Source organism: Phymastichus coffea, unplaced genomic scaffold (genome assembly GCF_024137745.1).
Source record: "Phymastichus coffea isolate CEN01 unplaced genomic scaffold, Cenicafe_Pcof_1.1 PCOF00051, whole genome shotgun sequence".
Lineage (NCBI taxonomy): Eukaryota > Metazoa > Arthropoda > Insecta > Hymenoptera > Eulophidae > Phymastichus > Phymastichus coffea.
The window spans coordinates 653,391-1,708,831 of record NW_026706862.1 but is presented as its reverse complement, the minus strand read 5'-3'; the positions used below and the strand labels follow the sequence as shown (position 1 = coordinate 1,708,831).

The following is a 1,055,441-nucleotide window of genomic DNA, read 5'->3' as shown; positions in this document are numbered from 1 at the left end:
CTCGAGCGTCTGCGGCCGTCCGAACGGCGTGTCGGCGCCGTCATTAGTTTATTGTTTATTACGAGGCTGGAAGTGCCGATTACAAAAATGTTAAAACGGTTTTTCATAGAAAAAGGGCCAAGGAATACAATGGAAAAAGAATTTTTGAAATCCAAGACTACCGTCATCGAAAAAAATTTACTTCTTATATTCAAAAGTTAATAACATTTGAAAAAATAAAAAAAATGGTTTTCTATATTATTATCTTAAAAGTATGTAGTTTTGTGCGTATTTTAAAAAAACATTCGTATCGATAGCTTTTGCGGTTAGCGAGATATGAATAGAAAATAATTCGTTGAAATTTTTTAATTGTTAATAACTTTTTAAATAATTAATATATTGACCTAAAAATTTGTACGGATATTGTTCTTCATATAAACAATCATCCTACCAAGTTTCATGAAAATCGATGACATATAGGTCTGGAGGCATTCGCCGTAAGCGAGAATGGGCCATATAATTTTTTTTGCGAAAACAATTCTGAGAAAATTCCACAGTATTCTACATATAAAAAGAAACATTTTCTTTCATGTGCACTTTATTCTATGATTCAAAATTAGAGAGTTAAGAACATTTGAAAAAAAAAAAATAATTTTTCGAAAACAATGCTCAAACGTGGGTCATATTTCATGTAGATAATTTTTGAATGAGTGATTTAAATAGAATTGGGAAAGAGAAAGAAAGTACCGTCCTCAAGATTTTCCTGCAATTTTTTAAGAGTTGAAAGCAAAATTTCAAAGGCAAGAGATAAAAAATGTTCTTAAAATTTTAGAATTTTCATCAATGAATAATCGTTTGAAAAAATTAGAAAAACCATTTGATTAAAATTGTAATGTATACCATTTGAAAGCTCTTAGGAAGAACTTTGAAATGCGTTGCCAGTCGTCTCTGTACATTAGAAAGGTGGCAAAAGTACGTGAGCGGCAGTGTAGGTTGAGTGGTTGGTTCTTTATTGTAACACAATACACTAAATTGTCCTTGGCTAGCAAGAAATTATCTCAACTTTTTATGATATTCGGAACAGGGCAAGGGACGTGTAACTCACTACGGCAAAACGCGTACTCTACTTGTGAATTAATTTCGTTTGAGCTGTCTTCATGGTTGGTATCATTATCAGGCTGTAAACCTCGAGAGTGATAGGGTTCTTAGTCGTTCGGGTCATTATGATGAGGTGTGGTAGTTGTGTGGCTTCTTGGGATATCCTTACAGTTTTCCATTTTTACGTCAAGATTAGGACTAGTGAGAGGTTAATTGTCATTGGCATGAATATCTAGGTTTTCATTAGTTCCGAAAGTTGAGGTTGGTGGGAGTTCTGGAACGTAGTTGTGGGAATTGTGAATATATTGTTTCTCTGGAAGAGTGGGGGGTTTGATCTGTTTTCTTATCAGCGTTTATTGAAACTTTAAGTGCTTATAGAATTTTATCCTATTCTTACGATGGTCGGTGGTGCCTGATACTTTTTCCAATTGTACATCTGTCAAATTACAAGGAAAACAGATCCTATCATTGAAATCTAAGTTTAACAAATTTTTCCTAGGTAACCGCCGATAGCTTACTGTGAAGCGTCCGTCATCACGAAGTTTGGTTCGTTAAAATTGAGATGTATGAATATCGGCTTGGTGATTAGATAATTTGAGAGTTCTTGGTATCGGGAATTCCTTGACGGCATGAACCTTGGTTGGGTCCGGTTCTATGCCGTTGGGAGTTAAAACGTGACCCAGGTATTTGGCTTCATTTATGTATCGTCTACATTATTTAAAGTTAAATTTTAATCCTAAATCGATAAAAAGTTCTGTTACTTGCAGGTAACTCTTATCATGTTCATCAATATTTTTGGCAAAAATATTCAGGTTCTCGACATAAACCAGGTCTCTTTATCTTTGTATGTTTCTGAGTACATTATCGAGCATGCATTGAAATGTACTCAGAGAATTTTTTAGGCTGAAACACATCCTTACAAAATAAAAGTGACCGTATGGGATTAAGAAAGCGGTTTTATGGTGGTGTCCGGGGCGAAGTAAGATTTGATAAAAACCTGACGCAATGTCTAAAATCTTGTAGATGGTCGATCCAAAAGTTGGGATAGGCTATTGTCCAGGTTAGGAATGGGGTAGGGATCCGCTTTTATTTTCTTATTTAGTTCGTGGAAATCTACTACGACTCTTCATTCTCCGTTGTGCTTTGGTACTACTAGTAAAGGTGCGTTATAATCACTATCAGAGGATTCTATTATTCATCTCACTAATACGAGGGTTGCTATTTATATTTTGAGCTTTGGCATACCAAATGTTTACAGGCGTCATCTGATATTTTAAGTGTTTACAAGTCCCATTCTTGGCCACTATGAAACGCTGGTACAACTAATTTAAGTATGGTGGCAGTTCGCTCATGGACAAAAGTCGTGCAGGTCGTCTAAAATCAGTTGTGCCAGAAAACGTTGATACTGTACGCGAACTGATATTTTAAGATCGTCATGGGACTTATCGTGAGATTGAGGCATCCTTGGGCATTAGTATGTCGAGCGTTAATAAGATATTGCATGAACAATTAGCTGTTGAAAAGATTTGTTCGCGTTGGATCCCGTATAATTTGACAAAAGTTCAAAAAGATGCTCGTGTCAATTGGTGCAAAGCAATGCTCAAAAAATATAATTATGGTGCATCAAAAGTTGTGTATAACATCTGCATAGATGACGAATCTTGGATCTATGTGTAAGAGCCCGAAACAAAACAGCAATCCACTGTATGGGTCTTCCAAGACGAGCCCAATCCGACAAAAGTGGTTCGTGCGCGAAGCATCTCGAAGCAAATGATCACCTGTTTCTTCAGAATAACTGGACAGGTGGCAGTCGTGCCGTTAGAGCAACGTAGAATGATGAATTCTAAATAGTACACAACCATTTCTTTACCAGAAGTGCTTGGTGAAATACGAAAGAACCCTTTTAACAAATAGCTATAATAACCGCTTTGAGTGAAATTTCAATTTAAAGAAAGCCTAAAATAATAAGAAATGTATATCATTATATGTAAATAGCTCATTCAAAACGGTAAAATAATACCATCAAATTTCACTTCTAAAATCAGATTTTCATAAGATTACTCCATTTCTATAGAATATTTTATAAACCTTTAAATACACAATACTTATACCATGATGCTTTTCTAAAAAATTTCTTCCATCAAAACGAAGCTTTCTCCAATTGAAACAATACATAAAAATTAGTTATTCGTATCATTTGTAACAGGCTGTCGCTTAGTCGATAATCCCTAGAAAATACCTTTATTACGACTAGACGAAGCCTTGTTATCTCTGTGCTTAAAGCACAGTAACCTACCTTGTCTCGGAGTGCGCCTGCGCAGAGTCTCTTACTATTCCGAGTTGGGTTCCCCCAACTCACCACTTGGCGGCGCTGTCGCCCCTTGCTAGTAGCGCTCGTGCGGCCGCCGCTGGAACTTGAGTTGTCGATTCGCGTCTATCGGTATTCGCACGATTCGTGCTACGCAACCGGCGAATTCGAATCCACTGAAAATAAACACTGACGCGACCTCCGGACAAAGGGAAGACTAAATAACCGAAACTCGTTTAAATAAAAATGATGATTGATTTATTCAACAAAATCAATAACACGGGGAATCTGCCGAGAGACTTACGCACGCTCGCGTGAATGACAAGACACGCTAAAATTGAGAGAGAGAGAAAACCGCGATTACCGCGAACTACCTGCTCGCACGCAACAAATAAATTCTTCGCGCTCGCTGCGCGGATTCGCACGCTAATTGTAACAACAATTAAAAAGGGCAAGAGGTGCACCTACCGCGAGAACGATGAGGATACGGTGGCCAACCGTATCCGACTAGCAAATCGCTGAAAAGCCGCTTCGCTGCTCGCCGCACCGCCGCGATTACTGTTGCTGCTGTTGCTGTTGCTGCTGTCGCTGCTATCACTACTGTCGCTGTTTCTCCTGCCGCTGTTGCTGCTATTTTTGCTGCGATTGCTGCTGCTACTGCACCCACGCACTCAAGCTCGCAAAGTCACCAGGAAACACGCGAAAAACTTGGAACGGCTCAGGAACAGAGGTTAGATCGGCACGAACGGACTGAGTGGCACAGTCATACTGCCGGTCGGAGCCTCCCCTCCCGGTCATTGCCCCGTACGCTCTCTCTCTCTCGCGCTCTCGCTCTCGCTCGCTCTTAACCCGGTACGCGAATCTAAACGATTTTCGATAATCGTTGCACATTAAACATATTCAAAGATAATGAAAATATATTTTTGATCACTTAAATAGTTATTAATTTCTTTAAATTAAATATTCAAAAAGAAAGGTCTCATTTTGTAGCCCACAATACTCTATATTCTTTAAATATTGTAATTGTAAAAAGCAATAAAGTTAATAATAATTACGTTTACAATTATTTACGGGAACAATTAGTTAATCCAACATTATTATGACCTTAAGTTGCATTACATTAATATTATTATTAACATTAGTTTCATATTCGGAAGAAACGAGTTTTCTGGTGCGTGTCACTGGAATGTTTTCAACTTGTTTATCTGCTAAAAATGAGCAGGTTTCACCATTATATGCTTACCACGTATATTTTTATTCGGTGCCAGTCAATCGAATGTTTTGTTGTGAGTCGATGCTATTCTGCGAAAGAAATTCTTGCGAAACGTTCGAAAAAAAATATACATATTTATATTATTTCAAGTCTCAAAAAAATTTCAAGAGTAGTAACGCATATAAGTTTTAAGTCATATATTTCAGCCATGTGAAAAATATTATATTGATGCGAGAATGTTACATATGGATTTTTAAGGAATATGTGTAGAAATAAATGAACTGGATCAGGATTCTACGTGTTCATATTGAAAGTAACTTTCGTATTAATCTTTGATTTTCAACAATCTATTTCTCAAAATATTTTTGTTTTTCTATGTTTGTGTGAATAATTCTTTTTTTTTTAATTTATAAATAATGTAAGTTTATTTTTGATATTGTCTCTTGAAGTTATTTTCTAGTTAAATTCTTTATGGAGTACATGCGTAAGTATAATATTCTTCATCGACTAATTATGAGCCTAGATAAGATAAGTTGAAGATTTTTCTTGTATTTATAATTATATTTACCAGCATTTCATGTTTATTTTAGTATTCAAAATGAAAATCAATCCTCTAAACGTAATAAATATGCTACTCGCTTATTTTCAACAACTACCTATTGAAGAAAGTAATTACAATATTAACGAAGTGAAAATTAAAGATCTTTTTTAGTCAATATTATTAGATTTGATGGACTCAAGTAATAACGTCAATTTGATTGTAGAAACTACTTTAGATATCCAAGAAGAATTTAAGGAAACTAATGCTATTATTGTCAAGGATATTGATCTATATACGCTTCCTGTTGATCCTGAATTTCCGACAGACGGTTGCAAGAGCCAAAATGAGCCATTGAGTTTTGAATACAAGAAAAAAGCTGTGGAGTTTTGGAGTAGCGGAAAAGAAAAGCAAAATTTGTCTCTTAAAACAATACGCAATTGGTTTCGTAAAATCACATCTAAAACACTGTTACATCGCTGGGCTCACCAAATTAACAAAGGTGGAACGTACCGGGAAAAAATTGAAAGGATTTGCGATTATACCTTGGAAAACTTTTCAATCTGGATTTATAGTTCATGATAAGGACTTGATAAGGTGGACTTTACAATCATAAAAATTGATTGGGAACGAGGACGTGCGATTTAGAGCTTCTAAAGGTTGTGTTGCAATATTTAACCCTTTGTTGCACATATTTTTCTGTTCAGTGGTTTTACTTGAAAATTCCTACTCGGGGGGTTTCGGGGTCGCTGATCACGAATATGAAGTCAGAATGCAGAAATTATTGATTCAAAATGACGGATTCAACATGGCTGCTCGGGAATTTTCGATAAATTAAATGTACAAGCTTAAAATCACTATCCAAGGGTTTTTGCGGTTACTGATTACGAATCTGTTAATTTTTTTTATAGTTCATCATTGTAGATCTAATATGACGAATATTACGACATAAAAAGTTGTTAAAATATTGGGGACTTTCGAAAATTTACTCTTTTTTTGCGTAACCCAGAGCTAACGACGAGGACGTAAAAGAGTACTAGCTCCATTTTTTTTGTTTTTTTTTTGTTTTTTTATTCTGTTTTTAGTATTTTAGTAGTAATTTAGTAAATTTTTTAGTATTTTATTCAGTTTTTAGAATTATTTAAACTATTTTTTATGTATTTTCTTTCGATTTTGCCCATGAAGTTATGAAAAAGTAAACATTATTCTTTACCTAAGTGTGGTAATTTTGGAAACAATTTCTATCTTGCAAAAGACACAATGATACATCGCTAGTCATACATTTCCACTTCGTTCTCTTTTGATCCTTTCTTGTACTGCAATGAACACATCGTTGTGCGCTTTGAATAGAAACAGGCATATGAGCTGCTTGATTGCGTCTTTTCTCTAAAGAAACTTGTGGTTTCTGGTAACGAAAATCTTCCGAATGGTCAGATTTGCGCTTTCAACCTTTGGCAGTTGGAATTTTGTGTCCTTCCATTTGTTCTACTAAATTTAACCGAATTTTTTTCAAATTCAACGTTGGTTTTATATATTTTTCTCTGTACAAAATATATGCATTACTTATTGTTAGATCGAGAAAATGCCAAAATATTCTAAACCACCACTTTTTAAATTTACGATCAATTTTATAAACTGAAATAAGTCGATCAGCATAATCTACATAACCCATGTGCTTATTATAATCTGAAGAAACAACAGAACAATTGACACATTTTAGAGAGCCATCTTTTTGTCTACGATTTACGGTAGTAACTTCAAATTCATCGTGAAAGTTGGATAGAAAATAAACTGGTTTCTTATCCATCCACTTGATCTAGGTAAGACCTGTCTTGGTAGTCATAAATTCATATTTTCCTATGTCCATTTTTTTTTGAATTTTTTATCATTGATATTCGTTGGTAGACCAGAACGATTCTGCCGAACCGTGCCACATGCGTTTATTTTATCTTCTTTCAGTGATGAAAGAAGTTCCACCCCAGTAAAAAAATTATCGAAATATACGTGATGATTGCCATCAACAAGTTCTCGTGTAAGGTCTTTTACAACTCTTGTTCCCAATTGTTTTTCAGTGTTGTCTGCTTTTCCAGTATAGATTTGAAACTGGCATACGTAACCAGACTCATCTGCGCGAGTCCAGCACATATATCCGCGCTTTATAGGTTTAGCTGGCATGTATTGTTTCATAGTACTTCTTCCCTTGAATTTTATCATAGACTCATCTACAGATTGGTGCTTACCAGGATTGAAACTTTCTTTGAAGGTTCGAGAAAGCTCGTCTAAAAGTGGTCTTACCTTATACAGTTTATCGTAATTTGGATCACCTTTTTTTGGTTCTTAGAGTTGTCGTTGACATGCATATGAGACAGAAAAAAACTAAAACGATTAACAGTCATGAGAGATGATATGTAAGAATCACGTAGCTGAGGGTTTTCATTCCAATAATCTCGGTAAGATGGCAATTTTTTTATAACCATCAGAATGTTAATGCCTAAAAATATTTTTAATTCTTCTTTTGTGATGGGATCTTGCTTACCCTTTTTTGAAAAATGTACAGATTAGTTTGATGTACAATATGATCCAATAGATCAGAAAAAAATAAACAAGAGAATATGTCTAATGGTGATTTCGCCGTATCTGGAATGTTTGGACCAAAGCTTTTAGAAAACATAAAATCCGATCTTGGCCGACTAACAGACTCCCAAATATCAGATTGATTTGAATCATCAATGTCTTCTGCGTCCATTGATTCTTCTTCGTCATCGTTATTATTTACAGTAGAAACATTTTCACCTAAAAGTGATCTTGAGTTCACAACGTCTTCTTCGTTGTCAGAATCTTGAAGCCCATCAACCGATTCAGAATCGCTAGGAATTTCGGTTGTAACATTTTCTTTTCTCCCCATATTTATAACTTTTTATAACTTTGAATACTTTCAATGTGCAAAAAGTAACTTTTACAAAAAAAATATAAGCTCACGAAGTCATGTAAAAATATAAAATTAGTATTAGTTTTGATCAATAGCATTTGCAATGAAAAGTCAGAATTTTTGAAAATATTTCAGGATTGTAAAAAAAAGTTATGTTTATTTACTATTCATAATAAAAAAGAGTTGTGATAAAAACAAAAAATTACCTCGAAAGATATCACCTCATCTACGATTTGAACGATTTAGATGTAAACCTAAACTACATATAATTTTTATCTCGATTTTAATAAAGTGATTTCGAATTGGATTCAACAACAAGTAATGATTTATGAGCTGTTTTTAAAATTTTGATACTACCATCTTAGATCCGCGATTTTAAATTGAAAATTTGACAATTTTGATGTTAGATTTATGATCGTCAATCTTAAAAACCCCCAAGTAGAGATTTTCAAGTTGATACATTTATTTTTTTTAAATTTCTGCCGCTATCTTGAATACGCCATTTTGAATTGAAAACTTTGGAATTCCGACTTTATTTTTGTAATCAGTGACCCCAAAACCCCCGAGTAGAGATTTTTAAGCTGATATATCTCTTTATTTCAAAATTTTTGGGAACCGCCATCTCGAAGACGCCATTTTGAATTGAAAATTTTGGGATTCGGATTCATATTCGTAATCAGCGACCTCGAAAACCCCCGAGTACAGATTTTCAAGTTAATACACTGATTATGTTTTTCAATAATGAATTTCTCCGAAAAAATGACATTTTTTCATGTTTGTGTGACGTCGGTTGACGAAACAATTCTCAGGCGCACTTTTTGGTCTATCCTTGCGGACAATAACCGGGACGTGCGTTACCACTATCGCAGGAAATTCCTTTTTTCGGCGACGGGGGATCGAAGCTTTGCTGTACCACACGCTAAGCAATATAGCAATACTTCGCGTTATTTTACCACACTCTTGGCAATAAAATAACGTAAAGGGAGCCTATCTAATATGCACTCGACCACACGCTTGGCAATCGAGTGTAACTATCTAAGAAAGAAAATCCCGTACGCGAAACTAGGAAGAGTAAGGAGAGAGAAGTTAAAGGAGAGTAGTTAGAATGTAAAAAAATTTTATTTAATTTTTCTTACTCACTTTTATAATGGTTTTCCCACACACACACTAAAAGATTGACTGGGTCTGGACGAACTTGAAGAATAGCTAACGAATTCAAATAAATTGTACGAACTGAATGAACTAAATCTGAGCTACTAACTTTGAACGAACTGAATTTCGAAAAAATTAATAATGTAATGCCTGAATTTTCCTGAAAAGATCTCTTTTATACTTTTTTACAAGAGACTCCCACTCGAAAATCTTTGTCATTTTTGGACAGGAAGAACTAAAATTTTCTCAACTTAATTGGTTGGAAAATTTGGGGAGTATCTCAGCGTAAGCAAGGTTCGAATCCTAATTGGCCGGGGGCGGAGTGTGCGGGTGTGGCTTCATTTTAGTGTTTTGGGCCCTCTTCGCATAGATGGCCCTCTATGTACTATTCTGGCCTTTATCTATTTAAACTAATTTTATTTAAAATTAATTGTGTGTGTGGTACTCTAATTTTACAAAAATGTTTCTTAATCTATAATAAAACTAAATGATAGAACAAAAGTTAAGAATTACATTTATCTAAGAACAATTAGGATATTAATAGTTTTAACTATTAATTGATTATTAAAAAGTTTTGAGAAATGTGAAAAAAAAAAAATCAGAGTTAATTGCAACAAACATAATTAATAACTTTCATTCAAGTCATTCTTAATTTGTCTAACGCAAAGTTGAGCGCACCCAACAATTATATATACGAAACTCGTAAAGAAAATAAACCAATAAATACGGGAAGATAAATTTCGCAATTTTTCGAGAGACCTGCAAGCAAATCTGTTTCCTTTAATTTAAAAGAAATTAGCAAAAATGAAAATAAATTATTTAAAATAAAATAATAGTACTGTTGGCAGGATGCACATGTGCGCTACAGATCTCTTCTTTCTAAACATGCGCGCAATCTGACTACTCCGGATGACGCGATCGTAAAATCGCCCTGATAATCTCCAGTACCCGAAAGTCGCCAGATGCACGAGCCGAAAACTGCCGTTCACAGGAAAAATCGTTTTTATTCATCCGCACGCAGTTTTTCATCTTAATTTACGAGCTAAATGTGTGGTCGGTATTTTTTACTTTATTCTCTCTTTTTTTTTTTGAACCGCCGTTACACCCCCACACTTAAACGATTGCTTAAGGAGTGAAACGAGGAAAAGCAATCTAAACTTAAGATATGGTTCTAAGGATCTTGTCACACAAAATTATAGACATGAAGAGAATGAAATTAAAGATATATATATTTAAAAAAAAAAAATTCCTTGGCTTCAACATGAAAGAAACCCAAATGATGGCTTGAGAGACGTAGATTGAGTTGGTGAAGTATGATTATTTTGCTTATTCTCAGTTGTTTCATTTTTTGTAGGGTGCAAAGATGGATATAGATAATCCTTTTCCGGCGCTGAAGCGTCATTCTTTGCTGGTTCTGTGGTATTTTCTGTCACCGTAACTTTCGGTGCTAAGTGTATCAAAAGCGTAGTTAAGCTGTTCCATATGGCGCCGATTAAATGGAAAGACCATCCATAAATGCTGTGGAGAGTTATTCCATTTATGAAAATCTCTATTAGTTTCTTAATGGTTTGTATAATTAACAAAATTGCAAATATTCCGGCACTGAATGTTCCGAAAGTCATAAATTTAGTCCACATTTTGTTCCAAGTATTGATCACAAACTTTTCCATCACATTTTCATTCAAGAGTCCTGTAATTATTTCTTCACGATCCTTGATGGCATGTCCACGAATCACTCGAACTACGTCGTTCACTGTTGTGGGTCGTTCCATAGGAAACATGATACGATTGGTCAGATCTTGTAGGTCTTTTTCCGTGTATATTCCACTGGTAGCAAGTGCGGGGATATTCTGATATTTCCATGTTAATCCAGAAAAAGGTTTGAGAGTAGTAGGGACTTTAGTCTCTACTGCTCTAGGTAAAAACTTATACCAATCTTCATTGAAATAGAAAAATGTGGGTAGCAAAACGTTGCAATCAACTATTGTTCCATGTGCTTTCAAAATGTGAGTTTTCGGAGATAAAAATTTTGTATGATTATTATGAATCACTTTCAGTTCAGCATAACACTCTTCACTTTGCGAGACTTTCACATCAACAGGTATACATTTAACTATATGTACTACTTCACCTGCCGTCACAGCCATATATCCAGGTCCCTTCATGAGATTGTAAGCAAATTGATCAGGAGATTGCGTAGCAATAGCAAGTGCATTTTTCAAAATATCTCTTTCTTGACTACAACGTTGTACAACAACATCCCTATACAAATTTGTTATTTGTAACTTAATATAACGCTCCACAAATACAAACTTTGAATTTATATACGCAAATATATCTAAATTACTTAATGAAATTTTCTTACTAGGAAATAACATATCGTTCTTAACCTTGTGTATGAACAATTTTGGATGTTCGGTATCACTAATCTCATAACCGCATGTATATCGCTTAGACTTTGTTATTAATGCAAAAGTGATATCTTGCGTAGTTAAAGAGAACAGAGTTTGTCCAGTTTCACTTGTAACTTCATTAGCTACACCGTTATATAACACATTATATCGATTAATAGAACAAGAGTCGCGTGGTGTCCTTTCCCAAAATGTATATCCTCCCTCTGAATCGATACATTGTTCATTCCCAAATTTACATCTAACACCGCTACGCAAAATTATTTGATCGTTATTTAAATCGACGGAAGCGGTATATTCTTGGATGGTTATCTTGATCTTGGCTTGAACTAACACGCTACTCCAAGTTCCATAAACATCGGAGTAACTACCGGAGGTACACTTCCCATCTTGATTTACAGAGCCGGCAAGTATTGCTGGTCTAATCGAAGTTTGATTAATTTTTATATCGCGAAATATATGTACATTATCGAAATACAAAGTACCGCTTTTATATAAATCATAACAATTTTGTCGGCTTACATCCATTAAGTATTCGATCGCATCATTTTCTACAATCGAATTGTGCGAGTGCATTCCACAATAATAAACCGTTCTATCTATTTGAATTTTACATTGAATTACATGCGTATCTTCGAAGTTGTTTAATTGTAACAATTGAATATGCTGTCTCGTTATATTAATATTCGTGGAAGGCACTTCACACTCTCCTACATCTAATAAGGATACAGTTGTTATGTTAAGTGATCTTCCTCCACAGTCGTATCCTATAATGGCCGTTACTGGAATAGCTATTGTAAGGGATAGCAGTAAAAAAAAGAAGAATGAATGCATCTTTCGTCTGTAATCAGAAAAATATTTTATTATATGTTCTTTCCTTTTGTTATTCATGTTCTATCAATATGTGAAACCCGAAGTCTATTCGCGTGTACAACTTTACTACCCTTTTTTATTTCTATTTTGACATTATTTCTCGGTAATATGGCTATAATTTTAAAAGGACCCGAATAATGATCACGAAATTTCCCGGGCTTGGGTCCAGATTTCAAAAATACATAATCACCTAACTTAAAATTAACTGGATTTATATGTTGATCGTAATATTTTTTTGATTTGAATTTGGAAGCTATTAAGTTCTCGTATGCCAATTTTTGAATTCCTGTGAGTCGTGTTACTAAGTCAGTTATATATCCCTTATAAGTCGGCACCATGTCAGCTTCACGTAAGGGGTTACTGGATGGCAATCGGGCTAATCGACCGAAAACAACTTCGAATGGGGTATGTTTAGTGCTTTCTTGAACGCAGGTGTTATAATTTAACATGGCTAAGTCGAGCCATTCGTCCCAATTATTGTCTATTTCTGTGTATTGCTTTAAATACTCAGCAAGAGCGTGATGTGATCTCTCTAAAGAACCATTAGACTGCGGTCGAAAGGCGGTGGTTCTCAATTTCTTTATCTTGAAACGTTTAGCAATTCTGGTCATCAGTGAACTCAAGAAGTTCTTTCCCTGATCTGTAAGCACGGCTTTGGGACAACCGAAGACGCAAATGAATTTTTTAATAAAAGCGTCAGCTATAGTGGACGATAGTGTATCTGTTAGCGGAGCAGCTAGACAAAACTTGCTTAACTGATCTTGTAGAGTTAAGACGTACTCATATCCTGTTTTCTTGAGTGGACCTACAATGTCCATAGCTATTTTATCAAATGCAGTTGCGGAGGTATCAGTGATTATCATTGGTTGCTTCGTTTGTAGACGAGTGAGTTTCTTTAGCTGACATTCTAGACACTGTTGTATTCGTCGTTGAATATCATCTTTTAGATTTTCCCAGTAATAATTTTGTCTAATCCGGTGAAAAGTTTTGGAAACGCCGCGATGTCCTCCAATAGGGGATTTATGAAGCTCATAAAATATTGTATCACGTTGCTCCAAAGGTACATATATTAAAGTATCTTTACAAATTATTACTTTAATACCGCAATTCTTAAATACTTTATTAATTACATAATTTATTTCTATCCACTCTAAATTTTCTATACATTTACTTTTAGCTATACAAACTTCAGCCTAATTTAAATTAAGTAATAAGTTTCTTAAAATTAACAAGGTCGAATAAATTCGATCTTTAATATAGCTCATGGATTCGGAGGTTTCGCCTCGAATGCAAAGTCCAAATTGAGAGTATTTCTTATTTTTCTTTTCTCTCGTGACTTCTCCTAAACGAACTAATTGTTTACTAATTATCTTATTATTGTCTATAAGCTTGCGGGCACCTTCATCGCAAGGTTCACCTGTAGTACTTATAAAATAAGCTACATTATTTCTTTGTGTATGGAGAGATTCTTTAATCTCTACAATGTTTTCGCTAATCTTCTCTAAATCACTTGATTCATTTGAATCGCTAATTTCAGAATCATCCTCGAGGTTATTATCTTCAAAAATAGGGGAATTTTGATGTATAGGTTTTTCGGGTACTGCTTTTGTTTTTCCTTGTATTTCGTCTTCATCTTCACCAATATCACTTTTTTCATAATCAGGTAATTTCTTTCGAGTTCTTTGTGGATATCTTCTGGGGGTGACGGTATTTTCATCGTTGTGAAACGATTCCTTTGTCACAGGATCTAGGTTAGATAACTTTAAGGCTTGATCCGAAGGGACCTTTTTAGGTCTACCCCGTGGTCTCTTGATTTCGCTATTTTGAGGCGGTGGTTCGGGTTGGAGATCTGGTTTATCGGGTGATTCTAATTGTTTATTCAATTTACTTTGTCTTCTAGTAGTAACGTTTACATTTAGAATCATATTATCTTGGTTTGCTAATTCATGCGGATTTCTCGATAAGGCATCTGCTGTTGCATTGGCGGTTCCTGGACGATAAATGATTTGGTAGTCGTATTCAGATAACTTAAATCTCCATTTAAGTATTCTAGTGTTAAGATCGGCGGTTTTAAACCAAACTAAGGGCTGATGGTCGGTAATAATAATTATTGGTCTACCGTAGACATAAGACTTGAAAGCGTTAACACTTTGTACCACTGCTAAGGCTTCTTTTTCATACACTTCATAATTCAATTCGGGCCCGCGCAAGACCCGTGAAAAGTATGCGATAGGTCGATCAGTGCCAATTGGTCCTTGTGAGAGGATCCCTGCAATGGCATAACCGGAAGCATCAGTTCTGATGTTATATCCTCTAGACAAATCGGGGAATTGTAGAAGAGGAGCATTACAAAGTAACTCTTTTAATTCACAAAATGCTTTCTCAGTCTTCTCGTTCCATTCAAATGGAACATCTTTGCTTAAAAGTTTCGTAAGGGGTTTAGATATTTTGGCGAAATCTTTAATGAATCGTCTGTAATACCCGGCTAAACCTAGAAATTGGCGAATATTTTTAACGTTTCTTGGCCTGGGAAACTCTTTAACAGCTATGACTTTCTTTGGGTCAACTTCTAGACCCTCTGCGCTAATAACATGCCCTAAATATGTAACCTTATGTCTAAGAAACTTACATTTAGTAATTTGTAATTTTAATCCTGCTTTTCTCAATCTATCTGCTAATAATGCAAATTTACGGTCATATTCATCAATAGTATTAGCGTAAATCACGATATCATCTAAATATACAAATAGGTCTAATCCTTGTAGGCCGCGAAGCAGCGTATCCATTAGACGTTGAAAAGTTGCGGGTGCATTCTTCAACCCGAACGGCATACGAACAAACTCATAATGGCCGAACGGAGTACTAAAAGCAGTCTTATGTGCATGCTTAGGATGCATTCTAATTTGGAAAAAACCCATGGCTAAGTCTAAAACTGTGTACCATTTAGCGCCACCAATTTGATCAAAAATATTACAGATATTTGGTATTGGATAAGAATCAGCGATTGTTTTCTCGTTGAGTTCTCTCATATCAAGTACCATTCTGCCATTTTCATCAGTGGCTTTTGGTACTATCCAAATAGGTGTGTTATAAGATGAATTCGATTCACGAATTATTCCGGCTTTTAACAACTTATTAACGTGATAATTTAGTTTATCTTTCATGGCATGCGGAAACTGATATTGTTTACAATTGATTGGTATTTCATCCACAGTATTAATTTCATGCATAACTAAATCAGTGCCAGGTAAATCGTCACCAGGTAGGTAGAATACATCTCTGAACTTATTTACTAATTCAACAACGTATTCTTTCTCTTCTTTATTCATATGGTCTAAATCCAAATGTTCTTCTATTTTGATGTTAGACCTCTTATTTTCGTCTTCAAAAAGTAAATCCGCTATATGGAAATCATCCAAATCGTCTGTTTGTTGAATGTCCAGATCTTCATGTGCTTCGTTCGTTGCTATAGTTAAAACGTGTTTAATGGCCATACTATTAGGCAAATCAAGCGACACTAGTTCATCAAGAAGTCTATCAAATTCATCACTAGTCATTTTATCATTCTTTATGGCTTTTACTTCACGTTCGTCGAGTATCATAGGTACTACAAAGTTTCTTGCTTTGAATGTTTTATGATTAAAATCGAGTACAGCATTTGAGTCTTCAAAAAATAGTGCGCCTAGTATACCTTCACTTATCATACTAAAATTATCATCAACTACATGAAAAACTGTATTAGTCCCGAATAACTTTATTTCTGTAATTCCTAATGTCATTTGCAAGTTGTTTCCAATACCTCTTATACAAATCACTTTCGTGGTATCTATTTCATTTCTCGGAGGCAATAGGTGTTGTTTTACAAGATTAACTTCTGAACCTGTATCTAATAGGAAGTATTCTTTTGAGTCAGTAGGGGGGTTAATTATTCTGATTTTAGGTGATACTTTATCTATATCTTTTATACTGGCATTGTGAACAAAACAGAAACTAGTATGAGCGGGATAATTGATTTCTTCGAAATAGAGTTTATGATTACCAACAAGGAATTGACGGGTAGAGAAATCGATAATTGCTTCATTTTCCAGCGAATATCCGGCTCCGAGTACTGCTTCATAGGGTATTGGGAAATTGCTTGGAACAATTTGAAATTCAGTGGCTTTTCCGAAAATTGACAAGGTAATTACGCCAAGTGTGGGTACGGTTTCTAAGCCAATTTCTTTCAAAAAGGTACGTTTCGAATTATCTATGTGTTTTGTATGGTTTTGTAAAAGGGTCATTTTGAGTATATTAGCTTCTGATCCGGTATCAATCATTATTTTCATTCGTTTATTTCCTAAAAAGTTAGCACTTATTATAGGAACTTTTGCAAAAAGCCTTGAACTTAAGGGACTAGGCTGAGCAACATTTCGCTGTCTTCGTTCGATTGGCACATTTGTGGTGTATTGGTCCTCTGCATTGCGCTCGACTGCGGGGACCATGATCCGTTTCCCTGATTCTGATTTCGAGCTTCATTGACCTTTCTTTTTATACATTCGGCTATCATGTGCCCAGGTCTCTTACAATAAAAGCATATAATATTTGACTTGTCAAATGTGGGGTTCTTATTACTGGCAGATTCTATCTCTGAATTATTTCGGCATTGTTTACCAGTATGTCCGACTCTATTACACAGTTGACAAACTATTTCGTTGATCGTATTAACTTGTGCGCGATGTGTACAGGTTTTCGCTATATGGCCTATTTTATTGCAAATTTGACACTTCAGTTGTGATTTACATTCTCGAGCGTTATGACCTTTCTTATCGCAAATTTGGCAGATAATATTGTCATTGCCCTTTTTCAAGAAGCAATTCTTTATTTCATGTCCAATCTTCTTACAATATATACATTGTTTTCCAAGAGGCTTTGTAATGTTAAGGCAATTCAGTGCCTCATGCCCTTCCTTATTACAGAGTTGACATAAATTGATAATTTTTGGATTCGATACTTTATTTTTAAATCCTGATCTAAGTACTGACTGTATTTCTAAGTCTTTTTCTGCTTTTATGGCGAGCTTTAGTATATTTGTAGAGGTGACTCCGGGAGCTAGATTTAATTTAATTTCTGATTTTAATCCTCTCTTGAAACATTCAAAGATATTCTCTTCCAGGGCATGCTTATATTCATTCGTGACTGATTCGATTCCGTCAATTTTTCTTTTAGCATCAATGATTTTTGTCGATAGTAGTCGCAGCCTATTAGCGAAAATTAATACTTTTTCGTCATCATGTTGAAATTCATTTCCTAATTCACCTAAAAGCTGATTAAGCGTTTGGGCAGATCCGAAAATATCTGCTAGATGTTCTAGCAATTCATCTAGAGTTCCGAAATTAATTCCAATTACTGTATCTCTAGCTTCTCCTTCTAATTTTGACCTTATCAATTTTACTAAATTACCTTCTATTGGTTTCGGGATCATTGCCAAGGCTTCCTTGCATCCTTCTGCAAATCGAGTCCATTGATCAGGTTTCCCATCAAATCGCGGAACAACGTTCAGTGCGTCTTTCAATGACACAACCTGCCCGTGGACAGTAGGTATTTGTTCCTTTTTTTCGTTTTCACTCATTTTAGTAGTTTGTGAGTTATTACAGGGTGGGATATCTATAATAGATTGCAGCTTTTGTTTTGGACTCTTAATTTTCTGATTGATATCTATTGGTTGGTTTTCAGTTACAATTTTATCTGAATTAATCTCACTCGGGCCCGGACTAATTAACTTTTGGTTTAGATCCTGATCGGTTCTTTCAGGTATTGTCGAAGTACTGTCACGATCTTCTAATTGAGTCAAATTCTCGGTTGATCTTTTCAAACTACTAGGTTTTACTGAAACGGTCCAAGTAAGTCCTCTAACTTTACTGCGCGTAAGGCGTTGGTTATCACTCATTAAGTTAAATAGGGCAGATTATACTCCGAGCGAAAGCTTATCAAATAAATAGCACAATTCTTGGATTTTAAAATCAAAACTATTAGTAATTACACTTAAAACTTAATTATGTTGTCTAATAAGTTTATGAGATTTCGCAAGCTTTTTGTTTAAAACACTATTTGCAAGCTTTAATTGGGCAACTTGATTATTTAAGCGATGCAAATGAGCGAAGTCGGTTTCTACGGTCTTATCTAATTCGTCTATTCTATCCTTAAGAATATTTTCACGTTTAATATTTAAATTAATCCCTTTTTTATGTGATTCTATAACTTCAGCAATTTTTACAAACTCGGCTTGAATACTAGGTAATCTATCGGTTAAAATATTATTAACGTTATCAATTATCTCAATTTGTTTATCTGCCACTTCATGGACTTCTACCGTTATTTCTTCGAGTAGGGCATTATTAACCGAAATTTCTGGTGTTCTAACTAATGGAATCATTTGAAAACAAGGGCTTCTAAAATACAAGGAATAAAATATAGGTTAAAATTCAATTTATAGATTTTATTGACAATAATTCGTTTTCTCTTTTATATGTGAAAATATTACAAGTTAAATTCTTTTTTCATTTTCTTAATTTCTTCTCGAGTCTTCTGTATTTCCTTTTCCGTATCTAAAATTTGTTGTTCCAATGAAGTTGTTGTTTTTCCGGGGTTTTTTGATTTCGCTCTAAGTGAGGTAGTAGGAGGGACTTTTAATCCGGCTGGTAAATTTTTTATTAAATAATTGGTACGCTGAATTTGAATATATTTCTTCCGATCCTTCTTATTTTTGCTGAATAATAATTTTTCGATGTCAGTTACGGGTGTTATGTTCAAATTCACCTCTTTCAGCTGACAGTCCTTTTGCACGCTCTTGCGCGGTATTCTAAATTTACCTGAGAAATCACTGATACAGGACGAGCAATATTCGGGATTATTACCGTGGGTGCAAATCCTTTCCCGAATATATTCTAATTTTTCTTCAATACTTTTTGGGGCTACTGTGGTTGTTTTCGGAGGTGATATGGGTGTTAATACTGGCGACGTCTGTGATAACTTGCCATATGTGAATCTATATTTTTCATAAACTTCTTTGCTAAGACCGTCGGGGTGGTTTTGAAGTGCCCTGGCGCGAGCTTTCCTCTTATTTTTCGGCAATCGTTTTTTTATTAATCCGGAATTCACTAAAAAAGAATCCAAAATTTGGCATACGATGAGGGAAAATTTCTCGAATAGAGCAAAACTTTTCGATTGACTTTACTTTGGAACGACCGTTTTTTTTTGAAATGCACGAACTAAAATACTCTAATGAATTCAAATGAATTATATATATTTTTTTTTTTCACGACTATCCGAACGAACTAAATTATTAGGAAAAATTGAAGGAAGAGAAAACTTTAGGCCTACAGAAATTTCTCGATAGTGGCTTTAATCCCTCCGGGGCCTCCAAAAAATTTTATGTGACGTCGGTTGACGAAACAATTCTCAGGCGCACTTTTTGGTCTATCCTTGCGGACAATAACCGGGACGTGCGTTACCACTATCGCAGGAAATTCCTTTTTTCGGCGACGGGGGATCGAAGCTTTGCTGTACCACACGCTAGGCAATATAGCAATACTTCGCGTTATTTTACCACACTCTTGGCAATAAAATAACGTAAAGGGAGCCTATCTAATATGCACTCGACCACACGCTTGGCAATCGAGTGTAACTATCTAAGAAAGAAAATCCCGTACGCGAAACTAGGAAGAGTAAGGAGAGAGAAGTTAAAGGAGAGTAGTTAGAATGTAAAAAAATTTTATTTAATTTTTCTTACTCACTTTTATAATGGTTTTCCCACACACACACTAAAAGATTGACTGGGTCTGGACGAACTTGAAGAATAGCTAACGAATTCAAATAAATTGTACGAACTGAATGAACTAAATCTGAGCTACTAACTTTGAACGAACTGAATTTCGAAAAAATTAATAATGTAATGCCTGAATTTTCCTGAAAAGATCTCTTTTATACTTTTTTACAAGAGACTCCCACTCGAAAATCTTTGTCATTTTTGGGCAGGAAGAACTAAAATTTTCTCAACTTAATTGGTTGGAAAATTTGGGGAGTATCTCAGCGTAAGCAATGTTCGAATCCTAATTGGCCGGGGGCGGAGTGTGCGGGTGTGGCTTCATTTTAGTGTTTTGGGCCCTCTTCGCATAGATGGCCCTCTATGTACTATTCTGGCCTTTATCTATTTAAACTAATTTTATTTAAAATTAATTGTGTGTGTGGTACTCTAATTTTACAAAAATGTTTCTTAATCTATAATAAAACTAAATGATAGAACAAAAGTTAAGAATTACATTTATCTAAGAACAATTAGGATATTAATAGTTTTAACTATTAATTGATTATTAAAAAGTTTTGAGAAATGTGAAAAAAAAAAAAAATCAGAGTTAATTGCAACAAACATAATTAATAACTTTCATTCAAGTCATTCTTAATTTGTCTAACGCAAAGTTGAGCGCACCCAACAATTATATATACGAAACTCGTAAAGAAAATGAACCAATAGATACGGGAAGATAAATTTCGCAATTTTTCGAGAGACCTGCAAGCAAATCTGTTTCCTTTAATTTAAAAGAAATTAGCAAAAATGAAAATAAATTATTTAAAATAAAATAATAGTACTGTTGGCAGGATGCACATGTGCGCTACAGATCTCTTCTTTCTAAACATGCGCGCAATCTGACTACTCCGGATGACGCGATCGTAAAATCGCCCTGATAATCTCCAGTACCCGAAAGTCGCCAGATGTACGAGCCGAAAACTGCCGTTCACAGGAAAAATCGTTTTTATTCATCCGCACGCAGTTTTTCATCTTAATTTACGAGCTAAATGTGTGGTCGGTATTTTTTTCTTTATTCTCTCTTTTTTTTTTTTTTTTGAACCGCCGTTACATTTGTTTATTTATATAACAATTATAATAAACAATTTTGCCAAATAAACCATTTTCCTATGTTCTCTTACTAATAAATTAGTATATGAACAAAAAAAAACCGGATGTAAATACGTTAACAATTGATTAAATAGCGAAAATGTGAAGTCAAGTTGGTGGTAACCCACGTTACCACAGTGCAACAAAGGGTTAAAGAAGCCCATAGAATCGTTTCTAGAAAAATTTACAAATTTGTAACAAAAAAAGCATAGAAAATAGAGATGAATTGCACACAAAAGAAATGGAATGTATAATAGACGTCAATCAATTAATAAACCAAATTGGTCTTGCGAATACCTTTAATTCAGATCAGAGTGGTTTTGAATTTACCCAGAAATACATTCTGGTCGTACTTTAGCACTTGAAGGAGAAACGCAAGTACAGCGTCTGGTACAATCTGTCTCGTCAACTACACACAGCTATATAGTACAACCAACGATATCAGCAGAGGGACAGTTATTATCACCTTTATTCTTAATTTTACAAGAACGAACCGGAGATTTTGGAACAACTGTTTCACAAAAAATATTTAAGCTTCCGAATGTGTATGTTGCCGCTTCAAAGTCTGGAAAAATGATTTCTGGTAAAATCATGTTTCACATACTTGTAAATATAGCAATTCAAAAAGGCCAAATTTACAGATCTATTCCAAACATAGTTGAGGGAAACATATTTTCCAAATGTTGGATTTACAACAATGCTATTACTTGATGCGTGAAACGGACACTGCCCAGAGGCTCTGCATCATGCCACGTCACGTGATAAAACGGTCCATCTGAAACGAATACGTACAGGAAGCACTGGAAATATTCAGCCATTCGATGTTTTTGGGTTCCGTGTTTGGAAAAATTTTCAGATAGTATTATGTATATTGATCATGATTTAGAGTTGCCCAAACAAAATAACATTATCAAATTCCAGTCAGTAGTTCATAACCAGTTTTCTTCCCCACGTTATAAGAATCTATTCAGGTATGCGTGGTATAAAAGTGGTTATCTTGTAGATAAACTAGAGGCATTTGAAAATTCCATGGATTTCAGTTTCGGAGATTCATGTTGAACGTATTGTGAAATAGATCGTTGTAAAAACGTAGCTATTATTCTTTGCGGTTGATGTAAGAAATCTTTATGTTTCAAGCATTTTTTTGAAGAATATCATTATTGTTCTGCTTATAATCCATAAATTTATATCAATATTCTCAATGCATTTTGGAAGAACTTTTTTTATTTAAAAAAATTAATAATATTGATAGATAAGTTTCCCAACAATAAGAAGTAATATGGAATATTAGCTAGTGTATTATTAAAATTTAATTCTGCTTGCTATCTATTGTAATAAAAAGGAATATTCAACTGGAGAGGATGGATAATAAATAAATGTTGAATTAATATTTAACTCTTTACCCTCTAATATATAATTTAAATAGAAAATTCGAAATACATTACCTGTAGTTTTCACTGTCCTTCCGAATAAACGAAGTTTCATTTAGTTTCCAAGAATAAAATTTTAAAAAAATACTGACACCCTTGTGAAAAATGAGAGATGCAACCTCCTGCATCCGTGGTATAACTTATAATATTGTGACATGATAAGAAATAATTTTCATTTGGTTTCAAGAAAAGATGTTTTATAGAAAAGGAGATATACTGAAAGAACGGTTCTTGGGGGTGAAGGTGATTAGTAGTTTCCACCCCTGAAGTTGTTTCTTCGCCTCACGAATGAATACTTCTGGGTTTTTGTTAGTCGTGCATAGTATATTGAACAGATTCAATGTTAATTACATCAATTTCATTTATACGATTAACTCAAAGCGCTTAGTTTCAATAAAAATAAAAAAATTACTTTAAGGGTAGTTCAATTAGAAAAAAATAAAAAACACGTCAACTTTGATTCTTAGTGCCCTACTCAATAAAAAAAGTTATAACAGGATTGAATTTAATTCAATCCTGTTCTAACCATCCATCTAGTAGTAGTAGTAGTAGTAGTAGTAGTAGTAGTAGTAGTAGTAGTAGTAGTAGTAGTAGTAGTAGGAGTATAATAAATGAGAACGCTTTCACAAACTCGTGAGACCGCACGGAGGTGACAGAAGGTCTCCCTCGGAAGAATCACCTAAGTGCGAACGCCAACCGCGACCTCTACGCCAGACTGAGAGGCTTCCAATCCGGAGACGACAGCGATGTTTGCCACGAGCTATCAGAATATTCACTGTCACATCAGGTGAGCAAGCGCCAGGGCTGTCACGAAGATGAGCAGGAGCAGTCGTCGGAAGCGTCGTTGCGAAACAAGGAGCGTTCGCTGATTGTTCGACCAGATCTCAGGGGGGAGGGGGGGGGGGGGGTAAGCGTTGCACACCCCAGTGATAAACACGTCGAGAGCTCACTATCACCGCCGTGTCACGAGGTATTGGCGAGAGCCGGAAGCGAAGATGACCGATCCGCTGGTGAGCAGGAACAGAACTGACTCGCCAGCTCGCTTGTCTCCCAGGCATCAACTCTGGTGAGCGCCTCGACGCCGTCTCCTACTCCAGTGAATGGGTCTGTGGAAGGGGCACCAGCGTTACTCCCACGTCCGCGATCGCTGACGAAAACCATCATGCTCGCCGAGAAGTGCTGCCCTCTTGAAGCCTGCAGAGAACGTAGTAACCTGTTTGCTGACGTCACCAAGCAAGTTGTAACAAGCAGCAAAAATAAGAATACAAAGAAAGAAAACAAAAGTGTTATTAATTCATTCAAAAACAGGAAGCAAAACAGAAAACAAGTTAATGGACAATCGTTGACCCTTAGGTGAAAACGGTATAAACTTTCTTCGAGTGACGTCACGGCATCCTGTTATGCAATGAGCCAAAATAAATTTGGCCAAAACTGACCTTGCGACGTTCATTCCGGCCGGAACAACATCGGAATGCCACATTTCATCAGTCGACCAGTAATCTCTATAGCTTTTACGAATATTGAAAGTGGAAAAAATAATAATACCTAAAAATTTGTTGAAATGATCTGGATCTAATTCAAATCCATTTTCAGTTATCGCTTCAATAATGTAATCTCTCATTCTATCACAAAAAAACATTTCAAATAATTCTCGAGGTTCCTTTCCTAGTACATTTTGTTTTATTGCTTCAAAATTATATATTTCTGACTCAAGTTGAACATCGTATGGTCTTTCTTGATCTATCCATTCGTATTTATGTGAGGCTTCTAACTTTTTCTCGTTCGCGGAAAAATTTTGATACACTTCTTCATAAGATAAGGCTACTGCATCAGTGAATCTAGAAGTTCCATCAGCTTCTCCGTCATTATCGAGACCTTCTACGTCACTATTATCATCATCGGGTACCCACATAACTTCATGATCATTTTCATCTTCATCACTATGATCATTGTTTTCTACAACACTGCTAACAACACTGGCATTCCTCATCGACTTACGTTTCGGCATGACTTTGCCAGTTTTATGAAACTTCTTTTAGAGTCCTAATCTGATAAATATTTATCTTGAAAAAATACTCGGTGAATAGTAAAGCTCGCCAATTATCCTGAAAAGGACTATTGGAGAGACAGCCGAAGAAAAGAGTCAATATGCTCCAACTATCTTGAAAAAGACCGTTAGAGAAATACGCACTTTTCAATCCTCCACAAGATGGAAAATCTCGCCAATTATCCTGAAAAGGACTATTGGAGAGACAGCCGAAGAAAAAGAGTGAATATGCTCCAACTATCTTGAAAAAGACCGTTATAAAATACACACTTTACAATACTCGAGAAGAGAAAGGATTTATCCAACTGTAGGGACAAAGAATCCAGAAAAAAATATAGTAATTAGATTCGCAATTTTATCAACATTACCTGATTTTGGTACTACCGACGCCATATTAGATCCGCTATTTTGTAAAATTGAAAACGGACATTAGCATTGTATTCAGCGACATCGAAAGTATAGGTAGTATATATTCATTCTCTAAATCGGCTGTTATTTAGAAAATTTTAGATTTCCCCGCTTGTCAACATGTTGCTGGCCGCCATCTTGGAAAAATGTTCCAGGAAAATTCGTAATGCCTAGGTTTATCAAAGAACTAACATTTTCAATGTAAATCTACATTTTTATCCTGATTCTATAAATTTCAGCAACTAATTTCTGAAAGAAAAATTCTAATGTAATACTAAATTTTCATCAACATTCAAGACGCCATTTTGTAATTTTTCGTGAAAAATATCCTAATTCTGACTGCAGATTCGTAAAGAGCGGGAAATTTTACAATAGAAAAGTGACTTCTAGTATACATTTTCGATTATTTTGAGGTTTTCCTCGGTCAAAAACAAATCGATTATAAAATGGCGCCTTGGGAAGAAATGGGTTAAATATCGTAGAGCATGAATTCAAGATAGATAAATATACAAAAACACAAATAGAATTATTGAAGAGAAAAGGCGTTTTTCCATATGAGTATGTTAACAGTTTTGAAGGATTAAAACAGACTCAATTACTACCTATCTAAGATTTTCATAGTCAATTGATAAACAGCAACATCTCTGAAGCTGACTATGAGCATGCACAAAAAGTGTGGAATGCATTTGATATCATTGATTTAGGACAGTATTGTGATTTATATTTAAAAACTGACGTATTACTCTTGGCCGATATTTTTGAAAATTTTCGTAAAACTTGTATGGATGCGTATCAACTCGACCCAGCACACTGTTATACTACTCCTGGATTAACATGGGATGCTATGTTAAAGTGTACAAAAATTGAGCTAGAACTTTTAACCGATATAGACATGGTTTTATTCATCCAAAAAGGTATTCGAGAAGGTATTAGTCAATGCTGTAATAGATATTCAAAAGCTAATAATCGATATATGGGCTCAGAATACAATGAAAAAGAACCTAGCAAGACTTTGATGTACTCTGATGTTAACAATTTATATGGATGGGTGATGACGCAATCATTACCGTATAAAAATTTTAAGTGGGTCTCTAACATCGATGAGCCTCATTTTTTCAATGTTTCCGATAATAATGAGGTTGTATATATTTTAGAAGTTGATCTAGAGTATCCAAAAGAACTACATGATGAACATAAGGACCTTCCACTTTGTCCTGAACATAACACACCACCCGGATCAAGACAAAAAAAACTTTTAACAACACTGTATAATAAAGAACGGTATATCATTCATTATAGAGCGCTAAATTCCGCTATTAAATACGAACTCAAAATAAAACAAATACACAGAGCACTTCAATTTAATCAAAAGCCGTGGCTTAAAACTTATATAGATTTGAATACAAAAAAAAGAAAACAAGCTAAAAATGAATTTGAAAAGTTATTCTATAAACTCATGATTATTGCAGTATACGGAAAGACTATGGCGGATGAAAGGAAACGAAAAGACGTTAAACTAATTAGTGCGTGGAGTGGCAGATATGCAGCAGAAGCACTGATCGCCCAACCCAACTTTCATAGTAGTTCAATCTTTGATGAAAATTTAGTAGCAACACAGTTATCATGGACGTCTATTAGTATTAAAAAAACCAATATATATTGGATTTTGTGTGCTATATCTTTCAAAAACATTAGTATATGACTTCCACTATGGCTACATAAAAGAAAGACTACCTCATAAAACAAAATTATTTTATACTGATACAGATAACCTCGTATATGAATTTCAAGATGTTGATATATATAAAATAATGAAAGAAGATGTTGGAGTTTATTGATTTTATGTACTTATAAGGAAACTTTATTTATAAGAAACAGTCACAATAATATTCATAATACAGTACACTAGTAGAATAACACTAGTAGAATACACTAGTAGAATACTAGTATAATATATATATTGCAAAATAATAACACAGTGGTAGAAACGATGGTAGCTGTAGAGTGCTCGGTGGCTGTCATCAGACAGACGGCTTCTTCCTGCTTCCGAACTCAGCTGTCCCTTTGGGTCCGGTGGGCCATAAAAGCCAGGTCAGTTTTCCGGGACTGCGGCTATGTGCGGATGGGGGTCTATATTGGTGTATCTAGATTGTGTGTGTGTTCTATTGTTGTATTCCAACACCCTTCCTCAACGATAGGACGCAGATGACTATTGTTTTTCAATCAATCCGCACATGTCGGTCATGCTCTTTAATTTTACTCTTCTAAGAGCTTTAGTAAATATGTCTGCTGCCATCTTCTCTATAGGGCAGTACTGATATTCAATAACTCCATTCTCATGCAGGTTTTTGACATAATGATATTTCGTATCAATTAGTTTAGTTCTGTTGCTGAACTTCTTGTTACTTATCAGCTTGAGGCAGCTTTGATTATCTTCATAGATTGTCGTTCTACTTGGTTTTATTTCTTCGAAGTCTTGAATCAGACGTCAAATCCAAATCGCTTCTTGCGATGCCTCCGCTAGAGCAATGTACTCAGCTTCTGTTGATGACGGCCACACAAGTTGGAGCTGCCGAAAACTGATCGAGGCGCCATTATATTGAAATAAGAACCCGCTGTTCGATTTTCGGTCGGCTTTGTTTTCAGCCCAATCTGCATCGGCGTATCCAATGAGGCCTTTTCGGCCGTCCCGCTGACCTAGACGCAGCTCATAAAACTTCGTCCCCTTCAGGTAGCGCGCGACCCTTTTCGCTTCGTTCCAATCCGTAGTTGTTGGCTGCTCGTTGTACTGGCTTAGGATGGTAACGCTTGCACTTATGTCTGGTCTCGTATTTACTGCGAGATATAACAAAGCGCCAATCAGCTGTTGATACATATCACTATCTGGCATTAAAGATTCTTCGGTTCGGGTTTTCACATATCCTTGGTCCAGCAGTATGTTCGATACCTTTGCGTCTTGTACCCCGAACTTACAGAGAATCTTATCGATGTACTTCGATTGCTTCAAGAGACAAAATCCGTCTTGATCTCTCCTTATTTCAATGTCTAGGTAGTGTTTTAAATTGCAGAGGTCCGTCAGTTCGAAATGACTCTTGAGATAATCGACTACGTTTTTTTATTTTCTTGACATCTTTTGCAGCAATCAAAAAATCGTCTACGTAAATAATGAGATACATGATATCCCCCTTATCATTTTTTACGTAGAGACAAGGATCATTTTTGCTCTGAATAAAACCGTGAGACTTAAGCAGGCTGTTGAGCTTGTCATTCCAGATTTTCGCTGCTTACTTTAATCCGTATATGCCTTTTCGTAGTTCGCATACGTTGTTGCTTTTCTTTTCGTCGGTGTACCCTTCAGGTAGTGCAATATAAATGGTCTCTTCTAATTCTCCATTGAGGAAAGCGGTCTTCGCATCGAAGTGCTTTACGACCATACCTTTTTGACCTACGACGGTTAGTAGGGTCCTGAACGTTGATTGCCTTATGACGGGCGCGAAAACCTCGTCATAATCTACGCCGTACTTGTGCGGGTATCCTCTCGCTACGAGTCGTGCTTTACGATGCACAATAAGCCCTTCTGTATCTCTCTTGATTTTAAAAACCCATTTGCTGGATATTATTTTTCTGTCTTTGGGCTTCGGCATGACTGTCCACGTACCGTTTTTTATGAGAGACTCGACTTCGTCATTCATAGCATTTTTCCATACTTCTTTGCTTCGTCCTGATAGAGATTCTTTTACGCTGCTGGGCTCTTTTTCTTCTTCGCCACTGATATATTTAGCCATGTATCGGTCGGGCGGTACGCCCTCGTTGGTCTTCTGCGAGCGACGACATTCTTCACCCGTTGTTGGCTCTGGCTGTGGATCTTCATCTAGTGCAGACTCCGACTGTAAATCTTCCAAGCTTTCTGAATCGAGCGACTCGTATTCTTCATCCGATGTATCGGACGTATCAATCGAGTGCTCGACGGTTTCTACGCGTGCTTGCAGCTGTTCAATCCTCGAAAACTCGATGTATACGGTATTGTCGGGGATTGGCTTTCCTTTTTCTATAAACACGGCATCGCGGCTAATCTTTGTGCGATTTGTCTCCGTGTTTAGAAATAGAAAAGATTTTGATTCTGCCGAATATCCGACAAACACCATTAGCTCTAATTTTTCATCTAATTTCCCGCGCTGCTCTTTATGCACGTAAACGTAAGCTCTACAGCCGAATATGTGTAAGTTTTTCACATCTGGCTTTTTCGAAGTCCATAACTCGTATGGCGTCTTTTGTGCTGCTTTAGTAGGCAATATTTTGTAGATAATTTGCCGTACCTACTGCTTCTGCCCAGAATTTTTTCTTTATATTTGCATCTAATAACATGCAGCGAGCCATTTCCATCAAGGATCGATTCTTCCTTTCTGCGACTCAGTTATGTTGCGGTGAATATGCAGCCGTATATTGCACTTGAGTGCCTTCTGCTTTGAGGTATCTCTATAGATCATCGTTGACGTACTCCCTTCCTCGATTGGACCTTATAATTTTCGGCTTCTTGCCGTACTGCGTTATTGTCATCTCGACAAAGTTCTTGATGCATGCAGGAGCTTCACTTTTATACTGTAGAAAGAATGTCGCACAGTATCTCGAATAATCGTCAATGATCGTAAGAATATACCTCTTCTGCCTCAGCGTGACGGTCCGCAGCGGACCGCAAACATCCATATGCACGAGGTCCAGAATAGCCTGGGATTTCTTAATTGCTTCTTTCGGAAAGAGCGAGCGTGCCATCTTTCCTTTAACGCAGCACTCGCAAGTCTCCTGTATTCCACAGTCTTTTATGACTATACCAGTGGCCAGTTCCTTCCGCGCTAAGTCCTTTATGGCATCGATATTCCGATGTCCAAAACGCCTGTGCCACGTGTGCTGACAGTCCTCTCTCTGCCCCGGGTTCATTACTCCGTTGGCTGCGCAGGCCCTTTTAGCGGTCTTAATCTGGTATAAATCCGGGGACAGCCTAGCAATTGCTTTAAGCTCTCCATTTTTTGTAATGAGACAGTCGTTATTTTCGAATGCGACCCTAAATCCGCTCTTCGACAGTTTCTTCACCGACAATAAACTTGAACTCAGACTAGGCACATACAGAACATCTGCGATGCACATTTCTGAAGTTTTATTGCCCTCAACGACGCACTTTATGACGCCTTTCCCGACACCTTTCACCTCTGCTAGTTTTTCTTCGTCTGCAAAGCGTACGCAGCCTTTTCTGCTCGGGTCCAAGTCGATGAAAAAATCGCAGCTGTTAATCATATGGCTGGTCGTGCCTGAATCAACTAACCAGCACTCCGTGGGGTTTTCCGATGTCTTGCCGAGAAACGCTTTTTCAATGACTGGCTCCGACAAAACTACGAGTTACAAATGTCTAACACTGGAGATTCAACCGTCACTTTATTTGCCTTTTTCTTCTTGTTTTTCCACTTTATAAACTTTTTACAAGTAGCTTTTACATGTCCCGGCTTTTTGCAGAAAAAACATGTCATTTTTTCACTAGTGGTTCCTTGATGCACTGCTTTCATTGCCGATTCGCTTCCGCACGAGTCTTCCTTCAAATTCTTTATCCCCCTTACGTTTTCTATACTCATCAATGAGTTTACTTTTTACAAGCTGCAACGTAAAATCCTTATCGGGTATACTCTCCAATGCCGTTACGGGTGTGTCGAACGAATCCGGTAGACTGCCTAGCAAGAGCGCTGCCACTAGCGTGTCTGGTAAGTCTATTTCGAGTGCTGACAGTTGACTTACGTACTGTGAAAACTTATGCAAATGTTCTTCCATATTACTTTCTTTTAGTACTAAACGACACAGCTCTTTTAATAAATGTACCTTATTTGTTGGCGTTGATTTTTGGTGATATTCCTTTAGGGATATCCAGGCCTCTTTCGCTGTTTTTGCATTCCTTATATGCTGTAACTGATCGTCTTCGACTTTAAGACCAATTAACGCACGCGCACTATCGTCTTTCTCATCCTAATCACTAGAGCTCGTCGTTGGCTTTGTGTCGATTATCACTTTCCACAGTTTTTCGCGAATCATCGTGAGTTCCATTTTATAACACCACACTGGATAGTTGTCGCTGTTAAGCTTTTGTATTCCATAACGCGTTATGCTCTCTGCCATTTTTGCAACAAAATTTACACTTTACCGAAAATGTTCTTTAGTCTTTTTATAAGTCTTTTTATAATAAACTGTCTTGCACTTTTAACTTTCACTAGAGTCTGGGCCCATAACCTGTTGGAGTTTATTGATTTTATTTACTTAGAAGGAAACGTTATTTATAAGAAACAGTCACAATAATATTCATAATACAGTACACTAGTAGAATAATAAAAGATACAAGGAATGAATGATATATATATATATATATATATATATATATATATATATATATATAATTAAAAATATATCACTAAAAAAAAATAAAAACGGCCCTGGGGATTATTTTAATTTTTGCAGAGAGTTACTCAGTAAGTACCGTAGAATCTATTTATGCAATAAAATTGGATGTGCTCTTCACCTTCGATTCAAAGGCTCTTCCAGCGCACCGTGATATATCTAGCCTCGCGTAGTTCTTTGAGAATTGAATGAATTTCATTGATATAATTATTGGTACCAGCTGATTGTTCGCCCCCTGACAATCGAAGACGATCAACGAGCTCATTCGGATCAACTCAATATACGAGGTGTGATCAAAAAGTAAGGTGAATTTTTATTTTTCTGAAAAAATATTTATTTATTCATCACTTTTTATTTTATCTCCTTCAAAGTAATCCCCCTCGGATATAATGCACTTGTGCCAACGCTTTTTCCAATCCTCAAAGCATTTCAAAAAATCATTTTTTGTGATTTTGTTTAGTTCATCCATCGATGCCGTCTTTATCTCCTCAATCGTGGCAAAACGCCGTCCTTTCATGGGCCTCTTCAGTTTTGGGAACAAGAAGAAGTCACAGGGGGCCAGATCTGGGGAATACGGTGCCTGTGGCATCGTTACTGTGTTGGTTTTAGCCAAAAATTCGCGCACAAGCAACGATGTGTGAGCAGGGGCGTTATCATGGTGCAAAAGCTAATTTTTATTTTTCCACAAATTCGGACGTTTCTGGCGGATTGCTTCGCGCAAATTGCGCATAACTTGCAGGTAATATTCCTTATTTACTGTTATACCCTGTGGCAAGAACTCATGATGCACCACGCCCCTGCAGTCAAAGAAAACTGTAAGCAAAACCTTTACATTTGATCGAACTTGGCGTGCTTTTTTTGGTCTTGGTGATCCAGAATGCCCCACTGGGACGATTGAGTCTTAGTCTCGACGTCATAACCGTATACCCATGTTTCGTCACCTGTTATAACCCTGTTGAGTAAATCTGGATCATCGTTGACGTCATTCAGTAGCTCTTGGGCGATGCTCATGCGACGTTTCTTTTGGTCGAAATTGAGCAATTTCGGAACAAACTTCGCTGACATACGTCTCATGTCTAAAACACTCGTCAAAATTGATTGGCACGAACCAAATGAGATGCCAATATCATCAGCAATTTCTCTAATGGTAATTCGACGATTTCCCAACACTATTTTCTTCACTTCTTCAACATTCTCATCAGTTGTTGATGTGCTGGGGCGTCCAGAACGAGGTTCGTCGTCGGTGTCTTCTCGGCCTTCTTGGAAGAGTTTATACCACTTGTAAACATTTTTTTGGCTTAAAGTAGACTCACCGTATGCCATTTTCAGCATTTCAAGTGTTTTGGAACATTTGATTCCATTTTTCATACAAAATTTAATGAAAACTCTTTGATCCATGTTTTTAGACAGCAGCAAATCGTGGAGCACGCAAAACACTTCTAACCTTGATGCCTCTCACAAACAAACCAAACATACTACAAAGCTGAAATTTGGAACGTATGTTCTAGACGAGTGTACCGACATAACCAAATAAAAAAGTCGAAGATCGAACGGACGTAGCCCGCTAAATTTAAAAATTCACCTTACTTTTTGATCACACCTCGTATATGGGCATCTATCGTTTCAACAGCAACTTCCTCTGCCACACTGGACACCGTCGACGGCTGACTAGAGGTCGGCCTCTCGAAATTGTACGCGTATAGGCTGAAACGCATCGAGCGCTTTCTTCTACCCGCTTTCTGACGGGCCTCAGCTTCCTTCTTCCTCTCGTCTTCTAAGTATCCCGCCGAAGGGAACTGCGCGGACCAACCCCTACGGACGAATTGATAAGCGGGGACCAGCCTGTGTTCCGTGAGAGGCTTAAAAGGGAGAGTAGCATGTACATGCTGCTGCGGGGCTACGCGAGGCAGCTCTCGAGCCGACACTGTCTCTTTCTTGGAGTCGCTCGAGCTAAGCTCCACCTCCAAAATACCATTGGTGGGGTTTGCATCAAGGCACTCCAGCCACCTCTTCCGATCATGGCCCCCGCGCTACGGCTTCGGTTCGCCGCTCTACCCACGAGATAACCACCCCCGGCAACTCGAAAATCCGGCGATTTCTCACCTCGGCTGTTCGTCTCCGCCTGTAAGAAGACAAATTCCCTTTTCGCGGTAGTAGTCCTCGACTTCTCCGACGCTTAGCAAATGCAAAGTGTCGTAAGCCGAAATACTGCGCTCCGGTGGATCGTCTCATCCCAGGTGGACATCGGCGCTGCCAAACGGATTATTGAACCGGGTCATTTGATACCGGTCAATAACCGCACTCCACGCCGGTCGCTCTCAAATTGTTTTGGTGGCGAAGGCAAAGGCAGTGGCAAAGGTAGCTCCTTTGTCTCTTCGTCACTAACCGACGCCTGAGCTAACTGCGAATCGCAGGAGGCAACCTCAGTGTCGTAAGGGTAGGTGGTGACCCTATGCCCGAAAACGGGGCGGCAGACCTCAACACCTGGTCCATCTCCATGGCCCTCACAGCTTCCGTTGTGTTCGCCGGCGCTGTTGTTATCCCCGAAAATTCCTTGGTCTCAGCAGCCTGAGGAATGCGACCAGACTCTCTAAGTTCGTCAGTCATCATCACCCGGCGTAAATGAACCTCTTGAACCTTTAAAACAAAACAACTTAGTTATTACACCTGTCCTGTCTTGTGAACTTATTTATTTACCTTACGCGGCGGTACGTAACGTTTGATTTCAAAAACATGCCCTCGAGTAGTACGATGCTTACTGTTTGTTGCTAGCTCGTATATCTCTGTCGAAATCACTGAAATAGTTTTAAACGGTCCGTCGTATTTCGGATCGAGTTTCGCGTTTGTACCTGCCACAGCAGGTTCGAAAGCGTGTGCACTTTGCGCCAAACCAAATCGCCTACCAGGAAAAGCACTTGACGTCTACCCTTATCGTAGTACTTCTTTTACTTTTTCTGCGCTTCGTCGATGTGTCTAGCTACTAAATCGCGTAACGCATTCAAACGCAATAATCTATCTTCCCATGCTTTCGTATCTAACTTCACAATCGGTGCTTTTACCTCAATCTCGCGCCTTAAATTCTTTACCGGGCGCGGATGCCTACCAAAGTTTAAAAACGCCGGCAAAACCTTTGTAGACACCTAAGTGGCAGTATTTATAGTATGACAAAATTCACGTAAATAACTGTCCCAGCTCCTGTGATCAGCATCTATAAACATCGCTATTATTTCAAAGTACGATTAACACGCTACCGGGTCACTCTGCTGGTGATAAGCCGGGTAAAGTAAGTGTTCAATACCGTACTGTCGCAATCTGTCCTGAAATATTTTGCTCTTGTAAGCCTTCGCGTTATCGCTAACTATATACTCAGGAGTTTTCCACCTAAATAGAATCAACTCCTCAAGCGCGGCAGCAAGAGCAGGACCGTCTGCTGACCGTAGCGGTTTTAGTTCGACCCACTTGGTAAATAAGTCTTGAAAAACCACCATGTATTTAAATCTATTCTTGTTACGAGGCAGCTCTACCACGTCAGTCGCCACCATAGCCCAGAGTCTTTCTACCACTCGTTTACCCATAAGACCTTGAGGCGCCTGCTGAACTACCTTGTACCTTTGGCATTGCGAGCACTCATTTACGAACGTCTTCTCGTCATACCACACTTCTGGCCAGTAATACTCATAAACTCACGAACTATTCGATCGTAAGTCTTTTCACGGCCGAAGTGTCCAGAGAACGGTTCGCAATGAGCGTCTCTCAACTCTCTTTCCAGCGGTACCACCATGCGCCAGTATTCCTCGCGATTAGTTACCATGTCGAGCAAGTGATCGTACATGAACCGATACAGGACGTTATTTTCTACTCTCCAATTCTCGAATTTCTTCGGTCTTTGAAGAACGTCTTTCACGCGTTGTAGATACCAAGTATCCTGTATATTATCGACTATGTACTATTCCGCAGTCTAATTGCTGAAATTCTAGTACCATTCTTTCCAAGCAACCCGTTTATTTAAATCCTAGTGACAACACTGTGATCCGTAAAGATAACAAAGTGCGAACCTTCTATATAAGGCCTAAACTTTTTTACCGCAAAGAGTACCACCAAAAACTCGATTTCGCTCAAGGTATAATTTCGCTCGTGCGCGTTTAGTATCCGACTGGCGTAACATATCGGATGTTCGCCATCGACTAATACCTGAACTAAACACGCGCCAACCGCGAAGGAAAATCCATCGCCGAGCAAGTAAAAAGGGCGCGCGAGCACCGCCGCCTCAGTTAACGCGCGCTCAAACCTCTCAAATGCAACTTGCTGTTCCTCTTTCCATTTCTACGGTTAGTCCTTCCGAATAAGCTTGGTCAATGGGACCTTTATCTCACTCTCGTGTTCGATAAAACGCGCGTACCATCCTACCATACCTAGGAATCGGCGCAATTGAGCTACGTTACTCGGCGCGGAGTTATCCACTATTGACTTTACCTTGTCATCATCCGGGCCCAAACCCTCGTTATCTAACCTGTATCCTAAGTACGTTACCTCGGTACAAAAGAAATCGTATTTTTCTAGATTGATTTCTAAACCGACGCTTACTAACCGCTTCAAAACTCTCTCTAACCAGATCACGTGGCTATCGAAATTCGCACTAACTACCAGCAAGTCATCGAGATACCAAAAAACATGCGGTTCGTATTCTGGACCAAAAAGCGAATCCATAAGACCCGTGAAGGTAGCCGGTGCGTTGATCAAACCGAACGGCATTCGCTCAAATTCGCATAATTCAAGACCTGGGACCGCAAACGCCGTATATTATTTGTTATTTTCCGATAGCGGAATCTGCTAAAACGCCGCTCGTAGATCTATCTTCGACAGATAGACTGATCCGCGCAGTCTGTCTAACAAGTAAGGTACACCAAGTGTAAGTAACCAATTTCGATGAAACTTTGTTACGTGGTAGAGGACTGAAAAATAGTCGACACTTTTTTTTTATATGATAATACGTGGTTTAAGAGGAGAAAACTGCCCCTAAAGTTCGCCCCTGAAAATCGTTTTTTTGATATATCTCTTCTTCTAAATAAGATATTCTCTTGCAATCAACTGGATATTCATTGTGACTCAATAACAGTGTCACGTAGCGTACCAAAGCTCCAGAGGGTTGCAACACTTACTTTTTATAAGGAAGGAAGTGATTTTATTCCTACATTTTTGTCTGCCAAAATTGTGAATTTAATTCAATCCTGTTCTAACTTTTTTATTTAGTAGGGCATTAAGAATCAAAGTTGACGTGTTTTTTATTTTTTTCTAATTTAAGGTTGAACTACCCTTAAAGTAATTTTTTTATTTTTATTGAAACTAAACGCTTTGAGTAAACCGTATAAATGAAATTGATGTAACTAACATTGAATCTGTTCAATGTACTATGCACGACTAACAAAAACGCAGAAGTATTCATTCGTGAGGCGAAGAAACCATTTAAGGGGTGGAAACTACTCATCACGTTCACCCCTAAGAACCGTTCTTTCAATATATCTCCTTTTCTATAAAGCATTTTTTCTTGAAACCAACTGAAAATTATTTTATTCTTGCAAACTAAATCTTCTTTTATTCGGAAGGACATTGAAAACTACAGGTAATGTATTTCGAACTTTCTTTTTAAATTATATATAAGAGGGTAAGCTCTTCTTCAGTTAAATTTATAGTTTCCTTTTAACAAATAGCTATGATAACCGCTTTGAATGAAATTTCAATCTAAAGAAGGTCTAAAATAATGAGAAATGTATATCGTTATATATCAATAGCACATTCAAAACGGTAAAAACTACCATCAAATTTCACTTCTAAAATCCGATTTTCATAAGATTACTCAATTTCTATAGAATATTTTATCAAACTTTAAATACACAATACTTATACGATGATGCTTTTCTAAAAAATTTCTTCCATAAAAACAAAGCTTTCTCGAATTGAAACAATACATAAAAATTAGTTATTCGTATCATTAAACATATTCAAAGATAACAAAAATATATTTTTGATCACTTAAATAGTTATTAATTTCTTTAAATTAAATATTCAAAAAGAAAGGTCTCATTTTGTAGCCCACAATACTCTATATTCTTTAAATATTGTAATTGTAAAAAGCAATAAAGTTAATAATAATTACGTTTACAATTATTTACGGGAACAATTAGTTACTCCAACATTATTATGACCTTAAGTTGCATTACATTAATATTATTATTAACATAAGTTTCATATTCGGAAGAAACGAGTTTTCTGGTGCGTGTCACTGGAATGTTTTCAACTTGTTTATCTGCTAAAAATGAGCAGGTTTCACCATCATATGCTTACCACGTATATTTTTATTCGGTGCCAGTCAATCAAATGTTTTGTTGTGAGTCGATGCTATTCTGCGAAAGAAATTCTTGCGAAACGTTCGAAAAAAAATATACATATTTATATTATTTCAAGTCTCAAAAAAATTTCAAGAGTAGTAACGCATGTAAGTTTTAGGTCATATATTTCAGCCATGTGAAAAAAATTATATTGATGCGAGAATGCTATATATGGATTTTGAATTGGAATATGTGTAGAAATAAATGAACTGAATCAGGCATTCTACATGTTCGTATTGAAAATAACTTTCGTATTCATCTTTGATTTCGAACAATCTTTTTCTCAAAAAATTTTTGTTTTTCTCTGTGTGAATAATACTTTTTTCTTGATTTATTTATAATGTAAATTTATTTTTGATATTGTCTCTTCAAGTTATTTTCTAGTTAAATTATTTATGGAGTACATGCGTAAATATGATATTCTTCACCAACTAATTACACAGGCCTGCAAAATAGAGAGTCGTCACTGTTCTTTTACAACTTACGGTCATTTCCGAAGTAATTTTTGGCGTAGAATTAGAATCCGTCGTCAGAATTGCTTCATCACGTCAGGTTTTTGAGTAATCGTCCCCTAAAGGTCGAAAAAACACGTTTTTTGTCCATATTCAAGGCTTGATTACATCGTGAGTTTATATTCTTTTCAAAAACGGTTCACGGCATCTTAAAGAAGCACTCTTACCCTTCAAAACCCATTTTTCAAATTTAAGATATCATTTTTTTTCATCAAGATATCATCAATTGAAGTTTGCCATTTTTGAGGTTTCACCATGAGCTTAAAAGTTCGGCCAATTTTCCTGGAAGAATACGATATATTTCTTAGTTTTTTTTTTATAATGATTCTAGAATCATTATCCATCTAAGATTTTTCTTGAATTTATAATTATTTTTAACAGCATTTCATGTTTATTTTTAGCATTCAAAATGAAAATAAATCCTCTAAACGTGATAAATATGCTACTCGCTTATTTTCAACAACTGCCCATTGATGAAAGTAATTACGATATTAAGGAAGTGGAAATTAAAGATCTTTTTCAGTTAATATTATTAGATTTGATTGACTCCAGTAATAACGTCAATTCGATTGTAGAAACTACTTTACATTTCCAAGAAGAATTTAAGGAACCTAATGCTATTATTGTCGAGAATATTGATCTACATACAGTTCTTGTTGATCCCGAATTTCCGACAGACGATCGCAAGAGCCAAAGTGAGCCATTGAATTTTGAATACAAGAAATAAGTTGTAGAGTTTTGGAGGAGCGGAAAAGAAAAGCGAAATTTGTCTCTTAAAACAGTACAAAATCTGTTTCGTAAAGTCACATCTGAAACACAGTTACATCGCTGGGGTCACCAAATTAACAAAGATGGAACGTACCGGGAAAAAATTGAAAGGATTTGCGATTATACCTTGGAAAACTTTAACGCGGCTCTTCAATCTGGATTTATAATTCATGATGATGACTTGAGAAGGTGGGCTTTACAAGCACAAAAATTGGTTGGGTACAAGGATATGCGATTTAGATCTTCTAAAGGTTGGGTTGCAATACTTAAAGAAGCCCATTGAATCGTTTCTAGAAAAATTAACAAATTTGTAACAAAAAAAGCATAGAACATAGAGATGAATTGCACGCAAAAGAGATGGAATTTATAACAAACGTCAATCAATTAATAAAACAAATTGATCTTGCGAATACCTTTAATTCAGATCAGAGTGGTTTTTAATTAGAAATGCGTTCTGGTCGTACTTTAGCACTGCAAAGAGAAACGCAAGTACAGTGTCTTGTACAATCTCTCTTGTTAACTACACACAGCTATGCAGTACAACCAACGATATCAGCTGAGGAGAGTTATTGTCACCTTTATTCTTAATTTTACAAGAACGATGGAAAAATGAATTCAGGTAAAATTATGTTTCACATACTTATAAATATAGTAATTCAAAAAGGCAAAATTTACAGATCTCTTCAAAACATGGTTGAGGGAAATATATTTTCCAAATATTGGATCTACAACAATGCTATTACTTGATTCGTGGAGCAGACACTGTCCAGAGGCTCTGCATCATGCCACACCACGTGATAAAACGGTCCATTTGAAATGAATACCTACAGGAACCACTGGAAATATTCAGCCATTAGATGTTTTGAGATCCGTGTTTGGAAAAATTTTGTTAAGCAATGTTCAGATAGTATTATGTATATAGATCATGATTTAGAGTTGCACAAACGAAATAACATTATCAAATTACAGTCACTAGTTCATAACCAGTTTTCATCCCCACGTTATAAGAATCTATTCAGGTATGCGTGGTATAAAAGTAGGTATCTTGTAGATTAACCAGAGGCATTTGAAAATCCCATGGATTTCAATTTCCGAGATTCATGTGGAACGCATTGTGAAATAGACGATTGTAAAAACGTAGCTATTATTCATTGCAGTTGATGTCAGAAATCTCTATGTTTCAAGAATTTGTTTGAAGAATAAGGGGATGGATAATAAATAAATGTTGAATTAATATTTAACTCTTTACCCTCTCATATATAATTTAAATAGAAAATTCGAAATACATTACCTGTAGTTTTCAATGTCCTTCCGAACAAACGAAGTTTCATTTAGTTTGCAAAAATAAAATTTTAAAAAAATACTGACACCCTTGTGAAAAATGAGAGATGCACCCTCCTGCATCCGTGGTATAACTTATAATATTGTGACATGATAAGAAATAATTTTCATTTGGTTTCAAGAAAAAATGTTTTATAGAAAAGGAGATATACTGAAAGAACGGTTCTTAGGGGTGAACGTGATGAATAGTTTCCACCCCTTAAATGGTTTCTTCGCCTCACGATTGAATACTTCTGGGTTTTTGTTAGTCGTGCATAATACATTGAACAGATTCAATGTTAGTTACATCAATTTCATTTATACGGTTAACTCAAAGCGCTTAGTTTCAATGAAAATAAAAAAATTAATTTAAACTATAACCTTAAATTAGAAAAAAATAAAAAATACGTCAACTTTGATTCTTAATACCTTTCTAAATAAAAAAAAGTTAGAAGAGGATTAAATTCAATTCATAATATTGGCAGACAAAAATTTAGGAAAATAATCCCTTCCATCCTTATAAAAAGTAAGGATTGCAAATCAAATGTTCAAAAAGTACGGTGACTTTTCAAATTTCACGGGCAACGTACTTTCGATTATCGATTTTTTTGTTTTGTCATGTTAGTACACTCTTCCCGAACATCTGTACCAAGTTTCAAGTGTATAGTATTTTTTGTTTAGTTGTGAGAGGCGTCAAGGTTATAAGTGTTTTGCGTGCTCGGAGATTTCTTGCTATCGAAAAATATGGATCAAAGGATTTGCATCAAATTTTGTGTAAAAAATAAAATAAAGTGCTCCGAAACACTTGAAATGTTGACGGTGGCATACGGTGAAACTGTTCTGAGTAAAAAAATGTTTACAAATGGTACAAACTCTTCCAAGATGGCCGGGAAGATGCCAATGACGAGCCTCGCTCTGGACGCCCAAGCACGTCAACAACTGATGAAAACGTTCAAGCAGTGAAGAAAATTGTGCTGGAAAATCGTCGAATCACTATCAGAGAAGTTGCTGAGGATGTTGGTATATCGCTTGGCTCGTGCCATGAAATTTTTTCTAACGTTTTGGGCATGAGACGTGTGTCAGTGAAGTTTGTTCCGAAATTGCTAAATTTTTACCAAAAGAACCGTCGCATGAGCATCGCTCAAGAACTGTTAAATGACGTCAACGACGACCCATATTTTCTCAAAAGGGTCATAACTGGTGACAAATCATGGGTATATGTTTATGATATCGAAACCAAAGTCCAATCGTCCCAATGGAAGAGCCCAGATGAGCCAAGACCGAAAAAAGCACGCCAAGTTCGATCAAATGTCAAAGTTTTGCTCACTGTTTTCTGCGATTAACATGGCGTGGTGCATCAGGAGTTCTTACCATATGGACGTACGGTCAATAAACAGTATCTTGAAGTTATGCGCCGTTTGCGAGAAGCAATACGAAGAAAACGCCCAGAATTGTGGAAAAATAATTCATGGCTTCTGCATCACGATATTGCCCCTGTTCACTCATCTTTGCTTGTGAGAGATTTTTTGGTCAAAAACAATACCACAATCATGCCTCAGCCACCATATTCACCGGATTTGGCCCCATGTGACTTTTTCTTGTTCCCAAAACTAAAGAGACCTATGAAAGGACGGAGATTTGCAACGATTGAAGAGATAAAGACAGCATCGCTGGAAGAGCTCAAGGCTATACCGAAAAGTGCTTATGAGAAGTGCTTTGAGGATTGGAAAAACCGTTGGCATAAGTTTATTGTATCTGAGGGGGATTACTTTGAAGGGGACAACATAAATATTAATAAATAAATAAATATTTTTTCTTAAAAATACAAAGTCACCTTACTTTTTGAACATACCTGGTATATGAAAAAAACGGTTTTCGGGGGTGAACTTTAGGGGCAGTTTTCACCCCTTTAAACCACGTATTAGCACATAAAAAAAATACGTGTCGACTATTTTTCAGTCCTCTACCACATATCAACGTTTCATCGAAATCGGTTAGTTACACTTGGTGTACCTTCCTTGTATGATAGCGTCAATACTAGACATCGGATATGCGTCTACCTTCGTAACTTTATTTACCAGTCTGAAGTCAAGACAGAACCTATAACCACTGTATTGTTTACGTACGATTACCGGCTAGTTACTCCACTGATTATTCGATGGCCTAATTATTTTTGCCTTCCATAGCCACATAGTTTCTTCCTGCGTTAACGCTAATATAGGGGACGACATTCGACGCATCGCGATCTTTATCGGACGCGCATCACCTACATCGATGATGTGCTCGATAACTCTCTTAACCGCCAGCGATTCATCAGGCTCAGAGCGAATCCTGTGAACCAACGCCATGATTGTCTCTCGTTGGGCCTTTTCGTTCCTACCTATGATCACCTGCTCGCCAAGCGCGATTACCGTAGCTAATATTTATATCCCATTTATTCCAAAAATCCTCACCCAAAATCAAGTCATGCTTAAGTGTAGATACAACCGTCGTAATCAACCAGTCCGTCTTACCGCCAATGTCCAAGCTCAGCTTTAAGACGCTACCACGTTCGCGGCTTCTCACCCGAGATACCCAGTACGAATATCGTAGGCGGTCTTAACTGGTCCCTAAACTGTAAGCCAAGCTTTGTCTCTAACAGTGATACCTGAGCACGTGAATCTAGCAGTGCTTTATAGATCTGTCCGTCTATGTCGACCTTAATAAAGAATCTATTGTCTACTACTGCGACTAACGCTGCGTTCGAATCATCCGCTTTTTTAGGGATTTCTGAGTTACACTCAGACCCTCCCCTCATCAAAACGGAAGGTGCATCGGCATCAACGACCAAATGTTTAAGCAACAAAACCTTATCATCAACAAGCTCACCTTTATCGCGCGTGACCATGATCATCGTCGCAGCCCGCTCCGACGGGAGCGCAGCGCTTGAGCACGCTTTCTCATATACGAACTCAACCGCAGGTTCGTCCTGATTTTTAAAAGCAACGGCCTTTTCCGAATTCTGCCCAACCATGGGCAAAATACTTGAACCTGACTCCCTTGTGTTCATGCGCAACAATGGCAATTCATTTTGCCTCGCTGGGCACTTCCTGGACGAGCTAACCGCCACACGCAAATTATCTGGACTAATCGCTTCTCGCGCCTTATTGTTTGATAAATAATCGTTCGATGTAGAGTTTCGATGTTTTGAGCTAAATTCTGCGCTTCTTTGTACCGTATCGCGCTTATTTGCCTGTTCGGACCTATTACTAGCCTTACTAGCGAAATTTACACTTATGTTACCCTGCGCCCGAACTCTCTCTACTTTCGAAGTAGAAAGCTCACCCTCGAAGACACTTTGTACATTATCCAGTCCTACATACTCTACTCTACTTTCTTCCGAATCCTTGTATCCTATAATAATCACACGCTTGACTTTAGGATTCTCGTTCCTATCTAACAGAGGAAGCGCTGAACTGGCAGTTTCTGCCTTGTTCTCGTCTTTCCTTTTTACCTCGGCTTTATTTTCTTCTTCCACGGTGCCTTTGCTCCTTGTGCAAAGCACTCTCTTTACCTTAATGGCCCGCTCGATCCATTTTAGGCAGGAGTCGTGGAGCGGTCGACGGCTTCTGCAAGGATATTTCCCTGCTTAACCTGATTGCACGTAGAGCAATCCCTAAAAACGAACCCGACGGTTCCGCACACTTGGCAAACTGGCGTACTCTCGGTAGATCGGGTCGGGCAATTATTGACATAATGCCCTTGTTGCTGACATTTGTAACAAATAACAAGCGGGTTGACTTGAGCTACCGGGCATTGCACCCTCTTATGACCTACCGCGTTGCAATCGAAACAAGCCCCCATAAACAGCCTATTTAAATTGCTTCTGAACGCGTCACCTCTTTGATCACGCTGCTGCGGAATAAAGCTAGGGTCTCCTGTTGTAACCGGGCCATCGAAGCCTGCGCATTCTGCTGAGCAAGCGCGGTTTCTTTCACAGTTTGTTTTGTCGCCGGAGGCTGCTGCCTGCCGGTTGCAGCCACGGCAACTTCACCTCCCTGATTTTCACCCTTTTTACCTTGCTTTTTCTTTGGCTGTGCTTTCTTTTTCGATTGCTTAATCACTAAAATTTCGTCTACGGTATCGCTAAGGCCCTCAATAACCCTTACCGATTTCTGCTTACCTTGAGACTTTTTCGTCTCGGTGTACGCAGATTCCGGTATTAGCGTCGCATCGGCTGTCGGCGGCCGTTGCCACCTTTTCCAACCTGCTATACGGTCTTCTAATGCCATTCCTGCCTTTTAAATCCGTTTAAATCTTTAAACGTTTTTGTCTCTAGGTACCGTTTGTATCTCGGATGCAGGCCTTCCACGAGAATAGCTAACTGACGCTTAATCGAGACCGGCGGATCGAACCGGCGTAGAATCGTTTGACAGGCTGCGACGTAATCAGTTATTTTCTCGTCTTCGCCTTGCGTTCTCTGCCTAAGCTCACCGTAAAGCTGTTCCCTATTCAATCGGCGGCGGAATTCGCCAGAAAAACTCTTTTTAAAGCCCTTTAACGTTTTCCAATCGCCGCGATTGACCTCGATTGTGGCGCCTATCGCGATAAACATCTCTTCGTCAGGGATACCGTAGTAACGCTGACAGTCACTAAAACCCGATAGAAACTCAACGCATTCATACCGTCTTTACCTAAAAACGGATGAACCAAGCGTTGAGTGCGCTTACTCCGTTCGGAGGTACGAGGGTGGTCCGATAAGTACTTAGCCTCACCGCCCGATGACGCCACTCTTGCAAAAGAAATATTCTATCACGTAGTACAACCTTCTCGATGGTTACTGTCAAGATTTCAGCCGCATCGGAGTTGTAGTTTATTTTTGAGAGTGTGTGAAAGCAAGTTTCTCCGTTTATTTTTGAAAAATGGAAAAAGAGCAGTATCGGTCGGTGATTTGATTCTTGTTTTTGGAAGGGAAATCGCGCAGCGAAATCAAAAAGCGCTTGGATGTTGTGTACGGTGACTCTTCTCCTTCGATGGCGACCGTCACAAATTGGTTTAACGAGTTTCAAAGTGGTCGCACGTCGATTTTTGAAGAGCCACGTCCAGGTGCTCCAAAAACGGCTACCACGGAAGATAACGTAACAAAAATTCACGATCTCGTATTGGCAGACCGACGATTGAAGGTGCGCGAGATAGCTAAGATCGTAGGCATCTCAAAAGACCGCGTGGGTTATGTCCTGCATGAAATTTTGGGCATGAGAAAGCTGTCGACGCGATGGGTGCCGCGTTTGCTCACTCCGGACAACAAGCGCAACCGTGAGACAACTTCAGAGCAATGTCTGACGCTGTTTACATGGAAACATGTATTCACTGATATACACTAGAGACAGTCGAAACAGTGGACTTTACCCGGCGAAAGTGCTCCGAAGAAGGCGAAGACTGCCCTATCGGCCGGAAAGGTGATGGCCACCGTTTTTTGGGATTCACAAGGTGTGATCTACATCGACTACCTGGAGAGGAGCAAAACGGTCACAGGGCTGTACTATGCCGAATTATTGAGCCGATTCTACGTCGAATTGCAGAAAAACGGCCCTATTTGGCGAAGAAAAAAATGCTCTTCCATTATGACAACGCACCGGCTCACACCTCCGCCGTCGCCATGGCCAAATTGGTCGAATTAGGCTACGAACTGCTGCCCCATCCACCGTATTCTCCAGATTTAGCCCCGTGCGACTTCTTTTTGTTTCCAAACTTGCAAAAGTCACTCGCCGGGCAGAAATTTGAGTCGAATGAGGAGGTAATCGCTGCCATGGCAGCCTACTTTTCAGACCTCGAGGAAACGTATTTTTCAGACGGGTTAATGAAGTTGGAGCATCGCTGGGCCAAGTGTATCGAACTAAAAGGAGACTTTGTTGAAAAATAAAACGCCACTTTTCCAAAATTTTCGTTTTTCTTTTGTAGGCTAAGTACTTATCGGGCCACCCTCATATACCGTTAATATACTTTATTCGGGAAGCGTCACTTTCTTTACTCGATCTCTCTACCTTTTTCTTTAACAATTTCTCAGTTCGCGTATCGTAACTATCGGTATTCAACGGGCACGTGCTGCTCTTTTCGCTTACCCTAAAAGTCTCTACTTTTTCTTCTTTCTTTTGCCTAGGCCGTTTCATACTAACCGCACTTTTCTTATCTTCGACCAAGCTTTTCCCCAACGAAGCCGGTGCTCGCGTTTCATTTTTAGTGGCTGCCTGTACCTTGCGCTTTCAGTCTTCAACCCAAGAGTTGACGCTCGGTACCTTGTGATCGCTGACCTGATAGAATCAGAGTTGATACGCGTACTACCTGCCCTAGTTATCGGTGCGCTCATATACGCCGATTGCTTAGCCGCAACTGCGGGTACGTTTAACGCCATGTGGTCGCCGATCGGTTTGACCTGAGGCGGCAATGAAGTCTGCTGCTCGGCTTGAACCGCCCTACTGTGCACCGCTTCTATTTCCAACCTAAAAGCCGCATTCGCATCATCCGTAATTCCCTGTCTAACTTCTCGCCTATAAATCCAACGAGGCGCGTTTGTAAGGGCCCCCCAAATTTGGCTTCACGCACTAGTGCTACGCTCACCTTGATCTCGCGAGTCCTGCTCGTGTTTGTATCCGTCTGTATTAGCTGACGGCAAACGAACCGGCGACGGCAACACATGTTCATCGTGTGTAACCATACTTCTGCCCGGCTACTGGGTTTGCTCGCGAGGAACGGCCGCGTAGGTCACCGGCGCCCCCTGTTCTTGCGTGCGCTGCAATCCAGCCGCCGAGGGCGCAGCAGCCATCGCGAGCTCGTCCCCGAAATCTTCGTTTCGCGCATCGTCCGTTGCTACTTCCTGCTGTTCATCGCACAGCAAATCGGGGATTCGGCCCGACGCTAAATCATCTGAATGCAGCGGTGGTCGCAAATCTGGACGCTCCTTAATTAATAAGTATCGGACATATCGGTCACGTAACTCTTCTAACTCGCCGCGCAAGGTTAGTCCGCGATAGCCCATCAATTCTAACAGAACAGCCGGTTCTATTGAATCGATTCTATTTAATTTACCTGAAAAATCAGTCTAGAGCAAGTGAAGCTTGGCAAAATTATCGAAAGGAAAAAGGAACCTGTCGTAACAGGTTACCCTTTGCCACCTTTTGGCCTGTTGTTTCCTTTGCGATTTGTCGATCTGCAATCCGACGTTTGACGAGTAGTGGAATATGCCTAAAGCACCGCTCACAGCCAGTCAAACTTCACTTTCAAGTCGACAAGGATTAGCGGAATGTTTCGGTTTGAGTTGAACTTCACTGATTTTAAGTGGTATTATTTCCTTTATTAGATTTACACCTTTTTACTCTTAGCGGTACTATGTCCGCATCTGGCTTTAAGTTGACTCATGGGTTTTATTGATCATTTAAGGGCTACACACTTGTACAAGAAATTCTAAACGATGTTCAACTTTTTTGGTGTATGTCCAAGTTTACATTCATTTATCCGATTATTATTATTAGTTGCAAATAGATAGGCGAATAAAATGGATGAGCTCATTAAAAACATTCGAGCTTTACTAGCGTACGAGGATTTTTCTGGATATTACAGTTTATTCCAATTTTTAATACCTTCGTCAATTCAAATGATAAAAAAAATGTATTGAAAAATGCTTATGTTTCTATGTAGAATACTGTGGAATTTTCTTAGATTTTTTTTGTATTTCTTTTCCTACAAAAAGTCGGTGCGTTAAAAATGATTAAAAGAATTTGTAAATAAAAATAATAATACTTTCAAATTTCCAATGCAACTACGTAGTTAATCAGCAAACTTATTTACTAATCAGGAAATAATAATCATACATTACAAATTCACATCAGTTATTTGATTTGAAATTATTTATTTAGTACAGAGTAGATTGAGCATGCTGAATGAGATTGATTGTGATTATAAATAACGCAATATTCTTACTCTCATCAAATGAAGTATACCTTCTAAAATATTTGTAAAGGTATAATGCTTAGTTATTGTTTTATGTGAAGTATTCAAATTTTCGGATTAACACCGACGACGCTCAGTGATGAATGACGGCGTGATCATCGTCGTCATGTGATCGTGAAAATCCCACTATATAGCAAAGGAACTAAGGCTTGGATAAAATCAAAGATCTAGCGAATGAATAATAATAAAAATATAAATTCAATGATATTTTGAAGCTTCAGTAATTTTTCATTGTAACATTTTGGATGCGCTGCTACCTCTTTTTAAAGAGAAAGGTAAGAGAGGCGCTTTCGCTCTAGATGCAATCGGAAGAGCAGGCGGAAAAATAAACCAATTTTATTAATACCAATCGACAAACCTTTTATTAAACTTGGCGCGCGCGTAAACTAATCAAAATATAAACACCTTAATCGTACGACTATAACATTATGTACCTTAACCAAATAACAACGCGACTTATTCTAATACAGAGAAATTTGTAAAGTAGCCGGCGAGTGATCGCATGGCTACCGCGTACCTATAACTAAACGAAACACGCAATACAAATTATCGACGAAAAGGAATTAAACAAAGGTAACTGGCAAGTGAACGCCTGGCTATCCAATTATTCGTGCGCTCGTGCATCACTGCGAGAGAGAGAATAACCGGAAGAGAGGATGACCTGGCCTGGGCCGCTCAGGATGGAAGGCAGCCAACCTATTCTTCGCAGGGAACAATGGCAGATGATGGCTGCGCGAGCTAATTCCTCGGTCGACTGACCTCGATTGATGGCTGACGTAGAGTGAATGACACTTGGCAATACTCCTGCGCGGGCAATGACCGCTCTGTCGTAAACTATCCCTACTGAGCCCATTTTTAGGCGGCGTGCGACGAAGTGCTAATTGGTCGCATATCGTCCGCCTGCCTAATAACCGCTTAACAAGCGCTTCGTGAGCGCTCTTTCTCTCTCTCTCCCTTTCCTAGTTCTCTCTTTTTTTCTTCAACTAGCTCTATCGAACTCCTTAGGCTATCTTTGCCTGACCTGGTAATTTATGGCTGCAGAAAGAGAGGTACAGCTTAAGGCGCATAAAAAAAGTGCGCCCAATACTGACCACTGAGCCTTGCCGAGGGCAAAGGGGGAAAGGCAGAGGGACCGACGAGGAACAGGCAACAGCCTACTCTTGTCACATAATATAAAAAATTTATACTAATTTCAAGAAATCGAAAATTTGACCTTTAAAACAAAAGTCAATATTGGGGGATTAAAACGAAAAAAGTATTCTATATCATTATAGATGTCATTGCAATTTTTTTTTTCTATAAATAAGTATGCACTTTTGTAACCTTCGGAACAAGGTGTACGAATAAAAATTTTTTTTCTATCAAGGTCATCAAAAAAATAAACTTGTCGACTTATTCGAGCATTTTTACTATATATGAAATACTGTATATGTATAACTGTGTACGAATTCTTTTATTGAACACCTTTATATATCTTAAGGGTAACACCACTCTATGATTTTGGTTTGGTTTCAAATTGAATGTTATATTATTATTATCAGTGCCAAGACACTGCATAGCTTTACGAAGAAATTTATCAATATCGACCATAACTGTCCTAACAGGACTACCAATAGTTTCACGTTGTCTTTACTTTTATGCGCTGGAACAAAAGCTGGAAACAAAGACGATTTATCTCGAAAGAAAATATTCCAAACGAGGCTATACAAGCGCATAATAGTAACAAATTCAATAAAATAATTGGTCCGTTGTTCAGATTAACTAAAAAGACAAAAGATGAGCAGGGGCTACAGACTGTTATGACTTTACCTATCTACAAGGTTACACGAAACAATACTTATATAGATTACGTACGAGGTGTGATCAAAAAGTAAGGTGAATTTTGAAATTTAGCGGGCTACGTCCGTTCGATCTTCGACTTTTTTATTTGGTTATGTCGGTACACTCGTCTAGAACATACGTTCCAAATTTCAGCTTTGTAGTATGTTTGGTTTGTTTGTGAGAGGCATCAAGGTTAGAAGTGTTTTGCGTGCTCCACGATTTGCTGCTGTCTAAAAACATGGATCAAAGAGTTTTCATTAAATTTTGTATGAAAAATGGAATCAAATGTTCCAAAACACTTGAAATGCTGAAAGTGGCATACGGTGAGTCTACTTTAAGCCAAAAAAATGTTTACAAGTGGTATAAACTCTTCCAAGAAGGCCGAGAAGACACCGACGACGAACCTCGTTCTGGACGCCCCAGCACATCAACAACTGATGAGAATGTTGAAGAAGTGAAGAAAATAGTGTTGGGAAATCGTCGAATTACCATTAGAGAAATTGCTGATGATATTGGCATCTCATTTGGTTCGTGCCAATCAATTTTGACGAGTGTTTTAGACATGAGACGTATGTCAGCGAAGTTTGTTCCGAAATTGCTCAATTTCGACCAAAAGAAACGTCGCATGAGCATCGCCCAAGAGCTACTGAATGACGTCAACGATGATCCAGATTTACTCAACAGGGTTATAACAGGTGACGAAACATGGGTATACGGTTATGACGTCGAGACTAAGACTCAATCGTCCCAGTGGAGGCATTCTGGATCACCAAGACCAAAAAAAGCACGCCAAGTTCGATCAAATGTAAAGGTTTTGCTTACAGTTTTCTTTGACTGCAGGGGCGTGGTGCATCATGAGTTCTTGCCACAGGGTAGAATGGTAAATAAGGAATATTACCTGCAAGTTATGCGCAATTTGCGCGAAGCAATCCGCTACAAACGTCCGAATTTGTGGAAAAATAAAAATTGGCTTTTGCACCATGATAACGCCCCTGCTCACACATCGTTGCTTGTGCGCGAATTTTTGGCTAAAACCAACACAGTAACGATGCCACAGGCACCGTATTCCCCAGATCTGGCCCCCTGTGACTTCTTCTTGTTCCCAAAACTGAAGAGGCCCATGAAAGGACAGCGTTTTGCCACGATTGAGGAGATAAAGACGGCATCGAAGGATGAACTAAACAAGATCACAAAAAATGATTTTTTGAAATACTTTGAGGATTGGAAAAAGCGTTGGCACAAGTGCATTATATCCGAGGGGGATTACTTTGAAGGAGATAAAATAAAAAGTGATGAATAAATAAATATTTTTTCAGAAAAATAAAAATTCACCTTACTTTTTGATCACACCTCGTATACTGAGTTGATCCGAATGAGCTCGTTGATCGTCTTCGATTGTCAGGGGGCGAACAATCATCTGGTACCAATAATTATATCAATGAAATTCATTTAATATTCAAAGAACTACGCAAGGCTAGATATATCACGGTGCGCTGGAAGAGCCTTTGAATCGAAGGTGAAGAGCACATCCAATTTTATTGCATAAATAGATTCTACGGTACTTACTGAGTAACTCTCTGCAAAAATTAAAATAATCCCCAGGGCCGTTTTTATTTTTTTTTAGTTTTAAGCTTAGAAAATCAAATATTGAGAGGTACACAAAAATTTGACGGAGCGTGGTCGGTGAAATAATTCGATGATGTAGAAAAAATCGTATAACATTTTATTAACTGAATAATTAACATCTGCGGACTATATGTGCACATCTATATCAAATCTATACATATATACATATGTGTGTATATTTGAAATATATACATTAAATATCCAATAACAAACTATAACAAACAAAGAATAACGAACTATATATGTTGACTATTATATTCTTGCACCGCTTTGAGTAAATTTGCAGCATAATTTTCGTGGGATTTGAAAACACTTGGAAGAAATATAAGTTGAATAAATCCCACGAAAATTATGCTGTAAATTTACTCAAAGCGGTGCTAGAATATAATAGTCAACATATATAGTTCGTTATTCTTTGTTTGTTATAGTTTGTTATTGGATATTTAATGTATATATTTCAAATATACACACATATGTATATATGTATAGATTTGATATAGATGTGCACATACAGTCCGCAGATGTTAATTATTCAGTTTGTGACGGAGAATTTCGGTTTGCCGGCTTCTCCTTTGTCTCTCTCTCGTCCGTTCGTTGCGCCCGGGCTGAGAGTGTGTTTGTATACACTCTCATGCCTGCATTTTCTTTGTTTGAGGTGCGGTGAACGGGCATTGGCGGAGCTAGAGGCGGCCGACGAGGCGATGATCCGTTGCCAGGATCGTCATGCGGGAGGGCGAGCGGGATGGAGAGAGCGCGGGCTGCGCACGCATCCGACGCTTGCGCGGCCGGGGAGGAAAATCGGCAGTATCGTTTGGGCTGGCCGATCGCGTGCACGCGTTGTTTTCGTTCGTCGCCGATTTTGTTGGTTTTCCGTTGGTTTTGGAAGCGGTGCGGTACTTCGTCGTCGTTTTGTTTGTGGATGCGCACCCGGTGTGTGGGCGCGCATCGGTGGTTTTGTTTCTCGTGCGTGGAGTGAGTGGCTGGGTCGCGCCCAGCCAAGCCTTGCCGCCCAGCACCGGTGTGCGCGGGTAACGGCGAAGCCCGTACCGCCGGCGCGCGCGCGTTCGGCGTGCGGCTGGGGAACAGCCGACGGCAGCGGCAGCAGCGAGCAGCAGCGGCCGGTTGGCAACAACGGTCGACAGCAGCAACAACCAGGGGTAGCAGCAGCCGGTTGCCAACAACAGCAACAACAGCGAGTAGCAGCGGTAGTAACAGTAGCGAGCAGTAGCCGGTGGCCGGGCGCGGCCATTTTTGTTACAGTCTCCGTCGGCGAGGTCGGTGCCGTTTTTTTCTCTCTCTCCCTCTCCTTCTCTAGCTCTCTTGCATGTCCGGGGGTGTTCGCGGGTGCAACGATGCAGGTCGGGCAGTGATGCCGGCCCCCGTTGCCGGGTTTTGAGGTCGCGGGTGCGTTCGCGAGCGAATAGGCTTAGTCGGATTATCGGGCAGTGATTGCCGATAATCCGATTGAGCGGATTAAGCGGATTAGCGAATTTTGTGTTAGGCCGATTTGTGAGACGGAGCGTGCGTGCTCCGTCTATTTATTAATTTGTGTTTTTTTTTCCTTTTATTTTCTTTTATTGTGTTGTATTAATAAATTTTGTTATATATACATGTGTCATATGTTACTACGTCAACCCGTTCGTTTTCCGACTTTCCTTTAATTCGTGCGCGATTGGCACACACGCTCGGTGTGCCATTCAGTCGTGGGAGCATTCGTGCCTCCCGAGCCCTCCTTTTGATAAATACTGTGCGGACGGCCGCGAGCAAAATATTCCCTTGAATAGTCGGCTTAAATAATTCCGTTACAAGTTAATAAAATGTTATACGATTTTTTCTACATCATCGAATTATTTCACCGACCACGCTCCGTCAAATTTTTGTGTACGTCTCAATATTTGATTTTCTAAGCTTAAAACTAAAAAAAAATAAAAACGGCCCTGGGGATTATTTTAATTTTTGCAGAGAGTTACTCAGTAAGTACCGTAGAATCTATTTATGCAATAAAATTGGATGTGCCCTTCACCTTCGATTCAAAGGCACTTCCAGCGCACCGTGATATATATATATATATATATATGCTGAGAGCACACCTATCGTTTGAGCATTATCAAAAAGAACATCGACATATTCGGACGTAAATTTAAAAAGCAAGTGGTCAACTATCTTCGCGGTCCACCCGGTATTGGGTTCAAGCTTACAAGTGAGTTCCATTACAATCTAGAGAACAAAAGATTGGAAAACCTTGCTCCTCTGCCACAGGCTATAGGCACTATAAATTGGAAAACTGTGATTGAGGAGTGTTCTTCAGTATTTGGATGCAATTATCAAAGAAAAACTACCACAAATAAAGTCAAGTGTTCAAAATTTAGAAAACAGTCGATTAGATGGAAATGGTGATGCTGAAGAAGTTGCACAAACCAACGAGACGTAATTATCTAAGATGAAGGTACGATGTTCGATGATAGATAAGACGTAGCAAGACGATTTCGTCGATATGCAAGCCTATTCTAAGAAAAATCGCGGTTACAATTGGCTTCTCACGATAACTAATAACACAGGGATACGAGATTTTATATCACAAGCGAACTATAGTATTCCCAAAAGATTTTGATGCGCTGAATCTAAATCTGGCCTCGGAATTGTTTCGTCACGTCTGGTTTTCTGAGATATCTTTACCCTAAAAGGGTAAAAAACAGTGTTTTTTGACATATTTGCGGTTATGTAGCATCGTAAATAAATTTTTTCACAAAAAACTATTTAAAGCATCTTAAACTACCGATCAACCCCTTTTAAATTTTAAGAAATCCAAAATGGAGGCTTCAATATAGTGGCTGAAACCTAGAGATTTCATTTAAAAAAATTTCAAAAATCGATTGTAAATGATGCAATGGTGATTCTATGTATTTTATTATACGAGAAATGAATTTAAAGTTCATTTTTACATAAGAATATAGTATTACACACGAGATAAAAATATTTTACAATGTCATTTGAAAGTTAAATGAGGAAGCAATAGATGTATTATATGTAGCACTCTCCATTCATTAAGTAAAATTAATTCCAATTTTGAGAGCCAACCCGTTGTAAAAATAAATCAAACACTCATATTAGGTTACACACGTATGTTTCGTTGGCAGATATCCAACCTCATCAGATCTTTATTAACAATAAATGAAAAAATGATTACAAAAACAAATATATATGAAAAAATTAAAAATCACACTAACAAACATTTACCTCAATTTATCAATCACAATCCAATTAACAAAAATTAAAGTATCAAACTCATCTTCCAACTTTCTCTCACACAAATATTCAAATTTCATCTCCGACAACAACTATGAAATATAGTAATGCAAACCGACCGGTGTCTGTTACCTTTTATATCAAAACAAATCACAAATATATACACACTTAAATGTATCCCCTCTCATATGTCGAGAAGAACCGGTACAGTCAGCATCACTGCACATCAAAACAATATTCAAAAACCTTCAATCAAGTCAATCAGATAAAATATCAAACAAACTCTTATATTGCTTACTTAGCAACTTACTATCTTCTTGTCTGTTTATAGTGTTGTCAGATAAATTAATGTATATCATTTCTGAAATCAGTCTCTTATAATAATTCGACTCTCTATCCAAAATTATTGTGTTATCCCAGTCAAACGCATGCGAAGGATAATTTTTCAAATGCATCGGAATAGGAAGAGATTTTTCTATAGGTGTTTTACTATGTTCATCTATGCGTTTTTTTAAACTTCTCTTAGTTTTACCAATATACACTGAAGGGCAACTGTCACAACAAAATTTATATACTATATTTGTCTCATTCCATTTATCCGTTGCATCTTTGCCCAGTTACCAAATCTGTATACCACTAATTAATCATAAGCTGGATAGTATAATAAAACTGGGCAAAGATGCAACGGATAAATGGAATGAGACAAATATAGTATATAAATTTTGTTGTGACAGTTGCCCTTCAGTGTATATTGGTAAAACTAAGAGAAGTTTAAAAAAACGCATAGATGAACATAATAAAACACCTATAGAAAAATCTCTTCCTATTCCGATGCATTTGAAAAATTATCCTTCGCATGCGTTTGACTGGGATAACACAATAATTTTGGATAGAGAGTCGAATTATTATAAGAGACTGATTTCAGAAATGATATACATTAATTTATCTGACAACACTATAAACAGACAAGAAGATAGTAAGTTGCTAAGTAAGCAATATAAGAGTTTGTTTGATATTTTATCTGATTGACTTGATTGAAGGTTTTTGAATATTGTTTTGATGTGCAGTGATGCTGACTGTACCGGTTCTTCTCGACATATGAGAGGGGATACATTTAAGTGTGTATATATTTGTGATTTGTTTTGATATAAAAGGTAACAGACACCGGTCGGTTTGCATTACTATATTTCATAGTTGTTGTCGGAGTTGAAATTTGAATATTTGTGTGAGAGAAAGTTGGAAGATGAGTTTGATACTTTAATACTTTATATATATTTGTTTTTGTAACCATTTTTTCATTTATTGTTAATAAAGATCTGATGAGGTTGGATATCTGCCAACGAAACATACGTGTGTAACCTAATATGAGTGTTTGATTTATTTTTACAACGGGTTGGCTCTCACAATTGGAATTAATTTTACTTGAGGAAGCAATAATTATTTCTGTATTACTGATTGATCTTTGTTAATTAGTAAAGAAATGAAGATACTCATAGGTGATCTGAGTTCCTGAATCCAAATCTGATGTCCGTTTCACCCTACCGGTTTCGTTCAGGATCATTTGAAAGTCAATTAGCAAATATCGAATATCCCGATAAAAATCGAAAATAAATTTTTTGTTCAAAATCACATGAAATTACAGATCATTGTTCTATAGATTTAACTATATCTTTTTTTCTCTCTATAGTTTTTTTCTATCTATCTTATTTTTTTTTTGTATTTACGTTTTAAAAACCCTCATTTTTTACAAAAAATATTTCAACTTGGTAACAAATTAACGGAAAAAGTGCACGATATTTTGTTTTACAGCTGAAGAAATTCTTTTTCTTCGTGAAAATATTTTTTTACGGGATCTAAATCTACAGCCTGTTCAAGTCAAATGAAATTTTTTACATTTTTTATTTTTTTTTTATTAGTAATAAAAACTAAAATTTAATGTTTTGAAAATCTATAATAGCATTTTGAATGATCTTCACCTTCTCTTTTAAATGTCTGTTAATATTTTCATATACAACATTTAGTGCCGAGTACTTTTTAGCTATGCCGAGTTTTATTGGGTGCCCAAAAGCATGTGAAGGGAAGTCTATGTCAGGAAAAACGTGAATTCATGGTAGAAGAAGTAAGGTTTTATCATGCTGCACTAGGTCGAGGAAGGTCGATGAAAGACGGAAAGCACATTATATGCCTTGTTCTTTATTCTGAGCTATTTATCTAATAGATGCTTCATTCAATTCAGTACATTGATTGTGTCACATCATATATTCCTCCTTTTTCAACAACGTCGTGAGTAGAGCCCGAGATAATTAGAATCCTTTATGGACCGCCCTAGTTATCAGTTAGTGCGGCCTCATTATTATGTTATAAGGTCCACATGAAAATAATTAGTATGCGATAAGTTACCTCACTATTGAATCATCGCGTTCTAGACAACTAGCTCCGATATTTGTGCAAGTTGTATTATGATACTACTCTCTTACATTTCGAGAAAACCGAAGCGCCATACATATAAATGTTACATCTCAGAAAAAAGAATTTGTATTCATCATATCACCTCAAAAAGCTATGATGATTGCAGTCGAAATACACTGAATGTTGAACGTTAGAGGTTTGAGTGCTGTATAAATGATTCTGAAACTATTTAAAGTTGTTCGATAGTATGTAATATTAAAATAAATAGACGTTGAAAAGAAAATAATTTGAATTGATTGCATAAAGTTTATTATATTTATTTTATAACAGTAATATCTATCATTTGATAGAAACTGATTGATAATGATGATTTATCGATAATTGATGGAATTATTAAAAATTATTATTTCAAGCCAAAGTTATTTTAACTCAATTCCATAGTTTATAGATTATTACTATTTTGAAAAAAGCAATTGAAAATTAAATATTTTTATACTAAATTTTAGGACATTTTAATTTATAAAATGAAAAACAAACTTATAAATAAATGACTAAATATTTTGAAGTGCAAATAAATATTTATCAATTTATCAAAATATATTATCTACTTTTGCAAATTTTATAACAGAATTACTTCTTTTTGGCGTTTCGAATTCACACTTTCCTGATGAAAGAGATTCCCAAATTATTTTAGATCTTTTCCTAGGAGGCACACTTGAATTATTTCTTGAGTCTATTACTAAGTCAGTCGTATGTGAATCTGATTTAAGTGTATATACTTGAGGAATAGCTTCGTAATGCTCAGCTAAATTTTTACATGCTATTGATTTTTCTTTTGTTTTCTGTTCAGATAAACTATTTTCTTCATGTCTTGGGTAAGGAGGTTGAAAAGTCGACGAAATGACTGGTGTTAAAAATGTATACTGTTTTAATCCCTGTACACGTAAATTAATTTTATCCAAATCAATCGGTGAATGACGGTAATAAAGTGAGAATGATTGAGATTCTTTTATTTCACTTGGAATGTTATTTTCTGTTACTATACTTTTATTCGACGCTCTGATAAAATGTGTCGGGGAATTTTGATAAGGTTGATGGTGAATCAACTGTTCCAACATTTTGTTTGAATTAGTAACTTGGGTTGAAATACATTTTTCTTGGAGATCTATAAATTCATGTTGTTTCCGAAGATTTATTTCTTCAATCGTTAATTTTGAATGACTGATATTATATGGCATAATTTGATCCATCAAACTTATATTTTGGGACGTTTTTGTGCTCAATTTTGTAATTTCGTACATTTTACAATTTGTTGGTGATTTCATGTGTACTTCCATTAATTTTTTTGAATTAAATGTTTTTTGGCAAAGAATACACTTGTAAAATTTTTCTCCGTAGTGAGCTACCTGATGTAGTTTTAAAACATGATTATAACCAAAGGATTTACCACAAATATTACAGCTATAAGGTTTTTCACCAGTGTGAGTACGAGAGTGCACTTTCAACTGTTTTGAACAGGTGAATCCTTTTCCACACGATTTACAAAGGTATGGTTTTTCACCTGTATGTGTACGCATATGAATAACAAGTTGTCCACTTTGAATGAATGTTTTATCACAAATAGAACATCGATGTGGTCTTTCACCAGTATGTATTCTCATATGTCGGTGTAATTTTCCGCTGTGTTCGAAACTACTATGACACACATCACATCTATACGGTCGTTCTTTCGTATGAATTCTGCGATGAACACTTAAATTCTCTTTAACAGAAAATGATTTGGTACAATATTCACATTGGTAAGGTTTTTCTCCAGTATGTGTTCGGTAATGTCTCGTTAATCGTGCTGGAACAGAGAATAACTTATTACATATGTTACAAATAAGAAAAGAGGTTTGTTGCTTTTCGTGGATATGTGAATGATTTTGATAAGTACTTTTTTGTGCAAATCTTTTATTGCAAAGTAGACAAAGATATGAGTCATTAGATTTTATTGATTTACTTTGCTCAGAAACCATTTTAGACTTGGATCAACTAAATCTATTTTCAAGTTGTGAATTACTTATCCTTTTTGTTTTTTCGACCAAATCAAAATAAATTAAAAAAACTTTGAGTAGTCTGACGGCATATAATTTTTATCTTCATTTTACTATAGCATCCTGTAAATATAATAAATAAATGTTAAATAAAGAATATTACAATATAATGTACACTACATTAACATGTCATATATCAATATTTATCAACAACAAATTTTCACATAATTTGTCATCCCTGTGATGTAACATTTTTATGACGTTAGCTTATTAATCATACATATTTTTTAACCGTAAAGGGTAAATAGGGAATATATATTGATATTCACTTTATAGATAGACAATATAGATAATATATATAATTTGTACCTATTTCACAATAGAAAATTTTGTAATGGTTATACAGCAGTTTTATTTAACGCAAGATAAAGAAGAGAGCTATATCGTTTTAAAAATAAAAAAAAATTTTCTGAAAGAACCTATTATATATATATAAAGAAAAAACAATTAAAAAAAAAATTGATAGTAAATTTTTACTATCGTCGCTCAGATCGATATAATAAGTGGTATGAGGTACGAGTATAATATTCTACGAATTATATATGTTATAAGAAATAGCACTATTTGATAGGGATACAGAAAAATATTGGTTATATAAAAAAATATGAAAGTTTGTAAATTTATTAATTATACAAATAGATCTTATACTGAAGAATGATAATAACAAGATTCATGTTTATCGCTATGTACGAGGTGTGTTCAAAAAGTACGGTGACTTTTCAAATTTCACGGGCAACGTACTTTCGATTATCGATTTTTTTGTTTTCTCATGTTAGTACACTCTTCCCGAACATCTGTACCAAGTTTCAAGTGTATAGTATTTTTTGTTTAGTTGTGAGAGGCGTAAAGGTTATAAGTGTTTTGCGTGCTCGGCGATTTCTTGCTATCGAAAAATATGGATCAAAGGATTTGCATCAAATTTTGTGTAAAAAATAAAATAAAGTGCTCCGAAACACTTGAAATGTTGACGGTGGCATACGGTGAAACTGTTCTGAGTAAAAAAAATGTTTACAAATGGTACAAACTCTTCCAAGATGGCCGGGAAGATGCCAATGACGAGCCTCGCTCTGGACGCCCAAGCACGTCAACAACTGATGAAAACGTTCAAGCAGTGAAGAAAATTGTTCTGGAAAATCGTCGAATCACTATCAGAGAAGTTGCTGAGGATGTTGGTATATCGCTTGGCTCGTGCCATGAAATTTTTTCTAACATTTTGGGCATGAGACGTGTGTCAGCGAAGTTTGTTCCGAAATTGCTAAATTTTTACCAAAAGAACCGTCGCATGAGCATCGCTCAAGAACTGTTAAATGACGTCAACGACGACCCATATTTTCTCAAAAGGGTCATAACTGGTGACAAATCATGGGTATATGGTTATGATATCGAAACCAAAGTCCAATCGTCCCAATGGAAGAGCCCAGATGAGCCAAGACCGAAAAAAGCACGCCAAGTTCGATCAAATGTCAAAGTTTTGCTCACTGTTTTCTTCGATTACAATGGCATGGTGCATCAGGAGTTCTTACCATATGGACGTACGGTCAATAAACAGTATTATCTTAAGGTTATGCGCCGTTTGCGAGAAGCAATACGAAGAAAACGCCCAGAATTGTGGAAAAACAATTCATGGCTTGTGCATCACGACAATGCCCCTGCTCACTCATCATTGCTTGTGAGAGATTTTTTGGCCAAAAACGACACCACAATCATGCCTCAGCCACCATATTCACCGGATTTGGCCCCATGTGACTTTTTCTTGTTCCCAAAACTAAAGAGACCTATGAAAGGACGGAGATTTGCAACGATTGAAGAGATAAAGACTGCATCGCTGGAAGAGCTCAAGGCTATACCGAAAAGTGCTTATGAGAAGTGCTTTGAGGATTGGAAAAACCGTTGCCATAAGTGTATTGTATCTGAGGGGGATTACTTTGAAGAGGACAACATAAATATTGATAAATAAATAAATATTTTTTCTTAAAAATACAGAGTCACCTTACTTTTTAAATACACCTCGTATATTCTAAAATGATATCATAATTATTATTAAAAGATTAAAAAATACATGAAAGATAAAAAAAATTTTATAGAAAGACCTTTTCAACTGAGTCTTTAAGAGCATTTTACAAAAAAAAACATAAATCTAAATAATTTGAATAATTTATAAATTTATTATGTTGCCGCTAGAATTTAAAAACTCTCGAGATATTTATGTAGGCTATATCAAATTTGATTTTATTAGGATTATTACATATAAATTTCTATATATAATATATATCAGTGTCGATTATTGGTTGTACTGTTGATCCAGTAAATTGGCTCAACAGCTGATGTGAATAAGTCTCCCAACCTCCCTCAGTACAAGGAGCCCTAAACGTAACGATATACCTAATAAATATTGCAGGTAAAAGCTTTTTTTAAAAAAGGTGAAGATCATCATTTAAATAACTTTTTATGAGGAATCTAGTGGTGACCTTGGATTTAACCTTGAGCTAGACCTCGACGGCTCTTTCAAGATCAAAAGTCTACTTTTTTTTTTAATGGAAACGGCTATTTTTAACAATAACAATAAATAATAGAATAGGAAATTTTATTTAAATCTGATATAAATTAACTCCAATTTGTATGAAGTTTCAATCATCAACGACATTGTAAGATCATTTTTTTTAATTTAACGTTACCCAGAAGCAATGACGTGGGCGTAGTAAAATCTATTTCCTTTGGGAATCCCCTTGCCTCTCAAACTCAATTATTAGAAGTGATAATCATATCTTACTTTAAGTGCTCGAACTATTCTCCATTCACTTCTTGACAGTAAGCTAATCAATGATCAAAAGCATTAACAGCATTTTGAATCGTTTCAGTAGGAATGAGAGCATATTCGACTATGCTATTTTGCCGTAATTCTTTCAAGCTTCGAGGTTTTGTTTTGTACACCTGATTCTTTAGATAACCCCAATAAAAACAGTCTAACAGCCTTAAATCTGGTGACCTAGCTGGCCATTCAATCGCGCCTCTTCTTTCGATCCAAAGATTAGCAAATATCTCATCTAAGTAAGCGGGAATATTTCATGGAAAGTATTCTAACTTTATTCATAAAGTTAGAAAACTCTTTTGAAGTACAACATGATTCTCTATCTAACACAATGTTTTTCGGTTTACTATAATATGAAAAATAAATTTTCAAACTATTAATAGCTTCTTTCGATGTTGTTGTTTTGTTGCATAAAGTATAACTAATTCTGTGAAACTTTTGATTATTACAAAAATATGTTTTTTAGTAGTCGCGCGAATACCTGATATAGCAGTATAATATATATATATAATAACAAATGGTCGATATCTTTTTGAAATACTTTGAAGCTCTCCTTTAATTTTATTGCTAGCCTGAATGAAAACAATACATTTATAATAATTTTTCAAGTACTCGACGACTCTTTATCTTAATTTCAAGAACTAATAACTTTTACTAATAATATCGATAACTTTCTCAGCGCTTATGTGTCCTAGTTCATCGTGATATTTAAATAATGCCTATGCTTAGGTAAACATCAGTTTCTCACAAGATCATTCATTTCTTCTTGATTTATAGTTTTGGAGGTTTATTTTTTCCAATAATAAAATGTAACTTTTATCTTATGCTACTTAATAATAACGTTCAGACTCTAAGATATATTTGTAAATCGCGTTTCCGAGAGCAAGCAAGAAGTTGACACATAGTAGTAAATGCCTGACATGACCGAAATAACAATTGTTGGTGTTCTTCAAAATCGCTATTAACTCAATCGTCAAACAGCGAACATAGTATCATCTACGCAGTTTGCTACTTCGACGAGTCGCTTAAAATGTGGCTAAGTGTTGTTGCATCTATCGGGGAAAGGCCCGACAGCATCGCAACAAATACTTGGTCGTTTTCCTAGGCGAAATTACTTTGATCAAGGAAGGAGATAGTCTTAGGCTGCTGTTTTCTTATATGAGAGTAGGTCTTATATGTTGAGCTCTTAGACTATCGTATTGGAGAGAAGAATAACAGGGCTAATCACGGAGTAATGAAATCAGATCTCAGGTAATGGCTGAGTCTTTATTTCCAAACAGTGGTCGCGCTGCTAAGCAAGTTAGGAATTGAAGTCCCTTTTTGCCGCGGCGACGAGAGAATTTATACTCGCAAAAGAGGCTCTATTTCATGCTCAGTAGCCCCTATAATTTTTTATATTTGTACAACTTTTAAACAAGTTTTGTCGTGAAATGACGCGCATGAAGACAAAAGTTAATGATTTAAAAAATTAAGTCAAAGATGACAAATTTTTTAGTATAAATCGTTTCTCAAGGAAAAATCGCTTCTTAAAGTTATAAACAATTAAAGTTAGATAAATGAATATCAGAAAATTTACAATAAAATTATCGCAATTTTTTACACTAAAAAATCACTTCTGATACGAGGAACATTATTTAAAATAAAAATCATCAATTCAACAAACAGTTTTTGCATAATGAAATAATGAATTCGTAATTTATTCTTTTTGCATTATAAAATCAACAATCGTGTAACAATCGTTTTTAGTAATTTTACGTGTATGTGCAGATGAATCGCTATCTTGCAACACAATTTTAAATGTTTTGTGACGGTAAACGTCTTATTAGCGCTAACGACCCAACCATGCGGCTGCCCATGAGGGCAGCACCTACCGGTTGGGAAAAATCTGACGAGGGAATTCGGCACGCGACGGGACGGAACGCGCGCGTATGAAAATGAACGAGTCGAGGATTAGAACCCGATCGCAGAGCTTTGCAACAAAGACATTTAACGTTTTCCCGAGCTTTCCTGAGTGCCTAGACGAAATAATAAGGAGAGACAGGAACTGTGCCATCGCCCGACATAGACGAGTGTGTGTAAGCGTACGTATATGAGGAGTTTCGCCATGGAGGGCGAAATCGACAGCTCGATCGACCGCAGAAGCGGGCTTCCCCGAGTCACGCCTACGAACTTTTTCTTTCGTTCTCCGTGCGACTGCTAATAAGGTAAGCTGGCGAGCTTAATTTCACGATCGCGATAGAATTGTCTATAACTAATCTCTCGTACTCGACAAGAAAGGCGCATGTAATAACTCTGCGAACAAAGAGTGGCGAGCGGTCCGACACTGCATGTTGTTGTCGTGCGCGCGGCATGTAAACATAAACACGCGGGCCTAATACAGTGTAGCATTAAGGACGTTCACTTGCTGTAATCGTAGACAAAAGTGGTACTCGTAGGTCACATTTTCTTTCTAATGAAGCATAGCATACTCATTCCAACGTTTTTTTTCTGACTGTACGTCGTTCGACCAATCGCGTAGTGTTGGCGAGATTAGGCAACAGTGCTTTTTTGTCGCGCGAGTGCTGCAGTGTAAACACTGCCGGCGCACATGCAAGCATGCGTACATAACCTCGATAGCAATTATTTCTCGAATTATTTGGCAGTAGACAAGAAGAGTTTAACAACAAAATGTCTGGATTATCGGGACCGTACTGGAAATACGAACCTCGTAGAATGAATGGGGGGTTCGTAAAGAAAAAGGTGTTGAGGAAAGAGTCAAGTGCGTCAGCCAATTGATAAGTTGTTGACTTAGTCATCGGTTCTTATAGTGAACATTTAGTTACTATGTAACAAGCAAACAAGCTATTAGTATTAAGTTATTTATTCATTATTTAATAATATATATGTGTTCAATGTAAATTCTCTCATCTATAATTGCAATAATGGCAAATTATTGATGATATCTTAACATAAATCCTGCCAAAAACTTTGTGATCATAAAATTAAGTATATCACAAAATAATACTATAAATTGTTATTTACAATGAATCGGTATTATTTAAAAAAAATGTGCATCTACAAATAATTATAAATGTCATGCGTGAAACGTTATTGTTCATTAAAAAGTCAATTTAAATTTGAAATAAAGTTATTATTATTTTCCCTTAAATTTGTATAATAAACTAGAAAACCGTTTAAAGTTGTAAATGATTTTATAGTTTGCGTGAGTGTAAATATCTATTTATACCAATGTTTTTCAATCTAATGCATTCTTACTTACAACTACATAACGTTACATTTGATAATTTTCTGTTATCAAAGTACATACACTCACATGCAGTCACACAATTTCTATTTTACCGACATGACGTACAACGTTGCCACATCTCTAACTTTGAGGTTCGAGCACGCTTTGCCTTGTTCTAAAACTATAACTTTGAATAAAAATTACAAAAAAACTACATCGCTAAGCAACTTCATTTTGTAATATATTATTTTTCATGTAATAATGCGTCAAATATCAGTTTTTGGATGAAATACATAGATTAATTCGCCTACAAGCATTCATTATGTTCGTCAAATGCACGCTACGCCTATCCTTTACATGTTAAAACTAGCAACTTTGACGTTTAATTTCTCTAATTCCGAACCGGCAAAGTCTTTCAAACTTCAGGTACGCAAAGATAATACCGTTAATAACTTATTTCTTAAATATTGGATCAATCTATAGTATTGCGATTTTCCGGTGAACATCCTTAAGAAGCAATAAACGATTCCGTATGTGATGTTAACAGTATTTTCGATGTATTTATTTCACGTTAGTAGATAGTTGGTTGACTGACACCCGTTCCCTCCTGCTCTCCGGTTTTCGTGTTTGAACGTTCAGATAATCACGCGTGCTTTTCTATGCGATCGCGCGCTTGAAATAAATAAACGGTATTAACCCTGTTACAGTTTAAATAAATTATAAATTTTTTATTTATTGATAACTCTGTTAAAAATCAGTAATAAAAATGTCAAATTCCTAAAGTGCTAGGATCGCTATTGTTATTCAAAATTGGCATCATGTTTACTTATTGCAAAGTTACTAGTGCAAATATTAATTGCAAATTAAACTATGTTAACAAATACGTATAAAGTGATTAAAATAACTTGAAACTCGAAATTAGCACATTGAAATTGATTGAAAAAAATGCTTTTGTTCGTTTGAAAAGCTTGTAATTATTAATTTTATATAACACACAATAATTTTCTTACATCCGTGACATCACGGTCCTTATACGGTCTTGATTTTGATCAATTGCCCTAACACATTTCCGTGCGTATGTGAGATAGGGCTATGGTTTTGATAACATTTTTTCTCACTTTTCGGATGTGTGACGGATTGTATTGCGTAGTGGAAAGCGGAAAGAAAAGATAAATTAGACTGAACCGCTACAGAAATCTTCTTCTATTCATATATTCTTCTATTACGATATATACAAAAGTGATGAAGATAATATAAATATTAATAATTCTTCTTTCTTTTCAAGAATGTTCTACTTCTCGTTCCTTCTGAATGAGAAGTAGAACTTGAAAGTAGATTACAGGGTTTGAAAGATAAATTCAGTTTACTAGAAGTTAATGATCCTTTAAAATTGCGTATCCTCACTGTAGCTCTAGATAGTTGGAGCACAAATAAAATCACCCAAGAGTTTAATTGCAGTTAGAATTTTGCAAAAAAATCAAAAGATTTAGAATCTTTAAGTGGAATTTTAGCCGAAAATTCTAAAAAGAAAGGTCATAGTTTGCAATCAGAAGTTACACAAATAATTATAGATTTCTATATCTTGAATAGTATAGTAAAGCCCAGAATAAAAGATGTTGTTTTATTATCGATGTAATAAACAAAAATATAGAGTCACGTGGTTTTGGCGGCTATAATTGATCAGATGTGAAGTTTAGGGGAAAAGACCACTCGAATTTCAAAAGTAGACTTCAAGTCCATAAGACCGTGCAATTGACCACCTATAGAAATTTGATAGACAAAATGATTTTTGGCTTGTAGGGGATCATTTGTTGAGAGAGAATGACTTATATATATATTGAAAGCATTAATGCCATCCATTGTCAAAATGAGCGCTGATGTATTCAGACGTAAACTTAGACATCGAGCTAACAGACGCTGTGGTCCACCAAGTCTCGAATTCAAGTTCACTTTGGAAGGTTATTTCTATCTGTAAAATAAAAGATTAGATAATTTTGCTCCACCATTAAATTCTGATGATACTTTTAATTTACAAACTGTTTAAACGCATTGTTCAGTCAGAATTCAAAACTGTTACAGATACCATCACAGCATTCTTGAAAAGTAATCTCAAAGACTTAGCTGAAATAAATAAATCAACGGTAAAAATAGGTACTCAAAATACAGAAATAGAAGGGTCGTCCAATGGAGGATTAAAAAGTGCTGGAAGAGCTTTACGAAGTAGCTAGACGTAATTATCCACGATGCAAGGAGGATTTTTGAGGTATTGACGAGACCTGGCGGGCCAATCTCGTTGATATGTAGGCTTATTCTTGAGAAAATCGCGATTACATTTGGTTTCTCTGATACTTTTTCAAAGCATGCGTGCACCGTGCCGATGAAAAAAACAACCGGTAGCGATATGGCAGTGGCATTGAAATATGTTTTGGTTACAGGTTGAGTACCAAATAATCTTTACACGGACTGAGGCAAGGAATTTTATAATGCAACTTTTGAAGCTTTCGTGAAAAAATACAAAATCAACCTCTACTCGACTTATAGTTTACTCAAAGCTTCAATATATGAACGATTCAATTGTAAATTGAAAACTTCTATGCGGATAAAATTTACTCTACATGGCAACCACAAATGGGTAGATAAACTATCAAATCTCACTACTGCTTAAAGTAATCGTAAACACAAAACGATTGGTATGAAACCTATACAAGTTACAACAATGAATCCAGCTCAAGTAATACGTAATTATGTTTATGAATGTGTAACAAGGAGGCTACAGATTAAAATTGGTAATATAGTGAGAGCAAGATATGCGAAGAAAATGTTTGAAAAAGAATACACACCAAATTGGTCTATGAAAATATTGACTATTATACGTGTCGTTTCATCAAATCCAACAACTTATTATTTGAAATATTATCAAGATCAGCCAATTATAAGTGGTTTTTATGAGCAAAAACTACAAAGAACGTAATATCTCGATATATATCTAGTTGAAAAAATTATTAAGACGTGATATGAGTCTTTGTAAAATGATTAGGATTCAATAATTCGCATAATAGTTCGATAAATAAAAATGAATTGCAGAAAAAAAGAAAGTTAATCTAAAATTATGAATATACATTTAAGGATAAATAAATAAATATTTGTGTGATTCTATATTTCTGCTGATTATATATTTGCATCCTTATGTAAATCACTAACTTTCTAAGTAGGCTTAAATTCGCCAAGTGCAATAATATTTAGTTGAGTAAGATACATGTGTAAAAAAGGTTCACCTTATTGATTAAATTTCTATTCTGAATACTAACGCTATACATTTTACTATTGAGTTCGACAAACTTCAATATGATTCCACCGTTGTTCTCATCTTTCATCAGTCTAATGACTTTCTTATTGGCTATTGGATTATTGGACTGATATTGTTCGTCAAATTTTGAAGTATTGAATTCATAAATATCTTGATGCATGACAACATATTTGTTGGTATTAGTGATTTCATATACCAAACTATCAGTGTCAGTGTATAACAATTCGCAATTCTCATCCAAAGCACTAGCCATATAGTCATTGTGGAATCGATACATGAGAATTTTTGACAAGTCTAAGATATCAAGACCTATGTATATGGGTTTTCTCACTTTTATTTCTGTTCACAAGAGTTAAATCACCGTTAACTCATCGTCAAAAATATCTCTACTGTATAAATTTAACCAAGCTATAAGAGTTTCAATACCACATCGCCCTTCCTACTTGCTCACTAACTTCACATCGATGTGTTTCTTTTCATTATCCATAGTCTTCCTATACACAGCATTGTTGAATAGTTTGAATAGCATTTTATCAAACTCATTTTTCGCCTCTTTATCATCCAGTCATTCGAAATTTTTTCTATTTGAATTTTGAGACAGACTTTTGCTTTGGACAAACTGGTAGATCTTTATATATATGCGTCATGATTTTCCATTGGATACTCGTAGGTAAACTAGAGTGGCTTCAGCTCTGGGAAGTATCAGCTCACTAAACTGATGTCCTTCCTGAGCTGATACCCGTGCATTTTAACTTCAACACTGCCAACTCACCTCCCCCCCCCACCCCCACACCTTACTAAGCTGATGCCCGTGCGTTCTGTGTTCCACGTTTTCGGTTCATTGTGTATGTACTCGTATATGTATGTGTATGTGTATGTGCCTGTGTGTGTGTGTTAAATTTTTAGACTTAATAAAGTAAATTATATTTATTTAATAATTATTTATATCGTTAAATGACGTATTGAATTATAATGACGTATCGAAAGAAGGCTTTGTTATTAATTAAAAAAAAAATGAACGGATAGGTCGGGGAATCGAATCCGTATCCTCTGGATCTGCAGGCCAATGCTTTACCACTAGAGCCACTGCCACTAGTACCACGGACAATTCTTATTGTGTATTTCTCTATACGATGAGTATAGGGCCCAAGTGCTAAGGTATATAACTAATAATGCTATATATATATATATATATTTATTATAATTAGTATATAATAAATTTTTTTGCAGTTTGACGTACGTGTGTGTGTGTGTGTGTCACCTACCGAAAACAGTTTAATAAAAAAAAATTCAAGTACCTGTAAAGGCCAATATGAAAAAGATATACAACACAAAATCCTGCTTACTTTCTTTTATTTGTAGCCTTCATGGTTGTAAGCTACTATAAATAGCACAGCGTTAGAATCATCGAATCATTTATCAACTAGTATTCCAATAAAATGGATCGCTACCCTAAAGTAAAGTAATCTCGTCTTCCACAAGAAGACCCAGACGAAAAGAACAAACAATCATCGATATGAAAACAAACTATTTCCAAATTTTCGAGCAATATTAATAATTTTATTGGACAAAAAGGCTATCAGCAGTTTTATAACGAAAAGAAGGACTAATGTATATATGTACACATGTTATCATTATACATCACCTCAACTACAATAAGTAAACATTTTTTTTTAATCTAAATTCTATGTTGTATACATTTTTTTATTCATAAAATACAAAATTTATTATAAAAAGATGAACTACTGCTGTCGTCATCAGTGTTGCTTCTTGGAATTTCGCCTTTTTGGATGGTTTAATAAAAAATAAAAAAATATTTTCTTGTATCAATTGAAAAAAAATTTGTTATCGATAAAAATATAGCTTATTCTACATATTCTTAAAAATACATGTTATTCTACACATTATCTACTTTTAAAAAATCACTATAGACATTCTTCAACGATTGCGTCGCTCTTTTCTCAATCCATGCTACGACCATAGATGTAAAACTTTTTCATTGATTTAACTTTTTGATGTGCATATGTTGGTATATATTTGTCGTTATGATTATGGCACACGGTAACTGATTTTAATTTTTTCAAAGGTAAATAGCTCCAATCATTCAAGTCGAAAACTTTGAGATCATATCATTCTAACCACTCTTTTTTCAGATCTCATGAAACGAAAATTTTTATGGCATCTTTGAGTGTATCTGTGATGATGAATTTATGCTCTTCGTATTTAAACCGCCAGAGTTCCATGTTCATCCATGATAGTGGTGTCTTAACTAGAGATTTTGTCGCTTATATTTCTCCGTTAATCTTCGTCATGGAAAGGAAGGTTTGTACAAGCGTACGAGTGGTTTTTCGTTGTAGTTAAGTGGAAATGTCGCTAACTCTTTCACAGCATAAGTTTTGCCAGATATCATGAAGACTTGCATATTCACTACCTACTCCATTGCGATAGAGAGCTACTACTGAGCTGCTTAAGGAAAGAGTCAAATCTTTAACACCCCTCACCCTCCTAAATAAGATTCTTCACATTTCCATTTATCGGATTATACTGAACAATGCGATCGTATAGAATAAGAAAATACGAGATAATTTTTTTTTATTTTTCAACATAATCTCCTTGAAGGTCGATACATTTTATTAAACGGCCTTCCAACTTTTTTAAGCCATCAGAAAAATATGATTTCTGAAAACCCTCAAAATAGGCATTTGTTTCGGCGATGACTTCTTCCTTCGACGAGAATCGTTATCCGCCAAGCCATTTTTTGACGTTAGGAAATAAGTCACTGGGAGCCAAATCAGGCGAATATGGTGGATGGTCAATTAATTCGAACTTTAAATCGTTAATTTTTGCCATCAAAACTGCACACGTGTGAACTCGAGCATTGTCTTGATGAAAGAGGCATTTTTTTCGTTCAAGTAAGGACGTTTTTCTCTCATTTTTACTTTCGGCTGACCTAATAATGACGCATAGTATTGTCCAGTGATTGTCTGGTCCTTTTTCAAGTAGTCAATGTAGATGATTCCATGCAAATTTTTCATGCAAAATTGAAATGATTGTACCCTTTTATACCCCTGTGGCCTCAACTAATTCTCGCAATTTTAATCTTCTATCACTGAACACCATATCGTGGATTTTATTGACCATTTCGGGTGTACTCACTTATACGAGGCGACCTGAACGAGGTTCATCTTTTGTTGTTGTACGGCCGCGTTTAAATTCATTTACCCATTTATAAACAGTCTTAAACACAGGGGTAGACTTGCCATGAACGGTATTCAACTCAAGTGTGACTTCTTTTGGTTTAAGGCCTTTCAAATGAAAATGTTTTATCTCCGCTCGAAACTCTGTTTTTTCCATTTTTCAAATAAACCAATAGCTTTTTGTTCAATCAACGATCACAAAAAATGACTTAACGATTCGAGCTAAAACTTTGTACGATATCTAGTTAGTAGTATTGCTTGCCAAAAACATCATAATTTAAGCGTGACGAGCGCCATCTCTTGGATTTTGTAAAGACTTATTTATCCTCCCTCGTATGCTGTAGTTCCATCGGGAATATTTTGTCTGGTTTCGAATTCCAAGCGCACATTTACTGGAGCAGTCTTCAATGACTCGTTTTGTTTTGAACAGTCAATTACTATAAGTGGCATGTAATTTTTATATCCGAGTTTTTTGAGCATTGGTTCGGCATCTTTACTGTAGTATACGTTTTGAAAATTGGCATGCATATCGTACAACATTGCGTACTGGTTTTTACTGAAATTAATGTTGAGATTATTATATGGATAGCACTGAGAGTTGAGGTACAATTTTATATTTTCGATGTTACAATGATCAAATATACTAGCGTTAGAGTTTGGTTCATTTCTTCGATTAGCTTGGACAGCTGAGATGACGCAGCGTGGTTTCTCCAACTGATTTGTAGTTTTAACTGTCCAAACGTGATTTGTATTGGCTGGCAGCGCTGAATATTCGTATAGTTCCCAACTTCGAAAACTCATTGAAATACTTCTTTCTCTTTTTAGAAAGTCAAGTAGACGTATTTTCTTTGCATTCAATGCAGTCACATATGGCATAGGACATTCGAGACGTGTTATATCAAGTTTGAATTCTTCGTAAGATTCAACGTCGTTGACGGTCTTCTTCGTTTGATAAACTGTATTTACATCGGTACTCGATCTTATGAGAATTAATTTATGTTTCATATTCATTAGCACTTTGCTATATTTTTTTTGGCGAATTCGAGTATGAAACTCAGAGGAATCAAAATATCAAAGTCGCCATTCACATTATTTATTTTACGGTCTTCTTCTTCTATAATTATCCATCCAGCATTTTCGGCAATCAAAGTTTGACTTGGAGTGAGAGATAACCAGTTCTTCATAACTGTTGTGAGGCCAACGTTCTTACATTACCTATTTCTATAGCGTTTAGCTCATACTGAATTTCTTCAAACATGTAACAAATGGCATTATTAACAAATTCAGTATTCGTTAACAAAGTGTTATTGTTGCTACACAATCGTCCACAAATGTGTAACGAGCTGTGAGACGGTAAAAGGCAGAAGTCTTGATGTTGAATTGATATATGAATTTCGTCACTATTTTTGAACGATGAATTGATATAAGGTTAATGAGCGTGGATCTCGTAATGAACCAAAGATTCATCGAAGAGAACAGGTGACTCTATTTCTAGAATGTTCTCCATTATTTCGTTGTAAGTAGCAAAAAAGTTTTAGACAATTTATTTTCCACCAGGACCTACTCTTAACTCAAGATTTTTTAGGAACTTTATGCTTTGACATGTCAAAGCTTTCGCTTTCTGATGGTGGGTTTGCATTTTTCAATGATTATATAGCCCCTACCTCGCTTTGAATCGTAAACAATTCCTATCATACGCTTTTAAGGTGTAATCTGATGGTTATGACTTCACCACGAAAAATAATTAAATTTCCATCTTCATCGACGATGCGTAATTCTAAATAATCTACAGATTTTTTCGTAACTGGAAGATGAATTACGTGAGAGGGAATTTCAATAATTTTATTTTGGCAGTACTGCTGGAAAAAATTTATGAATATCGTAAACGGTGTTTTCGTTCAATTAAGTGCTAGCGGTTATGTTACACTGGACTATCACAGCGTTCACCTGGGGAACACTGATGGGAAAATCAGAGTTCTGACAATCATTTGCTTCTTATATACGTTGTGAAAATCCATCAATCGTCTAATAGAATTCTGCGGGCGAAAATCGACTGATTTAGAACACTTGATTGTGCAATGCAAGGTGTTGTTTGGTTTCAAATTGAATGTTATATTATTATTATCAGTGCCAAGACACTGCATAGCTTTACGAAGAAATTCATCAATATCGTCGATCTCGTAGGTCCCGACAGGTATGTTGATAACTTGATTTGCGACGTAAAATTTATTATTATGTATGTCAATATTAGCTATCGAGTTGAACGTTAGGAATTGAAATAAGCCCAACCTGCACGCATATATATACCTTGATATAAAAGTAAAGACACGATTCAGACCTTTGCTGCATCCGAACGGATTGAATGGAACTTTAATCCACCTCTCTCACCGCACTTCGGCGGTCTATGGGAAGCGGCAGTTAAGAGTTTCAAAGACCATCTGAATCGTGTCGTCAAAGATCAAAAGCTCACGTACGAGCAATTAGAAACATTATTAAAGGAAATCGCCGCCGTGTTAAACTCTCGGCCATTGTACGCGATTTCTGCCGATCCAAACGATTCCCTTGCGATGACTCCAGCTCATTTTTTGATCGGGCGTTCCTTCAACTTCTTACCCGACCAAAATTATGTTTCAGTTCCGGACAATCGCCTCACTTCTTACCAACTCGTCTCTAAGGCCAGGCAAGCCTTTTGGAGTAAATGGCACAAAGAGTACTTGCATGAACTGCAAACTCGCCAGAAGTGGTTGACCTCCGAAACCGTCTTAACACCTGGATCCGTGGTTGTATCGATGGAGGACAACCCTGCGTGCGCAAGATGGCCGCTGGGTATCGTCGTGGAGATCCACCCTGGGAGCGATGGCATTGCTCGAGTAGCATCTGTGAAGATGGCCTCCGGAATCTACAAACGGAACATCACTCGGCTCTGTGTGCTACCTGTGAATCAGGAAAACGCGGACCCGTTGTAGTCTCAAGCTACCCTCCCGACTTCGTAATTAGCCCCAGATGTGCGCTCTCTGGTTGGCCATAAACGAGTTGAACCATGGAGTATTCTGGAAGTGCTTAAGCCTGGCCCAAGAAGGGTAGAGTACAGAGTGCTCTACAGCCAGATGCCCAAAGAAACAATCTTTGGAGCGCGAAACCTGTCCGGATATCAGGTTCCCAATGATCGCGGAGACTCCAACCTTACGTCGACGTTAATTCAAGACAAGCGTGATTAATGAAGCGTTGGAACAATGGCCTCTGATGATCTCACGTAGAATAAGTTGTTCATTAGATTTAAGACATTGTTAATCGTTCATTCCGTTACATTAATAGTTTAAGAGAAGTCGAGGCAAAATAGCCTCCAATCAATCAGATTGTGATGTCGGTGCTAATCAATGGAGCAGTCCCTCCAACGGAAACTGACTCTTCATGTAAATATACCAAAGATCGTCCTAGATTCGTAAGCGGGAGTAGGTCGACTAGTCAATATAAGTTCTTGTTAAGTCTAACCATGCTTGACTGTTAATGGTCTAACTAGTCTCGCAGCCGTGGCCGGCAGTATGTTACGTCGTAACACGTTATATATATGTACTAACATATAGGTATCTTATTCAGGCATGTACCTTTAAATTAAGTTGAGCTGCGCGCGCAGCCAAAGCGTGTCTGTGTGCAAGAGTGTGTGAGGCGCTAGGGCCTTAAGCCTAGCGTGGTAGCAGCACCTTACGGCGCTGCGCCACCCGCGCCAAGCATGGCTGCTCTTGCCGGTGTTACCGGCAGTCGTCGACGACATCGTCTAGCGTGCGAAGCTCCCTCGCCTCTTTACGTTTCAATAACGATTTCGTGCACCCACGTGCAATACTGCTTGCAATACCCACGTATTGCAAGGCTCTCGTCCACTCACGTGGTCTTTACTATCGCTTCAGTGTGGTTGGAGTGTATGACAGTAAACGCAAATCTGTTTGTGTGCAAAATTCCTTTGTGTTCAAGGCGATTGAGTGCGTGCATGCATGGCAACGGCCATCGCTCTCCGCGCAACGTCTCTCTCGCGCTGTTTCTGTTAATGAAATTTCCCATTTCGTTTTAATAAAAGGGTTTTTTATGCCGGTATGGCTTTTTCCTTAAATTAGTGTTAAAGTGATTTCTCCTATACATGTAATAAAATAACAAAATAACCATCATAAATCAATTAACAACAAAAGAACAAAGAAAATTTCAAACAAGAGCAATTTACTTCGCCAAGGAAGTCGCTCAATTCTTTTCAACTATTACATTAAAAATTGATAAATTATGTATATAAAATTTTATTAATATATCAATTTATTAATACAATATTATTTTTAAATATATATAAATTTGTAATAATAAGAGCATATCTAGTCAGTATATTAATGTGATACTCTTTCAAATTTAATTTTACTTTCTTTTACTTACTTATATAGTTCTCTTTCGCATTGTTATGACACCTCGGTTTCATCAGATTATACGGTTGCCTCTTCACGCATTCTTATGTTAGTAAACATGCCACACACCCTCGAACCGTCTTTAATTTTTTTGTTATTATTTTACAGCAGGCACCGTTCAGCTATCCGACCACTGCCATCATCTCCTGGCCCCTCATCAACATCCGATAATACGACAGTGGATGTGTAGGTTTTATTTTTTTGCTTAATTTTATATATAGGTAATTCTTGGCTATTTCGATTGACTTGTAACCCTTAGGTTACGGATTTTTTTTTAATTTGGCACAATTGTTGTACACATAAAACTGAGATTTTTCCTAAATTTTGGAGACGATACATTAATTATATCAAAAGTTATTAACAATTAAAGAAAAATGATAAAAAATTTTCAAACGGCTATATTTTAAAAACTAATAAAGATATCGAAGTCGGATTTTTTTCAAAATACTTATAATGCCTTAAAATTTCGAAATAATTACAACAATAAACAATAAAAATTTTTTTTCGAAAGTTATTAACTTTTTGTTTAAACAATTGCTAATATCTCAAAAAGTATATTTTTTTTTGGAAAAATTCTTGCTCCTACGTATTCCTGAGGATTTTTGCTATCGAAATTATTCATAAAATTCAAGGGCCCGACATATCGGAAAGCGTAGCCCTAATCAAAAGAAGACGCCTCGGCGTAAGGCTGCGGTAGCGCTCCAGCGGACTCACGGTCGAAAGGTACTTTAGCTTTAATCTAAAAAACTAATAAAGATACCGAATCGGATTTTTCCCAAATTACTTATAATACCTTGAACTTTCGAAATAATTACAACAATAAACAATAAAAAATTTTTTTCGAAAGTTATTAACTTTTTGTTTAAACAATTGCTAATATCTCAAAAAGTATATTTTTTTTTTGAAAAATTCTTGCTCCTACGTATTCCTGAGGATTTTTGCTATCGAAATCAATCATAAAATTCAAGGGCCCGACATATCGGAAAGCGTAGCCCTAATCAAAAAAAGATGCCTCGGTGTCCGGTCGCTTTCGACCGTGAGTCCGCTGGAGCGCTACCGCAGCCTTACGCCGAGGCGTCTTCTTTTGATTAGGGCTACGCTTTCCGATATGTCGGGCCCTTGAATTTTATGAATGATTTCGATAGCAAAAATCCTCAGGAATACGTAGGAGCAAGAATTTTTCAAAAAAAAAATATACTTTTTGAGATATTAGTAATTGTTTAAACAAAAAGTTAATAACTTTCGAAAAAAAATTTTTATTGTTTATTGTTGTAATTATTCCGAAATTTTAAGGCATTATAAGTATTTTGAAAAAAATCCGACTTCGATATCTTTATTAGTTTTTAAAATATAGCCGTTTGAAAATTTTTTATCATTTTTCTTTAATTGTTCATAACTTTTGATGTAATTAATGTATCGTCTCCAAAATTTGGGAAAAATCTCAGTTTTATGTGTACAACAATTGTGCCAAATAAAAAAAAAAATCCGTAACCTAAGGGTTACAAGTCAATCGAAATAGTCAAGAATTACCCATATATATTGTTCGGGATGGATCCTCGTTCGGCAATCGCCATATCTTGAGTGCTCGTGTAAAATAGCCGCTGTTTGTGAAGCATGGTGGGTTTTCCCTAAAATTTCGAATTTATTGTAGTGTCGTACTTCATGGTCGTAAAATAATTAAGCGTTGCTGTTCTCAATATCTTTGCGTCTCCTTTCCCTCAACGCTTAAAATTAGAACGAGTTATTAGATTAAGAATGTTAACCGATATCAACGATCGGTTGATTTCCGGCGCCTCTCTCTTTCTACTTTGCTCAAAGCTCGAGAAAACGAGGATGGGCGTAAAAGCGTCACCATGGCCGTGAAGCCGCCAGCTCCAAGAGTTTGGCTCTTGGAGGCTGTAAGACCTCGTGAGAAGTGCCGCTTCTGGGTATTGAAGGTCACCTGATACGGAAAAAGCAGCGGATAAGCAGTCTTTGAGCCGGTAGGCTGCAGAGCAAGAGAGTAAGGAGGGCGAACTCTTAGTCTTGCAACAGGGTAAATGCGTACGCATCGGATTTAGAAAGTTTGAGGAGCGTCTGTAGGGGTAGGGGAGCTGTTGAGCTATCGCTCGACGGCGAAATTTTTCCTCCACTCACTCTCACTCTATCTGTAGTCGAGTGAACATTAGTTTTTAAAACTGTTACAAATTGTTCATAGCGTGCGTTGTTCTTTTTGAAAATTTGTGAACTGAGATTTATGTTCGGCCATTAGAATTAAACAGGCTTTGTCCGGCTCAAGGACGGGGTATTCTTTTTATTTTTATGTCGCACATTTTTTCTTTGATTATTTCTGCTCAATTCCTAACACATATATATATATATATATATATATATATATATATATATATATATATATAAAATTTCTGCTCAATAACCCAACACACACACACATACATATATATATATATATATATATGTTAGGAATTGAGCAGAAATAATAATTTAATCAAAGATCAGATTATATTTCAGTTTTATATTTTTCTATATTTTTGTTACAGATCTGATGACGATGTGGAGATGGTTTGTATAGTCATTTCACCATGACACGTAACAAATATTAATTTGGTGACGCTCCCAGCACCCTTCATTGACCTCGCGACGCCTCCACCGGTCCTGATGGACTTAGTTTCACCAGAGTAACAAAAGCTACGAGAGACATCACACCAACAAGGAAAGGTATGAATTATTTTTCTTTACAAATAATACTCTTTCTTTCTAATCGGGGTAGTTTATTATATGTTTCTTTTGTTTCTTTGTTGCGAGTCACGACGACACCATGACTATCTGCGAGGGCTGGGAGTACGCATACTGTGCTGCTGGTCATTGCAGTCGGAGACCGCAATAGAAGGAGTTTTCCCAACAGCGTGGAAGTCGGAGATACGTTGACAGGATCGGACTCGTTAGGCACGTTGTGCGTTGGCTGTTCCAGTCCCAATGATTTGCGTTTAGTGAATATGTGTTCTTTCCATGTAAGCCTTCGATCCAAGTGAATACCTAAATATTTTACTTGGTTACTTTGCGGGACCTATTTATCGTATAACTACTAGGTGGACAGGTATCTTTTCGAAGTGTAAACGTTGTATGTATTGATTTACTTTCGTTTACTATTATTCTCCATGAGTTGAACCAATTTTGAAAATGATTATTAATGAATTTTTGTATTATTTCTGATGCTATTGTTGGGTCTGAGTGTATTGTTAGAATTGCTGTATCATCTGCGTATATTGCTGTTAGAATATTTTCAGATTTAAGTAAGTCCGAGGTGTACAGTAGATAAAAAGTTGGACCGAGAGCACTGCCTTGCGGCACTACTGCTTTTATTAGCTGGCGTTTCAATTTATTCCTATTTATTCTAACTTGAAATGCCCTGTTTTGCAGAGATGACCGTAGTATTTAGTAGTGGCGTACAGGAAAAAAACTTTTAAGCTTATGTAATAGTCCTTCGTGCCATACTCTGTCGAATGCCTGGGCTACATCAAGGAAAATACGAGTACTTTTTCTCTTCGACGGCTTTCCTAGCAGCAGATATCCCTCTATTCAGCTGCTCTATCGTGGAGTGATTATACCTAAAACCAAATTGATGGTTTGGAATCAACGTTTTATTTATTATGATTGGATCAATTCGGGCTAAAATTAATTTTTCGAAAATTTTTGATAATACTAGTAAAAGGCTGATGAGTCTATACGATATTAAATTTCCTGCTTCGTTACCAAGTTTAGGTATTAGTATTATCTCAGCTATTTTCCACTGAGTCAGAAAATAGCAGAGATTCAAGCAGGCATTGTAAACAACTGTTATAAATCTCATTGCTATTGTAGGTAACATTTTAATAATTTTTCCAGTAATATTGTCTGAATCGGGGGCCTTCCTATTCTCAATATTATTAATTATTTGCAATACTTCCTTAATTTTTATTGATTTGATTGGTATGCTATCTTGTACATCTGAGCTTTCCAGTAACATTTCTTCTTCCTGTTCGGAGATTATTCTTTGGTGGGGTCTGAATACTGCACTGAGATGTTCTGAAAACGTTTCAACTTTTTCTTCGTCAGATTTGGCCTATTTTCCTGCAGGTTTTTTAATAGGTGGGATAAATGTAACTGGCTTTTTGAGACGTTTGATGGCTTTCCATAGTGAATAATCCGTTGTTTTTGTTGGGCTTAGAGTTTTGAGATAGTTCTGTGTTTTTATATTTTTTTCCTGGTATAACAATTTCTTTAGTTCTTTAGTTGCTTTATTTACTTTTGTTTTATCTTGACTCCATCTAGTTATCTAGTACCTTTTCCTTAATAATTTTTGTTCTTTAATTTTTTAGACTATTATTTTGGAATTAATTTGCTGCTTATTTTTATTATTTGTAGTCGTAATAGAACATTTATTAATAGCTTCAGTAAGAAGTAAGTTTAGTGTATCAATACTGTTTTCTATGTTGTTTTCTGATTTAAGAGTACTAAAACAGGGGAAATTGAAAAATAGTTGTTTTTTTGTAGTGTTTCATGTAGTACTCTGCCTCTGTATATTAGAGTTGGCAATCTTGAACACCACCACGAATGCTTGGCATTATAATCACCTCCTGCTATAAATCGATTTCCGAAAAAATGGAAAAAATTTGTCCAGTTTTCGTTTGTTATTGTTTTAATCGGAGGATAATAAACAACTGTTATAGTTATAGGGCCTTTATTATCGTTTATACTTACACTAGTCGGTTGCAGGTAAATTTCACTGGTGTATGTTTAGGTGTAATGACTTATTTTGGTTTTGATAATGATTGCAGAGCCTCCATGTGCTTTATCGAGTAGATGATTTGTTTTGTGTACTATATAATTTGAAATGGAGAGAAAAGGTTTGCTTGTAAAGTGAGTTTCTGATACTAACTTGATGTCTATATTTTCGTGGATTAAAAATGCTTTAAATTCAAGGTGTCTTTACATGAACCCATTTGCATTCCAGATAGCTATTTTCAAATTTTCCATTGTTGAGACAATTTATTAACAAGTATAGTTACTAGATTTACGAATACATCCATTGTAAGAGTCATTTTTTCCAACATATCAGCAAGTTTATCGAGATATTTATATTTATTTCGTTTGATGTGATTATTTATATTTGCTTGATGTGATTATTTGATTTGCTGTTTGTTTTGATATTTCTATCTCATTTTGAGCATTTTGTTTTGATATTACCTATGCATTGTAACGGAGCAATAATTCTACAAAATGAAAAATTTATTTAAGAGAAAACTCCCACGATGCAAACCGCCGCTCCGTTAACACGTATGTTAATACGTGTATTCACCTTAACGTCAGCTGACTTAACTTAGTTGTCTTCGATCAAGCGGAGTTGAACTCACCTTAAGTCACGTGCCTTGTGACACTCGATGAGTTTTAAGTGTAAGTGACTTTACTCCTAATACACTTAATCCCCTAGCTGTAATCGGATTAAAACCTAAGCCTTTTTCAATTGCTTAAACTACTAGGAAAATTATATGACGAAATCGGCGAATAAGTTTAACAGATTTTATTAATAAAAAATCTCTACAGTCTTTGTCGGGCCGAAAGACTGACGCACGCGAATAGGATCTACAATTAAATAATTTTCGGTGAGAAAGAGAGAGAGAGAGAAGATTCGAATATTGGCGCGATCTAACGCTCGGTGCGAATACAAAAAAATTAACGCTAACACGGTTGGACAAAATACCAAATGTATTTTGTCACTTGATAATTAAGGGAGGTGCACCTACCCTGCGGTGCCATTACGGTGATCAGCCGTAATTGTTGATGTCAGTAAATCTATCAACTGCTTCTGGTCCTGGTTTATCAGCTGCGCTGTCTCGTACCGCCTATCAGCTGCAAATCTGCTGCTTCCGCAACGCTGCAATCTGTTGATCAAGTTGTTGCACTCACGCGCGTAATTATTCTGGATAAAACAACTATTACTCGGCGAGAAAAACTGTGCAAACAAACTCCGGCGATATCCACTCGTATCAACAGCTGAGTTGTAACTGCTAATTCAAAAGATCGCGCGCCCCCTCTCTCTCTCTCAATACTTAGAACTAACGCGTGAAAATCAAAATCGCAAACGGTTCGATTAATTGGATCGACTACCGTTGCAGCATATGTTATAGTTCGTTGAACTCTATTAACGTTGGTATTTAAATTTTAATTTGGCTGAACTTGTCTATTGTTTTGATTTAGTATTTTATCTCTTCGTCTTAGATACAATTTTTGCTACTACTATTTACATATTGGACATCCTTTGTAGCTTGCAGTGTGATTACTTTGACAATTTGCACATCTTACTTCTTTGATTTTTTCCTTTATCGTACACTTTTCCGTTAGATGCTGTTTAGCACATTTCACACATACTACACTTTTGAAACGATAGCTGTTTGTGTGCCCGTACTCTTGGCAGTTATGACATTACGATATTTCTCTTTTAACGTTTAGCGGTTCAAACTTAATCACAATGTTGATTAGATTGTTCACTTTTTAAATTTCCTGGCTTTTGTAGTCGTGTTCGATTTCTACAGTGAATAATGGTAGTGGTATTTTTGTTATGCGGTGCCGAATATTCCGAATGCCTAGTACTTCAGTACCCTGTTTCTCGATGGCAGATTTCAAATCTTCAATGTCAACCGACGGATGCATACTTCTCAAATCACTTTAAATCCTTTTTCTTCTTCTCGCTGATATGTGTAAAATTCTGTGTTTTTTCTTTTAATTCATTTATTATCGGTAGGTATTTTTCAGATGTTGTTAGTTGAATTTTTATTTGGTTTTGTCCCAATATTTTCAAAATATAGCTATCTTTAGCTATTTCGCTTAGTAGCTTTTCCAACGGACGAATGTTTTCTATATTATACACAAAGATCGAAGGTAATTTAATTATTATTGAGTTCATATCATGATTTACCGTATTCGTATCTGCAATTTATTTATCCTAAAGAACTTCGTATTTATTAATAAATTGACTCAGCCAGTGTCTGATAGTTGGGTTTGTTGTTTTTTGTTTGGAGCTTGAGTTTCTAGGCTACTTTGTTGTCTTTTTTCACTTACAGTTGTCCACTTTCAGTGTTGTTTTGTGTAGATGAAGATATTGTGTCTCTTACCTGAGTGGCCATTTGGCCGTTATTCTGTTATTGTTACAATGATGAGGAGGTAAATTTAAATAAACTGACACTTCTCATCACTTGATTGATTAGTATTTTTGATTTTCGTGCAGAGCTCCGTTACAAATACGTACGCTTTGCTTAAGGATCAAAAACTGGCTGTCATTATAATTCAATACGTCATTTAACGATATAATTAATAATTAAATAAATAAAATTTACTTTATTAAGTCTAAAAATTTAACAGACACACGAATACATAATGAACCGAAAACATGGAAAACAGAACGCACGGGTATCAAGTCAGTAAGGGGGGGAGGAGGTTAGTTAACAGTGTCAAAGTCAAAATGCACGGGTATCAGCACAGGGTGGACATCAGCTCAGTGAGCTGATAGCCCCCTGAGTTAAGACCTCTCTAGTTTACCTACTGATACTCTAAATCAACTTTTAGTATGTATCCCAATGGTCAATCATCAGGAACATTGAAAGAAAAGTTTGAGTTAATGTCATACAATTCAAAACCGCCTTGTGGAAGAGATACAGTCATACTCGACCTGTAGAGATTATTTATGTAATACGTAAGGTATTTGTCATTTTTCTGTGAATTATAACACAGATCTGGTTTTGTTGTTGACCAACAAAAGGTTATTTCCGAATTATTTTTATGCGTTGAATTCGAATTTGAAGTCAAAATTTGTCCATCAAGTCAAGTTTTTTAGATATCCTAACCTAAAAGGGCAAAAAAGGCAGTTTTTTGGTATATTTGAGGTCCCATAACAACGCAGGAAAATTTTTTTTCTAAAAACAGGGCAAACCACCTAAAAGGTATACTCCTACTCTTTAGAACCTATATTTAAGATTTGAGATATCTTTTTTTTTCATCGAGATATCGTTGATTGGAATCAATTATTTTAGCAGTCTCGAAACAGTCAGTTTCCCGGATGCGCCCATATGACACATGCAAGGCTATAATCTCACGACTTTATACCATAATTTCCATAACACCTGAGCACTGTAAATTACGTCGTCCTAACCCCAGACCCTTAAATCCCTATTTCCTTAACCCTCGAACTCTATAACCTGTGACGCTATAACCCCAGACCTTTACCTTTATACCCTAATTGACTCTTGTGCCATAATATCCTCAACCCTTTAATCCTGTAAGCTACGACGCTGTAACTTAAACGATACGTTTCTTTTACCACTGTGGTGGAGGGGGTAAGTACTGAGATAGTCTGCCGGAGTTTTAATGATGAGACGGCCTAAGGGAAGCAAATGCATACTGTACGGTTTCTAAAAATGCTTTACTGGTAATCGCAACAGTAACCCCCGTAGATTTTCTAACTTACCAGCGTAAGAGGATATACAAGAGATGCAGGAACAAAGATAGGGTATGGTTAGGTGGAAAGTGATGAGACGGTTGATGCTAGGTAGGAGTGATAGATGGCGGAGAGCGATTAGGTCTCCATACTGCGTAATCTGTGGTCGCGAAAGGTACAGACTCGAGCGCACCTTCTTTGAGTACCCGTATTTAATTGAGGATAGATACAGCATCTAGAAAAATTTACAGACATAGACATTACGGTCAATAATGTCACGGAAATGATGGTTAGAAGTAAGGAAGATTAGGTTCAGATGTTAGATACGTAGAAAGTAACCACATATGTTACCTTTGAAACAATATTTTTTATCCTGGAGCACTAAATTTTCAAGCGTACAACTGTTGTTGAGCATATCTAATTTTTTTAACTTTTGTGAAATCTCTTTTGCATTTGTTCGAGATTGTTTTTTTTGTTATAAGTTGTTGTGCGTTCTGCACCACAAATATGCTCCAACAGGCTAGACAATCAATAAAGAGTACTACGTTGAAATTTTGAAAAGATTACATGCGCACGCATTAAACCTTGTGCAGCAGTATTTATTGAAACACAATGTTACGGAGTTCCTCCACACAGTCTCGCTATGGCTCCCTACAACTTTTGACTGTTTTCTCGATTGAAAATGCCGCTTAAGGGATATCGATTCGACGATAAAGATACTGTTGAAACTAATACGATGAATACGCTAAAGGCGATAACAAAGTCTGACTTTCAAGAGTACTTTAATAAGTGAAAACATCATATGAGCGTCTTATTCAATTGAATAGGGACTACCTTGATCAAGCGCTGAGAAATCGATAGGTCGGATATTTTTGGAACAGATTTCATATATCTCGGGTCCATTTGATCTGTACTTCTCTCAAACAAACCATTTGAATTTATTTTCACTTACTTAACCTTTTTTCTGTATTGTAAGTGATATTTGAGCTATATGCAAGAAGGTAGGCTAATATTCTGAAGCTCTAATTGGCAAAAGTAGCGTGTGATTCAAACAGCTAACGAAGGTAGTTTGCGTACAGAAATATTTAGAACAAGAAATAATTTTTGTTCAATCTTTATTAAAATAAGAGTTTACAATGAATTATTGCATTAAATAAGGTATCGATGATACTGTACACATTCAATATGAATCAATCAGTTTTCATCGCTATTTCCTTCAATTTTGAGTTACAAGACTCTTGTGTTCAAGAAAGCCCTAGGCATTCTACTTATGAAGTCGTTTTTGACAAATTATCTAGATTACTCTCAAGTTACCCGTTACAAAAAGAATACTTCTTACCGACTTACGGAGGCTATGTCACCGACTTACTCATTCAAATAATAGGAATTTAAAAACTGGTATAGGACAATTCAGTAGCTTCTAAAAAAAAGTCAAAAAAATATTACCATAAACATTTTAGCCCGAAAAATTTTAAGCTGGGAGATTATGTATTTCTAAAAAGCGATTCAAAACTAAGAAAATTAGAAGATTATTACTCAAGTGCTTTTAAAATAATAGGAATTCTACCGAAAAACAACGTCAAAATACAAATGAATAAAGGAACCAAAGTAGTTCAAACAAATAGGCGTAGGATATGTTCTATTAATAATAGTAAAAGTTTGTAGATAAGTATAAATAGAAATAAGGAATTCTGAAATAGAAATAAGTAAAATAAGTGGTTTACTTCTCAATAATCAAGGAATAGTTATCTTTTATTTTTCAGAAAATGGACATGACTAAAAAACTTCGCTCTGCACACTAATTCTGTATACCATCCTATGCCAAGGGGAAGTCATCATAGGATATGATTGTGGAGCGTGATCATCGAACATCACCACCATTTTTCTGCTTGACGTAGAAGAATGTGAAATATCCTCCAGAATAATCAATAGGACTCGTATCAAGATCTATGTATAACTATTGCAGTTAAACCAATTTAAGGATGTACATGTAATCCAATGCAAGATTCAACTGTAACGTAACATCTACGATTGCGGAATGCATTCCTATAGTTCCATTGTTAAAGACGAAATGCATGAGTATATATTTGAGGTTAGCCAGAAATGCAGTTCAGATCTGTACACTACCGGTACTATCTATTTTGACGACTTCCGTATATTAAGCGACATTAAGATTAATCAGACCACAATCCAACCATTAACTTTAGCCGGAAGTTTAAGATTTGACAGAGGTTGAAACGTTGCTATGTACTTCGATGCATACAGTACTTAGAAAATGTCATGATTCAAAGCCTATTAAAAATAAACGTGCAAGAATATGTAACAAAACTCACTTCGTTACCAATTTTCAAAGGTGGACAAGTCAGGCGTACTCGTTTATAGTAATCGAGGAGGGAGGAAGAGGGAAAGGTAAATAAATACAATTAATAAAAATCACACTTCAAATACCATTAAATGATCATACCGTATAATTGTAAATATTACAAACTTTACAAAACCCTTAATCTCTAACGAACACAATGGTGTTAAAAACACGCCATAACCCTACTGAACACAATGGTATTCTTAACAGACACTACGCAATAAAAGAACAAAGAACAAATTAACTAATTTATCGCGCTTCCAAAAATCTAACCAATACACAGAACGTATCGCCCGGTAGGTGACCGCCTTGACGACAAACTGACTTAGCCTATTTATACTAACAGAAAATTGTCCAGCAAGGGATCGTCTTGACGGTACGCTACATTAACAAATAATGCCAACCGTAATTAAAGCGGCATAAATAATTAAATTTATTTTATGGAGAGGTAATGAGTCATGAGTGTTTCTATTGAAGCAGGTTTCGACTTGTCTTAATGGACTCCCTAGTGACAAAGATAAGATGGAAGTACTACACAGGTAAGTGAGAAGGTTGAGGCTCTTATCATTAAAATAAAAAAAAAACAATGTAATATTTATAAATGAAAACAACACTATTTATTTCAATAAAAGCTAGATACATATAAATTTATATTTGTAATTCATTCATTTAGAGTCTTCTTATTTATCCAAAAATTGTGAGTATTATCAAAGCCAAGCCATTTTACGAAGACTTCATTACCGCGTCTTATGAGAATTTTTTCTATAAGATAAATATCAGGATACATAGCTTTCTGTAGTTCTTGCTCATAAAAACTACCAACAATGGGATTTTCTTGATAATCAAGTAGGTGATATGTTACAGGTTTAGTTCTCGAAATACGATGAATAGTAAAAATTTCTGTAGACCGATTAGGCGTATATCCTTTTTCAAAAACGTGTTTAGACTTGCTCACTCGCACTTTATCTCCTACCTGGAATTTCGGTTTTTTTGAAAAGACGATGATCGTAAGAGAATTGTGTCAAGATCTGCATTTCATTTTCTTTAGTCATGTCTTTAGGCTTCATATTTATTGTGCGATGTTTTCGATTATTATAAGATTCTATTAAACTGCGGAGAAAGTCAATCCACTTATAATTTCCTATTAAACTGAATTTTTTCCACATAATATTTTTTAGTGTTCGATTGAAACGTTCACAAATTGATGCTTTAAAATTGCTATAAGTAGAATAAAGGTTTATTTTATATTTTTTCATTAGACTTTGAAAATTTGTATTGTAGAACTCTTTGCCTCTATCCACTTGGAGATTTTTAGGAATGCGTCCCTTTTTTAATACAGACTCCATTGCGTTAGTGACATCTGTAGCAGTTTTCTATTTTACTGGAATTCCCCAAGCATATTTAGAGAACGTATCTATAATAGTTAATAGATAGCGACCTTTATTCTCTCTAGAATAGCTTTGCATCTCAACAAGATCAACTTGCCACGTCTCATCTATTCCGCGTATATCGACTTTTCGACGAGGATAGTTTCGACGTGCTGGTTTGTGTAACTCATCCACCACTCTTTGATATTTCATTTTTTCAATCTATTTGTTATAATTGAATGAAAAGTCAGACGGCGTAATCTTTATTTCTTCCTCCTTATTATTATCATTATTATTTGTTTGTAAATATTGAATCGCTTCTCCATACGATCGTAATTGTATTCTTATTATATTTAAAGATTTTTTAAGATTATTTATTGTATTCGTAGGCGTATCGACGTTAGCTTCACTAGTTTTTTGCAGATTATTTATTGTAGTCGTAAGCGTAGCGACGTTAGCTTCACTAGTTTTTTGCAACGTTCGTAAGTTTACAGCATCGTTACTCTCCTGAGGATCAGCTATATTAGAAATTCTTTTGTTATCCACGTCGTATTGTCCGTCTTTAGTAATTTTATACCCTATACCAGGAGAACTTCGATTACCCTCCTTTTTATTCAATATACGTCCAAACACATCAACACTCATTTTATTACTGAGGAATATTTAGGATTCTCTTAATATATATAGCCAGCTTCACGTAATTCTTCAATGATTGAATGAATTTCATTAATATGACTAGAATTACCAGAGGTTTTTTCGACGATAAGCAATCTCAATCGATCAACGAGCTCGTTTGGATCATCCCAATATACATAATCAAATATGTTCCTTTCCTTGCTATTTTATAGTTAGGAGAAAGACCTCTTCCATAAACAGTCGATTTTCGCTTCTTAGCACTACCGCTCAAAGATAAATTTGGTCCAATATACTTTTTGAATTTATTTACATGTTTATTGCGATATTCTCCATTTGTTTCGTATCTCTTACGATGAACGTTAGTGATTTCAAGAATTTTTATATAATTTTCAATATCCAATGAACTGATTAATTTGGAATCAGGTTCTTTACGAAAGAGAAGTTCCATCAAACCAGGCGTCTTGCTGTATGCTTTATCATTCACAGTCACGTTATCGTTTTGGAAGGAAATTGGAGAATTGCCTATTATAACATATGTATTTTCTTGCAAGCGAACACCAAGTGTCTTGTCTAAATTACTTTTCTGTTAAGGTTCATGCAATAGTCGAATATACTTTGCTACAATCGAATCATCCAATAGCTATTTTTGTTGTTTTGTAGTTCCATTTGAACTATCTTTGTCTAAATTAATTGCAGTTGTATCAAATGATGATTCAGAAGTCTTATTAAATTCGTCTTTTTTATCATCATCATCATCAATAGAAATAGCAGATTCAAATTTAGTATCAAGCGGGTACAATGTAGAATTCAATTCATTAACAGTACTATTGAAATATCGAGATATATAGGGAGTGTCAGCTATTGTTTTGGACTTGAAAACTTTATCGAACTTAATTTTCTTCTCCTTATTCGTTTCCTGTTCAGCAGTAACGTTAGTTTTAAAAGTTTTATTCAATGTATTTTCTAAATCAACTTCGTCACGTTTTATTATCTGATACTTACGTCTGACGGTATCACGAATCTCAGATAATTGCTCAAGCACCTTTTTCTCTCTTTCGTAATCAGCCATGTTGACGCTTGTAATTTCGAAAGTTAAATAATCTTGATTCACTTACTTCGCTATATTTATAGCAAAAGAATCAAATCCCTTTCTATGCCGTCCATCACTGATTGGTCTATCTCTATCGATAATTAAAAATTCATGATTATCGTCTCTCCAACATTTTGGACAAATTGCTTTAAACTTCTCAAAAGTCATATCTGAGTCAACATGATCATAGTAAATATGTTAAATATTCACGTCATTTTGTCAAAACAAAATTAGTAAATTCACATTATCTTGAATATGAGATGCTTCAGTATGCGAGCGTATGATTGACAGAAATAAAAACTATCTACTTTCTTATGTCTTCCCATACAGAAGAATGCTCTCATGTTGTCCTGCTTTTCAGTGGCTATATCGTCAAAAATCATGATGGAATGTGGATGAGCTTTATCTGGTGAAACAACTTTCTCATGCTCGCTGAATGCATGATACTGTATACCATCAATCGGTTCCAATAAATCTTTTAAAAACTTATACTTTGGTTGATTGAGGGACTTTGAATAAACATAAACGTTTTTGAATCTAAGTCCATTAGGATGTGTGATTAGTGTTAGCAAACAGTTAGTTTTTCCAAAGTTACTAGGACTACAGAAATCTGCTCGTATACTGTCGGGTAGTAGTTCGCCATGTCTTTTTTCTCATTTTTCCGTCTCCATCACACTATCAAAATTTATGACTTGCAACTTAACTCTTTGAAGTCCATATTGTTTTTAAGTCACCGATCGAACAACGAATAAGTCTACTGTCTATAAAAAGACTGCTTATATATTTTTAGTTTCATTAAGACTTTGTCTTCTAAAGAGGTATGGTCATTCGTCGTGAAAGAAAGATTGGTGGTGGTGGCTTAGTGAATAAGATCCTCAATAACTTGACATTAGAAGTTTATGTGCCTGGTTATCAGTATCCCAAACCGACTTGATTGGGGTGATCCTGGAATAAATCCGCTAGACGCTGCTTGTAAAGATCAGGATATTGTTTATTCTGAGAACCGAGAGAATATTGACGCCAGTAACAAAGCCGACAAAATTCTAGCTACACAGGCTTGGGATAGAGTGCGAGCGAAAGATAGTAGTTTTGGTGAGAAAGTTACTACGTTAGCTGTAGCCAACATAATAAAAGTTAAAAGTAAACTTGGTATGGGTGTTAAAATTGTAAAGCGTGAAAAGAAACGAGGTGAAGGATTAAAAAATCGTCAATAACAACGACGACGACGACGAAAGACACCTCTAAAAAGTAAAAATCTATTAATTACATTGAATGAAATTATTGACGTTGCCTCGAGAGTAATAGATCACTTTTCGTCATTCGTTCGGTTATAAAAGGCGCCAAAAAAGCTGTGAAGAAGGCTGGAGGTAGAAGAAAAATAAATCTGCCCCGTATTCTAACGATTCCTAGTAAAGTAGGTGGAACTCCTTTTTTTAATTCCATTATTTGCCGCTTTGAGCACCACTGGAGCTCTAGATAGAGAAGCTGCTTCAATAACAAAAGCCGTTAATAGTGCTGAAAGTTAATTGAAAGAAGCTCATAGACACAATAAAACTGTGGAAGCTATTGCTACTGATAAAAGAATTTATTTGAAATCGCATTGTAAAGGTTATTGCCTTCATCTGAAATCATATTCAAGTGGAAATAGGTTAAAAAAAAGCTCAAAGTAGCTTATCTAATCGAGCTCTGACAGATCACGATATAAAGAAATATGTTAAAATACTAATAATTGCCAATTTTCGAGGTGTTTTCATGCGTAATGCTCTACCATTCGATGGACCGCGATATCAAGAGAGCTATTGTAAATTTAGATGATGAAAGTAGACCATGTACTTATTGGATAGTATATAAATAGAAAGGTGGTGAAGTTATGTATTTTAATAGTTTTGGTAATCTTCAACCGGCTATTAATCTATTGCTTTATCTCAAAGTTAATCAAATCATATGTAATTATATTAGATATCAAGATTTTAATTCGTACAATTGCGGCCATCTTTGTCTCAAATTTCTTTTAAACAAACTACAGAAGAAACGACTAGTATAAAATATACTCATTCAAAGAATGACTATCATTTGATATGAATCTGTAATGGAGAATATACTACTATTGAGTCTCTCGGGAACATCATCCGTACTCGAAATAAATTATCTTCATCCACGCTATACGATATGCGCGCCAAGCAAGCTAGAGACACTACCCCCTCTCTGAGGGCTCACACCTAGCAAGCATTTAGCTTATCCAACGTCCTACCAACATCAACAGCGATCTACCATTACAACCTCTATAGGAGGAATCTACCTTGACAGTCTATAAAATAAAATTAATTATTTTATTATTTATGAATAGGGGAGGGGGCCTCGGGGGGGGGGGTCGCGACTAGGTCAATAACTCACTCCGGGGAGTAGGTGGGAGGAACCATCCACTTCCTGATCACCCATGATGCGTGCGCCGTGCGCGCACGCATGCACAATCCCCTATGTATATTTCAAGACACCTGGACCCCCACAAAGTGGCTTGAAACATACATTGCTTACCTACTGCAGTCTAATGGTAATCGCTGAAGTGTCAAAATGGATGATTATCAAACTAAAAATTTGTGCTTTCTGAGCTTGTGAAATCGCAATCAGACACAAGTATATTCTGTTCAAACATAATTGTGATTACAGTTATAATGTTTTGAATAAGGAATTTAAGCAAATAGACAATTTCCTAAATGCTATAGTGAGAGAAGTGGAACTAATAATAAATTAAGCGAGTACGAATACTGAATTTGTTCCAGTTAAACAGCCAACTTTCTCAAGAAAATACCATAACAAGAAAATAGTTATTTTACTGCTTCTGCTAGTTAAAAGAATGAATATTTATAGGCTACCAGCGAAGATGCTGATATTATTATTACGCACAAGATTCACAAAATTATAATAATATATCCGAACTAAGCGAGAATGAGTACCTAGCTATCATAAGTGCATGAATGCGTTAGATAAAAATGACTCCAATTTTTTTGATACGAGTTATGTTGTGCGTAAAGAAAAAAATGAAGCTTACATGCTAAGTAACTGTACAGTGATTTTTGACATGTTGGGGTTAGTGTTTTGGAAAGCAATGTCAACCATTTGGTTGAAATATATAAACCAGAATTCGCAAAAATGAAAACAGATACTCCAATACAAATGGGGTAGACGGAACAGATGAAGCACGAGACAATGACGGGGGAACTTCACAAGCCAGGCAGATGTAATTATGCATTACGCAAATACGATATTCGACGTATTGATGAAATTAAGCAGGTGGATCTCATCGAGATGCATGGTCAATCTAGACTAAATCACGACTACAATTGGTTTACCACGATAATTGATAAGACAGCCGACAAAAGGTAAAAAATTCCTGAACTAAAAACGACACCTTACGTACCCGAAGGATTTTGACGCACTGAATTCAAATCTGGCTTCAGATTTTACCCAGCACCTTAGGTTTGCAAAATATCCTAACCTATAAGTATGAAAAACATGTTTTTTAGTAATATTCGCGGTTCTCTACTACCACCATTAATTTTTTTTAACTGATATCATCTTTTTAAATCAAAACTCTCACCCTACAATACTCTGCCTCCAAATTTTTTACTAATATCTCAAAAACCTGGAAAATTAAGATATGAACCGATATATCATACCTATCTTCTATAAGATGTAGAATTCATATTGAATGTTAAAACTACTTTAGAACCTCAAATTTTCTAGACTAAAAATGCAAGAAGATACTATTCTTGATCCTAAGTAGTATAGCAATGTATGTTCCAGCACACCTGCAGGGGGTATTGTTAATAATAATTGTTAATGTTAACAATTATTATTAACAATATTCGTGGGGGGGGTCCCTGGTTTAACCCTTTGATTCCCTGGCCTAACGCTTCAATGTTAATTATTATTAATGTTAATAATTGTTTATAATTTTTTGAGGAAGGTTTCTAGAGCTCCTAGTCACTAGGGTTCCTAGTGCCTAGGAACCCTATACCTAGTGCTTTCAGTCTAATTGAATTTAAATATATTTTTTTAAAAAGTTATAAATATATATTATTGACAATTTACTTGCTTTATTGAAAATGAAACGAGTAGAAAATAGCGGTGATTTTTGAAAAAAATGAAGACACAGACCGGAGAATCGATCCGGAGTCCTCTGGGTTGGCAGGCTAGCGCTCTACCACTAGAGCCAATGCCACATGTACCTTAGAAGATGCATATTGTGTATATTAGCTATACACGCATACATTTGGTTTTAGGCCTGAGCGTGCGGAGGAGGGGGAGCGCATGCTGTCTATAGTTCTAACTTGAGGATGCGTGCTCTCTCTCTCCCTCTTTCTAGCTCTGACTCAGCGTGGACCACAGCGTGCGGAGGAGGAGGGAGCGCATGCTGTCTATAGTTCTAGCCTGATGGGGATGTCCTACTATAGTAGTAGTAAACGTACGCTCTCTCTCTCTTTCTCTCTCTCTCTTTCTCTCTCTCTCTCCTACGCTCTAGCTAAGCGTGGACCATGATGCGTGGAGGGGAGCGTATGCTGTCTATAATCAATGCGTGCTCTCTCCACGAAGGGAATGTTTTCGTGAGAATGCTAGAAACTACGAATGCAGTCGCTCGACTGACGCCTCCTTGAGATGTTCCTCCTAAACATCTCTGCTAGGAGAGAACCTTATTCCCATCCGTTCGCCCTTTCTTGCAATCGTTATGATTATTTTACTACATAAATAAGTACACATTTCATTATTTATTCAATATTTATTATTTTTAATTATACATTGAGTAGAGTACACTTTGTCTATAATCTTTATGTTCAGTGTCTGACATAGCTATTTTAAAATTATCAGTTGAATTTTTATATGAATTATAGTCATCTGTAAATCTTTCGGCTGTGTCGATCCCTTTTGATTTTCCTTGTTTTCGTCTTTCCATCATCCAATCGTGTATCTTTTGTGTATTGACCGCAGCACATACTATATTCTCACGATTTTGACTATGATATATGCATGATGGTTTAAATTTAAAACTTAAATCTTCCAATCGCAGACATCTCATTTTAGTTTCAATATCTAAAATATTTCTATAATTAAAAAAAAAAACTAATTAAATTCGAATTTAGAATTTTATACTATTGTATATTATTTGAACCTACTTTTCAGGAATAATTTTTTTGAGTCATTGCTTCCTTTGTAATCCTTTCACATAAATATTTCTACAATAATGTAAATGACTACGAATAGTACAATTTAAAAAATTATATGGTAAAATACCATTTGTGATGTTCGTATCACTTATAAATAAAATAATTCGAACTCTCGTAATCTAGCTAATGAGTAAGAATTTGTTTCCAATGATTTTACTCTAATTGTCAAGAAAATAGATAAATGAATCAAATATAATAAATAAGTAAATCAAATATACATAAGTAAGTGCAATATATCGAGGAAAGTCAGACAATGCCCTAGTTTCTTATGGTGCGAATTGTCCCATAAGCAGAGTTAAAGTCTTTCTTTGATAGGATATAATTCGGCCCAAGTTTCTTATAGCGCGAGATGTTCTATAAGTCGAGCTCAAATTATAAGGAAAGGATAGTCTTGCTTAGTTAATCACAATGAGAGAAAGAACTTAGGTATTAATCCAAGTTTATTCAGACTCGTGCGCTCACCTTGCAAGGCTAGAAGTGAATGCTAGCCTGTGCAAAGGTAGGCCTATTTATACATAGATTTTCCCGCTTATTATTGCAGGAGAGATTTCATCGAAAATTCGAGAGACATTCGCGAATTTTGAGAAATAAGTTTTCTTAATTTACAAGTAAATAACCATTAATATTAAGTTTTTAACATATGTAAACTTTACAGAATTAGTTATTTGTTGATTTTATACAATATGTAATTATCGCCAATAGTGTCGTCAAAAGTTATTAACTAATAAAGTTAATTAACGTGATATTACATTATTTACAATAGAAAATTATTAAAATTTCATATAACTTTATAGTTGATTAATTTTGGAAGTATTTTCCAAAATTAATTATTTAAATTAATTAATAACATTTGAATTATGACTAATTTTTCATATTTGTAACGGTTTTTTCTAATCTTAATATGCAATTATTAGATTAATTATCTAAGATTTCTAAATCATAAAGTTATCATTATCAAGTATTAACTTAATATTTTCGTTTTATATATAGCTTATTGTTTAAATAAATTATTAATTGTTTATTTATTAATAACAGTTATTATTCAGCTGTTATTAATGAAACCAATTCTTACTCATGTTCTATGCTTATTCATTTTGCATATAAATTATTTATATTTTTCTAATATTTCTAATGTTAATAAATAAATCAACTTTGCATATTGATATTCATTATTAATTTATAATTGAATGAGATATTATGAATCTACATGTTAAAATCTATATAATCGATACTTTGTTATATTAAAATTATCTATAATTAACATATTTTTCTTAATATCATGAATCATTATATCTATGTCTATTATTTTGTGACGTCACGCTGTTTATTTTGATTCGACTCTTATTTGTATACAGTCGCGTAAACAGTGAGGTAGCACCGCTTAATGTATTGTTTTGACTAAACAGATAAATACGTTAGACTAGTTGCAGTCATTTAATAAATAGCTCATAAATAGGACCGTTACACATTTCTCCGTAATATACCTATAAAATTGATTATATTAAATATTTCAAATAAAATCAATATTAATTAACGATAATAAAAATAAATACCATGATGATGTAATTCCAATCACTTATTAACACTGTGATATTCAATAGGCAGTTTGAGCCAATGATATGGAGGTTTAAAAAGTAGTACTGTAGGTGAAGTATTAGAACATACTGGTAAATAGGCAAACTCCTTACAAATAAAACTATTATTAGGACTCTGAAAGCCTTGAATATCTAAAATATAGTTCATCTTAGAGTATAAATCCAATTATTCTCTATGATATGTGAGTCGAATCGTATCTCAAAGCAATAATGACTATATTTTTATTCTGAAGATCTATATAAACCCTTTAATACTATATTAATAAGTTAATAACTAAATTAATAAGTAGGTGCTACAGTCGGTTCACCCCCACTCTTTCGTTTGAGCTATCCCTTCCATATACTACTTACAGCGCCCTCACTTTATAGGCAGAGCCCTCACTTAACCTTTAAAAACCGCTTTGGCCTAGCAAAAGAGCGCAGTCTCTCGAGACAGCCTGCAATCTAAGCTTGCCTTACCTTACTCCATTTGCAAGTAGTTCCTCAGTAGTTAGTTGAATCCTTATTGATTTGTTAAACAAATCAATATTAATTACCAACTGAGAACAAGTTCATTTTAGAGCTGTTCACTACCTTTTCCATCCTTTCATCATAATAATCCTTTATACAACTATAGACAAGTGACTCTACAAGACAATAAAAACTAGATAATTAACAACATGACTTCTATCGCCTATTTTGAAGAAACAATTAAAAATTTGTGGAAAGCTTATAATCATTCGGACGATTTAGATATAGACGATTGTATTAGATGGAGATATCTAACAAATAATGCTATAACTTCAATTAATGAATTTATGAAACGATCTGATTTAAGTAGAGCAATTCGACAAAGATGTCAAACATGTGCTTGTCATTTGAATTCTATTGAAGTCAATTTAAGTAAAACTATAAAGGTTCGTGGAAGTATACATCCATTAACAGCTATTCAGGATGAAATTCCAGGAGATGGAGTTGTTTGGAGACCAATTCATTCAGCCTTTGAAAATCGAATTAGTACAGTCTGTATAGTTAATCAACATCATTTAGATATAAAAACATTTCTAGTTGCCGCAAATCAACTTTTACAAATTAAAATATTTCAATTTCTTGCTATCCATAATAACTTAAAAATAAATACAGAAATGGCATCACAATTTATCATAAAGAAAAATCAAGAAGAAGATATTCAAATAAAGTATTTCAATACAGAAAATGTTCACATTTATAAGATTACGGATCTTGATAGATGGTTTCAAAATAACGTTAAAGATATTATACTTAAACAAATCGAAGAATTTCAAGAAAGAGACTCAGGCTAGTCGTTAAAAACTATTGTTGGTCTCACTATTAATATAAATAAGTATAATCCATTTAAACCATGCTCATATATACCATTACCGTCAAGCATAGATAATAAAAGAGCCTGTATTAATGTTAAAAATGAAGACAATGAATGTTTTAAATGGGCTATACTTTCATGCCTTCGTCTAGTTGAAAGAAATCCAAACAGAGTAATTAAGTACAAGCCCTATGGGAATGAACTGAATTTTGATGGTATAAGCTTCCCTGTAAAAATAAAAAGTATACCTAAATTTGAAAAGTTGAATAATGTAAGTGTAAATTTATATATGGGTAATTCTAGGCTATTTCGATTGACTTGTAACCCTTAGGTTACGGATTTTTTTTTAATTTGGCACAATTATTGTACACATAAAACTGAGATTTTTCCCAAATTTTGGAGACGATACATTAAATATATCAAAAGTTATTAACAATTAAAGAAAAATGATAAAAAATTTTCAAACAGCTATATTTTAAAAACTAATAAAGATATCGAATCGGAGATTTCCCAAATTACTTATAATGCCTTAAAATTTCGAAATAATTACAACAATAAACAATAAAAATTTTTTTTCGAAAGTTATTAACTTTTTGTTTAAACAATTGCTAATATCTCAAAAAGTATATTTTTTTTTTGAAAAATTCTTGCTCCTACGTATTCCTGAGGATTTTTGCTATCGAAATCAATCATAAAATTCAAGGGCCCGACATATCGGAAAGCGTAGCCCTAATCAAAAGAAGACGCCTCGGCGTAAGGCTGCGGTAGCGCTCCAGCGGACTCACGGTCGAAAGGTACTTTAGCTTTAATCTAAAAAACTAATAAAGATACCGAATCGGAATTTTCCCAAATTACTTATAATGCCTTAAAATTTCGAAATAATTACAACAATAAACAATAAAAATTTTTTTTCGAAAGTTATTAACTTTTTGTTTAAACAATTGCCAATATCTCAAAAAGTATATTTTTTTTTTTGAAAAATTCTTGCTCCTACGTATTCCTGAGGATTTTTGCTATCGAAATCAATCATAAAATTCAAGGGCCCGACATATCGGAAAGCGTAGCCCTAATCAAAAGAAGACGCCTCGGCGTAAGGCTGCGGTAGCGCTCCAGCGGACTCACGGTCGAAAGGTACTTTAGCTTTAATCTAAAAAACTAATAAAGATACCGAATCGGAGTTTTCCCAAATTACTTATAATGCCTTAAAATTTCGAAATAATTACAACAATAAACAATAAAAATTTTTTTTCGAAAGTTATTAACTTTTTGTTTAAACAATTACTAATATCTCAAAAAGTATATTTTTTTTTTGAAAAATTCTTGCTCCTACGTATTCCTGAGGATTTTTGCTATCGAAATCAATCATAAAATTCAAGGGCCCGACATATCGGAAAGCGTAGCCCTAATCAAAAGAAGACGCCTCGGCGTAAGGCTGCGGTAGCGCTCCAGCGGACTCACGGTCGAAAGGTACTTTAGCTTTAATCTAAAAAACTAATAAAGATACCGAATCGGATTTTTCCCAAATTACTTATAATACCTTGAACTTTCGAAATAATTACAACAATAAACAATAAAAATTTTTTTTCGAAAGTTATTAACTTTTTGTTTAAACAATTGCTAATATCTCAAAAAGTATATTTTTTTTTTTGAAAAATTCTTGCTCCTACGTATTCCTGAGGATTTTTGCTATCGAAATCAATCATAAAATTCAAGGGCCCGACATATCGGAAAGCGTAGCCCTAATCAAAAGAAGACGCCTCGGCGTAAGGCTGCGGTAGCGCTCCAGCGGACTCACGGTCGAAAGGTACTTTAGCTTTAATCTAAAAAACTAATAAAGATACCGAATCGGAATTTTCCCAAATTACTTATAATGCCTTAAAATTTCGAAATAATTACAACAATAAACAATAAAAATTTTTTTTCGAAAGTTATTAACTTTTTGTTTAAACAATTGCCAATATCTCAAAAAGTATATTTTTTTTTTTGAAAAATTCTTGCTCCTACGTATTCCTGAGGATTTTTGCTATCGAAATCAATCATAAAATTCAAGGGCCCGACATATCGGAAAGCGTAGCCCTAATCAAAAGAAGACGCCTCCGCGTAAGGCTGCGGTAGCGCTCCAGCGGACTCACGGTCGAAAGGTACTTTAGCTTTAATCTAAAAAACTAATAAAGATACCGAATCGGAGTTTTCCCAAATTACTTATAATGCCTTAAAATTTCGAAATAATTACAACAATAAACAATAAAAATTTTTTTTCGAAAGTTATTAACTTTTTGTTTAAACAATTACTAATATCTCAAAAAGTATATTTTTTTTTTGAAAAATTCTTGCTCCTACGTATTCCTGAGGATTTTTGCTATCGAAATCAATCATAAAATTCAAGGGCCCGACATATCGGAAAGCGTAGCCCTAATCAAAAGAAGACGCCTCGGCGTAAGGCTGCGGTAGCGCTCCAGCGGACTCACGGTCGAAAGGTACTTTAGCTTTAATCTAAAAAACTAATAAAGATACCGAATCGGATTTTTCCCAAATTACTTATAATACCTTGAACTTTCGAAATAATTACAACAATAAACAATAAAAATTTTTTTTCGAAAGTTATTAACTTTTTGTTTAAACAATTGCTAATATCTCAAAAAGTATATTTTTTTTTTGAAAAATTCTTGCTCCTACGTATTCCTGAGGATTTTTGCTATCGAAATCAATCATAAAATTCAAGGGCCCGACATATCGGAAAGCGTAGCCCTAATCAAAAGAAGACGCCTCGGCGTAAGGCTGCGGTAGCGCTCCAGCGGACTCACGGTCGAAAGGTACTTTAGCTTTAATCTAAAAAACTAATAAAGATACCGAATCGGAGTTTTCCCAAATTACTTATAATACCTTGAACTTTCGAAATAATTACAACAATAAACAATAAAAATTTTTTTTCGAAAGTTATTAACTTTTTGTTTAAACAATTGCTAATATCTCAAAAAGTATATTTTTTTTTTTGAAAAATTCTTGCTCCTACGTATTCCTGAGGATTTTTGCTATCGAAATCAATCATAAAATTCAAGGGCCCGACATATCGGAAAGCGTAGCCCTAATCAAAAGAAGACGCCTCGGCGTAAGGCTGCGGTAGCGCTCCAGCGGACTCACGGTCGAAAGGTACTTTAGCTTTAATCTAAAAAACTAATAAAGATACCGAATCGGAATTTTCCCAAATTACTTATAATGCCTTAAAATTTCGAAATAATTACAACAATAAACAATAAAAATTTTTTTTCGAAAGTTATTAACTTTTTGTTTAAACAATTGCTAATATCTCAAAAAGTATATTTTTTGTTTGAAAAATTCTTGCTCCTACGTATTCCTGAGGATTTTTGCTATCGAAATCAATCATAAAATTCAAGGGCCCGACATATCGGAAAGCGTAGCCCTAATCAAAAGAAGACGCCTCGGCGTAAGGCTGCGGTAGCGCTCCAGCGGACTCACGGTCGAAAGGTACTTTAGCTTTAATCTAAAAAACTAATAAAGATACCGAATCGGAATTTTCCCAAATTACTTATAATGCCTTAAAATTTCGAAATAATTACAACAATAAACAATAAAAATTTTTTTTCGAAAGTTATTAACTTTTTGTTTAAACAATTACTAATATCTCAAAAAGTATATTTTTTTTTTGAAAAATTCTTGCTCCTACGTATTCCTGAGGATTTTTGCTATCGAAATCAGTCATAAAATTCAAGGGCCCGACATATCGGAAAGCGTAGCCCTAATCAAAAGAAGACGCCTCGGCGTAAGGCTGCGGTAGCGCTCCAGCGGACTCACGGTCGAAAGGTACTTTAGCTTTAATCTAAAAAACTAATAAAGATACCGAATCGGAATTTTCCCAAATTACTTATAATGCCTTAAAATTTCGAAATAATTACAACAATAAACAATAAAAATTTTTTTTCGAAAGTTATTAACTTTTTGTTTAAACAATTACTAATATCTCAAAAAGTATATTTTTTTTTTGAAAAATTCTTGCTCCTACGTATTCCTGAGGATTTTTGCTATCGAAATCAGTCATAAAATTCAAGGGCCCGACATATCGGAAAGCGTAGCCCTAATCAAAAGAAGACGCCTCGGCGTAAGGCTGCGGTAGCGCTCCAGCGGACTCACGGTCGAAAGGTACTTTAGCTTTAATCTAAAAAACTAATAAAGATACCGAATCGGAATTTTCCCAAATTACTTATAATGCCTTAAAATTTCGAAATAATTACAACAATAAACAATAAAAATTTTTTTTCGAAAGTTATTAACTTTTTGTTTAAACAATTGCTAATATCTCAAAAAGTATATTTTTTGTTTGAAAAATTCTTGCTCCTACGTATTCCTGAGGATTTTTGCTATCGAAATCAATCATAAAATTCAAGGGCCCGACATATCGGAAAGCGTAGCCCTAATCAAAAGAAGACGCCTCGGCGTAAGGCTGCGGTAGCGCTCCAGCGGACTCACGGTCGAAAGGTACTTTAGCTTTAATCTAAAAAACTAATAAAGATACCGAATCGGAATTTTCCCAAATTACTTATAATGCCTTAAAATTTCGAAATAATTACAACAATAAACAATAAAAATTTTTTTTCGAAAGTTATTAACTTTTTGTTTAAACAATTACTAATATCTCAAAAAGTATATTTTTTTTTTGAAAAATTCTTGCTCCTACGTATTCCTGAGGATTTTTGCTATCGAAATCAGTCATAAAATTCAAGGGCCCGACATATCGGAAAGCGTAGCCCTAATCAAAAGAAGACGCCTCGGCGTAAGGCTGCGGTAGCGCTCCAGCGGACTCACGGTCGAAAGGTACTTTAGCTTTAATCTAAAAAACTAATAAAGATACCGAATCGGAATTTTCCCAAATTACTTATAATGCCTTAAAATTTCGAAATAATTACAACAATAAACAATAAAAATTTTTTTTCGAAAGTTATTAACTTTTTGTTTAAACAATTACTAATATCTCAAAAAGTATATTTTTTTTTTGAAAAATTCTTGCTCCTACGTATTCCTGAGGATTTTTGCTATCGAAATCAGTCATAAAATTCAAGGGCCCGACATATCGGAAAGCGTAGCCCTAATCAAAAGAAGACGCCTCGGCGTAAGGCTGCGGTAGCGCTCCAGCGGACTCACGGTCGAAAGGTACTTTAGCTTTAATCTAAAAAACTAATAAAGATACCGAATCGGAGTTTTCCCAAATTACTTATAATACCTTGAACTTTCGAAATAATTACAACAATAAACAATAAAAATTTTTTTTCGAAAGTTATTAACTTTTTGTTTAAACAATTGCTAATATCTCAAAAAGTATATTTTTTTTTTTGAAAAATTCTTGCTCCTACGTATTCCTGAGGATTTTTGCTATCGAAATCAATCATAAAATTCAAGGGCCCGACATATCGGAAAGCGTAGCCCTAATCAAAAGAAGACGCCTCGGCGTAAGGCTGCGGTAGCGCTCCAGCGGACTCACGGTCGAAAGGTACTTTAGCTTTAATCTAAAAAACTAATAAAGATACCGAATCGGAATTTTCCCAAATTACTTATAATGCCTTAAAATTTCGAAATAATTACAACAATAAACAATAAAAATTTTTTTTCGAAAGTTATTAACTTTTTGTTTAAACAATTGCCAATATCTCAAAAAGTATATTTTTTTTTTTGAAAAATTCTTGCTCCTACGTATTCCTGAGGATTTTTGCTATCGAAATCAATCATAAAATTCAAGGGCCCGACATATCGGAAAGCGTAGCCCTAATCAAAAGAAGACGCCTCGGCGTAAGGCTGCGGTAGCGCTCCAGCGGACTCACGGTCGAAAGGTACTTTAGCTTTAATCTAAAAAACTAATAAAGATACCGAATCGGAGTTTTCCCAAATTACTTATAATGCCTTAAAATTTCGAAATAATTACAACAATAAACAATAAAAATTTTTTTTCGAAAGTTATTAACTTTTTGTTTAAACAATTACTAATATCTCAAAAAGTATATTTTTTTTTTGAAAAATTCTTGCTCCTACGTATTCCTGAGGATTTTTGCTATCGAAATCAATCATAAAATTCAAGGGCCCGACATATCGGAAAGCGTAGCCCTAATCAAAAGAAGACGCCTCGGCGTAAGGCTGCGGTAGCGCTCCAGCGGACTCACGGTCGAAAGGTACTTTAGCTTTAATCTAAAAAACTAATAAAGATACCGAATCGGAGTTTTCCCAAATTACTTATAATACCTTGAACTTTCGAAATAATTACAACAATAAACAATAAAAATTTTTTTTCGAAAATTATTAACTTTTTGTTTAAACAATTGCTAATATCTCAAAAAGTATATTTTTTGTTTGAAAAATTCTTGCTCCTACGTATTCCTGAGGATTTTTGCTATCGAAATCAATTATAAAATTCAAGGGCCCGACATATCGGAAAGCGTAGCCCTAATCAAAAGAAGACGCCTCGGCGTAAGGCTGCGGTAGCGCTCCAGCGGACTCACGGTCGAAAGGTACTTTAGCTTTAATCTAAAAAACTAATAAAGATACCGAATCGGAATTTTCCCAAATTACTTATAATGCCTTAAAATTTCGAAATAATTACAACAATAAACAATAAAAATTTTTTTTCGAAAGTTATTAACTTTTTGTTTAAACAATTGCCAATATCTCAAAAAGTATATTTTTTTTTTTGAAAAATTCTTGCTCCTACGTATTCCTGAGGATTTTTGCTATCGAAATCAATCATAAAATTCAAGGGCCCGACATATCGGAAAGCGTAGCCCTAATCAAAAGAAGACGCCTCGGCGTAAGGCTGCGGTAGCGCTCCAGCGGACTCACGGTCGAAAGGTACTTTAGCTTTAATCTAAAAAACTAATAAAGATACCGAATCGGAGTTTTCCCAAATTACTTATAATGCCTTAAAATTTCGAAATAATTACAACAATAAACAATAAAAATTTTTTTTCGAAAGTTATTAACTTTTTGTTTAAACAATTACTAATATCTCAAAAAGTATATTTTTTTTTTTTAAAATTCTTGCTCCTACGTATTCCTGAGGATTTTTGCTATCGAAATCAATCATAAAATTCAAGGGCCCGACATATCGGAAAGCGTAGCCCTAATCAAAAGAAGACGCCTCGGCGTAAGGCTGCGGTAGCGCTCCAGCGGACTCACGGTCGAAAGGTACTTTAGCTTTAATCTAAAAAACTAATAAAGATACCGAATCGGATTTTTCCCAAATTACTTATAATACCTTGAACTTTCGAAATAATTACAACAATAAACAATAAAAATTTTTTTTCGAAAGTTATTAACTTTTTGTTTAAACAATTGCTAATATCTCAAAAAGTATATTTTTTTTTTTGAAAAATTCTTGCTCCTACGTATTCCTGAGGATTTTTGCTATCGAAATCAATCATAAAATTCAAGGGCCCGACATATCGGAAAGCGTAGCCCTAATCAAAAGAAGACGCCTCGGCGTAAGGCTGCGGTAGCGCTCCAGCGGACTCACGGTCGAAAGGTACTTTAGCTTTAATCTAAAAAACTAATAAAGATACCGAATCGGAATTTTCCCAAATTACTTATAATGCCTTAAAATTTCGAAATAATTACAACAATAAACAATAAAAATTTTTTTTCGAAAGTTATTAACTTTTTGTTTAAACAATTACTAATATCTCAAAAAGTATATTTTTTTTTTGAAAAATTCTTGCTCCTACGTATTCCTGAGGATTTTTGCTATCGAAATCAGTCATAAAATTCAAGGGCCCGACATATCGGAAAGCGTAGCCCTAATCAAAAGAAGACGCCTCGGCGTAAGGCTGCGGTAGCGCTCCAGCGGACTCACGGTCGAAAGGTACTTTAGCTTTAATCTAAAAAACTAATAAAGATACCGAATCGGAATTTTCCCAAATTACTTATAATGCCTTAAAATTTCGAAATAATTACAACAATAAACAATAAAAATTTTTTTTCGAAAGTTATTAACTTTTTGTTTAAACAATTACTAATATCTCAAAAAGTATATTTTTTTTTTGAAAAATTCTTGCTCCTACGTATTCCTGAGGATTTTTGCTATCGAAATCAGTCATAAAATTCAAGGGCCCGACATATCGGAAAGCGTAGCCCTAATCAAAAGAAGACGCCTCGGCGTAAGGCTGCGGTAGCGCTCCAGCGGACTCACGGTCGAAAGGTACTTTAGCTTTAATCTAAAAAACTAATAAAGATACCGAATCGGAATTTTCCCAAATTACTTATAATGCCTTAAAATTTCGAAATAATTACAACAATAAACAATAAAAATTTTTTTTCGAAAGTTATTAACTTTTTGTTTAAACAATTGCTAATATCTCAAAAAGTATATTTTTTGTTTGAAAAATTCTTGCTCCTACGTATTCCTGAGGATTTTTGCTATCGAAATCAATCATAAAATTCAAGGGCCCGACATATCGGAAAGCGTAGCCCTAATCAAAAGAAGACGCCTCGGCGTAAGGCTGCGGTAGCGCTCCAGCGGACTCACGGTCGAAAGGTACTTTAGCTTTAATCTAAAAAACTAATAAAGATACCGAATCGGAATTTTCCCAAATTACTTATAATGCCTTAAAATTTCGAAATAATTACAACAATAAACAATAAAAATTTTTTTTCGAAAGTTATTAACTTTTTGTTTAAACAATTACTAATATCTCAAAAAGTATATTTTTTTTTTGAAAAATTCTTGCTCCTACGTATTCCTGAGGATTTTTGCTATCGAAATCAGTCATAAAATTCAAGGGCCCGACATATCGGAAAGCGTAGCCCTAATCAAAAGAAGACGCCTCGGCGTAAGGCTGCGGTAGCGCTCCAGCGGACTCACGGTCGAAAGGTACTTTAGCTTTAATCTAAAAAACTAATAAAGATACCGAATCGGAATTTTCCCAAATTACTTATAATGCCTTAAAATTTCGAAATAATTACAACAATAAACAATAAAAATTTTTTTTCGAAAGTTATTAACTTTTTGTTTAAACAATTACTAATATCTCAAAAAGTATATTTTTTTTTTGAAAAATTCTTGCTCCTACGTATTCCTGAGGATTTTTGCTATCGAAATCAGTCATAAAATTCAAGGGCCCGACATATCGGAAAGCGTAGCCCTAATCAAAAGAAGACGCCTCGGCGTAAGGCTGCGGTAGCGCTCCAGCGGACTCACGGTCGAAAGGTACTTTAGCTTTAATCTAAAAAACTAATAAAGATACCGAATCGGAGTTTTCCCAAATTACTTATAATACCTTGAACTTTCGAAATAATTACAACAATAAACAATAAAAATTTTTTTTCGAAAATTATTAACTTTTTGTTTAAACAATTGCTAATATCTCAAAAAGTATATTTTTTGTTTGAAAAATTCTTGCTCCTACGTATTCCTGAGGATTTTTGCTATCGAAATCAATCATAAAATTCAAGGGCCCGACATATCGGAAAGCGTAGCCCTAATCAAAAGAAGACGCCTTGGCGTAAGGCTGCGGTAGCGCTCCAGCGGACTCACGGTCGAAAGGTACTTTAGCTTTAATCTAAAAAACTAATAAAGATACCGAATCGGAATTTTCCCAAATTACTTATAATGCCTTAAAATTTCGAAATAATTACAACAATAAACAATAAAAATTTTTTTTCGAAAGTTATTAACTTTTTGTTTAAACAATTACTAATATCTCAAAAAGTATATTTTTTTTTTGAAAAATTCTTGCTCCTACGTATTCCTGAGGATTTTTGCTATCGAAATCAATCATAAAATTCAAGGGCCCGACATATCGGAAAGCGTAGCCCTAATCAAAAGAAGACGCCTCGGCGTAAGGCTGCGGTAGCGCTCCAGCGGACTCACGGTCGAAAGGTACTTTAGCTTTAATCTAAAAAACTAATAAAGATACCGAATCGGAGTTTTCCCAAATTACTTATAATACCTTGAACTTTCGAAATAATTACAACAATAAACAATAAAAATTTTTTTTCGAAAATTATTAACTTTTTGTTTAAACAATTGCTAATATCTCAAAAAGTATATTTTTTGTTTGAAAAATTCTTGCTCCTACGTATTCCTGAGGATTTTTGCTATCGAAATCAATTATAATATTCAAGGGCCCGACATATAGGGCCTCAGCGACCGGACACCGAGGCGTCTTCTTTTGATTAGGGCTACGCTTTCCGATATGTCGGGCCCTTGAATTTTATGATTGATTTCGATAGCAAAAATCCTCAGGAATACGTAGGAGCAAGAATTTTTCAAACAAAAAATATACTTTTTGAGATATTAGCAATTGTTTAAACAAAAAGTTAATAACTTTCGAAAAAAAATTTTTATTGTTTATTGTTGTAATTATTCCGAAATTTTAAGGCATTATAAGTATTTTGAAAAAATTCCGACTTCGATATCTTTATTAGTTTTTAAAATATAGCCGTTTGAAAATTTTTTATCATTTTTCTTTAATTGTTAATAACTTTTGATATAATTAATGTATCGTCTCCAAAATTTGGGAAAAGTCTCAGTTTTATGTGTACAACAATTGTGCCAAATTAAAAAAAAATCCGTAACCTAAGGGTTACAAGTCAATCGAAATAGCCTAGAATTACCCATATACTAAAAAAATATGGATCGAAATATGAAGTCTCACCATGCTATATAACGAAATTAAAACAAACTAAACATGTGAACTTACTCTTAATACAAAACGAATATATTGATGAAAATGATAATAATAGACCACGAATATCAATAGATGATGAAAAATTCAAATTAGAAACTCACTACGTATGGATTAAAACTTTATCTGCTCTGCTCGTAGACAAGTTACTCAACATACTGAAAAAATTTATCTTTGCGAACGTTGCCTTCATTATTTTACTAACGAGGAAAATTTGAAACCTCATGAAGTTGACTGTTCCAAAATAAATAAGTGTCGGATTAATTTACCTGACGATGCTACTTTAGAATTTAAAAATTTTATGAATAAAGAGAAAGTTCCATTTATTATATACGCTGATTTTCAATGTCTGTTAAAACCTATAGAAGATCCGAATAGAAATCTCAATGTTAAGAGACATAGTTTTCAAGAACATGAAGCCTATAGCATTGGATTATATGTAAAATGCCGTTATGATGATAGTAAGTCGATATACGAGGTGCGTTCAAAAAGTAAGGTGACTTTTCAAATTTCACGGGCAACGTACTTTCGATTATCGATTTTGTTTGTTTTGTTATGTTGGTACACTCTTCCCGAACATCTGTACCAAGTTTCAAGTGTATAGCAATTTTTGTTTGGTTATGAGAGGCGTAAAAGTTATAATTGTTTTGCATGCTCGGCGATTTCTTGGTATCGACCCTATTGAAAAAATCCAGCTGGAAATCCAGGCTGGATTTCCATATGGATATCCAGGTGGATTTCCAGGTGGATTCATATGGATTCCATATGGACTTCATATGGATTTCCATGCTAGATTTCCATATGGATTCCAGATGGATTTTTTTGGAAATCCAAGTGGATTTATCAATGTGGATTTGTCGTGAAGTACAATTTCAAAAAATGAATAAATAACGTATTGGTTATCAGTGTATAAAATTCTACTAATAGATTCTATGGAGGATGAATTATAAAAAAACAACAAAAAACAAGTGTCTTGACCAAGGCTCGAACCTGGGATCTTTATATTATCAGACTTGTCCTTTACCACTTTGCTATCGATGACTGTAGGGATGCATTCTCTTTCTTTCCTATATCACGTGCAACTTGAAAGTTGCGAATAAGCCATATTTCTACTCATTGTATTGTTCATCTCTGATTATTTGCATGAGTTTCAAATTAAGGACGTCGTCTGGTCCATTTCATATAATGACAGAATTTACTGAAACTCAAAATGATCATAGTTTGAAGTCTTCTGTACTCACACCAGTTTTTTGGGACATATAGTATAGTACTACATAAAGAGAAATATGATGTTTAACATATGCTCTTATGAGACGGCATCGAAATTATGCGTAAAAAAATAAGTGCACTTATGGGGCAGCGTCAAAACTATAAGAAAAAAAGGTAAGCTGCTAACGCCGAGACTGCGATGATGACTTAAGAGAGCCTTCTTAAAATAAGGAAAAAAAAGTAAAAATAATGAGCGTTAGACTCGCAGGGTACTTCGGTTCTCGCAGGCTCTCGTGGTTTACCTGTCAGAGTTGTAGAGCTGTTACAGATTACGGTTTTCTTTCCAAAGGAAAAAAATTAAAATAATGAGCCTAAAACTCGCAGTGTATAGGGTTAGAAAAGAAAAACACTAATCCGAAATAACGCTACAACAGAGAAAGGTCAAACTCAAGAGCCAAAATCCAAGTACCCTGAACTCTGCAAGTTTTACGCTACATATTTTTTCTCACGCTCCCGGTGAAAAATAAAATTTTACGCTCGATATTCTTACACGCATTTTCCATTGAGAAAAAAAAAAAAATAGAGCCGACGCTACACCTACGCCGGCTATTTCCGGGAGCCGAAACCAAACCACCCTGGACCCGCCGAGTTTTATGCTCCAGACTTTTACACGAGTTTTTCTTTCTTCTTGAACAAATTTTGTTCACTCTGAAGAATTTGATCTCGGCTTTTAATTGTTGATCAAGATCAACAACAAAATTTTAAGAAATTTAGCTCTATTTATTCAAAAATTATTTGCTTTCATAGAAATACCTACAGAAAATATAACATATACTTACGAAATATTAGGTATAATATAAAAAAAAATATGAGCACCAAACTCGCAGGGTACAGGGTTCTTGGATTTTGGCTCTCGTGGTTTGCATGTCTAAATTACAGCGGTGTTTTAGATTAGTGTTTTTTTTTATGAAAAAAGTAAAAATCATGAGCATAAAACTCGCAGGGTACAAGATTTTTGGGTTATGACTGTCGTGGTTTACCTCTCTGAGTCGTTGCGTTGTTTCAAATTAGTGTTTTTTTTTCTACAGGAAAAAATAGAAAATTATGAGCGTAAAACTCGGCGGGTCCAGGGTAGTTTGGTATCGGCTCCCGGAAATAGCCGGCGTAGGTGTAGCGTCGGCTCTATTTTTTTTTTCTTAATGGAAAATGCGTGTAAGAATATCGAGCGTAAAATTTTATATTTCACCGGGAGCGTGAGAAAAAATATGTAGCGTAAAACTTGCAGGGTTCAGGGTACTTGGATTTTGGCTCTCGAGTTTGACCTCTCTTAGTTGTAGCGTTGTTTCAGATTAGTGCTTTTCTTTTCTAACCCTATACCCTGCGAGTTTTAGGCTTATTATTTTAATTTTTTTCTTTTAGAAAGAAAACCGTAATCTGTAACAGCGCTACAACTCAGACAGCTAAACCACGAGAGCCACAACCGAAGTACCCTGCGAGTCTAACGCTCATTATTTTTACTTTTTTTTCCTTATTATAAGAAGGCTCTCTTAAGTCATCATCGCAGTCTCGGCGTTAGCAGCTTACATTTTTTACTTATAGTTTTGACACTGCCCCATAAGTGCACTTATTTTTTTACGCATAATTTCGATGCCGTCTCATAAGAGCACATGTTAAACATCATATTTCTCTTTATGTAGTACTATACTATATGTCCCAAAAAAACTGGTGTGAGTACAGAAGTCTTCAAACGATGATCAGTTTGAGTTTCAGTAAATTCTGTCATTATATGAAATGGACCAGACGACGTCCTTAATTTGAAACTCATGCAAATAATCAGAGATGAACAATACAATGAGTAGAAATATGGCTTATTTGCAACTTTCAAGTTGCACGTGATATAGGAAAGAAAACGAATGCATCCCAACAGTCATCGATAGCAAAGTGGTAAAGGACAAGTCTGATAATATAAAGATCCCGGCTTCAAGCCTTGGTCAAGACACTTTTCTTTTTTTTTTTTTATAATTCATCCTCCATAGAACCTATTAGTATAATTTTATATACTGATAACCAATACGTTATTTATTTATTATTTGAAATTTTACTTCACGTCAAATCCAGATTGATAAATCCACCTGGATTTTCAAAAAAATCCATCTGGAATCCATATGGAAATCCAGCCTGGAAATCCATATGAAATCCATATGGAATCCATATGAATCCACCTGGAAATCTACCTGGATATCCATGTGGAAATCCAGCCTGGATTTCCAGCTAGATTTTTTCAATAGGGGAAAAATATGGATCAAAGGATTTGCATCAAATTTTGTGTAAAAAATAAAATAAAGTGCTCCGTAACTTTAAATGTTGACGGTGGCATACGGTGAAACTGTTCTGAGTAAAAAAAATGTTTACAAGTGGTACAAACTCTTCCAAGATGGCCGGGAAGATGTCAATGACGAGCCTCGCTCTGGACGCCCAAGCACGTCAACAACTGATGAAAACGTTCAAGCAGTGAAGAAAATTGTTCTGGAAAATCGTCGAATCACTATCAAAGAAGTTGCTAAGGATGTTAGTATATCGCTTGGCTCGTGCCACGAAAGTTTTTCTAACGTTTTGGGCATGAGACGTGTGTTAGCGAAGTTTGTTCCGAAATTGCTAAATTTTGACCAAAAGAATCGTCGCATGAGCATCGCTCAAGAACTGTTGAATGACGTCAACGACGACCCAGATGTACTCAAAAGGGTCATAACTGGTGACGAATCATGGTTATGATATCGAACCAAAGTCCAATCGTCCCAATGGAAGAGCCCAGATGAGCCAAGACCGAAAAAAGCACGCCAAGTTTGATCAAATGTCAAAGTTTTGCTCACTGTTTTCTTCGATTACCATGGCGTGGTGCATCAGGAGTTCTTACCATATGGACGTACGGTCACTAAACAGTATTATCTTGAAGTTATGCGCCGTTTGCGAGAAGCAATACGAGGAAAACGTCCGGAATTGTGGAAAAACAATTCATGGTTTTTGCATCACGATAATGTCCCTGCTCACTCATCTTTGTTTGTGAGAGATTTTTTGGCCAAAAACCACAATCATGCCTCAGCCACCATATTCACTGAATTTGGCCCCATGTGACTTTTTCTTGTTCCCAAAACTAAAGAGATCTATGAAAGGACGGAGATTTGCAACGATTGAAGAGATAAAGACTGCATCGCTGGAAGAGCTCAAGGCTATATCGAAAAGTGCTTATGAGAAGTGCTTTGAGGATTGGAAAAACCGTTGGCATAATTGTATTGTATCTGAGGGGAATTACTCTGAAGGGGACAACATAAATATTGATAAATAAATAAATATTTTTTCTTAAAAATACAAAGTCACCTTACTTTTTGTACACACCTCGTATAAGTCATATAGAAAAAAATTAAATAAAGACGAATCACCAACATTATAGTTTATAAAGCAATTGAAGTCCCTAGTGATTGAGTTAGAAAAGATATATAATAATGCAATAGAAATGGATTTATCATTTATTAATGAATAGGTATTCAAAACGGCAAGAAGATGTCATATTTGCAACCAATATTTTCAAGATAACCAAAAACGAGTTCGTGATCATTGTCATTTAACAGGAAAATTTAGAGGTGCAGCTCACAATCATTGCAATTTGAATTATAAAAATGCTGCTTTCATACCAGTCGTATTTCATAACTTTACAGGCTATGCCTCACATTTTATTATAACAGAAATTGCTACTACTACTTAGAATTTGAAGGAAAGATCTCTGTTCTCGCTGAAAACTAGAAGCGATACATATCCTTCACAAAAGAAGTTGCAAACAGTCGAATTAGCTTTCGTTTCATTGAATCCTTTCGATTTATGCCTACATCTCTAGATAAATTAACATATTATTTACCTCAGCTAGATATTGTACAGAGAGAATTTCAGAAAGATAATTACACTTTAGAACAGATTAATTTACTCAAAAGAAAAGGAGTTTTCCCATATGAATACATCGAAAATTTAAATAGACTAACTAAGACAGAGTTACCATCTATTGAAAAATTTCATAGTTAATTGACAGATAGTGATATTCCTACTGAAGAATATAAGCATGCTCAAAACGTATGGAATATTTTCGGTAGTATTTGGAAGAAAATAGATTTAGGAATGTATTCTGATCTACCTGAAAACTGATGTACTTTTACTAGCTGATATTTTTGAAAATTTTCGATCAACCTGTAAGAATGCATATGATCTCGATCCTGCTCATTATTACACTACCCCTGGATTAACATGGGACGCGATGGCAAAATATACAAATATGAAGCTTGATCTATTAACAGATATAGATATAGTTTTATTTATTCAAAAAGGTATTCGTGGAGGTATTAGTCAATGCTGCAATAGATTTTCAAAAGCAAACAATTAATATAAACGTACTCAATGTAATATTCGATCTAAATTACATCAAGTAATAACTAAGAAAGAGGAAAAGACAGCACTAAGCCCTCATGATGATAAATGTTGTATTTTTGATAATAATCCGGACACATTTCCATGGGGGCATTACAAAACTCTCGAAATTACTGAAATGAAAGAAAGAATTGAACAGCTACGAAGAAAGAGGTATAGAGAAGAAGACGAAGTGATAGAATAAAATAGTAATATGAAAAGATCTAGAATTGAAGAAAATAATTCTAGAGGGCAGCACTAGCGAAAGAATTCTACTCCTTCGACAGTTACTAGATGGCGCTGATGACTAGTAATGGAGAGGGAGAAACAATGGATACCTGAGTCTACAGAGTGGGAGAATGGTTTTAGATGAAGAATCATGAGAGAGGGGTGACTGAAAGAGAGGGAAGCGGCGACGGCGGCTTGAGCTTTAAGAGTGGGGATGCCACTTACAAAACTAAGAGCTCACTCTTGTTCGAAACAGTTGCTCAGCTCTCACTCAAGCAACAGTCTTACCTCAACCTCTAATACATCTTCCACTAACTATTGAAACAAGTAAGATATTTAAATAATTTTAGTTTATTAATATCTTAGTAATAAATAAATAAATAATTAATTCTTTGATTTTTTATTTTACAGATGGATTTCTCAGCAATAAATAAAAACAGGGATAACTCCTAAGATCAGAAATTTAATAAAATAAAAAATAAATAAAATTTCCAAGACGACTTTCCTTCCTCGGAAGGCGATGTCCCAACTTACATCGAATACATTATATCAAGTTACTAAAGTTAGATCATTAACAACGAAATATGGATTTAGTGTTATCATGACAATAGATGATGAATTTGATGTGTTCCTGCCCAAAAGGGTTAATATAGTACTCGAAAAAAATGAAGAAATTTTGAAAAACCTACATTAGACTAGTAAGAAGGAGGAGTTATTTATTTACCATATTGTCGGTTCAAACTACGAATTTAAACATAATTGTATCTTCAACGAATAATAATTAAATGTATTATAATACTAATGTAAATAGCTGCACTATGAATAATAAAAAAAAAAATATATCTAATTAAATAATCTTTTTTTCCTTTATTTAACTATCCTCTTATTTCCTTTTGTGGAGAGGTAAATAAAAAAAAAAGTTCATAATGTAGCCCTTTCCAATGAATTTTATCTCAATGTAAAGGTGACTCATGAGCCACGATTCGAAAGGAAGTACCTTACAGGTGAGACCGAAGGTTGGGGCTCTCACTATTCCTACAATAAACCTTAAGTTCCGATAGAGGGCAGTCATTCGAGTTCTAATATATTTATAAGAAGGATGCATAGTTTGCTTTACCATCATTCAGTGAAAAGAAATAGCTATAGCAAGACTATCTTGTGATTTATCATGGCGCCTATTAGAAGAAACAAGAAGAGCATTCGTGCTTCGAAGTATGTATGGTTCTCGGATAATATTCAAATTCATGATCTTCCTATTGAAGACAAAGACTCAAGGAAAGGAGTGTGGGAGCAGCTTGCACGAGATCGAGAACGCTTCCAACTTCATATTATGCAACTAAGTAGTATAATATCGTGAGCACTATTTAAAAAACGTATAATAATGATGAATCATATTCTTGAACCTATACTAAAAAATCATTGTATAGTATATACACTTAACAAACTAAAAATCTAAGTGGAGGTGGAAGAAGTAGCAAGTGAAGGGAGGCGATCGTGGCGGCTAGAAAAAAAGTATAGTAGTGGGGTAAAGGTCTTAAGAGAGAGAGAAGAGCTCGGAAAACGTCATTCTATTAGAAGAATCATCACCAGTAGTATCCACTTCCTTCTCCACTATTCTCAAGTCTTCGATAGCAAGATGGACTTAGAAATGTTAAATAAAATAGCAATGAAGCCCTTTGATCCAGTACCGGAGAAAAATCAGTACGAACTTGAAGAAAATCATTGTTATTTAGTAACAAACTTTAAGGAAGAAGATAACAATCGAATCATTCTCGAGGTCGATGCTGAATTCCAACTTATTTTACCAGATTGAATTTCAAGAGCCATCATGAAACATTATGATCTTTATATATTACTTTCAGATTATATACAAAAATATTGTTTACAGATTGAATATCATAGCGCTGGTAGATTTCAGTTTATTATTTAATGTAACAATAATGTATCTTTATTTCAATAAAGTATGTGCAATAAATTTATTATAAAATATATAGTGGAGAGGTAAATGAGTCACAGGTGTTTCTACTAAAGCAGGTTTCAACTTGTTCTAATGGACTCACAAGTGATGATGCTTAAATGGAAGTATCTCACAGGTGAGAGCGAAGGTTGGGGCTCTTACCATTAAAATAAAACAAAAATTATTTATTATTATTATGATATTTATTTGAATAAAAGTTACTTTACATAAACGTCTTTATTCTTTCATACGTATAAAGTCTTATCTATCCATGAATTGTGCGAGTTGTCGAATCATAACCATTTAACGTATACTTGTTACCACGTTTCCTTAAAACTTTTTCAATGAGATAAATATCACGATACATAAGCTTTCTGTAGTTCTTGCTCGTAAAAACCTCCGACAATTGGATTGGCTTTATAATCTTTTAAATGATAAATGATAGGCTTTGTCTTCACAACTCGTTGAATAGTAAAAATCTCAGTAGACCAGTTAGGAGTGTATCCTTTTTCGAAAACGTGTTTAGACTTGCTCACAAGTACTTTATCGCCTACTTGGAATTTAGGGCTCTTAACGAAAAGACGTAGGTCGTAAGAGAATCGTCTCAACATTTGCATTTCATTCTCTTTATTTACGTCTTTAGGCTTCATATCTATCGTACGATGTTTTCGATTATTGTAAGATTTCAATAAATCAGCTAGACTGTTGATCCATTTGTAATTTCCTTGAAGACTGAATTTTTTCCACATGACACTTTTTAGCGTGCGATTAAAACGTTCACAAATAGTTGCCTTAAGATTGCTATAGGTTGAATATAGATTTATTTTATACTTTGTCATTAGTCTTTGAAAATTTGAATTGTAGAATTCTTGGCCATAGTCCACATGTAGATTTCTAGGAGTACGTCCTTTTTTTAATATAGACTTCATTGCATAAGCAACATCTACACCAGTTTTTTGTTTCACAGGAACTGCCCAAGCATATTTTGAAAATATATCAATGACAGTTAATAGATATCGAAAGCCTTTGTTGTCTCTCGAGTAGCCTTGCATCTCTACAAGATCAGCTTGCCATGTCTCATCTATTCCGCGTACATCAACTTTTCTACGGGGATAGTTTCGACGTGCTGGTTTATGTAACTCATCCACCACTCTTTGATGTTTCATTTTCATCTATTTTTTTAATTGTTTTAAAAAGTCAAACGGTTCAATAGTTCTTTTTTTCTCCTTATTATTATTATTATTAATATTATCTTCTTCTAACTAACTAATACCTACTCGATGCTTTACTAATTCTAATCTTATTGTATCCAATGATTTTATAAGATCATTCATCATTTTCATAAGCGTAGTAACGTTAGCTTCACTAGTTTTTCGCAACGTTCGTAAGTTTACAACATCGTTACTCTCCTGAGGATCGGCTATATAACAAATTCTTTTATCATTCGCGTCGTATTGTCCGTCTTTAGTGATTTTATATTCTACACCAGAAGGAGGGCCTTCGTTACTCTCCTTTTTGTTCAATTTACGCCCAAACATATCAACACTCATTTTATTACTGAGTAATATTTAGGATTCGCTTAATATATGTAGCTAGCTTTACGTAATTCTTCAATAATTGAATGAATATCATTAACATGACTAGAATTATCGGCGGTTTGTTCGGCAATAAGCAATCTCAAACGATCAACGAGCTCGTTTGGATCATCCCAATATACATAATCAAATAACGTTCCTTTTCTAGCTATTTTATAGTTAGGAAAAAGAACTCTTCCATCAATAGTCGATTTTCGCTTCTTAGCGCTACTGCTCAAAGATAAATTTGGACCAATATACTTTTTGAATTTATTTACATGCTTATTTCGATATTCTCCATTTGTTTCGTATCTCTTTCGATGAGCGTTAGTGATTTCAAGAATTTTTATATAATTTTCAATATCCAATGAACTGATTAATTTAGAATCATGTTCTTTACGAAAGAGAAGTTCCATTAAACCAAGTGTCTTGCTGTATGCTTTATCATTCACAGTCACGTTATCGTTTTGGAAGGAAATTGAAGAATTGCCTATGACATATGTGTTTTCATGCAAGCGAACACCGAATGTCTTGTCTAAATTACTTTTCTGCTGAGGTTCATGCAATAGTCGAACATAGTTTCCTACAATCGAATCATCCAATAGCTGTTGTCTCTGTTCTGTAGTTACATTTGAACTACTTTTGTTCAAATTTATAGCAGTTGTATCAAGTGATGATTCATCATGATCATCATCATCATCATCAATAGAAATAGCAGACTCAAATGTGGTATCAAGCGGTTGTAATGTAGAATTTAATTCATTAGCAGTACTATTGAAATATCAAGATTTGTAGGGAGTGTCAGTTGCTACTTCTGACTTGAAAACATTATCGAACGCGGTTTTCTTTTTCTTTTTCGTTGGCTGTTCAGCAGTAGTAGCGTTACTTTTATCAGTAGTTTCCTTTACGAGTTTCTTCAATGGATCAACCATAGGTTGAAAAGTTTCATGCAATGTCTTTTCTAAATCAGCTTTACCGCGTTTTATTAGTTGATACTTGCGTCTTATGGCATCACGAGCCATGGATAATTCCTCGAGCACCTTCTTTTCTCTTTCAAAGTCAGCCATGTTTACGCTTCTAATTTCTAAAGTTAAATAATCTTCATCCACTCACTCATCTATATTTATAGGAAAAGAATCAAATCCCTTTCTATATCGTCCATGATTTATTGGTCTGTCTCTGTCGATAACCAAAAACCCATGATATCTGAGTTAACATGATCATTGTAAATGTGTTTAATATTCACGTCATCTTGTCGAAACAGAACAAGTAAATTCACATTATCTGAAATGAGATGCTTCGGAATCTACTTTTTTTATGTCTACCCATACAGAAGAATGCTTTTATGTTATCTTGCTTCTCAGTGGCTATATCGTCAAAAATCATGATAGAATGTAGTCGTGTTTTATCTGGTAAAACAACTGTCTCATGCTCGCTGAAAGCATGATACTCTATACCATTAATAGGCTCTAATAAATCTTTCAAAAATTTATATTTAGGCTAATTAAGGGATTTTGAGTAGACATATACGTTTTCAAATCTAAGACCATTAGGATGAATGATTAATGTTAATAAACAATTAGTTTTTCCACAATTACTAGGTCCGCAGAAAACGGCACGGATACTATTAGGCAATAGTTCGCCATGTCTTTTTTCTTGTTTTTTCGTCTCCACCACTCTATCGAAATTAATGAATTGAAGCTTAAGAGGATGTTTTTTGAAATCCATGTTGTTTACTCATCATCGACACCTCAATGAATGAGTTTGTTAGGTATAAAAAGTCTGCTTATAGATCTTTTATTGCATTAACATGCTGTCTTTCGAAGAAGTATGATCACGTACTATAAAAGAAAGACTAGTGGTGATCTAGTGAACAAGATTATAAATAAATTGCCTATTGGAGCTCACTTACCTGGATATAAGTATTGTGGTCCTGGTACAAAATTGAACAAACGATCGGCACGTGGAGATCCTGCTAAAAATCTACTAGATGTTGCTTGTGAAGAACACGATATTGCTTATGCCCAAAATCTGGAGGATATTGCGACAAGAAATAAAACTGATGAAATTCTAGCTAACAAAGCTTGGGAAAGAGTGCAAGCTAAAGATAGCAGTTTTGGTGAGAAAGCAGCTGCCTTCACTGTAGCTAACATTATGAAAGTTAAAAGTAAGCTTGGTATGGGTGTTGATATGAAGAAAGGTAGTAAGAAAAGAGGTAGTGGATTTAAAAAACGCCAAGCACGAAAGAAATGTAGAAAAATCAAAAAGCCGTCAGTTACATTGAATAAAATTATTAAGACGGTCTCGAAAAGCAGTGTGCCTAACAATCGAGCTCTTGTAGTTATTCGTTTGGCTATAAAAGGAGCCAAAGAAGCTGTGAAAAAGGCTGGCGGTAGAAGTAAAATAAATATACTACGTATTTTACCTATTCCCAGTAAAGTTGGTGGAGCGCTTCCTTTTTTAATTCCATTATTTGCTGCTTTAAGCACCACTAGAGCTCTAGCTGGAGGAGCTGCTTCAATAGCAAAAGCCGTTAACAGTGCTAAGGCCGCTCAAAATTAATTGAAAGAAGCTCATAGTCATAATAAAACTATGGAAGCTATTGCTATTGGTAAAGGACTTTATTTGAAACCATATCGTAAAGGTTATGGTCTTCATCTGAAACCATATTCAAGTGGAAAAGGTTTAAAAAAAAAGCTCGAAGTAACTTTACCTAATCGAGCACTGACAGATCATGATATAAGAAAATATGCTAAAATACTAAAAACTTCAAATTTTCGAGGTGTTTTCATGTGTAATGCTCTGCCAGCCGATGGACCACGACATAAAGAGACAGCTATTGTAAATTTAGATGATAAACGTGGACCAGGTACTCATTGGGTGGCATACAAAAAGAAAGGTGATGAGGTTATGTATTTTGATAGTTTTGGTAATCTACAACCGTCTATAGATCTATTGCTTTGTCTCAAAGTTAATAGAATCATGTATAATTAGATATAAAAATTTTAATACATATAATTGCGGCCATCTTTGTCTCAAATTTCTTTTAAACAAACTATAGAAAATACGACTAGTATATAAAATACTCATTCAAAGAATGACTATCATTTAACATGAATCTGTCATTAACACTGACATTGAGTCTCTCGGGAACATCATCCGTACTCGAAACATATTATTTTCCACTGATCGAATTGATACCAAACAAAAAATACGTTCTTGGTTTAGTTGAGCTATTAATATTTAATTCAATACCAAACATTGACGTTGGTTATAATAAGTTTTACATTATAGGTCAAGAAGCTATCACTTTACCGACTGGTAGCTAAGAAATAGAAGATATTGAAAGCTTTCTCAAATAAGCATTAGCATCTAAAGGTATATCGTGTAGCCTGAAACCAAATAATAATACTTTACGTAGTGTCATTTAGTGCAGTCAAAAAATACATTTTGAACCAGAAGATTCTATTGGATCAATTTTTGGCTTCACTAGACGTACGCTCGTTGAAAACGAAACGCATAGTTCTGACTTACCCGTCACTATTCTCAAAGTCAACGCTTTACGTGGAGAGTGTAATATTACTACAGGCTCTTACATAAACGATCGCAAAGTACATACTATATATGAATTTTTCCCAGCAGTCCCACCTGGATATAATATTATAGAAGTTTTCTCTCAAGTCATTTACCTTCCAGTCGCTGTGAGGAGCATTGATCAATTTCAAATTCGTATAGTTGATCAAGACGGAAATCTAGTTAACTTTCGAGGAGAAGTCATCACAGTGCGAGTACATATAAAGACCATATCTTCGTAATGGGTATCATTTACAATATAAAGACCGGTCGAGGCTACATTAAGAGACAAAAATGTCAATCAACAACCAGTCAACTGCGAGCTATCAGACCACTCACACCTCAGAACAGTCAATTCCTAAAAAGCTTGAGACTGAAAGTCGTCGAAAATCGCGGAAGAAAATATTGTGCCTATTAGTGTGCTGTATAAAACAACAACAACAATATGGAGAGAATTCTAGACATTCACTCAACTGTCGCTTTCGATGAGTCTATAGCTCATTATGAAGTTCATGCGCATCAGCCTTATTCATTATCATATTTCAATAATAGTGATGAAATCCATATAGCAATTCAACATCAAGATTTATCTCTGCTTCCATCACGCAGTATGATTCATATTTGCGGTCGGTTGACCAAGCCGGACGGTATTACTCCAGTGGAGAACACTTTCTTAGTCAATAACGCCCTCTGTCATTTGTTCGAGGAAATACGATATGAAATAAATGCTATTGAAATTAATAAAGTGAAAAATGTAGGCTTAACGAGCCTCATGAAAAATTGGCTTTCACTCAATCCATGTTAAAGCTCTATCGCTGAAAATGCCGGATGGAATGGTGATAACAATGAAATTTCAATATGTTACGCTCTAGGTTTTTTTGATGTGACTATGCCTCTCAGTATGTTGCTGGGCTTTGCTGAAGTTTATGGGAAAATTGTAGTCAATGTCAAGCATGAACTTATTCTCACAAGATCAAAAGATGATTCGAATGCTATTTTAAGTATTCCAGTAAGGAATCCTGATGCTTCAGAAAAATCAAAAAATACTTTAACTAAGGTTGAATGGTTGATGCCATATGTAATGGTTGCAGACAAAGACAAAACCAAATTACTCAATCAGATTGGACAAGATCGTGCAATTACTATGAGTTATCGTACTTGGGAATTGTATGAGTATCCAAAATTACCTCGTACATCAAAGCATGTTTGGAGTATTAAGACGTCCAATCCATTGGAAAAGCCTGGCTTTGTTATTTTAGCTTTTCAAACTAAACGTAAAAATTCAGTGAGTGTTAATTCTAGTAATTTTGATCATTGTAATATTAATAATGTGAAGCTATTCCTCAATTCACAATGCTATCCGTATAGAAATCTCAATTTAAGTATCAATCAAAATCAGTTTGCTGTTCTCTACGATATGTATACTATGTAACGGTCCTATATATGAGCTATTTATTAAATTATTAAATGACTGCAACTAGTCTAACGTATTTATCTGTTAGTCAAAACAATACATTAAGCGGCGCTACCTCACTGTTTACGCGACTGTATACAAATAAGAGTCGAATCAAAATAAACAGCGTGACGTCACAAATAATAGACATAGATATAATGATCCATAATGTTGAGAAAAATATGTTAATTATAGATAATTTGAATATAACAAAGTATCGATTATATAGATTTTAACATGCAGATCCACAATATCTCATTCAATTATAAATTAATAATGAATATCAATATGTAAAGCTAATTTATTTATTAACATATGAAATATTAGATAAATATAAATAATTTATATGTAAAATGAATAAGCATAAAACATGAGTAAGAATTGGTTTCATTAATAACAGCTAAATAACAACTGTTATTAATAAATAAACAATTAATAATTTATTTAAACAATAAGCTATATATAGAACGAAAAGATTAAGTTAATACTTGATAATGACAATTTTATGATTGAGAAATCTTAGATAATTAATCTAATAATCGCATATTAAGATTAGAAGAAAACCGTTACAAATATGAAAAATTAGTCATAATTCAAATGTTATTAATTAATTTAAATAATTAATTTTGGAAAACACTTCCAATAATTAATCAACTATAAGGTTATATGAAATTTTAATAATTTTCTATTGTAAATAATGTAATATCACGTTAATTAACTTTATTAGTTAATAACTTTTGACGACACTATTGGCGATAACTGTATATTGTATAAAATTCACAAATAACTAATTCTGTAAAATTTACATATGTTAAAAACTTAATATTAATGGTTATTTACTTGTAAATTAAGAAAAATCATTTCTCAAAATTCGCGAATGTCTCTCGAATTTTCGATGAAATCTCTCCTGCAATAATAAGCGGGAAAATCTGTGTATAAATACTATAAATCTGTGTATAAATATAGTATCTGTGTATAAATATAGTAGGCCCACCTTTGCACAGACTAGATTCATTCTCTTCTAGCCTTGCAAGGTGAGCGCATGAGTCTGAATAAACTTGGCTTAATATCTAAGTTCTTTCTCTCATTGTGATTAACTAAGCAAGACTATCCTTTTGTTATAATTTGAGCTCGACTTATAGAACATCTCGCGCTATAAGAAACTTGGGCCGAATTATATCCTATCAAAGAAAGACTTTAGCTCTGCTTATGGGACAATTCGCACCATAAGAAACTAGGGAATTGTCTGACTTTCCTCGATATATTGCAATTATTTATGTACATTTGATTTACTTATTTATTATATTTGATTCATTTATCTATTTTCTTGACAATTAGAGTAAAATCATCGGAAACAAATTCTTACTCATTAGCTAGATTACGAGAGTTCGAATTATTTTTATTTATAAGTGATACAAACATCACAACTAATTTTCAAAACGCTTACTATGGTAAAGAAAATGAGCCGTTACTCAATAAAAAGGATTTCATTAATAAAGTGCCGTTAATAGTTATAGACTGCTCCAAACAAAATGAAATATTAAAAAGCGCTCCAGTCGATGTTCGCTTAGAATTTGAAACTCGGACCGATTTTCCTGAAGATACTGCAGCCTACTGCTTAATATTACACGATCGTATTGTACAATATAATCCAATTAGTGGTGATGTTAAAAAATTAGTTTAAAATTAACAAGACATTATATGATCAATGTACACAATGCTTTTCAATAAAAAAATAAAATTATATATATACACTATAGACTACCGTCCATAAAGATTTGCCATCCCCTTGCTGAAATCATCAAAATTTTAGAGTTTTATGGCCCATTTCTATAAGAGCTAGAAAATCCTGCGGAATCTCATTTGAAAGGTCTTGCCAAGACCTTTCAAATGTTGTAAAACATAATTGATTTTATTTGTTTTTTGTACAACTTGTCACGTCATAAACAAATTGTTTTTTTTTAATTTTTTCACATCAACTTCGACTCCGATTTATTTATATAACGGATTCTACGATGGAAAAACTGTGTAAGTCATTCGATAGAGCTTTCAAAAAGCTACAAAATCCATATCCGGAAAATTTTTTTACCTTTTTTTTTATGAGCTATATGGTGATTTATACAAAAACAAAGATTTTCAAAAAATGGGCTGTATTTTTTTTATTTTCAACTCTGAAGAAAAAACTCTCAGAAGAAAAAATGTAGTATTTTGCAAGAGCTATCAAATGCGCCACTCAGAATTAAAAAAAAAAATTTTTTTTTCATGTTTTTTAGAATTGAAATTTTTCTAGAAAAAAAACTGAAATTACATATATTTAATAAAATTAGTAAGTAACTAGTATTTATAACTGAATAGGCTTACAAACAATGATAACAAGATACATTTATTGAACCATAATTTATTACTTACTCAGAATAGATTAACATAATTTGGTTACAATTTTTCTACAAAATTTATTTATTACATCGTTTCAATAATAACATAACAATAATAATTTCATGTTTTATAATACTAACAACGCTTGTAATTAATATATTACCACAATCTGAATATAAATTTCAGTTGTAAACAAAAACGAAACAATACTAATTATTTAAACGTTTTTTCATTGAAATGTCCACCTTTGTTTGCTATAACTACTTTACAAATTCGAGGCATTCGTGCTACAAGTTTCTCTAAAGTTTCTGCACTTATTTTTTTCCACTCATTTTCTAAGATATTCCAAAGATCCTTCTGCGAAGTCGGTCCTACCTTCCTTACAGCTCTATCTAGATCATCCCACAACAGTTCGACAGGAATAAGATCAGGAGAGTACGGTGGCTATTCCATCACAACTAATTTTTTTTTCTTCTCCAATTGAGCAAGATAACTTTTACACAACTTTGAAGTATGCTTTGGGTCGTTATCTTGTTGGAACGTAAATTTGCGACCAATTATTCTTGTTTCGGAAGATACAACATTTTTTTCAAGAATTTTTTTGTAACCTTCTTTTTTCAACTTGCCATCAATTTTAAGAAGGTCACCAACCTTAGAACCACCAAAACAACCCCATACCATTACTGAGCCGCCACCATGATTAACCGAAGCACATATATTTTTCTCTAAATGTTTTTGCTTATTTTTTCTCCCCACAAAACATCTGCGTTTACTACCAAAAATCTCGAATTTTCTATCAGACCACAAAATTTTTTTCCAATCATCAATAGTCCAAATTTTATGTTTTCTGGCCCAAGCCAATCGTTTCTTTTTATTAATCGGTTTTAGTAAAGGCTTTTTAATTGCTATTCGACCGTATAGTCCATCTTCATGAAGTCGTCTCTTTCTCGTAGTAACACTAAGTTTAACATCATACGCTTTTTGAGTTTCAACAGCAAGTTCGGGTGCCGTGAGCCTTGGATTATGTGTACTTGTACTACAAATGTGTTTATCAGTAGCGCTCCTAGTTTTCCTAGGCCTTCCTGAAATTTTTTTGTTTTTGATATTTCCTTGAGTTATGAATTTTTTAATGTTATAATCAACTGTTCTTCTTGGAATATTCAAAATTTTGGAAATTTCATTATTACTTTTATTCACTTTATGCAAGGCTACTATCTCAGATCGCTCTTCAATGCTTAAGTTTCTTTTTTTCGTCATTTTTAATGAACAAAAAATACATGCATAATTTACTGACTAGATTGGAAACATTGATATTTCACTCATTAAAGCTGATAAGAGACTGAATTTCCATACGTATTCTCTGCTATATGTATACATTCATGAAAGTCAAGTAAATCAAACCATGTAAACACTCAGTGATTATCACAGTGATTATCGGTGAGCACAATACTGTAGAAAGTCATTAAAAATGAAAACAATGCAAATTCCTCTGTTACAAACGTCGAATACAATAAATGTATCTTGTTATCATTGTTTGTAAGCCCATTTAGTTATAAATACTAGTTACTTACTAATTTTATTAAATATATGTAATTTGAGTTTTTTTTCTCGAAAAATTTTAATTCTAAAAAACGTGAGAAAAAAATTTTTTTTTTTAAATTCTGAGTGGCGCATTTGATAGCTCTTGCAAAATACTACATTTTTTCTTCTGAGAGTTTTTTCTTTAGAGTTGAAAATAAAAAAAATAGCCCATTTTTTGAAAATCTTTGTTTTTGTATAAAACACCATATAGCTCATAAAAAATAAAGGTAAAAAAATTTTCCGGATATGGATTTTGTAGCTTTTTGAAAGCTCTATTGAATGGCTTACACAGTTTTTCCATCGTAGAATCCGTTATATAAATAAATCGGGGTCGAAGTTGATGTGAAAAAATTAAAAAAAAACAATTTGTTTATGACGTCACAAGTTGTACAAAAAACAAATAAAATCAATTATGTTTTACAACATTTGAAAGGTCTTGGCAAGACCTTTCAAATGAGATACAGCAGGATTTTCTAGCTCTTATAGAAACTGAGCCATAAAACTCTAAAGTTTTGATGATTTCAGCAAGGGGATGGCAAATCTTTATGGACGGTAGTGTATATATTGTTAGAATTTAATACAAACTACCTATAATCATAGAGAGAGAGAGAGAGAGAGAGTGAGAGAGAGAGAGAACAGCATCCACACTAAATGGCGTACGCACCTAGCAAGCTAGAGACGCTTCCCCCTCTCCGAGGGCCCAAACTTAACCAGCATAAGCTTACTATGCTCCCTACTATACTAGGAGAATGAGAGAGACCATCATATAGCTTACTAAATATCCTACCAACTTCTACAGCATCCTACCTTAATAACCTCTGTAGGTGGGTGTGGGTGGGTGGGTTGATGAGGGTAGGTTGGTGTGTGTGGGTGGGTGGGTGGAGTAGGTGGATGGGTGGTTGGGGAAAGCACTCTGTCTGAGGACCCACTGGCAGATCCATTCAGCGGTGATGTGAAGAAATTAGTTTAATATAGTTTACTCTCTAAATAAATTGGAATTAATACAATTAAATATAAGCTAAATAAATTAAAATGTGTTACATACAGTACATCACGTTAAATTTTATGAATAAAAGCATTTAATTTTAAATATAATAATAATTTAATTTTAAATATATAATACCTAATCATAACAGCATATGTAACTCTCTCTCTCTCTCTCCCTCCCTCTCTCTCTATCTCTCTACCACTAGTTCTCTCACTCTCTCACTTCTTTCTCTCCCTCTCACTAATTAAAAAAAAATAAAGCATTTTATTTATTTTAATTTATTTTATTCAAAATTTATATTAATTATTACAAAAAACAATATTATTTTATTTTATTTTGTCCTCTTTCTTCTTATGCGTTCCTACTACCTTGAGGGGGCGAGTCGGCTTTCTCGTTATCGGTTTAGCCGGAATCATGATTATTCTACGCCGAATAGCCTCACTACTTTTGATTTAGGGCTTCTTCGGTACAGTTCTCTGTAAAATATGTGACAAGAATCACTCTTCCTTGAATGAGACGCTTTCGCTCAAGGTAATTGAGGGAGAAATGAGAGGATAGGTCATAAATAAATTATACAATGACATGAATCAAATTAAACTTTTAACCTATTATTATTAATCATTATTCAAACTAAACATACGCGCGCATAACATAGTCTCAATTATTGACCAACTAACTACAAAATAGAACAGTAAACTACTTATAATATTTACAAATAAATATTTCGCATTTCATCCTAATATCTAATCGCGCACTTAACCTATTACAAACTTACTTAAAAACTACGCGAACCAATACCAGATAAATTGCCCGGCACGTGGGCGCCTGGACAATTCGCCGGTCGCAACTTACACTATTATATATTAAACTTAAGCGCGAACCTTTAGATAGCCGGCACGTGAATGCCAGGCATCTTATTCAACGTGCACCGGTCATCACCAGAGAGAGAGAGAGAGAGTGTAGAGAGAAAGAAAAAAGGAAGGCTTAACCTTTATTCACTGCTCCTCGCAACGTCGAGAATCTTGAGCGATGTGCTGCCGCAGAAAGTACCGGTCGTCGTTGCTGGTCAGATCGTTGCTAGCTGCTCGCTACTATCGCTGACCAAGTATCCGCAGACGACGTTGACTCTCCTTGCAGGTAGGGCTGGCTGTAGTCGCAGACAAAGCTGTTGTCGATAGGGTTGACTTTCCTCTCAGCTATCCCAAACTGCACTTTCTGCACTCTAGCAGGACTAGGCTTCGACTCTCTCACGCACTTATTCTTGCGCTCGTCTCGCAGCCGCTCAGCGGCGCTCGCTCCTCTCCCTACCTTGACCTATTAGGCGACACGCGACGCACCGCTTATCGGTCACGCGTCGCGCGCCTGCCGATCCCTGCATGGGCCTAGTACTCTCTCTCTCTCTCTCTTTTTCTCACTCTCTCCGCGCTCCTCAACTTTTCTTGCGCTCAACTGCGCTGGCCCGTCCTTGGCGCTGGAACAAAAAGACCAAGTGTTAGGCGCATACTTTAATGCGCCTAACGTTGGCCAACACGCCTTGCTGAGTGGAGGAGGGAGAAACGCAGACGAGAGACCGGCACACGGCCTGCTCTCGTCACAAATATTAAAAATATTAATTAATTTTGTTTAAAATAATCGCATAAAATATATAAATTTTATAATAAATATAAGTGTTTTCTTACCTTAGTAGACAAATCAATTGCCTCATCATGTTGTAACATGTCAAGCAAAGGCATCGATGATGTTGCAGACGCAGATGTGGTAGACGCAGACGTAGATGACGCAGACGTAGACGATGCTGACGTAGACGACGATGACAACGTCTCCGATCCTGAAGATGATGTAGATGAGGGCGACGCTGATGACGATGATTTTGCTGGAATTAATCTTTTTTTTATTTTGTCCGCTAATTCATCCTGCACCGTCTTGGCCAGCTCAGCTTTTTTCTTGCGCTCTAATCGTGAGAATTCTTGTTTTTTTTCTCATTATTTCTACGCGCTTCTGGCGACATAGCTGCCCTCACTCGCTCTTCTATGGTCTTCTCAATTTGATAGGCCAATTGTTACGCGACCAGTCTTTCAGTCATTGATTGTTTGATCCACTGAAAAATGAAAAATCTGTATAAGTACATGTATAGAATTAAATAATAATATTAATATACTTACTTCACGAACAATCGCAATAATCTGGGTGAGTTGGGCAACGTGTTGTGCGTTGCCTGCACATCTAAGCTACTGAAAATAAATAAATATTTAAATATTAAATATTAAATAATATAAAAAAAGACCTTACTCCGTTTAAAATAACAATGAGCAACCGATACAGCAGCTCACGCGGGATAGCATTAGTATTCTGTAAATTATAATTAAAAATTATTAAAACTATATATATATATATAATTATTTTTAATTTTTAAAATGATTACTTACGGTTTCTAGAAACTGACAAACATTAACGATACTTTCCATTTTCACTAACACAAATTTTTTCACACAAATAAATAGAAAAACCAATTTCACAATGTGCTATGACTAACTCGATGTTTGCCTTGAGACTGATCGTCGAAAATCCTACCGAACGCTTGTAATAATAATAGATAATATTTTTCTACAATATGGAGTATAAGATAAAGAGGGTTGGTAGCAAAACATAGCTGCTCTCTTTTTCTCTCTTCCAGAAAGTAGTGGAGAAGCTTGATCATTCTGAAACCAGCTGTGATCTACATTTGTGGTAGACATAGTCAACTTAAGATAAGAGGGTAGGTAGTAAGCATAGCTGCATATGCGTACCCCTACTCCTCCGCGCTGTGGTCCACGCTGAGTTAGAGCTAGAAAGAGGGAGAGAGAGAGCACGCATCCTCACACAAAAATCCTAAAATAGTTTTCAATATCTCCTTATAAAGCTGAAATACAATACACGTAAATGGTTAATTTGTGATGATTTTCAAATTATAAACCTGGTACTAGCAAAAAAAGTAGTATTACGGAAGTTGATGGGATCAAATATGATGGCAGATTTCTGTTTGTCTTTGAAAAGAAAAGATAATGACCTAACTAGCTACAAGCGAAAATCACTATAACAATCTTTCGAAAAAAATAAGATATTTATCTATATGCACGAATGGAATAACATGCAAGGTTCTGAGATTAACGAAATGGGAATTTACAAGTTTAAAGTTAAAGACTAGCAAGTTAAAGACATTGAGATTTAGGGTTGCGACATCATACGATAAAAGCACGTGTAGTCCGAAATTTGAGAAAATACGATATATTTTTATATATAAAAATATATTCCTGTTCATGTCTTATTTTTAGGATCAAGAATAGTATCTTCTTGCATTTTTAGTCTAGAAAATTTGAGGTTCTAAAGTAGTTTTAACATTCAATATGAATTCTATATCTTATAGAACATAGGTATGATATATCGGTTCATATCTTAATTTTCCAGGTTTTTGAGATATTAGTAAAAAATTTGGAGGCAGAGTATTGTAGAGTGAGAGTTTTGATTTAAAAAGGTGATATCAGTTAAAAAAATTAATGGTGGTAGTAGAGAACCGCGAATATTGCTAAAAAACATGTTTTTCATACTTATAGGTTAGGATATTTTGCAATTCTAACGTGCTGGGTAAAATCTGAAGCCAGATTTGAATTCAGTGCGTCAAAATCCTTCGGGTACGTAAGGTGTCGTTTTTAGTTCAGGAATTTTTTAACTTTTGTCGGCTGTCTTATCAATTATCGTGGTAAACCAATTGTAGTCGTGATTTAGTCTAGATTGACCATGCATCTCGATGAGATCCACCTGCTTAATTTCATCAATACGTCGAATATCGTATTTGCGTAATGCATAATTACATCTGGCTGGCTTGTGAAGTTCCTCCGTCATTGTCTCGTGCTCCATCTGTTCCGTCTACCCCATTTGTATTGGAGTATCTGTTTTCATTTTTGCGAATTCTGGCTTATATATTTCAACCAAATGGTTGACATTACTTTCCAAAACACTAAACCTAACATGTCAAAAATCACTATAGAGTTACTTAGCATGTAAGCTTCATTTTTTTCTTTACGCACAACATAGATCATATAAAAAAAATTAGAGTCATTTTTATCTAACTCATTCATGCACTGATAATAGCTAGGTACTCATTCTCGCTCAGTCGGGATATATTATAATAATTTTGTGAATCTTGTGCGCAATAATAATATCAGCATCTTCGCTGCTAGCCTATAAATATTCTTTCTGTTAACTAGCAGAAGCAGTAAAATAACTATTTTCATGTTATGGTATTTTCTTGAGAAAGTTGGCTGTTTAACTGGAACAAATTCAGTATTCGTACACGCTTAATTTATTATTAGTTCCACTTTTATCACTATAGCAGTGAGGAAATTGTCTATTTGCTTAAATTCGTTATTCAAGACATTATAACTGTAATCACAATTATGTTTGAACAGAATATACTTGTGTCTGATTGCGATTTCACAAGCTCAGAAAGCACAAATTTTTAGTTTGATAATCATCCATTTTGACACTTCAGCGATTACCATTAGACTGCAGTAGGTAAGCAATGTATGTTTCATGCCACTTCGTGGGGGTCCAGGTGTCTTGAAATATACATAGGGGTTTGTGCATGCGTGCGCGCACTGCGCACGCATCATGGGTGATCAGGAAGTGGATGGTTCCTCCCACCTACTCCCCAGAGTAATTTATTGACCTAGTCGCAACCCCCGCCAGAGGCCCCCTCCCCTATTCCTAAATAATAAAATAATTAATTTTATTTTATAGACTGCCAAGGTAGATTCCTCCTATAAATGTTGTAATGGTAGATCGCTGTTGATGTTGGTAGGACGTTGGGTAAGCTAAATGCTTGCTAGGTGTGAGCCCTCAGAGAGGGGGTAGCGTCTCCTGCTTATTAAGCTATGCTGGCTAGGTAACAGCCCTCAGAGAGGAGATAGCGTCTCTAGCTTGCTAGACGCGTATATCGTATAGCGTGGATGCTGCTGTGGTCAGTGGGTGGTTCCTTCCGACGACCCCTAAAGTAATGACTTTAGGGGTCCTCCTTGGAATAGTCGCGACCCTCGCCACCCTCCATAGAGGTTGTTAAGGTAGGACACTGTAGAAGCTGGTAGCACATTTGGTAAGCTATATGTTGGCTAGGCGTGAGCTCTTGGACAATGTGTAGCGTCTCTAGCTTGCTATGCTGGGTAGGCATAAGCCCTCTGAGAGTGGGCAGCGTTCTCTAGCTTGGAAATTCAAATACCAAATAATCTTCACTTGGACAAAGGTAACGAAATTCACAATGCAGGTTTTGAAGTTCTCTTGAAAAAATACAAAATTAATAATGTCAAATTATAGCTCACTCAAATCTTCAATACGTGAACGATTCAATCATACGTTGAAAAATGCTATGTGGATCAAATTTAACCTACGCGGCAATCACAAATGAGTGGACATAGTACCAGAACTCACCATTATTGACAGCAATCGTAAAGATAGAAGGATTGGTATGAAACCCTTGCAAGTTACAGTAGCGAATTAAGTTCAAGTATTGCACAATTTCATTTAATAATTCGTAACAAGGAGATTAAACTTCAAGGTTGATGACAAAATGAGAGTGAGTAATATGTATTAAATATTTGAAAAAATATACACACTGAACTAGTCTACGAAAATATGTACTATTGTACGCATTGCTTCGATAAATCCAACGATTAATTACTTGAAAGATTACGAAGATTACCAAGATTACCCACTAAGCGGTCTCTATGAGCAGAAACTTTACAAGAAACTAAACATCTCGACATATATCTGATTAAAAAAATGGATAAAAGGCGTAATAATCGAGTCATTGTCAAATAGTTAGGATTCTATAATTCACATAGTATATGGATAGATAAAACTGAATTATAGAAAAAAAAATAAAAATAATATTTCGATGGCAGTGGGAAGCAAGTGCCATTTGTCTTCGTGCATTCTGAGCGTGATCTTTATTTGTATTTCGTTGCATAATTTGTAACAGTATTTTCGATTTACGGGAGGGTTTAGATTACGCGAATATACTCTGCCAAAAATTCGGATGGGCAATTGAATCCCACAGAAATGCTGGTTTATTAACAATAACATTATATTTAGCAATATCAACACAACAAGATAACAACCGAACAACGAGCTCGACGACTTATACGTGCGCAGAGATCTATTATATAAGCGGAGTGCTTGACGTAGTAAAGCTGCGGTGCCAAGCGAACGGCGCACTCTTTCGTTTGAAAATTGCATCGCTCCCGGTGCTGATGCAGGTTTGCTTGCAGATTGCACGCTCAGACGTGTAAAAAGAGGGATAAAGACTAGCTTTCGCATTGACTGTTAGCAGAGGAGCTCCAGGGGAATCTTTGATCAGTTTCTTCTTTTCGTCTTTCGGAAGCTTATGTTCTTCGGGTTGGAACTTCCAGGAAGTTTCTTGTCCTGGCATCCCAATAACCCGACCCTCTCTCTCAACGTCGAGGTTGTTGTTGCGTTGTTGCTGTAGCTGTTATTGATATTACTGCTGGTTTCAGTCCAACCATTATTATTGGCTTGTAACAAAAAATCATGGCTTTACCACTATGTCTGTTGGCTCTTATCATTGTCCTTTCGCTGTATCAAGCTAAGAATGTGTATATATGCACTTTTATGCCGATTATCTTTGTTTGAGGTGTGGTCAACGAGATGATTGGTGGAGCCAAGAGCGGTAGAAGATTGTAAATGAGAAGGAGACATGGTAAATATGGAATCAAGAGGGGCTAGGAGATAATTGATGTGAGAGAAAGTTTTGTGAAGTCGGAGATTAACAGTCGGGTCAGACATGTCGTCGATTTTCCGATAGGTTGAGAGTGGTTTTCGGATGCAGCATCCTTAGTTTTATATTAGTGAGAGTAGTAGGGGGTAAGGGGATCCTGAGCCACTTACCATGCGATTTTTCGATGCCTACTCTACCGACGATCAGTAACGTTATAAATCCTCATATTGGCGATCTATGAGCTGCTTTATCGACCGATGTATATCGACCTGCTTGACGGGAATCGTTTGCGACCGACTGTGTACCGACGTGCAAAACCCGTGGGCCCCGCCGGCAATTACCGACTCTTGTATCGACGTGCAGATCCCATGCCCCTCGCCGGCAGTTACCGACTCTTGTATCGACGTGCGTGCCCCCGGCCCCATGCCTCATGCCCCATGCCCCTTGTTCCATGCCAAAATAAAAAATGTTTGCTTTATGCTGATTGATTGTGATTGAGTAGAAAGTGTAGGTCTGTGTAAGTATAAAAGTTTTTTTATTATCAAATTTCGGGGTTAGGTTTGTTAAATAAACAGAGATATAATTTACATGAAAAAAAAATCTATTTATTATCATAAATTATAGACAACTGAAAAATTATTGAGGTTGAGCATAATGATTATATGCTTACAATGATTATATATGTACATATGATTATTTGTTTTTTTCTTTCCGTTGTCAAACTGTTGATTTGTAGAAGGCAAGAGTACTTTACGTTTGGATAGCGGTCCATATTATTTGAAAGTTTGGTGCTGAATGATCTGATGATGCTCAAACTGCGCTACTTATAATAGCTGACAACTGCATTTGTCATAAATTCAAAAGAGTAAGAAGGATAGTTACTTTCAAATTTGTCCATCATAGTCATCAGAGGTTCTTGTACTTTTTCTTCAAACCATTTCTGATAGGTTTGAGTTGAGTAAAGAGGAATAGTTTCCATTTTGAACAGCTTGACTTTTATTTTTCCTGGAGATTGATTGCTAATTTTTTCTTGATACACAGCTGTAAAGACAATGTCTACTCCACTCAGAAATGACTTTTTAAGCAAATTAAATACTGTGGCTTGAACACATTCAGCCACATATTTAAAAAAAACCTTGTTTATTGAATAACGAATATTCGTCAATGTTTGTGTAGCTAACCTGCTTTGAATAGCACTTGGAATATCATCTAGTTTAAAATCATGAATATAACTATTTCTATGACCAATAGTCTTTTGGTAATCTTTCATATACCAAAGTGCTTTCAACAAGGCTATGGAGTATTCGATTCTTCTGCAATCTTTCTCCGAATATTCATAATCATAAGCATTTGTTATCAACGCTACACCTTCTAGAGTATTACCATAGTAATACTCTAAGGAGTCCATCTCTTTATGAATTTTTGAATCGCAGGGTCTGTACCATCAAACATAGAAATAATATGTGCATTCAAGCTGGCTAATACCTTAGCTTGAATGAAATCAATAAATTGTGTCATGATTGAGCTAGTGCTGTTACAGAAGGCGAACGAGCCGTGGTGCAGATACAGAAAGTGAATGAGATGTGGTTCATGAGCTAAGCTTCTTTATACAAGCTGCAAGCACATCATGGTGGGGGTAACTGACTTTGCTTCAACTTGTCAATGTATGAATATACCTCTAGAAATTTCATATCAAGTTCCTCTCGATGAATATCGACCAATGAACTCATTTCTTTTAATTCAACTTTTAACTTTAATATAGTATCTTTAATATTTTTTAGTTCTACTAACAGATTCTCATGTAAATTTTTCGAATTTAATTCGTCAGCTCTACCAAGTTTGCGTCCAAACACATCAATGCTCATCGTTGAAATGAATGAAAAAGACTGAAGTATTTATTCGACTTGGGTTTTATTTATGCAATATTCTGTTACGTGAATAAAAACTTTATGGTTTTACAAATTCAAGTAAATATCCGCCAAGATATCTCAATCCAAGTGCTTTTTTCTCAAGTTTTTTAATTAGAGTTTGTAGCGGGAAAATTCGGGGGGTCTTAACCGCGCTCTCGAATCTCTTCCGCCACAAGGCCTGTTTGGCTCTTTATCCCCGATTATTTAGGGTGCCAGACCGTCGTTTGACCAGGGCGATCGTCGGGGATAGGACCTAAAGGTACTCCGGTTTGCTTTCAGGGCGACTGCGCAGTGTCGGCAAACGTATGGGTACTCGCAATCTCCTCTACTCCAGGCCTCGATGTCCAACAATTTGATTCCCTTTTGTCTCCTCGTTTATAATATGCCGGCAGCTCAGATGATAACTCTTTACCTCAGGTCGGAAGTTCGTTCGAATTCGTGCGTATGTCACCTATCGTGAGAACCGAAAAATAACGAATCAGCGTTTTCCGATTACGACCGTTCGCAGCTAAAATTAATCAGCATGCAAATAAGATAGGGTAACAAGAAGCAAAAATTTGTAAAGAAAAATTAATCACTCTTTATTGACTTATTTCACCTTTCATACGCACGTGGTCTAATTAATTAGAGGTCAGTATGATTTTGCATAATTATACGTAATAGTAAGGACACGAAATAATAAAAAAGTTAAGGTTCTCTTAGTCGGTCTTTGATTAACGAAGATGGCGGAATGGTCAGTGCGACGCAATCAAAGAATTATTACCTGGTTCAATTTTCAACTACGTCTTAATAATCGAATAATTAGTTAGCGCGACCTAACCCATTATTAATTACCCTCCGATTAATTGAACATTGACATTAACTTCGGATCAAGCGAAAGGTCAGCACGAGTTAATTAAATTTTAATCTTCCTTGCACCTAAATCTCAGGGTGAATTAATATACTGGCGAAAGATCAGCGCGAATAATTTGATCTTTGATTTTATTCGTCTAATCCTAACACTCGCGGTAAATTAATTTACTGGCGGAAGGTCAGCACAAATAATTTAATCACTGAGTTTATTCGTCTAATTCTAACACTCGCCACAATTTAAAATACTGGCGAAAGGTCAGCGCGAATAATCTAAGCACCGATTTCTTTTACCTGATTCTAGCACTCACGTTCGATTCCAAAAAATGGCGGAAAGGTCAGCGCGAATCACTTGAAACAATAAGCACCGGCGTCGATGAATTCATGCGCCGCGATGACCTATTGTACCGAGAAATCCACACCCGCACTCCGTGATTATTACTAGTGAGTGGCACTTTGCCTATTTACAGTTTTCCTGCTGAAGATTCGACGAGAGAAATTAGTGTGGAAAAATGCTAGCACAATCACTCCTTCTGGCTAGAAGAACCGCGGCAAAATGGACGAGAATCGGCTTTTCGCGATCAAAGATCGCTCTTCTCCTCTTTTCGAGAAGAAATACTATTATTGGTTGGTATGCTAATTCGGATATCGGTAGCGCCTTCCGAATATTTCATCATTGGTCAGTATGTAAATTAGAAAGATACAGCGCCCTCCTTGATTCCTACTTTCGTCGCTATTTACCCTCTTTCACCTCCCACTAAGTTAGCTAGCATTAATTGATGGGAAAGATCTACCCCTACTCTTATCTATTTTTCTATTCGGACGGAAATCAAATTTTATTCTAATTCGCTTATTGGTCGTGACGTCACCAGCGAATTTCGTCAGAAATTCGAATTTTGTAGAATTTATTAATTAAATTTATCAATTAAATTTATTGGAGTAGTTGTCGCTCGCTATTATAATAAAGGGTGTGTCGGTCGCATACGAGTTTTCATAATTCGGTATTTTTCCATGTTCATTTTTAATTTTAATTTTAGTTAGTTGCGAATAATAATATAATTTAAGTCATCTCAATTGTAGCACCCCCATCTTCGCATTTACATATAGTTCTATTCATCATTTCGTGTATTTCATATAATCTATCTCGCTCGCTCTTATTTAGTCTATTTCGCTCGCTCTGTCTCGCTCGCTCGCTCTCAGTCTGTCTCTATCGCTCTTATTTAGTCTATTTCGCTCGCTCTATCTCGCTCGCTCGCTTTCAGTCTGTCTCGCTCGCTCATGCTCAGTTTGTCTCGGCGCTTCAAAATGGCCGCTCGCTCTCTCGCGCGTGTACCTCGTGTTCCCATAACGATCTTTGGAGCGCCTCCTGGAGCGTTCCTGTTTCGGTCAGGTGATATGTTTCCGGGTGTTTGTTAGTGGTCATCGTTGTGAGTTTGTGGCGCTCAGGATGTTGCCGATGGTGTTCGGCAGCCCGACACAGCTAATTGCCGGCTGACACTAATCGGCGATTTTCTGCTAGCCCCAGGTGTGTCAGTGTTTCACGAGTGTTAGTGTTCGTGCTTGGGAGTGTAACGAATCTGCATGTGTCATCAACATGCATTTCCGTTGCATTTCCCAGTTAAGTTTCCCGTGTTTTTTCTCCATTCGGCAACACGTCGTCGTGAGTGAGTGTGTGCGTGCGCTCTCTTATTTCGTAGTGCTCTCCCTTTTTTTTGAGTGTCCGTCGGGTCGCGTTCGTCTAGCTTGCTTCGCCAATATCTCCTGTTTTGTTGTTCGGACATGAAAAAAGTTGAGTGTTTATTTTAGGGCGCGTCTGGATTCGTGTTGTACGACTGGTTACGGGGCGGCAAGGGACGAGAATGGCTTTCCTGAGGTGTAAGTCAATCTAAGTAAGAAAGATACTCCTCTTCCCTGCTACTATCAAATTTTTCTTTCGTATATCTGTTGTTAGCTGCGCCATATCGACCTGAGTACTGACTCAAACCACCAAGAATACCTGATTCTATGAACAAATGCATATCTATATCTATCAAAAGTCTTAATGATACCTTTATAAATTTGAGCATTGCATCCCAGGAAAAGACTGGAGTTGTGTAATAATAGACTGGATCAAGATCATACTCTGATAGACACAGCTCGCGAAATTGTTCAAAAACTTCTGTGAGTAATAGAATGTCAATTTTCATGTACAAATCACAATATTCACCCAAAGTTTTTATGTTGAATGCATTTCAAACTTTGAGTGCATGATCATAGTCAGCATCTGATATTTCAGAATCATTAAGACTACTGAAAAATTCATTTTTTTCCGGTAGTCCATCTTCTTCGAGTTTTTCCGAGCTATCGATATATTCTTACGGAAGTACTCCTTTACGTGTCAACAAATTGATTTTTTCTTGATCATAATCGTGAAATTCAGAGTTCACAATTTTATAATTATTCAAATAAGAAGCTAGTTTATTAAGCGATGAAGCTATAAACTTAAATGAATCAATAAATCGTAGTTTGATTCCGGTATCTGCGACAGTCTATGTGAATGCGATATACTTCTCTTTTGTTAACGGTAAAATTTCAATGTGTTCAGAAAAGTGATTAGATATGTCACGTATGATAAAATGAGCGTCATAACCACTGAGATTGTGAAAAACTACAGGCACTACATGAGAATCTCGATAGTTCAGATTACAACTTTGATGAGCTGCACTTCGATATTTTTTTGTCAAGTGACAATGATCGCGAACTTTCGTTGAAAAATTCATTGATTTTTCACAGATATGACATATATTTGACGTTTAAAATTCTTCAAGTTCCTGCGGTGTTAGTTCATCCATAGGTTTCGCATGGTTGTATATGTTTTTGATGTAATAAGCTATATTTTTTAACTCTTCTGCAAACCATTTTGATGGCTTTGGTCCGCGATAAGATTTATATCTTGGTAAACTGTCATCATAACTACATTTTAAATAATAGCCTACACTAAACATTTCATGATGTTGAGATATGACAGTATTTTTATCAATGTCTTGCTGGTCAACATTTGTTTTCTTCAATAAACATTCACAATCTCCATAGATAATAAATGGTGATTTTAATTTGAATCCATAGTTTTTTAATTCAACCACATCTCGACCTTTTTTTGGCATCTGTACTCTACACTTATTTATTTCTTGACACTTCGTATCATGTGCAACAAGTTTCTCTGCAGTATTAAAATAATGTAAACATCGATCATAAATATTTTTTTAATTTTTACTACGTGATTAACTACTTCCTACTAATTTTGCAAGGTCTTTTATGTATACATAGTGATAATTATTTGAAATTATTTCATCATCATCACAAACACTTTGATCAATTAGTAAAAGGTTCACATGGTTTGATTTTTTATTTTCTGTATGATAAAGGGGAACAATTCTTTTACTCTCTAAACCAAATACATTGACTGATATCATGCTGTTTAATTTTTCAAATTTGTTTATTTGATTCAAGGAGACTGGAAATGATATTCCATCCCAAATCAGTTTATTCTCATGTGATATATAGTGACTTATTCTTTGAGGGTGATCTATATGTGAAATTTTACATATGGCTGCTAAGATTGACCATACAAAACATTTGTTATCACTATTTTCCACATTTATGCATGCATGCTTATTTCTCAAAAATTTTGATGAAGGTATATAAGAGCTTCCACTACACATTGGATTGAATTTATTGATATTTATCTGAAGATTGATAATAGAATCCAAAGATCATTCGGACTCGTTACTTTCAAATGTCTCTACTTCTATTAGCAATGACTTTTGATATTATCATTGAACCATTGCTTGAGAGGAGTTGAAACATACATTTCAATGTTTTGCGTAGTGAAATGCTTTCTGTCATAAGTCTTTTCCAACTCATCTTGGTTGCTCGAATATTTCCAAAATTTGCATGAAAACACAGCATTAACTTTATAAACGTCATGTTTTTTTAAAAAAATTTTAACGATTTTCGAAAGCACTATCCAAATTAACCATTGCACATGATTTTTTATGCTACTACCCAAACCTGTTACACGAACTTTACAATTTTCTAACAGTAAGTTAATGCATTCAAGTTTTCCAATAGTACTAAGCAGTGATTGCTTTTGCTGCACGCTAAGTGATGATTGTTTTACATTTTATTCAAAGTTCGCAATGAAAAAATACATTGTTTTTTCCATCTCTCTATAAGATTTTCATCACGTATATTTTTTTAAATAATAAGGTTTGTAGCTTCTTCAATCGCATGAAAATGTTCCAAACAATCATTTAAGATTTCCATTCTTATGGTTGCACATGAATGTAGCAGAGATCAATCACGAATGAGCTAACACCGATGTGGACTGTCATATATGTGTATCAGTCCTCTTCACAGCTGCTTGATCCAGGAATAATTACTTCCTCCTCACACTCATCACAAATCGAAGGCTCAACTAAATCTTCATCAGACGACACTTCAAATATGTCATCATCCGAAGAATATTCCAAGTATTCATCCATTGGACTTTGAATGTAATTATCATAAGCTGTATTGATCAATTCATCATCCTCACTAAACATTTCTTCGTTTGATCACAAACTCCATAACCAACTCTACTAATGGTCGGTTATGTGGAATTGCCTTTTCACTAATGTCTTGAGCATGTTTCGGGTAGCACATTGTGAAAGAATGATTTCATTATCACTAGCAGTTTCTTTTATATACACATATTTCAAAAGGGTGGGGGGATATCGCGATGTGCTATCAAATTTGAGTATTGTCCAATTTGCCGTGTTCAATAGCTATATTTGAAACTTATTTTTCATAATTAAAAAAAAATGTATTTAAAAAAAGACTGACAATATATATTTATTCGAATCACAAAACGAATCTTTACTATTTCCTTTTATTATAAAATCAGTATAAAAACATGCAAAATTATCACAACTTAATCTAGTCATTTTTTGGTTCAAAAGTTAAAAACTCAGTTAATTCAAGAATCTTGCAACCCTCAAATTCATGAAGTCTCGATCGTTTTGTGCTGACAGATGAGCATGAACTCGAGCGTTTTCGATTCAGATTTAACTGAGGGGTGGTGTTTGGTTGTGTATGTATTTTTGTGTCATCATTGGAACTGTTCGAAGTCGTACTAATGATTAATTTTTAACCTGGAGGAGGTTTTCGCTTTCACGTCTTGTGTTATTTTATTGTCACTAATTATTTTTGAATGTCCCTTGCTAGTTTTGTTTGTTTGTCTATAGAGTTCTGTACGTTTTTTATCAATCTTGTCATTTGTTGAATTTTTGTTTGATCTATTTTTTGTTTTATCTGTTTTCTTACTTATTGAGTTTTTCTTTTGATTGTAAATATTTTTTTGTATGAGTAAATGTGAATCCGTGTTTGTACATTTTTTTACTATTTTATTTTGTAATCCAGACTTTTTATGGATGCGAGGTACAAGGGTCATACGATTATTTGAAACGTATGGTTCCAAGTCCTCAACTGTTTTTATATCACAGCTCCGAAAAAAAAATTTTTGATAAATAATTGAGAAAGTATTATATATATGTATACACACATCCACTTGAAATTTATAATCAGTCTATTACCTGTTTATAATTTTTTGTCCATTTGAGAAATTCCCTCTGCTGCTCATGCTATTAATACAAAAAATTAATATAAGATATTGAAATATTACATGATATGATTGAAAATATAAAAATAATTATATCTGAGAGGGGGGTATATTGACCATCTGCAGAATGCTCTACGTTCTGTACCTCTAAATACATTTTGTTGAATTCATGCTGTAAATAGTATATCAATGTGTGAATATTTTTGAAAAAGAATAAGATGTAACCTTATCACAATATACAATGATACTCACTTGGCTATAAGTAGCATGATCAGCTATACTGTTCAAAGCATTAAATTGCAATCTTGAGGCAGACTCCTCTTCAGCTATATTTCGTTCAATGGTAGCAGCAACGACTTCTAAATAATTATAAGACGCCGGAGCGCACATTTGCTAAAATCAAAAAGATATTTGACTTTAAAAGCTCTTACAAATTTACGAGGGTCGTTTGAAAAGTCCGTGCAAAGTCAGAGAGATGACGCTACTAGTGCGTATCAAGGTTATTTTTAGTTAGTGGCATATATTGGAAGAGCACACACCAAGTTTCAGCCAGATTGGCCAATTACTTAGCGTTTTACATTCGTTTCAATCAAAGAAATCGAGTGGTTGTAAAAAATGGACGAAAAAAAATTTCGTGTATTGATTAAACATTACTTTTTCAAAGGCAAAACGCCTTAGGAGATTAAACAGAAGCTTGATAAACATTATGGTGATTGTGCACCTTCGATTAGAATGGTTTATAAGTGGTTTCAAAATCAGAGTGGCCATATGAGCACAAAAGACGCTAAACGTTCTAGATGCCCTGTAGAGGTTACCACTTCAGATATCATTGATAAAATCCATGATATGGTGATGGCTGCCAGAAGAGTGAAGGTGCGTGAGATTGCTAGTACTGTAGGCATCTCGAGCCAACGGGTACATAATATTTTGCACCAACATTTGGACATGAAAAAGCTATCCGCTAGATGGGTGCCGCGATTGCTAACGATTAACCAAAAACGAGATCGTGTGAAGTGTTGCAAGAATGGTTTGCAGCTGTTCCAGCAAAATCCGCAAGACTTTAAGCGTCGTTTCATCACTGTAGATGAAACATGGATACATCACTACACTCCTGAGACCAAAGAACAGTCTAAACAATGGGTTACCAAGGGGGAATCTGCTCCGAAAAAGGCGAAGACAATTCCTTCGACCGGGAAGGTTATGGCAACTGTCTTTTGGGATTCGCAAGGAATAATCTTCATCGACTACCTGGTAAGGGGTAAAACCATTACAAGCGAATATTATTCATCGTTATTGGATCGTTTGAAAACCGAGTTGCTAGAGAAACGTCCACGATTGGCACACAAAAAAGTCCTCTTCCACCACGACAATGCGCCAGCTCACGCCTCAGCAGTTATGGCCGAAAAACTGATGGAGATAGGGTTCCAACTCGTTTCACATCCCCCTATTCTTCAGACTTGGCTCCGTTGGACTACTATTTGTTTCCTAATAAAAAAATGGCTGGCGGGGAAAAGATTTTATTCAAATGAGGGAGTGGTTCCAGAAACTAATGCCTATTTTATAGACTTGGACAAATCCTATTATTTGGAAGGGAATAAAAAACTAGAGCAGCGTTGGATGAAGTGCGTAAGCCTAAAAGGAGACTATGTTGAAAAATAAAAAACATTTATTAAAAAAAATCAAGCAGTTTTTATTTTTGCAGGGACTTTTCAAACGACCCTCGTATATATAATTTTTTAATGATTTTATTACACTCACTTGACTATCAGTAGCATAATTAGCCTCACTATTTAGTACATCAAAATTCAGTGCTGACTCTATTGCTCTGAATAGCAGACTGTTGAAAACATAATAACTTAACTTCCACAAGCTTCCAAAATTATAAATCATTGTAAAATTACAATACTCACATTTTCAACATCACATATAACCCCGCTGGTTTGAGCAATAGGTTGTGATACATACTAAAATAAAAAAAGACTTTACTTCACAAACTTCTATTAATTTACACATTTTGACATGTCAATACCCACATCGACGCTACATGTAGCAACTTCACCGAATTGCACACCAACAGATTTTGGTATTAAATCATGTTCTAAAACTCTGACTTCTTTCGTTTGATCCGCTGACATACATATTAATTCATCAGTTTGCGTTCCAACGTCATTGTTCTAATAGCGTGTACGTTGGTAGAATTCAGATGACTAAAAATATAAAATAATCATGATGCTGTTCAAAACTACCCTTCAAAATACAAATTTTTAGTTCGTGAATAAAACTTACAGTACGTAGATGTAAAGGAGATATCTTCAAATGATGAATTCTTGGATCAATCCTATGTTCACTTGCTCTTCCACAATTTGCATGTTTACATATATCAGTAATTAAGAAACACAGCATATTTTTTTCTTTCTGTCTTTCACATACGTTTGAACTGCACAATGAACTACTTTATATTGACGCTAGATTTATATTTCTTTCAAATCAAACTACACGAAGTGTTTTATTTTTGTTTTGAAAATATTGGAATACTCGAGCTATAGTGTAGCGTCTTAAATTTTTATGACATGTAGAGTTTCAAACTATACGCGCTTGCACTGGTGCAAACATATGTGAGTATGCGTGTGCAGCATATATATATATATATATGGGATGATCCATGTCAACCGGATCACTGCTGTGTCCAAAATTTGATGTGACCAAAAAAATCGTGCAACGACTCATTTTAAAGCTTAGGATATCTACTTTCTGACGCTGTGTGCGCCTTTGCAAAATCCAACATGGCGGCTCCAATGTGGCGGCTACAAGAGACAAACTCGTAAACAAAAAATTTTATTTTTCAAATTTTTAGTAATAAATATTAAAAAAATTAATATTTCATATTTTTTTATTAAAATCTGGCTCATTTCCTACAAAAAAGTAACAGAGACCATTTTCGCTAAAATAAAAAATAAAAAAGTTATAATTTTTTGAAATTTTCAAAAACAAAAAACTTTGCGAATTTTTTACTCAGAAGGAAATGACTTTGGAAAAAAAATTTAAGGAACAAAATTGCTTGAAATTCATCAAAACACAAGTGTGAATTTTTTCGAATTCCTTTGAGCGATTTTTTGCTTTTTGGATTTATCGGATTGTTTGAAAAATTAAAAAACTTCCCAAGATCTTTTACAAAAATTCATACGTAGACTACGACTAATTCTAAGAGCTTTTTATTTTATAAGATTGTTCAGTAAAGGCGATCCTTTTTGAGTAAATCGAAAAAGTAACTTGGACCGCTAGACACCAACCAGATAACCCACGCAAGCTCAGGAGAAGCTGTTTATAAATAAAAATGTAAGAAAACTAACCCCAAGCTATTAAACCTGCGTGCCTAGGGGCAGCAATTTTTAAATTATAATGAGAATAAACTAGTGAGGCCAATAACCAAATAACCCACACAAGCTATGAGGCAAACTGTTTGCAATTAAAAATTCAATAAATTATAACCCCAAGGCGTTAAACATGTGTACCCGGGGGACAACTGTTTTTAAATTATACTGGGAATTATTCAGTGGTTAGATATGGTGTAAGATATTGTCCAATTCATGTACAACTGTTCTAATATTGTATTATATCCACATTATCTTTTGCAGCCGCGTAGCGTTTTACTATCAATTTATTGTCAGTATTTGGAATAAACGCATGGCTACTTTGAATCTTGGTTACAGCAGGTGGATTGGGGAATTTTCTTTTTAATGTATCAGATAACCTCTTATGTTCTTCTTTTGTATAGTAAAGAAATTGTATGTTCTTGAACTTTTCCTTAGCCCATTTAAAGAGAGTTATAGAATTTAATATAGCATTTTTTGGTTCAGCTTGTAAGCTATATCGGGTTGTCTCACTCTTCAAAGAAGCACCTAGTCCATCACAGATGCATTTACCATGAGACGTTGCATAACAGTGCCATTCCGCATCAATTTGAAAATCAGTCTTGTGATGGGCAAGGTGCATCATTTGAGTTCTATTCTTAAAATGTTGCTTGGCACCATCAGATATATAATAAATTTTTGTACTTTTTGGACACAACATTTTAATTATCGGTATCACTTTCTGCTGCATTAAATAAACTGCTGTTGCATCATGGGTTGTGCAATCTGATAGTAAAATCATGTTGTGATGTTTTAATTCGGTATTGCAGCGATAGTAAAATGCAACAGTAAAAACCGAACATTGGTCATTGTTATAATGGAAAGCTTGAGCGGCATCCTGAGCCACGTATGCATAATTTTCCGCAAAATCACAGTATAGCAATATTTCATTTTCTTTTAAATTTTCCCTTTTATCAGATATAAATTTTGTTTGTTCATTTGATATAAAACTATGCGTAATGAGAACTTTGATGCGATCACACAATATTTCTATAAATTCATCTGAGGGAAGACATTCTTTATTGAGGGTACAGCGATCAGTAGATTGCCAAGTGCTGAATATAACTTGTTCGATTTTATTTTTTTTCAATAATTCCAAAAGGAAGTCGGAAAGCTTCTCAGTATTAGGACATTTGTTACACTGTAGCTAATGAAAATCAGTTGTAGGTTTCTTACACTGAATGAATTTAAAACAATCTTTGTAGTCATATAATTGAAATTCAGAATCCCTGCTCAAAAATTTAAGATTTATAGCATCTAACATTAGTTTAACATTCTGGTGAGTCGTGCATATGCAAACGCTGTGTTTTCCTGATGATCTAGCTAAAACACACCATTTAGGACGCAGCTCTGCGAACTTAGATGATCCAATAAGATGTTCTGGATATATCTCCTTGAACATGAAATGTAAAACTTTAACATCGTACAGTAGTAAATGTTTTTGTTTAGAAACTATCACACTATCTATCTTGACCTTGATAACTTCTTTTTTATGCGGCATAATGCGACCGTTTGTGTCATTTTCGCAAAATTCAATAACTTTCGATACAGTTTCTTCATCTATATTTTTTCCCCTTTTGAAAGGTGGTACTGATAATACTCCACCAGAATTTTTCAAATCCTTAGAGTTTTTTGCCAGTCTATAAGAACATTTAAATTCTTCCATGATTGTACGAATGCTCCAACAATCAGGAGCTATAGTGAGAATAGACGTACGCATTGGATCATTTTCAGATAAACTTAGGAATTTCTTTTTAAGGCCATTCAAGAGTTCTTCTAACTGTTCTTCTCTAGATTTGCATGCAAGTTCTTCCAAGGAATCATCAAATTTCATGTCCTCTATACTATCATTTTTACTGCAGGATTCGCGTATTCCTTTATTCGGAGGTTCATTCAAGGAGTCATCGAATTCCATGTAATCTCGACTATTACCTTCAAAAGAAAGATCTTTATGAGAGTTATAAATACTTTTTCTGCAAGTGTGACAAATTTTTGATAGTAGATGCAAATTTGGATAGGACTCAAAAATACCTTGCGAAATATTCCGCAAGTTGTTACCCACATGACCATCTTTACCCAGTGGGTTACAAAATCTCTTAGAATGGAGATTTTGTGACGAATCAGCCATGTCCACAGTTAGGATGCGAATACGTACTTGTAAAAACAATGGAAATAAAATAAGAAAATTAAAAGAAATGAACCAAGTAGGAAATACAACAACTATTCTGAAAAGGACTGTTGGAAATTGACCACCGATGTTCTGCACAAACCTGGAAAATTATCTCAATAACTATCCTGAGAAGGACCGTTACTGAGTTTCTACCGATGCTGAGTACCACCTAATATATCAGAAAAACGACTATCTTGAAAAAGACTGTCGTTTCCGAAAATAAAAGGCGTAGAAAGAACAAGCTAAAATAGACCAACTAATTTAAAAAAAAGTTCTTATAATTAGTCCTAGACTACGTATGAATTTTTGTAAAAGATCTTGGGAAGTTTTTTAAGTTTTCAAACAATCCGATAAATCCAAAAAGCAAAAAATCGCTCAAAGGAGTTCGAAAAAATTCACACTTGTGTTTTGATGAATTTCAAGCAATTTTGTTCCTTAAATTTTTTTTCCAAAGTCATTTCTTTCTGAGTAAAAAAATCGCAAAGTTTTTTATTTTTGAAAATTTTCAAAAAATTATAACTTTTTTATTTTTCATTTTAGCGAAAATGGTCTCTGTTACTTTTTTGTAGGAAATGAGCCAGATTTTCATAAAAAAATATGAAATATTAATTTTTTTAACATTTATTACTAAAAATTTAAAAAATAAAATTTTTTGTTTACGAGTTTGTCTCTTGTAGCCGCCACATTGGAGCCGCCATGTTGGATTTTGCAAAGGCGCACACAGCGTCAGAAAGTAGATATCCTAAGCTTTAAAATGAGTCGTTGCACGATTTTTTTGGTCACATCAAATTTTGGACACAGCAGTGATCCGGTTGACATGGATCGTCCCATATATATATATATATATATATATATATAGAAGGTCAAAGGCTACTTTATGGCGCGTAGCTGGACTCAAAGTCATTCAGATCTCAGCTCTCGCAGCGAGAGGATGACGTCATCCGTTCGTGGACTTAGAAAATTTTCATGTGTAAGGTACTATGGCTATATGCTCACACACAACTAAGACCACTTATACTGTCGCGGCTATATACACTTATGCTCGCACGCGACTAAGAACTTTTTATTTTTATGCATGTACGCGCTAAGTCCTAATAAGATTAATTACCTTTTTTCAAATTAGAAGTTTCCCATGAACTTCAAAAAATTTTCAGGAGAAAGTCTATTACATCGAGTACATTGATACTTATAATCATCAAGGTGTAATTCAACTGCTAATTTATAAGTACCAATGCTTATGAACATTTTAAAATTTTCAAAGTCAAATTAAGCGCGCTAACCGTACAGTCGATATGGTGCAGACAAGAGGCTGTTTGACCATCGATTGACGTGTGCGCATGATGTGCATTCATTTATAATAATTCATGAATGTGTGTATGTGTAGGGGTGGGGATGTAAACATGAGCGTGTAGCTCATAGCTACATAGACAGCTTTTGTAGTATAGGGGAAGCACAGCCTATACTGCTCTACGGCTAACACTATATTAGACTCGCGTAACTAAGTTCTCTTATGAGTGGCGAGTGCTGGCTCACGAGCTAAGTCCATTCTGACCTAGCCGCGACTAACTAGCGGTGCGTCATTCAAACGCATTTAAAGGGACTTTGCTGTATTCTGAGCGCATGGAATTAGTGTATCACTATAGAAAGGTTGGGTTGCCGTTTTCTATGCGTGTACTTAAGTTTTTTCTTTCGACCGTGTATATGTTAAAGAAATTAAGTGTTAATTTGTACTTAGCCGCGTGAGCATGAAAATTTTTTTCTGTGGGTTTCATATCAGACCTTGTTACATTTTTGGAAAAAATTTTTTTTCTTGCAGGACAAACTATCTTGAAAAACTGTAAAAAATGTGAAAGTGGGGTGGGGGAGGGGTTAATATAAAGCTGTGTTACAACTGCTTCCTCACACTTGTCAATACTTACTCATCAATGCATATGTGTAAAAGACTTAGCTGCGAATGCATTAGATATGGTCTTAGTCGCTAAGATGAAATATGAACTCTGCGCGCACGCAAGCTGATTGACGTTGTAGTACTTCTTCAACACAGGGAGTGGTGTAGAGTATTCAGAATCGTCTTCAAAATAGTCATCAGAATACGAGATCGACTCTCCTACGCGTAAAGGTAGTTGACGGTGTACGCGTTAAATATAATAAGATCTTAGTCGCTTCGACGAAGAGCGCGCACTGAAAGTAAATTTGTATTATGCGCGCGCAAGGTGATTAGCGCTGTACTACTTATCACCACGAGCACTATACTAAGGATTTTTTTTTATGTTTTCATGCGTAAAAAAGGATATAGCCAAGCACTGTAGTAGGGGTTATAGATTGAGTGGGGAAAAAATATATAAATTTCATTGACTTATTAATCATTAATTCATTCGATTGAGCATATTAATCATGGCACGTTGTTTACCTTTTATACAGTAAGAAAAAAATTCAATACATACTCTAACTCTTCATTTCATAAAACAGACTAATTTTTTCCGCTATTTCATTGTAGATTCACTATGGAAATTGTCGTTGACGTACAAGCTTCCAAGTTAAATGATGAACCTGTGTTCAAAGAGCTTCCAGCTATCAATCTCAATAATAACCATTTTACATCATCTCATTTTATTTTTTCACCACCATATCCTTGGGAAGATCTTCCCAGTCATTCGAAAAGAGAGAACTCCTGGTTCATGCAAAACTTCCATGCAATCGATTGGAATGCAATCAATATACCGTACTATCAACATCCTTAAATTATAGAGAACTTAGGTGGTTCAGCTTCTGACGATGATTCAGTCAGAATCTATGTTAAGGGACGGCAGAAGGTAGAGTAGCTCTCGCGATACGTGACTCACGTATTTGATTTAGAGGAAATGAGTTGTCCTTCTTTACACGAACCAGGATTTCGAAGACCCGTTGTCTGTTCTTACCATCAACCTGGTTGGTTAGAAAATTGTGCACTTGAAAATGTGATGGCACTTAAAAGGTTGCTAAAACATTCTTTTCATTTACAACATATGCCGTCAGACACTTATGATGAGGAAAAACAAATCTTGTCATCGCAGAGTAACACTTCTGACGTCACCGATGATGCTTATATTGATGAAGCATATTATACATCAGAAAGTACTTCAGTGACTATAGCATCCAATAGTGACGACGAAATATATATTGATGTGACGGATAGATTATTTTTACAGAATGAAGAGGAGGGGTATGACACCGTGAACTAGGAGTGGGGACAAGGTTATATACGCAGCATCGATAAGGTGAGCATTTATTCAGTTTTCTACATCGTGTGTAGTATCAAGCATAATTATATTCATTCAATATTAAAAAGAATATGTATGTAAAAACTTTGACTGTATAATTACAATACTTAAATATTAAATACGTTATTTTTGTAATACATATAACTTACGTTTTCTCTTCCTTTGATCGGTTCACAGGTCCAACACCATGGACGCTATCAACCTAGTTGCAAAAACTCCAAGCTTTTTACCCACAAAAAAACTTAAAGATTTGGAGCAAAATATTCTCTACGCTATCATCGGCATGAAAAAAGTAAACACTAAATATGGTGTGAAGATCGTTCTAGAATTGGATGCATCATTTGATATTTTTCTTCCCAATAAAGTCAACGAACTTTTCGTCCAGAACGAATCTTCATATGAGAATTTTAAGAAAGAAGTGATAGAGTGGGATATAAAATTAAAATCTCTCGGTGGACGTTTTATTGAATTTATATAGAGAATTGAAATTTGATGATAAAAAAGCTTTTATATTTACACAGACCTACATATTTTTTCATTCATTTTGACTGAGATCATGAAACTCCCACCTATACTTTCTACTCAATCACAATCAATCAACATAAAGCAAACATTTTTTTATTTTGGCATGGAACAAGGGGCATGGGGCATGGAGCCGGGGGCATGCACGTCGATACAAGAGTCGGTAACTGCCGGTGGGGGGCATGGGGTCTGCACGTCGATACAAGAGTCGATAATTGACGGCGGGTCCCATGGGGTCTGCACGTCGGTACACAGTCGGTCACAAACGATTTCAGTCAAGCAGGTCGATAAAAATCTGTCGATAAAGCAGCTCACAGATCGCCAACATGAGGATTTATAATGTTACCGATCGTCGGTAGAGTAGGCATCGAAAACTCGCATGGTAAGTGGCTCAGGATCCCCTTAGCCTACTACTCTGATTTAAATGAAAAGGTGTATTTTGAGCCTCTTTTCTTTTCACCAATCTTTGATTTAAAATTTTTTCACTTTGATTTATTTATTTTTTCTTTTCATAATTTCTTTAGTGAAAAACTTCTATCGACTTAATTAAATAAGTAAATTTTTATGTTCATTATATGAAAATAATATAGTAATTGCAGTAATATATGTATACAAAGTAAATAAGAAATAAAAATTAGAAAATATGTGTGAAAAAATTACGTGAAAGATAAAATTTGGTTATATGATCACAAATGGGCATAATGGGCATAATAATGGTTCAGAATTTTGCGCAACTCAGGAAACTTCTTTTTAACGATAATCTAATTAAATGCAATTTATAGAAACAAAAGTGCCAAAGGTGTTAATTTTCTATTTAGCAAAAAATTTGGTAAAATTGTGTCTTTTCAGTAAGCCATATGTACGGCATCTACAAGGTGAAACTTCATTCATTCTTGTTTATTCGTTGTAGGCAGTTAATCAGTCACAAAATCTGTCGATAGTAGAAATTATATGAAATAATTTTAACTTGCTAACTACTTATATAATCCTAAATACAATTTTATTTTTGTTATATAGATCATTATAGAAGCTATCAATGCACCAACTTCAACTTCAAAATATCTCCGTATTAAAAGAGGATCCCCACGCCCCGATTTTCTACTTTACGCGCATTTACAAAGTGCGACAGTCACTAACTATTGCGGGATTTAACTAGATTTTATCTACATTTTACGACGGATGCAATCAATGAAAAACCTTTGATCTGCTCATCTACGACTTAGTATCTTGATTGAGAGAAGAACAATTAGCATACATAATGTTAGGTGAATAGCGGCCAAATGGATATGACGCAGCTCATCTTTTCCAAAAATCGTTTCACTCGTCCTTTGTCGCTGTGCAAAATTATGTCATTGGTCTAAATTTCCATTCGGATGTTGGATGCGCCCTCTCATTCTTACGAATTTCGTAACTTTCTATTCCTCATTTATTCCCGTGAATAGATTTAGCTATGAATATATTTAACTGCATGTATAATATTTACTCCCAACTTTTAGTAAATATTATCAATTGTGGATGAAAACACAAATGAATTAAAGAAAAGTAGGTAGTTTAGTATTAATTTTTATTGGCACAAATATTTTTCCATAAAAACTGAGAACGAGTGTGAGTTTGAATTGATAAGAGACATGTCTAATCTATCTGCTGAAATCTGTCAATCATAAACAACGAAATCCTCCCGATCCAATTTACGTAATTTAGGTAAATAAAATAAAAAATTGTAATAAATAAACTTCGACATACTCAATTAAAATATGTAATCCAATTAACTTGCATCATTACAGTTTTCTCATCATAAATTGATAACAATGATTGCACTTGAAGTTAAATAGTTGAAGTTAAATAGTTGAAGTTAAATAGTTTTATTAACATTTAACTCTTGCCGAGTAGATAAATTCATTCTTACTAATATATGTACTTGCTGTTTAGGATATTTTTAAATTTACACAAGATTACATTGTAACAACATTACAAGAATATTGTAACGGTCTTATCTATGAGCTCCTAGATTATTTTCTTATTCTCACTGTATTATGACAACCCGCTAAACTGGTAAATCTACATCTATTAATTAGTATATAGAACAGCGCCACCTCACTTATTCTATGATTGTATTAGAAAAAGAATCAAATTTCACGACTATATAACGAGCGTGACGTCACTCTACTGATAGATATGGATATGCTAATTTTTATTGTTCAATTAAAATGCATTATTAATAGTAATTTATTAATAGTAATTAATAGTAATAGTAATTTCAATGAACCAAAGTATTTTTTATGTAAATTTTAGGTCATAGATTAAGATTATTATGTTTTCAAATACATTTAACTATTGAATATCATTGAATTTTAATGTACAAACTTAAATTATTTATAACTTTGCAAATATTAATTATTGAAATAAAGCAGATATTCTGAGCTCGAGATCACAATCTTAGGAACATGAGTAAGAATTTATTTTATTGATAGCAACTTAGTTACTACTGTTATTAATAAATGAAAAATTATAATTTATTTAATCAAATAAAAGTATATTAATCGAAAGCGTTGATTCTGTACTTACTGACAAAATTGTTGAAATTGATAATTTTTAATTAGCCGATTTTATATTTACATTATAAGATTTGGCCAAAAACGTAAATTAATTATTATTTAAATATTATTGAACAATTTAAGGATTTCTTATTTATAATAATTTTATCATGGTAGTTGCTTACTTCGTTTTTTATATTCTTTCTTTTATCATTTATTTTTTGAGTTGCTAAGAGTCACAACTATTAGCAGATGAGACGTAGTCCCGTGCAGTCATAAGTTAGGCAAGCGTGCCGTAATATTCTAGCAAAGGCCGTTTTATTTGAAGAAAAGTTAATTAAAGTCATAATTATTCATTAAATAAAGTCTTATCTTTCATTTATCGTAGTCGAGTCCGAACGTTTAATTTTTCTAATTATGTCTATAAGCGATAAGTTAATTTTCTATGTAAAAAATTTTATTTCATTGAAACTATTGCACTATTAAATTAACTAACTTTGTTAGTTAAAAACATTTAACTACGATTTTTGTGATAATTGCGAATTATGAGTGAATTATTTATATTATATTGTATATTTTTTACACTATTTAAATTTTCTTTAGCGCTGTCCGTTTTATTGTAACCAAGAAAAAACGATTTTACACATTTGCGAAAACAGTGTAAAATGGGCTATCCAGTGTAAATAGGGCTCTAAAATCTGCTTATAAATAAGCTCAATTTTGCACAGGCGAGAGGTATTCTCTCCTACCCTTGCAAAGTGAGCACTTGAGATTGAATAAACTTGGCTTATACTTGAGTTATTTCTCTCTTGTGATTAGCTAAGGAAGCCTTTCTTCTCCTATTGTGATTTATGCTCAAGTCATAGAAACTATGAGAAACTTGGGCTAAATCACATCCTTTTTTCCAAGAAAAACTTATGCTCTACTTATGGGAGACTTCGTACCATGAGAAAAGTCTGTCTTTCCTTAATTTAATTTTAAATAATTATATTTTTTCATCACAGAAATTTGATTTTCAATTTTAAGATCAAAATTATACATCATAAATAATTTTACATATATTTACTTTATTTAATTTGAAACGAATTCTTACTCAATAGCGCGAGAGACCACGAGAGTACGAATTAAATAATAAGTGATCAGCAACATCACAATATATTATAAAAATTAAATTTGAACTCTAAGATAGATTTGCAAATTAGATTCCCGAGAGTATGCAAGGATTTGACCAAGAAGTTTATAATTGAAAATTATAAAATTAGTATTTGTAAAATGGTATCTTTCTATAATCTCTAATGAATCCTTTGGAAAGTCGCTACTCAAAGTTAAAGCCGCGAGGATAACACTCTTCGATGATTACGTGATATAAAGCGAGCAAATCTCAATAACAATTAGAAATGTCGTTCATCGAGCAGCGAATAGAGTCGAAGTCGACATGATTTGTCTTGTTGATACATCATTTGAAATTCTGTGAAAGGTTGTGAGGCCAACTTAGATGTCGTTTTGAGCTCTTTTCAGCAGCCGAGCGGCCTCTAGTTCGAGGTAGAATAAAAGGCTAAAACAGCTCCCCAGTCACGCGCGCTAGCAAACCATTTATTTAAAACAGAAATTTTCGCCCTGATTTATTACCCTTTTTCCAGCGTATCACGCTTTCAATACGCTTGTAACAAAACTCTGTTCTTTGTTACCAATTCTTTTGCGGGGTAAGTGAGGCACTTTCGCTCATGACAATTGAGGGAGAAGAACGAGGGGAGGTTGATAAATAAATTATACAAAGACAGGAATCAAATCTCACTTACAACCTATTATTATTAATAATTATTCACACTGAACATACGCGCGCATAACATAATCTAAATTACCGACCAACAAACTACAAATAGAACAATAAACTACTTAAGATAATCACAAATGAACATTTCGCATTTCACTAATACCTAATCGCGTACTTAACCTATTACAAACTTACTTAAAACTACGCGAACTAATACCGGGTAAATTGCCCGGCACGTGGGCGCCTGGACAATTCACCGGTCGTAGCTTACGTCACTATGAATTAAACCTAGCGCGAACCTTCAGATAGCCGGCACGTGAGTGCCAGGCTATCTCTTTCAACGCGCACCGGTCGTCGCATCAACAGAGAGAGAGAGTGTAGAGAGAAAGAAGAAAAGGAAGGCTCGACCTTTTATCTCCTGTTCCTCGCAACGTCGAGAATCCTGAGCGATACGCTGCCGCAGGAAGTACCGGGTGTCGTCGCTGGTCAGATCGTCGCTAACCGCTGTCGCTGACCAGGTATCCGTAGGCGACATTGACTCTCCTAGCAGGTGGGCTGGCTGCAGTTGCTGGCAAAGCCGTTGCCGGTAGGGTTGATCTTCCTTCCTTCCGGCTATCCCAAACTGCTCTCTCTGCTGGGCTCGGACTTCCGCACTCTAGTAGGACTAGGCTTCGACTCCCTCACTCTAGTAGGACTCGGCTACGACTCTCTCACGTACTAATTCTTGCGCGCATCTTGCAGCCGCTCAGCGGCGCTCGCTCCTCTCCCTACCTTGACCTATTAGTTAGGCGGCACGCGACGCGTCGCTTATCGGTCACGCGTTGCGCGCCTGCCAATCCCTGCATGGGCTTAATACTCTTTCTCTCTCTCTCTCTCTCTCTTTCTCACTCTATCTCCGCGCTCTTCAACTTTTTCTTGCGCTCAACTGCGCTGGCTCGTCCTTGGCGCTGAAACAAAAGGCCAAGTTTTAGACGCATACTTTAATGCGCCTAACGTTGGCCAACACGCCTTGCCGAGTGGGGGAGGGAGAACGCAGACGAGAGACCGGCACACGGCCTGCTCTCGTCACACGCTGCATATAAATTCAATATTGTAATACGTAGTAATTTTAGGAAGGAAAAAGAATGATTTTTACGGATTATTAATTCATTAAGAACATTATATAGTTAATTTGAATTTTATTTAAATGAAAACAGAGCGCTAAGTAACAAAAATATATTTTATTAAATTTCATAATAAATATATAAGTGACACATAAAAGTCTTATAAGTTTAGTACTTAAAGAATCATGCAAGAAAGGAAAGTAGCAAAGCGAACCATCGAATAATGAAACGTTTTCAAAATGTTTTCAAAACGTCGTCAAAAAGTTTTCAATACGTTTTTGTTTTATTCGTAATAATCTAAACTTAAAATATAATAATCGATCAAGCAATATAAAAAGTTTAGAAAATGTTTTATAAACGATTAAAAATATTGCTCACTCAAATTTTTAGTGATGAAACGTTCTCCAAACGTTTTAAAACCGTTTCAAAAATGCAGTTTTATCTGAATATCAACTAATTTTCGGATATATCCGATATTTCTAAAACGTTTCCAAACATTTATTCTACAAAAATTTCACGTTTTTTAATTTGGCCTATAACGTTTTGTGATATCCGGGTAATAATTTTCCAAAGTTGTTAATTTTTTACTTGAGTTTGAATAGTAAAAGATACTCAGTAAGTTGAAGCATTGCGATAACGTAGTTGGTTAAGTTCGGCAAGCTAACCTTTGCGTCTGGGGTTCGATTTCCGTAGCGAGCGAAATTATTCTTCGATTCTAAATGCGGAATTAAATTAAATTAATATATTACATAGACAAGCAAGAATAAATGTAATAATGAAATACTAATATAATATAAATGTTTATTGTATAAAAACTATAGCAAAATATTTTTAAAAAAATTCCTGATAAATTTTGCAAAACATCAATAATATTTCATGATATCTCTCTGTACGATTTTCGTGTAGTTTTTGTTGCATAGATATACAAATATACTCGTATGTCGATAATTTGATTTGCGACGTAAAATTTATTATTATGTACGTCGATATTAGGTATCGAGTTGAACGTTAGGAACTCGACTAAGCCCAACTCGTAATGTTTATGCTGTGATAGTTCGATTGGTGGAAAATAGTGCGCTTCCAACAGTGAAGAATTACCCGAGATCGTCAGAGTTAACGAATCCTCCATGACTGTGTGAAAATGACCGATATTTTCACGTTGCCTTTACTTTTATACCCTCGCACAAAAACTGTAAGGAAAGATGACCGCATAGGTGAGAATTGAAATCTTGATATCTTTTCGTACTATATTTGATCTCGATATCGCCAAGATACATCATTAAATCAACAGGTGGCCTAAGATCTCCAAAGCTATCGAAATATGTGACGTTTTTTCCGATTTTGCGATATTCGTGAAACGTTGATGTTTGCTTTTCCACCAGCTTTTTTAACGGTTGTACCAGCTTTTTTGAAAGCAGAACCGATGACTTTGCGCGCACATTTACCCTTGGACCATTTGAATGTGGCCGCTTTGATCACGCTTTTCAAATTAACTAACTTTTTCGTTTTCTTGCGTCCTTTCGTCTTGGTTTTCTTTCTTTTCTTCGCGAGACCCATACCAAACTTTGATTGTAATTTTATGGCGTTAGATATAGCGTAAGCAGCTGCTTTCTCACCAAAACTAGAATTCTTAGCGAAGACTCTTTTGATCGCTTTTTCAGCTAAAATTTTGTCTGCGATATTTCTATCCTGGATATTTTCTCGATTTTTCGAGTACGCTATATCGTGTTGCTTGCAAGCTGCGTCGAGAGAATTGATTCCTTGATCGCCGCGAGCTAAACGTGTCTATAACTTAGTTCCTGGTCCGCAATATTAATAGCCTGGAATGTGGAGTTCAAATGGAAGTTTATAAATGATATCATTGACGAATCCTCGTCCTTTCTTTGCTCTTTGACGTTTGCATATGATCATCACTCGATCAAGTCCAACACACGACTAACGTTTGAAACTATAAAAACAGGTATATATATAGCTATGTCAGTTCACTCGTAACGCTCGAGGTGTTCAGATGTGCGAATGATCGCTCTCTAAGTTTAAAGTGACCGTTAGACAGTGACAGTAAACAGACATATCAAAGAAACATAGAGCAAATAAAACAAACAAAACCAAATCATACAGACAAATAATAGTATTAGTTTAGCCGTCATGGCTACAATAAAAGAAAAGGTGCAGATCACACCAATAAAAAATTCGAAAGAAATAAACGATGAAACAACAACCTGGAAAATTGCCCAACAAAAGCGCCCAAGAATTAGCCCAGATGAAAACAAATCAGTTAAAAAAAGACAAACACACATTAAGGACTACTGGCTCGGAAATAGCCCAAAGGAAATAGAAACAAGTAATCAATACGAGGTATTGCAAAAAAAGGAAATCAGTGATAACACAGGTAAATCAAATATTCAAAATCAAACCGTAATTCCAAAAGCTGCGAAATCACCACCAATTTATGTTAATGGTGTCTTAAAAATAACCCCACTACGTGAATTGCTCGACCAGATAGCAAAAAATGAATACACGTTAAAAATTTTAAATAATAACGAAATCAAAATACAAATCAATAAACCGGAACTCTTCACACAAACAGTCAATGAACTTGAAAAAAAAAATACCGATTTCTACACATTTCCAAGAACATGCATCCAACAGTAGACATAGACGAATTAAAAATTGAAATTGAGTCATTTAACCACGAAGTAGTAAGAATTACAAATATAAAGCACAAAATCACAAAACAACCGTTGCCAATATTCTTTATTGAAATAAAACCGAAAGAAAATAACAAAGAAATATTTGAAATAAAAAAACTAATGCAACAAATAATTAGCTTTGAACCTCCGCATAAAAAAAAAGATATCCCTCAATGCATGCGCTGCCAAGAATTTGGTCACACCAAAAATTATTGCCACCGACCTCCAGTCTGCGTAAAATGCGCAAGCAATCATCTCACCAGCGATTGCCCAATCCGAACAAAAATAAATGAAGTAAAGTGTGCAAACTGTGGAGGAAATCATGTGGCTAGTTATAAGGGCTGCAGTGCAAGGATACTCTTACAGCAAAAACTTTTTCCACCGTTAAGGGCAAAACAAATGCCCGAAAATACCGTTAGACCAGACGTTACTTATGCACAGGCAGCAACCGAAAATAAAAACACGACAAATACTGAACCCAAACAAACACCGACACCACAACAAACAGTAAACACCAACGACAGTCAATTCGTAAACATGATGCAAATGATGATGCAAATGATGAATAAAATAGACACTATGTTAAACCTAATCAACACGCTTCTAAACAAGATAAAATGAATACAAAAATAAAAATAGCAATTTGGAACGCTAACGGTTTAGCGCAAAGAAGCATAGAATTAAAACCTTTTCTCATAGAAAACAATATCGATATAATGCTAATTTCTGAAACTCATTTCACACACAAAAGTTTTTTCAAAATCCCACGATATACACTGTACAGTACAAATCATCCCGACGGTAAGGCTCATGGAGGAACGGCAATAGTAATAAAAAACACAATCAAACACCACGAAATAGAACCACACAAGCATGACTACCTACAAGCAACAAATGTTGCGATCACAGACAGCAACGGTCACATCATTCTTTCGGCATTATACTGCCCTCCAAAACATAGTATAAAAAATGAGCAATACAAAAAATATTTTGATAGTCTGGGAAACCGCTTTCTTGCAGGAGGAGACTATAATGCAAAGCATCCATGGTGGGGATCAAGATCAATAACTCCAAATCCAAAAGGAGCAACCTTATATGCAGTAATGAAAAATGAAAACTTAACGCCAATATCAACAGGCGAACCTACCTACTGGCCTTCAGACATAAATAAATTACCGGATTTAATAGATTTCGCTATTATAAAAGGACTATGCCATAAACACCTAATAGCTGAATCATGTCTTGACCTAACCTCAGATCATTCTCCAGTCATTATTAACCTAAACTCAACAATAGAAATAAACCAAAAAACCAGTCATATGTATAACAAAAAAACAAATTGGAATCTTTACAGAGAAATAATAAACAAAAAAATTACATGCAACTACCTCTAAAAACAGAACAGGATATAGACGCTGCGATTGAAAATTTAAACAATAACATCTATATAGCCATCAAAAATGCAACCCCTACATACTCAATAAAACAAAATAAAAAAGAAATAAATTCCAAAACAGTAACAGCTAAAATAAAAGAAAAAAGAAAGTTAAGAAAAATCTGGCAACGGACTAGGCTATCTACAGATAAAACAAAATTTAATAGGTCTATTAAAGAACTTAAAAAACTTCTTTATGACGAAAAAAATGATAATATAAACAACTATCTAACAAATCTAACCGCAACTGAGATTACCGACTATTCGCTCTGGAAAGCCACTAAAAAAATTAAACAACCACAAAAATTCTCTCCTCCTATATTAAAAAATGATATGACTTGGGCTAGAACAAGTATTAAAAAAGCTAACACATTTGCCAAACATCTACAAAATGTATTCAAACCCTCACAACGTAAAATAACAGAAGAAGAAGAACAAGATCTATTAAAAACCGGACAATACAACAACAATAATATTCAACCAACTAACAATACTAAAATAAAAGAAAGAAACCACATAATACGTCACTTAAAAAACAAGAAGAGCCCTGGACATGATAATATAAATGCAAAGCTACTGAAAGAACTTCCAATAAAAGCTATAAGATACATAACCATCGTAATAAACTCAATACTTCGTTTACAATACTTCCCTGTTGCATGGAAAATAGCAACAATAATACTAATACCAAAACCGGGAAAACCGCCCCAAAAAGTCACGTCCTACAGACCAATTAGTCTACTGCCCACATTATCAAAAATCTGTGAAAAAATAATCAAAAGGTTAAACAAAATTTTAGTCGAGCAAAGCATAATTCCCGAACATCAATTCGGTTTCCGAAACAACCACGCCACAATCGAACAAATAAATAGAGTAACCAACAAAATAGTAAATAGTTTTGAAAACAACGAATACTGTAATGCAGTATTTCTTGACGTAGCTCAAGCTTTTGATAAAGTTTGGCATGAAGGGCTTCTATGCAAACTTACAAAAATCACACCACCAAATCTCTATCTACTGTTGAAATCGTATTTAAGCGCCAGAACTTTTAAGGTTAGAGTAAATGATGAAACAACTAACTTATACTCAATTAAAGCCGGCGTCCCACAAGGAAGCATTCTCGGTCCAATATTGTACTTAATATACACGCATGATCTGCCAACCAAGAAAAATATTGACATCGCCACGTATGCAGACGATACAACCATTCTGATATCACATGCTAACAAAAAAACAGCCTCCCACAATATGCAAATATACCTAGACGTAGCCGTAAGCTGGTTCGATAAGTGGAGGATAACAATAAATGAAACGAAGTCAATACAAGTAACTTATACCAAGAAAAAAGGATCTTGTCCACCAGTATGTATTAAAAACCAACAAATCCCACAAGGAGAAAAAGCAAAATATCTTGGAATGCACCTTGATCGACGATTAACATGTGTGAAAGGGGATTTCGGGGGGCGTAGGCCTCACCAGCTAAAATCGCTAACACCAATTTTCGTTGGACGTGATTTTCCTAACTTTGGTAGCAGGGTGTCAGATCACCGCCCTTACCTACAGTGATCGTTGGAAAATCGAGTCAACGGCAAATTCGTCGGTAGAATTGCCCGTCGTGCGACTGCGCAGAGCGGGCGATGAAATTTCAAAATTTCAAAACTGTTCGAAACTTAAAAAAAATCACTTAAAGCTCCGACGATGTTTGTCCTGACATTCTCGTTCAAATCAATCCTTTATCCAATATCCTGCTTCCAGCAGAACCACAGAGGATATCCGGCCGCTTAGCTCTCACTCCTTTGTTTCAGGTCGTGTTTCGTCGAATCGTACGTTTCGTTACCGTAAATAGAAAATTAATTCAAATTTTACTTATAAGATTCCGTCCGCGGCTGAAAATAATTTGCAGAGGAAAATTGGAACTTAGGTGAAATTATCGGGACGCAATATCAAGTTAACTTTATTTATTCGTAAAGCCATACACCGCGCACTGAAATGGCGGAAGGTCAACGCGCTTCGGTCAGAACTCGCAATCACGACCGCGACGGATCCACGCGCCTCGGCGAATTACGGCCTACCCGTATCCTAGTGCCCTAACTATTCGCGAAGGTCAGTCACACTTCAACTACTTACTTGGGAATAATGCGGCGATAAATCCTTCACAAAGAAATATGCTCGATTTATTATCTACGCTCGGAACTGTCCTTGGCGAGATCCAGTGGCAAAATGGAAGAGAAACGGTTCTCCGCGGTCAAAGATCTCTCATTCTCTCCTCTTTCCGAGAAGAAACACTATTATTGGCCGATATGTAAATTCGGATATCGGTAGCGCCCTCCGAGTGTGTCGTTATTGGTCAATATATAAATTAAGAAGGTAACAGCGCCCCTCGTCTTATCTATTACGCATCAATTTTTACCCTCTCTCACCCCCCACTAAGTCGGTCAGCATTTAATCTAAGAGAGAGATTCATCCCTACTCTTGTCGGAATTTTGATGAGGACGGAAATCAAATATCCTAACGATTTGCCTATTGGTCGTGACGTCATCAACAAATTTCGTCAGAGTTTCAAATTTCATCGGCTAGCTATTAATTTCAATAAATGCGCGGCTTATCGCTTTCAAGTATATATAAGAGCGTGCGAAATTACATACATTATTTAATCCGTACGATACGGTTCAATTATAATTAATATATTTAATTTAAGTCAGTTCTAAATTTAAAACAAGTTTTAAATCGCTTTACATTTATTTACAATTAATTCGCATACGCGTACAAATAAATATCGTAATTTTGAGTCAACTATAGGCGCGCCTTTAGTAATCTATCTATCTCGCTCTCTCTTCCCCTTAATTAGTCTATCTCGCTCGCACTCCCGCTTAGTCTACCGCGCTGCCGTTCTACCTAGCTTAGCGCTCCAAAATGGCCGCCTACTCTTTAACGCGTGCACCTCGTGTCTCGGTGCCGGTAATCTTACCGCCTCCTGGAGCGCTCCGTTTTTCGGTCGTGTGCGGTTTCGGAGTGTTGTGTGTGAGTGTCGGCAGTAGTTCATATCAAGTGTGTGTGTGGCGTTCAGGGTGTCGTCGATGGTGCGCAGCAGCCTGACTCAGCTGATTGCCGGCTGCCGCTTCATCGGCGATTTTCTGTTCGCCCCATGAATGTCAGCGTACTCCGGGTGTCAGTGTCAGTGTCTGGGAGTGTAACGGGTCGGTACGTGTCGTTACGTGCATCTCCGCTGCACTTTTCAGTCAAGTTTTCTTGTTTTTCTTGCCCGCCGGCAACACGTGGTCAGGAGTGTGTGCATGTGTTCTCTCTCTCGTGCGCTCTCTTTTTTTTTTTTCATCCGTCGGATCGCGACAGCTCGCCTGTTTTCCTTGTTTACTTAGTCGTGGTTGGCATGTAAGGGAAAATATGATTTTCGCATTAGGCGCGTTTTAATTACGTATTTTCAGCTGGCTACGGGGCGGCAAGGGATAGGGATGGCCTTTTCTGAGGTGTTGCAAATAGCGCAACGCTCTCTGAAAAGGCCTTGTAATGCACCGCATTACACATGGCGAGAACACATATGGACCAAACGAAAACAACTCAATCTCCAGATAAGGAAATATTACTGGCTATTAGGGAGAAAATCTAAACTTTCAATTAAAAATAAGCTTCTTATATACAAGTCAATAATTAAACCAGTATGGACATACGGCATACAACTCTGGGGCACAGCTCCAAAAACAAGCATAGAAATAATAGAAAGATTTCAAAACAAAACAATAAGAGCTATTACTGATGCACCATGGTTTGTCACAAATGAATATATAAGAAAAGACATAAACATAAACACAGTAAGAGAAGAAATTGAATCAGCCCGCCGGAAATACACCAGCAGGATAAAGGAACGCACAAACAAATTAGCAAAGAAACTAATATACACAACACCGATAGTTTCAAGATACAAGAAATATAAAACAGTGTTTGTGCAAGATTGAACAAGCGCGGTATTAAAGTACTGGTACTGATCAGTGGAGAAGTACCCTCCTGTAATTATATTGTAACCAATTAATGTAATTGAAACATTTATGTATACAACATTTACTTATTGTCAAAAGACAGATTGTAAATAAATGGTAGTAATAAAAAAAAAAAAAAAAAAAAAATATAGCCATGTGGTCAGTTATCGTTCGAACTCTGTCTCGTGAATATATATTTCAAGAAACAAACTGTGAAACTTCCCGTAGAAAATTTTGACGTCATCGTGCGTGAGGATAAGCAACCAAAGCGTCACGGAGATTTACTGTCGAATAGCATCAGAACTATTTTTCGTGGTCCATCCAACTGTGACAAGACCAACAGTCTTTTGGCACTTATCACTCACCCCAATGGCGTTAGATTCGAAAATGTTTACGTGTACTCGAAATCGCTCGATCACCCAAAGTATAAATTATTGGAAGAAATGTTAAAGTCGGAGTGAAGTATTTTCCGTTCAAGGAGCACGAATCCGTGATCGATCCCGAGCATGCATTGCCTAATTCAATTATGATATTCGACGACATCGCCTGTGAGAAACAGGACAATGTAGCGATTTCTTTTGTATGGGCAGACATAGGAGTGTCGACTGTTTCTATCTCTCGCAAACGTACGCGCGTATTCCTAAGCATCTCGTGAGAGATAACGTCAATTTTTTGGCAATTTTTCGACAAAACGAAGCAATTATGAAACATATATACGACGATCATGTGAATTCAGATATGACTTATAATTCATTTAAAGAACTTTGTGCAAAATGCTGGTTGAATGATAAATATGGGTTTTTAGTGTTCGACAAAGACAGAGCTATAAACTGCGGAAGATATCGAAAGGCCTTTGATTGTTTTGTTATAAATATATCACGATAGTAATGCGATATACAGTCTCTCGATGATCGTCGAAGCGTTAACATGGCTGATCATCAAAGGGAAAAATATGTGCTTTCTCAACTCGTAAAAGCGCAAGACGCGATAAGACGAAAATATAGTTTATTGAAGCATAACCGAGAGTATGCCGACGAAGTCTTGAATAAGACATTCAAACCAATAGTCGATCCTCTTAAAGTTATAATAAGTAAGAAGGAAAAAATAATCTTTCCCCCGAAACTCCCGTTAAAGTAATTCAATTTCATTACAAAAAACACTTCGACCTTGAAATGACCTTCAAAATGAGGTTAAAGGTCAAAGGTTTTTGGTGCATTGGGTGGCCTACTCTGTTCTGAACAAATTTTGTAGAGGTCATTTTTCGATATCTTAAAAATTAAAAAAACGCTTTTAGGCAGTTTTTCAAGCATTTGACCTTAAATCGACCTTCTCAAGGCCATGAAAAAAAATTTAAAAATACCGTTTTGGACGTAAAATTTTCCGCTCTTTCGATTGCCGTTGTCAAAAATAGGGGTTCCCATTTAAAAAAACAAAGTTGACCTTGAAATAACCTTGAAGGTCAATCTCATGGTCAAATCCAAGGTCACCATCGGATTCCGCGTTGAAAGTTACTAAAGGAATGACCTTGACCTTGGTCTAATAATCTGTACCTAAAAAGCTACAGCCTTGTTCCGTTACTTATTTGACACCTTGTATATATTCTAAGAGCACACCTATCGTTCGAGCATTATCAAAATGAACGTCGATATATTCGGACGTAAATATAAAAAGCAAGTAGTCCACGATCTTCGCGGTACGCCAGGTATTGGGTTCAAGCTCACGAGCGAGTACCATTACGATCTAGAGAATAAAAAATTGGAAAATCTTGCTCCTCCACGACAGGCTAAAGATACTATAAATTGGGAAACTGCGGAAAACATCGTTCAGATGGCAATCAAATCTACGAGAGACATGATCGCACGATTAAGGAGTGATCTTGAGGATTTGGATGCAATTATCAAAGAGGAATTACCAGGAATAAAGTCAAAAAATGAAAATTTAGAAAACAGTCGATTAGATGGAAGCGGTGGTGGAGGAGTTGCACAAACCAACGAGACGTAATTATCCAAGACGAAAGTACGATGTTCGAGGTATCGATGAGACGTGGCAAGCCGATCTCGTCGATATGCAGGCCTATTCTAGACAAAATCGCGGCTACAATTGGCTTCTCACGATAATTGATAATTTTTCCAAGCACGCGTGGACTGTGCCAGTGAAAAGGAAAACCGGTCGTGATGTAACCGAAAGGTAGACGGCCAAAGAATCTTCATACGGATAGAGGCAAGGAATTCTACAATGCAGATTTTCAAGCTCTCTTGAAAAAATATAATACTAATCTGTATTCTACCAATTAGTTCGCTCAAAGCTTCGATATGCGAACGATTTAATCGCACGTCGAAGAACGCTATGTGGAAAAAGTTTAGTCTCCGTGGGAACTACAAATGTTTCGACGTACTATCGGAGCTCACAGCTGCTTACAATAATCGCAAACACAAAACTATTGGTATAAAACCTATCCAAGTTACAGCGGCGAATCAAGCTCAAGTATTAAAAAAATTTATACAGTACGTTGGAAGAAGAGAAAGATGAAAACCAAAGTTCAAAGTTGGCGAAAAAGTCAGAGTGAGCAAAGCGAAGTAAATTTTTGAAAAGGGATATACACCAAATGGGTCAACGGAAATATTTACAATTGTGCGCGTGGCACCAACAAATCCAACTACTTATCATTTTAAAGATTATCAAAATAAGCCTATCTTAGGTGGCTTCTACGAACAGGAACTTCAGAAAACCAAATATCCCGACATCTATCTAGTGGAAAAGGTTATTAAGAGGCGTGGTAATCAAGTTTTCGTAAAGTGATTAGGATTTGATGATTCGCACAATAGTTGGATAAATAGAACCGAATTGTAGAGAAAAAAAAAGAAAACTATGTAGATTGGAGAATGAATAAATAAACACACACACACTCACACACACACACACATATTTTGATTTGAAAAAAATATAAAGAAAGTTGATTTTCTTCTTTTTTTGTTATGCGTACATTGATATACATATATATATATTTATGCAGTTGTAAATTCTATACAACCATTACCCTTATGGGTGAGAAATAATTTAAGTTTATTAGCGTAATCCGACATATCGTTGAACAGCTTTTCATTCACGATCAGTGCACTCGATACCTTGTTTGGTAGAAACAACTGAAACTCCTCGTTCACTTCAGCTACGATATTTGCACCGTATCGTGTTTCAACTTGTTTGAGTCTGGTGATCATATACTCGGATTCTGTGTCCAATTCACGAATCTTCATAGTGAGTTTGAATTGATTACAAGCTAAATTATTTAGCTGCGCGAGATCTATCTGTAGAAAAAAAAAGATATTTAAACTCAGTTGACTTGAAATAAAACACACACACACACAAAAATCACAATGACCTCCAGTAATTTTTTTTTTAATCACGGAAATTTTATTTTTTTCTAATTTTATCGACAAACCGAGCTTCCAGTAACTTTCTTTTCCTTGGAGCAAGTTGACTAAGAATGAAATTAGAAGACTGCTGCTGTTGCTGCTGCTGCTGATACTCACTACTCGTCAACGTCGACGTTGTAGGTAACTTTGTCTCGATGAGAATGAGCTGCGAAGCCTCGGGTGCCGATTGATATAACCCGTTCTCCACTCCGCTCTTTTTCGGCGACGGCGGCTCGATAGCGGCGGCTCGGAGGCGGCAGCTAGCAGCTCGACGGCGGTGGCTGGCGGCTCGACGGCGTCGGCTGGCGTCTCGATGGTGGCGTCGGCGGCGGCGGCGGCAGCAGCGACCGTTGGTTCGACTGCAACCATTCCCAACGCTTCTATCCGCCCCTCCCTCTCCACCAATGGAATGCCGTGATGACCCCAAAGAAGCGTATCGGTGGTTCCGGGCAGCAAGAAAAGTTTATCGTCGTGCGCGCTAAGCGCGATCTTTGTTTGTCTCTCGCTGTACAACTGATGATGACGCGATCTGATGGACTTATGCTGTCGGCTCAAAATCACATTTTCTCGGAGACATTTGACGTAGTCCGCGAACGTAATCGTGGTATTCAGCACCGAATTCTTGATCCCCTTTGCCTTCTTTATTGCATCTCTATTCTGAACTCTCACGCTCTACATTTTGCTTCTGAGTCCCACGAACTCGAGCATGAGTATTCCGGCATTCTCGTCCTTCATCTTGCCGACCACCCTCTTATTGGCTCTGGGATTCGCGAAGTAATTCGGCTCTGGAAAATCCGACGTATCGAATTCGTGAATATCACGACGCATGACCTCATACATGTCTACATTGGTGATCTCGTATACGAGACTGTCCGTGTCGGTGTATAGAAGCTTGCAACGCTCCTCGCCAACGGCGGCACTACGCATGTAGTCGTAGTGGAATCGATACACGAGCGTCTTGGACAAGTCGAGAACAGCGAGACCTATGTAAATGGGTTTTCTCATGGTGATTTCCGTACGCAACAGTTTAATCGCCACCAGTTCGTCGTCGAAAATGTCGCTACTGTGGAAATTTGGTCGAGCTATCAAATCACTGTATCGGCACCGTATCGCCACTCCCACTTGTTCACCAACTTCACGTCGATACGTTTCTTCTCGTTTTCCATGGTCTTGCCGTACACCGCATTGTTGAATAGTTTGTACAGCATTTTTTCGAATTCATTTGCCGCTCGCTTACGCAACTCGCTATTTAAATCGATGTACGTCTTGAGCCATGGGCTCTGCTTAAACTTGTATCTTCGCGAGGTGCAAGCCATGCCCCATTGCTTGTTTCAGAGCTCTGTAGTGGATTACGTAACACTCCTTATCATCGAGAGTCGTCTTGAGCTTTCTCTGTTTGGATCCTGGAGCGGCTTTGTGCTCCGGACAAAATGGCATATCTCTGTGCGCATCGTGAATTTCTTCTGGATAATCCTAATCCACCTTGAGTATGTAACCGAAAGCTGAGTCATCGAGAATATCGAAGGAAAAGTTGGTGGTGGCGGCGGCGTCAATTTCGCACCATTCGAAATCACCGAGTGGAAGTGTCTCGGTCATACTCCAGCCATAGAGGTTATTGACGTCAAAATACATCAAATATTTGTCATCTTTTTGTGGATCGTAGTTGTCGTCATCGTCGTCGTCGTCGCCCATGTATGGATTGTTCGCGGCAGCGTACCTGTTGCAACACTGGCTAATTCCACCGCGAATGCCGAGCTCGACAAACATGAGCATGTCGATATCCGTCAAGAGCTCCAACCTTACACCCATATACTTCAACATGGCGTCCCAACTCAATCCGAGCGTCGTATAGTAGTGGGCCGGATCCAAACGATACGCTGTTCGACACTTGGCTCTGAAATTTTCAAAAACTTCGGCCAACAAGAGAACGTCCGTCTTGAGATACAAATCCGAATAGTTGCCGAGATCGGTGATGTCGAACGTTCTCCAAACGTTCTCCGCGTGACTGTACTCCTTGTCGCTAATATCCGAATCGTACAGACTGCTGTAAAAATCTTGCTTTCGTGGAAGCGTCGTCGTCTCCTCGAGTTTTGTAAACGACGACACATAGTCATACGGAAATACACCTTTTCTCTTGAGTGGGGCAATCTGTGGCAGTGTGTATCCGTCATCTTGCTGAAAATGTCGCTCTAGAATATCGTGTTTTTCCAAGTACGACGATAGTTTGTCGAACGAAGACGTCATAAATCGAAACGAATCGACGAAACGCAGCTTTATATCGGTACCTTCCACGTACTTCGTAAAAGATATGTATTTTTCCTTGGTTTGAGGAATGAGGCTCACTCGACCGGGAAATTCGATCGTAATTTCCCGGATAAATAGATGCGCATTATATCCGTTGAGATTGTGAAAAAAAACGGGTATAGTTCGCGATTCTTGATAAGCAATGTTACACGTGATATAAGCAGCTCCACGATACTTTCCCGTAAAGTGACAATGATCGCGAACTTTTCTGTCTTTTTTCTTCTCGACAAAAGGCCTATTACATATATGACATAGCGTAGCACGAAGAAAGCTAAATGCTTCTTGGAATGTTAAATTTTCCATAGGCTGCGGACTTCTGTACAACTCGTGCAGATACTTGGCCAAATCGTGAAGATTGCGAACGAACCACTTGGCCGGACCAACATCATCAACGGTTTTCTGTCTGTAGCTTCGATAACGCGAAAGAGAGTCATCGTAGCTACACTTGACGAAAAAGCTAACGCTGTACGGTTTATGTCGTTGATAGATCCGCTCGTCGTTGGACACCGTTTCCAAGAGACTCTCAAAATCGGCGTACACGACGAACGGTACCGCGTACTCATTTTTAAAGTTTTCAAATTGTAAATATTTATCCTTGCCGCTGGGAAGTAAAATTTTACACATATTCACATTTTTACAGTCGATCTCGTGCGTTTTCAGTCTCTCTTCAGTTAAAAAATAGTGCAAGCAACGATCGCATATGTACGACTTACATTTGCGAAAAGACAACTGTCGATACATCAATCGAGATAAGTCTTTTATCCAAACGTAGCGCACTTTGTATGGTATACCGGGACGTTCCATTTGCTGCTGTTGCTGTTGCTGTTGCTGCTGCTGCTCTTCGTTCACATCGGCATTAACATCGATATAATAATTTTCTACTAGAAGAAGATTCACGTGCCTGTCTTTTTTCTCATCCGTCAAATGTTGCGGCAACACATCGTAGGACCCATTATTCAAATTTAAAAAGTACACATTCACTGAAAAGTTGTTTTGCTTTTCAAATTTCACGATTTCTTTCGGATGTACCGGAAATGATAGATCTTTGAAATTATATTTATCTTGATGAGCAGTATAGGCAGTGACACGGCATGCATTCCTTGTGACTGGATGTAACGCCGAAAGGATGGCCCATTTGAAGCATTCGTTGTCGTTGTTCTACACATTCACACAGGCTTTATTTCTTCTGATAGGCTCGGGTAATGCAACGGAAGAACCAGTCCTCATAGAATTGTACTTGTTGATATTTGCGGTTAAGTTTAATATAACACGAAGAGACCAGCCCGAGTCTTGCTCTTGAAATTCTTCCGTGGTCTTACTGATTGGTTCTAAAACGTTTTCAATGAACCACTCGTTTATGTCTGTAGTTACATATATCGGTGCCATCTTCGTATTGAAATGCTTCGCATCGAGCGTTTAATCGCAATTATTCTTTTCGACTACATACTCGGCATCCAGTACGGCATTCGCTTTTAAAGAACTATGTTTCTTCAAGGTCTCCTTAATTTGAGCATGTAATAATGGTTTGGCATGCCTCAAAAACGTATTCAAATCTAGATGTTTCAGACTGGTTATCACACCAGTCTTCATTCTGCCTTTGAACGCACTATTGATGTCGTTCCGGCGAACTATTGAGTCTTGAGCTGGATTGACAACAGCTAGTCTAGTGGTAGTAGTAGTAGAAGTGGTAGTAGTAGTAGTAGTAGTATAGTAGTGGTAGTAGTAGTAGTGTTGGTAGTGGTAGTAATAGTAGTAGTACTAGCCGGTTCGAGACCTTCACCAACTACATCCAAAATAACGAGAGGTTCGTATATTGATTGTTCGCTATGCTTGCTCACCACAGGTTCGCCAATCGATGAGGTGGCAGTGGGGGGCTGTGCCAATAGCCTACTCTTGTATTTATTTAGCAGATATAAAACGCTTCTAATCCTGCACATTGCTGCCTGCAGCTTCTGTCTGTCAGACATAATCAAGCTAGGTGAACGGGAAAGCTCATCGGTTTTGCGTAAAGCCAATGAACCCAGTATCAACAATCTTTCGATGTCATCGACACTAGCATAACATGCATTCACCAGACGTTGTGCGCGCAAGAGCAACAAAGCTGTGTTCTTGAAATACTCAGCCATGATGCTAGTTACTCAACTGAGCAGATTTGCTCTCTCTCTCTCTCTCTCTCTCTCATTCTGTTTTTTTCATAATATAAAGAACAAAATCATTTAAATGTAAATAGATATGTTCTTATTATTATAAAATTTTATATATAATTAATACCATTATACTAATAACAGAATTATATTTAAATTTTATTAATTTATCAATATAATGGTATTAGTTATACATAAATTTTTTATAATAATAATAAGAGCATATATGTTCTTTACATTAAAAAGAGGTTCTGTTCTTTTTTCATTTCGACGACGACGACGACGACGACGATGATGACGACGATGATGATGACGATAACTAAGCGTTAGTTTTTTTTTAATAATTTTTTGTACATTTTTTATATTTTTTTTGTATTTTTTTGTACATTTTCATATTTTGTTGTATTTTTTATATAATAAATAATTATTAATAATATGTCTTTCTATGTCAGCGATCATGCACATACACCCACATACACACACACGCGCGCGCGAGCACATTGAACAGCAAAAAAAATTATTCGTTATATACCAATTATAATAAATATTTATGTATAATATTTATTATAATTAGTATATTTATTAAAATTTATTATCATTTGTATGTTGTATGTATTAGCGCTTGGGCCCTCCCCAGCAGCAGCCGCCGCCGCCGCCCCACATATCAATCGTGTAGCTAATATATACAATACGGTATTGCCTGTAGTAACAGTGGCAGTAGCTCTAGCGGTAGAGCATCGACCTGCGGATCCGGAGGACGCGCGTTCGATCGCCCGGCGACGACGACGAACATCGAGGGACAAATGCAATTTTCAAATTTATCAAATTTTCAAGGAAAGAGGAAAAAAGCGCGTACGCGCCTACATACACAAAGAGAGATATTCTGTTATCGGAGCGAATCAAAGATTAAATCTCATCAAGTCTCGGCAATGCTGCAGTAGAAATTCCACCGTCGCACCGTGTGCACTCGTGTCTGGTGAACGAAGCAGAGAAAAAAAGGAAACAAAAGGTCAACAAGTCGGTGACATTTCCCCGTAACGAGATCTTCCTACTCCTGACATTAGTACGCATATAAAATATATGAATAATGATATATATAAAATACTCGACACTTCTTCAATTCTATATATTCTATATATATGATATATTTCATAAAATTAAAGGAGGAACACTTATTCTAATAGGTTTAAATTGACTGAGATCTGGTACTGTTATTGCTTGATTTTCATTCACTTTTGAATTATAAAGTTTTTTAAAACATAAAGTACAAATGCTTGTAGGAAATTCTCCTCGAGAAGAATCGTAATCAAATAAAACTTTCTTAACGTGCTCCTTAGTTTTTCCATTCGGAGTTATATTTCTCATTATATTTCTATTTTTCAAATTAACAATACTATTCACTTTAAAACTGAAAAAGCACAATCTGTTACGATTATCTCCGTGACTCAAAAAGTTTATAGGCATTTTAAATATAATATTGAACTTTCTGTAAAATCGATCTGGACTCTTTAAAATAAAAACAGTAAATGAAATTTAAATATACCAATTATAAATTAATCCTATTTTTTGGCCTGAATAGTAGTGAAAGGTTAAGATTTATTTAGATTCATTCATTGTTTACATATGCTGTGTATATATGGCATATAGGCATGGCTGTATCTATACTCCACCCAATGGGTGTATACGTTCTCGTGATAATTATTTGCAACAAATAATCTCGAATACAAAGTTATGAGTTTGAATTAAAAAATCTCGTTTTGTTTCAAAAAGAAATGAATGGTTCATTTTAATGATTTTAAAATACTAGTTTTTCATGCTAGAAAACATTTCAATAAAAGAATCTTGCTTGTATTGAATTTTTATAACAAGTCAGTTAAGGCTCACGATGATTACACGTCAATATCTTAGGAAGTAATATTATTCGACAACTTTTTCTACATTTATATATTTGAAACTATGATATAATTTTCTTACTACCCCTAAGCTTTAGTTGATTATTTATTCACTTAATATTCAAATTTGACATTTGTACAATTTTTGAAATATACAATTATATATGTATATCGTATATTGGAGAATTTAAATTTGATTGCAAAAATGTTGGTTTATGAATGGCCGTAAGTTGACATATAAAAATAAAAAATCTGGCATGAGGGCGCAAAGCGCGCTAGACGTGTCTAGGAACATCAATAGAGCATAGAAGATTTTCTAAAATAAAATTACAAATTGTTAATTTACAATGAAATAAATTTAAGCATAAATCAAATAGTAACAAGTTATGCAATTGATTGAAGTGACATAAATATGATAAATGATATTATATATAATATTATATAGAAGGCAAACTCTTTAATTTAATTCTTTAAATTATTATATGATGAATCGTATAATTAGGTGCATATTATATCACAAAATTGAAATGAAATTTTTCCTTAAAAACTTTTTATCGTTTAATATACCATACCGTAATCGTATGATAATTTCTAAGAGAGGAAAAGAGAAATACTTTACTACAGATTATGGTTTATCATAGCAAATATTGTCATCACCAAGTTCCATGTGAAAAAAATGTTGCAAATCACAGGTAAAGTAGTTTTAGCTAAAAATATCTGAATCGACCATGTTGAATAAATGTTTCACAACTTTTCAGATACTTAATCGTCTTTTAAAAATGCACAATTAAGATTAATACCTTCCATATTAAAGTGACGAAAATTGTTGAAAGAAGTTAAGGGTCAACTCATAAAATAATAACATTAAAAAACTCCCATGACCAGAACGCATTAAAGTATCAGCTATGACTATATATTATATGAAAATAAAATCATGGATGATATTCAGTGTTTTTATTCTCTTTACTTTTCAGCTAGCTATCCATACATTTTTACATATATATTTTTACAATGTACTTCATGTTTTAAAACATTTCATTATATATAATTATAACAATTTCTTTTTCTCATAAACTTCGTGATTTAAAATTAATTATTGCTAAACCAAAGTTTTAATGTAATAAAATTTATATGTGTTATTTTTTATATTTAAAAATGTTTTCAAGAAACCTCAATCAACTACCTCCACATGGGAAATAACTACTGAACAGATCGATCATCGACCTTCTACTATTTGATCAATTTGATAAACATCCAATTTCAAAAACAACAAATATCTGTTTCAAATCATTAATTTTTTTCAGTACAAAATATATATATATAATTAATTAAATTTGATGTCTACTCTGAAATAATATATAATGTAATAAAGTGATTTATATTATGGGAGATCTGATTTTTTCAATAACTAAAATCACTATCATAATAGAACTTAAGCCAAAATTTATTAATATAATAGACTTATAGTTATCTTGTATTCCTTACAGAATGTGAGTAAAATAATTGCACATTATATATTTCAATCATGAAACAAATATTACCTTGTTATAATTCTGCCTTAGTAATGAAACTACACTTTCGCATGATATTTACCTATTTCTTTTACAATATATAATTTTTAATCGAATAAATTTGTCTGCCAAACTCTTACAGTAGAGAAATGAAAATGAACCATAGCTCTACATAGTGCTGTTACGAGTTTCCCCTCCTCTTCGAGATTACATGTGACGGCGACCTCTTATTTGAAGTCGCCACAGACGTTCTCATACACGTGGAGGTTGTTATTAAGGTTTCCTATTAAATAATCATTTTAGTTTCAAAACATACGAAATACCGGTTCGTCAGATAAGTTAAATATTTTCTCTCTCCAAACATTTTTAAATGTAATGACACGGTTTTATTTGCCATATTATTTTGCATATGGAAAATCAAGTTATTGCCTCTTAAACTCCATCGCTTATTTATTTATTGTTGTTATAATATTATTGTTGTTTTCTTTTTTAATAAGGAAATTCAATTTCGAAGGTTAAAATAAAATTCAAGTAATCTGACTTAAAATAAATGGACAATTTCTTTATATGCTACAAATGACTGTTTAGTACTATTAGTTTTATAATGCATACAGGTATTCAAAAATACAAATAACAAAAATGTTATGCACGGTCCTACTATCAAGACTTTTAATAAGCTTAATATTAGAGAATTCATAAATAAGTACATTCAATACACAGGATAACTTCTAATAATTCTTTTAATACTGCTCTAGAGTCAAACTCTTAATGTCAATTTTCAATTGTGATAAGAAAATACTACAGCTCTTATCTTTTATGTTAGAATAAACAATTGAATTTTGATTAAAGTAAAATTCTAATACCTTCTTGCTTGAATAATAAATAATCAATAAAATTTTACTTGTACTACTCCAATTTGAGTAACATCAGTATCTTTTAAAGAATCATTGTAGAATTTATTGTGATATTTGTTTTCTTGTACTATATAATATATAACGTATATATGTATGTATAACTAAAATCAAACTAAATTTAAATCATGATTATTTTTATTCTAATATATTATTAACTTAACATGTTTTCTACTAAATGTACATATAGTTCAATTTAAGCCATAATCTATCTTTTAATTATTATCATAAAGAAGTGGTTTAGTCATTATATGAGTTTTCTTGTTGCCTGTTAAAATTATTTAATAAAAATTTTTTCTTCAAGATGTCACTGTGAATATGGGTAGTATGTTTCTCATTGCTATCTTCCATTTCCGTACAATTACTTTGCAGGTTTCTTGTCATCAAATTGTGACTGGAAATAAAATTGTTAGGAATGTATACAAGTATGACCAGTGTGTGTGAATGTACATGTACATCAATAATCTGAGAAATAAAGAAACATAGGTAGAACGAACGAGAGTATCGATTTGCACATAGCAACCGTTATAGCGAACAGATGCCTTTTACACAAAGTGTAGAATAAAGCACACATTCGAGGTTACATGCATAACAGATTCGCGATGAGGAGAAGAATTAGATTATTAAGAAGAAAAATCAGCAAGGTCGTGCATATTTACGCGAAAAATGTGAGAGGTTTGCTAAGCGACAATAATTTCATGGTCCTCATTGTGATTTTTCAAGGAAATAAACTATATTATTTCAAAATGGCACAGCGGTGATTATTCAGACTCCACAGGTACATTCTTTTACTTCCAGTACATCAATTTTGGGGCAGTAGATTAGGAGTGTTTGCAATTTACAAAATCGAGAACGCAAAAAAAAAATAAATCTTCTATACTGCATCAGCGATGAAGCGTACATCACCTTTTGTGACTATTATGGGCTGGTCGATCCGTAAGCAAAAACAAACGAAGATAAAAAAAAAGTTTGCTAGTTGGTTCACATCCAAGATACTCGAGATAGCGAAAGATTTCAAATTCTGATCAGACACCACATAGTAGGAGAAAATGCTCAAGATTTTGCTATGCTATCATCAAATTAGGCACCGTTTATACTTTAGACTTTTTCAAATGATGGCTCTACGAAATTAGTTCATTTTGGGGTTGGCAGACATGAAAATACAGAGCATATTATTGAAGAATTGAACATTCGATGCAGTGGATGTCACAGCAAGAAGCATGGAATTGACCGTGAAGGTGATCAGCGGGCTGAAAGTCGAAAAAGTGACAGTCGAGTATCTTTACACCGTTAAGCTCTAAGAGAGAAGACGAAGCCATCAAGAATCGCAGCAACAGTGACTGCCGCCTGACTCAAGTACACAGAGCGATTAACTGAAATTCTAAGCGGAAAAGTTAAATGTTGCTATAGGTGTGCGGATAGTTATTTATTGGCATTGGATTGCGGATTGCATTCTACCACACTCAATAACTTATAATTTTTATGGAATGATGGCCATATCTAAAAGACAGAAGAGAAGACCACAAAATGTCAGCCAACGAGACCACCATATTAGGAGACAGGCAAAGCCGGGAAAAGTTCCACACCAGACTGGAAATCAGTGACCAACCGATTTAGTACGAGATCAACAATGGCGCGGCGATTACACTGATGTCTGAAGTGCAAGGAACAGCTGTTTCCACGAGCGAAAGTATACGATATATCGCATAGGTTAGTTACGTTTTGTAAATAACAGATTAGCCTGAGAATTTACTCAATTAACTCGATTAACGTTTCGTACGGAACCTTCGAGTTGAACTTCTGCCTTTGTTATGAGGCGAGTGGATTAGGTAAATATATATCGAGAAGTGTGGGCTCACTTTTCGGATCAATGCAAATAAATTCGATAGAATGTCAGCAATAGCTGAACTGCATAAATTATTACAGAAATATCCATAGATGATTAGCAAAGATATGTCAAAGATTGAAAAGTCGAAAGCTCACGGTATACCAGAGGTACATGAGATGGAGTCGGCATAACTCTGTCGGGACTAATTTTTTTCATATATTATAGCACATTTTGAGTCATTTAAGCTTTTCCCAAACATATTTTATGGAGTGCTTTATAAGAAAAAAATTTATCATGTGAAAAAAATTACTTTTTACAAAAATTTATTTAAATAGCAAAAAATCAACAACAAAAAATGGATTTCAACACTAATTAACAATATTTCTTTAAAAAATATGTACACTTCAGGTACATTTTGTAATGGTAAATTAATTCAGGGAAATCGTATGCTATTCATCATAACAGATATAATTGTAATAATTCATCACAAGATATAATTATAATAATTTCAGTTCAATCGAGAATATCTTACTCTGAATATTTTCTCTTAACGTCAAAATAATCAAATGTATCTATAAACATACTTTAACAGCTTCAAATTCTCAGTATGTAAACATTTATTAGTAGGCCTAGTACGTAACATGTATGCTTTTCATAACAAGTTTATATTAATCAACTGACGAAAATGTTTTCTAAATATAATAAAAAGCTGGGCACATATGAAGATAATCTGTATAAAATATTTTTATTGTGTTAGAAGAAATCAAAATTAATGTATGAAATCAAAGGTACTATCTTAGAAAGAACAAATAAGTTTTTTCTGACTGGGTTAGTATTACAGGGGGAGTGCGCGCATATCGCAGAGAAATCAAGAAGTATACGTAGATTAGGCGAGAGCGTCAACTCACTCAGTAACTGTTATAGTGAACAGATACCTTTTCTAGACAGTGCACACTAAACCACTTTTTAAATAAAATAAATAAAAATATAAATAAATTTAAAGTCAGTATGTTCGTCTACTTTATTACACCTTACATATACAACAAAAGTTTTATTTAATATATATAATTGATTTGTTTAAAGAAATAAGTTTTTACTGAGATTAATTCATTCATAGCTTGAACAGATTTTATTTAGTTCGATTACTATATTGATAATGTGACATAATATTACTTAATATATAAATTTTCCAATACAGGATATCTAAAAAATAAAATTATATAACTAGTACAGTTGCATGCAAAATTATCCGGCCAACCATATTTTTATAATTAACTATGGTGTAAATATTAAAATATAAAATCTTTGATATATTGTTATAAAGTACATTTATTGTGTTACAATATACATAGTTAGATAATTAAATATAAAAATCAATAATTATTTACAACAAAAAGAAAAATTTTTAATACTTAATAAATATCTGGCCAAAATCTATAAAGGTATTTACTAATCGGAAAAGAATGTATTTCAGTCCATATGATATGTAAACATTGAGTACGTTGTTTGTTCTGCATTATCTGATCAGTTATCATCCGCCAAAATGTCGAAACGGATTTCATCAGACAAATATGAATTAATTTTGAATTTACACAATGAAGATGAAATTTCACGTGAAATATTGTTAACTTTGGCTATGGGGAAATCGACTGTTAATGATATATTTAAAAAATTTGAGATTACTGGTACTGTAGAAGCTGAAAACAATCCTGGGTGACCTAGAAAAACCACTCAGCGTGTTAATCAAAAGAAAGGTTGTCTCAGATGTGAAGAAAAATGCAACTATTATTGCACGTGAATTACGTGAAGAAAATATAGCTGACATTAGTCAAAGTATCGTGTGTCGAAGACAAAACGAAGTGGAACTTTTTGGACGCATTGGTGTTAAGAAACCATTGATCAGTAAAAGAAAAAAAGATAGATGGAAAAACATCAGTTTTGGACTATTAGTGATTAGAGAAAAGTTCTGTTCTCAGACGAAACTAAAATTAATTTTTTTGAAAACGATGGGAGAAGATATGTTTGACGACATAAAGGTACCAAAAATGATACACCATATTAAAGACCAACTGTGAAACACTATGGCGCAAACATCATGCTATGGGGAGCTTTTCCTTGGAAAGGCGTTGGTCCAATTTTCAAAATTGATGGACTCTACTAAGTATAGGGATATTATATTAGATGTAATGCTGCCTTATGTATAGAAAAATATGCGACGAGAATGGATCTTTCAACAAAACAATGATCCAAAACATCGATCACAGCTCCTTCAACAAGTTTTTTTTCAGAAAAAGGTCCCAGTTTTAGAGTGGCCAAGTTAATCTCCAGATTCAAATCTAAAAGAGCACTTATGGCAAGAATTAAAATTAAGAATAGGGACTGAAACTTGTGTAGAAAAAGCTAATTTGTTGGAAAAAATTCAAGAAGAGTGGCAAAATATCTCTCACGAACGAATTGTTAAACTGATCGAATCGACGTCTCACCAATGTCCTTCGCTTATAGCTGCAAAGGATATGGCTACTAAATATTGATATAATAGTTTGTAATTGTTTTTTTTAAATTTTTTGGACATACATACATTGAGTAATTTGTGTTTGACCGGATATTTATGAAGTATAAAAAATATTTGTTTTTGTTGTAGATAATTATTGGTTACTATGTTCAATTATCTAACTATGTAGTAATGTAGCACAATGAATTTACTTGATAGCGATGCATTACCGTATTAATTTTATTTTATTTTCATTTTTTTCCATTTCATTCATCATTTTTCATTTTAAACCACAGTTAAATATAAAAATATGGTTGGCCGGGTAATTTTCCATGCAACTGTAGTTTAATAAAGCTAGCATCAGTGATTATATCACGTGAATCTATTTTTCCTCTATATGTAGATATTATGGTAATATCCACCTAATATATAGTAGCATTTGGTTAATTTTCAGGTAAATAATTGATGGCAAAATCAATGTCTAGTCTGGTATCACCAGCCAAACAGAATGAACTACTGGTAGCATCTTTATAAAATGATCTAGTTTATAATTCAGACAAATTTTTAGCCAAGTTCGACTCTGGTTTACTTAAATTTTTATATTTAATTTACTTTTTCCGTTTACTCTATATTTAAATATTTTGACACATAATATTTTTCCAGAAAATTCTCTTCTAGAAGTTCGGTTTGACCTTTTATTTAATAAACTTGACTTAATTTTGCTTTGATTTCTACTAATTTCTTTTTATCATATCTTATATACAACTATGAGTAACCAATACCATTAAGTCTTTTTTTCTGTAAGTAAATGAACAAGACTTATGTAAATGATTTTCTACGAGGTGTGTTCAAAAAGTATCCGGAATATTTCGATGCTGGTGTTAATCTTCGTCATCGAGCGAGTGATATGCTTGAAAGTAGTTCCACTTAATTAAATAACGCACTTCTAGTGGTTTTTTCACTTCTTGAAGCAGTTCTGGATGTCATTTTTCGGAATAGACATCAGTGCACTCGTCGCAATTACATGAATCATCTCTACGTTGTCAAACTGGTGTTTTTTTAGCAGCATTTTTAATTTTGAAAAACTAAAAGTTATAAGGAGCTGTGTCGAGACCGTATGGAGATTGATGAATTCTTAATTTTCTTCAATCACGAGGCACACAAGATCTATTGTTTTATATCCACTAGTCCGATTAAATTTTTAGATCCATTTGTAACTATTGTCTTCTGCTACCTTGTCAATTCTACTAAAGACTGTATTAATAGGATCATACTCACTTTTACTATTTTCTTTTTTTAACTCCATTTCTACAAATGAATCGATGCTTTTATAAAGTGTACATGATTAATATCTTTATATTCACAATTAATACAGCATATACATTCAAAAATTGAAAATTCTTTCGTTTACCTTAAAGTTCACCAACAAGTTGTATAATTGATGATGATGATTTGATGAGATTGAATAGATTTTGCATTTATTTAATTTGTTCTTAAATAAATAAGTAAAAATATGTATACGTACATTATTAGCGTTAATCAATAACATTTACATTACTAGATTGAATCAATTAATAAAGTGTTAAAAAGTTTATTATATTTCAAATAGTGAGGGAAAGAGAATATACGCGGGAACTACGGATACCATGCACACGTTGGAGGTAAAGAGGAGAGAGTGTGCATGTACGTGTCTATATGAACGTATAGCATATTAGATGCTCACCCCTCATCTCCACCCTATGTAGATCCTCATCAATGTCACCTCCACAACAACATAGTACAACCTTAAAGGAATTAGCCAGTGTTTCATAATCAGTAAAATCTTTTCTTTTGTTTCTTTTTTTTGGTGTTTTTATTTTTAAGATTTATTTTAAATATCTGATTTCAAGAAATAATTCTATTTAAATAATTTAATTATATATTATCTACATACGAGCCTCTATTGAATGTAATTTCTTGTACATTGGGAGTGTCTTTTACTATACAACTTAAGATTATTACAATTTCCGCTATGAAAATTATAACTACTAATAGACACGAAGCAATAAAAATTATTACTAGCATTATATCTTCGAGTTCATCATTCATTCTTATAATTCTCATAATATCTAAGGATTATTGTTCAGTTTCCTAAAATTTATTAAATAAATTCTGATTTATGTTCATAGAATATCTCTCGTGTTTGTACAGCTTTGAATAATGTTGAAATGTTTTGCAATTCCAAATGTAAGTGGAAAAATAATGTTTTATATTTGCTTGACTAACATTTTTGTTGAAGTTAATGTTACATCACAATATCATAAAGTACAGACAGATTCATTATTCCCGTATTTTCTAATCTAAAAATTATCCTTTCATTATCTGTATAAATTTTTTTTAAATATATTGATCGATTTCTTATAAAATACTATCTATTAATAGATTCTAATATTTTTCGATATTGTAGCGGACACAATTAAAAAAAAATTTTTACGGATTACGATATATATCATATTCACAATTAGCTTTATTAGTAAAAAATAACCATGAATATTAAATATTTCATTGTGAATTTACAAAAAAAGATATTATTATATTCTAGATCATTTGTTGAAAAGTTATCGTTATTTTGTAATAAAAGATATTTATTTTCAGTTTTATGATTTAAACATACGTTATTATTACATTTTTAATTTTGAGGAACTGGAAATGTATGAAGTTTATAAGTTAGCACAGATTTTACATTAAGAAACGAAATATTAACTTTTATAAAGGTATGTTTTCCTAATATTCCGAATCCTATCTCTGAAATGTCTTCTAAAACTTTTTAAAAATTTAAATGTACTAGTATATTCGTATAAGATGTCACGTACATATTATGCTGGAACATTATGGAATATTATGCTGTAAACATAGCATTTAAATGTTGGTAGAGCAGGGGCGAAAAGGCAAACAACTAAGAGCTCATGAACAAGATCAAGGCAATAACGAAATTAAATCGATTTGAATTAATAACGGTCAATTTTATTACATATTTTTTTTAATTCACGTGATCACGTTCACAAAATTTACATTAATTGGACACAATAAATGATTTAATCAAACGGTAATCGCAGTTATTATGTTTTCGTTAAAGGCCATCGCGAATTCGCTAAACTCTTTCTATTTTTTCGGTTGTTACTAGTAGAACAGCGGCGTCTTACATTATTTTCGAGTATTATCGAGCAATAATCTGCCGTTTGTGCACCAATCATCCAAATTCTCAAATGAAGTATATGAGCTCCTCCTTATTTATCCTTAAAACCACCGGTGGACTCGTAGACTCAAGGTCGTTATCAGCAGTTATTAACTTGGAGATGTGTGCGTGCACACGTGCGTGCGTGAACCAGCTGGTAGATCTCTCTATTATTCTTGCTCGTGGATAATCTTGAGCCAAAGTTGACACACACAACGTTATTGTCGAAGACAGAAAGTCCAAGGTACTAGTCATCCAGCGCGCGGCTGTCGTCGCATTTAAATCCTCGCGGAGTGATTAAGGTGCGCTCATAAGCGATTTTAGGAGGAAAACTTGGCGTGCAAGATCAATAGGCAAGAGACCGCTCAGTAGCGAAAGAACGAGACATAAAATCTCGTTGTTACTTATGCTCCGGAAATTTGTTGTCACGAGTAGCAGAGACAAAGATACTCTGGATTTTTGTGATACTCTCACAGCAAATTTGTAAAGCTCAAAAGACGAACAGTATTCTCCCTAAACTACCGATCAACCATGTACATGATTTAAACTGACACTGGAAACGGTTAAAACATAGTAATTTTAAAATTATTTCATATGTCAATCATTAATCCAGATTTGCTACAAGACCGCTGCTCGATGGCTGATATGATCTAGGATAAGACGCATATTCATTCTGACATATCCGGAGTCAGAACACAGAGTTATAAAAGGCATGAAAGTTTACTTTTATTTTTCATTTGATAAAGCAATATCAAAAATACAACACTAGAAGAAAGCGCAGAAACAGCATATCACAATCGGATAATTAATTATTTGATCGATATAGACGCAGATTCATGCGATTATAGGTGCCATTAACCATTTTAGAATTGACCGGATTTACCAGAACAAAAGTGTTTTCCCCGACAACCTCCGAGATACAGTACGGACCTTCATAGAGATGAAAAGATGTATGCGTATCTTTGTCGAGTGCGTTGGATAAATGCCTGACTCTCAGCATCACTAAGTCGTTTATTTTTATTTTTACCTTCGAAATCTTTTGCCCTTTTAATCGATGTTTAATGTTTAAAGCATCGCTCTATATTTTCGCGTGCTAATGTTACTGTCAATCGCTTGTCAATAACAGGTTGAGATGGAAATTCAACAATCTTCATTATTTCATCTTGAACCGATTTACCAAAATGTAATTCGATGGGAGTATAACCAGTCGTAAAGTGTGTAGTTATGTTTAATAGATTTTTTATTAACGACACATAACCAGCCCAAGATGTATGACTTTTTTCGTAGAATGTTCGGAATAAATGCCTTATTTCCCTCATTACGCGTTCCGTCGGATTGGACTGAGGGTGACGGACACTACTGAAAATTACCATAATAATCAACTCTTCCTGTTTATTAATCCATCGACGCGAGGTAAACTGAGTACCGTTATCGCTCAAGATTCTTTTCGGCTTGCCGTACTCCGGGATTTAAGCATTGATTATCTCATTAACGCTCACAGGACGGTTTTTCGAGACCTGAGTTTATACTATTCTCATGTCATGAATTCTCGTGGAAAAAATTCAGGAACCATTGTTTCTTATGTTTTCGAGTGTCCTCTTTCCAATGATTCTGGTTAAAATTGTCGCTGAAAAACTTTTACGGTCCAAAAATCAAAAATAAATAAAAAAAACCTTGATGTATTCTTGTATTTATATGATGCCAGTTAATGATTTCACGTATTGTATATCAATAGCTTTTGGGAATACTCCTGAATAATAAAATTATTGAATTTGTCAATCACCTTTTTGTTTTGTGTTACACAATTTTTGTGCAACATACAAATTACTGTCTTATTTGTTAACCGTATGTAAAGGACCATCCCAGCGGACTTGCGCTCTCAATGCTTGTAAATACCGGTATACAGTGTATCGTATATTTTCTTGATTTTCAAAAAATTTGAATACCTAAGAAATATGCCTAGAAAAAGGAAAATCCTATTCGTCAGCCTGATCCTACGAAAAAACGCGCTATTGAATCAACGATAGTAACGCGTACGAAGAAAAAAAAATGGAAGCCATAGCCATAGAAAAGGACGATATTGTTGATGCTGTTTACATTCCGAATCCTGATGATTCTGAAGACTCAGATTTTCTCGAATCTGATGGATGTGATGAGTTTGAAGATGATAACTTTTCTGAGGCTAATAACAGTGATTCGGAAGTTGACGATTTTATGCATTATGAATCTTACGAAAAAGTATTGAGTAATTATTCTACAACACAGAAAAAGTTGGAGAATAATTATCAGTATAGATGGGAACCGAAGGAACACCCTTTCAACGAAACTTTGTCCAATGAAATACTGCTCTCTGAAAAAGATAAAACTAAATTGTCATCTTACTCGTTTATTGAACTAAAAAGTACATTATATCTTCTACTCTTGCTAACGGTTATAACCTTACTGAGGATAAATTGAACATATTCATTGGCATAATTATACACACCATTTACAATAGAAGGCTATCTCAAAGAGACTATTGGTCTACTAATCCTATGTTGAAATCAGAAGTGGTAATATCAGCAATGTCGAGGCATGAATTTGAAAAAATAAAATCGTCTATAAAATACTCAATGCCTGAAGATCAGGACGATAAAGACAAAGTGTGGCGAGTAAGAAAGATGCTAAATATTTATAGAAAAAACATCAGACAATTTGGATTTTTTTCGACAGCTCTGATGATGGTGAAATGATGGTGAAATATTTTGGAAGGAATTCCCTGAAGCAGTTTATAAAATCTAAGCCTATTAGATTTGGGATAAAGATGTGGGCTTTATGCAGTGCAGATGGCTACTTATTTGATTGCGATATATACTGCGGAAAGAAATCGAATGCATCCGATTACTTGCCAAACTGTGCTCAGGGGAGTAGGGTCGTTCTTGGAATGCTACAACAATTACTTATCAGTACTCCACCTAGAAAGATATCTCTTTACCATATTTATTTTGATAACCTCTTCACAAGTCCAGATTTACTAGTTTATATTAAAAAATTGGTCTTAGAGCAACTGAAACAGTTAGAAGTGACAGAGTAGCAGAAAAAAATGATATAGATAAAAAAGCTCTTAAAGGTACTTATGTTGTGAAACATGAAAAAGGCAGTAAAATGAATTTCATAACAGTTGTTGATTCAAAGTCTGTATCAATTCTTTCTACAGCTGCGGGTGTCACTCCACTATCAACTGTTAAATGTTACGATAAAATTGAGAAGAAAAAAACCGATTTACAATATCCAACTACTTTCACTTATTATAATAAATTTATGGGGGGCGTAGATGTACATGATCAGCATTGCAACAGACTCCTTCCGATAATAAGATCAAAGAAGTGGACATGCGTTATTTTTCAACGCTTGATACAATCATCCATAACTAATGATACTGTTTTGTACAACATGTGCAACAAAAATAATCGAAAAGTTGGTACAAGAGAATTTGTTCTCGAGATTAGTCGACAATATTTATCAAAGAAAAAGAAGTACCATTCACTAAAAACTTGTGAAACAAAGAAAAATTGTAATGAAGGAAAATGCGTAGTTAGAAGTAATATGTTCAGTGTGAATAATTATTAATAATAATAAGTTGTAAGTGAGATTTGATTTCTGTCTTTCTATAATTCATTTATCAGCCTCTCCTCGTTTTTCTCCCTCAATTACCTTGAGCGAAAGTGCCTCACTTACCCCGCAAAGAATTAGTAACAAAGGATTGAGTTTTGTTACATGGCATCCCTTGTGAGTTTGGTAATTGAGAGATAAATGAGAAAAATGGTTTGATAATGAAATTTAGAAATAACGGTTAACTGATTTCCTTTGTGAACTAAGGGCAAAAGAGTGCGCGTAAAAGAATTTCGAGTTTTCGGTATTTTGAATTCTTTGTTAGTGCTTGCCAGTGACCTTTCTTAGTAGCGGTGTCGGATGACAACGGTGCGTCATTGAGTCGCTTTGACGCTAGACGACTGCGTTTTTTCCTCGCTTTAGTTTTCTTCGTTTTAAGAATTTTACTAAACTGCCTATTCAAAAATTACGGTAAGTAAATTTTGATAAATTATAATTTCTTTCCTTAGGCGTAAGCAAGGCGATTTCTTGCCGGCTTATAGCTTGGAAAGAAATTAGTTAGTAAGGTATCAGGTTACACGGACCGGTCGAGACTTGCTTAGCCCCATAAGCTCGCGTCGTAGTCAAGTTACGGATTTTCACTTTTAGAAATAACAATGTCGCTAGCGTGTAGAGATAAAATAGTCTTGCGCAGAATATTACGCGATGCGCATGCGAAAAAATTAAAACGCAAAATTGATTCCACAGAACCGGCTGTTCTGTTGGAATTAATGCGCTATCGCGAGCTTAGTCTACACGGCGATCTTGAAGAGTTACAAACCCGGTATTTTCGATATATGCTGTTAAGAGAGCGACCAGATTTGCAGCCACCGTTGCGCTCGAGCGATTTTGCGTCAGGCCGAATCCCGGAAAAGCTGTACGACGAACAGCAAGAAACGACGGTAAGCAGTGCGCGGAACGCGAACCTGGGCGATGAGTTCGCGGTAGCTGCAGCACCTTTGGCGGCCGAATTATCATGTGAACAAGAGCAGGCGACACAGGCTAAAGCAAGTGTTGTCGCTTCTTGTGAACAAATTCGACCGCCGGGCGAAAATGCAGTCACGCTCGGTAATAACGACGTGTTACCGATGGTGGCTCGCTCGCCGTCGGACAACAGGACCGAACGCGCACGCGAACAAGTCGCGCAAAACCAAGGCGAGTGTAGCACTAGCGCGATAAGCCAGATTTGGGGAGCCCTCACAGCAGTACCGCGTTGGATATATAGACGAGAAGTGCGGCAAGGTGTTACAGACGGCGCGAATACAGTATTTAGAGTTGAAAGAGAGGCGATACACAGTAGAGCGGCTCAGGCCGAACAGCAGGCTTCATTGCCGCCTCAGGCCAAGCCGCTCGGCGACCGCGAGACGCTAAACGCGCCAGCGGTTGCGACTGAGCCATCGGCCCACGCGAACGCACCAAACAATAGAGCAGGTAGTACATTTCTCTATGCCAATTCAAGTAGATCGGCGAGCACGAAATATCACACGCCTAGAGTAAGTTCATGGGTTGAAGACTGGGAGCGCGAGGTACGGGTAACTACTAGAGAGGAAATGGAAATACCAGTTCCATTAGGTTATGGTTCGATCATTAGCGAGAAAAGCGTAATGAGCATAAGGCGACCTAAACAAAAGCAGGTGAGACAGGTAGAAAATATCAGTGGAAGCGACACTAGCTCAAGTCTATCGGATACTGATAGCTGCAACACCTATAAAGTTAAATCGCCGCGGAAAACTAAGCAAGCAAGAGCGGAAAGACCAAGCAAAAAGAGTGCTCCTCCAAGAATCAAGTATATAAATGGTATACCTGCGGATGGAGTAAGCGCGCTCAATGCCTGGTCTCTCCGTTTTTCCGGTAAGGATAGTACAAACGCACTAAGTTTTCTATCAGGTTTGAGTGATTGCCAGCGCTATTATGGCATCTCGGATGACGAGATGCTGATAGCAATAGGCACTGCATTCCGCGATAAGGCGCGTCCGTGGTACGAGGTTAATCGCGGTATGTGGAGGACGCTGAAAGACTTTAAAAAGAGTTTTTCTAGCGAATTCTGTCGACGATTGAACAGAGAACAACTTTACGGCGTATTGCGTCAAAGAACACAGGGCGAGAATGAGAACATTACGGACTATATCGCGGTTTTTCAGACGATTTTACGCCGTTTTGATCCGCCCGTTTCGGTGAGACGCCAATTAGCTATGATTATAGAGGGTCTACATCCAAGATATAAGCGATATCTTGAAACTAAGACCTTCTCCGATCTAAAAAATTTTAAAGAAGCGGGTATGGCCCTCGAAGATCGCATGGCCGGTTGGAAAAGGTAGCAAAAGCCGCCCACGGCTGACGTAACGCTAATTCCGGAATCCGCGTACACAGAGACGAAGAAGTCACCCGGTAAGCAAAAATCGGTCGAAACTATTGACGGTTTAAACGACGCGATTGACGAGGTCTTAATAGTCGAATCTCCTAAAAAGACAGCGCAGCAGCAAAACAAAAAACTAGGTAAAAAGGGCAAGAAGCAGAACGGTGAAATTGCCGTGGCTATTGCCGATAGGCAACAGCCACAAGCAAGAAACCAGCCTGCGAACGAAGCCGCGCCTGCTCGTCAGAGCGCGCAGGCTTCGTTGGCCCCGGCTGCAGGTGTAGCCCTAGTCTGGTCCCGCAGCAGCGCAATCAGGGAGGTAGCAACTTAAATAGGCCATTCACGGGGGCTTGCTTCAATTGTAACGCGGTGGGACATAGGAGGGCGCAATGCCCGATAGCTCAGGTCAATCCGCGGGTAGTTTGTTATAAATGCCGACAACCTGGGCATTACGCTAATAACTGTCCAACGCGAACTTCAGAGCCGACATTATATTGTCAGGTTTGTGGAACAATCGGCTACGTTTATAGAGATTGCCCCACTTGTAATCAAGTGAAGCAGGGAAACCTCAGCGCGGGAGCCGTCGACCGCTCGACGACTCCTGCCTAAGATGGATTGAGCGGGCTATTGAGGTAGAGAAAGTGCTTCGCGCAAAGAGCGAAGACATCGTAGAAGAAAGGAATAGAGTTGAGGCAAAATGGGAAGGCGAGAACAAGGCAGAAACTGCCGGTTCTGCGCCTCCTTTCGTGAATTTGGTAAAAGAGGAAGGCGAGAACAAGGCAGGAACTGCCAGTTCTGCGCCACCTCTCTTAAACGAGATAATAGGAGAATATTTGAAAGTCAAGGCTAAGGTGAAGCGTGCAGTATTTGTAGAATATGAGGATCCGGAAAAAGGGAGTAAGGAAATCGTTGAGTTTAAAAACGTGTTTAAAGGCGAGTTTAGTCGTTCGACATTGAAAGAAGTTCAGGCGCAGAGTGACGAGGGCGTAAGTTTCCCTAGTAGGATCAGCAATGAACCCGAAGAGGCAAATAAACGTGATTCGTTACAGCAGGACGCGGAAAATCTTCAAATAGGTCGACACACTATCACGCGGAAAACTTTGCCCGATAAGGATATGCATGATCCGATAGGGTTTAATAAATTTTGCGCGATATTTAGCTCGCCTGAGAAGTGCCCAGTGAGGCAAAATGAGTTGCCATCGTTGCGCACGAACACGAATGAGGCAGGTTCGAGTATTTCGCCCACGGTTGGACAGGCTTCGGAAAAGGCCGTTGCTTTAGGAAATCAGGGTGAACCTGTGAAAGAATCTGTTGGTAAGGAAACGAGCTCAGGCGCTGCGCTCCCGTCGGAGCGGGCTGCGACAAAGGTCATGGTCACGCGCTATAGAAGTGGGCTTGTTGATAGTAGGGTTTTGTCGTTTGGACGTTCGATCGTCGGTGCCGACGCACCTTCCGTTTTAGTGAGGGGAGGGTCTGAGTGGAACTCAGAAATCCCGAAGAAAACGGCAGATGAATCAGATGCAGCGTTAGTCGCAGTAGTAGAGAATAGGTTCTTTATTAAGGTCGACATAGGCGGGCAAGTCTATACAGCGCTACTAGATTCAGGTGCTAAGGTATCGGTAGTAGAACCGAATCTTGGTTTACGTTTCAAGGACCGGTTAAAGCCGCCTACGATTTTTGTACAGGGCATCTCAGGCGAGAAGCCGCAAACGTGGGGCGACTTGAGGTTAAGTATTGAATTTGGCGGTAGGACGAATTGGTTAATTGCGACGGTAGTATCTACGCTTAAGCACGACTTGATTTTAGGAGCCGACTTTTGGATAGCGTGGAATATAAATATTAGCTACGGTAATCGCGCTTGATGGGCAGGTGACCAAGGCGATTGGTATCCGTTAGCAGAGCAGAATAGTAACGAGATAGTTGTTTTTGCGGAATGCGCAGGTTAAAGCAGCTACGAGGAGGCTCAACGAGAGACAATCTTGACGCTCGTTCGCCGGATTGTCCCGGAGCCTGGTGAATCTCCGGCGGTTACAAAAGTTATCGAGCACGTCATAGATGTAGGCGATGCGCGCCCGATAAAAACGCCGTTACGCCGAATGTCGCCTCCTATATTAGCATTCACGCAAGAAGAAACCATGCGGCTATGGAAGGCGAAAATAATTAGGCCATCGAACAGTCAGTGGAGTAGTGCGCCGGTAATCGTACGTAAACAGGACGGCGGCTATAGGTTCTGTCTCGATTTTAGACCAGTAAATAAGGTGACGAAAGTAGACGCGTATCCGATGCCTAGCATTGACGATATTTTAGATAGGTTGCGCGGAGCAGTCTACCTGTCGAAAATAGATCTGCGAGCGGCGTTTTGGCAAATTCCGCTTTCAGAGAATAGCAAACAATATACGGCGTTCGCGGTCCCAGGTCTTGGTTTATGGGAGTTTGAGTGAATGCCGTTTGGTTTGGTAAATGCGCCGGCTACTTTCACGCGACTCATGGACGCACTTTTCGGCCCAGAGTATGAGCCGCACGTTTTCTGGTATCTTGACGATCTGCTAGTAGTTAGCGCAGATTTTAACAGCCACGTGATCTGGCTAGAGAAAGTTTTGAAGCGTTTAGTAAGCGTTGGCTTAGAAATCAACTTAGAAAAGTCCGATTTCTTCTTTACCGAGGTAACTTACTTAGGGTACAGGTTAGATAGTGAGGGTCTGCGTCCGGACGACGACAAGGTGAAGCCGATAGTAGATTATCCTGCACCGAATAACGTAGCTCAATTACGCCGATTCCTAGGTTTGGTAGGATGGTATGCGCGTTTTATCGAACACGAGAGTGAGATAAAGGTCCCGTTGACCAAACTCATCCGAAAGGACCAGCCATGGGAATGGAAGGAAGAACAGCAAGTTGCATTTGAGAGGCTAAAGCGCGCATTAACGGAGGCGCCGGTACTCGCGCGCCCTGATTTTACGCGCCCCTTTCACTTGCACTGCGATGGCTCTTCCTTCGCGGTTGGCGCGTGTTTGGTCCAGGTATTCGACGACGGTGAGCATCCCATATGCTACGCCAGTCGGATGCTGAACGCGCACGAGCGAAATTACACGGTGAGTGAAATCGAGTTTTTGGCAGTACTTTTTGCGGTAAAAAAGTTTAGGCCTTATATAGAAGGCTCACACTTTGTCATCGTTACGGATCATAGTGCGCTCACTAGGATTCTTAATAAACGCGAACTTACGGGTCGATTGGAAAGATGGGTACTAGAATTTCAGCAGTTAGATTGTGAAATAGTACATAGAAAGGGAGCGCTGCACCATGTGCCGGACGCACTTTCGCGAGAATTTGAGGACGAACTCGAGATTTGCGCATTTGATAAGATACAGGATGCTTGGTATCTACAACGCGTGAAAGACGTTCTTCAAAGACCGAAGAAATTCGAGAATTGGAGAGTAGAGAATAACGTCCTGTATCGGTTCATGCGCGGTCACCTGCTCGATCCGATAACTAATCGCGAGGAATGTTGGCGCATGGTGGTGCCGCTGGAGTACCGAGAAAGGGTGTTGAGAGACGCGATGTGAGGACGTTCGCAAGTGAGTGCTCTCAGTGTCAGAAGTACAAAGTAGTCCAGCAGGCACCCCAAGGTCTAATGGGTAAACGCGTGGTAGAAAGACCATGGGCCGTAGTAGCGACTGACGTCGTAGAGCTGCCCCGTAGCAAAAATAGGTTTAAATACCTGGTGGTTTTTTAAGACTTATTTACTAAGTGGGTCGAGCTGAAACCACTGAGATCGGCGGACGGCCCTGCTCTTGTTGCCGCGCTTGAGGAGTTAATCCTGTTTAGATGGGAAACTCCGGAATATATCATTAGTGATAATGCGAAGGCATATAGGAGCAAAGTATTTCAAGACAGGTTGCGAGAATATGGTATCGAACATATATTTTGTCCTGCGTATCATCAGCGCGTAAATCGTACGCTAAAGACGATGATAGCGATGTTTGTAGATGCCGATCACAGGAGCTGGGATAGGTATTTGCATGAACTTCATCATGCTATCAATACGGCGACTCAGACGTCTACAAAGGTATCGCCGGCGTTTCTAAACTTTGGTAGGGATCCGCGTCCGGTAAAGAGTTTAAGGCGCGAGATCGAGGCAAAGGTCCCTATTGTTAAGATAGATACGAAGGCGTGGGAAGATAGGCTATCACGTTTAAACGCATTACGCGACTTGGTAGCTAGGCACATTGATGAAGCTCAGGAAAAGCAAAAGAAACACTACGATAAGGGTAGGCGTCAGGTACTTTTTCAGGTAGGTGATTTGGTTTTGCGCAAAGTGCATACGCTTTCGAGCGCAGCGGATGGTAAAAACGCGAAACTTGATCCGAAATTTGACAGACCGTTTGAAATTATTTCAGTAATTTCACCCGAGATCTACGAGCTAACGACGAACAATAAGCATCGTACAGCTAGGGTACACGTCTCGGAAATTAAGCGATATATACCACCGCGTAAGGTAAATAAATAGTTTGCGAAATAGGACAGGTGTAATAACTGAATGGTTCTGTTTAAAGGTACAAGAGGTTCATCGACGTCAGGTGATGATGGCTGAAACCGAGAAGTCGGGCCGCATCGCTCAAGTCGCCGAGGCCCAAACACCTATAGGCGACGTGACCGCATCGGTGAACTCGGCGGGAATTACTAGGGCGATGGAGTTAGACCGAGCGTCGGAGTCTGCCGCCCGGTTCTCGGGCCAAGGGCAGGCGGCCTCCTTTGACGTCGAGGTTGCCTTCGCCCCCGACGCCGTTCGTGAGCGACCGGCGAGGGATCCGTCTATTAACGGGAAACCGCCGTGCGGGTTCGATAATTCGTCTGGCTGCGCCCACGCGTACCTGGGACGAGGCAGTGCGTCGTAGCGCAGCGTGTCGGCTCACGACGCTTTGCATACGCGAAGCGTCGGAGAAGTCGAGAGTTATCGCCGCAAAAGAGGGAATTGTCTTCTCGCAGGCGGGCACGAGTAGCCAAGACGAGAAATCGCCGGGTTCTCGAGCTGCCGCGGGAGGATATCTCGCGGGTAGGGCGGCAAACCGGAGCCGTACCGTGACGGCTTCTATTGGAAGGGGAAGCTGGAGTCCCACAAAGTGAGGCGCCACCAACGGTATACTGTAGGTGGTGCTAAGCTCGAGCGACTCCGAGGATGAGGCGATGCCGGTGCAGGAGCTGCCTCGAGTGGCTCCACAGCCACACATCCATCCTAACCTCCCTTTCAAACTGCTTGCGTTACAGAGGCTAGACACCGCGTACCAGGTCGTCCGCAGGGGTGGGCCCGCGCAATTCTACCCAGCGGGGTATTTGGAGGACGAGAGAAGGAAGGAGGCTGAGGCTCGCCAGAACGCGGGTAGGAGGAAGCGCACGATGCGTTTCAACCTATCCGCGTGTAATTTTGAGAGGCCATCCTCCGGTTCGACGCCAACTCTACCCGAGATGGCGGAGGGAGCCGTTGCTGAGGCAACAGGCGCCCTCCAGCCACCGGTTTCGTTGGCTGTTGGCAAAGGGAGAGCCTCGGGAGTTAGTGCGAGCACAGTCACCGAGAAGACGGGAGAGGTAGGCACAAGGATGGAAGTGGTGGTGCCGCCGACCCCACGAAGAGTGGAGCCGGTTGTGCCGGAGCGACCAACCCTTAGGCCGGTACGACCTGTCCCGACTCCTCAGGTAGCGAGCCCAGCCTCGTCCTCTGCGTCGCCGTGTTGGGTCGACGAAACAGGGTTTCGGTTGGTAAGAGGTAGCTTCCTGCAAAACCTGGCTCCGGTCCTCTGGGATGGGGAATTGGACGTGCCCTCGTTCCGCTGCTTCAATTGCAGAACGTGGTCACATCCCAGGTCGGCCTGCAGGAATCCGCCTCTCTCGCGTCCGGTCTGTAGAAACTGTGGGCGACTCGATGTCCGTGTGCAAGACTGTCCGCGTTGCCGCCACGCCTTCATGGCAGACCAGGCGCGCGCTCGATCGGTGGAGGAGGTAAGGGTTCGGGCTCGCCCGGGCAAACCAGTAGAGCTCCCGGCGACGCAGGTAAAGACTGTAGAGCCGGAGCTCGAAGTTTCTAGGTCAATGCCCGAGGTAGCCAGCCCTGAATCCTCCATCGGGGAGCCCAAGGCGAAAAAGCCCAGGCACCGATGTGGCAAGCGTTTTCGCGGTAAGCTCGCGCGTAGGTCACAGGCGCTTGCGGCAGAGGGAGCCGGGATTGAAGTCGGTTCGGCTGAAAATACGGGGATGGAAGTCGCGCCGCGAACGGAGCAGGCGTCGGTCCCCGCGGGTGAGTCGAGCGATCGGAGCGCCGAGGTGATTGGGTCCGAGACGACTGATGATGCCGGCCAAAGACTATCCGGGGCAAGTGCTTCGTTTCCTTCGGCGGAAGAGCTTCGAACGCTCAGGCTCCGGTATTTGGAGTCGTTGGAGCGGCAGTAAATGGTAAGATTCTTGATTTAATTGAGTACTGAGATAGTCGCGATCTTGGCGCAGTGGATTAGTCGGCTTGCTATGACGAAAGGTTAGGTATATCACTCGGATTAGCCTATTGGATTTGTTAGATTTTGCTCTTAGTTGATATGGTTGTTACCAACTTAGAATTAATTATGATTTAAGCTAAGTCTAAGATATTATTATATAATTTAGCATCTATCGTTGGTTGCCACTGCCGGTCGACAGGGAGAGAGAGAGGGAGAAACGGAGTCAGGCCGTTCGCGGGTGCGAACTTTGGCCTTGGAAGGGGGTGTGACGAGAGCAGGCCGTGTGCCGGTCTCTCGTCTGCGTTCTCCCTCCTCCACTCGGCAAGGCGTGTTGGCCAACGTTAGGCGCATTAAAGTATGCGCCTAACACTTGGTCTTTTTGTTTCAGCGCCAAGGACGAGCCAGCGCAGTTGAGCGCAAGAAAAAGTTGAGGAGCGCGGAGAGAGAGTGAGAAAGAGAGAGAGAGAGAGTATTAGGCCCATGCAGGGATTGGCAGGCGCGCAACGCGTGACCGATAAGCGGCGCGTCGAGTGCCGCCTAACTAATAGGTCAAGGTAGGGAAAGGAGCGAGCGCCGCTGAGCGGCTGCAAGACGAGCGCAAGAATTAGTGCGTGAGAGAGTCGAAGCCTAGTCCTACTAGAGCGCAGAAGTCCAAGCCCAGCCCTGCTAGAGTACAGAGAGTGCAGTCTGAGATAGCTGGAAGATCAACCCTACCGGCAACGGCTTTGTCCGCGACTGCAGCCAGCCCACCTGCTAGGAGAGTCAACGTCGCCTGCGGATACCTGGTCAGCGATAGCAGCCAGCAGCTACCAACGATCTGACCAGCGACGACGCCCGGTACTTCTTGCGGCAGCGCATCGCTCAGGATTCTCGACGTTGCGAGGAACAGGAGATAAAAGGTCGAGCCTTCCTTTTCTTCTTTCTCTCTACACTCTCTCTCTCTGTTGATGCGACGACCGGTGCGCGTTGAAAGAGATAGCCTGGCACTCACGTGCCGGCTATCTGAATGTTCGCGCTATGTTTAATTTATAGTGATGTAAGTTGCGACCGGTGAATTGTCCAGGCGCCCACGTGCCGGGCAATTTACCCGGTATTAGTTCGCGTAGTTTTAAGTACGTTTGTAATAGGTTAAGTACGCGATTAGGTATTAGGATGAAATGCGAAATGTTCATTTGTGACTATCTTAAGTAGTTTATTGTTCTATTTGTAGTTTGTTGGTCGGTAATTTAGATTATGTTATGCGCGCATATGTTCAGTGTGAATAATTATTAATAATAATAAGTTGTAAGTGAGATTTGATTTCTGTCTTTCTATAATTCATTTATCAGCCTCTCCTCGTTTTTCTCCCTCAATTACCTTGAGCGAAAGTGCCTCACTTACCCCGCAAAGAATTAGTAACAAAGGATTGAGTTTTGTTACAAGCATATATAATAAACGGAACCATTTCTTTTCGATCATAATGATTAAATTTTAGAAGAGGAAAATTAGGTAGATTAACTCTATATTTATTTAATTTTAAACAATCTGTTTGGTGAATATTCAATTTTTCTTTATTATTAAAATAGTCGAGACAGCGTTCACATAAATAAATTTGTGCAGTATGTTTCGTTACTTGACTTATAACAAGAGCAGATAAGTTTTTAATCCATACATAGTGGAATTTTAATTTGAAATTATCATTGTTATTTGATCTATTAGATTTTTCTGTTTCATTCTTATCAATATACTCACTTTGTAGTAACAAAAGATTTACATGCTTATCTTGTTTTAAAGTTGATATATAATATGGTGAGACTTCGAATTTAAAACCGTATTTTTTTAGTATGTATAGATTTATTAAAATACTATTTAATTTTTCAAATTTAGGAATATTCTTTACCTCAACAGGAAAGTTTATATCATCGAATTTCAATTCATTCGCAAAGGGCATATAATTTTGAACTCTTTCGCTATGAAATCTAGCTGGATGAAGACAGGCAAGCACAGCCCATTTAAAACATTCATTATCTGTATTTTGAACGTTGATGATTGCTTTTTTATCTGCTATTTGTTTTGGTAGTTGAATATATGAGCTAGGTTTCAAAGGATTAAATTTATTTATATTAACAGTAATACCGATGATAGTTTTTAATGTCTAACCGGAATCTTTTTCTTGAAATTCTTCTGAATTTTTAAGTATAACATTTTCAATATTTTCTGTAAACCATAATTTAAGATCTGTCGTTCTATAAATAGAAACATTTTCGGTGTTGAAATACTTTACTTGAATGTCCTCTACATTATCTTTTATTATGGTAAACTAAGCCGACAATTCTATATTTATTTTTAGAGCATTATGAATTGAAAAATATTTTGGTATACTATTTTTATTTGGTATATTATTTGGTATATTATTTGGTATATTATTTGGTATATTATTTGGTATATATTTTGGTATACTACTACTACTACTACTACTACTACTACTACTACTACTACTACTACTACTACTACCCGCGCGCGGATGTGGTAACCGCGTATGTGGAGCGAAACCTAATGGCCGATGGGGGAAGCCCGCTCACCACTGACTTGTCAGCGGGGAGAGGGTTGGAGGGAAATAAAATACCTCCCGTGGACCAACTACCACTTACACACGCACACACATACTACTGTGGGCAAAAAGTAAGGTGAATTTGTTTGTAAAATGAAAAATCTTTATTTATTCTTCTACATCAATGTCATCCCCTTCGAAGTAATCCCCTCCCGATAAAATACACTTATGCCAATGTTTTTTCCAATCCTCGAAACATGCCAAATAGTCCCTTTCCGGTATAGCCATCAGCGCCTTCTTCGATTCAGCTCTTATCTCCTCAATCGACTCGAAACGCGTTCCCCGGAGTGGTCTCTTGAGTTTTGGGAATAGCCAGAAGTCACACGGAGCCAAATCAGGCGAATACGGTGGTTGCGGAACGATATGCGTCGAATTTTTGGCGAATTTTTTGCAAGAAATTGAGCGTTTTCGGTACCAAACGAGATTTGACTTTTCGTAGGCCCAAATGGTCTTTCAAAATTGTTTTCACAGATCCTTCTGATATTCCGATCATATCAGTAAGGTCTCTAACAGTCAACCGACGATTTTCGAGCACTAATTCCTTCACTTTATTGACGTGTTGGTCATCTGTTGACGTCGATGGTCGTCCGGAGCGCTCCAAGTCATCAACACGTTCTCGACCCTCTTTGAAGTCTTTGTACCACTTATAAACATTTTTCTGCGACATGGTAGAATCACCAAAGGCCTTCCGCAACATCCTCAACGTTTCCGCAGCCGAAATTTCATTCCGCAAACAAAATTTGATGGCACTTCTTTGCTCAATTAAATCAGACATTGTAAAAATCGAAACATGCACTCTTGGTCGTTTGGTAAACACAAGCGTAAATATATTACTGATGATGACATTGACATGAAATTTGTCCCAGATGTCATTCGCAGTCCTACCAACTCAAGAAAAAAAGAACTAGCCCGAAATGTTAAGCCCGCGAAGTTTAAATTGAAAATTCACCTTACTTTTTGCCCACAGTAGTACACACACACACACACTCACACACACATACACACACACCATAAACACACAGACGCGCACATAGGCACAACACAACACACAGACACAAACATAAATTCAGACTCAAGAGATCAAGAGAACCTCAGATCAGGAAGTCCCACCACATCTGAGCACGTCTCCCGGCGTAGCGGACCGGGTAACGGCCAATAGTTATTCTGGCTAGTTGCGATATAAACACCTTCGGCACGAAGATGATGAATAAGCAATCGTCGCTAGAAATTGGACAAAAAAAAAAAAAGCAAATATGACAGGTTTATTAAATAACGAGGTAAACCAGGCGGTACCCAATCCGTCCGATGCTTCCGATCCGGTGAGAGCCCGGGTGAGCAACGGCAGTGGCCCAACGGTTTCTGGTGGCGCCACAATAAATCTGTCAACGAAGTTTGTACAAACGCTAGGGGAGGGAACCCCGTATCAAAAATCCCAAACGCTAGGGGGTGGGACCCCGCATACAATATCCCAAAACAGGATCGTCGAGCTATTGACCAGGCACCAAGAGATAGTACAAGAGTCAGACCAGCTCATACAGGCGAGCCTTAAGAAGATGCTGGAGATACTTGAAGGGTTCCAAAAAGCAATGGAAAGGCAGAAAAACATGGCACAACCCATCAAAGAAGGCACACCTCAGCTGCAGCAAGCCGTGCAAGAGCTGCAGTACGTCTACAAAAGGCGAGAAGCAGATGGCCAAAAACTTCTGCGCCGGGCGGAAGAAATTCTGAAAAGCGGAGAACAGGCCAAAGCACAACGACCAAAGAGGAAGCCTTCTAGCCCACCGGGTGGGAGCTCACAGCAGGACAAGAAGAGTAGGCCTGCAAAAGGCCTCCAACTGCAAGCAAACGTGCCCAGAATTAGGACCGAAAGTGCAGCGTCCTTTACGACATGCGATGTTTGGTCCCAAGATGGAAACAAACCTCCATCGTCAGCATCCTCGATATTCGAAGATTCAGAGGATAGCAGTTGGGAACTCAACCCAAGAGACCGCCGCAAGCAACATCAGCTCTTGCAACGCGCACAAAGGAATAGCGCTAACCTAGGTAGGCAAGCGGCACAGGGAACACCCGTATTAGAACGCCAGCAGAAGAAAAAGAAAGAAAAGAAGAAGAACAGAAGGAGAAAGCCGAGACCCCCACAAGATGCGGTAATCATCAAACCCGCACCAGGAAAATCGTTCGCGGATATACTCAAAAGTATTAACGAGGTTACGATACCTGAGGAGGGACCAAAGATTGATAAGTACAGCAAAACACGGAGTGGAGCTTTGCTGATAAAGTTTAAAGGTAAGACTGGGAGTACCACCGCTGCTACTAACGCCCTGACAACAGCTGTTAAAGCCACCGGCCAATTAGAAAGCGTACCGACTACGACCACTGTCAGGGTCTTCGACTTAAACAGCGGAAATACAGTAGAGCAGGTCCAAACAGCAGTAAAAAAGGCCATCCCAGGGTTGGCTGAGGATCCTGTAGTGAAACTCTCAAACCCAAATCAGAGGGAACAGGTGATAGCTTTTGTTAACTTACCAGCTAGGAATGCGGTTACTTTCATGAAAATGAAAGTCTTACTCGTAGGCCCCTTTAGCTGCAGGATCAGGCAGTACAATCCCGTAAAACGGTGCTACAAATGCCTTGGGTTCGGGCATACGTCATACACGTGTAAAGGCCCAGACAGAACAGATTACTGCTACAAATGCGCTGAAATAGGGCATAAGGCAGGAGCTTGCACAAAGGAAGAAAAATGTATTGCCTGCATAGACGCGGGAGTACCAGAAGAGGACACGAAGCACGGTCTGGGAACAGGAAAATGTAAGACCTACCGCGAGGCATGGGGGTTGCCTAACTTTAAGACAGCAAGAAGATGACAAGGGTACTACAAGGAAACATCCGTCGCTGCCCTGCGACTTTCGCTCTACTACAGGTAATGGTCAAAGAAAAAAAGGTGGACATTGCACTGATAAGCGAAATCGGCACAGCACAAATAGACGGATCGAACTGGATCGCGGATAAGCTGCGGTTTGGATTCCAGAGCCAGATTACCTGACTATAGACGATAGAGGCAATGGGAACGGATTCGCTTGGATAAGAAGCGGCATGATCACCTACGTGAGCTGCTACTTCAGACCTATCACCCCCGGCAAACCAGACAGTATCGACGAATACCTCGACGGAATGGAGGACGTGCTACGAAACATGCAAGGCAGCATTATTCTCGGAGGAGACTTCAACTCCAGGGCCCTGGAATGGGGATCGGCGGAGACCAACTCGAGAGGACAAAAGGTCTTGGATATGGCAGCCAGACTCGGACTGGAGGTGCTGAACGACGGTACAACAACTTTCAGAAGAGACAACCAAAGAGAGACTGTGCCTGATATCTCCTTTGCATCAGAAGATATAGCAGGATCTATAAATGACTGGGGGGTACTAGATGAATTTAACAATAGCGATCATCTATACATCACCTTCTCCACTGGTCAATCCCAGCAGAGAAGAAAACAACAGCGTGCCCCTAGATGGAATCTAGCGAAGCTGAACGAAGTAAAGTTCAGATCAGTGATACAGCAAGGAGAAAAAATACTAGCGGAAATACCGGCGGAAAGTACAGAAGATGCGGAACGCCTCGTGGAAGCAACAATGGAACTCTTCAAGCGTACTTGCGCGGCGTCAATGCCAAGGAAGGACGACAAAAAAGGAAGACCCCCAGTCTACTGGTGGAATAATGAGATCGCGGATCTACGAAGAGAGTACCAGCGCCTGAGAAGAAGAACTCAACGAGCAAGAAGAGAAAATGATCGGAATGAGATAGAAGCGCGTAAGGTGGACGAGAGAAAAGCAAGAAAGCTACTCGGCCTAGCCATCAAGAAGAGTAAATCATCGCACTGGAGAGCTCTCTGTGCCGAAGTGGATAATGATCCGTGGGGTCTGGGTTACAAAATCGTACTAAAGAAACTCGGAAAGTACGCAAAACCACCACCACGCGACACCGAAGTGATGGACGAAATTGTCGCAACACTATTTCCAGAACACAAAGAGAGGCAGATCCATCAAGTAGAAGTCCAGGCTGACGAGATCCCCTCTTTCACCGAAAGAGAATTGGAAACAGTAGTGAGATCCATGAAGAACCAGAAAGCCCCAGGGCCCGACGGAATCCCTTCTGAAATTCTGAAGCTGGTCAGAGAAATAGCGCCCTACACCTTGTTGCGCATGTACAACGCATGCCTGAAAACAGGGTGTTTTCCAAAAAGGTGGAAAAGGCAGAAACTGGTGCTCATAGGCAAAGGGAAAGGTGACCCAAATAGTGCATCGGGCAATCGTCCTTTGTGCATGCTGGACACAGCGGGCAAAGTGCTAGAAAAGCTCATCAGACCTAGACTTCAGGCAGCTGTATTGGCTGGAGGGGGCCTCTCCGAAAGACAATTTGGATTTCGCAGGGGCAAATCCACGGCCGACGCAGTTGCAGTAGTAAGAGAAACGTTTCAGAAAGAACAACATAATAACCAACATTCGAAGGAGGTTGTACTGCTTGCAACTATCGACATCAAGAACGCGTTCAACTCGGTCGCATGGGAAAACATGGTGAGTCCTCTGAGAGATAAATATAACGTCCCCCCCTATCTATTTCGCATGGTGGACGATTATCTCAACGACAGACAGCTCCTATATGAAACCAGAGACGGTATGAGAGTTAAGAAAGTAACCGCTGGAGCCGCACAAGGGTCAATCCTGGGACCAGAGCTGTGGAACATATCGTATGATGATATCCTGAGACTGAAACTGCCCGATGGGTGTTACTTGATAGGCTACGCAGACGATATAGCAATCGTCATCACAGGAAGAAACAAGGGGGAAATCCAGTGGAAATTATTCAGCTTAATGCGGATACTCAGGAGATGGCTGGATGACCACGGCCTGGATCTTGCGGCTGAAAAGACCGAGCTCATCTTTCTCACAAGGAGGCATAAGGCTACCTTCGATAACATCCAAGAGATGCATGTTGAGGGCCTCGATATCGAGACGAAGGAGCACATTAAATATCTGGGTTTCACCCTAGACTCGAAGATGAGTTTCGGTGAACACATCAGAAAAGCAGCGGATAAGGCATCGGTGGTTACACAATCGCTCAGTCGACTAATGAGAAACGTCGGCGGCTCCAGGGCCAGCAAGAGGAAACTTCTAATGTCAGTCACAGACTCCATCCTACTCTATGGATCGGAGATATGGGGAGAGACACTGCAAAAGGAAGTTTACCGCATAAAAATAGCTCGAGTCCAGCGTAGGGCTGCTCTCAGAATTAGTAGTGCATACCGCACGGTATCAGAGCCTGCGGTATTAGCTATTGCGGGAGTTATCCCAGTAGACTTGCTGGCGATGGAGCGGAAGACGCTTTACGAAAGAAGACGCGACGCAGAAGGAACTGGCCAAGCCTTGGACAGAGTAAAGATAGCGGCAGAAGAGAGGACTGCAACTGTCGACCAGTGGTAACAGAGGTACGAAGGGGACCACCGAGGCAGGTGGACCGCACGCCTCTTACCAAAACTTAAAGAGTGGATAGAAAGGGGCCACGGGGAGGTAAACTATTACCTTACCCAACTGATGTCCGGACACGGGTACTTTCGATCTTACCTGTACAAGCGGGGAAAGGTAGCAAGCCCTAACTGCCTCGGCTACGGACACGACGCCGACAGTGCAGAACACACTTTCTTCACGTGTGATCTGTGGCAGGCAGAACGACGACTATTAGAGAATAAGATTGGACAATTCACTCCAGAAAATATGGTGGAGTTGATGCTCAAGAAAGAAGAAAACTGGAACGCCGTAGCCAAGTTCGTGGAAACGGTTCTAAGGTTGAAGAAAGGACGTGGACTGGTCGACGATTAAGGTATGACAGTACGAAGACGTGAGAATGCTTGGTCGACAATACACGGCACACATGAGATGACGACCTAGCACCACCCCTGCGTCTTTTGAGGCGCAGAACAGTATTTTTTCGACGTGCCATAGGCGAAGAAGAAAGAAGAAAGAAAAGAAAGAAGAGACCACGCAAGCCTGGAGGCGGGCGTGGGACACCGATGAGTAACCCCGTGAGTGATCTCCGGAAGAAGAGGAAAAGAAAGGAGTAAACGCCATACCAGCGAAGAAAAGGCCACCCTTTGTAATGCGAAAGCGGGTCTAGGGTGGTGTTCTCATGTTCGATGAGAACTGGTAAAAAGAGGAAGGGTTTTAGTGGGTCGTACAAGTAAGGTACAGCCCCACACACCAGTGAGTCTCGCATGGCCACTGACGGTGCGGTTGCGCATTTCCCCCCTCTTCGGATATAAAAAAAAAAAAAAAAAAAACTACTACTACTACTACTACTACTACTACTACTACTACTACTACTACTACTACTACTACTACTACTACTACTACTACTACTACTACTACTACTACTACTACTACTACTACTACTACTACTACTACTACTACTACTACTACTACTACTACTACTACTACTACTACTACTACTACTACTAGTGTCCGTCACCCTCAGTCCAATCCGCTTTTGTTCTGGTAAATCCGGTCAATTCTAAGATGGTTAATGGCACCTATAATCGCATGAATCTGCGTCTATATCGGTCAAATAATTAATTATCCGATTGTGATATGCTGTTTCTGCGCTTTCTTCTAGTGTTGTTGTATTTTTAATATTGCTTTATCAAATGAAAAATAAAAGTAAACTTTCATGCCTTTTATAACTCTGTGTTCTGACTCCAGATATGTCGGAATGAATATGCATCTTAGCCTAGATCATATCAGCCATCGAGCAGCGGTCTTGTAGCAAATCTGGATTAATGATTGACATATGAAATAATTTTAAAATTACTATGTTTTAACCGTTTCCAGTGTCAGTTTAAATCATGTACATGGTTGATCGGTAGTTTAGGGAGAATACTGTTCGTCTTTTGAGCTTTACAAATTTGCTGTGAGAGTATCACAAAAATCCGGAGTATCTTTGTCTCTGCTACTCGTGACAACAACTTTCCGGAGCATAAGTAACAACGAGATTTTATGTCTCGTTCTTTCGCTACTGAGCGGTCTCTTGCCTATTGATCTTCCACGCCAAGTTTTCCTCCTAAAATCGCTTATGAGCGCACCTTAATCCACTCCGCGAGGATTTAAATGCGACGACAGCCGCGCGCTGGATGACTAGTACCTTGCACTCTCTGTCTTCGACAATAACGTTGTGTCTGTCAACTTTGGCTCAAGATTATCCACGAGCAAGAATAATAGAGAGATCTAGCAGCTGGTTCACGCACGCACGTGCGCACGCACACATCTTCAAGTTAATAACTGCTGATAACGACCTTGAGTCTACGAGTCCACCGGTGGTTTTAAGGATAAATAAGGAGGAGCTCATATACTTCATTTGAGAATTTGGATGATTGGTGCACAAACGGCAGATTATTGCTCGATAATACTCGAAAATAATGTAAGACGCCGCTGTTCTACTAGTAACAACCGAAAAAATAGAAAGAGTTTAGCGAATTCGCGATGGCCTTTAACGAAAACATAATAACTGCGATTACCGTTTGATTAAATCATTTATTGTGTCCAATTAATGTAAATTTTGTGAACGTGATCACGTGAATTAAAAAAAATATGTAATAAAATTGACCGTTATTAATTCAAATCGATTAAATTTCGTTATTGCCTTGATCTTGTTCATGAGCTCTTAGTTGTTTGCCTTTTCGCCCCTGCTCTACCAACATTTAAATGCTATGTTTACAGCATAATATTCCATAATGTTCCAGCATAATATGTACGTGACATCTTATACGAATATACTAGTACATTTAAATTTTTAAAAAGTTTTAGAAGACATTTCAGAGATAGGATTCGGAATATTAGGAAAACATACCTTTATAAAAGTTAATATTTCGTTTCTTAATGTAAAATCTGTGCTAACTTATAAACTTCATACATTTCCAGTTCCTCAAAATTAAAAATGTAATAATAACGTATGTTTAAATCATAAAACTGAAAATAAATATCTTTTATTACAAAATAACGATAACTTTTCAACAAATGATCTAAAATATAATAATATCTTTTTTTGTAAATTCACAATGAAATATTTAATATTCATGGTTATTTTTTACTAATAAAGCTAATTGTGAATATGATATATATCGTAATCCGTAAAAATTTTTTTTTAATTGTGTCCGCTACAATATCGAAAAATATTAGAATCTATTAATAGATAGTATTTTATAAGAAATCGATCAATATATTTAAAAAAAATTTATACAGATAATGAAAGGATAATTGTTAGATTAGAAAATACGGGAATAATGAATCTGTCTGTACTTTATGATATTGTGATGTAACATTAACTTCAACAAAAATGTTAGTCAAGCAAATATAAAACATTATTTTTCCACTTACATTTGGAATTGCAAAACATTTCAACATTATTCAAAGCTGTACAAACACGAGAGATATTCTATGAACATAAATCAGAATTTATTTAATAAATTTTAGGAAACTGAACAATAATCCTTAGATATTATGAGAATTATAAGAATGAATGATGAACTCGAAGATATAATGCTAGTAATAATTTTTATTGCTTCGTGTCTATTAGTAGTTATAATTTTCATAGCGGAAATTGTAATAATCTTAAGTTGTATAGTAAAAGACACTCCCAATGTACAAGAAATTACATTCAATAGAGGCTCGTATGTAGATAATATATAATTAAATTATTTAAATAGAATTATTTCTTGAAATCAGATATTTAAAATAAATCTTAAAAATAAAAACACCAAAAAAAAGAAACAAAAGAAAAGATTTTACTGATTATGAAACACTGGCTAATTCCTTTAAGGTTGTACTATGTTGTTGTGGAGGTGACATTGATGAGGATCTACATAGGGTGGAGATGAGGGGTGAGCATCTAATATGCTATACGTTCATATAGACACGTACATGCACACTCTCTCCTCTTTACCTCCAACGTGTGCATGGTATCCGTAGTTCCCGCGTATATTCTCTTTCCCTCACTATTTGAAATATAATAAACTTTTTAACACTTTATTAATTGATTCAATCTAGTAATGTAAATGTTATTGATTAACGCTAATAATGTACGTATACATATTTTTACTTATTTATTTAAGAACAAATTAAATAAATGCAAAATCTATTCAATCTCATCAAATCATCATCATCAATTATACAACTTGTTGGTGAACTTTAAGGTAAACGAAAGAATTTTCAATTTTTGAATGTATATGCTGTATTAATTGTGAATATAAAGATATTAATCATGTACACTTTATAAAAGCATCGATTCATTTGTAGAAATGGAGTTAAAAAAAGAAAATAGTAAAAGTGAGTATGATCCTATTAATACAGTCTTTAGTAGAATTGACAAGGTAGCAGAAGACAATAGTTACAAATGGATCTAAAAATTTAATCGGACTAGTGGATATAAAACAATAGATCTTGTGTGCCTCGTGATTGAAGAAAATTAAGAATTCATCAATCTCCATACGGTCTCGACACAGCTCCTTATAACTTTTAGTTTTTCAAAATTAAAAATGCTGCTAAAAAAACACCAGTTTGACAACGTAGAGATGATTCATGTAATTGCGACGAGTGCACTGATGTCTATTCCGAAAAATGACATCCAGAACTGCTTCAAGAAGTGAAAAAACCACTAGAAGTGCGTTATTTAATTAAGTGGAACTACTTTCAAGCATATCACTCGCTCGATGACGAAGATTAACACCAGCATCGAAATATTTCGGATACTTTTTGAACACACCTTGTAGAAAATCATTTACATAAGTCTTGTTCATTTACTTACAGAAAAAAAGACTTAATTGTATTGGTTACTCATAGTTGTATATAAGATATGATAAAAAGAAATTAGAAGAAATCAAAGCAAAATTAAGTCAAGTTTATTAAATAAAAGGTCAAACCGAACTTCTAGAAGAGAATTTTCTGGAAAAATATTATGTGTCAAAATATTTAAATATAGAGTAAACGGAAAAAGTAAATTAAATATAAAAATTTAAGTAAACCAGAGTCGAACTTGGCTAAAAATTTGTCTGAATTATAAACTAGATCATTTTATAAAGATGCTATCAGTAGTTCATTCTGTTTGGCTGGTGATACCAGACTAGACATCGATTTTGCCATCAAATATTTACCTGAAAATTAACCAAATGCTACTCTGACGGCAGATCATTTTAAAATTAAAATTTTTTTTTGTAAGAATATTTATTCTTACAAAAATTTTATTATTCTCCAATTAGGGCTAGAAAACTCAGTTAGGTAAATGATAAGAGACAAACGAGCCAATGAACGCATCATCGTTTGCTCCACTCCTCCCAAAACCAAAATACTAGGAGAGGGACTTACCACCCAGCCACCCCCAGTGTATAAAAAGTGATGTACGAGCCTCGAGCGACAGTAATGGAGAAAAAAATCAGAGAGCAAAAAAAAAATCAAGTGAAAAAGAAAAAAATCAAGCAGTTGAGGAAATACCAGGGAGTGTCAAGGAAAAATCAAGGGAGTTGAAGAAAAATCACGCAGTATTATCAGTAAGGAGCGGGAAGTCAAACACCTAAGCGGAACGAGAAAACAAGGAAAAATCAACCGATTTAAAGTAAGGACGCGCAGGCCGAAAAAGGCGTATAATAAAATAAAAAAACAGTAAGCAAACGAAACAATTTTTATTTCCTGTTTTTCAATCTTTCTTTCTTCTAGTTAAATTAAAAATTAAATTAAACAATTGCTCGTGCTTCTCTTTCTCTTTTTTTTTATCATCTGCAGACTACTTTTGATAGGCTCCAGGTATTCATATTGTTAGGAAAACCCGGATACTACTATCGATAGGACCCGTGGTGCTTCTCGTTCAAAGATTACGACTTTCGATCGGAATCTGAGAGCAGAAGTGTAGGCTTTGTGGCACTATCCCCCTCAGTTTAGAAAATTTCTTAACGAGTGATCCACGCTAGTTTAGGCGAGAAATCGCAGTTCTGGCGACAACGAAACCTGAGACTGCGCTAAGCCTCAGGCGCACCTGAGCTGTGTCGTTGCCACGACGTCACACTACTATACAGGGTGATTTAAAAACATATGTAACTAATAATTCCATTCGATTCGTCTCGAAAAATTAATTTCGAATTGTGTTCTTAGTTTTTCGATAAAATAATTAGGTAATTAGATAATTAGCTTCAAAGATCGGCCAATTAGCGCACAGCTTTAGATGAACGGGCGCTTGGTGGCGAGCGCGGAGCAGTGAGGGGGGGGCCAGCGGCGCGAGCCGCCGCTGATTGCAAGCGGTGCTCAACCCAATCGTGCAACACGGAGCTCCCATGTCTACATACTGATATACGTATTCATTGATTGAACGCGTATCAATAATAAGAACGGTTCAATACCGATTGACTAATAACAATGATACACGTGAAAGCTTTTGTGTTTATTTTGCGAAATAGGTTATTTAGTATTCGTGGTCGTCGAATTCAAACTCGCTGTCTTACTTAAGAATTATGTTCATTTAATGCTGAAAATCGCTGTGATCGGCTACTACATCATTGCTTTTTTTTGCGTTTGAGAAAATTGAGATCAGTAGGTAGAGGCGTAAAGTGTGTTTTCAATTAGCTTGGTTATACGTTTTTTTAAGATTAAGAAATAAAATAATAATAAATAAATACTGACAACCCTCGGCTGAAAATTTCCATGTAGGAAATTCACTCCTGATGTGTCATCACACTTGGAACAAAGTCTCAATTCGCGTGTGCGAGACGATTTACACTAGTCACACACAGAAAGTCCATCCTAAAATTTCTCACGCGTGCGAATCGTATTACATCTGAATTTGAGACTATGGGTGAGACTCTAATAGAGCCTATAATAGAAGGAGCTTTAAATCTCCGAGAAAAAACGCGTTTTGGCAAGTAGACGGCTCGTAAACAAAAATGCTGTCGCTACGATGGCTTGCAGCAACTCGGCACCTCGAATCAAGTAAGTGAAATTTGAATTTCAGTAATGATCATTAGTCATGAAATTATTTCCAGCACATAATAATTATAAAGAAAATATCGCAATGCTGAAGACTAGATCTACAATACATTGCGCATTTCTGAAATATTATTTACAATTTAACGAGCAAGCTACAATTATCAATAAGTTAGGATTATTGTAGAACTCATTAAAACTTGAAGTCGTAGTCTGGGAAGCGAAACGCTTTTCATAAAGTACGTAAATGTGTGTACATCAATTTTTCTAAATTGAATTAAGAATTATAAATAATAAAAAACTGAAAATTATAAAAGTCGTCGCCACTTTTCGGTGAAAAGAAATTCCAAAAACAAATTTCCATAATTTTTTTTAAAATCAATCTCTCGTTGCCCTGTTCCGCATGGTAACTTCATCGTTTAAAAAACCGATATACGAAAGAAGATCCGTAATGAGTCAGAGGTGCCAGGCTGCTCGGAGAGAGTAGTGGATGTGGCGAAGGTGCGGATTTTGAGAAGAATAAACGAAACGGGAGATGAGGCTGGGGGGCATGAGGACAGACGAACGCAGTGCGACCTAAGAGAATTGCGGACGCAGACGGGGCGGCCCATTGAAGTTTATTTTGAATTTAAAATGAGCAAAAATCTTATCACCGTCGATTTTGGCTCTGAAAAAATTTTGAAAGCAGCAAATTGTACCTTGAAAGGCCTAGAATAAAAAAGGATACCGATTTTTGCGATTACAAAGTTCGGTGTGATACTTTTTCTCGAGCTCACAGTCAAAAACTGGGAAATTCAGTTTTTCGCTTTCAGCAAGGTCGCGTTGGCAATTGTACGCTCCACAATTGTTTTTCGATCTCGAAAATGTGTTTCATCGTATTTTGTATTGTATCGAAATTGTATTTTTCATCACTGAACACAAATCTGAAATTAAATTGTTTCGACAACTTAAAAGTTCGACAAAATTTGATACGCGGAAACAGAAAAAGTCACCCTACTGTTTTCGCGTTTCCTGGACGCGAGTTTGAAGTCAATTGTCATCACAGCTGTCATGACAACTGCTATCTGGCAAACTGGCAATTTGACTTTAGAATTGGGGTCAACGGCAAAAAATACAATGGAAAAAACTTTTTTTAGAAAAAACATGATGCTTTCAAAATTTTTTTAGAGCCGAAATCGACGGTCATAAGATTTTTGCTCTTCCATGATCATAATAAATCACAGTGCAGCCTCAGAAAAGCTGCGAACGAAGCGAGGCTCAAGTAAAAATTCTGATGATGCCGAGGTTTAGGCGAAGAGGGTAGACGTGCGCTAAGCTGCTCTGAGAAAAAGGTCATATATAGCAGAGGCTCGGGGAGGAAAAGAAGACGAGTACGGCGCGGCCTTAGAAATAGGCAGGAGGAAGCTAGGACTTGATTAAGCAGGGCAGACGAGCGCAGTGATGACTGAAAATATGACAATCTAAGCAACGGCGCTGGGAAGATAGCAGACGAGCCCAGTGCTGTTCGGGAAAAGTCAAAGGAGCGGAGCGCTGGTCTGATGAGGGCGGACGAGCCCAGCGCTGCTCTAAAAAGGAGCGGACGAGCCTAGTGTTGCTACGATAAAGGGGTATGAGTCCAGTGCGGAAATGTAAATAGGCAGATTAGCGAGGGCAACGTTAAAAAGTGTAGACGAACAAAGGGCTGCATCTAGAAGGGCAGACGGGCAGAAGGCTACGTCAGAATAGGACGGCCGAGCCGAGGGCTCAGTGATGTAGGACAGATGAGCAGAGACCTAGGTCACAATATCACGAACGAGTGGAGGGCTGCATCCAAAAGGGCAGACGATGAGAGGGCTATGTTAGAACAAGACTGACGAGAGGGCTTTCTTTTGAACCTGTCAAGCAACATTTCGCAGGATGTTCTTCGGTTTTCCTGCTGTCTTTCGTTCAGTTGATGTGGGACCCATTTTCCTACCTTTTGAATCTTTCCCATGGCTTTCAAACGTATGGAGATCGCTTCCCGCATGACATTTAGTTGATCTGCAAGTTGCTGTTGCGTTTGAGAGTCATCTTCGTCCAACAATGCTTGCAAATCGTTGTTTTCAAATTTCTTCGGTGGTCTTCCACGTTCTTCATTTTTCACATCAAAATTGCCATTTTTAAACTTTTTAAACCACTCAAAGCACTGTGATTTACCAAGAGCATGCTCACCGTAAGCTTCTACAAGCATTCGATGTGACTCCGCAGCAGTTTTCTTTAAATGGAAACAGAAAACCAACGCTGTCCGCAAATCGTAGCTTCGCGGCACAAGACTCGACATCTTGGACGCTACTATAACCATGCAGTTGTATGCAACTGGTGACTTCTGTAGCGGCAAAAGGTTTGCGAGATGTCAACATAAGTAAATGACGCCACTGACGAGTTGTGTCGATGGCTTAATTGACTAGTAACGCCATCTATTGAAAAATTCCGGTTTCATATTTACACACCTGGTATATGAGTTGAAAAAAACGTTTCATGGATTGTCGAGGAATGCGGAGGAAAACTTTCGCCTGTGGATCGATCGACGTATGGAATTTTCTTTGTTGATATTCTTAGAATTTCAAATAATTTTTTGAATTGTGATTTTCAAGTATTATTTATCGCAGAACACTATGGTATAATTTGTTGCAAAACTGAACTGCAAATTGCTAGAAACGATAATTCGAATTTGTCAGAAAATTTTTTTGATTTATTAAAGGTTTTTTGGTTCTAGTTCTATTTTTTCAAACTATACAACAAATATAATTATACCATCGTATTCTATATCTGTAAAAATTACATCGTAAACAGGTATCTAATTATTATAAATAATTTTAGGAACCCTCGAATATTCTACAAATAAAAGTACCATATGCTGATTAACTGAAATAGCAGTGCAACTCACCCATCATATCAACACAAACGAGCTTTTACAAATTGGTGGATCTACCATTCGAAAAGTTCTATACAATTGATATTTTTTGCAAAATATCAAGTTTTAAACATAATTTCCCAATTTTTGCAGTTTTTTGAACTTTAAACTCGAATATCTCAAAAACACGAATGACGGTTATGACTGGATGCCACAGAAATAACTGTAGATATGTACAGATACATGTCAAAAGTTTATTAAGAGTAAATGGAGAAGTCAATTACATCAGTCAACGCCTTGATATTCATGTGTGAATCATTTTCTTTGTGAAATGTTCTCATGTACTCTTTAAAAAGTTCTTTATCGGCAGCTTTTTCATAGAGCTGCAAGTGATCTTTCAGTTCAAGCGGATAGCAATTTCTTTTGTAACATTTGTACGAGGTATTCGTGCCATCGTAAAATATTATTTTCAGAGACCCCGCATCATTTCTATCAATTTTGCCGGGCAAAATATCATACGTGCCGTATTTTGCCCATACGATTTGTCGCGATACCAAATCCTTCATGGATTGACGACCCTTTTTTTTCTTGGAATTTCGATCAGTAGCTGAGGGTGGAGCATCTCTTTCCAGCGGCAATGATGGATCCGCCATGCTCGATGTCTAAAACATTTTTTTTTAATTATTTTAATGACTAACCAATGTTTCAAACTGAAAAATTCAAGAAGAGCGTGGCAAAGCTGAATTTAAAAAAAAAAATATAGCTTTGTGTTTGTATATCCTTATTAGGTGCACAATTGATATTTTGAAACATGTGACGAAGAAAAACAAAACTTATTTTGAGCATTTTGAGTTGAAAAAAGTCCTGAGTCGATATTTTTGGTAGAATAGTTTCTTCGCAGCAATAAACAAAGGTCTTAATTTTCACTTCGAGACCGACTGAAACTCTATTGGCATTACTTTGGCTGGTTCCGTATCAATGATTCCATTTTCATGAGAATTTGTAGAGAGACTCTCGATTGGTGCATTAGTCCTCAAAGGATTGGAGTTGATCGAAGCTGGCAATTGCATTCCTTCAGGTGGCAAGGATTCGTTGTCCAAAGTGTTGATACGTGAAAGCGATTGTCTTCTATAACACAACATAAAAAACTATCATTGCCTAATAAGTATTATCCTCACCATAATCACTGAAACAACGTTCGAGATGCAGTCCATGGTCGTCAATGAGATGGTTACACGTTAGTGTTTATGCGAGGAAATAAATGCATTTTCCGCGGTCTTTCGTGTTCAACTTCCTTGTAAAAAATAAATCGCTATTAGGCTGAACCAAAAAAAGGGAGATATATGTCGTAGATTCTACTTTTTCATAGTCTTCTATGACATTTTTTTATTAATTTTTTTTCTCAACAAAATTGTAATCTCAAAGTATTGATAGAAAAACTACAAGCAACAGAAGTAAATTAAAATTTTTAAAAAAGCAGATTTTTTCATTAGTAAATTGTTTGTTAACACTTACAAATACGCACATTAATTTAGGAATTTTAATTTTCACAAGATAAAATTATTGAAACGCTTTTATGAATAATTCGGCGACGTCGGCTGAGGGCACAACGCGTTTATTTATAAAGGCATTTTTTCTTATGAAAATTAAAGTTCAAAATTGATATCCGTATTCTTAAAGCGTCAACAATCAATGTGTAATGAAAAAATGAAAAAAATTATCTTTTCTGGAAATTTAGAATACCTATTTGTAGTCTTACGTTTGTTCATTAGTACTTTTGAAGTTATAATTTTGTACGAAGAAACAAAACTACGAAATAAAGATTGTAAAAACTAAAATTTACGAAGAATATTTCCTACTTTTTTTTTGTTCAAGCCATCAGTATTTCATCTTTCACGACCGAATCGAAAACGAGAAACCGCGCGTAGAGACTATTGAGTAATTTTCACTCGAAGTCCGGCGTATGCAACTCGAATATCGTTTAGTAGTTCACTGATGCCTTACAAAGATCGACCATCATAATCAAAATCAGCGTTGCTGCGCTGCTCCGTTTCCAAAGAACACAACTGGGATACATTGCTCAATGAAGATATAATTTTTCAATGTCTTCTTCTCCCCATACTTAGTATAGGCGATTACGAAAGACCCGATGTGCTGATTTCACTTCTAACCGCGGTAGCAGATGATAGAGAAGATGTTGTGTTAATAGAGCTTCTTGACTTTTTTTTTATAATTCTATTTAATATTTATAGGGTTGAAAAATACTCGTGAGCTTACGGATTTATATTGTTTTTAGAAAAATTTTTGGAGGTGACCGGATTCTCTTCCTACTGACTTTTATGAGTGTGGGAGGTGATGGAGGATCCAGAAAATTATTTTCTTTTTGAGCCATATCAGCACTAGACGCACTTGATGTTTCACTGATTGTAAAAAGAGAAAATAATTATAAAATAGAGGAATCATTTTCAGTTATGATTGAGATTATAGTTTGTGTATACGTGCGTGCACGCACATAACGAAATTTACAAAAAATTTAACTTTTCTGAAGAATAGAATTGAAATAAATGTTTTTAACGCTAGAGCTTCTGGACTTTTATGCCTTATTGCTTAAAAAAATACTCGTGAAAATTTGAAAAGTAACTGGCAACTTTTTTTCTGCGCTTTTAAATAAAAAGTTGACACGGGCACGCCCTCCTATACAATTTTATTTTACAATCAGACAAGGCACACACTCACACATACACAGACACACACACACGCGCGCGCGCGCACGCAAGTGGGAAAGTCGAGCCACGGCCGTGTACATACGCAACCCTTTCACGCAACGCTCCCGCCTACACTTCGGCTCGTGTCCGAAAGGTTGAGAGCTGATTTGTGCAGGCTGAACACTTTTTCAGGAACCACGAGTAGCCGAAGTTTTAACTCGAGAAAGGAACTTCCCGAGAGTGGAGTCTTTAGTTACTCAACGCCTCGCGCGCCCCATAAATGTCAGTTCCTCGCGGGACTCACTACTCTCCGCGTGGCCTGGACTGACGCTAGAGCACAGCCTCGCAGCTCCAAAGCTGTCCCCGTGGTTGAGTCCTGTACCTCCGGGCAACCGTGAGCTGTCCCTAGAGCTATTTCGCCTCGCAGCTCCTGTTGCCCCGAGCTCGATCACGCTGAGCTTGTGAACCTTGCAGCCGAGTTAGGGCGACCATGTGCCAATACAAAATACTTGCACCCCTGCTCATTTTTAATCTACATACACCGTCCTCATGCCGCACAACTCGGGCTCATGTTCGCTGACCCACACCGCTAGCCGCGGCAGCACAAGGACCTTTGCGCCACCCAGGACGAGAGCAGCAACACCGCCGCCGGAGCAGCAGCGGCGAGCATAGAATCAGTGCTCACCCTCTCGCTCACCTCCGCGATCGTGCCCGCGTTAATGCCCAAAACCCGGGCGTAACGCAATGTCATTTTTTTTTTAAATTATTAGCGATTTTGCCCTTCTTGAGTCGTTGGTGAGTGTCCCATCATCAAAAGCACCATCGTATTCTACATTAAAAAATACATGGAAATCATCTATCATAAGTTATGAAAATAGTGTTTGATGTTCATGAATTTCAGAAGAAGCGCATACCTATCACTTACCAACAGCTGAAAAAGGGCAAAACCGGTGAATAGTTTTTAAAAAATAGGACTTTTTTCATTTAAAAAAGGAAGAAATGTAGTTACTAGTTACTTTTTTAATGTTCACGAGTATTTTCTGTCCCTATAAATGCTAAGCACTAAGGCGAAAAAAATCCGGAAGCTCTAGCATTGAACATTTTTTTTCAATTCCATTATTGAAAGAAGTGCATTTTTTGACAATTTTGAGTGTCTTCGGTGCGTGCTTTTTGCAATTCGTTCCGCGGGAGTGTTCGGGTGCATGCTTTTTGCAATTCGTAAATTGTTACCGATCCTCTTCGACCAGTGAGGGTCCAGCCGATTGCTTCTTTGCCTTTTTTGTTCCCACAGTTCTGTTAAGACATACACGAATATAATTTTGTATCTGGAGTACATCATCTGGTGTGACGACGCCATGAGAATTTTGAAAGGAGAGGAGTGCATCTATATTTTTTCCTTCTCTTCTCAACCAGTTTCTGAAAACGTTCACCCAAAGATCATTCGCAGATAAATTGCAGCCATATATTTTTTCTAATGCCCACACTGTCTTGTGCAAACCAATATTTCTTGGATCTTGGTTTATGTTATGTTGACTATACAAACTGAAAAAAAAATGTAATATTCACATTACGAATAGGGAAGCTGAGAATAAAGCTTCAGAATTTTCGAAGATTAGAGAAAGAAAACTGTCTGACTTTTTTTATGTGTTAAACTTGAAAGTATTCCACGTCAGCATGAATTTGTTTAGTGTTTTTTTCCGTTGAAATATTAACGGAAAAAAATGACAAAGTAAGTTGCTTATATATGGGCTATTACGAAGAGCAAAATAAACAAAACGAATTGATAGGGTGTAAAATCATTAATAATTGAGAGATTGTTTTCGAAAACGATGCCAAGAAAGAATAAATATTATGAAACCGTCTACGAAGTTAGAATCGCGATTTCCGTTAAAAATCATTATTAAATAATTAAAACGCGAGTGGAAATTATCGGTTGTCCGGAAAGGTGCGCGGGGAGCATAGCGACGCGCACGGCCAGAGCGGATTCCCGGTCCTGCCCCTCCCGCGGAACACCATCGAATATACATTAATTTAATATTTAAATTGATGTTCTTTCAGTTGTTTGTTAAAATTTCGTCTTGAAAAATGATAGATTAAGGTAACAATTGCACCTATACATTCATGTTTTGCGTTACATCACAGCCATGTAATTTAAAAAGTTTATATTTTTTAATAAAGATTCCGATGGAACCTTAAACCAGAAACGAAACGTTAATGAAGAATTTAGAGTTTTTATTTGAACATCAGGGTTAGCTCTCACGACTAAAAGAATATCAATTTAAACACACAACGATGGAGAGTGGAACAAAATCAAGTTTAATTGAATATTATTTTGAGGGTGCGAGTGTATGTCTGCGCAAGTGCTAGGGCGTATGCGTGTATTCGGACACAGGAGATTGTGCATTCGCTCACGCACTGCACTTTTGTGTGCGCGCGTGCGTGTGTGTGCCTACGTATGCGTGCGTGTGTGCGTGCGCGCGTGTGATAAGATTTTACTTACTTTTGCGTGATCATGCGTGCTGCAATGCTTATATCCAACAGCCACACTGGTTTTTCAATAAATCCTCTTACACCACCGTGTGACACGAGGAATGATCCCAGACAAAGTGTATCTTGTATAGACACGTGAGAACTTGTGACAGCCTTTCTCAATAGCACTAACTGGCTTGCACTCATCAAGTCCAAATTTACATACTTGTCAAGATTGTTTGTCAGAGCAATTTTAAGTTTTAAAAGTTGGTCGAGATGTCTGTGAAAATATAAACCACTGAACCTTCCTTCGTTCTTTGACATGATGTTGATGAAAGTTGACTATACTACTTTTAGCCTACTAAAATTATTTCAACTACCGGTTTTACTGCGAAAGTTGGTATGACAGATGTTGAAAATATTTACCCGTTGCCACTGTTGATACCTGTTGCATTAGTTACGAATACATAGTTTTAATATTTATCGTAGCAACGTTAGTAGTTCTGCTAATTATGGAACCTGTTTACGGTATCTGCGCCTGGGTGTCTGAAGCGTCTGTGGTTCTCGTGTAGCGTGGCTGCATCGCACATGTATCACAACTGTTCTCGCAATAAGCTGGCATATTTTCCCGGCTACCTGTGCCGCGTCTGGGACAGGATCAGCTGTGATGCATGTGCGATGCATCAGCACGTCATTATCAACATGTATTTGACAACCGACCGCGGTGCGGTATGTGCGGGGTCCGACCGTGCGACGCGCTCGCATTTCAAGTAGCGCTCTTTGTCTCTCTATCGCACCACGGGCCTTTAATGCGGAGGGAAGTGGGAATGCTTCGCGCTTATAAGACGAGCATCGCTTTCCCGAGTTTCAGTTTCAGTTTCAAGTTCGTACGTCTTCCTTGACGGACCCGGCTTTATCATTGTTCTGTGCGCTGCGGTGACAGTTTTTGTGAACCAAAAAAGTGTTCGTCGTGGTACCGGCGAGAATACCGACCGTCACCGCGACCAGCGACTCGTGGCTACTGGGCCACGGACAGGGAGACCTGCTGCCGAAAGTGAGGGTGCGACCAGCCCTCAAAAGTGCCTCCAACTACGCGGCTCTGTGCCCACCAATTTATTCAGGCGACGCTGTAGCGAGGGCTGTCCCCGTTCCCGAGACGTCGGGGCTACACCGTGCTTTATATCTCGGAGGCACTTTCTCTATCTCTCTCCCTCTCTCACGAATCCTGAGGCAAGCGGTAAGTGGACCGGATGATCCACCGGATTATGCGCGCACATACCCAGAAAGTTGTAAGGGCGAGAGCCCAAAGGCGAGCGACGCCTCTGCGCCGGACTTATTTCGATGTTTGGGTTCTATTTGGTTGTAATTTTTATTAATAAAGTTGCCGCATTTAGAAGGCTTTTCCCCACTTGTGACTGGGGTTTTTATGCCGGCTAGGTGCGGTCTCTTCCCTAATCCGGGGGATAAAATACTGCCACTCTTCTCTGTATATAGAACCTTTAAACAACATACACTTCCTTGATCCGACCTAGTACTCACTCACTCTCTCTCTCTTCTGCATATACTATTGAAGTTGTTCAGAACCAATATTGCAAGCTGGAAATAGTGTTACAAATTTTTATTTTAAACAATATACAACTCAATATACAGAGAACAAAGGAAGCTTGAGAATAAAGAAGAAGACCCTTATAAAACGATTTTTTTCTGAAAAAAGCCTAGAAAAGCTATTCATATTTTAATAACTAATACATATATTATGTCCCTAGTTGTTTTGCGAGTTGTAGCTACAAAACTGCAGAATGTGTGGCACAGAGAAAGAAAAGCGTCCAAATTAGCGTGTGGAGTGATGCGCGTTTGCAATTAATCAATAATTATAATTTTTTTTTTAAGTTATTACCTTTTCTCAAATGCATTTTTCTCGTAGCTTGATCGTATAGGTTTAAATAATTTTGATACCATCTTGTTCCCTGTACTTTTCTACAAAAAAATACGATTAACGTCTCTTGGCACTTAATAAACAACAAGCCTGCAATAAATAATAAACCGAAGCGCCCCATTCGCACCGACTCGCTGCGAGCGATGTGGCTGTGACACGCTGAGGTCAAGTTACTGATTACCTAATTATTGAATCGAAACTAACACAATTCTACAAGCAATTCTGAATTTATTTATCGAGACGAAACTAATGGAAAGCTTCGTTACATATGGTTTCAAATTATCGTGTATCAATGAACAAAATTTTAACAATACACGACAATGACATGCCTGTCGAAATAAAAGTTTAAAACCATCATCGTCGTTCGCCGACTGACGCTGAGGCGTTACTCCCGCAACCTCCAAGTTTACTTATGCGAGTTATTGTCAATGCTTTAATAATTTTCACGTTATACTATAACATTTTGGTACACAGTTAGGACTTTCCATACATGTCTATAGATGCATAAATCAATGGATAATTTTTTATTCATGTTTTATTTTCACGAGACTATAACTTTACCACGTTATGTCTTATTGTATTATAGTGTCCGTTGCGGCCAGGCTTCATAGACATTTCATTCCTACTCGCCTGCGTGCCGCTAACGCGACACTTGATATGTGTAATGTTGGCACGGTAAGGAACTTACATACCAAAAAATTTCAAAATTAAAGAAAGAATTCGAAAATGACCACGGAGAGACGCATTTGTTTTTGTCTTCATTTTTTTCTAACGAAAATCAAGTTGTATGTCGACGATTACGGCGCGAGCGCGACTTCCATCGTGGGCAACAGAATGGCTGGTTAATTCACGATTGACGAGTACGTCAACATGGTGATTTATTTTGGTGAGGCTGGGCCTGGGCTTGGAAGATCTCGACGAGCTGCTGAACTATGGTCAGCACAACACGGAAGGCCAGTTAACCCCCGAACCATCGACACCACAGTTCGGAGGTTAAGAAATACTGGTTGTGTGGCTGTGACGAATGCAGATGGAGGTCATCCACGCGAGCTGCGAAATCAACTGCATGAGCCGATCGTTGAAGTTTTCGAAGAGGACCCAACGAAGAGTTTGCGTGTAGCTGCCCGTGAAGTCTCCGAAAATCTAGGAGTCATATGTACGTACAGTACGGCACAAAGAGTCATGCGGGATGATGGACAACACGCGTATCACTACAGAGCCGTTTAGAAACTTCGTAAGTTATACATGAAAATATAGATTTCTTTTATTATTTTATGGCTGTTACTGCAGTTTTGCTTCTTTGAAGAGGAAGCATTGTAAAGGGTTTTGTCGAAAAATTTTTTTTTTCGCTTTAACTTTTTTATTTTTGCAGTTTTCGGGTTGATTTTTTTTTGTATTCGATAAATGTAATTGTTCTACACCGAAGTAGATCATTTAAGATTGTAGTTGAACTGGATATCGTGAGAAGCTTTCAAAATCGTTTTTTCAGGTTGTCCATTTTCATTTTTTCCCAAGTTCACTGCCTTAAAAAATTTGTATTTCCACAATTTGACGTCTAATTTTGTTATTTCCTGTTGGGACTTTTTGTGTTGTAGTAATTAACACTTTTTTTCGGTTTGCTGACTATCTGATAGTTATTATAAGCTTACAAAACATTTGAAATGAGGTATATTTTTCGCTATTATTGTTGTATATCTGTTAAGATTGGCATTTTTAGAATTTACAAGATATCTTGATGAAACTCGGTATACATGTTCATTTTGCAACTACAATTTTTGTAATATCCTCTAACAATGCAAGATCGAATCGTGAAATTAAGGGGAAACGCAAACTCGGCCTCGTGATTTTCCTGAAGAAAGGCGTGTCACTCGAAATCGCTAGTTGCCAGCTTTGGTCATAGCGATCTCAACCAAATTTTTAAATATTCAAAATACGAAATCGCAAAGATTGTATATTTGAAAATTTCAAGCAGTTTTACTATTTTTGATACGCCCATTAAATTTTGACACGGAATAGCGGCTATATCCTAAATTTAAAAAAATCGTTGCTCTGCAGCGATACAAACTTCAACATCATTTTAAGAACTAATTTTTTTAGAATGTGTAGTTTAGAAATAAACGAATCGAAATTTCTTGGAAAATTTTCCTGCAATTTCTCGAATCAAACCTTAAACTATGAGATGAGTTTTTTGCAGTAGTTTAAGCTTTTTTGACCAAATGGCAAATAGGCAAAGTAGCTATAGTCTCGAAATCAGCTCAGAAATCCATGTTTTTTTCTTTCCCTTTGCTGTCACAAATTTGTCAATTATCCCAATAGATTGTTGGCAAATTGATTGACACGAAAGATCTCAAGCTTCACTGCATTTTATTACCATTCATTTTTCACGGAGATCACCTGACCATCATTTTCAAACCGATAGGAGTAACATCGTCGTTTTGTTTTTCTAGTAATCTTTGATGATCATGAGTTAGAATGATTTTTATAAGAAATAAATGACAAAAAAAAGTAGGGTTAATTATTTCGATCAAGTTATAAATAGAATAGTTTGTTTGATAACTTATTTAGTTTTGGTCTGTATCTTATTAAATTTAAAACAATTTGGCCGAAAAAAATTTGAAAAAAATCCATTTTTAATTATTCAAATTTTGAAGTAGTAGTTAGTTTAAAATAACCTACTATAGTCTAAAAACAGTTTTTCTCAAGTTTTAATTTACAAAAAAATTAATTGATGATTGCATTGGATTTTATAGGAATCTGTTTGTTAAACTTGGATTGCCTACTTGATTTTTCTTTCTTCAAAATGATCCATGTCTATTAGAAGTTTATGAATTTTTTTAGAAATTTGGGGTATCAAAAGACGTATATTCAAATAAAATACCTCGGCTACTTTACTTAAAAAAGTACAAATTTTTTAGCTTTCAAGCTAAACTCTTATGTAAAATTCTAATCAAGAAATTTTGTTAATTCGCATTCATAGAATCTCTCAATTTTTCTAAGTAGCATAGATAATTATACACGATGGTTATTTCGAATATTACTTATACATTCTCAAAACAGATGAAAAAGATGTCCAGAACCGTATTGCGATTTATCAATTCTTGCTGAATGAAATAGATGCTGATCCAGGCTTTATGGATCGAATTCTCTGGACTGACGAATCAACATACGTACGGAAGGGAATGTTTAATCAGCACAATGAGCATCAGTGGGCTCATGAAAATCCGCATGTGGCTCGGGAAGGTAAGTGTTTTGAATAGTTAAAGACTCCATATTCTAAAAAAAATCAATCCCATGAAAATTTTCCTATGCGTGTGCGTCTTCTATTGAAAGAAAATTTATTTTTAGGATACGCTTAATAATAAACATTTCTTAAGCATTTTTCAAACACTTTTTCTATACCCCCTGCACGAAGACGCGACTCTGCGCACACTTCAAAAAGCAATGGTACTACAAGTCGCATCTTTGCGTTCGGAAAACCGTAAATGTTAAAAAGATATATCTAAAAATGTATATTATTACGAGTATAATAAAAATAAACTTTCTTCCAATAATACACGCACACATATAGGGAAATTTTAATCGGATCAGCAGTTTATTTTGGAATACGGGGTTTCCGTACCGGGATCCGGCCGTGAATTTGTTATTGCGTGCGTTAGTTATGATTTATAAAAAAAAACAGTCTACTATCTCTAGCGATTAACAAACAAATTTTTCTCTATCGAAATAAAATTTGTATTTATAGGTCTATAAACAACTATTAATGAAAACGTTATTTAGTTCGTTCGAATTGCTTTTTCAGTTTATCCACATGGAGGTCCGTTTGGTGGGTGAATATATTAAATAAATATAGCGATGATTTAAGTGTAAAGGAAAACTTGATGTTTTATTAAAAGTAGAGTAACTACTACAAATACTTAATAGTAGAGACTTAGTCTACGCAAAGACCGCGCATCTCGCAGAGAGTAGAGATGTAAGCGTGTCGGCAGTTCTATCGTGAGTGACGATTCACTCGTCATACCTCAGCAAAGACGCTTCCCTTGGGCATCGGGGGAAGGTAAGTCCCACCCACGAAGTCCGTGAAAAGGGTAGCGAGGACCAACGGGAAAGCAGGGTGATGAGACGTGTTTTGTCGCTAACAACAAGGGATTAGCGAGAGCGCAAAGTAATTTTCATTTATTGCGGGCGCGCCATAAAAATCGAAATTCGGCGCGGCAGTTAAGCGGCAGCCGCGCAACAGCTGAACTAAATTATTTTATTGATGCTGGGGAAAAACTGAAAGTTTTAACCAAGTAGATCAACAGATAAAGCACGTCCGCCACACACACTTAAACAATGGGACGATAAAGTCAAAACTGATTCACAGTTCATACATTATTATGAGTATTAATCTAAATCACGAAGAAAATGTAGTTCGTATATGCATTTATAAATGCAAAAGACTATTTAAGAGCAATAATTTTTTATGAAGTGAGATGTTCATTCGCCGTTTTTAAAAATTATCATGCACTGATACTTTATTTCGTAGTACGAATGTATACAATTCCTCACGTATTTTTCAGTCAAATTTTTCTTTAATAGCCTTAAGATTGTGGGCACGTAGAAGAGAAAAAACGAAATAGAACAAATGCAATCATAAAAGATCAAAATACTAACATAAATATTACTTTTTGTAAATAATATGGTTAAATTATCAAACTGCAATTCTTTGTACGGTATGACTCGCTTCGCTCACGTTGTCTCAAAAAACACAATACGACATATTCGTGGATAGGAGACGTCTTGCGTCGCCAAAGATCTATCAAAATGTGCTATAAACTGAAAAATTCATAAATTTTGTTCATTATTTCCAGATCAATTTCAAAATCGGTTTTCAGTCAATATGTAGACAGGCTTGATTGATAATCAAGCTATTGGTCCGGTACAACTTCCAAACCCACTAAACGCTGAAAATTACCTTGAGTTCCTGCAGGATATACTTCCAGGGTTGCTTAATGAAGATGGTGTGCCAGAAGAACTGCAAGAAAATCTTATTTTCATGCATGACGGTGCACCAGCACATACTGCTGCGAATGTAAGGAATTATCTTAATCAGGTAATTATTATAGTATACATTGTTGTTGGAAATATGTAAAAGCATCTCACCTATTTTGCTCTGCACATGTGCGTGACTACACGTTTCGCTCTCTCTTGGCGGCTAGCGGCGTTGCCGCTCAATTCGTTCTAGTCTCTTCCGTGACGCGGACGCCAAAGGCTTTCTCTCGAATAAAGCATTTCTTTTCTACAACTGTTTATTCACTTATTTTGCCTGCTTTACCCTTCCTTATCAAAAATTGTATTACGCGATTTCTTCTAATGAAAGTCTTAACGCTCTGAAATTTCATGAAGGATCATTTTGTCGTGGCTTTATGCCAATTATTTGCTGAAGGGAATATTGCTCTGACTTGAAAGGAAATTTAATTACTTTTATATTATTCTTTATAAAAATATAAAAGTCGTTCTAGGACAGATAGCCTTATGAAAATTTTCTACTTTGTATCATACTTAACAAGTTTTATTTCCGTTGCTCAAAGATTCTCAAATCTCAATTAAAATCCGCTCTCCTCCTCTTTCCCTTTTATTTCAACTTTACTTTGAATATAAAATTTTTTAATCTCTACGTATGCTGCCAGTATTTTGATTACTCGTACTACTTTAGTCTACAGAAGTTTTAAAACCAACACGGCTTCATTAGTATACTTCGGGGAGCATGTGAGAGTACATTCACAGTACAGTGCTAGAAACCAAATATGTATATACCTGTACATGCACCTGCATGTACAACTGTCGGCTAGAAAAATTATTGGTTTTATAACAAATTTTACGCAGGTATATTAAAATCACTTATAAAATATTTTAATTCTTTAAGGTATATGGCGTCCATTGGATAGGCAATAATGGTCCAGTACGCTGGCCAGCAAGATCTCCTGATTTGAACCCATTGGACTACTTTTACTGGGGGACATCCAAAGAAGCGTTTATCACAATGACGGCCACAATGACCCAAAGATCCTTCTATGACCGCCTTTCTTGTCCCCAAGACGCCTGCTGTTATTGCTCGTCGTTAACTGTCAATCCAAGTTAACACTATGCTCGATTGGCCTTTTCCAGAGAAGAAATGGGCTCGACCACCTTCTTATTCGAGCCCGACTTAGCCTGACCCTTTTCCAAGGCCACCTCCTGCTCGTCTGCCTACAACTAGCGCCCTCGCTTTTATGTGCCGTTATTCCCAATCAGCACTGCGTTTGCCTAAGCGTTTTTCCGCACCCTCACTCCGACTGACCCCTTACTAAAGCAGCACTGGGCTCCTTCGCCAATTTGTTCGAGTCCGCACTGCTTGAATCTTTTGCTAGGCCTCCCCATGTTCGACTGGCTACAATCTATGCAACCGCTTCCTCTGCCGTTTTTTCCATTCAGCACAACGCATCTGCATTCTTTTCTGCGGACTTGGACACGGACATAGCCCTGTGCTCGTCTACCCTTCTGAACGCAACCCCCCGCTCGTCCGTCCATTTTCACCCAGCCCTCAGCTTGTCTGCCCTTTTGGACATGACGCTCTACGCGTCCACCCTATTTCACACAGCCCTCCGCTCGTCCGCCCTATTTCACCCAGACCTTGGCTCGTCTGCACTTTTTGACATAGCGCTCTGCTCGTCTGCCCTTGAGGATGCAGCTGTCTGCTCGTCCATCCTATTTTACACAGCCCTCAGCTCGTGTGCCCTATTTCACCCAGCCCTCTTATTTCGACGTCTTTCCCTCGCCGTCCGTCTAATTTCGACGTAGCCCTCGGCTCGCAAACCCTTTTAGACGCAGCCCTTCGCGCGTTCGCCTTGTTTCACACGGCCCCCCACCCGTCCGTCTCATTTTACTCTGCCCTCCGCTCGTCTGCCCTATTTCATCAAGCCCACAGCTCGTTTGCCCTTTCCGACATAGCCCTCCGCTCGTCCGTTCTATTATGACCCGCTCTCAGCTCGTCCGTCACATTTCGACGTAGCCCCCAGCTCGTCCGTCTCATTTCGCCTTGACTTCCGCTCGTCCGCCCTATTCCGCCCAGTCCCCAGCTCGTCTACCCTTTATGACGTAACCCTCTGCTCGTCTGCCCTTCATGACGCAGCCCTCCGCAGTCCTAAAAAATTTTAGAACTTGAAAGCAAGATGAGATGTCCACCAATGAGCGCACTACCTTACCCATTAGAAACAATATGTACATATCATTACAATAAACCAGCTAACTTTGTATGTGACGTTACAGATGCACAAAGATTGTTTTTATAGATAAAAACAAGAAGGAAGCAATCTGAAATGGAAGGTATTGATGAAGTTGACAATATTACGTATAAAAATTCAACTGAATATTTCAATATAGCGATGTCAAATACTGAAAATAAAGATTATAGACAGACTGTATTATATTTAATGTATAGTTGAATGAACAATAAATTAATAATTAAACGAAAATTCTATAAGTTTTATTAATTAATATTCAAATAAAATCAAATGTGAGGTTGAAAGGTTCCCGAAATCTAATGAAACTACTATAGCGCTTGCTTAGAGAAAGAGAGAGAGAGAGAGAAAGAGAGCTTGGTAAGCTATATGCTACTCTCTCTCCAAGGGCCCACATACCCTACTCTTGAAGGAGAGCGAGAGAGAGAGAGCAGCATCCTCACTATACAGCGTATACGCCTAGCAAGCTAGAGACGCTACCCCCTCTCCAAGGGCTATACGGCGCACGCTCCTAGCAAGCAGCTAGAGATGTTACCCCCTCTCCAAGGGCTATACTGTGCACACTCTTAGCAAGCAGCTAGAGACGCTACCCCCTCTCCGTGAGCCTAAACTCAGCCAGCATAAGCTTACTAACGAAGCGCCCGGAGGCGCATCGGAGGAGAGCGAGAGAGAGAGAGAGACACTTTTTATTATGTAATTTATTTATTTATACAATTATTAAATATAAAATTAATTATTAAAATTATTTATATATTTATTTATTTATTTATTTATTTACATAATGTTTTTTTAAATTTTTTTTTACCGTATGGTTTGGAAGGTTGTGTTGGCCTTCGAACCATTCCTGGATACATCATATTCACGGTTTCTATTTTCTTAAGTTTTATTTTCCGCTTGTTCGTGGCGGTGGTAGTAGTGGTGGTGATGGTGATGGCGGTGGCAGCAGTGGTCGTGGTAGTGGTGGCGGTGGCAGCAGTAGTGGTGGTGATGGTGATGTTAATGGTAGCGATGGTAACGGTGGTAGTGGTGGTGGTGGTGTCAGCGGCAGTAGACTTTGCCCTTAGATGGGCATTTTCAATACTGCATAAGGGCTGTCGAGCAACATCGTTTATCTGAAAAAAAATAATAATTTTTAAAATTTTAATTTTATAATTAATGATATGATTGTTAAAAAATTATACCGTAAAAAATTTTTTTTTTGGTGGCAACGATGCAAACGGATTCCTCCTTTTCCTCGCTGTTTCCACCAACACCTTTTCGGATGCAGTCTTTTCAGCTACAGGCTTTTGGCTGCAGGCTTTTCGGCTGCAGGCTTTTCGGCTGCAGCCTTTTCGATTGCAGTCTGTTCGGCTGCAGCTTTCTTGACTGCAGCTTTTTCGGCTGCAGCCCTTTCGACTGCAGCCCTTTGAATAGCGGCTCTTTGGGCATCAGCCCACTGTCTTGCTGAGCGCTCAGCAAACTCCCATATCTGCTGCAACTAAAAAACAAAAAAATATTTATATATTTATATGAAGCAAATTATAAAAAAGTAAAATTTCTTACCTCGATCATCCCCTGCAGCAGCTGGCCAATCCTTAGTTTTTGAGCAGGATCGACCATGATTGAATGAAGTTGAAAAAAAAAATATATAAGATTATAATAATTAAAAATAAATATATAATAAAATTACTTACGACTGATAAAATTGCTAGTAGTAAATGGTAAAATGATGCTGTCGAAATGCCCGCCAGCAGGTTTGGAGGAGTCTCAAAAAAAGATATATAAATTAAATTATAATATTAATATAAAGATTGCTTTTTTTTACTTAACATTCGCCATGAATACGATCATGGCATTTATTGTTCTTATAATTTCGATTGGATTCATGATACACTTTTTTTTTAAATTACTTTACACACTTTTTAAGAAGTCTTCTCTTGGAGACCTAGTCTACTAATGAAAGATTTTCTGAAAATGAAGATGTTTTTATTTCGTTCCTCTCAAAAGTTTCGTACTCTCGAAACTCCATTAAAAAATAGCGAAGGTATTGTTTTTTAATGGAAGAGGTAATAAATTTAGTTTTAGTTGCTCAGTATGCGATTCGTAATTAAGATACAAGGTAACTTCAAAAGAAAAAGGTACAACGATTACGTCTTAAACCTTCAGCATGAGGTAAAACGCCGTCAGAGAGTGCATTCTGAGAAAACACATAAGCATGCGACTCTGAAAAACAAAAAACAAAAAAACAAAAGGTGGGGGGCACTCTGTCGAAGGGGCCCACTGGCATGCGGGAGGTGTCAAACGAAAAACAAATGCCTTTTAAACACTCAGCATGGGGTCTTACCTTAAATTAAAAGGTATCACTACCGCGACATCGGGCGGCCTCTTTGTGTCCCAGAACATACACATATCCATTGTACATTGGCGGCATCCTTTGTCGGCTCCTTTCTGTCCTAGAACATACATTGCTTATCTACTTTTCTAAATAAGTGTAATTTTCTTAGAATGATATACAAGCTATCCGAAATTTGTGAAACATAGACATGGTTTTTGTCGTCAAATTTAATTTCTCTGGAGCTAAATTTATTACAATAATTATTTGCTATTTCTCTTTTATAATCTTGATAACTTTTTGTTGCTCTAAATTTTATTTCCTTTACTTTAACTTCATGATTAGCTTTTACTCATAATTACACGTTGATCAAACTTAAAAAGAACTCAAATTTACAACATTTAAGCATTGTAATGTGATTAGCCCTGCCAAATGCCCTCGCTAGGTATAATACAATGCCCAACGCTGAAGCCATCTTAAATGCTATAACTCATATCGAATGTTAACACATTATTGAATGATCTGAAGAAATGTTTCTGTTTCCTTTACAGAGCTGGCAGTACGTAATAGAGAAAGGTGAGTTGTATTAAGTTAGGTTTATTTAATTATATAGTTACATATTACTTACAACTGATTTATCGCTTTGCTAGAAATTTATTTTTACACAGCTTCTAAATTCGAGATAAATATAAAACATAATTAGTTCCTCTTGTTTGTTTTGCTTTCTTTCTGCCTCTTTCTTTCTTTATTTCGTGCGTGTCAATCTTTGTCACGGTTGCAATGGAATCGCGCTCATTTTAACAAACGGGGTGATCATTATTATAGATTATAATACATCATATAGCAATTACATTTACTTATTATCGCAATGTGTTAGGTAGATTATAAATAAACTTAAAGCACAACAAAATCTCCTTTCAAGAATTTGCTTAAAAAATTTAGTATTAAACATTTATATGGAACTATTTAGCATTTTATATTTAACTGATTGTTGAACGATTTCATTGCTAATTTTGTTGTTGTTTCTCCATGTTTATTTACAGTCTATCTAACATATTAAAACAATACAGAAATGTAATTAATACATAATACAGGGTGACCCAATTTAAACGGACACCGCAAATAACTCGTCAGGGATGGCCCCGATCGTAAAATGGTAAAGACCAAAGTTGTAGGATATCGAGGGGGAAGTCTGATAGTAACCTTGGATTTGACATACTCTATTAAGGTCATTTCAAGGTCAATTTTTTTTTCTAACAGTACCCTTTCTTGACTTCGGATTCTGAAAGCACGTAAAATGTTACGTTTCAAACGAAGTAGTTAATTTAAAATAGAAGAAATGATTTTGATCATTTAGCATACCATTTCCTACGTTTCGGTATCATTATGAAACTTGATGTGCAGGACCTACGATGAGGACGTAGCAGGCTGGATTTTCAGGTCCCATTGGGATCCGGCCGATGAAGGCAAGATGTGAAGGCACCGGCCGATGAAGGCAAGAATCAATAATCATCAAGATCAAATTCAAGGTCACTATCAGACTTTCCCCTCGATATCCTACAACTTTGGTCTTTAACATTTTTTTGATTGGGGCCCTGCCAGATGACTTGTGCTGGTGGGGTTTAAAACTTGCTGCATGACCTTCAGATGACCTCCAGTACCGCAACCAAACATATCATTCTGAACGTACAATTTCCCGCTCTTTTCATTCTCGCAATAAAAAAAGTAGGGTTCCTATTTAAAAACTTCTAGTTAATCTTCAAATGGCCTTGAAAATCGTATTCAAAGTCAAATCCATCTGACTTCCCCTTTGATATTCTACAACTTTGGTCTCTACCATTTTTTCGATTGGGGCCGTCCCTGACGAGTTATTTGCGGTGCCCGTTTAAATTGGGTCACCCTGTATATGTATGTACATGAAATAAGCCAAATACTCCAGTGGGTGTCCTCTCTCTGTAATATAAAATGTAGACGTAACAATTAGGTTATGATTTAATGTCCATTATTAATGTACGTTTCTTGAGTGTGGTATTGGTGATTGATATTTTCAAAAGTTTACTGATAAGTTTATTAAGGTGGTTCTAGAGTCTGATATTGTATTTTACGTAAAAATTTTGAATTACTTGTTTTACTACTAACCAGTAAATCATTCTAATTGATTTCATTTGTAATGAACCGTAGGGTCCGTACGATATTACGTATGGTTTTCGATGGAAATCTTTCTATAATTTCAATATGCGATTTTAAATCAGCACTCCATAATTGAATGCCTTAGGTCCCGATTGGTTTGAGTATAGCTTTGTAGAGCAGTAATTTGTTTTCAATTTACATTTCGATTTTCCTCAAATAAGTCACTACATTCTCTTCCATTCAAGTCCCGGTTGTTTTCATTTTGTGAATATGTATTTTTTTCACATGATCGTTTTTGATTAAGTTTAATCGATGAGCAGGTATCTTTTACAAGTGTGAATGTCGTGTGAATTGATTTGCTTTCATTAACTTTAATTTTCATGAGTTAAACCAACTTCAGAGATGATAAATTAAATAATTTTGTAATATTTTGAAGACTATAGTTGCTTCTAGATGTGATATTCAGAGCTCTATCATTTACATATATAACTGTCGTGGTTTTAGAAGACTTAGTAGATCCAAAGTGAATAGTGTTGGCCTTAAGACACTACATTGTGATACTTCTGCTCCTATTACTTGATATTTCAATCCTTCTAAGATTAAATTTGATTTAACCCTTTAATGACGAAAAACGTCATTTTCTGAGCATGTTTTTGATCGCAAAATTCATCCGTAAAATGAACAAAAAATTGATTTAAGGTATCGCTCCTTATGTATTTGAGCGTGCTAAATCCAAATCCGGGCTCAAAATTGAAAATTTTTGTTTACAAAAAAAAATATCGCAGTTTTTTAATAAAAAAACTAATGAAAAATTAAAATTCCTTTGTTTATGAATTTTTTTCTACCCCTATACGCATCAAAATCGAAATCTTTCTTTAACTATGGGTGCACAAAATAGTTAAACTTTAATAGAAAATTTTGATATTTGAGCTTTTTTTTTAAAATGGCGGATAAAATGCCGAAATCTGACAAAAATACTTTTCTCGTTACTATTTTTTTTCCTAAACAATGAGGTTTAAGATAAAGTTTTGTAGAACAAAAACGTCTTATAATTAGTCAAGAAATACTATCAAATTTTTTTTCAGTTTTTTGAGAAAATTTTTTGATTTTTCATAAAACCACAAATTTGAAATTTTCAAAGATTTTTCAAAAAAATATGAAAAAATTAGACAGTATTCTTTGACTAATTCTGAGACTAATTCTGCCGCCGCCCTCGCACTTCTTTCGCAGCCAAAAATCGGCCGATATTGCTCTTTCTCTCTCTCGCTCTTCCGACACCTCACCGACCGTCGCGCTCCTCTCTCCCGATTCTGCAACGACACAAGCCTGTAGTCGTTGTATGGCACACGCTCAGTCGCTGCGCTCACGCAAGGAGATGGCCACGCACAGGGCCAGGGTACTCGCTGTAGGCCTATCACAGTCGATGAAATATATCTTAGTTTTCCAATCAACAAGTTATTCAAATACAGTATCCTGAAATCGCGAGAGTTCCTGAACAATTTTTTTCTTTATCTATACTTTCAATGCCGCAATAACGATCAAGGCGTGCTGTTTCTCCTGATCCTGAAAATGATACTGAAGCATGTACGACAAACGATGATGAGAACTGTATGATACAAAATGCAGATTATTCTGGTTCCTTAAATTCTGAAAATGATTCAAATAATAATTTGGATAATTATCGTGATGAAAAATTGCCGAAAGCTACTTTCAAGAGGGCTTCGAGAAGTTATCAAGCAGATCAAAGAAAGCTTGAACAAGATCAAAAATTTGAATGGCTAAATGGAGTAAGGATATATTCTAATGTGCTTGAAGATGAAATATTATATCCTAGATCTACACAGGAAAAAATTAGGATGTGTAAGCAAAGAGAATTATTTGAACATTTTTTTTTCAAATGAAATGAAAACGTGTATTACCGTGGCATTTAAGGATAATGGCTTTGATTTATCGTTAGTCGTTCTGAATACATTCGTTGGAATCGTTATAATGACCTCATTCAATACAAGAAAATCTCAGAGAGATTATTAGTTAACTGACCTTTTTTCATGTTGTGTAATAATTTCTTCAGCAATGTCACGAGATAAGTATGAATTGATCAAGTCCAAATTGAAGTACTCGAAGGCTAAGGATAGAGATCCAAATAATAAGGCTTGGCGAGTTCGTGCTTTATTCAAACTATTTCAATAAAATATTCTGAAGTTTGGCTTCTTTGGAGAGCAGCTTTATCAGTGGATGAAACGATGGCTAAATCGTATGCTAGAACGAACTTGAAATAGTTCATTCCTAGAAAACCTACGCGATTCAGTCTTAAATTTTGGGGATTGTACACTGCTAATGGGTATTTATTCAGTGTAGACTTATACTGTGGAAAAAACTCTGTAATAGGAGAAAAGTTATCTAAATGTGCATTAGGATCTCGCGTGGTCTAACATTTATTGAAACCTTTCTTTGAATTAACATCTGATGCAAAAATTTCTCGTTATCAACTTTATTTTGACAATTATTTTACAAATTTAGATCTTGTTGTGCATTTGAAACAATTAAAATTGATATGGACTGGAACTGTTAGAGACAACCGTGTCAAAAAAAAATGTCATTTTAAAAAAGTCTCCACGTGGCACATCTGCAGTAAAGCATAAGCGAAACTCTGGAATAAATTACAATTAAAGTGTTCCACTTGTTTAATAAGAACATACATGTACTGTGAAAAATAGAATTTGTTTTTTTGCGATACATGTATGAATATAGTGAGAGACAAGGAGACTTACTAAAAACAAGCACGCCTATAAGAAAAGGCGAGAGGACTCACTAAAAAAGAGCACCCCGTACACTAAGAGGCAAAGAGACTCACTATATACAAGCACCCCGAAGGAGACAAAATTTTGCTACGTCCACGTCGTAGTCTCTGGGTTGCACTAACATAAGAGTATAATCTGTTTCTATTTATATTTATATATATATAAAATGAAACTAGACATATTTTATAGACATTCAGGATATTTTCTGTCTTTAGAGCTTCTTGGAGAATGAAAATGCCGTACGTTTGAACCCCAAATTGTATTGGGAAGTTACAAAAGTTGAAACGGTTGAAAAGAATTTGCACAGGTTTGATAATTTTTTTCTCGAAAACTATAGGCTTAGGGAAAAAATTCTTCTTAAGAAAAAAAAAATCTCAGAATTAGTCAAAGAATACTGTCTAATTTTTTCATATTTTTTTGAAAAATCTTTGAAAATTTCAAATTTGTGGTTTTATGAAAAATCAAAAAATTTTCTCAAAAAACTGAAAAAAAATTTGATAGTATTTCTTGACTAATTATAAGACATTTTTGTTCTACAAAACTTTATCTTAAACCTCATTGTTTAGGAAAAAAAATAGTAACGAGAAAAGTATTTTTTTTCAGATTTCGGCATTTTATCCGCCATTTTAAAAAAAAAGCTCAAATATCAAAATTTTCTATTAAAGTTTAACTATTTTGTGCACCCATAGTTAAAGAAAGATTTCGATTTTTATGAGCTTAGGGGTAGAAAAAAATTCATGAATAAAAGAATTTCAATTTTTCACTATTTTTTTATAAATAAACTTTTTTATAAATAAAACAGTAAACGTTTGACACGTATTATTATGTTTATTTCAATAAATTTCTGTATCTTATCTGCAGTCACGATAACAACATCCTTAATTTTATTCTAATGATAATATAAATTTGTTTATTTAACATTGGTTTTAATATTTTCTACCGATAAGAGAATAAAGAAAATATTTCCAGGTGTTCTCACAGTATCCGGAATATTTTTTGACACAAGGTTCTCTGTGAAAGATCAGTCATTGAAAGCTAAAAATTGGTTTGACCAAGTTTCAACTGAGGAAAAACACAATATTTCGTTCGTTAGCCCGCTATTCAAATATGATCTCTAATACAAAATTTCAAATATATGAAATCTTGTTTATTCTTTTTCAGATATTTATTTTTTAGTATATTAAAAAACATTATAAAGGGAATTTTATTCATTTTATTAGGATAACTACAATACAATTCAATATCTAGCCAAAAAGGAATACGGCCCATTCCATATGGATTCAACCAGCAAATAAAATCGATGTCAGCGATCTTTTTGAAACTTTGGAATATTAATCTACATTGAATTTCATTAGATAATTGTTTTTTCTTTAGTGCGAAAAGCCGTTTTGAAGCTCTGTAGTGCTATGACAAAGCTAATAGGGTATAAACGTTATTTTAAATGAAAAATAACCACTGTTTTTTAAATGGTCGCCATTTTCACCCAAATCATCGTACACGAACTGTTTTTCTTTCAAAATGTGAATAATTTGAACAGCTTTCATTTTCTGCATTCAGATTTTGATTATTTTGAAAACTTTTTTTTTTAATTGAAAAAACCAAAAAAACTACTTTTTTGAAAATCGAATTTCTCAAAAAATACATCTTCGATTTTTTGAATTCTGAATATGTTTTTCAGGACGTCATAAGCTATCATTCAGCCAAGCGGCAATATGCCATTTTTCCCCGTTCCCGAGATATAGCCTTGGAAAGCAAATGACTGCTTTCACGTGTTTCAGCCCTATTATGGGCTATGTGCAAAATCTATATTACTCTTTCAAACAGACGCAATCATTTTGGAGTTTATTAAATAAATGTTTAATACGAGGGTCGTTTGAAAAGTCCGTGTAAAGTCAGAGAGATGGTGCTACTAGTGCGTATCAAGGTTATTTTCAGTTAGTGGCATATCTTGAAAGAGCACACACCAAGTTTCAGACAGATCGTCCAATTACTTTGCGTTTTACATTCGTTTTAATCAAAGAAATCGAGTGTTTGTAAAAAAATGGACGAAAAATAATTTCGTGTATTGATTAAACATTACTTTTTCAAAGGCAAAACACCTCAGGAGATTAAACAGAAGCTTGATAAACATTATGATCACCTTCGATTAGAATGATTTATAAGTGGTTTCAAAATTTTCGGAATGGCCATATGAGCACAAAAGACGCTGAACGTTCTGGACGCCCTGTTGAGGTTATCATTTCAAAATGAGATACCATTTGCACCAACATTTGGACATGAAAAAGCTATCCGCTAGATGGGTGCCGCGATTGCTCACGATTGACCAAAAATGAGATCGTGTGAAGGTTGCAAGAATGGTTTGCAGCTGTTCCAGCAAAATCTGCAAGACTTTAAGCGTCGTTTCATCACTGTAGATGAAACATGGATACATCACTACACTCCTGAGACGAAAGAACAGTCAATCCAAGGGGGAATCTGCTCCGAAAAAGGCGAAGACAATTCCTTCGGCCGGGAAGGTTATGGCGACTGTCTTTTGGAATTCGCAAGGAATAATCTAAATCGACTATCTGGAAAAGGGTAAAACCATTACAGGCGAATATTATTTATCGTTATTGGATCGTTTGAAAACCGAGTTGGTAGAGAAACGTCCACGATTGGCCCACAAAAAAGTCCTCTTCCACCACGACAATGCCCCAGCTCACGCCTCAGCAGTTGTGGCCGCAAAACTGATGGAGATAGGGTTCCAACTCGTTTCACATCCCCCCTATTCTCCAGACTTGGCTCCGTCGAACTACTATTTGTTCCCTAATATGAAAAAATGGCTGGCGGGGAAAAGATTTTATTCAAACGAGGAGGTGATTGTAGAAACGAAGTCTTATTTTACAGACTTGGACAAATCCTATTATTTGGAAGGGATTAACAAACTAGAGCAGCGTTGGATGAAGTATATAAGCCTAAAGGGAGACTATGTTGAAAAATAAAAACGATTTATTAAAAAAAATCAAGCAGTTTATATTTTTGCACGGACTTTTCAAACGACCCTCGTAGGTATGCTTGAAAATGTTGTCAACATTAACGGGAATTTTATCAGCTTGACGACTTTATTTTTATGAAAAGTTGTGTTATATTATTTTAAAATACGGGGATAAATCGGCGAACAAGGCTCTATTTGGGAAATTGATTTCCTCAAATACATCACGCTTAATTTTCTTAAATTTTGAATATGTTGCCTTATGAGCTATGTCTACCGAACGGCACAATGCCATTTTGCCCCATTTGCGACAAACGGTCTTGCAAAGTAAAGGGCGATTTTTATGTGATTTACCCGTGTATATTTACTATATGTAAAAACGTCAATATGCTTATAGCCAACCACTCTCACCTCGGAATTGTCTAAATCTTAAAATATTATACCTAAAAATATTGAATTTAGTGCCGACGCGTCGCTTCCCAACTGCTGTGACAAAGAGTCCATAAAAAAAATCCGGGCCCGAGCACATTCGAGGGATTGAGACTCCCTAATGACTCGCAGTTTCCGAGCTCTAGTCCATCCGCGCCGTCTATCGTTTACGACCGTCGTTATTTATGGCAATAAATATACCAACGATTCCTCGAAGCGCAGAACCACCGATGCATTTTACACAAGGTTACAGGCCCTAAAACTAAATTTGGCAACTAAGAGACGAACGAGGGTGAGCGTGGGGATAAACAAGTATTTTGGAATAGCCAGTATGGTTTCTTATACTTCTTCATTTTTTTGTCAGATCTCGAGCAAGTAACACATTATTTCTGACGACTGGTGCATAGGAACGTTTCTATTATAAGTGTTTGGAGTTTGCATGATCGACGCAAATTCGTCTGTATGATTTTGTCAAAGTACAATAAAATTAGAAATATTCTTCTGCAACATCGATTTTCCAGTGATAACAAGTAAGTGATAGTTTTCATTTCACAATTTGAATATCGATCGATGTTTGATGATATATTACGAATAATACGCGGGAGTTAAAGAATAAATTTATTTTTGATTATTATTTATTTCGAGTAAAATTCATATTTTTAGTACGCCAAAATGAAATGATTTTCTTCTTAGTCGACTTTATTCACTGTGAGCTTATATTTTCAATTTATGTCAAAATTATGATATAAAAATAATATATATTAAAAATTAATACGATTTTAAGTAATTTAACTGTGAAAATTTCTGATTTTTCATATTTTCAGATTTAATTGAACGATATGGAAAAGGGGACGTTTGGTTTACGAAGAGGAAGAAAGTGTCCAGATTTCAGCGGTGCCCATAAAAAAGCCGTTTATGAAGAAAATAAGCGTCCGTTCAAATTGCTCGGTGATTTAGTAAACGGTTTACTAATTTTTGAAGAGTATAGAGACAAGGATGTTATTGAAGATAGTTATGTATGTAATGGTTGCTGTGAAAGACTCAAGATCGTATCTGAAAAAAATTTGCAAGAAGCGCAAGATTCAACACCAACAGAGGCTTCCACCCAAGCGGAAGGATCTCAAAGTTCATTGCCTGCAGATTCTCAAGCATCAGTTGCCAGTATCCAGTTGTATGAAGAAGTGAATGACATTCTTGTTACGAACAAATTCGCTCTATCGCCATTACTACCATCCAGTCTTTCAAAAAGATATTATATAGCACATAAATAGAACTACTGATAATATGATTAAAGCTTCGCGATAGCTTGTAGAAAGAAAAGGTATATATACGGTAAACCAGATCCGTATTCTGGAAATCCTTTAGACGCTGAAACTTTCAAGCAAGTAGAAAAATATTATCTAGCCGACGATTTTGTTTGTTCACGACAAAGTCCTAACAAAAACGATGTAGTAAATGTTAAGATCAACGGAGTTGTCGAAAAGAAACGTTTTCTTACTCGCAGTATTAAAGAAATTTACTCTTTAAAATAAAGAAATTTTAATAAAGAAAATAAAGAAAATTTAAATTAAATAAATCTATTCAAAGAACAGCATCCATTTAAAAATCTAAGTTTTATGATTTGCGACCGAAATGGGTTATGTCTCAACCTTTAAATAATGCATGGTTATGCGTTTATTGTGCAAATTTTGACCTTATGGCAACTGCATTAAAAAATGCTTTAAAAAAGAGAGCTCTAAATTTTCGATTCTTAAGCAAGAGCTTTTATCAATGATTGTTTGCTCTGAAATGAACGATACCTGCGTTTTTCGTGAATGTCAAGATTGTAATAATAAAATGTTATATAAATTATAACAGACGCAAGTTTTCAATTAGAAGACGATGTAATTTATGATGAAATTACTTTTGCAGTATGGGAAAAAATGATCTTGTGAAAAAAACATGTACTTTAGACGTATTTTTTAAAGAACTAAACAGTTGCGTTAATCTCATTAGCAAACACGGACGGATAAAGCAACTCCAGCAAAATTAAATCAAATTAGAAAAACAAGATGGTCTTGCAAATATCAATCATTTAATTTTAGATGGGGATTTCGCAGAGAATTGGGCTGTAATTCAGAAAGACGCAATCCAGGGGTATCACTGAACTAATACACAAATTTCTATTTTCACATCTGTTTGTTACATTGGAAAAACTACTGTAAGTTTTAGCATTATCAGTGATGATAGGAAACATGATACGGCTTTTGCGTTAGCAGCGATGAAAATGGTAAGGATTTAATGTATTGACTTAATTGAGGGCGATGAAAAGGACATTACAATAATTTCAGACGGCGCAGCTGCGCATTTTAAAAATCGATTTCAATTTCGCGAATTGGGAAGCGATGTTGATACAGGCAAGTGGATTTCTTCTGCGACGGAGCATGGAAAGGGAGCATGTGACGGCATAGGGGGTTTCTTAAAACATTATGCTACAACGCATAACTTGTCATCATCGCCGACCGAATGTATAAAAAATGCTAATGATTTTGTAACATATGTAAGTAAATATACAAGTAAAATAAGAATAATGCTTTTGAAAACTGAAGAACTTCAGAAATTCCGAGCTGATAAGGTCACGAAAGAAATTCAATCAATTCATGACATCCGTGATAGCCATATTTGGCGAGTAATCCGCAAGTCAAATAATGAAGGCAATACCAATGTTGAACGATCTATGAGAAAAACGAACAAGTATGAGTGGCTTAAAGTTGTATGTTGAAAAATAATGAGTGCGTCGGGCGGTCTGTTATTATAATATTATTTACATTTCCATTATTACCCGTCATTTAAGTAAAAATTCCCAAATGATTGTAAAATAACAGTTTTAAATAAAATAATGTATTTTATGTAACTATTATTTGTCAATTTTATTTCTAAACACATTTCTTATTGACTTACCTTCGATCATTAATTTATTTGCGATGAAATTTTAATATACTACAATACAATATGCTTTACACAGCGCATAAAACACTGAATGACATAAAAATCAGCAGACCGTTTGTCGCAAATGGGGCAAAATGGCATTGTGCCGTTCGTTGGAAAATATAGCTCATAAGGCCCTGAACAATATATCCAAAATTTAAGGAAATTTAGCGTGATGTATTTGAGGAAATCAATTTTCCAAATAGAGCCTTGTTCACCGATTTATCCCCGTATTTCAAAATAATATAACGCAACTTTTCGTAAAAATAAAATCGTCAAGCTGATTAAATTCCGGTTAATGTTAACAACACGTTCAAGCATATCTATTAAACATTTATTTAATAAACTCCAAAATGATTGCGTCTGTTCGAAAGAATAATAAAGATTTTGTACATAGCCCACAATAGGGATGAAACACGTGAAAGTAGTCATTTGCTTTCCAAGACTATATCTCGGGAACGAGGGAAAATGGCATATTGCCGCTTGGCTGAAAGATAGCTTATGACGTCCTGAAAAACATATCCAAAATTCAAAAAACTCAAAATGTGTTTTTTGAGAAATTCGATTTTTAAAAAAAGTAGTTTTTTTTTGGTTTTTTTCACTTAAAAAAAAAAGTTTCCAAAATAATCACAATAATAAACATAATAATACGTGTCAAACGTTTACTGTTTTATCGTGATTATTAGTCCTCAAATTTTCCAGATAAACGTTAGGACAAAGTTGTCTACACTGTCGTATAAAAGTTGTCAATAAAACATCAATGATTCATAATTATTAGAGACAGAAGCCCAACTAAATCCGCCTTAATATTGGAATATCTATTTTTTATATTTAAGATATTTGAATGGTCAATCATATAACTCAATTGGCTTTCTTATAACATGGAACTTTTCAAACTTAACCTAAATGAATCTCTATTCAAAAAACAAAATTGTTATAGGTTATCTATAGTAATTAGCATTTTATCAATTTATCAAGTAAAGCATAACAGAAAACAGAAATCATGTGAGTGGAATGTACCAGAAAAAAATTGTAGATATATTTAAATAGTTGTTACTATTAATAACTATACCATAATACGTTTATTCTGTAAAGTAATAAGGTATTCACTATTTCAACTTAATGTAATCAATTTCAATACGATTATATCAATGATTTATTTACAATATTTTTAACGAGTTTTATTTTCTACTCATAATGTCTTTTTCTCTCTCTTTCCCACCGACTAGATTATTATACATATCTTAACATACATTATATATATATATATATATACCGGGTGTCCACAACCACCCGTCCACCCCTTTTATTTCTTTAGCAACACGTTTTTAGGAAATATGATATATACGAAAGTTTTAGCAAATCAATCAAGGATTTTAGCGGTGTCCTTTAGTTTGACCTTGAAGTTGATTTTCAAGGTCATTTCAAGGTCAAATTTCGTTTTTTAAATAGGAACCCCTATTTTTTATACTGGATTCTGAAAGAACACGAAATTTTGAGTAAAAAGTGTTTCCAGTATTTTTTTTATTAGACGCATATTTAGCGAGAAAAAAATTCAGAAAGAATCTTGCCATTGGTTTATTTTTATTTTTATTTTATTTTTATAATTTATTTTATAAAAAATTTTTATTTTTATAACAAATCAAATAAATAAACTGTAATCTGAATAAACATAATAAACTAGCTTTTTTATGAAAACATAAATAATGTCCATTCTTGTTTCCCTAAATAAACTTTTTTTTTATTGGGTTATTTATTTTAGTGTTCGAAATGCGCTCCACCTTGCAAAATGCATGCCTGCACTCTAGCTTCAAAATTATCAACAGCTCTTCTAATTTCTGCTACTTCAAGCGAGCGGATTGCTTCTGTGATTCTGCGAATCATGTTAGCCCGCGTAGTTGGACGCTCACGGTAAACTAAATCTTTTACTCTTCCCCATAAATAATAATCTAATACTGAAAGGTCCGGGGATCGAGGTGGATAATTGACAGGACCGTACTTTCCAATCCACTTATTCGGAAATAAACGATTCAAAGCTCTTCGAATGATAAGCGCAGTGTGCGAAGGACATGCATCTTGCTGGAACCACATGTCACGACGTATCTCAAGATTAACATTTTCTAATAAAGGGGCTAATTCTCTTTCTACAAGATGGAGATATCTAAAGCTATTAAGGTTTCCTTCGAAAAAAATTGGGCCTATGATTTGGTTATCGATAATGCCGCACCATACATTAATTTTCCAAACCCGTTGGTGGTCTTCCATTCTCAGCCAGTGCGGATTTTGCGCTGCCCAATAACGAAAATTCTGCGTATTAACTTCACCATCACTTTTGAAAGTACATTCATCCGAAAAGAGTACGATTCGATGAAAATTTTCTCTTTGGCCACTCGCCCAGTTGCAGAATGCAAGACGTTGTTCAATATCAACATTATTCAGATCTTGATGTAATTCCATTTTGTAGGGATGAAATTTATTGCTCCGAAGAATAACACTGATAGTGGATTTGCTTATACCAGAATCACGTTCCCGGCGCCTTATAGAATCATTTGGCTCAATGATTGCTGATGCGACGATATCCACAGACCGTTCATCTCTAATTCGTCGGCGAATTTTCCTTCCCTTATTGTGATGAGGTTGGACAAGTCCTTCATTCTTGATTCTTCTAGATAGACGCGAAAATACTTTACGAGAATGAGGAAATCTGTTGGGGTAACGCTCTTGCCACAACCTTTCAGCAGCAAGGAATGACCCAGCTTCAAATAAAACTTGCAACATGTCGTGCGCTTCTTCTTTGGAATACACCATAAGTACCTATTTGAAAAGAAAATAAATCTAATTTGTCATTTAGTAAGAGAAACGCAATAAAATGGTTCAAATTCTTTCCGAGTTAAAACTTACCTCTGAAAATGATGAATTTATAATTTATTTCTTTAATGATAGATAATTTCCAACGTCGGGTTTAATTACGAAATCACCTCTGACAAAGTAAACTTAATTTTGCATAGTATTCGTACCGAACATTGCATTTTGACTACTCGAATTTAAAAAGAAAATTTTCATTTTCTTTTATTTATAATTACTACTAGGTGGTACATTTTTACAATAAAGATTTTTAAACAAAAGTTTCATACCTAGATATTTTTTTATGTGGAATCGATGTAAAATCAAAATCCACGATAAAAAAGTACTACACCATTTAAAAAAAACTGACTTCCTGTCCCAGTAGGCTACTTTCGGCCGGAAGTGAATGTTAAAAGCATCACCAATCAATAGGCACAATGCACTTACTAGCACAAGACTTCGAATTTTACTATTCGCTGAATAGGTATTCTACCTAGATTTTAGAAGAATTAGACGGATGGTATGGACACCGGTATCACTGAATTTTTTTCTCGCTAAATATGCGTCTAATAAAAAAAATACTAAAAACACTTTTTACTCAAAATTTCGTGTTCTTTCAGAATCCAGTATAAAAAATAGGGGTTCCTATTTAAAAACGAAATTTGACCTTGAAATGACCTTGAAAATCAACTTCAAGGTCAAACTAAAGGACACCGCTAAAATCCTTGATTGATTTGCTAAAACTTTCGTATATATCATATTTCCTAAAAACGTGTTGCTAAAGAAATAAAAGGGGTGGACGGGTGGTTGTGGACACCCGGTATATATATATATATATATATATTGTGACGGCGGGCCATATACGATTAAAATTTTTTAATTTCACAAGAATAATTTTTCTAAGACCAACGGCAGAGTTGAATCCGCTTCTCATGAGCTGTGGGAACCGAGTCGAGTGTCGCAGGAAAATTCTTCTTGATAGTCTCTAAGCAATAGAATTTATAGTCTAAATTTATACAAGCGTGCATTCATTTTTTTCAATACGCTATTCTGCCTTCGTACCTTCACACTTACTTATGAAGTGCATGCAGCCTCCGAACACGTGAGCGCTGAGATGCCGATGAGAGAAGAGGGCTGCATCTGTATTGCTGTTCTGCAATCTGTAACTGCAATCTGTTTTCCGTTATAATTTTTCCCACCGAATTATTCTCTTTTAAGAAGACAAAAATTTTTTTACCATTCAAAGACGATGAAATAAAAATATTAAAATTATAAAAATTAACTTTTCACCTTCTATTATAAATAATTATTTACGACTCTCCTCATTCTTTTATCGACTCACCATTTTCAAATATCAAAATATACCATTTAAGTTAAATCATAAGCAATGATAGTCTATAGTAACTAATAACGTAATACTAAGTTCAGACAAATCCACAAATATTATAAATCCGTTTATAATAACTAATCATAGAATTTTTACATTTTTAGTATTATTTCAACTTGTAATCGATTCCCTTGTATTAAGTGATAATGTAAAATTACAATTATGTACTCTGATTAACATTCGTTTGCGTTAATTAATTAAAAATAATAGCGTCACTCTTGCTCTCAAAAATGAAACTCTAAGAGCCATCTGTGAAGAAAAGGGCTCAAGTTTAGAAAAGAATCGCCCTCTCTCTCTGAAAACTCACGCCCTCCGACGAATTATGCATTCCGGTTTCTATTTCCAAGAAAATTCTTCGGCCAATACAGAAAACTTTGAGTTTGTCACTCTGTGGGTCTGAAGAAGGGGATTTCCACCCAACCGCCCCCAGGTTATAAAAAACCCTGCTCAAGGCCGCGATAAGCAGTCTAGTGAATATTAATAAAGTCAGATTATTTAAACAGTTTAGTGAAAATTAATAAAGTCAGATTATTTTAAGAAGTTCAGTGGAAATTAATAAACTCAGATTCAAGTTCAAGGAGCCACAACTATATTAAGAAACATCGTCAGCCTGAAGGAAACTAGCCGGATTTAGAGAGAGCAAGAGTGACTTTAAAGAAAGAAATCTTCCTTACTTCGAAACGAATAAAAAAGAGTAAGTTACAAAATTTATTTGGCTATCTTTTCCTTCTGTAATAGTTATCACTTTTCGGAGATCCATTAAGCCTGAGTCTGGTGGATTTCCATTTAAGCCCCCTTAAGAGCACATTAAGCTAGAAGTCTGGTGTGCTCATAATAACATTTGGTTATTATTACCCCCATAATTAGGAATTTCTCGAGCAACAATATTGCTCGTCCCGGCTAAAGTGTTACGCACAAGCCAAACCAGAGGAACCCTGAGTCTACGCTTACTCCAAGCGTACCTGAGAGTGACTTCGACGTCACAATATATATATAGCAGCCAAAGTGACTGTAGGAGCAGAAAAAAGTAAGAATAATAAGTAAGAGAGAGAATCAGAGAGAGAGAGAGGGAGAGAAAACTTAATATACTCCGGCCTGTAAGCAAATATTAGATAGGGAGAGAGAGAACCACAAATATATGCATATATATGTGTCTATGTGAGCGCGCGAAGAATCCACGCAAGGCAAGACTTGTCACTGGCTACCGCTAAAAAAAAAGAAAAAGAGTAGGAACTCTTTCATGCCGCTGCCCTCTGACTACTAATTTGCTGGCTGAAATGGTCGTGTTCGCATATATTACATCTTTTTCGCTCCTTGCGTCCTCGCTTTCTCTCTCGCGTTATTTGGTCACCGGTTAATCATGTCCGTCGTGCATGGTACTTGTACTCTGACTTGTTGTGTAAACTTGGGGACTGTGAGTGAAGTGAATAGGCGTGCTTGCCATTATCATACCCTACTGCACTCATACCGACAGACCTCAAAGTAACAATCACCTATAATAATAAATCTAAATAACGACTCCATACCTCTATTCTTTCTCTATAGCTCGCTTGCATTGCTTCTTTTTTGCGGCGTTGCTTTGATTCTCTATTTGTATTAGGCTACTTTCCATCGTACATATTAAACTATTTAACGATCTCTATGTCCTCTAACTATCGCGTTTGACTCTTTTCTTTTCCTTCTTTTCGTTTCATGCGCTCTATCGACGTATATCTTTTACGATAACTAGCAACCAATTTCCCCATTGGTTACGAGGCAGTACAGCCTCGTTTACGGCATCCTGACAACCGGACCTGGCTTTGCACAGCTGTTGCACAAGCCTGCAAAGAACTCCTGAATTACAAATCCCTCTCGTGAATTATGCACAGAACTGATATTAAAGAGGCATTGAAGGTCTTCCAAATCCAAATATATTGCCACCCAATGGAGGTGCTTTTTCAAATAGCTAAATTTTCGCGTTTCAAGAAAAAAGTTTCCAATATTCATATTCTAAGAGTTAAGCTGCGCGGCAACGTGAATAAATAGCGCGACTTGTAGGCCTTGTAGGTTGCTTAATAATCGGAGCAATCAGACTTCTCTTTCCCCACGCAAATAAATAATTTCGTAAATAAAGTCACGAATAACAATTTAAATTTGCAAGAATCCACTCTTCTTTTACATATTATGCTATACATATACGCTGAATTTAGAAAACATCAGTTACTCCGCGATTCGAGTATTTATAATCCTCTTAGTTTTGACATTTAATTGTAGTAGCTAGTACTGAAATGCGATTTTATTGGATGATTGAAGAAAACAACTTGGTTTTCAAAAACAATTAGGTAAAACCATTCTTTTATATATATTTTTTCCAACAATCCTACATGCATTTTAGAATGTACGAGTAGGCCATCTAAGTATACCAAGAAAAGCAATTTACTGCTACTCGCTATCTGATCCAACTGGATTGATTTTCTTTCTTTTTTTCGTCTGCTTTGGTTTTACTATTTCTTCATCCTGAAAACAAAATGTTATTACTTTTAATAAATTTAATAATAATATTATACGATTCAGGTAAATATGGATATCAATGAGTTTGATAAAAAACTGAGTTTATATTTTTTAAATGCTATATTCTCTGGTTTGCAGACTATAAATTAACTAGGAATATGTTATACCATATTAACTTTTCATACCTAAATATTATTCTTCTTGTATACCATACATTTGCACAAAGGAGTCATACTGGTAAAATAGAATAAACAAAAGGAGGTATACTCAACATATCATGAAAAATTCGTACATTATTATAAATCTTTCATAATTTGGTGATGTGTATTTTGAGGTTTTTATGGTAATTAAGTTCCAAATGTCGTCATAACTCTAAATTGACTCACGACAGCGATAGGATTCGAAAAGCCTGATTGCCGTTCACAAAGGTTACGGTGGCCTTAGGAAGTACGATTTGACAAAATCTGATTTTAGATCTTCTTTTTGTTGATTCCTGATATTTCTGGCTGAATTGGTTAGGTTATCTCTCGACTGCGAACTCTCTAATTCTTAGCTTACCAACTTATCAAATAGCCTCATTCAGATCAGCACAGTTAAGAAAAATTTTATTCCCGGGAATAAATACGAACGGGAGTGAACAAATTAAGTAATCTAATTAGCCATTTTCAGATTTCAGATATATTAGCGATGATCATCAAGACGTAAGTTTCCCACATCCAACAAATAACTCACGATAGTAATCCAAGTTTAAAATCCTTTATTGAGGTCATGGCCTCAATAGAGGAAATGGTGGCATGCAAGGGAATGAGAATACTGATTTGGGTAATTAAGTTTTTAATTAATTTTTGATTTTAGGTATTCTAATTATACTTAAAATTACATGATTCGTTGTAAAAATCATGAGCTAAGTTAGAGATTAAGTGGTGAGTCAGATATATACCATGGACAGGCTAACCCAACTTCAACCTAAACTACGTCATCCCCACGAACCCTTACAGCCCTTATAAACTACCCCTACCTGAGGAGGGGTATATCAGAGACAATGTCAATGAGACATTCATTTTTTTACAGAAAAGCAATTGATTAAACTCGTTCTAACCAGCGTTAGGTAGGTTAGCCTGCTTGGGGGGTTGGTAGGGCGGTTTATAAGGGTTGTAAGGGTATCTTATGTATGGAGATAGAGTACGTCAAGGACAAAACAGATAAGCCTATCTGTGGTTGAGATCTTACGTTCCTCATAGAAAAGCAGTCGATTAAACTCGCTCTACCCAGATTTATCGTAGGTAGGTTAGCCTGTTTGAGGGTTGGCAGGGGTGGTTTTTAAGGGTTGTAAGGATTTGTGGGAATGATATAATTTAGGTTCAAGGTAGGTTAGCCTGTCTATGGTATACGAGGTGTGTTCAAAAAGTAAGGTGACTTTTCAAATTTCACGGGCAACGTACTTTCGATTATCGATTTTTTTGTTTTGTTATATTGGTACACTCTTCCCAAACATCTGTACCAAGTTTCAAGAGTATAGCATTTTTTGTTTGGTTGTGAGAGGCGTAAAGGTTATAAGTGTTTTGCGTGCTCGGCGATTTCTTGCTATCGAAAAATATGGATCAAAGGATTTGCATCAAATTTTGTGTAAAAAATAAAATAAAGTGCTGTTCTGAGTAAAAAGAAAAGAAACTGTTCTGAGTAAAAAAAATGTTTACAAGTGGTACAAACTCTTCTAAGATGGCCGGGAAGATGCCAATGACGAGCCTCGCTCTGGACGCCCAAGCACGTCGACAACTGATGAAAACGTTCAAGCAGTGAAGAAAATTGTTCTGGAAAATCGTCGAATCACTATCAGAGAAGTTGCTGAGGATGTTGATATATCGCTTGGCTCGTGCCATGAAATTTTTTCTAACGTTTTGGGCATGAGACGTGTGTCAGCGAAGTTTGTTCCGAAATTGCTAAATTTTGACCAAAAGAACCGTCGCATGAGCATCGCTCAAGAACTGTTGAATGACGTCAACGACGACCCAGATTTACTCAAAAGGGTCATAACTAGTGACGAATCATGGATATATGGTTATGATATCGAAACCAAAGTCCAATCGTCCCAATGGAAGAGCCCAGATGAGCCAAGACCGAAAAAAGCACGCCAAGTTCGATCAAATGTCAAAGTTTTGCTCATTGTTTTCTTCGATTACCATGGCGTGGTGCATCAGGAGTTCTTACCATATGGACGTACGGTCAATAAACAGTATTATCGTGAAGTTATGCGCCGTTTGCGAGAAGCAATACGAAGAAATCGCCCAGAAATGTGGAAAAACAATTCACGGCTTTTGCATTACGATAATGCCCCTGCTCACTCATCTTTGCTTGTGAGAGATTTTTTGGCCAAAAACAACACCACAATCATGCCTCAGCCATCATATTCACCGGATTTGGCCCCATGTAACTTTTTCTTGTTCCCAAAACTAAAGAGACCTATGAAAGGACGGAGATTTGCAACGATTGAAGAGATAAAGATTGCATCACTGGAAGACATCAAGGCTATACCGAAAAGTGCTTATGAGAAGTGCTTTGAGGATTGGAAAAACCGTATTTTCTTAAAAATACAAAGTCACCTTACCTTTTGAACACACCTCGTATATCTTAATTTTCTTGCAGAACAGTAGTTGATTGAAGTCGTTTGACATAAAATTCGACGTCGAAACTTTCAAAGCTGTACGAGTATGTTCTGAGAGGTACAATATTTATTAAATATAAGCTATTTGAGCAAACTCAACGGCATTTGAAAGGACTAGGCTGCTACTTTAAGATGTCGTTTATATTTTTTTGTGTATAGAGAATGTCGTAGTGCTACATAACCTCAAATATAGGCAAAAATCACTATTTTCGCACTTTTAGATTAGAATATCTCAAAATCCTCACGTATTGGAGAAATTCTGAGGTCGGATTCGGTTTCAGCGCCAAAAAATCTTCGGGAAACCATGTATGGTTTGCTTGTGCAAAAATCTTGTCGGACTATGTAATTACTTAACTCCAAACCTTAATTATTTATTAACACTTGTCCTCCTAAATTTCTAGGGGTTTTCATATTTTTTCTTATCCAGTATATAATATATATTGTAACGGGGTGAATTAACTGATGCAACTTGGGTTTATTTAAGAACAATCTCCCATGATTCAGAGCTAACTGCCGCTCCGTTAATCACGTATAATTATACGTGTATTCGCCTTTAGATTTGATATTTTCGTTTAGTTGTCTTCTGTCCAACAGAGTTGACCTCACCTTAAGTCACCTGACTTGTGACACTCGATTTATCTTAGGTGTGAGTGACCTAATGCTTATTTCAACTACTCTGCTAGATGAAATCGGTTTAAAATTGAAATTTAATCAGACGTATCAGAAAATTCGATCGCGATATTACTGGCTAGGATTACGAAAAGATGTATTAAATCATGTATGGAAATGCCCGAGTTGTCTCGAGAAGAAAGATGATCGCCACAAGACTAAGGAACCGATGCTGATAACGGACACACCAATTGAGGCGTTCGACAAGGTATCAATAGACACTGTAGGGAAATTACGGACCACTCTTAGTGGAAATTGTCATCTGCTGATCATGCAATGTAATCTGACCAAATACTTAATCGTAGTACCGATAAAGAATCTTAGCAACCACTATCGTTGAGGCGTTGGCTAGACATTTAATATGCCAATTCAGTGCCTCGAGAGCAATATTGTTAGATCGCGGGACGAGCTTTTTTTCAGATATTGTGAAATCGTTATTACACTTGTTTAAAATTCACCATTTAACTACTTCCGGATATAGACCTCAGACTAATGGCTCTCTCGAGAGAAGCCATGCGCCCTTAATTGATTTCTTACCAATATATTCGGAACGATTCGACGACTGGGACCGATTAATCCCCTTTGCCGTTTTCACATATAATACGAGTATACATAATGGAACTGGTTACACACCTTTTGAGCTAGTTTGTGGACGAATCGCTCGTTTCTCTATGAGGATCCCTAGGGAAGAAAAATTAAGAACTTATAACCAATACCTACGCGATCTAGTCTTACGCTTGACAGAGCTTAAGATAGCGGCGGGTGAGAATCAAATCCGTGAAAAGGAAAAGTATAAAGACCGATACGACAAACACGCTAGATCCTTTAAAAGGAAAGTCGGTGATTATGCCTGGATATTGAATGAACCTCGGGTAGGAAAAGTCGATAGCTATAATAAAAAATCCTTAAAAATTGTTGAAATATTAAATCATAAAAATGTCTTGTTAGAATTACCAATGGAAAAAGAATATGCAAGCATGTGGATAAACTTAAGCTTCAGGCGTAACTATATATATTCAAATATTCATATATTTTATCTATTCTACACTTTGTTCTGTTCATTTAAGTACTATTCTTCTATATCATTTAATATGTATCTGATCTTACTTTTCTGTGTTCGCCCCGTCTATTATGGACCCCCGAGCTTATACTACAGAAAAGCTAGACAGCAATTCAGACATATACTATGAAAGAATAGATCCAATGAGAATAAAGAGTGCACACTGCAAACTATACATACCTATCGATACTAACTTATTCCTGGTAAAGACCACTACTATAATTGAACTTCGCTCGCTATTACGAAATTGTACTGGGCATCTCAATGAGGAAACTTGCAATAATATAATTGGCAAAGATCATATTGACCTGAAGACAATCGCTCTTATGCAAGTACAAACAAACATCAAAGGAGCTATCGAGAACATGGGACACATTCAACCCCCTGATGTTCAAGGACCTAAAAATATAAGGTCAAATAGATTGGTATCTTTTGAAGGCATAGGAAGGCTATGTTATAGTTGATTTGGGTTGATAACTATTGACGAGATTGATAAAATAGAAGCCAATATAAATCAACTGTATGCGGACCAAAAGGATATCATTAAACTTTTCAATGATAGGACTTATATTATTACCACAGGAGTGGATAAATTTTATAAAATGATGGACGTTCACCGGGACAGAATTTACAAATTAAACATTCAAATGCGATAATAATTTGAAAAATTGGAAAATGAGAATGTTCGACTGGAATAGATGATTTCAGTACAATCGCTTAGAAGAATGCTAGAGACAAAACTGGACCATTATATCAAAAGTTCGGAAAGACTACTTGAAATTATTCGTGCGTTAAAAAAAGGCAAAGTACATCCGGACCATATAGACTCTAACATGTTGCATCAAATAGCGAACGATATAAAATTTATTGCAACAGACTTTGATTTCCCGATTTAAACTGAAGACCTCAGAATCGAGGAAATCATTAAAATTTCCAACATTGATGCTATCCAGCGAAAGGAAAGACGTACATTGTCGTCCATTTACCTTTAGTCGACAGAAATTACTATAATCTATACCGTCTCCACTCGGTATTGGTACCACAATGACCGAGCTCAACTGAAAAATCAGCATATATAAGACACAGATACCCATACTTGGCATTAAGTTCGGATCAAAAACAATATATACAAATAAATCATCATTCGTTACAAAGCTGTGTGCGAACACATTATACCTTCATATGTCCAGTAGGAGGATCTCTAGTAGATACTAATTTAAATAAAAATTGTGAATTTGGGATGTTATTGCAGCCATCTAGTCATGAACTATACCATTGCGACATAGTATTAAAAATACAACGAATAACTGATTAGAATTATATATCAATGGGTGGTTCATGGATATTCTCAGCTTACCGACAAGATACGACAGGAATCGTTTGTCCGGACCGAATGAACCAAATAACCCAAATACAAGGGGTAGGAATACTGAGAATTGCCCCGGGGTGCATCGGATATACTAGGGATGCAACCTTACTTACGGAAGCGAACAAAGATAATACAAATGTTTACCTATACCAAAACTTAACTTTCAATCTGACGAATTGACCCAACGTTATACTATTTATCTGAAACAGATATAAAACTAGAAGAGTGAACCCCACAAACTGAAAGTTGGACCAGTTAAGAAAAGACATAAAATGATATTATGGAAAAGACAGAAATTATACAAAAACATAAGAAAATCACATCTTAATCAGGACTAATTTATGGAGGATTCAGCATTAATACCATAATCATAATAATTATCAGTATAATTTATAAATGCTACCTCTCACGCTCGAAGGCCTTGACTAATGCCACAATACACGAATTATCTCACGTGCATGCACCAAAGTCGTCTCAACACAATTCACCTGACCTCCGACACAGATCAGTTTTCCCTAGCCTTGGACTAATCACAAATAAACAAACCTACACGTATGTCCGAAGAACAGTCTACTAAACAAATTCAAACTGAAACTTTCCATATTCAAACTTCAAAAAAACTAAACCTAATCCATTGATAAGATCTGAGAATTCTTCGGGTTTACAGACTCAGACAGCGGAGTCTGTACGAAAATTAACCCCTAATTTATTGATCATTTGTTTTAGTACTTAATACCATCATGAGTGACGTATCAGAGCATTTGATCATAGATCCAACGTGCATCAAGATACGATACTTAAGACATAAGTCGCTGAGCGAACTTTTGGCTCAGTTAGAAAATATCGGACCCATAGAGGAATTTTATTTGCTGCGAAATCTCACTAATAATAGTACAAGAATTATTCTATGTAAATTTGCTAAGACTAAACACGCAATTGAAGCAAGGAAAATAAAAAATTGGAACCTGAATACAAAAGACCGGACCCGCATCGAGGATCCAAGAACATCGAGATCAAGCAATACAAGACCCACGGAGAAAACCAGATTATTTTGTCGACTTCCCTGGACTACGGAAATATTTTTTTTCCAACATTTCGTACAATTTGGATCTTATTGTATCATAAAGTGGTGCGAGATAACAAAGAAGCTCTCGCTATTGGATATGCTCAATATTACAAAGCTGTTGATGCGACAAAAGCTTTGAGGGAATGTGATCCTATCTACGGCGCTAGGTATTCTGAGATACGGAAAAGGAGATGGGACCAAAGTAACGAAACGAGACATCACTGGCTTTGCGACGAATGGATAGATACATCAATCTATGAGGACCATGATACTACCTGTAGGTGGCAACATTAGAAGAAACTCAGGAAAGGAAAGATCAAAAGACAATACCCTAAGTCTCAAGTAAGGAAAGTGAATAATACGAATTCGACTAAAACAAACCGGCCTGTCACGATAGACAAAGATGCTTCTACGAACCTTGTCACGCTGACGGAAATTGAACTACTGGACCCTATTTCTAATCTATGGGCGACCTTACGAAAAACATGACGAGTTGACCTCACAGAAGAAAATGTAATAACAGGAATCGACCTTGAAGATAGAAGATATTTTGAATCAGCTGTATAGTTTATAAGTTACAGAATGGGGAATAATTATTTATATTTAACCTTTTAATCGTATTTTTATAATTTATTTTTTTTTTAACGGACCCAAAACTTACTAATCTTTGATTAATTTCTTCACTTTCGCCTATGTTTAGTCTTAAACAGATATACCTCTCTTTCTCTCGACCATGCCACTAACTGGACCATATTTTACCCTAGGATGGAAGAAATTAATGGAATTCGCCTCCCAGCCGTCGGACCTGTTGTGATGATTGCCCTACTGCATTGCGTGTCAGGTACGATGATCCCCGGCAAGTTATCAAATTGTTCGGGACTATGGGGACCATCCATTCGACTGTGACGATTACATTGTCATCGTCTTCCCCGCAGTAAGGAGAAATCATCATAGAATATTCCAGAGAGAACGATTACCTTGTTGCGGTGTTAAAATTCTTTCCATACACCGTACGAGACTGGTCCAACTATACCGCAGACAATTCTTATACGGACTATGAGGATGAAGATGACAAAATGGACCGCGTGGAATCGACACCGCGAACAAACATATCGGCTCACCCAAGGGAGGATGACTCCGACCGGCGCCTACACATTCTGGTGCCACACCACAACAAACAACTAAAACCGTGGCCAGAGCGGCAGGTCCACGATGACTTTGCCCAATTTGATCCAATAGACTAGATTAAGATTTGGCAAAGTTCTTGCGGATCTATGGGGGTTGTTAAATATATATTCAGCTGGAATGTTACCTCAGCAGTATTAAAACTAAACAAACGCTACAAGGCAAAACACTCTCCAACTCCCCATGTAGCAGCAAACCTCCGAAATAGATATATACGAGGTGTGTTCAAAAAGTAAGGTGACATTGTATTTTTAAGAAAAAATATTTATTTATTTATCAATATTTATGTTGTCCCCTTCAAAGTAATTCCCCTCAGATACAATACACTTATACCAACGGTTTTTCCAATCCTCAAAGCACTTCTCATAAGCACTTTTCGGTATAGCCTTGATGTCTTCCAGCGATGCAGTCTTTATCTCTTCAATCGTTGCAATATCCGTCCTTTCATAGGTCTCTTTAGTTTTGGGAACAAGAAAAAGTCACATGGGGCCAAATCCGGTGAATATGGTGGCTGAGACATGATTGTGGTGTTGTTTTTGGCCAAAAAATCTCTCACAAGCAAAGATGAGTGAGCAGGGGCATTATCGTGATGCAAAAGCCATGAATTGTTTTTCCACATTTCTGGGCGTTTTCTTCGTATTGCTTCTCGCAAACGGCGCATAACTTCACGATAATACTGTTTATTGACCGTACGTCCATATGGTAAGAAATCCTGATGCACCACGCCATGGTAATCGAAGAAAACAATGAACAAAACTTTGACATTTGATCGAACTTGGCGTGCTTTTTTCGGTCTTGGCTCATCTGGGCTCTTCCATTGGGACGATTGGACTTTGGTTTCGATATCATAACCATATATCCATGATTCGTCACCAGTTATGACCCTTTTGAGTAAATCTGGGTCGTCGTTGACGTCATTCAACAGTTCTTGAGCGATGCTCATGCGACGGTTCTTTTGGTCAAAATTTAGCAATTTCGGAACAAACTTCGCTGACACACATCTCATGCCCAAAACGTTAGAAAAAATTTCATGGCACGAGCCAAGCGATATACCAACATCCTTAGCAACTTCTCTGATAGTGATTCGACGATTTTCCAGAACAATTTTCTTCACTGCTTGAACGTTTTCATCAGTTGTTGACGTGCTTGGGCGTCCAGAGCGAGGCTCGTCATTGGCATCTTCCCGGCCATCTTGGAAGAGTTTGTACCACTTGTAAACATTTTTTTTACTTAGAACAGTTTCACCGTATGCCACCGGCAACATTTCAAGTGTTTCGGAGCTCTTTATTTTATTTTTTACACAAAATTTGATGCAAATCCTTTGATCCATATTTTTCGATAGCAAGAAATCGCCGAGCACGCAAAACACTTATAACCTTTACGCCTCTCACAACCAAACAAAAAATGCTATACTCTTGAAACTTGGTACAGATGTTCGGGAAGAGTGTACCAACATAACAAAACAAAAAAATCGATAATCGAAAGTACGTTGCCCGTGAAATTTGAAAAATCACCTTACTTTTTGAACACACCTCGTATATATATATATATATATATATATATATATATATATATATATCATAATATATGCAGACATTACGTGACCAAGACAGAGTCAAAGTCATATGACATCATTTGTAAGTATAAAAACTGGAAAGTAATACGGACCCATTGGTTTAGTGGAAGAAACGTTTATCTGTCCGATTGAGACCATCACTTGAAGGACTGCCATCTAGGGATCTATGATTATAAGGGGTCACCTTATGACGATATAGAACGATTAACAGTGTTTCTACAAAACCCTTCGGCCAATCAACCTCAGGACCACAACCTATCCTTTCAAGTCTTTTAAACTTCCTGTTTAAAAGACTTGGAAGGACTTAATCTGACTGCTGGACAAGGGACCTCCCAACTTGCATTAGGCAGGACAAGGGCAGTACCAAAGTAGATAAGCAATGTATGTTCTGGGACACAAAGGAGCTGCCCGATGAAGGTGTGAAGGTAGTGACACCTTTTAATTTATGGTCAGACCCCATGGTGAGTGTCTAAAAGGCATTTGATGTACCTTTGATACCTTCCGCGTGCCAGCGAGCCCCATGCTGAGTGTTAAGGGGCATTTGATGTTGGTTTGACACCTCGCGCGCGCCGCCAATCTATAAGGGATATGTGTATGTTCTGGGACACAAAGAGGCCGCCCGATGAAGGTGTCGCGATAGTGACACCTTTTAATCGCGATAAGGTGAGACCCCATGCTGAGTGTTGCATTTGATGTTCGTTCGACACCTCCCGCGTGCCAGTGGGCCCTTCGAGGGGGCCAGTCTCCCCCCCCTCCTTCGATAGTAGGACGCTTCACCCACCCACCCACCCACCCACAGAGGTTGTTAAGGTAGGATGCTGTAGAAGTCGGTAGGGTGTTTGTTAAACTATATGTTTATGCTGGCTGAGTGTGGACCCTCGGAGAGGGGGTAGCGTCTCTAGCTTGCTAGGCGCGTACGCCGTATAGTGCGGATGCTGTTCTCTCTCTCTCTTTCTATCCCTCTCTCTCGCTCTCCTTCGATAGTAGGGCGCTATGGGGCCCCTTCGACAGAGTGAGACCTCATGCTGAGTGTCTAAAAGGCATTTGATGTACCTTTGACACCTCCCGCTGAGTACCTAAAAGGTAATCGATGTAGCTTATGCATTGAAGATGCGCCGCCAATGCATAAGGTATATGCGTATGTCCTGAGACAGAAGCTAGTGGGCCCTTCGACAGTGCCCCCCCCCATTCACCCACTCTCCCACCCACCTACAGAGGTTGTTAAGGTAGGTTGCTGTAGAAGTCGTTGCTAAGAGTCTAAAGCATAACCGATGTTCCTTTTTTAAATGAAGATGCGTTCTAGCAGCGTGCACTATCCTTTTTCAGGGCCACACATATAATTTAGGAAACTTTCGACCACCCACACCAGCTTGCACTTTCTCCAATAACACTTTACCTCATGCTGAAGGTTAAAACGCATTCGATGTTCCTTTTTCAATGAAGATGCGTTGGAAAGTATGTACGCAGCAGGTGATTGGAGATAGAGTAATCTTAATGATGAATTGTCTGTTAGTCATTTTATTGCTTTTTTTTGCCTTAGAGATAAGGTTTTTGAGTTAGCCTTGTTTAGTTCCGTTAACATCCTCCAACATGCTAAGCGTCTAAAGCGAAATCAATGTTCTTCTTCCTTTAAAGATTTTTATCAATTTGACTAGAGTTTCTTTTGGAGAGTAGGAATCATCCTGATTTTTCCGAAAATCTTTTCCGGAGTCAATCGTTCGGTAGTGCTCAAGAAGTATACATCGACGAAGTATTTAATATTTTTAGTAACTATTCTTTGCTTTTTATAAAAAATTAAAATTGTTAAGTGACAACTTTTAAAATTCACTTAATCCTGATATATGTATTAATGTAATGTAAAACTTATATGTATAATTATATATATTATATGTATTATGTATAATTGCGCCGCGCGTATTAATTGTACACGTTAAGCACGCGTGAGCGGTTCGGCGGCCGCGTAGTAATGCAGTGACGGCGTAATAACACTCTCGCGCGGCATGACTGTATCGCCCACGCCTGACACGCCAGTCTCGTGCCAGAGCTAATCACGACCAGTCGTACACACCATAATTCTCTTCAGATTTACGTACAGTTTTATTCAGTTCTTTTCATACAGTTTTGATCTCAGTTTTTTGTCAATCAGTTTTTATTTATCGTTAAATTCCTATAATCAGTATATTTATATCCTTTCTATCAGCGATTAACGTATACGCGCGACGAAAGTAACGGCGTTCATTAACGCATTATTATTAAATATATATATATATACGTATACAGCGTACGATCAGACCAATTCCAGCACAATTACTTGTTACAAGGATATTAGGTTATTATAAGGACCAGCAAAAATAAAAGGATTATATTTCTTGGACGAATATTTTAAGAATATACACATTTATATAACTATATAAATTCAAGGACAAGTCTACTAATAATAATAATAAATAAACATTTAACAAGTAAGTAACTCAAGGTTCATTAGTGTAAACTTGTTTTCTTCTTACCTATTTTTCTATAATAATAATAATACTTGGAATAATTACCATTTGGCAAATTTCCACGTATACATTTTGTGTATAACTATATATATATATGCATACACATCTACATATATATATATATATATATATATATATATATATATATGTATGTAGATGTGTATGCGTTCATTAAATTCTTAATTATTTTGGCTTTGGTATTTTGCTCTCGCGACTCTTCATTTATTATCATAAATACCGGTCGTACCAGCGTAATGTGATCTTCTCAATTCCATAGCATTATAGCCTACGCTGATGAAGTATTTAAAAATTAAGCACGTCCCCAGATAACATGATATGCATGTGTACGGGATAAATAGTACGTCTACAATATTTTGACGAGCTCGGTTCCAAGTTGCTAAAACTCTTGAGTAAGCTTTAATTCGAACTTTACATAATTATAGTTAAATCAACGATAAATCGGCTTCAAGAGAAATTTCCTTAACGAATAAATTATTACCTGTAGTTCGGAAATATATATAAATCTAGTAGTATATTTATTGTTACGAATAATTTTCCAATAGTTTAAATTGCAGCCCTATTACTACAGCTAATAATACCTTCGTCTTTAACCAGTAGAGTCGAGACTAATGAGAGTTTCGACCTATATAATTTATAACAGGCTGCCGTTTAGCCTATAATATCTCTGGAACGTACCTATATAATGACTAACCGACGCCTAGTTATCTATGTGCTCAAAGCACATCAACCTACCTTGTCTTGGAGTGCGCCTGCGCAGAGTCTCCTCGCTACTCCGAGTTGGGTTCCCCCAACTCGCCGCTTGGCGGCGCTGTCGCCCTTGCTTAGTAGCGCTCGCGCGGCCGCTGCTGGAAACTTGGTTTGCAGGGCGCCGCTAATCACCTCCGCGCGATCCGTGACAGACTACCGGCTAATTCGAACAAAATGTAAACAGACGCGACCTCCGGACAAAGGAAAGACAAAATAACGATGACTCGATTAAGTAAAACTATCGTTCACTTTATTTAAACGATTCGATTACACGGGGGTTTTGCCGAGAGACTTGCGCGCGCTAGCGCGAATGACAACACACGCTAAATGGGAGAGAGAGAGAGAAAACCGCGATCGCCGCAAACTAACCGCTCGCACGCAACAATTTATCTCTTCGCGCACGCTGCGCGGGATCGCACGCTATCAACAATAATGGGAAGGTGCACCTACCGCGAGATAGTTGAGGATACGGTGGCCAACCGTATCCGAAGCACGCGTCGCTAATTAGCTGCTCCGCTACTCGCCGCTCTCCGCTGTTATTGCTGTTGTTGTTGTTGCTGCTATGGCTGCTGCTACTGCTGTTGTTGCTGTTGCTGCTGCTGCTGTTATTGCTATTGCTGCTATTGCTGCACTCGGCACGCCGCACTAAAGTTCTCACCTCTAGCCTCGCACCACCAGAAGAAAACGCGATAACGGCTCGGAAAAGGGTTAGCTCTATGCGGACGGACTGAGTGACACAGTCATACTACCTGTTGAACTCTCCCCTCCCGGCCATTGCCCCTACGCGCCCTCTCTCTCTCGCGAACCGATCGCGGCTTTTCCAGTTCAGCCGCTTATTAACCTAGCGCGAGTAGAACGATTTTCGGTAATCGTTGCAAATTACTTTATGATACATATATAAATAATCGTGCCTATATTTGCAATAGTAGTAGGAGAACCTCTATATAAATATATTCCAGTTATTTGATTTTTTTTTATAATTATGTCCCATAAATATACTTATACGTAAAATATATTTAATAATTAACTTGCGAGCGTTAAGTGAGCGGGGCCTCATATATGCAGCAATACACCACATCGAGTTATAGTGTCGCTCGTTTGCTAAAAAGACACTAACGACGTGTGTGTCTATTAGAAAACACGTAACAAATGGTAGCAGAGCGTGGTTATGCTGTTTTAACGCTCCTAATTAATTAATTATTAACATTTAATATAAAAAAAAATATAATAAAAATATTATTTACCAAATAGGGTGTATGATTATAATTATAATATATTTATACTATAATAAAAAAAAAATATTTAATTTTAATAAAGTGAATAATTAAATTAATTAAAATTAATTTTAATTAATTAAGATAATTATTAATTGATTTAATTAATTAAAAATTAATTATTCTAATTTAATTGATTAATTTAATTATACTTTAATTTTTAATATTTAATTTTATTATTTTAAATTTTATAATATACCCACTATTCCGTCCCCGAATTAAGTAGTAATATTAAATAACGCGTAATAAATTACGTTACGTTAACGATCTATAAGAACGCACGTTCGGAATATTAAGTTTTAGCTAATTAAGCATATATATCCTAAATTATATATATATATACATATATGTGTTTAACTATATCTGTATCTTAAATCGGTAAGCGATCCCTATGATAACGTTTTGAATACGTTAAAATAAGAGTATAATATTATGCGATTAGTGTAGAAATCAGGAATAAGACTGATAGCACACATTCGCATTACTTAACAAAACAAAATGGACCCTGCAGCGGTAGCAGCAGCGCAACAGCAGGCGCAAGAACAGCAACAAGCAACTCTAGTTATGCTGCAATCGGCATCAGCGAGTTTTGCTTTACAAAATTCCTTGTTAGGAATCCCAGAGTTCGACGGAAAGAATCTTCCATTAAAAGATTTTATTCAAGATATAAAAAATGGATCTGCCACAGTACCTGTCGCCCAAAGACCGAATTATGTAAAGGCCGTCATAGCAAAATTAAGGGGGCCGGCTAGGGACTGTTTGTATGACAAAACCGTTAATACTGCGGAAGAATTAACGAAAGCTTTAAAGGAAAGATTTGCACCGTGTAAGGATTTTGCTTATTATGATGCAAGATTACATGCGTTAAGAATGAAACAGGGCGACACTGTCGGAGATTTCCATGACCGAATAAATATATTGTTGAATTGTGCAGAACACGCATTAAAAGACGAATTGGGAGCACAATTTAACGAGATTATGTTGACACCATTGAAGTCAGCCGTAGTAAAAATATTTGTAAACGATTTACCTAAAGAAATAGGGGACTTAATGGATGTCAAATGCCCTACTTGTTTGAGCGATGCTTATAAAGAAGCCTTGAGAATTGAGGCTCGAAATAATATGAAACCTAAGTTTGAAGCTAACAAATGGACTGGTTTCAACAAAAATTTGGACGTTGCTTACGTGCAAGAGCAGGGATTGGAATCAGAAGAACAGTTGCCCATTGAATTCGAAAAATTGCCCGCTGAATTTCAGCAACTCTATATCCAAAAGAACCAGTACCGAGGCAATTTCAACAAAATCCAGAGAACGGTAATAACTACCAAAACAATAATAATCAGTACTTCAATAACGGAGGCTACTCTGGAAATAACTCTCAGCATAATAGATTTCAAGGACAGAGGCAATATCAGCCTAGGACTGGGAATTGGATTCCGAGAGTCCAAGGCTCGCAAGGCCGCTCATATGAACAAAATAACGGAAGACTATACAATCCGGATACAGACACTTATCTGTATCCTACAGGAAGACGGTATGGCATGATTAGTTATGATCAACCAAGACTTGGATCGCCCCAAGGACAAAACGGCCAGTTGAAATAAATTGGACAATATCAACGAGAATTAAGACCGAATCCGCCATATAACCAACCGACGAATGCTCAGCCTTTAAACTCGCAAACGGCTCGTCCCGACATCAAGGTGACGAGCCTCGTAAAACCAACACAAACAATGATCGAGGAAGCCAAGGCAGTTCTGGCACGACTGGCAGACCAGCCGAGTCAGAAAGAGGGAATGCCACCGGCACCTGTAATGACAGTGTTACAGAAACCCCTGGCTACCAGTGTGGAGGACCAGGCGTCTGCATTGCCGCGAATCGGGGATCTGGCGATGGAGATTGTGAGGTCCATGAGCCGACGAGAGTAAGGTTTTGTATACCTGAAACTAATCAAAAATGGACAGTATTTATGGTAGACAATGGCGCTTCAGTAAATATAATTAAGTTTAAGACTCTGAGGTGGACAACGACTTTTAATCCGAGGGAAGCTACTTCGCTTAGTGGCATTACAGCTCATACAGTACCGACGTTGGGGACTGTTATGCTAAGCATAAATGGACGAAGTACTAAATTTCATATTGTTTGGGACAATTTTCCAATTCAAGAAGACGGAATGTTGGGAAGAGCATTTCTGAAAACTACAAGGGCTGTGATATCTTATCACAGCGATGCCTTAATGTTAAACAGCGATGTGATGAACCCAGTGCCGTTCCTGCCAGGGAATGTTCCAATAAACAATCTACGTAACGATCTTATCGCTATGTACCCCATCAAGTACCAAGAAATGCTGAAAGAAGGTAAAATACCTCCTTATGAAGGGGAGACCGATTCTTCTGAAATTAATGTAAATGATGCGAACATCAACCATAGCAAGGTAAAATATAAGATACCTGCAAGGTCGCGCCAAGTTATCCAAATAAACTTGGTACCGACAAATCTAGTGGAAGGTTATCTCCCCCAAATCAACGTAGGAGACGATCGAGTATACATGGGACAAGGAGTAGTAACAAACCAAAATGGAACTTGTAAAATTATGGCTGTTAATACTCATTTTGATAAAGACGTAACAATAGAAGTGGACCCGAGGATCATACTGCCGTTCGAGCATATGAACTCCGAAGGTAGTTCGCCTTCGGAAAGTGAAAGCGAATGCACTAGTCCACGGAATGCTGAAATACAGCTCAAACAAAAATATAAGAGGCTACTTAAAGTATTGAGAACAGGACATTTGGTACCAAACGAATACAGAAGTATTAAACGTTTGATAAAACAATACCCAAATGTATTTTTACTGCCAGGTGAGCCGCTACCATGTACAAGTATTATTGAACATGAAATTCACCTGGAAAACAATGTGCCCATTAACACTAAACAATATCGACACCCACCGGCTCATAAGCAGTTTATAGAAGAACAAATTACGAAACGACTTAAGGATGGAATTATAGAGGAGTCAAATTCCCCTTATAATTCTCCTTTATGGATTGTACCGAAGAAAGCCGGAAGCGATGGCAAACCGCGTTGGCGAATTGTGATAGACTTCCGTGAATTGAACAGTAGAACTATTGGAGACGCTTACCCTCTCCCTAACATCGCAGATATTTTAGACCAGCTAGGAGGCTGTACCTATTTTCAACTTTCGATCTTGCAAATGGCTTTCAACAAATTCCTTTGAAGGCCGAGGACAGAGCTAAAACTGCATTTTCTACTTTACGTGGACATTTTCAGTATAAACGCATGCCCGAGGGTTTGGTGAACGTCCCGGCTACGTTTCAACGAATGATGGACCATTTACTAAGAGGATTGCTAAGCGTCGAGATGCTAGTTTACCTCGATGATATAATAGTTTATGCAAAGGACTTGGACGACCACGAGAGAAAGGTCAGAAAACTATTCGAAAGATTGTCTAATGCAGGATTGGTCCTACAGCTGGACAAAGTAGAATTCTTGCGTAGAGAAGTCAAATTCCTAGGACATATAATTAGCAAACGAGGCGTGGAACCGGATCCAAAACTGGTCTCTGCGGTCATGGACTTTCCACGCCCAACCGGTGTAAAAAGTATCCGATCCTTTTTGGGACTATCAGGCTACTATCGACGTTTTATTAAAGATTATTCGAAAATAGCAAAACCGCTGAGTGATCTAACTAAAAAGGACAGAGAATACGAATGGGGATCCGAACAAGAAGAAGCCTTCAATACATTAAAAGAACTCTTATGTAAAGCTCCCATATTGACGTTCCCCGATTTCGAGAAACCTTTCACTTTGACTACCGATGCTTCGGACTATGCTGTAGGAGCTATCCTATCGCAGGAAGTAGGTGTGGAGCGCCCGGTGGCATATTTATCGAGGTTGTTAAATAAATCAGAAAGAAATTATACAACGACAGTAAAGGAATGCATTTCGTGTCTATACGCCATGAATCAATTCCGCCCATACCTGATGTGCAAGAAATTCACCCTAATAGCCGATCACGAGCCATTGAATTATATGCACAACCGTAAAGACCCAGGACAAAGATTGATGAGGTGGATGTTCAAGTTCACCGATTTTCAATACACCTTCAAATTTAAACCCGGTAAATTGAACTGCAATGCCGATTCACTTTCCCGCAATCCAGTGGACCTGAACGAGTATTTAAAAGAGAAAGAAAAGTGTGAACAGGATCTCAATGACAATATACCTAATATACAGGTAATGATGTTCAAGAAATGGAAAGACAAATCAAAAGAACAAGAAGCCGCTAAAGAAAAGTCAGAGGAAGAAAAGAAAAGAATGCGCAGACGAGCAAACACGATTGCTGGCGAACCTAGACCGATAGGTAGACCTTTAGGCTCTAAAACCAACAAACAAAGGCCGGAGTTGGAACATAGTGTGATAGCTGGGAGAACGAGGAGTAAGAATCCTGCTCCATTGACGACTGCCGCCGACCCACAGCCTAGTACATCCGGTCAAAGGTCAAAGGCAGGGACTAGATTGCCTACGGATAAAAGGGATCTTACGACACGAGCTTCGGGAACTAGACCGAAGGTACCGCAAGGTCAAAACTCGAGTAATGTCTCGACTAACCGAGAAAGCGGAATTAGGACTGACATTTCCCGGAGGCCGCTGGTGCGGAAAGATACGCCTCTAACGACGTCTGAAATAAAAAAACATCCGAGAGCCCAAGAAATCCAGAGTCAGGTTGACACCGCAGGATCTTATGAGGCTCTAACGGACGAATCTAGTGTAGAAACCGATAGGATCACTACTAAAAGCCCGACATTTTTTCAGAGGTCTATGATGTCGTCGACGGGTATAGAGGAAACGGACGTTAACACACGTAAACAAGGGAGTTCTGAAAGCGAACCGCCGATTCCGGATTTTACTCGTACTGGATTAAGGGAACAGGAGAAAACCGAAAAGTTAGAAGATTCAGCTCAAAATATACAGGACAAAACATTAGTTGAAAACACTGAATCGAGTACACAACAAACGTCGCAATCTGACGAAAGTGATGGATCATTGGATATTGAAGTGATTGGCCCTCAAACGAGTAATAACACTGATAGTACTAATGACGACGACGTCTTTGAGAACAAACACGATTCTACCGAAAAGGAAATCGTGACTAACCTAACTCAAAATGAACTTGCAGAATCGTGTGCTAGGTTCGAGGAGAGTTTGAGACGACATCGTAGTGCCGAAGACGTGACGTTTTATTGGGACAATAGAGATTTAGAACCGTACGAAATGAGCCACTTCTCTGATGGGGACGAAGTAGATCCTGAATTACAGAATGTGTTAGGAGAAATGGATCCATACAGTGACGAAAACTCAGACGAAGAAATGGAAAGAAGAATAAAAAAATTAGTGGAATTGTCGCAACATGCTGTGGAATCCGAAATAGAACAAAGAAATTCTGAACCACAGAGCGATACAATAACGTCAGACAACGACTCTGTTCATATCAGTGAACATGAAAAATCTAACGAAAGGGATGAGCTAATCCCTTTGCAGAGACGAGAACTATCGGTGACGCCTAATGTGAAAATTGGTGAACCTAAAAGCCGAAGTACTCCATTAAATAAGGGACAAACGGGTATTAAATTTAAGGGACTCGAAGAAATACCGGAAGAAAAGGAAAGTGTAAATAGCGAGACTACACAATCCCCGGTCGAATTGAATTTTTCAAAGGCTCCCATAGATGATGACTTCTTTTTCATCCTGCCTCACGCAAAGGGACCCATAAGTCAGTATAAAAGACCTAGCGATTATAATAATCCTAGTTCCTCAAATACAGAAGATAGCGAAACCCTTTTGGGTCCTGGGTATTTCACTTTGCAAAATAATGTGAGAAACTCTCAACAATGCTTGACTTATCAGAGAGACAATATAGTACATTTGATTTCACGGGATTGTGATAATACTACGGCAATAGCCAGATTATTAAGCGAGATAGGTGCTATTGACCTACGTAATATGAAAAATAAAAAACCTAAGATTGGACAAATTTTAACGACAAATTATAAAAAACATAAGATATATTCCTTTACATGTGATTACATCTATTTTCAGGACTATCCTACTATTTTTTTTTCTCTTCTTTTGCATTAACCGATATTGTAACGGTCCTATATATGAGCTGTTTATTAAATGACTGCAACTAGTCTAACGTATTTATCTGTTTAGTCAAAACAATACATTAAGCGGCGCTACCTCACTGTTTACGCGACTGTATACAAATAAAAGTCGAGTCAAAACAAACAGCGTGACGTCACAAATAATAGACATAGATATAATGATCCATAATGTTGAGAAAAATATGTTAATTATATATAATTTGAATATAACAAAGTATCGATTATATAGATTTTAACATGCAGATTCACAATATCTCATTCAATTATAAATTAATAATGAATATCAATATGTAAAGTTAATTTATTTATTAACATATGAAATATTAGAAAAATATAAATAATTTATATGTAAAATGAATAAGCATAGAACATGAGTAAGAATTGGTTTCATTAATAACAGCTAAATAACAACTGTTATTAATAAATAAACAATTAATAATTTATTTAAACAATAAGCTATATATAGAATGAAAATATTAAGTTAATACTTGATAATGATAATTTTATGATTTAGAAATCTTAGATAATTAATCTAATAATCGCATATTAAGATTAGAAGAAAACCGTTACAAATATGAAAAATTAGTCATAATTCAAATGTTATTAATTAATTTAAATAATTAATTTTGGAAAATACTTCCAAAATTAATTAACTATAAAGTTATATGAAATTTTAATAATTTTCTATTGTAAATAATGTAATATCACGTTAATTAACTTTATTAGTTAATAACTTTTGACGATACTATTGGCGATAATTGTATATTGTATAAAATCAACAAATAACTAATTCTGTAAAATTTACATGTGTTAAAAACTTAATATTAATGGTTATTTACTTGTAAATTAAGAAAAATCATTTCTCAAAATTCGCGAATGTCTCTCGAATTTTCGATGAAATCTCTCCTGCAATAATAAGCGGGAAAATCTGTGTATGAATAGGCCCACCTTTGCACAGGCTAGATTCATTCACTTCTAGCCTTGCAAGGTGAGCGCATGAGTCTGAATAAACTTGGATTAATACCTAAGTTCTTTCTCTCATTGTGATTAACTAAGCAAGACTAACCTTTCCTTATAATTTGAGCTCGACTTATAGAACATCTCGCGCTATAAGAAACTTGGGCCGAATTATATCCTATCAAAGAAAGACTTTAGCTCTGCTTATGGGACAATTCGCACCATAAGAAACTAGGGCATTGTCTGACTTTCCTCGATATATTGCAATTACTTATGTATATTTGATTTACTTATTTATTATATTTGATTCATTATCTATTCTCTTGACAATTAGAGTAAAATTATCGGAAACAAATTCTTACTCATTAGCTAGTTTACGAGAGTTCGAATTATTTTATTTATAAGTGATACGAATATCACATTTGGCGACCGTGACAGGACTCTTGTTACGTTAGTTATTGTTAAGTATTTGTTATTTATTTTATATTAGTTTGTAATTTAATTGTAAATTTTTATTTTATTATGCCGAAAAGAAACAAACATATGCGAGCAATAATATGTAAAAATGCGTCACTGGAAAAAGAAATAAGTGAACTGCGTACATTGTATATGGAACTTGCGGAATCGTTTGTTAATTTAGGTAACAATTACAAAAAGAACATGAAATTATTTGATACAAGTTTGAGAAATATGAGCTCTGATTTGAATCATTTGGCTGACACCGTAGAACATATATTAGTATCTAGACCTGCTCCAGGCGCATAAATTGTATTATTATTTATAATAAATTTGATTACTACGATATGTAATTTGAATTTGTTCAATTATTTGTCAAATCCTATATGTTGTTAAAATCAATTGATTAATGTCATCCATATATCATTTATTATTGGTGTTGAATTAGTTATATACTTTGGATTATTTTTAAATTGATATTACAATGTCAAACGAAAAACGTTCAATGTATAATTCTACTGAATGTGCTCCCGAAACAATTCTTAACGAACTTAGTGAATCACTAATTGGTGAAGAATTGACCGTGCAACAAAAAAGAACGCACGAATGGGAAAAAGCTGTAGTAGATGAATTAAAGACATTTCATACTGATCAGTTTGAATTACAAAATGATTTTAAAACAATTTGTGATACTATTAACAATTTAAGTAATAAAGTTGATAGATTAACGAATAAAATGGTTGAACAAGATCAAATAATTAAAAGTTTAGAATCAAATTTAGAAAAGTCAAATGAAATTAGTGCTATTTTAAAAGATAGATGTGAAGATAATTTTAATGATATTGTTCGAGCATAAAATAATGTTACTATGGAAATGAATGAAACATTTTCAGTACTTCGTGAGAATATTGATAAAATTAAGAATAATGAACAAAATAGATCAATTGTTAATGAAACTATTATTGAAGCCATTAAGCAACCTGCTTTAACGTGTCCAGTTTTTGACGATAGTTATAAATATCGACCAGTAAAATATTTAAATGATCTCAAACGTTATTTACAAGCAAGTAATTACAATACTGCTCAATTGTTATGTTTGTTATCTCAATCTATGACGGGAGTAAATTCTTCTTGGTATGACTTAGTACAGCGTGAAATTAGAAATTTCGAAGATTTTTAAATGTTATTTAAAGAGAAATTTTGGAACGCTGAAATACGTAGAAATATTACTCGCGAAATAGAATTTGGAAAATATTTTGGTGGAAAATTATCACGTTATAATTATGCTATACGTAAAATTAATTTAGCTTTTGATATAAATGAAAATCTAGATGAAGAAGAATTAATAGATAAATTATCTCGACATTTTGATAGAGATGTGCGTTTATTAGTTCAAGCTAGACATATAAAAAAGATATCAGAATTTATTAAAGTTTTATCTTATTTGGATAATGATGATTATATTAGTTCACGTCATGCTCAAAAAGATAGCGGCGGAGAACAACAAATTAATAGCATAACAATTGAAAATAGTAAGTCGAATAATAAGAATAATAAAGCAAATAAAAATAAGAATATTGCAAAACCGATTTTACAAGATGTACCTAGTACTTCCTCGGGAAACGAGTAAATGTTGCTTCTCGGAAATCGGATAAATGCAAAAGCTTGCAACGAGTTGCAACAATAAAATCAAGTAACGATTTATTATCAAAAGAATTATTAACTATTTTTGAAGATCCTAGACGTGAAATTAACGGTGAATTATCGAATAACGATAATAGCAATGGGGGCAGAATTTGTCCTGAAATATTTCTTTTATTAGAAAACATTCCAGTAAAAGCTCTACTTGATTCGGGTAGTGAAGTTTCTGGTATTTCAGAAGAATTTTATGATCAAAACTTAAGTAATTTTAAAGATAAACCTACTCTTCCGATTAGTGGACACGTTATTAAGGTAGCTACAGGCCAAAAATCGGTGAGATTGAAAAAGCAAATTTATTTGAATGTAAAATGGGGTAGTCAATACATTGATATTATCTTCATAATTATTCCTAGATTAATAAAAGATTGTATTATCGGTTATGATACTATGAAAAATATAAAGCTCAAACTTGACACATTTAAAGTGCAAATTTATTTTGAAATTAATAATACTTTGGAAAACATAAAATACAACGATGCATTTATAGATGAAAGTACATATCAAAGCTTAACTATTCAGTATGATACTGTCTCGGATTTTGGGGATGACATACCATCACTCATTGATCTAACTCGTAATGAAATAGATGCAGGCATCACAAATGATGATTCTGAAAATCTAACTCGAGGGGAGATTGATGAGAAAGTTGATGAAAGCTCTAACCTTACCGATGCTCAAAAAAATGAGATAGCTTCGCTTGTGTACGAGTTTAAAGATGTATTTCGTAAAAAATTAGGTTTATTGAAAGTATATACCCATAAATTGATTTTAAAAGATAAAGAGCCATATTTTTCAAAACAGTATCCTATACCGTTAAATTATCGAGAAAATGTTCGAATTGCAATCAAAGAAATGCTAAGAGATGGCGTTATTCGTCGATCGATTAGTAATTATATTAATCCAATTGTTATAAGCATTAAAAAAGACGGATCAGTACGATTTTGTTTAGATGCTCGAAAATTAAATAAAAAATTAGTTAAAGATTATGAAGCCCCACTACATATGGATGATATTTTTCAACATTGTTTCGGAGTAAAGTTAATTTCTAGTTTTGATTTGACAAGTAGTTTTTGGCAGATTCCTCTCGATGAAGAAAGTAAAAAATATAAAGCATATATTATCGAGGGCAATACCTACGAATTTAATGTAGTTCCTTTCGGTACATGTACAGCAGCTTTAGTGAGAGCTTTAAATTTGTCAATTGGCGATTTAAAACAATTCATTATACCATTTGTGGATGATATACTATGCATTTCTAAAACCTTCAATGAACATATTTATCATTTACGAACATTATTTACATGTTGTCGAAGAGATAATTATACATTGAAATTTTCAAAGTCTAAATTAGTTCAAGAAGAAATTGAATTTTTAGGACATATTATAACTCCACAAGGTATAAAAGCTCAAAAAAGCAAATTAGAAATAATTCAAAATTATAAAGCTCCAAAAAATTTGAAAAGCTTGCAAAGCTTTCTTGGTTTTGTTAATTTCTATACAAAATTTGCAAAAAATTATGCTGAAATATGTAGACCTTTAATGAATTTATTGCAACAAAGTAAAGGCTATCAATGGTTACCTGAGTATGAAACAGCTTTTAATAACGTGAAAAAAATATTTATTGATACAATCACTTTAAAATTTCCTAATTCTAATAAACCTTACATATTAACTACTGATGCCAGTTATCATACTATAGCCGCTGCTTTGTCACAATTGAATAATGAAGGTGATGAAGAAGTTATAACATTTATATCTAGAACTCTAAAAGGAGCAGAATTAAATTATTTTACTACTGAAAAAGAATTATTAGCTGTAGCTTGGTCATGTTTAAAATTAGAAACGTATCTAAGAGGTGCGAAAGAAATAATTATTCGTACTGATCAAGAAGCGTTGAAATTCTTAACAACTTGTAAATTTACAAATGCGAGATTAGTGAGGTAGTGCTTGTTTCTTCAAGACTACAACATTACGTATGAGTATTTACCAGGAAATAAGAATAAAGCCGCCGATTTTCTATCTAGACATATCACAGACTGCAGTAATAATTATACAGATGAAATTGAAATTGCTATGTTGATGAAAGAACCTTCACGAAATTTAATGAAATACTTCAAGAATATGGAGTCATTACAACAAAATGATGGTTCTATACAAAATTTAAGAAATAAAGAAAATTTCAATCATAGATATATAGTTTATAACAATTTAGTATATAAAAAAGATAAAATTAACAATAAATTATTATTACCAGAAATAATTATTCAAGAATTGGTCCAAGAAATACATGAAATATATGGTCATATTGGATCTAGAAAAATTACGAAAATGTTACAAGAAAATTTTTATATTTACAAGCTTCGTAAAAAAGTAGCTGTAACAATAAATCGTTGCGATTTATGTCAGCACACGAAGTATTACACAAAACAGACATTACCTGTAAATCCATACCAATTTTAGCTACTAGAAGATTTATCTTCACTCCAAACAAATTTATAATATATGTAAATATTGGAGAAAATGTGCTAATAATTTTGAGATAAGGAGGGATCAAATCAACTTGGATGGTTATCCGACGTAAAGAACTTTATCTTCCTCCCTCAATATAAATTTTAAAACACATATATAATAAAAAGCTCATAAGGAACTCATTCATGAGACTTCTTATCAGAAATCATTATATGTGTATTCAATTCTATCTACTGTCCTTGCTATTTCTACCTTTCTTACGGACAAAAGGACAGGAAACATATACAATAGAAAAATTAGACAATAATCCTGGACTGTATTATGAACAATTGAGTCAGGTTAAAATGAAAAGAGCTGATTGGAAAGTTTATATAGCTCTCGATATCGCTTATTTAATAACACAGTCGCGACAATCGGTAGATTTCCGCTCATTTTATGACAAATGTGTTATTCATCTACACATGGCGACCTGTGCCAATACTTTGGGAGAACAAGGACTGGACCTAAAAATGAAAACCTTAAATAGTTTGCACAGGGACGTCATTTATGTTTCTAAAACAATGGACAGTATTGCTCCGCCCAAAATAAGGAGCCCACATAGTATAAGAACTAAACGTCTAACGCCTTTTGGAGGCATTGGTACGCTTAGCCATAGCTTATTTGGACTAGTGACAGAAGACGAAACTAATGAGATAAATAAAAATATAGATCGGCTATTTGCAGACCAGAAAACTATGTTAAATCTAGTAGAAAAGAAAACTCATGTAATATTAACTGGCATGGACAAATTATATACTATGATGGACAAACATAGCGAAATTATAACACACCTAGAATCGCAAGTTACGGATGTACTAAATAAAATGGAGGACGACCGGAAACGATGGGACTACATTATGCTCTTGTATTCTTACGGAAGAGCACTAGAGGCGCGTTTAGATCATTGTATTGATGAATCCAGGAGACTATTGGACATATTGCATAATGTCAGAGAGGGTAGGATACATCCAGACCTGCTTACCACCGACGTACTACACCAAATAACCTCTGATATCAAACACGCATATCATGACTTGGATTTTCCGATACCTTCAGAATATTTAAGAATAGAAGAGATTGTAAAAATTTCTAAGGTAGATGCAATTCACAAATCAGGACGGACATTCATAGTTTTGCATCTGCCCTTAGTGGACAGAAATTCATATAACCTTTACAGGTTGCATTCCATATTAGTCCCTCAACCATACATATCTACAGGAAATTCAGCCTACATAAGATACAAATACCCATATCTGGCCCTGAACAATGATCTAAAACAATATATGCGTTTGGATTATGCCACTCTAAAAAAATGTATAAGTACACATTATGCATTCATTTGCCCGACCAAGGCGCCGCTACTGGACATTAACCTCAACCAGAATTGTGAAGTCCGAATGCTATTACAACCGTCGCAAAAGGAAATCTATAATTGTGACTTGGTAATTAGGACACAACAAACGACGCAGTGGAATTACATCGAATCTGACGGATCTTGGTTGTTTTCAGCGGTAAAACCCGACAACTTGCGTATCAGTTGTCCGGGTCATAAAGATGAACCTGTCCGTCTGGAGGGCATTGGTATTATTAAATTAGCGCCAGGGTGTATAGGACACACAACTGACGCAACGTTAATGACTGAAATAGATAGAAGTGCTACAGAGCAATATATCTACAAACCGGACCTTACCCTCAATGTATCCTTCCTTTACCCTATACTAAACGAATCCCCTAATAACCTCCAAATAACATCATCTAAACGACAAGAAACAATAAAATGGGCACCTCAATTGGTTGGCTGGAAAAATAAAGAAAGAACATTAACCGAAATAATGGACAAAATGGAAATAGTAGGCGAGCATAAACGTGTAACGTCCTATCATTCGAATCTAATTTACGGAGGGTTGGGAGTGAATGGAATTATATTCCTAACTGCTACACTCTTGCTAGCTTATAAATGTTGCAAAACAAAGAAATGGGAAACGTGTACTAACAATACTAAGAAAAATAATGAATTGGACATAAAACAGAACCCTGCTACTATGATTACCTTCACCAATACACCAGAAATACAACTAGCGTCACTCGACACGATCTTACTAATATGTTACCCGACCTCGAAATTCCCTTCTCCTTAACCAATCAAGAGACAAAATCGGGACTTCCGAAACAAAGCCCTGTAACAATCTAAACTACTGACTAACACAACTGGGACCATTAGTACCGGACTTTATCTCGTGTATGGAAACAGCATGGACGGATCCGTATTTTCTTTTTTCAGCCCTAGCATTCTTCTTGGACATAATGAATAATCAGCTTGCTTCGAGTATTGAAGATCCAAGAGGCATTAGATTCTTGTACTCGGCCGACATAAAATTGAGTGACTTACTCGTAAAATTGGAATCTGTAGGAACGATTATAGAATTCCACTCCATAGAAAGTACATCAGGACCGGATACAAAATTGGCTCTGTGCCGATACCAAGACACCAAACAGGCTGAAAAGGCTAGAAAGCTGGCGCAAGGCATTACCGGAACTTCCCGAAAAGAAGCCGTATATTCAGCCGACTTGAGATCTCGAATATACAAGAGTGCAATAATAAAACCAAAGACACCCGTTAATAAGAAAAGATTATTTTGTAGACTACCTTGGGCAGTCCCGGAATAAAATAGGGAGATTGAATTTTTCGAACATTTTGTCGAATTTGGACGACTATTATATCATAGAGTAGTAAGAGACAATAGAGGACGACTTTCATTGGGGTATGTACAATACTGTGATGAGAAAGATGCAACTAGAGCTTTACAATTCAGTAACCCTGAGTATGGTGCACAATATGCTAAAGACCGTGAACAAGGGGCGAAGCGAACCGTATTATGCTGGTTATGTGACGATTATGTCGATGCAAAGCTAGAAGATGAACATTTCTATACTTGCAAGTGGCAATACCAGAGGACGTTGTGGTTAAACAAAAATAATTCTGCATCTAACAACAAACAACGTAAAGTTAGCAAAAAACGGCGTACGTCGAACTCACTCGAACGACTGTCAGAAAAGCCTAGATACATGTCAAATATATTGGTACAAATAACAAACACCGGTGCCGCCGGCTCCTCTAATACATTGACCGAATCACGAACAGGACATGGAATGGACGTTGCTGAAATATACAGGAAGAAACCAAATTCAGAATCTGACCGTCCAGAAAGAACGGTCTTCGAACAAGACTTGGAAATGACTGTTGGAGAAATCGAGACTGAGGTCAACTCAGAAGATGAGAAATACTTAGAAGATACAGCTGCGTCATAAGAAAATATTTTTTTTTAACTCCTCTCTTACATGAACTATTTTATATATACAATTTTATATAGTTTCGTGATGTTACGAACATTTTTATTTATCAAAACCTGTATTATTTTACCTTAAATTTTAGTATGTAAAACGGGTAAAAGGACAATAATCATATAATCGGACTTCACAGACTGTCTTTATCACTCATAACTCCATTCATTCATATACTCTCTTTAAAACTTTTACTAATGTCTCTCTCTTGTATATCTTTATCCTACTATTATTTTCTTATACATGGACATAATCTTACAGGACATAATCATGTCAACGCCCAATAGGATGAACGCCTTAACGAAAGGGGTCACAGTAGCACCCTGCCATCAAGAAGAAAACACCTTGGTGGTTACTTTCCCTTGGACTACCGCGGAATCTGATGTAGTCCAAAACCTCCTAACTTATGGACCTATCGAACAACTGCATCAATTAGAGTCTCGACTGGATGGACACAAGTCCCTCCGTATATGCTACTGCGCCCACGTGGACTATCATTCGGCCTTAAACAACTACCTGAATGATAATATCCAGTCCTTAAATCCCAACTCTCCCAGAGTTGTGATCAGAGAACACGAATTTGGACATCGGGTATTCCTCCGAATCCCGATGTACTGTTCGCGGGAACAAGTATTTAAGGACTTGGCAACCTGTGGGACTCTGTACTATATGTATTTTACGCTTATCACGACATATGGTTCGCACTTCCATTTGACCTGCAGTGTGCGATTTGTGTCCAAGGGTTCTGCTGCTGAGGCTGTCCGACTATACTATAGGGTATATGGAGCCAAATTGAACGAACTAGAAAGGATTGTCCCCCTGTCCCTGCACAACAAGAATCAGTACATTTTTCATGCACAATGCAAAAGCATTGTCATGAAGAGGGATTTCGAAGCCCATAAAAACCTATGTAACAAGCAAATAGGTAAGGATTGGAAGAAACATTGGCTATGTGACAAATCCTTCGAAAAACGAAGCTTCTACCTCCATCTACATCAATGTCAATATAAGGACTGGGTGGAACCAGATCAGTCCGAAGAATCTGTGGGACAAAACCTGGTATTCACCACCATTCTGGAAAACATTTTGGACAAGTTGGCAGCAATGCCCATAAACGCTACCAACCTTTAACTTTATCAATCCTTAGAAACCTTTTTTTTCTCTTCTTTTCTCTTATCTTTATAAAAAAAAGAAAAAAAAAAAAATAAAAAGAAAAAAATAATAATATAACATGTATAGTAACCATTTTAATAGTACATATATTACCCGTTTTCGTCATCCTTAATCATTCATGTTTATTCATTCTCATTGGACATATAATTCCCGAGGACGGTAATCATTCTAAGGGGGGAGGATGTTAAGTGACAACTTTTAAAATTCACTTAATCCTGATATATGTATTAATGTAATGTAAAACTTATATGTATTAGTATTATGTATAATTGCGCTGCGCGTATTAATTGTACACGTTAAGCACGCGTGGGCGGTTCGGCGGCCGCGTAGTAATGCAGTTACGGCGTAGTAACACTCTCGCGCGGCATGACTGTATCGCCCACGCCTGACACGCCAGTCTCGTGCCAGAGCTAATCACGACCAGTCGTACACACCATAATTCTCTTCAGATTTACGTACAGTTTTATTCAGTTCTTTTCATACAGTTTTGATCTCAGTTTTTTGTCAATCAGTTTTTATTTATCGTTAAATTCCTAAAATCAGTATATTTATATCCTTCCTATCAGCGATTAACGTAGACGCGCGACGAAAGTAACGGCGTTCATTAACGCATTATTATATATATATATATATATATATATATATATATATATACGTATACAGCGTACGATCAGACCAATTCCAGCACAATTACTTGTTACAAGGATAACAGTTATTATAAGGACCAGCAAAAATAAAAGGATTATATTTCTTGAACGAATATTTTAACAATATACACATTTATATAACTATATAAATTCAAGGTCAAGTCTACTAATAATAATAATAAATAAACATTTAACAAGTAAGTAACTCAAGGTTCATTAGTGTAAACTTGTTTTCTTCTTACCTATTTCTCTATAATAATAATAATACTTGGAATAATTACCATTTGGCAAATTTCCACGTATTCATTTTGTGTAAAACTATATATATATATATATATATATATATATATATATATATATGTAGATGTGTATGCGTTCGTTAAATTCTTAATTATTTTGGCTTTGGTATTTTGCTCTCGCGACTCTTTTCATTTATTATCATAAATACCGGTCGTACCAGCGTAATGTGATCTTCTCAATTACATAGCATTATAGCCATTATAGCCCAGATAACATGATATGCATGTGTACGGGATAAATAGTACGTCTACAATATTTTGACGAGCTCGGTTCCAAGTTGCTAAAACTCTTGAGTAAGCTTTAATTCGAACTTTACATAATTATAGTTAAACAACGATAAATCGGCTTCAAGAGAAATTTCCTTAACGAATAAATTATTACCTGTAGTTCGGAAATATATATAAATCTAGTAGTATATTTATTGTTACGAATAATTTTCCAATAGTTTAAATTGCAGCCCTATTACTACAGCTAATACCTTCGTCTTTAACCAGTAGAGTCGAGACTAATGAGAGTTTCGACCTATATAATTACTTTATGATACATATATAAATAATCGTGCCTATATTTGCAATAGTAGTAGGAGAACCTCTATATAAATATATTCCAGTTATTTGATTTTTTTTTATAATTATGTCCCATAAATATACTTATACGTAAAATATATTTAATAATTAACTTGCGAGCGTTAAGTGAGCGGGGCCTCATATATGCAGCAATACCCACATCGAGTTATAGTGTCGCTCGTTTGCTAAAAAGACATTAACGACGTGTGTGTCTATTAGAAAACACGTAACAAAAATGGATAGTGTACAAATAATAAGTACAATAAATGCCATGATTATTTTCATGGTTAACGTAAGTATTTTATCTATACAGGGTGGCCCATTTTAAGTGATCCACTCAGATATCTAGATTGGAGTGAGTTTTATCGAAAAAAGTTTCAGACAAAAGTTACTCAACTTTGAGGGGGCCATGTTTCTATGACCTTGGATTTGACCTTGGAGGTCATGTTCAAGGTCATTTCAAGGTCAACTTTGTTTTTTTAAATAGGAACCCCCATTTTTGACCCCGGATTCGGAAAGAGCGGGAAATTTTACGTCCAAAACGGTATTTTTAAATTTTTTTTCATGGCCTTGAGAAGGTCGATTTAAGGTCAAATGCTTGAAAAACTGCATAAAAGCGTTTTTTTAATTTTTAAGATATCGAAAAATGACCTCTACAAAATTTGTTCAGAACATAGTGGGCCACCCAATGCACCAAAAACCTTTGACCTTTAACCTCATTTTGAAGGTCATTTCAAGGTCGAAGTGTTTTTTGTAATGGAAATCCCTCTTTTTAACCCCGGATACGCACATAGCGCGAAATCCGACGTTTGGATAAGGTATTGTGTTGAGTTTCGCGCTATGTGCGAATCCGGGGTCAAAAAGAGGGATTTCCATTACAAAAAACACTTCGACCTTGAAATGACCTTCAAAATGAGGTTAAAGGTCAAAGGTTTTTGGTGCATTGGGTGGCCCACTCTGTTCTGAACAAATTTTGTAGAGGTCATTTTTCGATATCTTAAAAATTAAAAAAACGCTTTTATGCAGTTTTTCAAGCATTTGACCTTAAATCGACCTTCTCAAGGCCATGAAAAAAAATTTAAAAATACCGTTTTGGACGTAAAATTTCCCGCTCTTTCCGAATCCGGGGTCAAAAATGGGGGTTCCTATTTAAAAAGACAAAGTTGACCTTGAAATGACCTTGAACATGACCTCCAAGGTCAAATTCAAGGTCATAGAAACATGGCCCCCTCAAAGTTGAGTAACTTTTGTCTGAAACTTTTTTCGATAAAACTCACTCCAATCTAGATATCTGAGTGGATCACTTAAAATGGGCCACCCTGTATATTCTATTAATTATTTAAGATAGTTTTTATAATAAATTTTTTATTTTTTCCGATCCTGCTAGCTAGTTTACCAACTAGCATATTTTATTGTTTAATAATTGCCATTTTAAGAGTGGTAAGTATTTTTTATATAATATCAAATATATTTATTTTTAATCTTTTTATTTTTTCTTTTCAGCTAAATATAATCGTGACGGAACCGTCGCATAGGCGATATATTCAACATATATTAGAAGTAGTTATAAAGGTATGTATATAAATAATTATATTTAAATAAGTATTTTTAAATAAGTATATATATATACTGTTTTCTTAGTTACAGAGCGATGTTGAAAGAATAGAAAGGGCTGCCGTCGAGAGAGCTGTGGCCGAAAGAGCTGCGGTTGAAAGAGCTGCGGCCGAAAGAGCTGCAGCCGAAAGAGCTGCAGCTGAAAAAGCTACAGCCGAAAAAGCGGCAACTGAAAGGGCCGCAAGCGAGAGGGCCGCTAGCGAGAGGGCCGCTGACCTCGAAAGGGCCGCGGCTGAAAGAACAGCAAAGGCTGCAAAATATTCAGCTGAAAGGGCTGAAAGGGCTGCTAAAGCTGTGGCCGAGAAGACGGCGAGGGCTGCAAAGTCTGCAGCCGAAAAGGCTGCGAGGACTGCGAGCGAAACAACAGCCGTAAAAGCAGCCAAAAAAAGATGTGTAAACGCTGTTCCGTTAGCAGCGTTTACATCTCTTCCACCAAAGAAGGAATTTCTTAAGGTAAGATTATTTATTATTATTATAGATAAATACATTTTTTATTTAATAACTAAATTTTTTTTAAATGAATATTATTTTTTTTAGATGAATGTTGCTACTGATGCTGTGGATCGCAATGAACCATCGAGATGCCCCATGAGTAGCATCGAAAATGCCCTTCCACCGGCAGTCATCGCTACCAGCAGCAGCAGCAGCAGCATAATTTTACCTACCACGAGCAAGCAGAAAGTGGTACCTAAGGTAAAATGTATTAAAATAATCCAGGACCCTAGTGTATTTTCTTGTTTTAACAGGAAACCTACACGACCTACCAAACCATGTGGTAGGAAAAATAATTAAAAAATTTTTGTAATTTAATTAAATTTAATGTAATGTAATAAAATTAAATAAATTGATTTAAATTTAAAAAAAAATATCTCTCTCTCTCTCTCCCTTCCTCTCTCACTCTCCTTCACAAGTAAACATGCTGACTAGATGCATGTCCTAGGAGAGGGGGGTAGCATCTCTAGCTGCTTGCTAGCAGCGTATACCGTATAGCCCTTGGAGAGGGGGTAGCGTCTCTAGCTGCTTGCTATGGAGCACTAGGGTGGTCGTTAATTTTTTTTTTTGTTCGGGGAGTTTGCGCCGGGCAAAAATCCTCTTCTATATGCTCCAAAAACTGCGCAAACAGAAATTAATTTTTTAAAATCGATTTAACACGTGCCTCAAAGCACCTCAAATTTCCCATGTATTTTAAATGGGAAAAACGTCTTTTTCCGTTCATCCTTATATACACCTATTAACATTCCGGATTTTCGTTATAGAACCTATGTTTCCTTATGTATTTTGAGCAGCCAAATCGAATGGTGCCACCTGTTTTTCTATAAACTGATCCAAAAAAAAGTTATAAGCGAAAAACCATGAAAAAATTGAAAAATTAGTAAAAAGTAGTCATTAAACTCGCTGGTATCGGCAAAAAACATTCAATTCCGTTTTTTATTATATATATTTCCATGTAATTTTACTTGCTGAATCGAATGATGCCACCTGTTTTTCTCTAAGTTGATCCAAAAAAAAGTTATAAGCGAAAAACCACGGAAAGACGGAAAAATCAGTAAAAACGAGACATTCAACTGGCTGGTATAGACTAAAACAGTCAATTTCGTTTTCAATTACATATTATTCCATGTAATTTGAGTTGCTAAATCAAATGGTGTCATTAGTTTTCGGCTAATTAGCGTCGAAAGAATGTTACAAGCAGAAATTGTCAGAATACACAAAAAGTTAATGAAAAAACGGCAGATTCTCTCCCAGTTACTCATAACTTTCTTGATGTAATGTGGAAGAAAATAAACAACTAGATAAGTATAAGTATAAATTAATATACATAAGTTTTTATAATCAAATTGTTTTGAAAAGATTAATAAACAAAAATTCTGAAATAAGTAATAAATGATAAAAAATTACAATTTTTATAGAGTTTATAGATGATGAATTTTCGCAGTTGATAATATATAAGACCGATAATTAATTAATTACAGTAATAATTATACTCGATTAACTTTACTTGTTAAATAGTACATCGTTATATAATTATTTTCAGTATGCAATAGCAAATATGAAATTGATGATCTGTGACTCATTTGAATTTCCAAAGATAAGAAAGGTCGCATGGAAACGCGGCTTTTAAACCTTTCTCGTGGCTCATAATTCTGACCGACAGGAGCGCTGCAGGCTGCTGCGCACTACTTTCACAGTTCTCACTTACTTTCTCAGTCTATTTTTATCTACGTTTATTTCCGTCGCTCAGTCTCAGATGAATTAAAGCCTTTAAACACATTTTTATCTAGTTCTACCTTCAAAAGCTTACGCAGTATTTGTGAAATTTCATCAAATATGGTTTTATTAATAGGTTTAATTGAAGGTAATATTTATATTGATTATTTGTATATCATTATGCGGAATAATGAAATTGAAATTATAGTATAGTGAATCTGAAAGTTAAATATTTATTTGGAAATTTCAAATGTTTGCTCTTTATCTCGGAAAATTCCAATTGTAGAATAAAATTTACTTGGAAGAAAATGCTCTATTTTGTGAAGAGAATACGTGAATGAAATTTCATAATCATATGAAAAGACTTTTTACAGTCATAATATCAAGTAGCCTAATTTTTTCAATATTTAACTTTGGTATAATAAAACAGATCATTTATACTTGAAGCTATTCTATTAATTGTAGACAAATTTTAATTGTAGGCAAATCTCGATCAACGAAAAATCTAAGTAGAAAAATTAATCTAATCTATTAAAAGTAACATAACTAGTGATTAGTGAAAAAAATTTTTTTTAAATCTTGTTCTAATCTTCTAAAAAATTGTTTACAACTGCGTTCATAATAAAAACCTTGTTTGCAGTACTCGCAACTCCCTGTCTTATCGGTTCTAGTAGGATTCAAATCAAATCTTTTGATGCATAGTATTCATTATAAAGCTTGTAATTCAAAACAATATAATTTGCAAAATCAATAAAAATCTATTCAAGAAAAATTTTTCCATCAAATATATTTTTTAATTTTTTACAGATTTCCAATCATGTAGAAAATCAGATATAAATAAGAAATGTTATCTGTAGACTGTGAAAAATTAAATAGCTAGTTATCTGAATTACCATGAAATACTGTAATTTGTAAAAAATGTATCTCACCTGGAGTATTCGTCCAGCTATATCCTGTTGACTCGAATAATTTATCTCATTCTTTTTTGGCATCATGGAAGAGACTTGATATTAGCAATAACATTTTCATTTTGAATACTTCTGTTACAAGATAATAAGTATCATTTACAAATGATACAAACTTCATCTTGAAGAGTGGACTGCCGACCATAACATTTACAGTCATGTCTTACACCTTACGTTAGAAAGTCCAGCATATTGGATATTGTTCAAATCAAATAATCGCAATAAGTAATTTACCTACTATCAGACAGGTACTAGCTGTCTTATTCTATAATCTTCGAAGATATTCAAAGACAGTCCACGAATCTGCTAAATTAACAATTGAAGAATGTATTATTATTTGGAAAAAGGCTCGAATACCTACACAAAAACAGGAAAGATGTATTACTAAATTAGAGGCAGAGTATAATAGACTGAGAAAATTACAAAAAAATACCACACGTCCGTCCGTCACTCAAAAGAATCATGAAAAAGAATATGAAAAAAGTATTGATAAAATATTTGATATTGCTCATGCCAAAGCGCTGGAGATGATGCAAGATGAAGATGACAAAATATTTCTGCTTGATCAAAGGGGTAATTATACTTGTGTTGAAATATAAAGACTGTTGTCTCTCTGCTAGTAATTGGAATACAAATTCTTAAAATTCTGACTCTTTAAAATGGTTCAAAATGCAAGACGCCACAGTTTTTTTTACAAGCGAAATAAAAAAATTTGAAAGTAACCTGCGTATATTGAGCTTCTTTTTAAAAACTTTAGTTCCGAATATTTACAAAATATATCTATTTTTAGCACTGCTGGTATATGAGAACACCGAAATTGATATTAGTAACGCCGACACGAATGAACCTTTGCCGATGGAAATAGAAAAAGAAGGTTCCACTAATGAGAAAACTAAAAATTTGACTGATGACCATGATAAAGACGCTGAAGAACAATCTGAAAAATTTACTGGCGTCGAGAATGATAAGGTTGCTGATGCTTCCCGAATATTGCAGCCAGCGCCAACAGGTATTTTACAATATATAATCAGTTGAATTGATTTTTTAATAATAAAATTAGAAAATAAAATTTCACTAAATTAATTTACATTTCATTTCACAAACTCTTTCTCTTTTTGTATATGTTCTGATAGAGATTTTAATTTATCAAGTTTTTCTTTAAAATTGTCCCACTCATTTTACAGATATATTAAATGAATTACTTGGACCAGAAACTGAATCTCCACTTTCTCAAAGTACACCACCTATGAAAAGACGAGCAAGTGAATTATTTATTACTGAAAAACTGGCAATTACATTGGACAAATGTAAAATTAGTAAAAGGGATGCAATGCATTTGTTGATGGCAACAGCTGAAGCACTTGGTGTTGATACGCGTCCTTTAGTGATAAATACTACATACATTTACGAAGCTCGCCAAAAATTTCGTAAAAAGCGTTTTGGAGCCATTAAACAATTGGTTCCTGACCTTTTCTCTGACCTAGTCAGTACGATCCACTGGGATGGAAAATTGCTATCAGAGTTTTTGCGCAAAGAAACCGCAGACAGACTAGCGATCATTATCACTGGTGGTGGAATGGAGCAACTTTTGGGTGCTCCAAAACTCTCGTCGGGCAGTGGAGAAAATCAGGCTAAAGCTGTCTTCGATAGTTTGACTGAATGGTCTCTAGCAGACAATATTCAAGCTCTCTGTTGCGATTCCACTTCTAGTAATACTGGTTGGAAAAATGGTGCTTGTGTGATATTAGAAAGGTTACTTGGAAGAGATCTTCTATATTTAATCTGCAGGCATCATATGTACGAGGTTGTACTCAAATGTATCTTCGAAATAAGATTTGGGAAATCTACTGGACCCACTATTTAGAAAATTTGAACAATTTTGGAAGTCCATTGATCAAACAAAATACGAGTCAGGCATTAGTGATGAGTTTGTAAATGAATCCCTTCAAGATGTAAGAGAAGAAATTTTGGAATTTTGTTCAGAATATTTCAAACAAGATTTGGCTAGGAGTGATTATAAAGAATTTTTAGAATTAGTAGTCATTTTTCTTGGAGGCAAATCAACAGAGGATGTAACTTTTCATCCACCTGGACCAATTCACCATGCTAGATGGATGGCGAAAGGGATTTATAGCTTAAAAATGTTCATTTTCAGGAAACAATTTTTGTTGGATAAGGGAGATCTGATAAAGTGTAGAGATGTGTGTATTTTTCTAATAAGAGTTTATATCCAAGCTTGGTTTCGTGCTCCATTGGCTGCGCAAGCCCCTAATCAAGACTTGAATTTTCTAAAGTGCTTAGACAACTACAAACGCATTGACAAAAGTATATCTGAGGAAGCCGTCAATAAATTTAAGAACCACTTATGGTACTTGACTCCAGAATTGACTGCATTATCGTTTTTTGATGATGAAATTTCAACTAACGAAAAATTGAAGATGTCCAAAGCCCTGCAGTTAAGTTCTAGCACTTTTGTTCACAGAAAACGAATTTTAACTAACGAAAGAACTATGACTGATTTGGTTAACTCCAGTATAAGTGATTTTATATGTAAGGATACATACAAGTTTTTTGAGCGCTTTAAAATCAATGCAAATTTTTTGAAAAAAGATCCAACAAAATGGAAGAAAGACAGAGACTACATTTATGGCTTGAAAGTTGTTGAAAAGCTTAAAGTTGTCAATGATGTCGCTGAACGAGGAGTTAATTTAATGTCTGACTTTAATAAACTTTTGACCAAGGATCCTAAACAAATACAATATCTCTTACCAGTGATAAATGATTATCGTAGTTTATTTCCAGACAGCAATAAGACTACATTATTAAAGACCTATGAATGAATGAATTATTGAATTGTAAATATTGAATTGTAAATATTGTTATTGTATATAATGAATGCTTTAGTGTATATTGAAAAAGTGAAATGTAGTTAGTAAAATTAAAGAAATCTATGAATTGTTAACTGTATACGTTTTATGAATTTTTTTCATTTACTTCTTATATCATAATGGATGATTATCTTGTTACAAAATGTTAATGGAAACTTATTATCCTTTTTGATATTGAAAAGAGTTAATAATTATAATTAATATTGTTGTTTAAATTGAGATAGTGAAAAATATTGCACATCGGATATTTTATTCCACATTACATCAAGAAAGTCATGAGTAACTGGGAGAGAATCTGCCGTTTTTTCATTAACTTTTTGTGTATTCTGACGATTTCTGCTTGTAACATTCTTTCGACGCTAATTAGACGAAAACTAATGACACCATTTGATTTAGCAACTCAAATTACATGGAATAATATGTAATTGAAAACGAAATTGACTGTTTTAGTCTATACCAGCCAGTTGAATGTCTCGTTTTTACTGATTTTTCCGTCTTTCCGTGGTTTTTCGCTTATAACTTTTTTTTGGATCAACTTAGAGAAAAACAGGTGGCATCATTCGATTCAGCAAGTAAAATTACATGGAAATATATATAATAAGAAACGGCATTGAATGTTTTTTGCCGATACCAGCGAGTTTAATGACTACTTTTTACTAATTTTTCAATTTTTTCATGGTTTTTCGCTTATAACTTTTTTTTGGATCAGTTTACAGAAAAACAGGTGGCACCATTCGATTTGGCTGCTCAAAATACATAAGGAAACATAGGTTCTATAACGAAAATCCGGAATGTTAATAGGTGTATATAAGGATGAACGGAAAAAGACGTTTTTCCCATTTAAAATACATGGGAAATTTGAGGTGCTTTGAGGCACGTGTTAAATCGATTTTAAAAAATTAATTTCTGTTTGCGCAGAGTTTTTGGAGCATATAGAAGAGGATTTTTGCCCGGCGCAAACTCCCCGAACAAAAAAAAATGTTAACGACCACCCTAATGGAGCACGCTGTATAGTGTAGATGCTGCTCTCTCTCTCTCTCTCTCTCTCTCTCGCTCTCCTTTAAGTAGGGTATTTGGGCCCTTGGAGAGAGGGTAGCATATAGCTTGGTAAGCTATATGCTTCTCTCTCTCTCTCTTTCTCTAAGCAAGCGCTATAGTATTTTCATTAGATTTCGGGAACCTTTCAACCTCACAGTTGATTTTATTCGAATATTAATTAATAAAACTTATAGAATTTTCGTTTAATTATTAATTTATTGTTCATTCAACTATACATTGAATATAATACAGTCTGTCTATAATCTTTATTTTCAGTAGTTGACATCGCTATATTGAAATATTGAGTTGAATTTTTATATGTAATATTGTACACTTCATCAATACCTTCCATTTCAGATTGCTTCAGTCTAGCTTTTATCCATGAAAACAATCTTTGTGCATTTGTAACGGCACATACAAAGTTAGCTGGTTTATTATAATGATATGTACATATTGTTTCTAATGGGTAAGCTAATGCGCTCATTGGCGGACATCTCATCTCGCTTTGAAGTTCTAAAATTTTTCTAAAAAAGGAAAAAAATTTTTAATTAATAATGATTTTAATTTCTAACAAAAAAATAAATAAATAAAAATACTTACTTTTCAGGTAAAATTTTTTGTAACCATTGTTTCTTTGTTAATCCTTTTACATAAATATTTCTAGAATTATTTAAATGATTGTTTAGTACACGTGCTAAATTTTTATATGGAATAAGACCGGATCTCCATAATAAACCACGATGACACGTTTCTAAGAAATGATTCACTTTTCGATACTTGATAGGAAGTTGAAACCAATGATATGGTGGTTCGAAGAAAAACATAGTTGGAACAGAATCTATATCTAATGGTAGATATGCGAGTTCTTTACAATCAAAAGTCTCGTTTAAACTTTGAAAGCCTTGGAAATCTATTACGAAATCCATTTGAAAAGATGCTGAAGTTAATGTGAACTCTACTAGTTCCCAAAACCGTTATGAGAGTAGAGGCACGTGTTTGTTCTATATAAAGCCTATACCTTACTATTCAAAAGTAGAGGGCGCCATAGTCACCATACCTCACCAATCGAAAGTATAGAGCGTCATAGACACTATATACTATGGTTATAGGTAGTTTTTATTAAATTCCAACAATATATATAATTTATTTTCTTTTTTATTGAAAAGCATTGTATACATTGATTACATAATGTCTTGTAAATTTCAAACTAATTTTTTAACATCACCACTAATCGGGTTATATTGTACAATACGATCGTGTAATATTAAGCAGTAGGCTGCAGTATCTTCAGGAAAATCAGTCTGAGTTTCAAATTCTAGGCGAACATCGACTGGCGCGCTTTTTAATGTTTCATTTTGTTTGGAGCAGTCTATAACTATTAGCGGCACTTTATTAATGAAATCTTTTTTATTGAGTAACGGCTCGTTTTCTTTACCATAATAAGCGTTTTGAAAATTAGTATACATATCGTAGAGAACAGCATACTGATTTTGATTGATATTCAAATTATGATTTCCATACGGATAGCATTGTGAATTGAGGCATAGCTTCACATTACTAATATTACAATGATCAAAATTACTAGAATTAACACTCGCCGAACTTTTACGTTTAGTTTGAAAAGCTAAAATAACAAAGAGAGGCTTTTCCAATTGATTGGAAGTCTTGACACTCCAAACATGCTTTGATGTACGTGGTAATTTTGGATACTCATACATTTCCCAAGTACGATAACTCATTGTAATTGGACGATCTCGTCCGATCTGATTGAGTAATTTGATTTTTTCTTTGTCTGCAACCATCACATATGGCATCAACCATTCAACCTTAGTTAAAGTAATTTTTGTTTTTTCTGAAGCAGCAGGATTGCCTATTGGAGCACACAAAATAGCATTCAAATCATCTCTTGATCTTGTGAGAATAAGTTCATGCTTGACATTGACTACAATTTTCCGATAATCTTCAGCAAAGCCCATCAACATACTAAGAGGTATAGTCACATCAAAAAAACCTTGAGCGTTACATATTAAAACTTCATTGTTATCACCATTCCATCCGGAATTTTCAGCGATAGAGCTCTGACATGGATTGAGTGAAAGCCAATTTTTCATGAGAGTTGTTAAGCCTACATTTTTCACTTTATCAATTTCAATAGCATTTACTATATTTCATATCGTATTTCCTCGAACAAATGACAGAGGGCGTTGTTGACTAATAAACTGTTCTCCACTCGCGTAGTACCGTCCGGTTTGGTTAACCTACCACAAATATGAATCATACTGCGCGATGGAAGCAGAGATAAATCTTGATGTTGAATTGCTATATGAATTTCATCGCTATTAGTGAAATATGATAATGAATAAGGCTGATGCGCATGAACTTCATAATGAGCTATAGACTCATCGAAAGCGACAGCTGAATGAATGTCTAGAATTCCCTCCATATTGTTGTTGTTGTTTTATACAACACACTAATATGCACAATATTTTCTTCCACGATTTTCGACGACTTCTAGTCTCAAGCTTTTCAGGAATTGAATGTTCTGAGGTGTGAGCGGTCTGATAGCTCGCTGTTGACTGGTTGCTGTTCGACATTTTTGTCTTTTAATATAGCCTCGGCCGCTCTTTATATTGTAAATGATACCCATTACTAAGATATGGTCTTTATATGCACTCGCACTGTGATGACTTCTCCTCGAAAGTTAACTAGGTTTCCGTCTTGATCAACTATACGAATTTGAAAATGATCAATGCTCCTCACAGCGACTGGAAGGTAAATGACGTGAGAGGGAACTTCTATAATCTTATATCCAGGTGGGACTGCTGGGAAAAATTCATGTATAGTATGTACTTTGCGATCGTTTATGTAAGAGCCTGTAGTAATATTACACTCTACACGTAAAGCATTGACTTTGAGTATAGTGACGGGTAAGTCAGAACTATGTGTTTCGTTTTCAACGAGCGTGCGTTTAGTGAAGCCTAAAATTGATCCAATAGAATTTTCTGGTTCAAAATGTATTTTTTGACTGCACCGAATGACACTACGTAAAGTATTATCATTTGGTTTTAGGCTAAACGATATACCTTTAGGTGCTAATTCGTCTATGAGAAAGCTTTCAATATCTTCTATTTCGTAGCTACCAGTTGGTAAAGTGATAGCTTCTTGACCTTCAATGTAAAATTTATTACAACCAACGTCAATGTTTGGTATTGAATTAAATGTCAATAGCTCAACTAGACCAAGAACGTATTTTTTGTTTGCTATCAATTCGATCGGTGGAAAATAATATGATTCGAGTACGGATGATGTTCCCGAGCGACTCAAGTTAGTGTATTCTCCATGACAGATTCATATCAAATGACAGTCATTCTTTGAATGAGTATTTTATATACTAGTCGTCTTTTCTATAGTTTGTTTAAAAGAAATTTGAGACAAAGATGGCCGCAATTATATGTATTAAAATCTTGATATCTAATATAATTATACATGATTTTATTAACTTTGAGATAAAGCAATAGATCTATAGGCGGCTGTAGATTACCAAAACTATCAAAATACATAACCTCATCGCCTTTCTTTTTATATGCTACCCAATGAGTACCTGGCCCCCGTTTATTATCCAAATTTACAATAGCTGTCTCTTGATATCGAGGTCCATCGGTCGGTAGGGCATCACGCATAAAAACACCTCAAAAATTTGCAATTTTTAGTATATATTGAGTTTATTCAACTTAATGTTACAATGTTTATTTACAATATACATTTCAATTTTGTTGAGTAACGTGTCTTGTTTCTTGTTAGTGTTTTGTGTTGTATTTGTGTGTGATTGTGCTTTGATGATTTAGTGTTTTTTCTTTTTCTTTGCGCTTCCTTTTCCTCTTCTTTCATTTGTCCGTATTAGGGCTTTTACACCTTTACTGCGGTATCCTCCGCTCCCTCTGCTTTCACTCATGCTTACTACGGTTCTCTCTTACCGTTTTCTTTCTTCTCTCTTTTCACTTTTCTTTTTCTTTCTCTTTTTCATCTTCTTTTCTTCTTCTTTTCCACTTTAGATCCCTCATCCATGCTATTTTTTCTTTGCTCCCAACCATTATTTCTTCCCACTTTTCTCCTTCTTTTCTTGTCATTTCGCATTTTTCTACTATGTGTTTCCAGTCTTCCTCTTCTTTTTGGCATAATCTACATTTCCTATTTTCCTCTTTTTCCCAGTATCTACACCCTCTTGTCTCGTTCCCTAACCTAAACCTCTCTCTTATCTGTAGCCCTCTTATTTTCCCTTCATTTTGTATTTCTATTAGTCTACTCTTCTTCATTTTCTCCCTTATCCCCTTCCACTCTCTTATATATCTTGATTCTTCCATCTTGTCTTCCATTTCTTTTTCTTCTTTTTTCTTCAATTCTTCTCTTACTTCTTCCCAGAACTCTTCTCTTTCATCGTCTCCTTCTTCTCTCTCTCTGTATTTTTTACTTTCCCCTAGTCTTTCTTCTCTCTCTCCTTTTTTTTCATTTCTTTCTTCTCTTTTCTTTTCGTTTCTCTTCATTTCTCTCCATGCTTCTTTCTTTATTGTTCCATCCCTCTCTTCTTTTATTTTATTTTCATATCTCATCGCTCTCTCTATTGCTTTTTCTTTTATTTCTTTTCTTCCTGTTTCCCATTTTATCAGATAACTCGGTGTGTTTCTGTCCAAACCCAGTACCCATTTTATATATTTCATTTGTAGTCTTTCTATTTCCTCGTATCTTTTCCATCCCCATATTTCTGCTCCATACATTATCACGCTTTTCATTAACGCATCAAATAACATCATCCTTAGCTTCCAATTTTCTTTAAATAATCTTTCTCGCAACCCCCATACTTTTCCTAGTCCCATATTTATTTTACCTTCTGTTTTCTTTATATGTCTCTTATTCCCATTATTTTTGTTTATTGTGAATCCCAGATAGTTATATTCTTTTACCATTTCAATTTTCTTACCTATCCACTCAAAACTTTCTTCCTTTCCTCTTCCTCCTCCTTTCTTACATTTCATCATTTTTGACTTTTCTACATTTAATTCCAACCCTCTTTCCTCTAAGAATCTCCTTACAAGGAAACCCCCCCAACCCGACCTCACCGATTTCAATAATCTTTTGATATGTTATAGTTCATCAAAAAATAAGACATACGTATTTTTTTTTATCGGCGGAAAAACACTTTGAGGGGGTGAAAACAACCCTCAAAGTTCACCCCCAAAAATAGATTTTCCAATGTATCTCAGCATCTAATTGATATTTTACGACCAAACAAATTTCATATCACTTCTCATGTGAAAAGCAAACTAGCACATGCAATTCCGACCACAAGGGATGCAACCCTTATTTTTTTTATTTAAAATACTATCTATTTCATGGCTATTTTTATGAAAAAAATTAAAATAACCCGAAAAAAATTGAAAAAAATATTACCCTACATAAAATACAAAAATAAAGTTAATCTATTGAAGCTTTTTTTCAAACTACTCCCTTAATGTTGAAAAACCACCCCTAAAAAATTGTTTTCAATACATTACAGGTGGTGTTGATAATTTAGTGTAAAATACGTTAAGCATCATTTATACTGTACAAACACAACTATCTCGTGCAGTTTCGACCACAAGGGTTGCAACCCCTAATTTATGTCATCGAAATTTTTACCTTCTTTGTACCTATTTTTGAAGAAAAGTTCATAATGAACTTAAAAAAATTGGAAAAAATATTACCGTGGATAGAATAAGAATAAAAAATTTACCTGTTCAAACTTATTTTCAAAACCACCCTCAATGTTGAAAAACCATCCTAAAAAAAGTTTCTGACATATCGTTGCAATCTCTTCTAAATCAAATAAGCTATGATTCCATAGCTATTTTGTTGCTCTCTTTTAAATTTTTTACGTTCTATCGTTTATTAATTCTATCAAAAAATAATGACTTTTATTAATAAAATGACTTTTATTATATAAAAAAACAAGTCAAGAATAATATAATATTATAAGTATACCTAGGAGATAAGTATAGTTTCTCGGATGCGCAAAAATTTTGGTATATGAATGATAGTATTATCAGAATTTTATTTACGTCCTACTATCAGCGTCTCTGACGATTGTCTGTTATTTTCATGATTGATAAATATGAGTAAGTAATTCTTCATCAGTAGCCAACACAACTTTCTTGTTGTTGGACGTATTGTATCGACTATTGAACTAACAGCATAATAAGTAGTAATAAGAATATAAGATTATAAGTACAAACAATAATAAGATACTATTTCGTTAATTCGTATTTCGTAGTACCTGCTACGTTAGGATAACTATAAAATTATTTTTTATATGCAAATAATTTTACGGCTTTTTAATATTTGTTATTAAAAAAATTGAAATTACACTGATTATGAGGATTTATTAATTAATGATGTTTATAATTATTGTTTACTTATTGATTTGTTTATTATTATTGTTTATTAATTAATATGTTTACTTTTTAATTTATTAATTAATTTTTTTCATGAATGTTTACTATAAGTTTGTTTATCATTATTGTTTACTTATCAATTTGTTTATTTGTTATTCAGTTTATTTCTTATTCCCCAGCGATATCAGGAGAGACCTATACAGAGGAAAAATAAGGAAAAAAAGGGGACGGATGGATGGACGGACGCACGGAGAATTTCGCGCCTTCTGTTTAATATAATAGAAGATATATAAGATATATATATATATTTTTTTTTTTTATTTCAGATTAAAAAATGAAAATTAACGCTCTGAACGTTTTAAATTTATTATTAGCTTACTTTCAAACTCTACAAATACCAGAAAGTGAGACAAATTATAAAGAGATTCAATTGTCGGAAAGAATTAAAAGCATTTTAATAGATTCCGTGAATGATTTCAATGCAGTAGATATGATCGTTGAAGATACATTAGATTTTCAAGAAGATTACAAAGATCATGCTGCAAAAATAGTAGAAGATGAAGTTCAACACCATTTTCCTGACGATTTCGAAGCACCCACCGACCATTGTACCAAAGACAATGAAGATGTCAGTTTTGAATATAAGCAAAGAGCCGTAGAATACTGGAGAAGTGGCAAAAAAAAAATTTAAGTGTTGAAAGTGTACGTCAAAAATTTAAGAAAGTTTCATCTGTGAGTCAGTTGAAACGTTGGGCTCATACAGTCAACAAAGGTGGTACTTATAGAGAAAAAATTGCAAGAATTTGTCAGTACACTTTTGATAATTTTAAAGCAGCAGTAGACGCTGGTTACATCATTCATGATCGTGACATACGTCGATGGGCATTGCAAGCTCAAAAGATTATAGGATCAGAAGATGTAAGATTCAAAGCTTCGGATAACTGGCTTTGTAAATTCAAGAAAGCTCATAGAATAGTATCCCGGAAAATAAATAAGTTTATAACCAAGAAAACACTAGAAAGTAATTCAGAACTGACGATTAAAGCAAATACTTTTATTGCTGATGTTAAAGCAGGTATAAGAATAATTGGAATTCATAATGTGTTTAATTCTGATCAGAGCGGATTCCAACTGGAAATGCACTCCGGAAGAACGCTAGCGGTTGAAGGAGAAAAGCAAGTACAGTGTTTAGTACAGTCAGTTTCTTCAACAACCCACAGTTATACTATACAGCCACTCATATCAGCCCCAGGAGAATTACCACTCTTTTTAGTTTTGAAGGAATCTAGCGGTGAGTTTGGACCCATTGTTGAAACCACTTTATTTAGACCCGAAAATGTTTACGTAGAAGCATCTAAATCTGGAAAGTTGACTACAGGTATACATAATCCCATCTAGTTACAATTAATGTCATTATAAATGATTTTACAAATAAGATTTTTGATTTTAGATCTCTTTAAAATATGGCTGCAAAAAGTATATTTCCCTAATGTAGGTTCCAATACGATGCTGTTGCTTGACTCCTGGAGCGGTCATTGTGACAGTGCCATAGAAACTGTAACTCCACGTGATAAAATTATAAATTTTAAAAAAATACCGACTGGCACAACGGGAAAAATTCAGCCACTTGATGTTTTTGGATTTCTCATATGGAAGAACTTTGTCCGCCAATTTTCAGATACCGTAATTTTGATGAATCATGATTTGGATTTACATAAAAGAAACAACATTATTAAACTTCAGTCGTTAGTCCACAATCAATTATCTTCACCAAGATATACTAATCTTTTTAAATATTCCTGGTTCAAGAGTGGTTACCTCACTAAAAAACCAGAAAATTTTGACAATCCTGTTGCTTACAGTTTTGGAGATTCCTGCAATACACATTGTGACATAGAAGGATGCAAAAATGTGGCTATTATACGTTGCGGTTGGTGCAAAAAATCATTATGTTTCGAGCACTTCTATGAAGAATATCATTATTGTAAGAAGTATGAACAATAAATCCGTCCTAATTTTTTTGATTGTTTTTAATTGGTAACTGAATGAATTATAGTAACGCATATAAAAATCAATTAAATATATATTACTTGGCAGTTTACAATTTTAGTCACAAGAAAGGAGAAAAACTCAACCAACAAAAACAATGGCAATGCTATCAACCCTCCTAATCACCGAATGGCGATGGTAATAAACCTCCCCCTAATAACCCTCCTAATATCCCCCAATGGCATTGCTTACAACCCCCCATTAACCTTCTAATAACTCCCCCCCCCCAATAAGACCCTCCCCCTAATAACCCCCTAATAACCCCAGTAGTTAGCAGGGTTGATAACGTTGCCATTATGTTATTCGGTGGGTTGCAAGCATTGCCATAAGGTTGCAAGGGGGCTCAGCTATGTCTTCGGGCTATTAGTGGGGGGCTAACGGCATTTTCATTAGAGGTTTTTAGGGGGTTATTAGGGGGGGTTGTAAGCATTCTGATAGTGCGGGTTAGTGCGGGAAATTGCCATTGGGATATAAGGGGAGTTTTAGAAATTGCTACTGGGTGACGGATCATTTTTCCGGACAGATTCGGAATCGGCGCAACAAATTACTTTGGAAAAACGTTGTCCCAGTTCTGGGTCTTGTTGGGTGATATAATCTTGAATTGGTACATATTTTTCGTATTCTATCCACGATAATAATTTTTCCAATTTTTTAAGCTCATTATGAACTTTTTTTCAAAAATAGGAATGGAGAAGGTAAAAATTTCGATGACATAAATTAGGGGTTGCAACCCTCGTGGTCGAAACTGCACGAGATAAATGTGTTTGTGCATTATAAGTAATGAGCAACGTATTTTACAGTAAATTATCAACAGGACCTGTAATGTATTGGAAACAATTTTTTGGGGGTGGTTTTTCGAAATTAGGGGTGGTTTTAAAAATGAGAAGTAAATTTTTTTTTCTTATTCTATCCATGGTAATATTTTTTCTAATTTTTTTAAGCTCATTATGAACTTTTCTTCAAAAATAGGTACAAAGAAGGTAAAAATTTCGATGACAGAAATTAGGGGTTGCAACCCTTGTGGTCGAAACTGCACGAGATAGTTGTGTTTGTACAGTGTAACGGAGTTATATAAGCCGACTATTCGTTGAAGAATACTTGCTCGCGGCCGTCCGCACAATATTTATCAAAGGAGGGCTCGGGAGGCACGAATGCTCCCACGACTGAATGGCACACCGAGCGTGTGTGCCAATCGCGCACGAATTGACGGAAAATCGGGAAAACGAACGGGTTGACGCAATAATATCTGACACAAATATATATATATTACAAATTTATTAATACGACACAATAAATGAAAAATAAAGAAAGACACACAAATTAATAATTAGACGGAGCACGCACACTCCGTCTCGCAAATCGGCCTAATACAAGAAAACGCTAATCCGCTTAATCGGATTATCGGCAATCACTGCCCGATAATCCGCTTAAGCCTAAACGCCCGCGAACTCAAAACCCGGCAACGGGGGCCGGCATCACTGCCCGACCTGCACCGTTGCACCCGCGAACACCCCGGACATGCAAGAGAGCGAGAGAGAGAGAGAGAGAGAGAGAGAAAAAACCGGCACCGACCTCGCCAACGTTCACCCCAAGCGAAGATGGCCGCTCCCGGTCAACGGCTGCGGCTTGCTGCTGCTGCTGATGTTGTTGCTGTTGCTGTTGCTGCTGCTGCTGTTGCGGTTGCTGTTGCTGCTGCTGCTGTTGCTGTTGTTGCTGTTGCGGCTGCTCAGCCGCTCGCCGGACTCGCTCTCCGAACGCGCGCGCGCCGGCGGTACGGGCTTCGCTCTCACCCGCGCACACCGGTGCTGGGCGGCAAGGCTTGGCTGGGCGCGACCCAGCCACTCACTCCTCACTCACAACAAAAATGAACCACCGATGCGCGCCCACACACCGGGTGCGCATCCACAAAACAAAAAAACGTGGCGAAGCACCGCACCGCTTCCAAAAACCAACCGAAAATCCAAAACGGCGACGAACGAAAACAAAACGCGCGCACGCGATCGGCCAGCCCAAACGAAACTGCCGATTTCCCCCCTCGGCCGCGCTCTCCCCATTCCGCTCGCTCCCCCGCATGACGATCCTGGCAACGGATCGCCAGCTCGTCGGCCGCATCCAGCTCCGCCAATGCCCGTTCGCCGCACCTCAAACAGAGAAAAACCAGGCATGAGAGTGTATACCGACACACTCTCAGCCCGGGCGTAGCGAAAGGACGAGAGAGAGACGAAGGAGAAGTCGGCGAGCCGAAATTCTCCGTCACAACAGTATAAATGATGCTTAACGTATTTTACACTAAATTATCAACACCACCTGTAATGTATTGAAAACAATTTTTTAGGGGTGGTTTTTCAACATTAAGGGAGTAGTTTGAAAAAAAGCTTGAATAGATTAACTTTATTTTTGTATTTTATGTAGGGTAATATTTTTTCCAATTTTTTTCGGGTTATTTTAATTTTTTTCATAAAAATAGCCATGAAATAGATAGTATTTTAAATAAAAAAAATAAGGGTTGCATCCCTTGTGGTCGGAATTGCATGTGCTAGTTTGCTTTTCACATGAGAAGTGATATGAAATTTGTTTGGTCGTAAAATATCAATTAGATGCTGAGATACATTGGAAAATCTATTTTTGGGGGTGAACTTTCAGGGTTGTTTTCACCCCCTCAAAGTGTTTTTCCGCCGATAAAAAAAAATACGTATGTCTTATTTTTTGATGAACTATAACATATCAAAAGATTATTGAAATCAGTGAGGTCGGGTTGGGGGGGTTTCCTTGTTAGTTTTTTCAGCATCTCTTTCATCCCATTTTCATTTTTTGCCAACATTACTATATCATCCGCATATCCTATCGTCCAGATTTTCTTTCTTCCTATTACCACTCCTCCTTCCTGAATTTTACTCATTTTCTCTTCTAACTCCGCAAAGGCAAGATTAAATAGCGTCGTGCTCAGCGGGCACCCTTGCCTCACTCCCTTTTCTGTGTCGAATTCCCCTATTATCTCTCCTCTAATTTTTAATCTGCATCCTGTTTCTTTATATATTTCTTCTATACTTCTTCTGATCCTTTTATCTATTTCTTTTTCCTTCATTATTTTCCATATCTTCTTTCTTCTTATCCTGTCAAACGCTGCTTTCATATCAGCGAAGAAGACAAGCAATTTCCCACCGTTTTCCCTGATTTCTTTTCCTATTGCCGTTTTCAGCACGTATATTGCATCTAGTGTTCCTCTTTTTAGTCTGAATCCCATTTGCGTATCGCTTAGTATTCCTTTTTCTTCTATCTCTCTATCTAGTCTTTTCCTTACTATTTCTGCATATATCTTGTAACCTGTGTCCATCAGCGTTATACCCCTGTAATTGCTTACTTCTTCTTTTTTTCCTTTCTTGTAGACTGGTACTATTATTCCCTTTCTCCATTCCTTCGGGAATCCTTCTCCGTTCCATACTCCATTTAGACATTTTGTCAGGTCTTTTATTAGGCTTTCTGTCCCTGCCATCCACGCTTCATTTACAATCCCATCTTCTCCTGATGCTTTTTTCTTTTTCATTCTCTTTATCACTTCTACTACCTCCCCTACTTTTATTTCCCCTCCCTCTTCTTTTTCACCTTTTTCCTGTTCTTCTCCTTCTTCTTTTTGATTGTAGTCCTTTTCTTTTTCTCCCAGCTGCTTCTTGAAGTGATTTAGCCATTCCTCATTACTTATCTTTTTGTCTATTTTTGTTCTTTTTTTCTTTCCTCCGCTCACTTTTTCCCAAAATTTCCTTCTCGTTCTATCCTTGCTTATTTCCTCCGCCACTTTCCTTCCTTCCTCTTCTTTTGCCTTTCTTATTTCCTCTCTGTATTCCCTCTTTGCTTCCAAGTATCTGCTTCTATCCCCAGTTCCTCTCCTTAGTTCTTTCAGAGCATTCATTACCTTGTCTCTTTTTACCTTATATTCTTCTCTCCACCAGCTTTTCCTTGTTCCTTTTTTACTTCTTATTTTCTTTTTTGTTACAGCGTTCTGCACTCTGTTTTTTATCCCTTCCCACTTTTCCGTTCCTTCTACTGCTCCTATCCATCTGTGATACTCTTTTATTCCTTCTTTGCTCCAGTCTTCTCTTAACCTTTCTTCTTCTCTGTTTTTTTCTTCTTCAACCCTGTTTTCTAGTTCCACTTCTACTGATAGGTGATCCGATTTAGTTCTCTCTCCCATTTGCATTTTCTTCACTCTCTCTTCCCCTCCTATGTTTCCTATTATGTAGTCAATTGTCGACATCCCTCTCGCTCCTATATATGTAATTTCTCCTTCTTCATCTCCTTCTTTTTTCCCATTCATAATCACTAATCCCGTCTCTCCTAGCCATTTTACCATCTCTTCCCCTTCTGCGTTTATCATACTATCCTTTGTTTTTATTTCTCCTATCTGTCCTTCGCTGTCCCATTCTCTTCCTTCGCCTCCTGTTCTAGCGTTAAAGTCTCCTCCTATTATTAATATTTTTCCTCTATTTTCCTCTATTTCTTCGGTTAGGTACTCATAATTTTCTTTTTTCTTGTGCTGCATGTAGACTGATGCAACCGTGCATTTCTCTCTCTCTATCTCTATTTCCCCTACTATGACTTCTTCTGTCCTTTCTTCCTTCCATTTTACCTTTATTCTCCCTTGTCTTTCTCTTACTGCCATCAGTCCACCCCCTATCTCCCTACCCCTTTTTCCTTCCCTTCTCGAGTCCCTCCATTCAATGTTATACCCATTCAGATTTCTTCCTATTCCTATTTCTGCTTCTTTTCTTTTCACCCATGTCTCCGTAAGTCCTACTATATAAATAAATTTCTAATATATTTCCAGTCCTCTTCTTCCAAGCTCTTTATTCCCGCCACATTCCAAAATAACATTTTTACTGTTTTCCTTCCCTTCATCTCTTCTCTCCTCTCTCCTCTCCCCCCTTTAATTCCGAAACCCCTCCCTTCCTTTCTTTGTCATTCTCTCCTCTCTCTCGTTCCACCTCCACTCTTCCTCCCCTGCTCTTAGCCCATTGTGCCATATTTTAACTTCCTTACCCATATTTTTCAATTCCCTTGCTTTTCTTCTTACCTCCTCTCTTATTTTCCTTTGTTTCCACGTCCAGTCGTGATCTATATATATTTTTTTTTCCCCTAATTTACTTTTTTTCTTCATTATTCCCTCCTTTTGCTCCCATGAGGCACACTTTATTTGCCACATCCTCTTCCTTCTATACTCCATCCCTTCCTGTCTCTGATTTATTTCTGATCCTCCTATGCTCCTTAGGCTTATTATTTCCCCCTTTATTCCCATTCTGTCCTTTAACCATTCCTCTGCGTCTCCTTTTTTTTCCCATTTTAGTTCTCTCTCCAGATCTGTAACAATTATATTATTTACCCTATTTTCTCTATCCATCCTCTCCTTCATGTAATCTATTTCTTCCCTATTATCTACTCCTTTTACTTCTACTCTTGTCTCTCTTCCTTCTATGTATTTTTTCATCTTATTCATCTCTTCTTCCCATCCTTTCATTCTTTCTTCCCACTTCTCTTCTCTTCTGTTTTCTTCTCTTTTCTCTTTTTTCCTTTCCTCTCTATCTTTCTCTAATTCTTCTCTAAGTTTTTCCAAACCTCTCTCCCATTTTGCCTCTCTTTTTTTCTCCGCCTCTTCCATTCGTCTCATCATTTCCTCTCTCTCTCTCTTCCCCTCTCTTCTCAACTCTCTCATTTCTGCTAGTACTCTTTCAAATACATTGTCTTCTCCTTTACTCTCCCCCACCCCTATCAATGTTCTGTCCATTTCATTCCCTTCGTCCCCCTCTGTTTCACTCCCCTCGCTTTCGCTTTTGTACATTTTCGCCTGTCTCACTTCTTCCTTGTTTCCCCCTCTCATGCCCTCTTCGCTCTCTCTACCTCTCACCCCCTTTGCCTTCCTCTTATCCCCTTTACCGTCTCTCTCTCTCTCGCTGTTCCTGGCGTTGTAAACATCTCGTTCCTGTTTCCTATTCCTATTCCCCGTCTTGCTCCCGCCTTAACTTTCTCTCTTATTCCCTCTATCTTCGCCTTTATGCCCCTCTCCTACGCTCCTCTTTTCCCGCCTTCTGACTTATCCACCCTAACCTATCCTTTCTCTCTTTATTTCTTTTTCACCTTTCTTCCTTCACCCTTTATCTCGTTCAATGTTCTCTCGATTTTGAGAATAAGCAATATCGTGATCTTTACAAGCCGCGTCTAGCGGATTTTTTCCAGGATTACCACAAGCAAGTCGTTTTTTCAATTTAGTTGCCGGTCCGCAATACTGATAACCAGGCAAATGAGCTTCGAATGGTAAGTTATTAATGATCTTATTCACTAAGCCAGCACCACCAGTCTTTCTTTTGTAACAAATGATCATACCTCATCAGAAGACAAAGTCTTAATGAAACTAAAAATATATAAACAGTCTTTTTATAGTTAGTAGTCTCATTCGTCCTTCGATCGGTGATTAGAAAACAATATGGACTTCAAAGAGCAACCACTTAAGTTGCAAGTCATAAATTTTGATAATGTGGTTGAGACGGAAAAACGAGAAAAAAGATATGGTGAACTACTGCCTGACAGTATACGAGCAGTTTTCTGTGGTCCTAGTAACTGTGGGAAAACTAACTGTTTGCTAACACTAATCACACATCCTAATGGACTTAGATTTGAAAACATTTATGTTTATTCAAAGTCCCTCAATCAACCAAAGTATAAGTTTTTAAAAGATTTATTGGAACCGATTGATGGTATACAGTATTATGCATTCAGCGAGCATGAGGCAGTTGTTTCACCGGATAAAGCTAATCCAAATTCCATCATGATTTTTGACGATATAGCCACTGAAAAGCAGGACAACGTGAGAGCATTCTTCTGTATGGGAAGACATGAAAAGGTAGATAGTTTCTATCTCTATCAATCATACGCTCGCATACCGAAGCATCTCATTCGAGATAATGTGAATTTACTAGTTTTGTTTCGACAAGATGACGTGAATATTAAACATATTTATAACGATCATGTTAACTCAGATATGACTTTTGAGAAGTTTAAAGCAATTTTTTCAAAATGTTGGAGAGACGATAATCATGGATTTATAGTTATTGATAGAGATAGACCAATCAATCATGGACGGTATAGAAAAGGATTCGATTCTTTTGCTATAAATATAACGGAGTGAACGAATGAAGATTATTTAACCTTAGAAATTGCAAGCGTCAACATGGCTAATTTTGAAAAAGAAAAGAAGATGCTCGAGCAATTATCTGAGGCTCGTGATGCCATCAGACGTAAGTATCAACTAATAAAACGTGACAAAGCTGATTTAGAAAATACATTGAATGAAACTTTCAAACCTATGGTTGATCCATTGAAGAAACTTGTGGAGGTAGCTATTGATAAAACTAACGATAATACTGAACAGGAAACGAACAAGGAGAAAAAAATTACGTTCGATAAAGTTTTCAAGTCAAAAACAACAGCTGACACTCCCTATAAATCTCGATATTTCAATAGTACTGTTAATGACTTAAATTCAACATTACATCCGCTTGATTCTACATTTGAATCCGCTATGTCTATTACTGATGATGGTGATGAAGACGAATTTAGTAAGACTAGTGAATCAACACTTGATAGAACTGCAATAAATTTAGACAATGTTAGTTCAAAACAACAAAAACAGCTATTGGATGACTCGATTGTAGGAAACTATATTTGACTATTGCATGAACGGCAACAGAAAAGTAATTTAGACAAGACATTTGGCGTTCGCTTGCATGAAAATACATATGTCATAGGCAATTCTCCAATTTCTTTCCAAAACGATAATGTGACTGTGAATGATAAAGCATTCAGCAAGACGCCTGGATTAATGGAACTTCTCTTTCGTAAAGAACCTAATTATAAATTAATCAGTTCATCAGATATTGAAAATTATATAAAAATTCTTGAAATCACTAACGCTCATCGTAAGAGATATGAAACAAATGGAGAATATCGCAATAAGCGTGTAAATAAATTTAAAAAGTATATTTATTAAATTGTATATTTATATAAAGTATATTTATTAAAAAGTTAATTTATCTTTAAGTGGTAGTGCTAAGAAGCGAAAATTGACTATTGATGGAAGAGGTCTTTTTCCTAACTATAAAATAGCAAGAAAAGGAACATTATTTGATTATGTATATTGGGATGATCCAAACGAGCTCGTTGATCGATTGAGATTGCTTATCGCCGAACAAACCGCTGGTAATCCTAGTCATATTAATGAAATTCATTCAATCATTGAAGAATTACGTGAAGCTGGCTATATATATTAAGACAATTCTAAATATTCCTCAGTAATAAAATGAGTGTTGATGTGTTTGGACGTACATTGAAAAAAAAGGAGGGTAATCAAGGTCCTCCTGGTATAGGGTATAATATCACTAAAGACGGACAATACGACGCGAATGACAAAAGAATTTGTTATATAGCCGATCCTCAGGAGAGTAACGATGCTGTAAACTTACGAACGTTGCAAAAAACTATTGTAGCTAACGTTACTACGCTTACGAGTATGATAAATGATCTCTCAAAATCATTGGATACAATAAGATTAGAATTAGTAAAGCATCAACTAATTATTACTCAGTTAGATAATATTAGTAATCATAAAGAGAAAGAGAAAGAGAAAGAAAAAACTATTGGACCGTTTGACATTTTAAAAACTATTGGACCGTTTGAAATTTAAAAAAAAAACTTTAAAATGAAACATCAAAGAGTGGTGGATGAGTTACACAAACCAGCACGTCGAAACTATCCTCGTCGAAAAGTCGATATACGCGGAATAGATGAGACGTGGCAAGCTGATCTTGTTGAGATGCAAAACTATTCTAGAGAGAATAAAGGTTTTCGCTATCTATTAACTATTATAGATACGTTCTCTAAATATGCTTGAGGAGTTCCAGTAAAACAGAAAATTGCTACAGATGTCACTAACGCAATGGAGTCTGTATTAAAAAAGGGACGCATTCCTAAAAATCTCCAAGTGGATAGAGGCAAAGAGTTCTACAATACAAATTTTCATAGTTTAATGAAAAAATATAAAATAAACCTTTATTCTACTTATAGCAATCTTAAAGCATCAATTTGTGAACGTTTCAATCGAACACTAAAAAATATTATGTGGAAAAAATTTAGTTTAATAGGAAATTATAAGTGGATTGACTTTCTCCCTAGTTTAATAGAATCTTATAATAATCAAAAACATCGTACAATAAATATGAAGCCTAAAGACGTGACTAAAGAAAATAAAATGCAGGTCTTGACACGATTCTCTTACGATCAACGTCTTTTCAAAAAACCGAAATTCCAGGTAGGAGATAAAGTGCGAGTAAGCAAGTCTAAACACGTTTTTGAAAAAGGATATACGCCTAATTGATCTACAGAAATTTTTACTATTCATCGTATTTCGAGAACTAAACCTGTAACATATCACCTACTAGATTATCAAGAAAATCCCATTGTTGAAGGTTTTTATGAGCAAGAACTACAGAAAGCTATGTATCCTGATATTTATCTTGTAGAAAAAATTCTCAGAAGACGGGGTAATGAAGTCTATGTAAAATGGCTTGGCTTTGATAATACTCACAATTCTTGGATAAATAAGGAGACTATACAACAATGAATTACAAATATAAATTTATATGTATCTACCTTGTATTTAAATAAATAATTGTTTTCATTTATAAATATTACATTGTTGTTTTTTATTTTAAGGACCTTCGCTCTTAACTGTGAGGTACTTCCATTTTTTATATTCGACACTAGTGAGTCCGTTAAGACAAGTCGAAACCTGCTTTAATAGAAATACTAATGACTCATTTACCTCTCCAGAAAATAAATTTATATAATACAATCTTTATTGAGGTCTAATAAGATATACAAATACATTTACTTAATATTAGATTGAAATCGATCACATCTATAATATTGAATAAATAATGCATATTTTTGTACTCTATCAGAAAGATAAATAAAAAGATCCAAATGATGAATTATCGCTCTTGACATTTGGTCCGGTAGAACAATTTCGAACTCACAATCGAGTTCAAGAATAATTCGAGATTCATCTTGTGTCATGAATGTTATTAGATAATTCTCATCTTCATGCAATTCATAATGACTTTTTTCAGGAAGTATATCGAAAAGCTTCATTCCAATGTTATTCAACATTTCAAAATTCATCTTGCTGTAGGTAAAGAAATCTAGAATGTTACGTATTCTTCTTCTAATACTACTTCTACTACTACTACTTCTACTACTGCTCTCACTGCTGTTTGTACTGTTACTGCTGCTGCTGCTGCTACTGCTGCTGCTGCTGCTACTACTGCTACTACTGCTACTACTGCTACTACTGCTACTACTCGATTCTTGAGGCAGAATGAAGCTCTTCGAGGCTTACAGCTCTTTTAAAACCTTTCCCCACTACTTTGGTTTTCGAGCTGCCACAACCGCCTCCCTCTACTTTAAATTAGATTTTCATTTTATTTAACATATATATAGTGTGATGATTTTCTAATATAGGACCAAACATTCTATTCATCATCAATATACGTTTCTTGAGTAATACTCGTGATATAACTTTATTCAATTCAGCAATACGTCTTTGGAAACGTTCGTGATCTCGTGCTATTTGCTCCCAAATACCTTTTCTAGAGTCTTTTTCTTCGTATGGCAGATGATGTATTTTAACATTCTTCGCAAACCATACATGCTTAGAAGAGGAGTGAGATCTCCTGTTGTCTCTTATAGCTGGCATGGCTAAGCTTCTACTACTACTACTACTTCTTCTTCTTACTAATGCTTCGAACAGAATGGTATTCCTATTAACATCTTATCGATATTTTAGAATATAACCCCACTACTTCGCTCTTCGAGCCGCCGAAATCCCCCCCTCTCTTTCTTATTTTTTGTTAGGGAATGGTGAGAGCCCCAACCATCGCTCTCACCTGTGAGGTGCTTCCACTACTAACATTGCTTATGAGACCTTTACACTAAGTCGAAACTCAGCAGAAAGAACGCATAAGTAATTACTTCAACCTCTCCAAAAAAAAAAAAAAAAAAGGATTTGAAGGAATAATTAAATTAGGATTAAAGAGATAATTAAAATTTTAAATATAAATTTATTTACTATTTATACATTTACATATTATGCTAGATTAATTTTTAAATTCAAAATTCGAGCCTTCTCGACGGTAAATAAACAACTCCTTTCTTTCCATAGTCTCGAATAATTTTTTCAGCATATCTTCATCTTTTTCTAACGCTAAGCTTATTCGCTTAGGTAGAAATATTTCTAATTCGTCGTCTACTGTTATAACTACACTAAATCCATAACGAGTATTAAGCCATCTTAATTTCGTTATCATGTAGGTACAGTTATTTTCTAATTGTGCCATCGTTTTTCTTGGTAAGAATGCCGATTTGGCTATTTTATTAATTAATGAAAAGTCCATTCTACAATAACAAAAAATCAATCAATAATTAATACTACTAGGATATATAGTTAGAAAGCTACTAGTATACAAGAAACTTACTTTTAAGAGAAAATCTAGAAGTTTAATAGGAGAACTAGGAAGAGAGACTACTACTGTTGCTTCAACCTACTGCTGAAGAACTGCGACGGACTGAGGTGTGTTCTCCGTTTTGTACCATGCGTCCCCTCTCGGAGAACTCGAGCCGCCGTAATTTCCCTCTCTTTTCGCCTTATCCCCACTTGAGTAATTTCTCATATGATTCCATTGCCCATACTCCTCAGACTTCAGTCGCCATGTTTGCCGTTGTCCCCCACTCTACCGTTGTCCCCACTCTCTCACTATTCTATCCTAAGTCTTTTCCTAACTGAGCCTTCTTCCTCCCCACTATTACTACTCTGTTCTGAGCGACTTCTGTCGGAGGTTGGAAGAAGCTTACAACTTTCTTGAGGATTTTCTTTCATACTACTCTGTTCTGAGCGACTTCTGTCGGAGGTTAGAGGAAGCTTACAACTTTCTTGAGGATTTTCTTCCATTTCTATGATCTTTCTTTTCCTGCGTTGTTCCGCACTCACGATTTTAAGCTTTGACGTTTCAATAGTTTTGTAATGACCCCATGGAAGTGTATCAGGATTTTTATCGAATATACATCGTTTATCATTATATGAACTTCGAGCTACTTTCTGCACTCTTTCTGTTCTTACTTGATGCAATACACTTCGTATATTACATTGCTCACGTCTAATAATTTCTAAATCCAATAAACAGTTTCGAAAATCTTCATGATCTATTGTTTTTATGACAGTATGTGTTTTTACGCCTTTTGCTTTCTTTATTGCTTGATGGTTTTCTATTAGTATACTATACATTTTACTTCGAAGTCCAATGAATTCTTTCATAATATTACCATTGCATTCATCTTTCATAATACCGAGAACCTTTTTTATTAACTAACGGCATATTAAACTGATTATTTTCTGAGTAATCTGATGTATCAAATTTATTGATATCTTCTTTCATTATTTCATATATATCAACATCTTTAAATTCATATACGAGGCTATCTGTATCAGTATAAAGTAATTTTGCTTTATGAGGTAGTCTTTCTTTTATGTAGCCATAGTGGAAGTCATATACTAATGTTTTTGAGAGATCTAGCACACAAAGTCCAATATATATTGGTTTTTTAATACTAATAGACGTCCATGATAACTGTATTGCTATGAAAGTTGGGTTGTGCGATCCGTGCTTCTGCTCCATATCTACCACTCCATGCACTAATTAATTTAACGTCTTTTCGTTTCCTTTCATCCTCCATAGTCTTTCCGTATACTGCATTAATCATGAGTTTATAGAATAACTTTTCAAATTCATTTTTAACTTGTTTTCTTTTTTCTGTATTCAAATCTACATAAGTTTTAAGCCAAGGCTTTTGATTAAACTGAAGTGCTCTGTGTATTTGTTTTATTTTGAGTCCGTATTTAATAGCCTGCTTTAGCGCTCTATAATGAATGACATACCGTTCTTTATCATACAGTGTTGTTAAAAGTTTTTTTTGTCTTGATCCAGGTGGTGTGTTGTGTTCAGGACAAATTGGAAGGTCCTTATGTTCGTCGTGTAGTTCTTTTGGATACTCTAGATCAACTTCTAAAATATATCCAACCTAATTGTTATCGGAAACATTGAAAAAATGAGACTCATCGATGTTAGAGACCCACTTAAAATTTTTATATGGTAATGATTGCGTCATCGCCCATCCATATAAATTGTTAACGTCAAAGTACATCAAAGTCTTGCTAGGTTCTTTTTCATTATATTCTGAGCCCATATATCGATTATTAGCTTTTGAGTATCTATTACAGCATTGACTAATACCTCCTCGAATGCCTTTTTGGATGAATAAAACCATGTCTATATCGGTTAAAAGTTCTAGCTCAATTTTTGTACACTTTAACATAGCATCCCATGTTAATCCAGGAGTAGTATAATAGTGTGCCGGGTCGAGTTGATACGCGTCCATACACGTTTTACGAAAATTTTCAAAAATATCGGCCAAGAGTAATACGTCAGTTTTTAAATATAAATCAGAATACTGTCCTAAATCAATGATGTCAAATGCATTCCACACTTTTTGAGCATACTCATAGTCAGCTTCAGAGATGTTGCTATCTATCAATCGACTATGAAAATTGTAACAAAACTTAATCCTTTGTTACCAATTCTTTTGCGGGGTAAGTGAGGCACTTTCGCTCATGACAATTGAGAGAGGAGAATGAGGGGAGGTTGATAAATGAATTATGCACAGACAAGAATCAAATCTCATTTACAACCTCTTATTATTATTAATTATCACACTGAACAAACGCGCGCATAACATAATCTAAATTACCGACTAACAAACTACAAATCGAACAATAAACTACTTAAGATAATCACAAATGAACATTTCGCATTTTACTAATACTTAATCGCGTACTTAACCTATTACAAACTTACTTAAAAACTACGCGGACTAATACCGGGTAAATTGCCCGGCACGCGGGCGCCTGGACAATTCACCGGTCGCAACTTACGTCACTATAAATTAATCTTAACGCAAACCTTCAGATAGCCGGCACGTGAGTGCCAGGCTATCTCTTTCACCGCGCACCGGTCGTCGCATCAACAGAGAGAGAGAGTGTAGAGAGAAAAAAGAAAAGGAAGACTTGACCTTTGTTCTCCTGTTCCTCACAACGTCGAGAATCCTGGGCGATGTGCTGCCGCAGGACGTACCGGGCGTCGTCGCTGGTCAGATCGTCGCCAACCGCTGTCGCTGACCAGGTCTCCGTCGGCGACGTTGACTCTCTTGGCAGGTGGGCTGGCTGCTGTTGCTGGCAAAGCCGTGGCCGGTAGGGCTGATCGTGCTTCCTTCCGGCTATCCCAAACTGCTCTCTCTGCTGGGCTCGGACTTCCGCACTGTAGTAGGACTAGGCTTCTACTCCCTCACTCACGTAAGGCTCGGCTGCGACTCTCTCACGCACTAATTCTTGCGCGCATCTTGCAGTCGCTCTGCGGCGCTCGCTCCTCTCCCTACCCTGACCTATTAGTTAGGCGGCACGCGACGCGTCGCTTATCGGTCACGCGTTGCGCGCCTGCCAATCCCTGCATAGGCCTAATACTCTCTTTCTCTCTCTCTCTCTTTCTCACACTCTCTCCGCGCTCTTCAACTTTTCTTGCGCTCAACTGCGCTGGCTCGTCCTTGGCGCTGAAACAAAAGACCAAGTGTTAGGCGCATACTTAAATGCGCCCAACGTTGGCCACCACGCTTAGCCCAGTGGGGGAGGGAGAAACGCGGACGAGAGACGGGCAAATGGTCTGCTCTCGTCACACCCCCTTCCAAGGCCAAAGTTCGCACCCGCGAACGGCCTGACTCCATTTCTCCCCCTCTCTCTCTCTGTCGACCGGCAATGGCAACCAACGATAGACGCTAAGTCATATAAGAATACCTTAGATTTAGCTTAAATCATAATTAATTCTAAGTTGGTAACAACCAGATCAACTAAGAGCAAAATCTAACAAACCGAATAGTTTACTCCGAGTGATAGACCTAACCTTTCGTCATAGCAAGCCGACTAATCCACTGCGCCAAGATCGGGACTAACTCAGTATCCAATTAAACCAAGAATCTTACCATTCACTGCCGCTCCAACGACTCCAAATACCGGAGCCTGAGCGTTCGAAGTTCCTCCGCCGAAGGAAACGAGGCACTCGCCCCGGAGAGTCTTTGACCGGCATCCTCAGTCGCCTCGGACTCAATCACCTCGGCGCTCCGATCGCTCGGCTCACCCGCGGGGACCGACGCCTGCTCCGTCCGCGACGCGACTTCCATCCCCGTATCTTCGACCGAACCGGCTTCAGTCCCGGCTCCCTCTGCAGCAAGCGCCTGTGACCTACGCGCGAGCTTAGCGCGAAAACGCTTGCCGCATCGGTGCCTGGGCTTTTTCGCCTTGGGCTCCCCGACGGAGGATTCAGGGCTGGCTACCTCGGGCATTGACCTAGTAGCTTCGAGCTCCGGCTCCACAGTCTTTGGCTGCGTCGCCGGGAGCTCTACTGGTTCGCCCGGGTGAGCCCGAACCCTTGCTTCCTCCACCGATCGTGCGCGCGCCTGGTCTGCCATAAAGGCATCGCGGCAACGCGGACAGTCTTGCACGCGGACATCGAGACGCCCACAGTTCCTACAGACCGGATGCGAGAGAGGCGGATTCCTGCAGGCCGACCTGGGATGTGACCCCGTTCTGCAATTGAAGCAACGGAACGAGGGCACGTCCAATTCCTCATCCCAGAGGACCGGAGCCAGGTTTTGCAGGAAGCTACCTCTTACCAACCGAAACCCTGTTTCATCGACCCAACACGGCGACGCAGAGGACGAGGCCGGGCTCGCCACCTGAGGAGTCGGGACAGGTCGTACCGGCCTAAGGGTTGGTCGCTCCGGCACAACCGGCTCCACTCTTCGTGGGGTCGGCGGCACCACCACTTCCATCCTTGTGCCTGCCTCTCCCGTCTTCTCGGTGACCGTGCTCGCACTAACTCCCGAGGCTCTCCCTTTGCCGACAGCCAACGAAACCGATGGCTGGAGGGCGCCTGTTGCCTCAGCAACGGCTCCCTCCGCCATCTCAGGTAGAGTTGGCGTCGAACCGGAGGTTGGCCTCTCAAAATTACACGCGGATAGGTTGAAACGCATCGTGCGCTTCCTCCTACCCGAATTCTGGCGAGCCTCAGCCTCCTTCCTTCTCTCGTCCTCCATATACCCCGCTGGGTAGAATTGCGCGGGCCCACCCCTGCGGACGAACTGGTACGCGGGGTCTAACCTCTGTAACGCGAGCGGTTTGAAAGGGAGGTTAGGATGGACGTGTGGTTGTGGAGCCACTCGAGGCAGCTCCTGCACCGGCATCGCCTCATCCTCGGAGTCGCTCGAGCTTAGCACCACCTCCAGTATCCCGTTGGTGGCGCCTCGCTTTATGGGACTCCAGTTTCCCCTTCCAATACAAGCCCTCGCGGTACGGCTCCGATTTGCCGCCCTACCCGCGAGATATCCTCTCGCGGCAGCTCGAGAGCCCGGCGATTTCTCGCCTTGGCTACTCGTGCCCGCCTGCGAGAAGACAATTCCCTCCTTTGCGGCGATAACTCTCGACTTCTCGGATGCTTCGCGTATGCAAAGCGTCGTGAGCCGAAACGCTGCGCTGCGACGTACCGCCTCGTCCCTGGTACGCGTGGGCGCAGCCAGACGAATTATCGAACCCGCACGACGATTTCCCGTTAGCAAACGGACCCCTCGTCGGTCGCTCACGAACGGCGTCGGGGGCGAAGGCAAAGGCGGCGGCAAAGGGAACCCCTTCGCCTGCCCGTCATTGTCCCCACCAACCGACGCCTGTGCCAACCGTGAAACGCCGGCGATACCTTTGTAGACGCCTGAGTCGCCGTATTGATAGCATGACGAAATTCATGCAAATACCTATCCCAGCTCCTGTGATCGGTATCTACAAACATCGCTATCATCGTCTTTAGCGTACGATATACGCGCTCAACCGGGTCACTTTGCTGATGATACGCAGGACAAAATATGTGTTCGATACTATATTCTCGCAACCTGTCTTGAAATACTTTGCTCCTATATGCCTTCGCATTATCACTAATGATATACTCCGGAGTTTCCCACCTGAACAGGATTAACTCCTCAAGCGCGGCAACAAGAGCAGGGCCGTCCGCCGATCGCAGTGGTTTCAGCTCGACCCACTTAGTAAATAAGTCTTGAAAAACCACCAGGTATTTAAACCTGTTTTTGCTACGGGGCAGCTCTACGACATCAGTCGCTACTACGGCCCATGGTCTTTCTACCACGCGCTTACCCATTAGACCTTGGGGTGCCTGCTGGACTACCTTGTACTTCTGACATTGAGAGCACTCACTTACGAACGTCCTCACATCATACCACACTCCTGGCCAGTAATACTCACGAACAACTCGAACGTAAGTCTTTTCACGGCCGAAATGTCCAGCGAATGGCTCGCAATGAGCGTCTCTCAACACCCTTTCTCGGTACTCCAGCGGCACCACCATGCGCCAACATTCCTCGCGATTAGTTATCGGATCGAGCAGGTGATCGCGCATGAACCGATACAGCACGTTATTCTCTACTCTCCAATTCTCGAATTTCTTTGGTCTTTGAAGAACGTCTTTCACGCGTTGTAGATACCAAGCATCCTGTATCTTATCAAATGTGCAAATCTCTAGTTCGTCCTCAAATTCTCGCGAAAGTGCGTCCGGCACATGGTGCAGCGCTCCCTTTCTATGTATTATCTCGCAATCCAACTGCTGAAATTCTAATACCCATCTTTCCAATCGACCCGTAAGTTCGCGTTTATTAAGAATCCTAGTGAGCGCACTATGATCCGTAACGATGACAAAGTGTGAGCCTTCTATATAAGGCCTAAACTTTTTTACCGCAAAAAGTACTGCCAAAAACTCGATTTCGCTCACCGTGTAATTTCGCTCGTGCGCGTTCAGCATCCGACTGGCGTAGCATATGGGATGCTCGCCGTCGTCGAATACCTGGACCAAACACGCGCCAACCGCGAAGGAAGAGCCATCGCAGTGCAAGTAGAAGGGGCGCGTAAAATCAGGGCGCGCGAGTACCGGCGCCTCCGTTAATGCGCGCTTTAGCCTCTCAAATGCAACTTGCTGTTCTTCCTTCCATTCCCATGGCTGGTCCTTTCGGATGAGCTTGGTCAACGGGACCTTTATCTCACTCTCGTGTTCGATAAAACGCGCATACCATCCTACCATACCTAGGAATCGGCGTAATTGAGCTACGTTATTCGGCGCAGGATAATCTACTATCGGCTTCACCTTGTCGTCGTCCGGACGCAGACCCTCACTATCTAATCTGTACCCTAAGTAAGTTATTTCGGTACAGAAGAAATCGGACTTCTCTAAGTTGATTTCTAAGCCAACGCTTACTAAACGCTTCAAAACTTTCTCTAGCCAGATCACGTGGCTATTAAAATCTGCGCTAACTACTAGCAGATCGTCCAAATACCAGAAAACGTGCGGCTCATACTCTGGACCGAAAAGTGCGTCCATGAGGCGCGTGAAAGTAGCCGGCGCATTTACCAAACCAAACGGCATTCGCTCAAACTCCCATAGACCAAGACCTGGGACCGTGAACGCCGTATATTGTTTGCTATTCTCTGAAAGCGGAATTTGCCAAAACGCCGCTCGCAGATCTATTTTCGACAGGTAGACTGCTCCGCGCAACCTATCTAAAATAGCGTCAATGCTAGGCATCGGATACGCGTCTACTTTCGTCACCTTATTTACTGGTCTAAAATCGAGACAGAACCTATAGCCGCCGTCCTGTTTATGTACGATTACCGGCGCACTACTCCACTGACTATTCGATGGCCTAATTATTTTCGCCTTCCATAGCCGCATGGTTTCTTCCTGCGTGAATGCTAATATAGGAGGCGACATTCGGCGCATCGGGGTCTTTATCGGGCGCGCATCGCCTACGTCGATAATGTGCTCGATAACTTTTGTAATCGCCGGAGATTCACCAGGCTCCGGGACAATCCGGTGAACGAGCGTCAAGATTGTCTCTCGTTGAGCCTCCTCGTAGCAGCTTCAACCTGCGCATTCCGCAAAAACAACTATCTCGTTACTATTCTGCTCTGCTAACGGATACCAATCGCCTTGGTCACCTGCCCGCCAAGCGCGATTACCGTAGCTAATATTTTTATTCCACGCTATCCAAAAGTCGGCTCCTAAAATCAAGTCGTGCTTAAGCGTAGATACTACCGTCGCAATTAACCAATTCGTCCTACCGCCAATTTCAATACTTAACCTCAAGTCGCCCCACGTTTGCGGCTTCTCGTCTGAGATGCCCTGTACAAAAATCGTAGGCGGCCTTAACCGGTCCTTAAACCGTAAACCAAGATTCGGCCCTACTACCGATACCTGAGCACCTGAATCTAGTAGTGCTGTATAGACTTGCCCGCCTATGTCGACCTTAATAAAGAACCTATTCTCTACTACTGCGACTAACGCTGCATCTGATTCATCTGCCGTTTTCTTCGGGATTTCTGAGTTCCACTCAGACCCTCCCCTCACTAAAACGGAAGGTGCGTCGGCACCGACGACCGAACGTCCAAACAACAAAACCCTAGTATCAACAAGCTCACTTCTATCGCGCGTGACCATGACCTTTGTCGCAGCCCGCTCCGACGGGAGCGCAGCGCCTGAGCTCGTTTCCTTACCAACAGATTCCTTCACAGGTTCACCCTGATTTCCTAAAGCAACGGCCTTTTCCGAAGCCTGCCCAACCGTGGGCGAAATACTCGAACCTGCCTCATTCGTGTTCGTGCGCGACGATGGCAACTCATTTTGCCTCGCTGGGCACTTCTCAGGCGAGCAAGCTATCGCGCAAAATTTATTAAACCCTATCGGATCTTGCATATCCCTATCGGGCAAAGTTTTTCGCGCGATAGTGTGTCGATCTTTTTGAAGACTTTCCGCGTCCTGCTGTAACGAGTCACGTTTATTTGCCTCTTCGGGTTCATTGCTGATCCTACTAGGGAAACTTACGCCCTCGTCACTCTGCGCCTGAACTTCTTTCAATGTCGAACGACTAAACTCGCTTTTAAACACGTTTTTAAACTCAACAATTTCCTTACTTCCTTTTTCCGGATCCTCATATTCTACAAATACTGCACGCCTGACCTTAGCCTTGACTTTCAAATACTCTCCTATTACCTCGTCTAAGAGAGGTGGCGCAGAACTGGCAATTCCCGCCTTGTTCTCGCCTTCCCTTTTTACTAAATTCATAAAAGGAGGCGCAGAACTGGCGGTTTCTGCCTTGTTCTGGCCTTCCCTTTTTACCTCAACTCTATTCCCTTCTTCTAGGGTGCTTTCGCTCTTTGCGCGAAGCACTTTCTCTACCTCAATGGCCCGCTCAATCCATCTTAGGCAGGAGTCGTCGAGCGGTCGACGGCTCCCGCGCTGAGGTTTCCCTGCTTCACCTGGTTACAAGTAGGGCATTCTCTAAACACGTAACCTATTGTCCCACAAACCTGACAATATAATATCGACTCTCAAGTTCGCGTTGGACAGTTATTAGCGTAATGCCCAGGTTGTCGGCATTTATAACAAACTACCCGCGGATTGACCTGAGCTATCGGGCATTGCGCCCTCCTATGTCCCACCGCGTTACAATTGAAGCAAGCCCCCGTGAATGGCCTATTTAAGTTGCTACCTCCCTGATTGCGCTGCTGCGGGACCAGACTAGGGGCTACACCTGCAGCCGGGGCCAACGAAGCCTGCGCGCTCTGACGAGCAGGCGCGGCTTCGTTCGCAGGTTGGTTTCTTGCCTGTGGCTGTTGCCTATCGGCAATAGCCACGGCAATTTCACCGTTCTGCTTCTTGCCCTTTTTACCTAGTTTTTTGTTCTGCTGCTGCGCTTTCTTTTTAGGAGATTCGACTATTAAGACCTCGTCAACCGCGTCGTTTAAACCGTCAATAGTTTCGACCGATTTTTGCTTATCGGGCGACTTCTTCGTCTCTGTGTACGCGGATTCCGGAATTAGCGTTACGTCAGCCGTGGGCGGTTTTTGCCACCTTTTCCAACCGGCCATGCGATCTTCGAGTGCCATACCCGCTTCTTTAAAACTATTTAGATCGGAGAAGGTCTTAGTTTCAAGATATCGCTTATATCTTGGATGTAGACCCTCTATGATCATAGCTAACTGGCGTCTCACCGAAGCGGGCGGATCAAAACGGCGTAATATCGTCTGAAAAGCCGCGACATAGTCCGTAATGTTCTCGTTCTCGCCCTGTGTTCTTTGACGCAATTCACCGTAAAGTTGTTCTCTATTCAATCGTCGACAGAATTCGCTAGAAAAACTCTTTTTAAAGTCTTTCAGCGTCCTCCACATACCGCGATTAACCTCGTACCACGGAGGCGCCTTATCGCGGAATGCAGTGCCTATTGCTATCAGCATCTCTTCATCCGAGATGCCATAATAGCGCTGGCAATCACTTAAACCTGATAGAAAACTTAGCGCGTTTGTACTATCCTTACCGGAAAAACGAAGAGACCAGGCATTGAGCGCGCTTACTCCATCCGCAGGTATACCATTAATATACTTGATTCTTGGAGGAGCACTCTTTTTGCCTGATCTTTCCGCTCTAACTTGCTCAGTTTTCCGCGGCGATTTGACTTTATAGGTGTTACAGCTATCAGTATCCGATAGACTCGAGCTAATGTCGCTTCCACTGATATTTTCTACCTGTCTCACCTGCTTTTGTTTAGGTCGCCTTATGCTCATTACACTTTTCTCGCTAATAATCGAACCTTCACCTAATGGAGCTGGTATTTCCATTTCCTCTCTAGTAGCTACCCGTACCTCGCGCTCCCAGTCTTCAACCCATGAACTTACTCTAGGTGCGTGATATTTCGTGCTCGCCGATCTATTTGAATCGGCATAGAGGAATGTACTATCTGCTCTATTGTTTGGTGCGTTCGCGTGGGCCGATGGCTCAGTCGCAACTGCTGGCGCGTTTAGCGTCTCACGGTCGCCGAGCGGCTTGGCCTGAGGCGGCAATGAAGCCTGCTGTACGGCCTGAGCCGCTCTACTGTGCATCGCCTCTCTTTCAACTCTAAAAACTGCATTCGCACCATCCGTGATGCCCTGTCTAACCTCGCGCCTATAAATCCAACGCGGTACTGCAGTTAAAGCTCCCCAGATTTGGCTTATCGCGCTAGTGCTACGCTCGCCTTGGTTTTCCGCGACTTGTTCGCGTGCGCGTTCGATCCTGTTGTCCGACGGCGAGCGAGTCGCCATTGGTAACATGTCGTTATCACCGAGCGCGACTGCATTTTCGCCCGGCGGTCGAACTTGTTCGCAAGGAGCGGCAACACTTGCTCTTGCCTGTGTCGCCTGCTCTTGCTCACATGATAATTCGGCCGCCAAAGGTGCTGCAGCTGCCGCGAATTCATCGCCCAGGTTCGCGTTCCGCGCACTGCTTACCGTTGTTTCTTGCTGTTCGTCGTTCAGCTTTTCCGGGATTCGGCCTGAAGCAAAATCGCCCGAGCGCAACGGTGGCTGCAAATCTGGCCGCTCTCTTAACAGCATATATCGAAAATACCGGGTTTGTAATTCCTCAAGATCACCGTGTAGACTAAGTTCGCGATAGCGCATTAATTCCAACAGAACAGCCGGTTCTGTGGAATCAATTTTGCGTTTTAATTTTTTTGCATGCGCATAGCGTAATATTCTGCGCAAGACTATTTTATCTCTACACGCTAGCGACATTGTTATTTCTAAAAGTGGAAATCCATAACTTGACTACGACGCGAGCCTATGGGACTAAGCAAGTCTCGACCGGTCCGTGTAACCTGATACCTTACTGACTAATTTCTTTCCAAGCTATAAGCCGGCAAGAAATCGCCTTGCTTACGCCTATAGAAAGAAATTATAATTTATCAAAATTTACTTACCGTAATTTTTGAATAGGCAGTCTAGTAAAATTCTTAAAACAAAGGAAAACTAAAGCGAGGAAAGAACGCAGTCGTCTAGCGTCAAAGCGACTCAATGACGCACCGTTGTCATCCGACAACGCTATTAAGAAAGGTCACTGGCAAGCACTAACAAGAATTCAAAATACCGAAAACTCGAAATTCTTTTACGCGCACTCTTTTGCCCTTAGTTCACAAAGAAAATCATTTAACCGTTATTTCCAAAATTTATTATCAAACCATTTCTCTCATTTATCTCCCAATTGCCAGACTCACAAGGGATGCCATGTAACAAAACTTAATCCTTTGTTACCAATTCTTTTGCGGGGTAAGTGAGGCACTTTCGCTCATGACAATTGAGAGAGGAGAATGAGGGGAGGTTGATAAATGAATTATGCACAGACAAGAATCAAATCTCATTTACAACCTCTTATTATTATTAATTATCACACTGAACAAACGCGCGCATAACATAATCTAAATTACCGACTAACAAACTACAAATCGAACAATAAACTACTTAAGATAATCACAAATGAACATTTCGCATTTTACTAATACTTAATCGCGTACTTAACCTATTACAAACTTACTTAAAAACTACGCGGACTAATACCGGGTAAATTGCCCGGCACGCGGGCGCCTGGACAATTCACCGGTCGCAACTTACGTCACTATAAATTAATCTTAACGCAAACCTTCAGATAGCCGGCACGTGAGTGCCAGGCTATCTCTTTCACCGCGCACCGGTCGTCGCATCAACAGAGAGAGAGAGTGTAGAGAGAAAAAAGAAAAGGAAGACTTGACCTTTGTTCTCCTGTTCCTCACAACGTCGAGAATCCTGGGCGATGTGCTGCCGCAGGACGTACCGGGCGTCGTCGCTGGTCAGATCGTCGCCAACCGCTGTCGCTGACCAGGTCTCCGTCGGCGACGTTGACTCTCTTGGCAGGTGGGCTGGCTGCTGTTGCTGGTAAAGCCGTGGCCGGTAGGGCTGATCGTGCTTCCTTCCGGCTATCCCAAACTGCTCTCTCTGCTGGGCTCGGACTTCCGCACTGTAGTAGGACTAGGCTTCTACTCCCTCACTCTCGTAAGGCTCGGCTGCGACTCTCTCACGCACTAATTCTTGCGCGCATCTTGCAGTCGCTCTGCGGCGCTCGCTCCTCTCCCTACCTTGACCTATTAGTTAGGCGGCATGCGACGCGTCGCTTATCGGTCACGCGTTGCGCACCTGCCAATCCCTGCATAGGCCTAATACTCTCTTTCTCTCTCTCTCTCTCTTTCTCACTCTCTCTCCGCGCTCTTCAACTTTTCTTGCGCTCAACTGCGCTGGCTCGTCCTTGGCACTGAAACAAAAGACCAAGTGTTAGGCGCATACTTAAATGCGCCCAACGTTGGCCACCACGCTTAGCCGAGTGGGGGAGGGAGAAACGCGGACGAGAGACGGGCAAACGGCCTGCTCTCGTCACAAAATCTTCGATAGGTGGTAATTGAGTCTGTTTTAATCTTTCAAAACTGTTAACATACTCATATGGAAAAACGCCTTTTCTCTTCAATAATTCTATTTGTGTTTTTTATATTTGTCTATCTTGAATTCATGCTCTACGATATTTAGTTTGGTTAAGTATGAAGACAGTTTTTCGAGAGATGATGGCATAAAACGAAACGAATCAATAAATCGAAAATTTATAGTACTACCGTCCACGTGTTTTGTGAAAGCTATATATCTTTCCTTGTTTTCAGCTAAAACAGTCACATTTCCCTCAAGATCAGAGCTGGTAGCTATTTCTTTTATTATAAAATGAGAATCATATCCAGTAAGGTTATGGAAGACAACTGGTATAAAATAAGGATTCTTATAATTTAAATTACAGGATGCGTGAGCAGCACCTCTAAATCGACCCGTCAAATGACAATGATCTCTAACTCTTGTTTCATCAGGTTGAAAATATTTTCTACAAATATGACACATTTTGCTCATCTTGAAATCCATTTGATTACGCCATGAAAGATTCATTTCTATTGCATTCTTATATATTTGATTCATTTCATCTAACAAAATCTGAAATTGTTTGATAATCCATTGTGCGGGTGATTGTTCTTCCTTCAGTTTTTTTCTATACATCTTAAAGACTGATTTGGAATCATCATAACTATATTTTATATAAAGCCCCACACTAAAGGCTTCATGATCTTGGAAGGATCGTCCGTTATTTACTGGTTTCAATAAGCACTCTAAATCAGCATAGATAATAAACGGAACCATTTCTTTTCGATCATAATGATTAAATTTCAGAAGAGGAAAATTAGGTAGATTAACTCTATATTTATTTAATTTTGAACAATCTGTCTCATGAATATTCAATTTTTCTTTATTATTAAAATAGTGAATACAGCGTTCACAGAGATAAATTTGTGCAGTATGTTTCGTTACTTGACTTCTAACAAGAGCAGATAAGTTTTTAATCCATACATAGTGGAATTTTTATTTGAAATTATCACTGTTATTTGATCTATTAGATTTTTCTGTTTCATTCTCATCAATATAATCGCTTCGTAGTAACAAAAGATTTACATGCTTATCTTGTTTTAAAGTTGATATATAATATGGTGAGACTTCGAATTTAAAACCGTATTTTTTTAGTATGTATAGATTTATTGAAATACTATTTAATTTTTCAAATTTAGGAATATTCTTTACCTCAACAGGAAAGTTTATATCATGGAATTTCAATTCATTCGCAAAGGGCACATAATTTTGAACTCTTTCGCTATGAAATCTAGCTGGATGAAGACAGGCAAGCACAGCCCTTTTTAAACATTCATTATCTGTATTTTGAACGTTGATAATTGCTTTTTTATCTGCTATTTGTTTTGGTAGTTGAATATATGAGCCAGGTTTGAAAGGATTAAATTTATTTATATTAACAGTAATACCGATGATAGTTTTTAATGTCCAACCGGAATCTTTTTCTTGAAATTCTTCTAAATTTTTAAGTATAACATCTTCAATATTTTCTGTAAACCATAATTTAAGATCTGTCGTTTTATAAATAGAAACATTTTCGGTGTTGAAATACTTTACTTGAATGTCCTCTACATTATCTTTTATTACGGTAAATTAAGCTGACATTTCTATATTTATTTTTAGAGCATTATGAATTGAAAGATATTTTGGTATTTGTAGTTGTAATAATTTATTTGCTGCTTTTAAGAATGACTTTATATCTCTATGTTCTTGATTGGCTATGAATGCAGTAATGATACGTTTTTCAAATGCTGAATTTATTTCACGCCAAATAACTCCGTCCCCTTCAATTTGGTTTGGAATGACTCGTAATGAATTAACATTTCCTCCGACTTTTATAGAATTATTTAAATTAATTTCGATTGAATTCAAATGAGTAGCGCATGTTTGACATCTCTGTCGTATTGCTCTACTTAAGTTAGGCCGTAACATATATTCTTCAAGAGAATTCAAAGCGGTAATTATTATATTTTTCCATCTAATAAAATCATCCTTATTAGCGTCTGAGTTGTAATAGGCTTTCCATAAATCGCGTACTGTATTTTCAAAATAAGAAATAGAAACCATTGTAATGAAAATGTACGTAGGATAACTAGTAATACTACTACTACTACTAGTACTACTACTACTACTACTACTGCTTGTCACTGCTAAGAAAGCTAGTGAAGCGGGCTGTCTCGAAAGACTGCGCTCTTTTCCAATCGAGCACGGCTTTTAAGCACTATGGTGGCGCTGAAAGCAGCGGTTTGTGCGCTGTAGGTTGAAGAGGGAGTAGTCAGACGAAAGGTAGGAGGTGGGTGGGTGGGTGGGTGGTGGCTGCGCCTAGCAAGCTAGAGACGCTACCCCCTCTCCGAGGGCCCACACTCAGCCAGCATAAGCTTACTAAGGAGAGCGAGAGAGAGTGAGAGAGAGAGAACGGCATCCACACTATACGGCGTACGCGCCTAGCAAGCTAGAGACGCTACCCCCTCTCCGAGGGTCCACACTCAGCTAGTATAAGCGCCCTACTATCGAAGGAGAGCGAGAGAGAGGGATAGAGAGAGAGAGAGAGAGTGAAAACAGCATCCGCACTATACGGCGTACGCGTCTAGCAAGCTAGAGACGCTACCCCCTCTCCGAGGGTCCACACTCAGCCAGCATAAGCATATAGTTTACCAAACACCCTACCGACTTCTACAGCATCCTACCTTAACAACCTTTGTGGGTGGGTGGGTGGGTGAAGCGTCCTTCTATCGAAGGAGGGGGGGGGGGGACTGGCCCCCTCGAAGGGCCCACTGGCACGCGGGAGGTGTCGAACGAACATCAAATGCAACACTCAGCATGGGGTTTCACCTTATCGCGATTAAAAGGTGTCACTATCGCGACACCTTCATCGGGCGGCCTCTTTGTGTCCCAGAACATACACATATCCCTTATACATTGGCGGCGCGCGCGAGGTGTCAAACCAACATCAAATGCCCCTTAACACTCAGCATGGGGCCCACTGGCACGCGGAAGGTGTCAAAGGTACATCAAATGCCTTTTAGACACTCACCATGGGGTCTGACCATAAATTAAAAGGTGTCACTACCTTCACACCTTCATCGGGCGGCTCCTTTTGTCCCAGAACATACACGTATCCTTATACATTGGCGGCATTCTTTGTCGGCTCCTTTGTGTCCCAGAACATACATTGCTTATCTACTTACCAAGACCGTCAATTTTTTTTCTCTCCTCTGCTTTCTCACTACAGTAATATTGTTTTTATATATAAATAAATAAAGTGGATCATAAACATTATTTTCTATTCTTTTCCTACACTATCCTGATTGGACCCGTCCTAAACGTTATCGGGTACGGCAACGATTCTAAGGGGGAGGGATGTTACGTGATGGACTATTTCATTTTCTTTTGTTATAATATATCTACTTAAGACTTCGCTTGCGAGAGTCCCATTCGTGTCACGCCAAGGCCAAGAACATAGCGATAAGACACTATGGTCAGCAGTACCCGTGTGCGTGCCACGGCGGGAATGAGTGGGAGAAACCAAGCATTCTGCTGCAGCATGCTACGACAGCACACTGCACTCAGCGTATTAGGCTAGGAAAGATGAAGCGATTAAAAACACGTAAATCAGAGAGAGACAGAGTATAAGGAATGAGAGAGGAAAACGAAAAGGCACAGACGAATAGTGAGGGTGAAACCTGGCAGTCAGGAGTGAGCGCCAAACTATGAAGGCTGCATTTTTCCTACAGAAGTTAAATCTATAATTGAAGGTAAGAGTTCGAGAATATAAGAATTTGAGTTATAATAGAATATTAAAAGTGTCCAGTACAATCATTTCAATAACTTTTTTATAAATGAAAATCATTAAGAATTATCATTTTATTGCGTGTTGTTACGTTATTGGATAAAAAAAGGATATATTGGACCAGTAAATCTTACCAGATTCAAATTACCCACAAAACGAACCAAATAATATTTCGGACCAAATTATATTTACCTTATTAATACGAAGTGAGTACCATTTTTTATGTAATTGTGACGAGAGCAGACGGTGCCGAATTCTCGTCTGCATTTCTCCCTCCTTCTCCACTCGGCAAGGCGTGGTGGTCAACGTTGGGCGCATTAGAGTATGCGCCTAACACTTGGCCTTTTTGTTTCAGCGCCAAGGACGGGCCAGCGCAATTGAACGCAGAAAAGTTGAAGACCGCGGAGAGAGTGAGAGAGAAAGAGAGAGAGAGCGAGCATTAGGCCTGTGCAGGGATAGGCAGGCGCGCGACGCGTGCCGCCTAACTAATAGGTCAGGAAGGGATAAGAGCGAGCGCCGCTGAGCGGCCGCGAGAGGAGCAAGAAAAAAAAATGCATGCGCGAGTCCAGTCCAGTTAGAGTGCAGAGAGTGTAGGTTTTGGGATAGTTGGAAGGAAGGCCAACTCTACCAGCAACAGCTTTATCCTCGATTACGGCCAGTCCCGCTTGCAAGGAGAACCGACGTCGCCTGCAGATTTTGGGTCTACAACCTCGACCGACGTGTCCTGCAGATCTTGGCCAGCAACGTTCGGCCAGCTTCGTTCGGCAGCAGTCTGACCAGCAGCGACGACCGACACTCCCTGCAGCAGTGCTTCGTTGGAGGTTCTCTACGTTGCGAGGAACATTAACAAAAAAAAGGTCAAACCTTCTTTTCTTCTTTCTCTCTACACTCTCTCTCTCTCTCTCTCTGGTGATACGACGACCGGTGCGCGTTGATTAAGATAGCCAGGCATTCACGTGCCGGCTATCTAAAGGTTCGCGCTTAAGTTTAATTCGTAGTAGTGTAAATTGCGACCGGCGAATTGTCCAGGCGACCACGTGCCGGGCAATTCATCCGGTATAGGTTCGCGTAATTTTTAAGTAAATTTGTAATAGGTTAAGTGCGCGATTAGGTATTAGTTAGAATGAAATGCAAAATATTCATCTGTGATTATCTTAAGTAGTTTACTATTCTTTTTTGTAGTTAGTTGGTCAGTAATTTAGATTATGTTATGCACGCGTATGTTTATGTAAATAGGTATTAATAATAATAGGTTGTAAGTGTGATTTGATTTCTTTCTTTACATAATTTATTTATTGACCTCCCCTTTCTTTTCTTCCTCAATTACCGTGAGCGAAAGTGCCTCACTTACCCCGCAAAAGAATTGGTGACAAGGAGAGAGTTTTGTCACATAATAAAAAATAATAGACAACGCGAGGCAGAAATTACACTTATATATATATATATATATAGACTTAACTATTTTATGTTGTAAAACTGAATAGAATAAATATTATAAATATAAACGTTTATTAGTTTATCCATATGCTTCCCCATTATATTAAAGAAAACTTTATTTACATTTTCCTTTCTTTTTAATAAACAAGCGAAAATTTTTATACATCCGATTAATTATTTTACAATCGTGATATCGAGTTCTGAATTTCAATTAATAGGGATTTTATTATTGACGCGCGAACGGGCCGAGCTGCCTGGAAGCCTGACTGCCGCCCGAGTCTAAGGCCGTTCGGCTGTTAAAAAGGTCTACATACTGGGCAAATTAGCCTCGCGCGAATTGCCACCTATTACATAATATATAATATATAGTTATCTATATATGTATTTTTTACACTATTTATGTTTTATCTAGCATTGTCTTTTCTATGAAATAAGAAAATAAGAAAAAAAGATTTTGCACATTTACAAAAATAGCGTAAAACGTGCTATTCAGCGTAAATGGGGCTCTAAAATCTCTATATAAATATGTTGGATTTTACATAGACTGGTAAATCTCTCCTACCCTTGAAAAGTGTCCAGATGAAATCCAATAAACTTGGCTTATACCTGATTTCTTTCTCTTATGTGATTAACTAAACAAGCCTTCTTTCTCCTATTGTCATTTACGCTCGACTCATAGAACCCTTCGTGCTACGAGAAACTTGGACTGAGTCACACATCCTTCCTTCAAAAGAGACTTATGCTTTATCCATGGGACACTCCGAACCATGAGAAACTAGTACAAAGCCTTTCTTTTCTCAATAAGATTTCAAATAATTATACACTTTATTTCATAAATTTGATTTTCAATTAAAATTATACTTGAGAAATAATTTTAGATATATATTTATATAATTTCTTTTTTCAATTTCAAATGAATTCTTATTCAATAATGCAAAAAACCACGAGAATAAGAACTAAATATAAATAACGAGTGATGAGCGACATCACAATACTAAATAGAAAATTTATTCCTGATCATCAAGTAAATAAAATACTATCTGTTGCGGGGAAAGCCATCGAAGATCAACAACACTGCACTGCTATATTCCTGAATGTTGCCCAGGCTTTTGACGAGGTTTAACATAAAGAGCTTCTATACAAGCTCAAGAGATTTTTTCCTCAACCTAACTATGAATTGTCACAGTCTTATCTACACAATAGAACCTATCAAGATAAAATAAATGAAATCGTATCAAAACGTCAGTTTATAAAAGTAGAAGTGCCGCAGGGCAGAGTCTTAGGTCTAACACCAAAGCCGATTAATATTTTAACAGCAATATATGGGATAATACAGCAATTTTAACAGTATATCCAGAAGCAACAATAGCAACCAGAACATTGCAAAACTACATGAAAAATTACCTTCAAAATTGGTTTAACCCCTGGAGAATAATAGTAAATGAAAGAAAATCAATGCATATGATATGCACACTTTGAAAAGATACCTGTCCTCCTATTACGTAGGTTAAATGACAAATATATTCCGCAAAGCAATAAAGTAAAATATTTAGGTATTTACATAGACCGAAGATTTACATAGAAAGAACATATATTTAATAAATGTAAACATTTGGGTATAAAATGAAGGAAAATGTACAGGCTTATCGGAAAATCAAAGCTGTCAATTTAAAATAAATTGCTGCTATATAAATCTCTACTTAAACCAGTTTAAACATATGGCAATTAACTATGAGGTGCTGCTTCTAACTTAAATATAAAAATATTGGAAAGATATCAATCGAAAGTCCTACGCAATATAGTACGGGCCCCATGATTCGTATGGAATTAAATTATTCGAAATGATTTACAGATACCTACAGTCAAAAAAGAAATTAAAAAATTCTACACAAAATATAATTCCAGCTTCAAAACATTCAAACAAACTTGTCAACAAACTTCTCAAGACATCCATGGCCAACACCAGTCTGAAATAACATCAACTAATGAATGCGCAAATAAATTAACATAAAAAACTTAAATCATACTGTAAAACAAAGACAGTAGACTTATTAGAGTATACTACTGTTTATTACATTGATATATGTCTAATAGCAGCAAAATTTGCTTATTGTCTCTAAATGTAAGGCAGATTGTAAATAAACTTGTAAGTAATAATAAAGTGACTGTAAGTAATAATTTTGTATGTTTTTAAAAATTATTTATTTATTCATGAATATCTATTTTATTTCCTTCAAATTAATCCCCCTTGGATATATTGCACTTGTGCCAACGTTTTTTCCAATCCTCGAAGCACTTAAAAAAATCTTTTTTTGTGATCTTGTTCAGCTCCTCCTTTGATGCCATCTTTATCTCCTTAATCATGGCGTAGCGTCGTCCTTTCATGAGCCACTTCAATTTTGGGAACAGGAAAAAGTAACAGGGGGCCAGATCTGGGGAATATGGTGGCTGCGGCACCATTACTGTGTTGTTTTTGGCCAAATATTCACACGCAAGTAACGATGTGTGAGCAGGGGCGTTATCATGGTGCAAAAGTCAGTTTTTGTTCTTCCACAAATCCGGACGTTTCTGGTGGATTACTTCGCGCAAATTGCGCATAACTTGCAGGTAATATTTCTTATTGACACTACCCTGTGGCAAGAAGTCATGATACTATACATCACGCCCCTGTAATCGAAGAAAACCTTGAGCAAAACCTTCACGTTCGACCGAACTTAGCGCGCTTTTTTCGATCTTGGCTCATGCCGCAGCTTCCATTGGGATGATTGAGCTTTGGTTTCTACATCGTAACCATAAACCCATGATTCATCACCAGTTATGGTCCTCTGGAACACATTTGGGTCGTCACTGATCCAGTTCAACATCTCCTGAGCAATGTGAATGTGATGCTGTTTTTGGTCGAAATTGAGCAGTTTTGGCATGAATTTCGCGGCGACTCGACTCATGCCCAAATCATTGGTTAAAATCGAATGGCATGAGCCAATCGATATGTTTAGATCCTCAGAAACTTTTCTAGCGGTGATTCGACGATTGGCCAATACTATTTTCTTCACTTTATCAATGTTTTCATCTGTTGTTTACGTACTCGGCGTCCGGTACGTTGTTGATCGTTCATATCTTCTCGACCCTCTGAGAACATTTTGTACCACCGATAAACGTTGCTTTGGTCCAAGGTAGCTTCACCATATGCCACAGTCAATATTCGGAATGCGTCCGCGCACTTTAGTTTGTTTTTCACACAAAATTTGATACAGATTCTTTGATCCATTTTTTAGAATAAGCAAAAATCGAAGACGAGCCAAAACACATCCAAGCAAAACAGCTGTCAATAATTAACTAAATATTAAAAATGGCCGACCTTGTCAACATAAGTAAGGGACACGAGTACCAATATAACGCAACAAAAAAATCAAAAATCAAATTTACATAACCTACCAAAATTCAAAATTCGCGATACTTTTTTAACAGACCTGGTATATTAATTTTGATGTAAAAATGTTGGGTTTTTGATATTTTGTCCGTCATCTTAAATCCGCCATGTTAAATTTGACTAACTTAAAATATCAACTGTTTAGAACCATCCTTTATAAACAATTTGAGTTACAAAAGCAATAATATTGGTAGATAATTTTTTCTTTGCGAATATTTTTGTCTGAAAACTTGAATTCCTAGCTTCCATTAAAAGCCATCATTTTTAAATTTTCTTAATTGCTCAATTAAAACTGATAGTAGAATCAAAAGCTGATATTTTAAGCTTAAAATCATTAAAATCTATCAAAACGAATTTTGGTCAAAGCGTTTGACAAAATACGATCATATATAAATTTTTAACATATGTATACTTAAATAATAATAATGGCAATAATAAAAAAAATAATCTATAATCAATAATTTTTTTATTGACAAAAAACTGGTATTGAGTTTAATATTTATGATGGTATATATATTTTGTACTTCTGCCGATGTGTAAAAAAATGAAAGATTACACTGCCTTAAGTGCATTGGTATCCGTATTTTTATTTTTACAAATGAGTAGTGATTATTAAAAGCACACACGTTGTTACAATGTTTTACGAAACTAAGATTAAAGAAGATGCTTGCCTATTTAAACATGACATAATGAAATATGCTTAAATCTTCTTATTCCTTTTAAAAATTGTGGAATAAAGAAAAACATGTTCAACTGCTGTTACGATCCTTTCTGATACGTATTTTTACTTAATACAGTAAGACTTTTGGTACAAAAAAGATAAAAATAGTATTTCCACTGATATCGTAATCATATCAGTATAAGTAACTAAATAATCAATTTATCCAACGTTTAGTACAATTGAGACTATTTTTCTGTAATGACGAAGCAACTGAGGTATACTTTCTTCAACTACACTTAAAGTAAGAACAGAATAATTAGTCAAGTATGATCAGCACTGTTCTTAATCGTTGTAATAGCCGGAAAAAAACGTAAAATGGATTTTTAATATTTTTTCAGAGTTCCACCATTTCAAAAAATCTCAAAAAACTTATGAGTATAGAAAAATATAAAATAAAAACAATAAATTTTTTTTCAGCGTGTTGTTTGTCTTTGTTTTCTTTCAATTAAATATTGAAAATTTTAAACTATCTTAAAAACTTTCCGTAAAAAATTTGGAAAAAAATCTAGTGTGTGGTTCATTTGGAGGTAAATCTTTTTTCACAAATCCGGTTGTGCTATCATAAGTTAAAGCTGAGGTATCACCAGGAAAAAATTAATTTTCACATTTTGGGTTCTATAAGACATCCCTAAATACCTGGAGATCTGATATTTTAGCTAGAAGAGTCTTTAATCAAGCTCTATAAGACCGTTTTATTCTAATACCGAAATCTTTGGGGAGGTTATGGTCCCTCTTATCTGACTACACAGGACTACAAATGGGAACCGGAAAAAGTCCTTCGGCAAAATTGATACCCTATATGTATTTCGACGCGCTGATTCCAAATCCGAGGTCCACATAACCCCAGCACGTCGTGTTCAAGGACATTTGAAGGTCAAACGCATTTACTACGGGAAAACATAAAATCTGACCACGGATTCGGAAAGAGCGGGAAATTTTACGTCCAAATATGTATTTTCTATTTTTTCCAACATGACCCTCCAAGGTCATCTGAGGGTCAAATGACTCACCGATAGATCAAATTCGTATTTCCCACATACATCATCACAACTAAAGACATGCGTACAAATGAGTCAGGTATCTTTAGGTTTCTCGATGCGCTGAATCCAAATCCGAGGTCCACATAACCCCAGCACGTCGTGTTCAAGGACATTTGAAGGTCAAACGCATTTACTACGGAAAAACATAAAATCTGACCACGGATTCGGAAAGAGCGGGAAATTTTACGTCCAAATATGTATTTTCTATTTTTTCCAACATGACCCTCCAAGGTCTGAGGGTCAAATGACTCACCGATCGATAAAATTCATGTATTCCATATACATCATTACACTACAGATTTTTAACTATAATTTGGTCACGTATCTTTAGGTATTTCGACGCTCTAAATCAAAATCTGAGGATCCTCGGTCTCAAATTCAAATATGAGTTACGGTGAGAACTTAGTTCATGGTTGTGTTAGCTCTCTTTATGGTTTTCTCGCGCGGATATTGCCAATCGATTCCAGCAATTAAAATTCACCTAGCTTGATATATAGACTTGATTTCAGATAGTGATGTCGATCAAAAAGATTTACGAATGACGCGTTCTTTTATTAGCAAACGATCTGCGGAGCGCTTTTCTTTTGTGTGGAGTAGTAGTGTCTCTTTTAAGAGACCAACAATAGTCTGACATCATGTTCACATCCCAATAGCCTTGATATCTTCTTTCGATGTCTTTGAAGTCTTGGTGGAATCTCTCTCCTTGCTCCTCGCTAAAGTCTCCTAAATTTTCAGGAAAGTAATCAAGATGAGAATGAAGAAAATGAATTTTCAAATTCATCAAGCAACCCATTATTTTGTAATTACCCAACATCTCATTTACTATATCTTCGTAATCGTCGTCTTTATTATTTCCTAAAAATTTATGCTGAACTTCTCTAAAGCTTTGCCACGCGTTGCGTTCCTTTATCGTCATTCTTCTTTCAAATTCTTCATCTCGTAATAGTTCTCTTATTTGTGGACCATCAAAGACTCCTTCGTTGATCTTTGCTTCCGAAAGTTTTGGAAATTTCCCGAAGAGATACATAAAAGCGTTGCTTTCGTCTTGTGAATTTTTCATTGCTTTAATGAACTGTTTGACCAAACCAAGCTTAATATGCAAGGGTGGGAGGATGACTTTATTTGACTTTCGTGTAAAACATTTTTATTACCTGGGGTCAAATTTTGTCGAAGTGGCCATTCTTTTCTCGCATAGTGTTGATCTCGGGCACGGCTATCCCATTCACAAATGAAACATGGATATTTCGTGAAGTCACTTTGTTGACCCAACAAAATTGTTGTTATTTTCAAATCTCCAACCAACTGCCACCCGTGAGTATCATAATGCAATTTCTGTAGCAGTAAATCGAGATTACTATATTCCTCTTTCAAGACAATGGAATGACCAATTGGTATAGGGGCGTATATGTTACCGTTATGGAGTAAAACTGCTTTCAAGCTTCTCGTAGAAGAATCAATAAACAGACGCCAATCAATAGCTTCATACTCTACGTTTCCAAATTCATTTATCAGTCCTGCAACGTCGTTGCAATAAACTAAATCGCATTCTTTCGAAAAAAATTTTCTAAATTGTTGATCACGATTTCGGTAAAATGTGATGGAAGTACCAGGAGCCAGACAATTTTTTTCTTTCAATCTAGATGCTAATAGTTCCGAAAGTTCTTTTGAAAGTCCCGTGTCTCGAACTAAATCACTCAGCTCTTCTTGATTAAACCCATAAAATGTCTGGTCTTGCTCATCATCTTCTATATCTTCCATTCCATCAGTGCAACCTCTTCTACTTGGCCCCTCTCTCGTTGATTCTTCTGTTTGCATTTCTATATTCTCAGCACCTACATCGGACACATTTCTACTGATCGAAATCTCAGGTTCTTTAGCATCCAAGGTGGCGAGGACATTGTATTCGTGTGCCGAAACCCAGGGCACCTCCTCGTGGTGGCGGCGGGTAACGGCTTTTTTTGTCTTTTTTGTTTTCCGGCAAAGCCCTGGGGTGAAGGCATTATGCCGTCATGGTCGGCACACGAAAGAGTACGATGCAGGGTTTCGGATGCCCAGTATCGGCGGTTGGTCGGGGTGAGCAAGCGGGCCCGCAATCGTCGTCATCATGCGACCGCAGTTCCAGTTCTACACTGGTGGATAACTTGGCCTGTGTAGGATCTACTGCTACAAGAATAGAATTGGCACAATGCAAAGAGCGTATTGACATCTTTTGTGTTGTTTGTGGTAAATTTTGTTTTAAAACTCAAAGAGAATCTTTCACTGATAAACTGCTAGAAAATTATAAAATAGTTTTCCCTTTAATCACTGAACAAATAAACAACTGTTGGACTCCAAAAACTATATGTTTAAAATGTAAGATACAACTGCACCAGAAAATATCGCAATACATCTCGCCAATGATTTGGCGTAATCCGACAGATCATAATACAGACTGTTACTTCTGTTTGACTGATATACGTGGATATAATCGTAAAAATGTATCCCAATTACGTTATCCATTCGTTACGTCTGTAACTCATCCTGTTCTCGCCACCTTGGATGCTGAAGAACCTGAGATTTTAGAAATGCAAACAGAAGAATCAATGGGAGAGGGTTCAAGTAGAAGAGGTTGCACTGATAAAATGGAAGATACAGAAGATGATGAGCAAGACCAGACATTTAATGGGTTTAATCAAGAAGAGCTGAGTGATTTAGTTCGAGACACGGGACTTTCAAAAGAACTTTCGGAACTATTAGCATCTAGATTGAAAGAAAAAAATTGTCTGGCTCCTGGTACTTCCATCACATTTTACCGAAATCGTGATCAACAATTTAGAAAATTTTTTTCGAAAGAATGCGATTTAGTTTATTGCAACGACGTTGCAGGACTGATAAATGAATTTGGAAACGTAGAGTATGAAGCTATTGATTGGCGTCTGTTTATTGATTCTTCTACGAGAAGCTTGAAAGCAGTTTTACTCCATAACGGTAACATATACGCCCCTATACCAATTGGTCAATCCATTGTCTTGAAAGAGGAATATAGTAATCTCGATTTACTGCTACAGAAATTGCATTATGATACTCACGGGTGGCAGTTGGTTGGAGATTTGAAAATAACAACAATTTTGTTGGGTCAACAAAGTGACTTCACGAAATATCCATGTTTCATTTGTGAATGGGATAGCCGTGCCCGAGATCAACACTATGCGAGAAAAGAATGGCCACTTCGACAAAATTTGACCCCAGGTAATAAAAATGTTTTACACGAAAGTCAAATAAAGTCATCCTCCCACCCTTGCATATTAAGCTTGGTTTGGTCAAACAGTTCATTAAAGCAATGAAAAATTCACAAGACGAAAGCAACGCTTTTATGTATCTCTTCGGGAAATTTCCAAAACTTTCGGAAGCAAAGATCAACGAAGGAGTCTTTGATGGTCCACAAATAAGAGAACTATTACGAGATGAAGAATTTGAAAGAAGAATGACGATAAAGGAACGCAACGCGTGGCAAAGCTTTAGAGAAGTTCAGCATAAATTTTTAGGAAATAATAAAGACGACGATTACGAAGATATAGTAAATGAGATGTTGGGTAATTACAAAATAATGGGTTGCTTGATGAATTTGAAAATTCATTTTCTTCATTCTCATCTTGATTACTTTCCTGAAAATTTAGGAGACTTTAGCGAGGAGCAAGGAGAGAGATTCCACCAAGACTTCAAAGACATCGAAAGAAGATATCAAGGCTATTGGGATGTGAACATGATGTCAGACTATTGTTGGTCTCTTAAAAGAGACACTACTACTCCACACAAAAGAAAAGCGCTCCGCAGATCGTTTGCTAATAAAAGAACGCGTCATTCGTAAATCTTTTTGATCGACATCACTATCTGAAATCAAGTCTATATATCAAGCTAGGTGAATTTTAATTGCTGGAATCGATTGGCAATATCCGCGCGAGAAAACCATAAAGAGAGCTAACACAACCATGAACTAAGTTCTCACCGTAACTCATATTTGAATTTGAGACCGAGGATCCTCAGATTTTGATTTAGAGCGTCGAAATACCTAAAGATACGTGACCAAATTATAGTTAAAAATCTGTAGTGTAATGATGTATATGGAATACATGAATTTTATCGATCGGTGAGTCATTTGACCCTCAGACCTTGGAGGGTCATGTTGGAAAAAATAGAAAATACATATTTGGACGTAAAATTTCCCGCTCTTTCCGAATCCGTGGTCAGATTTTATGTTTTTCCGTAGTAAATGCGTTTGACCTTCAAATGTCCTTGAACACGACGTGCTGGGGTTATGTGGACCTCGGATTTGGATTCAGCGCATCGAGAAACCTAAAGATACCTGACTCATTTGTACGCATGTCTTTAGTTGTGATGATGTATGTGGGAAATACGAATTTGATCTATCGGTGAGTCATTTGACCCTCAGATGACCTTGGAGGGTCATGTTGGAAAAAATAGAAAATACATATTTGGACGTAAAATTTCCCGCTCTTTCCGAATCCGTGGTCAGATTTTATGTTTTCCCGTAGTAAATGCGTTTGACCTTCAAATGTCCTTGAACACGACGTGCTGGGGTTATGTGGACCTCGGATTTGGATTCAGCGCATCGAGAAACCTAAAGATACCTGGCTCATTTGTACGCATGTCTTTAGTTGTGATGATGTATGTGGGAAATACGAATTTGATCTATCGGTGAGTCATTTGACCCTCAGATGACCTTGGAGGGTCATGTTGGAAAAAATAGAAAATACATATTTGGACGTAAAATTTCCCGCTCTTTCCGAATCCGTGGTCAGATTTTATGTTTTCCCGTAGTAAATGCGTTTGACCTTCAAATGTCCTTGAACACGACGTGCTGGGGTTATGTGGACCTCGGATTTGGAATCAGCGCGTCGAAATACATATAGGGTATCAATTTTGCCGAAGGACTTTTTCCGGTTCCCATTTGTGGTCCTGTGCTATTCTTTCAAATCCTCTTTCGCGTCAGCTCTCGCTCGATACAGCAATCGTGGATTTTCGTGTAATAAACGCGCATGTTGAGCAAACTTGCTCGCGTGATATTTTTATTCGTTATTATCTAATTGCGTAAGCTGAGCGAACTCGCTCGCGCAAGTTCTTTTTATTATCGTGATCTGGATTGATCAAACACGCTTGCCCGCACCATTTTCTGTTGTTAAAAATAAGATTTTGTGTTGATTTTTACGTAATAAAGATTACCTTTTGTAAAATTTAATTGTGAACGATTCTTGTCGCCGCTAACCTCTCCTAACCTGAACGATTGGTTTACCTGGGAAAGTCAGTATCGGCTTTCCTCATCGATTAGAACCCTAAATAATATTAGCAGAGCCCGGCTCTTAGCGCACGTTGGCCGACACTTTTGTATAGCCTCCCTTATTTGATCTCGGCATGCATAACTTTTCGCGTTACTTTGTTCTGATTGGAGAGAGGGGGAAAGAGAGAGAGAGAGAGAGAGAGAGGTGACTGTGCAGATTTTCTTTGTTTTTTTTTGCTACTATGCTTCCGAAAGAGAATAATCGACCCAATCAATTAAAAGGGACTAGTATGTATATATATAGTATAATGATAGATAAGAGAAATAAAATTACTTAACACTGAGAGAGATTATTCATTCCCCATTGCGACGCTGACCGCCGGCCGATCTACTACCAATGTTTGTTACTGTTGCGCACACATTTCGCGCTGTTGAAAATGAGCGTGAAAGCACGATACAATGAAAGAGACAAATTAGTTGATATTACAGGTTCTTATTAAGAGCAAAGATTAGTTGGGTGATAATACAGGTAAACATAAACCATGAAACGCAATAATCAGAAAAAATTGAAGTATTTATTGTCTTATTCAGCAATAACAAAGAAATGTTTGGAAAGAGAAGTTTGGACGTATGTAAGATTGAAAATAAAACAGACAATTGCACTTGTCAATCACAGCAGAAAACTTTAGAGTAAATACTTTATCTATATTTAGAAGAGTAAATATTTTATCACAGTTTAGCATAACTAGTACAATTTATTTTAAATTAAGGAGACAGTAATGGAGTCACTAACAATATAAAATATAAAAGAGACAAACATGCACTTTAAATAAAAATGAATAGAAATCAAAGACAGCAAGTCATTTTCACGAGTCGAACTTAAGGTTCAAGAGTAAGGATGTATCTATGCGTACCATTCTTAGAAGCAGCAAGCAGTAATCAGTTTCGAAAAGAGAAAGTGAAGAAGTTTCACAGGCGAGCATCACAGATATTTAAGAATCTAGACCCAATCTTAGTTCTCACGTTGATAATTTTAAATTCCGTCCATTTACTACTGGTGAAGCCAAGCTTGTGAATAGAGAAGAATTCTGCTAAATACTTGGGTTCCTTCATATGAGTACTTTTGTACATAAGTAAGGTAGTAAAAAAGCTCTTACGAGCATCAGTTTAGAACTAACCCAGATGTTTCCTGTAGGTGTATGCCATTTGCATATCGACCATTGCTTTCTCTTTATTTTTATGAGGAAAGATGGAAACTTCAGCAAAATGATCATTCAGCTCATCCAGAATGAACTCGTGCAGCTTATTCTCTCATCCCTTAAATAAGAAGCCATACTTTCGCATTTTCTTCTAAACTTATTTTCCATTGTCAGGAGCATCTTAAAGTTGCTTGTACTAGTCTTACGCTCTTGATCTGTGCGATCATCAACCTTATTGCTAAACGGAAGAAACTCATCGAGTAGCGCTGCCCTACAGTTTTTTTTATTTATTTAACCGCCCTTCTTTTTTGAGCTTGTTGCGTCGATACTTAGCATTGTGTTTATCAATCAATTGTATCAATTGTAGCCCAAACTGTAGAGCATTTTTCTTTCGAAGGTGAACATTCTTCAATAGGGCTAGTTTATTAATGACTGAATGCAAGTTAGAATTACCTTCAGCTCTCATCAAAGCAGATTTCACAGATTCAATGGCAACTCAGACACAGCGCCTCAATAAATCTGCATGCGCTTGTGTAAATACAAATTTCATACAGGACATGGAGAGAAAATATCGATTATTATATCGTTATCCGAGAGCTTACCAAAATGGGCAACCCTTGGATTGTGTATTAGCCAGAACGTCATAATTACCCATCAGGATGTTAATTCCAATTATCTGTAGAAACAGCTTATCTAATAAATAACTAATCATAAGATTATCTTATCGAAGAGTGAGTGAGGGAGAGAGAGAGAGAGAGAGAGAGAGAGAGAGAGAGAGAGAGAGAGAGAGAGAGAGATAGGCAGTGAAAATCAAAGTTAAGCGCAAGTTACGAGCAAAGCATGGTGCACGCAAAGTAAATAAAATACACACGCAAGAGAAATAGCTTTCGCCTATCTTTGTTTAGACATTACCGCTATAGATAACAATGTCTTGATTTAATATCAAGGTAGGTGCAGATTGGTGCATCAGTGGTCAATAGATATGTAGCTGTGCTGCTAGTTGATGAGCGCCCAGAGAATGATGGCTTGGACGACAAACTATTCTATTTTGCTTGCTTCACGGATTGATTAAACTCTCGATGAACGCTGCGAACGAACACCTCACGGCACTTCGCGTATTGTTTGTTCCGCGAATCGTTTTCTTGATGCGCATGACAAGAAAGATGAGAGAAGTAAGAATCGGGACTAAAGTCAAATGCACACGGATAGTTTTCTCTTTCTGGTTTTGATCTTTTCTTCTTCTTCTCTCGGCTCCTTTCTTATCATGCTAAGTGGGTAATGCTACTTTTCAACGCGTAATGCTTTTCCCTTCCCGCTTCGCACGCACATACCTGTACTATATAGCTCAAAATTTGTAGCTGGCTTCTCTCACAATCGTGGTTTCTATTCTCTGCCCTGGTCATTCTTCAATATACGAGCACGCCCCGACCGAATATCTATTCGTTACAATAGGCATAAAAGATTTTTAACCCCTTACTCGCGCCCTTTCTTGCCTGTAATTACCTCTTTTCACTCTTCATATGCCTCCCAAATCCTTCCCATTTTATCCAATTTTATCTTTTTTATTAATGATGATTGTTATATATTTTTTTTAAATATTTTTATTTTCAGAAAGAATTTAGAAACATTTTAACGAAACATGACATATTTGTTGTTCTATTTTATCGTTTTATAAAATAATCTTATAGATAGTGATAATTAATTTGATAGAATATAAGTGATATTTGCTCGATCAGATCGTTGCCTAATTATTTAGTAATCGTGACCTCAGGGAGCACGTATACACTCCAGCTATAAATATTCTGCTGAGCGATGGAATCACACGCAAATCTATAAAAAGTGTAGGAAGTGAAAAAAATAACACTCACTTTTATAAAAAAATCTCAAATCGTCTAACATTTATTCAACCGTAACAATACTGACACATGTGATATAAATCGGTGATTTAATGTAACGCATCGCCGTCGTAGGAATTGAAAACTCATATTACTGCAAGATAAGCTCGTTAATGTAGATGCCACGGTTGGTGCCTAGTCGCTGGAGTATTACCAACGATTTCGAGAAAATGGCCGCTGCAATGGTTACGTATGGTTAATAGTGATGTCGCCCTCTATTTCCGAGCAATGTATTGTAACTGGTAGTTTGGTCGCTCAAAAGTTGGCCGTTGACCAACACTGACTGCTCTCTCATTGCGGAGCTCTACTCAAGATTGCGTGCCGGTACTTGGGTAATTCTTGGCTATTTCGATTGACTTGTAACCCTTAGGTTACGGATTTTTTTTTAATTTGGCACAATTGTTGTACACATAAAACTGAGATTTTTCCAAAAATTTTGGAGACGATACATTAATTATATCAAAAGTTATTAACAATTAAAGAAAAATGATAAAAAATTTTCAAACGGCTATATTTTAAAAACTAATAAAGATATCGAAGGCGGATTTTTTTCAAAATACTTATAATGCCTTAAAATTTCGAAATAATTACAACAATAAACAATAAAATTTTTTTTTCGAAAGTTATTAACTTTTTGTTTAAACGATTGCTAATATCTCAAAAAGTATATTTTTTTTTGAAAAATTCTTGCTCCTACGTATTCCTGAGGATTTTTGCTATCGAAATCAATCATAAAATTCAAGGGCCCGACATATCGGAAAGCGTAGCCCTAATCAAAAGAAGACGCCTCGGCGTAAGGCTGCGGTAGCGCTCCAGCGGACTCACGGTCGAAAGGTACTTTAGCTTTAATCTAAAAAACTAATAAAGATACCGAATCGGATTTTTCCCAGATTACTTATAATACCTTAAACTTTCGAAATAATTACAACAATAAACAATAAAAATTTTTTTTCGAAAGTTATTAACTTTTTGTTTAAACAATTGCTAATATCTCAAAAAGTATATTTTTTTTTGAAAAATTCTTGCTCCTACGTATTCCTGAGGATTTTTGCTATAGAAACCAATCATAAAATTCAAGGGCCCGACATATCGGAAAGCGTAGCCCTAATCAAAAGAAGACGCCTCGGCGTAAGGCTGCGGTAGCGCTCCAGCGGACTCACGGTCGAAAGGTACTTTAGCTTTAATCTAAAAAACTAATAAAGATACCGAATCGGATTTTTCCCAAATTACTTATAATACCTTGAACTTTCGAAATAATTACAACAATAAACAATAAAAAATTTTTTTCGAAAGTTATTAACTTTTTGTTTAAACAAATGCTAATATCTCAAAAAGTATATTTTTTTTTTTGAAAAATTCTTGCTCCTACGTATTCCTGAGGATTTTTACTATTGAAACCAATCATAAAATTCAAGGGCCCGACATATTGGAAAGCGTAGTCCTAATCAAAAGAAGATGCCTCAGCGACCAGACACCTTTCGACCGTGAGTCCGCTGGAGCGCTACCGCAGCCTTACGCCGAGGCGTCTTCTTTTGATTAGGGCTACGCTTTCCGATATGTCGGGCCCTTGAATTTTATGATTGTTTTCGATAGTAAAAATCCTCAGGAATACGTAGGAGCAAGAATTTTTCAAAAAAAAATATACTTTTTGAGATATTAGCAATTGTTTAAACAAAAAGTTAATAACTTTCGAAAAAAAATTTTTATTGTTTATTGTTGTAATTATTTCGAAATTTTAAGACATTATAAGTATTTTGAAAAAAATCCGACTTCGATATCTTTATTAGTTTTTAAAATATAGCCGTTTGAAAATTTTTTATCATTTTTCTTTAATTGTTAATAACTTTTGATATAATTAATGTATCGTTTCCAAAATTTGGGAAAAATCTCAGTTTTATGTGTACAACAATTGTGCTAAATTAAAAAAAAATCCGTAACCTAAGGGTTACAAGTCAATCGAAATAGCCAAGAATTACCCACTTGCAAGATTTTATATTTCGATATGCTAATTTTGTTTGTTTTTCGGCAACCTTAAAACATGGGAACAAGAGACACAAACAAATTCCACACTTGGTACTTACGATTCAACCATAATATCGATCAAAGTTAGTGCTGGCCTCACACCAACTAAACGCATCAAACTCACACCAATCTGTCACGACCGCGAACGGACATCTTTTACCCGCGACGCGAACTTAAGTCATTATGGCCGAAGCTTCTTCGCTATCAGATTGTGCTTGCTTAGCTAACTAATTTACGTATTCTGTTTATTGTCTGCTGCTACTTTGTTGCTTGATTTGGCTTCGGAATTAGAGTGAAATTTGGATTTTATTGTCGATTATTAAGCTATTACCGGTTGTTGAACAATCCAGCCACTTATCGCCAAAGTAAGTGACGACGTGAGTTCGCGATTATAATTGTCATTCATTACTTATTTACGCTGGGTTTGTATCATGCCGTCCACCTGATGGTGAGTTTTCCCTGTGGCCTTGCATTTAATTTGCCGGCTAATATAAGATTAATCTTGTTGAGTTCATTGCAAAATCACAGAGTACTAAATCGCAGAGACAGCTCTTGTATAATTGCTTTTCACTCCGATTACATTGTGTAGTGAATTAATTATATTTAATTTTTCACTGTTATTTGCCGACTGCAACCAAGCGTTGTTTGTAGCTCATGTAACGCGTGCGCAACTTATGATAATTGCTTTTCTTTTTTATTTCTTTTTCTTTTCAGAAATTCTTCTTTCACAAATGCGTTATACGACATTCGAATTTATTATTATATTTATATTTATATTTATATTTATATTTAATTTATATTTATTTTTGTTTCTTGTCGTTAAATTCCTATTATTTCTATTTTATATTAACGTAGTTATTATTAATATTTCCCAATTATAAAACGCTATTATTCTCCATATTCTGGCGATGCCTTCCCTTTTTCTTTCTCCTTTTTCTAGCCGCTATTTAACAAACAGGAATCCTCTGTCTACCCTGGGATAATAAGTAAGTTCCGTAAATGCAGAGTGTCGTTCAAGTACGGAGAGGCATTGCTCCGCGACACACTCGAATTTTTATAATTAATAATTACCAATGCCTGGTGCCATATAATAATATTATTTGCTACTCTGTACGTTACTGTGGATTGAAATGTTACGTCTCGTGCATCAACTACGAATAGCTAATGAATGAGACATTCCAATATGTTGACTAGTGGTTGGACATGTCTCACTTATAATAAATGTATGTGGAAATGTATGTCTGATAATTGCACTACCTTGATAATCGTAGTTTTTAATTGTTGACAAAAATGCAGCAGGCTCTAACTGCTTGTTGAATTGTTTAAATGTAGCAGGCTCTAACTGCTTGTTGAATTGTTTTGGGTAGGTTGTTGAATAATTACTTGCACGATATTACTTTGTAACAGTCGCGAGTTTATTAAGTAAAGTAATCACCAATTGTCGGACCGGTGTGTACGGAGTTGAGTCTTACAGGTACTTATTGACTGACTGACGGACTACTGATCAACTGCCTGAGTAATTTGTTCATTCCTTTTTATATCTTTTATAGCTCTTTTCAGGTCAGTATTGCGATATGGTGTAACATTTTGTTTTTGCTGAATATAAATTTTGCGTTTGGTGACTTTATTTAGGCGTGTCATTTACCTCGTGTTTCGTCAGCTTTTTGCTGACGTGCGAGTATTTTAACAGCTTTGAATTTCATGAATGTGCATTTGTTACAAAAAAGGATGCGTCGTAAGCCGTAACACTTTATTTCGGAGTGTCATTCACCTTGCGTTTCGTCAGCTGACGTGCGAGTAGGTTAGCAGCTTTGAATTTCACGAATGTGCATTTGTTACAAAAAGGATGCGTCGTAAGACGTAACACCCCAGGGCCTAAGATATTGCAATGTTTGCAAAAAAAAAAAATACTTCTGAAATTCAAAACTACTAGCGGTTTATACAGAAATTTTGCGATGTGTGCACTTTAATTAGTATATAAGGAGCGTGGTTGCTCGACTTTGTACAGTTCAATTTTGACTTGTAATTTACAATGTTTGGATTTCCAAGGAAGCGTGATTTGATGGTCTGCCTAAGTATTTTACAAATTGATTGTGGTTCTTGTTACTTAGTTTCTATTTTTTTTTTCTTATTCGTTGTTATTATTATATATTTTCCTTTTTCTAGTTTGCGGATTGGCAGCATTCCCGTGCGGTAAAGAAAGCCAGACGGGAGGGCTTGCCTTTACCAGCCGCGCCTAAACCCGGAACCCGAAAATATGTAAGAATAGATGTAAGTGTTTTACAATGTATATTTGTATATTGGTACACTGCCCGTCAATCACTTTTGCCATGCTTACCTCAAAATTAGGCAAATTTGAAAGTTTCGTATCTCGGTCGGAAATCATCGTATCACAAAAAACAGCAGGGCATTTTAAAGGTAATTGTAAAAGCTTCCATTTAAGACGTGTGACAGGGTTATAGCGATGTTCGCTAGCCCTGTGTGCGGCACTCTCCTCGCATGAACGCAGCGACCGAGTGTACGCTATATAGCGACTCCATACTTGTGTCGTTGCAGGATCTGGAGAGAGGAGCGCGACGATCGGCGAGGTGTCGCCGTGAGTGCGAGTGAGAGCGAGAAGAGCGAGAGAGAGAGAGAGAGCGATTTTGACTGATTTTTGACGGCGAGAGAAGTGGGAGCGCGGTGGCGCGAGGCTTAGAAATTAAGAGAGAGGAAGGGCAGTTAGGTGCGAGCTCTCAAGTAATTAGGGCCGCCTAAGGAGAAGACTGGACGAGACGATATTTGGCCGGAAGGAACGACTGCCATCGGTGCGACTGCCACATTTGCCGGGAAGCCCATAGTCCGAAGCCGACGCAGCGACCATTCGCCGTCTACGAGGCAAAGGCCGTGCTGCGGCCCTTCCTGCAGCAACCTCGACCGTCACCAGAGCACCGTTTCCAGCGGGTTTACGCTTTCGCCGGCGTCGCCTCTCTGTCGACGGACCGTCGGCATCCGGTGGGTCCAAAGCCTGTTTATCTCTCTCGCGCCAGCTCTCGCTCGATACGGACATTAGCGTATTTTGATTTTATCGCGCACGCTGAGCGATCTCGCTCGCGTGATCCCACGAACTCTGGTCGCGGAAAGGCTGAGCGAGCGCGCTCGTCGCGGCGAAGTTAATCTTGTAGCGATATTTGTGAAAAGGCGTCAATAAATGAGATCGCCATATGTAATATAATTGAATTAAAGTGTCCGATTCTTTGTATCAACCTCCCCCAGCCAGCGCGAACTTCGGCCTGTGAAAGTCAGAAGAACTCAGAAAAATTAGCAGAGACCAGCCCAAGGCGCACGGAGGCTGACCACTCTTGCAGACGTGCAGAGACTTAAAAATGAAAATATGTGTTTTTTACAGTAAAAAAACTGATTAAATAATTTTAATTTTTTTAACCTCGACTTAAATCAATGCCAATTTAGAACCAGGCGGTGGAGGGCAAATCGACCGGAGGGGTTCGGAGGGCAATTACTTTCCCTTTAAAATTAGCCCCCGCGGGGTTCTATCCGATGTTTTTTAACCGAGTAACGGCGTTTTTTGTAAAAAAATAACCTTTTTTTTCAATCCTCAATTACTTCGACTTGCGTACGTTTTGGAAAAAAATGCCAAGGAGAAAAAAGTTTCATTTTGTGCCCAAAAATAAAGTTAAAATAAAGAAATTGAGAAAAAATTTTTTTTCGGTTTTTTAGTGCATTAAAAAAATAAAGGAATTTAACTTTTTTTTTACGCTTAGTTTTAGTTTTTTTGTTATTTACTACGTCCCTAGACATTTTAAAACGAAGCGTAAAAAAAGTTAAATTCCTTTATTTTTTTAATGCGCTAAAAAACCGAAAAAAAATGTTTTCTCTATTTCTTTATTTTAACTTTATTTTCGTATTCTTGGGCACAAAATGAAACTTTTTTCTCCTTGGCATTTTTTTCCAAAACGTACGCAAGTTGAAGTAATTGAGGATTGAAAAAAAAGGTTATTTTTTTACAAAAAACGCCGTTACTCGGTTAAAAAACATCGGATAGAACCCCGTGGCAGCTAATTTTAAAGGGAAAGTAATTGCCCTCCGAACCCCTCCGGTCGATTTGCCCTCCACCGCCTGGTTCTAAATTGGCATTGATTTAAGTCGAGGTTAAAAAAATTAAAATTATTTAATCAGTTTTTTTACTGTAAAAAACACATATTTTCATTTTTAAGTCTCTGCACATCTTAAATGGAAGCTTTTGCAATTACCTTTAAAATGCCCTGCGGTTTTTTGTGATACGATGATTTCCGACCGAGATACAAAACTTTCAAGTTTGCCTAATTTTGAGGTAAGCATGGCAAAAGTGATTGACAGGCAGTGTATATTGATATATCTGATTAATTTGTTTCCTGTTTGCTTGTTAGTTTCAGAGATGGAAATTAATGCGCACTCTGAGGCATTGCGATCGAGTGACGCAGACGGCCTTCTTCTTGGGGGAGTACGGTCCAGATGAAGATACTTGGAATCTTCGTGAATTAATTTTATGATTTGTTAGTGTATTGTAACGGTTTTCGTCGAGTATGTGTGGAGGTTTTTAGTGAGTTTTACAATGTAATCATAGGTCCCAGTGTAGACCATCGATATAATTGTAATTGTATATAAGTGTAATTATATTTGTAAACAGAATTGTAATTTTGTAAAAATAAATCTTTTTTTTCCTTTTATTTTTTAGATAAGAAATTTGTTTTTAATTTAGATTCCTAAAGCGAATATCTCGCTACCCTCCCCGCTTAAAATGTGGCCATGACGTAAAGCATTTGGGGTACTGAACAACACGACAATTAGACTTTTGTTGAAAATAGGTCATGTTTGTATTTGATTATTGTTGATTCGAGAGGTAAGTTTTGTTGAGGAATAGGACAGTGGGTATCAGGGTAAATTTGTATCTTGACATCTGTGTCGTTCAGGTTTGTGTGTATTGTGTCCAGTTGAATTTCTGCGTTTTGTTTGTTATTTTTTGTCATACTGTCATGGTTTTGTCGTCCTAGTATCATTAGCAGGTGGGTTATTGAGCTGAAGAAGGCCCATAGTAGGTTCATAGACCAGCCATAAACCATGTGCAGCGTATATCCTCTGATGATGGTGTCAATCGTCAATTTTATTATTTGCAGTAATATTAATATCATTATGATTACTGACGAGATTGATCCGTACGTGATTAGTTTGTTGAATATGTGATTCCACGTGCTTTCAGCCAATTTTGTAAATGTATTTTCTGTAAAAATGTCCTTTGTTGTTCCTTCTCCTGATATTTCTTTAGCTATAATATTTAACAGAGATGCTTTTTCCATGGGGAACATTATTTGTTGTTGTAGTTGGTCCAATTCTTGTTGTGAGTATATGCCGCTAGTTGCTAATGAATCTATGGATTCAAATTTCTATTTTATGTTTGTGTTAGGTTTGAGTGTTTGTGGTGGTATTGTTTCCATTGGTTTGGGCGTTAGTTTTATCCATTTGTTGTTTACTTTGTAGTATGTAGGTATTATGGAGTTGCAGTTCATTGGAGTACCTCTTCTTTTGAGGATATGTGTTTTTGGAGTAGGAAACCAGGTTTCATTGCCTGAAATTACTGGTAATTCGTTGTAGCATTCGCTAAGGTGCTGTGCCTTCACTACAGTAGGGGTGCATTTTATGACATGAACTGCTTCTCCTGCGATCCTGGCAATATATCCAGGTTTCTTCATGATGTTGTATGCGAATTCGTCAGGGGAGAGGGTTGCAAGAGATAGGGAGTTTTGTATTATTTTCCTCTCTACTTCGCACCTATCTGTAATGATTTTCCTGTAAAGGTCGTTCAGCTGTTTGCCCAAATGCTTTTCGACATATACAAATTTAGAATTTACGTATGTGAATAAATCTATGTTGACCTTGCTTTTGCTAGTAACAGTATCTTTATCGAATTTATATTTGTTGAAGATATTGTTTTCTTCCGCGATAAAGAGTTTTGGGTGTTCTGTTCTTATGAACTCTCTGTTGCATTTCAATATTTTATCTTTGGCTATTAAAGCAAAGGTCGTGTCGCTAGTGTTTACCATGTATATTATGTCGTCATTGTGTGTGTTAAAGTATTTTGTTACTGGACCTTTATATAAAATATCGTAAGTGTTAGTAAAACATTCTTCCTGAGGTAAAATGTCCCAAAATGTATAACCCCCGTCAGAGTCTACGCAAGTTGTGTCTGAAAATTTACACGTCGTTCCTGAGCTTAAATGTAATTTGTCATTACTCAGACAAATTTTCGCATAGGCTTGTATTAATGTGATTTTCATTGTGCCTTGAACAAGTACCTTATTCCAGGATACGAACCTGTCTGCGTAGGCTACGCCGCTGCAGCTTCCTGCATCGCCAGCGAAGTCTATGCCCTTGGTTGTTGTGGCGTTTATTTTTAAATCGGCAATTGTATGAAAATTGTCATATTTAAAAATTCTCGTTTCGTGGATAGTTTGGCATTGTTCATGGCTCAATTCATACAAGTATTCTTGTTTTCCGTTTTGTTCAAGTTCGAGGCGTCCGAATAATCCGCATTGGTATACTGTCCGATGGATTTCAATTTTGCATTGATGTACTGGAACATTTCTAAATTCGGCTGCTTGGATAAGTTCTATATTTACTATTGTTGAGTTTATGGTTTCGGTGTTAAAGTTGCATTCGTCAGCGTCAAGTAGGGAGAATGTAGTGATGTTAGTGTTTGTGGTGCCGCAGTGATATCCAATGTATGCATAAGTAATTTGAAAGAATGTAATGAATAACGTTATTTTTGAATACATGATTTCTTTATTCTAAAACAGAGAAATGTGCATTTGTTACAAAAAGGATGCATCGTAAGACGTAACAGAAACATAAAGTTACAGTAACTATTGCAAAAAGCTAGGTGTGACTATACATATTCGCACTCTCATTTTTACAATATCCACGAAACAGTAATCAAAAGCAAACAAATCGCGAAATCATCTTGAAGAGCTAATTCCTCATTACCGATTGAAGTAACAAAAGATTTTTCAAAATATTGAGTCTTTTTCATCCGAATCCGCAATATTCCGAGCCCGTCATTACACTGGAAAATTGGAGCTATGAATGATGGTATACTTATATAACAAAAAAATCATACATGTAAATAAATAAAAAAAATAATGAAGAGAAACAGTAAAACGACTTCTGAAACAAAAACGAAAATAAAATAAGCCCTAACTCTCACAAAACAGTCATGTACAAACATATAGACACAACAATTAAACTCTGATATCTGTCTCCACTTAAAGTATACCACTAATATAGGCCTGAGGCGGATGCCGTATCATTTGTTTGAATAGCCTGATGGTGAGTACTCGCCTGAACAGTTCAGCTTAGTATCGGAGAGCAAGGTAGGAGGTGCGGATTATCCCGACAACCCTAATTGTCCGGATGATCCGCAGGCTTACTTCTCCTTGGCCGTCCTCTACTGTCCTCTTCACCACTTACGCTATCTTCTATTGGACACGTTTTCCGACCTAGGTTAAACAGATCGCCTATCTATTTTCTACTACCCGGTCCAATAAGCTGCCCTACTATTCTTTTCGTAACGACCACGATATAGGAGTATAGCCGGCCTCTGTGGCGACCAAGATGACTTCAGCAATGCTGATCACATCCCCGATCCCACATCCATTGCTACCGACTCTCTATTCACCCGTTTTGGCCGAAAACGCCAGTTACGATATATGTACCAGTCTTTGGCATCTCATAACTTATTCTATAGATGATAAAAAAAATTAAGAGGAGCATGTTTTAGAAGCTTGAAATATGCCCTTTCTGATGATGATATCAAAATTGATTAAAATTATTAATATTTATGAAAAAAATGCCGTTTTTTTTATGAAAAGAAGCATGAATTTTCCCCTCTCTTCTTTTTTCTATCTAGTTTTCTAAGCTTTTCACGTTGAATTTAAAGATCGATTTTTCACCTTAGAATTTTTAAAATAGCGCCCAAGTCTCAAAATTTGTTCAAATAATTCATGATTTTTTTTGAAAACTATGAACTTATGAAAAAAGTGCCAAGAAAAGAAAAATACTTATAATCAATTCAAGAATATACCTAATGTTTTCAATGAGCTTTGAAAAAATATTTTGTTTTTTCAAATAGAAACTTTTTACAAAATAAAAAAATTACTCAAAATAAGTCCGAAAAATTCTCATGTATTTCTTGGCTTATTCTACAAGCATTTTATTCTTGTAAATTATCTTCTCAAGTTTATTGTTTACAACAACACAATTTTCAACTTTTAAAGTAGGATCATGAAAATGCTTCTTTCATTTGTCTGCCGTAATCAAAGTTTACGTTCCCAACTATCACCATGATGGAGGTCGACGAATGTAGATACTTTTTTTTTGTGATTTTATATGTTTTTTGACTTTTTTTACTTTTTTTTCGTTATTTTTCAATCGATCAAGTTTGTGATTTAAATATCGGATTATTGTGTTTGTGCTCCTTCAAGATATAACTTGGGATAATAGTGTCAGCAATATATTTATCGTAATTGATACAAAATCTGCTTGTTCTTTGACGATATCCTTTGTAGTTACATAATGCTCTTTTTTGATTCGTATTTGTGAGATTTGAAATCATCCAATTTCGCTTTCGATAAATATTTTTTGTTTACTTCCTTACATAAATATTTGGTGGTCATGTGAGAACTTTTGTTACAAATGTTTGTTACAAAAGTTCCAAATGGTTATGGCAGTAGTAATTGATGCTTTAATAATTCGTAAAAAAGTATTGAATGACCATTTTTTTAAAGTAATAGATGGAGAAGTTTTCTTACAACAAAGTCATACAAATCCACATCACCTATGTATTTATTATACACAGAAAAAACGAAGAGAAACCCTATTTCTGTTTTATCACGAGCAGTCCGTGAATATCTTTACATTGGTTTGATAGGAGTAACACCAACAGCTATAGATAGAATAGTAACCTCTTTCGAATCAATGACACTGATGACATTTATGTTACTATGTGTATCATGGCTTTCTTTGAACGACCCTTTTGAAACTTTTTTTTCAAACACGTGCTTTTCTTGTACTTCGTCTTTACGATCAGTTCCCGTCGATCGTAAGCCACATTTATCTAAGTTAACGACTAAATTTAAACTTTAGAAAAAATTATATCGAAGTAAATATGGTAGTCAGATAGTTTTCTTTTTGAAAGAACAAGTAAAATATGATTGATCATTTATAAAACTAGTCCAGAACCAAGTGGAAATTTCGATAAATTTATTCCAATGCTTGTGTAATTTTTACCACAATAAATATCTAAATTAAATGTATATCCACTTAGCTCATACAAGCTCTAGAGTTTTATACCATATCTATCAGGTTTGCAAGGAAGATATTGTTGTAGGCATGTGCGTCCGAAAAATCGAATCATCATGTCATTCACAGAAAGAGCAACCGAGAAGAAATCAAACTGTGGAATATTTTTTCGAATAAATTTAAAATCTTGTTGACTTTCCAAACCTTATCAGCATCATTTTTATCTCTAGGTTTTAAGTATTTTAATTTTGATTTGATTTCGCTAAACCTATCATGAGACATTACTGAAGAAATAGCCGAATACTTGACGAGCGGATCAGATTCCTAATATTGTCTTTCATCATTTCGGATATTATAGCAACATAGCAATAATATTCCTAAAAAAATATCGAATTCGTCCGCTGATAAATGCCACCCATTTTTTTCGCTACTTTCAATTATATAATTTTTCATTTCTATAGAGAAAAAATTTCAAAAATTCTATAGGTGAAAGTGAGAGTATTCTTTTTTTTTCACTTAAAAAATAATTTTTTCATCTAAATTTCCTAACTATAACCCGCGCACTACTCCAATCGCTTGTCGATTTCCGGATTAGCCCCGATTCTAGCCATTTCTTTGTCTCGCTTCGCATGAACTCCATCACCTGTGGCGAATATCGCCTTAACCCATTAACGACCAAAATGCTCAAGTTTTTTGTCGATTTTCAACGCATTTTTTTCGGTAGTCATAGGCCTAAGAAATTTTTGCACACACGTATTTGGATGGGAAATTTAACGCTCTTTCAGAATCTTTTTTCAAAATTGCGATTGATTGCGTTATAAAAAAGTTATAGCCAATTAAACAATAAAAACCTGAAAAATTTTGCGAAAAATCAAGCTTGCGATTTTTTTTAGTAATATCACCGCTAAAAAATCATCAAAAAAATATGATCAGAGGTGATCACGACTATCAAAGTATCTTCAGGAATTTTGGTGGAATTTTTGAGCCACTGTTTCCAACAAAATGGTGGCAAAATAAAAAAAAATCCATAAAAAACATTTCTCATTTTTTATCGCGGAAACCATTAAGTTTCGATGAAAAGTTCATTGAACAAAAAAGTCTTAGAATTAAACGAGAAATACGCCTGAATTTTTTCAGAATTTTCCGAAGCGATTTTTGAATTTTCGGAGAATACGGAAAATCCATTTTTCGAAAATCATCTCAAAAAATTCTAAAAAAATTCATGCGTGTTTCTTGATAAATTCTAAGACTTTTTGTTCCATAAACTTTTTCTCCAAACTCAATAGTTTTCGAGAAAAAAAATGTTCTACTCTTAGCATGACCCAGAGTTAACGACGAGGACACAGTAGAATTTTGTCTCCTTTGGGGTGCTTGATTTGAGTGAGTCCCCTTGCCTCTCACTGCAATACGAATTTTTCAGTGTTTTTTTTTGAAACATTCAACACAAATCGATAAATCACATTTTTCATAGATAATTCTCGTTCTTACGGGACAATAAGAACAAAGTTTGAGTTTTGTTTGTTTGGACATATTGTGTTTCTCTTTTTTGCATTGTCTCTGGGTCATGTAATTTTTAGCTATTGAAAGTGCAAAATCTTTTGTTCCAACCCTTTTTTTCTCATCATTGACAGCATTGAATAGTACAGTAGCATTTACAATCGAAGCTTGAATTAGTCTTAATTTAAAAAACTACCCACGTCCGCTTTTTTAAACGAATATTCGGAAGTAAATTGTTACAATATCCGTCGTGGACATCATTGCCACCCGTAAAACTGTTATAGACGCTAATAGCCCTCGGAAAAGGTATTTCAACTTTTTTTCCTTCTCGCTTACTGTATCTCTTTGAAAAGGATAATGGAGTTACCCCTGCAGCAGTAGAAATAATCGAAACTGGTTTTGAATCCATCACAGTGATGTAATTTATACCACTGTTCTTATCGTGCTTCACGGCATACTCACCTCTTTGAGCTTTTTTATTTGGAACATTTTTATCTTTGACTCTATCTTCTCTAATAGTACCTATACATTTTAGCCCAAGTTTCTTCAAATGCACAGCGAGATCTAAGCTTGTGAAATAATTATAAAAATAAAGATGGAACATAGATATTTTGCCCGGAGGTATAACACGAAAAAACTTTTCTAGTAAATTCATGACAACGCGAGAACCTAATGCACACTTACTAAATTTACTTCCCGTTGTAGAATTTTTTCCGCAGTATAAGTTAAGACCTAATACAAAACCATCGGAAGTACAAAGACCCCAGAATTTGAGACCAAATCGTATGGGTTTTCCTCGAATAAATTGTTTTAGAACCGTCCTCGCATAAGACTTAGCCATCATTTCATCGATGGAAAGAGCAGTTCTCCACACACCGAACTTCATAATATTAATTTCAAATAGGTTAATAGTGAACGGACACGCCAAGTATAGTCAGTTGGATTTTTATCTTTCGTTTGTGAATATTTTAATTTTGATTTGATATCTTTTCAAACTTATTACGTGACATAGCAGAAGAAACAACGTTACAAGATAAAAAGGGATCACGTGATCAGTAATCCCTCTAAGATTTCCTTTTGTTGAATGAAGTCAAAATGATTATTCCCACGAATGTATTTAAGTCTTTTAACTTTAAATTAAAATTATTTTCTTTGCAAGCATCTATAATATATTGCTTTATTTCAGTTGAGAAAAATGTTTCAAACAGTTCTACTGGCTCCATTTCTTGTATTTTATTTTTTACCGAGTCTTTCAATAAAATTTTGTCTTTCAAATTATCATTATACTTTTTTTCTCCTTCCATCCACTGGAGTTCATGCGTTCTTTCTAATTTAGTTTGAGTTTCAGTATATGTTTTACAAGCTTCTGTGTACGTTATATTAGAAATTTCATCATCCGAATCAGTATCGAAATCTGATCCATCAGAACCAGAGTTGTCAGGATTTGGAAGGGTAACTATGTCATCGTAAGTGTTCTTTGAAATATCAATTTCGTACATTTCATGGGAGCGAGTGGAACGTCTTTTACGTTTTTGCGACATGTTATATAAAATAATAAAAATACCTAATGAAAATAATTACTACAGTTTTCAATGCTTCTGTCAAACCTAGACTTTAGAAGGCGAAAATAATCTTTTCGATTCTATTTACTGTATGGTCTGTTACGTCTCACTTTTCGTGAGGTGAAGATTTCAAATCCTTTTTGGGCTGTGATTTCTCACTTTACCCGGGTAAGGAAAGATTGGTGTTGGCTAAAATACAGAAAAATTTGATGCACAAGGCTTGCATGCTTTTCTAATTCCTGAATCCAAATCGATTATTCTAGCGCCAATCTTTTCGGAAGGCACAGAGAATCATCAATTATAGATTCCACTCAGACCTATAAAGATCCTAATGATTCAAGTTCTGAGCGTTAAACTATTGTATCAACTCTATCCAACTCGTTTTTCAATGAGAGGACCGAGCGATACAGAATTGGGAAAATGGATTGTGTAAGGTGAAGAAATAAAAATTAGTGTTGGAAATAAAACTTACTTTTATATAGTCCTTTAAACGATTAATGGAAACTTTGATCGTGTTCGTAATAGAATCCTTGGGCTTCTTGAAAGAGAGTGTATCTTTTGAGCGTGGCACTTCTTGCTGCGGGTGGCGTAGCAGTGGCGAACAGTTCGCGCCTTACTTAGCACATTCCCTCGTGATGCGCTCTCTTTCAAAATAAGGCCGCAAGGGGCTCTGAAGGATTTGGGCATGAAAACTCCAAAACTGATTGGTGGAAATTTTCCCGCATTAGGAGAACGTACAGTTTCTTTAAGACAGATGGAGTTGCTCATGCCAAATCGCGTATAAAAGTACCCCTTTCTTACCGTGCAAGGACTTAACATACTTATTATTTAACTATTATCTATTATTTGTTACTAAATATATATATAAATAACAATTTGAAAGTTATATTTAATTCTCAAATGTTATTTATTCACATCTTTAAACTTAATTGAAACGTAGCTTAAATGATAAATCGTACGACTTAATTTATCTAACTGCACAAATTATGTAATAGAATAAAATAATTTTTTAACTTTTGATGACTAAGCTAAACGGAAAAATGAAAACTCAGTGGAAAACGCATGAGAGGAGCTTTCTCTTTTTTTTTCTACATTCCGCTTAGGGTTTGGGCGTCGGCAGCCCATGCTGTTAACACAAGGACATCTTAAGCATATGGACGCACATAACAAAGTCGTAAAATTTCTTATACCTATTTTCTAATCGCAAAATATTTGGTCAGCTTGTCTTCTCTTGGAATTTGTAGAAACCTTGAGAAGAGAAACTTTCCAACGTATTTTCGTTTCTCGAAATTGTGCAGTTTGAACCATTGAATTCGTAATAGAAAAAAAAAATAATTAAAAAAAATTGTACCATTAATTATCCGACGTTACAGGTCTCAAAATAACAAGAGACTAGTAAGTAATAAAAATGAGCTCACATACAATTTTCTGAATTGCTTTTTTGATATGTGAATATTAGTATACGCTATACAAACTGCACTTGTATATACATAAAAAGGCAAAACATTATTATATTATTGTTGAATGGCTGTTCTTTATTCTGTATCAAAAATATTAACGCTGCTAGGATTATAACCTAACTCACTTTTTATCTCGAGAACTATTGAGTTTAGAGGAAAAGTTTATAGAACAAAAAGTCTTAGAATTCATCAAGGAACATGCATGAATTTTTTTAGAATTTTTGGAGATGATTTTCGAAAAATGGATTTTCCGTATTCTCCAAAAATTCAAAAATCGCCTCGGAAAATTCTGAAAAAATTCAGGCGTATTTATCGTATAATTCTAAGACTTTTTTGTTCAATGAACTTTCCATCTAAACTTAATGGTTTCCGAGATAAAAAATGAGAAATGTTTTTTATGGATTTTTTTTATTTTGCCACCATTTTGTTGGAAGAAGTGGTTCAAAAATTCCACCAAAATTCCTGGAGATACTTTGATAGTCGTGATCACCTCTGTTCATATTTTTTTGATGATTTTTTAGCGGTAACATTGCTAAAAAAATCGTAAACTTGATTTTTCGCAAAATTTTTCAGGTTTTTATTGTTTAATTGGCTATAACTTTTTTATAACACAATCAATCGCAATTTTGAAAAAAGATTCTGAAAGAGCGTTAAATTTCCCATCCAAATACGTGTGTGCAAAAATGTGAAAAAATCAAAAAGGAAGGGGAAGAATGGGAAAAAATAAGAAAAAGTAAGAAAAAAAGCAAAGAAAAGATAGCGTGGATGATGGAGCTAAAATTGAAAAGAAGAAGAAACGAAAAGGAGAAAGTAAAAGAAAAACAAGAAGACGAAATTACAAGACCTTAAGGAAAATAAGCGAAGCTGAGGAAATGTAAGACAGAGGGAGCAATAGACAATGAGAAAAAGGTGTCAAAGCCCTAATAAGGAGAAAGACAGGTGAGATGATTAACGAGAAAGAGAGCAAAAGCAAAAGAAAGGCAAACGTGAAAAGGCAAAAGAAAGTAGCATTGGAAGAAGTCGAAAAGAAAATAAGCAAGAAAGAGAAAAACAGAAGAGTAGAAAAGGCAGATCTCGGAGAGAGAGAGAGAGAGAGAGAGAGAGAGAGAGAGAGAGAGAGAGAGAGAGAGAGAGAGAGAGAGAGAGAGAGAGAGAGAGAGAGAGAGAGAGAGAGAGAGAGAGAGAGAGAGAGAGAGAGAGAGGAAGAGAAGATTAAGCAACAGAAAAATGGGAAGAAAAGCTGAACAGACAGGCACAGAAGACAGAGACACAAGATTTGCAGACACACCTACATACGAGGAAAAAGTACGTACACATATACACAAAACACACACGCACATATACACACAAAACACATACATTAGCAACTACACAAACTGAACACGAGACACAAATAGTGAAGTAAGAAATGTAAACCAAATGTAACATAAGTTGTAAATAAATATATATATATTGTGACGGTAAACGTCATATTAGCGCTATCAGCCTAACCATGCGGCTGCCGGCGAGGGCAGCACCTGCCGGTTGGAACTAAATGTTTTGAGGGAATTCGGCACGAGACGTAACGGAACGCTTAGCTGCTATTAAAAAGGACGAGAGTTTTCCCGAGTTTTCCGGAGCGCAGAGATAACGAGAGACGAGCTGTGCCATAGCCTGACGGAGCTGAGTGCGTGCTAGCGTGCGTGAGTGAACAGTTTCGCCCTCGATGGCGAAACTGAAAACACATATAAACGTTCGCCGAAAGACTAGTGTGTGCCGCAAGAGCCTCCTTCTCCGTATCACTTGTTTCCCGTGCGAGAATTAATAAGGTAAGCTGGCCAGCTTAATTTCGCGATCGCGACAGAATTCCCAAATAACTAATCTCTCGTACTCCCTAGAAAACGTGCATGCATTATCTCAGCAAACAAAGAGCTGCGAGTGATCCGACTCCACATGTTATTGTCGCGCGAGCGTACTGTAAACATATCACGCGGGCCAAATACAGTGTATAGTTTAGAGGAAATAAACGATCTCGCATGTTATATTGATTAGAATTTCATCGTATTTATTTCTATAGTAGATAGTTGGTTGACTGATACCCGTTCCCTCCTGCTCTCCGGTTTTCGTGTTTGAACGTATAGGTAATCACGCGCGCTCTTCGATACGATCGTGCGCATTAAAATAAATAAACGGTATCCACCCCGTTACAATATAATACATTTTTTAAATATTTCAATGTCAACCTATCATAATTAAATGGTCAGAAAGTTACTTCTGATGTCGAATAATAAACAATGATAAAATAAAAATAGTTGTTGATAAAGAAAGCTGGAAATATTGTAATATAGTGTATAAATACTGACGGATATAAAAATGTTTGAAAATTACGGTAGTTAATCATAGCTCTACATGAAAATCTATTACATAAACGTTAATATTTCGTCGAGCTACACAAATTTTTTTAAATTAAGGGATCAAAATACGCAAAAACAGGTTTTTGATATTTATCGATATCGACCAATTTTTATTTTTTTTTTAAATCTAGGCTAGCTTCAAGAGCAGTAAACTGTAATAATTATTATCGATAAATAAATTATCCATGATTTATTATTTTTTATATTTGTCTAGCTAGATTCAATTTTTACGGTAATAAGTTAAAGGAAATTATATTGTACGTGGATCGTTTGAAAAGTCCATACAAAAATGAAAACTACTTGATTTTTCTTTATTAAATCTTTTTTATTTTTCAACATAGTCCCCTTTTAAGCTTATACTCGTATACTTTATCCGACGCTGCTCTAGTTTGTTAACCCCTTCCAAATAATAGGATTTGTCCAAGTCTATAAAATAGACATCAGTTCTTGCAATCACCTCCTCGTTTAAATAAAATCTTTTCTCCGCTAGCCATTTTTCCATATTACGGAACAAATAAAAGTCCGACGAAGCTAAGTCTGGAAAAAAGGGGGTCGTAAAACAAATTTGAATCCTATTTCCATCAATTTCACGGCTTTTCTGTTGGCCAATCGTGGGCGTTTTTCTTAAAACTCGGTTTTCAAACGATCTAATAACAGAATAATAGTCACCTAAAATGGTTTTACCCTATTCTAGATAGTCGATGAAGATTACTCCTTGCGAATCCCAAAAGACAGTCGCCATAACCTTTTCGGCCAAAGGAATGGTCTTTGCCTATTTCAGTGCAGATTCCCACTTGGCAACCTATTATTCAGACTGTTCTTTAGTTTTAGGAGTGTAGTAATATATCCATGTTTCATTCGTAGTGACGAAATGATGTTTCAAATCCTGCGGATTTTGTTTCAAACCATTTTTGCAACATTTAATGCGATCTCGTTTTTGGTCAATCGTAAGCAATCGCGCCACTCACATAGTGGATAGCTTTTTCATATCAATATGTTGGTGCAAAATATTAAGTACCCGTTCGCTCGAGATATCTACAGCACTAACAATCTTACTCACCTTCCTTCTTCTGTCAGCCATCACCATATCATGGATTTTACTAATGATTTCTGGAATGGTGACCTCAACACGGCGTTTTGAACGTTCAGCGTCTTCTGTGCTCATATGGCCACTCCGAAAATTTTGAAACCATTTATTAACCATTCTAATCAAAGGTGCATAATTGTCGTAATATTGATCAAGCTTTCGCTAAGTCTTTTGAGGCGTTTTGTCTTTAATAAAATAATGTTCAATCAACGCACAAATTTCTTTTTCATCCTTTGTCCTACACTACTCAATTTCTTCAATTCAAACGAATGTTAAACACTAAGTAGTAGACCGATCTGACTGAAATTTAGTGTGTGCTTTTCCAAGATATGCTATTAACTAAAAATAAATTCAATACACCCCAGTAGCGCCATCTGTTTGACTTTACACAGATTTTTCAAACGACCATCGTATTATAAAAATGACAATCAAGAAGAAAACAGTTGTTATATATATATATATATATATATATATATATATATATATATATATAGATATAGATATAGATATAGATATACAGGGTGGGCCATTTTAAATGACCCAGTCGATTTTCTCGGAAACTATGGGGGTTAGCGAAAAATAGTTCAGATGAAAGTTGCCCAACTTTGAGGGGGACATATCCCTTTCACCTTGCCTTTGACCTCTAAGGTCATGTTCAAGGTCATTTGAAGGTCAACTTTGTTTTTTGAAATAGGTACCCCTATTTTTGACCCCGGATTCGAAAAGAGCGGAAAATTCTACGTTTAGATGAGGTAATATAAGTGGGGTCAGGGTTCGAAATTAGAACAAAGTAAAATTGTAATGTTTATTTTATTGTACCGGAGGATTACAAGGTCAAATACAACTTATGTCTGCTATTTACGAAGTCATTTATTAAGCATATTCTAAATATCATTCATTTAACCTCAAAGCAAATGTTCGAAGTTACCTCAATTTGTTTGGAAGCATAAATCGAACCGCCTCTGGAAATGGCGCACAGTGCCAAGCAAAGTTTCTCTTGGTATTGCAGCGCATGTCGGTGAATGCGATCCTGCATGTCTTCTCTAGTTGTCGGCTACTGTTCAAAAACAACATTTTTTAAATAGCCCTATAAATAAAAGTCTGGGGATGTGAGGTCAGGTGAACTTGCAGGCCAGTTAACTGGACCTCCTCGTCCGATCCATCTACCATTATAGTTTTCATCCAAAAAAGCCCGTACAATTCGAGCGAAATGTGGTGCTGCACCGTCCTGCTGAAGCCACATTCTTTGTCGCGTGTATAAATCAACATCTTCCATCATTGCAAGGTAACTGATCTCTTATTAGCTGTAAATAACTATTCCCGTTAACGTTTTCTTCAAAAAAATAAGGACCAATCAAATAACCATTGATGATTCCATACCAAACCATCAGGCTCCAACGTCTCTGGTGATTCACAGTTCTGTGCCAATGAGGATTTTCATTCGACCAATAGTGGCAATTATGCCTATTAAGTTCTCCATCACTTTGGAATTTAGCCTCATCAGAAAAAAGGACATAGTTGAAAAAAATTGGATTATTCTGTATCTGTAAGGCCCATTGGCAAAACGCAATTCGCTGTTGGAAATGTGCAGATTGTAACTCCTGGACCAAAGTAATGTGATAAGCATGATATTTTAGGATTCTGAGAATTCTTAAAACTGTTCTTCTAGCTATACCATGCCCTCTTTCAATTCGGCGACTGCTGGTATGAGGATCAAGGTGAATGATTGCAAGAACCAGAACACGTACATCATTTACGTCATACACGTGACGCCTGCGTTGCCTAACCAAACGTCCACGTCGAGCTCTCTGAGTTATGCGACTTATTTGTCTATGATCTGGGTGTTGTCGGTCAGGAAAGCGTTCAGCATAAAGTCTAGCTGCAGCACGATAATTATTATGACTAGTCCCTAAAACCAATAACATATCCATAATCTCATTCGGCTGATAGTCAAGCATTTTTAGAGGTTTCAATCACTCAAACAAAATTAAGATCACGTAATTTCAATCGGAACTTCGAAGACTGATGGAAATAGAAAATTTGAAAAATTACTCAAATTTCATGATTAATTTCCTTTTGATGATTTTCCAAAATTTGGAAAGTAAAGGAATTGAAGTTTGTTTTTGTTAAGTTGAAGAATTTTTCATACATTTATAGTATGATGTTGCATTAGTAATTTTTTGCAATGAATATTTAATTTACATGTAACATCATTCTGATTTTATGTAATTACAAAATACAAATAATAACTTTAAGATTATCATCTGAATTTTGGAATGGTGATGTCAGAATATGACAATAAATATCTACATAATTCTTCAATGAGAAAAACATAAAAACGAAAGCTTAGTCTGTAACCGAAGATGAAGGCGGAGTGATCTTGAACATAACCTGAAAGTTCAAAGGCAAGGTCATACAGATATGTACCCTTGAAAGTTGAAGAAACTTGTTTGAAGAGTTTACGCCTAACCTTAGGCGTCACAGATTATTCGGGCCGGAAAAATGTCCTGTACATGTTCTTGGGGTTCATGCTGATCCCACATATGGGTAATTCTAGGCTATTTCGATTGACTTGTAACCCTTAGGTTACGGAATTTTTTTTAATTTGGCACAATTGTTGTACACATAAAAATGAGATTTTTCCCAAATTTTGGAGACGATACATTAATTATATCAAAAATTATTAACAATTAAAGAAAAATGATAAAAAATTTTCAAACAGCTATATTTTAAAAACTAATAAAGATATCGAAGTCGGATTTTTTTCAAAATACTTATAATGCCTTAAAATTTCGAAATAATTACAACAATAAACAATAAAAATTTTTTTTCGAAAGTTATTAACTTTTTGTTTAAACAATTGCTAATATCTCAAAAAGTATATTTTTTTTTTGAAAAATTCTTGCTCCTACGTATTCCTGAGGATTTTTGCTATCGAAATCAATCATAAAATTCAAGGGCCCGACATATCGGAAAGCGTAGCCCTAATCAAAAGAAGACGCCTCGGCGTAAGGCTGCGGTAGCGCTCCAGCGGACTCACGGTCGAAAGGTACTTTAGCTTTAATCTAAAAAACTAATAAACATACCGAATCGGAGTTTTTCCAAATTACTTATAATACCTTGAACTTTCGAAATAATTACAACAATAAACAATAAAAATTTTTTTTCGAAAGTTATTAACTTTTTGTTTAAACAATTGCTAATATCTCAAAAAGTATATTTTTTTTTTGAAAAATTCTTGCTCCTACGTATTCCTGAGGATTTTTTCTATCGAAATCAATCATAAAATTCAAGGGCCCGACATATCGGAAAGCGTAGCCCTAATTAAAAGAAGATGCCTCAGCGTAAGACCACGAAGACGTCCTGCTGTCGTTGCGACGTACACCTTGAAAATTACACATTGAAAATTTTTTATCATTTTTCTTTAATTGTTAATAACTTTTGATATAATTAATGTATCGTCTCCAAAATTTGGGAAAAATCTCAGTTTTATGTGTACAACAATTGTGCCAAATTAAAAAAAATTCCGTAACCTAAGGGTTACAAGTCAATCGAAATAGCCTAGAATTACCCATATATTACCTTATCTGAACGTAGAATTTCCCGCTCTTTCCGAATCCGAGGTCAAAAATAGGGGGTCCTATTTAAAAAAACAAAGTTGACTTTCAAATGACCTTGAACATGACCTTAGAGGTCAAAGGCAAGGTCACAGGGATATGTCCCCCTCAAAGTTGGGCAACTTTCATCTGAACTATTTTTCGCTAACCCCCATAGTTTCCGAGAAAATCGACTAGGTCATTTAAAATGGCCCACCCTGTATATATATTATAGAATTACACTTATAGTGATCAATGAAAGTTCTAGTAATACATAAATATAAATATAAAACCAATATTTTCATCGATACGTGATCCACAATCAAATATAGTGGAAAGTATCTAGAGAGAATTAGACAGATTTTTCCGTTTCTATACTAGTAATTCTCATAAATCTTGGGCAAAATATACTGAAGTAATCACACAAATAATGAACGAAATATATCACGATACAATGTTATACACACCGATCGAATTACACTATAATAAGAAGCCTACACGAATATAGGAAAAATATATAAAAACTGAAAGAAAAGACTACGTTGCTTACGATAAAAAATTATTATTTTTAGCAAGAGCAAAAATGCATAAAAGACTGAAATAAGACCAGGTAGAACGATCAGCTATACTCAATACAAAAGTAAGTAATGTAGCACTAGATAATCAAGCCAACAATCAAATAGAGAAACGGAACCGCGACGATGATAATGTAAAAAATATTGAACTAGGAAATTTATCATTCGAAAGCACAATTGCCAGTCTTAATAACTTTGAAAATGATGAGTTTAATCTGCTAGCAAAGCTACTAAACATGGAAAACTAAATGACAAAAACAGTGATTCATCGTTTTTGGAATACAAGCTACAGGCTGAAAGAAAAAAAAATAACTTCATAGATAGATATCAAATTTGAAGTATTGATGAAATTGCGTTAGCGCATTACTAATTCTCAGTTTGTATAATTCGAGGTGGTGGATTAGCAGCTTTGGGAGGATTAGCTGCACAGCTTTCGGCAGGCCATGATAGCAAAGAGGCCCGCGGGAAGGGAGAAAAGAGGATATATAAGAGAGAGAAGGATGAGAAACGGGAAATTATTGTACGTGAATATTCGGTCACCGTTGGTCAAAGAATTTTACGTGAAGATTCAGTTCGGGAAGTTATCTTTAGTAGCAGAACAGAGGACTTTGATGTGATTCAGTGTGCGCCGCAGATTGCTGCTGGAATTTTCGTTTTGATTTTGTTGACTGGTGATTTGATGAGCCGGATCGTTCCGGGTCACTGCAGCACAACCAGCGGTATTTCCTCCATCATCATTGACGTCCGAGCCCATTGGAAGGAAAGTTATGGCAGCTAGGATAACTAACACAGTGTGAAACAGCCAAAGACTGTTATATCGCGGGTGGCGTTTTCAGCCAAAATAGAATAATTAGATCCGATTGGTACGAGGGTGGATTAAGAAGTCCTTAGACATAGATACAATAACTATGTTTTTTGTTAGATTGATTTTTATTTTTCAACATAATGTTCTTATAGCTCTATACACTTTTCCAGACGTTGTTTGAGTTTTTCTGAAGTATAAGAAAATTATAATTTTAAACTCAAGAAGCCTATGGGGAAAACGTTGAAAAACGGTTATATTTTTAATGCAGAATACACTAAATTTTTTTCGAGTCATTTGGCATTACATGAAGCTCAACCTCTCCTTAACCTTTTAAGGACGCGACTGGTCGATATATCGACCACTTCGGATTGTTTCGGGGGTAATATTATATGTCGAATACAGGAAACATAGTGTTATCATTCTAAAAAGCATATTTGACCTTGAAATAGTGAGTTCAAATTTTTTATTCGGTATTTCGACCTGAAAATTGATATACCAACGTAGTTTGATGCTTTGAATACGAAACAAATAGTGTTGCGTTTGATAAAACGCATTTTCATAGTGTTTATTTGAACTATTTATTACTATTAGTTTCTTGGCAGATGAACACTTAGTTATTTTTCCTTGCGGAAGATTTTTTATTGATAATATTCTTATTATTTCATCATTCTCTTTATTGACTAAGTTGTCAAAAAATTACAAGCAATTACTTTTGATAAAATGGCTGATATTGAAGCTTGGGGTAGTGACGAGTTTGAACCTGAAATACAAGATTTGGAGAATGAGGAAATTCATGAAGTTGATTTGGTAGAAAGTGATTATGATGAGACTCAAATTTTTGAAAACGCGTATTTTTATCCATCAATCAAAGATTTTCAAGGTACTTCTGAAATAAATCCTAGCATCTCTATATCGGGGAATAAACCAATCAATTATTTTGAATACTTTTTTGATTCCCCTCTGATTGAAAGAATTATAGATGAGACGAATCGCTATGAAGGTCAGAATCGTGAAGATCGGCAATCCCGTCAGAAAACTTGGTCTCCTCTTACAAAAGATGAATTTGAACGTTTTCTTGGCCTTGCAATTCTAATGGGCCATATTCGAAAAGGTGACTTGAAAGATTATTGGTCTAAAGATCCTCTGCTTTATACTCCAATTTTCGGTCAAATAATGTCTCGTGATAGGTTTCTTGCAATCTTACGCCATTTACATTTTCATGATAATGAAGATACCTAGGAAATCGCTCACCATCCTTTAGTGAAAATAAAACCAATAATAGACTATCTACAATGTAAATTCTCAGCAGCTCTTATTCCAGGCAAAAATTTGTGCATAGATGAAAGCCTAGTATTATGGAAGGGCAGGCTTCGATTCAAGCAGTTTATTCCTTTGAAAAGAAATCGGTTTGGCATCAAACTGTTTGAATTAGTAGACTGTGAGACTGGATTCATTTTGGGCTTTCTGGTCTACACTGGCGCTGATACTGATTATCAGAAGTTTGATTTGGGTGTTACTGGAGATATTGTCGCTCACTTCTTACAACCTTATTTTTACAAGGGTCATGTCATATACATAGATAACTGGTATACATCTCCCATATTGGCAGAATTTTTGCATGATCGAGATACAGGCATGTGTGGCACGGTAAAAAGAAATAGGAAAGGAATGCCAAAATTAGAAAATAAATTAGAGCGAGGGGAAATTCAAGTTGCTCATAATAATTTGTGGATGGCAATCAGGTGGCAAGATAAGCGTAGTGTTTGCATGCTTACAACTGTGCACGAACCTGAGTTCTGTACCACTGGCAAGAAACACTATCAAACCAATGAGGATATTATAAAACCACGATGCATCCATGAATACAACCAAAATATGGGTGGTGTTGACAATGTAGATAGACAATTGTCTATAACCGAAACAGTTAGAAAAACAATGAAGTGGTATCGCAAGTTATTTTTCCATCTTATTGATCTAAGTTTATCTAATGCTTATTCTTTATATAAAATTAGAAATGAAGGACCAATGCCCTTTCCTTCATTCCGATTATCGGTTGTTAGATCATTATTGAAATTGGATAAAACTAATGATAGCATTTCTCGTCTTATTAGCCCTCCTACTCGATTAGTTGGTCGTCATTTTCCAAGGTTTGCTACAAGTCGAAGGTGTCACTTGTGTGCTTTACGTAAAATTACTAGTCGAACAAAATACATGTGCTCTGATTGTGATATTCCTTTATGCGTAGCTCCATGTTTTGAAGAATATCACACAAAAGAGACATTATCATAAAGTCAAATATTTAGAGGTGAGATGCAAGAGGACTTACAGAAATAAAGCACCCCAACGTGAGAGACAAGGGAACTCACGAAAATCAAGCACCCCAACGTGAGAGGCAAGGGGACTCACGAAAATCAAGCACCCCAAAGGGATCAAATTTTCGCCACATCTACGCTGTTGATCCTGGGTCATGCTGAGAGCGAAAACTGATACATTTCTTGTGATAAAAATGCATGTAATGCATACAAAAACGTAGAGATATCATTTTTGGACTAAAATAGTAAAAGTAATGAAGTTGACCTTGAAATACAATTTTCAAGGTCTCGGATGTCTCCTGAACATTTTCTGATATTTTTTTCATATTCAGTGCATCCAAATACGTAGAAAAGCATTCCTAACTCGCCAAATTAAATTTTTAACATTGGACTTTACGTTCCAGACGGGACTGGTCGATATATCGACCACCAATTTTGTCAGGCACTCCACGTGACATATTCTTTCATTTTATGCACAAATATTGTGCAAAAAAAAAGTCAAATTTTAACGTAAAAATCCCCCTCCTTAAAAGGTTAATAGTATTATATACTTTAAAATACTATTCACGGCAAAGCTGACGATCTTGATACATATTTCTCGAATTATAGTGTCCACGTTTCGTCCTAGTTATCTCTCATATCTAGCTCCTCGCACGAAGGCCTGCAACTAAACATTCGTCTTAACTAGAATAAGGCTTGTGAATTCTCTCTCAGTAACTAATTTTATATTGATCGCTTTAATGAGTCTAAATTCTGGCTGAGAGTAATAATTCATGCTCTTGGAACTCAAGCATAGAGTTACAGAGTCATTTTTCAGAATCTCGCTCCCATGACTGCTTTAACTGACCATCCTTTCTCATGGTCCCCGTCCATATGGCTCAATTCTCGTCTTCGAATAAATACCTTTTCATCGCTATCTTAATTTGACTTACTGTATTCTACGTTACAACCGTCCTAACCATTAATAAACTGTAAAGCAATAATGTATAAACTACGAAATATCACAGATTATTAATATTGCAACGGTAGTCGATTCGATCAATCGATACATTCGCGATTCGGCAGCACTCGCGATGCTAGAGCGAACTATTAAGAGAGAGAGGCGGGGCGCGCGAGTTTAATTTTCAGTTAAGCCTCAGCTATTGTGCAGGAAAACCGCCAAAATTTTCACCTTGTTTGTTTTGCCGCTTGTAAAAGAAAATTTATTGCTTTGTACGTGCGTGCGTGACAGTGAGGTGCGAGAAAAAAGCAGCTGAGTCAGAAGCAGAAAGGATTGAACGCGCAGCAACTGATCCGGTAGCGAGGCAGCATCTTCACAACTTTTCCAGGGTAATGAATTCGTTTGCCAACAACAATTACGGCTGGTCACCGTAATTATACCGCAGGGTAGGTGCACCACCCTTTTTTCGCGCGACAAAATACTTCCGAATATATTTTGTCATACACGACCGTTATTGCATTCGTGCCGAGCGATAGATTTCGCGTCAGAATTTCGAATTCTCTCTCTCTCTCTCCGTATTATTGTTAATCATTGTAAATTCTATTCGCGTGCGTTAGTCTCTCGGCCCGTCAAAGATTGTAGTTTATTAGAGATAAACGAGATTGATTTTATTCGCCGCATTACGTTATTTCGTTTCCGATTAGTTTCACGGATCTATCACCGGTTAAATTAACACCCTTATGACCACCCACTAGGCTGTCGTGTAGGGTCTTAATTATTTCTGTCCGTTGTTCTGGCGGTGGGAAAATTATCTTCCCATAACATACAATCACCTTTATAGGGCTATTTTGAAAAGTGTTTATTAGTATTTCTGTTAATAGTCCAGGTCCAAGATCATCGGTATAATCTCCTCGTCTAGCAATTCGGAAACTTACTACGTTTCTCTTAAGCAATATTTTCTTCAAATTTATCTTTTCAAATTTATTTATTTAAAGTCAGACTTTCATAACTTCTATAGTAATAGAGTCATTATGTTTGTCCTTTATAATAACAGAGAAAATATTACGGTTTTTATACTTAGTCGTAAGGATTTGCCCGACATTCGGTTTCAAGGTTTTCATGTTGCGTAGATCTATAGCCCCAATTTCACTTAATAGCTTTGAAACAGCGATTTGATCGTTGCAGTCTCGAGATATAAAATGTACAATATTACGAGGGTCGTTTGAAAAGTCCGTGCAAAAATAAAAACTGCTTGATTTTTTTAATAAATCTTTTTTATTTTTCAACATAGTCTCCTTTTAGGCTTATACACTTCATCCAACACTGCTATAGTTTGTTAATACCTTCTAAATAATAGGATTTGTCCAAGTCTGTAAAATAGGCATTCGTTTCTGCAATCAACCTCCACGTTTGAATAAAATCTTTTCACAGCCAGCCATTTTTTCATATTAGGGAACAAATAGTAGTCCGACGGAGCCAAGTCTGGAGAATAGGGGGATGTGAAACGAGTTGGAACCCTATCTCCATTAGTTTTACGGCCACAACTGCTGAGACGTGAGCTGGCGCATTGTCGTGGTGGAAGAGGACTTTTTTGTAGACCAATCGTGGACGTTTCTCTAGCAACTCGGTTTTCAAACGATCCAATAACGATGAATAATATTTGCCTGTAATGGTTTTACCCTTTTCCAGATAGTGGATGAAGATTATTCCTTGCGAATCCCAAAAGACAGTCGCCATAACCTTCCCGGCCGAAGTAATTGTCTTCGACTTTTTCGGAGCAGATTCCCCCTTGGTAACCCATTGTTTAGACTATTCTTTGGTTTCAGGAGTGTAGTGATGTATCCATGTTTCATCTACAGTGATGAAACGATGCTTAAAGTCTTGCGGATTTTGCTGGAACAGCTGCAAACCATTCTTGCAACACTTCACACGATCTCGTTTTTGGTCATCGTGAGCAATCGCGGCACCCATCTAGCGGATAGCTTTTTCATGTCCAAATGTTGGTGCAAAATATTATGTACCCGTTCGCTCGAGATGCCTACAGTACTAGCAATCTCACGCACCTTCACTCTTCTGTCAGCCATCACCATTTCATGGATTTTATCAATGATTTCTGAAGTGGTAACCTCAACACAGGGCGTCCAGAACGTTCAGCGTCTTTTGTGCTCATATGGCGACTCCGAAAATTTTGAAACCACTTATATACCATTCTAATCGAAGGTGCACAATCACCATAATGTTTATCAAGCTTCTGTTTAATCTCCTGAGGCGTTTTGCCTTTGAAAAAGTAATGTATAATCAATACACGAAATTCTTTTTCGTCCATTTTTTTACAACCACTCGATTTCTTTGATTGAAACGAATGTATAACGCAAAGTAATTGGCCGATCTGGCTGAAACTTGGTGTGTGCTCTTCCAAGATATGCCACTAACTGAAAAGAACCTTGATACACACTAGTAGCGACATCTCTCTGACTTTGCACGGACTTTTCAAACGATCCTCGTATCTTGTTGATAGGTCAAGCATTGTTGGCTAAATATTATTTTGCAGAATATATCTCACAGACTCTAATGAAAAATTACCGCTGGCGGTTTCACTGCTTGAACTCGGATTCTTATAATTTTCTGGTCTTCGATATTGGTTGATTGGTCCTGGCGGCGGTAACAAAAACATTTCGTCATCTACTGGTGTCCTTGAAAAGTGTAATTTCACAGGGATTTTGTTACTAAGGTCTGATTCTTGGGGTATGCTCTCGAGCCCTTTGAATCTTACCATAGGGGTAGGCAAACTAAAGAGGCCATAGATCAGGGAGCTTCAGATCAGGGGGGCCTCATATCAGTGATCTGAAGTGCATGATCTATGAGATCAACACTCCTAGATCAAAAGCGAGAGCCTCCGCCGCCGTCCCCTCCTCCTTCTGAGATCATTGATCTGAAGCTATCAAATCAGCACTATTAGATCATGCGTAAGAGTCCCCGCCCGCCCAATGTGAAATGCGTTTTAAATATTAAAATTCATTTATGATAGACCGTAGCCTCTAGCAAGTGAGCCACGGCTGCTTTTAGCTTTTGGTAGCTCTTATTGCGTATATTAGGTAAATAACTAAAAAGCGACTAGACTACGGCGCCCCCTCCTACCGCGAGTTAATCGGTATGTGTGCACGTGTTTTAAGATCACGCGTTATCGTGTGTGTGTGTGTGTGTGTGTGTGTGTGTTGTGTGTGTTTAAATGCATATATTTATATATTTTGATTTGATATAAATTGTTTTCATATATATATATCTATGATTTGAAATATATATACATACATACATATGGCTATGTCCAACAGATTTTTAAAAAAAGCTGCGCAGGTGGGTCAACCGATCTTGGCAGCGATTTTTTCTATGGTAGTACATGCAACAAGAGGACTTTTGGCTATCTCAGTTTTTTTTTAAATATATATATACCGAGATATATATATAAATAGGTGAAAAAATGAGCCTTTTTTTGGCCATTTTTGAAGACCCATAACTCCGTGAGTTTTGAAGATATCAGGATGAGCGACATCTCATTCGATTCGTCTTTTCATTTACTTTTGAAAACATGGCAGTCCAACACCTGAAAATACACTCTGCTGGATGAGCCCACTGGTTCATTACACTCATAATTGCTTGATTTGAAATTATATTCACGGGCTCGTAGTTCCGTCAGTTTGACATTTTTTGAAAAATTAGAAAATATTTTTTTGTTTGCATTGAAACGAGCTTTCATTTGCGACCTCGCCCACCTCGCTAGCTTAATTAGGACCAATGAGATGCGTATTCAAAGTTTGCTATTATTCCGAAAATAGCACAATATTGCTATTTTGAAAGTACATTTAAAAACTACGAACATCATCTTTTTCATTAAACAAGGTTTTTCTAAGCAGCTCTAGTATTGTAGAATATAGTCCTATAATAACATCGGTGGACTTTTGCTTCCTTGTTGACTTATGTGATTTTTCAAAATCACTAATTTCGGGTATTTTGAAAAATTATCTACGGTTTACTATTGTAATTAACATTATGATAATATTATATTAAAAAATAAGAGCGAAATTGTGTGCATATTCTATAAATACATATTCCTACCTTAAGAAATGATGATTCGCCAACATCCAGCATTGTGATTGGTGGAGCACACAAGTAGCGCGAAAATTCAAAGTTATATCAGAGTTCAGGTTGAATTACTTTTTGAAGAAGGACAAAAATGAAGCGCAATAAATAATATTAGTTTATGGTAAATGATAAAAAATATTTATTTTTCTGCATATTCAGTTTTTACTTATACTTTTAGGCCTACTCTCGTCAGACAGAGTTGTAATTTTAAACTTGCCACTGTCCTTATTAATCGGTTTCATGTAAAAATATCCTCTAGTATTTTTGACAGTTTGTGCTGTATCTAATCGTTTCTGTAACCTTTTTTGTCGACGTTCACATTCATCGCTGCTAACCCATAGAAACCTTACAAAAAATTGAATAATATTCAGTTTTTCAAAAGTCTATAGTATGAAAAAGCGGTTTTATAAATAATGCCTTACTTGATTTTTTCCATATGCTCATTCAGGTACAGGAACATATCACGTGCATTCAAAATTTGTTTTTCTACTGGCAATCGCAAAGATACATCTCTGACAAAGCGTTTCGCTACAGCTCCGATTCCATCACAGGGTCCTTTACCGTGGCTAGGGGCAAAGAAATTATAGGATTCTACTTTGATTCCAAAATCATCTTCATGATAACAAATATTTATAAAATGATTCCTGTAAAAATGATGAGAATTGTCAGTAATTTTTTTTCATTCTTTAAACAAGTTTCGCAAAAATATGTGAAGCTAAAAAAATAAACTTATTTATTTTTGTACTGTGTTCGGGCTCCGTCTGAAAAATATATCAATTCCGGAAAGAGATCTTTAATTTCTATCACCTTCTCTTGAAAGATATTTACAACGTCTGCATTATGCTTCAAGTAATCGCTAATAACACGAAAGCTAGCACATTCTATCTTCATTCCATCATTGCTTCTATAGTAAAGGACGAAAGGGCATGCCGTAGCTTGAATATTGTTAAAATAAAAAGCCTAAACGAAATTCTGAGCTATAAATGAGTAGTTCTCAGAAAAATCCATTACTACTAAACCAGTGTCATACTTCAAGTTATTCCTCATGAATGCGAAGCAATATTTCTGAATTTCATTGACATAATGATGTTCTTTTAATTTCAAAACATCTTTCACAAATCCTTCATAGAATACTTTGACATCCTCGATCTTTTGAATAAGTGTTACGCGAGTATTGCTAGTTGTTTCTTCATTACTACTTGTAAAGTGAACGGATGACCAAGTTGAGTACCTGATGTAGCCATTTTATTTTACAAGATTTTCAGTTTGCAAAAATTCCTGAATAGCTTTTTCAGAGCAGTTTTTCGACATACAGTTTTCGTTATCTACTGAACAAACACAAACGTCTAATAATTCTCTGTAATCCAATGACAACGATATTGCTCTTGCTTTCAATTTTACATTCTGATGTTCCATACAAATGCAAATGGAATGTGTACCAGGAGCACTAGCAAAACAGCATTCGTCTGGTCGTAGCTCAGCAAAATATGACAAACTGGGAACTTTTTCTTATTCGTCCGCATGATCGTCTAAATAATTATGGTACAAATCTCTGAGACTGAACAAAAGCAATCTATTCTTGTAATCTTTCTTTCACTTTTTGTTCACGACAACAATATATTCTTTGATACCAGCACAAGCTCGGCTATTCTTATCATGTTTGTAATCACTTCCTATGGATTCTACAAGCTCTTCAGAGTAAAAAGAAAACTTTTTTCTAGGTGGGTCGGCTAATACACCTGAAATTTGTAGACCTTATCAATTGGAATATAAATAATTATAAATCAGAAAATAGTACCAAGATGAGTACTTTTATTATTTCAAATAATTCTGAGACAATACAAATAAGGTATTATGAATGGAGAATGGAAAATATAAACATTATTAGAATAAATATTGTAAATGAGCGAAATTGATGAGTTTAAATGAGCTTTGTAAATTCACTCATATGATAATTAAATTTTTAAAACGTTTTAGGAAGTATCGGAAATTCGGAAAACAATTTATTTCAGCCGGCTTGTAAATCTTATCGCTAAAGAATATTTATCTGAATATTAACTCACCATGTGTTTCCCTAATGTGATTAGCTTTTGTTATCATGTATCTAGAACAACAGATACACTTTCTGATTTCTCTATAAGTATGTTCTACAGGCAACAAGGTTAAAATCTTGATTTTTCCAGAAGTGGTGGATTGATTGTTGTATGCCATGCGTAGATTGTTAATTATTTGACTTAGAACTTGACTATCTCTTTGCAATTCAGTTATTTGGCTCACAGGTAAGTCAGATTGAAAAACATCATTTATTTTTTCAATACTTCTTCCATAAATCCCCTGAACTACTTTTTCCAAATTTTGTTGCTGTTGTTCTTGAGATAATTTTTTTCTTTTTGGCATCGAAAGCTCCAAATCATCCAAGATTCTTTTTAAACTTTCTTCTTTTAAAATTTTTTCTTGGCTTTCAGAAACAAATCACAAGCTGCCATCAGACACTGTTGGGTCAGAAAATTGACTTTGATCAGTTACTGCAGCACTTGCTGAAGAAGGCAATTCTATCTCAGATTTTTCTTGAATGTTTGCAGAACTGTGTTGTTCAACAGCCAAGATATTCTGTTTTGATTCCCAATCGTTAAATTTCTGTAGCATAGAAGCTCGACACGTAGTATAAAGTTTCCCACCAGAAGGAGCTATTATATTGCAAATACTATATAATTTATCACAATTTTCTAAAGAAAGAGTTCTAAAACCTTTTTTAATTCCAGAATGTTCATTTAAAGGGTTGCAGCAGTTTAGTTGACGTTCAGGAAAATCTACTAAGTATTATTTTCGATGATTTGCACAAATAAAACCATTGAGAATCAGAGGAAAGTTTGGTACTCTATATCGAAGATGTTTCAAATCTTGCGCATCTAAATCTTAAAAAGCAATTAAATTTTCCTAATAAAATATATGACTTTACAAGATCTAGAGTTATCCAAACGACCGACTATACAATCGATCTCACTCATGTTGAAAAAGTGAAAATTGCTGGAGACTATGGATGCTAACAAATTATCTACTTTTTCTGTAATGAAAAGAAATGAAAATATTTCAATTATAATAATAAAATTTTTAATATATTTGATGAGTTTATGAACTACTTTGGAATTTTGATTTATTAGACAATGTATCAAGGATATATCCAAAAGCCCGACTTAAAAAAGATTGAATAATTTATTCATTATCAACTTCATAAAATAAAACTAACGTGGAGAAACGCGTTTTTGTTCAACAACAAAAAATCGGTTTTCTCTTGATAGGGACAACTAGGACTCTGAAATATTTTTTTCAAGTATCCTTCACAGAGTTTCATTACATATTATTTGTTTAGAATTTTTCTTACATTACTATAGTTCAAAAATTTTTTGAAAGGATCGGAACATTAATATTCAAGATTTTGTTCGTTACATTGGATCAATAATTTTGATTTTCGGAAATCTGATTTCAGATTTGTAATATGCGACGTCAAAAACCCTTATATTACATCTCCAATAGATACCCCAGATAAAGATGCTCCTCAATTGGTTGAAAGAATATTTTGAAACTTTTTAGAGTTGTTATCAGTTTTTCAAACTCACGTTATAAGCTTTTCAAATTGTTTTTTGAGTTTGAATATAAAATGTTGCATGCATACTATAAAATGATTGAAATAGTTGCCTGAGGGATGATTTTCATGATGAACACAAATTACTTGAAATAAGCCATAAAATGTCTAAAAAGACAGTAACGGCTATAGCGGGATAATGATGTAATCTTTGAGAGTTAAATTCCCATTAGAGAAAATTAAAACTTACAAAGAATCTTTATGAGTTTTAATTTTTGGGATCTCACTCACAATATTGTCTTTTTGGGTTATATTTCATTAGAAAAGTAATAAACACTTGGGCTTAAAATTAAAGAAATGATTTGTTCAATAATAGTCGTAGTAATTGTAATGACTGTTTTACATACTTTTTATTTTAGAATTTTTAATGCCACGTTAGTGCTTAATCTTTCACGTAATCTTGAAAAAAATATTTTAAAGTTGCAACAAAAGAATTAACCAACAAGCAAAATTAAAAATTTGTGGAATTTTTTATTAAAATACCAAGTAAACGTTATCAGCTGACAAAAACAGTTTACGATCTCAAAAATATCCTTTTCATTTCATTTGAATCATCAAAAAATCTGATACTCATTACAATAACAATCAGTACTTGCGATGCTTAAGTATTTATTTTTCATCACAATCTCTTTGAAACGTTACCTTTAAATGATTAAACTCCTATTTCCTAAAAAATACTAAAATAAAAAGTATTTAAAACAGTCATTACTACGACTATTATTGAACAAATCATTTCTTTAATTTTAAGCCCAAGTGTTTATTACTTTTCTAATGAAATATAACTCAAAAAGATAAAATTGTGAGTGAGATCCCAAAAATTGAAACTCATAAAGATTCTTTGTAAGTTTTAATTTTCTCTAATAAGAATTTAACTCTCAAAGATTCCATAAACATTCGTCGAATGTTTATGGGATCTTTGAGAGTGATTTTCTAAATGTATATAGACTACATTGTTTATTTCGTAGTAATGAATTTTCACAGTAATAAAAATTGCAATGCATTGACCAATAGAGACTGTTTGAATATACTTGTCAATATTGGCAGTTTTTAATATAATTGATACAATATGAACTCTTTTCGTGTAATCTTATAAAAAGTATAAAAGTATACATATAAAGTTTAGAAATATTTCAATTTTACTCGTAAGAAATAAAGATAAGATTCATGGATCACGTAGAAAAAGATTTGTTCGGCTAGCCGGCCTTTTTAAGTAAGCCACAGATACTCAAAAATAAAATTACTAAAAACACTTACGAGAGCAGTCTGCAGATAAACGAAAATCAGTGCATTGACACTTGAATAATTGATTTATACAAACTATTCAAATAACATTTTTCATATTATAATAACAAAAAATATTTATATATGTGAATTTTGGTAACAGTCTCCAACGATATACAGAGCTGTATTAGAACTTTTGATTTACTATCGTTGATACTTACGATCAGCTGCAAGCAACGAAGCGAACACGAACCACTCTGCTAATAAAATGATTTTTTCAATAATCTTAAGCTCGCCAATCAAATGCTCATAGGTTGTTTTGGTTTGCTCAATTTCTCATGAATATGTGAAAGAAGAAATAAATAAATGTTTTAATAAACAAATTTAGTACGAAAAGATTGAGCAATCAATAAACTTATGAACAATTGATAGGGCAGCGTAAAATTATTGGATTAATTATTTATTTCTTAAAATAAATATATTAGCTTTCGGCTTCTTTACTTGACGTCGACTACAACATGCAACTCAATCAATTGGGGTCTGACCCGTAGACTGATGCGACCTCTCACGTCGGCAAGGAAAAACAGACGTAAAGCTTAACATGGTCAACATAAGGATTAATTATCAAAAATTATCGATATTTTGTAAAGAAATATGCAAATTGGTTGATGTAAAAAAGTAATAGGGACATTTTAACGATGATTTACGATATTTTTTTGGAAAAATTGGTGTTCACCTATCTCCACTAAATTGCCCTCATTTATCATTGACATCGTCCAATTTACACATTTTGTCTGATATCAATAATTTTCAACAATTAGTATTTGTTCCCATTCCTGCCCATGTTGAGCCTTAATTTCATTTGTTTCTGCTTATCGGCACGAGAAGTCGTGTCACTCTACAGGTCAAACCCCAATAGCACGTGCAAACCACAGTAAGCAAATCGTGCTGATGCAGTTCTAGTTGTGAAACAGGAACTAAAAGTGAAATACCATGAAATCAAGTCATTATTACAATTTTAATTACAATAGTAAACCGTAGATAATTTTTCAAAATATCAGAAATTAGTGATTTTGAAAAATCACATAAGTCAACAAGGAAGCAAAAGTCCACCGATGTTATTATAGGACTATATTCTACAATACTAGAGCTGCTTAGAAAAACCTTGTTTAATGAAAAAGATGATGTTCGTATTTTTTAAATGTACTTTCAAAATAGCAATATTGTGCTATTTTCGGAATAATAGCAAACTTTGAATACGCATATCATTGGTCCTAATTAAGCTAGCGAGGTGGGCGAGGTCGCAAATGAAAGCTCGTTTCAATGCAAACAAAAAAATATTTTCTAATTTTTCAAAAAATGTCAAACTGACGGAACTACGAGCCCGTGAATATGATTTCAAATCAAGCAATTATGAGTGCAATGAACCAGTGGGTACATCCAGCAGAGTGTATTTTCAGGTGTTGGACTGCCATGTTTTCAAAAGTAAATGAAAAGACGAATCGAATGAGATGTCGCTCATCCTGATATCTTCAAAACTCACGGAGTTATGGGTCTTCAAAAATGGCCAAAAAAAGGCTCATTTTTTCACCTATTTATATATATATCTCGGTATATATATATTTAAAAAAAAACTGAGATAGCCAAAAGTTCTTTTGTTGTATGTACACCCAACGTGAATTGAATCGCGACCCCTCCAGTTAGGTTGGTATGAGAATTCCGTCGTTGCATCAGAACGAAGAAACCGCGGGAAAATTCAAAAATGAAAATTCGTTTTAAGAAACGATAAAAAGCTAAAACGTTACTAATTTGTTTTTAGGTTTAAAATTAATTGTTTGCCGAACAATGAATTTAGATGCATGATTATTTGATTTTAGGTTTTAATTATATAATTTAAGAACGAGCGTTATACTATGGCCAATCTGAAAACCACCGTTACGGACTGAAAGTAGCAGTCAAAATCAAAGCTCGAATAGCAGACCTGAAAAAGTCTGTTTACACGTGTATATGTCTATTTTAAATGTTTCTTCCGAGTTTCTTGTGCTTTTACCTGCTTTTGCTTCAGCAAGGATTTATCGTTATGCTGGTATTTAGATAAGTTATTATTTATTTATTTATACTATCTATAATAGAATTTTCCCGCGGTTTCTTCGTTCCGATGCAACGACGGAATTCTCATACCAACCTAACTAGGGAGGTCGCGATTCAATTCACGTTGGGTGTACTACCATAGAAAAAATCGCCGCCAAGATCGGTTGACCCACCTGCGCAGCTTTTTTTAAAAATCTGTTGGACAGACCCATATATATATTATGCAACGGTAGTCGATTTAATTAATCGAACCGTTCGCGATTCTGCTTCTCGCGCGTTAGTTCGAACTATTGAAAGAGAGAGGGGGCGCGTGATCTTTTGAATAGGCAGTTTCGCCTCAGCTGTTCACGAGAGTTTACCGCCGATTTGTGTTTTGCACTTTGTTTCGCAAAAGTAAAGTTTTCTTTGGGTCAATTACGTGCGTGAGTGCAACGGCATTTCCGTGACAGATAATAGCAGTAGTACAGAAGCAGCAACAAAGTTATATTGAGGCAGATCGAGGCAGCGCAGCTGATAATCGAGGGGCAGCGGCAGTTGAGATTTTTACAACAACAATTACGGCTGATCACCGTAATTGCACCGCATGGTAGGTGCACCTCCCATCATGTTAAGCGATACAAAATACTTTCGATATTTTGTATATTCGTGATATTGTTATTTTTTGTATTCGCGCCGAGCGTTAGTTCGCGGTAATATTCGAATCTTCTCTCTCTCTCTTTCTCACGGAAAATAGTTAATTGTAAAATCCTATTCGCGAGCGTTAGTCTTTCGGCCCTACAAAGACTAGTGATTTTTTATTAATTAAAGTCTGTTAAATTTATTTGCCGTTTTCGTCATTTAATTTTTCTAGTAGCTTAAGTAATTGAAAAAGGCTTAGGTTTTAATCCAATTACGTCTAGGGGATTAAGAAGATTAGGAGTAAAGTCGCTCACACTTAAAACCCATCAAGTGTAACAAAACACGTGACTTAAGGTGAGTTCATCTCCGTTCGATAGAAGACAACTAGGATAAATCATCTGACGTTAAGGCGAATACACGTATTATCATACGTGTTTAACGGAGCGGTGGTTTGCTCTGCATCGTGGGAGTTTGTTCTTAAATAAATTTCCCATTTTCAGATTTATCTCCCCCGTTACAATTGATTATCAATTTATGAAATAGTGGAGTAGAGGGAGGGTAATTACAAATATATACTTTGTTTTTTCTTAAATATAATTGCTTTATTGATAAAAAATTAATTGATAAAATTAAATTTTATGCATAGTGACTAGTACTCTCTGAAAGAATGGCTACGGTTCAAGCGGCATAGCGTAGTCGGGCGAACGCATGAGGAGCACGAATTTGATTCCCCGTAGTGTAGATATATATTTTTTTATTAATATTATAATTGTAATTAATGATAGATATTGTCTTATTTTTAAGAATTATTTTAATACAATTAAATATTTAAATACAATCAAATATTTTAAATTAAATAAAATATTTTAAATAAAATAAAATATTTATATATAATTAATTATTTAAATATAATTAAATATCTAAATATCTTTTTTCTGTTAGACATTTAATCGATCGTTCTTCAAGTGGAAGGGTATGACTGTCATAAAAGAATAAGTTGATATATTATAAAAAGATTTCAATTTATTTGTTCATATAAATAGTACAACATGTTGTATGTAGATGGTTTAAAGTTTTATATCCTTCTGACTTTGGTATAGATTCGGTGTTAGTTGAATAATTTTCAGTGTATGATTTTCATTGCAAAGATGGTTTTGTTTTCTATCATTTGCATTGGAACTTTTACTAATGTCGGCAAGACGCGTGTAAGGTACACTATTTTTCCGCCCCATTCTGATGAAAAAATAATTTCAACGAGCAAAGCACGTTATATTGATAGTCTAATCTTTAGAGATCAACTGTCGGAGGCCCCGCTGATGAGGAGTCCTAATGGTGATGCGTCACTAATAGGAACTACCCAGGTTCTCATCCTAATTACACTTTCTACTTTCTAATCCTAATTTCACTTTCTACCCCTAATTTCATTGCTGATCCTAATTTCACTTTCTACTCCTGATTTATATTCCAAGGGCCTATAATTCATTTTTAGAAAGTGAAAGCATCACCTCTAATTGTAGGAAGCACCTGCGTTACTTTCTTCTCATAGACGCTCTCAAACGGGTACATAAGGGCTGCGTTCCCTTAAGCGGGGCAGTTTTAGTTTCGAACTACAATCGAGAAGCTTATATTAAAGTGTCTACCATATCCACTGTGAGTTTATAGTGATTTTACCTCAACCTTTTCCCTGACTCCTCCAGTCGCGTCACTAAGAACCCCACGATATGACAAACTACCGATAATTTTTTAAATACTTGTAGTGTCATCCAATTCTAATAATGGACTAAAGCGTTTACTAAAAATATGTTGCCTTATATAGTCGATTATTTTGAATGGATAGAAAATTAGGGAAGTGGGAGGAGGGAAGGGGACGGGTAGGGGCAATTTTCATCTAGTTTATCTGCTTCTCGTGGTATAAAAATGAACTAAAGATCAGTGACAGTCGCATTTGACTATTCGCATCCAGCGTGTTAATATTAAAAAAGAAGTAGTAAGAGCTTTCTGTAACGCAACGTTTTTGTGTGAAAAAGTGATATTCTGCAACGATTATGAGCGAGAAGGTGATGGACTACAGTTAACTATTTTTATTTGAAATTAATTTATATAATTTCTTTTCATCACATGCATTTTTTTTAGATTTGAGCAAACGAGGCTCTTCGAGGATAGCTTCACCGGTAAATGGTCTTGAGAGTAAGTGCAACCAGCAGATCTAGCCGCAGCTGGCTTTTATTATTCAGGACAGATTGATCGGGTACGCTGCTTTGAACGTGGCATAGAAATATGTAATTGGGAAGATGACGATCCTATGACAGAACATCTACGATGGGATATTCTATGTCGTTTTATTCGTAATAAGGCTTGCGGTAATGTACCAATTGGATCGAGCAATGTATCCATACTGCCATAAAGAGGTAGAGATGATTGTGGAATGTATGAGCTCGAGTATCGGTTTGGGGTGTCAGGTCAGCCAGCGCTTGTAACGAGCAGCATAGCTACAAAGAACTTGAATGAAAACAGCCCAGCTGCAGCTAGCACAAGTACAGCAACATCCAAGCCAACCGTAGCATCAGTAAATGAAATCACGAAGGTGCTTGATAATTTAAATTTATTAGAAAAAATGACGAATGCATCAGTTAGCATAGCAACTGTTTGTCAACAACTTATATGTAATTTCGAAAAGACTATTATTATACACAATAAAGATATGGAAGAAGTCGTTAAAAAATCAGAACAAGAAACAGCTGATATATTACAACAGCCTGATTGTAATGTATGCAAAATATGTTTGGATGCGAGAATTGGTGTAGTTTTTTTACCATGCGCGCATGTTGTTTCATGCGGTGCATGTGCAGTAAAACTCAATCACTGTTCGATATGTCGCCAAGTAATTACGAGACGTGTTCATGTTCATTTTGTATAAATTTTCCTTAATAAAACATTTTTTATTTGAATTGTGCGTATGTAATTTTTTTACTCAATTATTTTCTCAAAAGGATTAAATATTTCAAATTGTTTATACTAACATATTCATCTCATGATTAAAATCATGTTGAAAAAACTTTTTTTAATAAATCAGTATTCATTTTGATTTTATTTCAAGTTATATAAACTCTAATACATAAAATAATAGTGTAATTATAAATGATTTTATAATTAACGATTTTATAACCAACGCAATTGGATGCATACCGACGACGGCTTGAAACGTTGGAGTCTATTCGGGAGACCGAACGTCAACATCTTCAACAACTTGAGGCGACGTTACAACAACGCATTGAGAAAGAGCAGAGACTTGCGGCAGAGCTACGCGTGCGTGACGATAAGATCATTGAGGGTCGACGCGTTATCGAAAGACTGCAGTCGGAACAACTATCCCTCAAACAACAGTTTGTCCAGCTTCAACAACGATTGAACCAGATGAGTCGAAACATGATTTCTCTGTCACACACAGAACCAAATACTACAATGACACCAAACAATATCAACAACACTACGTTACAAGTGAACGATACAAGAGATGGTTATGACCCGAGCATACAATTACACACCAAATCCAGTTACGACTGTCGATTTAGGGTTAGGTTACAGTCTGAAGCCCGACACTTATGATGGCTCAACCCCTTTGCTTGAATATCTCAATCAATTCAACTTGGTTGCTAGAGCTAATAATTGGAGTGATGAAAAACAGGTAGTCGCTTTAGCCGCTTCTCTGCGAAAACCGGCAACGAGCATGCTGAATAACTTTAAGAATACAGAGACTTTAAATTTAAAATTACTTCTTGAAAAATTAGAGGCACGTTTTGGTGAAAATTTGGGAGCGAATAGCTATTCATTATTTCAAAATAGACGTCAAAAACCCGGTGAAGATCTACCTATTTTGGCATCCAATATAGAAAAATTAGCTGCATTAGTTTACCCAGAATGTTCGATAGAAGTTCAGGATAAAATTGCTTGTTTTCAATTCATCAATGGACTTTATCACACGGGGGTCAGAGAAACTCTATAATTAGAACGTATTACTTCTCTCAAAGTAGCTCTTGCACGAGCCTTGGAAGTAAAAGTTATTAAAGAACAAAATAAGAATTTGGCTTCTCAACGTTTGAAAGGTTCTTCAAATAATAATCAAAATTCTTCACAAAAGAGGTTTGATGATGACGCAAAAAGTTCTGACAAACAAGCCCAATCTTTCGATCATCAAGAATGGTTGAAAAATCTTGAATGTTGCGGTTGTCATAAAAAAGGACATACGCGTTCTCGTTGTCCTGAACAGGGAAACTAGCTCGTGTCAAATTTTCCGGGGCAAGTTTAACACCCGATAAAGAGGCTCCTACTGATTTTACTGGTGAATCGGATTATAAGAGTTTGCATGTTTGTAGGGTTCTTCAGAATTTAAAAACTTTTGAATTTGAAGGTAGCATAAATAAAAAATCGTGTATTTTGAAAATTGATTCAGGTTCAGACGTTACTATTCTGAATTCTAAATTTATTACTCCGAATTGCCATCAAATCTCTCTCAATAAAAAAAATTTGAAGTATCCCACTAGTGAAAATGTTCCTCTTAAGTTTAAAACACTTGCTAGAATTGATTTACGTCAGTATTCAGTTTAGATGATTGTTTTTGTTGCAGATATTACTGACGATTGCATACTTGGGTGTGATTTTTTTAATAAGACTGGAATTACAGAGTCGATGTATAATATTTTTAAAGGTATCCCAAGTAGAATCGACAGTGATACGGATGGGCAAAAGTGTTACAGAATTACGGAGTGGGCTGGGGAATTACCAGATCTTTTGAAAGACGTTTTTGAAGATAATTCCCGAAATTTCGATTCTTCACAGAAAGAAAAATTCTCTCAGCTTTTAATAGATTTTCAAGATATTTTTCAAGGTGATGATGTTGCCGGAAAATATAATTTGGTTGAGCATAAAATTGAATTGAATGATTCCAATCCTGTGAAACAGCCGATTCGTCCTGTTCCTTTTCATGTACGAGTAGAAATTGATAAAATGATTAATGATATGCACAAACAAGGGATTATCGAGGAATCATCAAGTTCTTGGTGTTCTCCAGTAGTGTTAAAACGAAAGAAAGATGACACTTGGAGATTTTGTATTGATTTCAGAAAGTAGAACGATAAGACAATCAAAGATTCATATCCTTTACCTAGAATCGATCAATCTTTAGATAAATTAGCTGGTAACTCTTGGTTTTCGACTTTGGATCTTAAGAGCGGATATTGGCAAGTGAAGATTCGTCCAGAGGACAGAGAAAAGATAGCTTTTTCGATAGGTAATGGTTTATGGCAGTTTATCGTTATGGCTTTTGGACTATGCAATGCTCCAACTACATTCGAACGTTTAATGGAAAAATTACTCCGTGATCTTTTAAATAAAATTTTGTTTGATCTACTTAGATGATGTCATGGTAATGGCAAAATCGTTCGATGATATGCTTGTTGACTTACGTACAATCTTTACAAGGATTTGAGATGCTAATTTGAAGCTGAATTGGAAAAATTGTGTTTTCTTCCAGCGTGAAATCGAGTATTTAGGGCATATTGTTTCGGAAAAAAGAAAAAGGATCGATCCTAAAAAGATAGAAGCTATGGTTTCTTGGCCAGAACCCGTCTGTAAAAAACAGGTAAAAGTTTTACAGGTCTATGTTCTTATTGTAGACGTTTCATTAAGGGATTTTCGTCGATTGCGAAACCCCTTTATCGGTTGACCGAAAAGAATACTAAATTTGAATGGACAGATGATTGTACAAAATCATTCTCAAATTTAAAGAAAGTTTTATCAACTCCACCCATTCTAGCATTTCCTTGTACCGATTTACCTTTCATTTTGGATACAGATGCTTCTGATCATGGTATAGGCGCGGTTTTATCACAAATTCAGGATGGGGTAGATCGGGTGATCGGTTTTTACAGTCGTGTTTTGTCTAAAGCTGAAAGAAATTACTGTGTTACTGGTCGTGAACTACGAGCTGTAGTAAACTCAGTCCAAAATTTTCACTATTATTTATGTGGTAGACCTTTTTTTGTGAGAACAGATCACTCCGCATTGACATGGCTTTTGTCTTTCAAAAATTTAGATGGCCAATTAGCACGCTGGATAGGAAGTTTAGACCAGTATGATTTCAAAATTATACATCGCAAAGTCGTTTCTCATGGCAATGCAGATGGACTCTCTAGACGACCTTGTCCTAATACATCTTGCAAATATTGCTTCAATGTAGAATCAAAATATGAGAAAGATAATTCTGTAAGACATATTATTTTTGAGGAAATACCTCAAACTATTTGGAGAGATCGTCAATATCAGGACGATGTTAGTCGGGCTATTTTAGAAAGTAAAATGAATGGGGTAAAATTATCATGGCAAAATGTTTCTTCTAAAGATGAATTTATAAAAATTTATATATCTCAATGGGATTCTCTAGTAATTAAAGATGATGTTTTATATAGAGAATGGATTTCTTCTGATTTAAAAACCAAAATTCTTCAATTAATTGTACCCAGAAACTACATCGACCTGATTTTGGAAGAAGCTCACGATTCTCCTTCCGGTGGTCATTTTGGAGTTAATAAAACACTAGAAAAAATTCGTAAAAGATTCTATTGGGCTTCTTATAAAAATGATGTTGAAAAGTGGTGTAGATCTTGTTCCATCTGTATCGCAAAAAAGGTCCTTCTAACAAAGGCAACAGTTAAATGATAATTTACGATGTAGGTTTACCTTCTGAAAGAATTCAAATGGATATTTTAGGATGTTTCCCAATTTCTTCTTCAGGAAATAAATATCTTTTAGTTTTGATAGATTGTTTTACTAAATGGGTAGAAGTTTTTCCTCTTTCCAATACGAGAACGAAAAATATTGCGGATGTATTTGTTCGAGAATTCGTAAGTAGATATGGAGTTCCTCTTGAAATTCATACAAATCAAGGTCGTAATTTCGACTCTAAATTAATCAAAGAATTATCTCACTTACTTGGTATCCGAAAAACAAGAACAACATCATTCCATCCGCAATCGAATGGTCAAGTTGAAAGACAAAACAAAACAATACTTGAATACTTGTCTAAATACATCACAAATAATCAGAAAGATTAGGATCGTTGGGTTTCATTATACCTTTTAGCTTATAGATCTTCGATACATGCAACAAAAGGAGTTACTCCAGCCGAGATGGTTACTGGATTTGACTTACGACTTCCATTGAACCTGATGCGTGGATCTCCACCCACTGATGATCTATTCACCCCCGGAACCTACATACACAAACTCAAGACCACACTCAACAAAATCCATCATTTCGCAAGACTCAACATTGGAATTTCTTCTCAAAGAACAAAGAAAGCCTACGACAGAACAGCTCTAAAAGTTGATTTTCAAGATGGTCAAAAAGTTTGGTTTTACAATCCTCGTCGCATCAAGGGTAAAACACCAAAACTCCAAAGTAACTGGGAGGGACCATTCAAGATCACAAAGAAAATCAACGACGTGGTGCTTTGCATCCAAAAGACTCCAAAACACAAAACAAAGATAGTCCACATTGACCGACTGGCAATTTATCACGATAGGTAACTCATTTGCTCTGCTTACGGTTATTTTAAGCTGTGGTTTTTTCCCGTAAGCCACAGGGCAAATGCCAGAGCAGGAACAGAGTTGTGGTACCACAGCACATCAACATTCCCACTCTCGTTCATAACTTGTCAAGTAATACATCTGCTTATAATCACAAGATCCCGACGATAACGATACAATTCTACTGTAAAGAGACAGGTTCTTTGACCGGATGAGTTGAGGATCAACCTGCTTGACAAGTGGATGATTTCTGATGATTCTATCGAAATTTCAAGATGGATCAATTCAAGAGACGGACCCTTTGGCCATGATCGAAGGAACAGCCCGCTTGAAGAGGATGTCATTTTCGGGAAGTAAAAGATTTTGAGAAGACTGTGCTAACTTTTAAGAGATGGGCCTTTGGTTGAGAAAACCAAGACTCAACCCGCTTGATGTCATCGGTCTTTTCTTCCCTTTCTTTTTGAGATTGTCGGGACGACAATCTGAAAGACGGGGGGATAATCTTATGTGTGGCTCATCTGAAGAGCAAAAGAACGTTTACGTTGCAAAGCAACTTCTCTCTCGTCGGTGTTATGATTTTTTCAGTTAGTTGTATTAATAGCTCGATTCTAATAATACCTGTTGTTAACCTATTTCTGAGTTTCGAAAATAAAGCTCGTTATCATTCTTTAATAATAAAGTTGTTATCATCTTTTGTCGGTGTGTGAGTTTAACAATACGCATCGAATGGCTTATGCCATACGTCACTGCATCAAATACCCAAAAAATTCGTCTGCTTGATTTTTTGAAAAGAGAAAGAAGCATTTCAATGAGTTTTCGTAGTTAGAAATTATATGAGTATCCAATGCTACCTATGAATACCAGTCATGTATGGACAGTCACAACTGCAAATCAACTGGAAAAACCACGTTATGTCATCTTAGCTTTTCAAACTAAACGAAAAAATATTTCAACAGTTAATGCAAGCGTATTCGATCATTGCAACATTAGTAACGTGAAACTTTTCCTCAACTCTCAGTATTATCCGTATGGTAATTTTAATATTGACATAAATAAGCATCAGTATGCAATGTATGCCAATTTTCAGAAGGCATATTACGGTAAAGACTCTGAACCGACACTAAAAAATCTACCTTTATAAAACAAGTACCACTCATTGTCATTGATTGCTCTAAACAAAATGAGATATTAAAGAACTCTGCAGTGGATGTACGCTTGGAGCTTGAAACAAGGGAAAATATTCCTGAAGGAACTTCAGCGAATTGTCTCATTTTACATGATCGATCGTTCAATACAATCCAATAAGTGAGGATGTGAAGAAACTTATTTAGGGAGTGGAGATCGATATATTACAGTGATGACTCTTCCCTCAAGCAGCTCAGTAGTAGCCAGAATGGAGTACGTAGTGGATATGCAAGGTTTCATGATACCTGGAAATACGTATGTCTTAAAGGAGCTAACGATACTTCCGCTTAACTGCAACGAAGAACCACTCGTACGATTATTTAAACCTACCTTTCGAAGACTAACTGAAAAATGTAAGCGTCATAATCTTCGGATGGAATTCTACTACCATGGATTAGAATAGGACTCTGGTGATTTCAAGTACGAAGAGCATAAAGTCATCATCATAGACACGCTCAATGATGCTACGAAAATTTTTGTTTCCGGAGATCTGAAAAAAGAATGAGTCCTGGAGAAAAGCAGGAAAAAGCAGAGAGAGAGGAATAAAGAAAAGAAATAAAGGTTGAGGTTAAGAGAGAAAATCAGAAAGCGAGAAAGGCAGGCAGAGAGGAGGAGCGGTAAGAAGTAAAGGCAGAAAAGGTAAGACAGGGAATAAAGGTGGGATCACGGGTAGATATAGAGAGTCGAATTAAGGCGTACGGGATAGGATGGAAAGATTTGTGACAATAGAAAAATTAAGAGATAAAGGTGGAAGGTTGGATAAGAAAGGCCTAGAGGAGGAAAAGAAGTAAAGGTGGTGAGGGGGAGAGAGAGCGGGGAGGGGCTGAGGGAAAATATTAGAGGAGAAATGAGAGAGGCAAAGAGATGCAAGAGTGAGAGCGAGGGAAGCGAGATGGATGGGAAGGGGGGAGAAGGATTGGACAACATGATAAGAGAAGTGGAAAAAAGTAGTGGTGCAGAAGATATAATGGAAAAAATACGGACAGATATAAGGGAATTAAGAGAGGTATGGGAGGAGGAAAGGAAAGAATGGACAGAAATGTTTAAAGAAATAATGGGAAAAATGGAAAGAATGGAGACAGAGGGGAAAAGAAGAGAAGAAAGATGGGAGAACGAAATAGGAAAAGTTAGGAAAGAACAAGAGAGAGAGAGAGAAGAAAGAAAGAAAGAGACGAAAGAAGAAAGGGAAAAAGCAGAACGTAGAAAGAAGAAACTGCAGGAAATATGGGGAGAGAGGATGGACCAGTTGGAAGAGAAGTGCGTGAAACTAAAAGAAAGCATAGAAGGAGAAAACAAGAAGCAAATAGGAACAGAAGTAGGCAATAAGGAAGAATTAGAGTATATGGGAGAAAAAATGGATAGAGAAAATAGGTTAAACAATATAATAGTGACAGACTTAGAGGGTGAGTTAAGATGGGAAAAGAAGGGAGAGGCAGAGGTCTGGTTAAGGGAGGTACTAGAAATGAAAGGAGAGATAGTGAATCTGAGAAGAATAGGAGGAACAGCGGAGAGGGATGATCGGAGAGAAAGAAGGAAAAACATATGGCAAATTAGATGCGCTTCATGGGAACAAAAAGAAGGAATTATGAAGAAAAAAAAGAATCTGGCACAGAAAAAGAAATACATAGATCAGGACTGGACGTGGAAGCAGAGAAGGATAAGAGAGGAAGTATAAAGGAAAGCGTAAGAAATAAAAAGTAAAGGTAAAGAGGTAAACATGTGGCATAACGGGGTGCAGTCAGAGGAAGAAGAATGGTGGTGGAGCGAGAGAGAGGGAAAAATGGTAGGAAAGGGGGTGGAAGGGTTTCGAAAACAATATAGATAAAAGAGAGAGAGAGGAGAGAAGGGAGAGAGAGGGGAGAAAGGCAGTAAAAATACTATTCTGGAACGTGGCAGGGGTGAGGAGCATGGAGGAAGACGACTGGGAATATGTTAGGGAATTCAACATAATAGGGCTAACGGAAACCTGGATGAAGAGACAAGGGGCAAGAACTGGTGTGGAGAAACAACTGAAAGGGTACAGCATAGAGTGGAGGGACTCAAGAAGGGAAGGAAGAAGGGGGAGAGAAATAGGGGGAGGAATAATGGCGGTAAGAGAGAGACAAGGGATGAGTAAGGTTGAATGGAAGAAAGAAAGGACAAGGTAATAGTAGGAGAAATAAAGATCGGAGGGAGGGAATATATGATAGCATCGGTGTATATGCAACATGAGAAGAAGGAAAACTATGAATACCTAAGCGAAGAGATAGAGGAGAACAGAGGAAAAACAATAATTATAGGAGGAGACTTCAACGCAAGAACAGGAAACGAAGGAAGAGAATGGGAGACAGAAGAAAACCTAGAGGAAATAAAGGCTAAGGATAAAGTGTTAAACGCAGAGGGAGAAGAAATGATAAAATGGCTAGGAAAAATGGGCTTAGTGATAACGAATGGGAGAAAAGAAGGAGATGAAGAGGGAGAAATAACATATATAGGAGCGAGAGCAATTTCAACGATAGACTATGTAGTAGGTAACGAGGAAGGTGATGAGGCGATAAAAAGGGTTCAAATAAAGGAGAGGGTAAAGTCGGACCACTTACCAATAGAGGTGGAATTAGGAGACGAAATAGCGGAAGAAAGAAAAGAAGAGGAAGAAAGAATGATAGACGACTGGAGCGAAGAAGGTATAAGGGAGTATCAGAGATGGATAGACGCAATAGAGGGAACAGAAAAATGGAAAGATATAAAAAATAGAGTGAAGTGAGATGAGCGATAGCTCATTTTATAGATAATTCTATTATCTATAACTTATTCCATTGAGGTACATACCTAACTTCAATAGTTTTGGTTTTATACGCGAAAAACATGTTTTTGCAAATTTCAAACGGCTGTAAAAAGTTATTAAATGAAAGTTGCGAGTTGGAAACATATACGTTTTCATCTACGCATAGTATTAAATAAATTTGCAAAGTCGGTTTGCTGATTGTATTAATGTCACGAAAAAATCTTCATTGATTGGCCTAGTTAGCCTGGTACCAACGAATAAAATCATTTAGCGGACATAATTTCTGTCATTATCAATTCTTGCAGAAGTATATTGTAAAGTTCTATTCATACTATATAGTCACTACTTTACGTCGGAATCTGTTATTGTAAATTAATTGTTATAATTATTATCAAATCTCAGTAATTGCAAAATTTTCCATCTTGGCTTGCTGTTTGACATTATATATAAATTTATAAATTTTTTTATTCATAGTTGTAAAATTCATATCCTTTTTAATGTACATTTTATTTTGTAACGATTTTATATAAATACATTATGAAAATTAAATTCAAACCCTAAAATAGATCTGTAAATTAAATTTCTGCGAGTAAGAATTTAACCAAGAAATATATGATTGGAAATAATATAATTAGTAATTGTTCAATAGTTTACTGGTAGAAATGTGATCTTACGTGAAGGTCAATAATCTCTACTAAAATCTTTAAAAATTCGCTTCTTAAAGTCAAAATCGCAAGGTTAATACTCTTCGATGACTGCGTGATATAAAGCGAGCAAATCTAAATAACAATTAGAAGTGTCGTTCATTAAGTAACAAACAGAGTCGAAGTCGACAGGATTTGTTTTGTCGATGCTCAGTTAGAAATTCTGCCAAGTGTTGTCGCATCTATTTGGGAAGGCCCGGCAGCGCCGCAACAAAAACTTAGCGAAATTGCTAGACTACGATAATATATTGGAAAAAGCAGATTGCACAAGGCTGCTTTTTTCTTATAAGAAAGAGGGTCTTATGAGTCAAACACTTAGACAATTATATTGGATAGGAGAGTATCACGGCTAACCATTAAATAATGAAATCGATCTCAGACAGTGGCTGAGACTTTATTTCATCTGTTATAGTGTTCGTGCTGCTAGGCAAGGTTTGATCAGAATTCCTCCTGCCGGAACGAAGAATGAATTTAACTTGCCAAAACGGCCCTTTTTTACGTTAGGTTGCCCCTATAACGCTGTTTTCATAAAGGGTCTAGCCAGGTAAGATAGTGAAATCTGCCTTTGAACGGTGAGGGAAACGGAATATAACCTTTCATTCCTCATGTATAGAAACCCCTTTTCCCAATTTTTCAGACTCCTAGACCCCAGGGGGGCCAGCTGAGACGTGACTATACGCTTTTCAGTTTTTTAACGATGTCTCGGTCAATTTTGAAGCAAAAAAACAAAAAAAACCAAATTATAGGATTTTTTGAGCCCCACAAACCTATGTGACTCAAAAAATTTTTAGCGGGAAATTCAAATTTTCACAGCCTTTTGAAAACTTTAAAAATTCGTATTAAAAAACAAAGACCGACTCATCGCTGAAAAAAATATATCTTACGTATTTTTTGCACAAAAATGCCTGTGATTTTTTTCAGATTTTTAAAAGTGGTGGAACGACCTTGAAAAAAATAAAAATCTTTAAAAAACACCTTTTTTCGACTCTAGCTCCTTATATATTAATTCTATGCTGAAATCGACTACGCCATCGTATTCTACGCAAAAAATACATCGGAAACGTATATATATATTTTTTTTTCTAGGATTTTTGCATCCCTTCAATAATTCGCCAAGTAAAGTTGATCGGACCGGCTCGCAATGTTTGAAATTATAGTCAGCTTAGAATATAATTTAAAAAAAAAGTAATATATACTTATACTGTTCCTTTTTACATGGAATACGATGGAGCAATTTGTTCTATCGTTGAACTTATCCAGAAAACATTGGAAGTAAAAAAATTATGTATTTGGCCGCTGACGCTTTGTAGAGAGATTTTACTATGAATCCGTTTGCGTCATCATATTTTTTTACTATATTTGAAGTTCATGTTTGTGTGTACTCAATAAATAATAAGAGGATGAATAAAGTAGGAACGAATAAATTATTATTCAATAATATAATATTTAAAAAAAATAAAATTAGCTATATAATTATATATAATCTGTGACCACGCTTCGAATGTTAATCATCATCGCTATCTTCTTTGATAGAAGTAACCACATGATCTTGTTCATAAATCCTTGTGAGATGTTCAGCAGGTTTAACAATGCAGGATTGAAATCTAGCATACGCTAAATAATAAATAACGGCAGCCACGTGAGAGCAGCAACCGATTGTTCTCATTCCATTAGCACACTCACAGCAAAAACGGACTATACCGGAACAGCCAATAGTATTGGGTTTGTACTGGATGTAGCAGTTATACGTCTTACTTTCGATGTGTCTCGATCTAACTCGTACTTTCAGAAGATCAGCAGATTCTTTGAAATAACTAACATTTATCTCATTATTCTCGCCCAGCATTTCAGCTAAGTAGGATATGGCTTGTTTGAGTTGATACGTTCCACTGTATAGTTTTACTAAATCCTGCTCCGTCATTTCAGGAAAATCTTGTAAGTCAGCAGACGTCAACTTTTGGAATGAGCTTTTCCTTCGATTATACTTTCCTGAAATCACTTCTGTGGCTATTTTCATTGGAATTTCTGTTAAGTATATAATTCAGTACTTCGTCATCTGTAGCAGCTCTTGAGATAAGTCGTTTACCAAATTGATTTATTAAAAAGCAAACTATTCTGCAATAGAGACCAGCTTCGGGTAAGTAACGGTTGTCCAATTGCTGATGAAAGAACTTGTACTTCTGAGCTACATTACCATGAACAGCTTCCACAACCTATCGAAGCATCGTTACAAGTCGAGATTTATTCGAATCTTCCGCGGATAGTTGTTTAAGATTTCTATCTTTCAACGCTGGCATGAGAACCCTGTACCCATCACTTTCTAATTGCGATACTATGTCACGAAAGCCGCGATCGAGAATAAAAACATCATCCTTTTTGCACATCAGCTTCTTCAAATCGCTGTCATTCGCGTTTAAAATTTTTTCCAGAATTTTTGCATCATTTTCTTTAGCATAAAAGGGTCCTAGTACATCTACAATATAACCATCCGTCGTACATATAGTGAACGGCTTGCACAGAGGAACTTTTTTATGCCCTGAAAATGATCTTCGTTGGTATTCGTTATTTGAGCTTTTCTGGTGCTTCCAATAAGTTTCATCGGCAACTGGCCCAAGGTTATCATCACTAACATCTTGAAGATTTTAAAGTAGGACTGTCGAATGATTTTTAATCAAATCATCTCTGTCGATGCTTCTCAAACCAAAACGTGAAGGCAATATGTCTCTTTCAAAAGAACTCAAAACAGATTTTGAAAATTCCGAGACTTGTTGATGACGATCAAGGCCAAGGACAGAGCAAATCATTTCATTGGAATTTTCAGTTCTCAATCTAAATAAAAATACAACGAGTGCCTGCGTAACTGTCCGATTATCAATATTCCTCAGGGAAACTGCCATTTCGCGCAATTCTATGATTTGTTCCCAATTGAGTCCAGTAAAGGTTTTAATTCTATCTTCAGAGATAGTAAAATCACTGATTCTATCGTGTAATTCTCTGTCGGAGACACTTAGAGCTTTGAATAGCTTGGCTACATCTGCAACTGTTACATTGCTCGAGTGGGATATCGATTTCAAGTTCAGTAACTCATCATTATAAAACTTTTTCATTATCAAGTGCTTACGACAACAGCGGTTATCTTCTGGGATAAATATCTCTCTTTCAGTAAGGGCCTGCCGCCGAGCTTCGAAAGGAACAACAATAAGTCCTGATTTAAGTGAACATAAGCAACAATAATCATGAGTGAAAACTACTCTTTTCAAAGGTAACTGAATAAATTCTTGTTCAATAACTTCTTTCTTAATTGGGCTATACCTTGGATCAATTTTGCTTTGTTGTGATGACTCAGATGCACTTGATTCTTGACTGTTGGATTGCGGAGTATTTTCTTTGGCTGGCGCTTCTTCGACTTTTCGTTGTTTTGACTTTGCAAAACGAGCGGCGCCTCCACATTTCTGACACAAAGTATCTCCAACTACGACTGTCGTAGCAAAATAATCGGACAGCGCAATAGCTTCACCCTCTGTATCAACTCTTGTCTTTTTCCCGACCATCTTCTTCTTCGATAAACCGCAGTTCGGACATTTATCATTAACACTTGATGTAGACATGGTATAGTCTGGACCTGGAATAAACGACTTTATCAATTATCCAATTAATGATTAATACACACACACACACACACCCACACCCACACACAAACATACCCAAGGGGGTTGCTGGACCCCTACTGGGCGCCTCCCCAGGTGGTGGATAGGGGACAGCCCTCTAGATATAGAAGGTACTAGAAAAATCAAATATCCAGGGCGAACCAAAACCAGATAGGGGATGTTAACCCCGATAAAAAACTCGAAAATGGGAGATCAAGCCACGGAAAAGAATACCCATGGAGGTAATCCGCTCAGCGGAGGTCCACCCAGTGTTTCCGATCGGGGTAGTAATCAAGACCTAGACCCGATGGCCACTGCAGGCCTCCATACTGGATGTGGGGAGGCCAATCGACCATTAAGGGCATTAGGGGTAATAGTTCGGGCCTCCAGTCGCCGTCAAATGGCTACCAGAGCTATATCGACGCCGCGGCACACTTGGATGCGTCGGTATCAAGTGCTACAAGTGACAAGGGTAGGGACGGGGATGCTGGAACCCCAAAAAATACCCTAGCAAAGAGTCGTCATGAGAACATGGAGGTAGATGACCCCATGGACGAACAGAGGAGAGAAAGCGAAGTTAAGAGACAAGCGCACCTAGACCGTCTGGGTGAAAAGATCGAAGAGCTGCATGACTTCGTCAAAGAAAGGAATAATGTCCACAAGGTCATCAAGGACAAAGTGAGGAGCATAAAAATACTGTACAAGACGCTGTGCACAGCTGATGACAACGTACTGCAATTTCCGAGAGCAGGGACAGTGGGCAAGGAGACCCAGACATCTCCAAGCCTAATACCCAGCAACGGTGGTGGAGGAAGTAGCCAACAACCAACCCCGGTAGGAGGTCGGCTAACAAAGAACCCATCAACAGTGAAGAAAACCCTGAAGGTTCCAAAAACAGCAAGAGAGCCGAATCAACAACACCGAGAAAAGCCTACGCAGGCACAAGAGAAAACCGCCTGGAAGCAGGTTACAGGGAAGAAAGCCAAAGCTAAGGAAAGGATGCTTAACCAGGAAGAACAGAGGAGAAAGGACCCACCCAAACATCGGAAGAAGAAACCGCTTTCAAAGGCTCTCCTTATCAGTGCCGGCGAAAACAAATCTTACGCTGACATTTTGAAGAAGGTCAAAAACGGCCTAAACGAAGACGAGCTGCAAGACACCATTGACAAAGTTAGAAGAACAACCAACAACCAGCTCCTTCTGGTCATGAATAGACGAGACGGCGACAAGATGGTAGCCCTCCAAAACAAGGTGGCCGGCTTACTCGGCGCTGAGGCGGTGGTAACCGGAAAGTCTCACGAGGTTGAACTCTCAATCAGAGAGCTCGAAGAGACGACCACGAAAGAGGATATTAGAGAAGCGCTCCAGAAGGCAGCGGGCGATGAATTCACGGTAACAGAAAATGCCATACTAGGCCTGCGGCCGCAATACAAGGGCACTCAAGCTGCCTCGATCAAACTACCAGACGAGGTGACCAAAAAAGTCATGGGCGAACGAAGCAAAAGAAGAGTCGGCTTAGTTAACTGCCCTATCAGGGAAGTAATAAGACCAAAAAAGTGTTTCAAGTGTTGGAACTCGGGACACATTGCTGGTGAATGTCAGAGCCAAATCGACAGATCAAAACTCTGTCTCAAATGTGGACTGGAAGGACACAAAATAGCTCAGTGCACAAAAGATCCGCGATGCCCCCTATGTGCTGAAAGGGATAAGGACCATCAACACATAGCCGGGAGCTACAAATGCACCGTGTTCCACAAAAAGAAAGCAAAAGTATCGGACAATAGGAAGCGAAAATGAGAATTATACAGCACAATATGAACCACTGTGAGGCGACGCACGACCTCCTGACCCAAGCAGTCAGAGATATGGGAACAGACTTGGCTATCATCCTGGATAGGAGGCCTGGATTACCGACGCCACAGGCAAGGTTGCTATATGGTCCTGCAGAAACCGAACATTTTAAGACCACGCAGACGACACGCACAAAGGATTCGTCAGGGCTAGGCTTGGAAACGTGCATTTCTACAGCGTGTATGCTCCTCCCAGCCTCAACATTGGCGAATTCACAGAATTGCTTGACAGACTCGTCAAGGATGTGAAGGAGCACTCTCCCACAGTTATCGCGGGAGATTTCAACTCCTGGGCAACCGAATGGGGCAGCAAAAAACAGATCCGAGAGGAAATGAGCTACTGTTAGCAATGTCCTGCATAGACATGGTCCTACTGAACACCGGAACCACTCCGACGTTTGAGACAGACAACGGCAGCTCGATCGTTGACCTGATCTGGGTGAGCTCCAACCTAGCAAAAGGAGGGAACGAATGGACAGTGCATGACATCTTTAACTTGAGCGATCATCGGCTCATAAGCTGGACGGTCATGGCTGGCAGAGACAAAATGGGATGTCCAAGCAGAAGGACACATATAAGAGGGTGGAACGCCGACAAGTTTGACGCCAAGCTATTTGAAGTAGCACTAGATATCAGACCTGTTAAAGCCAGCTATGCACATGAAGAAGCGGAAGAAGTGATTCGCAGAGTTGTATCAGCATGCAACGCTATGATGAGACGAAAGCAGCCCAATAATAATAACCACCCACCCATGTACTGGTGGAATGACGAGGTGGCCACAAGACGACAGGACAGCATCCGAGCAAGAAGAAAAGCCACGCGAGCCAGAAAGAATCCAAAATACAGAGACCTCAAAGAAGCTCATAAGGAAGCACGGCAACTACTGACTAAGGCAATCAGAGCCAGCAAGACCCGCTCCTGGATAGAGCTGCGCGAGGAAGTAGAAAACGACCCATGGGGGAGACCCTACAAGGTTGTGATGAAAAGGGTGAAGCCACAATCCTTGTCCTCACCCATGTGCCCGGTGCTGCTGGAGAAGATCGTGACAAATCTCTTCCCGCAGCAACCGCCTTTAGAGACTGACATCGCTAACCCAGAAGAGCCCACACCACCGATAACCCCGCAGGAGTTGAAATCGGCCAGTGACAGACTAGGCAACAAGAAGGCTCCCGGACCAGACGGTATACCGAACATCGCCCTAAAAAAGGCGATAAAAATAGCGCCAGACATATTCCTCCACATGTACAACAGGTGTATCCAAGAGAGCTACTTTCCGGCTCAATGGAAGCTGCAGAGACTTGTCCTCCTTCCGAAAGGGAAAAAGCCACCGGACAAACCAACAGCTTACTGTCCTCTCTGCATGCTTGACTCGATGGGAAAGATCCTTGAAACGATCATCTACAGGAGAATCGAGGTGATAACTGAAACACACCTCTCCGACAGGCAATTCGGATTCCGGAAAGGAAGGTCAACTGTCGACGCTATCAAATTAGTAGTTGACACTGCCAGAAATGCAATTTCTGGAGAACGATGGAAGAACGGCGACAAAAACTACTGCGCAGTAGTGACGCTTGACATGAAGAATGCCTTCAATTCTGCAAAGTGGGACAAAATCCTGGAAGCCTTGGAACGGATGAAAGTCCCTCTATATTTGCAGAAACTGATAGTCAGCTACTTCACTGACAGAATTCTGCAGTATGACACGGAGAATGGGCCCAGGGAATACAAGATCAGTGGAGGAGTGCCCCAAGGCTCAGTTCTGGGACCACTGTTATGGATCATTATGTACAATGGCCTCCTCAACCTGAAAATACCAAGAATGGTAACAACTGTGGCATTTGCAGACGATATTGCTCTCGTGATCATAGGCAAGTACATAGAAGACATCCAGAACCTATTCAAGAAGACTTTCAGCATATACACTCCCTGGATGGACGACTCAGGACTGAAGATAGCAAAACACAAGACAGAGGCTGTACTTATAAGCAGTAGGAAAAAACGCGAAACGCTGGAGCTACAAGTAGGTGACTGCGAAATAAAATCGTAACCATCCGTCCGATACCTTGGGGTAATGATAGACGCCCGACTCTGCTTCAAGGATCAGGTCGAACACACTAGCAAAAAGGCATCAGCAGTTGGAGGAGCACTGAGCAGACTCATGCCGAACCTCGGTGGGCCAAAACTCAGACGAAGGGCTCTTCTTTCGTCAGTGGTCATGTCAATACTGACATATGGAATTGTCATATGGGGTAGTGCACTACAGCTTCAAGAGTGCCAGAGACGAATATACCCGGTATGTCGGCAAATGGCACTGAGGGTTGCGAGTGGATTCAGGACCGTCTCCAGAGACGCCGCGCACGTGATATCCGGTCTGCTTCCTATCGAGATCTTGGCCGAGTAACAAAGAAGGATATACCGCCACCGGAACCATAGAGTAGCAGATATAGATGACTGCAGAAAGAGAGAAAGGCAGAAAAGCCTCCAGTGCTGGCAAGCGCAGTGGGATAGCTCGGGCAAAGGCAGGTGGACCCATGAGCTCATCCCAAATCTGGCGGAATGGGTGAATCGCCAACATGGGGATCTCAACTACTACCTGACACAGATGCTCACTGGACACGGATACTTCCGCAAATACTTGTACAAGTACAAGCACGAGGACTCACCAGAATGTCCAAGATGTCATGGAATAGAGGAGGACGCACGGCACGTGTTCTTCACGTGCCCTAGATGACGTGCCCAACGACGACAGCTTGAGAGCACAATAGACGCGGCGATCATGCCATGCAACCTCGCACAGAAGATGCTTACATCGCAGGAGGCTTGGAACGCCACAACAGACCTTGCTAAAGAGGTGATAACGCAACTTCGGAAAGAAGAAAAAGAGAGGAGAAATAGTAGGAGTGTAGGGCGCCAGACTGTAGAACAGTTAGCTTCCCTCATTGATGCAGAGGAACATAGGCTCTGGAGTCGAGACTATCTATAGGATAACAAGGCACAAGAAATGCTCCCCTGCCCTAGCAGGTCAGCGAAGGCAATCGAGTTGAGCTCAGGCTCACTTTCCCGACGCAGAGGAACGTAGGGTGTCGAGGGCGAGCCTGTCCAGAGGATGACCGGACGATGCAGCAAGAAGAAGACGACCGGACGATGCCGAAAGAAGAAGACGATCGGATGCAGTAAGAAGATGATAATAGAGGAAGGAACAGCAGCCTATCCTGAACCTCCAAGCAACTAACAGCGATTGGAGGACGTAGGGAAGGACAACAAGAAGGAAGAACTAATCAGCTAATGCCTTCCCCATGAAGTAATGCCTAGCGGCGGTTCCGCGGGGGATTAAAAAAAAAAAAAAAAGGATTAGTCGACAGAGGACTTTGGACTACGGTCCCACCGTCAATCGGAACGGAGGGGCCGTAGAACAAAGAGGGTTTTAGCCTACAGAGCACACGGTGGTGGGGGACGTAGGGAGATCGGGGAGGTGAATGATCATGCGGTCACGTCCTAGACCCACCTCATAGCCAACCCGCTAAGGTCCATCGGTTCGCATTTAACTTATGGATTTTACCTTCAACCTCTATAATAAAAAATCACAGAAGCATTTAGAATGTCAATATATTGAATTTATTTATCAAAGTTACGTCCAAATATTAATTTAGTTCAACATGATGGAGGGCTTCAATTATGATACTGTTGTGGTCGGTTACTAAATTAGCAGTGTATGTTATGCTAATGATGTACTCGGGTAATCCATGTGATATTGAATAATGAGTGTGATACAGACGGAAAGTCTAAAGAGATCAGTGGGGCAAGTTTTACCAGTGGAAAAATACTTGTTTTTGGTTGTCAAACTTATGTTCCAAGTCCACGGAAAATTCATTTTTTGACCAAACCCGTATGGTCTTCGACTGGGTAGCTTATTAATTTTTTTTTCTTTTTTTCAAAAAAAAAAAAATGAATAAGCTGGTAACCGAAGACCCAGAAAGAAAGAACGTATACCTTTTCGGCGATAACCACAGGTTTCTATACCTATTAAACCAATACAGTTCTATTTATCTCTCTCAGAAATAGACAGAAACATTATCACGCTTATAATTGAATGAAAACAATAATTTCTGGTGCTCTCTATTAAATAAAGAAAATCTTTTATCGATATTCTCAATTGTAAACATAACAACTCTGTCATGTTTAGCTGCAAATCCAACCTAGCCCAATCCAGACTTCATTTGAAATTAAATTGTATTCACAGCAAGAATACATTGATCAATAATGAAATTATACTCACATTTATTGCAGAACAGTAACAATCAACTAGCTTTCCCCATAATTAATCATAGACGGGTTCGTTGTAGGAAGGTTTGCTTCGTCTCTGTTTCGCATAAAACAGACGCCGGTTTGTCGGGTTTGTTTGATGTTTAGGGTGATCACGGAATGATTCTGACATTCATAAGGTGACACGGATTCCGACATATTATATGACATGTACATAAAACGATATTTTCAAGTCTTTAAAGGCTCAAAATGTTAAAATTGGGTAGATTTTATTATAAAGAAATTGCGTCATTCTAGTCTATGTAAAAATAAATACATTGGAAACATGAATTACTCTTTTGAAAATGATTTTTATGCCAATCCACATGTACAAGCAAAAGTGTCCCACCTGGCGGCGAGTGATCGAAGGTATGTGGCGAAATATTGAAAGGATGCAAAAATCCTAGAAAAAAAAATATATATACGATTCCGATGTAATTTTTTGCGTAGAATACGATGGCGTAGTCGATTTCGGCATAGAATTGATACATAAGGAGCTAGAGTCGAAAAAAGGTGTTTTTTAGAGATTTTTATTTTTTTCAAGGTCGTTCCACCACTTTTAAAAATCTGAAAAAAATCACAGGCATTTTTGTGCAAAAAATACGTAAGATATATTTTTTTCAGCGATGAGTGGGTTTTTGTTTTTTAATACGAATTTTTAAAGTTTTCAAAAGGCTGTGAAAATTTGAATTTCCCGCTAAAAATTTTTTGAGTCACATAGGTTTGTGGGGCTTAAAAAATCCTACAATTTGGTTTTTTTTGTTTTCTTTCTAGCTTCAAAATTGACCGAGACATCGTTAAATAACTGAAAAGCGTATAGTCACGTCTCAGCCGGCCCCCCCTGGGGTCTAGGGGTCTGAAAATTTGGGAAAAGGGGTTTCTATACATGAGGAATGAAAGGGTATATTCCGTTTCCCTCACCGTTCAAAGGCAGATTTCACTATCTTACCTGGATAGACCCTTTGTACAAACTTTGAACAAGCCTTACCGTGAAATCGTGATTGTGATATAAAAAATTTAATTGAAAGCGCTGAATTTTATAATATATATCGTTTTTCGGGTAAAAATTGCGTTACGAAGTTATGAACAAATAAAATTAATTAAATGAACAGGACAAAATTTACAACAAAATCAGAAGAATTTTTCGGACTAAAAAATTATTTATGATATACCGAATATAATCAAGTTTGCCAATTCAACAGAATTTGAATAATAACACAAGCCGACAAGGAAAAAAACCCAGAAACCAGACAGTACGTTCCCAAAGGTTTTTGGTGCGCTGAAACCGAATATGACCTCAGAATTGCTCCATCACCCTAGGTTTTCGAGAAATCCTAACCTAAAAGTTCAAAAAACATGATTTTTCACTATATTTCGCGTAGTATTACGTCGTAAGCCAATTTTATTTTAAAAAACGAGTAATGCTATCTCAAAGTACTACTCTTACCCTTCAAAACCCTTTTTTCAGATTTAAAAAATTTTTTTTTTCCATCGAGATATCGTAGATTGAATTTGAGTGATTTAGCGATTTCGTTACAGCACGAAATAGTGGCGAATTTCCGAATAAGGAGTTATAGTAAAATTATATTTTTTTGGGTCACTGAATCCAAATTTAACGTCAGAATGACTCTATAATCTCAATTCCCTTAACCCTAGAGCCCCATAACCTGCGACGCTGTAACCCCTGACCGACATACTCCAAAGTCCTTAACCCTCGAGCCCTTTAACCTGCTGCGGTATAACCCCCGACCCTCACACCCCAATTTCCTTAACCCTCGAACCCTTTAACCTGCTGCGGTATAACCCCGACCCTCACATCCCAATTTCCTCAACCCTCGAGCCTTTAACCTGCGAAGCTATAACCCCCGACCCTCACACCCCAATTTCTTCAATCCTCGAGCCCTATTACCGCGACGCTATAACCTCCAACCCACATACCGAAATTCGCTACGCAGAATACCTCAAGCCTCCAAATTATATTCAACCCCCGAGCTCTGCAAGTCTGCAACATCAGACTCCTTTGCCAGAATTTCCTCAATCAGCACTTCAAGCTGCTATCGTATAACCGTATATCTCTACATTTCAATCCCTTCAATATCCGAGCCTTGTATTCTACGCAGCTTATAATTACGCGTTTTAAATCTCATTTATTCAGTTTGTGAGTGTTGCATCTACGATTTGCGTCTATGATGATCTGTCAATGTATCGTGTCGGTATAGACAGTAATAGTCAGCCATCATGCTCTCATTCCATCTACCTTGATAATGTTCCTCTTTGTTTCTGAAATCTTGATGAAATCTTTCACCCATTTCTTCACTGAACGCCCCAACATTGTCTGGACAGTATTCCAAATGTGAAAACAAAAAGTGTATTTTCAGGCTCATCAAACACCCTAATTTTTGAAAATTCTGTAGCATTGTCGACACAATAATTTTGTATTTAGGGTCCCGGTGGTTTCCGAGAAAATTCTCGGTGACACTTTTGAAACTTATCCAAGCATTTCTCTCAGTAGCCGTCATTGTCAAGAGGAATTCATCATCTTTCATAAGTGCTCGAATGTCTGGCCCTACAAATATGCCTTCCTTAATTTTCGCTTCGGACAATTCAGGAAATTTGTCCTGAAGATACTTGTAACATTCGCCTTCCTTATCTAGTGCCTTGACGAATTGCTTCATCAAGCCCAGTTTTATATGGAGTGGAGGTAACAAGATATGTTTAGTATCAACAAGGTTCTTATGGACGACATTGTGTGATCCAACAACCATTCCGAAACTTTTCGTCCATTCTTTCCGAACCCAATGTTCTTCTCGTGCATGACTGTCCCACAGACACAAAAAACAGGGGTGCTTCGTATTTCCAGATTGCAAGCCTACTAATATATTGATCATCTTGAAATCGCCACAAACGAGCCATTTGTATTCATTGTAATTGATTTTCTCAAGAAGGAATCGAAAGTTATCGTGAGATTCTTTCATCACAGTGGAATGAGCAATGGGAATAGCTGCATACTCATTCCCATTGTGCAGAAGTACTGCCTTGAGACTTTGTACAGATGCATCCATGAAGAGTCGCCAGTTCTCTGGATTATAACCTCCTTGCACTCCATATAAACTGATGAGATGCTTTATATCGTTGCAGTAAACAAGGTTATCCACGCAAGTAAAATATGGCCGAAATTTAATATCTCTCTTCCTGTAAATAGAAACTTTTGTCTCAGGTAATAAAAGATTTCTTTCTTTTAGTCTTGAAGCTAAGAGTTCTGAAGAATCTTTCGGAAGATTCAAATCACGGATCAGATCATCCAAAGAATTTTGGTCGAAAAGTTTGGGCTTTTCTGAGACAGAAAAATCTTCTTCATCACTACTGCTACTTTTGTCTGTTACCGGAACTTTTATTGGTTGAAGTTTTTTTGGCTCAGAATCAGAATTTTTTTTCTTTCTATTTTTTCATACTAAGCTGCTGTTACACTAGAAACGTTTGGATAAAGGAGAGAAGCTTTGTTATTATGATTAAAACCTAAAGTACCACATTTACAAAAGTAACAGTCATCATGGTGATTTTTAGGTTCACGCCATATTGTTGGTTGAAGAACAACTTCGGTTTCAGTTTTATTCCAGTTTTTCAAACTTCGGCGACAGTCTTCACAAATATATTTAGGAACCCATGGTTTGTCTAAATTCTTCATAGGTGTCTCCTAACATTCTTCAAACTGATCTTTAATGATATCAGTGATTGATCGACGAAGTCGAGCTACCTCAAATTTACCGCAGATATTACAAAAGGAATCGATTTTTCCTTTGCATGGAATTCTTCATGCCGACATCTTCAATAACTTATAAGTTAATTGGAAATCACGAGTAATATTATAAACTTATTGTAATAACGAAATGGGTAAATATAATTAAATTTCTAGAAGACAAAGTAATAATAAAGTTCAGTAAAAGTACTGCACGCAGTGTTGTACGAGAAATAATACCAAAAATTTAATTCCAGTGACTTATCCGTTAGCCTGCCGCTCAAACACGATCCCTAACACGGATGAAGAACGTGTAACAAAACTCGTTCCTTTGTTACCAATTCTTTGCGGGGTAAGTGAGGCACTTTCGCTCAAGGCAATTGAGGGAGAAGAACGAGGAGAGGCTGATAAATAAATCATAGAAAGATAGAAGTTAAATTTCACTTACAACTTATTATTATTAATAAATATTCACACTGAACATATGCGCGCATAACATAATCTAAATTACCGACCAACAAACTACAAATAGAACAATAAACTACTTAAGATAGTCACAAATGAACATTTCACATTTCATCCTAATACCTAATCGCATACTTAACCTATTACAAACTTACTTAAAACTACGCGAACTAATACCGGGTAAATTGCCCGGCACGTGGGCGCCTGGACAATTCACCGGTCGTAGCTTACGTCACTATGAATTAAACCTAGCGCGAACCTTCAGATAGCCGGCACGTGAGTGCCAGGCTATCTCTTTCAACGCGCACCGGTCGTCGCATCAACAGAGAGAGAGAGTGTAGAGAGAAAGAAGAAAAGGAAGGCTTGACCTTTTATCTCCTGTTCCTCGCAACGTCGAGAATCCTGAGCGATGCGCTGCCGCAAAAAGTACCGGGCGTCGTCGCTGGTCAGATCGCTGGTAGCTGCTGGCTGCTATCGCTGATCCAGGTATCCGCAGGCGACGTTGACTCTCCTAGCAGGTGGGTTGGCTGCAGTCGCGGACAAAGCCGTTGCCGGTAGGGTTGATCTTCCAGCTATCCCAAACTGCACTCTCTGTAGGACTACTGCACTCTAGCAGGACTGGGCTTCGACTCTCTCTCTCTGATAGGACTCGGCTTCGACTCTCTCACGCACTAATTCTTGCGCTCGTCTTGCAGCCGCTCAGCGGCGCTCGCTCCTCTCCCTACCTTGACCTATTAGTTAGGCGGCACGCGACGCGCCGCTTATCGGTCACGCGTTGCGCGCCTGCCAATCCCTGCATGGGCCTAATACTCTCTCTCTCTCTCTCTCTCTCTCTCTCTCTCTCTCTCTCTCTCTCTCTTCTCACTCTCTCTCCGCGCTCCTCAACTTTTTCTTGCGCTCAGCTGCGCTGGCTCGTCCTTGGCGCTGAAACAAAAAGACCAAGTGTTAGGCGCATACTTTAATGCGCCTAACGTTGGCCAACACGCCTTGTCGAGTGGAGGAGGGAGAACGCAGACGAGAGACCGGCACACGGCCTGCTCTCGTCACAAACGAAGCACAAAAATTTGTAGTTTTTGAGCAATGTCATACACGGTTATCCTCAAGTAAGGAAATGTAGGCCCTAAGAGAATCCGATATCTGCTAACGTAGATACTTTCTTCATCGTTAGTAGACCAGAAAAATGTAAGATTAAAAATCCTAGCTGATCGATTTCGCAAGTTATAGACACTTGTATGTAAACGTAAATTGTACTTGTATACGTAAGTTGGATATGAATTTTCCTATCACAGACACAAATTCTTCTACCTTCTTTTACCGCAGAAATGACGTCTATCGTTGTTCCATTGACCAAGCGGTATTCCCCGTTCACCAAACCCGAATTTCTTTAACCCTCGATGGGGCCGGGTGTTATAGCTTCGCAGGTTAAAGGCTCGAGGGTTAAGGAAATTGGGGTGTGAGGGTCGGGGGTTATACCGCAGCAGGTTAAAGGGCTCGAGAGTTAAGGATTTTGGAGTATGTCGGTCAGGGGTTACAGCGTCGCAGGTTATGGGGCTCTAGGGTTAAGGGAATTGAGATTATAGAGTCATTCTGACGTTAAATTTGGATTCAGTGCCCAAAAAACATATAATTACACTATAACTCCTTAATCGGAAATTCGCCACTATTTCGTGCTGTAACGAAATCGCTAAATCACTCAAATTCAATCTACGATATCTCGATAGAAAAAAAAGATTTTTCAAATCTGAAAAAAGGGTTTTGAAGGGTAAGAGTAGTACTTTGAGATAGCCTTACTCGTTTTTTAAAATAAAATTGGCTTACGACGTAATACTACGCGAAGTATAGTGAAAAATTGTATTTTTTGAACTTTTAGGTTAGGATTTCTCGAAAACCTTGGGTAATGGAGCAATTCTGAGGTCAGATTCGGTTTCAGCGCACCAAAAACCTTTGGGAACATACTGTCTGGTTTCTGGGTTTTTCAATTTTTTAAATTTTGTCAGCCTGTGTAATTAAATAACGAACTCGTAAATTATTTTCTTTGCAAATATAAAATGGACAATTGAATAATAATTGATTTTATTAATTTTACAAGTATCTACAGTTGGATCGCTATCTCGCAATGTAAATTTAAATTTTTAACTAAATCATTTTCTGTTATTTATTGATAACTTTATTTAAAGATCAGATATCAACGTGTCAAATTTTTGCTTCTCTTTCTTAAGATACTATTTTTGTTGTATTCAAATTCATATTACATTTGTTTATTGCGAAAGTTTTCGTGATTTATATTTGTAAATTAAATTTTGCTAAGTATTAATACGTATAACAAGTTTAGATTCAAGATCAGCTCATCAAAGTGAACTGAAAATGTGCTTTTGTTCATTGAAAAAGCTTGAAATTACAAATTATGCATAGTAAACAATAAATTTCGCAAGCATGTAACATTACGCCCTTTTTATGGATTTTGACTAAGTGCCCTAGGACATCGAAGCTTATATATGAGGTAGAGCCTTAGATTCAATAGCACTTTGTTTCATTTTATGTGTGCATCATGGGTTGTCATTATGCAGTGACAAATAAAAAAAACAGATTATACACAACCGTTTCAGTATATTGTGGTATTTAGAATCGGTTATACTGACAGTCACATATTTTTGCCTCAGTCTCTAAAGCAAACCCAGTTAAAATTTTCAGTATTTCAAAATTTAATGTTTTAATTGCAATTGAAATTGAAAAAAATTACATTAACCCATTAAGGCCCAGGCCAAAACTGGAAGAGATAGCGTCAAACTAACTATGCGATTCATAGGAAAATCGAAAAAAAATACCCGTGTTTTTTCTTTTGCCATTTGCAATTGTTTTGTAACGAGCAGGCTCATTAAGAGGTAGATGAGCGAGATTTGAAATAGCGCGCCATGCGCAAAAGATCCGCGCAGCGAGAAAGAGAGAGAGAGATAGCTACGATACGCGGGCTCGTGAGAGTACACGTGAGACCGGCAAGCGGGCAAGGCATGCTCGAAGTCCTTTTCGTTTTCCGGGTGTGGAAAAGTCGAATACAGAAGAATCAGTTCTGTGCGGTGACCAGCGAAAACGGTGCGAAACGAATTTTGTTAGTGCACGGAGAGATCAACTACGAGCGAGGATCAACGGGAGCCGATTCAAGATCACCGCACGACCCGAGGGCCTCGATGCGTCGCCCACCACCCGTAAGGACAGGTCGACAGAACGTTCACCCTCGGTGACTCTGGGCGACGTCGATCGAGTATTTAGGTTCGAAACCCCAGGCGTAGCTGTCTGCAGCAGCGTTCGCCCGCGTAAGTTTCTTCCGTTGTAACAATATTGCATGCGAGAGTTCCGGGAAGCGAGCGTATATAAACTGCGTCGGCTACGAGCCATTCGTAATATTATTGTCTGTCTCTCTCTCTCACGCGTACGTATGATTAGGCTGTGCGCTGCGCATCTCTCGGTCAATATGGAATGTGCGCTAACGTGTAAATAAGTAATAAATAAAAGCCGCTGTGAATATACTGAGTAAGTCGGCAAATTCATTCGATAGCACCGAATTTTCTCTACGTTCCCTTCTCTCTCGCAACGTTTTCTAAGAACCTACAACCACCGCTCTTTCGTATTGTTCCGTGCTTTCGCGCTCGTTTTCAGGTTGCGCGTCCAGCACAGAGCTAGCCAAAAGAGGAAAACGGCGGTGACATAGATATTTTGTTAACGGACGGCGATTCACTTCCGAAGAAATCAACAACCATTACAGTGGCGCCAAACCCAACGAAAACAAAGCATAAGGAAAAGGACGAACCCCGACAAGAGAATTGATAGGGCGCGCACGATGAAAATTCCAAGAGAGAGAGACTCGCGCTAAATTAAAAAGAAAGTGTGTGTGTGTGTAAAAGGAAACACCACGAGGTTTCAAAGCGATAAAATTTGTCAAGCGTACTCTGGCCACAAAATAAACACATTGTATAAACAGACCATTGTAAGGCCGAGAGTGTTTACTAACCCAAATAAAATTTCGAGGCCAGAGACGTATACAGTGAGCACGGTAAAGTGAGCGCGCTAGCTTGTAATACGGTAGCACGCAAGCTTGTAATACGGTAGCGCGCACAAGAAACTCCGACGCCGTGACGTCATAAGCCGCGAAGAGAGAGAGCGAGCAAAACACAGCGGCAACAGGCTAGCCGCATAGCATAAAGCAGCGAATAATACCGATACATATACATTAGTATTCAATAATAAATATTGATTATTATTTATTATTTAATTAATAACATCTAATAATATTAAAATTAATTATTTAATATCTAATTCCTCCTCTTTGGAAAATAAACCAAATCAAATTAAGCACGCTCTCTCTGCAAAAACATCACGGCGCGAGAAAATTGTTCGATTCAACAAAATTTTCTTTTCAAAATATTCAAATTTTCGTTAAAAATTATTGATAGAAAATCTAAAAATAGAAAACTGCTCACTGTACGACGACAAATTTATACAAATAATTACGCCGATAAAAACTAACAAATTTTCCCCAACAAACAGTAACTGAAAATTAATAGGTAGGATAGTTGTAAAATCAGCGTAGAAAAGGCAAATTAAGAAACCTCATGGTAAATACCACACCAAAAATTAAAGTTTAATTACCATAACAAGTTAAAATTTTCTTTTGATTTCGAAAAATTTTTTTTTGATATTTCTGCAAATAGTATCGAAAATTAGAAAGATAAAAGTACACACATACACAACAAACATCACTGAATATAACTCAGCGCACATCCACCGATAATAATAGCTAGAAAAAGGTCAAACATGAAAGACATGGATGACACAGAAACAGAAATAGAGGAGTGGGTAAATAACCGAGATGATGATCGACTACATCAGACTCTGACAACTTTGGAATTAAGAAGCGACGGTGAAAAAACAACCAGGGCAAAGAGACTCCAGCGTTGACGACCCTAGCGTCCAAGACCCTATTCGAAGAAACGAATTGAGATACGCCTACATCTCCAAAGAATGCAAAACACTGGAAGATACAGGAGCAACCGATCGCGAGAACCACCCATTATATAGGCTACTCACCGATGATGAGATCGCAATCAAGCTTAACCTATCAGTGAGTCAATCCCTATCAAAAGGAGCGGAAAGGATCTCAAAAAGCGACGAGCACGAAGAAGACCAAGCTTCGATAGCGTCAGATACGGAGATGAGATATATACCACGCTATATAATGAAAAGGGCAACCCCGTTACAATCCCAGCAGAGATCAAGGAAGTAATGAACGAGTGGATAAATCGACATAGAAGAGTCGAAAAGGCTATGGAAAGAGAGCGCCAGTACGTGTTATCAATAGCACAAATGGCACAAACTATATGCGCTACCCAAGCCACGGAAACATCCAGGATGACTAGAGCTCTGCAAAGGATAGGCAATATAGAAAACGAGATATACTTGCTCCAGGAAAACCAACCATCCTCACCAAGCAAAGAAACAGAACAGCTGCCCAGCAAAACAGTGAACTTTCAGGACACGGTGACACTGCACTATGACACCATGATACCAGGAAGCACTCCGCAAAGACCACCACCAACGGAACAACCACGATGGAACCCCAGAATACCGGAAGGCCCCCTAGTACGGCCCTCGGAGGGGAGTGGACAGCAGAATAAGACAAATAACTCTGCTGAAGGCGGTTTCACGAGGCACACAGGCAGCTACGCGCAGAACACGACGATGGGCCTGTCAACCACACGAGACGTGGGGAGGATCGTGAGAGGCTGGCGAGTTAAATTCTCTGGAGGAGACGACCAGAGTGTAGATGTCTTCCTGGAAAAGCTGGAAACCCAAAGATTGGCAGCTGGTCTAACAGAAGAAGAAATGCTCCTCGGGCTACCCGATGTACTCACCGGGGTAGCCCACACCTGGTATCTAAATAATAACAAAGATTGGATAGACTACCAAGATTTTGTTTCGGATGCGAGAGAATGGTTCGGCACTAGCATCCAACAGCAGCAGAGGCTCAAAAGAGAGACTCAATCGAGATACCAGGGGGATAATGAGCTAGCCAAGGTCTACCTCACGAAGCTCCAGGCAATGGTGAGTAAGCTACATCCACCGATGCCACCGGCGGAGATACTCGAGCTGATGTACTCCAACCTACTTCCCGAGATAAAGATTCACGTGAAGAGAAGAGACGCAGTATCCATTAGGGAGCTCTTCCGGTTAGCATCGGAAGCGCAGAACGACATTATCTTCGCCCGACAAAAACGGACGCTGTTGGAACCAAAGTCTTCCCTCTTCCCAGAGTGGGCATATCAACCCATGGGCGGAGAAGCAACGACAAGCAACCGTCGGCCGAAGGTAGCGGGCATGTCGAGCGAGAAAGAGAATGAGGAGGGAAAGAAAGAACCAACGGTACCGGAAATAGCGGACCTGATGGAGCACTCCTTCCCATCCGCGATGATACAGGGGCTGGAGAGCCTAATCTCGAAAGTGATAGATCGGAGAGGTCTACGCGGGGCTCCGCCAGCGGAGAAACCGAAAACTCCCGAGAAAAGTGAAAGCTCAAAGATGAAACCGAAGAGAAATCGATTTCTCTAAGCCACTCACATGTATAAGATGTGGCAAATTGGGCTTCAGCATCAAGCACTGCCCCGACTGTAAGGAGAGCCCAAAGTCGGGAAACGAGACACGGGACGGTTAAAGGGGGTCCCTACCGTTCCAAAAACAGAGAGGATCCCTCACTCCGATAGTCAATGGGACGAGGATATCCCGCAGATGAACCAGGTAGTTACCGCTGCTGAGGCGCTGGTGAAAGTATCAGGAGTGAGAGGTGAATATTCGACCGAGATCAGCACGCAAGAAACGAGCGAGAATAGCGAATCCAAGGTGATAAATCGACCATCTGAGGGCATGGAGGTATCGAGTTCCACAGAAAAGGACTTCGACATCGCGAGCGCAGGTCTAAAGGAGAACCCGGAGGAGGGGAAGGATGTCCAAGAGTCCTTGGGCGCCTCGGAGGAAGGAATTTGCAGGGAGCAAGCCAACCAGTGCGCGCCCAGGAAGAAAGGACCGCCCCCACCGGCTATCGGATCAGCCAAAGGCGACAGTCGAGATGAACCTAGGAGCAAAGAATACGAGCCCGAAGATGAGACGAGATGGTATTTGCCCATCAAAATAGGGGGATTCCGGATCAGAGCATTATTCGATTCGGGAGCATCTTGCACTACGATGGGTAATTTAAGATTGGAAATCGCTTCGCACTTGGGCTTGAGACTAGAGGTGAAAGATGCGGGTTCCTGTCGTTTGCCGAATGGCACGAAGGTATCCGTAACAGGTCACGTTCTCATGCCCATGACGGTAGGTGGAGTGACAAAGGTAATCCGTGTGGCGATCGTCCCAAGTTTAGCGGACGAGTGTTACACTGGAGTCAACTTCATCAAAGCGTTTAAAGCCGTGATAGACTCGGAAGATAATGAACTTTTCCTCAAAGACGAAAAGATCAGGATACGCATGGAGATGGCGAGCATCGAAGGACTGGCTCAACTAGCATCGGTGGGCATCGCGGAAGCAACGGATGCCCAACGAGAAGAGATTAGCCAGATGGTCTCCAAGATCTTGCCAAAACCAGGGAAATTCCTAGGTTGTGTCGTCGGGGTAGAGCACGAAATCAACGTCGGAAGCGCTCGGCCGATTAAGCAAAGGTACTATCCGGTTTCGCCGAAGGTCGAACAGGAAATGCATCGGCTGGTTAACGAGATGCTGAAGGCGGGGGTCATCAAGCCATCCAAGAGTGGATGGTCAAGCCCCGTAGTGATGGTCAGACAGGAGGACGGAACCTGGAGGTTTTGCGTAGATTTAGGAGAGGTGAACGCGGTCACGTAACCAGACGCTTACCCCATTCCCTTCATGCAAGATATCTTACGCAGACTAAGGGATGCCAAGTTCATATCGACCCTCGACCTCAATTCGGCCTACCATCAAATCAACCTGAAAAAGGAATCCCGGCCGGTGACGGCGTTCACAGTACCAGGTATGGGCCACTTCCAGTTTGTGAGAATGCCATTCGACCTCTCATATGCCGGCGCGACCTTCCAGCGGGCCATAGATTCGGTAATCGGCCCTAACATGGATCCTTTCGCCTTTGCGTATCTCAATGACATAATAATTGTCTCATCGACATTCGAAGAACACAAGGAACACTTGCGAAAGGTATTAGAGGCGCTCAAGGAAGCCGGCATGTCCGTAAGCCTGGAGAAAAGTGCCTTCTGCAAATCGGAGGTACGATACTTGGGCGTACTAGTGAATCGAGACGGGATACGTCCCGATCCCGAAAAGGTACGCCCAATCCTAGAGTTCCCTGTCCCCAGGAACGTGAGAAAACTCCGTAGCTTCATGGGTATGGCCTCATGGTACAGGAAATTCGTAGATGACTTCGCCATAGTCGCAGAACCCCTCAACAGGCTCTTGAGGAAGAAGTTTCCATTCGTATGGGGTCCCGAGCAACAGGCGTCGTTCAGTTTGATATAAAGATTGATGACGACGGCACCAATCCTCCAACCGCCCGAACCGATAGGAGATTTCGTACTGCACACCGATGCGAGCGATACAGGCTTGGGAGCGGTACTGACGCAGATAGTGGAAGGAAATGAAAGAGTCATCGAGTTTGCCAGTCGTACGTTGAGCCAGCAAGAAAGGAACTTTTCGGTCTCCGAACGCGAGTGCCTCGGAGTCGTATGGTCCATTGAGAAATTTCGGCCATACATAGAAGGTTATCACTTCAAAGTGATAACCGATCATAGTTGCCTTAAGTGGCTGAGGAACATGAAGAATCCGACAAGCCGCTTAGCTCGATGGGCGCTTAAACTACAGGGGTACACCTTTGAGGTAGAACATCGTAAAGGTGCCCTACATCACGTGCCCGACTGCCTCTCAAGAGCTTATGAAGAGGATGGCGAGGAAGACTCGACCCTGTGTGCCATGACCTGGAGTGAGTGCACTCAGGATAAATGGTTTCTGGAAACCTTACAGGCAGTGGCGGATGAGCCGGAGAAGAACCCAACATGGAGAAATTTATATACATACCGCCCAGGCACATAACTCGGTGAATTGGGCGATGAGGAAGAAGCACGGAAGCTAGCGGTGCCCAAGGAACAGAGGAAATCAATCATGGCTGAGTGCCACGACGCCCCGACGGCTGGGCACCTTGGGCGGGAAAAGACTCTCGCCCGGATACGCCGCTTTTACTTCTGGCCAACCCACATAGACGACGCCGCCCAATATGTGAAAAGTTGTACGGTATGCCAACAATGTAAGGTGGAGCAGCGCCCACCCTACGGCACGATGGGGCGCCGCCAAATGGAAAAACCATGGCAGGTCGTAGCCGCGGATATAGCGGGACCCTTTCCTCGAAGCCCGAGAGGGCACGAATATATCTTGGTGTTCGTGGATCTATTCACTCGATGGGTAGAATGTATCACCCTTCGAAAGGCCACGGCTAAGAATATCGTACGAGAATTCCACGATCAGATAGTCACACGGTACGGTACGCCAGAGGTCTTCCTATCGGACAATGGCACTGAGTTTAAGAATAAATTGGTGGAAGAATATCTCAATAGAAACGGCATCTCGCGGGGCCTGACGCCAATTTATTGTCCACGGGCGAATCCGACGGAGAGATACAACCGTACCCTCAAGACCATGATCAGGTCATACCTCGAGGAGCAGCACAAGAATTGGGACGAGAAGCTTCGTGATCTCTGCTTCGCCCTTAACACTGCCGTCCATAGCTCAATCAAGGTTAGCCCCGCCATGCTAAATTATGGAAGACAACCGGTGCCACCCGCGACGGTCAGACGCGAACAAGAATTGATAAGAGCGTAGAACGAAGAAGACCAATCGCGGGAAGATTGGGCAGATTACGTGAGTCACCTGCCCGAACTGTTCGAGACGGCTACAGAAAGGGCGCGAGGCGAACAGGGACGCCAGGCGAAAATATTCGACCAGAAGCGACGCCAAGTCCCGTTCAAGGTTGGCGACTGGGTGTGGTACCGTAATCGCGTCCTTTCATCCGCCTGGCGCCATTGTATAAAGGCCCATATGCCATCATCGAAAAACTGGGTGCGAAAATCTTCCGAATAGCCAACCACCAGGAGACTATCGAAGGCACAGTACACGCCGAAGATCTTAAACCATTCTACGAAGCGACCAAGGAGGAAGAAGGCGAAGACACTCGACCACCGAGGGATATCGAGGCGAAGTGCGACCCGCCGGCGACATGCGGCGAATCGAACGACGGAGATCGCGAAACACACCCCGGACTCAGTCGACGCACCCCCACAATCGGAAACCGAGGATTCCGAGGTGGGGAGCGCACCCAGACGGCGACGACGTGGGCGGCCTCCTAGAAGACCACAGAGTCAGAGTATCCCGATCTCCGAAAAGAGAAACAGGGGTCGCCCAAGGAAAGCCGTACCGGTGGTGCGTCAGGTAGTAGAACGCGCGGCTTTGAGCGAAAAGCGGGGAGACAAACCCACCGTATGAAGACGCGAACGACCTCGGAAATCGTAGCATGAACTCGTTAATTGTGTTACCCATCCCGGGGTACGAGCAATCCGTATTATGTAACCATTTACCATTTTCGAACATATCATATCATATATCATATTCATGTCGAATATCATTCATCTACCTCAACCCAACCCAACCCGATGTCCTCCTCCTTCCCAACCCTAGAATGGAGACCATCATCAGAGAAAACGTGAACTGGATGGAGGAAAAACTCCAGTACCTCCACCTACCGGACTCCGCGCAGACGAGGGTCACGGAGATCCTGGGCCGGATGAAGAGGAGACTGGTCAGGGCCCGAGACCTCGAGGACCCAATCCGTGTGGAGGAGATGATGGTGGGCGCAGCCGACGCGGCCCTCAACGAACTGGGCGAGGTCAACATTGGGCGCGTTGCGAGGGAACTAATCGTACACACGCAAGTGCGATTCCTCGCCCAACTCGGACGCGCCCACAGCCAAGGGGAGTCGATGCTCGCCCCGGGAGGTCGGCCGAACGATCGCCCAATCCGAATCGTCGAGGTGAGGGAGCCCACCCCGGGAATCCCAGTGGTCACCCACAGACCGGGATTAGCCCCGTCACCTCCATCAGACGGCTTAACCCATTTCTTCCCAAGGCGCCATTTTGTAGTCGATTTGTTTTTGACCGAGGAAAACCTCAAAATAATCGAAAATGTATACTAGAAGTCACTTTTCTATTGTAAAACTTCCCGCTCTTTACGAATCTGCAGTCAGAATTAGGATATTTTTCACGGAAAATTACAAAATGGCGTCTTGAATGTTGATGAAAATTTAGTATTACATTAGAATTTTTCTTTCAGAAATTAGTTGCTGAAATTTATAGAATCAGGATGAAAATGTAGATTTACATTGAAAATGTTAGTTCTTTGATAAATCTAGGCATTACGAATTTTCCTGGAACATTTTTCCAAGATGGCAGCCAGCAACATGTTGACAAGCGGGGAAATCTAAAATTTTCTAAATAAAAGCCGATTTAGAGAATGAATATATACTACCTATACTTTCAATGTCACTGAATACAATGCTAGTGTCAATTTCAATTTTACAAAATGACGGATCCAATATGGCGTCGTTAATACCAAAATGATGAGCACCAGTGAGTGGGTACTCAATTCCTATGTTTTCGATATCGCTGAATACAATGCTAATGTCCGTTTTTAATTTTAAAAAATAGCGGATCTAATATGGCGTCGGTGGTATCAAAATCAGGTAATGTTGATAAAATTGCGAATCTAATTACTATATTTTTTTCTGGATTCTTTGTCCCTACAGTTGGATAAATGCTTTGTCTTCTCGAGTATTGTAAAGTGTGTATTTCATAACGGTCTTTTTCAAGATAGTTAGAGCATATTCATATTTTCTTCGGCTGCCTCTCTAATAGTCCTTTTCAGGATAATTGGCGAACTTTCCCATCTTGTGGAGGATTGAAAAGTGCGTATTTCTCTAACGGTCTTTTTCAAGATAGTTGGAGCATATTCACTCTTTTTCTTCGGCTGCATCTCCAATAGTCCTTTTCAGGATAATTGGCGAACTTTCCCATCTTGTGGAGGATTGAAAAGTGCGTATTTCTCTAACGGTCTTTTTCAAGATAGTTGGAGCATATTCACTCTTTTCTTCGGCTCCCTCTCCAATAGTCCTTTTCAGGATAATTGGCGAACTTTCCCATCTTGTGGAGGATTGAAAAGTGCGTATTTCTCTAACGGTCTTTTTCAAGATAGTTGGAGCATATTCACTCTTTTTCTTCGGCTGCATCTCCAATAGTCCTTTTCAGGATAATTGGCGAACTTTCCCATCTTATGGAGGATTGAAAAGTGCGTATTTCTCTAACGGTCTTTTTCAAGATAGTTGGAGCATATTCACTCTTTTTCTTCGGCTGCATCTCCAATAGTCCTTTTCAGGATAATTGGCGAACTTTCCCATCTTGTGGAGGATTGAAAAGTGCGTATTTCTCTAACGGTCTTTTTCAAGATAGTTGGAGCATATTCACTCTTTTCTTCGGCTCCCTCTCCAATAGTCCTTTTCAGGATAATTGGCGAACTTTCCCATCTTGTGGAGGATTGAAAAGTGCGTATTTCTCTAACGGTCTTTTTCAAGATAGTTGGAGCATATTCACTCTTTTTCTTCGGCTGCATCTCCAATAGTCCTTTTCAGGATAATTGGCGAACTTTCCCATCTTATGGAGGATTGAAAAGTGCGTATTTCTCTAACGGTCTTTTTCAAGATAGTTGGAGCATATTCACTCTTTTCTTCGGCTGCCTCTCCAATAGTCCTTTTCAGGATAATTGGCGAGATTTTCCATCTTGTGGGAGATTGAAAAGTGCGTATTTCTCTAACGGTCTTTTTCAAGATAGTTAGAGCATATTCATATTTTCTTCGGCTGCCTCTCCAATAGTCCTTTTCAGGATAATTGGCGAACTTTCCGATCTTGTGGAGGATTGAAAAGTGCGTATTTCTCTAACGGTCTTTTTCAAGATAGTTGGAGCATATTCACTCTTTTTCTTCGGCTGCATCTCTAATAGTCCTTTTCAGGATAATTGGCGAACTTTCCCATCTTGTGGAGGATTGAAAAGTGCATATTTCTCTAACGGTCTTTTTCAAGATAGTTGGAGCATATTCACTCTTTTTCTTCGGCTGCCTCTCCAATAGTCCTTTTCAGGATAATTGGTGAGCTTTACTATTCACCGAGTATTTTTTCAAGATAAATATTTATCAGATTCGGACTCTAAAAGAAGTTTCGTAAAACTGGCAAAGTCATGCCGAAACGTAAGTCGATGAGGAATGCCAGTGTTGTTAGCAGTGTTGTAGAAAACAATGATCATAGTGATGAAGATGAAAATGATCATGAAGTTATGTGGGTACCCGATGATGATAATAGTGACGTAGAAGGTCTCGATAATGACGGAGAAGCTGATGGAACTTCTAGATTCACTGATGCAGTAGCCTTATCTTATGAAGAAGTGTATCAAAATTTTTCCGCGAAAGAGAAAAAGTTAGAAGCCTCACATAAATACGAATGGATAGATCAAGAAAGACCATACGATGTTCAACTTGAATCAGAAATATATAATTTCGAAGCAATAAAACAAAATGTACTAGGAAAGGAACCTCGAGAATTATTTGAAATGTTTTTTTGTGATAGAATGAGAGATTACATTATTGAAGCGATAACTGAAAATGGATTTGAATTAGATCCAGATCATTTCAACAAATTTTTAGGTATTATCATTTTTTTCACTTCCAATATTCGTAAAAGCTATAGAGATTACTGGTCGACTGATGAAATGTGGCATTCCGATGTTGTTTCAGAAACGATGAATAGAAATTTGTTTGAAAAAATTAAGTCTAATTTGAAAACTTCGAAAAATTCGGATAAGACTGATAATGATAAAGTTTGGAAAGTTTGTGTAATTTTAAACATTTTCATAGAAAATGTAAAATAGTTTGGATTTTTTTACTTTTTTATTTTTTAATCCCGAACAGAAGACATTGATAGATAAACATAAACTAGATAAAAAGAAAGCTGTTAGAGGATCTTATATTGTAAGTCATGATAAAACCAGTGGTATAAATTACATTACGGTAATGGACTCGAAACCAGTGTCCATATTATCTACAGCCGTTGGCGTTACACCTACTATTCCAATGGAACGATTCGATAAAACAGCTAAACGTAAAGTACCAATTGAATTTCCTGGAGCATTCAAGACATATAACAAATTTATGGGAGGAGTTGATCTTCATGATCAATACTGCAAAAAGTTATTGTTTTACGAATCTGATTGCGGAAATCGATTCTACGTGAAAAAATATGAAAAAAATGTATGTAACATTTTTTTACCGGCCTTTAATTTGTTAATGTAAAACGGCGATAAATAATTGCGGCTCCGACAGTCAAAGTTTCTTCGCCAAATCCCAAGCAAAATATACCCTAGTTAGCGAAAAACTAACTATGCCATTCATAGGCAAATCGAAAAGAAAAATACCCGTGTTTTTTCTTTTGCCATTTGCAATTGTTTATAAAAAGTTATTTGAACAAATTACCAAAAAATTTAATGTTTTACGAATCTGATTGCGGAAATCGATTATACGGGAAAATACATGAAAAAAAAATATGTAACATTTTTTTACCGGACTTCAATTTGTTAATGTAAAACGGCGATAAATAATTGCGGCTCCGACAGTCAAAGTTTCTTCGCAAAATCCCAAGCAAAATCTACCCTAGTTAGCGAAAAACTAACTATGCCATTCATAGGCAAATCGAAAAGAAAAATACCCGTGTTTTTTCTTTTGCCATTTGCAATTGTTTATAAAAAGTTATTTGAACAAATTACCAAAAAATTTAATGTTTTACGAATCTGATTGCGGAAATCGATTATACGGGAAAATACATGAAAAAAAAATATGTAACATTTTTTTAACGGACTTCAATTTGTTAGTGTAAAACGGCAATAAATAATTGCGGCTCCGATAGTCAAAGTTTCTCCGCCAAATCCCAAGCAAAATCTACCCTAGTTAGCGAAAAACTAACTATGCCATTCATAGGCAAATCGAAAAGAAAAATACCCGTGTTTTTCCTTTTGCCATTTACAATTGTTTATAAAAAGTTATTTGAACAAATTACCAAAAAAGTAATTTTTTTTGAAATCTGATTGCGGGAATCGATTATACGGGAAAATACATGAAAAAAAAATATGTAACATTTTTTAACGGACTTCAATTTGTTAGTGTAAAACGGCAATAAATAATTGCGGCTCCGACAGTTAAAGTTTCTTCGCAAAATCCCAAGCAAAATCTACCCTAGTTAGCGAAAAACTAACTATGCCATTCATAGGCAAATCGAAAAGAAAAATACCCGTGTTTTTTCTTTTGCCATTTGCAATTGTTTATAAAAAGTTATTTGAAAAAATTACCAAAAAAGTAATTTTTTTTGAAATCTGATTGCGGGAATCGATTAAACGGGAAAATACATGAAAAAAATATATGTAACATTTTTTTAACGGACTTCAATTTGTTAGTGTAAAACGACAATAAATAATTGCGGCTCCGACAGTTAAAGTTTCTTCGCAAAATCCCAAGCAAAATCTACCCTAGTTAGCGAAAAACTAACTATGCCATTCATAGGCAAATCGAAAAGAAAAATACCCGTGTTTTTTCTTTTGCCATTTGCAATTGTTTATAAAAAGTTATTTGAACAAATTACCAAAAAAGTAATTTTTTTTGAAATCTGATTGCGGGAATCGATTATACGGGAAAATACATGAAAAAAATATATGTAACATTTTTTTAACGGACTTCAATTTGTTAGTGTAAAACGGCAATAAATAATTGCGGCTCCGATAGTCAAAGTTTCTCCGCCAAATCCCAAGCAAAATCTACCCTAGTTAGCGAAAAACTAACTATGCCATTCATATGCAAATCGAAAAAAAAAATACCCGTGTTTTTTCTTTTGCCATTTGCAATTGTTTATAAAAAGTTATTTGAACAAATTACCAAAAAATTTAATGTTTTACGAATCTGATTGCGGAAATCGATTATACGGGAAAATACATGAAAAAAATATATGTAACATTTTTTTAACGGACTTCAATTTGTTAGTGTAAAACGGCAATAAATAATTGCGGCTCCGATAGTCAAAGTTTCTCCGCCAAATCCCAAGCAAAATCTACCCTAGTTAGCGAAAAACTAACTATGCCATTCATATGCAAATCGAAAAAAAAATACCCGTGTTTTTTCTTTTGCCATTTGCAATTGTTTATAAAAAGTTATTTGAACAAATTACCAAAAAAGTAATTTTTTTTTAAATCTGATTGCGGGAATCGATTATACGGGAAAATACATGAAAAAAAAATATGTAACATTTTTTTAACGGACTTCAATTTGTTAGTGTAAAACGGCAATAAATAATTGCGGCTCCGACAGTCAAAGTTTCTTCGCAAAATCCCAAGCAAAATCTACCCTAGTTAGCGAAAAACTAACTATGCCATTCATAGGCAAATCGAAAAGAAAAATACCCGTGTTTTTTCTTTTGCCATTTGCAATTGTTTATAAAAAATTATTTGAACAAATTACCAAAAAATTAATTTTTTTTGAAATCTGATTGCGGGAATCGATTATACGGGAAAATACATGAAAAAAATATATGTAACATTTTTTTAACGGACTTCAATTTGTTAGTGTAAAACGGCAATAAATAATTGCGGCTCCGATAGTCAAAGTTTCTCCGCCAAATCCCAAGCAATATCTACCCTAGTTAGCGAAAAACTAACTATGCCATTCATATGCAAATCGAAAAAAAAATACCCGTGTTTTTTCTTTTGCCATTTGCAATTGTTTATAAAAAGTTATTTGAACAAATTACCAAAAAATTTAATGTTTTACGAATCTGATTGCGGAAATCGATTCTACGTGAAAAAATATGAAAAAAATGTATGTAACATTTTTTTACCGGACTTCAATTTGTTAATGTAAAACGGCGATAAATAATTGCGGCTCCGACAGTCAAAGTTTCTTCGCAAAATCCCAAGCAAAATCTACCCTAGTTAGCGCAAAAACTAACTATGCCATTCATAGGCAAATCGAAAATAAAAATACCCGTGTTTTTTCTTTTGCCATTTGCAATTGTTTATAAAAAGTTATTTGAACAAACTACCAAAAAAGTAATTTTTTTTGAAATCTGATTGCGGGAATCGATTATACGGGAAAATACATGAAAAAAATATATGTTACATTTTTTTAACGGACTTCAATTTGTTAGTGTAAAACGGCAATAAATAATTGCGGCTCCGACAGTCAAAGTTTCTTCGCCAAATCCCAAGCAAAATCTACCCTAGTTAGCGAAAAACTAACTATGCCATTCATATGCAAATCGAAAAAAAAAATACCCGTGTTGTTTCTTTTGCCATTTGCAATTGTTTATAAAAAGTTATTTGAACAAATTACCAAAAAAATTAATGTTTTACAAATCTGATTGCGGAAATCGATTCTACGGGAAAAAACATGACAAAATTGTATGTAACATTTTTTTGTCGGACTTCAATTTGTCATGAAAAACAGCTATCAAGCATTGAATCGATACCGACAGTCACAAGTGATTCAAACTGATGGTTGAGTTCAGTTAAGTTGAAAAAAAACTTTTTTGATTGTAAAAATTTGTAAACCGTGTTAGAGATCACCTTTGATTGGCGGGCTAACGGTTTTACAGAAAATTTAGAGGTTTTGTTTCTTGATACGAAAATTTGATTTCTATCTGACTTACAGCGAAAATCTACAATTTCTTGTAAATTGCTGTCTATTTTTGAACCAAGCAAAAATGACAAGGCGGATGGTTAAAGATTTAACTGGTTTTGTTGAGGATGATGATATTGATGATTTCCGAGCTCATGTCATTATATCGTTCATTCCCGGAGATCACGAAAGCTCAGATGGGGATTCTGATTGCAATGTTGACAAAAATATATCATTTGAATTGATTCCTGTTGGTTCGTATGAACATATAATAAGCGCATACAGCAGCACTCAAAAGCTATTAGAACCCAATCATGTTTACGATTGGCAAGTATTAGATTTGAATGATACCTCAACTGTGAATAACGATGATCCCTTCAACGTTCAATCTATTTCCTCTTTGTATTCTAAAAACTACTTGGAATTATTTGAAGTATATTTCTCAAATTCAATGAAAAATTATATCATAGAAGCTACCACTGAAAACAATTTTGAATTAAGTATGAATGATCTAGAAAAATTTATTGTTATCATAATGATTACTATTTACAATTCAAGAAAGAATCTCCGTGACTATTGGTCAACTAAAAAAATCTTACAATATCCAGTTATTTCTGAACTTATGACAAGAAATAAATTTATTGAAATCAAGAAGAAAATAAGATTTTATAAACTTCAAGATGAAAATAAAAATGATAAAGTTTGGAAAATTAGAAGTTTATATGATTATTTTCGTGAAAATAGTATGTACTTCGGTTTTTTTGATTACAACTTATCATTAGATGAGATGGTAAAATATTTCGGGAAGTTTGGCATAAAACAGTGTATTAGAAATAAGCCAATCATATTTGGAATAAAATTTATGGGCGCTTTGTTCCTCAGATGGATATTTATATGAACTGGATATTTATACAGGTAAAGCAGGACTCGATGAACGGAACCCTCTAGTTGCTGTTTGATTGGGATCGAAAGTCGTTATCAAGTTGCTATCGCCTTTACTACAAGTAACTAATAAAGAAGATCTTACTAAGTATCATGTGTATTTTGATAATTTTTTCACCAATCCAGATCTGGATACCCAGAAATGGTACATTTGGAAAAAATTTGATTATCAGCAACTGGGACGGTCAGACAAAACCGCTTCAAAGAAAAAGTTGAAATGCCAAAAAAGCTGAGAGGGGAACAACTATCGCTCTTCACGATCAAAATCCCAAACAGAATTATATAACTGTGATGGATTTCAAACCTGTATCAGTGTTATCAACAAAATTTGGGGATGAAACGAAAATTGAAGTGCAGCGATGGCATGAAAAACCTATGAGGTCCATTCTTTTCCTTTAAGCGTTTTCTTCCTATAACCAAAACATGGGTGGGGTTGATTTGCATGATCAACATTGCAATGCTTTGATGCCTTCAATTAGGAGTAAAAAATGGATATAGTGTCTATTCTTACGACTTATTCAGGCTTCATTGACTAATGCTACTGTGATTTATAATAAGCTGCACCCAGATTTGCCTAAAGGTTCAAAAGATATTGTGCAAGAAGTTTGTGAATTTTATCTTGAGAAATTAGCGAATCAACGTCCTAACAAGCGAAAGATATCAAGTGACACATCATTGCATAAACACGGTATCAAACAAGGTACGTACAAGACATGTGCTATACCGTTGTGCAAGAGACACCGAGAAGATCACGAAAATAAAACTAAATAAAAATTCAATCGAATTACATGATCAATGTTTGATAGCTGTTTTTCATGACAAATTGAAGTCCGACAAAAAAATGTTATATACAATTTTGTCATGATTTTCCCGTAAAATCGATTTCCGTAATCAGATTTAAAAAAAATTACTTTTTTGGTAATTTGTTCAAATAACTTTTTATAAACAATTGCAAATGGCAAAAGAAAAAACACGGGTATTTTTCTTTTCGATTTGCCTATGAATGGCATAGTTAGTTTTTCGCTATCTAGCGTAGATTTTGCTTGGGACTTGGCGAAGAAACTTTGACTGTCGGAGCTACAATTATTTATTGCCGTTTTACATTAACAAATTGAAGTCCGGTAAAAAAATGTTACATACATTTTTTTCATGATTTTCCCGTAAAATCGATTTCCGTAATCAGATTTAAAAAAAATTACTTTTTTGGTAATTTGTTTAAGGGGGTATCCTCGTATAGATCGATCGAAAAATCGATTTTTTTTTTATTACATAAGTCGATAGTATAACATGTCAATAGTATACTGTTAAAATTTTAAAGTGAAATTCGCAGCGGTTTCGATGCTATGGCTATTTTCTTTAACGTTGTGCTACGCGCTGCCGGAGTGCGGCGCAGGCAGGTACGCGCTCGAATACAATAGGTACCCCGCTGAGTTTGGGTCTTCGAGATGCTTCGCAATTGTACTATGGCAGATGCTATTCCAATTTTGGTTGTATTAGTGCGTATACTTGTGTAAATAAGAGGATTACTACAGTCTAAGCCGACTAAAAGTATAGGTAGAAAGGTTTATTTCGAAGAGTTTTACAACAGTTGGCTCAGTATTCTCGTAGCTGTCGATTAGTTCACTGCTGTTTTGCGTGCAAAATGTCGTCTTACCCTAAAGGTGAAAAGGCCGGGAGGTATCGAGCATCAGAACGCAAGCGTTCTTTTCAAGGAAACCAGCATACAACGGAAACGGGCGAGCCAAAAGGTGCTAGTGCAAGTGCCCGAAAATTGTCAGCAGCATCTACTGATGATGTTTCGATTGACTATGATCATCGGTACCGCATAATCGAGTTTGTCACAGTTTTAACCGTGTTGAGTGAACTACTGTACTGCAAAAAATGCAAAGGACGGGTGAATTTCAAGGAGGCTGGGCATCGCGGTCTCGGTTGGAAACTAGTGATTTCGTGTAGATGTAGTGACACTCAAGTGAACTCTGGCCCTTTCATCAATAACGGCTTCGAAGTCAATCGTAGAATAGTGTTTGTGATGAGACTTTTAGGTGTAGGCTTGAAAGGCCTCAATTTATTCTCAAGTTTGATGGACTTTGGTGAAGGATTAAGTAAAAAGGCATATGATGGCATAGTGGAGCATATACATCAAGCGTCGAAGATCTGTTTTATGAGTAGTTGCCAAAGTGCTATTGAAGAGGAGAAGAAGCTCAACGAACAAAATGACAGGCCACTTCTACAGTTAAAAGTTTCAGGCGATGGATCGTGAAAAAAGCGTGGTTTCTCATGAAAACTTGGTGTCACCAGTTTGATTGCATACGAGAGCGGGAAAATCATTGATTTAGTCGTGAAAAGCTCGTTATGTCAAGCGTGCGCAACATGTAAATACAAAAAAGACACACAAGAATATCTGGACTGGTATGAAGAGCACGCAGACGAATGCAGCACAAACCACGCCGGATCCGCTGGCAAAATGGAGGTCGATGCAGTCGTCGAAATGTTTTTGAGATCGCAAAAGTATTACGGCGTCATGTACACTACTTACATCGGCGATGGTGACTCCAAGACTTTTTTGGCTATACTTAAAATAAATCCTTATGGAGAAGACTGCATTGTCAAGAAATGTGAGTGCATTGGACACGTTCAGAAACGAATGGGTACGCGTTTGCGAAATTTGAAAAAAAGTGAAAAACTTGGCGGAAAAGGAAAGCTCACCGATGCGCTCATCAAAAAGTTAACCAATTATTATGGACTTGCGATCAGAAGAAATGATAACTCCGTTGAAGACATGAGAAAAGCTATAATAGCAACATACATGTGTTCAACTGACGAGAACCCACAGCACGAAAACTGCCCTGCTGGAGTGGACAGTTGGTGCGAATGGCAAGCCTCACAATGTATTGGAGCAAACGTCTATGAACATCCTCCGCCACTGCATCCGGACGTTCAAAAACACCTTCTTCCAACCTACCAAGATCTTTCCAAAGATGATTTATTGGAAAGATGTTTAGGTGGCTACACTCAAAATGCTAACGAGAGTTTCAATGCGCTCGTGTGGCGTTTAGCACCAAAACACTTGCATTGTGGCGCAAAGACCGTGGAAATTGCTGCTTATATAGCTGCCGTAGTTTTTAATGACGGATTCAATGCAGTTTTGAAGATGATGAAGTGCCTGGAGTTCAAAATCGGACTGCCCATTACCACTTACGCCAAGACCACCGACGCTGAACGAGTAACACGGCAAAACATCAGAACGGAGAGTGCATCCAAGGAAGCTCGATTGGTCAAAAAAAGGAAAACTGCATCTGAAAATCAACATTTCGAAGAAGAAGGGCTTCTTTATGGAGCAGGCATTGCTGAATAGTGCAAAAGTCGATTAGTAGCTGTAAGTATGAAAAAATTCTATTAAAAAATAATATATTGTATACCGCAAATTTTAAACGCGTTTTTCTCGAAAACTCAATTTTTCGATTTTCCCAATTGGCGCCACTGATTACTCAGCGAGTTTTAAAGCTATTGAAAAAAAATATACCATTTTAAAGGAAATTTAATTAGCTAGTCGATAAACTTAAAGGATTTTGTTTTAACAAATTATTTAATAACTCTTTTGCATTACTAAAAAAAAAACTTTTATGAATTTTTTTTCAAAAGTCCGCCATTTTTTCAAAAATTTTTTTAACATTTCAAAATTAGGTAAGTGGACGAGGAATTGGTATAATAATGTCAAAAAACTTTGTTTCTTATGTTTCAGAATGACACAGCAACAACGAAATATGGCGCCAATTGAGACCAAAAAAAAAATATCTTCACCTTTCATTTGATTACGTGGCTCACCTAATTAACATTATGTATATATAAAAATTTTTCATGTTTTTACAAACTACAAGAAACTACGTAATAAAAGTTTCAAATAAAAATATTGAATAGTTTCTTTTAATAAAATTCCTAAAGTTTGTCTTCATTTTTCGCGATCTATACGAGGATAGCCCCTTAAATAACTTTTTATAAACAATTGTAAATGGCAAAAGAAAAAACACGGGTATTTTTTTTTCGATTTACCTATGAATCGCATAGTTAGTTTGACGCTATCTCTTCCAGTTTTGGCCTGGGCCTTAATAGGTTAAGAATGAGTTGCGTTTACAAGCGATATTAATTATGAACGTCTACGTGAATTAGAAAATTACATTTTCTATTTTTTTCAAACGACAATACAACACACAAAATTTTTTCTTTATTTTCAATATTTCATCAATCCTTAAACAATATTGCGCAATTTTCAAATAATTTCCAAAAATTTTGAAATAATCTTAAACCCAAATATAATAAATTTCTTACCGAAGGAACGTTCGTCATTAGGTGAGAGACAGATGCTGGTACTAACACCCAAGGGCCAAGAAGGTAGTGCAGCTAAGCCCTCATCGTATAGTTGGGAATGATAGGCTCAGTGGGAAAACTGTGGGAGACATTACTTCTTAACAGGATGGAAAAAGTACTCGTCACGAGAGCAGAAAATAAAAAAGGGATTTTTTCCGTAAAAGCATATCCTACATAAACAAAATAGTACATATATAAAAAAAGTACAGAAAAATACATTGAAAACTCTACGTGGTGCCTGATAGAGGAGGATATTGTGCTATCACAAGACCGGATGTGAAGGATACGTCTAACTTTGCTATTTAAAACGTATCTACTATCTAAAGATCTGAAGTAGTTACCTTTAGGACTGCTAGGTAGTAATAGTATTAAATATAGTAAGACTCAAATCAACCTTTCGACAGGAATATCACAGGGATCAATGAAAGATCTGTTCTTGGGAATCTGCATATATGATGGACTATTGAGACTGATCAAACGAAGGATCGCTAATTGGATTTGCTGATGATATGGTGCCGATATTCGCAGCTAAAACAGGAACGCTAGTGAAAGCAATTAGCAGTGAAGTCTCAGAACTATTTACTAAATGGCTAGATAGAGAACGGCTTCTGCAACTTACGACGTGCAAATAGGAGGTAATCTTGGTAACATAACAAACGTCGATCCTCTCCAGCTTATAATAGACAGTACAATGATTACCCTAAAGAGCGATATACGAGGGTCGTTTGTAAAGTCCGTGCAAAGTCAGAGAGATGGCGCTACTAGTATGTATCAAGGTTATTTTCAGTTAGTGACCAAGATTCTGTCAGATCGGCCAAGTACTTTGCGTTTTACATTCGTTTCAATCAAAGAAATCGAGTGGTTGTAAAAAAATGGACGAAAAAGAATTTCGTGTATTGATTAAACATTAGTTTTTCAAAGGCAAAACGCCTCACGAGATTAAACAGAAGCTTGATAAACATTATGGTCACCTTCGATTAGAATGGTTTATAAGTGGTTTTAAAATTTTCGGAATGGCCATATGAGCACAAAAGACGCTGAACGTTCTGGACGCCCTGTTGAGGTTACCACTTCAGAAATCATTGATAAAATCCATGATATGGTGATGGCTGACAGAAGAATGAAGGTGCGTGAGATTGCAAGTACTGTAGGCATCTCAAGCGAACGGGTACATAATATTTTGCACCAACATTTGGACATGAAAAAGCTATCCGCTAGATGGGTGCCGCGATTGCTCACGATTGACCAAAAACGAGATCGTGTGAAGTGTTGCAAGAATGGTTTGCAGCTGTTCCAGTAAAATCCGCAAGACTTTAAGCGCCGTTTCATCACTGTAGATGAAACATAGATACATCACTACACTTCTGAGACCAAAGAATAGTCTAAACAATGAGTTACCAAGGGGGAATCTGCTCCGAAAAAGGTGACGACAATTCCTTCGACCGGGAAGGTTATGGCGACTGTCTTTTGGGATTCGCAAGGAATAATCTTCATCGACTATCTGAAAAAGGGTAAAACCATTACAGGCGAATATTATTCATCGTTATTGGATCGTTTGAAAACCGAGTTGCTAGAGAAACGTCCACGATTGGCCCACAAAAGTCCTCTTTCACCACAACATTGCGCCAGCTCACGCCTCAGCAGTTGTGGTCACAAAACTGATGGAGATAGGGTTCCAACTCATTTCACATCCCCCTATTCTCCAGACTTGGCTCCGTCGGACTACTATTTGTTCCCTAATATGTAAAAATGGCTGACGGGAAAAAGATTTTATTCAAACGAGGAGGTGATTGCAGAAACGAATGCCTATTTTACAAACTTGGACAAATCCTATTATTTGGAAGGGATTAACAAACTAGAGCAGCGTTGGATGAAGTGTATAAGCCTAAAAGGAGACTATATTGAAAAATAAAAAAGATTTATAAAAAATCAAGCAGTTTTTATTTTTGCACGGACTTTCCAAACGACGCTCGTAAAGTACTTGGGAGTATAGCTGGATAGAAAATGATCATTCTATTATTATTGGATATTCTTCCTATATTAAATACCCGAAGAATTTTATAAAAATATAAGAAAAACAAAAATTTGATCTCTTTCAAAATATGAAAAAAAAGTAATATACAAAACAACCACTTATTACTTACGTCGCTTGTTTGATCACTACTATCAATAGTTTTTTCTTTTGTTGAAACTTTCTTTAGTACAACCTCATCTTTTGAATGAGTTATGATTCTTTTATGTAAACCTTTATTTGAATTATAATTTGTAGTATGTGAAATTTTCCTTGTAGAGCCTCTTAACGTAGAAGATGAATTTTCTTCACATAACTCAGCTAAAGCAAATAAATCGCCATATTTCTTACGCAGTAGATCAGAACTAGTAAGTTGAACTTGCTGCAATGCTTTCTGCATTGCGATGGTATGATATAACTGTAACTCAGATGAGCAAATACAGTATTGACGTAGTTTGTCTAAATGTGATAAAATCTGTTCTCCGGTTGGGAAAAATGATGTTCCAGCATGATTTTTGTTACTACTGCGCTTTCGTTTACTAGGACTAGTTACTGGAAAGCGTGTACACAATAGAGCAGCTAAAAGCTCTGACAAAATATTTTCATGTTCGTGACACCAGTATTTCAATATAGCTGCTACAAACATATCTCCATCTGTATTTTTTCTAGCTAACAAATGCTTTAAAATTTCTTGAGAAGGCCTGAAAAAAGTTGTAAATTTTGAAATTTTTATATCTGTAACAAAATTTGTTGAGGAAAGATTTATAGCGTTGATAAGAATTAGACCATCAAAAGTAAAAAGAACTTTATCACTTCATTACAATTAACAGAAATTAATTTATTGTACAATTTATCAACAATAGCTACACTATATCACATCAGTTTAGAAATATCGTTTTCTAATTATCCATATATGAAATCAATCAACAAAAGTTTAATCAAAATATTAAAATAAACAATAATAGTAGATAAATATAATCGGATTAATTGAAGCCCAATGAGATTAACAAATTCCTAACGACATTTTCAAAATAGCAAATTTACTTCGTGATCATTATACATTGTAACAGGCTGCCGTTTAGTCGACAATCTCTTAAAAGTGCCTTTATTACGACTAGACGACGCCTTGTTATCTCTGTGCTCAAAGCACAGCAACCTACCTTGCCTCGGAGTGCGCCTGCGCAGAGTCTCTTCACTATTCCGAGTTGGGTTCCCCCAACTCACCGCTTGGCGGCGCTGTCGCCCTTACTAGTTGCGCTAGTGCGGCTGCCGCTGGAACCCAAGTTGAAGATTCCTGCCTATCGCTATTTTCGTGATTCGTGCTACGCTACCGGCGAATTCGAATCAACTGTAAACAAATACTGCCGTGACCTCCGGACAAAGGAAAGACACAATAACTGAAACTCGTTTAAATAAAACTAAGGATTGATTTATTCAATAATATCAATGACACGGGGAATCTGCCGAGAGTCTTACGCACGCTCGCGTGAATGACAATACACGCTGAAAATGAGAGAGAGAGAAAACCACGGATGCCGCGAACTAACCGCTCGCGCGCAACAAACAAATTCTTCGCGCTCGCTGCGCGGATTCGCACGCTTATAACAATAAAAGGGATGGTGCATCTACCGCAAGGACGATGAGGATACGGTGGCCAACCGTATCCGATTAACACGCTGCTAATACGCTGCTGCGCTGCTTGCCGCACCGCCTAGATTACTGTTGCTGTCGTTGTTGTTGCTGCTACCGCCGGTATTGCTGTTGCCGCTAATGCTGCTGCTACTATTGCTGCTGCTGCTATTGTTGTTGCTGCTGCACTAAGCACTCAGCACACCAACGTTCGCACCTCCGACCTCGCACTTCGCAACACCAAAGCGAAAACTTGAACGGCTCGGGAAAACGGAGGTTAGGTCAACGCACTGACTGAGTGACACAGTCATACTGCCGGTCGGATCCTCCCCTCCCGGTCATTGCCCCTACACGCTCTCTCTCTCTCTCGCGAACCGAACGCGGCTCCTCTCGTTTAGCCGCTCATTAACCTAGCGCGAGTCTGACGATTTTCGGTAATCGTTGCAACATACAATTATTACATATTAAAGTATCCAAAGATCAGGTCGAAGTAGCTTAGTACATCGATATATGCTGTTAACAGCAATTAAATCTATTACCTTGTATAGAACGTAATGTTACAACTATAGTCAGATTGTAACAGTGCAACAAGCTGTGCGAGTCTTCTCATTGTTGAGCGCTTCCTTTCACGTCGCCCGGCCTGATATTACCAAGTTGAGAGCATTCGCCTACTCTCATTCTTGTTTTCTTGTTGTGTAAAAATGTTGGCAGCAATGGAATCCGTGAGACAATGGAAGTAAGAGAGAGTGAGAGACAGAATCAACTGTTTTGTATTCAACACGCGCGCCACCGACACTACTGAGCAGGAGGAAGCCAGCAAGAACAGTGTTTTCTTCGAAGCAAGGAGAATTTTCTTTCAATAAAGCGAGAAGCACGACAGAAATCGAACGAAAGAGCGTGCAGGTAAAGAAGACTAATTTTTGTTAATTTTTGTTAAGGTTAAGGGGAGCTCAAAACTGCAGAAAAAAGTACCGCCGGATCGTACCCGGTCAAGAACAGAACCAAATACACTTCTCGCATAAATTAAAGGAACAAAAAAATTTCTAATTTTTTTAACAATTTTCAACCGGCTGTATTTCAGTGATAAATTGTCGTACAGGAAATTAAAAAAATATAGATTCTGAAGCTTGAAGACTCTAGATTTCGAATTTTTTGGTTACAAATTTTTCGGAACACCTGTGTAGTCATGCAATTCTTGGATAAAACACAAAAAAAAAATTTTCCTAAATTTTTATCTTATTATTTTACTGTACGGGCATAAAATAATTTTTTCGAGCTAGACCAATGCATAGGTCATATAGCCTGTTCATTCAGCTATAATTTGCTTTTTGCGGGAGTCCGATCCAAAAGGATCCTTTTTCACTCAATTGCCGATATCTCTGAAACTACTGGTCGCCCAGCGAACGGACAGGGGATTTCGTTTTCTGCAAAAGATTTCCTACAAAAATCTGTCGTGGTTGATTGGAAAAATTTGTTTTCCGCCTGGAAAACAAATGGATACCAACGACGTGCTGGACAAGGACGACATCGGGCAACGACTCGTTGAAATGATCGAGCAATCATTCGACAGGCTATCCAAGACCCTTTTGCTCCAGCAAACGTCATCGCTCGAAACTTCCCGAATCGTCAACAACAGCGATAACAACAACAATAACAACAACAACAACGACAGCCGCGAAACATTTCTGGATCGACGGTAAGAAATCGTCTTCGCGAATCTGGACTCCGTGCTCGAACTGCTGCCCGTGGACCGATGTTGACTGTTGCACATCGTAGAGCTCATCTGCAATACGCTCACAACCATGTGAACTGGTCAATGAGAAATTGGAACAGCGTTTTTTTTTTCTGCCGAGTCTCGGTTTTGCCTGCATGGTAACGACCGAAGACCTCAAGCTTGGCGTCGTACAGGTCAACGTTATCAACAGCATTTTATTCGTCCCGTAGCTGCTTACGGTGGAGAATCGGTGATGGTTTGGGCTGCAATTTCACGGGATTCTCGTACTTCTCTAGTAATTATTCGAGATACTCTCAATGCTAGGCGTTACATCGATTGAATTTGGCAACTTCACGTGTTACCGTTAGCACGAAACAGGAGAGGATTTATTTTTAGGCAAGATAATGTTAGACCTTACATAGCGAATATCACCCATCAATTCTTTCAGAGAAACAACATCAGATTGGACATATGGGGCCGCCGATTGCATCAATATTATCCCCATCTGAATAATTTAGCAGAATTAGAGAACACTCTGATAAGAGTTTGGCGTTAGATCCCTCAACGGATGATCCGAAATAGTATTTTGAATATGCGACAAAGGTTGCCAGCTATAATTAGGAGTAGAAGCAGGAATACTCGATACTGAACACATACACATTACACACTTTAGAAAATGAGTTTCGAGTCGTAAAATATTGTGAAACTGACAAATCACGGGGTCACATTTCTTCTACAAATTGCTTAAACGACACTGACACACACACTCTTCGGAAAAAGAGTTTGGAGTCGTTAAATACTGTGAAAATGATAAACCACAGGGTCTCATTTATTCCGAAGAATGTAACACACGTGAGTAAGCAGAAAAGAAGCGTAAATCCGACCGTGCAACTTCCACTTGGTATGCTTTGGATAACGCTAATGCCAGCGGTATATCAGTAATAAAAAAACTTGTTTGTCTTGAAAACGAACAAAAAACTTTTTTTTTCCAATCAACCATGTAAGATTTTTGTAGGAAATCTTTTGCAAAAAACGAAACCCCCTGTCCGTTCGCTGGGCTACTAGTAGTTTCAGAGATATCGGCAGTTGAGTGAAAAAGGATCCTTTTGCATTCAAAATACGATATCTCGAAGACAAATGGTCGTATCGGACTCCTGCAAAAAGCAAATTGAAGCTGAATGAAGAGACTATGCGACCTATGCATTGGTCTAGCTCGATAAAATTTGTTCATGCCCATAGAATAAAATAATAAGGTAGAAATTTTGGAATATTTTTTTTTTTGCTTTATCCAAGAATTGCATGACTAAAGGTGTTCCGAAAAATTTGTAACCAAAAAATTCGAAATCTAGAGGCTTCAAGCTTCAAAATTTATATTTTTTTATTTTCTGTACGATAATTTATCACTGAAGTACAGCCTATTGAAAATTGCCAAAAAAAATTAGAAATTTTTTTTGTTCCTTTACTTTATGCGATGACGCCTCAGTACCATCAGCAAGGTACTTTGCAGAGGAACGCTCCGGTTCCAACCTAACACATGCTCTATTACTCACCATTAGCGATCAGTTCATCACCAGGAAACATCCACGGCTAGTACAGCATTCTCGATGGCTAACGAAGTTCAGCGCATTCTTTCTAGTAGCGAATCACTTGCAACATTGCACCATCTTTGCCGACATCTGCAATGAGCTCTCTCTCTCTCTCTCTCTCTCTCTCTCTCTCTCTCTTCAGATCATATGTGACTTGTCTAGATGCCAAACTTGGTGAATAAGTCACCGCAGAGATTCACTGAATCTTCAACCCAACGCCATCGTTATACAAGTGACATCAGTTGAACAATTCATTGCTGAGTTGTTTGATCTACGTATCAAGCAGTGGTGTCATATTTCATATCAAAAATTAGTTTGTAATTGAGTTTTTTTATTTATTCGTTTTTGCTTGCCGGTATTCCCGCGTATGAAGCTTTTGAGCTTACCATAATTGCCATGATATTATACCAAAATTAAGAGCACATGAATAATACCTTATCACTGGACAGCTATACTGAACTTACGTTTGCTCACATTCTTCTGTGGGGAATACGCGCCCAGCTCGTGCTTACACAAATCAATGAAGCGATTACGCATACATTGCCATTTGAGTGCCTTGCTTATATTATTTAATTATTCCGCCTCGAGTCAGACACCATCGTAATAATATATATATAGTTATATAGCACCTTGTAGATTAATAATTCTCATTAACAAGAAGACCTCAAAATGTTAAATGTGAACAATAACTGCTCGCAGTCGAACGATGACATCGATAGAAAAACCGAATCGGGTATCAATGCTGCTGAAGTCACTACATTCAACGAGTCAGCAATGGACGCCCTTCTCGACTATACGCGGAATATGTTCGCTACTAGTACGGTTTCTGACTATTCAACCATTGATTTCATATCGCTCACCCTCATGAAAGAGAAGTACGCGATGGACCTGTCAATCCAACAGCGCCGCGCCGATGAATATTTACTGAAAGATTAGTTGCAAAAAGACCTATAAACGTTGCATTCACGAACTTGGACGGTCAGGCTTCTATTATCGAAAACTCACGTGGTGAGCAGAACGGTACACTTACAGAGAATACTTTTTACAAGAGCATTAAATCGATGTTGTACCAAGTCAACGAAATACCACAAGAGAATCATTCGTCGGGCGAAACCGGTGTACATTGTGTCGGATCAATATAATTTTGGCCAAAAATCTGAGCAAATTTTTGAGATAATTGAACTAGATAAAGTACAAAATACTCTCCAAGTAATTCAAAAACAAATAGATAACCGACATTTTGAAAATGAATTAGCCTGATAATGATCTACGGGTCCTGAAGTAAGCACTTTTTTAGAATTTTGTGACATCAATGTTACTAAAAGAAAACAATTTCGTTTACGATAGAGTTTAATGTCATTTTCTTGGTTTTTTTGTTCATGGATCAGAAAAATGGCGTCACATTTCCAATATTAGCCTACCCGCATGAATTGTATCACCCGTGTGAACCACAATTTTGGAAAAATTCAATGCATTGACATAATATGTATAATTTTCATGGTTTTAAGATCGCTAATTACGAAAATAAGGCTAAATTAAAAAAAACATTGTTTCGCCTTTTACCGCGAGTATTATCCAGAGGCTGCTTGTTCGTACCCGTGACGCGAGACCTCTTTCTTATTAGTTATTGAAAATATATAATTCTTTTATTAATTACGTTTTTGTCTTTATCAGATCATCACGATAACCTTGATCGTTCTCATACGACCGAGCGAATTCAGCAATAACAGAAACCCTCCACATGCGACAATATTTATAATCAGAGTCCCAAAATAAGGCTAATTATTGTAAAAAATTCATTGTTATTGATATACGAGAGTTTTAAAGTTGCTAATTACGAATCTATCCTCAAATTTTGAAAACTAAAAATGACGGATATATATGAGTCATTCTTTCTCAACGAATGACCCCCTAGAAGCCAAAATTCATTTTGTTTATAAAATTGCTATTGGTGGTTAATCGAAAGATATTGAAGACTACTTTTGAAATTGGAGTGGTCTTTTTCCTAAAACTTCACATTTTATCAAATATGGTCGCCAAAACCACATAACTCTACCTACTTGTTTATTGAATTGAAAATAAAACCAGCATCATGAAACTGATGCAGCTCTGGAACATCCCAAATAAAAGATCTTGAGCTCTACTTTCAAAAACCATATGGTAAAAATTTTTGCATTCGTGTTAAAATCTAATATTGTACCCGAAACCACGTGATACGTAGATAGTTTTAAAAAAACAACCGTTTCTTATCAAATTAGTATATAAAGTTATTTGTGGTCACTGATGATTGATTTTCTGAATCCAAGATGGTGAATCCAATATAGTAGACAAAAATTTAAAAAATTGCATGTTTTTCATGAATTCCGTTATACAGGGTTTGTTTGGGTCGTTGAGTAACAATACAAGTTGCGATTTGCATTACGACTTGGTGGATCTGAAATAGGCTTTTTATAATATGTTTTGAATTTTTATTTTTATTTTGCATGTTTTTTTATTTATTTTTAAATTTATTTACAAGAATCGAAGATTTTACATTGACATTAATAGTGAAGCTCAGTAAATTTGCTATCAGTTAAATATCTTTTAATCATTAATGATTCATTTTTAACAATGAAAGCATGATTTTTCATGATTATTGGTACAGCTGGGGCATTGCTCAATCTTTTATTAAAAACTTGACATTCCCTTCATAATCTTGCTAATTGCAATAAAAAATCTACACGATGTTTGTAAACCTCGATTTTGACCATTCAAAAAGTTTTTGAACGCTTTATATAGCTTCTTTGGGTTGACATACACTATTTTAGCATGAGCTATTGGATAACATTGCCATTCTGCCTTGACACCAAAATCTCTTACGTGATTGACAAGATTCACCATTTGATATTTATTTTTATATCACAAAGTAAATTAATTTTTTTCGGTTTATGATTCTGCTTAAAGTAGGGAACCAATAATTTTTGGATAGTGTAACCAGCAGCTGTCAGGCTTTTTAGACTCAGAAAGTAATATCAAATTTTTATGTTTAAGCTCAGAATTTAATAAACTATTAGAAATACGGTAGCCTGGTTATTGTTAAAATAAAATGCTTGTGCAACACATTCTGTACCACAAATTTATAATTTTCAGAAAAATCTAACACAAGTACAGCTCTCCAGATTTTAAATTGTTCTTCTTCTACTCATCAAATTCCGCTTGATGTTTGGTGATAAGTGACAATTCGCGCAAAGCGAATTTGCCCCGTATGTAGGCCTTATTAACAGCCGAGCGGCCTTTGACTCGGGCGGCAGTCAGGCTTTCGGGCACCCCGGCCCGTTCGCGCATCAAAGATGAAATTCCTATTAATTCTAATCCGGCACTCGATACCGCGATCGTAAAATATTTAATCGGATGTTTATAACAATTTTCGCTCGTTTATAAAAAGAATATACGAGGTGTGATCAAAAAGTAAGGTGAATTTTGAAATTTAGCGGGCTACGTCCGTTCGATCTTCGACTTTTTTTGGTTATGTCGGTACACTCGTCTAGAACATACGTTCCAAATTTCAGCTTTGTGGTATGTTTGGTTTGTTTGTGAGAGGCATCAAGGTTAGAAGTGTTTTACGTGCTCCACGATTTGCTGCTGTCTAAAAACATGGATCAAAGAGTTTGCATTAAATTTTGTGTGAAAAATGGAATCAAATGTTCCAAAACACTTGAAATGCTGAAAGTGGCATACGGTGAGTCTACTTTAAGCCAAAAAAATGTTTACAAGTGGTATAAACTCTTCCAAGAAGGCCGAGAAGACACCGACGACGAACCTCGTTCTGGACGCCCCAGCACATCAACAACTGATGAGAATGTTGAAGAAGTGAAGAAAATAGTGTTGGGAAATCGTCGAATTACCATTAGAGAAATTGCTGATGATATTGGCATCTCATTTGGTTCGTGCCAATCATTTTTGAAGAGTGTTTTAGATATGAGACGTGTGTCAGCGAAGTTTATTCCGAAATTGCTCAATTTCGACCAAAAGAAACGTCGCATGAGTATCGCCCAAGAGCTACTGAATGACGTCAACGATGATCCAGATTTACTCAACAGGGTTATAACAGGTGACGAAACATGGGTATACGGTTATGACGTCGAGACTAAGACTCAATCGTCCCAGTGGAGGCATTCTGGATCACCACAGGGTAGAACAGTAAATAAGGAATATTACCTGCAAGTTATGCGCAATTTGCGCGAAGCAATCCGCCAGAAACGTCCGAATTTGTGAAAAAATAAAAATTGGCTTTTGCACCATGATAACGCCCCTGCTCACACATCTTTGCTTGTGAGCGAATTTTTGGCTAAAACCAACACAGTACCGATGCCACAGGCACCGTCTTCCCCAGATCTGGCTCCCTGTGACTTCTTCTTGTTCCCAAAACTGAAGAGGCCCATGAAAGGACGGCGTTTTGCCACGATTGAGAAGATAAAGACGGCATCGAAGGATGAACTAAACAAGATCACAAAAAATGATTTTTTGAAATGCTTTGAGTATTGGAAAAAGCGTTGGCACAAGTGCATTATATCCGAGGGGGATTACTTTGAAGGAGATAAAATAAAAATTGATGAATAAGTAAATATTTTTTGAGAAAAATAAAAATTCACCTTACTTTTTGATCACACCTCGTAATAGAATTTTTCTTTAATATAACGGGAAAGCATCTGGATACACTTATAGGCGTTTATATTTATAATATTTATTCTAGTCGTTTCACAACATAAATAAGTTAAGCAAAATAGAGCAAGAGATATATAGACGCGTAATTTTCACCTCGCGTTGTCTATCATGTTTTTTTATTACATAAAGAGTGGTTTTTTGTTAATATTGTAAATATAAATTGGTCCAAAATATTACTTGTTACGTGAGCAATCGCTTTTCTTTGAATCTGGTCAGATTATCTGGTCCAATATATTTTTGTATCCAATAATATGATTTTTACACAATAAAGTAATAATTCCTGTGATTTTTAATTTTACACAAAATTATTAAAACCAATGTATTCGACGCTTCTAATACTTAATTATGACTCAAACAATTAAAAATTCAAACTCTTATTACAGATTTAAATGCAGTAGAAAAATGCAGGCTTCTTAATTGAGCGCTGACTGCTAACTGAGGAAAGAATTAAAGCTCATTCTCACCGGTTGGTTATATATCTTTTCCCTCTCATTTCATCTCTCTCTAGTGCATACGTTTTAATCGTTTCGTATTACTTAGGCTAGGACGCAGAGTGCAGCATGCTGTCGCAGCATACCTCAGCAGCTGTGCTCAGCGTCTCCCACTCGCTCCCGCCAAGACGCGCACACGAGTGTGGAACTCCCGAAAGCGAGGGTCTAATCAAGCATACGGTTCTACAAAAAAAATAAAATAGTCCGTCACGTAACATCCCTCCCCACTTAGAATCGTTGCCGTTCTCGGTAACGTTTAGGAAGGGTCCAATTAAGGTAGTACAGGAAGACAATAGAAAGTAATAATATATATAATAATAATAAATAATAATAATTAATAATAATAAATAATAGTATATATGGTCCTCTTTATTTATATATAAACAAAAAAAATAACGAAGAGAGACAAAAGTTTATGGTTTTGGTTTTACTCTTCATCTGCGCAACGCAAGTTGGTGGGTATCTTATCCAGCTGTTTAGTCTAATCCCTCTAAATCTCTAGATAGGAAGTTTAATCTTGTAGTAGTAAATCCTGGTCCTTAGGTTTGATTGAGGGATTTTGTAAAAATAATGTCAACATCTTTATGCTATCAAAGGGGGACCCGTTGTAATCATAGGTCCCTAGGTTACATTCTTTTAAATACTGGTCCCAACCGGAGAGATATACAGCTCTTCCACTGAACCAATGAGTTTTTAGTACATTTCTATTCTGATATTGACAAATGATTTTGTGTGCTTCCAAATCGGTTTTAGTTACGTAGTTTGCAAGCACCGTGATAAGTATATATAGATTTATTCCGAAGTTTCGCTGCTACATGTCGACGTGGCGAATGTTTCGCCTTATAGCGTCTATCCAAGTTGGTTAATGCCGAAGTGACACTCCAACTGAATACGTATTTTATCACTCCCATAGGCCTGCAAGAGCTTTGCCACGTTTTTATATAGTCCACTGGTCCAAATTGTGTGAAGTCATCATGGTCTCGCTGTTCTGGCCATGGTTTACCTTGTTTATCATGGTGCGGTATGAGGAAATATAATCATCGGTCGGCATCATCTTCCTTTGTATAGGCCGGTGCAGTTGGTCGTGGCGTCAATCCAATTGGGTCCGTTATCTTCTCGGTTTCGTCTTCCGTAGATGGTCGTCTGTACTATAAGGTGACCATTCCCCTACGGTGCACGGGGAAGAATTTCAGGACCACCGCAAGGTAATCATCTTCAAGAAGAAATTCTATTATGATTTCTCTTTGCTGTGAGAAAGATGGGGATAGTATCGTTGTAGTGGAGCGTATGGTCCCCACAGTACTATATAATTTGATGACCGCAGCCTCTTGTCGAGGGTCATCAAATTTGACTCGTAGTGCAGTGGAGGAGTCATCTACTGGTGCAATAGCTCGGAGGCGAATGCTGTTAATTTCTTCCATCCTAAGGTAAAAATATGGTCTAGTTAGTTGCGTGGTCGAGAGAAAGAAAAGTACATATATTCAAGACTAGACATAGACAAGAGTGAAGAAATAGGTCAAAAATTAATGAGTTTTGGGTCCGCTAAGTAAAATAATAATAATACAATTGAAAGATTCATTAATTTTTATCCTATGACTTATAAATTATACAGATGATTCTAAGTATCTTCTATCTGCAGGGTCAATTCCTGTTACCACATCTTCTTCAGTTAGGTCAATTCATCGGGTTTTTCATAAAGTTGCCCGTGGATTAGGAATAAGGTCCAGTAATTTAATTTACGTGAGCGTAACAAGGTCTGTAGAAGGTCCATTTTTGTTTATTTTTATGCCAGGTTAGTTTGTTTTGGTAGGATATAAATTTTCGGTGTACAAGTGGATGCCTATATTGTTTAATATTAACTGGTACTCTATTACCTAAGCGTATTTCATGTTCGATTAAGTTAGTACACGGTAAAGGTTCCCCAGGAAGTAGAAACACATTCGGATATTTCTTCAATAAACGTTTAACACTCTTGAGTTCATGCGAGCTAAGGTGTCCTGTTCTAATCAATTGCAACAACTGATCGCATCGTTTCTTGGATTGATCCATAGTCTTTGGTCCCTGAAGACTACCTTTCTGATCTGAATTCGTGTCACTAGAGAATTCCGATTTATAATATTCAAATGGAATAATTTCCTTCGGATCCACTTCTATTGTTACTTCTCTATCATCATGGGTATTGATAGCCATAATCTTACAGGTATCATGATCATTAATGACTATGCATTCCCTAAGAAACACTTCATCGTCGGCCACGTTCATTCTAGGTAGATACCCTTCTGTGAGCGTAATCTTCAGCAGATTAATCTGTATAACTTGACGAGTCCTTGGCGCTAACGTATATCGTACCGTATCGACCGGTAGTCCCTCTTTGCTATTTGTAATCATATCATTTGTATTTTCTTTACAAGTCAGTTGTTCTATTCCTCGATCTAGGTCTGGTGCAGTTTCAATATCCGATACCTCATCCTCACGAGCTCTAATACTTATAGTTTGTATCAGATAATCTTGTAGTCGGTCAATGGGAACATCATTCGGTAAGAACGGTACCGGGTTCATTACATCACTATTTACCATTAGGCTGTTATGATAATACGAAATCACTGCGTTGGTATCGATTAAGTAGTCTCTGCAACATTCTGTCCTCTTCAATAGGAAAATTGTTCCATACTATGTGGAATTTCGCGAATTTTCCATTAATGGTTAATATCGCCGTACCTATGGTCGGGACGGTGTGTGCCGTAATACCACTCAAGGTAGTAACCTCCCTTGGATCAAACCTCGTAGTCCAATTTAGTGCACTAAACTTAATTAAGTTCACGGCTGATCCATAATTAACCATAAACACGGTCCACTTTTTATAGGTTTCTGGTATACGAAACCTTACTCTCGTTGGCGCATAGATCTGATTATTTCCGGCACCAAGTCCCCAATTTGCGGCAACTGCGATGACTGGTTCATTAACGATTGTGGATTTCTTAGTATCGTCATCACCTTTTCCGGAGGTACTCCCGGTTTTTCGGACGTTGATACTTCCTGAATTTCGGTCAATATCGTCTTCGCATTCGGTTGTTAGTGTTGAACTTTGTCTTGGTTCTGGCGGCACGTCTGACAGGGCCCGTTCCATTCGCTGCTGGGCGAGCCCCATCCGAGTTTAAATTATTTGTGTTATTCTGTTGCTGATACTTTGGATTGGGTCTAAGTTCGCCTTTTTGCTGCTGGTAGTAGACTATGGTTACATAGCGTTTTTCAGAGGGTTGGTGATGCAAGTCTGTATCTGGGTTATATAACCATCCTGCATGCGGTCCATTGTTTTGATAGTTTTTATAACGAGGCTTCCAGTTCCTATTTTGGTACGGTCGCTACCCTTGAGGTCGATCCCGTTGCTGTCCTTGGTTATTCTGGTTATTCGTATACGACTGCTGTCCGTTATTTCTCTGTACAAACAATTGTTGGATTTCTGCGGGTAATTCATCCCACTCGTCTTCTAATTGTTTTTCTTGATCATTTTGATGAACTTGTGCGAAGTTGACATTGAGGCTGCGTAATAATTTGTCCATTTATTAGAATTCGACTCCCCATGCCTTGCCCTTGATTTATTTCTCGTTTCTATACGTAATGCTTCCTTATAAGATTCCTCCAAGGTTCTAGGATGTTTAATATCTACTAAATTTCCAATTTATTTTGGCAGTCCATCTATGAAAGTCTTAATAGTCGAGTTGCGCATTGGAGTCATCATCGTCTCGGTGTAGTCTTCTATGAGCTCTTCTTTCAGCGCATTCTGTGCGCAGTTTAACAGAATGTTTATCCTGTTGTGAAAGTCACCAACAGTGTCCTCTTGCTTTATACGCAGACTATAGATTTTGGAATCGTAGTATGCGAAGTCCTTGCAAGGTGCGAACCGTTTCTTTAAAATTCTGATTAAATCATCAACTGCCTTAATAGACTTTCCATAAATGCAGTCGCGTGCGGATCCTCGTAATTTAGCAATTATTAAACGAACAAAATTTTGTTCATGTCCATCTGATATTAATGCTCTTTCGTTACGGATATGCTGGATGAAGTCTTTAAGCGGGTCATTTTTTCCATCAAATTCTGTAATTCCTTGCACTATATTTTATAACGAGTTGAGTCTCGTTATGTCTCTCTCTTCCCTTAAGTTAATTATAATTTATTAATAACTCTCTTATGTATTTTTCCTAGCTAGCCGCAGCTGTTGACGCAGCACGAGGTAAGTGAGAGAGCGCCGAGCAGAGAGAGAGAACCGCTAGTATGCGTGAGTGCGTGGACGCATGAGTGTCGCGCGCGTTTGCCTAATTGGCTGAGACGCGCCGCTGCCGAATAGCCAAGGAGAGAGAGGGGGACCTCTTCCGCGTGCGAAGAACAATTAGCTGCCCGCCTTCGCGAGGAACGCAAGCCTAGCCGTCAACGCGCGATCGGTAGATGCCTTTGTGCTACGTAGCCTGCGTTTTTGTCGTTAGGTACCGAGAGTGCAGAGTGTGCGTGATCGCGTGGAAGACCGTGGCACCGAAGTGCATCCTGCGGACTGTGTGCTGTGTGCGGCGGTTGCAATCACGACGCTCTCAGGAAGCTCGATTATGGTCCGCTTAGCAAAAACATTGATGATGCATATAGTGCACCATATGGCCAGCCTCGCGGCTGGCCAGGTCACTTTGTGCAAAAATCTTTTGTCAAAGCGGCGGACAGTAATTGTCTTCCTCAACAGAGAATGGAGACTTCTCAAACAAACAATTCGTTGTTTTGGGAGAGGATGTCGTAAACTTCTCTTTCCTGTACGGGCATATGCAAATGCAAATGCTGAAGTACAAAATGCGTTACCGATTGCCCTCGACATGCAACTAATGCTAGTCGACCCGAAGTGAATGTAATGTGTATTTGAACGAAGACTTGCAATCACAAGTGCGAATGTGTGTACCTTCACGTGGTGGGGTTGAAAACGCTGTCTCTGTAAACAACCAGTAGGCAAAACACACAACGCTTGTCCCTATTTGAGCATCGAACTCCGAAATTCGATGTTTTGAACGCGAATTAGAATACCTAATGTCGGAGTTCGATTCGAATGCGTGGCATGACTGACATGAATACTGAAAACTCCCTGGGGATTCGTCTTGTCGGCTAGACGAGACCCCGCCCTGACCTAAAAGTCAAAAATATTAAATCGAAAGAACAAACATCAGTATCAGCTAGTCATAAAAGCCATTCCTTAGAAAGCGAAGTCCGAAATTAGAGCGAAAACCGGGAAACAACTTTCTTTTCGAATGACGGATACCCACCAGCGTGAGCGGGGATGACCGAAACGCAATGGCAAGACGTGCCTCGGTACGTCGAAGCGATGGACCTGTGAGTCGCGGGAGCAATCCCTTAATACAGGTACGCAAGGTGGGATGTTTTCGAACGCGAGCCCTGGAGGGGAGGCCTAGCTGGTTGATCGTCTTAGGAATTTCCTCTGGCTGTCCTAGCTGAGTCTCTCTTCTGACATCCCAACTTGGGTTGGCCTCTGCGGGGTAGTGGTACTAGGTCAAGCAAATCTCGTAAGATTTGTATGCCGCGTGCTTCCGACGCGGTAGACGTTGGGGCAACTAAAGTCCCGTTGCGCCCAAACCGAGGGTCAAGCCTTTAGTTCCGGTCTCCTTGAGCGTCGAACCGTGAAAAGATCGGTACTTCTTTCGAGGAGGTCGCCGCCTTAGATCAAAAAGGTTCCGACTCGCTGTGTGCGTCAGGGATGTCGTAGCAAACTTGACTTCCGGATCTCCAAAGTGTTTGAAAGCGAAGGAGTGAAAGACAGTGGGCTATGCCAACCTATTGGCGCCCAGAGAGAGGGGTGGTAATATTTGATTACGCTGCGCCACCCTAAAAGCGGAAAAGTGTGAACAACACACATACACTAACTGTGTGCTGTGTGCGTGCGTGCTGACGAGCTGTTGATCGTGTCAATAAGGCTGCCCCGAGGCCGAATATTCGTGTGTTTCGGAAGCGAGCTGTTGGCTACTGCGAAGCCGACGTGTAAGTACTTGCTCGATTATCTATCTCTCTCTCGCTCGCTTCCTGCTTGTCTCTCTCACGGCGCATATCATTTGTACGCTTCCTTATTTCCTTCATTTTAGTAAATGTTATTTCTCTTAACCACTGTGTCTTTCCTTTCGGCACTCTTCCCTCCCGCGCTATACACGTGCTGACTCGGACCGCCAGCAACTACTTGGCCTGCGACGCTCTCCGCGGGCCGAAGACAAGGACGCCTTCAAGTGGTATAGCTGAGCCACTGAGCTGGGTTGCGCGTAACCCCATACCAAGCCTGCAACGAGCCAAGTAGCTATTTAGCATCATCCCTCACGGGGAAGCCTGAATCCCCGTTACAATTTTGAAGGGTGAAGCTGGCCGACATACTAGTCAATAACTGTAAGGTAGCCGACTCCATTTCGCTTATAGTCCTGTGTATGCTAGTATTACGCTTTCTTTTTCGTATAAGGTCTCACTAGATTTTCCCCGCAGTGGTTTACGGATTATATATGGCCCAGGGTCCCTTTTTTTTAGATGATAAATAAATAAGGACGACATTACGGAAATTTTCCGCTGTCAATACAAATAAAGAAAATAATAATAATAATTCCTAACAAGACTTTAATTTATTAAGCTAAATTCCTTTAATAATTATTAATAAAATACCAATTATTTTTTAATGATATATACCTACCGTTTAATAATAAAAATAATAAAAATAAAAATAATTAAGGAAATTTTAATAACAGAATTGTACAGTATAGTGCTCAGTATTAATCCTTATTACAACAAAATAAAAAAAAAGAAATTCGACTAATTCACAAAAGGAAATATTTCACAAATGTGTACATCAAATTTCAAACGATCATACGTAAAATAATATTCAAATAGGAATTTTGCTAAGCCGCATTTCGAATTTCAAATATTTCTAAACAAAAGAATCACGTTGCCAATACCACTCGGCCAAATAAGCAGAGAATGTGGGAACGGAAGAAAGATGCACCCGATCTTAGAAATGTAAGCTTTAATTACGCTTACGCGACCGTTGCAAAAAAAAAAAAAAAACGAAACTCCGCCGAATTCCTAAACGCCCGATCGTGTGATTAATAATAATAAAAAAAAATTTTTCACGTCTCCGGCGTGGCTTTAGCCTGCTTGGAAATGAGCGCCTTATTCACCCGTATCGCGTTTTACATAGCACAGGAGAAAAAAAATTTTTTAATCGTAATTATAATTAAGTTTAAATTATTCTAAATATTATACAAAATTAAGCTAAAATAATATATGATATATGAGAAAATAATATTAATAATAATGATAATAACGGTGGATTCATTAATACGTATTCTAATTTTATGAAATTGTCTAATAAATAAATAAACAAAATTTTATTAACGTGAAAGAAAAGAGAAAATATAAAAGCCTGAAAAACCACGCTCTGCTACCAGATGATAAGTGACAATTTGCGCAAGGCGAATTTGCCCCGTATGTAGGCCTTTTTAACAGCCGAGCGGCCTTTCACTCGGGCGGCAGTCAGGCTTTCGGGCACCCCGGCCCGTTCGCACGTCAAAAATGAAATCCCTATTAATTCTAATCCGGCACTCGATACCGCGGTCGTAAAATATTTAATCGGACGTTTATAACAATTTTCGCTGGTTTATAAAAAGAATGTAATAGAATTTTTCTTTAATATAACGGGGAAGCATATGGATACACTTATAGGCGTTTATATTTATAATATTTATTCTAGTCGGTTTCACAACATAAATAAGTAAAACAAAATTGAGAGAGAGATATATATACTCGTATATAGACGCGTAATTTTCACCTCACATTGTCTATTATGTTTTTTTATTACATAAAGAGTGGTACTCACTTTTTGTTAATATTGTAAATATAAATTGGTCCAAAATATTGTTTGCTTTGTTATGTGAGCAATCGCTTTTCTTTTAATCTGGTCAGATTATCTGATCTAATATATTTTTTTATCCAATAATATGATGATACACAATAAAGTAATAATTCCTGTGATTTTTCGTTTTACACAAAATTATTAAAACCAATATATACGACGCTTCTAATACTTAATTATGACTCAAACAATTATTATAGATTTAAATGCAGTAGAAAAATGCAGGCTTCTTAATTGAGCGCTGACTGCTAACTGAGGAAAGAATTAAAGCTCGATCTCACCGGTTGGTTATATATCTTTTCCCTTTCATTTCATCTCTCTCTAGGGCATACGTTTTAATCATTTCGCATTACTTAGGCTAGGACGCTGAGTGCAGCATGCTGTCGCAGCATACCTCAGCGTCTCTCACTCGCTCCTACCAAGACGCGCACACGAGTGTGGGACTCCCGAAAGCGAGAGTCTAATCAAGCATACAGTTGTACAAGAAAAAATAAAATGGTCCGTCACGTAACATTTACATCACGTGATGTTACATCACGTAACATCATTGACAGTTTTAACAGGTACAACGTTTTATTCCGGGTATGATTCTACTATTAGAGTTATAGAAATCTATAATTTTTTGTATAACTTCTGAATGCAAACCATGACCTCTATTTTTAGAAATTTCGGCTAAAACTCTACGTGCAACTTTTAAATCTTTTGATTTTTTTCGCGAAATTCCAACTACAATTGAACTTTTGGGCAATTTTATTTCTGATCCAAATATCTCGAGCTACAGTGAGGTTATGTAATTATAAAGGTTCATTAACTTCTAGTGAACTGAAGTTATCTTTCAAATCATATAACATACTTTCAAGTTCTACTTCTTGTTCAGAAGGAACACATGATCCAGTTTTTCTTGAAAAGTAAGAAGAATTATTACTATTTACATTATCTTCATCATCTTATTCTTAGCACTCTCCATTTTTTTAAACAAAAAATTTTTTATATCCAATTTTAGAGCCAACCCGTTGTGAAAACAATAATAATCAAACAATCATCTCAGGTTACACACGTGTGTTTCGTTGGTGAATATCCAACCTCATCAGATCTTTATTAAAAAACAAAACGAGAAAATGGTTACAATAACAGATATAAACCAAAAAACAAATAATAATCACGCTAAAAAAACATTTACCTCAATTCGCAAGTCACAATCAAATTAAAAATCACAATAAAGTCAAAAATACACTGTCAAAATCATCCTATAAAATTCGTTCGAATATTCAAAATTCAAATCGGACAACGACTAAGAAATACTGCAAATCAAAACAGTGTCTGTTGCCTTTTATATCAAAACAGATCACACAATCAGATGTATCCCCTCTCTTAATCTTAAAATTAATTATCTTCATCACTTTTGCATGAAGGACAATGTAACGCATTATCATTTGATGAAGTAGAACTGGTACTATTTTTATTAGGAATATCTTTTCTGCACATGCCACAAATTTTTGCAGATTCTGCTAGCAAAGGAAATGAACGTCGTATATTAGCTGACAATGATCGTAAAATTTTTACCTTTATGATTTTTGAAACCAAAAGGGTTACTACATCTATTCTTACGTAATTTTCTGCAGGTGACATTATATTACTTATTCATATAAAGCATTAAACTCTCATTAAGATGGTTTGAATAATAATTTCGTATTTTAAGTTTTATAAGTTTTTAAAGAAACTGTGACAGGGCTATAGCGATGCTCGCTGGCTCTGTGTGCAGCACTCTCCTCGCGTCAACGCAGTGATCAAGTATACGCTGTATAGCGACTACATACTTGTGTCGTTGCAGGATCTAGAGAGAGGGTCGCGACGATCGGCGAAGTGTCGCCGTGAGTGCGAGTGAGAGCGAGATGAGCGAGAGAGAAAGAGAGAGAAGGCGATTTTGATTGATTTTTGACGGCAAGAGAAGTGGGAGCGCGGCGGCACGAGGCTTAGAAATTAAGAGAAAAGAAGGGCAGTTAGGCGCGAGCTCTCGAGTAATTAGCACCGCCTAGAAAGGACCATCCTGGACAGAGATCCTGCTGCAGAGGAACCACTGCCACTGGTGCGACAGCTATATCTGCTAGGGAGGAGAAGCTATCTGGAAAGCAGAGCCAGTTCCTGCAGTGATCATTCGTCGGACATGGAGTAAAGGCCGTGCTGCGGCCCTTCCTGCAGCCACCTCCATCGTCGTCAGGGCGCCGTTGCCAGCGGGTCTCCGCTTTTGCCGGCGTCGCCTCTCTACGGACGGACCGTCGCCACCTGGTAGGTCTAACGCCAGTTTATTCTTTCTCGCGCCAGCTCTCGCTCGTTTACAGATTCCAGTTTATCAAGCGTAATTTTATCGCGCACGCTGAGCGATCTCGCTCGCGTGAACCCGCGAACTCTGGTCGCGGAAAGGCTGAGCGAACGCGCTCGCCACGGCGAAACAAATCTTGTAGCGTTTATTTGTGAAAGGGCGTCAATAAATGAGATCGCCAAGTATATAATATTCTAATTAAAGAGTTCATTTATTTGAATCATTCTCCCCAACCAGAGCGAACGTCGGCCTGTGAAAGTCAGCGCCGGCTTTCTTTACTGAGAAAGAACCCAGTAAAATTTAGCAGAGACCAGCCCAAGGCGCACGGTGGCTGACCCCTCTTGCAAAACTCTGAGCATATAAGTTTTAATTTTCAAAATTCAATTAAGAATTGAGTTTTATATAAGCCAGTATAAGATAAAACTTGAATGTGGTTGGGAATACGCCATCTGTCCAACATGAAAGGAAGTATTCGCTGATACTGTATATATTCGAATGATATTCTTACATATACAACGTATGTAACCAATGTATTTCTACCAAATTTGGTGCATATAGGTTTCTAAGGTTATTGTTTACGAATTGACGTCTATGTTTAAAAAATATAAAATGGTGGATCTAATATGGTAAATATAATATAGCAGATAAAAACATTAAAAATCACCTGCTACAGATTCGCTTTCATGAGTATTGTTGTTGGTTGTCGTTTAAAGATTAGATTCGAAATTCTTGGATTGCTCGGCGGATCATTTAGTCGCGGAAACGTTCGCACTTCCTGAATTCCTCTTTAAAATAATTTTTATGGATGGCCGCGAGCTACCCTAGTGGGAACGATTCGTTTCACCGTTATAACCGTCGCTTGATTGGTTTAGCTGGCAAATATTGATTTAAGTTAGTTCGACCTTTAATATTTATCATAAATTTTTCGATAGATTGATACTTGCTTGGTTTCCAATGAAAGTCTCTTGAAGTTTATCTAGTAATGGTCTCAACTTATACAATTTATCATTATTCTGCTCACCTTTCTTAGGTTCTACGCTGTTATCGGAGATATGTAAATTTCTTAATACGAATCCAAAACGAACCACAGAAATCAAAGAACTTATAAATGAATCTTTCTATTTCAGATCAGTTGACCAATAGTCATGATGCGAAGGCAATTTTTTTCTTCCCATGAAAATGTTGATTCCTAAAAAAATCAGTAATTCTTCTACTGTGATCAACTATTTTTCATGCGTTTTTTTCTTATATATAGTTATATATTTGCTGAACTATTAAATCGAAAATACTTTCAAGAAAAAAACACAAAAATATATCTAATGGACATTTCATGTTATCAGGAATATTTGATTCAAATTCAGCGATAAATGGATTATCATCTCTCTGTTTTTCGTTTTTTTCTAACTTCATCGCCAGAAATTTTTTCTTCATCTTCACTCCAATTACTTTATTTTTTGGTAATTCATCTTGCATTTCCATATTTGATTCGTCTTTGTTTTTATCTGAATCAACAAATCCATCCTCAGACTCCATATCGCTAGGAAGATCTGCAAGTTCTATTTGTCCAATTAATAGAGACAAAAAGAGGCCATTTTGTGCAAAAATTATATAAAGGATTAAAACTATATAGTCCACTTCATAGTAATGTAAAGGATGCTTTATATAAAATGTAAGTCCAGAAAAGAGCACCGCCGATTGTTTACGAGGGTTGACAAAAACAGATTTTTTTAATTCTGTAAGTCTCGGTAATCATTTATGAGAAAAAGATAAAATTAAAAGTTGTAGAGAATTAAAAAATCTATAATTTGATTCGTGTCACGATTATTTTTGTGCATTAGTTATTGCAAGAAGTGCTGAAAATTCTCAAAAACGACCATTTTCAACTTATCAAATTAATGTTTTTTATTTTTATGTTTATTGAAAGAAAATTTTTATGATGTAACAGTCCTATCTATGAGCTATTTTCTTATTTCACTGAATCGCTGCAACCGGTTAAACTCATCAATCTGTTTACATCACTTAGCATATTAAACGGCGCACAGTGGGGATTGAAAACGGTCTTCACTAAATTCAACTTTCAAGGCGAACCATATGTGGAAATTCGATGAATTTTTTTTTTAATAACTATTGAATGATTCTGCAGAGATCTCTCGAATCCAAATATAGATATTGTTTTTTATCGTCTCTAACTGACTATGAAAATAAATAAAAGCAGAAATTCGTGGCATAATTAATTTTTTTTTACGCTAAAACTAATAGTGATCGATCAAAATGTGGCTTAAAATCTCATCTTCTAACTTCATAGAATACGTGAAAATTTTTTTGACCCAAAATCTAACATGTATTTCTTTTAAAGGTCACTTGAAGGTCAATATTATTTTTTATGTCAAATTTGCGGCTCATTGGATTTCAAACATGCTAAATCACTAACTTAGAGTATAATGTATTCTTTTCTCAAAGTAACTGGAAGGTAGGTACTTTTTTCAATATCATTTGAAGGTCAATACTATTTGTTACGATTAAACGACTATTCTTCGAATTGGAAATATACGACATGACTAATTTGGTGTGCAGGAAATGATTTTCTTCAATGCAACAAACCCACACACCCCAACCTCCAAACTCCAAATCACAGACCACAAATCCACAAACCCTCACAAACCCAAACTCTAGGAATCCCAAATCTAAAAACCCTAACGAATAATCCACAAACTCCAACTCCCTGCAATATATATATATATATATATATAAGGGTCAAAATTATAGTTCATCGAAAAACCGTGCGCACGGGGTCCTCCGATTTTATTGAAAATTAGTACACGTATTCTACATAAGAAAAAAAGAAACTGCCCAAAATTTCAGCCCCCTAGATAAAAAATTAGGCCCACAGGACTGTTTCAAAGATCAAAAAATCGCCTTTTTTAAGCGTTTTTCGACCTATTTTCAGTTGCTTCTCAAATCTCGAGTTTTAAAGCTACTTGAACAAGCAGGGGCTCATTTTCTTTGTCTTCTCAAGAGCTTTATAGCGCCGTAATATAAAATATAGGTTCGTGTAATAATAAGAATCCTAGAGACCCAAAAGTGCAGAGTGATTTTTACGATTTTTGCCTATGTTCAAGGGCCGTAAGACAGTGAATTTTCAATATTTACAATTTTTGAAGTACGGCATTGGATAGCTCTTGAAAAGACAAAGAAAATGAGACCCAGCCCATTTCTGTAGATTTAAAAGTGACGGAGATATGCTACTTTAAAAATAGCTATTTTCGTGAAAATCGCGTTTTTTGCTGATTTTGACCTAGCTGGAAAAAAATCTGCCTGTTTCGATTTGTCTCAAAATTTCAGAGGATGTTCTTCAAGTGTTCCTCAACAGAGTGCAATAATTTTTTTTCTGTATATCGGCTGATTTGTGTGCTTTTTCAGCTATGAAATATGCGAGTTTTCAGATTTTTCGTACGAGAACGATCAATATCTATTCATCGGTTTCTCTATCTTCTAAGTTTCATAAACGTAATTTTCAGCAAACAGTCATAATTGTATACTCCAAAGATTAATTGAAAATCATAAACTATATTTACATACTTACTGTGCATAATTATTTGGGTTAGTTGCGTAGGTTTCGACAGGAACTTTACGAAGTATTACTCAAAGCTACACATTCAAGTGTTGATGTATTTCAATATAATTCAAGGGATATAATTAATCTTTCTACAACAATTGAAATAAAAAGAAATCGAATTCTTATCAGTACAGCAATAGAAATATGACTAGTCGAATATATTCACAATAAATGATTCTTGGTCGGAAGAATAAAATTTCACTTTCATAGTTTTTTGATCAATTGGTTCAAAAAAGTGATATTGTCTGGTATCCTTAACAGTTTTTGCTGATGAAAACCTCTTAGCGAGTGATTTTCCTCTTGCCTCAACTGCACTATCATCAACATACAATATTCTGTAAAGAAAGTGTACATATATAATTTGTTTGACTAAATTTTCGGCAAACTTCTATCATATTAACTTACTTTATCTTCGATTCTTTAGTGGACAAATAATCGTGCATTTGCTTTGCATTCAAAATTTGAACTCCTTGCTTCGATGCTTTTCTTGCAATGCGCTTTACCACAGCCCCTATACCATCACATGCACTTTTACCATGAGATGTAGCGAAAAAATTGTAGGAAACTATTTTCAGTCCAAAGTCTTTTTCATGATAGCACAAATTCCCAAAATGATTTCTGAAAATGATATAGAATATCAATTCTATTAAGTCTTTTCTTTGAAAGAATACATTTTTTTGATAGGAGTATAGCAACACACAAATAAAAAAAATTTTTACTATTAATTTACAACAAAATACATATATTTAAATATATTTATTTTATAAGTATTTTGTTGTAAATTAATAGTAAAAATTTTTTTTATTTGTGTGTTGCTATACTCCTATCAAAAAAATGTATTCTTTCAAAGAAAAGACTTAATAGAATTGATATTCTATATCATTTTCAGAAATCATTTTGGGAATTTGTGCTATCATGAAAAAGACTTTGGACTGAAAATAGTTTCCTACAATTTTTTCGCTACATCTCATGGTAAAAGTGCATGTGATGGTATAGGGGCTGTGGTAAAGCGCATTGCAAGAAAAGCATCGAAGCAAGGAGTTCAAATTTTGAATGCAAAGCAAATGCACGATTATTTGTCCACTAAAGAATCGAAGATAAAGTAAGTTAATATGATAGAAGTTTGCCGAAAATTTAGTCAAACAAATTATATATGTACACTTTCTTTACAGAATATTGTATGTTGATGATAGTGCAGTTGAGGCAAGAGGAAAATCACTCGCTAAGAGGTTTTCATCAGCAAAAACTGTTAAGGATACCAGACAATATCACTTTTTTGAACCAATTGATCAAAAAACTATGAAAGTGAAATTTTATTCTTCCGACCAAGAATCATTTATTGTGAATATATTCGACTAGTCATATTTCTATTGCTGTACTGATAAGAATTCGATTTCTTTTTATTTCAATTGTTGTAGAAAGATTAATTATATCCCTTGAATTATATTGAAATACATCAACACTTGAATGTGTAGCTTTGAGTAATACTTCGTAAAGTTCCTGTCGAAACCTACGCAACTAACCCAAATAATTATGCACAGTAAGTATGTAAATATAGTTTATGATTTTCAATTAATCTTTGGAGTATACAATTATGACTGTTTGCTGAAAATTACGTTTATGAAACTTAGAAGATAGAGAAACCGATGAATAGATATTGATCGTTCTCGTACGAAAAATCTGAAAACTCGCATATTTCATAGCTGAAAAAGCACACAAATCAGCCGATATACAGAAAAAAAATTATTGCACTCTGTTGAGGAACACTTGAAGAACATCCTCTGAAATTTTGAGACAAATCGAAACAGGCAGATTTTTTTCCAGCTAGGTCAAAATCAGCAAAAAACGCGATTTTCACGAAAATAGCTATTTTTAAAGTAGCATATCTCCGTCACTTTTAAATCTACAGAAATGGGCTGGGTCTCATTTTCTTTGTCTTTTCAAGAGCTATCCAATGCCGTACTTCAAAAATTGTAAATATTGAAAATTCACTGTCTTACGGCCCTTGAACATAGGCAAAAATCGTAAAAATCACTCTGCACTTTTGGGTCTCTAGGATTCTTATTATTACACGAACCTATATTTTATATTACGGCGCTATAAAGCTCTTGAGAAGACAAAGAAAATGAGCCCCTGCTTGTTCAAGTAGCTTTAAAACTCGAGATTTGAGAAGCAACTGAAAATAGGTCGAAAAACGCTTAAAAAAGGCGATTTTTTGATCTTTGAAACAGTCCTGTGGGCCTAATTTTTTATCTAGGGGGCTGAAATTTTGGGCAGTTTCTTTTTTTCTTATGTAGAATACGTGTACTAATTTTCAATAAAATCGGAGGACCCCGTGCGCACGGTTTTTCGATGAACTATAATTTTGACCCATATATATATATATAATATCAAAGAATTTGTCACATTAATGTGCTAAAAATGATGCAACAATGGATTTGTGGGTTTGTTGCATTGAAGAAAATCATTTCCTACACACCAAATTAGTCATGTCGTATATTTCCAATTCGAAGAATAGTCGTTTAATCGTAACAAATAGTATTGACCTTCAAATGATATTGAAAAAAGTACCTACCTTCCAGTTACTTTGAGAAAAGAATACATTATACTCTAAGTTAGTGATTTAGCATGTTTGAAATCCAATGAGCCGCAAATTTGACATAAAAAATAATATTGACCTTCAAGTGACCTTTAAAAGAAATACATGTTAGATTTTGGGTCAAAAAAATTTTCACGTATTCTATGAAGTTAGAAGATGAGATTTTAAGCCACATTTTGATCGATCACTATTAGTTTTAGCGTAAAAAAAAATTAATTATGCCACGAATTTCTGCTTTTATTTACTTTCATAGTCAGTTAGAGACGATAAAAAACAATATCTATATTTGGGTTCGAGAGATCTCTGCAGAATCATTCAATAGTTATTTAAAAAAAAATTCATCGAATTTCCACATATGGTTCGCCTTGAAAGTTGAATTTAGTGAAGACCGTTTTCAATCCCCACTGTGCGGCGCACAGTGGGAGATTTGGAAATTTTTTTGGACAAAATTGAATATCTTTTGATTGGAAAAAGATATCGACATCAATCCAAGGGCATTTTGAAGCTTAATTGGTGCTGAATAAAGGAAAACTATCAGCATTATCATTATATATATCTTTGACCTTTAAAAATAAGGTCAAAGTTGGCATTTTATGAAAAAATTTCATTCTTTCCAACTTTTAGCCTTCAAACGGATGATAATTTAATATAAATATATCGCATTTTTTTAGGATTTTGAACGAGAATTCCGAATCCGTTATCAGAATTTCGATTAAGTATAGTAGTCATTGAGAAAAACGCGTCCGAAGCCAAGGAAAGCCCAGTTTTCCTTGTTATTTCTTGTTTATCTCCCTGCAAACGGTGGATATCGTCTTATTCCATAAACGGAATATACATTTTTACAGGATTTTGAACGAGGATTCCAAATCCGTCATCATAATTTCGATTAAGTATAGTAGTCATTGAGAAAAACGAATATATATTTCATTAGGAACGAGAAACCCGAATTTATTGTCAGAATTTCATTTATCTATATTGTTAATTGGTAAAAGCACTTGCAAAGTCGAGGAAACCCCGGTTTTCCATGACTCTTGTTCTCTAACTAATTGACTATACTAAATAAAAAATTCTATTACCTAAAATGACAACTATAATGTACGCCATAATAATTAAATATAATTATTTTATTACAACAATACATTATCAAGAGAAATTATTTTCAAAGTTCTTTATTCTACTTTCACATTTGTAGTGCTCTTCTAGATTTTACTTTTTTATAGTAGATTTCAATTCTATTATCCCATCCAGAGTGCTTTTCGGGATTCCCATTTTGATAGACGCTTAGAAAAGTTATATATTTACTTCAATAAGTAGACCATTCAGTCAAATAGCAATCATATTTATTTTAGTTATTGTTAAGTTATTATCAAGTTACTATTAAATATAAAAAGTTTTATCTATATGAAGCCCAAATTTTGGACTATAGCGATAGTTCTGCTGGCAAAGCCAAGTCTTTAAGATTCTGAATAATTATGAAATAAAGTTTGATAGTAGGATCAAACGTGTCATTCTATATTTCTGACAGTGGGAATTAAAATTTTTATATCATTCGTAATTATAAAAATATCAAAATAGTTGGCTTATAAGCGTATAAATTGTTTTCAAAGATTTGATGGTGATACAATATTTTTTAAAGATTCAAAAACAACTTTTTTCTTTATTTTTTTTACAACATACAGTGAAATACTTTACTCTGCTTATTTTTCGTGAATAAGACGATATCCACCGTTTGCAGGGAGATAAACAAGAAATAACAAGGAAAACTGGGCTTTCCTTGGCTTCGGACGCGTTTTTCTCAATGACTACTATACTTAATCGAAATTCTGATAACGGATTCGGAATTCTCGTTCAAAATCCTAAAAAAATGCGATATATTTATATTAAATTATCATCCGTTTGAAGGCTAAAAGTTGGAAAGAATGAAATTTTTTCATAAAATGCCAACTTTGACCTTATTTTTAAAGGTCAAAGATATATATAATGATAATGCTGATAGTTTTCCTTTATTCAGCACCAATTAAGCTTCAAAATGCCCTTGGATTGATGTCGATATCTTTTTCCAATCAAAAGATATTCAATTTTGTCCAAAAAAATTTCCAAATCTCCCACTGTGCGGCGCCACCTCATATATTATTTGATTGTCTTAGTAACGGAGTTAAATTTCATGACCATATAAGGAGCGTGACGTCACATACTTATAAATATAGATTTAATATTTTTTGTTATTCCATTAAAATATGTTAATTAAAATTAATTTTGATAAAACACAGCATTTTTTATATAGATTTTAGGGCATAAATTTAGATTATAACAATTTCAATTGCATTTTAATTGTTAATCACATTGTAAATATTAATTATCAGAATAATGCGGATACTCTAAATTCATGATGAATATCTTAGAAACATGAGTAAGAATTGGTTTCATTGATAACAGTTTAATTATTACTACTATCAATAAATAAATAATTAATAACTTATTTAAACATATAATTATATACTGTGTAATGGGGAAGGTTAACTGAAAAATGAGAAATGTATTTAAGAACAAACTCCCACGATGCAGAGCAAACCGCCGCTCCGTTAAACACGTATGATTGTATGTGTATTCGCCTTTACGTCAGATGATTTCGCTTGATTGTCTTCTATCGAACGGCGATGAACTCACCTTAAGTCACGTGCCTTGTGACACTCGATGAATCTTATGTGTGGGCGACTTTACGCCTAATCCGCTTAATCCCCTAGATGTAATCGGATTAAAATCTAAGCCTGTTACAAATTACTTAAGCTAATGGGAAAATTAAATGACGTAATCAGCGAATGCAATTTTATTTTGCAACTTTAATTAATAAAAAGAAACTACAGTCTTTATTGGGCCGAAAGACTAAGGCACGCGAATAGGATTTTACAATGAATATTATTCGGTGAGAGAGAGGGAGAGAGAGAGAGAGAGAAAATATTCAAAATTTACCAGGAACTAACACTCGGCACGAATACAAAAAAATAGCTATCACGTTTGACAAAATACCGAATGTATTTTGTCACGCAATAATGACGGGAGGTGTACCTACCATACGGTGCAATTACGGTGATTAGCCGTAATTGTTGATGAATTAGATCAACTGCCGCTGCCCTCCTATTTATCAGTTGCGCTTCCTCGATCTGCCTCTATCAGCTTTTATACTGCTTCTGCACTGCTGCTGTTAATTGTCACGGAAATGCCGTTGGACTCACGCACGTAATTATCCCAAGAAAACTTTATATCGGCGAAACAAAGTGCAAAACACAAATCGACGGTAAACTCGCGTGAACAGCTGAGGCGTAACTGTTTATTCAAGTGATCGCGTGCCCCCCCTCTCTCTCTTGATTGTTCGAACTAACGCGCGAGAAGCAGAATCGCGAACGGATCGATTAATTGAATAGACTACCGTTGTAACAGATCGAAAGCGTTAATTTTGTACATAATAATGACAACTTTATAATTTATTAATCTTAAATATTTAATCTAGTAATTACATTATAAGATTTTAGAAAAAACTGTTAGAAATTTATTATAATTCAAAGGTTATTAACTAATTTGAGTAATTCTTTTTAGAAATTACTTCTACTAGTGATAATCTAGTAATCTATGTCAAATTTTATTATTGTTTCATTGTAAATATTGCGCTATCGCATTTATTAACATTATTAGTTAATAACCTTTGACGATACTTTTTGCGAAAATTGTAAATTATACTAAAATGATCAATATCTACTTTGGTAAAGTTTACATGTTTACATGTTTTAAAATTTCATTATTACTGTTTATTCTCTTCTAAATTTGGAAAAATGATTTCTCACAATTGCGTAACAACTCGTAGAGAGCTGTCCTGCGAAAATAGGCGGGAAAATCTGTGTATAAATATATCACAATTAACAAGGATAAACATTGTATTTATTACTAATTTATATATTTCTTAAAATAATTATTTTGGGAAAACTTAAAATAAGTTTTGGGAACAAGAAAAAGTCATATGGGGCCAAATCCGGTGAATATGGTGGCTGAGGCATGATTGTGGTGTTGTTTTTGGCCAAAAAATCTCTTACAAGCAAAGATGAGTGAGCAGGGGCATTATCGTGATGCAAAAGCCAAGCATTGTTTTTCCATAATTCTGGGCGTTTTCTTCGTATTGCTTCTCACAAACGGCGCATAACTTCAAGATAATACTGTTTATTGACCGTACGTCCATATGGTAAGAACTCCTGATGTACCACGCCACGGTAATCGAAGAAAACAGTGAGCAAAATTTTGACATTTGATAGAACTCGGCGTGCTTTTTTCGGTCTTGGCTCATCTGGGCTCTTCCATTGGGACGATTGGACTTTGGTTTCGATATCATAACCATATACCCATGATTCGTCACCAGTTATGACCATTTTGAGTAAATCTGGGTCGTCGTTGACGTCATTCAACAGTTCTTGAGCGATGCTCATGCGACGGTTCTTTTGGTCAAAATTTAGCGATTTCGGAACAAACTTCGCTGACACACGTTTCATGCCCAAAACGTTAGAAAAAATTTCATGGCACGAGCCAAGCGATATACCAACATCCTCAGCAACTTCTCTGATAGTGATTCGACGATTTTCCAGAACAATTTTCTTCACTGCTTGAACGTTTTCATCAGTTGTTGACGTGCTTGGGAGTCCAGAGCGAGGCTCATCATAAGCATCTTCCCGGCCATCTTGGAAGAGCTTGTACCACTTGTAAACATTTTTTTTACTCAGAACAGTTTCACCGTATGCCACCGTCAACATGATGCAAATCCTTTACGCCTCTCTCAACCAAACAAAAAATGCTATACACTTGAAACTTGGTATAGATGTTCGGGAAGAGTGTACCAACATAACAAAAAAAAATCGATAATCGAAAGTACGTTGCCCGTGAAATTTGAAAAGTCACTTTACTTTTTGAACACACCTCGTATTCCGAAATGAATGTATTCTGTGTGTCGAAAATTATCCCTCTAACATTTGCAAATGCTCTTGCAAGCAACGAAAATATAATTCTGTCAGTTATAGTAGAAGCAATGACAAAAGCTAGAACAAACGATCAAAATTATGCTTTTATAACTTTTGATCAACCACAATATCTTAAAGCTCGCATCATTATTGCCTTTGTTGATCTCTCTAATGAAATTTATGAAAATCGTAAGGTTTTTCCAAGATTAGGCAGATTCCATACATTTATGTCGTTTCTAGGTTCCACTGGATACTTTATGGAAGATTCAGGATGGAAAGAAGCTTTTGGCTTGTTATTTGCCGATCTTTTATATGAAAAAGCTCTCTCTGGCTATGCTTTTTCATGTGCTATTAGGGGTCATCGTTTAAATCTTGTAGCATTCAATAGAAAAATATTAATCAAATGTCATTTCACTGACGATAAATTGCAATATCTTGAAAACATGAATATGAATAATACATTTAATAAAATAGACTTCAATGAAGAACCAATTTGTAATCAAATTTCATTAAAATTCAAAGAACAGGTTAAACAATTGAAAGAAAATAGACCGACAGCCCAACGTTTTTACAATATTGAGATGTTAATATCACCTATTATTTATTATTTTGTTCGTACTCCATGGGCTGTCGTGTTAATGAGTAAGAATTTGTTTACGGGGGGAGTATAGTTAATTCGGGCAAAAAAGGCAAATTTTTAAGAATTTTTTAAGCGGTACAGGTAATCTTGGTTTATTTCTTTAATCAGTACATAATAGTAAAACATGTGAACCATATTTGAAAAAATTTCCACTGCTAAATATTAATAAATAAGCCGTTGACAGTAAATCTCCGAATGCGCCTTGAAAAAAAGTTACTTTGCGGTGACGGTTCTAACTGATCACTGTATCATCTGAAATCAAAAAATCAAAGTGCGTTAATTAGGTGAGATGTTTTGCAAGGTAACCTGGCTCTCTTTTTTGTTTTTAGTAATTTTTTTTTTATATAACTTTCAAGTCAAAATGCGATTTTTGCTAAAAAAATTAACGACTTTGTTATTGTAAAATTAATAATAATAATAATAATATTAAAAAAAAACTCGGCCGCCGGGCTGGTCCAGTGAGTGGTAACACCTCACTGGGCAAATGCTAGCTTCCAACGTCCACGACGTGCCCGGTGGAAACGTTGTCCGTCGCGTCAATGCTCTGAGCAGCAACGCTATAACGGACACGGCCAAGAGGAAGATATGGCTCACAAATGACGCAAAAGATAATGGTATTCTGCCGATGTGTCCAACCATTAATCACTCATACACATACACACACACACACTACGCAAACACTCACACACACACGCCTTCTGGCAAACCGGAGAAGTGAATGCTCGGTGACCCCATAAACGGGTCTTACCGAAAAGCGAATGGTCGGGGACTCCTATAAACGAAGCCGCCCGAAAGCGAGAGAAGGGGATATCTCTAAACGGACTCTCCCCGTGAATGAAGCCCGGTTTCGCCTATGGGCACTCACGTACACGCACACACCACAGGGGGGAACACTGAACACACAGGGTAAACATACAGGGGGGGGGGGGACCTCAGGGGCCGTGCGTTGTCCCAGCGCGGTTCGTGGAGTCGCGACCACGAGGGACCTTCAGCACAACGGGACAAAACCAACAATATGAATATGCACAATGAAAACATTGATGTACCTCAAGTGGTAACTCCTTCTCAGGAGGAATCCACCCCGGGTTCCGATCGGGTGAAAGCCCCGGTGGCCACGGGCAGCGGCACGGATTTTGAGGGCCGCACTTTGTGCACGGGAATGGGGGGAAAGACAGGAAAAAACGACAAGAAACTACTGAACATACCGAGACGACAGAGGACGGACAGTGGGTCAAGCGGCGGCAGCGGGGTGAGCTACGTCTCTGCCGCTGAGGGCCAAGAACCGACGACAGGACGAACACCGACAAGAACTAGTGATACACGAGACGTGACGGTACCGCTGCGGCGCATACAAGTGCCACCTGCGCGGAAAAACGAGGGCTCCGAAAAGCAGACCTCCAACACTGACGCCGACATGAAAGACGTGGACAATGACAACGGACATATGACAGAAAACCTCCAGCTGTTTCGCACGCAGCTCAGGCGCATTGATGCCGCGCTCGAAAAGATGGAGGCACGGACTAAGATACAGAGAAATATTAGTACGGACATAACGACTAGTATGGCTGTAATAAAGGAGGCGGTGGAGATTGCATGGAGTGAATGCGACCGCCTAAATCCCCTCCTGGAGTCCGTAAACGATAGGAGGACAGAAAGACAGAAAAGAAAGAGGGAGGACACGGGGGCCAGCCCTGAGCAAGCCGTGGCCTATCAAAGGGTTGCGGACGAGTCAGGCTGGACCACGGTGAACTCCGCGAACAGAAAAAAGAGGAAGTCTAAACAGAAGACTAATGACCAAACGACGGAGACGACTTCCCTCAAACAGAAGACGCAACAGACTACCCCTGTGGTGGCGCTGGGCGTGCGGAGGGAGAGGCCACTAGCTTCGACATCCGCAGCGGCGACGTCTATCCACGGGAACAAACGGCCCGAGCTGGACAAGAACCGGCCCAGTGCGGGTGGTTCCCGCCGGAAGGGGGGGACCAACGTTATACTGGTACGGCCAAACGACGGACGAACGTACGCGGATACCTTGCGCCGACTAAAGACGGAGATTAATCCCGAGGGCTCTAAAGTGAGTATCTCGGGATATCGGAAGACTAAGGATGGAGGACTCCTCATGCGCTTTCGCTGTAACGCAGACGCAAGACGGAAGTTCCAGGAGAAACTCCAGGTTACTCTTGGAAATGAGGGTAATGTACGAGACATGACACACGGACAGACGCTAGAGATACTAGACCTCGACTGTGTTACAGACACGAATGATGTACAGAACGCATTGAAACGAGAAACAGGACAAGATGCGGACTTTAAGATCCACATTTTTGGACCGAATAAACACGACGTTTGTATGGCAGTGTTCGAAGCAGACAGAGACACGGCCCACAAAACTGCTCAAGAAGGGCAGAATCAAGATCGGCTGGGTCAACTGTCGGCTGAGAGAAAGATTGACGGTCCCGAGGTGCTACCGGTGCCTCGGATACGGACATAGACGAACGGACTGCACAGGACCTGACAGAGGACAGTGCTGTTGGAGGTGCGGGGGGACCGGCCATGTCGGGAGAGCCTGCCCCACCAAACAGCCGACGTGCTTCCTATGTTCCGAGGCGCGTGCAACGGAGAGGGCGCACGTCCCGGGAACGGGAGCGTGCGCGGCCTACCGGGCAGCGCTGGAGGAGTGCCGGAAGCAGACACGACAATGACAGGAATCTTACAAGGAAACCTGCGTAGGTGCGAGGCAGCCCAGCTGCTTATATCACAGACAGCGAAGGAACGAAACGTAGACATACTGATACTGAGCGAGCAACTGTGGGACTTACGAGAACAGGACGGCTGGTTCTCGAATACCCTCGGTACGTCGGCCATATGGGTCAAAGGCAAACCGGCTAGGAGAATACAAGCGTCTGGCAGGGGGGAAGATTACGCGTGGGTGAGGGTAGATTCCGTCACCTACGTTAGCGTATATTTGACCCCAAACTGCACGATGGCAGTGTACGAGGAAAAAGTCGGTAAGCTGGAAGACGCCCTCACAGGTCTCCCGGGTGACTTTGTCGTCGCGGGAGACATGAACGCGAGAGCGGTCGAGTGGGGTATGACAACGACGGACAAACGAGGAAGACTGCTTCTGGAAATGGCCGCAAGGCTTGATCTGGTAGTGGTCAATCAAGGGACGACAACGACCTATAGACGACCGGGCTTCGGATACTTAATACCCGATGTGACGATGACGTCAGACAGGATCTCGTCGCGGATTAGAAGATGGCGGGTGACCGAGGACTATACAGCCAGCGATCATCAGCACATCGTCTTTGAGGTGACAAATCAATCGACGAACATACGAAACGGACAAACTAGAGACAGGACTTCAACGTATTGGAACTTACGACGACAAGATAGAGAGCTGTTTGACAAACTGCTAAGGGAGGCACCGTTACCCGCCGAGTCTGTCCCGGCAGAGCTTGGTCTGCGGGAGCGTGCCGAATGGATAACGGACAAGACAATGGAACTGATAACGGAACTGTGCGACGCCACGATGACTCGACGCAAGGGCCGAACGCACAAACGAGCAATGTACTGGTGGACGGACGAGATTGGCCTCGTCCGTGGGGAATACATTGCCTGCCGCCGGAGGATGAACCGCGCACGGAAAAAGAGCAGACCAGACGCGGACGAACTATCGACAGCGTACAAGATGGCACGTAAGAGACTGACTACTAAAATAAAGGACAGTAAAAACCGATGCGCTAGACAGTTGTGTGAAGAAGTGGAGCGGGACCCCTGGGGACTTGGCTACAAGATTGTGACCAAGAAATTGGGGGCCCTTGGCCCTTCTGAACCAAAAGACAAAGACACCATGAAAGCAATAGTAGATGGACTTTTCCCAAACCAACCAGAGACGGAAGAAATGACGAACGAACAAGAGACGACAGTGCCAGAGTTTGTCGGGGCAGAGCTTATTAAGGCTGTGTCCACGATCAAGCCTGGTAAGGCACCCGGACCAGACGGTATACCGGGAGAGATCCTCCAGCAGATCGTGGGCGTACGTCCAGGACTCCTCCTGGATAAGTATAACGCGGTCTTACGTGCGGGCATCTTTCCCAGACGATGGAAGACTGCTAGACTGGTTCTCCTGCATAAAGGAAAAGGAGAGCCGAATAGTCCGTCTTCCTATAGGCCCCTGAGTCTTCTAGACACAGCGGGTAAACTTTACGAAGCGTTATTGAAACCAAGACTGACGAACGCGGTAACTGCAAACGGAGGACTTGCAGGAAACCAGTACGGATTCAGGCGGGGCTGCTCAACTATAGGGGCGATTCGACAAGTGACCGACGCCTTTCGGCGGACGAGGCTCGTGTGCTACGGAGCGAGGCCAATAGTACTTCTCGCGACTCTTGATGTCAAGAATGCCTTCAACTCCGCTCGGTGGGGGGATATTCTCGAGGCCCTACAAACTTTCAGGGTTCCCGAATACCTGATGCGGGTGATGAGGGAGTACCTACACGACAGATGGATTCGATACGAGACGACCTACAGAACAGTGACCAGACGAATCACAGCAGGAGTCGCCCAAGGCTCAATCCTTGGACCCGACTTCTGGAACATACTGTACGACGCACTACTAAGACTACCGATGCCACCGGGGGTGGAGCTGGTTGCCTACGCCGATGATGTGGCTGTGGTGATAATAGCCCGTACCCCGGAGCTGGCGCAAATGCTTCTGAACCGCGCGATGTTACGAATCAATAGATGGATGACTGAACGCGGACTTAGCCTTGCCCTGGCCAAGACAGAACTCATCCTTCTGACGGGAAGCAGGATTAATACCCTGATTCCCATGACAGTCGGAGAGGTATCGCTGCGGACCAGTAGGGCGGTCGAGTATCTGGGGGTGACCCTAGATACGAAGATGACCTTCTGGCCGCACATACAACAGACAGCGAGGAAGGCGGCAGAGAGGACTTCCGCTCTCAGTCGTCTTATGGCAAATACATTTGGACCGAGACAATGGAAGAGACGACTACTGATGACAACGACCCACTCGATCATGCTCTACGGGGCGGAGGTGTGGGCCGACGCGTTGGGGGTCAAGAAATACTGCAAACGACTGACAAACGTACAAAGACAGGGAGCACTGAGGATAGCCTGCGCCTACAGGACAGTCTCGGCTGAGGCTGTCCTGGTGGTGGCGGGGGTTATCCCGATAAACATGCTCGCCAGAGAGCGGAAACGCGTGTACGAACGAAACAGCGACATGACCAGAACGGAAGCTGCCCAGGACGAAAGAACTAGGGCGATGACGGACTGGAACAAACAATGGAGGATGAGCTCGAACGGAGCATGGACTAGACGACTCATTGACGACCTGAGACCGTGGACGGAGAGGCAATTTGGGGAAGTGAATTTTTACCTGACCCAGTTTCTTACCGGCCACGGGTACTTCAGGAAATATCTGTTTGACAGAAACAAAGTTAACAGCGCCGACTGTAAATACTGTGGATACAAATGTGATGACGCAGAGCATACATTTTTCAAATGCTCACACTGGAACGACGAAAGGCAAAGACTGGAGACGACACTTGGAAACATCACGCCCAACAACATTGTGGCAAAGATGCTACAAGACAAAGACTACTGGACGGTAACGGCAACGTACGTTGAGACTATCCTACGAGGGAAAAAGGCGGACGGTTGCCTGGAAGTCGAGTGTTAGACGAGAAGAATGCGGGAGTAAATGGTATGAACAAATGAATGAATGTGAATAAACGGACGTAACGAAACGATACAGGACCCGTGGACAACGAGAGGACTTGACGCGGTTCTCCAGCGGGAAGTAATGCTTACGCGGTTCCCCGCTGGAGAATGGTGTAGGTGGACTTTACTACTCTTCCCCGGATGGTTTAGCCTCCGGTTGAAGAGAAGCGGGATTTGGGCGGTCAGCTGGTCTTCGACGACCCGGAGGCTCCTTGCGTTCGATTGATAGATCGCTTGAAACAGCCCGGTCTGAGAGGATCAGCGAGTCACGTCACACGGCGGGTGGGAGAGTGTAGGTGGGTAGCTTCGGTGAACTGCCGTCACACTCCAACCGTTATGGTCCATGAGGATTTATCCTGTTTTTTTACCACCATAAAAAAAAAAAAAAAAAAAAAAAACTCGGCCAGGTTACCTGATGAATTATGTATAGAAATAGTATACCAAATTTCAAAAGGATTGATGCAGTATAGATTTTGAGTTACGACCGTCACCGACTTTGAAAACATGGTTTCGAGAATAACGCGTTTAAACTTTTAAACACGAAAAAATCAAGCAACAATAAGCAGATGTATCTTTTTATACTTACAAAGAATCATCGATGCCAGGTCCGTACAGTGAAAGACTATCTTCTGCAATGTCCAGAGCATCTGTTTGTTCTTGTCTACGTCTCATTCTGTCTTCTTTGCTTTCATTTGCAGCTCTATGATCCGCTTTGCTTATTCGCGTGGCGTCGTATTCGTGAGAAATCGGACCAGTTCCGATGTTCATTTCTTGCATAAAGGACAGGTAAGCAGAAAAACCTTTATTAAAAGTACAGGCTGCCACATGAGCTGCAATTTCAACAACGGTTCAGGTTCCACCCACAGATTTAGATGAAATTTTCCAAATTAGCTGATTCAAACTTTCGTTGTTGTTCTGGGTAAAGCCTTCGAGACATCGTTGTAAAAGTGCGTCCTTGCTCAAATCCTCGTAGATCGGCTTGATGGCTTCTAAAACGTCAGTGGGAAGAGCAGTGTACGTGTGTTTTAATGTCTGCAAGGCGTTTGAAGCTGCTGCTTTTTGCCATTCACACCATAATTCTTCACCGCTCGGGCATTTACCGTGCTGCGGATTTTCATCCGTCGAGCTATAATGGTGGTAAGTTGCCCAAATTGCATTCTTCATTTTTCCCACGGAATCGTGGTTGCGTCGAATGGCCAAACCATAAAACACTGTCAGCTTGTCAATCATTTTAGCAGTGAGTTTATCTTTGCCTCCAAGTGATTTTCTTTTGATATTTTTCCCGGTTTTAGTTTCTGCATCAACTACGTTTGTTTTCACTAACTCGCGTAAACGGGTGCCCATTCGTTTCTGTACATGGCCTATACATTCTTTTTTATTTATCACAAAATCTTCTCCATAAGGTTTAGCGTTGATGACACCACTGTACCTCTTTGAATCGCCATCACCTATATAGTTGCGAAACTTCACCCCGAGATTTTGCAAAGAACGTACAAATATTTCTATAATTGCAGAAACTTCCATATTTCCGGATGGCCCAATATGATAAGCCTTGCATTGTCTGCTATTGACATGTTTTTCTTGCCACTCTTCAAACTCTGCAGTGTTCAGTTTACTCTCTCAAATTAAACATTCATGGCATTATAAACTTTTTACTAGGATATCAAACACTTTGCCGGTGTAATAACCAACGTTAAAAAATAGTTTATTGAAGCATAACCGAGAGTATGCCGACGAAGTCTTGAATAAGACATTCAAACCAATAGTCGATCCTCTTAAAGTTATAATAAGTAAGAAGGAAAAAATAATCTTTCCCCCGAAACTCCCGTTAAAGTAATTCAATTCCATTACAAAAAACACTTCGACCTTGAAATGACCTTCAAAATGAGGTTAAAGATCAAAGGTTTTTGGTGCATTGAGTGGCCCACTCTGTTCTGAACAAATTTTGTAGAGGTCATTTTTCGATATCTTAAAAATTAAAAAAACGCTTTTAGGCAGTTTTTCAAGCATTTGACCTTAATTAAATCAACCTTCTCAAGGCCATGAAAAAAAATTTAAAAATATCGTTATGGACGTAAAATTTCCCGCTCTTTCGATTACCGTTGTCAAAAATGACCTTGAAGGTCAATCTCAAGGTCAAAACCAAGGTCACCACTGGATTCCTCGTTCAAAGTTACTACAGGAATGACCTTAATCTCCTCGGAAATAGTTATATCTCAGGACTTACTGGGGTGTCCCAGAACTTTTTGGACACTCTGTATAATGCAACATTACAGTGAAGACCGACGGAAAACGGAGCAAAATCTATCGAAAACTCTAATGAAATTTTAGCGTACAATAGAACTGTTCGATACGACGCTTGCCTCTAAACTGATGGTATACTACAAACTGAATGTGTAAAGGTCTTCTTATACCTGTATAATAACTCACCGATAAATAAAGGGATTTCGGGATTACAAAAGAGCGCAACAGCTCCTAGGTAACAACACTGCGTGCTGCTGCCGAACAGGTATACAAAACCGAAGGGAAGCAACTATCCTTCAAAACTCCATATCTCCGTTAGTTTTCCTCCGATTTGGTTAAAATTTATATATGATATTCTTGAGATGTTGTACATTTATATAAAAAAATAAAAAAAATTTTTTTTTGCTCAAATTAACTATACTCCCCCCTTAACTATGAAAATATATATGAATTGTGAATTTGAAGTAAAATTATAAATGAAATATCTATAATTGTTAGAAATGGACTTTAAAGATAAACTTTATCTTAAAGATAGACTTTACCCTAGTTTCTTATAGTACGAAGTATTCCATACGCAGAGCTTAAGTCTCTCTTGAAAAAAGGATTTAATTTAGCACAAGATTCTCATAGCACGAAATGTTCTATGAGTCGAACGTCAATCACAATAGGAAAGAAAAGAATTGCTTAGTTAATCACTAGAGAGAAACTTAGGTATTAGCCAAGTTTATTCAATCTCGAGCGCTCACTTTGCAAGGCTAGGAAAGAATTCCAGCTTGTGCAAAAGTCAGCGTATTTATACATAGATTTTCTCGCCTATTTTCACAGGACAGCCCTCTTCAATCTTGTGACAGGGTTATAGCGATGTTCGCTAGCCCTGTGTGCGGCACTTTCCTCGCGCGAGCGCAGCGACCAAGTGTACGTTATATAGCGACTACATACTTGTGTCGTTGCAGGATCTGGAGAGAGGAGCGCGACGATCGGCGAGGTGTCGCCGTGAATGCGAGTGAGAGCGAGAAGAGCGAGAGAGAGAGAGAGAGAGCGATTTTGACTGATTTTTGACGGCGAGAGAAATGGGAGCGCGGCGGCGCGAGGCTTAGAAAATTAAGAGAGAGGAAGGGCAGTTAGGCGCGAGCTCTCGAGTAATTAGGGCCGCCTAAGAAGAGACTGGTGGAGACAAGAATTCGGCAGGAGAGGAACTACTGCCAGGAGTGCGACTGCCACTTGCCAGGAGAACCAGGTGCTCAAAGCTGAGCCCGGACAAGCAGCGACCATTCGCCGTCCACAAGGCAAAGGCCGTGCTGCGGCCCTTCCTGCAGCAACCTCGAACGTCGCCGGGGCACCGTTTCCGGCGGGTCTACGCTTTCGCCGGCGTCGCCTCTCTACCGACGGACCGTCGGCATCCGGTGGGTCTAAGAACAGTTTATCTCTCTCGCGCCAGCTCTCGCTCGATTACAGATATTAGCGTATTGTGAGAAATTTATCGCGCACGCTGAACGATCTGGCTCGCGTGATCCCGCGAACTCTGGTCGCGGAAAGGCTGAGCGAGCGCGCTCACTACGGTGAAGTAGATCTTGTAGCGATATTTGTGAAAAAGCGTCAATAAATGGCATCGCCATATGTAGTATAAGTAAATTACAGTGTTCGATTATTTGTATAAACCTTCCGAACCAGAGCGAACTTCGGCCTGTGAAAGTCAGCGCCGGCTTTCTTTACCGAGAAAGAACCCAGAAAATTAGCAGAGACCAGCCCAAGGCGCACGGTGGCTGTCGCCTCTCGCAAGCTGTTTACGCAAGTGTGCAAAATTATTTTCTCTTGTTGACAACAGAATAGACAGCATTAACGAAATTCTAAATCATGTAGAAGTTACAGAAGTTGATATGGATAATTTAAGTATAATTTACACTTATCACAAAAAGTAGAATTAAAAGTTATTAACTAATGAAGTTGAAGTTAGTTAATACAATAGCGCAATATTTACAATAAAATAATAAGAAAATTTTACATATAGCAATAGTTTATCGCTTGTAGAAGTGGTTCCAAAAAAGAACTACTTAAATTAGTTAATAACTGTTACATGACGTACCATTTATTTTATTTTCCGATTAGAATTTCGCTTTCGAGAGTCCCATTCTTGTCGCGCTAAGGCCAAAGGACATAGTGATAAAACACCATAGCCAGCAGTATTCGTGTGCGCGGCTCGGTGGGAATAAGTGGGAGAAGCTGACTCATGCTGCTGCAGCATGCTGCGACAGCATGCTGCAGTCAGTGTGTTAGGCTAAGTAATATGAAGCGATTAGAATCGCGTAAACGACTAAAACGTATGCACTAGAGAGAGATGGAATGTGAGAGACGAGAGGGAAACAAAGGATATATAACAAACTGGTGAGAACGACACGAGCAGATTAGTCAGTTAGGACTGAGCGCCCGAGTAAGAAGGCTGCGATTTTTTTCCTACAATATTAAAGTTTATCGAATTACAGTCTATCTGAGTTTATTAAAATTTAAATCATCAGAGTTTATTCAGCATTTTGTTCATTAAAATTTGAATTTGTTAAAGTTTGGTTCGTCAGAGTTTGAGTCTTTAATAGAAAATAAAGAAAGTGCGTTGAGCGCAACCGTACAGATAATTTGTTTGCACCGCTATAAGCAAAAAAATATAGAAATCGCCACTACCAATTGAATAAAAATATACATACATTTAACGGACCGTTGAATTTGTTCGAAAAGGAAAGAAGACCACATTCTTAAACTAATTGTATAATACCAAGGACCGAATACCACTAATTTTATTGATACTAAGTAAGTACCATTTATTTTAAAATAATAGACATCGCGAGGCGAAGATTACGCGTCTATATATATCTTTTTCTATTTTGGTTAATTTATTTACGAGTATGTACTTAAACTTACTAAAATAAATATTATAAATTATTATAAAAGCGCTTAAGTGGAACCATATACTTCCCCGTTATCCATTGTGACGATAAGCGTCAAATTAGCGCTGATAACCTAACTTAACTGCTGCCTGGGAGGGCAGCACCTACCGGGGGGACGAAATACGTAACGAAGGAATTCGGCACGCGAGCAGACGGAACGCGCGCGATTGTATCCGAACTAGTGAAGCACTGACTACCATTGAGTTCGCCCGCTTTCGTTTCGCTATCGATAATCTACGTGCCGTTAACGCCAACACATTAAAAAGAAGGACGCACAGATCTGTACCAGTTAGCTGTGACCGCTGTCGTCAAGGTGCCCTTCAGCAGCCCAGGGGAGAGACCCGAGCCAGCGAGTAAGCGCAGACCTCCAGGAGACCGGCAGAGTGTGTGTGGTTTCGCCATCGAGGGCGAACCCGAGTGTGCGCGCATTCGCGACCGGCAAAGACAAACAAAAACAATTCCGCGCAGTGTGTGACTGTCGTTTTCTCCGTACGCCTGCAATAATAAGGTAAGCTGGCCAGCTTAATCTCGCGATCGCGGTTGCATGGTTAACAAATAAATTATCGTTTCCGAAGCGTGCATGTAGCGGCTCTAATAACAAAGAGCAGCGAGCGTCCCGACATCACGTGTTGTCGATGAGCGAGCGTCGATGTAAACAAACGCGCGGGCCGACCTTATGTAGTATTTGAGGAATAATAAAAGGTTCAGTTCGTATTACTAACAAGTGTTTTTCGATTCGCTTACATCTTACAGCTTCCACTCGATTTATTATAGGTTATTAAGAATTATTGGTTGATTGACGCCTGCCTTCACATGCTCTCCGGACTGCATTTTGAGCATAGATAATTACTTTCGCCCCTTTGGTTTAATTGCGCGAGTAAAATATAATAAAACGGTATTACCCTGTTACACCATTATTTGTTTAAATAAAATACAAATTGTTTATATATTGATAATAGTCATAAATAAGTTGTTATCAATGAAACAAATTCTTACTCATGCTTTTCAGATAGTTATTTTGAGTTCAGAGTATCCGCTTTATTATAATAATTACCATTTACAAAATTATAAAAAAAATTAGGTTTGCACATTAAAATTTAATACGATTTAGTAGTTAAAAGTAATTAAAAATATTATAATCGTAATCTATGCCCTCAAATCTATATAAAAATGAAAAAACTTTGTTTAATTGAAATTATATTTAATAACGAAATTCTAAATCATGTAGAAGTTACAGAAGTTGATATGGATAATTTAAGTATAATTTACACTTATCACAAAAATAATAATTAATAAATCATTGATTTATTAATTTATTAATTTATTAATTATAACGTATTTTAATTGAACAATAAAAATTATCATATCTATATCTATAAGTAAAGTGACGTCACGCTCCTTATATGGTCATGAAATTTGACTCTAGCACTAATACAATCACATAATATAAGAGGTGGCGCCAGTTTAATATACTAATTGATTTATGTTCATTATAATCTATTTTATTTTCCTTCGAAATATTACTAATCTCATGAGAGATTTTCCTTAACCATTGTTGTATATGAGATTAGTGATTTATGTTCATTCATTAGTTTAGCGAGTTGCAGTAATCCAGTGAAAATAAGAGAAGAGCTCATAGATAGGACTGTTACAATATTTTAATAGTATAGTTCTAGTCATGAATTTTTACCATGCTGTAAGATCAGGCTATTTTAAATTGCATTCAGAATAGATAAAATACACAGACCTAGTTTTACTAAAAGTACAATCGCGATATGATAAGATTGTACTATTATTTAAATTGAAGTGTGCAAAGAGATAGAAAACTTTTGCTCCTATGTACGAAATATGACAGTAACGATCAACAGGTTGACTCCCGTGTTAGTAAAATCAAAAGAGATCGAATTTACAGTTATTATTTGATTTTTATAACGAACATGACCCGTTCCCTATTTCTGATAATCTTCAATTGAATGTGTCTGGTCTTGTTCGAGATGAATATTTGGTTATTGGGGGACCGTACGAAATCAGGATCCAACCGCTTCGACCTATTGTCCCAATTTACACTCTCCTACCTCCCTTAGATATATTTGTAGTAAGTAGATAATGTAATTACTAGCATTTAGTTATTTACTTTTTTAATTATACATAAAGTAGAAAACACTTTATCGATAATTTTTATTCTCTTCAGTTAAAATAGCTATTTCAAAATATTCAGATGAATTTTTATAAAAATTATAATCATCTTCAAATGTATCTATTATGTCGATTTTTCGCTGTTCAGCTTATTTTTGTCTCTTCTTAATCCAAGTACATGATTTTGGTACATTTGTAGTAGCACAAACGAAATTAATATTTCTTTTACAATGAAATACGCATGACATTCTTAATGAATTTTACAATTTTGCTAATGGAGGATATTCATATCGATTTCAAGATCTAAAATTTTTCTATAAATAAAAATTGTAATCAAGAATTATGCTAAATACTAAATATTCAAACAAGTATTACTAAAACTTACTTTTCAAGCAGTATATTTGAAAACCATTGTTTTTCTCTTTCCCTTTCATATATGTATTTTTATAATTTGACAAATGATTTCGTACAGCTTCTAATAACCATTTATATGGTATTACACCTGATCTCCATAATATTCTATGATGATATAATTCATTCCCACTATTTACATATTGATATTTCTTAGGAAGGTTAGCCAGTGATATGGCGATTTAAAGCACAAAATATTTATATTAAAATCACTACTTAACGCTAAATAAGCTAGTTCTTTAAAATCAAAACGATTTTTCGGACACTGAAAACCTTGAAAATCTAATACATACTCGATTTTGAACACTATTCTTCATATATATATATTCGAACAATACAATAGCTAAAATGGAAATGAAAATTTAGGTATGTTGGAATTTAATATATACTGTATTTAGTTAGATATCTCTGCAGTCGCCTCCCCACTTTTAAGTATAAGCTATCCCTTCCATAGGTCACAGCGCTGTGAACATTAGTTCAGTATCGCTACAATCGCCTCTCTCTTTTTCAGCAAAATCTATGCCTTCAATAGCTCAGAGCACCGACACCGCTGCAAACAGCGCCAACGCCTTGCTTTAAAAGTTAATCCGTCGTAAGCAAAAGCACAGTCTCTAAAGACCGTGTGTATAGCCATAGTTAGTAGAGTCAACTGTAGTCTATAGAGATTCCTAGTAGTTAGAAAAAGTAACTTACAAGGGAACCACCCCAACCCGTCCTCACCGATTTAAATGATTTTGGGATATGTTGAATCTTATATTTATAAGCCGTTGTTAATTATTTTTATCTTTTTTGTATTTATAATGAAAAGAAAATAATAATTATTACATAAAATTTGTAATACTTGGGACATATTGTTATGCAACATGAATGTTATTCAAGAAATACATTTATTTTTCGCTATTTATATAAGGTTAGCCCGCATGAGGTTCGGTAAGGGTGGTTTATAAGGGTGGGGGTTAGATAGGTTAGGGGTAGGTGGATAAAAGGTATGTGATTCAGCTGAGATAACTCGCTTATGGTGTAAAATTCAATTATTTCAAGAAATAACAAACGACTAAAGTTGCTTTTCCCAGGATTAGGTGGGTTAGCCAGCATGTGGTTTGGTAAGGATGGTTTATGGGGGTTTGGTGGGTTAGAGGTAGGTTGGTTAGTTGAGGTAGCTCGGTCATGCATAGGATTAAATTATTTCAAGAAATAACAAACGACTAAACTTGTTTATCCCAGGGTTAGGTGGATTAATCTGTTGAGAGTTTGACGAGGGTGGTTTCTAGGGGGTGAAACACCCCTTAAACATATTTTTTTTTTAAATCCGGAAAAACGTTAATTTAATTTTGGTATTTTCTCATTATCAGTGCGATTTTTAAATCACTCGAGCTGATTTACTATGTTACATGTCGTAAAACAGTACAAAAAATAGTGTATTTACCCCTATTAAAAAGGGGGTTGCAACCCTTCGGTATAAATGTTATGTCCTTAAAAGCGCCTTTTTATAAGAAATTTTTTAACGTTGAGTTTACTGAAAAATATTCATTTGATGCTGAGAAATATTAAAAAAAACTGATTTTAGGGGTTGATTTTCAGGGTGGATTTCACCCCTTAAAGGCCCTTATGGGCCGCTAAAAAAAAACACGTATCTAATTTTTTTTCAAGTACTACAACATATCTCAAAATCATTCAAATCGGTGAAGTCGGGTTGGGGTGGCTCCCTTGTCAGTCTCCTATAACTTTTGTAGAGGTCATTTTTTTATAACGTTTGTTTTCACTAGGTTATGCACGTGGTCGGATTAAAATGAAACACCCTGCGTACGCGTGTGTGTGTGTGTGTGTGTTATTTTTCCAATTCAATACAAAAACAAATTCGTACTCATTAACACGACAGACTACGAATGTACGTACTAAATATAAATAATAGGTTATATTAACATCACATAGTATAAATAGAATCTTAAAAAATGTGTTTTGGTTACTATTACTTTTTCCCGTATTCATTTAAACAAACCTAATAGTTTGTCAGTTGAGTTTATGAAATTCTTGTTCATATTCATTTCACTTATTATTCGAATATCTTGTTAAATAGAATATTTCAGTATAAGCACTGTATGAAATCTATTAAGTATGTTCATTTTCAAGAATATAAAAGTGTAATATAATCATATATTGTAGTATATTAGTTCAAAAAGTGATACATAATACTATAACATATATTATAATGGAACTTAGTGATGATATTAGTAAAAGCATTACGATAAATGAAGAAAGTTAAAGACGGATATGTGTGATACAAAGTGAGAATTGTTGAAAAGAAAAAGATAAAATCGTGGTTTGAAAAAGAAAAAGTTTAATAATTTACAGGTCAACAAATTTCTAAACTAGAAACGAGACCTTGCATACGCGAACGATTTTGATGCCCTAAGAAAATAATAGACCGACCATAGATCTTGTACAGTTTGTTCAAAGTATGAAATTGAAGACATTTTTATTGAGATACTCAGTAAATTACTTTGTAAAATAATAGTTGTCTTTAAACTACTTTAGAAATTATATAGGGTCTCTAAACTACTTTTTCTAACTACTAGTAGTCTTTATAGACTACTGTTAACTACCAACTATGGCTACAGACGCTCTTAATAGACTGTGCTCTTTCTTACGGCAGACTAACTTTTAAAGGAAGGTGGTGGCGCTGTTCGCAGCGGCGTCGGCGCTATAACATAAGCTATGGAAGGAATAGCTTCTGCCGGAAAAGTGGGGAGGCGATTGTAGAGACGATGAACTAGTGTACGCAGTGCTGTGACCTATGGAAGGAGTAGCTTACACTGAAAAGTAAGGAGGCGACTGCAAAGACATCTAATTAAATAGAGTATATATTGAATTCCACGAATTTCTACGCTAGCTATCGTATTGTTCGAATATATCTACGAGGACAAGTGTTCAAAATGGAGATAGATAATCGCTAACAATTACATTGTCTACTTACTACAAATAAATATATCTAAGAGAGGTGGGAGAGTGGGTGGGTAGAGAAGTGTAGAAAAAGACTACTTGCCGAGCTGAGTGCGCGTAAGGCATTGAACTCTGTCTATATAAGCTTGATGCAGCCATAGAAAGCATCCTCTCCTCCATATATATCTCAAGCAAGAGAGAGAGAGAGAGAGAAAGAGAGAGAGTGAGATCGCGCACCTTAAGCTAGAAACGCTACTCTCTCTCGGAGGGCCCACACCTAGCCAACATATAGCTTACCAAGCTCCTTACCAACTTCTACTTCGGCCTGCCTTTACAACTTATGTAAGAGGAATCTACCTTGACAGTCTATATAATAAAATTTATTATTTTATTATTTACTAATAGAAGAGGGGGGAGTTCCGGTGGCTCACGACTAGGTCAAGGAACGACTACGGGAGGTCGTCGGGAGGCACCACCCACTCCCTGACAACCCACGATGCGTGCGCATGCGCAAACCCCTCTGTGTGTTTCAAACCACCTGGACCCCCACGAGGTGGCTTGAAACATACATTGTTTAACTACTCATACTATCTTCAGGAGGAAAATATTTTGGTACAATATAATTATCAAGATTCATTTCTTTCTTGAAGGAACTTTTAACACCAGTTACGGCTCATGTCATACTTTCAAGGTCAAACGACGAATTTTGTTTATTGTAGTCTTGCATTTTACATATACAAAATAGCAATCCGTATCATAATCACGAGGCTTATGCCAAATAGTTGGTTTGAGTACAACCTAAAAATAAAATAATGGCTGAAATGGCCACCTAATGAGGAAATAATATGCCTACTCCTAATAAAAACAAGGAAAACTGAAAAATCGCGAGTGGCAAAAGACGAAGAGATAGACCAAACAACCAAATTCAAAACAAAAAGCAACAAACCCAATTATCGGATTACTGGCTAAGTAACACAAAAAATAAATACGAGCCACTATAAGATAATAAAGAAAATAAAAGTGAGGATGAAAACACAGTAAAAAATGATTTAATTATGATACGAGTAAAAATCAATCTTTCGCCGATTTTCGTCTACAATGTAGAAAATATTCGTCCACTAGAAAATCTCTAAATGAAATAGCAAACTACAACTACACATTGAAGGTAATGAGACAAAACAAAATCAAAATCAGCCGACAACTTTAGAAAAATATTTGCCTATAATTACTGTATTGAAAGAAAAAAAACACGCATATTTACACTTACCAATGCAAACAAGAAGAAGTTTTAAAAATTATATTAAGAAGCATCTACCCGTCAATTGATACAGATGAATTAAAAGTAGTCATAAAAAAACGTGGACATAAAGTAATAAGTATTGTAACAGGCTGCCGCTTAGTCGCAAATCCCGGGTAATTGTAGTTATCAATACGGCCAAACGGTGCTCTGTTAGCTGTATGCTTCGAGCACACTAACTCACCTCGCTCCGGTGTACGCATGCGCCGAGTCCTCTCAGCGATCTAACTAAGATGTGCGAACTCTCCGCAAGGGGCGCTGATGCGCTTGCTTGCCAGCGCTCCGTCGGCCACTGCAGACAACTCGGTCGACGAATAGCCCCTTCTATAGTATTCGCGATCTGTATTGGACTACCGGCGCGTTCGAATCAAATGTAAACAATAACACCGACACCGGACAAGGTGAGACGAAATAATAAGATCGTCTCTTATTGATGTTCAACCACTTTATTTGACGAAATTAAACTGTACAAGGGACGATTTGCCGAGAGTCTGAACGCACGCTGTATCGTCACAATAATTTGAACGGGGAGAGAGAGAGTAGATTTCGCGGACGTCGCGGACTAGTCGCACGCACGCTACCTAAAACTCACCGCGCACGCTGCGCGGGATCGCACGCAAAACAAATTACAAAGTGCAGCGCACTTACCGCTGCTCTGAAGTGCATACGGTGGCCAACCGTATCCGATTACGCTAAAACGATGAACTGCCTTTGCAACCGCCCTTCGCCGATGTTGTTGCGTTGCGCCGTGGATGCAACTGAGGTTGTGGTCGCTGCTGCCGACGCTGCACACGTTATGCAGTGTGCGCACTCGTCACTCCACTCACAACTTATCTCTTTAGTCCTGCTCTAACTCCCTCGATATCACTCAGAAGGAAAAACACGTCGTTGCTTCAAATGCAATAAGCTGCGATGTCGCCGGACTGAGGAACACAGTCACACTGGCTCGCTACCTCTCCTGTCCCGGTCATTGCCCCTAACGCGCCCTCTCTCTCTCTCTCTAACCTAAGCCGATCACGGCTATTACACTTAGCCACGCTCGACAGTCTACGCGAGTCCTAACGATTTTCGGCAATCGTTGCAGTATTCATAATATACTCCTCGCAAAAATTAAGGGAACAAAAAAATTTGTCAAATTTTTGGCTGATTTTCAACAGGCGGTATTTCAGTGAGAAATGGTCGTACAGGAAATAAAAAAATAAAGCTGTTGAAGCTTGAAGACTCTAGTTTATAGTTTTTTTGGTTAAAAATTTTTTGGAGCTCCGTATTTCATGCAATCCTTATACAAAGCGCAAAAAAAATTTTATCCAAATTTTTTACATTTTGTTTTTTCATCTACGGGCATGGAAAAATTTGTTCGAGCTACGGCAATACATAGGTCTTTTAGCCTGTTTATTCAGCTTTACGCTTCTTTTTGCGGAGCTCAATTACGATCATTTGTCTCCGAGATATCGAATTTTAAATGCAAAAGGATCCTTCTCTGGAACTACTGGTCGCACAGCGAGCGGACACCGAATTTCATCATCTGCATAAAATTTCCGATGAAATACAGTCAAACGATAGTAAAGTGAAAAATTTTTTTCCATCTCTAACATTAAATTGAAAAAAGTGAAAAAAAGTGACATTTTTCCCTTTTTTGGTTACTTGACTGTATCTTCAGTAATATGGGCGGAAAAGGTACGGTTAAAGAGAAATTTTACAGTCTAATGTCCCCCAAAGAACCCTCTAAATTTTTGGAGCGATCGGTTCAGCGGTTTTTCCGGACCAATTGATCAAAATTTATAAAAAATTAAAGGAACAAGGTTTTTGTTCCTTAACTTGAAGCAAACTTTTTAAAAATCAAAAAATTTCATTTTTTTTGTCTGTTTACACAATTTTATGTCTGTTTACGATTAATTTTGAAAAAAATGGAAAACAAAAACATTTTTTTTCAATTTTTCCACTGACTATTAAATATGGTTCTTTAGCCATCGGGATTGATGACTGATTTACACTTGAACAAAAAATTTGTTTTTTAATTGAAAAAAAAAACATTTTCAATTTCTTTACTGAAAAAAAATTAATAATCGATTAGTCACTCATTTTGATTCATTTAGGTCATGGATACATTCAAGCCTCAATTACGCTTAAAAAAAATTGATTTGAAAAAAATCAAAGTTGATACCTCTAAGGCATATCCATTACCCGGTCTGTGAAATTCCGCGCGATAAGTTTTTAACGTCTTCTATGAAGCCAAAACGTGATAAAAAAGACAGTTTTTTCTAAACTCTTCGACTTTTTAGTAAAAAACCACTCAACAGTTTTTTTCAAAACTAAACTTTTCTTTTCGTAAATTCTAAAGAACTTTTTGACGGCTGCTTGATTCTCGTAAACATTAATTTTTTTCATAATGCCTCCGAGGTTACATTTATCTGCCCCAGAAGTCGCTCAGCTAATAACTCTTGTTCAGGAGGGATATAGGTATCGGCAAGTGGGTGAACGACTTGGTGTCAGTCCCTCGGTAGTGTCTCGTGCCTACAACCGATACCTGGAAACAAATCGATTCGAGCGACGCCCTAGACAAGGCCGACATCGAGAGACGACTCGCCGAGACGATCGAGCAATCATTCGACACGCCCTTCAAGAATTTTTTGCTCCAGCAAACATCATCGCCCAAAACTTCCCCAACCGTCAACATCAACGACAACAACATCAACGACAACAACATCAACGACAACAACATCAACGACAACAACATCAACGACAACAACATCAACGACAACAACAACAACAACAACGACAACGACAACAACAAAGACCGCCTCGAAACATTTCTCAAACAACAGTAAGGAATCGCCTTCACGAAGCTGGACTGCATGCTCGAAATGCTGCTCGTGGGCCGATGTTGACCGCTGCACATCATAGAGCTCGTTTGCAGTATGCTCGTAACCATGTGAATTGGCCCATGAGAAACTGGAACAATGTTCTTTTCTCAGATGAATCTCGATTTTGTCTGTATGGTAACGACAGACCTCGAGTTTGGCGCCGTACAGGAGAACGTTATGCACAACGCTTGATGCGTTCAGTAGCCGGTTACAATGGAGAATCAGTAATGGTTTGGGCGGGAGTTTCACGAGCATCTCGAACTCCTTTGGTTATTGTTCGAGATAACCTCAATGCCAGGCGTTATATCAACCATATTCTGAGACATCATGTGTTATCAATATGGAGAAACGCGAGAAGATTCATTCTTATGCAGGATAACGCAAGGCCTCATACGGCTAACATCACTCGTCGATTCTTCGAGAGAAACGACATTCAGTTGTTAAGGCATCCTGCAATGAGTCCTGATCTCAATCCAATTGAGCATGTTTGGGACATTGTGGGCCGCCATTGCGTCAGAGTTACCCAAACCTCCGAAATTTAGCTGAATTAGAGATTGCTTTGATAAGAGTTTGGCGACCGATTCCTCAGCGGATGATCCGCAATTGCATTTTCAATATGCGGCAGCGATTGCAAGCTGTGATTCAGAGTAGAGGCGGAAATACTCGATACTAAACACACACACACATACACATACACACACACACACACTTTGGAAAGTGAGTTTGGAGTCGTAAAATACTGTGGAGCTGACGAGCCACGGGGTCTCTTCTTTCCAAAAATCATTCGGACACGTGCGTAAGCACAAAAGAAGCATAAATCCGACCGAGCAACCTCCACGTGGTATGCTTTGGATAACGCTAATGCCGGCGGTAAATCGGTCATCAATCGGTAGAGAACAATATTTTATAGTCAGTGGAAAAAATTGTTTTTTTATTTTTGAAAAATGTTGTTTGATTTCAGAAAAAAAAATGTTTTTTTTCAATTTTTTTCAAAATTAATCGTAAACAGACACAAAATTGTGTAAACAGACGAAAAAAAAATGGAATTTTTTGATTTTTACAAAGTTTGCTTCAAGTTAAGGAACAAAAACCTTGTTCCTTTAATTTTTCATAAATTTTGATCAATTGGTCCGGAAAAACCGCTGAACCGATCGCTCCAAAAATTTAGGGGTTCTTTGGGGAACATTAGACTGTAAAATTTCTCTTTAACTGTACCTTTTCCGCCCATATTACTGAAGATACAGTCAAGTAACCAAAAAAGGGAAAAATGTCACTTTTTTTCACTTTTTTCAATTTAATGTTAGAGATGGAAAAAAATTTTTCACTTTACTATCGTTTGACTGTATTTCATCGGAAATTTTATGCAGATGATGAAATTCGGTGTCCGCTCGCTGTGCGACCAGTAGTTCCAGAGATATCGAATTTTGAATGCAAAAGGATCCTTTTGCATTCAAAGTTCGATATCTCGGAGACAAATGATCGTAATTGAGCTCCGAAAAGAGCAGCGTGAAGCTGAATAAACAGGCTAAAAGACCTATGTATTGCCGTAGCTGGAACAAATTTTTTCATGCCCGTAGAGTAAGAAACAAAATGTAAAAAATTTGGATAAATTTTTTTTTGTGCTTTGTATAAGGATTGCATGAAATACGGAGCTCCAAAAAATTTTTAACCAAAAAAACTAAAAACTAGAGTCTTCAAGCTTCAACAGCTTTATTTTTTTATTTCCTGTACGACCATTTCTCGCTGAAATACCGTCTGTTGAAAATCAGACAAAAATTTGACAAATTTTTTTGTTCCCTTAATTTTTACGAAGAGTGTATAATGCATCACATAATTAAATTACCATTGCCGCTCTTCACAGTTGAAATTGAATATGATTATGAAAGCTAGGAAATTTATAATGGAAACCGACTATATTAAATACAGTTAATATAACAATATTAATAACAATATCAGCTGCTTACTGAATTGCAAGCAAAACAATTACAAAAGAAAATTGAATAGACTTTTTCAACAGATTAGGAAATCGCTTTATAGCAAGAGGCGATTATAATGCAAAGCATCCGTGGTGGGCTACAAGGTCACTTATTCTACACACCGAGGCAAAGTGATGTACGAAATATTACAAACAAACAACTATATTCCAGGATCTACTGGAAAATCAATATACTAGCCAGCAGACTTAAACAAGTTTTCAGATTTGATTGATTTCGGAATAGTAAAAGGAATAAATAAAAATTATTTTTAAGTGTCATCATATTTAGACTTAACTTCAGATCATTCACCGATATTAATTACTCTAACCTCTCAGACAATTAATATCGTAAACAACCACACTAAAGTCGACTAGAAAAAAAATACTTGTATCATTGAGGAACGCATATCGTGTATCGTTCCTCTTAAATCAGCAAATAATATAGAAAGCAGTATCGATTCACTCAACTTAATTCTAACTAAAGCTATTCACAAATTTTCTGCTAATATAAATAATAATAAACCAATAATAATAGCAAACCAATCACTAAGAAAAAGGTACCAGAAAACTAGATCGATTCAAGATAAGACAAAAGTAAACAAAGCATCCAAAGTACTGAAGAAAATGTTATATGAAGAAAAAAATATACAAATGCAGGAATATCTCAAAACACTGAGTCTGACAGAAGAATTAGATTATTCAATTTGGAAAGCTACCAAACGAATCAAAGACTAGTTATATAATTATGCCACCTATCAGAAGGTGTTCAGGAAAATAGGAAAAATCCGACGAGAAAAAAGCTGAAACGTTCTCAGACCATCTTTGTACAGTATTCACACCTCACCAAAGAGTAATCACCGAATAAGAAGAAACCCTAATGCAAACTCCAAAGGTCCAAAATAGTACAAGTATCAAATCGATTAAAATTAAGAAAGTATCACAAATAATTGTTAACATTAAAAATAAGAAAGCTCCCGTATATGATAATGTTACCGGCAAAATGATTAAAATGTTACCCATAATAGCAATGAGGTTCATAACTATTATTTTTAGTGTATACTAAGATTATCTCGATTCCTAAACCTGGTAAAGAACCAGAACTTATGACCTCATATAGACCGATTAGTCTAGTATGTACCATTACTTTTTTTAATTATTGACTATTTAATACTAGCTAAAATTAACTCTGCAATAGTAACTATAGAACAAATAAACAGCTTAGTGTCCGTTGCGAGGAATGCTATTATATATATTGAAGAGAAACAGTATTGCACTGACATATCTCTTGAAGGTCAACTGCATAAACTTAAGAATTTTTTTTTTCTGAGCTTCACTACGAGATATCTACAAAGTCATATCTACAAAACAGCGCCTTTCAGATAAAAATAAACAACAATAAATCAAGACTCCAACTTATAAAAGCAGGAGTGCCGCAGGGCAATGTCCTTGATCCAACACTTTATTTGAAAAACCCCTCGGACTTATTAAAATCCATAAACGTTGTATCAGCAACATATGCAAATGATACAGCAATTTTAACAACACACTCAGAGCCAATAATATCATAAGAAACATTACAAAACTAAATTAATAACTATCTTCAAAAATGGTTAAACTGTTGAAGAATAACCGTAAATAAAAGTAAATCAATATATACTACGTTCACAATTCATACCAAATCACACAACGTTCACACTTCGAAAAGACACCTGCCCACCTATTAGGTTAAACGACAAATACATCATACAAAGTAACCAAGTAAACTACTTAGAAATTCATTTAGAGCCAAGGTTTACATGGAAAGATTACATCTTCACTAACCGTAAACAGTTGGGTTTAAAATAGAGGAGGATGTACTGGCTCATGGAAGAAAAATCAAAGCTATCATTCGAAAACAAGCTACTATTATACAAAGCTGTAATCAAACCAATTTGGACTTATGGTATTAAGCTATGGGGTGCTGCTGCAAGCTCGAATATAGAAATAATTCAAAGATGTCGATCGAAAGTGCTACGTAGTATAGTACTGGCCCTTCAGTTCGTTATAAATGAAATTATTAGAAATTATCTACGAGGTGGTGGATCAATAAGTCCTTAAAAAATCCAAGAGATGGCACTGAGAGCATTCCAACTTATGTTACATTAGCAAGCGTCGTCTAATGAGTGCTGCCGAAGTTTCAGCCAGATTCATCGAGTAGTTCCGTTTGTCGCGTCGATCAAAGTGAACAACTTTTACTGCTTATTAGCAATGGAAAAAAGTGGGTTCCAAGCGGTGACAAAACATTTCTATTTAATAGGCCTTACATCAAAAGAAATCAAAGCTGAGTTAAATACAGTTGAATACATGCTGTATCTGCCCCCGTGTTTGCAACTGTTGACAATTGGGTAAATGAATTAAACGTAGCTGTACATAGATTGCAGCTGAACAACGCTCGCGCCGTCCTGTAAACGTGAGCACTCCGGAAATGATCAATAAAATCCAGGACATGGTGTTGAGCGACCGAAGAATAAAATTGCGAGAGATAGTTGAGGCTACAGAGGTTTCAAAAGGTACAGTCATTTCGATTTTGCATGAAAAATTAGACATGAGAAAAATTTCGGCAAAATGAGTGTCGTAATTGCTCTCAGTCGAGAATAGACAGAGTCGAATGGTGGCCGCTGAGGCTCTCTTGACGCGCATCTACCGTAATCCGGACGACTTTCTATGACCATTCATAACTGTAGATGAAATGTGGATACATCTTTATACTCCTGAGACGAAGGAACAGTCAAAACAGTGGATTGTGAAAGGTGAAACCAGCTGCAAAAAAGGCGGAGACAGAGAATTCGGTGGCGACAATGCAAGAGCGCACTCTTTTTCTAAGAACTGATTGACCTACCCTCGTACAAGTTCCATCAGTCAAATAAGAAATTCAAATACTCTACGAGAAATATAATTCCAGATTTCAAAATCACCTGAATAAACTTGTCAACAATCTACTCAAGATATCCATTACAAATACCAGATTAAAAAAACATAAAATACTCAGCACATTAATAAATAAATAAATTGTAATTTCATAAGCATCTTGTAAAACAAAGATACTCAATAGAGTATTCTATTAAACATTATGTACATTTTTTTTTGTTAAACTGTAATCAAATTTAGTTAATACCTCAATATGAGAGGCAGATTGTAAATAAACATGGATATAATAAAAAAAACTCTACAACTATTGTGACGGTGATTAGAAATATATATATAAATTTATATAAGATTTCTGCCTATCATTTAATGAATTTTTTTAGTTTTGGAAACAGACAAAAGTCACAAGGGGCTATGTCGGGACTGTATGGAGGTTGTCGAAGTAATGTGATATTGTGTTTGCTCAAAAACTGCTGCACAAGATTGGACGAATGTGCTGGCGCATTATCGTGATGGAGAAGCTAGTCATCACTTTCCCAAAAGTGCGGTCATTTTCTTCTTACTGCATCACGCAAACGTTTTAAAATTTGAACGTAGTATTCTTTATTGATTGTTTGACCTGTTGGTGCATATTCGTGATGTACAACACCTTCACAATCGAAAAAAACAATCAACATTGACTTAACATTGCTCCGACTTTGACGTGCTTTTTTTGGTCTTGGCGATTCAGAATGCTTCCACTGTGAAGATTGTTGTTTTGTTTCAGAATCATAACCATAAACCCATGATTCATCACCTGTAATAACTTTTCTAAGCATATTATCATCATTAGTGACCATTTCCAGATTGTCCAGAGCGATTTCTAATCGAATGTTCTTTTGCTCTGCTATGAGCAATTTTGGGATGAATTTCGCACACACGCGTTTCATTCGTAAATTTTCGGTTAAAATTTCTGAAATGATAGTTCTTGGTATCCCAAGGTCTTCTTCTAGTTCTCGCACAGTCATACGACGATCTTGTTCGATTGCAAGTCGCACCCGCTCAATATTTTCTGCAGTTTTTGTCGTCGAAGGTCGGCCGGAACGAGGATTACTATTGACAGAAGTGCGACCATCCTTGAACCGTTTATACCACTCTTTTATTCGTGTTTTGCTCATACGAGGTGTGTTCAAAAAGTAAGGTGACTTTGTATTTTTAAGAAAAAATATTTATTTATTTATCAACATTTATGTTGTCCCCTTCAAAGTAATCCCCCTCAGATACAATACACTTATGCCAACGGTTTTTCCAACCCTCAAAGCACTTCTCATAAGCACTTTTCGGTATAGCCTTGAACTCTTCCAGCGATGCAGTCTTTATCGCTTCAATCGTTGCAAATCTCCGTCCTTTCATAGGTCTCTTTAGTTTTGGGAACAAGAAAAAGTCACATGGGGTCAAATCCGGTGAATATGGTGGCTGAGACATGATTGTGGTGTTGTTTTTGGCAATAAAATCTCTCACAAGCAAAGATGAGTGAGCAGGGGCATTATCGTGATGCAAAAGCCATGAATTGTTTTTCCACAATTCTGGGCGTTTTCTTTGTATTGCTTCTCGCAAACGGCGCATAACTTCAAGATAATACTGTTTATTGACCGTACGTCCATATGGTAAGAACTCCTGATGCACCACGCCATGGTAATCGAAGAAAACAGTGAGCAAAACTTTGACATTTGATCGAACTTGGCGTGCTTTTTTCGGTCGTGGCTCATCTGGGCTCTTCCATTTGGATGATTGGACTTTGGTTTCGATATCATAACCATATACCCATGATTCGTCACCAGTTATGATCCTTTTGAGTAAATCTGGGCCGTCGTTGACGTCATTCAACAGTTCTTGAGCGATTCTCATGCGACGGTTCTTTTGGTCAAAATTTAGCAATTTCGGAACAAACTTCGCTGACACTTCATGCCCAAAACGTTAGAAAAAATTTGATGGCACGAGCCAAGCGATATACCAACATCCTCAGCAACTTCTCTGATAGTGATTCGACGATTTTCCAGAACAATTTTCTTCACTGCTTGAACGTTTTCATCAGTTGTTGACGTGCTTGGGCGTCCAGAGCGAGGCTCGTCATTGGTATCTTCCCGGTCATCTTGGAAGAGTTTATACCACTTGTAAACATTTTTTTTACTCAGAACAGTTTCACCGTATGCCACCGTCAACATTTCAAGTGTTTCGGAGCTCTTTATTTTATTTTTTACACAAAATTTGATGCAAATCCTTTGATCCATATTTTTCGATAGCAAGAAATCGCCGAGCACGCAAAACACTTATAACCTTTACGCCTCTCACAACCAAACAAAAAATGCTATACATTTGAAACTTGGTACAGATGTTCGGAAAGAGTGTACCAACATAACAAACCAAAAAAATCGATAATCGAAAGTACGTTGCCCGTGAAATTTAAAAAGTCACCTTACTTTTTGAATACACCTCGTACACTCGCTTCCGACGGCCTTTTGCATTATTTTATTCGTTTCCGAACTAGTTTTTCCGAATTGAAAGCAAAATTTGATGCAAATTCGTTGATCTTGTTTCTCAGCATTTTTGACAATATCAAAATCCGACGAACGCGAAAAAGGCACTGTAAACAAAGACACGCTGCGCATGAACTATACGTCCGGCAGGTGTCAATAAGTAACCAATAGATTCGTGAGGCTTTACTGTTGACGTTTCTGTTCGGTAGAGGTCGCTCGAACACTATGGCGCGAAGATATTAACGTAGGTCCGATACTTTCCGGACAGACCTCGTATATAAGGGGGCAGATTTACGACTATACCTCTGAAACCATCAACACCCGAAACAAAGAAATCGCAACTCTGTTTGCAGGCCTAAGTCTATCACATATTCCACTGACAGATTCGAAGTGAACAATCTTTTTCTCTCTACTTTCTGGTCTCAGAATTACAAATTTCCCGCCCAAAATTTAATTATGGCGATATTTATAATAAAAGTGCAAAATTTCGATGCTAATTCTTTTCTTAATACATTTTTTTATTGCATTAACGTTAAGGACGGAAATTCTGCTCTCAGCTACGAGTGCATAAATTAATTGTATCTGAGAGTCAGTCGATTGTCGAATCTTGAAATTCAATATTGTGGATAGAAAATGGTGTCTGCAACGCAAAATTTTTGCCAAATATTTACGAATTTTTTCCTCGGAAATAAAACATTTGATGAAAAAATTAATAAGAACAAAAAATGCGTAGAATCATCCAAAGAATATGTCTGCATTTTTTCAGTGACCTTTGAGCAACTTTTTTACTTTTGCAAATTAACAATTTATGATAAATTGCAAAAATTCATCGAATCGTCTCGAAAAAATCCAGGTGCATTCTGTGGTCAATTCTGAGCAAATTTACTTCGAATTAGTACTAAAGTATCTGTCACATTCCAGAAAATATAATTTTCTCATTGAAGAATTTTTATTTCCTAGACGTTGATGTACACGTTCCGACATTTACGGATGGAGGTGAATGAGTATAATTGTCAATTCTAAGCGCTTTCTATTCTTTCATTTTTTCTTACGTTATGCATTGGTTTTGAGTAAAAAATTAAAAAACCTCGAAAAATTTGAATTATGCACTTTTTGAAATTGCTCCTTACACTACGTATAATGTATTTGCAGTTGATAAAATCTCAATTTTATTACAAAGTTGAATTCGCCTAATTTAAAATCACATATACAGCATAATACACATTAGTCATAAAATTTCAATATTTGGATGAGTATAAAATTTATTTTTGATTACAATTAAAAATAAATTTGATTACAATGTAAAAATATCTTTGGTAATGTTTTCATCTGAATTTCAAAATTGTATTGAAATTTAAATTTAAATTGAATTTCTATAGTTAAAAATTGTTGAATGATCATAAATCGATTGTATTTTGGAGAATCTATAGCTTTTTGACTCTTTGTCTACTATACTATCAGCGTACTACGTATTAGTGGTCATATTTTACATATTCAATTAGCTTTTCAATTCTTAAAATTTTATTGGCTCCAAAACGTCGCAGAAGTGTAAGATCTCGGTTAGAGTCCGAATAAAGGAAAAAAATGATATTGATTAAAAATCAAAAAAAGTACATTTGCTACAAAGTACGATTAAAACAACGGAATGAATTTAATTACTATTATTGATTCTAAACCGATATCAATAATTTCTACAGCATCTGGAGTAACACCACTCTTACCTTCGAAAAAATATTCCAAAGAAGTGAAATCAAAAACAGATATACCTTTCTCTAATGCATTTCATGTTTATAACAGGTTTACGGGAAAGGTTGACGTTCATGATGGCCATTGCAATAATGTTATGCCAAACATCCGATTAAAAAAGTAGACGTGCATTTTTTTTCATTAGATTACTTTAAGCTGCTATCACTAATGCATTAGTACTTTTTATTTATGCAAATTCAAATTACAAAAAAAGAATTTCTTCATGATATTGCAAAATATTATTTGGCTGGATCTAAGATTGATAATGATATCCTACATGAAACGGTATCCCTCAAACAACAGAAGAAATGCTGTAGCAATCCCTGTCTTATCAGGACAAATACATTTTGCAAACATGCAATATATTTTAATCAAAAATCAATATAAATAGATCTCGAGTAATCGCTAAAAAACTGTTTGATCGCTCTAAAACTAATATCAGTTTTTTGTTTATTGCTTGAATAAATTTTAGTATTTAAGATTTTTCTTAACGTAAAAGTTTTCACTATTTAGAGATTTCTCTGTGCAACGATATTGCTCGTCTCGGCTTATGCGTTGTACGCAACCCAACCTAATCAGAGAAACCCTGAGTTTACGCTTACTCCAAGCATACCTCAGAATGACCCCGACTTTATTTTTTTTTTAGCAAATCCGGTTAGATAAGAAAAATATAGAGAAAGATTTCAATATCGTTATTGAAAAATTTAGGAAATTTTATATAAGAAAATTGGTTTCTTCTGGCAAATTGGAGCTTATTTGGATTGAACTTAGAAAAATTAATTTATTAATTTCATAATAAATTAATAAAAAAATATATCAGAAAAACCAAATTCAGGAGTTGAAATAAGAATAATCTGTTATGGGAAAATTAATGAGAATTAATGCATTTGTACCAATGAAATTAAAAATTATATGAAATAAGTTTAAATTAACCCATTAACGACCAAAATGCTCAATTTTTTTGTCGATTTTCAACGAGTTTTTTTCGGTAGTCATAGGCCTAAGAAATTTTTGCAAACACGTATTTGGATGGGAAATTTAACGCTCTTTCAGAATCTTTTTTCAAAATTGCGATTAATTGCATTATAAAGAAGTTATAGCCAATTAAACAATAAAAACCTGCAAAATTTTGCGAAAAATCAAGTTTGCGATTTTTTTAGCAATGTTACCGCTAAAAAATCAAACAAATATGATCAGAGGTGATCACGACTATCAAAGTATCTCCAAGAATTTTGGTGGAATTTTTGAACCACTTCTTCCAACAAAATGATGGCAAAATAAAAAAAAATCCATAAAAAACATTTCTCATTTTTTATCTCGGAAAACATTAAGTTTAGATAAAAAGTTCATTGAATAAAAAAGTCTTAGAATTAAACGAGAAATACGCCTGAATTTTTTCAGAATTTTCCGAGGCGATTTTTGAATTTTCGGAGAATACGGAAAATCCATTTTTCCAAAATCATCTCCAAAAATTCTGAAAAAATTCATGCGTGTTTCTTGATAAATTCTAAGACTTTTTGTTCCATAAACTTTTTCTCCAAACTCAATAGTTTTCGAGATGAAAAGTGAGTTATGTTATAATCCTAGCAGCGTTAATATTTTTGATACAGAATAAAGAACAGCCATTCAACAATAATATAATAATGTTTTGCCTTTTTATGTATATACAAGTGCAGTTTGTATAGCGTATACTAACATACACATATCAAAAAAGCAATTCAGAAAATTGTATGTGAGCTCATTTTTATTACTTACTAGTCTCTTGTTATTTTGAGACCATACAGTAAATCGAATCGAAAAGATTATTTTCGCTTTCCTAAGTCTCGGTTTGACAAAAAGCATTGAAAACTGTAGTAATTATTTTCATTAGGTATTTTTATTATTTTATATAACATGTCGCACAAACGTAAAAGACGTTCCACTCGCTCCCATGAAAAATTTTGCAAAAAATCAAGTTTGCGATTTTTTTTAGCAATGTTACCGCTAAAAAATTAACCGCTAAAACATTTTTCTCAACTGAAATGAAGCAATATATTATAGATGCTTGCAAAGAAAATAATTTTGATTTAAAGTTAAAAGACTTAAATACATTCGTGGGAATAATCATTCTGACTTCATTCAACAAAAGGAAATCTCAGAGGGATTACTGGTCACGTGATCCCTTTTTATCTTGTAACGTTGTTTCTTCTGCTATGTCACGTAATAAGTTTGAAGAGATCAAATCAAAATTAAAATATTCACAAACGAAAGATAAAAATCCAACTGACTATGCTTGGCGTGTCCGTTCACTATTAAACATATTTGAAATTAATATTATGAAGTTCGGTGTGTGGAGAACTGCTCTTTCCATCGATGAAATGATGGCTAAGTCTTATGCGAGGACGGTTCTAAAACAATTCATTCTAGGAAAACCCGTACGATTTGGTCTCAAATTCTGGGGTCTTTGTACTTCCGATGGTTTTGTATTAGGTCTTGATTTATACTGTAGAAAAAATTCTACAACGGAAAGTAAATTTAGTAAGTGTGCATTAGGTTCTCGCGTTGTCATGAATTTACTAGAAAAGTTTTTTCGTGTTATACCTCTGGGCAAAATATCTATGTTCCATCTTTATTTTGATAATTATTTCACAAGCTTAGATCTCGCTGTGCATTTGAAGAAGCTTGGGCTAAAATGTACAGGTACTATTTAGACCAGGAAAAGTAAGGATTTAGAGGTATAATTGTTACCCCAAGCTGATTTTTTGTAAACAGGTAGAGAAACTGGTGTACAACATAATGTACTTTATCCGCAGTCTCAAATCGAATGTCAATTTTGTTTATAAGCCGCGGAAACTGTAATTTTAGTCAATTTTTCCGTTTTTGGCTTATTACTTTTGTCCAGGCAATTTTACAGGAAAAAAGTTGAATAGTTTTTTGTTCATCTTAAAATCACGAACAAAACGAGCCATCGTACGACAAAAAATATTAATCCAGTCGAATTTTACAGCTAAAACCCCGTTGTTTATTGCAATTTTAATAAACAATAATAAATTACATGATAATTACAGTGGTGTCTCCTGCTTACCAAGAAAATTCATATTTACTGATTAATAATCCGTGCCAAAGCTGCAATGCGTAAGGTGAATATTTTGCAAGTTATGGCCTTATAAACAAATTACCTAACTATCAATTTTCCCAAGCCTGAGGCTTATCCGCAGTCGTGCCAATTTTTTTATCGGTAGATTTCACTATAAGCTATCGGATCCCATTATTTTTTTTCAAAAAAAATTAATTTTGCAACCTACAGAATTTATTTTCTAAATTTGCTTAGATGCAAAATAGATTATTCAATAAATTTCAATACTTTTGCAATATTTTACTACGTACTTCGATAGAGAGTTTGTAAAGACCTTTAATTTAAAAAAAACATTTGCCAACATTCGTTAATAAACAAAGGAGCAACGAGTCCCCAAAGTTCAAGCTCTATTACTTAACAATTTACATTATTAACGAAAAAAAAAAAATATGTTCGTAGGCGGAAAACAGAGTAGTGCCAATCCATAAAATGTCTAGCTTGAGGGAAAAAGGCAAGTGCCGTTAAATAATTGTTATAACATTACCGTCAAGCGAAATTTCGGCAGCTCGCGCGGCGGCGAATCGATCGATGAGTCATTTTCACTTGGAAAAAAAGCTGTTGCGCGTCTTCCAAATCAATCGCGCAACTTTGAGCTCACTTTTCTCGGGATCTATTAATGATAAATTGATCAGTTTTTTTTAATTCAGTACTACGCGGCGAGAGGAATCGATTTATGCAATTTAAAATGACAGCAATTGAAAAGGAACGTGAGAAATCATGCGTAAGCTGTTTTTTTAGTTTATCGACGAAGTATAAAATAAAAAATAATTAGGAAATTAATGTGTGAAGGACAAATAATTTTTAGTACATGTATACAGAATATTATTCATTGTTGACAAGTTGAAAAATTCTTATTTTATTAACAATATGGACATCACTTATAGTAAAACTTAATTCAAACGACAATGTTATCTAAATACATACGCATGTAACTACATATAATATCGCTCGCATCAAACAAATTACAGAAAAATATTTCATTTCTGTTAGTGCCGAATATTGTTTTCACTCATTCCGTCGACTTAGCTAAATAAACTAACAGGCGCAGGTAATATCGTAAACAAAAATCGTACAATTACTCTAAACAATTATGTAACCTTTTCAATTACTTTTTCAAGTAAATTTAATTTTTTTAACAGGTGGACTACCATTGTCAATATTTTGTTCTTCGTCTTCACTCTCTTGTTCGGCATCGATGTGAAGTTCGTCATACGTTGGAACGTCATAAGTTATATCTATACTTTGTATTTCACTTGATTGATCAATTGATTGCTCTTCAAATAAAATCTCGCCTTCCTCGTCATCATCTTCGTCTGGCAAATTACCAGGCTCTTCTCGATTCTCACAGCTTTCACCTCTGCAATGACCACAAAAATCAGAACATTTTAATCCGTGCTTCCTACAGCCACAGTTACTTTTACAACCCTTTTTACAATTGCACCTAATTCTTTTCAAAATCTCATCTGGTAACAACTTTCCCAAGACATAAATAGGTTTATACACATTGTTAACAAATTTCCATCCCCAATTAACTGGCTTTAAACTTCGCTCATCATTGTCATCGTTTGAATTATCAGTCTTACCGAACCATAATTGCACTTGATAATAAACTCTATAAGAATGATATATAGCTGCGGATTCACTTGGCGGAAGACTTTTCAAATCGAAAGTACTTTTTTTGTTAACGCCTATGTCGTAGCATTGATGTCGGAATTGATTTAGAGTCATATTTTGATTCAGCTTTGCGCCATACATTGCCAATATTGCTAAATTTCCTGCCTCAACAATATCAGACTTTTCTGCTTCGGGGTTATTAAAAATAGCTAATTTAGTACACAAATCGTTATTCTTTAGTAGTAGTTTGAGTAATTTGTTTTTGCCTTGAAAGTAAAATGCCGAGGTCGTATCGCAACCTGAAAATGCGTGTAAAAATAAAACTAATGATTTCAAATTTCGTGCAAGAAACTATTTGAATCATAATAAGCAATATCTCCTTTAATGTCTCTCAAGAAGTAAACTTTCTTATCTATAGGGGTTCTTTGCGTCATTATCACAAGGAGGTCGGTGTCTGATCTTACAATTACAGACGGTTCGTTGTTTGAGCTTTTACTTATGGCTGTCTCGACAATTAATGTATCTGCATCTTCCTTAGCTTGCAAGGCAGGAATGTCTTTTTCTCTTAGTTTACTAATCAAACACAATATAAATCTATTTTTATTATCATCATTACTCAGAAAGTCGTCTTGTGTTTTTGATAGTGGAGTTTATTCATTAAAATCAATTTCTCTACAAACCCCTGTAACTTTTCTTCTTATCCTCTCCGCTGATTTGGTTCCAATATTTTCATAGCCATCAAATATTTTAGTTATTTTACTATCACAAAAACGATTGCGCAAATAATTGACATACAACTCAGCTATTTCTCCGTATTTCATACCTTTGTCATTACTAACATCACGAGGCCAAACGAACTTTTTAAGTAAAAATCCTCCGTCAATAACATACTAGACTTTTTTAGGTACATCGTCATGAGCAAGCTTTCGAAAATCATCAGCAAACTTTGATTTATCTGTTTTCCGCATAATGCCATTTTCAAATAATGTCACAGGATAGGGAGCAAGTTCAAAAGCGAGACATTCTTTTAAATTTTGATTCTTATTCACAGCAGCTGCGATTCTTTGAAAAATCAGCGTAGGATTAGCAGTTATAACCTCTTCTTTGTCGACAGTAATTTTTCCAGCTGCAGCTTGCAAGGACACAACTTGTTTTTTTTTAGAAAATTTCTTTTGTCCAAATGTTTGTGTGCTTTGAATTTGTTCTCGCAACAGTACTTGCCCTATTTCGAAAGCTTTATAGCAAGTAGTGTTCATGTCTCCCATAATTCCAGTACCAAGAGATACTGGAATGGTAGCAATCGGGAATGGATTATTTTTACGAAAAAATTTTAAGATTTTTTGCAAATCTTCAAAGTATCGTCTCATCCGTGAGGGTCTGCTGTCTTTGTGCTGCTCACTCGATGCAAAAAAAACCTTTGAGTACGTTTGCAATTGTTCACTCAAATCTACCATAGCAGGAGTAGCTAAAGTAAATTGAGCTTGAACGCTTGCAGTGACACCTCGACCATGAGTTAGACCGCCCCTACTTTTCATTAATCTCATCAAATACTGCTCTATTACCATATCACTCCACGTCCCAGACCAGAATTTATCTGTGCGCCTAATAGTAAAGTACCCGTCTGATGTAAATTTTTTCAATTCTTGAAACTTTTGTTCTTCCCTCGGCGTTCTATTTTGCTTATTGCACAAGTCGGCCAATCTATTCTTAAGAGCAACCATATCTTGCAAATATAATAAAAGGCTCTTCACATAATGGAAGTGACCTGTTGCTAGGAAAATAGATATCATTCGATGGCAACATTCTAAATGCAAATTAAAATTTCCACTTCTTTCAGCTTCAATGTACAGTTTCATAACTGTCAATAAGTTAAAGTACTGTACCCACAACCGAGCCGTTTGTCCGCGACATTCAAGTTCATCCAATTTCTTGTGAAATTTTTCATATGCCGATGTAAAATGCACATTATCTAAAAATTGTCTTAGTTCTGGGCCTTGCTTTATGAGAATGTTACTCATGATTTCTTCTTCTTCTTGATTAAAATTACATTCATTCATAATTAATATGCCCAAAGCAGCATGCATCAATGAATGTCCGCGCAAAGATCTTGAGTAAAAAACACCATTCAATACTTTATCGCACGAATTTTCAGCATCCAGCTCGCAAAATATTTTTCTCAATCCGCTACCATTCATAATATAACTAATTGAACTTGTAAAAGAGAACCACAAATGTAAATCTCCTAGACGTATTATTATTCTTGGTAAATCAACGTGTATTTTGACTTCTTGAGATTTCCAAAACAGCGGTGAGTCGAAAGTGACAAACATGTACAATTGTCCTAGTTTCACACGTAGCTTTTCTGCTTCAAAAAGTGAAGTGTATATTGTATTGAGATCACTCGCCGGAGCGTTAATAAACGGTAAGATTTTAATTCTACTAATTTGAAAGGGATCGTTTTTTGTTACTTTTTCCATAAAACCATAAAACCCTGGAAAATCTGCGTTCTCTAAAATGCTACGACCATAAGACCAAAAAAAATGGAGTTTAGACAGTTTGATTTCTTTCGGAATTGAATGGATTTTATCGATGTCTTCTAATTTTATTTTATGAAAGCCACCATCTTTCTCTTTACGAAAAGTTTGTATTTCGATTCTCCCTTGTTTAGCTAATTCCTCAGTAGTCATGGGATCTTTCAAGCGTAGTACACTCTCGGTCGACTCTCGAACACGGCACTCTTAGGTGTAATTACTTGTATTCCTCCCATAACGTGTAGAGTACCATGACCATCTGGCGTTTCTACATTGTGGTCAGCGTTGTCAAACACCAATTGCGAAAATGCATCATTGTATTCAAATTCATTGGGTTTATTCATAATAAAATCTAGAATACGATTAAGAAAGTTCGATTCTCCACGGTTAGCCTTGGAACCTCTTGATTTAAAAGGCGGATTATCCCTACATTTCCTATGATAACCGGCTTCATCTTTGACCAGGCACGAAACACGTGAAATGCGGCTTACAAATTGTTTTGCTTCTACATTATCGTAATCTTTATACTTAATGATCAAATTATCTCTATACTTTTGGCTATTAACATATGACACAGCTTGAGCAGCTCGACCTGGTACGACTAAAATTTGTCCACAGAAAAAACAATTATTTTTAAAATCGAAGTCGACATTGACGCTGCGAGTCGAAGTACTCGGCTGTGATTGTACAGAAGAGGCTCGGTATTTTGTCAAGTGTTGTTTTGAATTGTAATTTTTCGAACAGGTGCTGTGAACTACTATTTCGTCTCGATCGGCTAAAACTTCTTCGACATCTTTGTCACTTCTTTTTTTACTCGATTTTATGAAATTTTGAATACCTGTACGTTTTACAGTTACAGTTGGAGGATCTTTCATTGACTCCTTGCATAAAATGCAGTTGACGGCCCATGTGTCTTCAACTGCTTCCGACTCGGCCATGGGTTGAGTCTTGGACTGATTAACTGTAAAAAAATATTAGAATAACTATTAATTATATAATCGGACTTTACGCCAAATATTTTTATTACGAATTATTTAATTATTTCAGCTCATTTTCAAATGCGAGAACACGAAAAGTACTGAATTAAGCGTACAAACTAGACAATGCGACTACAGAGCAGGTAGAAAAATTCGTACAGTAGGGTCTCAAAAGAAATAGACTCCCTGCGGCGCACTGAAAAGCATTGCATTTGTCAAAGATTCAACCACGTTTGCAACGGTTATTTGAAAGAAATCTACGTTTGGCCAAATTTATTGATAATTCATTATTTTATTTGTCATCTTACCTAATGTTGAATTGCGTAATTCACAAGTTGTTTCAAAAATGCACGTTCATAGATGAACTCTAGTTGGTTGTCCGTACTTCAACTCCAAAAACAGTGAAAGAGACGCTGCGCCTTTGAATTGATTAGTATTCTTCGACGAATATAGCTCTTAGGAGAAACAGATGTATTTTATTACATTTCATCTCTTCAACTTCAATTTATTAATATTTTCTTGTTTACAACTAGTTATTAAGTTTAAGAGGTGTTTCAAAGTTCTTAACGACTAAAGATTACAAACCCAATTGTGTAAAAATTTGTAAGGAAATATGATGCTCCGATTTCAATTTATTTTCAAAATTACGTATAACCACGTGACTACTTTTCAAGTTAACATGTTGCAAATGATAACGAATTATATTAATGACATTCAAAAAGTATATTAAATCATAATTTGAGTTCTTTTTACATTCTTGAATGAAATTATTAACGTTATATATATGTTATATATTAATGTTATATTAATGTTACATATATCTTCATTTAATTTTCACTCTTCAATATTATCGTGCTCCAAATTTAGTAGCCAGCTGTAGCGAAGCGTTCTGTCAGAGAGCAACTACACCACTGTCAAAGGTGTCTCACTCAACCGCCTATTCTGTCATGGCCGATAACCGACCCTATTCAATATTCGTATACCTGCCTGCAACTGTCCTTCGTCCCTTCGCTTAGTTCCCGACAGAAGAAGTGGCAAATATGTACGATTTTTGTTTACGATGTTACCTGCGCCTGTTGGTTTATTTAGCTAAGTCGACGGAATGAGTGAAAACAATATTCGGCACTAACAGAAATGAAATATTTTTCTGTAATTTGTTTGATGCGAGCGATATTATATGTAGTTACATGATACAGATTTCTCACGTTCCTTTTCATTTGCTGTCATTTTAAATTGCATAAATCGATTCCTCTCGCCGCGTAGTACTGAATTAAAAAAAAATGATCAATTTATCATTAATAGATCCCGAGAAAAGTGAGCTCAAAGTTGCGCGATCGATTTGGAAGACGCGCAACAGCTTTTTTTCCAAGTGAAAATGACTCATCGATCGATTCGCCGCCGCGCGAGCTGCCGAAATTTCGCTTGACGGTAATGTTATAACAATTATTTAACGGCACTTGCCTTTTTCCCTCAAGCTAGACATTTTATGGATTGGCACTACTCTGTTTTCCGCCTACGAACATATTTTTTTTTTTTCGTTAATAATGTAAATTGTTAAGTAATAGAGCTTGAACTTTGGGGACTCGTTGCTCCTTTGTTTATTAACGAATGTTGGCAAATGTTTTTTTTAAATTAAAGGTCTTTACAAACTCTCTATCGAAGTACGTAGTAAAATATTGCAAAAGTATTGAAATTTATTGAATAATCTATTTTGCATCTAAGCAAATTTAGAAAATAAATTCTGTAGGTTGCAAAATTAATTTTTTTTGAAAAAAAATAATGGGATCCGATAGCTTATAGTGAAATCTACCGATAAAAAAATTGGCACGACTGCGGATAAGCCTCAGGCTTGGGAAAATTGATAGTTAGGTAATTTGTTTATAAGGCCATAACTTGCAAAATATTCACCTTACGCATTGCAGCTTTGGCACGGATTATTAATCAGTAAATATGAATTTTCTTGGTAAGCAGGAGACACCACTGTAATTATCATGTAATTTATTATTGTTTATTAAAATTGCAATAAACAACGGGGTTTTAGCTGTAAAATTCGACTGGATTAATATTTTTTGTCGTACGATGGCTCGTTTTGTTCGTGATTTTAAGATGAACAAAAAACTATTCAACTTTTTTCCTGTAAAATTGCCTGGACAAAAGTAATAAGCCAAAAACGGAAAAATTGACTAAAATTACAGTTTCCGCGGCTTATAAACAAAATTGACATTCGATTTGAGACTGCGGATAAAGTACATTATGTTGTACACCAGTTTCTCTACCTGTTTACAAAAAATCAGCTTGGGGTAACAATTATACCTCTAAATCCTTACTTTTCCTGGTCTAAATAGTACCTGTACATTTTAGCCCAAGCTTCTTCAAATGCACAGCGAGATCTAAGCTTGTGAAATAATTATCAAAATAAAGATGGAACATAGATATTTTGCCCAGAGGTATAACACGAAAAAACTTTTCTAGTAAATTCATGACAACGCGAGAACCTAATGCACACTTACTAAATTTACTTTCCGTTGTAGAATTTTTTCTACAGTATAAATCAAGACCTAATACAAAACCATCGGAAGTACAAAGACCCCAGAATTTGAGACCAAATCGTACGGGTTTTCCTAGAATGAATTGTTTTAGAACCGTCCTCGCATAAGACTTAGCCATCATTTCATCGATGGAAAGAGCAGTTCTCCACACACCGAACTTCATAATATTAATTTCAAATATGTTTAATAGTGAACGGACACGCCAAGCATAGTCAGTTGGATTTTTATCTTTCGTTTGTGAATATTTTAATTTTGATTTGATCTCTTCAAACTTATTACGTGACATAGCAGAAGAAACAACGTTACAAGATAAAAAGGGATCACGTGACCAGTAATCCCTCTGAGATTTCCTTTTGTTGAATGAAGTCAGAATGATTATTCCCACGAATGTATTTAAGTCTTTTAACTTTAAATCAAAATTATTTTCTTTGCAAGCATCTATAATATATTGCTTCATTTCAGTTGAGAAAAATGTTTTAGCGGTTAATTTTTTAGCGGTAACATTGCTAAAAAAAATCGCAAACTTGATTTTTTGCAAAATTTTTCATGGGAGCGAGTGGAACGTCTTTTACGTTTGTGCGACATGTTATATAAAATAATAAAAATACCTAATGAAAATAATTACTACAGTTTTCAATGCTTTTTGTCAAACCGAGACTTAGGAAAGCGAAAATAATCTTTTCGATTCGATTTACTGTATGGTCTCAAAATAACAAGAGACTAGTAAGTAATAAAAATGAGCTCACATACAATTTTCTGAATTGCTTTTTTGATATGTGTATGTTAGTATACGCTATACAAACTGCACTTGTATATACATAAAAAGGCAAAACATTATTATATTATTGTTGAATGGCTGTTCTTTATTCTGTATCAAAAATATTAACGCTGCTAGGATTATAACATAACTCACTTTTCATCTCGAAAACTATTGAGTTTGGAGAAAAAGTTTATGGAACAAAAAGTCTTAGAATTTATCAAGAAACACGCATGAATTTTTTCAGAATTTTTGGAGATGATTTTGGAAAAATGGATTTTCCGTATTCTCCGAAAATTCAAAAATCGCCTCGGAAAATTCTGAAAAAATTCAGGCGTATTTCTCGTTTAATTCTAAGACTTTTTTATTCAATGAACTTTTTATCTAAACTTAATGTTTTCCGAGATAAAAAATGAGAAATGTTTTTTATGGATTTTTTTTTATTTTGCCATCATTTTGTTGGAAGAAGTGGTTCAAAAATTCCACCAAAATTCTTGGAGATACTTTGATAGTCGTGATCACCTCTGATCATATTTGTTTGATTTTTTAGCGGTAACATTGCTAAAAAAATCGCAAACTTGATTTTTCGCAAAATTTTGCAGGTTTTTATTGTTTAATTGGCTATAACTTCTTTATAATGCAATTAATCGCAATTTTGAAAAAAGATTCTGAAAGAGCGTTAAATTTCCCATCCAAATACGTGTTTGCAAAAATTTCTTAGGCCTATGACTACCGAAAAAAACTCGTTGAAAATCGACAAAAAAATTGAGCATTTTGGTCGTTAATGGGTTAATTTAAACTTATTTCATATAATTTTTAATTTCATTGGTACAAATGCATTAATTCTCATTAATTTTCCCATAACAGATTATTCTTATTTCAACTCCTGAATTTGGTTTTTCTGATATATTTTTTTATTAATTTATTATGAAATTAATAAATTAATTTTTCTAAGTTCAATCCAAATAAGCTCCAATTTGCCAGAAGAAACCAATTTTCTTATATAAAATTTCCTAAATTTTTCAATAACGATATTGAAATCTTTCTCTATATTTTTCTTATCTAACCGGATTTGCTAAAAAAAAAATAAAGTCGGGGTCATTCTGAGGTATGCTTGGAGTAAGCGTAAACTCAGGGTTTCTCTGATTAGGTTGGGTTGCGTACAACGCATAAGCCGAGACGAGCAATATCGTTGCACAGAGAAATCTCTAAATAGTGAAAACTTTTACGTTAAGAAAAATCTTAAATACTAAAATTTATTCAAGCAATAAACAAAAAACTGATATTAGTTTTAGAGCGATCAAACAGTTTTTTAGCGATTACTCGAGATCTATTTATATTGATTTTTGATTAAAATATATTGCATGTTTGCAAAATGTATTTGTCCTGATAAGACAGGGATTGCTACAGCATTTCTTCTGTTGTTTGAGGGATACCGTTTCATGTAGGATATCATTATCAATCTTAGATCCAGCCAAATAATATTTTGCAATATCATGAAGAAATTCTTTTTTTGTAATTTGAATTTGCATAAATAAAAAGTACTAATGCATTAGTGATAGCAGCTTAAAGTAATCTAATGAAAAAAAATGCACGTCTACTTTTTTAATCGGATGTTTGGCATAACATTATTGCAATGGCCATCATGAACGTCAACCTTTCCCGTAAACCTGTTATAAACATGAAATGCATTAGAGAAAGGTATATCTGTTTTTGATTTCACTTCTTTGGAATATTTTTTCGAAGGTAAGAGTGGTGTTACTCCAGATGCTGTAGAAATTATTGATATCGGTTTAGAATCAATAATAGTAATTAAATTCATTCCGTTGTTTTAATCGTACTTTGTAGCAAATGTACTTTTTTTGATTTTTAATCAATATCATTTTTTTCCTTTATTCGGACTCTAACCGAGATCTTACACTTCTGCGACGTTTTGGAGCCAATAAAATTTTAACCCATTAAAGCCCACGCTAAGACTGGTTGAGATAGCGACAAACAAACTGTGCTATCTTTTGCATAAGTGAAAAATAAAATATACGTATTTTTTTTTATGTTATTTTCAATTGTTTATAACAAATTATTTAAACAAATTACAAAAAAATTCATAATTATCAAAATCTAAATGCGGGAATCGATTCTGGAGGTGAAATCAAGACGAAAACCTATATAACACTTTTTTGTCAGAATTCAATTTGTTAGTGTAACGTAGGAATAAACAATTGCATGTTGGGGAGAAAAAGTGACCATGTCAAGTCCCAAGCAAAATCTATCTGGAATAGCAAAAAATAAACTGTGCTATCCTTTGCATAAGTGAAAAATAAAATATATATATTTTTTCTTTTGTCATTTGCAATTGTTTATAACAAACTATTTAAACAAATTATAAAAAAATTTATAATTTTCAAAATCTGAATGCGGAAATCGATTCTGGGGGTAAAGTTTAGACGAAAACCTATATAACACTTTTCTGTCAGAGGCCAATTAGTTATTGTAATGAAGGAAGAAACATTCGGCCTCCTGAGAGTGTTTCAAAAAATCGTATAAAATGAAGCTAATTATTGTATTTATCCATCAATATTGGCATGAATTATTGTAAATATAATCGGTGGGATTGAATTATTGTTCATTGCCATGTCCTTTTTTATGACTTTTGCAAACAGGCATAGAACATTTCTCACAATACCATTCCGTTCTTGTCCGACATGTTGAAATTCCACATTTCCTAAGACTCCCATGTTTCATCACGTGTTCTTGGGATGAAGTTTCACTCTGTTTCTGTCGTTTGGGGGGACGTTTGGAAGATAACTTGTCAATATAATATTCACAAACTTCTTGAACAATATCTTTGGAACCTTTTCTTTCGTCTGGATGTAACTTATTGTAAATCACTGTAGCGTTTGCTAAGGATGCTTGGATGAGCCGTAATACAAGGCACCATGTCCATTTCTTACTTCGAATTGTAGGCATCAAAGCATTACAGTGTTGATCATGTAGATCGACGCCACCCATGTGTTCATTAAACATAGAGAAACAATGAGGAAAAAGAATAGATTTTTTCGATGATTCCTGCCATCTCTGCATTTCAACTTTTGGTTCATTTCCATATTTCGAAGAGAGAATCGATACTGGCTTTGAGTCCATAACTGTAATATAATTCAATTTTGAATTCACTTCATGCATTGAAATAGTGTATCCTCTTTTAGCTTTTTTTGGCATTTCGACTTTCACTTTCACACGATTATGCCGAACAGTTCCTGTCGCCGATAAACCATTTTTTTTCAAATGAATCATAAGATCTGGGTTTGTGAAAAAGTTGTCAAAATAAATATGATACTTTTTCAGTTCTTCTCTCTGTGTTTTTTCTAATAAATTCGAAAGTAACTTTATCACCACTCTAGACCCTAAACCAACGGCAACTAAAGGATTTCGTTCATCGATTCCTGATTTACCAGTGTAAATATCAAGATCATATATATACCCATCAGAAGAACAGACTGCCCATTCTTTTATTCCAAATCTAATGGGTTTATTCCTTATACATTGCTTGATACCAAACCTACCAAAGTATTTTACCATTATCTCATCTATTGATAAATTATAGTCAAAGAAACCAAATTGCATACAATTCTCACGAAACATATCATACAGAGTTCTAACCTTCCAGACTTTATCATTTTGATCAGTTTCTTGAAGTTTATAGAATCGTATGTTCTTTTTTATGGCAACGAAATTATTTCTAGACATAAGTTCCGCAATTACTGGACACTGAAGTATTCGCTTTTTTGACCAGTAATCACGAATACTTTTTCTAGAATTGAAGATAGTAATCATTATGATTGTAATAAATTTTTCTAGATCATCCATACATAAATCAAAATGATTTTCAGAAGTGGCTTCAATGATATGGTTTTTCATTGATTTCGAAAAGAAAACCTCAAACAACTCAAAAGCATTTTTGGATTGCAATGATGAAATAGGTGAAATATTGAAGTTGCTCTCGACATGCGGAGAAATATCATTCAAAGCATCATTTTTCCAACTGTACTTATGATTCGGTTCCAACAATTTCTGAGTACTTGTGTATGTACTTTTAACATGTTCGTAAGAACCTGATGGTAATTCATTTGATAATGTATCTTCATTTGGATCACCGTCCGAATCTCCATCTGAACTTTCATATTCATTAGGAATGAATGCTATATCAATATGTTGACCTTCATCACTATCAGAATCTTCAACTAAATTTGGTAGATCGCTAATTCTCCGTCTCGGCATTATCAGTAACGTTACCAATTTAGAACAAAATAAAAACTAAAAGTTTTCCGAAATTATTATTTCAAAGAATAGATCCAATGTATAAATGTTTTCAACCGTTAGCCCGCCACTCAAACGTGATCTCTAACACGGAAGGATTTACGAAATGAAATAAACTTATCCAATTACAGTATAAGATCTCAAAATTTATCAGTAAAAAATACTGATATGATTCCAGATACCATGTGTGAGAATGAAAACACTTATTTGTCAATAGTTTATTTCTACATAAAGATATCAAATTGAACTCTGACAAAAAAGTGTTATATAGGTTTTCATCTCAATTTTATCCCCCGAATCGATTTCCGCATTCAGATTTTGAAAATTATGAATTTTTTTGTAATTTGTTTAAATAATTTGTTATAAACAATTGCAAATGACATAAGAAAAAATATATATATTTTATTTTTCACTTATGCAAAGGATAGCACAGTTTATTTTTTGCTATTCCAGATAGATTTTGCTTGGGACTTGACATGGTCACTTTTTCTCCCCAACATGCAATTGTTTATTCCTACGTTACACTAACAAATTGAATTCTGACAAAAAAGTGTTATATAGGTTTTCGTCTTGATTTCACCTCCAGAATCGATTCCCGCATTTAGATTTTGATAATTATGAATTTTTTTGTAATTTGTTTAAATAATTTGTTATAAACAATTGAAAATAACATAAAAAAAAATACGTATATTTTATTTTTCACTTATGCAAAAGATAGCACAGTTTGTTTGTCGCTATCTCAACCAGTCTTAGCGTGGGCTTTAATGGGTTAAGAATTGAAAAGCTAATTGAATATGTAAAATATGACCACTAATACGTAGTACGCTGATAGTATAGTAGACAAAGAGTCAAAAAGCTATAGATTCTCCAAAATACAATCGATTTATGATCATTCAACAATTTTTAACTATAGAAATTCAATTTAAATTTAAATTTCAATACAATTTTGAAATTCAGATGAAAACATTACCAAAGATATTTTTACATTGTAATCAAATTTATTTTTACTTGTAATCAAAAATAAATTTTATACTCATCCAAATATTGAAATTTTATGACTAATGTGTATTATGCTGTATATGTGATTTTAAATTAGGCGAATTCAACTTTGTAATAAAATTGAGATTTTATCAACTGCAAATACATTATACGTAGTGTAAGGAGCAATTTCAAAAAGTGCATAATTCAAATTTTTCGAGGTTTTTTAATTTTTTACTCAAAACCAATGCATAACGTAAGAAAAAATGAAAGAATAGAAAGCGCTTAGAATTGACAATTATACTCATTCACCTCCATCCGTAAATGTCGGAACGTGTACATCAACGTCTAGGAAATAAAAATTCTTCAATGAGAAAATTATATTTTCTGGAATGTGACAGATACTTTAGTACTAATTCGAAGTAAATTTGCTCAGAATTGACCACAGAATGCACCTGGATTTTTTCGAGACGATTCGATGAATTTTTGCAATTTATCATAAATTGTTAATTTGCAAAAGTAAAAAAGTTGCTCAAAGGTCACTGAAAAAATGCAGACGTATTCTTTGGATGATTCTACGCATTTTTTGTTCTTATTAATTTTTTCATCAAATGTTTTATTTCCGAGGAAAAAATTCGTAAATATTTGGCAAAAATTTTGCGTTGCAGACACCATTTTCTATCCACAATATTGAATTTCAAGATTCGACAATCGACTGACTCTCACAAGTAACCCTACCCAAGTGTCACTCACCGATTTTAACCAAACTTGGCACATCGTTAGAGCACTAAAAAATATTGAACCCGTGTTTTTTTATTTTGGCCGAATCCACTGTTAAGGGGTAGAAACCACCCCTAATAACCCCTAACCAGGCTAACCCACCTAACTCTGGGTAGAGCGAGTTTGATTAATTATTTTTTCACAAGAAAGTTAACTTCTCAACTCGGATAGGCTAACCCATTTATAACCTGATATAACCGATCCCCACAAATCACTATATCCCTTATAAACCATCCCTATCAACCCCTAAGCTTGCTAACTCACCTAACCCTGGGTAGAGCGAGTTTCATCAGCTGCTTTTCTGTAAGAAAATTAAGATCATAACTACTGATAGGCCAACACAACCTTAACCTTGATATATCTTATCCTAAAAAACCCGTTAAATCCTCATAAATCACCCCTATCAACCCCTAAGCAGGCTAACCTACCTGGCCCTGGGTAGAGCGAGTTTCATCAGCTGCTTTTCTGTAAAAAAATTAAGATCATAACCACTGATAGGCCAACACAACCTGAAACTTGATGTACCTCATCCGCACAAATCCGCACAATCCTCATAAACCGCCCCTATGAATTTCCAAGTATTAAAATGCTTCTATCTTTCAATACATAAAAAATATAAAAAACTTAATTTAAATTAACCTTTAAGGTGTACTATCCTAAAGCTTCAGTTTGGTACACTGTGGATGTATTTACGGTCTCTTTTACAATTCGTATCTTGATTTAATTTTCTATTTTATTAAATTTAAATATATTTTATATTTTATTAAATATAATATTTTTTAACAAAAGTAAATTTTTCTGGAAATATGACAAACATTTTTTTATTAAAGTATAAATATTATATTTAGAGATTTACAAGATCAAAAGTGAATTTTTCACACATTTTTCAATTATACATCCGGGTATTTTAGTCCTGTATTTACCTTCAGGGTTAAGTTTACGCGCAATCAGATGATATTAATTGATTCTAAGGAATAATATCGAAACGTCAACCTTAAGCATCATTTGAAATACCTATACCAACTAAAAACAGAACATAATTTAAATTTATCTACTATCATTTTTTATATCAACTTATAAGAAATAAATTCAAAGAGAAACAGAAGAACCGTGTGGAATAAATAATTTGATAACTTACGAGTATCTTTTTCTTTCTTTTTATTCAATAATAATTCAAATAGCCCACCATGCTGATGAACCCAAAAAATATTTTGAATTTATTGTATTCTGCATTTAATGACCCAGCATATAATATCCAAAGTCAAATAACAGATGAAGAACGATCTTTTGCTTCGTATTTAACAGACCTAATAAAAGTTTCATCGAATACTAAAATTTTTGTTGAAAATTACGAAACTTTATGTTACTATGATGATAGCGTAGAAGCTAATGCTATAAGCGTGGAAGATGAAGTAGAAGAAGATTTCGATGACTATGAAGAAAAAGAAATTTCTGACCAATCAGAGGATGTCGATTTCGATTATAAACAACGAGCAGTTACTTTTTGGCGTAAAAGTAGTACTAAAAAAAGGAGAAGTTTGGATTCAGTAAAGAAAAATTTTAAGATGGTAAAACATGAGAGAATGCTGTACAGATGGGAAAAAGAAATAGAAGAAGGAGGATCCAGATTAGAAAAGTTACGCAATATTTCAAAATACGTTTTACAGCAATTCAATAATGCTACTGAAAATCGTTTACCTGTTCATGATATCGATTTAAAAAGATTGGGGTTATTGGCAAAAGAAAGTGTACAATTAGCTTCAAAATATTTTAAAGCGTCGCCAAAATGGGTGCATAATTTTAAAGTGAAACATGGAATAGTTTCAAGAAAAATTAATAAGTTTGTTACTACTGCACAGTTGACAAATCAATACGAATTGAAACAAGCAGCTTCTGAATTTGTAGACGAGGTATGGTCAGAAGTGGAAGCAAGAGGTAAAAAAAATATTTATAATTCTGACCAATCAGGGTTTAATCTAGAGGTTCACGCTGGCCGTACTTTATCAATCATAGGCACCCAAAAAGTAGAATGTCTAGCACAGTCGATAAATTCTTTAACACATAGTTATACAATTCAGCCAATCGTTTCAGCAGATGGAAAACTACACTCACCTTTGTTAATAGTTTTAAAAGAACCTGATGGTAAATTTGGACCATTGGTACAATCTACTATTTATAAAGCAGATAATATTTATGTTTTACCTTCAAAATCAGGAAAACTAACATCTGATATTGTAACTGAATGGTTTAAAAACGTTTTTTTACTTGCAGCTGATACGGATAGTTTATTAATTTTAGATTCTTGGACTGGACAAAATGAAAAAGTGATTGAAAAATTGGATACAGGTATGAAAAATATTCAAATTAAAACTATACCTGCTGGAACGACGGGAATGATACAGCCTTTAGATGTCTATGGATTTAGACCTTGGAAAAATTTTGTAAAAAACTTTTCAGATATAGTTATGTTGTACAATTTTAGCATTAACTTACATTTACGTAATAACATTTTAAAATTACAATCTCTTACGCATAACCAGTTTTCTTCACCACGATTTACAAACATGTTCAAATATGGATGGTACAAAAGTGGTTACGTACTTGAAAAACCAAATAGTTGGCAAATCCCTGTTCAGTATTGTTTTCAACATACTGATGTTAAATGCCACTTTTGTATTCTATTTGGGATTGTCACATGTGCATGGTGCACCAAATGTCTTTGTATAAACCACTTTTTTGCTCTTGACAATGTCGATAAACCACACTATTGTAAGCAATACGTTAATTCCACATAAATATTAAAATAATAATAGTAATTTCATTATGAATATTTTATATTTTAAATAATAGTACATTTTTTATTGTTTCGTGTTACTTTTGTCCTCACTAATTTTATGATATTTAAACGAACTCCACTTACTATAAAAAATCTTTTAAAATTCCAAACGGCCCTTTTCATGGCCAAATGATGTGCAAAATCCGATCGATAACCTCCACGCGGTGCACATTGGGTCACGCTAATGTCGACGGTTCTTCAAAAAGTAATTTCAAATCACAGTTACTGTTATTCTCAAAATATTTGAGGTCAAAAGATTTTTTTCAACTTTTTAAACCTTAAAAAAAATACAAAGATAATACAAGAAAAGTACAGTCGTTGTTACAAAAAAAAGCTTGCGAATGAACATTTTATTTGAAGAAGCTTACTTCCAACGAGTTGGCTGCGGTTTTATTTATTTCTATGAAATTTACAGGTTTTAACTCATTTTTTATACAAAAGTTTTATTACAAAGTAAAATTTTGTTGACCTTTCTCTGGTTATGATCTTTATTTTCCTATAGAAAAGCAGCTGATGAAACTCGCTCTACCCAGGGCTAGGTGAGTTAGCCTGCTTAGAGGTTGATAGGGATGGTGTATAAGGGATATAGTGATTTGTGGGGATCGGTTATATCAGGTTATAAATGGGTTAGCCTATCCGGGTTGAGAAGTTAACTTTCTTGTGAAAAAATAATTAATCAAACTCGCTCTACCCAGAGTTAGGTGGGTTAGCCTGGTTAGGGGTTATTAGAGGTGGTTTCTACCCCTTAACAGTGGATTCGGCCAAAATAAAAAAACACGGGTTCAATATTTTTTAGTGCTCTAACGATGTGCCAAGTTTGGTTAAAATCGGTGAGTGACACTTGGGTAGGGTTACTTGTCAGATACAATTAATTTATGCACTCGTAGCTGAGAGCAGAATTTCCGTCCTTAACGTTAATGCAATAAAAAAATGTATTAAGAAAAGAATTAGCATCGAAATTTTGCACTTTTTTTATAAATATCGCCATAATTAAATTTTGGGCGGGAAATTTGTAATTCTGAGACCAGAAAGTAGAGAGAAAAAGATTGTTCACTTCGAATCTGTCAGTGGAATATGTGATAGACTTAGGCCTGCAAACAGAGTTGCGATTTCTTTGTTTCGGGTGTTGATGGTTTCAGAGGTATAGTCGTAAATCTGCCCCCTTATATACGAGGTCTGTCCGGAAAGTATCGGACCTACGTTAATATCTTCGCGCCATAGTGTTCGAGCGACCTCTACCGAACAGAAACGTCAACAGTAAAGCCTCACGAATCTATTGGTTACTTATTGACACCTGCCGGACGTATAGTTCATGCGCAGCGTGTCTTTGTTTACAGTGCCTTTTTCGCGTTCGTCGGATTTTGATATTGTCAAAAATGCTGAGAAACAAGATCAACGAATTTGCATCAAATTTTGCTTTCAATTCGGAAAAACTAGTTCGGAAACGAATAAAATAATGCAAAAGGCCGTCGGAAGCGAGTGTACGAGGTGTATTCAAAAAGTAAGGTGACTTTTTAAATTTCACGGGCAACGTACTTTCGATTATCGATTTTTTTGGTTTGTTATGTTGGTACACTCTTTCCGAACATCTGTACCAAGTTTCAAATGTATAGCATTTTTTGTTTGGTTGTGAGAGGCGTAAAGGTTATAAGTGTTTTGCGTGCTCGGCGATTTCTTGCTATCGAAAAATATGGATCAAAGGATTTGCATCAAATTTTGTGTAAAAAATAAAATAAAGAGCTCCGAAACACTTGAAATGTTGACGGTGGCATACGGTGAAACTGTTCTGAGTAAAAAAAATGTTTACAAGTGGTATAAACTCTTCCAAGATGACCGGGAAGATACCAATGACGAGCCTCGCTCTGGACGCCCAAGCACGTCAACAACTGATGAAAACGTTCAAGCAGTGAAGAAAATTGTTCTGGAAAATCGTCGAATCACTATCAGAGAAGTTGCTGAGGATGTTGGTATATCGCTTGGCTCGTGCCATCAAATTTTTTCTAACGTTTTGGGCATGAAGTGTCAGCGAAGTTTGTTCCGAAATTGCTAAATTTTGACCAAAAGAACCGTCGCATGAGAATCGCTCAAGAACTGTTGAATGACGTCAACGACGGCCCAGATTTACTCAAAAGGATCATAACTGGTGACGAATCATGGGTATATGGTTATGATATCGAAACCAAAGTCCAATCATCCAAATGGAAGAGCCCAGATGAGCCACGACCGAAAAAAGCACGCCAAGTTCGATCAAATGTCAAAGTTTTGCTCACTGTTTTCTTCGATTACCATGGCGTGGTGCATCAGGAGTTCTTACCATATGGACGTACGGTCAATAAACAGTATTATCTTGAAGTTATGCGCCGTTTGCGAGAAGCAATACAAAGAAAACGCCCAGAATTGTGGAAAAACAATTCATGGCTTTTGCATCACGATAATGCCCCTGCTCACTCATCTTTGCTTGTGAGAGATTTTATTGCCAAAAACAACACCACAATCATGTCTCAGCCACCATATTCACCGGATTTGACCCCATGTGACTTTTTCTTGTTCCCAAAACTAAAGAGACCTATGAAAGGACGGAGATTTGCAACGATTGAAGCGATAAAGACTGCATCGCTGGAAGAGCTCAAGGCTATACCGAAAAGTGCTTATGAGAAGTGCTTTGAGGGTTGGAAAAACCGTTGGCATAAGTGTATTGTATCTGAGGGGGATTACTTTGAAGGGGACAACATAAATGTTGATAAATAAATAAATATTTTTTCTTAAAAATACAAAGTCACCTTACTTTTTGAACACACCTCGTATGAGCAAAACACGAATAAAAGAGTGGTATAAACGGTTCAAGGATGGTCGCACTTCTGTCAATAGTAATCCTCGTTCCGGCCGACCTTCGACGACAAAAACTGCAGAAAATATTGAGCGGGTGCGACTTGCAATCGAACAAGATCGTCGTATGACTGTGCGAGAACTAGAAGAAGACCTTGGGATACCAAGAACTATCATTTCAGAAATTTTAACCGAAAATTTACGAATGAAACGCGTGTGTGCGAAATTCATCCCAAAATTGCTCATAGCAGAGCAAAAGAACATTCGATTAGAAATCGCTCTGGACAATCTGGAAATGGTCACTAATGATGATAATATGCTTAGAAAAGTTATTACAGGTGATGAATCATGGGTTTATGGTTATGATTCTGAAACAAAACAACAATCTTCACAGTGGAAGCATTCTGAATCGCCAAGACCAAAAAAAGCACGTCAAAGTCGGAGCAATGTTAAGTCAATGTTGATTGTTTTTTTCGATTGTGAAGGTGTTGTACATCACGAATATGCACCAACAGGTCAAACAATCAATAAAGAATACTACGTTCAAATTTTAAAACGTTTGCGTGATGCAGTAAGAAGAAAATGACCGCACTTTTGGGAAAGTGATGACTAGCTTCTCCATCACGATAATGCGCCAGCACATTCGTCCAATCTTGTGCAGCAGTTTTTGAGCAAACACAATATCACATTGCTTCGACAACCTCCATACAGTCCCGACATAGCCCCTTGTGACTTTTGTCTGTTTCCAAAACTAAAAAAATTCATTATATGATAGGCAGAAATCTTATATAAATTTATATATATATTTCTAATCACCGTCACAATAGTTTTAGAGTTTTTGTTATTATATCCATGTTTATTTACAATCTGCCTCTCATATTGAGGTATTAACTAAATTTGATTACAGTTTAACAAAAAAAAATGTACATAATGTTTAATAGAATACTCTATTGAGTATCTTTGTTTTACAAGATGCTTATGAAATTACAATTTATTTATTTATTAATGTGCTCAGTATTTTATGTTTTTTTAATCTGGTATTTGTAATGGATATCTTGAGTAGATTGTTGAGTGGCTCTTTAATATGGTTACTTGTTAGATAGCTTGGGCTGAATGGTGTGGTGCTTTTTAAATTCATAAAATTTGAAATTTTCAAATTTGTGTAACTTCGTGAAAAAAAAGATATCCGAGCATACTCAACGGCATTTGAAAGAAAAAAACTCATACTTTAATTTGATGTATACAGTTTTTTGAAAAAAAATTTCTTTTCTTTGCTACATAACCTCAAATATAGGCAAAAATCGCGTTTTTTGCACTTTAAGGTTAGGATATCTCGAAAACCGGAGCCACCAGAGTAATTCTGACCTCGGATTCGGATTCAGCGCGCAAAAAACCTTCGGAAAACTATACTCGGGTTCTTGGTAAAATATTTTTGTCAAATTCTGTCGGCCTGTTTAATAGAGGAGAAATGAGAGAGGCAAAGAGATGCAAGAGTGAAAACGAGGGGAGCGAGATGGAAGGGGAGGGGGGAAAAGGATTGGACAACACGATAAGAGAAGTGGGAAAAAGTAGTGGTGCAGAAGATACAATGGAAAAGATACGGGCAAATATAAGGGATTTAAGAGAGGCATGGGAGGATGAAAGGAAAGAATGGACAGAAATGTTTAAGAAATAATAGGAAAAATGGAAAGAATGGAGGCAGAGGGGAAAAGAAGAGAAGAAAGATGGGAGAAAGAAATAGGAAAAGTTAGGAGAGAACAAGAGAGAGAGAGAGAAAGAAAGAGACGAAAGAAGAAAGGGAAAAAGCAGAAAGTACAGAAAAGAAACTACAGGAAAAATGGGGAGAGAGGATAAACTAGTTGGAAGAGGAGTGCGTGAAATTAAAAGAAAGTATAAAAGGAGGAAACAAGAAGCAAAGAGGAACAGAAGTAGGCGATAAGGAAGAATTAGAGTACATGAGAGAAAATTTGGATAGAGAAAGTAGGATAAACAATATAATAGTGACAGACTTAGAGGGTGAGTTAAGATGGGAAAAGAAGGGAGAGATAGAGGACTGGTTAAGGGAGGAACTTGAAATGAAAGGAGAGATAGTGAATATGAGAAGAATAGGAGGGACAGCGGGGAGAGATGATCGGAGAGAAAGAGGAAAAAATATGTGGCAAATTAGATGCCCTTCATGGAACAAAAAGAAGGAATTATGAAGAAGAAAAAGAAGCTGGGACAGAAAAAGATATACATAGATCAGGACTGGACGTGGAAACAGAGGAAGATAAGAGAGGAAGTACGAAGGAAAGCGAGAGAAATAAAAAGTAAAGGTAAATAGGTAAAGATGTGGCATAACGGGGTGAAGTCAGAGGAAGAAGAATGGTGGTGGAGCGAGAAAGAGGGAAAAATGGTAGGAAAAAGGGCGAAAGGGTTTCGAAAACAATAGGGATAAAAGAGAGATAGAGGAGAGAAGGGAGAGAGAGGGAAGAAAGGCAATAAAGATACTACTCTGGAACGTGGCGGGGATGAGGAGCATGGAGGAAGACGACTGGGAATATGTTAGGGAATTCGATATAATAGGGCTGACGGAAACCTGGGTGAAGAGGCAAGGGGCAAGAACTGGTGTGGAGAAACAACTGAAAGGGTACAACATAGAGTGGAGAGACTCAAGAAGGGAAGGAAGAAGAGGGGAAGAAATAGGGGGAGGAATAATGGCGGTAAGTGAGAGGAAAGGGATGAGTAAGGTTGAATGTAAGAAAGAAAGGACAAGTGAGGTAATAGTAGGAGAAATAATGATCGGAGGGAGAAAATACATGATAGCATCGGTGTATATGCAAAACGAGAAGAAGGAAAACTATGAATACCTAAGCGAAGAGATAGAGGAGAACAGAGAAAAAACAATAATTATAGGAGGAGACTTCCACGCAAGAATAGGAAATGAAGGGAGAGAATGGGAGACAAAAGAAAACCTAGAAGAAATAAAGGCCAAGGATAAAGTGTTAAACACAGAGGGAGAAGAAATGATGAAATGGCTAGGAGAAAGGGGCTTAGTGATAACGAATGGGAGAAAAGAAGGAGATGAAGAAGGAGAAATAACATATATAGGAGCGAGAGGAATGTCAACGATACACTATGTAGTAGGTAACGAGGAAGGTGATGAGGCGATAAAAAGGGTTTAAATAAAAGAGAGGGTAAAGTCGGACCACTTACCAATAGAGGTGGAATTGGGAGACAAAATAGCGGAAGAAAGAAAGGAAGAGGAAGAAAGAATGATAGACGACTGGAGCGAAGAAGGTATAAGGGAGTATTAGAGATGGATAGACGCAATAGAGGGAACAGAAAAATGGAAAGAGATAAAAAATAGAGTGAAGAACGCAGTTGTAAAAAAGAAGATAAGAAAAAAAAAGGATCGAAAAAAAGCTGGTGGAGAAAAGAAGGTAAGATAAAAAGGGCTAGGGTGATGGCAGAGTTAAATAAGGTAAGAAAAGGGGAAGGAGACAGAGGCAAATACCTAGAAGCAAACAGAGAATACAGATAGGAAATAAGAAAAGCAAAAGAAGATGAGGGGAAAAGAGTGGAAGAAGAAATAAGAAAAAATATGACGAGAAGAAAATTCTGGGATAAAGTAAATGGCAGTAGGAAGAAATGAATTGAGTTAGATGAAAATATAGGAAAAGAAGAATGGTTAAAGCACTTCGAAAAACAACTGGGAGAGAAAGAAAAGGAAGAAAGCAAAGGGGAAGAAACCGAAGACAGCGAAGGAGAGGAAGGTGAAGAAATTAAAGAAAGAGAAGTAAAAGAGGTAATAAGAAAAATGAAAAAGAAAAAGGCGACAGGAGAAGATGGTATAGCAAATGAAGCGTGGATGGAAGGCACGGAAGGCTTGATAAAAGACAAAATGCTTAAACGGAATATGGAACGGAGAAGGATATCCGGAAGAATGGAGGAAGGGAATAATAGTATCAATATATAAGAAAGGGAGGAAAGAAAAAGTAGGGGAATAACGCTGATGGACACGGGATATAAAATATATGCGGAAATACTGAGGAAAAAGCTGGAAAGAGAACTACAAGCTAAAGAAACGCTAAGCGATACGCAGATGGGATTTAGGAAGAAAAGAGGAACAATGGACGCAATATATATATTAAAAACAATAATAGGGAAGGAAATAAGGGAAAAAGGAGGAAAACTGTTTGTATTCTTTGCCGACATGAAGGCCGCTTTTGACAAGATAAAGAGGAAGAAAATATGGGAAACAATGAAAGAGAAAGGGATAAATAGAAAAATTAGGAAAAGAATAGAAGAAATATACAAGAAAACAGGGAGTAAGGTAAAAGTTGAAGGAGAAATAATTGGGGAGTTTGAGACTTACAAAGGCGTAAGGCAAGGGTGCCCTTTGAGCATCACGCTATTTAATCTTGCCTTCGCCGACCTGGAAGTGAAGATCAAGCAGGTGCAGGAAGGAGGGGTAGTGATAGGAAGGAAGAAAATATGGACATTAGGATATGCAGATGATATAGTGATGATGGCAAAGAGCGGAAGTGGAATGAAAGCAATGCTGAAAAAATTAAAAAGATACCTGGAAGAAAGGGGATTAGAGTTAAATGTAGAAAAATCAATGATGATGATATGCTGGAGAGGAGGAGGAAGGGGAAAGGAAGAAGAATTCGAATGGGAAGGTGAGAAGATAGAGATGGTTTAAGAGTTCTTGGGATATGTGATAAGCAGAAATAACGGAAATAAAAAGCAGATAAAGAAGGTAGAAGGGAAAATAAATATGGGACTCGGAAGACTATGGGGGCTAGGAGAAAAGCTATTTGAAAAAATTGGGAGCTAAGGATGAACCTGTTCGATGCACTGGCGAAAAGCGTGATTATGTATGGAGCAGAAATCTGGGGATAGAAGAGATATGAAGAAATAGAGACTTCAACTAAAATACATAAAGTGGGTATTAGGATTAGATAGAAACACGCCAAGTTACTTAATACGATGGGAAACATGAAGAAAAGAAATGAAAGAAACAGCATTAGAAAGAGCAATGAGGTATAAAAACAAAATAAGAGAAGAAAGAGATGGCTCAATAAAAAAAGAAGCTTGGAGAGAACTAAAGAAAAGGGAAAGAAATGGAAAAGATAAAAAGGGTAAGAAGGAGGAGAGAGAGGAAATGTGGGAAGAGTTTAGGGAATAAACAAGAGATGAGCTAAAGAAAAAAGAAGAAAAAGAAATAGAAGAAAAACTATAAAAATCAAGATACATAAACGAGTGGAAATAACTGAAAGAAGAAATGAAAAGGTATAGGTTAAAGAAAATTCAAGGAGAGGGAAGAATAAAAGGCCTACAAATAAGGGAAAGGTTTAGGTTAGGTAATGAAACGAGAGGAAGCAGGTATTGGAAAAAAGAAGAAAATAAGAGATGCTGAATGTGTATGAAAGAGGAAGAAAATTGGAAACACATAGTAGAAAAATGTGAAAAAAGCAGAAAGGAAGGAGAAGAATGGGAAAAAATAATAATAGGAAGCGAAGAAAAGATAGCGTGGATGATGGAGATAAAATGGAAAAGAAGAAGAAATGAAGAGAAGAATGAAAAAGAAAAACAAGAAGACGAAACTGAAAGACCTTAAGGAGAGACGGAAACAGAAGACAGAGAAGCAAGACTCGCAGACACATCTACATACACACATACACACACATACACACAAAACACGCACACACGCGCAAACATAAACATACACATGCACACACACACACACACACACACAAAACACAAGTACTAGCAACTACACAAGCGAGAGGAAGCAGGTATTGGAGGATGGAGCAAAATGGAAAAGAAGAAGAATCGAAGAAGAGAAATAAAAAGGTAAACTAGAAGGCAAATCATAAGATACTAAGGAAAAATAAGTGAGGTTGAGGAAAGGAAGGGCAGAGGGAGCAAAAGGATATAAGTCCTAATAAGGAGAAAGATAGATGAAATGATTAGCAAGAATGAGAGCAAAAGCAAAGGAAAGGCAAAGGTGAAAAGACAAAAGAAAGTAACAAAGGAAAAAGTTGAAAAGAAAATATGAAAGAAAGAGAAAAACAGAAGAGCGGAAAGGCAGATCTTGGAGAGAGAGAGAGAGGAAGATAAGATTAATCAACAGAAAAATAGGAAGAAAAGAGGAACAGACAGGCGCAGAAGACAGAGACACAAGAGTTGCAGACACACCTACATACATACACACATACGCAAAACACATACATCATCAACTACACAAACACAAACTGGACACGAGACATAAATAGTAATGTAAGAAATAAAAAAAAACCAAATGTAACATAAGTTGTAAATAAAAAATATATATATTGTAAGGGCGAGTAATTTAAGTTTATTTGTCTTTCCGTTTCTTTTTGTGTGTTCGTATATTGTAAGAATTCCGTTATATTCATTAGTGTTTAAGGTTTATATAAGTGTGTGTCAATATAATTTAATAAATGATTTAGTGGTTTTCTAAAACGCGATATCAATTTATTTCCTGACCCTTTTCCTTCCCCCTCCGCGATTGCCCACCCAAAAATTAGTGACGATGCAAATTCGTTACAAAATCAATTGAAAATATAAGATACAAATGAATTGACAGCGTTTTTTACTATATAGCGTTAAAGATGAGGCCTGCAATGGCTCGGTCGGTAGGGCGACGGACTCGCACCCGGTAGGCCCGGGTTCGATTCCCAGTTCCTGCTGATACAAGCACCTCTGAAAAAAGTTTCATGTGCTTTGTTCTCAAACACATTGCAAGCCTCCGTCGCTAATTAGCACTGATGGAGCATAAATAGAGCGACGTTAAAATAAAAAAAAAAAGAAAAAAAAAAAGCGTTAAAGATAAATTAAAAATTTTCTGAAGATTAAAAAAATTACAATTTTGTAAAGGCTGTTGAAAATTAACAATTCATGAATCCAAAAAAATTAGTATAAATTTAAAAAAACTAACTCTGTAAATTATACTTAAAACAATTATAAAATATCTTTCTCGCAAAAAAAAAAAAACTGTATTCTAATCTCCAAAATATACTGATATCAAATTAACACCACTAGACTTAGTTGAACTGTGAAGGAAATGATATACTTACGTTTCTCTTTTTAGCATGAACAAAATAGAAGTTAATGCTTCGGCATGGATTTGATATTCTAAAGTGGGTAAAATAGGCAAGGTGCATTCAATAGAAAAATTGTGAGCAGAGATTAGCTGCCAGAGGCAATACTGTTCAAATGTTTCCCAATCTAAGCTGAAGGTAATAATTGTTATTGAATCATCCTCTTTCAACATTTTCAAATGACCTTGAATTATCCAACAAATTAAATCTTGCAACTGCGAGGAATCTACTGTCGAAATAACTAAATGGAGAATTCGTATGTGTCCAATTACGAAGTGTGGGAAGGCCATGTAAACATCAGGTATTAAAAACCATAACATAGAAATATCGTTATCGTGGCAACGCTGTAAAAAATAGTATATTTTTTAATATATCGTATATTCACTGCATGATAGACTAAGTTCTTTTGTACGTACTTTTAAATCTTCAAATAAACAGTCCTCTAAATTAACTTCTCTTTGGGAACAAAAATCGCTGTATACTATTATTTTCGTTCGATTTATGTCACTGCAACAAGAAATCATTATAATGTTCACGTTCAATATATTTTTATAAATGAGTTACCATTATTAATTCAATTTACTTGGGAACTACGCTACCCTTCAAATGTTCTTGGACACCCAACACAAAAATCGACAGAGATAAAAAGTGTTATCACTCGGCACCCAAAAGTCGTATCTCAAAAAATCAACAGACATTTGCAAAACAACGTAAATTTTTTTTAAAAACGCTATTATTAACTTCCAAAATTTGAAATTTTAGTTTTTCAAATTAATAAAAAGAGATAAAAAATGTAAATAATTTCATCTGATTTTAAGAGATTGTGTATTTAGATCCCATAGACGGAAAAAATTGTTTGCAGGTTTGAAAGAGAATTTCTTCAGCTTTAAAATGAGAGGTCGAGAACTTTTTGCCGATAACTTTTTTTTAGAGAAAACAGGGCTTTTCTTAAAATTTGAATACATAAAAAAATAAAGAAGATAGAAAAAAACTTTAAATAGAAAAAATATCTAGTTTTATCTAAAGAACAAAGATTATAAATCTGTGAGTCTATAAAACTTAACATGTTACTACAAAATGAAAACTGTGAAAAAGATAGCAATTATTCCGAACATGATGACAAATTTTATTTTTTCAGATTTTAAATATTGCAAAATACATTATCGAAGAGTAATGTTTTGGAAAAATCGGGCGCCTCAATTACGAAATCAATATGGATTTTATAACGAGTTCATTTCTAAACTCGTTACGTCTCTCTCTACCTTCATATAATCCATATCATTTATATAAATTATGTCGATATCCTCTATATGCAATTATATAAGTATTCGACGTAGCAACAGCCAACGCAGTCAAAAGGTAAGAGAGCAACAGAGAGTCGCGTTAGAGAGAAGTAGAAAGAGAGAGCGATATGCCCGAAAATATGCATCGCGCTGAGGGCGTCTTGACCGGTCAAGACCCGTGTGACTGATCCTCAGGTAAGAGTGGGGACACCGCGAGCGACAATTGGCTGTTCGACTCGAAGCCGCGAACGCGTGTCGATTGACGCGCTGCTTTTGAGGCCTTGCCGATATCGTATGGCTTTTTGCCTTGCCATCGACGCCGGCTTCCGATAGCCTCTAGGTGAATAGAGTGTGCGTATGCGGTGTGTGGAGAGTACAACGCGGGTTTGATACGAGGATAGCGAGTCGTTGTTGCATCAACGAATTTCAACGCACGAGCGCTTGAAGAAAGCATGGTCAAGGAAAATGTAAGTATCTCCTCGTACTTTGTCTCACTCTCGGTTTGCTTGCTTTCTCTCTCTCACCCTGCGCTGCTTTATTAACCCGCATTGTTATAATTCTACATTTGTTCTATTTATAATTTCATTTATACAAACAGCAGTTATACTAGTTACGCATTCTTTTATCTCGTCTGACTCTTGTTCTTTTCCTGTGCTAATTCCCTTTGTACTTGTTATTCGCTATTTTTCTTACATCTACCCACAACGCTCTACGCGGGCCATGAGATAGCATTGATGCAGACAACCAGGCTCGGCCAAGCACGAGCCATTGCACAAACCTGGTGGAAAATCAAGCATAGTATCGCCAAGGCTAATCTTATTCATAATAATTTTCTCTCTATAACGCACTGAATCTTATAAACCGTTATAATTTATTAATTGTATTAATCGAGTTTGCTTCTAATAATATAAGAACGCATTTTTTTTCTTTGGTATGGTATATTCATGACATGCATCAATTTTTAAGCACCACTTTTGTTTAACCGTGGCGCGCACATATCAGCCCTTCTCATCGCTCTCCACTCAAAGCTGTACATATATACTTCCAAACCATGCTCTATTTGTTGATCTTTGAAACTAACTATCTACTTACATAATTATCGAGAAAAAAACGACATTTTTCAAGACGAATTAGGAAATACGAATTTCCTTTAATGTTTTTGAATTGCCTAGTGTAATAAAGGATTATGTATTTGTGTATTATTAATAAATAATCTGTAAAACTTTTGAATTTATGAAAGATTGTTATTCAAAGTACAATATCAAATATTTTATGTTTTATCTCGTTTAATCTCAAATAATAATAGAAAAATAGGCCCATAACTACTGAATAAAATTATTGCTATGTGTTGTAAAATTTACACTTAATATCAAATTGTGAGATCGAAGTCTTTCAATAGTGCAATAGCAGTAGAATACTAAATAGTCGGTGTAACTTTTGATTTTTACATACTTTTTAAAACGCGAACTATACACTCTTTGTAAAGTATACTTTAAAAAAGTAATAACTTTGATTACAACAATACACGCACGCTCACATAAATTCGACAGACGAAAGATACCAGCTGAATAATTTCACAGCATCGAGTTTAAATAGTGAGGAAAAGAGTGAAAAAGGTAAGTGACAAAAGAAGAAGAGTAGTTAGTAGAGCTAGAGCTAGCAATACGTAAGAACAAGTGATTAACCGTCTTTATTTAGTAATCTAGTAACTTTAAGTTATAGCCATGCAAATTACAACAGAATCTACGAGTGTAAAGAAAAAAGTGTACCCGTACCGAACTGTGCTTAAGCAGTCAATGAATAAAACGTTGCGCATAGTATTAATCACTTAGATACGGACATTTGTTGAAAGCTTAACCACCCAACGTAGCTAACCAGCAGGATGTCTGTCGGCCATGGCATCCGGGGCGGCACTCTCCGAACGCAGAAGAATCAGTGTTACCACAGCAATATCTGAATCCTTAGTTATGTGAGTCCCAGATCTTTTTCTTCTCTCTAATGATGGTATGATCGGTTGAAGTGACAATATCCATCACAAAGTAGGTATCACCTAAATTTTCGCGATTATTAAGAGGCGAAATAGCATATGTGCGAGAACGTAGATGCGAAAATAATGGGCGAGTTACTGTTTCTAGTACGTTGTTTCAGTGAACTTTGCGAAAACATATGTACCAGCAAACTATCACGACCAATAATATGCCAATGCAGCCACAGATGTCTAAAGATCACTAACGAAGATAGCTTGTCATGATGGAATCGCCATCTATGAATCGATGAGCGGATTGAACTTCCATCACCGTCATCTCAGTAACATTCCCTTTGCGGCGACGGCTTAGTACCTTTCACTCTCATTTATAACAAGACACGTACATTATCTCCGGATGTGCAAGATAGCTAGCAATTCTGCTGTTAACTTATAATCACAATTGCATGTATTCGATGATCGCTTCAGTATCGGTACATTGTGGTTATGAATTCGTGCGGGTCATTCGTACCGAGTGGTTTCATAAAGCGCTTCTAATATCCGTAACTTTCTTAACGTACGCAGATCTTTCATAATTTTATAGTGTTAAAAAATATCTGATTGATTTATATATTTATGATGAATATCATATTATAGAGTATTATTCATTTATTGCTCCCTTCACTTCTCACGTATATTTGTGTGTGATTCAATAATCCAATGGAATCTTTATGGCTAAAGTGCATTTGTTTATTTTGAGCCCACCATTAAAAAGTAGTTAACGTGGAACCTTGGCACATTTGAACTAACAGTGGTTTAAAATCTGTTTTTTTCTTTATAAGTGGTAAGTTGTCACGAGTTCTCTCCCGTTGCCGAAGAAAATGACGAATTCTTTATAGATCGGGGCGCGGAAGGCCAAGCTGCTTCGCGGGAGACACAAAAGGCAACGTTTCGACGCGCGCAAAAGGGAATAGACAGGAATGGTCAGCACAATAATTACTCGAAATTCGTTTAATACATATATTTATCTACACATTTCAACAGTTACAATCGGTAATTCTACGTCACAATAATCGCGCTCTCGCACTACCGCAGCCGCGAGTTCTTGCGGAAAATCGCACGGAACTCGGCTGGTGCGACGGTTACGAGCTATTCTCCGCGTTTATCCATAGGCCCTCGAGCGAAATAACCGCTGAGCCTCCCTATCCTCGCGGGTTGCCGGCGACGCGATCTTACGAAAGAGAGAGAAAACTTGACCAACCTTAAGGAAAAGCTTCTCGGTGTCCCTTGGTTGTAGAGATGTTGATCGCTCGTTCGCTCTTTCTCGAACACAAGTCCAGTGACGAACTGTTGCACTAGTTGCACACGCGTCGCAGAAACAAATCTCACTTACTTTCGCATAGGCCAAGAATCAATCAATTGCCAAGACGGCGCGGACAAAGCGTGTCGCACTCAATAGCTGTCGCAATCTACTGCCTGGCACCGAGCGTCTCCCACCAAAAACCCTTGAATAGCGGACAATCGGAGGCAACTCAGGCGTGCCAACCCTGCCGGCTTCCAAACCATACTTCTTGTTCTCTCTCGCTCTTTCTGCCACCGGGACGGGAGAGACGTTGACGGAGCCAACGGCGCGAGCCGTGGCTCTCGTCACATCCCCCCCCCCCCAAGGCTAACGGTTGCAGTCGAACGAAGCCTGACCTACGTCTCGACCAGCTTCACCACGCCAAGCCCACGACGACAACAAAACCTGACAAAGATCTAACAACAACCATGCCCACTCAATCTCCATCGCTCCCTACATTCTCCCTTTCGCACGCTTCTTCAGAGCGCATCCACTCTTCGCTCGAAAAAACGAAGCCGAAGTTTTCGGAGTTCGGCCTCGGTCGGCAAACCACGGTGTCCCTCCAGTGACACCGGCTGCGGGATTTGTCGCATGACGGGCTCCGCAGGATCGACCTCCATAGCCCCGGGAGCAATGACACCTGCATCGCCCTCGTGAGAGGGCGTGCGACGACGGTCATGCTCCTCGTGACACTCGAATAGGCAGGCCAGGCGGCTCTGCTCGCGGTTCTCCTCACGGATTCGCGTGGCGGAGTCGCCGGCATCAGCTATCTTTTGTTGCTGTCTCTGTAAATACAGCTGGTATCGGGCACGCTTCTTCTTCCCGGCCCGACAACACTTCCGTCAAGATACTTTAGCAGCCTCTGCCTCCCCCGGTGGCAGCACAACGCTGGTAACTGGCGCGTTCTCAACGAGCGCGTCCTGACTGGAACCGGCTTCAGCGGTCCGAATCGCTCTCTCTTCGAACTTCTTTGCTTTCTCGGCAATATGTGCCTCCCGACAACGCGGGCAGCTCCAAACAGTAACGCCCAGGCGACCACAATTGCGGCATAGCTGTTTTCCGCTAGGCGGGCGCGGGCAGGCGGAGCGAGGGTGAACACCCGTTCGGCAGTTGAAACACGGGGCAGCACGTCCAGCTCTGGGTCAAGCACGACCGACGACAGTCCCTGAAGGAACGTGCCGATCTTGCGATTAACCGCACTGTCGAGCCATTCCACGCGCGCCGGCCGAACCGGCGACACCACCGCGGCCGGCGCCGGCGCCAGCACAACGGGAACAGGCGATGGCGGCAGCGGCGCTTGCCATCGCGAAGGCAATCACAGCGGCGGCACCGACGAACGTGGAGGCGAACGCGGCCGCGACACCGACAATCGTGAAAGCGAACGCGGCGGCGACGCCGAGACCGTTCCGGGCCCCACCAGCGGTGAAACGCTCGGCAGGAGCACCGGCAACGACAACGGCACCGCCGTCTCCGAAGGCCTCCTTCTGCGGCGAGCAGGACACTCATCTCCGCTATCATCTCCCAACTCTCTAGGGGGACCCATGGCAGAAGAAACGAAGGTGGGACTTACCGGCCTCCTCGAGAGCAACGGCGACTCGAAGTTTGATGAGGACAAGTTTATCCCGCGCCCCAGCCTCCTCTGACGCCGGCCCGTGCCGTCACGCTACTCTTGCTCCCGGCGACGCCTCTTCAAGACGTAATCCGCCGGGGGAATACCAGTACCCGGCTCTTCTCGGCGGCACTGGTATAACGGGTCGGCCGATTGGAGGGCCAACGGTTTCCACGGTAGCCTCGCATGGACATGTTTTTGTGGTGCTACCTGGGGTAGCTCTTGTCGACCAGGGCCACTCGTCGTTGCGTCCTCCTCTACCATCTCGAGAAGACCGTTAGTAAAACCATGGCCTCCCTGGGGCAACGGTTTGGCTGTTACCCTAGTCACGGATCCCTTTTCTGCTGATGGTGTTGCAGCGGGTGTCGGCCGGTCCAGCGGCTGAACGCTCGGAGCAGCGGAGCTCGTCGCTGAAAGCTCCTCTTCTTTATTCTTACGTTTCGTTAACGAACGGGTGTAGAGAGTGGCGAGCCTGTACAAGGCACATTTCTGGATGGCCTGAGTCCAGGTCGCGGTTGGTGCCATCAACCTCAACAAGGTGGGACGAGGCGATTCGCGCAGAAACAGCCTAACGCCCTGATCATCCTCGCCGCATACCTTGGGGCCCACGGGCAGGGGCGGAGATGTTGGAATCCCCGGCCTCCCCGCTCGGAGCACACTCAAGGCTGGACTACCTCCACACTCCCTCCGTCGGGTCTCTTGAAGGGCCTCGAGCATCTCCGCAATCTCCATCCTCGTCGGCTCCCTGAGGATGACCGACGGTGCAGTCGACGCGGACGAGACCGAAGCGGATGAATCGCTCTCAGCCCCGTCGTCGCCGGCCAGCTCCTGAAGCGGACCCGACGACTTCTTGTCAATCAGGTCTGGCAACACACCGTCGCTCACGACGATACCCGCCGCGAGGGCGGCGAGCTGAGCCACCTCATCCTCCATTTCCAACCTGTAACAAACACACACAATTTACCCTACACGCACTCACCACCATGCATGATCAAACATTTCTAAATACACATCCATACTGCATTTACGCCTTTACAATCACACCTACTCATTTACTGTAACAGTGCAGCGCCGTGGGGTGTACCTCTTTAACTCAGACACATGCTCCGTCGCGGTCTGGCGCCGATTATCGGTTTCCAACTCATAAATCTCGGGGGAGACAACTTTCAGCACCCGGTATGGGCCAACGAATTTGGGTTCGAGCCTCGCATTCCTTTCCGCGGCGGCGTTCGAAAGCGAATGCAACTTCCGCAGCACCAAGTCACCGACTTAGAACGTCGCGATCCTTCGACCTTTGTCATAGTGACGTTTCTGCTTTTCCTGCACCTCTTCGATATGTTTCGCAACCAAATCACGCAACGCGTTCAATCGCAGCAGGCGGTACTTCCAAACTTCCCGATCCATCTTCAGGATGGGCGCACGCTCTTCCACCTCTCGGCACAAGCTTTTCACGGGCCTCGGATGGCGACCGAAGTTTAAAAACGCAGGCGAAACCCTCGTCGTCGACTGTATCGCGGTATTGATCGCGTGCCTAAACTCATGTAGGTGCTGATCCCACGCGCGACGGTCATTTTCGACAAAGATCGCGATCATGGTCTTCAACGTTCGGTTCACGCGCTCCACCGGATCGCTTTGCTGGTGATAGTCAGGACAGAGCACATGCTCCACACCATATGCCTGCAAAGTTTCCTGAAAAATTTTGCTCTTATAAGCCTGTGCATTATCGCTTATAAGGTAGTTCGGCGTCTTCCATTTAAATAGAATAAACTCCTCAAAAGCGCAAGCCAAGGCCCTCCCATCCGCCGACCGTAAAGGTATCAACTCGACCCATTTCGTAAACAAGTCCTGGAAAACCACCATGTACCGAAACCGATTCTTGCTCCGGAGCAACTCCACAACGTCAGTCGCAACTACAGTCCACGGATGCTCGATCGCGCGCTTTCCCATTAACCCTTTCGGTGCTTGTTGCTCAACTTTATACTTCTGACATTCGATACATTCTGCAACAAAGTTTTTCACGTCATACCACACTCCGAGCCAATAGTACTCGCGCGCGACTCGATCATGCGTTTTCTCCTGTCCGAAGTGTCCTGAAGACGGCTCGCAATGGGGACTCTCCCAGGACACGCTCTCTGTACTCCACAGACACCACCAAGCGCCAGCACTCCTCGCGGTTCGTAATCGGATCAAGCAAATGATTGCGCATGTACCTGTACAGTATGCCATTCTTTGGTCTTTCAACCATGCCGCGCATTCGCTGCAGATACCATGTGTCCTCGATCGCTTCAAAGGCACAAGCCTCAATTTGATCTTCATACCCACGCGAGAGCGCATCCGGCACGTGATGCAACGCTCCTTTTCGATGTAAGATCTCGCAGTCTAGCTGCTGAAATTCCAAAACCCATCGCTCCAGTCTACCCGTTAATTCGCGTTTGCTTAAAATTCGCGTAAGTGCACTATGGTCCGTCACAACTACGAAGTGTGCACCCTCTATATACGGCCGGAACTTCTTCACGGCGAACAAAACCGCTAAAAATTCAATCTCGCTCACCGTATAGTTCCGCTCGTGTGGGTTTAGCATACGACTTACGTAGCAAATCGGATGCTCGCCATCGTCAAAATTCTGCACGAGGCAAGCTCCTACAGCGAAGGACGAACCATCACAATGCAAGTAGAAAACGCGCCAGAAATCCGGTCGCGCAAGTACCGGCGCCTCCGTTAGCGCTCTCTTTAGTCGCTCAAAAGCCTCCTGTTGCTCCGGGCCCCAGCTCCACGGTTGGTCTTTACAAGAAAGCCCCATGAGCGGAACCTTAATCTCGCTTTCATGCTCTATGAATCGTGCATACCAATCCACCATACCCAAAAATCTACGCAACTATTCCAAGCTTGTCGGAGCCGGATAATTGACTATCGAAAGTATTCGGTCGGGATCGGGGCGAAGGTCCTCGCAATCCAAGCGATAGCCCAGATACGTAACCTCGACGCAGAGGATGACTGATTTTTCCAGATTAACCTTCAAACTTACCTCAACCAAACGACTCAACACGCGCTCCAACCATCTCATGTAACTCTCAAAGTCCGCGCTCACAACTAACAAATCATAGAGATACCAAAACACATTAGGCTCGTATTCCGGACCGAACAACGCGTCCATCAGCCTCATAAATGTCGCAGGTGCGTTAACCAGCCCGAACGCCATCCTTTCAAATTCCCATAACCCAAGACCCGGCACTGTAAAAGCAGTATACTGCTTACTCTCTTCCGAAGGTGGTATCTGCCAAAATGCCGCCCGCAGATCGATCTTCGATAAATAAACCGCACCACGTGATTTATCCAAGATCGAGTCAATGCTTGGCATCGGATATGCATCTACCTTGGTTACCTTATTCACGGATCTGAAATCCAAACAAAAGCGATAACTACCGTCCGATTTCCTAACGACGACTGGTGCACTGCACCATTGGCTATCCGTCGGCGTAATGATCCCGGCTGTCCACATTCGCATCGCTTCTTCTTGCGCGAACCTCAAAGTCGGGGACATTCGTCTCATCGGCGTCTTTATCGGCTGCATGCCTCCCACAGCGATCAAGTGCTCTATCACGCCCGTTATGGCTGGAGATTCTCCTTGCTCAGGGACGATCCGGTGGACCAACGCTAGGATTCGCTCTCGCTGAGACTGCTCATAGGTCGTTAGGCCAGCTCACTTCGCGGAAACGTCGACCACGCACTCATCGGAACCAGCGAGAGGAACTCATTCACTACAATCGCCCGCCTGCCACTGAAGATTCTCATAATCGATGTTAAGGCGCCACTTCTTCCAAAAATCCACCCCGAGAATGATATCGTGATCCAGCCAAGACACTACGCTTACCATCAGTTTCTCGCATCTACTGCCCACATTTCAGATCGCCACACACGCTAGGTTTCTCTCCCGAGATCCCTTTCACGGAAATCCGTGACGGTCTCAATCGTGATTTAAACCTATCTCCTATCGCAGGGCATACTACTGAGACCTGCGCTTCGGAGTCAAGCAATGCCTTATATGTGACACCTGCAATGTTAACGTTGATGAAAAATCTATTTTCCACCATCGCTACATGCGCTACGTCCGGGTCGCTTGGCCGTCCATATGGCAACTCCGCCGAGCTCGGCTCGGCCTCTCCTTTCCCGGAAACAACGGCTACATTCGTCACTTCTAACGAAATGTCGGCACCATCGGTAAGCCTCTCGTCCGTCCCTGAGGCAACAGCCACCGCCGAAGCCTGCCCAGCCGAGGGCGGAAAGCACGAGCTCGCCTCACCTTCCACGACGCGCGCCACGATCCCGAGCGATGGTACTCCCTCCGCGCTTTTATCTCGTGCTCCGCTCGCATCCACCGTTCGTTTGCCGCACCGCACCGCGGGCTCGGCGGTCACACCGATCGTAACGCTGCCCTTCTGCGTGAATCTTACAAAATCGCTCAACCTCTCACCCGTGACTGCCACTTGATCTCGGCAGATATTCACATCGGACATCGAGCTACCCTGCTTGCTGGCTGGCACGCTCGCTCCCGACACAACATCCCCGCGCGTTTCCCTCATCCGCGACGGCCCCGATGCGCAAGGCCAATTAGGCGTGGAAACGGACAACCGCGCGTCTCTCACCACCTCCCAGCGCGCACTCCCCTGCACCGCGTCATCCACCACTCTCAGCTGTGCGCATTGCTCAATCACTCTCCTCCAATACTCATTCTCGTATCTGCGCACGTCCTCTACCATGCGCGTTTCCACTATCCGTTCGACTCCTTTAATCGCGCCCAGTCGCGAATCACCAGCGGCTGTCGCTAAGCATCCGCTTAACCGGCGGCTGATTCTTCTTTTTTTCCCAATTTCTCCACTGCACCCGCTCTACCCGCACTGGTTCTCCGAAGGACCTCCTGAACACACAACGCCCGCTGAAGGATGGTTAAGCAAGGGTCGTCGTGCGGTCGACGGCCCCCGACTGCGGGTTTTCCTGCACGGCCCTGGCGCAAGTCGGACAAGTTTGAAAAACGGATCCAACCCTGCTGCACACCTGGCAAACGGGTGTCTGCTGTGTCTGGTAAAGGGGACAACTATTCGAATAATGCCCTGATTGTTTGCACCGATAACACGCGCCCACCGGTCTATTCTGATTGCTCGGGCTCTCCGATCGGCGGTGACCTTGCGCACGGCATCCTAAACAAACTCCCGAAAAGGGCGACTCGAACGCGGCGCGAGCCTATAAACGGCATTCTGCGTATTACGTTGTTGTGGTACCAAACTCGGTGGCAAACCTTAATCGGAGCCGCTATTGCAACCTCGCCGCTCTTCTTGCTGCTTTTCACGACGGCACTGCGGTTCTTTCGCGAACTTTTCTTTTTCGGCTCTTCTCTTTCACCATCATTCCCTTTATTCTACTCTATCACGGCTACCGCAGCCCCTTTCGCATTTTTCGGCGATCCCGAATATGCAGCTGCTGAAATCATCATCTTTTCCGCTCCAAGCGGAGGCTTCCAACGCTGTAATCGCTCATTCTTAATCTCAAACTCCGCGCCTATCTTCATAAATTCGCGAATATCTTTAAATGTCTTGCTACCCAGAAACTGCTTATACTTCGGATGCAGTCCCTCTATCAGCAAAGCGAGCTGTTTCTTCATTGAAGGGCGCGGACTAAAGTGGCGAAAGATGCATTGGAACGCAGCCACGTACTCATTCAACGGCTCGCCCTGACCCTGCGTTCGCGCGACAAGCTTGTGATACAGATCCATCCGATTCAAGCGCCTACAGAACTTAAAGTCCGCTAGAAATTCGTCCAAACACTTCCACGATTTCTCGTTATTCTCCGACCATAACGCAGCCTTCCCCAACCCGCAATCGTAGTACCGATGCTCTCCAGTACCTCGGATCGGTCAACCCGTAAAAGCTCTGGTATTTTCGCAACTCGACCAGGTATTTCTCCGGAGAAAGGCCACCCTCCTTTGTGAACCTCACCGGCCACGCCCGCATCACGTCCACCGCATCAAGAGTTCCGCCGTCAATGCGTCTAATCACGCACGCCCCAGACCTCCTCGGCAAGACTCGCTTCCCAGCCGGTCGTCGATCTGAGCCACACTCCTCAATTTCCGAATCGGAGGAAAATTGCCCGTCATCGTCACTCCCCGGTCCAGCCAGCTCCTCCTCGCCGCGCTTAATACCGCTGCGGGTCGCACTCACAAGGCCCGCAGAGTCACCGTCGGCGAGCAAATCGCGCGCGCGCCTCTCCCACAACACGGCACGACGCGCGGCTCCCACTTTCTTCCGCGGCGTACTCGCATGGAGCGACGCCCCATCATGATCGAATGCCGTCCAGAACACGCCACCGTTACCCGGATCACGGGCAATATCGCTAACCGACGATCCCCTTGTTGCGGCGCTCGCCGGCGAGCCCCCTACGCGGGCAGACGGTACGTTCAGTGCTGTACGGCCCGTAGCTCTTTCTGCTCTCGGAGATTGGGGCGTCCGTGCTGCCGATCGCTTCATGGCTTCTCGGTCGTCCCGATATACCGTGTTCTTGCTATCGGACATCTGTTGCCGAACCTCGTGCCGATATACCCATCGTGGAAAAGCTGTCAGCATTTTCCACACCTTTCCGAACGGACCGTGCTCCTCTCTCGATCCCTCCTGTTCTACGGGCTCGCGTTCCTTCGCGTCCGCTCTCATCTCTATAGGAGCGGACACCTCCGGCAGATTAGAAGCCCTATGAAAGGACTCACGCGCCGGGGTATCCGCATCCCACTCGCCTATTTGCTCCATGCGCTGCCGCGGGAGAATGCTTACAAACACCCCCGACCTAGTCTCCCATTACCCACGCCCTAGCAACGGCGTCACGAGCACCGTTTCTCCCTGCGCGCTGATTTCAATTTCTTTACCGAAGCTCATGAATGGGAAACCGTGGATCCTTCCCGAGGCGAAATCATCAGGTCGCAACGGAGGGTCACGTTCAGGCCTCTCGCATGCCACCATAAACCGCAACTCACGATCGCGCAACTCGTCGATTGTACCGCGCGTATTGAGCCGACTCATACTCATGAGGTTTATCAACTCGATGAGCTCGGTTTCCTCGATCTTCAATACCTTCACGCGCGCGTCTTTCAAAATACGGCGCATCTTCACACCGTCTTTGCACGCGAGGGGCAACGCGAATCAAGGGGAGGCCCAGCCACGCGGCACTGCTTACTACAATAAATAAACTTTTCACTCCTACGTGTGCCAGCGGGAGGGATTCTCTTCCTCGAACTTTAGTTCGAGAAATTCCACGAGTCAGCGGGTTGAACGCTCAACTCAACACAGTCACAAGAATAAAATTTACTGTCACTCGTTATATATCTAACATGCAAAACTACTCGATACTACAAACCGTCCACACACACACTCAGCCCACGCCTGTAATCGTTATATTTTCACGACCACCACGACAGTTCATATTTCAGACCAACGCGCGGGCCGCATCGGCAACAACGCACGTCAACGGTCACGAGTCCACCGAGAAAACTCTCTTCTGTACGCCTGTAAACAGACGCGCGATCCTAGCGAGCGCGCGATTGTAAACAAAACAACGGGCCCTCGCGACCTTTCGCTGCCCGCATACCGATCCGAAACTCGACGCGCGATAATCACCCAGCTCTTTCGTTCCTCTAAACGCGTAAACAACGTGCCGACAACCAACAAGTTTCTCCTATGTACACACGACACCACTGCCGCACTCACGGTGTAAACAACGGACTCGCCAACTAGCACATTCCAAGCGAGCCGATGCCTAGCGATAATGATAACAACAACACTGCTCGCGCTTGCCTACGCTTACTTATACATCGTCACCAACAATAAAGAAAATTAATTCGCACTACTTACCATTCCCGTTACGCGGTCGACTCCAATTCCCAACAAGGGATGCCATGTCACGAGTTCTCTCTCGTTGCCGAAGAAAATGACGAATTCTTTATAGATCGGAACCCGGAAGGCCAAGCTGCCTCGCGGGGGACGTGAAAGGCAACGTTTCGACGCGCGCAAAAGGGAATAGGCAGGAATGGTCAGCACAATAATCACTCGAAACTTGTGTAATACATATACAGGGTGTCCAAAAAGTAACGAATCAAGGAAATAACTTTCCAGGTAGCAAAGCTTTTGCGAAGCGCAAGGTTGTTTTAGGACTAACTTTCGAGGAGGAATTCGATGGTGACCTTGGATTTGACCTTTAACCTCAATGTCAAAATCATTTGGAGGTCAACTTTTTTTAAAATGGAAACCCCTATTTTCGACACTGCTAATCGAAAGAGCGGAAAATTTTACGTCCAAACATGCACTCAGGTCATGAATGAGGTATGACCTTGAGCTTAACCTCAAGGTCGTTTAGCCTCATCAAGGTATGGGTGGATGCCACGCTCTACCACTCAGGCTTGGGTTTTTGCGACGAAGCTCAAGGTCGTTCTAGGACTAACTTTCGACGAGGAATTCGATGGTGACCTTGGATTTGACCTTCAACCTCAATGTCAAGGTCATTTGGAGGTCAACTTTTTTTTTAAATGGAAACCCCTACTTTTGATACCAATTTTATCATTACATTTAACGTCACCCAGGAATAACGGCGTGGACATAGTAATATCTGTTTCCTTTGGGTTGCTTGTTTTACGAAAGTTCTAAGTTTTTAAATGTTCAAATTATTTACCGTATAATTCCTGTTCTCACTAACATAAATTCTATTATCTTAAACTTTAATAGAATTCATTCTGCTATCCTGTAATTTAAAAATAAAGAAGGAAATCTAATATTTTATCTAAAAAATTTTTTTTCTGTTTTTAATTTGGCGATTTTTTTGCAAAAAAATTTCATTTTTTCGTAAAAAGTGTACCATATTGAAAAAAAAAGAAGTTACTTGATATTTTTGTTTGGCATAAAAATTACGAAATGTGTATCGGGCCAACTAATTGGCAACTCGAACTGTAAGGCGTTTTACTCATAAATCGATTAAAATTCAATGTTCAAAAATTCAAAATAATTTTTCCAAAAACACGTTTTTTTAATCTCCTAAAATAGTATATTCTTTAATGTTGTTTTAATTTTATTGTCAAAAGAAAAAAAACATTTAAATATAAGCTAAAAACTAATTGAATATTATTTAAAGTTTGTTGTGAACTCGTATTTTGAGTAAGTTCGTAAAATCAAAATGGATCGCCTCTCCGAAAGAGAAAGAATATCGCTACTTATGATGAGAGGTTGGGGTAACGTGCAGAGAAGTATGAGAGAAGTAGTGGGTGTGTTTAATCAATTATTCAGAGTTAATAGAACTCCCATTGCCATGTCGACTGTTCAAAATACTGTTAGAAGATTTAATCTTCATGGTCATATAAGAGATTTACCTAGAGCAGGCAGGCCAAGTACAGCAACGAATGAAGAAAAATCACTCGACGCATTTTTATCATTCACTGAAAATCCACATCTTTCGATCCGCAGAGCATCTTAAGAACACGAAATAGGTAAATCGTCAGTACACAATATTCTAAAATTAGCAAGTTTTCATCCATTTAAAGTAAATTTGGTACACAAGTTAAACGAGGATGATTTCGATCGTGGTGTTGAGTTTTCTGAAGACATGATGGATCGTATAGTTGAAGATCCCAATTTACCATCAAGGATAGCATTTTCAGATGAAGCAACTTTCCAACTTGACGGTACATTAAACAGACATAATTGTAGATATTGGGCGGCTGAAAATCCTCACTGGTTGCGAGAAGATAAATCCCAGTATCCGGAAAAACTAAATATTTGGGCCGGAATACTAAACAATAAAATTATTGGACCATACTTTATTGATGGCAAATTAAATGCTCAAAATTATGAAGTTATGCTTCGAAATTCGATCGTTCCTGCGATTAGAGAAATGACTGCAGACAACTTTGATGAGACTTGGTTTCAGCAGGACGGAGCGACTGCCCACTACGGACTAAACGTTCGCACATACTTAAACGGGACCTTTGTTGATCGATGGATAGGGCGAAGAGGCACAATTGAATGGCCAGCTAGATCACCCGATTTGACGCCGCTAGATTATTTTTATTGTGGTTATCTGAAGGATCGTGTGTACCAAACAAAACCCGCAAATTTAGATGACCTTCGGCGGAGAATCGAAGATGTATCAGCTCTTATTCCCGCTCAAATCATCGAGAATACCATTCGTGATTTCTACCATCGATTGGCTTACTATCAGGAAATAAACGGAGGACAATTTGAACATTTAAAGTAGATCATTGTAATGATAGTAAGCAAACGAGAGAGGCGAGGGGACTCTCGTAAAACAAGCACCCCGATCCTGAGAGGCCAGGGGACTCACGTAAAACAAGCACCCCAAAGGGAACAGATATTACTACGTCCACGCCGTTGTTCCTGGGTGACGCTAAATATAATAATAAAATTGGTGTCAAAAGTAGGGGTTTCCATTTAAAAAAAAAGTTGACCTCCAAATGACCTTGACATATCGAAATCCTCGTCGAAACTTAGTCCTAAAACGACCTAGACCTTCGTAAAAGCTTTGCAACCTGGAAAGTTATTTCCTTGATTCGTTACTTTTTGGACACCCTGTATTTATCTACACATTTCAACAGTTACAATCAGTAATTCTACGTCACAACAATCGCGCTCTTGCACTAGCGCAGCCGCAGTTCCTGCGGAAAATCGCACGGAACCCGGCTGGCGCGACGGTTACGAGCTATTGTCCGCGTTTCTCCATAGGCCCTCGAGCGAAATAACCGTTGAACCTCCCTATCCTCGCGGGTTACCGACGACGCGATCTTACGAAAGAGAGAGAAAACTTGACCAACCTTAAGAGAAAGCTGCTCGGTGTCCCCGGGTTGTAGAGATGCTGATGGCTGGTTCGCTCTTTCTCGAACACAAGTCCAGTGACGAACTGTTGCACTAGTTGCACACGCATCACAGAAACAAATCTCACTTGCTTTCGCAAAGGCCAAGAATCAATCAATTGCTAAGACGCCGCGGACAAAGCGTGTCGCACTCAATCGCTGTCGCAATCTACTGTCGGGCACCAACAGTCTCCCACCAAAAACCCTTGAGTAGCGGGCAATCGGCGGCAACTCACGCGTGCCAACCCTGCCGGCTTCAAAACCATATTCCTTGTTCTCTCTCTCGCTCTCTCTGCCACCAGGAAAGGAGAGACGGCGACGGAGCCAACGGCGCGAGCCGTGGCTCTCGTCACAAAGTAATTAATTAATTTTCAACCCACCGTTACACAATAATAAAAGAACAAATTTTAATCGCGTTTATGAATTATAAGTATTAAAAATTTAGTAATTCGTAAGAATAATTATTATCTTGAATTTATTAGTTCTGAAAAGTTGAAAAGAACTATGAATCAAGATTCGTACTTTAGCCAATATCACTATGTTCAAGAACATATTGAAATAAAATTGTCGTGCATTCCAGAACGGACAACGTGATGTTGCTTCTGTTAATATATAAAAACAATTCCTGTTAAATACATAATCGGAACAGATACATTATTTTAGATATTTTAATATAATCTAATCCATGTTTTCTACCACTATAAGTTCAAAATATAAGTTCTTTATACAATTTTTAAAGAAGCAAACAGTTTGTATTATGTAAATTTAATGTCGTTAATACAATTTGAACTTATTTCAATCCAACCCAACTCTTAGAATCACACTTTATTTAAAGATTCAGCATTTGCAGTTCTATGAAAATAATTGTCTCAAATATAACTCAATAAAATTCGATAATTGACATCTCAAGCAATTAAACTTGCAAAATATATGGCAATAAAGAAAGACGCCTACAGAGCCGTAGACCGCTGCGGAAATTTTTGTTGGAGCAGCAATAACAGCAGGAGAAGCAGTGACAACAGAAGTTCAAACAGCATAAGCAGCGTCAATTATCTGTCTGTCTCTCTCTCTCCCTCTCTTTCCCTCTGTCAGCCTGTTACCGGACGCACGCGACTTCCACCGATGTCGTAATATGTACTAAACTGGACTTTTTTGTTTAAAAATTGAATATTACTAGATCAAAAATAAATGACGGAATGAATCCAACGAAATTTTATAGTTGAATTGTTGGAAATTCGAGTAATATGATTTAAATTGTAACTAGTTGTCCCTGTGACCTTGAGAATTTAGGTTGAAATTGCATTTTTTTAGAACAATTGATAAATCGTTAATTTTTCTTCTATATAGAGGTTATTCTTTAAGTAATTTAAGATAGTTTTTTATACTTTTGGAACGAGAAATCCTGAACTATCACGAGAAATTTGATTAGAGACATTTTCAATGAGAAGTCATAATACAAAATCAAATCGCTGGCGAAAATGAAATACTTAAGATTTATGCATTTAAGTGAGAGTGGTAATTGAAAGAAGCATTCAATAACTTATCTAAAGTTTAGTAGGAGTACTATAAAATTTTTATTTAACCTTAACATGACATTTAAAAATATAGAACATTATTTTTTTTACATCAACATAAAAAATAAGTAACGCATATATGTGTATGATATGTGGACCGGTACTTGTGCAGACAAATTCCAATTGCATTGGTATTTATAACGATAATTCGAGATTTATGCAGACGTCTGCATTATTATTCTACTTTTAACTTTACGAATAGGTACTTATGAACTCATGTACCTAGAATACAGAACGTCACTTATAGGCACATGTCTTTATAAATGTCATACACGATTTTTATATATATTTTGTATAATTTGTTATAGAATACTTCAGCTGTATATGCACAATTTTATAATCTTAATTTGATTTTTAATTTTAACTAAATTGTAATATAACAAGAAACATTACAAAATCTACAACTTCATATATTTACAATGTTTGGTATTACGAGGGTGGTCCGATAAGTACTTAGCCTCACTGCACGATGGCGCTACTCTCGCAAAAGAAATATTCTATCACGTAGTACAACCTTCTCGATGGTTACTGTCAAGATTTCAGCCGGATCGGAGTTGTAGTTTATTTTTGAGAGCGTGTGAAAGCAAGTGTGTCCATTGATTTTTGAAAAATGGAAAAAGAGCAGTATCGGTCGGTGATTCGATTCTTGTTTTTGGAAGGGAAATCGCGCAGCGAAATCAAAAAGCGCTTGGATGCTGTGTATGGTGACTCTTCTCCTTCGATGGCGACCGTCAAAAATTGGTTTAACGAGTTTCAACGTGGTCGCACGTCGATTTTTGAAGAGCCACGTCCAGGTGCTCCGAAAACGGTTACCATGGAGGATAACGTGAAGAAAATTCACGATCTCGTATTGGCAGATCGACGATTGAAGGTGCACGAGATAGCTAAGATCGTAGATATCTCAAAAGACCGCGTGGGTCATGTCCTGCATGAAATTTTGGGTATGAGAAAGCTATCGGCGCGATGGGTGCCGCGTTTGCTCATTCCGGACAACAAGAGCAACCGTGAGACAACTTCATAGCAATGTCTGACGCTGTTTAAGCGCAATCCGAAGGAGATTCTGCGTCGTTTCGTGACAGTCGACGAAACATGAATCCACTGGTATATACCAGAGACCAAGGAACAGTCGAAACAGTGGACTTTACCCGGCGAAAGTGCTCCGAAGAAGGCGAAGACTGCCCCATCGGTCGGAAAGGTGATGGCCACCGTTTTCTGGGATTCACAAGGTGTGATCTACATCGACTACCTGGAGAGGGGCAAAACGGTCACAGGGCTGTACTATGCCGAATTATTGGGCCGATTCGACGTCGAATTGCAGAATAAACGGCCCCATTTGGCGAAGAAAAAAGTGGTCTTCCACCATGACAACGCACCGGCTCACACCTCCGCCGTCACCATGGCCAAGTTGGTCGAATTAGGCTACGAACTGCTGCCCCATCCACCGTATTCTCCAGATTCAGCCCCGTGCGACTTCTTTTTGTTTCCAAACTTGAAAAAGTCACTCGCCGGGCAGAAATTTGAGGCGAATGAGGAGGTAATCGCTGCCACGGAAGCCTACTTTTCAGACCTCGAGGAAACGTATTTTTCAGACGGGTTAAACAAGTTGGAGCATCGCTGGGCCAAGTGTGTCGAACTAAAAGGAGGCTATGTTGAAAAATAAAACGCCACTTTTCCAAAATTTTCGTTTTTCTTTTGTAGGCTAAGTACTTATCGGACCACCCTCGTACGTCGCCGCCAAAAGTGTAATAGCCTACATTTATAATACTCATTTTATGACTTTATGATCAACCAGAACAAAAAAAAAAAGTTTTGGAAATGGTTTATGAAATAAAATTATTTGTTGCCCGAAAAACGAGGAAACAGAACAACGGTGTCATCCAATTTTGATGATTTGCACGGCAAGTTTTACACGCTGCGGTAGCGATAGTCGAGTTATAAGGCGCGTGTGGGTACTTGCAGGAATCTAGGCGTCGAAGTCGGCAGTTATATAATAATACTTTTATTATAAAGTGACAGAGCTCCAGAGAGATGTCTGTACAAGGCGAGATCGTGTACAGGACTGACTGCGCTTGTCCCTCTCGGGGGCTCACAAACTTAAGATAAGTCCCTACCACTTCCTTCAGGAATAAGTATATCCTGGGAACCGAGAGAGTCATATCGCTTAATTGTTTATTTAGATTTGCAGCTGTCTATGTTCTATTTCATTTCTGGTCTATCATGTATTTACCGCGTACAGTTTGTTTGTTTCGGCCTATCTTATGTCTTCTACTTCAGTCGGCTCGCGTGTGCAACGAATACGCGTGTATGACATATGTTCTTAGCTACAGGAGATAACTATATTATTTTATTATTAGTTTGCATGACAATCCCTTCCTTAAGCTGATTCTTGTCCTCAAGAATCTCACAATATGTTCGCAACCTGTGGTGGCACTTTGTGCAACATAAAAGAGTTACAGACAATATCATTATTAATCGGATCGACAACAGCTTTAACGTTAGAGCAACGAGTGTAGGTAACTATATCTGAAGTGGATGCACGATTATGACAACAACAATGTCGTGTAAGACGTCTAAAAATATATCGTAAAAATACAGCTATGGCACTAAACAACCCTATCTTATAACTAATATAAATTGCTATAAATGCGAGCGCAATGTATCCAGCGTAGTGCAGGTAATCTACGGCGGTAGTGATATAGGAGTAATGACGTTGTTCCCTTGATAATAATTCAAGCTCCTCCTCTATTTGTTTTAAATTTGACGCTTTTGTGTGTAAATTCTCTAAGTGATGCGTTTGTAAGGCTAATGTAGGAATCACGGATGAGGTATTTTGTGGAAGTGATGGAATGTCTATTTTTGGGTAGCTTTCAGTGTGAGTACGTACGTCATGTGTGATTTCCAGTCTGTAATCAACATTAGTAAGAAAACATCCGTCAGATAGTTGTACAACAGTTGGTTGCTCTATTTGTAAATCCTTTATATAAGAACGACAGAAGATACTAAACTGCATCACAGCGGTAGGTAGTATGTAAAAGCTGGTGTTGTTTAATCTTTGTATGAAGGGTTACGATAATGCAAAGTACTTTGGCGGGCATTTCGTTACATCGTCAAAGAGAAGTCTTTCACAATTATCTAGTGACTGCAGGCATTTTGGAAAGAACTGAATTGGGCATAGTCTTCCTTGATCATTGCGTGAGCATGTGTTAACGTCATCAATAGTCGTGTATTTAGTGTTATCCTTTGATACGAGTATGTATTGCTGTGTTATATCGAACAAGTACGTTTAAGCGACTTTCAAAAGGTAGTGCTCGTAACTTTAAAATTTCATAAGGATCTGCATGTGCAATGGGGTATTTAGTAACTATTGTAAGTCCTGCTTTGGATATGTATGATGAAAATGTCATGGACTGTATAATAGAGAAATAATTATTTATGTGAGGTGGTAAAAGTATGTCGATATATACATTTTGTTCATATGCTTCACGTAGACCTTGTATGAGTGTTTCTGGCTTCATAAGTGCTGGTGATAATAAGCCGTTTCGAGCAATGTTTATAGCCGTAAATAACTCTGTAATATAATTATCGTATTCTTCAATTGCTACGTCGATTTCTTCAAGTGATAGATGTATCATTGTGTTTGCCTGATAGTCTGTAAATACAGATTTCATTTTCCTACTCCAATTTAACAATTCCTGCTCGTTATTTTTGAATGTATGAAATTCTTTTGAAAATTCATTAAAAGTATCCTGCATAAATATTGTTTGATTTCTTACTGCTAGCAGGGCTTTCCCTGTATGGTTATATAGTTTGTCGATTTCTTGATTATAGTACTCTGCGTCATTTGCGTCCATTGTACCAAAAAGAAATTTGTTGACGGATCCGACAAAGTTAAATAAGCCTCTTTTTTTCTGTTTTTGGCTTCTACAGGGTGTGGCTGAAAAAGCGATAACTTCTGCGTTAGACTACGTAATCGGCGTTTCTGGTGTGCAATGAAATCTTTAGCTTGACACTTGTAGCCACTACACGTGGTAGTTATGAGATCTAAATGCTGTTCAATTTCTCTTCCGTAAAGTAGGAGTACAGTCAAGTTAATATGATTGACTATGGTCCAAGTATCTTCGTAAAGAAAAGCAGTGCCGAAATTCTGTCTCAGCAATGGTACAGATTGATGTGTTATACTGATTTTTCCTTGTACATTAATGAATATGTTGAGTAGCACTAAGAGTTCCCTCATCTGAAATAAAAACGTCAGGCAATGGCTTTAATTGATTGAAATGTCGTCTAAATAAAGCATTATTATATAATATCTGTGTGGTATTAGCATTTCAATTTATTGTAAGTATTGTTCCCGGCCCTTGATATTCGTTCCCTAACTTGAACATCACTTGTTGCTGTAATTCAGGTTTAAATTTTAATGCTTGTCGTGAGTCCACTAATTTTTTATTTCTCTGTTTATTTTTATCGATCTTTACTTTTGCGGTGATTTTATCTCGATTGGCTTTGTGGAATCTTCCTCCGATAATATCTCGTAGCAGAGGACCGGTTATCATTTCACGTGGTGCACGGGCATAAAAGAGTTCGTAAGGTGAAAATCCTGTGCTTGGGTGTATTGTATTGTTGTAGCTCATTACTGTAGGTATGTGTGATCGGTTGTTTTCTAGCGCTCGAGTAACTTTATTTTTGAGTGTGCCAATAACTCTCTCGCAAATTCCATTCGATTGAGGGTGTAGAGGCGTGACTGGATAGTGGCTTACTCCATATTGTTCTAATAGCTTTTGAAAGACTTTGAATGAAATGTTGAGCCGTTATCGGATATTATCTTTTTAGGCGTCCCCCATTCGCAGAATAGGTTTTTAAGGGCATCTGTGGTTTCATCGAAACTATTTAGAATTATGACCTTTACATATGTTGATAGTGCTTCGATTACAAATAAATATAAATATTTCTTTGGTTGCGCATGGTCTATGTACCAGATTTCGTTGATATCTGAGGGTGCTTCAATGAGTGTGCCTGGCGCTCGGAATCGTTTCTTTATCTTCTCGTTACGACAGTGTTCACACGAATCGATCCAATTTCTTATATCCTCTGTTTTTGTTTCCCAACAGTATTTTCTAAGTTCAATTGTCATTTTATCTTGCTTCCAGTGTGTTTCACCGTGTGCCCTACTTAGTAGTGTTTTTTGTGTAGCTTCATTATTTACGTGTTGCTGCTCTGTGCTTTTAATGTAGAGAGTTGGCCGCCTCATTTTCCTGGCCATTTCAGCAAATTTCTGAATTAATTTTTGAGATGTACTGTGATCGATTTTTCTGAATTCTAGAGTTTCATCAGCTTTGAGTTTATTAAGAATGTCTATTATTACGGGCAGTGGATTAGTTATAAGCTCTTCAGAAGGTACCAAAATTACGTCTCCTTTACATTTATTATTCATAATAACTTGCGACTTTATTTTTGGCCTTCCTCGCTGGCGAAGTAGTCGTTGTTTTAAAGGCAGATCTGAATCTTCAACATCGTTTGTTATTGGCGATAATGGTCTTGCCGTAGTTTTAGGTTGCTCACTAGCTATATCCGGGTCAGCTAGGGGAGCAGACTTGATAGTTTTGTTTGCATCAACTGGTTTTTCATAACGATGTTTCCTTTTTATGTAGAGCCGATTAATGCCGTTTGATGTTGCTACCATTCTTAGGTGACTGATCGAATTCTCAACTTCCTGTAGGGTAAAATCTTCACTAAATTCTAACGCTTTAGTCCCCTTTTCGGTCGACTCCTTCAATAATTTTGTTGCTGGCGTCGATTGCCATTTGTCCTTTGTGATAGTGAGAGCAGGATAACTGTCTCGCGTCCATACAATGCTGCAAAGAGTTTCAGTGCAAAATGCTCGGCTAAGTGCGTTGGCGTTCGTATTTAATCTACCCTTTTTATATTCAACGATTGGCTGAAAGTCAGCTATTTTAAGAAGTAGTTTAAATATCCTCGATCCGATTTCGGGTGACTTGGTCTTGATTAGTCCGGCCAAAGGTGCATGGTCGGTTATGAGAATAAATGGCTTTCCATATAAAAAGTGTCTAAGATGCCTTATAGCCCAGACGGCTCCGAGCAATTCTTTCTCAGTGGTCGGGTAGTTTTTCTCTGCGCTATTAAGTGCTCGTGATGCGTATGCACAAGGTAAATCTTTTCCCTTTTTGTAATCTCCTTAACTTAATATTGCTCCGAGTCCTTCGTTACTTGCATCGGTTGTGAGAATAAATAATTCTTCGAGGTTTGGGTAACGTAATATAGGCGCTAAGGTTAATTTTTCTTTCAATGTTTTGAAGGCTTCTTGGCATTATTGAGTAAATTCAAACTTTTGGTCCTTACAGATGAGCTTATTTAGAGGTACGATTATTTTACCGTAGTTTTTGATGAATTTTCTATAATATCCACATAGACCTAATAGCTGGCGTACTTCCTTTTGATTAACGGGTTGTTTGTAGTTCCTTATACAGTCTATGTTACTTGGGTTCGGTAAAACTCCTTCTTTTGTAATTAAGTGTCCAAGGTATTCTAATTCTGCCTTTACGTATTCGCATTTATCTGGTTGTAGTTTTAATTTTGTCTTCCTCAGTCGTTGAAATAAAGTTTGTAAATTTTGCAGGTGCTCTTCAAATGCTTTTGAATATACTATGATATCGTCTAGATATACAAAGCATATTGTGCCAATCAATCCTTACAATTTTAAATTCATTATGCGCTGAAAGGTCGCGGGTGCATTTTTGAGTCCCATTGGCATCTGTTTAAATTCCCAATGTCCTTTGTGGGTGCTGAATGCTGTTTGTTCGCGGTGCTCGGGTAATACAGGGACCTGATAAAAACCGCTAAAAAGGTCAAACGCGCTAAAGTATCTTGTTTCTCCTAATTGATCTAAGATTTCATCTATTAAGGGTAGCGGATAGTTGTCGTGGAGTGTGTATTCATTTAATTTCCGAAAGTCAATTACTACTCTATACTTCTGTACCCCTGAGGCATCCATTTTCTTAGGTACACACCATACGGGCGAAAGGAAGGGCGAACTTGACTTCACTATTACTCCTCTTTCTTCTAGGTCCGTTATTTGTTTATCAATTTCTTTATGCAATGCCATCGGGTGTCGATATAGTTTTGAACTGATAGGCTGAGCTGTAGTTAAATCTATTCGGTGATATACGTCATCGAGTGAAGGGGCGGCATCTCCTTCAAGTTGAAATATATCCGAGAAAGCTCTAACAAGTGTTAAAATAGCATTGGCTTGTTCTTGCGGCAGGTGTGAAACCCGTGTATTTTCAGTAATAAATTTGTCCCTATCCTGCGTTGCATAGATATTACTTTCTTGAGAATAGAACTGTTGTAGAAGCGCTTTCCTCTGGTCGTTAGGAATGTTATTGTTTAATATTGAAATGTTTTCTTTGAATTGTTCTATGTGTAAGTCAGTGTATATATTGACTTGCTTCTCTGAATTATTTATGCAACTTAATTTCGCTTTTCCATCCCTTACGTTATAAATTGCAGGCGTCACTATGTTTTTTTGATCTGTAATGATATAATCTCCGTCCGGCTCATTAATTTTGACAGTAAGAATATTTATTCCAGGTTGAAGCGGTGTGAGTTCTCTATTAAACTTCAAACTTAATATGTTTTTGTGTTCGTCTTTGATTTCTATTATTTCGTCTGTAGTATTTATTATAGCCTGATAGTTTTTGAGCCAATCTCTGCCTAAAAGTCCGTCGGCGTCAAGCGGAAATGAGTCTGCAGCTACATTGTAAATAAAGTCCTTCCCGAAAGTTTTGAGTTTGCATTGGCCGTACATTGTATGTGGTCCATTCACTATTTGAATTGTTTTTCTCTCATGCATCGGCTGTGTAATGGGATTACAAGTTTTTTTATCTAGTACTGAGTCTTTGATTATTGAGAGGCCTGCTCCGGTGTCTACTAAAAATTTTAATATTCGTCTTCTTGTGCCTGTTGGCTTAAGCCATAGATGCCAGTGTCGTCCATTTGAGGGATATATTGCGTCTGCATGTCGTTCCAAAAGCATTGTGGCGGGTCGTCCTCGGTCCATGAGGCGTTCTCTTCTTTCATCAAATGTTGACTTGAGGCTGGTCTCGGAAAATTTTTGCCTTGTGCATTTTTTAATCTATAACAATTAGATTTATCATGGCCATATACTCCACAGTGTGAGCATGTGGGCTTCGAAGGCCTATCTTGTTTCTCGAACGTAACCTTTGGAGGCGTTCTATCGCGAGATTGGTAGCGGTCTGTTGACTGTTCTCGTGAGCTACTATGATGATTATCTTCCCTTTTATCACTATAATATCTCTCCCTTGGTGCTGAGTCGTATCTATCCTTGGAGTAGTGTTTATTTGGGCGCGCATACCTGTCTTTAGGCCGACTTTCTCTTTTCTCTCGCTCTTTTCTTTGATCGGCGTATTCATACGTAGCATCGATACGATTTTTAGCGCGTAGCCTATCATCTTCATTTCTCCGTTGTTCTTCATACATGGCTTGTTGATATGCTATAGGAAGAGTGTGCGGATTTTTTTGTTGGACGGCGAGTCGTAATCCCTCTGGGTATAATCCGCGTACGAATTTTTCTATCACTTTGTTGGACTCATAAACGCGATGCATTTCTTTATAATCGCCACCTTCTCCGTCTATCGCAACTTGTATTCGCATATTTATATTATTATAGCGATATACATAATTTTTTACAGGCTCGCCGGATTTTTGCCTCATAGCATTTCTGATTTCAGACAGTTGATCGTATTCAAGCTCTAACTTGCCAAAGTGTGTTTCTAAGCATTCTTTCAGTTGCACGGCAGTGGTTACCTGGTGTCTTTCTACTACCTGCTGGGCTCTTCCTTTTAATTTTGATGCACAAACTTTCCTAATTAGTGCAGAAATTGCTGGATCAGAGTCTAATTGCCTACTTGTTCTTATAATTTGATCTATAAATGCAGATACGTCAGTTGATCCGTCGTACTCCCTTATTTCAGTCAACAATTCACGAATAAATTGATGATCTTCACGTCGAAGCATTCCTGTGTAAACATGTAGTCGCGTGGACGTATCTTGCCCCGTGGAAATATTATTTGAAGGCAAAGGCGGCTCAGCTGCTAAATTTCCCTGCTGTCTTCGCGCTGCCGGTATTATTACTTCATCCTTCCGTATACTTTGCATAAGCTCGTTGATTTGTTTCGATAGATTGTCAATTTGCACCTGCTGTCGTTCATTTTTTTCACGTTGTAACAAAAGCTCCTTCCTCAGCTGTGATTCTTTATCTGATTCGGTAATATCTTCGCTTGAGCTTATTTTCTTCGTGAATTTACTAAGAGCATCCATTTTTGAAGGTCGTAAGTAAATGTTTGAATGTCGCTGATTATCGTGTGAGTGGTCAGTTACGTCTGTTAAGGATTGTGTTCAGGAAGTTTTGTCAGAGTCTGTACTCTCGTTATCGACAGTTCGATAGTTACAAAAAGTATCGCGACCTAGCATATAAGTCTAACGTATTTTTCAAGCGCGAGGGTAGTGATGTGAATGTACACGTGTGAAAGCTTATTAATTACGACTGCTTTTATGATTGAAAGGTAAATAACCTCACTGATACGACAGACAAAGTGGGGCCAACTTTCTCTGTAATATCTCAATCATAGACTTCAGTTTACAAAATATAACGCAGCGCAATAAGTTCTTTACTTTTTGAACTTATTAAAATTTATTTTTGCGTACCTTGAGTCCTTTGGACTTCCCTGTTGGGCCGTAAAAACGGTAGCACTGAATATATCCGTGAGCACAACGTGCGCTGAAGTTGAGCTGCTCCCCTGGCAACTGCGAGACTCCTGAATCGGCAACGATTTGTGCGTGTAGGCTGATGAACGATGTCGGCTGCTTCTCTGAAAACTGCTGCACCAATCAATATCAGTCGAGAATGTGCGTTCGGACTGTACTCTTCTCTGGGAGCTGAGTGATAATCAGGAGTCGAGCGATCCCTATGCTGCCTCTTGACTAAACGGTCCGATTATACTACTGGTAGTTTTTTTCTAACCGTTTTTTCTTTATTCCACCCTTGCTGCCACCAAATGTCATCCAATTTTGATGATTTTCACGGCAAGTTTTACACGCTGCGGTAGCGATAGTCGAGTTATAAGGCGCGTGTGGGTACTTGCAGGAATCTAGGCGTCGAAGTCGGCAGTTATATAATAATACTTTTATTATAAAGTGACAGAGCTCCAGAGAGATGTCTTTACAAGGCGAGATCGTGTACAGGACTGACTGCGCTTGTCCCTCTCGGGGGCTCACAAACTTAAGATAAGTCCCTACCACTTCCTTCAGGAATAAGTATATCCTGGGAACCGAGAGAGTCATATCGCTTAATTGTTTATTTAAGTTTGCAGCTGTCTATGTTCTATTTCATTTCTGGTCTATCATGTATTTACCGCGTACAGTTTGTTTGTTTCGGCCTATCTTATGTCTTCTACTTCTGTCGGCCCGCGTGTGCAACGAATACGCGTGTATGACATATTTTCTTAGCTACAGGAGATAACTATATTATTTTATTATTAGTTCGCATGACAAACGGAGTACGTGTTGAAATAAAGTAAGTATTTTAAACAAAAGAAAATATGATTTAAATCTATATTATACTGTTTATAATACATTTTGAATTTTGAATTTTTCAGATAATAAATATAAGCAGTATGGATTCTGAAAAAAGAGTATTAATTGAACTGAAATCTGGCAGATATTACTTTGAATTAGTCAAATTTTTGCGTGTTGTAAAACAAAAAATAAATAGAGGATTTTGCAATTTAAAAGATTAAAAATTTCCAAGAATGTGAAATAATAGCATATAATGGTGAATTGTATAGGCAACTTTTTAGAAGTTCTACGCCATACTAATTTTAGCACCAGCTCAACGATTTTGCTAATACTTTTTTAAAAATGTGTAAGTAATCCTTTTTAAACATGATCTTTATTCTTGAAAAGTTCACTCTAGATATAAATAACTGCACTATAATACACTTCAAAAACTGGTAATGCTTTTTATATGGCTGCTTTACAATATTTTATAAAAGAAAATTTTTTTAAATTGTTGAGAAATCTCTTTTTCCTTAGTTCAAACTTCGATTAACACAAAATATAAACAATCATTCTTATCAAAATTTTCATTGATTTTAATAAATTTTTAGTACCCAAATAAGTCATATATAGAAAACTTTATGATTGATACAATACAATAATATACATATAATGTTACATTCAGACAATTGTATTGCTTATGCTTTTTGGAAATTGGAACCTGACAAAAAACAATATGCTTGTGAAGAAAGATTGGTTATTTTTTGTGTAAAGGAAGTTTTATATAAAAAAAATAGATCTACCTGATTGATTCTGTTAATTCATTTTTACAAAATGATTCAAAACCGCTACATAAAAAACCTTATCAGTTTTTGAAGTGTCAATATACTCCAATGAATGCAGTTAATTATACGTGGAATAAACTGTTCAGAGAAGGATAAATAAGCATCATATCTAAGGGGGATTCGTTACAAGTATCTAAGTAGTTAAAATTTTTAATTTAAAATTTCATTAGCATAAAATGAGAATGCAATTTTCATAACTTGAGATAAAATAACGTCCAATTTTTGAAAAAAGATTAGTTTATAATTTATGTGATTAGGATTTTGATTTGGAAAAAATAAAACCATCTCTGTTACGCCATGATAAGGCTTACACAGGCAAGATCGATGTAAGGACACCTTAAATTCGTATGTCTTTGTTGCTGATTCTGTGGGAGAGCTCTTAAAAAAGTCATCTCATGAAGTCGAGCGGCAAAGTTAGGCGAAATTAGTTAATACTGCAAAAATAACAACTGATGCACGAACGTGCGTTAGACGTAAAATAAATCCACCTGCACGAACGTCAGCAAGTGCGGAGCACACTACCTCTACGTGTCAAATATCTTTTATTAAATTTCCCGAACTCGTGATGAACCAAGGTGGGGAAATTAGTACTACCGCAAGGTATTTTTTTTCAACGATAACTCGAGCATCATGTCTAAATAGCACAACATTCTTTCGATAAGTGTTGAATAAGATACCGCTTCTAAGTCTATTAATCTGTCTTTTTTTTTTAAATAAATATCTCTAACCACACAAGTGCAACCGGCAGTTCTACGTATTTTCATTTCATAATTTTCGTTTATTCTGCCAATCCATCAACGAACTTGTGTTAAGTATGATTGGCTGAGAATGGCACATTCGTGCAATCGTTGTCGTATATAGAAGAAATCACACGTAATCCACAACTTTGAAAATAAGCAAGCAGAGGCGTAGTCACTAATACACGGAATATCAGAGCCAAGCGAATAAGAATAGGAAAAATAATAAATTCAACTAAGGGACTTTATCCAACAAATTGAAAAGTATAGATAATGAGAGTTGACATCTCTCATTATCTGAGGTTATATTTTTGTTATAAATTTATTTGATTTACAGCATTTTTCCTAACTATATTGCTTCCACGCTTTTGAATACGAGGGGGGTCAATAAGTCTTTACAAAAAGAAGGAAAAAAAGTTTTGCGGATGTAATTTTTTTTTATTTTTCAACATAATCTCCTTGAAGGTCGATACATTTTATTAAACGGCCTTCCAGTTTTTTTAAGTCATAAAAAAAATATGATTTTTGAAAACCCTCGAAATAGGCATTTGTTTCGGCGATGACTTCTTCATTCGACGTGGATCGTTGTCCGGCAAGCCATTTTTTGAGGTTAGGAAATAAGAAAAAGTCACTGGGAGCCAAATCAGGCGAATACGAGGTGTGATCAAAAAGTAAGGTGAATTTTGAAATTTAGCGGGCTACGTCCGTTCGATCTTCGACTTTTTTATTTGGTTATGTCGGTACACTCGTGTAGAACATACGTTCCAAATTTCAGCTTTGTAGTATATTTGGTTTGTTTGTGAGAGGCATCAAGGTTAGAAGTGTTTTGCGTGCTCCACGATTTGCTGCTGTCTAAAAACATGGATCAAAGAGTTTGCATTAAATTTTGTGTGAAAAATGGAATCAAATGTTCCAAAACACTTGAAATGCTGAAAGTGGCATACGGTGAGTCTACTTTAAGCCAAAAAAATGTTTACAAGTGGTATAAACTCTTCCAAGAAGGCCGAGAAGACACCGACGACGAACCTCGTTCTGGACGCCCCAGCACATCAACAACTGATGAGAATGTTGAAGAAGTGAAGGAAATAGTGTTGGGAAATCGTCGAATTACCATTAGAGAAATTGCTGATGATATTGGCATCTCATTTGGTTCGTGCCAATCAATTTTGACGAGTGTTTTAGACATGAGACGTGTGTCAGCGAAGTTTGTTCCGAAATTGCTCAATTTCGACCAAAAGAAACGTCGCATGAGCATCGCCCAAGAGCTACTGAATGACGTCAACGATGATCCAGATTTACTGAACAGGGTTATAACAGGTGACGAAACATGGGTATACGGTTATGACGTCGAGACTAAGACTCAATCGCCCCAGTGGAGGCATTCTGGATCGCCAAGACCGAAAAAGGCTCGACAAGTGCGGTCGAATGTGAAGGTTATGCTCACTGTGTTCTTCGATTTTAATGGCATAGTGCATCATGAATTCTTGCCACAAGGTCAAACAATCAATAAGCAGTACTACCTACAAGTTCAACGTCGTTTGCGTGAAGCAATCCGAAAAAAACGCCCAGATTTGTGGCAAAACAATTCATGGCTTTTGCACCACGATAATGCGCCTGCTCACACTTCATTGCTTGTTCGTGAATTTTTGGCCAAAAACGAAACAGTAACGATGCCTCAGCCTCTATATTCGCCAGATATGGCTCCATGTGACTTTTTTCTATTTCCAAAAATAAAGAGAACATTAAAAGGCCGTCGTTTTACAAGCATAGATGACATTAAAAGCGAATCGCTGAAAGAGCTAAAAGCTGTTACAAAGATCGAGTTTCAAAAGTGTTTCGAGGATTGGAAAAAGCGTTGGCATAAGTGTATTGAATCCGAAGGGGACTACTTTGAAGGCAACAACATTAATGTAGATGAATAAATAAATATTTTTTTCATAAAACGAAAATTCTCGTTATTTTTTGAACACACCTCGTATTAAAGGACGTGGCATTTAACGAAAAAATTAAAAATTACGAAGTATATATCTTATGAAAAATGAGTAGACAACCGTACAAAGAAATACGCAGTAGAGTTGATCACCTTTTATAATTGACTAGTAGATAAGCAATCTATGTTTCAAGATAGATTTGTTCCTAGGATTTAGAGACCCTAGGCACTAGGGCATTATGCTTAAGCACATATGTATGTTTCAGGACAGATTTATCCCTAGATTTTTGATCAGTAGAATTTATTTATAGACAGAATGATTTAATTTTAATTATTATTTTTATTGTTCAATTAAATAATGAATATAGAAAGAATGCTTCGACACGTGTTAAGCTACAATTTTTTCAAAAAATGAACGGACGCGTCGAGGAATCAAACCAGCGTTTTCTGGGACCACAGGCCGGAGTTATACCATTGGAGCCACTGCGACGTGTACTTTGTATAGTTTTCAGTGTGTATACTAGCTACATAGAAATCTAGTTTACATAGAGGTAATGGTGGGATGCGCGCGCTATCGCTCTCTCTTTCTCTCTCTCTCTCTCTCTCTCTCTCTCGATTGTCCAACCTCATCGGAATTACTGAATTACTGCACTGTGGTGTCTTTTGGAGCCTCGGCAGATTAGAGGAAACGGTTCCCGAGAGTGAGCAAAGCATGTATAAGATACATCTTTGGTATCCCGCATGATGTCTCGATATCTCCATTTAGGCTAAAGTTGGGCTGGCTTCGCGTGCGCAGGGAGTATTTTGCATCCCTGCTCATGTACAAGTGCCTGCGAATGCGCGAACCTGGCTACCTGGCAGAGATCTTTAAAGGGTAGGGCGGAGCAGGTGGAACAGAGATTTGCGAAACATTAAATGGAGACGAGCACAGGTCTTTCCAGGCGTTGGGTGCTCCTCTTTGAAACACTCTTCCCTCGGACCTGAAGCATGCATCGTAAGATCCAAAATTTTTGCTTGGCAACCTTAAAAGAAGGGTGCGCGAGCACTTTGTTACAATTAGCGTGTAGGACACAGGGGTGCCATTGGAGCATTTATTTATTTATTTATTTGTCTAATTACTTGTATTATTTATATGTTTGGATGTAATCAATATAATAAATATATGGTATGCTGGTAATAATAACATAATTATTGTATATATTGCCATATACTGTATATAAATTGTATTTAATATTTTTCTGCTATAGCGAAATAAAGGTATCAATTAATCAATCAATCAATTTCTCCCTCCCTCTCTCTCTCTCCACAGGGTTCCATCTCATTGGCGCAATAAACGAACTAATATAATCTAATCTCTCTCTATCTAAGCAAGCGCTATAGTAGCCTTATTCGATTTCAGGAGTCACTCGACCGCGTAGTTTATTTTATTCGAATAATTAGTAGAAATCATAGAATTTTTTTAATAATTAATTTATTGTTCATTTATACATTGAATACAGAACGGTTTATCTACAACCATTATCTTCAGTAGTCGACATGGCTATTTCAAAATATTTAGATGAATTTTTATATCTATTACTATCAACTTCATCCGTGCCTTCAAGATCAGATTGTGTCTGTCTACTTTTAATCCAAATAATCAATTTTTGTACATTTGTAACGGCACGTACAAAGTTAGATCGATTACCGTAATGAGGTATACATGACGTTTTTAACGGCATAGGTAGACAATACTTTCAATGGTAGACATCTCATGTCGCTTTCAAGATCCAAAATTTTTCTGTATATGGAAAAAAAGCTTCTAATTAATGTTGATTTATATTTCTGATTATACGTCAAAAAAATTTTTTACACTTACTTTTTAGGTAGTAGTTTTTGAAGCCATTGTTCCTTATGCAATTCTTTTACATAAATATTTCTAGAAGTACGTAAATGATTGCTTAAGACACACGGTAAAATTTTATATCGTAAATGCGAGATCTCCATATTATACCAGGTTGAAATGTGTCGAACCATTTATTCACTTTACGACATATGATTGGAAGTTTAAGCCAATGATGCGGCGATTCAAAGGAAAGCACAGTTGGAAAAGCTCAATATTTAATGGAAAATAAGCGAGTTCTTTACATACAAAAGACTCGTTTGAGCTTTGAAAGCCTTGAATATCTAATACGTAATCCATTTGAAATGATGAATAATTTAATGTGAACTCTATAAGTTGCCAAAGACGTTATGAGAGTTTATATATGAGTTTGTTTTATATAAAGCCCATACCTTATCACCATTTGAAAGTAGAAGGCATCACAGTCGCCATAGCCTTCACTTTTCCTTTTTGTGATCTCCTCCACAGACTACAGCGTCAAAACCGCTGCCAACAGCACCATCATCTTCTTTGAGAGTGATCCGTGTTACACAGAAGGTGCATTCTTAATAGATATCAAACTCCTTAATAGATATCGAAATCGATTGAAATAGCAGTTATTCTACTCGTATATAAATTACTAACAAGGTGACTATTTCGTTTTTTAAGATGCTGTGTAAAATATGTGGAAAACTTATCACGATACAAATGCCGATGTAGATGACTTTATTAGATTGAAAAAGATAACAATTGCTGCAATCAGTTCATTAGAAATTTATATGAAACAATCTGATTTAACTAGAGCAATACGGCAGAGATGGCAATCATGCGCTTCCAATTTAAATTATGTCAAAGTCAAATTAAGTAGTTCAATAAAAGTTGGCGGAAATATAAACACATTACGAGAAAGTCCGAATCAAATTCAAGGAGATGGAGTTGTTTGGCAAGAAATTAATTCTGCTTTTGGAACACATGTTACTGCAGTCATCATCAACCAAGAACACAGAGACATAAAATCATTTTTAACAGCAGTAAACGAATTTTTGCTGATCTAGTATTTTATTATACAAAGAATGTTTCCATTCATAAAACGTTCAATCTAAAAGAATGTTTTACGAACCATATCAAAGACGTTATACTCAAGAATCTAGAAGAATTTCAAGATAGAGATTCAGGTTGGTCATTCAAAATAACATTGGATTTTATACTAACATAAATAAATGTAATCCTCTCAAAGCTGGCTCATATATTTCAGTATCAAAACAAATCGTTGATAGAAGAGCATGTGTTAATGTTCATAATAAAATGACAATGAATGTTTTAAATGGTCTTGCTTGCCTGTTTTCATTCAATTAAATGTTATAGTGAAAGAGTTAGTAATCATCAATCTCATGCAAATGAATTAAAATTCAATGACATAAGTTTTCCTATACAGATTACAAGTATCTCTAAATTTGAACGATTGAATTGTATTTCTATAAATTTATACATACTTAAAAAACATGGATCAAAATTCGAAATCTCATTTTGTTATACGTATAACAAAGGCAAAGCAAACTATGCATGAATCACATTTTCTCAACTAGGGCACTAAAAAATGGACCCTTCTATTTAGTGGCCCAGTTATGAAAATGTAAGTCCATGTAAATCTTCTTTTTCTGCAAATTGATTACATTGATGAAAATTCTTATAGTCCAACTGACAATTAAGATTTCAAATTGAAATTTCACTATGCGAAGATAAAAACTGTATCCGCTCTAAGTCTGAGTCAATTAACAAAACATACTAAAAAAATTTATTTATGTGAACGTTGCCTCGATTATTTCAACGATGAGGAAAAACTGAAAATCCATCCAAAATAACGTAAACTACTTGAATATAAATAAATATAAAGTTAATCTATCTAATCATTCTATTTTTAAATTGAACTAGCATACTATTCAGCGCGCTCTCGCGCGCCTTTTTTAAGTTAGTATAGAAAAAATATTCTTTTGAATAAAAATTGATATCTAGATTCAATATTGTAGTATAATTTTAACTTAATAGGTTTTAATATAAATGTCCTATAAAAATAATTCTTTGCAGACATAATTTTTTACTTTGAAATTGTTTCGTTGATGATTTCCAAAATAAATTTTTAGTGTATCCCATGATCGGACTCTAGACATTGCCACGTACAATTGGCCGTGATTGAAAACATCTCTACGAAGATCAATCGTAATGTTATGTTTTGGATATTTTTAGAGCATTTATCATTGACTTTACACCAGTCACCGCAAGGTCCATGAGTCATGTTTTTTATGACGATATTGTATAAAATTGGGTTATATTCTTTATTAGGCAATTCGGCTGATATAAATTTGTCAACAATTTCCGGTGTACTTATTTTATATGAATGCGTTAAAGTTATTAACAGATGCATGTGAGGTAGGCCTCGTTTTTGAAATTCAATTACGTAAACGTGAGACGCTACATTTCCAAAAAATTTTTGTTTTATTACTACATCAAGTAAACGATTTTTTTTTAAATGAAATACCCGAGCTACAATATCAGGTCTATCGCATGCTTCTTGGCCCAGTAGAAGATTTTCTTGAATTTCTGTCCATATAGGATTGCAAGTCATTGTTAGAAAAATATCTGGTTGTCCTGTTTCATTGACCAAAGCCATTGCATCTTGATAACACTGTTGCACGTGGCGAGGAGAACCGATAAAACTTGATGGAAGGATTATAGTTTTTCCTACTTGTCCATTCATATCATTAGCAAGTAATCATGTAATCCTTGATATGTGTCTGCTTTTATTTCTTTTTGATGATCTTTACAGTATTGTATTCTGTCTTTTTCAATTTTTACATAAGAATCTACTACCCACTATTGGAATAATCTACGACCTAACAAAATAGGATTAAATTCATCAGATCTAACCGCAATTTTGTATTTTGTATAACTCGTGTTACTCGTCGATTTTTATTATTATTGTTGATATTTACGCGTTTTAGATTTTTATGCCACCCTCGTGTTCCAAAAGGATAAAATAACGGATAAATCCACGGTTCAACATTTGGATCCATGGTACTAACATATTGCAATACTTTTGTATTTTTATTTCTAATAGTTACGTAAGATTCCGGAATTTCCCCATCAGCAGTTGTTGAGAAAATAGCAGCTACTTCATTTGTTCTTTGAAAATTATATCTTCGTCTATCAGTTTCTGGTTTCAAAGTAAATAATAGTTGTAATTCCGGTTCTTTTTGATTAATATTTAATAAGCGCTGGTTTTCTATTTCTTGCTTCATCATTTCATATGATTGAGCGAATATATTATCATTTCTAATTACGCTACCTAAAATTGTAATAGTTTCATAATCAATATTAGGATTATTGTTCTTTCTATATTCAATAGCTTCATTTTGATCAATAAAAAAAAGTTGTCCGTACGCAGGATTTTCATCGTTAGAAGGATATAAAGCCGTGTTTATTTGATAATAAATTTGTCCGTGAATTTTAAAACAGTATGGACCCATACGACGCGATTGAAAACTAACTAAATTAGCGTTAAGTGATGCGAAGGAAAGAGAATTATTATAATAACGAATATTCTCAAAAAATTTACTTGAATTTATATGCGTGCTTAAAAACATAGATTCAAGTTCTCTAGGAAAGTCAGGTGTCGGCTCTAAAGAGACTTCACCGTGACTACAACAATCATTGAAAGATAAGCCTTTATTTGCCACTTTTTCCGATTGGAAATGTTGCGCATGACAGTATCTACATGCTATATCCATTTTACCTAAATAATCTTCTTGTACTGCACTATTTCGACGGTCATCATTTATTTGATTACGCGCTGGTTGACGTCTAAGTCGTTGATTTTCAGTGATTGTCAAACGTCTTTGAGTTTGATAAATTTGTTTTTCCTCATATGTCCGTTTTTGTCGACCCATTTTTATTTATATAATGCTTAATAATAAATTTTGCAATGAAAATATTTTCTATTTAACAATTTACTGCTTAACAAAAATAATTTCAATATACTCAATAATTTTTCAATAACTTTCCAACATTTATTCAATATAATTAATGTTCAGTAGTCCAACAACAAAATTTCTAATGATGGTTATTATTCATATTCAGAATATTATGTTATTTGTTTTAGAAATAATTTGTTTTAGAAATAAAATTGTCTGGTAAGGTAATTTTCATCAAAGGTTGTTATCAGTAAAGGTATATTTCAATTCAGTTGAAGGTCACTTATAGTCAAATTGTTATGTCTGTAAAGTAATAGTTTTATTTATATCATTATTTATTGACATAATTATTAACATAATGAAATAGTAGTAATAATTATAATTAATGACAATAATAGATTAATAAGATAGCAATAATAGTTTATTTCTTCAGTGATGGTAATGCATTCATTTTAAGTAAAATCCTTCTGAAAACCTGAAAAAAGAATATTATACGATTTCTATAGTAATAATTAATAATATTCATTAATATTTATTAAAATTATAAGTTTTAAAAATAAAGTTTAAAATAAAGTTTAACAAATGTTAATTAAAATCATTTTAATAAAGTGGGTATTAGAATATAGATAGGACTTTAAATTAATTATACCTGCAATGTATGTAAATCCAATCTTGTTTTCTTCAAATGAAAAAATCATCCATGTACCAAATTATTTTCGTTGTGCAACTTTGATACACAAGTATCAATGCAGGAATATGTTTACCGCAATTTGTAAGTACTGCAATCAGTAAAAAATGTTGATAGTGTTATAATTAATTATTTTTGTTATAAGTACAACTTTATTATAAGTAAAAATTATATATGTTAAAATTAATAGTACATAATAGCATATAAAAAATGCTAATATGAAAATACTACAATAAATAAATATTTATCAAAATGTACAATGACATATATAACATGAGCAGAATCTTTTTATGAAAAAATTAGGAATTTTGAGGAATTATTCTTAGAGATATAATTCTAGTAATGTCGTTATTTATTAAACTATAATTAAATTCCATAACATAAAAATTTTTTATTACACTATGTAGTAATATTATGAAGTTTATATAACTATATAGTCTATAAATATTATGAAAATGAAAACTATCTCATTGATTCAGCTTTCAAATCATTCAATTTTATATATTTTTATTAATTAAAAAATTGAATTGAATAGAATAAAACATGCAACCTGTTACGAATGTTTATCGTATATATGGGCAATTCTATGCTATTTCGAACACCCAGAACATTCAGGTTATGGATTTTTTGAAATTTTGCACACTTGTTATACACATAGATATAAGATTTTCCCCAAAATTTTATATATATATAATATATGCTTATTGGCATGCGTTCAGCAGTTAGGTTAAATATTTTAGCGTCTATTGAATTATAGTTGAATAAGGATCAGTATGATTAAACATTAATTAATTGAAATCAATAAGTATTAAAATAACAGTATGCAAACTACTAAAAAACGTTAGTATGGATGCTAAATGGCACGTGTTCAGTGATTTATAGGTTATAACTATAACTTGATTATTCGATATGAATTCTACTTGAAAAAAGGAGCAAGATTTAAAAATAATCTAATGTAAAACAATGAATTTATACAATACTTACTGTTGCAAAAAGCAGTTGTTTTTTCTCTTTTTCCAAATTCAATGATGCTTGCCGATATATTATGGATCGATGCACTCAACAGCTGAATGAAATGACGAATGGCGACTAATAACTCACTGACACAAAATAACTTGCGTCACAAAAGCAACTATCAGCTACATTAATTTCAATAAATAATAGTTAGCGTCAAATCAAAAGCTAATAAGATACAGCACTGATCGTGCTGTTATCGCCAACTGCATGTAGCTATTAATCTGGGTAAATCATTTTAGGAATGTGGATGCAATTTTGCAGCGCTTGGAAGATATTTCGCAACTCATCAGTTTAAAAAAAAGAGAGAGAATGAAACATACTTTTGAAAGAAGTGACTTCACGGAAGGTTTCAGTTTGAACTTCGAGTAATAAAATAGGTGTTAATCAATTTATGTTCTGTAACAGGCTACCGCCTAGTCGATAATCCCTTGAAAGTGCCTTTATTACGACTAGACGAAGCCTTGTTATCTCTGTGCTCAAAGCATAGTAACCTACCTTGCCTCGGAGTGCGCCTGCGCAGAGTCTCCTACTATTCCGAGTTGGGTTCCCCCAACTCACCGCTTGGCGGCGCTGTCGCCCCTTGCTAGTAGCGCTCGTGCGGCCGCCGCTGGAACCTAAATTGTCGATTCGCGTCTATCGGTATTCGCACGATTCGTGCTACGCAACCGGCGAATTCGAATCCACTGTAAATAAACACTGACGCGACCTCCGGACAAAGGAAAGACTAAATAACGACTACTTGATTCGAAAGTAACGATTAATATGCACTTTATTCATGCAACTTATTTACACGAGGGTTTGGCCGAGAGACTTACGCGCGCTCGCGTGAATGACAAGACACGCTGAAAATGAGAGAGAGAGAAAACCACGGATGCCGCGAACTAACCGCTCGCGCGCAACAAACAAATTCTTCGCGCTCGCTGCGCGGGATCGCACGCAAATTATAACAAAAGGGGGAAAGGTGCACCTACCGCAAGAACGATGAGGATACGGTGGCCAACCGTATCCGACTAACACGCTGTTAATAAACTGATCCACCGCTTGCTGCACCGCCTCGATTGTTGTTGCTGCTGTCGCTGCTACTATTGCTGTTGCTGTTTCTCCTGCTGCTGTTGCTGCTACTTCGGCTGCTATTGCTGCTGCTACTGCACCCACGCACTCAAGTTCGCAAAGTCACCAGGAAAAACGAGAAACTCACGAAAATGGAGGTTAGCGCGACGCTGACAAACTGAGTAACACAGTCATACTGCCGGTCGGAGCCTCCCCTCCCGGCCATTGCCCCTACGCGCTCTCTCTCTCTCTCGCGAACCGAACGCGGCTCCTCTCGCTTAGCCGCTCGTTCACCTCGCGCGAGTCTAACGATTTTCGGTAATCGTTGCAGTTCATACTTTATTCGTAGTAGGTGAAGGTATATAAAATATTTATTGAATCATTTTCATAAATATACATACAATGTGTTATCATTTAAATGAATACAAAGTAATGAATTATTACTAAACTAACTAAATCGAACACATTTGAAAGTTTTTCATTAAAATGACAATATTTTTATAGAGTACTACATCAATGTATCATTTTGTTGTTGAATAAAGCTTATAATTAAAGTATTATAGTGTTTATAGCTAAGATCACACTTGTCATAAAAATTATTTTGCTTTATGCAAATAAGGCAAAAGGAAAAACTGAACATTTTTTTTCAATAAATAAATATTAGAAACATTAATTGAACGTTATATATAGACTCATTGTCATTTTAAACGTAAATAATATAATCTCATTTAAGTATAATCAGTCGGTTCCTACTCATTTCTATATGTAATAATTATATGAAAAATTTTACATAGTATCATATATCCAACTCAACAATATTATATATCTTAAACATGACAATTGTTTACATTTTTAATTTGCATCGAATAAAAAAGAAATTAAATAAACTTGATAATAATAAATAAGACTCGTTTGTCGTATTAATCTGAAAACATGTGAATATCTTAGTCAGCATTATTGCGCTTTCTTATTGATCGGTTACCTTTCATAACTTGAGCGTGTGGTAATGGGGTATCATTTTCGTTGTGTAAAACTGCAGCACTATTAGCAAATGTAATTGTAGTTAAAGCACCTGCAATCCGTGATGGAAAATGAAATAAAAATTGCAAAAATTGTCTCTGTATTTGTCTATAATGCAATGTTTACCATTTTCTGAGACTTCCCCTGTCACAGTCACAGAGGCACCTACTCCGACGTCGATTGGCGTAAAGGTGGTTATAATGATATTTATCTTATATTCGCCATCGGTGATAGCTCCGCTCCCATAGCTCATATTGTTGTATCGATTCTGAACTGGTCTAAACGTCTGACGTATGTAACCATCAATAGTTGAAAATGAGAAATTTGTAATAATTAAATAAATAACTTTGATAATAATATGAAAATGGTATATTTCATGGCAATATATACATAAATAAAATTGTTGATACTTACTAACTAATCCTGCTTTGTGATCATTTATAGTTTCGAAAGTGACAATAGTTGGCGTAGCATCAGTATTGGATAACACTTGGGTATTATAATAATCACCATACTCTATTTCCGTACTTGACATAATGTTGAGCTCAAAAGGCACAAAGCCATTATTGGTTCTTAAGAAATTTTGCTTTACGACTTTGGTTTCTGCACCTATGATGTGCACTATCTATAGAAAAATAGTATTAATTTTTATTAAATAATTTTCACATACATATATGTATATGTATTTTATTATCAAAAATCGTACCCTATTCAATTTAACTTCCGCTTCATATTGTGGAATTAAGTCTCTCCAAATACAGCAAGCAATTTTTTTTGTTCCATTATTCAAAACAAATTTAAATAATCTGAATTGCCCTTTATTCCCAACGACCTTCGGGGCGAACAGTTCGTCGACATATCCAGTGAGATCACTGTTGAAAAAAAAATGAATATAAATATTTTATCATAAAAAAGTTTTTAAATACAATACAAATAAAAAGTACTTACGTGGTTTGGTCTTTGTCAACTAACTCGTCAAACATTTCATTTGGACTGAAAGTTAAAACATCCATCTTAACCTTTGATGGTTGTTAGTTGTTAGTTAATTAAACAAATAAACCAAAAATCCAAATTAAATTAAAATAACATGCACAAAAAATGTCTGTTCAATCAATAGAAAGCATGCAATGATACATTTCTAAATCTAGTATTGAATTATATAATATATGTGAAAAAAACATTATTCTGATGTATTATTTGAATTCATTATTGGATTGATAATAATTTGAATTAATAACACACTAAAAAAGTTGGACACCAAATAGCACGTGTTCAGCAATTATGTTAGATTAGATACTAAATGGCACGTGTTCACCCATTAGGTTAAAAATGATCTAACTAACAAATTATTGTAGAAAAAAGGGTTTAAGATTTAAAAAGAAATAATTTAAAACAATCAACTTACACCACGGTTACGGTTGTTATTAGAAATGTCTTTTCCTCTATCAAAATCCAACGATTCTTGTTGATATATATGCAGGATGCACTTGATATAATTGGACGGGATAACGAATGGCGACTAATTGCCGTCATAGTTGTAAAAAGAGACATAATTTGTAAAATAATAGTTTAATACAATATAGTTATGCTCTACTTACTTCTGTAATATGAAATTGTTGTTTTTTTGTGACAAAAAATTCAACGATGCCCACAGATTCGTTGTACTGATATGCACTATAACAAAGCTGGTGGAGATTTGATCCTCATTCACTGCATTCACACTTATCCTCATTTACTGCACTCACATTTAACAAACTACTAAACGGGGCGCCACCTACATTACAATATTTTCCTATGCTATACTAAATTGGCACAAATTATAATAGTTATATTTTTATTATTTACATAAATTTCGAATTTCGAACAATGAAAATATTGAAAATATTTTTATTATTTTTTTTATTTTTAATAACCTATACATATACAATATTAAAATTTTTCATGCGTATTTCGAGACGATATATTACGAGATTTGAATTTTTCGTGCTTATTTCTAGAAACAGCCAATCAGATCACGAATAAACTGGCTTCACTTTTCAAGCCATCACTTTTTTAAGGAAGGAACATAACAATTTTATAAATTGAAACATAACAATGGACAAGAAATGGTACCATTTATTATATACGCTGATTTTAAATGCTTATTAAAACCAGTAGAAAATGAACGAGCCTTTGAAAAGCATGAATCTTTTGGTGTTGGTATTTATATAAATGTATAAGTCATATAGAAAAATTATAAAATTCGAAGAATCACCAGCACAATTGATAATAAAATAATTCAATAAATTCCAAATTCAAATGTGAGAAGTGTATAAAATTGCTATAGAAATGAATCATTCATGGTGCAATGAAAGGGATTTCAAAATGGCTAAAGTATGTCACACTTGTAAAAAATATTTTCAACCTAGTCAAAAAAGAATTAAGGATCACTGACATTTGACAGGAAGATTTAGACGGGCAGCCTGCAATAGCTGTAATTTAAACTACAAGACCTCTTATTTTATATTTGTCGTCTTTCATTATCTTACTGGCTATGACTCTCATTTTATTGTATCTGAAATAGCTACTAACCCAGACTTTGAAAGGAAAGTAAATGTTCTAACTGAAAACAAGGGGCGCTATATATCATTCACAAAAGAAGTTAAGGATAGTACTATTTATTTTCGCTTTATTAATACATTACGTTGTCTTTAGAAAAGTTAGCTTCATACTTAAGTAAGCTTAATATTTTAGAGTATGAATTTGACAAAGATGAATATAGCAAAACACAAATAGAATTGCTCATAAGAAAAGGCGTTTTTCCATAGTATTGTGTTAATAGTTTCGACAGATTAAAGCAAACAGAGCTACCTTCAAATAAAGATTTTTATAGTCAATTGACTGATAGCGTAATATCTCTGAAACTAACTATCAGCAAGCACAAAATGTATGGAACGCTTTTGTTACGTTTTGGGCGTTAACTACCCGTTAAACCTAACATTTAAGACGTACCAATATAAAATATAGTGGGCAAGGCTCCCTTATATTTGACAATTACATTTTAGCTATAGTGTAGAAATACGGACAAAGAGGAAGCAGAGAGATGAATGAATAAGTATTATAATACCTCGGATAATATCGTTGAGATGTCTCGTAGATCAGGTAGAGAAATACAGAAATAAACTTGTTTAGTGTTTTTCTGACTTAAGTAATGTTTATTGAGGATTTAACAAAATTTTTAGGCACGTTTACAGCTGTGGTTATCAAATATGTATATAAATACTCCAAATGTACGTATGGGTGTAGTACGGAGATCTGAGATACTGTCTTTGACTTGAACACTTACGAACTGCCCGCCACGGCGCTTGCGAGGTTCTTATAGCTCCCGAATTTCGTTAATTTTTTTATATTTGCAGTTTTAAGTAGGTCTTGCTTGCTACATCGCAATTTACAAAATAAGATATTAGCATGCCGCATATTTGCTTGTGGCGAGAGTTCATGAGAGTGCAGTGATTTTTTGCCGACGTGTACAGAATTTAAGTTTCTTTAAGAGCTTGAGTTTAAAAACTTTATAATGAAAGTTAAAAGATATCGTAAGATGTAATACATTTAATTTTAAAGATTTGGGAGAGTATTCTGATTTGTATCTAAAAACAGATGTAATACTTTGTTGATATCTTTGAAATTTTCCGTAAAACTTTTTTGGATGCGTATCATCTTGATCCAGTGCATTATTACACAACACCGGGACTATCATGGGATGCTATATTGAAGTGTACAAATATTGAATTAGAACTAATATACGAGGTCTGTCCGGAAAATATCGGGCCTACGTTTATATCTTCGCGGCATAGTGTTCGAGCGACCTCTACCGGACAGGAACGTCAACAGTAAAGCCACACGAATTTATTGGTTACTTACTGACACCTACCGGACGTATAGTTCATGCGCAGCGTGTCTTTGTTTACAGTGCCTCTTTCGCTTTCGTCGGATTTTGATATTGTCAAAAATGACTGAAAAACAAGATCAACAAATTTGCATCAAATTTTACTTTCAACTCGGAAAACGAGTTCGGAAACTATTGAAATGATGCAAAAAGCCTTCGAAAGCAAGTGTATGAGCAAAACACGAATACGAGTGGTATAAACAGTTCAAGGATGGTCGAACTTCTGTCGATAGTGATTCTCGTTCCGGCCGACATTCGACGACAAAAACCGCAGATAATATTGAGCGGATGCGACTTGCAATCGAACAAGATCGTCGTATGACTGTGCAGAATTAGAAGAAGATCTTGGAATACCAAAAACTATCATTTCAAAAATTTTAACCGAAAATTTAGGAATGAAACGCGTGTGTGCAAAATTCATCCCAAAATTGCTCATAGCAGAGCAGAAGAACATTCGCTTAGAAATCGCTCTGGCCAATCTGGAAATGGTCAATAATGATGATAATGTGCTTAGAAAAGTTATTACAAGTGATGAATCATGGGTTTATGGTTATGATCCTGAAACAAATCAACAATCTTCACAGTGGAAGCATTCCGAATCGCCAAGACCAAAAAAAGTACGTCAAAGTCGAAGCAATGTTAAGTCAATATTGATTGTTTTTTTCGATTACGAAGGTGTTGTACATCACGAATATGCACCAACAGGTCAGACAATCAATAAAGAATACTACGTTCAAATTTTGAAACGTTTGCGTGATGCAGTAAGAAGAAAACGGCCGCACTTTTGGGAAAGTGGTGACTGGCTTCTCCATCACGATAATGCGCCAGCGCATTCATCCAATCTTGTGCAGCAGTTTTTGAGCAAACACAATATCGCGATACTTCAACAATCTACATACAGTCCCGACATAGCCCCTTGTGACTTTTGGCTGTTTCCAAAACTAAAAAAACTACTCAAAAGACACCGATTCAATGACAAAACAACGGTTGAAAACGACTGTCCTTAAGGCTATCCCTAAAAGTGAGTTCCAGGACTGTTTTGAAAAGTGGAAACATCGATGGAATCGTGTTATTAAATCAAGTGGGGATTACTTTGAAGGATGCCACCCACCAGATGATAAAGAATAACGCTAGCACGAAAATATAAAGGTAGGCCCGATATTTTCCGGACAGACGTCGTAGATATAGTTTCATTCATTCAAAAAAGTATTTGAGGAGGTATTAGACAATATTGTAATCGATATTCGAAAGCTTATAAGCGTTACGTAGGCGTAGAATATAATAAGGAAGAGCAGAGTAAGATCTTGATGTATTTTTATATTAATAACCTATACGGATGGGCTATGATACAAGCATTACCACATGAAAAGTTCCAGTGGGTCTCTGACATTGAAGAATTAGATTTTTATAATATTTCTAATGATAATGAGGTTGGTTATATTTTAGAAGTGAATCTAGAGTATTCCGTAGAGCTACATGACGATCATAAAGATCTTGCTCTTTGTCCTGAGCATGGTACACCTCCCGGATCAAAACAGAAATAACCTTTAATAACGCTCTATGATAAAGAACGTTACATAATTCATTATAGAGCGTTATAACAATCTCTCAAATATGGACTCAAACTAAAAAAGATACATAAAGCTCTAAAATTTCATCAAAACCTGTGGCTCAAAATTTACGTTGATGAAAAAAGAAAAAGGACTAAAAATGAGATTGAAAAATTATTCTATAAGCTCACGGTTAATTCAGTCTTTGGAAAACTAAGCAGGATGAAAGGAAGTGAAAATATGTTAAATTAATTAACAAATAGGGTGGTCGATATGGAGCAGAAGCATGGATTGCACAACCCATCCCAACTTTCATAGTAGCTCCATCTTTCATGAAAATCTAGTAGCAATACAATTAACATGGACGTCTATTTGTATTAAAAACCTATATATATATATATATATCGGACTTTGTGTGCTTGATCTCTCCAAAACCATAATGTACGACTTGCGCTATGGATATATGAATGAAAGGGTAGGTGACAAAGTTAAATTACTCTATATGGATATACGAGGGTGGTCCGATAAGTACTTAGCCTCACCGCCCGATGGCGCCACTCGAGCAAAAGAAATATTCTATCACGTAGTACAACCATCTCGATGGTTACTGTTAAGATTTTAGCCGGATCGGAGTTGTAGTTTATTTTTGAGAGCGTGTGAAAGCAAGTGTGTTCGTTCATTTTTGAAAAATGGAAAAAGAGCAGTATCGGCCGGTGATTCGATTCTTGTTTTTGGAAGGGAAATCGCGCAGCGAAATCAAAAAGCGTTTGGATGCTGTGTACGGTGACTCTTCTCCTTCGATGACGACCGTCAAAAATTGGTTTAATGAGTTTCAACGTGGTCGCACGTCGATTTTTTAAGAGCCACGTTCAGGTTCTCCGAAAACGGCTACCACGGAGGATAACGTGACACAAATTCACGATCTCGTATTGGCAGATCGACGATTGAAGGTGCGCGAGATGGCTAAGATCGTAGGCATCTCAAAAGACCATGTGGGTCATATCCTGCATCAAATTTTGGGCATGAGAAAGCTGTCGGCGCGATAGGTGCCCCGCGTTTGCTCACTCCGGACAACAAGCGCAACCGTGAGACAACTTCAGAGCAATGTCTGACGCTGTTTAAGCGCAATCCGAAGGAGTTTCTACGTCGTTTCGTGACAGTCGACGAAACATGGATCCACTGGTATACACCAGAGACCAAGGAACAATCGAAACAATGGACTTTACCCGGCGAAAGTGCTCCGAAGAAGGCGAAGACTGTCCCATCGGCCGGAAAGGTGATGGCCACCGTTTTCTGGGATTCACAAGGTGTGATCTACATCGACTACCTGGAGAGGGGCAAAACGGTCACAGGGCTGTACTATGCCGAATTATTGGGCCGATTCGACGTCGAATTGCAGTGCTCTTCCACCATGACAACGCACCGGCTCACACCTCCGCCGTCGCCATGGCCAAATTGGTCGAATTAGGCTACGAACTGCTGTCCCATCCACCGTATTCTCCAGATTCAGCCCCGTGCGACTTCTTTTTGTTTCCAAACTTGAAAAAGTCACTCGCCGGGCAGAAATTTGAGTCGAATGAGGAGGTAATCGCTGCCACGGAAGCCTACGTATTTTTCAGACGGGTTAAAGAAGTTGGAGCATCGCTGGGCCAAGTGTATCGAACTAAAAGGAGACTATGTTGAAAGATAAAACGCCACTTTTCCAAAATTTTCGTTTTTCTTTTGTAGGCTAAGTACTTATCGGACCACCCTCGTAGACAGCTTCATGTCGGAAATTCAAGATGTTGATATTTATGAAATTATGAAAAAATACATTGATAAGTATGGTACATCCGACTATTCAGAAAATAATCAATTTGATATATCTTGAGTCAATAAAAAAGTTGTCGGAATAATGAAAGATGAATGTAATAGAAGAGAGAGAGAGAGAGAAAGATTGATTGATTGATAGAGAATTTATTTATGCCATAGCCACATTTTGGCCTTATGGCAATTTGCATAATGTAATACATACAAATAAAAATACAATATAAATAACGCATAACAAAAATGATCAGTCGGCAGTAGAACCAGACTACTATTTACAACAGTAATAACAATAACAGCCGCCGACAGAAATTACAACAATGATAGTAGATGTAACATTAATAACAACGCGGAGCAAAACGTAAGCAATACGGGACAGACATGGCAGTTTGAGAATTCAGCAGCAAATAACAAATTAGTACAGTATACCCCTTGTGTTAACGCTAGACATTTAAAGCCAGACCAAGACAAACTTGTGCACCAACTGCAACCAGCAACCATCTTAACAATCTATTCCGTGAAACAAATCTATTCCGTAAAACAAATATCACGTGCTTTAAGGTACTCCAACAATCCCAGCCTAAAATTTGCACTGTTCTCCCTGAGGCGTAAAGAAGCGGGCAATGAGTCCCAAAGGATCATGGCTTGTACTGTAAATGAACTTTCATATGCGGCAGTACGAGCCAGAGGGATAGCAAAGCTAAATTGTTGAAGACGCCCAGAGCGCCGAATTTCGCCTCTCGGCGGCGAGAATACGGCATACAAGTACTCCGGCTTTTGAGTAGTAAAGGTTTGGTACAGTACCGAGGCCATAAAGTATCTTCTTCTCGCTCGGATCGATAGCCAACCTAACTTGTCGTAGGAAGGTATAAGACAGGCGTCTTATACCTTCTTATATTCTTATTTCTTAAGTCTGAAAACGAATCGAACGCAAATATTTAGCAGACGCTGGAGTTTAATGTTGAGATAATCAGGCAGATCGCAATAGACCAGACACGCATAGTCGAAGTGTGGTAGCACAAGGGCAACAACCAACTCCTTGCGAAGGGCTAACGGCAGAATCGAACCTCTTCTCCGCAACTTATGCAGCGCACCGTGCACACGCGATAAAACCTGGGCCACCTGCGAGTTCCACTGAAGACTATTAGACATGATGAGCCCTAAGTCCCTTACAGTAGGCACGAGCGGAATGACGTTATCTCCAATGACGATTGGATATAGTGCACGCAAATCCAGGAAGCGTAATTGTTGGACTGATCCGAATAGCATAGCCGTCGTCTTAGCATAGTTGATATCAATTCCACACATGATTGACCAATTTACTACGCGATTTCCATCCTGGTTTAGTTTCAAGATTCCATCGTTTACCTCATTAGGTTTGCACTGAATGTAAATTTGGAGGTCATCGGCGAAAAGCATACCAACAGAATGGAATAGGACAAGTAAAAGAGAATTTATAAATATCAGAAATTTGATAGGGCCAGATACAGAACCCTGTGGAACCCCTGAAGTGGCTACGAGGAACTCTGAGATAGTACCGTCAAGATCAAGCACTCCCTGGAAACGGCCCATTATATAAGAGTAGATAAACATAACAGCATCATCCGAGAAGTTTAACTTACTTTAATCACAAGAAGCACAGTATGATCGAGAGAGTCAAACGCCTTCTTGAAATCAAATAAGAGCAAGATTGTTACATGCCCCTCATCAAAGACAAGGCGAATATCCTCAGTGATCTTCAAAAGAGCTGTCTGCGTGCTGTAATGCTTGCGAAACCCCGATTGGAAATCAGAAATGAGATTGTTTCCCTCCAAAAAATCAGTGATCCGCTGGGCAATAATTTTATCGAAAATCTTGGCAAAATGAGTTAGATTAACAATCGGACATGTGTCTGACGGAGTTTTAGGGATTGGGACCTTACTAAGGGGAATGATTGCAGCCCTCTTCCATCTGGTGGGATACTGCCTAGTCTCCAGCGACATATTAAGTAGATTTGTTAGCGAGAGGACTAGTGAAAGAAAAACTTGCTTGAAGTAGGTAAGAGACAAACCATCAAATCTACGGCCCTTCGCCCTCGGAAGACAGGATTTGAGAGAATTCAAAACTTCAGTCTTGGTAATCGGCGCAAATGAAAAAATTTCAAGGTTCAGCACTAATGGCAAAGCTAGGATATCTTGCAATTTGTCACTCGAACAAAGAGGATGCCTCGTAGCCATTGAACTGAAGTGACAGTTCAAATCTCGAATAGTCGGAGTGGCGAGCTAACTACATCATTCGTAATGCCAAACCTATTTAAAAGACGCCATAGTTCCGACTTACTGCACGCACCAACAAGGGACTTTGTGATATATTCTATTCGAGCTAAGTCAATGCTTTTGCGAAGCCGTCTACGGACCTCCTTATACTCCAACCAATGGAGCCGATTTCGCGAACGCTTGGCACGCTTATATAGTCGATCTCTATGCTTGCGCAGATCTTTAAGATCCGTACCAAATACTCCTCTAGGTCTTGTACGAGAATTTTTAATAAAATAAATAATTTAATAAAATATCTCGTATGTTTTCGGCTTTTCGTTTGTTGCCATTGGTGGCAAGTCTGCGAGAGGGGACAGCCACCGTGCGCCTTAGGCTGGTCTCTGCTAATTTTTCTGGGTTCTTTCTCGGTAAAGAAAGCCGGCGCTGACTTTCACAGGCCGAAGTTCGCTCTGGTTCGGGAGGTTGATACAAATAATCGAACACTTTAATTCTCTTATATTACATATGGCAATCCCATTTATTGACGCCCTTTCACAAATATCGCTACAAGATCTACTTCACCGCAGTGAGCGCGCTCGCTCAACCTTTCGCGGGATCACGCGAGCGAGATCGCTCAGCGTGCGCGATAAATTTCTCGCGATACGCTAATGTCTGTAATCGAGCGAGAGCTGGCGCGAGAGAGATAAACTGGCTTTAGACCCACTGGATGCCGACGGTCTGTCGGTAGAAAGGCGACACCGGCGAAAGCGTAGACCCTTGGTACGCCTACACTTGGTCGCTGCGCTCGCGCGAGGAGAGTACCGCACACATGGCTAGCGAACATCGCTATAACCCTGTCACAAGTCAATAAGTTTGATTGTCTTCTTCATTGCTCCATTGTTTTGAAAAAAAAAGTGTTAATTTAATATTTGAATGGTTTGTTAGTTTAAATAAATGGAATACACACCATTACTAGTATTACTTCATCAGGTCGACAAATAAAATCTGCTGTAAATTTTTTCAACATCGTGGGTGGTGTTCGCGCTCGTAAATGGTGATGGTGTTGTATAAGTACTGCTTGTCTTCCTAGCATTTGACTCTTAGTGGCAATTCCACTTAAACTCATTAGTTTTTGCTGCTCCTTCACAGCTTTTCTCTTTTTTTCTATCCGAGCTATAGTCTAACACTCGCGCATTATTCGTGCACGGCGCTCTAGATCCTTCCTAGAATGCACAGCACCGGATTTACGTTGTTCAATGTTGTTAGCTATTTATTGAGCTTGTCTTAAAAAATTAATTAAGTTCTGCTGCAACTGAAAGAAACAAAATAAATTATTAACAATTAAAATATATTTCTAATATAAAATTAATTTACCTGGTAAATGATACCAATCATTATTAAAATATGAGCCCCTTGAAGGGTTTCCGATTTAATTATCTGAAGCATCTGAAAAAAATGGAAATGATTTTAAATTAACGACATAGATAAAAAAGATAAAAGAAAAAATACGTACCATGACGAGTACACTAATTAGCAATTCGTATAGAATCTCCAATAGAATGAATTGAGCTGTAGGCTAAATATTTATTATTAAAAAATTGTTCAAAGAATACACTAAATTATTATACATAAAATGTAAATATATAGACTTCAAGAATGTTATAAATTGACTAATGAACTCCATTTTCTCAAAATATAGTTTAGCATCAAGATAAGAGCATAACACGAACCATAAAGTAAATGATACTGAGTTATAGAACTTCTGAGGAACTAGTTTCAGCGGAAAACTTTATATAGGGAAATTTCTTACTCTTTTGACAGCGAAAAACCCTCCTCTCGGTAAATAATGCTCTTTGTAAAATTGATCTGCTAAAAATATTTTTTACTTTTGAAAATAAAAAAGAAAAAAAGGGTGAACAACAGGTGAATAGCAAGGACAATCCGCAAAAAAAATTTATATGAACAGATACTTTCCATTTCATCAAGTCACACTGAATTGGAACGGGAGAGGTAGCACGCGCTCGAGCCCTATGCCAAATATGTAGCTAGTATATACACTGAGAACTATACAAGGTACACGTTACAGTGGCTCCAATAGTAAAGCGCCGGCCTGCGGACCTAGAGAACGCTAGTTCGATTCTCCGACTCATCCATTCATTTTTTGAAAATGAACCACAAGTATCCGCTAACAATGATAAGAAGTCGATTCCACCCTAAACGGACCCCCTCCCCTCGAGCCCCCTAAAAACAGGTTTGCAGCATCTTAAATGATGTTGAATGGACTTGGGCAACTAAAAATTTTATATGGTTGTTAATTTTTAAAGTGGCCTAACTCCATTCTTAATAAGAAAACACATATGGTTCACTTAGCAATAGCCACTATTTTAACGGAAACTATCAATTTAAACCCCTTAGATACATTCAAGCAGATGACTCATTAGTATCCAATACATATATTTTTAAATTTATTGAAACGCAAATCCTTAAATATCTCTATTTGAAGATAAACGATGTTAGGCCACTTTCAAAATAAAACAGCAAAATATTCACGCTTATGCCGACACTACACCGACTTGTACAGACACAAGTCTTTTTGATTCTATTACCCGCCAAACATGATTTATATCAGACTATACTAAAGAATAATTTAAGGAATTCCCCAACTCATCCCACAAATAGAGAGACGTCGGTTTCGAACTCCAACTAGCCGACACATGAACATATAGCTCATAGAGTTATATCATAACGGTTTGGAGAATTGATGCATCCTGCTATTCATTTACACATTAGTTGGAAGAATAAATAGTTTACTATTGACGCATTCATTGACTTTAACAACATCGTCGAGATATTTTCCCGCTTTTGCTATTCTCGAAAAACGTACATTTCAAGTAACTTACAGGATGTAGACTATCTGCGTGCTAAGAAGACGAAAGAATAGTATTCATAAAAGTACTGCACACGTAATTATTTCAGTAAAAAGTACGAGATAAATAAAAATAGTAATCAATAATAGAAATAAATGAATTATTTCTGTTGAAATTTTACTAACCTCTTTTCGCATTCACGTTTTTCTTCCTCATTGCTCCAAATTTTGAGAAAATACAGAAGTAAGTAACCTATTTTAGGTTGAATAATTTGTAATTCACATAATACAGCAGATAGCTTTTTTTTTCTATAATCTTCTTCTTTACACAATTGAAATTGGTTTCTAAACATGACAAATAGTGGGGTACTGATACTATCGATCAATGATTCATCATTGGGACTATTTGGAAAGATAATTGAATCAATTTGTTTCAACAAATTATTGGATAAATAAGAGACTAAAGTAGATAATATATCAGCATCAATTTCCTCTTCTAATATAATCTGTATTACTTTTTCTGTTGTTTGACATCTAACTTCATTATCACTTTCATAATATAAACTTTCTATTAAATTTTTAAGTTGTTGAAATTCCGTTGGGATGGTTGACGATATAAAACTGTTTTTATCATAAATATTACACTTATGGGTGTTTTTTGCTAAAATTTTATCCGGTGATATTATTTCAATATTTTCCACTCGTACTGTTATACTGAAAAAAAAGTTAAGTAGGTATTAATTATTATTTTTATGAAATATATTAATATAGTAGATTTTGAGCTACAGGTTGATTAAATATACTATGAAAAATCAAGAAACTTTTTTTCTTCATATTTAAATATCATTATTTATTACATTCAAGGAAAAACATAGTTCAAAAATACGTAATTTTTCAGCCAAGTAATTTCTGGTTTTAAAGTGTCAAATACTTCGAATGACCAATTATATTAAAGCTCCTAACAAGACAAAAACCTACAACAAACAACATTCGGAAAACTCTAATATGCATATAATTTATACACAAAAAAATGGTACCGTCATATTTTATATATCCCCATACCGTGCACACTAGCATCAGTGCGTTGTGTTACCAATACGTTTATACGTCGTGTAGCATGATACCTTTCTGAGTGAAACGAACATTCAAATGCAACAGCGACGCGGCATTTAGGGTTCCGGGCGATGCACAGTGGGATATTTCTGATTTTTTTTCCTATATATTTTTTTTCTTATAAGCCGCAATTTTCACCCGATTATGATGATTTTTAAAACTACTCATAATTAGTTTTACTTTTTGATTTTCGAGTGCCTTATTACAATTATTAATATTATTATGATTATTAACAATATGAGTGAATAAATAATACTTAAGATAAGTGAAACTTTCAGATACAAGGTTTTCGGATGCAAAATATTAGTTTTTATGTCAAAATAAAAAGATATTCAATATTATCTTTCAAAATCAATAATTTGACACTATTTATTATTTAAATAATCACAAGGAACTATGGGCAAAAATATTGTCGATAATAATATCTTGTCAAAAATATTTGTGTCCGCGTGTAAATATATACGAGGTGTGTTCAAAAAATAACGAGAATTTTCGTTTTATGAAAAAAATATTTATTTATTCATCTACATTAATGTTGTCGCCTTCAAAGTAGTCCCCTTCGGATACAATACACTTATGCCAACGCTCTTTCCAATCCTCGAAACACTTTTGAAACTCGATCTTTGTAATAGCTTTTAGCTCTTTCAGCGATTCGCTTTTAATGTCATCTATGCTTGTAAAACGACGGCCTTTTAATGTTCTCTTTATTTTTGGAAATAGAAAAAAGTCACATGGAGCCATATCTGGCGAATATGAAGGCTGAGGCATCGTTACAGTTTCGTTTTTGGCCAAAAATTCACGAACAAGCAATGAAGTGTGAGCAGGCGCATTATCGTGGTGCAAAAGCCAAGAATTGTTTTGCCACAAATCCGGGCGTTTTTTTCGGATTGCTTCACGCAAACGACGTTGAACTTGTAGGTAGTACTGCTTATTGATTGTTTGACCTTGTGGCAAGAATTCATAATGCACTATGCCATTAAAATCGAAGAACACAGTGAGCATAACCTTCACATTCGACCGTACTTGTCGAGCCTTTTTCGGTCTTGGCGATCCAGAATGCCTCCACTGGGACGATTGAGCCTTAGTTTCGACATCATATCCGTAAACCCATGTTTCGTCACCTGTTATAACACGTTTTAGTAGTTCTGCATCGTTATTGACTTCATTTAGCGACTCCTGAGCAACTTCCATTCGCCGCTGTTTTTGTTCGAAATTCAACAATTTTGGAACGAATTTTGCTGCCACACGTTTCATACCCAAAACATTCGAAAAAATTTGAGGGCACGAGCCAACTGATATGCCAACATCATCAGCGACTTCTCTGATTGTGATTCGGCGATCGTTCATAACCATTTCTTTCACTTTTTTCACGTTTTCATCGGTTGTTGATGTGCTTGGGCGTCCGGGTCGTTCGTCATCTTCAACGTTTTCGTGGCCATCTTGGAAACGCTTATACCACTCATAAATCCTTGCTTTACTCATAGCAGACTTACTATATGCCTTTGTTAACATTTGACAAACTTTACTACACTTTATTTCATTTTTTACGCAAAATTTAATACAAATTCTTTGATCCATTTTTTTTCACAAACGAAAATCGCCGAGCTCGAAAAACACGTCTAACGTTAGCGGCTGCCACTTAAAAAGTAAGCAATGAATATTGCTGAAAATTTTATCGTACTTCAGGGGCATGTGTACCAACATAATAAAAAAAAATTTTATACAAGCGGACTCTCCAAACCCGCGAAATTTAAAAATTCTCGTTACTTTTTGAACACACCTCGTATTTTTAACTTTTTCTACTCACACAATTTAGATTCTGTATAACGCATTCACTTAATTGATCACTAATATTTAGAATTTGAGTGAACAATAAAAAACAAATCATCAATAAAAATAAAATAATATAATAAAAAGTAAAATATAATGAAATAATAAATAAAATAAGAATAAATAAATTTTAAACGATTCAAGTGAACAACGGATAAGAATGAATTAATTATATCTCATTAATTTTTTTTTAAATGATTGGATCGAGGAAAAATAAGAAAAATCGTATTTTATTTTATTTATATTTGTGATTAAGCGTATAAAGAATACGGAATCCGAATTCTATACGTAAGAAAAGTAAAAAATGTATATTTACACACCAATTCAAATATTATTGACCGACAGGTTATAGATCATTGTAATTATTTAAATAATACATAATGTTAAATTAATTATTGATGTGGGAAGACAATATTGCAATGTGTTCTTATTATCCTCGTTAAAACTAATAATGTATCCGAAAAATTTGTCTCTGAAAGATTCACTTATCTTAATATAATTTGATGAAAAGCTACATTAATAATGAGTTCAATTTATCAAATGCTAAATTTCTCAAGAGTATTTGTACATCATGCCGACTTACTATTACTGAACAAGAAAAAAATAATAAATATAATAAAATAATATAAAAATAATAAAAATAATAATAAAGACCACTTGATGATATGTCGAACTATGAAGATCTTAATTTAGTTAAACAGACCAGAACAGTGATTTGTAATTGTTATATATGTTTTACTGCCAGGAAGGAGGCGCACTCAAAAATATCTAAGGATCGAGGACACAAACGTGAGTTATTCAATAATATTGATACCAGGAATGGTATTGACAGTGTTAAACAAAATATACAGCTTCCTAAAAGTGAAAAAAAAATTGATCAAATGGTAGTTTGAAAGATAGTGAAATTATCTTAAATACTTCAGGTTCAAAAGCTCGAGTGGTATTAAATAAAAAAAAAGGAGAAAGAAATACTCTTTACGACTAAGCGTTTAGATAAATATCGATCAACCACCGGAATTTTCAACAGAAAAATGAATACAATGACCAATTTTAATCGAAGTTTTGTTCCAAATTTTGTTCGAAAATCTATCCCGAAAAGTTTAAAAACCATATGCAAGAAAAGTCTGCATCGAATAGATAATATTTGCAAAACAGTTATTAACAAATTTGAGATCAGCAAAGATAAAAAAGAAGTTCTAGAAGATAGACCTGTAATTTACGCTAATGCATCAGATCTTCTTGACGTAATTTTTGAAAATCGAGATATAACCTAGATCGGAAATGTTAGAATAAAGGTAATGACTGAAGGAAGAAAAGGATTTTTCAAAATTTCTTTCGCAGTTTTAACAGAATACTCATGCTCTCCTGAAGATGTAATAAAAGAACATCATACTTTTGTGACGTCTAATAGTGAATCACAGACCTGTGTTTAGATCTTCACTAGAGCTAGGAAACAGAAAGATCACAAACCTATGCTTAGATATCTCGTATTTCCCGTTGTCCTCAGGACGAATGGTGAGGTCGTTTCTAAGGTTCTTTTTTTACAAGTAAAGCGCAGTTATGCGCCTGTTAAGGGGGTATCCTCGTATAGATCGATCGAAAAATCGATTTTTTTTTTATTACATAAGTCGATAGTATAACATGTCAATAGTATGCTGTTAAAATTTTAAAGTAAAATTCGCAGCGGTTTCGATGCTATGGCTATTTTCTTTAACGTTGTGCGACGCGCTGCCGGAGTGCGGCGCAGGTAGGCAGGTACGCGCTCGAATACAATAGGTGCCCCGCTGAGTTTGGGTCTTCGAAATGCTTCGTAATTGTACTATGGCAGATGCTATTCCAATTTTGGTTGTATTAGTGCGTATACTTGTGTAAATAAGAGGATTACTACAGTCTAAGCCGACTGAAAGTATAGGTAGAAAGGTTTATTTCGAAGAGTTTTACAACAGTTGGCTCAGTATTCTCGTAGCTATCGATTAGTTCACTGCTGTTTTGCGTGCAAAATGTCGTCTTACCCTAAAGGTTAAAAGGCCGGGAGGTATCGAGCATCAGAACGCAAGCGTTCTTTTCAAGGAAACCAGCATACAACGGAAACGGACGAGCCAAAAGGTGCTAGTGCAAGTGCCCGAAAATTGTCAGCAGCATCTACTGATGATGTTTCGATTGACTATGATCATCGGTACCGCATAATCGAGTTTGTGACAGTTTTTACCGTGTTGAGTGAACTACTGTGCTGCAAAAAATGCAAAGGAGGGGTGAATTTCAAGGAGGCTGGGCATTGCGGTCTCGGTTGGAAACTAGTGATTTCGTGTAGATGTAATGACACTCAAGTGAACTCTGGCCCTTTCATCAATAACGGCTTCGAAGTCAATCGTAGAATAGTGTTTGTGATGAGACTTTTAGGTGTAGGCTTGAAAGGCCTCAATTTATTCTCAAGTTTGATGGAGTTTGGTGAAGGATTAAGTAAAAAGGCATATGATGGCATATTGGAGCATATACATCAAGCGTCGAAGATCTGTTTTATGAGTAGTTGCCAAAGTGCTATTGAAGAGGAGAAGAAGCTCAACGAACAAAATGACAGGCCACTTCTACAGTTAAAAGTTTCAGGCGATGGATCGTGGAAAAAGCGTGGTTTCTCATCAAAACTTGGTGTCACCAGTTTGATTGCATACGAAAGCGGGAAAATCATTGATTTAGTCGTGAAAAGCTCGTTATGTCAAGCGTGCGCAACATGTAAATACAAAAAAGACACACAAGAATATCTGGACTGGTATGAAGAGCACGCAGACGAATGCAGCGCAAACCACGCCGGATCCGCTGGCAAAATGGAGGTCGATGCAGTCGTCGAAATGTTTGTGAGATCGCAAGAGTATTACGGCGTCATGTACACTACTTACATCGGCGATGGTGACTCCAAGACTTTTTTGGCTATACTTAAAATAAATCCTTATGGAGAAGACTGCATTGTCAAGAAATGTGAGTGCATTGGACACGTTCAGAAACGAATGGGTACGCGTTTGCGAAATTTGAAAAAAAGTGAAAAACTTGGCGGAAAAGGAAAGCTCACCGATGCGCTCATCAAAAAGTTAACCAATTATTATGGACTTGCGATCAGAAGAAATGATAACTCCGTTGAAGACATGAGAAAAGCTATAATAGCAACATACTACCACATGTGTTCAACTGACGAGAACCCGCAGCACGAAAACTGCCCTGCTGGAATAGACAGTTGGTGCGAATGGCAAGCCTCACAATGTATTGGAGCAAACGTCTATGAACATCCTCCGCCACTGCATCCGGACGTTCAAAAACACCTTCTTCCAATCTACCAAGATCTTTCCAAAGATGATTTATTGGGAAGATGTTTAGGTGGCTACACTCAAAACGCTAACGAGAGTTTCAATGCGCTCGTGTGGCGTTTAGCACCAAAACACTTGCATTGTGGCGCAAAGACCGTGGAAATTGCTGCTTATATAGCTGCCGTAGTTTTTAATGACGGATTCAATGCAGTTTTGAAGATGATGAAGTGCCTGGAGTTCAAAATCGGATTGCCCATTACCACTTACGCCAAGAACACCGACGCTGAACGAGTAACACGGCAAAACATCAGAACGGAGAGTGCATCCAAGGAAGCTCGATTGGTCAAAAAAAGGAAAACTGCATCTGAAAATCAACATTTCGAAGAAGAAGGGCTTCTTTATGGAGCAGGCATTGCTGAATAGTGCAAAAGTCGATTAGTAGCTGTAAGTATGAAAAAATTCTATTAAAAAATAATATATTGTATACCGCAAATTTTAAACGCGTTTTTCTCGAAAACTCAATTTTTCGATTTTCCCAATTGGCGCCACTGATTACTCAGCGAGTTTTAAAGCTATTGAAAAAAAAATATACCATTTTAAAGGAAATTTAATTAGCTAGCCGATAAACCTAAAGGATTTTGTTTTAACAAATTATTTAATAACTCTTTTGCATTTATAAAAAAAAAACTTTTATGAATTTTTTTTCAAAAGTCCGCCATTTTTTCAAAAATTTTTTTAACATTTCAAAATTAGGTAAGTGGACGAGGAATTGGTATAATAATGTCAAAAAACTTTGTTTCTTATGTTTCAGAATGACACAGCAACAACGAAACATGGCGCCAATTGAGACCAAAAAAAAATATCTTCACCTTTCATTTGATTACGTGGCTCACCTAATTAACATTATGTATATATAAAAATTTTTCATGTTTCTACAAACTACAAGAAACTACGTATCAAAATTTCAAATTAAAATATTGAATAGTTTCTTTTAATAAAATTCCTAAAGTTTGTCTTCATTTTTCGCGATCTATACGAGGATACCCCCTTAAACGTGTAATCAATGGTCGCGTGGGAGAAATAGAGTAACGATTTTCAAGCAGCGAGCGTCCAAAATCTATGCCTAATATCGTTGATTTTCATTTCATGAAGATCAAACCTGTGCTGATCAAGATGAAGTAAATATATATAATTCGCGAATGTCTAATTGAAAGAAATAGCGTTTAGAAGAGAACTACAAAATTATTTAAGACAGTTACCAATTTCTTTTTTATTTTCCTTTTCCACTGATTCGATTTTTTAAAAGTTTTTATAAGCTTTGCGCGCTTATTTTCTATTTTGGATTTTTTCTCTTTTTTTCTATATTTTAAAGAAAGTATGCGCGCGCCGCAGCTAAAAGCGGTACTCAACTTCGATTCCATCAAATAAATTATTCATTATTCTTATATTTTTGGTTATTGAATCTCAATTCGTTGTTCCTAATTATTCATCAGGTCTAACATTTTTTTAAGTCAAATAATTCTTAAAAATAGCCGTAAATAACGACAACGGTAAGTCCAATAAGAAAAATGAATTCCGCCAAGAATAGGCTGATAGTCAACAAAAATTTTGCTGCTACATGTTTTTATAAGTGTTTGATGAAAAATTGTAATGCAATATGTCATGTACATATCAAAATTCTTTTTGTCAGGTCGTACTATGTCAAGAATCAGAAAAACAAAAAAATAAAATCTCGAAATTTCGAAAATGATTTTCAATATTTTTTTTCAAATCATTTCTTCTAAATTTATTATTTAAATGTATTTTTTATATCTCCTTATATGTCAATAAAGATTATATTATATAAATTTATTTTATGGAGAGATAAATGATTAATGAGTGTTTCTATTATACGCGTACCCGCGTGGTCGCTCTTTTTAATTGTTAAACGTTGGAGAATAAATATTGTTAAAGAATATCGGGATTGATCATTGTGTGCGCCCGTCTCATTCCCTTCCTCTCAATTCAACGCCCGAAACGCCAACTTAGTGACAAGGTCCATCGTCACCGTTCAGAGGAGCGAACGAGCCTCCCTTACCTTCCCCTTTAAATAATTTGTGACACGGCGCTTGGGCATGGAGCCTTGCATGGCTCATGAGAGTTGTTAAAAAAATAATTCCCCAAAACGCGTTAGTAAATTTAATCAATATGGTCACGTGGTATCCCTTGTGGGGAAAGCTGAAAAATTGGCAGTTTTAGGGCTGAGAGGAAGGGTGTGCGGATTGAAACGCACTTATTAAATTTTTAAGTCGAGGAATTTGAGAGGATAAAGGCTGGGTAGAAAGCGTGCGTTCGAAGCCGCGCGAAGGTTGGACAGCGCTTGTTGTTGTAAGCCGCGTGCGATCGAATTGCGCCGGTTGGTAACTCGAGTGGTTAGTTTACATTCGTGCAGGCTAGCTGTGCCTTTGAAACGAAGCAAGCTAAGAGCCGTGTGGGCCGTCGAAATACCGAGTTTGAATGTGAGTGATTGTTATCTTTTATTTTTATAATAGCAAACATCACGGCTTACTGTCGTCGCTGCGCTTGGGCCTGGACGGGTGTGCTTTTGGACTAGTGTTCTTAAGGTCATCAACTGTCGTTAATTGTTTTGGTTGTGAGGCACAAAGTAGTGGCAAGTAGTGTTATTGCTAAACGGATTATAGCTAAACCGTTGACACGTCTTTGCCCGAGAGTCCGCCTAATGTGCACGTTATGAGATTTGACTTTGTTGTGTAATTTGTTGTGAGAAAGAGGAAACTGTAGGACGCGAGGGTAAACACTTGGCGTAAATCCGCCGAGGGTACCTGGTGCGAGAAGGAATTGCGTTAATACACAACCCAACCCGACCAGAGGTGCGTAACGTCGCACCTGGATAATTGTAGAAAGCGTTTGTTGTGTAGCGTCAGTGTATCTGTACCGAGAGGTTGTGTCGCGTTATTGCAGGTGAAGGTCACGGATTTTGCCGGTGACTCGTGTCAGGGACGGATCATTCGCATCCTAGGTCAGGTGTGGGACAAGTTTGCGTAGCTACCACGCTTAGTGATGCGTCGAGAAGTCCCAGACGCCCTGTCCGGTAGCGCGAATAACCTCTGTCGCGTGGAGCAGGCCGCGATAGGAATGCAGGCCGATGAACGAGCGCGACGGGCATCCACTGTGCAGATGGCTTCTCGAGCCCTGGAGACGCGACCGCCGGGTAAAATGCCATCTCCCTCTACTGTTAGCGAAGCAGATTCGGAGAGAGAAGATAAGCAGGAATTCTTCTCGGATGAAGAAGTGAGTGAGACCGCGGTAAAAGTACCGATCACTCCGTGCCGGAGTCTGCTTATACCGAATCTAAGAAGCTTGCCGGGAAGAAAGCAGTTGCGGCGGTAGAACAGGTAGCAAGCGAAATAGATAAGGTTTTGACGTTAGATCCAGCCAAAAATACGCGCACGAGCAAGAAGAAAGCAAAGGCTAAGGGCAATGGGCCGAAGGGCGAAGTTACCGCGGCTGCTGCTCAAGGCATCAAGCCGCAGGCGACGATCGCCCTTCACAGCAGGCAACGCAGCCGAATGTTGCAGCGCAGCCGAATGTTGCAGCGCAGTCACCGGCCGCCCAGGTGCCGATGTTTTCTGCGCCGAGCTTAATTCCTCAACAACGAGGGCGAGCGAACGGAGCTCAAACAGACAACGCGAGAGGGCAACGTCCTTTCGCTGACGCGTGTTTCGCGTGTGGTCTCGGTGGCCATCAGAGGTCTCAGTGCTTGACCGTGCAGAATGCGCGGCCGATCGTTTGTTATAAGTGCAGACAACCTGGGCACTATGCAAATAGTTGTCCACTGAGGCCGATGGAGGTTAAGCCAGTATGTCAGGTATGCGATACCGTCGGGTTTGTCTTCCGAAACTGCCCAGTTTGCAATCAAGTAAGACAGGAAAACTCGGATGCGGGATTCGTCGACCGCTCAGCGACTCCTGCTTAAGGCAAATTGAACGGGCGGTATGGATAGAGGAGCAATTAAAAGGGAAAAGTAATTGGGTTGACGCGTCGAAAATAAGGAATTTTGATCGCGCTGTTAGTAGTGTGTTAGGTGAGAAGTCGGGTGCAAACGAAAGAAAACAAGTCATGTGTAGGCCGGGTAGTAAAGTCACTTACGATGTAGCTGACGAGAAGCTGGAGAGATCAGATCTCGTAGTTAGTGGACAGTTTATTGAATAAAATTGATACGCAAGCGTGGACGGACCGTTTATTTCGACTCAATGCGCTTAGAGATCTAGTAGCGAAGCATATTGAGGAAGCTCAGGAAAAACAGAAGCAGCAATATGACCGAGGCAGGAAGAGCAAGTACTTTTCCAAGTAGAAGACTTAGTCTGGCGGAAAATTTATTCGCTCTCTAACGATGCTATGGGTAAGAACGTGAAATTAGACCCTAAGTATGACGGCCCGTTCAAAATCGTTAGAATATTATCACCGGAAGTATACGATTTGCAGACGGACAGCAAACATCGTAGTGCGCGAGTGCATGTATCGGAATTAAAACGATACCTTGTACCTAGAAAGGTTAAGGGATATTAGTTGATAGCAAAGAGGCTGGCACGCAAAAGCGCTCGTCAACAGACGAACGATGTGGAGTCGCGGTCGCGAGACGAATCCAGTTCGCTCTCGACGGAAGTCGCCTCGATGGATACATCGGAGGCTGCCCCAATGGATACATTGGAGGCTGCTCTGATGGATACGTCGGAGGCGCCCCCGGCGATAGTGACTGCTGCGGTTGGTCATCGGCTCAACGGTGCTGGCGCCCTCACACCTGTAGCCAAGGAGCTTAGGGCCCTTAGGCTCAAGTACCTGGAGTGTAACCGTTAGTCGTCGAGCCTTAAGATATGGTATTCTCATTAGTAACCTAACTTACTTTAAGGGTGAATACGCGAGCAGGGCGTCTTGACGCGTTATCAACCCGATGGTTGAGTTTATTTTCTTTTACAGTGCATAGACCATGCATTTGCCCTTGTAATTAACCCTTGTAAAATTTAGTTGTCGTTATTAAGCTAAGCTTTAGTTTTGTTCTTATATTAACTTAGAATTAAGCTAATCATAAGCCTATTAAGCTATTGAATAAGTTATCTGTTGTTGCGTCAGGCCAAGTCGTGAGTCTATGCCGAAAGGGTGAGAGAGAGACTTGAGGTTGGAGTAAGGCCTTGTTATTCTGGGGAGAACTTCGGCCTTCGGAGGAGCTATAACGGTGTAGGTTGGTCATGGCCTACACCGTGCGTCCTTTCTCTCCCTTCGACATCGGCAAGGGCTTATGGCGGGCATCTGGCGCGTCAAAGCACGAACAGTTCGGCGCACATATTTGCGGAATGCGCGGGATTGATTAGATATCGTGAAACGCAACGAGAGCAGGTGTTGGCGCTCGTGCACAGTATTGTACCGAAGCTCGAGCCGCGCTGGCTATGACGAACTTGAGAAAGCATATCATAAACTTCGGTGACGCGCTACCTATCAAAACGCCTCTGAGGTGAATGTCGCCTACGATCTTGAGCTTTGCGCAGGAAGAAACGATGCGGATGTGGCACGCAAGAATTATAAGACCGTCGGATAGTCACTGGAGTAGCGAGCCGGTGATCGTCAAGAATGCAGACGAAACGTATCGATTTTGTCTGGACTTCCGTCCGGTAAATAAAGTAACTAAAATCGATGCATATCCGATGCCTGACCTCGACTCGATTTTAAATCGGCTGCGCGGCGGGGTTTTTCTCACAAAAATTAACTTACGGTCAACATGTTGGCAGATCCCGATAGAGGAGAGTAGCAAACAGTATACTGCTTTCGCGGTACCGGGATCAGGACTATGAGAATTCGAGAGAATGCCGTTCGGTCTGGTGAATGCCCCCGCAACGTTTATGCGATTTATGAGTGCTTTGTTTGGCCCGGAGTACTCACCGAACGTATTCTGGTATATGGATGATTTAGTGGTTTTGAGGATCATATGTTTTGGTTAGGTCGAGTATTGCGTAGGTTAATGGAGGTAGGCCTGGAGATAAACTCAGAAAAGTCGGACTGCTTTTGCACAGAAGTTACCTATCTCAGCTATCGATTAGACTATGAGAGCCTGCGCCCCGACCCGGAAAGGATCCTGAATTACCCGGGGCCAAGCAACGTAGAACACTTGCGACAATTTTTGGGTATGGTTGGGTGGTATGCGCGATTCATTGAGAACGAGAGCGGCAAAGTGCCGCTCACGAAATTGATCAAGTATCAAGAAGAAGAATTAACCGTGGGTGTGGGGCGACTAACAGCAGAAGGCGTTTGTGCGATTAAAACGAGCGCTCACGGAGGCTCCTGTGCTCGCACGGCCGGATTTTAAGCAAAAATTTTATCTCCACTGCAATGGTTCTTCGTATGCGGTAGGGGCGTGATTGGTGTAGATATTTGAGGACAGTGAGCACCCGATTTGTTATGTGAGTTGTATGCTGAACTCGCATGAGTGTTGGTATACGGTTAGCGAAATCGAATTTTTGGCGGTTCACTTTGCAATCAAGAAGTTTAGGCCATATATCGAGGGGTTTCATTTTGTGGTGGTGACGGACCATAGCGTGTTGACCAGGCTGTTGAGTAAGCAAGATCTCGTGGGGCGACTCGATGGGTGCTGGAGTTCCAACAGCTCGATTGCGAAATCGTGTACAGGAAAGGTACTTTGCACCATGTTCCAGATGAAGTCTCGCGCGAGTTCGAGGACGTGGCGGAGATCTACGAGTTCTCCGATGTCGAGGATTCTTGGTACCTGCGAAGGCGCCAGGAGGTTCTCGAACGACCTAAGAAGTACATAAATTAGAAAATGGAGGATAATTTACTATACATGTACATAATAGACCATCTGCTCGACCCAGTTACCAATCGCGTAGTGTTGGCAACTCGTAGTTCCGATATAGCTCGAGTATAGAGAAAAATATATATAACAGAGAGAGCACGTTGAGCGAACAAGTAGAGAGAGAGATAGAGAGCGAACGAGAGAGAGAGATAGAGAGAGAGAGATAGAGAGAGAGAGAGAGAGAGAGAGAGAGGAAATGTGGCTTTCAAATGATTGAAACATTTACCTTCTTTATTCAAGGCTTTCACAAACTGTTTCATTAAACCTAATTTGATGTGAAGTGGTGGCAGTAATACTCTCTCTCTCTCTATCAACAAGACCTACGTAGGTGACATTATGAGAACCTATTTTCCATTCTGATCTTGTGGGCCATTTTTTTGTTACCCAATGCTTATCTCTTGCACGGCTGTCCTAAAGGCAGAGGAAACACGGAAATTTGGTATTTCCCGACTGCAAGCAAACTATAAGATTTATTATCTTAAAGTCACCACAAACAAGCCAATTGAGTCAGCAAGCCAAAATGAGTCTTGTAATTTATTTTTTCCAGTAGAAATTGAAAACTATTGTATGATTCTTTTAATGCAGTTGAGTGACCTACAGGAAGTGCTGCATACTCATTTCCGTTGTGTAGTAACACAGCTCTGAGACTTTGTGTGGAAGAATCAATGAAGAGACGCCAATTTTCTGGCTTGTACAAATCTTGGATATACAAGTTAACCAATTCTTCGATGTTATTATAGTACACCATCACATCCTCCATTGTAAAGTACTTTATGAACGCCTCTTCTCGGTTTCTGTAAATTGACACTTTTGTTCCAGGTAATAATAGCTTCCTTTCTTGGAGTCTTGAAGCACAGAGTTCAGCTTTATCCTTTGGAAGATTGAGGTCTCGAATAAAATTATCTAACGAACTTTGGTTAAAAAGCTTAGGACTCTCGTCATCAGAACTATCTTCAAAAGAGACATCTTCAGTTGTATCAATATCCATCGGTTCAACTTTTGCCGAACCAACTTCTTTTCCGGGTTTACTTACTTTTCCTACTTTGGATGGTGGTACACTCGCTACCGCAGGGTAGATGATTTTATTTGAATTTTGTTTATTGAAACCCGTTATATTACATAAGCAGAAGTAACAATCAGTTTCATGGTCCTTGTGCTCACGCCAGATGGTCGGTTCAATAACAGTCATATTGCTGTTATTATCATCCCACTTCAACATAGCAAGTCTGCAAGAATTACAAATTGAAGATGGTACCCATGTCTTATCTAAATTGTCGATCGGAACCTTATAACATTTCATATATAGAGTTTTGATTGAATCATTAATCGATCGTCGATAAGAAGTTGTTTCAAACTTCCCACAAACATAACAAAATGTATTAATTTTTCTTGCACAAGGGCTTCTGGAACTCATATTTCTTATAATAAATAACAAAGAGGATAAAAAATGTTCTCATGATAAATATTCTTATAATAAATAAAGTAGAAGAAAATAAGATAATAGCATTTACAGAAAATTCACCCGTTAGCCCGCCACTTAAACGTGATCTCTAACACGGAAGGATTAGCATGTCACAAAATCAGTTATCTCAGCTTTCACCTATCTCAGCTTCAGCATACAATCATACATTTCAAGTTACGTAATATTCTACATCATCTATATACAGAATTTCAAAAACGAATGAAAGATTTCACGGTTTTTGATTCCGCTGATTGTATCGGATATCAGATTTTCAAAAGACATTTTATTCAAGCAATTTGTTTAAACAAATTTTTGCACAATTGAATATTTTTGCAAGTTGCACCTCATTTCCATGGTTTTAGGGGTCACTGATTACGAGTTTGATGTCAGATTTGTGAATTTAGATTTATTTACACAATTTATTTAAACAAATATTGCAAGACTCAATGTTTTTGCAAGTTGCACATACTTTTGCTGAATGTTGAGGTCGCTGGTTATAAATCTGATATCAGATTTACAAAATTTGTTTTATTTAACCCTTTGCGGCATAGTGGTAAGTATACTTACCACCTTTTTGAAATGAGATTTTCATGTATGAAGGGCTCTAATAAATCGTTGCTCACGGGGATTTTTAATATTTTATCCTTCTAATATGGTAATGAATGTATAACTATATCAAATTATCGATTTTTAGTCGCCATTTTTTAAAAAATGGCTGAAAAGTGCACCAAAATGACGATTTTTTAGAAAAAAAATCATTATTGAAAGCAAATGTTACTATAATCGTGCAAAAAAAATTACTTGTAGATTTTCAGGGTCACTGAATACGAATCTGCAGTCAGAATTTGAAAATTTTAATTTCCAAGATGGCGGATCCAATATGGCGGATCCATTTTTCAACTAAATTTTATTTTTTCATTTATTTTGAGTCAATTTCGGTACTAAGGGGTTTTTGGGCTCGCTGATTACGAATCTGAATTCAGAATTTAAAAATTTTAATTTCCAAGATGGCGGATCCAATGTGGTGGATGAATTTTTCAGCTAAGTTTGCTTTTTCCATATATTTTAGATCAAACTCGTTACTTTGGGGTTTTGAGGGTCGTTGATTACGATTTTTAAGTCAAAGTTTGAAAATATTTAATTCCAAGTTGGCAGATTTAATATGGCGGATCCATTGTTTAGGTGATTTTCTTTATAAAATACATTTCATGTATCGTAAAAAGAAATTTTACCTAAAAATCGGATTTCAATATTTCGACTTTATAATATAAATTGAGAGATAGAGTAAATTTTTTTAATTCTAAGTTTCGGTGTACATTGATTATCCCATGTGTGTTCAAAAATTATTTATCATTTTTTTATGACGAAATTATTATTTGAGTGTTTTGCATGTTGTGCCTAAAGTCAGAAACAATTTTAAATATCTATTTTTTTTGTTAAAATTGGGGTAAGTTGATTTGTTGTTTGGTGATAGAACCTGCTGTTCACAAATCAAAATTCAGAAATTGGAATTTTACAATTCAAAATAACGGGCTATTTTTCATTTAAATTTTTTTTCAATTCCAAATTTTCCATGTATAAAAATTACAAGTAAATTTTTCATAAATTTTAAAATACTTTATTTTACCTTTTTCGCAGCTACAAAAATTTAGTCGTTTTTTCAAATATATAGCTAATATATTTTTTATGTTCATTATCTTTGGTATTTGTTTGGTAATATTTTTCCTGTTATAATTAATTTGATACACATCAAAATATGACTAGAGCACGTAGGGTTCTTGTGACAGTTATTCCTAGTGATTCGGAATCTATTGACGGATTATGCAATTCTGATATAGAACGAAATGAAAATGAGATAGAAGAAGAAGATGAAGATGCACAAGAGGAAGAAGATGATGAAGATGAGGAAGTAGGAGATGAAGTTTTAACTGAAGATGAAGAGGTGGAAGATGAAGTGGTGGAAGTATTGGAAAAAGATGCAAAAAGTAAAGAAAACTGGGTCAATAAAGCCAGATCGAAGGATGACATCCCTTTTACTAAAAATTTTGGCCCTAATATACCAGAAGATATTAGAACTCCATTGGATTTGTTTTCGTGTTTATTTTCAGAAGATCTTTTAGACCTCATAGTTCTGCAAACAAATAATTATGCTTGTTGAATTATATCATTTTATATTGTATTATGAGTAGCAAGCATGCGAGCTCGCTCATGAGAAGAAGCACGAGCTTGAGCATGCGCAGTCCAACGAGCACGAGCTCGAGCCCGAGCTCGAGCACGACTATGAGTATATCTGTATATATGATGTGCGAGCTAGTCAGTCTGAGTCAGAGAGAGAGAGCGGCTGCACGAGGCAGACCGTGTCTCCATGTAACCTGTAAATATTCTCTTAACAATAAATATTAGTTATTAACAATACACGGTCTTATAATTTAACAATGCTCATCAAAATAATAGAAAACAAATACCTATAACGAAAAATGAACTGATCATCTTTTTAGGCATTAATATTCTTATGGGAATCAAAAAAATGCCATCGTATCGTGATTATTGGTCTTCTGACCCTAAACTGAATGATCCTTACATAAGTTCATTGATGACCGTAAATCGTTTCGGATTTTTTCTTGGTAACATTCACATGACTGATAACAGCAAGGAACCAAAAAGAACAGAACCAAATTATGACAAATTATATAAATTGCGACCTATGATAGATAAGCTGAATGAAAATTTTAAAAAATATATGACTCCAAGTAAATACCAATCCATAGACGAATCAATGATAAATTTCAAAGGCCGCAGTAGCTTGAAACAATACATGCCTCAAAAACCAATCAAACGTGGGTACAAATGTTGGGTTCGTGCAGATGAATCGGGTTACATATGTGAATTTCAGATATACACGGGTAAAAAGGAAAGTACTGAAAAAGATCTTGGGCCACGAGTTGTAAAAGAACTTACACGAGAACTTGTTGGTGATAATCATCACGTATATTTTGACAACTACTTTACAAGCGTTAAATTAATGATTGATCTGAAACGAGACAATATTTTTGCTTGCGGGACAGTTCGTAAAGATCGAAAAAGACTACCTAAGAGTGATATACCTGACAAGAATTTAGAACCTGGTAAATTTGAATATAAATGCTCGAATACAGGCCTTCGGTGGATAAAATGGATGGACAAAAAACCAGTTAATTTTTTATCGAACTATCATAATCCTTCTGAAGTAACTACAGTCATGCGTAAACAAAAAGATGGCTCGTCAAAAAATGTTAGTTGTCCTGTAATGTGTTCAGACTATAATAAATACATGGGTTTTGTTGATAAATCAGATCAACTAATATCTACTTACAAAATTGACCGAAAATCAAAAAAATGGTGGCATCGAATATTTTGGCATCTCTTGGATACAACTATTCTTAATTCGTTCATTTTATATAGCAAAAAAGATTTCAAACCTTGCATGAGTTCTAAAGAATTTCGCTTGACTTTAGTGGACCAACTGGTTGAGGGTAAATTCCCAACTTCTAAAGGTAGAAAACGTTTGAGAACAATTGTAACAACCACAGCCAAGCCTCAGGTTTCAATTGAAAAAAGACGATGTGAATCGTCTCATTTACCCATTTACACTGACAAATCGAGGCGTTGTGCTCATTGTAGCACAAAAAAGGATCAAAAACGTTCATCATGGATATGTAAGATTTGTGAAGTACCATTGTGTATAACACCTTCAAGAAACTGTTTTCATTTGTATCATAACTAAATAAAATATAATTTTTAACAGAAATTAAAATAAAATATATAAAAAAATGAAAAAATGAAAAAAATAAAAAAAAAAATAAAAAAATAAAAAATAAACAAAAATACAAAAATGGAGACTTACCACCACGTCCTCGCTCGTGTCTCTGGGTTCGGCTAAGAGTGGTAATATTATCAAAAATGTAAAAATTATAGCAGAATATAGTATGGAATGGCGAGTGTAAAAAAAACTCTGAACAAACACATGGGTCTGTCATATATCGGCTTTCTACTTCCATTCAGGATACTTCAATCTAGCTGAAAAATGGATCCGCCATATTGGATCCGCCATCTTGGAAATTAAAATTTTCAAATTCTGACTTCAGATTCGTAATCAGTGACTCCAAAAACCTACCGGGTAACAGTTTTCATATTTATATTATTGTTTCAAAAATGTGTGCCGCAAAGGGTTAAGCCACTTGTTTAAACAAATTTCTGAAAATTGAATATTTTTGCAAGTTGCACCTCATATTTTAGAAGGCTATAATCTGCGTGGCCATAACCCTAAATCCGTTAACCCAAAAACCCCCGACCGCTTAACCTTTAACTGCCCCGTTAACCTTAAATCCGTAAAGCTGTAGCCCTGAAACCTGTGATGTTATAACCCTCGATGCCGTTACGCAAATCCCTTAATGCCTGAGCCCAGTAATTTGCGCCACAAGGAATCTAGGGCTATTGTATCGCAGGTTACAGAATTCCGAGGTGAAGAAATTCGGGGTTAAGTTGGCAGGTTTTATTGCCGCGCTTGTTATAACCTTCTTGGGTTAAAATATTCGGGGTTAAAGAGACGGGGATTATTGCATCGAAGGTCACAGGGCTCGGGGGTTAAGAGATTTAGGGTGAAATTGGCAAGGTTTATTGCCCCGCAGGTTACAATGCTCCAAGATCAGGTATTTGAGTTGTAATAGTCGAAATTCATTGCGTTGCCCCTGTGGCCTCAACTAATTCTCGTAATTTTAATCTTCTATCACTCAACACCATATCATGGATTTTGTTGACCATTTCGGGCGTACTCACTTCTACGGGGCGTCCTGAACGAGGTTCATCTTTTGTTGTTGTACGGTCGCGTTTAAATTCATTTACCCAGTTATAAACAGTCTTAAACACAGGGGCATACTTGCCTTGAACGGCGTTCAACTCAACTGTCATTTCTTTTGGTGTAAGGCTTTCAAATGAAAATGTTTTATCACCGCTTGAAACTCTGTTTTTTCCATTTTTCAAATAAACCTATAACTTTTTGTTCAACCAACGCTCACAGAAAAACAACTTAATGAATCGAGCTAAAACTTACGATATCTAGTTAGTAGTATTGCTTGCCAAAAACATCATAATTTAAGCGTGACGAGCGCCATCTCTTGGATTTTGTAAATACTTATTAACTCCCCCTCCTACTTTAAAAACAAGATTGCTTTGAACAACTTGTTTTAACTTAAATATTGCATCTTTGGAGCTTATTTTCAGTCAAAAATACGTAAAATTCCTTAAGGCTCAGTAACGGGAGGGTCTGTTTAACGTAACGTCCATTCATCGTAGACGTCTCTCGCTCGGCATACTTCCTATCCATTTCCCAACTGATATAAGGAGCTGTTTGAGTTCTAGCGCGCGATAAATCAAGTTCTTTGTGATATAACTTAGAGCACTCTCAACATCCACAGAGGCTTCTATATTGGTTTTCCTTATGTCCAACCCCGTCTTAATGATCTTAAATAGGGTACGTCTCCCCGCCTGACCATTATGTTGATTCCCATGGCTAGTTTCACGCCTAATAATGTAGTCCTCGGCTGGTCTGACCCAGAATACGATTGAAAACGGCTCATCTAACCTGGAACGATGTTCCCTTTTAATCATCTGAGTTTAAATAAGGTTAATTTAACTTTAAAAAAGGTTGCCCTCGGCTCGTCTGATCTAGAGTACGATATCCCTCTGTTCATCGATCTGCCCAGACGAGCCGAGGGCAATCTTAGTTAAGGTCAGACGAGCAGAGACAACCTTATATAAAATTAGATGAGCGGAGAGAGATCTTAGTTAAGGTCGGAAAAGTAGAGGGGAACTTTATTCCAGGTTATCTAAACCATGGGCAATGGTAATTCGGTTCAGATGGGCTGAGGGCAAACTAATTTTAGGCCAGATGAGTCGAGAGAAAACTTTTTCAAGGTCATACGAGCCGGAGGCAACTTCAGTTAGATCAGACGAGCAAAAGGCAAACTGATTCCAGGTTAGATGAGCTGTTAGCAACCGTATTCTAAGTTAGACAAGCCGAGGGCAACCTTATTCAAAGTATGACGTGAATACCTTATTTAAAGTCAGACGAGTCAAAGCCAATTTTAGTTAAGGTTAGACGAGCAGAGAGAAACCTTATATACACTCAGAGAAGCTGAGGGCAATCTTATTCAAGGTCAGATAGCCGGGGGAATCATATTTGAAATCAGACGAGCCGAGGGAAATCTTACTTAAGGTCATAGGAGCCGTTAGCAACCGTATTCTAGGTCAGATAAGCTTAAGGCAACCTCATTTAAGGCGTAACAAGCCAAGGGCAAACTTTTTTAAGGTCATACGAGGCAAGGACAATCTTTTTTAACGCAAGACGAGGCAGGGGCAAACTCATTCCAAGTAAGATGAGCGTTGACAACCATATTTTAGGTCAGACAAGTCGAAGTCAACCTTATTTAAAGTAAGACGAGCCGAGGGCAATCTAATTAAAGGTTAATTGAGTCGGAGAATACCTTATTTAAAGTCAGATGAGCCGACGGCAATCATAGTTAAAGTCAGACGAGGTTATTATTAAGGTCAGCTGGGCCAGGCACAACATTATGACGGCGAGACGAACCAACGGCAAACGTTTTTAAGGTCAAATGAGTCATGGGAAACTGTATTTGAGTACAGACGAGACGAGGGTAACCTTATTCAATGTCCGGCGAGCTGAGGGTTTTCGTATTTAAGGTTGAAAGAGCCAAAGGCTAGTTTTTTGAAGTTGAACGAATGAAGCGTCAGTTTTTCTAAGTCAATCGTGCCGAGATCAACCTTATTTGAAGCCAGTCGAGCCAAGAGCGACATTTTTCAAGGTCAGATGAGCAAAATGCTAAATTTTTAATGAAGTTACATTGTGTTTTCTTTCATTTAATTAAAAAAAGATATTCATTTTTTGTCAAATATACGTAGAAACATCAATTTCATTCATTATATACGAGGTGTGTTCAAAAAGTAAGGTGACTTTTCAAATTTCACGGGCAACGTACTTTCGATTATCGATTTTTTTGTTTTGTTATGCTGGTACACTCTTTCCGAACATCTGTACCAAGTTTCAAGAGTATAGCATTTTTTGTTTGGTTGTGAGAGGCGTAAAGGTTATAAGTGTTCTGCGTGCTCGGCGATTTCTTGCTATCGAAAAATATGGATCAAAGGATTTGCATCAAATTTTGTGTAAAAAATAAAATAAAATGCTCCGAAACACTTGAAATGTTGACGGTGGCATACGGTGAAACTGTTCTGAGTAAAAAAAATGTTTACAAGTGGTACAAACTCTTCCAAGATGGCCGGGAAGATGCCAATGACGAGCCTCGCTCTGGATGCCCAAGCACGTCAACAACTGATGAAAACGTTCAAGCAGTGAAGAAAATTGTTCTGCAAAATAGTCGAATCACTATTACAGATAGTTGCTGAGGATGTTGGTATATCGCTTGGCTCGTGCCATGAAATTTTTTCTAACGTTTTGGGCATGAGACGTGTGTCAGCGAAGTTTGTTCCGAAATTGCTCAATTTTGACCAAAAGAACCGTCGCATGAGCATCGCTCAAGAACTGTTGAATGACGTCAACGACGACCCAGATTTACTCAAAAGGGTCATAACTAGTGACGAATCATGGATATATGGTTATGATATCGAAACCAAAGTCCAATCGTCCCAATGGAAGAGCCCAGATGAGCCAAGACCGAAAAAAGCACGCCAAGTTCGATCAAATGTCAAAGTTTTGTTCACTGTTTTCTTCGATTACCATGGCGTGGTGCATCAGGAGTTCTCACCATATGGACGTACGGTCAATAAACAGTATTATCTTGAAGTTATGCGCCGTTTGCGAGAAGCAATACGAAGAAAACGCCCAGAATTGTGGAAAAACAATTCATGGCTTTTGCATCACGATATGCCCCTGCTCACTCATCTTTGCTTGTGAGAGATTTTTTGGCCAAAAACAACACCACAATCATGCCTCAGCCACCATATTCACCGGATTTGGCCCCTTGTGACTTTTTCTTGTTCCCAAAACTAAAGAGACCTATGAAAGGACGGAGATTTGCAACGATTGAAGAGATAAAGACTGCATCGCTGGAAGAGCTCAAGGCTATACCGAAAAGTGCTTATAAGAAGTGCTTTGAGGATTGGAAAAACCGTTGGCATAAGTGTATTGTATCTTAGGGGGATTACTTTGAAGGGGACAATATAAATATTGATAAATAAATAAATATTTTTTCTTAAAAATACAAAGTCACCTTACTTTTTGAACACACCTCGTATCTCATTTCCCTGTAAACATTGTATTTTTGTAACATGTTTTTTATGTTTTTTGAAAACCTCTTTTCAAACTTCTTTTTGGAACAATTCAACATGATTTTTGAACTTGAGCTCGTAGCAATTTCTTTTATAGAATTTATACGATGACTCAGAGCCATTATAAAAACTATTTTGAGGAAATCGGCGTCTATTCTCTGAATTTTCCCGGACAAAATATCATATGTGCCAATTTCAAAAGTTTTTGTTGGCTGACGACCTCTTTTCTATCACTGACAACGTCCTGTAGGCTTCCCTTGTACTTCAGGTATCACAGCAATATCAACTGATTCTCCCTAAAATTTTACCCTAGTGTTTTCCACATATCTCTAATTTATAAATGGTTTTCATGAGGAGGCTTATGGGAATACGTTGTCTTCTTCATTACAGTTTCCTCCATCATCATCAATAATCTCAGTAATATCGACTTGAAATCCTGTATCAGGTTGTATCATATTTTTATAAAAATCCTGAACTTCTGTCATGTTACCATATGAACAGGAAGGTTTGCTAGAAGAAAATCAAAGTTTCAGCGATGGATTTATTGTATAAGATTATCAAGGTGCTCTTTCACGCATAACCTAAGAAGTTCGATTATCCTGCGAAGAAATGCATGGTAGCGCCGGAATTCTTTTCCTCTTGTTTATACTGAGTACCGAGATGATATGGAAACCAAAAGTTCTACACCTTGAAAAGTCCTCGGCGTAACAACATCTTCCTGACTAGTCGTGTGAGTAGTTGTTGAACTAGGAGAAAAGAAAAAACTAAAAAGGAAACACAATTGTATGATTAACGAATTTCTTTTAGATTGGTGTTAAACCTTACACGAACAACATATGTCATATTCAAAGCTGGCCTTTTTAACAGAGACGAACAAGTAGTATACTTTTTTAAGGATAGAAAAGTCTTAAGCATATCTATTTAAGATTAGAAGAGATGATAAATAGCTTTTACTATGATAGACGCGCCAAAGGGCTGAATTTTTTAAAATTTAACGTTCCGAGGGCATGGTTATTCTAGGGCACATGAGACGAGGGTGAGATTTTTTAAGGTGAGGAGAAACGAGGGCAACTTTACTTAAGGTTAGACGAGGCCAGAGCAGATAAATCGAAGGCAACCTTATTTGAGGTCAGAAAAGCCAAATAAACGTTTAACAAACGAGCGAGTGTAGGCTTTTTCCATGGCACGGGAAATACAAGCTTTACGTCAGGGCGTGTGTATACGTGTATGTCAATATGGAATATGCTTTCACTTACGGAGTTAGATTGTTTGCAGCAGAACTTTTTGATGATAACAAAATTCTCCTCCGTCTGTTTAAACTAAGAATTAGGGGTAACGAAGAATCCTGTTCGTTGGGTTTCATCACATTCAAAATTGTGATCACGATAATATTTTATTGACATCCATATGTAAAATGATAATTTGTAATTTGTAAGTTGTTACCGCTTTTCTTTGACTGCCAATGGTCCCGCTGGTTGCTCCAATACCGTATCATTCAAGATGTCGTCATGGGTAGTAGTTTGTAATTTTTCCACTTTCTTACCAACAATTTTGTTAAGGTATTCACAAAGATATTTCTGTATTCGAAATATATCATCTTCAGTGACCTTGCTATGTAAATTTTGTAGGAATAAAATTGCATCTAGGTTTTTGTTCTGTCATTTTAACCAGTTTCTCAAAACGTTCACACAAGACTCATTGAAAGATTTCTTGAAGCCATACATCTTTTCAATACCCATAGCGCTTGTTCTAAGCTAATGTTCCGTGGATCGTAGGTTATACTGTGTTAACAATGAAAACTACAAAATACCGTTAAAAATACATTGTGAGCATAAAATGCACTATAAGTCAGCAGGCGTCTCTAAACTATTCTTTACGCGAAAGCTATAGTCTTAGCCTATTAAGTGAAGTGACAGTTAAATTCAAAACACCTTAACGTTACCTCAAAACAAAAGAAAAATAACTACCGAAATGTTCACTTAAATAGGAGATGATATATCTACTCATAATCAAAATCAAATTGAAAATTCGAAACTCGTTAATAATGAAAGACGGCAAGACAGATCAAAACTTAATATTCAAACTAAATAACGACAAGCACAATTGTCAGATTATTGGCCACGTAAATGAAGCAACAAATATTAAATACTTTAAGAAAAGAACGAAAAATATAGTGTAGAAGAATATACAGAAAACAATGAGACAAACAGTAGTAAATATTTAGAGCAAACGTATAGAAAATATAGAACCGTTTGAAATTTTACCGTACACAATAGCCAAAGAAAATAAAGTGAAAAAATAAAATGAACTGTTACATGAATAACGGTTGAGTACTCCACTGATTGTGAGTGGTCTGACTTTAATTTACATTGTATAACTAGATCAAGATAAAACAACATTAAACAAAGCAACAAAAGAACTGATGAAAATGCTTTATAAAGAGCAGAAAATACAAATGTGGAAAACATGAAAAGCACTAACATGAGTCCAACAAAAGCAACTAACTATTCACTCTGGAAAGCCATTAAACTACTTAAAAGACCGAAGTCATTCATTCAGCTTATCTAGAAAAAGCACCTGATCACATTACAAGCAAAAAGATAAAAAGTTACCTGCAAGAGCAATAAAATACATATCAATTTTTTTAATGCATACTTATGTCATGCATTAAAAACTATTGCTATTTTTCAATACACAGAATGAACAGAAACCGGAAATTGGAAAATGGACAGAAACTGAAATTATTTTAATAACAAAATCCAGAAAAGAAATAGAATATAAAACAAACAGCTTGCTGCGTGTACTTCAAAAATTTTTTGAAAAATGTGTGACAGTATTACCAGCGATATTATATACGTCCGGCAGGTGTTAGTAAGTAACCAATAGATTCATGCGGCTTTACTGTTGACGTTTCTGTCCTGTAGAGGTCGCTCAAACACTATGGCGCGAAGATATAAACGTAGGCCCGATACTTTCCGGGCAGACCTCGTATTCTCAAAAAAATTAAAAAATTGTAACGGGGTGTGAATCCGTTTTAATTTCTTTGTCTCGCCCAATGCGCAGTCGTACCAGAATGCGCATGGCGAAATGGAAATAATCAATTTTGGTTAACTAACCTATCAGTGGAGAAGGACAGGTATCGGTCAACCAACTTACTAATAGCAAAAGACAACAGTAAATTAATGTTTCAATCATGCACGGACTAGTTTATTTATTATGTAATCTACAACGTATTTGGCCCGCGCATTTACGCTTATACGATGTGCGCAACAATCTAGCGCGCCGCCATTTCATTTATAATTGTTCGTTTGTGTTACTCGTTTGCATGCTCGCTACCGATTTCTTTACGTTCGCAGATGTGAGGAGAGAGCTGAAATATTACGCGCGGTCGCTTATCGAAAACAATAACGCAAAGTTGGCCAGCTTACCTTATGCGATTAGTCGCGCTGTCAGGGGGAGCAATTCAACGTCATCTCTTAACACGTAGCTCAGGTTGCCACTTTTCCAAATTAAAAATGAGGCTCTCTCTGTCGTCCTGCTGCTTCCGTCGGACAGATTCAGCGACCTCTTGGCTGGCCTCCGATGGCGTCTCGACTAACCACTCGAAACCGCAGCAACAACAAAAACTATTGGCCGGCTAACGTTCACGCTTCTTGCGACGTTCACACGCACGCACAGCGTTGCCGATGCTAGAGGCACTCCTGGGTTCAGACACGCTATTTGCGATTTTCTAGTAACTACTCAACTCTAGCGATAATCCCAACTCCTGCACGTTGTTACCGGTGTCAAAGGCGCTCTCCTACTAGTGCCTTTCTCTTCGCGCGCGTTCCTTCCCATTTCGGACCGAGTTCCCGTTTTTGACTTCCCTCGGCTGGTAGGTGCTGTCCTCGCAGGCAGCCACGCGATTGAGACGGTAGCGCGAACCGGACGTTTACCGTCACAAAGTCGATCGTTCCCTTAACATCTCTTAAAAAATAAACTTTTTTACTAAGTGGAGTTTATTGCGTCATAATCACTAATAAGTCTGTATTTGTCCCAACGATTACAGATGCTCTTCATCTCTAGTTTTGTTGATATACATATAATAATAAGATACAAAACTAAAAGGTAACTTTTACTTAGTCAATTTATGGTAAGAGATATGTCGCAACGCCGCAAAGAAACGCCAACATAACAATTTAAACCACAACTTCAATTTACACCACGGCCTCAAAAAATTAATTGCTAAATGTCTGTGCCATCCAAAAGAAAAAATTCATGCAACCTACTCTTAAACGTAGTGAGATGATTAATAAGACGAATATCCGTAGGGCTCGAGTCCCAAAGGTTAATAGCTTGAACTATAAAAGATTTTACATAGATAATATTGGTAACAAGAGGGCGCTCGAAGCTCGACTGTTTTAATCGGTGAGAACGTCGAATCTTAACAGTTGGGGGAGAAAAAAGGTCGAATAGATATTCCGGTTTCCGTGATGTTAAAATTTGATATAGGAATAATTCCATGAAGTAATTTCTATGACCAGCGATAGACAGCTAGCCCAGCTTGGTATAGAAAACCTTAAGACCCGCATCCATTCCAAGTCGAAAAACGAATCGGATACATACATTTAGCATGCTCTGGAGCTTATCATCTAGATAATCGGACAAATCACAGTATGTCAGACAAGCATAATCGAAGTGGAGAATGGCCAACGCAGTGGTCAACTTCTTTCGAAGTGATGAATGTAGGAAAGCACCCCGTTTGCGTAACTTGAATCGAACGACATGTACTCAACTGAAAACTAGAACAACTTGAGTATTCCATTGCAAGCTGCAGAACATGGAAATACCGAGATTGTTAACGAAGAAAACCTATTCAATCTCTTGATCCCAACAATGATCGGTTGCAGAATCCGAAAATCGATGAAGCACAGCTGTCGTGGTGAACCCATAAGCATGGCCGTTATTTTGACAAAATGACTATCAATTCTCTTACCATTTGCCCAACTCAAAATCCAGTCTCGATACTAGTTCAGCTTCTCAATTTTGTGTTTGATATATTTTGAGGCACACTGGATATAAATTTACAAATGATCCACAAAAAGCATCCCGCTAGTATGAGACAGGATACGCAGCAAGGAGTTTCCAAAAACTAAAAAGATTATAGGACCTGGCATCGAGCTCTGCGGAACACCAAACGACATCGCAAAAAAGTGAGAGATTTGATTCTCAAGATCTATCACACCTTGGAGATGCACAGACAGGTATGCCTAGAAAAAGACTATTGAGTCTTTGGAGAAGTTCATTTCTCACAGTTGTTGCAAGAGTACCGAATGATCAATTGAGTTAAAGGCATTTTTAAAATCTAACAAGAGCAATATAGTGACGAGACCTCTATCAACCCCGAGACGAATATCATCCATAATCTTAATGAGAGCAGACTCCGTACTATTATACTTACGAAAACCTGACTGGTAATCCGAAAGCAGAGAGTTCTGCTCAGGATATTCAATGATCTGGATTGCTATGACTTTATCGAGTAACTTGGCGAAATTAGGTAAGTTTGCAATGGGTCTGGTGTCGGACAGCGATCTCGGCTTTGGTATTTTGCTGAGGGGAATAATTGTGGCTCTTTTCCATGCTCATGGACATTGGTTCGAATTGAATGCCAGATTAAATAGATTGGCCACATAAGGAGTTATAAGGGGCAATAAATCCTCAAAATAACTCAGAGAAAGACCATCGTGATTACAGCTCTTGACTTTGGGGAAGGTATTCCTGCAATATGTGAGCAATCCAAGTAGAAGTAACCGGAATAATTGAGAAGATTGGCCAAGAGGAAATCAGTGGAAAATCAAGAATTGATTCCAAATTCTCAATGGTACATAATGAATACTTCGCAGTTATGAAGCAAAAGTGCTAATTTAGCTCATGGGCAGAGGCTTTAGCTAATAAGATGCCAATTCTACGAGTACGTATTATCCCGGGCCAAGGATAGTTTTCTCTATAAACGCACCACGAGCACGATTGATCTCCCTAAGGAGCGTTCTTCAATCTTATAGTCCGACAAAATCTGCAAGCTGTTAGATGGTCTAGTACGCTTATATAACTGGTCACTACGTTTGCCCATACTTCTCAAGTAAGGAGACATCCATGGTGCAGGCTGGATCTGATCTGGTGTGTGACCATCGGTACATGCTCATCAAGAATTCTAATTAACAACTGTTCAAGGGCCGATGTATAGAGGTCGATATAGGTTAGCTGTGAGACAGAAATTTCACCTAGATGGATCTCCCGGTAAAGTGGGAATCACTGACATAGTCGCAGCAACTTGTCGAAATATTTCGTCATCAGAATACGATTGCTGCTATGAGAAATTCGAAACTGGATAATGTTATAGTGCGTGTTGAGACACAGGAAAGTATCATCAGTAACCTTACGGCTGAAAATGCGGTTTTGCGTGACGAGATTGAGCAGCACAAGGAATTGCATGCTTGTGCGTCGCTATATATCCAGTTGAGGGTGGTTGGTGTACCTCCGTCATGCGGCTTGTTAACGGATGAAGTCGCGACGCGGAACTTTACGCTGATAAGCGCTCCTTAATTTGTCATAGCTATTGTTGAAACTAGGAAGTATGCTTGTCGTGTGATACTCTAGTCAGATGTAATTTTGTCCTAGCCAATGCCAATGTTCTCGTTTGTGATTCAACTATTTGTGAATCGCCGGAAATTCGTAGATTCATTTTGGAGATGAAATGGAAATATAGCGAAACTAGTTGGTTGTTGGAATTTTTTAAAATTAGTTCCCTAACGAAATCTCTAGCCAAACTATTAGGATACAAATATGTGTGACTCATTGTCACAGAGAGATTGACCTAGATTGAGCATCACCACGGCCCAACTTGGTAGGACTGTCTCGAAAGCAATCTGTGTTAAACCTTAATGCCAGTTCTCTTCTCCTCCACCACGCTAAAATTATGACACTACTCGAGAGCGAGAATATCGATATATTAGTCGTTAAGGAGACCTGGCTCATCCCTAATCATTCGAGTGCAATGTGCGACATTCCCAGCTTCAATTTTTCACGCAATGACAAGGCTTTGCGCTCTGGTACAGGTAGACGTTTGTATGTCCAGAGCGATGTAGTGGCTTCTTTTATTTGTGATTCCATTTCTTTTTTTATATTTTTTAGCAAAATATCTGTGTTAGAAGCTTCCAATATTGCCACATTGAACGAGACTGAATAGATGTTTGTGCTTTGACATGGTTCTAGTCAAATAATATTCACCGATGATTTAAATTCCAATTTACTTGATTTAAAAGACTACTGTGACAGCCATTTGAACAGGCTTATATCTAACCACGCCCTTTAAAAATATTGCCTTCAACCCTACGCACCACAATCTACTGAATGGGTGTCAGTACGGATGTCCTCAGTAGAGGAATTTGAGCTCGGAAGATCGATATTTCGTGCGCAATCAAAAGGCTGGTCTACGTGCGGCAGCAGAAAATCTCGCTAGGTTCAGGACGTTAAGCAGAGTCGCACTGCTTTAATGTTTCAGTTTCACGTCGGCCAATAGGTAAAGGATCTCAGTCTCTATCGAATGGCCCTTACAAAAGCTGGCCTGTCTTGGGTCAATAACCATGTTGTTGATGAGATAGCTAAACAGTTGACGATGAATGAGACGTTCAAAGACCTTTGATGACGCAGAAAGCAGCACCATCAGCCTGGTATCGGCCATGGAATACAGCACCAATAACTTGGACAACGGGCGAATAACTCTCTTTCAAGAAGAAAAAATACCAGTGGAAATAGAGGAGTTAAAGAGAGATGTGAGCCGTAGTATCACTTCATTAGATGCCAATCTGAGCATACTAGCTGAAAATCCATGCAGGACCATACCTCCGGAAGAGCCCTGATCAAGGGCAGACTTCACTTGATTGCATGTGACAGGCTGGAGAATGAAAGGTGAAAAATCAAAGTATCGCACAAGCGGAGTACTCCTTATGGTGTCAAAAACAACAGTTGTGAGAAGGGAAGCCCGTTTAATAACCGTAGCATAATGTGAATTAAACTCGTCAACAGTAAAGCGTTTGAAAAGCTATGAAAGAGCTCTACGTTCTATATCAAAATGACGGAACTCACGCCATTTGGCCCTAGCATTTTTAGCAGACTCAATCCGCTCAGAGATGTAGTAATTTTTGACAGAATCTAACCGACACAAAACCAACTTCTTGAGATCACGATGCCTAGCCAAGTTTTTCGAGCGTAGTGTTACCCTCGATCTCTTCTGAGCCGCATCACTCGCACGGATAAGGGCTCATAATTTCAGAAAGACTTATGGCTTAAACTTGGAAGAGAGCAATGTTACTCTAAGAGGTGCAGGTTCACTCGCATCAATAGGTAGTGATGTAGCAAGGAGGCTATGATTCGAAAGTTCGTGCGTGAGCTCAATCGCAAACACGTGGGCAGGTTTATCATCAGCAGTAAGAAGCTGAAAACACACTCACACTGAGCAAAGCGCTCAGAGAAACAACTTGCTAATATCAACTGGTCCACTCCCGATAAAGCTTGCCATTATCCGCTTGTTGACCGCACGATGGGATGTGCACTCTAATGCAAGCGCACCAAGATCATGACAACCTATAAAAGGAGCCACTGTCGTGCTGAAAGAAATCAAGTTGGAGTTCATATTCTGACGGACCAGGAAAAGATCAAGCATGATACGGGTAAGACGCCCTCATGAAAATGGTGTCATGTCTGTAAAAGAGAGACTGGCCTTAAGGCATTATGATTCATAAGCATCCACAAGGTATTTACTCTGTAGTTAGATGAATCGAGGAGATTGAAATCACCAGTTACAATAACTGTCGAGTAATGCGGCAAGTAAAATGAAAGGCAGTTGAAAAAAAGAAAGGGAGAGCGAGCATCAGGAAGACAATAAACTAAGCCAGGAATAAAATGAATTTAGAATTTCTTATCTCGGCTATCATGAACCCGGATGAGGATTGCCAGAATCTCGACAGAAAACTGTCTCCTGATACAAAGCGTCACACCTCCTCCATGCGAAACCCGAATATTGTGCCGGTAAAAATCTTAACACTCCACTGCAAGAGTCAAACATATCTGCTTGACGAAAGGCCTCTATGACAGCAACAGCATCGTAATTGTAATCAGACATACACGTCTTCAATAGATTGAAATGGCTATAAACTATTAACTTGTCGACATTTGAGTGAACAATTTTAAAAAAGCTTGCAAGTGAACGTCCGTCACTATTAATGTTTGAGTCATCGCAAGGAGGCAAACGTCATGCTGACTTATACCTGGAAAAGTTAATCTTAGTAGTGAGGGAGGGAGAGAATTACTGGGATATCGTAAAATTCGAGGCAGTAAAGAAAGCTCTGTTAGCATCCCTCTCCCGCCTATGCTCCTCTTTATCCTCAGATTTCAAACTCCAAAATCTATCAGTGAAGTTGCAGAAATAAACTGGTTTAACCTCAGGTGACATATCGGCAGCCTGAGTCGATCTTAAATTAGATGAGTGAAGAGGAGAAGGGCAATCGATGACCCGAAAACAATGATGCTTGGCCACAGTAGCAATAGCCGCTTCTAATAGCAGACCGCCACGCATACTGGCTGGCGCTGGAGGGTAGAAAGCGAAGGATCAGTACTAGTGAACGCAGAAAAGACAGAGCACAAATTGCCATGAGATGGGCAGGATGACATGAGCAATATCAGGAGAATAAGTTGCGAGGATTAAATTTCTAAAAAGCATACAAGTAGCAAAAAAAGGGGCTTAACTCAGTAGAAAGTAGCAAAAACTTGCAGATTGCAAGGAACAGCGAGATTGCAGTGACCTACGAGGCCGCAACACGCGCGCAGATTAGAATACACTATAAGCGAACGCAGAACAAAACAATGAAGCACGTAATATATCGAGACGTAAGTACAGAAGAGCAGATAAATAAACACGATGTTAATTTAAATACAAGGAAAACAGAAAACGGGTAAACGCAATCGCGCTAACGATAAACAGTGCACGCCATACAATATAGCAGATGGCTACGTAGGTGAGCGACAAACAGATGACGCAGGCGATCGGTTGATAAACAGTGAATATGGAGATAACGGTAAACAGATGATGTAAACTACCAAGAGATAAACAAGACCTTTCAATCAGAATAGTAAATAACGCTAAAATGTAAATAGCAATAAATCGCACAAAACATAAAAAATGACAATTCGCTGTTGAAATTGAGACCGAACTGTTCCAAGTACACATAACGAACAAAAGATTTTTCAAACGTAGAGAATGAGGTGGTCAAGAAATGCACGTGCACCCTGCAAAAAGGACTCACTCTCGAATAACAGAACTCAAGAAAAATAACACAGCTAAAAATCCTGGTTAACAGTCACTGTCACGGCCAGGAGTAGAGACGACAAGCCAAGGTGAAGGCATCAGCATTAAGGTGGTATAACTGCAAACCACAGAGAGCAAGACAGCAGATGAGCAGCAACAACAAGCAAGTGTGAAGCAGCGAGAAAAACATAGCGAGGTAAATGTTCAACACTAGAACAGGCCAGTTTACCAATTCCAGGTCGTTTTGCAGTAGAATAAGCAAAAATCCATATTACACACATGACTCATAGGAAATTCAAACCGCTTTGTAACAGATTTCCTCGAGAGGAATAGGGCAAAGGCAATTAATACCAAAGTCAGCGAAAGACAAGAGCGTGGCAGGATAAGTGTTGCTGCGACACTAACCAAAGAGATTGATTGATTGATTATTCTTTATTACGTCGATGGGATAATACCCTATCTGGCTAGAGAGAGAGAGAGAGAGAGAGAGAGAGAGAGAGAGAGAGAGAGAGAGAGAGAGACAGACAGAGAAAAGGAAGAAAGAAAGCAAGACTTATTTGTCCATCTGTTCAAAGAAGAGCAGTCAGGCGAGAGCTATTAAACAAATTGGCCGTCTAGAGAATCTTCTGATAGATCGGTGGAAGTCTGTTTGTCACGCGTGAGTTGCTTCGTTAAATGCCGAAAACCATTCGCGTTTGCGGAGTTCGATCCTACGCGAACTGTGATAACTGTAAGGAGTGCCAGCGATAATTTCCTCGCCACCCTTGTCATCCGGGCGACCCTCAACAAGTCGGCAAATAACCATTGTTATCCACACCAGGTGTGCGCCGCTTTACCACCTACAGGAAGATCGTGTTGGCAATCGACACCTTCGTCGCCAGCAGATCCCAGCGTGCAAATCAGTCAGCAGGCAACCCAGTCCAAGCCAACGAGCAGCGGTCACCATCTTCATCGCCGCCGCTCTTTCTCCTGCGAGCTTCAGCCAGAGGATGATCTCGGTGGATCAAAATCCAGAGTTTTCTCTCTTCCGAATCTGTAGAATCAACAGATGAAAGTTGGATTGATAGTATTTCTTCAGAAAAAAATTTTTAAAAAATACTCATGGAAGTTACGAAAATTCGTACGAATCAGATGTATTTGAGGATGATGGTCATTCAAATAAATTAGACAATAGAAAAAAATATATTTTTTATTGAAGAAAGCTCATGCGATAAAGAAGATGGAATTATATCTAGTATTGTATCCAATGGAGATTTGTTAGATACTGATAAAATTCTAAATACTATAAATAATAATTCAAATAAGTCTGTTAAAATTAACAAAGCAAGTAGATTTGATACTTTAGTGGAAAAAAAAATGTCTAATAATAAATCAAAATTATTTTCTAATAAGAAAACATCAAAACAGGATAAACAAAATAAAAATGTTGATGATGTAAATAATGCTACACTCAATAATTTTTCAGATGTAAGTGGACTTGCAAGTTTAGATAATTCTTTATTAAATGTGAATTTGAATTCAGCTGGACCGGCATCACATAATAAAACAACTGAAACTATTTTATCAAGTAATTATATTTGTAAACAAATTGTTGCTATTGATGTATAAAAAAGAAAATTAAAAACAAAGATCATAAGATAAAAGTTCTTTACACAAAACTGCCTATTCACTATGAAAAAATTAATGTAAATGAAAGATTGGTAAAAAAAACTCAGAGATTAAATAAAAAAGATTGTACCGAATAAAAAAAAAGTAATAATGCTTTAAAAAGAAAACATATTCTTGACCAGTTAGGAATTAAAGCTAACCATATAAACAATTTAATTGTCACCGATGGAAATCAATATGACTTGAGATAAAGACCTACAGTCAGGTAAAACAGTTTCATCATATTTGCCTTACTATAACTGTACTCACAAGGAAGGTACACCAAGCGGAAGTAATGGATTTCGATGAAACTTTGATATGTGGTAGAGGACTAAAAAATAGATGACACGTATTTTTTTTATATACTAATATGTGGATTAAAGGGGTGAAAACTGCCCGTAAAGTTCACCCCCTAAAACCGTTTTTTTGATATATCTCTTCTTCTAAATGAGATATTCTCCTGGAAGCAACTGGATATTCATTGGTACTCAATAATAGTGTCACGTAGCGTACCAAAGCTCCACAGGGTTGCAACCCTTACTTTTTATAAGGGTGGAAGTGATTTTTTCCTACATTTTTGTCTGTCAAAATTGTGAATTTAATTCAATCCTCTTCTAACTTTCTTTATTGGGGAGGGCATTAAAAATCAAAGTTGACGTGTTTTTTATTTTTTTTCTAATTTAAGGTTAAACTACCCTTAAATTAATTTTTTTTTTTCATTAAAACTAAGCGCTTTGAGTTAACTGTATAAATAAAATGGATGTAACTAACATTGAATCTGTTCAATATACTATGCACGACTAACAAAAAGCCAGAAGTATTCATTCGTGAGGCGAAGAAACCATTTAAGGAGTGGAAACTATTCATCACGTTCACCCCCAAGAATCGTTCTTTCTGTATATCTCCTTTTCTATAAAACATTTTTTCTTGAAACCAACTGAAAATTATTTGTTACCATGTCACAATCTTATAAGTAATATCACGGAACCAGGGGGTTGCATCTCTTATTTTTAACAAGAGTGAAAGTATTGTTTTTTTAATTTTATTCTTGCAAACTAAATGAAACTTCTTTTATTCGGAAGGATATTGGAAACTACAGGTAATGTATTTCGAATTTTCTTTTTAAATTATATATTACAGGATAAAGAGTTAAATATTTATTTGAACATTTATTTATTATGCATCCTTTCCAGTTGAATATTCATTTTTATTACAATAGATAGCTACCATAAGAAAGCAGAATTAAATTTTAATAATACACTAGATGATATTCCATATTACTTTTTATTTTTGGGAAACTCTATCAACATTATTAATTTTTTTAAATAAAAAAATTCTTTCAAAAAGCTTTGAGAATATCGATAAAGATATAAATTTATGGATTATAAGTAGAACAATAATGATATTCTTCAAAAAAATGCTTGAAACATAAAGATTTTTCACACCAACCGCTACGAATAATAGCCACATTTTTACAACCGTCTATTTCACAATGCGTTCCACATGAATCTCCAAAACTGAAATCTACGGGATTTTCAAATGCCTCTGACTTATCTACAAGATACCCATTTTTATACCACGCATACCTGAATAGATTCTTATAACGTGAGGATGAAAACTTCAATTAAATATATAGTTTCCTTTTAACAAATAGCTATGATAACCGCTTTTATGAAATTTCAATCTAATGAAGGCCTAAAATAATGAGAAATGTATATCGTTATATGTCAATAGCACATTCAAAGCGCTAAAAACTATCATCAAATTTCACTTCTGAAATCAGATTTTCATAAGATTATTCCATTTCTATAGAATATTTTATGAACCTTTAAAAACACAATACTTATACGATGATGCTTTTCTAAAAAATCAAAACGAAACTTTCCAAAATGGAAACAATACATAAAAATTAGTTATTTTTATCACTAAGCATATTCAAAGATAATAAAAATATGTTTTTGATCACTTTAATAGTTATTAATTTATTCAAATTAAATATTAAAAAAGAAAGGTCTCATTTTGTAGCCAACAATATTCTACATTCTTTAAATATTGTAATTATAAAAAGCAGTAAAGTTAATAATAATTACGTTTACAATTATTTACGCGAACAATTAATTACTCCAACATTATTATGACCATAAGTTGCATTGCATTAATATTATTATTAACATAAGTTTCATATTCATGTGTTTCATCATCATGTGCTTACCACGTATATTTTTATTCGGTGCCAGTCAATCGGGTGTTTTGTTGTGAGTTGGTGCTATTCTGCGAAAGAAATTTTTGCGAAACGTTCGAAAAAAATATATGAGACGATCCATGTCAACCGGATCACTGCTGTGTCCAAAATTTGATGTGACCAAAAAAATCGTGCAACGACTCATTTTAAAGCTTAGGATATCTACTTTCTGATGCTGTATGCGCCTTTGCAAAATCCAACATGGCGGCTCCAATATGGCGGCTACAAGAGACAAACTCGTAAACAAAAAATTTTATTTTTCAAATTTTTAGTAATAAATGTTAAAAAAATTAATATTTCATATTTTTTTATGAAAATCTGGCTCATTTCCTACAAAAAAGTAACAGAGACCATTTTCGCTAAAATGAAAAATAAAAAAGTTATAATTTTTTGAAAATTTTCAAAAATAAAAAACTATGCGATTTTTTTACTCAGAAGGGAATGACTTTGGAAAAAAAATTTAAGGAACAAAATTGCTTGAAATTCATCAAAACACAAGTGTGAATTTTTTCGAATTCTTTTGAGCGATTTTTTGCTTTTTGGATTTATCGGATTGTTTGAAAAATTAAAAACATTCCCCAGATCTTTTACAAAAATTCATACGTAGTCTATGACTAATTCTAAGAGCTTTTTATTTTATAAGATTGTTCAGTAAAGGCGATCCTTTTTGAGTAAATCGAAAAAGTAACTTGGACCGCTAGACACCAACCAGATAACCCACGCAAGCTCAGGAGAAGCTGTTTATAAATAAAAATGTAAGAAAACTAACCCTAAGCTATTGAACCTGAGTGCGCAGGGGCAGCAATTTTTAAATTATAATGAGAATAAACTAGTGAGGCCAATAACTAAATAACCCACACAAGCTATGAGGCAAACTGTTTGCAATTAAAAATTCAATAAATTATAACCCCAAGGCGTTAAACATGTGTACCCAGGGGATAGCTGTTTTTAAATTATACTGGGAATAATTCAGTGGTTAGATATGGTGTAAGATATTGTCCAATTCATATACAACTGTTGTTAATTCTAATATTGTATTATATCCACATTATCTTTTGCAGCCGCGTAGCGTTTTACTATCAATTTATTGTCAGTATTTGGAATAAACGCATGGCTACTTTGAATCTTGGTTACAGCAGGTGGGTTGGGGAATTTTCTTTTTAATGTATCAGATAACCTCTTATGTTCTTCTTTTGTATAGTAAAGAAATTGTATGTTCTTGAACTTTTCCTTAGCCCATTTAAAGAGAGTTATAGAATTTAATATAGCATTTTTTGGTTCAGCTTGTAAGCTATATCGGGTTGCCTCACTCTTCAAAGAAGCACCTAGTCCATCACAGATGCATTTACTATGAGACGTTGCATAACAGTGCCATTCCGCATCAATTTGAAAATCAGTCTTGTGATGAGATGAATTTATAGAAGTATTGTGTGATCGCATCAATGTTCTCATTAGGCATAGTTTTATATCAAATGAACAAACAAAATTTATATCTGATAAAAGGGAAAATTTAAAAGAAAATGAAATATTGCTACACTGTGATTTTGCGGAAAATTATGCATACGTGGTTCAGGATGCCGCTCAAGCTTTCCATTATAACAATGATCAATGTTCGGTTTTTACTGTTGCATTTTACTATCGCTCCAATACCGAATTAAAACATCACAACATGATTTTACTATCAGATTGTACAACCCATGATGCAACAGCAGTTTATTTAATTAAAGCAGAAAGTGATACCGATAATTAAAATGTTGTGTCCAAAAAGTACAAAAATTTATTATATATCTGATGGTGCCAAGCAACATTTTAAGAATAGAACTCAAATGATGCACCTTGCCCATCACAAGACTGATTTTCAAATTGATGCGGAATGGCACTGTTATGCAACGTCTCATAGTAAATGCATCCGTGATGGACTAGGTGCGTCTTTGAAGAGTGAGGCAACCCGTAATAGCTTACAAGCTGAACCAAAAAATGCTATATTAAATTCTATAACTCTCTTTAAATGGGCTAAGGAAAAGTTCAAGAACATACAATTTCTTTACTATACAAAAGAAGAACATAAGAGGTTATCTGATACATTAAAAAGAAAATTCCTCAACCCACCTGCTGTAACCAAGATTCAAAGTAGCCATGCGTTTATTCCAAATACTGACAATAAATTGATAGTAAAACGCTACGCGGCTGCAAAAGATAATGTGGATATAATACAATATTAGAATTAACAACAGTTGTATATGAATTGGACAATATCTTACACCATATCTAACCAATGAATTATTCCCAGTATAATTTAAAAACAGCTATCCCCCGGGTACACATGTTTAACGCCTTGGGGTTATAATTTATTGAATTTTTAATTGCAAACAGTTTGCCTCATAGCTTGTGTGGGTTATTTGGTTATTGGCCTCACTAGTTTATTCTCATTATAATTTAAAAATTGCTGCCCCTGCGCACGCAGGTTCAATAGCTTAGGGTTAGTTTTCTTACATTTTTATTTATAAACAGCTTCTCCTGAGCTTGCGTGGGTTATCTGGTTGGTGTCTAGCGGTCCAAGTTACTTTTTCGATTTACTCAAAAAGGATCGCCTTTACTGAACAATCTTATAAAATAAAAAGCTCTTAGAATTAGTCGTAGACTACGTATGAATTTTTGTAAAAGATCTGGGGAATGTTTTTAATTTTTCAAACAATCCGATAAATCCAAAAAGCAAAAAATCGCTCAAAAGAATTCGAAAAAATTCACACTTGTGTTTTGATGAATTTCAAGCAATTTTGTTCCTTAAATTTTTTTTCCAAAGTCATTCCCTTCTGAGTAAAAAAATCGCATAGTTTTTTATTTTTGAAAATTTTCAAAAAATTATAACTTTTTTATTTTTCATTTTAGCGAAAATGGTCTCTGTTACTTTTTTGTAGGAAATGAGCCAGATTTTCATAATAAAATATGAAATATTAATTTTTTAACATTTATTACTAAAAATTTGAAAAATAAAATTTTTTGTTTACGAGTTTGTCTCTTGTAGCCGGCATATTGGAGCCGCCATATTGGATTTTGCAAAGGCGCACACAGCATCAGAAAGTAGATATCCTATGCTTTAAAATGAGTCGTTGCACGATTTTTTTGGTCACATCAAATTTTGGACACAGCAGTGATCGTCCCATATATATATTTATATTATTTCAAGTCTCAAAAAAATTTCAAGAGTAGTAACGCATGTAAGTTTTAGGTCATATATTTCATCTATGTGAAACATATTATATTGATGCGAAAATGCTACATTTGGATTTTGAATTGGAATATGTATAGAAATAAATGAACTGAATCAAGCATTCAGTCATTGTACATGTTCATATTGAAAATAACTTTCATATTCATCTTTGATTTTCAATAAACTTTTTCTCAAAAAATTTTTGTTTTTCTCTGTTTGTGTGAATAATTCTTTTTTTCTTAATTTATATGTAATGTAAATTTATTTATGATATTGTCTCTTGAAGTTATTTTCTAGTTAAATTATTTATGGAGTACATGCGTAAATATAATATTCTTCATCGACTAATTATGAGCCTAGATAAGATAAGTTGAAGATTTTTGTTGTATTTATAATTAGTTTTACCAGCATTTCATTTTTATTTTAGCATTCAAAATTAAAATCAATCCTCTAAACGTGATAAATATGTTACTCGCTCATTTTCAACAACTACCTATTGAAGAAAGTTATTGCAATATTAGGAAAGTGAAAATTAAAGATCTTTTTCAGTCAACATTATTAGATTTGATGGACTCAAGTAATAACGTCAATTCGATTGTAGAAACTACTTTAGATTTCCAAGAAGAATTTAAGAAACCTAATGCTATTATTGTCGAAGATATTGATCTACATACACTTCCTGTTGATCCTAAATTTCCGACAGACGATTGCAAGAGCCAAAGTGAGCCATTGAGTTTCGAATACAAGGAAAAGCTGTGGAGTTTTGGAGGAACGGAAAAAGAAAGCGAAATTTGTCTCTTGAAACAGTACAAAATCGGTTTCGTAAAGTCACATCTGAAACACAGTTACATCACTGGGCTCATCAAATTAACAAAGGTGGTACGTACCGGGAAAAAATTGAAAGGATTTGCGATTATACCTTGGAAAACTTTAACGCGGCTCTTCAATCTGGATTTATAATTTATGATACTGACGTGAGTAGGTGGGATTTACAAGCACAAAAATTGATTGGGAACGAGGACGTGCGATTTCGAGCTTCTAAAGGTTGGGTTGCAAAATTTAAAGAAGCCCATAGAATCATTTCTAGAAAAATAAACAAATTTATAACAAAAAAAAGCATAGAAAATAGAGATGAATTGTACGCAAAAGAGATGGAATTTATAACAGACGTCAATCAATTAATAAAATAAATTGGTCTTGCGAATACCTTTAATTCAGATCAGAGTGGTTTTCAATTAGAAATGCATTCTAGTCGTACTTTAGAACATGAAAGAGAAACGCAAGTACAGTGTCTTGTACAATCTGTCTCGTCAATTACACACAGCTATACAGTACAATCAACGATATCAGCAGAGGGACAGTTATTATCACTTTTATTCTTCATTTTACAAGAACGAACCGGAGATTTTGGACCAACTGTCTCACAAAAAATATTTATCCCTCCTAACGTGTATGTTGCCGCTTTAAAGTCTGGGGTTTTCGGGTTGTTTCCACTCAGGCTACACACCATTCTATCACTGAAAGTGGTGTCGCCACACATACAACGCTGGATCTTTTTATAACAAATCCCTCAACTCATATTCTTAGGTTCACCAAATCTCTCTCCCTATTTGTACCGTATCACGACTTAATCGAGCTTTCCATTCTCTTTTCCTCGCCGCAAGAACAACCAAAACCCTTTGCCTCCCGCTCTCTCCATCGTGTTGATAAAGCGGTCCTGAACTCCCTCATCATCAGCAAATTCTCGGTCTCTCCGGATCACCGGGGTGATTTTCTTCGTCGAGACACTCCCTTAGTTGATCAACTCGAACAAACTTTCACCCTGGCGTTTTGTACTGCTTTTGACGAGCTTGCTCCTTCTCGTCTGGTTACCATCTCCGCGAAAAAAAAGCCGTGGGTGACTGATAAGCTACGTTCTCAAATGTGGATCCGTGACGCAGCCTACAAATGCTTTCGAGCCTCCAACTCATCGTTGGCCCTTCAACAATATCGTTCCCTAAGAACTGCCATTTCAAACGAGTTTGATACAGAGAAAAATACCCACATCCGCAATAACATTGAGCATGCCAATAGCACAAAATCCAAGTGGAGGACCGTCCATGATATCGGCTTAACCAATCTCGGCTTTTGCCATCACCACTGCTCTTTTTCTCAGCTGACGAACTCAACAAACACTTTGCCACAGTTATCAACAGATCTCCTGCCCTGACCCTTACTACGTTTGACAATATCTATAGTTCTCCTCTGCATATCACCTTTACTTTTCCTCCTTTTGTCTTTTCGAAAATTATACAATCAGATGTTGAGAGCGAGATCAGGGCGTTGCATTCTAGAGGCAAAGGTTGTGAAGGTCTCACGGGAAGGATGCTTCTCCTTGGATTTGACACCGTAGCCTGCAACCTTACCGAAATATATAACAAGTCCATTGAAACATCCACTTTCCCAGCCACGTGGAAACGCACCCTTATTCGTCCTCTTTCCAAGGTCAGATCACCCCAGTCTCCTTATGATACTAGACCCATTGTGCAGTTGTCTGAACCCTCAAAAATTTTCGAACGAATATTGCACCGACAATTCTCTGATCATTTAGAAGCTGATCATCTTCTAGACCCTAAACAGACTGGTTTCCGTAAAGGACACTCCATTGAGACCGCCTGGGTGAGTGTCCTTGATGACATGAGGTTTGCCATTGATAGGAGACAAATTACCATTCGTGTCCTTTTTGATTTTGCAAAGGCCTTCGATGGAATTCCTCATGACTTGCTTATTGATAAGATCAGAGCTTGTCACGTTAGTGACTCCGTCCTACGATGGTTCTTCAGCTATCTAGTCGACAGGGTGCAAGCTGTCATTGACCTTGAGGACTCTGTTTCTCAGTGGGAGCGTGTTCGAACGGATGTCCCGCAAGAAAGCGTCCTTGGTTCGCTACTGTTTGCCAGTTTCATTAATGACCTCTCACGAGTGCTTTTTTTTCTGCAAGCACCTAATTTATGCCGATGATACCCAGATTCACCATCACTGCGTCCCTTTCCAGATTGTTGAGGGGCTTGCGAAGGTCCAATTGGATGCACAGGCGGTGGCGGATTGGGCGCGAGCGAACGATCGCCAATTCAACGTCGCCAAAACAAAGGTCATGATCGTTGGTAGCGAACTTCATGTCCTCTCTATTGACCTAAACTCATTGTCCAGGCTTAAGGTTGATGATGTTGAGATACCATTCTCATCATCGGTCAAAAGCCTTGGACTTACTATCACCTCAACTCTTCAATGGAAACCTCACATCTCCGACATCGTTAAGAGAGTATACCTTGGCCTAAATTCCCTGAAATTCTATAGAAGGTCACTCACCATTGAGACAGGGAAATACCTGGTACAAACATTGATCTTTCCCCATTTTACTTATGCCTCCATAGCCTTCATGAAAATTGATAAATCCAGAATCCTGGCCCTTCAAACAGCTTTAAATGCTTGTGTCCGATTTATCACAGACTTTATACCATTCATTCCCATATCAAGCATTGACTCCTATGTCAACTTTCATAGATTGCGTCTGGACTGGCTATCTCTGGAGATTCAGCGCAACATCTGTCTCATCCTTCGCACATACAAAACTGTATGCTGTCAATACCCGAGCTACCTTACAACATATATCAAAACCCCAAATCCTACCAATCTTAAGCACTCCTCCCGTAATCCCCCCATGGCCTTCTACAATCCTGCTCCAAGAATTAAGGCTTGGAGGTTCTCGGCGGCGGCTTATGGCATGTATCTCCTCAATCAGCTGGCCATCACCGAGTTTGATATTACTCGCTATGCTGAGGTCAAGCGCTGGTTGTATGGCTACTTTATGGTGATCGAACAACTCCTTTTTCGCCACAGGGTGGACGCCGAACACCTTACAAATCTTCCCTTGCTCCTGAAACTCCCTTCTATCCCTCTTACTTTCAACGTCTCCGCCTTCACTTCATCATCAGAGTACCTCCAATCACCTGGTCGTTACCTGGTCTGCAATTTTCCCCCATTCAACTCCTTGATGTAACACCCACCCTTACTTCCACTTTTGATCCATAGTTTACTTTCACTGTCACTTTTTAATTTCTCTAGGCTTCATGAATTCATTCTTAAATTGAATTTACTTGACCACCACGTTTATTAACTTGTTCGCTGGCTCCAGTTACCCTCTTTGGCCGGTGATCTTACTTAGCGCTTGTTCTGGCCTCTTGAGCATAATGTATTGTATTATGTTTACCTGTTCACAACTAGTCACTTAAACTCATCTTATTTCATCTTGTAGGCCTCGACTTGTGATGTTACCTATCTCGTCTCACAACCTGTTCTAAATCAATTTATCTCTATCCTCTCCACCTCATGCGAATATTGTATTATTTTTATTTCTATGTATGCGTCATAATCTCACACTCATACTTTTTACTTATTATGCTTCACCTATGTTAATCTTAAATTGATATTTAGTTGTATAATTTTATGGCCTACTACAACGCTCTAACTTATTGTATCTGCTTTGTATTATGCTAATAGCCTACGAGGTTATACCCCACAGCTCAATAAAGCTTATCTATCTATCTATCTAAGAAAGTGCTATAGTAGTTTTATTAGAATATTAATTAATAAAACTTATAGAAGTTTCGTTTAATTATTAATTTATTGTTCAACTATACATTGAATATAGAACAGTCTGTCTATAATCTTTATTTTTAGTAGTCGACATAGCTATTTCGGAACATTTAGATGAATTTTTATATGTGATACTGTCAACTTCATTAATACCTTCGAGTTCAGATTGCTTCTGTCTATCTTTACTCCATGAAAACAATTTTTGTACATTTCTAACGGCACATATAAAGTTAGCTCGATTATTGCAATGATCTATACACAACGTTTCTAATGGGAAAGGTAATACTCTCAATGGTGGACATCTGATGTCGCTTTCAAGATCTAAAATTTTTCTATAAATGGAAAAAAGAAAAAAGTTTCTAATTAATAATGATTTTAATTTCTATCAAAAAAATAATTTTTATACTTATTTTCAGGTAATATTTTTTGTAACCATTATTTCTTTTTCAATCCTTTGTAACAGGCTGCCGTTTAGTCTATAATCCTGCAGACGTACCTTTAATTGCGACTAAACGACGCCTTGTTATCTCTGTGCTCAAGGCACAGTAACCTACCTTGCCTCGAAGTGCGCCTGCGCAGAGTCTCTTCACCGTTCCGAGTTGGGTTCCCCCAACTCACCGCTTGGCGGCGCTGTCGCCCCTTGCTAGTAGCGCTCGAGCGGCCGCCGTCGGAACCCAAGGCGTCGATTCGCGTCTACCTGTACTCGTACGGTCCGTGCTACGTAACCGGCGAATTCGAATCGACGTAAACACTGAAAATAAACACGGGCGCGACCTCCGGACAAAGGAAAGACACAATAACGACTCTTTGATTCGATAGAAACGATAAATATGCACTTTATTAATGCAATTGACTTACACGGGGAATTGGCCGAGAGACTTACGCACGCACGCGTGAATAACAAGACACGCAAATTGAGAGAGAGAGAGAAAACCGCGATTATCGCGAACTACCTGCTCGCGCGTAACCAATAAATTCTTCGCGCTCGCTGCGCGGATTCGCACGCAAATTATAACAACAATTAAAGAGGGGAAGAAGGTGCACCTACCGCAATATCGATGAGGATACGGTGGCCAACCGTATCCGAATAACACGCTGTTAATCAACGGACCCGCTGCTCGCTGCACCACTTCTATTACTGTTTCTGCTGTTGTTGTCGTTGCCACTGAGTTCGCTGCTATTGCTGCTGCTGCTGTTGCTGCTACTGCAGTCGCTGCTACTGCTATTGCTGCTGCTGCTACACACCCACCCACGCACTCAAGTTCGCAATGTCAATTGGCAAAAACACACGAAAACTTTGAACAGCGGAGGAACTGAGGTTAGATCAGCACGAACGGACTGAGTGGCACAGTCATACTGCCGGTCGGAGCCTCCCCTCCCGGTCATTCCCCCTTACGCGCTCTCTCTCTCTCACGATCCGAACGCGGCTCCTCTCGCTTAGCCGCTCGTTAACCTCGCGCGAGTCTTACGATTTTCGGTTATCGTTGCAGCCCCCTCCTAGCTTCGAACTACCGGATCGAACTACCCCATTGACTCGCGACCCTAAGGACAGGATTGGGAAAGGAGAGAAATCAGTACAATCCATCCTCTTTGACATCTGGCTTTATTCGCCCATCCCGGGCCACCACTCCCCCACGTCACCTGCCGCAGCCCCCTGGCGCCTTGTGTCTGGGGTAGCGCCAGTGCTCCGACTTGTTGGGGCATTTGGACGTGGTCGTAATCCCGGGATGGCCGCAGATGTAGCAGCCCTTGCCCGGTCGTCTACTGAGGCTGGGCTCCGCCCCATGGCCCTGGCTCCCTGCTGGTTGTTGGGGCGGCGCGGCTGCTGCTGCCGGGGCGGCGATGAATGTTACGCCGCCCACCGTGGCGGATGTGCGTCCTCCCATGGTACGCACCACCACGGTAGGGTCGGAAACCGACCCGTCCACGCGGACCGTGAACTCCTGTCCGGCGCCGGGGGCCCCCGAGACTCTCTTGGGCTGAGTCTTGGTCGGGGGCTTGGCCGGAGTCCTTGCCGCGTCCCTACTCGTCGAGGCCGCCGGTGGTAACACCGTCGGCGGGCCCGCGGCCTCTGGGGACTCCAGCCCCCGGTCAACGCGCAGGAGGGCCTCACCGTAGGCCCTCTGCCGCCGGACTACCGGAGCCCACTCCCCCAGCATTTCTTGGGCGCCTCGGAAGTCGAGGAACTCCCCCAGGTGAGCGTGTACCTGGCGCTGGAGTTCCCCGACGAACTCCCAAGCATTCTCCAACTCCTGGAGGCCCAACCTCACGTGCCTCCAGGAGTTTGCAAGCCCATCTTGCTAGGGGATACGTGGGTGGTTGCAGACCCACTGTTGTTGGCCGCAGGCCTCCCTTGGCCCGGGGCACTGGGTCGAGCTCTCCGTCGTTGCCGCGCTCGACCCTTGGGTCTGCACCCCCTGGTCCTGCGTGGACTGAGACCGACGACCCTTTTCGGACGGGCCGTCGGTCTGGGTGGACGCTTCCCGGGTCGAGGGCTTGGATGATTGGGCCCTCATACCTTCCCGGAGGAAGTCGTCCACCCGCTGGCACGAGCGGCCCTCGCGAGCGGCCACCTCGACCTGGGCCCGGACGAATCTGCGAAGATCGCCGATCAGCCGATCGGCGCCCGGACCCAGTCCCAGGTCGAGCAGCAGTTGGGTGGCCGTCTCGAGGGCCTCTTCACTGATGACCAGCTTCCTCTCCATCTGAAAAGAGAAGAGGTGGGGTTAAGGGATTTCTCAGGTTCAGCCCTCAACCTACCCGTCGCTGTGTCACGCTCGACACTAATGCTTACGAGGACGTCCCGGTCCCCTGCGCTTTCCTCGCGAACATGGCCCATTTGCGGGAAGAGCTGGCAGGACCACCCTCCGCACGTGCTGAGCGGTTCTACGTGGCCTGCCTCTTCCCCTTACCGCGTTGCCATCCAGGTCGTCTCCACCTGGTTCCCGAGGTTCGCACGCAGGGTTCTTGCGCGGCCTCCCCCGGCCTCGCTTAGCCGGCGCCTCGATCGGTACCTTTGGAGTCGCCGCGGGTTTCTCACACTCGTTCGCGGGGGCTGCAATCGCGACGCGCTCGCATATCGGATCCTCGCTGGATTCCTCGATTTTCGCTGGCGGGTCGCCTACGCCCTACTCTTCCTCCAACGGTGCTGAGTCCCCGCCTCCTGGTTCCTCGTTGTCCTCATCCGAGAATGGACCGAAATAGGGCTTGACGTCCTTAGCGTGGATCAGCTCGGGCAACTCTTCCTGCTGGTTACCTAGGCGGCAGGTATTCGTCCCACATACCTCCTGAATTACGTAGGGACCAGCATACTTCGGCGCCAACTTCGCCGAAACGCCCTGAGCTGCGGAAGACAAGATGCGGTTCCGCTTCTACACCCAGTCCCCAACCCTAAAGTCGGCCTGACGTCTTCTCCGGTTATAATAGACCGCCTGACGGGCCGCCTCCTCCCTGGACTTAGAGCCAGCGCGTTCCCACAAATTGGGTAACTGGCGCATGTGCTCGCCCCATTCGGTCAGTTCTTGGCCCTCGGAAGCTTCCCGAGCCAACTGATCCTGGGCCCTCCTAAAGGTCGAGGGGGGAGTGGGCTGTCTACCAAAGACCAGCATGGCCGGGCTGTAACCTGTCGCGCTGTGAGTTGCCGAGTTCAACGCAAAGTTGAACTCTGGCAGGTGCTCGTCCCAGCTCTTATGGTCCCGCTCCACGTACGATATGAGCATGGCCTTGAGGGTTTTGTTCACTCGCTCTGTGGGGTTTGCCTGTGGGGTCAGGGCGCGCTGGATGCCGTTCCTCGACAGGTAGGCATCGACCTCTTGATTTTTAAATTCGATCCCATTGTCCGAAAGAAATATCTCTGGCGCCCCAAACCTGGTTACCACCCTCTCGTGCAATTCCCGTACGATGGTCCTTCCATTGGCCTTACGTACGGGTACGCACTCCACCCACCGAGTGAACAGGTCTAAAAAGACCAAAATGTACTCGAACCCTCTCGAGCTCTTCGGGAAGGGGCCAGTAATGTCACTGGCCACCACCTGCCAGGGTCGCGAGACCTCTCGACGACCCATCAGCCCGCAAGGCGGCCTTTGCTCCGCCTTGCATTGCTGGCATACCGGGCAACTCCTCACGTACTCTCTGACCTGATCGTACATCTTTGGCCAGAAATACAGGTGCCTAGCCCGGGAGAACGTTCGTTCTCTCCCCTGGTGTCCCGCTGCTGGCGCATCGTGTACCTCCTCGAGTACTTGATGCCTCTTCTCGGCAGGAACCACTAGCTTCCAGGCTTCCTCGTTGTCGATGGACCCTTCGCTCTCCTCAGTCGGATTGTAGTGATACAATCTCCCTCCGACCACCTTCCAGGTAGGTTGAGAATGTGGATCCTGGCATACCTCTCGATACTTTTGAAGGTACCAGGCGTCGGCATTTTCCGGCTGATGAGTCATGGCACCCACTTCTACCACCCCCTCCTCATAGGCCCTAGATAAAGCGTCTGGCACCACGTTGAGGTCTCCTCTTCGATACTCGATATCGAACACATGGCCTTGTAGTGCTAACGCCCAACGCGCTAGCCTTCCTGTAGGATTCCTCATACTGTGGAGCCACTTAAGGCAACTATGATCGGTGATGACTTTGAGGTGGTGCCCCTCAACATAGGGCCGGAACTTCCCGATAGCCCATACTACTGCCAGGCACTCTCGTTCGGAGACTGTATAGTTCCTTTCCGCACTGTTTAAGGAGCGACTGGCGTACTCAATTACGCGCTCCTGTCCATCGACTTCTTGCGTCAATACCGCGCCTATCCCACTATCGCTCGCGTCCGTTTGTAACACGAACTGCGCGCTGGGATCTGGCGACTGCAAGATCGGTGCCGAGACCATTGCGTCTCGTAACCGTTCGAAAGCCTGCTCCTGTTCCTGCTGCCACGCAAACGGGATGCTCTTCTTCGTCAGGCGGTTTATCGGCTCAGCGATGGTTGCGAAGTCGGGTATGAAGCGACGATACCACGACATCATCCCCATGAACCGCTTCATCTGTCTGATCGTCCGTGGTACTGGGTACTCCATGATGGGCTTGATCTTCTCTGGATCTGGCCTTACCCCTTCACGGTTCACTAGGACCCCCAGGTACTTGACTTCCGACTTACAGAAGTGGCTTTTGGTCTTATTCACAGTGAGGCCCGCACCCAGGATTCGTTGTAAAACCAATCCCAGGTGTCGCTTATGCTCCTCAAAAGACGGCGAGATATTAATCACGTCGTCGAGGTACGCAAAAGCGAAAGGATCTAAATCCGGGCCAATCACTCTGTCCATCAACCTCTGGAAAGTCGCGCCGGCGTAGGACAATCCGAAGGGCATTCTCTTGAACTGAAAATGTCCCAGGCCGGGGACTGTGAACGCCGTAATGGGGCGCGACTCCTTTTTAAGAGGTATCTGGTGGTATGCGCTACTCAAGTCCAGTGTCGAGATGAACTTCGCATCCCTGATCCTTCGCAGGATGTCGCTCATGAAGGGTAATGGGTAGGCGTCCGGCTTGGTTACTGCGTTTACCTTCTGGTAATTCACGCAGAACCGGTATTTGCCGTCTGCCTTCTTAACCATCACCACTGGACTTGACCACCCGCTGGTTGCTGGCTCAATGACGTCGTTGTCCAGCATGGCCTTGACCAGCGCGTGCATTTCGTCTCGCACCCTGTCGGAGACCGGGTAGTATTTCTGTTTACAGGGTCGAGCGTCTCCGATGTCTATCTCATGCTCGACCCCCACAGCACAGCCTAAACACTCGCCTCCGTCTGGAATTAATCCATCGACGAGGCTAGCCACTTCTTGACGCTGTGCTTCCGTGGCTTCTACCAGGCCTACAGGTGCGAGGCACGACGTACCAGTGACGCTTGCCACTTCCAACGGTACCGCCACTTTGGCTTTCGCCAAGTACAGCTGGTCCGTGTCAGGGTTCAGGTTGGCGCTGAATTCCCTCACGAAATTCGCGCCGACGTAGCAGTCATCAGACAGCAGTGGCGTTATAGCGACCCTTACATCTTTTGTGATTCCCCCTACTGTGAAGGGGAAAATCACATGACCCAAGATGGGACATGGGCGACCGTCAGCGAGCTTCGCTTCTCCCGCTCGCGTGACGTCCAGGCCCAGCCCCATGTCTGATGCCAACCTAAGCCCGAGTTGACCCATTACCGTTGATGAGGCCCCGGTGTCGTAGAGTGCCCTTAACTTGTAGGCACCTATCCCCACCTGAAGCCACCATCGGGTCTCATCCTCGGGTCTATACCTGCGGGGAACTTTCGCCGTCTCTCTCCCCTCTGTGGACGGGAGGCTTTCACGGCTCTTCTTGCCCTGGGCAGCCGCTACTCGCATCGACGTGCTCTCACCCGCAGGTGTCTGGGTCGCCGGCGCATCCTCCGGAGCGTCCGGTGGTCTCCTGGAGCTTTTGGGTCTGATGGTCTCCTCTCCGACCCATTCAAACCCCTGCTCCACCACCTGAATCCGGCCTCCGTACCCTTCAAGGATATAGAATGCCCGGTTACCCAGATCAGGCATATGCTCGGTCGCTGTCGCTTCCGACGCCACCGCACTGCTAGGTCTCGTATGGTCCGATATCCCTGGCGAGACCTTCCTGAACCCTGGAGTCGCTGGCGGGCCCCTACCCCGTTCCAGCGACCCGCGACGAGAGGTCTCCTTTACTGGGGACGCGGAGGGGACCTCCGTCCTCCGCTTCCCTGCCCGTTTCCCTTGTTGCAATCCGGGCAGTACCTTCTGGTAAAGCCTAGTTTGCCACAAGACGAGCACTTGATCGGTTGGGAGTAATCTATTTTCATCCGCTGACCCTCTCGTCGCTGGCCAGGAGACCCTGGGGGGGTTTTATTCCTCCCCTTTTCTTGCGGCCGACCCCTCGGCCGCCTGGGAGAGTTAGCCTTCCTCTCCTTAAAGTACCGGTCCATATCGCGCCGCAGGGTCGCAATCTGCGACGATAGATCCTCAATGGGGTCTGTCGCCTGCGTTGCGGCGATTGTGGGCCGGTCCTCGGGTTTCCTGGCCGGGGCTTTGACCGGCGACTCGGGTTGCAGCTGTTCCCTACCCCGAGGCTTGTTAGACATGGACGCCGTTCGGGGTCCTGCCCGGGGCGGTGGTGCCTTAGCTGACACCCCCATGTGCTCGGGGTACAAAGTGGACGTTGGCTCCAGCCTGAACCTCGGGCGCTCGTCGTCCCGCAAAGCGGTCTCGATCTCAGTCGCCCGGGCGTGGAATTCGTCCACGTTGGAGAACGCATTCCTCCGCAGCTGCATCCGGATGGCGGGTAGGAGATTTGCATACAGCAAATCTAACTGCCGCTGCTCTGGTAACGGCGGGCGTAGCTGGGCTAACATGAAGAGGAGGTGGCAGGCATATTCTCGCACCAGCTCTCCTTTCTCCTGGTATCGGGCTTGGGCCTCTTGCAGCAACCTTTGTTGCTGCAGCTCACTCGACCCAAACCAGCGTCGAGCGCCTGCCACGAAGTCGGTGTAACTCCTCCACTTGAACTTGTTAAGCTCGTACCAGGTCCTCGCAACGCCTTCGAGGAGCTCTGATACCGAACACAAGATCTCGCCGTCTGTTAGCCCAGAACCCGCGCGTAGATCTTCCAGTCTCGACAAGAAGGTGTCTACGCACTCTGAAGCCGTGCCAGAGTATCGCAGCTTCCATCCCCGGACAATCCTACCCGCGTCCCGAGTCGCGTAGTACCCCGACGCCGCATTGGCGTCGTACCAGGCGGATCCTTCGGGGATCGCCTGCCCTTCATCCATGTCGGCGTCTCTTGGTCCTCTTCTCGGTGGCTGTTCCGTCCTTGAAGGCACCTGCCTTTGGGGAGCCTCTCGAGGTTCGCCAGGAGTCGGTCGCTGGGGTTCCGGGGTACTACCTGGTACCCTTGGGTCGTAGTGGCACGTATACGTGGATTGGAAGTCCACGGTCCTCCGGGGCCGCTCTGGTATGACCGTTCGTCGATTGGTGGGGTCCCTGTTTCTCAACTGCTGGACCTCCACCTGCAGAGCGGTCACCTGGTCGCTCCACCGCGCGCATACCTGGTCGTGTCTTTCCAACATTTCTAATATGCGGTCTATACCGACCCGGTTGCGCTCGATCTCTTCCTTTAGTCGCTCGGTCACGCACCGCTCTTCCTCTTCTTCTGGAGGTTGTAGCTCCGCGTTCTCGAAGCGACGGGCTCTTCGCCTATCCGGCGATCCGGTATAGCCCTTGTGCTCACTACCGACCCCCTCCATGGGCCCCTTGACCTCGCCGGTCCCCCCTTCCTCTGCGGGCTCTCGCTCCCCCGTCTCGCTCTGACTCTCCTCTTCCAAGTTGTCGTAGACCGCGAGAGTCCGCGTCAGGTTCGCCTCCACCACCTCATCCCTGTATAGCAGCATGAGTGGGTGGGCGAGAAGATCCTCCGCATCAGCTGCTTCTAACTCTTGTCGCCTGGACTCCAGCCACCTCTCTCGACTCCTTCGCCTGCGTTGTGTGGCCTCCCTATCCAACGCCGCTCCTTGGAAGTCTAGGTCAATATACTCCCCTAGCAACCAATATGCTAATCGAACTGCCTGCATCAGCTTGGGACCATCTGTGCGCAACTCCAGTTGCGTCAGGTATCTGTCCAGCTGTGTCGAAGGCAGTTCCGAAGCCCACCGGGTTATCGCGTCGGCGGTATCCTCCATGTCGCTTATGCTGGGGCGTAGGTGACGGTTGAGGTTAATTTCCCTGTTCGACCACTACCGCCTCCTATCGCCGAAGGCGCGAGCGGGGTGTTGCGATTTTTATCGCCAACTACCCAATTACGCCTTTATTCACAAGGCAACAATACGCGTGGCTTGTGGGTGTGTGCAGGTATCGCGTACTCTAAGGAAGTACGAACTTCCGCTTCGCAACTACCTGCCTATAGGTGGAGGCTAACTGTTTGTTAGCTCCACCGGGTTAGTTAATCTAACCCTACACACACCCCAATTGCGCGCTCCGCAGGTACTGTCGCTCGGTGACCAACCCCCACTTGATTACTTTATTGTGTTATTATTATTATTTGGTTATTTTTATTTTAATTAATATTATTATTTTTAATTAGTATTTTTATTTGGTTTCATGCTAGAAGATATACCTTTAGGTGCTAATGCTTCTTTGAGAAAGCTTTCAATATCTTCTATTTTGTAGCTACCAGTCCGTAAAGTGATACCTTCTTGACCTTTAATGTAAAATTTATTATAACCAACGTCAATGTTTGGTATTGAATTAAATGTTAATAGCTTAACTAGACCAAGAAGGTATTTTTTGTTTGGTATCAATTCGATCGGTGGAAAATAATGTTTTGAGTACGGATGATGTTCCTGAGAGACTCAATGTCAGTGTATTCTCCCTCCGCTGATTTTTTAGGCAGTATGTACGAGGTGCTAGTACGGACCGTCACATGAGCCAGATTTTCCACCGATTTTTATTCGTTCAAAGTATTCCTGCACCCTCGCTGACGTTTTGTGTTTCGTGGATATGCATCTGGTGTGTGGGAGTTAAGTGGAGAATATTGTTTGGGTCGCAGCCAACCAAGTACTTTGGCAAAACCAAGACCGGTGCACGTGAAGTTCCAGCGAGGTGAAGTGAGCTTGAACGGCCGTTGCCGAGCGGAGAATTAGTGTCGAGTGAAGACAATTTGGTGGTGTGAACCGAAAGTCTGAATAGTAAGCGAGGGAGGACAAGGCAACAACAAAGGTAATAACAATTGAACCAACAATTTAACCAACATCAACAACTACACTGACACCAGCTATAAGAACGACACACTCATACACATCTACACAACAACAGGTGCATCAACGGGAACAACAACGGTTTGGGGAACAGCAACGGATTCTTACGAAATTCAACCCTCTGTAACTTTCTTCTTGCAAATCCAGATTGGCTGAAAATTTTACCAAATATTCTTCAAATCATATTAAAAAAAGTATACAATTACTTATTTGTATATCAGACGAATAAAATGTTATTTATTCATATAAATTTTACCGTTTTTTCCTTAACTTTGAATAAAAAATCTCTTTAAAATAAAAGACTCTTCCTTAAATGAACATTTTTTTACCCACTAGCCAAATTTTCATATCCGGAAACAAAAAAAAATCGGAAAGAGCCAAATCTGGAGAATAAAGTGAATGGGGAAGTATTTCGTAGTGTCAATCAAATATTTTAACCGTTGCAATAGAACTCATGTGAGCTGATGCATTGTCGTGGTGGAAAAGAACTCTTTTTCGGCAAATGAGGACGCTTTTTCTTCAGTATAGCATCAAATGGGTCTAATAATGAGAAATAATATTCTCCTGTAATAGTTCTTCCACTCTGTAGACTATCCATTAATATTATACCACTTAAATTCAAAAAAATTGTAGCCATAACTTTTTCGGCTGATCGTACCGTCTTCGCTTTTTTCAGACCAGATTTGACAAGCCGAGTCCACATTTTTGACTAATTTTTCGTTTCTGGTGTATAATAATGAATCGATGTTTCAATAACAGTAACGTAGCTTCGCAAAAACTCTTTTGGATTACGTTGAAACATACTCAAACTTTGTTCAGTCGCAACCATACAATTATCACTTATCATCAGCTGCGAGCAAGCGCGGCATCCATCTTACAGACAACTTTCTCATGCCCAAACATTCATGTAAAATTTTCTGTGTGCATCTTACTGAAAAGTTAAGAACCTCAGTAATCTCACACACTTCCAATCGACGATCGGCCTACACAATATCATGAACTTTATCGATTATATCTTGAGTAGCGACATCTTTTGGACGGCCAGAACGCTCAGCATCACTTCTGCTCTCACGGCCACAACGAAAATCAGTAAATCACTTTTGAACCACACCATGCGATGGAGTAGAGTCTCCATAATATTTCCTGAGCTTTTCTTCAGTTTCTTTGATTGATTTTCCCCGTAGAAAATAATGTTTAATAAGTACGCGAAACTCATTTTAATCCATGATTTTGTTTACACAATGAAAAACTAAATTCAAATGACCGTAAAAAGTTTCCAAACCAACGTACTAATATGAAACTTTGTATACTCAAATATACTAAATAGGACTTTCTTACAGTGTAAAATACGTTACGATAACAGCACCATCTCCCGAGAAGTCACGGACTTATTGAACGGCCCTTCTACAATCAATACAATCCAATATATTACATGCATAAACAAAGCTATATGAATTTACTGAGATCATTTGTGTTTTATTATACTTTACGAGATGTATTCAAAAAATAAGGTGAATTTTTAAATTGGACGGGTTACGTAGATTCGAACATCAATATTTTTTTTCATTATGTTGATATTCATGTTCTTCACATATGCTCACAGTTTCAGCCAGTTTGTATGTTTACTTTTTCTTGTGAGACAGAAACGTTAGACCTATTTTTCGTGTTCAGTAATTTTCTGCTGTCGAAAACAATGGATCAAAGTGTTTGCATAAAATTTTGTGTAAAAAATCGAATTAAGTGCTCCAAAACACTTGAAATGTTGACAGTGGCATATGGTGAGTCTATTTTTAGTCAAAAAAATGTTTACAAGTGGAATAAGCTCTTTCAAAATGCCCGAGAAGACACCGACGACGAACCTCGCTCTGGATGCCCCAGCACTTCAATAACTGATGAAAGTATTGAAGAAGTAAAACAAATGATGTTAAAAAATTGTTGAATCACTATTAGCGAAATAGCTGAAGACGTCGTCATCTCTGTTAACTCGTGCCAAGCAATTTTTTCCAAAGTTTTGGTCATGAAACGTGTAGCAGCAAAATTTGAAACTGCTTAATATTGAACAAACGGACCATCGAAGGAGTATCGCTCAAGAGCTGTTAAACGACGTCAATGATGATCCTGATATGCTGAAAAGAGTCATAACTAGTGACGAAACATGGGTTTATGGTTATGACGTCGAAACTAAAGACTGATCGTCCCAAAGGAAAACTCCAGAAGAGCCAAGACCGAAAAAAGCACGTCAAGTTCGATCAAATGTCAAGGTGTTGCTCACTGTTTTCTTTGATTATCGTGGTATAGTACATTAAGAGTTCTTACCACAAGGTAGTGTGGCCAATAAAAAGTATTACCTTGAAGTTATGCGCCATTTACGAGAAGCAATATGAAAAAAACGTCCGGAATTGTCGGAAAATAATTCATAGATTTTTCATCACGATAATGCACCTGCTCACTGATCGTTGCTTGTGTCGATCTTTTTGGTCAAAAACAAAACCACTATCATGCTAGGCATCATATATTCACCGGATATGGCCCTTTGCGACTTTTTCCTGTTCCTGAAACTCAAAAAACTCATGAAAGGACGGAGGTTTGGAACGATTGAGGACATAAAGAAAAAATCGCTGGAAGAGTTCTTCAGGTTATATCAGAAAGTGCTTAGCAGAAGTGTTTCGAGGGTTAGAAAAAATGTTTGTACAAGTATATTATATCCGAAGGAGATTACTTTGAAGGGGACAACATAAATATTGATGAATAAATATTTTTTCATAAAAATAAAAGTTCACCTTACTTTTTGAACACACCTTGTATATTGAATTCTTTTTTATTGAAAAAGCCATACATAATATGAAATATCTACAAAGAAGCTTTTCTGGTGGATGATTTTGCTGTTCCTCCTATGCCATCAGTGGCACTTTTTTCATGCGAAGTATCAACAAAATTGTATGAAACTATTGGTATGGTCTTCAATGTCGTTTCTATCGAAAGAATCTTAATATGTAGGATACAAGATGAGAATCAGCAATTTAAGTTATTTTTTGCCAATGATCTGGCGTTTAAGGAATTGGAACGCAATGTGTAATCCACTCATTCTCGGCCTAGGTGCGTCAGCGCAGCTTATCATAAAGGTTACTAATTTAATTCATGGTTAAATTATTGCCACGTTATTTCCAAATTCACGAAATTCTTCCATTTACCATCGTTATTGATAAACCATACCTCTGCACAATTGAAAAACACCGTCTCCAATGCCGTGAAAACTTCCTCTTCCTGGAAGTCGTAGAAGTACACACACTTCTGCAATTTTCCCAGAAAACGCTCGCGACGGATCCGGCTGTTCCCGAAAATTTAAGACCCCAAGCACGAAACGCCATCACTGCGTCCGCTGGCTTTCTATTCAGCCGGTTTTGGTGGCCGCCAATCGAACGCTCTGTCGGACTTTGACTGCACTTAACCACACGTTGTCTCAATCAAGCTTTTTCGCAACTCGGTTCGAAAGTATTCAAATCCAAAAATTCGGAGTCGCTTTCCCGCTACCGCAACCGCCAACTCAGTTCTCGTCGTGCACACGGCATTTCCCCCCTCGTTACTCGAGTGGCTCTTAACGTCTTTGGCTCTACATCCCTCGATTTAGGAAGTGGATCTGCATCCCATTACATATCCACTTTCTCATGCTCTCATTCGCGAACCAGACGATCATGAAGCCACTGTGTATCAGCCCCAACTGGTGCCGATGACGTCTCAGTATGGGCCAGTCTAACCTCCGCGGTCGTATCGCGGGACAGCGGCTCCGCATATCGAACCGGACTCTCTTTCGGGCGGTATCCGAAAGGGATGAAGAGAATCGTACACAATAGGGCTTCCAGTTCATGGGCTTGTGCCTCATCCCGCGTGACATCGACCACGCAGGATTGATATCCGTACGTACAGTCATGGCGTCTAGACCTAGATCACGGGTACGCAGCGTTGTAGATAACTCGGTCGCATCCGATTGCACACCGAGATCCTTCTGAGCAAGAGAGTTCCCCAATTTGTTGCTCACAGCAGTTACGAAGCGTTGCGCTAAATAAAGTTTCTTTGTTCCATTTTCAACCGCCTATCGCACTGGGGAACCCACCGATTCCCGTCACTCTTCTACGAGAACACGTATGAAGCTCTGCTCAAGCCGTGAACGCAAGCTATTATCTGCAGTAATCAAGTCATGGATACGTTTAAGTCTGATCGCTCGCTGTTCTCCCACGTAATCGGACTGTTATACGAGTAAATCGCGTTCGGGTCGCTCATGCAAGAAGTATCCGCAGAAAACGCAGTTATGAAGCACCCTCAGGTTGCTCTCAATGTTCAAGCCTTGTGCCCTCATGTAAGTCCGAAGATCTTCAGTCTTCGTGGCCACAATCCGTGCTCGTAGTGCCGCCATATCTGGTTGCTGGGTCATCTGTCATACCAACAATTTATCTTTACAGGCCAGTCTGGCCATCACACCGAGATTAAACCTACCCAATAAGCCACTGAGCACGTTTAACTAAGTATAATCACGCTATGTTAATAACGCACGCAAACACAAGTAATAAATAGCGGTTAGCCTGACCAACATTATACGCTAATCCAATGGTCAGGCTTACCCATAAACACACATTTCAATTCCACAAGCGATGTGTTCAGTCTTACACGTGCATGTAGATGTATGTCCGGTCGCTACAAAGCAGTCCGTAATACCTATCCATGAGTTGCTCCATAGAGGCGCTCCATCCACTCATTCACAATAACAATAACTATCCTTAATACCGCTCTTTGTCAGCTCTCTAACAAACGCAAAGCGTACCAGGGCACGAGCAGTATGCTCACACATACGTCAGGTATAACGAAGACATGCGCACAAATCACGAGAAGTATCGAACAAAAGAGAAATCATTAGCACAGCAGTTTTCCCCGTCACACTATAAAGATTCTACAAATGTATATAATATACGATATAGTATTTTATCGTTGTGAACATAAAACTAGTCACATGAATGTAACCCAATTTTTTGAATCCTCGACGACTTCTGTAATCTAAAGGTGATAGTTTAGTGTCCCGATAATCAAAGTCCGGAAAACGAGTCACTACAGGGTCATCTGTGGTGAGACATTTAGCTGGACGTTAACCTGCCTCTCTCCCCTCTAACTCCGTCCCGAAATTCCTCGCCACAACTATTAAAATGAAATATGTGTGTATAGTACACGTATAGAGCAGAACTACAATTATAGACACTGAAAAAAATTTTTTTTAATCTTAAAAAGAATTTTATTTTTAATAATTATTTTATCTAGGAAACCAGTAAAGAGAAAATAATCATTCAATACATAAATAGTAATAAATAACGGTTAGCCTGATCAACATTATACACTAATCCAATGGTCAGGCTTACCCATAAATAAAAATGATTTACCTTCCAGTTATTTCTTCTTCTTCGTCACTGAATGTAGATTCCTGCTCTACAATATGATTTTCATCACTCGAAAGTAAGGTACTTCCATACGTTGTTGTATCTATTGTAAATTCTTTATTTGCATCTTCTGGTTTACCTAAACACGAGTGAAAATGTATATTTACAAATACCAAGTTAATTACTCAAAAAGGTTTTTCTATTTTTTGCTATTGTAAAAATTTCGATTAAATAATATTTTTTATAAGTAAGGCTGTCATGGAGACAAGTATTCAAAATTAAAAAATTTATTTCATTTTTATTTTATGATAATTTTAGTCCATTCAAATATTAATCTTTCTGATTATAATGTCAGTATACTAGGAATATTTTGAATTACATTTTGAAAAAGACTTTCCGTTGAAAAAAGCATCACTATATTTGTGAAAATTGAAGCAAATATTGAATTGAGCTACTATTATTTAATTAAATCATATGCTTACAAGAGAAGGTTTTTTTGTGTAACTTTCCATTTTTTGCAAATTTGTAGTCTCAAAGTAAACCCAAACATAATACAAATCCTCTTGATTTCAACTACTGAGACACATATGATGATCTTATGTATGTAATTATATATTATTCAATTGTAATCCTTCAACCATCAAAATAGCTTACCGGAAATCTCCTACTTTATATGTTATCCTTTAAGCTTTATATATAGACGTAGAGGGACTCCAGTTTTGTTCCCCTCCCCCTCCCCATGAGTTTTGACCTCTCACCCCTCCATACATCCTTTTGTTGTATAACAGTTAAAATTACATTTTATTGAAGCTGTTTTTAACGTGTTTTTAAAAATAAAATTGGAAATAATTTTTAAGTGGCTGCTCCCCAATCGAAGAAATGAGTTTTGGCCCCTCCTCCCTCCTCATAAACTTTGTTCAGAAGAGTAATCATAATGATTAGTATTCCATCCAGGATCCAAAAGTATAAATAAGCTACTAAGAGATCTTTGAAATATTTTACTTCCTTCTCTTTATATAAAACGCCCCTTGCTCGCAACGCTCGCCAATCCCCCTATTAGTACCTATAACGTTATAAATATACAAAATACAAATAGAACGTAATTTTTTTAAAGTAAATGTTGTCACATGATTTCATCATTTCATCACGTGTTATTATTTGTATAGATATAATTTACATACAGGGTGTCAAAAAAGTTCCGGGACACCCCAGTAAGTCCTGAGATATAACTATTTCCGAGGAGATTAAGGTCATTCCTGTAGTAACTTTGAACGAGGAATCCAGCGGTGACCTTGGTTTTGACCTTGAGCTTGATCTTCAAGGTCATTTCAAGGTCAACGTTGTTTTTCAAATGGGAACCCCTATTTTTGACAACGGCAATCGAAAGGGCGGGAAATTTTACGTCCAAAACGGTATTTTTTAATTTTTTTTCATGGCCTTGAGAAGGTCAATTTAAGGTCAAATGCTTGAAAAACTGCCTAAAAGCGTTTTTTTAATTTTTAAGATATCGAAAAATGACCTCTACAAAATTTGTTCAGAACAGAGTAGGCCACTCAATGCACCAAAAACCTTTGACCTTTAACCTCATTTTGAAGGTCATTTCAAGGTCGAAGTGTTTTTTGTAATGGAAACCCCTCTTTTTGACCCCGGATTAGCACATAGCGCGAAATCCGACGTTTGGATAAGGTATTATGTTGAGTTTCGATTGATCCACGACGTTCATCGCTAAGGTCATGTGAAATTTAGATCCAATATTATTCGCGAAACATTTGCAAAATGTTTCGGGCTAAATTTATTAAATTCTACTGAGAGCATGTTACAGTGACCTTATCTTTGACCTTTGATTGTTTGAATAATAAAGTAACGGGTTATCCAAACCGAAAGGCAAGTTGTTTTAAATGAGGAGCAAGCAGAGACATAGGTACAGTTTTTTTGCCGGATAAGTTTTTTCCACTCACTGCGTTTTGAATGTTTCTTTCTGATTTCGCGCTATATGCGAATCCGGGGTCAAAAATAGGGGTTTCCATTACAAAAAACACTTCGACCTTGAAATGACCTTCAAAATGAGGTTAAAGGTCAAAGGTTTTTGGTGCATTGGGTGGCCTACTCTGTTCTGAACAAATTTTGTAGAGGTCATTTTTCGATATCTTAAAAATTAAAAAAACGCTTTTAGGCAGTTTTTCAAGCATTTGACCTTAAATCGACCTTCTCAAGGCCATGAAAAAAAAATTAAAAAATACCGTTGTGGACGTAAAATTTCCCGCTCTTTCGATTACCGTTGTCAAAAATAGGGGTTCACATTTGAAAAAAAAAGTTGACCTTGAAATGACCTTGAAGGTCAAGCTCAAGATCAAAACCAAGGTCACCACTGGATTCCTCGTTCAAAGTTACTACAGGAATGACCTTAATCTCCTCGGAAATAGTTATATCTCAGGACTTACTGGGGTGTCCCGGAACTTTTTGGACACCCTGTATAATTATAATTCTAGGTGTTGTCAACACGACATAGTGCCGTTACATATAGAAAAATAATTTAGAGTTAAAAAAATGTGTGTTGAATTTAGTTTTGGTGTCAAATTCTGGTATATGGTGTCTGATATATAGAATATTTCTACTTTTACAGGTAGAGAAATGTTATTAGAGACATGCATAATTCATATAAATTACTTAATTTATGGTATCGACTTCTTGACGTAATGATGTCAGATATATATAATGATCTTGCTACTGAGAGTCAATAACATTTTTAATTTGATAACACTGACTTAATTACTAAATTACAGTATTAAATAGTTATATAATTATAAATTCTATAAAATCATGTTATGGTCTCTAACTCTCGACATATTGGTGTCATTTTAGACACATAATGTTAATTCATGATCATAATATTATTTTTATAATATTATATTATCTTATATATATATATATATATATATATATATATATATACAGTATCATCTATAGGAACCATTCGGACTTTGTATGAATTCCATGTGATATGTAAATGATTATTTCCTCCTCCATCAGTGATTTTCTGAAATGTAATTTCAATTATTATCTTTTCTTATTATCTTTCCCTTGAAATTGCGTAACATAATCTCCTGCGATAAATTAACATAATGCAAAATTTATTATAGAATTATTTTCTGAAAAATATTCAGCTCCTAATAGTACTTTACAAGGTATAGGAAAATTATTTAATAATAACTGCAATTCGGTCAGAAGACCAAATAGGGATCAAGTAATTGCTCCTATAGAAACAAAGAGTACTGACCCTATTCCCTTTAGTTACCTACACTTACAAGGGAACCACCCCAACCCTACCTCACCGATTTGAGTGATTTTGGGATATGTTGTAGTACTTGAAAAAAAATTAGATACGTGTTTGTTTTTATCGGCCCATAAGGGCTTTTAAGGGGTGAAATCCACCCTGAAAATCTACCCCGAAAATCAGTTTTTTTAATATTTCTCAGCATCAAATGAATATTTTTCAGTAAACTCAACGTTAAAAAATTTCTTATAAAAAGGCGCTTTTAAGGACATAACATTTATACCGAAGGGCTGCAAACACCTTTTTAATAGGGGTAAATACACTATTTTTTGTACTGTTCTACGACATGTAATTCAGTAAATCAGCTCGAGTGATTTAAAAATCGCACTGATAATGAGAAAATACCAAAATTAAATTGATGTGTTTCCCACACAAATTGATGTGTTTAAATAGATTTAAAAAAAAAATGTTTATGGGGTGTTTCACCCCCTAGAAACTACTCCCGTCAAACTGTCAGCAGGTTAATCCACCTAACCCTGGGATAAACAAGTTTAGTCGTTTGTTATTTCTTGAAATAATTTAATCCTATGCATGAGCGAGCTACCTCAACTAACCAACCTGCCTCTAACCCACCAAACCCCCATGAACCACCCATACCGAACCACATGCAGACTAACCCACCTAATCCTGGGAAAAGCAACTTTAGTCGTTTGTTATTTCTTGAAATAATTGAATTTTACACAATAAGCGAGTCATCCCAGCTGAATCACATACCTCTTATTCACGTACCCCTAACGTATCTAACCCCCACCCTTAGAAACCACCCTTACCGAACCACATGCGGGCTAACCTTATATAAATAGCGAAAAATAAATGTATTTCTTGAATAACATTCATGTTGCATAACAATATGTCCCAAGTATTACAAATTTTATGTAATAATTATTATTTTCTTTTCATTATAAATACATAAAAGATAAAAATAATTAATAACGCCTTATAAATATAAGATTTGAGACTAAAATAAATTATAAATAATTATTAACTATTTTGTTTTTTCGAAATTAATAATAACAATTATAGTATCAGTTTTTTTAAAAATATTATTTGCATTGTATTACATATTGCTGTGTATAAAAGAGTAATAATAATAGTTATTTCAATGTTTAAATGCTCAACTGAGCAGCTCGTGCTATGATTCAAATTGTAGGAAGGAATTAATCGGAAAAACAAAAGCTTTTCTTTTCATTCAAGGATCTTTTTCGAGCGTCACTTTATTTAGCAATAATTAATTTGCCAATGTTTCGGGTGTATTATTGACACCCCTTATCAAGGCTGTAAAGCAACAAACATACAAATAACTCACAAAATACATCACACACACATAATTGAAATTTTACAACAAAAAAATAAAAAAAACATGATATCTTACCAATTAAAATTAAATACAGTACGCTTGCACGATCATAATCCAAATTTGCAGAGAGTGAGAGGTGAAACTTGCGGTAACAACAAACACCTTACTAAGAAAACCGTTTTTAATTTAACGTGTGCTGACATCGCAAAGAGATATACAAGAGGATGTACAAGGAAGATATCCCCTGGCCGTTAGTCTCACCGTTCAATGAACGAACAAAAAGAAAATTCAGCGGACACAGGGGGCACCTATATCGAAATTCTGAGGGGAAGAAAAAGACAGAGGCAAAAATAAAATGAGGGAGTGAAGGAGAGGAAATTTAAAAGTGGTAGGGACGGAGTGAGGTGAACGGCCGTCAAGCTCGCACACACCTTCGACAACTGCTCCTGCAGTATACATCACCGCGACGTCAACATGAAATTAATACACACAATAAAAATACTCCTAATACCTCTTCGTTCCCAAGCGTTTAAACATTGACATTTACGGCATTGGATCTAATATTATGCCTACTACGACCACCGAGGGAGCAACGAACTCAAACAGTACTCATCGAATGTATCACGGATGCCACGCAACTTTGACACGAGCTGTTCTACGGCCACGAGTGACGAGGCTACCAACACGAGCCGAGACTAACGCTCAACTCGTCGCACTTCTTCAAAACAATCAGGTCAACAACCTCACCATCTATCGTTTCGTCCACGATAATATTAGTCTTGACGCGAAGAAGCTTTTTATCTCTTACACGAAATATTTACGTTTAATTACAAAGCTAAATCTTGACATTGAATTTCTCACGAAATGTAGAAATTTTGAAATTATTCCATTACACATTTTGAATTCTACTAAATCAATTAATAACATAACGATGGATAACAAGCACATTACACGTAAAATCCAACAAATGAGACTTAGCTTAATGAATCAAATTTTAAAATTAGAAATCTCTGACTGCCATTTTAAGAGAAATAGATTAACGAAAGAGAAATACAGCATATGCACTGAAATTCGTAGAATTTGTAACAAGAAAATTGCCAAATTATTTCATTTACATTATACACATAGTATTACGTACATAAAATCATCTTGGCTTACAATACACAATAAGAAATTTGAAAAATTATTTTTAGATAAACATAAAGTACCTTTCCAACTTTTCAACAATAAACATTTACGTGATGATGTCGTTCCTAGTTACTGTTCTATTAACTCTACTAATGTTGTTACTATCTCTGCGAACTCTACTGCGAGCTGTATTGACAACAGCGAGGTCATAAGCGAAAACAACACCTGTAATCTTGAGCCAAATACCGAGGAACGACTTGATAAATGGTTTATTAACTTGTGCAATCAGAGTATTCCCAAACACGTGTGTGACATAATAAGATTAGGACAAGGATATAATTATTCGTGTAATCCGAACAAACGGACTATTTATGAGTTATTAAAAAGTATTGATACTTATGTCAAGTGTGGGAATTCTAGACAACGCGATAATGTTGTTGATAATGTTGAAAAATTACACGACACACACGTGCTCAGAATTACTCTCATTGATTGTGTGAATAAATTCACTAAAACGAAACAGAAACTCTCGTGTATTGATAGAATAATGGAGAAAAAGATTCAAGCTACGCGTGTGTTTATGAGAGAGAATCCGAACATCTTGTTTACAAAAGCCGACAAAGGCAACGTATCTCTCGCTATAGAACGCGAAGCATATAATGAAAAAGTGTTGACTATATTATCCGACCAAAAACATTATTGCCAGTTATCAAAGAATCCTATTAGTAGTTTAAAAAAATCCGTTGAAAATATAACAAAAAAAAGGCTTAAGTATGGTGTACATGAACTTGATTCTTGTTTTGACATTTTGACTAAAAAAATTAGTAATACGAACTTAGCGCGAGCTTACGGTTTAGTTAAGATACACAAAAAGGAAGTGCCAGTACGTATCATAGTGTCTACAATCAATTCTCGTACCTATTTTCTTTACAAAGCAATTTGCACCTTTTTTAATAAATATTTGCCGAGACCGCAATCGTCGTTACGTAACACTGTTGATTTGCTTAATACTGTATCCACTCTTAAAATTCCCGACAATTATCAACTTTTATCCTTTGACGTCGTATCTCTGTTTACCAACATAAATTTAGACTTAGTTTTGTTAGGTATTAAACGTAAATGGAAGTATTTGCAAAATCGTACGATGTTGTCTTTACAAGAGTTTCTTGACGGAATAATCTTTTTAATGAATTCAACGTTTTTCGCATTCGATGGCAAATTTTTCAAGCAGACTCTCGGTGCCCCGATGGGGGGTTGCTGTAGTCCGTGGTTTGGTAAATTGGCCCTTGAATGTTTGGAAACACATTGCTTAAATTTATTGACAAACTCGATTTTGTATTATAAACGTTATGTCGATGATTGTATTTTGGTGGCAAAAACAAACGATATTGAAGATTGCCTCTCGATTTTTAACAACTATAACGACAATTTAAAGTTTACTATGGAGAGAGAAAAGGACAATAAGATTAGTTATCTTGAGGTAGAATTAACAAGAGAAAACAATAGTGTAATTTCAAATTGGTACCGTAAACCCACATACTCTGGCAGGTTTGTTAATTATTTCTCGCATCATACGACTAGTCAAAAGAGAGCAATAGTATATTGTTTGGTGGACAAAGCGATAAAATTGTCACACCCACGCTTTCACCATGATAATTTGAAATTGGTAAAATATTTTCTCCGTGAGAATGACTATCCTTCTAAGTTTATTGACAATAATATTAGAAAAAGACTTAGTATAATGAATTGTAACAATAGTATTAATAATAATAGTCAACTTACAAACCGAAATAAGGAAAGAGAGAAACTTATTGTATTACCATATATTAAAAATCTTAGCTGTAAGCTACAATCAATTTTGCAACGGGATAACTACAGAGTGATACATAAACCAGTCAATAGTTTTCATTGTTTTGTAAAATTCGGAAAAGACGCTATCAACAACAATGATATGAGTAACGTAGTGTACAAAATTAATTGTAAAGATTGTACTTCGTCATACGTGGGACAAACTAGCCGACAATTGCAACAACGTATTAACGAACATAAGCGCAGCGTTATTAATAAGGACACTACGTCGGCCTTAGCCGAACATGCAAATAATACAGGACACAAAATTAACTTTGATAAAGTACGAGTTCTCGATTGTGAACAGTACTTAGGTCGTCGTCTTTTTTCGGAAATGCTACATATTTATGATACGAGGGATAACATGAATAGACAGACTGATACGATCAAGTTAAAAAGTTGCTATAAGACAATTGTTGACAGTATCTGCCGCCCACTACCTAGCATTAACACTCTTCCACGTTATAACTTGCGCCGCTTGGGAACGAAGAGGTATTAGGAGTATTTTTATTGTGTGTATTAATTTCATGTTGACGTCGCGGTGATGTATACTGCAGGAGCAGTTGTCGAAGGTGTGTGCGAGCTTGACGGCCGTTCACCTCACTCCGTCCCTACCACTTTTAAATTTCCTCTCCTTCACTCCCTCATTTTATTTTTGCCTCTGTCTTTTTCTTCCCCTCAGAATTTCGATATAGGTGCCCCCTGTGTCCGCTGAATTTTCTTTTTGTTCGTTCATTGAACGGTGAGACTAACGGCCAGGGGATATCTTCCTTGTACATCCTCTTGTATATCTCTTTGCGATGTCAGCACACGTTAAATTAAAAACGGTTTTCTTAGTAAGGTGTTTGTTGTTACCGCAAGTTTCACCTCTCACTCTCTGCAAATTTGGATTATGATCGTGCAAGCGTACTGTATTTAATTTTAATTGGTAAGATATCATGTTTTTTTTATTTTTTTGTTGTAAAATTTCAATTATGTGTGTGTGATGTATTTTGTGAGTTATTTGTATGTTTGTTGCTTTACAGCCTTGATAAGGGGTGTCAATAATACACCCGAAACATTGGCAAATTAATTATTGCTAAATAAAGAGACGCTCGAAAAAGATCCTTGAATGAAAAGAAAAGCTTTTATTTTTCCGATTAATTCCTTCCTACAACAATAATAGTTATTATTTTTTAAACTTAAAGTTAATTCGTAATAAAGAAAAATAACAAGTAATAACAGTTAAAAATTATTAATTTCAAAAGTGGAAGTTTAATATAGTTATTATTTCTTTTTTAATCATTTACAATTTGTCAATGAGAAAAGAAATTATAACAAATAATTGATTATATTCATAGTTATAAATAGTTATTATAGTCTCAATTCCTATACTTATAAACTGTTTACTTTTTTCAATTTTCACTTGTGGTTTAGTTTACTTTTTGTTGGTACTTTACTTTGCTGTACACTTTATCTTATTTACAATTTTGTCTTATTAATGGCTCGAAGAAGATAAATTATATCAAATCTACGCCCCTTACGATAATAAGTCATCCGATACATATTTCATTATTTATAGTAGTTGAAGAAAAGTCAAGTATTTAAAAAGTTAAAGTTTTTTTATAGTGCTGGATTTATGAATAAACTTATTTCTGTATTTACATACAAATTGCCCGAACACGAAAATATAGTACATAACAAGAAGAAAAGTTTTTGTCTACAACGTAAGTATTTATGTCACTTATCATATATAATTTTATTCAAATATTTTGATTCGTAAACATGTGAAATATAACTGTTAAAAACGTATGACCGAATTAGAGTATTTATATACGTATACCAAAAAAGAGTATTTATATCTTGATTATGTTTTAGATTAAAACTTGAAGATAAATCCTTTGAACGTAGTCAATTTATTATTAGCATATTTTCAAAGTTTACAAATACCAGATAGCGAGATTAATTTCATAGAAATTAAATTGTCAGAAAAGTTGAAAGATATATTAATAGATGCCGTGTATGAGTTTAATGATATTGATATGATTGTTGAAGAGACGTTAGATTTTCATGAAGATTATAAAGATACTGATGCTAAAATAATCGAAGATGATGTTCAACATCACTTTCCTGATCCTGATTTTGCACCAACAACTCAGTGCACAAATGATGATGAAGAAATCACATTTGATTATAAACAAAATGCCGTAGAATTTTGGAGGAGTGGAAAAAACAAAAACTTAAAATTGGATACTGTATAACATAGATTCAAAAAAGTTTCATCTATAAGTCAACTTAAACGTTGGGCGAAAACAATTAATAAAAATGGAACTTACCGCGAAAAAATTGCGCAAATTTGCCAATATACGTTTGATAATTTAAAAGCTGCTATTGCAGCTGGTACAATAGTGCATGATCGAGATATACGAAAATGGGCATTGCAAGCTCAAAAAATTGTTGGCCATGAAGATATAAGATTTAAGGTTTCTCAAAATAGCTTACTAAAATTTAAAAAAGCACATGAAATAATATCTAGAAAAATAAATAAATTTATCACCAAAAAAACATTAGAAAGTAAAGAAAAACTACAAACTAATGCTGATGCTTTTATAGCTGATGTTAAATCATGTATACCAGAAATCGGCATTGCAAACTTTTATAATTCAGATCAGAGCGGCTTCCAATTATAAATGCACTCGGGAAGAACATTAGTAGTTGAAGGAGAAAAGCAGGTGCAATGCCTGGTACAGTCGGTTTCATCGACAACGCACAGTTATACAATTCAGCCAAATATATATCAGCAACCGGGAAACTTTTATCACCACTTTTTATAGTATTAAAAGAAAAAAGTGGTCAATTCGGTCCCATAGTGAAATCTTCATAATTTAGTCCAGAAAATGTGTACGTGGAAGCATCTAAATCTAGAAAATTAACGACAAGTTAGTATATTTTTGATTATTATAATGCAATGACAAAAAATTTTGACATTTTTTTATTTTAGATCATTTTAAAATTTTGTTGAAAGAAGTTTTTTACCCAAATGTTGGACCTCAATCTGTACTTTTACTCGACTCTTGGAGTGGACATTGCGATAAGCTGTAAGGGAAACGATACCGACAAACAAAATTGTTAATATAAAAAAAATTCCCAGGGGAACGACAGTGAACATCCAACCACTCGATGTTTATGGATTTCGTATCTGGAAAAACTTCGTTCGACGTTTATCAGATCAAGTAATTTTGATGGACTATGAAATGAATGTACATTTAAGAAATAACATCTTAAAAATGCAGTCTCTTGTCCATAACCAGCTTTCTTCACCAAGATATACAAATATTTTTAAATACGCTTGGTATAAAAGCGGTTACATTGCTGAAAAACCGGCTAAAACAGATAACCCTGTTGATTTTAGTTTTGGAGATTCTTGCAATATACATTGCGAAGTAGAAGCATGTAAAAATGTTGCTATAATACGGTGTGGTTGATGTAAAAGATCATTATGTTTCCAACACATTTTCGATGATTATCATTTCTGTAAGGAATTCGTTGAATGATACATTTTAATTTACACATAAATAAAAAAAAGAAAAAGATAAAAATTATTATGAAAAATCAAAATATATGTAGTATCGCGTACGATGGCTCTTACGTAAATATGTTTATGTATCTACATACGAATATAAATATGTATGTATAGATCTATAAATGATAATTAGACCTCGTGTTATTCTCGTGTTAATTTGAAGAGATATTTCTCGCCATTTTGGTACTATTAAAATAAAATGTATTAAACATATTTTTATTTGTCATAAATTATGTTTGAGCTACAGATATATTTTATCAAAAAAAAAATGGGATACCCCACGTACGGTGTAGAAATCAATTATTTTAAGAAAAAGCAACTGATAAACTCAATTCTCCCAAAGTTAGGTCTATTAGCCTACATTTGGTTGGGTAAGAGTGGTTTATGGGGGTTTCGTGGGTTAGAGGCAGATTTGTTAGTTGAGGTAGCTCGCTCAGGCGTAGGACTAAATTATTTTAGGAAATAACAAACGACTTAACTCGTGTTTCCCAGGGTTAGGAGGTTTAGCCTGCTTGTGTTTCAGTAAGGGAGGTTTATAAGGGTGGGGGTTAGATAGGTTAGGGGTAGCTGGATAAGAGGTATGTTATACAGCTGGGATGACTCGCTTATGGTGTAAAATTCAATTATTTCAAGAAATAACAATCGACTAAAGTTGCTTTTCTCAGGATTAGGTGGGTTAGCCCGCATGTGGTTCGGTAAGGGTGGTTCATGGGGGTTTGGTGGTTCATGGGGCGTAGATTTGATATAATTTATCTTCTTCGAGCCATTGATAAGACAAAATTGTAAATAAGATAAAGTGTACAGCAAAGTAAAGTACCAACAAAAAGTAAACTAAACCACAAGTGAAAATTAAAAAAAGTAAACAGTTTATAAGTATAGGAATTGAGACTATAATAACTATTTATAACTATGAATATAATCAATTATTTGTTATAATTTCTTTTCTCATTGACAAATTATAAATGATTAAAAAAGAAATAATAACTATATTAAAATTCCACTTTTGAAATTAATAATTTTTAACTGTTATTACTTGTTATTTTTCTTTATTACGAATTAACTTTAAGTTTAAAAAATAATAACTATTATTATTACTCTTTTATACACAGCAATATGTAATACAATGCAAATAATATTTTTAAAAAAACTGATACTATAATTGTTATTATTAATTTCGAAAAAACAAAATAGTTAATAATTATTTATAATTTATTTTAGTCTCAAATCTTATATTTATAAGGCGTTATTAATTATTTTTATCTTTTATGTATTTATAATGAAAAGAAAATAATAATTATTACATAAAATTTGTAATACTTGGGACATATTGTTATGCAACATGAATGTTATTCAAGAAATACATTTATTTTTCGCTATTTATATAAGGTTAGCCCGCATGTGGTTCGGTAAGGGTGGTTTCTAAGGGTGGGGGTTAGATACGTTAGGGGTACGTGAATAAGAGGTATGTGATTCAGCTGGGATGACTCGCTTATTGTGTAAAATTCAATTATTTCAAGAAATAACAAACGACTAAAGTTGCTTTTCCCAGGATTAGGTGGGTTAGTCTGCATGTGGTTCGGTATGGGTGGTTCATGGGGGTTTGGTGGGTTAGAGGCAGGTTGGTTAGTTGAGGTAGCTCGCTCATGCATAGGATTAAATTATTTCAAGAAATAACAAACGACTAAACTTGTTTATCCCAGGGTTAGGTGGATTAACCTGCTGACAGTTTGACGGGAGTAGTTTCTAGGGGGTGAAACACCCCATAAACATTTTTTTTTTAAATCTATTTAAACACATCAATTTGTGTGGGAAACACATCAATTTAATTTTGGTATTTTCTCATTATCAGTGCGATTTTTAAATCACTCGAGCTGATTTACTGAATTACATGTCGTAGAACAGTACAAAAAATAGTGTATTTACCCCTATTAAAAAGGTGTTTGCAACCCTTCGATATAAATGTTATGTCCTTAAAAGCGCCTTTTTATAAGAAATTTTTTAACGTTGAGTTTACTGAAAAATATTCATTTGATGCTGAGAAATATTAAAAAAACTGATTTTCGGGGTAGATTTTCAGGGTGGATTTCACCCCTTTAAAGTCCTTATGGGCCGATAAAAACAAACACGTATCTAATTTTTTTTCAAGTACTACAACATATCCCAAAATCATTTAAATCGGTGAGGTAGGGTTGGGGTGGTTCCCTTGTTAGTACTATTTACATGTTTTAAATAATCTTGAATCATTCCAATTTTCATTATATTTGTTTCTATACCTGTATCAATCATAATCTAAGACGTGATATTACGCAAAAAAATTTAAATTAACAATTAGTACTTTTGCTGACGTTTTTGGCTCATTTATTATGGTATAAGACTGAGTATCATCTCCGCTTCTTGTGATTAATATCCTTGATTTATGTTGGTTCTCTGCACCGTATTCTGATGAGAGGACTGTACCCCGTTTCCCTGAAGCTGACGACTGAATGTTTGACGCTTTGGACAGTTAGCAATATAATATTCTGTTTACACTAAAAATAGTTAGAATTTATGTTAATAGTTCCATATTTTTACAACAATCTTTCGCTGAGTGGCCTAGTTTATCACAGATTTGACAAATAACTTGATTTAATATTATTATTTTTGCAATCTTCATCTACATGGCCATTCCAATTACATTTTTGACATTTTAAATGTGCGTAATAATCCTGAGCAACGTGCCCTTTTCTATTACAAATTTGGCATATTACATTCTAATATCTTATTTCAGTAAAATACAAATTTTCTTCGTGACCAGCCTCTTTACAAATATTACACTCTTTAGTTACAGAATTGCAATTTAAAGCATGATGATCGTTTTTATTTGCACAATTGATATAACGTGATTGGTTTGACGGAGCGCTAATGCGTATTACTAAAAACTCGTCATCGCAATATAGACTGCAATTCTAAATCTTTTTCAACTTTTATGGCACTCATTTGAGTATCAAGAACAGTAATATCACTAGGCAAATTTAACCGAATTTCTAGTTTTAACCTTTTCTTAAAACATTCAAATACATTTTGTTCAATTACTTGTTTCTGCGGTGCTGTTAGAGATTCTAATTTGTTTTCAAACACTCTTCTTAGCTTTAATGATTTTGCTAGTTAATAGTCGAAGCCTAATACTAAATGTTGATACCTTTGCATAATTTCTTTGGGATTTATTTTGAAATTCACGTAAAATTTATTCAAGGGTTGGTCAGGTTCAAATATATCTGCTAAATGGTCTAACAAATCATCTATCGTAGAATATGACAACCCTATTACTGAAGCATGACTTTCTCCTTCCAACTTTTTTATTACACGTTAACTTAGACTGTCTATTCTATGAATCAGACAATAAATAAGTTTGTTTACAATACAAATAGATTACAAGTTTTACAAGGGGAAATTCCAGTGAATATTCTAGCTCGATTTAAATATATAGTTAAACTTTCAACTGAAAAATTTTTAAAAGAATTATAATCAATTCAGTTAGAATTTTATGTCTTTTATATCCGGAGTTTTCAATAGTTGTGCTGAAGAGCTCGCCGATTAGTTGGTTTGGATGACAGTTGGTAAACCAGAGGGGCCTCAACTCAGAGGGGTATCAGCTCACTGAGTTGAAGCGTGTGCATGTTCACCTCACCTCCCCCCCCCTGATCGGCCCGTGCGCTGTCGACTCCCCCCCCTCCTACTGAGTTATACCGGTGCGTTCTACGCACTCCCCCCCTCCCCTACTAAGTTGATCTGATATGGCTTGATCTGATGTGACGTGCGTTCTCTGCAGCACTTCCCCCTCTCCCACTGATTTAATTCCTATGCACTGCGCGCGCGTTCTGTGTTACGCGTTTTGATTTTTTATTGTGTGTGTTTGTGTGTGTGTGCGTGTGTGTGTGTGCGCGCGTGTGTGCGCGCGTGTGTTAAAAATTTTTAGATTTATCTGAAAAGAAACGGACGGATCGGGGGATCAAACGCGCGTCCTCCGGATCCGCAGGCCGATGCTCTACCGCTAGAGCTACAGCCACTGTTACCACGGGCAATACCGTATTGTGTATACTAGCTACACACGATTGATATGTGGGGGGCGGCGGCGGCGGCGGCGGCGGCGCCGTCGGCTGCTGCTGCTGGGGAGGGCCCAAGGGCTCATACATACAAATGATAATAAATTTTAATAAATATACTAATTATAATAAATATTATACATAAATATTTATTATAATTGGTATATAACGAATAATAATTTTTTTATGTTCGATGTGTGCGCGCGGGCGTGTCTCATCTACCGAAGATGGTTTAATAGAAAAAAACGTGCAAGTACCTGCTTACTTTCTTTTATTTGTAGACTTCGTGGTTGTAAGCTATTATAAATAGCACAGTGTAAGAATTATCGAATCTTTTATCAACCAGCATTCCAATAAAATGGATCGCTACTCTAAAGTAAAGTACTCTCGTCTTCCACAGGAAGACCCGGACAAAAAGAAGAACAAAGAATCATCGATATGGAAACAAAGTATTTCCAAATTTTCGAGCAATACTAAAAATTTTCCTGGACAAAAAGGCTATCAGCAGTTCAATAACGAAAAGAAGAAATAATCATATTTATACATGTCATCATTGTACACCACCTCAACTAATAAATAAACATTTTTTTTCTCTAAATTCTATGTTGTATAAATTTTTTTTGTTGATAAAAAATACAAAATTTATTATAAAAAAGATGAACTGCTGCTGCTGCTGCTGTCATCGTCAGAGTCAGCGAAGAATTTCGCTTTTTTGTTGGATGGTTTAATAAAAAATAAAAGAATATTTTTTTGTATCAATTGAAACAAAAATTTTTTTATTGATAAAAAATATATCTTATTCTACATGTTCTTAAAAAAAATACATATTATTCTACAAAGTATTTACTTAAATACAAAATCACTATAGAAATCCTTCAACGACTTCATCGCTCTCTTCCCAATCCATACAACAGCCATCGATATAAAACTTTTTCATTATTTTAACGTTTTGATGTGCACATGTCGTTACGTATTTGCCGTTATGATTAAGGCACACGGTAACTGATTTTAATTTTTCGAAAGGCGAATAGCCCCAATCATTCAAATCGAAAACTTTGAGGCCATATCGTTCTAACCACTCTTTTTTCAAATCTCCAGAAACGAAAATTTTTGTGGCATCTTTGAGTGTATCTGTGATGATGAATTTGTGCTCTTCGTATTTATAATCGCCAGAGTTCCATGTTAATCCATGATAGTACAGTTCTAACTAGAGATTTTCTCGCTTATATTTCTCCGTTAGCCTTCGCCATGGAAAGGGAGGTTTGAACAAGCGTACGAGCGGTTCTTCGTTGTAGTTAAGTGGGAGTATCGCTAACTCTTTCACGGCACAAGTTTTGCCAGGCATCATGAAGCCTTGCATATCCACTACGTACTCCATTGCAATAGAAAGCTACTACTGAGCTGCTTAAGGAAAGAGTCAATTCTTTAATACCCTTCCCCCTTCTCCTAAATAAGTTTCTTCACATCTCCATTTATCGGATTATACTGAATGATGCGATCGTGTAGAATAAGACAATAGTAGTTAGACAAGCGTAGTTCCTTCGGGAATATTTTCTCTGGTTTCGAACTCCAAGCGCACCTCTACTGGAGCAGTCTTTAATGATTCGTTTTGTTTCGAACAGTCAATCACTACGAGTGGCATGTAATTTTTATATTCGAGTTTTTTGAGCATCGGTTCGGCATCCTTACCGTAGTATACGTTTTGAAAATTGGCATACATATCGTACAACATTGCGTAATGGTTTTTACTGAAATCAATGTTGAGATTACCGTATGAATAGCACTGAGAGTTGAGGTACAGTTTTACATTTCTGATGTTACAATGATCAAATATACTAGCGTTAGAGTTTGGTTCATTTTTTCGATTGATTTGGAAGGCTAAGATGACGTAGCGTGGTTTCTCCAACTGATTTGTCGTTTTAACTGTCCAGACGTGATTTGTGTTTGCAGGCAGCGCTGGATATTCGTACAGTTCCCAACTACGAAAACTCATTAAAATACTTCGTTCGCTTTTTAGAAAGTCGAGTAGACGTATTTTCTTTGCATTCGATGCAGTCACATAGGGCATAAGCCATTCGAGACGTATTACATTAATCTTGAATTCTTCGTAAGCTTCAACGTTGGCCACGGTCTTCTTCTTTTGATAAACTGCATTTAAATCAGTACTCGATCTTACGAGAATTAATTCATGTTTCATATTCACTAGCACTTTGCGATAGTCCTCAGCGAATCCAAGTATGAAGCTCAGAGGAATCAAAATGTCAAAATCGCCATTCGCATTAGTTATTTTACGGTCCTCTTGTTCTAAGGTATTTATCCATCCGGCATTTTCGGCAATCAAGGTTTGACTTGGAGTGAGAGATAACCAGTTCTTCATATCGGTTGTGAGACCAACGTGCTTACATTGATCTATTTCTATAGCATTCAGCTCATACCTAATTTCTTCAAACATGTGACAAATGGCATTATTAACAAAATCAGTATTCGTTAACAAAGTGTTATTGTTGCTGCGTAATCGTCCATAAATGTGTACCGAGCTGCGAGATGGTAAAAGGCACAAGTCTTGATGTTGAATTGATATACGAATCTCGTCACTATTTTTGAACGATGAATTGGTGTAAGGTTGATGAGCGTGGATCTCGTAATGAGCCAAAGATTCATAGAAGACGACAGGTAACTGTATTTCTAGAATATTCTCCATTGTTTCGTTGAAAGCAGCAGCAAAAAGAAAAAATTAGGCAATTTATTTTCCACCTGGAACTACTCTTAACCCAAGACTTTTTAGGAACTTTATGCTTTGACGTGTTAAAGCTTTTGCTTTCCGATGACGATTGATGACTGGAGTTCATCGTGTTGACGTTTTCAATTTCAGTCGACGACTGATGATGGGTTTGCATTTTTCAATGCTTATATAGTCCCTACCACTCTTTGCATCGTAAACAATTCCCATTATACGCTTTTGAGGTGTAATCTGATGGTTATGACTTCACCGCGAAAATTAATTAAATTTCCGTCTTGATCGACGATGCGTAATTGTAAATAATCTATAGACTTTTTCTTAACTGGAAGATAAATCACGCGAGAGGGAATTTCAATAATTTTATATCCAGGCGGTACTGCTGGAAAAAATTCGTGAATATCGTGAACGGTGTTTCCGTTCAAGTAAGCTCCAGCGGTTATATTACACTCGACACTTACAGCGTTCACTCTGAGAATACTGACGGGAAGATCAGAGTTGTGAGAAACGTTTGCCTCTAATGTACGTTGTGAAAAACCCACCAATCGTCCGATAGAATTCTGCGGACGAAAATCGATAGGTTCGGAACACTTGATTGTACAATGCAAAGTGTTGTTGTTTGGTTTCAAACTAAATATTATATTATTATTATTATCAGTACGGAGAGGCTGCACAGCTTTGCGAAGAAATTTATCAATGTCGTCGATCTCGTAGGTCCCGACAGCTATGTCGATAATTTGATTTGCGACGTAAAATTTATTATTATGTACGTCGATATTAGGTATCGAGTTGAACGTTAGAAACTCGACTAAGCCCAACTTGTGATGTTTATACTGTGATAGTTCGATTGGTGGGAAATAGTGCGCTTCCAACAGTGAAGAATTACCCGAGAGCGTCAGAGTTAACGAATCCTCCATGACTGTGTGAACATGACTACCGATATTTTCACGTTGCCTTTACTTTTATACCCTCGCACAAAAACTGTAAGCAAAGATAACCGCATACGTGAGAATTGAAATCGTGATATCTTTTCGTATTATATTTGATCTCGATATCGCCAAGATACATCATTGAATCAATAGGTGGTCTGAGATCTCCAAAGCTATCGAAATATGTGACTTTTTATACGATTTTGCGATAAGCCACCCAGTGCGTTCCTGTTCCTTCGACGCCGTCAAGATTGACTATAGTTGATTCGTGATAATATGGTCCAGAACTCGGAAAGTCATTTCTCATGAAGACTTCGCGAAAATTTGGTATACTCAAAACTTTTGCATACTTCATCAAGTCGGCATTTGTGAGGGCTCTATCCAGTAAATTTATTTCGAACTTTTTTTTTTCAAACCTGATCCCAAATAAGGTTTGAGATAAAGTCCATAGCCTTTTTTATAAGGTTTGAGATACAGGCCTTTTCCCAGAGTAATGGTCTCCATCGTTTTGTTGTGCCTCTTGTTCTCTTCCAATTGCTGTTTTGCAGACTTTGCATCGTTCACCGCTTTTGCGATTCCCGCGGCGCCACCAGCTAGAGCGCCACTTGCACTTAAGCCTGCAAAAAGTGGTATGAGGAAGGGCAAAGCTCCACCCATCTTAGTTGATATTGGCAGAATTCGTGGAACATTGATGTTTGCTTTTCCACCAGCTTTTTTAACGGTTGTACGAGCTTTTTTCAAAGCAGAACCGATGACTTTGCGCGCACATTTACCCTTGGACCATTTGAATATGGCCGCTTTGATCACGCTTTTCAAATTAACTAAATTTTTCGTTTTCTTGCGTCCTTTCGTCTTGGTTTTCTTTCTTCTATTCGCGAGACCCATACCAAACTTTGATTTTAATTTCACGGCGTTAGATATAGCGTAAGCAGCTGCTTTCTCACAAAAACTAGAATTCTTAGCGAAGACTCTTTTGATCGCTTTTTCAGCTAAAACTTTGTGTGCGATATTTCTAGCCTGGATATTTTCTCGATTTTTCGAGTACGCTATATCGTGTTGCTTGCAAACTGCGTCGAGAGGATTCATTCCTGGATCGCCGAGAGTTAAACGTGTCTGTAACTTAGTTCCTGGTCCGTAATATTGATAGCCTGGAATATGTAGTTCAAATAGAAGTTTATTAATGATATCATTGACGTATCCTCGTCGTTTCTTTGCTCTTTGACGTTTGCATATGATCATCCCTCGACCAAGTCCAACACACGACGAACGTTTTAAACTATAAAAACAGGTATATATATAGCCATGCGGTCAGTTATCGTTCGAACTCTGTCTCGTGAGTATGAATTTCAAGAAACAAACTGTGAAACTTCCCGTAGAAAATTTTGACGTCATCGTGCGGGAGGATAAGCAACCAAAGCGTCACGGAGATTTACTGCCGAATAGCATCAGAGCTATTTTTTATGGTCCGTCCAACTGTGGCAAGACCAACAGTCTTTTGGCGCTTATCACTCACCCCAATGGCGTTAGATTCGAAAATGTTTACGTGTACTCGAAATCGCTCGATCAGCCAAAGTATAAATTATTGGAAAAGATGTTAAAGCCGATAGACGGAGTGAAGTATTTTCCGTTCAAGGAGCACGAATCCGTGATCGATCCCGAGCATGCATTGCCTAATTCAATTATGATATTCGACGACATCGCCTGTGAGAAACAGGACAATGTACGCGCTTTCTTTTGTATGAGCAGACATAGGTGCGTCGACTGTTTCTATCTCTCGCAAACGTACGCGCGTACTCCTAAGCATCTCGTGAGAGATAACGTCAATTTATTGGCAATTTTTCGACAAGACGAAGCAAATATGAAACGTATATACGACGATCACGTGAATTCAGATATGACTTACAATCAATTTAAAGAACTTTGTGCAAAATGCTGGTTGGATGATAAATATGGGTTTTTAGTGGTCGACAAAGACAGAGCTATTAACTGTGAAAGATATCGAAAGGGTTTTGATTGTTTTGTTATAAATATATCACGGTAGTAATGCGGTACACAGTCTCTCGATGATCGTCGAAGCGTTAACATGGCTGATCATCAAAGGGAAAAACATGTGCTTTCTCTCAACTCGTAAAAGCGCAAGACGCGATAAGACGAAAATATAGTTTATTGAAGCATAACCGAGAGTATACCGACGAAGTCTTGAATAAGACATTCAAACCAATAGTCGATCCTCGTAAAGTCATAATAAGTGAGAAGGAACAAAAATAAATCTTCCCCCCGAAACTCCCGTTACAGTTATAAAAAAGCCGAAATTTCTAAACAAAAAAAAATTAAAATACGAAATCAATTCGGCTGATAATGTCGACAAGTACGAAACCGCTCAGTCTAGTGATGGAGATAGCGATGCTACTGTCACGCACAATACTACACAGTTTTATAACAGTTTATCCAACGATCCGAGCGATGATGAGCATTTAGCTGGCGACAAGTACACGAATGCATTGGATAAAAGTGATTGGAATTTTGTGGACTTGATTTATGGAGTACGTAAAGAACGAAATGGATCATACACGCTTGGTAAATCTACGGTGAATTTTGACAAAGATAACATAGACGTCGATGATTTCAAGTATCCAAAAACACAGGGTTTGATGGAGTTACTGGTTGCAAAGCAACCTGATCAAAGTTTAATCACTTCCAATGATCTCAAGAGCTACAAAGAAATCTTGGAGATTTGTAATATTCATAGGAAGAAAAATAATCCAAACGAGCCTATACGAGCGCACAATAGTAATAAATTCAATAACATAATTGGTCCGTTATTTGGTTTGACTAAAAAAAATACAAAAGGAGGCGAGGGGCTTCTACAGACGACTGATACGTCTTTGCCTACCTACAAGATTGCTCGAAACAATACTTCTATGGATTACGTATACTGGGATGATCCGAATGAGCTCGTTGATCGTCTTCGATTGTTATGGGCTGAGCAATCAGCTGGTAACAATAATCACATCAACGAAATTCATTCGATAATCGAAGAATTACGCGAGGGTGGATATATATATACTAAGAGCACACCTATCGTTCGAGCATTATCAAAATGAACGTCGACGTATTCGGACGTAAGTATAAAGAGCAAGGAGTTCACGGTCTTCGCGGTCCGCCCGGTATTGGATACAAGCTCACGAGTGAGTACCATTACGATCTAGAGAATAAAAGATTAGAAAATCTAGCTCCTCCGCGGAAGGCTAAAGATGCTATAAATTGGGAAACTGCGGAAAACATCGTTCAGATGGCAATCAAATCTACGAGAGACGTGATCGCACGATTAAGGAGTGATCTTGAGGATTTGGATGCAATTATCAAAGAGGAATTACCACGAATAAAGTTAAGTGTTGAAAATTTAGAAAACAGTCGATTAGATGGAAGTGGTGGTGGAGGAGTTGCACAAACCAACGAGACGTAATTATCCAAGACGAAAGTACGACGTTCGAGGTATCGATGAGACGTGGCAAGCCGATCTCGTCGATATGCAGGCCTATTCTAGACAAAATCGCGGCTATAATTGGCTTCTCACGACAATTGATAATTTTTCCAAGCACGCGTGGACTGTGCCAGTGAAAAGGAAAACCGGTCGCGATGTGACAGCGGCCATGAAATCTATTTTAGCGAAAGGTACACGGCCAAAGAATCTTCATACAGATAGAGGCAAGGAATTCTACAATGCAGATTTTCAAGCTCTCGTGAAAAAATATAATATCAATCTGTATTCTACCAATAGTTCGCTCAAAGCTTCGATATGCGAACGATTTAATCGCACGTGGAAGAACGCTATGTGGAAAAAGTTTAGTCTCCGTGGAAACTACAAATGGTTCGACGTACTACCGGAGCTCACAGCTGCTTACAATAATCGCAAACACAAAACTATTGGTATAAAACCTATCCAAGTTACAGCGGCGAATCAAGCTCAAGTATTAAAAAAATTTATACAATACGTGGGAAGAAAAAAGCCAAAGTTCAAAGTTGGCGACAAAATCAGAGTGAGCAAAGCGAAGCAAATATTTGAAAAGGGATATACACCAAATTGATCAACGGAAATATTTACAATTGTGCGCGTGGCACCAACAAATCCAACTACTTATCATTTGAAAGATTATCAAAATCAGCCTATCCTAGGTGGCTTCTACGAACAGAAACTTCAGAAAACCAAATATCCCGACATCTATCTAGTGGAAAAGGTTATTAAGAGGCGTGGTAATCGAATTTTCGTAAAGTGGTTAGGATTTGATAATTCGCACAATAGTTGGATAAATAGAACCGTATTGTAGAGAAAAAAAAGAAAAACTATGTAAATTGAAGAATTAATAAATAAACACACACACATATTTTGATTTGAAAAAAATATAAAGGAAGTTTATTCTCTTCTTTTTTTCTTGTTATGCGTACATTGATATACATATATTTATGCAGTTGTAAATTCTATACAACCACTATCCTTATGGCTGAGAAATAATTTAAGTTTATAAGCGTAATCCGACATATCGTTGAACAGCTTTTCATTCACGATCAGTGCACTCGATACCTTGTTTGGTAGAAACAGCTGAAACTCCTCGTTCACTTCAGCTACGATTTTTGCGCCGTATCGTGTTTCAACTTGTTTGAGTCTAGTGATCATATACTTGGATTCTGTGTCCAATTCACGAATCTTCATAGTGGGTTTGAATTGATTACAAGCTAAATTATTCAGCTGCGGGAGATCCATCTGTAGAAAAAAACAATGATATTTAAACTCAGTTGACTTGAAACAAAACACACACACTAAATAACAATTACCTCGTGTAAATTTTTTTATTTTTTTCTAATTTTATCGACAAATCGAACTTCCAGTAACTTTCTTTTCCTCGGTGCAAGTTGACTAAGAATGAAATTCGAAGACTGCTGCTGTTGCTGCTGCTGTTGCTGCTCGCTACTCGTCGTCAACGTTACTGGAAACTTTGTCTCGATGAGAATGAGCTGCGAAGCCTCGGGTGTCGATTGATATAACCCGTCCCCCACTCCGCTCTTTTTCGGAGACGGCGGCTCGACAGCGGCGGCGGCGGTGGCCGCGGCGGCGTCGGTGGCGGCAGCAACGACCGTTGGCTCGACTGCGATCATTCCCAACGCCTCTATCCGCCCCTCCCTCTCCACAATGGAATGCCGTAATGGCCCCAAGGAAGCGTATCGGTGGTTCCGGGCAGCAAGAAGCGTTTATCGTCGTGCGCGCTGAGCGCGATCTTTGTTTGTCTCTCGCTGTACAATTGATGATGACGCGATCTGATGGACTTTTGCTGTCGGCTCAAAATCACATTTTCTCGGAGACATTTGACGTAGTCAGCGAACGTAATCGTGGTATTCAGCACCCAATTCTTGATCCCCTTTGCCTTCTTTATCGCATCTCTATTCCGAACTCTCACGCTGTACATTTTGCTTCTGAGTCCCACGAACTCGAGCATGAGCATTTCGGCGTTCTCGTCCTTCATCTTGCCGACCACCCTCTTATTGGCTCTGGGAATCGCGAAGTGATTCGGCGAAAAATTATAGTGGGGCATCAACAAGTGCAAGCTCAGTATAAAAAGACATTCATTCGTCTGTATTGACGTAGTCGTCGACGTCGATTCCTCAGTTACTACGATGGATTTTGTTGTAGACGTACAGGGCTTCAAAACTACCTTAAACGAATTCGTATTCAAGGAGATTGCTGTTTGTCCTCTGAAAGAAGATCCAACTCCATCGGTGCTTCTGTTTAAACCACCTTACCCATGGGAGTGGTTATTAAAGAAAAATCAGTGTGAAAACCGGTGGTTAGCGAGAATTTTTCATGGTATTCCGTGGGAATTTAGCGATTTACCGTACGACGATCTTGGAAAAATAATGAAAAAAATTGGAGCAACTATTTTTGTCAAAGGTCTTGAAAAAACAAAATGGCTGAGAAATTTGTTGACCAATGCACAGTAAGTGTCTTTTCGTCGTGTATCATCTTAAAGAGAAAAAAATGATATCTAATAATTTTTTTACAGAACGACTGCGGTTAACGTTGAAGATTTGGGTTGTCCATCACTCAAGAATCTTTCAAACGATAGCATTTTCTTATGCAGTAACCACAACGTGTATCTATCAAATCCACCGTGTGCCTTTAAAAACGCGCTGGCTATCAGTAGATGGATGCTTGCTCGCAAAAGTCGTGATATGTAATTTGCTTTTTTTATATCTAAGTTTGAAAATAAATTTAAAAAATTAACGTATTGATCAATCCTTGTTTTTACTCACTTATAATATATAAATTTTAGAAACAAAAAAATATTACATTAAAATACAAAAAAATATTAGATTAAAAGAGAAAAAAAGTACACAAACATTTTTTAAAAATAATAGGAACTTTATTAAAACCAAACAAGAACAAATTTACGCAAAATAAGCAAGAACACGTTTGGTAATAGTTTGACGACATATTGGACAATCGTCAATTCTTGATGCACATTCCATGCATACAGTGATATGTCCACAAGGTAAAAAAAGTACAGCGACCCTAGCATCCAAACATATCTTACATCTGGTAATTTCAAGTTGACGCAAAATATTGCCTATATCTCGCTGCGACTTTACAACCCTTTCGCGAATTTTATACATTTTTTTCATTTTATTTATCGATACTCTTCTTATAACCGCGTACAAATTCTTCGCAAACAGATACCATACCAACAGTTGCATTTGCTATGGTTTTCGAAGTACATTTCTCCGTCAAATGTAAATCGGAAAAAAGCTTTGTAACAAGACTCTCAATCGATAACGATAACGCAGGCTCGTCTGTACTCGAAGGTGGGCTAGTTGTTGCGCACGCAGTTGCTGCCCGATACTCGAGCTTATACGGTCCACAAACATCTTTACTTTTTCTTCGAGGAGGAGGTACCGGTACGGGGCTCAATCCGATCGGCACATTGCCGCAACTTCTGTTACGAATGAAAAGGCACCCGCCATCCCAGCGCTTATGTTCCGTCATAGGGTCGTCACCTTCTTCCCAACGACAGACTTCCATACCACATTCAAAACAGTGCACTTGATCGATCTGACCCATATAATAAAAGCCGGCCGCAGCAAGATCTGCTGATCGTACGTGTGCGCATGTCCATTGAGACGTGAAGCTATCCAGCCTCGCTTGCTCAAATCTGCACAAATAAAAAAATATTAAAAAAATATATAAAGTATGTTCTATAAACAATAAAACAAATAATTACCTATAGTCAATCTTCTTTGATCTCATTGTAGAATGTTCGTATAACCTTTCTTCTTTCACACTTTACACTAGTTTACTCTGGATGCGAATGCGACTGCTGATGAGATGCAGCTCATTTTTATAACGAACGATTGAGATTTCCCCTTCCATCCTCCATTAAAAAATTCCATACATGCCATACGTGCCATACATTCCATTCATTCCATACATGCCATACATTGCATAAAAAAATTCATTTAATTTTTATGATTTATACATACTATAACGAATTTAATTCATTCGTTATGTCTCTCTCTTCCCACGCATGCATGTACACAATTCATATACTTATACTATATTTGAATTCACATTATATTATACAGCAGCCTGCAGCTGCCGACAACGTCGAAGTGTAAGGTAAGAGAGAGAGCCCGGCATGTCTATTAACGAGCCTATAAGCAGGGAGAGTCGCGTCCGCGTGTATGCGTGTATGCGTGTGGTCGCGCTGCCGAAAAGCGCGATGAAAGAGTGGGGACGCCTCCCGCGGTAATTGACTGGTGGACGTAACACAGGCGACACGTGCTTGAGCGCGCGCTAAAGGATTTGCCTTTTTTTTTTGCGGATTCGGACTTCCGACCCGGCATTGCCTTAGATTATTCGCGAGTGCGTGCAGTGGTGCGACACCTTGACACGACGGTGTGTGCGTGCAAGGACGTAGTGCTAGGTAGCCCACATTTCGTCACCACTGCAACCGGCGTCCGGGAACGCTGTTCAGCGAGCGAGCGTTTACCGCATGGAGGGCCTGGCCATTGACGCCTCACTGTAAGTACCGGCTCGATTAGCTCTCTCTCGCTTGCCCGCTCGCTTCTCTCTCTATCTTTACCGATTTACTACTGTACGCTTTCTCCTTAATAATTTATATAAATTATCTTCATCCTTCGTATTCTCTGCGTTTCTTTGACTTTGCGCCCGACTCCCACTCCCAATCCTCGGCGAATTCTCTGCGCTCGTCACTACTTTTCGCGCTTTCCAGCCACCGCCACCTGCGACGCTCTACGCGGGCCACGAGGCTGCTTGACATTGCGGCTGGTTGAAAGGCTTGGCCACACATGCAACATTATACTAGCTCCGTGGCATTAGTAACTGATTAAGCCGAGCTGTCAATTAATCTATCCTCTCGATTATAACGGCGGGTTAGCCAAAACCCCGTTATAATACACGTGCGCGCGCGTATGCGTATGTAAAGCATACAACTTGTGGGGAATTGACTCAACGGCCTATGCGAGTGACGTCATTTAAAACTGTCGCATATACGCACTGATTTTTAGAGACATTTTTCTTGTTGTTATTTTTAATAACGATATTTCAATTATTTTTAATTAAGAAGAAATTACCTGTCCTTTCTGTTGAATTTAATTGTTGACAATTTACATATAAATAATTAGTAACATTATTTATCGAATTTTTTTCTCCTAATAATCTTTCGGTAATAGACATACAGGCGAATCGAACCTAGCCTCCTTTGCATCTATACGACAGTGCTCTACCGTCTGAGTCATTGTCGCTCTTTCTAAAGATAGTGCATACTAACTATATATTACTTTATGATTTAGGAAAAAAATTATCATTTTTAGTATTATTTTGTACACTGAATTAAACGAACTATTTTAATTTTGTATATTTTTTAACTAATTAAAAAAATACTTACCTTATACTTACCTGCTCGTTTCGCTGAAAATGGAGGGGGTAAGAATAAAGAAAAACACAAGGTTGAATTTATTCGTAATTTCAAATTGTTATTGTTTTAGTACTTACCTTTGCGGCTACGATATATTTGCACATACGTTTGAATAGCACTTAAAAGTGCTGATTTTTTTAAAAAATTATATAAGTTTTTTATTAAACAAATAGTTAGTCTATGTTATATTTAACCATACGTTTGAATAGCACTGAAAACTTCTGATTTATAAAAAAATAATATAAGTTTTTTATTGAAAATTTAGCACTGAAAAGTGCTGTTTTAAATTTATCTGATCTGATCATGATATCGATTAACTGTCGGGATTGTACAGCTTCGTCAACTTGAAAAAAAAGTGGCCCAGAAAAGGGCCGATCGTTCGTTCGCTGCAACTTGTCACTACCAACGGCTTGCCACCACCTACTCTTCGTCCGTTGCGTGAGAAAAAAAGAGCGTACGCGCTATCGTGATCCTATATTAATACACATTGGCGTCTCTTCTCCGCACTAATCACATTTTCATTAGCTACTCCCACCACTAATTATGATCGTCTTATGCGTGCGACAAAATCAGTGCTGTCGCGTAGTCTCGCATCCCTACTCCCAAATCTTCAACCAATGACCGAAACGCGGCTAGTGTTTCAAAAAATGAATAAAATTCGAACGCCTTGCAACGATACGTTATTGTGATTTTTTTGTCGTGGAGTTAAGTGAAGTGTTAAGTCAAGTTTAGTGAAGAAAAAATGAGTGATGAATTGTTGGAACAAATGTTTTCGTCGGACGATGCGTTGTGGCAAGACGCACTAAATGAAGCCATCGAAGCGTTGGGCGAGGACATCGATCTTTCGGAAGATGAAGTCTTCGGATTGATTAATTTACCGGCACAAGAAGCAGCGGTGGACGAAGTCGTCGAGCAGCCGCGAACACCTTCGCCGAGGAGGAACAACGACGACGACATCCACGAAGCGGCAACAATTCGGATGCCGCTGACACCTCCACCTTCAATAATATTGTAAGTACCTATTTTTTTCATTCTCTTTTACCTTCTCTCTCTCTCATTCTGTTTTTTATAATTAATACCATTATACTAATAACACAATTATATTTAAATTTTATTAATTTATCAATATAATGGTATTAGTTATACATAAATTTTTTTTATAATAATAAGAGCATATATGTTCTTAAATTAAAAAGAGGTTCTGTTCTTTTTTTCTGTATACTAATAACACAATTATATATTGCAACGGTAGTCGATTCAATTAATCGCACCGTTCGCGATTCTGAATTTCGCGCGTTAGTTCTAAGTATTGAGAGAGAGAGGGGGCGCGCGATCTTTCAAATTAGCAGTTACGTCTCAGCTGTTGTGACAAGTAGATATCGCCGAAGTTATATTTGCACTGTTTTTTCTCGCCGACTAATAATTACTGGTCCATAATAATTACGCGCGTGAGTGCAACAACGAGACCTACAGATTGCAGCGTTTTGGTAGCAGCAGATTTGCAGCTGATAGGTGGTACGAGGCAGCACAGCTGATAACCTAGGACCGGAGGCAGTTGATATTTTGCTGACATCAACAATTACGGCTGATCACCGTAATTGCACCGCAGGGTAGGTGCACCTCCCTTTATTATCGCATGTCAAAATATATTTATTATTTTGCTCAGCCGCGTTAGCGTTGATAATTCTGTATTCGCGCCGAGCGTTAGATCGCGCCAATATTCGAATCTTCTCTCTCTCTCTTTCTCACCGGAAAATTATTTAATTGTAAATCCTATTCGCGTGCGTCAGTCTTTCGGCCCGACAAAGACTGTATAGATTTTTTATGAATAAACTTTATTAACTTATTCGCCGATTTCGTCATATGATTTTCCTAATAGTTTAAGAAATTGAAATAGGCTTAGGTGTTAATCCTATTACGCCTAGGGGATTAAGCGGAGAAGGAGTAAAGTCGCTCACACTTCAAACTCATCGAGTGTCACGATACATGTGACTTAAGGTGAGTTCAACTCCGTTTGATAGAAGACAACAAAGAGAAATCATCTGACGTTAAAGCGAAGACACGTACTTACATACGTGATTAACGGAGCGGCGGTTTGCTCTGCATCGTGGGAGTTTGCTTATAAATAAATTTCCCATTTTTGCAAGGATTGCCCCCCGTTACAATATCTAATAATATTGTATTAATAAATTGATAAAATTTTATATAGATAATTTATCAATTTATTAATGTAAAAGTATTATTCGTTATATAATATGTATGTACGTGTGTATATGAGAGAGAGAGTATATACTCCAATTTTAAATTTAACATTATTTTCTCTCACGTACTTAAAATTTCTTGTTTTGTTTTTTGGATCGCATTCTTTTTTTACGATGTCCAGTTTTCGTCGTCGTAGTCGCGTTATCGGCATAGTATAAATACAAGTGTTTCCGATTACAGCAGGCATCGGTCGCCACTCGAATTACCGCCACCGTCTCCATGCTCCCGATCATCTTCAACGGTGAATGTGTAAGTTAAATATTTATTAAATTTTTAATATTTTTATTATACAGATAGATATATGAAATGATTTTTTTCAAAATAAAGAATCTTTTTTTTTTACAGGTCTGATGACGATGACGACGACGACGTGGAGATGATCTGCGAGGTGATTGTCTCGCGTCGACCACCACCACCACCACCATGACACTCCCCACCAGACACGTGACACGTGACTGCTGGGGAGGGCTCAAACGCTAATACAATAAATTTTAATAAATATTATACATAGATATTTATTATATAGATATATTATCAATGTGTGCGCGCGGGCGTGTGTGTGTGTGTGTGTCTGATCGTTGAAATAAGAAAAGACATATTATTATTAATAATTATTTATTATATAACAAATAAAACAAAATATACAAAATCTACAAGAAAATACAAAAAATGTATAAAATTTGTACACAATACGGTATTGCCCGTGGTAACAGTGGCTGTAGCTCTAGCGGTAGAGCATCGGCCTGCGGATCCGGAGGACGCGCGTTCAATCCCCCGATCCATCCGTTTTTTTCAGATAAATCTAAAAATTTTTAACACACGCGCGCACACACGCGCGCACACACACACAAACACACACAATAAAAAAATCAAAATGCGTAACACAGAACGCGCGCGCAGTGCATAGGAATTAAATCAGTGGGAGAGGGGGAAGTGCTGCAGAGAACGCACGCCACATCAGATCAAGCCACATCAGATCAACTTAGTAGGGGAGGGGGAGTGCGTAGAACGCACCGGTATAACTCAGTAGGAAGAGGGGGAGGTGACGCGCGCATAGGAATTAAATCAGAAGGCTGGGAGAGGGGGAAGAACGCACGCCACATCAGATCAACTTAGTAGGGGAGGGGGGAGTGCGTAGAACGCACCGGTATAACTCAGTAGGAGGGGGGGGGGAGTCGACAGCGTACGGGCCGATCGGGGGGGGGGGGGGGGGTGAGGTAAACATGCACACGCTTCAACTCAGTGAGCTGATATCCCTTTGAGTTGAGGCCCCTCTGGTTTACCTACTGATGACTCTGTAGTTTGGTTTTGTATTTTTTTGTAGAAATAGATGTCGTCAAGTGCGCTACGCGCGCTGTAATTTCTTATCTTTATTAGCATATGTTGTCAATATATTAATATAATGTTATAAAAATGGTTTCTTTTATATTATGTTATGATTATATCAATATATATTATTAAGTTTTGCATCTTTTTTAATAATATAATTCTATTATATGCTTTTCATTATTGTAATACATCAAAATTTATTCTTGGTATAACTCTTTGTAGACAAGATTTTTAATTTTTCTTATTTGTGCGTAATTTCCCAAATATATTTTAACAGAATCCCAAAATCTAACCCTAGACATCGCTACGTAAAGTTGACCATGACTGAACACGTCTCTTCTAAGATCAATAATAGTCTTTTTAAATGTTTGTCCTTGAGCTTTATAAATAGTCATTGCAAAAGCTAGTTTCAGTACCAAACTTGCCCGTATGTATATCTAAATGATATACTGGGTGTCTCAGACCACCCGTCCACCCCCCAAAGTGTGCCGAAAAAGATTTTTTTTTCAAAAATTGATAACGCAATTATATATAAATCGAGTACGCTCTATCGATTGGACGTAAAATCAACTTCCGGTTCCAACCGGAAATGGCCTATTCAGACCGGAAGTGCATGAAAATCCATTTTTTTAAATGGAACATGCATACTTTTTTTTTTAGATTCAGATTCTACGGTAAAAAATACGAAAATTTCATAAGAAGAATTTCTTGAAAAAAGTTGATATTTGACCTCTAATTGACGGCTGAATTCTGTAATCCAACAGTTAGTACTCAAGCTGCGAATATGCACGTTTTAACAATGGAATAGGATAATGTGGCTCCTCTAAGAGGTTTTCGGGGTCGCTGAGTCCGAATCCAAGGTGAGTTTGATCTTATCAGGTCATTTTGAGGTCAATTCAAGGTCGTTTAGAGGTAAAACAAAAAGAAATATTAGATTTATCAAGAATGAAGTACTTTTAAAATTTTAGCCTTAATATTACAAAAATATGAATCTCGTCGTTTTTTCATTTATTCTTGTTATTATTAATCTATATATTTACATAGCGTATTTTTATGAAATTAGGGGAAATGAAATTCCAAAACAAATTAGTTTAGCGAGATAAAAATCTTTATTCTCAAAACATAATAGATTTGGTTACAGTAGCAACATTTATTTATAATAACATAAATAATGATAATTTGTCTTATTAGAACCTAACATAATGAAAATTTTTATAACATAATTAGATTTTATCTTCTATTGTTCTGTAAATAAAATTTTTTTATGAATAACGCTGAAATAACTGTGCGAAAATAGACGGTGAAGATTTGACAAAAACTTTAATGTTCAAAATGCGCTCCGCCTTGAAAAATACATGCTTGAACTCTTCTTTGGAAATTATCAACAGCTCTTCTAATTTGTGCTGCCTGCAGCGACCGAATTGCATCCGTGATTCTGCCAATCATATTGGCTCTCGTTGCCGGACGTTCTTGGTAAACTATGTCCTTTACTCTTCCCCACAAATAGTAATCCAGGATAATCAGATCTGGGGATCGAGGTGGATAATCGACAGGACCAAATCTTCCAATCTATCTATTAGGGAACATACGATTCAAACTATTTCGGCAGATATGTGCCGTATGTGATTCTGCAGGCAGCAGAAATTAGATGAGCTGTTGATAATTTCCAAAGAAGAGTTCAAGCATGTATTTTTCAAGGCGGAGCGCATTTTGAACATTAAAGTTTTTGTCAAATCTTCACCGTCTATTTTCGCACAGTTATTTCAGCGTTATTCATAAAAAAATTTTATTTACAGAACAATAGAAGATAAAATCTAATTATGTTATAAAAATTTTCATTATGTTAGGTTCTAATAAGACAAATTATCATTATTTATGTTATTATAAATAAATGTTGCTACTGTAACTAAATCTATTATGTTTTGAGAATAAAGATTTTTATCTCGCTAAACTAATTTGTTTTGGAATTTCATTTCCCCTAATTTCATAAAAATACGCTATGTAAATATATAGAGTAATAATAACAAGAATAAATGAAAAAACGACGAGATTCATATTTTTGTAATATTAAGGCTAAAATTTTAAAAGTACTTCATTCTTGATAAATCTAATATTTCTTTTTGTTTTACCTCTAAACGACCTTGAATTGACCTCAAAATGACCTGATAAGATCAAACTCACCTTGGATTCGGACTCAGCGACCCCGAAAACCTCTTAGAGGAGCCACATTATCCTATTCCATTGTTAAAACGTGCATATTCGCAGCTTGAGTACGAACTGTTGGATTACAGAATTCAGCCGTCAATTAGAGGTCAAATATCAACTTTTTTCAAAAAATTCTTTTATGAAATTTTCGTATTTTTGACCGTAGAATCTGAATCTGAAAAAAAAAGTATGCATGTTCCATTTAAAAAAATGGATTTTCATGCACTTCCGGTCTGAATAGGCCATTTCCGGTTGGAACCGGAAGTTGATTTTACGTCCAATCGATAGAGCGTACTCGATTTATATATAATTGCGTTATCAATTTTTGAAAAAAAAAACTTTTTCGGCACACTTTGGGGGGTGGACGGGTGGTCTGAGACACCCTGTATATATCCATCTGAAGAACATAGTGCCCATAGCTTTATCCCAAATGTTATAGGTTTGTTCCTAATGCATTGCTTGATGCTGAATCTTCCAAAATATTTGACGATAACTTCGTCAGTTGACAAATTATAATTAAAAAATCCATATCTCATACAATTTTCCCTAAATAATTCAAATAAATATCTGACTTTCCAGACTTTATCTTTTTCATCTTTGTCTTGAAGTTTATAAAACATAATGTTTTTTTTTATTTTTAGAAATTTTTCCCTTGGCATAAGTTCTTTTATTATTGGACACTGCAAAAGTCGTTTGTTGGACCAATAGTCAGACTGCTTTTTCTTAAAATTGACTATCGTAATCATAATGATCACGATGAATCAGTCTAAATCATCATTAGTCAATTCAAAGTGGTTTTCGGAAGTAGCTTCTATAATAAAGTTTTTCATTGATTGAGAAAAAAAGAGTTCAAACAATTCCAAAAAACTTTTTAAGTAAAATGATGAAATAGATGAAAGATCAAAGTTATCATCTGGAAGATCGTCATAATTCAAAGCATTATCACGCCAATCATACTTATGATTCGGTTCTAGTGACTTCTGGTCACTAGTATAAGAACTCTTTATACGATCCTGTAGGAAGCGGCCGAAGTGAAGTATATTCTTCTTCTTCATTACTTGAACCTTCATCTGAGCTCTCATGCTCTGTTGGAAGAAATGCAATATCAACATGATGGTCACCATCTATATCATCACCGTCAACCATCTCATTCAAATCAGCAATTCTTCGCCTCGTCATGGTATTATAGTTTTATATTGAAGTATATAAAAAGAACAAAATCAGTAATTTATTCAATATAATAGAATGGTCTTCTATTTCACTGAGTGACAAGCTATCGTAGAAATAGTATATGACACCGAACTATTTAGTCGATTTACATTTGAAATGAAGATAGGAATGAAAATTAGAAAGAATTATAAAATTATGAGGAATTTCTACTGATGGTGTGATTATTTCAGTACAACCGTAGAAAATCTTTTTCAAGTTATTTTTAGTTCACATTCGGTTCGTAAAATTCAAATGATGGAAACTGCTTTATGATTTCTAATTACAATTGTATGATAAAAGGCTAAAGAGGTTTTCGCCTTGGTTTTTCCCGTAGAATGGAATGCCGTAAATATTTTTTCAAAAAATTAAAACTTTTGTCAATTGTTTAAATAACTTTTTATAAACAATTGGAAATGCAAGAAGAAAAAACACGTGTAAATTATTTTTGATCTATAACATGAACCCAATAGTTATTTCAAGGCTATCTCGACTAGATTCGGCTTGGGATACAACGAGGTCAGCATCACTTCTCAGTTTCAAATTGTTTATAACGAAATTACACTAATAAAATCGAGTCTGACAAAAAAACGCTAAAGAGATTTTCGCCTTGGTTTTTCCCGTAGAATCGATTGCCGTAAATAGTTTTTCAAAAAACTAAAACTTTTGTCAATTTCTTTAAATAACTTTTTATAAACAATTGGAAATGCAAAAAAAAAAACACGTGTAAATTATTTTTGAGCTATAACATGAACTAGTTATTTCAAGGCTATCTCTACCAGATTCGGCTTGGGTATTAATGGGTTAATCGTTACATTATTTTCAGAATTTTGAATAACAACTGTTGCAGCATATGTATATATATTTATATAAATATTTTACAACCATAATACTTGATACAGCTTCGACATTTATATAGTAATCAAACATTTCTAATAAATCTCGACAATAAGGTACTACCCATCTATTATTAACCCATTAACGACCAAAGAGGTCAGTTTTTGGACATATTTTTGATCGCAAAATTCATTTGTAAAACGAAACAATAAATTGATCCAGGGTACCATACCATATGTTTTTGGGTGTGCTGAATCTAAATCCGGGCTCAAAATTCAAAAATTTTGCTTACATAATTAAATATGGCCGTTTTTTTATGAAAAAATAGGGAAATTTTGAAAAAAAAAATTTTTTGGAATTTTTTTTCTACCATAACAGATGTCAATATCGAAATCTTTCTTCAACCATGAGTGCACAAAATTGTTGAACTTTAACAGAAAATTTTTATATTCAAAGTTTTTTTTTCCAAAATGGCGGAAAAAATGCTAAAATCTGGAAAAAAAATGCGTTTTAGGTTACTATTTTTTTCTCAAAAACTATGAGGTTAAGGAAAAAGTTTTATATAACAAAAATGTCTTATGATTTGTCAAGGAACACTAAAATTTTTTCAAATTTTTTAAAAATTTTTTTTAATTTTTTAAAAAATTACAGAATTGAAAATTTCAAAAAAATTTCGAAAAATTCTGGAAAATTTAGAGAGTATTCTTTGACTAATTCTAAGACATTTTTGATCTTATAAATTTTTTCCGAAAGCCTATAGTTTTAGAGAAAAAAATTCTCAAACAATTGTGGAAATTCTATTCAACCGTTTCAACTTTTGGAATATCATGAGATAAGTTGAGTTAAACGTACCTAAGTTTAATTTATCAAGAGGTTCTAAATAAAGTATTGCGTAAGTACCTCTAAAGTGTGACTACTTTCAGTTTATATTTATATTTTACTCTTAGCGTAACCCAGAGACAACAGCGTGGACGTAGTAAAATCATGTCTCCTTCGAGGTGCTTGTTTATAGTGAGTCCCCTTGCCTCTCACTCTTTGGGGTGTTTGTTATAGTGAGTCCCCTTGCCTCTCACTCCTCGGGGTGCTTTTTTATAGTGAGTCCCCTCGCCTCTCACTCTACGAGGTGCTTTTTTATAGTGAGTTCCCTGGTCTCTCACTGTAACCAGACATGCTTTGCTTTCATGCATGCACTGCAAAAAAACAAATTGCACTTCTCACAGTACACATATGTTCTTATTGGACAAACGGAACACTTGTTCTGTTTCTTTTTTCGAATTGTTGTATGCTTTTCCTTATTTTTTTCAGCATCATGAATGTAACTTTTCGCTATTGACATTGCAAATTCTTTAGTTCCAACTTTTTTTTTACTATCATCAGCAGCATTGAATATTACAACTGCATTTGTAATTGCTGCTTGGATAAGTCTAATGAAAACCACCCACGTCCACTTCTTTGAACGAATACTTGGCAACAAATTGTTACAGTGACCGTCGTGTACATCAACTCCACCCATGGACTGATTATATAGGTGAAAAGCTTACGGAACTGGTATATCGACTTTTTTTTTCGATCGAACTGTATCTCTTTGCTGATGATAATGGAGTGACCCCTGCAGCTGTAGATAGTATTAATACTGGCTTTGAATCCATAACCGTGATGTAATTTATTCCAGAGTTTTTTTCATGCTTTCCGGCATACTATATGTTCCACGTGGAGCCTTTTTATGAATGACATTTTTTACTGGGACACGATTGTCTCTAACAGTTCCAGTACATTTCAATTTTAATCGGTTTAAATGCACAACAAGATCTAAATTTGTAAAGTAATTGTCAAAATAAAGATGATAAAGAGGAATTTTTGCATCAGAAGTCAATTCAAAAAAAGGCTTCAATAAATGTAAAACCACGCGAGATCCTAAAGCGCATTTAGATAACTTATCTCCTATTACAGAGTTCTTTCCACAGTATAAATCTATATTGAATAAGTATCCATTAGCAGCGCACAAACCCCAAAATTTAAGATCGAATCGTGTAGGTTTTCCTCGTATAAACTGTTTCAAACACGTTCTAGCATACGATTTAGCCATCATTTCATCCACTGATAAAGCTGATTTCCAAAAGCCAAACTTCAGAATATTCTTTTGAAACAGTTTCAACAAAGCACGAACTCGCCAAGCCTTATCTTGTGAATCTTTATCTTTGGCCTTTGAGTATTTCAATTTAGACTTTATCACTTCAAAATGAGATCGTGACATTGCTGAAGAAATTTTTTCGCAAGATAAAAAACGGTCAGTTGACCAATAATCTCTTTGATATTTTCGTTTATTGAATGAACTTGTTATAATGATTCCGATGAATGTATTTAGATCAACTAATGATAAGTCAAAATGATTTTCCTTACATGCATCGATAATATAATTTTTCATTTCAATAGAAAAAAAATGTTCAAACAGTTCTCTTGGATCACATTTTCTAATTTTTTCTTTTGTAGATTTAGGAAATAATATTTTATCTTCAATTATATCAGAATATATATTTCACCATCTACCCAATCAAATTTATGATCTTTTTCAAGCTTAGCTTGATCAGCTTGATAACTTTTTGAAACTCTCTTGTAAGTAGCTTTCGGTATTTTTTCATCACGGTAATTATCTGAATCACTATCTGAATCATTTTCAGAATCTGACGAACCAGAATATTCTGCATTTGGTATCATGCAATTTTCATCATCGTCTGTGGTGCATAATTCAGATTCACTTCCAGATTCAGAAGAAACAGCACTTCTCGATCTTTTTCGAGGTATTGCCAGTATAAACAGAAAGTGTTAAGAAAATCTCCTAATTTCAAAGGATAAATTTGAATAACTTTTGAGTTGAAAAACTACGTTATGTTTATCGACTTCAATCGATCTGCCACAATAGGTTTTGGTAAAACTTTTCTAAGAGAAGAGATGGGCTACGCTGAGAGTAAAATCTAAATATAAATGTTATGAGCACTCAGGTAATACTCAGGTAATACGATTTTTTCCTCCAACCTCATGGAGAATGGAAATCCCGTACATCTTATCTTATGAAATTTCAAAAGTTGAAACGGTTGAATAGAATTTCCACAATTGTTTGAGAATTTTTTTCTCTAAAACTATAGGCTTTCGGGAACAATTTATAAGATCAAAAATATCTTAGAATTAGTCAAAGAATACTCTCCAATTTTTCCAGAATTTTTCGAAATTTTTTTGAAATTTTCAGTTCTGTAATTTTTTAAAAAATTTTAAAAAATTTTTAAAAAATTTTAAAAAATTTTAGAGTGTTCCTTGACAAATCATAAAACATTTTTGTTATATAAAACTTTTTTCTTAACCTCATAGTTTTTGAGAAAAAAATAGTAACCTAAAACGCATTTTTTTTCCAGATTTTGGCATTTTTTCCGCCATTTTGGAAAAAAAACTTTGAATATAAAAATTTTCTGTTAAAGTTCAACAATTTTGTGCACTCATGGTTGAAGAAAGATTTCGATATTGACATCTGTTATGGTAGAAAAAAAAAATTCCAAAAAATTTTTTTTTTCAAAATTTCCCTATTTTTTCATAAAAAAACGGCCATATTTAATTATGTAAGCAAAATTTTTGAATTTTAAGCCCGGATTTAGATTCAGCACACCCAAAAACATATGGTATGGTACCCTGGATCAATTTATTGTTTCGTTTTACAAATGAATTTTGCGATCAAAAATATGTCCAAAAACTGACCTCTTTGGTCGTTAATGTGTTAACTTGATGACCATTAGACCGCCCATGAGTACAGTTAGTGCTTCTTCGACGATAATTGAAAAAGCCATTTTCATCCATGGTTGTTTCATCTTGAAAATTTTTCGGAAAATTTTTAGAACATTTACCATTTTCCAAACACCAATCACCACATGGACCATGTATCATATGTTTCATTACACATGCATACAAACGTGGATTATTTATTTTAATGGGAAATTCAGCAAATATAAATTTATCAACAATGTCTGGAGTAGTCCACTTATAACCATTAGCTAATGTGATCAATAAATGCATATGTGGTAAACCTCGTTCTTGAAACTCGACCACATGAACATGAGCAACAACTTCGCCGAAAAATTTTTTTTCTACAATTAAATCAAGTAATCGTTCTTTTTTTAAATGAAATACTCGGCCTACAATATCGGGTCTGTTACAAGCTTGTTGGCCAGGTAAAATATTTTCTTGAATTTTAGGCCAACTGGGATTGCATGTCATTGTAAGAAAAATATCCGGTTTACCTTTTTCATTTACTATAACCATAGCATCTTGATAACATTTCTGCATATAACGTGGAGATCCGGTAAATGATGATGGTAAAATAACTGTTTTGCCTACTTGTCCATCAATTTCATCAGCAGCATTTTGCATACAATCACTAAGATTTTTATAAGTGTCAGCTTTTATTTCTCTTTGATGATTTTTACAACATTGGATTCTATCTTGTTCAACTTTAACATAACTATCTACAATCCATTGTTGAAATAACCTACCACCCATAATAAAAGGATTAAATTCATTTGATCTTATGGCTAGTCGATGTCTATAATAAGCCATTCGTGAAATGCGTTTATTATCGTTTACACGCATTAAATTTTGGTGCCACTCTTGAATGCCGTAAGGTTAAAATAAAGGATATATCCAAGGATCAACGTTTGGATCCGTTGAGCTAATATATTGTAAATTTTTTGTATGTTTATTTCTAATCGTTACATATGATTCTGGAGTTTCTCCATCTGCGGTAGTTGAAAATACAGCAGCAACTTCATTTACACGCTGAAAGTTATATCGATTTCTATCTACGCCTGGTTTCGAAGTAAATAATAACTGCAATTCTGGTTCGGAATGATTATCTATCAATTGTTGTTGTCTTTCTAATTCTATTCTCATCATTTCATATGATTGAGCAAAAACATTTTTTTTACGTATCATTGTATCTAAAACTTTTAAGAGATCAGAATCTAATCCCGAATTGTTACGTAATCGGTAATCTAATGCTTCTAATTGATCAACTATAAAGAGTTGTCCATAAGATGGATTGTCTCCTTCATTTGGGTACAATGCTGTATTAATTTGATAGTAAATTTGACCTTGTATTTTAAAACAAAATGGTCCAGAGCGATAAGTCCTAAAGTCAAATAAATTTACATTCAGGGAAGCAAAAGCTAATGAATTATTATAAGACCGGATGTCTTTTATAAATAAGTTAGATTTAGAATGTTGGCCTATGAATAATTCATGAAGTTCAGGTGGAAATTCAGGTAACGGATTCAATAACACTGAACCATGACTACAACAATCACTAAATGAAAAGCCTTTATTAGAAATCATTTCATCTTTGAAATGTTTAGCATTATAATGTGAGCATAATATATCCATTGTACCTCAGTAATCTTTATCTATTGTTTCATTTCGTTCATACAATGCATCTCGAGCTGCTTGACGTCTACGTTGCATATTTTCTCTTTTTCGGAGTCATTGAGCTTCAAGAAAAATTTGTTGTTCTTCTGGTGTACGTCTGATTTTCCTAGCAGGCATAGTTACTGTACCATAAAAGTTGCAGATAATTATGTCAAATTTATACTTACACGTTTGTAATAGCGTCGGCGTGCCATGCCGATAAATTCACCACTATTACCAATAATTTATAAAGGGGGAAGGTAAGGGAGGTGGTGTATCGCTCCAAGCAAAGCAGGAAGGAGAACAGCGGACAAAATAACTTCACACACACTCAATTTCGTTAATAAACCGTTTATTATAAACGCACTACCTCGAGTGCCGACGAGAGTACAAACCACTTAATACTAATAACACGCGAACTTATTCTAAACGAGACGACCGGCACGTTAGCGCCATGTCACCTCGTTAACCGACTCAAACGACAACTTATACTAAATACTGCCGAAAATTATGCCGGCTCGGGGAAGCCTGGCGTAGCAACGCGAACCGTGAAAAATCGCCGAGGAAAAGGAGAGATATAAAGAGAGAGAGAGGAATAGATGACCTGACCAATTTCGGCGGACGTCGCTGTCGCTGGCAATCTAGGAGGTGTCCCACTGGCGGCTTGGCAGGAAGATTCTTGGCTGTTGTGTGGCCGGCAACCTGGCAGAAGGACCCGTCGGGTGTTGTCTTGATGACGGCTTCTTGCAAGCCAACCTCCTGACTGCTGCGTCGCTGGCAGAGAAAATCCCGTCCGGCCAATCTGTCGAGGAATGCCGACTTCTTCCCGAACAAAGGGGCAGGCTTCGCAGCGATGGTCACCAACTAATGCGGCCGATTACTCTCGCGTGCGTGCGGGTCACTGTCGCGAGTGCATGAGAGCTGGCTACTCACGCCTTCTCCCACCACTCGCCTCCTAATCGGCGGCACGCGGCAATGCCGGTCGCGACAAGTGCCGCGCGCCAAGCCCAACCACTAGACTATAGTTTCTCTCTCTCTCTCTCTCTCGCACTCTCAATGTTCGATCGCGTCGTCGCGTCCCTGGCCTCGTCCTCCGCTCTCGTGCGTTGCTGAAAATGAAAAAGGGCAGGCATCAGGCACGTGATAAAAACGTGCGTTTGATGCCGGCCGTGTGCTTTCGCCCGAGAGAGAAAATACAGGCATACACGGTGTAGGCTATGACCAGCCTACACCGTCACACGTTTGAAGCTAATAATTTTAAGTGTTGCATGAGAGATTATTCAACAAATTTAAACAAACAAATAAAATTTAAATAGGATTCAAACTATTGTGCACAAAAGTATTTAAATTATAACTGTCTTTATTCTATTAAACTATTTTGATGTATAATTTAAAATAAAACAATAAAAAATACAATAATTTACAATAAATTGAATATACACAAATATATATATATATATATATATATATTGAAAAAGGTCACTTCAGCGAGTTTTTTTTCAATTATTGGTCAGTTCAGCGATTTTTTCGGCAGTTTGGAGATCTCTTCAAATTGCCATCATACGATTGGTCAGTTTGGCGAGTTCTTCAAAGTGCCAATATTGGAATTGGTCAGTTTAGCGAACTTCCAATAACCCAATTTCCGAATTATGAAATTTAATTTAACAGCGCGGTAGCCGAAAATGTGTGTTAGAGATGTGACTACGAATGCTATAAAAATCTTACAGAGCAGCCAATAACTTTCCAACTTGAGTTAGAATACTAAATTACTTCATCAAATAAAGTAAGAATTTAAAACAGCGTGGTCAACAAAGTGTAGCAAAATATGCCTCCGCCATTTTTAAAAATGAGATCGCATCAATTATAACATACGTGATTCATTTACGACTCACGCAGGCATTAAATGCCTTTTTCTGAAGGCATCTAAGTTACAAGCTACAAGCACTCTTTAATCTGTAGCGTGACACATTTCATATTGAGTTATAATATCGAAATATTGAATCCAATAAAGAGAAAAGTTAATAAAGCATCGTAAAGACAGTGTCGAAAAGTGGTATGCCTTATGCTAAATGATTTGGAGATTTTTGGGAATATCATCCCGTTACATAGAAAAACTTATGATTTTACGACTTGAGCAGACATTAAATGCCTTTTCGTTCAATGAACTGGACAAAACGTAACTATAATACGCTACTAACACCAAAATCATAATGCACCGAATGTACAAATCTCTTATTCTCATAGATTATAATACAAGATATATAACTACATATAGCTGATCCACGCTTAATGTCCAATAGCCGAGGCATATAACAGTATTCATTCGAACCATTTTACCGCGACACGTAAATATGAATGCGATTGCTTAACTGTTGAATACTCCGATTACTCTATCGCCAAACCAGTAGGGAGCCAACGGTAACCGCCTTTGTGCTCGGAGGTCAAATCAAAATATCTCTATTTATGCTACATACTCGCGTGCAACACCAATATTCATTGGAACCGGATTTCCGCGACACGTAATATAAATGAACTGGCCTGACTCTTTATAAGTCCAGTCGATTTTTTCAGTATTATTAGTAGGTATTCAGTATGCGGTAGTGTCACTTTACTTGAGAACTCCGAATACTCTGTCGCTAAACCAGTAGGCTGCCATCGGTAACGGCTTCTGTGCTCGGAGGTCAAATCAAAGTATCTCTATATATGCTGTATAGTCGTGGGCAACACCAATATTCATTGAAACCGGATTTCCGCGACACGTAATATAAATGGACTGTCCTGACTCTTTATAAGTCCAGTCGATTTTTTCAGTATTATTAGTAGGTATTCAGTATGCGGTAGGGTCACTTTACTTGAGAACTCCGAATACTCTGTCGCCAAGTCAGTAGACTGCCATCGGTAACCGCTTCTGTGCTCGGAGGTTAAATCAACGTAATATGTATTTATACTGCATAGTCGTGGGCAACACCAATATTCATTGAAACCGGATTTCCGCGACACGTAATATGAATGGACTGGCCTGACTATTTATAAGTCCAGTCGATTTTTTCACTATTATTAGTAGGTATTCAGTATGCGGTAGTGTCACTTTACTTGAGAACTCCGAATACTCTGTCGCTAAACCAGTAGGCTGCCATCGGTAACCGCTTCTGTGCTCGGAGGTCAAATCAAAGTATCTCTATCTATGCTGTATAGTCGTGGGCAACACCAATATTCATTGAAACCGGATTTCCGCGACACGTAATATAAATGGACTGTCCTGACTCTTTATAAATCCAGTCGATTTTTTCAGTATTATTAGTAGGTATTCAGTATGCGGTAGGGTCACTTTACTTGAGAACTCCGAATACTCTGTCGCCAAGTCAGTAGACTGCCATCGGTAACCGCTTCTGTGCTCGGAGGTCAATTCAACGTAATATGTATTTATACTGCATAGTCATGGGCAACACCAATATTCATGAAACCGGATTTCCGAGACACGTAATATGAATGAACTAGCAAAGGTAAATACACAGTAATCTCTATCCATGCAGCATAGTCGTGGGCAACACCAATATTCATTAGAACTGGATTTCCGCGACACGTAATATGAATGGACTGGCCTGACTCTTTATAAGTCCAGTCGATTTTTTCAGTATTATTAGTAGATATTCAGTATGCGGTAGTGTCACCTTACTTGATTACTCCGAATACTCTGTCGCCAAGTCAGTAGACTGCCATCGGTAACCGTTTCTGTGCTCGGTGGTCAAATCAAAGTATCTCTATCTATGCTGTATAGTCGTGGGCAACACCAATATTCATTGAAACCGGATTTCCGCGACACGTAATATAAATGGACTGTCCTGACTCTTTATAAGTCCAGTCGATTTTTTCAGTATTATTAGTAGGTATTCAGTATGCGGTAGGGTCACTTTACTTGAGAACTCCGAATACTCTGTCGCCAAGTCAGTAGACTGCCATCGGTAACCGCTTCTGTGCTCGGAGGTTAAATCAACGTAATATGTATTTATACTGCATAGTCGTGGGCAACACCAATATTCATTGAAACCGGATTTCCGCGACACGTAATATGAATGGACTGGCCTGACACTTTATAAGTCCAGTCGATTTTTTCAGTATTATTAGTAGGTATTCAGTATGCGGTAGGGTCACTTTACTTGAGAACTCCGAATACTCTGTCGCCAAGTCAGTAGACTGCCATCGGGTAACCGCTTCTGTGCTCGGAGGTCAATTCAACGTAATATGTATTTATACTGCATAGTCATGGGCAACACCAATATTCATGAAACCGGATTTCCGCGACACGTAATATGAATGAACTAGCAAAGGTAAATACACAGTAATCTCTATCCATGCAGCATAGTCGTGGGCAACACCAATATTCATTAGAACTGGATTTCCGCGACACGTAATATGAATGGACTGGCCTGACTCTTTATAAGTCCAGTCGATTTTTTCAGTATTATTAGTAGATATTCAGTATGCGGTAGTGTCACCTTACTTGATTACTCCGAATACTCTGTCGCCAAGTCAGTAGACTGCCATCGGTAACCGTTTCTGTGTTCGGTGGTCAAATCAACGTAATTTGTCATTATACTGCACAGTCATGGGCTACACCAACATTCATTGAAACCGGATTTCCGCGACACGTAATATGAATGGACTGGCCTGACTATTTATAAGTCCAGTCGATTTTTTCAGTATTCTTAGTAGGTATACTGTATGCGGTAGTGTCACTTTACTTGAATACTCCGAATACTCTGTCGCCAAACCAGTAGGCTGCTATCCGTAACCGCTTCTGCGCTCGGAGGTCAAATCAAAGTATCTCTATCTATGCTGTATAGTCGTGGGCAACACCAATATTCATTAGAACCGGATTTCCGCGACACGTAATATGAATGGACTGGCCTGACTATTTATAAGTCCAGTCAATTTTTTCAGTATTATTAGTAGGTATACAGTATGCGGTAGTGTCACCTTACTTGAATACTCCGAATACTCTGTCGCCAAAACAGTAGGCTGTCATCGGTAACCGCTTCTGTGCTCGGAGGTCAAATCAAAGTATCTCTATCTATGCTGTATAGTCGTGGGCAACACCAATATTCATTGAAACCGGATTTCCGCGACACGTAATATGAATGGACTGGCCTGACTATTTATAAGTCCAGTCGATTTTTTCAGTATTATTAGTAGGTATTCAGTATGCGGTAGTGTCACTTTACTTGAGAACTCCGAATACTCTGTCGCTAAACCAGTAGGCTGCCATCGGTAACCGCTTCTGTGCTCGGAGGTCAAATCAAAGTATCTCTATCTATGCTGTATAGTCGTGGGCAACACCAATATTCATTGAAACCGGATTTCCGCGACACGTAATATAAATGGACTGTCCTGACTCTTTATAAGTCCAGTCGATTTTTTCAGTATTATTAGTAGGTATTCAGTATGCGGTAGTGTCACTTTACTTGAGAACTCCGAATACTCTGTCGCTAAACCAGTAGGCTGCCATCGGTAACCGCTTCTGTGCTCGGAGGTCAAATCAAAGTATCTCTATCTATGCTGTATAGTCGTGGGCAACACCAATATTCATTGAAACCGGATTTCCGCGACACGTAATATAAATGGACTGTCCTGACTCTTTATAAATCCAGTCGATTTTTTCAGTATTATTAGTAGGTATTCAGTATGCGGTAGGGTCACTTTACTTGAGAACTCCGAATACTCTGTCGCCAAGTCAGTAGACTGCCATCGGTAACCGCTTCTGTGCTCGGAGGTCAATTCAACGTAATATGTATTTATACTGCATAGTCATGGGCAACACCAATATTCATGAAACCGGATTTCCGCGACACGTAATATGAATGAACTAGCAAAGGTAAATACACAGTAATCTCTATCTATGCTGTATAGTCGTGGGCAACACCAATATTCATTAGAACCGGATTTCCGCGACACGTAATATGAATGGACTGGCCTGACTATTTATAAGTCCAGTCGATTTTTTCAGTATTCTTAGTAGGTATTCAGTATGCGGTAGGGTCACTTTACTTGAGAACTCCGAATACTCTGTCGCCAAGTCAGTAGACTGCCATCGGTAACCGCTTCTGTGCTCGGAGGTCAATTCAACGTAATTTGTATTTATACTGCACAGTCATGGCCTACACCAATATTCATTGAAACCGGATTTCCGCAACACGTAATATGAATGAACTAACGAAGGTAAATACACAGTAATCTCTATCGATGCAGCATAGTCATGGGCAACACCAACATTCATTGAAACCGGATTTCCGCGACACGTAATATGAATGGACTGGCCTGACTATTTATAAGTCCAGTCGATTTTTTCAGTATTCTTAGTAGGTATTCAGTATGCGGTAGTGTCACTTTACTTGAATACTCCGAATACTCTGTCGCCAAACCAGTAGGCTGCCATCGGTAACCGCCTTTGTGCTCGGAGGTCAAATCAAAATATCTCTATTTATGCTACATACTCGCGTGCAACACCAACATTCATTGAAACCGGATTTCCGCGACACGTGATATGAATGGACTGGCCTGACTATTTACAAGTCCAGTCGATTTTTTCAGTATTCTTAGTAGGTATACTGTATGCGGTAGTGTCACTTTACTTGAATACTCCGAATACTCTGTCGCCAAACCAGTAGGCTGCCATCGGTAACCGCTTCTGCGCTCGGAAGTCAAATCAAAGTATCTCTATCTATGCTGTATAGTCGTGGGCAACACCAATATTCATTAGAACCGGATTTCCGCGACACGTAATATGAATGGACTGGCCTGACACTTTATAAGTCCAGTCGATTTTTTCAGTATTATTAGTAGGTATTCAGTATGCGGTAGGGTCACCTTACTTGAGAACTCCGAATACTCTGTCGCCAAGTCAGTAGACTGCCATCGGTAACCGCTTCTGTGCTCGGAGGTCAAATCAACGTAATATGTATTTATACTGCATAGTCGTGGGCAACACCAATATTCATTGAAACCGGAATTCCGCGACACGTAATATGAATGGACTGGCCTGACACTTTATAAGTCCAGTCGATTTTTTCAGTATTATTAGTAGGTATTCAGTTTGCGGTAGGGTCACTTTACTTGAGAACTCCGAATACTCTGTCGATAAACCAGTAGGCTGCCATCGGTAACCGCTTCTGTGCTCGGAAGTCAAATCAAAGTATCTCTATCTATGCTGTATAGTCGTGGGCAACACCAATATTCATTAGAACCGGATTTCCGCGACACATAATATGAATGGACTGGCCTGACACTTTATAAGTCCAGTCGATTTTTTCAGTATTCTTAATAGGTATACTGTATGCGGTTGTGTCACCTTACTTGAATACTCCGAATACTCTGTCGCCAAGTCAGTAGACTGCCATCGGTAACCGCTTCTGTGCTCGGACGTCAATTCAACGTAATTTGTATTTATACTGCACAGTCATGGCCTACACCAATATTCATTGAAACCGGATTTCCGCGACACGTAATATGAATGAACTAACGAAGGTAAATACACAGTAATCTCTATCGATGCAGCATAGTCATGGGCAACACCAACATTCATTGAAACCGGATTTCCGCGACACGTAATATGAATGGACTGGCCTGACTATTTATAAGTCCAGTCGATTTTTTCAGTATTCTTAGTAGGTATACTGTATGCGGTAGTGTCACTTTACTTGAATACTCCGAATACTCTGTCGCCAAACCAGTAGGCTGCCATCGGTAACCGCTTCTGCGCTCGGAGGTCAAATCAAAGTATCTCTATCTATGCTGTATAGTCGTGGGCAACACCAATATTCATTAGAACCGGATTTCCGCGACACGTAATATGAATGGACTGGCCTGACTATTTATAAGTCCAGTCGATTTTTTCAGTATTCTTAGTAGGTATACTGTATGCGGTTGTGTCACCTTACTTGATTACTCCGAATACTCTGTCGCCAAGTCAGTAGACTGCCATCGGTAACCGCTTCTGTGCTCGGACGTCAATTCAACGTAATTTGTATTTATACTGCACAGTCATGGCCTACACCAATATTCATTGAAGCCGGATTTCCGCGACACGTAATATGAATGAACTAACGAAGGTAAATACACAGTAATCTCTATCGATGCAGCATAGTCATGGGCAACACCAACATTCATTGAAACCGGATTTCCGCGACACGTAATATGAATGGACTGGCCTGACTATTTATAAGTCCAGTCGATTTTTTCAGTATTCTTAGTAGGTATTCAGTATGCGGTAGTGTCACTTTACTTGAATACTCCGAATACTCTGTCGCCAAACCAGTAGGCTGCCATCGGTAACCGCTTCTGCGCTCGGAGGTCAAATCAAAGTATCTCTATCTATGCTGTATAGTCGTGGGCAACACCAATATTCATTAGAACCGGAATTCCGCGACACGTAATATGAATGGACTGGCCTGACTATTTATAAGTCCAGTCGATTTTTTCAGTATTCTTAGTAGGTATACTGTATGCGGTTGTGTCACCTTACTTGATTACTCCGAATACTCTGTCGCCAAGTCAGTAGACTGCCATCGGTAACCGCTTCTGTGCTCGGACGTCAATTCAACGTAATTTGTATTTATACTGCACAGTCATGGCCTACACCAATATTCATTGAAACCGGATTTCCGCGACACGTAATATGAATGAACTAACGAAGGTAAATACACAGTAATCTCTATCGATGCAGCATAGTCATGGGCAACACCAACATTCATTGAAACCGGATTTCCGCGACACGTAATATGAATGGACTGGCCTGACTATTTATAAGTCCAGTCGATTTTTTCAGTATTCTTAGTAGGTATTCAGTATGCGGTAGTGTCACTTTACTTGAGAACTCCGAATACTCTGTCGCTAAACCAGTAGGCTGCCATCGGTAACCGCTTCTGTGCTCGGAAGTCAAATCAAAGTATCTATATCTATGCTGTATAGTCGTGGGCAAAACCAATATTCATTAGAACCGGATTTCCGCGACACGTAATATGAATGGACTGGCCTGACTATTTATAAGTCCAGTCGATTTTTTCAGTATTATTAGTAGGTATTCAGTATGCGGTAGTGTCACTTTACTTGAAAACTCCGAATACTCTGTCGCCAAACCATTAGGCTGCCATCGGTAACCGCTTCTGTGCGTGGAGGTCAATTCAACGTAATATGTATTTATACTGCATAGTCATGGGCAACACCAATATTCATGAAACCGGATTTCCGCGACACGTAATATGAATGAACTAGCGAAGGTAAATACACAGTAATCTCTATCGATGCAGCATAGTCGTGGGCAACATCAATATTCATTGGAACTCGATTTCCGCGACACATAATATGAATGGACTGGCCTTACTATTTATAAGTCCAGTCGATTTTTTCAGTATTCTTAGTAGGTATACTGAATGCGGTAGTGTCACTTTACTTGAATACTCCGAATACTCTGTGGCCAAACCAGTAGGCTGCCATCGGTAACCGCTTCTGCGCTCGGAAGTCAAATCAAAGTATCTCTATCTATGCTGTATAGTCGTGGGCAACACCAATATTCATTAGAACCGGATTTCCGCGACACGTAATATGAATGGACTGGCCTGACACTTTATAAGTCCAGTCGATTTTTTCAGTATTATTAGTAGGTATTCAGTATGCGGTAGGGTCACTTTACTTGAGAACTCCGAATACTCTGTCGCCAAGTCAGTAGACTGCCATCGGTAACCGCTTCTGTGCTCGGAGGTCAAATCAACGTAATATGTATTTATACTGCATAGTCGTGGGCAACACCAATATTCATTAGAACCGGATTTCCGCGACACGTAATATGAAAGGACTGGCCTGACTATTTATAAGTCCAGTCGATTTTTTCAGTATTCTTAGTAGGTATTCAGTATGCGGTAGGGTCACTTTACTTGAGAACTCCGAATACTCTGTCGCCAAACCAGTAGGCTGCCATCGGTAACCGCTTCTGCGCTCGGAGGTCAAATCAAAGTATCTCTATCTATGCTGTATAGTCGTGGGCAACACCAATATTCATTAGAACCGGATTTCCGCGACACGTAATATGAAAGGACTGGCCTGACTATTTATAAGTCCAGTCGATTTTTTCAGTATTCTTAATAGGTATACTGTATGCGGTTGTGTCACCTTACTTGAATACTCCGAATACTCTGTCGACAAGTCAGTAGACTGCCATCGGTAACCGCTTCTGTGCTCGGACGTCAATTCAACGTAATTTGTATTTATACTGCACAGTCATGGCCTACACCAATATTCATTGAAACCGGATTTCCGCGACACGTAATATGAATGAACTAACGAAGGTAAATACACAGTAATCTCTATCGATGCAGCATAGTCATGGGCAACACCAACATTCATTGAAACCGGATTTCCGCGACACGTAATATGAATGGACTGGCCTGACTATTTATAAGTCCAGTCGATTTTTTCAGTATTCTTAGTAGGTATACTGTATGCGGTAGTGTCACTTTACTTGAATACTCCGAATACTCTGTCGCCAAACCAGTAGGCTGCCCTCGGTAACCGCTTCTGCGCTCGGAGGTCAAATCAAAGTATCTCTATCTATGCTGTATAGTCGTGGGCAACACCAATATTCATTAGAACCGGATTTCCGCGACACGTAATATGAATGGACTGGCCTGACTATTTATAAGTCCAGTCGATTTTTTCAGTATTCTTAGTAGGTATACTGTATGCGGTTGTGTCACCTTACTTGATTACTCCGAATACTCTGTCGCCAAGTCAGTAGACTGCCATCGGTAACCGCTTCTGTGCTCGGACGTCAATTCAACGTAATTTGTATTTATACTGCACAGTCATGGCCTACACCAATATTCATTGAAACCGGATTTCCGCAACACGTAATATGAATGAACTAACGAAGGTAAATACACAGTAATCTCTATCGATGCAGCATAGTCATGGGCAACACCAACATTCATTGAAACCGGATTTCCGCGACACGTAATATGAATGGACTGGCCTGACTATTTATAAGTCCAGTCGATTTTTTCAGTATTCTTAGTAGGTATTCAGTATGCGGTAGTGTCACTTTACTTGAATACTCCGAATACTCTGTCGCCAAATCAGTAGGCTGCCATCGGTAACCGCCTTTGTGCTCGGAGGTCAAATCAAAATATCTCTATTTATGCTACATACTCGCGTGCAACACCAACATTCATTGAAACCGGATTTCCGCGACACGTGATATGAATGAACTGGCCTGACTATTTATAAGTCCAGTCGATTTTTTCAGTATTCTTAGTAGGTATACTGTATGCGGTAGTGTCACTTTACTTGAATACTCCGAATACTCTGTCGCCAAACCAGTAGGCTGCCATCGGTAACCGCTTCTGCGCTCGGAAGTCAAATCAAAGTATCTCTATCTATGCTGTATAGTGGTGGGCAACACCAATATTCATTAGAACCGGATTTCCGCGACACGTAATATGAATGGACTGGCCTGACACTTTATAAGTCCAGTCGATTTTTTCAGTATTATTAGTAGGTATTCAGTATGCGGTAGGGTCACCTTACTTGAGAACTCCGAATACTCTGTCGCCAAGTCAGTAGACTGCCATCGGTAACCGCTTCTGTGCTCGGAGGTCAAATCAACGTAATATGTATTTATACTGCATAGTCGTGGGCAATACCAATATTCATTGAAACCGGAATTCCGCGACACGTAATATGAATGGACTGGCCTGACACTTTATAAGTCCAGTCGATTTTTTCAGTATTATTAGTAGGTATTCAGTTTGCGGTAGGGTCACTTTACTTGAGAACTCCGAATACTCTGTCGATAAACCAGTAGGCTGCCATCGGTAACCGCTTCTGTGCTCGGAAGTCAAATCAAAGTATCTCTATCTATGCTGTATAGTCGTGGGCAACACCAATATTCATTAGAACCGGATTTCCGCGACACATAATATGAATGGACTGGCCTGACACTTTATAAGTCCAGTCGATTTTTTCAGTATTATTAGTAGGTATTCAGTATGCGGTAGGGTCACTTTACTTGAATACTCCGAATACTCTGTCGCCAAGTCAGTAGACTGCCATCGGTAACCGCTTCTGTGCTCGGACGTCAATTCAACGTAATTTGTATTTATACTGCACAGTCATGGCCTACACCAATATTCATTGAAACCGGATTTCCGCGACACGTAATATGAATGAACTAACGAAGGTAAATACACAGTAATCTCTATCGATGCAGCATAGTCATGGGCAACACCAACATTCATTGAAACCGGATTTCCGCGACACGTAATATGAATGGACTGGCCTGACTATTTATAAGTCCAGTCGATTTTTTCAGTATTCTTAGTAGGTATACTGTATGCGGTAGTGTCACTTTACTTGAATACTCCGAATACTCTGTCGCCAAACCAGTAGGCTGCCATCGGTAACCGCTTCTGCGCTCGGAGGTCAAATCAAAGTATCTCTATCTATGCTGTATAGTCGTGGGCAACACCAATATTCATTAGAACCGGATTTCCGCGACACGTAATATGAATGGACTGGCCTGACTATTTATAAGTCCAGTCGATTTTTTCAGTATTCTTAGTAGGTATACTGTATGCGGTTGTGTCACCTTACTTGATTACTCCGAATACTCTGTCGCCAAGTCAGTAGACTGCCATCGGTAACCGCTTCTGTGCTCGGACGTCAATTCAACGTAATTTGTATTTATACTGCACAGTCATGGCCTACACCAATATTCATTGAAACCGGATTTCCGCGACACGTAATATGAATGAACTAACGAAGGTAAATACACAGTAATCTCTATCGATGCAGCATAGTCATGGGCAACACCAACATTCATTGAAACCGGATTTCCGCGACACGTAATATGAATGGACTGGCCTGACTATTTATAAGTCCAGTCGATTTTTTCAGTATTCTTAGTAGGTATTCAGTATGCGGTAGTGTCACTTTACTTGAATACTCCGAATACTCTGACGCCAAACCAGTAGGCTGCCATCGGTAACCGCTTCTGCGCTCGGAGGTCAAATCAAAGTATCTCTATCTATGCTGTATAGTCGTGGGCAACACCAATATTCATTAGAACCGGATTTCCGCGACACGTAATATGAATGGACTGGCCTGACTATTTATAAGTCCAGTCGATTTTTTCAGTATTCTTAGTAGGTATACTGTATGCGGTAGTGTCACTTTACTTGAATACTCCGAATACTCTGTCGCCAAACCAGTAGACTGCCATCGGTAACCGCTTCTGCGCTCGGAGGTCAAATCAAAGTATCTCTATCTATGCTGTATAGTCGTGGGCAACACCAATATTCATTAGAACCGGAATTCCGCGACACGTAATATGAATGGACTGGCCTGACTATTTATAAGTCCAGTCGATTTTTTCAGTATTCTTAGTAGGTATACTGTATGCGGTTGTGTCACCTTACTTGATTACTCCGAATACTCTGTCGCCAAGTCAGTAGACTGCCATCGGTAACCGCTTCTGTGCTCGGACGTCAATTCAACGTAATTTGTATTTATACTGCACAGTCATGGCCTACACCAATATTCATTGAAACCGGATTTCCGCGACACGTAATATGAATGAACTAACGAAGGTAAATACACAGTAATCTCTATCGATGCAGCATAGTCATGGGCAACACCAACATTCATTGAAACCGGATTTCCGCGACACGTAATATGAATGGACTGGCCTGACTATTTATAAGTCCAGTCGATTTTTTCAGTATTCTTAGTAGGTATTCAGTATGCGGTAGTGTCACTTTACTTGAGAATTCCGAATACTCTGTCGCTAAACCAGTAGGCTGCCATCGGTAACCGCTTCTGTGCTCGGAAGTCAAATCAAAGTATCTATATCTATGCTGTATAGTCGTGGGCAACACCAATATTCATTAGAACCGGATTTCCGCGACACATAATATGAATGGACTGGCCTGACACTTTATAAGTCCAGTCGATTTTTTCAGTATTATTAGTAGGTATTCAGTATGCGGTAGGGTCACTTTACTTGAGAACTCCGAATACTCTGTCGCCAAACCAGTAGGCTGCCATCGGTAACCGCTTCTGCGCTCGGAGGTCAAATCAAAGTATCTCTATCTATGCTGTATAGTCGTGGGCAACACCAATATTCATTAGAACCGGATTTCCGCGACACGTAATATGAATGGACTGGCCTGACTATTTATAAGTCCAGTCGATTTTTTCAGTATTCTTAGTAGGTATACTGTATGCGGTAGTGTCACTTTACTTGAATACTCCGAATACTCTGTCGCCAAACCAGTAGACTGCCATCGGTAACCGTTTCTGTGCTCGGTGGTCAAATCAAAGTATCTCTATCTATGCTGTATAGTCGTGGGCAACACCAATATTCATTGAAACCGGATTTCCGCGACACGTAATATAAATGGACTGTCCTGACTCTTTATAAGTCCAGTCGATTTTTTCAGTATTATTAGTAGGTATTCAGTATGCGGTAGGGTCACTTTACTTGAGAACTCCGAATACTCTGTCGCCAAGTCAGTAGACTGCCATCGGTAACCGCTTCTGTGCTCGGAGGTTAAATCAACGTAATATGTATTTATACTGCATAGTCGTGGGCAACACCAATATTCATTGAAACCGGATTTCCGCGACACGTAATATGAATGGACTGGCCTGACACTTTATAAGTCCAGTCGATTTTTTCAGTATTATTAGTAGGTATTCAGTATGCGGTAGGGTCACTTTACTTGAGAACTCCGAATACTCTGTCGCCAAGTCAGTAGACTGCCATCGGTAACCGCTTCTGTGCTCGGAGGTCAATTCAACGTAATATGTATTTATACTGCATAGTCATGGGCAACACCAATATTCATGAAACCGGATTTCCGCGACACGTAATATGAATGAACTAGCAAAGGTAAATACACAGTAATCTCTATCCATGCAGCATAGTCGTGGGCAACACCAATATTCATTAGAACTGGATTTCCGCGACACGTAATATGAATGGACTGGCCTGACTCTTTATAAGTCCAGTCGATTTTTTCAGTATTATTAGTAGATATTCAGTATGCGGTAGTGTCACCTTACTTGATTACTCCGAATACTCTGTCGCCAAGTCAGTAGACTGCCATCGGTAACCGTTTCTGTGTTCGGTGGTCAAATCAACGTAATTTGTCATTATACTGCACAGTCATGGGCTACACCAACATTCATTGAAACCGGATTTCCGCGACACGTAATATGAATGGACTGGCCTGACTATTTATAAGTCCAGTCGATTTTTTCAGTATTCTTAGTAGGTATACTGTATGCGGTAGTGTCACTTTACTTGAATACTCCGAATACTCTATCGCCAAACCAGTAGGCTGCTATCGGTAACCGCTTCTGTGCTCGGAGGTCAAATCAAAGTATCTCTATCTATGCTGTATAGTCGTGGGCAACACCAATATTCATTAGAACCGGATTTCCGCGACACGTAATATGAATGGACTGGCCTGACTATTTATAAGTCCAGTCAATTTTTTCAGTATTCCTAGTAGGTATACTGTATGCGGTTGTGTCACCTTACTTGATTACTCCGAATACTCTGTCGCCAAACCAGTAGGCTGTCATCGGTAACCGCTTCTGTGCTCGGTGGCCAAATCAACGTAATTTGTCATTATACTGCACAGTCATGGGCTACACCAACATTCATTGAAACCGGATTTCCGCGACACGTAATATGAATGGACTGGCCTGACTATTTATAAGTCCAGTCGATTTTTTCAGTATTCTTAGTAGGTATACTGTATGCGGTAGTGTCACTTTACTTGAATACTCCGAATACTCTGTCGCCAAACCAGTAGGCTGCTATCCGTAACCGCTTCAGCGCTCGGAGGTCAAATCAAAGTATCTCTATCTATGCTGTATAGTCGTGGGCAACACCAATATTCATTAGAACCGGATTTCCGCGACACGTAATATGAATGGACTGGCCTGACTATTTATAAGTCCAGTCAATTTTTTCAGTATTATTAGTAGGTATACAGTATGCGGTAGTGTCACCTTACTTGAATACTCCGAATACTCTGTCGCCAAAACAGTAGGCTGTCATCGGTAACCGCTTCTGTGCTCGGAGGTCAAATCAAAGTATCTCTATCTATGCTGTATAGTCGTGGGCAACACCAATATTCATTGAAACCGGATTTCCGCGACACGTAATATGAATGGACTGGCCTGACTATTTATAAGTCCAGTCGATTTTTTCAGTATTATTAGTAGGTATTCAGTATGCGGTAGTGTCACTTTACTTGAGAACTCCGAATACTCTGTCGCTAAACCAGTAGGCTGCCATCGGTAACCGCTTCTGTGCTCGGAGGTCAAATCAAAGTATCTCTATCTATGCTGTATAGTCGTGGGCAACACCAATATTCATTGAAACCGGATTTCCGCGACACGTAATATAAATGGACTGTCCTGACTCTTTATAAGTCCAGTCGATTTTTTCAGTATTATTAGTAGGTATTCAGTATGCGGTAGGGTCACTTTACTTGAGAACTCCGAATACTCTGTCGCCAAGTCAGTAGACTGCCATCGGTAACCGCTTCTGTGCTCGGAGGTTAAATCAACGTAATATGTATTTATACTGCATAGTCGTGGGCAACACCAATATTCATTGAAACCGGATTTCCGCGACACGTAATATGAATGGACTGGCCTGACTATTTATAAGTCCAGTCGATTTTTTCACTATTATTAGTAGGTATTCAGTATGCGGTAGTGTCACTTTACTTGAGAACTCCGAATACTCTGTCGCTAAACCAGTAGGCTGCCATCGGTAACCGCTTCTGTGCTCGGAGGTCAAATCAAAGTATCTCTATCTATGCTGTATAGTCGTGGGCAACACCAATATTCATTGAAACCGGATTTCCGCGACACGTAATATAAATGGACTGTCCTGACTCTTTATAAATCCAGTCGATTTTTTCAGTATTCTTAGTAGGTATACTGTATGCGGTTGTGTCACCTTACTTGATTACTCCGAATACTCTGTCGCCAAACCAGTAGGCTGTCATCGGTAACCGCTTCTGTGCTCGGTGGCCAAATCAACGTAATTTGTCATTATACTGCACAGTCATGGGCTACACCAACATTCATTGAAACCGGATTTCCGCGACACGTAATATGAATGGACTGGCCTGACTATTTATAAGTCCAGTCGATTTTTTCAGTATTCTTAGTAGGTATACTGTATGCGGTAGTGTCACTTTACTTGAATACTCCGAATACTCTGTCGCCAAACCAGTAGGCTGCTATCCGTAACCGCTTCTGCGCTCGGAGGTCAAATCAAAGTATCTCTATCTATGCTGTATAGTCGTGGGCAACACCAATATTCATTAGAACCGGATTTCCGCGACACGTAATATGAATGGACTGGCCTGACTATTTATAAGTCCAGTCAATTTTTTCAGTATTATTAGTAGGTATACAGTATGCGGTAGTGTCACCTTACTTGAATACTCCGAATACTCTGTCGCCAAAACAGTAGGCTGTCATCGGTAACCGCTTCTGTGCTCGGAGGTCAAATCAAAGTATCTCTATCTATGCTGTATAGTCGTGGGCAACACCAATATTCATTAGAACCGGATTTCCGCGACACGTAATATGAATGGACTGGCCTGACTATTTATAAGTCCAGTCGATTTTTTCAGTATTCTTAGTAGGTATACTGTATGCGGTTGTGTCACCTTACTTGAAAACTCCGAATACTCTGTCGCCAAACCATTAGGCTGTCATCGGTAACCGCTTCTGTGCTCGGAGGTCAAATCAAAGTATCTCTATCTATGCTGTATAGTCGTGGGCAACACCAATATTCATTGAAACCGGATTTCCGCGACACGTAATATGAATGGACTGGCCTCACTATTTATAAGTCCAGTCGATTTTTTCAGTATTCTTAATAGGTATACTGTATGCGGTTGTGTCACTTTACTTGAATACTCCGAATACTCTGTCGCCAAACCAGTAGGCTGCTATCCGTAACCGCTTCTGCGCTCGGAGGTCAAATCAAAGTATCTCTATCTATGCTGTATAGTCGTGGGCAACACCAATATTCATTAGAACCGGATTTCCGCGACACGTAATATGAATGGACTGGCCTGACTATTTATAAGTCCAGTCGATTTTTTCAGTATTCTTAGTAGGTATACAGTATGCGGTAGTGTCACCTTACTTGAATACTCCGAATACTCTGTCGCCAAAACAGTAGGCTGTCATCGGTAACCGCTTCTGTGCTCGGAGGTCAAATCAAAGTATCTCTATCTATGCTGTATAGTCGTGGGCAACACCAATATTCATTGAAACCGGATTTCCGCGACACGTAATATGAATGGACTGGCCTCACTATTTATAAGTCCAGTCGATTTTTTCAGTATTCTTAATAGGTATACTGTATGCGGTTGTGTCACCTTACTTGAATACTCCGAATACTCTGTCGCCAAGTCAGTAGACTGCCATCGGTAACCGCTTCTGTGCTCGGACGTCAATTCAACGTAATTTGTATTTATACTGCACAGTCATGGCCTACACCAATATTCATTGAAACCGGATTTCCGCGACACGTAATATGAATGAACTAACGAAGGTAAATACACAGTAATCTCTATCGATGCAGCATAGTCATGGGCAACACCAACATTCATTGAAACCGGATTTCCGCGACACGTAATATGAATGGACTGGCCTGACTATTTATAAGTCCAGTCGATTTTTTCAGTATTCTTAGTAGGTATACTGTATGCGGTAGTGTCACTTTACTTGAATACTCCGAATACTCTGTCGCCAAACCAGTAGGCTGCCATCGGTAACCGCTTCTGCGCTCGGAGGTCAAATCAAAGTATCTCTATCTATGCTGTATAGTCGTGGGCAACACCAATATTCATTAGAACCGGATTTCCGCGACACGTAATATGAATGGACTGGCCTGACTATTTATAAGTCCAGTCGATTTTTTCAGTATTCTTAGTAGGTATACTGTATGCGGTTGTGTCACCTTACTTGATTACTCCGAATACTCTGTCGCCAAGTCAGTAGACTGCCATCGGTAACCGCTTCTGTGCTCGGACGTCAATTCAACGTAATTTGTATTTATACTGCACAGTCATGGCCTACACCAATATTCATTGAAGCCGGATTTCCGCGACACGTAATATGAATGAACTAACGAAGGTAAATACACAGTAATCTCTATCGATGCAGCATAGTCATGGGCAACACCAACATTCATTGAAACCGGATTTCCGCGACACGTAATATGAATGGACTGGCCTGACTATTTATAAGTCCAGTCGATTTTTTCAGTATTCTTAGTAGGTATTCAGTATGCGGTAGTGTCACTTTACTTGAATACTCCGAATACTCTGTCGCCAAACCAGTAGGCTGCCATCGGTAACCGCTTCTGCGCTCGGAGGTCAAATCAAAGTATCTCTATCTATGCTGTATAGTCGTGGGCAACACCAATATTCATTAGAACCGGATTTCCGCGACACGTAATATGAATGGACTGGCCTGACTATTTATAAGTCCAGTCGATTTTTTCAGTATTCTTAGTAGGTATACTGTATGCGGTAGTGTCACTTCACTTGAATACTCCGAATACTCTGTCGCCAAACCAGTAGGCTGCTATCCGTAACCGCTTCTGCGCTCGGAGGTCAAATCAAAGTATCTCTATCTATGCTGTATAGTCGTGGGCAACACCAATATTCATTAGAACCGGATTTCCGCGACACGTAATATGAATGGACTGGCCTGACTATTTATAAGTCCAGTCAATTTTTTCAGTATTATTAGTAGGTATACAGTATGCGGTAGTGTCACCTTACTTGAATACTCCGAATACTCTGTCGCCAAAACAGTAGGCTGTCATCGGTAACCGCTTCTGTGCTCGGAGGTCAAATCAAAGTATCTCTATCTATGCTGTATAGTCGTGGGCAACACCAATATTCATTAGAACCGGATTTCCGCGACACGTAATATGAATGGACTGGCCTGACTATTTATAAGTCCAGTCGATTTTTTCAGTATTCTTAGTAGGTATACTGTATGCGGTAGTGTCACTTTACTTGAATACTCCGAATACTCTGTCGCCAAACCAGTAGGCTGCTATCCGTAACCGCTTCTGCGCTCGGAGGTCAAATCAAAGTATCTCTATCTATGCTGTATAGTCGTGGGCAACACCAATATTCATTAGAACCGGATTTCCGCGACACGTAATATGAATGGACTGGCCTGACTATTTATAAGTCCAGTCAATTTTTTCAGTATTATTAGTAGGTATACAGTATGCGGTAGTGTCACCTTACTTGAATACTCCGAATACTCTGTCGCCAAAACAGTAGGCTGTCATCGGTAACCGCTTCTGTGCTCGGAGGTCAAATCAAAGTATCTCTATCTATGCTGTATAGTCGTGGGCAACACCAATATTCATTGAAACCGGATTTCCGCGACACGTAATATGAATGGACTGGCCTGACTATTTATAAGTCCAGTCGATTTTTTCAGTATTATTAGTAGGTATTCAGTATGCGGTAGTGTCACTTTACTTGAAAACTCCGAATACTCTGTCGCCAAACCATTAGGCTGCCATCGGTAACCGCTTCTGTGCGTGGAGGTCAATTCAACGTAATATGTATTTATACTGCATAGTCATGGGCAACACCAATATTCATGAAACCGGATTTCCGCGACACGTAATATGAATGAACTAGCGAAGGTAAATACACAGTAATCTCTATCGATGCAGCATAGTCGTGGGCAACATCAATATTCATTGGAACTCGATTTCCGCGACACATAATATGAATGGACTGGCCTTACTATTTATAAGTCCAGTCGATTTTTTCAGTATTCTTAGTAGGTATACTGTATGCGGTAGTGTCACTTTACTTGAATACTCCGAATACTCTGTGGCCAAACCAGTAGGCTGCCATCGGTAACCGCTTCTGCGCTCGGAAGTCAAATCAAAGTATCTCTATCTATGCTGTATAGTCGTGGGCAACACCAATATTCATTAGAACCGGATTTCCGCGACACGTAATATGAATGGACTGGCCTGACACTTTATAAGTCCAGTCGATTTTTTCAGTATTCTTAGTAGGTATTCAGTATGCGGTAGTGTCACTTTACTTGAATACTCCGAATACTCTGTCGCCAAACCAGTAGGCTGCCATCGGTAACCGCCTTTGTGCTCGGAGGTCAAATCAAAATATCTCTATTTATGCTACATACTCGCGTGCAACACCAACATTCATTGAAACCGGATTTCCGCGACACGTGATATGAATGGACTGGCCTGACTATTTATAAGTCCAGTCGATTTTTTCAGTATTCTTAGTAGGTATACTGTATGCGGTAGTGTCACTTTACTTGAATACTCCGAATACTCTGTCGCCAAACCAGTAGGCTGCCATCGGTAACCGCTTCTGCGCTCGGAAGTCAAATCAAAGTATCTCTATCTATGCTGTATAGTCGTGGGCAACACCAATATTCATTAGAACCGGATTTCCGCGACACGTAATATGAATGGACTGGCCTGACACTTTATAAGTCCAGTCGATTTTTTCAGTATTATTAGTAGGTATTCAGTATGCGGTAGGGTCACCTTACTTGAGAACTCCGAATACTCTGTCGCCAAGTCAGTAGACTGCCATCGGTAACCGCTTCTGTGCTCGGAGGTCAAATCAACGTAATATGTATTTATACTGCATAGTCGTGGGCAACACCAATATTCATTGAAACCGGAATTCCGCGACACGTAATATGAATGGACTGGCCTGACACTTTATAAGTCCAGTCGATTTTTTCAGTATTATTAGTAGGTATTCAGTTTGCGGTAGGGTCACTTTACTTGAGAACTCCGAATACTCTGTCGATAAACCAGTAGGCTGCCATCGGTAACCGCTTCTGTGCTCGGAAGTCAAATCAAAGTATCTCTATCTATGCTGTATAGTCGTGGGCAACACCAATATTCATTAGAACCGGATTTCCGCGACAAATAATATGAATGGACTGGCCTGACACTTTATAAGTCCAGTCGATTTTTTCAGTATTATTAGTAGGTATTCAGTATGCGGTAGGGTCACTTTACTTGAGAACTCCGAATACTCTGTCGCCAAGTCAGTAGACTGCCATCGGTAACCGCTTCTGCGCTCGGAGGTCAAATCAAAGTATCTCTATCTATGCTGTATAGTCGTGGGCAACACCAATATTCATTAGAACCGGAATTCCGCGACACGTAATATGAATGGACTGGCCTCACTATTTATAAGTCCAGTCGATTTTTTCAGTATTCTTAATAGGTATACTGTATGCGGTTGTGTCACCTTACTTGAATACTCCGAATACTCTGTCGCCAAGTCAGTAGACTGCCATCGGTAACCGCTTCTGTGCTCGGACGTCAATTCAACGTAATTTGTATTTATACTGCACAGTCATGGCCTACACCAATATTCATTGAAACCGGATTTCCGCGACACGTAATATGAATGAACTAACGAAGGTAAATACACAGTAATCTCTATCGATGCAGCATAGTCATGGGCAACACCAACATTCATTGAAACCGGATTTCCGCGACACGTAATATGAATGGACTGGCCTGACTATTTATAAGTCCAGTCGATTTTTTCAGTATTCTTAGTAGGTATACTGTATGCGGTAGTGTCACTTTACTTGAATACTCCGAATACTCTGTCGCCAAACCAGTAGGCTGCCATCGGTAACCGCTTCTGCGCTCGGAGGTCAAATCAAAGTATCTCTATCTATGCTGTATAGTCGTGGGCAACACCAATATTCATTAGAACCGGATTTCCGCGACACGTAATATGAATGGACTGGCCTGACTATTTATAAGTCCAGTCGATTTTTTCAGTATTCTTAGTAGGTATACTGTATGCGGTTGTGTCACCTTACTTGATTACTCCGAATACTCTGTCGCCAAGTCAGTAGACTGCCATCGGTAACCGCTTCTGTGCTCGGACGTCAATTCAACGTAATTTGTATTTATACTGCACAGTCATGGCCTACACCAATATTCATTGAAGCCGGATTTCCGCGACACGTAATATGAATGAACTAACGAAGGTAAATACACAGTAATCTCTATCGATGCAGCATAGTCATGGGCAACACCAACATTCATTGAAACCGGATTTCCGCGACACGTAATATGAATGGACTGGCCTGACTATTTATAAGTCCAGTCGATTTTTTCAGTATTCTTAGTAGGTATTCAGTATGCGGTAGTGTCACTTCACTTGAATACTCCGAATACTCTGTCGCCAAACCAGTAGACTGCCATCGGTAACCGCTTCTGTGCTCGGACGTCAATTCAACGTAATTTGTATTTATACTGCACAGTCATGGCCTACACCAATATTCATTGAAACCGGATTTCCGCGACACGTAATATGAATGAACTAACGAAGGTAAATACACAGTAATCTCTATCGATGCAGCATAGTCATGGGCAACACCAACATTCATTGAAACCGGATTTCCGCGACACGTAATATGAATGGACTGGCCTGACTATTTATAAGTCCAGTCGATTTTTTCAGTATTCTTAGTAGGTATACTGTATGCGGTAGTGTCACTTTACTTGAATACTCCGAATACTCTGTCGCCAAACCAGTAGGCTGCCATCGGTAACCGCTTCTGCGCTCGGAGGTCAAATCAAAGTATCTCTATCTATGCTGTATAGTCGTGGGCAACACCAATATTCATTAGAACCGGATTTCCGCGACACGTAATATGAATGGACTGGCCTGACTATTTATAAGTCCAGTCGATTTTTTCAGTATTCTTAGTAGGTATACTGTATGCGGTAGTGTCACTTTACTTGAATACTCCGAATACTCTGTCGCCAAACCAGTAGGCTGCTATCCGTAACCGCTTCTGCGCTCGGAGGTCAAATCAAAGTATCTCTATCTATGCTGTATAGTCGTGGGCAACACCAATATTCATTAGAACCGGATTTCCGCGACACGTAATATGAATGGACTGGCCTGACTATTTATAAGTCCAGTCAATTTTTTCAGTATTATTAGTAGGTATACAGTATGCGGTAGTGTCACCTTACTTGAATACTCCGAATACTCTGTCGCCAAACCAGTAGACTGCCATCGGTAACCGCTTCTACGCTCGGAGGTCAAATCAAAGTATCTCTATCTATGCTGTATAGTCGTGGGCAACACCAATATTCATTAGAACCGGATTTCCGCGACACGTAATATGAATGGACTGGCCTGACTATTTATAAGTCCAGTCGATTTTTTCAGTATTCTTAGTAGGTATACTGTATGCGGTAGTGTCACTTTACTTGAATACTCCGAATACTCTGTCGCCAAACCAGTAGGCTGTCATCGGTAACCGCTTCTGTGCTCGGAGGTCAAATCAAAGTATCTCTATCTATGCTGTATAGTCGTGGGCAACACCAATATTCATTGAAACCGGATTTCCGCGACACGTAATATGAATGGACTGGCCTGACTATTTATAAGTCCAGGCGATTTTTTCAGTATTATTAGTAGGTATTCAGTATGCGGTAGTGTCACTTTACTTGAAAACTCCGAATACTCTGTCGCCAAACCATTAGGCTGCCATCGGTAACCGCTTCTGTGCGTGGAGGTCAATTCAACGTAATATGTATTTATACTGCATAGTCATGGGCAACACCAATATTCATGAAACCGGATATCCGCGACACGTAATATGAATGAACTAGCGAAGGTAAATACACAGTAATCTCTATCGATGCAGCATAGTCGTGGGCAACATCAATATTCATTGGAACTCGATTTCCGCGACACATAATATGAATGGACTGGCCTTACTATTTATAAGTCCAGTCGATTTTTTCAGTATTCTTAGTAGGTATACTGTATGCGGTAGTGTCACTTTACTTGAATACTCCGAATACTCTGTGGCCAAACCAGTAGGCTGCCATCGGTAACCGCTTCTGCGCTCGGAAGTCAAATCAAAGTATCTCTATCTATGCTGTATAGTCGTGGGCAACACCAATATTCATTAGAACCGGATTTCCGCGACACGTAATATGAATGGACTGGCCTGACACTTTATAAGTCCAGTCGATTTTTTCAGTATTCTTAGTAGGTATTCAGTATGCGGTAGTGTCACTTTACTTGAATACTCCGAATACTCTGTCGCCAAACCAGTAGGCTGCCATCGGTAACCGCCTTTGTGCTCGGAGGTCAAATCAAAATATCTCTATTTATGCTACATACTCGCGTGCAACACCAACATTCATTGAAACCGGATTTCCGCGACACGTGATATGAATGGACTGGCCTGACTATTTATAAGTCCAGTCGATTTTTTCAGTATTCTTAGTAGGTATACTGTATGCGGTAGTGTCACTTTACTTGAATACTCCGAATACTCTGTCGCCAAACCAGTAGGCTGCCATCGGTAACCGCTTCTGCGCTCGGAAGTCAAATCAAAGTATCTCTATCTATGCTGTATAGTCGTGGGCAACACCAATATTCATTAGAACCGGATTTCCGCGACACGTAATATGAATGGACTGGCCTGACACTTTATAAGTCCAGTCGATTTTTTCAGTATTATTAGTAGGTATTCAGTATGCGGTAGGGTCACCTTACTTGAGAACTCCGAATACTCTGTCGCCAAGTCAGTAGACTGCCATCGGTAACCGCTTCTGTGCTCGGAGGTCAAATCAACGTAATATGTATTTATACTGCATAGTCGTGGGCAACACCAATATTCATTGAAACCGGAATTCCGCGACACGTAATATGAATGGACTGGCCTGACACTTTATAAGTCCAGTCGATTTTTTCAGTATTATTAGTAGGTATTCAGTTTGCGGTAGGGTCACTTTACTTGAGAACTCCGAATACTCTGTCGATAAACCAGTAGGCTGCCATCGGTAACCGCTTCTGTGCTCGGAAGTCAAATCAAAGTATCTCTATCTATGCTGTATAGTCGTGGGCAACACCAATATTCATTAGAACCGGATTTCCGCGACACATAATATGAATGGACTGGCCTGACACTTTATAAGTCCAGTCGATTTTTTCAGTATTATTAGTAGGTATTCAGTATGCGGTAGGGTCACTTTACTTGAGAACTCCGAATACTCTGTCGCGAAGTCAGTAGACTGCCATCGGTAACCGCTTCTGCGCTCGGAGGTCAAATCAAAGTATCTCTATCTATGCTGTATAGTCGTGGGCAACACCAATATTCATTAGAACCGGAATTCCGCGACACGTAATATGAATGGACTGGCCTCACTATTTATAAGTCCAGTCGATTTTTTCAGTATTCTTAATAGGTATACTGTATGCGGTTGTGTCACCTTACTTGAATACTCCGAATACTCTGTCGCCAAGTCAGTAGACTGCCATCGGTAACCGCTTCTGTGCTCGGACGTCAATTCAACGTAATTTGTATTTATACTGCACAGTCATGGCCTACACCAATATTCATTGAAACCGGATTTCCGCGACACGTAATATGAATGAACTAACGAAGGTAAATACACAGTAATCTCTATCGATGCAGCATAGTCATGGGCAACACCAACATTCATTGAAACCGGATTTCCGCGACACGTAATATGAATGGACTGGCCTGACTATTTATAAGTCCAGTCGATTTTTTCAGTATTCTTAGTAGGTATACTGTATGCGGTAGTGTCACTTTACTTGAATACTCCGAATACTCTGTCGCCAAACCAGTAGGCTGCCATCGGTAACCGCTTCTGCGCTCGGAGGTCAAATCAAAGTATCTCTATCTATGCTGTATAGTCGTGGGCAACACCAATATTCATTAGAACCGGATTTCCGCGAAACGTAATATGAATGGACTGGCCTGACTATTTATAAGTCCAGTCGATTTTTTCAGTATTCTTAGTAGGTATACTGTATGCGGTTGTGTCACCTTACTTGATTACTCCGAATACTCTGTCGCCAAGTCAGTAGACTGCCATCGGTAACCGCTTCTGTGCTCGGACGTCAATTCAACGTAATTTGTATTTATACTGCACAGTCATGGCCTACACCAATATTCATTGAAGCCGGATTTCCGCGACACGTAATATGAATGAACTAACGAAGGTAAATACACAGTAATCTCTATCGATGCAGCATAGTCATGGGCAACACCAACATTCATTGAAACCGGATTTCCGCGACACGTAATATGAATGGACTGGCCTGACTATTTATAAGTCCAGTCGATTTTTTCAGTATTCTTAGTAGGTATTCAGTATGCGGTAGTGTCACTTTACTTGAATACTCCGAATACTCTGTCGCCAAACCAGTAGGCTGCCATCGGTAACCGCTTCTGCGCTCGGAGGTCAAATCAAAGTATCTCTATCTATGCTGTATAGTCGTGGGCAACACCAATATTCATTAGAACCGGATTTCCGCGACACGTAATATGAATGGACTGGCCTGACTATTTATAAGTCCAGTCGATTTTTTCAGTATTCTTAGTAGGTATACTGTATGCGGTTGTGTCACCTTACTTGATTACTCCGAATACTCTGTCGCCAAGTCAGTAGACTGCCATCGGTAACCGCTTCTGTGCTCGGACGTCAATTCAACGTAATTTGTATTTATACTGCACAGTCATGGCCTACACCAATATTCATTGAAACCGGATTTCCGCGACACGTAATATGAATGAACTAACGAAGGTAAATACACAGTAATCTCTATCGATGCAGCATAGTCATGGGCAACACCAACATTCATTGAAACCGGATTTCCGCGACACGTAATATGAATGGACTGGCCTGACTATTTATAAGTCCAGTCGATTTTTTCAGTATTCTTAGTAGGTATTCAGTATGCGGTAGTGTCACTTTACTTGAGAACTCCGAATACTCTGTCGCTAAACCAGTAGGCTGCCATCGGTAACCGCTTCTGTGCTCGGAAGTCAAATCAAAGTATCTATATCTATGCTGTATAGTCGTGGGCAAAACCAATATTCATTAGAACCGGATTTCCGCGACACGTAATATGAATGGACTGGCCTGACTATTTATAAGTCCAGTCGATTTTTTCAGTATTATTAGTAGGTATTCAGTATGCGGTAGTGTCACTTTACTTGAAAACTCCGAATACTCTGTCGCCAAACCATTAGGCTGCCATCGGTAACCGCTTCTGTGCGTGGAGGTCAATTCAACGTAATATGTATTTATACTGCATAGTCATGGGCAACACCAATATTCATGAAACCGGATTTCCGCGACACGTAATATGAATGAACTAGCGAAGGTAAATACACAGTAATCTCTATCGATGCAGCATAGTCGTGGGCAACATCAATATTCATTGGAACTCGATTTCCGCGACACATAATATGAATGGACTGGCCTTACTATTTATAAGTCCAGTCGATTTTTTCAGTATTCTTAGTAGGTATACTGTATGCGGTAGTGTCACTTTACTTGAATACTCCGAATACTCTGTGGCCAAACCAGTAGGCTGCCATCGGTAACCGCTTCTGCGCTCGGAAGTCAAATCAAAGTATCTCTATCTATGCTGTATAGTCGTGGGCAACACCAATATTCATTAGAACCGGATTTCCGCGACACGTAATATGAATGGACTGGCCTGACACTTTATAAGTCCAGTCGATTTTTTCAGTATTATTAGTAGGTATTCAGTATGCGGTAGGGTCACTTTACTTGAGAACTCCGAATACTCTGTCGCCAAGTCAGTAGACTGCCATCGGTAACCGCTTCTGTGCTCGGAGGTCAAATCAACGTAATATGTATTTATACTGCATAGTCGTGGGCAACACCAATATTCATTGAAACCGGAATTCCGCGACACGTAATATGAATGGACTGGCCTGACACTTTATAAGTCCAGTCGATTTTTTCAGTATTATTAGTAGGTATTCAGTATGCGGTAGTGTCACTTTACTTGAATACTCCGAATACTCTGTCGCCAAACCAGTAGGCTGCCATCGGTAACCGCTTCTGCGCTCGGAGGTCAAATCAAAGTATCTCTATCTATGCTGTATAGTCGTGGGCAACACCAATATTCATTAGAACCGGATTTCCGCGACACGTAATATGAATGGACTGGCCTGACTATTTATAAGTCCAGTCGATTTTTTCAGTATTCTTAGTAGGTATACTGTATGCGGTTGTGTCACCTTACTTGATTACTCCGAATACTCTGTCGCCAAGTCAGTAGACTGCCATCGGTAACCGCTTCTGTGCTCGGACGTCAATTCAACGTAATTTGTATTTATACTGCACAGTCATGGCCTACACCAATATTCATTGAAACCGGATTTCCGCGACACGTAATATGAATGAACTAACGAAGGTAAATACACAGTAATCTCTATCGATGCAGCATAGTCATGGGCAACACCAACATTCATTGAAACCGGATTTCCGCGACACGTAATATGAAGGGACTGGCCTGACTATTTATAAGTCCAGTCGATTTTTTCAGTATTCTTAGTAGGTATTCAGTATGCGGTAGTGTCACTTTACTTGAATACTCCGAATACTCTGACGCCAAACCAGTAGGCTGCCATCGGTAACCGCTTCTGCGCTCGGAGGTCAAATCAAAGTATCTCTATCTATGCTGTATAGTCGTGGGCAACACCAATATTCATTAGAACCGGATTTCCGCGACACGTAATATGAATGGACTGGCCTGACTATTTATAAGTCCAGTCGATTTTTTCAGTATTCTTAGTAGGTATACTGTATGCGGTAGTGTCACTTTACTTGAATACTCCGAATACTCTGTCGCCAAACCAGTAGACTGCCATCGGTAACCGCTTCTGCGCTCGGAGGTCAAATCAAAGTATCTCTATCTATGCTGTATAGTCGTGGGCAACACCAATATTCATTAGAACCGGAATTCCGCGACACGTAATATGAATGGACTGGCCTGACTATTTATAAGTCCAGTCGATTTTTTCAGTATTCTTAGTAGGTATACTGTATGCGGTTGTGTCACCTTACTTGATTACTCCGAATACTCTGTCGCCAAGTCAGTAGACTGACATCGGTAACCGCTTCTGTGCTCGGACGTCAATTCAACGTAATTTGTATTTATACTGCACAGTCATGGCCTACACCAATATTCATTGAAACCGGATTTCCGCGACACGTAATATGAATGAACTAACGAAGGTAAATACACAGTAATCTCTATCGATGCAGCATAGTCATGGGCAACACCAATATTCATTAGAACCGGAATTCCGCGACACGTAATATGAATGGACTGGCCTGACTATTTATAAGTCCAGTCGATTTTTTCAGTATTCTTAGTAGGTATACTGTATGCGGTTGTGTCACCTTACTTGATTACTCCGAATACTCTGTCGCCAAGTCAGTAGACTGCCATCGGTAACCGCTTCTGTGCTCGGACGTCAATTCAACGTAATTTGTATTTATACTGCACAGTCATGGCCTACACCAATATTCATTGAAACCGGATTTCCGCGACACGTAATATGAATGAACTAACGAAGGTAAATACACAGTAATCTCTATCGATGCAGCATAGTCATGGGCAACACCAACATTCATTGAAACCGGATTTCCGCGACACGTAATATGAATGGACTGGCCTGACTATTTATAAGTCCAGTCGATTTTTTCAGTATTCTTAGTAGGTATTCAGTATGCGGTAGTGTCACTTTACTTGAGAACTCCGAATACTCTGTCGCTAAACCAGTAGGCTGCCATCGGTAACCGCTTCTGTGCTCGGAAGTCAAATCAAAGTATCTATATCTATGCTGTATAGTCGTGGGCAAAACCAATATTCATTAGAACCGGATTTCCGCGACACGTAATATGAATGGACTGGCCTGACTATTTATAAGTCCAGTCGATTTTTTCAGTATTATTAGTAGGTATTCAGTATGCGGTAGTGTCACTTTACTTGAAAACTCCGAATACTCTGTCGCCAAACCATTAGGCTGCCATCGGTAACCGCTTCTGTGCGTGGAGGTCAATTCAACGTAATATGTATTTATACTGCATAGTCATGGGCAACACCAATATTCATGAAACCGGATTTCCGCGACACGTAATATGAATGAACTAGCGAAGGTAAATACACAGTAATCTCTATCGATGCAGCATAGTCGTGGGCAACATCAATATTCATTGGAACTCGATTTCCGCGACACATAATATGAATGGACTGGCCTTACTATTTATAAGTCCAGTCGATTTTTTCAGTATTCTTAGTAGGTATACTGTATGCGGTAGTGTCACTTTACTTGAATACTCCGAATACTCTGTGGCCAAACCAGTAGGCTGCCATCGGTAACCGCTTCTGCGCTCGGAAGTCAAATCAAAGTATCTCTATCTATGCTGTATAGTCGTGGGCAACACCAATATTCATTAGAACCGGATTTCCGCGACACGTAATATGAATGGACTGGCCTGACACTTTATAAGTCCAGTCGATTTTTTCAGTATTATTAGTAGGTATTCAGTATGCGGTAGGGTCACTTTACTTGAGAACTCCGAATACTCTGTCGCCAAGTCAGTAGACTGCCATCGGTAACCGCTTCTGTGCTCGGAGGTCAAATCAACGTAATATGTATTTATACTGCATAGTCGTGGGCAACACCAATATTCATTGAAACCGGAATTCCGCGACACGTAATATGAATGGACTGGCCTGACACTTTATAAGTCCAGTCGATTTTTTCAGTATTATTAGTAGGTATTCAGTATGCGGTAGGGTCACTTTACTTGAGAACTCCGAATACTCTGTCGCCAAACCAGTAGGCTGCCATCGGTAACCGCTTCTGCGCTCGGAGGTCAAATCAAAGTATCTCTATCTATGCTGTATAGTCGTGGGCAACACCAATATTCATTAGAACCGGATTTCCGCGACACGTAATATGAAAGGACTGGCCTGACTATTTATAAGTCCAGTCGAATTTTTCAGTATTCTTAGTAGGTATTCAGTATGCGGTAGGGTCACTTTACTTGAGAACTCCGAATACTCTGTCGCCAAACCAGTAGGCTGCCATCGGTAACCGCTTCTGCGCTCGGAGGTCAAATCAAAGTATCTCTATCTATGCTGTATAGTCGTGGGCAACACCAATATTCATTAGAACCGGAATTCCGCGACACGTAATATGAATGGACTGGCCTGACTATTTATAAGTCCAGTCGATTTTTTCAGTATTCTTAATAGGTATACTGTATGCGGTTGTGTCACCTTACTTGAATACTCCGAATACTCTGTCGACAAGTCAGTAGACTGCCATCGGTAACCGCTTCTGTGCTCGGACGTCAATTCAACGTAATTTGTATTTATACTGCACAGTCATGGCCTACACCAATATTCATTGAAACCGGATTTCCGCGACACGTAATATGAATGAACTAACGAAGGTAAATACACAGTAATCTCTATCGATGCAGCATAGTCATGGGCAACACCAACATTCATTGAAACCGGATTTCCGCGACACGTAATATGAATGGACTGGCCTGACTATTTATAAGTCCAGTCGATTTTTTCAGTATTCTTAGTAGGTATACTGTATGCGGTAGTGTCACTTTACTTGAATACTCCGAATACTCTGTCGCCAAACCAGTAGGCTGCCATCGGTAACCGCTTCTGCGCTCGGAGGTCAAATCAAAGTATCTCTATCTATGCTGTATAGTCGTGGGCAACACCAATATTCATTAGAACCGGATTTCCGCGACACGTAATATGAATGGACTGGCCTGACTATTTATAAGTCCAGTCGATTTTTTCAGTATTCTTAGTAGGTATACTGTATGCGGTTGTGTCACCTTACTTGATTACTCCGAATACTCTGTCGCCAAGTCAGTAGACTGCCATCGGTAACCGCTTCTGTGCTCGGACGTCAATTCAACGTAATTTGTATTTATACTGCACAGTCATGGCCTACACCAATATTCATTGAAACCGGATTTCCGCAACACGTAATATGAATGAACTAACGAAGGTAAATACACAGTAATCTCTATCGATGCAGCATAGTCATGGGCAACACCAACATTCATTGAAACCGGATTTCCGCGACACGTAATATGAATGGACTGGCCTGACTATTTATAAGTCCAGTCGATTTTTTCAGTATTCTTAGTAGGTATTCAGTATGCGGTAGTGTCACTTTACTTGAATACTCCGAATACTCTGTCGCCAAATCAGTAGGCTGCCATCGGTAACCGCCTTTGTGCTCGGAGGTCAAATCAAAATATCTCTATTTATGCTACATACTCGCGTGCAACACCAACATTCATTGAAACCGGATTTCCGCGACACGTGATATGAATGGACTGGCCTGACTATTTATAAGTCCAGTCGATTTTTTCAGTATTCTTAGTAGGTATACTGTATGCGGTAGTGTCACTTTACTTGAATACTCCGAATACTCTGTCGCCAAACCAGTAGGCTGCCATCGGTAACCGCTTCTGCGCTCGGAAGTCAAATCAAAGTATCTCTATCTATGCTGTATAGTGGTGGGCAACACCAATATTCATTAGAACCGGATTTCCGCGACACGTAATATGAATGGACTGGCCTGACACTTTATAAGTCCAGTCGATTTTTTCAGTATTATTAGTAGGTATTCAGTATGCGGTAGGGTCACCTTACTTGAGAACTCCGAATACTCTGTCGCCAAGTCAGTAGACTGCCATCGGTAACCGCTTCTGTGCTCGGAGGTCAAATCAACGTAATATGTATTTATACTGCATAGTCGTGGGCAACACCAATATTCATTGAAACCGGAATTCCGCGACACGTAATATGAATGGACTGGCCTGACACTTTATAAGTCCAGTCGATTTTTTCAGTATTATTAGTAGGTATTCAGTTTGCGGTAGGGTCACTTTACTTGAGAACTCCGAATACTCTGTCGATAAACCAGTAGGCTGCCATCGGTAACCGCTTCTGTGCTCGGAAGTCAAATCAAAGTATCTCTATCTATGCTGTATAGTCGTGGGCAACACCAATATTCATTAGAACCGGATTTCCGCGACACATAATATGAATGGACTGGCCTGACACTTTATAAGTCCAGTCGATTTTTTCAGTATTATTAGTAGGTATTCAGTATGCGGTAGGGTCACTTTACTTGAATACTCCGAATACTCTGTCGCCAAGTCAGTAGACTGCCATCGGTAACCGCTTCTGTGCTCGGACGTCAATTCAACGTAATTTGTATTTATACTGCACAGTCATGGCCTACACCAATATTCATTGAAACCGGATTTCCGCGACACGTAATATGAATGAACTAACGAAGGTAAATACACAGTAATCTCTATCGATGCAGCATAGTCATGGGCAACACCAACATTCATTGAAACCGGATTTCCGCGACACGTAATATGAATGGACTGGCCTGACTATTTATAAGTCCAGTCGATTTTTTCAGTATTCTTAGTAGGTATACTGTATGCGGTAGTGTCACTTTACTTGAATACTCCGAATACTCTGTCGCCAAACCAGTAGGCTGCCATCGGTAACCGCTTCTGCGCTCGGAGGTCAAATCAAAGTATCTCTATCTATGCTGTATAGTCGTGGGCAACACCAATATTCATTAGAACCGGATTTCCGCGACACGTAATATGAATGGACTGGCCTGACTATTTATAAGTCCAGTCGATTTTTTCAGTATTCTTAGTAGGTATACTGTATGCGGTTGTGTCACCTTACTTGATTACTCCGAATACTCTGTCGCCAAGTCAGTAGACTGCCATCGGTAACCGCTTCTGTGCTCGGACGTCAATTCAACGTAATTTGTATTTATACTGCACAGTCATGGCCTACACCAATATTCATTGAAACCGGATTTCCGCGACACGTAATATGAATGAACTAACGAAGGTAAATACACAGTAATCTCTATCGATGCAGCATAGTCATGGGCAACACCAACATTCATTGAAACCGGATTTCCGCGACACGTAATATGAAGGGACTGGCCTGACTATTTATAAGTCCAGTCGATTTTTTCAGTATTCTTAGTAGGTATTCAGTATGCGGTAGTGTCACTTTACTTGAATACTCCGAATACTCTGACGCCAAACCAGTAGGCTGCCATCGGTAACCGCTTCTGCGCTCGGAGGTCAAATCAAAGTATCTCTATCTATGCTGTATAGTCGTGGGCAACACCAATATTCATTAGAACCGGATTTCCGCGACACGTAATATGAATGGACTGGCCTGACTATTTATAAGTCCAGTCGATTTTTTCAGTATTATTAGTAGGTATTCAGTATGCGGTAGGGTCACTTTACTTGAGAACTCCGAATACTCTGTCGCCAAACCAGTAGGCTGCCATCGGTAACCGCTTCTGCGCTCGGAGGTCAAATCAAAGTATCTCTATCTATGCTGTATAGTCGTGGGCAAAACCAATATTCATTAGAACCGGATTTCCGCGACACGTAATATGAATGGACTGGCCTGACACTTTATAAGTCCAGTCGATTTTTTCAGTATTATAAGTAGGTATTCAGTATGCGGTAGGGTCACTTTACTTGAGAACTCCGAATACTCTGTCGCCAATTCAGTAGACTGCCATCGGTAACCGCTTCTGTGCTTGGAGGTCAAATCAACGTAATATGTATTTATACTGCATAGTCATGAACAACACCAATATTCATGAAACCGGATTTCCGCGACACGTAATATGAATGAACTAACGAAGGTAAATACATAGTAATCCCTATCGATGCAGCATAGTCATGGGCAACACCAACATTCATTGAAACCGGATTTCCGCGACACGTAATATGAATGGACTGGCCTGACTATTTATAAGTCCAGTCGATTTTTTCAGTATTATTAGTAGGTATTCAGTATGCGGTAGGGTCACTTTACTTGAGAACTCCGAATACTCTGTCGCCAATTCAGTAGACTACCATCGGTAACCGCTTCTGTGCTCGGAGGTCAAATCAACGTAATATGTATTTATACTGCATAGTCGTGGGCAACACCAATATTCATTGAAACCGGAATTCCGCGACACGTAATATGAATGGACTGGCCTGACTATTTATAAGTCCAGTCGATTTTTTCAGTATTATTAGTAGGTATTCAGTATGCGGTAGGGTCACTTTACTTGAGAACTCCGAATACTCTGTCGCCAAGTCAGTAGACTACCATCGGTAACCGCTTCTGTGCTCGGAGGTCAAATCAACGTAATATGTATTTATACTGCATAGTCGTGGGCAACACCAATATTCATTGAAACCGGAATTCCGCGACACGTAATATGAATGGACTGGCCTGACTATTTATAAGTCCAGTCGATTTTTTCAGTATTCTTAGTAGGTATACTGTATGCGGTAGTGTCACTTTACTTGAATACTCCGAATACTCTGTCGCCAAACCAGTAGACTGCCATCGGTAACCGCTTCTGTGCTCGGACGTCAATTCAACGTAATTTGTATTTATACTGCACAGTCATGGCCTACACCAATATTCATTGAAACCGGATTTCCGCGACACGTAATATGAATGAACTAACGAAGGTAAATACACAGTAATCTCTATCGATGCAGCATAGTCATGGGCAACACCAACATTCATTGAAACCGGATTTCCGCGACACGTAATATGAATGGACTGGCCTGACTATTTATAAGTCCAGTCGATTTTTTCAGTATTCTTAGTAGGTATTCAGTATGCGGTAGTGTCACTTTACTTGAATACTCCGAATACTCTGTCGCCAAACCAGTAGACTGCCATCCGTAACCGCTTCTGCGCTCGGAGGTCAAATCAAAGTATCTCTATCTATGCTGTATAGTCGTGGGCAACACCAATATTCATTAGAACCGGAATTCCGCGACACGTAATATGAATGGACTGGCCTGACTATTTATAAGTCCAGTCGATTTTTTCAGTATTCTTAGTAGGTATACTGTATGCGGTTGTGTCACCTTACTTGATTACTCCGAATACTCTGTCGCCAAGTCAGTAGACTGCCATCGGTAACATCTTCTGTGCTTGGAGGTCAAATCAACGTAATATGTATTTATACTGCATAGTCATGGGCAACACCAATATTCATGAAACCGGATTTCCGCGACACGTAATATGAATGAACTAACGAAGGAAAATACATAGTAATCTCTATCGATGCAGCATAGTCATGGGCAACACCAACATTCATTGAAACCGGATTTCCGCGACACGTAATATGAATGGACTGGCCTGACTATTTATAAGTCCAGTCGATTTTTTCAGTATTATTAGTAGGTATTCAGTATGCGGTAGGGTCACTTTACTTGAGAACTCCGAATACTCTGTCGCCAATTCAGTAGACTGCCATCGGTAACCGCTTCTGTGCTCGGAGGTCAATTCAACGTAATTTGTATTTATACTGCACAGTCATGGCCTACACCAATATTCATTGAAACCGGATTTCCGCGACACGTAATATGAATGAACTAACGAAGGAAAATACACAGTAATCTCTATCGATGCAGCATAGTCATGGGCAACACCAACATTCATTGAAACCGGATTTCCGCGACACGTAATATGAATGGACTGGCCTGACTATTTATAAGTCCAGTCGATTTTTTCAGTATTCTTAGTAGGTATTCAGTATGCGGTAGTGTCACTTTACTTGAATACTCCGAATACTCTGTCGCCAAACCAGTAGGCTGCCATCGGTAACCGCTTCTGTGCTCGGACGTCAATTCAACGTAATTTGTATTTATACTGCACAGTCATGGCCTACACCAATATTCATTGAAACCGGATTTCCGCGACACATAATATGAATGAACTAACGAAGGTAAATACACAGTAATGTCTATCGATGCAGCATAGTCATGGGCAACACCAACATTCATTGAAACCGGATTTCCGCGACACGTAATATGAATGGACTGGCCTGACTATTTATAAGTCCAGTCGATTTTTTCAGTATTCTTAGTAGGTATTCAGTATGCGGTAGTGTCACTTTACTTGAATACTCCGAATACTCTGTCGCCAAACCAGTAGGCTGCCATCGGTAACCGCTTCTGCGCTCGGAGGTCAAATCAAAGTATCTCTATCTATGCTGTATAGTCGTGGGCAACACCAATATTCATTAGAACCGGATTTCCGCGACACGTAATATGAATGGACTGGCCTGACTATTTATAAGTCCAGTCGATTTTTTCAGTATTCTTAGTAGGTATACTGTATGCGGTAGTGTCACTTTACTTGAATACTCCGAATACTCTGTCGCCAAACCAGTAGACTGCCATCGGTAACCGCTTCTGCGCTCGGAGGTCAAATCAAAGTATCTCTATCTATGCTGTATAGTCGTGGGCAACACCAATATTCATTAGAACCGGAATTCCGGGACACGTAATATGAATGGACTGGCCTGACTATTTATAAGTCCAGTCGATTTTTTCAGTATTCTTAGTAGGTATACTGTATGCGGTTGTGTCACCTTACTTGATTACTCCGAATACTCTGTCGCCAAGTCAGTAGACTGCCATCGGTAACCGCTTCTGTGCTTGGAGGTCAAATCAACGTAATATGTATTTATACTGCATAGTCATGGGCAACACCAATATTCATGAAACCGGATTTCCGCGACACGTAATATGAATGAACTAACGAAGGAAAATACATAGTAATCTCTATCGATGCAGCATAGTCATGGGCAACACCAACATTCATTGAAACCGGATTTCCGCGACACGTAATATGAATGGACTGGCCTGACTATTTATAAGTCCAGTCGATTTTTTCAGTATTATTAGTAGGTATTCAGTATGCGGTAGGGTCACTTTACTTGAGAACTCCGAATACTCTGTCGCCAATTCAGTAGACTGCCATCGGTAACCGCTTCTGTGCTCGGAGGTCAAATCAACGTAATATGTATTTATACTGCATAGTCGTGGGCAACACCAATATTCATTGAAACCGGATTTCCGCGACACGTAATATGAATGGACTGGCCTGACTATTTATAAGTCCAGTCGATTTTTTCAGTATTCTTAGTAGGTATACTGTATGCGGTTGTATCACCTTACTTGATTACTGCGAATACTCTGTCGCCAAGTCAGTAGACTGCCATCGGTAACCGCTTCTGTGCTCGGAGGTCAAATCAAAGTATCTCTATCTATGCTGTATAGTCGTGGGCAACACCAATATTCATTGAAACCGGATTTCCGCGACACGTAATATGAATGGACTGTCCTGACTCTTTATAAGTCCAGTCGATTTTTTCAGTATTCTTAGTAGGTATACTGTATGCGGTTGTATCACCTTACTTGATTACTGCGAATACTCTGTCGCCAAGTCAGTAGACTGCCATCGGTAACCGCTTCTGTGCTCGGAGGTCAAATCAAAGTATCTCTATCTATGCTGTATAGTCGTGGGCAACACCAATATTCATTGAAACCGGATTTCCGCGACACGTAATATGAATGGACTGTCCTGACTCTTTATAAGTCCAGTCGATTTTTTCAGTATTATTAGTAGGTATTCAGTATGCGGTAGGGTCACTTTACTTGAGAACTCCGAATACTCTGTCGCCAATTCAGTAGACTGCCATCGGTAACCGCTTCTGTGCTCGGAGGTCAAATCAACGTAATATGTATTTATACTGCATAGTCGTGGGCAAAACCAATATTCATTGAAACCGGAATTCCGCGACACGTAATATGAATGGACTGGCCTGACTATTTATAAATCCAGTCGATTTTTTTATTATTCTTAATAGGTATACTGTATGCGGTTGTATCACCTTACTTGATTACTCCGAATACTCTGTCGCCAAACCAGTAGGCTGTCATCGGTAACCGCTTCTGTGCTCGGTGGCCAAATCAACGTAATTTGTATTTATACTGCACAGTCATGGCCTACACCAATATTCATTGAAACCGGATTTCCGCGACACGTAATATGAATGAACTAACGAAGGTAAATACACAGTAATCTCTATCGATGCAGCATAGTCATGGGCAACACCAATATTCATTGAAACCGGATTTCCGCGACACGTAATATGAATGGACTGTCCTGACTCTTTATAAGTCCAGTCGATTTTTTCAGTATTATTAGTAGGTATTCAGTATGCGGTAGTGTCACTTTACATGAGAACTCCGAATACTCTGTCGCTAAACCAGTAGGCTGCCATCGGTAACCGCTTCTGTGCTCGGAAGTCAAATCAAAGTATCTCTATCTATGCTGTATAGTCGTGGGCAACACCAATATTCATTAGAACCGGATTTCCGCGACACGTAATATGAATGGACTGGCCTGACACTTTATAAGTCCAGTCGATTTTTTCAGTATTATTAGTAGGTATTCAGTATGCGGTAGGGTCACTTTACTTGAGAACTCCGAATACTCTGTCGCCAAGTCAGTAGACTGCCATCGGTAACCGCTTCTGTGCTCGGAGGTCAAATCAACGTAATATGTATTTATACTGCATAGTCGTGGGCAACACCAATATTCATTGAAACCGGAATTCCGCGACACGTAATATGAATGGACTGGCCTGACTATTTATAAGTCCAGTCGATTTTTTCAGTATTCTTAATAGGTATACTGTATGCGGTTGTATCACCTTACTTGAATACTCCGAATACTCTGTCGCCAAACCATTAGGCTGCCATCGGTAACCGCTTCTGTGCGTGGAGGTCAATTCAACGTAATATGTATTTATACTGCATAGTCATGGGCAACACCAATATTCATGAAACCGGATTTCCGCGACACGTAATATGAATGAACTAGCGAAGGTAAATACACAGTAATCTCTATCTATGCTGTATAGTCGTGGGCAACACCAATATTCATTAGAACCGGATTTCCGCGACACGTAATATGAATGGACTGGCCTGACTATTTATAAGTCCAGTCGATTTTTTCAGTATTCTTAGTAGGTATACTGTATGCGGTTGTGTCACCTTACTTGATTACTCCGAATACTCTGTCGCCAAACCAGTAGGCTGTCATCGGTAACCGCTTCTGTGCTCGGTGGCCAAATCAACGTAATTTGTATTTATACTGCACAGTCATGGCCTACACCAATATTCATTGAAACCGGATTTTCGCGACACGTAATATGAATGAACTAACGAAGGTAAATACACAGTAATCACTATCGATGCAGCATAGTCATGGGCAACACCAATATTCATTGAAACCGGAATTCCGCGACACGTAATATGAATGGACTGACCTGACTATTTATAAGTCCAGTCGATTTTTTCAGTATTCTTAGTAGGGATACTGTATGCGTAGTGTCACCTTACTTGATTACTCCGAATACTCTGTCGCCAAGTCAGTAGACTGCCATCGGTAACCGCTTCTGTGCTCGGACGTCAATTCAACGTAATATGTATTTATACTGCATAGTCATGGGTAACACCAATATTCATTGAAACCGGATATCCGCGACACGTAATATGAATGAACTAACGAAGGTAAATACACAGTAATCTCTATCGATGCAGCATAGTCATGGGCAACACCAATATTCATTGAAACCGGAATTCCGCGACACGTAATATGAATGGACTGACCTGACTATTTATAAGTCCAGTCGATTTTTTCAGTATTCTTAGTAGGTATACTGTATGCGGTAGTGTCACCTTACTTGATTACTCCGAATACTCTGTCGCTGAACCAGTAGGCTGCCATCGGTAACCGCTTCTGTGCTCGGAAGTCAAATCAAAGTATCTCTATCTATGCTGTATAGTCGTGGGCAACACCAATATTCATTAGAACCGGATTTCCGCGACACGTAATATGAATGGACTGGCCTGACTATTTATAAGTCCAGTCGATTTTTTCAGTATTCTTAGTAGGTATACAGTATGCGGTAGTGTCACCTTACTTGAATACTCCGAATACTCTGTCGCCAAAACAGTAGGCTGTCATCGGTAACCGCTTCTGTGCTCGGAGGTCAAATCAAAGTATCTCTATCTATGCTGTATAGTCGTGGGCAACACCAATATTCATTAGAACCGGATTTCCGCGACACGTAATATGAATGGACTGTCCTGACTATTTATAAATCCAGTCGATTTTTTCTGTGTTATGAGTAGGTATATAGTATGCGGTAGGGCTAGAACGGATTTCGGAGAAATTGATTTCCTTGAAGAAAGCCTGTCAGAAGATCCTTTTCACGAGGTTACTTAGATAGTTTAGAATGATCTCTGGCCCCCAAGCCACGAATTGGCTGTCCGGCTTATGCCTAGGAACACTATTGCGTCACACCGGATTCTGGCGACACCAGTTCACTTCATCAGCAAACCGTGAAAAAATGAGTTTATGAATGGGATCTTGATATTCATTGATTATTTCGTACTATTAAAGGTAGGTATGGCGACTTCTTAGTTGCGGTGGAATCACGTTGCTAGCGCGACGCGGAAAAAACAGTTCAGTCATATCGGATCGGTGACATCGTCCATCTTCCTTTGATAATCGTCTGAAATTCAAGATTTGTATGGTTGAACTTCCAAAAGGTGGCGTATGTTCTATTCTTGAGAGCTGTTGACAGAAAGCTGCCCGATGTAGCCGGAAACTATTTGTCAAGGCGACACCATTTTATTTTATCGGTAAACCGTGAAAAATTACGATTATTAATAGGAACTTATCTAATGAATTATCAAAAGACTTCTCATGTACAGATCCAAAACTACCAGATTCTGATTCCGATCCAGGGTCAAGAAAATCATTGTGCAGTTTTTCCGTCTGTTTTTCTATTCCAGAGGTTTGAGATACAATTTCCAATTCTTCATGATAATTCTGTTGTGTTATTTGAAAGTTTTGCAACTGATCAAGCGAATTATCAAAGGGCTCAAATAATTCATATATATCATCTGAATTTTCTGTTGAAATATGAAATATTAATATTGTATTAGGCTAGTATGACATATAAATGAACAATATAAAAATCTTACCGGTATTATCAAAATCGTTGTACTACATTTTCTCAGGCCTGGCCAACAAGTCTCATTTAGCCATTTATCTCAGTTATAGCAATTACACTACAGCTCAATATGCAATTTGTATTATACATTTCAGTAGTAATTTTCGACAACAATATAAAATTTTATTGTTCAATCGCGCCAAAAGTGAATAAAGAAAAATATATGAGCGCCAAAATTGAAGTGTGAATATAGGCGAGAATTAAGGTGGCGTTCGATTATAGCTCGAAATACTGTTCGGTTCTCCCATTCGTTCGTTTTCCGTTCAAAAGTCATTCCAAGTTGAATGTTCCAACCTTATTATTATTGTAATTACTAATTATCTTTTTATATAATACCTTTCTTCTATACATAAATCACAGCAGAACGAACATAATGCTTAATTTGCAATGCTCATTCCCTAATTGTTAAAAGTAAATACCAAAATTGTAACTGGAACGGACGAACGGGAGAACCGAGCAGTATTTCGAGCTATAATCGAGTGCAAACCAAGTCACTGCGACTGTCATGCTCTCGTGTTAACTTATGGAACCACCCCCAGATCAGCCCAGGAAAATAATGAAAATAAAAAAATAAAAACAGTTTTTAATTGAAATGATTTTGCTTAGTTGCCCTATGTATACCAAATAATTTGCCCTATTCGCATATAAACAAAAAAAAATTATCCAAAACAAAAAGCTGCTCAAGTGACCACCTTAGGAAGTATTCTTGCCACGACTTCCCAGACTGTGCTCGTTTCGATATATATTTATAAAATAAATGCTGGAACGGACCGAGCTAATGGAAAAATAGATTATGCGCTTAACCTATTCTTGCTTTAAAACGAGCGTACCTTCGATCGCCGAAGTTAATAGCACGCTCAAGTTTAGTACCTAATTTTTTCTGTTTAGGAAAGCTATAGGTTTGAAAATATTATACTAGACAGATACTTTCAACGTCTCAGAAACTTACGTTCCTCATTCACAGTTGCTACGAGTAAGCATTCAGAGATTATGCACATGCGCTCTTTTTATTGCTTGCATACGGGGTTTTCCCTAGAAATAATGTCCGTTTGGGGAGATTTGAAATCTCCTCAAACTTCCAGCAATTACAAAAGTAACCATATATACATTAAAAAGCCATAGATAGAGAAATGGTATGTTTTACATTAATGTGCAGCTTTTAACAAACCTATCTATGGCATTAAAAGTTCTATATATTTCAATCACGATGTGATGTTTACTAAAAGAAATTTATTTTGCAAATTTGGTTAAAAACTGTTAACGATCAGTTATTGTTAAGTTAATTGTTGAATTATTTTAGTAATATATTGTTAGTAAAGTTGTTTGGTAGTATTGTTAGTTAAGTCGTTCGACAATACTATTGAGTTGTTGTTTGTTAATATTGTTGATTATTATTTTGTTATGTTGGGTATTATTCAAATTTTGTGAAAGTAAAGTTTCTTTTGAAGTAGCACTGCACATTATCCTGAAAAAGAAAATTAAATAATTAATAAACATATTAAAATTGTGTGAATAGTTATTTTCAACAGTTTTTCAATTTCTTTTTCGTATAAAAAAATCTAATTTGGTTTAACTTGTTGTATCTTTGATAATTATCCATTGTTTTTCTTTTATAATCAATTGTCTTATATCTTGTAGAAAAAATTTGATGAGTATTTTTGTATATTTAACAAATTTGTTTTTCGAAATTTAATAAATGTATAGCTTTAATTACCAACTTTTCAGATGCTATAAAGAGAATGAAACTCAGTGATATTAAAAAGTTAATTGATGAAAAGGACATGCCGATCAATGAAACTTATTTAAATTATGATGCTTTGAATAAGTTAGCTTTCGTGGGAAAGATAAAAATTGTAACATTCTCTTTGATAACAATTGTAGAATAAATAAAATGTTCAATAACTTTACCAAATTTCTAAATATATTTTACATCATACAATTCAGTTAGGATATAAATAATTATTTGCAAAACTTTTGAAAAAGAATGCTTTGATAACTGTTGAGAATTGTCTAAGTAACAGCTCTTTACATTTTGCTTTCATATCCAAGCATGAAAAGTTTATAGACATTCTATTCTATTGAATTTTTTTTACAAAAATAGTCACTTTTATAAATTGTCGAAATTGTAATGAATAATCAAGTATAGTTCATAGTTAATAACGATTACTGTTAGTAGTTTTAGTAATGTTGTCTGTAATTGTGTACAGGGACTACAGCTTTGCTATTTGCCATCCAATTTTAATCTTCGTCAATTCTTAAATGCATTCAAAGTAATAACTAAATTGAATTTGGAGACTTGTTAGTAATAGTTAACTTATTATTTAGTGTAATGTTTAAATGCTTAATTCGATAGTTTTCTTAGTTTATCTCAACTCTATACTGTTTACATGTGCAAAGTCCTAGAAAATAATATATAATAATATATTTGGTTAATCATTATAGATGTTATTTCTTTCATATTGCTGCTTTGGAGAATAACATTTCATGAAATGATTTACATAAAATAAAAATTATAGTTCAATTTAACAATGCATAAGTCATTATTAATTTAAATTTTTAGATATAAAAAAGCAGTTTTGAATTTGAATAAAAAGTTGACTTCATTAGCAAAGTTAAATATAATTGTTTAGTTCAAATGGATTAATTAGAATATTTATATCATGACCTTTAAGGTTATAATAATATTTGCAAATATATTCAACATATACTTACATGTTACTATATGTTATTGTATAATAACATTGTGAAATTCGTAGATATTCTGTAGTAGTAGCAGATTTAGAACAATAACTTTTATCTACTAATTAATAATAAATTGACAAAATAACACGAATTACAAAAAGTGTGGTTTTGCAGTATCATGTAAATTAGTATAGATTGGCTATATGAACTACTCGTACTATATTTACGCATACGTAGTCATTGGTAAAAAACTGATATATTGAATAATTTCATTAGTAATTCTGTTCATCCACGCAGCGGGGAAATGGCTGTGGTGGCGCTCAGGTGCTGGAGGAGAAGATAGCAGCTCATGATGCTGATTGGAGCAAAACCTTCCTTCTCCTTCCGGACGCTAACCAGCGAACACTCTCGCACGCACGCAATCGGGTCGATTATTACAATTGTCACGTGGCAATTCAGTTTGTAATTTCGCTTCGTTGTCGACTTGATTTTTGTGCTCCGTCCTGTTGGAAATCTCGAATAATAAATGAATTGTAATTCTGCTCAGTTCACGCCTATCTTCATTTAGTTCCCGCCGCTTGAAGAATTACTAAAATTCGTTTACAGTTTTGTTTAAAATTGAAATTCCTTTCAGTTTTATTAATTGCAACAGAACATTTAGAAAATTTTACTTTTAAATATAATTTGAATGAGAAAAAATGTATATATTTTGGATGTATAAATTCGAATTTTAATAGAAACTTTGAGAGAGAAGACATAGTAAAAGACCTTTTTTTATTAATAATTTAAGGGATTGGGAATTATTTATTTATTTATAAATATTAATACTGTCATCATTGAACTTAACATTACATTCCAGTCTTGGTTGTATAACATTATTTTTTCTAATAATATTGACCAATCTTTCAAATGCGTTAATTTACAGAATGATAAATTATAATTATTGATAATAATGATAAATATTACTAAACGCTTAAGTATGAAATATAATTCTTTAGTTTCTTTGAATAAATAGTATTAATAAACTCTTAATTATCAAATATAATTCTTTACTTTTTTTAAATAAAAAGAATATACTTTTTTTAAATAAAAACAATAGTATGGAATTTTACTAAAAAGAGTATGAAAAAAAAATTAATTAAATTTAAATAGATTCTATGAAATAAGAACTTTTTATTCCATGTCAGTTAGTTCATCGATTGCCAATTTTTTAGGCAATTGATTTACTATTTCCATATTGGATTTATCCATTAATGGTCTTCTTGGACTACATACACCACGCATGAGTTACTGTATAGACATGTGTTCCTCATTTTCCAGTAATTTAATGTCATTTATATTAGAACAGTAGACAGTAATGAGTGGTTCTACAAAATAGAAGATTATTATTTTATCATGTGAATTAAAAAATATTTTAAAGAATATTGAAAAACTATAATAAGTTTTTATATTTACCAACTGATCTTATTTCTCCTTTAAGTTCCACTTTTGCACCCTCTGGTATGTCTAATTGACTGAATTGAGCTATCTGCACATTTATTTTGTACGTGTCATCTGTTATTGCCCCACTCCCCCAACTGGAAGTGCCATTTTTGTGTGTTATAGAAGAAAAGACTGTTTTCAAGTAGCCTTGAATACCTAAAAAGTTAAATATTATTAGAATAATTAGAATAAATATATTTATAAAATTTATATGATTATAATATATTATAATCACAATAATTTGACATGATTATATTAATTTATTCTTACTGATTGGTATATTATTATGGTATTGATTATGCCTATAGAATCTATAAACTCTATGCGTGTTGGGTTGACAGGTATTTGAGATTTAATATTTTCTACGTGGATTCCAAGATATACTACCTCAGTTGCTTTGGTGATAATTAATTCATGCGCAATCATTTTATCATCTTTTTTATAGTTAGGATTAGATAATTTAGCAGTGGCTTTCTCTATATGAACAATCTGAAATGAAAATTATAAATAATTAATATTATGTTTATCATATTTATATATATTAGCGTTATACCTTATTCATTGTCATTTCATGTTGATATTTGTCAATTAAATCTTGACCCCAAATCAGAAGTGTAATTCTGCTGGACCCGTTACTCATAGTTAATTTGAACAGTTTGTATTTCATCTTACCTTGCCCCACTTCAGTTGGAGCATTTATAGATTCAATATACCCTATAACTTCACTAAAATCAAAAATAAAATGTAGAATTAGTGATGGTTGAATATAATTTTTTTTATTAATAGTTAGGTAGATATATATACTTACACATTTTGATCTTTATTTATAATCTCTGCTAGATCTTCACCTGAAGTATAAGACATAGCCATTTGTTGGTTGTTATCGATATTCATAGTTGAGCTGTTGAAAATATAATACACGTGTGGTTTTAATACATAAATTACTATTTTTATTTTTTAAGTAAAAAAATAATGATAATTATTTAATTCATACTTGGTTTAAAAAATATATAAAAACTTACTTGCTCACTATTAAATAGCCATTTGTTGGTTGTTATCGATATTCATAGTTGAGCTGTTGAAAATATAATACACGTGGTTTTAATAGGTTAGTTACATAAATTACTATTTTTATTTTTTAAGTAAAAAAATAATGATAATTATTTAATTCATACTTGGTTTAAAATACATTGTAACGGGGTTGATAACCGTCTTTTTATTTATGCGCGCGATCGCGTCGACGGGCGCGTGGGATTATCTAAACGTTCAAATTCGTAAACCGGAGAGCAGGAGGAAACGGGCGTCAGTCAACCAACTTTCTACTAGCGCGAAATAATAACATCGAAATTACAGACAATATCACATGCGAAATCGTTTATTTCCTCTTATCTCTACACTTAGTGTTTGTGTGTTGTCATACTTTTCCGATTTGAGGGAGGCACAGCGTAATCAAACATTACCACCCTTCTCACTGGGCACCAACAGGTTGGCATAGCCCACTGTCTTTCACTCCTTCGCTTTCAAACATTTTTGGAGATCCGGAAGTCAAGTTTGCTGCGACATCCCTGACGCACACAGCGAGTCGGAACCTTTTTCATCTAAGGCGGCGACCTCCTCGAGAGGAGTACCGATCTTTTCAAGGTTCAACGCTCAAGGAGAGCGGAACTAAAGGCTTGACCCTCGGTTTGGGCGCGACGGGACTCTAGTTGCCCCAACGTCTACTGCGTCAGAAGCACGCAGCATATAAATCTTATGAGATTTGCTTGACCTGGTACCACTACCCCGCAGAGGCCAACCCAAATTGGGATGTCAGAAGAGAAACTCAGCTAGGACAGCCAGAGGAAGTTCCTAAGACGATCAACCAACTAAGCTTCCCCTCCTGGACTCGCGTTCGAAAAAACATCCCACCCTGCGTACATGTATTAAGGGATTTCTCCCACGACTCACAGGTCCATCGCTTCGATGTGCCGAGGCACATCTTCCCATTGCGTTTCGGTCATCCCCGCTCACGCTGGTGGGTATCCGTCATTCGAAAGGTTGTTTTTACGCCGTTTGTCCCAAAGTCAGATCTCGCTTTCTAAAGAATGGTTTTATGACTTGGCTGATACTGATATTTGCTCTTTCGATTTGGTTTTTGACTTGTTATGTCAGGGCGGGGTCTCGTCTAGCCGACAAGGCGATTCCCCAGGCAGTTTTCAGTATTCTTGCCGGTCATGCTACGCATTCGGTTCAAAACTCCGTCGTTAGGTCAAATGGGGCAATTTGCGTTCGAGTATTCAAGCTTCAGAATTTAGTTCTGAAGTTAACGTTCAAAAATTATCGTTCAAAAATTTCAAACTTTATAAGCTTGTCTGGGTTCAAGATTTCAAAAATTTAAAAATTAGGTTATTGTGGGGGTTTTTGTCCTTTGGTCAGGGACCTTGTAAGAGGCGGCGTCTTTCTACCATAGTTCGTGACTATTTTTCTGCGCTTTCTCTTTGTTATAGGTGCTCCCTCTCTGGGCTCTATGACTTTTCTAGCAAAGTCTTCAAAGGCTTTGTAGATTTTCCTGCTAGATACTAGGGCCGTTTCCGGGCAAGGCCATGTATGGCCCTCCTTTTCGACAGCCTCTATTAATGGCTTCCTTAGTTCCCTTATATCTCCGCAGTTAAAGAGAATATGACTTTCGCTTTCTATTTCACCACAACTACACAGTTGGTCTTCGCATAGTCCTCTTTTGTGGAGGTATGACTTAAAAGCGCCATGTCCAGTCATAAACTGGACTGTGTAGTGATTGGGATTTAGCCACCTCTTCTTTAATCTGTCCTTGATTACTGGGAAGTAGCAGTACGTCCTCCTGCCATTTGTGGCTGACTGCCATCTCTCCTGCCATACCCTTTCGATTTCATCGTTGATGAGTTGTATGGCTTTCGAGATTTTTAGTCTGCCCGATCGAAGTTCTTCGGTTTTAATTTGAATGCCGTGCATTTTAATCGATTTCCCTTTCCTGACGCAGTACTTTGCAACTCTCGCGTCGAGCTCTAGAGCTATTGGTCGAGAGGCTGCTAGCACATGCGCCGCTTCATGAGAGATCGATTTGTAGGCTTTGAGTGTTCTGCAAAGAACTGATCGCTGCAATCTTTCTAAAGCAGATTGTTGTTTGATGTTAGTTCTTTGCCATCAGCCCGCAGCGGCATATGTAACTTTCGATAATAGGAAGCCATTATATATCTTTTTCATGGAATTGAATTTTAGGCCCCAGTTCGCTTTTGCTATTTTACGTAGCTTGAAGTAGGTGTTATTACAGTCTTGAACTACGTTTCGAATATGTTCTTCCAATCGGAAGCCCTTCGAGATTGTGATTCCTAGGTACTTGACTGTTTTGTGCGTTCTAATGTTGTCTTTCCCAATTTTGACTGTAGGGTTCCTATTCTCGCTTAGCTGGCCTTTAAGCCATATTAGTGCTGACTTTTCCACTGCCAACTTCATTTTGTCAGACTTGCACCAGTTCATCATTATATTAATGATTTCTTGGGCTTGTCTTTCAAGATCAATGCGTGTCTTCACCTTAATGATAGGAAGTACATCGTCTGCGTAGGCTAGTACTTCGTATCCTGCGTCCCTGATTGCCCTAAGTGGTTTGTCAAAGATGACATTCCAGCCTACCGGTCCAAATACTGAGCCCTGTGGGCACCCCTTCGTCACTGTTTTCAGTGTTTCTTCGAAGTGAGCATATATGCCCACCTCTCGATCACTGAAGTAGCTCTGGAGGAGCTTGTAGATGTTCTTCGGGCAATTTCTTTCTTTCAATTGGGAAAGCAGACTTGGCCACCATAAGGCGTCGAATGCTCCTGAGACGTCCAGTTGAATAGCGGCTACGTACTTGGTCGACGGATCAGATTCTGCCTCTTCTACTATTTCATGTAGTCTTCTAATGGCGTCCTCTGTAGATCTATTTGCCTTAAAGCCAAATTGATCTTCCGAAGACCAGTCCGAGCTATTAAGAATGTTGGATATTCTTTGAATCACAAGCCTCTCGAGTGTCTTCCCCGCTATAGGGAGTAGACATACGGGTCTATATGATTTAATCTCGTTCTCGGGTTTTTCAACCCCTTTGAGTAACGTGATTAGAATTCCACTTTTCCATCTTCTGGGGAACACTCCGCATTTTAAGCAGGTGTTGAAAAGTCGCGTCAATTCCTGGTGTAATGGTTTTGCGTTAACAAGCATCTCTGACTCTATTTTATCTTTGCCTGGTGATTTCCCTGCCTTGTTCGCTCTAAGGGCCATTTCGACTTCCCTTGTTAGGAAAGGCATTGCGTCGCCGGTTGTTGGAACCTCCCGCATATATCTGCGAATTTCTGCATGTGCATCGTTTTCACAGCTTGGGTCGTCATCAGGCATTAATCCTTCTAGTAGAGCCATGCTTGTTTCTTTCCAGTCTTTTATAACTGAGCCATTACGGTTAACCGTGCACATTGCTTTTGAGATTCTAACTTTGTTGGATGCTTGTTTGTATGGATACGCCCAAGCGTTCTTTTCGCTTTCAATAGTGCAGAAGTCTCGCCAGCTATTGCTTTTGGCTCTTTTAATAGCCGTTGCATATTGGGAATTCATTTGACTCAATTTTCCAAGTGATCTCTGAAGGGTTTTCCTTTGTTTTATATTCGGTCCTTCCTTGTTTTTCAGAGCAGCGACTTTTTGTTGTCTTTGTATCGCTCGCTTCTTACTTCGCAAATCAGGATTCCACCAGGGTTGAGAGCGCGTTCTTCTCATTTTTGATGGAATAGAGTCCTTTGCTGTCCTTATCAGAACCTCTTCAAATTTTGAAACATATGTTTCAATGTCTTTAGGGGTTTCTAAGGGGAGTTTAGAAAGGTTCTCTTTCTCGAATTTACAAAGTCTCCCGAATTTTTCCCAATCAGCTTTTCTCATGTTAAACCTTGGTTCTAATCTTTCTTCGGTTCGTATGGGTCTGGCTGGTTGTGAGGCAAAATCCAGTTCAATCACTATGGGCCTGTGGTCACTGGTGGTCCATACTTTCACCGCCCAGCTAGTCAAGAGGTTTGACAGATTAGATGTGTGTAAGGTTACATCGATGTCCGTCTCACCCCTCGCACTACGGCACGTTGGAAGTTGGTCCCTCCTGTTGGCCACTATTAGCCCGAATTGGTCTATGAATTCTTCAAGGACTATTCCATTCTTGTCCTGTGTGCTAGACCAGATCTTTGACTTGGCATTTGCATCCATTCCAACTAAGACTATTTTGCCTTTCAATTGCTTTAGAGTCTCAGCTAGTTTGTCAAGATAGGTCTTCCTGCTGTGGCTGAACTGGCAGTAGATGCTTATGAAATAAATTTCACCAAAGGCTCCGACTATTTGTGCGCAAACACAATGGGAGTCACACAGATTAGAAATCTTGGTAGCGGTGACTTTGTGCGGATTGTAAAATATCGCAGCTTGAATCTTTTCGCCCTTTTTGGTTCCATGAATAGCTGCGATGCTGCCCATACCTGAAATCGCGTTATTCCAGTGATATGGTTCTTGCACCAGTGCCACCTGTATATCAAGATTTCTGTCTGTCATGATTTCTCCCAGCTCATCGTTGGCTACTTGCCTTTTGTTGAGGTTCAATTGTATGATCCTCAATTTCGGGCCCAGTTCGGGGTTTCGTTGTGCGTTCAATTTAAACCTTTTAACTGGTGGGTAATCGTCTTTGCTTTCGTCATTGTTTGGTTGCGAGGGAAACTGAGTTGACACCGGAGTGTTAGAGCAGTGCTCTGGTTTCTCAACGGTCGTCTCCTGCTTACGTTTCCTCGCTTTGTTATACCTAGAGTGGTTGACCATATCGCTTTCAAGGTACAACGCAATGTCTAGTTATATTTTTCCTCCTTTGGGATCGCTGCTGGCGATTCTGGAGGGTAGCTTTCGATTTTAGTCCTGGCGTTAACGTGCGCGTTCAATTAAGCAAGTGGCGTTCGAGTGCGAGTAGTGAGTGCTTGTGTGTTGACGTGAGTCTTATCTCTACAATGTATTTGGCCCGCGTATTTATGTTTACAAAGCGCGCGCGCGACAATAACATGCAGTGTCGGATCGGTCGCCGCTCTTTGTTCGCCGAGTTAATACATGCACGTTTCTTATGGAATACGAGAGATTAGTTAGTAGCAATCATAGCAATCGCGAAATGAAGCTGGCCAGCTTACCTTATTATTGAGCGCCCCACTCGCTATAGAAAAAGGAGATTCCGCTAGCGTTAGTCTTTCACCGGAACAGTCTGCTCTTGGTTTCGCCCTCGATGGCCAAACCTCCACTCACGCTCACTCACACAGCAACAGCAAAAGTACGGCTTTCGGTTAAGGTGGTCTGATTCAGCTGGCTCACTTCAGTACTCGGAAACTCTCGTCCTTGGTAATTACAGCTTGATGTTTAGATGGCTAATCCTTTACTGGTTCATTTTCATATTCTCGCGTTCCGTCTCCTCTCGTGCCGAATTCCCTCATTACATTTTCCCCAACCGGTAGGTGCTGCCCTAGCAGGCAGCCGCATGGTTGGGCTGTTAGCGCTAATAAGACGTTTACCGTCACAATACAGTCGAACCTAACGCACTGCCTGCTCTCGGGAGTAGCCGACCCGTGCACTGCACGCCGCGCGTCAGCCAATCAGAGCGTTAGACCAGGTGTGCGTATACTCTCGCTGGTGAGCGGAGATCTGAGGGGCCCGAATAAATTTGACACCGGAAAATATTATACGCGCTATACTTTCTAGAGAAAAACAGTAAATTTGATGGTTAAAAATATATTCCTTACTAAACAAAAGTAAATATTAATGCATATTTTCCACGTGGCTTGGGTAATTAAAAAAATGCTTCATTGATGAAAATAAATAATGTTTTTTGAGTATTGCTTTTTCGTGGTATTTAAATTTTAATGAAATATTAAGGTTAAAAATGTTTCTCATTGACAAATAAATATTTCAATAATGCTTATTATTCAATCCCGGAAATGTTTATTTTTCAATGAAATTACATATAGAGAAAAATAAGAAACTTGTATTTTTCCAAACCTAAATTCTAAAAGTTGTTTATAAATATTACATATTTACAGTGCACAATTTTGAAAAAATTGAGTTTTCAATTTCTAAAAAATATTTAATAGATCAAAAATTATTAACAGTTAAACTTGCAAAAAAAGTTAATTTTTCAATTATTAACTTTTTAAAAATGTATTTTAAAAAAAAACTACAAGAGACGTTTTCATCTTAAAATGACCCAAATTATCTATAAAAAATTATTTTATTGAAAAAGAATTATTTGTACACGATTATTTAAGCAACTGAGTTTTAAACAAAGCCTAGGGGTTTGTCGTAAAAATTATTAGTACCATTGGATTCAGCAGGTAAAAATACATAAGATTTACATGGTTTTTACTTTCTGCCGTCTTAGAGTATACGGGATGATACCCGGTTCCCGGATTAGCAGTATACGGCAGTGTCTGCCGCGCAGTGCTTAAGGAGAGAGAGCGCGCAGTGCACGGGAAAAGGCAGTGCGGTAGGAGGTAGTGCGTCAGGTTCGACTGTATATAAAAACTTACTTACTCACTATTAAATAATACCACAATTAAATAACACCTCAATTAATAATTGATTGAAAGAAATCACGTAATCACCGTTTTCACAATGCGCCGCAGAGAAAATGCGCCGCAGAGACAAATGACGCTTAGATGCTTAACATGTGTGTGTTCGTCAAGCTTATGTCGCCACCGTCGCTAATCTCTCAAATATTTGAATGTCAGCGCTTTTTGACGTTCAGCCAATCACAATGCTGGATTATCGGCTACACATCACTTTTTTAAGGTAGGATGTTATTATTCTTTCTTTCACGGTTGGTAACTGAAGGTCATTGCGAATTATTTCGTTTGGTACAAACCAAGGAAATCTTCTAATTTCGATATTAATAATTTAGTAAAATTTCCTTCGATATTAGATAGAATCATACCTAATGCTTCTTTACATCTTTCTATAAATTGAGACCATTGGTTTGTTTTTTTTTCGAATTTGGGTACTACACTTATAGTATCCTTTAACGATACTACATGTCCTAGTATCGCTTTGATTTCGGCGTATGTACTGATCTCAGTATTATTACTATTATCTAATTTTGGTGACATTTCATTACAATTATATGCGGGTAAAATACTAAAAGGGTTTGGTAAATTAGCTCTTTAATTAAGGTCAATTAAGAACTATGAACAAAGCTTCGGTTCTATTAACACAGCTTTGGTTCTATTAGCTTCAATCCTGTTTAGTGAATTGTCTTGATATAAACTTCTAGAATCATGATTTAAAATAGAACCCTCTTCACTCCTTTCTATGCGGGGAAGTGATTCACTTGACTAGTATTATTGATAATAAATTCGTTATTACTCATCAAGTATTAAAAGTGGAAAAGAGAGAGAAAAGAGAAAAAAATTTTTTTAGTCTTTATCTTTACGTCAATTTTAGTAAGACTACTTTATAAAACAGTACATATGTATATATACATATATGTTTTTTTTTCAGTCATAAGTTATTCTAAATTTGAGGTCTCAATAAAAGTAATGCAATGATTGACTTTTATTGGCTTTATTATAAAATAATAATAATATACAATTTATCTCTATTAACTAGGTAAAGATATATTTAAAAATATATATTGTAACGAGGGGGTAAATCTGCAAAATGAGAAATTTATTTAAGAGCAAACTCCCACGATGCAGAGCAAACCGCCGCTCCGTTAACACGTATATTAATACGTGTATTCGCCTTAACGTCAGCTGACTTAACTTAGTTGTCTTCGATCAAGCAGAGTTGAACTCACCTTAAGTCACGTGCCTTGTGATACCCGATGAGTTTTAAGTGTAATCGACTTTGCTCCTAATCCACTTAATCCCCTAGCTATAATCGGATTAAAACCTAAGCCTTTTTCAATTGTTTAAACTATTAGGAAAAATTATATGACGAAATCGGCGAATAAGTTTAATAGATTTTATTAATAAAAAATCTCTACAGTCTTTGTCGGGCCGAAAGACTGACGTACGTGAATAGGATTTACAATTAAATAACTTTCGGTGAGAAAGAGAGAGAGAGAAGATACGAATATTGGCGCGATCTAACGCTCGACGCGAATACAAAAAATTAACGCCAACACGGTTGGACAAAATACCAAATGTATTTTGTCACGCGATAATTAAGGAAGGTGCACTTACCCAGCGGTGCAATTACGGTGATCAGCCGTAATTGTTGAAGCAAATTAAAGGTGCTCCTCAGATCCGAATCAGCTGTGCTGCCTCGTTCGCAAATCTGCTGTATAATTGCTGTCACTTTTGCTGCTGCTTTCGTGATGCTGCTACTGTTGCTGCTTCCTCGCTCACCCTTGCACACGTATCCAAAATCCCAGTAAACTTTTTCATTGGCAAATCGTTGTAACACTGTGCTAAACTATTTTGGCGGTACTACACATGTAACAGCTGAGATGTAACTGCTAATTCAAAAGATCGCGCGCTCCCTCTCTCTCTCAATACTTAGAACTAACGCGCGAAAATCAGAATCGCGAACGGTTCGATTAATTGAATCGACTACCGTTGCAATATATATCAATTTCCCTCTTTTTTTTTAAATGAAACAGGTGAAATTAGGTATTTACTTTTATAAAAGGGAACTTTTGGGTTGCTGGATTTTTTTGATTAGATGTTAGAGGTATTATTCAATCCTTTGGGACTTCAACTTCAGCTTTTCTTTTTTATTTTAAGTTTGTCTATCACGCGTAAAGATCTTTTAAAAACTTTATACTTCTCAGGATTTACTTTCCTACCATTCGTTAGTGTTCTAAGTTTTGTGTCATTTTGAGTAACATCAATTTTTTATTACCTTAATTTTTTAATTACCTTTATACGAGTCACGGTGCATGGAAGTGCTTTTGAATCGAAGGTGAAGAGCACATCCAATTTTATTGCATAAATAGATTCTACGGTACTTACTGAGTAACTCTCTGCAAAAATTAAAATAATCCCCAGGGCCGTTTTTATTTTTTTTTAGTTTTAAGCTTAGAAAATCAAATATTGAGACGTACACAAAAATTTGACAGAGCGTGGTCGGTGAAATAATTCGATGATGTAGAAAAAATCGTATAACATTTTATTAACTGAATAATTAACATCTGCGGACTGTATGTGCACATCTATATCAAATCTATACATATATACATATGTGTGTATATTTAAAATATATACATTAAATATCCAATAACAAACTATAACAAACAAAGAATATCGAACTATATATGTTGACTATTATATTCTTGCACCGCTTTGAGTAAATTTGCAGCATAATTTTCGTGGGATTTGAAAACACTTGGAAGAAATATAAGTTGAATAAATCCCACGAAAATTATGCTGCAAATTTACTCAAAGCGGTGCAAGAATATAATAGTCAACATATATAGTTCGTTATTCTTTGTTTGTTATAGTTTGTTATTGGATATTTAATGTATATATTTCAAATATACACACATATGTATATATGTATAGATTTGATATAGATGTGCACATACAGTCCGCAGATGTTAATTATTCAGTTTGTGACGGAGAATTTCGGTTTGCCGGCTTCTCCTTTGTCTCTCTCTCGTCCGTTCGTTGCGCCCGGGCTGAGAGTGTGTTTGTATACACTCTCATGCCTGCATTTTCTTTGTTTGAGGTGCGGTGAACGGGCATTGGCGGAGCTGGAGGCGGCCGACGAGGCGATGATCTGTTGCCAGGATCGTCATGCGGGAGGGCGAGCGGGATGGAGAGAGCGCGGGCTGCGCACGCATCCGATGCGTGCGCGGCCGGGAGGGAAAATCGGCAGTATCGTTTGGGCTGGTCGATCGCGTGCGCGCGTTGTTTTCGTTCGTCGCCGATTTTGTTGGTTTTCCGTTGGTTTTGGAAGCGGTGCGGTACTTCGTCGTCGTTTTGTTTGTGGATGCGCACCCGGTGTGTGGGCGCGCATCGGTGGTTTTGTTTCTCGTGCGTGGAGTGAGTGGCTGGGTCGCGCCCAGCCAAGCCTTGCCGCCCAGCACCGGTGTGCGCGGGTAACGGCGAAGCCCGTACCGCCGGCGCGCGCGCGTTCGGCGAGCGGCTGGGAAACAGCCGACGGCAGCGGCAGCAGCGAGCAGCAGCGGCCGGTTGGCAACAACGGTCGACAGCAGCAACAACCAGGGGTAGCAGCAGCCGGTTGCCAACAACAGCAACAACAGCGAGTAGCAGCGGTAGTAGCAGTAGCGAGCAGTAGCCGGTGGCCGGGCGCGGCCATTTTTGTTACAGTCTCCGTCGGCGAAGTCGGTGCCGGTTTTTTCTCTCTCTCCCTCTCCTTCTCTCGCTCTCTTGCATGTCCGGGGGTGTTCGCGGGTGCAACGGTGCAGGTCGGGCAGTGATGCCGGCCCCCGTTGCCGGGTTTTGAGGTCGCGGGTGCGTTCGCGAGCGAATAGGCTTAGTCGGATTATCGGGCAGTGATTGCCGATAATCCGATTGAGCGGATTAAGCGGATTAGCGAATTTTGTGTTAGGCCGATTTGTGAGACGGAGCGTGCGTGCTCCGTCTATTTATTAATTTGTGTTTTTTTTTCCTTTTATTTTCTTTTATTGTGTTGTATTAATAAATTTTGTTATATATACATGTGTCATATGTTACTGCGTCAACCCGTTCGTTTTCCGACTTTCCTTTAATTCGTGCGCGATTGGCACACACGCTCGGTGTGCCATTCAGTCGTGGGAGCATTCGTGCCTCCCGAGCCCTCCTTTTGATAAATACTGTGCGGACGGCCGCGAGCAAAATATTCCCTTGAATAGTCGGCTTAAATAATTCCGTTACAAGTTAATAAAATGTTATACGATTTTTTCTACATCATCGAATTATTTCACCGACCACGCTCCGTCAAATTTTTGTGTACGTCTCAATATTTGATTTTCTAAGCTTAAAACTAAAAAAAAATAAAAACGGCCCTGGGGATTATTTTAATTTTTGCAGAGAGTTACTCAGTAAGTACCGTAGAATCTATTTATGCAATAAAATTGGATGTGCTCTTCACCTTCGATTCAAAGGTACTTCCAGCGCACCGTGGAGTATCTCCGTGCTATAGTGTTCAAACGACCGATGCGGAGGATGAACGTAAATAGTAAAACCTCATGAACTTATTGGTTAATTGCTAACATCTGCAGGACAGCAATATAAATTCATGCACAGCATGTCTTTGTTTACAAAGCTATTTTTGAGATCGACGGATTTTGTGATTGTCAAAAATAACTGAAAAACAAGATCAACTAATTTGCAACAAATTTTGCTTTTAACTCGGAAAAACGAGTTTGAAAACTATTCAGATGATGCAAAAGGAAATGAGTGTATGAAAAAAAAACATGAAATAAAAAATGATATAATTGTTTTAAAGGAGGCCGTACTTTCATTGATAATAAAACTCGTGCTGGTCGACCTTTGAAGACAGAAACATTGGATAATATCGAGCAGGTGCGACTTACGATCGAATAAGATCATTGTATGACTATGTGGGAACTAGAAGAAGACCTTAGAATCACGGTAATCCTCAAGTAAGGAAAAATGGGCCAAAAATAGATCCAAAATCTGCTAACACAGATAGTTTCTATATCGTTCGTAGGTTACAAAAATGTAAAATTGGAAATCCAAGGTGATCGGCTTCGAAAATTATGGACGTTTTTGTATTTATCCCATGCATGTCAATGAAAAACAAAGTAAAACATTGACGTTCACAGAAATAACTTATCCCCCGACTCCAAATTGATAATATGAGTATGTGGGTAATTCTTGGCTATTTCGATTGACTTGTAACCCTTAGGTTACGGATTTTTTTTTAATTTGACACAATTGTTGTACACATAAAACTGAGATATTTTTGTAGACGATTAATTTTGGAGACGATACATTAATTATATCAAAAGTTATTAACAATTAAAAAAAAATGATAAAAAATTTTCAAACGGCTATATTTTAAAAACTAATAAAGATATCGTAGTCGGATTTTTTTCAAAATACTTATAATGCCTTAAAATTTCGAAATAATTACAACAATAAACAATAAAAATTTTTTTTCGAAAGTTATTAACTTTTTGTTTAAACAATTGCTAATATCTCAAAAAGTATATTTTTTTTTTGAAAAATTCTTACTCCTATGTATTCCTGAGGATTTTTGCTATCGAAATCAATCATAAAATTCAAGGGCCCGACATATCGGAAAGCGTAGCCCTAATCAAAAGAAGACGCCTCGGCGTAAGGCTGCGGTAGCGCTCCAGCGGACTCATGGTCGAAAGGTACTTTAGCTTTAATCTAAAAAACTAATAAAGATACCGAATCGGATTTTTCCCAAATTACTTATAATACCTTGAACTTTCGAAATAATTACAACAATAAACAATAAAAAATTTTTTTCGAAAGTTATTAACTTTTTGTTTAAACAATTGCTAATATCTCAAAATGTATTTTTTTTTTTGAAAAATTCTTGCTCCTACGTATTCCTGAGGATTTTTGCTATCGAAATCAATCATAAAATTAAAGGGCCCGACACATCGGAAAGCGTAGCCCTAATCAAAAGAAGATGCCTCAGCTTAATCCCGGTGACTCCGAGGACGCTTTACAGCACGATACCTCTCGGCTATTTCTTGGGCCTTTATTTGGTCTTTAATAGTATTTAAAATATAGCCGTTTGAAAATTTTTTATCATTTTTCTTTAATTGTTAATAACTTTTGATATAATTAATGTATCGTCTCCAAAATTTGGGAAAAATCTCAGTTTTATGTGTACAACAAATGTGCCAAATGAAAAAAAAATCCGTAACCTAAGGGTTACAAGTCAATCGAAATAGCCAAGAATCACCCATGTATTTATAATTTGTTGATGGAAATATGTTTTTTTTAATATTTATTTATATTTACATCTATGTATTTTCTAAATAATGGAGTTTTATAAATTTTTTTTGTTTCAACGTATCTCAAATTACTTTCGCTATTTTTAATGCTATGATTTTTTGAATAAAATTGAATTATATTTATTACAAAATCTAGAGTTTCCATTCATACCGCTAGGTGGCGCATGAAAATCTGTGAAAGGAAAATTCATGTCTTACAAGTAACCCGACCCAAGTGTCACTCACCGATTTTAACCAAACTTTGCACATCGTTAGAGCACTAAAAAATATTGAACCCGTGTTTTTTTATTTTGGCCGAATCCACTGTTAAGGGGTAGAAACCACCCCTAATAACCCCTAACCAGGCTAACCCACCTAACCCTGGGTAGAGCGAGTTTGATTAATTATTTTTTCACAAGAAAGTTAACTTCTCAACCCGGATAGGCTAACCCATTTATAATCTGATATAACCGATCCCCACAAATCACTATATCCCTTATAAACCATCCCTATCAACCCCTAAGCAGGCTAACTCACCTAGCCCTGGGTAGAGCGAGTTTCATCAGCTGCTTTTCTGTAAGAAAATTAAGATCATAACTACTGATAGGCCAACACAACCTTAACCTTGATATATCTTATCCTAAAAAACCCGTTAAATCCTCATAAATCACCCCTATCAACCCCTAAGCAGGCTAACCTACCTAGCCCTGGGTAGAGCGAGTTTCATCAGCTGCTTTTCTGTAAAAAAATTAAGATCATAACCACTGATAGGCCAACACAACCTGAACCTTGATGTACCTCATCCTAAAAAACCCGTTAAATCCTCATAAACCGCCCCTATCAATTTCCAAGTATTAAAATGCTTCTATCTTTCAATACATAAAAAATATAAAAAACTTAATTTCAAATAACCTTTAAGGTGTACTATCCTAAAGCTTCAGTTTGGTACACTGTGGATGTATTTACGGTCTCTTTTACAATTCGTATCTTGATTTAATTTTCTATTTTATTAAATTTAAATATATTTTATATTTTATTAAATATAATATTTTTTAACAAAAGTAAATTTTTCTGGAAATATGACAAACATTTTTTTATTAAAGTATAAATATTATATTTAGAGATTTACAAGATCAAAAGTGAATTTTTCACACGTTTTTCAATTTTACATCCGGGTATTTTAGTCCTGTATGTACCTTCAGGGTTAAGTTTACGCGCAATCAGATGATATTAATTGATTCTAAGGAATAATATCGAAACATCAACCTTAAGCATCATTTAAAATACCTATACCAACTAAAAACAGAACATAATTTAAATTTATCTACTATCATTTTTTATATCAACTTATAAGAAATAAATTCAAAGAGAAACAGAAGAACCGTGTGGAATAAATAATTTGATAACTTACGAGTATCTTTTTCTTTCTTTTTATTCAATAATAATTCAAATAGCCCACCATGCTGATGAACCCAAAAAATATTTTGAATTTATTGTATTCTGCATTTAATGACCCAGCATATAATATCCAAAGTCAAATAACAGATGAAGAACGATCTTTTGCTTCGTATTTAACAGACCTAATAAAAGTTTCATCGAATACTAAAATTTTTGTTGAAAATTATGAAACTTTATGTTACTATGATGATAGCGTAGAAGCTAATGCTATAAGCGTGGAAGATGAAGTAGAAGAAGATTTCGATGACTATGAAGAAAAAGAAATTTCTGACCAATCAGAGGATGTCGATTTGGATTATAAACAACCAGCAGTTACTTTTTGGCGTAAAAGTAGTACTAAAAAAAGGAGAAGTTTGGATTCAGTAAAGAAAAATTTTAAGATGGTAAAACATGAGAGAATGCTGTACAGATGGGAAAAAGAAATGGAAGAAGGAGGATCCAGATTAGAAAAGTTACGCAATATTTCAAAATACGTTTTACAGCAATTCAATAATGCTACTGAAAATCGTTTACCTGTTCATGATATCGATTTAAAAAGATGGGGGTTATTGGCAAAAGAAAGTGTACAATTAGCTTCAAAATATTTTAAAGCGTCGCCAAAATGGATGCATAATTTTAAAGTGAAACATGGAATAGTTTCAAGAAAAATTAATAAGTTTGTTACTACTGCACAGTTGACAAATCAATACGAATTGAAACAAGCAGCTTCTGAATTTGTAGACGAAGTATGGTCAGAAGTGGAAGCAAGAGGTAAAAAAAATATTTATAATTCTGACCAATCAGGGTTTAATCTAGAGGTTCACGCTGGCCGTACTTTATCAATCATAGGCACCCAAAAAGTAGAATGTCTAGCACAGTCGATAAATTCTTTAACACATAGTTATACAATTCAGCCAATCGTTTCAGCAGATGGAAAACTACACTCACCTTTGTTAATAGTTTTAAAAGAACCTGATGGTAAATTTGGACCATTGGTACAATCTACTATTTATAAAGCAGATAATATTTATGTTTTACCTTCAAAATCAGGAAAACTAACATCTGATATTGTAACTGAATGGTTTAAAAACGTTTTTTTTACTTGCAGCTGATACGGATAGTTTGTTAATTTTAGATTCTTGGACTGGACAAAATGAAAAGTATTTGAAAAATTGGATACAGGTATGAAAAATATTTAAATTAAAACTATACCTGCTGGAACGACGGGAATGATACAGCCTTTAGATGTCTATGGATTTAGACCTTGGAAAAATTTTGTAAAAAACTTTTCAGATATAGTTATGTTGTACAATTTTAGCATTAACTTACATTTACGTAATAACATTTTAAAATTACAATCTCTTACGCATAACCAGTTTTCTTCACCACGATTTACAAACATGTTCAAATATGGATGGTACAAAAGTGGTTACGTACTTGAAAAACCAAATAGTTGGCAAACCCCCGTTCAGTATTGTTTTCAACATACTGATGTTAAATGCCACTTTTGTATGCTATTTGGGATTGTCACATGTGCATGGTGCACCAAATGTCTTTGTATAAACCACTTTTTTGCTCTTGACAATGTCGATAAACCACACTATTGTAAGCAATACGTTAATTCCACATAAATATTAAAATAATAATAGTAATTTCATTATGAATATTTTATATTTTAAATAATAGTACATTTTTTATTGTTTCGTGTTACTTTTGTCTTCACTAATTTTATGATATTTAAACGAACTCCACTTACTATAAAAAATCTTTTAAAATTCCAAACGGCCCTTTTCATGGCCAAATGATGTGCAAAATCCGATCGATAACCTCCACGCGGTGCACATTGGGTCACGCTAATGTCGACGGTTCTTCAAAAAGTAATTTCAAATCACAGTTACTGTTATTCTCAAGATATTTGAGGTCAAAAGATTTTTTTCAACTTTTTAAACCTTAAAAAAAATACAAAGATAATACAAGAAAAGTATATATATGTCGTTGTTACAAAAAAAAGCTTGCGAATGAACATTTTATTTGAAGAAGCTTACTTCCAACGAGTTGGCTGCGGTTTTATTTATTTCTATGAAATTTACAGGTTTTAACTCATTTTTTATACAAAAGTTTTATTACAAAGTAAAATTTTGTTGACCTTTCTCTGGTTATGATCTATATTTTCCTATAGAAAAGCAGCTGATGAAACTCGCTCTACCCAGGGCTAGGTGAGTTAGCCTGCTTAGGGGTTGATAGGGATGGTGTATAAGGGATATAGTGATTTGTGGGGATCGGTTATATCAGGTTATAAATGAGTTAGCCTATCCAGGTTGAGAAGTTAACTTTCTTGTGAAAAAATAATTAATCAAACTCGCTCTACCCAGAGTTAGGTGGGTTAGCCTGGTTAGGGGTTATTAGGGTTGATTTCTACCCCTTAACAGTGGATTCGGCCAAAATAAAAAAACACGGGTTCAATATTTTTTAGTGCTCTAACGATGTGCCAAGTTTGGTTAAAATCGGTGAGTAACACTTGGGTAGGGTTACTTGTTAGTTAGATATATACCATGAAAAATACCACTATGCAATTTCATTTCTACAAGGTTGGATACCACCAGGAAAATCTTTGGAGTTGTATTTCAAAGATACTGCTTCTAAAATGTCTCCTACGTGTTCTCATCATGAAAACCGAAAAAAAGTATGTGGAACTTGTGGTAAGAAAATTATTTTTGGTAGAATAAAGCTAGAAAAATTTTTGATAAGTAAATCTACTGAAAGTCTTATAAAAAAGCTCATATCAGATGATTTTGACCTGAATGATGAGAAATATCCTTTAAGCTTATGTTGATCTTGTTATTTAACACTTCTTGACATTGAAAAGGAAATTTACAATAGGCAAGTACCAACCATGCCTAATTACAAAGAGCTCATATTACCAAAAGAGACTCGTGTGAAAAACGGTGTGTGTGATTGATATATATATGCAAGACTGCCAAATATAAGGGTCATACTAAAACTGACAAAGGCCGAGGTAACTTTAGAGATATAAATGATGAAGTTGATATTTCTGTTGGATTCCATGAGTCAAAAAAATCAAAGCAGTCTTTGTTGAAACAAAATAGTGATTCTGTTGATTTGATAAAATTATGTACTAAATGTTTTCAAGAAATTGGCAGAGGTAAAACTCATGTATGTCAGGATTTGAAAAAATATATAATTAATGTAATTGACAGTCTACCTGAAAAAGTCCAACAGCAAATTACAACACATGTGATAAAAAATAACATTAACTCTAACTCTGATACAAGTGGAAAATTTGTGAATATGGACGTGAACTTGAGCAGTGGAGGACGGAACACTAGGGTAACGATAAATAAAATGGAAAAGAAAAATATTGTTTTTGATGAAGAAAATTTAGATAATTTTCGAGTCAAGATAGGAGCTTCTCAAAATCAAATGAAAAAAATTACTAACATTTTGAGATGCAATGTTGGAAGAAAATGTGTTCCTAAAAATTATCAAGAGCGTATGTCGGAAAAATCTAAGTTGTTGAAAGATGTTTACAAAACAGGTATGCATGCGTTTGACTCTGAAACTACAACAGAGAAGCAGCTGCGACCTGTTGTTTACGCAGATACCGAAGAACTTCTCGATGAAATTATCAAAAGTAGAGACTTAATAGGAGATGGTTTGATCAAAGTTATGGCTGATGGCGGGCAAAGCTTTTTTAAAATTAGTTTGACTGTCATGCCTGAAGATTATTTGCCGAAAGCATGGAACGAAGGAAATTTTGTGCAGCAGGATTATGACGATGAAAATGATCCAGACAACTTGGAATACTTGAATAAATCAAATAAAAGAACGCGTTATTCTGAAGGTGGCAGTCTAAGTAAAAAAGGTAAGTTATCTAGTGTAAATAAGTTAATATTGTTGTGTGTAGTTCCTGGAATAAAAGAAACTTATGATAATCTCAAGCTTTTATTCGATTTAACTAAAATTAATAATATTCCTTATAAATTTGCAGATTTCAAGCTTTTGCTTATAGTTAATGGATAACAGACTGCATCATCTTCGTTTCCTTGTCCTTATTGTTTCATATCCTTGAACGATATGAGAGGTAAATCAACCTCTGAAACAAATGGACTTCATGATGCCTGTATACTGATGATGAAGAATATGAAAATCCGACTAGATTAAAAACATATGGCGACTTAAGGAGAGATCATAAAAAATACGAATATTACAAAAAGTACGATAGAATGGGAAATGACAAGAAATTTAGTAGAGAATGTAACAGCACTATAAATCTTCCACTTTTCAATGAAGACGATGCTGTCCATATTCTACAAAAGTGCGTGATTCCCGAAATGCATATCCAGCAAGGCGTTGTGAATCACTTGTTCTGGCAAGGATTAGTACCTCTGTTAGGCCAAGAAAAAGCTTTACTGTGGCCTACGAAACTAAATTTAATTTCTAAGAATTATTATGGAGATGCCTTCGAAGGTAATGCATGTAGGAAACTGTTAAAAGAATCGGATAGACTCAACGATCCAGAGATTTATAGTGACGTAGGTACTTTTAAAATAATACCGTATATTGCAGCCTTCAAAGCAATGGACAAAGTCGTAAACTGCTGTTTCACCTCTGGAAAAGTTGGACCTTTACTTGATGATCACGTTGAGGAACTGAGAAAAGCTTTGGAAAGTATTGACTCACTCTCAACAACTTTGAAGATACACGTTGTTCTGGCTCACGTAAAAGAAAGTTTACAATACATTGATAAAAATAACGGCTTAGGATTTTGGTCAGAGCAAAGTGGCGAATCAATTTATCGCGATTTCTGAAAGTTTTGGGAACGTTATAAAGTTAACGGTTTTCATCGTGATACTTATTTACCAAATCTATTGAAAGCAGTAGCTGAATTTTCTTCGCTACATCTTTAATTTTCATGTTATGCAATGTTAAATTCGTAAAAAGTTCTTGAAATTATAAAAAAAAAATACAAAAAAACTACAAAAAAAAAAGAAAAAGAAAAAAAAGGAAAAAAAAGAAAAAGGGATCAGTGAACCACTACGTCCTCGTCGTTGATCCTGGGTTACGCTAAAAGTGGTTCGGGCAATTTTTGTTCCAGAAATTACACTTGTAATGGTAAACATTATTCAATTTTACAATAGGATAGTCGGATTTCCAGTTACATTGAAAAACAGAAAAACTGTTCGCATTCAATCATTAAGGTAACTCGTAAATGAACAAATGAATGAATATCATGAAAAATATATCAATAATTATCATGAAAAACGTATTTCTATCAACCAATTATAAATACATACTCATATCATCAATTTGGAGTCAAGGGATAAATTATTTGTGTGAACGTCAATGTTCTACTCTGTTTTTCATTAACATGCATGGGATAAATACAAAAACGTCCATAATTTTCGAACCCGATCAGCTAGGATTTCCAATTTTACATTTTTGTAACCTACGAACGATATAGAAACTATCTGTGTTAGCAGATTTTGAATCCATTTTTGGCCCACATTTCCTTACTTGAAGATTACCGTGGAATACCTTAAACTATAATTTGGAAAATTTTAACCCCAAATTTATAAATAACACGCGTATGTGCGGAGTTCATTCCGTAATTACTCAATACAGAGCAAAAAAAGCTTCATTAAGAAATCGCTCAGAACAACATAGTAATAGTGAATAACAATGATACTGTGCTGAAAATGATTATTATTGGTGATGAATCATGGGTTTATAGTTATGATCTAGAAACAAAATAAAAGTCTTCACAGTGAAAGCATTCTGGATTGCTAAGACCAAAAAAGCACGTAAAAGTCTGAGCAATTTTAAGTTAATATTGATTGTTTTTTTCGATTATGAAGGTGTTATGCACCACGAACATGCACCAACAGATCAGACAACCAATAAACAATATGACGTTCAAATTTTAAAACGTTTACGTGAAGCAATGAAAAGAAAACGCACTCACTTTTGGTCAAATGGTAACTGGCATCTCTATTACGATAATGCGCCAGCAGTTTCTAAATAAACATAGTATTGCATTGCTTCAACAACCTCCTCACAATCCCGACATAGCCCCCTGTAAATTTTGACTATTTCCAAAACTCAAAAAATTTCTCAAAGGATAGCGATTGCATGACAAAACGACAAGTGAAAATAATGCGACGAGTATACTCAAAGCCATTCCTAAAAGTAAGTTCCAGGATTGTTTTTAGAAATGGAACCGTGCTATTCAATCAAGTGGGGATTACTTTTAAGGATGTCACCTGCCCAATGATAAAGAATAACGCCAACGTGGAGATATAAAGTTGAATCTGGTACTTTCTGGATGGACCTTGTAAAGTTCTCATTATGCTAATTTGTTATTTACTGTTCACTTAAATTATTAATTTGGAAAGATAGTATTGTAATGTCTTTTTATTATTGTCATTAAAACTAATATATATTGTTAATAATTATAATAATAATTATTGCAGTAAGACGCTTGAACGTTAAAAAGTACAACTAATTAGGAGTAATTAAAAAAAATCGTCAAAATCGAGTGAAAATTGCGGTTTGTAGGTGAAAACATCAGAAATATCCCAATGTACTACGGTGCAATACAGGGTGTCCCATTGTAAAGGAACCACCCCAAAATTTTCTACGGTTGGCGTTCTACAAAAAAATTGTTGAGACAAAAATTGTTTGGAACAATGAGGGACACCTTTCCCAGAAATCGAATTAGACCTTGAGATTTATTTTCAAGGTCAATTGAAGGTCAAAGTCATTTTTTGAATAGAAACGTATAATTTTGATTCTGGATTCGGAAAGAGCGAGAAATTCTACGTTCAGATAAGGTATTATGTGGGGTGTGGTTAACACATTCCAAATTCAAATCGCAAAGCGATACTTTCAATTCGTATGACTAAAATTATTTCGCATCTAGACTCACGCTTATATTTTTTGGGTCACTGCTCGAGTGAAAGCAAACCATGGGATGTAATTAGACAGGCAGCGATCAATCGCTTGCAACATCCAAACTACTCCGTACAATCTCAATCTCAGTCCCTTAGACTAATGGGTGTTGAAGCCTGATCGTCCACCTGCATTCCCTTCGCCAGATGCACCCTTTTGACTATTCACAACCAGCTCGTCCCTCACCTGGGTCTCTTCTAATCATCTTCAGTCACGCATACCTCCCAACCCGATACTAATACCACAACTAGACACTTATCTCGAGTCATGTCCGTCCCGCTATAAGCTCGGTCCTGGAACATCCTTTCCCAGAGTCTCACCCAGCCATTTATCCGTCATTTCGAACACTGTAAATCTGACCTGCAGATTGCACTAACCTCAGTCATCGCATTTGTTCTAAGTCAGCGCACTTTTAATAATGGTCGGATCATTTTTTTTGTTTTGTGAAAAAATTAAATATCTCTGCTCAGAGTGAAGATAGAAATATGAGCTAGAAATCAAATAAAAACTAGAGTAATGTACAATCCAAGAAAAATACTATCGAGACGAGAATTCTATTATATGATCTTCAAATAACCTTTGATACTAGATGCAATCCGAAATTTGTACGATTTTTTCTACTTGTACCAGTCTTAACCGTTTCAAAATTGATTTCAAAACACAGTATTTTGTACAATTTGGTACAACAAATTCATATCTGGCGAAAGTGTCACACACACACACACAACTCCGCCACCGCCGGTCCCAAGCCCGGGACCCTGCTACTCAAGAAGCAGGGAAGGAGGAGGGGGAGGAGTATTAACCTCGTTAAAAAACCAAGGTTCATCTGGTCTGGATGATAGCACCCTGTTAAAGGGTCCCCGTCCAGGGTAACGGACCCCCCAAGCTGAAGGTGTGAAGCGACCCGTGCCGATGTAGCCTGGTTGGTTCTCGGGGGTAACAGAGAGTCCCAAACGGAGCCTTGGGAGCACCTGGCGAAACTCCCTCGTATATAGCCTTGTCCCACGCACGCGGGGCTCTGCGTGGGATCGACGACAACTTCCCTAGCTACTCGTAGGACCAACATGAAGAATAATCAATCAAATCAAAAAGAAAAAGACCGCAGTGAAGCTGATAAATGCTTCAAGAACCTGGAGAGAAAGGTCAAAAAGCTGGTGGAGTTTATTCTAGAAAAGAAGAACCTCCACGCAGAACTGAAGGCCATGGCCAGAACGGCAGACTGTATGATAGAGGAGTATGCGAAGCTGCGCGTGATCTCCTGCCAGGGGGCCAAAAGAAGTACAGAAAACCTGACGGTAAGGGACGATGAGACCCAAACATCGCCCATCTTTAGAGAAAAAGCGAAAAAGCGTAGAAATTTAGAGACGCAATCGCCGACGATCCCGCCAGCAACGAAGAAGACCAAAAGCGACCAGGAAAAAACCCTGCTCACAAGGGAAGGCGAAGAAAGAAAGGAGATTGCCGAGAAAAAAGCCTCCGAATGGAAAGAGGTAAGAAGAAAGGGCAAAGCCAAGAAGAAAGAAGAGAAGAGAAAAGAGACCAATAAAAAAGAAGGCACTAGAGAGGGTAAAACCACTAAGACCATGAGCAGGAAGCCTCGCCCAGAAGCTATTAAGATCAAAGCACTGGGCGAGACTTCGTATGCCGACATCTTGAGGAAGGTCAAGGCAGCACCCAACATGAAGGAAATAGGTGAAAGAGTCACCCGAATACGGCGTACTAGAGCAGGAGAACTACTCCTCGAACTGGGGAAACCGGGAACCAGGTCCCCAAACATAGAAGAGATGGTCCTGGCCACACTTGAGGAGTCAGCAGAAGTCCACCTGATGACCGATAAAGAAACCCTCAGGATCAAAGACATGGATGAGACAACCTCACCTGAGGAAGTGATAGAAGCTGCAGCTGCAGTTATCGGACCAGAGGCAGCTGCAAGTAGCAGCATAAAAATCAGAGGACTGTACAACGGCACACAAGCGGCACATATCCAGCTCCCGATAGCAGCGGCCAGAAAGCTACTTGAAAACGGGAAGCTGAGAATAGGATGGGTGAACTGTAGAGTTCAGCCTTACACACCGACACAAAGATGCTACCGGTGCTTGGAGAATGGTCACATCGCAAAGGACTGCAAAAAAGATGAAGACCGTTCCAAGCAGTGTTTCAGGTGCAGAAAGGAGGGGCATAAGGCAGCGGACTGCACGGACGCAAAGACGGAGGGTTCTCACGCTAAAAATGACTAAAGTCCTCCAAATCAACCTCAACCACTGTGCAGCGGCTCAGGACCTGCTGCACCAGTTGGTAAGGGAGGAAAAGGCCGACATCGTCATAGTTAGCGAAAAGTACCGTGATCTCGATGTGCCGAACTGAGTGAAAGATGCGACTGGTAGGGCGGCTGTCTGGGTATGCGGACGCCTACACGTATCGGCAAGGATGACCGATCCAACCTCAAACTTTACGTGGATAGAAGTGGCTGGCATGCGTATATATAGTTGCTATCTCCCACCTAGCGAAGAGATAAGCGAGTTTAAGAAATCCCTGGATGACATTGTTACCAGCGCAATGACATCACGCCTACCGGTGATCATCGCAGGCGATTTTAATGCATGTAAACTGGGGAAGCGCGAAAACAAATGCTCGCGGGCATGCACTTCTAGAGGCGTTCGGAGTATTGGAGCTCGAGGTAGCCAATAGAGGAACGACCCCGACCTATTCCAAGGCGGGGAAATCGTCCATAGTGGATGTTACCTTCATAGATGCCAAACTATTGACGGAGGAGCTCAACTGGAGAGTCAGCGATCGGTACACGGGCAGTGACCATCAAGCCATAACGCACCGGCTCCAGTTGATCAAAAAAACGGTATCCACCAGGACAACGGAAAACAAGAGGAGATGGGCACCAAATACCTTCGACAGAGAATCATTTCTCTACTCCCTTGAAGGAATATCAGTATCCGGAACCGCGGAGGAAAAGGCGCAGGGTCTCACACGAGCTCTCAACACTGCATGTGATGCATCCATGGCTGTCAAGAGCAACGCAAGGGGTAGATTACCGGTTTACTGGTGGAATGAAGACATCGCAAGCCTGAGGCATAAATGTCTTACAGCCAGAAGGCGCCATCAAAGAGCAAGGAACAAGCCCAACTTCCGAGCTCTGACCGAAAAATTTGAAGAGCTAAGATCACTGCTCAAGGTCACCATCAAAGCAGCTAAGAGACAGTGCTGGCGAGACTTCTGCGAGGAAGTAGATAAGGACCCCTGGGGCCGGCCGTATAAAACGGTCATGCGCAAGATCAAGCCCAGGAGTGGCGTACCACCATCTTGCCCATTATTCCTCGACAGTGTAGTGCGATATCTGTTTCCAAGACATCGGGAGAGACCAGAACAAACAGGCCTAATGGAAAGAGACGATGAAATCGAGTTTACAGAAGTAACCCAAGCAGAACTGACAGTAGCCGCGAAGAAAATTCGAACCCGGAAAGCGCCAGGGCCGGATGGGATACCGGGAATTGCCATCAAGACGGCAGCACTGAATGCCCCGGAAATAATTCGCGATACATTTAGTGCGTGCCTGCGAGAAGGACATTTTCCAAACTCGTAGAAGCTGCAAAGACTGGTGCTGCTACCCAAGGGAAATAAGCCTCCCGAGCAGCCTTCGTCCTACAGACCACTGTGCATGTTGGACATTATAGGAAAACTGCTGGAAAGAGTAATCCATGCCAGATTGGAGGCAGCTATAGCCGAAGCAGGGGACCTGTCTGGAAACCAGTTCGGCTTCAGAAAAGGCCGTTCAACCTTAGGCGCTATTGGTCGAGTTGTGGACCTGGCCAAAGATGCCATTAGCGGAGGACGGAGCGCAAGACGCATGTGCGCTGTGATCGCATTAGACATCCGAAATGCGTTCAACTCGGCAAGATGGGACATCATTATGACAGCCATAGAAGGACTGAGGGTGCCGCTGTATTTGCGTAGAGCCCTATCGAGCTACTTAAGCAACCGAATCCTGCACTATAACACCGACGATGGCACACACTCATACAACATCACGGGAGGAGTGCCGCAGGGATCGGTGCTTGGCCCCTTGGTATGGAATGTCCTATATGACGGACTAACAAGACAGCAGTTGCCAAGGGGAATAGAGATAATAGCTTTTGCCGATGATGTAGCACTAGTGGTCACGGCAAAGAGCGTTGAGGAGATAGAATATATAGGAAACGTCTCCATCGAGGTGGTGGCTCGATGGCTAAAAGGGCATGGGCTCAGTCTCGCTGCGGAAAAGTCCCGCACGAAAGCTCGGAAGTACGCCACATTCACAGTGGAAAATAAGCGAGTACAGTCGACTGACACGGTGAGGTACCTGGGAGATATACTAGATGCGCGGCTATCGTTTAAGGAACACCTCTCGAAAACAGGTGTCAATGCCACTAACGTTGCTAGAGCGTTGGCAGGTATCATGCCAAACGTCGGGGGGCCAAAGCAACCACGCAGAACCCTGCTATCGTCGGTTGTAAGCTCAGTAATTCTCTACGGAGCTCCTATATGGGCGGATGCGCTAAGAAATAATGCAAGCTACGGAGGGACGTGTCGAAGAGCCTGCAGAGCAGCAGCGCTACGAGTTGCCCGTGCATACCGAACTGTATCGGACATAGCAGTCTCGGTAATCGCTGGAATAGCGCCTATCGACCTACTAGCATGCGACAGAGCAGAAATATACCGTGAAGGAGGTCGTAACGAAGAGAAAAATGCTGATAGACATGTCCACAGCAAACGGTGGACGCAAAATTTAATGCGAGAATGGCAGAGAAAATGGGACAACGCAGTGAAAGGTCACTGGACTCATCGCATCATCCCGAACATTGACAAGTGGACAGGCAGGCGCCACGGACACCTCACCTTCCAACTGACACAGGTGCTCACCGGTCATGGCTGCTTCCGTATTTATCTCCAACACATCGGTGTATATGCGAGTGCCGAATGCCGAGCCTGTCCAGGCAATGACGAGGACGTAGAACATGTCTTATTTGTGTGTCCCCGCTTCGCTGAAGAGCGGATGCATTTCTGCACGGAGTGGAATGATCCAATGAGTCCCGAAGGGCTCGGAGCTTGCCTGCTCGGCTCGCCAGAGGGATGGAAAACGGTAGTGACCTTTGCCACGTCAGTGGTAAACCGGCTGACCGCAGTAAGAAAGGAGGAAGAGAGAAGACGTGACAGGTCTATCATGCATAGATAGAGCGAGGTGCCAGACTATGGGACTAAAAAGCGCTCCTAAACTACCACAGAGTAGTTGTTAGAGCGCGGTTACCCCATCCGATGCAGAGGAACGTAGGCTCTGGGGTCACCTAAGTCCATAGGATAACAAGGCGCCAGCCTATCCAAAGCGCTCCCCTGCCTTTGCGGGAGAGCAAAGGACATTGGGTTGAGCCCAGACTCCCTCATCCGATGCAGAGGAACGTAGGTGTCGAGGTAGAGGCTGTCCAGAGGATGACCGGACGATGCCGATAGAAGAAGACGACCGGACAATGCCGTTGGAAGAAGACGTGTAAATCGATGCCGTAAGAAGAAGACGAAGCTAACATAGCCGAAGACGATGAAGATCGAAGAAAACGACACAGCCGAAAGGTAATGAAGAAGACAAGGCTAATATAGCAGAAGCCCCCCCGCGAAGTAATGCCTAGCAACGGTTCCCGCGGGGGATACAGGCAGGACATAGAGAGATGGGAGTTTAGTGGGTATACCATGCTTAGGGATTCCCACACAGAACGAGCCGAAAGGCCGTTACGTGCATAAAGCATTCTCGAACTCTCTTCAAAAAAGCTTTCCTGGACTCGGATGAGTTTCACCGATTCGCAGCTTGGACCAGAAGACAACTACGGAACAACCGACACAGCAACCCAAGCATCCCAGCTGCCGACTCAGCTTCCCAGCAATCAACTCCAGCGAAGCGTCCCGACGATATTGAAGAGAGCGGTATCGTTTCCCTCGTACCACACGAAGTTCAAGGGGGGAGTATCTGTGGGGACATCGTCACCACCTGCCACGTGTGACGGAACGCAACAGCACCGGCGGAAAGAGTAGTTCAAGACACAAGGTTGACTAGAATGCGTCAAAACTAGCAAGATCGCTTTTACGTGCGCAAGTTAGTTGCTCGCCCGGTACCTCTTAAGCTAGAATGACACCTTCCTGTGTATGCAAAATAAAATTGTTTATTGTTTGTACTTTGCCATAGTTACTTATCCATCTACCTTTCAACGCCTGACCTGAAGGCTTTTCCCTTCAAAATAAATTTTAAATCGTTCAGATATCTTCTTTTTCACCAAGATATGATAATGTAAATTTAACGTCTCAACTTCTTACGTACTCAAATGCAGGGTGAGCATATATACTTGGAAATCCTGTTTTTATTTTCTAAATTAGCATATGGATCACTACAAAAAACGGGTGTCCAATAATTTCTGATACTCTACACCTATAAAGTTTAAAGAAAATCGGCGACGAACACCTCCCGGTCTTACCCCTCGTTAGTACACTTTGCGATCGCTTTTAAAATCAAATAAAAAATCTCTTAACTTTATAAGATCAAATAAAATTACGTGATTGCACTTGCTCGAACTGGTTACAGTTTCTATATGACATTATTCGTGATCATAAAAATTTTCTGTGATATCTGAATTCACTTGACTATCGCAAACTCACACCGGAATTTATTTATATGAAATCACGTGTGAGCATTTCGAAAATTACGTAGAATTACATAACAGTTGATCTCGTATGATTTCACATAAAAAATTATATCCAAAGCATCTGAAAATATCATGATTTCATTTGATTGAAAATATGATGATAATCGTATGAATTATTATAATAGGGTAGTACGTGTTCGATAACCATCGTTTCCCCTTGGTTGTCAATTCTCACGTACTTACCAACACCTTTAGGGCCAAAGGGCATAACGTACTATTTACAATAATTCCATATAATGACCAGCATTACATTGATAAACATACGTTTAGTTGAATATATATACTTAAAAATTAATTGAATCGATTTGCATAAAACTAATATAATCAAATAGCTTACCTGTGTCAAAAGATACACAAAACTCTTTGAATGTATCTCGAATTTTGACTCTCAATTCTCTGTCTAACTTGGGACTATCGAATAACGGGTGTAAACTTGGTAAAACACGTTTTTCTAATATATTTCGGAGAGATAAAAATATACCATGTTTTACTTTTTCCTCAATTGGTGGGTAAAAATTTGATATAATCTGCAATTGTAAAAGAATATTATTTTCATATACTACCACTTACAAAATTATTTCATAAAATAACTTACTCTACATAAGAAGTCAAGTAAAGTGGCTGTGACTGCTGGATGTGACCTCATTGAATTGTGCATTACTAATATAGCAGGTTCAATATTCATAATATTATCTTTCTCTGGTTCAAAAAATAACCAATCATAAAAAAGTGCAAGTTTAGCATTACTAGCAGCAACTGGCATAGTACATGTAGTGAAAAGCCACCCGATTACAGCCCATCGTGGTATTATATCAGAACAAAGTAATTCATTTGTTGGATGAATCACTCCAACGATAAATCTTATCAAATCGCACCTCAGAGTTTGTGATTCTGGTGTTGCTAAATATTGTCTCTGAAACCATTCTTGATATCGTTTATGGTTTCCGAATCTTACTTGACTAGTTAAAAATACAAGCTTTCGCTCCATATCAGGAGTTAATCTTGATTGTAAAAATCTTCGAGATGTTCGTGTTTGTAAAAACTGTAAAACACCATTAAAGTTTGGATTCAATGATTTTGGATTAAGAAGTATTTCTTTCCATAAGATCTCGATTTCTGGGATTCTTGCAACATTTTGTAGTAGTCTAATGAAATCTCTGAAACAAAATTTTAATTGAAATACCCAACTTTATATTTATAAATTTATCGTATATTAATAATGATAAACATAGACTTCACACCTTCCAATCACCAAACAATCTGTTATTTTTTCTCGAATCAAACAAACCAAAAATGTAACTTCTTTTTGTCTCAAATTAGACAAATGAGTTGCACTATGATCCTCTATTAAACGAAGATATGTATATACTATAGATGCTATTAAATATGGAAATTTATCCAGCCAAGATCGGTTATCATGAAATATTTCTAATAAATTTTCAACAAGAAAAATATTACGACTAGAAATATCACCACCAGCTGCATGTCTTAATAAACTTAAACATAAATTATCTACATTATTAACATTAGTTTTGATCATCTCTCGTAACAACCACATAAGTTGATTTTTAGCAACATCAGTCAATTTTATGTATTTTTCTAGAACTATTTGATTTAATGAAGCTATAACAACTGCTAATCCATCACGAGTAAGCAATGTCAAATCTCTGTAACTATTAGATGCTGCTTGCGGTTCAGTTAAAATTTCAATTAACAAACCAAGAGAAATTTCTTCATGGGTTTTATCTTTGCAAACAGCATTATTGAGACTATCATGAGCTTCTTTTTCTGATAAATTAGCTGTTATATTTTGCAATACATTATGGCAGTGCTCCAATTTCTGTAAACATATTCAAAATTTTTCAGAGACTAGCTAAACACAAACAACATTTATGTTAGACAAATATAGGATTGTAATATAAACTTATATTCGCAGCAATTCATGAATTCATGTACTGATTAGAATAAAAGAAATGGTTAGTCAAAATACTTACTTCTTCAAAATCATCTTTGTTTTCAACGAATGATGTGAAAAATAGCCTTGTGGAAATATTTTTATTTTGCTCCATTATAACAACTTTTCAAGATGAACTGTGAACAGAGTTACACAAAAATCTTCAATATATTTTATAATTAAATGTTATTCATATTTATATAATCATTCAAAAAACTTTAATATTGGAAAAATAGTCATTTAAAAAAATACAATACATAGTATCCTTATTTCAAACATCTGTGTAGAAAAGCCCAGCTAATAGGTTAGTTCCGGTATGTACTATTTTAAAATTTAATTTTTTTATTTTTATTTATTATTTTAATTTTTTATTTTAATTTGTTATATTTATTATAATTTCAATTTAATTTATCACTTTTTTTATTATAAAAAAGGAGATTGAAATCAGCGATAAGAATCCGATGGGGTAGAGAAAAGGGAACTTTTTTCCAAACGCGACGTTTCTAGATCAGTTTTATAACCATGGCCATCATATGGTATTCCGCTGTTCTGATTCCACTTCCACATAGTATTTATGTTTTGAATTTGTTTTGATACCGATATTATCAATTATAATACAGAGGTTAATTTTCAAGCACGAAAAATATTAAAGTTGAATAAGCAATTGCAATAATTGTTGGCACTGATGAAAATATATCCTTGGAAAATTGGAAGCTTCGTGACTGTGTAGCAAATATCACGCCAATTTAGATATGTTATTTTTAAGGGGGGAGCCTGCTTTAGAGGCGTCAAAAAATCGATTTTTTCGAGAATTTTTTGGGGGAGGAATGAAATATCCGATTGGAATGAAACTTTCAGGGTTTATTAAAACATGTTTCAAGAATCTTCTTAAATTTTTTTATTAAAATACAGATTATATTGTGGCTCGTAGAAGGCTCGGCCGAGGCGCCTTCACTCTGTAGTTGTCGTGCGGCGGGAAAAATGCAGATCGCAATTTTCATCTGAAACAAAAAATCAGATAAAATTTCCATTCTCCAATAGTGTAGTTTCTAGGTAAACCAAGAAAATTCAAAAAAAAGTGAAAATTGAACAATTTATCGCTAAATGAACAAAAAATTTATTTTTTTTGAAAAAAAAATTCACTTTAGATTGTTTAAAAAGTTAGTTAATCTTAACTTTCTTAAGTTTTTTTAGGTTCAACTTGAAGAAAATTCAATTCCAAATAAAACCCACTTTGTCTCGTTTCGATAGGACGTTTAGTTTTTTCCCTATCTTTCCCGCCAATTAGGAAAAATCGTAAAAATTTAAAACCGAGAAATCGCGCGTCAAAGTTTTCGTATATAAAAAAACGTAATTTTATTGAACTTACCACGTAACTATGCTAATCGGCGATTCCTGGTCCATACATTTGTTCTTCAGACTCTTCGTAAAACTGATTTTCGCCGAGATTTTCGAGTATACGCGCTGTTCTGGCCTCTTTGCTCGCGAGTAGATTGCGTCTGTTTTCTCGGGCGATACGCTCCTGGTCGGCTTGCCGAGAGAAATTCATGCATTGCTGTTCAATTTTCAAGTCTAATATCTGCATTGTTTGTAATACTGCACTGTAGCCTTCATTGAACATTCCTCCAGCGATGTAGGTAGCAATCTCGACAATTTTAGTGCCTGAGTGAAGGTGTTTAGGTGTCATGCGCCACACAGTGGAATTGAACGACTCGTTCGCATTTTGTGTGTGTCCACCCAAGCATCTCGTTAGCAGATCGTCGTTAGATAAGTCCTCGTACACAGGACGAATGTGCTTCTCAACCTCTTCGTCGATGACACGTGGCGAATGTTGAAAATCAGCCAGTTTATTTGCTGCCTCGGCTTTGCGCCACTCACACCAACTGTCGGCGCCTTCTAGGCAATGGTCGTGGCGAGGTAATTCATCCGTCGAGCAATAGTGATCGAGTGTCGCCATTATAGCGTTTTTCATGTCTTCCACAGAATTCAAGTTTCTTCGAATGGCCAGACCGTAGTAAATGGTTAATTTTTTTATTAAAGTCTCGGTGAGCCGCTTCTTTCCACCGAGCTTTTCTTGTTTTTTTTTGTTTCGGAGACGAGTACCCATGCGCTTTTGGACATGTCCCACGCACTCGTTTTTTGTCACTGTGAGCTCCGGGCCATATGGATTACTGTTCAGAATGCCAAGAAATGTTTTGGAGTCGCCGTCACCAATGTAATTACTGTACTTTACTCCGAATTTCTCGATGGATCTCAAGAACATTGTCATTATCGAATCAACTTCCATTTTTCCGGACGAGCCGGCGTGATTCGAAGAACAATTTTCCTTATGGTTTTGATACCATTCTTCAAACTCTTCGTCGTCCAATGTATTCTTCTTCAGAGCACAAGTATGACAATATCCACTTTTAACGATGAGATCGATCACTTTGCCACTATAGTACCCGATAAGTGTAGTTACACCGTATAATGAAGTAAAGCCACGTTTTTTCCAAGATCCATCGCCTGAAACTTTCAAATGATCAGCTGGTCTTCTATTTGTAACGTTAAGTTCTTTTTCCTCTGCGACGGCTTTTTTGCAGGCGCTGTCAAACATTTTTTTCGACGCTGAATACAGGTACTGCACGATTTGATCATACGTCGATTTAGCTAAGCCTGGTGATATGTCCATAAGACCACAAAAAATGTTAATGCCTTCTCGTGCGACACCCCAAAGCCTCATGACGAGCACAATTCTTCTATTGATTTCGTAGCCAGTGTTGATCAATGGTCCAGATTGAATTTCTCGTTTACCGCATTTGCACGCTAAAACGATTTTGAATCCGAGACCTCGATGGCCGCTTTCGGCAAAAGTTATTCGCTGCTTACACGAATTGCAAATAACTATTTCGGAAATTGCTAAAAATACAGAGACAAACTCAATTATTCGATAGCAATGTGACGGATGAATTATGACATCGTCCGTAGTTGCTGAAGCCAATTTATTTTCACTACGGCTCGTATTAGCTTCTTCATCGTCAGATGTCGAAACATTTAAGAACTGATTGCCATGGAATTTGCGCTTTCGTGGCTTACCAGTGCGATCAGTTGAATATTTACTACCTTTCGGATAGCTCTTCACGTACCGAAACACAAAACAAAACTAAACTCGAATGCTAATACAGCTTGGCTCAAGCCGACTCTGCCAGCTCATGTATACTGCTTATAATATACACTTTTATCCTTCCATAGCTCCAGCAAGACCTACGAAGGATCTACAGGTTGATTCTGAAACATATGAAGAGTTTGGTACCATTCGATTCGTTTTGAAAAATGGAATAAGATGGCACAGTTAAAATTTTTTGTTGATAATTAGTCAATTAGATAATCGCGATTGAATGTCAGCCAATGAGCGGCTGGCTACGGCCGACGGGCCGCGCGACGGCGAGTCGCGACGGAGAAGGGAGGTCGACTCGCGCATGTTATTCAACAGGTGACAGAGTTGCTCAACTCTTGACCTGTTACTGCTAGCAGCCGTTATGTTGACGTATTTTGATATTATGAATATCAATAATAATATGGATAAAATTATTAAAAAATACGTTGCAATGTAATAATGCATTACATTGTTTTGTATCGTAAAAAAACATGAATTTTATGAAATCAATAAAAACATGTGTACTACATGCGCTTTTACGAAAATATTGCACATTGTGCAATTACTTGCATGTTTAATAAACGCATATTAAACTATACGAATAGTTACAATAGGCATTACTTACATTGTAGCTACATACAATACAATACGTGAAATACATTTTTCAAACAAACAATCAATCAATCAATCAATAAATTGATTAATTAATGGTCTGCATTAGTTGCAATAGGGTAATGGATTGAACGCTATTTATTTAATTATCTCAACTTAAGCATCGAATTTTCGATAGTTCAAGGATTTGAATATTTTGTAATATGCAAACTCTCAAACAGTCAAACATCAATAGTTCCAAACAAATGAATAGTAATGTTTTTTTTTTGCTATTCATTTGTTCATTACTATTGATAGACTTAGTTGCAAAATTTTCTTGACACGGTGTACTCCATCGTTGCAAAATGGCAAGAAGAAATGCTTATTCCAACGAGGAGTACACCGATATGGTGTTGTGCTTGGGCTGGGCTGAGGGTAATGCGAATGCAGCTGCTCGACGGTACGCTGAGCTTTACCCTCCCAGAGCACAACACCCCAATCCTCGGACGATAGAAAATACCGTGAGGAGGTTGAGGGAAACGGGCAGTGTCGTGGTCAGGAATCCTGATGGAGGACGCCAACGCCAACGCGATCGCCTTCATGACCCTATCGTCGCAGCTTTCGCCGCCAATCCGACAGACAGCTTGCGATCTGTTTCGCGGCAAGTCTCGGCGGCGTTAGGTGTGGCGTGTTCGTACAGCACTGTACAACGGGTCATGAAGGATGATGGTCAACATGCGTATCATCTCCGGCGAGTGCAGTCACTAGGTAAGTGCATAATTTGTTATTTATAGCGGTTATGTATTCGCATGTAACGACAGGAGGTCGATCCTGTAGTAACATTGATATGCTGACGGACACAGTATTTATTTTTATGTTTTGATCAATTATATCTCGGTTTGTATTAAAGACAATGGACCGTTTAATCATTTATTAGAACCTGGAGATCCGCAACAGAGATTGAGGTACTGTCATTGGCTTGTGGACGCGGTTGACGAAGATCCTAACATCTTGGATCGCATTTTATGGACGGATGAATCCACTTTCGGGCGAATCGAAATGTTCAACCAACACAATGAACATGTGTGGGCCCACGAGAATCCATTTGCGGTGCGAGAAGGTATATTTTAAGAATAATATTGTATTTGCTTGCACAACAAAATATTTAACAATATTTTTCAACATAATTTAGATCGTTCGCAGCATAGATATGCCGTAAATGTATGGGCTGGTGTGATTCGTGACCGAATTGTGGGTCCATTCCGTCTACCGCGAAACTTCAATGCTGGTGCGTACCTCGATTTTCTGCAACATGATCTGCCAGCTCTTCTAGATGACGTCCTCCCAGATCAAAATAACATCATCCTGATGCACGACGGAGCCCCAGCCTACTTTGCGCAGCCTGTCCGGGACTATCTCGACGAGGTAATTGATTACTGTTTGTTTTTTATTAATTTATAAAAAAAAGTATACTGATTTCTATGTTTTTCCAGTCTTACCCTGAGTGGATAGGCCGTGGTGGTACCGTAGAATGGCCAGCACGTTCCCCAGATCATAATCCATTGGATTATTATGTTTGGGGAACGTGCAAAGAGGCCATCTACTCTAACGGTCCACCTGGCAACGCAGATGGATGCTGGCAGGCTGTTCAAGAGTGGGCAGAAAATGTGGCCCCCGATCAAATATATAGAGCGACGCTCCAAGTTTTACGAAGAGCTCGCCTATGTATACAAATGGATGGGGGCCACTTTGAACAATGCATGAAGGCAGGGGGGGATCCTGGTGATGGAGTAGGCGACGAGGAGCTTGAGAGGGATCCAGAAGATGATAACGATCCAGACTGGGAGATGGACGAATAGAAAGAGGTAAGTCGTAGAAAAGTCGTAAACAAAGTTGTTGGGTTATTGGGTTATTGGGTTCATAGAAAAGTCGTAAAACAGTCGTAAAAAAAGTCGTAAAAAAGTCGTAAAAGTCGTAAAAAAGTCGTAAGCAAAATTGTTGGGTTCTTGGGTTATTGAGTAAAAGAAAAAAGTCGTAAAAAAAGTCGTAGAAAAGTCGTAGAAAAGTCGTAAAAAAGTCGTAAAAAAGTCGTAAAAAAGTCGTAAAAAAGTCGTAAAAAAGTCGTAAAAAAGTCGTAAAAAAGTCGTAAAAAAAGTCGTAAAAAAAGTCGTAGAAAAGTCGTAGAAAAGTCGTAAAAAAGTCGTAAAAAAGTCGTAAAAAAGTCGTAGAAAAGTCGTAAAAAAAGTCGTAGAAAAGTCGTAAAAAAGTCGTAAAAAAGTCGTAAAAAAGTCGTAAACAAAGTTGTTGGGTTATTGGGTTCATAGAAAAGTCGTAAAAGAAGTCGTAGAAAAGTCGTAAAAGAAGTCGTAGAAAAGTCGTAAAAGAAGTCGTAGAAAAGTCGTAAAAAAATCGTAAAAAAAGTTGTTGGATTATTGGGTTATTGGGTTAAAGATAAAAGTCGTTAAAAAGTCGTAATAAAGTCGTAAACAAAGTTGTTGGGTTATTGTGTTTATTGGGTTCGTAGAAAAGTCGTAAGCAAAGTTGTTGGATTATTAGGTTAAAGAAAAAAGTAAAAAAAATATAATATTTTCCATTTATTTGCAGTGTTTGGCGGAATTGCGGTCCTGGCTGGAGATTTCGTTAAACTTTTTGTTATTGTTGTTAATTTTTTTTTTTTCATTATTTATTATTAATTTATCTTATTATTATGTTATTGTTATTATTGTTTAAGTTATTGTGTTAAAAAATGTTATTGTTCAGAAATTGTTTATTATTAATAAGTTTTACAAATAAAAATTAATACAAAAAATGTAAAATTATTTTTTAATTCGACGCGCGTTGTCGCATATCCGCGTCAAAGCTAGCCGATATCTATCCGTCGCCATTTTTTCCGCCCCCGTCGAAATCTTGTTAACCAATTCTGGAAAACAAAAACAAGAATAATTACTTTTCAATGATTATATTATTAGATAATATCTTACCGAGTACGCCTTCATAAATGGCTTGCGGAATGGCAACCGTACCGGCTTTCCCGGTAGGTGTCATGCGACGAAGCTCATCTTTGATCACCAGCATGTTGATGAGCTTCGTCACCAGTTTTTGTGGATCCCCTTTGTATTTTTCGGTTATGTTGTCCAATTCAATTTGGACAACATAAACCGAAGAACCATCACAAAGCCGTACCTATAACAATAAGTATTGTTATTTTTATATTAGTTGTATGTATCGTGTGCGTATGAATGTATGTTTTTTTAAGCGTTATGTCCGAGTGTGCTTGGCAGTGTGTGTGTACCTGTGTGTGAGATTGCAAGAGTGCGTGAGCGCATGCGAACTAGCGTGGTTTTATGTGCGTGGGCTTGTGAGCTTGCAAACGTGCGTGAATGCAATGTGCATGTGAACGTGTATGCGCATGCATCGGTGTGTGGGTAGATGAGCTTGCAAGCGTGCGTAAGTACTGGCTGTATACAGCGGGTGTGCGTGTGTATGTTTATAAGCTTGCAAGCGTTAGTAGGCATGATCCTGACGTCTGTAAGAGCTGTGTATGTATGTTTTTTATTGTATGAGTATATGAATGTATGTATGTATGTATGTAAGTTGCCCTACCTTGCCATTTCGGGGTTTCAGTCCGGCAAACTCCTTTCTCAAAATCCTCTTCAAAATAGCCTCCTCGTCATTATCTCCCGAATCTAAAAAATAATCATATTTTTATTAATATAATAGATTAACAATTTTTTTATTTAAATTACCTTCACTGCGCTCATTTCCAAGAATCACCTTACCATCAGTCGAAACTTCCAATTTGTTTAAATATTCCCTGTCATCTAAATAAACATTAAAGGTTAATAATGTGTATATGATAATTGTACTAACTTACCATTTGCTGCCACCAAATCCACTGCAAGCCATTTACGCCCGTATTTTGCCTCGTGCAATACTCCTACACGACGCAAATTCTCGGACACCACGACATTGCACTCTTTACTATTTTTCCACAAGACCAACGAAAACATTCTTGCATGCGCATGTAGTACACAACAATTATTTGTTTTGAAAATATTGTTCAATAAACAATATGAAGTTATCGTTGCTGGCATTTAGTTATTCTTTTATGCCTCGTTCGAAATTTCATCAATGTTTTTATTCATTTTGTACAATTCATGTTCTTTACAATACAAAACAATGTAATGCATTATTACATTGCAACGTATTTTTTAATAATTTTATCCATATTATTATTGATATTAATAATATAAAAATACGTCAACATAACGGCTGCTAGCAGTAACAGGTCAAGAGTTGAGCACCTCTGTCACCTGTTGATTAAAATGCGCGAGTCGACCTCCTTTCTCCGTCGCGACTCGCCGTCGCGCGGCCCGTCGGCCGTAGCCAGCCGCTCATTGGCTGACATTCAATCGCGATTATCTAATTGACTAATTATCAAAAAAAAATTTTAACTGTGCCATCTTTATTCCATTTTTCAAAACGAATCGAATGGTACCAAACTCTTCATATGTTTCAGAATCAACCTGTATAGTGTCTCAAAAGACCGTGATTCCTTTGTATTATAATACGTACAATAGATCAAGGGGCGGAGCGCGCGCGCTCCGAGCGACCCGGCCGCTCGTATACCTGCTCGACGCTTACTCACTATTTCTTTTATAACTCCGAAAATATTTCGAGGATGCTTCTAAAATTTTAGGGACACATTCTTAGATAGTTTAGGAAGACATTTATGCAAAAAAAAAATCGATTAATTGAAGCCTCTAAAGCAGGCTCCCCCCTTAAATATTTTGTTGTACATTATTATAGATTACCTGTGTTGATGAAAATGCAGATACTTTGTTCATAATATTTTTTAATTTCAGATGAACAGATTTGATTGCTTGTGCTCATCAGTTCAAGATCCAAGTTGTCCACTATGAAAAGCAGATATAGTTATTCAATTAGGTAAAGTGTAAGAAAATCTATAATAATATCACGTCGATACAAAGGAAACGTACATGACGAACTAGGATAAGTAAATGTCACACAACGGGTTGTGGTAACTAACCGGTTATCGATCATTTATTTTCCTATCGTATCAACCCTCACGGGAACATTTGTAAATCTATCTAGCGGGATAGATTAGTCTAAGCACGTTCTACATAATATTACTCACCGCATATTAATTCGGCGATAACACAGGAAGGGGCACATCAGCCTATGGTATTAAAAAAAGGCTGGATCGGGATTCGCGAAAGTCAGTTCAGAGCAGTTCAATTTACACAATACACAGTTCGCACAGTTCATATTAAGCGCTTATATTAGCACTCATACTCTAGTACTCGTACTTATACTGATATTGTTATTTCTAAGTCTCACTATCTGGCTACTCAGAACCGGAATTATACTCTGCTAAGCATTATAAAATTGTCTTTAAACAATAAATCTTAAATCAAGCGCAAACACCGAAGACTGTTTGTAAAAACCTCTTCTGAAATCCAATCCTCACAAGGTAAGAAACTAAGTTATCTACCTAAACACGCTACATATAATAAAGGCGCTATCCCTTTAACCAACCTCAGCTGAACTCCTGACTAAGATCCAACTTTTACCAACGCGACAGTGTTTTATACATTATTAGTCTAGCAGTAACATCTCCTCGCTTAGACATAACAATTAGGGGCCCCTCATTCTTGGTAATTAGGATCTTATCGCAAAAAAATTACAATGGTCGAAACACCTTACGAACGAAAACTAATTACACTCAAAATACTAATTAAAAAAATTAGCGAAATAGAACCAAACTTTGCGGCGAACAGGGAACCTACGCTTACAGAATGTCTCACATATCTGCATCAAAGATATCCACCCACCGAAACAAAGCAAATTACCCGAGTCGAAGAATTACCAAGATTAAAATATAATTTACAAGACTACATTGGTATAAACCCATTGGACTTTCTATGTAAAGATGACCTAATATTCGACATCCTCATTGAAATGACTAGTAAAAATTTAAATCCAGCATTCCTCCTTAATGCTATTACGGATATAAATTTTCAAAAATTAAAATTAGATAAAACTGAAATTCCATTACTTGAGCTTACTGAATATCAAACAGGTTACGAGACAGCAATTGAAAATTCAGACACGTATAACGCGCCCACTACAAATGTATCTATGACTAACACACACACCATCCGCTTCCAAATCACCAGAAATGGCTCATAATAAATCGGAAAAAGTTGATTTCACTCCAACTCGACATTTTGCCTCTACAAACAACTCTAATTTTGCAAGCAGCCCATTTACTACATATTATACGCCGGGGACTTTCAGAACAGGACTAATGAATTCCACACAAAACATAGTATCGCCAAATTTTAGCTGTTAACTTCGTACCTAAATTCGATGGATTTAACATAGCCTTACACTTATTTATCGACGGTTGTCGAGAGGCACGCAGCATAGTCCCGACAATCAATGAAAATTATCTCACCAAGTTAATTAAAATCAAACTAAGCGGTGAGGCACTTAAAAGCGCGCAAGGAAAAACGTTTGATAATGTAGAACAAATGATTAAATTTTTAGACCTACTGTTCGGATCAGCAAAAACTTGTAACCAAGTAACAGACGAATTAACAACCTTAAAACTAAAACGTGATGAGATTGTAGTCACATTTTCTAGTAGAGTGAAAACAGTAGCTGACGAACTTTTTGAAGCAGCAGTAAGGGAAAATCGAAACTATGCTGGATTTAAAAGCCAACTTGAAAAAGACAAAGTAAAATTCTTCATCCGCGGTTTATATTGGGTCATCAAAACACGTATGGGGAAGCCGAAAATGTAGAATTAGCTACAACTAAAGCAATAGAAATTGAACGAGAATTCAATGTACAGGAACCTGAGAAAATAACCAAAACAGTAAAAGCGCTAATCCAACCTAAAATAGAGCTGGTTCGATTAATGAAAGCGGAAGATACTAACACCTCCCAAATTTGCAATAGGCCAAAACACATAGCTTAAGATTGTTGGTATCGGATACCGCAGAATCAAAATCAGACTCAGCTAACTACGCAACAGCATCGGCAGCAGCCCAAACAGCAGCCGTGGGCGGAGCCTCGCGCGGCAGCTAACAATAGCACTAGTCCCCGCTCCAACCATCAGCCACATAGGCCGCCCAAAATCAAGTAAAAACAAGCGCCCCAGTCAATTTAAATTCGCAAGAAAAATTGCAAGAAACTAATTCCTCGATTTGCAATTACTGTAAAGAAACGGGACACTGGAAGAGTGATTGCGAAAAACGAAAACTCAGAAATCAAAAATTACATCAGGCGGAAAAAGACAAGGGTTCCCAGACACTCGGCGCTGCCCGGGAGCCCCTGTAAATACAGCGCCTCAAACGTCGCACGCACAAAAAATCATCCTTTTACATTTTAACAGTCAGTCCCCCACAATTCAACTTGAAATAAATACAACTAAACAAAAATTTAGCTTTATCGTAGACACCGGGGCAGCAGTCTCACTACTTAAAATTTCAAGCAAACCTGACGGTGTCCACATAAATATCTTAGACAGATACGAACTACGACGGATCTCGCAAGAAAGTATCTCTACATTAGCAAAAGTTTCATTAACTTTTCATAACTTTGTACTAGATTTTCACCTAGTACCGGAAAATTTTCCTATATTAGAAAACGGTGTAATAGGAAGCGAGTCATTAAAAAAATAGAGAGCGCATATTCATTACGCCAGGAATCTCTTAAAAATTAATCACTTGTTTTTCCCAATTCTCACCGAAAGTAAATCCTGTTACATTGGAGCTATTCCCATAACAAAAAAAAATAACCAAGTACCCAGCAAGATACCTCTCGCAAACGAAGGGCAGGCACAGCCTGGCGATAACTCCTCGTATTCGGTCGACGACCCTACTGGGAAACTGCTGGACCTAGCGGTCGAAACTCGGAGGACGAACACACCAGTATACAAAACCCATGTAAAAAAAAATGGTCACGATGCCATAAAACAAAATGACATACTGACTCCTAAAGAGTATATACCTCAGCTGTCTGAAAACAAAATCCGAGAAACACCAAAAAAATCAGATTCCGACAATCTATACAACCTGTCTGTTAACTACCTTTCCGAGAACTCAAAAAAAATTAAATCTGTATCTGTAACTTCTGACATGCGCGTGCAAACTCTGGAAAATGAATCCGATTTACTCTACGCTTTAAACAAAGCATCAGAAATGAATAAAAAATCAGAAAAATCAGAATCAGATTATCCGTCAATACAAGAATTAACTAACAGTATTATTAGTTGTTTAAATAATAAAGAATCTGAAATTAATAGCGATCGCGTATACTTGCTTGAAATACTAAATAGGTACCTCGATCCAATTATTAAATCACAAAGTAACTTACAAAAGCCAAATATAGTTAGTAATGCATTAATGCATTATTAACAGCCCGCTCGATTATTAGAGGAAAAGTACCTAGAACGCATTGCGCAGCACTGCTTGTTAACCCAGAAACTAATAATCGTCACGAAAGAGTCAAACAGTTACTTCAGGTAATTAAATTGGACCATATCAAACAAGATCAACGAACAAAAATTGAAGAAATCGTCGAAAATTACAGCGACAGACTTTTTGTTAAGGGCGACAAGCTCGGGGCCACGAGTATTATCGAGCACGAGATCTATAATACCTCCGAAGTACCAATCAGACTCCGACAGTTTAGGTACCCCCCGCAGATAAGTAAATTTATAAATGAACAAATGCAGGAATTGCTAGAAAGAGGTATTATCGAAAAATCAACTAGCGCATATCGCGCACCAGTCTTTTGCGAGCCCAAAACGGAAGATGGCGTACCGCAACCGCCGCGCATCGTATTTGACTATCGCGCGCTAAATAAAATTATTCCAGATTATAATTTCCCAGTCCTCCTACCTGTCGACTTATTTGAACGAATGGCTGATGCGCAACTATTCTCATCATTCGATATGTATTCATCATATCATCAGATAAGCATTAAAAAGGAACACAGGCATAAAACGGCGTTCCAATGCGAATCAGGCCTATATCAATTTTGTCGCTCCCCCTTTGGTCTTAAAACTAGCGCACCAGTTTTTCTGTCACGAATAAATGTACTAGTATCAGACTTAAGAAATGTAGTAGCATTTTTCGATGATATTTGCGTATATTCTAAAACATTCGTCGAACACTGCGAGAGCATTATCGAGTTAATGAAACGCCTTCGTGAAACTAATCTGGTCCTTCATTCGAAGAAATGCAAAATTCTACGCACGGAAATCGAATATCTCGGACATATAATCGCGAAAGATGGACTACGCCCGTGCAACGACAAACTACGCGCAGTAAAAGAATTCCCGGTCTCACGCACGCCAAAGCATGTTAAACAATGGCTCGGCCTGGCAGGATACTGTAGACGATTCATAGAAAATTTTGTTAAAATCGCTAAACCACTTACTATTGTATTAAAGAAACGCCAGCCGTTCGTTTGGGCGGAAGAGCAGCAAAAAGCTTTCGAGACACTACACAATAAATTATGTGAACCTCCGGTGCTCAGGCACCCGGATTTCGACAGAACATTTTTTCTTACCACTGACGCATCCAAAATCGGAATCGCAGGGTCGCTTTCTCAATTTGACGACCAAGAGCGAGAATACGCTGTAGCATACATCTCACGTACCCTCACACCTGCTGAAAGTAATTACCCCGCTATCCGACTCGAACTATTAGCAATAGTATGGAGTATTTCACAATTCAGACCTTATCTGTACGGCCAAAAATTCATCATCATTACTGACCATAGATCTTTGGTACATTTATATTCGATAAGCGACTCAAATTCGCAAGCAACTCATCAGCGACTACTGTTACAAAATTTTAATTTCGAAGTCAAATATAAAAAAGGTACGTCGAATGTCAATGAAATCCTATACAGGAAGTAGAAAAGCTCAATAAGCATTTACAAGCAACTAGGCAAGATCCGGTTCAAGCACTGGTCTTGACAGCTCAACTAGATGATGACACAACAAGACCAGAAAATACGCACGCCATGACCACGCGACGCGCGAGGGGCCGACAAGCAAGTACAAAATACTTGGAAGCCATTAAGTCCCTCCTGTCGCATCAGAAAAAGAATCCGCCTCCTCAGGAAGTAGACCCGCCAGTAACGGAAACTGACATAAATATTAATTATCCTACAGTTACTGAAAACACGTACTGCTCCGAAGGCAATGAAATTGGCACACAATATAATACACATAATGAAGACTCTAAAAATAAACAGGACTCACAACCAAAACAGGATATGACCTCTTTAAAAGACGTGATGCTTGAAGACTCAGTCAACTCCCCTACCGATCCCGTGGCTTTACCCAATGAAAACATTATCTATTGTCGGGACGCACTATTTATGAGGCGAGACAATTACTTGTACTTCACTGACACCTTTGGTACCCCCTGGATGAAGGTGAACTCAGTTTATTTAAACATGATAAACTACCACAAATGAACAAATTACGATTAGCCGTTCCCACTACAATCAAAATAGAAAACAAGATGCATTTTATTATCCCAATCCGTCATGAAAATATAGAGACTACCGAAAACATTAGAAATTATATATACCAGGCACTGAAGCAATTAGTAATAATTTTAACTGAAAATAAAATTAAAACCGTCAGTATAACCCAAAGTAAAAAAATTGAACTCGTCGATTTCTTTGAAATTTTACGAATGATAAAAAATACACTGGACCCTTGTGAAGTCAAGATTATAGTATATCAGGGGTTTATAGTTTTCGCCCCCCATCGAGTATCGTCAACAAATAATCGAAGAGGCCCACTGTTCAGCGATAGGTGGTCTTAACGGTTGCAATAGAACTTACAAACGTATTAAGAATAAATACTACTGGGTACATTTGAAGGAAGAAGTGCAAGAGTTCATTCAAAAATGCTTACCATGCCAATTGAAAAAATTAAATAGATATAATGTCAAACAAAAAATGATCATAACCGATACCCCGCCCGTCCCCTTTTTTAAAGTTAGCATAGACGTAGTAGACCCACTCAAACCTACCGAAACGGCAAACGCTTACTTACTTACCTGCATGTGCACGTTTACCAAATACGCTATAACGGCACCCATGCCAGACCAAACAGCTACTAATGTAGCTGATAACCTTATTAAAAAACTAATATGTAACTTTGGAGCACCTAACGTCATAGTAAGTGACAGAGGCACTAACTTCACTTCAAAACTAATGAAACGTATTGCAGCTCGCTTCAAAATTAAGCATATTACTACAACGGCTTATCACCCGCAGGCTAACAATGTTGAAAGAATTCATTTATCATTAATTGAATATCTAAAAATGTTTACTTCCAAGACCAAAAATTGGGACGAGTATGTCGAACTTGCTATGTTTAATTATAATATAAGCTGGCACAGCAGCCACCAGTTCTCGCCATGGGAACTGCTGTTCGCTCGCAAGCCATGCCTACCAAGCGCAGAGCCCCTACTAGAGCAAGATTTACTACCTACCTACGAAGGCTACGTGGAAAACTTGGTCAAACAATTACATAATATACATGAAATAGCTAGAGAAAAATTAATAACATCTAAAGAAAAAACCAAAATGCAATATGATAAAAAAACAAATCCTAGCAAATTCAAAGTCGGTCAATGGATTTTTCTAAAAAGCGGCCCAAAGCCTCATAAACTAACAGGCAGTCACTTTGCCGGTCCCTACTTGGTCCTGGAAGTGGGAGAAAAAGAAAATATTAAAATAAAAATAAACGAAAAAGAAACTCGAACAGTCCACGCCAATCGTTTAAAAAAATCGTACATCGAAACAAGTAGTAATTGAAAAATTATGTTTCAGATGAAAGCAGTAATTCTCAGCATCTTTTTCAAACAATACTTTAAATAGTCATTCCTTTCATAGCCTGCAATTGTTTTCAACGTTTTACTGACTTCACTACCTTCTCTCTTGTAGATATTGCTGAATACAACATTCCTAATCCGCTAATCAATTCTACTGTAACTGAAATATCCCTCCTCCAACTTACTCATTTTGCAACTGTAAAAGTTCGTTATTGCAAAATAGAGGTCAAACGATCAGCCAAGACATGCGGTGCGCTCTCTCACGAATGGTCCCCCCCTTTTTCCGAAATAGAATATATTAAGGAAGTAACACGAGAAGAATGCATTAAAATGCACTTTTATCAAATAATGACGATCGGCGATAATCTAGTACAAAACTTAATGATAAATCAAACAACCGTACACCCGATAGAATTGGCAGGATACATTGCCCTAGACGGCACTTGCACTAACGCAGGAAGTTTTTGGAAGGAAGGAACGCAGGAAATGTCCCTTACGGCACATTCAGCAATGTACACGTTACCGGCTATGTTAAGAAAGATTTAACTCCGTAACACTGGAAACAAATAAAATCAAACTCGAGTCCGGAACTTCTTGTCAATTTACTGAAGAACGTTGCATTGATAGTATATTCGGATATGCATTCTGAGACAGAACCGAGTCTCAGGCGTGCCAAGCAAGCAAGTATACTAATCTATATTAGGACCCGTCACTAAAGTAACAGAGATCGGTAATGAACGAAAACCACTTTAAGTATTAGATTCTGAAGATATATCTTTTGGTTTCAAAGACCTCGGTAGAATGATACAGTGCGGGTTTGAAATTATTTAAACAGAACACCCGAGATTATTCATATTATAAAATCGGCTCAGTGAACATTTCATTTCTAATAAAGTTAAAAATATGCACGATCTGGATCTTTTCACTTATGTAAATTCTTAAATATTTTTCGTTGAAAAGTATATTAAAAATCACCTGCAAAAATTATACCATGACGTACTATTACAGCAATGCGAATTAGAAAGAAAGGTTATTACGAATGCATTAAATATTGCCACTTTATCACCGGACCTTTTAGCATATTATTTAATGAGAGAACCCGGATACATGGCCATGGTGGCGGGTGAAGTAGTACACAGTATCAACTGCGTACCTGTAGAAGTCAAAGCTAGAAAGGCCGAAACGAGTTACCAAGAATTACCGGTCACGCGCGGCGAGACTCCGATGTTTATCACACCTCGTACGCATGTAATAAAACAATACGGAACCAAAACTGCTTGCGATACTAAAATGTCGGTAATGTATAAGTTCGGTTACTCATGGGTAAAAGTTATTCCGGATGTCACTAGTCAAGAAACCCCGCACGTAATCAAACCTCAGGCCAAGCAAAGTTGGGAATATAATAGTCCCATAAACACGGCAACAAGCGGAATTTACACATACAAGGTGATTCAAAAACATATGTAATTAATAATTCCATTCGATTCGTATCGAAAAATTAATTCAGAATTGTGTTCTTAGTTTTTCGATTAAATAATTAGGTAATTACATAATTAGCTTCAAAGATCGGCCAATCATCGCATAGCTTTAGAAGAACGGGCGCTTGGTGGCGAGCGCGGAGAAGTGAGGGGGGCCAGCGGCGCGCGCCGCCGCTGATTGCAAGCGGTGCTCAACCCAATCGTGCAACACGGAGCTCCCATGTCTACATACTGATATACGTATTCATTGATTGAACGCGTATCAATAAAAAGAACGGTTCAATACCGATTGACTAATAACAATGATGTACGTGAAAGCTTTTGTGTTTATTTTGCGAAATAGGTTATTTAGTATTCGTGGTCGTCGAATTCAAACTCGCTGTCTTACTTAAGAATTATGTTCATTTAATGCTGAAAATCGCTGTGATCGGCTACTACATCATTGCTTTTTTTTGCTTTTGAGAAAATTGAGATCAATAGGTAAAGGCGTACAGTGTGTTTCCAATTAGCTTGGTTATACGTTTTTTAAGATTAAGAAATAAAATAATAATAAATAAATACTGACAACCCTCGGCTGAAAATTTACCATGTGGGAAATTCACTCCTGATGTGTCATCACACTTGGAACAAAGTCTCATTTCGCGTGTGCAAGACGATTTACACTAGTCACACACAGGAAATCCATTCTAAAATTTCTCACGCGTGCGAATCGTATCACATCTGAATTTGAGACTATGGGTGAGACTCTAATAGAGCCTATAATAGAAGGAGCTTGAAATCTCCGGGAAAAAACGTATTTTGGCAAGTAGGCGGCTCGTAAATAAAAATGCTGTCGCTACGATGGCTTGCAGCAACTCGGCGCCTCGAATCAGGTAAGTGAAATTTGAATTTCAGTAATGATCATTAGTCATGAAATTATTTCCAGCACATAATAATTATAAAGAAAATATCGCAATGCTGAAGACTAGATCTACAATACATTGCGCATTTCTGAAATATTATTATCAATCTAACGAGCAAGCTACAATTATCAAAATAATTAGGATTATTGTAGAACCCATTAGAACTTTAAGTCGTAGTCTGGGAAGCGAAACGCTTTTCATAAAGTGCGTAAATGTGTGTACATCAATTTTTCCAAGTTGAATTAAGAATTATAAATAATAAAAAACTGAAAATTATAAAAGTCGTCGCCACTTTTCGGTGAAAAGAAATTTCAAAAACAAATTTCCATAATTTTTTTAAAAATCAATCTCTCGTTGCCCTGTTCCGCATGGTAACTTCATCGTTTAAAAAACCGACATACGAAAGAAGATCCGTAATGAGTCAAAGGTGCCAGGCTGCTCGGAGAGAGTAGTGGATGTGGCGAAGGTGTGGATTTTGAGAAGAATAAACGAAACGGGGGATGAGGTTGGGGGGCATGAGGACAGACGAACGCAGTGCGACCTAAGAAATTAGACGGACGGTGGGAGGGATTCGTCGAAATAAGACGGACGAGCGGAAGGCAAGGTGTAAAAAGACGGACGAGCGGCGGGCAGAGTATAAAAAGAGGAACGAGCGGAGGGCTGGGTGGAATAAGACGGACGAGCGGAGGGCAGCGTCTAAAAGAGCAGACGAGCAGAGGTCTACATCGAAAATGGTAGACGAGCTGGGGCTGGGCGGAATAGGGCGGACGAGCGGAAGTCAAGGTGAAATGAGACGGACGAGCTGGGCGCTACGTCGAAAAGTAACGGACGGCGAATGGGAGACGTCGAAATAAGACGGACGGGCAGAGGACTGGGTGAATTAGGGCACACGAGCGGAGGGCTGTGTGAAATAGGACGGACGAGCAGACAGCTGCATCCTCAAGGGCAGACGAGCAGAGCGCTATGTCAAAAAGGGCAGACGAGCAGAGACCTAGGTACAAAATGACGAACGAGTGGAGGGCTGCGTCCAAAAGGGCAGACGATGAGAGGGCTATGTTAAAACAAGACGGACGAGCGGAGGGCTGGGTGAAATAAGACGGACGAACGCAGGGCTGCGTCTAAAAGGGCAGACGAGCAGAGGGCTGCATCGAAATTAGACGGACGGTGGGAGGTATTCGTCGAAATAAGACGGACGAGCGGAGGGCTACGTCGAAATTTGACGGACGGTGAAAGGGAGACATCGGAATAAGATGGACTAGCGGAGGGCTATGTCGAAATTAGACGGACGGTGAAAGGGAGACATCGAAATAAGACGAGCGGGCAGAGGGCAGCGTCATGAAAGGCAGCCGAGCAGAGGGCTATGTCATAAAGGGTAGACGAGCTGGGGGCTGGGCGGAATAGGGCGGACGAGCGGAAGTCAATGCGAAATGACACGGACGAGCTGGGGGCTAAGTCGAAATGTGACGGACGAGCTGAGGGCGGCTCGTAATAGAACGGACGAGCGGAGGGCTATGTAGGAAAGTGCAAACGAGCTGTGGGCTTGATGAAATAGGGCAGACGAGCGGAGGGCAGAGTAAAATGAGACGGACGGGTGGGGGGCCGTGTGAAACAAGGCGAACGCGCGAAGGGCTGCGTCTAAAAGGGCTTGCGAGCCGAGGGCTACGTCGACATTAGACGGACGGCGAGAGGGAGACATCGAAATAAGACGGACGGGCAGAGGGCTGGGTGAAATAGGACACACGAGCGGAGGGCTGTGTGAAATAGGACGGACGAGCAAACAGCTGCATCCTCAAGGGCAGACGATGAGATGGCTATGTTAAAACAAGACTGGTGAGCGGAGGGCTGTGTAAAATAAGATGGACGAGGGAGGGCTGCGTCCAAAAGGGTAGACGATCGGAGGGCTATGTTAAAACAGGACGGAGGAGCGGAGGGCTGCGTCTAATAGGGCAGACGAGCAGAGGGCTGCGTCGAAATTAGACGGACGGTGAAAGGGAGACATCGAAATAAGACAGACTGGCAGAGGGCAGCGTCATGAATGGCAGATGAGCAGGGCTACGACGAAAAAAGCATGCGAGCGGAGGACGGTGTGAAATAGGGTGGATGAGCGGACGACAACGTTAAACAGGACGGACGAGCAGAGGGCTGTGTGCAATAGGACTGACGAGCGGAGGGCTGTGTGAAATAGGGCAGAGGATCGGTGGGCTGCATCCTGAAGCCTAGTGTGGCCTCAGAGGAAATGCAGGCGAAGTCGGAGTTTTGTAACAAGCTTAAAACTAGCGCAGACTGCCCTTGCAATAGACTTGGACGGAATTCAGGCTCGGGAAAAAGGGCTATGCATAGTGAGTAATAAGTAAAAACAAATGAGCACCTCTCCGAGGTACATGCAATTTTTGTGTTAATTGTTTGTGGAAAAAATTACAAATAAAAATAATTGCGAAAGAAGAAAGTTTTTATATTAATGTCACGTATACTGCGTACCCATCCATACTAGCCACCATAAAAATTCGTCGGAAAATGATCGGCGCGTATTTATTTATTTGTAAGCAGCAGATTTAAACCCATGTAAACAACGATGCTTAAAGACGTAACTCGGTTTTAGAAAATTAGTACCCGGCATAACAGCGTAAACTCGGCAAGCTTTTCAATTTGAATGAAGGATACGGCGAACTCATGAAACTAAATTCGCCATCGTATTCTTCGTAAGAAAACTACGTTAAAGTCATGTACGTATATGAGTTGAAAAAAACGTTTTATGGATTGTCGCGGAATTCGGAGGAAAACTTTCGCCTGTGGATCGATCGACGTATGGAATTTGCTTTGTTGATATTCTTAGACTTTCAAATAATTTTTTTAACAATGTTATACGTGTTTTTCAAGTATTATTTATCGCAGAACACTATGGTATAATTTGTTGCAAAACTGAACTGCAAATTGCTAGAAACGATAATTCGAATTTGTCAGAAAATTTTTTTGATTTATTAAAGGTTTTTTAGTTCTAGTTCTATTTTTTCAAACTATACAACAAATATAATTATACCATCGTATTCTATATCTGTAAAAATTACATCGAAAACAGGTATCGAATTGTTATAAATAATTTTAGGAACCCTCAAATATTCTACAAATAAAAGTACCATATGCTGATTAACTGAAATAGCAGCACAACTCACCCAACATATCATCATATCAACACAAACGAGCTTTTATAAATTGGTGGATCTACCATTCAAAAAGTTCTGTACAATTGATATTTTTTGCAAAATATCAAGTTTTAAACATAATTTCCCAATTTTTGTAATTTTTTGAACTTTAAACTCGAATATCTCAAAAACACGAATGACGGTTATGGCTGGATGCCACAGAAATAACTGTAGATATGTACAGATACATGTCAAAAGTTTATTAAGAGTAAATGGAGAAGTCAATTACATCAGTCAACGCTTTGATTTTCATGTGTGCATCATTTTCTTTGTGAAATATTCTCATGTACTCTTTAAAAAGCTCTTTATCGGCAGCTTTTTTATAGAGCTGCAAGTGATCTTTCAGTTCAAACGGATAGCAATTTCATTCCTTCAGGTGGCAAGGATTCGTTGTCCAAAGTGTTGATACGTGAAAGCGATTGTCTTCTATAACACAACATAAAAAACGATCATTGCCTAATAAGTATTATCCTCACCATAATCACTGAAACAACGTTCGAGATGCAGTCCATGGTCGTCAATGAGATGGTTACACGTTAGTGTTTATGCGAGGAAATAAATGCATTTTCCGCGGTCTTTCGTGTTCAACTTCCTTGTAAAAAATAAATCGCTATCAGGCTGAACCAAGAAAAGGGAGATATATGTCGTAGATTCTACTTTTTCATAGTCTTCTATGACATTATTTTATCAATTTTTTTTCTCAACAAAATTGTAATCTCAAAGCATTGATATAAAAACTACAAGCAACAGAAGTAAATTAAAATTTTTAAAAAAGCAGATTTTTTCATTAGTAAATTGTTTGTTAACACTTACAAATACGCACATTAATTTAGGAATTTTAATTTTCACAAGATAAAATTATTGAAACGCTTTTATGAATAATTCGGCGACGTCGGCTGAGGGCACAACGCGTTTATTTATAAAGGCATTTTTAAGTTTTTTCTTATGAAAATTAAAGTTCAAAATTGATATCCGTATTCTTAAAGCGTCAACAATCAATGTGTAATGAAAAAATGAAAAAAATTATCTTCATCTTTCACGACCGAATCGAAAACGAGAAACCGCGCGTAGAGACTATTGAGTAATTTTCACTCGACGTCCGGTGTATGCAACTCGAATATCGTTTAGTAGTTCACTGATGCCTTACAAAGATCGACCATCATAATCAAAATCAGCGTTGCTGCGCTGCTCCGTTGCCAAAGAATACAACTGGGATACATTGCTCAATGAAGATATAATTTTTCAATGTCTTCTTCTCCCCATACTTAGTATAGGCGATTGCGAAAGACCCGATGTGCTGATTTCACTTCTAACCGCGATAGCAGATGGTAGAGAAGATAATGTATTAATAGAGCTTCTTGACTTTTTTTTTATAATTCTATTTAATATTTGTAGGGTTGAAAAATACTCGTGAGCTTACGGATTTATATTGTTTTTAGAAAATTTTTTGGAGGTGACCGGGTTCTCTTCCTACTATCTTTTATGAGTGTGGGAGGTGATGGAGGATCCAGAAAATTATTTTCTTTTTGAGCCATATCAGCACTAGACGCACTTGATGTTTCACTGATTGTAAAAAGAGAAAATAATTATAAAATAGAGGAATCATTTTCAGTTATGATTGAGATTATAGTTTGTGTGTATACGTGCGTGCACGCACATAATGAAATTTACAAAAAACCTAACTTTTCTGAAGAATGGAATTGAAATAAATGTTTTTAACGCTAGAGCTTCCGGACTTTTATGCCTTATTGCTTAAAAAAATACTCATGAAAATTTGAAAAGTAACTGGCAACTTTTTTTCTGCGCTTTTAAATAAAAAGTTGACACGGGCACGCCCTCCTATACAATTTTATTTTACAATCAGACAAGGCACACACTCACACACACACACACGCGCGCGCGCACGTACGCACGCACGCATGCACGCACGTAAGTGGGAAACTCGAGCCACGGCCGTGTACATACGCAACCCTATCACACAACGCTCCCGCCTACACTTCGGCTCGTGTCCGAAAGGTTCAGAGCTGATTTGTGCAGGCTGAACACTTTTTCAGGGACCACGAGTAGCCGAAGTTTTAACTCGAGAAAGGAACTTCCCGAGAGTGGAGTCTTTAGTTACTCAACGCCTCGCGCGCCCCATAAATGTCAGTTCCTCGCAGGACTCACTACTCTCCGCGTGGCCTGGACTGACGCTAGAGCACAGCCTCGCAGCTCCAAAGCTGTCCCCGTGGTTGAGTCCTGTACCTCCGGGCAACCGTGAGCTGTCCCTAGAGCTATTTCGCCTCGCAGCTCCTGTTGCCCCGAGCTCGATCACGCTGAGCTTGTGAACCTTGCAGCCGAGTTAGGGCGACCATGTGCCAATACAAAATACTTGCACCCCTGCTCATTTTTAATCTACATACACCGTCCTCATGCCGCACAACTCGGGCTCATGTTCGCTGACCCACACCGCTAACCGCGGCAGCACAAGGACCTTTGCGCCACCTAGGACGAGAGCAACAACACCGCCGACGGAGCAGCAGCGGCGAGCGTAGAATCAGTGCTCACCCTCTCGCTTACCTCCGTGATCGTGCCCGCGTTAATACCCAAAACCCGGGCGTAACGCAATGTCATTTTTTTTTAAAATTATTAGCGATTTTGCCCTTCTTGAGTCGTTGGTGAGTGTCCCATCATCAAAAGCACCATCGTATTCTACATTAAAAAATACATGGAAATCATCTGTCATAAGTTATGAAAATAGTGTTTGATGTTCATGAAATTCAGAAGAAGCGCATACCTATCACTTACCAACAGCTGAAAAAGGGCAAAACCGGTGAATAGTTTTTAAAAAATAGGACTTTTTTCATTTAAAAAAGGAAAAAATGTAATTTTCTGTCCCTATAAATGCTAAGCACTAAGGCGAAAAAAGTCCGGAAGCTCTAGCATTGAACATTTTTTTTCAATTCCATTATTCAAAGAAGTGCATTTTTTGACAATTTTGAGTGTCTTGGGTGCGTACTTCTTGCAATTCATTCCGCGGGAGTGTTTGGGTGCGAGCTTTTTGCAATTCGTAAATTGTTACCGATCCTCTTCGACCAGTGAGGGTCCAGCCGATTGCTTCTTTGCCTTTTTTGTTCCCACAGTTCTGTTAAGACATACACGAATATAATTTTGTATCTGGAGTACATCATCTGGTGTAACGACGCCATGAGAATTTTGAAAGGAGAGGAGTGCATCTATATTTTTTCCTTCTCTTCTCAACCAGTTTCTGAAAACGTTCACCCAAGGATCATTCGCAGATAACTTGCAGCCATATATTTTTTCTAATGCCCACACTGTCTTGTGCAAACAAATATTTCTTGGATCTTGGTTTATGTTATGTTGACTATACAAACTGAAAAAAAAAATGGAATATTCACATTACGAATAGGGAAGCTGAGAATAAAGCTTCAGAATTTTCAAAGATTAGAGAAAGAAAACTGTCTGACTTTTTTTATATGTTAAACTTGAAAGTATTCTACGTCAGCATGAATTTTTTCAGTGTTTTTTTCCGTTGAAATATTAATGGAAAAAAATGACAAAGTAAGTTGCTTATATACGGGCTCTTACGAAAAGCAAAATAAACAAAGCGAATTGATAGAGTGTAAAATCTTTAATAATTGAGAGATCGTTTTCGAAAACGATGCCAAGAAAGAATAAATATTATGAAAACCGTCTACGAAGTTAGAATCGCGATTTCCGTTGAAAATCATTATTAAATAATTAAACCACGAGTGGAAATTATTGGTTGTCCGGAAAGGTGCGCGAGGATCATAGCGACGCGCGCGGCCAGAGCGGACCCCCGGTCCTGCCCATCCCGCGGAACACCATCGAATATACATTAATTTAATATTTAAATTGATGTTCTTTCAGTTGTTTGTTAAAATTTCGTCTCGAAAAATCATAGATTAGATAACAATTGTACCTATACATTCATGTTTTGCGTTACATCACAGCCATCTAATTTAAAAAGTTTATATTTTTTAATAAAGATTCCTATGGGACCTTAAACCAGAAACGAAACGTTAATGAAGAATTTAGAGTTTTTATTTGAACATCAGGGTTAGCTCTCACGATTAAAAGAATATCAATTTAAAAACACAACGATGGAGAGTGGAACAAAATCAAGTTTAATTTGGGACAGGGCTGATAGCGATGTTCGCTGACCCTGTGCGCGGCACTCTCCTCGCACGGATGTAGCGGCCGAGCGTGGCTATGGTTAACATAGCATTCACGTGCTCGTGTCGTTGCAGGGCCTGGAGAGGGGAGAGCGTGGCTGGTGGAGAAGACGGCGCAGGAAGGAGCGAGAGCGCGAAGAGCGTGAGAGAGAGCGAGAGAGGAAGAGGAATGGGCGAGAACGCGGAAAGCGCAGCTCGCGCCGCGAGAATTAAGAGAGCGGGAGAGATTGAGGACAGTGAGAGTGACCGTACGCTAATAAGGTCACGGCGCGAGATACGCTAGAGCACGCGCCAGGAGAAAGACACCCCAGGACGAGAGAAAGAGTTTTGTGGCGAGTCTCCGGCTGCTGTTCGAGCAGCCTTCCCCGGCGATCATCATCAGATGCCTGAGGAGCCGATCCCGGCCGCCAGCCGCCGCCGGTGATCCAACGATCTCCACTACCGGCAGGACTGCGATTTCGCCGTCGCCGGCTCTACACCAGCGAGCCGCGGGAGGGGCCACCCGGTGGGTTTGTTGCATCTCTATTCCGCGACTCTGTCTCACGTACCAGCTCTCGCCCGGTGTAACGCCGCGAATTGAATTGTCGCGATTGTTAGTTGAGCGAATCCGCTCCTAGTTGCCGCCTGCTGTCGCGTTCTGTGGATTGAGCGAACGCGCTCACCATTATTTTGAGGATGCGAGTGTATGTCTGCGCGAGTGCAAGGGCGTATGCGTGTATTTGGACACGGGAGATATTGTGCATTCGCTCACGCACTGCACTTTTGTGTGCGCGCGTGCGTGTGTGTGCCTACGTATGCGTGCGTGTGTGCGTGCGCGCGTGTGATAAGATTTTACTTACTTTTGCGTGATCATGCGTGCTGCAATGCTTACATCCAACAGCCATACTGGTTTTTCAATGAATCCTTTTATACCACCATGTGACACGAGGAATGATCCCAGACAAAGTGTATCTTGTATAGACACGTAAGAACTTGTAACAGCCTTTCTCAATAGCACTAACTGACTCGCACTCATCAAGTCCAAATTTACATACTTGTCAAGATTGTTTGTCAAAGCAATTTTAAGTTTTAAAAGTTGGTCGAGATGTCTGTGAAAATATAAACCACTAAACCTTCCTTCGTTCTTTGACATGACGTTGATGAAAGTTGACTATACCACTTTTAGCCTACTAAAATTATTTCAACTACCGGTTTTACTGCGAAAGTTGTTATGACAGATGTTGAAAATATTTACCCGTTGCCACTGTTGATACCTGTTGCATTAGTTACGAATACATAGTTTTAAGTAACATCGTAGCAACGTTAGTAGTTCTGCTAATTATGAAACCTGTTTACGGTATCTGCGCCTGGGTGTCCGAAGCGTCTGTGGTTCTCGTGTAGCGCTGCTGCATCACACATGCATTACAGCTGATCTCGCGATAAGTTGGCATATTTTCCCGGCTACCTGTGCCGCGTCTGGGACAGGATCAGCTGTGATGCATGTGCTATGCATCAGCACGTCATTGTCAACATGTGTTCGACAACCGACCGCGGTGCGGTATGTGCGGGATCCGACCGTGCGACGCCCTCGCATTTCAAATAGCGCTCTTTGTCTCTCTATCGCACCACGGGCCCTTAATGCGGAGGGAAGTGGGAATGCTTCGCGCTTATAAGACGAGCATCGCTTTCCCGAGTTGCAGTTTCAAGTTCGTACGTCTTCCTTGACGAACCCGAACTTTATCATTGTTCTGTGCGCTGCGGTGACAGTTTTTGTGAACCAGAAAAGTGTTCGTCGTGGTACCGGCGAGAATACCGACCGTTACCGCGAACAGCGACTCGTGGCTACTGGGCCACGGACAGGGAGACCTGCTGCCGTAGGTGAGGATGCGACCAGTCCTCAGAAGTGCCTCCAACTACGCGGCTGTTCCCGTTCCCGAGACGTCGGGGCTACACCGTGCCTTATATCTCGGAGACACTTTCTCTATTTCTCTCCCTCTCTCACGAGTCCTAAGGTAAGCGGTAAGTGGACCGGATGATCCATCGGATTACGCGCGCACATACGCTGAAAGTTGTAAGGGCGAGAGCCCAAAGGCGAGCGACGCCTCTGCGCCGGACTTATTTCGATGTTTGCGTTCTATTTGGTTGTAATTTTTATCAATAAAGTTGCCGCATTTAAAAGGCTTTTCCCCACTTGTGACTGGGGTTTTTATGCCGGCTAGGTGCGGTCTCTTCCCTAATCCGGGGGATAAAAAACTGCGACTCTTCTCTGTATATAGAACCTCTAAACAACATACACTTCCTTGATCCTACCTAGTACTCACTCACTCTCTCTCTCTCTTCTGCATATACTATTGAAGTTGTTCAGAACCAATATTGCAAGCTGGAAATAGTGTTACAAATTTTTATTTTAAACGATATACAACTCGATATACAAAGAACAAAGGAAGCTTGAGAATAAAGAAAAAGACCCTTATAAAACGATTTTTTTCTGAAAAAAGGCTAGAAAAGCTATTCATATTTTAATAACTAATACATATATTATGTGCCTAGTTGTTTTGCGAGTTGTAGCTACAAAACTGCAGAACGTGTGGCACAGAGAAAGAAAAGCGTCCAAATTAGCGCATGGAGTGATGCGCGTTTGCAATTAATCAATAATTATAATTTTTTTTTAAGTTATTACCTTTTTACAAATGTATTTTTCTCGTAGCTTGACCGTATGGGTTTAAACAATTTTTATACCATCTTGTTCCCTGTACTTTTCTACAAAGAAATATGGTTGACCTCTCTTGGCACTTAATAAACAACAAGCCTGCAATAAATAATAAACCGAAGCGCCCCATTCGTACCGACTCGCTGCGAGCGATGTGGCTGTGACACGCTGAGGTCAAGTTACTGATTACCTAATTATTGAATCGAAACTAACACAATTCTACAAGCAATTCTGAATTTATTTATCGAGACGAAACTAATGGAAAGTTTTGTTACATATGGTTTCAAATATCATGTATCAATGAACAAAATTTGAACGACACACGACAATGACATGCCTGTCGAAATAAAAGTTTAAAACCATCATCGTCGTTCGCCGACTGACGCTGAGGCGTTACTCCCGCAACCTCCAAGTTTACTTATGCGAGTTATTGTCAATGCTTTAATAATTTTCACGTTATACTATAACATTTTGGTACACAGTTAGGACTTTCCATACATGTCTATAGATGCATAAATCAATGGATAATTTTTTATTCATGTTTTATTTTCACGAGACTATAATTTTACCACGTTATGTCATATTATTTTTTCGTTAATTAATTGGAAACGTGTGTAAAACCTTGACCTGTGAGTCAAATAATTTATAATTAATTTTCTTGTAAGAAATAAATTAATCATTACGGACCTGTGAATTATTCGCTGTAATGTTGATTTTTCCATCAAAATATTTTCATAAGCCAGTGAAATATCCTGATGTACGTCAACGGAAAAATAAATTGTGATTGTTATAAGTGATGCGGGCATATCACTGTACAATTGATATGAAGTAATTCAACTCTACATTTTTAGCCACACCCACTTTAGCCAACTTATTGTATTATAGTGTCCGTTGCGGCCAGGTTCATAGACATTTCATTCCTACTCGCCTGCGTGCCGCTAACGCGACACTTGATATGTGTAATGTTGACACGGTAAGGAACTTACAAACCAAAAAATTTCAAAATTAAAGAAAGAATTCGAAAATGACCACGGAGAGACGCATTTGTTTTTGTCTTCATTTTTTTCTAACGAAAATCAAGTTGTATGTCGACGATTACGGCGTGAGCGCGACTTCCATCGTGGGCAACAGAATGGCTGGTTAATTCACGATTGACGAGTACGTCGACATGGTGATTTATTTTGGTGAGGCTGGGCCTGGGCTTGGAAGATCTCGACGAGCTGCTGAACTATGGTCGGCACAACACGGAAGGCCAGTTAACCCCCGAACCATCGACACCACAGTTCGGAGGTTAAGAAATACTGGTTGTGTGGCGGTGACGAATGCAGATGGAGGTCGTCCACGCGAGCTGCGAAATCAACTGCATGAGCCGATCGTTGAAGTTTTCGAAGAGGACCCGACGAAGAGTTTGCGTATAGCTGCCCGTGAAGTCTCCGAAAATCTAGGAGTCATATGTTCGTACAGTATGGCATAAAGAGTTATGCGGGATGATGGACAACACGCATATCACTACAGAGCCGTTCAGGAACTTCGTAAGTTATACATGAAAATATAGATTTCTTTTATTATTTTATGGCTGTTACTGCAGTTTTGCTTCCTTGAAGAGGAAGCATTGTAAAGGGTTTTGTCGAAAAATTTTTTTTTTCGCTCTAACTTTTTTATTTCTGCAGTTTTTGGGTCGATTTTTTTTTTGTATTTGATAGATGTAATTGTTATACACCGAAGTAGAACGGTCATTTAAGATTGTAGTTGAACTGGAATTCGTGAGAAGCTTTCGAAATCGTTTTTTCAGGTTGTCCATTTTCATTTTTTTCCAAGTTCACTGCCTAAAAAAATTTTTATTTCCACAATTTGACGTCTAATTTTGTTATTTCCTGTTGGGACTTTTTGTGTTGTAGTAAATTAAAACTTTTTTTTCGGTTTGCTGACTATCTGATAGTTATTATAAGCTTACAAAACATTTGAAATGAGGTATATTTTTCGCTATTATTGTTGTATGTCTGTTAACCATTGGCATTTTTAGAATTTACAAGATATCTTGATGAAACTCGGTATACATGTTCATTTTGCAACTACAATTTTTGTAATATCCTCTAACGATGCAAGATCGAATCGTGCAATTAAGGGGAAACGCAAACTCGGCCTCGTGATTTTCCTGAAGAAGGGCGTGTCACTCGAAATCGCTAGTTGCCAGCTTTGGTCATAGCGATCTCAATCAAATTTTTAAATATTCAAAATATGAAATCGCAAAGTTTGTATATTTGAAAATTTCATGCAGTTTTACTATTTTTGATACGCCCATTAAATTTTGACACGAAATAGCGGCTATATCCTAAATTAAAAAAAATCGTTGCTCTGCAGCGATACAAACTTCAACATCATTTTAAGAACTAATTTTTTTAGAATGTGTAATTTAGAAATAAACGAATCGAAATTTCTTGGAAAATTTTCCTGCAATTTCTCGAATCAAACCTTAAACTATGAGATGAGTTTTTTGCAGTAGTTTAAGCTTTTTTGACCAAATGGCAAATAGGCAAAGTAGCTATAGTCTCGAAATCAGCTCAGAAATCAGTTTTTTTTTCTTTCCCTTTGCTGTCCTAAATTTGTCAATTATCCCGATAGATTGTTGACAAATTGATCGACACGAAAGATCTCAAGCTTCATTGCATTTTATTACCATTCATTTTTCACGGAGATCACCTGACCATTATTTTCAAACCGATAGGAGTAACGTCGTCGTTTTGTTTTTCTAGTAATCTTTGATGACCATGAGTTAGAATGATTTTTATAAGAAATAAATGACAAAAAAAAGTAGGGTTACTTATTTCGATCAAGTTATAAATAGAATAGTTTGTTTGATAACTTATTTAGTTTTGGTCTGTATATTAATAAATTTAAAACAATTCGGCCGAAAAAAATTTGTAAAATCCATTTTTAATTATTTGATAGAAAGTTTATTCAAGTTTTGAAGTAGTAGTTAGTTTAAAATAACCTACTAAGTCTATAAACAGTTTTACTCAAGTTTAATTTACAAAAAACTTAATTGATGAATGCATTGGATTTTATAGGAATCTGTTTGTTAAACTTGGATTGCCTACTTGATTTTTCTTTCTTCAAAATGATCCATGTCTATTAGAAGTTTATGAATTTTTTTAGAAATTTGGGGTATCAAAAGACGTATATTCAAATAAAATACCTCGGCTACTTTACGTTAAAAAGTACACATTTTTTAGCTTTCAAGCTAAACTCTTATGTAAAATTCTAATCAAGAAATTTTGTTAATTCGCATTCATAGAATCTCTCAATTTTTCTATGTAGCATAGATAATTATACACGATGGTTATTTTGAATATTACTTATACATTCTCAAAACAGATGAAATAGATGCCCAGAACCGTATTGCGTTCTGTCAATTCTTGCTGAATGAAATAGATGCTGATCCAGGCTTTATGGATCGAATTCTCTGGACTGACGAATCAACATACGTACGGAAGGAAATGTTTAATCAGCACAATGAGCATCAGTGGGCTCATGAAAATCCGCATGTGGCTCGGGAAGGTAATTGTTTTGAATAGTTAAAGACCCCATATTTTAAAAAGATCAATCCCATGAAAATTTTCCTATGCGTGTGCGTCTTCTATTGAAAGAAAATTTATTTTTAGGATACGCTTAATAATAAACATTTTTTAAGCATTTTCAAACACTTTTTCTATACCCCCCGCACGAAGACGCGACTTTGCGCATACTTCAAAAAGCAATGGTACTCCAAGTCGCATCTTTGCATTCGGAAAACCGAAAATGTTAAAAAGATATATCTAAAAATGTATATTATTACGAGTAGAATAAAAATAAACTTTCTTCCAATAATACACGCACACGCATAGGGAAATTTTAATCGGATTAGCAGTTTATTTTGGAATACGGGGTCTCCGTACCGGAATTCGGCCGTGAATTCATCATTGGGTGCGTTAGTTATGATTTATAAAAAAAAACAGTCTACGATCTCTAGCGATTAGCAAAAAAATTTTTCTCTATCGAAATAAAATTTGTATTTATAGGTATATAAACAATTATTAATGAAAACGTTATTTAGTTCGTTCGAATTGCTTTTTGAGTTTACCCACATGGAGGTCCGTTTGGTGGGTGAATATATTAAATAAATATAGCGATGATTTAAGTGTAAAGGAAAACTTGATGTTTTCTTAAAATTAGACCAACTACTACAAATACTTAATAGTAGAGACTTAGTCTACGAAAAGACCGCGTATCTCGCAGAGAGTAGAGATGTAAGCGTGTCGGCAGTTCTAGCATGAGTGACGATTCACTCGTCATACCTCAGCGAAGACGCTTCCCTTGGGCATCGGGGGAAGGTAAGTCCCACCCACGAAGTCCGTGAAAAGGGTAGCTGAGGACCAACGGGAAAGCAGGGTGATGAGACGTGTTTTGTCGCTAACAACAAGGGATTAGCGAGAGCGCAAAGCAATTTTCATTTATTGCGGGCGCGCCATAAAAATCGAAATTCGGCACGGCAGTTAAGCGGCAGCCTCGCGACAGCTGAACTAAATTATTTTATTGATGCTGAGGAAAAACTGAAAGTTTTAACCAAGTAGATCAACAGATAAAGCACGTCCGCCACACACATTTAAACCATGGGACGATAAAATCAAAACTGATTCACAGTTTATACATTATTATGAGTATTAATCTAAATCACGAAGAAAATATAGTTCGTATATGCATCTATAAGTGCGAAAGACTATTTAAGAGCAATAATTTTTTGTGAAGCGAGATGTTCATTCGCTGTTTTTAAAAATTATCATGCACTGATACTTTATTTCATAGTACGAATGTATACAATTCCTCACGTATTTTTCAGTGAAATTTTCCTTTAATAGCCTTAAGATTGTGGGCACGTAGAAGAGAAAAAACGAAATAGAACAAATGCAATCATAAAAGATCAAAATTTTAACATAAATATTACTTTTTGTAAATAATATGGTTAAATTATCAAACTGCAATTCTTTGTACGGTATGACTCGCTTCGCTCACATTGTCTCAAAAAACACAGTACGACATATACGTGGATAGGAGATGTCTTGCGTCGCCAAACATCTATCAAAATGTGCTATAAACTGGAAAATTTATAAATTTTGTTCATTATTTCCAGATCGATTTCAAAATCGGTTTTCAGTCAATATATGAACAGGCTTGATTGGTAATCAAGTTATTGGTCCGGTACAACTTCCAAACCCACTAAACGCTGAAAATTACCTTGAGTTCCTGCAGGATATACTTCCAGGATTGCTTCATGGTGTGCCAGAAGAACTGCAAGAAAATCTTATTTTCATGCATGACAGTGCACCAGCACATACTGCTGTGAATGTTAGGAATTATCTTGATCAAGTAATTATTATAGTATACATTTGTAATAGCGTGGTCCTTCAATCCCAATAATTTCGCTACTATTACCAAATTATTTCAGAGGAGGGTAAGGGAGGCGGTGTATTGCTCCTAGCAAAGCAGGAAAGAGAAGGTGTAGACTTAATGATTTCACACACTCGACTTCATTAATCGACCGTTTATTACAAACGCACTACATCGAGGGCCGACGAGAATACAAAACTACTTATCATTAATAATACGCAAAACTTACACTAAATGAGATGACCGGCACGTTAGCGCCATGTCACCTCATTAACCGACTCAAACTAAATTAAGTGACGAAGATACGTTGCGCCGGCTCGGAGAGCCTGGCGCCGCACACAAACCGCGAGATAATGCCGAGGGAAATAGAGAGAGAAAAGAGAGGAGAGAAAACTAAACCTGACCAAAAGGGTGATGGCTGCTTGGCAGGTGGGCTGCAGGTGTGGTGGCTAGCGCGAGACGTAGCCCATTTCTCGTTGTCACGGCTCTCACACTCTTTCTCGGGTTTGAGGCAAAGAAGAAGATGACAATTCCTCCCAGTGCGGCCGATCTCTCTCGCGTGCGCCGATCTAGTAACGAGTGTGTGCGAGTCGGCTTCTCACGCCTTTCCCGCCACTGTCCTCCTAATCGACGGCACGCGGCACTGCCTAGCGCGACAAGTGCCCCGCGCTGAGCCTCACGGAACTACATATAATTTCCTTCTCTCTCTCTCTCTCTCTCTCTCTCTCTCTCTCTCTCTCTCTCTCTCTCTCTCTCTCTCTCTCTCTCTCTCCCTCTTACTCTTGACATATCTTCCCTTTCGCTTGCTCGCTTCTTGCCTTTTCTCCCTCTCTCTTCTAGCTGCAATAATGGAAAGAATAAAGGCAGGCATCAGACACGTAAAATAACGTGCGTCCTATGCCAGCCGTGCGCCTTTGCCTAGGATGGAGAGGGAAGCAAGCATACGGTGCAGGCCATGACCAGCCTACACCGCCACACATTGTTGTTGGAAATATGTAAAAGCATCTTACCTATTTTGCTCTGCGCATGTGCATGACTACACGTCTGGCTCTCTCTTGGCGGCTAGCGGCGTTGCCGCTCAATTCGTTCTAGTCTCTTCCGTGACGCGGACGCCAAAGGCTTTCTCTCGAATAAAGCATTTATTTTCTACAACTGTTTATTCACTTATTCTTCCTGCTTTACCCTTCCTTACCAAAAATTGTATTACGCAATTTCTCCTAATGAAAGTCTTAACGCTCTGAAATTTCATGTAGGATAATTTTGTCGTGGCTTTATGCCAATTATTTGCTGAAGGGAATATTGCTCTGACTTGAAAGGAAATTGAATTACTTTTATATTATTCTTTATAAAAATATAAAAGTCGTTCTAGGACAGATAGCCTTATGAAAATTTTCTACTTTGTATCATACTTGACGAGTTTTATTTCCATCGCTCAAAGATTCTCAAATCTCAATTAAAATCCGCTCTTCTCCTCTTTCCCTTTTATTCAATTCTACTTTGAATATAAAATTTTTTAATCTCTACGTATGCTGCCAGTATTTTGATTACTCGTACTACTTTAATCTACAGAAGTTTTAAAACGAACACGGCTTCATTAGTATACTTCGGGGAGCATGTGAGAGTGCATTCACAGTACAGCGCTAGAAACCAAATATGTATATGTCTGTACTTGCACCTGCATGTACAACTGTCGGCTAGAAAAATTATTGGTTTCATAACATATTTTACGCAGGTATATTAAAATCGCTTATAAAATATTTTAATTCTTCAAGGTATATGGCGGCCATTGGATAGGCAATAATGGTCCAGTACGCTGGCCAACAAGATCTCCTGATTTGAATCCATTGGACTACTTTTACTGGGGGACATCCAAAGAAGCAGTTTATCACAATGGCGGCCTCAATGACCCAAATCACATAATACAAAAAATCCAACATTACGCCCAGCATCTAGAGCCCGAAAAAATACATGCAGCTACACATCAGATAAGACGTAGAGCTATTTTGTGTATTCAGCAACAGGGGGGGCATTTCGAACAATACTTTGATGGTGATGATGGTGGTAATGGTGATGATGATGTTGTTGAGGAGGAGGACGAGAATGGTGATGATGTTGATGTTGATGGCAATGATGAAAATGGAGAAGATGATGATGATGATATGAACAACGATGGTGAAAATGATGGCAGCGAAGACGGTAAGGCTGATGATAGTATGGATGAAGATGACGACGTTGGCAACGATCCGGATTGGGAGATATGAATTGACATGTTTTTTATATTATTTCTTTTCTACTAAGGTTTTACTAAAAACTAGTCAGCCTAATAGTAGAGGAAATTTGAATAATTCGATAAAACGTTATACTCTGTGTAAATAAAGATGATTTGTTATATAAATCTGTTTTTTCAATCATCTCCCTTAGCTGTTTTGGTTGTTCTCAATACGGACCTCAATTATTTAAATTTTCATACACCACTGAGTTCATCACAAACAGTTATGGATAAGTGGACTTATGAAAAATTTTTTCTAGAATTGAGGTAATTAGATAAATAATTAAAAAGAAGAGTGATAATTTACTCGTTCAACTTCTAAAACTGGAATCAAGACAAATAATTGTGGGTGAGGTGACGGAATGTCAACTGACGAAAGGTTAAATAAGCGTAGGGTGGTGAGACCGTTATCGTTATTCTACCTTTTTTTCCGCTCTCGTCCTTCCTTTCCCATATTTCCCAAAACATCGACTACGTCTAACTCTTGATCATTGACACTTACGAGGTGTGATCAAAAAGTAAGATGAATTTTTATTTTTCTCAAAAAATATTTATTTATTCATCAATTTTTATTTTATCTCCTTCAAAGTAATCCCCCTCGGATATAATGCACTTGTGCCAACGCTTTTTCCAATCCTCAAAGCATTTCAAAAAATCATTTTTTGTGTTCTTGTTTAGTTCATCCTTTGATGCCGTCTTTATCTCCTCAATCGTGGCAAAACGCCGTCCTTTCATGGGCCTCTTCAGTTTTGGGAACAAGAAGAAGTCACAGGGGGCCAGATCTGGGGAATACGGTGCCTGTGGCATCGTTACTGTGTTGGTTTTAGCCAAAAATTCGCGCACAAGCAACGATGTGTGAGCAGGGGCGTTATCATGGTGCAAAAGCCAATTTTTATTTTTCCACAAATTCGGACGTTTCTGGCGGATTGCTTCGCGCAAATTGCGCATAACTTGCAGGTAATATTCCTTATTTACTGTTCTACCCTGTGGCAAGAACTCATGATGCACCACGCCCCTGCAGTCAAAGAAAACTGTAAGCAAAACTTTTACATTTGATCGAACTTGGCGTGCTTTTTTTGGTCTTGGTGATCCAGAATGCCTCCACTGGGACGATTGAGTCTTAGTCTCGACGTCATAACCGTATACCCATGTTTCGTCACCTGTTATAACCCTGTTGAGTAAATCTGGATCATCGTTGACGTCATTCAGTAGCTCTTGGGCGATGCTCATGCGACGTTTCTTTTGGTCGAAATTGAGCAATTTCGGAACAAACTTCGCTGACACACGTCTCATGTCTAAAACACTCGTCAAAATTAGTTGGCACGAACCAAATGAGATGCCAATATCATCAGCAATTTCTCTAATGGTAATTCGACGATTTCCCAACACTATTTTCTTCACTTCTTCAACATTCTTATCAGTTGTTGATGTGCTGGGGCGTCCAGAACGAGGTTCGTCGTCGGTGTCTTCACGGCCTTCTTGGAAGAGTATACCACTTGTAAACATTTTTTTGGCTTAAAGTAGACTCACCGTATGCCACTTTCAGCATTTCAAGTGTTTTGGAACATTTGATTCCATTTTTCACACAAAATTTAATGCAAACTCTTTGATCCATGTTTTTAGACAGCAGCAAATCGTGGAGCACGCAAAACACTTCTAACCTTGATGCCTCTCACAAACAAACCAAACATACTACAAAGCTGAAATTTGGAACGTATGTTCTAGACGAGTGTACCGACATAACCAAATAAAAAAGTAGAAGATCGAACGGACGTAGCCCGCTAAATTTCGAAATTCACCTTACTTTTTGATCACACCTCGTATACCACAGCTTACCTTTGATCTGTTGCATTACCTGTTTCGCCCGTTGCTTTTGTCTTTTCAATATTATCTTCACGTCTTGTATGGCTAAACCAGGCCACACTGTGCTCCTTTGCCTTTCTACCAAAATCCATGTTTGACTCTAACTCTTCTATCAAGCAGCACTAAGCACATCTGCCCTTCACACAAATCTCTGTATATCTGACACACTTCTGAGACCGCCCTGAGGTTGACCGCTTTTTCTTCCGAGTCGTTGCTCTACCTTTCCCATCTTCTTAAACTATGCTCGCTCCGCCCTATTTTTTGAGATTCAGCTTCGACTAACACTTTCTCCAAGTCAGAATGGCCTCGTCCGCTCGCCCGCCCTATTCCGCCCAGCCCCCAGCTCGTCTACCCTTTATGACGTAGCCCTCTGCTCGTCTGCCTTTCATGACGCTGCCCTCTGCCCGTCCGTCGTATTCCGATGTCTCCCTTTCACCTTCCGTCTAATTTCGACGAAGCCCTCCGCTCGTTCGTCTTATTTCGACGAATACCTCCCACCGTCCGTCTAATTTCGACGTAGTCCTCCGCTCGTCCGTCTTATTTCGACGAATACCTCCCACCGTCCGTCTAATTTCTTAGGTCGCACTGCGTTCGTCTGTCCTCATGCCCCCCAGCCTCATCCCCCGTTTCGTTTATTCTTCTCAAAATCCACACCTTCGCCACATCCACTACTCTCTCCGAGCAGCCTGGCACCTTTGACTCATTACGGATCTTCTTTCGTATGTCAGTTTTTTAAACGATGAAGTTACCATGCGGAACAGGGCAACGAGAGATTGATTTTTAAAAAAATTATGGAAATTTGTTTTTGGAATTTCTTTTCACCGAAAAGTGGCGACGACTTTTATAATTTTCAGTTTTTTATTATTTATAATTCTTAAATCAACTTGGAAAAATTGATGTACACACATTTACGCACTTTATGAAAAGCGTTTCGCTTCCCAGACTACGACTTAAAGTTCTAATAGGTTCTACAATAATCCTAATTATTTTGATAATTGTAGCTTGCTCGTTAGATTGATAATAATATTTTAGAAATGCGCAATGTACTGTAGATCTAGTCTTCAGCATTGCGATATTTTCTTTATAATTATTATGTGCTGGAAATAATTTCATGACTCTTGATCATTACTGAAATTCAAATTTCACTTACCTGATTCGAGGCGCCGAGTTGCTGCAAGCCATCGTAGCGACAGAATTTTTGTTTACGAGCCGCCTACTTGCCAAAATGCTTTTTTTCTCGCTCTATTAGAGTCTCACCCATAGTCTCAAATTCAGATGAGATACGATTCGCACGCGTGAGAAATTTTAGAATGGATTTCCTGTGTGTGACTAGTGTAAATCGTCTCGCACACGCGAAATGAGACTTTGTTCCAAGTGTGATGACACATCAGGAGTGAATTTCCCACATGGAAATTTTCAGCCGAGGGTTGTCAGTATTTATTTATTATTATTTTATTTCTTAATATTAAAAAAACGTATAACCAAGCTAATTGGAAACACACTGTACGCCTCTACCTATTGATCTCAATTTTCTCAAAAGCAAAAAAAAGCAATGATGTAGTAGCCGATCACAGCGATTTTCAGCATTAAATGAACATAATTCTTAAGTAAGACAGCGAGTTTGAATTCGACGACCACGAATACTAAATAACCTATTTCGTAAAATGAACAAAAAAGCTTTCACGTACATCATTGTTATTAGTCAATCGGTATTGAACCGTTCTTTTTATTGATACGCGTTCAATCAATGAATACGTATATCAGTATGTAGACATGGGAGCTCCGTGTTGCACGATCGGGTTGAGCACCGCTTGCAATCAGCGGCGGCGCGCGCCGCTGGCCCCCCTCACTGCTCCGCGCTCGCCACAAGCGCCCGTTCTTCTAAAGCTGTCCGCTGATTGGCCGATCTTTGAAGCTAATTATATAATTACCTAATTATTTAATCGAAGAACTAAGAACACAATTCTAAATTAATTTTTCTAGACGAATCGAATGGAATTATTAGTTACATATGTTTTTGAATCACCCTGTATAACGACATCGAACACCTTCATACGTTTATAATGTTCCCTACAGAACGGAACGCTGTCCTTAATCAAATCGCACTCGGCTTCACTGAAAAATCCAATCTAGCTCCGGGAATATCCATATCTAAACTACTTGACGAAGATACTCTGAATCGTATTGCGAATTCCACGTGGGAATCGCTATGAAGTCGATTCATTACATTCGGATCAGCTAATGCCGCTGTTTTGGCCATCCTTATGATCTTTAGAGCAATTAAATTTGTCCTTGATACCATTATACATAGTTATGCCCTTCATTCCCTCTATGGCTTTAGCATACACCTACTTGGCGCATTCTGGAATTCTTTGACTAACTTGCTACTTTACCTAGCTAGGAAACCTGAAAGAGAAACAAACCCAGAAAAGCTAAACACGGAAGCCCCGCCGGCAATACAGCCCGAAGAGCGAACTACTATCTTTAAAATCGAACGTGACGATCAACTGACCGACAAACCAAGCGACACACAGAGACAGATCTATTCAGTATTATCAGAACCAGAAATTCCACCATTAATCAACAAAACATAAAAGTCAACAATAGCTATATGTCTGAAAACATGAATCACAGAGCCAAAAGAAAATTACTCGAAGACTTAATAATAGAAAAAAAGAGACTAAGTGTATCAACACAAATGCTGGAAGAAACCGCAATGGAATTCCGACACAGAATAAATACATATTTACAAAAATACATTGTAATGGGAAAGGCCGCGCAAATGTTCTTATATGAAGTTACAGAAGACGAAACTCGGAGAGAAAAATTAGCTATTTACATTTTTATTAAGGGCCTCAAAAATGAAATCAGACGTTACGTTTGCCCTTTTACTTTTTACGATAAATTACAAGACGCACGCTTACATGCCGTAGAAATAGAAAAAAATCTAATAGACATCAATCGCATCAAAAGAAATTCGATCCGCCCTATATCAGAGTCTTTTAGAAAATAAGTATACTGAACATTACACAAAAAAAACAACTGTTTTGCATTATTTTCTTTTTTAGGATACTGACAAGTAACTACAAGACATAGCAGTAGCCACCAGCTGCTAAACACCGAAAGACCTCACCTGTTATCAATTTCCTTCCCTATAATCCCCCAAAATGTACAAAAATAACACTAATGAACAATCCTCCCCCAGCAAAGTACCTCATACTGAAAACACATTACATAACAAATCAAATTTAATGGAAGTAGAAGTTACTTATTATGTAAATAGTAACTTTTCACCTACTTGCACAAATTGTCATTACACCCTACCCATACAACAACAATTGTCATATAACCTTGTCTATGTCAAAATCATCGGCCCTCACAAACCACCATACGCCATACGATGCATTAAATGCACAGACTGCATACATCATGTCGTTCTACACTATCCCAACCTCGAGTTACCTATAAACTCAATTCCTAAAACACCCGGCATTAACAGCCTTTTACCTTTCCAAACAAAAAACATCCACACTTTAAAACAATTTCATGAACACTACTCTAACTGCTTACACATAGCCATGAAATATATAGCAGAGATGAGAGATATCTTTGAGAAATGCACGAACCAAAACACCCTTACACAAACACATTACACCGCTAGTCATCATCGCGACATCCAAGATAAAAATACAATGCTCGACGAGCTACTCAAACCTAGTACTAATTAACCCATTAACGTCCAAAATGTCAAAATTTCTTGCACGTTTTCAAAGTGATTTTTTCCTATGTAATTGGCGTTGAAAAAATTCTTGAACCACATATTCTGATGTAAAATTGCATGCTCTTTCAGAATCCGCCTGCCAGAATCATGATAAAACTCACAGGAAAAGAGATATGCTCGATTGAAACATAAAAAACACCTAAATTTATGAAAAAAAAAATTTTTAGGATTTTTTTTCGAAGTGTTACGGTGAAGATATCACCTTGCGACCGTGATCAAAGGTGATCATGGGATTTGAAGTTTAACAGGGAATTTTTTTGTTTACCTTGAACCATCGCTTCTTTACAAAATGGCGGAAAAAACGAATTTTTTTTTTTTCAATCTTCATCAACTTTTTTCTCAAAATCTATGGTCTTTAGAAAAAAATTCATAAAAACAAAAATGCCTTAGAATCGCTCGAGGAACATTCTCAAATTTTTTCAGAATTTTTTGAGACAATTTTTGATTTTTCTGGAAACTTGGGAAATGGAATTTTCAAAAATGTCTCCAAAAATTCTGAAAAAAATTTAGGATATTTCTCGAGTGATTCTAAGACATTTTTGTTCTTATGAATTTTTTTCTAAAGTCCATAGATTTCGAGAAAAAAATTGATAAAATGAACATAGCGGCCGAAACGAATTTTTATTTTTTCAACTTTATCAATTTTTTTCTCGAAATCTATGGACTTTAGAAAAAAATTCATAAGAACAAAAATATCTTAGAATCACTCGAGAAACATACTAAAATTTTTTCAGAATTTTTGGAGACATTTTTGAAAATTCCATTTGCCAAGTTTCCAGAAAAATCAAAAATTGTCTCAAAAAATTCTGAAAAAATTTGAGAATGTTCCTCGAGCGATTCTAAGGCATTTTTGTTTTTATGAATTTTTTTCTAAAGACCATAGATTTTGAGAAAAAAGTTGATGAAGATTGAAAAAAAAAAAATTCGTTTTTTCCGCCATTTTGTAAAGAAGCGATGATTCAAGGTAAACAAAAAAATTCCCTGTTAAACTTCAAATCCCATGATCACCTTTGATCACGGTCGCAAGGTGATATCTTCACCGTAACACTTCGAAAAAAAATCCTAAAAATTTTTTTTTTCGAAAATTTAGGTGTTTTTTATGTTTCAATCGAGCATATCTCTTTTCCTGTGAGTTTTATCATGATTCTGGCAACGGATTCTGAAAGAGCATGCAATTTTACATCAGAATATGTGGTTCAAGAATTTTTTCAACGCCAATTACATAGGAAAAAATCACTTTGAAAACGTGCAAGAAATTTTGACATTTTGGACGTTAATGGGTTAACCTTCTGATATGCCCCCACGAGTAGCACCGCTCCTGCTCCGTAGAAACTATAACACCTCCCCAACCACACTAATAAACATTTTTAACCAAATAGACAATTGGGAATGGATTGAGCTTTTTAACAAAATCGCTGCCAACGCTAGATAAAAATTAAAAAAAAAAACTCTTCCAATTAACACCAGCAAAATGCTGTCACCCAGAGTACTTTTCATCAGTCTACTAACTACCGTTATATGCGAAAACCAGCCAATTACAAAGATATATGATAGTCAGCCTGGAATCGCTGTTGAAAAAGGATCTACCATACGATTTATTCAAGAAAAATGGAATATTATCACCGCTCTTGACATCAACTTGGTGCTTAACTCTCATTACAATTTCACCCAAACACTGGAAAAAATATCTGCAGCTTGCAACACAATCGAGATAAACGATTTCATCAAAAGTTCTATATACACAGCCTACGAATAAACAAAAAAACTTCAACACATCAACGAAGCAGTCAGCACCTCTCTCAACGCGTACGCTTTTGACACACCCAACGGGGCGGCGGGATGCCCTAGCATCGCCAGACAGCCTCTTACTCGAACATGCCGATAAGGCCCTTAAAGATATTTTGTAACCGAAAATAATTTACAATCAGAAACAAATCTTTTGCTTTTTAGAAAAACTCGCGCAGATTTCATTACTAGCGCAATGAGCCCAGTATATAATTCTACACACATTAGCCTTATTTTAGCCGAAATTAACGACATTTTACATAAGTTTATTTACATATCAACTGAAGTACGTCAACTCTTGCAAAACAAACAATTTTCGTTCAATCCGCAATTTTTGCTAAACGCGATAAAAACTGTCAAGGCAATTACTAATTCAAAGTTGCCAGTACATATGTCAAAAATCAATATCATAACACTACAATAAATTGCAGAAGTTAACGTAGTCTACTTTCGTAAGAACATCATTGTCGAAGTAATTTTTCCCCTTATCGCAAGCAGCAATACACAGAGTTTCAAATTATATTCACTACTAGTATTTCAGTATCCTAACAAAACTAACCGAATCGCTAAGTTCATTAGACCACAAAGTGATTACCTGACTGTGACAGAGGGAGAAACTATCCATGCCTTTGTAAGCAAGTATTTAATTGATAACGAGTGTAAACGTATTTTTTCCTTCTATCTGTGCCCGCGCCCGACTATACGCAAGTCAAACAATAATTCCTGCGAGTTTAGTCTGTTAACATCATCGGAAGAGTCAAATCTTGTATTTTGTCAACTTGAAACTAGCTCCGAAACTGACTACTATCTTATACCGACGTTACAAAATAATGTTTTGCTATACTTAGTGACTCTCAATACTTCCTTTGATGTGAATTGTAACGGCGTAGTACAACCCTTTCTTTTGAATAGCACTGGATTAATACAGATTTCCCAGCTGTGCGAACTCAGAACAAACCACCATATTTATTTAAAGGCTAAGAAAAAACTAAAGGCGGAAAATTTTGTAATTCTGAAAATCTCTCTGATAACTACAAATAAAATAGTAATAAAACGCCCAAAGATAAATAATAATCAGAACGGATACTCGGACCGAACGAGTCCCTTTCAATCCATGCCGTGTGTGCGGACAAGACACCGCACATTGGCAGGGGTGTTTCTTCTGCCGGGCAAACGTCGCAGCCGCATCAATCGACCAACAAATGGCCATGGAGTGTGTCCGATCCGAACACTTCATGTTCGCTAATGCTCCTTGCGCCAGATGTATTGGCAAGGAGGTTTTATGTAGGTTCCAGAGGAGTTTACAGGTTCATCGTTTACAATTGCTGTAATTCTATCCCAAGTCCTTCATATTCTTAGAAATAATAAGATAAAAATATATATATATAATAATAAAGATAGTAATAACACAAAAAAAAACAAACAAAACAAAACAAAAAAATATAATAATAATAATTACAGTAACGCTCGGAGAGCGCTAGTCCCTTGCTTTGTCAGCAAAGGACTCCGAGGGGTGGGCATGTCATGTCAATACAAAGGAAACGTACATGACGAACTAGGATAAGTAAATGTCACACAACGGGTTGTGGTAACTAACCGGGTATCGATCATTTAATTTCCCATCGTATCAACCCTCACGGGAACATTTATAAATCTATCTAGCGGGATAGATTAGTCTAAGCACGTTCTACATAATATTACTCACCGCATATTAATTCGGCGATAACACAGGAAGGGGCACATCAGCCTATGGTATTAAAAAAAGGCTGGATCGGGATTCGCGAAAGTCAGTTCAGAGCAGTTCAATTTACACAATACACAGTTCGCACAGTTCATATTAAGCGCTTATATTAGCACTCATACTCTAGTACTCGTACTTATACTGATATTGTTATTTCTAAGTCTCACTATCTGGCTACTCAGAACCGGAATTATACTCTGCTAAGCATTATAAAATTGTCTTTAAACAATAAATCTTAAATCAAGCGCAAACACCTGAGACTGTTTGTAAAAACTTCTTCTGAAATCCAATCCTAACAAGGTAAGAAACTAAGTTATCTACCTAAACACGCTACATACGAGGTGTGATCAAAAAGTAAGGTGAATTTTGAAATTTAGCGGGCTACGTCCGTTCGATCTTCGACTTTTTTATTTGGTTATGTCGGTACACTTGTCTAGAACATACGTTCCAAATTTCAGCTTTGTAGTATGTTTGGTTTGTTTGTGAGAGGCATCAAGGTTAGAAGTGTTTTGCGTGCTCCACGATTTGCTGCTGTCTAAAAACATGGATCAAAGAGTTTGCATTAAATTTTGTGTGAAAAATGGAATCAAATGTTCCAAAACACTTGAAATGCTGAAAGTGGCATACGGTGAGTCTACTTTAAGCCAAAAAAATGTTTACAAGTGGTATAAACTCTTCCAAGAAGGCCGAGAAGACACCGACGACGAAACTCGTTCTGGACGCCCCAGCACATCAACAACTGATGAGAATGTTGAAGAAGTGAAGAAAATAGTGTTGGGAAATCGTCGAATTACCATTAGAGAAATTGCTGATGATATTGGCATCTCATTTGGTTCGTGCCAATCAATTTTGACGAGTGTTTTAGACATGAGACGTGTGTCAGCGAAGTTTGTTCCGAAATTGCTCAATTTCGATCAAAAGAAACATCGCATGAGCATCGCCCAAAAGCTAATGAATGACGTCAACGATGATCCAGATTTACTCAAGAGGGTTATAACAGGTGACGAAACATGGGTATACGGTTATGACGTCGAGACTAAGACTCAATCGTCCCAGTGGAGGCATTCTGGATCACCAAGACCAAAAAAAGCACGCCAAGTTCGATCAAATGTAAAGGTTTTGCTTACAGTTTTCTTTGACTATAGGGGCGTGGTACATCTTGAGTTCTTGCCACAGGGTAGAACAGTAAATAAGGAATATTACCTGCAAGTTATGCGCAATTTGCGCGAAGCAATCCGCCAGAAACGTCCGAATTTGTGGAAAAATAAAAATTGACTTTTGCACCATGATAACGCCCCTGCTCACACATCGTTGCTTGTGCGCGAATTTTTGGCTAAAACCAACACAGTAACGATGCCACAGGCACCGTATTCCCCAGATCTGGCCCCCTGTGACTTCTTCTTGTTCCCAAAACTGAAGAGGCCCATGAAAGGACGGCGTTTTGCCACGATTGAGGAGATAAAGACGGCATCGAAGGATGAACTAAACAAGATCACAAAAAATGATTTTTTGAAATGCTTTGAGGATGGGAAAAAGCGTTGGCACAAGTGCATTATATCCGAGGGGGATTACTTTGAAGGAGATAAAATAAAAATTGATGAATAAATAAATATTTTTTGAGAAAAATAAAAATTCACCTTACTTTTTGATCACACCTCGTATAATAAAGGCGCTATCCCTTTAACCAACCTCAGCTTAACTCCTAACTATGAACCAACTTTTACCAACGCGACAGTATTTTATACATTATTACGTCTAGCAGTAACATCTCCTCGCTTAGACATAATAATAACAAAGTTACAATACTTGGAATAGTTCTACTATAATATATATATTCTTAAATGTATGAAACTCCATGATTTGATTTGCCTAGGATGCTGCTCTTTAGTAGGTGCTTGGTATTTGCTAAAAAAGGTAATCTTTCATTTTCTATTTTAATTGAAGTAATTATAATACTACACAAATCAACTTTTACAGTATAGCATTGCCACCAATTTGTTCAGGATTACGTTTGCTATCAATGAAGTAAAGCTTTTGTATTGGAACAATATGGTGACTGAAGATATTCTCCTGTCTGGGCTGTTTGTATATGATATATTTTAGGTCTTTGGAATAAATGTCATGGTCACAGCAGCCAGGTCATTTGAAGCTTGTATTAAGCTAGTATTTCCCCAATAATTGTTGGAAAAGGGCCTGCAGGACTTTAATTTTGCTATGCTGTAATTACATTGTTGTAGCTGGAATTTTCCTTGCCTTATTGCTGAGGTTTGATCACAGTTTGAAAAGAAATTCAAATACTTATGTCTATTACTTTGTTTGCCTACTTCTTGGATCTACTTGTTAGTTTACTATTTAATCATGCACAACCAGCATTGTTATACCTAGTTCTTACTTGCTTGAGAACTTCTCTCTATTGTCGAAGGAGATCTGAAGATTTTACTCTCATGAGTGTTTTCATTTCTTTTCTTCGATACTTCTTAATATTACAGTTACATTTCATAATTATACATAAAATGACATTTTTCAATTATTATAAACTCTAAATGTTTGTGCAGTTGGATGTTTCAAACAAGCTTTTGTTTTTTTATTGTTTGTGATTCATAAGTAATTAATTTCTAGAGGTATGTTATGTGACATCTTATTACGTTATAATTATATTTTATCGAATAATATTTTGCTCTTGAGATTTCCGCGCGGACATAGTATAGCTAGCAGTATTCGTGTGCGCGACTCGGTGGGAATGAGCGGCACAGGCTGATTCACGCTGCGCTAGCATGCTGCGACAGCATGCTGCAGTCAGCGTGCTTAGCTAGGTAAGACGAGCCGACATGAGGAACGTAAACGTCTAAAGCATATGCGCGAGAGAGAGACGGATATAAGGGACAAAGGCTATATAATAAACTGGCGAAAACAACGCCAGAGAATTAGTCAGTTAGGAGTGAGCGCTCAACTAAGAAGCCTGTATTTTTCCTACTGAAGTTAAATCCATAATAAGAGTTTGAGAATATAACTGTTCGAGTTGCGATTAAGTATTAGAAGTGTCGAGTACAATTGTTTTAATAATTTTGTGTAAAGGAAAATCATAGGAATTATCATTTTCTTGAGTGTTGCTAGACTATTGGATAAAAAATATATTGGACCAGTTGATCTGATCAGATTCAAAGAAAAAGTTATTGGCCACATCACGAAGCAAATAATATTTTGGACCAATTTATATTTACAATATTAATACAAAGGGAGTAATACTTCTTATATAACCAAAAAAATAATAGACATCGCGAGGCGAACATTACGCGTCTGAGAATTTATATATACATCTCTTTATTCTGCTTAACTTATTTATGTTGTAAAAGAGACTAGAATAAATATTATAATTATAAACGCCTATAAGTGTATCCATATGCTTCCCCATTATATTAAAGAAAATCGCTATTACATTTTTCCTTTTAATAAACAAGCGAAAAACGTTATAAACGTTCAATTATTTATTTTACAAAAACGATATCGAGTGTCGAATTATAATTAACGCCCGAGTCTAAGGCCGCTCGGCTGTTAAAAAGGCCTTCGTACGGGACAAATTCGCCTCGCGCGAGTTGTCACCTATCAAGGTACAAGGATCATCCGTCTAAAACTACAAAAAATAAAGAAACAACATAAACGGATAATAAAAAAGAAAAGTAAAATATGTATTTGCACTCATCCTAAATCTAATGATGCAGATAAAAATGCAACAGTTGAAATAGAAGAAAACTTGTTTAGTACAAAGGATGTTTGTTTTCACAGAGTTTGAGAGAAATAAGTAATGTATGAGTATGTGAAATAGTATTGAGATAGTTAATTTCCAATGATTATATAAAAAACCCCGCACAAAACCAATGGAAAAATACTTTCGGTTAATTTAAATCTTACACTGACAAATCGATAGTTCGTAACATACTGATCAAATATCTCCATGGGTACCATATCCGGAAACTCGTTTTTTAGGGACAAATCAAGGGTGTTAGCTCCAAAAATACATAGTATACGTCTTAGCCATTTTAAGACGACAATGATATGCTTTTATTGAATGCATGTACATTGATTTATATTTTGTGGACATTTGAAAGTCGATGCACATATAAATACTCACAACCTCTTTCTCTGATCCGTATATCTCTTTGTTTTACGCGAAAGTGATAGTGTACGGTGACCCATTCTCAGCCGAATCCAGGATCAACGGCGTGGACGTGATGAGCGTCTGATCCCTGTGTGTGTGTTTTTTTTTTTTTTTTTTTTTGAAGAGAGTTGGAGAATGCTTTATGCGTGTGTGTGCGTGCGTGTGCGTGTGGGTGTACGTATGCGTGTGCGAGTGCGTATGTGTGTGTGTGTGTGTGTGATTGTGTGTGAATGTATGTATTTAAATGTAAGTCAGCGTGTGTATGTGTGTGTGTATGTGTGTGTGAGTGTGTGTATGTAAATGTGTAAGTCAGTGTGTGTGTATGTGTTTGGGTTTGTGTATATATACGTGTGTGTATAAAACAAAAAAAATAAAAAAATAGAAACAATAAGCAAAAAGCCTATTTCCTCTCTCTTCTTTCACATTACTAATCTCTATTAACCGAGAGGATCTATTATTTCAATTAATTGATCAATATCCATCTGTGCATCTTGTACGCTTCGCAAAAATCTGAGCGATGGATAGTGCACCTGATTTTCATGTCGAGCGTATCCCAAATACCAAAGAATAGTTGCTACATGGGCGCAAGTTCCAAGAGTTCTTGCTCCAGCCTTGCATGTACAGTAGTAACCAAGAATAGGTTCTCCTTCATTTGCAACATCTTGCTCTTGATTATACTCCTCATTAAATGCTATCCATACTTGATGTTTCGTAGCATTTCTGAATCTAGAGGAAATTCTTATTCTCATAAAACCTGGTTCATTGGTATTCCGATCGATTTCAAAGGTTTGTTCGTCTTCTCCGATTTCTTCTTCATTTTCCAACTCAGCCCTTAAAGAAGAATCCTGAACGTATGAAGGTGCCAGCCCAACTTGATAAGTTCCACAAGTTAATCCTCGTAAATATTCCAAAGTCAAATTCGGAAACAATGGCACATGCATTGCAGTTAGGTTATCCCATCGACCTCGTCTTCGTTGAAGACCTTCAACTTCTACTCGAGCTTGCACTAGATTGAGCTCGTTAACTTTATTTAACATCTGTTCTGCTAATTCTACGTTTGCATCAGGCATCATAATTATTCTATGATATTTATTTATTATAGCACCGGCTATACGCAGAAAATCAGTCAAGTTGGGAATATGAGACGTAGGAATAACGTTTGCAAAGAATTTAAATATACTTTTCAGATGGCCATTTCTGGCTTCCACGATCCATCTAGTTTTTGTGATGATTCGAGCTTGGTTGGCATCTTCTGTTGAGAACTGAGCTTGATTACGATCAAGTAAAGGTGGTATCAATGTAACTAAGCCAATATCCGTTAAAATAGGAATGGCGTCTCGGTATCCGCGATCCAGTATGAAAATGTCTTGTGCTCTAAACCATCTTTGCATTCCGTCAACATCCATTTGAAACTCTTTTAAAAGGATTCTGGCATCATTGTTAGCAGCATTCGAAAAATAAGGTCCTTGAATATCAAGTATATATCCATCTGGAGCTACAAACATGGCAGGTTTTAATAAATGTCTGTTCTTATGAACACAAAACGATTGACGCAAGGCTTTAAAACAAGAACTCTTCTCAATATTTAGATAAGTACAATCATTGTACACAATTGCCGTCGGTTCTTCAGGTGTGGCATTATACAAGCGATTTGCAAATGGTGTTATATGTCTTTCTATGTATTCCTCCCTTATTATTGATCCAAACCCTATGTTCTCATCTATAAATCTCGTCATCAACGATTGTCGAACTGTACTGATTGCTAAACTCGTAGCTTGCCTTGAAGAATAATGGAACATTACCCATAAAAATTCATCCGAAAGACCCTGTTTTAACTTACACAGGAAACATAGAAGGTCTTTTTTAGACACATAACGATGGCCACCTGGAACGATGACAGGATCAGAGTATGTGAAAAGATCATTAAAGTTATCTTTTGAAATAGGAGAAATAGCTGGAAATTGTTCATCTGTTAAAGTGCGTTCATCTTCATATCTGCGTACAGGGCTATGCACAATTTCTTCACGCATCGCTTGAACAAATGATTGTAATTCTGGACCATTCAAAATGTATGGTCTATTAATGAACCTGAAATCTTCAATAATATTGAGTGGTAATAAACCCTTTTCATCCAAATGCTCATTACAGCAACAGTATCTTGCTGGCACATAAATGTTTCGCTCTACAAAAATATCAACTCTGGATTGCAAACATAATCTGTGAATGTTAATACGTCTATGGCACACCAAACATTCATTATTAGTACGATGAGAAAGAACATTGAGTCGAGTGCAATTGGGATCAGCCTGTAACATTTGAATTTCACGGCGTATTGTTATATTACAATTGTTACAGATCCGAGTTTCAAGATCAATAGGAGCTTCTGGTCTTCCATTCTCCAAGCGTCTTGTAAAAGCGATTTCTCGTAGAAGGTCATCTTCAGCGTTAGCCAAACGTACCATTACTCTAGCATGTAAAGCGTTAGGGCAAATATAACAAGGAATCCGAAATCTATTAGCCATTTTAACAACCAGAAATAATTATATTCTTTTGCAATGAAATCAAATCAGTACTGTACAGTTAATTATTCTCTACGATGAAGACTTGTATTTTTTGTATTCTACTGTATCCCAGTATACATTGTAAGATATGTAAATCAACAGCGTAAGCATTTATTTCTGGGTGTATAATTAATAAACGTTATTCAAATAACAATGAATAAGGAAGTCTGAAGAAGACTGCCCTGGATTTATTCTAAACTAAGATTATTTTTAAGAATTGAGAAAAGAAATATTACAACGATCTCTCTACAAGCCACGAACTCTTCTCCGCAATATCCTGCAATGGTGGAATGCAGTGGTGGCAGCCTCATAACCATGCATATTGAGATTACAATGGCAAGAGTTGGTATTTTTAGAAAAAAAGGAATGTTTTTTTAAAAATATAGAATTGTGTATCGGCTTACGACTACTGACCGGCCATCGTCAGTACGAAACAAGTAGTCGCTTTCGTAGACACATATTGAAAAAAAAAACGAAACGGTTCTACTTAAGGATTATGGAAAACAAAAAGTTCTAGAGAGAGTGAGGCTCCTATCTAGTGGTGAAAAAGTGAAATGAAATATATAAAAAGTGAAATGAAATATTCAAACTCGATTACTCCTGGGCTAGTCTCTCAATAACAAGTCGAGTTTCAATATTTCATTGTGCATTTTCTGACACACTAACACGCATAATGAATAACACACACAAACACTAACAACTCCGCCACCGCCGGTCCCAAGCCCGGGACCCTGCTACTCAAGAAACAGGGAAGGAGGAGGGGGAGGAGTATCAACCTCGTTAAAAAACCAAGGCTCATCTGGCCCGGAAGATAGCACCTTGTTAAAGGGTCCCCGTCCAGGGTAACGGACCCCCCAAGCTGAAGGTGTGAAGCGACCCGTGCCGATGTAGCCTGGTTGGCTCTCGGAGGTAACAGAGAGTCTCAAACGGAGCCTTGGGAGCACCTGGCGAAACTCCCTCATATCTAGCCTTGTCCCACGCACGCGGGGCTCTGCGTGGGATCGACGACAACTTCCCTAGCTACTCGTGGGACCAACATGAAGAATAATCAATTAAATCAAAAAAAAGAAGACTGCAGTGAAGCTGATAAATGCTTCAAGAGCCTGGAGAGAAAGGTCAAAAAGCTGGTGGAGTTTATTCTAGAAAAGAAGAACCTCCACGCAGAACTGAAGACCATGGCCAGAACGGCAGACTGTACGATAGAGGAGTACGCGAGGCTGCGCGTGCTCTCCTGCCAGGGGGCCAAAAGAAGTACAGAAAACCTGACGGTAAGGGACGATGAGATCCAAACATCGCCCATCTTTAGAGAAAAAGCGAAAAAGCGTGGAAATTTAGAGACGCAATCGCCGACGATCCCGCCAGCAACGAAGAAGGCCAAAAGCGACCAGGAAAAAACCCTGCTCACAAGGGGGAGCGAAGAATGAAAGGAGATTGCCGAGAAAAAAGCCTCCGAATGGAAAGAGGTAAGAAGAAAGGGCAAAGCTAAGAAGAAAGAAGAGAAGAGAAAAGAGACCAATAAAAAAGAAGGCACTAGAGAGGGTAAAACCACTAAGACCACGAGCAGGAAGCCTCGCCCAGAAGCTATTAAGATCAAAGCACTGGGCGAGACTTCGCATGCCGACATCTTGAGGAAGGTCAAGGCAGCACCCAACATGAAGGAGATAGGTGAAAGAGTCACCCGAATACGGCTTACTAGAGCAGGAGAACTACTCCTCGAACTGGGGAAACCGGGAACCAGGTCCCCAAACATAGAAGAGATGGTCCTGGCCACACTTGAGGAGTCAGCAGAAGTCCACCTGATGACCGATAAAGAAACCCTCAGGATCAAACACATGGATGAGACAACCACACCTGAGGAAGTGATAGAAGCTGTAGCTGCAGTTATCGGACCAGAGGCAGCTGCAAGTAGCAGCATAAAAATCAGAGGACTATACAACGGCACACAAGCGGCACATATCCAGCTCCCGGTAGCAGCGGCCAGAAAGCTACTTGAAAACGGGAAGCTGAGAATAGGATGGGTGAACTGTAGAGTTCAGCCTTAGACACCGACACAAAGATGCTACCGGTGCTTGGAGAATGGTCACATGGCAAAGGACTGCAGAAGCGATGAAGACCGCTCCAAGCAGTGTTTCAGGTGCAGAAAGGAGGGGCATAAGGCAGCGGTCTGCACGGACGCAAAGACGGAGGGATCTCACGCTAAAAATGACTAAAGTCCTCCAAATCAACCTCAACCATTGTGCAGCGGCTCAAGACCTGCTGCACCAGTTGGTAAGGGAGGAAATAGCCGACATCGTCATAGTTAGCGAAAAGTACCGTGATCTCGATGAGCTGAATTGGGTGAAAGATGCGACTGGTAGGGCGGCTGTCTGGGTATGCGGACTCCTACACGTATCGGCAAGGATGACTGATCCAACCTCAAACTTTACGTGGATAGAAGTGGCTGGCATGCGTATATATAGTTGCTATCTCCCACCTAGCGAAGAGATAAGCGAGTTTAAGAAATCCCTGGATGACATTGCTACCAGCGCAATGACATCACGCCTACCGGTGGTCATCACAGGCGATTTTAATGCATGAGCCGTAAACTGGGGAAGCGTGAAAACAAATGCTCGCGGGCATGCACTTCTAGAGGCGTTCGGAGTATTGGAGCTCGAGGTAGCCAATAGAGGAATGACCCCGACCTATTCCAAGGCGGGGAAATCGTCCATAGTGGATGTTACCTTCATAGATGCCAAACTATTAACGGAGGAGCTCAACTGGAGAGTCAGCGATCGGTACACGGGCAGTGACCATCAAGCCATAATGTATCGGCTCCAGTTGACCAAAAAAATGGTATCCACCAGGACAACGGAAAACAAGAGGAGATGGGCACCAAATACCTTCGACAGACAATCATTTCTCTACTCCCTTGAAGGAATATCAGTATCCGGAACCGCGGAGGAAAAGGCGCAGGGTCTCACACGAGCTCTCAACACTGCATGTGATGCATCCATGGCTGTCAAGAGCAACGCAAGGGGTAGACTACCGGTTTACTGGTGGAATGAAGACATCGCAAGCCTGAGGCATAAATGTCTTACAGCCAGAAGGCGCCATCAAAGAGCAAGGAACAAGCCCAACTTCCGAGCTCTGACCGAAAAATTTGAAGAGCTAAGATCACTGCTCAAGGTCACCATCAAAGCAGCTAAGAGACAGTGCTGGCGAGACTTCTGCGAGGAAGTAGATAAGGACCCCTGGGGCCGGCCGTATAAAACGGTCATGCGCAAGATCAAGCCCAGGAGTGGCGCACCACCATCTTGCCCATTATTCCTCGACAGAGTAGTGCGACATCTGTTCCCAAGACATCGGGAGAGACCAGAACAAACAGGCCTAATGGAAAGAGACGATGAAATCGAGTTTACAGAAGTAACCCAAGCAGAACTGATAGTAGCCGCGAAGAAAATTCGAACCCGGAAAGCGCCAGGGCCGGATGGGATACCGGGAATTGCCATCAAGACGGCAGCACTGAATGCCCCGGAAATAATTCGCGATACATTTAGTGCGTGCCTGCGAGAAGGACATTTTCCAAACTCGAAGCTGCAAAGACTGGTGCTGCTACCCAAGGGAAATAAGCCTCCCGAGCAGCCTTCGTCCTACAGACCACTGTGCATGTTGGACATTATAGGAAAACTGCTGGAAAGAGTAATCCATGCCAAATTGGAGACAGCTATAGCCGAAGCGGGAGACCTGTCTGGAAACCAGTTCGGCTTCAGAAAAGGTCGTTCAACCCTAGGCGCTATTGGTCGAGTTGTGGACCTGGCCAAAGATGCCATTAGCGGAGGACGGAGCGCAAGACGCATGTGATCGCATTAGACATCCGAAATGCGTTCAACTCGGCAAGATGGGACATCATTATGACAGCCATGGAAGGACTGAGGGTGCCGCTGTATTTGCGTAGAGCCCTATCGAGCTACTTAAGCAACCGAATCCTGCACTATAACACCGACGATGGCACACACTCATACAACATCACGGGAGGAGTGCCGCAGGGATCGGTGCTTGGCCCCTTGCTATGGAATGTCCTATATGACGGACTAACAAGACAGCAGTTGCCAAGGGGAATAGAGATAATAGCTTTTGCCGATGATGTAGCACTAGTGGTCACGGCAAAGAGCGTTGAGGAGATAGAATATATAGGAAACGTCTCCATCGAGATGGTGGCTCGATGGCTAAACGAGCATGGGCTCAGTCTCGCTGCGGAAAAGACGGAAGCGGTGCTCATCTCCCACACAAAAGCTCGGAAGTACGCCACATTCACGGTGGAAAATAAGCGAGTACAGTCGACTGACGCGGTGAGGTACCTGGGAGTTATACTAGATGCGCGGCTATCGTTTAAGGAACACCTCTTGAAAACAGGTGTCAAAGCCACTAACGTTGCTAGAGCGTTGGCAGGTTTCATGCCAAACGTCGGGGGGCCAAAGCAACCACGCAGAACCCTCCTATCGTCGGTCGTAAGCTCGGTAATTCTCTACGGAGCTCCTATATGGGTGAATGCGCTAAGAAATAATGCAAGCTACGGAGGGACGTGTCGAAGAGCCTGCAGAGCAACAGCGCTACGAGTTGCCCGTGCATACCGAACTGTATCGGACATAGCAGTCTCGGTAATCGCTGGAATAGCGCCTATCGACCTACTAGCATGCGACAGAGCAGAAATATACCGTGAAGGAGGTCGTAACGAAGAGAACAATGCTGATAGACATGTCCACAGTAAACGGTGGACGCAAAATTTAATGCGAGAATGGCAGAGATAATGGGACAACGCAGTGAAAGGTCGCTGGACTCATCGCATCATCCCGAACATTGACAAGTGGACAGACAGGCGCCACGGACACCTAACCTTCCAACTAACACAGGTGCTCACCGGTCATGGCTGCTTCTGCAGTTATCTCCAACGCATTGGTGTATATGCGAGTGCCGAATGCCCAGCCTGTCCAGGCACTGACGAGGACGTAGAACATGTCGAACATGAGTGGAATGATCCAATGAGTCCCGAAGGGCTCGGAGCTTGCCTGCTCGGCTCGCCAGAAGGATGGGAAACGGTAGTGACCTTTGCCACGTCAGTGGTAAACCGGCTGACCGAAGTAAGAAAGGAGGAAGAGAGAAGACGCGACAGGTCTATCATGCATAGATAGAGCGAGGTGCCAGACTATAGGACTAAAAAGCGCTCCTAAACTACCACAGAGTCGTTGGTAGAGCGCGGTTACCCCATCCGATGCAGAGGAACGTAGGCTCTGGGGTCACCTATGTCCATAGGATAACAAGGCGCCAGCCTATTCTAAGCGCTCCCCTGCCTTTGCGGGAGAGCAAAGGATATTGGGTTGAGCCCAGACTCCCTCACCCGATGCAGAGGAACGTAGGTGTCGAGGTAGAGTCTGTCCAGAGGATGACCGGACGATGCCGATAGAAGAAGACGAGGCTAACATAGCCGAAGACGATGAAGATCGAAGAAAACGACGCAGCCGAAAGGTAATGAAGAAGACAAGGCTAATATAGCAGAAGCCCCCCCCACGAAGTAATGCCTAGCGGCGGTTTCCGCGGGGGATACAGGCAGAGAGATGGGAGTTTAGTGGGTATACCATGCTTAGGGATTCCCACACAGGACGAGCCGGAAGGCCGTTACGCGCATAAAGCATTCTCCAACTCTCTTCAAAAAAAAAAAAAAAAAAAACACACACACAGGGATCAGATGCCCATCACGTCCACGCCGTTGATCCTGGATTCGGCTGAGAATGGGTCGCCGTACACTATCACTTTCGCGTAAAACAAAGAGATATACGGATCAGAGAAAGAGGTTGTGAGTATTTATGTGTGCATCGACTTTCAAATGTCCACAAAATATAAATCAATGTACATGCATTCAATAAAAGCATATCATTGTCGTCTTAAGATGGCTAAGACGTATACTATGTATTTTTGGAGCTAACACCCTTGATTTGTCCCTAAAAAACGAGTTTCCGGATATGGTACCCATGGAGACATTTGATCAGTATGTTACGAACTATCGATTTGTCAGTGTAAGATTTAAATTAACCGAAAGTATTTTTCCATTGGTTTTGTGCGGGGTTTTTTATATTTGTTCATGCGGAACATTTATAAGAATGAAATTTACAAGACATTTAAAAGAAACAAACTTAAATGCTTCACTGCCTTGTAAATCGTAGCTTGTAAACAGTCTTGTAAACTTTTTGATTTTATAGATTTTATTTTAATGTTTTGGAAACAAAAATCTTCGAATTGGCTGGCTAAACATCGTATGATCATTAAATAATATATTGCGCATAAAAATCATGATGAAATCTGCGAAAATTTATACGACTTGAGGAATGAAAAAATTGTAAACAGCTACGAATGGTGAAAAAAGTGCGAATTAAAAGTTTATACTAACAGTTCTTAATTTTATATTATTCTAGAAACGGACAAAAACGATAATTAAATTTTGTGTATAAATTGAATTTGATATGTAGCAAAATTTCATAGATGTAATATATAATAAATCAATCGTAAACGAGAATTCCGTTCAAGTATTTTGAATAGAGAGCCAAATAATAGCGTATCATAAAAGGTTTTTTACACATAAATTACATTATTGATTGTAATCTACCATAATTGTTATACAAATATAAGAGATTCAATAAACATACTTGTCCAAAAAATGTTGAGTGTATAAATTTCGTCTTATTCTTTCTATTTCCATACAAAATATATTTTATACAACCAAAGTTGTTAGGCAAACAAAAGAAGATTACATACAATAAAAAGAAGATTACATAATTGTGCCAAGTATTCATGCTCGTACGAAGATCAGCTTTATTATTATAGTTACATGTAAAAGGAGAAAATCAATAACTTCACGTATTTGTAACTGCTAAGTTTTGAACTGTGACTGGTGGCAGTTCTGTAATTCCTTCTTTTGATATTTTTCAACTCTGAAATTTGACAGATTGATCTATTTGGATATTATTATTTCTTTTTTTTCAAATAATAGATTTGTAAAGACATAATTTCATAGCAATTCTTTCGATTGTAAATTGGAAAGAATTATGTTGTAAAACCTTTCATTATTTATTCATATAATTAATGTCGAATGATAAAAATTTGTAATGTACAACATAATTGATACAATAAACAAAATTTTTATTTATGCTTGTAAATTTAAAAATACGTAAGAATAATTAATGACGCACGGAGTGCGATCGTTTATGATATGGAATTTTTATTAGAGACTAAATAAATAAATAACAAGAATCTTGATAATTATAGGACCGTTGACTATGTTACTGATAATTTAATTGCTATAGACAAGTTGACCGCGTGCCTGTGCGGGTACAGACTGGCAATCATGTAACATGCAACTTTTCTACCAGCAAAACGCTAATGCTAATTCGATAAACAGTGCGAAAGGCTTGTGTCAAGTGTCTGTGTAGTGAAGTACAATATAAACTGTTATAATGTGAAGTATAAACTGTTATAGACTTGTGTTGAAGAAATTTGTTGATATAGCTTAGAATCAATCGGAAAAGCTTAAGAAGTTTGTTGTTTTTGAGGTAATTTCAAAAAAAAACACGAACACGAAGATACAAAATTGTCATCTTATCACCAAAAATATATTGAAATAAGAATTTCCCGATATTTTGCGGAATATCTTCCGGCAATGTTGTTTATTCATATAATATTGTGATCTAAAAAGTTAAGACAATTATTACACATGCACAATAGAACCTTTTTAATTAAGAACTCTTGAGCTATATAACGTGTGACGGTGTAGGCCTGTCATGGCCTACACCGTGTGATTATCTCCCTCTCCTTCCTAGGCAAAGGCGCACGGCTGGCATCAAACGCACGTTGTTTTCACGTGCCTGGTGCCTGCCTTTTTATTTTCAGCAACGCACGAGAGTGGAAGGCGAAGCCGTGGACGCGACGACGCGATCGAGCATTGAGAGTGCGAGAGAGAGAGAGAAGCAATAGTTTTAGTGGTTGGGCTTGGCGCGCGGCACTTGTCGCGACCGGCATTGCCGCGTGCCGCCGATTAGTAGGCGAGTGGTGGGAGAAGGCGTGAGAAGCCGGCTCTCATGCGCTCGTGACAGTGACGCGCACGCACGCGAGAGTAATCGGCCGCATTAGTTAGTTGGACAATCGCTACGAAGCCTGCCCCTTTGTTCGGGAAGAAGTCGGCAGTTCTCGCCAGATTAGCCGGACGGATTCTCTCTGCCAGCGAAGTAGCAGTCAGGAGGTTTTCCGGCAAGAAGCCACCACCAGGACGGTACCCGGCAGGTTCTTCTGCCAGATCACCGGCTGCACAGCAGCCAAGGGTTTTCCTGCCAAGCTGCCGGTGGGACATCTTCCAGATTGCCAGCGACAGCGACGTCCGTCGAAATTGGTCAGGTCATCCATTCCTCTCTCTCTTTATATCTCTCCTTTTCCTCGGTGATTCTCACGGTTCGCGTTGTTACGCCAGGCTTTCCCGAGCCGGCGTAGTTTTCGGCAGTGTGTAATTTAAGTAGTTGTTTGAGCCGGTTAATGAGGTGACATGGCGCTAACGTGCCGGTCATCTCGTTTAGACTAAGTTTGTGCGTTATTGCTAATAAGTGATTTGTATTCTCGTCGGCACTCGAGGTAGTGCGTTTGTAATAAACGGTTTATTAACGAGTTGTGTGTGGGAGATCATTTTGCCTGTACTTCTCCTTCCTGCTTTGCTTGAAGCGATACACCGCCTTCCTTGCCTTCCCTCTTTATAAATAATTGGTAATAGTGGTGAATTTATCGGCATTGCACGCCGACGCTATTACAAACGTTTTGAAAAACGATATATCAAATTGTTTCCAAAACGCCTAGTTTTTTGTATGATTGATAAAAAATCGATCTACCACCTTTTTATTCTAATAATAATAATAATAATATTAAATAAACAAAACTTTGTGTACATTCTTTAACGAAAAAAAACCAAATATCAATACTGGTTCACGCGTAAATTAATAAGTTTCTTTTTATAGTTTATCAATTTCTCTCAGAAATTAGCAAACTTATTTTTTGAAATATCAACGAATTATTGCTTTTTATTTGCTATCTGTTCAAGCTTAATATATGTGGTACTGAGCGCTAACAAGCTTTTTGTGAATCTGCGCGTTAAATCTCAAAAGTGGATGAATGTTAGTAGGTAAGCCAGAGGGGCCTCAACTCAGAGGGGTATCAGTTCACTGAGTTGAAGCGTGTGAGTTGAAGTGTATGCATGTTCACCCCCCCCCCCCCCTCTTACTGATCGGCCCGTGCGTTGTCGACTCACCTCCCCCCTTATACCGGTGCGTTCTACTCACTCCCCCCGCCCCTACTGAGTTAATCTGATGTAGCGTGCGTTCTCCCCCTGCTCTTATGTGCTATGCGTGCGTTCTACGCACTCCCCCCTCTCCTATACTATGCTGATGTGCTCTGACGCGCGTCCTCTGCCCTTCCCCCTCCCTCCTCCTTCTTTTCTCTCTTCTCGTGATCTGATGTATTCTCGATATGCGCGCGCATTCTGTGTTACGCGTTTTGATTTTTTATTGTGTGTGTGTGTGTGTGTGTGTGTGTGTTAAATTTTTGAATTTATCGGAAAAAATACGGACGGATCGGAGGATCGAACGCGCGTTCTCCGGATCCGCAGGCCGATGCTCTACCGCTAGAGCTATAGCCACTGTTACTACGGGCAATACCGTATGGTGTATACTAGCTACACGATTGATATGTCGGGGGGGGGGGCGGTGGCGCCGCCGGCGGCTGCTGCTCGGGAAGGCCCAAGCGCTAACACATACAAATGATAAGAAATTTCAATAAATATACTAATTATAATAAATATTATACACAAATATTTATTATATTGGTATATAACGAATAACAATAATTTTTTTGATGTACATTGTGCGCGCGCGTATGTGTGCGTGCATGCGTGTCTCATCTACCGAAGATGGTTTAATAGAAAAAACGTGCAAGTACCTGTGAAGACAAAGATGAAAAAAATGCAACACAAAATCCTGCTTACTTTCTTTTATTTGTAGACTTCGTGGTTATAATCTACTATAAATAGCACAGTTTAAGAATTATCGAATCATTCATCAACCAGCATTCCAACAAAATGGATCGCTACTCTAAAGTAAAGTACTCTCATCTTCCACAGGAAGACCCGGACGAAAAGAAGAACAAAGAATCATCGACATGGAAACAAAGTATTTCCAAATTTTCGAGCAATACTAAAAATTTTCCTGAACAGAAAGGCTATCAGCAGTTCAATAACGAAAAGAAGAAATAATAATCATATGTATACATGTCATCATTGTGCACCACATCAACTAATTAATAAACATTTTTTTCATCTAAATTCTATGTTGTATAAATTTTTTTGTATACTGTTTGTTCAACGAAACAATGGAGAACATTAAACAATGTTCTCCATTGTTTCGTTGAAAGCAGCAGCAAAAAAAATTATGCAATTTATTTTCCACCTGGAACCACTCTTAACCCAAGACTTTTTAGGAACTTTATGCTTTGACGCGTTAAAGCTTTCGTTTTCCGATGACGATTGATGACTGGAGTTCGTCGTGTTGACGTTTTCAATTTCAGTCGAAGACTGATGATGGGTTTGCATTTTTCAATGCTTATATAGCCCCTACCACTTTTTGATTCGTAAACCATTCCCGTTATACGCTTTTGAGGTTTAATCTGATGGTTATGACTTCACCGCGAAAATTAATTAAATTTCCGTCTTGATCGACAATGCGTAATTGTAAATAATCTATAGACTTTTTCGTAACTGGAAGATAAATCACGCGAGAGGGAATTTCAATAATTTTATATCCAGGCGGTACTGCTGGAAAAAATTCGTGAATATCGTGAACGGTGTTTCCGTTCAAGTAAGCTCCAGCGGTTATATTACACTCGACTCCCACAGCGTTCACTCTGAAAATACTGACGGGAAGATCAGAGTTGTGAAAAACGTTTGCCTCTAATGTACGTTGTGAAAAACCCAACAATTGTCCGATAGAATTCTGCGGACGAAAATCGATAGGTTCGGAACACTTGATTGTACAATGCAAGGTGTTATTGTTTGGTTTCAAACTAAAAATTATATTATTATTATTATCAGTACGGAGAGGCTGCACAGCTTTGCGAAGAAATTTATCAATGTCGTCGATCTCGTAGGTCCCGACAGGTATGTCGATAATTTGATTTGCGACGTAATATTTATTATTATGTACGTCGATATTAGGTATCGAGTTGAACATTAGAAACTCGACTAAGCCCAACTTGTAATGTTTATGCTGTGATAGTTCGATTGGTGGGAAATAGTGCGCTTCCAACAGTGAAGAATTACCCGAGAGCGTCAGAGTTAACGAATCCTCCATGACTGTGTGAACATGACTACCGATATTTTCACGTTGCCTTTACTTTTATACCCTCGCACAAAAACTGTAAGCAAAGATAAGCGCATACGTTAGAATTGAACTCTTGATATCTTTTCGTATTATATTTGATCTCCATATCGCCAAGATACATCATTAAATCAATAGGTGGTTTAAGATCTCCAAAGCTATCGAAATATGTGACGTTTTGTCCGATTTTGCGATAAGCCATCCAATGCGTTCCTGTTCTTTCGACACCATCAAGATTGACTATAGCTGATCCGTGATAACATGGTCCAGAACTCGGTAAGTCATTTCTCATGAAGACTCCGCGAAAATTTGGTATACTTAAAACTTCTGCATACTTCATCAAGTCGGTATTTGTGAGGGCTCTATCCGGTAAATTTATTTCGAACTTTTTTTTTTATCAAACCTGATCCCAGATAAGGTTTGAGATAAAGTCCATAGCCTTTTTGATAAGGTTTGAGATACAAGCCTTTCCCCAGAGTAATGGTCTCCATCGTTTTGTTGTATCTCTTGTTCTCTTCCAATTGCTGTTTTGCAGACTTTGTATCGTTCACGGCTTTTGCGATTCCCGCGGCGCCACCAGCTAGAGCGCCAGTTGCACTCAAGCCTGCAAAAAGTGGTATGAGGAAGGGCAAAGCTCCACCCATCTTAGTTGATATTAACAGAAATCGTGGAACATTGATGTTTGCTTTTCCACCAGCTTTTTTAACGGTTGTACGAGCTTTTTTCAAAGCAGAACCGATGACTTTGCGTGCACATTTACCCTTGAACCATTTGAATTTGGCCGCTTTGATCACGCTTTTCAAATTAACTAACTTTTTCGTTTTCTTGCGTTCTTTCGTCTTGGTTTTCTTTCTTTTCTTCGCGAGACCCATACCAAACTTTGATTTTAATTTCATGGCGTTATTAACTAACTTTTTCGTTTTCTTGCGTCCTTTCGTCTTGATTTTCTTTCTTCTCTTAGCGAGACCCATACCAAACTTTGATTTTAATTTCATGGCGTTAGATATAGCGTAAGCAGCTGTTTTTTCACCAAAACTAGAATCCTTAGCGAAGACTCTTTTGATCGCTTTTTTAGCTAAAATTTTGTCTGCGATATTTCTAGCCTGGATATTTTCTCGATTTTTCGAGTACGCTATATCGTGTTGCTTGCAAGCTGTGTCGAGAGGATTGATTCCTGGATCGCCGCGAGCTAAACGTGTTTGTAATTTAGTTCCTGGTCCGCAATATTGATAGCCTGGAATACGAAGTTCAAATGGAAGTTTATTAATGATATCATTGACGAATCCTCGTCCTTTCTTTGCTCTTTGACGTTTGCATATGATCATTACTCGACCAAGTCCAACACACGACTAACGTTTGAAACTATAAAAACAGGTATATATATAGCCATGTGGTCAGTTATCGTTCGAACTCTGTCTCGTGAGTATGAATTTCAAGAAACAAACTGTGAAACTTCCAGTAGAAAATTTTGACGTCATCGTGCGGGAGGATAAGCAACTAAAGCGTCACGGAGATTTACTGTCGAATAGCATCAGAGCTATTTTTTGTGGTCCGTCCAACTGTGGCAAGACCAACAGTATTTTGGCGCTTATCACTCACCCCAATGGCGTTAGATTCGAAAATATTTACGTGTACTCGAAATCGCTCGATCAGCCAAAGTATAAATTATTGGAAGAGATGTTAAAGCCGATAGACGGAGTGAAGTATTTTCCGTTCAAGGAGCACAAATCCGTGATCGATCTCGAGCATGCATTGCCTAATTCAATTATGATATTCGACGACATCGCCTGTGAGAAACAGGACAATGTACGCGCTTTCTTTTGTATGGACAGACATAGGAGCGTCGACTGTTTCTATCACTCGCAAACGTACGCACGTATTTCTAAGCATCTCGTGAAAGATAACGTCAATTTATTGGCAATTTTTCGATAAGACGAAGCAAATATGAAACGTATATACGACGATCATGTGAATTCAGATATGACTTACAATCAATTAAAAGAACTTTGTGCAAAATGCTGGTTGGATGATAAATATGGGTTTTTAGTGATCGATAAAGACAGAGCTATAAACTGTGGAAGATATCGAAAGGGCTTTGATTGTTTTGTTATAAATATATCACGATAGTAATACGGTACACAGTCTCTCGATGATCGTCGAAGCGTTAACATGGCTGATCATCAAAGGGAAAAACATGTGCTTTCTCTCAACTCGTAAAAGCGCAAGACGCGATAAGACGAAAATATAGTTTATTGAAGCATAACCGAGAGTATACCAACGAAGTCTTGAATAAGACATTCAAACCAATAGTCGATCCTCTTAAAGTCATAATAAGTGAGAAGGAACAAAAAAAAATCTTCCCCCCGAAAGTCCCGTTACAGTTATTAAAAAGCCGAAATTTCTAAACAAAAAAGAATTAAAATACGAAATCAATTCGGCTGATAATGTCGACAAGTACGAAACCGCTCAGTCTAGTGACGGAGATAGCGATGGTACTGTCACGCACAATACTACAAAGTTTTATAACAGTTTATCCGACGAGCCGAGCGAGGATGAGCATTTAGCTGGCGACAAGTACACGAATGCATTGGATAAAAGTGATTCGAATTTTGTGGACTTGATTAATGGAGTACGTAAAGAACGAAATGGATCATACACGCTTGGTAAATCTACGGAGATTTTTGACAAAGATAACGTAGACGTCGATGGTTTCAAGTATCCAAAAACACAGGGTTTAATGGAGTTACTGGTTGCAAAGCAACCTGATCAAAATTTAATCGCTTCCAATGATCTCAAGAGATACAAAGAAATCTTGGAGATTTCTAATATTCTTAGGAACACAAATAATCCAAACGTGGCTATACGAGCGCACAATAGTAATAAATTCAATAAAATAATTGGTCCGTTATTTGTTTGACTAAAAAAAAAATACCAAAGGAGGCGAGGGGCTGCTACAGACGACTGGTACGTCTTTGCCTATCTACAAGATTGCGCGAAACAATACTTCTATGGATTACGTACGAGGTGTGTTCAAAAAATAACGAGAATTTTCGTTTTATGAAAAAAATATTTATTTATTCATCTACATTAATGTTGTCGCCTTCAAAGTAGTCCCCTTCGGAAACAATACACTTATGCCAACGCTTTTTCCAATCCTCGAAACACTTTCGAAACTCGATCTTTGTAATAGCTTTTAGCTCTTTCAGCGATTCGTTTTTAATGTCATCTATGCTTGTAAAACGACGGCCTTTTAATGTTCTCTTTATTTTTGGAAATAGAAAAAAGTCACATGGAGCCATATCTGGCGAATATGGAGGCTGAGGCATCGTTACAGTTTCGTTTTTGGCCAAAAATTCACGAACAAGCAATGAAGTGTGAGCAGGCGCATTATCGTGGTGCAAAAGCCATGAATTGTTTTGCCACAAATCTGGGCGTTTTTTTCCGGATTGCTTCACGCAAACGACGTTAAACTTGTAGGTAGTACTGCTTATTGATTGTTTGACCTTGTGGCAAGAATTCATAATGCACTATGCCATTAAAATCGAAGAACACAGTGAGCATAACCTTCACATTCGACCGCACTTGTCGAGCCTTTTTCGGTCTTGGCGATCCAGAATGCCTCCACTGGGACGATTGAGCCTTAGTTTCGACATCATATCCGTAAACCCATGTTTCGCCACCTGTTATAACATGTTTTAGTAGTTCTGCATCGTTATTGACTTCATTTAGCGACTCCTGAGCAACTTCCATTCGCCGCTGTTTTTGTTCGAAATTCAACAATTTTGGAACGAATTTTGCTGCCACACGTTTCATACCCAAAACATTCGAAAAAATTTGACGGCATGAGCCAACTGATATGCCAACATCATCAGCGACTTCTCTGATTGTGATTCGGCGATCGTTCATAACCATTTCTTTCACTTTTTTCACGTTTTCATCAGTTGTTGATGTGCTTGGGCGTCCGGGTCGTTCGTCATCTTCAACGTTTTCGTGGCCATCTTGGAAACGCTTATACCACTCATTAATCCTTGCTTTACTCATAGCAGACTCACTATATGCCTTTGTTAACATTTGACAAACTTTACTACACTTTATTTCATTTTTTACGCAAAATTTAATACAAATTCTTTGATCCATTTTTTTTCACAAACGAAAATCGCCGAGCTCGAAAAACACGTCTAACGTTAGCGGCTGCCACTTAAAAAGTAAGCAATGAATATTGCTGAAAATTTTATCGTACTTCAGGGGCATGTGTACCAACATAATAAAAAAAAATTTTATACAAGCGGACTCTCCAAACCCGCGAAATTTAAAAATTCTCGTTACTTTTTGAACACACCTCGTATACTGGGATGATCCGAATGAGCTCGTTGATCATCTTCGATTGTTATTGGCTGAGCAATCAGCTGGTAACAATAATCACATCAACGAAATTCATTAGATAATCGAAGAATTACGCGAGGGTGGATATATATATATACTAAGAGCACACCTATCGTTCGAGCATTATCAAAATGAACGTCGACATATTCGGACGTAAATATAAAGAGCAAGGAGTCTACGGTCTTCGCGGTCCGCCCGGTATTGGGTTTAATCTCACGAGCGAGTACCATTACGATCTAGAGAATAAAAGATTGGAAAATCTTGCTTCTCCGCGGAAGGCTAAAGATACTATAAATTGGGAATCTGCGGAAAACATCGTTCAGATGGCAATCAAATCTACGAGAGACGTGATCGCACGATTAAGGAGTGATCTTGAGGATTTGGATGCAATTGTCAAAGAGGAATTACGACGAATAAAGTCAAGTGTTGAAAATTTAGAAAACAGTCGATTATATGGAAGCGGTGGTGGAGGAGTTGCACAAACCAACGAGACGTAATTATCCAAGACGAAAGTACGACGTTCGAGGTATCGATGAGACGTGGCAAGCCGATCTCGTCGATATTCAGGCCTATTCTAGACAAAATGGCGGGTATAATTGGCTTCTCACGATAATTGATAATTTTTCCAAGCACGCGTAGACTGTGCCAGTGAAAAGGAAAACCGGTCGCGATGTGACAGCGGCTATGAAATCTATTTTAGCGAAAGGTAGAGGACCAAAGAATCTTCATACGGATAGAGGCAAGGAATTCTAAATTGTAGATTTTCAAGCTCTCGTGAAAAAATATAATATCAATCTGTATTCTACCAATAGTTCGCTCAAAGCTTCGATATGCGAACGATTTAATCGCACGTGGAAGAACGCTATGTGGAAAAAGTTTAGTCTCCGTGGAAACTACAAATGGTTCGACGTACTACCGGAGCTCACAGCTGCTTACAATAATCGCAAATACAAAACTATTGGTATAAAACCTATCCAAGTTACAGCGGCGAATCAAGCTCAAGTATTAAAAAAATTTATACAATACGTTGGAAGAAGAGAAAGAAGAAAGCCAAAGTTCAAAGTTGGCGACAAAGTCAGAGTGAGCAAAGCGAAGCAAATATTTGAAAAGGGATATACACCGAATTAGTCAACGGAAATATTTACAATTGTGCGCGTAGCACCAACAAATCCAACTACTTATCATTTGAAAGATTATCAAAAAAAGCCTATCCTAGGTGGCTTCTACGAACAGGAACTTCAGAAAACCAAATATCCTGACATCTATCTAGTGGAAAAGGTTATTAAGATGCGTGGTAATCAAGTTTTCGTAAAGTGGTTAGGATTTGATGATTCGCACAATAGTTAGATAAATAGAACCGAATTATAGAGAGAGAAAAAAAGAAAACTATGTAGATTGAAAAACTAATAAATAAACACACACATATTTTGATTTGAAAAAATATAAAGAAATTTTATTTTCTTCTTTTTTTTGTTATGCGTAAATTTATAAACGTACGATATTTATGCAGTTGTGAATTCTATACAACCATTACCCTATGGGTGAAAAATAATTTAAGTTTATTAGCGTAATCCGACATATCGAAACAGCTTTTCATTCACGATCAGTGCACTCAATACCTTGTTTGGTAGAAACAGTTGAAACTCCTCGTTCACTTCGGCTACGATTTTTGCACCGTATCGTGTTTCAACTTGTTTGAGTCTGGTGATCATATACTTGGATTCTTTATCCAAGTCACGAATCTTCATAGTGTGTTTGAATTGATTACAAGCTAAATTATTCAGCTGCGCGAGATCCATCTGTAGAAAAAAACAATGATATTTAAACTCAGTCGACTTGAAACAAAACACACACACACACACACACACACACACACAATTACCTCGAGTAATTTTATGTTTTTCTAATTTTATCGACAAACCGAGCTTCCAGTAACTTTCTTTTCCTTGGAGCAAGTTGACTTAAAATGAAATCAGAAGACTGCTGCTGTTGCTGCTGCTGCTCACTACTCGTCGTCGTCGTCGTCGTCGTCAACGTTGCTGGTAACTTTGTCTCGATGAAAATGAGCTGCGAAGCCTCGGGTGCCGATTGATATAACCCGTCCCCCACTCCGCTCTTTTTCGGCGACGGCGGCTCGATAGTGATGGCGGTGGCGGCGGCCGGCGGCTCGACGGCGTCGGCTGGCGTCTCGATAGTGGCGGCGGCGGCGATGACGGCGGCGGCGGCGGCAGCAGCAGCAGCGACCGTTGGCTCGACTGCGATGATTCACAACGCCTCTATCCGCTCCTCCCTCTCCACCAATGGAATGCCGTAATGGCCCCAAGGAAGCGTATCGGTAGTTCCGGGCAGCAAGAAGCGTTTATCGTCGTTCGCGCTGAGCGCGATCTTTGTTTGTATCTCGCTGTACAACCGATGATGATGCGATCTGATGGACATTTGCTGTCGGCTTAACATCACATTTTCTCGGAGACATTTGACGTAGTCAGCGAACGTAATCGTGGTATTCAGCACCGAATTCTTGATTCCTTTTGCCTTCTTTATTGCATCTCTATTCCGAACTGTCACGCTGTACATTTTGCTTCTGAGTCCCACGAAATCGAGCATGAGCATTCCGGCGTTCTCGTCCTTCATCTTGCCGACCACCCTCTTATTGGCTCTGGGAATCGCGAAGCGATTCGGCTCTGGAAAATTCGACGTATCGAATTCGTGAATATCTCGACGCATGACTTCGTACATGTCTACATTGGTGATATCGTACACGAGACTGTCCGTGTCGGTGTACAGAAGCTTGCAACGCTCCTCGCCAACGGCGGCACAGCGCATGTAATCGTAGTGGAATCGATACACGAGCGTCTTGGACAAGTCGAGAACAGCGAGACCTATGTAAATGGGTTTTCTCACGGTGATTTCCGTACGTAAAAGTTGAAGGGCCACCAGTTCATCGTCGAAAATGTCGCTACTGTGGAAATTTGGTCGAGCTATCAGAGCTTCGGCACCGTATCGCCCCTCCCACTTGTTCACCAACTTCACGGCGATGCGTTTCTTCTCGTTTTCCATGGTCTTTCCGTACACCGCATTGTTGAACAGGTTGTACAGAATTTTTTCGAATTCGTTTGCCGCTCGCTTACGCAACTCGCTATTCAAATCGATGTACGTCTTGAGCCATGGGCTCTGCTTAAACTTTAAAACCCGATGTATCTTCGCGAGGTGCAAGCCATGCCCTATTGCTTGTTTCACAGCTCTGTAGTGGATTACGTAACGCTCGTTATCATCGAGAGTCGTCATGAGCTTTTTCTGTTCCGGAGCGGCTTTGTGCTCCGGACAAAATGGCATATCTCTGTGCGCATCGTGAATTTCATCTGGATACTCCAAATCCACCTCGAGTATGTAACCGAAGGCTGAATCATCGGGAATATCGAAGGAAAAGTTGGCGGCGGCAGCGGCGACGGCGGCGTCAATGTCGCACCATTCGAAATCACCGAGTGGAAGTGGCTCGGTCATACTCCAACCGTAAAGGTTATTGACCTCAAAATACATCAAATATTTGTCATCTTTCTGTGGATCGTAGTTGTCGTCGTCGTTGTCGCCCATGTATGGATTGTTCACGGCAGTGTACCTATTGCGACACTGGCTAACTCCACCGCGAATGCCGCGCTCGACAAACATGAGCATGTCGATGTCCGTCAAGAGCTTCAACCTTACACCCGTATACTTCAACATGGCGTCCCAACTCAGTCCGGGCTTCGTATAGTAGTGGGCCGGATCCAAACGATACGCCGTTCGACACTTGGTTATGAAATTTTCAAAAACTTTGGCCAACAAGAGAACGTCCGTCTTGAGATACAAATCCGAATAGTTGCCAAGATCGGCGATGTCGAACGTTCTCCAAACGTTCTCCGGGTGACTGTACTCCTCGTCGCTGATATCCGAATCGTACAGACTGCTGTAAAAATCTTGCTTTCATGGAAGCGTCGTCGTCTCCTCGAGTTTTGTAAACAACGACACATAGTCATACGGAAATACACCTTTTCTCTTGAGTAGGGCAATCTGCGGCAGTGTGTATCCGTCATCTTGCTGAAAATGTCGCTCTAGAATATCGTGTTTTTCCAAGTACGACGATAGTTTGTCGAGCGAAGACACCATAAATCGAAACGAATCGACGAAACGCAGCTTTATATCGGTACCTTTCACGTACTTCGTAAAAGATATGTATTTTTCAATGGTTTGAGGAATGAGGCTCACTCGACCGGGAAATTCGTTCTCGATTTCCCGGATAAATAGATATGCATCGTATCCGCTGAGATTGTGAAAAAAATGGGTATAGTTCGCGATTCTTGATAAGCAATGTTACACGTGCTGTGAGCAACTCTACGATACTTTCCCGTAAAGTGAAAATGATAGCAAACTTTTCTGTCTTTTTATTTCTCGACAAAAGGCCTATTACATATATGACATAGCGTATCACGAAGAAAGCTAAATGCCTCTTGGAACGTTAAATTTTTCACAGGCTGCGGGCTTCTGTACAATTCGTGCAGATACTTGGCCAAATCGTGAAGATTGCGCATGAACCACTTGGCCGGAATAACGACATCGCCGGTTTTCTGTCTGTAGCTTCGATAACGCGAAAGAGAGTCATCATAGCTACACTTGACGAAAAAGCCAACGCTGTACGGTTTGTGACTTTGATAGATCCGCTCGTCGTTGGACACCGCTTCCAAGAGACTCTCAAAATCGGCGTACACGACGAACGGTGCCGCGCACTCATTTTTAATGTTTTCAAATAGTAAATATTTATCCTTGACACTGGGAAGTACAATTTTACAAATATTCACATTTTTACAGTCGATCTCGTGCGTTTTCAATCTCTCTTCAGTTAGAAAATAGTGCAAGCAACGATCGCATATGTACGACTTACATTTGAGAAATGACAACTGTCGATACATCAATCGAAATCAGACTTTTATCCAAACGTAATGCACTTTGTATGGTATACCGGGACGTTCCATTTGCTGCTGCTGCTGCTATTCGTTCACATCGGCATTAACATCGATATAATAATATTCCAGTAGAAGAAGATTCACGTGCCTGTCTTTTTTCTCATCTATCAAATGTTACGGCAATACATCGTAGGACCCATTATTCAAATTTAAAGGTACACGTTCACTGAAATGTTGTTTTGCTTTTCAAATTTCACGACTTCTTTCGGGTGTACCGGAAATGATAGATCTTTGAATTTATATTTATCTTGATGAGCAGTATAGGCAGTGACACGGCATGCATTCCTTGCGACTGGATGTAACGCCGAAAGGATGGCCCACTTGAAGCATTCGTTGTCGTTGTTCCGCACGTTCACACAGGCTCTCTTTCTTTTAATAGGCTTCGGCAATTCAACGTAAGAACCAGCTCTCATAGGATTGTACTTGCTGATATTTACGGTTAAGGTTAATATAACTCGAAGAGACCAGCCCGAGTCTTGCTCTTGAAAATCTTCCGTACTCTTACTAATTGGTTGTAAAACGTTTTCGACGAACCACTCGTCTATGTCTGTAGTTAGGCATATCGGCGCCATCTTCGTATTGAAATGCTTCACATCGAGCTTTTCATCGCAATTATTCTTTTCGACTGCATACTCGGCGTCCAGTACGGCATTCACTTTTAAAGAACTATGTTTCTTCAAGGTCTCCTTAATTTGAGCATGGAATAATAGTTTAGCATGCCTCAAAAACAGATTCAAATCCAGATGTTTCAGATTGGTTATCATACCAGTCTTTATTCTGCCTTTGAACGCACTATTGATGTCGTTCCAGCGAACTGTTGAGTCTTGAGCTGGATTGACAACAGCCGGTGTAGTAGTAGTAGTAGTAGTAGTAGTAGTAGTAGTAGTAGTAGTAGTAGTAGTAGTAGTAGTAGTAGTAGTAGTAGTAGTAGTAGTAGTAGTAGTAGTAGTAGTAGTAGTAGTAGTAGTAGTAGTAGTAGTAGTAGTAGTAGTAGTAGTAGTAGTAGTAGTAGTAGTAGTAGTAGTAGTTTTTTTTTTTTTTTATATCCGAAGAGGGGGGAAATGCGCAACCGCACCGTCAGTGGCCATGCGAGACTCACTGGTGTGTGGGGCTGTACCTTACTTGTACGACCCACTAAAACCCTTCCTCTTTTTACCAGTTCTCATCGAACATGAGAACACCACCCTAGACCCGCTTTCGCATTACAAAGGGTGGCCTTTTCTTCGCTGGTATGGCGTTTACTCCTTTCTTTTCCTCTTCTTCCGGAGATCACTCACGGGGTTACTCATCGGTGTCTCACGCCCGCCTCCAGGCTTGCGTGGTCTCTTCTTTCTTTTCTTTCTTCTTTCTTCTTCGCCTATGGCACGTCGAAAAAATACTGTTCTGCGCCTCAAAAGACGCAGGGGTGGTGCTAGGTCGTCATCTCATGTGTGCCGTGTATTGTCGACCAAGCATTCTCACGTCTTCGTACTGTCATACCTTAATCGTCGACCAGTCCACGTCCTTTCTTCAACCTTAGAACCGTTTCCACGAACTTGGCTACGGCGTTCCAGTTTTCTTCTTTCTTGAGCATCAACTCTACGATATTTTCTGGAGTGAATTGTCCAATCTTATTCTCTAATAGTCGTCGTTCTGCCTGCCACAGATCACACGTGAAGAAAGTGTGTTCTGCACTGTCGGCGTCGTGTCCGCAGCCGAGGCAGTTAGGGCTTGCTACCTTTCCCCGCTTGTACAGGTAAGATCGAAAGTACCCGTGTCCGGACATCAGTTGGGTAAGGTAATAGTTTACCTCCCCGTGGCCCCTTTCTATCCACTCTTTAAGTTTTCGTAAGAGGCGTCCGGTCCACCTGCCTCGGTGGTCCCCTTCCTACCTCTGTTGCCACTGGTCGACAGTTGCAGTCCTCTCTTCTGCCGCTATCTTTACTCTGTCCAAGGCTTGGCCAGTTCCTTCTGCGTCGCGTCTTCTTTCGTAAAGCGTCTTCCGCTCCATCGTCAGCAAGTCTACTGGGATAACTCCCGCAATAGCTAATACCGCAGGCTCTGATACCGTGCGGTATGCACTACTAATTCTGAGAGCAGCCCTACGCTGGACTCGAGCTATTTTTATGCGGTAAACTTCCTTTTGCAGTGTCTCTCCCCATATCTCCGATCCATAGAGTAGGATGGAGTCTGTGACTGACATTAGAAGTTTCCTCTTGCTGGCCCTGGAGCCGCCGACGTTTCTCATTAGTCGACTGAGCGATTGTCTAACCACCGATGCCTTATCCGCTGCTTTTCTGATGTGTTCACCGAAACTCATCTTCGAGTCTAGGGTGAAACCCAGATATTTAATGTGCTCCTTCGTCTCGATATCGAGGCCCTCAACATGCATCTCTTGGATGTTATCGAAGGTAGCCTTATGCCTCCTTGTGAGGAAGATGAGCTCGGTCTTTTCAGCCGCAAGATCCAGGCCGTGGTCATCCAGCCATCTCCTGAGTATCCGCATTACGCTGGATAATTTCCACTGGATTTCCCCCTTGTTTCTTCCTGTGATGACGATTGCTATATCGTCTGCGTAGCCTATCAAGTAACACTTGATAGGCCTCTATCGTCTATAGTCAGGTGGTCTGGTAGTAGTAGTAGTAGTAGGAGTAGTAGTAGTAGTAGCAGTAGCAGTAGCAGTAGCAGTAGCAGTAGCAGTAGCAGTAGCAGTAGCAGTAGCAGTAGCAGTAGCAGTAGCAGTAGCAGTAGCAGTAGCAGTAGCAGTAGCAGTAGCAGTAGCAGTAGCAGTAGCAGTAGCAGTAGCAGTAGCAGTAGCAGTAGCAGTCGCAGTAGCAGTAGCAGTAGCAGTAGCAGTAGCAGTAGCAGTAGCAGTAGCAGTAGCAGTAGCAGTAGTAGTAGCAGCCTGCAGCTTCTGTCTGCCAGACACGATCAAGCTAGGCGAACGAGAAAGCTCATCGGCTTTGCGCAAAGTCAATGAACCCAGTGTGAACCATCTTTCGATGTCTTCGACACTAGCATAACCTGCATTCGCCAGACGATGTGCGCGCAAGAGCAACAAAGCTGTGTTCTTGAAATACTCAGCCATGATGCTAGTTACTCAACTGAGCAGATTTTACAAATCCATAGCGTTATATTCACTATTCGTCCATGCTGATTGGTTGCAAAAAGTATGGAGGGGTGAACGATTGTGATTGATGGAAAAATTATAGTGGGGCATCAACAAGTGCAAGTTCAGTATAAAAAGACATTCATTCGTCTATATTGACGCAGTCGTCGACGTCGATTCCTCAGTTACTACGATGGATTTTCTTGTAGACGTACAAGGCTTCAAAACTACCTTAAACGAATTCGTATTCAAGGAGATTGCTGTTTGTCCTCTAGAAAGAAGATCCAACTTCATCGGTGTTTCTGTTTAAACCACCTTACCCATGGGAGTGGTCATTAAAGAAAAATCAGTATGTAAACCTGCGGTTAGCGAGAAATTTTCATGGTATTCCATGGGAATCTGGCGATTTACCGTACGACGATCTTGGAAAAATAATGATAAAAACACTTTTTGGAGCAACTATTTTTGTCAAAGGTCTTGAAAAAGCAAAATGGCTGAGAAATCACTCAAGAATCTTTCAAACGATAGCATTTTCGTATGCAGTACCCACAACGTGTATCTATAAAATCCACCGTGTGCCTTTAAAAACGCGCTGGCTATCAGTAGATGGATGCTCGCTCGCAAAAGTCGTAATATGTAATTTGATTTTTTATATCTAAGTTTGAAAATAAATTTAAAAAATTAACGTATCGATCAATCCTTGTTTTTTTACTCACTTATAATATATAAATTTTAGAAATGTGTATATATATAAGAAACAAAAAAAATTTAACATTAAAATACAAAAAAAATATGAGATTAAAAGAGAAAAAAAGTAAACAAACATTTTTTAAAAATAATAGGAACTTTATTAAACCAAACAAGAACAAATTTACGCAAAATAAGCATCAACGCGTTTGGTAATAGTTTGACGACATATTGGACAATCGTCAATTCTTGATGCACATTCCATGCATACAGTGATATGTCCACAAGGTAAAAAATGTACAGCGACCCTAGCATCCAAACATATCTTACATCTGGTAATTTAAAGCTGACGCAAAACATTGCCTATATCTCGCTGCGACTTTTCATCCCTTTTGCGAATTTTATTCATTTTTTCATTCTGTTTATCGATACTCTTCTTATAACCGCGTACAAATTCTTCGCAAACAGATACCATACCAACAGTTGCATTTTCTATGGTTTTCGAAGCACATTTCTCCGTCAAATGTAAATCGGAAAAAAGCTTTGTAACAAGATGCTCTATCGATAACGATAACGCAGGCTCGTCTGTACTCGAAGGTGGGCTAGTTGTTGCGGACGCTGTTGCTGCCCGATACTCGAGCTTATACGGTCCACAAACATCTTTACTTTTTCTACGAGGAGGTACCGGTACGGGGCTCGATCCAATCGGCACATTACCGCAACTTCTGTTACGAATGAAAAGGCAGCCACCATCCCAGTGCTTATGTTCCGTCATAGGGTCGTCACCTTCTTCCCAACGACAGACTTCCTTACCACATTCAAAATAGCGCACTTAATCGATCTGCCCCGTATAATAAAAGCCGGCCGCAGCAAGATCGGCTGGTCGTACGTGTGCTCATGTCCATTGAGACGTGAAGCTATCCAGCCTCGCTTGCTCAAATCTGCACAAATAAAAAAATATTGAAAAAAATATATAAAGTATGTTCTATAAACAATAAAACAAATAATTACCTATAGTCAATCTTGTTGGAGCTCATTGTAGAATGTTCGTATAACCTTTTTTTCTTTCACACTTTACACTAGTTCACTCTGGATGCGAATGCGACTGCTGATGAGATGCAGCTCATTTTTATAACGGACGATTGAAATTTCCCCCCCTCCATTCTCTATTAAAAAAATTCCATACATGCCATACGTGCCATACATTCCATTCATTCCATACATGCCATACATTCCATAAAAAAAAAATTCATTTCATTTTTATGAGTTATACATACACGTGCGCGCGCGCGTGCGCGTATGCGTATGTAAAGCTTACAACTTGTGGGGAATTGACTCAACGGTCTATGCGAGTGACGTCATTTAAAACTGTCGCATATACGCACTGATTTTTAGAGAAATTTTGTTGTTGTTGTTTTTTAATAACGATATTTCAATTATTTTAATTAAGAAGAAATTACCTGTCCTTTCTATTGAATTTAATTGTTGACAATTTACATATAAATAATTAATTGTCTACATCTAATACTCTAAGAAAAAATTAGTAGCATTATTTATCTAATTTTTTTCTCGTAATAATCTTTCGGTAATAAACGTACAGGAGAATCGAACCTAACCTCCTTTGCATCTATACGACAGTGCTCTACCGTCTGAGTCATTGTCGCTCTTTCTAAAGATAGTACATACTAACTGTATAGTATATTACTTCATGATTTAGAAAAAATTATCATTTTTTGTATTATTTTGTACACTGAATTAAACGAACTATTTTAATTTCGTAAATATTTTTTAACTAATTAAAAAATACTTACCTTATATTTACCTACTCGTCTCGCTGAAAATGGAGGGGTAAGAATAAAGAAAAACACAAGGTTGAATTTATTCGTAATTTTAAATTGTTATTGTTTTTTGTTGAAACGTTTGTGCGGCTACGATATATTTGCGCATACGTTTGAATAGCAATTAAAAGTGCTGATTTTTTTTTAAATTATATAAGTTTTTTATTAAACAAATAGTTAGTCTATGTTATATTTAACCATACGTTTGAATAGCACTGAAAAGTGCTGATTTAAATTTATCTGATCTGATGATGATATCGATTAACTGTCGGGATTGTATAGCTTCGTCAACTTGAAAAAAGTGGCCCAGAAAAGAGCCGATCGTTCGTTTATTGCAACTTGTCACTACCGACGGCTTGTCACCACCTACTCTTCGTCCGTTGTGTGAGAAAAAAGAGCGTACGCGCTATCGCAATCCTGTATTAATACACATTGGCGTCTTTTCTCCGCACTAATCACATTTTCTTTAGCTATTCCTCCCATCACTAATTATGATCGTCTTATGCGCGCGACAAAATCGCGTAGTCTCGCCCCCCCCCCCCCCCCCCGACTCCCAAATCTTCAACCAATGACCGAAGCGCGGCAAGTGTTTCTAAAAATGAATAAAATTCGAACGCCTCGCAACGTTACGTCATAGTGATTTTTTCGGTTGGAAAGTCAACTTTGGTGAAGGACAATGCAGCGTGAATACAATAGCGAAGTGCGTGATGGAGTTTTGCAGCAATTGTTTGCGCCAGACGATAGGCCCTGGCAAGACGCATTAGAACAAGCTATGGAAGCATTTGGCGAGGACGGCAATCTTTCCGAAGATGAAGTCTTCGGTGTGAATGAAGCAGCGGTGGACAAAGTCGTTGAGCAGCCGCGAACACCTTCGCCGAGGAGAAACGGCGACGACATCCACGAAGCGGCAACAATTCGGATACCACTGATACCTCCACCTACAATATTATTATTGTAAGTACCTATTTTTTTCATTCTCTTTTATTCTCTCTCTCTCATTCTGTTTTTTATAATATAAAGAACCAAATCATTTAAATGTAAATAGATATGTTCTTATTATTATAAAATTTTATATATAATTAATACCATTATACTAATAACACAATTATATTTAAATTTTATTCATTTATCAATATAATGGTATTAGTTATACATAAATTTTTTATAATAATAAGAGCATATATGTTCTTTACATTCAAAAAGAGGTTCTGTTCTTTTTTTTCATTGAATAATATTGTATTATTCGTTATATAATATGTATGTACGTGTGTATATGAGAGAGAGAGAGTATTTCAAATTTAATGTCCCTTTCTCTCACGTAGTTAAAATTTCTTGTTTTGTTTTTGGATCGCGTTCTTTTTTTTTACGATGTCTGGTTTTCGTCGTCGTAGTCGTTATCGGCAGATTACACTGTTACTCTCACAGTTTTATTATACAGGGAATTTTAGTACAAATACATGTGTTTCCTATTACAGCAGGCATCGGTAGCTACTTGAATTAAAGCCACCGTCTCCAAGCTCGCGATTACTTCCAACGGTGAATGTGTACGTTCAATATTGTTATATATATAGATAGATATAAGAATTGATTTTTTTTCAATTAAAGAATCTTTTTTTTGCAGGTCTGATGACGATGACGACGACGACGTGGAGATGGTCTGTCAGGTAATTGTCTCGCGTCGACCACCACCACCACCATCATCACGACACGTGACACACGTCGACCTGGTGACGCCTCGAGCAGCACCCGTGATCATCGACATCACAACGCCACAACAGCCGCTCTTGGTGAACTTAGTTTCACCAGAGATACAAGAGACGCCCTGCCGCCAACGAAAACAGGTATAAATTTTTTTCTCTTTTCTTTTTTTTCTAATCGGCGGTAGTACGAGCCCCTGCTCACTCATCTTTGCTTGTGAGAGATTTTTTGGCCAAAAACAACACCACAATCATGCCTCAGCCACCATATTCACCGGATTTGGCCCCATGTGACTTTTTCTTATTCCCAAAACTAAAGAGACCAATGAAAGGACGGAGATTTGCAACGATTGAAGAGATAAAGACTGCATCTCTGGAAGAGATCAAGGCTATACCGAAAAGTGCTTATGAGAAGTGCTTTGAGGATTGGAAAAGCCGTTGGCATAAGTGTATTGTATCTGAGGGGGATTACTTTGAAGGGGACAACATAAATATTGATAAATAAATAAATATTTTTTCTTAAAAATACAAAGTCATCTTACTTTTTGAACACACCTCGTATGTTCTAAGTTTTTTTCATTTTTTGTTGCAGGTCGACGATCACGACGACGACGACAACAACAACAACAACAACAACAATAATAACAACAACAACAACACCATGCCAGTATGCGAGGGCTGAAAGTGCGTATACTGCGCCGCTGGTCGCTGCAGCGCGGCAGCAGGCGGCACGACGATCGGAATGGGCCGGTCAGACACATGGTGCGCAGATTATTTACATCGAGGTCGTGCAGTCCCGAAAGTTCCCCCGCTGTGCGCCAGCTTTCTCGATCGCCGTCGCCAGCTCCCTTGAATCACCTGCCCGCGGAATCACCCACAACGGCGCTCATGCAGAATCTCCACATCACGGGGAAAAAAAAGCGCCTGTGCGTCATGGACGAAACGGTCGACGGCGCCCCGCGCTATGAAGTTGCCAAATTTTTCACCGCTGATCACGACGACGACGACAACGACGACAACGACGACAACGACGACAACGACGATAACGACAACAACGACGACGACAACGACGACGACGACGACGCCGATGATAATGATGATGATGATGATGATGACGATGACGATAACTAAGACTCGAGTACTTTTTTCTTCGAATTTGAAAAACTAATAAATGAACTAAAAGCTGCTGGTGCGACAGTGTCTGAAGATAAAAAACTTAACTATTTGCTAAAAATATTACCTGACTCTCTTAGTTATCTCGGTTATTTAATTGACACTTTAAAAAAGGACGAAAAAACGTATGAATACGTAAAAAATGAAATATACATGAGTGAAACTAAATACAAAAATTCAAACAGTGGTATAAAATCAAGTGTATTTAAATCAGAAGTGCGTGATGTAGATTATTACAAATTCCACAAGAAAGGGTATTACGTAAGAGACTGCAGAAGTTGAGAAGTCGAAGTGCAAGGTCACAATGGTCAGGAGGTGGCCAATAACAGAACTAACAACAACAACAACAACAACAACAACAACAACAACAACAACAACAACAACAACAACAACAACAACAACAACAACAACAACAACAACAAACGTTTCAACGACGACCGAGCGACGATAATTAACAAGCAAGAGGTTACTACAACAACGTAGGCAGAGGCTACGACAGTCAACGAAATTACAGCAGAGGAAGAGAGAATAATGATAGATGCAACAGGTCCAGAGGACGAGGAAGAGGTTGGTTTCAACCGAACGCCAGGTAAACTTACAATGAAGATTCAGGTACCCGTATGAGTGAAAATTTCCTTACCCGATTACAATGGAATAGACAATCCGAGTATGAGAGTGAAGAAGAGAAAAATTGTAATAATGTATGCATGGATAATTATCTAAAAATAGATTGGATACTTGATAGTGGTTGTTCAGACCACATTATAAATAATGAAAAATATTTTACGGAAAGCATAAATTTACAAAAGCCTCTATATGTTAAAGTAGGCGTTGGTAGACTTTTGAAAGTACATAAAGTTGGAAAAGTAGTGATGTATTTATATGTCAATGACAAAGAATATGAAGTAACAGTATCCAATGTATTTTTAGTCAAAGAAATAGATAAAAATTTACTGAGTTATGCAAGAATAACTGATAATTATAAAATAGTTTCAATTAAAAATGAATCTTTAATTTATAATAGATCTGGTAGAGTTATTAGAATAGCACCAAAGAAAAATGATTTATATACTCGTGAAAGTTATATTGCAAAACAAAATACCTGTTCATATAATACAGGTAAAATGACAGAAAAAGAAAAATTTCACAAAATGCTTGGACATATTAATTTTCATTATTTGACCAGCATATGTAAAGAAAATTTAGTAGACGGTTTACCAAAAAATCTTGAAAATGTTTACTTAAAATGTGGAATGTAACATTTGAGTCTTATCTCGCGTTATCAAAATAATAGTTCGGACTCTTTCTGTTGTATTCGTAATCGCATTTCCGAGAGTAGCAAGAAGTTGACACGTGTATATTCTACTAGAAATGAAATATCAAAATTTGTCGAGTATCAAACGCAAAGTTTTCTATGTCGATGAACCGTCTTGAAATACAGTTGTGCGTGATTACGTCTATCGGGGAAAGGCCCGACAGCGCCGCAACCAATACTCAGTTTAACTTTTCAACAACTCATAAATTTGAAGGAAGGAGATCTCTAAGGCTACTTTTTTCTCATAAGAAGTTAGTCTTATGAGTTGAGCGCTTAGGTATCGTAAGGAGAGGAATTAGCAGGTTAACCAATGAATAAAGAAATTAGTCTCAAAAAATTGCTGAGCCTTTATTTCTACTCAATGCTCGCGCTTCTAAGCAAGGTAGGATAGTGAATCCTCTTGCCGCAGCGACGAACGAATTTATACTTGCGAAATCGGCTCCTTTCTACGCTTGGTAGCCCTTATCACGCTATTTTTGAAATTTATACAAATTTTGCACGTTTTCTCGAAAATTGGCTCGATCGAATTTGCAATTTTATGATCTAAAAAATTAAATATCAAATAACGAGTTTTTTAACATAAATCGTTTCTCGCGTAAAAATCGCCTTTTAGAGTTATAAGTAATACAATTTGATAATCAAAGAACGCCAATTTTACAATAAATTTTCGGAAAATTTTTACATAAAAAAATCGCTTGTGATTAGGAGAACATTATTCAAATTAAAAACGATTAATATAGCTATCCAATTTTGAATAATAATTAAACAACGAATTTGCAAATTTCTTTTTTAGCCATTTAAAAATCAGCAAATTAGTGACAATCATCATCATGAATTTTACAGATATGTATAGTCGACTCGCTATCTAACAACGCAATTTTAATTGTTTAAATAAATTATAAATTTTTTATTTATTGATAACTCAGTAAATAATTAGTTACCAAAATGTCAAATTCTTGCTTTTCTGTTTCAATACGTCGCGGACGTAATCGCATATTCGAATTAACAATATAATTATTTATTGCAAAATAACTAACATTATTAACTTGTAAATTAAATTAAACAGACTTGAGAATTATAACAACATCAAATTCAAGATCAGCGCATCAAAATTGACTAAAAAATTGTTTTTGTTCGTTTAAAAAACTTTACAATTGTCGATTTTGCATTGTAAACAATATATTTCCCACGGTCGTGACGTCACGCTCTTTATATGGAATTGTTTTCGCTGAGTTGCCCTAACACATTTGTATATAGTATATGTGAGAAAAGAGCCTTCGCTCAATTACCGCTTGTCTTTAATTGTCTCGTGCACGACGAATTGCTATTTTGCAGAGGGAAAAAAGGGACAAATCAGACTGGATCGTTACAGGAACTTGTTTACAAAACAAAATGCACGATTTACTATTTAAAAAAGTTTATTCGTAGTAAAGCAAACGACATTTTAGAGATTATACATTGCAACGATTGCCGAAAATCGTTTAGACTCGCGTGGGTTACTCAGCGGCTGAGCGTAACAGCCGCGATCGGTTTGAGAGAGAGAGAGGGCGCGTTAGAGGAAATGACCGGGAGGGGAGAGTTAGCTAGCCAGTATGACTGTGACCTTCAGTCCGGCTGCATCATAGCGATTGAATTCAAGATCCCAACGTGTTTTATCGTTTTCTGAGTGAGATCCAGGGAGTGCAGCACATAATTAGTAAGAGTGGAGCGAGAGGAGTGTCGGGTACGCGCACTGCTAAACGTGCGCGACTTCAGCAGCTGCTAGAGCAACCTCGGCAACATCAGCAGCAGCGAGTCAACCCCAGCGTAGGAGCAGACGCAGAGGCGGTTCGTCATCCAACAAGTTTAGAAGGATACGGTTGGCCACCGTATTCCCTTCGATTCCGCGGTAGGTGCACAGCACTATTTATTGTAATTAGCGGGCGATCCCGCGCAGCGTGCGCGGCGAAATTATTATAAGCGTGCGAGCGAATAGTCCGCGACGATCGCGAGATTCACCCTCTCTCTTCCCGATTAAAGCGTCATTCGAAATAGCGTGCGAAAGTCTCTCGGCAAATCCCTCTCTTATATACGTTTTAAGTAAATAAAGTGATCAGAGATTAACACGCAACGATCTCATTGTTTTGTCTTCCCTTTGTCCGAAAGCGGTGTTATTGTTTACGTTCGATTCTAACGCGCCAGTATTTCAGCACGAATCACGTAAGCAACCTACGAAGCTGCTCGCCAACCGAGTTGTCAGCAGTGGCCGACGGAGCGCTGCTAAGCGAGCGCGCCAGCGCCCCTAGCGGAGAGATCGAGAATCCAACTTAGATCGGTAAGGGAACTCGGCGCAGGCGCACACCGGGACAAGGTAAGTTAGTGTGCTTACAACACATAGATAATACGGCGTCGTTTGATCATACGAATAATTATATTTGCTAGGGATTAGAGGTTAAATGGCAGCCTGTTACAACATACAGATCTAAACAGACCACATAGAAATACAGGTTATGATTCCAAGTATTTTTTGACCTTTTTGGATGATTATAGCAAATGCTCTATTTATACGATATTTATACGATAAAGACAAAACATGAAGTTTACACGTGTTTCCTCGATTACATAAATAAAGTTGAAAATTATACTGGTAGAAAAATTAAAATATTAAGGTGTGATAACGGAAAAGAATATTTAAATAATGATATATTTAATTTGATTAGAGAAAAAGGAATTATTATGGATCAATGTCCACCTTACGTACATGAGTTAAATGGTACTACAGAGCGATTTAATTGTACAATAATGGACTCGGCTAGATGTTTACTTGCAGATACAAATTTAAATATAAGATATTGACCTGAAGTAGTATTAATAGCTAGTTATTTAAAAAATAGAATGATTGCAAATACAGTCCAGAATAAAAGTCCATTTAAAATATTTTTTGGTAAAAGGCCGAATATTGTGTGACGGCGAGCCATATATGATTAAAATTTTTAAAATTTCAAAAGAATAATTTTTCCTAATATTAAGACCAACGGCAGAGTTGAAACCGTTTCCCATGAGCTTTGGGAACCGAGTCGAGTGTCGCAGGGAAATTTTTTTTTGATAGTCTCCAAACGGCAATAAAATCTATAGTCTAAATTTATATAAGCGTGCATTTCTTTTTTCATTACGCTCTTCTGCCCCTCGCACCCTCGCACTTACATATGAAGTGCATGCAGCCTCCGAACACGTGGGTGCTGAGATGCCGATGAGAGAAGAGGGCCATAGGATCGCGTCTGCATCCTATTCACATCATAACTAACGAATTTTTTCTTTTCCAACTAGAAATTAGGCATTAGAAATTATGAAATAATAATTTTTGAACTTGAATATTTTGACTTCAACAATATATCAGAAATAATTTTGGCCTCTCAAAACCTCTTATCGAGTTTTCGCTCCGGAGCTTAGTTTTAGCAGAAAATAGAAAAAAGAAAAAATATACGTTAATTTTAATCAATTCACTGTTACTTAGCGAACTTTTACTATAATAAATTAATCTACGAATTTATACAACGTAACGTACGAGATAACAAGCATCGCTTTATTTTTATTATATTTTATTATTAGATAATTATTGATAATTGTATTTTGCGGTGAATTTAATTATAATATTGATTGTTAATATAAGTAGTGTATAAGCTATATATTGGTCGATTATGTTTGTTCCGACTTCAGTTAATTAATAATTACGAAATTTTTAACTAATCTTGGCTGCGAATGATACTTGAAGAGCCATCTTACGAGCTAAGGCCAGTACCTTTGCGTCCGCGCCCCCGATTTTTTCCACGCCCCTGCTCCAATCAGGGCCCGAAAATCCAGCAAGAAAAATCAGAAGAAACAAACGGACCAATTAACACATCATTACCTGTTCTACTCCTTCCAAAACGGAGAGGCTGAGAAAGGAACTCATCACCTAACCACCCGCCTAATATAAAAAGGGCTGCACAAGGCCTAAAGAGCAGTTGTTGTCAGTTGTCGTAGTGTCTGTGCAAAGCAGAGATTGAGTACCAGTAAGTGACTGCTGAAGAAAGCACAGAAATCAGTAGTGTCAAGAAGTCAGCCAAGAACTCAACAAAAATCAGTCAAGAAGTTAGTCAAAAAGGCAAGCAGCCAAGCAGCGGAACAAGAAAAATCAGTTAATATAAAATAAAGACGCGCAGGCCGAAAAGAGTGAATTATTCAATAAAAAAGAAAAGAGTAAGCATACAAAAAAATTTTATTGGTAATTTATTTATCTCTCCACTTTCTTAGAATTAGCTCGTGACGTAAAATTCTTCCTTTTTTTTGTATCTGGAGACTACTTTTGATAGGCTCTAGGTACGATTTTGATAGGAAAACCGGGTTCTACTATTGATAGGACCCAGGATACTTCCCGCTCTCGGATTACAACTTTTGATTGGAATCCAAGAGCAGAAGTACAGACTTAGTGACACTGTCCCCTTCAGTATTATTTATTTTCAAACAGTGATCCCGCTAGTTTATGCGAGAAATCGCAGACTAGCAACAACAGAACCCTGAGACTGCGCCAAGCCTCAGGTGCACCTGAGATGTGTCGTTGCCACGACGTCACAATTGAAAATTTAAAATTATATGGCAATAAAGTGTTTGTAAGAACTCCTGAAAGTAAGAGAATTTCAAAATGGGATCGTAAATCCGATGTTGGTATTTTAGGAGCATATGAAAACGTAGGATACAGGATTTTAATGAATAATAAAATTATAGTTGCGAGATGTGTAGATTTTGTTGATAAAAATGAAACTTTAGTAGGTTTTAAAGGAGTAGATAAATCTGATTATGAATCAGACTACACAGATAATGAAAATTCAAAAAATAATAAAATAGTCAAAAACAAAGTTGAAAGTCCAAAAAAAGTGAAAAGTCCAAAGAAAATTGTAAGTCCGAAAAACGGAAGAGAGAGAAATAGTGAAAATGAATTCGATGATTTTGCTGACTATTTTGAACAAGAGGTTACACCTCGTAGGTCATAAAGAGAAAGAAGACAACCCGATCGATATGGACAGAGCGAAATTCATTACATTTACGTAAATTATGTTAGCCCAGACAGCCCAAAGAATTATAATGAAGTGTTGAGTAGTAATGAGTCAAATTTATGGAAAGACGTGATGCAAAGAGAAATAGATTGTATAAATAAAAACAAAACATGGAAACTAGTTTTGAAACCAAAGAACAAAAAAATAATTCATGTGTTTACAAACGAAGCAAATAATGTAAAAAAGGCGAGATTAGTTGTGCGAGGGTTCCAACAAAGAGAAACACTTGAAGATATTTATTCACCCGTTGCGAGAATTCAAACTTTGAAAGTATTATCAGCTTTTTGTGTACAAAATAAATATTTAATAGAACAAATGGATGTCGAAACGACATTTCTAAATGGAGCGATTAAATCCGAAATTTATGTAAAATAACCAGATGGTTACGACGATAAAACTGGTCGAGTGTATAAGTTAGCAAAAGCTTTGTATGGTTTGAGGGAAAGACCGAGGGCATGGTATGAATGTTTCGATAAATTTATTACATGTTTAGGTTTTCAGAGAAGTAAAAATGACTATTGTTTATATATTTTAAGTAGTAAAGATTATGAGAAAATTTATTTGATTTTGTTTGTTGATGATCTATTAATATGTGGCAAGAGCCCCAATAACACAAAAACGTTTTAATAACGTTTTAAAAACATTTTCTGGAAAACTTTTAAACGTTGACGACTTTTAGTGAAAAAAACGTATTAAAACGTTTTTAAAATGTAATATATATCCGCGAGTAATACGTTTTGAATACGTTTTACAAACGTTCTAAAAACGTTTTTTATAAAAATTTATACAATAGACCGGTATCACAATACGTTTTGAAAACGCTTTAAAACGGGTGTCCCAACGTATTATAAAAAAATGTATACAATAGGTTGGTATCACAATATGTTTTGAAAACATTTAAAAACATTTTTAAAACGTTATTCCGATACCAGCCTATTGTATAAATTTTTATAAAAAATGTTTTTAAAACGTTTGTAAAACGTATTCTGATACCAGCCTATTATAGAAAATTTTCGATAAAACGTTGTGACACCTGTTTTAAAACGTTTTGAATATGTTTAAAAATGTTTTTAAATCGTTTTCAAAATGTATTGTGATACCGGCCTATTGTATAAATGTTTATGAAAAACATTTTTAAAACGTTTTTGAAGCGTTTTCCAAACGTATTATTTGGACGAAACGCGGACATATATTACGTTTTAAAAACGTTTTAAAAACATTTTTTTCACTAAAAGTCATCACCATTTAAAAGTTTACCAGAAAACGTTTATAAGACGTTTTTAAAACGCTTTGTGCTAATCGGGAGTATACTTAAGTTAAATGAAATTAAATCAAAATTACAAACGAGATTTTCAATGAAAGATTTAGGAAGATTGCAAACTTATCTGGGCATAAATATTGAATAAAATTTTAAACAAAATAAAATGACATTAGATCAAAGTGAATATATTGAATCATTAGCTGAACACTATAGAATAAAAGATAGCAAATTGTATAACACTCCTATGGAGCAAAATTTAAGTCTAACGCCCACACAATCAGCATCAAACGATATAAAATATAGAAATATTATTGGTGCATTGTTATACATTAGTACGTGTACAAGATTTGATATTAACTACAGTGTAAATTACTTGAGTACGTTCCAAAATTGTTATAACGAGACACATTATAAGTATGCTTTAAGTAGTATTGAAATATTTATATTTAACAAAATATTGAAAATTAACGTATAAAAGAAATTTAAAAACTGATATTTTAGATTGCTTGGTTAATGCTGATTGGGCAGGTGATACAACGAATAGACGTTCTACAACTGGTTATGTAATTAGATTTTATGAAATTGTGATATTCTGGAAAACAAAAAATCAAAGCAGTGTGACTAAATCGTCAACAGCTGCCGAATCTGTAGCTTTATGAGAAGCTGTTAGTGAAGTTATAAAAAATTTGTTAAATGATTTCCAAATGAGAATCGAAAAACCCATTAAAATTAATGAAGATAATTCTGGTGCTATCGAGATTGCAAAATTTGGTATCTTATCAAAGAAATCAAAATATATTGAAATTCATTTTCATTTCGTAAACGAATCTTATGAGAGAAAAGAAATTGATATAATCAAAGTAGATACTGAAAATAATTTGGTAGATATATTTACTAAAGCATTAGGCAGAATAAAACATGAAAAAATGAGATCATTGTTAAGCTTGAAAAATTAAAATTATGATTTACTATAGTTATGTTATTATTAGCACTTTCCATTTTGTTCAGCAAAAAATTCTCTAATCCAATTTTAGAGCCAACCCGTTAACGTTAATTAAGAATTTTTTATGATTTACTATACTTGTTACTCTATACGAATTGTAAAAAGAGAAGAATTATTATTTTGTTGTACTTTGCGATTAATTATATTTGTATACAGGAGAATAACTGAATACAGAATTGTAATACATTTAAATTTATTACAGCACAAAAATTAAGGAGGTGTGTTGGATACAAAAGTAATTTTATATGCTGTAACGCGTGTATGACTATATATATATTGCAACGATTACCGAAATCGTAGACTCGCGCGAGGTTAACGAGCGGCTAAGCGAGAGGAGCCGCGTTCGGTCCGCGGGAGAGAGAGAGAGCGCGTAAGGGGCAATGACCGGGAGGGGAGGCTCCGACAGGCAGTATGACTGTGCCACTCAGTCCGTGCGTGCCGATCTAACCTCCACTGTTAAAAGTCTTCGCGTGTTTTTGCCAATTGACATTGCGAACTGGAGTGCGTGGGTGGGTGCTAGCTGCAGCAGCAGCAGCAGCAGTGGCAGCAGCAACAACTGCAGTAGCAGCAACAGTAGCGACAGCAATAGCAGCAGCATCGGTAGCAGCAACAACAACAGCGGCAACAGTTACGAGGCAGCACAGCGAGCATCGAAGCGGCGTCTAGCAACTTGTTGTTCGGATACGGTTGGCCACCGTATCCTCATCGATATCGCGGTAGGTGCACCTTCTTTCCCCTGTTAATTGTTGTAAAATTGCGAGCGATCCCGCGCAGCGTGCGCGAGGAGAATTTATTTATTGCGTGCGAGCAGGTAGTTCGCGGTAATCGCGGTTTTTTTCTCTCTCTCTCGATCAGCGTGTGTTGTCATTCACGCGTGCGTGCGTAAGTCTCTCGGCCAATTCCCCGTGTAGATTACTTGCAGTAATAAAGTGCATTTTTACCGTTTCTACCGAATCAAAGAGTCGTTTTTGTGCCTTTCCTTTGTCCGGAGGTCGCGCCCGTGTTTATTTACATTCGTTTCGAATTCGCCGGTTGCGTTGCACGAACCGTGCGAGTGCAGGTAGACGCGGATCTTCAACTTAGGTTCCAGTGGCGGTCGCTCGAGTGCTACTAGCAAGGGGCGACAGCGCCGCCAAGCGGTGAGTTGGGGGAACCCAACTCGGAACGGTGAAGAGACTCTGCGCAGGCGCACTTCGAGGCAAGGTAGGTTACTGTGCCTTGTGCACAGAGATAACAAGGGGTCGTTTAGTCGCAATTAAAGGTACGTCTGCAAGATTATAGACTAAATGGCAGCCTGTTACATGGCGCCCAACTAAATTAGGACTCACACACGAGGGAAATTGCACGAAAAGAGAGAGCAACGCGCGCGAGAGAGAGACGTTTGCGCGCGTGCGTAATAAGGTGCGAGCGGGTAAAGTAAAGCGTGGCTCGTTCGGTACGTGCTCTGCGGTAGGGGAAAGACGCCTCTCCGACCCAATAACAACTGCTTTTGTGAGCCGAGAGCACACTAACCCCAGGGGTCGAAGAGACGTCCGTAGTCGCTCTAACGCGAATATAAAAGGTGACTAATTGTATTTTGGTTAACTTTTTGCTTTTTAAGTGTTTTATTACACATTAAAGTAATTAAGTGGGGGTTAGTCACCGAGCGACAGTACCAGCAGAGCGCGCAATTGGGGTGTGTGTAGGGTTAGATTAACTAACCCGGTGGAGCTAACAAACAGTTAGCCTCCACCTATAGGCAGGTAGTTGCGAAGGGGAAGTTCGTACTTCCTTAGAGTACGCGATACCTGCACACGCCCACAAGCCACGCGTATTGTTGCCTTGTGAATAAAGGCGTAATTGGGTAGTTGGCGATAAAAATCGCAACACCCCGCTCGCGCCTTGGGCGATAGGAGGCGGTAGTGGTCGAACAGGGAAATTAACCTCAACCGTCACCTACGCCCCAGCATAAGCGACATGGAGGATACCGCCGACGCGATAACCCTGTGGGCTTCGGAACTGCCTTCGACACAGCTGGACAGATACCTGACGCAACTGGAGTTGCGCACAGATGATCCCAAGCTGATGCAGGCAGTTCGATTAGCATATTGGTTGCTAGGGGAGTATATTGACCTAGACTTCCAAGGAGCGGCGTTGGATAGGGAGGCCACACAATGCAGGCGAAGGAGTCGAGAGAGGTGGCTGGAGTCCAGGCGACAAGAGTTAGAAGCAGCTGATGCGGAGGATCTTGTCGCCCACCCGCTCATGCTGCTATACAGGGATGAGGTGGTGGAGGCGAACCTGACGCGGACTCTCGCGGTCTACGACAACTTGGAAGAGGAGAGTCAGAGCGAGACGGGGGAGCGAGAGCCCGCAGAGGAAGGGGGGACCGGCGAGGTCAAGGGGCCCATGGAGGGGGTCGGTAGTGAGCACAAGGGCTACACCGGATCGCCGGATAGGCGAAGAGCCCGTCGCTTCGAGAACGCGGAGCTACAACCTCCAGAAGAAGAGGAAGAGCGGTGCGTGACCGAGCGACTAAAGGAAGAGATCGAGCGCAACCGGGTCGGTATAGACCGCATATTAGAGATGTTGGAAAAACACGACCAGGTATGCGCGCGGTGGAGCGACCAGGTGACCGCTCTGCAGGTGGAGGTCCAGCAGTTGAGAAACAGGGACCCCACCAATCGACGAACGGTCATACCAGAGCGGCCCCGGAGGACCGTGGACTTCCAATCCACGTATACGTGCCACTACGACCCAAGGGTACCAGGTAGTACCCCGGAACCCCAGCGACCGACCCCTGGCGAACCTCGAGAGGCTCCCCAAAGGCAGGTGCCTTCAAGGACGGAACAGCCACCGAGAAGAGGACCAAGAGACGCCGACATGGAAGAAGGGCAGGCGATCCCCGAAGGATCCGCCTGGTACGACGCCAACGCGGCGTCGGGGTACTACGCGACTCGGGACGCGGGTAGGATTGTCCGGGGATGGAAGCTGCGATACTCGGGCACGGCTTCAGAGTGCGTAGACACCTTCTTGTCGAGACTGGAAGATCTACGCGCGGGTTCTGGGCTAACAGACGGCGAGATCTTGTGCTCGGTATCAGAGCTCCTCGAAGGTGTTGCGAGGACCTGGTACGAGCTTAACAAGCTCAAGTGGAGAAATTACGCCGACTTAGTGGAAGGCGCTCGACGTTGGTTTGGGTCGAGTGAGCTTCAGCAACAAATATTGCTGCAAGAGGCCCAAGCCCGATACCAGGAGAAAGGAGAGCTGGTACGAGAATATGCCTGCCACCTCCTCTTCATGTTAGCCCAGCTACGCCCGCCGTTACCAGAGCAGAGGCAGTTAGATTTGCTGTATGCAAATCTCCTACCCGCCATCCGGATGCAGCTACGGAGGAATGTGTTCTCCAACGTGGACGAATTCCACGCCCGGGCGACCGAAATCGAGACCGCCTTGCGGGACGACGAGCGCCCGAGGACCAGGTAGGAGCCAACGTCCACGTTGTACCCCGAGCACATGGGGGTGTCAGCTAAGGCACCACCGCCCCGGGCAGGACCCCGAACGGCGGCCATGTCCAACAAGCCTCGGGGTAGGGAACAGCGGCAACCCGAGTCGCCGGTTAAAGCCCCGGCCAAGAGACCCGAGGACCGGCCCGCAATCGCCGCAATGCAGGCGACAGACCCCATTGAGGATCTATCGTCGCAGATTGCGACCCTGCGGCGCGATATGGACCGGTACATTAAGGAGAGGAAGGCTAACTCTCCCAGGCGGCCGAGGGGTCGGCCACAAGAAAAGGGGAGGAATAAACCCCCCCCCCCCCCCAGGGTCTCCTGGCCAGCGACGAGAGGGTCAGCGGAGGAAAATAGATTACTCCCAACCGATCAAGTGCTCGTCTTGTGGCAAACTAGGCTTTACCAGAAGGTACTGCCCGGATTGCAACAAGGGAAACGGGCAGGGAAGCGGAGGACGGAGGTCCCCTCCGCGTCCCCAGTAAAGGAGACCTCTCGTCGCGGGTCGCTGGAACGGGGTAGGGGCCCGCCAGCGACTCCAGGGTTCAGGAAGGTCTCGCCAGGGATATCGGACCCTACGAGACCTAGCAGTGCGGTGGCGTCAGAAGCGACAGCGACCGAGCATATGCCTGATCTGGGTAACCGGGCATTCTGTATCCTCGAAGGGTACGGAGGCCGGATTCAGGTGGTGGAGCAGGGGTTTGAATGGGTCGGAGAGGAGACCATCAGACCCAAAAGCTCCAGGAGACCACCTGACGCTCCGGAGGATACGCCGGCTACCCAGACACCTGCGGGTGAGAGCACGTCGATGCGAGTAGCGGCTGCCCAGGGCAAGAAGAGCCGTGAAAGCCTCCCGTCCACAGAGGGGAGAGAGACGGCGAAAGCTCCCCGCAGGTATAGACCCGAGGATGAGACCCGATGGTGGCTTCAGGTGGGGATAGGTGCCTACAAGTTAAGGGCACTCTACGACACCGGGGCCTCATCAACGGTAATGGGTCAACTCGGACTTAGGTTGGCATCAGACATGGGGCTGGGCCTGGACGTCACGCGAGCGGGAGAAGCGAAGCTCGCTGACGGTCGCCCATGTCCCATCTTGGGTCATGTGATTTTCCCCTTCACAGTAGGGGGAATCACAAAAGATGTAAGGGTCGCTATAACGCCACTGCTGTCTGATGACTGCTACGTCGGCGCGAATTTCGTGAGGGAATTCAGCGCCAACCTGAACCCTGACACGGACCAGCTGTACTTGGCGAAAGCCAAAGTGGCGGTACCGTTGGAAGTGGCAAGCGTCACTGGTACGTCGTGCCTCGCACCTGTAGGCCTGGTAGAAGCCACGGAAGCACAGTGTCAAGAAGTGGCTAGCCTCGTCGATGGATTAATTCCAGACGGAGGCGAGTGTTTAGGCTGTGCTGTGGGGGTCGAGCATGAGATAGACATCGGAGACGCTCGACCCTGTAAACAGAAATACTACCCGGTCTCCGACAGGGTGCGAGACGAAATGCACGCGCTGGTCAAGGCCATGCTGGACAACGACGTCATTGAGCCAGCAACCAGCGGGTGGTCAAGTCCAGTGGTGATGGTTAAGAAGGCAGACGGCAAATACCGGTTCTGCGTGAATTACCAGAAGGTAAACGCAGTAACCAAGCCGGACGCCTACCCATTACCCTTCATGAGCGACATCCTGCGAAGGATCAGGGATGCGAAGTTCATCTCGACACTGGACTTGAGTAGCGCGTACCACCAGATACCTCTTAAAAAGGAGTCGCGCCCCATTACGGCGTTCACAGTCCCTGGCCTGGGGCATTTTCAGTTCAAGAGAATGCCCTTCGGATTGTCCTACGCCGGCGCGACTTTCCAGAGGCTGATGGACAGAGTGATTGGCCCGGATTTAGATCCTTTCGCTTTTGCGTACCTTGACGACGTGATTATTATCTCGCCGTCCTTTGAGGAGCATAAGCGACACCTGGGATTGGTTTTACAACGAATCCTGGGTGCGGACCTCACTGTGAATAAGACCAAAAGCCACTTCTGTAAGTCGGAAGTCAAGTACCTGGGGGTTCTAGTGAACCGTGAAGGGGTAAGGCCAGATCCAGAGAAGATCAAGCCCATTATGGAGTACCCAGTACCACGAACGGTCAGACAGGTGAAGCGGTTCATGGGGATGATGTCGTGGTATCGTCGCTTCATACCCGACTTCGCAACCATCGCTGAGCCGATAAACCGCCTGACGAAGAAGAGCATCCCGTTTGCGTGGCAGCAGGAACAAGAGCAGGCTTTCGAACGGTTACGAGACGCAATGGTCTCGGCACCGATCTTGCAGTCGCCAGATCCCAGCGCGCAGTTCGTGTTACAAACGGACGCGAGCGATAGTGGGATAGGCGCGGTATTGACGCAAGAAGTCGATGGACAGGAGCGCGTAATTGAGTACGCCAGTCGCTCCTTAAACAGTGCGGAAAGGAACTATACAGTCTCCGAACGAGAGTGCCTGGCAGTAGTATGGGCTATCGGGAAGTTCCGGCCCTATGTTGAGGGGCACCACTTCAAAGTCATCACCGATCATAGTTGTCTTAAGTGGCTCCACAGTATGAGGAATCCTACAGGAAGGCTGGCGCGTTGGGCGTTAGCACTACAAGGCCATGTGTTCGATATCGAGTATCGAAAAGGAGACCTCAACGTGGTGCCAGACGCTTTATCTAGGGCCTATGAGGAGGGGGTGGTAGAAGTGGGGGCCATGACTCATCAGCCGGAAACTGCCGACGCCTGGTACCTTCAAAAGTATCGAGAGGTATGCCAGGATCCACATTCTCAACCTACCTGGAAGGTGGTCGGAGGGAGATTGTATCACTACAATCCGACTGAGGGGAGCGAAGGGTCCATCGACAACGAGGAAGCCTGGAAGCTAGTGGTTCCTGCCGAGAAGAGGCATCAAGTACTCGAGGAGGTACACGATGCGCCAGCAGCGGGACACCAGGGGAGAGAACGAACGTTCTCCCGGGCTAGGCACCTGTATTTCTGGCCAAATATGTACGATCAGGTCAGAGAGTACGTGAGGAGTTGCCCGGTATGTCAGCAATGCAAGGCGGAGCAAAGGCCGCCTTGCGGGCTGATGGGTCGTCGAGAGGTCTCGCGACCCTGGCAGGTGGTGGCCAGTGACATTACCGGCCCCTTCCCGAAGAGCTCGAGAGGGTTCGAGTACATTTTAGTCTTTTTAGACCTGTTCACTCGGTGGGTGGAGTGCGTACCCGTACGTAAGGCCAATGGAAGGGCCATCGTACGGGAATTGCACGAGAGGGTGGTAACCAGGTTTGAGGCGCCAGAGATATTTCTTTCGGACAATGGGACCGAATTTAAAAATCAAGAGGTCGATGCCTACCTGTCGAGGAACGGCATCCAGCGCGCCCTGACCCCAGTTTACCACCCACAGGCAAACCCCACAGAGCGAGTGAACAAAACCCTCAAGGCCATGCTCATATCGTACGTGGAGCGGGACCATAAGAGCTGGGACGAGCACCTGCCAGAGTTCAACTTTGCGTTGAACTCGGCAACCCACACCGCGACAGGTTACAGCCCGGCCATGGGCCCTCGACCTTTCGGAGAGCCCAGGATCAGTTGGCTCGGGAAGCTTCCGAGGGCCAAGAACTGACCGAATGGGGCGAGCACATGCGCCAGTTACCCAATTTGTGGGAACGCGCTGGCTCTAAGTCCAGGGAGGAGGCGGCCCGTCAGGCGGTCTATTACAACCGGAGGAGACGTCAGGCCGACTTTAGGGTTGGGGACTGGGTGTGGAAGCGGAACCGCATCTTGTCTTCCGCAGCTCAGGGCGTTTCGGCGAAGTTGGCGCCGAAGTATGCTGGTCCCTACGCAATTCAGGAGGTATGTGGGACGAATACCTACCGCCTAGGTAACCAGCAGGAAGAGTTGCCCGAGCTGATCCACGCTAAGGACCTCAAGCCCTATTTCGGACCATTCTCGGATGAGGACAACGAGGAACCAGGAGGCGGGGACTCAGCACCGTTGGAGGAAGAGGAGGGCGTAGGCGACCCGCCAGCGAAAATCGAGGAGAATTTATTTATTGCGTGCGAGCAGGTAGTTCGCGGTAATCGCGGTTTTTTTCTCTCTCTCTCGATCAGCGTGTGTTGTCATTCACGCGTGCGTGCGTAAGTCTCTCGGCCAATTCCCCGTGTAGATTACTTGCAGTAATAAAGTGCATTTTTACCGTTTCTACCGAATCAAAGAGTCGTTTTTGTGTCTTTCCTTTGTCCGGAGGTCGCGCCCGTGTTTATTTACATTCGTTTCGAATTCGCCGGTTGCGTTGCACGAACCGTGCGAGTGCAGGTAGACGCGGATCTTCAACTTAGGTTCCAGTGGCGGTCGCTCGAGCGCTACTAGCAAGGGGCGACAGCGCCGCCAAGCGGTGAGTTGGGGGAACCCAACTCGGAACGGTGAAGAGACTCTGCGCAGGCGCACTTTGAGGCAAGGTAGGTTACTGTGCCTTGTGCACAGAGATAACAAGGGGTCGTTTAGTCGCAATTAAAGGTACGTCTGCAAGATTATAGACTAAATGGCAGCCTGTTACAATATATATATATATATATATATATATATATGGGACGATCCATGTCAACCGGATCACTGCTGTGTCCAAAATTTGATGTGACCGAAAAAATCGTGCAACAACTCATTTTAAAGCTTAGGATATCTACTTTCTGATGCTGTGTGCGCCTTTGCAAAATCCAACATGGCGGCTCTAATATGGCGGCTACAAGAGACAAACTCGTAAACAAAAAATTTTATTTTTCAAATTTTTAGTAATAAATTTTAAAAAAATTAATATTTCATATTTTTTTATGAAAATCTGGCTCATTTCCTACAAAAAAGTAACAGAGACCATTTTCGCTAAAATGAAAAATAAAAAAGTTATAATTTTTTGAAAATTTTCAAAAATAAAAAACTTTGCGATTTTTTTACTCAGAAGGAAATGACTTTGGAAAAAAAATTTAAGGAACAAAATTGCTTGAAATTCATCAAAACACAAGTGTGAATTCTTTCGAATTCCTTTGAGCGATTTTTTGCTATTTGGATTTATCGGATTGTTTGAAAAATTAAAAAACTTCCCAAGATCTTTTACAAAAATTCATACGTAGTCTACGACTAATTCTAAGAGCTTTTTATTTTATAAGATTGTTCAGTAAAGGCGATCCTTTTTGAGTAAATCGAAAAAGTAACTTGGACCGCTAGACACCAACCAGATAACTCACGCAAGCTCAGGAGAAGCTGTTTATAAATAAAAATGTAAGAAAACTAACCCCAAGCTATTGAACCTGCGTGCCCAGGGGCAGCAATTTTTATATTATAATGAGAATAAACTAGTGAGGCCAATAACCAAATAACCCACACAAGCTATGAGGCAAACTGTTTGCAATTAAAAATTCAATAAGTTATAACCCCAAGGCGTTAAACATGTGTACCCAGGGGACAGCTGTTTTTAAATTATACTGGGAATAATTCAGTGGTTAGATATGGTGTAAGATATTATCCAATTCATGTACAATTGTTGTTAATTCTAATATTGTATTATATCCACATTATCTTTTGCAGCCGCGTAGCGTTTTACTATTCCGCAAGTTTTTACCCACATGACCATCTTTACCCAGTGGGTTACAACATCTCTTAGAATGGAGATTTTGTGACGAATCTGCCATGTCCACAGTTAGGATGCGAATACGTAGTTGTAAAAACAATGGAAATAAAATAAGAAAATTAAAAGAAATGAAACAAGTAGGAAATACCCCAACTATTCTGAAAAGGACTGTTGGAAATTGACCACTGATGTTCCGCACAAACCTGGAAAATTATCTCAATAACTATCCTGAGAAGGACCGTTACTGAGTTTCTACCGATGCTGAGTACCACCCAATATATCAGAAAAACGACTATCTTGAAAAAGACTGTCGTTTCCGAAAATAAAAGGCGTAGAAAGAACAAGCTAAAATAGACCAACTAATATAAAAAAAAGTTCTTATAATTAGTCGTAGACTACGTATGAATTTTTGTAAAAGATCTTGGGAAGTTTTTTAATTTTTCAAACAATCCGATAAATCCAAAAAGCAAAAAATCGCTCAAAGGAATTCGAAAAAATTCACACTTGTGTTTTGATGAATTTCAAGCAATTTTGTTCCTTAAATTTTTTTTCCAAAGTCATTTCCTTCTGAGTAAAAAAATCGCAAAGTTTTTTATTTTTGAAAATTTTCAAAAAATTATAACTTTTTTATTTTTCATTTTAGCGAAAATGGTCTCTGTTACTTTTTTGTATGAAATGAGCCAGATTTCCATAAAAAAATATGAAATATTAATTTTTTTAAGATTTATTACTAAAAATTTGAAAAATACAATTTTTTGTTTACGAGTTTGTCTCTTGTAGCCGCCATATTAGAGCCGCCATGTTGGAGTTTGCAAAGGCGCACACAGCGTCAGAAAGTAGATATCCTAAGCTTTAAAATGAGTCGTTGCACGATTTTTTTGGTCACATCAAATTTTGGACACAGCAGTGATCCGGGTGACATGGATCGTCCCATATATGAAATGGACCTAACTTCAGTCTTTTAGCCTGGAATGCCTTGTAAAGCAAATCCTGCCGTTTGTGCCTACTAGCGAAATCATTAAAATACAAAACTTTAAACATCGATATCTCAATGAGAAAATAAATTTTTTTATTTGAAAGAAGGGTTTTGAAGGGTTTTGATTTCCTTTGAGATACCGTCGGCTGTTTAAAAAAAAACTTTTAGTAGAGATCTGACATAACCACAAAGTTAGCCAAAAACAGTGTTTTTTACACTTTTAGGTTAGTATATCTCAAGAACCTGACGTGATGGACAAAACCTGCCGCCGGATTTGGATTCAGCGACTCAAAAACCTTCGCGAGTATCTAGTCACAGTTCTAGGTCTTTTTAGCTGTTGCCCTATGTAATATTTAATTTTCAACATCGTAGGAACAACTTTTTTCTCCGACGATCCATTTATAATTATATTCATTTTCCAACTTAAATTGATCATTTATATAGTTATTAGAAGCTTCTGCATATGTAGTCAATGATAAGTGTTCAATAGATTCATAGTCGGAATGATACTCTTACCAGAAATGTCCGAATCATCTGGATTGTTTACCAAAATATTATGGTCATCGTTATCATCAGAATATAATCTTCTTCAGACTCTAACCGAGATTTTACACTTCTGCGACGTTTCTGAGCCAACAAAATTGTTGGAATTACATTAAAGCTTGGGGTGATTTCTGGGAGGTGCTGCCATCGATCGGAAATCAGACGAATAACTTGGTATGCTGAGGCGCGGGTCCGGTTGATTGCGCCAGACGTTCTTTGAACGGAGTCGCGCGCGCACCTATATAGTTGCTCTCTTTTATATTACTTTGTAAAGTGTTGTCAGAGTATTGAATAAAGATATATAGAGTTTGTTGTGTTGTAAAAACCTATCCCAAGCGTTGCTTATATTAGATTATTCCGATAGGTTATGAGCCACAGCACGCTTCCGCTGCGCTAAGAAGTTCTGCAAGCTAGGGAAAGCGCCGAAAATTTTTGCACTAGAAGGCAAAAATAATTAGAAGAGATTGAAGGTAAGTTTTTGAAAATTTAATTGACATTAGATGTCAGACGTGCAAATAAAAATTTTCATAAACGTGCTGCATATAGAAGTAATGTAGTTTTGCTTATACATGAAAAAAAACTAGAAGTTTTTCCTTTGACGTAGAAGTATAAAAATTACGGATCGTAGAAAAGAAAATGTTATACTTGAAAAATTTGAAGAAGTAGTTTTCAGTATATGTGTCAGATGAAATCTTGAGTGTGAAACAAAGAAAGCGCCCGGCAAGTACACGCGTGTTTGCACGCTTCACTGGAATCTGCGAGGCCGATAACGCTATGTTATGGCTTCGCTGTTGCCGGGCGAACCACACTATTAAGACGAATGTAGAGAGAATGGAAGAAAGTGAGAGATTGAATCACTTTTTGAATTCCAATTCTAATTTTTTCCGATCTGTATATTTTATTTAGAAGAAATTATTGTTCATGGATATGCTGAATATCATGAAAATAATTTTCATTCATGGATATGTTGAATATTATGAAAATAATTGTTAAGCAAAAATACATTAAGTATTGTGAATTAAATAATTAATTATGGATATGTAGAATATCATAATGATTGAACATGGATATATCGAGTGTCATGTAAATAATATTTGACCATGGATATGTTGAATATCATGATAATAATTACCGCTCATGGATATGTAGAATTTCATGAGTGTAATTAATGGAAGCATAATATATGATGGTATTTTTTTCGAAGATTAAGAAGTAAAAGATGGATGTTAATTAGATAGTTGATAATAAATGTTATAATTAAAATTAGAGGAATTTTTTTTGTCTGGGGTTAACAATAAAAGGAACTTGTCGTACAATAAATTTTATTGTTAACTAGAGAAATTAATGCAATTTCGCTTAAGTCCCGTATTGTGTGCTTGATCAACCCAAAGTACAATAGATTTTTTGGCAGTGCTAAAAGTCGTATATTGGAAAGTGGTGTGCACGTACGTGTGGTTTGGCGAAGGCGCTTGATTTCTAGTTTCGAGTTTGTACCGGCTGCCGTGCGGCCCGTATGACTCAGAAACATAAAACACGACATTATAAGTTGTAATGAATGCCTGTTTATAGAGGTAGGAGTAGAGGATTTTTTTTTTGGCATACGATAGTTGAAGGGCTTTTGATACATGGAGGAAAAAGTATGTATGTACAAATTTTTTTTACAAAAATGTCTGTTTTATAGAAAACCCGGACGAGGATGGCAGAAGCAAAATCCAACGAAGAGATGACAAAATCACTTGTCAATAATGAGGAGGACGGAAAGCGTCTATATGATCCATTTGATAATAATGAGAGCTCCGATGAGACTAAAAGTCAAAATGGAAAAGAGGAAAATATGAATACTACAAAAGATGAAACTAAGACGGACAAGCCTAGAGGAAAGCCTGTCATTATGAAAGACTTGAAGAAGTTTAGATGGAATAAAAATGATAGTGTTCCAGTAAATCCATTTGAGGCATTGATTGCTAGAAGCGAAGCAGCATCGGAGAAGCTGGAGTCATCCATGAAGTCATTAGACAAGGTCATGGATAAAACTAATGACATGATGGATAAAATGGTCAAGATTTCCGAGAACAACCTGAACGCCGAGAAGCTTAGACTGAAGGGTTTAGAAATACGCAAGGGCGGCGGAAGCTCAGGTAACGATTTTGAAGTTAAAGAAGTGATCGAGTTGAAAGATACAACGACTGAGAAGGATAGAGTATCAAGCAGAAATGAGGCTCGAAATCACGAGACAGAAGCAACAGCAGCGAAAAGGAAAAAGATCGATGAAACTAAGGACAAAGAAGGAGGTAATGCTGATAAACAAGAAACGCAGATTTCCAAAAAGGCCACTGAAGATGATTTGATTGCGACGAAAGTACACATAAAGAGAGAATACAAGTTGACTCAAAAATCAAACCTTGATTTATGGATGGACTATTTGAAGTCAGAATTAAGAAGTATCGAGTTGCTGGATGTCATTGATGATAACATAAAAAGCTCAGAAAAATTTTCAGAATCTACAAACCTCAAAAGGAAAAGCTTTGTTAGAGACATAATCATCAACCGTCTGGATGAATATTACCATAGGAAAATCGTGAATGAAGTGGATCCCAAAGTAATCCTGAAGAAGTTGAAAGGATACAAGAAGAGTGAAGTGAATGTAACTCATACTTCAGTAAGAACCAGATTGTATTCGATCAAGATGCAAGAAGGCGAAAAGGTAGATGACTTCTGTAAAAGATTTGACGCGATATTAAGAGAATACGAGATGTGCGAAGATACAGTACCATTGACTGAACAAGAAAAACGATCTTCATTTTATCAAGCAGTAGCTCCTGTAGTCCCAGAAGTGAGAAGTGCAGATTTGCTTAAAAGACAGACAACTTCAAAAGAAATGACTCTTGAAGAGATAAAATCCTTCGTAATGCAACTAGAAGCTGAAAAGAAGACCGAAGCGAAGGACGAAAGTAAAGCTCAGAGAGTCAAAACGCATTCAAGTAAAGATCGAGAAAGCAAATGCTATAGATGCAATGAAGTAGGACACTTTTCGAAAGAATGTCCTCTGCAAGGCACAGGAAAGTGGTTCTGCTACAATTGCAAATCAGTAAAGAAACATAAAGGAGACGACTGCCCATACGGAAAGGATGAAACTGATGATGAAAAGGACAAACGCGTAAAGAAGTACAAGAAAAATTACAAACACCAAGGTAATGATCGCCACAAACGCTTCGCTGGAAAATCAAAAGGCAAAAAGTACGAGAAGGAGAGCTATGCGAAGGTTAATAAAAAGGGAAAAATTAACAAACGGACATCCCACAAGGAAAAAGGAAAATTGAGAAGAGCGGCGGCAGAAATTGACTCTCCAAAGCGCGACCAAAAGGAGTCAGGATCAGAAACACAAGATGAATCCACTTCGTCATCATCAGGTAAGAGTCTATGTCAAATTAAATCAAATAAAGTTATAAATTCTATAGCAGACACGGGCGCAACAGATCATATCGTAAATAAAGGTATGATTTTACAAGAATTTAGAAAATGTAAAGATGGAATCATTAAAAGCGCAAACAAGAACGAATTCGCCGATATTAGAATAGATGGCAGAGGAGACCTATTGCTACAACCAGATAAGAGAAACAAGAAGACAGTCAAATTGACCGACGTCATAGCTACAAAAGATATATCAGAGAACCTATTATCTTTGAGAAAATTAGCAGACGCAGGATTTAGTATTTATCTGGATGACAAAGTATTCAAAGTCTACAATAAATTGACGAATCAAATTCTCTTCACTGGAGTCTATGAAAAACCAAATTGGACAGTACGGTTCAGGATAAAAAATAATAAATTACCAAACAATGAAAACATAACATATGAAAATTACAGCTGCAAAGCAAGACTAGTTACACAGTATGAGACTGAAGAGCAATCGCAGAATATCACCCATCAGCAAGAGTTATTGGATTCGGAGGGAGGAGCTCAAAGCTCAACTCACCTGGAGGGAGAAAACGCATCGTTGTCGATTTCGGAGGGAGCGGATTTAGCAGTGAATAATGAGAATTCAGCGATTGGGAGGGAGAATCAAGAGCAACTCATACTAGATGATGATTCGTCAAGACAAATAATCCAATTAGATACTACGGAAACATTTGAAGACATAGAAGAAATATTCGCTACGAATCCACTTGAAGAAAAACCGAAAACTACAGAAAGATGTAATAAAGCAATGTTGTGGCACGTTAGATCGGGACATGCATCTTTAATCTATTTGAAAAAGTTACAGCAAATTGAAAAGAAACTACAAGGAGTTAAATTTGATGAATCAATATTAGAATGTGAAATATGCATAATGGCCAAGATGGAAAGGCTGCCATTCAAATCTTCAAGGAATAGAGCACTACGGCCACTTCAAGTAATACACACAGATATCATGGGACCAATCAAGCCAACATCTTATCCTGGACAAAAGAGATTCATTATTTCATTTATAGATAATTATTCCAGATTTGCTTTAGTATATACTCTGAAAAGGAAGGGTGAAGCTGGAGCAGCGTTAGAAAAATTTCTGATAAGTGCAAGGAATTTACTAGGTAAAAATGAAAAAGTATGTTACATAAAGTCAGATCAAGGCACAGAATATACTGGGGGAAAATTCATCGAAATATTGAAAAGAGAAAACATTGAATCAAACTTCGCACCACCATATACTCCGGAACACAATGGAGTAGCCGAAAGATGCAACAAGACTATTCAAACAAAAGTAAGAGCATACATGTTTGATTCAGGATTACCGAAAGGAATGTGGGAACTAGCTGTTGAAGCTGCTGCACATGTGTACAATAGAACACCACATAAAGCAATACAGTATGATACACCTTTAAAAAGATATGCTCCAGAAGCAAGCTGTCATTTTGATCAGATCAAAAGGTTTGGATGCATTGGATACGCCACAGTGACAAAACCGAACACGAAATTCGCATCTCGAGCGGTAAAGGCTGTGTTAGTCGGATATAAAAACACCGGTTACATTCTATGGCATCCTCATTCACGAAGATTGATAGAAACCCGGAATATCAGGTTTAATGAAAAACTAGTTTATTCGGAAGTATATAGAAACAAACAGTCAAGTGCGATTAGCAGCTCAACTAACTCAAAAGAAGGAGAATTGAAACAAGATTGGAATTGGATGACAACATTCGAAGAAGACGAGGAAGCAAAATCAGACCAAGAAATAAAAGAACCCAAAAAGAGAGTCAGACCAAGTAAACAGATCAACCAGAAGGAAAAACAAGTACAGAATAGTAAACAGATCAATCAGAAGGAAAATCAAATACAGAATAGTAAACAGATAGAAGAACAAGGCCCTTTGACAAGAAGCAGAGCAAAGAGAAAGAATAATTCGGAAGACCAAAATGCAATAGCACATACAGCACACCCAGTAGCAGATATTAGTTTCGCTAACTTAGCTGTAAATCAATCATCAATATCAGAGGATGAAAGACGAAATGTCGAAGATCAACAGATTCATTGTCTCTTGGCGAAAATAAATAAAGATCCCGCAACTTACGAGGAAGCCATTTCAAGTAAACAAAAACTAAGTTGGATTGATGCAGTGAAAGAAGAACTCGATTCCATGGATCGTAATAAGGTTTGGAAACTTGTAGATCGACCTCAGACTATGATAGATGGTAAGAAAGCAAATATCATCGATTCAAGATGGATCTTCAAGAGAAAGGTAGAAGCAAATGGAACGACTAGATATAAAGCAAGATTAGTAATTAGAGGCTTCAAAGATAAGAACATTTATGACCTAAAAGAGACATATGCGCCAGTTGCCAGACTTTCGGTAGTTCGATCGGCGCTAAGCATCATCAACAAACACGGTCTACATGCTTGTCAAATGGACGTGAAAACAGCATTCTTGTATGTAAAACTAGATGAAGAAATATACATGGAGATACCAGAGGGAGTAGAAGTGGATGCAGACACAAGAAAAACCAAAGTATGTAAATTAGAAAGAGCACTTTATGGGTTAAAGGTGAGTCCAAAGAAATGGAACAGAAGGTTTTCGGAAGAGATAAGGAAGCTCGGTTTGGAAAACGACTTACATGAACCCTGTCTGTTCACGTGGAGAAAAGAAGGAAAGATGGCACTTGTACTCGTGTATGTGGACGACATGCTGATTGCAAGTGATGATGAAGATAAATTGAATGAGATAAAAGAATGTCTAGGTAAGGCTTTTGATATGAAAGATTTAGGTGAACCAAAGAATTTCCTGGGAATCACAATTGAAAGAAACAAAGAAGGAAAACGTACGGTAATTCATCAGAGCACATATACAGAAAGTATTCTCGAAAGGTTTAACATGAAAGATTGCAAACCGCAGAACACACCGATGGTAACAAGGCAGGTAAACAATAAAAATAAAAGAACGAAACAAGAAGATAATAAACTCGAACATGAAAGATCCGAACACGACATGAAAAAGGTACCGTATAGAGAAGCTATTGGAAGTCTGATATATTTGGCAAATGCCACCCGACCAGACATCACGTTTGCGGTAAATTATCTAGCACGAAAACAGACAGCACCCACCGAAGAAGATTGGATGGATGTAAATCGGGTTTTCAGATATTTGAGAGGGACAACCAATTTAGGTTTGACATTTAGAGCAGAGACCGATACTCTCGAAGCACTGACTGATGCAAGTTTTCGAGATTGTCAAGACTCAACTTCCACAGGAGGGTATGTGATCAAGCTGTTCGGAGACATCGTTGCGTGGAGAAGCTGCAAACAATCCTATGCTACTCTTTCTACCTGTCAAGCAGAATATTTGGCAATGAGTGATGCTTGCCAAGAACTGATATCATTAGATAATTCTATTAGATACGTCATTGGTAAAACGCTATTCCCCGTCACTATATGGTGTGACAACAGATCAGCTAGAGACTGCACAGAGATGAGCGGGAGTCACAAACTGAAAAGTTTTGATGACAGTTTGGAATATATCTGCGCATGTTTATTGGAGAGAGAAAGGACTGGAATCCGGAAACACATGGCAGACACTCATGGAGACTTTATTAAGCAATGTGTGGATCAAGGCAAAGTCATGGTCAAATGGATTGCAACCAAGGAGAACTTAGCTGATATCATGACGAAGCCCGTGCCATTCGGAACTCATAAATATCTTAAGGACAAGATTATGAATTTAGGCACTGCTAAATAAATATAATATATATTACTAATGCTATCGTATTTGAGGTATTAATATTTGTTGTATTTCTATTCACAGATGAAAGTGACGATTGAGGGTATAGACATACCGAGACACACGAGTAGCCAATGTAGAAGAAGAGAAGCCGTTTTTGATATTGAATTTTTATATTGTTGGTTACAAATGTAGAGTAAATTTCCATAGAAAAGCATTATATATATTTTTGTATTTCTTGCAATTTTATTTGATAGAAGTTTAATGTATTAACTTTGAATTGTCAAAGGGAGGGAGTGTTGAAATTACATTAAAGCTTGGGGTGATTTCTGGGAGGTGCTGCCATCGATCGGAAATCAGACGAATAACTTGGTATGCTGAGACGCGGGTCCGGTTGATTGCGCCAGACGTTCTTTGAACGGAGTCACCTAGAGCGCACCTATATAGTTGCTCTTTTTTATATTACTTTGTAAAGTGTTGTCAGAGTGTTGAATAAAGATATATAGAGTTTGTTGTGTTGTAAAAACCTATCCCAAGCGTTGCTTATATTAGATTATTCCGATAAAAATTTTAAGACTTGAAAAGCTAATTGAATATGTAAAATATGACCACTAATACGTAGTATACTAATAGTATAGTAGACAAAGAATAAAGAAGCTATAGATTCTCTAAAATACAATCGATTTATGAACATTCAACAATTTTTAACTATAGAAATTCAATTTGAATTTTAATTTCAATACAATTTTGAAATTCAGATGAAAACATTATAAAAGATTTTTTTACATTCAGTTACTTGTAAATCAAAAAGAAATTTTATACTCATCCAAATATTAAAATTTTATAACTCATGTGTATTATGATGTATATGTGATTTCGAATTAGGCGAATTCAACTATGTAATGAAATTCAGATTTTTTCAACTGAGAATACAATATAGTGTAAGGAGCAATTCCAAAAAGTGCATAATTGAAATTTATTGAGGTTTTTTAATTTTTCACTCAAAAACAATACATTATGTAAGAAAAAGTGAAAGAATAGAAAGCGCTTAGAATTGATGATTTGACTCGTTCGCCTCCACCCGGTAAGTATCGGGCAACGTTGTATATCAACGGCTATGAAATGAAAATTCTTTAATGAGGAAATCATATTTTCTAGAATGTGATAGATACTCAGGTACTAATTCGAAGTAAATTTACTGAGAATGGATCACAAAGTGCACCTGAATTTTTTCGAGATGATTCGATGAATTTTTGCAATTTGTCATAAATTGTTAATTTGCAGTAAAAATGTTGCTCAAAACTCACTGAAAAAATTCAGACGTATTCTTTGGATGATCCTACGTACTTTTTGTTCTTATTAATTTTTTCAGCAAATGCATTCTTTCCAAGGAAAAAATTCGTGACTATTTGGCAAAAATTTTATGCTTCAGGCGCCATTGTCTACCCGCCATATCGATTTCCAAATTCGGGAATCGACTGACTTGTAAGTACAATTAATTTATGCACCCATTATTGAAAGCAGAAGTTCCGTCGTTAACGTTAATCCCATAAAAAATTGTATTAAAAACAAAGAGGCATCGAAATTTTGCACTTTTTTTATAAATATCGCCATATTAATTCGCAATTCTGAGAACAGAAATGGAAAGTAGACAAAACAATACATTAGAAAAAGATTTTTTACTTTGAATTTATCCGTGAAATATGTGATAGATTTAAGCCTCAAATCAGAGTTACCATTTTTCTGTTTCGGGCGTTAATGGGTTAATTATGCAAGATCACCTGAGTAAATTTTATTTAGCTGTGCCCTTGGTCGACACGTTCTCAAGTATAATAGCTGATGCTTTCATAAAAAAATTTATTTGTACATGCAGTTGTCCAAAAACTGTCCTTACAGATTGACTTAGGAAAGAATTTCCTAAGTCAATTAATGTCACGTGTAGCCAAGAGATTTAAAATAAAAAAAATAAGAACAACTGCCTTTAGACCTCAATCAAACCGATTTCTCGAAAAATCACATTTATCACTAGTTGAATATCTGAAACATTATACCGATCGCGACAATAATTGGGATGATTGGCTCGATTTAGCCATGCTAAACTACAATACGTGCGTACAAGAAAGTACAAATCACACTCACTACGAAGTTGTGTTTAGACGCTTAGCTCGAATTCCTTCTAGTAATCCGTTAAGAAATAGAGATATGGTCCCCAATTACAAAGGTTGTATCACCGACTTGGTAACACGATTAAATGGCATACAAAAATTGGCTTATGAATATCTTGTTGCTTCAAAAAAGAGACCAAAACAAATCATGATCAACACATAATCCTAAAAATTTTAAACTCAATTACTTATATACATTCTTGAGATTTAGTCCAAAACCCCGGGAAACTAGGAGATCATTTTTCTAGTCCTTTTAAAATTGTTGGAATCCTACCAAAACATAATATAAAAATAGAGACTCGTAAGGGATCGAGAGTAGTTCATGCTAATAAACGAAGAACATTACACATAAATAGCCTAGAACCAACTCGAAATACGAAAAAAGGGAGGAGCAATGAATAAATCTGTTTATAATTCCTTTTCTGATTCTAGGAAAACAATATGATGCATTTAAGCAAAATTTTTTTAAACCAATTTTAGAGCCAACCCGTTGTGAAAAAAATAATAATCAAACAATCATCTCAGGTTACAACACGTGTGTTTCGTTGGTAAATATCCAACCTCATCAGATTTTTATTAAAAAAACAAAACGAGAAAATGGTTAGAATAACAGATATAAACCAAAAACAAATAAAAATCACGCTAACAAAACATTTACCTCAATTCGCAAGTCACAATCAATAATTTTAGATAGAGAGTCTAACTATTGTAAGAGATTAATTTCGGAAATGATTTATATTAATTTGTCTTATAACACTATAAATAGACAAGAAGACACTAGTTTACTGAGTAAACAATATAAAGGTTTATTTGATATCTTAGTTGACTGATCTCATATTTATTTACAATATATTTTTTATTATTTTGTTTTGATGTACAATGATGCTTAATGTACCGTTTTCATGCATAGGAGAGGGGATACATCTGATTGTGTCTACCGGTGGTTTGTTTTGGTATAAAAGGCAACAGACGCTGTTTTGATTTGCATTATTTCATAGTCGTTGTCCGATTTGAATTTTGTGTAGTTGAGCGAATATTATGTTTGACAGTGTATTTTTGACTTTATTGTGATATTTAATTTGATTGTGACTTGCGAATTGAGGTAAATGTTTTGTTAGCGTGATTTTTATTTGTTTTTGGTTTATATCTGTTATTGTAACCATTTTCTCGTTTTGTTTTTTTAATAAAGATCTGATGAGGTTGGATATTTACCAACGAAACACACGTGTTGTAACCTGAGATGATTGTTTGATTATTATTTTTTTCACAACGGGTTGGCTCTAAAATTGGTTTAAAAAAATTTTGCTTAACAAAATGGAGAGTGTCAAGAATAACAAAACTATGATGCGTTTAATCTAACTACTTTGTGCTACACTAGGCCTTGCAGCGGCCATTGTGGGTTATGACTGCCGATCTAGATCTCTTAACATCACTACTGTTTCGTTGTTGGATGTTGAAAATTGTAAAATACCTACTAATGAAATAATCAGTACGACCATAAAAGTACAGCTGATGCAATTAAATTATTACGAATAATTACATGTTATATAAGTAGGTAAACCAGAGGGGCCTCAACTCAGAGGGGTATCAGCTCACTGAGTTGAAGCGTGTGCATGTTCACCTCACCTCCCCCCCCCGCCCCCGCTGATCGTCCCGTGCGCAGTCGACTCACCTCCCCCCCACCCCCACCTCACCCCTCCTACTTAGTTATACCGGTGCGTTCTACGCACTCCCCCCCATCCCTACTGAGTTGATCTGATGTGGCGTGAATTCTTCCCCCTCTCCCAGCCTACTGATTTGATTCCTATGCACTGCGTGCGCGTTCTGTGTTACGCGTTTTGATTTTTTTATTGTGTGTGTGTGTGTGTGTGTGCGTTTTCCTGAGTTGATCTGATGTGGTTTGATCTGATGTGGCGTGCGTTCTCTGCACTTCCCCCTCTCCCACTGATTTTATTCCTATGCACTGCGTGCGCGTTCTGTGTTACGCGTTTTGATTTTTTTATTGTGTGTGTGTGTGTGTGTGTGTGCGTGCGCGTGTGTGTTAAAAAATTTTAGATTTATCTGAAAAAAAACGGACGGATCGGGGGATCGAACGCGCGTCCTCCGGATCCGCAGGCCGATGCTCTACCGTTAGAGCTACAGCCACTGTTACCACGGGTAATACCGTATTGTGTATACTAGCTACACGATTGATATGTGGGTGGGCGGCGGCGGCGGCGGCGCCGGCGGCTGCTGCTGCTGGGGAGGACCCAAGCGCTAATACATACAAATGATAATAAATTTTAATAAATATACTAATTATAACTAGTATATAACGAATAATAATTTTTTTCATGTTCGATGTGTGCGCGCGGGCGCGCGTGTGTGTGCGTGCATGCGTGTCTCATCTACCGAAGATGGTTTAATCGAAAAAACGTGCAAGTACCTGCTTACTTGCTTTTATTTGTAGACTTCGTGGTTGTAAGCTACTATAAATAGCACAGTGTAAGAATTATCGAATCTTTCATCAACCAGCATTCCAATAAAATGGATCGCTACTCTAAAGTAAAGTACTCTCGTCTTCCACAGGAAAACCCGGACGAAAAGAAGAACAAAGAATCATCGACATGGAAACAAAGTATTTCCAAATTTTCGAGCAATACTCAAAATTTTCCTGAACAAAAAGACTATCAGCAGTTCAATAACGAAAAGAAGAAATAATCATATTTATACATGTCATCATTGTACACCACCTCAACTAATAAATAAACATGTTTTGTCTAAATTCTATGTTGTATAAATTTTTTTGTTGATAAAAAAATACAAAATTTATTATAAAAAGATGAACTGCTGCTGCTGCTGTCATCGTCAGAGTCAGCGAAGAATTTCGCTTTTTTTGGATGGTTTAATAAAAAATAAAAGAAAATTTTGAAGATGACGTAGCGTGGTTTCTCCAACTGATTTGTCGTTTTAACTGTCCAGACGTGATTTGTGTTTGCACGCAGCGCTGGATATTCATACAGTTCCCAACTACGAAAACTCATTAAAATACTTCGTTCGCTTTTTAGAAAGTCGAGTAGACGTATTTTCTTTGCATTCGATGCAGTCACATAGGGCATAAGCCATTCGAGACGTGTTACATTAATCTTGAATTCTTCGTAAGCTTCAACGTTGGACATGGTCTTCTTCCTTTGATAAACTGCATTTAAGTCAGTACTCGATCTTACGAGAATTAATTCATGTTTCATATTCACTAGCACTTTACGATAGTTCGCAGCGAATCCAAGTATGAAGCTCAGAGGAATCAAAATGTCAAAGTCGCCATTCGCATTAGTTATTTTACGGTCCTCTTGTTCTAAGGTATTTATCCATCCGGCATTTTCGGCAATCAAGGTTTGACTTGGAGTGAGAGATAACGAGTTCTTCATAACGGTTGTGAGACCAACGTTCTTACATTTATCTATTTCTATAGCATTCAGCTCATACCTAATTTCTTGAAACATGTGACAAATGGCATTATTAACAAAATCAGTATTCGTTAACAAAGTGTTATTGTTGCTGCGTAATCGTCCACAAATGTGTAACGAGCTGCGAGATGGTAAAAGGCACAAGTCTTGATGTTGAATTGATATACGAATCTTGTCACTATTTTTGAACGATGAATTGGTGTAAGGTTGATGAGGGTGGATCTCGTAATGAGCCAAAGATTCATCGAAGACGACAGGTGACTGTATTTCTAGAATGTTCTCCATTGTTTCGTTGAAAGCAGCAGCAAAAAGAAAAAATTAGGCAATTTATTTTCCACCTGGAACTACTCCTAACCCAAGACTTTTTCGGAACTTTATGCTTTGACGTATTAAAGCTTTCGCTTTTCGATGACGATTGATGACTGGAGTTCGTCGTGTTTACGTTTTCAATTTCAGTCGACGACTGATGATGGGTTTGCATTTTTCAATGCTTATATAGTCCCTACCACTCTTTGAATCGTAAACAATTTCCATTATACGCTTTTGAGGTGTAATCTGATGGCTATGACTTCACCGCGAAAATTAATCAAATTTCTGTCTTGATCGACGATGCGTAATTGTAAATAATCTATAGACTTTTTCGTAACTGGAAGATAAATCACGCGAGAGGGAATTTCAATAATTTTATATCCAGGCGGTACTGCTGGAAAAAATTCGTGAATATCGTGAACGGTGTTTCCGTTCAAGTAAGCTCCAGCGGTTATATTACACTCGACTCTCACAGCGTTCACTCTGAAAATACTGACGGGAAGATCAGAGTTGTGAAAAACGTTTGCCTCTAATGTACGTTGTGAAAAACCCAACAATCGTCCGATAGAATTCTGCGGACGAAAATCGATAGGTTCGGAACACTTGATTGTACAATGCAAGGTGTTATTGTTTGGTTTCAAACTAAATATTATATTATTATTATTATCAGTACGGAGAGGCTGCACAGCTTTGCGAAGAAATTTATCAATGTCGTCGATCTCGTAGGTCCCGACAGGTGTGTCGATAATTTGATTTGCGACGTAAAATTTATTATTATGTACGTTGATATTAGGTATCGAGTTGAACGTTAGAAAATCGACTAAGCCCAACTTGTAATGTTTATGCTGTAATAGTTCGATTGGTGGGAAATAGTGCGCTTGAAGAATTACCCGAGAGCGTCAGAGTCAACGAATCCTCCATGACTGTGTGAACATGACTACCGATATTTTCACGTTGCCTTTACTTTTATACCCTCGCACAAAAACTGTAGGCAAAGATGACCGCATACGTGAGAATTGAAATCTTGATATCTTTTCGTATTATATTTAATCTCGATATCGTCAAGATACATCATTAAATCAATAGGTGGTCTAAGATCTCGAAAGCTATCGAAATATGTGACGTTTTTTCCGATTTTGCGATAAGCCACCCAGTACGTTCCTGTTCCTTCGACGCCATCAAGATTGACTATAGCTGATTCGTGATAATATGGTTCAGAACTCGGTAAGTCATTTCTCATGAAGTCTCCGCGAAAATTTGGTATACTCAAAACTTTTGCATACTTCATCAAGTCGGCATTTGTGAGGGCTCTATCTGGTAAATTTATTTCGAACTTTTTTTTTATCAAACCTGATCCCAGATAAGGTTTGAGATAAAGTCCATAGCCTTTTATATAAGGTTTGAGATACAGGCCTTTTCCCAGAGAAATGGTCTCCATCGTTTTGTTGTGTCTCTTGTTTTCTTCCAATTGCTGTTTTGCAGACTTTGCATCGTTCACGACTTTTGCGATTCCCGCGGCGCCACCAGCTAGAGCGCCAGTTACACTCAAGCCTGCAAAAAGTGGTATGAGGAAGGGCAAAGCTCCACCCATCTTAGTTGATATTGGCAGAATTCGTGGAACATTGATGTTTGCTTTTCCACCAGCTTTTTTAACGGTTCTACGAGATTTTTTCAAAGCAGAACCGATGACTTTGCGCGCATATTTACCCTTGGACCATTTGAATGTGGCCACTTTGATCACGCTTTTCAAATTAACTAACTTTTTCGTTTTCTTGCGTCCTTTCGTCTTGGTTTTCTTTCTTCTCTTCGCGAGACCCATACCAAAGTTTGATTGTAACTTCATGGCGTTAGATATAGCGTAAGCAGCTGCTTTCTCATAAAAACTAGAATCCTTAGCGAAGACTCTTTTGATCGCTTTTTCAGCTAAAATTTTGTGTGCGATATTTCTAGCCTGGATATTTTCTCGATTTTTCGAGTACGCTATATCGTGTTGCTTGCAAGCTGCGTCGAGAGGATTCATTCCTGGATCGCCGAGAGCTAAACGTGTCTGTAACTTAGTTCCTGGTCCGCAATATTGATAGCCTGGAATATGGAGTTCAAATGGAAGTTTATTAATGATATTATTGACGAATCCTCGTCCTTTCTTTGCTCTTTGACGTTTGCATATGATCATCCCTCGACCAAGTCCAACACACGACTAACGTTTTAAACTATAAAAACAGGTATATATATAACCATGTGGTCAGTTATCGTTCGAACTCTGTCTCGTGAGTATGAATTTCAAGAAACAAACTGCGAAACTCCCCGTAGAAAATTTTGACGTCATCGTGCGGGAGGATAAGCAACCAAAGCGTCACGGAGATTTACTGCCGAATAACATCAGAGCTATTTTTTGTGGTCTGTCCAACTGTGGCAAGACCAACAGTCTTTTGGCGCTTATCACTCACCCCAATGGCGTTAGATTCGAAAATGTTTACGTGTATTCGAAATCGCTCGATCAGCCAAAGTATAAATTATTAGAAGAGATGTTAAAGCCGATAGACGGAGTGAAGTATTTTCCGTTCAAGGAGCACGAATCCGTGATCGATCCCGAGCATGCATTGCCTAATTCAATTATGATATTCGATGACATCGCCTGTGAGAAACAGGACAATGTACGCGCTTTCTTTTGTATGGGCAGACATAGGTGCGTCGACTGTTTCTATCTCTCGCAAACGTACGCGCGTATTCCTAAGCATCTCGTGAGAGATAACGTCAATTTATTGGCAATTTTTCGACAAGACGAAGCAAATATGAAACATATATACGACGATCATGTGAATTCAGATAAGACTTACAATCAATTTAAAGAACTTTGTGCAAAATGCTGGTTGGATGATAAATATGGGTTTTTAGTGATCGACAAAGACAGAGCTATAAACTATGGAAGATATCGAAAGGGCTTTGATTGTTTTGTTATAAATATATCACGCTAGTAATGCGGTACACAGTCTTTCGATGATCGTCGAAGCGTTAACATGGCTGATCATCAAAGGGAAAAACATGTGCTTTCTCTCAACTTGTAAAAGCGCAAGACGCGATAAGACGAAAATATAGTTTATTGAAGCATAACCGAGAGTATACCGACGAAGTCTTGAATAAGACATTCAAACCAATAGTCGATCCTCTTAAAGTCATAATAAGTGAGAAGGAACAAAAAAAAATCTTCACCCCGAAAGTCCCGTTACAGTTATTAAAAAGCCGAAATTTCTAAACAAAAAAGAATTAAAATACGAAATCAATTCGGCTGATAATGTCGACAAGTACGAAACCGCTCAGTCTAGTGACGGAGATAGCGATGGTACTGTCACGCACAATACTACACAGTTTTATAACAGTTTATCCGACGAGCCGAGCGAGGATGAGCATTTAGCTGGCGACAAGTACACGAATGCATTGGATAAAAGTGATTCGAATTTTGTGGACTTGATTTATGGAGTACGTAAAGAACGAAATGGATTATACACGCTTGGTAGATCTACGGTGATTTTTGACAAAGATAACCTAGACGTCGATGATTTCAAGTATCCAAAAACACAGAGTTTGATGGAGTTACTGGTTGCAAAGCAACCTGATCAAAGTTTAATCACTTCCACTGATCTCAAGAGCTACAAAGAAATCTTGGAGATTTCTAATATTCATAGGAAGAAAAATAATCCAATAGTAATAAATTCAATAACATAATTGGTCCGTTATTTGGTTTGACTAAAAAAAAATACAAAAGAAGGCGAGGGGCTGCTACAGACGACTGATACGTCTTTGCCTACCTACGAGATTGCTCGAAACAATACTTCTATGGATTACGTATACTGGGATGATCTGAATGAGCTCGTTGCTCGTCTTCGATTGTTATTGGCTGAGCAATCAGCTGGTAACAATAATCACATCAACGAAATTCATTCGATAATCGAAGAATTACGCGAGGGTGGATATATATACTAAGAGCACACCTATCATTCGAGCATTATCAATATGAACGTCGACGTATTCGGACGTAAATATAAAGAGCAAGGAGTTCACGGTCTTCGCTGTGCGCCCGGTATTGGGTTCAAGCTCACGAGCGAGTACCATTACGATCTAGAGAATAAAAGATTGGAAAATCTTGCTCCTCCGCGGAAGGCTAAAGATACTATAAATTGGGAATCTGCGGAAAACATCGTTCAGATGGCAATCAAATCTACGAGAGACGTGATCGCACGATTAAGGAGTGATCTTGAGGATTTGGATGCAATTGTCAAAGAGGAATTACGACGAATAAAATCAAGTGTTGAAAATTTAGAAAACAGTCGATTATATGGAAGCGGTGGTGGAGGAGTTGCACAAACCAACGAGACGAAATTATCCAAGACGAAAGTACGACGTTCGAGGTATCGATGAGACGTGGCAAACCGATCTCGTCGATATGCAGGCTTATTCTAGACAAAATCGCGGCTATAATTGGCTTTTCACGATAATTGATAATTTTTCCAAGCACGCGTGGACTGTGCCAGTGAAAAGAAAAACCGGTCGCGATATGACAGCGGCCATTAAATCTATTTTAGCGAAAGGTAGACGGCCAAAGAATCTTCATACGGATAGAGGCAAGGAATTCTACAATGCAGATTTTCATGCTCTCGTGAAAAAATATAATATCAATCTGTATTCTACCAATAGTTCGCTCAAAGCTTCGATATGCGAACGATTTAATCGCACGTTGAAGAACGCTATGTGGACAAAGTTTAGTCTCCGTGGGAACTACAAATGGTTCGACGTACTACCGGAGCTCACAGCTGCTTACAATAATCGCAAACACAAAGCTATTGGTATAAAACCTATCCCAGTTACAGCGGCGAATCAAGCTCAAGTATTAAAAAAATTTATACAATACGTGGGAAGAAGAAGAGAAAGAAGAAAGCCAAAGTTCAAAGTTGGCGACAAAGTCAGAGTGAGCAAAACGAAGCAAATATTTGAAAAGGGATATACACCAAATTGGTCAACGGAAATATTTACAATTGTGCGCGTGGCACCAACAAATCCAACTACTTATCATTTGAAAGATTATCAAAATAAGCCTATCCTAGGTGGCTTCTACGAACAGGAACTTCAGAAAACAAAATATCCCGACATCTATCTAGTGGAAAAGGTTATTAAGAGGCGTGGTAATCGAGTTTTTGTAAAGTGGTTAGGAATTGATGATTCGCACAATAGTTGGATAAATAGAACCGTATTTTAGAGAAAAAAAAGAAAAACTATGTAGATTGAAGAATTAATAAATAAACACACACACATATTGTGATTTGAAAAAAATATAAAGGAAGTTTATTCTCTTCTTTCTTGTTATGCGTACATTGATATACATATATTTATGCAGTTGTAAATTCTATACAACCATTACCCTTATGGCTGAGAAATAATTTAAGTTTATTAGCGTAATCCGACATATCGTTGAACAGCTTTTCATTCACGATCAGTGCACTCGATACCTTGTTTGGTAGAAACAGCTGAAACTCCTCGTTCACTTCGGCTACGATTTTTGCACCGTATCGTCTTTCAACTTGTTTGAGTCTGGTGATCATATACTTGGATTCTGTGTCCAATTCACGAATTTTCATAGTTTGAATTGATTACAGGCTAAATTATTCAGCTGCGCGAGATCCATCTGTAGAAAAAAAACAATGATATTTAAACTCAATTGACTTGAAATAAAACACATACACAAAATCACAATTACCTCGTGTAATTTTTTTTTTTTTTTTTCTAATTTTATCGACAAACCAAGCTTCCAGTAACTTTCTTTTCCTCGGTGCAATTTGACTAAGAATGAAATTCGAAGACTGCTGCTGTTGCTGCTGCTGCTCGCTACTCGTCGTCAACGTTGCTGGTAACTTTGTCTCGATGAGAATGAGCTGCGAAGCCTCGGGTATCGATTGATATAACCCGTCCCCCGCTCCGCTCTTTTTCGGTGCCGGCGGCTCGACGGCGGTGGTTGGCGGCTCGACGGCGTCAGTTGGCGTCTCGATGGTGGTGGTGGTGGCGGCCGCGGCGGCGTCGGCGGCAGCAGCGACCGTTGGCTCGAGTGCGATCATTCCCAACGCCTCTATCCACCCCCCTTTCCACCAATGGAATGCCGTAATGGCCCCAAGGAAGCGTATCGGTGGTTCCGGGCAGCAAGAAGCGTTTATCGTCGTGCGCGTTGAGCACGATCTTTGTTTGTCTCTCGCTGTACAACTGATGATGGATCTGCTGATGAGTAGGGCAATCTACGGCAGTGTGGATCCGTCATCTTGCTGAAAATGTCGCTCTAGACTATCGTGTTTTTCCAAGTACGACGATAGTTTGTCGAGCGAAGACGCCATAAATCGAAACGAATCGACGAAACGCAGCTTTATATCGGTACCTTCCACGTACTTCGTAAAAGATATGTATTTTTCCTTGGTTTGAGGAATGAGGCACACTCGACCGGGAAATTCGTTCGCGATTTCCCGGATAAATAGATGTACATCGTATCCGCTGAGATTGTGAAAAAAAACGGGTATAGTTCGAGATTCTTGATAAGCAATGTTACACGTGCTGTGAGCAGCTCCACGATACTTTCCCGTAAAGTGACAATGATCGCGAACTTTTCTGTCTTTTTTTTTTTTCTCGACAAAAGGCCTATTACATATATGACATAGCGTAGCACGAAGAAAGCTAAATGCCTCTTGCAACGTTAAATTTTCCATAGGCTGCGGGCTTCTGTACAACTCTTGCAGATACTTGGCCAAATCGTGAAGATTGCGAACGAACCACTTGCCCGGACCAACGTCATCAACGGTTTTCTGTCTGTAGCTTCGATAACGCGAAAGAGAGTCATCGTAGCTACACTTGACGAAAAAGCCAACGCTGTACGGTTTGTGACGTTGATAGATCCGCTCGTCGTTGGACACCGCTTCCAAGAGACTCTCGAAATCGGCGTACACGACGAACGATACCGCGCACTCATTTTTAAAGTTTTCAAATTGTAAATAATTATCCTTGACACTGGGAAGCACAATTTTACAAGTATTCACATTTTTACAGTCTATCTCGTGCGTTTTCAATCTCTCTTCAGTTAGAAAATAGTGCAAGCAACGATCGCATATGTACGACTTACATTTGCGAAATGACAACTATCGATGCATCAATCGAGATAAGTCTTTTATCCAAACGTAGTGCACTTTGTATGGTATACCGGGACGTTCCATTTGCTGCTGCTGCTGTTGCTGCTGCTGCTGCTTTTCGTTCACATCGATATAATAATTTTCCACTAGAAGAACATTCACGTGCCTTTCTTTTTTCTCATCGGTCAAATGTTGCGGTAACACATCGTAGGACCCATTATTCAAATTTAAAAAGTACACGTTCACTGAAACGTTGTTTTGCTTTTCAAATTTCACGACTTCTTTCGGGTATACCGGAAATGATAGATCTTTGAAATTATATTTATCTTGATGAGCAGCATAGGCAGTGACACGGCATGCATTCCTTGTGACTGGATGTAACGCCGAAAGGATGGCCCATTTGAAGCATTCGTTGTCGTTGTTCCGCACGTTCACACAGGCTCTCTTTCTTTTAATAGGCTTGGGCAATTCAACGTAAGAACCAGCTCTCATAGGATTGTACTTGCTGATATTTACGGTTAAGTTTAATATAACGCGAAGAGACCAGCCCGAGTCTTGCTCTTGAAATTCTTCCGTGCTCTTACTGATTGGTTGTAAAACGTTTTCGACGAACCACTCGTCTATGTTTGTGGTTAGGTATATCGACGCCATCTTCGTATTGAAATGCTTCACATCGAGCTTTTCATCGCAATTATTCTTTTCGACTGCATACTCGGCATCCAGTACGGCATTAACTTTTAAAGAACTATGTTTCTTCAAGGTCTCCTTAATTTGAGCATAGAGTAATGGTTTGGCATGCCTCAAAAACTCATTTAAATCCAGATGTTTCAGATTGGTTATCACACCAGTCTTTATTCTACCTTTGAACGCACTATTGATGTGGTTCCAGTGAACTGTTGAGTCTTGAGCTGGATTAACAACAGTCGGTGTAGTGGTAGTAGTAGTAGTACTAGCCGGTTCGAGATCTTCACCAACTACATCCAAAATAACGAGAGGTTCGTATAGGGATTGTTCGCTATGCTTGCTCACCACAGGTTCGGCAATCGATGAGGTGGCAATGGGGGGTTGTGCCAACAGCCTACTCTTGTATTCGTTTAGCAGATGTAAAACACTTCTAATCATGCACATAGCTGCCTGCAGCTTCTGTCTGCCAGACACGATCAAGCTAGGCGAACGAGAAAGCTCATCGGCTTTGCGCAAAGCCAATGAACCCAGTGTCAACCATCTTTCGATGTCTTCGTCACTAGCATAACCTGCATTCGCCAGACGATGTGCGCGCAAGAGCAACAAAGCTGTGTTCTTGAAATACTCAGCCATGATGCTAGTTACTCAACTAAGCAGATTTGACAAATCCATCGCCTTATATTCATTACTCGTCATTGCTGATTGGTTGGAAAAAGTATAGAGGGGGTGAACGATTGTGATTGTTCGAAAAATTATAGTGGGGCATCAACAAGTACAAGCTCCAAGCTACAAGAAAGCTGATTTTGCGATTTTATTGATTGAAGAAAAATCCATTCGACAATAAAAAATCAAATCAATCAATAATTAATACTACTAGGATATAGTTAAAGAGCTATATAAGAAACTTACTTTTAAGAGAAAATCTAGAACTGGAAGAGGAGAACTAGGAAGAGACTACTGCTGTTGCTTCAAAGCTGTAGCTGAATAACTGCGATGGACTGAGGTGTGTTCTCCGTTTTATAGCATGCATCCCCTCTCTGAGAACTCGAGCCGCCGTTATGTCCCTCTCTTTTCACCTTATACCTACTTGAGTAATTTCTCATATGATACCATTGCCCTACTCCTTCGACTTCTGTCGCCATGTCTACCGTTGTCCCCCACTCCGTCATTATTCTATCCTTAGTCTTTTCCTAACTAACCCTTCTTCCTCATCACTATTACTACTCAGTCCTGAGCGACCTCTATCAGAAGTTGGAGGAAGCTTACAACTTTCTTGAGGATTTTCTTCCATTTCTATGATCTTTCTCTTCCTTCGTTGTTCCGTACTGCTGATTTTAAGATTTGACGTTTCAATAGTTTTTTAATGATCCTATGGGAGTGTATCAGGATTTTTATCGAATATACGAGATGTGATCAAAAAGTAAGGTGAATTTTTATTTTTCTCAAAAAATATTTATTTATTCATCAATTTTTATTTTATCTCCTTCAAAGTAATCCCCCTCGGATATAATGCACTTGTTCCAACGCTTTTTCCAATCCTCAAAGCATTTCAAAAAATCATTTTTTGTGATCTTGTTTAGTTCATCCTTCGATGCCGTCTTTATCTCCTCAATCATGGCAAAACGCCGTCCTTTCATGGGCCTCTTCAGTTTTGGGAACAAGAAGAAGTCACAGGGGGCCGGATCTGGGGAATACGGTGCCTGTGGCATCGTTACTGTGTTGGTTTTAGCCAAAAATTCGCGCACAAGCAACGATGTGTGAGCAGGGGCGTTATCATGGTGCAAAAGCCAATTTTTATTTTTCCACAAATTCGGACGTTTCTGGCGGATTGCTTCGCGCAAATTGCGCATAACTTGCAGGTAATATTCCTTATTTACTGTTCTACCCTGTAGCAAGAACTTATGATGCACCACGCCCCTGCAGTCAAAGAAAACTGTAAGCAAAACCTTTACATTTGATCGAACTTGGCGTGCTTTTTTTGGTCTTGGTGATCCAGAATGCCTCCACTGGGACGATTGAGTTTTAGTCTCGACGTCATAACCGTATACCCATGTTTCGTCACCTGTTATAACCCTGTTGAGTAAATCTGGATCATCGTTGACGTCATTCAGTAGCTCTTGGGCGATGCTCTTGCGACGTTTCTTTTGGTCGAAATTGAGCAATTTCGGAACAAACTTAGCTGACACACGTCTCATGTCTAAAACACTCGTCAAAATTGATTGGCACGAACCAAATGAGATGCCAATATCATCAGCAATTTCTCTAATGGTAATTCGACGATTTCCCAACACTATTTTCTTCACTTCTTCAACATTCTCATCAGTTGTTGATGTGCTGGGGCGTCCAGAACGAGGTTCGTCGTCGGTGTCTTCTCGGCCTTCTTGGAAGAGTTTATACCACTTGTAAACATTTTTTTAGCTTAAAGTAGACTCACCGTATGCCACTTTCAGCATTTCAAGTGTTTTGGAACATTTGATTCCATTTTTCACACAAAAGTTAATGCAAACTCTTTGATCCATGTTTTTAGACAGCAGCAAATCGTGGAGCACGCAAAACACTTCTAACCTTGATGCCTCTCACAAACAAACCAAACATACTACAAAGCTGAAATTTGGAACGTATGTTCTAGACGATTGTACCGACATAACCAAATAAAAAAGTCGAAGATCGAACGGACGTAGCCCGCTAAATTTCAAAATTCACCTTACTTTTTGATCACACCTCGTACATCGATTATCATCATATGGACTTAGAGCTACTTTCTGCACTATTTCTGTTCTTACTTGATGTAATATACTTCGTATATTGCATTGCTCACGCATAATATTTCTAATTCCAATAAACAGTTTCGATAATTTTCATAATCTATTGTTTTTGTGACAGTATATGTTTTTACGCCTTTTGCTTTCTTTATTGGTTGAAGATTTTCTATTAGTATACTGTACATTTTACTTCGAAGCCCAATGAATTCTCTCATAATGTTACCATTGCATTCATTTTTCATAATATCCAGAACTTTTTTATGAACTAACGGCATATTAAACTAATTATTTTCTGAGTAATCTGATGTATCAAATTTACTGATATCTTCTTTCATTATTTCATATATGTCAACATCTTGAAATTCATACACGAGGCTATCTGTATCAGTATAAAATAATTTTGCTTTATGAGCTAGTCTTTCTTTTATGTAGCCATAGTGGAGGTCATATACTAATGTTTTTGAGAGATCGAGCACACAAAGTCCAATATATATTGGTTTTTTAATACTAATAAAAGTCCATGATAACTGTATTGCTACTAAATTTTTATTAAAGATTGAACTACTATGAAAGTTGGGTTGGGCGATCCGTGCTTCTGCTCCATATCTACCACTCCATGCACTAATTAATTTAACGTCTTTTCGCTTCCTTTCTTCCTCCATAGTCTTTCTGTATATTGCATTAATCATCAGTTTATAGAATAGCTTTTCAAACTCATTTTTAGCTTGTTTTTTTTCCGTATTCAAATCTACATAAGTTTTAAACCACAGCTTTTGATTAAACTGTAGTGCTTTGTGTATTTGTTTTAATTTGAGTCCGTATAAATTGTTGATATTCTGTTGTCTCTCGGGGCATGTCAAGGCCGATATCGTGCTGCGGCAAGGTATTACTGCCAAAATTACCCAGGGAGGCTTCACTACCCGAACCACGTGAGAATCCGAATCATCGAGCAAAGAGAGAGACGTCGACCTCGAATACGCAGAAATCGTCGTCGCATTATGATGCCGGACAACGATGATCCACGAATTTTCGTCGTTTTGGCAATGGTTGATTTGGATCATCATATCTCGTTGCGTGAAATTCAGAGACGTACTGGAATCCCAAGATCAACAGCCGCTAGATTTTTGCGGCTGTACAGATTTCATCCGTAACACATAACTTTGACTCAAGTTTGGTGCGGTATAATAAATGGTTATCTGATAGGATCTTATTTTTTCGATGGGAATGTCAACGGCGCAACATATTTTGATTTCCTACAGAATGAATTACCAGAATTTTGGAAGATGTGGACTTGGAAACCAGAAGACGATTATGGCTTCAACAGGATAGTGCACCGTGTCATCGCTCACTAATGGTTCGTCACTTCTTGAACCAACGATACCGAAGACGATGGATAGGCATTGGTAGTGACATTACTGAGTGGTGTCGAAGATCACCAGATCTGACAAGTCCAGATTTCTTTTTATGGTGCTATTTAAAAAATGTTGTTTATGCACAGCAACCAACAACACGGCAAGATATAATGTAACGCATCATACAAGCTTGCAGAGCTATTCCGCGTCACGTTTTGATGTCTACAGTTGAAAATTTCGAACGTAGAATTCAACACTGCATAAATTTGAACTGGGGTATTTTTGAACATCTTATGAGATAAATGTTTGTGTTACAATCTTGACCATAACTCTATCTGTAGTCAACGTCTTGTCTTGATCGGCTGAGTATTCCCACCTTGCCTTCATTGGCTGGGTAATCAATACCTTGCCTTCACTGGCTGGGTAATCAATACCGTGTCTTCAGTGGCTGGGTAATCGATACCTTACCTTCATTGGCTGGGTAATCAATACCTTGTCTTCACTGTCTGGGTAATCAATACCTTGCCTTCATTGGCTGGGTAATCAATACCTTGCCTTCATTGGCTGGGTAATCAATACCTTGCCTTCACTGGCTGGGTAATCAATACCTTATTAACCTCACCCTTGCCCCGGTGGGATGGGGGGGTGAACCGTTTCCCCAACATAATACTTTATCTAAACGTAGAATTTCCCGCTCTTTTCGAATCCAGGATAAAAAATGGGGGTACAACGCCAACCGTAGAAAATTTCGGGGTGGTTCCTTTAAAATGGGACACCCTGTATAAATGGAAACATTTTCGGTGTTGAAATACTTTACTTGAATGTTCTCTACGTTATCTTTTGGAAATGAGATTATTTCCCAATAATTTTGTTAAAAAACTTAGGATGTGCGAAACTGATATAGAAAATGAGTCCACTCAAATTTATATGCAGTACGACCACCATTTTTTTAAACAGCATTCATACTATTTATACAAGAAGTTAGAGATTGACGCAAGCAAGATACCTTGTGGAGTTCCTTTCTTCTCATAGGCTTTCCTGACAAGACTTCGACTATCAGAGAAATCTTGTTCCAAAAACGGTCTGTTTTCCTGTTAGCAAAAAATACATTATTTTTAGCTTTGATTCTCAGAGAATCAAAAATAAGAAGGTTGCAGAATAACGGGTACCACGACGTCATAGGCTATTCAAATATTGCCATTATTCCTTCTGCTTTTTCGTCTCTAACTTTTCATAGACATTTCAAAGTAACTGAAAAAGGTAAAAAAACGTCTTCCAATCTAACATATATGTGTCAATAGCAAAAGAATCTAGATCGCATTTGTAGAAGACAAACTTTTGACATTTCGCATTCACATGCGACGTGAAAAGATCGATTTGAGGCATATTAAATTTTTTAACGAGACGATGGAACGTTTGTGATGATAATTCAACTTCCACTAGAGATTGTACTTTACATAATTCGAAATTGACCTCTGTGTTATCCTTAGATGCAATGTACGTTGCGAAAATCCAAATGTGTCACTTTTCGCAACAAGACCATGAACATTATTTACAACATAACGCAATATTTAATAACATTGAATATAGTTTCAAAATAATTTGTTTCTGAAATTATCGGAACTGGATACATCAAAATAATATAATGATTATGTGACGTGCTTTTTGCAATTGATTTCTGACATTAATTGCCAATAGAACGGCGAGTTGAAGCGCATTATTCATTAGATACCGCGATACCTTATAGTCTAGGATATGTTGTAAGTAAAATTCATTTCTGAAGTAGTCGGAACCGGCTATAGCATTCTTATATAATGAGTATATGACACTCTTTTTAAAACTAATTCGTGATATCAACATCCCGTGTAACCGCGAATTGACGAACATTATTTACGACATAACGCAATATTTAATAATATTGGATATCGTTGCAAAAAAATTTGTTTCTGATGTCGTTGGAACCGGATACATTTATATTATATTATGATTATATGGCATCCTTTTTGCAGCTGATTCCTGATATTAAATGCCGATAGAATGGCGAAATGAAACGTCTTATACATTAGATACCGCGATACCTAGGATATGTTGTAAGTAAAATTCATTTCTGAAGTAGTCGGAACCGGCTATAGCATTCTTATATAATGAGTATATGACACTCTTTTTAAAACTAATTCGTAATATCAACATTCCGTCTAACCGCGAATTTACGAACATTATTTACAACTTAGCGAAAAATTTAATGATATTGTACGAGGTGTGTTCAAAAAGTAACGAGAATTTTTAAATTTCGCGGGTTTGGAGAGTCCGCTTGTATAAAATTTTTTTTTATTATGTTGGTACACATGCCCCTGAAGTACGATAAAATTTTCAGCAATATTCATTGCTTACTTTTTAAGTGGCAGCCGCTAACGTTAGACGTGTTTTTCGAGCTCGGCGATTTTCGTTTGTGAAAAAAAATGGATCAAAGAATTTGTATTAAATTTTGCGTAAAAAATGAAATAAAGTGTAGTAAAGTTTGTCAAATGTTAACAAAGGCATATAGTGAGTCTGCTATGAGTAAAGCCCTTGCTTTAATAAATCCTTATTTATGAGTGGTATAAGCGTTTCAAAGATGGCCACGAAAACGTTGAAGATGACGAACGACCCGGACGCCCAAGCACATCAACAACCGATGAAAACGTGAAAAAAGTGAAAGAAATGGTTATGAACGATCGCCGAATCACAATCAGAGAAGTCGCTAATGATGTTGGCATATCATTTGGCTCATGCCATCAAATTTTTTCGAATGTTTTGGGTATGAAACGTGTGGCAGCAAAATTCGTTCCAAAATTGTTGAATTTCGAACAAAAACAGCGGCGAATGGAAGTTGCTCAGGAGTCGCTAAATGAAGTCAATAACGATGCAGAACTACTAAAACGTGTTATAACAGGTGACGAAACATGGGTTTACGGATATGATGTCGAAACTAAGGCTCAATCGTCCCAGTGGAGGCATTCTGGATCGCCAAGACCGAAAAAGGCTCGACAAGTGCGGTCGAATGTGAAGGTTATGCTCACTGTGTTCTTCGATTTTAATGGCATAGTGCATTATGAATTCTTGCCACAAGGTCAAGCAATCAATAAGCAGTACTACCTACAAGTTCAACGTCGTTTGCGTGAAGCAATCCGAAAAAAACGCCCGGATTTGTGGTAAAACAATTCATGGCTTTTGCACCACGATAATGCGCCTGCTCACACTTCATTGCTTGTTCGTGAATTTTTGGCCAAAAACGAAACTGTAACGATGCCTCAGCCTCCATATTCACCAGATATGGCTCCATGTGACTTTTTTCTATTTCCAAAAATAAAGAGAACATTAAAAGGCCGTCGTTTTACAAGCATAGATGACATTAAAAGCGGATCGCTGAAAGAGCTAAAAGCTATTACAAAGATCGAGTTTCAAAAGTTTTTCGAGGATTGGAAAAAGCGTTGGCATAAGTGTATTGTATCCGAAGGGGACTACTTTGAAGGCGACAATATTAATGTAGATGAATAAATAAATATTTTTTTCATAAAACGAAAATTCTCGTTATTTTTTGAACACACCTCGTATATAGTTGTAAAATAATTTGTTTCTGAAGTTGTCGGAATTGGATACATAAAAATTATATTATGATTATGTGACGTGATTTTTGCAACTGATTCCTTTTATTAATTACCCATAGAACGGCGAATTGAGGCGCCTTATTTATTAAATGTCACGATGCCTAATAATCTTGGATATGTTGTTAAAATCTTTTTCAAGTATATAATAATTTGAATAATAATTAAAAATATACATATATATTATAATATATTGCAACGATAGTCGATTCAATTAATCGATCCGTTCGCGATTCTGTAACTCGCGCGTTAGTACGAACAATTAAGAGAGAGAGGGGGCGCGCGAGCATTTGAATAAGCAGTTACGCCTCAGCTGTTTACGCGACATTATCGCCGAGTTGATTTTTGCACTGTGTTTTGTCGATATTAAATTTATTTTGGGACAGTTTTACGTGCGTGAGTGTAACGGCATTACCGCGACAACAAACAGTAGCAGTTCAGAAGCAGAAAATTATAGCTGATAGAAGAGCGAGGCAGTGCAGCAGATTAACAGGAGGAGCAGCGGCAGTTGATTCTTCGTCATCAACAATTACGGCTGATCACCGTAATTGCACCGCAGGGTAGGTACACCTCCCGTTATTATTGCGTGATAAAATACATTCGGTATTTTATCAACCGCGATATCTAATATTTTTGTATTCGCGCCGAGCGTTAGTTTCGCGGCTTCTCTCTCTCTCTCTCTCACCGAATAATAATTCATTGTAAAATCCTATTCGCGTGCGTTAGTCTTTCGGCCCATAACAGACTGTAGTCATTTTTTTATACGTCATTTAATTTCCCATTAGCTTAAGCGATTTGTAAAGGCTTAGGTTTTAATCCGATTACATCTAAGGGATTAAGCGGATTAGGCGTAAAGTCGCCCACACTTAAGATACATCAACTGTCACAAGTCACGTGACTCAAGGTGAGTTCAACTCCGTTGGATAGAAGACACATAAGCGAAATCATCTGACATAAAGGCGAATACACGTACAACTATACGTCTTTAACGGAGCGGCGCTTAGCTCTGCATCGTGGGAGTTTGTGCTTCAATAAATTTCCCATTTTTTTAGATAACCTCCCCCGTTACAATATCTTATTGTAGTATAACTTTACGGAAGCATTCAGCCATTATGATTGGCATAATATTTTTAGTGTTTGTCTTCATATCTTGCATTCTTTATTTATTACATTTTCAGGCCAATCTATTAATGACACTTTGTACAAACACTAGGATTAGACGACGATACAATATTTCGCTTTTACCTTTGCAAAACCACCCATTGTATGGAGTGTCATTTAAAAAAAAAAATTTGAATTTTTTAATGGACTAATAATTACCAATAGAAAAAATCACATTGAAAATTAAATAATAATGTAACATTATGCTATTTGCAAATCCTCGAGAGATTGCTTTTAGCGATGAGTTACTTCTCGAAACTCGCTAACTAGATTATCAACGGCGATTCTGGTCGCTGCTACGCGTTTGTAAAAGCATGACTATTCCCGTTACGCTCAGAACTAACCTTCAGTTGCCAAGTACTGAGTATTTAAAATACATAAAAAATATATAAGAATTAAGAATTGATAACGAAAAAATGAAAATAATAAAAAGTTCAGGAGTAACAGATAAAGAATTACGATTAACAAAAGAAAATATTAACAGTATATAAAAAATTCGATTTTTTTGTTAGAGTTATATGTAGGCATAACAATTATAATTCTCATAACGAGCTTTAGACGAGAAAGAATTATCTCATTGTATCTTTCTTACTATTTGAGGGCTACGTCAATCAATGTTAGTGCCTGTTACTTCTTATACTCCCTCTCTTTCTGCCTTGATACTTCACTTTTCCCGATACCTATTCTTCCTTGCGTTCGCATATTATTATTACCGAATTTTCGTCATAATACTTATGACACTCTCCACGGTACAGGAGGCAAGGTAGCCTCTTCTCTTATAGCGACTGGACTACCGGGCTAGACCACATGTGGCCCTTATACGTAGTCGGTAACGAGCAGATTTATTAATTCAAAAATCCTTACTTAAAATATTGTAACGGCTGTTGAATTCCCCGATACCTTTTTGACACTCAACAGCTTTGGTGCATGTTCGCGGCAGAAATTCGTTCGTAGAATTTTGAACGTGAACAAATTTTCTAGGAATTCCGTGCGACAATGTTTACGTTTCGGTGGATACAGTAGAGAGCTCGTAACTTCACCCATGTGCGTTTGAAAATATGAAAGCTAGGTCACGCCGAGGAATATACGGATGGTATAGCTGTGAAAAATATAATCGAAAATATTATTTGAAGCGAATATTGAAGATTTTTAAGGCTCCGTGCTCGAACCGAGTATTCGGTTAGAGTACGACTTTATCGGCCCTGTCGATTTTTCCTAACTCTCAGCCGGCGAGCTAATTCCAGCCACATGAGTCGCAGTTACATACATAGGTGTACCTAACCGGTGCTTCTTGCACGTGCGTGTGCCCCAGTTTTTAATATTACATCTTTTCCTTTTTAATTACTGCATGCGCATCATACTCGAGACAACATCAAACTGGATTTTAGCAGATCTTATAATATTTCAAGAAAATATAAATAAAAATTTGTCTTCCTGGATGATTCATCGTCAGAGAACTATCATGCCTTAGGTGGCATGCCTAGTGAAATTTAAGCGTAGTAAAAATAAAAGAAACTATATAAAAAAAAATACCCTTTCTTTATATGTATTGTGACGGTAAACGTCAAATTAGCGCTGATAATCTAACTTAATTGCTGCCTGGGAGGGCAGCACCTACCGGGGGTACGAAATACGTAACGAAGGAATTCGGCGCGCGAGCAGACGGACCGCGCGCGATTGAAACCGAACTAGTGAAGCACTAGCCATCACCACGTTCGCTCGCTTTTGTTTCGCTAACACCGATTGACGTGCCGCCGATACCGGACGCCTACACAAAAATACGTGCCAGTGATCCAGAGTGACCGCTGCCGCCAAGGTGCCATACAACTACCAGTTCGAGACCAGGTCGCGAGAGAGTGTGTGAGGTTTCGCCATCGAGGGCGAAACCATCGTGTGCGCGAACTCGCGATCCGCGACATAAACAATATAAAAGTTTTCTCGCTGTGCGACTCGTCTGTGTCATCTTCGTACGCCTGCGATATTAAGGTAAGCTGGCCAGCTTAATCTCGCGATCGCGGTTGCATGTTCAATAATTGATTTCCGACATTCGAAGCGTGCATGTAGCGGCTCTGATAACAAAGAGCAGCGAGCGTCCCGACAATACGTGTTGTCGATGAGCGAGCGTCGATGTAAACAAACGCGCGGGCCGACCGTATGTAGTATTTGAGTAATAATAAAAGATTCAGTTCGTGTTACTAACAAGTGTTTTTCGACTCGCTTACTCCTTATAGCTTCCACTCACTTTTTCCTAGATTAGATGACTTATTGGTTGACTGACGCCTGTCTCCGCATGCTCTCCGGACTACATTTTGAGCATAGATAATTACGTTCGCCCTTTCGACAAAGTTGCGCGAATAAAAATATAATTAAACGGTATTACCCCATTACATGGCGCCCAACGTTAAAGAACCTACGGTGTTTTTGATTGTTCAAAACACCGGTTCTCAATATTGACCTTGCGCTCAGTCAACCAGCGACTTAGGTGGCAATCAAGTGTTGTTGTGCACACTTGATACCGAAGGCCACAACAGTAAACATAGCCTGTTAGCTAGCTTGCGAAGGCCTGCCGCGGCGAAAAATTGTAAATAATAGCTGTGAACGCGTGCGAGTGCGACCGAAAGATTCTTAAGCGTAAACACCAATGAATTTTGAAAGTTGCCACAAATAATATTATTATACCCGTTTTCCTGGGGAAAACTAACACCGGCAATTTTCAGACGAAATTAATTCAATTTAGTAATTAAAATTGATGTTGTGTTCTTAAAGTAAACATTTTTTAAATATTATTAGCTGCGGTTATTGGTGATCACGCGCAACGCTCGTTAAAATATTTTAGATACTAACCAACACAGCCGCGCTAACAAACAGTTAGTGCGTCTGATAGGCAGGATCATTATATTGCGTATTAACGAGCGAAGAATCTTTCGCCAAATAAATCGTAAAACGCCCTTGATCAAGCCCAGTGTTGGCTAATAAAATTTTTTTATTTCCATTTGGCGTACGAATTTTAATACAACACTCGCACTCGCGTAACATACTTGTAAATTTTACAAAGAAATTAGACGCAAGTAGACTAACAGAGAATTATGGACCGCACTCAGACAGAGATAGAAAATTGGGTATTGACGCTCCAGGAGGAGGAAATCGAAGAATACCTCGAGCAACTGGAGCTCAAAACAAGCGGGACCAAGCTCTCGAGATCTGCACGACTACATAACTGGTTACTCGGCGACTATTCCGCAGCAGATTTCGCGGAAGTCAACAACCAGCACAGCAGTCCAGCCAAAAGAGCCGCCCTACGCTCGGAGCTAATCGTATCCCTATGCCAGGAACACACAGCATCCGAGCAGGAGGGAGAACACCCGCTAGCCCAACTAATGCAAAGTGCGGACGTAATATCGCGAGTTCAGAAAACCGCGATAAACATCGCGAATGCCCTGGACAGCGGAGAGAACACAAATAGTAATAAGGAAATTACTATAACGGCTGACGATGGCAGCCAGTTCAAACTCCCGCCGGCATTCGCGGTGATGATTCAAGACCTCATTTTCCGGTCCAGAGAAAATAAGAAGAAATTGGAAGTACAAGAATCACGGAGTTCGAATATATCCGGTCTAACAAAAATAGTAGACCAGATCCTCAGGAACAGCATCGACTTTAAGGAACAACTGAACAACCTGTCAGCCAGGATCAGCGCATTAGAAAACGCCGAACACAGAGATATGCGGCAAGACGATGCGAACAGTTCCAACGAAGCGCAGCAAACGGAAAACACGCGTAGGAGCGTTGCATTTCAGGACACGTTCACATGCCACTACGACGCCAGGATACCCCAGAGCACTCCAGCTGGACCCGGACTAAGGCCCACGGGGGCCGCCGGCAGGACCCCCCGCCGGACGCCCCCTTTCGGAGAGGGTGGACAGCATTAACTCGGTGGAGTTAATGCTGAAGTGGACAACCACCCGCCGAGCATGTGGTCATCCCAACAGACGTCAAACCCGTGGTCGACAACAAGAGACGTCGGCCGCATCGTCCGGGGATGGAAACTCAGGTTCTCCGGAGAAGGCAACGCGAGCATTGACACCTTCTTATCAAGGCTGGACAACTCGAGGAGCAGCGCCGGACTCACAGAAGACGAGATGCTCATAGCTGTATCCGAGCTACTCGTCGGTCCTGCCCTCGTCTGGTACGAGGCAATGCGAAACGAATGGTTCTCCTACGCGGACTTCGAGGCAGACGCCAGAGCATGGTTTGGGACCAGCAGGCAACAACAGCAGCGTCTAACGAAAGAGGTTCAAGGCCGATATCAGGGCCCAGACGAACCCGCGAACGTCTACATCGCGAACATGATGGGCCTAATGAGTCGGCTGAACTCCAAAATGACGCACGAGAACCAGCTGGACCTGCTGCATGCCAACCTCCCCCCTGAAATCCAGAGCCAAATACGGAGATCAGTAGTGGACTCCGTACGGACCCTGAACGACCTGGCCACGACGGCCCAAAATAACTTGCATCAGCGAAGGATGGAGCGGACGGTACCAGACCCTCAGTCGACTCTATATCCTGAGTTGGCGTACCACCCCCGCACCGACACGAGCAAGGGTCGTAAGGGGAAGGTGGCATCTATGTCCGGTGACAAACCGGAAGTCAATGATAGGTTGGACCGTATGGAGAAAGTACTCGAGAAGGTGACGCACCAGGTCGTCTATACGCCGACGCCCTCGGGAGCAACACCTAATCCGAGCCTGGAATCGGTCGATGGCGAGAAAAAGGTTCTACCCACCGACATATTCAACCAAATGCTGTTGTCCCTTAAGGAAATATCGGCGGATATAAAGAGTAACCGCGCCGACAAAAGCCTGACTTCCGAGGACCGAGCCAAGAGACCGGAGACTCCTCGCAGACAAGGAAGGGATTTCTTCGGCCCGCTCAAATGCGCCGAGTGTGGCCGATTGGGGTACAGTAGGAGGTACTGTCCCCAATGCAATAAGGGAAACGAGGAAAGGAGTGGTTAGTTGGGGTTGACCCCACTCCTTCATCCCGTAACCCAAACTCCGTTAAGGAGATCTCGCGGCTTTCGTCAGCACAGCCCGTACCGTTAGTAGCGAGCGTGTTGAGCGATGAGAGCGAGAACTCCCTTGGTGACGCCAATGATGAGCGTGGTGGTAGAGTGATCGCGGAGAGGAAGGGTAATGACGTTAGTAAAGCCCAGGACCCTGGACCGGCCGAGGTGGTGGCTAATGGATCGCACACGCCCTCGGGGGCCAGGGTAACGGCAGATAAACCGTTAAAAGGTATCGACGATAGTAAAGCCCAAGACCCTGGATCAGCCGAGGTGGTGGCGAATGGATCGCACACGACCTCGGGGGCACGGGTAGCGGTAGATAAACCGTCGAAAGGTAGCCCTGTGGGAACTCCGATCGTCCAGACTGAGGTGGTTAGAACGAGAAGTAACATCACTTTACCACCCGAGAGCACGGTGGTTAGCGCTATGATGGGCAAGGAGCAGAGCTGTGGAGCCGCCGAAACTGTTTCCCGATATTCCCCAGAACAAGAAATGCGCTGGTGGCTGCCGGTGAAAATAGGAGACTTCCAGATACGGGCTCTCTATGATCCGGGAGCTTCCACCACAGCCATGGGTAGTAATGCTCTGCAAATAGCGTCCGTGCTAGGCGTCAGGTTAGATACCTCCCACGCAGGTACGGCAGGGCTACCCGACGGTCGTAAGTTGACGATCGTTGGCCATGCCACGTTACCATTCACCGTAGGGGAGATGACGATGCCGACGAGGGTGGCTATCCTCCCAACCCTCGTCGATGAATGTATCTTAGGAGTGAACTTTATTAGGTTGTTTAGAGCAGTACTGGACCCGAATGATGATACATTACTGCTCAAGAAATCACAAACCAAGATGAAACTAGAAGTAGCTAGTTTGAAGGCTGGCCCGAGATTAGCTACTATCGGACTAGCTGAGGTAACCGCCTCTCGACAGGCGGTATTGCAGAGGACTATCGACGAGGCCTTATCGCAGGCCCCCGTGGGACTGGGACATGCAACAGGCATTGAACACGAGATTCGAGTCAATGAGACAAAATCGTTCAAGACCGAACGCCGACATTTCACTGCCTCCACCGTACCCAGACTAGGATACCTCCGATTCGTAAGAGTATCATTCGATCCCTCGTACGCCGGCACCACCTTCCAACGGTTAATAGACAGCGTGATCGGACCCGAGCTTGGCGGTTTCTCTTTCGCCTGTTTGGATGATATCATAGTAGTATCGTCCAAATTCGAAGATCACGCACAAAGTCTTAAAACAGAGTTGGATAGGTTCTATAGGGCTGGCCTCTCGATTGATCGAGAGAAGAGTGTCTTCTGCAAGTCTGAGGCCACATACCTTGGTTTGTCGATTACCCACAACGGAACCGGACGAGATGACGATTTACTGGAAGATAGGACCCGACCACGAGATGACGACGAGACCTCTACCACCGAGGGAACCGAGGCGATAAGCGTCCCGCCTAATGCGAGCGATACAATGATATACGGGAACGGGAGCGCCGACACTGCGGATAACACACTCCAAAATGACGACGCGACCACCCCGAGCTCACCTCGCCGTACTCGTCGTAATCCCACCAGCCGAGTCCAAATAAATACCTCTCCTACTAACACGATGAAGCGCCCACGAGGGAAACCTTGTAAGTGCGCGCTAACTACACACTACACAACACCGACAGACTACTCGAGCCCCTCCTCCCACCAACGGGAAAAGGAAGAGAGGCAGACCATCGAAAGCGACAACCGTGAATGCACGAGACACGGCGAACGAAGGACCTGGGAGACCGACGCCAAGGACCCCACCTTCGACTCCGGCGACGAAGGCCCTGGGCAGCCGAACAGGCGCCCACCTTCGATATCCAAAACTATTCAGGATACTAACTTGCTGGATAATTACAGGATGCAGATCACGCTCGAACAATTCGAGCAAGCGGCAGCCGCCCTCATCGGCCTGGACTTGGGTCCCGCCGTTGAAGGGGTGGTACATGCCTCCTTGCACCTCATAAGTGCCCGAAGAGAAGAGGAGGAGCAAGCACGGGTGCGAGCTCACGAGAGCTCGTCATCCGTGCTCATCGAAGAGCTCCCGACAGCGGACCCTACCGCGATACCGTCGACGACTCCCGGCATCGCGCGCGGCGATACCACGCCGCTGCCCGGACCCCCAGCGGGATCTATCCCGCTGAAGGCCCCGACATCATCCATTGGCATCCAGACGGAGGAGGGTGCCACCGTCGCGACCTGGCGCACCAGGTTCACTAGCCAGACACCCCCGTCTGGCGAATGGACCTGGGAGGAAATAGTTGAGGGGTTGAGGTAGGTCGAGCAAGGCTGGGCGACCCTCAACGCCCTCCAACGGGCCGTGTACGCCGAGTACGACACGTACGCCGCCGCGGGACACCACCCAGACGATATGGACCACTGGGATAAGGTGGTGTCCCGCCGTCGCCAGTTCGTGTCGGCACTTAAGGAAGTGCAGCGGCGTCACCGCCAGGCCCTCGAGGGCCCGGCGGGTGACCTCCACATGGACCTCTCCCAGCCTCCGACCGTCGGAGCCAGGCCAACGGCTCCGGAGATCAGGTCGGGAGCCACTTCGCGCCAGGGCTCACAGACGTGCTGGGTGAACCTAGTGGTAAACGTAGACGGCAGCCAAGGGGGTCAAGCAACGGGGCCCATCCACATTAATGTGGTGGTGGGGCCCGCGGATGAGGACCCCACGGTCGAAAGGCCGTTGTGGTCCGCCCCGAACCGCAGAGTCGGGTTGCCGCTGACCCCCAGGGAACGAGGCATCCCACGGGGCACCCTATTCCGCGCACAGCGGGAAGGGTGCAACGTGTGCCAGTACCCCGGGGTGACCCGCACGGACCGCTGCCCCCGCATGCGACGGCACGCCGACCTGGTCCAGGAGAGGCTGGGATGGGAGGCGCGCGGCCGTCCTCCACTCAACGACCAGGGAGAGAAGATATCACCGAGACCAGCTAGGTGATCTTTCCCTGCCCCCGTGGGCAGGGCCACCGATACCTCGCCCTGCGCTATAATAAAGCATAAAATTAAACATCACATGGACTATAACCCTTTATTATCCTTTCTCTTCTCATCCTCGGAAGGGACAGCGCTAATGGAATTATCATCAAGGACACCGTAGGTCCAGACTGGAAGGGGGCTGTAACGGTAAACGTCAAATTAGCGCTGATAACCTAACTTAATTGCTGCCTGGGAGGGCAGCACCTACCGGGGGGACGAAATACGTAACGAAGGAATTCGGCGCGCGAGCAGACGGAACGCGCGCGATTGAAACCGAACTAATGAAGCACTAGCCATCACCACGTTCGCTCGCTTTTGTTTCGCTAACACCGATTGACGTGCCGCCGATACCGGACGCCTACACAAAAATACGTGCCAGTGATCCAGAGAAGTGACCGCTGCCGCCAAGGTGCCATACAACTACCAGTTCGAGACCAGGTCGTGAGAGAGTGTGTGAGGTTTCGCCATCGTGTGCGCGAACTCGCGATCCGCGACATAAACAATAGAAAAGTTTTCTCGCTGTGCGACTCGTCTGTGTCATCTTCGTACGCCTGCGATATTAAGTTAAGCTGGCCAGCTTAATCTCGCGATCGCGGTTGCATGTTCAATAATTGATTTCCGACATTCGAAGCGTGCATGTAGCGGCTCTGATAACAAAGAGCAGCGAGCGTCCCGACAATACGTGTTGTCGATGAGCGAGCGTCGATGTAAACAAACGCGCGGGCCGACCGTATGTAGTATTTGAGTAATAATAAAAGATTCAGTTCGTGTTACTAACAAGTGTTTTTCGACTCGCTTACTCCTTATAGCTTCCACTCACTTTTTCCTAGATTAGATGACTTATTGGTTGACTGGCGCCTGTCTCCGCATGCTCTCCGGACTACATTTTGAGCATAGATAATTACGTTCGCCCTTTCGACAAAGTTGCGCGAATAAAAATATAATTAAACGGTATTACCCCGTTACAGTATATTAATTAAGGAAAAAGGAAGAAATAAACAACGCCTGTGTAAAGGGAAAAGCTCAGTATGCACAAAAACCCTTTTTATTGAATAAAAAAGGTTGGTGAGATAATCGAAAGAAATAAGAATGGATAATGGACAATGACATAGATGTAGGAAATAATAATAAAGTGAAGTGTAATTGCTAGTTCATACGCACGCACCTTTATATACGACGCTCGCTAGACAACAATTTATTCATCGGACGCAGACGGCAATTATTACTTAATAAAAAGAAGTAGTAGAAGAAAAGTAAAATTGTTTGAACACGGTTGGTATTGCAGAACGCAAACCTACGTGTGAAAAGGAGAGAGTGTGTTGGTACTGCAGTGAGCAGATTTTCCGGCCACACGTGCAATGAGGACAAAGGAAAGAAAAAAGATAAATAAGCTATCGAGAAGCTTGTACTATCTCACATAATGGATGTAAAATAGTTGGAAGGAGCCACGATATAGAATGTAAATTCAATTCGCCTGTAATTTACGTGACGACTGTGTTAGTATCGTGTCACCTTCCTTTATCGCACAAATACAAGAAAAGGACAGAATTAATTTGCTAGTTTAATGTTATTTAGGTTTAAGATGATTTACGTCACCGGAATTATTTAAAGTATTCGATTAATCCTTTGGTTTAGTATGCACGTGGTGCAATTTAAAATGGCGGAACAATGAACCTTTTTAATTATTCAACGATCGGCAGGGGCAAATTTATGATTTTGTTATTATGCCTTCGACGGCTTAGCTTTGACACTCACTTATTAAATAGGGTGCGCAATTCGTTTATTTCCGTCTTTGTAGTCACTCGCGATACCGTGATTTTAAGATAAAACTAGAAAGGCCGAACTTAGTTGTTCCCGGATCTCAAGCAGGAAGTAGACTGCCTGTTTATGGCGGTTGCATGCATGTGCTTCGCTTATCGTCGAGATAGCCGGGAGCCCCACATGTCACCATCTAACGTGTGCATAACTACTCACCGTCAAGATTGAACAAGCGCCATGAGTATGAGTTACGCCGTAACACTGGATAAAATCGCTATCAAGTACAGACGTAGACAGCGCATTAGTACAACTGAAACTGCAACGAGATCGTACTTTGTTTGAACGTGGTAACCAATTGTTCCGAAGGTTAAATGGCGACTATTCAGCGGAAAACTTTGTAGCGGTAGACGATCAGGATAAAGAAATGGTCGTTGAAAGACACGACAATCTCAGTTGTTTATTCTTCGAATCCGATATTTTACCTAAACAAATTCGCGCGGATTTGAGAACCGCCCTTGAGGTTGAAGTGGCCCTTAAATTCAAAAAGGAATCAAAAGCGAAAATATGAATCATATTGCATGATGGAAGCAGAGATAAATCTTGATGTTGAATTGCTATATAGATTTCATCACTATTATTGAAATATGATAATGAATAAGACTGATGCGTATGAACTTCATAATGAGCTATAGACTCATCGAAAGCGACACCTGAATGAATGTCTAGAATTCCCTCCATATTGTTGTTGTTGTTTTATACAGCACACTAATATGCACAATATATTCTTCCACGATTTTCGACGACTTTCAGTCTCAAACTTTTCAGGAATTGACTGTTCTGAGGTGTGAGCGGTCTGATAGCTCGCTGTTGACTGGTTGTTGAATGACATTTTTGTCTCTTAATATAGCCTCGACCGGACTTTATATTGTATATGATACCCATTACTAAGATACTATATGGTTTTTATATGTACTCGCACTGTGATGACTTCTCCTCGAAAGTTAACTAGGTTTCCGTCTTGATCAACTATACGAATTTGAAAATGATCAATGCTCCTCACAGCGAATGGAAGGTAAATGACTTGAGAGGGAACTTCTATAATCTTATATCCAGGTGGGATTGCTGGGAAAAATTCATGTATAGTATGTACTTTGCGATCGTTTATGTAAGAGCCTGTAGTAATATTACACTCTACACGTAAAGCGTTGACTTTGAGAATAGTGACGGGTAAGTCAGAACTATGTGTTTCGTTTTCAACGAGCGCACGTCTAGTGAAGCCTAAAATTGATACAATAGAATCTTCTGGTTCAAAATGTATTTTTTCACTGCACTGAATGACACTACGTAAAGTATTATTATTTGGTTTCAGGCTAAACGATATACTTTTAGATGCTAATGCTTCTTAGAGAAAGCTTTCAATATCTTTTATTTCGTAGCTACCAGTTGGTAAAGTGATAGCTTCTTGACCTTCAATGTAAAACTTATTATAACCAACGTCAATGTTTGGTGTTGAATTAAATGTTAATAGCTCAACTAGACCAAGGACGTATTTTTTGTTTGGTATCAATTCGATCGGTGGAAAATAATATGTTTCGAGTACGGATGATGTTCCTGAGAGACTCAATGTCAGTGTATTCTCCATGACAGATTCATGTCAAATGATAGTCAATCTTTGAATGAGTATTTTATATACTAGTCATCTTTTCTATAGTTTGTTTAAAAGAAATTTGAGACAAAGATGGCCGCAATTATATGTATTAAAATCTTGATATCTAATATAATTATACATGATTCTATTAACTTTCAGATAAAGCGATAGATCTATAGGTGGTAGATTACCAAAACTATCAAAATACATAACCTCATCACCTTTCTTTTTGTATGTCACCCAATGAGTACCTGGTCCACATTTATCATCTAAATTTACAATAGCTGTCTCTTTATATCGTGGTCCATCAGCTGGCAGAGCATTACGCATGAAAACACCTCGAAAATTTGCAATTTTTAGTATTTTAGCATATTTTCTTATATCATGATCTGTCAGTGCTCGATTGGGTAAAGTTATTTCGAGTTTTTTTTTTTTAAACCTTTTTCACTTGAATATGGTTTCAGATGAAGACCATAACCTTTACGATATGGTTTCAAATAAAGTCCTTTACCAATAGCAATAGCTTCCATAGTTTTATTATGTCTATGAGCTTCTTTCAATTAATTTTGAGCGGCCTTAGCACTGTTAACGGCTTTTGCTATTGAAGCAGCTCCTCCAGCTAGAGCTCCAGTGGCGCTTAAAGCAGCAAATAATGGAATTAAAAAAGGAAGCGCTCCACCAACTTTACTGGGAATAGGTAAAATACAGGGTATATTTATTTTACTTCTACCACCAGCCTTTTTCACAGCTTCTTTGGCTCCTTTTATAGCCGAACGAATAACTACAAGAGCTTTATTGTAAGGCACACTACTTTTCGAGACTGTCTTAATAATTTTATTCAATGTAACTGACGGGTTTTTGATTTTTCTACATTTCTTTCGTGCTTGGCGTTTTTTAAATCCTCTACCTCGTTTCTCACTACCTTTCTTCATAGCAACACCCATACCAAGCTTACTTTTAACTTTCATAATGTTGGCTACAGTGAAGGCAGCTGCTTTCTCACCAAAACTGCTATCTATAGCTTGCACTCTTTCCTAAGCTTTGTTAGCTAGAATTTCGTCAGCTTTATTTCTTCTCGCAATATTCTCCAGATTTTGCGCATAAGCACTATCGTGTTCTTTACAAGCAAAGTCAAGTGGATTTTTACCAGGATCTCTACGTGCCAATCTTTTGTTCAATTTTGTACCAGGACCACAATACTGATATCCAGGTAAGTGAGCTTCAATAGGCAAGTTATTTATAATCTCGTTCACTAGAACACCACCAGTCTTTCTTTTATAGTACGTGATCATACTTCTTCGAAAGATAGCATGTTAATGAAATAAAAGATATATAAGCAGACTTTTTATACCTCTAACAAACTGATTCATTGAGGTGTCGATGATGAGTAAACAACATGAATTTCAAAGAACAACCTCTTAAGATTCAATTGATTAATTGCGATAGAGTGGTGGAGACGGAAAAACAAGAAAAAAGACATGGTGAACTATTGCCTAATAGTATCCGTGCCGTTTTCTGCGGACCTAGTAATTGTGGAAAAACTAATTATTTATTAACATTAATCACTCATCCTAATGGTCTTAGATTTGAAAACGTATATGTCTACTCAAAATCCCTTAATCAGCCTAAATATACATTTTTGAAAGATTTATTAGAGTCTATTAATGATATAGAGTATCATGCTTTCAGCGAGCATGAGACAGTTGTTTCACCAGATAAAAGACGACCAAATTCTATCATGATTTTTGACGATATAGCCACTGAGAAGCAAGATAACGTAAGAGCATTCTTCTGTATGGGTAGACATAAAAAAGTAGATAGTTTCTATCTCTGTCAATCGTACGCTCGCATTCCGAAGCATCTCATTCGAGATAATGTGAATTTACTTGTTTTGTTTCGGCAAGATGGCGTGAATATTAAGCACATTTACAATTATCATGTTAACTCAGATATATCTTTTAAGAAGTTTAAAGCAATTTGTTCAAAATGTTGGAGAGACGATAATCATGGGTTTTTGGTTATCGACAGAGACAGACCAATAAATCATGGACGATATAGAAAGGGATTTGATTCTTTTGCTATAAATATAGATGAGTGAGTGGATGAAGATTATTTAACTTCAGAAATTAGAAGCGTAAACATGGCTGACTTTGAAAGAGAAAAGAACGTGATCGAGTAATTATCCATGGCTCGTGATGCCATAAGACGCAAGTATCAACTAATAAAACGCGGTAAAGCTGATTTAGAAAAGACATTGTATGAAACTTTTAAACCTATGGTTGATCCATAGAAGAAACTCGTAGAGGCAACTACTGATAAAAGCAATGCTACTACTGCTGAACAGCCAACGAAAAAGAAAACGAAAATCGAGTTCGATAATGTTTTCAAGTCAGAAGTAGCAACTGACACTCTCTACAAATCTAGATATTTCAATAGTACTGTTAATGAATTAAATTCTACATTACAACCGCTTGATACTACATTTGAGTCTGCTATTTCTATTGATGATAATGATGATGATCATGCTGAATCATCACTTGATACAACTGCTATAAATTTGAACAAAAGTAGTTCAAATGTAACTACAGAACAGAGACAACAGCTATTGGATGATTCGATTGTAGGAAACTATGTTCGACTATTGCACGAACCTCAGCAGAAAAGTAATTTAGACATAACATTTGGTGTTCGCTTGCATGAAAATACATATGTCATACGCAATTCTCCAAAATTCTTCCAAAATGATAACGTGACTGTGAATGATAAAGCATACAGCAAGAGGCTTGGTTTAATGGAACTTCTCTTTCGTAATGAACCTGATTCTAAACTAATCAGTTCATTGGATATTGAAAATTATATAAAAATTCTTGAAATCACTAACGCTCATCGAAAGAGATACGAAACAAATGGAGAATATCGCAATAAGCATGTAAATAAATTCAAAAAGTATATTGGTCCAAATTTATCTTTGAGCAGTAGCGCTAAGAAGTGAAAATCGACTATTGATGGAAGAGGTCTTTTTCCTAACTATAAAATAGCTAGAAAAGGAACGTTATTTGATTATGTATATTGGAATGATCCGAACGAGCTCGTTGATCGATTGAGATTGCTTATTGACGAACAAACCGCCGGTAATTCTAGTCATGTTAATGAAATTCATTCAATTATTGAAGAATTACGTGAAGCTGGCTATATATCTTAAGAGAAATCTAAATATTAATCAGTAATAAAATAAGTGTTGATGTGTTTGGACGTATATTGAATAAAAAAAAGGAGGATAATCGAGTTCCTGGTATAGGGTATAATATCACTAAAGACGGACAATACGACGCGAATGACAAAAGAATTTGTTATATAGCCGATCCTCAGGAGAGTAACGATGCTGTAAACTTACGAACGTTGCGAAAAACTAGTGAAGCTAACGTTACTACGCTTACGAGTATGATAAATGATCTCTCAAAATCATTGGATACAATAAGATTAGAATTAGTAAAGCATCGAGTAGTTATGGCTCAGTTAGAAAAAGATAATATTAGTAATCATAAAGAGAAAAAAAAAACTATTGGACCGTTTGACATTTTAAAAACAACTTTAAAAATAGTTTCAAACGAAATATCAAAGAGTGGTGGATGAGTTACATAAACCAGCACGTCTAAACTATCCCCGTAGAAAAGTTGATGTACGCGGAATAGATGAGACATGGCAAGCTGATCTTGTAGAGATGCAAGGCTACTCGAGAGAGAACAAAGGCTTTCGATATCTATTAACTGTCATTGATATATTTTCAAAGTACGCTTGGGCAGTTCCTGTGAAACAAAAAACTGGTGTAGATGTAGCTTATGCAATGAAGTCTATATTAGAAAAAGGACGCACTCCTAGAAATCTACATGTGAACTGTGGCAAAGAATTCTACAATTCAAATTTTCACAGACTATTGACAAAGTATAAAATAAATCTATATTCGACCTATAGCAGTCTTAAGGCATCTATTTGTGAACATTTCAATCGCAGGCAAAAAAATGTCATGTGGAAAAAATTCAGTCTACAAGGAAATTACAAATGCATCGACATTCTAGCTGATTTATTGAAATCTTACAATAATCGAAAACATCGTACGATAGATATGAAGCCTAAAGATGTAACTAAAGAGAATGAAATGCAGGTGTTGACATGATTCTCTTACGACCGACGTCTTTTCATTAAGAGTCCTAAATTCCAAGTAGGCAATAAAGTACGTGTGAACAAGTCGAAACACGTTTTCGAAAAAGGATACACTCCTAACTGGTCTACTGAGATTTTTACTATTCAACGAGTTGCGAAGACAAAGCCTATCACTTATCATTTAAGAGATTATAAAGGCAATCCAATTGTAGGAGGTTTTTACGAGCAAGAACTACAGAAAGCTATGTATCCTGATGTGTATCGCATTGAAAAAGTTTTAAGGAAACGTGGTAATAAAGTATACGTTAAATGGTTGGGATTTGACAATTCGCACAATTCATGGATAGATAAGACTTTATACGTATGAAAGAATAAAGACGTTTATGTAAAGTAACTTTTATTCAACTAAATATCATAATAATAATAAATAATTTTTGTTTTATTTTAATGGTAAGAGCCCCAACCTTCGCTCTCACCTGTGAGGTACTTCCATTTGAGCATCATCACTTGTGAGTCCATTAGAACAAGTCGAAACCTGCTTTAGTAGAAACACCTGTGACTCATTTACCTTTCCACAATATAAGTTATAATAAATTTATTGTACATACTTTATTGAAATAAAGATACATTGATGTTACATTAAATAATAAATTGAAATCTACCAGCGCTATGATATTCAATCTGTAAACAATATTTTTGTACATGATCTGAAAGTAATATATAAAGATCATAATGTTTCATGATGGCTCTTGAAATTCGATCTGGTACAATAAGTCGGAATTCACAATCGAGCTCGAGAATGATTCGATTGTTATCTTCTTCCTTAAAGTTCGTCACTAAATAACAATGATTTTCTTCAAGTTCATAATGATTTTTCTCCGGTAGTGGATCAAAGGGCTTCATAGCTATTTTATTTAACATTTCAAAGTCCATCTTGCTATGGAAGACTTGAGAATAGTGGAGAAGGAAGTGGATAATACTGGTGATGATTCTTCTAACAGAATGACGTTTTCCGAGCTCTTCTCTCTCTCTTAAGACCTTTACCCCACTACTACGCTTTCTTTCTAGCCGCCACGACCGCCTCCCTTCACTTGCTGCTTCTTCCACCTCCACTTAGATTTTTAGTTTGTTAAGTGTATATACTATACAATGATTTTTTAGTATAGGTTCAAGAATATGATTCATCATTATTATACGTTTTTTAAATAGTACTCGCGATATTATATTACTTAGTTGAATAATACGACGTTGGAAGCGTTCTCGATCTCGTGCAAGCTGTTCCCACACTCCTTTCTTCGAGTCTTTGTCTGCAATAGGAAGATGATGAATTTGAATAGTATCAGAGAAACATACATACTTCGAAGCGCGAATGCTCTTCTTGTTTCTTCTAATAGACGCCATGATGAATCACAAGAGGATAGTCTTGCTATAGCTATTTCTTCTCACTGAATGATGGTAAAGCAAACTATGCATCCTTCTTATAAATATATTAGAACTCGAATGACTGCCCTCTATCGGAACTTTAGGTTAATTATAGGAATAGTGAGAGCCCCAACCTTCGCTCTTACCTGTGAGGTACTTCCTTTCGAATCATCGCTCATGAGTCACCTTTACATTGAGATAAAATTCATTGGAAAGGGCTACATTAAGAACTTTTTTTTTTTACCTCTCCATAAAAGAAAATAAGAGGATAGTTAAATAAAGGAAAAAAGACTATTCCATTAGATATATTTTTTTTTATTATTCATAGTGCAGCTATTTACATTAGTATTATAATACATTTAATTACTATTCGTTGAAAATACAATTATGTTTAAATTCGAAGTTTGAACCGACAATATGGTAAATAAATAACTCCTCCTTCTTACTAGTCTGATGTAGGTTTTTCAACATTTCTTCATCTTTTTCGAGTACTATGTTAACCCTTTTAGGCAGGAACACATCAAATTCGTCATCAATTGTAATAACAACGCTAAATCCATATTTCGTTGTTAATGATCTAACTTTAGTAACTTGATATAATGTCTTCGATGTTAGTTGGGACATCGCCTTCCGAGGAAGGAAAGTCGTCTTGGAAATTTTATTTATCGCTGAGAAATCCATCTAAAACTATTCTCTCACTCCGTAGACTCAGGTATCCATTGTTTCTCCCTCTCCATTACTAGTCATCAGCGCCATCTAGTAACTGTCGAAGGAGTAGAATTCTTTCGCTAGTGCTGCCCTCTAGAATTATTTCCTTCAATTCTAAATCTTTTCATATTACTATTTTGTTCTATCACTTCGTCTTCTTCTCTATACCTCTTTCTTCGTAGCTGTTCAACTCTTTCTTTCATTTCAGCAATTTCGAGATTTTTATAATGCCCCCATGGAAGTGTGTCCGGATTATTATCAAAAATACAACGTTTATCATCATGAGGGCTTAGTGCTGTCTTTTCCTCTCTCTCTGTTATTACTTGATGTAATTTAGATCGAATATTACATTGAGTACGTTTAATAATTTCCATTTCGTTTAAACACTTTCGATAATCTGAGTGAGTTATTGTATTTTTTACTGTATTTTTTTTCACTCCTTTTGCCTTTTTCAAGGGATCCTTATTTATTATTTCGATACTGTATAGTTTACTTCGTAACCCAATGTACACCCTCATAATAGCAGCATTGCACTCATCCTTCATAACACCAAGAACTTTTTTGTTAGCTAGAGGCATTCCAAATTGATTATCAGCAGGATAATCCGATGTGTCAAATTTATCAATATCTACTTTCATGATTTCATACATATCAACATCTTGAATTTCATAAATGAGGCTGTCAGTATCAGTATAAAGTAATTTACATTTTTCACCAATTCGTTGCTTCATGTAACGCTATCATCAGAGATATTGAAAAAATTTGACATATCCATATTTGAAACCCATTTAAAGCCCTCAAACGGTAGTGATTGAGTCATAGCCCAACCATAAAGGTTGTTTACGTCATAATACATTAAAAATTTGTTTGGCTCATCCTTATTGAATTCTTCACCCATGTATTTATTGTTTGCTTTTGAAAATCTATTACAGCATTGACTAATACCTCCACGAATACCTTTTTGAATGAATAAAACCATATCTACATCTGTTAATAGTTCAAGCTTCATATTTGTATATTTTAACATCGCGTCCCATGTTAATCCAGGGGTAGTGTAATAATGAGCAGGATCGAGATCATATGCATTCTTACAGGTTGATCGAAAATTCCAAAAAATATCAGCTAGTAAAAGTACATCAGTTTTCAGATAGAGATCAGAATACATTCCTAAATCTATTTTCTTCCAAATACTACCGAAAATATTCCATACGTTTTGAGCATGCTTATATTCTTCAGTAGGAATATCACTATCTGTCAATTAACTATGAAATTTTTCAATAGATGGTAACTCTGTCTCAGTTAGTCTATTTAAATTTTGTATGTATTCATATGGGAAAACTCCTTTTCTTTTGAGTAAATTAATCTGTTCTAAAATGTAATTATCTTTCTGAAATTCTCTCTGTACAATATCTAGCTGAGGTAAATAATATGCTAATTTATCTAGAGATGTAGGCATAAATCGAAGGGAATCAATGAAACGAAAGCTAATTCGACTGTTTGCAACTTCTTTTGTGAAGGATATGTATCGCTCCTTGTTTTCAGCGAGAACAGAGATCTTTCCTTCAAATTCTAAGTTAGTAGCAATTTCTGTTATAATAAAATGTGAGCCATAGCCTGTAAAGTTATGAAATACGACTGGTATGAAAGCAGCATTTTTATAATTCAAATTGCAATGATTGTGAGCTGTACCTCTAAATTTTCCTGTTAAATGACAATGATCACGAACTCGTTTCCATTTGTATTGCATTATTATATATCTGTTCTAAATCGATCACTAGGGACTTCAATTGTATTATAAACCATAATGCTGGTGATTCGTCTTCATTTAATTTTTTTCTATATGACTTATATATCGACTTACTATCAGCATAACGGCATTTTACATATAATCCAATACTATAGGCTTTATGTTCTTGGAAACTATCGCTATTCAGGTGCCTGAATTTGACCAGAGTGTTAACGCGGAAGTGACAAACAAGAACGATGCGCACAAAAGTGTAGATGAGCACTTCCTAGGGACGCCGGAGCTGCCAAGTATTAATAATATACTGATTCCGGTAAGCACCCTGGAATTATTATTCCAGCGTTTCGATACCATCGAGCGACAAGTCGATGAAGTAAAGGCCCTTGTGAAGCGGCATCCGGAACTGGAAAATCCTCCTATGGTCACCACATTACCTGTGACTGAAGGAGAAATTACCGGTGAAGGGCGCATTGCAACACTAGAGGGCATGATCCGAGATCAGTCCTCGATGGTCAAAGACCTGCAAAAATTATGCGGTACTCTTCTGGAGAGCAACCGCTCTCTAGAAGAAAGATTAATACAAGCTTGTACCAGGTCTGGTGATGTCCGGTGTGCTTGCCGGGTCACCAACATAAAATGCAGCCCAAAGAACGTTAATCATGACAAGGCCAAAGCCAGCATTGACAAAGGGGTTATCAATGTAACACCCGCTTCAAGCTCCAGAGGTGCCGCTTTGAACCTGGAAGGGGACGCAGTGCGGTCTGGTGTGCTGGAGGGGGTTTCGTTACCACAAAGTGGAGGCGCTGAAGGCCATGAGGTCATAATACATGGCCTTCTGGACGAAGCGTCCAACGTTTCCCCTGATGACTTGCGTGGGCTGGCTCTTGCGGCCCTGAAGGTCGTTCTGCCTTCGGTGACGCCAGAGGGCGTGACGAGGGTTAGGGTCTCGCGGCCTCGTCGCCGGCCAGCTGAGGGCGCTGTGGGTGCGGTGGCGGTGAGTCAGGAGGGATAACGGAGAGCAGGGTTATCCCAGCCCTCCTGCATTGTAGGGGTTAGAGACGAGGGACTCTTGCGCGATATAATGAAGGCGAAGCGTGGCATGCCCCGTGCTTGCATTACGACTGAGGACCTAGACAAGGACCTTCTCGGGCCGGAGTTGTCTGCCAAGGTGCCACGGAGGAAATTATTTATTAATGAACTCCTGCCCCAAGCTCAATTTACAACATTCCTGACCCTGAAGCCGGTAGCAAAGGGGCTTGGCTTCAAGTATGTGTGGCACAGTGGTGGGAGATTTCTGGTCCGACGAAGGACAGGAGAGAGGGCGTACGCGTTCGAGACGGCAGCGGATCTGCAGGCGATTAGGTCGGCGTGGGAGTCGACTGGCGGGTCACAGTCGTCAGCGGAGTTGAGCACCGACTCGAGGGGCGCTACGCTATCGGGAGGAGAGAGCATGCAGCGGATCAGAGAGGGCACTGATGTCAACTCGCCAATGGCATGACTCGGGACGGTGAGCACCAGAGATGTTGCATGTCGCGGTGGTTTCCTCAGGGCTGGGTTTCTCAACATTAACTCGCTTAGAGCGCGTGTTGAGAGGCTTCGTCTGTTCCTGGCTGGGGATGCCATCTATCATGTTTTTGGGGTTGCTGAGACCTGGCTGGGACCTGTGGTTGATGATCACATCATACGGGTTCCGGGGTACTCGGTGATAAGAAGCGATCGCAACATTAATGGGGGCGGTGTTGCCCTCTTCATACGTGAAGAATTTAAAATTACAAGGCTGGCTTCATCCGCCACCCAAGGGCCTGGCAAACCGGGAATACCAGAGTACCTGTTTTGCAGTATTGAGACGGGCAATTCTCCTCCGGTGCTTATAGGCGTCATCTATCGTCCGCCTAAGGTGCCCTTGCAGCAGGGCTCGGATCTTTTTGAGGTGTTGAGGGATCTCTGTGGTGATTTCAGTCATAAAATCATCATGGGTGATCTCAATGCCGATATGAGTTCGGGCTCGGATGATGCTCTCTCTATCGCGCGTTTGGGTGGGGAGTTGTCGCTGAGTTTGGTTCGGCATGGCCCGACTCATCACGTGGGTAATTCCCACACATGGATTGATGTCATGCTGACCGACGCATGCGACACGATCACGGACCAGAAGAACGAATTGCTCCCCGAATTCGGTAAGCACGCGATTATTGAGGTCATTATTGACATCCGTGTGCCTTCTCCTTCGGCGGGTAGCTTTACCTATCGCAGCTTTCGTGACATTCGCCCGGATATGCTTTTAGACTTCTTGACACGCTGCGATTGGGCATCTGTTGGTGCTGCTGAGTCAGATTTGGAGGGAGCGCTGGAATGCCTCAACCATAATTTAACTGAGGCCATAAATAAATTTGCACCTAAGAAGACAATATGCCTTAGGAAAAAGTATGCTCCTTGATTTGGTCCAGAGCTGAGGAGGCTTGTCGACAGACGTGATGCCTCGCGGAGACGCTATAAGCGTACTGGGCGGGCGGATGTCTTGGAGGAGTCTCTTAGGCTTAGCAGGGAGGTCGAGGTTCGTTTGGAACAGGAGCGCCTTAATTTCCTTGAAAATCATCTGTCTAGCGCTCTTGATGAAGGTAAAAATATTTGGAAGGAAATGCGGAACCCTCGGCCTCTTGCCAGGGGCGGGTGGGGATGGCCTTCATGGGTTTACCTTGGACGAGCTGAATGACCACTTCGCTGGGGTTTCGGCCTCGCCGCTTGAGGATATAGATAGTGGGATGATTGGGGTTGATGTCGCGGATAAGCGAGGTTTTACCTTCAAACCTGTTGGCATCTATGACGTCATCTTAGCTGTCTCCCATTTTACATCGCAGGCGAGCGGCGTGGACGGGATTCCCCATGGGGTGGTGGTGAAGGCTCTTCCAGTCATAGGTGAGCACCTGAGGTTAATATTTAATTCCTCATTTGCTAAGGGGGAGTTCCCGGGAGCCTGGAAGCGGGCGCAGCTGATTGCCTTGAGGAAGAACAACACCCCTTCCTCGGCCTCGGACTTTCGTCCGATAGCTTTGCTTTGCTTTCTTTCAAAGGTTCTCGAGAAGCTTGCCCATGACCAGATCACGGAGTATCTGAATAGAGAAAATCTTTTTGATCCCCTCCAGGCCGGCTTTAGGCGGGGCCACAGTACTCAGACAGCGTTATTAAAGTTGACGGATGACATACGAATGGGCGTTGACAAAAGGATGATGACGCTCTTGCTGTTATTCGATTTCAGCAAGGCGTTCGACACCATATCACCCTCGAGACTTTTGCGCAGGCTCCGTGCTCTTGGTTTCTCTGGTTCTGCTCTCCAGTGGCTGAGGTCCTACCTCGGTGGTCGTTCGCAAAGGGTTACCGCTGGGGGTGGGGGCTCGGAGTGGCGGGAGACGAATCTGGGGGTTCCACAGGGCTCGGTGCTGGGACCGCTCTTGTTTTGCCTATATGTCGGCGATCTGAAAGATGTGCTCCGTGGACATGAGGTTTCATACCTTTTCTATGCGGATGACTTGCAGATTTATCTGCATATACATAAAAATGAATTGATAAAGGGCATCCGAATGTTAACGGAGGCTGCGAGATTGGTGGCGAACTGGGCCCGGGATTCGGATCTGCGCCTGAACGCGGGCAAGACCAAAGCTATCATGTTTGGTACTAACAAACATGTCAATGACATTTGCGCTGAGGTCTTGCCTGGTGTTGAGGTGCAAGAGGGAGTATTTATTCCCTTTAGTAATGAAGTGACCAGTCTCGGGGTCGTTCTCGATAGCAAGCTGTCGTGGAGATCGCACATTGACCGGGTCGCGGCGAAGGTTTGGAGAGCTCTGTACGGCCTGCGTTTTGTTAGGCCGTGTACTACGGAGCTGCTCCGGCGCAGACTGGTGGAGTCCATGGTCCAGCCTCACCTGGACTACTGCACCGTGGTGTGTCTGGGGGCCTCGGCGGAGCAGAGGGAGCGGCTGCAGAGACTGAGCAACGCGTGCGTAAGATACATCTATGGTATCCCGCGTGATGTCTCGGTCTCTCCATATAGGTCGCGGTTAGGTTGGCTTCGCGTGGACGTACGCAGGGAATATTTCATGTCCCTGCTAATGTACAGGTGCTTGACCATGCGCGAGCCTGGCTTCCTGGCTGAGCTCTTCATAGGGCACAAGTCAAGGTATCCGGGTAGGGCGGGGCAGGCTGAGCTTAGAGTTGCTAAGGTTAGAACGGAGACGGCTCGCAGGTCTTTCCAGGTGATGGGTGCCCATCTCTGGAACACTCTTCCATCTGACCTGCGGCACGCGCCGTCGCTTAGCAGCTTTAAGAGGGGGGCGCGCGGATACTTTGCGTCATTGAGGGCGTAGGGTGGTACCTCTGGAGTATTTTTATTTGTATTAGATTACTGTATAAATGTTTGTACAGTTATTTATTTTCGTGTTGTAGTGAATTATATTTATTTATTTATTTTTTGTGCTGTTTTGTGTCTGTATGACGAAAACTAGCCTAAACTTTTGACTGCATTACTAGTTATAAGCAAGCTAGACTGTAGTGATAAGAATTATTGTTTCCTCTGGAATATCGAACTGTGAACTAGTCAAATCCTAGTCTATTTATTTTAATGTAATAACTACAATCATAATTTTATTTATTGACTGAGGAACTAAAATTGTAATCGAACTGTGATGAAATGTGATGCCGGTACGGCATAATGTAAACTAAAGCTGTGACAATTACTGTATATATTTATATATTATTGTATTTTATGTTTTGCCATCACGGTGAATAAATTTTTATCTATCTATCTATCTATCTCTTAACATTGAGATTTCTATTCGGATCTTCTATAGGTTTTAACAGACATTCAAAATCAGCGTATATAATAAATGGAACTTCCTCTTTATGCTTAAAATTTTTAAATTCTAAAGTAGTATCGACAGGTAAATTAATCCGACACCTATTTATTTTGGAACAGTCAACTTCATGAGATTTTAAATTTTCCTCGTTAGTAAAATAATGGAGGCAACGTTCGCAAAGATAAATTTTTTCAGTATGTTGAGTACCTTGTCTACGAAAGAGAGCAGATAAAGTTTTAATCCATACGTAGTGAGTTTCTAATTTGAATTTTTTATCATATATTGATATTCGTGGTCTATTAGTATCATTTTCATCAATATATTCGTTTTGTATTAAGAGTAAGTTCACATGTTTAGTTTGTTTTAATTTCGTTATATAGCACGGTGAGACTTCATATTTCGATCCATATTTTTTTAGGATATATAAATTTACACTTATATTATTCAACTTTTCAAATTTAGGTATATTTTTTATTTTTACAGGGAAGCTTATACCATCAAAATTCAGTTCATTCTCATAGGGCTTGTACTTAATTACTCTGTTTGTATTTCTTGCAACTGGATGAAGGTATGAAAGTATAGCCTATTTAAAACATTCATTGTCTTCATTTTTAACATTAACACAGGCTCTTTTATTATCTATGCTTGACTGTAATGGTATATACGAGCATGGTTTAAATGGATTATACTTATTTAGATTAATAGTGAGACCGACAATAGTTTTTAACGACCAGCCTGAGTCTCTTTCTTGAAATTCTTCGATTTGTTTATGTATAATATCTTTAACATTATTTTGAAACCATCTATCAAGATCAGTAGTCTTATAAATGCAAACATTTTCTGTTTTGAAATACTTAATTTGAATATCTTCTTCTTGATTTTTCTTTATGATAAATTGTGATGCCATTTCTGTATTTATTTTTAAGTTATTATGGATAGCAAGAAATTGAGGTATTTTAATTTGTAAAAGTTGATTTGCGGCAACTAGAAATGTTTCAACAATCATATCAATATCATTAAACTGATACACGGCATCTATTAATAGTTCTTTCAACTTTTCTGACAATTTAATTACATTGATATTAATCTCGCTATCTGGTATTTGTAAACTTTGAAAATATGCTAATAATGAATTGACTACGTTCAAAGGATTTATTTTCATGTTTTAATCTAAAAGAAAATCAAGATATGAATACTCTTTTTTGCAGTTAAATAATTTTACAAAATACAAAAGAAAACCTAGTCTATAGATAGAATTCGATAATACGTTTTTAACAGTTATATTTCACATGTTTACAAATCAAAATATTTAAATAAAATTATATATGATAAGTGACATAAATACTTACGAGGTAAAGAAAAACTTTTCTTCTTGTTATGTACTATATTTTCGTGTTCGGGAAATTTGTATGTAAATATAGAAATAAGTTTATTTATCAATTCAGCACCATAAAAAAACTTTAACTTTTTAAATATTTGACTTTTCTTGAACTACTATGAATAATGAAATATGTATCGGATGTCTTATTATCGTAAGGGACGTAGCTTTGATATAACTTATCTTCTTCGAGGCATTAATAATACAAAATTGTAAATAAGATAAAGTGTACAGCAAGGTAAAGTACCAACAAAAAGTAAACTAAACCACAAGTGAAAATTGAAAAAAGTAAACAGTTTATAAGTATAGGAATTGAGACTATAATAACTATTTATAACTATTAATATAATTAATTAATTGTTATAATTTCTTTTCTCATTGACAAATTGTAAATGATTAAAACAGAAGTAATAACTATATTAAACTTCCACTTTTGAAATTAATAATTTTTAACTGTTATTACTTGTTATTTTTCTTTATTACGAATTAACTTTACGTTTAAAAAATAATAACTATTATTATTACTCTTTTATACACAGCTATGTAATACAATGCAATATGTAATACAATGCAAATAATATTAAAAAAAAACTGATATTATAACTGTTATTATTAATTTCGAAAAAACAAAATAGTTAATAATTATTTATAATTTGTTTTAGTCTTAAATCTTATATTTCTAAGCCGTTATTAATTATTTTTATCTTTTTTGTATTTATCATGAAAAGAAAATTGTTAGGTGACGTCTTATTATGTTACAAAAAAAAAATATACTATCGAATAAAACCTTGCTCTCGGGATTTTCGTTCGGACATAGCATAGCTAGCAGTATTCGTGTGCGCGACTCGGTGGGAATGAGCGATAGAGGCTGATTCACGCTGAGCCGGCATGCTGGGACAGCACGCTGCAGTCAGCGTGCTTAGCTAGGTAAGACGACCCGCCACGAGAAGCGTAAACATCCGAAGCGTATACGCGAGAGAGAGACGGTATGCTCGGGACAAAGGCTATATAATAAACCAGCGAAAGCAGAGCGACAGAATTTAGTTAGTCAGGAGTCAGCGCTCGACTAAAAAGCCTGCAATCTTCCTACTTAAATACAAGAGTTTGAGAATATAACAGTAAAATTACATAATCGAAATACCGAGTGCCGTTATTTCTAACGATTTTGCGTGAACGAAAATCATACCAGGATTCACCTTATTGGCTATTAGAATATTATTGGATAAAGGAGATATATTGGACCAGTTAATTAAACGAATTCGAAAGCAGTGATTACGCATATAACGAACCAAACAATATTTCGGACCTAGACAACAGAGTGAGTACTTTTGGGCTCTATTCTCGATAAGGTGAAATCTCTTCCTTATTGTTTTTTTTATTATCTCTCTCTCTTCGCTCTAATACTACTTAGCATATCCAAGGTTCCCCTTTTGGTGAATCCGCGTGATTGCGTACCGGGACCAAGTGTGTAAGCACCACTGACCGCGCAATTTAGAATACTTATTTAATAAATCGCGAACCAGATAGTAGCGCAATATTATTACTAGACGTGTTATCTGACGTATCAAAATATATATATAAATCTATCCAACTTACCCGTGTAAGTTCATTTAAGTAAACCGGCGAAGCCCCCTCCCTTTTTCCTTCCCGATTACTGCCGCCTACCCCTCGCGGGGACGAACTTCGGATATTATCGGCAAAGACGCGATCCATTCGCTGACACGGTCGGGGTACCGTACTGAAGGTTTAGTCCGCCCGAGTCAGGACCACTCGGAGTTAAAAACGGTCTAACACGTGCCTGTTTTGAAGAGACATCAAAACTGTCACGTAATAAATGGTAGCAGAGCGTGGTTAGTGCCTTCGATTAAATGCCGTAAAATCATTGTGTCTACTTTTAATTCTATTGATTTCTTTAATATATATATATATAAATTAACATGTTGGCTCTGGAATTTCTTTTTGGAGCGGCACGCGGAGTTGAAACCCGAAGCGTTTCTTCCGGCGCATAACTTGAGCTTTAGCGAGGAAGAAATTTTCGCTCTTTCTCACGCGTTGGATTTAGCTGAAGCCAACAGGAAATTTGAACACCTTCGAATTTCTTTTGCTGACTGAGTTTTTTTTTCTCATTCTCCTGTTCGAGTAAATTCCTCGTGTTTTCTAATTAGCTTGCAAATAAATGTTTTAATACTTTTATGAAGGTGAAGTTTTTTTTTCTCTCTATTTTTCTCTTTTGCTGATAATTGGTTTGTAATGATTAATTTCACCCTTTTCTTATTTCTTTTAAATGATAAGGATTAGCGAAAAATTTAGATGGGATTAGTAACACCCCGACAGTTTTAACTAATGGGGAGCGACCGATAGAAATTTATTTGCAAGTTTATACCGCTTTATTGTCTTACGCTTTGCTAGGAAATTTATATTATTCTCTCCTATTAGGGAGGTCAGACCTAAAATAACGATTCAAATTTGCGTTTACTTTTTACCTGGTGTAAATCCTATTTGAGTATTATTATCATTATTAATCGAATTTTGTTTTTCCTTAGCTATAATAATAATTACAATTTACTCTTATATTATATAATCATTTTGGTCGCAATTTAGTGACCGCGTGTTATATATATATATTTTTTTTTTCCTTTCTTTCTCTTTCTTCCCATTCGCGTATTTTTGTCTCTTACCATCTGACCCCAAGAAACGACAGAAAATGGCGACTGAACAAGCGACTTTAAATCTTCTAACTAGTATGTCAGCAAGTTTTACTTTGCAAAGTATTGTGCAAGGAATCACGGAATTCGACGGGAAAAATGTTCCCCTAAAAGACTTTATTCAGGACATCCGTAACGGAAAGGCACTTATAGCTTATACACAAGAAGCAAATTTTATTCGCTTGATCATAGCGAAATTAAAGGGACCAGCGAGAGATTGCATTTACGGTAAAACCGTAAATACAGCCGAGGGACTAGTTAAAATACTTAAGGAGCGATTTGCCCCCTGTAAGGACTTCTCTTATTATGACTCAAAGATTCATAATTTGCGAATGAAAAATGGGGACACGGTCGGAGATTTTCATGACCGTATCAATATCCAATAAACTGCGCACAGAACACGCTGAAAGAAGAACTTGGAACTGATTATAGTGATGTCATGATGACCCCGATAAAGAATTCCACACTTAAAACCTTCATTGACGGGCTGCCGAAAGAAATCGGGGACTTAGTCGATATTAAGCAGCCGAAGTCTCTTGAGGAGGCTTACAAGGAAGCCTTTCGCATAGAGACTAGAAATAAGAACAAGCTAAAAAATGAGGACCTTAGTATGGGTAAGTGGCTGTCGATTAACCGTGGATTTAATGTTGGGTATATTCAGGATCAGCAAGTTAAAGCTGAGGAACCATACTACGAAGAATGGGAAGAGGTACCCGCGGAAGTGCAACAATTTTTTATCCAACGACAGAACGGACGATTTTATCAGAATAATCAACGACAACAATACCAGAATCAGAACCAGGAAAGCCAGGCTCGACAACAGGAAAATCAGTCCCAGGGGCAGAGGCAGTTTATGTTTAGAAATTGGAGGGGACGCCAGCGGAATAAAAATTTTCAAGATAACGGCATTCACCCAGGACGACTGTACAATCCTGATACGGACATGTATCAAAACCCTACGGGACGAAGATACGGGGCAATTGCCTACGACCAACAACAGAGATTCAATGAGTTGAGACCGAACCCACAGTATCAACACTTTGGAGGAAATCTTGGTAATTTAAACTCCGATGGGGCTCGCCCTGGAGTGACTGCGGCGGGCCCATTTCAGACATCCTCGGCTCAGAATTATCGGCAGCAACAGGCGAAAACTCTGATAACGGAAGTTCGACAGACGCCGGAAGTGGAGAAGCCGGGAGTACCGCCAGCGAAAGTGATGACAATACTGAAAAATTCGGAGACGTTACTTCCGAGTCAGTCGTCGCAGTTGCCGCAGATCGGGGACCTGGCGCAAGAGGTAATAAAATCCATGCGCCTACAAGAGTAAGATTTCGGATACCCGAGACCGATAAACGGTGGACCGTATTTATGGTCGATAATGGATCGGCTGTAAATCTTATAAAATTTAAGGCTTTACATTGGACTACGAGGTTCGACCCAAGAGAGTCGACTACGCTGAGCGGGATAACTGCACACACTGTTCCGACTCTTGGCACTGTATTGCTTACAATAAATGGCAAGCCTGCTAAATTCCATATAGTGTGGAATAATTTCCCCATTGAAGAAGATGGCATGCTAGGAAGGGACTATTTAATAGACACGAGTGCAGTTATATCGTATTATAATGGAACCCTAATGGTAAACAGTGATTTAATGAATCCGATACCATTTCTACCTACTAATGTGCCTATGAAGCACTTACAAGACAATCTTATCAAAGCTATGCGCATAGTACCGAAAGACGATGAAATATCAGAACTTGAAACTGATTCGGATCTGGATTATGCGATAGAGCAACTTGCAAACGAAGGGATTAGTAACTCTAAGCCCGGACGAGTGAAGAACGAGGTCAATCACGGTACGGTCAGATACACAATAGGACCAAGATCTCGTCAAATTATTCAAATTAACTTGATCGAAACCGAGTTGACAGAAGGCTACCTGCCCAGGATTGACGTGAAGGACGAAAAGGTATTTCTTGGAGAGGGAGTAGTTGCAAATGCAAATAATACCTGTAAAATCATGGCAATTAATACACATGATGATGAGGAAGTTACCATTGAAGTGGACCCGAGAGAAATTTTGCCATTCGAGCAGTTTAAATCGCAGTTTTCCAGCTCTGACGGCGAAGGTGTTTCGGAATCTAAAGTAGCCAGGCAGGTCAATGATCAATATAAGAAGAGGGGAGAGAACCTCTTACAATTGATTAGGACCGGACATCTTAGTCCAAGCGAGCTCCAAAGCGTTAAGCGACTACTAAAAAGGTACCCACACGTATTCCTACTACCCGGAGAACCATTGCCCTGCACGGACTTAATAGAACACGAAATTCATCTTGAAAATAGAATTCCCGTAAATACCAAACAGTATAGGCACCCTCCTGTTCATAGACAATTTATTTCTCAAACGTTAAGAAAATCATTGGAAGACGGAATAATAGAGGAATCGAATTCACCATATAACTCGCCACTTTGGATAGTACCTAAAAGCCCGGCAAGTGATGGAACCCCGAGGTGGAGAATGGTCATCGATTTCCGAGAATTGAATAAAAAAACTGTCGGCGACGCTTACCCTTTACCGAATATAGGGGATATATTAGATCAACTAGGGGGATCCCTTTATTTTTCAACATTTGACCTTGCGAATGGATTTCAACAAATACCCTTAAGAAAAGAAGACAGGCCCAAGACAGCATTTTCGTCGTTTGATGGGCACTTCCAATATAAGAGGATGCCGGAAGGATTAATGAACGCTCCGGCAACATTCCAGAGAATGATGAATGTATTGCTGCGCGGGCTGCTAAATGTAGAGATGCTAGTATACCTAGACGACGTAATAGTTTATGCTAAGAACCTTCATGAACACGAAGTGAAGGTTGGTAAACTTTTTGAGAGACTATCGGATGCGGGACTAGTCCTACAGCCCGACAAGGTGAATTTCCTTTGTAGGGAAGTAAAATTCCTTGGGCATATTGTAAGTGGTCGAGGAGTCGAGCCAGACCCTAAATTAGTCGAAGCTGTAATGAAGTTCCCAAGGCCAAAAGGAGTGGGAAGTGTTAGGTCTTTTCTAGGACTGTCCGGATACTATAGGCGATTTATTCAAGATTATTCGAAAATTGCCAAACCCCTCAGTGATCTTACCAAAAAGGGACAAGAATATGATTGGGGACCTGCACAGAAAGAAGCCTTTGAAAAGCTAAATAATCTCCTATGTGTAGCTCCGATCCTAACATTTCCGGACTTCAATAAACCATTTACGCTAACTACAGATGCCTCAGATTACGCGATTGGAGCGGTACTTTCACAAGAAGAAGATGGAGTCGATAGGCCTGTAGCTTATTTGTCGAGACTGCTAAGTAAACCCGAAAGAAACTATACGACCACTGAGAAAGAGTGTATCTCAGTTTTATACGCGATGAATCAGTTCCGGCCATATCTCTTATGCAACAAATTCACGCTAGTCTGTGACCATGAACCTTTGAACTATATGCATACGCGCAAGGACCCTGGACAACGCCTTATGAGATGGATGTTCAAGTTCACGGATTACCAATGCACCTTTAAGTATAAGGCGGGAAAATTGAATGGTAATGCCGATGCACTGTCAAGGAACCCGGTAAATTTACAAGAATACTTGGATGAAAAGGAACAAAAAGAGAAAGAACTGAATGAAAACATACCGAAAATTCAAGTAATGATGCTGAAAAACAAAGTGACTAAAAGGAAAATCACTAAAGAACAGACCGAAGAAGATCCAGAACAACTGGTAGCGATACGAAGAAGAGCGCATACCACATCCAATGAGCCTAGACCGAAAGGCAGACCAGTAGGGGCCAAAACGAATAAAGGAAGACCACAGTTGGATCATAGCACCGTAGCAGAAAGAACGAGAAGTAAAAGGCCTGTACCTATGACCTCGAAATCTACTAAGAATGTTCGCCCAAATGCCACCAATACTGAAATACACGAGAAAACCTGGTCGCCAGCCGATAAAGAAAAGATGCGGCCGAAAAGAGTCCAAGAGCTAAAGAATTGCGAAGCGGAACTTTCTACAGACGACTCAAGTACAGAAGCCATCGAGGAGACCCAACAGAGAAAACAACTGACCAACCAAAACTATGAGTCCGTGGCAAATACTTCCGAAATAGAAATAGTTGTAAACAAAAATGCAAATGAGGACGAGAAACGAAAGTCGGCTCGTCCTAAATTACATTGGCGCGTGCAAGAAATTTTAAATCGATTGGACCGAGAGAGTCAAAGCTCGATTATGTTGGACTCTGAGGCGGATATGAGCAAACTACGGCCCAGTTCCTCGAGACGTTTTGTGATATCCTCTACTGGTGTAGAGGATAGGGACGCGAAAGAAGCTCATGACAGTACAGACAACCGGCCTCCCATAGAGGACCCGTGATATAGCGGACTAAGAAGAGGTAAAGAAACGGAAATAGAAGCGAGTGAGGATCAAGAATCCCAAATGAAGGGTCCGAAGACAAATAAGGCTAGCGGTACGATGACTGAGGGAGTTCTATCTCAAACAACCGAAGAGTCAATTGAAATACCGATCACTGGACCCCAAACTAGCGCGAGTTTTGAAGAAACTGAGGATGAAACCTCCGAGGAAAATGCAAACAGCGCAGGTCGAGGGGACCACGACGGTTTAGAGAAGGGGGCAAGGACCAGTCTGACACCAGACGAAGTCTGGACATCGGCAGAGAAATTCGAAGCCAGTCTACGTCGACATAGAAGCTTGGACAACGTATCGTACTTTTGGGACGATTTGGGTCTAGCCCAAGATAACAAAACCATAGAGATGCCTTCTCATTTTTCAGACGGTGATGAACCGTTTCCGGAAATACAGGAAACACTATGGGAACTCGACCCATACGACGACGAAAACGAGACTAATGAAGAAATGGCTGGACGAATAAGAAAATTGGTGGATAAATCTCAAAAGGTCGTTGCCTCACAAATTGAACAAAGTAGTGATAGCGATGAAGAGTATCCAAACGAAATCAACGAAGAGAACCGTGACGAGGTGGCGGAAGTGCCGCGTCATAGAGAAATTTCAGTGACTCCGAGCATAAAGGTAGGAGCACCAACTGCCAAAAGTACACCCATGGTTCAGGGGCGACGTTCTGTAGTGAAATTTAAGGGACTAAACGCTATCACTGAGGAATCGGCTGCGAAAGATGAAACGCCGGTAGAATTACACTTTTCGCAAGCACCCGTAGAGGATGAATTGTTTCTCATGATACCCCCACCCTTGGGACCATTACATCAATATAAAAGACCCGAAAATTATCAAAATCCGAGTTCTAGTAGCGAGGGTACTAGCGGTGACCAAACGTTGGGACCTGCGAATTATATCCTTCAAAATAATGTCAGCACGAGCCAACAGTGTTTAACTTATAAGAGGGATAACATTGTTCATTTTATTTCACGGAACTGCGACAATAAGACCTCCGTCTCCAAACTATTAGAGGAAATCGAAGCGATAGATCTACGGAACGTGAAGAATCAAAAGCCCAAAAGTGGACAGATTTTAACAACCGAATACAAAAACAAATATATCTTCTCAATTATCGTTAAGGACAAGTACCACGACTTCACTAGTATAGAAGCCATTAAAATAGGGTTAATAAACTTAAAAAAATTGCTCCTGCAGAAAAAACTGAACAGTTTTCGTATAGCTCGGAGAGGAGATTATTCTGATGACTTAGGGCCCGGACTATTAACCGAAATATTAATAAGAATATTCGAAAACAGTCCTGTAAAGGTTACAATTTGCTATGGTAAATCCATTATACCCCCAGAGGACGAAAGAAAGGAGATTATCCAAATTCTACATGATAGTCTTATTGGAGGGCATAAGGGAGTCAATCAAACTTATCAAAAGATAAGGGCCCGGTATCCTTGGGCTGGACTACGCAATGATGTGCTGGATTACGTCAGAAGGTGCCCGAGATGCCTCGAGAAAAAAATTGACCGGCATAAAACAAAAGAGCCAATGTTAATTACAGATACGCCGATAGAGACGTTTGATAAAGTATCAATTGATACTGTAGGAAAGCTCCGGACCACCCCTGGTGGAAACTCTCACCTGCTAACGATGCAATGTAATTTGACTAAATACTTAATTGTAGTACCAATAAAGGACCTTAAAGCAACCACTATTGCTGACGCGCTAGCCAGACACCTAATATGCCAATTCGGTGCCCCTAGAGCAATATTGTCAGATCGAGGTACCAGTTTCCTGTCGGAAATTGTAGAATCACTTCTACACCTATTCAAAATCCATCATTTAACCACTTCCGGTTATAGGCCTCAGACCAATGGGTCACTCGAAAGGAGCCATGCACCCTTGATAGACTTTATACGTATATATTCAGAGCGCTTTGACGATTGGGACCGTTTGACACCGTTCGCGGTACTAGTATTCATAAAGCGACCGGTTATACCCCGTTCGAATTAGTATATGGACGAATTGCTAGGTTCCCGATGAAAATACCGCGAGAAGAAAAATTACGAACGTATAACCAATATTTGAAAGATCTTGTTTTACGTCTTACCGAATTAAAGATAGCGGCCGGCGAAAATCAAATACGTGAGAAAATCAAATCAAAAGGGCGGTATGACAGACATTCTAACGCGTTCAAGGGGAAGGTAGGAGACTATGCATGGGTCCTAAACGAACCGCGAATAGGAAAGGCCGATAGTTACTACAAACGACCTTTGAAAATCATCGAAATTTTAAATCGAAAAAATATTTTATTAGAATTTCCGAATAGAAAGAAAGTACGCAAGCACGTGGATAAGCTAAAATTGAAACATTGACTATATGCTATTTAAACTCTACCTTTTAAGGCCATAAATCTACACTTACTATCTCGTACCTTTCAGAAAAAAGTTCTTCCTTTGCAACATGCAAAACTTTCTCCTTCTTCTCCTATGCTCTTTACTCGCATTATCTGTTACGGACCCCCAAGCTTACACTATAGAAAATTTGAGCCAAAACCCAGGATTATATTATGAAAGATTGGACCCCATAAGAATAAAAAGAGCGGATTGGAAAGTATACCTTACGGTTGATACGAAGTACTTCTTGGCAAGGACCACCATAATACATGACTTTCATATATTACTTGGGAATTGCACCAAACACCTAGATGGAATTACGTGTAACAATATGTTAAATAAAGATATTTTGGATATAAAAGAGCTCACGCTTCAACAACTACAAACGGAAATTACTGAATCAATCGGAAACATGGGAAACATCCAGCCACCCAGGGTTCGGGGGCCCGGAAGCATCAGGAACAAAAGACTAATACCATTTGGAGGGATAGGAAGTTTAAGCCACAGTTTGTTTGGATTGGTAACTGTGGACGAAACGAATAAAATAGACGCGAACATCGATCAATTATACCAAGACCAGAAATCGTTAATCAACCTCTTTAACAAAAGGACACACATTATTACCACGGGAATAAACAAATTATTCAAAATGATAGACATACATGGTGACAAAATCTTCAAGCTTGGAACCCAGATGCAGCAAAAATTTGAAAAATTAGGAAATGAAAACGCACGCTTAGAATATATGATCTCTGTACAATCTTTTGGAAGAATGTTGGAATCTAGATTAGATTATTTCATTAGAGGTTCAGAAAGATTTCTAGAAATTCTCCGCGCATTAAAAGAAGGAAAAGTGCACCCAGATTTAATAAACACTGATGTGCTGCACCAAATAGTTAATGATATCAAACATACTGTAATGGACCTTGATTTTCCCATTCCAACGGAGCATCTCAGAGTGGAAGAAGTAGTTAGAATTTCGAAAATCGATGCATCGCATCGGGAAGGAAGGACATATATAGTAGTGCACTTGCCCCTTGTGGACAGAGATTACTATAATTTGTATAGATTGCATTCTATATTAGTACCACAATTATCGATCTCTAAAAAAGGGTCAGCATACATAAAATATAATTACCCTTACTTAGCCTTGAGCTCAGATCAAAAACAGTATATGCAAATGGACCATCAATCTCTATTAGATTGTACTCGAACTCACTACACCTTTGTATGCTCAGTAAAAGGGCCCTTCTAGATGTTAATCTCAATAAGATTTGTGAATTAGGAATGCTAATACAACCATCCGCCCATGAATTGTACCATTGCGATATAGTACTGAAAAGTCAGGAAACGACACAATGGAATTATATTTCGATGGACGGATCGTGGATTTTCTCTGCTCATCAACTGGACACTATACGAATCGCTTGTCCGGACCGAATGAACCAGATGATCCACATACAAGGGCTAGGGATACTCAAAATCGCCCCAGGCTGTATTGGATACTCGAGTGACGCGACTCTGTTAACAGAAGCAAAAAGGAATGACACGAACATTTATCTATATAAACCAGATTTGAACCTCAACTTAACGACTCTATACCCTACCGTACATCACTTATTTGATTCAGATATAAAATTAGAAAAATGGGTCCCGCAATCTGGAATGTGGACTAGCCAGGAAAAAGCCTTAAATGATATTATGGAAAAAGCAGAAACTATAAGTCAACACAATAAAATTACTACCTATCAATCCGGACTGATCTACGGAGGACTAAGTATCAATATTATTATGATAATGTTACTAACTGCACTTGCGTATAGATGGTGCACTAACTGCACATGGACCTCGCATAGCACCAAAACTCACAAATCACCCGACGCCCGTAAACCTAACCGAGACTCTATAGCAAGAACCACATCGATTTTCCAAAGTCTAAAAATGACTAAGACCAGGAAGAATTCTAAACGAACGGATGAACCAAGACAATCTATTGTTCATACGTTAAGCGACAATTCATCGGACCAAAACGAAACAAAATCAAAAGCATCATCTACACCGAAACCTAACCCCCAAAAGCGACACGACAATACCCTTGCACTGCAAACCCAAATCGCAGAATTAACTTAATGACTATTAACATATTTATATGACCAACTCACGATCTGTTTCAGAAAAAAAAAGGAGAAGAAAACACGACATGAGTGAAGTAATCAATAATACGGTACAGGACCCTAAAAGTATAAAAATTCTTTACCCTAACCACCTGCCATTAAATGGACTTCTATGCAGATTGGAACAGATCGGACCAGTTCAGGAGTTTCATGCACTAAAAAAAAGGGCCAATAACCTAATAAAAGTTGTGTTATGTAAATTCGATCAGGTCGAACATGCTAAAATAGCTAGGAGGACTAAATCATGGACCCCTGACCTAATAACTAAACATTCGCCGCGCATAGAAAGGACCAGAGTTTTTAGAAAATCTTCACCAAGACCAATTGATAACACACGCTTATTCTGCAGACTACCGTGGAATATCGAAGAAAATCGAAGAGAAGTGGCCTTTTTCGAGCATTTCGTAGAATTCGGACCCTTGCTGTATCATAGTAGCTGTATCAAGTATTGAAAGACTCAAGGGGATTATTGGCTGTGGGATATGTCCAATACTACGATGCGACTGACGCAGACAGGGCAATAAAAAGGTGTGACCCGATATATGGCGCAGAATTCGCGCAAGTACAGAAACGACGTTGGAATCAGGACCACGAAACCAAACACCACTGGTTATGTGACGAACAAATAGAGCTTACGATTTACGCAGACCATGACAAGACTTGCACGTGGCAGCATCAGAAAAGGATAAGGGAGAAAAAGGCTAACGAACGTTATCCAAAATCAGAAGTTAGAAGACCACCGTCACACCTTATAGTTGTAAGCACGAGCAATACCACAATTGATCCTGAACCCAAGCACGTGAAGTCCAATGACCAAGCTGATACTCCATCTGAAGATGAAATAAACACAAACATTGACCAGGAACGAGAATATTTAGAAACTTACGTATAAAAAAAAAATTTTTCTTTCAAAATAAGTATAATCATCATTGTCACTTTTGTTAATCTTAGTTATACACGCGCCGGCGATTAGAGAACTTGAATAACTGCATGTTTGTAGATACTACCCGTGAACTAAGATAGAATATAACTCGAATCAGCCGTATAAATTATAAGCCACAAATTTATTGACCCCTTTAAATTGTATTATTACTATGTTATTTAGTGGACCCACAACTCTTGATCTGTGACCTATCTTCTTATTCTTGCCCATGCCTAGTCTTAAATTTATGTACTTTTCTCTTGACCACGCAACTAACCGGACCATATTTTACCTTAGGATGGAAGAAATTACCGGAATTCGCCTCCGAGCTGTTACACCGGTGGACGACTCCCCCACCGCAATTCGAGTCAAGTTTGATGACCCACAACAAGAAGCTGCGGTCATCAAACTGTACAGTACCGTGGGGACCATACGATCCGCTGTAACGGTAGCAGGCCCATCCTCCTCACCTTATGGAGAAACCGTTATCGAATTCCTTCACGAACATGATTACGTTGCTGCGGTACTACGATTCTTCCCGTGTACCATAGGGGAATGGTCATCTCATACCCCAGATGAGCACTCTTCGGAGGACAAAGATGAAGCAACGAACCCGATTGGGTTCGCGCCACGATGAACCGCACCAACCCCTGTGAGAGAGGATGATGCCGATCGACGCCTGCATTTCCTCATACCGCATCGAGACGAACGAAATGAACCATGGCCGGAACAACGAATCCGCAATGATTTTACGCGGTTTGGACCGGTTGATTACATCAAAACATGGCAAGGCTCTTGCGGGCCTATGGGAGTCATTAAATACATCTTCGGCTGGAGTGTCACTGCAGCTTTGAGTAACCTCAATATACGATACAAGGCGAAACATACGGCACCTCGTCGTCTCACAGCCAAACTCAGGAACAGGTCCATGTATGTCCATCATAGTGCCTGCGGACATTACGTTACGAAAATAGAAGTGGAAGCACATAGGACCATCTGCCGATATCAAAATAGAAATGTGCTCAGAACGCATTGGTTCTGTGGAAGGCCGGTGTACCTTCCCGATTGGGACCGACACTTACAAGAATGCAATTTGGGGACCTACGATTATAACGGGTCCTCCTTTGACAATATTAACAAACTGGCCTTGTTCCTGCGAACTCCCTCAACCAATCCAAAGGACCAAGACTCGTTACTTCGAGATCCAGCTTCCTGCCTACTAGATTTAGAGGGACTAAATCTAACGGCTGGACACGATAACCGTCAAGTTGCGTTGCGCAAGTAACAATTGGACCGAACCACCGAACCCTTGCCTTGCTCTATTAATCATTTTGTTTATATATAAATAAAAAGGACCATTTACATTATCTTATAATCATTTATCATTATTGTGTTATATATATATTATTATTTTATTTTTGTACTACCCTAATTGGACCCAAAGCGTGAACGAGGACGGCAACGATTCTAAGGGGGGAGGGATGTTAGGTGACGTCTTATTATGTTACAAAAACAAAAATATACTATCGAATAAAACCTTGCTTTCGGGATTTTCGTTCGTACATAGCATGTCTAGCAGTATTCGTGTGCACGACTCGGTGGGAATGAGCGATAGAGGCTGATTCACGCTGAGCCGGCATGCTGGGACAGCACGCTGCAGTCAGCGTGCTTAGCTAGGTAAGACGACCCGCCACGAGAAGCGTAAACATCCGAAGCGTATACGCGAGAGAGAGACGGTATGCTCGGGACAAAGGCTATATAATAAACCAGCGAAAGCAGAGCGACAGAATTTAGTTAGTCAGGAGTCAGCGCTCGACTAAGAAGCCTGCAATCTTCCTACTTAAATACAAGAGTTTGAGAATATAACAGTAAAATTACATAATCGAAATACCGAGTGCCGTTATTTCTAACGATTTGGCGTGAACGAAAATCATACCAGGATTCACCTTATTGGCTATTAGAATATTATTGGATAAAGGAGATATATTGGACCAGTTAATTAAACGAATTCGAAAGCAGTGATTACGCATATAACGAACCAAACAATATTTCGGACCTAGACAACAGAGTGAGTACTTTTGGGCTCTATTCTCGATAAGGTGAAATTTCTTCCTTATTGTTTTTTTTTATTATCTCTCTCTCTTCGCTCTAATACTACTTAGCATATCCAAGGTTCCCCTTTTGGTGAATCCGCGTGATTGCGTACCGGGACCAAGTGTGTAAGCACCACTGACCGCGCAATTTAGAATACTTATTTAATAAATCGCGAACCAGATAGTAGCGCAATATTATTACTAGACGTGTTATCTGACGTATCAAAATATATATATAAATCTATCCAACTTACCCGTGTAAGTTCATTTAAGTAAACCGGCGAAGCCCCCTCCCTTTTTCCTTCCCGATTACTGCCGCCTACCCCTCGCGGGGACGAACTTCGGATATTATCGGCAAAGACGCGATCCATTCGCTGACACGGTCGGGGTACCGTACTGAAGGTTTAGTCCGCCCGAGTCAGGACCACTCGGAGCTAAAAACGGTCTAACACGTGCCCGTTTTGAAGAGACATCAAAACTGTCACGTAATAAAAATAATAATTACACAGTCCGACAAGATTTTTCTACAAGCAAACCATACATGGTTCCCCAAAGAATTTTCGCGCTGAAACCGAATCCGTCCTCAGAATTTCTCCAACACGTCAGGATTTTGAGATATCCTAACCTAAAAGTGTGAAAATAGCGATTTTTGCCTATATTTGAGATTATGAAGCACTACGACATTCTCTATACACAAAAAACTATAAACAACATCTTAAAGTAACAGCCTAGTCCTTTCAAATGCCGTTGAATTTGCTCAAATAGCTTATTTTTTCTTTGAGATATTGTATTTTAAAGTTTTTCGATTTCATAAATATTGTACCTCTCAGAACATACTCGTACAGCTTTGAAAGTTCCGACATCGAATTTTATGTCAAACGACTTCAATCAACTACTGTTCTGCAAGAAAATTAAGATATACGAGGGTGGTCCGATAAGTACTTAGCCTACAAAAGAAAAACGAAAATTTTGGAAAAGTTGCGTTTTATTTTTCAACATAGTCTCTTTTTAGTTCGATACACTTCGCCCAGCGATGCTCCAACTTCTTTAACCTGTCTGAAAAATACGTTTCCTCGAGGTCTGAAAAGTAGGCTTCCATGGCAGCGATTACCTCCTCATTCGACCCAAATTTCTCTCCGGCGAGTGACTTTTTCAAGTTTGGAAACAAAAAGAAGTCGCACGGGGCTAAATCTGGAGAATACGTTGGATGGGGCAGCAGTTCGTAGCCTAATTCGACCAATTTGGCCATGGCGACGGTGGAGGTGTGAGCCGGTGCGTTGTCATGGTGGAAGAGCTCTTTTTTCTTCGCCAAATGGGGCCTTTTTTTCTGCAATTCGAGGTCGAATTGGCCCAATAATACGGCATAGTATAGCCCTGTGACCATTTTGCCCCTCTCCAGGTAGTCGATGTAGATCACACCATGTGAATCCCAGAAAACGGTGGCCATCACCTTTCCGGCCGATGGGGCAGTCATCGCCTTCTTCGGAGCACTTTCGCCGGGTAAAGTCCACTGTTTCGACTATTCCTTGGTCTCTGGTGTATACCAGTGGATCCATGTTTCGTTAACTATCACGAAACAATGCAGAAACTCCTTCGGATTGCGCTTAAACAGCGTCAGACATTGCTCTGAAGTTGTCTCACGGTTGCGCTTGTTGTCCGGAGTGAGTAAATGCGGCACCCATCGCGCCGACAGCTTTCTCATGCCCAAAATTTCATGCAGGACGTGACCCACGCGGTCCCTTGAGATGCCTACGATCTTAGCTATCTCGCGCACCTTCAATCGTCTATCTGCCAATACGAGATCGTGAATTTTTGTCACGTTATCCTCCGTGGTAGCCGTTTTCAGAGCACCTGGACGTGGCTTTTCAAAAATCGACGTGCGAACACGTTGAAACTCGTTAAACCAATTTTTGACGGTCGTCATCGAAGGAGAAGAGTCACCGTACACAGCATCCAAGCGCTTTTTGATTTCGCTACGCAATTTCCCTTCCAAAAACAAGAATCGAATCACCGACCGATACTGCTCTTTTTCCATTTTTCAAAAATCAACGGACACACTTGCTTTCACACGCACTCAAAAATAAACTTCAACTCCGATCCGGCTGAAATCTTGACAGTAACCATCGAGAAGGTTGTACTACGTGATAGAATATTTCTTTTGCGAGAGTGGCGCCATCGGGCGATGAGGCTAAGTACTTATCGGACCACCCTCGTACACATATACCTTATGCATTGGCGACACATTTTCAATGCATAAGATACATCGATTACCTTTAGATACTCAGCGGGAGGTGTCAAAGGTACATCAAATGCGTTTTAGACACTCAGCATGGGGGCTCACCTTATCGCGATAAAAAGATGTCGTGGTAGTGTGATTCCGCGACACCTTCATCGGGCGGCCTCTTTACGTATTTCCCAGAACATACACATATCCCTTTTGCGAGAGTGGCGCCATCGGGCGGTGAGGCTAAGTACTTATCGGACCACCCTCGTATACCATAGACAGGCTAACCTACCTTTCACCTAAATTATATCATTCCCACAAATCCTTACAACCCTTAAAAACCATCCCTGCCAAACCTCAAACAGGCTAACCTACCTACGATAAATCGGGGTAGAGCAAGTTTAATCGACTGCTTTGCTATGAGGAACCTAAGATCTCAACCACAGATAGGCTTATCTGTTTTCTCCTTGACGTACTCTATCTCCAGATACCCTTACAACCCTCATAAACCGTCCTACCAACCCCCAAGCAGGCTAACTTACCTAACGCTGGTTAGAACGAGTTTAATCAATTCCTTTTCTGTAAACAAATGAATATCTCATTGACATTGTCTCTGATATACCCCTCCTCAGGTAGGGGTCGTTTATAAGGGCTGTAAGGGTTCGTGGGGATGACGTAATTTAGGTTGAAGTTGGGTCAGCCTGTCCATGGTATATATCTTAATTTTGTTGTAGAACAGTAATAGATTGAAGACGCTTGATACAAAATTCGACTTCGAAACGTTCAAAGCTATATGTTCTGAAAGGTACAATATTCATGAAATGAAAAACTTTGAAATTTAATATCTCAAAGAAAAAATAATCAAATTGAGCAAACTCAACGGCATTTGAAAGGACTAGGCTGCTTCTTTAATATGTCGTTTGTAGTTTTTTACGTGTAGATAATGTCGTGGTGCTACATAACCTCAAATAGAGGTAAAAATTGCTATTTTCACACATTTAGATTAAGATATCTCAAAATCCTGACGTGCTGGAGCAATTCTGATGCCGGATTTGGTTTCAGTGCCAAAAATTCTTTGGGAAAAGATATGTGCTTTGCTCGTGCAAAAAGTTAAGGTATTTTTGTAGGACTGTGTTATTACATAAAATTTGTAATACTTGGGACATATTGTTATGCAACATGAATATTATTCAAGAAATACATTTCTTTTCCACTATTTATCTAAGGTTGGTCCGCATGTGGTTCGGTAAGGGTGATTTATAAGGGTGGTGATCAGATAGGTTAGGGGTAGGTGGATAAGAGGTATGTGATTCAGCTGGGATAACTCGCTTATGGTGTAAAATTCAATTATTTCAAGAAATAACAAACGACTAAAGTTGCTTTACCCAGGATTAGGTGGGTTAGCCTGCATGTGGTTCGGTAAGGGTGGTTTATGGGGGTTTGGTGAGTTAGAGGCAGGTTGGTTAGTTGAGGTAGCTCGTTCATGCATAGGATTAAATTATTTCAAGAAATAACAAACGACTAAACCAGGGTTAGGTGGATTAACCTGCTGATAGTTTGACGGGGGTGGTTTCTAGGGGGTGAAACACCCCTTAAACATTTTTTTTTTAAATCCGGAAACACCTCAATTTAATTTTGGTATTTGCTCATTATCAGTGCGATTTTTAAATCACTCGAGCTGATTTACTATATTACATGTCGTAAAACAGTACAAAAAATCGTGTATTTACCCCTATTAAAAAGGGGGTTGCAACCCTTCGGTATAAATGTTATGTCCTTAAACGCGCCTTTTAGTAAGGGGGTTCATTTTCAGGGTGGATTTCACTCCTTAAAAGCCCTTATGGGCCGATAAAAAAAAACACGTATCTAATTTTTTTTCAAGTACTACTACATATTCCAAAATCATTCAAATCGGTGAGGTCGGGTTGGGGTGGTTCCCTTGTAAGTAGTTTAATATCGCGAGTACTATTTAAAAAACATAAATAATGATGAATCATATTCTTGAACCTATACTAAAAAATCATTGTATAGTATATACACTTAACAAACTAAAAATCTAAGTGGAGGTGGAAGAAGCAGCAAGTGAAGGGAGGCGGTCGTAGCGGCTAGAAAGAAAGCGTAGTAGTGGGGTAAAGGTCTTAAGAGAGAGAGAAGAGCTCGGAAAACGTCATTCTGTTAGAAGAGTTAGAAGAATCATCACCAGTATTATCCACTTCCTTCTCCACTATTCTCAAGTCTTCCATAGCAAGATGGACTTTGAAATGTTAAATAAAATAGCTATGAAGCCCTTTGATCCACTACCGGAGAAAAATCATTATGAACTTGAAGAAAATCATTGTTATTTAGTGACGAACTTTAAGGAAGAAGATAACAATCGAATCATTCTCGAGCTCGATTGTGAATTCCGACTTATTGTACCAGATCGAATTTCAAGAGCCATCATGAAACATTATGATCTTTATATATTACTTTCAGATCATGTACAAAAATATTGTTTACAGATTGAATATCATAGCGCTGGTAGATTTCAATTTATTATTTAATGTAACATCAATGTATCTTTATTTCAATAAAGTATGTACAATAAATTTATTATAACTTATATTGTGGAAAGGTAAATGAGTCACAGGTGTTTCTACTAAAGCAGGTTTCGACTTGTTCTAATGGACTCACAAGTGATGATGCTCAAATGGAAGTACCTCACAGGTGAGAGCGAAGGTTGGGGCTCTTACCATTAAAATAAAACAAAAATTATTTATTATTATTATGATATTTAGTTGAATAAAAGTTACTTTACATAAACGTCTTTATTCTTTCATACGTATAAAGTCTTATCTATCCATGAATTGTGCGAATTGTCAAATCCCAACCATTTAACGTATACTTTATTACCACGTTTCCTTAAAACTTTTTCAATGCGATACACATCAGGATACATAGCTTTCTGTAGTTCTTGCTCGTAAAAACCTCCTACAATTGGATTGCCTTTATAATCTCTTAAATGATAAGTGATAGGCTTTGTCTTCGCAACTCGTTGAATAGTAAAAATCTCAGTAGACCAGTTAGGAGTGTATCCTTTTTCGAAAACGTGTTTCGACTTGTTCACACGTACTTTATTGCCTACTTGGAATTTAGGACTCTTAATGAAAAGACGTCGGTCGTAAGAGAATCATGTCAACACCTGCATTTCATTCTCTTTAGTTACATCTTTAGGCTTCATATCTATCGTACGATGTTTTCGATTATTGTAAGATTTCAATAAATCAGCTAGAATGTCGATGCATTTGTAATTTCCTTGTAGACTGAATTTTTTCCACATGACATTTTTTTGCCTGCGATTGAAATGTTCACAAATAGATGCCTTAAGACTGCTATAGGTCGAATATAGATTTATTTTATACTTTGTCAATAGTCTGTGAAAATTTGAATTGTAGAATTCTTTGCCACAGTTCACATGTAGATTTCTAGGAGTGCGTCCTTTTTCTAATATAGACTTCATTGCATAAGCAACATCTACACCAGTTTTTTGTTTCACAGGAACTGCCCAAGCGTACTTTGAAAATATATCAATGACAGTTAATAGATATCGAAAGCCTTTGTTCTCTCTCGAGTAGCCTTGCTTCTCTACAAGATCAACTTGCCATGTCTCATCTATTCCGCGTACATCAACTATTCTACGGGGATAGTTTCAACGTGCTGGTTTATGTAACTCATCCACCACTCTTTGATGTTTCATTTCAATTTATTTTTTAAATTGATTTAACACGTCAAACAGTAAAATCTTAATTTCTTTCTCCTTATTATTATTATTGTTAATAATATTATCTTCTTTAACTGTTTAATAACTGCTCGATGCTTTACTAATTCTAATCTTATTGTATCCAATGATTTTATAAGATCATTTATTGTACTCGTAAGCGTAGTAACGTTAGCTTCACTAGTTTTTCGCAACGTTAGTAAGTTTACAGCATCGTTACTCTCCTGAGGATCGGCTATATTACCAATTCTTTTGTTATTCGCGTCGTATTGTCCGTCTTTAGTGATTTTATACCCTTGTGACAGGGTTATAGCGATGTTCGCTGGCCCTGTGTGCGGCACTCTCCTCGCGTGAACGCAGTAACCAAGTGTACGCTATATAGCGACAACATACTTGTGTCGTTGCAGGATCTGGAGAGAGGAGCACGACGATCGGCGAGGTGTCGCCGTGAGTGCGAGTGAGAGCGAGAAGAGCGAGAGAGAGAGAGAGAGAGAGCGATTTTGACTGATTTTTGACGGCGAGAGAAGTGGGAGCGCGGCTGCGTGAGGCTTAGAAATTAAGAGAGAGGAAGGGCAGTTAGGCGCGAGCTCTCAAGTAATTAGGGCCGCCTAGAAAGAGACTGGACGAAGCGAGATTTGGCCGAAAGGAAGCAACTGCCATCGGTACGACTGCCACACTTGCCAGGAAGCCAGTAGTTCGAAGGAGAGCCAGTACACGCAGCGACCATTCGCCGTCTACGAGGCAAAGACCGTGCTGCGGCCCTTCCTGCAGCAGCTTCCATCGTTGCCAGGGCGCCGTTTCCTGCGGGATTATGCTTTCGCCGGCGTCGCTTCTCTGTCGACGGACCGTCGGCATCCGGTGGGTTCAAAGCCTGTTTATCTCTCTCGCGCCAGCTCTCGCTCGATTACGGACATTAGCGTATTTTGATTTTATCGCGCATGCTGAGCGATCTCGCTCGCGTGATCCCGCGAACTCTTGTCGCGGAAAGGTTGAGCGAGAGCGCTCGCCGCGGCGAAGTTAACCTTGTAGCGATATTTGTGAAAATGCGTCAATAAATGAGATCGCCATATGTAGTATGATTGAATTAAAGTGTCCGATTCTTTGTATCAACCTTCCCCAACCAGCGCGAACTTCGGCCTGTGAAAGTCACGGAGGCTGACCACTCTTGCATGGCATCCCTTGTTTAACCTCGGCGGGTTTTCGTTGTTCGCATCGCTTTGTTCTGGTTGGAAAGAGGTGATCGCGATAATTCCCTTTGTGATAAGTTTCGAACAGTGCGGTGTCTCGGCCTATCAGCGGTTTTCGGCGAATTCGCGGAGTAGCGACCGAGAGCCGTGGAAATAAGTTGGATAAGGGAAAATTTTAGTTGCATGGGACATTTTGAGTTTTCGTCATTATTGTGTCGTCAACGCATTTGGCTCGAGTTACGCGGAAGCCCGGAGCTAGTGAAACGGGCTGAGGCGAGTATCACGGTGTTGTGATTAAGCGATTATGCTGTAAATTTGTGTGCTGTTATTACGCAGATTGCGATTGCTCGAGCCGGGTGTTTTGGCTAGTCAAAATTTGTACGTTTGAATTGTGTGTTTGTGAATTTGAAAGTTGCGAGAATCGCAACGATCATTCTCGGCTGTTTGGATTGTTGCTGAGCGTGAGCTCAAGGTTAGACGTGTTTATAGGCTAAGTAAGGTCTTTGTGTTGCGTACTCGCACCATGGGCATGCCGGCTTGTGCACGTTGAGCTGTTCTCGAAAACAAAGAGGACAAACGCGCTTAGGCCTAGTGAAGGTGAAATAGGCCGAGGAAAGCTTGGGTCTGTTTTGGTGCCTGTTTGTTTACCGCGCGGGGTCGCGTGAAATACGATGCCGGTGACGAGATCGCCCAAGCATCGGAGAGCTTCGGAATCGCGGCCGCTGCCAGAAGCGTTTAGAAGGCGGGTTATGAAAATTCCTGTAGTAAAGTCAATAATGGTGCACATTCAGGCAATGCAAATTCAGTAATTGCTGATATGGATGACGTCGAACGGATTAGTTACGGACGGTACGACCGCGATCGTGCAGGACAGGGCATTTCGCGCATTTTTATATAGCGTGCGTCTGAACCGGCACCGCCTGTGAGTGCCGACGATTTTCTATCAGGTGAAATACCGACGATCGTTGATACGAGAAGCGCATCATCGGCGCGGGTCGGATCACTGCTGGAAACTTTAGAAGCGGAGGTCAACGCAGCGGTAAGCGCTCGACGAGAGCGGTGTGACATCGTGCGGGAGACACGTGCGTTACCATCGGAGACGCGAGTTCGCGCCACAAATGGTGCGATTGCATGTGAGGAGGTGCGCGGAAGGAAGCAAAGAACGGGCTTGCTTCGTTCGGTGCCGACGGACTTCGCGCCAGCTATGGGTACTGCGAACACGCAAACAGAGATTGTACGAGCGCGCGCGGAGCGGCGACCGGAGAGTTTCCATGGTCGGGAGCCATCGATGTGGCAGCGCGCAGTAAAAACGTTTTGGCCGGCGTGGTTGACTTCGGCAGCATCTAGGGTAAATAATGCTGAGAGCCGGGGCGAACGCGAGGGCATATCGCAGGTAGCAACGCGTGGCCCGGGAAGTACGAGCACGCCGGTGCGTGATGGCGCGCAGCTGGAGGCGAGGTACCGACCTTGTGAGATGAATTACGATCAGAAGCGCGTGAATGATACCGTGGGTGCGCGGTTAGGCAAGCGTGAGGTCGGTAGAGAGCTTGATGAAGCAGAGGACACGGACTACGATTCGGCGCTCGATGACGACGAAACGTGGCTAGAGAGCGCGTCAGAGGAAGAGCGCGCAAGCAAACCGATTTCTTAATGGGCAACAAGCAGACGCGGTCACGGCGGTAAGAAGTTGGTCTTTAGCATTCTCGAAGAAGGGCGGACTGTCAGCGGAGCAATTTTTGAGGCGATTGCATGAAATGCAATCATTTTACAGATTCAAGGACGCGGAGATATTGTCGGCGTTAATGTTGTCGTTTACTAGCGCGGAAATGGCTTTATGGTGGGAAACAAATCGCCCGAGCTGGGATACATTGCAGGATTTTAAAGATGAATTCCAGCGCCAGTTTTGTCCGCGGCGATCGCTCGAGGATGTTTACGACGCGCTACGCCGCCGAACTCAAGGCGAAGATGAGCCATTAGGTGAATTCCTCACGGCCTTCCTGTATATTGCGAGTAGGTTAGAACCGAAGCTGTCGAAACGCAGGCAGCTTCAGCTGATTAAAAATAATCTATACCCGAAACTTCGCAATTATATCAGGGCGAAGAAGGATCGTCGAGGAAGGCGAAGTCAGAGACCTTCGCGTTTACGGGGAGAGATTTGAACGCAGACGGGACATCGAGAATCGCTACCGCCCGCCGCCAGCGCCGGAGGAGTCGTTGATGCCGGAAGTCGCTTACCGCGGAGATTCGTCAAAAAGAACCGCGAAGACTAGCAGCGGTGCGAACTTTGCGATGGGCGAACGGGTTTCTGCGGTCGGGAATGAGAATAGTAAGGACCGCCAAGGAAAGAAAAATAAGTTGGCAACAACATTCGTAGGCAGAAGCCGCAATCCGGATAGTGAAGGTGTAGCTCAACGTAAGGATGTGGATTCGTCAAAAGAGTTGCCGAGAGATGTAGTGGCTGTGTTATCCCAGCTAGCTCATTCGCAGAGGGGCCCGTCGAGGGGAAATGCGAGCCCTACTGCGAGGAACGCTGCAGGGCGCGTGACCTTTCAGGGCGTATGCCACAAATGCGGGGGGCTGGGACATCGGAAGGTCGAGTGCCCAAGCCCAGAGAACTTGAAATCGACGCGAACAAGTTCGGAGCCGTTGGGAGCTGAAGGCACGAGTGGCAGAGGGGTTTCTGATCGAAGAGCGAGTCGCAATCGGGGAAAGAGCCCAGTGCGCTGCTACAAATGCCAACAGCTAGGACATTACGTGAACCGGTGTTCACAAGGAAGTAGAGCGGGGCTAACGTGCCAAGGCTGCGGTAAAGAATATTTCTTATGTTTTCACTCCTGATATTTGATAATTTTATTTTATTAAATTTCTGATCTTAGGAGTTATCCCTGTAAATAACTACACTCTTGTTTTTCTTATAAACGTTTCGCAATTCAATTTATTGCCACCTCAGTATACATCTGTTAATATAAAATGAATAATTTCAAAATAAAATATAGTAATAAATTAAATATAAACCTACGTTTTTTAATATGCTTTATATTGCAATGTTGATTAAAATAAAAATTATTTTCTCACATATATAACGTCAATATAAAATTATAACATCAATTAAATAATACAATAATTTTTTGTCAGTACGGTATAAACACATCATGTCCAAGCAAAATAAAACTGATAGAATACGTTTGTATATGCTCTTAGTAAGTCACTCGCGCTGTATAAGAATAGAAAGAGAAAGATTGAGTGGTCTAACAAGAGAGATATGAAGAGTGGGGAATACAAAAGAGGAAAAGAGAGATCAGATCATGTTAATCTCATAATACTATTACTAAATAGACTTAATGATGTTAAATATTCTCGAATATTGGTTGCTTAGATATTTTGTATCTTCTTGTGAATTAATGGTATTATCCGTAATTTTAATATGTACTGATTCTGCGATGCATCTTTTTTTGTAATTCTGTTCTACATGTATAATTTTTGTGTTATCCCAATCAAATTCATGTTTCGGATTATTCACGATATGAGCTGGTATAGGTAGATGTCTAAATCTAGAGTTACTTGGATCTTGAATCGTTTTTTTTACCGAATATTTATGTTCATTGATTCTAGTTTTTAGAGCTCTTTTGCTTTCGCCTATGTAGTTAGATGTACATTGTTTACATTGAACATTATAAACTATACCTGTTTTTTCATATTTTATTAATTTATCTTTACCTAGAACAATAATATTGGATAACTTGTTAGACATTTTTGGTATGCAAACAAAGTTACTCTTCTTTAATGTTGATTTACATTTATAGATAAATTCTTTTTCGAATGGAATTGGAAAGTATATTGTCTGTTTTTCGTTATTGTTTTTATTTTGTGTAATGTTATGACTGTATGTATATTTTCTAATGCGATCTTTAATGCACGAATTTACAAATTCTTCAGGATAGTCATTATTATATAATATGTTTTTTACAATAGATATATTATTGCTATGGTAACTTTCATCAGACAATAATATCGATCTATCTACCAGGTTATTAACAATGTTCTTTTTTTGTTTTAATGTGTGGTTTGAGTTATAATTTAAAATACGTCCCGACATAGTTGGTTTTTGGTACCAGTTTGTAATAATTGTATTATTTCTTCTAGTAAGCGATAAATCTAGAAAATCAATAGAACCATTAACCTCTGTCTCGTAGGTAAATTTTAAATGTGAATTATAATCATTAAATGTTCCAAAAACACGATCAAAATCCATGCTCTTAATGCATATTAATGTGTCATCCACATATCGGTAATAAAAAATTGGGTTGATATTAAACTCCTCCTTCAGAAAAAGTAAACATTGTGTCTCTAAATTCTCCATGACTAAGTCTGCAAATAATGCTGATAATGGGTCTCCCATCGAAATACCAAATATCTGTTTATAAGTAGTATTATTAAAACGAAAAAATGCATTATTGAATAAGAAATTAATTGTTGCTATGATTTCGTCAAACATAATCATCGATTTCTTGTGTAATTTTTGGAACCTCTTATATATGCTGTTAAGTATTAAATATCTAGGTATACTTGTAAATAGTGAGACTACGTCGAAAGATACCAATATATGGTCTGTTGGAATGTATATGTTCTCGATACGTTTTTTTAATTCAAAACTGTTTTTAATGTGTGATCTAGGTACGTCTATGGATTCTTTAAGAGCCTTGTTGATCAGTTTAGATAGGAAGTGTGTAGGAGTGTTAACTGTGGATACTACAGGTCTGAGTGGAATGTGATTTTTGTGGATTTTAGGAAGTCCATATGCTCTAGCTAGTGTTGTATGGGATTGTGTGAGGATAAATTGGTTAATAAGCATATTTGGGAAATATTTTTTTATGTATCCTTTGCCATTGAAATTTGTAAGGAAATACTGAACATCTTTTTGCATTTTAGTTAAAGGGTTATTTTTCTCCCAGATTGTGTAGGTACTGTCATCTGACAACAGCGAATTCATTTTTTCAATGTATTCATTTCTGTATAAGCATACGGTAATGTTGCCTTTGTCAGCTCTAGTGAAAAAAAGATTTTTGTTTTCTTTTAGAAAAATGTTAGTTGCTTTAAGCTTTTTTTTAAAATTGTTATCCGATTTTCTAACGTGTCTTTTTTTGTTAAAACTGGACTCAATGTTTTTAATCAAAATGTTTCTAATATCATTTAAAGAGTTTTCAGTGTCCGTATTATTATTATCTTTTTCTCTACTAAGTAAAAATTCTAAATTCGTAATACTGTCTATTATATCTTTTTAAAGCGGTAAAGAAAATAAGACGTTGGAAACATGTCCGCAGTGTCAGGTGTGGCTCAAAGCTCTGGAAAACTTGAAAGCGGGACCCAGTTGCCCGACGGATTCCGCGTAGTTGTGCGTAATAGGGCACCCAACGGGGCAAAAGTCGCGTTCATGAGGCTGTTTTATAGTAAGTTCGCAGAGTTTTAACAGCAGGTTGAGCGAAATGAAGACGGATTGGGCGCGAATAACGCGAAAACAGAGGCCTCTATGCAACGCGAGGGCGCGAAAGATAGAATCAAGGAGAGTTCGAGGAAAGAGTTCGACTGGATCGAATTCAACGAACGATGCACAAGAATGCGTGAAGCAGGGCCCGAACGCGAGCAAGGAAAGCGAGCGTTGGAGTCGGGGGAAATGCTGGATGCACGTGAATCAGAGCGAAATCGAGTAGGTGGCCAAGGGAGTCCGACGCTCGGGCGTGGGTCGAGAGGTAAATCGACGAGAACGCCCGGGGTGGATCAGCCGGGCATGAACTCGATGGAAACTGCAGAGACCGCGCGGTCTTCGAGAAGTCCAGAGGGGAAAGCGGCGCGTGCGCGGCCAGTTTCGGAACAAACTCGGACTGAGAGATCGCCTCAGCAGGCTGGAAACTCAAAAACTGACGACTTTGACGGTGTAGATGAGACGTCGTCGCGATCCGTCACCTCGTTCAGGGAGTTTATGGTGCTGAGTGGAGAGGTAGCAGTTAGGGCGACACCGATTGCATCGGGTTTGGAAGCATCGGATGGCGCAGGACACGAGTCGACACGCAAAGATTTAACGGATAGTCGGGGGAACGAGAAGCGAGGCGAGTCATCGAGAACCGGTGTAGGTTTCTCGCGCCTCTGTGTTCGTGTTTGCGTGGGCGAACCAAAAGTGGACGCGGTGGAAAATCGCGAGTTGTTGGTAGTCCATATCGCGGGGAATCCATACAGTGTTCTGTACGATTCAGGTGCGATGGTGACTATCGTGGGTCCGCGGATACGCGGTGACTTTGTAGACAAGATTGAGCCGTGCGACTTCGTGTTGTTCGGGTTTTCGGGAGCGAAAACCGGGATCGTGGGAAAACTTCGGCTCAGGGTTGAGATCGACGGAGTGTCACGAATAATCGAAGCGCGAGTCGTGGATGTGCCAGTGTAATACGACATGATAATCGGGATGGACTTCATTCAGGAGTTCGGCATTGGCACGGATCATGCGAAGGGGAAATGGCATATAGAGGATGGCCCTTGGCACTGGTTCGCGGAGCTGAAGCGCGAAAGAGTGGAGTTCCCGAGTGAGCCTGGACTCGCGCGTGTTCGCGTTAGAGCTGAGGTCGCGGGGCTCTCCGAGTTGCGATCTTCGCAGCGCGAATTAGTGGAACGTCTGGTGCGGCGGGTAGTACCCGAGAAGTCACCTGCGCGTACGCATTTAATTAAGCATGAAATCGACGTGCCGGGCGCCCGACCAGTAAAAACTCCCTTAAGGCGATATTCGCCACAGGTGATGGAGTTTATGCGAAGCGAGACAAGGAAATGGCTAGAATCGGGGCTAATCAGAAAATCGACAAGCGATTGGAGTAGCGCGCCGGTAATAGTCAGAAAACAAGATGGTACGAATCGAATGTGTATAGATTTAAGGTCGGTGAATAAGGCGACGAAAACAGATGCATATCCGATGCCGAGCATTGACTCAGTTCTCAATCGACTGCGTGGGGCGAGCTATATTTCTAAAATCGACTTGAAGAACGCATACTTGCAAGTACCGCTAAGCGAGGAGAGCAAGAGATATACGGCATTCGCGGTCCCGGGATTAGGGTTATTCGAATGTACTTACATGATCTTCGGATTAGTAAATGCTCCGGCGACGTTCATGCGGCTGATGGATACGCTTTTCGGACCGGAATTTGAGCCATATGTTTTCAAATATTTAGACGACGTAATTGTAGTAACCGGAACTTTTGATGAGCATTTGACTTGGCTTGAGCGAGCTTTACAGAAGCTGGTAAATGCGGGACTTGAAGTGAACGTGATGAAATGTGAATTCGGGTGCTCCGAGGTGACGTTCTTGGGATACCGATTGGATAGTCAAGGGTTGCGACCTGATCCGGACCGGATTAAGCCGGTGATTGACTTCCCGCAGCCCCGAAACGTTAAGCAGTTGCGACGTTTTCTCGGTATGTGCGGATAGTATGCGCGATTTATTGAGCATGAGAGCGAGATGAAAGTACCGCTCACGAAGCTTACGCGCAAGAGTGAACGTTGGCACTGGGGGCAGGAGCAAGCGGAAGCTTTCGAAAAGCTAAAGAAAGCGCTGACGGAAGCGCCAGTTTTGGCGAGACCCGATTTTGCGAGGACTTGTTTGTTCATTGCGACGCATCGTCGTATGCGTTACGTGCGTGTCTAATTCAGAAGGACGAGGATGGGTTTGAACATCCTATATGCTACGCGAGTAGAATGTTGAATGTGCACGAGCGCAATTATACTGTGTCGGAGTTGGAATGTGCGGCTGTGATAACGGGGATTAAAAAGTTCCGCCCTTACATTGAGGGAGTGCATTTCGTGGTAGTCACGGATCATACGGCACTTACTTGGCTACGCAATAAGAAGGAACCTACGGGTCGGTTGGCGCGGTGGGTTCTAGAACTCCAACAGTACGATTTTGAAATCGTGTACAGGAAAGGTCGCCTGCATCATACGCCGGACGCGTTATCGCGCGCGTATGAGGACGGCGAGGATGTAGCAGCTTTCGCGACGATCAAGAACCCTGAATACTTGCAGCGCATGAAGGACGTACTTGCGAGACCGGAAAAATTTCGGAATTGGCGAGTGGAGGACGGAATGCTGTATAGATTCTCGTCTGATAGATTACTTGATCCGGTTACAAACCGTGAGCAGTGTTGGCGCTTGGTGGTACCGTTAGAACACCGAGCTCGAGTGATGCGAGACGCACACTGCGAGCCCTCGGCAGCACATTTCGGAAGGGATAAGACCTACGATAGAGTCGCGAGGGTGTATTCATGGCCCGGAATGTATTATGACATCACGGAATTCGTGCAATCGTGCGAGAAATGCCAACGGTATAAAATAGAACAACAATTTCCGATGGGCCTCATGAGCAAGCGCGTAGTTGAGCAACCGTGGTTGGTGATAGCGGCAGACGTGATTGAACTTCCGAGGAGTAAGAATAGGTTCATATACTTAGTCGTGTTTCAGGACTTGTTCACGAAATACGTGGAGTTTAAACTTCTTGTGTCAGCTACGGAGAAAGCTCTCGCGCAGGCTCTTGAAGAGCTTATTTTGTATCGATGGGAGATACCGGGGTATATTGTCACGGAGAATGGTAAGAATTTCTGTGGGAATGAGTTTCGAGCGACGCTAGACGAGTACAAGATTGAGCACGTACTTTGTCCACCATACCATCAGCAGGCGAATTTCGCCGAGCGAGCGATTAAGACGCTGAAACTGATGGTGGCGATGTTCGTCGATCAGGATCACAGGAATTGGGATAAGTATTTACATGAATTCAGGCAGGCGCTAAATACGACGATGCAGGCGAGCACAAAAGTCTCGCCGGTGTTCTTGAATTTTGGCCGCGAACCGCAGCCGACTACAAGCCTGCGTCGTGAGGTAGAAACGCGAACGCCGATCATCCGCTCGTCGATCGAGGATTGGAGCGAGCGTATGGCGAGACTTGATGCGTTACGCGATCTTGTGATTAAACATATTGAAGAAGCACAAAACCGTCAGAAGAAACATTATGATAGAAAACGTCGAGACGTAGAGTCACGTCGGTCGGCATCTAGTCTTGAGGCGAGCACACACTCTGTCAAGGGCGAGTGCGGGGAAAAACGCAAAACTGGATCCTCGATATACCGGTCCGTATAAGATTTTGCGAGTGGTTTCTCCAATTTATGGAGAAAATATATATCTGGAATTTATATGTTGACCACGAATAACAGCAAACAGGTACCAATGGCTCATGTATCTGAGCTCAAATGATACGTGCTTCCTCGAGGCACGAGGAAAGGTAACAGCCGAGAGTGATTTGTTTGTTGTGTGATGTTTGTGTGAGTGTGATGTTTGTATTGTTTATTTTATTTCTTTTATTTCTCGGACGAGTTAGGAGGAAACAGAACCGTGATTATCTGGTCAACGGACTGGATGTCGGATGAGGTAGCAAGGCTAATACATGCATGGTTTATTACAGGAGAGGTAGTTATGCTGGAGGAAACGCCAGGCTTCTCTGGCGAGTACGCCGAGATGCCAGGAGTGGTGAAGGAAGGCCAGCAGGGGCAATCGGCGTTAGAGCTGCCTATCGTGCCGTGGGGCGCGTGTGACCTTGTTGATGCGGGCGCGGCTACGGGGCAGAACCAAGGCGAGAACGCTGGTTCTGTTCCCGAGGGGAGCGCCGAAGGCGAGGTAATGTCGGACAGGGTCTTGGAGGTAGCGGTAGCGCGACCATTTGAGAGGCGCACGTTTATTAAAATAAATGCGTGGGCGCAGTAAAACCGTCACCGAGACGAGGATTCGAGAATCAGGTAGCGATGGCTGAGCCTACTGGGAGTTGGCTGCCGGTGGAGGCGCAACCATTCACTTCGTGGGCAAGCTTGTCGGACGAATGGGACAACAGCAGGGCTGTCTCACCGTTGTTGATAGCTGAGCTTCGTCGGGGTGTGCGGACTCCGGAGCGAAGGCAGGAATTGATTGGGAGGTTTGGCCCGATCGTGAATGAATTGATTAGGCCGGAGGATCTGGTGCCGGAGCGTCCTTTGCGCTTTAGCGCACCGGATCCATCATCTGCATCGGAGCGTCCGCGACCTCGTAGGTTGCCGCCGATAAGCGCGACGTGGCGCGCGAGCACGGATGGAGTTCCACCGGAATACCTAAGGGAACTTCGAGAAGAGGAAGACGCGGCTAGATATGGAACGTCGAGAAAACGCCGTAAGAACCGGAAAACGCCGAACTTCAATGACTACGAGTCGTCGTTTGCACGTACTGCTCTGATAGCACAGGACAATAGAAGGGTTCAGGTCTAACTTGGGTTGGCGCGAGAGGAGCAGCAGTGAGAAACGCAGCGTGCTCTGCCTGCCGCAGAGCCACCGATCATGGCGAGTTCGCTAGATTCGGTACTTGCGATGCAGGAAGCACCGGTAGCTATGGATGTTGAGGCGGAAAACGTGGATATGCGGTTGGCTGTTTTGTCTGGGGCTGATGAATCGGAATCGACGCAACAGTTAGGTGAAAGCGGGGCTGATGTGACGTTATCGCATCAAGCTGCTGATAGACCAGCTAAACCGTATAACATAGGTAGTGGAAGGAATAGGTATCGCGTGTTCCCTGATGGGACACGCATACCAGCACCAAGAGCGGGGGTGAAGGTTCGTCGCCGTAGGAAAAACCAGCAGGCTAGGGCTGCCGAGGCCGAGGTAGCGAAATCGCAGCCACAGCCTCAAATCGCAGACCAGAGTCATTTCGAGGTAGTACATTCGCAGCGACAAATTGTAGCGGGGGAAGGTATGAGCCGCGACCCGGTAGCAGCAATATTGTTAGAGTTAGCACGTTTAACGCCAGAACAACGGGAAGAAGTGACCAGGATCCAACGCTAGGCGTGTGAGCTCGCTGCCAGGGTGATTGGCAGGGGCGCAGCCCCCGATAAGGCATGAGAAGGCTGAGGTACCAAATCTGTTCGCTTTAAGAGGGTTTTATGTTGCTTTGTTTTATTTTATTTTATTTTCTATTTTGTTTTGTGTATGCCATGTTTATTTCTCTTTGTTTATTTATTTTTATTTTTATTGATTTTGAAGGTTTTGGCGAGCTGAATTATTGAAGTTTTATGATTTTGATTTTGTACTATAGTTTTAAGTCGTTTTCTCGCTGGTCCTGTGTTCGGGCGAGGAGGGTTACGTTGGGTAACCTATGGGTGCCTGCGGCTTCCGCGGCTTAGCGGGGGGCTGTGACAGGTTATAGCGATGTTCACTGGCCCTGTGTGCGGCACTCTCCTCGCGTGAACGCAGCGACCAAGTGTACGCTATATAGCGACTACATACTTGTGTCGTTGCAGGATCTGGAGAGAGGAGCGCGACGATCGGCGAGGTGTCGCCGTAAGTGCGAGTGAGAGCGAGAAGAGCGAGAGAGAGAGAGAGAGAGCGATTTTGACTGATTTTTGACGGCAAGAGAAGTGGGAGCGCGGCGGCGTGAGGCTTAGAAATTAAGAGAGAGGAAGGGCAGTTAGGCGCGAGCTCTCAAGTAATTAGGGCCGCCTAGAAAGAGAATGGACGAAGCGAGATTTGGCCAAAAGGAAGCAACTGCCATTGGTACGACTGCCACACTTGCTAGAAAGCCAGTAGTTCGAAGGAGAGCCAGTACACGCAGCGACCATTCGCCGTCTACGAGGCAAAGACCGTGCTGCGGCCCTTCCTGCAGTAGCTTCCATCGTCGCCAGGGCGCCGTTTCCTGCGGGATTACGCTTTCGCCGGCGTCGCTTCTCTGTCGACGGACCGTCGGCATCCGGTGGGTCCAAAGCCTGTTTATCTCTCTCGCGCCAGCTCTCGCTCGATTACGGACATTAACGTATTTTGATTTTATCGTGCACGCTGAGCGATCTCGCTAGCGTGATCCCGCGAACTCTGGTCGCGGAAAGGTTGAGCGAGCGCGCTCGCCGCGGCGAAGTTAACCTTGTAGCGATATTTGTGAAAAGGCGTCAATAAATGAGATCGCCATATGTAGTATGATTGAATTAAAGTGTCCGATTCTTTGTATCAACCTTCCCCAACCAGCGCGAACTTCGGCCTGTGAAAGTCAGCGCCGGCTTTCTTTACCGAGAAAGAACCCAGAAAAATTAGCAGAGACCAGCCCAAGGCGCACGGAGGCTGACCACTCTTGCACCCTACACCAGGAGGACCTCGATTATCCTCCTTTTTTTTATTCAATATACGTCCAAACACATCAACACTCATTTTATTACTGAGTAATATTTAGGATTCTCTTAATATATATAGCCAGCTTCACGTAATTCTTCAATAATTGAATGAATTTCATTAACATGACTAGAATTACCGGCGGTTTGTTCGGTAATAAGCAATCTCAATCGATCAACGAGCTCGTTCGGATCATTCCAATATACATAATCAAATAACGTTCCTTTTCTAGCTATTTTATAGTTAGGAAAAAGACCTCTTCCATCAATAGTCGATTTTCACTTCTTAGCGCTACTGCTCAAAGATAAATTTGGACCAATATACTTTTTGAATTTATTTACATGCTTATTGCGATATTCTCTATTTGTTTCGTATCTCTTTCGATGAGCGTTAGTGATTTCAAGAATTTTTATATAATTTTCAATATCCAATGAACTGATTAGTTTAGAATCAGGTTCATTACGAAAGAGAAGTTCCATTAAACTAAGCGTCTTGCTGTATGCTTTATCATTCACAGTCACGTTATCGTTTTGGAAGAATTTTGGAGAATTGCGTATGACATATGTATTTTCATGCAAGCGAACACCAAATGTTATGTCTAAATTACTTTTCTGCTGAGGTTCGTGTAATAGTCGAACATAGTTTCCTACAATGGAATCATCCAATAGCTGTTGTCTCTGTTCTGTAGTTACATTTGAACTACTTTTGTTCAAATTTATAGCAGTTGTATCAAGTGATTCATCATCATCATCATCATCATTAATAGAAATAGCAGACTCAAATGTAGTATCAAGCGATTGCAATGTAGAATTTAATTCATTAGCAGTACTATTGAAATATCTAGACTTTTAGGGAGTGTCAGCTGCTACTTCTAACTTGAAAATATTATCGAACATGATTTTCTTTTTCTTTTTCGTTGGCTGTTGTAGCGTTACTTTTATCAGTAGTTACCTCTACGAGTTCTTTCAATGGATCCACCATAGGTTTAAAAGTTTCATGCAATGTCTTTTCTAAATCAGCTTTACCGCGTTTTATTAATTAATACTTGCGTCTTATGGCATCACGAGCCATGGATTGGATAATTGCTCGAGCACCTTCTTTTCTCTTTCAAAGTCAGCCATGTTTACGCTTGTAATTTCTAAAGTTAAATAATCTTCACCCACTCACTCCTTTATATTTATAGCAAAAGAATCAAATCCCTTTCTATATTGTCCATGATTTATTGGTCTGTCTCTGTCGATAACCAAAAACCCATGATTATCATCTCTCCAAAATTTTGAACAAATTGCTTTAAACTTCTCGAAAGACATATCTGAGTTAACATGATCATTGTAAATGTGCTTAATACTCATGTCATCTTGTCGAAACAAAACAAGTAAATTCACATTATTTCGAAGGAGATGCTTCGGAATGCAAGCGTACGATTGACAGAGATAGAAACTATCTACTTTTTTATGTCTGCCCATACAGAAGAAGACCATTAGGATGAGTGATTAATGTTAATAAACAATTAGTGTTTCCATAATTACTAGGTTCACAGAAAACGGCACGGATACTATTAGGCAATAGTTCGCCATGTCTTTTTTCTTGTTTTTCCGTCTCTATCACTCTATCGAAATTAATGACTTGAAGCTTAAGAGGCTGTTCTCTAAAATCCATGTTGTTTACTCATCATCGACACCTCAATAAATGAGTTTGTTAGGTATAAAAAATCTGCTTATATATATTTTATTTCATTGACATGCTGTCTTTCGAAGAAGTATGATCAGGTACTATAAAAGAAAGACTGGTGGTAATCTAGTGAACAAGATTATAAATAACTTGCCTATTGAAGCAAACTTACCTGGATATTAGTATTATGGTCCTGGTACAAAATTGAACAAACGATTGGCAGGTGAAGATCCTGGTAAAAATCCACTAGACGTTGCTTGTAAAGAACACGATATTGCTTATGCGCAAAATCTGGAGGATATTGCGACAAGAAATAAAGCTGACGAAATTCTAGCTAAAAAACCTTGGGAAAGAGTGCAAGCTAAAGATAGCAGTTTTGGTGAGAAAGCAGCTGCCTTCACTGTAGCCAACATTATGAAAGTTAAAAGTAAGCTCGGTATGGGTGTTGATATGAAGAAAGGTAATGAGAAACGAGGTAGAGGATTTAAAAAACGCCAAGCACGAAAGAAATGTAGAAAAATCAAAAAGCCGTCAGTAACATTGAAGAAAATTATTAAGACGGTATTGAAAAGTAGTGTGCCTAACAATCGAACTCTTATGGTTATTTGTTCGGCTATAAAAGGAGCCAAAGAAGCTGTGAAAAAGGCTGGAGGTAGAAGTAAAATAAATATACCACCTATTTTACCTATTCCCAGTAAAGTTGGTGGAGCATTTCCTTTTTTAATTCCATTATTTATTGCTTTAAGCACCACTGGAGCTCTAGCTGGAGGAGCTGCTTCAATAGCGAAAGTTGTGAACAGCGCTAAAGATGCTCAAAGTGAGCTGAAAGAGGTTCAAAGACATAACAAAACTATGGAGGCTATTGCTATAGGTAAAGGGCTTTATTTGAAACCATATCGTAAAGGTTATGGTCTCTCGGGAACATGATCCGTACTTGAAACACATTATTTTCCACCAAATAAACTGATACCAAACAAAAAATATGTTCTTGGGCTAGTTGAACTATTAACATTTAAATCAATTCGAAACGTTGACGTTGGTTATAATAATCTTTACATTGAAGGTCAAGAAGCTATCACTTTACCGACTCGTAGCTATGAAATAGAAGATATTGAAAGCTTTCTCAAAGAAGCATTAGCATCTAAGGGTATATCGTTTAGCCTGAAACCAAATAATAATACTTTACGTAGTGTGATTCAGTGCAGCCAAAAAATACATTTTAAACCAGAAGATTCTATTGGATAAATTTTAGGCTTCACTAGACGCACGCTCGTTGAAAACGAAACACGAAGTTCTGACTTACCCGTCACTATTCTCAAAGTTAACGCTTTACGTGTAGAGTGTAATATTACTATAAGCTCTTACATCAACGATCGCAAAGTACATACTATATATGAATTTTTCCCAGCAGTCCCACCTGGATATAATATTGTAGAAGTTCCCTCTCAAGTCATTTACCTTCCAGTCGCTGCGAGGAGCATTGATCATTTTCAAATTCGTATAGTTGATCAAGACGGAAACCTAGTTAACTTTTGAGGAGAAGTCATCACAGTGCGAGGACACATAAAGATCATATCTTATTACTGGGTATAATTTACAACATAAAGACCAGTCGAGGCTATATTAAGAGACAAAAATGTCAATCAACAACCAGTCAACAGCGAACTATCAGATCGCTCACACCTCAGAACATTCAATTCCTGAAAAGTTTGAGACTAAAAGTCGTCGAAAATCGTGGAAGAAAATATTGTGCATATTAGTGTGCTGTATAAAATAACAACAACAATATGGAGAGAATTCTAAATATACATTCAGGTGTCACTTTCGATGAGTCTATAGCTCATTATGAGGTTCATACGGATCAGCCTTATTCATTATCATATTTCAATAATAGCGATGAAATCAATATAGCAGTTGAACATCTAGATTTATCTCTGCTTCCATCTTGCAGTTTGATTCATATTTGTGATCGGTTGACCAAGCCGGACGGTACTACACCAGTGGAGAACACTTTATTAGTTAACAATGCCCTCTGTCATTTGTTCGAGGAAATACGATATGAAATAAATGCTATTGAAATTGATAAAGTGAAAAATGTAGGCTTAACGAGCCTCATGAAAAATTGGCTTTCACTCAATCTATCTCAGAGCTCTATCGCTGAAAATGCCGGATGGAATGGTGATAACAATGAAGTTTTATTTTGTAATGCTCAAGGTTTTTTTGATGTTCCTCTCAGTATGTTGATGGGCTTTGCTGAAGATTATCAGAAAATAGTAGTCAATGTCAAGCATGAACTTATTCTCATAAGATCAAAAGATGATTTGAATGTTATTTTAAGTATTCCAGTAAGGAATCCTGATGCTTCAGAAAAATAAAAAATTACTTTATATAAGGTTGAATGGTTGATACCATATGTGATGGTTGTAGACAAAGAAAAAATCAAATTACTCAATCAGATTGAAAGAGATCGTGCAATTACTGAGTTATCGTACTTGGGAAATGTTTGAGTATCTAAAATTACCTCGTACATCAAAGCATGTTTGGAGTGTTAATACATCCAATCAATTGGAAAAGCCTCGCTTTGTTATTTTAGCTTTTCAAACTAAATGTCAAAGTTCAGCGAGTGTTAATTCTAGTAATTTTGATCATCAATAATTGTAATCAATGTATACAATGCTTTATTAAGAAAATAAAAAATATATATATATATATTGTTGGAATTTAATAAAAACTACCTATAATCATAGAGAGAGAGAGTGAGAGAAAGACAGAGAGACAGAGAGAGAGAGAGAGAGAGAGAGAGAGAGAGAGAGAGAGAGAGAGAGAGAGAGAAGAATCCACACTATACGGCGTACGCACCTAGCAAGCTAGAGACGCTACCCCCTCTCCGAGGACCCAAACTTAGCCAGCATAAGCTTACTATGCTCCCTACTATAGAAGGAGAATGAAAGAGACCATTATATAGCTTACTAAATACCCTACTAACTTCTACAGCATCCTACCTTACCAACCTCTGTAGGTGGATGTGGATGGGTGGGTGGGTGAGGGTAGGTAGGTAGGTGGGTGTGGGTGGGTGGAGTAGGTGATTGGTTGGGGGGGGGCACTCTGTTGGAGGGCCCACTGGCAGATCCTAAGTAAATTAACACATTATTGATTTTTTAATTTAGTTTATTTTATTACTTTTTTTTATAAATGTTACAAAATTAAATTACAGTTTTTTTTCTGTTTTTAATATTATTATTATTATTATTTAAATTTTCTTGATCGGACGACCTTCGAGAGGCGAGTTGGTTTCCTCACTGCTGGTTGGGCTGGAATCAAAATAACTTTTCGTCGAACACACTCGACATTCTTCACCAACAGAATTTTTTTCTGTAAACAAATTTTTGAATTATTATTTTTAATTTATATTTATTGAGTATTTCTATAATTTAAGTACTTACAGTAGCAGTCAAATCGAGTGGTATATCGACTTGTGCATCGTCTCTTTGACAGCCTGCGGATATTGCTGTAAATGAGGTTGCTGTTGACGTCGCTGATGATGTTGACCTTGACGTTACTGATGATAATGATATGTCACCGACGCTGATAATGTTGACATCCTCGAAGATGGTACATTATCTTGATTGGCGGTTGTTGATGGTGCAGCTCTCTCATTTATACTGGAAAGCCTTCGCTTAACTTTCGCAGCGAGTTCGTCTTGCACCGCTTTAGCTAAGTCCGCTTTCCGTTTCCGCTCCAATCGAGCGGATTCTTGCTGCTTCCTCATAGCATCCGCACATTTACGTTGTTCCAACTTCGCTTTCACGCGATCATTGACAATTTTGTCAATTTGATACGCGACTTCGTGCGCCATCATTCTGGCTGTAATGGATTCTTTGATCCACTGAAAACAGAGAAAAGACAATTAAATATTAATAAAAAATATAAATTGATATAATTTTATAATAATACTTACTTGTTGGACAATCGCCTTTATTTGTTAGATTTGCAGTGCTTGAGGACTGCTCTGGTCTACAAATCGTTGTAACTGAAAAATAAATGATAATAAATAAATAAATAAATAAATATATAATGAGAAAAAATACTTATAGTTATTAATATTAGAATTAATAGCCGATATAACGGCTCTCTTGCTGTAGTCTGAACGGTAGGATTAGTAAGCTGAAATTAAGTAATAACATTATTATTAAAAAAAATTCTAAAATTTATTTAAATTATTTTTAAATTATTTAAAAATTATACTTACATTTTCTAAAAATTCAGACATTCTGATGATATTGTCCATGCTTTTTTTTTATTAAATAAATTTATAAAAATATAAAAAAACTTATTAAATGTTTAAATAATAATAAAGGATCACCACTTCACTATGAACAGCTTGAAGTTTCCCTTAAGACTGACCAACGAAAATCCTACCGAACGCTCACACTGTTATCAAATATGATTTTTCTACAATATACGTAACGCTACAGACAAACGTAGACATTCTTTGAGTGAGATAGAACGTTTGGCGTGCCCTTTCCCTCTCCATGTGGGCTAGAAAGTTTGCCACTTTCTAAAAAACTTCATAAATCTTGAGCGACGTGCCGGTGACTTTATGGTCATCCACAACAAACGCATTAAACGCAGAAGGTCACGCGTCTGCGCTAATGAGTTTGTTTGATCATCCTTAAACCATCTATGATCTATATTTGTGATAGTCATAGGCAACATAAGATAAGAGAGTAGGTAGTAAGCGTAAATGCTCTCTCTTTCTGAAAGTAGTGGAGAAGCTTTCTCACCCTCAAACCAGCTGTGATCTACATTTATGATAGACATAATCAACGCACGCTGTGGTCCACGCTAAGTCAGAGCGTAGAGAGAGAGAGAGAGAGAGAGAGAGAGAGAGAGAGAGCACACGTTTACTACTACTATAGTAGCGCATCCCCATCAGGCCAGCATTATAGACAGCATGCGCTCCCCTCCTCCTCCGCGCACCGTGGTCCATACTGAGTCAGAGCGTAGGAGAGACAGAGAGAGAGAGAGAGAGAGAGCACGCATTCTCAAGTTAGAACTATAGACAGCATGCGATCCCCCCTCCTCCGCACGTTCAGGCCCTATATCAAATGTATGCGCGTATAGCTAATATACACAATATGCATCCTCTAAGATATATGTGGCATTGGCTCTAGTGGTAGAGCGCTAGCCTGCCAACTCAGAGGACTCCGGTTCGATTCTCCGGTCTGTCTCTTCATTTTTTTCAAAAATCGTTGCTATTTTCTATTCGTTTCATTTTCAATGTAGCAAGTAAATTGTCAATAACATATATTTATAACTTTTAAAAAAATACATTTAAATTTAATTAGACAGAAAGCACTAGGTATAGGGTCCCTAGGGACTAGGAGCCCTAGAAACCTTCCTCAAAAAATTACAAACAATTATTAACATTAATAATAATTAACATGGAAGGGTTAGGGAATCAAAGGGTTAAACAGGGACCCCTCACGAATATTGTTAATAATAATTGTTAACAATAACAATTATTATTAACATGAAAGGGTTAAGCCAGGGGAGGGAGGGGGGGGCAAAGGTTTACGGACACCCCCCCCCCCCCGCAGGTGTGCTGGAACATACATTGCTATACTACTATCCGGGTATTAATCCGGGTCTTGACGCAGCGTGCAAGGAACATTATATTACGTAATCACAAAATCGAGAAGAAATTGCAGCGAGAAAAGAAGTAGACAGAGTTTTGGCTAATAAAGCTTGGAATAGAGCACTGACAAAAAAGTAACTTTCGTGAAAAAACAGCAACAGACGCTATAGCAACCGTCGTGATAATTAAAAGGATATTCGGTATGGATCTCGTGAGGAAACTAGACTCTATTGTGAAAAATAAGAAAGGAGTTGGAAAGAAAAAAAAGTCCGTTTGCAGAAAGAAAAAAATGGCGCTGGATTGAAAAGGAAGAAGAAAAAGCAGTACATTGAAAAAAACTGTTAGTCGCATTTTTAATCCTTTGACTTCTACTCTCACCGATTCAAGGCTTGGAAAGGAGCAGGCGTTATATATGGGAGTAAATGACTAACTGCCGCAAGTATGTATTATTTAAGAAAAAATGATAGCGAACTAGAAAAGATTTAGAAAAGCATGAAGATGCGAGACAACGAGCCGCATCCTCCGTTCATTTTGTTGTGGGTCTTTGAAGAAGTATCAGTTATACCGTTCTGTCTCAAAAAAGTCAGAGCGTAATTGTAATTGAATTTTGTTAGGTTGTGCAATGATAAGTGCCGTCTAGTATTAGAGAATTGAATGTAAAGTGCTGAATGAGAGTTCGTCGAATTGGTCGTGCCGTGTTTAACTACCATTACGGAATGTGCGAATTTCGTTGCTAAGAAACAGTTTGCACGCGTGTGGGAATTGCAAACTATATTTGATCGTATAAATAACGAATTACAATTAACTAAATTGGAGATTATACTGTTTTTTATCGAAATTAGTAACGATTTTTTAAGGATTAATAAAACATTTTTCAAGTACAGGTTCGAGCATGTTACTTATACGAGTAGAATCTTACTTTTTCAAAAGTCTTTTTGTAGGTATCGAGGAAGTTACGAAACTAAAGAAAAACTTCAGCATCCGTGTTTTTCAGTATTATAGATTTCACTTCTTTCAAAAATTTATAAATATCAGAAAGTTAAGATTTAAACATACAGTGAGTATGAACAATAATAAATTATAAAACAATCAAACATTGTTTATGCATAGTACATTATGCAAGCAGTCTGAGGCAAACTAGGCCACAAACGTGTGTTGCATATATGATTATTTAAAACGTACGAGTATAAACATCAAATTTCAACAACAAAAATAGAACATTCATGCAAATTTTTACTTTTTTATCAATGTCTTTTTATTGATCAATACATTTATTTATTAACGAAAATGAAGAGAAATACTTTATAGCGGAAATTCGATTCATCATTGCCTACAGTCGTAAATATACTTTGATTATGGTCGACTTAACCGACTTCAGAAAGAGTATTACGATTTAATAATATACTAGTCGACAGTCTTATTGGACAATAGTCAAAAGAAATCGAATGTTTTTATAATTTTAATATCTAAATATAACCTTTGGTTTTGAAGAATAAAACTGAAAATCTTAATACTTGGGATCGTAAATATCGTCGATCATGACAAATACTCGTGACCACAATGAGTGCAAAGTGATGACGCGAAAAAGAAATTATTTGATTATCAGTTCAGATTACCGATAATTTTGCTGAACTTTAGTCTATGAATCGATGTTTATGAATCTTTTGTAATATTGACATTGCGTATACGTTTATCTTAATATAAGGAACTGAAAATATCCGAGGTATTGATCATAGTATACCTATGTTTTATGAGTCAGGATATGAAGTATAAATGGGTTCGATGAATTTGTAGATATATAATACAACTTACTAGATAATGTAATGAGTGGAAGGCCGTTACCAACGATTTTAAAAAGAATTAATTTTATTATCAAACTTAGAATCTGATATCTTTAAATCCATAATCAGTCATTAGACTAGTAATTATGAAATCACTGTACGTATGACCGATTATAGTATTTATACGAAGATATAATTGATATGCAACCGAATAAGACGACTTCGGAAAGATCCTTGAATCTCAGGCTCGATACCTTTTCCGATATTTTGGCTAGAAAAATAACTACATATATTTTATGCAAAAGTGCAGTAAATATATGATTTATTAATTATCAAGAATTTACAAGAATAATAAATTTGTGTAAAATAAGTATACTATGTATAACTTAGAAGAGTCTCTGTATTAATTCTCATTGATAAAGATATTGCCAATGGTAAATCATGAAATATAATTGCAAGTATAACATGCTTATAACCGAACCAGATGACTTGCCAAACCAATAAATCGATTATCGGATGTCACTAAGCTACATTTTTTTGATTGATAGATAGGCTATGAAGCATTATGGGGTTTTCATCAATTGATCGGTGAACTTTAACACATGCTCGGAAATATAATAAGTGTATGGCCATTACAATCGACTTCAAAAGAAATTTATTCGAATATCAAACCTAGTATCTGACATGTGTTTTGTACTCCAGTATTTAGGTCAGTGATTCTATATTCTTATGCTGATGATCGATCATAGCATACACACATACAAGTACTGAATTTATTACGATAGTTATATATTTTATTGCTTTTATTGGAAGTTCTATCAGTAATTTTGCATTTATTTTATGTCCGGGGCTCTTTTTATTTTTTAAATGACGTATTATGTGGTTTATTTCTTTTAATTTGGTATTGTTAGTTAGTTGATTTTTATTGTTGTTGTATTTCATGATTATCAATAGATTTTGTTCTTCTACTTCTGTTATTTTACGTTGTGAGGGATTGAAAACATTTTGTAGATGTTTAGTAAATGTGTTTGCTTTTTCAATGCTTGTTCTAGCCCAAGTCATATCATTTTTTAATATAGAAAGAGGGAATTTTTGTGGTTAATTGATTTTTTTAGTAGCTTTCCAGACCGAATAATCAGTAGTCTCAGTTGCAGTTCAGTTAGTTAGAAATTTGTTTATATTTTCATTTTTTTCGTCGTAAGAAGTTTTTTAAGTTCTTTAATAGACCTAATATATTTTGTTTTATCTGTTGATAATCTAGTCTGTTGCCAAATTTTTCTCAACTTTCTTTTTTCTCCTATTTTATCTATTACTACTTTAGAATTTTTTTTTTGTTTTATCGTATGCGTAGGTGTTGCATTTTTAATAGCTGTATAGATGTTGTTATTTAAATTTTCAATCGCAATATCTATATCCACTGTTTTTAGTGGTATGTTATATGTAATTTTATCATTTATTATTGCTCAATAAAAATTCCAATTTGTTTTTTTATTATACAAAAGGCAATTTTTTTGGTCTATTTTTATTGTTGAATTAAGGTTTATAATAACTGGGGAATGATCTGAGGTTAGGTCGAGACACGATTCTGCTGTTAGGTGTTTAGGGCATAGTCCTTTTATAATAGCGAAATATATTAAATCCGGTAGTTTATTTATATCTGAGGGCCAATAGCTAGGTTCGCCTGTTGATATTGGCGTTAAGTTTTCCTTTTTTATTATTGCATATAAAGTTGCTCGTTTTGGATTTGGAGTTATTGATCTTGATCCCCACCATGGATGCTTTGCAGTATAGTCTCCTCCTGCGAGAAAACGGTTTCCCAGACTGTCAACATATTTTTGTATTGTTCCTTTTTTATTGTATGTTTTGGAGGGCAGTATAATGTCGAGAGAATAAATTGACCGTTGCTGTCTGTGATCGCTACATTTGTTGCTCGTAGATAGTCGTATTTATGTGGTTCTATTTCGTGGTGTTTAATAGTGTGTTTTATTAATATTGCCGTTCTTCCAGAAGCTTTACCGTCAGGATAGTTTGTATTATATAATGTGTATTGCGATATTTTTAAAAAGTTGTTATTAGTCAAATGTGTTATTGATATTAACATGATGTCTATATTGTTTTCTATCAGAAAAGGTTTTATGTCTATATTTCTTTGCGTTAAGCCGTTAGCGTTCCAAATTACTACTTTTATTTTTGTGTTCATTATGTCTTATTTATGAGCGTGGTAAGCAAATTTAGCATTGTGTCCATCTTGTTTAATAATTGAGACATCAGTTGAGTCATCATATTTACCAGCTGATTCTCATTATTATTGTTTACTATTGGTTGAGATGTCTGCATTTGTTTTGATTCTTCTTGTGCTGTATTTAAATTTTCGGCTGCGGCCTGCGCATATCTAAACGTTTGATCCAACGATATTTTCTGTACTTATTATTTGTTTTGGTCTTAGGAGAATAATATTATAAACAATTTATTGACAGAAATCAATGGATGTATTACAGAAGATTTGAATGAAGTGTGACGGCGGACCATTTTTAAAATTTTAATTTTTCGTAAGAATATTTTTTTTGTATAGCATCTAAGGCAAGCACGAAATGAGAACAGTTGCTCAATGGCGAGGAGGGCCGAGATGAGTGTCGCGATAAGAATTTCCCTCGGAAAGCAATAAAATCCGTACTGCATCCTGTATGCTACTTTTCCCAACGGATTTTTCCTCCTTTTAAGATGCTCAAAAACTTACCATTGAAATGAAATAAAATTTAAAATTATTCAAATGCAATTATTTAACTATCGCAATACATCCCGGATAATTATGACTTCTCAAACCTCTCATCGAGTTTTCATTTCGAAACTAGGATTAGCTAGAAAATAAGAAAAACAGAGAAAAATCCAAGAAAATTATATATGTGCACTATGTTTTTAAACGGATTTTTATTGTAAGAAATTAGGAAATAATCGCCTTGTTAAGTTACGTAAGTTTTTTTTCTTGTATTAATACTCCGATTAAAACTGAAATAGAATTGTATGATTAGTGAATAATTTAATAAAACACCCATAAATCTGTACAATACAGCTTGCGAAATTATAAGATTATATTTTTTTTACTTATTTTCAATACAAATTATAATCAATTGTAATTGCGAAAAAAACCTACAATATTGTTCCTAGCACTAAATAACTTGTAAGTTATCGAGTTTATACAAAAAATAATTTTTAAGTTATTGTAAATCCGCTTATTGGATAAATTTTAGTTGAGAACGGTACTCGAGGAGCCATCTCGCGAGCCAAGGCCTGTACCTTTGCATCCGCTCCCCCGATTTTCTCCACGCCCCCGCTCCAATTAGGGCCCGAAAACCCAGTGAGGAAAATGAGAAGAGATAAATGAGTCAATGAACGCATCATCGCTTGCTCCACTCCTCCCAAAACCAAGACGTTGGGAGAGGGACTTACCACCCAGCCACCCCCAGTGTATAAAAAGAGATGTACGAGCTTCGAGCGACAGTTGTGGAGAAAAAATCAGAGAGTGAAAAAAAAAATCAAGTGAAAAAGAAAATCAAGCAGTAATATCAGTAAGGAGCAGGAAGTCAAACAGCCAAGCGAAACGAGAAGACAAGGGAAAATCAACCGATTTAAAATAAGAACGCACAGGCCGAAAAAGGCGTATTATAAAATAAAAAAAACAGTAAGCAAACGAAACAATTTTTATTTCCTGTTTTTCAATATTTCTTTCTTCTAGTTAAGAAATAGCTTGTGCTTCCCTTTCTTTTTTTATTATCTGGAGACTACTTTTGATAGGCTCCAGGTATTAATATTATTAGGAAAACCCGGGTACTACTATTGATAGGACCCATGGTGCTTCTCGCTCAAAGATTACGACTTTCGATCGGAATCTGAGAGCAGAAGTGTAAGGTCTGTAGCACTATCCCCCTCGGTTTAGACAATTTCTTGACGAGTGATCCACGCCAGTTTAGGCGAGAAATCGCAGTTCTGGCGACAACGAAACCTGAGATTGCGCTAAGCCTCAGGCGCACCTGAGCTGTGTCGTTGCCACGACGTCACATAAAATTTTGGAGGCCCCGGAGGGACACTGTCAAAAAAATTATAGGAATATTTTCCTTAAATAAAAATAACTTTTAAGGAAAGGATATTAGTAGGGATTTCCTTTCTCGTGACTTGAGTCAGTGAAAAAATATATGTAAAAATGATAAAAATATAAAAGAGAGATAAAATAAAAAAAACATAAGCCCTAAAAATAAAAAATCACTAACTCAATTCAGGAATGGATAATAAGGTTTACATCGATAAATAAAAGCTATAGTTTAATATCGGTAGGACCAAATGAATAGAATATTTCCACTCACCGCATCGCGAATGACTTTAAAAAATTGTTTTCCATTATGCCCCCGTTCGTAAATTTTAATAGTTTTTCCCACGAAACGGTCGATACGTTAAACGTAATAATCGAGGATATTCAATCGTTAAGAGATAATCAAATAACCGTAATAGATAGGATAAATCTTCATAGAAGCGACATTTCAAAAATTAATAATAACGGTCGTAGTTTGAGTGCACGCGTCGCGAGACTAGAATTAGAAAATAAAAATAGGATCAAGCAGATAGCTAGTTTAGGAAATCTTTGCGTAGATTTAATTAAAATCAATAAGATTTATAAAAAACAGATAAGAACGGTAATAAAGCACGCAAAAATTAATAAAAAATTAGTTACACAACAAAAAATTTCCAACAACGTTTTAAAAACAAAAATAGAAAAATTAAGCAAGGCTCTTGAAAAATTAAGTTTGGCATAGAAAATAAGTGAAAATAGATAGATTAGAAAAATCGTTACACATAAATAATATATGTCCCTGTTTTTCTTCTTTTTTTTAAAAAAAGTGAAAATCCAAGGCAAGAAATGTAACTTCTCCAAAAAACGAAGGAGACAAATTGCCCGAGTCTACGCTAGTGCGCCGGGAGAGCGCACTCCTGAGGAGCACCATAAGTATAAACTACTAGAAGCTCAGAAGAATCGCGCAGTAACATCAAGAAGTAAATCAGAATCCGAGACAAGAACAAGTTTGGACGATAGGATAAACTCATTATTAGCAAATGATATTAACTTAGCATGTAAACACGGGAGGGACTCCAATCAATGCCAGGATTGCATGAGGATCTTTCGGGAACTCGGGCCTATCCCTAAAAAGAAAAATTGTGTAGAGCAGAAACATATCCTAACGGAAGTACAGGTAAAAATGGAGCGCATTAATCACGCCGGAAGTAAACCAGAAAATACGAAGCCAAGAAGAACGAAGAAACTAAGTGAAAAAAATCTCAAAAAATTATACCAAGAACTATTTAAACCTAAAAAACGAATATTAAAAGATATAGAATTGGCAAGAAAAATATACGGCCTAGCAAAGAAGAAACAACAAAAGACAAAGTTATTGAGGAAAAAGACTACGAAAATACGACAGATAAGGAAATCGCAGAATTAGATAAAAAGATAGCAGATAAACAAGAAGAAATATTTAACTTAATTAATGCTTATAAAATGTCAATAAATGAAAAATTAAAATAAATTGAATAAGAATAAATTTTTAACCTAACCTAACCCTATCCTCAAACGAAATCTAAGCTATAATAATGATATAATAAATTAAAGAGGAAAGAGGGATTTTTACTGCAACAACAAACTTTTTTTTATAAGTAAAACATAAAAAAAAATAAATGAAAATATTAGATGCTGGAATAATCAACTTGATAACTCGATTACAAGTACTAAAAATAAAAAAATTTTTTTTATATGAATTTTTTTTTCCTCTAGAAACGAGTGAAATAAAAGGGAATAAATTATACTCTCTACACGGGTAAATAAACTATTAGTATTTTCCTACGAAAAGGACCCGAAACACACAACCATTAAATAATAGAATCTTTTCTATGATTCTTCATGAATAACGGTGACGATAAAAAAAAACCATTGACACGTAGTCAAGCGGCGAAAAGCGCGCAAGCTTGGACAATAGGAAGTAATACTGGAGGACTAAGGCATTTAAGTGAATTTCCAGGATTAAGCGAATATAGGGAATCTCAAAACACCCCGACTGATATCGCGAAAAGTGAAAGTCTTTATCCAAATTTAAAAAACTTAGAACTAGATAGAACAAACGGTTCTACAAATTTGGATAAGAAAAACTAACACACTGACAACTCCTTAAGAAATAATAAACAGCCTGAAAAGTTAAGAGAATTAACGGTAAATAAACCTACAATGGCGACATTCGACGGTACATCGCCCTCAAACGCAAATTCTTATCCCGTTGAACTAATTGAAGGTGCTGGTAGAGTCATAAATCTAAAGGACGCGCTACAGGTCATTCCTCCATTTGTCGGAAGTCCGGAACAATGGATACCATTCACGGAAGGTTGCAGAGAAGCCCGGTCTATGCTCCCTAAAGCTTGCGAACCCGACCTAGTGAAATTAATCAAAGGAAAATTATTAAGGGAAGCCCGTAATACGATTATCGGCATTGATTTTAACACAGTTTCAGAACTAATACACCATTTGACAGACATATTTGCTCCTCCCCAAACGGTAAATCAATTGTTAGGAGAACTAGGTAACGAATATCAAAGGGAGCATGAAAAAGTGTTGACATTCGTAAATAGAATACGTGTTTTAACCTCGAAAATTAAAGAAGCAAAAAAAAGACAAGAAAATATCGAGGAATTATCAATTGCAGAAAAGCAAGCCATTGATGAAAACGGATTTGAATGCTTTAAACGAGGATTAAAAAGAGAAATACGAGTACACTTACCTCCTAACGTTACTATGCTTACCATTTTGAAGGAAGCTATTAAAATAGAAAATGAATTAGAGCTTCACAAACTTTTAAGGAACGAACGTGAACCCGAGCTAACAACAAAAATGAAATTTGATTAATGTCAAATTTGTCAAAAAAAAGGGCATAACGCCCTGAAATGCGGTTTATTTATGCGAAACCAGAAACAATGCTCTCTTTGTAATAAGAAGGGTCATGAAGAGAAAGTATGTTTTTCTAGAAATAAATTTAATTCTATGTGCCAAATTTGTAATCGAAAGGGACATACAGCAACTGAATGTAGATCACACCTAAAATGCTAAGTTTGTGGTAGGACCGGACATATCGCTAAAGATTGCCGATTATAAGCACGAGTAAACACCATAAATAATGTAATTTGTCAAATTTGCGACAAAACCGGACACACCGCTAGAGATTGCAGAGATAGGACCCCTCGTAATCAACCACCTAATTAATCCGATGTGCAGTGTCAATATTGTCAAAGAAGAGGACATTTGATGTCAGAATGCTTCAGAAGAATAGGAAATATGCAACGATCGGGAAACGAACAAGTGTCTTTCCAGGCAAGCGCAGCTCGGAGGACGAACTTAACACAACTGCGCCAAGAGAATCAGAAGAGCGAGGTGCTTTTCGGTCCAATAGTTTAAAGGAAACTAAAATCCTTACAAGAGTACCAATACTGAAAGCTAATTTCAAAGACTTGATTAAATTTAAAATCATGCTACACACCGGTTCAGTAGTAAACATAATGAAAGCTAACCTAATAAAAGATCGCTTGCATTATCTTAATGATACAAACCATCGTTGGTTGAAAGGGATAGGCCTAAAAGCTTTTCCTACCTTAGGAGTGGCTTGATTTCCCGTGTTTGGACAATAAACCGAATTTCACTTAGTATCTAATGATTTCCCTATACCGGTAGATGCCATACTCGGAGCGAGTTACTTCTCAAACAATCAAGCCATAATAGATTATCAGAACCATAAACTTAAAATTGGACAATATCAAATTAATTTTAAAATAGATGAAAATTACGTAAATTCCAAGGTTTGCTCCATATATAATCCATATATAAACATGCTGTGGTCCCGCAAGGATTACTAAATCATTTGAATAAAAGCATTATGTTATCTGGACTATTTACAGAAGATATAGAAGTGAAATATAGTGTAGAAATGCCTATATTGGGACATGTAATAGAATTTTATATCATCGAAGATAAATACGATTTACCTTGCCACGGTGTCATAAGTTATAAATTCCTGGACGAAATCAACGCAAAAATAGATTTTGACAAATTACATTTAATTTCATCGAGAACTGTTAGCCCTTTGAGATTTTTAGGAAATGAACATTTCATGGAGAATAGAAAGATTAGAAGCATAGATCTAAATATAATTAACGATGACCTACCCTGTATAAACATGTATAATCCAGAATTTGAATGCACTATACAATTTTCGATAAGTACAATCTCTGAAATTAACTTTATTAAGAGGCGATTTGTTGCAGAAGAAACACTTGTCAAAACCGCTGATAAATTGATAATTAAAGATATTAGTGGAAAACACTATGAATCAATAGGTTGCACGAGTGGTCAGCTTCCGTGCGCCATGGGCTGGTCTCTGCTAATTTTTCTAGGTTCTTTTTCGGTAAAGAAAGCCGGCGCTGACTTTCACAGGCCGAAGTTCGCGCTGGCTGGGAAAGGTTGATACAAAGAAACGGAAACTCTAATATAATGATATTACATATGGCGATCTCATTTATTGACGCCTTTTCACAAATATCGCTACAAGATTAACTTCGCCGCGGCAAGCGCGCTCGCTCAGCCTTTCCGCGACAAGAGTTCGCGAGATCACGCGAGCGAGATCGCTCAGTGTGCGCGATAAAATCAAAATACGCAAATGTCCGTAATCGAGCGAGAGCTGGCGCGAGAGAGATAAACAGGCTTTCGACCCACCGGATGCCGACGGTCCGTCGACAGAGAGACGACGCCGGCGAAAGCGCAGGCCCGCTGGAAACGACGCCCTGGCGATGACTGGGACTGCTGCAGGAGAGGCCGCAGCACGGCCTTTGCCCCGGGGACGGCGAATGGTCGCTGCTAGTCCGGGCTCGGCTCGGAACACCTGGTTCTCCTCGCAAATAGCAGTCGTACTCCTGGCAGTCGTTCCTCTCTGGCCGAAATGTCCTCTCGTCCAGTCTCTCCTTAGGCGGCCCTAATTACTCGAGAGCTCGCGCCTAACTGCCCTTCTTCTCTCTTCATTTCTAAGCCTCGCGCCGCTGCGCTCCCACTTCTCTCGCCGTCAAAAATCAGTCAAAATCGCTCTCCCTCTCTCTCGCTCTTCTCGCTCTCCCCCGCACTCACGGCGACACCTCGCCGATCGTTGCGCTCCTCTCTCCAGATCCTGCAACGACACAAGTATGTAGTCGCTATATAGCGTACACTTGGTCGCTGCGTTCACGCGAGGAGAGTGCCGTACACAGAGCCAGCGAGCATCGCTATAGCCCTGTCACAAGGTTATGCCATTATCGTTATACAGGGTGTCCAAAAAGTAACGATACACCTGAGAAATTTTCTAATCCGGTTATTTTTTTAACCGGGTGAAGGTTGTTCTTGAAGTAACTTTTTACGAGGAATCCGATGGTAACCTTGGATTTGACCTTGAACCTCATTTTCAAGGTTATTTTGAGGTCAACCTCATTTTTTTTAAATGGAAACCCCTATTTTTTATGGCGGAATCGGAAAGAGCGGAAAATTTTACGTCCAGATATGTATTGAGGTATGAGGTTGAGGTAACCCCTAGAGGTCAACTAGAGGTCAAAGTATGAATACTTAAAAATCTCGCGAATTCAGTGGTTAAACAAACAAACAAAAGGATAACCCCAGGTAACTTTCAACGGTGCTCTTTAATTTGTCCTTGAACCTCATTTTCAATTATTTTATGTTATTTTGAGGTCAACCTCATTTTTTTTAATGGGTACCCCTATTTTTTATGGCGGAATCGAAAAAAGTGAAGACTCTCACGTATGGATGAGTTGAGGTTTGAGGTTAATGTGACCTCTAGGGGTCAGATGAAGGTCAAACTGTGGCTTTGTAATAGTACCGGGATTTTAGTGGTACAAGGAAGCAAATAAAGGTCATGGAAACTCCTATTTTCGACAGCGGCAATCGAAAGAGCGGAAAATTTCACATCCAAATATCTACTTAGATCATAAGTCAAGGGCGAACTTAAAGTTTAAGGTCAGTCGAAGGTCATCCAAACTTAAAGACGCCCTAAAATTTTTTAAAGTTTTTTTCATAATGGAGAAGGGTATTTATTTAGTAATCGCCCATCGGAGATCCGTAACCTTGAATTTAACCTTCAACCTCATTATCAAGGTTTTTTCAAGATCAATTTTTTTTACTTTTAGCGTTACCCAGGAACAACGACGTGGACGTAGTAAAATCTGTCCCCTTGGAGTGCTTTATTTTCGTGAGTTCCCCTGGCCTCTTACGTATGATTTATCTTACATCAGCACATCTTATTTTAAGTGCTCGAATTGTTCACCGTTCACTTCTTGACAGTAAGCTAATCGGTGGTAAAAAGCATCAACAGCATTTTGGGTCATTTCAGTGGGAATGAGAGCTGATTCGTCTATGATCCTTTGACGTAATTCGTCCAAGTTTTGGGGTTTAGTTTTGTATACCCGATCCTTTAGATAACCCCAATAGAAATAATCTAAAGGCGTGAAATCGGGGGACCTAGCTGGCCATTCAATTGTGCCTCTCCTTCCTATCCACCGATTATCAAACACCTCATCTAAGTAAATTCGAACGTCTCGTCCATAGTGAGCTGCAGCACCATCCTGCTGATACCATGTATTTTCGAAGTTGTCTCCGACTGTTTCTCTAATTGCTGGAACTATTTGATTACGAAGCATCTCTTCATAATTTTGAGCGTTTAAGTTACCATTAATAAAGAATGGCCCTATGATTCGATTATTCACTATTCCAGCCCAAACATTCAACTTCTGCGGATATTGCGATTTATCTTCTCGCATCCAGTGTGGATTTTCCGCAGCCCAGTACATGCAATTAAGTATGTCGATTTAATGTTCCGTCAAGTTGAAAAGTTGCTTCATCAGAGAAAACTATGTTTGATGGAAGATTTGGATTTTCAATTATGCGTGCCATCATATCTTCACAAAACTCAACACGACGATCGAAGTCGTCTTCATTCAACTTGTGAACCAGGTGTACGTTAAACGGATGGAATTTTTGCTGTTTTTAAAATGATATGTACGGACGATGTACTTATGTCATGCTCTTGAGCAACTCTGCGGATGGAATTATGTGGATTTTCAGTGAATGATAATAGAACATTTAATAAATTCTCTTCATTTGTTGCTGAGCGTGGTCTGCCTGACTTAGGTAGATTTCTGACATGGCCAAAATTTACAAACCTTGAAATAGTATTCTGAACAGTAGACACAGCAATTGGAGTTCTATTAACCCGAAATGTCTCATTAAAAAGATTTCTCACTGCCCTGTAAGATCTTTCTACTCCACCCCAGCCTCTCATCATAAGAAGTGATATTCTTTCTCGTTCAGTGAGGCGTTCCATTTTAAGTCAGCGAATCGAAATTTACTACTGTGGGCAAAAAGTAAGGTGAATTTTCAATTTAAACTTCGCGGGCTTAACATTTCGGGCTAGTTCTTCTTTTCTTGAGTTGGTATGACTGCGAATGACATCTGGAACAAATTTCATGTCAATGTCATCATCAGTAATATATTTACGCTTGTGTTTACTAAACGACCAAGAGTGCATGTTTCGATTTTTACAATGTCTGATTTAATTGAGCAAAGAAGTGCCATCGAATTTTGTTTGCGGAATGAAATTTCGGCTGCGGAAACGTTGAGGATGTTGCGGAAGGCCTTTGGTGATTCTACCATGTCGCAGAAAAATGTTTATAAGTGGTATAAAGACTTCAAAGAGGGTCGAGAACGTGTTGATGACTTGGAGCGCTCCGGACGACCATGGACGTCAACAGATGACCAACACGTCAATAAAGTGAAGGAATTAGTACTCGAAAATCGTCGGTTGACTGTTAGAGACCTTACTGATATGATCGGAATATCAGAAGGATCTGTGAAAACAATTTTGAAAGACCATTTGGGCCTACGAAAAGTCAAATCTCGTTTGGTACCGAAAACGCTCAATTTCTTGCAAAAAAGTCGCCGCGTTGATGTGTGTGAAACAATGCTTTCTGACTATCAGGACAAGCTCAAATGCATGATTACGGGAGATGAGACTTGGATTTATGCTTACGACCCTGAAACAACCGACCAATCAAGCGAATATCGTGCTAAAGGCGAGGCCAGACCGAAAAGAGCACGTCAAAGTCGTTCAAAAATCAAGGTCATGATGACAGTTTTCTTCGATTTTCGTGGTGTGGTGCACTATGAATTCCTTCCACCCGGCCAAACTGTTAATAAGGAATATTATTTGAGCGTTATGCGTCGTTTGCGTGAAGCAATTCGTCTAAAAAGACCAGAATTATGGGCCAACAACTCTTGGTTTTTGCATCACGATAATGCACCATCTCACACTGCCCTCGTTCTTCGTGACCATTTCGCCAAAAATTCGACGCATATCGTTCCGCAACCACCATATTCGCCTGATTTGGCTCCGTGTGACTTCTGGCTATTCCCAAAACTCAAGAGACCACTCCGGGGAACGCGTTTCGAGTCGATTGAGGAGATAAGAGCTGAATCGAAGAAGGCGCTGATGGCTATACCGGAAAGGGACTATTTGGCATGTTTCGAGGATTGGAAAAAACGTTGGCATAAGTGTATTTTATCGGGAGGGGATTACTTCGAAGGGGATGACATTGATGTAGAAGAATAAATAAAGATTTTTCATTTTACAAACAAATTCACCTTACTTTTTGCCCACAGTAGTACTCAAAAATCAATCAAAATTAAAAACAAAAAGTTTGCAACCCAAATAAATGTTTTCAAAAAATGAAAATTATAATTTGAGTACTTTTACAAAAAAGTTCTACTACAGTCCGACTAATGCACTAATGATTTATGGAGATTTTCGAATGGTAAAATCTTTTCAAATATGTTGCTTTTTTAAATATTAATTTTTGAAATTGCAATTGTCTCGAAGAATAAGCTCAAAACGATAAAGTTAGGCATAGTACATTTCCTAAGGATAGATCCAAGTGAAATTGTTAGTGGATTTTCAATCAATAGGTATGGGATAGTAACCTTAAAAAGTTTAACCGGCTAATCAAGTTATTAAGAAAATAAGCGTAAAAAATCATTGTTGATAGGCGAGGGGAACTCACGAAAATCAAGCACCCCGATCGTGAGAGGCGAGGGGAACTCACGAAAATAAAGCACCCCAAAGGGACAGATTTTACTACGTCCACGTCGTTGTTCCTGGGTAACGCTAAAAGTAAAAAAAATTGATCTTGAAAAAACCTTGATAATGAGGTTGAAGGTTAAATTCAAGGTTACGGATCTCCGATGGGCGATTACTAAATAAATACCCTTCTCCATTATGAAAAAAACTTTAAAAAATTTTAGAGCGTCTTTAAGTTTGGATGACCTTCGACTGACCTTAAACTTTAAGTTCGCCCTTGACTTATGATCTAAGTAGATATTTGGATGTGAAATTTTCCGCTCTTTCGATTGCCGCTGTCGAAAATGGGGGTTTCCATGACCTTTATTTGCTTCCTTGTACCATTAAAATCCCGGTACTATTACAAAGCCACAGTTTGACCTTCATCTGACCCCTAGAGGTCACATTAACCTCAAACCTCAACTCATCCATACGTGAGAGTCTTCACTTTTTTCGATTCCGCCATAAAAAATAGGGGTACCCATTAAAAAAAATGAGGTTGACCTCAAAATAACCTTGAAAATGAGGTTCAAGGACAAATTAAAGAGCACCGTTGAAAGTTACCTGGGGTTATCCTTTTGTTTGTTTATTTAACCACTGAATTCGCGAGATTTTTAAGTATTCATACTTTGACCTCTAGTTGACCTCTAGGGGTTACCTCAACCTCATACCTCAATACATATCTGGACGTAAAATTTTCCGCTCTTTCCGATTCCGCCATAAAAAATAGGGGTTTCCATTTAAAAAAATGAGGTTGACCTCAAAATAACCTTGAAAATGAGGTTCAAGGTCAAATCCAAGGTTACCATCGGATTCCTCGTAAAAAGTTACTTCAAGAACAACCTTCACCCGGTTAAAAAAATAACCGGCTTAGAAAATTTCTCAGGTGTATCGTTACTTTTTGGACACCCTGTATTTTCTTTACCAGCAAGGTTCGAAGTTGTTCAAAATGACTTTCTTATTTCCCCAGAGGGAATAATAGGAAACGATCTTTTATATAAAAGTAAAGCTTTGCTTAATTTAAACACAAAAACACTGCGAACAGGCGACATGATTGTTCCCTTAGGTAAACGTAATAAATTAATTGATACCATTGTAAAAAGTAAGTTATTTGAGGTAAAAAGTTTGGTAGTAGATAAATCAGACACATATATTAGTACTAATGTGATAACGAAGCGACAGAAGCAATCTCTCGAAAGCCCACCTGTACCGATCCGTAATACGGCACCCGAAATTACAACTTCCAAAAGACCCCCAGGTCGACCGCGAAAAAATACGCAAGACGCGAAGTCGAAGTTGGGATGAGGAGTGATACAGCCGCGAATAAACACAACAGCGGATTAATACACTAATCCTTTAATCGTCAACAATAGGCTACACGACGGCAATCTCGTGCTTATACTTTACGAGCGGCACAATAATAAATCCGAACGTGAAGGTGAATCGGTGGCTGATCAGCCTGGCGGTTCCCTGTCTAAAATAAAATTTTACAACAAATGCGCGACAAAACACTTTTCGCCGTTAATTCATCAACCGGGTAGCCAGCAGGTCTGCCGTGCTATCACCCATAAGCTGGCGCCCAAACATGCACGAGAGAGAGAAACAAGAGAAAAACACGGCACCGACCTCGACCTTCAGCCTCTCTAACGGCTAGAGCGCAGTGTGACGTCACTGGTATGCTCCGCGCCCACCGTCTCGCTTGTGTTTGTTATCGTCGCTGTTTTCGTCTTTCTCATCCTCTCGTTCGCTCCACAATCTTGCTGCCTTATTCTGTTGCTCGCTTGTCGATTGCTGTTGCTGTTATTTCCGACGCCTCTCAGTTTTTTGGTTCTGCAGTAATGTCGAAACTGTTCGCGCGCGCACCCGCGAACCTCGCCGGTTACTCACACGCACCGGTGACGGGTATCTTTCGAGATACGGCTGGGCGCGACCCAGCCTCACACTGAAATACTCGTCCGCGTACCGGGCGTGTTTCCAAAAACGAACAAACGTCGACGACGTCGCGGGGCCAACTCCAGAAAAACCGTGACCTTCGGTTCAATCGGCGCTCGCGACTTCCTCTGCTTATAGTCTAGCAGAGACTGTCGAATTTTCCCCGATCATCCGCAATTCGAGCGTCTCTCTCTCTCTCTCTCTCTCTCTCTCTCTCTCTTCTGCGCCATCTCCATCGCTCCAGTCGTCAGCTCAGTCCGTGTACGAGGTCTGTTCAAAAAGTAAGATGACTTCAAATTTCACGGGCAACGTACTTTCGATTATCGATTTTTTTGTTTTGTTCTGTTGGTACACTCTTCCCGAACATCTGTACCAAGTTTCAAGTGTATAGCATTTTTTGTTTGGTTGTGAGAGGCGTAAAGGTTATAAGTGTTTTGCGTGCTCGGCGATTTCTTGCTATCGGAAAATATGGATCAAAGGATTTGCATCAAATTTTGTGTAAAAAATAAAATAAAGTGCTCCGAAACACTTGAAATATTGACGGTGGCATACGGTGAAACTGTTCTGAGTAAAAAAAATGTTTACAAGTGGTACAAACTCTTCCAAGATGGCCGGGAAAATGCCAATGACGAGCCTCGCTCTGGACGCCCAAGCACGTCAATAACTGATGAAAACGTTCAAGCAGTGAAGAAAATTGTTCTGGAAAATCGTCGAATCACTATCAGAGAAGTTGCTGAGGATGTTGGTATATCGCTTGGCTCGTGCCATGAAATTTTTGGTGGTGCATCAGGAGTTCTTACCATATAGACGTACGGTCAATAAACAGTATTATCTTAAAGTTATGCGCCGTTTGCGAGAAGCAATACGAAGAAAACGCCCAGAATTGTGGAAAAACAATTTATGGCTTTTGCATCACGATAATGCCCCTGCTTACTCATCTTTGCTTGTGAGAGATTTTTTGGCCAAAAACAACACCACAATCATGCCTCAGTCATCATATTCACCGGATTTGGCCCCATGTGACTTTTTCTTGTTCCCAAAACTAAAGAGACCTATGAAAGGACGGAGATTTGCAACGATTGAAGAGATAAAGACTGCATCGCTGGAAGAGCTCAAGGCTATACCGAAAAGTGCTTATAAGAAGTGCTTTGAGGATTGGAAAAACCGTTGGCATAAGTGTATTGTATCTGAGAGGGATTACTTTGAAGGGGACAACATAAATATTGATAAATAAATAAATATTTTTTCTTAAAAATACAAAGTCACCTTACTTTTTGAACACACCTCGTATGTCACCTCGTAAACAAAAACGAAGCATGAGTGTGCGTACCACACGCACACACTCTCAGTTTGGCGCGGCGCACGGACATTTACGAAAGCCAGACGGACGAAATCGGCCTACCCGAGATTCTCCGTTATAGAACTAACGTAATAAAATAAAAATAGGAATTGACAAACGATTGCATGCTGGTAACCGGTGTTACTGGGCTACAAACAAGTTATTAAAATTACGATTGCTATCACGTAACGTAAAAGATAGAATCTATCAAACAATAACTATGCCTACTATCACGTACGGATGTAAAACCTGAGCTCTGATGAAACGCGAGTAAAATAGGTTTAGAGTATTCGAGACCAAAGTGCTAAGAAGAATCTATGAGCCGAAAAAAGATAAAGAAACCAGTGAGTAGATAAAACTGTATAATGACGAGCTGCATGCTCTTTATAATTCACCTAATATTCATAGAGTAATGAAAGCGCCTAGATTGAGATGAGCGGGTTATGTAGTTAAAATTTATATAAAGTAATGTATGATGGTACACGCTGGATCGAAGATAACTCAAATAGAAAAGTTTGGTGGTTTCAGGTACATAAATCAAACAGCTTTCAAGTTCTAAAAGCTAACTAATATCAATAATTGAGCCGTTTATTTTGAAAGTGACCTAACTCTGTTTTTCAATTTTCTGCCGCTTACAATGGTTACATGTACAACTTCATGTTATTTATCAGTGACGCACTTCAGATTGCTTATATTCAGAGAAAATACGATACATTTTTTACACATAAGTTTTCCGAATTAATTGAACGTATATTTTTAAATTCATTCTAACGCAAAACTTTCAATATCTCGATTTGAAGATGAATGGAGTTAGGCCACTTTCAAAATAAGCGGCTCAATTAGTATGTAATTTCAATTACTTTTTGCTGTCGAGTATACTATTTGCGGTGACCGTTCAACATTTTGTCCAAGGTTTAATTAAAATTACAGTACAAGATTCAGGAGTCAGATGTACTTTAAATGATGAATCTTGCATTGACACTGATGGTGGCAACACTTTTTGGAAAAGTCTTCCAAGAGACATTTGTCAATTCAGCCATTATGGAATTCTTTATGAAGGTATGGCTAATAAAATCACTGACAATCGCAATATCGTTTATTCGTTAACCACTCAGGAAATCACATTTGCGCTTATGCAAAAATAAAAAAAAATCAGTTTGTGGATATGAAATTATTGTAACTGAACATCCCAAATTGCTTATTTACGAGACTACTAAAAATAAAAATTGTGATGTTCGTATCACTTATAAATAATTCAAACTCTCGTATCTAGTTGCGCTAATGAGTAAGAATTTGTTTCTAATAAATCTACTCTACTTGTCAAATAAATTGAAAAATTAAATATAAGGTGATAATAATAAATTGAAAAATCAAATATATGCGAATATGGCTAAGGTTTTAAGGAGAGTCAGACTATACCCGAGTTTCTTATGCTGCGAATTGTCCCATAAGCAGAGCTAAAGTCTTCTTGGGATTAGATATAATTCGGCCCAAGTTTCTTATAGCGCGAGATGTTCTATAAGTTGAGCTCAAATTATAGGAGAGGAAAAGTCTCGTTCAGTTAATCACAATGAGAGAAAGAACTTAGGTATTAGCCAAGTTTATTCAGACTCATGTGCTCACTTTGCAAGGCTAGAAGTGAATACCAGCCTGTGCAATAGTGGGAGCATTTATACACAAATTTTCCCGCTTATTTTCGCAGGAACGTTTTCTTCGAGAAGTTTTCGAATATTCGAGAAACATTCGCAAATTTTGAGAAATGAGTTTTCTTAATTTACAAGTAAATAAACATTAATAATGAGCTTTCAACACATGTGAACTTTACAGAATTCGTTATTTGTTGATTTAGTGTAATTTACAATTATCGCAAATAGTGTCGTCAAAAGTTATTGACTAATAAAATTAATTAATGTAATATTACAATATTTACAATAGAAAATTATTAAATTTTTACATAACCTTATAGTTTATTAATTTTAGAAGTATTTTTTAAAAAGAAATATTCAAATTAGTTAATAACATTTGAATTATAACTAATTTTCATATTTTTAACGGTTTTTTCTATAATCTTATAACGCAATTATTAGATTAATTATCTAAGATTTATAAATTATAAAAATGTCATTATTAAGTATAAAATTAACGCTTTCGTTCTATATACAACTTATTGTTTAAATAAATTATTAATTGTTTATTTATTAATAACAGTTATTATTAAGCTGGTATTAATGAAACCAATTCTTACTCATGTTCATTTCTTATTCATTTTGCAGTTGGACTATTTACATTTTTCTAATAATTCATATTTTTAGTGTAATAAATAAATTAACTTTGCATATTAAAATTCATTATTATTTAATAATTAAACGCAATTCGTATGACTATATTCTAAATCTACGTACTAAAATCTATATAAGAAATGCTTGGTTATATCAAAATTATCTCTAATTAACATATTTTTCTTAAATAACAAAAATCATTATATCTATATTTATTACTTTGTGACGTCACGCTCCTTATTTTGGTTATGAAATTAGACTCTTGTACTAATATAATCAAATAATCGGTGAGGTGGCGCCGTTTAATGTACTGATTTGAGTAAACAGATAGATGCGTTTGACGGGTTGCAGTGATTCAGTAACATAATCGACTAACTCATAGATAGGACCGTTACATAATGTTTTTACTATAACGAAGAAACTTTCTATAAACAATTTGGATATATTCGCTTATGTTAATTCAAAATTTGTTTTTGTCGAAAAATATATTCGATGTCAAATTATAAGTTGGTACAGAGATGTGGTTTTGGATCGCTGCAAACAAGAGCAAAAAATACTTTAAAACGCTTTAGTAATTCCTAACCAGTCACCAGATCAATTCGCTTATAATTTAATGAAGGGACCTGATTATATGGCGGTTGCTGCAGGTGAAGTTGTTCATATTGTAAAATGCATTCCAAATGATGTCAAGGTCTTGCCTGGAGACGAATGTTACGCTGAGCTTAAGGTTAGCCTTAATAACGTAACTAGGTTTATGACACCAAAAACACATATCTTAAAGAGTCATGGAACTCTGGTTGATTGTAACTCTCTGTTACCAACCTGTTACTACGTCAATAACAATTGGTTTAAGTTTCTACCTCGGCCAGTTGATGCAAGAGATCCAGAAGTACTCAAACCTTTCACTGAAATAACGTGGAAATACCAAGACTTCCCATTGTTAGCAACAAGCGGAATCTACAGCGAACAAGATCTGGAAAAAACTATTAAATCGAATCATCTACTCGGTGGAACAACCTACTATAATTAACGATGTTACAAGAGAAATTCGTGGCCACACTCTTCGTGATCACGATGGCACCATTAATAAACTGCTCAACGAGAAAGTATTAGAGAAATTGGTCACTGGTAATTGGGAGCGTATGTGGGTAACATTTCTGACTTTTGGCACTGTAAGTGCTGGTATAATGGCTATCCTAGTCATCATTTAAGGAGTCAAGATGTTAGCTGATATTTTGATGAACGGAATGGCGCTTCATCGCATATATTGATGGTCGTACTATTTGCTAGCAGCAATTTAGAACAGCTTAACAACCTTCTTATTACATTTAGCACCAACCAGTACGACTACTACTATCAAGATGTTGAATCACAACAATTTTAGCCTTCACCCAGCTGCCCACCGAAAGAAAATCCATACGTTCCATTGCCAACTGAAGAACAACAAAGATCAAAACCTTTGCCTATACAACCTGTCAAAAACACCTTGAGATTCGTCCCCTAATTGGGTTGTAAGCAGATTATAACGAATTCTGTATTCTGTTTTATTGTTGGAAATGTACATATCATATTGTTCAGTGGAGCATGCGAGCTCCCACTCCTAGCCAAAATACGTGGCTCACGGACACACACATATGTGCGCCCCACTACTATATATCACGGTGTGTGAGCAGCGACGAACACACAATAGCACCGCGCGGTAAGCGAGGCTCTCTTCAAGCTGTACACGTATAGAACATACATTAATTATACCTGTATATTACTAAATAATCCTTGTGTAATATTTATTCACCACCTCTATTTTAACATGGTAGCAGAGCGTGGTTTATAATAAACTAAATGCTTGCTTTCTTTTACGTAACCTTTGGGAAACGTAAAAGAAGTATAAGTGCCGCAATAGTCAAGAGCACGAAGGAACGTTCGAGACGAAGAAAAGCATCACATTGGAAGAAGCGGCGGAAATCAAGCAAGAAGAATCCGAATACGAAGGAAAATTCGAGATTAAAGAAGAAATGGACAGCAAATGTGAAATTAAAATTCCAGTATTCGATGGACAAGAGTACAGCATGTGGAAAAAACGAATATTATTATATTTGAAGCTTAAAGAATGTGATGAAGTAATAAAAAGAAGGAAAATGACTACAGATAAAGAGGAATGGGACAAAAAGGATTTAAAGGCTATGAATCACATTTATAGTGCTATAACTAATAAGCAATTAGAATTTGTTGGAGACGAAGAAACAGCCTATGGAATAATGAGTAAGTTTGATCAGATGTATTTGAAGGAGTCAACGGCTTTACAAATTGTTTGTAGAAACAAATTAGATAGAATAAGACTTGAAAAATATAGTGATTCAGAATCATTTTTCAACGAATTTGAAAAGCTAGTCAATTAATTGAAAAGCGCGGGTGCAAGAGTTGGCGAAAAGGAAAAATTGAATTATATGCTGAACGCATTACCGGAGTCCTATTGCGACATTGGTGATTTAATAGACACCTTAAAGGAAGAAGAACAAACAGCAGACTATATCAGAAGTAAAATCAAATTGGCAGAGATGAAAAGTCAAAAAGAAATAACAGATGGAAATTCAAACGTATTCAACGTGAATAGAGAAGGATGCTACAATTGCGGAAAAATTGGACATTTTGCTAGAGACTGCAGAAATGAAAACCAAGAAGGTCACAAAAGCGGCAGAGGACGCGGAGGAAGCGGCCAAAGGAAATACGGCAGAGGTTACAACAGCGGCAGAGGTCATAACAGAGGCAGAGGTCACCACAGCGGCAGAGGACAACGAGGAGTCGACACGAGCAAACAAAGTAGCGAAGAGGTCAACGCATGGGTAGTGTCTACGGCACACACGGCGCAGAGCGATAACATACACAAGGTAAATAATTTTGATATAGAGTGGTTGCTAGACAGCGGTTGTTCAGACCACATTATTAACAATGACGCCATTTTTGAAAAATTTATAAATTTAAAAGAGCCGGTGAATATTTATCTTGGCGATAATAGATCCATAAAAGCGACTAAGATAGGCACTGTATCTCTTTATTTCGCTACCGTCGAGAAACGAAATAGAGTTAATATAAATAATGTTTACTTTGCTAAAGAAATGAATGCAAATTTGATAAGTGTCGGAAAACTAACAAATAATAAAAATACGGTAATTTTGGAAGGAAATAATGCAAAAATTATAGATAGCTATAACAAAGTAACGGCAATAGCTTATAAAATCAATGATACATATAAATTGAAAAGTAAGTTAGTAAGAAATATAAACTGCGTTAACAGTGCCAAGCGAAATAATATGAGTCAAAAGGAAAAGTGGCATAGAATGCTAGGTCATGTAAATTTTGGATATTTGAATACGATTTGTAAACAAAAATTTCTTGACGGCATTCCAAGTGAACTTGAAACAGAATTTATGAAATGTAAAATTTGCATTGAAAATAAAATGCACAATTTGCCGTTCAAAAATAAGAGAACTAGAGCAAAGGAAATTTTGGAAATTATTCATACTGATGTTTGTGGTAAGTTTAGAACAACAGGGTTTAATGGAGAAAAATATTTTGTGTCTTTTATCGATGATTATAGTAAAATAGCTAAAGTTTATAGCATAAAATCGAAAGATGAAGTTTTTGATTGCTTAGTTAAACACATAAATGAAATGGAAAATATAACTGGAAAGAAAGTGAAATATTTGAGATGTGATAACGGAAAGGAATATATGAACAATCGGTTTTATAAATTCGCGAGAGAAAAAGGTATTATTTTGAATAACTGTCCTTCGTACGTACACGAGTTAAACGGCACCGCGGAGCGGTTTAACAGAACTATTATGGATATGGCACGATGTTTACTAGCTGAAGCACAAGTACATAAACAATACTGGCCCGAGATAGTTTGCGCGGCAGCGTACTTGAAAAATCGAACCGTGACAAATACAATAGAAAAGAAAACACCATTTGAGATTTTCTTTAATAAAAAACCAAACGTCGAACATTTAAGATTATATGGCAGTAAAGTGTTTGTAAGAAATCCAGAACAAAAGAGATTTTCAAAATAGGATAAAAAATCAAATATGGGAATTTTATTGGGTTACAGCGAAGTCGGATATAGAGTACTTTTAAATAATAAAATTGTAGTTGCAAGACACGTAGAGTGTGTCGAGGAAACAGTACAATGCATAAGTCTCGACGGAAACGAAAACGAAAATATACTTGAATGTACATCTCCCTCTACGTCTACTTTAGGGGAAAGCAGAGACAGAGTTAGTGACAGCGAGAATGATTCAAATGATAATGTATTTGAAAGCACAGATGAATCAGGTGAGGAAAATGTAAATAGAGAAAGGTTAAAGCAAAAACCTTTGCGTAGATCTGAAAGAGTAAGAAAAGGTACCACACGATATCCAAACCCAGAAACGCGTAATATTTTTGTAAACTATAGTAGAATAGATACGCCTAGTATGTTTGAGGAGGCAATGAGTAGTAAAGATAGTGGAAAATGGAAAAAGGCCATGAATAAAGAAATTGAATGTATTATTAAAAATAAAACTTGGAAATTAATTGATAAATTAGAAAATAGAAAGGTATTAGACGTTAAGTGGATTTATACACGTAAATCAGATAATAGATTTAAGGCAAGATTAGTTGTAAGAGGTTTTCAGCAAACCGATTTAATTGATGATATATACTCCCCTGTTGCTAATAATCAAACCTTAAAAATACTTTTTTCATATTGTTGTCAAAATGGATTAATATAATTGAACAAATGGATGTAGAAACTACTTTCTTAAATGGAAAAGTGACAACGGAAGTATATGTCAATCAACCTAAGGGGTATGAAGATGGCACAGGTAGAGTGTTAAAATTATCCAAAGCATTGTATGGACTAAGAGAAAGTCCGAGAGATTGGTATAAATGCTTTGATGAGTATATAACAAAAATAGGGTTTAAGAAAAATAATGCTGAATTATGTCTATATGTTCTTGATGAAGGAGCAGATACTATTTATTTACTCATATACGTGGATGATTTATTAATTTGCGGAAAAGATAAATTAAAAATTCAAAAGGTTAAAAAATTATTGTCAGATAAATTTGAAATGAAAAATTTAGGCGAGATAAAAGAGTATTTAGGAATTACTGTAAATCATGATTATCTTAAAGGAGAAATGAAGTTAAATCAAACCAAATATATACAGTCACTAGCGGAAAAATACAATATAATTAATAGTAAGTTATATAAAACTCCTATGGAAACAAGCTTAAAGCTAGATAAGGTTGAAACATGTAGAGATGATATAAAATATAAAAACATAATTGGCGCTTTATTGTACATAAGTTCTGGTACACGACCGGACATAAGCTACAGTGTAAATTACCTAAGTAGATATCAAAATTATTATAACGAAACTCATTATAAGTATGCTTTGCGTGTACTAAAATATTTGTATTTAACGAAAGATTTGAATTTATGTTTTCAACGAAATGATAATACTGAAATAATGAAATGTTATGTAGACGCTGATTGGGCAGGCGATTGTACTGACAGAAAATCGACCTCAGGATATGTTATTAGTTTGTATGGAAATGTAGTTGATTGGAAAACGCGAAAACAAAAATGTGTAACTAAAGCTTCAATATATGCTGAGTATGTAGCGTTATCAGAAGTTGTAAGCGAATTCAAATGCATAGGGGAATTACTGAAGGTATTTAATATAATATTAGTATAATACTAAAGAACCAATAAAAATTTATGAGGATAACTCCAGCGCAATAAATATAGCGAACCATGGTAATTTCACTAAAAACTTGAAACATATAGAAATTCATTATCATTATGTACACGAAAGCATAAATAAAAAGGAAATTGAAATTGTAAAAGTAGATTCAAACGATAATGTAGCGGATATATTTACAAAAGCACTGTGTAAAGAAAAATTCATTGTATTTAGAAAATTACTAAATGTAAAATAGCAATGTACAATATGAATGTAAGGAGGCATGTTGGAAATGTACATATCATATTGTTCAGTTGAGCATGCGAGCTCCCACTCCTAGCCAAAATACGTGGCTCACGGACACACACATATGTGCGCCCCACTACTATATATCACGGTGTGTGAGCAGCGACGAACACACAATAGCACCGCGCGGTAAGCGAGGCTCTCTTCAAGCTGTACACGTATAGAACATACATTAATTATACCTGTATATTACTAAATAATCCTTGTGTAATATTTATTCACCACCTCTATTTTAACATTTATTATTCATCATTTTTTTGGATGTTTGCAAGTTCCAAAACTAATCTCTAGATATAATGATTACTTTTCCTCGTTATACTCCTAAAGTAATCGTTTATCTGTGGGGGTGTAATGTCGGATAATTAATGATAATATTTTATTTTCTTTTTTTTTCTTTTTTTTTTGTATTACGACTTCAATGCATCAAACTGTACAATTTCGAGAAACGAAAATACGTTGGAAAGTTTCTCTTCTCAAGGTTTCTTCAAATTCCAAGAGAAAACAAGCTAACCAAATAGTCTGCGAAAATAGGTATAAAAAAATTTACGACTTTGTTATGTGCGTCCATATGCTTAGGATGTCCTTGCACTAACAGCATGGGCTGCCGACGCCCAAACCCTATACAGAACGCAGAAAAAAAGAGAAAACTCCTCTTATGCGTTTCTCACCGAGTTTCTATTTTTCCGTTTAGTTTAGTTATAATAAAGATAGAAAATTATTTTATTCTATTGAGTAGTTTGTGCAGTTAGATAAAATTAAGTCGTACGATTTACAATTTAAGCTACGTTTCATTTAAGTTCCATTTTATTTTAGATAATTAAAGATGTAAATAAATAACATTTGAGAATTAAATATAATCTCAGATTGTTATATATATATATATATATATATATATATATATATATATATATATATATAATGACTTATAATAGATAATAATTAAGTAATAAAAGTATGTTAAGTCCTTGCACGGTAAAATTTTAAATAATAATACTTTTAAGCGCGATTTGGCATGAGTAACTCCATCTATCTTAAGAAAACTGTACGCTTCCCTATTGCGGGAAAATTTCCACCAATCAGTTTTGAAGTTTTCATGCCCAAATCTTTCAGAGCCCCTTGCGGCTTTATTTTGAAAGAGAGCGCATCCTGAGGGAATGTACTAAATAAGGCGCGAACTGTTTGCCACTGCTACGACACCCGCAGCAAGAAGTGTCACGCTCGAAGGATTCACTCTCTCTCAAGAAGCCCAAGGATTCTTTTTTTGGAAAGTCAGTTTTAGTTTCAATTTTTGCGAGCGTGCAAGGCTCAAGTTTTACAATTAGTTATCAAGTTTTACAATTATCTTTTTAAAGGACTCCATTTAAAATAAAAAGTAAGTTTTATTTCAAGTATTTATTTATCACATTTCTTCCCCTTTCACAATTCATTTTTTCCATTTCCGTATCGCTCGGTCCTCTCGTTGAAAAACGAGTTGGACAGACTTGATACATTAGTTTAAAGCTCAGAACTTCGATCATTAGGATCTTTATAGGTCTGAGTGGAATCTTTTATCAACTATTCATTGAGGCTTCTGAAAATATTGGGGCTTGAATTCTAGATTTTAGATTCAAGGAAAATAGGTATTTATAATCAAACCTATTTTTCCTTACCCGGGTAAAGTGAGAAATCACAACCCGAAAGGGATAGAAAATTTTTCCGTCTCACAATTAGTAAGACGTAACAGTAATATTGTTCTTAGAATTAAGTAGTGTATAAGTTATGTACGAGGATGGTCCGATAAGTACTTAGCCTACAAAAGAAAAACGAAAATTTTGGAAAAGTGGCGTTTTATTTTTCAACATAGTCTCCTTTTAGTTCGATACACTTGGCCCAGCGATACTCCAACTTCTTTAACCCGTCTAAAAAATACGTTTCCTCGAGGTCTGAAAAGTAGGCTTCCGTGGCAGCGATTACCTCCTCATTCGAATCAAATTTCTGCCCGGCGAGTGACTTGTTCAAGTTTGGAAACAAAAAGAACAATTTTGTTTTTTCAAATAGAAACCTCTATTTATGCCCACGGTTTCTGAAAGAGCGGGAAATTTTACGTTCAGATGATGAAATATAGTTAGGGTTCGACTGACCTTCCAAGGTTAAGAGGTAAATGGTATTATTTTTCTTCTTAGTCTTTCTACCTGAATGACCGTGCAAACGTTGCTTAACCTCGAAGAGGCGATATTCGCATAACCTTGTCTTCGACCCGAGTCGTCAGGTTCAAAGTCATTACGAGGTCAACTCTTTTTTTAATAGGAACCTCTGAATCCGTGGTCAAATTTAGGTGTTTTTATTCAAAAAAATAAAACTGAACTTGAGAAATTTTTTTACTTATCCCCACAGTTTTTAAGAAATTCTTCGGGAAAATATAAAATGGTCACCTCACATATATACTCTACTTAAGCGGACTCATATCGTCGTCAAAAACAATTCACCTACTTATGCAGACGTCTGTATAAATATTCAGATATTTTACTTGTGCTCACCTATATTTGCGGACATCACGGAAATGCCGCGGCCGCGCTCTTAAGGACGTTGCCCTGGATGTTTTTCTCTAGAGCAGTCACCTTCGTTATCGACATCAAAGTCAAATTTCACAAGTTGAAAAAAATAATTAGAATCATAAAAATATTTACAAGTAAACTCAAAAACATTTATTTCATTAGTTAGAGAATGGGAAAAAACAATAGTAAAAAGCATATTGCATAAAAAAGTGCACCTTTTCTGACATGATCTCATCGCCATGAGCTATTTTTAATTAATATCTCACCAAAAAGGATTATAAGATGTGCTGTAACTTTGCAAGATTATTGCATAAATGCTTATCTATTAAATCTCTTAAAGTTATTGATGTCTGTTATTTCTATCACTGTTTTTGTTAATCATTCCGAGGACGTCCCATAAGAGCCCATGTTAAACACAGTATTTTCATTTTCGTATTTCTCTAAATTTAGCATTATAAGGTATGCTTAAAAAACACGTGTGAGTTCAGAATACTTTAGTCTTTGATACTTCCAAGTTTCAAGAAGTTCTGTCATTTTTTATAAAAACAGGGCAACGTCCTTAACCCACGGTCACTTACAATGCGATAATACCCCCTCACAGGGTTAATTTTTAAATAACCTAACTATAAATTGCGATGTTTGTATATAATGTATATATATACAATTTTTCTATACAGGGTGTAAAATTCTAGCAGTTGTGTAAAATTAACGTATGTATTTTCATTTTTTTTAAGGGTGGAATGAATGAAAAGTAGAATGATTTTCATTCTTCGACACCAAAAAAATTATTTCCTAAAGATGTGACACCGAAAACATTTAAATATTCTCTACGGAATTCAGCATTGTCAATGAGGTCGATGAAAATTATGCCATTATACCTCCTGAGAATATAAGTATTTCATCCGATTCTCAGAATTTAGGCGACGACGGAAATGATGCATATGGAACAACATTTGACCAAGTTCCATATGCATCTGGAATTTGGCTAAAACGTGATGTGGACTTTGAAAATTCCTCGGTGTCCACCAATTGGCGATTTATGTAATTCATAAAATATGGCATCTTGAAGTTCAGGAGAAACGTATTCAAGTGCGTCAGTACAATTCAAAATTTTTATTCCACTATCTTGAAATACTATGTCTAAATGAGTTTTAATTACACACCAGTCTAAATTTTCGATATTTTTACTTTTACACACAAAAATTATTTTCATTCAAATGAACAAATAAATCGCGAAGTACGTATAAAGTATCTAAAATGCGACTTGTGATAATACTTATAGATTCGGAATTTTTACCACGAATGCATAGACCAAATTGATAATAGTTCTTTGATTTTTATCATTTGATATTTCTCTAATCCTTAAAATTTGCTTACTTAAAATTTTGCCGTGTTCAATCAATTTTCGAGCACCTTCGTCGCAAGGTTCACCATTGGTACTAATAAAATAAATTACGTTATCTGATCTCATGTGAAGGGATTCTTTAATTTCAATCAAATTGTTTAGGTGATTATCAAAAGATTTTGTGAATTATCTGAATCATTACTATGGACAGTATCATTATCGGAATTATCCCCATTATCAGAGTCATCTGATTGATTTCTCGCTAAAGGAGATTTTTCACGTTGTACAGGAGCTTTAGGCATACCTTGGATTTTATATTGAGATTTTTCAGAATCACTTTCATTGTATTTAAGATTTTGTTTTTGGTTTCTCTTCGGGTATTATTCATTATTAGGAAGCAAAGGTAAACCAATAGGTTGATGTGGAAGATCATGATTTGTAGGAATAGATATCTTCTTAGGTCTCCCTAGCTTACGAGGTCTGTCCGGAAAGTATCGGGCATACCTTTATATTTTCGTGCTAGCGTTATTCTTTATCATCTGGTGGGTGGCATCCTTCAAAGTAATACCCACTTGATTGAATAACATGATTCCATCGATGTTTTCATTTTTCAAAACAGTCCTGGAACTCACTTTTAGGGATAGCCTTAAGTACACTCGCCGCATTCTTTTCCACCGTTGTTTTGTCATCGAATCGGTGTCCTTTGAGTGGTTTTTTTAGTTTTGGAAACAGCCAAAAGTCGCAAGGGGCTATGTCGGGACTGTATGGAGGTTGTCGAAGCAATACGATATTGTGTTTGCTCAAAACTGCTGCACAAAATTGGATGAATACGCTGGCGCATTATCGTGATGGAGAAGCCAGTCACCACTTTCCCAAAAGTGCGGCCGTTTTCTTCTTACTGCATCACGCAAACGTTTTAAAATTTAAATGTAGTATTCTTTATTGATTGTCTGACCTGTTGATGCATATTCGTGATGTACAACACCTTCACAATCGAAAAAAATAATCAGCATTGACTTAACATTGCTCCGACTTTGACGTGCTTTTTTTGGTCTTGGCGATTCGGAATGCTTCCACTGTGAAGATTGTTGTTTTGTTTCAGGATCATAACCATAAACCCATGATTTATTACCTGTAATAACTTTTCTAAGCACATTATCATCATTATTGACCATTTCCAGATTGTCCAGAGCGATTTCTAAGCGAATGTTCTTCTGCTCTGCTGTGAGCAATTTTGGGATGAATTTCGCACACACGCTTTTCATTCCTAAATTTTCGGTTAAAATTTCTGAAATGATAGTTTTTGGTATCCCAAGATCTTCTTCTAGTTCTCGCATAGTCATACGGCGATCTTGTTCGATTGCACGTCGCACCCGCTCAATATTATATGCGGTTTTTGTCGTTGAAGGTCGGCCAGAACGAGAATCACTATCGACAGAAGTGCGACCATCCATGAACCGTTTATACCACACTTTCATTCGTGTTTCGCTCATACACTCGCTTCCGAAGGCCTTTTGCATCATTTCAATAGTTTCCGAACTCGTTTTTCCGAGTTGAAAGCAAAATTTGATGCAAATTCGTTGATCCTGTTTTTCAGTCATTTTTGACAATATCAAAATCCGACGAACGCGAAAAAGGCACTGTAAACGAAGACACGCTGCAGATGAACTATACGTCCGGCAGGTGTCAGTAAGTAACCAATTGATTTGTGAGGCTTTACTGTTGACGTTTCTGTCCGGTAGAGGTTGCTCGAACACTATGGCGCGAAGATATAAACGTAGGCCTGATACTTTCCGGACAGACCTCGTACATTTGATGGACGGGTCAGGCATGGAATTTTCTATATCTACCGGGACTTGTTTCTCAGGTCGACCACGAGATCGTTTTTCTGGTTTATTAGTATCTATAATAACGACTTGAGGTGGTTGAGTAGAACAAACAGGTTGATTAGCAAGTTGTTTTTGTTTTTTAGTCATAATAAAGAGATTTTTACTTAAATTGGTTGAAAACGTGTTGGATATATCATTATCTTGAGGTAAATCATTATCAACAATTCGTTTTTCTAAAAATTCATCAATATTTTTAACTGAGTGTTTAAAAGAAGTAACGAAATTATCAATCTGAATTATTTTAGCTTTGATATCAAGTTTATTATCATTTAGAAAATCAATACCTAATAATCCTTCATTATTTAGGGGAAAATCATTACATATTACTTGCAATTTTATTTGTTTACAAACAATTCCATTAAAGTCGAGCCGAGAGTTACATATGAATGATCACCGATATCTTTTAAGATTATTTTCTCTGATTCATTAATATTATTTGCAAAACATTCTTTTATAATACTTTGTTCTGAGACTCTGCTGATAATAAATAACATATTACATGCAGATTTTAAATTATATGTTTCTAATAAAGGAATTCTATTGTTAATAATGCGAGTATCAATCGTATACATATATCTGTTATAGATCTTTGACTTGTTAATTGTTTCAAAGGTGTAATTACATCAGAATGAACTAAAATCGACTTTTCAAAATCAGTTCTACTTTTGGTGTCGTTCAAAAATTTTAAACCGATAATTCCATCATAAGGTAAATTATAATCATCATCAACACTACAAACTACTTCGATATTCTCTGTAAATAATCCTTGTAAAATAATGCCCTTTTCAAGAAGAAACATTAGGTTTTGTGGTACTGAGCTTCTTTTAATAACATTAACCCATTAAGTACCAAATGGACGATTTTTTTCTACTGTTTTCAATTGATTTTCTAAATGTGAAGTCGGTGTTAAAAAAAATAGGGAAAGGACATTTCCGACGTAAAATTGTCTGAACTTTCGATCTACGTTGTCAGGATTTTGAAAAAATGCATATTAACAAATTTATAATTGTTTATTTAACAAAAATTGCGAAATTTTGAGTGGTAAAAATTTTTAAATCCTTGTTTTCGAGTTGAATCTGAATGTAGATCTTTATGAATAGCACATAAAAGACGTCCTCGCATCTTGGACTTTAAGTTATAGTGGTAGGTTTTTCGAAATTCAACATGGCGGCATCCAATATGGCGGTTCAAAGAAGGACATTTTTTGCTACTTTGCGTAATTTTTTGAAAAATAATATTTTTTTACCAATATTTATGAAACTTCGTATATAAGGGTTTTTGGACCGCTGATTACGAATTAATTATCAGATTTTTAAAATTCAAGATGGCAGATCCAATATGGCGGTTGAAAAATGAAAAATGATGGCAAGATGGCTGATTCAATATGGCGTCGAAAAATTCAAAAATTTTCGCAGGTTTTAGTCAGTTTTTGAGGATTTTACGGGTTTTAAATGTTTTATCGAAATAAAGTACGTTACTTAGCTGTCAAAAAATATGCCGTTACCCAGCTCTCATCACGAGGAGGTGAACGCAAAACAGGGAGCCTTTTTTTAAATTTTTTTATTTATTTTTTTTTTATTTTTTTTTTATTTTTATTTTTAAATATTTTGTAATTTTTTATTGCGAGCAGAAGTTTTATAAAATATGGAATATAATAATTCTAGTAGTCAAAAGCTTGAAAATATTGATCAATCTAGCTTTTGACCATATTTTTAACCGACAATTCAAAACTTTGAAAACTGTTAGTATATACATGACATAAGCTCAAGACACCCTTATACATGTATTTTCTTAGGTTAGAATATTGTTACAGGATAGAAAACTTTGAATTAGCTATGTAAAGTTTTAAAAATTTGCCTATAAATTGTTAATTAGTGATTTAAAAGACCTACAGGTACCAATTTTTATAAAAAATGAGACAGTTTTTAAATTTTTAGCCGTCATGTTGAATCCGCCATCTTGAATATTAAAAACCGATAATTAATTCGTAATCAGCGAGCCAAAAAACCTCTGTACATGAATTTTCATAAAAATCTGACTTTTTTCGAAATTTTATGCCGCCATGTTGGATCCGCCATATTGAATTTTGAAAATCTGATTCTAAATTCGTAATCAGCGACTCAAAAAACCCCTGTACACGAAGTTTCATAAATATTGGTAAAAAAATATTATTTTTCAAAAAATTACGCAAAGTAGCAAAAAATGTCCTTCTTTGAACCGCCATATTGGATGCCGCCATGTTGAATTTCGAAAAATCTACCACTATAACTTAAAGTCCAGGATGCGAGGACGCCTTTTATGTACTATTCATAAAGATCTACATTCAGATTCAACTCGAAAACAAGGATTTAAAAATTTTTACCACTCAAAATTTCGCATTTTTTGTTAAATAAACAATTATAAATTTGTTAATATGCATTTTTTCAAAATTCTGACAACGTAGATCGAAAGTACAGACAATGTTACGTCGGAAATGTCCTTTTCCGATTTTTTTTAACATCGATTTCACATTTAGAAAATCAATTGAAAACAGTAGAAAAAAATCGTCCATTTGGGACTTAATGGGTTAATATTGGAAAAGCAATCTATTAAAAACTTTATATCGACATCTGTATCCCCAAATTCAGGAGAAAAAACTAAATTTAGGACGAAACTTTGAGCTTTTGAGATAGAATGTTGTTCGGTAACTGTATTGGTTTCAACTGATTCTACTGGATTTCTTGATAAAGCGTCAGCTGAAGCATTAGATTTTCCTGGTATATAAACAATTTTATAGTCATATTCGGAGAGCTGGAATCTCTATATCAATACTCGAGTGTTAAATCTGAGGTTTTGAACCAAACAAAAGGTTGATGATCAGTTATTATTGTTATAAATTGTCCATAAACATATGATTTGAAGGATTTAACGCTGTGTATAATTGCGAGTACTTCTTTCTCGTAGACTTCGTAACTTAGTTCAGCTCCGCGTAAAACACGTGAAGTATATGCAATTAGTCTGTCACTTCCAATAGGAACTTGTGAGAGTATACTAGCTATAGCATAACCAGAGGCATCAGTTCGTATATTATAGCCCTTAGTTAAATCCAGAAATTGTAAAACTGGGGCTTCATACAATACCTTTTTTAATGTATGAAAAGCTTCGTTAGCTTTTGTATTCCATTGAAAAGTTATGTCCTTTTGCAATAATTTAGTCAAAGGTTTAGCGATTTTGGCAAAGTCCTTTATAAATCGGCGATAAAATTCACATAAACCTAGAAATTGTCGGACACTTTTGATATTTTTTGGTTGGGAAAACTTTTGCACGGCTTCAACCTTTTTTAGATCAGGCTCAAGACCGTTCTCATTGATAAAATGTCCAAGATAATTTACACGTCGCATTACAAATTTGCACTTACTAATTTGTAACTTTAGTCCAGCTTTTCGTTATCTTTCTACAAGCAATCTAAATTTCCGATCATGCTCTTCGATGACATTAGCATAAATAACAATGTCGTCTAAATAAACAAAAAGTTCTAATCCTTGTAAACCTCTTAACAACATATCCATTAATCTTTGAAAAGTAGCAGGTGCATTTTTAAGACCAAAAGGCATACGCATGAATTCACAGTGACCAAAGGGTGTGCTAAATGCAGTTTTATGAGCGTGATCAGGATGCATTTTAATCTGATAAAATCCCATGGCTAAATCTAAAATTGTATAAAACTTTGCACAATCAACTTGGTCGAAAATTTGAGTGATATTAGGAATAGGGTATGAATCAGCAAGAGTTTTCTCATTTAATTCCCGCATGTCCATAACCATACGTCCGTTTTCATCGGTTATTGATAACTATTCAGATTGATACATTGTAAGACGATTTAGATTCGCATATTATACCAGCTTTTAATAATTTATCAATATGATGATTCAATTTAGGTTCCATCGCATAAGGAAATTGATATTGTCTGCAATTAACAGGATGTTCATCGGTTGTATGGATCTCATGCATGACTAAATCAGTACCGGGTAATTCATCACCGGGTAGATAACAAACGTCTCGTACCTCATTAATTAGCTTAATTGTGTAATTTCTTTCTTCATCATTCATATGCTCTAGATTTACATACTCTTCAATTTTTTGATTATCATAATTATCTTTATTTTCTTCAACTAACAAGTCTGCAATACCTAAATTATCTTCATCTTCAATAAAATTTTTCACATTAAGATCATCAAAAGTTTCATTTTGCGAAATACTACAAATATGTCTTTTTGCGAGACTAGAAGTCTCACGTTCAGCAAATGTAGTTTCAAATGCATTTAATTCAACTAGATCAGCTTTCTCTTCAAGAAAATCAACTCTTATAGAGGCAAAATTGAGTGGCAATTTATCATCGTTATTTTGTAAAATAAGTGGCATAAGATTGCTATTGGCTATAAAAAATTGGTTTCTAAAATCAATTATTGCTTTACTCTCTTCAAAAAATGATGCACCTAGTACACCTTAGTACACCTAGTACTCATTAGGTAATTCAAAATCATTAGTAAAAAAATGAAATACAACATCTAAGCCAAGAATAGTCATTATAGTTATACCAATCGTTGTTTGTGCATTGAGATTAATACCTTTTAATTGTATTATTGTTTTTTCATCAATTTCAGCCAATGAAGATAAACTACCTTTTCTAATTAAATTACACTCAGAACCAGTATCAACAAGAAAATAATCTTTTATTCCCGTATAAATATTATGAAACTGTACAGTTGGCAAAATTTGACAAGAACGTCTTTCGAGCGTGTTAAAATTATTGATTCTTTTTATTTTTGTTGCACAAAATTGATAATCATCGAAATTTTTAAAGGCAATAGAATACCGACCAACTTTAAATTTTCTTTCATCAAAATCAATAATAGCTTTGTTTTCAGTGAAATATTTCGAACCAAGAACAGCATCAGTAGTCATCGGAAAATTACCATTAACAATTAAAAATTCTATAAGTTTATCAAAAAGTTCCAAAGTAACAGTTTCAATAGTAAGATAAGGATTTAGACCTATACTATTTAAAGTAAATCTTTTCTCGCGATTAATAATTGATAAATTATCGTGTAAAATAGGCAACTTCAAACTATTAGCTTAAGATCCGGAATCAAGCATAACAGTGAATTCTTTATTTTCCGAAAAATTAGCACTTATAACAGGTACTCGAGCAAAAACTTTTAAGGCATTGTAACGGCGGCTCAAAAAAAAAAAAACTTATAAAAAAATAAGACAAAAAAATACCGACCACACACTTAGCTCGTAAATCAAGATGAAAAACTGCGTACAGCTGAATGAAGAAAATTTTTCCTATGAACAGCAGTTTTCGGCTCGCGCATTTGGCAATTTTCGGATGCTGGAGACAATCAAAGCGATTTTACGATCGCGTCATCCGGAGTAGCCAGATTGCGCGTATGTTTAGAAAGTAGAGATCTGCAGCGCACATGTGCATCCTGCCAGCAGTACTATTATTTTATTTATTCTTATTATTGCTAATTTCTTTTAAATTAAAGGAAGCACATTTGCTTGCAAGTCTCTTGAAAAATTGCGAAATTTATCTTCCCGTATTTATTGGCTTATTTTCTTTGCGAGTCTTGTATATATAATTGTTGGATGCGCTCAACTTTGCGTTAGATAATTTAAGAATGGCTTGAACGAAAGTTATTAATTATATTTCTTTTAATTAACTCTGATTTTTTCAGTATTTCTCAAAGTTTTTTTTTATAATCAATTAATAGTTAAAACTATTAATATCCTAATTGTTTTTAGATAAATGTAATTCTTAACTTTTGTTCTGTCATTTAGTTTTATTATAGATTAAGAAACATTTTTGTAAAATTAGAGTACCACACACACAATTAATTTTAAATAGAATTAGTTTAAATAAATAAAGGCAAGAATAGTACATAGAGGGCCATCTATGTGAAGAGGGCCCAAAACACTAAAATGAGGCCACACCCGCACACTCCGCCCCCGGCCAATTAGGGTTCGAACCTTGCTTACGCTGAGATACTCCTCAAATTTTCCAACCAATTAAGTTGAGAAAATTTGAGTTCTTCCTGCCCAAAAATGACAAAGATTTTCGAGTGGGAGTCTCCTGTGAAAAAGTATAAAAGAGATCTTTTCACGAAAATTAGGCAATTACTTTTCTAAATTCAGTTCGTTCAAAGTTAGCAGTTATTTTCCAGTTCAGTTCGTTAGTTAATTCGATTCGTGCAACTCCTTTTTTTGACTTCGTTTTGTTGGTGTGTGGGAAATTAAGGCGAAAGTAAGTAAAGAAAATTAAACTAAATTCTTTTTTCTAACTTCTTTTTGCATCCTTTTCTCTCCGTATTCTTTCCTATTTTAGTTTCGCGGACGGTCTGCCTTTTAGATAGTTACACTCGATTGCCGAGCGTGTGGTCGAGTGCATATTAGATAGGTCCCCCTTTACGTTATTTTATCGCCTAGAGTGTGGTAAAATAACGCGAAGCATTGCTATATTGCCAAGCGTGTGGTGTAGCAGAGCTTCGATCCTCCGTCGCTGAAAAAAGGAATTTCCCGCGATAGTGGTAACGCACGTCCCGGTTATTGTCCGCAAGGATAGACCAAAAAGTGCGCCTGAGAATTATTTCGTCAACCGATGTCACAGCATTAAACGAAGAAAAGCTTCTTCTACTCCCTTCAATTAACGCTGCGGTGGATTGTTCGACCTCTGTGTTGCACCCTGTTGAGAGGTCAAGTTTCCGTTTCCCGAATTTTTATTTTTCAATTTATAACATTCAGATTTTAAATGTCCTTTCTTTTTGCAATAAAACATTCAAGGTTGCTCTTACAATTTTTTGCATTATGTCCGCGATGGTTACATATTTGGCAGATACTGTCATTATCAGGATTATCTCGTCTGGTTCGGCAATGCTTAGTCGTGTGACCAGTTCGATCGCATAATTGACAAATTGTTCCTGACCGACAATCGCGTGCTATGTGACGATTACAAATTTGACAGGTGCTTTGATCTTTTATTTTTTTAAAACAACAATCTTCAGAATGACCAGTTTTTTTACAATAATTGCACGGTTGGTTCTGATTAGAAACTGAATTGCACATCAAAGTTGTATGCCCTTCAGTATCACAAATCTGACACGTATTTGCAATTTTCTTTGAGGCGGCATGAGTGACCTTTTTACTAAGGTTAATTCTTAACTTGGATAACAATTCAAGATCTTTTTCCACTTTAATGGCATACTTTACAGCCGAATTCGTTTCGACCGGTTAATTTACTTCAATTTCGGATTTTAAGCCTTTCTTAAAGCAATCAAATACATTTTCTTTTATAATATCTTTAAATTCATTAGTAACGGCTGACGTGCCGCCTTCTAATTTCTTTGCTTTGAGAATTTTAGTGGTCAAATGTCTTAGGCGATTTAAAAAAACAACAACCTTTTCATCTTTTCGCTGAAACTCGTTTCCAAGCTCACCGAGCAGTTAATTAAGTGTTTGCGCAGAACCAAAAATATCCGTTAAGTGTTTTATTATATCATTTATAGAATCAAATGTAATGCCAATAGTTGAAGCCTGAGCTTCGCCTTTCAACTTAAACTTAATCAATTTGATGAAATGAAGCTCATTGACTCCATCTAACATGGATCTCGTTTCCCTGCATGCTTTGGCAAATGTTGTAAGATTTTCAGTTTTTCCATCGAATTTTGGAATTATTGATAGCACATCACGAAAAGTAGTTCTATTTATAAGACCTGCAGTTGCGACAGCTATATCATCTTCGTGGTTCGACATTTTATTAGATAAGTCTTTAATTCGCAAATAAATATTAGTTTCTGATTTATTTAAACTACTATTTTTACTGTCAATAATAGTATTTTATAAGTCAATTGAACTGTTTGAACTAACGCTCTCTACTTCGGAATCTTTCTGCGTTTCTAATGGCTTGTCTTCTAAATTTATTAACTTAAAGTCCGGATACAAAGTATCTGGTTTTTCTTTCTTGGGAGTACGTGGTAAACCGCTTTTTTTAAAGGCAGGATCGTCGTCCCACGGATTCCCAGAAATTGTACCTAGACTTCTTGTAAAACGTCTTTGGTCATCCGACATCAATGATCGAAATTGATAATATAATTTACTAAATTGTCAGAGAAAAGGAAATTTATATCAAAACTTTCACCAAATAAATGACAATTACTTTTGAATATAGATTTGGTATTTATTCAATATTATTCATGCAACCAATAAAATTAACAATGTTTATGAAGCTTTATTAAAATTTTTATTCATACTAAGCTTATAACTATTAATTGATTTCATAAATTTCTCTTCAAAATTAAAAATTTCTTGCCTTTTTTCCTTGTCAAATTCGAAATTATTTAAACTATACGAGATCTGCCCGGAAAGTATCGGGCCTACGTATATATCTTCGCGCCATAGTGTTCAAGCGACCTCTACCGGACGGAAACGTCAACAGTAAAGCCTCACGAATCTATTGGTTACTTACTGACACCTGCCGGACATATAGTTCATGCGCAGCGTGTCTTCGTTTACAGTGCCTTTTTCGCGTTCGTCGGATTTTGATATTGTCAAAAATGACTGAAAAACAAGATCAACGAATTTGCATCAAATTTTGCTTTCAACTCGGAAAAACGAGTTCGGAAACTATTGAAATGATGCAAAAGGCCTTCGGAAGCGAGTGTATGAGTAAAACACGAATAAAAGAGTGGTATAAACGGTTCAAGGATGGTCACACTTCTGTCGATAGTGATTCTCGTTCTGGCCGACCTTCAACGACAAAAACCGCATATAATATTGAGCGGGTGCGACGTGCAATCGAACAAGATCGCCGTATGACTGTGCGAGAACTAGAAGAAGATCTTGGGATACCAAAAACTATCATTTCAGAAATTTTAACCGAAAATTTAGGAATGAAAAGCGTGTGTGCGAAATTCATCCCAAAATTGCTCACAGCAGAGCAAAAGAACATTCGCTTAGAAATCGCTCTGGACAATCTGGAAATGGTCAATAATAATGATAATGTGCTTAGAAAAGTTATTACAGGTAATAAATCATGGGTTTATGGTTATGATCCTGAAACAAAACAACAATCTTCACAATGGAAGCATTCAGAATCGCCAAGACCAAAAAAAGCTCGTCAAAGTCGGAGCAATGTTAAGTCAATGCTGATTATTTTTTTCGATTGTGAAGGTGTTGTACATCACGAATATGCATCAACAGGTCAGACAATCAATAAAGAATACTACATTTAAATTTTAAAACGTTTGCGTGATGCAGTAAGAAGAAAACGGCCGCACTTTTGGGAAAGTGGTGACTGGCTTCTCCATCACGATAATGCGCCAGCGCATTCATCCAATTTTGTGCAGCAGTTTTTGAGCAAACACAATATCGTAATGCTTCGACAACCTCCATACAGTCCCGACATAGCCCCTTGCGACTTTTGGCTGTTTCCAAAACTAAAAAAACCACTCAAAGGACACCGATTCGATGACAAAACAACGGTGGAAAAGAATGCGGCGAGTGTACTTAAGGCTATCCCTAAAAGTGAGTTCCAGGACTGTTTTGAAAAGTGGAAACATCGATGGAATCGTGTTATTCAATCAAGTGGGTATTACTTTGAAGGATGCCACCCACCAGATGATAAAGAATAACGCTAGCACGAAAATATAAAGGTATGCCCGATACTTTCCGGACAGACGTCTTAATGTTTCTTTGAATGGTGTTTCTTTTTAACAACGTGAATCACAGTTTTTTTTTTGGCATTTTAAAACTCGTATACATATTTGGATTGCATAAACCACAAGTCATTGGCATGCTCCCATGTTCACAAACGTTTTTTGCAATAAATGCTCTATTTTCTTTAAGAGTAAGGGGTAAAGGTGGCAAAATTTCAAGCAAAGGCAATGGGGGCTGCAAAGGTGTAGAACAATTTGAGTGCGGCAATGGCTCGCCTCGTAATACTTTCTCTAAAAGAACAGATGCTGCCCTTTTTTTTAACTTTCTCCGTGCTCTTTGAGTTGGGTTATTTTTTCGTTTGCTCTTATGCCCTCAATCCACCAATAGACAGAGAAAACAACAACAAAAAATCTCTTTAAAGCTTTTCTTTCGAACAAAAATTATTTCTCGAAATTTATTTGAAACTTTGAATATCAAGATGAATATCCTTACATGATCAGACCACAATAAAACTTTATTTACATTTTTTTATTTTAACACAAAACTAATTCAAATTTTTTTAAATTCTTTTCAATTACAAACAGAGCTTTTTTCTACAGAAAATTGTAATGTGATTTTTTTTCTTTGCTTTTTTACTAAATATTTTTCACACTACAAAATATTCTAATCAAGTGATTTTTTTCTTCTTCTAAATTTTTTTCACTGATAGATATTACAATTAACAAGACTGTAGTTATGTTTAATTTTTGAATAATACAAAAAATATTCTTTTCTTTTACAACACAAAATAGGATATAATTTATTTATCTTTTTTTTTTCTCTCTTTCAAAAAGATTTTCAAAATTTCATATTTAGGCTAGTAACAACATTCATATAATAAAAAGAATTTATACAGATAGCAGGATTTCTAAAGCGTATTTTTAACCAACAACAGTCCCCAACGGAGCCTTCTACGTTATCCCTTACTAATTGTGAGACGGAAAAATTTTCTATCCTTTTTAGGTTGTGATTTCTCACCTTACCCGGGTAAGGAAAGATTGGTGTTGATTAAAAATACCAATACTTGATAAAAGATTCAACTCAGACCTATAAAGATCCTAATGATCCAAGTTCTAAGCGTTAAACTAATGTATCAAGTCTATTCAGCTCCTTTTTCAACGAGAGGACCGAGCGATAAGGAATTGGGAAAAATGAATTGTGAAAGGGGAAGAATGTGATAAATAAATATTCGAAATAAAACTTACGTTTTATTTTAAGTGGAGTCCTTTAAAAAGATAATTGTAAAACTTGATAACTAGTTGTAAAACTTGAGCCTTGCACGCTCGCAAAAATTAAAATTAAAACCGACTTTCCAAGAAAAGAATCTTTAGGCTTCTTGAGAGAGAGTGAATCCTTCGAGCGTGGCACTTCTTGCTGCGGGTGTCGTAGCAGTGGCAAACAGTTCGAGCCTTACTTAGCACATTCCCTCGGGATGCGCTCTCTTTCAAAATAAGGCCGCAAGGGGCTCTGAAGGATTTGGGCATGAAAACTTCAAAACTGATTGGTGAAAATTTTTCCGCAATAGGGAAGAGTACAGTTTTCTTAAGATAGATGGAATTACTCATGCCAAATCGCGCATAAAAGTATTATTATTTAAAATTTTACCGTGCAAGGGCTTAACATACTTTTATTACTTAATTATTATCTATTATAAATCATTATATATGAGCAATTCCACAGAAATGGGCCTCCCCTTGTCGCCAATCATTTGGTCGCCATATGGTTCACTGATGTGTGCATCGTATTCTACAGTGAAAAACGAAGAGAAGAAGCTATATTGGAGATGTGTGCTCATACACTAGCAGACGTGAGGATCGTTAGAGTAGGCGAAGAAGTCGCGTAACTCGAAAAAAAAAAAGTGGTTTTTACAATGGCACACTTCAAATATTGAAAATTTATTTATAGAACATAGCGTTATCGCCTCTAGGAACATCAAGACATCAAAAAAACATTGGCACATAAACAATTGATATAATAAAAGCGTATTAATTGATAAACAAAATAGTTGAGGCAAAATGAAATTTTATAGAATTTGTGATTTACACACTATTTGCGTTTGTCTATACTCTAGTGTAATGAAAGTAATGTTGTGATATAAAAGTAATGTGTCTCTAAGCTTCTGTTTATTATATGAGCGTAAGTTCCATGTATAACACAGAGCGTAACTAATGTTATCAGTCTAGACGTGTCAATCAAACACGTTACGTCGCCAAAATGTGTTTCTTTTCTTTGAAGTAATTTTTGTTTTTCTTTTGTATTAAAGTAAACTTTTTTGAATAATCATGAGTAAGCCCACATCAAACTCTACCAGCCTTAGGCTACAACAAAAAAGAGATCAAATGAGAGAAAAAAGACTGAATAAAAAAATTCTCCGAGAAAATAAAAGGAAAAAATTACAGGAGCGTCGATTAGCAAATAAAATTACTAATTCATCCACACAACACAAGTAAGCATCATAATAATTTATATTGTTAAAAAATTTATATTTACATATGAGACTCTGCTAAAATATTAGCAATATGATTTTGTAATTGTTACTCATATGTTTAAAACATTTATCAATAAACTTGCAGTCAAGATATGTTACAAATTTTTTTTTTTAATGAAATTTTTTTTTTACGCAAAAAAAACACCTGTGCCTCAACAAAAAGTGAGTAACGCGAATATATTCTTATTCTACACGTCAAAACATATCCTAGAACAAATTTTTGGAGATGTGCTTTCAAAAATGAAAATCAAAAAAAAAAAAATCAAATAGTCCCATTTCTGTGGAATTGCTCATATATATATATATATATATATATATATATAACAATCAGAGAGTTATATTTAATTCTCAAATGTTATTTATTTACATCTTTAATTATCTAAAATAAAATGGAACTTAAATGAAACACATGAAACGAAATTATCAACGAAATTCATTCGATAATCGAAGAATTACGCGAGGGTGGGTATATATATATATATATATACTAAGAGCACACCTATTGTTCGAGCATTATCAAAATGAACGTCAACATATTCGGACGTAAATATAAAGAGCAAGGAGTCCATGGTCTTCGCGGTCCGCCCGGTATTGGGTTCAAGCTCACGAGCGAGTACCATTACGATCTAGAGAATAAAAGATTGGAAAATCTTGCTCCTCCGTGGCAGGCTAAAGATGCTATAAATTGGGAACTGCGGAAAACATCGTTCAGATCGCAATCAAATCTACGAGAGACATGATCGCACGATTAAGGAGTGATCTTGAGGATTTGGATTCAATTATCAAAGAGGAATTACCACGAATAAAGTCAAGTGTTGAAAATTTAGAAAACAGTCGATTAAATGGAAGCGGTGGTAGAGTTGCACAAACCAACGAGACGTAATTATCCAAGACAAAAGTACGACGTTCGAGGTATCGATGAGACGTGGCAAGCCGATCTCATCGATATGCAGGCCTATTCTAGACAAAATCGCGGCTACAATTGGCTTCTCACGATAATTGATAATTTTTCCAAGCACGCGTGGACTGTCCCAGTGAAAAGGAAAACCGGTCGCGATGTGACAGCGGCCATGAAATTTATTTTAGCGAAAGGTAGACGGACAAAGAAACTTTATACGGATAGAGGCAAGGAATTCTACAATGCAGATTTTCAAGCTCTCGTGAAAAAATATAATATCAATCTATATTCTACCAATTAGTTCGCTCAAAGTTTCGATATACGAACGATTTAATCGCACGTCGAAGAATGCTATGTGGAAAAAGTTTAGTCTCCGTGGGAACTACAAATGTTTCGACGTACTATCGGAGCTCACAGCTGTTTACAATAATCGCAAACACAAAACTATTGGTATAAAACCTATCCAAGTTACCGCGGCGAATCAAGCTCAAGTATTAAAAAAACTTATACAATACGTTGGAAAAAGAGAAAGAAGAAAGCCAAAGTTCAAAGTTGGCGACAAAGTCAGAGTGAGCAAAGCGAAGCAAATATTTGAAAAGGGATATACACCAAATTGGTCAACGGAAATATTTACAATTGTACGCGTGGCACCAACAAATCCAACTACTTATCATTTGAAAGATTATTAAAATAAGCATATCCTAGGTGGCTTCTACGAACAGAAACTTTAGAAAACCAAATATCCCTACATCTATCTAGTGGAAAAGGTTATTAAGAGGCGTGGTATTCAAGTTTTCATAAAGTGGTTAGCATTTGATGATTCGCACAATAGTTGGCTAAATAGAACCGAATTGTAGAGAAAAAAAAGAAAACTATGTAGATTGAAGAATTAATAAATAAACACACACACACACACATATTTTGATTTGAAAAAAATATAAAGAAAGTTTACTTTCTTCTTTTTTTGTTATGCGTACATTTATATATGATACATATATATATTTGTGCAGTAGTAAATTCTATAAAGTCATCACCTTTGTAGGTCAGAAATAATTTAAGTTTATTAGCGTAATTTGCCATATCGTTCAGCAGCTTTTCACGATGAATGCATTCGATACCTTGTTTGGTGGAAACAGCTGAAACTACTTGTTCACTTCGGCTACGATTTTTGCACCGTATCGAGTTTCAACTTGTTTGAGTCTGGTGATCATATACTTGGATTCTGTGTCCAATGCACGAATCTTCATAGTGGGTTTGAATTGATTACAAGCTAAATTATTCAGCTGCGCGAGATCCATCTGTAGAGAACAACAATGATATTTTAACTGAGTTGTCTTGAAACAAAACATACGCACACACACAAATCACAATTACCTCGATAATTTTTTTTTTTAATCACGGAAATTTTATTTTTTTCTAATTTAATCGACAAACCGAGCTTCCAGTAACTTTTTTTCCTTGGAGTAAGTTGACTAAGAATGAAATTAGAAGACGGCTGCTGCTGCTGCTGCTGCTGCTGCTGCTCACTACTCGTCGACGTCGACGTTGCAGGTAACTTTGTCTCTATGAGAATGAGCTGCGAAGTCTCGGGTGCCGACTGATATATCCCGTTCCCCACTCCGCTTTTTTTCGGCGACGGCGGCTCGATGGCGTCGGCTGGCGGCTCTATGGCGGCGGCTGCAGCGACCGTTGGCTCGACTGCGATCATTGCCAACGCTTTTATCCGCCTCTCCCTCTCCACCAATGGAATGCCGTAATGGCCCCAAGGAAGCGTATCGGTGGTTCCGAGCAGCAAGAAGCGATTATCGTCGTGCGCGCTGAGCGCGATTTTTGTTTGTCTCTCGCTGTACAATTGATGATGACGCGATCTGATGGACTTTTGTTGTCGGCTCAAAATCACATTTTCTCGGAGACATTTGACGTAGTCAGCGAACGTAATCGTGGTATTCAGCACCGAATTCTTGATCCCCTTTGCCTTCTTTATTGCATCTCTATGCAATAAGAATGGACAAGTCGAGAACAGCGAGACCTATGTAAATGGGTTTTTTCACGGTGATTTCCGTACGCAACAGTTGAATCGCCACCAGTTCGTCGTCGAAAATGTCGCGACTGTGGATATTTGGTCGAGCTATCAGAGCCTCGGCACCGTATCGCCCCTCCCACTTGTTCACCAACTTCACGTCGATGCGTTTCTTCTCGTTTTCCATGGTCTTGCCGTACACCGCATTGTTGAACAGTTTGTACAGCATTTTTTCGAATTCGTTTGCCGCTCGCTTACGCATCTCGCTATTCAAATCGATGTACGTCTTGAGCCATGGGCTCTGCTTAAACCATAAAACCCGATGTATTTTCGCGAAGTGCAAGCCGTGCCCTATTGCTTGTTTCAGAGCTCTGTAGTGGATTACGTAACGCTCCTTATCATCGAGAGTCGTCATGAGCTTTTTCTGTTTGGATCCCGGAGCGGTTTTGTGCTCCGGACAAAATGGCATATCTCTGTGCGCATCGTGAATTTCTTCTGGATACTTCAAATCAACCTGGAGTATGTAACCGAAGGCTGAGTCATCGGGAATATCGAAGGGAAAGTTGACGGCGGCGTCAATGTCGCACTATTCGAAATCACCGAGTGGAAGTGGCTCGGTCATACTCCAGCCGTAAAGGTTATTGACCTCGAAATACATCAAATATTTGTCATCTTTCTGTGGATCGTAGTCGTCGTCATCGTCGTCATCGTCGTCGCCCATGTATGGATTGTTCGCGGCAACGTACTTGTTGCAACACTGGCTAATTCCACCGCGAATGCCGCGCTCGACAAACATGAGCATGTCGATATCCGTCAAGAGCTCTAACCTTACACCCGTATACTTCAACATAGTGTCCCAACTCAATCCGGGCGTCGTATAGTAGTGGGCCGGATCCAAACGATACGCCGTTCGACACTTGGCTCTGAAATTTTCAAAAACTTCGGCCAACAAGAGAACGTCCGTCTTGAGATACAAATCCGAATAGTTGCCGAGATCGATGATGTCGAACGTTCTCCAAATGTTCTCCTGTAATCTGTACTGTAATCCTCATCGCTGATATCCGAATCGTACAGACTGCTGTAAAAATCTTACTTTCGTGGAAGCGTCGTCGTCTCCTCGAGTTTAGTAAACGACAACACATAGTCATACAGAAATACACCTTTTCTCTTGAGTAGGGCAATCTGTGGCAGTGTGTATCCGTCATCTTGCTGAAAATGTCGCTCTAGAATATCGTTTTTTTTCAAGTACGACGATATTTTGTCGAGCGAAGACGCCATAAATCGAATCGAATATGGCGTCTTCGCTCGACTTCTTCGCTGGCTGAGATTGTGAAAAAAACGGGTATAGTTCGCGATTTTTGATAAGCAATGTTACACGTGATGTGAGCAGCTCCACGATACTGTCCCGTAAAGTGACCATGATCGCGAACTTTTCTGTCTTTTTTTTCTCGACAAAAGGCCTATTACATGTATGACATAGCGTAGCACGAAGAAAGCTAAATGCCTCTTGGAGCGTTGAATTTTCCATAGGCTGCGGGCTTCTGTATAACTCGTGCAGATACTTGGCCAAATCGTGAAGATTACGAACGAACCACTTGGCCGGACCAACGTCATCGACGGTTTTCTGTCTGTAGCTTCGATAACGCAAAACAGAGTCATCGTAGCTACACTTGACGAAAAAGCCAACGCTGTACGGTTTGTGATGTTGATAGATCCGCTCATCGTTGGACACCGCTTTCAAGAGACTCTTAAAATCGGCATACACGACGAACGGTACCGCGCACTCATTTTTAAAGTTTTCAAATTGTAAATATTTATTCTTGCCACTGGACAGCACAATTTTACACATATTCACATTTTTACAATCGATCTCGTGCGTTTTCAGTCTTTCTTCAGTTAGAAAATTTTGCAACCAACGATCGCATATGTACGACTTACATTTGCGAAATGATAACTGTCGATAAATCAATCGAGATAAGTCTTTTATCCAAATGTAATGCACTTTGTATGGTATACCGGGACGTTCCATTTGCTGCTGCTGCTGCTGCTGCTATTCGTTCACATCGACATTAACATCGATATAATAATTTTCCACTAGAAGAAGATTCATGTGCCTGTCTTTTTTCTCATCTGTCAAATGTTGCGGCAACACATCGTAGGACCCATTATTCAAATTTAAAAAGTACACTGAAATGGTGTTTTGCTTTTTAAATTTCTTTTGGGTGTACCAGAAATGATAGATCTTTGAAATTATATTTATCTTGATGAGCAGTATAGGCAGTGACACGGCATGCATTCCTTGCGACTGGATGTAACGCCGAAAGGATGGCCCATTTGAAGCATTCGTTATCGTTGTTCGCACGTTCACACAGGCTCTCTTACTTTTAACAGGCTTGGGCAATTCAACGTAAGAACCAGCTCTCATAGGATTGTACTTGCTGATATTTACGGTTAAGTTTAATATAACGCGAAGAGACCAGCCTGAGTCTTGCTCTTGAAATTCTTCCGTGCTCTTACTAATTGGTTGTAAAACGTTTTCGACGAACCACTCGTCTATGTCTGTGGTTAGGTATATCGGCGCCATCTTCGTATTGAAATGCTTCACATCGAGCTTTTCATCGCAATTATTCTTTTCGACTGCATACTCGGCATCCAGTACGGCATTAACTTTTAAAGAACTATGTTTCTTCAAGGTCTCCTTAATTTGAGCATGGAATAATGGTTTGGCATGCCTCAAAAACGCATTCAAATCCGGATGTTTCAGATTGGTTATCACACCAGTCTTTATTCTGCCTTTGAACGCACTATTGATGTCGTTCCAGTTAACTGTTGAGTCTTGAGCTGAATTAACAACAGCCGGTGTAGTGTTAGTAGTAGAAGTAGTAGTGGTAGTAGTAGTACTAGCCGGTTCGAGACCTTCACCAACTACATCCAAAATAACGAGAGGTTCGTATATGGATTGTTCGCTATGCTTGCTCACCACAGGTTCGGCAATCGATGAGGTGGCAATGGGGGGCTGTGCCAACAGCCACTCTTGTATTCGTTTAGCAGATGTAAAACGCTTCTAATCATGCACATAGCTGCCTGCAGCTTCTGTCTGCCAGACACGATCAAGCTAGGCGAACGAGAAAGCTCATCGACTTTGCGCAAAGCCAATGAACCCAGTGTCAATCATCTTTCGATGTCTTCGACACTAACATAACCTGCATTCGCCAGACGATGTGCGCGCAAAAGCAACAAAGCTGTGTTCTTGAAATACTCAGCTATGATGCTAGTTACTCAACTAAGCAGATTTGACAAATCCATAGCGTTATATTCACTATTCGTCCATGCTGATTGGTTGCAAAAAGTATGGAGGGGTGAACGATTGTGTTTGATCGAAAAATTATAGTGGGGCATCAACAAGTGCAAGCTCAGTATAAAAAGACATTTATTCGACTGTATTGACGTAGTCGTCGACGTGGATTCCTCAGTTACTACGATGTGTTTTGTCGTAGACGTACAGGGCTTCAAAACTACCTTAAACGAATTCGTATTCGAGATTGCTGTTTGTCCTCTGGAAGAAGATCCAACTCCATCGGTGCTTCTGTTTAAATCACCTTACCCATGGGAGTGCTTATTAAAAAAAAATCAGTATGAAAACCGGTGGTTAGCGAGAAATTTTCATCGTATTCCGTGGGAGTCTGGCGATTTACCGTATAACGATCTTGGAAAAATAATGAAAAAAACACTTTTGGAGCGACTATTTTTGTCAAAGGTCTTGAAAAAACAAAATGGCTAAGAAATTTGTTGACCAATGCACAGTAAGTTTATATTTGTCGCGTATCATCGTAAAGAGAAAAAATGATATCAATGATTATTTTTTTTACAGAACGACTGTGGTTAACATTGAAGATTTGGGTTGTCCATCACTGAAGAATCTTTCAAACGATAGCATTTCCGTATGCAGTAACTACAACGCGTATCTATAAAATGCACCGTGTGCCTTTAAAAACGCTCTGGCTATCAGTAGATGGATGCTCGCTCGCAAGAGTCGTGATATGTAATTTGATTTTTTATATCTAAATTTGAAAATAAATTAAAAAAAAATTAACGTATCGATCGATCCTAGTTTTCTACTTACTTATTATGTATGTATATATATTGTTATGTATTCTCCTCTGATTCCGAACGAAATACGTTGCTAAGCGATTTTGTTTATTTATTTTGTTCGCTTTGTTTTCAGAGAGAGCATGTTTGGCATTGAGACGATAAACATATAATCGTGGTTATTTCTTTTAAATAAATACATTCTTGTTCTCTTAATAACAAAGTTATTATTATTATTATCTTGTGTGAGTGTACGTGTGAATGTAACATTTTTGGGGGCTCGTCCGGGATATTCGAGATGTCAGGAAAAACGCCGCGCATACCAACGCATGTACCATTCCAGACAAAGACAAGAGCACAAATTACCGCGGAGGAACAAGCCGCTGCAGTTGCTCTTACCAGTGCCGAGATTATTGCTACGGCCGACGTTGTGCTTAACAATGACACCGCTGCTCCTATTGAACATCGACCGGAAAAACAAACAAGACCTACTAAAAATACAGGTACTGTTGCTCGCACTAATACTAAAGTTGCTCATGTCGATTCAGGAGACGACTCGACGGCTGACGGCTCGCGCTCAGGAAGCAATGTCCGGGTAGTGATTGCGGACGTTTTGCCAACGCCGTCGACGGTCGCAGATGCCTCGGGTTTTCTGACCGATGAGTTGCGGGCGGTGACTGAACCCGTCCTTGCGCCTACGGTGACCGATATCCCGTTACCACAAGCTACTCTCCAAGAAGCACTGTTAGCACTCAACGACACAAGGGTTGAACTCGATAAGTACCGAAGACAACTGGAGGTTATGCAAACCGAACGAGAGGCCGAGCGAACATATAGTAGACAATTGGAAGAAAGATTACAACATCGCAGCGTCGACGAACAGAACGTTACGACGGAGCTTCGTCTACGCGATGCTACTGTTGTCGATCATCATCGAACCATTGAGAATCTACAGTCACAACAATGTCTTCTTGAACAACAACTCATCCAGTTCCGTCAACAACTAAACCAGATGAGCTCCTCTTCCTACCTTACTACACAAATTACACCAACAACAAATACAGCGACATTAACAACAAATACAAGTAACACGTGTACACAACAGATAGGGTTAGATAATAGAACAAATAGGGAGGTAAATACACCTATTGCAAACTCAACCAGATCAATTGAAGTAGGGTTAGGCTATAACTTCAAACCTGACACTTATGATGGCACAACCCCTCTATGTGAATACTTAAATCAATTTAATTTAATTGCAAGAGCTAACGGATGGAATGATGAAAAGAAAATGATAGCATTAGCAGCTTCGTTACGTGATAAAGCAAAAGGTGTATTGAGTAGCTTTACCGATATGGAAGTTTTGGATTTAAAATCATTATTGGAGAAACTAGAAGCACGATTCGGTGAACATTTAGAATCGAATAGTTATTTCTTGTTTCAAAATAGAAGACAGAAGATAGGCGAAGATCTTCCAACATTAGCTGCTGATATCGAGAAACTGGCATCGTTAGCTTATCCTGAATGTTCATTAGAGATTCGCGACAAAATTGCTTGTGCTCAATTTATTATAGGTATCTATCATACTGGGATTAGGGAAGTTCTTCAATTAGAGCGTATCACTTCTTTGAAAATAGCTTTAGCTCGCGCTCTAGAAGTAAAATCGATTAAAGAAAGAAACAAGATTCCCGTTTTTCGAAATGCGCGAAATTTTCAAAATAACCCAAGTTCTTCAGAAAATAAATTTCAAAATGAACCAAATAGTATAGATAATAGCAAACAGAGTCAACCATTCGATCCTAGAGAATGGTTGAAGAATATTGAATGCTATCATTGTCATAAAAAAGGTCATACACGCTCTCGATGCCCGGAGCAGGGAAACTAGGGTGTGTCGAACTTTCAGGAGCGGGTTTGACATTTAGTGAACAAGCTCCTTCCAATAATGATTTGTCAAATATGCGCGTTCGTAGAGTTCTTGGAAATTGGAAAACTTTTAGGTTTGAGGGTAGTATAGACAGACAGTCATGCGTTTTTAAATTAGATACAGGCTCAGACGTGACGATCGTCAATCTTCGATTTGTTGATCCTCGTTATCATAAAATTTTCTATGCTGCTCCGAATGTGAGGTACCCCACTGGTGAAGAAGTTCCTATCCAATTCAAAACAATTGTCCGCGTTAATTTGGGTCAGTATTCAATCTTGATGACAGTTTTTGTTGCAGACATTACTGACGACTGTATACTTGGGTGTGATTTTTTGAATAAGACCGGAATTACAGAATCAATAAGTGACATTTTTAAGAGTACTACAGGAATGGTTGTCAGTGATGCTACCGCAGAATGTTGTAGAATGACAGAATATGTTAAGGAAGTACCAGATTTCTTGCTAGACCTCTTCGAAAATAACATTAGTAATTTAGATCCTTCACAAAAGAAGAAATTTGCTCAACTTCTGACTGATTTCCAAGACATTTTTCAAGATGATGATGTTGCGGGAAAATGTAATTTAGTGGAACATAAAATTGAGCTAAGCGATCCTCATCCTATTAAACAACCGGTTCGTCCGGTTCCTTTTCATATCCAAACAGATATTAATCAAATGATTACTGATATGCAAAAACAGGGTATTATCGAAGAATCTTCTAGTTCTTGGTGTTCTCCAGTAGTTTAAAAAAAAAGAAAGGATAAAACTTGGAGATTTTGTGCAGATTTTCGGAAGTTAAATGAAAAAACACTTAAAGATTCACATCCATTACCTAAGATCGACCATATTTTAGATAAATTAGCTGGCAAATCTTGGTTTTCGACTTTAGATCTCAAAAGTGGATATTGGCAGGTGAAAATTCGTCCGGAAGATAGAGAGAAAACAGCCTTCTCAATTGGAAATGGTTTATGGCACTTCATCGTTATGGCTTTTGGTTTATGTAATGCTCCGGCCACTTTTGAAAGGTTAATGGAGAAATTGCTCCGAGATCTTTTAAATGAGATCTGTTTAATTTATCTTCATGATGTTATGGTTATGGTGAAATCATTCGATGAGATGTTAACCAATTTACGCAGAGTTTTTCTGAGGATACGTGACGCCAATTTAAAATTGAATAGAAAAAAATGTGTTTTCTTCCAACACGAGATAGAATACTTAGGACACATTGTTTCAGAAAACGGAAACAAAACTGATCCCAAAAAGATAGAGGCTATGATTACATGGCCTGTCCCTCGGTGTAAAAAACACGTGAAAAGTTTCACTGGATTATGCTCTTATTATAGACGGTTCATTAAAGGATTTTCTTCTATTGCTAAACCTCTGTATCGCTTAACTGAAAAGGGAACCAAATTCAATTGGACAAGTGATTGCCAAAATTCATTTGTGAAATTGAAGGAAGTTTTAACAACTCCACCTATTTTAGCTTTTCCCCGTACCGATTTACCTTTTATTTTAGATACAGATGCTTCGGATCATGGGATATGGGCTGTCTTATCACAAGTTCAGGATGGAGTAGAGAGAGTAATAGGTTATTATAGTCGTGTTCTAACAAAAGCCGAGAGAAATTATTGTGTTACTCGTCGTGAATTATTAGCAGTAGTAGATACAACAAAACATTTTCATTACTATTTATGTGGTAGAGCTTTCTTCATTCGTACCGATCATTCGGCGTTAACATGGTTTCTTTCTTTTAAGGATTTGGATGGTCAATTAGCTAGATGGTTAGGAAAATTAGCTCAATATAATTTCAAAATTTTACACCGCAAAGGTACGTCACATGGTAATGCAGATGGTTGTTCTAGACGACCCTGTAGTAATTCTTCGTGTAGATACTGTTTTAACATAGAATCACAGTATGCACAGGGTGATTGTGTAGGGCGAATTGTCTTCGAAGAAACTCCTCATTTAGTTTGGAAAGATCGTCAATTTCAGGATGATGTCATTCGTACTATTTTAAATAGTAAAAAGAAAGGTAAAAGATTATCATGGCAAGATATTTCTTCTGAAGATGAATACATGAAAATATATACGTCTCAATGGGACTCCTTAGTTATTTTAGATGACATTTTGTATAGAGAATGGATCTCTTCTAATTTAAAATCAAAAGTTCTTCAATTAATAGTACCTAGGAATTATATTAACACGGTTTTAGAAGAGGCTCATGATTCCCCTTCCGGTGGTCATTTTGGTGTTAATAAAACATTACAGAAGATACGGAAAAGATTTTATTGGGCTTTTTGTAAGAAAGATGTTGAAAATTGGTGTAGATCTTGCTCGAAGTGTATAGCAAGAAAGGGACCTTCAGATAAAGGTCACAGTAAGATGAAAATCTACAACGTAGGATTACCTTTCGAAAGGGTTCAAATGGATATTTTAGGCCCTTTTCCGATTTCTTCTTTAGGAAATAAATACCTCTTAGTCGTAACAGATTGTTTTACAAAATGGGTAGAAGTTTTTACACTCTCTAATATGAGAACAAAAACTATCGCCGAGATATTTGTTCGTGAAATTGTATGTAGATACGGAGTTCCTCTTGAAGTTCATACTGACCAGGGTCGTAATTTTGACGCTACACTAATCAAACAAGTATCCCAATTGTTAGGTATACAAAAGACTAGAACAACACCATTACACCCACAATCAGATGGCCAAGTAGAAAGACAGAATAGGACAATACTTGACTACTTAGCTAAATACATATCAGATAATCAAAAAGATTGGGATCGTTGGATTGCTTTGTACCTTTTAGCTTACAGATCTTCTATTCATGCCACAACTGGAGTTAGTCCAGCGGAAATGTACACCGGTTCAGACCTGAGACTTCCCTTAGACTTGATGCGCGGACGTCTTCCTGAAGTAGAGACTCCTCATATACGAGAAAACTATATACACAAACTCAAAAACAACATCGACAAAATACATAATTTTGCAAGAACACACATCAAGATTACATCACAACGATCGAAGAATTATTACGATAGGACAGCTCGACACATAAATTTCACAAACAACCAAAAAGTATGGTTTTTCAACCCTCGACGGCTCAAAGGAAGTACACCAAAACTCCAGAGTAATTGGGAAGGTCCTTTTACAATTATCAAGAAGATCAATGATGTAGTCTTCTGTATCCAGAAGACTCCACGACATAAAAAAAAGATTGTCCACATTGACCGATTAGCGACATACCACGATAGGTAGATTCTTCTGCTCCGCTCACGGTTTTTGAGTCGTGGTTTTCCCGTGAGCTGTAGAGCGAATGCTGGAGCAGGGATGAAGTTGCGGTACCACGATCAGTTTATTCCCCACTTCTATCCAAGAATTACCTAAACATAGATGTTCACCGATGATACCCTGATGTTACCTGGATTTGATGATTCTATGTTTTAAGAGACGGGTCCTGTGACCAGATACGTCAAGGATTAACCTGCTTAAAAATAGAAGATTTTTAAGATTTCACGATTTCGAGTTATTGATACACTGATTTCAAGAATGAAAATGGATCATCTTTTCAAGAGACGGGTCCTTTGGCCGGGTGAGTCAAGGATCAACCCGCTTGAAGAGGACGGTTTTTTCTTTCACTTGTAAGATTGTCGGGCCGACAATCTAAAAGAGGGGGAATAATGTTATGTATTCTCCTCTGATTCCGAAAGAAATACGTTGCTAAGCGATTTTGTTTATTTATTTTGTTCGCTTTGTTTTCAGAGAGAGCATGTTTGACATTGAGACGATAAACATATTTATTTATTTATGTCCAGAGTAAATATACATTAATAATAATTAATGATATACAAATACATTACATTACATGTAATCCAGCAGAGGAATTTCTTCCTGTACGCTGGTCTGGCATGTTTAATAAACTAAAACTAATACTTAAAACTAATTAATAATTTGTATAAAGATATTCCTAATTTGTTGTTCTAATCCCATGTTCTGTTTAGCATCTGTCTAGCTGTAGTGAAATATCCTGGTGTTGCATTCTTGGTTCTTCTGTAGATGACACGTTCTGTGCTTGTTAATCTTGCTGGACATGTTAGTCCTATTGCGCAAGTTTCTCTATAGTGTGGAAAAATTTCTTTGTGTTGTTTGCTCGAGACACATTTGCAAGTTGAGATGAACACTATGTCATCGACAATTACAATGTCTAGGTATTGAGGTTGATATTTTAGAGGTGATGCTGAGTTCCTGAAAATTTGTGTTCCTTGAATACCTCTGTCAAAGTTTAACAGGGCTTTATTGTTGCCTAGATAGTTTATGTCTCCATAGGTCATTCTGATACAATTTGGTTGTTCTATCAGTTTTCCAGGGGCTGGCATCGGTTTTCTTGACAGTGCTCTATAGTTATTTTCATATGCCATCTCATCAATGGCATCGAAAACTGTTTCTATGGACATTTTGTTATTACTGTTTATGTTATGTTCTTCGAGTCTGGACTTGGTAAATTTTATTCTGTTAATTTGTGTAGCTGTCGTTGTTTTCATATTATTCAAGAGGCTGTTAGCTAGCTTTGTGATCCTGTTGATGTCTTGTGTTGATCCTTTCAGCATTTTTTCATAGTTATACTGAGTGATTCTTTTGTGTGATCTTATATGAGATAAATTGCAATTGTTATTTGCACAAATAAATGTTCTAATATCTAGTATTAATTTGTTATGGTCTACTGCATCCTCATGGACTTCCGATGTCGGATACAGAGTACCATAGAGATCAATTAATTGTTTTATATTTTTGCAGTTTAATCTATTTGCCATATTGGGTTTCCTTTGATCCATTTTTTAAGTTTGTTTTTCCTTGTTGTCGTGTTGCTAATTGTTTTTAAGTCATTAGGTAGTTTATTGTATAACATAATTGCTCTTACATAACTGTTTTTTATGCTGATAGTTAGTGTTCTTTTTGGGTGTTGGATTGAGGCGAATCTTGTTTTTCTTTCTTTTCCAATATATTTGTCCTTAAAAGTATCGTAGTGGAATAATAGAGATTCCAACGAAAAGCATTGATCTAAGTTAATATAATCGTGGTTATTTCTTTTAAATAAATACATTCTTGTTCTCTTAATAACAAAGTTATTATTATTATTATCTTGTGTGAGTGTACGTGTGAATGTAACAATATATATATTTTAGAAATGTGTATTATTATTAATATTATATATGAGAAACAAAAAAAATCATGTTTCTAAAAATATTACATTAAAAGAGAAAAAAAGTACACAAATATTTTTTAAAAATAATAGGAACTTTATTCAAACTAAACAAGAACAAATTTACGCAAAATAAGCATGAACGCGGTTAGTAATAGTTTGACGACATATTGGACAATCGTCAATTCTTGATGCACATTCCATGCATACAGTGATATGTCCACAAGGTAAAAATAGTACAGCGACCCTAGCATCCAAACATATCTTACATCTGGTAATTTCAAGTTGACGCAAAATATTGCCTATATCTCGCTGCGACTTTTCAACCCTTTCGCGAATTTTATTCATTTTTTCATTTTGTTCATCTATACTCTTCTTATAACCGCGTACAAATTCTTCGCAAACAGATACCATACCAACAGTTGCATTTGATATGGAATTGACTCAACGGTCTATGCGAGTGACGTCATTTAAAACTGTCGCATATACGCACAGATTTTAGAGACTTTTTTTTATTGTTGTTGTTTTTTTATAACGATAGTTCAATTATTTTAATTAAGAATAAATTACCTGTCCTTTCTGTTTAATCCAATTTAATTGTTGACAATTTACACTGCCCGTCAATCACTTTTGCCATGCTTACCTCAAAATTAGGCAAACTTGATAGTTTTGTATCTCGGTCAGATATCATCGTATCTTTTTCATTAGCAAAATCTAAAATTTCTCTATTTAAATACTCTGTTCCATTATCACATCTTACCTTTTTTATACATTTGCCGAATTGGCTTTGAACTAACATTACAGACTGTTTAAAACAATCAGCTTTAGCATCTTTGCTTTTTATACAATATATCATAGTACTTTTACTGTATTCGTCTATAAAGCTTACAAAATATTTTTCTCCACCATAACCTATCATATCACATGGCATAACATTAAAATCCGCGTGTACTAAATCAAAAATTTCCTTTGCATGATCACGTTTATTTTGAAATGGTAAATTTGTCATTTTACTTTGTAGGCAATTTGAGCAATTCATGTATTCTTTTTCTAATTTTTCTGGTAAACCATTAACTAATTTTTCATCTACTAATTTATTCAGATATTTAAAATTTATGTGACCTAAGGCTCTATGCCATTTTTCCTTTTCAGTAATTTTTGTCATGTTACAATCAATATTTTCATTTTCATTTATATATTTACAAAAACTTCTCATATGATATAAGCCATCAATTTTTTTTTGCCACTGCAATTAATTTTCTACTTTTGTTATAAACTTTTGCATAATCATTCCTCGATACAATAGTATTATTATCAGTTATTTTCGAATAACTTAACAGATTTCGTTTCATACCTTGTACATAAAATACATTTTCTAAAATAATTTCCGTTATACCAAAACGCGTTCTAAAGCTATTTTTTACATTTCCAATTTTAGTCGCTTTTAACATTTTATCGTCGGGTAAAATTACATTAACAGGATTAGTTACATTTTCGCTATTATACAAGTATTTTTCATCATTCACTATATGGTGCGTACACCCACTATCTAGTAACCATTGAATTAAATTAGGATTTTCATTCTCACTATCACTCAATTGATTTACTTTCACTTTCACAATTTGTGTTGACCAAGTTTCAGCCGGTGCTCGTTGCTCGCTATTACCTTGCTGGTTGTAGGATCCTTGTCCTCTGCCATAACCTTTCCCTCTGTTGTAGACTCTGCCGTAGCCTCTGCCTCTTGATAATCCTCGGTTGCCTCTCGATGAATTTTCTCCTCGTCCTTGATTCTGCGATGATTGCCAACAATCCTTAATGAAATGTCCAACTTTTCCACACTTGTGACATGCTTCTTTTGTTTTAACGTTAAAAGTACTTGCGTTTGCTCTATTCTCATTTCTCTTCAAACTTTTTTCTTGAATTTTTGTTTTTACTAAATCAAACGTTCTATCCTTTTCTGGAACCAAATCAATAGTCTCCTATGTAGCTATATTCTTGAGGTAATGCCCTTATTAAATATCTCATCTTTTCTTCACCAGATAAAGTTGCTCCTGCTTTTGTCAACTCATTACATGCTCTTTCAAAATCTATAAAGAATTCATCCACATCAGTATAATTTTTCAATCTAATTTCTTCTAGCTTGTTTCTATTCAATATTTGTAAAGTAGTTGACGTGTTCGTGTACATTTTTTTAAGCTTCTCCATCATTTCAAGTGCTGTTTTACACTTTTTGATATATTCTATTTGTTTATCTGACACTGCACTAATCAAAATTGCTTTTGCTTTCAAATCTAACTTTTTCCAATCTTTTTCATCTTCTTTATTTTCTCCTGTCGTTAATCTTTCTCTTAGTGTAGGTTCTAAGCACTCTTTATACTCCAAAATATTATCAATGCGAAATTTCCAATTTTCGAATTTTAATCCATCAAACACAGGGATTGATACATCATCCACTTTTGTATATGTATCCATTTTCTTTCTATTTTGTGTATTATTATAAATTTCACTTTTCAAAATCAACACTTTTTTTAAATTTTTTAGAAAGACTTTTCTTATGTAATTTCTTCCTTTAACACTTAATTTTTCACTTGTATTGTCTTCTTTATTTTTAACTAAGTTTTCACTTTCTTCGTTTTCTCCTTTTATTTTATTTAACAAACTCTTAATAATCATAGACATTTACTTTTCATGTCAAACATGTGCTCTTCTCATTCAACTAGTGCTTAACCTCAAAAACTCGCCATGCGGTCTTATAACCATGCTGTGCTTATACATGTGCAACTTTTCAATCTGCCTGCATCGAGCTTAAAATTTACCATTCACTTATTTCACTATGTTTTTCACTTTTATGACCTTTAATAACTCGAAAATAAATTAAAGAGCCAAGAGCATGTTTTTTTTTTTATTTCATTTTTACAAGCACTTTTCCCATTTATTTAACCACGCTCTGCTACCACGTTGATATGGTGAGTAAAATAAGTAGCAAGTCTTGCATTAATAATCATTAAATATTTATTAGAAGAAAGAAAGTTATTAAATATTATAAACTTATAAAGCATTTCGGAGCACACATTGCTTATACTCTCTATCAGTAGCGCTACGCAAAAAGGTACATACTTCACACACACTTGCGCACGCACACACACATTCCATAATGGTGCATTCTCACTTACTATACAGTCGACGTTACATATAAACGAATCTTATTTCTCAACACACAGTTAGACTTTCAATACTTGCAGAAAGTATAAATCAAAATGGAAAGTGGAACTATGGTAGTTATTCCGATGCTTATGGAAGTTGGAGTTCAGTAGTGATCGAAGCTAATATAAGAGTAACTTTGCAAGAATATATCGCTACTGTCGACTTATATAACAATCAAATAATATTACGTAGTGGGGTTAGATGTAATTTAGGTAATGAACATTTTATTGATTCTGAAGGAGGATATACCTTTTGGGAAAGTATACCTAAAGATGTATGTAAATTTAATCAGTATTACATATTGTATGAAGGTATAGCTAACCAGATTGAAGGTGAAATTGAACAAACTTTATATACATTAGTAACATAAGACATCGCGTTCGCATTAATATCCAAATGCAAACGTAATCTATCTGGTTATGAAATTATAGTTACCGAACATCCAAAATTATTTGTCTATGTTTTCGAAAATAATGCATTTTTCCTTAGTCACAAAATATCGTTGAATAACCTGGATATATTTGCGTATGTAAATTCAAAATTTGTATATGTAGAAGTAGATAAACCAGAAGGGCCTCAACTCAGAGGGTTATCAGCTCACTGAGTTGAAGCGTGTGAGTTGAGGTGTGTGCATGTTCAACTCAGCACTGTCACCTCACCTCCCCCTCCCCCTTACTAAGCGGCCCGTGCATTGTCGACTCAGCTCCCCCTTCCTCCTACTGTGTTATACCGGTGCGTTCTACGCACTCCCCCCTCCCGTACTGAGTTGATCTGATGGCGTGCGTTCTCCCCCCTCCCCCTGCTCTACTGTGCTGCGCTGTGCGTTCTACGCACTCCCCCCTCTCCTACACTATGATGCCCGTGCGTTCTACGCACCCCCCCCCTAAAAAATATACTAAATGAAAATAGTACAATCCCGACAGTTAATTAATATCGTCGATTAATATAAATTTAAAAACAGCACTTTTCAGTGCTAAATTTCAATTGTAGACAAACTATTTGTTCAAAATAACTAACTAATACAAAAGAAAATAAAACGCCTTTTGAAATATTGTTTAAAAGAAAACCAAGTGTAACACATTTAAAAATTTATGGTAGCAAGGTATTTGTTAGAACACCAGAAGTGTTAAGAAAAGGTAAATGGGATAATAAATCAAAGATAGGAACATTGGTAGGATATAATAGTAATAGCCATAGAATTTTGTTAGAAGGGAAAATAATAAATGCTAGACATGTTAAATTTATTGAGAATGAAAAAGAATTAATTTGTAATGGTGAGAGTGACGATAATAATAATAAACGTGAAAATGTTGAAATAAGCCTAAAGTTGAATAATGATGTTAAACCTGATGATAAAGATATTGAACAAAATGATAATGATAAAAATGAAAATTCTAACTTATCGTCTACATTAACTTTCGAGTCATGTAGAGATAACAGTAGTCAAAATATTGATAATAATTATGAAAATTTAAATGAAAATAATGAAAATGATGATAATTTAAAATTACCTAGAAAATCTCAACGAAAAAAAAGTCCTGTTAATAAATATGGTAATCCGACAGCACACTCAATTTATGTAAATTTTGTTAATGGTTTTGTACCGAGTACTTATGAGGAAGCAATAAGTTATGAGGAAAATGATTATTGGATAAATTCTATGAATAATGAAATGAATAGTATAAATACAAATGAAACCTGGATACTCATAGATAGAGTAGAGGGAAAACCTATAATTGATGTAAAATGGGTATATGCGAGAAAAGCTAATGGTAGATATAAAGCTAGATTAGTAGCGAAAGGTTTTCAACAAAAAAATGTAATTGATGATATTTATGCACCAGTTGCAAGTACACAAGCTTTAAAATTTTTATTATCATTTGCTTGTCAAAATGGGTTAATAATTGAAATAGTAGATGTTGATTCAGCCTTTTTATATGGCAACATTATAGCAGAAGTTTATGTAAATCAACCCAAAGGCTATGATGATGGCACGAATAGAGTATGTAAACTTGTAAAATCAATGTATGGATTAAGTGACAGCCCTAGAGATTGGTATAAATGTTTTGATAATTATGTTCAAAAAATAGGTTTTAAAAAAAGTAATATCGAATTATGTTTATATAAACATGGAGAAGGAGATGATGCTGTATACTTATTGAACTATGTAGATGATATTTTGCTCTGTAGTAAAAGGAAAAAGAAACTAGAAATAATCAAAAGAATCTTAGCTAAAAAATTTAAAATAAAAGATTTAGGTGAAATGAAAGAATATCTTGGAATAAATATTGAGTATGACTATAATAAAAATAAAATGAAGTTAAACCAAACAAAATATATAGAGGCATTAGCTGAAAAATATGATATAGCAAACAGTAAATTATATAATACACCAATGGAATCTAAGTTAAAACTTGAAAAGTCAAAGATAGATGATGATGAAAACATTTTGTATAGAAATTTATTAGGAGCATTATTATACATTAGTGCAAATACAAGACCCGATATTAGCTATAGCGTAAACTATTTAAGCCGATTCCAAAATTGTTATGACAAAACTCATTTCAAGTATGCGCAAAGAATATTAAAATACTTGTATTTAACAAAAGACTTATCTTTAAATTATGAGAAAAATACAACGTGTGAAACTTTAGAATGTTACGTAGATGCAGATTGGGCTGACGATAATATCGATAGGAGATCTACTAGCGGTTATTTAATTAAATTATACGGAAATGTTATTTATTGGAAATCGCGAAAACAGAAATCTGTAACTAAAGCATCAACGTACGCAGAATATGTCAAACCGAAAAAAAAATTATTGTAGTATTCTACGTGAAAAAACAAACATTTTTTCTCCTATAAAATTTTTTTCGATTGTTACAATTTAACGGAGATAAAAAATGTTGAAAAAAACTGTCACTTCCAGGAAAAAATGCCCGTGCGCGCGTCATATTTGACGAAAATAAATTTTTGATGTATGATTCAGATTGGGCTTGGTAATAGCTAAAATATGGTGTACTTCAAATTTTCGTACGATTTTTTTTCCAAAATTGGCTAATTGTCAAAAATGATAAAAAAATTTCAGAATTTTCAATTTTGCATAATTGTTGCAAAATTTAAAAAAACAATCGATGGCAACCGTGAGTCATATCATTTGAAAGCTCTCCGAAAGACCTTTCAAACGCACCCACGCGCGTCTCTGTACGTTAATTTCTACCAGAGATATAAAACTTTGAAGTTAGTCTGATTTTGCCCGTGGGGGGGTAAAAGTGGCTGACCGGCACTGTAGTTCTGTAATCAGAATATATTTCATTATATGTTCCTTTTATTTGAGTGTCAAAGAGGATGTATTATTATCATTATTGTGATCATATTTTTATTATATATATAATATATTTTTATTTATGTTTCTTTGGTTGGTTTGTTAATATGTGAAATTTGGAGTCTATTTAAATGAACTACCTTTGTGGCCTACTTCTTCGCCGGATCTCACGTCACCCGACTTTTTCTTGTGGGGGTACGTGAAAAATGTTGTTTTTGCACAACGGCCAACCTCGAGGGAGGATATGATGGAACGAATCCGTACAGCTTGCGCAGCCATTCCTCGAGAAACATTGCTCAGGACTGTGGACAGTTTAGAAAGACGTGTACGCATGTGTCTTCAAGCCAACGGAGAAAACTTTGAACAATTTATCCGTGGTTAACCGTAGCCATTGTGAGAGGCAAGAGGACTCACGATAATCTAGCACCCCAACGCGAGAGGCAAGGGGACTCACGATAATCTGGCACCCCGACGTGAGAGGCAAGGGGACTCACGATAATCTAGCACCCCAACGCGAGAGGCAAGGGGACTCACGATAATCTGGCACCCCGACGTGAGAGGCAAGGGGACTCACGATAATCTAGCACCCCGACGTGAGAGGCAAGGGGGCTCACGATAAACAGAACTTACTACGTCCACGTCGTTGTTTCCGGGTAATGCTAAAAGTAAGATAAAAGTACTTTTGTTTTACTTTCCTTGTATTACAAAAAGCCACTCATGTCTGAAGAAGAATCAGCAATCAAACAAAGATTCCTAAACTGACCTTGATATGACCTTCTTAAGATTAGGTTAAAAAACTAAGAAATCTCTATCATTATGTAAGAAGTAACATTCTTTTAGGACCTAATATCATAAAACAGGAACTGCAGTCAAAAAAATGGTTTACCAATCAAAAAATGCGTTATAACCTTCAAATAACCTTGAAAATTGATGCCAAGGTCAAGCTAATCAAAGTAATTAACACCCTTAGAATTTATTGATCTTTCACAAGCATTATGAACGGTAATATTACCAAGAAAACCACGTCATTTTATAAAAAGTACGAATAATAGTTTTTTCAGACATTTGACCTTCATTTTTGACCTTTCCAAGGTCACAAAAAAAATTTTTGCATAAGACAATTTTGATTTAAAATTTTCCGCTCTTTCCAAACCCGCACTCAAAAATAGGGGTTCCCATTTGAAAAAACCATCTTGACCTTGAAATGACCTTCAAAATTAACTTCAAGGTCAAAACTAATGGTACCGTCAAATGGCCCCCTTTGTCTTGACCAACTTTTGTCTGAAACATTTTTTTGCAGATGTCGTGGTTTAGAAGCAATTCGGGTCCATAGATTAAAATGGGTCACCCTGTATGTATACAACGTATCGCTCTCACGAAGAGGATTACTCGAAGATATTCGAGCTAGTCGACCAAATACGACTACATACGGCGTATGCTTGATACATTCTTGTACACAGGTATTGTAATTCAGGATAGCTAAATTGAGCCAATCATCCCAATCATAGTTAATGTCGGTGTATTGTTTTTAGTATTCAATAAGTGCGTGATGGGATCTCTCAAGGAAGCCGTTGGATTGAGGCATGAATGCTGTAGTTTTTAATTTTTTTATTGTAAATTGCTTAGAAACACGCGTCATTAGCGAACTTAAAAAGTTTTTGCCTTGATCAGTAAGTACAGCTTTTGGGCATGCAAAAATGCAAATGAATTTCTTGATAAAAACGTCAGCTATGGGAAATAATAAGGTGTCTGGTAATGGGACAGTCAGGCAAAATTTACTGAATTGATCTTGCAAGGATAAAAGGCATTCATTTCCTTTTATGGTTCTTGTTAGAGGACCCACAATATCCATTGCAATTTTATCGAATACCGTAGCACATGTGTCAGTTATTATCATCGGGTATTTGGTTTGTAAACGCGTTAATTTCTTTAGCTGGCATTCAAGATATTGTTGAATACGTCTCTGAATATCATCTTTCAAATTTTCCTAATAGTATTCTTGTCTGATTCGGTAAAAGGTCTTTGAAACGCCACGATGTCCTCCAATTGGGGATTTATGGAATTCATAAAAGATCGCGTCTCGTTGTTCTAAGGGTACATACGCTAACTCATCCGTACAAATGATTACTTTTATTCTAATATTTCTAAAGACACTATCTAATAAATTTAGTGTTTCTGGCCAGCTTACATTTTCTATGTGTTTACTTTGAGCAAAACAAATTTCAATTTGATTATTATTAATTAACAAGTCTCTTAATATTTTTAAAGTACTATGTACATAAGTTTTAACATAAGAAAGGGATTCTGGATGGTCTCCTCGTATACAAAGTCCAAATTGATAATAGTTCTTTTTCTTATTGTCCTTCGAAACTTTGCCTACTCGCAATATTTCTTTACTATTAATCTTTTTGTTTTCCATTAGTTTTCGCACACATCGTCACAAGGCTGTCCATTGCTGCTTATAAAGTAAGTAACATTTTCGTTTCGAACATATAAAGCTTCTTTGATTTTAACTATATTAGTGGGGTTGTTATTTTGGTCTTCGAATTCGTCCGAACTACTGTTTATCGTCTCTTCCTCAGAATCATTTCCTTGTACGAGGGTGGTTCGATAAGTACTTAGCCTCACCGCCCGATGGCGCCACTCTCGCAAAAGAAATATTCTATCACGTAGTACAACCTTCTCGATGGTTACTGTCAAGATTTCAGCCGGATCGGAGTTGTAGTTTATTTTTGAGAACGTGTGAAAGCAAGTGTGTCCGTTGATTTTTGAAAAATGGAAAAAGATGTCATGCGAACTAATAATAAAATAATATAGTTATCTCCTGTAGCTAAGAACATATGTTATACACGCGTATTCGACCATGCACCTTTGGCAGGACTAATCAAGACCAAGTCACCCGAAATCGGATCGAGGATATTTAAACTACTTCTTAAAATAGCTGACTTTCAGCCAATGGTTGAATATAAAAAGGGTAGATTAAATACTAACGCCGACGCACTTAGCCGAGCATCTTGCACTGAAACTCTTTGCAGCATTGTATGGACGCGAGACAGTTACCCTGCTCTCACTATCACAAAGGACAAATGGCAATCGACGCCAGCAACAAAATTATTGAAGGAGTCGACCGAAAAGGGGACTAAAGCGTTAGAATTTAGTGAAGATTTTACCCTACAGGAAGTTAAGTCACCTAAGAATGGTAGCAACATCAAACGGCATTAATCGGCTCTACATAAAAAGGAAACATCGTTATGAAAAACCAGTTGATGCAAACAAAACTATCAAGTCTGCTCCCCTAGCTGACCCGGATATAGCTAGTGAGCAACCTAAAACTACGGCAAGACCATTATCGCCAATAACGAACGATGTTGAAGATTCAGATCTGCCTTTAAAACAACGACTACCTCGCCAACGACGAAGGCCAAAAGTAAAGTCGCAAGTTATTATGAATAATAAATGTAAAGGAGACGTAATTTTGGAACCTTCTGAAGAGCTTATAACTAATCTACTGCCCGTAGTAATAGACATTCTTAATAAACTCAAAGCTGATGAAATTCTAGAATTCAGAAATTCGATCACAGTACATCTCAAAAATTAATTCAGAAATTTGCTGAAATGGCCGGGAAAATGAGGCGGCCAACTCTCTACATTAAAAGCACAGAGCAGCAACACGTAAATAATGAAGCTACACAAAAAACACTACTAGGTAGGGCACACGGTGAAACACACTGGAAGCAAGATAAAATGACAATTGAACTTAGAAAATACTGTTGGGAAACAAAAACAGAGGATATAAGAAATTGGATCGATTCGTGTGAACACTGTCGTAACGAGGAGATAAAGAAACGATTCCGAGCGCCAGGCACACTCATTGAAGCACCCTCAGATATCAACGAAATCTGGTACATAGACCATGCGCAACCAAAGAAATATTTATATTTATTTGTAATCGAAGCACTATCAAGATATGTAAAGGTCATAATTCTAAATAGTTTCGATGAAACCACAGATGCCCTTAAAAACCTATTCTGTGAATTGGGGACGCCTAAAAAAATAATATCCGATAACGGCTCAACATTTCATTCAAAGTCATTTCAAAAGCTATTAGAACAATATGGAGTAAGCCACTATCCAGTTACGCCTCTACACCCTCAATCGAATGGAATTTGCGAGAGAGTTATTGGCACACTCAAAAATAAAGTTACTCGAGCGCTAGAAAACACCCGATCACATATACCTACAGTAATGAGCTACAACAATACAATACACCCAAGCACAGGATTTTCACCTTACGAACTCTTTTATGCCCGTGCACCACGTGAAATGATAACCGGTCCTCTGCTACGAGATATTATCGAAGGGAAATTCCACAAAGCCAATCGAGATAAAATCACCGCAAAAGTAAAGATCGATAAAAGTAAACAGAGAAATAAAAAATTAGTGGACTCACGACAAGCATTAAAATTTAAACCAGAATTACAGCAACAAGTGATGTTCAAGTTAGGGAACGAATATCAAGGGCCGGGAACAATACTTACAATAAATCGAAATGCTAATACCAGACAGATATTATATAATAATGCTTTATTTAGACGACATTTCAATCAATTAAAGCCATTGCCTGACGTTTTTATTTCAAATGAGGGAACTCTTAGTGCTACTCAACATATTCATTAATGTACAAGGAAAAATCAGTATAACACATCAATCTGTACCATTGCTGAGACAGAATTTCGGCACTGCTTTTCTTTACGAAGATACTTGGACCATAGTCAATCATATTAACTTGACTGTACTGCTACTTAACGGAAGAGAAATTGAACAGCATTTAGATCTCATAACTACCACGTGTAGTGGCCACAAGTGTCAAGCTAAAGATTTCATTGCACACCAGAAACGCCGATTACGCAGTCTAACGCAGAAGTTATCGCTTTTTCAGCCACACCCTGTAGAAGCCAAAAACAGAAAAAAAAGAGGCTTATTTAACTTTGTCGGATCAGTCAACAAATTTCTTTTTGGTACAATGGACGCAAATGACGCAGAGTACTATAATCAAGAAATCGACAAACTATATAACCATACAGGGAAAGCCCTGCTAGCAGTCAGAAATCAAACAATATTTATGCAGGATACTTTTAATGAATTTTCAAAAGAATTTCATACATTCAAGAATAACGAGCAGGAATTCTTAAATTGGAGTAGGAAAATGAAATCTGTATTTACAGACTATCAGGCAAACACAATGATACATCTATCACTTGAAGAAATCGACGTAGCGATTGAAGATTACGATAATTATATTACAGAGTTATTTACGGCTATAAACATTGCTCGAAACGGCTTATTATCACCAGCACTTATGAAGCCAGAAACACTCATACAAGGTCTACGTGAAGCATATGAACAAAATGTATATATCGACATACTTTTACCACCTCACATAAATAATTATTTCTCTATTATACAGTCCATGACATTTTCATCATACATATCCAAAGCAGGACTTACAATAGTTACTAAATACCCCATTGCACATGCAGATCCTTATGAAATTCTAAAGTTACGAGCACTACCTTTTGAAAGTCGCTTAAACGTACTTGGATTGTTCGATGTAACACAGCAATACATACTCGTATCAAAGGATAACACTAAATACACGACTATTGATGACGTTAACACATGCTCACGCAATGATCAAGGAAGACTATGCCCAATTCAGTTCTTTCCAAAACGCCTGCAGTCACTAGATAATTGTGAAAGACTTCTCTTTGACGATGTAACGAAATGCCCGCCAAAGTACTTTGCATTATCGCAACCCTTCATACAAAGATTAAACAACACCAGCTTTTACATACTACCTACCGCTGTGATGCAGTTTAGTCTCTTCTGTCGTTCTTATATAAAGGATTTACAAATAGAGCAACCAACTGTTGTACAACTATCTGACGGATGTTTTCTTACTAATGTTGATTACAGACTCGAAATCACACATGACGTACGTACTCACACTGAAAGCTACCCAAAAATAGACATTCCATCACTTCCACAAAATACCTCATCCGTGATTCCTACATTAACCTTACAAACGCACCACTTAGAGAATTTACACACAAAAGCGTCAAATTTAAAACAAATCGAGGAGGAGCTTGAATTATTATCAAAGGAACAACGTCATCACTCCTATATCGCTACCGCCGTAGATTACCTGCACTACGCTGGATACATTGCGCTCGCACTTATAGCAATTTATATTAGTTATAAGATAGGGTTGTTTAGTGCCATAGCTGTATTTTTACGATATATTTTTAGACGTCTTACAGGACATTGTTGTTGTCATAATCGTGCATCCACTTCAGATATAGTTACCTACACTCGTTGCTCTAACGTTAAAGCTGTTGTCGATCCGATTAATAATGATGTTGTCTGTAACTCTTTTATGTTGCACAAAGTGCCACCACAGGTTGCGAACATATTGTGAGATTCTTGAGGACAAGAATCAGCTTAAGGAAGGGATTGTCATGCGAACTAATAATAAAATAATATAGTTATCTCCTGTAGCTAAGAACATATGTTATACACGCGTATTCGTTGCATACGCGGGCCGACTGAAGTAGAAGACATAAGAAAGGCCGAAACAAACAAACTGTACGCGGTAAATACATGATAGACCAGAAATGAAATAGAACATAGACAGCTGCAAACCTAAATAAACAATTGAGCGATATGACTCTCTCGGTTTCCAGGATATACTTATTCCTGAAGGAAGTGGTAGGGACTTATCTCAAGTTTGTGAGCCCCCGAGAGGGACAAGCGCAGGCAGTCCTGTACACGATCTCGCCTTGTAAAGACATCTCTCTGGAGCTCTGTCACTTTATAATAAAAGTATTATTATATAACTGCCGACTTCGACGCCTAGATTCCTGCAAGTACCCACACGCGCCTTATAACTCGACTATCGCTACCGCAGCGTGTAAAACTTGCCGTGACATTCATCAAAATTGGATGACAAAGAGCAGTATCGGTCGGTGATTCGATTCTTGTTTTTGGAAGGGAAATCGCATAGCGAAATCAAAAAGCGCTTGGATGCTGTGTATGGTGACTCTTCTCCTTCGATGGCGACCGTCAAAAATTGGTTTAATGAGTTTCAACGTGGTCGCACGTCGATTTTTGAAGAGCCACGTCCAGGTGCTCCGAAAACGGCTACCACGGAGGATAACGTGACAAAAATTCACGATCTCGTATTGGCAGATCGAGAATTAAAGGTGGGCGAGATAGCTAAGATCGTAGGGATCTCAAAAGACCGCGTGGGTCATGTCCTGCATGAAATTTTGGGCATGAGAAAGCTGTCGGCGCGATGGATGCCGCATTTGCTCACTCCGGACAACAAGCGCAACCGTGAGATAACTTCAGAGCAATGTCTGACGCTGTTTAAGCGCAATCCGAAGGAGTTTCTGCGTTGTTTCGTGACAGTCGACGAAACATGGATCCACTGGTATACACCAGAGACCAAGGAACAGTCAAAACAGTAGACTTTACCCGGCGAAAGTGCTCCGAAGAAGGCGAAGACTGCCTCATCGGCCGGAAAGGTGATGGCCACCGTTTTCTGGGATTCACAAGGTGTGATCTACATGGACTACCTGGAAAGGGGAAAAACGGTCACAGGGCTGTACTATGCCGAATTATTGGGAAAAAAATTATTGCAGAAAAAACGGCCCCATTTGGCGAAGAAAAAAGTGCTCTTCCACTATGACAACGCACCGGCTCACACCTCCGCCGTTGCCATGGCCAAATTGGTCGAATTTGGCTACGACCTGCTACCCCATCCACCGTATTCTTCAGATTTAGCCCCGTGCGACTTCTTTTTGTTTCCAAACTTGAAAAAGTCACTCGCCGGGCAGAAATTTGAGTCGAATGAGGAGGTAATCGCTGCCACGGAAGCCTACTTTTCAGACCTCGAGGAAACGTATTTTTTAGACGGGTTAAAGAAGTTGGAGTATCGCTGGGCCAAGTGTATCGAACTAAAAGGAGACTATGTTGAAAAATAAAACGCCATTTTTCCAAAATTTTCGTTTTTCTTTTGTACGCTAAGTATGTATCGGACCACCCTCGTATATCATGTGAAGAATCTATCTATCTATCTCTTATTTTAATTGACTTTGTGTCAAAATTAAGACTTGCTTCACTAGGAATTTCAAGAAATTAAAAAGGAATTTCAGGAAAGTCATTTTGCACAATATAGAATTTCATTGGTATCTCAAATAATTTCAGTTTTATTGACCCTAAGGTTCTATGGGTTAAATCATTAATATCTATCAGGTCAATTTGATCGGTCTCATCACGAATTCCTAAAACATATTATTCCTTTATCAGACTCTGTTCAGATAAGGTATTAATCATGTACTGTGTCCATCCGTATTTTGCATTATATATGTTCAATAAAGGAGGTTTTTCGTCAACGAGGAGTGTATACAAAATGTAAATTTTCCTATGTTTCTGCACGTTACTCTCACTAATAACAGGTTTCACTGTATTACTTCCGTTTATGCTATTGTTACTATAATTTATTCTTGTGCTGGTGACGTACAAGAAGTTTTGATCTATGATTCCATGATATGACATTTGACAATTTGTAACAACATAAAATACAATTTCATTTCCGGTTATTGGTTTGATAAATTCACATTCTTGATAGTCATCTTCATCGAAAATACTCTGCATGGATAAGATATTGGTCATTCGAATAGGTATATCATCCGGTATACAGCAGGATTTAATGATATTGGTATTAGAAGTAGAATCAATTAAGAATTGAAATTCTTCACCTGTTTGTTTGCTAATATAAGAGTAATCTAGATTCTTAATTTCTCTATTATCCTGACGTATGTGCTTTACATCAAGTGGTTCTATCCGATTTCGTGATAATGCATCAGCCTTCACATTGGCTTTGTCTGCGCGATAAATGATCTCATATTCATATATAGAGATTTGAAAACGCCATTTCAAAATCCTGGTATTGAGGTCGGCTTTTTAAACCAAACTAAAGGCTGGTGATCAGTAATAATGGTGATTTTCCTTTCGAAGACATACGATTTGAATGCCTTGATACTGTGAATAATTGTAAGCGCTTCCTTTTCATAATCTTCGTAATTCAATCCCGGACCACGTAGTACTCAAGAGGTGTACGCAATAGGTTGATCTGATCCAAATGGGCCTTGTTAGAGTAATCCTGCTATCGCGATTCCAGAGGCGTCAGTACAAATGATGTAATCTTTGTCAAGATTTGGGAATTGTAATAGCGGAGCGCTACACAACAAGTCTTTAAGTTTACAAAATGAACTTTCGATTTTATCTGTCCATTCAAACACCGTATCCTTTTGCAGATATCTGGTTAAAGATTTAGCAATTTTTGTAAAATCTTTAATGAATCTACGATAATAACCACATAACCCTAAAAATTGACGTACAGCTTTAACTATGTTTGGTCTTGGAAATTCTTTCATTACTTCGATTTTTTTCTGGTCTGACTCTAGACCAATTTCACTTATTATATAACCTAAGTAATTAACTCGTCGCATCAAAAACTTGCATTTTCCAATCTGCAATTTCAATTCTGTCTTTCGTAATCTTTCAACTAACATTCGGAATTTACGATCATGTTCTTCAAGTGTGTTAGCATATATAACTTTATCGTCTAAATACACGAACAGATCTAGCCCTTGAAGTCCGCGGAGCAACGTATCCATTAAACGTTGAAAAGTCGCGGGCGCATTCTTCAAACCGAATGGCATACGCACAAATTTATAGTGGGCGAAAGGAGTACTGAAAGCCGTTTTATGTGCATCTTTTGGGTGTATCGTGATTTGATAAAAAAGATCGAGCAGGAAATAGAATCTAGCATCTCCTACTTCGTCAAAAATTTATGTAATATTAGGTATCGGGTACGAATCAGCAATCGTTTCTTCATTCAATCCTCTCATGTCCAACACCATTCTTCCATTACTAACTATTGCCTTAGGAACGATCCATATGGAAATGTTGTATGGTGAGGTAGATTCTTGTATTATTCCAGCTTTCAGTAATTTTTCGACATGATGATCTTATCCTTCATTGAGTGGGGAAATTAATACTGTTTACATACTATTAACTGGTAAGTCATCGATTGTTTTAATCTCATGCAAGACAAGATCGGCTCCCGGTAACTTGTCGCTAGGGAGATAGAAAACATCTTGTACTTCCTTAATTAGTTTAACGATGTAATCCTTTTCAATCTCATTTAAATGACTTAAATCTAAATAATCTTCTATGCTTTTATTGCTATCCTCATTATTTTCATCTAAAATTATATCGACTATTCCTAAATTATTATCTATATCTTCTATATCTAGTTCTTTACTAACGCTTTTTTGTGCAATACTATAAACGTATCTGACGGCTGAATTAAACGGTACTCCAAAATCTATGGGCATCAGTTCGTTCAATATACTGTCAGACTCGTCAGGACTAAGCTGCACTTTATTGACTTGTGGTCTTGGCATGATTTTTCCTAAGTCTCGTTCTAATAAGAAAGGTATGACAAAGTTTTCTCCTCTACAATTATTGAATCCGAAATCTATAATAGCTTTAGCTTCTTCAAGAAATAAAGCGCCTATTATTCCTTCATAAGTCATTCTGAACGCATCATCAACTAGGTGAAAAATTGTATAGGTGTCAAATATCCTTATTTCGGTAGTACCAAGGGCTGATATTATTTTCATTTTTATTTCTCGGACTTGTGTCTTTTGCGTAACATCAACTTTGTTTCCAGGTAACAGAAGACGTTTTTTTATCAGATTAACTTCGGACCCGGTATCTATTAGAAAATATTCTTTGATCCTAGTTGATGGGTTCAAAACCTTGACTCTTAGAGAAACTTTTTTATTGCATTAACATTAACTTCTTCTATTCCTTCTGTACTGTGTAAATAACAAAAATGACTTTATTGAAGATTATTTTTTTCTTGAAATCGTATAATATGGTATCCTACAATAAATTATCGCGTAGAGAAATTTATTACAGAATTGCTTTCCGAAAAATATGTAGATCCTAAACTACTTCACAAGGTATAGGAAAATCATCTGATACTAACTGAAATTCCATCGGTAAACTAAATATTGATAATGTAACTGTTCCTAATGTGACAAAGGCCTCTGAGCCTGTTCCTTTTAGCTGTTTGCATTTAGTACTATTTATATGTTCTGTATAGCTTTGAATCATTCCAATTTTTATTATGTTAGCTTGTGAGCCTGTATCAATCATAATCTAAAATTTTATATCACCTAAGAAATTTGCGTTAATTATTATTATTGGGACTTTAGCTGAAAGCAGAATAAGACTGAACGATACGTCTGCCTCTTGCAGTTGATGCGCTTGATTCGAATTGGCCCTCTGCATCGCGCTCTGATGAGAGGACTGCTGCCCGATTCCCTGAAATTGATGGCGATAAGGTTGTCTTTTTGGACAATTAGCGATGTAATGGCCTGATTGCTTGCAATAGAAACAATTAGTTTTCGGAGTAATACTATTAATATTATAACATTCTTTTGCTGAATGGCCTAACTTACGACAAATTTTGCAAGTAACTCTGTGTCATGGTTGTTGCTTAAATTTTTCGACACTTTTTTGCTAAGTGGCCTGGTTTATCACAAATCTGGCAAGCGTGTTGATTTATCATTTTTACTTGTGCTCGAGTTCTGTAATCTGTAGCTACATGGCCGCTTCTATTGCATATTTGACATTTAAGATGTGTACGACAATCATGAGCAACGTGACCTTTCCTATTACAAATTTGACATATTGTAGTATTACTTCTTAACTTAAAGAAGCATGAGTTTTCTTCGTGACCGACTTTCTTACAAAAAATTGCATCGTTTATTGTTATTTTCTCTAGTTATTGTATTGCAATTTAGGGCATCGTGGCCTTCTTTATTACAATTTTGACAGAGGGTTATTGATCGTAAAGACTGAGAATTGTTAGAGGCGCGTGCTCGCAACGTCGATTGTAACTATAAGTCTTTTTCGACTTTTATGGCATTCTTTAGTGCATTTAAGATGGTGGTATCATTAGATACATTTAACCGAATTTCAGGCTTTAGTCCTCTTCTAAAATATTCAAATATATTTTGTTTAATAATTTGTTTTTGTGTAGGCGTTAAAGATTCTAAATTTTCTTTTTTTTTTGGTTTCAATAATTTTACTGCTTAATAGTCGTAGCCTATTTCCAAAATTCAGTACTTTTTTCTCATTCCTTTGGAACTCATTGCTTAATTTACCTAGTAATTGATTTAACGTTTAAATGGGACCGAATATATCACCTAAGTGGTTTAGCAACTCATCTACAGTGGAAAATGTTTATTCTACTACTGTAGTACGTGCTTCTCCTTCTAATTTTGATCTCAAGCGTTTGGTTAAGTTTTCTTCAATGTTTGATGCTATTATGCTTAATGCCTCTTTGCATCCCTTCTCTAATTGAGTTCATTGGCTTGGTTTTCCATCAAATGTAGGCACTACGTACACTTAGTGCATTATTTAACGATATTACATGTCCTGGTAATGCTTTGGTTTCGGCGTATATTTCTGCCTCGTCATTACTATCTAATTTTGGCGGCATTTTGTTATAATCAATAAAAGGGTTCAGCAAAATAGTAATTGGAATAAGGTCGCCTAAGATTTGTGAAGTAGACGCAGTTTCGACTTGACGCACGGCTCTGTTGGAGGTAAAATCTGGGTTCAAAGCAGAACTGTCTTTAATATTGTTTAAGTCAGGAAGTGACTCGGTTGATCGTCTTAGACTTCCGCCAACTTTACCAATTGCCTAGCTAACACTCGAGGTTTTCGACTGGTTGCGTGTAAGACGTTTATCCCTGTTTTCGCTCATGAAAATCAACTACTGGCTATCTTAATCAGGCAAAGTAGCTTTTATTATTCTATGAAATTAGCATTAATTAACGCGCTTCGTGCTTTGTTTCTTCTATCAAATTTGAGTTTAGATTGTAATGAAAATTTTTTCAGAGAATCAAAAAAAAGACTAATCTACAAAAAGAAATTTCTGAATATTATAACGCCGAATATTGGTGACTTACAAGGTTTTAGGATAGGATTTTAATTCTAATCCGAGTCTCATTTACAGATTGGATCAAGTAAATTATTTATAAATAATTTATTTCTTTATTTTTAAGTTTTATTTATTGTTTTTTTTTTCTTTTGAGCATTTATTAATTGTATTATTTCTTTTTGCTTTTCTACTATTTTTTTGTCGAGCTCCGTTATTTCTTCTTGAATCCTTTTTGTATTTTTAGAACAGAAAACTTTCTTCAAACTTTGAACAATTCATAAAATATCGTCACACTATTAAACCTCTAACAATGTTATTATCAGGACTCAATGTTATTTTCTGGGCGTCCCGGAAAACATTACGTATGCCCAGTTCCTGTGTGAATTAATCCACGGTTACCTCAAATGCAGCCCTCAAAGAGGTTAGTTTTGAAATTTTGGGTTATTTTTGAAATAATGGTCTCTAAACTTAGACTCTACCCCTCATTCCCCAGGTGTTTACGCAAAGGTGAAAAGTGGTTCATCGGGTTGTGTTTAATTCTTTGTTATCATTCTATTCAAGTAATATAAAATAATTTATTTATTTTAGGACAATGAACTAGTATCACAATATAACGAAGATGCCTTTGATGAGAGTAATGATGAGAAGATGTCCATGATATATTTATTCATTGAAAACAGATTCAAGAAATTAGATGCAATTATTGACAATGATGAATACAACGAACCTTCTAACGTACAGATAAATGTTAGTAAAATAGACATGATATTGGCTATATTAAAATATTGTGTAACATATCATATACCGACAACAGGAATTGTAGATATGTTCAAAATTCAAAATATGTTTTTTGATAAGAATATTTTCCCAGAAAATTGCTATCAATTTGATAACCTATTCAATCCAGAAGGAAACCAGGACCGTCATGCTATATGTCTAGTTTGTAATTCTTACGTGGGAATATTTACTAAAAAACAGACAACGATACTTTGTAAAGCGTGTGATAATGAATTAAACCATTTAAGATCCTTCTTATAATAATTATTTTGTTATGTTTAATGTAGTAACCGAAATACAAAGAGTTATCGAAGCAAACGAGGATTATTTTATCATGTTGTTGCTCGGCGAAATAAAAAAGCTAATATTACTTTTCAAGACATTTACGACGGTCAAGAATATAAAAAATTTGTAAAATCATTGCCAGTAGATCAAAAAGAATCGTATGTGACTGTTACTCTTAATAGCGGTGGAAGTCCAACTTTTAAAACTTCTAAATGTTCTATTTGACCTATATAAATTTTTGTGAAAGAAATTCCGCTAAATATTCGTTTGAATAAATTCATTACTTGTGCGTTATGGTTTGGTCATGATAAACCAAACATGACGTATTTCATGCGTCCTTTTGTCGAATACATAAATAAGCTTTCAGAAAAAGGAATACGATGTGAAATACAAAACGAAGCAAGAAATTTGTATTTGTATGCACTTTGTTGTTGCATAGATTCTGTGGCACGCGCGTCTTTGCAAGGCACCGTTCAATTTAATGGTTATTACGGTTGCAATTGATGTTTACATCCAGGTGCACCGGTTTCTTCATGATACTGGTATCTCTGTGAAATATCCTATTCTTGATGAAGATCCTAAAAGACGAACAGCAGATGATACTTTTCAGCTAATGCAAAGAGCTGCTAAATCAAAAGCTCCTGTTTTTGGTATAAAAAATGTTACTTCTTTGTTGCTTTTGCAGTTTTTTAATATAATAGATGATGCCATGTCCAATGCACTGCGTTGACCTAGCTTTAGCCAAACAATTTTGCAACTACTGGTTCTCTTCATCACATAAGCCATATTTTATTCCTAAGAAAAAAATCAAAATCATTGATCAATATATAAACAAAATCAAAGTGTCAACACAATTAGAATGTTTGTCACGTTCATTAAGCGATCGAGCATATTGGAAGGCAATAGAGTGGTTAAATTGGATATTTTTTATAGCGTACCAATATTACAATCAGTATCACAGGAAATTCCAGAGTTTAAAGAGTTCATGAATCACTGGACTTTGTTAGTAGAGGTTTACCATATTTTATTGAAAACCGAGATAACTGTAATAAAATTACGAAGAGCAGATTTGCTTTTAAAAAAGTTTGTTTGTGATACAGAACGTCTTTATACAAGCGATGCGATGACGTACAATGTTCACCAGTTATTACACTTAACGCAAAGTGTTGCTGACAAGGATCCACTGTATGCGCATAGTGGCATGTATTTGAATCAGGTAATGGAAGACTTAAAAAAACTATTTATGCTGTGAATGGTGTATTGAGCCAAGTTTGTCGTCATTTGTCATTAGAAGAAAGTATAATAAGATTACAAAAACACATTGAAATGAAAGTAGATTCACTTTGTCTACAATATGTAGGAAATTTAGAAAATGACTTCATTGAAAAACGGTCAAGTTTTTGTACAGGTACTTCGGAAAATAAATTTCAAAATTTCAACTTTCTACAGAAAAAGTTATAGCCTACAAAAAAATGGTGAAAGACAGATGTGCCTATAAATTATGTTAAAAAATATTATATTGATCAAATAATTCATTTGTAATGTTGCAAAATTGAGATTATGTACAAATTCAACAATTTCTTTTTAATATAGACGATGTAAAAGAGTGCACTACATTTAAGAAGATTTTGGTGTTCGATAATCCAATAAGTGATGTATTGCATTGCATAAAACAAGTTGTAGGAATCCACTCTATTATCGACATAACAGAAACTAAGAATATTGAAAAAATCTGTGTTTATATGACTGTTGACCTTAATGATTATGTTTCATGTGTACCTAATATGTATTGGAAGTAATCTCACTGAAAATGTAATAATATATACTCTAATCTTTTAGTTTAATTTGTTTGTCATAAAATTGTAAATATTTCAGTTTTAATTTTTCTCATATGATTGTATTGCAACGGTTGTCGATTTAATTAATCGAACCGTTCGCGATTCTGCTTCTCGCGCGTTAGTTCTAACAGCTAAGAGAGAGAGGAGGCGCGCGATTTTTTGAATAAGCAGTTACGCCTCAGCTGTAAGCGCGAGTTACCGCCGATTTGTTTTTCGCACTTTGTTTTCGCCGAATAAAGTTTTCTTTGGTCAATTACGTGCGTATGTGCAACGACAGTATTGCAGCAGCAAGCAGCGGTGCAGAAGCAGTAGATTGCAGCAGATAAAAGCGAATTGAGGCAGCGCAGCTGATAATAGAGGGGCAGCGGCAGTTGAAATTTTTGCAACAACAATTACGGCTGATCACCATAATTGCACCGCATGGTAGGTGCACCTTCCGTCATATTAAGCGATACAAAATACATTCGGTATTTTGTTTAATCGTGTTAACGTTAATTTTTTGTATTCGCGTTGAGCGTTAATTCGCGGTAGAATTCGAATCTATTCTCTCTCTCTCTCTCTCTCTCTCTTTCTCACGGAAAATAGTTAATTGTAAAATCCGATTCGCGAGCGTTAGTCTTTCGGCCCTACAAAGACTGTAGTGATTTTTTATTAATTAAAGTCTGTCAAATTTATTCACCGTTTTCGTCATTTAATTTTCCTAGTAGCTTAAGTAATTGAAAAAGGCTTAGGTTTTAACCCAATTACATCTAGGGGATTAAGAAGATTAGGAGTAAAGTCGCTCACACTTAAAACTCATCAAGTGTAACAAGACACGTGACTTAAGGTGAGTTCAACTCCATTCGATAGAAGACAACTAGGATAAATCATCTGACGTTAAGGTGAATCGACGTACTATCATACGTGTTTAACGGAGCGGCGGTTTGCTCTGCATCGTGGGAGTTTGTTCTTAAATAAATTTCCCATTTTTAGATTTTTCTCCGCCGTTACGTGGCGCCCAACTGGTATTAAGACCCGTTTAGTGCAAATAGGATTGTGCGTCGAAGGTAATCGACGCACGAGAGAGAGAGAGACGATTGTGCGAGCGCTTAGGAAGGTTTGAGCGGGTGGTAGCGCGAGATCATGAGCGGTACGCCCTCTGCTGGGGAAAAAACGAAATCACTTCGAACTTCTTACTTACAAAATTGTTAAGTTGATTGTAAATAGGGCCGAAAGCTATAATTATAAGTGGGTCGAAGTGATTTCAGGTCGTTTGAAGTAATCAGGTGTTAACCTATTTTAGACATAGTTTGGTGGATAAAGGGGGGTTGGAAGCACCTGAACGACGATAAAAGCAGAGAGCACGACCCAAGCGTGCAGTCCAAAAAATATTAGCCAGGCGGAGCAAGCAAACAGCAGGCTCCGACCTTAGGTAGGATATATTTATAATATTTATAGATAGTTCGCGGAGACTGCGCGCGCTCATAATCTCGCGAGTTTGTGCCTTATAAAAAGGAGGCATTAAGGATAGTTACATTAAATAGTGTATACCCCGCTCATACCTTGGGTGATAGAAAGCGGTAGTGGTCGATTAGGCCGATAATTTCAAACCTCCACCGCATCCGACACCCGTGCGGAGGCAAGATAGCTCTGTTGTCAGCTCAAATCGACAATTGGGCATTAGAGCTGACCTCCGCACAGCGCGAAAGCTATTTGGCGGATTTAGAGCTGCGCAAGGATGAAAGTGTCATCCAGCAGGTGGCTAGGCTTGGGAGATGGTTGCTAGGAGAGTACACCGTCACAGATTTTGAAGAGACCACGCACAGTAAAGAGGAGGCGGGGCGCAGGAGGCGCACCCGACAAGCGTGGCTCGACACAGTCTGTGACGAGTTGGAAACCCACAGCGCAGACGAGAACAGCGACCATCCCCTGAGGCTCATCAATAGGGGGGGAATATCCTTGACAGATATGTCAAGGACATTTACCTGCTCGGATGAAGACTCTGAGGGTGAAGCCAGCCGCCAAGAAGAGGATGAGCTCATCCAGAAGGCCCTATGCACCAAGGAGTAGGAGGAGGGGGAGAGGAGACGGAGCAATCCGAACCTCAGGTCGCAGGAATCCTGCACGCGGAAAAAATCCTCAGGAAGAATCATCCTTGAGTGAAGCTTTCCGGGAAATAGAGTACCTGAAGGAGGGAGTCGACCGCAACCGCAAGCTGGTTGGTTGAATCCTAGAAACCCTTCAGACTCGGCAGGCAATACAGGTGTGTGCGGAGCGCGAGGCACAGGACATGCGCCTACGAATACGAGAGCTGGAAGACGCAATGCATGAGATGGCCAATGCTAGCCGTTCTTCTCAGCGCGACTCAGTTCAACCGCGCTCCGGACGTAATGTAGACTTTGAAGACACATTCACCTGTCACTACGATTCTGGGATTCCGGGAAGCACACCGGCTCCTCCAATACCACTACCCAGAAGAAGTGACGTCACCCCACCGGAAGCCCTGCGAAGAAGAGAAGGTGAAGAGGATCCGGAAGAATATGGGAGATTCGCACCTGTTCGACAGAGTAGTCGAAGCAGATCATCTGGCACCGGTCCTCAACTATCCTCAGGGCTCTCCACAACCCGAGATGTTGGAAAAATTGTCCGCGGATGGAAATTGAGCTTTGCGGGCAGTAGGGCACAGAGCGTAAATACGTTTCTGTCAAGGTTGGAAGATCTGCGCGTGGGCGCAGGGCTAACTGATGACGAAGTGCTTTGTTCCGTATCAGAAATCTTCGAAGGTAACGCGAGGACCTGGTACGGTAACAACAAGTACCAGTGGCTCAGTTACGCAGAGTTCGTCGCTGACGCCCGGGATTGGTTCGGCACTAGTACGCAACAGCAACAAAGGCTGTTGCTGGAAGCCCAGAACCGGTTCCAGGGTGAGGACGAACTAGTGCGAGACTACGTGTCCAACCTGGTGGCTCTCGTCAATAGACTGGAACCACCAATGCCCTTGGAGAGGTTATTAGACCTACCCCATGCAAACCTCCTTCCAAACATCCAAATTCAGCTGCGTCGGAGCGAGATGAAGTTGATACGCGAATTCAACAGGAGGGCGACCGAGGTACAGAACACCTTATCTTACGGTCGTCGTCCACGTGTGTTCGCCGACCCCGACTCGACGATCTTTCCTCAGTACGCCTACCAGCCGAGCAAAAGAACGGCTGGTAATAAATCCCAAACCGCTGCAATGGCTAGCGAAGGGAAGGCACGTGCGAAGAAGGAGGGAGATCCACAGCGCGGACAGGGCGTGGAGAACCCTGCCAGGAGGCCTACCGAACAAGCATCGGTATCGGCTACGCAAGCTTCCACTTCTGATAAGAAGATGGAAGAGCGTCTGGAGGGCATCGAGCGGATGTTGCGCAAGTTGGCCAATGAGAAGCAAGGCAGCCCTCCAGAACAGCGTAGGAGCCGATGGCGTGGGGGAAGGAAACATTCTCCTTCTCCCAGGTCTCCTGGCGAGCGGCGAGAAGGACAGAGGCGGAAGATCGACTTCAACAAACCTCTACAGTGTTTCGCTTGTGGCAAACTGGGATTTAGTCGTAAATTCTGCCCAGATTGCAACAAGGGAAACGGCAAAGAGAGCGAAGAGAAGAGGTCATCTTCGCGCCTCCAGTAGATTCGACCTCTCGCTGCGGATCGCCGATGGGAAACAGCAAGTTGTCGGCGATCCAGGGATCCAAACAGGTCCTAGAAGGGCATTAAGAGAGCCCGGGGCCTAGCGGTATGTTGGAGCAGAAGGTGATCGAACCTGATGCCAGCCCTCGGCAGAATAGAGGAGTGGTCATTCTGGAGGGACCAGATAGCCATATACAAATTGTGGAGGGGGGGAAGACTCCAGAGAGAGCCTCTCCACACAAAAAGCTCCTCTGCCGATGGGATCCACGAGTAGAAGCAAGCCCACCATCGTCGCAACAGCGGAAGGGAAAAAGCCGCTGAAAAGCACGACGAAGGGAGGCAAAGATGCGACTCGTGGATATGACCCTGAGGAGGAGACCAGTCGGTGGTTGCGGGTAGACATAGGTGACTTTAAAATTAGAGCACTCTATGATACCGGTGCCTTATTCACGATCATGGGTCAATTAGGGCTGAGATTGGCATCGGAGATGGGACTCGGATTGAATGTGACCAGAGCGAGCGATGCAAGGCTCGCTGATGGGTGCCCATGCCCTATAATTGGTCACGTGATGTTCCCCTTTAAAGTAGGAGGAATCACGAAGGAAATCAGAGTCGCCATTACCCCACTGCTCACAGACGACTGCTACGTAGGCGCGAACTTTATAAGAGAATTCCGCGCAGTTTTGGATCCCGACGAGGATGAGTTATGGCTTAAGGACGCCCAAGTGAAAGTACCAATGGAAGTGGCTGGAATTGATGGTACGGCATTTCTCCCACCGGTAGGACTGTGGTAGGCCACGGAGACATAGCTGGAGGAAATAGAAGACCTCGTTAATGGATTGATTCTTGACGGAGGTCAGGCTTTAGACTGTGCCGTGGGGGTTGAGCACGAAATAGACGTTGGAAATGCTCGACCCATCAAACAGAAATACTACCCAGTCTCTGATAGAGTGCGAGAGGAAATGCACGCGTTGGTCAAAGATATGCTGGAAAAAGATGTAATCGAACCAGCGATCAGTGGATGGTCAAGTCCAATAGTAATGGTAAAGAAGGCTGATGTTAAATATAGGTTTTGCGTGAATTACCAAAAGGTAAATGAGATTACCAAACCTGATGCCTACCCTTTACCATATATGAACGACATCCTAAGACGGATAAGGGATGCAAAATTCATATCTACTCTGGACTTGAGCAGTGCGTACCATCAAATTCCCCTAAAGGAAGAATCGCGTCCGTTATAAGCGTTTACAGTACTTGGATTAGGGCACTTTCAATTCAAGAGAATGCCCTTCGGACTGTCATACGTAGGAGCGACATTCCAGTGTTTGATAGACAAGGTGATAAGCCCGGATATGGATCCATTCGCTTTTACTTACTTTGACAACGTAATTGTGGTTTCGTTGTCCTTTGAGGAGCATAAGCGGCACCTAGAAATGGTATAAAAGAGAATTCTAGGTGCGGGCCTAACCATCAACAAAGCCAAAAGTCACTTCGGTAAGACGGAAGTCAGGTACTTGGGAGTTCTTGTAAACCAGGACGGAGTAAGACCAGATCCAGAGAAGATACGACCGATATTGGAATATCTAACACCCCGGACTGTCAAACAGGTGAAGCGATTTATGGGAATGACCTCGTGGTATAGACGTTTTATACCCGATTTTGCCATGATCGCTGAACCTATAAACTGCCTGACAAAGAAGAATGTACGTTTCTCTTGGGAGGAGGAACAAGAGCGAGCTTTCACGAGGTTGCAGGAGGCGATGACTTCCGCCCCAATACTGCAATCTCCCGATCCTAATGGTCAGTTTATACTACAAACTGATGCTAGTGACAGTGGGATCGGGACAGTCCTCACGCAAGATGTCGATGGAGAAGAGCGTGTGATAGAATACGCTAGCCGATCACTCAACAGCGCTGAGAGAAATTATACGGTCTCCGAAAAAGAGTGCTTGGCAGTGGTATGGGCTATTGGAAAGTTTCGGCCGTACATTGAAGGACATCACTTCAGGGTCATCACTGATCATAGTTGCCTGAAATGGCTCCACAATATGAGAAATCCCACGGGAAGACTAGCGCGATGGGCGCTAGCATTGCAAGGCAATGTCTTCGATATTGAATATCGAAAGGGGGATCTCAATGTGGTGCCTGACGCATTGTCTAGGGCCTACGAGGAGGAGGGGATTGAAGTGAGTGCCATAAATAGTCGGCCGGAGACCACTGACGCCTGGTATTTGTAACAATACCAGGAAGTATGCCAAGACCTGCACTCTCACCTCACTTGGAAGGTAGTGGGAGGAAGGCTGTATCATTATCAGCCTGATGAGAACGGTGAAGGGTTCTCATCAGGACCATGAATTTCGACAACGATGAAGCGTGGAAGCTTGCGGTGCCTATGGAGAAAAGGCACCAGGTGCTCCAGGAGGTCCATGATGCTCCTACAGCAGGGCATCAGGGGCGAGAGCGAATGTTCTCCAGGGCTAGGTGCTTGTATGTATAATATATATATATATGGGACGATCCATGTCAACCGGATCACTGCTGTGTCCAAAATTTGATGTGACCAAAATATCGTGCAACAACTCATTTTAAAGCTTAGGATATCTACTTTCTGACGCTGTGTGCACCTTTGCAAAATCCAACATGGTGGCTCTAATATGGCGGCTACAAGAGACAAACTCGTAAACAAAAAATTTTATTTTTCAAATTTCTAGTAATAAATCTTAAAAAAATTAATATTTCATATTTTTTTATAGAAATCTGGCTCATTTCATACAAAAAAGTAACAGAGACCATTTTCGCTAAAATGAAAAATAAAAAAGTTATAATTTTTTGAAAATTTTCAAAAATAAAAAGCTTCTCCATATGTTCAGCCCAATCCACCACAGCTTGACCCTCCGAACATTCAAGGGCCTGCTGATCTTGGGCTCTTCTGAACGTCAAAGGAGGTATCGGCTGACGCCCTAACATGAGAATCGCAGGATTATATCCCGTGGCGCTATGAGTTGCCGAGTTCAACGCGAAGTTGAACTCTGACAGCTGTTCATCCCAGCTCTTATGATCACGGCTTACGTAAAACGTGATCATGGTTTTGAGTGTCCTGTTTACTCGCTCTGTGGGATTCGCTTGGGGATGATACACTGGAGTCAAGGCGCGCTGGATACCGTTCATCTGGAGGTATGAATCGACCTCCTGATTCTTGAATTCGGTTCCATTATCCGACAAGAATACCTCTGGCGCGCCAAACCTAGTGACAATCCTCTCGTGTAATTCCCTTGCAATTGTCTTCCCATTGGCTTTGCGTATTGCAACACACTCTACCCAGCGAGTAAACAAGTCTACAAAGACTAAGATGTACTCAAAACCTCGAGAGCTTTTGGGAAATGGACCAGTGATATCACCGGCCACCACCTGCCAGGGTCGTGAGACTTGTCTACGACCTATCAGCCCGCAAGGTGCTCATTGTTCCACCTTGTATTGCTGACACACCGGGCAACTCTTTACGTACTCCGTGACCTGATCATACATCTTTGGCCAGAAATACAGGTGCCTAGCCCGGGAGAACGTTCGTTCTCTCCCCTGGTGTCCCGCTGCTGGCGCATCGTGTACCTCCTCGAGTACTTGATGCCTCTTCTCGGCAGGAACCACTAGCTTCCAGGCTTCCTCGTTGTCGATGGACCCTTCGCTCCCCTCAGTCGGATTGTAGTGATACAATCTCCCTCCGACCACCTTCCAGGTAGGTTGAGAATGTGGATCCTGGCATACCTCTCGATACTTTTGAAGGTACCAGGCGTCGGCAGTTTCCGGCTGATGAGTCATGGCCCCCACTTCTACCACCCCCTCCGGCCGTAGATAAGGATCCCACCGAGATGTCGGATTTACCGGTATCTGCCCCAACCAAGAGAGGTCGAGGTCGACCTTGAAAGGTCCCAGAGACGGTCACTGATCCAGTAAGAGACAACAACTCTCCCATGAAGGAAACAGGAGGTAGGCCTTGAAAGACCGTGCCCGTTGTGCAAAGGACGGTTGGGCCGATAATTCCGAACGGTAACCAACGAGGGCCAGGACGTTCGCGCAAAGAATCGCGAGGGAACGTATAACTCGGTGGGATGCGGCGTATATTAGGGTTTTTCTTCGCCCAGGGAGATTCATCCAAGATTTTTTTGTTTTGGATGTTTCAGATGGACCGGAGAATCGTCGTCGAAGAGGAGACCTTCGAGGTGGTCACTCAGATGCTGTTAGATCTGTAACTGGGCCCTGATGCGACGAAGTTAATTGAGGATCTGCGGAGCTTCGCCAGGGTCCAGTTGGAGGGGACCACCCGAAGGGAGCGACATAATGCTTCGGTGGCAGACGTTCTCCGGGACTCATCGTGGGTCGCCCCGAAGAAGGCTTCCCGGGACGCTTCGACACAGACGGAGGACCAGGATAGTGTCAAGCGTCCCAAGTCCACAGTGGACCAGGGGGTGCAGACCCTCAAGTCCGTCGTACCCCAAACGTCGGACAGTGCGTACCAGTGCCCAGGACCCAGGGAAACCTGTGGGGCATCGCACTGGGTCTGTAGCCACCCCCGCATCCCCGAGCAGCCAACTCTCCTCCTCGACTTCAGACACGTACGTCTGGGGATCAACGAGGTGGAGAGTCCCTGGCGGTTCGCTTAAGGACTCCAGTTTCAGGTGCAGGAGCACCTGAGACGCTTCATGAGCCGCCAGGGTGCAGAAGAATTGCTCGGGGAGTGGGCAGAGATGGCTTAGCTTCAGAGGGCCTACGGAGATGCCCTGCTGCGGGTAGACAGAGGACAGGAGTTCCCCGCAGCGCTCCCGGCGCCGGCTCAGGAGAACAGATTCCCGGGAGCTACTGACGCTGGACCAATGCTCACGGTCCATGTGGACGGGCGTATGGCTCCAGATACCACAATCGTGGTCAGGTCACAAGATGGTCGTGCGACCGCCACGGTGGGAGGCGTCACTATTACCGCCTCCCAGAGTCAGCGCCCAGCAGTCCCCTCTGACTGCTGAGCAGCCTACACAAGACCGGGAGGCTGCTCAATCTCGATCGCTGCTGAGGGGTTGTTACATCTGTGGGGAGCCTGGGGTGATCAACTCCCAGCGGTGCCCGAAGAAGCCCACACACTGGCTCTACCCGAAACATCGAGCGCCAAGGGTAGCCAAATGATGATGTAGGCCCTGGAGGGCAATAAAATTAGCCGAAATAAAGAAGGGAGTTGATTATTTAGTTCCTTTCCTTCTTTACTTTTCAGGTTCCTGATAGCGGCGAATCGCGGGTATTCGTCCTGCCCGGGTAGTCAGGACTTGGAGGGGGCTGCAACGGTAGTCGATTTAATTAATCGAACCGTTCGCGATTCTGCTTCTCGCGCGTTCGCTCTAACAGCTAAGAGAGAGAGGGGGCGCGCGATCTTTTGAATAAGCAGTTACGCCTCAGCTGTGAGCTGGAGTTACCGCCGATTTGTTTTTCGAACTTTGTTTTCGCCGAATAAAGTTTTCTTTGGTCAATTACTGCGTATGTGCAACGACAGTATTGCAGCAGCAAGCAGCAGTGCAGAAGCAGCAAATTGCAGCAGATAAAAGCGAATTGAGGCAGCGCAGCTGATAATAGAAGGGCAGCGGCAGTTGAAATTTTTGCAACAACAATTACGGCTGATCACCATAATTGCACCGCATGGTAGGTGCACTTTCCGTCATATTAAGCGATACAAAATACATTCGGTATTTTGTTTAATCGTGTTAACGTTAATTTTTTGTATTCGCTTTGAGCGATAATTCGCGGTAGAATTCGAATCTATTCTCTCTCTCTCTCTTTCTCACGGAAAATAGTTAATTGAGGGGCCGGATGCAATAAGGGGGTTAGCGCGTGACCTTTCTAAAAAGTGACTCACGGAGAGTTCATTTTCAAAATTCAAAAAAGTGATTAAAAAAAAATACCATCATATTCCTCATGGAAAATGCTATCTTTTTTATATTTACCATTTTGTTGTAGCATATCGTGTTTCAGAGATAAAAATTATTACCTCAAAATTTCCAAAACTAATTTTCAATTTTTTTTTTTCGAATACATCGCTCCAACTTCGTCAAAAATCATCCGAATTAGCCATTTTTTTTTTGAATTACGTGTCATTATCTAGCGCATGCGTCGAACCTATAAGCAGATCAATGTCGAACAATGATAATTGTTTATTTAATTATAAGTCAACAATATCGGGTTATACGGTTTTAGTACGTTCAACGACAAAAAGTGTGCGGGGAAGTTTAAGACTCGAATAACTGTTCGCGAGACATTTGTTCGTTAACAATCTAGGAAGATTTCTACAAAGTTTCAAATCGATTCAATAAACAATGACTGAAGGAGAGCGATTTTACCGAAGTTGCGTGCTCCCGGCACCAGCCGCGCGGGCCGCCGCCGCCGGACCTCAGCCGGACAGGCGTAGCAGCGTCTCCTCGCACACAACAGTCACGAAATCATCGATGCTTCATGGATAACAAGTACAATATACTAATCTCATTAGATATCCAACCATGGATAAATTCATATTGAAACAAAAAATAAAAAATTTTACTAGCCATTGGTTTTATTAAATACTTTGCTCGCAATACAAACCATACACTATTAATAAACTACACGCTCATTTGACTACATCTTGGATCAGTACGAATTATCTTTCGATTCATCAAAATTTACAACATAAAACTATATACTTAAGCAAATAAACTTGGCGTGACAAGGGAATGTGATTTTACTAGAATAAATTAAATGCTAATAAAGCTATAGGTTTCGCTTTATTACAGTTTTACTTTATTTCTTCTTTGGTTTCTTCTTTGCCACTGGGGTTTGTTTCGCTCGTTTCAATTTATTTTCTTTGACTTGTGACTTCTTCTTTTTCACTGTACTTTGTTCAGCTTGTTTCAATTTATTTTCTTCGGCGCGTAACTTCTTTTTTGCCTCTGGGTTTTTTTTCGCTTGTTTCGATTTATTTTCTTTTGGTTTTAACTTCTTCTTTGGTGGCTCATCATTTTTCGGCGCTGCCTTCCTTTTTTCACTTTGCTTTACTTTTTTTTCCGATTTTTTATCAGGCACTTCTGTTTTTACTTGCTCTTTTTTTATCTTCTTATCCAATTTTTCATCTTTGACAGTTGTCTTGCTTAGGAAATTGTTTCCAAACTCTTGCCCAGCAGGACTACAGTATTTTAATAAATTCTCATAATCATCTCGTTTTTCTTTTGTTATTCCCACTGCTCCTGCTAAAGAAACTTTGGATAAGTCAGCACCAACACTACTTGTCAGTTTAATTGTTTTTGGAGCTCTATCGTATGTGTAGTATAAGTCGATCTGCCCGTTTGGAAGGTAAACAATTTTTACTGCTTTGCTTACCGAAATCTTATTTTTGTGCAATTTTTCACCGCTCTCAAAATATTTTTCGTAGTCTTTCATTTCACAACTAGAAATATGAATCATTTTGAATGGAGGACTTCGTGAATCTTGTATGAGCTTTACATATTCTTCCTCCGATTCGATTCTTTCTCTCTTCTTTTCAATGCGCCCATATAAACCGAAATTCCGGTCACATTGACAGTAGGAATGTCCTCTGACAGGAAATAAATGCTGAATTTCCAGTTGTAAACTAACGGACAATGTAGAAAAATATTGCAACGTGGTGTAATTCCGATTCTGTCCTCCTGCAGCATCGGAATATAGAAAAATTTTGTCGTAACAATCTAATTCTAATTCTTTTTTTAGCGCATGGCCCACCATATTGCAAATAGTACTTGCGCCTTTTTTGTAGCAACCTTCTAAAAAGTGGAACATGTAACTCCGATCGGTGTGATAAATGTGCACATTGAAAATATAGAGCCAAATTAAGCGGCGAAAAAACTGAGCATTTACGGGAAGTTTAGGTAGAGGCAGGTTTTGACCGAAATCAAATTCGCACTGTAATGCACCAGTGGAAGCCAACATTGATTTTTTCAATTTTTTATATTTTTGCACGTCCAATAAATGTTGAGCATGCTCAGTTTCTTTGATAGTCTTGGTTTCGTTAGCAAAACACAAATCACACAAGTCGGTTCGGGGCTGATCAAAAGTAAAATTAACATGGCGATTGAAATATTTTGAATAAGTAGATTCGTCGATTGGAATCGAGTAATTGCCCGTCACAGCAATATAAAAATCTACAAACGAAAGATAAAGTTTTTCAAGTGTCAACGATGTGTCGTGAAAATAATTAAGGTTTGAACTTTCTCTTGTGTAGTGTGAAGGAGCATGTGGAATACTTTGACAATGTGTTTGAATTAAAAGCTTGACATCATCGGTCAATTTAGCAGTATGATTTTTAAAACGCCCCCTTTCATCACTCATTTTTCCACTTGTTATTTTTTTTTGTACTACATCTATTCTTTTCATTCCAATACAAAAAACATTGGAAACAAACTTTTTGCAAATATCAATACTTTCACCTTTATAACGGCAATAAAAATTCCATTTCTTTCGCTTACGTTCTTTTGAAGTATCGCTTTGCTCCATCATGTTTTCTAAAATCGCATTCCGCACATGGTAATTACCGCTGTTCCAAAACTTTGTGAACATTTTTTCCTGTCTGTCAGTGTCCATTTTCTCATAACATTTTTGTGGGCAGCAGCTGTTTATCTCAATGAAATGTTTTGCAGCTACATTCTCTCCTTTCGCAGATTCATATTCTAATCCCTATGAAAACAAAATGTAGTTTCTTCAGTAAACATAACCTCCATTATTTACCTATATATTTGTTAGCATAAAAAGCTACTTGTAGTATAATCAATAAACATTCAAACTACTTAAGTATATTCAAGTGTTGAAATTTGATAGTAGTTGTCATGCACTCTGAATAAATCGTTTTTATGACACGTGTAACTTTCGATAGCAAAATTTTGTCTTATTTATTTACCTGGTTTCTCAATGATTTGGCGACGTTTCTTTTCCATCCTCTCTCGTTTCTCACTTTTTTTCGTCCCTTATTCGATTTCTCACACGTCATTTTGAACTTTAGTCTAACAGTCGAATCTGACTATCGTTAAGATTTCAGAAAGAAGAATTTGCTTTGATGCGATGAAAACAAGTGGCGAGCCCAAAACATACGAGGTATAAAGTAACGAAAACATGTAGCTGTATACACTTGTCAAGAGAGACTGTATTTGTTTAGCTAGTGTGTTCGAGTCAAAACATGCGATGCACGTAAAGTAATTTGAGTGGCGTTGCGAAATTCAAATTTTATAATCTCGTAGTGTTCATCGCAAGCAAAGTATTTAATAAAACTAATGGCTAGTAAAATTTTTTATTTTTTGTTTCAATATGAATTTATCCATGGTTGGATATCTAATGAGATTAGTATATTGTACTTGTTATCCATGAAGCATCGATGATTTCGTGACTGTTGTGTGCGGGGAGACGCCGCTACGCCTGTCCGGCCGAGGTCCGGCGGCGGCGGCCCGCGCGGCTGTTGCCGCGAGCACGCAACTTCGGTAAAATCGCTCTCCTTCAGTCATTATTTATTGAATCGATTTGAAACTTTGTAGAAATCTTCCTTGATTGTTAACGAACAAATGTCTCGTGAACAGTTATTCGAGTCTTAAACTTCCTCGCACACTTTTTGTCGTTGAACGTACTAAAACCGTATAACCCGATATTGTTGACTTATAATTAAATAAACAATTATCATTGTTCCACATTGATCCGCTTATAGATTCGACGCATGCGCTAGACAATGACACGTAATTCAAAAAAAAAACGGCTAATTCGGATGATTTTTGACGAAGTTGGAGCGATGTATTCGAAAAAAAAAAATTGAAAATTAGTTTTGGAAATTTTGAGGTAATAATTTTTATCTCTGAAACACGATATGCTACAACAAAATGGTAAATGTAAAAAAGATGGCATTTTCCATGAGGAATATAATGATATTTTTTTTTAATCACTTTTTTGAATTTTGAAAATTAACTCTCCGTGAGTCACTTTTTAGAAAGGTCCCGCGCTAACCCCCTTATTGCATCCGGCCCCTCAATTGTAAAATCCTATTCGCGAGCGTTAGTCTTTTGGCCCTACAAAGACTGTAGTGATTTTTTATTAATTAAAATCTGTTAAATTTATTCGCCGTTTCGTCATTTGATTTTCCTAGTAGCTTAAGTAATTGAAAAAGGCTTAGGTTTTAATCCAATTACATCTAGGGGATTAAGAAGATTAGGAGTAAAGTCGCTCACACTTAAAACTCATCAAGTGTAACAAGACACGTCACTTAAGGTGAGTTCAACTCCATTCGAATGAAGACAACTAGGATAAATCATCTGACGTTAAGGCGAATACACGTATTATCATACGTGTTTAACGGAGCGGCGGTTTGCTCTGCATCGTGGGAGTTTGTTCTTAAATAAATTTCCCATTTTCAGATTTGTCTCCCCCGTTACAGTATACAAATTGACAATGTTATTTTTGTAATAAATAAAATGTTCTTCGAATCACCGCTTTCACACACGAAATGAACGGGAATTTTACATAAGACACCTGAATTTTCGAAATAATACTTATGCATAGATGGTATATTCATATGGGTTCATAAAGTAATCCAACACCTGGATGTGCTTTAAAATCCATCTAGATCGACGCAGAAATCCACCTGGATTTGTTTTAAAAAACATCCGGATCGATGCAGAATAATTAATATGGGCAAAATTAATTATTGCAATTCTTACTAATAAGACGTTATTGGATCCTTTATTACACGGCGTGAAGAGTGATGTTACATGATATCTTAGATAAACATATTCAAAAATAAAAAGTTTGATAAATATAAATCAAAATAAATCATCCCATACACATGTATCATGGCAAGAAAAATTGCACATCCGCGATATATTTTTAAGAAAATTATTTACTATAAAATTGTTTTTACCCATAAAACTTGCAATTTTCAAAATATCATGTTGTGTTTCTTAATTTTATATATTACCCTTTTCCTTGTTACGAGTATCCTAATTTACTTGACTAATCGGTTAATAAAAATGAAATTTGATTATTCCACAATAAACGATCATGGGTTTCAACCCATTTTGTAATTTATATAAATTATCTATGTTGTTCATACATGTTATCGAAAATATGTTTATATACACTAGAAAATTCACGTGGATCATGCGCAATTATACCGGGATAAGCCTATGTTTTGTGAAAAATAAAGGTGGATTTTTATTCAATTTAGATGAATTTTATGAAAACTCTTTTTGATTGATCTAAAAATCCAGATGAATATTTCAAAAAATCTATTTAGATTAATTCAAAACTTCGACCTACATGTTTCTCCAAAAATCTACCTGTATCAATGGATAAATCCACCTGGATTTGCCTTAAAATCTATCTGGATTTTCGAAAAAATCCACCTGGATCGACCCATCTAGATTTGTCTTCAAATCTATCTAGATTTTCGAAAAAAATCCACCTGGATCGACGGATAAATCCACCTGGATTTATCTTAAAATCCATCTGGAATCCACATGGAGATTCACCTGGATATCCATATGGAAATCCAGCTTGGATTTTCCCCTGGATTTTTTCAATAGGGCTCCAAAAAAACGCTAGTAGTTGAAGGAAAAGAAACAAACACAGTATTTAGTACAGTCAGTTTCATCGACGATACATAGTTATACTATAAGCCACTTATATCATCTGAAAGAGAATTACTGTTATCACTCTTTTTAGTTTTAAAGGAAGCTAGCAATGAATTTGGACCTATTATTGAAAATAATTTATTCAGAGCAATAAATGTACGAGGGTCGTTTGAAAACTCCGTGCAAAAATAAAAACTGCTTGATTTTTTTTAATAAATCTTTTTTATTTTTCAACATAGACTCCTTTTAGGCTTATACACTTCATCCAACGTTGCTTTAGTTTGTTAATCCCTTCCAAATAATAGGATTTGTCCAAGTCTGTAAAATAGGCATTCGTTTCTGCAATCACCTCCTCGTTTGAATAAAATCTTTTCCCCGTCAGCCATTTTTTCATATTAGGGAACAAATAGTAGTCC

At 38.0% G+C, this 1,055,441-nt stretch overlaps 6 protein-coding genes, 1 long non-coding RNA gene and 1 pseudogene across 13 annotated transcripts; 2 read left to right on the top strand and 6 right to left on the bottom strand.

Moving 5' to 3' along the window:
- Positions 1–38,299: 38,299 nt before the first annotated feature.
- On the bottom strand, positions 38,300–40,130 carry LOC131665445 (uncharacterized). Its single transcript, XR_009302030.1, has 5 exons — positions 39,830–40,130; positions 39,543–39,706; positions 39,297–39,457; positions 38,816–38,930; positions 38,300–38,707 (listed from the first exon to the last, which is right to left on the bottom strand). It is a non-coding gene; the product is annotated as an uncharacterized LOC131665445 (long non-coding RNA).
- Positions 40,131–58,145: 18,015 nt separating this feature from the next.
- LOC131665449 (zinc finger protein 724-like) lies at positions 58,146–178,534 on the bottom strand. 2 transcript variants are annotated; one of them, XM_058937331.1, is made up of 3 exons: positions 178,379–178,534; positions 59,761–59,983; positions 58,150–59,670 (listed from the first exon to the last, which is right to left on the bottom strand). In XM_058937331.1, exons 2-3 carry the CDS (start codon positions 59,840–59,842, stop codon positions 58,415–58,417), a joined length of 1,338 nt encoding a protein of 445 aa, XP_058793314.1. In that variant the 5' UTR covers positions 59,843–59,983; positions 178,379–178,534; the 3' UTR covers positions 58,150–58,414. The 2 variants fall into 2 exon arrangements, with proteins under 2 accessions (XP_058793313.1, XP_058793314.1); XM_058937330.1 differs by having other exon boundaries at positions 58,146–59,983.
- LOC131665458 (uncharacterized protein DDB_G0271670-like) lies at positions 90,374–132,910 on the bottom strand. Its single transcript, XM_058937339.1, has 4 exons — positions 132,739–132,910; positions 130,711–130,982; positions 93,079–93,131; positions 90,374–90,557 (listed from the first exon to the last, which is right to left on the bottom strand). The coding sequence occupies exons 1-4, from the start codon at positions 132,908–132,910 to the stop codon at positions 90,374–90,376; spliced, it is 681 nt and encodes a 226-aa protein (XP_058793322.1).
- Positions 178,535–251,150: 72,616 nt separating the features above from the next.
- LOC131665442 (integrator complex subunit 3) lies at positions 251,151–761,666 on the bottom strand. Of its 6 annotated transcripts, none has more exons than XM_058937319.1 (11): positions 761,469–761,666; positions 761,252–761,348; positions 760,499–761,097; positions 759,853–760,414; positions 759,595–759,784; positions 641,861–641,987; positions 581,875–582,402; positions 527,359–527,449; positions 526,919–527,286; positions 434,741–435,308; positions 251,152–251,436 (listed from the first exon to the last, which is right to left on the bottom strand). In XM_058937319.1, exons 2-11 carry the CDS (start codon positions 761,324–761,326, stop codon positions 251,362–251,364), a joined length of 3,183 nt encoding a protein of 1,060 aa, XP_058793302.1. In that variant the 5' UTR covers positions 761,327–761,348; positions 761,469–761,666; the 3' UTR covers positions 251,152–251,361. The 6 variants fall into 6 exon arrangements, with proteins under 6 accessions (XP_058793306.1, XP_058793305.1, XP_058793302.1 ...); XM_058937318.1 differs by having other exon boundaries at positions 251,153–251,436; positions 641,861–641,996; XM_058937321.1 differs by lacking the exon at positions 251,152–251,436 and adding an exon at positions 378,227–378,735 and having other exon boundaries at positions 641,861–641,996.
- A 926-nt stretch (positions 761,667–762,592) lies between these two features.
- LOC131665448 (uncharacterized) lies at positions 762,593–763,183 on the bottom strand. Its single transcript, XM_058937329.1, has one exon. The coding sequence runs from the start codon at positions 763,181–763,183 to the stop codon at positions 762,593–762,595; it is 591 nt and encodes a 196-aa protein (XP_058793312.1).
- Positions 763,184–808,008: 44,825 nt separating this feature from the next.
- On the top strand, positions 808,009–809,844 carry LOC131665457 (minor histocompatibility antigen H13-like; annotated as a pseudogene).
- Positions 809,845–810,756: 912 nt separating this feature from the next.
- Positions 810,757–812,781, bottom strand: LOC131665456 (uncharacterized). The gene has a single exon (XM_058937338.1). The coding sequence runs from the start codon at positions 812,779–812,781 to the stop codon at positions 810,757–810,759; it is 2,025 nt and encodes a 674-aa protein (XP_058793321.1).
- Positions 812,782–1,027,378: 214,597 nt separating this feature from the next.
- On the top strand, positions 1,027,379–1,028,428 carry LOC131665454 (uncharacterized protein K02A2.6-like). Its single transcript, XM_058937336.1, has one exon. It carries the CDS (start codon positions 1,027,379–1,027,381, stop codon positions 1,028,426–1,028,428), a length of 1,050 nt encoding a protein of 349 aa, XP_058793319.1.
- Positions 1,028,429–1,055,441: the final 27,013 nt, after the last annotated feature.

Bases quoted from the DNA above. Each gene is read 5' to 3' on its own strand.
- LOC131665449 (XM_058937330.1), bottom strand. From the start codon at position 59,842: ATGGTTTCTGAGCAAAGTAAATCAATAAAATCTAATGACTCATATCTT.
- LOC131665458 (XM_058937339.1), bottom strand. From the start codon at position 132,910: ATGACGGAGGAACTTCACAAGCCAGCCAGATGTAATTATGCATTACGC. The intron at 130,983-132,738 runs GTTAAAAAATTC...TCTCACGATTAG, and splicing joins TGATAAGACAGCCGACAAAA to AGCGCAAGAAAAAAGCTGAG. The intron at 93,132-130,710 runs GTAAGAAAACAC...TTTATTTTATAG, and splicing joins CAATTGATTTGTCTACTAAG to ACTGTCAAGGTAGATTCCTC.
- LOC131665442 (XM_058937318.1), bottom strand. From the start codon at position 761,326: ATGGAGCAAAATAAAAATATTTCCACAAGGCTATTTTTCACATCATTC. The intron at 641,997-759,594 runs GTAAGCTATTTG...ACTCGTGTTTAG, and splicing joins TTGTGTATCTTTTGACACAG to GTAAACCAGAAGATGCAAAT. The intron at 582,403-641,860 runs GTAAATCATTTT...CTTTTTTTTCAG, and splicing joins GAAGAAGAAATAACTGGAAG to TATAACAGTACGAGTGGAAA.
- LOC131665448 (XM_058937329.1), bottom strand. From the start codon at position 763,183: ATGAAAAACGCTATAATGGCGACACTCGATCACTATTGCTCGACGGAT.
- LOC131665456 (XM_058937338.1), bottom strand. From the start codon at position 812,781: ATGGTACGTTTGGCTAACGCTGAAGATGACCTTCTACGAGAAATCGCT.
- LOC131665454 (XM_058937336.1), top strand. From the start codon at position 1,027,379: ATGAGGCGGCCAACTCTCTACATTAAAAGCACAGAGCAGCAACACGTA.